Source organism: Periplaneta americana, chromosome 1, assembly GCF_040183065.1.
Source record: "Periplaneta americana isolate PAMFEO1 chromosome 1, P.americana_PAMFEO1_priV1, whole genome shotgun sequence".
Taxonomy (NCBI): Eukaryota; Metazoa; Arthropoda; class Insecta; order Blattodea; family Blattidae; genus Periplaneta; species Periplaneta americana.
In genome coordinates, this window is record NC_091117.1 from 132026468 (window position 1) to 132996848 (window position 970381).

General features: G+C 35.9%; 1 protein-coding gene, 1 long non-coding RNA gene and 3 other non-coding genes across 6 annotated transcripts; 2 read left to right on the forward strand and 3 right to left on the reverse strand.

The window, feature by feature from the left end:
• The first annotated feature begins 174339 nt into the window (after positions 1-174339).
• On the forward strand, positions 174340-174412 carry TRNAT-CGU (transfer RNA threonine (anticodon CGU)). The gene has a single exon. It is a non-coding gene; the product is annotated as a tRNA-Thr (tRNA).
• A 56523-nt stretch (positions 174413-230935) lies between these two features.
• LOC138701012 (uncharacterized) lies at positions 230936-962282 on the reverse strand. 2 transcript variants are annotated; one of them, XR_011332423.1, is made up of 7 exons: positions 961938-962282; positions 953309-953358; positions 804843-804926; positions 623505-623554; positions 485458-485504; positions 301268-301326; positions 230936-231321 (listed from the first exon to the last, which is right to left on the reverse strand). It is a non-coding gene; the product is annotated as an uncharacterized lncRNA (long non-coding RNA). The 2 variants fall into 2 exon arrangements; XR_011332422.1 differs by lacking the exon at positions 485458-485504 and having other exon boundaries at positions 230945-231321.
• Positions 409033-409542, forward strand: LOC138709228 (uncharacterized). The gene is made up of 3 exons (XM_069839839.1): positions 409033-409100; positions 409188-409244; positions 409331-409542. The coding sequence occupies exons 1-3, from the start codon at positions 409050-409052 to the stop codon at positions 409535-409537; spliced, it is 315 nt and encodes a 104-aa protein (XP_069695940.1). The 5' UTR covers positions 409033-409049; the 3' UTR covers positions 409538-409542.
• TRNAS-GCU (transfer RNA serine (anticodon GCU)) lies at positions 913303-913376 on the reverse strand. The gene has a single exon. It is a non-coding gene; the product is annotated as a tRNA-Ser (tRNA).
• TRNAS-GCU (transfer RNA serine (anticodon GCU)) lies at positions 929582-929655 on the reverse strand. Its single transcript has one exon. It is a non-coding gene; the product is annotated as a tRNA-Ser (tRNA).
• Positions 962283-970381: the final 8099 nt, after the last annotated feature.

Here is a 970381-nt window from a genome sequence, read left to right on the forward strand (position 1 = left end):
TAAATTAGTATTCTGTTTCATGTAATGTCTATTTATTTATAGGTTAATCACGAACGTCAAATGCAATTTATTGAAATAATATACAAAACACAACACATTTACAAGAACTGCACAAACGTCATGACTCTTAAAAACAGAAAGCTGTCGAACAAATCTACTATCGGTTTTTCACGCCCAAGACCTGAGTTCGCATTACGGTAAGACCAAGTGAAATTTCTGTCAGACCAAGTACATAAGTATTCTTGTAGCACACTCGCTTCCACAGCTACAGTACCGCAATGCGCCATTATTCCATTATTTGCAATTATAAATATAATTAATCATATATGATTAAAAGCGTAATACCACCGTGATGTAGTCTACGTTTGACATGATATTCAACTCCTCCTTATGAAAGCGGATATGTACGATATACGAATAATAATATAAATAATAATAACAATAATAATAATAATAACTTAATAATAATAATAATTATTATTATTATTATTAGTCATAATTATTATAGAGAGCACATAATTCCATAATAATAATAATAATAATAATATAATAATAATAATAATAATAATAATAATAATAATAATAATAATAATAATTATGTGCTCTCTATCCAGTTTCATCTTGCTCCAATTATACAGGGATTTTCATCAATTCTGTTATTGTTATTCCTCTTCTTTACTCTCCAAAAGTTTTTCTTCCATTTACAGTAAACTGTCTGTACAGTACTTGAAGTGAAATCAGAAATGTGTAAAGGAAAAATTAATATACAAAATGCTAAAACAGTTCTTGAAACAAAAATGAGGAAAAGAAGAAACGAGAAAGGATGAGTGTATGACATTTACATTACTCAACAACAATTCTAAATTACCGAGTCTACTACGACGGAAATAACATTATAATTATCTGAAACTGTAAGAAAAAATACTGAAGATAAACGAAGATATTAAAAATAATCAGACACAATGCTGCTTAGTCCGCATCGCAAAGCATTTACTAAAATTTCAGCTGCATTTCTTTTAACGAAAAGCTAGAATAATATTTCATCTAACAACACTTTCAACTGCAGAGGTCCAAATTCAACGTGGACAAGAAATGGTCGGAAAATTTTGCCTCGAGCCCTCTAATAAGGACAAGGAACTATTACACGGTGTGAATCTACGACACTGGACTCACAACTTTATTTCTCTTCCAGTGGAAGCTTTGTTAAGAATTTTATCGTCCTTTAAAACTCCTCGATCTTGGCTGAATTTTAATCCGCAAATATCTGATCAAACTAATAAACACAGAGCACCGATGACGACCATAAGGCAATGTCAGCTAATATACCAATGATAGGAACAAAATAAAAAAAAAAGATGATGAAGAGGTAGAAAAAAGTAATGGTAGTACTGATAGGCGGACAGCGGATTTTAGGTCCTGATACTGACCGTTAGGTGTACATTTCAGTTGATGGAGATCACTGAACTCATTGCTACGCTCCCTCCGTACGCCAAGCGACGTGACATCTTGTCGTCGTGTAAAGACTGAAAATCCGCTGTCTGCTGATGGGAGTGGTAGTGGTGGTGTTAAAATAGTAGCAGTGATAATAAATATAGAATAGTTGTAGGAGATATTAGTGGTAGTCAGACTGCGGCGCAGGGTACCGAAACGCATTAAGTTATGAACGCACGACCACTGTATTGTGTAGAGCGAGGGGAATGGAAGATTCAGAGTGCAGTTATTCTTTGTCTCAACATGTAAACATTCAGTCACAGTCGGATACAAAATAAATGTTCACGTGTACAAATATGCTATATAAGTGCATTTCTAGTAGGCCTTCAACAAATAATTGTCTAACATTACATGTTTCAATTTACATTATATTCTATAAGTTTTAACAATATAAAATAATAATTTGTGTGTGAGCAAAAAAGATAAAAATATACAATACCTACATAAAATATATTTCTTCACAATTTAACGCACCGAATTACAAGGACATTCGCAACGTATCAAAAGAAAAGTATCTCCTACTTTCACTCAAAATAACTTTTTTCAAGAAACGCTAAAGAGATGTTGACATGTACCAACATTATACACAAATCTCGATTAAATTCGTTTTCATATTTTATGTCTGATTTTGATGTTGAAGGCCAGTTTTGACTGTATAATTAAATATTTTTCATGCACTTTTTGCTAATACACTTCTGAAAAAACGAGTTCTATCTGTCCTTGTACTTTTTTACAATTTGCAAAAATTCAGTGTCCCCCCCCCTTTAACAAGAAAATATTCCTTTCCGAACTTCTCTATAAGTTCGTTCTGAAGGGAATGCTTGGTGCTCTTAATTTTCGACATGTTTCTCAGTAGTGTGAATTACAAAACAGCGAAATTAACAGTAACACAAATATGTATGTAAAATAATCAAATAAATAAATGAAAAAAAAATTGTTTACTCACAAGATTTTAAGTACATGTGGTGATAGCAAGTAGAGCGATAGGTTTGGAAGTAAACCTCGAAAAGACGATTTTTATGATTATGTCTCGTGACCAGAATATTCCACGAAATGGAAATATAAAAATTGAAGATTTAGCTTTCGAAGAGGTGGAAAAATTTAAATTTCTTGGAGCAACAGTAACAAATATAAAAGACACTCGGGAGGAAATTAAACGCAGAATAAATATGGGAAATGCGTGTTATTATTCGGTTGAGAAGCTCTTATCATCCAGTCTGCTGTCCAAAAATCTGAAAGTTAGAATTTATAAAACAGTTATATTACCGCTTCTTCTGTATGATTGTGAAACTTGGACTCTCACTTTGAGAGGGGAACAGAGATTAAGGGTGTTTGAGAATAAGGTTCTTAGGAAAATATTTGGGGCTAAAATGGACGAAGTTACATGAGAATGGAGAAAGTTACACAACGCAGAACTGCATCACAACGCAGAACTGCATGCATTTTATTCTTCATCTGACATAATTAGGAACATTAAATCCAGACGTCTGAGATGGGCAGGACATGTAGCACGTATGGGCGAATCCAGAAATGCATATAGAGTGTTAGTTGGGAGGCCAAAGGGAAAAGATCTTTGGGGAGGCCGAGGCGGAGATGGGAGGATAATATTAACATGAATTTGAGGGAGGTGGAATATGATGATAGAGACTGGATTAATCTTGATCAGGATAGGGACCAATGGCGGGCTTATGTGAGGGCGAAAATGAACCTGCGGGTTCCTTAAAAGCCATTTGTAAGTAAGCAAGTGGTGATTGCAAGGATCCACGCCAAGCAGAATTATAAAGGCGGTAATGTAATTTCTTACGAAACCAATTGTACTCTCACAGTGCCATTCCACCCCATAGGTCACGACGTCATGTATACTCCATGCGTTTCAAACTTCAGTCTCGCGAATTGGTGACCCTAGGCCGCAGTCTGGTGATAGTATTAGAATAATGATTGTGGTAATATAGGATACTAGTCCTAATATAATGTAAGTAGTGGTAGTAGTATAATACCAATAGCGGTTATAGCAATATAATGACAATAGTGATAGAAAGGTGATACCAATATCAGCTTTAGTGGTGGTTATAGTAATGGTAGACCCTAATGTCTAGACCACGGAACTTTATGCAGTAAAAACCTGAAAATATGCATGCAATTATATTTGAATTATTTTGAAATATCCGCTAAAAATTGAAGTACATGCAGTAAAAATACATTTTAGAGGTTTAATAATACGATATAAATGATAATAATTTAAAGTAATAAGTGTCAAAAAGCCATAAGCCTCCTGTACTGCACAGAAGAGGATTTTCCCATTAGAGAAACGTTTGTCTTCAGAAATACATTTCTTCAATAAATCTTTTGTGCTACTTTTTTGTTTCGACAAGCAGTCGGCGATTAAATTTGTAAGCAGTCTACCGCTGTAGAGTAACGGTTAGCATGCTCGACCATGAAACTAGCGGCCCTGGTTGGGACAAGTGTGCCAAAGTTCCTGCTGCAACAACATATTAAAACCAGTAAACATCAGGCTAACAAACAACGAAATTCCAGGCAGAGACCATTGTTTTTAACAGAACCAACAACATCGAATGTACGATCCGAATTCAACATCGACCTGTGCCGTTCTCTAATCTCTGCTGACATTCCTCTCTACAAACCATTATTATGGTAACCGGCTATAAAATTGTGTATTGTTTGAAGTTCACATAACAAAATAGTACAACGAAAGATAAGGTACATCCATTATATTCTTTGTTTAGTTTGATTAAACTATACTAATATTTAACGTAGAGTCGACCTGGTTGGCGAGTTGGTATAGCGCTGGCCTTCTATGCCCAAGTTTGCGGGTTCGATCCCGGGCCAGGTCGATGGCATTTAACTTAAGTGTGCTTAAATGCGGCAGGCTCATGTCAGTAGATTTACTGGCATGTGAAAGAACTCCTGCGGGACAAAATGCCGGCACATCCGGCGACGCTGATATAACCTCTGCAGTTGCGAGCGTCGTTAAGTAAAACATAACATTTTAATGTAGATAGTCATCTTTTATCGTTTAAGTCCATATTTAATGTCTTATTTTGGTAAAAACAAGTACATATACCGGGACATCATTTTACTTTTACTAACATTTCTAATATTAGCCTGGCTATACCTTTGGATTAACGGTTGAGAACCGGAAACACTGTTTGTTACTCCCTTCCACGACTGGAGTTCGATGATACTGGCGTAAAATACAAACAAATCACTTTATTAGATATAAGAGGGAAGAAAAGTAGTTCAGCCATTTCCGTAAAGTAGAAAATATCGCTATTTTGAGTTTGATAATTTTCATTAGGTTTTTTTAAATCAAAATACAGTACTCTATTAATAATAAGTGTTTTTAATTACGAACTGAGCTATCCATTCGGACGAATTCATTATACAGTGTATATTATACTGCCTACAGCACATTAACGTACAATTTAGAGAATGAAGTTAAATTGAAAAATACTCATAATATGGATATTTAAGCACATTTTTCGAAATGGTAGCCGTTCATTTCCATACAGGCTTCAGTTCTTTTGTGCATATTATCGCACCATAGACTATTGTACCTAATTCCAATTACCAGTTTCGTCCTTCGTACTAGTAACTCATATAGAAATAATTCTGTACCTATTCTATAAAAGAGTACCTTACGTACTGTAAATTCAATCTTCACTTCTGCCCGATCAGAAAAGAAAAAAATTACTCAGACATGCTATCTACTGTCCGTCCAAGTGGTTTTGTCTCAGGGTCTTTTGATTTAAGTTACCGTATTTTAAACAGTTGTATAATATTACGTAGACGTCCAATTCCTACCAAAAATTAATGTTTTCAGACAAGAACTAAGACAGCCCAGCCTCTAGCTTTTACAGAGTGGCGAGCAGAAGAGGGTAGAGGAAAACGGGATGCAACGTAGGCAAACGAACAACAGTACCTGTGCGAAAATACATGGATATCATTTTATTTTACTAACATTTTAAATATTAACCTTGGTATACCTTCAGAGAACCGGAATCACCGTTCGCTACCCCCTTCCACGGCTGGAGTTCGATGATACTGGCATAAAACACAAACAAATCACATTACTAGGTATAGGAGGGAACAAAAGTACTTCATCCATTTACGTAAACTACGAAATATCGCGATTTTGAGTTCGATAATTTTCATTAGGTTTTTGTTTAATCAAAATGTAGTACTGTATTAACAATAAGTGTTTTTACTCACGAACTGTGTTATCCATGCGAACGTATTCATTATGCAGTGTATATTATACTGTCTACAGCACATTAGCGTACAATTTAGAGAATGAAGTTGAATTGAAAAATAATCATAATATGGATATTTAAACACATATTTGAAAATGGTGGTCGTTCATTTCGATACAGGCTCCAGTTCTTTTGTGCATATTATCGTACTATAGACTATTGCATCTAATTCCAATTGCCAGTTTCGTCCTTCGTACTAGTAACTCATGTTGAAATAATTCTGTACCTACTCTATAAAAGAGTACCTTACGTACTGTAAATTCAATCTTCACTTCTGCCCGACCCGTACAGATAAAATTACTCAGACATGCTATCTACTGCCTGTCCAAGTGGTTATGCCGCAGGATCGTAGAAAGGGGGGAAATCACGTGACAGTTAATTACACTAGTCTGCGATGAAATTCCTGCCTTCAAAGTTTTAATGTTTTTAGGGTATTTGTAGCATGCTGAAATCAAATTCAAAGCCAAAAAGTTCCTATCACGTACCATTTTTTTGTTACTTTCATTTTCTTATAATATATTACGACAATTTGTAGCGTAATTATTTCAACTGTAATACTTTAACATATGTAGGTTTAGTATGTTAGGATATGAAAACTAAGTGTATTCAACATATTTGTAAGGTGTTTATATTGAAAACCAAGGACATTGGATGTTTCTTAGTAGATAGGGAGTGCAAGCACATAAAGACGTTAGGGCGAAATAACGTGCAGCCTTGTCATTACTTTTATTTGTGAAAGATATAAATGTCAGCCACTCCTTGGTGAGAGACTGAACTGAACTCGTCTAGTTTCTCTCACATTTCATTAGTCTCTGGTTCATCTGGAAACGAAACGAAATCAGTTTGAAGCTTTATTGTGGAGTAGAATGTTGAAAGTTTTTAGTTCAGTAAGAAAGTATTTACCATGTTGCACCGAGGATGTCTAAATAATCCAGACCATTTTTGTTGTATAACTTATGTAGGATATACACATTGCCTAAGCAGAGGTGAAATATTACAGATTTTGTGGATAAAGTCATACCATGCCTATTTTGAAATCAAACTTGGAGACCAAAGTAAAGCTTGGGCACCACACAAAGTATGTAGAGTATGCACTGAAGAACTTCGTCATTTGATCAATTGGAGAAGACCGTTGCTATCTTTTGGAGTATCTACAGTATGGTTTGGAGAGAGCAGTCGAACCATAGTAATGACTGCTACTTCTGTTCGTGTGATGTAAAGGAGTACGATTCTAAATATAAAAATCAAATCGTGTATTCAGTTGTTCGGTCAGCCATTTTACCTGTGCCTAATGTACCAATCTCTGTAAGACCAGAAAATCTTAAACAAACATCATTCTATTGGTACTGACAACGTGAAATAGGCTTTAAATACTTTTTCTCCGAAGATGATAATCTTGTATATTGCAGTAATGTGAAAGAATTTATGCTAAAACTTGGACTTCCAAACTATGACCTAAGTGAAAGGAGACTGTTTATTGATGCTTCCAAGCGAAGTTTAAAGGATTTCCCCCTTCATAAAGGAAACATTTTTGCTTCAGTGCCCGTTGCCTATTCAGTGATCCTAAAAAAATCATACACAAATTTGCAACTGCTGTTATTGCGACTAGACTATAGGAACACAAATGGCAAGTTTGTGGTGATTTCAAAGTTCTTACTATCTTGCTGGGTCAACAATCTGGTTTTACCAAATTTCCATGCATTCTTTGCCTGTGGGATAGCAGGGCACGAGTTGATCACTGGACTATGAAAGACTGGCCACCTCGACAAAATTTGGAAGTCGGTTGTAAGAATGTTGTGCGCCAAAGCCTTGTGAGTTCTTCTAAAGTTGTGCTGCCATCTCTCCACATCAAGCTTGGCTTAATGAAACAGCTTGTGAAAGCTTTAAATAAGGAAGGAGGCTGTTTTAAGTATATGTGTGAGAAATTTCCACTACTATGTGAAGCAAACTGAAAGAAGATATATATTTAATGGTCCTGACCTAAGAAAACATGCCTGGTGCAGCATTTAAAAACAGTATGGAAGAAAAGGAGAAATCAGCATGGACGTTGTTTTGTGAAGTTGTTTTAAAATTTCTTGGCAACAAGGAACCCAATTACCGAAACATAGTGGCTAACATGCTTGAAGCATACAAGGAATTTGGTTGTAACTTGAGTATCAAAATTGTCTGTTTTCTCAGCTAGATTATTTCGCCGAAAATCTAGGATTTTTCAGCTAAGAGTAAGATGAACGATTTCACAAGAATATGCAGGAGTTCGAAAGAAGGTACCAGGGACGCGGGAGCATCAGTATACTTGGTGATTATTATTCGATGTTAAAGCGTGAAATACCTGAAGAGAAACATATAAGAAAGAGGAACAGGAGGACTTTCTCAACTAAGAAGCAAGTGGTGTAATTTTTGTGTGATACATTGTGCTAATTTATACATCCAATAGTAAAGTAAACAAGACGAAACAAAGCAAAAACACTCTAGTGACATGTATGAACAACCGTACACATAATTTCAGCAAGTTGTGTCTTTTAAATATTGTTTTTGAATTTGAAATAAAAAAGTGAAATGAAAAAGTTTGTGATGAAATTCACGTATTTATAAAAAACATTTAAAGTGATTTTGCAAACAAACCTGACGTGATAGAAGCAAACGGATTGAAAATTCGGATTCAGCACATCGACATTATATAAAATCACATTACTTAGTTTAGGCAACAAACACAAAGTTGAAATTCGCAGGCTAGTGTTATTTAACGAGGTCCTTTTATTTAAGTTATTTTAAACAGTTGTATAATATTACGTAAACGTCCAATTCCTAACAAAAATTAATGTTTTCAGAAAAGAGCTAAGACAGCCCAGCTTTTACAGAGGGGCGTGCAGAAGCAGGTGGGAGAAATCGGGATGCGACGTAGGCAAACGGACAGCACCTGTGCGAAAATATGATTCAATATTGAAAGCTCTTTCGTCACTGGAAAACGCGAACATATTTCTGGAACGTATTATATTCACTAACTCAGTGCTGTTTACAATATGCGGCCTTGATTATGTGTGCAGGACAGTTGGAACTTCATTAATAGAAGGGGTGGGAGTGAAGTACATTAAAAAACTCGGGTACAATAAAAATTGAAGTAAAAATAAAATGATGTCCCTGTATTATTCAATATTGAAAGCTCTTTCGTCACTGGAAAACGCGAACATATTTCTGGAACGTATTAGACTCACTACTATTCACTATGCTCGTAAGGCGACTTTGCCTGCATATACGGCCTTGATATTGTGTGGAGGACGGTTGGAAGTTTACTAGTAGAAGAGGTGGGAGTGAAGTACATTAAAAAACTCAGGTACAATAAAAATTGAAGTAAAAATAAAATGATGTCCATGTATATTTAAATATTTCATACATTTTTAGTTCACATAAATCCGTTCCCTGGTAATGATGTTTCTGGTAGTATTACAGTAATAGGCCTACCGCTACTTTTGGTGATAGCAATGGGAAAGTTGTGACCACTAAGGTAGTGATAGTGACGGTAGTAGAGTATTAGTAGGCTTAGTTGTAACAATAAAGTGATAGAATAAAAATAATACAATAATTCCAATTACATTTGTTTAAACATAGTTTTTATTTATCTTACAAAACACGCTTTATGTAACAAAAGCGACACTATAAACAAGAAACTCCACGTGAGCACGCTTGAGCCCGGGCTCTATCAGCCATGCATACCCTCCAGCTACATTCTCCTCCTTCCTGTGTCAAAGGAGGAAGAATATATCCGTCAACAGTTATTTACCGTTTCCTTTGACAATCCGTTAACTTGCATCTCGCTCATTTTACGCCACACGAGTACTGATACAAAAAACACAATTACTTCTCTCTGTCTTTCGCTCTCTGAGGTACGTAAATTTATAACGGGTACAATGCATATGGCACTTTGTTTACTTTTATTAATGCAACAAACATAGTTTCATTCTATTTATAGAATATATGAAAGCATTACAGTTATCAGCACCAAATTTGTATTTGGAGTAGGCCCACACTTGATAATCTACGTAAAGATTAATTAATTTTTGGTCCTATAGAATATATGTTATGGTAACAATTAATATTAGACGGTCCTTGATTCTATGTATCAAGCGCTCTAACCATTAAGCTACGCCGAAGTTCAATTCACAACGCCGGATCGAATCCCCCTCCTCCAGTGTTTTTCCCTTTGTGGCCTCACTCCAAGTTGGGCATATATGTTGACATTTATATTAAGTCAACTGCCATTATACAAGAAGCGCACTCACTTGAGTGACTTAGTGGCCGTGATTCCACAGTAATATGCACAGTATGCACAGTAATCTGTACAGAAATATGCACTATTGCTCGAAGAATCTACGTAAAGATTAATTAATTTTTGGTCCTACAGAATACATCTGTTATGGTAACAATATAAGAGGAGAAAAATTCGCTCCTGCGCCGGGGATCGAACTCGGGTCCCTGGTTCTACGTACCAAGCGCTCTAACCATTGCGCTACGCCGAAGTTCAATCCACAGCACCGGATCGAATCCCCTTCCTTCAGTGTTTTTCCCTTTGTGGACTGATTCGAAGTTCGACATGTAGCCTACGTTGACATTTATATTAAGTCAACTGCCATTATACAAGGAGCGGACTCAGTTGAGTGACTTCGTGGCCGGAATTCCACAGTAATATGCACAGTTATCTGTACTGTAATATGCACTGTCTGATGATGATGATGATGATGATAATAATAATAATAATAATAATAATAATAATAATAATAATAGTTTAACTAAACCATACATAATAGATTCTGAATACCAGAGGAATAGTAGGCCTACTGATGCATAAGATATACGTACTTAGTATGTAAGCGACAATATTAACAGAGGATCTATAAATTAATACCAGTATGTGAAAAGGATAAGAAGGCTTTGAAAGTGAGACAGACATAACAAAAAAAGGAAGATAAACATTGCTAATAATGACTGGAGATAAAAGGATATTCCCAGCAATACTCTATACAATGTATAGCCTGTTGTACATAACCAATATTCAACGCCTATAATAACAATGACTCCATTTGCTATTGACAGAAATGTCCATTTTCTCAAATAGCGGTAAAATATTTCTTCTTGCTTCGAAGATTGGAAAATTGGAAGCAAAATGTGGGATTTTAAACGACATTCTAAAATATTTTTTTTAACAAAGCGACTTTTTTTCTACTTCTAGCGATAATAAAAGTGTTTCCATTTTAAAAGAAAATTACTTTCAGATCTGTTCTCTACCTATCCATACATATTGAAGATCAGAATTATTTCTCCAATAAAGTGATTTACAGTAATGCTAGAGTTACGTTTTTCGCAAAACAAAACACACATTCAGTTCAGCAAATTTGTTGTTGTTGTTCTTGTTAACTACTCGTCTCCTTTCGAATTAATCGCTTTTTAGAGGTCTCAAGTAACCAACAATTCACTTACTTGAAGGAATACTGATGAATATTTAAGTAAGATTGAAATTCTCAATTCTCAATGAAGAGGGATTGTCAGACGATATAAGATCATGGGTGGTGAACTTCAGCAACTAAAAGTGAAGCTCAGAGAAACCGCATAAGCGAGGATCACTCATGTAGCACAGACATTTAAGAGCTTGCATTCTAACCGTGAACTATAAATATCTGAACCCTATATTAATTTCTTGAGTAACTGTCAATTATATATTAAATGTGGCATATATCACTTTTTGGGATTCTCATTCTATATATATATATATATATATATATATATATATATATATATATACATATACATACATACATATATATACAGGGACATCATTTTATTTTTACTGACATTTTCAATATTAACCTGGTTATACCTTTGGATTAACGGTTGAGAACCGGAAACACCATTTGCTATCCCCTTCCACGACTGGAGTTCGATGATATTGGCGTAAAATACAAACAAATCACTTTACTAGGTATAGGAGAGAAGAAAAGTAGTTCATCCATTTACGTAAACTAGGAAATATCGCAATTTTGAGTTTGATAATTTTCATTAGGCTTTTGTTTAATGAAAATACAGTACTGTATTAACAATAAGTGTTTTACTCATGAACTGAGCTATCCATTCGGACGTATTCATTATGCAGTGTATATTATATTGCCTACAGCACATCAGTGTACAATATAGAAAATGAAGTTACATTGAAAATTAATCATAATATGGATATTTAAACACGGTTTTGAAAATGGTAGCCGTTCATTTCGATACAGGCGTCAGTTCCTTTTTTGCATATTATCGCACTATAGACTATTGTACCTAATTTCAATTACCAGTTTCGTCCTTCGTACTAGTAACTCATATTGGAATAATTTTGTACCTACTCTATAAAAGTGTACCTTACATACTGTAAATTCACTCTTCGCTTCTGCCCGACAAAATTACTCAGACATGCTATCTACTGTCCGTCCAAGTGGTTTTGTCGCAGGATCGTAGAAAGGGAGGAAATCGGGTGACGAAGCCATTTTATTTCAGTTATTTTAAACAGTTGTATAATATTATGTAGATGTCCAATTCCTACCAGAAATTAATGTTTTCAGAAAAGAGCTAAGACAGCCCAGCCACTAGCCTTTACAGAGGGCGAGCAGAAGCGCGTGGGAGAAACCGGGATGCGACTAGGCAAACGGACGACAGTACCCGTGCGAAAATATGACTCAATATTGAAAGCTTTTTCGTCACTGGAAAACGCGAACATATTTCTGGAACGTAGGCCTACTATACTCACTAACATAGTACTGTTTACTATGACCGTAAGGCGACTTTGACTGCATATGCGGCCTTGGTTATGTGGTGAGGAAGGTTGGAAGTTTACTAGTAGAGGGGATGGGAGTGAAGTACATTCAAAAAATCAGGTACAATAAAAATTGAAGTAAAAATAAAATGATGTCCCTGTATATATGGACTTTACGGGAGGGGACACTATGGCCCAGCACTGCGATCTTCTACGATCTATTGCGCTCACCCTCAAGCTAGACGCAATCCCAAACCCACTCCGGCTGACCACTCTAAGGTTCGTTGCGTATCCAGGTTTCGAGCAGGCAACCACTCTCGTCCCTAGACCAACTCCCTCCGTGCGTTGCCAGCCGACGATCGGGGAATGCCACGGAATGATGACGAAATGAAGAAATGGTGATGGAATGATGTAGATGTTCAATATGAGGAAAAACGGGAGAACCCCGAGAAAAACCCGAACTGCGACCTCAGGGGGTTATTCTTTGAGATATTTCAAACAAGAAATTTTAATATAATGTTGCTCTTTTTTGCATCCTTTTCGACATGACAATTGTTTTACATGAAACATTTCATTGTGTGTTTTGGGAAAGCCATTGATTGAATTTACAATATGCTAAGTAAATTTTATGAGACCAGTGTATTACGATAATAAGGGAATGAAGGAATTCTATTTTTCTCCTTTAAATGTGCAGAAATTTGACACGAACAAATGTAACTTTTCGTTCTGCAAAGGAATTTTAAAATGTTACATTTGTTCGGATCAAATTTCTGCACATCGAAGGGAAAAAATTAAAATTCTTTGTATAATTTTTATCATAATTAGGGACCGGACTTTTAAGATTTTAAAAGACCATTTTAGATTTTTGTAATAAGTGAAATAGATTTTTTTTAGCTTTTATATTCAACCTAGGAAAAGGAGTCGCAGAAATAGCCCGATCATTAAAAATGTATCCTTACAGTTATTCTTAAAAAATAAATATATATTTATTAAGACAACACGGCTCACGAAACCGACCTTTTCAAGAACCTCAAAATTTATAAGATTCGAAATTTTTTCTCCTTCCCCTTTAACATTATTTGTAGTTTGAATAAATTATTGTAACAATTAACCCCTTACCGCATTCTGGGACAGATATGGCACATACCGGTTTTATATTCATATAATTTATAATATAAGCATATAATATTTCAAACGGCATACTGGGAGAGATATAGCACACGGTCAAGATTTGGATTTGACCATATGTGACATCAGTTGAGAAATAAAGAACTACTGAAGTTATTTGAATATTAAATCGGTGCGTGCAAGACTGTCCCATGCGATAAGGGGTTAACATTTCATATATAATGTGCCTTGATATAACTACATAAATTTCAATTTTCAATAGATAAAAGGTACAGTACACACACAATTTTTGAACTAAAATTGTTCAAACTTGATCAAGAATTATTTTAAAACGTAACAAACAAACAAAACAACATTATTTACTGGTACTGTTCCTGGTTGCAATATGTGACCAAATACTTTTCAAGATTCTCGACTGAGAAATTTTTTCTACTGTTTCTCAAAATACATTTGAAGGACGAAAAGGTTCTTTTGACAGAACATGACGTCATAGGTGCAAATTTCATCGCTGCCACTGCAGCAGGTACCCACGGTAACTGACAATTGAACCCTGGAGAATGGAGCACTCATTTTTTTTAACCCTGGATTCCTCTACAATACTTTCTTCAGTTTTAATGTTTCCTGCTACTTGTTTTTGTATAAGCGAGTAATTGTAGCGACGAAGACTCCAAGTACTCAATATATTTTGGAAGATCACTGAAATGTGACTTGAGAAAAGCAAGGGAGCCATAGATGTTGTCACTACTAAGTACAGATTGTGGCTTAGGGATAAGACAGTCTCCTCCATGTCGAGAGCGTTATTCCTCCCCCCCCCCTCTAGAAATGTATTGACATTTCTCTCAACATAAAAGAAAAAAATCAATATATAGTAAATACAGGATTACGCTTATCTACAATGATTTAGATTTTTCTGGGTACTAAGGTCCAACTTAGGTTCTTCTAGGTTCAACAGAATTCACCTACAGTATACAACTCCTAAGATCATGATTCGGAAAAGTAAAGAAATTAGGAGTTCAAAAGCAAAGATAATAATAGCTAAAAACCTACAAATCTAGTCTCTGATCATAATACACTGCTCTTTTAAACTGACTTAGCATATTTGTAATTAAATCAATGGCTTTTTTTAAATACGCTATGAAATGTTTCACATAAAACAATTATTTTTATCTCGGAAAGGAAGCAAAACGAGCAAAATGTTATTAAACATTTTTGTTTGAAATATCTAAAAAAATAACCCCTTGAAATTAAAGACATTACTTACGATACAAACACACACCCGGATATATATATTCAAACGTCTCTAGTTATTGACCATAGACGTACGCATTAAACTTTGATAGGGATATCGTAACAGATAAAGATATACATCACAATAGGCATGATGCTATATTTATAAGTTCAAGCAACATACACAGAATAAAATATAACAAAAACACACAACTATCACAAAACATAACACGTCTTTAGGAAAATGGGCGAAATCTTAAAACATTGCAAACATCACAGCAACAGGTATTATACCGAAGTGACTGAATACAGACGTCCGAATGTAAGAAAGTGATTAAGGATACACGTTAAGATATGATGTAGGCTATAATGTCAAGACTATTAACTTGCTGTTACACGTCAATATATGAAAAGCTGCAATATGAAGCACTTAATGCGATTACATCATTTATTACTAACCTTGATATTTATTCCCACAGAAAATCTGTAGTGTATAAGACAATAAAATAATAATAATAATAATAATAATAATAATAATAATAATAATAATAATAATAATAATAATAATAATAATAATAATAATAATAATCGCATATTCCGGATTTCAGGAATGTAAAGGAATAGGTTTCATTTTTCATACCACTGAACTCGGTTAAGAAATAATTAACACTGCTGTGAATTCATTATTGTTCTAATTTATCATATCACAATATCGTCTTGCATTGAAATAATTGCATAACATGACGCCAGTAGGAGGAATTAGCTTTACTATTGTAAAAAAAAGATGCAAAACTGTATCGGTTATAATAAAAAAGACGTGTAATTTGAGGTCCGTTAATATAATGAACGCCGCTTTTATGTGCTGACCGATGTGTGTGCCGTGGGTTTAGAATTGGAATACCGAACTTCGTCTTACGTCACGTAGCACAGTTAAAATAACGAGATTGTTTGCCTTTATTTAAACTTCCATTTCGAAATGAACGCATACAGTAGTGGAGCGCCGTAATGAAACAGGCAGCGAAGTTCATTTCAGAAGGAACTGAACTAACATTACAAATGGAAAGTTGGGGTGGGGTAGCAAAAATAAACAGGCCAGATAGAACTATACCACTGTTATAATTATATATCCAAGTTTTATATATAAATAACATACAATCTTTAACAAAACTTCCATCATCTGTTAGCTTACAACAGACATGTAATCCACACCTGTGGAGTAAAGGCTGGTCCACAATAAACTGGGAACGGAAACAACGAGAACCAGAACGGAAATTGTTTAAATAAACGTATCTAAATATGAACATTCACAATTAACGAGGAGCTTACCGTAGCCCGGGAACGTGAAAATTAATTGTGAATGCTCACATTTAAGTAATAGGCTAATCTATACTAATAATAAATCTGTAGCCGAAATTGTTCTGGTAATTTTCGATTTTCCAAAAATAATTGGTCCTAACATATATAATTAACCATCCTGAAACCGAAAATAGCTTTTTTGAAATTTTTGTTTGTATGTTTGTCTGTCTGTCTGTCTATGTTTGTTACCTTTTCATGCGATAATGGCTGAACGGATTTCGATGAAAATTGTAATATAAATTAAGTTCGTTGTAACTTAGATTCTAGGCTATATGGCATTCAAAATGCATTATTTAAAAGGGGGATTATAAGGGGGCCTGAATTAAATAAATCGAAATATCTCGCTTATTATTGATTTTTGTGAAAAAATGTTACATAACAAAAGTTTCTTTACAAATAATTTGCGATAAATTTTATTCCTTGAAAAATTTTGATAGGACTGATATTTAATGAGATAAATGAGTTTTAAAATTAAAATAACTGCCATCTAAGGCCGTGTAATGAATTAAAAAACAAATGACTTCGTCTATAAGGAGCCTTGGACAGCAACAATCGAAAGCTATGAAAGATAGCCTACAGGGAATGTTTCTGTGTTTGTATGAAGTAATATCGGAAGCTAAATTAACCGATTTGTATAATTAATTATTATTTCACCATTGGAAAGTGTAGTTTCTCTAGATGGACATAATGCTATAATGTTATTACAGTAACTTCTGATATAATATAATATAATATAATATAATATAATATAATATAATATAATATAATATAATATAATATATGTAATATTATATTATATAATTTATGTTATTTGAAGGGTTCAGAACCATAATGGGCCAAGCGGCACTTACTGAATACGTAGAAAACAAGGGTTAAAATTAAGTTATTACCATAATTCAATGGAAACCTATAACAAGTAAAATAAAATATACACATTAAATCTAAATGATGTCAATCTTCATTAAACTATGGTTGCATATAATAAAAATTAAGAAACATGTTAAAGGAATTGTCATTGCACCAAATGAGTGTCTCCGGACCAAAATGATCGCATTTTAATTATTTGGATGCAATTTAAATTAAGTAACATATTAAGCAATTTATCCTTCTATCAAACACGAATGTTCCCTGGATCAAATGTCCTATTTTAATTATGTAATTACTCTATATTTATTTCTAACGGGTGCAGCGGAGCGCACGGGTACGGCTAGTAATAATAATAATAATAATAATAATAATAATAATAATAATAATAATAATAATAATCCGTGGCGCTACAGCCCACGATGGGCCAAGACCGACTAGCCGGCTGCTGGCCTCACGGCCACATGCCGAAGCAGAGGTGGACGATCATCCAACCAGAATGGAGGTATTGTGTGGTTAGAACGATAAGCCCCCCAGCTGTTATAGCTGGTTTGAGTAACCGGATTTCGCTACCTAGCGTAGCTCCCCAAGTGCATTACGATGCTGAACATTTAAATACATTTTAATATTTCCGTTCCCGTTGTCGTTTCCGATCCCGGTTTATTGTGAACCAGCCTTAACAGTTAGCGCGTCTGGCCGCGAAACCAGGTGGGCGGGATCGAATCCCGGTCGGGGCAAGAAACCTTGCTGAGGTTTTTTTTCCGGGGTTTTCCCTCAACACAATACGAGCAAATGCTGGGTAACTTTCAGTGCTGGACCCCGGACTCGTTTCACCGGCATTATTACCTTCATTTCATTCAGACGCTAAATAACCTGAGATGTTGATATAGCATCGTAAACTAACCCAATAAAAAAAGAAAGACAGACTTGTGGCTCAAACGTGGCTCAGCCGAAGGCCTGTTTCAAAGAGACCACGATCAATTCCTACTACTATTGTCACCGAAAAAAAGTCTGTGAGAAAGATTATTTCAGGATATTTCGATTTCTCCTGCCACTCTCAAGCTGTAACTGCTCCTTCATTGCAGCGCCACTGGATCTGAACAATTTCTGAAGAATTACAAATATAAATGGACGTCAAATAAAGCGTTATCCCACTTTGAAACATATTTCACCTTAGTATTAACTCCTTGCATTCCAGGCCACCGGCGTAGCTCAAGCAGTAGAGAGAATGTCTGCTGATCTGAAGCTGTGCTCGTGTGTGGGTTCGATTTCCGCTTTCGCTGATTACTTAGTTCGTTTTTCCCGTGGTTTCTCTTACTTTAAGATTAATGTCAAGCGATCCCATTGCGAATCCTGGGTCTCATCTCGCCAAAAATCACCTCGCTAGCACTAATTCTATCGACGCCAAAGAACCTAGTAGTTGTTACAATGTCCTTAAATAGCCGACTAAATCCACTTTCAAGGTTATTAGGTAATCATAATTGTCATTCGAATGAGTTTCTTTCAGCTGAAATGATTATCTAAAATCGGTATGATGTGAATTTCAAAGTAGAAAGGGGGAAAAGAATTGCTGCTCCTACCTTCCTCATCTTCATTCTCCTTCAACTTTCAAGATTTCAATTGTTCAAACTTTTTCCGTACTCGAAGAAAATTTCCTATTTTGTATTCCTTAAATATCAGGTTTAAACAAAGGATTGTTGCTGGACGATTCTCTTCACTGACGAGCTGAGATTCAGGCCAATACCACCTGATGAAAAGGATATACAGTAAAGGACGATTGGAGACAGGTATCCTCTTGCGTGATGAAAACAGGTCGACAATGCTCCTCTGCCCTGACCTGATGTTGAATGCGCTGCCCAATGTGGATATGTCTGCAGAGTCCTGCCTGGCTTTCTAGTCCTCTAGTCGCTTTCTTATTGTTCTCTCACTGACACAGCCCGTTCATCACGTTTCCGAGGAGATTTCGCACTTCTACAGCAGTCATACCGCAATTCCGTCAAACTTTCAATCACAGATACTGATCGTACTCAATGGATATTTCTCTTCTGATTTCTGTTTCAATCCTTCTAGAGAAAGTATTCCAGTTCTCTGCACCTTCGAAATATTCTCTGGACAGTCAAACAATTATCGTACACCCAACCAATAAAGTGCATACTTCGTCCATATTTCATTGGAGAAATTACATTTGCAGATTCTTCCGAAATTAAAAGCCTCTTACGTCATAAAAAGGTTTAAACTATTTAAAAACCTAAATAATTACAATATCACCAAACAATAACATGGGAATTGGCCAAAGATAAGAACGGAATCATTAGGAAGCCATAAACACTATTGCTAGGAAGGTAGCATTTATAGTACGAAACAGTCTGGGATGAAACCCATATGGTAGAACGGTCTTAAAGCATCCTTTAACATGATAGATTATTGAGGAAATATGTGGAAACAGAGGGGATTTATTTAAATTCTGCCTTATGTTGGTTACATTGACATTTATGTGGTGTTGCGTTTTACTGCCGGTCAGTGTAATAATGGTACTAACAGCAATAATAGTAATACAAAACAGTGATATAGTAACGGCGTAATTAATCATTAGTTAATAACAGTTCATTAGATGTAGATTCATTTTCCGGGCTGAGAGGCCGTGGTCTATTAGTTGGTTTTATACCAGACGTTTCGTCTGCAACTGCGGCAGACATCGGCAGTTGCAGACGAAACGTCTGGTATAAAACCAACTAATAGACCACGGCCTCTCAGCCCGGAAAATGAATCTACACTCCACTGAAGATGTCTGCCGCAGTTGCAGACGAAACGTCTGGTATAAAACCAACTAATAGACCACGGCCTCTCAGCCCGGAAAATGAATCTACATCTATAGACTCCGGCCGTGAAAGCCTACACTGCAACAGTTCATTAGTATATCAAGTGCTATATAAAAAGCATTATATATTGGATCACTGAAGAAAGTAACATGCATTATATTTATTTTCAAACAATTATTGTGTTATATTTAAAAAAAAGTAACTGTAAATTATTATACATCTTGATTACACAACTTTTAACACTACATCACACGGAATATGTATTATATGTCTTTCTCGTGTTAAATTTTACCGTACCTGGTTAACATGTTTTGGCCTGTTATGGGCCATCTTCAGAACTGGTTGATGATGGTCTTGGCGCCTTTTGTTTATGTTTTCTGTGTGTGTGTGTGTGTATGTGTAGTGTAATGTGTGTTCTGAAATTGAGTTGTGTGTTGAGAATTTCATTTGGATGTGTTTTTGTGTGACTATATATTTCTTATTGTTATAGTGTGTTTAGTTACTGGCTTTTTGGTTGAATATACAGTATAGAATTTTCATGTCTGTGTTTATGTAACACCTGTAACAACTTCTACATAGGACAGACAGGCAGATCATTTCAACCACGTTACAAAGAATACATCACAGTCATAACAAAACTACAAAAAAATTCCACATATGCAGAACACATCACAAATGCTAACCACACCTACAGATACATAAACACAGACATGGAAACTCTACATATTCAACCGAAAAGCCAGAAACTAAACACACTAGAATAATACGAAATATATATACACACAAAAACACATCCAAATGAAATTCTCAACACACAATTCAATTTCAGAACACACACACTCTTCGACTCCACATTACACTACACAAACACATCCCCACAGGAAACAAAACAAACTGCGTCAAGACCAGCACAAACCAGTTCTGAAGATGGCCCATAACAGGCTGAAACGTGTTAACCAGGTACAGTAAAATTTAACACGAAAAATACATATAATACATATTCCGTGTAAATTATTCATGGAATAATTTTGTGTAAATGTGATGTATGCGGATTGGGGATGAAGAGGTAGCTGATACAAGTCACAAAGTGACAGTGGTGGATTACTTCTAAATAAATATATAATATCATATTATATTATTTATTATATATTTATATATTATGAAGACGTCTATGTTGGATTGGGTTATGATGTTTATAAGTTCCGTTTCCTTGGCCTGAGATAATGCTCCTGTGTTCAACTGAAGGATCTTAAGTTGTTCAGAGTAATCCTTAAAAGAACAATTGGTAGACTTTCTCATTTTCTTTGCCTTATTATAGACCATTTTACGGCAAAGCGTTGTCCAGGGTGCACCACGTGGTGGTAGGTCTATGTCGCAACAACGTAGGAAATTACTGAACGATATACCTCCTGAACCGAGAAGACTAGCAGTTGCAAGCTTCCGCCTTAACACTGAACATGACATCCACGGTAAACACCTCAATCGTCTTGGCATCCTGCCATCATCAGCCTGCATTTTATGCCATCAACAAGAAAACATGGATAGACAACATCTTGCAAAATGCCCTGCTCTGAAATCCTCCAAGGAAGTCGACCGCTAGTGGGAAGTCAAGAGTCCGATTGTCTTTGCTTACTTAATTCGTAGCTTTGTTCACCACGTTCTTGTTTTTCCCCTCAGTCAATGTAAATTATCATGTACAGTACTAGCCATTAGACAAAAATAAATAAATATTTATTTATTTATAATACTTACTTACTTACTGGCTTTTAAGGAACCCGGAGGTTCATTGCCGCCCTCACATAAGCCTGCCATTGGTCCCTATCCTGAGCAAGATTAATCCATTCTCTATCATCATATCCCACCTCCTTCAAATCCATTTTAATATTATCTTCCCATCTACGTCTCGGCCTCCCTAAAGGTCTTTTTCCCTCCGGCCTCCCAACTAACACTCTAAATGCATTTCTGGATTCGTCCATACGTGCTACATGCCCTGCCCATCTCATACGTCTGGATTTAATGTTCCTAATTATGTCAGGTGAAGAATACGATGCGTGCAGTTCTGTGTTGTGTAACTTTCTCAATTCTCCTGTAACTTCATCCCTCTTAGCCCCAAATATTATTTATTTATAATAATATTTATTTATAATAATATTATATTATATTATAAATAAGTATATATTATATTTATTTATAATATAATATATATTTATTTATAATAGCCTATAATATATATTTATTTATGATATATATATTATTGATGTTGATAATTCGATAAATAAACAGCCATTGGTAACTGATAAATGAAGTAATTCACCACGGCCACACTTTGTGACTTGTATCAGCTACCTCTTCATCCCCACTCCTCAAACGTAGACTGAAGTGTTGCGGACTCCATTCAGCAGTGATTCGGAGCTACATATTGCTTTGGACACCCATGCTGTACGGCAAGGAATAGTTGGTCGGTCTTTAGAAACCATAGCTTATTCCCTTCCAAAAAAAACTCATGCTAATAACTTTTATGGATAGACCTACATAAAAATCAGTATCTTTCGGTTGGATCTGAGTGTGCGAATTCCTGACCAATATGAAACACGGTAAAGCGACTAATCTTCATGTCATAAAACATCAGTAGTTGAAAGGGCATAGGCTCCCTGATCTAACAGCTAATATATTCTAATTTGTTCCGTGTAGAGAGGATTCCTTCGCTCCGGCATGGCAGAACGACAACGGATGTTGCTGTGAGCATGAGTCTTCCGCCCCTGTGCAAAGCAGCCCGGTCCAGGAGCAGCAGGTTATCCCCTTCGTCATGAGAAGTCAACGCCCTTTGCTAACGTTTCATACAGAGGTTCATCCCTCTCAACACATAGATCAATAAAATCGGTGCAGCTTACGTGGTTACCAATAAAACCCTAACGAAGCTTTTTTTACTCCCCTCTTGTGAATTTCACAAATGAATACAAGTTACAGAGGAATTACGTGTCAGCCATTTCTGAGTCAGTGGTCAGTAGATAATCACATTTCACTCGGAACGGTGTACACAACACAGGGAGAAAGAGAGATCTTTCTATCGTACCGGTCAAAAGACTATCCAGCAAGAGGAAACTCGGCTGCTCGGCCTGCCGACCGGCCAACTGACTGGCAAACGTAAAGCACTTTCCACATCGGCTGAGCCCTTTTGTGGGGGCCGCCAGCCGGACAAAGGACAACACAACGCCCCGAATCACACAAGGAAACCCAGAAAACAATATCTTCCGCTATAATAGTCAAATTATACAAAGTGAATTCACGGGCAGAAAAAAAATCATCTATAAAATGGTCAGTGCATAGATACCGTGATGTTATAACTCTTTAGTACAGACAGGACTTAAGTTTTGTACAATTTTAAAATAAATCTATTAATAATGACAGAAGTAATTACAAAAATATATTTATGGAATGTCTAAGACATTACACTTTTGAGACGAAGCGATGGATAGTGATATTACAAACAGAATAGGGGTTTAGGAGATTAAAAAAAAAGACATTATAAAATAATACACTTGTATGCAAATCTAGTCTTTCAGGTAAGGCTCCCTGTAAAGCAAATTTGAATAATTTCAAGGGAAAAATTGTTCCGGGGCCGGGTAACGATCCCGGGACCTCTGGTTGAACGTACCAGCGCTCTTACCAACTGAGCTACCCGGGAACTCCACCCGACACCGTCTCAACTTTTCCCTTTATATCCACACACTCGCGTGGGCTGACGAAACGCCAGAGACCCACACCGAGTGCACACAATCTCTGTGTGACTTGGAATTGTGGTGTGGATATAAAAGGAAAAGTTGAGACGGTGTCGGGTGGAGTTCCCGGGTAGCTCAGTTGGTAAGAGCGCTGGTACGTTCAACCAGAGGTCCCGGGATCGATACCCGGCCCCGGAACAATTTTTCCCTTGAAATTATTCAATACACTTGTAGCTGCACTAATTTCTAAGAAATGCATATTGTTATCACTCACGACTAATAAAATCAATGTAATAGTACCGTACAGTACTGTCTCAGTTTAACGGACTTAACTTTAACTTACTTTTCAGTTTTATGAGCATTATTTTAAATCTCTCACAAAAATTCCACACACTATGCAAAGATATTTCATTTTTACGTTATTATTCCTTATGATGATTTCGTTATTACGCATGAGAATTTTAAAAGTTGATATATATTTTTAATATGTACATCCTTATTTTACCTATTGTTGGTTACAGATTTTATGTATTATTTGAATCTGTTTTTATTTTGAATATATTGACAAGAAATGTAGTCCCGTACGTGAAGTGTAGTATCTTGCGTGCACATGATCTTTGACCTACGTTATTTCTACGTAGCAAGAATGATGATTGATTCTCATGTCATTGAGTGAAGTTCAATAGTTCGTAGAAGATAAATTACGGAGCAAACAACCCAAAGTGAAGTTAGGAACGACTTCAAATTTTGATTGCACTGTAGTAACGTGTCTACTGTATATTATTTGTTGTGTATGGTAACTGTTTTCAACTTAAATAATTTCTTTATGTTATAATTTTAAAATTGGGTGATTTGTAGTTTTGTATATGTGTAGTAAGTTTCTTGAGTATGTTGAATCGTACATGGACTATAAACATGACTGCAGGAATGAAATCTAATATATGTTGTGGAACAACTCTACATTATTTAAAATAATAATAATAATAATAATAATAATAATAATAATAATAATAATAACAGTCAAGGATTTGCACCATGTTGGTCCGTTTTGACTCCATTAAAAAACTGGTCATTTCATCGTCTAATCAAAACAAATTGTTTGTTTGGATAAAACTTCCTTTTTTCATTGCAACGGCTTTTAAAAATAAAGTATAAATAATATTACTTTCTGATGTATACGTTTAACTGAGATTTCACTGCACGATACAAATTGTACACGGTTCAACATCCTTCATACTGAGATGAGGAAATTTGGGATTGAGATCACTATCTTTTTTCTTAAACCGCTACCTCTTATTATAGAACGTAGAATGTACAATGTTTCATTTTCGCTGGCACAGTCAAGGCCATAAGGTCTTCTCTTTCACTCAAGCTACCTTAATCAATACAGTAGTGACACAGTCTAGTATATACTGTACAGTCACGAAGCTCAATACGTAGTAAATATGCATCCATAGATAGTTGCTAACCACTAGGATCGCTACTATCGCCTCATGACGATGCGAAATATTATCTGCACAGTCTATTGTTCCTAGTACCCTCATAAACTCAAGCTTCGTGACTGTATATACTAGAGTGTGGTAGTGACATACATTTTTAAATTATGAATATTGACAATATAATGCGAAATATTATCTGCACAGTCTATTGTTCCTAGTACTTACCCTCATAAACTCAAGCTTCGTGACTGTATATACTAGAGTGTGGTAGTGACATACATTTTTAAATTATGAATATTGACAATATACTAAGGGGGGAAGGAACTGATCATCCTACCCCATTATCTCCTGGCTTAGTTATCTCATGAGTGGTGCCTTGTTGGTATCACGTGTGAGGTTCACATCTGTCTTCGGACAGTTGACTAAACAACATTAATACACTGAACATTCTACAGGAATAGCGTTGAGCTAAATTTTGCCGACTAGCTTAATTGTTAATTTTTGTTATGCTGTGGCGAAAGTTCGTAATGCAACACGGTTTTAGTATGATCCTGTGACTTGCGTAGAGAAGGCATCAGTTTTAAGGCGTACTACGCTCTTAGGGACTAAAGGACATTGTAGTGGGACTTCATCGGACCTTAAGCCTACATGGTTGAATCGACAGATGGCACCACACAGCTGAGTCACATCTACAAAGAAAGTGACCATTCCTACATAAAGAAGTGATTCATTCATTCATTCATTCATTCATTCATTCATTCATTCATTCATTCATTCATTCATTTAGTGTCTTTCACTGTAAACCCAGCCCTTTCCGATCTTTCCTATTTTCTGCCTTCCTCTTTGTTTCCTCATATGATCCATATATCTTAATGTCTCTATCATCTGATATCTTCTTCTGCCCCGAACTCTTCTTCCGTTCACCATTTCTTCCAGTGCAACCTTCAGAAGGCAGTTTCTTCTCAACCAGTGACTCAGCCAATTCCTTTTCCTCTTTCTGATCAGGTTCAGCATCATTCTTTCTTCGCCCACTCTTTCCAACACAGCTTCGTTTCTTATTCTGTCTGTCCACTTCACACGTTCCATTCTTCTCCTTATCCACATTTCAAATGCTTCTATTCGCTTCTCTTCACTTCGTCAGTAATGTCCATGTTTCTGTCCCATACAATGCCACACTCCATACAAAGCACTTCACTAGTTTCTTCCTTAGTTCTTTTTCCAGAGGTTCGCAGAAGATGCTCCTTTTTCTATTAGAAGCTTCCTTTGCCATTGTTATCCTCCTTTTGACTTCCTGGCAGCAGCTCATGTTACTGCTTGTAGTACACCCCATGTATCTGAAGCTGTCCACTTGCTCTACTGCCTCATTTAGAATTCGCAAGTTTATCTTCTGTATTATTGTTCCTATGACCATGCTTTTCGTCTTATTTGCATTTATCTTCATCCTGTACTGCTCACAGCTGGCATTTAGCTCCAATAAGGAACAATAATTCCTTTCGAGGCTGCGTGTTAGTTTTCGGTCTCCTATTCCGTACAAAAAATGGACTCTCTGATCATGTCGTTAACATGGGGCAAGGTTACCGTTTAATATACTGTAGAAAATACAAAAGAGAAGCACAGACAATCCTTTTGAAAGGAAGATGGTTTTTTTCTTTGCTATCAGTAACCGAACCCAGGTGCGAATAAATTCAAGGGATAAATTGCAACAAACAAAGTAAGATAGTTACAGACTTAGCGAATGACAAAATCCATGTTCATGAATACAAATCACGCTACAAACACCCAATCTCGCAATAATTTTGAAACATACTGTCTCAAAATGAGTATAGCACGAAAGTTTTTACAGGGAAATATGTGTTCATTAGGAGGGAAAATGTCATTTATTACAATAAATCTACGAGACCCGATATCAAAACGTTCTCGAAGGCATTTATAGTTCATTAAAATCACATTAGCATACATAAAATATTAGACCATAGCCCTTCTATCGACGAAACGAAACACGTAGGGGAGAAAGACTCTCATATTAGTTCTGAGTTCGATTCTCTTGTTTAGCTAGTACAGACGTTATTCAGGTTATTTACATGCCATCTGCTGTGGTTAAATCGTAGTTCCCAGCAATAAATCCATACAGATTCGGGTTGATTGTCCATAGAGAATGGTAGATTTGTATCCTTCACGTAAGGACAGGGTATCTGTGCTTGTCCTGTAGTCTTTAAAGTTGTTCCTGATGTAATGCTAATCACATGACCGAGAAGTTCCGCTACTTCTGGGTGTCTAATATTGGTACATAATCCCCAGAATGGATTAGGAGAGACCAAAATGTTCAGTTTTCTTTCTCGTTATTAAAAATTACCGTGGCGTATTCATGTGCTTCTGTTCTGAAAATGTAAGAATTTTAACGCAAAATATCAGCGATGGCAGCATTTCCTGAGTTTCTCTGTACCACTACACTATCGCAATTGTGGAACCGTTACTAATGGGAACCTTCCGTACGATCTAGTACAGCCTATTTCACTTTTAATCAGAAAGTTTGTATAAAATAAGATAAATAATTATATCAACAAACTACTCTATTACTATAATCATGTCCACACCTGTGGAGTAACGGTTAGCGCGAAACCAAATGGCCCGGGTTCGATTCCCGGTCGGGTCAAGTTACCTGGTTGAGGTTTTTTTCCGGGGTTTTCCCTCAACCCAATATGAGCAAATGCTGGGTAGGCTAACTATCGGTGCTGGATCCCGGAATCATTTCACCGGCATTATCACCTTCATCTCATTTAGACTCTAAATAACCTAGGATGTTGATAAAGTATTTTAAAATAACCTACTAAAAAACTATAATCATAAAATTAATGTCGACAATCAGTAGTTCTCGCAACACTATTATGAAAAAACCTATTGAAGATTGAGAAAAATAGATCTTTAGAATGTGGATTTCACCCTAAAATGTCGAAATTTCACTTGAATGTTTGCACCAGGTAAATATTATAAAGGAGTGACTACAAACACACAGCTGGCAATGTAAACGGTAAGAATAAAGAAGAATATAGTCATATACAGTATATGAACAATAGAGTAAAATATTTCTTCTCATATGTAACGAGGAAAATTGAAGACTCACGAAAGGTGCGTCAAACAGAAATTCTTCCAACAGTCAATCAAGATGTATACACAAGCAGTACATATTTTAAGCTATTTTCGGAAGCCATTTTTGTGCCTTATTATAATTCATATTGGTAACTCTCGTTCACAATACCTACCCTTGCACAACTTTTCAATCGGGCTTTCGATCTGATCAATCTATCTAGAAAGTTGCCTTGTAAATCCACTTCCTTTTCGAACAGACAGTGGACTGACGTGGTCGGACTACTGTGGCATAGGCTAGGAATGACGCGATGCCGACACCGAGCCTCTACTAAGATAGCAACAGGACACATCACTGCCCCCCCCCCAAAAAAAAACTTCAGTTTTTATAGGATGCATCTGGACCAAAGACCGTGGCTTCCACACAGTTTTAGCCATTGAGTTATTTCCAACATTGAAAGTTATTTATATAAATACATGATGGATTGCTGGAATTCCAGATGGATAAATAGCAAAACTGTACAGCAACAAAGCAACTTATACTTTCCAGCTGTCAATGACAGATTGCTATGCAGATATAGGTCTATACTGTAGATCAGCACTATGTGCTTCGTCAATTTCTCTCTGGATATGGTAAGTTTATGTCTTACTTCAATCGTTTTAAACCAATGTTGAACGAGAGAACTCACTTTCTGAAAGTGTTAAGAAATTTAGGAATCCATGAAACGTTACTGTTGGACTGTCCAGTATTAACGTAAGACGCCTGAACTTTCTTCACAAAGAAAAGGAAAATCAGCACCACATTTTTTTTTTTACTCCAAGGCCTATATTAGGCAATTTTTTTTTTACCTTACAGAATCTAGAGTTGCATGTATCTATACGATTACTACAATGTCTTTTAAGTAGGCCTATTTGTACGTTTAGATGATACCAAAGTACGTATGAAATTATGATTGTAAATTACCTATCAGCAAAAATCAATAAAAATAAATAAATAAATAAATTTATTATTATTATTATTATTATTATTATTATTATTATTATTATTATTGCTACATCCAAATATCTGACAACGAGGCGTATATTGTCCAAATGAACACATGTAAAAAGGGAATATAATATAATTCACTCAATATGTATTACATAACGAACCAGAAACTTAAATGATAAGGATACATGCAAAACATATTGAAACAGAGATACATGACTGACAGAAATATTTCACATAATAAATCTAACGCAATATTGACATGCATAATTCTTAACAATACACTCCTTATACAGTAAGAAAAATAAGAAAAATTTCTGGCGAATAAGAATATTAATAATAACAATAATGATAATTATACCATACATACATATATACATACATACATACATACAGACATACACAGTCGACGCTAGGTCGATGGCATTTAAGTGTGCTTAAATGCGACAGGCTCATGTCAGTAGATTTACTGGCATGTAAAAGAACTCCTGCGGGACAAAATTCCGGCACATCCGGCGACGCTGATATAACCTCTGCAGTTGCGAGCGTCGTTAAATAAAACGTAACATACATACATACATACATACATACATACATACATACATACATACATACATACATACATGTCCTACCAAAAGTTTAAGGACACCCCTTCATAAATGATTTTTAACCCTGTCCTCATACTTATGTGAAACTCCCTTATGTTTATGCCCGTGAAAAGTGAAGTTTTTACTGCTAACCCAATCTGTCTATCTTTCAAACTGTGGATTATGTAACAATTTGTCTGCTATGAAACTTATTGAAAAATTACATATTTTGTAGAAAAAAATAATTACTCCAGAATGGGTTGACTTAGATCAGTGAATTTTTTATTGGAGTTAGATATTATCTCCAGTCATTCCTCCACATCCCAATAATCTGCCATTTCACATCAATACTCACTGAATTTCGACCTATTTTAATTTTCTTTTTGTCAAGGAAGAAATTTAACCTTATCAGACTTGTAGCAAACTCTACAGCTGATTTTTAAAAATGGAAGGAATAAGATGATTGATCAATGTTACTAACTTCCAATGTTATGGTGTAAATGACAGTGGCGGATCCGGGTCCATTTGCCGCGAATTTCAAGCTCAAGAGAATTTTAGAAAATGAACATGTTTCCTAAAGAAAAAAAAAAAATTGGAATATATTGACTGTACGAATTGTCACAAATTTTGTTTTAAAGAAAAAGCAAAATTTGCACAAGAAGTCATGTTTAACTCTATCCCAAAATTCACTGATCTAAGTCAACTGGAGAAATTAATGTTTTTCCTACAAAATATGTAATTTTTCAATAAGTTTTCATAACAGAAAAATTTTATATAATCCACAGTTTTGGAAGATTGACAGATTGGGTTTACAGTAAAAACTCGACTTTTCACAGACATTTGGTCCTTGTATGAACATCAGGGGGTTTCACATAAGTATGACAGTAGTGAAACATCACTTATGAAGGGGTCTCCTTAAACTTTTGGTAGGAGCTATACATTACATTACATTACATTACATTACAATACATACATACATACATACATACATACATACATACATACATACATACATACATATATACATACATACATACATACATACATACATACATACATACATACATACATACATACATACATACATACATACATACATACATACATACATACATACATGTTCTACCAGAAATTTAAGGACACCCTTTCGACAGAGATGTTGCACTCCTGTCTTTATACTTATATGAAATTCCCTTATGTTTATAAAGGAATCAAATTCCTGGGAAAAATTAAGTTTTTAATTGCAAAACCAATCTATCTTCCAAACTGTGGATTACATAACAATTTTTCTGTTACGAAAACTTGTTGAAAAATTACACTTTTTGTAGGAAACAAATTAATTACTCCAGAACGGGTGTATTTAGAGTTAAATTATGTATGTTTTGTCAACAGTTCGAAGACAGATTGGAACCTCATAAGCAAAGCTCGGAACTTGGGGACTTGTGTGTCGTGTACATGGTAAGGTTACAGGTACAACGTACACAAAGCTCACGCTGTAAGCGCTCAAGGACAGTCTATGTACTAAGAAAGTGGTCACATCTACGCACGAGGAAACTGTGTCATGTTGAAGCCAATGACAATCAGAGAATTACAAATAAATTGTCTGTTAAAGGAATTAGAAAATACGTGTTATTCGAATGGGTATTATAGAAATTTGAAAATATTTTTTTTTAATTTTAGGTACTGAATTTCGTGGAGGAATTCGGAGGAGATACATTATTTTCTTCGAATGGAGAGCTTATATCTTGTAAGTTGTGCCACACACAAACTAAAGGCTGGAAACGGCATTCATTGAAAGACATTGCAATCCCTTAAATTGGTGGAAAATTTGTCCATAGCCATGGAGGGACCTGCCTTAGTAGTGACACACAAATTGAAAACTATTTTCGAGAAAAATTTAGGATATACTTATCTTTCTCAGATATGAGATCAGCTAGCAACTGCTGAAAATCGAACAAGAAACAGTGACAGTTAAAACATTTATTTTAAGTTTGCTCCCGTCATTTCATGTGACGTGGAAATAAGTTTTTCTCGTTTCAAATCATGTTTAACTAAAAGGCGAAGAAGTTATGGGTTCGAAAATCTTCGAATGTTCGTAGCCATACACTGTAATAAAATATACAGAGCAGAACAGTAAATTTGATATATTGCTGATGTTTATTTTTATTATACATGCTATAAAATTACGTGTTTCGACCTACCATAATACTATCAATATGTTGTTCCAGCCAGTAACCACTTTTCTAGCAGACCTGACAGTACCTCCGTGCGGGAAGCGGGAGTTTGTTGATATTGAAGTCCGGTCGTTTAGCCGCGTGCAAGGACACAAGTCCCCAAGTTCCGAGCTTTGCTCATAAGTCATAAGCGACACTAAAAATGCATCATTCATGAGGTAACTAAGCCAAGAGATAATGAGGTAAAATGGCCAGTCCTTTTCCCCCTGCATTTCATACATCGCTGACTAGTAACATAATTCACTAATGAGACTTGAGATGTATACAAACAAATTGTTTTTTCCTTTGCCACATATCGTCAAGTGAGATGTAAAGCCTGATATTAGATGTATCAGTCAGAACCTCAGAGGTGCAAGTTACATGAGCGTCTTGATGATTTACTATGTTATAAATATATATTCATTATTATTTCATAACCATCGCTTTTATAGAAATTTAGAAGCCTCCCGTGTGCGGAAACATTCTTCCCAAAGCCTGAATACTAACGTTTAAAAACTACTGAACCCAACTAAAACAGAAAAATAATATTTATTAAAAGAAGCCGTAAAATAAAAATCTCTGTGAACGATAGGTGGAGCGATATTACACGAGTAAAAATTACGTTTATTTAGTGCACGTAAAAGAAGGATAATGTAATTTGTACTCTCATAAATTGGCTCTTTTTCTTACTACCATTTTAATGCAACATTAACTGTATGCACATGTGTATGTTCATCAAAACCGTGTGTATTTTATGTGGTCATTTTAGAGAAGAAAAACAAATATAACATATGTAAACAAATTAACTAATTAATATAATAATATCATTTGTGTACACCATCGTATTTATATAGTAGTTCACATCCCTTTAATAATGTAGACCAAAAATTAAATTTACCAATACGAATTACATGGGATTAAAATTATTGGGCCGTATTCATAGACATTTTTAGCGCGGGTTTCCGGTGGATGATCAGCGTTTTTCGTATTCATAAACCAGTGTTAGCGATAGGATATGATTTGAATTCTGTACAAGTAACCAGTGGATAGCCGGGGCTAGCTTAGTACGCTCGTAGCGCGTGCTGCGAAATGTCTATGAATAGCACCCATCACGTTTACTTCTATATACCAAACACAGGCAACTGAGTGGATCAGTGCTGAAATAGTATATTACAATACAAGGTTGGGAAGAGCTTTTTACAAAATCGAGGAAAAGTTTGAAAAACAAGTAGAGCGAGTTTGTTAATTTCCGAGATTTTGTAATGCATTTTACAAACTTGTATTGTACAGTACTTTTTTTGGACAATAGTATATTTTGAAAATGTAGGATAAATTAGGGTCTGTTGGACAGTCGGGCTTGTTGGACACTTTGTACTTTAACGTGTTACCTGGCCAGTTGAGGGCACCACATTGTGCCAGAAGTCAATGACGGAAGTAGCCCTACTCGTATTTTAAGTATTAGGCTAATATACAGTACCTACGTACGTTAGACTATTAACAGCTGACTGATTCGCAGCAAGAAGTTTATCATATATGTCGGTAAATGGCAGAAGTATTTTTAATTACAACCCTAGAGAAGATATTTATAATATTTCAACACACTTATCTAGGTTGACAACTCTGAATTCAGTAAAATTAATTTCCAAATGTGGCGGCCGTATACGAGTACTGTAACGACGAAAAACCACGCTATTGTAGAAAAACCTTCGATTACTTTAATGTAGTATGTATAACTTCCGAATAAAATGTTTATATATATGTATACATACATATATACATACAGTACATACATACATACATATAATAATCCGTGGCGCTACAGGCCGTGAAGGGCCTAGACCGATCAGCCGGCTGCTGGCCTCACGTCCACATGCCGAAGCAGAGGTGTTCGATCATCCAACAAGAATGGAGGTATCGTGTGGTTAGCACGATGATCCCCCCAGCCGTTATAGCTGGCTTTCGCAACCGAATTTCGCTACCTATCGTAGCTCCCCAAGTGCATCACGATGCTGGGTGGGCACCGGTCCCATACACTGGCCGAAATTTCATGAGAAAATTTCTTACCCCATGAGGACTCGAACCAGCGCGCATTCCGTAATGTGAGTCCTAGGTAGGATGCCTCAGACCACGACGCCACGGCGCGGGACCGAGTAAAATGTTAGTTCACTAAATTCCCAACGTTATTTTCTTTCGAATACTGAATTGGGAGACTAACGGACTATTATTACTTAATATATCGTACTCACAAATTATAAGCGCTTCAATACAGTTTTTAGAACTACAAAGATGTTCATATACATAGTAAATTTTAAAAATGTTAAAGTAAATGTTTAAGTTACCGTACGTAAGACACTCATGAACAAACATTATTACTACAATAATCGAAACATATTCCGAAGACTTCATACTATGATTTCCTTCTTGATCACAAGTTTAATTTCGATCAGCCCTAGTTGACGACAGACGATGCAAAACAGACCCAGACATCGCTAGTCAGATTCCAAAAGACGACAGTGGCAAATGTTCACGAACGCCGAACACTGAAGAGGCTGGAACAACTATACACGTAATCGAATGTAAAAAGTGTGTATGAATATGAAGTACCCAGAAAAACACAATTTTACATAGGCCTAGTACAAGAAATGAAGTTTTGGTGGGAACTTTATACAATATACATCACGGAAATTTTATTTATGCAAATATTAAGTACTAGAGTCTGAATTTACATGGAAAATATACTGCATATCCAGGAAAATATTATTTGGTAATTATGCTTAGGTCAGTGACTTTAACATATTTTGTTGTACATATTTCGTTAAAAACAGTTTGAATACACATCTTGTCATTTCGACGAAAAAGGATTCGTCCGCTTAAAGAGGGGGGGAGGTCCTATCCGCAACTATTCCTGGGTTCCCAGCCTTCCGCAATATCTCTCTGCCAGAATTTATTCCTTAAGAGCACTTTCAAGCGCTTCAACACCTTGGAAGGGCCGTTGGAATGGATCCTGTGCTGCTTGGTCACCTTGGCGGTATGAACTTAGAGGGGGGGGGTAGGGGACCCCCATTGGGTTAGCGGGTGAAGGGTCATATGCGGCCGGTGAGCTGGTACACCTCATTCCCATTCACACCCTAGGCACAATAGGCTTTAACATGGCCGACGTGCAAAGGGTCGTCCCTAACCTGCCCCTAGTCACAGTTACCTAACCTAACCTACGGTTGAGGAAACCCCCAAAACAGCCCGAGCGCAGCCCCGGATCAGCAGGCAAACGTGTCTGCCGACTGAGCTAATCTGGTGGTTCTACAAAAGTATACAAAACATAGTAAGCAGATAATTCAATTTACAAACCTATTCATTAGTTGGGCTATAAACAATTAAAATGAATACCAAGTAAATTAATATAAAGAATGCAATCAGTTGAGATATTAAAAATAGATAATACATATCGTGCAGATTAATTCAATTTACAAGCATATACGATTCATCAGAATGAGTTACAATAATATGCGACAGAATAGCAAGCAGATTACTATTCTATTTACAAGCATATTTTAGTTGAGCTATACAAAATTGTGCGTAGCAAGTAGGCAATTTGCTATTACAAACAATTCATTAGTTGTGTAGAAGGTATGAGTATGTAGAAATTTTGTTAGTTCTGTTCTGAAACTTTTCTCGTGGCCCTTCAAAGCTTTAAGATAATTCGGTAGTGCAATACAGACCGTAATACATGAATAGTGAACTCCTTTTTATAACAGCTTAGACCAGTGCTTTCCAAACTTTTTTATATGCGACACCCTAGCAAACTAAAAATTTAGTGCGTCACTCATCCCTCAAATGAAAGTATCTCGCACATTAATAGGCTACTTGTACACCTTTCATAAAATGAATAAAATAAACACATATTTCCAATATTATTAACATATTATATGAGGCAAAAGAAACATTTACATAGAGTTCTAAGATGAGGAAAACAATCACACTTATTCTCATCCTTGGTTTTAGTTTTTCAGTGCCTCGCATGTGCTTGGAGAATATTACAAATTTAATATATTCTATGTTTTGACGAATATGGGATAAATTCACTCGTATTTCTTCACCCAGCATTTTAAACTGCCACGTTTCACTGTTTTGATATTGGTCATCACAAAATCCTGCTTCGCAATAATATGTGGTTGAAAACTGCAACAAAACCACAATAGCTCGTTCAGCAAGATTCGGAAAATCTTTAAGTGAAATCCAGAATCTGTTCAAATCATCTCTTTGGTGTTATAACTTCACGTTCCTATCATTTTTAATCTCTTCCAATTCTTCTTCTTCTTCTTCTTCTTCTTCTTCTTCTTCTTCTTCTTCTAATGAAAGTCCAATAACTTCAGATGACAAAAAGCTTTGTGTTCAGACCTGGAAAATAACTTTCGAGTTTATCTGTGAGTAATGTCAGATAGTTGTAAATTGAATCTTTTATTTCGTTCTTCGAATCACAGTGAGATGTAGGCTATTTGAGAACATTTCATAGCTGCCCTCTTTCACTTTCCGAGACCAAATTACTAACTTGTCTCGTAAGACAGACATTTTGTCTCATCCTTACCTTGCAAACTAGAATTATAATTGTGTACTACAACTATACCCACATCTATGTGTCTATCAAGGGCACGTATCTACAAGGCAGCTAGGTAAACAAGGGGTGATCAGCAATTTTCTTACTTCATTTCAGTTGTCATGATTTAATAGCTCAAATAATGAAATATATCAGACACTTCGCGACACCCTATAAACCTATAGGCGACACCCAGTTTGGAAAGCTCTGGCTTAGACTAACGGAGGATACGGGAGATCTGACTTGAGGCTTGTATTAAAATCATGAATGTTTTGATTAGTACAAAATGCATCCAGATTTTTAATATAAAACATCAGGGAAAGAATGTACTCACAAGGTAGGTTCAAGATTTCTAAATCTAACGTTGTGTGTTTCATATTTAATTAGGGCTACGAAATCCAAACCCGACCTATGAAAATAGTAGAAATATTTTCGCAACAACAGAACGGTGTAGGTAACACCACAGACTAGTATATACAGTCAAGAAACTTGAGTTGTTGAGGATACTAGAAACAATAGACTGTGCCGGTACTATTTCGCATTGTCTGTAATGAGGCGATAGTAGCGATCCTAGTGATTAGCAACTATCTGTGGATGCATATTTACTACATATTCAGTTTCGTGACTGTATATACTAGACTGTGGTAAAACTCCATTAAGTAAATGAAACTAAAGAAATCAACGTGTTCGTTAAATTTAGATAGACTAGAGGAGAACGATTAGACACGGCAAAAGTACAAATGAATATTGACTGCAGTACAGACTACACGGGATGCTATTCCATGCCAAACACAGGGCTTAATATAAGGGTCACGATTATACGAAAGGAAGATTACAGCTATGCAAGGTAAGAGGATAACCTTGGGAAGCTGAAAGTCAAGAGCAATTCTTTGATGCGGTTTTATTCCCACGCCTCTATGTGGAAGGTAATGCACTGTAATGCAGGCAAGTTAAAACATAAGGCAGAATGAAAGAGCGGACTTATGAAAACTTCAACACCTCGCATTAAAGGCCGAGTTCAATCTAATGCTTTAGAGACAATACGTTACGTGTCCCTATGACAAAACAGGCATCACGAAGAAGAATATCACGTTTTTCAACACTCCGTGATTCCACTTACGACTTAAGTCAATTTATCTTACAACCAGTTCATTTGCTTCTAATATCGCAGCACCAAATTACGAAACACTGATTATATTATATTTCCCTAGCCTATAACGCTTTGACACGGGTACGGAGATACGTTTCAAGGCTAATGATTAAATTTATGAGCTATTTTTATAAATTACATTATAACATCAATGTACATAAACTACAACAAAATCTTAGGAAACAAGTGTACGACAAATGGTGTGCACTTCCACATAAAGAAAGAGGTGTTATTTTATTTCAAGAATATACTCCGGGTAATAAATGGATTTTTTCTAAGTAGGGTCTGTCTTCCTCTGAATGGCGGGTTCCAATTAAGATGAATGCTAACGTAGCACCAGTGAGAAGTCTTCATGGGAGATCCTTGGACGGTTTCCGTTGCAGATACTGCAACGAGATTGAAACCGTAGCATACGTCCTAGGGTGCTGCCAACATGGTGAACTCCTGAGAAATTCACGCCATCATAACATCCTAAAACTAATAGCACAGGCCCTTAGAAAAAGATCCTTCAAGGTCCCTGGAGAGGTGCACTGCGTTGCGTCTGAAGGAGGCGGCATTAGAAGAGCGGACATCGTGGCTCTAGACAAGACTAATAGTAAAGGTTTTATATTGGACCCAACTGTTAGATTTGAGATGAGTCAGACCAAACCATCTGAGGTCAACAATGAGACACATCATATTTATGAGCCTACAATTCCGTATTTTCGTGAACAATACCAGATGCAAGGCACCTGGAAAGTACATGGTTTAATGATCGGAGCGAGGGCCACCATCACACTATCAACTGTAAACACTATCAAAACATTTGGAATCCATGATATCATTTCAAAAATAATTAAGTTACTTCAAGCATTAAAGGGTCTGTGGAAATTCTGTAAAAACCATTTATACGGAATATCGTAATCCCCCCCCCCTTCTATTCGTTAGTGTGTGATTGTTACAAAAATATGTACAATTTTATTGTTTCTTAAATTTAAGCTCTAAGTTCACATTTAATTTGACTCATCTATTTACTGTAATCGTTATTGTTCTTATATGTGTATTATTCTGTGTTTTTGGCAACCCAGGATGCCTGGGCAGACTATTTCTTGGAAATAAATTATTATATTATATTATATTATATTATATTATATTATATTATATTATATTATATTATATTATATTATATTATATTATATTATATTATATTATATTATATATCCATCATATTTTATAAAGATATGGTACATATACAGAAAAATACACTGCACAGTTACAATATGATGAAATTATGTTCGATAATGACTACTCATGGTGCTAGCACATTTAAGACGAAAGATGACTAATCCTGTAACGAAGTCGTAGTTTGAATGTAATACCATATGTAATGTCACCTTCTAAATATAGAGGATAAAAATGAAGCAAGAGAGGAATAAAAATGGTCCACGAACTTTAAATGACCTGATAAAATCTGTCTTTAACCGATCTGTCCACCAAAAATCTTATAGAATTCGCCCGGGATTCAAACTCAATTCATTCTTAGAAGCGTGTACCCTAGGCATAGGAAAAAATGTTATATTTCAGCCAAAACTTCGGGCCTGATGTTCCAATGCAGGTGGTGCGTTTGTGGCTACAGTGCTAGCGCGCTGGCCTTCCATCCAGGCAGCCCGGGTTCGATCCTCGGTCAGGTCGTGATTGAATTTGTAGTGGACAAAACAGACGTTTCAGAGGAGTTTTCTCGGGGTACTACCGTCTTCCTCTTTCATTGCACCAACATTCTCCACTAGGTTGTGCATAAAAATCATAGACATAAACAAATGTCACATCGGTTCCAAATCCTTGTTTCTCTTTCCATTTCAGAATATATAAATAAAAGTTTTGATATCCGTTTTGAGGTCAGACGGTTGCCTTTCAGGGTGGGAGTTGCTCCTGCCTTGGAGAACATTAATAACAATATTAAAACAGTAGTAGATAAACCTCCCGTCTGTCTCACGTTCGCACACGCTAAATTTTGAATTTGGTGCTGCATATTAAACAGTTTGAATTCGAATTCCAGTCCAGCCAATTAGAACAAGGTATTGAGTGAGGTTGTACAATTATGTAATTGTTCACCTTCAATAGCGCCATCTCTCGAGAATTATCGGAGTTGTTTAGTGTGGATTTTGTTGTTGTTGATAATGATAATAATTTCACAAAAAAAAATCGATAAATTTATGAGAAAACCGATATATCGCTATATCGAAACGAAAATATCGGTATTTCGTAAAAACTGATATATCGTTCTCATCTCTAATTGCGAGACACCACACACACTTGGACAATAGTCAAACAACCAGTTCCCGAGAGGAAGTCAGAGTTAAATCCCCCTGACTTCACGTCCGGGAGTCGAACCCGGACCACCTTGATCAGGATTCAAGACCAAAGAGGGGGACCGACAATCTTTTACTCAAACTTTAATTTCAGAACATATCGACCGCTATTTATCTTTATATATTTGCTTATCAGTTGTTAAGATCTAATTATGTGTGCAATTCGAAGGAGATTTTCCACAAAAGTTCATTAACAGTTTCCTTGTAAGCAATTCTTTCTTTGTAGCTCACACAGTAGTGCTTCTGACTAAAAATTCAGCGGCAGTGTTGCGAACACATACATTTTTTTTACTTGGTTATTTAACGACGCTATATCAACTACGAGGTTATTTAGCGCCGATGATATTAGTGATAGCGATATGGTATTTGGTGAGATGAGGCCGAGGATTCGCCATAGGTTACCTGACATTTGCCTTAATATTAGGGAAAACCTCGGAAAAAACCCAACCAGGTAATCAGCCCAAGCGGGAATCGAATCCGCGCCCGAACGCAACTTTGGATCGGCAAGTAAGGGCCTTAACCGACCGAGCTACGCCGGTGGCTCCACATACATTGTATCCCCGCCAGTCTAACACCTAGAAATACGTCAGAATACGTAATAATAATAATTGACTCATATATATATATATATATATATATATATATATATATATATATATATATATATATATACAATTAAAAAGAAATTTTAACAAAATTTATTTACCAATCTTGATTAGAATAATAATTCATCCACATCATCTGCCTCTAGTTCTGCAGTTGATGTTCTGGGTTGGCCTACGTTCCCCCAAAATTTAAACAATTAAAAATGACAGCAGCTAAAAAAGTAAAACACGATATAAATCGTAATTTCCGCCAGAAAATCCGTCACCCGTTGAGCCATTCTTTTCCGCCCGTTACGTTGAAATTCCGTCAGTTTTGACGGAATTTCCGCCCAGTTTCCAGTAAAAAACGATATAAATCGTAATTTCCGCCAGAAAATCCGTCACCCGTTGAGCCATTCTTTTCTGCCCGTTACGTTGAAATTCCGTCAGTTTTGACGGAATTTCCGCCCAGTTTCAGTAAAAAACGATATAAATCGTAATTTCCGCCAGAAAATCCGTCACCCGTTGAGCCATTCTTTTCTGCCCGTTACGTTGAAATTCCGTCAGTTTTGACGGAAGTTCCGCCCAGTTTCAGTAAAAAACGATATAAATCGTAATTTCCGCCAGAAAATCCGTCACCCGTTGAGCCATTCTTTGCCGCCCGTTACGTTGAAATTCCGTCAGTTTTGATGGAATTTCCGCCCTGTTTCCAGTAAAAAACGATATAAATCGTAATTTCCGCCAGAAAATCCGTCACGCGTTGAGACATTCTTTTCCGCCCGTTACGTTGAAATTCCGTCAGTCGCCCAGTATCCAGTAAAAAACGATATAAATCGTAATTTCCGCCAGAAAATCAGTCACCCGTTGAGCCATTCTTTTCCGCCCGTTACGTTGAAATTCCGTCAGTTCTGACGGAATTTCCGACCAGTTGCCAACTCTGTTTAGCGACGCAGGTTTAAGTAGCTATCTGGTATAAGTGGAGATCTGTCGTGTGTTATCTTTAGCAGTGACCTACCACACGATCTAGGTGCTTCCCTACTTCTCAAAGCCCAGTATTTTTGTTTACAAACATCGTGGCACTGGTATCAAAGGATCAAGAGGACCAAATATCGATGGTCAATATGAAGAAATTAGATATCTATACAATTCATTTCGGACGCTAACCCAAACACAGATTATCTCACTGCAAGACTTGCACTTTTTCGGGAATTCCCTAGAGACAGAGCCGCCAAACACTTTTTTTTTACAATCATTCATTTAATTGTTTCATTGGCTTCCCCATGGATTAATAAAAGATTATAAAGTCAAACGAGAAGCCGTTTTTCTCCAGATGTCTAAGGTTTCCGTAGGGGAAGGAAAGAGGGTAATAACACTTGCAGCTATAAGGAAGCAGGTGAATGAATATTAACTCTGGTCTTACCGTGGTAATGATAGTGCTGCCGACTACAATCGCAAAGGAATTACAACCCTACCCGCTCACACCTCCCTTCTCTTTTTATACAGACGCATGCGACTAGGCACTCTGCTGAATTACTCTCATAATCTTTCCCTCTCATCTTTAGTTGTGTCTTGTTCTATAATCTCGCCCTCAGTAAAAACAAAACTCCAACACAAAAGACTCTAACCACTGGGGTACTATCTGCAGAGGGGACGCGGATGACGCGCTTCCCGAGTAATGTGGAATGTACAAATATATTAGGCCTACTGCTATTAAGCCTGAAATACGTGTACTTCGAATCAGTCATTATTAAACAAAAGAGTTGGTTCCAAATCAATATTTCTTCGGCTAAGGAAACAACTGAAAGCCACGAAGATTATTATACTATTAAAAAACATAACTAAGAATATGAATTGTTGTGATATGCACAAAGTATAGAGGGGTCCAAAAAATGTACTCACACTTTGATAATCAATATCTTGGGAACAAAATGACATGTAGTTACAATTCTTGCGTGGAAGTGTAATGTAACGTTTTCTCAACAGATAGCGAAGATCACACGAGTCACGCGCGCTGGGAGCAGACAGCAGCAACAATGGCTGCGAGGTTGATGTTTGAGCAACGCAACACTGTATTGAAGTGGCATTGGAAGTATGAAAACATTAAAGAGGTACAATGACAATGGCAGAATGAGTTTGGAACTCAACCACCAACACGTCGAACAATTGCCCGTATTCGGGATAAATTTGAAGCTAACAGATTGGTCTTTACTGCTTTAAAGGTAGTATACTGTAATTGGTCAGATGTATCTCGATATGCTTCAGACATCAATTTTTCCTGCCATTCAAGAGATGTTTGAAGATGAGAGATTTTATCTGCAACAAGAAGGTGCTCCACCTCACGACCATCGAGATGTAGGGCGTACTTGGATGACACCTACCTGGACGATGGATCGGTCGAAGAGGCGCTATTAAGTACTCATCACGATCTCCAGACCTAACACCTCTCGACTTCTACCTATGGGGAACCTTGAAGGATGAAGCTTATCGACAAAAGTCAGCTACACTGAACGCGCTACGAGAATCTATCGAAGCGTCGTGCGTACCCATCACACCGGACACACTGACAGTCGTACTTCGCCAAGTAGTTCGACGGCATCGACGCTATTTAGCCATTAATGTTAGTCGCTTCGATTGCATACAATGATTCTCTCTCTCTCCGCGCAAGAATTATAACTACATGTCATTTTGTTCCCAAGATATTGATTATCAAAGAGAGAGTACATTTTTTGGACCCCTCTGTATATATACCATACTTTATGCATATCACAACAATTCACATTCTTGGTTACGTTTTTTAATTATGTTTTATTCAACGGCGCTCGCAACTGCCGAGGTTATATCAGCACCGCCGGTGTGCCGGAATTTTGTCCCGCAGGAGTTCTTTTACATGCCAGTAAATATACTGACATGAGCCTGTCGTATTTAAGCACTCTTAAATACCATCGATCTGGACCGAGATCGAACCCGCAACCTCGGGCGCAGGTCAGCTCTCTACCGACTGCGTCACCCAGGCCGACTCTTATGCCCGTGTGCACCATTCTCGATTAAAATTTCACCATGGTTAAGTCGGCACTTGACCATCTTCAACGCCAATTTGCGGAGTATCAATCTCGATTAAAGTTAAACAAGCGAGTTGATGATCAAATTTGATCACAGGTGTGGGACCGATTATCTTGAATTGAACATGGTCAAGTCGAGAAAACCAAAATGGCGGCACGATTTGACGTACTTCATGGAATTGAAGACGAAATTATGTATCTTTAACACGCAAATCACTGCGGAAATAACAGAATTGGTGTTATTGTAGAAAGAGTAAGTTTGTAGATGAATAATAAAAATGTTTTTTTTTTCTCAAAATAGACTAATGTTTTATATAGACTATATTTCTGCTTTGGAAGATCGGGACTTTACTTGAGGACAAAATATTATTTAGGCCTAACTGTCCAATTTTGTTAACATAATAATAAAGTAGTTATTCTATGCCGGTAATACTATAGTGAAACTAAATGACCATTTTGTAGAATGCGAGATTATCACTTATTAGTTATAGATTTGCCGTTTGAAATTAGGCCTATTAGGACCTACATGACGTTTTGGACAATTAGGCTATTTACGCTTGAATTAAGAGAAATTACACGAATACCTTCCTTTCCCTCTTACTCCAAAATTCCAACCTCGTGAACACAAAATAAATGGATAAATTTCAGAACAAGGATAGGCCTACTTTCCTTTCCCTCTTACTCCGAAATTCCAACCTTGTGCACACAAAATAAATTGGCACTAAAAACTTCCTTTTCGTATGCATGATGATGCGTATTCGACATACACAGACGAATTGCTTTTTTTTATTTTAAAATAATTGTTAGCGAGGTATCCGTATACTGAAATTTTCCCAAATAAATTATTAGCATTGAATTGTGTGTTTTTCGTAAGCAAGATGATGAGCATTCGACAAACACATACAAATCTGATCTTTTTAGTAGCCTATTTCAAGATAATTGTCAGTGAGGTATCCGTATACTGAAATTTTCCCAACTATTATCAATAATATGAAATAACCACTGTATAAATTACGTTACAAATTATGTGGAATTATGTAAACACGTATGACTCATGTTGAATTCTGAGATTAAATCCAAGCAGGTAGCCTGCTTTTCTCTTAGAGAACTTCCGTCAGTACTTTTATTCTTTAATATGGATGGAGAATTGCTGACGAGTTCTAAAAGAATTCCAACTTCGAACTGTGAGAAGTTCTGTGCTCTTTTCCTTTTTTCTTCCATGGTTATTGAAACTTGTTATTTGAAAACTGGGAGGATGTTTGAAACAGTCCGACAAACAAAAACGAAGCAATAATTGACAGAGTGCGTTCGTTCGCTGTTTTACACGCGGTAACCTAGCGCTCAGATGATTCTTCTCAAGCGAGCGTACCGTCAGCTGACGGTACTGAGTTGATCGAGGAAAATCTCGGTGCACCGCATGTGTAACTTGATCATCGTCAAGAGTTAACCATGTTTCCGTGATTGCTGATAAACGGGCTAGATGATCGAGAATGGTACACACGGCCATTAGTTATGTTAAGAATGATGTTAGCGTTAATAGTTTTTTTAGTATTCAGTCCGTAAAGTGGTTGTTTTAGAGACGGATAACAGTCCGTAAAATGAACTATTATAGGAATCAATCCTATAACGTCCTCATGACATCACTTTACGGATTAATTTGTCGTAACCACAACAATACATTATTCAAGTGGCTGCCTTTGTAAAATTGATATCGGAAATACATCCTAATAAATAGAAGGCCATGGCGTGCCAATGTGGATAATATTTAAAATAAGATTAAATTTTCGTTTAATGCTACTGTAGTTTTAGAAACCACTTGACTGACTGTGTACAAAAAAATATTGTATGTTACAAGTACGTGAAATTTTCAGTGGCCTCGTGTGATATTACGGTCTCTGTTTACCGCAATCGCCTCGTTTGACGAGCTGTGGTCGCACGAGATTTACCACACAAAAATTATTAGTAAAACATTTTAACCAGTAAGTACATACTTTCGGCTGATAAGCTATGCATAAAAAATCTTATATGATTACTTTTTAATCAAGTTTTTTTACAGCACACTGTGCATTCATCCGCAAACTGAGCATTAATTCCGAGTCTAGAGAATTTAAATAATTTAAATACGAGTCCATTGGGTTACGCCTCCTCCATAAAAATCTATACTCGCCCGCTAAAGATACGTTTCACGTGCTAATTACATAAGTAATTATTTTTTAACTTAACTATATTATTCGAAAGACATGAATGAAATAAATAAGATAAACTTTCGTTTTCTGGATGGACATTTATAATCTCAAAGTAAGATATTTGACTTCACTGAACTGTTTAAGTAGAGACATGTTAGTGATTTTGCACAAGTTTACATAAAATAGTTGTACGTAGACCTATAGGCATAGTGTAATCATTTTCTACATATTTTTCTATTTACGAAATTCAGTATTTGAATGTAGTTCATTCACACGTAACGTTATAACAAGGGATATAATGCCATACCTAAGGCTCGAAGACGAGGCCCAACGTAATGTATGTTCATTTTGGGTCATTGTATTCCAGAAAATGGCGGGTTTTATTTGTCCTCTTTTGTTTTTTTGGAGTTTTTTTAGCTTATATTGGTCCTTTTCAGCCTCTCTTTTAGGTCTTAATGACTCTTTTTTGCAACTTCAGCTTCTTTCGACTACATTTTTACTGCAATTTTTATAATTCACCACGAGGTCTCACTTGCTTCAAGTATGCACCAATGACATCCGCTGATGTGGAGAGAAGTTCTCCGTTGATGTGGAGAGAAGTTCTCGATGTTTCGCAACGTGCTGTCAGAAAACCGACGATCTTTTACACCTAAGAACCTGCAGATGATTGTTGTGATATACTGCAATGCTAATTGAGATAAAGTCTCCGAAGTACAATTTCTGTAACCCTAATGTGGTTAAGCCAAATATGATTCTAGTTATACTAATTTCGATTTCTTTCTCCAGGATGTCCATTGCGGGTTCGCTGAATTCATTCTATGTGGCAAAAGTCGTTCAATCTAAATTCTCCAAGTAGTTCTTTTTAATAAATACGGAATTTCTTTTTCAAATTATGTTAATCTAAAAAATATATATATTGTCTGACAGAAAAAGTAGGCATCCATATAGCTTTTCTTCGCACTGTATGATGAAAGAGTAATGGAACAGAGAAAAATTCTCTCCGGCACCGGGATTTGAACCCGGGTTTTCAGCTCTACGTGCTGATGCTTTATCCACTAAGCCACAACGGATACCCATCCCGGTGTCGGACAGAATCGTCTCAGTTTAAGTTCCAACTCTACGTTCATAGACATCTATGACGAAGTGCAGAGGGCGGCCACTAGAGGGAACCCAAGAGTTGGAACCTAAACTGAGACGATTCTGTCCGACACCGGGATGGGTATCCGGTGTGGCTTAGTGGATAAAGCATCAGCACGTAGAGCTGAAAACCCGGGTTCAAATCCCGGTGCCGGAGAAAATTTTTTCTCTGTTCCATTACTCTTTCATCGTATGATGACGCAGAATATCTGCATGGAAATATCATATGTACTTCTGTATATTAAAATAATATATATTCGCACTGTATGTTGCATATCACCAGAATTTTGTATTTTTGAAACATTACATTCATTAAATATGTAGTTGAAACTGAAATTATTAATTAATTTGGATCAACTTTTTACGTCCCTTTTTCCAGTCTTTAGGTCCTTTTTAGGATATCTTAGGTCTTTTTAGATATCTTGTTACGAAATTTATAGATCTTCAACTTCCAAGCCCTAGCCATAACAATTGCATACTTTTTACAATTGGCTTAGTCTGGTGCGATGTGAGGACGTGTAGAGTCTTTGACAAAATTCTAAACGGAAAGTAGAATGCAAATCTAATCTTTCAGGTAAAGCTTCCTGTAAAGCAGATTTGAATAATTTCAAGGGAAAAATTGTTCTGGGGCCGGGTATCGATCCCGGGACCTCTGGTTGAACGTACCAGCGCTCTGCCAACTGAGCTACCCGGGAACTCTACCCGACACCGTCTCAATTTTTCCCTTTATATCCACACAACTAGCGTGGGCTGACAAAACGCCAGAGACCCACATCGAGTGCACACAAAATTCGGAAAGTAGAATGAACTCTACATATAATGATTAATTTCTCCGAAAGTTAGGGATCTGTGTACATAATTATCTGACGTCATTGTTTCTTCTTCTTAAACTACGAGATCAATTATCCATATTATAAGCCACGGAGACTCACAGAGTATCGGTAGGTCATGACAACCATCTCTGCAAACCAGGGCCGGGAAACTGGAGCAAATAAAAGGACTAAGCGCTATAGACTTTAGCGAGCGGAACAATGTGACTTTTATCTTTGTTTTGGCGAAAAATTTTTTTAACTTTTCCATTGCTTAAATAGGGATTTAGCGACTTTCCGTACACTACAGTTGGCAACACTGGAGCGGCAGCTGAGAGCGTAGTGTGTTGTGTGGTCAAAGGTGGACTCATACATTTGACTATATTAACGATAGTATTTTCAGTATTGAAAAATCTTGTTGAAATGAAAAGATTAAAAAATAATCGTAAATAAGTCAAATAAATTTTTATAGATTTTGTTAATTATTTTGAAAATGATTGATTTAAAATAAATCATGAGACGATAAATATTTCTTCCACTAGTAACTGGAAATTTCTTCAGTGTATATTTACAAATATAGCCTATAGTTAGTACCTAGTAAGGCGTCTCGTTTAGGGAAAGTGAAAACAAATAAAGTGCAGGTAACGTGTGGGGAGAGGACGAGCAATACGATAAACACGAGGGATGCACAACATTTATGGCAGAGCATTAATTGAAATTATATTTTCCAAAAACACACGAAACAAAAGAACACAAATTGCATAACATTATCATATACACATTTTAACAGAGAAGCAATTGTAACGTTGAAATAATTCAATATAACAAATCAAATTTTGCTACATATATGATGTTGCTTTCAAGCGCATTTTTTACGGTCATGAATTTCATTCTCTCCGTCTTCAAAGGCCGAATTAACAAAACTACAGTATATTGGTCTACCTCAATAAATAGAACTTTGAGAAGGGATCATTATGTTTAGGAAATAGTGTTGACACTTCAGACCAATATAGGCCTACTGTAGTTTTGTTAATTCGGCCAGAGAAGACGGTGGTATTATGTTAGTAATACAGAGAATGAAATTCATGACCGTAAAAAATGCTGCTTGAAAGCAACATCATATAACCAGCAAAATTTCCATTTGTTATATTGAACTATTTCAACGTTACAATTGCTTGTCTGTTAAAATGTGTATATGATAACGTTATGCAATTTGTGTTCTTTTGTTTTGTATGTTTTTAGAAAATATTATTTCAATTAATGCTCCGCCATAAATGTTGTAACTAAAACCTTGTGCATCCCTCCTGTTTATCATACGGCTCGTCCTCCCCCCTCACGTTACCTGCACTTTGTTTACGTTTTCACTGTGCCTAAACGAGACGCTCTACTGTACATATTTAGTATTTTTTTTATTAGTATTTACTGTACATATTTAGAAAGTAGCAAATATTTAGGTGTAGGACAGTAGGACATATTCTTAGGACATTCAAACTTGTTGAAATGACAATATAAAATCTACAAGTTTGTGCACACTCACTTGTTTCATGAAGCTGTATCAGCATTAGTTACTATTTTTAGAATCATTACTTTAAAATTGATATGATAATAATGATTAATATTCTGCCCAACTAGAAAATGAAGTATTTTACGAACACTTTTTAGTTCATTATTGTAAACAATTAGATTATAAATATTTAGCACTACATATCTCGCAAATTCTTAGGAGATATAAATCAGGTAAATGATTTTTTTTTTAACAGAAACGAAGAAAAGTGGAATTAATTTATCGTTGTCACCTTACCCTGACGAAAAAGAAAAACTAAAAAGCCACTGAATATCCCGTGGTGGAAATATGTGATTTGCGGCATGTAAAAGAACCCTTAAGGAGTTAGGTACAGCTTACAGCAGTAGAATTTTGGAAATATTCAACATTTTTTTCCTCCATTACTGTTCTTGTACAATAATGAAAATTAGTATATGTAAAACACTGTCCTTCAAAATTCAGAATGGTGGCAGTACACTGTGCAGTGATGAAGCGTTTCCTTCATAGCTCTAAAACTATCCAACATTCTGTGATGACAATTTTTGTGTGTATTTATGCATGTCATATCTACAATATGATGCAAAATCACTTTTCTACCTTTGATAGATTGTCTGATAAAAAATAAATTCAATTTTAAAAATGGTCAAATATCAGTATTTTCTTCTAACACAAAATAAAAATATTATTCATTAATTGAAAGAACATGATATCGTAAACTTGAGTTTCAGGAATAAAAAAGAGAAAACACGAAAAATTTCACAAATTTATGAGTTATGAGGAAAACGCTTCATCACTGCACAGTGAACTGCAACCATTCTGAATTTTGAAAAAAAAAAAAAATATATATATATATATATTTTTTTTTTTAATCGTAAAAATATTTCTTTCATATAGCAAAAGGACAGTGTTATACACATACCAATTTTCATTATTGTACAAGATACAGTAATGGCGGGAAAAAATGTTGAATATTTCCAAAAATTTTACTGCTGTAAGCCGTACCTAACCCCTTAAGTGTCTCTCGGCAAAATTAATGTTGAGTTGTCGCCCGAAGTTGAATTTTGACGCTACATAACCAAGCTGTTTAAAAGCGTTGTCGTTAAACAGACAATGCTTAATACCACGGATATTTATAGTATATTGACTATAGTATACTATTTTTTTCTTGTTGCATAGTGATGAATTATTGTATATCACTAGGAGAAAGTCTCATGGTAGTTCTATAAAAAAAGTTGGACATTATACTATTCATACTACATACATTATGTACTCTTCTATATACCGATTGTGTAAATTTATTTTCTCAAGTCGGCCTGGGTAGCGCAGTCGGTATAGCGTTGATCTCTGTGTTCGAAGTTGCGGGTTCGATCCCGGCCCAGGTCGGTGACATTTAATTGTTGAGGGAGTGAATGTGATTTCTATTACATCCTTGCGCAATAGATATCTGTAATTTGTAATCCGCCTCTGAGTATCTGTTTTGCACTGGAGAGCTGGCACTAGTATTTCGCAAGAGTCGCTCTTCGCTTCTATACGGAGTGTGACGGTTGCTCGGCGTGCTGTAAACAATCGCTTTTAGTAGCAATAGCGACGCCAATCTTACCTGCTTGCCGTCTTTACCCCAAGGACCATTCCCTGATAGGTATACTCTTTTCTGTTAGAGGTTGAGTCGAACCCAGGACCAAAGTGCAGTCGTAAGGGTTAAGACGAATTTGAAAAACCATGAACTCACTGAAAATCGAACCCGCGACCGCGATTTGTAGCCAGAGCCCTAATCAATACGCTATCGCGTACCCCAATTTATGTAAGAAGCAGAATTAAAAAAAATCGTTAACAGCTGATTTTGAGTTCATTGTCATTTTGAGTTCTTGATATAAAATTAAGACGTTATTTTTTATAAAAAAAATTATTACAATTAATACTCGTGGTTTCTACATAAAATGATTCGTAGCTATTAATATGAACAAAATATGTCCAAGCGTTTAGGACAAACAGTTATACACAGCCGGACAGACAGACACACAAACAGCATACCCAAAACTACATTTTCCTTACCAGGGATGCTGAAAACAAGTATTTGTGCGAAAATTTTAGAAATTGATTTTTGCAACATAATCTCCTTACCTTTCGTGTAATGAGAACGTAAAAATGTTACTAGATATAGAGGAAAAACGTAATTATTTCAATGAATACGCTGGACAATGAACATGACATTACAAAACAAAACACGAAAGAACACAAAAAATAAAGTTCCACAAGACAATGACCACACCTTCATTATATGTACAAGTGAATGGTGGCTAAAAATAAAGAGAGAGGAAATAGTAAAATACAAGCTGAAAAAAAAAGACATTCATGTAGGAAGTCAGAAACAGCACAGGAAGGGATCACACAAATCAATATAGACGAGAGAATTTGGTAAATACAGAATAAATAATACAGAAGAATACAGAGAATACGATATAGACTATAGCCTACTACACACAAGCCGAGTGGCGAAAAAATACCATCAATGACAATAGTAAAGAACAAACCCAAAGGGCAAAGAGATGTCGGACATCCGAAAAAGATGGATCTGAAATATAACGAGTACATTGAAAGGGTTTCTTCCTTAATCTCTGAAGTGAGGTACAACAAGACAACAAATGTTTGACAAACATATTTAAAACAATTATCGATTATCCGTTTTTACTTTATCGTTAGGTATGTACTGCTATGTGACTATGACTACTACTATCGTTGCCTCTATCTCTGCTACTATTAATATTGTTGCCACTATTTCTGACAGGCTTTCTAGTACATCTATAACCGCTGCCATTTCTGCACTATTCATTCCTTCATAGTGTTTTGCTCAAGGGCAGGTCTTTCACTGCAAACCCAGCATTCTCAAATCTTTCCTATTTTCTGCCTTCCTCTTCTGTTTCCTCATATGATCCATATATCTTAATGTCGTCTATCATCTGATAATTTCTTTTGCCTCGAACTCATCTCCCGTTCACCATTCCTTCCAGTGCATTCTTCACAAGACAAGTTTATTCGCAACCAGTTACCCAGCCATTCCTTTTCCTCTTCCTGATCAGTTTCAGCATCATTCTTTCTTCATCCACTCTTTCCAACATAGCTTCGTTTCTTATTCTGTCTGTACACTTCACACGCTCCTCGCTTCTCCATATCCACATTTCAAACGCTTCTATTCGCTTCTCTTCACTTCGTCGTAATGTCCATGTTTCTGCCCGATATAATGCTACACTCCACACAAAGCACTTCACTAATCTTTTCCTTAGTTCTTTCTCCAGAGGTCCGCAGAAGATGCTCCTTTCTTATTGAAAGCTTCCTTTCGCATTGCTATTCTCCTTGAGACTTCTTGGCTTGTAGTACACCCCAAGTATTTGAAGCTGTCCACTTGTTTTACTGTCTCATTTAGAATTCGCAAGTTTATATTCTTTACATTTCTTTCTATGACCATGGTCTGCGTCTTGTTGGCATTTATCTTCATTCCATACTGCTCACAGCTGTCATTTAGCTCCAGTAGTATATCCCTTAGTATCATCTCCTCTTCTGCTAATAACGCCATATCATCAGCAAATCTTATACAGTACATTTAATTCTTTTTCCCCCTTACTATCATTCCTCCCAGTTCTGAAAACAGTTCTTCACTATATCCTCCAAGTAGATGTTGAACAGTGTAGGTAATAGAGCGCATCCTTGTCGTACTCCTCTGCCTATTTCAATTCCTTACAACATTTCTTCTCCTATCCTGACTTTGACTCGTGTCATAAAGGTTACTGAACAGCCTCCTCTCTTCCCAATCCACGCTAGTTTTTCTTTAGGATCCCATTGCTACATTTTTCGTTGTCATTATTTCCAATAGTAGCTACTAGTTTATCGTTGCTTTTATTTCTGCTACAACTTCTATTGTCGCTATTTCTACTATTACTATATTATATTGCTATTTCTGCTATTACTCTTATTTTTATTATGATTACTTTCTACCACTACAACAATTCCCTAATACTTTTTTCACTGTTGTCACTATTTCTACTACTATCACTAAGACAGTTATTATTGACACTATTACTACTGCTATTACGAATAGGTCTTTTACTGTTGTCACTATTACTATTACCACAGTCAAGTATATATAGTGACGAAGCTTGAGTTGATGGGAGTACTAGGAACAACAGACTGTGCCGGTACTATTTCGCATTGTCTGTTATGAGGCGATAGTAGCGATCTTAGTGGTTAGCAACTATCTATGGATACATATTCCCTACGTATTGAGCTTCGTGACTATATACTAGACTGTGCTATTACTGCTATTGCAACTCTTACTAGTACCACTACCATCATTACAGATGATACGGTTAATATTTCTAATCCTACCATTAACACTACTACCAAAATTATCGTTATACCTGCTTAAAGCACAACTACTATTACCATCACCGCTAGTTCGAGGAAGTTCAGGTTGCATATCACAAAGAATTCTATGGTCCAACTAGCTTCATGTCACATGGTAATATATAATTACTTCCTTCAGCAAATTGGTTTTCTTTTTTCACAAGCAATCAATATTCCTTTTTTGGCGAAGTAGCAGTGTTTTGTTCTTGTAATCCATTGCGAAATATACGACTACATTATATAAACTGATGTTTTGTGGTTCTAAAAGAAACCAACCAGTGACTGTATTTTTACCTTTTAATATCAAACGAAGCATTAAATGAGTGGTAATAAAACATATGTGAAATCGCATGACACGAAACTATGAGCATACCAGGGCGTACGTAGTATATTTACGTCTCGTGCGGTCCAAGAACTTTTACCAAGTCAAGTTTAACAGATGAAAGCAAAAAGAGCCAGTACAGTAAGACACACTAACGTTTAGTGAAATGGCTTGCGGTTTTCTAAAAAGAAAGAAAAGAAAAAACAGTACAAGTCACACGTCAGTTTCAGTCAAGACTAGAAGTAGATCAGACATTCCCAACATTAGAAGGAGAACTGACATGTGAGCAAATGTAAGGCTCGATAACAAATGATTATCGAAATTTACCCGTGTGTATGCATGCATGCATGTATGTATGTATGTATGTATGTATGTATGTATGTATGTATGTATGTATGTATGTATGTATGTATGTATGTATGTATGTATGTATGTATGTATGTATGTATGTATGTATGTATGTATGTATGTATGTATGTATGTATGTATGTATGTATGTATGTATGCATGTGTGTATGTATGTATGTATGTATGTATGTATGTATGTATGTATGTATGTATGTATTATGTATGTATATAATAGTATCGAAAAGTTCACTCATAACTCCGAAATTCTTTCTCTTCAATTTGCGTACCGTCAGCTGGTGTGACTTTGTCTACCCTGGCGTGACTTTGTCTCATATCGCGGAAAAAAATAAAAGTGGCGCCATCTCACATTTGTTTCAATGAAACAGATTACTAATGCCTGATTCCGGCGAATTTCTTGTGCAGCAAACTTTCTATTGCAACAGGTGTCTGAATTTACTGCAGTAAGCTGGTAATTATTTATTTTTATTCCTTAATATGTCTACTTGAAACACCGATGAAAGTTACAATTGATTCAGTCATTTAAGAAAGAGCTCAATGACAAAAAAGTACAATTTTCAGTAGAGTGAAAAAAACATTTTTTCTCTCACAATGTATAACTTTTAATTAATTTTTTAGTCTAAATTATTGCACTAGAATGGTTTGATATTTTTGATACGTAACCTTTATTCTCGTTAATTAAATACCGGCAATTTTAAGGTGAAAGTCATGGAGTTGAGCCCTTACAAAACTGACTGCACTGAAATCTAACCTGATGGATATGGTTAAGTTTATTATATATATTTTTTGTAGCAATTACAATTTATTAAATAAAAAGACATCAAATTTAGTTCAAAATATTCAACAAAATAATTTGTACTCGTATCATGGAATTAACTTCCGAAGTAGACACACTTAAATGAGTTCACTCATAACATCTGCACTGCATGTAGGCCAAGCTGAAATTCTTCATAGAAGCCTTTGTGCTCTTGTGGGATATAACACAGAGGCCTAAGTCTCTTCAAATCTGCAATCTTTTTAAAATGTATGGGCACTTTGCTGTCATAAGCTTTATGCGTTGGAAGTTGAACCACTCTTGATGGAGCCAAAGTCCCTGTCACAAGCATTAAATGAGTGCCCTCTAAGAGGGAAGAAATGAGATATTTTGTTAAACTTTTGAGTTTCAACTAATGCAGCACACATTCTAACCATAGCATGGTTCTTATTTTGTCCAACACATCCGTCCGTGTACAAATTAAGTTCAGTAACACTTCACGGCACGTGATTTTTAATATAGTCCAAAATAAATGAACATTTCCTCCTTTCTTCGCTAATCCTGCGTGATAAATATACCCCGATGATATGATAGCATGATTATGATAATGTGGTGCCAGAAGAGGTCTTAAATCTAAACTTAACCGAAATTCCAGACCATGGACGAACACAGGAATAATCCCCTTTAAGGAAAAATTGCTGTGTTCTTACCGGGAATCCAACCCGGGACCTCATAAACTATAGCCAGAAGCTCTGACCACTAGTCCATGAGGCTGGTAGGCTTGTTAACTCAAATCTGTAAAATTTAAAAAAATCTAGCAGCTAAACCACAAGAAAATGTTTTTTGGATTTGTAAATAGTGGTCGTTCTGGAAACTCAAGTGCATTTACTATAGAACAAAATACAATCCTTCTACTTTATTGCTATACATAACTGTTTGCAGAAACTTCCACTGTGAACCCCCTATGCCCTGCGTCCTAACGTCGTGGTCTAAGGAAGGCATGGACTCACGTTTTGGAATGATCGCTGGTTCCAATACTCATGGGGAAAGAATTTTTTATGAAATTTCGGCCTATGTATGGGACCGGTGCCCACACAGTATCGTCATGAACTAGGGATGCTACGATAGTTAGCGAAATCCAGTTTCAAAAACCAGCCATAAAGGCTGGGAAATCATCGTTCTAATCACATGTTACCCCCTAATAGTGGGTAATCGTTCACCTCTGCTGCACCATTTTGACGTGAGGGCAGGAGACGGCTGGTCGGCCTTGAACCTTCACAGACTGTCGCACTACGGATTACTGATGGATGGTATGGTATGGATTATGGATGGAAGGAGGGCGCATTTGTACGTCGCATCATATAGGTCCATAGTGCTAGCTCAGAATTTTGACGAGAGTGGGAAATTGCCAGCAAACTTTGCCTGGAAATATGTATGAAGGTCAGAGTTTTTACAACACTTCACCACTGTTTTATTTACCTTCGGAAGAAAGCCGCGTTATGAATTTTTATGTCTTAAAGATCCATCGACCTCGGTAGAGCTTGAACCCGTGAATTTCAGATTCAATGACAAGCATGGTAACCATGTGTCCAACGAGAACTACTACGATGATATTACCAACTATTAATAATAACAATATGTAATTCGACATGATGAGCAAAATAACACTGTTACGAAGTAAAGCAGATAATTTCCTTTAGTGTTAAATTAGCTTGCTTAAAGCTCCTGTCTTGTTAAAGAGGTGCACATAGCCTACGCACAATGATTCTCTGAGTGGAACTTCTTCAGACAAGATGAACCTGGTTTACGCTTCAAATACAAATTCAAGTGACTGTCTCTTTATGTTTGAATATATTTTCAAAGAGAGTAACATTCAAAGAGACCACGAGTTTGTATTACATTTGTTGTACTTTATCACTGCAGCTGCAGACTTCTCACAGCGGTCTCCCGTAGTGGTACATGGGTTACCGATTTGTAATGAACTCCAAAAGGGATGTCGATATGAATATACAGCTAAAAGACGTAAGTAAATATCTCTCAAAATATACTTCGCCTGATGAAAAGCCAATGAAGTATCTACACCAGAAACAATACGACAGCAAATTTCAGGTCACCTAAAAAAAGTTTACCTTATGATCCATACTCGAACACGTGGCTAGAATCTGTAATACAGTAGATGAAAGAAAGAAACTCTGTCAGATGATAGGGGTGTATACTGAACTAAAGGACAGAAAAAAGATAGACAATTCGAAATATTGCGGGAATAACGCTGGTTTCGATCATAATACATTGTGTCCACACTATAAGTACCCAGAAGTAACGGCTTATATCGTAACTTGGATAAGGTTTATTAAATAAATTTCTTCTTCATTGTATAGAGATAACTGAAAGTTTTTATTTCCACTAGTATACTTCAATATGAGCACCATTTACAGCTCGACAGGTACCAAAACGATTCTCGACCACCGCCAGGTGTACACCAACATATCAGGTATTATAAGCTCAACTGCTTCAATGATAAAAAAGGTAAAGGTATCCCCGTAACATGCCATGAAGGCACTTGGGGGGCATGGAGGTAGAGCTCCATGCTTTCCATGACCTCGGCACTGAGGTGGTGTGGTTGGCACCACGCTCTGACCGCCTTTTACCCCCGGGAAAGACCCGGTACTCAATTTTATAGCAGGCTGAGTGAACCTCGGGGCCGTTCTGAAAGTTTGGCAACGAGAAAAAATCCTGTCACCACCTGGGATCGAACCCCGGACCTTCCAGTCCGTAGCCAGCTGCTCTACCAACTGAGCTACCCGGCCGCCCTGCTTCAATGATACGCTGTCTCAAACCAATCAAATTACGAACTTTTCTGCTGTACACAAAATTTTTAATAAATCCTCACGCAAAAAAATCCAAGGGAGTTAAATCCGGGGATCTAGAGGGCCAGGAAGTTGGCCCATCCCTACCAAACCAATTTCTTGGGAAGGTTACATTCAAAAACGTTTTAACATTTCGACAGAAGTGTGGTGGAGCACCATCATGCTGAAATGTTAAACCTGGCAGAAATTGCGGAATAGCAAAGTTCTACTGCATATCAAGGTACGTGACTCTCGTCACTGTAAACTCCATAAAAAAGAATGGGCAAATTACTCCATTTTTGTGCATTCCCAAACAAACATTGACTTTTGGTGAGTCCCTTTCATGTTCTATCACTCTGTAGGGATTGTGAGAACGCCATATGCGGCAATTATGACGATGAACCTTCCCGCAAACGTGAAAGGATGCTTCATCATTGAATAGCAACAAATCGACATACCTGGGATTTTCATCGATACGCCGAATCATCTTGTCACAGAAATTAGCTCTCTTGCGACAATCATCTGGCTTGAATTTATGAAGGAGCTGAAGCTAGTAGGCACCCATACGAAGACGTTTGTGTAGAATCTTGTGAATTGTTGAACGAATAATCTGCACTTACCTACTAGCCTGCCTAATTGATTTCCGTGAGCTTCTAGCAAATGATTTACGCACCTGATCCACAGTTATTTCGGTCACATGCTTTTTAGAATGTTTCCTTGTCTTTGAAATCAAGTTTCCATTGAAACGAAACATTTCACACAACAATGGCCAGGCAACAATAACCTTGAAACAAAACATTGCACACAAAAATGGCCATGGAAAAAGTATGAAACGAAATCTTGGAGAGTTTTTCTATTGATTGAGCTTTATCTTAAACATACGGTTATGAAATTATAAGCTATTATTTCTGTATACTCTTAGCGTGGACACGGTGTAATGTTAATAAAAGAAGCGACTTTTATAATAATCAATGCTAACCTCATTTTATCATCACTATCAATGTTTTAACGGAAGATAAAAACAGCAAATGGAATACAAATGCAGTAAAGTAAATCCAGCCAACATAGATTCGATATCCGACAATATAAAGAATTATTTACTTTTCATAAGACCTTAATGTATCCACAGTCTATTATGTGTCACATTAGTTGCTTAAAGTGATGAACTTGTGCCATGCTAACGATATGAACGTCTAGTCTTAGTGACGAACAAGAATGTTTAAAATCAAAAGATCAAGTGTCTCAAACTTATGAAACAGTAATCTATACTAATAATAAATCTGTAAGCGAAATTTTTCTGGTAATTTTCGCTTTTCCAAAAATAACTGGTGTTAACATGTATAATTAATCATCCTGAAACCAAAAATCGCTTTTTTGAAATTTTTGTTTGTATGTATGTCTGTCTGTCTCTCTGTCTGTGTCTGTCTGTCTGGATGTTTGTTACCTTTTCACGCGATAATGGCCGAACGGATTTCGATGAAAATTGGAACATAAATTAAGTTCGTTGTAACTTAGATTTTAGGCTATATGGCATTCAAAATACTTTATTTAAAAGGGGGGTTATAAGGGGGCCTGAATTAAATATACCGAACTATCTCGCTTATTATTGATTTTTGTGAAACATGTTACATAACAAAAGTTTCTTTAAAAATGATTTGCGATAAGTTTTATTCCTTGAAAAATTTTGATAGGACTGATATTTAAGGATATACAAGAGTTTTAAAATAACAATACAATACATTTCCACCATCGCCCGTCTCAGATTAGTGTCGTTGTTCCGTAACTTCTACGTGCAAAATATTAAATTTTTTAGTAGGAAGAAAAACAAATTTATTCATTCTATGCATAGGAGATCGTGAATTCTTACATTTTCGAAAGAAAGAAATATAATTAAATTACATATAGTAGATTGTATTATTTGTTGCATCACTATTTAAGTTCTTTAATAGAGCAAAAATCTGAAAATCGATATGTGACATAGGAGTTATTGCAGGAACGACGACGATTGCTACAATGAAATCAAAACAAATGACTCTGTCTATTTAAGGCGGCCTTGACGTTTATCAATATTAATATACAGAGAATATTTCTTGTGTTTGTATGAAGTAATCTCAGAAGATAATTAACCTTCAATATTTTAAATTTGTAGTTTCTCTAGATGGATGTATTGCTACAAATGAGGACTGAGGTAAGATGAAAAGAAATCTGTACGCACAGAAAACTTGATATTCTGTCGAAATATTGTATAACTTGATTATTGCAACTTTATTTGGTCCACAAAAAATACTCTAATTTTATACTCATTTTACCATAGAGATCACTGGAGCTTAGTTATTTTAAAAGGTCTCATGAAATGGCGTTCCTGCGCTCATAACTTACCCATATTCGTTTCCTGTGTTTCTTAAAATAATATTTATGTAGGGTACCTCATTTTTTTATTTGTATAAACAATGATATACAACCGAACGAGTTGGCTGAGGCGGTAGCATTTGAGACACGCATTCGGGGTTCCGGGGTTCAAACCCCGTGGCCGACCAATCTGACTGAGGTTTTTCATGATTTCCCTTAGTCATAAAGGCAAATGCCGGATTGGAAAGATACATGCCATTATTCATCACCGCCTCAATTACCAATACCAAAAACATTAATCAAAGTCTATAATCAATTTCATGAACACAAGCCATCTACAACACACAATAGAAACAGGAACTCAACAAGAGTAAAAACGGCCTGCTGATATACCCACACATTCTAAACACGCGACATGACCACAGAGGTTAAGGCGTGAATAAAATAAACTTAACAAAAAAAAAAAAAAAAAGATGCACAGTAAGGTTAACATAAAATGATCTTCGATACACAATCAACTCTATTAATTTGGAGATATTTATTAAAGGATGCATTCAAGACTAATTTAGAAAAATGTTAAACGAATTATATTTGCACCAAATGAGTGGTCTCTGGACCAAAATGATAGCATTTTAATTATTTAAATACAATTTAAGTTAAGTAGCATATTAAACGATTTATTCTTCTATCAAACACGAATGTTCCCTAGGCTCAATGTTCTATTTTAATTATGCAATTACTTTGTATTCATTTCTAATAAGTGCAGCGGAGCGCATGGGTACAGCTAGTAATAATAATAATAATAATAATAATAATAATAATAATACTAACTTACTTATGGCTTTTAAGGAACCCGTAGGTTCATTGCCGCCCTCACATAAGCGCGCCAATGTTTCCTATCCTGAGCAAGATTAATCCAGTCCCACCTTCCTCAAATCCATTTTAATATTATTCTCCCACCTACGTCTCGGCCTCCCCAAAGGTATTATTCCCTCCTGCCTCTCAACTAACACAATTTTGCTAATAATTGTAACATAAAATATAATATAAACAGAAAAACTTCAGCTCGCCCCTGAAAGAGTAGAACTCGTGCTCAGGGGCGGATTACTGAATTGAAATTAAGGAGTATATAATATAATTTGTCTTTTATCTACTACGCAATAAGAATATAATTAAATTTACAATTTTTTAATTTTTATAAAATCCATAAATAACTTTTTTAATTTAATACTCTAACTATTAGAATTGACAAGATTAGGATATTTAAATATAAATTTGTTATATATTCTTGGACCTAAATTAGTACTGTGATTAAATACTGTAGCAGTGTTGCATTTTGGTTCAAACAATCTTAATGAATTCATACCTTTTTGTTTCATAACTATGAGAATACAATTCAGAATTATTTCGATTTTTATGTATGAACTTTATTAAAACAATATAATAAATCTGTCTTATTTTAAGAACATCAAAGTCTAAAAACAATTTTTGAGATGGAAAATCAATGCATTTCAAGTTTCGCCGATACGTGCTACATGCCCTGCCCATCTCAAATGTCTGGATTTAATATTCCTAATATTTCAGGTAAAAAATAAAATGCATGCCATTCTGCATTATGTAACTTTCTCCATTCTCCTGTAACTTCATCCTTCTAAGAACCAAATATTTTCCTAAGCACCTTATTCTCAAACAACCTTAACCTCTGTTCCTCTCTCAAAGTGAGAGTCCAAGTTTCACAGCCATACAGAAGAACCGGTAATATAATCGTTTTATACATTCTAACTTTAAGAATAATAATAACAATAACAATAATAATAATAATAAAAATAATAATAATAATAAAAGTTGTTTACTCCCTCAGATAAAAAATAAATTAGAGAGTAAAAAAAGGTTAAATGAAGGAAAAAATATATATTCAATTTTATTTGCATATTAAGTAGCCATCGATATCAATTTGGCAATTATGCTTGCCTTTAGTAGTCACGCGGGACGGGTAATTCATAAACTGTTCTTACAGACGAAAAGTAGATACGCTCTATAAATTCACAAATCTTTAGTCGGAACTAATGCTGTATAGCTAATGAATTCAGTGAATCAAATTTGATTCGTTGCAGTCGACATCGTCCGTATTTCTAATGACGTTTCAGTTAATTTTGTAAAGACTTACATCTCTTTGCCTCTAGTACAATCTAATTGGGGAAAATATGAAAAGGATATGAAGTTTAGTTTTAATTGAGTATTGAGACGACACGATCTGAATTATCCTCCGAAGAGAGTTTTTTTTAACAAAAGAGGGGGAAGGGAGAGGAACTTGACATTTTAATAAGAATGGATTTGTGAACTCCTTGTAACGAGACGACTACCACAGCGTGGACTTATATCTCTGCAAGGGGTGAACAAAATCGACCACTTACAGACTGCTTCACAATTGTCCTAAGGTCATGTGATCTACAGAATCACAATGACGTACTTTTACCGGATTGTGGAAGCTACAGTCGTGGGTTCGAATTCTGAATATAGCACGGATGTTTGTCCTCCTCAATGTGATTCCGTATTTTCTCTTCTAAGGTAAAAATTCGACTTGATGCTAGTTTCACCGTTATAAAAGTTCCACAACATGCCCATGCAAAAAAATGTGGCACGCTTGGAGAAAAATCCGATATCAGGCTGTAGTGTCAACGGATGAGAAGTAACACGATGAGGAAAGGACGAATATGAAGAAGTTATGGAGACAAAAGAGACATAATGAAGTGAAAATAGAAAGGAAAGCAGGAATACTTGGAGCAAATCTGGCTCACTAACTTCAAAGGATCATGAGCGCCACTGCCATCACAATCAAAATCACTGTTACCGTAACCACCACCACCACCACCACCACCACCACCACCACCACCACCACCACCTCCTCCTCCTCCTCCTCCTAAGAAGAAACAGAATCGATACCATGATGATTAGAGTCCGGATTTTTATGTAATATTGAGCCTAAAATATGTAACTAAAAACTCCAAAATATGTACATAAATATGTACTAAAAACCCCAAAATATGTACACAAATGTGTACTAAAAACCCCAAAATATGTACATAAATATGTAACTAAAACCCCCAAAATATGTACTAAATATGTAATATCGAAATCGCACAGGGAGTTAGAAATAAATTACTTATTTGAAAAAAAAAATAGTTTAATTTTACTCCTAAATATGATTAATTTCATACAAATCACACATTTATACATGTCAAGATATAGTTTTTGATGAGATTTTAAAGTTAATCACGGTATGAAGCACAATGTGCTACAAGACGTTCCTTAATATTTTCTGAAGTTGAAGTTCCGTCGGAGACTGAATAGTACATAGCGTATGTTCTTATACACTGAAAATGATCTCTCGACATCGTATGAGGTTACTTGTGCTTATTTAAACAAGTAGATGTGGCTGTCATCAATGTCTTCTAGAGATTTCGCGTTTTTCCGATGAAGATCTGGATAACCGTAAAAAACTGACGTAGGCCCTAACCCCGATTTATTTTAAGGACTGCTTCCAATTTTGTCACGACTATCTAAGTGGTTGTCTTGTCCTCGATGCTGAAATATGTATCGTATTATGTAGTGACAACATTGAGTATAAAAGTGTATTAAATATTTTTATAATTTCGTTTTAGTTTATGCTGAAATATTGATTAATTTTCTCTACAAGACATTTAATTTAACGGCATATGGCACTTATGTAAAGATACGTAATTACCTTAAACATATGTAATAATGTGCGAAATATGTAAAAATATATAGTATTGAAATTAAATATACAGTCTTAGTAGCCTAATTTGTCAACATTTTTGGTTTTCAGGTACATACATACCAAGGAAAAAATATGTAATTACATAAAAATCCGGAGTCTAATGATGATATTACCATATGGTGTCTAAAAACTTTTACCCGTATTGCCACAATTCAGCTCTTTATCATCTTGGTCGACCCATGTTAATCCCTTTCTACGATTATTCATCCTAATCAAGAAGATAAAGATAACTTAAAATTAATTTTAACATCAGATGATAAATGGATAGGCTAACTTATTTTCAAGATCTATGAACGGAAAAAAGAAGAGGAAATAATCTTAATTTTAGGCCTAACAGGTGAAAATGTAGAAGAATTGACATCTACCATAAATAAATTAAAAAATAAAAAAACTCCTGGCCTAGATAATAACCTTATTAATAACGAACTAATTAAATTATGCCTCTATACGATTAAAGCATCGACTTTTAGACTAAATATATTGTATTTGGAAGTTCGGACATGTTCTCGAGGAATTGAGAATAAATATGTCATTTATAAAAAGGTGATCGTCAAAACTGCAAAAACTATAAAGGAATAAGTATTCTAAATATTTGCTCTAAAATTTATGCAGCTATCTTAAAAACTCGACTTAATATAATAATGGTAAATATAGTTTCAGAAGCTCAAAACGGATTCAGGAAAGGCAGGTCCTGTTCAGACTGTGTATTTACCATTAACCAAATAACTGAAAAGTATAGTACAATATGCCAACATTTATTGCATTTGTAGATTTGAAAAAAAGGATTCGACAATATTAATAGAATGAAATTATGAAGCATTATGAAACAAAAATGAGCACCAGAATATTTAATAACTGCAATAAGAAGTCTATATGTAGAAAATAAAATAGTAGTAAAAACTGGAACGAGGAATAAGAATGCTGTAGCAATTACAAATAAATAAGACAAGTGTATCCCCTTTTACCGTCACTATTTAACGATGCTGTAACTAATAGGCAGACAAAATTAAACTCAAGTTTTAAAATTAAAAAAAAAAAAAAAAACAGATTTTTAGATAGCCTACATTACTCTTTGCACATGATCAGGTCCTCATATGTAGCTCAGAAAGCAGTATACAAAAGGCTCTCTTTAATTTAAATAATATATTGTGAATATGTCTGATGATAAAACCAAAGACTAAATTTAATTTAGAAGGAAAGACCATTGAACAAGTCAGTTGTTTAAACTATCTTGGCTATAATATTTCTTATTTAAAAAATGAGGACATCTATAACAAAATTAACAAATTTAGTTATATATGTGGTACTACAAACAGGGATTTTAAAACACTAGGAAGGGACACAAGGTGATGGCTGTTCTTATACTTATTATATGGCAGTGAATTTTTTACTTCAACCAAGAAGGAAGAAAAAATTACAGAAGTAATTGAAGTGAAATGTTAACAAATATTGTGGGATACAGTCTTTCGAACAAAAACGAAATGAAGATATTAGGAATGAATTAAACATTTTTAAATTAACAGAAAAAATAAAGTTATATAGGGACAACTGAAAGGAACATGTTGAAACAATAACTAAATACTGCATATCAAAAATAATATTAAATTATGAATCAATGGGTAAGAGAAATATTGGCAGGCCAAATTACGATGGACACAACTCTTTAACTGAAAACTATGACCCGGAATGAGCCTTAGCGGCTTAACCCGTGAATTGTTGAAAAAAAATTATAGTTTATTTAAACGACGCTCGCAACTGCCGAGGTTATATCACCGTCGCCGGTGTGCAGGAATTTTGTCCCGCAGGAGTTCTTTTACATGCCAGTGAAGCCTGTCGCATTTAAGTACACTTAAATGCCATCGACCTGAGCCCGGATCGAACCCGCAACCTTGAACACAGAAGGCCAGCGCTATACCGACTAAGCTACCCAGGCCGACGTGAATTGTTGAAGATGAGGTTTATTTGTATTTTCCATGGCAGGAAATATAAATAAAAAAAAATAGATTCCGAGGATTTCGAGAACATACACGTTCTCAGCATCACTGATAAAGACAAAATGATTATTTGCCAAACAACAATATCGTTACAGCCAATCATTTGAGTGGAAGTTGTAAGACAAAATTTCATCATGACATTCATGTGTGTAAGATTGTTTGATTATATAAGGTTTCCGTCTGAAGATGTTTCAGTTGGAGATGCCATTCTGCAGAAAGCAATTAACTTTTCTAAAACAATTCATTTTGAAGACTGATGACCTACATTCTATCTTCTGTGAAACAAATAGGGCCTATTTAAAAAGAAAAACATTAAAGCCGACTTCAAGAAAATCGCCACCTGGTCATATGTACTTTATATTATTTAGTAAAGTTATTATATTTCACTGCATTATTCCCAATACATTGATCCGTTGATAATAAATATTACTAAACTCTATGCATTAGCTCAAAATAAATCGCTGTCCACAAATTGCATGCAAAAATTCACTTTTTCATTTTTAAGGATGATGTGTTTTTGCGTAGAAATGTAGAATTGATTGTTGCAGATGACTAAATTCGTGCATTAAGAAAGAACAACTATGATAAACCAAGCAAATTTAAGTCTGTAAGCAGCAGTGCGCATTTTCAAAACAAATAAATAAAAAGAAAATGTTACTATACATTACATTATGTACAAATTGAAATTCGAAGTCAAAGTTGTCCCCAGGTCACAACCTAAAGGAATTTTATGTGCATATTTAAAATATCCATCGTCTAATAGCATCATTAGTCAGATTCAATCTGATGCTGTCGGTCTCTGGTCGAAATTGGACATCCCAACATCTTCAGAGAAAAATATGTTCTTCCTCATCATTTCCGTCGATATACTTTGATTATTTTTGGTGGTCTCAAGTGTCACAGTATGGACAAGTGATCTTCCTTATTATTCTCAAAGTCTGAATAGTATCATTTTATCCTGACAAAATTTAATTATCGCAATCTATCTTAATTTTATATTAAATGCAATCATTTATATCCTAACTTAAATATAAAAATAAAATTATTTATTTATTTATACTGGCAGAGTTAACGCCATAGGGCCTTCTCTTACACACTACCAGGTCACAAAGTATACAAGCATTGAAATTTAACAAAAAGTTAAAGAACAGAATACTAACATATTACAAAAAATAACAGCATAACAAAGTCGACACTAAACAATATGAAAATAATACCATAATAGAAAAAAGAAAGTAAGATACAGATCTAAAAATTGGAATATAATAAAGCAACTCAGTTAGTACAAATGTTTTACAGGGAAAACGTAAGGAAGAATACAACAAATTAAATATAATAAAATATAAAAAAAGAAAAAATACGAAATTTAAATAAAATCCACAATAAAAAGGGTATGATAAATTCCATCTCGAGATCAAGAGAAAAAAAGGAAGAAAAAGATAACTTATATATATATATATATATATATATATATATATATATATATATATATATATATATATATTACAAAACTATTTTCCGACGTCGCTCTAATTCAACCCAAACTTCTGGAGGGAAATTTTGAAGAAGGTAATCGGACAGTCCGGTTAATTTTTAACTAGATGGATGAGATTCAAATAAGTCGAAAGTAAAGCAATCTCCAACGTTTTCAGTTTCAGAATGATAACCGAAATAGCCTAAGTCAGTCTTGCTTAGGGCATGGTCTGAGGACTGTATATTGGATTGCTACCTCGAAATCGCAAGCTATTGTTTTAGGTTTAAAATGGTAATTTAAATTAGAACACTCTTCTTGCAACAGAGGACAGAGGTCAGTACCGTCGATTCTGCTTTATCTATTAGCAAGGAAAACAAGAAACAAATATAATTTCCATTTTTAATTCCATACAAAGTGAACATCTTTATCAAAAGTTTAGTGCAGTATAGAAATATTACGTCCATGTACAAGTAAGCCCTATCCCTTGTCACACTCAGACAAAAACCTTCACGTTTTTCTCAAAAGAGAACACAATATGTATCATATCAATGCCTTGCACACTTTCAGGTTTGCAAAGTGATGAACACTACACAGATAAAAAAAACAACTTATACAGACATTTACAGTAGATTTTTTCCTCAAATTACAGACGTGAACAAATTATTGGACTAAAACCTTTTCTTGGAAACATAACATAATTCGTCATATCAACTATCAGTATAATTCACAGACTCTCTATTGTTGTAAATATGATTGTTTACATCTTCTGGTATATTTTTCAAATGGTTAAGTATATTTTTTCCAGCTATGTGGTACTACTGATGCTGTAATTATACACTGCAGAAGATATTCTCCCAAGGCCTGCAAGAACACCGGACATGAACGAAATTGAAAATCTGTGATCTATAACCGAAGAAGAAAGTGAACAAAAAGAGGCTTAAAACAAAACATGGACTCATTTAAGCACTGTCTGATATCTGACTAAATGTTGCTGATATTCAAAGAAAGTGTCAAATTTTGGTTTCCAGCATCCCTGACAAAATCAACGTGTTAACAAAGAATAAGGGAATGTTCACAAAATATTAGTAACGTCAAGACTCAATTTTCTGTACATTATATCTGTGCAAAATATATTTTTGTTCATTGTTTTTACCGATAAATGCAGCTTCGTTGCACATTAATTAATTTAGTCTAATAATTTGTCCACGTCTGTAAAAGTATTCTCTTTTGAGTAACCGAGCGAAAACGGTCAGCTGTTACTCAAATTACATGTACCCCTACATTCACCATATCAGAATTTTAACCGTAAAAAATATACATTTCTTCATCAGACAAATCTGTAACTACAGCTCCGGAAATACTCTAATAAGTGTATGGTAAAGACGTGAACCGCAGCATAGTAACTGTCAAATTATTTTCAAGGTAATTAGGATTAGCCTTTGTCTTACATCTGTCCAGCTGTAATGCAGCCCTTGGATCGCGTTCTGAAGGTTATTTTCAGCAGGACTGTCCCAGCAAATTTATCTATTCTAGGAATGATAAATTTTAATATGGAAGCTCATAAGGTGTGATAAAAGTCATCGTTGTTCACAATAGCCATAGTTCGCGAAATTAGAGTCTCAGTATCAGTATCAACTTCAATAGAAAGATGTTCCGTTGGCTATTTCACTTAAGATTGGGTGAACGTCACAACAAAGAAAAATATTTCCCATTCTCTGCTGAGACACAATTCCGCATTTTTCCTACGCATAGCAAATCGCTCTAGCGAATTGAACCAGCTTCTGCTGTGAATATGCATTGTGACTCAGACGCAAACTGTGGGAACTCCATGTCATTAATTGTCAGTTGAAAATAATCGAAGAAAGCCTCGTCTAGGTTTACTACAAATTCCACTTTCTCTTTTCGGAATCTGAACATGGAACTGTAATGTGAATTAATATATTCACGATATGAGATTTTGGATCGTTTATCATTGAAATATTTTGTCCTCAGCTACTCATTCATTCATTACTTTCTAAGTCTGCCCATATTTCTTTTTTCTACCAGTTTGAAACAGCACAGACTCAGAAATAAAGTAACTCTGCTTAAAGATATAAGAAGATGTTTCCACTATTAGTCACATTTCTATAGTGATACTGAATATCCCAAGACATTTTCAAAGATTCTCATTTCTCTTTCCACTTTACCCTATTGTGGTGCTCGATTTGAGTATACACTTTCGGTATTCGGGTCAAAAAAGACCCGATTCCGTTTTTCAATTCTAATGCGTTGTTATCATGTAAAAAATCAGTCTAAATCCATTATATTTTCATTCCTATATTGAAATCACATGTTTTATTTGTATTACTTACTTACAAATGGCTTTTAATGAACTCGGAGGTTCATTGTCTTCCTAACATACAGTAAGTTCGCCATTGGTCCCTATCCTGAGCAAGATTAATCCAATCTATCATATTCCACCTCCTTCAAATCTATTTTAATATTATCCTCCAATCTACGCGTCTCCAAAGGCCTTTTCTCCTCAGGTCTTCCAACTAACACTCTATATGCATTTCTACATATGTGCTACATGCCCTGCCCATCTCAAACGTCTGGATTTAATGCGCATACTGTAACCATGACTCCGACTACTGTCTACTCGCCACTTACAACAGACGTTAACTATATTCACATTGTGCCACCATGGTGGTCTAGTGGCTAGAACGCTGAACTTATAATCCTGTAGATACGGGTTCGATCCCGGTGTACCCCCGATTTATAACTTGCGTTGGACAAGCTCATGGTTTTCTCCGGGAGCTCAGGTTCCCCTGTGATATTACAACAAATCTCTATCATCTCATCTTAGCGCGTGTGTAGCGTAGACCAGCCTCCTATGGCACACCCTGGACAACGATTCTGTCGGTAATTTGGTCTCTACATAACTGGCTTCATATGGGTCAAGTACCCGCCATTAGTAAAAAAAAAATATATATTCACATTGTTGACAGTTTGTATTTGAATGCATTTTCGATTAAATAATTCAAATGAAATGCCATAATTAACATAGGGTCTAAAAAGACCCGAACAACTGAAGTGTTATTATTTTTACTGTTGCAAAACTACTCATTGAAGAAACTTAATTTTCTTGCCAGAATATATAGTGAGGGTCACATAAGAACAGTTCTTAAACAGCAAATATTGCCGTCTTGTCAGTGTTGCCAACTGTTATCAGATATCACACGATTAAACGTACTGAATGAGTTATTTACTTACCGTACTTTATGTTGGAAGGTTATTCAAAATAATTCAATAATTTGTAATATATTTTCATAGGCAAACTATACGGGAAAGGGATCAACAAGTCAAGTATTTTGTCTTGCAATACGAAATTCATTGGTTTGACTAAACAAATGACTCACGAGACCTAATCTAAAAGTGTATTTTGTTTGACCACATGGAATTATTAGTACTAACTCCGAAAACTTACCTTATAACCACAAAGCAACACATAAAATGACTATTATATATTAATATTAATACTGATATTAATTAATTATTAGTATGCAAATCAAGCTTTCAGGTATAACTCACTGTAAAATTGATTTGAATGATTTCCAGGAAAAATTATTCGGGGCCGGGGATCGAACCCGAGATCTTTGGTTAAACGGACCAAGCCCCTAACAACTGAGCTACCCGGGAACTCTACTAGACACCGATCCAATTTTTCCTTCTATATACACAGACCTCAAAGTGGGCTGACAACCGCCAAGCAACCAACATTGAGTGCACATTAACTCTGTGTGACTTAAATTGTGGTTTTCTGTTAACGAACAGTGACGTGTAGGCCTATTATGCAAATTAAGCTTTCAGGTATAACTCCCTGTAAAGTTTATTTGAATAGCTCAGCTTGTAGAGCGTTGGTACGTTTAACCAAAGGTCCCGGGTTCGATGCCCGGCCCCGGAACAATTTTTCCTCGAAATTATTCAAATCAACTTTACAGGGAGTTATACCTGAATGCTTGATTTGCATAATACACGTCTCTATTCGTTAACAAAAAACCACAATTTAAGTCACACAGAGTTAGTGTGCACTCAATGTTGGTTGCTTGACGGTTGCCAGCCTACTTTGAGTATAGAAGGAAAAACTGGATCAGTGTCTGGTAGAGTACCCGGGTATCTCAGTTGGTAGAGCATTGGTACGTTTAATCAAAGGCCCGGGTTTGATGCCCGGCCCAGGAACAATTTTTACTCGAAATTATTCAATTATTAATATGTTCAAATTTCACTAGCTTCCAGTAACCGGCTCAAAAATATAGTACAACTTTAATTTCATAGAACTTCAGTATCGACAAATATTGTCGATATTTGTCTCAGCTGCCATTGCATAGCGATCAGGGGCGCAACTTCGAATCCAACCTTATGGAAGAATTGCTCGAGCGTCTGGGGGTGCATAAAACCAGGACCACTCCCCTCCATCCACAGTCCGACGTTATGGTGGAACGCTACATCAAAACCATGGAAGAGCACCTGCGGAAGGTGGTGTCCAACCATCAACCATCAGTTACAAAATCACTACCATTTGTAGTATTTGTCAATATCGAAATTGAAACGAAGTTGACAAAGCAAAATTCAACCTGCAAACTAGAAAATCACCACAATCCACTGGCATATGTAGTAATGAGGAAAAAATGGTTAGGTTTCACCCTTAGGGTATGAAGTAAGCTGCCCCGGACTATACTTTGGTAGGAGACGGACAAAGCCCTAGAAGGAAATGTGTGTAAAGGATATATTAAAGAAATTACAGCCTAAAAAATTGTCATTGGGTCAAAAGAAACGAACACCTTACGAAGGTTTATGCAAACGAATTTTAGTAGATTAAATTACTTTCGTGTTGATTTATCGTGGTGTATAGGTGTTTGCACTGTATTTCAAATTTCAATACCGATGTTACCACTTAAATTGAACTTGCGTTTATTTTCTTGTCTAATCGCTTCATATGCAATGGTACCAGTGCTTTGCTAGATAGTTTATTTAAGCAAGCTAATTAGATTTCTGACGTTAAATTTCTTCGATGTCTGTTCCGCATTACTGTGTCTCTTGTTACTGAATGTGCAAACAATTAATTACGAACGTTCGCGAAGTGGTATGAAAATTTCTGCCGTGATCTACATTAATTTTCTTTTGAGACTTAATTATTCCTACAGCCAACGCGAAAGCATATAATGTATTAAAAAGAAACGCTAGTAATGTGATGAAATCGTGCGTTACAAACGGCCATTCAGTAAATGCAAATAATGAATAAGCCTTTCACAACATATTATGCAAAAAAGTCTGCCAACTAACAATCCACACATTGCTGATAACAGAGAGGTTTTCTATGTAAAACAAACTTACACAGAGAAACCTCGTAGGGAAGGGAGCAGTTTATCATATTAGCGTACACTTTGATACATTTAAACCGGATTGGTGCGGAAATGGGCTCAAAAATCAATGACTGCACGGCAGCTCGTGTTCTGTATCGAAAATGAGAAGTGAAACTCTATGAATATTTGTTCTTCTAAAGAAATGGATTTAAGAAACTGATGGCATTCATTTTGGACAAGATTGTAGATGAACGAGATCAAGTTTCTCGGCTTTCAACAAAAAGAGGGAAAATTATTAAATTTGGTTTTCTTTCCAAATTAGCTCAGTAACTAGAAGAAAGGCATTATAGACGTGCTTCTGAGGAACGAGATAAAGATGGAAAAGAGAATCGTGAGGAGGGTGGGGAACGGCGAAGGGTTGGGAAGGGGGAGAGAGTCTCGGAGTAGATTACAGTTGACACAAAGCTGGAAAAGGAATTGTAAATTAAAATCGATTTTCCGTTACAAAAGATGGAGGGAGGGTGAAAGAGATGTCCTACTACTTCTATCTTCTTTTTGTGCCTCTTTTATTCCTTCCTATTTCCAGCTTGCTCTTATTCTTAGATAGTGCTGGGGTAAAGGAAGTGGTGAGCAGGAAGAAATATATACCTTCCCTAAACAACGTTTCTTTAGGTGTACCCCAAAGTGTTTTAAAGCTGTTTTCCGTGATAGCACTAGTAATACGTTTTGAGATAACTGCCTGCATAAGATCAACTTCCAACACTTTATATTCATCCGAGTGATTATCTTAGCGATACTGTGAGGACGAATTTGTATCAATAAATATTACATATTCTAACTACACAAGTTAACTCATTAAAGTGTAGCAGACAAATAACGATAAACAGGGAGGCGGTTTACGAAAGAAATGTTACAGTAGTTAAGATAGTAAGAGCAGAGCTAATGTCAAAAATAGAATTCACGGTATCGGGGAGAAGAATGCATTTTATAAAACATTTCAAAATTATTTCGTGCCACACAATCCAGTCTATTTCCTTGGAATAATATAATAGAGTGTCACGAACTTCACACATCCTTTTTCATTAAACATTTTACATGTTTTACAATAATTCAAGTCATTTGTCATATTGCGAATGATATTATTACTCACAGTATATTTTCATAGATTACACTGGCAACAGTGATTTTGTTAAACGTACAAGTTCTGCTTTTTATTATGTAATTTCATCCGCTGATTCCGAAAATGAAGTCATAATTTTTCTACCAGCCACCATTTCTTTTTGTAATTTTAGAAAATTGAATTATTTTTATTCTTATATACAGCCCTTAACATGCTAACGGAAAGAAAATATTTCAAATATTTCATTTTACTGCTTTAACAATTGACGTATAACTTCAGATCATTATTGCCTGTGAAGTCAGAATTCATAAAAATAAATTTTATTCCTCATTAAACTGTGAGAGTTAGTATTAATTCACAATTGAGTTAGAATATACGGTTAGGTTAGATAACGGTGGCTAGGGGCGGGTTAGGGACGACTCTTTGCACGTCGGCCATACTGAGGCCTATTGTGCATCCCCAACTTATGAGATGAAGGAGGATGAGGTGTACCAGCACACCGGCCGCATATGACTCCTCACCCGCTCCCTAAGTTCATACCGCCAAGGTGACCAAGCAGCACAGGATCCATTCCAACGGCCCTTCAACATATGATTTATGAAACACTGTTGAAATTATTATCCTGCAAATCATAGCATTTAATAAAAACGTGGCTGGTCCTTCAGAAGAACAAATTTACAATAACAAACATTAATTCTATCATGCTTCTCATAAAATTCAAATCTCCTTTAGATGTAGTATCTACTTTATATTAGATAGCCTAAGGCAGTCAAGAATTAATCATTGAAGGATTTAAAGCAGTGGTCGTCAGCACTCGCTGAAATGGGTATTCGGTCCAATATCGTATGCCCCGTTGTGCAGCAGACAGAGAGGGAGAAAGCATATCCGGATGCACCATAGTGCAGTCTCATCCGCGGGTAAGAATTGCTAGAGATGCTAGCCCGAGGGTGCTCTGTACTGATGACCGCTGATTTAAAGTTTTGAAAATTATATGGGCTACAATATGGGTTAAAAGTCGCTTTCTCCAATATTGGTTCTTAGGTTTCATACTTGTGCACATACGTATACAGATGTCATACAGTAACTTGAATAAACGAATAGCTGGTGCCTAATAAGTGATGGGTTGGTAACTATGTTCCTGCGTCAACTGTGTTTCCGGTATCATGTCTTGAAAACAGCCCTCGTTTTGCCGATATGCAGTTGGTATGTCAATAGCATTGAGCACCACCTCATTCTGATGTAGGAGTGAGAAACTTCTTAAACTAGCAATTACATGAATGGCTTGGCCGTCGTGGCACAACAGAATGGCCACACAGATCATGTGACCTGACACCATGTGATTTTTAACTGTGGGGTATCCTGAAAAATGATGTTTTTGCTCAGAAACCGCAGGATCTACATTAGTTGCATCAGATGATCGAACAGTCATTCGTGAAAATCGATTAAAGTCGTCAGTTATATTGTGACATCTGGTGCCTAAACGTTGCGAAATGTATATCGAGAAACAGGGCCTCCATTTTTAACAATATATTGTGTAATCAAAAGTAAATTGAATGTAATTATTAGGCCTAAATGTAAGGAAGTGTTAGAGGAAAGCAACTTTCCGCCCACTCTGTGTATAGTATACACCGTGTCCCGCTTACAGGGATCGAGAAATAAATGCTCACCACTTAAAACCAGATAAAAATATCGTTGAGATTTACATCTGACAAGATAGAGAAACTGTCCAAGTTTACGAAACAAAGTCTGAAAACAACTGCATGCATAACTTTCGTTTGTTTGTTGCTAAAAGAAGCCTGGCACCATTTTGTAGGAGAACACGCCATGGTCAACATGTGGACACCACAATAGAAAGTTCAGTGTGTGCTATGGCTAGCAGAAGAAAAATCTGTTACGCGAGTACAACGCCGTGTTCGTCGTACATAGATAGATGGATCGGAAGATGAGGACCCATTTCCTGGCTAATCAGGTCACTCGTTCTGACCCCCTTGGATTTTTTTTTTCTGAGGCTTTTGAAGGATGCTGTGTACGAAAGAGGCAGAGCTAACACTTTGCAGCAACTGAGACAACGCATCACAAGTGCTGCTGCGCTAGTGACTCCACAAATGCTACACAACAATTGGCGGGAGGTTGAATACCGTCGTTTAGATGTGTGCAGGGCAACTCAAGGCGCACACATCGAGTTACATTCAGCATTCTCCGAAACTCGGACAGTTTTTACATTAAAGTTATGTAAAAAGGTATGTTAATAAACCATTATTTACACTTGAAATTATCACTTATTTCTCGATCCCTCTAAGCGGGACACGGTGTATTATACATAAAGCTTGTCACAATGTTACACTTTGAGGACAATCTTGTCACCATAAATTTTTAGGATTTTATTTAATTCACTCTTTATATTCAAACGATTACAGAAGGTAAGTCAGGAGAGTATGGAGGTTGTGGCAACACTGTGGTATTTATGGAATTTCAGTTATCATTTTGTCTGTTTCTCGACAAAATGTGAAGTTTGCATGCTGTTAAAATGATGAACTCAACCACTACAACTGTAACGCACGTCACGTACGCTAACGTTCACATAATCACGCGAGCAGACTAATCGCCGGTGAAACTATTTCTTCAAATAATCCATTCTGGAATACAATGCAAACACCGCTGCACGACTGCCGGTTTACGTACCGTAATTATTGACTCTACTGCGTACAATTGCTCAAGGATATAGTACAGCATGTCTACTGTTTGATAAGAGATCAAGGGCATTGCTGAGCATTTTCTCTCCTCGATCGTACAGTTAAAAAAAGGGGGTACTGTAAAATATACATGCAATGAAAATACGTATATTTGAACACATAAGTTATGGGAAATCTCTCGACTTATTTTAGTTCCTTGACAAATGTTTCGTTGAAACAGGAGGAACAAACACGGCACCGCAAGTCAGATTTAATATGCGTTTGTTGCTGTGAGAATTTGTATAGCTCACGCTGGTCGGTGACTCTATGGACGCCTCACCTCTGGTCTCATGAGAGAGAAGCCGAATTATTAAATTCATTCGCAATCCAGTTCGCCACCACTGGCACTATTCAATATCAACTACCCGAGGTGTGTTTACTCAACCCACACCTTGCCATCCCCGTCTAACTCATACGGAAGGTTGCTTCCTCACTATACCTACAATCACGGCAACTCATGAAATTTTAAACAGAAGGTTTAGAGCTAGACGTACCCAACTCCTTGGTGCGAAGTCTTCCTTACGCAGTTCGTATTATTTTAACTGTGATACGGAATCCGTTCTGATGATCTTCCACGTTATATAGATCGAAGCTGCACATATCATTGCATTTGTAATTTCCAAGCCTGTCAAAGGAGGGTGAATTTAGTAAAAACATCATATAAAGCTGTAACGTAAGTAGTTAAAATAAATTCCGAAACATTGTATATTATGCTCTTTGAGAGTCAGGAATCCCAAGAAATCTATACAGAATGAACCATAAGTGATGTCATTAATTTCAGGGGGTTATTCTATGATATATTTGAAACTAAAAGTTGAATACGATTTTGCTACTTTTTGCTTCCGTTTCGAGGTAAAAATTGTTTTATATAAAATACTTCATAGTGCTTTTTTTTTTTTGGGAAAGCCATTGATTTAATTTTCAATATGTTCAGACAATTAACCCTTCGGAGGGTGCGTCCTTTCTGGTAACACGACCAGGCGCGCAGAGCACACTGTTTTCATTAAAACGGCCTTTTCTATAACGGTAACTGAATATTTTTAAGAGCGTTATTATTATTATTATTATTATTATTATTATTATTATTATTATTATTATTAGTAGTAGTAGTAGTAATATTAATTATATTTTAATACAAAGCGAACACTCGAATGGAGGAATAGGCGCGCAGAAGAAATAGGAACTTATCCCCTCCACACACAACCGGGAAATCACTGCATGGCGCACACCGTGCGCCGCCGCGCCACCCGGAGGGTTAAAGAGAGGAATATATTACGATAATAGATTATGGAAAGAATTTTAATTTTGTTCATTAAATGTGTAGAAATTTGATACGAACAAATATAACTTTTCGTTCCGCAAAGATATTTTACAATGTTACATTTGTTCGGCCAAAATTTCTGCACATCTAAAGGACAACACTAAAATTCTTTCAATCATTCGTCACCATAATATATTGCTCTCCTTAATCGTCTGAGCATATTGAGAATTTAATCAATGGCTGTAAATGATTTTATATAAATCAATTTTTATCTCGAAAAGGAAGCAAAAACGAACAAAATTGTATTAAAATATTTTTTGTTTGAAATATCTCAAAGAATACCCCCCCTGAAATTAATGACATTACTTACGGTTCAGCGTGTATATACAGTAGTGTCTTCAAATAAACAGACAACTATGGTATGTATGTATGTATGTATGTATGTATGTATGTATGTATGTATGTATGTATGTATGTATGTATGTATGTATGTATGTATAGACATATTCCAAATCCTGTTTCTTGAAAATTAATACAGAACTCTGTTCGTCCACCAATTTAATGAGAATTGAATCTATTGCAACAAACCTTTGTGAAAGTTCAAAATATTTGAAGACATCAAATTTATATCCTACACTTTCACTACTGCGCTGCCAGCCTTGAGGACATATAGCTGCAATACATACATGGATGCAACAGAAAGTTGTGATAACATCCTGCATTTTAAGCTCACAGACAAAGTTTTACTTATAAAACTTAAACGTGGCAGACTGTAATCCAATGTTTAAGAACAATGATTCAAAATTACGTAAATGTGGAATACTAATTAAAAAAATAATTTAGGTAGTACTGTCACTACTGCAATAAACTCTTGTAATAAATTAAACATCTTTCAAGTACAGGCTGGCTTGGAAATTCATTCTTTCCACTTTTCAATCTTAATACAGTATATGAATCAATTCGTTTCTTCAGAGCATGTTTTGTTTATGGTCTACCACAAGCTTCCTGATTAAGTCACATAATTACAATACCGGTACCAGTCCTAGAATTCAATTCACTTGCTCTCATTATACAACATTTTCTATTCGTTTGTCCTTTCACTTCTCAGACAGGGCCAGCAAATTTAAAACTAGAATACAAGGAAACTATACTATCGCAGGAACAGTAAAATGGAGTAGCATAAACTTCCTGTCCGTTCATACGCGGTGCAAAGAATTAATTATATTTAAAAGCAAGGCGCACAAACTTCTCCGGCAGAGCAAGGGGAGAGAAGGGAAGGCAGCAGGAAGGGAATGCGATTGTACAGCTGAAGAACAATGTGTGGGGAGAACAAAATAAAAGCAAGGAGAGGGTGAGAAATGAGTGTAGGGGTGGAAATGAGAACAGACAAGAATACAGGGAGATGAGGAAGGAAAAGAAAATAGAAATACAACTATATGACTCCATGTTAAAGAAGGGAAAGAGGGGAAATAAAATACCTGTTCCCATTTCCCCATGAAAAGATCTGAAGGAGAAAGATATCAAGAATGAAACCCTCCATACTTCCAACCAAATGGATACGCGAACTAGTAGTTCATACAGAAGCCTGCAACTATGTGCAAGACAGGTGTACGGTTCTTATTATCGCTTTCGTATAGTTCACACATTACCCAAGACGAGCATGTCTGCGCTTTTCTCAGTATTAGTACATTGCTATTTTATTTACCAGAGCTTCCTCAAATTAGAGGCTGCCATTAGACAAAGCATACAAAACAATACAAGAACAAATAGATGATGAAAGATAACAGAGTAAGAAAAAAGGTAAACAAGTACACAAACAATGGCAGTTTACAGAATAAAGAAAAGTTACAAGTAAAGAACCAATGAACGTTAATAAGAAAAATAAAAATGATAATGGTGCGTCAGTTTTTTCAGTACACTGAATTAGAGTCCATGTAGGTGGTTCCGTAAAAGTTTGACTGAATCTCTAATTATGAGGAGGGCCAGTTCATTCAGAAAAGATTGGTGCAGTCCTAGGGTCTTACAGAATTGAGAAGAGAAGTTAGGTATCGTTCCTCTTGCTCCAAACATCAATCCCGTAACACTGATATCGTGAAGTTGGTATTTATCTTTATAATGCGGGATGGTTGGAACGTAGATTGCTCGTTTCTCCTCATATATGTCTTCAGGCTGTCGTTTATACGTTTCAAACCTGATGGTGGGGTCGATTATCATACCCTGAGATAGGGATTCGCTAATGGCGATTATGTCAATTCGTCTATTACTGCCATTGTCGGCAGTTCCGTGGACTTCTTCATAGACGGTGTATTTTAGTTTTCTAAGGGCATCGGCCAATTTAGTTCTAATTGCATGGTGCCTATGTATACGCAATGTTTCGCCATAAGGGCAGGCTCCCATGACATGTCCAAGGGTTTATATCTCACTGAGACATCGCCTGCAGTGGTTGTCCTGAGACCTACCAGGTATGGCCCTTACAGCACTTACGTTGGCAGTCATCTTGATAGCCTCCTTCCATTCACCGCTAGTCAATCCATCGGGCTTATTTACACTGTTGAATTGTAAGTGTCCCATCCCTTGCGGTCACTTTTCCTTGCTCATGGTGCAAATATGACACGGCGAATATACAGTACTTTGCAATAATGCAACGGATATTAATGGTAGGATGCTGCAATAATGGGATAGAAACTGGAGTACAAAGAAAAGCTCAGCACCAACGCTGCATTTTCTCCATGGCAAATTATAATTAATCTATTATGCAATAAAATACGTTAGTGTGAATATTACAATTATGGATAAGTTTGGCATCATACAACATCTAATGCGATATTTCGGAGTGCAAATGAAAATAAATTGACTACTTTTAATTATTCGCAACATTTCACTTTTAAAAACGTAGGCCTACAGAAATGCTTCGATATCATGCAAAAAGTATCTAATATCAAGATAGGTCTAAAGAGTAGATTTTAACCCTTAAATTGGCAAAACTTCGTTTCTCACACTAGTTTATTAAACCGTGTCGGACTGTAAAGAAAACAACTATCGCAATGTCCATATTTCATATGTTGTGCAATATTAGGCTTAGTATTGTGAAATTTTGATTTTCCTACCAATTTGTTTCTATAGTTCTATTAAAATTATAGCATATAGCCTATTAACCTGTTGTATCCTATAGGATACATAGCCAATTTAAGGGTTAAGAGTACTGATTTTGAATATGCGCTGGTTCGAATCCTTACGAAGGATGAAATTTCCTCATGAAATTTCGTACAGTGTATGGTACCGGTGCTCATGCAGATTGTGATGAATTTTGAGAGCGGTTTCGAAAGCCAGCCACTGCACAGTGGGACGGATTGCGATTCTTGCCGGAACAAAATAAATCTTCACATGTTCTCATTTTTATGCGTGTCCTATCTCAAGTTGTTGCTAATGAATCACAGAATGCTTATCTATGAGAGAGAACCTTTGATACTAAACATACCGACATCACACAATGATGTTGACGAGGATTCCCCTCCTTAACCAGTTTTATTGCTCAGCCACGCTGATATAGTGTAAGAAGCAAGCTTGTTTTCAGTGATCTAGGAGTGAAATATTTTGTGATTCTGAAATGGAAAATGAAGAACAAGGTTGGTAGATAATTATTATATAGATTTTATGTTCATAATAACTTTGAACTTTTAGAAACGGCATGTTAACTTAAGGGCGGCAAATGAGATTTTTAAAACTTTTTATCAAAGTAAACGTTGACTTATAAAAGGAGAGTCACACAGAGTCACATTTATTTTTATGTCAGAATGTAGGTTTGAGTGTGCACTTTAAGACTAACCTAGTTTCATTTGCTCCTACAGACCGCTCTGCATGTGGTTAATTTTTTTCAGACTCGGAACCGCTACCGGTGATTTCGCGACGTGATTTATTTCCAATACTTGCCAATAAAAGTGGCGACTTAGATGAACTATATAGATATATTTTGAACAAATTATGTATTGAAATATGTGATTCTGATAGTGAGAAGTGCATTCATAATATTTCGAAAAATATTCGAAGTAATTTTAACACGTTGGATGCAGTGTCACCGTAAAAAGGATTATTTTCTTAAAAACACTGTTCTTGGCAGGTCAGAGACAACAAAGATATTTTTGAAGCTAGAAAACAGGAGATTATTTCTAGATTTCGCTCTCAATTAGGTTTTCTTATTGACAAACCGAAAAATGGTGACCCTGGGACATCAAATGATGGCACTATAGCACGTCGGTTTTTTTTTAAACCCACAAATTACAGCCAATATTATGAGCATTAGTAAGACCTCATTCAAAAATTTTCTGTAATTTTATGCACCATTTCATGTGGATATTCAATATACAGTATATTGAGCTGTTTGAGAAGTACACCAATGATACAGCCCATTTATATGTAGTCTACTATGTTATATCCATGGTACTACATGCCATTCAGCGTGCATAAAATACTGATACATGGAGAAAAAATTGCAGAAACTGCGATACTTCCTATTGGGATGTTATCTTAAGAGGCATGACACAAACATTTACAAAAGTACAGATTAGATCACGGTACGAAGTGTTCTCGTGACAGAAACTTAGATTTTCTACACATGTTGTTAGTATCTTCTGATCCCACCATATCCCAGATCAATCGACATCCAAATCCAAGAAAATCAAAACTGTCAGTTGAGGTAATTAAACTACTACAAGTACCAGCTGCGAGTGCCAACAGCAGCACTGCTCAACTGCAACCCCAAGATGAGGACGACAGTAGCGCTAACGGAAAGCGGATCCGACACTTCTGGAGATACAACAGACGCTTCAGATTTCTAAAAACAAGTCATAAAATTTACTACATATATTACTTTTGTCTTCATAGTAGTCTGTAAAATAATTTCTGTTTACTTTAATTTTTTATTTGCATTAGTTTTATGCAATTTCTATTACTGTTTGATTCTTTTTTAATAAATAGGCATCCTATACTAAAATAATAATTCTCATACAAATATTTCACCAAATGTCATAATAATTTACATTCATTTTGCTATTTTCAACGATTCAAAAGGAATTTACCAATATTAGATTTTGTTCCGACTAGAATCGCAATCCGTCCCACTATGCACTGGAGGATCACTGAATTTCAGCCAAACTAGAAGTAACCCAAACCATGCCATAGAACAAATATATTACATAAACATTGCGCTAATCAACATTACACAGTATTGGTTGGATGATAGTTCACTTCGACTGAGACATTTGGACGTGAGGCCAACACCCAGCTAGTAGGCCTTGGCTCTTGATGGGTTGTCGCGTCACGGATTTAATATTAAGATAGAAGATAAGAATTCGAATGCAATCATTATTGACAGCAGTAGCGGACTGTACGGTGTTTGATCATTCATATTGGAACCAAGTAGGCCTAATATGCAATTATCTCAAAAGAAATTCACAACTTAAGGGACACTAGGACTGAGTTTTATCAGAAAATGGTTAAAAAATCAATTTTCGTTTATTTTTGCACGAAATATTCCTAGAACACTTAGAAGTTGATAGTAAGAGGTTCATTACCTCAGCGTTTTCTTTGAGGTCTAGGAGCGATTTTTATATAGGCCTGCTCCATATATCAATATTCTATCTCTTTTCACAAATTTGCCTTTTTCTCTAAACTACATTTTTTTTATCTTCAAAATGCTCCATGCGCATGCAGTTTTTACCTAATTCAATAAAAATATTCGTACGTGTCTATGCACATATTAGCTGAGATCTAACGTTGAGAAATGTTAAGTACCTTGAAAACTAGGAACTAAAAATTATGTTAATAAAAAAATGTGAATAAATAATAAATTTGTTTTCAAAATTTCACTTTTTCTAAACTAGCCTAGATATCATGGATTTCTCAACGTTTAAATGTTCGTAAATCAGAGTCTTTATGAAAAAATATGAACTTGCAGTATTTAAATGTTATGTGCACGAAACATTTTGATTAAATCATTAATTTGCATAATTAAAATAAAATAAACTTCGAAACTAACAATCCGATTCAGCTGAAAATTTGCACACACTTTATTCCTGACGCATCTAACAAACAGTGGAAAAATTAAACAAATCAGATTAAATTTGTAAAAATTTCAAAACTGAATCTTAGTATCCCTTAATAAGCAACCTCTGTTATTATATGGCATGTCTTTTGGATTAATAAAAATCTCACTCCATTCAAAATATTAATCTAAAAGAAGATAATATACAGAGTGGAAGTAAAATAACCTTGCAGATTGAAAGGGACGAGAGGGTACACAGAAATAAACATAAAACTTATATTACGTTTTGTGATTAAATTCACGGTTAATTAGAAAATTAAGTTTGAAGTTTCAGCAGTCCGGCAACATCGTCGCTAACACACTCTACTCGTGATACAGATGTAAGAGGTCAACAAACTCGGTGTGTCTCGGTAGGTGAGCTGCTCTCTGTGAAGACGTTGCCACTTGCTCGCATTTTGCAATGGCTTGAATTTAGAGGTTTTAAAAATTAAATTTACACGAAAACCGTGCACGCTATTGAAATACACCAGATTTCCTATCGATAATCATACGGTACTCACAATAGTTACCGAATAAGAGATTGTTGAACATTTGGCGAAAAACATTTTTTCTCAAAAAAAAAAAAAAAAGAATTGAACTTTCCACCAATATGATATTATAGTTTTTTGCCACATTAAATATGATCTAGTCGCTCTGGAAATCTGCAAGGCTATTTCACTCCCACCCTATATACATTTTACATAAGATATACACGGTGTTCCATTCAAACCTCACTGATTTCAATTAGAGAGAAGAATCCAAAAAGGATAGCTGCCCTTGAAAAAGAGGTACCGCGCGGTAACAGCACCTAAATCAATTGTAGATTAACAATATTCTATTTTAAATTTAAATTTTATTTTTATTTTATTTTAATTTAATTTATTTTGGGGGGGGGCAGCTATCCTCGACATGAATAATTTATTTTTCATATATAGAGCTGTACAGATGATTATTTACAATTAACAAGGAATATCTTAAAACATTAATGGCTATATCTTGAAGTTCCAAAAGATCGATATGGAAACGATGAAAGAAATTGATACAAAATCTTGATATAGTGCCCCTTGCACCAAAGAGCAAGCCAATTACTTCCCAGCGACAAACGGGTATGCGGTATTTCTCTTCCAGATAAGGAAAGCAGGGTTCATAATGTCTTTTCTTTACCAGATCTACTTCTTGTGGTTGGAATTCGGCACCCTCAAATCTTATAGTGGGATCGATAATGAAGCCAATCTTTTGATTGTTATCAATTGCTATGATGTCGGCACGTTTGGTGAAGCCAGTGGATGAAATACAATGTACTTCTTCATAAATGTCAAACTTTCCAGACTTCTTGAGACATTCAGCAATTCGGCTTCTAACCCAGTGATGACGATTGTTCCGCAACAGTTTCCCTTTTCTGCAGACACCAAGAACATGAGGAAGGGTTTCATACTCGTTGAAATGGCGGCAACGGGATTCTTGGCTCCTACCAGGGACACTACGTACTGCGATGACATTGCAATTCATTTTTATAGCGTTAGTCCATTGAGAGGTGGAAAGGCCTTTCTTGTTTGATATCCAGGAATTTGAATTTGACCATTCTTCAAACTGTTGATTTCGTAGTTTCTTCCGTATATTTCGCACATTAGGCTGTTCCTCAGAAGGGAAACCAAGGTGTTGTATACTGGCTCTTATTTAAGTGTGCGAAATTTCTTGTAGTCGCAAGAAGAGGATCATCAATGGAATCTAACAGGTTGCATACATTAATATGTTGCAAGAATGCTTCCCACGGAGCTTTCATAATACCCAGACCACGAACTTTAACAACAAGATATGCGGATTTATGAAATGAGACTGGTACTAAAAGAAAGAGAAGCTCAAAGAATTTATATTTCATTTCTTTGAAGTTGATTGTTTTGTCAGTACGTTGCGCAACAATCGCAAAAGCAAAAATGGCGACTCCACAGCAACGCGGGCAAACGGTGGTGTGATATGGGGAGACAAAATCCGTGATTTCAAAGCAACGAAATTACAGACGAGTGTGCGGACGAGTTGCACCTGATGCAAAATCAATTAGACTCTGGTTCAATAAGTTGCTTTACGACCGGTAAAGTCCTAAAACAATCTGGTGGAGCTCGGCGTTCCGTGACAGAAGAAAAGGTGAAAGAAATTCGAGCGGGATTTCAGAGAAGCCCGAGTAAATCCATTCGCCAGACATCAAGGCAATTCAATATGCCTCCGACAACTCTGTATTTCGTTGCGATGAAATCACGATTTCGTCTCCTCATACCACACCACCGTTTGCCCGCGTTGCTGTGGAGTTGCCATTTTTGCTTTTGCCAATGTTGCGATTGTTGCGCAACGCAGTGACAAAACAATCAACTTCAAACAAATGAAATACAATTTCCTTCATTTTCTCTTTCTTTTAATACCAGTCTCATTTCATAAATCCGCATATCTTGTTAGCAATGATTAATTGAAATCAGGGAGTTTTGAATGGAATACCTTGTATTATACAGTAACAGATTATTTTTCCAGAAGTAAAAGACAAAGCAAATTGTTTGAAATTGGCTCGAGTGATTTTCCCTCCAAATGTTTTATTTGTGTAAGACAAAATGCCAAAAAATATCTGTATTAGACAATAATATTTATCTAGAGAATTATACTCGTACGTCCAGTTGCAGCTTTATATACACGAATTAATTGCATAGATTAATGTAATCTTAATCGACTTCGAGATAGAGAAACATATAATAGCGAAAAGAAGGCGACCTCCAGTTTCTTTGTTATGGTTCTCGATTGTTCTCATATTCGAAAATGCACTCTGCACCTTATAGTCCACAAGAAAGAATAAAGGTAGATGTCAATGTACGACAGTAAGGGCACGACATGTGTCGGTTGAAATTCTACACGATGTAATAAAAAATATTACGAGTACATGGGACCGCTGTAGAAGTATCACGAACAGCATGTGTGTGGGTTCCAATTACCACAAGTGCAGAACCGCTTGGCCGGTTGCACGTGGTCACGTTAATATTACAGCTCAAGATATATGGCTGGGAGATTTGAAATGGGCTGAACCAAACACGACAACTTCCTACACCATTCATTATTTCATTTGCAATCAATCACTTTCTATTTTGCCATACTGTACCTTCTAAATAATATGGGAGTGCAGGTAATCTAACTGGATCTTGCTCTATTGTTTTCACCTTGTAGTGCAGTACCTGTAGTTCAGGTAATTTTGCAATTACTTGACAGCCAGATACTTGCACCGGAAATTAGTACCTGCATATCCGTGCAATACCCGATACTTACATAATAATAGCTAGTCTAGTACCAAAAAGTCACGTCATACACTTTCAGGACTAGGCCTATATTTACTACAAACCTGCTTTAATATTTATTGCAATACGTTAAATATAAGGAAATAACTATTTAGAACTGTTATTAGACGATTAGATAACATTTAATCGATTACGCACTCATAAAACTAATTTATTTCATCGCTTTATAAATATGTCAACGAGTAATGCTGCATTCCGTAATCCCTTTTAGTATATTGCGAAATAATAAATCTTTTGTAACGCCATTTCTCCGGCCATATTTAATGTCAAAACAACATTTCCATTAACGTGTGATTAACAAACATTCCTCCGGTTATGTAGGCTCACAATCGAATCTAGTTAAACCGAGCGGCAAACAAGGGTTCATGTATGTTCTATATTCTTCCATTTGCATTGCAATTAATTTCCACAGAATCAAAATATGATACAGAGATGCAACACTTTAATGAATTACGTTGTTTTGTATAACTTTTGAAATATATTATTTGTGCATTGTTCGTTTATAATCCTCATAAATAGTAATTGGCGTTCATGAATTTCAATTATAGTGAAATAAGACTTGCAATAGTAACAGGACTTGTAAGAGTATTAATGTAGTGTTTAAAAGTAAATAGTGCGAATTTATAATTTAAGTAGGTAGTCTTTTTGTATAAACACCATCATAAATAGTTCAATAATTAGAAAACGTAAAACAATAACTAAGTCCATCGCGGTGGCTCTGAGCTAGGTCCATGTAATGTAAATTCAAGCGGTTCGTGGTTCGATTCCCTCTGTAGGAATGGAAGAAATTGATCTTTCTTCTATTGAACTGGATGGTTGACTGTTGTCTTGTAACTGTCCTGCCATGTTTCTGATGGTCCTGCGTTTAGGCTGACCAGATTTTTTATGCTCCAACAGGGGATATCGGCAATTTTAAGAAAAACCACAAACGCATGCCTACCTAGTCCCTCTTGATTGAAATGCTAAAGAAAATACATGTAACGGTAGATACAACGATAGAACTTTGCACATTAAATTTACAGAGTATCTTAAAGGTTTGAATTAAATGCATAAACTCGCGTAACTCTTCTATATAGATAATTGTATTATAGTTATTAAGAATTCAATTTCAGTGCTTATGCATGCATGGAAGTCTTCCACAAGATAAGCCTATTGTACACTGAATTCAAACACACACATTTTACAAATACTTGTCTGAAGAATGTATCTTTTTAAGAATCTGTTCATTCTTATACAGCTTCAGACTAAGTTCTTCAAATGAGGAATGAAAGTTTCCCCCCCCCCCCCACTTGTAAACCTAACAAAGCTTTAACTGTTTCAACTTTTTTTTGTGGCTTTTTATCAGTCCAGATTGAGTTCACTGTGGAGAAAAGTCTTTCAACTGATGAATTACTGACTGGAAGACATGATTAATGACACTATTTTGAGAAGACTTTCAAACGAATTGGATTTTTCCTTTAAATGTTAGAAAATATCATACCACTTTTCACCTGTTGGTTTGTCACAAAATTCCTCATTTTTGAACTACTTACAAATGGATGCTGCGGCAGTTCTAACGCTTCCGCGCAACGCGAATGCTAAGATGACCAAAGATAAAGATGCTATGTTCTTCTCAAAGAATGCAGAACATCTCATACTGTGCTCGCTGGTTCTTCTGTCTGATACTGAGAAGCGTTAAAAAATGTGCTTGAATCGAAGCAGTTCCATCACGATACTTAAATATTTATGTGTAAAATTTTATTGAACAAAATCAAAACTTCTGGGGACAAAATTAAATTCCGGGAACTAAACGGGGACATTTGCTCCCCGGGGACAGCAACTTAAAACCGGGGACGTCTGGACAGCCAACCTGCGTTGTGCCAATCCCACATCCAGGAGGCCAGCAATGTGTACCTGTCCAGTTATTCAGAGAAAATATCTTTCCTCCCCTAGATCGCAGTGATCTATTGTATATGTAAGTCTGTACTACAAGAAAGAAAAAAGAAAGAAAGAAAATAAAAAAGAAAGAAAGAGAGAAAGAAAGAAAGAAAGAAAGAAAGAAAGAAAGAAAGAAAGAAAGAAAGAAAGAAAGAAAGAAAGACAAAAAAGTCTAATCTCAGCTTTCTTCTAATATGAGATAATATAAGAAGGATGTTTAGGATGATTCTCTTTCTCTTTTAGCAGATCGTACCCTACTGAGCCGACTTATTAATTTTTAATAGGTTATTTAACGACGCTGCATCAACAGCAAGGTTATCTAGCGTCGGTACGAGTAGTCATAACGAATAGCGTTTGGTGAAGTAAGTCCAAGGATTCGCTGTGGGATTACCTGGCATTCAACTTTCAGTTGCGAAAAACTTCCAAAGAAATTAACGTGGCTGTATCGGGGAAAAAAACCTGGGTTTTATGTGAATACGTCTTAAATCGACAGATGTAGACGATATCTTTCGTTTGGCACCAAAATCTGGGAGCCAGCACATCGGAGTCGCGAGATATAGGCGTACTGCCCGGAAATTTTTGCGCACGTCCAAAATGGTCGCCAGTCGCCGGGAGCCCCCATCAAGTTCATGCTCGCATCGTAGTAGTATACCCGATCGAACGAGACCACTTTTATTTCAATCGTGTTATCACGAAGTTATGGTGTAGGAATGGAGTGCCCTGCAAACATTACATAATTAAGTCGCCGTTTCCTTCCTGATACCCCATATCTCGGTCTGATTTTAAAGACGTATTCACATCAAAAACCTAACAACGTATGGACCCAGCCAGGATTCTAATCCATTCCTGAGCACAATTTCGGATTACGAGATCCACTATAGTATCCGTCACGTAACTTGGCGGTTCGGGCAAGATACGCCGTGGCAAAGGCCATGGCGTCATGTCGTATTAACCAACTTCTTGTATTGACATCCTATTCCAACATTACGACATTTGTCTTCAACCTGCTAACTTCACTGACGCAGCAATAATGCTGAATGTAGCTCTTTCTCTCTTGGCGCGGCCGACCGCCAACTTACGTGACGCATACTATAGTTACCACGAGACTACGCTGGTTGCGGGTGGGTCTCTGCGTTGGACTCGACACTACCAAAATAACCAAAACAGAGGGTGAATGAAAAAATCACAATGAATCATCTTTTTTTAGTAGGTTATTGTACGATGCTTTATCAATATCTAGGTTATTTAGCGACAGAATGAGATGGTGATAATGCCGGTGAAATGAGTCCGCGGTCCAACACCGAAAGTTACCCAGAATTAGCTCATATTGGGTTGAGGGAAAACCCCGGAAAACCCTCAACCAGGTAACTTGCCCCAACCGGGAATCGAACCCGGGGCACCTGCTTTTGCGGCCAGACGCGCTAGCCATCATTCCACAGGTGTGGACTGAATCATCGTAAACAGTGTATATTTCACTTTTTCACAAATTTGTTTGCAGGTGCAATCAAGCTGTTGAAGAAGAATATTTCAACTCATATCATAAATAGAACATCGCGTGATTCATGCGCTCTACCTGCTAATACTGGACACCGTTGGCGTCTTTTGTCAGAGATCAACCCTGGCTGACTTAACCCCGAAAACTAGATAAGAGCTGACACATGTATAGGCCATTCGGTATCTCGTGGAACCTACTTGCGAGTAAGGAGAAAGAAAAAGTGAACTGGGAAGCTTCCCTCTCTCGCTATATTTTCACTTCAGGTAGCCGCTTACCCCCGCTATAAGATTCTTACTATGAGCCCAAATCATTAATAACAGACTGCTCAGCCTTACAGGCTTTAACGGCAACAACTTTTACCAATTTCACTGTGCTGCCATCTAGCTACTGCATAAGAATTCACGTTATAACTCTAATATGAATTGCATGGAGCAACTGTACTTCCATCTAGCGGTCGTTCCCAATCGACGGTGGCGATCCTGGTGGTTGTTATACAGTCTGATCCGTTTGGGTATGGACAACATTAATTTATTATTATAAAGCTATTATGATAGAAGCAAAAATTTCTTGCTGGTTATATTATGATTAAAAGATGGGAGTTTCCACCTATATGACAATCAACAATGCATAATCTGAAAGGACAAATTTAATGAAAATCGTAGATGATTAAAATGGCTACAACAAATCAACAGCGGGCACAATGTGTTCTTTGGTATGCTAAATTTGAGAGTGTTAAAAGAGTTCAAAGGGAATTTCGACGTGAGTACGGTGTGCGTAATGTACCTAAATACGATTCCATAATGTTGTAGTATTGTAGTATCGAACATTTGTAGAAACAGGTTCCGTGTTAAAAAAAAAAAAACATGCAGAGGTCGCAGGCGAAACCCAGTATGAGAAGCAGCTATCTCTTAGCTTGGTCCCCAAACTTCCCAGATCTAACCCCTCCTGACTTCTTTGTGTAGGGTTTTGTTAAAGACATTCTCTATTCACAGAAATCCAGGAATACTGGTGATCTGAGAGTAAAAATTACTCAAGCTTTTCAACAAATCACCCCTCTTACGTTACAATGGACGTAAGGCTGAATTGCATCACAGTTATGAGTTGTGCAGGGTGCGCAAGGGGGGTCATGTTGAGCTCTGAGGAATCTCCATCTTTCAGTGTTGTATGCACAAAGTTTCAACAAATAAAGTTCAGTAGTAAATGTTTTACGGTGTTTTTATTTTATCCATACCCAAACGGATTACCCTGTATATGTGATCAGGGCCATGAGCTACGGCGTACACAAACATATGGTTTCACGAGATAACGAATGACCTATAAAATCAACGCAGAGTGCGCCTAGTGGAAATCTTTTTACAGAAAATTTAAGTATTACGAAAATAATTTCAAGAGTTACGTGTAAAAAGCTCGATTTTATATCTGTAATAAGAGACTTTGAGTAAGACAATGAACATTAGAAAGGGTGCATTCTCGTTGCACTACTAGGAATAAAATTCAGTTACTAGTAGAGATGATTTCGCTTTTCCTCGTCACCAGCATTTGATTATAAAACAATACAAATTCTGTATTAAGGGTATAACGCGTACTCTACAAAGCCAATCGACTCGCACTTCAGTCAGCACTGACGATCATACACAATTCAGGTATAGAGAGACTGTCAACAGACTAATAGATCGTGTAATTCATCGCGGCTAAAACAGAAGCTCTATTTTCCTCATCACTAACAAAGTTTCATGGAACAAAAGTCCTTATAAACAAATGACCCGGACATTAATCAAACGAAAGGTTTCTGAACCTTCATCCCCGGAAGATCCACAATGTTTATATCGACGGTCTGATTGTGGAATAATTTTTCTAGACTGCTTCGGCTGTCCAGCTAACTTCAGTTGAGGGGAATGGTACAGATTGGAGGTAAGCACACGTGGCAAATGCAGTCCATTTCTTGACCTTGATTCGTCAGTTCGAAATATGCTGAGTATTTTTTAGTAGGTTATTTTACGACGCTTTATCAACAGCTTAGGTTATTTAGCGTCTGAATGAGATGAAGTTGATAATGCCGGTGAAATGAGTCCGCGGTCCAACACCGAAAGTTACCCAGCATTTGCTCATATTGGGTTGAGGAAACCCCGGAAAAAACCTCAACCAAGTAACTTGCCCCGACCGGGAATCGAACCCGGTCCACCTGGTTTCGCGGCCAGACGCGCTAACCGTTACTCCACAGGTGTAGACTATGCTGAGTATGGCTGCTGCCTACAATAATGTATTAGAATCTATTTATAGGTACTACATTTCATTTTGTGTCACATATCCACAAACTAAAGAAACTTCAGAATTTCTGATTAAAGGGCCTCATCAACATAAGAAATTGTATATATTTTTCCCATACCAAAGACCAGGGTTTAAATACTGGCAAGTAAAAGTGGTGGGCAAAGCCGGTGATTGGTGCAATTGTCACGTGATACTCCAATTTTCCCTGCAATAAATCCACAAATTAGTCATGAATCACAAATCTAACCATCATTATCATTATCAACATACTGTAAGCGTATAATTATACCTCCGATTGTACATCAAAAGCATATTTGGCAGTAGAGTGATCTAAGGACTTTATTAATAGACGGTAGTATATTATACACACTATTTAAAGGGTTTAATTGATATTTTGTTATTTGAAGTGTTGTATCAGTGAAGAAGTGTATTGTGTCAATGAAGTATGTTGTGTAAGTGAAATGTGTTTGTGTCAGTGAAGTTTTATAGTTTAGAGTGGCAATGTAAAGTATTTGAACAGTGAAATGATTTTGAAGTGTTAGTGAAATCAGGATAGAATCAGTGAAATGTGTCGTAGTTCCAGTGCAGTGAGTGAGTTGACAGCGAAATGAGTGTAGTGCTGAAAGGTATTTGTGCAGGAATGAACATATCACACTCGTGGGTTTTAGTTCGAACTTAGGGTTAAGATACAAATTAGATTTATTTTAAACGTTATTTTAAATGACCGTGCTTCATCTAATTTAGGATACTCCCTCTTATTATTATTGTTATTATCATTACTATTAATTATTATTAATATTAATTCATTATTAATTGTCATTATTGAGTACAATTGGTTACCACTGCCACCGAATATATACCCATTTTCAGTGTGAATACATACATACATACATACATACATACATACATACATACATACATACATACATACATACATACATACATACATACATACATACATACATACATACATACATACATAATATTGACAGGGAAACGCTTGAAGTGCATGGGCTGCAATCAAAGTATCTGTCGTTTAGGAAAAATAAAAGTTCATATTGCATTACATTTTGAAAATATTTTTCTCTAAAATGTAAATTACTAGAATAAAGTGCTAATTAAGTGTATAATTGCAACTGATAACTAGAGAAATAATCGCTATTAAGTTTGTTACAGTCATTCCCAACATCTTTAAAGCACAAAGGACTAGTAAGAATAACATAAAAAACAAATTCTCCCTCATAACATATAATCGAAAAGATTGTCTTAGAGATGAAACAGAATATATAGGCTACTGCATACAGACAGTGCACTCTATATATTATGAAGTACCAACATAATAGTAGAGTATGGTGTCCATGGTTTAACAGTGATTGACAACTAAAACAGTTCTAATATACGTTGACATACGATGGCATTGTTTGCGGTTGGCGTGTGTCATGTTAACCTTATATGGGTCACTCTGAATAAAAAGCAGTGCACCACGTACGATCACTTACTGCTATCTAATGCAGAGAGGAGCTTTACTTCACATCGCCAAATAAGGGGGACGTATATTACTGCAATTTACTCCAGTACTCGCAATATTCGGGCGACACAAATTATATATACATTTAGTATAAAATAATAATACTTACAATGAAACTGCAGCTGCGACTTCTAACGGAAAACGATGTAACGTCAGTTTACTGAAAGACCTCTATGTCTGTCTGTGTCTGCGTTCGATATTACTTCGTTATCAATGCCTAGTCACAGAGTCTCTAAGTGACCAGTCATGATCACAGAACCAACAAAACGTACTAATTAGTATGAGGTTCACAAATTTAAGATAGGTATCACTTAAGCCGTTCCAGTTTAAAACAACCAATGAATTTGTTATCAAATGCTCGACATACCAACCATCATAACTAGGGGGCGGATGTTGATGAAAAGTCATCATCTTATTTTTTTACACTAGCCGTACCCGTGCGCTCCGCTGCACCCGTTAGACATAAAAATAAATTAATTACATAATTAAAATAGGACGTTTGATCCAGGGAACATTCGTGTTTGATAGAAGGGTAAATCGTTTAATATATTACTTAATTTAAATTGCATTTAAAACATTAAAATGCGATCATTTTGATCCAGAGGCCACTCATTTGGTCCAATGATAATTCCTTTAACATGTTATTAATTGTTATTAAGTTACCAATTATTTTTGGAAAAGCGAAAATTAACAGAAAAATTTTGGCTACAGATTTATTATTATGTTTATATTATATTATATTATATTATATTATATTATATTATATTATATTATGTAAAAAGTGTGTTGATAACGGATGTACTTGAATTAGAAAGCTTTTAATTTGTTGTGGGAGCTCTTGAATCTCAGGAGGAACAGCTTTTACAACAGCGCAACATAATCTGCTTGGCTCATTACCCAATTTTTTGCATTGCATTTATTGCATATATATTTTATGTATTTTAACACGATTCAATTGAGCATAGTTAAAATTTGAATTATAAAATAATGGAGTGCTAAGCTAACATACTATTACTGCATACTAAGTCAATACACTCTCGTTGTTCGTTAATTCTCTGAGATTAAAATGAATATGTTCATCAAAATATTATTTTAAGAAATACAGGAAATGAATATACAGAATAACCTATCAAGTTTTCTGTGCATAAGAAGCTATTTTAATCTTACCTGTCCTCAATTCACTCACAAGTTACTGTAATAACATTATAGCATTATGTCCATCCAGAGAAACTACACTTTCCAATGATTAAATAATAATTAATTATACAAATCGGTTAATTTAGCTTAGTATATTACTTCATACGAACACAGAAAGATTGTCTGTAGGCTAGGTTTCATAGCTTTCGATTGTTGTATCCAAGGCCCATTATAGACGAAGTCATTTGTTTTTTATTTCAATACACCGCCTTAGATGGCAGTTATTTTAATTTTAAAACTCATTTATCTCATTAAATATCAGTCCTATCAAAATTTTTCAAAGAATAAAACTTATCAGAAATCATTTTGAAAGAAACTTTTGTTATGTAACATTTTTCACAAAAATCAATAATAAGCGAGATATTTCGATTTATTTAATTCAGGCCCCCTTATAACCCCCTTTCAAATAAAGTATTTTGAATGCCATATAGCCTAAAATCTAAGTTACAACGAACTTAATTTATATTCCAATTTTCATCGCAATCCGTTCAGCCATTATCGCGTGAAAAGGTAACAAACATCCAGACAGACAGACAGACAGACATACAAACAAAAATTAAAAAAAAAGCGATTTTCGGTTTCAGGATGGTTAATTATACATGTTGCCACCAATTATTTTTAGAAAATCGAAAATTACCAGAAAAATTTTGGCTACAGATTTATTATTAGTATAGATTAGGACGACGCCTATCAATATAGAAATCCTGTCTATGTTAATATCAACGAAAAAATAATTTCTTATATTGCATTTTTTTAACGTTTTTGAATTAACAGGTGATTTTTATATATTTTTTCGGCATTTTTTGATCATTTTTAGTACTTTGAAAAAACTTTAGATCATTTGGAATGCATTTTGCTTTCTTCTTTACCGATAGACCTGTTAAATCATTTTCTAAGCAAATAGGTCAGTAGTAATTACCTACTGAATAAGTGAATAACAGTGAAGTTTGAGTTTTATAGTTTGGAACAGAATCTAAAGTCCATCCGTCATTCAACTGAAGACTTCACTTCACACAACGGAAGTAATATAAAATGCATGACGACAGCTTAGTTTAAGTGAGGGCTTTCACCGACCACCCATGATTAAAACACTGTAAAGCCTCATTAAAATCTGTAGTTTTCCCTTAAAACCTTCATTTTGTTGCATGTTTGTTTTCTTTTATCTTAGCCAAATTCCAGGAAGTTGCCTCCTCTCTCCGAGATTTGCAGGGCAGTCATTGAAACAAGGTGACTAATTTTTAAGAAGTTGTGGTGTGAGTACGGTGAATAATATTTAAATGCCGTTTTCTTTTGATTTTATTTCATTTTTCTATTAGTTTAAGGGCATTTTAATGATCATTTTAAGTAGATTTTTAGGTCATAAACATCCGCCTCCTAATCATAACCTATTGCATTTCTCCACTCCTGTCTATCTTGTGCTTCGTTTCTATTCGTTAAGGTGAAACGAAAGATACACCACACCACAGTGTAGACAAAGGAGTGCCATAACCGAAAACATCTGCACGAAACCGATCGAACCCTCAAGGCAGGCGATATGGCTCGGCTGGGGCAAAACATGTCTCAGAAATAGCGTTCGGGCGGCCATTATATGGACATCTATTCCATTATCTTATGACTTGGTTGCCTCATGAGTGATGCCTTATAGGTGTCACTTCTAAGGTTGAAACCTGTCTTCGGACAATTGACTAAACAACAAACAACTCCGTGAGATTTCAATTTAAACGAATGTTTAAGCTGTCGATCAATCGCAACGTGATCGACTAAATTAACGCGAAGAAACTTTATTCGGGGTAAATTCGATTCTTAACTTTAAAAAAGTAGCTGTGAAAATTTGTGAATTTTTAAAATGCCTAAAAAATTCAGACATAGAGAGAATATAAAAGTGGAAACGAGCACAACAGGAGAAAAGGGTATCCCAAAACGAATTTAAAAAGTCCAAGACCATCGCTGCGGAGTACAACAGACGGCAGAGAGCGCGTACTCGTAAGAGAGGCGCAAGTGAGCTGTGGACTCTGTGGCTGTAGTACGATGAGACGTGTCACTGCAGCCATCTACATTGGCTCAAATAGTGAATCAGGTACCTATTTTTAGTGATTAAGCATACTATGCACTCTATAAACCATTCATTCATTAATTTCATTTATCCAATAAACGAAACAATTTAAAACATTTCTTTCGCCCAGAACCGCTCTCTCCGTTAAACGTAGTGCTACGTCCATAAGCTTTCCGGTCAACTTCACTAGTCAGTCACTGCTGGTTTTCTTTTTCGTGACCACTTACTGGAAGAAAATTATTTCCATATATACCACTCTCGTCCCAGGTGGTATACTGCTACAGTGATAGTCGTCGAATCTGATGATTGTGGGTTTGAGTCCGGTCGAGGAAGATGAATTTTGAAGAGGGATAAATTCCTTAACATGGTTTCCTCCGAGAGGGAAATAAAGCTGTGGGTCCCTTGTCGTGGATCGTAAAAGAACCTCTGTCCTGATAAGAGGGCTACCAGCAAATTTGCCGGGTTTGAATTTCGAAGTTGGAAGCATCACCAAATAAGATACAAGCGCACATACATACATACATACATACATACATACATACATACATACATACATACATACATACATACATACATACATACATACGGTCGCCCTCGGTAGCGTAATTGGTATAGCGCTGGCCTTCTATGCTTGAGGTTCCGGGTTCGATCCCGGCCGAGATCGATGACATTTAAGTGTGCTTAAAAGCGACAGGCTCATGTCAGTAGATTTACTGGCATGTAAAAGAACTCCTGCAGGACAAAATTCCGGCATACCGGCGACGCTGATATAACCTCTGCACTTGCGAGCATCGTTAAATAAACCATAATTTAATTTAATTTTACATACATACAAATACCTTGGAATGGAATGATGTCCACGTTAACACTTCAAGAATATGAATATAAACATTCGAAACAATCTACATTCTATTAATTTCATAATAGGGACTTAGTTTTGGAATATTGAACAATTCTCACTATATGTATCCCCATATGAGGCGCTCAGCGTACAAATGGCCCAACCCACAAATTATATTTTCACTTTACCTCTTTGTAACAGTGCGCGAAATGCGATATACAAACGAAACTGCGCTGAAATCTCATGGAAAAAATGGGAATGATGATTAGGCCGATTTACACTTTGAAGAGAACAATATGAGGAGCTCTATATAACAATAAACTCAATATGCAAATTTTCTGGTTTGGGCCATTTGTGCGCTGAGCGCCTCATATCTTCGTTTTCTTCCTAATCTTTCAGGAAGCTCTCCAGCGTCACGAGACCTCTTGCAGCAGAGACATCTGTCCTCAAAACAGGAACTTGGTGGAGTGAAAACCAAACGTCTCGTAATTTTGCCAGATTTCTCTCGATCAGGAAAATAATTATTTTATATAATACGAATGTACGTAGTATGTGGAGCTTTCGGTTGAAACTTTTTGCAGATCTTTAAAATCTATCGCTTTAGGCAGGAATTGAGTCCGCAACAAGGGATATAATCACTACAATGTCAACGACTGCTCTCTTTAAGGAGTAGGGCTAGAGAAGTTGAGATCTTTTTGAAAATATTATACAGAGTATTAGAGAAATAAGTGGAAATATTTAGAAAGGTGATAGTAAAATCGACACCATATAAAAATTAATCTGCACATTTTCTCATAAATCTAAAAGGTCTGGTCAGTAATTAACAGTATTTTAGAACTAGAACGTCTTTCAAACGAGTGCATCATTTTAGTAGCTGCAAGATTAGCTGCATTCAAAAAGAGAGTGTCCTTTGCTTAATGAAGGCTTTCAATGCATCAGTACAACTTATCTAAACGTGATACTATTTAAGCTAAAAATATAAAAATTTTCAGAATTTACAAAAGCTCTAAGAGATATTATAATATACAAGAGGGTTTTTTTGTTTCCCTCATTGTCTTCTATTACTTAAATAAATATTTGAACTTGCTTTTCTGAACATCTGTTTGTGTACCAAATTTGGTGACAATGTATTCACGCATATGGAAGTTGTTATAAATCAGTTACATGCATAATACAAAGAGACAGACCACCATTCATTCATAGTTTTGTGCTCAAGGGGAGGTGTGATACTGCAAACCCAGCATACTCCAATCTTTCCTTTCTTCAGCCCTTTTAGTCTAAGCTTACGATCAATATACACGTATCTTAATACAGACTACCATATCTTTTAAAGCTACCACGAAAGACAATGTGTCAAGTGCCTGAACATTAAAATAATAATAATAATAATAATAATAATAATAATAATAATAATAATAATAATAATAATAATAATTAGAGAGTCAGTCAAACTTTTACGGAACTACCTACATGGACTCTAATTCAGTATACTGAATAAATTGACGCACCATGATCATTTTTCTTTTTCTTATTAGCTTTCATTGCTTCTTTACTTGTAACTTTTTTTATTCTGTAAACTGCCATTGTTTGTTTGTTTGTTTGTGTACTTGTTTACTTTTTTCTTACTCCGTTATCTTTCATCATCTATTTGTTCTTGTATTGTTTTGTATGCTTTGTCTAATGGTAGCCTCTAATTTGAGGAAACTCTGGTAAATAAATAAATAATAATTAATAATAATAATAAAATAATAATAATAATAATAATAATAATAATAATAATAATAATAATAAAATAATAATAATAATAAAATAATAATAATAAAATAATAATAATAAAATAATAATAATAATAATAATAATAATAATAATAATTATTATTATTATTATTATTATTATTATTATTATTATTATTATTATTATTATTATTATTATTATTATTATTATTAAAACTTCATGCCTTTATCACAAAAACACTTAATACATATTTTATGCTTCTAATTTTATAACTATTAGCTGAAGAGAACTGCAAGGAGCGTAACCCTATTGAGTAACACGACTGAAAACACTATGAACTCTTTTTCTCATCGTGACTCTCAACGCTTTACGCTTCACGACCATAGTCTCAAGCTTGGAGAAGGTAATTAAAATACCAGATGCGAACAGAGAAAGAAAGCCAACAAGAAAACAAAATAATGAAACGTGACTATTTTCCAGTTACACAAGTATTATACTGTGCTTATTGAAAAGAACTGTGACTAATGCAAAGGTATTTTCTTTTGTGCGCTCAGCAATACTAGTTCACTTGAACTGTGCGGAGGTATTTCGCATACAGTGTAGTCTCACGACTTTTACGACTTCAATTACCTGTATAATATATAAACAGGCCTATGTGAGGATGATGAATTAATCACCTTCAGCAGAATTGTGACTGTTCATACGCAACAGAGGAAAATCAGAGTATATTCACGACTGGGTTTATTATTCCACTAGCGTCGTATCAAGAATTCAAGATGAAAAGTGTAGCCTACTTCACGAAAACAAATAGGATTTCTGAAAATAACTGTAATAGTTAGAGACAGTCAAAATTCTTGAATAAAAGGGGCTAAAATTCTTGTTTAAAAAAATATAAAAATTCTAGAGTGAAAACGAAAATTTCTTGAGTAAACCTGAAATTTTCACCCTGTTTTATTAAATTATATTGATTAAGATAATTGACAATTATTATAATTATATATTCAAAGTTTTACGTTGACAACAATTCTAAGTTTGTAATTGTAAGGTTTCTTCTTCTATTTGTTATTACAAACAAGAACTGTGAAAAAAAAAAAAAAAACACTTCACAGTCAACATTAGAAACTGGAACCCATATAGCTTGGAGTGCTCCGTCCACAAAATCACTGTGATCTTCACGTAACGACAGCAAATCTTCTCGCACTGAAAGTCCAGGACTATTTTTAACTATGTCCTTCAGTTCACTCCCAGATCACATATAGATTGCTCATTCCTATGTTAAAATCGATTGCACTTTGAAGAGAATAACCGCCAGGATCGCCACCAGACCGCCGTAAACGAGCACGAGATGGCAGTACAGCCGCTAATGCAATTCAAATGGAAGTTATGACGTGACTCCTTATGTAACAACTAGATGGCAGCATAGTAAACCTGACAAAAGTTGTTACCGTCAAAGCCTATAACACCGAGCAATCTGGGTATATACGATCTAGGGTTTACTGTATGCATGTACTGCTACATCAGGTAATAGATTCTTTAATATTGGTACTTGATCAAAGAGAAATTTCAAACTGCTTTCAGTTGCATCTAACTGTTTACTAAGCATTTCAACTCACACCATCTAGCGCCAGCATTCCAAACCTTGTGCATTTTTCAAACAGAAATTCTAAAATTTCCAAATTTAGATAATGAATGTATTAAATTGCTGAAAAATTGCGTCTTTTCGCGAATAACGACAGAAAGTATGCTAAATTCGCGAGTCCTAGGATTTTTGCAATTTTTCGCGAGTGTTTCGCGAGTTGAAACGTGTAATTATATGTTTTTTACGTGAACCATGTTTTAAACTATGTATATTTGGTTTTTAGGTTTTAAGCGATTTCGCGAGTCACGAATTTTGACTGTCTCTAGTAATAGTCAATAAAAAGTCAAAACCAAACCATACAGATCGCAGGACTACCCAACCCTCTTTGTGGTAGCGACATTTGCATATTTAAATAAAAGTACTAAGGTTCGATTTCACCAAACTGAGTTAAGTCATATTTAGCTAATTCTTCATTAAATGTAAGTCCTCTTTTAAATCGTTCCGCATTTCACCTTGTCAAACTAATTTAACGATTTGCGAGCATTGTTACTGATTAAATTAATTGCAAGATAATGTATGGCGAATCCTCGGCCTCATCTCGCCAAATATCATCTCGCTATCACCAATCTCATCGACGCTAAATAACCTAGTAGTTGATGCAGCGTCGTTAAATAACTAACTAAAATAAAAAAAAATTGAATTAAAATGAGTGCAAAAAGCGGGAAGAGGATATGGGGACCAATTTGTTAAGGCGACAAAATACTGCTTAAATTAGTGATAAACACAATAGTAGAAAATAAGAAAACGGATGCGACAAACAGCGTGATTTTTAGAAAATAAATTGAAGTTTACTAATTGATGTGCTAGTCCTCCGTTGTGGCTGAGGGATTAGCGAGTCTAACTCCGAACCCAGAGGGCCCGGGTTCAATTCCCGGTCGGGACAAGTTGCCTGGGTAAGATTTTTTGGAGTTTTTCCCTTACTCCTATGGATGAATATCAGGTAACTTTATCAGACTATTGGAACCCCACTCATCTTCGCCACTTCCTTCCCCCCCTATCATCATTTCATTCATCATCCCGTTACTTCTTCTGGTTTTCAGATCGCTCTACAGGCGGCCCTCCGAAGCTGCTGGCTCCCACGACCGGCCTCCGTGGATTGTAGTCATGCGATGATGGATAGCTTCTGCAACGGAACCCGGGACAGACCTTCTCGGGGGAGGACTTCCGCTTCGGACCGTTAAGGGAGCCTTGGGAGGGTGGGTTGCAGGAGTGGTACATGGACTCCGTTGGCAGTAGGGACCGGTCCTTAAGGGAGTCAAGTGGTTAGGTCAGTGCGCGTAGAGGATCGGTGGGCACACAACTCATCCCATATCGGGAGGTGTACAATAGACCTCAGGTCGTAGTGCGTGGTATGTTCCCTCCCCCCTAACAAGAAAAAAAAATTGTGCTTTGCAACCAGTAGACAGCATTTTAGTGAACAACTTTCATTGCATATCATGTATGAATTGTTGAGAATTATTATGTTGCTTTTGGTCCGTAAAAAATCAACAGATGATTAGTTTTCAGTAAGATGTGATTTTGGGATACGAAAGTTATGTTAGTGAACTTTAAATTCTACAACAATTATGTATGGCAATTAATTTTGCACACTGTAATTAGTGTCATGAAACTTCAGAATTGCATCTAAATAATTAATACATCTGAATGTTAAAATGTATACCAAAACATGGAAAATGTATGCATGTTTCTGTCTCGGTCTGGTATTCACTTTTCTCTCTCGGTCTCCAGTCTATGTCGAATCTTCCCCACGACTTCAAGACCTGAAGTTTTACCCAGGCGAAAACGGATAATAAATTCTCTGTCGTCAAGTTCAGCAAAGGAGTAATTTCGTTTGCTAATACATTTTTGTTTTTTATTTGCACGGGAAAGCTATAATTATCCATTGCTTGCTATCAACTTTGCAATTCATTGCTAGTTTCATCGCCATTTTTCATAGACTTAAATTAGCTAAGTGTCAAAATCGAGTCTTTACATCCAAGTCTTGCTTAGCGGGTTAATCTGTGGTTAAATGAGTGGAGAAATGTAAATTTTTGGTTAAGTCTTACTTAAACCAAGAATAACTGAAAACTTAAATTTAAGTATGGACGGTGAAATCGGGCCTAAATCAGGGAAAGTTATTTTTAATAACATGTATGTTTTACTTCCATAAAACATATTATAAAGAAATTCAATTTTATTCCAAAAAGAGAGAAATATTGATCCACAAAGTCTATGAGTTAACTTGTTTTGAGAAAGCATATAAAATGCAAGGAGAGAGGGGGGGGGGTCGAGGTTAAAGCGCTGCGGTGCAAGACGAAAGGTCTCGGGTTCGATTCCCATTCTACCAATAACTTTGAGGTACTGAATACAATAAACTATTTACATCCTTACTTCCCTGAAGGTTACAAGTTTACACTAGACGTATACATTCTGTTTCTTCTACATTTACGATCTAGACATGTTTCAGATTCACAAGTATTTTCATATTTCTCTAGATTTACTACGACCTCGTTTACCCGTTCGATCCCATTAGTAAGCTGTTGTAATAAATCTAATACCTTCTATTCTCAATTTATTTTCTTCCCATTATCTCACTATATTCTACAACATTTTTATTTATTGAGCGTATATTTGAAATTAATTGCGTCATTCATTTATTTTGTTACAGTACCGTACTCGTAATTTATTGAACGAGAAAATTCTGCATTCACAGCTAAATAATCCTAGAATCATATTGTACATAGACGTTGGTACAGGCATAACTATACAGAATTCAATTTTAGTGCCAACCTTCATTTTGAAGTGCACTATAAATTTTTCAAGATATGGCTTAAATCCCACAGGATTACAATTTATCATAAGCAACAACAGCATATTTAAAACTAATATTGTATGCTCAGTAGGCCTACAGAAAATTTGCAATTTGTTACAAATATCAACTAAGCAATCATATCTACTTTTAAACGGAACCGGATTTATATTACAAACAAAACTTTTAGTTATAAATACTTCAAAATTACACGTTTTGCATAGCTCATTTAGGCTAACTAATGCTTAATAAAACTGGACAAACATGAAAAAAAGAGCTACATTTTAAGACTACGGAATGCAGTAATGGTTGTTTATTAATTAACAAATTATGGCAGTCAGCAATTTCTATTGCTAAATTGGCTATAAAGCACACGTTGGGTTTATTTCCGCCATTTGGTGAGAAGGAAGAGGAATCGTAATCGCACCATTTTAGTTTCAGTTGTCGACTAGACAATTGATTTTAGCACCCAGACAAGTATTATATAACTTCCCTCATCCCGATGACGAGAATCTTGGAAACATATTGTGTTTTTGCAATAAGTTCAACAATAGTAATATTTAAACCAAGTATCTCTTCAATACCAATAGAAGAGATATCAAAGGTCTTTATGAAAGAAAGAAATCCTTATTTCTTCTCAGAGAAAAAAAAATCGAATCCGATGAATTGTAAGAGACTGGTCAGAGTACAAGTACAAGTGCTTGTGAAACCAAGATTTCCAAAAAAAAAAAAATCTTTTCCTTTTGTAACTTTCTGCGTGAACTTGCATTTTAAAGTTGTTATCGCAAGGGATAATTATAAAAGGTAAAAGGTATCCCCGTAACATGCCATGAAGGCACTTGGGGGGGCATGGAGGTAGATCCCCAAGCTTTCCATGACCTCGGCACTAGAATGAGGTGGTGTGGTATCTGACCGCCTTTTACCCCCGGAAAAGACCCGGTACTCAATTTTATAGGAGGCTGAGTGAACCTCAGTTTGGCAACCTGAAAGTTTGGCAACCTGAAAGTTTGGCAACGAGAAAAAATCCTGTCACCACCTGGGATCGAACCCCGGACCTTTCAGTCCCTAGCCAGCTGCTCTACCAACTGAGCTACCCGACCGCCAAGGGATAATTATACTGTATTAATATCATTATATTTTTATGTATGGATATCTAATATTTATGTATTATTTTTATAACTTACTCTCTTCGTTAAATCAATGTTATAGTAATACAACTTTAATTAAACTCGGGTATTACAATAATAAGATGGAACGACGCCTTCAAGAAGGAAGCAGGAGCACACTGGACTAGGACTGCACGAGATCGCAGCGAGATATATACGGAGGCAGAAGTGCTAAACACGATCATCTAGTGTCCGATCGGGAAGAAGAGAGGAAGTGCACGAAGTGCGGAGTGACGAACACGATCACACTGTGCCCGATCGCAAAGAAGTGAGAGAGGAACAAAGACGTGAAGTACGGAAGTGATCCAGCGACTGCCCAGAATTGAGCGAATCCCAACGAAGCTAACCACTTAAGCTAGTGATGTCAAAGCAAGTGCATTTTTCTGACCTTGGCGTCGTGCGAGGACATCAAGCGCTAGGTATAGAAGGAGGAAGAATTATATACATGAATAAGCAGCCTGTTGGATTAAGAAAACAGTGGTGCACAGACTTCAAACGGAACGTGAAATTTTGTCGTTATTTTTATATGGCTTCTTTCTGTTTGATATTATATATATATATATTTTTTTTTTCTCTAAAACAAAAGTACTAACACCAATTTCTTAATATTGAAGTTGAGTTTTAAACGTTAATAACATAATGAAGAGTCACGAAGGAATATTCACTTAAATTCCATAGTAGTACAACTATACTGTACTAAGTGAATGAAACACATAATTTATAAAGAGATATCCCAAAGAAAGAGCTTGAGTATGACATAATAAGTTGGAATTGATATTGGTGGTATCTTTAGCCTTATAAAAGTAATCAATAAACTAATCAAAACAATATTATAGTACAAAGCAAAGTTACCTAGGTATATGTTTTAACTGTAACTAATATTACGTAACAAAACTCTTATCGCATTATCCTTTTAAGGCGATATTGTTGCGCAACTTCCTATAATAATAATGCTTTATTTTCGCTGGCAGAGTTAAGGCCATAAGGCCTTCTCTTCCACTCAACCAGCCTTAATCAATACAATACATAAATTTAAATTACAAATATTTTCACTACACTTAAAAGGTTCTCCAGCAATAATCTTCACTACACATTTATTTAAATTTAGATAAATCTATAAGGTAAAGTAGTAACTTAATTTATGAGCTAATTTAATTCAATGAATTATAATTAATTTAATATTTGAGATAGCTAGTAAAATGATGAAAATTAATTTAATATAAGCTTACTAGGACTATGTTACAGGGAGAATATATATATTTCTATTTCTATAATGAGAATATTAATGTAATTGCCATTAGAGGTTTTGTAAATCTATTTAGAGAAATTAAAGATAATAATAATAAGAATGGACAGATGTTAGTTTCATTATAAGTAACAAATATTAATCAGCAATTCATCTGTTAAGTAAGAATTTATGTAATTTTGACCTAAATGAAGCTATTGTCCAACAACCCCTTATATCACTCGGAAGCGAGTTCCAATTTCTAGCAACTGAAACTGTATAGGATGAAGAATATAAAGATGTCTTGTGGTAGGGTATAATGAGTAAATTGTTATAATGAGATCTTGTACTTAGCTGATGATATGCGGATAAATTTTGAAAACGAGAAGCCAAATATATTGGGGTAGCGGTGCGCAGAATTTGAAATAAGAGAACAAGAGAATGCAGGGCTCGTCGATCGCTTAGCCTTAGCCAAGACAGAGTTTGGAAAGACGGGGAAACATGATCATACTTACGAATATTACAAATATAACGGACGCACGCATTATGCACACGTTGTAGCCTGTTGCTCAAATTTGCATTTAGGTTACTTAATATAATATCGAAGTAGTCAAAGTGTGGCATCACGAGTGTTTGCACAAGGATTAATTTTAATTTATCAGGAAGAAAGTTCTTCAGTCGCTTTAATGAGTGAATAATGGAAAATATTTTTTTGGAAGTGTGATTCACTTGTTCATTCCATTCCAGGTGACAATACATATAAATACCAAGGTTCTTCACAGTCGTACTGTATGGAATAGTAGTATTATTTACAATTATCGGTGGCAAATTTTGTTTGTCACACTTCGATCTTTGATGTTCTATTAAGATTGCCTGCGATTTACTTGCATTTAAATTAAGTCCGTGCGTTTTCGACCATATGGATATAGAATTCAAGTCATCATTAACTTTAGTTATGGCGTCATTTATGTAGTTAGGTCGAGTATGCAGATAGATTTGTATGTCGTCAGCATAAATATGGTGTCGGCAGGATGTTAGATTAGAAGAAATATCATTAATATAAATAGAAAATAGTAAAGGTCCTAGGACAGAGCCTTGTGGTACGCCAGTCTTCGTGGTACGCCAAGTGGAATAACGATTATTAATAGACACGCACTGTTGGCGTTCACGAAGATAGGAGTCCATCCACGCTAACGCATTATCAGAAAAATGCAGTACTCTTAATTTTGCAATTAGTAAGTCAACATCTACAGTGTCGAAGGCTTTGGAGTAGTCTAAAAGTGTTAGTATTGTGATCTGTCCTTTGTCTAAAGCTTCACGTATATCCTCAGTCACTTTAAGCAGTGCAGTCAATGTGCTGTGTCCCGTTCTGAAGCCTGATTGGTAAGGGTCAAGAATATTGTGAGTATTGAGGTAATCTGTCAGTTGTTTGTGCACAATTCTTTCCAAAGCTTTTGAGAGAACAGGAAGAATACTAATTGGTCTATAGTCATTAGGTGTTACAGGTAACTTAATTTTAGGAAGGGGACGAACAATAGCCTTTTTCCATATGTCTGGGTAATGTGAAGAATATTAAATTATTTTCTCTAATTCTGCTGAAGCTATAAAGCTGAAGTTTTGCCAACATATGGGCAATATCTTCTGTTTATGATGTAATAGTATTTGCTTTACAAACATTTTCCATACGAATATTTTTAAAATGTTCAATAAACTATCTTCAGTAACACATATTTACTATATATTAGATTTACGAAAATATTGTTTCAGTATCTGTAAGGCTACTAAATAAACATATCTGAAAATTTCATTTTTCTGTAAAAAAAAGGTGAGAAAATATCCCTTTTGAATAAAAAGCAAACTTGTGAAAAATGAGCATTAAAATAAAAACTTACATTCTTATAATGCACTTACACTTATCAGACAAATCTAAAAATTAACATGGATAGAGTTGTAATAAGTTCTCTTCCCATTATCCATTGAATCAATGCTGGCCAATCCTGTATATAGCTCGACCAAACTGCCTATACTACCTCACTCGTCTGTCTCTTTCCTTTCCGGTGTAAAGCGCTCAGGCTCTCCTGAGCTCTAAAGCGCGCCCTTGAGCCTATGGGCATCAGTTGACATGACTCACTTGCGGACTAGCTCCCCACGTGAGTGTTACTGAGTTACCCTCGCAGGAGGAGGCCTTAGCCCTTCAGGGACAAATCGGCTGTTCATTCATTCATTACAGTAATATGATTTGATCATAAATTGTAGTATCATAATAGTATATCGATTAATTGTACACTATACACTGTAAATCTGTATTACCTCGCGTATTTTGCAAATAAAATATTATTGCACCATGAAGAAAAACTGTAGAGGCCGTACGTTGGGCAGACCACTATGAATGAATAAATATATTAAAAGTTAAGGCTGGTCCACAATAAACCGGGAACAGAAACGACAAAGAGAACGAGAACGGAAATATTGTTAAAATAAATGTATTAACAATATTTCCGTTCTCGTTCTAGTTGTCGTTTCCGTTCCCGGTTTATTGTGAACTAGCCTTTATTATAATTTCTTCAGGAAAGAAGTATATATGCATTTATTTACAGTACAAGTGAGCAAACACACGATGGCAGTGGTAACTTAATTACACACAATAAACATTAATTGTATTGTGTATTATTTTTATTGTGTGTAATTAAATTACCACTGCCACCGGGTGTTTACCCACTTGCATTGTAAATAAATACATACATACTTCTTTCCTGAAGATATCATACTAACTTTCAATTAATATATTAATTCATTCATTCATAGTGTTCTGCCCAAGGGTAGGTTTTTCACTACAAACCCAGCATTATCCAATCTTCCACATTTTCCACCTTCCTCCTAGTCTCCCCATATGAGCCATTAATCTTAACGTTGTCCATCATCTGATATCTTCTTCTGTCCTGAACTTTTCTTTCATTTACCATTTCTTCCAAGTGCATCCTTAAGTACGCAGTTTCTTCTTAGCGAGTAACCCAGCCAACTTTTTTTTTTCTCTGCCTGTTCAGTTTCATCATTATTCCCTCTTCATCCATTCCTTCTACCACAGGTTTATTTCTTATTCTGTCTGTTCATTTAACACACTCCATTTTTCTCCATATCTATATTTCGAAAAATACTAACCGTTTCCCTTCACTTTCTCATAATGTACATGTTTCTGCCCCCATTCAATGCCACACTCCACACAAACACACCACTAATCTCTTTCTTTGTCATTTTTCCAGAGGTTCGTAGAAGATCTCCTTTCTCTATCAAAAGCTTCCTTTACCATTCCATTATCCTTTTGACTTTCTGGCAGAAGATTATGTTAGTAATTGTAATAAGCCTACATCCCAAGTATTTCAAGCTTATTCCACTCCCCATTTCGAATTAGCAAGTCTACCTTCTTTAGTTTTCTTCTAATAACCATGGTCTTCGTCTTGTTTGAATTTATCTTCATCCCATACTGCTCACAGCTGTCATTTAACTCCAGTAGCATATTTCTTAGTATCGTCTCCTCTTCATCTAACAACGCCAGTAACTCTTATGGACTTTAATCTTCTTCCTCTCACTATCACTCCTCCCATGTTCTGAAAACAGTTCTGCACTAAATCCTCCAAGTAGATGAACATAGTAGGTGATAAACGGTATCCTTGTACTCCTCTTCCTATTCCACTTCCCTTAGACATTTCTTCTCCTATCCTGATTTTGATTTGTTTTATATAAAGCTTAGAAAATAGCCTCCTATCTTTCCAAACCACACCTATTTTCCTCAGAATCCTCATAAGTTTATTTCAATCCATATTGTCTACAGCCTTTTCTAGGTCTATAAATACTACATAGGCCTAGACTTCTTTATATTTCTCTAGGTATCTTTCGCCGATTGTTAGAATCAGTCCAATTTCATCTCTCACATCTTTTATACTCCTGAAGTCAAATTGCTCTCCTTCCATCTTGGAATCAGTCTTCACAGGAAAATATTTGCCGAGTGCAATATCAGGCTGATAGTCCTGAACTTCTTACCTTTGTGGAATAATTTTTATTCGGTATTGGCAGCAACACTGTCTCCATGAAATCTTCACGCCATTCACCTTTCTCATATACTTCATTGCATAATGATAGACTTTCCTTCTTGCCTTCATCCAAGCATTTCACTAATTCAATGGGGATTCCATCAACTCCTGTTGTTTTCCCATTCTTCATTTCCTTAAATCTTTTTTCGTCTTTTGATACAGCTGCTTCAGCTTCTATAGCTAAGTCATCTCGACGAATCTCTGTCTCATAGCTATATCTTTCTACATAGTTCGTCCATCTGTCCAGTATTCTTTGTTTGCATGTCATTTCACTGCCGATTTCGTGTTCTATTAACCACATGGATTTCCTATTCTTGTTTATGAAGTGCATACATTACGTCCATAGCCTACGCACATTAAATCATATCTTCTTTTTCTCTGTAGATCCTCTATTCCTTTATATTTCTGTTTCATCCAGTCTTTCTTCGCCTTATCAGTTTCTCTTCTTAATTCGTCGTTTAGTTCCTTGTGGCTTCTTCTACCATCTTCTGTGTGTTAATGTTTGTCCATTTTCTTCTTTCCTACACCTTCTCAAATATTTTACCTCTTACTCCAGGTTTCTTAATAAGCATACTTTCTCTGTATCATACTGTTCCTTATACTGTTATATGTATACAGCTTTTAGATGAGTCTAGTACTCATTACTATATTCAGGTGTGACTTAAAATGTAGCCTAAATACAACATTTGGCCAAACATTGCAATCAATTTCCCTTTCTTCCTCAAAATAGCTATCATAGTTTTTATTATTATTATTATTATTATATTATTATTATCATTATCATTATTGTTATTATTATTGTTGAATATCTTGGTATTTTTGACACATGTTTATACAAAGATTATATTGAAGTTCCAGTTAATATTGAAACTACTTTGAAGGTAATTTCAACTATCATTACAGACAAACCTCAGCATCTCTGCCTGCAATATTTAGTAATGTTAGCAGGGATCAATCCTGGTTATCCCGTTTCAGCACTTTGGACATATTATAGCAGAGGACTAAAATATTTACAAGGCATGGGTGGATATTGTATGTAGGTAGGTAAGTAGAAAGATAGGCACACAGGTGGGTAGATACGTAGTTAGAAAGATAGACGGACAGACAAAGATAGACACACAGTCCGACAGACTGATGGAGGAGGGACTGATAGACGGAAGGGTAGGTAGGCCAATGGACGGCCCAATAAACGAACGGACTCGCGGGCGAGTGGAAGGACAGCCGGACGGACAGAAAGACAGAAAGACAGAGACAGGTAGGCAGACAGACAGAGAGACATGCACAGAGAGACAGACAAACAGAAAGACAAGTAGATAGGTAGGTTGGGATATAACTTAGGCAAACATATAGACAGACAGACAGAGATATAGGCAGCCAGACAGACAGAAATATAGACATACATACAGGCAAACAGGGAGACCAACAGACAGACGGACAGACGCCACTGAAAAATTACTATTCACAACTGACCGGCTGGAATAAACACATGAATAGAAAACAAACAGACGAGGGGAATTATAAAAATTGCAACAGAGTTTACGTATATAATTACAGAGAGCGTCCACAAGACAACGATAGTGTCCGTCGCACACGACAATTTCCTCATCAATGACAAAGAAAGAAAAGAAAATTAAGGATAATACTTTATATAATAAGCAGGTACCAGTAATCAATTTCAGGTCCCTCCTCCTAAAAACGCGAATGGAAATGGAATAAGAGATTAACTGTACATGAAATACATTATAAATAACATACTGAAAAACATGGCCTGTATCAATACTACACAGTTCCATCAATAGCTTGCATCGTTTATTACAATTATGGGATGTCAAAGCACAGTCTTCAAACGTTATAGCTATAAATGTCTAAATACTATAGTTTTTTATCGGGTGCGGCGAATTTGTAGAGTAATAAAATATGCGCTGCTATAAATAAGATCATTAAGGATTCGATTAGGAAAGCAAACTATCGCATACGTAGGTCTTCCGTTTAGTTTCCTTTGCCCAGATTCTTGTGTTATTCTGCCTCCATCCCCCTATTCCCCGATTCGCATGGCATGTTATTAGCGTCATGAGAGAAGATTCTTATCTTGATACATATCTTTATCAATGACGCAGTTATCATTATCAACTGAAAGTGTCACTGATTAGACGACGGCTTCTCACCAAACGGACCGTGTTTAGACCCCTGATATATCATTATTCTGTTAGACCGCAAAAGTGGTTGCAAGTGATTCTGCCCCAGGGTACATCGGTTTACCCAGCCATCTCATATTACTACCACTTCGTTATTACTATATAGTAACGTCGTCTTTGAAGAAATATCATTGTTTGAACGGAGCATGAAATGGATAAAAAATTTACAAATATTACGGAAAATAAGCCTTTATATCTATGCCCTTTTCATTTTGTTTCGGTACTGTGTTCAATGCAACAACTCATTTTATCCGTAACTGTTTCTTCCTTCATATGTATTTTTCCACAAGGATTTATGGTCAGAGAACACTATAACATAGTCTAATTTTATACACAAACCTACGATAACAGAACAAGTCTGCTGAAAGAATGTCAAGATGCTGTTTGAGGAGATGGGACGCAGAAAGGTGATGACAATAATTATTATTGCAAATTAAATTTGGAATGTAGATGAAATAAAATTGATAAGTGTCGGCCTAATTAATGTTTCCGCTGTAGCTCTGGTGGGAACATTTCCGTATACAAATATAGCAGATCAGTGTCGAATTTCTAACTGATTTATCGCCATTTCATACGTAATGGGATGCATATTATTTGTTTATTCGGAGGTACCAATGGTGACCATATTTAGAAAGCAGTAAGTCAAAATTATAGTCTACTGGATAGAACAGTCTTCAATGAGAAATACTGTAATACCGCATAATAGACCAGATATACGACTAAATGATACAATTAAACATTAGCATATACATAAATAAATAACTACGAAGTAAGCAACAAACATCAACAATTCATGTTGGGCTTTATATAATATAGGCCTAGGTCTATATAATCAAAATCTCGAACAAAAAATGATCTAAAACAATCGGGCTGGTACTTAAATGTTCGATAGAGACGTAATCCACTATTATACTCAGTATCACGTAAGAGTAGTTCCCAGAAGGCTAATTTGGCCGTCTCTTCAATGTTGCCAACTAATACTAGATATCACCAAAAGAGGATAAAATCACACAATGCCATGTACTATAATGATGATGATGATGATGATGATGATGATAATAATAATAATAATAATAATAATAATAATAATAATATGAACAATAACGATGTCTTGCTTATTTACCACATCTCTTCTTTATGTTGGGAGGTGTTTTCTAAAAGGTTCAATTTGTGAAGAGTATCTTTCTTCTGGAGCTTTCGTACATTACGTTAGTAGTAAGTAAATTAGTGTATGATCTAATATTAAAATGTATTTTGTCTGACAACATGAAATTCATTGCTTTGATTAAACAGTTTACGATTCATTAGACCTAACCTAAAAATGTTCTTTGATTGATCACGTGAAATGATTAGTACGAATTCCGAAAACGAATGCTATTTTGAAATGTATGGTCTAGAATATTTACTCCATTATTGTAATAAAAGTCTAAACACGAAAGAAATTAATTAAAATGTGAAATGCTATTTCTATCGGTTACCCACGGGCATGTACCACACGAAATATGTTATATTTATTTACACTTAGCCTACCTGACTCTAATGTTGAAATTGTAATCACAACACAAAGCAACACATACAATAATTATTATGTACAATTAATATTAATACTGTTGATACAACGTCGTAAAATAACCCAATAAAGTAAAAAAATAGAAATAAAATATTAATACTGATATTAATTAATAGAGCATTCATTTTTAGCTCCATAACACGTCAGACAGCGAATGTTAAGTTAGCTGTACGGAGTATGGATGACGTCACTTGACCTTGCGTACGTACAGATCACATACAAAATAGTTGCGGAGTTGTAAGACAGACCGTCCATGTAGAGCACACAGCGAACGTACCGTGTCAATTATTAGTTGTACAAGATCAGTGCATTTACAATGCCGAAAGCAAAACGTTCTTTACAGGATCGTTTGAATAAGATTGTGGAGGACTTTGGAAATGAACATATAAAGTCACATGCTGACTCTATAATAAGTGTTCTGTGTAAGACGTCAATAAGGGGAAGTAAAAGTAAGTACTTGAAACAACATTAATTCGAAGAAACATATTTACCATGTAAATTTGTTCGTCAGGGTAGGCAATGAACAATCGTCCATCTCTACTGACAATCAGGTTAAGGACTCGGAATTTTACAGAGATTTATGTGAAATGATGGTTAAATGTAATATACTATTGCACAAGCTCGAAAATAGTTATTTTAAGGACTTTCAGGAAAAATATACACAACGAATCGTTCGCCAAGTGTTGCAGGTCTTGATAGTTTCAGGGTTTAGAAGCTTGCGATTTGAAAATGTCAGACGCCCTTAATTTAATAGAAAACTTGAAAGAAACGTGAATGTTCTAGATGTACAAGGTAATACTGTTGGCGAAAAAGTTAAGGATAAACTTACAGGCGTCCTACTTAAGATTCCTGTTATTCGGCATTGTGGCAAAAAACTGGACAACGTGGAGTAAAAGACAGTAACGTTCCTTATTTCCTGTTTGCTCCAGTAACGTCTTGTGCTGTTGAGAGAAGTTTCTCTAAATACAAACTGTTGTTGAGTGATCGGAGGAGAAGCTTTAATTTCAATACTTTACGCATGCCTTTGGTCATAAATTGAAACAGCTGGAGTTCATTTCTTTCGCTCAAGAATGATTAACAGAAGTTACTCATCTTTATATTAATGCGAGTGTACGTGTCTAGTGTGTCCCAGCAGGTACTCCACCCTTCGATCTGATGTCAACAAACAACGACGTGAACTCCATGTACACACAACTTAAAGGTAAGGGGCTAAAAATGAATGCTCTATTAATTAATTATTAGTATGTTAAAATTTCACTAGCTTCCAGTAATGGGCTCAGAAATCTATACCAATTTGAATTTTCAGAATTTAAACTACCGACAACTTGCATCACGTCCACACCTGTGGAGTAATGGTCAGCGCGTCTGGCCGTGAAACCAGGTGGCCCGGGTTCGAATCCCTGTCGGGGCAAGTTACCTGGTTGAGGTTTTTCCGGGGTTTTTCCCTCAACCTAATATCAGCAAATGCTGAGTAACTTTCGGTGCTGGACCCCGGACTCAATAAAAAACTTGTGTCACTCCTGCCAACATAAGTTATAAAATCACTACCAATTGTAGTATTTCTCAGTACTGAAATTCGAAACGAAATTGGCAAAAGAAAATTCAACCTGCAAACTAGAAAATCACCATAATCCACTATCTTATGTAGTAATGGGGGGAAAATGGTTAGGTTTCATCTTCAGGGTATGAAGTAAGCTGACCCGGACTATAACACCATACAGTGGTTCTTAGTTCACAATCCATAACAAGAAGTTTTCTCAATTTTGTAGTAAATGGTAACTGAAGTTAACCTTAATAAAGAAACATAATGGTGTTTACATTTGTAAATAGCAGTATTAATTTTGTGAAAAGATGGTTAAAGATAATGATATGATATTGGTAAGAATGTTTTACTGAAATATAATTTCTCCTACAAAGATTATGCACAGACGATGAGATTTGATTATGATCACTAAGCTAGGAATAGGAAAGAAAAGATTGCAATCTATTTTAAAACAGATATTATGTATTTAACTGTAAGGGAGAGTCTTTGTTATTAAAGAAAGTAAATCCGAGATCCGATGTCATAGATGAACTGCACGTAAAATTACTTTGTCCATGAATGCAAGGACTCCAGGAGAATTTCTTCCTCCATATTTCTTTCCTCACATACAGATTTTGATGGGTTCCGTGAGACTACAGTTGTTTATAATGCTCAGATAAAAAAAATGAATTCGGTCACCTATAATCATTACAAAGATTTTTAGTAGGTTATTTTATGACGCTTTATCAACATCTTAGGTTACTTAGCGTCTAAATGATATGAAGGTGATAATGCCGGTGAAATGAGTCCGGGGTTCAGCACCGAAAGTTTCCCAGCATTTGCTCATATTGGATTGAGGGAAACTCCGGAAAACCTCAACCAGGTAACTTGCCCGACCGGGATTGGAATCCGGGCCACCTGGTTTCGCGGCCAGACGCGCTAATCGTTACTCCACTAATGTGGACTTAAAGATTCTAAACATCCCTGCAACACAGTTAAAAAGTTGCAAAAAGGAGAGAAATGACCGAAACAGATGACAGCAGGTATAGCACACAACAATGCAATAGGTATAGGTTATCGACACTTTCTACTACCCGCATAAACAGAGTCAACATTAGGGGAAAGTGGTGTGTGACCGTCCAATAGCGTTTACTATTCTAACAATGATTCAGTGCAGTATTTACAGAGAATTCTTTACTCCAAAGTTATTTGAAAAATAAAAACTCTTTAAAACGTGCTAAAACGTGCACTTCGTTGTTGTTCCTGCAATAACTTCTATGGGACATATTTATCGATTTTCAGATTTTTTCTCCATTAAACAACTTAAATAGTGATACAGCAAATAGTAAAATCCCCTATATGTAATTATATTTCTGTCTTTTGAAAATGTAAGAATTCACAATCTCTTATGTACCACTGCCATAGAATGAATAAATAAGTTTTATTTTTTTCCAATTGAAAAATTTTATATTTTGCACATAGGAGTTATTGCAGGAGCGACGACGATTTGTAAGTTTCGTCTAAAATGTCCAAAATCTACAATTCTCAAATTATAAACGAATCTCTCTGTGTTTTCAGACCGAAAATATCGTAAGCGATATTTCTATCGGATTAAGAAATGAAGCCTTATGTAGTAAATATCTTGTATATAAAGCCAAATCTCTATGTCCAAGGATACCATTTCTCCTTTCTCAGCTCTCGGTAATACATCACTATGTTAACATGTGTGCAGGCCTCTGGTAGAAAAGTGTAGGAACATGCTGATTCAAAATCTCACTGGTCCATAGGATTCAATGTGTAACAATATCCGCCAGTCGAATTAACTGTCAGCCGTATTTAGTAAATAAATACTCTACAAGATAGGCACCGCTTTAGACAGAGTAGCATAAGGGGTAGATTTATGTGAAATAACTGTAAAGAATTGGCTGAGAATGCTACAAATATCCAATATGATCTTCATTTGTATACTTGATACATATTCGAATCATTCCGATGTCTCAAATGACCGACGAATAAAATGCTATTTTAAAGCTGCGTTCCATTATATGAATCCCAGTATCGGAAATACTATTCTCTCTCTGTGTGGTTTAACAACATAGCAGAGAAATAACGAAAAGATTAGTTGTACTCACGATGTTGCATGAATAGTTGCAAATTATTAGCAAGACAGATACGTGAAATTAAGCATAATTAAATCAAAACTCTGCCTGAGCACAAAACCGCAAACACCAAAGTTAAGTGGAATGCATAGTCTATGTTTAGGCGATATTTCGCATTTCTATTCCACTCGATTCAGAGGAGGACTGGTTCTGCAGTGGATTGAATCGCAACATGCAACACGGCCCAAAGAAGAGATATCGTGCACAACTATTGAACCTCATAATAACTATAATTCTTTCACTCAGTTCCTCTCAGATATTTCGCTACAAACTTGCATTCGTTTGTCATTCATGACTCTCTGAGAAACAAAATGGTGAACATCATGTGTGACAGTAATTTAGAACAGAATAAGAGTACCAAAATGGTTATAAGCCACGCACCAGATTCATGAGCAATTGGCAGCACTGTTTTTCATATGTACTTTTGCGGTTGTTGGCAGTAAATGAAAGACTCATAGAATAATGACAAGAGAAATGCAAATACCATATTGATACCAACGTGGTGATGCTACAATTTGAAAACGAGTTTTAAAGTAACAGTGATCCATATTTAAGTTATATGACAAAGATCAGTTTTCAAAAAAAAAAAAAAAAAAACTGAAATGAACATTGCATTTTAACAAACTGACAATAATAGGTTCCCAAAATTATTAGAATTCCATTACTGATACAAAAATAGAAGTAATAGTACAATAACTGAAAGATTGATGGAATAGATCTTTAAAATTAATCCATTATTCTCCATTCCCACCATGATTTTAAATGAATCGGAAGTTCGAGACCTCAGTCATAGTCGAGAGCAATGGATGTTTAAAGGAACAGCAATATAGAGAGAGAGGCAGCGAAAGTTACAGCACAATGCAATAGAGATGCCACTCGGAATTTTAGGCCTACCGTAATGAAACTGAACGCCCGCCCGCGCTGCTAAAGCTTACCGGTGAGTCGAGCAATGGATTGCGGCCAATCTGTTCCCCGACGTCCCCTGCATAGTGCGGTAACTTTTCGCTGCCTCTCTCTGTACTGTGCTCGCTTTCCTTCACGAAAAAAATAAAGCTAGGGTCGTGTGTCGTAGATAAATAGCACTTAAAGAAAGGCGTTCCTGACTAACAGCACACCATACTGGCGAAGATCGAAAAATAACTTAGCAGTTACTTCGCTCCAGTTGCACACTAAATAATAGCAGTTGCATAAAATATGTAACACAACACGCAAGTGCTACTGAATAACATCAAAACTTTTCTAGCTCGCAGTTGCTACAGTACTCTTCGGCAGTTGTAGTATTCATATCTTTTTCTAAGTTACTATCAGCCAGAGGATTTTCGGTCCCGATACTCAACGTTAGGTGTACGTCAGTTGCAGGGAGGTCATTGAACTCATTTTACTCTGACATCTTGTCGCTGTGTAGGGATCGAAAATCCGCTGTATGAGGTCACCGATTCACGAGACTGAAGTTTGGAACGCACGGCTATACGTGACGTCATGATCCATAGGGTGAGATGGCACTGTGAGAGTACAGTAGGTTACATAAGAAATTACATTACCGCCTTTCTCATTCTGCTTAACGTGGGTCCTTGCAATCGCCATATGTACTTGAGATCCTGTGAGTAAAATGTATATTTTATTTCTTTTCATTTATTTATTTGATTATTTATACGTGCATATTTGTGTTAGATATCCCGCGCCGTGGCGTCGTGATCTAAGGCGTCCTGCCGAGGACTCGCGTTACGGAATGCGCGCTGGTTCGAGTCATCATGTGGGAAGAAATTTTCTCATGAAATTTCGGCCAGTGTATGGGACCGGAGCCCACCCAGCATCGTGATGCACTTGGGGAGCTACGATAGGTAGCGAAATCCGGTTACACAAACCAGCTATAACGGCTGGGGGGCTCATCGTGCTAACCACATGATACCTCCATTCTGGTTGGATGATCGTCCACTCTGCTTCGGCATGTGGCCGTGATGCCAGCAGCCGGCTGATCGGTCTTGGCCCTTCGTGGGCTGTAGCGCCACGGATTATTATATTTGTGCTAGTGTTAATTTCGCTGTTTTATAATTCACACTACTGAGGAACATGTCGAAATTTAAGAGCATCAAGCATTCCCTTTAGAACGAATTTATAGAGAAGTTCCGAAAGGAATATTTTCTTATTAAAGGAAAAGAACACTGCATTTTGCAAATTGTTAAAAAAGTATAAGGACAGATAAAACTTGATTCTTTCAAAAAAAAAGTGCAATAGCAAAAGGTACATTGAAAATACAGTCTGAACCGTTTGGGTATGGATAATATTGATTTATTATTACAAACCTATTACGATAGTAGGAAAAATTTCTTGCTGGTTATATTATGACTAAAAGATGGGAGTTTCCATATATGACAATCAACAATGCATAATCTGAAAGGGCAAATGAAAATCTTAGATTATTAAAATGGCTACTACAAATCAACAGCTAGCACAATGTGTTGTTTGGTATGCTAAATTTGAGAGTTAAAAGAGTTCAAAGGATATTTCGGCGTGAGTATGGTGTGCGTAATGTACCTAATACGATTCCATAATGTTGTGGTACCGAACATTTGTAGAAACAGATTGTGTTAAAAAAAAATGCAAGAGGCGCAAGTGAAACCCAGTACGAAAAGCAGCTACCTCTTGACTTGGTCTCTAAACTCTCCAGATCTAATCCCTTCTGTCTTCTTCTTGTAGGGTTTTGTTAAAAATATTGTCTATTCACAGAAACCCAAGAACATTGATGATCTCAAAGTAAAAATTACTCAAATTTTCAACAAATCACCCCTTTTATGTCACAACGGATATGGGCTGAATTGCATCACCGTTATGAGTTGTGGAGGGTGCGCAATGGGGGTCATGTTGAGCTCTGAGGAATCTCCCATCTTTCAGTGTTGTATGCACAAAGTTTCAACAAATAAAGTTTAGTAGTAAAAGTTTTACCACAGTCTAGTATATACAGTCACGAAGCTCGAGTTGTGAGGGTGCTAGGAACAATAGATTGTGCTGGTACTCTTTCGCATTGTCTGTAATGAGGCGCTATTAGCGATCCTAGTGGTTAGCAACTATCTATGGATGCACATTTACTACGTACTGAGCTTCGCGACTGTATATACTAGACTGTGGCTTTACGGTGTTTTTATTTTATCCATACCCAAACGGATCACCCTGTGTTTAATTATACAGTCAAAACTGGCTTTCAAAATCAAAATCAGACATAGAACAACAAAAAAGAATTTCATCCAGATTTTTGTATAATGTTGGTACATGACAACATCCCTTTCAACAATATTCAAAGTGTTCCTTGAAAAAAGTTATTTTGGGTGAAAGTAGGAGATACTTTTCTTTTGATACGTTGCGAATGTACCTTGTGATTCGGTGCGTTGAATTGTGAAGAAATGTGTTTTATGTAAGTACTGTATATATTTTTATTTTCTGCTCACACAAAAATGATTACTTTATAATGTTAAAACTTGTACAGCATAATGCAAATTAAAATGTGTAACATTAGGTAATTATTTTTTGTAGTAGAAATGCACTGTAGCTATTGGAAACGTGAATATTTATTTTTGTCCTACTGAGACTAAATTTACATGTTGAGGTAGTGAGTAACTGCACTTTCAAAATCCCATTCCCGTCGATCTACACAACACAATGGTCCGTGCGTTCGTAACTTAATGCGTTTCGGTACCCTGCCCGCAGTTTGGTTATTAGCATACCAAACTCTTGGTTTTCTCATTGGTCTGCATTCAAAACTCTCTTGATTTTGTTTTTTTTTTTCTTTTTTTCTGAGGCTATTACATGTTCCATATATTCTAGTCTTTTAGGTTTGATGTTTTCAACTACATGGAATAGATGACTCTGAAGGCCAGTGTATTGACTGTATTGACTGAGACTGCAGATTTTTCAGGAAGATGTCTTGTGACATTTGAGCAGTGAGCTCTATACTAAACTGGAGGCACTACTCAATGCTTTATAAGCGTGACCGAATGCTGAGCAACGGAGGGTATTGCTATCTCTTTCTAGCAGTGTTGTCCTTGTCTCTCTTGCAGTGAATGCTATCTTACACTAACGGTATTTTATTGCTTACTGCGCATGTGCAACATCAACCTCACGAAAGACCCACTGAAACATATTAGTTAGAAAGAGAGAGCAATACCCTCGCCAGCAGTCACGCTTTCAGACAGGAAAGAGCATTGCCGTGGTGCCTCCAGTTTAGTATAGAGCTCACTGCATTGGAGGGACCTTTGATGGACAAAAGAGAGTTGAATAGCGGAAGTGGAATAAAAGTTTTAAAAGGAGATATAATTCGTCGTCGTTGGTGGTGACGATATTGTCGAGCTCATGATGATATCCTAATTCAAACTTCATTTCTTTTTAAGGATAATAATGATCTAAGGAAAAATGATATTTGATGGATAATGAAACATATCCCAAAATCGTATTTATCCATCACAAATCACGCTATGAAAAGACGGTAGGTCTATCTCATAGCAAATTATCCATTCGACTAACGGTGCACCGAAAGATAATTTAAGATCGAGGAATGTGCGAGCCGCTGGCAAACTTCAGCCTCAAGACTAAAGTGCCTAACCAAGTCCCTACTTTTCTTTCAGTGCCCGGTGGCCTTCGGCCTAACTCCATATCTAGTTTTTTCTTCAGTTAACAGTAGATGGGAGTCAGATCCTCCTCATATAGGATCGTCAAGACACCCGGTTTCCACACATCAGGATATTAATTACGGATAAAATCCTTTCTATTGACGGTATTCAAACTTGGAAGAATTAAAAATATCGCTATGCCGTTGTAAACACAACAGGATATATAGACAGATTGTAACCATATTCTATAAGATTATTCAATAGTTATTGTCAGAAGCATACACTAGCCTAAAGCTGAATGTGGTCCTTTATATTGGAGAACTTCCACCAAATATGACGAAATTAATAAATAATGAACTGAACCTAATAGTGTGTAACAGTTACTGGTCTCGAAGGAGGACAGTTGAAAAAGAAAAAGCTAAGCGTTTTGCTAGAGTTTTATCAATATCACTCAACTTCGATTAGCAAACACAGTGTTAAAATTATATTGCAATTATAAGGTATCTATTTCTAGCCTTCGATTAAAGTTCCCAGAGCAGGTTCTTCACTATATTAGTAATTAGTATGTGTGAGGCTCCGTGAAGGTAGTCACCTTTCATTATGACTTACCCCTAAATCTACTCTATCAAGAATGGTTAATTTTTGTGCCTCTCTAAGCTTACAAGATAGGCTGGCACATTGCAGTGACATTATGACTTGAGGCTATAATTATTTTACGGAAGGCAGTAAATTATGTAAAATTGATAGAATTATGGCATGAGAAAATAGAATAATCAATGAGAAACTACACCAAATCTATCTTTGTCGACCAAAATTGCACGCGTATACGTTTATTCATGCAACAATTTGAACTGTGACTGTCCACGTGAAAAGCCTGTGCTGAAGTATAGCTGCGAGTAGGACAGATTGCGAGGTAATGAAATATATTATTGTTACTGGATCAAGAAGATTCTAGTGACCACGCAGAGTGGCTACTGTGCATTCAGAAAACACTCGTCACAACATTAAGAGTTAACATTAATTAATTTGCTTTATTAAGATTAAGTTATACACTAGACAAGAATACTGTGCAAGAATTCAATTAAAATAAATAGCAATAAAAACGCTATAGAATTAAAAAATTATTTCATATACCTCTGATTGAAGTTCTGGCTTATATGTACATCTATTATCAGGCACTGCATCTCACTTGACGATATATGACAGAGGAAGAACAAGTTGTTTGTATGCATCTGAAATCTGACTAGTGGAATATTCAGCTAATCGATGTATGCAATGGAGGGGAAAGGTACTGGTCACCCTACCCCATTATCTCCTGGCCTAGTTGTCTCATAAGTGGTGCAATGTTGATATCACTTGTGGGTTCAGACTTGTCTTCGAACAGTTGACTAAAGAACATATACGGTTGAACAACGCACTTGTATAGGCCTAATGAGAAATAATTTGTAGACAGCAAATGGCAATAGCTAAATGATCGCTAGCGATGAACTTACCCTCCTTACACCATCCTTTGTAAATAGTTCAGTTGTCAGATTGCTCGCTTACGACGACCATATACTCGACTTCAAATCACGGCGACAGCGGAATTACAGCCTATCTGTGGTGGAAGCCAAGGTTATCCCGTTTAGGACATCACTTGTGTTAGTGTGACGCTGAATCGATTGTCCGCCACGGTGGGTGTACCTCTTTCACAGTATCAGCAATTCGTTTCTGGAACTCCCTACCCAGCTCCCTCAAGAACTGTCGAACGATATTGCAATTTAAAAGTGAATTGTTTAAAGACGTGACAAGTACTCAGGTTTAATTCTCCTTTGTGTGTATATGTGTATATATGTAATTTTCCTCAGTGTTGTGTAGTTATAATTTACATTTGAATTTGTTATTCTTGTAATTTGTAATATTGGTTCACTTACCGCTTGCATATTCATTGAATGTAACTTCTAGCCTTATAGTATTTTGTAATTATTATTTAGTATGTTCGCATTATTTTACTCAACTTGTGCTTGTATAACTATACAAATTTTTATTAGTGTTCTTTAAATATTAGTCTGTAAAATTGTATCAGCTTCTTTTGTTTCTGGCTAAGTGAAAGAGAAGGCCTAATGGCCTTAACTTCGTCAGAATAAATAAATAGATTATTATTATTATTATTATTATTACCTCGCGGTTTGTCTAAGCATTCATAGATGACAGTAGGGATGGGTTCTAGACGATTCACAGATGTGCACCCACGTCCTTCCTTTCCTGACGAGGACATGTCGATCTGTAAGGTGGTATGCGGTTTTGATGACCGGAGAGGAACGCGTGGTGTGGTGGATAGTGGGTTCATCTTAGAGGGGCAACACGATTTGCATGCAACTCGTTCCATCACGCATGCATTAAAACCCACTTGGGCTAAATTGCTTAGAGATATTTCATGATCCGCTCGACAATCAATTCTATCTCTAACACTTTTGGTCCCAAATTAGCAATCTTTTCAGTTCAAACAGTAGTTGGGCTAATGATGCTTCGCCGTCATCAATTTCAGGGAATGGTCTTTTGGCTAGACCTGACCTTTTGAATAGTTTTAATTACTACTAGACATTCACAAGAAACGAGAAATGTAAACTTATAGTTATGATTAGGATTATTATAGTCATGGTTATGATTATTGTAATAGCTAATAAGTATAAATCGCAGGCTCATAATGTCAAGGTTCTATCTCACATTTTTAGAAAAATTGAGATTTTTGTTGCATTGAATTCTGCTACTTCACAGCTATCTACCATATAAATTATATGTTGATATCTCAATTAATATTATTATTATGATGTACCGAAGTACATAATGATATTTCCGTGCAGATATTCTGAGTCATCATATGATGAAGGATGAGTGGAACGGAGAAAAATTCTCCCGGCACTGGGATTTGAACCCGGGTTTTCATCCGGTGTGGCTTAGTGGATAGAGCGTCAGCACGTAGAGCTGAAAACTCGGGTTCAAATTCAGGTGCCGGAGAGAATTTTTCTCCGTTGCACTCATCTTTTATCTCAATTATTGTTCGTGATAAAATTAGTTTGAAAATGTTCTTATCTGCATTGATTTTATTAACAACCAAACTTTTAAAATGATTTCCTATAAAATTTACTAAACACTAGCTAGAACCTTGTCATTCTGAACCTTCGAAATATGAATTGTGTCCGTTACCACATGCCGTACTCATTACTGCGAATATTATAAACCAAAATTAAACATTCAGAAATAGTGGGAAACCGGTTGTTGTGTTCAAAGTGAGGCAAGAGCATTGCCTATTATAATTATAAGATAAACAAAAGACGAGTCAGTCTATGTGAGACGGAGAAAAGCTCCTGCATTTTTACTTCCCTTTACTGACGTAAGAATAAAAGCAAATTGCTATTGTTCAGGTAGAATTTCGTGATTCTAGAGTAACGTAATGGGCGATCTACGTTTGTTCTCCACATGATGAGCAACAGCATTCATTCCACCACTGATACTAGTATAATACTTTATCCGAACGTCCCTTAACTAACCACAATTCTGCAGGATTAAGCCCCTAGTAAAGCATAATTTCATTTGTAATGCTTTCTATAACAGAAATACAAGCAATTTGGGAATGTTTGGTATGTCTAAATACCTAAGGTGAAGCACAGAGAATTCGCGGCACGCAATCTTTCTACCCCTCATTTGCCGTGCAATACGATCCGTAATCGATAGCAAAGGGAACCACTTCTGGTTACGTAGATACTGATAGCAGATAAAATGTGAGTACAATTCCAAATATTACATAATATTCCAAATACCAAAACTGCCTTTTTTTATAAAACCAGAACGTTAATATAGTTATTCTCCCCTTTTTTCTCCGACCACATGCGTATGTTGGAAATGATATTTCAGAAACCGCAGATGCTACAGATTGTCTGTCATGAATCCTTCCATCAAAAATCGACAGGACTAGCGAACTGCATTCCGTTTACTTTCAAATGTGAGAAATTTCGGGATTAAAATGACTCAAATATCGTTTAATACCAAATCGTATAATGGGTTCAGAATTATGCATGAGAAATATTTTATATGCAGCTAAAAAGCAATTTTTCTATCCTAAATAATTTCGTGGAAGAGAATCTGAAAGCACGGCAATGGAATGTCATTTCGTAGGGGCTTCGCTCAAATAACAGACCTATGGCAGCAAGGTGTTCTCAGAAACGTATCATTACAATACTTCATTTCAGACGTAACTGGTAAGTTGTTGTAGTCAGCAGACTATTAAATTAAACGCTGAAGTTACTGACACTCATACAAATTAACGGCTTTCTTTGATATCGATTTTTATGGTATGAAAAAGTACCTCAAAATGTAAAAAAAAAATGGTAGATATAACAACTTAATAACTGGGGTAAAAACCGCGTTTCGATACGGATTAATCAATTGTTTCATTTAATATTATTTAGTGGCCAGATTTTTTTAAACCATGCGGTGATGCGGTTTTGTCACTATCCAGTTTTGGAAATACCGCATTCTGTTGACTCCTTGTATCCACCCTCATGTTTCCTACTTGGCCACTCCTTTCCGAGATAAAGACCTCTTACATCCCAAGAACGTAGTCCTGCAGAAATATCTGGAATCTCAAGCAAAACGTTGACCCGCAGGAGCATCTGTCGGCAGAGGAATTAACTTGTTATAACTAGGAATATCTGATCAGTAAATTTTATCTCACATATTCTCAGTCATGGACAAGCCATTTCTCGTGACTTAGCTAAATCTATGACGAAAGGTTCCGACTTCGCTTTCATTCCGGAGGAAAGAGCCAAGTTAAAGATATTCACGTCCCTTGAAAATTTAGAACTCTCAATTGATTTCATTCTGCGAACTTCAAATCAATGACAAGTGTTGTAAACGCTAGATCGTCTAGCTCGGACGACAATATTTTTTACTCGGACTACATTTCATAATACATTACAAATAATAAAACTACGCCATGACTAAACCAGCAACATTAACTTATGTGTCTGAGGAAGAATAATTGGTATGCATCTGAAGTCTGAAGCTAGCCGGCGAAAAGGAACTGGCTACCCCATCCCATTATCTCCTGGCCTAGTTGCCTCATAGGTGGTGCCTTCTTGGTATCAATTGTGAGGTTCAGACCTGTTTTCAAACAGCTGACTAAACAACAACCGTATAAAATATCGCTACAACCAATATAAGAAATAATCATCACTTGACACATACAAATGTTGGTACATGTACACCCTTTGACACGGGAAAATGGTCGCTCTCCTGTAGCGGGAATTTGTCTAAGGATCGTTAGGGTTAACGTGAGATTCACACGGGGAAATATTAAGCATCGAAATCCGAAGATGAAATCATGTCGTAGCAGCGTCGCATCCTATATGTCACGAAACGACAATTTCCCTACGAACCTTTTACGGCTTAGGGATAGAACTTTTTCTTTTCGTTACAAAGAAGGGATTTCAAATCTACAGTATGTAAACGCAGCGCACATGATGATTTCCAAGTTATTTCGAAATGAGACTTAGTCTCTGAACAGCGCCTAATTTCTATGTAAAAGGGTGTACATACAAGCACTGTAATATTTTCAAATGATATCAGCGCTACAATAACTTTATCCAAAGTTCAAATGCTTTCACTCAACAGCAATAAACATTTTAGGCAATACATTCCATACTACAGAGTTTGTGATATCAAAACATTAGGTTCTTATCGTCCTTTCATTAAAAAATATGTTGTGCTTCTATATTATCATGTTATACTTACAATTTTAGAGTTGTGCCACAGTCTAGTATATATACAGTCACGAAGCTTGAGTTTATGAGGGTACTAGGAACAATAGACTGTGCAGGTACTATTTCGCATTGTCTGTAATGAGGCGATAGTAGCGATCCTAGAGGTTAGCAACTAACTGAGCTTCGTGACTGTATATACTAGACTGTGGTTGTGCATTGAATCTCGTAGATTTTTGTCTGAACATCATTTTCTCCACTACTGGGCCATGTGGCCTGTTATCATGTATCATCTTTTAGGTGATCTTCCAACAGTATTTGGTCCTCGAGGATAAGATTGGTTTCGCTTAAACGTAATCTCAAAATGAAGAAATTTTATTCTCCAACATTTGGACCTTCTTCCTCTTCTTATTCTTTTCCTAAACTTTACGGTGGAAGAATTTCGTCCTATCCGGCTTCACATACTATCCCATTGTTTCTTCAATCTTTACAAATGCCATATAGGTATACTTCCTTTGTATTAAGATAATTTGCAATTATTCATTCTTACCAAATTATATAAGTTTCTAGCAATATTCTACAACTTCTTCATTTTATGGAATTAATTTGAAAACCATTTCTCATATCTTAATTTATTTTACCCAGTTTTGTACAATCTACTATATTACCAAATTACATAAGTTTTTGGCAATATTCTACAACTTCATTTTATAGAATTAATTTAGAAATCATTTCTCATATCTTAATTTATTTTATCTAGTTTTGTATAATCTACTACTATATTACGTGAGAATTTCACTTTAATTGTGTTTACTTTAATACATTCACTTTTACTTGCAGCCACGCTACATAAACACAAAAATAACGCTTGTATAGCCATGACTTAGAGAATTTTATATTAGTATCTTTGGTAGAGAGTCTGAGTTTTTATTTTCTTAATGCTTAGCCAACCCCCCCCCCCCCATACGAAGTTTTCTTTTAGACTATCAATTTGTATTACATCTCGAAAAATGTGCTACCATCGACAGTTCGAAGATAGTCAACTGTCGGAGATCATTCTAAATGAGGGACAAAAGCAAAGCTGGATTATTCTACTGTGTTGAAAAATATAAACAATAATAAAGTTTTGAAGGTTGCATCTACCTTCACCTTCAAGTGAGCAAAAGAATTAGCATGGTATTGTAGTCATCGTAGTCATTACAAATGGTTGAAAGTCACTTACATTTGTGAATTTGTACCGACGTAATGATTAAGATAGTTTTCTCACCCCTTTGCTCGCCTGAAAACAAACGCAGCTATAACCTTCTAAGCGTAATAAATATCTATTTTTATAGTTCACCCGAAAATTCAAAGTTTCAGCTTTTCTAGATAACTAAACAGAATTTGGTTTATATAGGATAGCTATGCTCCGCTCATTGTGGGTAATTTCTCAATTAGCTTTTAAAACTAAATAACATAAATACCACCCATTTACTGTATGTCACACAATGCGACATATTTATGTCAAGCAAAAATGCTTTCGATGTAAACAAATGTATGGAAAATTCTGTTTGTAAATAAAACGATATTTTTAAAGGACTAATCACGTGATTGACGTAAGTGAACCGTACATAAGTTTCATGCAGTGTAAACATTTAACTAAACATAAAGCAAACTCATCTTATTCACTCTTATGAATTGTGTATGTTTTGCTAAAAGAAGACTGTATTTTTCCGGTACCATGAGATGAAATCTAAAATCTCTCAGTTTACAATGTGGCCACATTCGAAGGGCTGCTGCTTAAAAATATCATTGGCGATATTGAATAACATATAGCTATATGTTTTGTACACATTTCTGGTCAAAGAATATCACTCCGCTTGGCACACCACATTTTCATATGTCCTAGACCAAAAGATGAGAGGGTGATGGACTTAGTACATTCGGGCCTGCTCTTGCTCTCGGCGCTTGATCAAGGGATAGAAAACGATCTTGTTTTAATAAATTATTGCCAATCAACAGAACTCTCTCGAGTCGCAACTGTTCTTTACTAACACACAGCAATCGTATCTGGGTCTGTTCGTAATCAATTGTGTTTACGAAAAAGACATATATTTCCGAATTAAATTTGAGCAAGTGTTGCACTGATTAGTCCTGCACTGTTAACTATGTACAGTAGTGGCCTTATTCAAATTTATTCCCAATACTTTTCTATTGCTAGTAAAATTAATGTTCTGGGAATAATAAGTTAATTAAGTAGTAAAATATCGCTGAAATCGAAAAGTATTGGGAATAAATTTGAATAAGGAACAAAAAAAATCCTTCCCAGGCAGGATTCGAACCAACGAAAGTCTTAGTTAACAGTCTATTGTGCTCTGAGTGAACAAGGCTCTGAAATCAGCTACAAGGGTCGGTTCGGTTTTTTTTTTTTTCCATTACTGTACACTATCAGTACAAATTAACCATACCTTATCGGACTTCAAAAACTAAAGAACGATATGATTTCCCCTGCTCTTTGCGTTAGGCCATTCTTATCATTCTTATGTGACACGAATTTCAGTTACCTCTGAAATGTGATATGTACAAAACGTGAGTGCAAAGTTAATAGTAAGTAATAATAAATAGTAATAGTTACTACCCTACCAACTTCTCCAGTCTAGTGGAGTTCATATATTGTTTTCGGAGTTAGTATGACATATTTAAAATATTTTAGATGCTTGTTAAATGTTTGAATACAATAAATATTTTCCCATTTTACGGGTGACTGCCATTCTTAATTGCCTGTCAAACTTAAAACTGTTGTCCTTCAACATAGCACCATATTCTTGTACCATATTTCGTCACGTGTTCCTTCGCTATGCATTCTTTTCCAGACCATAAATTGCAACAGACATGTGAACATTTCGTTAAAAAGATGAAACACGTCAAAACAGAAGGCAGAAAAACTCCGCTTCGAAGCATACGACAACGCTTAGATTTAATATATTCTACCACATACGCGTAGGAGTTAAGAGGGGATACACACATTGTTATGGGGAACTGTCGATTACGAGGATTGCATTTTGCCATGTGTTTATTTGGGAACAGCAGAATAAAGTTGACTGTAAGATCAGTTTTTTTTTTAATTTTAATTTATGTTACTATTAATATTATCTACACATATTAATTTTTATTCTGAAAGAATTATAAAAATATTTTCAGAACTCACTGAAATATCTTGGTTCATTTATGACATTTAATTAAATGTTGGAACAAGATGCAAGGTAAAAAATACAAATTATACATAAATATATATAATGTAACGAGACACACGTGTTTTTAAATAGTAATACATTTTATCAGTGCCACCTCAGATTAATTGGCTACAATGAAATGAAAAAAAAAATACTCCGTCTATTTAAGGGGGCCTTGCACAACAAACGAAGAATATTATTCATTTAACACTTTTTATACGGATATAATTGTATTCTATGATGGTAATATATAAATGTAGAAATGTTTATCAATATTAATAATTATAAAGAGAATGTTTGTGTGTTTGTGTGAAATAATCTCGTCGTTAAACTTAACTGAAGAATATTGCTGGAGAATATTTTAAGTGTATTGTAAACATTCATGTAAGTAACTATTGTATTGATTAAGGCTGATTGAGTGGAAGAGAAGGCCTTATGACCTTAACTCTGCCAGCGAAAATAAAACATTCTATTATTATTATTATTATTATTATTATTATTATTATTATTATTATTCTCAGAAGATACTTAACCGATTTGGATAATTTCTTCACTATTTTAAAGTGTGGTTTCTCTAGATGGACCTAAAGCTATATGCCATTACTTGAGTGAATCAAGGACAGAGGTAAGATTAAAATAGATCCTTACGAACAGAAAACTTGCTATTCTGTCGCAATACTGTACTACTTGATTATTTAAACTTTATTTGGTCCACATTAAGTACTCTAATTTTATACACTTCAGTTTCTTTTTGTACACAGAACATTATAGTACTACTGATATACTCACATATTCTAAACACGCGACATTACCACAGATCTTAAAGCGTGTATAAATAAACTTAAAAACATAAAAAAATTATCTTCCTACACAATCCACTCTATATTGACATTAATTTGGAGTGATTTATTAAAGGATGCATTCAAGGCTAATTAAGGAAAAAATTTGAACAAATTATCTCTGCACCAAAAACGGATGTTCCCTGAACCAAATGATCCCATTTTAATTATTTGCATATAATAACAATAATCCATTGATTGAGATTCTGGCTGATATGTACATCTATTATCAGGCAGTACATCGTGACACTTTGTAAAATAACTCAGCTCCAGAGGAAGAACAATTGTTTGTATGCATCTGAAGTCTGACTAGTGTAATATGTAGCTAGTAGGCGATGCATGTAATGGAGGGGGAAAGGAACTGGCTAGCCTACCCCATTCTCTCTTGGCCTAGTTGCCTCATAAGTGGTGCTTTCTTGGTATCACTTGTGAGGTTCAGACCTGTCTTCGGACAGTTCACTAAACAACAATAACAATTAAGAAACATGTTAAAGCAATTATCCTTGCACCAAATGAGTGCTTCTGGACCAAATTGATCGTATTTTAATTATTGAAAAATACAATTTCAATTAAGTAGATATTAAATGATTAATCCTTCTATCAAACATGGATGTTCCCTGGACCAAACGTCCTATTTTAATTACGTAAGGTATAATGCTAACAATGTATGATAGGCTTTATTCTAATCCTGTACAGTTGCTTGTACGTACTTACAAGGTGAGTAATTATATTTACCAGTTACAGAAGTCACCAAACCGAGATTACGAAAAGCATCAAGCCAGTTACAAGCTCATGACAAATTTATTTCATAATGTAACAGAAATACATACTTACAGACCTTATTGTCAAATTCATGTACATTTATAACTCAGAAATATATGTGAGAAGTTGTCGTTGTTTACAGTTCATAGCAACGTCAATTTATTGTACCAGACTCAACATGGAAATAAAAAATTGTTTTTGTCTTGTATGTAGGAACAGTGGCGCTTAGCTATCCAACTCACGCGGCAGCAAAAAGGTTAGGATTTGTAACTTAATCTGGACAATCAACTGGTTCTTATTCAATTCACGATAGGAAGACGAATTAGTAGAAGCTCCAAAGGGCCTAATGCCTATAAACAAAGAATCTGATCACGACTCCAGACTGTCTTGAATATTATATTGTATTTCTTGTTAACCCTTTTAAGGGACCGCCTATTCACTAGCCCATTCCAAGAATCAGATGAGGGGTAAAAAAAATAAGAATTTCCTTTCCATCTAACCATACAGCAAGAAAGACAATTCTCGGTTGCGATACCATGTGCAGTATCTTCCAAGCAACAGAAGCGGAGCTAATTTCGGATACATTTAATCGAATTTTTAATTGTTTTATTAACGAATTTTTTTAACTGAATATACGTTATTCAGCGTCGGAGAAATACGTTTTATTGAAAAGGGAAATATTTCAGGTAAAGTATCATCTATGAAGTAAACATTCCATACTTTTCCTCAGAAGTCTGACCAATATCAATAGCCTAATACCTCAGAATGAAAATTTGAAGATTATTAAAACTTCAATATGCTCAACGGCAACTAACAATCTAAAAATGGACAATAACTACCAAATGAAAAATACATAGGCGATTGATGTGTAAAGTCTCGCAAGATAGTTTACTACACGCCTGCACCACAAAAGAAATGAAACAAAATAACAATAGTCGCGACGCTGTTATTCCCGGCGTGATTCCTCCTCTTTGCTTACGTCTTAGGAAGTGAAGGCTCTATAAAGTCTAGGTAGATAGTATCGTTCACCATTTTTGTTCTTTTGTTGCCGAGCTACCAGACGAGGAATCTATTTGCCGCACCGTTGAACATTATCACGTCGTAGCTTCTACAATAAATCAAACGCACTGTAATTCAGCAAATTCGTGTGCTTTCTGTGAACGCCAACTAAAGAGCCAAAATGGCGAGCGATTATATTAAGTATTTATCGAGCCTTAGGAAATGAATAACATCATCATAAGTGAATCACAAGACGCACACGTTTAAATGTAACCGATTTGAAACGTAATTGGCTGCCGGAAATAAGAGCGACGGGACTATAGTCTATGTTTTACGTAGTATTATGGAAGTTGCTGGAAAGAAATTGTCATTTTCATAAATATAGAGGGTGTTAGAAAAGTGTCGAATATTTTAGGAGGTGCTAGTATGTATCAAAACAAGAAAATAATGTCTAATAAACATGGGTCCTAAAACACATACTTTCTGAGGCCTGAACACTTGTTCATAGGAGGTGCTCTTTGTTACATCCATTCATGGCAATGCATTCCTCTGCCCTTTGGCGTAAGGAATCACGCACTCTTTGAAATTTGTTTTAATACATTAATAAAAAGTCCTGATAACGATCCCCAGTTAATCTCTGTGGTAGCACGTATGGCCCCATTAATCTATCACCAAGAACACAAGATTGAGATTCGGTGATGATGTCTTGTTTCTTCAACTGCATGGGGATTTTCATCAGTCTACACATGCTGATTACGAAAATTCACAACACCATCTCTGCTGAACCCCGCTCTTATCCGCAATCAAACTTTTCTTTTCTTTGCGACGTATCAATATTCCATGCCAGGGGTGTCAACTACGGTATGATTATCTGGTAGCCTGCTGTATTGTAGGGCAGAAAAATGCATTGCCATAAATGGACGTCACATTGAGCACCTCCTATGAACAAGTGTTCCGATCTCAGAAAGTATGTGTTGTAGGATCCATGTTTATTAGACATTATTTTCTTGTTTTGATGCATAGGCTACTATCACCTCCTAAAATATTGGGTACTTTTTAACACTCTGTGTATATATATATATATATATATATATATATATATATATATATATATATATATAATGAAACTATTAATTTGGTAAACAGCTTGGTGCGGCATAATTCATAAGGGAAATAAAGCTAAGTGCGATTCGTGACATTCGTTGTTTAGTTAACTGACCGAAGACAGGTCTGGATCCCATAAATGACACTAACAAGGTATCACTCATGAGGAAATTAGCCCAGGAGATAATGGGGTAGGGTGGCCAGTTTATTTCTACTCCTTGCTCACATGTGATCAACTTTTATTTGCCATCCTAAATCCAACATCCGGAAAAATGAATTTCGCCTTATGGACGTACTCGTTTGAATAAACGAATTTTCATGCTACCGGATGAAAAGGCATCGTTAAGTTCCAGTCAACCACACTTACAGACGTTAATAAAATAACCTATTGATTAAATCAGCAGCAGATTTAATAGTAGGCCTATATTGCGATACAAGCGTGGTAAGTGCATTATAACAGAATCGAGGAAAAGTTAGAGAACACGAGACAAAGTTTAGTCTTCTCTACTTCCGAGATTCTGTTATGCACTTAACACATGTATTGCATACTATTTTTGGCCGATCTTAATAAAAAAATACATTAGGCTATTATTAATCATTTTAATTTAAACAAGTAGTTTGTTTTTAGACGCTAACTTTTTCATGTGTGATCGTCGTTATTATATTTTGCCGATAGGTGTCATTCATTTGTTATTATTCGTATTTGTCGATAGGTGTTATTCATTTGTTATTATTCCGCGGCGATTGTGAAAATGTTGTAATAAAATAAATTATAGAAAGTTTACTTTTGTCTTCAAAGATGTAGGTAAGTAACACATTAATTATAACTTACATCAATATAAATAAATAAATAAATAAATAAATAAATAAATAATCAGTGTAAATAAATTGCATACCGGTATAGGTTAACGCTTCAATACTTATTTTACTCCCTAGATGTTTTCGCGTTCCTATGAGTGGCGCTCAGAGCAGTAACTGGAAGTCATCAGGAATAGTTTTCACGCTCACGTATTATCTACATTAGTTCCTATTTTCTTACAAATCTCCACCCCAAAAAATTAATTTAGAAAGAGTAAAGATATAATAAAACATTTAGTTATTTCCTCATAGCACATAGTGGTGCATGAGACCGATAGTTCGTTATTTTTAAATAAATAAATAAAAGTTGATTTGGTTTATTTACTTACCGCCCGTGTTTTGTAAGCAATGCCTGCTGGATCACATCCTTTGGCTGCTTACACTACCTGCTCAATCAACGGTTATGCGCAAGTAACCGCTAGGTGGCAGTTTACGCAGCTATAGGATGCGATTCAGCAGGCAGTGGTTGTAAGTTTAATTTACAAGGCCTACCAACAACATCGGTAAGGTTGTTAAAAAACACGATTGGCCAAAAAATATATAACAATCCCAGTTTACGTAGAATAAAATATAATCTAGTTATTCATATATATTATATAAAATATTTTATGTCGTGTGTCATATAAACATGCATAATTATAAAATAAAATGTCGGATAGCCTCCACATTACTATAGTAATGGAGTTAGGTTAGGTTTTTTCTGTGTCGCGTCGGCCTTTACTCACTCAAAGGACACGCTTCCCTCAAGTGAGGATTGTGATGTGTACCTTTCTCTACGTGATGGTGGTTAATATCAAAGGTGATCAGCAACAAAACCTCGCGTCCAATATTGTTTGCATTTCTTTCTCCTTTTAAAATGGTACCAAATAGTTAGGTGCATTTTTCAGTTTTTCACTCTCAAAATTGTTCTAGTTTTCTTCAATGAATCATCGACCCACAGAGTGAGACAAGTGGAGGTAACTTTTTTTTTATCCACAGCCCACAGTTCTCTTGCAAGGACGCGCGATCGCGTGCCTTTCAGTATGACTTTCCCTCCAGCGTATCCTTATTTTAATAACCGTTATGTTGCGTAAGGGATCCTTCTCAAAATTTATTCTGCAAATCTAAATCCATTTTTTTTTCGCTTTTTTTGTAATTTACTACAATATGTTCATTTTGGAACGTGTAATAACGATCCAAGTGCATTATCGTGGCATTCTGTAGTTTTCCCCCAATTTTTTTTTTCTGATCTTAATTTAGAGCAATGATTTTCGTTCCGTACTTTCTCACTTCCGAAAAAGAATTACTAATTTCACCATACTAATAGGACCCTAATCATATAAGGCTCAGCGTTCTGTGCCGGTATCTAAAGACGTCAAAAGCTAACAAACTTCACAAAAGTATTACTAATTTACAAAAATAATTTATAAGTTAACATTTGATGTGCTTAAATCTTTGGTATGTTTAAAGGAAATACTCGTATGACCTGATCACATGAGAATTACTCATAAACTTTGAATTTAACATTTCCTTCGTACATCACTATGCAAAATCTAAAGCAAATTATTTTCAATTGCGTAATCCAATCAGAAAAATAACTCTCCATAAGATCAGGGCAGGCAATTCTCAGTCGAATATATTTAGAGACATTAATTTTCCAACGAGAATTACCAAATAGCAAAGGAGGTCGAGAGTTATCCCTCTCGATTAGGGCAGGCAATTCTCAGTCGAATATACAGGAGGACAGGAGTACATGTTTATATGATATTTCTTGCTCAGAATGTCTTCGGAAATAAGCTCCGTAAGTGACGGTAATCCTCGTGAATCACCCTGTATTTAGAGATATTAATATGCCAACGAGAATCACCAAATAGCAAAGGAATTCGAGAGTTTATTAGTCTTTAGTTAGCCACAAAAGTAACATCGAAATTCATCCTGGCTTTATTTAAATCCGCGCATTATGGTCTATTAAGATATTAAATAGTTCGTACGCATGTTGCACGGAATGTGTTCTTTCCGATGACACTATACGTATATAATTTATTGTATGCTAAATCGTCTTCATACAAACTTAGATAATAATCATTTCTTGTAAAGTACCAAAATACAAAGATAAACAATTGTCATTACTCACCAGCAAGCTGAGGAAGTAGATAGTGAGGTGCACCAAGAACACAACACGATTCGGCGTTGGTACCTAAGGGCAAACAAGAAGGAAATCTTACATTCTTGAAGAAGAAGAAGAAGAAGAAGAAGAAGAAGAAGAAGAAGGAGAAGGAGAAGAAGAAAAAAGCGCCCACAAATCAATTTTCAATGCAAGTGTCGTTCATTTTTACCACACCTCTTAATGAAATCAAATACAAATGGCACTAACACACACGCAATACAACTGCGACAATTATACTGACAAACATGAACAGAGAACCGTTAACAAGTATTATCAGAGATACTCTGTGCACGCCACAAAGAAAAAGCGAAGGACTCAGAAAACCACCTCAGTCACTCACTCTCTTTCACACTACTAAAGCTTGCAGTGTTTTTGATGATGATGAGGATGATGATGCACAGGGACAAGAAACCCCCCAAACCAACTTCGGCACGCGAGGGAATAAGAAAGACCAGACCCTAAACTCATTAAATGTGTGTTGGGGAGAAAAGCTCTCGGCAGACGATACTCGTAACAACATACCTTCACATCAACTTTGAATGAAGTTGCGGAAGTTTTACTACGTGTTTATTTCTTTAATTCATCATATATTTCAACTATAGGTGCCTATTCATTAGCAGTGAAATGATTACATAATGTTCAAACCGAATAACAATGTCACACAGTTTAGCATTCGACTAAAAACTTAATTATTCATTTACAATTGGGAAGATTCAGATAAATTTGTGATCAAGATTCATATAAAGTGTGTTTAATTCCGTCAATGACTTATGAAATCATAACATACTCTTGACATATTACTATAATGTGCATATTTGTATTAAAGTTTCGCCGAACCTTAAGACATCATCAGCTACTTTTGTTTGCAATAACATAACCTCGTTTATGTACATATAATAAGCTAAATCCAAAGTATAATCATATAAATATATTCAAAATAAATTAATATTAAAACTTTAAAAATTTTAAACTCAAACTATCTACGAGTTTTCATTTACTAAAGTGTAGACTCCAATTTAAAATTGAATCTTAAGATTCACGATTGAGTATTAGATATAGATTTACTTTATAAATCGTGATAATATAATCTATATCTACAGGGTTCATTCTGATCTCTGATAACGAATTTGAATGACGCCATGTGCGTCAGGAATCACACCGACAGCTGAATTGCGGCGAGAGGTGACAGATCAGCAGTGAATGATTTCATAATCAGAGTGCACGGTGTATCACAGTAGCAATTCCCAAGAAAATCGAGCCTTTTTGGGAGGGGCACATAAAACTCTTTCCGATGCAAAGTACAGTTACGTGAAAACCACAGGAGCCTGCAGAAAACGTGGTTTCGTTATTTCCAAGAAAGGCATCTTGTGTGTATCTAATAAGACTGGCAAAGCTCGGATGGGATTAATTCCAGAGTGGAAAAAGCAAGCAAATCCACCCCCCCCCCGTCACAAGTCGCCGCACTCCACGAGATGATACAAATTAATTCCATTCATTTAACAACACGTAAAATGACAGCGTTATGTTGCGAGCGAGACTATTTCTTTAGCATTCGAGTAAATGAAACCAAATGATTACTGCATCGTCTTACTATGGTGGAGATCAGGATTTAAGCCCCGATGAATTCAAGCGGAATTTTCGGTGCAAGAGAACATGTAGCATAACATTTACTTGCGTTACTTTAGTGACTCTCACAAAAACCTTCATTGCCACTGCAAGATGAAAAATTGAATGTCATGAAGACGATACATATTTTGCTCATTACACTTTCTAAGCTTTCTGTAACAAACAGATTTCTTCATCATTTTGCGGATTATATCGCTGTTTGTGATTTATCTTAATAAGCTATTATTCTAAACATTTGTAGAAAAGAAATCATTTAATGTGAGCTCAAATAAGAGGGCGAAATTTCGTTTTCTGGCTAGCACACAAAAGGCTTTTTTTAACAAACTTCCCCTAAAATAGGAGTTGTCCTGAAGGACAAAGTACAGTATACCAAATATACAACTATTAGTAAATGCGTACAATTTTATGAAAAATTTTCCGTGAGAAATATAATTATTATTGTGTTATTAATTTACAGTCTCTAAAGCGACACGACTTCATTTATTCATAGGTCGGTTTTAAGTAGAACAAACTTACTTGTAATTAACTACATGTACCGGTAGTCCATAGTATAATTACGAATATTTTTGTATAGATCTATACGCAAAACAATATTTAAAAGTCATCTAAATGTTAGAATTATATTAGTGACTTACAAGAAGACTTAACAAACTCCTCCATTTTCATTCTAAAGTCGTTCACCGATGCGTGATGAATATTTTTTAGAACCGAACCGCAAATCTCTTTCACTCTTACAGTAAGGGGTTCTACGGTTCTTCTTTACCTAAAATAAAGTTCGTAGGCGAAGGACTTCCACAAAAGTCACAAGGAAAAGTATATTCCTTTTATTATCCAAAGGCGGTACTTGACACTACCCGTCATTCTCCCAAGCGACCCGCTATAAGCGACACGTCGAAATTATAATTCTTTTTCCCGCAGTAGTCTTTGCCCTCCATGTATCATGGGACGCGAACTAACAACAATATATGAATATGGTGATAAATGGAGCAATGGTAGAATTCCGGTACATCAAACGGAAATATCTTGCTAAATCTACCACCAACATCGTCTGTGTCGATCACAAATTTCACATTGACTCGCCGGGATTCAAACCCGGGTTGCCAGCATGAAAAGCCGCTATTCTAGCCGTTGAAGTGCGAAATACCTCTACACATAGGAATTAATTTCTTCTGAACATAGTAGTCTATGGACATACTTTATAACCACTTCATTTAACTCGTCTTATCCTATTAAAAAATCGTCAGCACAAATTTTGAGTAAACTGCCACTTTGTATTTTTGGGTACAAATAACCACTTCATTATAACTCGTTGTCTTATCATATTAAAACATCGTCAGAGCCAATTTTGAGTAAATTGCCTTTCTGTATTTTTAGTACACATAATCGCTTCATATAACGCGTTGTGTTATATTAAAATATCGTCAGAGCAAATTTTGAGTAAATTTCCTTTCTGTATTTTTGAGTACAAATAACTGCTTCATATAACTCGTTGTCTTATCCTATTAAAAAAATCGTCCAAGCCAGTTTCGAGTAAATTGCCATTCTTGATTTTTCAGTAAAAATTACCTCTTCATATAACTCGTTGTATTATTCTATTAAAAATCAACGGAGCCAATTTTGAGTAAATTGGATTCTGTATTTTTAGTACAGACAACCGCTTCATTTAACTCGTTGTATTATCCAATTTTAAAAAATCCCCAGAGCCAATTTTGAGTAAATTGTCATTCTGTATTTTTAGGTACAAATAAAGATCTATCAAATTTCCTTACTAAAAATATTATATTTCACGTAATTTTTTCCCATATGAATATACTTGTATGTGGATACCGAATATGAAGAAAATTCGTCCCTCAGTTTACAAGAAATCTCCGTGCACAGACAGAAAGAAAGATAAATGCCATTCCCAAATCTACTTTTTGGCTCAAGGGATGCTGAAAATTTATATCTCCACGAAAATAATACCTTTTTTTTTAATTAATTCTCACGATACTTTACCTTTACACTTCGTATAATGACACAGAGGATCCCACAAGAAGACAATAAAATGTTAGTGCTAGAGTAAAGTCATGAAAATAAGGAAAACCCAAATACTTCAATAAAACTTAACTGCTATAGATCTGTCCACTTTGAAATTCCGATTTGTCGCAATTTTTAAGATTATTAAAGGTACAATGATAAGAGTAGGAAAAACCGAAATGGCTTATTTCATGTCAATTTTCAGACTTCAAGAAAGCTAATTATTCTACACAACTATGAAGAAACTTCATGTTCATAACCAATGAACATTTCATTACAGATTTCACTTTTCTTCTAGTCATTAGATAAAGTTAAGAAAGGTAAGATTTCAAGACAATTGCTAAAAACGCTGAAGTAGAGGAAGGGAATATAAATTGAACTGTAATATATATCAATGGTAAAATCAGCATTCATTAAATCAACAAACAACTTGGCTGCTATGTCAACCAAAAAATCGACAACTGTCGATGAGGCAAATATAAATACAAAAATATAGCTGGGAGAATTTGAACACAGTTCAGAAGTTACGTATGCTAGTGGTAATGAATCGTTACAAAAATAATTTATGGTCAAATAAAACTTACACAATTTCACCCTTCCAGTTAAAATGGTGCGTTGCCGAGCATTAAGGATCAATATAAACTTTATTATCATCGTCATCGTTATGGACAACATCACATCGTCATTGTCATAGTCATCATTCCAGCTTCGTTCATTCCATCCTTTCCCATTAATCTTGTATTTGTAAAGTTATTATTATTACTATTATTATTATTATTATTATTATTATTATTATTATTAAACTTCTGTAATAACTGTGTAACTGTGTGTGTGGGTGAGTGTATGTGTATGTATGTATTCAATATGAAATTTATCATTTTTAGAACAGTTTTAAAAGGTTTAGGAAACTGTATTTCTGTTTTTCTAATGAGCTGTAATGTGCATATTAATTATTCAATTTCGTGGTCCTATAGCATAATAGGCTCCGACATTACACTGTACAACTTGAGTTTCTTCCCTAGCCTTGACTAAGTTTCTGTTATGAATTAGAATTATGCATAATTTTGTAGCCAATTCAATTCAAACACTGCGTCAGAGAATTTTACCCAGGTTAATATCAGAGCAATGATACTTACGAATTTAAAACACAACCAAAGCTCGAACTTTTATATTTCGTATTTTATGTTTCGAAATTAAAATATATTTTAACTATACTTCAAATTAACATATTCGCTCTTAGTGACATTATATTTACAAAAATATCCTTATTAAAATATATTACGAGCAGGACTATGTAAATTAGACGTATTTTGTTCGATACAACAGTTATAATTCCAAGATATGTTTATCTTAGAACTAATAACTGGAGAACTATGCAGTCCCGCAAATACCGGAGGAGTTCTTCTTCCAGCAAGATGGAGCCCCTCCACATTACGCCAATCAAGTTCGAGACTACCTCAACATACAATTTCCAAACAAGTGAATCGGAAGATCAGGTCCCTTTGAATGGCCTTCAAGGTCACCAGATTTGACTCCCTTAGATTTTTTTCTTTGGGAATATGTAAAAAGCATTGTTTATCGGACTCCAGTACAGGATCTGGCTGACCTCCGAAGGCAGATAATAGACGCTTGTGGTTCCGTCACACCTGTAATGCTGCGGAACACATGGAGGGAGATAGAATACCGTCTTGATATTGTTCGGTCCACCAGAGGCGCAAATGTGGAGATCTATTGAAACTTGGTGAGTTTTTCTAACATAAAATCGAAGTCCGGTTATTGCGTGACTATTCGTTTAGGAGATATTCAGGTTTCTTTGTCGCAGTGATTTTAAGGAGCGCACCGTATATTAAGAGCAGGCCTACGTAAATTCGGCGCTTTTTGTTCGATACAACGTTATATTTCAAAGACATAGGGCTAGGTTTATTTGCAGCTTACAACATGCTGTTTGTGTATTGTAAATGCGACAGACTAACATTTCTCTAAAACAACACACGCTGACTGGATGTCTCGTATGTGGAGAAACAAATCAAGTTATTCACAAGGAAGATGTTGCTTATATATAGAATATATTACAATCTCTTCAGTCCGAAATTTATATTTTAAAAAATTGGAAAATAAATCGGTCACATAATCATTCTGGGGTTCCAGAAATCCCAAATCAAGTCTTCACAGAAAATCCAATTTTGGAGCAATTTTGACTCTTGGGGCACCAAAATTTTTAATTTAATTTATAATTCTGGTATAGAAATGTTGCAAAAGTGATACTCTTCATTTCTATCAAATTTAATTTTTCAAAGTTTTCATAAGTATCCAAGACACTACATAAAAATTAAAATAAAGTTATGTACAGTATACTCTACACAGGACTGAAGAGGATAATCATGCAAACGTTTACGATTATTTTTATCATAATAACCATAATCATTATTATCATCAGAAACATTAGTTGATCATCAACATCAACTCAAATTTATTTTTGTATCTCTTTATTTCTCTATGAATATGTTTATTAAAAACCAAGATAGCCTACATATTTTAAAATGATAATACATTTTAATTCATTATGAACAATGGTAGATTTCTGTCCATTTCTGTCATTGTTACTGCTTGATTTTAATAAGTCTTCAATCGAGAGTTTCTATGTATACAGGATGATTCACGAGGATTTACCGTCACTTACGGAGCTTATTTCTCAAGACATTCTGAGCAAGAAATGTCACAAACATGAGTCCTAATCTCAATATTTTCAAAGTTACACTAATTTTAAGTTGTTTGTAAAATACATTTTTTTTAAGGGTAAAAGAATATTACAAATAAAGAATGAACTATTCAGAAGTATCATTTCTTTAATTGGCTAGTGTTCTGAACCAAAAATGTGCTGTCAGTTGCTTTGTACAGATTTTGTTTTTCAATTTTTAACCAAAAATGACATCATTCTTACGCACTCATCACAAAAATTGTTACAAATCATACGACTTTAGGGACTTGATTCTTTGCAGTTTAATTATGCATCCTAATATACAGTTTTGAAGAATTTACAAGAGCGGCTGATTTGTAACAATTGTTGTGATAAATGCGTAAGAAAATGTAATTTTGTAGTTAAAAATCGAAAAAAAAAAAAAAATCTGTACGAAACAACTATGGAATTCACAACACATTTTTAGCTTCAAAATATTAGCTAATTAAAGAAATGGTATTCCTGAATAGTTCATTCTTTATCTGTCAATATTCTTTTACCCTTAAAACTCAGAATAATGGTATTTTACAAACAATTTAAAATTAGTGTAACTCTGAAAATGTTGAGACCAGGACAAATGCCTATATGACTTTTTTGCTCAATGTTTTTGGAAATAAGTTCCGTAAGGGACGGTAAATCCTCGTGAATCATCCTGTGTATATATATACATATATATATGTATATATATATATATATATACTTATATATATATATATACTTGGCTTGAGAAACATCTCTTGAGTGTCGAGTAGTAGTCTTCCAGGATATTTGGGATATTTGCCTGGTACCGATTTTTCCATTTCTGAAAAATCCTGATGAAAACGCTCCCCCTTCCTAACTCATTAACCGAAGGTTTTGAGGGAAGAAAAAACAAATAAGAATCCGAAAAAAAGTTATTTTGAGAGACATATTACAACCCATCACGTTATAGTTCTGAATCAGTTCGCTGACAAGTTGTCTGTAATTTTCTGATCTGTGGTTCCTACAAAGTAACACTCTGTTGAATGATCCTTAGGTTCCCGGCATAACATTGGAACTGCAAAAGGCTTATGACGGGATCCTTTTAGCCAACCAGTTTACAGAATTACATGGAACACATCACATTTTAGTGACCCAGCTCCTGTCCTCATTTTGCAATCAAAATAACACTCATAAGGTCTTTTAACTAGTGTAGTAAAAATTCGCCAGTGTGCTTTCAAAGTGAACTAACCACAAACGTAACAAATATTGTTTATGTGATTTAGACAACTATTTCGTGGTATGTATCACTTTATAAGATAATTTTATCACACTTAAAATTAGGACAAAGAGAACACAAGTTATGAAACTTATTTCATGAATGCTAGTGCCAACTCAACAGTCAATTAATACTATTAACTCTCAAAGTATTATGAGGAATACAATTTATTGTAATGGAGTTTGACTTCACAGGCAACAATGATCTAAGGATATAGGCCAATTGTTAAAGCAATAAAATGAAATATTTGAAATATTTTCTTTCAACTAGCATGTTAAGGACTGTATATAATAAAAAAAAAATAAACCAGTTTTTCTAAAATTACAAAAAATGGTAGGCGATAGAAAAATTATGACTTCATTTTTGGAATCAGCAGATGAAATTACATAAGAAACAGCAGAAATTTACATTTAACAAAATCACTGTTGACCAGTGTTATTTGCTGTCTTTAGAATGTTGCATATTACAGTAGAGTCTCGATAATCCGAACTAATTGGGATCAAGACCTATTCGGATTACAAGATTTTCGGATTAACCGACATAACATTTCCCGTAATGCAATGCATACTATTAACGAGCGCTGAAAGACTGTGGTGGGCAGAGTCCGTGGATATCCAGAGTTCCGCAATCCTTTGCGCCGGAAATGCCGACAAATCAGCCATTGTTATTCCAGCGCGCGCTATTTAACGTATACAGTTGTATAGGGAATGAATAAAATTCTAATATGGTTATATTACAGACTTTATAATGATTATCCTACTTATGAGAGTTATGCTAAAATGCTTCAACATTTCCATTTTACTAGTTTGCAGATTAGACGAAATTGTCAATCTTTAAACTTTATTTATAAAATTATTAACAATAAGTTGGACTGTGTTGATTTATTTTATTATATAACATTATATGCACCTAAGCTTAATACAAAATTTCGAAATTTATTTTACATACCAAGGGCAAATACTGAATCCCACAAAAATTCCCCAGTTTTCCAAAAATGTTTCAGTTATACAATAAATTACATCCTCATCCGAATGTTGATATTTTCAATATGAATTTCTCTAGATACAGAATTATTTGTTATCATATTTTACAGAATATTGTTGTTAGTTAATCTGAAGCTACTTTCACACTTTATTTCAATTTCTCTCTTTTTTTTCCTTCTCTTTTTTCTATTTTGTTTCAGTTGTTAATAAGTGTATGTTTCCTTTTCCTTGTTTATGTTTTATAAATTAGTTTGTCAGTCTTGAACATTGTAATTGGGCTTTGCCTGTTATGTTCAATAATAAATAAATACAAATAAAAATAAATAAATATAGCTTATGTAGCCGATATAAGAATCAAATATTTTTAATTTTAAGGGCCACGGACACTGGCCTAAATTGAGTTTTACTTTAAATGTTCCTAGCCCAAGCGTGTTGAAATGGAATAACAATGGCGGTGGATTGCGCTACTCTGGGTATCCACGGACTCTGGTGGTGGGAGTACACTGTTGCTATTTTTAGAACCACAACCAACATGTTCACTTCATTACGAAAACAGAAAATTACTCATTTTATGAGTATGACTTGTGTAAATTATGTACAGAAAACACTAGTCTAATAATAATTGTTGTAAGTACCCTTGAATGTGCTTCTTCTTCTTCTTTCTCTTAGCTTAACCTCTCCCTTTTAGGTGCATTTACACGACCCACGCTACCCGGGCCTTACAGGGCCGCGACCTGTCGGGAGAGGAATTAATCTATGGATCACATACATACTTTTTTGACCACACAAGGACATGGAGGGCCTCCCCGGATGAGAGATCAGCTCAATGCCAGGGCCACCTCCGATACAACAGAAACATTTCAGACATTACACATCATTCACTCACACATATGAAAGAATTAAGGGAAGGATCGCCGTCCATGGCCGGACTTTCAAGAGGTACAATCCCGGCATTTGCCTGGAAATAACTGAGGAAACCACGAAAAACCTCAGTTAGGATTGCCGGCCCCTGGGATCCTTGAATGTGCTATTTTCATAATATTTAAAGTAAAAGAAATTGAGCGAATGTATATATTTTTTCTTTTCGCTACTTTGTACTATTACAATAAAATTGATTTTTTCTTAAAATAATTTTGTTTGGATTAGAGTAGTTCGGATTAACGAGACTATTTTTATGTAATCTCTTCTTACTTTATAATTTGCATTTTGAAAAAAAAACTTATTTCGTTTGGTGTCTATGATCTCTTTACCAAAGCATAACCACGATGGCACGGTAACACTCCGATTGAGAAACACAAAATCAATCACAACAGTAACTTATAAACTGTGTCAATATCCCTAAGGGTACAACATTACGTGTATAAAAATCCTGTGCTTAAAAGAATCTATATCGTTTGCAGGAGGCGCCGGTGTAAACAAGAGAAGTAAGGGGCCATGGGGACGACAGGTGCGGGAGATGCCGCGTCCCCCCAGGCCGCTGCGGCCGGCAGACCGGCGTCAGGTGTTGGCACGAGGACGGGGAGACCGACCGACCGAAGGAAGGAAGGAACGAGCCCCGGGCCCCGGCAACCACACCACCACCTGTTACACTCGGTCTGCTCCAGTTGACTCCGAGTCCGCATCCCCACTACTTCGGCTTAGTAATCCACATCACAGCGAAAATCCGGTAGATGCTATGGTTCCCCGACGACCGAGGCTTGCTGCTGTATTCCCTACCCGGTTAGAAAATAGTGGAGGGGGGGGGGTGTTTCCTTAAAAATACATCGTAGAGTTTCGGTTACGTACTTGGAACGAAAAGTCGTAGCATGGACTGCAACCGTTTTTTTTAACACATAATTAGTCGCGTGCACGTAAGGTATACCTGAACGACGTCACATTCCAGTTGTGTGATGTCACATAAAAACATTCCACGACAATAAAAGGAAATACTGTACAAACTCTTTGTAAACAAGCTTATTTTGTCGTGCAGGACTAATGTACACTTCCCTACACACTCAAATGACACACAATACGTCTTGAAATATACATACGCTAGAAATACCGCATTGGATTACGATTTCACTCAACTTGATATTATTATTATTATTTCTATAATTATTATATTATCAAGAGTAGTCTCACTAGAGATTTTGATTTATCTACAGAAAATCAAAACTCGAACGGGATTTAATTGACTATTACAGGATTAGAAGAAAGTATATAAAGATTAGAAGAAATAAAGTACTCTAATACAGTAAAATACTAATTGACTTACTAAAATTCTATTTCACTAATGTTAGCTCCACCAAAACGTTCGAACGGAGCCGCCATTTTCAGTTGGCTGTCTATGAGGGAAACAAATGATGATCGCAAAGCATGTTTTATAGTACCGTAAAGAATTTGCAGTTTGAAATGTTGGCAAACAAAGAAACAAATGCAGGGGAAGTGATAAAAGACAAACAAATGCTAGGAAAGTGATAAAATTGTAGCGATAAAGTGCCATGATTGGTTGAAACACGTCCTTTCGTACCGTTTTATTGATCAAAAGTAGTAAAAGTGTAATAGTCATTATAACAATATTCTCTCAAGTTGACACGATTATTGTTGTCACTACTGCATTATGACAAAGTGAAGTATTTCATAGATCTAAGGCATACTTTGCTTTTACGTTTCCTACATAGGCCTATATATTTTTTTTATTTAAAGTAGTTCTTTATACAAACATACTCTGAAGTCTGATTAGTATAATGTGTAGATAGTCGGCCTACCCCATTATCTCCTGGCTTAGTTGCCTCATGAGTGGTGCTTTATTGGTATCACTTGTTAGGTCCAGTCCTTCTTTGGACAGTTGACTAAATAACATACATACATAGATATATACATACATACATACATACATACATACATACATACATACATACATTCATACATACATTGTTACACTCACTTTGCTTTAAAGACACAATAACAACAATTCATATTATTTCATTTCACCTTTACTCATCAGATTATCATCATATCGTCAGATCTATTGAAGTACATATTGCTCTTAAGAGGTTAGGTACAGCTTACAGCAGTAATTTTTTTGAAAATATTGAACATTTTTTTCCTCCATTACTGTATCTTGTGCAATAATTAAAATTGGTATGTGTAAAATACTGTCCTTCTGCTATATGGAAATAATATTTTTCCGATTTGAAAAAATTATTTATATATATTTTTTCAAAATTCAAAATGTTAGCAGTTCACTGTGCAGTGATAAAGCGTTTCCATCATAACTCATAATCTCGTTAACTTTTTCATGTTCTCTCTTTTATTTTATTGGTGAAACTCATGTTTACAATATCATGCTCTTTCAACTACATTCCTTAATCAATAATTTTTTTTTATTTTGTGTTGGAAGAAAATAATGATATTTTATCATTTTTTAAAATGGATTATATTTTTTATCAGACAATCTATCAAAGGTAGAGAAGTGATCTTGCATCATATTGTAGTATGACATGCATAAACACATACAGAAATACTTTCATCACAATATGTTGGACAGTTTTTGAGTTATGTGGGAAACGCTTAATAAATGAATGAATGAATGAATGAATGAATGAATGAATGAATGAATGAATGAATGAATGAATAAATAAATGAATAAATGAATGAATAAATGAATGAATAAATGAATGAATGAATAAATAAATGAATGAATAAATAAATGAATAAATACATAAATACATAAATAAATAAATAAATAAATAAATAAGTAAGTAAATAAGTAAATAAGTAAATAAATAAATAAATATCTTTAAATTGTAAAAATACTTGTTCATATAGCAGAAGGACAGTGTTTTACACATACTAATTTTCATTACTGTACAAGATATAGCCTAGTAATGGAGGAAAAAAAAGTTGAATTTTTCCAAAATTTTACTGCTGTAAGCTGTACCTAACCCCTTAAAACCCCTCAGTGAACAGCTTGTTGGTTCATTTTCGTACTTATTTGCAAAACAATATTAATATTACAAATAATACATCAATAACACAAATAACAGGTCTAACACATATTACATATTTTCTTAGAAATTCCATTGTTTGCAAGAAAAGTCTTATTTTATTCTGTGACAACTGTGCTTATGTGAACATATTTCAAATAATTTTGAAGTATATTTTCAGTCAGAAATCAGATTGTCCAGCACTTTGGAAGTGATCACTAGGGACCGTATTCTGGCCCAGCTCGTTCGGAAATGAGGTTAGTAAGTTGTTCATGAACTATATTGAGGTGACATCATATTTGGCGCATGTCACAGTTACTACAAGGGAAAATTTGCACCTTGTTTGTGGTGCAGATGACGCTATATTCATTATTCAAAACTAGACCTCATAGGCTGATTACAATGCATTCTAGTGATAAAAACTGATACTACGATGATCTTTCCATCAATTTAAATTATTTGTTCATTTATTTAATTGATTTACTTTTATTGGCAGATTTAAGGCAATAAGGACTTCTCTTCCACTCAACCGGTTCAAAAATACATAGCGAATATAAATAACAGCAATACAAAAAACAGTGGAATGGGTTTTGAGAGAAAATCCCGCAGAAACCTCAACCAGGTAACTTATTCCATCCACAATTTGAACCCAGACCAGCTCGTTTCACGATCAAACATTTTACCCGTTACTTCACAGTGATGAACCATAGTTCTTGTAATAGTGTTACCTTAGTAGTGTTAACTTCAGTGTCGATGATGGTGTTATCTTAGTGATCATGGTGGTGGCAATGATCATGGTGTGATGGTGATGATAATGATGAAGGTGTAATGATGATATGGATAGTGGTGATGGTGATAATGAAATTACGATTGTGATGGGTGATAGATGTGATGAGGGCATCATGGTAGTGGTTATGATGGTAAAGTGAGAATGATAAAAATATGATGGTGACGATAATGAAGATGGTATAATGGGCTTGTGACGATGATGATGATGATGATGGCAGTGGTGGTAATAACAGTGTGATGATTGATAGTATTGATAATGATTGACATGGTTTCATGCTGGTGGCTATGATGGTATGATAAAGGTGACATTAGTGGCAATATTGATATGAATGGTGGTAATGGTAGTGTTGATGCTATTGCAGCGGTGATAACTGTATAACAGTGGTGGTGGTGATAACAGCATATTGGTGATGGTTGTGGTAGTGGTGGTGAATAATGATGACGACACACTTCAAAATAATAATGTGAAAATGTCAATAAGTTGAAGCAAAATGATTACAGGTTCAAAGTTCCGCTTTGAATGAAGAGATTTGTTATTTATTTATTTAAATCCACCACCAACAAAAGCAGGCTTCCAATTACAGGTGGCTTACACAGATACATACACAAAATACATAATAAGAAAAAAAACAAAACAAAACAAACAACACAAACGAAAGAAAGAAAATACATAATGGTAATAGATGCTAGAATATAATATTTCAGTTAATATAGTGCCAAATGTCAATATAATGATGCAAAAGTATTTAAAAACTAGAGTAAAAACAATATAATACACTTCTTCATAATTTAAATATCTAAGGAAATACAATTCTTTTTAATATTGTATGAATTTTTTCAACTGTTACACTGAAATCTAATTGAGAATCACAGTTTAAAGACAGACAGTTGTAAGTATTACACATAAAAAACAATGGAGAGTTCTTGAAGAAAACAGTTCTAGGAATGGAAATAACAAAAGGTTGCCTATGACGTAATTCTGTTTTTTTACATTGAACTGAAGGAATTTAAGAAAATCACAGTTATTCAATATACCGTTAACAGTCTTATAAAGTAAAATTTGACTATTTATTAATCGTCGAGATTTTAAAGTTTTATAATTAAATTTAAAAAGTAACTGATTATATGAAATTTGCTTGTCATAAGACGACACGTGGTGTTTTTTTTTTAAATAAAAATAACGTAAAAATCTTTTCTGTATCCTTTCTATTTGCATCTGATGGGACTGGAACTGAGGTGACCATATTACAGACGCATACTCTAGCTTACTCCTAACTAGAGTTTTATGGAGAGTATCAATAGTATTTATACGCAAATATAGCTACTATAATGACCCACTTATCTACATCATGATTGTAATTAATAACTAATCAAGATGTAACATAAGTATACTGCACTCAGTCTGATACAGATTAACTTTCCTCCAAATCCCTCTGGTATTAAAACTCGTTCATGTTGAAAATTCTTCGAACGATTTCATACTCGGAATTTCATATTCTTCCAAACTTTTGAATAGCTACAAAGTCTACAAAGAAATGAAGGAGACTACAATGTGCACCAATGAATGTATATGAAGTTCTTTGAGCTTTCGGCGGGTAATGCCAAGCCTTTCTGCTGAAAATGGTTATGCAATTTTGTCATCACGTTACAAACTTCTTTGATGAAGTGTATGCTGAACGAAAAAGGAAGAGTATAACATCTGATAACACAAGAACTCTGAAAGTTCAAAACTAATTCCTACCTAGTTCCATGTATCGCAATTGTACATTGATGTTACTTGTTAGGGCAACAATGTCACAAGCCGACAACTTAGAAACGAATGCAATCTTAAGTATATGGATTTTATAAAGTCAAAAGTACTCGTAATTCAAATTGCTCAGATCTTTGTCAATGTTTACACAATTGTGAAAATTCGGTCACCGTCTTTTGACAAAAGCTATGGGATTCTTTTAAACTTCGTTTTAAAAACAGATTAATTGAATGTTAACTTGATATCGTTCAAATAGTTCATTATAAATTTCTGTTTGAAACGAGAAAATTTTTTGCAATTCGTGTGGCACTTAATACGGTTACGAATGGGAACAGAGCTTTCCAACAAACTTTCGACGATTTTTTAAATGTGAGCATTCACAAAAGTTAATCGTGAATGCTTACATTTAAATACATTTATAGAACGAGAACGGAAATAATGTTAAAATAAATGTATTTAAATGTGAATGCTTAAGTTATATTTAAATTAATTTATTTTAACAATATTTCTGTTCTCCTTCTCGTTGTCGTTTCCGTTCCCGGTTTATTTGGACCAGCCTCTACTCAGCGTCTTAGCTGTGCCGTACATTTTTTTTACGTAGAACTACGTCCTTCCTCGAATGTGATTAGGTATCCCACATATGGAGTTTGGGATATCCCAAAAAGTGCAAAATTTGAAACGCTTACTGCACGGAAAGCAAAAGAGTTACTCGTACGTTAATGATTTTTTTTTTTCAGTTGGATATAGGAACGATGTCGATGGCCAGATGAGCTGTAATCTATAATTGAATTGTAGCTGATTTTCAGCGACAAATGAAGCTGCTGTATCTGTAGCAAAATGCGTGGCCAGATCATGCTGCGATACTGCTCAGTTTGAGCGTTAAAAGTAGCTAAATGTGGCTACAAGACGAGTCATACTGGCGACAGTTGTAGTCTAGTTATTCTTTTGCGATTTTCTTCCGTGATGAATCATTTTAAGATAGTCAAGCATGGTGTCCCCCAGGGTTCTGTACTTGGTCCAGTCTTATACATATAAATGAATTATCTGCTAATGTTCAGAATGATTGCTGATGCTATGGCTATGACTGTAATCAATATGAATACCGATATATTAACAGGCGCACTTGACGAAACTAATGTTAAAATACTGCAGTGCTAATAAATTAAGATTAAATGACGAGAAAACATTTGATATTAAATTTAACATTAATCGTCCAGGGTATGATTTTGATAAATCTTTTAAGTTTCTCGGCATTCATATTGACCCTGATTTAGGATGGCGTACGCACATACATTCTGTTGCTAATAAGATTAGTAAAAGTATTTTAATTTTAAGATTATTAAGCCATAGTCTTGGTTCAACTTTTTTATTGACGATTTACTATGCTTTTATTCAAAGTCATCTTACAAGCAAACGTTCTGATGGGGGCAGATAAAAAAATTAATTTTTTTCTTCCACCATGTTAATGTCAAAAGAAGTGCTTATATAAATTTTGGCCACTCGATCGCAATTACGAGGGCCGTAAAAAATAACTTCGCCAGGGGCCGTTAACAGAAAAAAAACATAATTTCATTATTTCATTGGACAAATTTATTGGAACAGACACAGCAACTGTTGAGCTATTTTTCAACATATTTTCCATCGGAACTGAGACGTTTCTCATATCATGGGATCGACAGAGAGGGGTGCAGACGCAGTCAAACGCTGGTTCCAATCTGAGGTGGCTGACTTCTACGACACAAAAATTGATCCCATGGTATGACAAATGTCTCAATTCCAGTGGGGGATATGTTAACAAATAGCACAACAATTGCTCTATCTGTTTCAGTAAATATTTCCATGCAATTGTGTTTTTTTCTATAAACGTCCCCAGGGAAAATCACTTTCTGGACGGCCTCGTAATTGCGGTCGTGTGGCCAAAATTTGTATAAGCACTTCTTTTGACATTATTAACATGGCGGAAGAAAAAATTTAACTTTTTTATCTGCCCCCATCAGAAGGTTTGCTTGTTAGTTATGGGACCCTGTTATGGGGGAATCACAGCTTGACTGTTAAAATTATTTTGTAGAAGAGAGCTGTAAGGATCATTTGTGAAGCTCCTTTAAGATCGCATTGTAAACCACTTTTTCTCAAGTTGGGTACACTTACTTTGCCATCGCTATATGTTTTGTGCTGCCTCTTTTATATGAAGAAAAAAGTTTTAAATTCAACCGCAAATTGTTACCTTCATGATTATTCTACCCGTAATATAATAGTACATTATGCAACGAGCCTATAATGATGGTAATTATTTTCATACGAGCTTCTTAATTACCATTATAGGCGAGTTTCATACGACTTTTTATGCTCGACCATATTTCTAATTTGAAATTATTCAGATGTATACGGTACATTTTATTTGCATCTGACAAGATCGGAAGTGACCTTGTTCTAGGTCGTGAATTGTGAGATGTGCGCAGACGTGAAAGTATTGATTTTTTCCGAGGAACAGATCTCCACATTGACCTTGGTAGCCTATAACCTACAGAGTAAACTAAATATTAACCTTGCTTTAACAATGAAATTAAATTAGACATTGAACAACGAGATGACAAATTGAATTTATTTGAATATTATTTACAATAATTAACGCTAATTATTATAGTAACAGAACTGACTTTATTTCAAATGTAGGTGATGTATTGTGCAGTTGGTGAATTTAATTTGCGGGAATGTGCTTTGTGAAAGGCTGGAAGATGAAGGGGAATTGATGTTAATTTGTGTGTTGTTTTTTTCGACTGAGTTTAATATTGTATTTGAGATTTCAATTTTATTTTGGATCGATTCTTCAACATAACCTTCTGCGAAAGTATTTGATTTCCAGCCCCCGTGACGTTTGAGTGTTGTGATGTCGCCTCCAGCGTCTACTAAAATTGTGGCAGAACTCCTGCGAAAACAGTGGCCTGTGTATAAATTGGAGTTGGGGAGATTAAGGTATAGAGCTATTTCTTTCCCCATATTTCCCAGTTTATTTATGCCGACATTCTGCACGGTGCATTTTCCATGTTGATAATTTATAAAGAATGAGGGAGTGTTGCATATTTTTGGACGTAGATTTATGTATTTCTGGCATATATCATAGTACTTTCCTGTTACCGTAAACGTTCTTGTTGAGTTTGTCTTAGTATTTGGGATAGTAACTACCATAGTTGATCCAATATCTTTTACATCATCAACTTTTAATTGATGTAACTCATGTCTTCGGCAAGCACCCATTATTCCAAAAATTGTTGCTACCTGTAACAATATGAATCACGTTACCAAATATTTTTCCCCTCGCCTATTACTACATATATGCTAATTGTAAGAAAGTAATTAGTAATATGAAGATAATACAGGGTATAGGGTATTTACTTTTATCATGAGGTATTTAATATCAGGTGCTTCATTTATAAATGTCTTCAATTCATTGGCTTTTTTGCCTTTATATCCATGTGATTTGCGTTTTAGTAAGGTGTTCAATTTTGAGTACTTAGATAAGTCAATTTGGTGCTTAATATTCAGTGTTGATTTCAAAATAGAGTAGTGAGTCCACAAGGTCGATGATTTCATATTTACCGACAGTTCTTCGAAGTACACCAGCAATACATCTTCCGAAAATGAGTTTATGGATTTTGATTTTCTCCAATCCATGAATTGTACATAGAATTTTTCGTACATCTTTCTTGATTTTTGTGGCAATAAGTTATTAGTCACATCGAGTGCTTTTGCCGAAATTTCCGGCGGTGTAAGTTGCAGCTCGTTATCACTAGTATCCGTCATTTTTACTTTGTCTAATCTCGCGCTAGTTGTCTTTCGATTGCATATCCGAGAATAATCGATACTTGCGGTTTTATAACGGTAGAAAGCTGACCTGTCATTGGCTGAACAGTTGTAACCTGAGTCGTCATTGGCTGAAAGACCTGACCTTTAATGAGTAGGTGTACTTTAATGATATGCATTAAAGGTCTGCTACCAGGTGTATAATTACTACATTTCGGCATGGTCGAGCATAAATAATATTTATCCTAATAAGAATAAATTTAGTATCACTCAAAACAGTTTTGATACGGTTGTAATAAGACTTTATATAAAGGAATCTTCTTTTCAAATATTTAAAAGGTCGCTCAAGACTAAATTGAAGGCAAATCCTCTTTATGGCCTTGAGGAATATTATAATATTAATTGGTAGTATATTTTATTTTGACGTTGCTATACATTTTTTAATGTCTCCAGCATGAAATCCATCTATCTATATCTATCTGGAGTAACGGTCAGCGCGTCTGGCTGCGAAACCAGATGGCCCGGGTTCGAATCCCGGTTGGGGCAAGTTACCTGGTTGAGGTTTTTTTCCGGGGTTTTCCCTCAACCCAATACGAGCAAATGCTGGGTAACTTTCGGTGCTGGACCCCGGACTCATTTCACCGGCATTATCACCTTCATATCATTCAGACGCTAAATAAACTAGATGTTGATACAGCGTCGTAAAATAACCCAATAAAATAAAAATCTATATCTGTCCATCTACGAATTATCAAGCAAAATTCGCTTTATGTTTGTTGCTACTTCGATGTAGGCGCCTTAGGCAAAGAATATGGTGGATTCATCGTATCATTAGTGAAATATCAGCTCATTGAAAATTTGTACTTATTCATGAGAAACTGAAACTTCATCCAGACAAATTGTTTGCATCTTATACAGTACGCGTGTTTAGCTGGGAGATCAGACCGCTCTCTCGCATGGAAGGAAAACGAACCGCGGTGATTTAGGTCCAAGTCCCGTACAAATAATCGCCCGGTAAAAAGTTATAAAAATGTTATGTTAATCTTACCTTTCATCAAAGGGGTCTAGGAATTTCGTCACTGAATTGTGTCACAGTGTTTGTCGCAGAGCTTTTTGTCACATGAAGGACATGTCACACAACAAGTTTCATCACCATCATATTCATTTTTGCAATTTAAAGTTTTAATTCATGTATCTGTCTGGAGTAAAATGCATTTCAATCTGGAAAAAAGAAATGCTTTGCGATTCTGGTACTATAAAAATAAAAACTATGTAAACGCTTTGTGAGATTAGAAAAAAAAGAAATAATGGAACTGCTTTGAGATATTATTAAAAGTAAAACCATGGAAACGTTTTTCGATACTATAAAAACATGAAAATGTTTTGCGATAGTATAAAAATAAAACCAAGGAAACGTTTTGCGATGTTATAAAAATACAAACAATGTAAAAACTTTGCGAGATTAAAGAAACAGAAATCATGAGAATATTTTGAGGTACTATAAAAATAAAACAATGGGAACTTTTTGCGATACTTCAAAAATAAAACCCATGGAAACTTTTTGCGATACAATAAAAATAAAACCATGGAAATATTTTGCGATACTATAAAAATAAAACCTATGGAAACATTTTGTGATGCTATAAAAATAAAACCACGGAAAGTTTTGCCATAGGTACTATAAATCTAAAAACCAAGGAAACGTTTTCATAAACTATAAAAATAAAACCATAGAAACGTTTTGTCATACCATAAAACTAAAAGCCATGGATACTATAAGAATAAAAACTAAATAAACGGTTTGAGAAATTAGAAAAATAGAAATCATGGAAATGTTTTGAGATACTATAAAAATAAAAACCATGGAAATGTTTTGCAATACTTTAAAATAAAGCTATGGAATTATTTTGCGATATTACAAAAATGGGAACCATGGAAATGTTTTGCAGTAGTATAAAAATAAAAACAACGGAAATGTTTCGCGATACTACAAAATAAAATCATGAAACACTTTGCGGTATTAGAGAAACAGGAAAACCATGGAAATATTTTGCGATACTATGAAAATAGAAACTATGGAAATGTTTTTCGGTATCATAAAAAAATAAAAGGCATGAAAATTATCAAAATGAAAACTAGGGAAATGTTTTGCGACAAAAAAAATTCACAAAAACCATAGGAATGTTTTGCATATAATGATAATTTCCTGTATTTCATCGTCGAATATTTTTAATCCTTTTCGATATTGCTGTCTAGTTCTCTTTTCTAGAACTTCTTCTGCTGTTTTTATTATTATTTCTTTGATATCTTTCCATTTTTCATCGATGTCTTTACTCACGTCTCATTGGTCTATTCAGGATGTAAACAATATAAACTGCCAAAATTATATAGACAGTACATATCGGTCTAGTAATTTAATGATTTGTTTACAATTCGACTGAAGTAAATGTTATTGTCAATGACCTTGCACCCAACACATATCAATACAGAACAGAGTAATAAAGGACTGCTTCAGCGTACATACCGGGCAAAGTAGTCTAAATAATGACTGTCTGTATTCTCTTTTCCAAAAAAATAGACTTACAAAACAATTTTCTTTTCTGAAAAAACCATAAGTTATAGAAAAACAACATATGACTTATCTATGTACAGATTAATTTATGTTAATAATAAATGATAACATATGACTTCTTTCTTCAGTTCTTCAGCTCTACCACCAGTATTTTTTTTCTGCAATTTATATCGTTTATACGCTGTATTGTTTAATAGATGAGTTTGGTATAGTTTCCTCACACTCTTTTGTTGTGGTAAATTCACTTTGTAGATTCGACCATGTTCTTCCTTCTTGTTCGCAGCCAACATGTTAGAATGGGCCTATTTATTTTTGTCTTAAGTAGGAGTCACTTTAGAATCTATAATACTCTTGTATGTAGTATTATTCGTGAACCCAATTTTGAATTTGCCAGAATATAATCTATTAGACTATTGATTTTGATCCTCTTGCGCACCAAGTATATTAAATATATATATTTTTTTTGTGTCGGAAGAATGTATTTGTTGTTTTCAATCCATTATAAGTTGTAAACGTTTTCAGCATTTTTCCATTTCTTTTAAGTCGTTTCACCTTGTGTTCCAAATATATTTTCAATCGGTTGATTTCCCACTCTTGCATTAAAATTACCACATATTGATATGTAATGTGACTTATTGACTATATTGATATTATAACATATATATTATAGGCGTATTGATATTATAACATTTAAACCTGGAGAGACAAAAGATTATATTCTGGATCCGACCATCAGATTCGAGACGCATCAGAATCAACCCGAAGAGGTTAATCTAGAGAAAAGGGTAATTTATGAACAAACTATCCCTTATTACAAAACATCATATAAACTCAGGGATATAGAAGTCATCGGATTAATGGTCGGCACTTTCTCAGTCCATTTTATTTTTTATCTGTATTTTTATTTTACTGCAAATTTTCATTGTTGTAAAACATTATCTATTGTAAATTTCAGCTTATTGTAAACAAACTTCTTGTAAGACATTTTTAATGTCACACTTTAAATGTTACTGTTTAACTTTCTTTGTCTTTGGCAACCTCACCAAGTTGAGGAAGATTGATTGGTCTGTCTGTCTGTCTGTCTATTTATTTATTTATTTATTTGCATTCACTCATAGAATTCTACGTTATCTTCTTTCCTGCCTTTTCTGGGATATATACGCCTATTACTGTGAGGTATCCTCGAGGGATGGATGGTAACCTTTATAAAGACATATTTAATTTATATTTTATTGCTCTTATTAACGGAATGCCATACCGATTCATTTCCCAGGTCTCGAATGCGTACCCGGCTCATATCGGTTCACTTTAAGCGCTGCTTTTTGAGATATTTCGAAGGACTCATACGTACTCACTATATTTCATAACTCTTCTATTATCGCCCATTACTCGCGATCCAAGAATTCAGTTCGCCTTTACCTGCAGAAATTGTAACTAAGAATAACGAATCAAAATACGAGTAAATGTATAATCTACAATACTCATGGCTTTCATTTACTATGCAGCCCCAGACGTACTTCTACATTTAAAAGCTTGCAGCATAGCACGGCTATGATCCGGAACTGTTTTATTTTAGGTTTTATGTATAGTCGATTCAACCTCAAGGTCATTTCTTCCGTGAGGCACTTCACACGTTATACAGGCATAAATTATGGCAAATAATACATAAGAAGGAATTCCTCTTAATTTTATTATTGAAATACAAAGCCTATATTACAATATAAAAATAAAAGTTACAGTATGGAATCAAATAAGTAATGATTACAGGTTAACAATAAGGATGTCCTCTTTCGCCCACATTTTTTTACTTTTATATTGAGAAGTTCTGACAGACTTGCATAAAGATGTCGATAAGGATGAGAATGTGGATAATAACGATAAGGACGAGGATGTGGAAAAGGACGATAAGGATGAGGATATGGGTAATGTCGATAAAGAAGAAGACAATGACATTGGGATGAGAATGATGATAAAGATGAAGATAACGACGATAATGATGGTGATGTGGGTAGTGACGATAAGGATATTGATAATGTCCATAAGGATGTGGATGTGAATAATGTCAATAAGAATGAGGATGTGGATAATGAAGGTAAGGTTGAGGACGTGGATAATGTCGATAAAGAAGAGGATAATGGCAATAAGAACTAGGATGTGAAAAATGGCAAGTATGAGGATGGGGTAATATCGGTAAAGAAGAAGATAATGACGATAAAGGTGAGAATAATGACAATAAGAATGAGAATGTAGATAATGTCAATAAAGTAGAGGATAATGACGATAAGTATGATAATGCTGATAGATTCCACCGCTGTGGAGTAACGGTCAGCAGACCGTTAAACTAACGGGTTCAAATCCTGGTTGGGACAAGTTACCTTGATGAGATTTCTTCCGGAATTTTTCTTAACCCATTGAGAGCAAATGCTGGCAAACGTTTGGTGCTGGATCCTGGACTCATCTTGCTAGCATTATCATCGGCATCTCACTCAGACGCTAGATAACCATAACAGTTGATAAAGCGTCATAAAATAACGAACTAAAAATGTTAAGAATGAGGATATGAATAACGACGATACGGATATGGAAAATGTGGATATGGATTAGAATGTGGATAATGTCAATAAAGAAGAGGCTAATGACGACAAGGATGAGGATGTGGAAAATGACGATAAGGATTGACGATAAAGATGATAATGGCAATAAGGATGAGAATTCGGATGTCGATAAGAAGATAATGACGATGAAGATAAGGATGTGAATAATGACGATAAGGATGAGGTGGATAATGTCGATAAAGATGATGATAATGACGATAAGGATGAGAATGCGAATATTGATAAAGAAGAGGATAATGATAATAAAAATGGGGATAATATTAATATCGATAAGGACAGGATGTGGATAATGTTGTTAAAGAAGAAGATAATGACGACAAGGATGGGGATGATGACGATAAGAATTAGGATGGTAGCGACATATACAGTGAAGGTTACGATGGCGATAAAGAATACAGAAATGATGACAAAAGTATGCAGAAGATGTTGAAGATGAATTACAATTATCACCATTCAATTCGAGAAAAATTCGTTCCGGCACCGGGAATCGAACCCGAGACCTCTCACCTCTACGCGCTGAGTGCTCTTTCCAACTGAGCTATGCCGGGACACGATCCACGGTGCCGACCGAACTCCTCTCGTAATGTCTTACGGCCTTACTACCTGCACTTTAGACAATGTAAATCATACATGCAGGAGCGCATATTTAAATGACTTTATGGCCATATTCAACATCAGTTTGTGAAAACTGCTAACACTTAATACATCACATATTCATTATATATGAGGTCTCGCCTACCTCACTGAATATTACACGACTGCTATGAAGTAACCAATGTGTACTATCACCATTTAATTCGAGAAAAATTCGTTGGAAAGAGCACTCAGCGCGTAGACCTGAGAGGTCCCGGGTTCGATTCCCAGTGCCGGAACGAATTTCTCTCGAATTGAATGGTGATAATAAACATTGGCTACTTCATAGTAATCGTGTAATATTCAGTGAGGTAGGCGAGACCTCATATGTAATGAATATGTGATGAATTACAGTAATAACGATGACAAGGATGAGATTAATCATAACGATTATGTTACGGATGATGACAGTAAGGGTCAGCATGATAATAACGATTACAAGGATGAAATGATGATGAGGATGATGATGATAATGATATTGATGTTGATGACGGTTGGAGTTGGGGTAACGACGGTGGTAGCGATAATGCTGGTGGTAGTAACAGTCAAGCTTTAGTTCTTCGGAGACATAAGCCAAAGTAGTCTATTCTACTTTCAACAATATAAGGAATTATGTAGTTTGAACTGGTATACACATATCTGACGGGTTGCTTCCATTTCTTCCTATTTAGCACCATCTCTTCTTCATTCTCTACGTTTTATGATTCTTCGATCAATTTTGTTGTGTTCTTCCTCGTTGTTTGCTAGTCTCCGTTCGTCTCTTCTCCGAAGCTGTAACTTCTCGACTCTGCCCTCTCCTCCTCACCCCAGAAAAGCTATATAACCTTCTTTACGACGCCATTCCAGGAAATCGAAATTTCGCGAGCAACAGAAAACATGGCAGTATCAGAGGTACAACTCCCTTCAAAAACACATCGACATCCATAGTCGTAGACCCACCCTTTCTTTTCACCTTTTTCACCGATCTCGTTCCTTTTTGAGTTTCTCAAGAATATACGACCCGGATACCAAACCGTAAGTCATTCATGCAGATCTCTCTAAACACATATAACACAGGAAAATTTCAAGACCAGAAATACAAGAAGGCCCAGATTTATAGGGTGTGTAAAAGTGAATCTGAAGAAATGTGACTGAAACATAAAAAAACTATGAGGCACAAAAAATTGTTGCTTCGTCATGCACTATCCTACATTCCCCTCAAAACCCATCCCATAATTTGTTCCTCAGACACAAACATACATACACGCACACTAGCGGGAACCAAGCGTTGTTTAGTTTGATTTTCCTATTTCCAAAAGAAACAGGCGTGAAAACGAAATAACACTAGCAGCAATTCTAATTTACGGCAACATAAATGTTACTGTTACTCTTCCAGTCACTTCTGAAAATAGACCCACGTCAAATTTTACGACTGACGGCTTTACATCCTTCACTCTATATTTACACATTCAAGCTATATATCGCGCAAAAAGAAGGCATCAAGTATACACACATATGGAACGGCACTAAATTACTCCGCCATAGTGTCGTTCCACAGAGTAATATGCAGAAACTTAGGCGTAGGTACCGAAATCGTACCAACATTAGGCCATAACGGTTTTATATATACAAAATTCACAAAACCACAAATTTATAAGTATATCTCTATCTAGTCGAAACTCAAACTGATATATTTAAAATATTCTTTTTTGACATTTAATAATGTTGACATTGATATAAAACTTAATTATTTATATTTAAATATTTATATAGGTCCTCTGATTGAGGTTCTGGCTGATGTGAAATCAGTTTGTAGCCTACATCCTGATATGTGTCAGAAGAAGAACAACTGTCTGAATATATCTGAAATCTGATTAGTGTAATATGTAGCCAACTGGCGATGTATGCAATGGAGAGGGGAAAGGAACTGGCCACCCTACCCCTGGCTTAGTTGCTGGTACGTTGCTATCACTTGTGAGGTTCAGACTTTTATTCAGACAGTTGACTAAACAATAACAAAATAGGTTTATTATTATTATTATTATTATTATTATTATTATTATTATTATTATTAACAATAATTTATTAATTTAATTTAAATTAATTTCTAAGAGATACAATTAAATCACCATTACCACTACAATCGTCCACAAGGACTAAGCCTCTAGGCCTGAAGATCTGGCACTTAAAATTTCCTTGTCGTCAATATAATCGTAATAATTTTGGCATCTCAGGCGTGTGTGGTCACATGAAGTTTCTGCAACAGTAATTTTCTCTCGACTTCCCAGTATTTCTACTTCTGACAGGTTTACAAATTATTTTTAATTTCGAAATATGTCTTAAGTTATACTTCCAATGCAGGCATGTTCAGCGCGGCCATTTGTAGCCTTTAAACGAGGTGAAACAGTGACGTAGAATCACAGAATAGCATGCAGGTACACGCTTAAAAGATATTCTACGTCACTGGTCCAACTCGTTTAAAGGCTAGAAATGCCCGCGCTGAGCATGTCTGTTTTAAAGTGTTTCTTCCTCTTGCGTCAATATTCCATTACTTTTACTGTCAATTTTTAAATGTTTACTTCTTTTAGAATCTCTTTATTATGTTTCTTACCCATAAGTGTACATTCTATAGGCCTAATGCTTCTTAAATATTTACGTGAATGGAAAGAAATCTTAAATACTATATTATAGAACTGAGAGACATTACTAATACGCGTATCGCCAAAACCTTAATTTCTGTTATTATTTTCTCTTTATTCTGAATTTAATGTACCGCACAAACAATACTGACATTTCTATTACGGGCCATGCAGGTCTACAAATTAGCGGGAGGTTAAGGCTCTCGCATATTTACAAACATTCGGCAAAAGTAGCAGTAGGAAGAGATGTTAATTCTACGTGCTTTTCGCCTTTACCTCCAAGGAAATCTCCATGGTAGTTGTTGAGTCGACCCTATAGTCACAGTGTAGCCCGAAGGATTAGATCAATAATTGGAAAAATCCATGACTCCATCTGAAATCGAACCCGCGACACCCGGCTTTGTAAAATAATTAACACATTTAACTTAATTTCTTATGTAATATTGATGATCTAGATGGTTGTATTTGCTTATTTATATATAATTTATCCATGGTGAACAGTTTTAAGTTTTGCCAATTCTTTAAAGGCTAATATTTGCAGTTTTATTTTTGTTTAAATTACAACCATGGTATATTGTAAAACAAATATGGTTCTTGTCAAATATGTTCGCACCTAGCATATTCAGTCTAATTAGCCGCAAAATATTATGTCGGCCTACATAATCATTAATTTTAAACCGTGTTTTTAAACTTGTTATTTCTTTATTACTTTAATAATATAAATAGGTAAACAAAATTTTCGTTACTAAAACGTCTCATGAAAATTAAAACATCAAAGCTGAATACAAATATTAATCTATATGTTTACGTTATTTCAGATTATTTTAAAGGTAAACAACAGCCAGTCATTCTATAAAGCGAAATGGCTTCCTCTTCAGATTAATATTATTTCTTCCAGAGAAGGCACAAAATAAAAATAAATTCAAAGAGTATAATAATTACAACTAGTTTTCATTAAAAACATGCAAGCATATAGGTGTAATGTTTTCAAACTCTTCATGCAGTTCTATACAATTCCCGTGAACCCCTTAAGTAAGAAATAATGGAATATTTATTCTGAAAACCCATATGAATATTAAATAAAAACACCTACCTTGACTTCAAAGTGTATTACTCGACCAAGGCCCAGAGGAGTCCTGCAGCCCGGAACAGTGACGCAACTGCTCCTGCGTTCGTAATACCGCATCGCGATAGTTCACATTACGCCCGCGGCTCCACTCGCCTCGGTCGAGTAATAACAAAGTTTACATACGTTTTCAAAATGGATATGGTGACCCAAAAGAATAAATTATATTAACGGTGTGTATGAGAATTAGCATGGTACATTTTCTATAGACCCCTACGAAATACATGGTCAAAAATGAATGGGACCATTACAAATTATTCTTACACATATACCCAGACAACTAAAAACATTTACCTAAATATAATAGAACATACAACGCAAAACTTGAATATTCAACAATGCATGTTGTAGTTGTCTTCCTGGACAATGCTGTGATGTAACATAAATATTAAAATAACAGCATTTCTAATCGTTAAGGGCAGCATTTTTTTGATGAAATAAAATCGATTATTTCGGTGTTAAACCTGCCACTATTTCGGTCGATGTTTTGTGAAATAAGTTGCAGTTTGGTGTATATTTCGTGACATAAGTTATCAATTAATTGCATTATGTTATGTTTAATACAACATTTTTTGTTACTTCCATTGCATAACATACTATCGACTCCTGAAATCGATCTTTCTTCGATAGTCATAGGTCTAGAGGTAATAAAAGTGAGTTTACCCAATGTTCATGGAAGAAATACAGACATATTGGCGTATAAACCTACTACTACTACTACTATACCAAACAACTGACAAATTAAATGAAACAAAAGTCACAAACTTATATTTTTAACAACGCTGAATAAAATTTTGGTGCATAGTTAGTAGTTCTTGCGAGGAGAGGGGTTATTTCGTGGTTACTGACATATTTCTCCAATTATCCCAATTTCGCATTATTTCGCCAGTATTTTTATTTAACTTGTATTTTAGGTATCTAGAAGGGTAAGTGTAACATTTTTTGGTAACAGAGATACACATGAAATTTTCCACTAATTTTTCAGTATCAGAGATGCTAAGAACTTGTATTTCCAGAGAAATACAGAAATTGATTTTTTCAGCACCACTTTCTCTTTATCGACATTGTACAGACCTGCAGAACTGTAGCTCCTCAGAGCGACTGCCTTAGTGCCCCTTCTTACCCCATCCACCTTTTCTACCAGTGCTATCATAGCGTTCTAGTTACGCTCGGCTGCATCAACATTCATTCTCGCGGCGGCAGGTATACAATACGCTATCAAGAATTACAAATGAATAGATAATAAAATCCTTAAGAACATACCTTTAGAAGCTAAGAGAAAAATGAATGAGGGAAACAAATAAGTTAAAAGACATGAAGAATAAATTTTAAAATGTATGTGTGCATGTAATGTACAGTATGTATATATCGTCCTATTACTAGTAAAGCCGATTAAGTCCACTTTTTGTGTAAAATAAGTTAAGTACAATCCCCGACTTGTCTTTCCATGCTCTGTATTCTACTAAAATGAAATAAGTCCGAATTGTTGCATGCAGACAACAAACCAATTACTTAATTTGAAGAATTTATTATGATTTTTCGTGCATTAATAAAGTTTTAATTCCTGTTTTTACAAAACTTGCATTATTGATCTTAACTGATTTTACTAGTAATAGGACGATAAATAAATTGTACGTTGATAAGTGAGTGACAGCTATATGACCGCATGTCAATGCTGTCATTCAACATTGTAACGCACTCCAGCCAAATAAATAAATAAATAAATAAATATATATACATATATATATATTAATGAATATACAATACGCGTACTGCAGTTTAAAGAGAATTGGAACTTGGCAAAATCTAAACCCATGAAGAAATACTGCTTCCAAAGAATATGCGAATATGATTATTTTGTTGTTGAAGACGAAAGAATTGCTTGTTTACTGCGTCCCATACAATTTATTTCTACTCGTCATTTCAATATTAAACCACATTTCAACAAAGCCCATATTAAGAATTATGGAATGCACAAACTTTCGGATAAGTTCATTATTACGAACTGTATGTTGATTATATATATATATATATATATATATATATATATATATATATATACATATATATATACTGTAAGGACGTCACTCGTTGTGTTCATTGTAAATTGAAATTAATAGTGACTTTCAAGGTTCATTACTTAAATTTGTTTTCTTAAGTGATGATAGGAGGAACGTTTTCGAAAATCTAAAGCAGGTTAGGTGCAAAGAAATCTCAAAGAAACTACCGAGAGGAAATCTAGCGTAAGTGTAAAACTTGAAACGAGATAACGCATTATAAATACAATGTATTACAATCCTTTTTGAAAAGTACAGTGCCGTCACTGATGGACTTTGTACGGGCAGAGAATGTAAACAACTCTACCCGGAAGTCGATCATCCCCAATAACAATTGAGTGAGGCCGACGTCATATTCCCCCTACTTAGGGGTTCTGAAGGCCTGTACTACATTAAGGCTTAATGAAAAAAAATCGTATCAACTGAGACATTCAAGACATATCAATTTCCATAAAAATGGTAATTTAACAATATTATACTTTGTTGAAGCATTATCATCATTATTATAATACTACAGTATAGTTCCAAGAGCCATGACCCGACTCCATCACAGTCCTCATTACCTCGTCATCATCACTACTCTCATTTTATCATCGTAACATCTCCCCGCGATAGGCCTGCCACCTGTTCGGCGGAATAGAGCAGTCGGCAAAGCTGTGCCCGATGGATACGACACGACGGTAAACCACTGTATTGTGGAAAACGCCAGAAAAATAATAATAATAATAATAATAATAATAATAATATTATTATTATTATTATTATTATTATTATTATTATTATTATTATTATTGCTGTGCTGACAGTGAGAAAAACCAGCAAACGAGAATGAACCACATTCTTGGGTTACGAAGATTAAGGCGCTAGACAATTGTGTTGCGTACGATGTGAGCAGTCCAGCAGTGTTTAAATTGTTGTTCTCCGTAATACATTAAATTCTGGTGCTCCAGGAATGATAGAGAGATGTTTGATGAGTAGGCCTCGCCATTTCCGACCCACGGTCGTATAACCCGACCAGAATGTTATTATCAATGGCCTTGAGGCGCCGCTGTTCGTATACACAACATCATCTTTCATCGGTAGGAAGCCGCGGGTTGTTGAGGGGTCGGACGAATGTGTACACAGATGTGTTCAAATTTCTGCCACGGGTAATAACTTTCTGGTCGGGTTATACAGTTTGTGATACATTTACCACAGAGTTTCAAATTTCGGTCGCAGATCGAAGGACAACTGGATGCGTGAACAAACAGACCCAATACAACATGCACTTTATCTAACTACAAATTGTACCTGAAATAAGTGCTGTTTGTATTTGCGACATCAAATACCATTAAGGTCTGCATGTTCATACAGTGTAATTGTATATATTTAAAAAAAAAAAGAGGATGCATTGTATTTACTCAGTTCAGTTATACGACTGGTGCATTAAACGAAAGAGAGAAGAAGAACAGTATTTAGTATGTTGGGCATTACAGGAAAATAATAATAAAAATGTTGTTCCTTATGTAAAGTTTCTATTGCTAAATTTGTAAACATTTAATTTAAAATCGAATTGCAGTTAAGTTGGTATGTAAATAAGTAAATATTTATTTATTTATTTATTTATGTATTTATTTATTTATTTATTTATTTATTTATTTATTTATTTAGAATCGGCACATAGAACGTTAGCCAGTCATTTTTGTAGTCATTCCATTAACTCTATATTTGACTTATGTTTTTTGGTATTGCAGTGTTCGTTTACAAATCGTCGTTTTCATCCTTTTATAGTTGTATGACATGCCTTACACACAAAGGTTTCTCCATGTGTTGAAAAATGCTTAGAGCCCAATTTGTTCACAATTTTATGCAACAGTGTATTAGAAGAACCCTCCATTTGTAACATACTTACAGATTTATTTCAACTGTACACTAACTCCACAATTAACGTATCGAACATTAAACAAGTGCCTACCCACTGCCAATGCACCCATTAACTACGTAGTTGCTATGACAGCGTGCGGCTGTCTGCCCTTCTGACGTCTGTGTACTTGGAGGTCCGTGTGCTCTTAACTTGCTGTTTGTTGTAGGTCGGAAACGAGTTGCCATGTCCATGAACCTTTTTCTACCAAGTGTACTAAATTCTTAACATGTGTTTAACAAATAATTTCGCTATCTTACAAGCGTTTAGCATAGGAATTAACTGTACTGATACGATATGTATCGCATATTCTGTACTGAATGTAATACACAATGAAATTTATTCTTAGTCGTTGTGTTTCAAGAATGCGTCTGGTGTGATTACTATGACTGATATTATGAGGTACATCTGTAACTTAGTTCTTTCTTTACACCTCTTTCAGTTTCAATGCAAATGTTTTTTTTCTTCTTATTCTTTTTTGTGTGTTTATTTATATAGTCACTATAATACAGATGCCAATAACACAGAACAAATTTTTACTTCTTGTCTTGCTCCGAAATAAAAATAGATGAATATTACTAATTTGTGTGCCCTAAATCTGAATTTAAAATCCAAATTGTCTCATCACGTATCATTTTCCGGAGAAAGTGAATTGAATTTCTTACGAAAAAAAAAATATTTTTCACTGCCACTGATAAAATTACAACAGATTTGGGATTAAAAATGCCACATAATACTTGAAAAATGTGTACTGGATACAGAAATGATGTTACATAGTTTAATATACAAAAAACACAACAATAAATATATTTCATGTGAATAATGAGAAAATCTCAAAATTTGAATTTTGCAATTAAAAGAATTTTCTGGATGACTTCCGTTTATAACTAGATCCGGGACTGTCTTTGACAAGGAACCAACAATAGTCTGAAAGCATGCTGGAGGATGTAGTAGTAGTAGTAGTAGTAGTAGTAGTAGTAGTACTGTAGTAGTAGTAGTAGTAGTAGTAGTAGTAGTAGTAGTAGTAGTAGTAATGGTAGTGGGATCCAAAATTATTACTACATCACTAATGATATTAGTAATATACAGCTATTAGGCTTTGAAATTTAGAATTTGCACACAAAAACTTGTTGCTAGGGAAACCATTCTTCATAGCATAAAACTATACCGAAATAGACCCATTACAGTGCACTTGTTAGTTACAATTACAGTATAATTTTGCGAAGGTTTTGGAATAATATTGCTCCAAATTTTCAATGCAAAATATATTGCATTTGCAATTTTAAAAATATGATCGTGCAAAAAAGTTGTAGAATACACGTTTGTGAAGTGCATTAAAAATCTCGGAAATTGAAAAGCTCGCTCTGCTCGTTTTTCAAACTTTTCCTCGATTTTGTAGAAAGCACTCCCCAACCTTGTAACGTAATATATTATAAGGAAATTTATATCTTGAAAATAAAACGCGAAGAGTAGGTTTTCGTTGTTTTTACATCAATATTAATAATGAATGAGTCTTCATGAATAAATTATAAAATTATGTCAAAGGAAACGGAAGTATTCTAAGGAAACCTGCCTCACCATCATATTTGTTCAATACAAACGCCGCTTATACTCGGCGCAAATTTAAGTCCTGATCCTCTGCGGAAAAGTCAAGCCTTTAGCTATACAATTAGCAGTGTACAAAATATATAGACACATACTGTATGTAGGCTTAGCCATACATCAAATAACACAATACATACATACTTACGGTTTGGTGCCAATTCATCCAAGGAATTTTCGTCCAGGAGCATTTTCATCCTCGGAACAGTCCTCCATTGGATAATTTGCCCAAAATTATTAATATAAAAGAAAGTTCAAACAAAGAACAATGTCCCAAATTTATAATATATGTAAATGTGCCTGTAGCTGTATTAAATGTCCCGTCTATATACCAGGTTGCAGAATAGGACAGCTTTCGTAGGTGGGATTTCGAATCAAGTATTATTATTCGATCAAAATCGTGTTCATCATCATTGTCATGGTCATCAAAACTATCAAACATCAAAAACTGTTCACCACTTGTTATTCGGAATTCTTGCGGTAAAGCATGAAGATCTGACAGTGACTTTGGGTTTGAGGTAAATTTTCTCTGACGTCTTTTATTCATGTTCCTTCTTAATGACTCACGCAAAGGAAGGAACGGAAGCACTCCTGATGGTACACTCTCCAGCCCATTTGGATAATTTGCGCTGGACCCGCAACAGGCTCATTCTCTGCAGCTCTCTTTAACCTAATATAACGCCTTCTTTTAGCGATGGTGGATGATCGTGATCAATAACCTTCAAAACCTGTACGTCGTTAGCATCCGGGGCTGTAGTAATAGCCCGTTTCGTTATATTTAGGTTTTCTTCTACAAACCCAATACAATTTATTATGGATTTATTAATTTGTTATACAGAATAATCTCTGTAATGTTGACAATATTTGAGGAGAAAGATTCGCTCCGGCGCCGGGGATCGAACCAAGGTCCTTGGTTCTACATACCAAGCGCTCTGACCACTAAGCTACGCCGAATTCAATCCACAGCACCGGAGCGAACCTTCCTCCTTCAGTGTTTCCCATTGTGACCTGACTCCAAGTTAGGCTTATATGTTGACGTAGCCTATAATTATGTCTAGTGTCAACTGCCATTACAAAGGGAAACACTGAAGGAGGAAGGTTCGATCCGGTGCTGCGGATTGAATTCGGCGTAGCTCAGTGGTCAGAGCGCTTGGTACGTAGAACCAAGGGCCCGGGTTCGATCCCCGGCGTTGGAGCGAATTTTTCTCCTCAAATATTAATTGTCCAATACAATTTAGTTCTGTTAGAATTTCTTGAGTGCAAGTTGTATAGACATCCTCTGTGGACCAAAATCATTTCATTCCTTTCACTTTGTATAATTTCTCCCTGATCGCCCATTAGGCCATTTATGAGCAACTGAAAATTTAAAACTGTATACTGATGTATGTGCAAGTGGTAATTTAAAACTGTACACAAAACATTACCATATTACCATGGATATGGATATGGGAATATTGTTGGGTGAATGTTCCTAAGGTGAGGATTAGAATGGAATATGTGGGGCGAATTATTTTTGGATTAATATTCTTGAATGAATTTTCTTGGGTGAAATATTTTGGGGAATTGTCCCTTGTGTGAAATATTCATGGATTAAATGGCCTCCATACATAACAAATTTACAAGCATCAATATTTTGTAAAGATACAACCAGAATAATATCTAGCAATGAAACACAGAATGTGAAATTTCCACGATGAAGTAGAAACAAATCCACCGTAAATAACATTTACAAGAAGCTTAACAAAAAAAAAATGATCACAAAAGAAACTTTTATGTAAGATGATGTTGCACGTTGAGTATCTTCTTTTAATAAATGCGGAATGCATCAGATGAGTAAGAAGATGCAACTTTATAGTCTCATATACGACATTATGCATCAGGTTATGTTACGATGATTAGCAGAAGATAATAAGGAAAGATGAAAGCAGGATTATGTCCAATAGGCTACGTGCAATGCACTAGATAGTTCAAATACGCAGTACTCCAATGCAGAGGAATTACAATCTGCATGGTAATGTTATTAGTATACATTGTTTCCGTGAGCATCTACAGGTAATTTACTCGACTAACAAATCGAATGTCCTTTGAATACAATCCTACGTACTGAATGAGATATTACACAGCAGCATTCCCGATATAGGCCTATACGCAGTCAGAAACTTCTACAAAAGCCACAAAAACGTGTGAGGTAGACACAAGAAGAATTTGTATTCGACGTAAGAAATGCGAAAAGATGAAAAACATAGTGTGAGGTTAATAATGTATTTTTATTGTTCATATGATTATCTTCAAATGCGGTTTTGTAAATAAATAACTGAACTCTACAACTATACATAGGCTACACGAACAATGAAGCAAAGTATTCTATGGATTTATAGGAAAATATATATCTTATAGGCATAGATAAAAAGACATTACTGAGCTGCAAATTACATCATTATATTATATATTTTTTCTCACTTGGTTATTTAACGACGCTGTATCAAATTTTAGGTTATTTAGCGTCGATGAGATTGATGATTGCGACATGGTATTTGGCAAGTAAGACCGAGGATTCGCCACAGATTACATAACATTCGCCTTACAATTGAGGACCGTTTTTGCAAAACTTGCTAACTGAAAAAACTAAATTTTACAGGAGAGAAAAAACACTATAGTAATCAAGTTTTGCTGTAACTCTCACTTATAGCAGAAAGCAAGTTTTGAAAAAACGATCACACTTTGACACACTACAATGAAGAGAAATAATCCAATTTTACTAAGATGCCTTGAACATCATGTAGATGCCTGCCTTACAGTATGTTAACGAATCCATCAAAATCCCAATTTTGCAAATTTTGCAGTTAGCAAGTTTTGCAAAAACGGTCCTCGATTGGGGAGAACCTCGGAAGAAACCCAACCAGGTAATCAGCTCAAGCGGGGATCGAATCCGCGCCCGAGCGCAACTCCGGAACGGCAGGCAAGCACCTTAGCCGACTGAGCTACACCGGTGGCAGCATCATCATTATATTATTATTGTTATTATTATTATTATTATTATTAGTAGTAGTAGTAGTAGTAGTAGTAGTAGTAGTAGTAGTAGTAGTAGTAGTAGTAGTATTTACACGTCTACAAAGGTGACTTTCTGCTTCTATTTTTTTTTCAGAATCATAGCCAACAGTAAACATACATACTCCTGATCATTGGTTTTTATAACTGAAGGTCACCACACGGAAGGAACATAAAATTTCAATATCCTTCCGCGATTGGAATCCGAGTCAGTTGGCTATTACTCTGACATGTCACTTGAGGAACAGAAGCAACATTTCGCTACGTAACATCGATTTCATCTTAAAGGTGTGTTTCAGTACCACAATATGTACTGTATATTTATGTAACCCATATATAGAACTCTTTGATTTAAAATCAGAATTATAGTTTTTAAACGAAAATAGCGGTTTCGAATGAAACATAATTCACATTTAAATAATCTGACTTACGACATAACACAATATAATATGATTATGATGAAGATAATAATAATGCGATAAAAATAATAATAATAACAGCAATAAATCATTCTTAATTTCAGACTGTGTCATGGAACATTGCTAACATTCCGAGAAACAAATCAAACTGTTTTATTCGTCAGTTACACTAGCATCATAGGATAGTAGTTAAGTATAACATTTGGGTCGCATTAAAAAAGTATTGATTATTCAATCTGTCTTAAGTAAGAAGCAAATAATTGCAATCAGTTTCGACCTGTGATATTTGGATAATATTATCTTACTTAGGTACGAAGGCAGATACATATAACTAAGAAAATCATTAGCTAGAGCCCTGCCTTCAGTCACTTCGGATACCCGTTAGGTATAAGTCGAGCATTTCTAACCTCGCTATGTACGGAGAGCCCTGTCAATGAAAACAGTACAAGCAGCAGCGAATCAGTCTCCCCGGTACTGTAAGCTACTGTGTGTTTACATCAGGGCTGGGCATCGGGAGCAGATCCAGACTCTAATCGGGGACGCTTAACATTCATCCGTCACCGAATCAACGCTGCGCGGTGTTCGGCGGGGAAGAAAGGGGATGAAGAGAAATCATATGGCTCCCCGTGAGAGAGTAGAATCCGGTCTTGCTGCCCAGCCTTGGTTTACATCTTGCGTCTCTGTGTGTGTACGTTGTGAAAAGTACGTACGATATATTTTACTGTAATCTTGCGACAAATTATTATTTTATAAGACTCAATAATAATAAACTATTTCTTTTAAGTCAAAGAAACATTTTTACAATAAATATATTGCAATTACATACTGTAGACGTCACACAGGTTGGGGTACATCTCATTAAACAAAACTATATCGTCTATGAACTTTACGAGCGTCTATGCATTACAAAGAATTATCATAAACATTTTCAGATACCCTTATGCGAGCTACCACATTTTCATAGTAGGGCAGTAAATGGTATCTACATAATGTTGTTGCACAAGGAAGTTTTCTTTCTGTATATTTTTCCATGAATTCTTAAAAGTGACAATTTTCGATCTTTTCAAATGGAATACCGGCTAATACCAACATTTTACACAAGCCATTGTAAAATTCAGACCGATTAGCGGGAAAGTCGGAAGTGGAAGGCACGTTTCCATGCTTTGAGGACAATTGAATCGGTCATTGCAGAAAGGGGATAAGTCATGAAATCTTACTTTTGAGATAATCAATAAAAACTGTTTTCTTCTTCAAATACTGGAGCAATCATTATAAATATTTTTTCTTACTTTGTTTATGACTAGTGAAATATAATACATCATGTTAGACATTTGACATCTCAAACACTTTTGTTTAAAGTTGTTTATTCGAACCATGACTTATCCCCTTTCTGCAAGGAATTGTTAAATATGGAAGAAAAAATATATAATTTACAATTTTGGGCTAATGTAATATTTGAAAACAAACTAAATGTTAATAATTATAATGATTACGATGATTTTGTGTGCAATTACTACATTATTCTCACCATTTACATAATTATTTTTGCATTTTAATCGTTGTTCCTACTATAGAAATGTACCAATATGTGATTTTATATCACAGTTTTAAATCAAAATTCTACATTTAAACTAACACTCAAAAACTGCATATAGGAGGGCACAATAAAAAATACAATAAAGTACTCCACAATCATTTGTTTCAATTGTTATAGAGTGTATTGTTAAATGTTGGAAGCCTTTGTAGATTCCTTGTCACAAGGTGGCCAGTTCAGGATCTCTTCGTAAAAGGAAGTGTGTTCCAATGGAATGTATTGCCTCACTTTCGATACATCTCCAAGTTTTATTCGTATTAATGGAAATTTTCCCATTGTATACTTTTGTGTAGGCGTTACTATGCGTCCAGAACCTGGTTTTTTCATACAGAATCTGTGTTTCCTCATTTTACTACCAATGAACAAACTGGCAGTCACACATCCTGGATCATCTTTAGAGTAAACAAATTCACTGAATTGTGCTGAAGAAAACATATTCTTATCTTTCCCTTTCTTCCCCAGTGTGTCTAATCAGCAGGTGGTTTTCTTGTAATACTCTGGCCATCAGCATTTAAAAGTCAAAATATCATCAGTAGTAACTGATTCTACAGAAAATCTGTTGTTCATGTTTGCCTGGTGGATTAAGGTATTGTATTCGTCTGGCACATATACCCTGTCTGTCTTCCCTGGTTTGCGCTTCACTACACCAAAGTTGTGGTCACAGAGAAGAAATGGATGGCCTCGTTGTGGAAAATAATGAATGATTTTGTTAAATCTCCCCATTTGGATCAGTGCAAGCAACAATCGAATTACAGTATGATTTTTATTTTGCCCTCCCTCCACAGTTATCAGAGAAAAGATACAATTCCTTGACTGAAGAAGGGACATTATTTTCAATGTAGTTCAGAAGGAACTTGGAGGTTTGTGGCCTATACCTTCATGATAGGAATAGAAATGCGCCGTACGATCTTTCAAATTGTGAATGTTGAAAATTGATGACCCAAAGTTGCGTCTAAACAAAGAATAGTTTTTTACCTACATTGTTCTCCTGTCGTACGGGCTGCTACAGACTTCCCAATGGAATTGACGTTCCAATCCCTTCTGTTTATTTCTCTTATTTATATTTCTGCGGTAGTTAATTTCATTGCGTTTACGTTTGTCACTTACTACTTCTAGCTTATCTGTTATTTTCCTTATCAGCTGATGGGCGCGTAACTTATAGATCCGCGGGACTCAGTTGCATCACGTCGTCAGTCAGTGCAGAAAGAAGGTAAGTCGCTGACTTGTCCCCTTTCTGCAATGACTGCGCTGCTTATGGTACTCTGCTTCGCGTTGAGAATGAGCAAATTTGTCCCATTTCTTTATGAAAATGTGTGTCTAGGTCTGAAGAAAGCAATGGCACTCTTAACTCATTTTCGCGTTTTTCATGACTTATCCCCTTTCTGCAATGACCGATTCAATTCTTTTACACGTGTAACATGTGTTTTCGTGTTGCAATGTTTCTCTATAAAACGCTGTTTGTTGGTTTTTATTTCTAAGTTGCATACCTTACAGAAAATGTTTTCTTCTTTCTGCATGAAATACTAGTTACCAAATTCTTCTATCAGAGCACTGATCGCCAAGCGCCTACCTTCGGTTTGTTTTGGCATGTTGACCGCATACTTCATTCCAGAGTCGTGCAGATTTGTCCAAATCCACGGGCTTCCCCTTCGCTGACCGCAACGGGCTGAGCAGTGACGCACGGAACTAGCCCGTGCCGTCACCCTGCACCGCCGCACGGGTCGCGGCGGACTGCTTGTGGAGCGGTTTAGTGCGGTGAACTTGTTTGTATCAAAGCATGAGCCCAAGCTTCCGCTATCACTTACTTATGAATTGAGTTGGTGCGGGTTTGTGCTTGTATGTATGGTTCGATCAACGATCAGCTACTGTTTCAAACATCTGATTTCTGTTTTTCAAGATGAGTTCAAATAATGGTGCATCGCAAAGAAAATACAGTCTCTGTGAGGCTGCTATTACACTATCAAAATTCTTTGACAAAGAATATTATGCTAAAATATTACATCAAAGATCTTTGATAAAAGATAGGATTTAGGGTATATTACACTACATGAAATCTTTTCAGAAGATTTTATCAAACATGACCTAAAATTAGGAACAAATTTCTCTTAACACGTCTTGTTCCACAACAATGAACACGCGTTCCGCGGATTTGTTGATACTAATATTTACGCGTTAAGTTTACGATTTGTTTACACTGTTATTTACGCGTTAAGTTTATAACACCATGAATAAATATCTGGTCAGGGCTTAAACCATGGATTGTAAGACGTGATAAGAGAGGTATACATCTAAACTTATTGAAAGAGCTACAATGAGAGGACTTGAAAAGTTATACAAATTATTATAAAATATTATTTACTTACAAATGACTTTTAACGAACCCGCAGGTTCATTGCCGCCCTACATAACCCCGCCATCGGTCCCTATCCTGTGCAAGATTAATCCAGTCTCTATCATCATATCCCACTTTCCTCAAATCCATTTTAATATTATCCTCCCATCTACGTCTCGGCCTTGCCAAAGATCTTTTTCCCTCCGGCCTCCCAACTAACACTCTATATGCATTTCCGGATTCGCCCTAATAATATTAATATTATATCATAAAATTATTTATTTACATTTCATTTGCTTCATACTCCGATATCAGAATTTTTGTGGTAGCAACAATCTAGTTATATTTGCGTTCCGCCATATTTGTTTCAAGGTATAGAAATATTTTATCAAAGATAACAAGCTGCACTTACATTTAATAAAAGATCTTTCATCAAAGGAACTTTTACAAAAGAAAACCCATTACACTGTCATATATTGTATAATAGGTATATATTTTATAAAAAGATCTTTGCAAAAAACTTTGATAGTGTAATGGCAGCCCGGAAAAACTTCATCACAGACACCGGCCGTGAAAGCATACTTTCTAAAATACAATCTCTCTAGATAAAAAGTAGTGAAGTTTAAAAAGTTTAAAAATACAAAGTCGGATGAAAATTTCAAAAAGTACCATAGGGACAGTTTTTAAATCTGTGTTCGACAGCAGTGGAAAATATTTTAATTTTGTACTGTGTCCTGTATGCTTATGCCACCCGCCAAGCGCAATCAGGAAAGGAGTAGAATGCAATCAATTGGTGGGATGACGTCACCGCACTGCTCAGTGCGGTGGGCTAAGCTGGGCTGCGTAACCCAGCGTGATGGGCTACGAAGCGGCCGCGCCAAGCAGTGTTGGTCTTGGGTGGGCTGGGCTGCTTAAGCATTAGGACTGACAGTGCTGCGCTGAGGGCCAGTCTGCAGGACTCTGCTTCATTCACTGAACAGCAGAACGCAACTGTGCAGATGAGGGCTGGTGCTACGGAGCTATACTCTATATACACGTACTGTACATTGCTGCGGGTTGCTTGGAGCGTTTAGGTGACCAAAGGCTCTACTCATTATCATGCAATTTGCTTCCATCATAAAAATTATTAACTTCAAAGGATTTATGTCATTTTACCTCCTCCATTTTCAGCATATCCGTATAATTCTTCTATGATCATAGAATTCACAACATACTTCCAGATTATGTATCTATTCTCTATTGTCTTGTGACGTCACTATTGTATGTGTTCCTGGATTTTGATGGTGAATTCTTCTCTGAAAGTTATTTTGTAGGTTCCATTCTTCTCCGTCTCAAATAATTTCTTACTTTCTATTTATTCTCAGAATTTCATTTTAGATGTTCGAATTATTTGAACAAATTATTTTTTTTATGGTTCAAATTTCAGATCCACAGCTTCAATGTCATTACTCATTATCGATAAGCCTATCATTTTGCGCTTTTTCTGATTTTACAATGTAAAAGGTCTTCTTACTACAACGCACAGGCACTGGAAAACTTCCTTAATATTTTTACTTAAAAAGTATATATATATATATATATATATATATATATATATATATATATATATGAAGAGTCCACTGCAAGAATGATGGATGTCATTTGGAATATATTTTGCAGGAGAAGCAATTGGAAGTTTGAAATGCTTTGCGCTCAAAGGTTAACTGTGATTTTTCAATCATTATTGGACAATGAATATCAGTGTTAATGCCATATAACTCTCTATGTACATTCTATATGTCTTAAGCTATGCATTGACAGTCTCGGTTCATTTTCGACAAGAAAGTGACATCCATCATTCTTGCAGTGGACTCTTCATATATACATATATATATATATATATATATATATTATATCGCTATGTATTAATTATTTTGCCTCTAAATCCAACACATGTAAGCAAGATTTAGATTTAATGTTGAAATTCCAAATACAGAAGAATAAAAAAACTAACTTACAAGCGGCTAAAAATACATCAGATTTATAATTATTATGAAATTCAATAAAGCAATTCCATGATCTCAAAAACAAAACTGAAAAGTATATACCCTACATAAGCAAAAATGTTTTCTTAGTATTTTCTAAAGTTAAACAGGGAAGAAATATAGGAACATGAAGTTCTACAGGAATAAATGTTAGAGCAACAAAAACAACGAAAAATAACAGTCCATACAGCGAATCGTTTTAATGTTTATTTTTAATATTCGACATGTCTTGGAATCAAAATTCTATTGTTTTATTTATGGCTCAGCAATCGATTCATCTGCTATCATTATTCACTAATATAAACACATTCCTAGGTTCAAAATTCTAACTATATATTACTCGTTTTCTTCAATATGTGAGTATGTGTGTATGATATATAGCCTACTGCGTAATAAGAACATAACTAACAAAATATGCTCTCTTGTATACAATTTCAAGAATATCTGGAGAAATGATAAGAACCTAACTATAACAGCAACAAAATATGTCGTAACAAAGCATAAAAACAAAAGTTAAAATGTCAAAAACTCAAATGTAAAGAAAGCTATGTGTTACAAATATTTAGAGTTTAATATAATATTGTTTCAAATGTAATCCTAACGAGGACAACATCAAATAGCCTACTTACTGCAATAGATTATAAAAAAGGGGAATAGTAATGATCATTATTATTATCATTATTATTATTGTTATTATTATTATTATTATTATTATTATTATTATTATTATTATTATTATTATTATTATTATTATAAAAGTTACCATGACCACCCAAACGAAGTAGTAAAGAAAGTATTAACAAGGAAGCATTAAATGAAGGTCTCTGTACAGACCGATTATTTAGTCCTGACAGTTCAGCGACGCGAAAGAGGTGAAGTAATAGGAGTAGTGGGGAGAGTTCCGGAGTAGAGATAAGGGCGAGCGGTCGGTAAAGGAATGCAGTACAGCTTAACTGTACTAGAAACATACCGCACTATCGCACGCATGACATCTCATCGCTCCGAAGGCAAGCGAGTAACTAACCCAAACATCCCTTGGCGTAACTAATTTACTCGCCTGACTCAGGCGCACATCGCCGGCGACTGTCAGGACTAAATAATTGTACTGTACAGAGAAACCACTGTTTTTACATGATGACAATACAATCAAGAGCAATTCTAACTAGGAAATAAGTTAGTATATAGCCGGAAAAAAGTAGGGCCTAGCCTATAGTGCATACCTAATGAAAACTGAAACAATCAATTTCAATAGAAGATATTACAAGTGGATGGTTTCGTTCGCATTCGTGTGAGGATATGAATCAACTTGAAGTACTCGTATTCGCCACAAGTAGCGGGTCTACTTAGCATATGATCAGTATGATGCAAGAACAACACTTAAGATAACATAGAATATATACAAAACAAGGATCACACTCTCAAGCTACTTGTGAGGAGAACAATACACTTCTCTGCCGAGAATCCAATCCGATTCAGTCGAATTTGTCTACATTCAATAAAATCTGCACATTAAACAAATAATTACAATAAGTGAATACTTTTATGTCATGAAAATTAAATGTTACAAAGATTAGTGACAAGACTAAGAAAGGAAAGCGGGAAAATTTTACGACAGCACAAAATTAGAAATCGATAGAAAATTAATGCTCCTCAAGATAAATTAGGTCTCTCCTCAGAAAAGCAATCTGTGTAAGGGAAGATTCATAAGCGTTCTTCAAGCGTGGAAGACTATCCCGTAGGCGTTACACGCTCTACTGAGTCTTCCGTGGAGGGTCAGAAAAATTAATACTTCACTAACTCGGTTTTTGTCCATTTTACAATAAAATTTAGTTTTAGTGAATAGTAGGAACAGCAGTCGAGCAAAATATTCACAGTTCTGAGAGCGTGTTCCACAAAGTCCTCCTTCTCAAAGCCGATGTAAAAAAAAAAAAAAGTTAATGAATTCGTCGCTACACTTCATGTCCATTTTGTAAACTTATATCTTGAAAACATAATGCAATCTTAAAGTGCAATTTCCAAGACAACTAAATGTGTCATTTATAAGTTGTGATGATGGTGGTAGTGATGTCCGTTTGATGGTAAATTGATAGTGATGGCGTACAAGTGGTGGTGCTGATATATTAGTGTGGTCATACTGGTAGTCCAATGGTGACGTGGTGATAACCCGGTGGTGACGTGGTTGTGATGGCATGGCGTTGATTTTTTTATTAGGCTATTTTACGACGCTTTATCAACATCTTAGGTTATTTAGCGTCTGAATGAGATGAAGGTGATAATGACTGTCAAGCACCGAGAGTTACCCAGAATTTTTCTCGTATTGGGTTGAGAGAAAACCCCGGAAAAAACCTCAACCAGGTAACTTGCCCCGACCGGCATTCGAACCCGGGCCAACTGGTTTCACGGCCAGACGCGCTGACTCCACAGGTGTGGACCCGGCATGGCGTTGTTGGCGGTTGTGATGTGTTATGGTGGTGACGACAGTTTGGTGCTAATAACAATAATAATAATAATAATAATAATAATAATAATAACAACAACATAGTAAAACACAGGATAATTGAAGGGTTCAGAACCATAGTGGGCCAAGCGCCATTTACTAAAACGGTAGAAAACAAGGGTTAAAATGAAGTTATCACCATGATTCAACAAAAACATATAGCAATTAATATAAAGTATACACATTCAAACTAAATGATACGTCAATCTTCATTAAACTGTGGTATAAACTTAACTTTAACCCTTGCTTTCTCCGTTTTTAATAAATGGCGTTTGACCCACTATGGCTCTGAACCATTCAATTGGGGTCATACAGTCCCTACGGTAGTCAGTTTAAGTTTTCAGTCGGATGTGGCAGTCAGTATAAGCGAAAATTTATTTTCTAGTGATGTATTAGAATTACTGTTTTCTAATTTATTATGCAATAGCGAAATATTTATGTTACTCATGCACTAACTCTGTTCGACATGTACAAGAAAGACTTGCACAGGAACTATCTTGATGTCAAAATTCTTTAATGTCTTGTTAGAAAATTTAGATAACGTACTCGAAGCGTCCAAGAAAAAAGGACTAGGAAAAAGTAAAATGTTTTCACACAGGCATAGGCGGAGAGAGAACTGTTTCCTTGGGGGGGAAGGCAAAGCAAAACCATATAATCCCCATATAACGAGATTAAGGGAGACATCATTTATCTCCTCCCCCCGTTATAGCTTGACTGTGATACAGTACAGCATATCGGAATATGATCATTTAATAAAGGTATTTTCGGGGGCATATTTCTTACAGTGTTACATCCATATCCGCGATGTTTCGGACCGAATTGTATAGGGCTTGAACTGTAGATCTAATACAAATTATAATAGGGCATAAATTAAAATAATCTCTCTTTTTCTCTCTCGTACAGAAACAAATATACTTACTTACGGCTTTTAAGGAACCTAGAGGTGCATTGGTTCATTGCCGCCCTCATATAAGCCCGCCATCGGTCCCTATCCTAAGTAAGATTAATCCAGTCCCTACCATCATATCCCACCTTCCTCAAATCCATTTTAATATTATCTTCCCATCTACGTTTCGGCCTCCCCAAAGGTCTTATTCCCTCCGGAATTCCAACTAACACCCTATATGCATTTCTGGATTCGCCCATACGTGCTACATGCCCTGCCCATCTCAAACTTCTGGATTTAATGTTCCTAATTTTTATGACAGGTGAAGAATACAATGCGTGCAGTTCTGCGTTATGTAACTTTCTCCATTCTCCTGTAACTTCATCCCTCTTAGCCCCAAATATTTTCCTAAGAACCTTATTCTCAAACACCCTTAATCTCTGTTCCTCTCTCAAAGTGAGAGTCTAAGTTTCACAACCAAACAGAACAACCGGTAATATAACTGTTTTATAAATTCCAACTTTTAGATTTTTTTGACAGCAGACTAGATGACAAAAGCTTCTCAACCGAATAATAACACGCATTTCCCATATTTATTCTGCGTTTAATTTTCTCCCGAGTGTCATTTATATTTGTTACTGTTGCTCTAAGATATTTGAATTTTTCCACTTCTTCGAAGGATAAATCTCCAATTTTTATAGTTCCATTTCGTACAATATTCTAGTCACGAGATATAATCACATACTTGAATTTTCTGAATTTACTTCCAAACCTATCGCTTTACTTGCTACAAACAGAATTTCCGCGTTTTCCCTAATCTTTTGTGGATTTTCTCCAAATATATTCACGTCATCCGCATAGACAAGAAACTGATGTAACCCGTTCAATTCCAAACCCTCTGTGTTGTCCTGAACTTTCCTAATGGCATATTCTGGGCGAAGTTAAAAAGTAAAGGTGATAGTGCATCTCCTTGCTTTAGCCCGCAGTGAATACAGAAACACACACACACACACACACACACACACACACACACACACACACACACACACACACACACACACACACACACACACACACACACACACATATATATATATATATATATATATATATATATATATATATAAACAAAACTACGTAAGAGTGCTAATAGCAACTTTTTTATATTAAGCGTTCCTGAAGATATCATATGAAATGCAAACTCTAATTAGCTTATTTTATTTATTTTTATTAAAGAAACATTACAGTGCTTCCATTCCTCAAATGAGGTATAGAAATTCTTATACATTCAAAAATTTAAAATAAATATTATAGTCCAGATACATGATTTGAAGACATTAATTTGTCAATTTAAGCACAAAAACTTAATCATAAACAAAAGCAAAAAAGATCTTCTGAAATCAATATTTTCTAACGTTAATAAAAAAAAAAGAGTTCAGACAAGTTTGAGGGGCGCAGTGCTTCCCACATGCCGCCCCATAACTCCGCCTATGCAACCTTGAAAGATATAAAACAGGCGATATCTATGTAATTTATTTATATTTTCAATGTAATAACAATAATTGGTGGTAGCGATCAGTTAAAGAGATTCTTTTGCGACTATCTTGCAACTAGCATGACGTAAGCGCAGCCGCGGACAATGGCATTGTGGCTCAGAAGGTAAAATTCGTATACTGTATAAAAATGAATGGAATACATGTTTACATAATAAATTGAATTCATTCCAGGGTTTAGATAATAACAGATAACGTAGAATGAAAGGGAATAATGATGCGTGTTCAGTTGTTATTGGTAAAGTTCTGTTCATGAGAAAGCATTGAAACATTCCCTATAACATGAAAGTTGGCTGGTTTCGTAATCTACAAGCTTAAAAATTTTGCTACCGAGACAAAATGATTGTTTGTCAGTAAAAGCGATGATGCATGTCGTAAGAATTGAAAAAGATTGGGAAATTTACTCTAACAACAGGCGTAACAATCTAAAATTCCGTGAAATAGGAGACCCATTACAATTAGTACCGTGATCAAGAATACATAGATACGATTACAAAAAAAGAAGTGCTAACATTCTCAGCATGTCTGAAGCCGGACAATCACTGTGAAGACACTACAGTACAACGATGATAACATCCTTCGCTCGTTGGAAGCCCCTTTACTACATAGGCCCATTATATTAGTCAAGAGATGCGAAAAAAAATCGTTCTCTACTTGAAGTCTCTATATAAAAATAGTAATATGCGTTACAAGAGCGGTATGTTGAAGTTTTCATGTTCGAGGAAAAGTTTGAAAAAGCGAAACGCAGTTGAGCTTTTTTAATTTCCGAGAATTGAAAGAAAACATACCGCTCGTGTATCGTATATTATTTTGTTCGAAGATCGTTTATTACATACCTGAAAGAGGAATTTCTAATTAGTTGCAATGAAATCTCCATCTCGGTTTCTGTTCAATGACGGCAATTTTGGAAAACAAAAATATCTATCTTCAACATTGTTGCTTTGAAATGTTTTCTGTGTTTACTATACTCCAGCAGACCGTGATGTACAGTACGTCTGTCTTTTTTTCCCCCCAGTCTATAAATGCGAGCTTAAAACAAACGGCTTCCTTAATGTTACATGCATCACGAAATGCAGTAACTTTAGTGGAGTTGTAGAGTTTACTTAATTTTTACAAATATTTAAAAACAATAATTAACAGTGCAATTTAGGTGAAATTACAGTGGTAAGTTTCCAATTTATAATTATTACTATATTGAACGTTTCTAAAAATAATATGTTAAAAGCCTAAAGCAGTAAAATCAATATGTCACTTAAGCGGTAAGAAGAGGCAAATTGTTATGTGTGTTCGGTTGGGAATACTGAATGTGGAATTTTAGACTTACCGCGGGTTGGTTTTGTGCGGAAACCAAGCAAATACGCACGATCTCGCACAAAAATACTTATCTCTGGTAGGCCTACAAGCCATGGAGGCGTATATGATAATCGACATTAGTAGTTTGACTTGGCTTGTTTTGGCTATATGAGGGCCGTACATGGTCATGGGACGGGTTCGTGCACTTAGTTCGCTCATTGTGCGCCCTATATATTTATGTGATGATTGCCCAGGTCTGACAGGTGGCCTGGGTGGCATTCGTGAACCCGACACTGACAGATGGGCCATTCTGGGCCATTCTGCCTCAGTCCCTGACATAGCCAGGTCCAGTCTCGCGGACGAGTAACCTGAAAAGGCACAGGAATCCGGAATTCCAGGCCTTCCTTCATCTTCGCCTGACAGGTGGGCGGGCAATCCCGCCTCAGCGCCTGATAGAGCACACAAGTAGTCTGATAAGCATCGAAGGCTCGGGCCCAAGCCCTTCCTATACCAGCATTGAAACCCCGTACTATCCCAAGACTTCACCCTAGCCTATTTTTATTATTCCAGATGATAGATGAAATGAGGGGGACGTGGATAGTGTTTTTGTAATAATACTTCGAAAAGAATCCTCTACAATGTCTACTATACCCATCGGAAATTCCATTACTACCTAGTCGGGAATCGAACCCGAACCGCCTGGATGCAAGACCATCGCGTAGTACTTGAACAACAGACGCGACCGACATTAATAGCAGTAGGGATGTAAGTCCAATGTTCTTACCTCCTTTAGACCGGAAATTCCGTAGTACTAATTTTTGTTAGAGGCTGAGTGAACAACTCGGATATAATTTGGCCGGAAGAAATACATCACTGGCGAAAATGCATGACCCCAACAGGAAACGAACCCGCGACCTTCAGGTTAGAGCGAAAAGCTCTAACTGTACGTAGCGCTACGCTATATAGCCTTCATTTATTCCCTTTTTTTCCCCCTCAACCACCAGAAACCCCATATGTAATAATTATCATAATCCTCGTCTTTTACTGGAGTACAAGTGGTAGTTTATCCGACTACAGACTTAGTTGATACAGATTCAAATTCCAGCAGGAAATTGAAGAATTATCTCTCTTCCAAAGATATTAGTGGATTATTTTTTTTTGTATGTTGACTTACATGTTGTCTTATTGTTAGACGATCTCGCGTCATGCTGACAGTGACTAGGAAGTTCTGTTACTTTGAGATGTTTAATTTTCAAAGTACTCATAGCTGTGGGGAAAGGGCTCGAAGGGCAAGACCTTAAAGGTTACTATTATAATTATGATGGCTTTCACAATCCTATTCATCATTATAATAAGCAGAGACCGGAACTTTGTCAGAATGCCTTTTTAAATGTGTTAAATGTATCTTCATTTTGAAAGTAAATCTATACGAATTATACCTTTGTGATTGAAATGTCACAGTTTTATGTTGCCCTTTTCTGTCTTTTTTAATATAAATGCCTAATTTACAAAATAAATGCTTTTTTCTGCCTTTATTTGATTATTTATCTATTATTTATTAATGTATTATTAAAAACTGCCTACAGGTATATTTAAATTTATTTCTATAACCGTAGCAGTTAATGAAAGTGACTTCACCGAATGTATATTATTGTCTTTCAGTCAGTTATATTCTCTTTGCAACAATGAGTGCTGCCGTGCAAAAATCTATAACAATAAGCGTTTTAATTATCGCTGCAACAATGAGTGAGGGTCTAACGTTATTTTTAACGGTTATTTTTCTTTCAGTTTTCATTGCGACGTTGTTTCATATCGCAACATATCAGCAGTGTTGCCAAGTCAGCGGTTTTGTAGCTAAATCCGGTGTTTTCAGGACTATAGTCAGCTACAGAATTTTACCGTCAGCGGCTAGCTATTTATTTGGCGTTTTTTTATGATTCTGGCAGAGGGAGATATTTTTAAGTTTTTTTTTTCTGTCAAGATGTTATATGTTCTTACGGACAACAATGTTAGTTAATCATAAACCAGAGTTTAGTTTGGTATTATCACATTTTCTCATTGTGCGAGTGTAAAATATCAACTTATGTTAACTCCATTTGGTGCAACCACGTCCATTTCCTGCCTCATCCATTATTGTTGTACAAATAATGTATGTCGCATTCGTTAACTCTTAATCTGATGTATGCATTGTTTTTGTAAATGAATTGACGTATTTAATCATAAAGAGAATAGATAATGAACTGAATTATTATTTAATTTTTCATTTAGTATTATAGTTTATGTAACACAGACATACTTAAAACTTAAAACCAAACGCATTTTTGGCAGGCACGTCTTTAGCTCAGTGTGAAATCAGATCAGATATCGAATAGCCTGTGATTTGATTATTACCGAAGTGTCCAGTATATTCTTGATCTACTTCATTCAATTTTGAAGAAATATATAATTTATATAACGTTGCCGCGTAAAACACCATAGAGATGTGTGGAAAAAAACATAGTGTTGACTAGGGTGTATCGAAAAAAAAAATTTTGTGAAAAATGAAGGCGGCTAGTGCGGAAAAGTTGCGACTTGTGGCAGAAAGAGCGCACAAAAAAAGAAAATAGTAATTCGACAATATCCTGTGTCTCCGCATCAGCTCTAAAGTTTCGCGAGCCTAATGCTCTGTGTCTGTTTTCAATTTTTTTCGTAGTGCAGCTCTTCGCCTATTTCTTTAAATTTACACCCAGAAATAATCCAGGGCTCACTACGAGGAGGTGGCTTTCTTCGAACCCCATCCCTCCACCCACCCATAATAGTATACTCCGGTGTCAAATGTTGACAGACTTCGTTCCAAGCATGGCATTTCTCAGCTATGCACACTAAATTATGTGGAGGATTCCTACGGCTCACATACAAGCGGAGAATTCTACAAGCAATTGTAAGCTATCGAGATTGAACAAGTGGCCCTGGAATCTTACTTTCGAGCCCCAGGAGATACTCCTGGTCAGTACTAAGATCGGAGATCCGTTCCACGTTAATTTTTTTTTATCCAGGGTACTTCAAGAGCTTTGAAATTCGCCAGTAATTTTGTCTCACAATGGAGTAATTGTTCTTCGATAGGTCCAGAACGTGTTCCTGGACCTGTAGTGATACCAGCGAAATGTTTCATTAGATGGCGAAGTAGAAGTTCATTTGCATCGAGAAGACAAATTAATATCCACTCTTAAATAGTATCTGGTCGTCACAATGTCGATATTACCAATCATCATTTTCCGTTCATTTCTCTGGTCTTTAGAAAGGATAGTTCTATCGATGGATCTTTCCTGCTTAACTCACATTCACAGAGTCTGTCGGGGTCCGGGCACTTACAAGTGCATATATCAAACAATTTTCGACCTTTATTAATAAAAGCCTACTCATGCGCCCTTGAGGTTGGCCCACTTCGTTTGTGCGATTTCAGAATATTCTGATATTTACTTTGATACAATTTTATCATTTGCACTACTCTACGCTTGCTGTTGATAGGAAGGCTTGCTGTTTTCCAAACCTCGATAAGTTTGTCGGCAGTAGCATGAGCGATGTCTTTTATTGAAAGGTATTTTCCACTTAGTTCGTTTGTCTGTAACTGCCTGATCCAAAGAAAGTGTGTTATCACATCCTTATAGGTTGGAAGTTGCGACTCTCTTATCGGTCCTGGTGTACGGAACAAAGGACTCTCAGCAGTAGGTACGGCGAGTACGGAATTATTTTTTCCACTCATGACAGCACGATGCATAAGAACTATTGCATGTACCACTAAACCAATGATATGGTACACTATATGACAGGAACAACAGCTTACCAAATACGACTGCCGGGCAGACGCTACCCTGAATGCATGCATCCCTCTCTTCTCTCACTCCGCAAGAAGATACTATGCTAGATGCTTCTCTTCTTGTACTATCTTTGCTAACGTTTAAAAGATCTGGCTGACGGAGGGTAGCTGTATAGGTATGAGCACTGTCGTTATAATAATTTTTACAAGAATGCGTTATAAATTCGAATCTTCAGTATTGATGCGGAGACACAAGATATTGATTAAATTTAATTTTATTTCTCCTGCAGTCTTTCTGCCACAAGTCGCAACTTTTCCGCACTAGCCACCTTCATTTTTCAAAAATTTATTTTTTTCGATACACCCTGTTGACAAATTGGGTGAAAGAAGCTACCGGTAATAGTTCGAAAGCTCGATGTAAATAGAGTAAGGTGATAATGAATGCAAAATATTAAGATTTATTTACCCATGCTGATAGAGATAAACACAAAAAGAGTAGCGAGTGCTTTTCTATTGCTCGGAAACAGTTGCTGAGATACAGTGGCGGAAAGTTAACTTTGGGGATTGGAAAAATGTTTCCAACACCACGCTTCTGGGCAGAGGTGAGTGTTTTTTTCAGTTTCCAAAGGATTAAAAATATTGGTTCATTCCAAAATCTTAGGTTGCGATTTTCAGTGATGCATGTGGTGAGCATTCCTTCAGATAGCTAGCTAAACTGGCGTTTTAGTTCTTATCCTACAATTGTCAAATGCAGAGGTTGAGAGGCTATGTAGCCAGATGAATCTTGTGTAAAAGCACAGGAACAGGATGGAAAGTCCCAAGCTAAATACAATTTTGACCATTCGAGCAGGACTGAGAAACTTGAAAAATGTTGTTGCACTTAAGCATTGCCCCAAGATGTAGTTTGTATTTCGAATTTGGAAGTGATGTATTAAGAAAAATCTGGAGTTTTTTAACTACAGTTTAGCGGCTTTTTTAAGCTTGTGCAGCGGTAAATGGAACTCTGAGTTCGCAACACTGCATATCAGTACAACCAAACACAAAAATACACTTTCCAAGGCTACTGGGAAGAAGATTTCTATGCTTCCAACAGTAATTGCAACATCGAGTCGAAAATCTCAATTTGCATTCGACTTATGTAAAGCTTTTCTTGCTGCCGAAATCCCTTTGTGGAAAGTGCAAGGTTGCGGATCTAGTGCAAGGTTTTTGTTATTGCCTTTTATTGCGTATTTTAGCTATTTATAATGTTTTTTGCCTGCCTATTTTAGCTATTTATGATGCCTTTTTGCCTGCCTATTTTAATGATTCATAATGCCTAAAATTCCGGTCTCTGGTAATAAGTATACTGATCATCACAAATGCTATACTAATACCCATAGTCAATTTTTATCCATCAAAGCAGTACGATCGGCACACCTCCTGCCCTTTCACCATTAATTATTAATTTGTCTAGTATGTACACTGGAACTCCGAGGAAAGGAGAGGTGAGATGTAATGAAATAATAACCATATAATATGAGATGGTATTGGTTTAAGGATGGAGGGTAGAACAAGAATCAAGATTACCCGAGCGAGTTGTCTCAGATGGTAACATTTCAGACTCGCATTCGGGAAGTACCGGATTCAAACCCTGTGGCCGGCTAATCTGAATGGGGCTTTTCATGGTTTCACCGAGTCACAAAGGCAAATGCCGGATTGGAAATTATATACCATGATTCATCACCGCCTCAATCACCAATATCATAAACATTAATCAAAATATAAAATCAGTTACATCAACACAAGCTATCTATAATCTACGTAAAGATTATTTTTTTTTGTCCTACAGAATACGTCTGTTACAGTAACAATTAATATTAGAGGAGAAAAATTCGCTCCGGCGCCGGGGATCGAACCCGGGTCCTTGGTTCTACGTATCAAGCGCTCAAATCATTGAGCTACGCCGAAGTTCAATCCACAGCATCGGATCGAGCAACAGTGCATATTACTGTGGAATCCAGGGCACCAAGTCACTCAACTGAATACGCTCCTTGTATGATCGCAGTTGACTTAATATAAAAAAAAGTCAACATGCAGTATGGAGTTAGGGCACAAAAAAAAAAACACTGGAGAGGGGAATTCGATCCGGTACGTAGAACCAAGGACCCGGGTTCGATCCCCGGCGCCGGAGCGAATTTTTCTCCTCTAATATTAATTAATAGCCATCTATAATACACGACAATAGAAAGAGGAACTCAAAAATAGTTAAAACGGCCTACTGATATAACCAAAGATTCTACACACGCGATATGACCACAGATGTTAAACAGTGTATAACTAAACTTAACAAAAAAAATCAGTCGTCATAAGGTCCACTGTGCTACCTCGAAATTTCAACGTAGTGAACGGGAAATGACCAATCAATTTTCCTTGAAGATCTCTTTCAGAGACAGGTTTCTTTTACGACACGGAACTCACAGTTTTACGTTCCTTCAGAAGGAAGTCATGCTAAGGATTTCATTTCCTTTAAAGCCCATAACCCTCGGCAAGGTTTGAAACAGCGAACATCGGAACGAATGGCAAACATGGTAACTTTTGGAGGATGACGAGGAAAATTGTAATGGTGGATTTATAGACCAGCGATACCAAATGGATATGCTCAGGCAGTTCCCTAACGGTGACCAGATCGAGAAACCAAACCCATATGCATAATTACAATAATTATCATAATTTTTATCCTTGATGTATTAATACAAATGGTAATAAACGCATTTCTTTTTCATGCTGCTGCTAATAATAGACAAATAATAAAAATAAAATAATAATAATAATAATAATAGGCCATAATAATAATAATAATAATAATAATAATAATAATAATAATAATAATAATAATAATAACAAATGTGCATCCTAACAGCTTATCTTCCATACTTATAGTGCATAGTTCTACCACTATAGGACAGGAATGGTCAATCACTGAAATAAGACGATCAATATTACAGAATCTATAAAAAGAATCGAAAGTAACCACGAATGTCGGAAAATATAGAATTCGTTTACTATAATTCATTTGACGTCAAAAGCAACATGACACACTAGTAATCAAGAGATACGATTCTTTAAACAACAGATATTTACATAAAACAAGAGACCCCCCAACTCACAATATCCATAATGCATGGAGCAACATACAATTGAGAAGAACATGGATGTAGTACAAAATAAGAATTACAATAAAAAGGCGAATATGTGAATACCGCTCGACGGATGGTGACAGATAAGGTCTGTAGGTGGTCATGTCACCATAACAGAAGCAGAAGAAGAAGGATAACCGAGATTTCAGCAATCGAGGTTTCTAGCAGTATGTCATGTGTCCGGCGAGTTGCTAAACTACTGGGAACTGTGCGTCAAGCCGGGACGTGCGGGACTTGCTAAAGAGGGGCACGCTCCGGTCCGTGAGAAGAAGGGAATCTCACGACACTTACAGCACTGCTGCCCATTTAGCGCATCTGCTGCACAATATGCTTTCCGACACTTATACGGTTCCTTTTCACACCTTGAATTCCGAAGTATTACAAAGGGTTCTACAGGGTGATTCACGAGGATTTAATGTCCTTTACGGAGCTTATTTCCGAAGACATTCTGAGCAAAAAATGTCATGTGAACATGGGTCCTATCTCAATATTTACAGAGTTACGTTTCGTTATTGGAACGCATTGCTGTGACGCGTGATCTTGGTGAGCGTGCAGTCATCAGGCAGCGCGAGCGCTACGGAAATCAAAGATAGCCGTATGCAGTTACGTAGAGCGACGAGTGCCGTTCACAAGCGTGCGGCCGAGTGTACTCAAGCGGACGGTGACATTTTTTAAAATGTGTTGTAAACTCTCCAAGACTGTAAATTAGGATGCAAAATTGAACTGCAAATAATTAAGTCGGTGGAAGTGGTATGATTTGTAATAATTGTTGTGATAAGTGCGTAAGAATAATGCAATTTTCTAGTTAAAAATAAAAAATAAAGATGTCTGTACGTAGCAACTAAGGAGTTCAGAGCACATTTTTAGCTTCATAATACATACCAATTAAAGAAATGATACTTCTGAATGGTTCCTTCTCTATTTGTATTATTCTTTTACCTTCAAATTAAAGAAAGAAGGTATTTTACAAACAAATTTAAATTAGTGTAATTCTGAAAATATTGAGAATAGGAACTATGTTTACATGACATTTTTTGTCTTCAGAAATAAGCTCTGTAAAGGACGGTAAATCCTCGTGAATCACCCTGTATATCTGTAGGTTTCCCATGTCCATCCCAAGACGAGGAGCAGTAGCAGGCAGAAACATTCGTGGTTCAGTGGGCTAAAGATTTATCACAAATAGGAGTACAGTAACATCACAGGAAAATTATAGATTTCATGGCAAAGAAAAATGTTACATAGCGATTTTTCTGTAAGCGTTTCAATCTTAGCTGTCGTTGTGGTGCAAGATTTTTGGGATTTTGCACCGTGTCATAGATGCAGAAACAAACAACGTTTCGAAGCTATATATCGGCTTCTTCAACTAGGAAAATAGGGAATGAAGAACCAAGACATACTGTTCAGTCCAACAGATAATTTCGCCTTTTCTTGTCTTGCTGACAATTGAGTTCCTCGAAGCTCCGACACCTTGGTTATAGAATATTTCTACAACTATGGCACGACGAAAAAACACAAAAACACCAGTTGAACAGCATGGAAATCTCAAGTCAAACTTCTCGATCAATGTTATTCCACCTTTTCTGTAAAATCGCAATATTATATCATATGATCGATTCTAAATATACCGATTTGTCCAAGAGAAACGTTAAACCACATTCTTTCCCTGTCCAAATTTTGAAAGTAACAGAACTTTACACTTTAAAATTAAATAATATCATACGAGCCAAAAGGTGACACACGAGACTAAGAAAGGCCGTTCAAAAGATAGATTCACCAGTGAAAATAAGAACAGATAACTACAGTCTAACCTGGAAAGTCAGAAAAAGTAGAAGAAAAAGAAAGAATCTAATTAATTCCGACAGGTTCTATACACGCTTGATTTTCCAGCTTCTTACAATATAAATACGAAGAGGGAACAGAGACAGTCACAGTTCAGCCAGCTGAACACAACTCGCCTTTTATCCCCAAGAAAGATTCGGTATTCAATTTGACAGGAGGTTGAGTGGACCCCGGAGCTGTTCTGAAAACTCTGAATGGACCCCGGAGTCGTTCTGGAAATTCTGAATGGACCCCAGAGCCGTTTTGGAAATTCTGAGTGGACCCCGGAGCCGTTCTGGAAATTCTGAGTGGACCCCGGAGTCGTTCTGGAAATTCTGAGTGGACCCCGGAGCCGTTTTGGAAATTCTGAGTGGGCCCCGGAGTCGTTCTGGAAATTCTGAGTGGGCCCCGGAGTCGTTCTGGAAATTCTGAGTGGACCCCCGAGCCATTCTGGAAATTTTGGCAACGGAAAAATTTCAGCCACTACCGAGGACTTTCCAGTCCGTTGCCAGTTCTTCTACTAACAATTGTAAGCTAGACGGTCGCTCCTTGGCATATCGTAAAGACAATGAACAATGAATGCGCTAGACTGGATTCCAATTCACTACATTAGTCTTCACATGCCTTGAACAAAAAACATTGATACTAACGAACGTTAGGAATGTCATATGAAGAAATTATCACTCCAAAATCAAAAATGAGAAAGTGAATGAGTATCACCATCATTTCAGTAATTTTTATTTTTAATCACACTAATAATATTAAACAGGACAATCTTTTAAAGTAATATAATTTACGCCAAATAATTATGTAAAGATTACATCCCAATCCTGATGCTATAAAGACAGATGTCATATTATACAAAAACAAAACAAAAGCTTCCGCAAAGTGGATTGTCGAGTCTCCGTAATTAAGTTATAGCCACAATCTTATTCCAGTAAAATTTAATGTAAAGAGCTCTGCGTGAACTACGGAAATTATTTAATTAATATATTCTGCGTTATATTTCTATATACACTCAAAATACTTCGCAATTTTGAAGGACAATTATATTATTTTCTAACTTACCACCAATAACTGCCACAGTTACCATACTTGCAACTGGATCTGAGGGTCGTGGAAACACTCGATTAAGGGTAATGAATTTTCGAGAGTGATAAAATTATGTAGTATGGCTTTTTTCAGAAAGGAAGTAAAAGCTGGTAGTCCAGTGTCACAGATTTACGGTACGTAAAAGAACACTGTCCCAGGCAAAATTTGTCGATCAATTGTCGCCCATGTCAACATTTGGAGACAAAACAATGGCTTATGTCAGTGGTCTCAATGCGTATGCAGTCCCACCTTCAAACCGTAAGAACTTAATATTAAATTCTCCAACCGCCATATTGATTTCAAACATATATACCACTCCGGCATTTACTTCTGCAGACAGAACAGCGATATAAACCACAATATAATGGTGCAGTTATATTATCAACAGTAATCTCACTAGAGATTTTGACTTATCTAGAGAAAATCAAAACTCGAGTGGAATTTAATTGACTATTACACGATTGAAGAAAGTATATAAAGATTAGAAGTAACAAAGTACTCTAATGCAATAAAATATTGACTTACGAAAATACTGAACTGTCTTCAAATGTATTATTGTACCATCTCAACATTACAAATATTCCGCTAAATGGCAGTAGCGTGTTTTTTTTCCGCTGTTATTTATACTCGCTTTAACATCTTTGGTCATATCGCGAGTTAATCTTTTGGTTGAAATCCGAAGACCTGTGAATTATTGTTGAGACTGGTTCTATTGTTATGAACTAGATGGCGACTGTATATGTATTACTGATTTGTTATGATTATGATTTTGGTGATGAATGAGGCCGGTGAGTAGTGTGTTATGATTAGCTGTTTTCTTGTTATCAGTTGTGCCATCTATAGAATTTTCATTGAACTCTGTGGACGGTTACTACTCAAGAAGGCTTTGTTGATTCAGTTTCATTTTTATTAAAACAGTTGCAGTCCACTTCAATTATCCGGATCCCAGAAATCAACCTCACTTGAAAGATGATTTTCAATAAATTTTAGTATTAAACAATCTCTGATACGTGACTATCCATAATATCATACAGCAGAAGCTATAACATAACCTAAATAATATAAACAAGTGTTAGAAAAGTTTTAATTAGGGATGATGAAATAAACAAGCAAAGTTTTAATTAAGAATGATGAAATAAAAAATAAACATGAATGATTTTAAAAAGAACAATTATTATTGAAAGTACAATTTTCAAATTTGAATGTTTTAGTGGTTGGTGGTTCAGTTGATGTTACATTGGACGTGTGCGTAAAAGAAGTGGAACTCGTTGATGTACATGCTGTATTCCTCAACTTATTCAGGATTTCCGAATGGTGCTCTTCATGTATTTGTAAATAGGGTTTCAGGGAAGATGCATAGCTGTGACCAGTGATCTTCATTATTTCTTGTTCTTGAATGCCAATGCGAGTCATATTTGAAACTGCATTGATCTGTCCAGATCAATGCAGTTTGAAATGTTGGCAAACAAAGAAACAAATGCTAGGGTAATGATAAAAACAAACAAATGCTAAGGAAGCGATAAAATTAAACAAATGCTAGGGAAGCGATAAAATTGTGCGATAAGCAGCCGTGATTGGCTGACGTCGTTTCGTACCGTTTTATTGGTCAAAAGTAGTATGACGTAGTAAAAGTGTAATAGTCAGAATAAAGCAAACACTTCACATTATTTCTGTCGATATACACTATATCAAAAGAAAAGAGGAACGTGGACTTGGAAATGAAACGAGCTAAATACCTATACGTGACGATTTGCAGAAAGAATGATGATCATTTTTCAGTACTATCAATATAAATAAATATTTTCGAATAGCTTCCGAAAGGAGAATATTATTCCTTCTATCTATTTGTCTCTCTTGAGGGAGGGGCAGGGGTTGTGGATTGCCCTCGTACGTACGCCGCCTGGGTGGGCCCATTGCACTACCTGGAATGGAATTGTGTGCATTTCCTAAAGTTTCCACACTACAGATTCCCGTGAGCGCCGCCGCCGAACTCCCTCCCAAAGAAAGCCATGATGTGGATTTTATCGCACTTTACATTTCGTAGCATTAGGCCGGATTTGGACCCTAGGCCTCGGATCAAAAGGCTAATTTGGTAACCGCTAGAGCACTTAAGGGCTGCATAAAGGACCGACAGGACAAAAATTAAATTCGTCTGAGCTTGGCCTAATATTCTTCAAATTTTAAATAAGAACTTCCTCTAGCGAACTTTGATAGACTAAAATTAATTAAATTTCTGATGTGGTACATTTCTAAATATCTAAACCACGTAGGCATATAATTCATGGTCTCATTTTTGTCCTTGCGAAGTAACGGCGCTCTTCATCTCCCACTCCACTCGACCAACACAACTATCGCCCGTGCGTTCTGAACTTCATACGTTTCTGTGCTCAGGACCGAAGCCTGGTTATAACATAGACGCCTGTATCGTAAGATGATTATCCAGGAGACTGGCCAAGAATGACGTCAGGGTAGAATCTTAATATTAGCCTAAGACGGCTAAAAATTTCCTATTGCTCTCTCATTCACAGATAAGTTCTCTAGCAAGTCGTAAATATAGTCTACGGTTAATAACTATACATCTAGTTCCCTTTTCAACAACAGCCATAAGAAGGATTTCCATTGCCCTTAAAATCCATAGTTTTCTGCCTAGTCTATGCGGTCCACATAAAACGATCCGTGGTTCGATTTACGGCATGGGCAATGACAGAGAATTATATTCCACCCACGGGGCTGGATGTTTATTCCTCCTCGTGAGTTGTGTTGTGTTATCTCAATGTTGTCCCGTGCTGACCACACAGAGAAGCGCGCAATGTGTACCTGTCAAGTGTTGCTACACAAATATTATAGTTTCCACAGGATTAGGTCGGTATCAAAGGAGAAGATAAAACACGACAAATAAAGGAAGAAGAAAATCTATCGTTTTCTCCGGGCTTGAACCAGGGAATCTCGAAATGGGATGGAAACCATGGTAACAACTTAAACACACTGAGTCATGACATTCAGAACGCTAGTCACATCGATTCATGCCACGCTGACACTCTCATTTCATTATTTGTGTTCCGGGAGGCAAAATGTAGACAATTAAAAAAACATTTGTTAAACAACGTGTAACAGAAGCATTCATTACGGCTCATCGATGTCCCCGCTGGCTTTCCATAATCGCCTCAACTTGAGCGCGGAGAACACTCCCCATAACACCACCAAAAAGCCATCAAGTTCAAAGGGCTGGCACGACAGCCGCGGGATTCCTCCACAGCTACAGGTGGTTGAATTAGGGAAGGACTTTTTAGAGTGAAGGCTGAGAAATACCCCAAGGGGGCGAGGAGACGACACAACCGCCACAAAGTAGGCCACACTACTAACCTTCCTTTCGTGCTTCTAATGTTCTATAGTCTAAACGGAGCTTCTCACTTTAAAGTGATGGTATTTTTCCCTGGTCGATGCGTACAAAAGGAAATCACAGCAACCTTCTACGCCCATATGTCTCTTCTTGCTTGTTCTTAACTCTTCAATCCCATACAGTCCACGATGATGAGTAAACATTTTACAATTTAAACGGATACCTGGTAATCAAAAAGAACATTTTCGTTTGAAATAATGACACTCAATAATTACTTGATTTTTATTAGGAATTAAGGACTGTGCCGGTTCAGCTGCAATCGAATACCCTCCGGAATACGGGTCTAAGGTAATCAATATTTCTTCTGCTGATATTTAAAAAGCATTATTATTATTATTATTATTATTATTATTATTATTATTATTATTATTTAGTCAACTACCCGAAGACAGGTCTGAATCTCACAAGTGATACCAAGAAGGTACCACTTATGAGGCAACTAGGCCAGGACATAATGGGATAGTGAGACCAGTTCTTTTCCCCCTCGACTGCATACATCCGCGACTAGCTACATAATACACTAATCACACTTTAGATGCATACAAACAATTGTTCTTCCTCTCACACCTATTATCAAGTGAGATGTAAGGTAATGGAGGGTACTGTGCGCACTGAGTTTTAATTCGCTCATAATGTGTCGTCTGTTATTTTGTAACAATGTTTAAAAATATTTATGCATTGTTAAAACTACATATAGTGATAATCATTTATTGTGGCACACAAGTTTAGACAAGTTGGCGAATGCGAACAATTAGACGACATATGCGGGTAAGTGTACGCAGAATGTCGGCTAACTGTGCGCACTTTTTAATGTATGTTTTCTTTAGTTTCACAGAGTTACAGCAGACCTATATTGCAACAACTTATTAACACAGATCACAAATAATGTCCCATGTCCTTCATATGACGTGCACAACTCGTGCTACCACTCGCCACACGTCCATTACACTGTACCCAATCTTCTTCATTAGATACATCACATCCAGGACAGATGTATGCCTTTTCTGATGGAATTTGTTTATCACTAAATGTGCTAGGCCCGAATGTCAGCTGTCGTGCAGTGGAAGTTTTCGATTGGGTTCCTTGATTTTTTTTACATCTTTTTGTAATTTTTGACACTTGAGGAACCGATTTTGAAAATACTTTTCAGTTCTTGCCTTCAGCCTTTCTTGTTTCTTCTTTTCTTCCTCTCGTTTCAAGTTTTGCTTCTTCACAAGATTGTTTTTATACAGAGACAATGTTAAAATCTCTCACTGCTGTTTTTTTCCTTTTGTTCTGATTCTCATATTTATGTAAGGAATGAATGTTGGTGATTGGTACTCGAGATAAACTAATGGAACTGATTGGCTGAATTGTTTGATTAGTTGATCCCTAATTTGTTTCTTTTGTTCATATTCAATTTTTCTTCTTCTTCCTGTTCTTTATCTATATCTTCATCTCTGTTACTATTTGCTGACTGATCGAAATCTTCAGCAATCGGCAAGTCGATTTTGGTTACCTCAGATGGTAAGAAATCATCATTGAACACGTGTGCATTGTAGGGATAAATGCATGTGTCACGGAAAGCCGCTACAGCATTTCCAGCAGTTGCCACCCTCTCAAAGGCTGCGCGAAATAGACCAGACACTTCCATCTGGGTTACAGCTCTGCCAGGATTACTACAAAATCACTTTTCTACTTCTTGGGCATAGAATTTCTTGAATGGGGCAAATATTACTTTATAAAATGGCTGAAGTACTCGTATATGACTAGCATGGGGTGGCAACGTCAATAGGACAATGTTATGTTGTCTGCAGAATTCCACAGCTGAAAGCGAGCAATGTAAGACATAGTTATCAAGATCTAAGAGGACTGGATCATCCACTGAAGATTTAACATGCTTGGCAAAATGTTCCAACCAAACAAGGAACAGTTCGGAATTCATGTATCAAGATTCACTAAAAGGTCCAAAAGAACCTGCAGGGGAGTTATTACAGAGCTCCGGTTTGTTCCTATTACGAGGAAAAATCAAAGCAGGTGGTATAAAGTTCCCTTTTGGATTTACAAAAAAAAAACAGTCACTATTTGACCTCTTTCAGCCGATTTTATTTTCTTGACGGACTTCTTCCCCTTTGTAGCAACGACTTCAGCGTCTTATCAGGAACAGTCGACACTCCGGTCTCGTCCATGTTCAACACTCTGTGGGGAGGGAATTTGTACTTTCCCAAACATTCCTTGAGATTCTCAAAGTAGCAGTCAACCTGCACCTTGTTGAATCTGGCGTGCACACTTGTCCGGCTGCTGTAATGTATCGTTCAATCCGATGTAGATGAAACAAGTGCTGCTAGTTCCAAGCGGGAATAACGGCATCCTTACCAGCAATAACAGCATTCTCCAGGGTATTAATACTAATCTGATACATTTATTGCGGAGAGACCAATACCTTATCTTACTTCATCGCAAAATACAGGCAAGTTAGCGAAATATAACAATTTACCTTTTTCAATAATGTAATCGTACGAATAAAGCACTTACAGCCTTAATACAACTCTTAAAGACTACACTACCAGACTAGAATATCAGCTATCGTCCAGTGATGCCAACAGCTGAAAAATGCGACTGCGTATACTTGGCCGCCTGCGCACAGTAACCCTCCATTATCTTACTGAATGATAATAGATGTACATATCAGCCAGAACCTCAATCAGAGAGTAATAATAATAATAATAATAATAATAATAATAATAATATTATTATTATCATTATTATTATACAACAAAATATAGGAGGTGCATGCTCTTTAAATTTGTAATAAGATAGTAAAAATTTCTACACAATAATCGCTATAAATACTTTCATTTGTACGTGACACATTTTCAGTTGTAGAAGTTCACTGACGGCACGCTGCTTTTAATCTCAGTCATACAGTATATTGTCAATATTGGTTGGATCACTGGCTGATAAACTGCCTACTGAAGGATGCACTGGAAGGTATGGTGAACGGGAAAAGAGTTCAGGGCAGAAGAAGATATCAAACGATAGACATTACGATATATGTGGAGACAAAGAGAAGGCAGAAGGCTTCCAGATGGCGACCCTTAGGTGAGTGACTTTAATTCAAATGCCTATCATTATACGTATACAGCAACAATCCTCACATTTTAAATGCATTAAACGACAATCGAGTTGAAAAATTCAGCATTTTTACAAAGTGAAAGCCATGCACACAAGAAGGGAGTCATAAGTTCGGGATTATAGTGTAAATTAGAACACAAGTTACAAAGTGTAGAAATCCTGTAGTAGTTTACTGGACAACGACGCATACCTTTACAGAACAGAAGCCGCAAAGCAGTTGGGAGGAAAACTTCAAGTAGCCAGGTCATTCTGTAGCAGGACTTCATACATAAACAGCCAATTCACATAGAAAATTTAAAAAATCAGGAGTGAAAAAAGATTACAAACTGAGGTCTAAACACAGCAGAAAGCTGTAGGCCTACATGTCAGCAGGAAACTGCACATTAGGAAGAATTTTGGAAACGAAATTCGAAGAGGATGATCGAAGACTACATCGAATCTATATAGAATTCCCTTGCGGTGACTGTGTGACTAGGCGGACCGCAAAAACCATAGTGATTCTTGTGGCGGACAAGGTCACAGTTGGGTTTTTCTCGGGTTTCTCCCGTTTCCTCATATTAGGAGTCTACATCATTCCGTTAACATTTCTCCATTTCGTCATTCCATAGAATTCCCCGAACGCCGCGCCGGCTAGCGACCCATGGAGGAGGCTGGCATAAGGACGAGTGGGTGGCTTGCTCGAAACAGGGTACGCACGCAGCAAACCTTAGTGTAGTAAGCCGGTGTGGGTTTGGAAATGCACCTAGTTTGAGGGTTATCGCAACAGATCGTAAAAGTCGCGGTGTACAGTCACAATGCCTCCTCCGGAAAATTCTATTCCATTTCATTCCATTTAGGACGATTTCATAACACAACCCATTATTTTTTATGGAGTTCGGGACAGAGGAACTGTGACCTTGAACCGATACGCTGCACGATGTAAGTCTCTGTTTCACATCACGAACAGTCCTGAATGTTCGTTCGGATACCATTTCATATGGCAGGTCCTATACGTATAGGACCATAAATCACTAATGTAATGTAAAAGCCGAAAAACAGTCACACGGGCAGTTATTATTTTTTACTTCTTCCAACTCGAAACATATATCTGAAGCTGTCAAAACTATTTATTTAAAACTTAATTTTATGATATTCGTTAATACGTCCGGAATCTTTTACCGTGGAAAGACTCATCATGTCATGTTTGAAGTTTTTCTTAGGAAAGATAAATGCGGTAGCTTCCCGTTGCTTTCTGCACACCACTCTCTCTTTCGCATCTTAAAAAGATCCCAGGGGGGGCTTAAAACTGCAAAGATTCTACCAGGAGCGGATATTAATTCAGATCATGTCCTGCTGATAGGCGAAGTAGATATTCGTCTGAAGAAGATAAGAAGAAAAGTGACGAAGAAATTGAATATGGAAAAACTGAAGAACGAAGAGGACAGAAGAAAATTTGAAGCAAATTTTCAAGAGAAAGCCGCTGCATTAGAATCCACACCTGAGAATAGTAATGAGCAGGGAACGGATTTATATGGACTAAAAATATATGAAATATGTAAATATATATGTAGTTATTTTTACCAAAATATGGAATTAAATATGGATTTTTACCAAAATATGGAATTAAATATGGACTTAAAATTATAAAAAAATGACTATGTACGTTAAATATTGGTACATTTTAATCAAACTAAACAAAAAATATAATGGACGTACCTTATCTTCCAATGTAGTTTCAACAAAACACAATTTTTATTGTCTGTTACCATAACAATAGGTTACAAACATTTCTTTCAAGTGCTGAAAAGTGAATCTTCTTCTATTGTCTCTGAGGATAGATTTATACTGACTAAAAGAGCGTTCGACGTCACAAGAAGTAACTGGTACATAATTCAATTTCACAATGTCTGCTGGGGATAAGTCCAAGTTAATCTTCACTGTTGATTCACCACTCATCACAGCAACAACCTTTTGTAGTTCTTCATATCCAGGGTTTTTTGAAAGTACAGTGTCCACCTTAGCTCTTACTGCATCTGCAACTTTACCTCTACCACGATTCAGTTGTTCCACAGTACTATTTATAATTTCAAAACTTTCAGATAGTGAAAGGTGCCTATTTTGGAGACTTTTGAGCGTTTTTATGATGCATGAAAATGTATGCTGAATGTGAGCTAAGTCATTCTTCACACTTATGTCACAGGTAACTGTTTTCGCAGTATCAATTGAGACTGCATCTTCAGAGTCCAATGCAAGGAGAACATTGTTAATAGAGTCTATATGTTCGGCATAATATTCAACTGCTTCTAGCCATGTACCCCATCTAGTTAAAATTGGCTTTGGTGGCAATGGAATTTCAGGGTACATTTCTTTCAACACGTTAACTCTACTGGGAGCTTTGAGAAATACTTTTTTCACTGATGAAATCAACAAATCTACTTTAGGGAAATTGTCTCTGACCACTTCTGCCACACGATGAAATGCATGCGCCACACAAGTAAAATGAGTCAATTTAGGATATACAACAGGTAATGCTTGTCCAGCTTTGACCATATAAGGGGCAGCATCGCTAATAAAGAATAACACATTATCGTACATAATAGCCTTTGGCCACAGGATACCCATAGCTTCGTTGAACAGTTTAACTATAGTTTTGTTATTGCACTTTTCTAGAACATCACAATGTAAAAGAATTCGTTCAGAATATTGTTCACTTAACAAACCAATAACTACATTACCAACAAGTCTACCTTCTTTGTCGGGAGTCTCATCAATGGAAACCCAAATTGAACTATCTTTAATTTCATCTCTTATCTTCTTTATTGTCTCATCGTAGATGGATGGAGCATACGTCTTCCTAAGTGTTGACTCATCCGGGATTGTATGTTGAGTATATTTTTCAAGGAATTCCCTGAAGACCTTATTCTTTAGTTTGTAGAGAGGAATATCAGCAGAGATGAGAGAACGGCACAGGTCGATGTTAAACTCAGATCTTACATTCGATGTTGTTGGTTGTGTTAAAAACAATTGTCTCTGCTTGGAATTTAGTTGTTTGTTGGCCTGATGTTTACTAGTTGTAATGTGTTGTTGCACCAGGAACTTTTGTGTAGATGATACTGCACACTGACACAAATTACAAAATAATATTTTATTGTCAGTTGATAAACCATCTTCTTTAAATTCTGAAATGTAACTTGTTAGTTTTGATTTTAAATTGACTGAATGACGTACTTTTGGCATATTTACCGTCTTTATAGTATGATTTACAAAACTGAACCTATGTGTACTCTGACTGGCATTTAACTGTTGAGCTGCACAACTGAAGTCTGTTAAAAATTTTAAATTAAATTAATACAGTTTTGTAACTTACTTTCCCATTGTTGATAGGACTGCTAATTTTCAAATAACTCTGATGTTAAAGGGATTACTGAACATGTGTTTAAATCTCTATTGTTGAAATGTATTTTTAAAAGTTAATGGAATTTTGTTTTGTTTTATTGTTAAACCTAATATAATATGGACTGTTTTATATGAAATATGGAAAATATATGGAAATTAACGAAAATATGTACTAAACTCTAAAATATGGAAAAATATGGAAAATAAAAGTAGGATTTTTCAACCCTACACATTGTGAAACATAAAGATAATGCAAAATATAAATTATATTAGCTTTATAAGTAAATATGTATTTACATATAAATCCTTTCCCTGGTAATGAGTACTGGACTCATTTAAAAACTTGTATACAGGCAACAGCAGAAGAAACAATAGGATACACAGAAGGTGTGACAATTAAGAAACCTTGGGTCGCAGGGAAAATGTTGGAGAAGATAGAGGAGAGGAGAAAATGGAAAACATCAACAGAGAAGAAGGTAGAAGAAACTACAGGAAACTAAACAGCGAACTAAGAAGACTGGATGAAAGAGAAATGTGAAGAAATAGAGGATCTAGAGACAAAAAGAAGGTATGATTTAATGTATCGCGAAGTAAAATGTTTGGATTTCACAAATAAGAACAGGAAATCCATGTGGTTGATAGAGGACGACAACGGAAATGAAATAACAAACAAGGAATACTAAACAGATGGACGAAATATATAGAAGAGTTATATGAGGCAGGAATCGTCCAGACGACTTAGCTATAGAATACGAAGAAACTGTATCAAAAGACGAAAAAGGATTTTCAATTTTAAGCGAAGAAGTTGAATTAGCGTTTAAGGAAATGAAGAATGGGAAAGCAACAGGAGTGGATGGAACCCTCATTCAATTAGTGAAATTCTTGTGTGAAGAAAAGAAGCAAATTCTATCATTATGCAACGAAATATATGAGAAAGGCGAATGGCCTGAAGATTTTACGAATACAGTGTTGATTCCAATACCGATGAAAAATAATGCCAAGAAATGTAAGGAGTTCAGAAATATCAGTCTAATATCGCACTCGGCGAAGATTCTCTTGCCTTAGCCAACAATAGTGAACATACTCCAGTTCTTAGATTTTGACAAGGCTGAAATGTGTTACCTATGTTGAAAGGAAATGTCTTCTTTTGTCCATTTTTAGGACTCATTTCAACATTTTTCCTAGGTCATGAGAGAAATTGTGATTTTTCGGAAGTAAGCTGTGCCTGAAAAGGGAAATTGTAATGGTTTAATCTTTGGAAAGTCTTGTGTTTAATGTTATGATCAGAGACTTCCTCAATTAATGAATGGTTTCTGTTGCTACAAAATTATTATTGAAATTGTGAACTGGTGAAAAATGATGATGATGATGATGATGATGATGGTAATTATTTTTACTACAGTATCTTTGTACATCGCTCTCTCTGGAGTCGTAGCGCTTCTGGCTACATACTAATCGCACTTGGTTTAAGTTTCGATAAGCAAATGGAGATTCATCTCCCTTCCATACGAAATCCTCTATTTTCTTGAGCGATTGCTCTGCACCATGACAACCACACGTTTAGAAAGTTCCGCTACTTTCTAATATCTAATCTCGACTAAATATTAATTAATGAAACAGTTAAATGAGCAATTGCGTTTCAAATGAGTTCATTAACAACGCTATATCAACTGCGTAGTAATCTAGCGTCGGTCATAATGTACAAATATTGTTAGTATCGACCTCTTGTAAAATTTGCTGTTCGATTATTATAACTCACTATCAATGTCGACACCAAAAGACTATTAGGTTCGACTCCCAATACTGGTAAGAATAGTGTTGCTCGCCCAATACCGATATTGAGGTGATCAGGTTCTGGTGTTGCTAGCACAAACTCATATCTAGTTCTCTGCGGCTTCCCCTATGGCCTTTCGGTGTCCTATTAGATTATATATTTTTGAACAATATTATATTATTATTGTTATTATAATCTACTATAGTTATAATCATCATAATTATTATGCTTTAGTTGCATGATTTAGGCCTGTTGAACATGTTTAAACTTAAAGGATTAATAACTTTCACCAATCCTGTTTTAGGTTTTCCAACATTGCAACATTTCTTTCTTCCCGTAGCATTATAATGTAGTGGCTCTTTGGAAAGCCTGTTGCATTCCATTCCTTTTATATGTTAGTACCAGTTCTGTTTTTGTTGTTGCATTCGTCATATACAGGTGAGTTAACAATATCTTCAAAATGTTGTATGTTATTTTAGGAGAGCAGTGATCTATCGGAGTCCGAAGATTGGTGAAAGAATTGAAGCTGAAATAGTTACTTAAAATTCCGACATTTCTTTTGCAAAGTGTCGTAAGTTATTTTAGGGGAGCAGTGGTCTATCGGAGTCCGAAGACTGGTCTAAGAATTGAAGCTAAAATAGTTACTTACAATTCCGAAATTTATTTTGCAAGGACGGGGTATTCAGTATCTTCTGTTCATTTCGTCCTAATTCCTTTCCTATAATTTCAATTATGACAGTTTTTGCAAGATGGACACAAGAAATTCCACTCAGCCGTAAAACATAGCACAATTATTGCGTATAAATAAATATAGGAGAATAATAAAGATAACGAACATGAAAACCGAGATTGCAACTAGAGAAGCTTCAAGGAATCATAAATTATTTCATACTCAGATCGTTACCTCCCTCTTCAAAGAGCAGGAAGGGGGAATCAATAGAATGAAATCCACAACATTGACTTCTAATATTGTCTGGTTGACATGCTGTCAGCTGAAGGAAAAATGTCACTGAAATTAATGTGAGCAAAAATTTGTGCGTGATAATCGTCCTTTCCAGGAATCTGTCTGCCTACACACTTTATACCAGTGGTTCTCAACGGGTGTGCCGCGGAGCTTCTGAGACTTTGTGATATTGTTGGTAAAAGTAATTAAAATAATTTCATTCAATATTTATTTGAACAAGAGAATAATATTCAAGCACTTGAACTTATTTTACAGGGGATTTATTGACTTACGCTTTACAACAAAAGTAATGAGTCATTAATAATAAACTTCAGCTTGTTTATTACACAAAAGTTCAATTCGTGGTGGAATTAAAGACACACTCGCATTTCTTGTTCCAGTTTCGCTCGCGCTACTTGTTTTGTATGTTTGTTAGAGTCTTAAGCCAAGTCCATTTTGTTCTTCCAAGATATTAAATATGGAATTATACACATCTGCTCCGGTTGACGTTGAGGGCAATTCAGTACATTATCGTCAACAAATGTGATGTAACTCAATAATTGATATTTCATAATTATATCAGTTGACTCATCGAGCTGTAGTGAAAATACTCGACCGTCGCTTGGCTTTACATGTACTTGGCACTGGATATCTGAAGACATGTCATCAATCCGCCGGGAAATAGTATCGTTTGAACTAAGAATATTTTCTTCTTTGCGCCGTCACTTAACATCGATTTCACTATTTCCTTGTAGGCAGGTAAAATTACTTCTCCTTTGCTGGTGTGGGGCTGCATTTCTTTCGCTACGATTTCGGCAACTTTAAAACTAGCCACTTGTGCTTTTTCAGAAATAGTTTCTCTCCGTACCATAACTTTTGGTTGTTTTTCTTTCGATGACAACAATCGGCCGAAATAGTTCTTATCTTTCCCAGATAAATTACTATGTTTGGTATTCAAATGACTCTTCAATTTATACTAGGGATCGTGGATTCGTTGCTTAGTTTTTCTCAACACACCACACATTTTGGTGCAGGACGGTTTTCAGGTCCACTGAATATAAATCCAAAGTTTAAATAACTATGTTGGTAATTCCAGACTGTTCCAGTAGATTTTACGCCCCTCTGTACTGCTTTAACGACACTTAGGCCTAAACAAGCGTGAAACTAAAAATCAACTTCAAAATATGCCACAACACGGACAAAGAAAGAGGAGAGTGGTGAGACAAAGAGAAACGATCTGGAGCAAGTCTTTATTGCACGCAACTACCATGAGGTTAGCCGAACGTATACGATTGATGAGCAGTCGGTGTTCTCGAAATCTTCCTTCTCTATACTATTGCTTTCTGTTCTAATTCTCCACTTCTCGCAGTATCTACATATGAGCAAAGTATTCATGATTCGAGATATATCTCGAGAACTTACAAATTCAAATTCAAATTTATTTACAATTTACATTTGGATAGATACCCGAAATGAGCATATGCTCGTGCTCGGGTACAGTCCAGTAGTCTACATAAATTTTACAGGGTTCAAATAATAATGCTGATAATATAAAATAATAGTAACAATAATAATAATAATAATAATAATAATAATAATAATAATAATAATAATAATAATAATAATAATAGAATAGTCGTGACAGAGATGATACAAAGATTGTAATACAAAATAATTCATTAATAATAATAATAATAATAATAATAATAATAATAATAATAATAATAATGGAATAATCGTGACAGAAATGATACAAAGATTGTAATACAAAATAATTCATTAATAATAATAATAATAATAATAATAATAATAATAATGATAATAATAATAATAATAGTGATAAAACAAAAATATTTACAATAATAAAATAAATACTAAGACGGATAAAATAAAATATAAAACCACTAGCGAGAGTTAACACAACTTAAATAAGCATATAGCCTAATAACCGGAAACAATGCCAAATTCGAAAATCAACAGAAAAGTTCATTGTATCGCAGACGACAGCAACCGCCGTATTGACATTGTGTTGTGCATTATTGGTAGTAGGGGGGAGCTGAATGTCTACGTAACTGCAGTTCTCTTCGAATCTCCTCGTACAATCATGGGAAGTTAATGCTGTAAAAACAAAATGTCTACGAGTCAAACTGTTCATTATTACCAGGATAAATACAAATAATACTGAAATATATTAATCGAGTTTCAGTTATAGATCTCTCCTTTTGTGCAAGAGGTATCATATCAAAATATTTTATGAATGGCGGGGAAAATATAAATTTCAATAACTTTCTAGTGACAAGTACAATCAAGTGTATCTGTGGCGATGCTAAGGAATCATTTATTGGAGATATACACTGTTATTAATTAAGAAAATGATCTATTTATATTTATTACAATGTTTTATCTTATAGGTTACATGCATCAGATAAATACAATAAAAATTAGTACCATATAATGCTAGTAACACTTAAAAAAATTATAATAAAATTTATCAAATATCATACAAACATTTTCACTTTATTTTTAAACTTAAGAATGTGTAAATTGCTTAGGTCTGGATTATTTTTCAATACTGAATTGTATAGTCTTGGTCCATAATTCCTACTGTGTCTTAATCCAGCTGTAGTGTGGCATTTAGGTTCTGCCAAAAGAGTTGGGACATTTCTTCTGGTGTTGTGTATATGTTTTTCAGTTATAAAATTCATTCGATTTTTGTGAAAATAAGTTAGTAATGTATGTTTATATATTTGCTCAATTTTTAGTACTTGGAATTGAGAATAAATAAATTGTGTCGGATAATCAAGTGGTTTATGCAGACAAATTTTGATGATACGTTTTTGTAATAATATTAATGGAGTTAAGATAGTCTTTGTCATTCCACTCCATCCTATTATTCCGTATTGAATGACTGATTGAAACAAGGCTAGATAAACAACACGGAGAACATAGATCGGCATATAGGCACGAAGGGTTACAAAGTTGTGAATTATTTTCCATAACCTATTACATAAATATGTTACATGTTTATTCCATCTCAAATGTTGATCAATGATAACACCTATGTATTTTACTTGCGTGGATTGTCAAGGAAGAGCAATTGCAATCAATCAAGTTTATGTTACTGCAATTGTGTATTTTTAAATTTGTATCCTTATCGAGTTTGATTTTTCTCAGACTAGAAGCCGTTAATGTAAAAGGAACTGCAGTTGTTTTTGAAATGTTCAATGAGAGCAAATTTTCATCTAACCATTTCGTAATTATATTTATACCTCTATTAGCATTTACGTAGGCATCATTCCAATTCGATCCACTAAAAATTACGGCTGTATCACCGGCATATGCAAATATATCTCCAGATGCGTTTCCTATATCAATATTGAGCAAGTCATTGATGTATATTAAAAATAGTAGTGGGCCTAAAACTGTACCTTGTGGCACACCTATATTTATATTACGAATTTCACTGTGTTGGTCGTTAAATTTCGTTAATTGGGATCTGTTGCTTAAGTATGACTTAAATAAATTTAAAGCGATTCCTTTAATACCGTAGGCATGAAGTTTAGAAGTGAGCATATTATGGTCTACAGTATCAAAGGCTTTTTGAATATCTAGAAAAACTCCTAAACATTTTTTACCCGAGTCTAATTCTTTGATAATCCTTGATGTTACGTTCATAATAGCGTCGTCCGTGCTCATGTTAGTAGGAAGCCAAACTGCTTTTGACTTAATAGACTGTTTTTTTTTCTAAGAAATTAATTAGCCTGCTTTTAATACATTTTTCTAATAGTTTAGAGAGACTTGGTAAGAGTGAGATGAGTCTGTAGTTACTGAGATTGTTTCTGTCACCAGATTTGTATATAGGTATTACTACAGCACACTTAAGATCAGTTGGAAATACACCTTGTGATAAACACAAATTAAAGACATGGGTTAGTGGTTTCGATATGGGTTCAATAATTATTTTGAGTGTTCTAGTAGTGATACCATCAACACCCGGAGCCACATTATTTTTTAATTCGTATTTTTATATTTGGATACTCCCATCACTAAACATAATCCCACGCCTGAAACAGAACAGCCTGGAAGTGTCCAACGGTCTTTATATCCTCTATGCAGGGTGTTACAGACATGAAGTTTAATGAATTTAGTAAATTGACAGTTTCTTTGTATTGAATTTTTTCTGGCAATAAACAATATTGTGACAGTCGGGAGTCGATCGCGTCCCACAGAGGTCGGGGGTGCATGAGAAAACGAGCGATGCAGCGAAGGCTGCAGCCGCTCGGGTCTGGAGGGGACAGACGTAAGAGGGGGGGGAGGGCGCGAGGTGGCGGCGCGGACGCGACGAAGGGTGAAGAGGGAGTAAAGCAGCTGGTGACTGAGGGGAGAAATCCAGAGAAGTCTGGATAGGCGTTATCTTCTAGGCATCTGTCGACCGACCGCGAACTCTCCAGAAACTATGGTTTAGTTATAAATTACGACACGCGAGTGAACTTCAGTCAGTGTTGTTGTAGATTTGTACAGCAAGCCAGTTAGTCTTGTGTAGCAGTGAAGCCAACTTCGAGACCGGAGTTCGACTTGAGTTGTGTCCGTAACTGTGGGAGCCGGAAGACCTGAGTTTGAGTGCAGTGGACCACAGTTGGGGGACCTGAGTTCGAAGTTCAGCGGACTGTCTCTGAAGGTCTTGGGTTCGAGATACTGTGAACTTGAGTGACTAAGCTAAAAGAATAGCCAAGGCAAACGAACTGTGACCTCAGAACTAACAGTTCTGCTTGTAAATAGTGCTTTGTGAACATTAGTTAAAATTAACAGTTCATTGTTGTTCTCAATAATCCAAGTAAATTGTCATTGTCGTCTGTGGAGTGCAATAACGAATACTGTGTTACGGGGTGGAGTAGAGATCCCATTGTTGACGGGAGTATTTAAACTAAATTATAGAAAGTAATTATTGTTGCTTTGAATAAAAGTTACATTGTTGAGTTGGAATAAATTTACAATATTAACATCTTTCTTGTTGTTATACAACTTATTTTATTATTTATGTTTGAGAGTTTCCGAAAGTTTCCCTGTGCTTTATTTATATTCTGTTGAAATGGTCTCCTACTTACTTACTTACTTACTGGCTTGTAAGGCACCCGGAGGTTCATTGCTGCCGTCACATAATCAAGTCTCCATCATCATATCCCACCTCCCTCAAATCCATTTTAATATTATCTTTCCATCTACTTCTCGGTCTCCCCAAAGATCTTTTTCCCTCCGGCCTCCCAACTAACACTCTATATGCATTTCTGGATTCGCCCATACGTGCTACATGCCCTGCCCATCTCAAACGTCTGGATTTAGGGTAAAGTTGCTATCAATGGGCCGGTTCCTTCGATGGGCCGGCTCGATATCTCCATATGTATTGACAATAGGCACACTCTGGTTGCTGTTTAGTGTACTTCGGGTTGCCAAAGTGTCGCCAGATTAGTTGCGAGCTGCTCGACGCAGACCCAATGCAGCAGTGAAAGAACGTAAGATTTTCACGTTATTCTTCTAATTTACTAATGTAATGAAGGAAGCATTTCTGTCAAATATTAACATTTTAAAAATTTCTACAGACAGTGTCTGAAAGTACGGTGAATTCTCGTTATTTATTCATATCTACATTATAAATTTAGTTACTATGAACGGAGACAGGATCATGTTAAACGATGCAGTGCTAGTTGCTTCAATGAGCCACTCCGAGTTGCTATGAATGGGCTAGTGGCCCAATGATGGAAACCGTACCCGCGCGCACTTTCGTAATTACTGTTTCAAATTACTTAACAAAGAGCCGTGCTAGCTGATTTAATACATGCATAATGTAAACGAATGATTAGTTATACATTCATATATTATAAATATATATGTTTTCTTTCCTAGATGCTGTCAAAAATAAAATATGGTCAGTTCCAGGAAGATGATATGAGTCGTGCTTTAGCTGCAGTACGAAATGGTGACATGGGTGTCAATGAGGCTGCCAGAACATATAGTGTGCCCAGGGTAACATTACAAAGACATTTAGCGGGCAAGGATTATTTTGCTGTTGAACATAAAAACATTATAGATAGCACAGCTGACCTTCCCGCAGAAGTGGAAAATGAACTTGTTGCTCATGTTCTCTGAGGAATTTATGTTGGTATTACACCCAGAGAACTGCGCTTGCTAGCATGTGATGTAACAGAAAGGAACGAAATCCTTCATAGATTCAGTAAAGAAAAGATAATGGGGGGAAAGAAATGGTATTATGCATTTAAGAGGAGATATCCTGAACTTAACTTGCGTCAACCAGAGTCGACCTCTTTTGCTCGAGCTAAGGGGTTTGATAAAGAAAACGTAAGACAATGTTTTGACACCTTACAGAAAATTGTTGATGTAAACCAACTCGATTCAACGCGAGTATTCAACGTTGTTGAGATTTGTTTATCAACTGTGTAAGTGGAGAAAGAGGTTCCACTACTACTCCAATTTGCTGCACAAGTGCTGCATGTCATTATGTTCCACCACTGATCATCTACAAACGTTCGGGTTCTGGGGAAAGATTAGAAAATGGAGCTCCACCTGGAACAATTTTTGCGTATAATCCTGAAAGTGGATACATTAACAAAGATGTATTTGTGAGGTGGTTAAGCCATTTCATCGACACTGTCCTCCCTTCAAAGGAAAGAGAAGTCTTGCTTCTTCCCGATGGACATTCAACTCACACCAGAAATCTTGATACTCTAGATATTGCTCGAGAGAATGGAATCATGCTGGCACTTCCAGGACACACTACTCATAGGTTGCAGTCAACGGACGAGTCGTGTTTTAAGCATTTGAATAAGCAAACCTGAAGTTGTTACTGATTTTCATATTCCACGACTGCCTGGTAAAGCGTATGGAATGGCGTCAACAATAGGGACTGCAGTGAATGGATTTGCAAAAAAGGAGTTTGACGAGTCAATAGGGATGTGTTCCAAAATTGGCATTTTGTGGCAGCGATGCAGTTTGAAACAAATTATGTTCCCGTTATGGAAGCTTGTACAAGTGAGCTTGTCAATGAAGAAATTCCAGAACCAAATAGGCCTAATACCAAGATTCCAGATAGCATCTGGAAATTAAGATAGTGTAGAATCTCTTCCAGCTGATGCAGCAACATTGGTACCAAAATTGCAAGTTTTCTTGGGTGAAATCTCTCCTATATCAAACAAAATTTCTCTCGAAAGAAGTGCAAATAAAGCTAAGAAAATGATAATGATCACGAGTAGTCCGTACAAGCAGAGACTGGAAGAAGACGTCTTGAAAATTCTGCACTGGAGAAATCAGCTCAAACCAGACTCTCGTTTTCTTCCTATGGTTCAACGAGATGTAATTCTAACAAGGAGTCATGGTATTGTGGCATCTGTTGCAATTACATAAAAGATATGATTCACTGTCTGTCATGTAACGAGTGGGTTCATGAGAATTGTGCTGGTGTTAGAAAAGGAGCCAAAGTGTTCTATTGCGAAAACTGTGACTAAAGTGTGACAATATTTTATAAAAGTTTTGTTTTGTCTCTTCTTAGCTGCTATATACAAAACTGAATTATGGTTTTCGTTGCACGTTCTTTTTCAACTTTTTCAGTTTTTTATTTGTTTAGCCAACGAGAGAAGAAGGACAGAGTTTAGAGTTTAGAGTTAAATAATGTTATTCAATTGGTTTGATATGTTTTGTTTTCAGTGTATATAAATTGTTGTTTTGTTTGATTAACCTTTAACCTATGATTATTTTGAAATGTTTTAGTTTTGTTTAATCACAGTATAGAACGAATAGGGCCTAAAGTGTTTTCTTTTTATTTCTGTAAGATCGTAAATCATTTGAGATAGAAATGCTGAAGGTCTTAGCCTGATTACAAACTAACAATGATGTATTTCGTTTTCTTGTGTTAATGAAATATTTGAAGATTTTTAAAGTGCCCTAGTGGTCTTGCTTGGGATCGAATTCATGTTCTGAGGTTCCACATGCCAACACACTACTCCTAATAATGCCGAAGATATTGTGTATTGGTATTTATTTAGATGTGGGTTGTTATTTAACAATATTATTCTGCAGCCCATTCATGGAAACTACCTGGCCCAACGAAGGAAACAAGTCTCCTTCATTGGGCCGATGATTCTTATCTTTATTTTCCAAATATTTCATTAACATCGAATATTTGTAACTTCTATTTGTAGCGTAGTGAAATACAGAAGGCAATATTTAAGTTTACTGTACTTGAAAAAGGAAATAAATATTACTTCATCCGACGATATTATATATGATTTCTTTTAAGTGGCCCATTGATAGCAACCTTCCCCTAATGTTCCTAATTTTCATGACAGGTGAGGAATACAATGCGTGCAGTTCTGTGTTGTGTAACTTTCTCCATTCTCCTGTAACTTCATCCTTCTTAGCCCCAAATATTTTCCTAAGAACCTTATTCTCGAACACCCTTAACCTATTTTCCTCTCTCAAAGTGAGAGTCCAAGATGCACAACCATAAAGAACAACCGGTAATATAACTGTTTTATAAATTCTAACTTTCAGATTTTTTTGACAGCAGACTAGATGATAAAAGCTTCTCAACCGAATAATAGCAGGCATTTCCCATATTTATTCTGTGTTTAATTTCCTCCCCAGTATCATTTATATTTGTTACTGTTGCTCCCAGGTATTTGAATTTTTCCACCTCTTCAAAAGATCTCCTAGTTATGAAAAACCTACTGTATATTGTATCGGAAAACATAACAAGTAAAACCAGGCGCGATGATGATGGATGATGATGATGATGATGATGATGATGATGATGGCGGCGATGAGGTGATGGTGGATAATTTCTTAAATAATGCTAGGAGAAATGGGAGTATTCCGAGAAAATATTGTGTACCATCTTTTTTTATTCTCTATAAATTTTACACTAGACTTACTTCAATCCGGATGTCAGACGTAGGATACCGACGCTGAACCCGTTCGGCTAACGGTTCTCCTGTGATGTAACTTTGTTCTTTAAACCATTTAAATAATTGACATGTACAGGTACAGATGTAACTGAAATTTTATTCCCATCCAAAATATCGTACAGTGAATATACTGTATATAACGTCTTTAGTGGACTACTTTTTCGTATGCCTAGCACAGTTAGAAATGCGTTGTATGTAGGAATTCCGCTTTGGAAGTCGAGGTACGATTTTGTAGAAATGGAATTCTATAGGAGCCCTGCCTAAATGAATGATCAATGGTTTAATCATGGCTCATAAAAGCGTTTTTTTTTCCTCTCCTTTTCTCTCCGAAGCTAAAAAGTTGCCCTCTCCCCTTTTATATGACCCGTAATGAAGATCGTTTAACGTTTGCTGGTCGTTCCTGCGAATAAAGATGTCCTCTTTCGGCGGTCTCTTTAGAAGAGCTGATCAACATAAAACGCTACGGAATGAGAGGGGTTATTATATTGTATTTGCGATGCTGCCAGATCAATCAAATTGCGATATAGCGTACGAAAGAAATGAAGAAATCAGTATCCAATAGAAAGGGCGGCAACAAGTTGGAAGCATAAACGTCTTTGTTACTCTTGCTTAAGCCACTTGTAACGTGAGTTGAAAGCGCGATTCGTCGAGCTATGTCGAAAGAATTAAAAGTTACAGTGGCTATTTGGAAGACGAGTATTTGCGAGCTACAACGTACCTATGTCTCTCAAGAGTTGTTACATTTTGACTGGCTACCTTGTCTCACGCATAATCCTTTACTCTAATGACTAATCCCTCCTACACAAAGCTTCGAAAATGAGTAGATCTACATCACGTTCAATTATTTATGTATATTTTTTAAGTCCCATTAACCCATTTACACTTATTTGATTGTATTAATTTATTCCATGTTACGATGTTGTTTTAAAAATTGCATATCACATATTTATTATAATTTCACATTAATTTAAAAGGAAGAAGACGGTATTCACTTTCAAGACATCTAGGCATTCAGAATTCACTTAGATCCATTCCCCATTCTTCTTTTATTCTTCCTTTCTTTCCATCCATCCATCCATTTATTCATCCATTCAATAACCCAACTACTTATCCATCTACCCACTCACACATAGTTGTTTCATTGTAAAATGTACGAGCTTCGGTGGAGATGGGCAATCACTTACAATTTTTAAAGTTTATCAAAAACATCTAATCTTTAGGCAACACTTCACTATTGTTCCACTAGAAGGACGGGAACGCTTGATGACCAGTACAGTACGATTATTTAGTCCTGACAGTCGCCGGACATGTGCGCCTGGGTCAGGCGAGTCCATTTAGTTACGTCAAGCGGCGTTTGAGTTAGTCACTCGCTTGCCTTCGGAGCGATCGGATGTCATGCTTGTGGTAGAGCGGTATGTTTCTAGTACAATTAAGCTGTACTGCATTCCTTTACCGACCGCTCGCCCTTATCTCTACTACGGAGCTGTCCCCACTACTCCTATACTTCCCCTTTTTCGCGTCGCTGAGCTGTCAGGACTGAATAATCGGTTTGTATAATAGCTGTTGGTAGATCAGTGTACAATAATCTCTGCTTATCCGCAATTAACGTGGGCGACTTTTTTTTTTGTATAATTCAGCGCCTAGCGTCTTAATGTGAAGAGCTTTATAGAAAATGTAGACGGCAAGCGCGGGTATTTACAAGTGTAATAATGCGCAACGTATTTATTATTATTATTATTATTATTATTATTATTACAGTATTATAATTTGCTTATTCCTACTGTCTTGGTGTTTGAATGTCAATTGAATTATATCATAAGGATGTTATCAGAAAAAGATTTATTTATATGGTTCGCTATTATCTGCGGTTTCACATATCCACGGTAGCTTTCGGGCCGTATCTCCAGCAGATAAGGGGATTACATCATTCACAGTGCTGAAAGAAGGACGACTTGTAGCCCTGTTGGCTTTCACGGAGCGGTCCGTTGTATCTGGTGTCCGTTAGAAACATTTATTTGTCGTCTATGCCGTTATAAGGGACTGAAAAGTGGCCCGAGGTTCGTTCACTCATGTCATATCTATCTCCTAAAGATTGTAGATTCAATCCCTTAAAAAATATACCAGTTCCTTCAAGTAGAACAGCGTAGCCTGCATTGAGAGTAGTGGTCAACGGAATGAGAGCTCAAATGGAGTATCGAGACACGATACCGCTTATGCTTTGCTCTCTCTCTCTCTCTCTCTCTCTCTCTCTCTCTCTCTCTACTGTTTTGTCAGTACTATTGTAACTGACAAATTCAATAGAATTTAAATACATAGCGAACATATTTCAAATAAAGGTGAAAATATCGAATTTATTAAATTGTGATTAACCGCATAAAATGAAGTTTAATATATTAAATCGCTACCCGGGACTGAACAAAAAAGAAATGTGCTACCTAATTTTGTGAACGTGTTTCCCACTTCCTCTTTTCAAAGCACACGTAACCGCAAACATGACATACCACAACCGCACTGCACTTTTACAAAGTGCTTTATAGAAGCATTCTACAGGAACCATAAAGACCGCTCACGTATAAGCCATTGAGAATGTCAATATCTTTCACACTGTACAATCCATAGAACCAGAGAGCACATGCAAGTCAATATAAAGCTGATACATTCCATTCACTGTACAAAGCTGCGCCATTCCCCATACACTTTCAATTTCAACAAAATAACTGGCTGCTTGGACTTCCTCAAGAAAAAAGAATAGACTGACTCACAGGAAAAAAAAAGAATTAAAACTCCCCAACAAGTGGACACCTTTACTGAATTATATGCTCATATTAACCCATATCTGTCCGGAACTTCTTTCTTAAAGTTTCTTTATAAATTTCACATATTTTCATCGTAAGAGCCTAAGAAGTGACGAGAAACAGGAATTGTAATAATTATTTCTCAAGCACAACTGAATTGGTCATTGCTAAAAGGCCCTTTGTCCAAAAATGTTAGTGCAGAATAAATCGAAAAAAAAACTGTTTTTAAGAAATACTAATCTTCGTAGAGCAATGTGGTCACTGTCCATCATAAAGGTACATTTGTGCTTTCTAGAAGCACAATTTTTATTTTCTTGTCACGTGTAGTTTGTATAATATTATTAATTAAAAATTCAAATTTAAGGGCCTTTTAGCAGTAAACTTAAAATAATTTCACATTTGGTTAAAAATGGAGTACTGTAATAAAATACACGATTTTAAATTAAGTAAACTACCATTATTTCAAGTTAAAAGTATATTTCTCTTCTTAAAATATATTTCAATTACGTATTACAAAGTTTTAGGCACTTGTTTTAAATCTCACGTGACGATTTCATTCTGTATTTTCTCTATGTTCTGCTAGTGGAGAATTTACAACTTTCTCATAATCAGCTAACTGTTCATGGGGAATGTAGCATAGAATTTTCCTGATATCCTGCATTTTGTCTGGGTTGATTGCAATCAATTCATCATAAGCAGGACGTTGGGGAAGGACTATGTTTTCAATTCCAGGTAAACAAAGAGCAAAGGTATGCCTAATACAACCATCAATGAACTTGGATGTTGAAACAATATGAGGAAGAGTGGCAATGTACATATATTCATAATAACTCGCAGGGGAGAATGACAACTTCGAACACCGAGATACCTTTCTACCATAAGATTCTACAGAAAGACCTCCTCTTTTGTAAAACATGGGCCACCAGTTAATGAGTGACTTTATTTTTGTGCATGCGTAAATATTTTATATAGCCTATAAAGATTTTTGTGGCCCTTAGGAAATAACATTTTTATGCAATATTCATTTAAGTCAGTGATTTCAGTGTAAATATTTAGAACTTACCTACAATCCTCACCAGTTCGTCTTTCAGCCACCAATTTTCCAGAGTAAGTCACATGTTCAGTGCCTTTAACTTTGGCTTTCTTTGGGTATTTCGTTTCCAACTGCAAGTATCACTACGTCTCTTTTTGATTTTCAAACTCTCAGTCTCCATTTCAATTAGCCGAAATTGCGTATAATATAATAATTTGTATTAATACACAAATAAATATCAAAACAGAATAAACAGACCGCTTCAAACAATAAAGATAGCTGATAGTATAGTAAGTATAAAGGTTTGTCATCAGATGGAAACACCGCTAAATGCCAAGTTCACAGCTAGAAGGCCCTCTATCCTGGAGAAAGGGCATTTTAGCATGACACTAAAAATGAAACGCTCAACTGTGCGTGCGTATGAAGGCTTGAGGAAAGTCCTTTTAGTACAGATTGTGTATTTATATGTAAGGATGTTGAATCTGTAGTTAACTCATTTTTGCAAAAATACGGAGAAAGGGCCTTTTAGCAATGACCAATTCAACTGGTCTTTTGAGAACGAGTCGTTGACGACCCATTGGGCAGATGTGATATCTCTAGTGCTAAAAATGTTCTGTACTGAAATGTGGAATCATTGCAAATGAAACCGATTTTTGGAGTTGCAAGTGTTTAATTGAGACATGATTTATTTAACAGACACAAAATAATTATTATTCACTTGAGCAATGGCAATTAACTAACTGAATTGATCTACGAAAACTAGCACTCATATCTGTTATACACACAAAACTATTTTGCAAAATGAAATATACTCAAATGAGCAATGAATTTGAAAAACATATTTTAGTGTGGAAATTAGCAAAACATTTGTAATGGGGAAGAACTCGACAATTCCTGCAGGCTTTTGCAGTCTCATTTTTTGCACACTTCACAACTTTTTCTTACTTGACTCAAAGCAATCTTGTGACCTGCTTGGTGTTGACGAACAGGGATCAGAAATCTATCAGTGGCTTAACTGATGGTTCTGGTCTATATGGAGGCATTTCATACTTCATGAGCAATGCAGTGACAATAATTCTTCTGAAATTCAAGAGAGTGATGCTAGGATTGTAAGATCTTGCTAAGAGACAAGAATTGTTCACCATCACATCTAACTTCCAAAATGTAAAATGGGGAATATACATTTCTGGCCCCATACTGATATTATGTAAGTACCGATAGTGGAGTTTAGTTGATATACTCCTCCCATGAAAGAGTTTGGTTGTGAGATTTCGACTCTGTTGTTACACTTATGTCCAAAGAGTATGGTGTTGAACCTCTCCATAAAGTGAAACAGTACTCTGCTACAGCCAAGACAATTACTTTGTTCAGTTAAAATATATCACATGTTGTGAACCCTGACCTTGCAATGTAAAATAAGGGATACTGTACATAATAAGGCCACTAGCAGGATTTAGACTACAAGACCATAAGAGAAATGAAGATATACGTCCAGAACTGAATATCGAGAGTATAACAACTACAATTGAAAAATATAGAAATAATTGATACGACCATATAACAAGAATGCCCAACGATAGGATACCTTTTAGAACATGGTGTTACAGATCTTCACGAAGAAGACGAGTGGGAAGACCAAAGAGATGATGGAGAGACCAGTTTGACGGATAAAATTCTGGACGCGCAACAGGCCATCGGCCTAAACCTTGACGTTATTGATGATGATGATGATGATGATGATGATGATGATGATGATGATGATGAATAAAAGAAAAATCATCTGAGTGTGAAGAGAGTGTTTCTATTCAATGAATGTGAGAAGGAAACAGCCGGGAATCTAGTAGGTATAGAAATAATTATTAAGATTTTATTAATTTGTCCTACAGAATAACATCTGTAATATTGACAATTAATATTTGACGAGCGCCGAAGCGAATTTTTCTCCTCAAATATTAATTGTCAATATTACAGATGTTATTCTGTAGGACAAATTAAAAAAAATCTTAATATTCTCATAGCTAGCAGTGCATATTTCTGTACAGATTACTGTGCACTTAACTGCGGAATCCCGGCCAAACAAGTCACTCAGCTGAGTGCGCCCCTTGTATAATGGCAGTTAACTTGGACATATATGTCAACATATATGCCTAACTTGGAGTCAGGTCACAAAGGGAAACATTGAAGGAGGAAGGTTCGATTCGGTGCTGTGGATTGAATTCGGCGTAGATCAGTGGTCAGAGCGCTTGGTACGTAGAACCCCGGCGCCGGAGCGAATTTTTCTCCTCAAATATTAATAGAAATAATTGTTTTCACGTTGTAACTGACGAAGAACATTGTAAAACCATTGGTCGTATAAGTGAACTGCTAAAGAATAGAACCCAGATTTGCAGACGGCATTCAAAATATTACAATTATTATAAGCACATCAAACTGCTGATAGTTTCATAACATTGATAGTGTAATATTTTAAATGCTTATATAATGTAATGCTATGATATGTGCCCAGTGGGTCGTTAGTGACCCATCAAAACTTATGTCATTTTTGTGCTAAGTCTATAAGTTTGTAATATTGAACAATTATGCATACCTACCCATTACTCTTTCGTGATCATATTAACAATAATATAATATATAGTCAGTAAGTAAAATTGAAAATAATACTTTCATTTCTTCCTTACACTGCTATGCTTTGTAGTGCACAAAAGTACAGCAATCATTCAATCGATAATGTAGATTTAGACCAAGACTGGGCAACACGTCATTCAAAAGAGAAATTGTGCCCACTAACTAGATGTTGAACTTGATAATGTAATTGTTGCTAAGTTTAACAATGCATCCGTTTTGTAATTTGAAACAACTTTTGAAAAATCTTTTGACTGGATCGTTAAGACCCTATGAGCTGATGTGGGTTAGGAAGTACGTAACATACTGTATACCGATATTATGTACAGTGCTAATTGATAGCTACAGTAATATGATGGAGAAATTGTGGATGGAAGGGAAAACGGTGATCTATCAACTGCGAGGTTATCTGACATTGGTGGGATTGATAACTATTTGGCGAGAAGAGGCCGAGAACTAGGCATGGGATAACTTGCCATTCGAATTACAGTTGTGGAAAGCCTCGAAAATATCCAACCAGGTAATCAACCGAAGTGTACCTTCGGAGAGCGAGTTCAGCTCTCCCTTCAGCTACGTCGTGGCTTTGTTATATTGTAATATATTTGTTATAATAGTCGGTGATCTTGCGTCAAGTTGGCCACATGAGAAAGAAGATCACTATTTGTGGATGTTTAGTTCTTGATCACAATACTAAATGAGCGCTATCACCAATCCTATCGACGCTAAATAACTTAGTACTGTAGTTGATACAGCGCCGTTAAATAACCAACTAAAAATTATCACGAATAATTTAGAAATTTGTAGTAAAAATCAAAGGTGCCGTCTCTGGGGAAGAGTCCACAGAGATTCTCAAAAGGACAACGACTTTTGTATTTTCTCTTTTAATATCTGCCTCTCTGAACAGGAGTTATTCGGCCAGCGGATAAAGAAAAATAAACGAAATCAGCATTACGCACAAAGATACCGGTACTATCTATTATTAAATGATGTAAAGAGTACAGAAAAAAATGTAAAGACAAATGATGCCCGTGGAAACCAGGGAAACACTATGACAAAATGATGAAAATCTTTGGCTTCGGCAGTCTTCGATGACTAGCAAACTCTGGGATCTGTATCGGCGTGACAAGTAGGTAATCAACACGCGGGAACACTGTGTAGTGTCGGCTTATCATTTCGAAGGATGGAACACACGAGGGTGCTATTCATAGACATTTCGCAGCACGCGCTACGAGCTTACTAAGCTAGCCCCAGCTATCCACTGGTTACTAGTACAGAATTCAAATCATATCCTATCGCTAACACTGGTTTATGAATACGAAAAACGTTGATCATCCACCGAAAGCCCGCGCTAAAAATGTCTATGAATACGGCCCAGACAGACTTAATATGAAGAGTTCGTATGAACTGCCGTAAGTAATGAATGAATGCTGGTAGCCTGGGAACACAAGAATTTAACACTTTGTTTATTTAATGTGTTACAGTAAGTTTTGAATTTATTATATATATATATATATATATATATATATATATATATATATAGTAGCGGCTTCGATTTTCGTTAGTTTGTCTATGTTATGCCCTGTGTTGAAAGGCTGAGGCTGTAGTATGGCCGACCACACATGACGGAAGTTTGGACCTGGCTGTCGGGGGCTGAGGCAGGATGGCTCAACTGTCAACGTCAGATGATCAGGAGGGGTTTGGGGCTTCGAGCCCATGAAGCTTATCAGGCTATTCAACCGCAAAACGGGACCTTGCCCAATAAAAGGCTGAGTCAAGATGGCCCACCTGTCTGCGTCGGGTTCACGAATGCCATCTAGGCCATCTGTCACACGTGGACACTCATCGTATATAGCCTATAGGGCACACAAAGGGCCAAAGCGTGCCTAATTGTACGGACCCAACCCAGGTCTACCCTTCCTAAAAGCAAGCCAAATCACGTGACGGAAATTTATCTGTATAAGCTACCTCAAGCTTAATAGTGTACGTAGTAGGTGTGTGGGAGATACTCATACATAGACAAAGACAGACTGTCAGATGTCCACACAGACACATGGACGGACAGACGGACGGGCGGGCTGACGTACCGACGGACGGATAGATGCACGGACAGACAAGACAAAGAGACTAGACAGACAGACAGACAGACAGACAGATAGATAGTCAACACCTGTGGAGTAACGGTTAGCGCGTCTGGCCGCAAAACCAGGTGGCCTGAGTTCGAATCCCGGTCGAGACAAGCTACCTGGTTGAGGTTTTTTCCGGGGTTTTGCCTCAACCAAATTTGCACAAATGTTGGGTAACTTTCGGTGCTGGACCACGGACTCATTTCACCGGCATTATCACCTTCACCTCATTCAGACACTAAATAACCTGGAATGTTGATACAGCGTCGTAAAATAATCTACTTAAATAAAATAAAATAGACAGGCAGGCAGGCAGGCAGGCAGGCAGGCAGGCAGATAGACAGACAGACAGACAGACAGACAGACAGACAGACAGACAGACAGACAGACAGACAGACAGACAGACAGACAGATAGATAGATAGATAGATAGATAGATAGATAGATAGATAGATAGATAGATAGATAGATAGATAGATAGATAGATAGATAGATAGATAGATAGATAGATAGATAGATAGATAGATAGATAGATAGATAGATAGATAGACTGCCTCAAACACTAAACGATAGTATGAGTTAATAAGATTTTGAATCTTCTCTTTATTGGAAATGTTTTCCATCCCTCATCTAGCTGTATCTTGAAGAACTCATTCCAAGTCTCGAATATTCAACGACAAACATTAAACAGGAAAGAGCAAATCAAACAGATAAGAGATTACTTTTAATATCGAAGTAAACAACAGAGATGAAACGAGAAAAAAATTAAGCTTTAATTTACAAACAAGGAAGCGTTTCGAGACTAGATTCTAGTTCGGATTTAAAAAGTAAGCAAAGCTTTACGGAAGAAAAAGCTTGTTTGCGAAATCCTTCACGCATGAATAGTCCACAAAACCGCAACGTTCCGAATTGTGTATACAGCAATACTGGATATGGTTAGCAGACTCTGGTATACGAAAATAAAATGAGTATGTTCTAAAAGCATAAATACAATCATGCGATACAAATGATGGACTCTTGGTTAAAAATGTAATAGAATCAACACGATATTCCTGAAACATCGACATTCATTAAGTTAACAAGAGAAAAAAAATCTACTGAATAACGATTACAAATATTCTTCATTAATACAAACAAGACGAAAATTAGATACATGTTCATTACGGCTATACGGACAACACAGGAATGCTGTGCGACGGGAAGTTTCAATACTCTTTTCTCTACAGTCTTCCTGCATGGTAGGATTCCATGTAAATAGTCACGTAATTCAAACATCATTTTAGTGTATAATTTGGTTGCTTTAGCATACACTTCATCCACAATAAGTTCAATGTTTCAAAGAATGTCATTAAGGTGAACAAGAATATTAATTCTATAGGTACAAAGCCTCGTAATACGATCGAAATCTTTATTCCAATTTTCTGGTATAGCCAATTTATGAAATCGAAATAATAGTAGCTACTAATACTACTATCCGAAAAGCAAATATTTTTCTTACGGAGTAATTACATGTAATTAAGAAAGTTAAAAAAATTGTCACTTGAGTTCATACTTTTAAACTTCTTATAACAATTTTTATTTTTATGACGCTTTATCATCTGCGATTGTTATCTAGCATTTGAATCAAATGAAGGTGTTAACAGCGAAATGAGCCCATGGTTCAGTACCGAAAGTTATCCAGCATTTGCTCTTAATGGGTTGAGAGTGAGGGTAACCACAGAATAGCATCAACCACGTAACTTGTCCAAACCAGGATTTGATCCCGGGCCCGCTTGTTTCAATGGTGAGACATGTTAACGTTACTACACAGCGGTGGACTCTTATAACAATTATGTGTTTATATATATATATATATATATATATATATATATATATACACACACACACACACACACACACACACACACACACACACACACACACACACACACACACACAGGGTATTTCCGGGCTGGTGTTACAAACTTTCAGGGAATATGGGGAAGGGCACATGTAGCAATTTGAGATAAGGAACCATGGTCCGGAAACGACTGAGTCGAAAGTTATAAGCAAAAATAGTTGTGTGGAAATGGAATTGTAATTTCGCATCACGTGCCCTATTTCCTTTAACCTTTGGAACAGTCGTGGAAAGATGGTATGGACCGGACGTCTTCTACGTGGGTACTTGTCCAGATTCAATCTGTGAGCTTGTCTACTGTTCCCATTGGCTCATCCGTCTTCGAAAATCAGGTCTGCATATTCCGCTCTCGTGTACTTCTCCGTTTCACTAGGACTGATCGACTGGACACTGCAACTTGTACACATACACTGCTGTCTACAGACGTGCATATCAGGACCGACCATGTCCGTTACACATTACGCTTTCCGCATTGCTTTAGTGTAGTTTCCTGTCCCCATCCCTCAGACAGCCCATTGAATGGAATACTGTAAGTAGACAAAGTAAACAACGTCAGATAAATACAGTATGTGTAAGATACAGATAAATACACATAAATAAGGAGTACAGAGGAATAAAATTATTTCATTTCCACACAACTATTTTTGCTTGTAACTTTCGACTCAGTCATTTCCGGACCAGGATTCCTTATCTCAAATTGATACACGTGCCCTTCCCCATCATCCCTGAAAGTTTGTAACACTAGCCCGGAAACACCCTGTATATATATATATATATATATATATATATATATATTTATTTATTTATTACACAGAATGGAAATAAAATAAAATTGCAGATTGAAAGGGACGATAAGGTACACTGAAATGAATAGAAAACCTATATTACGTCTTGTGATTAAATGCACGGTTAATTAGAAAATTAAGTTGGAAGTTTCAGCAGATCCGACAACATCGTCGCTGCTAACACACACTTCTCGTCATACAGATGTAGGAAGTCAACGAACTCGGTAAGTCTATGTGTCTCGCTAGATGAGATGTTCTATGGCGCTTTGTTGCAACCAACTCGCAGCACCTGGACTTTAGAGATTTTAAAAATTAAATTTACACGAAAACCGTCCACAATATTGAAATACGCCAGAAGAATAAATTATTATTTACAAGTTTTTTCTATTGTTATGGATAAAAATCACGATCCTACTCGGAATAGTTACCGAATAAGAGATTGTTAAACATTTGAGCATTTTTTTCTGAAAAAAAAAAGAAAAAAAAAAAAAAAAGAAATAACTTAACTTTCCACCATAGTTTTATGTTACATACAACATGAGCTATTCGCTCTGGAAATCAGCAAGTTTATTTCACTTCCACCTTATAAAATATTTTTTGAGGAGGTGGAAGGAATAGTGATGCGAAAACATAGCCTCTCCAATTCAAGTCATTCTCACCTTCCCGTGGTCACTCTGTTCCTACAAACGAGGCTCTGACGACCCGAGAATCAGCGGTATAATTGTAATATCCAGAACAGAGGAAATGCTGTTCTCCAAGCATGTCTAGAGGCTTAAGGTAGCATCCCTACCACTAGAATTGCTCCCTATATTGGTCACCAACCTAGTGAGAGAACGTTTACTTGCTTTCAAGTTTCAAACCTGAAAGAACTCACAACCGAACCAATATTACAATTTGTAAACAGTCAAAGAAAAAATTCGGAAAATCATATCAGAAGGATGAGAACACGCATCCCGAAGCAAATCCTGCAGTTTGCTCCTCGTGGAAGGAGATCCGTTGGTCCCTCGACTAAGAGATGGACTGTTGTGAGAAAGTAACAGACTACCTTTCTAATACAAGTTTTGGATGATGATGATGATGATGATGATGATGATGACGATGATTTTTGGAGGGATGCATTTACTCTAAAACAAATTAAACGCGAGAATACACAAAGACTCGTATTCAGCATTTGAATCATGTTTAAGGATCTACAATAATCACCCGAATGAAGTCAGTTGAGTAGAAACGTAAGGTTACATTTCATTTATCATTATCCGTACATATTTAATTAACGGCAAAAACATATTTTTGGATTTTAATCTGTAACGCTATTCTACTGACAGAGAACATGAATACTGTATTTGTCATATCATCTTGAAAATATGTTTTTTTCATTCAAACTAGCCTTCTTTCTAAAATTTCTTATAGAAAGTCAATAATGTCAGTGACTTACAGTTGTCGATTTCACAGCAGCAGCAGCAGCAGCAGCAACAGCAGCAGCAATAATAATAATAATAATAATAATAATAATATTATCATTATGTTACAGTATATTTATTAATATTATATACTATGTTCTATTAGAACATATTCATGCATATCTTTATAAAATGTTTGAAACGTAATTTTTTCACAGCCATCCCATTTTTAACAAATTTTAACTTCTGTTTAATTTCGTATAATACAAAACGCTTGTGTCATCATTACACTTACACAAGAAGTTTCACAATAAAGTCAGAACTCAAACTAGTGAACGGATAAATACCGTTCTTAAACAATGCGTTAAAATCGACAATGTACAATATTCAATATCTTCACTGCAGAACTTGTTTCAATATGTTTAACAACAAGATAAATTTCATTGTATTACAAGGTCGATACTAGGCGCTAATAAAGATAGCATTGTTATAATTCGAACGCGCTGCAGCACCAAGCACAGAGATTATAGTGAGGGAGGGATAGGAGGACTATGCCTTATGTCGATGTAGATTTTGTTACTCTGACAGTGAAAAATTAGGGAAGAGAAAACAATTATGGATAAAAAATACTCGAATCTAAATAACAATATGTCATTTTTTTTAATTCAAAGGAGGGTTCAAACCCGGTAACCCCACCCTTCGCGTACGCCCCTGATGGTAATCATAATTTTTTTCTCTAAACTCACCATGCATTCCATGGTCTGCCGTAAGACAAAGTACACCGTGTCCATTTCAAACCTCCCACATTTTAATTAATCATTGCTAACAAAGTATGCGGAATTAGAAATGAGACTGGTATTAAAAGAAAGAGAGACTCAAAGAATTTTCATTGTCACACACTAATACACCTCTACATGTGCGCCATTGGTAGCATGAACAATATCAAGTCTGTATTCGATTTCGTTCCACGTTCTGTTCAACATGTCCATTGATACTGTTGCAATTGTGTCACGGATACGAGTTCGTAAATCTTGAAGATTTTGTACTGGAGTCGCAAACACATGATCTTTTACATAGCCCCAGAGGAAGAAGTCCAGTGGAGTGATGTCCGGCGAACGTGGTGGCCACCCTGGCATGTTCACGGTCCCTGTCAATACGATCCACCATTTCAATAGCGAATGTCTGTCGTCGTGGCCTGTCATCTGGCTTTAACTGTTGAATAATTTGCACCCTGTAAGAGAACAAACGAAGCTGCTTATAAAGCATTCGATGCATAGTTCATCTCGGCACACTGAACTGCCAGGATGAATGGCGAATTGATTTTTGAGGACTTCTCTGAAACCCTGTTCTAATTTCTTCAATCTTCTCTTCTGAGACACGTCGACGAGATCCTCCGGATCGTTTGTTTACGCTTCAAGTCACCAGAAACTTCTCACACCATGGCTTAATGGTTTTCGCATCAGGTGCATTTCCTCCATATTCTCTCCGGTAATTTATTTGCACTGTAATTACTGATTTCATTTCTGCATACTAGAGAACAGTTTGTGTGCATTGGTGCGGAGTCACCATTTAGTTTTATGCCATTGTTGCCCAATATGTGACAGATGAATTACTTCAAACAAATGAAATAACAATTCTTTTTGTTTATGCGGAGTCGTCATTTTGTTTTATGTCATTGTTGCCCAACATGTGACAGATGCATTAACTTCAAACAAATGAAATAGCAATTCTTTGAGTTTCTCTTTCTTTTAATACCAGTCTCATTAGTCATTTCATAATTCCGCATACTTTGTTAGTAATGATTAATTAAAATGTGGGAGGTTTGAAAGGGACACGGTGTATAGCCTACTAATCATTTATAATACGAAATATGATATTGAATTTAACAAATGCGATTGCAATTAGATATTAAATAAACACTAGAGATAACAAAAGATGAAGAAGAAAAACATTCTTAAAATTTAAATGCACTGACGTGTTACTTAAGTTACAGTTTGGTATAGATGGTTCTTTAAGATGACGAGTGATCCCTTCAAGGCGGCTAACACTAACTGTTCAATCAGCTCTTTGGAAGTTTCTGTTGTCTTCAGGAAGCGATGAGTTGCGCTCTAAAATAGTCTATACGTATCTTCTTGTCCCTAATGTAACCACTTACATAACCAATGACTTTTGATCAGTGTTGACCCTTTCATTCACTTGTATATTTGTTTCTATTCATATCTTTATGTCATATTTTAATATTCTTCCGGCAGCATCAAGTACCAAGGTTGTCTATGGTGAACTGCTTCGTTCAACGTTGAGTAGCCTGTATGAATTTCTTGGAGTCGATCTCAATGGCATACTGTGCATTGCAGTAATTGTCGGTTTTTCTACCGATGACATGGATGATTATGAATTACGAAGAAGTGATGGAATAATGGAAATAGCTAAGATATTCCTGTGCGCGAGAAAATCTGTCCCAGCCTTGTCTCTGACGACATAAATACCAATTGAATTCACCGAGATATGAACTCCATTCTTTCGGCGTTCAGACATCTTACCCGTTTAACTGACGGTGCGTCTAAATAAGGTTTAGCAGTTCAAAAATGATGACTGTACTAATTCATTTGAGACGGTGAGAATTAATGCAACTCTGGGTAATTCATTCATGCTCCTTGTCTCCCATTTATAAAGACAGACGGGGAAGAAACGAATATAAATGTACACTCAGCAGAATGCCACAGTGTAGACTCATTATGGCAGCACCTTTCATGTAAGCTGACCAGGAGTTACAGCAAAAATAAGCAGAAAAACCCCCAAAGGTTGTATACTCCGGAGATGAAAAACATGGTTAGCAGCTTCAACTGAGTTAGCTTACAACCCATAACATCAACTGAAACGTTTCCGCTGCACATTTCTTGACACGTTCTTTCTTTTAGGTTTCTACAGATAGGTTAAATAACCAAGCAAAAATGATCTCACAATTGATCAGGAGTTTTTAAATAAGCTATAAAATTGGTACACTTGGCATATTATAAGACTCAATGGTCACTTACGGTTTTATTTACCATTAATATTAATGCACCATGAATATATGTATCTCATGATATAATATATATGACTAGATAGAAAATATATTTACCAATAAATTAAGAATTCCACTTTTTGGGCTAATGAAATAAATAAAATATAGAACCTAGTCAACGAAGATGGATTATTTATTATTACTATTATTATTATTATTATTATTATTATTATTATTATTATTATTTTGGTTTCTCACTGTCATAAATGTAGAAATAACTTATGTTTCGGAGCTACGTATCTGCTCGATCAACAGGACTTTGGTCCTGGAGATAAGTTTCTGGCAACGAACCTAGCATATACGTACGTATATTTTTCCTTGATTTCTCTAATAAAGGAAGCGATACATAGCGTCGAAAATTTGGCTGTTTCTAAATCCATGACACAGTGCCAAACTGTTCCATAAAAGGTCACACCAAATAAGTATAATCCTATGCTACAGCTCAAATGGTAGCGTTTATGAACATAAATGGAGCGGAATGACACCTGATTCCAGGCAAAAAAATGACAATTATTGTTTCTCCCTTAGCGAGTACGTGTATGGCAAATCTGGTAGAGATGCCGCAGCGGGAGAGTTGCAGCATTTTCGAGTTCTGATGATTCACGTCATATTCGGTAGATGACAGCACATTATGTTGTTCAGTCAGTTAAAGCAAGCATTGTGTGTGGATGTGTTGAATATTTGTGGTGTTTTATGTCAATTACAACTGATTTAATGCGGTAAGATTCTTAAATGTAACATTAAAGTTTTTCTTACCTTTCATATAAAGTGCCTGAAGTACTTCCTATCGCAGTAACCATGAACTTACACTGCATTAAAGGTTTATAACATTCTTCCTCGTGACTTCACGTGATGTTGACGCCTTGTTCATAATTCAATAATGGCAAGCAGGGGAGTGCGCCTGAAGTTTGGTAGCGATGCCGCAAGAATTAAATGGATAGATGTCGCAGTATAAAAAAATTGAATATATATTTTTTATAAATTCATAAATATATCTACCTTGCAGGTTATTCAATAAACCTCTTTTTTATTATTTTGTCTCGTTACTAAGTTGATCATTATTTATAAAAATGGCGATGGACATTTTTCACAGATTTGAGTAGATCACAAGACAAAATGCCTACTGAATACAAAAGAGAGGCAAATATGAACAGGAGCCAGTGGCGTGTGGAGAAACTTCGTGAGGCAGTTCATGGAGTGAAAAGTAATGAAATATCGTTCAGAGAATTCGAAAGATGTTACAGTGTCCCAGCAAGAACTTTGAAAAGAGAATTCCATTCGGAAATTTAAATAAAGACACTTGGGCATTGAAAAATTATTATATTTTATTACGAAAGAGGAGAGCGTCAGCTCAAATAGTAACAAATGATTTAGTAAACAAATTTCTTTGAAGCCTTCACTTCCTTCAAAACTTTTAAAACTTTTAGTCCAGTGTCCAAACTTCTAAGAAAGAACCCAACAGCAAGACGGCAAATAGCATGTGTCCTCACTGACATATTAGACATTGAAGCAAAGAGAAAATAAAGCCAAAGAGAAGAGGAAAAGCTGAGAAGAAAACAGTCCCGTACTTCATGTCTACAAAATCAGAAAAATTTGAAAAAGAAGACATCCAAAAGTTCAAATCAAGAAAAGACTGACCCTGAAAGTCCAGACTGCAACACGTACTTGCTTACAATAAAGAATGATGACTGGATAGAGTGTATTGATTGTAGAAAATGGTTTCTTGTGCCTTGTTCTCCATTCGGAGACAAAATATGTGTCGAATGTGGTATGAAAAAAAATCATGAGAGTTAAACCGCGCCGACAAAAAGGCAAACTTTTCAACTCTAACAAACTAAGTAGAAAACATTCAAATTAGGGCCTGTAAATAGGTACTTTGAGAACCTTACATACCTGTAGCCTACTTAATTAGAGAATAAGAATATTTTCAATAAATTAGACGTGTTATATTTCCATTTACATGTATTTTTATATTTAATTCACGCGCGGTGTATCACCTGAACAGACGCGGCAGCTCTACCGGCATAGCCGGGAGAGACGGCTCGAATCCAGCTTTTTAAATTGTTCTTGTATCAACGAAACTTTAATATCTACACCTGTTCTGAGTATATATTATGAAAACCCATATATTAAATATACTGCTTCTGAATTTTCAGCCGATTTGAGTCTTTTAGAGAGAAGTAAGTTATAAACATAATTTTAAAAAGTGCGGCATTACTACCGTATTTGCCTTATGTTTCCTGTCGTGCTGACTTTTCTTGTTTAAAATGGCGAACTTTCGTCATATCCACCACATCATCAGTGAATTCCGCTACTTCTCACTTTACAATGCATACGTTTTATATTTTCACACTCACATGTGTGCAGTTGCGCCGTGCGTTACCATGTCCGCTCTACATCCGCGAGTGTGGAAAGATAAAATGTATGCAATATACAATATAGCCTACAGTTCTTCTTCTTTCTCTCAGTTTAACCTCTCCCTTCTAGGTGCATTTACACGACCTACGCCACCCGGGCCTTACAGGGCCGCGACCTGTCGGGAGAGGTATTAAGCTATGGATCACATACATACTTTTTTGACCACACAAGGACATGTAGGGCCTCCCCGGATGAGGAATCAGCTCAATGCCAGGGCCACCTCCGATACAACACAAACATTTAAGACATTACACATCATTCACTCACACATATGAAAGGATTAAGGGAAGGATCGCCGTCCATGGCCGGACTTTCAAGAGGTACAATCCCGGCATTTGCCTGGAAATAACTGCGGAAACCATGGAAAACCTCAGGATTGCCGGCCCCTGAGATCGAACCCCGGACCTCCCGAATGCAAGGCCAGCCCTCTACCACGCCGCTAGCCCGCTCGGTTCAATATACAGTTTATTTATTTTATTGGGTTATTTTACGACTCTGTATCAACATCTCAGGTTATTTAGCGTCTGAATGAAATGAAGGTGATAATGCCGGTGAAATGAGTCCAGAATCCAGCACCGAAAGTTACCCAGCATTTGCTCGTACTGGGTTGAGGGAAAACTCCGGAAAAAACTTCAACCAGATAACTTGCCCCGACCGGGATTCGAAACCGGGCCACCTAGTTTCGCGGCCAGACGCGCTGATCATTACTCCACAGGTGTGGACTACAGTATATAGTAATGTTCTAAAAATCCTCAAAGAATTAAATAAAAAGGGTGAACCGATCTAGTCGATGATGATGATGATGATGATGATGATGATGATGATGATGATGTTGATGGTTAGTACAGAGTTGTATGAAAAGTCATCTATTTCGGTTGAATGACTTTAATATTTCATATTAAATTCTGAGTTTCCCTGTATTACAAATAGCTCTAAGCAAGATTAACAAAAAGTTTAATGTGACAGTATGAAATTTAATAGAAGTAAAGAACAATGATATCTGTTTTTACGAATTGCAAAAATCTCTGGACAAGCGCTTTATATGGTGCATAAAACAAGGGAAAATAAAATAAGCAACTCACAAGCAGTGTAATGGGAGAGATCAATCTGTGATATTTCTGCCGGGAATGTAACTCGGCACTTTGGAATCTGCAACAGACATATGCCGTGCCACTGTAACTTCAAATCATGTTCAGAAATATTAAAAATGAACACATTTTTGTATTCACGAGAGTACACTTTTTTTTTGAGAGGGAGAAGGGGATGGAATTAGATTAGGCCAAGTCTTTCTGTAACATATATACAGTGGACGTAGCAGGGGTAATAATGAAGGCATAACAAGGTTGCGGTATGGTCGTCTAGCCACATATGCGTGGGATCTGAGAGACAGGGACGGAGGGGAAAGGTGGGACGGTCTAATGGACCAAAAGTAACCTGACACGTTACATATCAGGACTGTGGCAAGCCCAGTGTCTCTACATGATATCGTTACTCTTCATTTAAAAAAGCGCCCAGCACCGAACCACGTCCCATCGGACACAACATCCATACGCACACAAATCGAGATTCCCCGCAACCCCTAATGAGGGGGGAGGGCACGCAGGGAATGTGCCTTGTTCAGCGCAACAAACTGTCTGCACTACAGCAAGGAAGATTTAGCGATGATAATAAGTAAGTGATATTTCCGCAGGAATTCATATGCCCTTACGGAACAATTTGAAGACGACGCACTATAATATCTGTGTTTAATATACTGTAATAGTGACGCCTCCAAGACGTTAAATTATCATGGAATACTTTACTTAAGTCCATATCTGGACCTTTATGTCACCCTGGCACTACATAAATAAGCAATTAGGCGTGTGTAAGTACAGACCGCCACGGTATATATCGGGGATGTTTAACTTTTATGTTTCATAGAAGTTCCTTAATTTGCCGCTTTGTGAGTAGAGTGTACTAGCTTTGTTTCGATGGCTATGGTGAGAATAGACGGGTTATAAGTGTTGCCAGTCTGAGAATTTTAAACAGACAGGTCTATTATGAATACTCATTATTTACAGAATTGTTCAGTTTTATGACATTGATAATATTATTAATCTATAAAATCGTATTTCTGTATAGCCGATTTACAATTCAAGTCGGAGAGAAGGTAGCTATATTAGTCACATTTGTTCAGTTGGTCAGTAATTAAACGTTGGCAATCTTGTTAGGTTTGAACCTAATAGACACAGACCGTTGTGAACTGACCGAGCAGCAGAGAGAATGTGTTGTCAATGGTCTTCAGTTTAATGTTCAACCATTGTAATTATTCATTTGCATATACAGGTGTATCTATATAAGTGTCCATAAATGTCAGGGGCGTATTTTGCGGACTACCGGGGCTACCGGCGGTAGCCCAAGGAAATTACAAAAGAAAAAGTTTATAATATAACATAATGTAATAATTTTGTATTATTAGTTTTACCATAGTAATTAAAATTAAAGTAATTGTTAGATTTATATGCGCTCTCTGCTCTCGAAAAGAAACAAGTTGTCAAGGCGGCATCGCTGGAGAAACCGCTTGCTACGTGAGGTAGCCTGTGACCGTTTCGCTCACGCTGTCCTTCGCACAACTGCCCGTCCCCCCGCTCTCTTCTGTTTCCATCGTGCACTGTAGGCGGGCGAGTTGCCGCTCTCGTGATCGGTTTCTTCGCAGGCGCGAAGCAGCAATACGCTTAGTACGCTAGCAATTGAATGTGATTGTGTTCTTGCAGTGCATTATTTTAAATCTGTGATTTGTTCGAGTGTCTAAGAGTTATATTAATTGTGAATTATTAAGTTTTTAATTTCCCAATTAAGTGATATTGTGAAAAATATGGCAGAACAAGTTTCTGGAGAGGTTTGTGTTGAAAATGACTGTGTAATAGAAGGTTTATTAAAAGTGCCTTTTAACCGTCGTACATAACAACGAGAAAGTTGAAATTGTGAAAATGGAAAGACCAACTCCTGAATTAAATTTGTCCATGGACGTAAAAGAAAAACAGCGAGAGTACACACGCCATTTCACTTCAACATCATATGGTAAGTGGAATTGGTTGTGTGGTACTTCTAAACTGTCTAAACTATTTTGCTGGCCATGTTTGTTATTTAGCCGCGAAACTAATGTGTGATCAAAAGAGAGGTTTTCTAATATGAACTCCCTTCGAACGGCAGTCCTAGAATACGATAAATCAAAAGCTCATATTTGTAGTAGCATGAACTTTGCAAACTTTGGGAAGACAAGAATTGATTTACAGATAGATAAGCGAAAAGCTCTACACATAAACCAACACAATGCTCTTGTGAAAAAAAAAATCGGGAGATTTTACTATATCTTATTAACGCAGTCTGCTTTCTAGGAAAACAAGAATTGGCTTTTCGGGGTCATAACGAGAGTGTGGAATCAGACAATATAGGAAATTATATTGAATATTTAAGTTCCTTAAGTGAATTTGACCATTTATTGGCTAATCATCTTGAGAGTGCAACAGTATTTCGTGGTACTTCTCTCGCAATTCAGAATGACTTAATATTTGCTATAAGTGGGGTTATGATAAAGAACATAAAACCTTTTGTGGCCATTGTTGTTGATGAAACAAGTTACTGCTCTAATCAGAGTTAATTGTCCACTGTTTTAAGATACGTCGACAGTACTGCCAATGTTCAAGAACGGTTTATAGGATTCACAAATGTCAGTTCGGACAAAACTGCTGCTGCTTTGTTTCAGCACGTGGAAGGTGTTATAGCAGAATACAATGTCGGCAATAAGTTAATTGCACAGACATACGATGGTGCTTCAGTTATGGCGGGAAATATTAATGGCTTAAAAATAAAAGTTCAAGAAAAGTATCCTCAAGCACTATTCGTCCATTGTTACAGCCATGTTCTCAATCTAGTTTTGCAACAAACTACTTCATCCATTCCAGAATGCCGCATTTTTTTCAAAACACTGTCGGGTTTAGCTGCATTTTTCTTATCATCTCCTAAAAGATCAGAAAACTCAAGGAATTTATGAACAAGAAACTCCCAAAAGTAGCACCAACTAGATTGAATTTTACATCTCGGCTTGTAAATACAGTAAAGGAATACAGAGAAAAACGGACTGCTTTCTTTGAAAATATCATTTGCAATGACTCTGAAGAAAACTGGGATGATGCTGTAAATGTGCAGGCTCAAGGATATTTGAATTTTTTCACACAGTTTCAGAATATATTTCTTCTTGAAGTCTATGCTAGAGTGTGCGCACTTACAGATGTGCTCTACAATTTTCTTCAGACAAAAAGTCTAGACATAGCATACTACTTGCAAGAGTTATCAAAGTTAAAAAAAAATACTATATCCGAGTTCAGACGTAGTGGGTTTCCGTCCATATGGAGTAATATGGAAAATGAAAATTCTTCAGCCAATACAATGGAACCACCATTAAAGCGAAGAAAAGGAGATGATGAATTGAAATACAGGCAGCTGTACTACAGCATACTAGATCGTATGCACATGGAAATTACTGACAGATTTTCTGATTATGGAAAGCTTCAGTTCACACATCTTCTAGATTCTCAAAAATGTTCTGCTTATAGAGGAAACTTCCCGAATGAGGCACTAAACAAATTATTTCAATCCTATAACAGTCACTTTGATCAAGTACGTTTGAAAAATGAATTAAGTGTAATATATTCAGCAGAAGTCTTTGATTTTTCGAACAAACCTATCCGTGAAATATTATCTGCCATATATGAAAACCAGCTGAACCAAGTTATTCCTGAAGTCCTTAAATTGGCAACATTAATTGTGACAATACCAGCTACGTCAGCATCGGTAGAAAGAACATTTTCTGCGTTGAAGAGAATAAAATCCTACTGTAGATCAACTCATACACAAGAACGTTTATCCGGCTTGGCACTAATATCCATTGAAAAGTCATTTCTACAGAAACTTTGCAAGTGGCCCAACTGTAATTTCAAGGACGAAGTCATCAACGTATTTTCGTCCCAATCAAGACGTCTGGAATTCACATAAATATGTAAGGAATTTTATTATAGGGATTTAAAAATATATTTTGTGTAATAATAGGGTCAGTGGTAGCCCAAACCCTTTAACCAGTATACGCCACTGATAAATGTGGGGGCGTATTCCTGACACCAAACCATAACAAAAAGTTCATATGAACATGGGTCCGCAAACCCTTCGTTAGGGAGTTATGGTTTATTGGTAATGGTACATGTGATACATTTAACAACACACATTTACAAAAATTGCTCAAAGTGACCTCCCCCTGCTTCGATGCATGCCCTGAGCTTTTCAAATTAAAACTTGGATCTGAGGTTTGTGCCGATTATAACTTGATCATTTTGTTGTAAACCGAGAAGATTGGGAGAGAACCCGAAAAGACTATAGAATAGGGAAAATTTAGCGAAGTACAAGACATACTTTCATTAATTGTAACTGCACAAATTCTTAGGGAGGTGAAGTGGAAGAAATTCACACCCTCCTGTTCCTGAGGAAGAGCAACGTACTCTGGATTTGAACAATTGGCATTATTATATTCTTTTAGTTTTTTAACGACGCTATATCTACTACTAGGTTATTTAGGTTGTGATAACAAGATGGTATTTGCGAGATGAGACCGAGAATATGCCATAATTATGACAATAATGATCATAATGATGGTGATAATCAGGGAAAGGATTTATATGTAAATACATATTTACTTATAAAGCTAATATAATTTATATTTTGCATTATCTTTATGTTTCACAATGTGTAGGGTTGAAAAATCCTACTTTTATTTTCCATATTTTTCCATATTTTAGAGTTTAGTACATATTTTCGTTAATTTCCATATATTTTCCATATTTCATATAAAACAGTCCATATTATATTAGGTTTAACAATAAAACAAAACAAAATTCCATTAACTTTTAAAAATACATTTCAACAATAGAGATTTAAACACATGTTCAGTAATCCCTTTAACATCAGAGTTATTTGAAAATTAGCAGTCCTATCAACAATGGGAAAGTAAGTTACAAAACTGTATTAATTTAATTTAAAATTTTTAACAGACTTCAGTTGTGCAGCTCAACAGTTAAATGCCAGTCAGAGTACACATAGGTTCAGTTTTGTAAATCATACTATAAAGACGGTAAATATGCCAAAAGTACGTCATTCAGTCAATTTAAAATCAAAACTAACAAGTTACATTTCAGAATTTAAAGAAGATGGTTTATCAACTGACAATAAAATATTATTTTGTAATTTGTGTCAGTGTGCAGTATCATCTACACAAAAGTTCCTGGTGCAACAACACATTACAACTAGTAAACATCAGGCCAACAAACAACTAAATTCCAAGCAGAGACAATTGTTTTTAACACAACCAACAACATCGAATGTAAGATCTGAGTTTAACATCGACCTGTGCCGTTCTCTCATCTCTGCTGATATTCCTCTCTACAAACTAAAGAATAAGGTCTTCAGGGAATTCCTTGAAAAATATACTCAACATACAATCCCGGATGAGTCAACACTTAGGAAGACGTATGCTCCATCCATCTACGATGAGACAATACAGAAGATAAGAGATGAAATTAAAGATAGTTCAATTTGGGTTTCCATTGATGAGACTCCCGACAAAGAAGGTAGACTTGTTGGTAATGTAGTTATCGGTTTGTTAAGTGAACAATATTCTGAACGAATTCTTTTACATTGTGATGTTCTAGAAAAGTGCAATAACAAAACTATAGTTAAACTGTTCAACGAAGCTATGGGTATCCTGTGGCCAAAGGGTATTATGTACGATAATGTGTTATTCTTTATTAGCGATGCTGCCCCTTATATGGTCAAAGCTGGACAAGCATTATCTGTTGTATATCCTAAATTGACTCATTTTACTTGTGTGGCGCATGCATTTCATCGTGTGGCAGAAGTGGTCAGAGACAATTTCCCTAAAGTAGATTTGTTGATTTCATCAGTGAAAAAAGTATTTCTCAAAGCTCCCAGTAGAGTTAACGTGTTGAAAGAAATGTACCCTGAAATTCCATTGCCACCAAAGCCAATTTTAACTAGATGGGGTACATGGCTAGAAGCAGTTGAATATTATGCCGAACATATAGACTCTATTAACAATGTTCTCCTTGCATTGGACTCTGAAGATGCAGTCTCAATTGATACTGCGAAAACAGTTACCTGTGACATAAGTGTGAAGAATGACTTAGCTCACATTCAGCATACATTTTCATGCATCATAAAAACGCTCAAAAGTCTCCAAAATAGGCACCTTTCACTATCTGAAAGTTTTGAAATTATAAATAGTACTGTGGAACAACTGAATCGTGGTAGAGGTAAAGTTGCAGATGCAGTAAGAGCTAAGGTGGACACTGTACTTTCAAAAAACCCTGGATATGAAGAACTACAAAAGGTTGTTGCTGTGATGAGTGGTGAATCAACAGTGAAGATTAACTTGGACTTATCCCCAGCAGACATTGTGAAATTGAATTATGTACCAGTTACTTCTTGTGACGTCGAACGCTCTTTTAGTCAGTATAAATCTATCCTCAGAGACAATAGAAGAAGATTCACTTTTCAGCACTTGAAAGAAATGTTTGTAACCTATTGTTATGGTAACAGACAATAAAAATTGTGTTTTGTTGAAACTACATTGGAAGATAAGGTACGTCCATTATATTTTTTGTTTAGTTTGATTAAAATGTACCAATATTTAACGTACATAGTCATTTTTTTATAATTTTAAGTCCATATTTAATTCCATATTTTGGTAAAAATCCATATTTAATTCCATATTTTGGTAAAAATAACTACATATATATTTACATATTTCATATATTTTTAGTCCATATAAATCCGTTCCCTGGTGATAATAATAGTAAACTTTCGTGTTCCTTAATAAAGGTAACTTTTCAGGTTGTATGCTAGTGAGGCGGCGAAAGAGAGAGGGAGAGGTAGAGGTAGAGGGAGAGGGAGAAGTAGAGTTCCCATGACTTCTGTACTTTGGAGCTAAACTTGGGAAACACACAGTTCTCAATTTCATAGGACGCCGAATGAACGGATCCCAGTGCAGTTCTTTAAGTTAATACGAGATGGGAAATCTGGCCTTCATCTAGGTTCGCTCTATCGATTTACCGATAGCGCTAACTTGTCTGAATATCACTGATTAAGCAAAATCAAGGAGGGGGGTAAGGAACTGGCCACCCTACTCCATTATCTCCTGGCCTAGTTGTCTCATAAGTGGTACCATAAGTTGTCTCACTTGTGAGATTCAGAACTGTCTTCGGACAGCTGACTAAACAAAACAAGCAAAATCAATTACTTTAATTGTAATTGTATGTATGTATATATGTATGTATGTATGTATGTATTAACACTACAATTGAGTATACACCCGGTGGCAGTGATATAATATAATACACAATAATAACATTACAATAATTACATAATAAAAACAGCAATAAAAAAATAAAATAAACGTAAATTTAATTCTAAGTATAAATTAATAAATAAGTGCAATAATCCTAGGACTATAAATAAAAACTATGCCATAGTAAACCTAACTTATAAATTGTTACACTTCATTAAAATATACCGTTATTTGAAGCGTTCAGAGCCATAGTGGGCCAAGCATCATTTATTAAAAACGGAGAAAGCAAGGTTAAAGTTAACTGGATACCATAGTTCAATGAAGACTGACATATCATTTAGTTTTAATGTGTATATTTTATATTATTTGCTACATGTTTCCATTTAATTATGGTAATAACTTCATTTTAACCCTTGTTTTCTACGGTTTTAGTAAATGGCGCTTGGCCCACTATGGTCCTGAACCCTTCATTTAAAGGTGACACGTTTAGAGTGAAGATGACGGGAACAAAAAAAGTACGAAAAGCACTCTCTGTAGCAGTTATCTCCACCAGAAACCTCACAGAATCTACAAGGGACCCAACATCGGTGTCAATTAGTTCAGAATGTCGAAAATTTTAAATACAGTATCTTAAAAAACTACGTCGAGGCGTCAGTGTATCACGGCACATGGGTTGCCAAACACTGCATATCAATCATCCACTTCAACTTGTTTATGAGAGAATAATGAATGTAAAAGTGAATTTAGTTTCCCCGAGTGCGATATCTAGCACATGCCGAATCATGCTCTCTTTATAAAAGGGGACAAATCTCATTGACTCCAAAAGAGTACACAGAGAATGTTTCATGCAAATCGGATAAAATTACAACAGTAGTCATTGCGGACATACGAAGCACTTTGGAAGCGACTGACAGTATGGAGAGCGTAAAAATTCAATCTAATTACCTTGATAGTGAACTGGTGATATACTCAATTTAAATTAAACACCTCTCCAATGTAGCAGAGTGCATGTATTAGTTCAGACATGGGATATTGCTGTTTTTGAAGTAAATATACGCATTTCAAACGAGCTTCAGTTCCAAATGCATGGCTGGACCATGACTAAATCACATAAAACTCTATAATCACTTTCACAGTCCCATACTTTGTGCAGCTAAAGTTGTCCACTGATGACGAAGCTTTGTATAAATCCGGCGTGGAACACCACACGCTCTTATACAGAGAACTACACAGAGATTAGCTATTACGTGCGAAACGTCTGAAATAGTTTAGTACATGGGTATTTCACCCAGGCGGCGGCTTCGATTCCCGATCGGAGTGGAGGGTAATTTTAGTAGCTATAATTTGTTTGTCGTGCTCGTCAATAAATTTGAGGTTGACAGTGCGATGGATTTTGATGGACGGCAAAAGCTTCATTAATGTAATACAACGTAGACAATATAATATCACAGGAGAAATTGAAATTCTATAAACTTATAGCGATATCTAGATATCCATATTATTGTATCCTTATTCATTTCAGATATCAGCCCCAAAAAGAAGACAAAGAGTAAACAACACTTGAAAATTAAGTTACCAGTAATAGCAAATCTTTTGAAAAAATGTTCCTTTTCCATCAGTGATATGTTTGATTTTATGCCAGAATTTTTTAAACTTAATATTGGTCCCGGACTGATGGTACGATAAATAAAAATATATGGTGGATAGTGTTGAGTCGATCAAATGTTATTCATAATGGGAAATCTAATGTTAGACTTAGTGCTATATTACTCTTTCTACTGATATGAAAGTAACCCTAAAACTTTTGAAAACCATGTTGGGTCCGATAAACTGTACAAATTTAACAAGGTTTTTTTTTATTGTTAAGACCTTCAGACTTGTCAAATCACAGTGTGATGAACACAAATATGCTGGTTTGACATAATAGATGAACGTTTTCGATTCCACTGAACCATCATCAAATCATTAATAGACCTACAGACAACTTATACTATAAACAAATAGTGGAGACAGGGGTCTTAAATGTGAAACAGACCTGAATATATAATGATACATTACAATGGCACATCTGAAATCACAACTAGAATAGATTAAAAGGTTAAACATACTCAAGGAGATGTTACTTTGTTTTCGTAGTTCCCCCTTTACGATCTTATTTTTGCATAACTCATCTCTTCCAAATTTATCAAATTTTCAATTTTACCAAAATATCAAACATTAATCTTCCCTAACTTAGTAATCTTTTCCACGTTTTATTTCAGATTACAAAACCTTACATGTTAGAACATTCTTTCTCTACACTTTCGATCGTTACACCATCAATTTGTACCAGCACACCGAACTCATATTTGTAAATGCTACCTTCATGTTACTTCTGTTATATAATTTTACAATTACATGGAATTGTTTTTAAGGCTACAAGTCCTTGGACGCTACAACATACTACTTCTCTTCACAGTTCCATTTTATATAGATTAGAATGATTAATCACATTTTAACAAATTTTATTCTTTCATATAAATTTTATTGCCATTGTTCAATCTTCTATTCTAGTTGTGATTTCATATGTACCATTCTAATCTATCATTATATATTCAGGTCTGTTTCACATTTAAGACCCATGTCTCCACTGTTTGTTTTTAATATAAGTTGTCTGTAGATCTATTAATGATCTGATGGTGGTTCAGTGGAACCGAAAACGTTAATCTATTATGTAAAACTAGCATATTTGTGTTCATCATACTGTGATTTGTCTTAACAATAACAAATCTTGATAATCCTAAAACTACTAAATGTTACAAAGAGTAAGAAAAAGTATGCAAGATATGTTTGTTTAATATTATTTTGCACTCACAAACATTTCATATTCTTTGTAGAGCTTTATTAATATCTAGTTTCACAGAACAGGCGATGAAAAAACTAAACAAAAACTTACTGGAAAATAGTTCATCCCATAGGTCTAAAACTTATTCAATACATCTTCGTTCTGGCGATACCGTTGGAGGCATAATATTTTATAATAGTTCATTATTATTGTGCTATTCATATCTTGTGTTTAGCTGAAATGTGTATTCAATTATTGTATTTTTAAATTACTCGATCCAATACATTTTCTGTGCTCGTACATACATATATGGATTAAGTATTGATAAGTAAACGTAGCATTTCCGATTTAATACTGTAATATCAATTATTTTTTATATATTTCACATCATATCCAGCATTGAAGAATATTTGGAATTGAATACTGACAGACCCAGCCATACTCGCTGATCATTCTGACGATGGCTTCTAACAAAATGAATCTATTTCGGATTACCGGATGATTGATTCTATGAGATTTGTAACGGATAAAGCCAGTCAGAGGCTGGTTATCTGAAAGTGTTTCGATTCTTCTGCAGTCTCATTGTAACACCGCGCAATTATGATGTATAATCAGTTGTAAACAGTCTGTCATAAATGCACGTCCCGTAAATGTTACAGTTATCTTTACCATAAAGACAATCACTGTCATAATTATTATAAAAATACAAAAATTACATCTAATTCATTATACATATGCGAAATTATCGTAAAAATTGATTAGCCAAGCGAGTTTATTTTTCCGAGGGGAGAAAAGTAATATCATCAATCATCAATGCGACTGGGAAAATGGAGCAGAAACATTTAAAAGGTACGAGAAAACGCGTTCTTGCAAGGGAGTGTGGGGCTGAAAAACATTGAATATGTGAGCTCCAAGCCTGTTGAACACTTGTCTCATTCCGATTTTCGCCGTTTCATTGAAGCAACTTAAGAGATATCGCTGGCATTATCATTCAGATGCTAAATAACCTGAGATATTGATACAGCGTCGTAAAATAACTCACTATATATAATGTTTGTAATGTAATATTTCAGGCTATAATTTATACGTTCCCTACAACTGACAAATTATTTGAAATATCTTTCTTTTTTAATTACAAAGAAGTTTTTTGAGTAAATTAAAGTAAGCCTATTAAACATTTGTATTCTTATTTGTGCATAGTAAATTATTTCATTTATGTAGCCTAGGACTTTCGAATAACAATTCAAGAAAATAAATTCCGAATAAAAACAGTAAAACATATCATTCGCATCATGAGAAAGGAAATGAAATGCTGTGAAACACTGAGTAGAACGTACAATGAGAAATTTTGTGAAATCATCGTGACAATGATAGTATACGTAATGGACCGCTCGAATGTACCTAATTTCAATTGTATGTGACTGGTGAACGGTTGAAAATAGACCCCTACGGTAACCTTTATATGAAAGAAAAAAAACAAGTTTCGAATCCTATCGGTAGATGGTGCGCAGACACAGTTTCTTTTCGTAGATTGTATCGATTGTCAAAATAGCGACACCGCAGATGAAAGCGCAAACTGTGTTGTGGTATGCGGAGTTTAAATCAATTATTAGAGTTCAAAGGGAGTATCGGCGAGTGTTTAACCATGATGCTTCAACTGCTAAAAGCATTAAGAAGTGGCACGATACAATTTTAGCTACAGGATCGGTGTTGAAGAAGCATGGTGGTGGTCGTTGAACATCCGACGAAATGGTTGCAAATGTTCAAGCCGCGTATGAGCAAAGTTCGCGGAAGTCATTAATAAGAGCTTCGCGGGAACTTCAGGTATCAACATTGCAACGAATTGTCCACAAACGTCTCAAACTGTACGCTTACAAAGTGCAGTTAATGCCACGTCTGGAGCCGGATGACAAACCCAAACGAGTGGAATTCGCCAATACGATTTCTTTCTCTGGGGCTACGTCAAAGATAAAGTGTAAGCCACCCCAGTCAGAGACCTTCGTGATCTTAGGGAGCGCATCATAGAGGCAATTGAGAGCATTCCAAAAGACATGCTCCAACGTGCTTGGCAAGAAATTGTCCATCACCTCGATATCGTCACAGTGACACCTGGAGCTCACGTAGAGATATGGTAATGTGCATATCGAAACTTGTTGAATTTTCCTTTCATATAAACGTTACTGTAGGTTTCTATCGTCAACCGTTTACCAGTCATATACAATTGAAATTAGATACTTTCGAGCGGTCCATCTTGTATAACTAAATGTTTTACTATGACCCTTCCTTAAACATTAAATAGGCCTATCAGACGTTCAGATTTTTAAGTGAATTTCTGCTCTGGCCATTTCGAACAGGAAAGGAAGAACGTTTAATAATATATTACACTAACAATAGGGATCTACTTTATGACGATCAATTCATAATCATCATTATCATCTTAGCGATACCTGAAGCCTCGAAATTCGAAAGTTCCATTGAATAAAATGACAAATAATTGTTTAAGTAAAAAATACTGACAATCTGATTCTGTAACTAAATGCTTAATTGCGTGGAGCATCCATTCGTAACTCCTATTACAGAAGTCTGTGATGCAGTACGAAACAATTTGAACAGTGTCACAAAATAACGAGAACTACATCGTGCGTAACATTCAAGACCACTGATACACTTTCTCTGTCCATAAAACATAAATTTATAGCAGAAAGAAGTAAAAAAAAGGTTACTTTCACTCCCACACTTTCTCATAATATGGTCAATAATTGGTATTGTCAGACTATTACAACAGTTTCGTCTCTGAGGCAGAGACTTGTTAGTAGCATAGGGGTAGGGGGGGGGGAGCGGAGCAAAAAAAAAAGATCATCACGAATGTCATGGCTAGACTCTTGTAAACGCAAGTCGTAAAAATCTGTATGGGCCAGCACAGAGCGCAGCGAATTCACAGAAGAAATTACAGTGCTATGTAGCAGAAGGGGCATAAAGAAAAACGAAATAGGCATTTCGCATATTCTCAGTCATTTTTAGTATTTATGCTTACTCAAATCTTAATGCGACACTGACATTTTCTCCCGCTTCTTCTCTTGGCACCTAGAATTCTTGTATAGTCTTGACATGGGTAAGTTCATTCCTGAAAATTTTTCTTGACACTAGAAGATCACACGATAAAAGTGGATGTCTCCTGCTTAAACTGCATGTAATAAGCTCTTCTGGACTAAGAAAAAGAACAGAAGAGAAAGAAAATATTCTTCTATATCTCTGACACCGAATTTGAGTTAATATATTTAATTAATTATCAATGATGAAGAAGGAAGAACAATATAATTTTAATGACTTTTTATACTAGCTCTCTTCCATGATATTTACAATTTTTATATAATATCGGCATATCTGCACTTCATTCTCGACAGTAGGCCAACAAAGATGAATATGGAAGCCTTCCGTTTAAGCTAATTTTAATTGTAACGAACGAACAAGAGAAGAAAAGAAAAATACTCCTTTATTTGTATGACAATGGATATTTTGAGTTTACAGTAAACTGCATTTAATTGTGAATCAAGGAGAAAGAATGAAAGTACAAAGAAATTAAAGAAGAGTAAGAGAGGAGGAAAGAGATAATTCTGACTTCGATACTGGACATTTCTGTCTAAATTATGTCTAATTAGCACTTCCAAGATAAGGGAAGAAGTAACAAAAAGAAGAGAAAGAAGATTAACACACATTTTGCCTCTATGATACAATATACATTCATTTTAAATTACATGCAATTAGCACTTCGGAATGAGAAAGACAAAGAAGTTGAAAATACAAGTTGAATTAATAATCTTTATTAAACACAAGTATGCACAACTTTCAAACATTTTCAGAGAAAATGCCGTCACCGCCCGCTTTGTCCATCACACATTCCTTCATGACTCGGACGGAGATCGAACTCGGGTCGCCAGAAGAAGATAAGTTTGGTTCTATAATACTGGAAATTTCTTTCTAAACTCTGTTCAAATTGCAGTTCTAAGGCAAAACGTACGAGAAAAGTACATTTATAAATGTTTTACTTCGCAAGGAGAAAGACGAAGAGGTTGAAGAAGGTAATTCGAGGGCGTTATGGTAAAACTAACATAACTACAATCGATGTTTTATTGAAAACAAAATTCTTAACACGCAATAGGCCTACGTTTATTTCACATGAACTATACCATCATGTTTTGTAGTTACGAATTGTATTATATATAAGGATGTTCGGGACTGAGTTACCCAAGTTGTGACGAAGTAGAAGAAAGAATTATTATCGATTGGTATTAAAATCAAAAATATCAATTTTTGTAGTTACGTTAGTTTCACATTACGGTCTCGAATTTTGACCCTATGATACTGAGCATTTGTGTCTAAACTAGGTACAATTTGCACTTCTAAAGCAAGCGTAAGGAAAAGTGGATTAATATATATGTTTTGTTTTTACAGAATACATTCACTTTAGTGACATGCAGTTACTAGTTCCAAATAACAAAACCGAAAAAGTTGATAAATTTGACATTATACAGAGTTGTTTCCGATCTCTGATAACGAGTTTCAATGACATCATGTCCGCCAGAAGTCATACAGACCAATAGTGAGTGATCTCATAGTCAGAGTGCGCGGCGACTCACAGCAGAAATTCCAAAGAAAATCGACCCTTTTTGGGAGGGGTACATAACAACCCTTTCCGATGCCAGGTACAGTTAAGTGAAAATAAAAGAAGCCTGCAATAAACGAGGTTTCGTTATTTCCAAGAAAGGCATCTTCTGTGTACTTAATAAGGTTGGTAAAGCTAGAATGGAATTAATTTGTATCATCTGGTGGGGTGCGGCAACATGTGACGGGAGGTGGATTTGCTTGCTTTTTCCACTCTGGAATTAATCCCATTCTTGGAAACGAAATCACGTTTTTGCAGGCTCCTATGATTTTCGCGTAACTGTACTTGGCATCTGAAAGGGTTGTTATGTACCCCTCCCAAAAAGGCTTGATTTTCTTGGGCATTGCTACTGTGATACACCGTGCACTCTGATTATGAAATCACTCACTACTGGTCTGTCACCTCTCGCCGCAATTCAGCTGTCGGTGTCATTCCTGACACACATGACTTTATTCAAATTCGTTATCAGAGCTCGGAAACAACCCTGTAACATTGGATATTTCTGTCTAAACTACGTCCAATTTGCACGTCCAGGTCAAGTAGCGAGAGAAAAGGAAATAAATAAATATTTTTGGTTTCATGATACATAATACAGTCGACCTGGTTGGCAAGTTGGTATAGCGCTGGCCTTCTATGCCCAAGATTGTGTGTTCGATCCAGGGCCAGGTCAATGGCATTTAAGTGTGCTTAAATGTGACAGGCTCATGTCAGTAGGTTTACTGGTATGTAAAAGAACTCCTGCGGGACAAAATTCCGGCACATCCGGCGACGCTGATATAACCTCTGCAGTTGCGAGCGTCGTTAAATAAAAAACATAACATACATAATACATTGTTTTTAAATTACACTACTTAATTAACAATTCGGAAAAAGAAAGATGAAAAATTTGGAGAAAATAAATTTTGTCTCTATTGTAATTGGCGCTTGTCGGCGAGGATAAGGACAAATAGATAGATAGAAGAAGAAGAAGAAGAAGAAGAAGAAGAAGAAGAATAAAAAGAAGAAAGAACTGCATTATCTTTCTGCCGCTGTAACATTAAATACCGGAACTTTCTTTTTAAACTAGGTACAAATAGTTAGCAGCTGTAAAGAAATATGAATAAAACAGAAATGGAAGAGAAGGAGGGTGAGAAAGAGGGGAGGAGGAGCAGGAGGAGGAGGAGGAGGCAGACCATCTCAGCCTTATGGTATTGGATGTTTTACTTTATTTAATTAGCTGTTATAATATACCTACGCGCATATAACACCCACATATTAGACTTTTAACGTGAAATATCTGAATAACGGAAGCCCGCAATACGAACAATTCAACGCAGCGAACATATCTGAAGTACCTGCGTAACTTACAGCCAACCGTACATTTTAAACAACGAGCACTGCGAACTCCATAATAGCGGACATTTCGCTATTACGAATGAAATTTCTAACCCCAGACGTAAAATAATGATTATTACAAGGGATTTAAAATTGCATACAACACACAGTCTGTCATTTCCTGCGGAATGAGCTACGGACCTCTCTTCTCACAGCTTCCCGCATATTTGCGAAATAACAGATTGCAAACAGCAGAGTTGTATGTAAATATTTCTGTATGGACTAATTTAATTAATAAAACGTTGCACTTTCGTATTCGAAACAAATTTAACCATCCACATGGTATAGAGAAACATTTTTGCAATATAACAGTTGTGTGGGACAAACTCCGCAGAAGCATTCATTGCCGAGTTTTAGAAAATATGCAAAATACACTCCAATACCTGTTTCAAATAAACGAGTTATGTAAATGGGATATACTTGCTCATTATACATTTTGCGCTGCAACTAATAAAGCTGAAATTTTGCGTGAAGTTATGTCGAGAGAACTGCTCGCGATTAGCTTCTTGCTTACAGGATATTCTTTTCATTCCTTCTTCTCAGGTGGGTCAGCATGCACATTAAAGCATGCTGGAAAACCTACGTGTCCCCTCTGAAGAAAAATAACTCCGCATTGAATCCTCTTTATTGTGAGGACTAAAAACTAAACTAAAAAAATCGTACAGTTAATACATTGGTGGAGAAAGAACTACCCTTGGGCAGAAAACTGAATGAAGTGACGAAAATTAAGATGATGTTGAAATAATAATAATAATAATAATAATAATAATAATAATAATCATCATCATCATCATCCGTGACGCGACAGCCGATGAAGGGCCAAGCCCAATAAGTTCGTTGCTTAACTCAGATCCCGTCTCAGCAGAGGTGAACGATCATCCAATCAAAATATAGGTACTTATGTGGTTAGCACGATGATCCACCCAGCCGTTATAGCTGGTTTTTGAAAGCGGATTCCTCTAGCTATCATAGCTCCCCAAATTCATCACATGCTGAATGATCACCGGTAACGTACACTGACGAAATTTCAAGAGAAAATTCCTTCCCCGTGAGGACTCGACAGCAGCATTCCGTAACATGAGTCTAAGGTACGGTGCCCTAGACCACGATGCTACGGCGCAGGACCTGATGTTGAGGAATATGGTGAGAAATTTGTCGGCGAATAATAGAGTCAGCTATTGTGGAAGAATACGATAATAAGTCTCAATTACTGAAGTATTATGTTCAGTTTTTACAAACTAGGGATGGGCAAAAATAACAGGTTATTTCGATAACCGGTTATTTTCATAGGATTAACCGGTTAATTACCGGTTACTATTGCTTGCCGGTTTAACCTGATAACCGGTTATTTTCGTCAATAACCGAACGATCTGTTATTTTTTTTAAATTAACACTGAATGAAATATATTTTTAGCTTATCCCAAATTTAACATCAGTCGAACATAGTTTCTTTTTATTATTCTGTACTCTGTACTCTGCATAAAAATTATCCCGTAGGCCATTTCTAGATAGGATGGGGATTACTACCTTACTTCATCTGTCCATAGATGGCGAAATGAAATTAGATTTCGATTTATTGTCAATAACCTATGCCTATCTTAATCGCCGACTTTCTATTATTGGCTTATAATATAATATTTGCGGGTATTGGAGCATTTGAAACGGCGAGATATTTTGATTTCAGTATTTATTGGTTATACTCTTAGGAGAATAGATTGCCCGTCGGAATGTGTCTTAATCAAGATTATTACGGAATTCGTGTTATTTTTTATTTTTCTTACCTACAACACTAATGTGAATGAAGTAATTAACTAAATGCAATTTCATAGCCTCTTATTATTTTTTTGTATTTTGTTTAAGAAGGTCATTGATTATCTTCAGCACTTAATGACGTTCTTTCTACTGTATTCTGATTGGTTTACAGTTGAATGCTAAATGTTATTTGACATATTGTAAATAACCTCTCATTTTGTTTTCCAGATTAATTTGCTAACTTTAAATTATTAAAAAAATAATAAACGGAAAATAACCGGTTATTTTGATGGGTTAATTTACTCGTTGGTCTAGTGCTACCATACTGGACGTAGAATCCGAGGTTCTCGGGTTGAAACCAGGCCGAGGACAACTAATATTAATGGGCGATAAAAATAATTAAGAACAGCCTCCTCCAGGAAAGAAGAGAAGTTAGAAAATCCGTGTTTCAGATTTGCTTTCGGCGCTGGATAATAACCTCTGCAGTTGAAATCGACAATACTGCAGCTGCCAGAAAACAAGTTCAATTCATGAACTTCACTCGTTCCGATTAAAAATGAGAACTGTATGTCTCAGTAACATATATCCTGCAAAGTTTAAATCTTGTACCTAGAATCACACCACACAACTACACCTAAGTGGAGCACATACTGGAACTCTAGTGTTCAAGGTTCTGTGACGAAGAAATTATTCTTTCCTAATGTACAAGACAGACTATGTTGCACTCAGTTTTCACCCGACTTCTTTTTCACTCAATTTATGACCGGCCATGGAAATTTCGGTTCCTATTTTGAAAGATTTAGGATCAAAAGTGGAGAAGAATCTATGTGCATATGCAAAGACAGTCAGAATGTTGAACATTTGATTTTTTACTGTCCAGTTTTCGAATGAAAAAGACGTTTTTTAAGATATCATACTTCGAACTGCAATTTAAATTAATGCACACCCCTTTACCATTTACTTAGGAGAAAATGTTCTTATAAACAATTCACAGAGTTCATACACCACATCTACGCAAGACTAACTATTACATTAAGTGTATGTAAATTATTGATAATATAAAATCCTAATACACTATCTAAAACAAGTTGCCTCTCTTTTGGACATAGTAGCAGTAGCAGTAGCAGTAGCAGTAGCAGTAGCAGTAGCAGTAGCAGTAGCAGCAGCAGGAGTAGCAGCAGCAGGAGCAGCAGTAATAATAATAATAATAATAATAATAATAATAATAATATGTTTGTATTATGACTTTACTATTGTTCAGGTATATAGTTTGTAACCGTAAGTAATTTTGTTTTTCTCTCTTTATTATCGCAAACCATGCATCGAAAATTAAGTTATTTCTTCCGTTATCTTTTTTGCTGCTCTTTATTGCTTCAATGTTTCTAATTAATGTATTATATATAATCAATTAATTTAGAAATCTTCTCACTATTCGTGAGCTGCCACAAGGGACAAAGAGTACTTAACCATATAAATGTTTACAAGTTCAGTGAACCATTTATTTTGTCATTTCCGTATTCTTTCCTATTGTTTATTGTTACTACCTGAACTGTTTAATTTGTAACTAAGTCAATTTTGTGCATTATCTCTTCATTATTGTTTAAAATTATGTATAAATGTGCAAATTTATGTCATATTCTTGCAATATCTCTACACCTTCGTTTATAATTTCTAATTTATGTATTTAATTTTTTTTTAACTGAACGTAATTTTTGTATAATGTATTTAGTATTATTTACTGTCTATTAATTTATGTATTTATATTGTAACGGACTCATTCCTACTACTACTTCTTTAAGATTGTATATTATCTCTACATAATGTATTTTACATGTAACAAACTACAATCTTAATATACCAAAGGGTAAAATAAGGTTTCAATATTTGGATAACAACAACAACAACAACAACAATAATAATAATAATAATAATAATAATAATAATAATAATAATAATACCCAGAATCATAAGGGGATTGCCAAGAATAACCTGTAAAGAGTAAAACTGTGTCTCCAGTGAAAGACCTGCTATTGGGCAGAAAACTATAAATGAAAAACAGAGAACCATGAATGAAAAAAATAAAGCTAATAGCCTATGACAAAATACATTTACAGTTATCGGTAGAATTCTCTTGCTCTCCTGAATTTTTACAAAATAGGCTGAACTTGTTTTGGGACTATATAAATGTAACAACAAATGCTGTTTTATATAGTTTATGTGACACTATAAACAAATCATGAAATGCAAATATATGGGCCTAAATAGTTTAAATATTAAGATGTAATAAATCTAAAAACGTTTACTGAAATCATTACGGCGATAAGCTCCTTCATTTATTACTGTAATTGAAAATTTGGCAACATAAGTATTTCAAGCTCTGACATTGTGGGGAATGTGTGTCTGGTAGAGTTCGAGAAGCTCCAAGTGAATGTGTGAGATTTAAGGCTGGTCCACAATAAACCAGGAATGGAAACGACGAGAACGAAAACGACAGCGAGAACGAAAACGAAAAATGATTAAAATAAATGTATTTAAATATGAGCAATCACAATTACCGAGAAGCTTGCCAGAGCCCGGGAACGGGAACGGGAACGGGAACGGGAATGTGAACGTGGGAGTTGGTCAAGTTATTAACTTTGCCGTTCTCGTCTTCGTTCACGACTTACTAGCTTCATTCATTTGTCATTAAAATCTATTTGGTCATCGTATATTTTGTAGCAAGGAGGCTGTGACATAATTTCTTGTTCATTCATTGCTTGTAACTAACGCAGAAATTCAGTAAAATCAATTTCTGTATAAGCTATTTGTGTATGTGGCCAGACTACCACGTGAATTGAATTCTTAAATTTCGAAGTTGGTTAACCTGTGTTCATGTTGATTGGCTTGTACTTATGAGAGAACGCCATTGGTCAATTATACACATATAACATCAGAATGCGTAATATCGACTTTACATATCGTTATTGACACACATATCCTTATGCATAGTCGTTTTAGCTCTCGGTTTATTGTGAATAAAAAATCTTCATGTTCACGATCTTCGCTTCCCGTTCTGGTTATAATTCTCGTTCCCGGTTTATTGTGAACCAGCCTTTAGTCTATGTGAAGGGAATACTTTTCATATCGATCAAAATTTAAATTGAAGCAGCATTTTTACATAATTAATATAGGAAAATGAGAATTTTTGTTTAATTCATTAAGTATTTTATTGGTTCCAGTATGACGATAATTATGATTAATGAGGTTTGTCTCAGTGAATGAAATATTTCATATCATGTCAGAAGTGTAAAGAAAAAACCTAATAATGAACTATTTGCAATTAATTACTTAAGAGTTTACGTCAGACTGATTATTCCAAACGTAATGCAAGCCAAGCTATACAGCATATTTAAATAATAAATCATATTTAGGCCTACTTTAGGGCTTTAAGTATATTAAGTTTCATAAAAAAAATTGAACGTTACCGGTAATTTAAAACAAATACATTAACGGAATTATACTTTAGGGACAGACAGTGGGAATATTAGTTTACGAGTAGATTTGATGGGACACACTTTGTGGCAAGAAAATTAAACATCATTCGTTAAATTGTTATTTCATTTTGTATGACATAATGAGCCCCAATTAATTTCAGAGACACATTATTGCAAACAAAATAACTTTAAAGTAAAACTCGACGAAAACAAACGTGTCCATTGTCATCGTACTCTTTCTCTTCACATAATCATCATCATCATCATCATCATCATCATCATCATCATCATCATCATCATCATCATCATCATCATCACCATCACCATCTCCGCCACCCCTGATGCCACTACTGCAACCAGCATAATCATTATCTTCAAATAGCAGAACCTTCTGTTCGTTCTATCCTACTTTTGTTTATTTTTTTATTTTAGTAGGCCTAGGTTATTTTAAGACGCTTTATCAACATCTTAGGTTATTTAGCGTCTGAATGAGATGAAGGTGATAATGCCGGTTAAATGAGTCCGGGTTCCAGCATCGATAGTTACCCAGCATTTGCTCATAATGGGTTGAGGAAAAACCCCGGAAAAACCCTCAACCAGGTAACTTGCCCCGACCGGAAATCTAACCCGGGCCACCTGGTTTCGCGGCCAGACACGCTAACCGTTACTCCACAGGTGTGGACTCTCACTTTTGTAAGGATTCTGAATGAACAATAGACATTCACAACTACCGGAAATTCCTGGTGAGGTGCTAAAAATGGCTACTTAATACATTAAGGAATAAGATAAGACTACAGACATAAATTTTCTATTTACAGGGGAGAAAAAAATTTCCAATTTCGTTCCGGAGTTCAAACGGTGGACTGTTAGATATTAGCCGCATATTCTATCACTTGAACCAAGTACAGGATGACACACACACACACACACACACACACACACGCAGGCATGCACGCATACACACATACAAAATACGTAAAGCTCCAGAAAAAAGAAATGGGCCGCTTATTTTTATCAAAGTTCCGGATACAACGCATTGCGCATGTGCAGTAAACAAGAGGGTCTGTATATATGCTACTTGTGGACAGGCTTACGAAACTTGTTGCAATCAAGACTCGCCCCATATACACACAAATCTATGTATGAATCACTTACAAGCTTCGGAAATAGTACAATACATAATATTATAGACCTACTTAACTATCGAGAAGATACTGATTCAATTTTTGGCAGAAAACGGAAACTTAACCTCATTTTACACGAACTGGGTATGTTTTTTATGTTTAGTGTTTGTTCTGTGTTATAAGTAGAGGCCCTACGCTATGCTGACCAAACGAGTATACTCGTGCAAATTCTCACAAGAGTAAAGGCTGGTTCACAATAAACCGGGAACGGAAACGACAACGACAACGAGAACGGAAATGTTGTTAAAGTAAATGTATTTAAATGTGAGTATTCACAATGAACTATTGTGTATGCTCATATTTAAATACATTTACTTTAACAATATTTCCGTTCTCGTTGTCGTTTCCTTTCCCGGTTTATTGTGAACCAGCCTTAAGGACGGAACCGGTCAGTAATAAGCAGACAGCGCATTTTCGTTCCCAAACAAGTTAGGAAAGTTATCGGTTAGTATATCCTGAAGTTTTAGGGTTGAAACTCTGACTCCAAATGCTTACGTCACGACGCTACGAAAGATATAATGTAGTTCGGTACATAATAATAATAATAATAATAATAATAATAATAATAATAATAATAATAATAATAATAATAATAATAATAATAATAATGGAGCATGGCAACTGTACGTGGGATTGCAACTAAATTGAAACGGTCTGTGCAGCTGCTTTTTAACCATATAAACGCACTAACATTGCGAAACTAGCTCTGTACAAAATATTAGTGCTACATATAACAGAAAATATAATTAGATCGATAATATACAATATATATTATACAACATAATAGTAAACATGATACACATTAACTCTAAATACGCTATATAATATACAATTAATTCATTTAATGAAATCAACTATGTTACGGTGAACAAAATCATATATTCTGAGATTATGAAATTCATATCTTTTACTAATAACTGCCAGTAAAAATTTGTTTAGGCTAAGAAGATATTACGAACATCACATAGAATTTGTTTAAACCAAGAATGTTCTTTCTACGTTATATGACGTTACAGGAACTTATATCATTGTTATTTAATGGCCCCATGCGTACCTTCTTGCAATTTTACCCTGCTTATGCATCCACGTGATGTAATAGATGTACAAGAAGAAACTACTCGATCCGCTGTATGTACGGAAACAGAAATGCGCTGCCTGGTCTTAAGATACAAACTTTGAAAACGGATTATAGTGACATTTTAATTACAGGAATTAATCATTATATTATTTCATATTATATACATAACAAGAAAATTTACATAATCCCAAAACAGATTCTAAATTACAAGCCTAATGCAAAGAGGTCGTTGAGAAGAACTAACAGAAACTGGAATGAGGGCGTAACAAACAACATGCGACGAAGAAGAGGAGATTTTAATTATATTCCGTAAGAGTAATGTACAAATAAAGTACCTAGTAATAAAATGATTGAATAAGTAAACGTTATTCTCTTACCCCGAACTCTTATTATGTTGCGTTCAGAGAACTCTTCCATGTTTAATGGTAGACGAGATAGATCAATGTGGAAGCTGTCTTACTTTCAGGTGTTCTACGAAAATAAATTACTTCATCAAGAAGGACCCCGAAACTTTAAACTTCGTAACTTGAGCAATGTACGGCAATCGTCACAAAGTCTATTTACGAATGCCTTACAGACTTAATTATCTCGTAAATTTGTAGCCGTCCTAACAAAAACACACAGAGAAGGAATTATTAGGCCGTGTTTTATTATTCAAGGATCGACGATTAGAACAACTATAAAAGCTTTGTTGGAAAAATATACAACACACAAAATATAAAAAAAGTAGAAAGGGAACATTAATGTCCTCCATAAACAATGCTAACCCCATTCATGTTTTTGATTTGTCGGGGAAAACAAAAAGGAAAGAGTTTGATGGTATCCCTCCGTCGTCCCCTCACCCCAACCTCCCAAAAATACACACAGAATAGAGTTTCAAAATAAAAAAGGCCGCTATGATATACAATGGCATACTCTGGCCTCTACGGGAGATATTCTGAGCATATTCTGTCATAGTATAAAAGGCGCGTTTTGGCAGGGGTTATAAATCTTAGTCTCCTAAACAGAGAGACCAGTATAGAAAGAGAGCAGGAGCAACAGAGAAGGATAGACTATGAGAGAAAAAAATAATGGAATAGAAAAATAAAGGTACAAAGAAGAGAGATGTGGATATAAAGAGAAGAGGGGAGGAAACACTGTTAGACAATGCGGAAAAAGTAAAGAGAAAGACATGAAGGAACACAATGCATTCTGAAAGGAAATTGCTCCTACGAAAATGTGACGCCACAAGGTAGTTACGATAAAGACAATGATGCCATCATTGTAAATCCCCTGCTCGGGGCTAATAACCGCGTCTTAATGTATCTTACTCCATAATAGCTTCCAAATCTTTACACATACTTGTGTTTCGTCTTCATGTGTTGGTAAATTAGATGGCGTTTGTGCATAAAGCTAAAGAATCGAGCTAAAAATTAAAAGTAGTTCTGTCAGTTATCTATTTTTCAAAGAGACAAGTGTTCAATTCCTGGCAGATCATGTGGAATGTGTAAGCCTACCGACACAACGGGGTATATGCTCTCTCAGTATTTAACAAATTAAATTATTATTAGCTATTATTATTATTATTATTATTATCATTATTATTATTATCATAATACGTAATCATCAACAAGATATCAATAACATCGTCACCATAACCATAATAGCTTTAACATTTGTTAAATAATATCTCACCATTTTATATGAGAATTGTTGTGGTTAAAAAATGTCTTTTCCAAGCAAGAAAATGAACGTTAAAATATCATCATCATCATCATCATCACAATCATAATCATCGTCGTATCTTTTCTAAGTTACTAGACTTTCGATCAGCGGCAGATTTCGTGGGCTTTGTTACGAACATTTGTGACTTTATCTTTCATACAAGGAAACAGAGATCTAAGTATCAAATCAGCAGCATCATAATCGGCAGACTTCGTCAGATTTATGATGAACTAAGAGGCAAGGGGCCTGATCTATCCAAGTAGGAAAACACATATTTAAGGTTGCAGTTCGGGTTTTTTCGAAGTTGTTCCGTTTCCTCATGTTAGGCATCAACATCATTCCGACCGATCTCCAATTCATCTTTCCACGGCACTTCTCGATGGCCAGCTAATATATACCGCGCGAAGAGCGTTGATTTAGGTACGAGCTAGTGTTACAATTCGCCCGACAAGAGGAGGACATGTCCTCTTTTTTTAATCATTTTAGGCAGGCATGTAAAATAAATTGAAATGTCCGGCATTTCGCATTTCAACTAGAATTAATATGAATATTGAATAATGAGCGATATTACGCATAGAATATCTAAACAAATGGTGAAAACCTATGAAAGAATTTAACTGTTTTCAATGGTTGAAGCTGGAGCACATAAAAAAACATAAAATATGATTACCTATTGAGATGCATTGAATTCTTACACTCTAAAAATGTCACTATTCATGATTCTAAGCTATTTTATCAATTTTATTCTGCAATATACAAAGATATGCCAATCAAGTTAATTTGGACAAAGATTTAAGTTGGTAGAAATTCTTCAATTCCAACAGTTCTGCGAGCACTGAAACTTTCTCAGAACTCTTAAAAATATGTCAATTCTATTTATTTATCCCAAGTCACAATGGAAGTGCTGAGAGAGTATTTTCCCTAAAATCTGCTCAATAATAATAATAATAATAATAATAATAATAATAATAATAATAATAATAATAATAATAATAACAATAATAACAATAATAATAATAGTTTATTTTAACTGGTAGAGTTAGGGCCATTCGGCCTTCTCTTCCACTCAACCAGTATAATAGAAAATTACTACAATGCTATGAATATAACATAATTAATACAATACAATACAATACAATACAATTCAAAGCAATACAATACTACAATACAAGACAATATAATTCATAATTAATATAATAAAATGACAATTCTTTTCATCTTCACAACACCAATAAAATAATTATGTAATAATAATAATAATAATAATAATAATAATAATAATAGTAATAATAATAATAATAATAATAGTAATGATAGTCATGCCTAAATTAAATTAAATTATTAAACTCGATCACAATTATAACTTCAATTTGACTGCGCCCGTAAGAAATCGTTTTGCCTTTTCTTGAAAGTGGTTATTGTCTGGCAGCCCCTTATATTCTGAGGTAGAGAATTCCATTCACGGGGGACTGAGAGAGTAAAAGAGGATGAATAGTGGGATGTTCTGTGGGCACGAATTGCTAGGATTTGGCTCTCCTGTGACCTGGTGTTTAGATTGATTGGACAAAAGAACGAAATCGCATGCTAACGGAGACAGTCAGAGGTATCATCATGGTGAAATATTAATTCAAGGACATGTCCTGTGAACAGTTCCAAAGTTATTTGTTACAAGATATAAGTTTGTCTCTTCAGGCTGTTGTGCACAGAGTGGCCTCCGCCGATAAGTAGGGTATAGATATAATACTGATCCAGCAACTAGTGAGAGAACTAAGGTGAGCCATTGTTTTGTCTTTAATTTTGTACATACCAATTTTTAAAACGTCCTCCTTTTTTCAGCAATGTCCTCTTATTTTAGATTCCATGTCCTCCTACAGAATTTCTTCTCCTCATGGTAACTCTAGTACGAGCGAAGTTGGCTGTTTCGAAACCTGCATATTCAACGAACCCTATTGTAGTAAGATGGTGTGCCTGGGAATGCGCCTAGCTGGGAGCCGGCGTAGTTCTCTCAGACACACATGGAGCTAGGCATGATGATGATAATAATAATAATAATAATAATAATAATAATAATAATAATAATAATAAATATTCTTACTTAAATACCCAATAATATCTCTAGAAATTATAATTAGCGTTTGTTGCAGAGTTGAAATGAACTATGACCTTGATTTCCGCAGATGATTTAGAAATGTTCACCACGGATACAAGTCCTACATATCTCCCAACCACGACCTGCTTATAACCCAGACCCCATAATGGAATTTCACTGAAGCCTGAGGCATTATATTGCAAACGGAGTATTTAATTTGAAGGGGGGAGGGTCACAGGGAGTATTAGCTGATGGCTGTAGCTATCGATCAAATGTCAAAACCCCGCATTAGAAGGCTGATACAGCGTTGTTGTACTGTAGGAATCTAATGTGCACAAGACTTCCAGATATCAACCTACAGAACTTGTTACAAAACCTTGAACTTTGACGACCGAGCTAAGGAAAAAAATCAGACTGGACCAAGCACTAGCACAGCCATACAAGATATTATTAAAGCTACAAGGGACTGTATGTTTTTTATTATTTTATTTTCTCTCCCATTAAGAGTCAGTGTTACCAACAGCCATACAACACACCAGGACAATCGCAATTAACGTCAAGAAAAGCCAAGAAATGTCGCATATTTCGCCATTCGCTAAAAAGTGTCAATTATCCATGTCGGAGGCCCGGATTCCACCTTTTGTGATACTGCAAAAAGCTTTTGTGCGAGATCGTGCGTATTTGCTTGGTTTCCGCACAAAACCAATCCGCGGTAAGTCTAAAATTCCACATTCAGTATTCCCAACCTAACACACATAACAATTTCCCTATTCTTATCGCTTAAGTGACATATTGATTTTACTGCTTTAGGCGTTTAACATATTATTTTTAGAGACCTTCAATACAGTAATAATTATAAATTGGAAACTTACCACTGCAATTTCACCTAAATTGCATTGTTAATTATTGTTTTTAAATATTTGCAAAAATTAAGTAAACTCTACAACTCCACTAAAGTTACTGCATTCGTGATGCAAGTAACATTAAGGAAGCCGTGAAAAAATCAACAAGATTCCAGATGCCGATGTTATTACTGCAATATGTTATATAAATAATATTGTTAGAATATTAAAATGAAAAATAAATAATTACATAACCTTACCGTTTGTTTTAAGTTCGCATTTATAGACTGGGAGGAAAAAAAAGATAGACGTATATCACGGCCTGCTGGGGTATAGTAAACACAGAACAATTTAAAGCAACAATGTTGAAGATAGATATTTTTGTTTTGCAAATTTGCCGTCATTGAACAGAAACCAAGATGGAGATTTCATTGCAACTAATTAGAAATTCCTCTTTCAGGTATGTAATAAACGATCTTCGCACAAAATAATGTATGATACATGAGCGGTATGTTTTCTTTCAATTCTCGGAAATTAAAAAAGCTCAACTACCGCTTTTCCAAACTTTTCCTCGAACATGCAAACTTCAACATACCGCTCTTGTAACGCATATTACTATTTCGAGACTTCACAAAAATATTTATGCGATTTGTAACAAGCTACACATCGTGTCTTTCTCAGGATACAACGATTTCTCCTGAACTATTGACACAATGAGTTATAGGAGTCCGTTCAGAAATTCTGTAACGTAAAACGCAATAATTTTATAAAAAACATTAGGCCTACAGTATTAAAAAATACAGCGCGATTTACTGACTGCCTCCGTGGTCTGATGTAGGACATGCATGTCCCGGATTCGGTTCTCGGGAAATTTTCCTTGAAGAAAGAAAGTTCCCTGGATGTCATGAATCTGGAAATTAGTAAGACTATGAGTGTGATTGCGAATGTGCCGAGTTATTAATCGATACATCTTCAGAATATAAAAATACAATTATCAGGACTGTCGCTGGGCAGACACCTGAACACAAGTTTTAGCGTCACATTGTTGATATGTAACGCCATCACTTAACACAACCAGAAAGCACTAACTGGCATCTATGCTAATGAGTTAAAATTGGGAATTAAAAAAAAATCGATTTACTAGACGGTACTAAAATGATTTCCATACTCCTATATAGTAATGTGGCAATTGTCTACCTGATTGTAATTTAAATACATACTTTTGCTGCACTGAAACAAAACAATAAATTTGAAGGTGAGCGCAGCAAATAAATTTTGCAGCAATACTTCTCCGCATTGCTTTATAAATTACAAATAAATAGCATTTTACACGATTTTAATGCAATCACATTACAGAACTTGGATACATCAACATTATGACTCAAATTTAGCAAACATTTTAACACTAAATAAATAGACGATAAAATTGAAGACTTCATTAATTTATGTTATTTATGTACTTCGGTACATCATAGTAATTCATTAATTTAGATTTTTCTGACAAATACGCCAACATAAATTTTTCTGTTGCCTCTGATTGAGATTCTGGCTAATATGTTCTGTACATCTATTATAAGTCAATATATCTCAATTGACGATATGTGTGAGGAAGAACAATTTTATTGTTTGTATGCATCTCAAGTCTGATTAGTGTAATATGTACTTAATCGGCGATGTATGCAATGGAGGGAGAAAGGAACTGGCCGTCCTATCCCATTTTCTCCTTACCTACTTACCTCATGAGTGGTGCCTTGTTGGTATCACTTGTGAGGTTCAGACCTTCTTCGGACAGTTGACTAAACAACAAGTATAGCTATTCAACGCGGAAATGCAATGAGCGTTTTAGGTACTCTTCCCGAATGCAGCCCTTTGGACGAACTTTTCCTTCTTTAAAGTGTATTAAATATTCTGTATGGGTAAGTTTATTTACTATAAATAAGTGATGTAATCCAATTTCTGTCATGAACTGGTCTGGTTCAGTAAAATGCTTATTTCATTAAGTGGGTAATTTAGGAAATAGAAGGGATTAAAGTATTTTGTACACGTGAATTTGTTTTAACAATAATGTAGTACATCATTATCTACTTTTAACGTAGAAATGTATGTATTGTAAACTGTTAATCAAATTATAAGTTTTTTAATTGTAACACAAGATATACCATTTTCTTATTATGTTTAATTATACTATATGTTATGTTATGTACTTGTTACAATTCTATTTGACACGCAAGCATGAGTTACGTACTATAGTTGATTAATATGAATCAGTGTTGTAAATTATTATATAAGATATTTCAAAAGTCAGTTCAAGCATTAAATCGCTATAAATATTACGATATTTGAGATAGGGGAAAAACAAAAACATCACAGTGTTGGGAAAACAACGGGGTTTACAAAACATTGGGAAGATGTTCAACGTACAGCATTCTGTCTGCGACACCATGCACAGCATTTTGCAGATGCCTTGGAATATTGGGAATTTCTTGCGAGATGGCATCTTTCAGTTGCAGTAGGGTTGTTGGATGTGTCAGGAAACTCGTTCTTTAAGCCAATTCCAAAACCAAAAGTCAGCCGGATTAAAATCTGGAGATCGCAGAGCCCACATTGTTGGAAAGTGCCTACTGATGACTTTGGTCGGAAAACGAACATCAATTACGCGTGTTAACTCCACCATTAATTTTTTTTAGTAGGTAGGTTATTTTACAACGCTTTATCAACATATTAGGTTATTTATTGTCTGAATAAGATGAAGGTGATAGTGCCGGTGAAATGAGTCCGGGGTCCAGCATCGAAAGTTACTCAGCATTTGCTCATATTGGGTTGAGGGAAAAAAAAATAATCTTCATGCAAGATGGCGCTCCACTCCACATCTTTATCACTTCAAAACAATTAATTACGCAGATCTTTGGCGATCGTGTCATCAGTAGGCACTTTCCAATAATGTGGCCTCCGCGATCTCCAGATTTCAACCCGCCCGACTTTTGGTTTTGGGGTTACCTTAAAGAAAGAGTTTTCCTGACACATCCCACAACCCTACTGCAGCTGAAAGATGCCATCTCGCAAGAAATTGCCAATATTCCAAGATATTATCTGCAAAATGCTGTGCATGGTGTCGCAGACAGAATACTGTAGGCTGAACAAGAGAACGGCGGACATCTTCTCAATATTTTGTAAAGCCCGTTGTTTGCCCAACACTGTGATGTTTTTGTCTCTTCCCTATCTCAAATATTATATTTATAGCTGTTTAATGTTTGAACTGACTTTTGAAATACCCTATACCTATATTGACTTATCTGTTGTAATATTCTAGATGATAATAGGCCCTAAGCTTAACATATTTAAATAAATAGTGGTGTAAAATAATTATATATACCTAAACCGTTCATCTTCTGAATTTTGTGTGCATTACGCGACTTAATTTTCGTAAATATTTAAGTGATTGTTCATGAGAATAAACTGTAAACAAGAATATCATTAGTTACTGCACTATTACATCTGCCATAAACATTTAATTAGAAGGTATGTCATTTTCATGGCCGTTTTATTTTTATTTTTATTCAATTAATTTGAGAGTACTTTGAATGGAAGGTTTGGAATTCTTTAATGGCGAGAGCTGTATAGTGTAGAGCAACCTGCAGGAACTCGAGCCTATGTAATCTTGAGACTGTTTCTGTGAGCAGTTTACAAGAATGATAGTAAGGAATCTACATTTATAAAACGAGACCTCACTTCTTTCTTGCAGAAGCCTACCAATTTAATCGATGCAATTGTTTTTGGAGATACGTATTTTTTATTGTTATTTTTTTTCTATTACCCAAGTAGGCTACTGTATGTTCGCTGTTAACATTTTAATAGTATATTACTTTCAGCTGTTACAGACTTTCGGTTCGAAACTCATTAGTAAAAGTGTTCTCTTCCATGAAAGTTCAAATGGTCAACGGAAGGACCTGGTCACTGTGGACTTAATTTGCGAATATTTTCTCTTATATAAATGATTTATTGTGTTTATAACTTGAGCCCGGAAGTTGGGGAAAATTCGTTTTATTACAGGGTTGACGTATGTCAAAGTTAGGCTCACATATATTTAAATGCGTTTTGAGGTATTTATGAGTGATAAGGAAAATGTTTATTTTGCGTATTTTGCCTTTTTTAAGCTCTTGCTGCCTATTTTAAGAACATGTGCTAATTTTTTATTTTCCATTGTCTTTTAAAAATAGCTTAGATTGAAAGTATATTTATGTCGTGACTATTTTCAGTGATGTTAACAACCAATATTTTTATTTCCTTCAATTTACCCTTTTCATGCGCGAGTGTAATGTGTTACTGTCCCACTGTTGGAACCCCTTATTCATATTCATATTCATGTGTGGGCAACTCGTTCTCTCAAACTGTCAACACAACCTCAGTGCAGGTAGAACGGACTCTGTACTACTGTAGTGTCTGTATGCGGTTCTTGCAACACACAAGTTCGTTCGCGTCTGGAGTAAGTGGCGGCTCGTTTTAAGCGAAAAACAATATAATCCCATCAAATCATTTCCCTTTAGTGATGAGTGGAAATAGAAAGATTTTTAAAGAAGGGAAGTAAAGATTTTATTATGTTCTGTTACACTTTCTTGCGATCACATTTTATGTTACAAATAAACACAGTGAAGGTTTTAGTAAAGAAATACTGTCTGGATCTGCTTTAGAACAGCTGAAGGTAAAAATGGGATATCAACAAGGTGAGATTGATATCAAATATCGTTAGCGCGTTGAGCGTGCGAGTTACAGGATTACACGACATATCATCGACTAGCTAAGAGCATTTATGGATGAATTTGAAATGTGGTACTATTGTATAGAACACAGACAACTTCATTTTCCTTGACTATAAACTATTTTGAAGATTATGCAAATCTGGCTTTCAGGTAGTACCTCCCTGTAAAGCAGGTTTGAATAATTTCAAGGAAAAATTGTTCCGGGACCGGGTATCGATCCCGGGACAGTTCGCTTAGCGCACGAATGCTCTACCGACTGAGCTACCCCAGGAACTATACGCGACACCGTGACAATTTGTCCTTTCTATCCAAACGACTAGGGCTGACTAGGCGCCAGAACCCAACTTTGAGTGCACACAATTTAAGTCACACAGAATTTCTGTGCACTCAAAGTTGGGTTCTGGCGTCTAGTCAGCCCACTTGAGTTGTGTAGATAGAAAGGAAAAATTGTGACGGTCTCGCAAATAGTTCCTGGGGTAGCTCAGTTGGTAGAGTATTCGTGCGCTAAGCGAACGATCCCGGGATCGATACCCGGCTCCGGAACAATTTTTCCTTGAAATTATCTTGAAGATTGATAAGAAAATCTGCTACTTCAAGACCTACAGCAGAATTCACTGGTAAGTTTGGAGAGACAGTACCAATTGACAAGGAATCGAGATTTTTCTGAAATCCTTTTGGTTTATAGCCGATAGAAGATCTTGCAAGTTTGTAACTTTAATTGATAAATCTACAGACAGCACGTCACTCAGATTCCAGCGAAATCATGAATAGAACTGTTCGTAATGCTGCTTAAGTCAGAATTTCCAAATATAATCCTACTCTTTGTTTCCACGTACATATAAACAGAGACTGGTTCGGCGGAAGTCCGAGATGCTGCGGCCGGCGTGCGAGCCGCCGTGCGCTGGCCGCAGTGTGAAAGAAAAGCACTGAATTTGACGCCAACCAGCACTATATGACTGAGGTATAGGAGCGGTTTTTGAGACGCCCAAAAGAATGTAATAATTCTCGGAGTGATTCTTGTGACATTAAACGTTTGGTGGCAACAGATGATTACGTGGAGTCGTTAATACGACTGTTTTGGACAAGATATGTGTCAACCATTACTAGTATGGAGGAGTGCACGAATGTGACGCTAGTGACAACGATTATATAGCTGAACAGCTTTGGAGGAAAATGTTTCCTAACAACAGTCATTCTAGTCCGAAGACATGTCCCCAGATAGGCTAATTGTATTTCTTGTCTTCCATTGCACATCAAGTCTTTAGCTCTCGGAATCTCAGTGGGCACATGTTGACAAAACTTCGAAAGTGGAAATCTGGAGGTCGGTACATCCACCAACGCGAAGTGTGGATTTATGGTAAAAACAACTTTCTTCCGGTCTCGCATCCTCCTTACTCATCAGACTTGGCACTCTGTTACTTTTTTGTCTTTCAGGAAAATAAAATGTCACTGAAACGAAGAGATTCGACGATGTTCCTTAGATTTAAAAGAAATGACAACATATAATCACTGTCTTTACACAAATGGACTCTCAAAACTGTTTCCGGCAAGCATAGGCGGAATTAAGGGGAGTCATGGGGGGACACTGCCCCCCCAAATTTGTTTAAACTTCTTTTTTATTAACGTTAGAAAATATTGAATTCAAAAGATCTTTTCTGCTTTTTCTTTACGATTAAGTTTCTGTGCTTAAATTGACGAATTAATGTCTTTCAGATCATGTGTCTGGGCTATAACTTTTATTTTAAATTTCTGAATGTATAAGAATTTCTATACCTCATTTGAGGAATGGAAGCAATATAATGTTTCTTTTGTAATAGCCTATACTCATGTGTTAGACGTCTGTAGGTGTTCAGGCCGCCACTTGCAGAAATATGAATAACAAACTGCACGACAATGTAGAAAAAAAAGTGATCCCTGTATAATGTGTAAACTTAAAGACATTAGATAAAATAATAATTAGAGTTTATATTTCATATGATATCTTCAGGAAGGTAAGCTTCATATAAAAGAGTTTCTGTTAGCACTGTTACGTAGTTTTATTGATGTATATGTACGAGAGAGAAAAAGCGGGAGATTGTTTTAAGTTATGTCCTATTAGAATTTGTAGTAGACCTACAGTTCAAGCCTATACAATTCGGTCCGAAACATCGCGGATATGGATATAACACTGTAAGAAACATGCCTCCCGAAAATACCTTTATTAAATCATCATATTCCGATATAAGTACTGCACTGTACCACGGTCAAGCTATAATGGGGGGAGGAGGTAAATGATGTCCCTCATAACCCCGTTATATGGAGATTCTATGAGTTTTCTTTGCCCCCCCCCCCAAGGAAACTGTTCTCTCTCCGCCTATGCCGGCAACAGTAAGAAAAAGAATGAAATTCCTTTCAAAGAAAGTATTTAAAAAGGATAACAAGGATATTAGTACATGAGAGTCTAATAATAATAATAATAATAATGTATTGTGTGTAAAGGTAATTGTTTTTGCCATGAACTCTGGTTAAAACTCATCGTCATCACCATAATGTGATCCTGACTTTCTTTGTTGTTAAACTGGCGTGACAGAGCTGGCGAATCAGGTATTTGAACATGGCTAGTTACGGTATGTAACTAGAAGGAAAATAATATGATTTCAGCAGTCGGAAACCTGGCCTTGATCTTAGGTTGCACGTCAACCTTAACAAGTTAATACGAGAACACTATGCCCAGCGAGCAAGTTCTTTCCGAACACGGACGTAAAGACCTCCATAAAACTTGGAGGCACAATCACCGGCCGACGCAACACGTGTCCATGCACAGAGAACTGACCGCTAGCCTGGGGAGGTGACATTCACGTCCAAATATTTATTACCATGTCGACTTTGTGAAAACAATTACGAGTTCGGTTTCGCGAAGGAGTTGCAGGAAATTTTATCAACACACTCAATTCTGTTCAAGTCATTACACATTCCCGACCAATTACAAAAGAGAAGAGACATGTCTATTGTCCCTTGTGACAAGGCTTCTAGGTACAAATTCAGAGGAACTGTGATTGCTTCCCGGCTGGACGTTGAGATGTAGCTCTTTATCATATTTACTGCATATGCTTCTAGTCTGCTGTGTGTCCTGCGTTATCTTAAGGAACACTCTTACATAATGTTAACAATATAATCAACCATTTTGCGACACGTGAATGATGTGGGTTAGTGATGAGCAGGCTTCGAGACTTCGGACCCAATAGAGAAGTTCAGTGGGAAATCCGCATAACGGCGTACTGAGTATAGTGGTAAAGCGTACAGTGGATGGGGGTACTGTAGAATGAATGCCAACAAATATGCAAAGGAAAACGCTCTGGATTTGAAGGTTCTGACGAGTAATTTGGTTTTCATACAACTGTGTCTGAAACTATTACACGGTTAGAAAAGTCAGAGCAAGAGATGCCGGAAGCCCTCAAATTAATTTAGAAAATGATGCAGAGAATTAATGAGACATCAAGTACACCGGTTACTGAACGTGTAAAACAGAAGTGGAAATCAATTTTAAGTAAAAATAACGGATATGGAACATTGTGTAACACAAACAGCAAATTAGTGGACATAGATTCCCCCGAGAATAAAGGACTGTCTCTTAGAGACTGCAACGATGTTAGGTTTTTTTCGTTTTGCTCCTATCACGTCATGCGAAGTAGAGCGCAGCTTTCTACAGTACAAACTTTGGCAGATAAACGAAAAGGATTTACGTATGAGACACTGAGAATGTATCTTGAAGTAGGTACATTGCAATTGGGTACTGTAACTGCACTTCCTAAAGACGACCAATAGGATAAATGAAAAAATTAAAATTGCTACATGCTTATTTCCACCATTAACACCGTGTATAATTAAACACAAATGCTTATAAAGGACAGGAGAATAAATGCTTTTCACATTCTTTTGACATTATCATTGTGTAATGTATATTTTCTTTCAGAATGTACATATGTGTGTTTCCCCATACTACCGTACTCTACTCTAAATAGCAACGTTGTTACCTCAACACATCTCTATCTACCTGCAGCGAGTCAACAATCTATAGCGCATGCACAGTAAACTTATTGTATCGGGTCCAAAGTCTCGAAGCCTGGTGATGAGTAGGGCCTAGATCCTTAGGCTTTAACCTATTATTTTTTTCCTTGCATATTAACTAGAAATTTTCAACATACTTTTATATATGCCCATAAGATTGTAGTCTAATGTGTGTATCTTATTGAACCTAAAAGGGATAAATGGGGCCTTAGGACCTAAACAAGGCTAAAACGTCCTTCTCAAAATCGGTTAAATAAACCTTTTTTTTTCTCACATCCATATAGAGCTACGGTTATTTGTAGAAATCAATTGATTTTTACACAGATTACACATATTATTTTGCTATAGAACTGTTCACAACCTTCTTGGGAGCTACTGATAGAATACAAAAGAATGGAATGCAGTATTCTCGAAAAGATACTGGAGTATTTTACCGAAGTTGCTTTGTGAGATTGTACGCCCTATCCCGTTCATTTTTACAGCTAGTGCGTGTGGAGTATTCGACGGTATTCAGGTAAAAGGGCTTATCCCACAAAAAAATATATATATTTCAGAAACATCTATAATTAAATTTTAACACATTATTATTAGTTACTTTATATGAACGAACGTAAACACAATTGTCAAAAAACATATCTTCAAGTTTTGTAATTAAATTTTAAGTAATTAGGGTACACTAATTAGAGCAAAAACATCACATTAGAAAAATGAGGATTAAGCTCTTCTACCTAAACACTGTCGATATAGTAAGATAGATATAGATTACCAAAATATGTCTTCAAGTGGATTGGCGTCATGGAGACGATGTAGAAGGGACCGTGCAGGATTCTATCAATGAAATATCTGGATCTGTAGGCACAGTGTGCGCTAATAATTTAGTAAATATTCTGAAAAGAAATTCCGGGCATAAAAATATGAAAATAGTGAGTGCAGTTATTCAGGGGAATGAATTTACAGTAGAATTATCTTGGGGACCGCGAACAATAGCATGTATGAAATACGCGCCAAAGACATCTTACACCGTAAAAAGATCATTCTCGGCCTACAAGAATGTGCTAAGCAGACAAGAAAAAAATTTTCACATCCGAAAACTTAGAAATGTGGCTAATTTTGTACAGCAGCAGTGCAGAAATATGAAATACGTTTGTATGTGAGTGTTAGTGTCATATACTGAAATGCATGATACACTTTTCATTAACATACATCATAAAGGTGTAATAAAAAACGACTAAAAAATTAATAGGGATATTGCAATCAAAATAAAAAAAATCTTAATCATTTGATATTTATTCTTACATAGATTTGATAGCCGTCCCAACTAGGGTTTAATAATCGGCCTCCTAATCAATTCTAAATGAATATTTACACATAATTTAATTTTTTTTCTTTAATAGAAATCCTACTTTATTAAATAAAAAACTAAGTTGAAGGTTTTCTAAGGTATTTGTTACACAATACTACCAATACTACCAAACAGAAAGAAAAAATGAACCAGGGACAAAAGTTGGGATATATCTGTGTTAAGTATTTATTAGAATAAGAACAATATATACAGGTTTTTTGTTACATTAGTAACGAGTTGTATTTCCTCGGACAGTTGCAACATGCTTCGAATGCAATTATCAATTTGATCTTGTGGTATTTCACTGAATGCTATGGGTAGTAGGGTAAATTAGGGTCTGTTAGACAGTCGGGCATGTTGGCCACTTTGTATTTTAACATGTTACCTTGGCACTTGTGGGCACCACATTCTGCTAGAAGTCAATGACGGAAGTAGCCACGAGGGGGCTACTTCCGTCATTGACTTCTAGCAGAATGTGGTGCCCACAATTGGCAAGATAACATGTTAAAATACAAAGTGTCCAACATGCCCGACTGTCCAACAGACCCTAATTTACCCTATCTCTGCAAGTTCTCTGATGGTAGCTGGGTGTGGTAGATGGTTGTCAAGTTGTCTCTGAAGCAATCCCAGACATGTTCAATTGCATTTAGGTCTGGGGACCGAGGTGGAAGTGGAAGATGATTGATCTGAAGGTATTCCAGGGCTTCCATGACTACTGCAGCTCGATGTGAACGTGCATTATCAAGAAATATAAAATTCTCTTGACCAACGATATTACGCCTGTTCGAAATGCACTCCCTCACCATCTCCTCTGCGTACCTTAGTCCTCTCAGTGCTCCATCGATTGTATGAAGTTCAGTTCGCCAGTCTAAGGACACATCTGCCCAAAACATACACCTCCTTTACCATAAGGAACTACTCGTTGGATATATTGCGGCAAACTGCGATTACAAGCAGACCTGACGTATGTTGTCATTAAGAGGCAGTATCTGGATTCGTCAGTAAAAAGGATATTTCCCCAAAGAAAACCTTCTTCGATCCTCTGATTGACCCATGCTAATCTTTGTCTGCGATGGATTGGTACAAATGCTAGACATCGTAGTGGTCTATAGGTCGTCAAACCTTCTTCTCAGAGTCTATTTCTAATTGTCTGATCAGATACTAAAACGTCAGTGGTGTTCTGAAGGTCTTGTTGTATATGCCTGGCTGTAGCAAATGGTGTTCTTGCTTGAATGATGATGTGACGGTCTTGTCGAGGCGTAGTCTTACGATTTGATCCACTCCTAGATCTTCTGGTAACCAAACCTGTCTCTCGAAAACGAGAAAGAACTCTAGAAATCACACTCTTAGATGTACCTATAAAATCTGCTACATCAACGTGACATTCACCTCGCTGCTATAATTGAACTAACATTTCTACCAGATCACTTGATAGATGATGGCTCTGCATGTTAATTCAAGTAATATTAATGAAAAACAGTAATCTTGTTGTTAAAACAATTAAAAATTAAATTAGAACTTGAATGTGTAAAATCTGATGGCACAAAGTCTGATTATTTACAAATAAACAATTGAATTAGGCTTCAAATTCTTGTTGCTATGCAACATTCAGTTGTTTTCATATCCAGGAACATAACACCATTTATTATTATTTGAAGAAAATATTTGGAAGTAACTGATATTGCAATATCCCTATTTATTTTTGAGTAGTTTAGTTGTGCTAATGTGAATTAGTATTGTGAAAATACCAGTATATGAGCATAAATTGTCACAAAAGATAATAAAAGATTAACATAATAAATTATGTCATGATGCAAATTGTCCCAATTCTTTTGCGTGTGTAACTTTCAATTATAAATTTGTCATAACATTTCTATAACATTACATAATTTTTAAGGACCTAAAAAAGGCTAATCTATGATAATAAACGGCTAAAATTGTTTTTATAAAAACCTAAAAATCCGGGCCGTAATGATGAGACAACAACGACAACGCTACGATGAATTTAACTAGTGAAAGAAATTAAAGAAATATGCAAATCTCTCGGCAACCATAAAGCCACATGTAAATATGTAATAGGGTAGTTCCAGACACACTCATTCATCAGGCATTTAAACTAAAAATTATAACAAGTAACATTCACAATCGAGCAAAACTTCAGTCACCCTGTATGCCTGGCGTATTACATTACAGTTCTTAATAGATATTACAGTGAACTCAGTGCGTATACGATCATCTTAAATGTATTCTTATTTCATTCACCAACCCACACATTTATTGACGCAATCGGTCGTTAATTCTTTTATTCATTCGATGCTTTTACAAGCTGTAGAATTTTCAAGGAATGGGGAGGGGGAGTTTCGATCTGATAATTCTTTTAAGGTAAGGGTGAAATCACGGAGAGGCCTGAAAACTCTCTTCTCATACACACTGTATTCAGATAATTATAATCGACTTTCACTTGAAACAGCTCACCACGCGAACAAAATTCATAAGCCTATGCCCCTTAGGGATTTCCGGAGTTCATTTATTTTAACGGAAATAATTTTTGCTTTAAATTTTCGTCCTGATGTATCGTGGTACAATAACTTCACTGTTCATGGAAATAAATGAACAATGATACCCGTTCAGTCTGATGAAACTGTCCAATTTCACCTCAAAGTTCTCCAAGCGAATATTTTTATATATAACCTCTCTCAATGCATGGGCTCAAAGAGGATAGATAGAAAATGTTATAACTCGTCAAAAACGATGCCTTACAACCATTATGAAAGTAGATAACTATGTTCGTGTGCAACAGATTTTTAACATCTCTCCTTCTGTGTATTTTTCTTCCTTTCCTTTTTCATTTTCTATTTTTATTTAACAGTAGTCGGCGGTTGTAGTGATGGGTCTTTGAGGTGATCTGTATTCATTACATTACTTTGCGTTTCCTCCCCCCGCACCCTTCCAAAGTTCGGCCTTTCTGCAGCACTCAAAGTACAAAATGGAAACTAAAAGTTTCTTTTTTTAGTAGGAAAAACGCTTCTAGCTCTTTCTCTCTCTCTCTCTCTCTCTTAGCCATGTCATCGTTTCGTGGGTCTGTTACACCCAAACGAACATAAAAGTAACTACATCTATAGAAACACTTTAGCCTCTCATGTATCCCTCAGTAGTCGGGCAACTCAACCATGTTGTGTATCGATCTCAAATAATCGAAATTTAAACAAGGTCGTAATCCTCCCATTAATATACAGCAGGGTTTGCAGCAGACGGAATGAAGTTAATCACAATACAATACAGTACCTGACATACTTACTTATTAACGGAATCAATGTAAACGTTCTCTGCATAAGCAAAAGAATGGTCCACCACATTTTATGAATACACTGTACATTCGTGTCGCAGCAATTTCCTAGCGCAGAGGTCCGCGTTACACAACATGTAGGCTATGCGCGACCATACTGTACAGTTCATATGACAGAATAATGTCAGAACACTCAGTAATGTTAGTAATAAAGATATAACGAAATTGATGCAGAAGGTATTTGAAAGTGCAGTAATACCAGACAGCTGGAGAATGAGTATAGAGGTATAGAGGTAGATTATTTCTGTGACATCCCTTGGTTTTGTTGTGAGGCGAGCGAGCGAGCGATCCTAGACAGGGATCCGGAATTTTCGTCACCGATTTTTCGTCACCCGGTGATTTCGTCACATGTTACATTTTGCCACTGCAACATTTTGTCACCGATTCACTTTTGTCAACCATATTTTGTCACCAAATCACTTTTGTTACTACTATATTTTGTCACCAATTTAATTTCTTCATCATTATTCGCCAACACAATTTTTCCCCTCTTCGTGTCGCTTCCCTTGATGATACCTAGGCTATATAAAATAATACGTATATTTTAAAATATGGTTTATTTAACGACGCTCGCAACTGCCGAGGTTATATCAGCGTCGCCGGTGTGCCGGAATTTTGTCCCGCAGGAGTTCTTTTACATGCCACTAAATCTAGTGACATGAGCCTGTCGCATTTAAGCACACTTAAATGCCATCGACCTGGGCCGGAATCGAACCCGAAACCTCGGGCACAGAAGGTCAGCACTATACCAACTGCGTCACTCAAGGCGACTAGCTAATAATAATAATAATAATAATAATAATAATAATAATAATAATAATAATAATAATAAGAGGAAGAAGAAGAAGAAGAAGAAGAAGAAGAAGAAAAATACGTGCATGGAATTGTTACATTCGTACCAGGGAAAACCTGCCCAGAACAACAAATACTTGCGAAGGGTGGCATAGACGTCTCAATACTTTAACGGGCAAAGCACATCCCTCCTTACCATGTCCTTCAGTTACTACAGGAGGAGACTGCAAGGATACATTATGACATTGAGAAATTAGAAGCAGATCAATTTCCACTCAGAAAAAAGAAGAAATACACGTTCTTAGATAACAGGATTGTAAGAATTATTGTCGATAGGTATGAAGCCTATAGAACAGAATATCCTTGGTTACCTACGTGTCATAGGTCACAACTTCAGTGGAAATTTTTGTTGAAATTTCATAAAAACAGGATGAATGTATGCAACTTCAGAATCCATGTTAATACAGAGCATTAAAATAATTATACAGTGATGGTTTTGGACTCATAATAAAAACAACCTAAATGTAATTTTCTGTATTATTTTGGTGACCAAATCCTCTCAGTATAAAAATGTGACAAAATGTATATAATGACGAAATATCATCTGTGCAAAAATCTCCTCAGAGACAAAAAACATGACAAAATGTATTTGACGACCAAAAAACTAATTATGAAAAATAGGTGACAAACTATAACGGTGACGAAATTTCCGGTTACGAAATGCCCTAGACCCTCCTAGACATTGAAGCGATCCTTGATAGGGTGGGGTGATGTGCCGGCCGATGCGCAGTGTTCAGTCCGTCAGTTTACATCGCGTCGTGAGTAGTAACCTATCTGCAATCCATTCTGTGCCAGATTTTTTTTATTGTTTTTACTTGGTTATTTAATGACGCTGTATCAACTACTAGGTTGCAAATCTAGCTTTCACGTACAGCTCCCTGTGAATCAGACTCGAATAATTTTAAGGAAAAATTGTTCCGGGGCCGGATCCTGGGACCTTAGGCTTAGCGCACCAACGCTCTACCGACTGAGCTACCCAGGAACTACACCCGACACCCGTCCCAATTTTTCATTTCCCCCCTTTTTCATCCATACACCTCAAGTGGGCTGACAAGACGCCAGAAACCCAACTTTGAGTGCACACAAACTCTGTGTGACTTGAATTGTGGTTTTTTCTGTTAACGTACCTACAGTAACGTATATATTATGCAAATCTGGCTTTCATGTATAGCTCCTTGTGAAGCAGACTTGAGTAATTTTTCCCTTAACATTATTCAACTACTAGGTTATTTAGCGTAGATGGGATTGGTGATAGCGAGATGATATTTGGCGAGATGGGGCAGAGGATTCGTCATAGATTACTTGACATTTAAAAAGGATGTTGCAAAAGTAAAAATTGTAATGAGAGTGACAACAACGATAAACGGTAAATTATTGAAAATAATGAAGGTGGCAGGTCTAAAGTCATTCATTGTTTGTTTGTTTGCTAGTTCATGTCAAAACCACGAGAGTTGCAGTGTAGCGATACACAAAATGGTGAGAAGCAAGCAAGAGAAGGCGTTTTTCGTCATGGAATTCACACGAAGGTGGACTGCTGTGAAAGTACTGTGAAACTTCAGGCTAAATTTTGTAAGGATGCAACATATTGGTTAGAGAATTTAATTTAATGAATTATAGCCATGACATAAAAATATATGCCATGGGCATAGTCAATCAACAAATAAAACAAATAAAATTAAAATTGAAGGGTTGCTGCATGTTCAAAATATTCATTCTCACTATAAAAAGGATTGTTGGAAACCCATCTTCGCAAAATAATTCTGAATCTAGATAAATCAATGTAATGACGTAATGAGCTTCGTGAGGTAATTTGTTAAATCATTTTAGAGATAGAGAATTTAGCCAACACTGTGATTTGTTCAGTCTAAATGACGGTTCAAGACTTCAAGCAACAGGTAATTTGACCTAATATTACTCGTATAACTATGAATATGAACAGACTGCAGCTTTCCTATGCTTTAGTTCCTTATGGTTGCTTTCATTTTCTACTTAGACGATAAAAGAACATCTACAACGACATAGTGTGGATTATAACGTAGTAGAGTACACATTTATTCGTAATTCCAGAAATGGCCAGTAAGTATAAAGAGAAACATGTTAATTAAGACCGACACTACGATGTTTCTTGTGGCTCCAGGGGATGTCTTAAACCACTTCATCTATTTCAGCAGTGAATAACTATATAAGGTTATTATCCGGTAGGTCTGTGCTAATAATGTTTATAGAAGCATAATATAATACGAAAATTCCAAGAATGGAGATGAGGTACGGCTTCAGGCTAGGATAACCGGTCCAATCTCGGCCTTATAAAGATTTTATAGCAGGCACGATGTAATAAGATTGTACTGTACCAGTCTGCCTTTGTTCTGGGCTCCATATTTGTTAAGGAATTAAATTAGTAAGAAAAGGAATTTTAGTAATCCTAATCAAGGTGCCTATACAATGTACTCGTTTTTATAAGACACAGACAAGAACATTTGTACAGATGGTTGATAGTAAGTTATATGCGATACAGGGAGGTAAAGAAAGGAGCATCCACGTAAAAGTTTCTGCATTAGTTTCGAACACTGAAATTCCCGATCTTGTAGCAGATAAAGTTTTAGACTGTAGCGAGGATATGGATGTTGCTCTATGAATTAGATCACACTCTCGAGTGTGACTCACGAATGTAAAAAAACTTAACCACATCTTGAAGGAGACGAATACAGAGTGTTAAAAAGTATCCAATATTTTAGGAGATGCTAGTATGCATCAAAACAAGAAAAGAATGTCTAATAAACATGGGTCTACAACACATACTTTCTGAGATCTGTACACTTGTTCATAGGAGGTGCTCATGTGACATCCATTCATGGCAATGCATTCCTCTGCCTTTCGGCGTAAGGAATCACGCACTCTTTGAAATTGATCTGGTTGTCCTTGATAACCAAAATTCTAGGGAATTTAGGTTTGGGGAACGAGCAGACCAAGGTATGGGGCCTCCCCAATCATTCCAGCGGTCCTGAAATGTCAGCGTCAAGTGTTCACGCTCAATGTGGAAAAAATGTGCTGGTGTGCCATCATGCATGGACCACATCTGTAGTCTTTGCTGACATGGCACATACTTCAGCAAGGTAGGCAATACGTTTATAGGAAAGTCTTGATAATGAGCCCCAGTTAATCTCTGTGGTAGCACGTATGGCCCTTATCTATCGTCAAGAACGCCTGCCCATACGTTGATTGAGAATCGGTGCTAATGCCTTATTTCTTCAACTGCATGGGAATAAAATTTTCATCAGTCTACACATGCTGATTACGAAAATTCACAACACCATCTCTGCTGAACCCCGCTCATATCCACAATCAAACTTTTGTTTTCAGTATTCCTTGCGACGTATCGATATTCTATGTCAGGGTGTCAACTACGGTATGATTACCTGGTGGTCTGCTGTATTGTAGGGCAGAAAAATGCATTGCCATAAATGTGCGTCACATTGAACACCTCCTATGAACAACTGTTCAGATCTCAGAAAGTATGTGTTGTAGGACCCACGTTTATTACATTTTTTTTCTTTGTTTTGATGCATACTATCACCTCCTAAAATATTGGATACTTTTTAACACCCTGTATATTGCCTAGTGTTTATTTATTTTGTGTCTAATAATTACATTGGTTTAATGAAACATGATTTCCTTTCACGGTATGATCATTTTTATTTATATTCCTTCTTAGAAATATCACACTCGTCAGAATTTGGTATTTTTGTCCCTTCAGGTAGTTTGAACAAACATGTGCTAGGACATCTAAGAAACTAAGATAGGATCGAACACATGTTAAATAAAATCGGATCCTTTAGAGACTTTAGACGGATCACCACGTCCGATATTGGCATTAATTTATAATACAACATATGACAATTACAACTATTATTTAAAGCTATCCCTTAACTTTACTGGTTATTTAGAGACAATGGGATGATGAAAATGAAATGCATATGGGAAGGTAACTCTGGTAATCGAGAATATCACTCCTAAAGTCGTTACGTTCATTAAAAGCTCACAGAATGTGCCGAAAATCGAATTATCGTCCTCAGTGATCTAGTAGTTACCACGCTGTCCAATGGATCTGAGAATCTTGAGTTCAAATCTAGAAGAAGGTGGTGGAAATCATTAGAATGCATTCCTTCGATAGGGAAGTAAAACTGGGAGCCTAATGTAATTGATTTAAGGTACCGCATATAAAAGAAATACAGTACGTGATTTAATGACACCACTGTAACCAAAATTAACCGACAATTTCTCATCCAAATAAAAATTCAATCCTAGAGACAGCACAATAAGATCATAAGGTACACTGTGTATGTATTTATTTTACCCCCACCTGTAGCAATCAATCCGGGATCAAACTCCGGTCCCATTTGGTCAGAAATCGTACGGTAATTGAGTTAAAACTGAAGCATTTCTTTCTTATTACACTTCTTCAGAAATTATAATGTAAGTTTCTATTAGTAATGAATGTTGTTCATTAATACGAATGATAACATTAGTAAAACATGTGTCAATATCCCCGGCTATGCAACGAATATAACATAGCCTATAACTATAACTATGTGAGTCATGTGTAGAATCATTGAACAGTCATTTCAAAATTTAAAGCGTTATAAACAGGCTATTCTAATATTTGAGGTAGAAAAAAAAATCACTGTGTTGGGCAAACACTGATATCTTTCATTTGTTACTGTTTTTCATTTTAATAGTCAACATTTTTTTTTTATTGAAGCAATAATGATTTTATTATTTTTTACTACTGCTGCAAGAATATGAAGTTTCAAGTCATAGTTCTATCACTAAATGTTAGGATACAGTTGTTCAAAACTTATGACAGTTATATGAATTTTTCTAAGTATCACAGGGAATTTAAAACACTTAAACATTTCAGAGAAGACCCATATTTATTCGTAATTACAGGGATTTAGTCAAAAGGTTTTGGAGAAACTCTTTCTTACCGTAATGGCGAAGTTAACACATATACTGTAATTGCAAAATTTGGTTTGAAAATTACCTCCAGATTTTAATTCTAGATGGTATTCACGGTTTAAAAATTACAGTATGGTGTGGCTTCACTTCTCAATTCTTCATTGGTTCATATTTCTCGGAAGGCAGCAATGGAATAATAGAAATTGTGTATACGAAAAGAGCTACAACAGCATGTATGCTACAGAACATTGTTACACCTACTAAGGAATCAAGACCTCATGTAAGATGGATCCTCAACGCCCCACATCAACACTCCTGCAAAACAATAATATTACACGGACTTTTGCCGATCTTGTCATAAGTAGGCAATTTCCCACAATATGGCATGGCCTTCACGATCTCCAGCTCTCAATCTAGCCGAATTTTGGTTGTGGGGTTACCTTACAGAACGAGTTTTCGTACCACACCAAGAGCCCTATAGCAACTGAAAGATGCATCTCGCAAGAAATTGGGAATATTCCAAGACATTGTTTGCAAAATGCTGTGCTAGTGTCGCAGAAATGATGGTGTTTGTTAAACAGGAGAACGGTGGACATATTCCCAATGTTTTGTAGAAACCAAACTCAAGTGTTTGCCTAACACATTGATGTTCTTTCTATCTCAAGTGTCATATTTTCTCGAATACCCTGCGCCCTCGAATAAGCCACGCACTCCACTTTTGAAAGAAAAAAAAATACAAGCACAAATTACAAAATAAAACTTTCTACAAATGTAATTCACGACCCATTAAGAACAAAACATAAATTCAGTTCAGTTAACAATAAATAAATAAATTTTATCCTGGAACAGGACGCATTTCAAACACATCCTATGCACACGCACTGCACACACATCAGTTGTCTTCATTAAGCGGCTACTTACAAGACATACTGCAACATTAATACCACGCATCATGATTTCCATGTTCCTCCGCATCTCTGATAATAATTTTAAGTTTTTCGCTGCAAGTAAATGATCGCAATCTTATAACTTTAGTGTTATTCATTTTCATAATTGAAAATATAAGACGCATAATCTATACATTTATTACACTTGAACTTGATTCTGACCCATGTACTGCTAATTCAAACGACATTTAACAATGTTAACAACTGAAATACCCGTGCAGGAAGATAAACAATCGCTACCACCTTAGGAGTTGCGAGGGACAAAAATTGGGCAATGTTGCTAACTTCATTTCGAATAAGCTGGTCATCCGAATTTTTTACGTATATATTTCTGAAAAAAAAGTACGCGGGGTACGGTATTATAATATTTACTAGTGGCCAAAAGCAACGATACCTGCTGATATATTGAATGACTAGCTATTTAATATATATATATATATATATATATATATATATATATATATATATATATATATATATATATACACACACACACACACACAATTATACTAAAAATAAAGCAATTAGGAACACAATACCTTTGTACAATGTCATTGAAGGTAGCTATTCGATTCAAACACAAGTCTTTGTATAAAATCTAACTTTACATACTGCATATGGGAACAACTGAGTGAAACACAACACTTGGCACAACATAACCTGACACAATTAGAATGAGATTTGTTGTTGTTTAGTCAAATGTCCGAAGAGAAGTCTGAACCTCACAAGTGATACCAAGAAGCCATCACTTATATATTACAAACTTCTTGAATCAATAACGAATCGAATGAGACATTTCCCATCGTGATAGGTGCTGTAGTTTTCTCAAAATTTTACGTAAGTAACGAAATTATACATATAGATAACGCTCTGAAACTAGAATTGACATGATTTATCTTGTATAGTATTAAAAATTCCAACAACTTCTCAATAATGGGATAATCATTTAGTTTCAATATTTTTATATGTAGTCTTATTGGCAGTTCCTATGACTCATACGGTAGAGAATTTTCGGCTACAAATCAACATACCCATGTTCGATGCTCTAGAAAAGTGAAAGTTTAAATTATATCCTTTGCCGCGTGTCCTCTGTCGACTTAAGCAGAAAACCTTAAACCTCGCTGACCCTATGACAAGTGTGTCAAACGACCCAACTTATACGCCATGATGGAAAGGTAGAAGAATTAAGGAATCATTCATTGCCTGAACTATTTAAGTAAACTGCATTTAATTTTTCAATACTGATATTAATTCATTATAAACAATAACACAATTAGCGATCATGTTATACAAGCCGGTTTTAAGAATTTAATGGCAACTCATCACGAACAATGCTTGGAACAAGAGGTATTCATGAAAAATTTGAATTCACCAAGTGTTGTTTTACATATCACAATACAATTTTGACGTATGAAAACAAACAATCCTACGTTTTATCTATACATGTATATATTTTTTACATCTATGTGTTCTGTAGCGGAAAGACAGGAGGTAGAAAAATAACACTGGAATTTCTCTGTCGCGTATCAAGGGCGCATGCTGTGGGCCTTCCCACCGTTTGTTTTGCACATGAACTTTGATGACTACAAACATTTAACTCAATCCATCTCCTGTTAGAGACACGTGTGCCGAGGGGTCTTGTAACATCGATCGATGTCAACCTATTGTCACAAAAATATACATCGAGTTAATTCGTAAATCTTATGCATACAACACTGATATGTACAAAGTATTCAAAGTATTTCAATTTCAGATCATTGCACGACCATGTTTGTTAATATTACATCTGTCAACACAAATCAATAATGTTTCCCGTAAGTTCTGTGCCGTCGGGAGGCTCATCCTTTGCTCAGCCATCTGACATTTCTCACCAAATAATGTTCGATAAAAGAAATTTAAGACCTAGGAAAGTAGGCCTACTGTGGGGGTACGTTTGCTATGTCGATTCCATAAGAAATTAAACCAACATTCGGTGCTCACAACTCAGTTTTCGGACCGTGTAATCAAAATGACGTAAAGCCACCGCTTGGAGATGATCGTTCTCGGTGGTCTAGTGATTAACATACTTGCTACTGGTACCGAGGTTCGCAGGTTCAAACCAAGTCGAGAACAATGATTTTTTTAAATAGTAAAAACTTGGTATGGCTTCTTTCGGAAAAAAGTATCCTAAAGCTAAGTGTCCCGAAATATGGCTCGTAAAACAACCTTGTCGCTAATAGAGGGTTCGGTTGGAGGTTAAAATGTCCATTTCAATATGTCCGCAAACAGAAATGTCCATTAGCAAAATGACGAATTACATAAATATTCATGAAAAATTAAATATACACAAATACAATGTCCAGTTACATAAATGTCCACTTGGTTTACCTACATGTAAATTATCCATATCAGCATTGATCACACATCTCGCATCACAGATCTTCTTTCTACACACCTCCAATATAATTTTAAGAGTCCACTGGAAGAATGATGGATGTCATTTGGAATACATTTTTCAGGAGAAGCAATTGAAAGTTTGAAATGCTTAGTGCTCAAAGCTTAACTGTGATTTTCCGATCATTACTGGACACTGACTATCAGTGTTAATGACATATAACTCTCTATGTACATCCTATATGTCTTGAGCTATGCATTGACATTCTAGGTTCATTTTCGACAAGAAAGTGACATTCATCATTCTTGCAGTGGACTCTTCATTTATTAACAATTTTGCTCCTTGAATGAAAGTGATACGAAAAGTCATCCTTTTTTGTGAACGTATAATTTCGGCTATTCTGTAAATCTTGATTTGAAATTTGGTACGTCGCTTAGCAACCTCAATCAGACATATTTTACATTGTAGTCTTTCTCCTGGTTACAGCTTCTGTAAAAAAATATATATATTATGGATTTTTTAATTACGGACTTCTTACGGACATTTTTGAGTGCATACTTTTTATACTGGACATCTTGTTGCGGACATTTTTACTGGACTTTTTCCCTTGGACATTTTGCTCTGGACATTTTTGTTTGTGGCCATTTTTCCTCTGGTCATTTTGAAGTCGACAATTTAACCTGGAAGCGAGGGTTCAAAGAAAAATTTACCAGATATTTCACGCCCACGTCGAAATTTTAAGGTAGCACAATGGACCTATGTATACTTCAGCTTGTTCAATTCTCCACCCGTATTTCTTACCTATATTTATTGTTTATTAACACAAAAACGATTTTAATTGCATACATTAAGTTTCAATGTATAAACAAATATGCTGAATTTGTGTCACAGCGGAGGTCTTGTATGTCTATTGGAACTTAATTATAATAGAAAATAAAACATATCAGCGACGTTTTTCACAGTACCGATGATACAATTTTAAAAACAAAGAAGAAGTAAAAATTCTGGCAACAGCACTGAGTAATAATTAGATTGAATGAATTTAAGAAATGTTATGAGATTAGTAATTTCTCTATACTTACTTACTATGGCTTTTAGAGAACCCGTAGGTTCATTGCCTCCCTCATATAAGCCCGCCATCGGTCCCTATCCTGAGCAAGATTAATCCAGTCTCTACAATCATATCCCACAGTCCTCAAATCCATTTTTATATTATGCTCCCAACTATGTCTCGATCTCGCCAAAGGTATTTTTTCCTCCGGTCTCCCAACTAACACTCTACATGCATTTCTGGATTCACCCATACGTGCTAAATGCCCTGCCCATCTCAAAGTCTGGATTTAATGTTCCTAATTATGTAAGATGAATACAATGTGTGCAGTTCTGCGTTGTGTAACCTTCTCGATTCTCCTGCAACTTCATCCCTCTTAGCCCCACATATATTTCCGAAGCACCTTATTCTCAATCATCCTTAATCTCTGTTCCTCTCTTAAAGTGAGAGTCCAAGTTTCACAACCATATAGAACAATCGGTAATATAACTTTAACTTCTATGAATTATAATTTTCAGCTTTTTTGAGAACAGACTGGACGACAAAAGCTTCTCAACCGAATTATAACATTTCTCTATACATTGTTTTTTTAAATTTTATTGCGTAATTTTACGACGGTGTACCAACATCTAGGTTATTTAGCGCCTGAATGAAATGAAGGTGATAATGCCGGTGAAATTAGTCCGGGGTCCAGTACCGAAAGTTACCCAGCATTTGCTCGTATTGGGTTGAGGGGAAACCCCGGAAAAAACCTCAACCAGGTAAGGGCTGGTTCACAATAAACCGGGAATGGAAACGACAACGAGAACGAAAACGGAAATAATGTTAAAATGCATGTATTTAAATGTGAGCATTCACAATGAAATATTGTGAATACTCACATTTAAATACATGCATTTTAACATTATTTCCATTCTCGGTTTATTGTGAACCAGTCTTAACTGGCCCCGACGGGGATTCGAACCCGGGCCACCTAGTTTCGCGGCCAGACACGCTGACCGTTACTCCACAGGTGTGGACTCTATATATTGTTAATTTTACAACTTTTAATTAAAATATCATTCTAAAATTCAAATGCGCCTTATGGTTCGAATACTACTGTGTGGTAATGTACTTTAAACGTTGGAAAATTAAATTAACCAACTTCATTATTCATTTCATTAACTTAGAGTTCTGCCCAAAGACAAGTTTTTCACTGCAAACCCAGCTTTCTCCAATCTTTCCTACTTTCTGCCTTCCTTTTCGCTTCCTCATATGATCCATATATCTTAATGTCGTCTATGATCTGATATCTTTTGCTATCACGAACTCTTCTCCTGTTCACCATTCCTTCCAGCGCATTCTTCAAGAGGCAGTTTCTTCTCAGCCAGTGACCCAACCAAATCCTTTGCCTCTTCCTCATTAGTTTCAGTATCATTCTTTCTTCACCATTGTTTCCAACACAGCTCCATTTCTTATTCTGTCTGTCAACTTCACACGTTCCATTCTTCTCCATGACCAGTTATCGTGGTTACATTGAAGGTCTGCGGTGACTAAATAGTTTGGATCCTCAGGAGATTCGAATTCCCTGTCAAATCTGGGTATTTTCACTGAAAAATTCACATGTGACACCTGTAGCGGACAAGGTCGCAGTTGAGTGTTTTGCCAGCGTTCTTCCGTTTTCTCATGTTAGGTATCAGCATCTTTCCGTTCCAGCTTAATTCCATTCTCATTCCATGACATTCCCCGGATCGCCGGCTTCAGGGGATTGGTCAAGAGAGGAGCGAGGATCCCCGTTGCGAAACCTAGATACACAGCGAAGCCTAACGTAGTCATCTGGTGTGGATTGAAAGTGTGCCTAGGTGGGGTTGGCACAAAAAATTCATAATGTCGCAATGTTGCTTGTGATGACCTCCCTTCAACAGTATCACTCACTAGTAGCAATTTTTAGAAATATATTCCAAACATTTTCTTCAATATCCAGGCCTTTCTTTTCCAAAAATGTAATGATAACCATAATGTCATTCTATTTGAAATTCTTTCCAATTTGTATTATTACATTTAGAATATTACGTGAAATTCTACAGGTGTCCACAAGAAATGCGTGATTTAAAAATTATAGTTTATTTAACGACGCTTGCAACTGCCGAGGTTATATCAGCGTCGCCGATGTGCCGGAATTTTGTCCTGCAGGAGTTCTTATATATGCCAATAAATGTACTGACATGAGCCTGTCGCATTTAAGGGTATATGTACGTGGACGACCACAAAATTATTTAATATTATCAGAAAATGCAGGCTTTAAATTTCCAAAATTGTATAAGAAAATGAGCTCACAATTGGACAAAAATTACAAGGTACCACAACAAGACTTATTAGAACTATCTGATAAAACTATACTAAAAGTTACTAATATTTTTCAAACCAGTTTTATCAAAGTATGAAAAAAAAAAAAAACAAAAAACAACAAAAAAACTGCAGTTACATCATTTGGTAACCATAACAATGTTATGGTCTCTCTGGCATCTTTAATATTTTTCCTGCATGTAATAAACACTTATTTCTGAAAAGTAGACTACTCTCAGACATGTAGAGTTGTTTATTTTATTACAATTAATTTTATATATGTCCTATATAAAAAATATTACAATTTACATAATGTTATGTGACCTAATTTTTTTATTTTCAAAGAAATGGGCATTATTGTAGTCTACCTTTTGCATAAATGCATGTTAAATCAGAATACAAAATTTCAGAATTCTATCTTTAATGGTTGTGGAGTTATGAAATAATATGTCTGAAAATTTTAAAATTTTGGAAAATTTAATGTAAAGTAAAAAGTGAATTCTAAAAAAATATTATCAGCAACCTTTTTTATACTTTTATCAGATATATAAGTTCTAATAAGTCTTGTTGTGGTACCTTGTAATTTTTGTCCAATTGTGAGTTCATTTCCCTATACATTTTGAGAAATTAAGAGCCTACATTTTCTGATAATATTTGTGGTCGTTCACGTACATATACCCTCAATTTTTAATTCATTTGTGTAATCAAAAAGTCGTGTACTTTCTAATTCCTCACAAATATCTAAGAGTGCTATTCATAGACATTTCGCTAGTTCGCGCTACGAGCGTGCTAAACTAGCCCCGGCTATCGACTGGTTACTTGTACAAGATTCATATCATATCATATCATATCATATCATATCATATCATATCATATCATATCATATCATATCATATCATATCATATCATATATCATATCATATCATATATCATATCATATCATATCATATCATATCATATCATATCATATCATATCATATCATATCATATCATATCATATAACATATATATCGCTAACACTGGTTTATGAATACGAAAAAGGTTAGTTCGCTGATCATCCATAGGAAGCCTGCGCTAAGAATGTCTATGAATACGGCCCTACGTTACGCTGGTTTTCTTAATAATACCACTTCACAGATGAAAAGACTTTTAGGGCCATATTCATAGAAATTCTTAGCGCGGGCTTCCTGTGGATGATCAGCGAACTAACATTTTTCGTATTCATAAACCAGTGTTAGCGATATGTTACGATATGAATCCTGTACAAGTAACCAGTCGATAGCCGGGGCTAGTTTAGCACGCTCATAGCGCGGGCTAGCGAAATGTCTATGCATAGCACCCTATATGTCATTAACATGAATGATCCAATATTAACACACAGCTTCCAAAACAGATGTAATTTTAACTCTTACTTATCTCGATTACAAAGTCCATTTTTAGGAATCGAACAAGCAACTACATTTTAAACTAACGTCAAGTTCAAAGTTTCCCTACAAAAAGTATGAGAAGAGTATCAAAGTATCCGGTGGTAATCGTAGTACTACTAATATTACCATTCCAGTCACGACTTGTTCGCTGCTAATGAAATGGTCTGGTCGGATCGTATCGTCGGACATTAGCGGTGAGCGGTACGAGAGTTGAAGATGCCATGCGAGCTCAGTGGTTAAAACTTTTACACCCTTATAGCTACAGCTACAGTTACCTTCTGTGGTAATAGAAGGGGTTCGCTACTGCTTCAGTTGCGTGTATAATTGAATAGGAAGGCAAGGCGAAGCTATCAAGCAGGCAACGTCTTCTAGAAACTACTAACACAAGAGAGAACATCTTCTGTCTTGTCAAATTGAAATTCAATCCTCAAACCAACTAAAAATCTTGTTAATACGAGCAGTAGCGAGGCAATATTGAAAACTTCCTCGTATAAACAATGCCGATCCAGACATACCGTGTACAAAATATTACCATCACAATGTAGTTCGTTAACATGCCACGATATAATATAACACAAAATGTTCCTTTCGAAAGTACCTAATTCCAATTGCTTGTGAAAAGTTAATAGTTCAAAGTATAGTGACAGAGCATGTTTTGTCTGAAAGGAAAGATCATTATCATTTATGAAATGTATTTATCATTTTATCATTTATGATTTATATCATTTAAATCAGTGGTCATCAGCACTCCCTGAAATAGGTAACGGGTAAAAAGTGTATCTGAATATGCACCGTCGTGCAGATGGGAGAGGGAGGAAGCATATCCCCCAATAGCCGCGGACGCACGCTAGTGCAATGTCTTAACCGCGAGTAAGAGACGTTACCCCGAGGGTGCACTGTGCTGATGACCGCTGATTTAAACAAATGACCATATCTCTATGTGATGTAGAGACGAAATCAAGGTGGTAGACGATCTCCTACCATGTACGTTGCAACATGTATGCAGTCACTCTGGCGATGGCTGCAATGATGCGCTACCAAACATATTTAAGGCCAGGGTGCGAATTAAGATTTCTGACGAGGGGGGATAGAATCCTAGATAGAGAATACCATACATAAAATTATTATTATGCTCACTCGATACGGTTCAGTGCTTGGTCGCACTGAGTTACTTGTCTTGCATCTTGATCATAATAATAATTATATTCATGAGCAGGCTTAAGATACGACGTGTAATTCCTAAGTTATTGATTGTTGTCAGCTTGCCGGTGATGATGATAATACATCAATTTATATTTACTTTCCTTACTTTATAAAGTACATATACTTGTACTAAAACAATTATATTTTGTGAGGGGGCATAGAAGTTATCCCTGGCAGGGATGTTTATATGAATTTATGAGAGGGGGATAACTTTCCAACGGGGGGGGGGGGAGAAATCCACCCCATCCCCCCGTTAATTCGCACCCTGCTCAAGGCCTTCGTAGTTCCGAAAAAACCCTAACCTCAAATAATGAGATCTAACGGGGTAAGATCAGGAGATCTTGGGTGTAATACCAATCCAACGGCCGGAAAAAATATGGTCCAGAGTATGATGAACTTTCCTGTGACATGGGGTACGGGCGGCATTTTGTTGAAAATGGACGTCAGGCTGCAGGTGTTGAATTTGAGAAGAGAAGAACAGCTCTAGCATGTGTGAACATGCGACCCCAGTAACAGTTGCTTCAAAGAAGTAGAAGAGGCCAAAAGATTTCATTTTGTGAGAGTGCATACTAAACGTTGAGTTTACAGTAATACTGTCCGGAGCGTGTCCCATTATACAGTGTGCGCGTTTTTTGTGCCTAACACGCGGACATTATGGCGATTAACCATTCCTGATACATGAAAAGTTGTCTCACCGGAGACGACTCTAGTTGGTAACCTACCGTGCGGAATACAAAGGCGTAGTTCTACGTCAAAATAAAAGGATATGCCTAATGAAATGTATTGTATCGAAGAATCACTGCCAACAAAATAAACATTAAATTACACATAACATTATACTGTACAGACGTGGACAAATTATTGGACTAAAACGTTTTTCTTGGAAACATAATATAATTCGTCATATCAACTATCAGTATAATTCACAGAGTCTCTATTGTTGTAAATAAGATTGTTTACATCTTCTGGTATATTTTTCCAATGGTTAAATATATTTTTTCTGGCTATGTTGGTACTACTGGTGTTTTAATTAGCCTATATATTGCAGAAGATATTCTCCCATGGCCTGCAAGAAGACCGGACATGAACGAAATTGAAAATCCGTGATCTATAATGAAGAAGAAAGTGAACAAAAAGAGGCTTATATCAAAACATGGGCTCATTTAAGCACTGTCTGATATCTGGCTAAATGATGCTGATATTCAAAGAAAGTGTAAAATTTGGTTTCCAGCATCCCTGACAAAATCAATGTGTTAATAAAGAATAAGGGAATGTTCACAAAATATTAGTAACTTCCAGACTCAATTTTCTGTTCATTATTTCTGTGCAAAATACATTTTTGTTCATTATTTCTGCCGATAAATACAGCTTTGTTGACATATAATTAATTTAGTCTAATAATTTGTCTACGTCTGTACTTAATGACATTTATTAAAATTTTACAACAACACTTAGCATTAGAAAAAAAGTGTGCGAAACCTGGGCCTTGAACAGAGCAGATAAAAGAAAATTTGAAACAGTGGAAATGAGATTTCTGAGAACAGCTTGATATAAGCTGCGAGATGAGAAAAGAAATAAAGAAATCAGAAATGAACTGCAAATATGTTTAATATGAATAAAAGGATATAAATATAACAATAAGAATGACAGGACTACCTCTTGGGATGGACCAACAAATCATGACCTACACTCCTAACAGTCAAAAGAATGTGAGCCGTCAAAGAATAAGATAGAAAGATAAGTTATGTTTTCCGTATATGGACGGAACAGGCCATATCACCCAATCGAAGTGATGATCATGATGATGGTGGTGGCGGTGAGAGGTATTGTTGAGTGTAAGTTTTCAAATTCAGAAGAATGTGTTCACACAGCAAATTCTTAACACAAACTATAGTAGGAGTTCGGCTGTTACTGTTTACTACTCCAGAGTTCAAGGTCGGTTCACAGAAATAGAAAACTTCGATAACTCTGCGAACGTTAAAACAGGACCCATATTTATAGGAACTATCCTTACCTAGTGCAAGGTGGGGATAACGTATCGCCCTGCATATTTAATCGCATTATAGTATGTGAACAATGTGTGAATAATGCATTCGAGGGACTCTTCGTTTCTGCGAGAAAGGTGTTCGTAGAATAGCGTGCTGTTGAAATTTTGAGTGGATGATATCACGCATTAGTTTCTCATGTAGGTCTACTTTCTACGCCGAGACGAAAGACAATTGAGAGTTGTGGAACGGGAGAGGAAATGGGTACCCAGAGAACATGACAATATTATCGCTGTCCTTCACATAAGATCTGCACTGAATGAAATTTGAACACGAGTTTTATAATGTTATACATTATATAAGTCGGCTAGTATTTAAGTGCGCGTGGTGGGCAAGCGAGTTACTTTTGCGACGAAATATAATTCTGTGGTACACTTAGTACATTCGTCATAAACAAATACATTCATTAAGACTAGAATCCGGATTTCGAAGCACTATCAAATCTTAAATCATGCATGCATTCATACACTATCATGTGACAAAACATGCACATTGAGGCGAAAAAAAAAACAGTAAAAAATATGGACTATTAAATTTGACTTCTACATTATGTTACTTTTTAATTTTATTTTGAAACGTACAAACTAATTTCGCAAAATTTTCCTCACTTAAGATCATGTGTTTATCTGGAACACGTTCTTGAACGTAGAAAATAATATTTCTATGTCACAAAAATTGGGCCTAACACGTGCATAATTAAGCGAAGAAATTTGGGACAAAATTGTTGTTTATTGTTAACAAAATTATTGTTTATTGTTAGTAAAATAACATGTACAAAAATATAGTCTCAATTCTTCCCTAAGGGAGTAAAAAATCGTGTTCAGGGAGTTATCTAAACACACACTTAACACAAACAAAGATAATTCTTTGACACAAAGTGGGTCAACGAAAAAAAAAAAATTATAGGAATAAATTAACTTTAAAAAATACAATTTCAATTTTAACAATATAACTCATACAAATACATATACATATTGAATCAATATATATTCTTTAAAAATTAAATTCCTAACGCTATTTTTGAAATTTCTTATATTAACATTTTCCAGATTTGGGTATTTTCAATTATTTTATTATATAACCTTGGACCAGACTAGGTACCATGGCTAAGAGCTATGCTTGTGAAACACTTTGGTTCCTCTAGTCGTATAAAATCGAATCTTTTAGTTCCATATTTATGACGATACAATTTGAATTTATTGGGATTTTTATGTATGAAGCTTAATAAGGCAATATAATAAATTTGTTCAATTTTCAAAACATTAAAATCAGTGAAGAAAAGCTCGGATGAGTAATCAATTGGTTTATTAAGGCATATTTTAATTATTCTTTTCTGAGTAAGTATTAGTGGAGTGAGATTAGAATTACAAGCATTTCCCCACCCCAAAAATTTCATACTGGAGAACGGATTGAAATAAAGCTAAATAAATGAGACGAAAAATATTAACTGTTAATTATGACCGAAGTATAACAAAGATATAAATTGTTTTACGTAATCTATTGCATAACTATGTAAATGTTTATTCCATCGTAAATGCTGGTCGATCGTAATGCCTAAATACTTAACTTCTGAAGATTCGATTAATATGGGACATTCACAATTTTGAGAAGAATAATCAGAATGATAAATTTTGAGTTTAAAAGAAGATTGAGGAGATTTAAGAGAGAGACCGAATTGTAAGTCTTTGGCATTTCCGCATGACTATGACCTCATCGGGAATCGAATCCTCGACCTTCACACTTTGCAGTGTTATGCCTTAACCGCAACGCTATCGCGCCCCCCAAAATAAACAAATACTTATGCTTTTCTTACAACAATCAAAATAAACTACATCACCGTCCGTCTTCTTGCAAGCATGCTGCATCTGGCTTCATTTTTTTTTTCAATATTTAGACCTCTGACTTGTATAGAGCGAGAGTTGGGGGTTGGAAATTTTAGTATAACAAAGGGACAGTTTAGTAGAAAGTCCAAAGAGTAGTTGTCAAGTAGGCTACCACGAAACCATATTATTACTAGTAGCTTTCTTTTTTTTTATATAGACAAATAACGAGGAAATACCAGTTTCTACAAAAAGAAAAATTCATAAAAGGCGCTGTTATGTAAGTTAATATAATATATGCACTAAAGCCAGAAAATAATAATAATGCAATATAAAAATATAATTAAAAATATAAATGTGTTATTAAATCTAATATCTTCAAAATATGCATTATGCATGAATTCACTGCAAAAAGGCCAAAACATCCAAAAATGCATGGAAAAGTACGGTTATTTGGAAACAATAAGTTATAAAACAAATATCTGCAAAGTTTGAGAAGTATAATAAGCTCATACTGTAAAAAAACGTGCATTTGCATGGAAATCCGGGATCTAATTTATGATTCCATTATGCACATGTGCCGACTAGTCCTATTTTTATGTCTGCCCTTGCAATATCTCTGCAATTAACGTAAATACAACACTAGCACCAATGATGAACGACTTAAATTACACTAAATTACGCGTTCAGCATAATTGAAAGGAAATGGTCTAAATATATTGACATATGATCATGCAAAACAAAGGAAAGGGGACGAATTTTAATTTGTATCAACGCATAACTGATAAAGATAACAAGAAACTTATCGAAACGGAGAAGAGCAGTAGGCTTACAGAATCTATCGCTAAAATAAAAGCAATTAAAGCCATATTTTATAATTATATTAATCTATTCCACATTACTTAACATAACACCGTAATATGTTGTTATAGTACTTACGGATCCCTTGTAGAAAACAGGGCGTTCACCATTCAGTTTCTCAAGTGTATAGCTGATATCTGTAACAAAGAATACTGCTCTAATGATTGATGACCAATACAGCAAGAAAAGGCCTTACGTAATTACCCTCTTAACACTTCACTCGAATTTGCGTATGTCAGTCAAATGACGAATATCTCTTAGGTGTAAAAAAATAACGTATTGTTGATTTAGTATAATGGTATCATCCGTTCAAGGTCACAACTGCTTTTCACATATTATATCGTCAAAAAATTGTAAAGATATTCCTGATTTGAAATTAATGGCTTGCTCAATGCGCTTTCGAATATCCAAAAAGTAATATGATCGGCAGTGGGGAATTTCACTGAGGATTGCAACTCAAGTGTTGTTACAAAATTAATTTCCAGATATGGAGGGTAGCTGCGAATATATTGAATAAGCAGTCGTGGACAGCCGATAAGGGGTGGTCCTCCAGCTTGGGGGTTGGGCGAAGGGCTAACAACCCATCACCGTAAAAAACAGCTTGTTACGAATTCCTACAGTAAGCCTCGGAATAAGACTGATTCTCTGGCACGACCACAGCAAAGGAATAAGGTTTTGAGATTTGGCACTTGGAACGTAACTAGTCTTTATAGAACAGGAGGGGTAACATTAGTAGCAAAAGAACTAGCTAGATATAGAATAGACTTTGTGGGAGTACAAGAGGTTAGGTTAGATGGGAATGGCATATCACAAATAGGAGATTACTTGTTGTATTATGGGGAAGGAAACAATAATCACCAATTAGGAACAGGATTCTTTGTACATAAAAGAATAAAATCAGCAGTAAAAAAGGTCGAATTTATCAGTGACAGGTTATCATATTTAGTACTTAAGGGTAGATGGTGCGACATCATAGTTATAAATGCTCACGCCCCTACAGAAGAGAAAGACGACTATATAAAGGATAGCTTCTATGAGGAATTGGAACATACTTTTGATCAGTTACCTAAATATCACATGAAAATTTTATTGGGGGATTTCAACGCTAAAGTAGGACGGCAGGATATTTTTATACCAACTATTGGAAAAGAGAGCCTACACGTAACTAGTAGTGACAATGGAGTTAGATTAGTCAACTTTGCCACATCGAAAAATGTAATTGTCAAAAGTACAACATTCCCCCATAAGGATATACATAAATATACTTGGACTTCTCCAGATGGATTGACACACACAACCAAATAGATCACATCTTGATAGATAAACGGAGACATACTAGTATAGTAGATATTCGAACTTTCAGGGGTGCAGACTGTAATTCTGACCATTATTTGGTGATTGGAGAATTAAGAGAAAGATTATCAGTAGCCAAGCGAGTAGAGCAACAAGTTAATATTACTAAATTCAATATTTTGAAATTAAAGGACGAGGAAGCTAAGCAAAATTATCAGGTCGAAATTTCGAATAGGTTTGCCACTTTAGAAAGTTCCGACGAAGTTGAGAAAGAATTAGATGTTAATAGCGTGTGGGAAAATATCAGAGATAGTATCAAAATTGCAGCTGAGCAGAGCATAGGTTATTATGAAACTAAGAAAAAGAAACCGTGGTTTGATGAAGATTGTTGCATGGTAGTAGAAAGAAGGAAACAGGCAAAATTGAAATTCTTACAGGATCCAGTTGAGGAGAAGAGAGATAATTATTTCAATGAAAGACGGGAAGCAAGTCGTACACTTAGGAATAAAAAGAGAGGTTACTTGAAGGAAAAACTGAATGAGGTAGAAACAAATAGTAAGAATAAAAACATTCGAGATTTATATAAGGGTATAAATGAATTTAACAACGGATATCAGCCAAGGGTAAACGTGATCAAGGATGAGAATGGTGACTTGCTTGCAGACTCTCCATCAATCCTAAACAGATAGAAAAACTATTTTGCGCAACTACTAAATGTACATAGGCCAAATAGAAATGATCGGGACGATATTGAAATACAAACTGCTGAGCCATTTATACCCGAACCCTCGCTTTCAGAAGTCGAAATTGCGATAGAAAATCTGAAAAAGTACAAGTCTCCAGGTATCGACCAAATTCCAGCAGAATTAATACAAGAGGGTGGAAGTGCATTATATAGCGAAATTTATAAACTTGTACTCGCTATTTGGGAAAAGGAAATTGTATCAGAACAATGGAAGGAGTCCATAATTGTACCTATTTTTAAAAAGGGGGACAAAACCAACTGTGGTAACTTTCGAGGAATATCACTTTTGTTGACGTCGTACAAAATTTTGTCCAATATTCTTTTGAGGAGATTAACTCCGTACGTAGATGAAATTATTGGGGATCATCAGTGCGGTTTTCGGCGTAATAGATCGACTATTGATCAAATTTTTTGTATTCGGCAGATAATGGAGAAAAAATGGGAGTATAAGGGTACAGTACATCAGTTATTCATAGATTTCAAAAAGGCATATGACTCGGTTAAGAGGGAAGTATTATATGATATTCTTATTGAATTTGGTATTCCCAAGAAACTAGTTCGATTAATTAAAATGTGTCTCAGTGAAACATACAGCAGAGTCCGCATAGGTCAGTTTCTATCTGATCCTTTTCCAATTCACTGCGGGCTAAAGCAGGAAGATGCACTATCACCTTTACTTTTTAACTTCGCTTTAGAATATGCCGTTAGGAAAGTTCAGGATAACAGGCAGGGTTTGGAATTGAACGGGTTACATCAGCTTCTTGTCTATGCGGATGACGTGAATATGTTAGGAGAAAATACACAAACCATTAGGGAAAACACGGAAATTTTACTTGAAGCAAGTAAAGCGATCGGTTTGGAAGTAAATCCCGAAAAGACAAAGTATATGATTATGTCTCGTGACGGGAAAATTGTACGAAATGGAAATATAAATATTGGAGATTTATCCTTCGAAGGGTGGAAAAATTCAAATATCTTGGAGCAACAGTAACAAATATAAATGACACTCGGGAGGAAATTAAACGCAGAATAAATATGGGAAATGCGTGTTATTATTCGGTTGAGAAGCTCTTATCATCCAGTCTGCTGTCCAAAAATCTGAAAGTTAGAATTCATAAAACAGTTATATTACCGGTTCTTCTATATGGCTGTGAAACTTGGACTCTCACTCTGAGAGAGGAACATAGGTTAAGGGTGTTTGAGAATAAGGTGCTTAGGAAAATATTTGGGGCTAAGCGGGATGAAGTTACAGGAGAATGGAGAAAGTTACACAACACAGAACTGCACGCATTGTATTCTTCACCTGACATAATTAGGAACTTGAAATCCAGACGTTTGAGATGGGCAGGGCATGTAACACGTATGGGCGAATCCAGAAATGCATATAGAGTGTTAGTTGGGAGACCGGAGGGAAAAAGACCTTTAGGGAGGCCGAGACGTAGATGGGAGGATAATATTAAAATGGATTTGAGGGAGGTGGGGTATGATGATAGAGACTGGCTTAATCTTGCACAGGATAGGGACCGATGGCGGGCTTATGTGAGGGCGGCAATGAACCTTCGGGTTCCTTAAAAGCCATTTGTAAGTAGGTCTACTTAACGCTAATTAATAAGCTAGGCCTGTTAGCAAGGAGTGGCCAAAAAGTAGTACAAAGCTAACAATAATGATATTAATTGCAATAAGAATAATAATGCATACGATAAGTGATTAACAATTATACACATTCTAAATTTAATATATAAAATAATGACAATTATTACTTAAGTGTATGTTTTAATGCAACTGAAAATCCGAGAAAGACGCTTATAGTAACATTTATGATACGAATATGGGAAGACGTAACCTATAACAACAACAACGGTGGTGGTGATGGTGATGATGATGATGATGATTATGATGATAATCATCCACAAACATGTATTATACCAAGCAGTTTTCATTATTGAACTAACTAGTAACGGAAATCCCTGGTCAAACGGTTTCTTTCTCACTCAGGAGTGGAATTCAGGACAACTTCTCCATAGGCCTATTTTTAGACTGTAGTTTACTCTTATATTATCATAAGTAAAAGATTCAGCTACAGCTACGGCCTGACGTCAATCGACTTCGAACGATTCAACTAGGAAAAATGATTTTGTTGGTTATCCCATTCAAGATGATCCTCCTGAGTTCTAACAGTGTAATATACTATACCATACTTCATACATATTTCTGTGTTAAGACTCAGAGTATATTATAATATACCTGGCACCTGCATTTGTGACCCTGTAGAATTTTTTCACCATTTTTCCTCATATCAGTGATTTTTTTTGCTAGTCTCTGTCGGATGATTTTCCAATTCACTGCGGTCTAAAGCAAGGAGATGGACTATCACCTTTACCTCTGAACTTTGCTCTAGAATAGCCATTAGGAAAGTCCAAGATAACAGAGAGGGTTTGGAACAGAACGAGTTACATCAGCTGCTTGTCTATGCAGATGACGTGAATATGTTAGGAGAATATCCACAAACTATTAGGGGAAAACACGCGAATTTTACTTCAAGCAAGTAAGGAGATAGGTTTGGAAGCACATCCCGAAAAGAAACTATATGATTATGTCTCGTGACCAGAATATTGTACGAAATGGAAATATAAAAAATGGAGATTTATCCTTCGAAGAGGTGGAAAAATTCAAATATCTTAGAGTAACAGTAACAAATATAAATTTTACTCGGGAGGAAATTAAATGCACAATAAATATGGGAAATGTCTGTTATTATTTGGTTGAGAAGCTTTTGTCACCCAGTCTACTCTCGAAAAAGCTGAAAGTTTGACTTTATAAAACAGTTATATTACCGGTTGTTCTGTATGGTTGTGAAACTTGGACTCTCACTTTGAGAGAGGAACAGAGTTAAGGTATTTGATAAGGTGCTTAGGAAAATATTTTGGGCTAAGAGGGATGAAGTTACAATACAGGAGAATGGAGAAAGTTACACAACGCAGAACTGCACGTAGTGTATTCCTCACCTGGCATAATTACGAACATTAAATCCAGACGTTTGAGATGGGTAGGGTATATAGCACGTATGGGTGAATCCAGAATGCATATGGAGTGTTAGTTGGGAGGCCGGAGGGAAAAAAACCTTTGGGGAGGCTCAAACATAGATGGGAGGATAATATAAAAATGGATTGAGGGAGGTGGGATATGACGGTACAAACTGCATTAATCTTGCTCAGGTTAGGGACCGATGGCGGAGTTATGTGAGGACGGCAATGAACCTCCGGGTTCTCTAAAAGCCATTTGTAATTAAGTAAGTAAGTAGAAGTATATTGAACTTTAAAAATAAAACAACAAATTTCTCAGGAATCAGGAGAATTCCATGTCTCTTCTGTGCGACAAAGGTAATCGGTGTGAAAAAAAAATGTACTTACGGTCTTGGAGTTCACATAGCTATAAAATGAAAATAAGGAATTCTTTCGAGATTGCAGAAATTCTTAAACTTCTTAAAATCATTTCCCTACCTCTCCTTCAATAGGAAAGGATGACTTAGTGCGATATGATTTAGCGAATAATTTTGTTCGTTTCTTACCCTCTGCAAAATTATTCGATGCCTCTTTATTCAGTGGGACAAAGGAAATCTGTGGAGTTAAATGACTAACGTACGGCTTTGGTAGTCTCGCAGCTATACAACAGACCATTATTTTTTTTAGAATGAAGAAATTCCTTTCTTTGTCTTCTAACTTCTTAAGTGTGTCGCCTAGTAATCACTGCTACGTCGTACTCTGACACCACGGACCCACGCAAAGCGATCAAAATGACTAAAATTATGCAACACACTACATTAACATAGCCCTACATATCCGTATCTGAAGACAGAAGCAGACGAGATTCAGAAATGCAGACGACACGCACGGTTTAAGCGCCCAAATTTACCGAATTACAAGGAACGTGTTTATAGTATGGCAGAACTTTCGAGTTTGAATCCCTAGAATTGACAAAAAGGTAAAACCAAAGGGAATACTAATTTGATTTGATTTAGGGCATATCCAGCAAGATTTTTTACGGATAAAAACAGCTTTGATACAAGTTTTCCTCAATTACTTCAATTTCTATAGCTACTCTTATTGCTCCGTTCGTCATGGGCTATATAAGGTAAAGGCACCTAAGACTGCACAGTCTCTAAGATTGCCCAGCGTCATATTTTTATAGTTGGCAGCATTGTTGATTCCCGCCATTCCATCGAGAGAAGTTGCTTGTCAGGTATAGCTCTATGGTGTAAAGTGTTTGTGTGAAAGTGGATTTATAAAGGTTTATCAGGTAAGAATTGATTTTACCCAGATTCTCTTATAAATATGCAGATTAATGAGGTTAAATATATTTAACAATTACAACGATATAAACCTGCATGCATGTATTACTGTTGCTAGACAAATACATAAGCTACGTTATGCATTTTCCCTGTTCGTCTAAGTATACACTCCTGCCATTTATTGACTACAATGCAGAACTGTGTAGAATCCTTTAAGAATGTGCATCAGTGCGCAATATTAGAGGTACATTTCGGCTCATACAACCAGTCTTTAGAAATAAAATATTATTTCTTGCAGCTTTCTACTCTAGTGTGTCATGACTTCGACGCATGTTAGGAAATCAGACAGAAAATTAATATTTACCCTAGAAATGTTAGAGAAAAGTCGTACAAGAATTGAAAAGGTGAAAACATAGGGAAATGGAGATCAAATTTCCTTAGCAGTCGAACCTGAGGTTATTGAACAGGCACTAATTTCACCAGCTATGGTCTGTTACCAAAGACAGTGGAGTCAAAGAAAAGGAAACGAATTTTTAAAAAAATCTGAGATTTTGTCTTCCTCTCCGTATAAGAACTTACTTATAGAAAACAATAAAAACTTCTAGCAACAAGAAACAATGCAAAAACACCAGTTCTAGTGATTCTTCAGCTACAACAAAAAAACTCGTGCAACATTAAACAATGCAGGAAGAACTTCAATTACGACAGTCCATCAACGTCAACTTCATTATATCGGACAATTTCAGAAGGAAAAATTTTCTGTCCTAATTGTGGAGAAACCTATGAAAAACCAATTTCTGAGGACTTGGTGCAGTGTAGTGGGTGCAAACAATGGTGGCATGAAGATTGTTCACGCTACGAAGGCGTTGGACTTTTTAAATGTGGCATGTGTTGACGCGAATTCTTAAAGGACAACGTGCGCAGTCTTAAAGGACAGTGCCTGTAGAATTGCGCGTTCACAGCTTTTCAAAGAAGAATTTTTGTAAAGAACAAATATTTCATTTTTGTAATTTTCTTCATATTATTGTGATCTTAAGAATCAAGAGTTTCGTTTCATAAATATATTTTTTATATTGGTCTCAAAAATGAGCACTTAAGGACATAAATCCACTAAGTGCGCAATCTTAGGAGCATTTACCTTAGGCCTAATCACCATAGGGACTGAACTCTATTACTGAAATATCGTGTGAAGCTTGTGGTGTACAATGACTATAGATCAATTTTTTTCGGAATGCTACGTTTTTCTTCTGTCGTTTTCAATAGACTTCTGTTTCGTCACTGACGTGTTATCATACCACTGAATTACCTATTACCTTTGAATATCAATCATTACCCAACAAAGACTTCTATAAAAGATAGGTCGCCGCCTGTTAGGGTTTCTCAATCTGGGAGTTTCAGTATCCCTTTTCCCTTGTAGATCGTAATTCAAGTCTCAATTTAGCAATCTTATATTTTTCATTCTTTCTGTGTATATTTAGTATTGCCCCTTTATTGCATATTTTTGTACACATCCTTATTGCCCTTAAAAACGTAGTTTCTACCGCTTGGATTTAATGTTTTTTTTTTTTTTTTTTTCCATTTTTGAACGTATCCATATTTCAGATGGAAATGAAGTCATTGAAATTCGTGATGTCTTACAAAAATGAATTTGTATCTCTCTCTTTCTGCTTTCCTCTATAAAGAGTCTTCATTTTCTATTGCAGATTTATTGAAATATATGCAAGTTCTTACCAATGCATTCGTCATAGATGTATGTAAGTTAGGTCACATCTTAAATAGTGGAAAAGACATCTGCTCTAAGGTACAATTATTGAATTTTACTTCTTATGATTTTTTCAAACTTATTCAATAGTTCATATCTGTGTTAAGAGTTCCATGTTACTCGTTCTATGTAAATGAGATAGCAACTTTTGGAGTGCTTCTTTAGTAAGGCGGGAAAAGAAACTAAGCATTGCTACATTGCTGTTTATTTCTGGTAGGGTGACCAGACGTCCTCTTTTATCCGGACATGTCCTCATTTTTAGGCCTTTGTCCGGGGTCCGGGCGGATTTTAAAAAATCAAGAAATGTCCTCCTTTTCGTAACTTGCATGCCTGATAGTTTGAAATTATCTGATTCGACGCTTTTTTCAAGTAACTTGCCTGTAGGTGGCAGCAACATCGACGGAATACAGCCTACTCTTTGCCAACGACCATAATAACTCTTTTTGCTCCTGGTCGTTGCTCACAGGTTGCTAGTAAATCGAGAAATCGAGGTGCGAATGTAAATCTAAATAGATAATATCTGTCTTCTTTAATAATTATAGTTCTCTTGACTTTCATATGTAGCTAACTGTAAAATCACTATTATTAAGCGTTATCATAATTATTTTGTAAGAAAATAGATATTAACATACTTTTAAGTGTGATGTAAGCCTAAATCTGTACTGTAAATATTTAGTAATAAAATAGATATTGACGTAACTTGAAGTATAATATAGGCCTAAGCCTCAATCTAAGTACATATTTTCTGTCCCGTTTTTTTCGAATAATGTCCTTTTTTAAGCTTTGTGTCCTCTTTTTTACCGATGTGAATCTGGTTACCCTAATTTCTGGGAAATTTTCCCTTTATAATTATACAATTAATTCTGTATTGTTATGTACATTTTTTTCGATATGTATTAGCAACAACTAAGGTGTGGTTATTTATTAAAGTTGTGTGGAAGCCACAGCTCTGGGTTCAAAGCCAGTCTATGTTAATGTGATGCCATGTGTTGTCTTACGTGGAAGTCTGGCGTTCTGTTGGCACTATATAACGGGAGTCTCTTCATGTGTTCTCCTAACGTGTGTAATTTGAAAACTTTCACACCACATGGTGGAAGGGGAGAAATCGAAACTGGTACATTAAGTGCATTTATCATATCATAATATTGTAATATAATATAATTCCTGATTAAACGGCCCAAAGCTTTTACGTAGTCTACGAAGACTAGTCAGAAGTTAGAACAGGACACAGTTCATTTAACAGAATAAAGTGTCAAGTTAAACCAACCAAAGTGACATAACAGCTGTGTAGCACGGAATAGTAAGTAACAATCCTGCTACTCTGTCTCTGTGTTAAATAAAAGACGGCATGGAATGATCGATTAAACACAGGTATATAAGCCATTTACAAATGAGCAACGAACCATTTATGCGTGCTGCTCAACGCTGTCATCCTTCACCGCCTGCAGAACAGACAGGAGTGTCCAAGCATTCCGACACACAACGACATCACACGGGTACTCTATGTTTAATGTGTCCAGTAGGGTCCTACTTAACTGATTACGAAAAATGGAATTCTACTGTATATTGTTACTGAACGCCTTCAGCTACAGGTAGTATGCAAAGCTCTTCCGTCTTGCAGATCACCTCAGTGTTCAGTTTAACGAATGTTCGAGTTGTTTCGTACTCTTTCTGAGTGGACGACTCTGGGGTATAAAATACAGATCACTTTGAGCTATCTACGCATTATTGCAGGCGCTTTATACTCTCCATTAATAAATTACTGTAAATATTTTAATAAAATCTAAAATTTCATACCGGGGAAATAATTTTTTGTGTAAATTCACACGGCCAACGGCTTCAAAGCTGGGTACCTGGATTAAATGGAGTGCACTGGTATAATAAAATTAACATGGAGGCATGAGATAATTACTCTGCTTGCCATTAAAGTTTTACTTTGATTCAATGTTTACGTTAAAAAAAAGCCATTCAGGCATTAGAGTTGGCTATCGTCAAGAGCAACAACATGAAGCGTGAAGGAGGCTGAATATTTTTTTTTGTTAATAATGTAGCCTACATAAACCGGTGCTAAGTCTTATTCTGCAACTCTCTAGTGTTCAAATTAAATTATAGATTGTAGTCTGCTTTCTTTACTCTTATGTTTGACAGGCAATCAATCATAATCATCATCATCATCATCATCATCATCATTATAGTCATATTCTTTATCGTCTCTTCTAGTCTTAGGCCACGCGCCCTGTTATGACCTCAATCAGTCATTCATTCGATCGTTACAAAATTATTTTCTCTCTAGGCTAGTAATGTAAGAGCTGTTTGGGTATCCTGCCATTATGCATCCTTTCTACGTGCTGTATCCAATTATGCAATCTATAGACATGAATACATTTTTAAATTGGCGATATGTGTAATTCTTTCAGCTGGTTTTTTTTCACAGATAACGTTTCTTCTGTTATGAGTCGATGCTGATCCAATTTTTTTTTATAATTCACCTTCATAATTAAGTACTATGTAGTTCATATCACCTCTGATTGAGGTTCTGGCTGATATATACATCTATTATCAGGTAGTACATCTCACTTGATGATATGTGTCAGAGGAAGAACAATAAATTTTTGTATAAATCTGAAGACTGAGTAGTGTAATATGTACAGTAGTTAGTCAGCGATGTATGCAATGGAGGGGAAAAGAACTAGTCAGCCTACCCCTTTAACTCCAGGCTTAACTGCCTTATAAATGGTGCCTTGTTGGTAACTTATCACTTGAGGTTCAGACCCGTCTTCGGACAGTTGACTAAAAACAATAGTTCACATAATCTCCGTAAATTTTAATATTTCCACAGACATATCCATCGTACGAAATATCACAACCTAGGTAAGTAATTAAAAATATTAACTTGTTGAAGAATTTAATTATTGCCACAAATTTTACTTCTGACATGGTTTTTTCGAAATAAAACCATAACTTTTGTTTTATTTAGAGATATCTTCAAGTTAAATAACTTGCTACTTGTTCTAAGTTGTAAATGGCATACGGGCATTTTTGTTCTGTTTTGGAACAAGAATTTGGTCACCATAAAAAAATCATGGTACCTAAAATTCGAGGGTTGTTAATCATTATTCCTCCATGAGATTCTAATCTCTAATGCTTAATCAATGTATTAAAAATAATAAAGAGAAATGGCGAGAGGTTGCAGAATTGTTTTTTAGACCTCTCTTTATCTGTTTTCATGGAGAATGGGGCCTCCTTGGTTCCAAATTTTACAGATATGTGGTTGTTATAAGGTATGAAGTGTTGTGATGTTAAGTTGCTAAGTTAAATAGAAATAGAATACCAGATGTCGTAAGATATCATATTAAGAAATCTCAATGTGTTCATCTAATTCCATAAAAAATGCTGTAATGTGATATTTTGTTAAATAGTAATATATCTAGACTGACCTCACGCTATGGAAGAGGACAGAAGAAATTATAGTAACGATATGTCGACACCAAATAGTACAGATTTCTTAATCTACATCCTTATATCATTTTCATGATTCTAAGTATTAGGAATATTTCAATATCGTAAGATGTCCACTACATTTCACTCAGTGTTGACCTGTAAGACTGAATGTTAGTAACTTTCGGTTTTGGAGCTCGGACTCATTTCGCCATCATAATTACACTTCTCCATCATCTCCATTTCTTTCCCATATTTCGGGGTTGCTCCGATGTAGAGTCGACTGCAGGCCGACTCCGAACTTGTACTCTGTGATATGTGGTCATTAGTTGCCGGGGGAAGTGCTCATGATAGCTCGTGTAACCGGGGTTGAGGGATACGCGGAAAGGTAAAGAGATTCTGTAGATTGTAAGGGAATTCGGAGGCGGCTGGCAGGGGAATCTGCAGCACGGGAAGCTTTACGGCATGCACACCATTCCAGTCTGGATAGTAAAATGGGCCAACCCAAGCGGCCTATGTGCGAGAACAGTCAGTCCATACCCCTGTCATCAAGAGTGTTAAAATAATAAAAGGAGACTGGATACCTTGTTGATCTCAAATCATGGAAATTGCTCCATTCTTCTTATAGGTATTACAAGGTCGAAAAGAACGAAAATAGAAATTTTTTTTAACAATGAAATAAGCCTATCACACTTTTATAGGCTTGTTGTTGACCTAGAAGACTGAACTCGTATCTACCCCAATCCTCATTATAAGAAGTGTAAGAAGACTAAATAGAGTCCTTTTGAGAAATGAATCAGAAAGAAAAGTTAAACATAAGAGTCATTGTGGTCGTTTTGTCAACACTTTTTGAGATACCATAAAAGCGAACAGATTTAAAAATTTCAACATTTGTTCACGTAACAGTACCGATTAAGTCCAAAAACTGTATGTTGCACGGAAGGTTCAGTAACCTAACGGTTCACAGAGGGACATTGGTGTCTGTGCATTTCCACCTAACGGCTATAGTCTTGCTTTCCACTTGCTTCTACCGCCAATGAATTCTCGGATGCCAAGCCCGTCTTCCTGTCACACACTTTGTTACCGATCCGACAGTATTACGACACAAACTAATAAGGACACATTTGTTGGTATTTGCGGCATTCCAAAATTCAACTAAAAATGCTACTTTTCTCAAAATCCGTCCACAAAAGACCATCATATTACACTTTTTTTGTTTAACTCACTGCCCTGATTCATCTCTCAAAAGGACCTTATTTAGTCTCTTCTCCTCTCCTTCACTGTATAATCAGGTCCCAAAGTACACAAAACTAGAAACACTGTAATACAGTGAAAGGTGATCACAGTTTTATATGAAAGTGGTAGACCTTAAGTCCCTTGTGGCTTTAAGTTAAGATAATATATCTATGTCTTTTTTTATTATTATGTACACATATTCACAAAATTTCGAATGTTATGACATAATAAATTGAGAGAAGAGACATACACACACCTTAAATTGGCAAAACTTCATTTCTCACACTAATTTATTGAACCTTGTCGGACTGTAAAGAAAACAACTATCGCAATGTCCATATTTTATATGTTGTACAATTATCATAGGAGGCTTTGGAATATTGATGCCAATGTTGTTATGAAGATCTGCTAGAAGTTGTATTATTTACTTATTTTCATTGTGTTTTGCTGCTGTTGTGGCTGGATTTGAAAGTTAAAATTGTTATTTATCATTGATGTTATTAGTGTAATGAAGTGTTTGTGATTGTGGACTAAATTTACATCTGCATGTCCTAACATTAACTTCTTTACAGTTTGTTTATCTTGGTAACTAAGCTGCATACTATTTAGTATTTGCTTATTGATGCTGTCTCCGAGTTCAGCATAATTATTTCTTCTCTTCCTTGTTAGAATGTCGCTGAATCAATCTGTTTCAATAGTTGGTAAATCAAATAGTGGTGAAAAAAGATTGGAGGCGAAATGTCCTCATTGTGGTGGCTTCTTTCAAAGCGAAAGGGGTATCAACATTCATATCAGTCGTTCACACCCTGATATACACCGAACTAAGATAGCAGGGAAATATGTATTAACTAGAAGTAATGAAGTGAATTACAATAATGATGGAGACAGTACTGAACTTATCAAAACACGTCGTGAATCCTCGAGTAATAATGTTGCAGATAATTCCCTAAAAACATTTAAGGATGAAGTTTCTGAATGGAAAAACAAATTTTCCGCTGAACTTAATGACAGCCAATTCAATTCATACGTACAAAATTTTTCGAGCTTCTTAAGAAATAGTATTAACTTTCTACCCGGGCCCAAACATCCGGCCACCAAATATTACGCTTCTAGACGGAGAAACCGTTTAGTTAAACAAGAGAAAAATTACAAAAGTTCAAGTAATCCAGAGAGAGCCAATAAGAGAGATCGCGATAGGAAAAAAACGCAATACAATTATGAACTCACGCAGTATCTTTTTTACAATCAGAGGAGGAAAGCGATCAGAAGAGTACTTGAAACAAAAAATGAATCGTGTTCAATTAACAATAATGATATTCATAATTTTTTTCACAAAGACTTTTTCTTCTCCTAATACTGATGAAAGAGACGAGTATCCATCTAAAATTAGCGAAGCAGCTCATCTTGAACTCGACGATACATTTTTAACTGAAATTTCTAAAGATGAGATTATTCAAGCTACCACATCGCATAGCTGTTGACACTAGTCCCGGAACAGATCGCATCATTGTTAGAGCTATCAGAGATGACATGGTTAGTGAAGTGATCTCAATAATCGCAACACGAATGCTGAAGACGAGTTTCGTACCTGAATGTTTGAAGAAAGCACGGACAATTTTATTGTTTAAAGGTGGCGAAAACAAGGATCTTTTCAACTGGCGTCCTATCACCATTTGTTCGGTTATTAGAAGAGTCATCGAACGTGTTTTAGATTCACGACTTCGAATGCATGTTGAACTTAATGAAAATCAACGAGGATTCGTCAGTTTACCAGGTACGCTAATAAACACCTCCATACTCAATTCCGCTCTAAGATCTGCTAAAACAAACAAAAAAAAAAAAGATGACGTAACAGTTGTACTATTAGACATAAGAAAAGCCTTGACAACGTAGGTCATACTCCCCTTAATAAAACCCTATGAGCTGAAGGAATTCCTTCTAGATTAACCGATTTAATCATGAATTTGCAATCCAATAGTATCACTCAAATTGAAACCCCCCCAATGGCAAGACGAAAGCAGTCTCATTTTTACGAGGCGTCATGCAGGGGTCACCGTTATCGCCAATATTATATAATATCGCAACTAACCATATCCTCGACGAATTAACTGAAGATAACATTTGTAAACATTATGGCAAAACACTGAGCCCAGACCTGCCACCTCTTACAGTTTTGGGTTTTGCCGACGACACCGCAATCATTGGCAAAAGTAGAGAAGCAGCTATAGAATTAACAAGCATAGCTATGCAGAAATTTAATGAGATAGGCCTCGAAGTAAACCCAAGAAAATGTGTTGGCATTCGTATTGAGAAAGGGGAACTTGAAGAAGAACCCTTGGATCTAGATGTTAATTGTCGGATAAGAGTATTGAAACACGGAGAATCAATTAAGTATCTCGGCGTCACGTTTAATGATTCTCTAAATTTTGACTCTAAAGGTACAATTCAGAATCTACACAAAAAAATTCGATTTACTGGCTTCTACACCCTTATTGAAATGTGAACAAAAATGTCTGGTTTTAAACACATCTATTTGTACATCGTTGATTTATCCCTTCCAGAGCGCGGAGCCGAACAAAATCCCAATTAAGTTTCTTCAAGACAGTGGTAAACTTATCAGAAGTGCCCTCAAACAAATTCTACAGCTCCCAACGGACACGCCAGACCATATGATTTATTCAGATATGAAGTGTAAAGGTCTTGGTCTCTTCAAAGCAGAGTGGGAAGTCCATCTTCAGCACGCCAATACTTGTCGCGTCCTCGCACTGTCAGCCAATCCCTACGTCACAGCCACTCGAGATCTCTTTACTGAAAGCACCGAATGCGTCAAACCTTTGCAGTTAACCGAGACATCCGACGTAATTAAAGACCCACGAACCAGTTTGTATGACGCTCGACGTATGAGGAAAAAACTGCGAGAAAAGGAATTAGAGGCGTGGGCTAAGCTACCTCAGAAAGATCTTGGCGTAGACCTATACAGCGAGTTTACTCCAGCGAATTCCTGGATACGACATCGTGAAGGCCTAACCTCTAGCGAGTGGTGCGAAGCTATTAAAATGACTGCACACGTGTCTTCCGTACGTTCCCTTCCGGGCAGGACTCGGGACAACATCCTCTGTCGGCGATGCCACAGAGAGCCAGAAACACTTGCACATGTCCTGGGCTCTTGTCCGCACGGTGAAGTACTCCGTAACTCACGATACCATAGAATTCGTTCGATGATCGCCGAACAGTTTAGATCAATAAATTTTCAAGTGTTCGAAGAAGTTCACGGACTGGCAGACAATGGCAATACAAGAAGAATAGACATGATTGCCATCCCGCCAAATAACAACAATGGCTACATCATCGATCCCACCGTTAGATTTGAAAAACAAAAGAGCCAACCTGAAGATGTAAATAGGGAAAAAAACGACATCTATGTACGTGCCGTTCCATATTTCATGCACAAATGCGGTCTACAACAAATTGAAGTAATAGGCCTTATGGTTGGAGCGCGCGGAACTATTCCCGGTTTCTTCTTCCAGACCTGGCAACGTTTCGGCCTACAGAAGAAGGCAATTGATGACATCGTTCTTGCAGCTCTGAGAGGATCAATATTTATACTCCGCAACCATCTCTACGGTCAACAATGATCTTCAACTAATTAATTAGTACCTACTTATGTATTCAGTCATTTCTTGTCGTTGTTGTAAGATTCCCTTCAACTTAAACATATGTATATTATTTATACTTCCAACTACCTATTGCACAATACGCTCTGTCTTTGTGGCAGCCTGTTAATACAGGGAGCTGTTATCGTTTAGATAAATAAATAAAATACTTCTATGAAATTTTAATTTTCCTACCATTTTTTTCTAATGTTCTATTAAAATTATAGAACATAGCCTATTAATCTGTTGTATCCTATTTTTCAATTTAAGGATTAAGAGGCAGTCATGTCCACCTCAAATTCTGAGTGTCCCAGCAATCTATTCCGGTGTGAGATGGAAAAATACCGCAAAGTGGAATTTTGAATAAATATCAAGATGCGCACAAGGTTTCAATATAACTAGGCTACATGAGTTTTTTTTTTTTATTCAACTATGCTTTTATACTACAGAAAATATTTGGAGTCCATGACAATAAGGTCGGCCTGGGTAGCGTAGTCGGTACAGCGCTCGCCTTCTGTGCTCGAGGTTGCGAGTTCGATCCCAGCCAAGGTCGATGGCATTTAAGTGTGTTTAAATGCGACAGGCTCATGTCAGTAGATTTACTGGCATGTAAAAGAACTCCTGCGGGACAAAATTCTGGCACACCAGCGACGCTGATATAACCTCTGCAGTTGCAAGCGTCGTTAAATAAATCATAATTTAAATTAATTTAATGACAATAAGCTAACGCTACAATGGAGACTCAAGCCTGAAGTCTTCTTACTTTATCTAATGATAAATTGTATTGTCTTTTTCTATATACAGTATCTCTTTTTAACGGCACATTTTTCTCCCATTCCTAAGCCAATAGTGAGCTCATTAGATATGTTCACCCAATTAGTAGGCCTATGCATTTTATAGATTTCTTGGGCCACTTATTGTTGCGGTAAAAATTACAAATGTCTGTTGGTAGATGAAGTAAGCTAAGTTACATTCGGTATCTCCGTGTATAGTTACAGGACAGAATGTTCGTACAATGACATAAAACTGTAGAGCAGCGGTGACCAAAACTCGAATGGCAGTAATTACACTCGAGAAAGAGTATAAGGCATGAAAACTACAAGCAGTGGTGGTTCGTGCACTAACACTGAGTTCTTCATCAACCCCGCGAAAAAAAATAGCAAGCTTTGCTGTATGTGTAATGTCACTACTGTCATGAAGAACCAATTAAAAATATATACAAATTTTCTTGCTTTTTTAAATATTCCTCATGAACACAATCAGAAATTTCCTGAATTCTCTTCTGGACATTTAGTCGAGAAATGTGTAGTTTTTCAAAATTAATTAACAACTTTCATTGGACATATTACTTTAGCCACCTTGATCATTACGCTTTTATAAAACTCTCCTTCGTTGGAAGGCTTAAGAGGACGAGCTGTCCCCACCTTTGAAGTAACGGCTGGCACGTCTGGCCGCGAAACCAGGTGGCCCGAGTTCGAATCTCGGTCGGGACAAGTTACCTGGTTGAGGTTTTCTCCGGGGTTTTCCAATATGAGCAAATGCTGGGTAGCTATCGGTGCTGGACCCCGGACTCATTTCACCGGCATTATCACCTTAATTTAATTCAGACGCTAAATGACCTGAGATGTTGATACAGCGTCGTAAAATAACCTACTTAAAAAAAAAGGACGAGCTATTTCGTTCGCCACTAGATAGCTGACTTCCTTACATTTATGTCATCTTCCTATTCATGACGATGATTTAACGCTAATTTCAGGTCTTGGAGTTTAATAGCTCGTTTCATTACTACACTAGCACGTAATATTCAATCTGTTTCTCTATACCACCACCACCACATATAAAGCTATTATTATTAATTATTATTATTATTATTATTATCATCATCATCATTATTAGATCAATAACTAGTAAATAACTGATAACAATCATCAGAAGATTAAAAAAAGAAATTAAGATGGACATATGGAGTAGTAATTATTTTATCATTCAAGGGAAGATGTAGGCCTATATATTCAGGCACGTATATAAGAATTATGGTAACACTTACTGATAAATAATAATAATAATAATAATAATAATAATAATAATAATAATAATAATAATATACCTGTTATCTGCTTGTTCATTCAGCGTAATGGCCTGTAATGTCGCTTCTACATACTACAACTAATTGAACCGTTGAGTAAAGCAACATATTACATTTTCTCCGACAGAACAGCGAATAAATTCCTCTTCCCATTCTGTACAAAACCTTCTGTTCCTGCTCGTAGAGACAGAGGGTTTGTAGAGCGACATGGTACCGATACTGCGCACCTTCAGTACGTGAGCGAGACAGAAAGCAATGTACAGGAAACGCCCCTTACCAGTATGAATGTTTTTGATTGCACGATGTAATCACGATACCCAGTTTGATCACAGCTGCTGCAGAGTAACACAGACTGTAATAGTAATCAATTCCGATCCAACTATATTTTTAGAAATAATTATTATAGCTTATATAATTAGAAGCAGAGATCACCACGGCATGGCGCGTCCTCAGGTTGCGGATAGAGGAGACGGCCTCCAGATATGGAGGGTAGCTGCGAATATATTGAATAAGCAGTCGTGGACAGCCGATAAGGGGTGGTCCTCCAGCTTGGAGGTTGGGCGAAGGGCTAACAACCCATCACCGTAAAAAACAGCTTGTTACGAATCCCTACAATAAGCCTCGGAATAGGACTGATTCTGTGGCACGACCACAGAAAAGGAATAAGGTTTTCAGATTTGGCACTTGGAACGTAGACTAACTAGTCTTTATAGAACAGGAGGGGTAACATTAGTAGCTAAAGAACTAGCTAGATATAGAATAGATTTCGTGGGAGTACAAGAGGTTCGGTTAGATGGGAATGGCATATCACAAATAGGAGATTACTTGTTGTATTATGGGGAAGGAAACAATAATCACCAATTAGGAACAGGATTCTTTGTTCATAAAGGAATAAAATCAGCAGTAAAAAAGGTCGAATTATTCAGTGACAGGTTATCATATTTAGTACTTAAGAGTAGATGGTGCGACATCATAGTTATAAATGCTCACGCCCCTACAGAAGAGAAAGACGACCATATAAAGGATAGCTTCTATGAGGAATTGGAACATACTTTTGATCAGTTACCTAAATATCACATGGACATTTTATTGGGGGATTTCAACGCTAAAGTAGGACGGGAGGATATTTTTAGACCAACTATTGTCACTAGTAGTGACAATGGAGTTAGATTAGTCAACTTTGCCACATCGAAAAATGTAATTGTCAAAAGTACAACATTCCCTCATAAGGATATACATAAATATACTTGGACTTCTCCAGATGGATTGACACACAACCAAATAGTTCACATCTTGATAGATAAACTGAGACATACTAGTATAGTAGACATTCGAATTTTCAGGGGTGCAGACTGCAATTCTGACCATTATGTGGTAATTCGAGAATTAAGAGAGAGACTATCAGTAGCCAAGCGAATAGAGCAACAACTTAATATTACTAAATTCAATGTTTTGAAATTAAAGGACGAGGAAACTAAGCAAAATTATCAGGTCGAAATTTCGAATAGATTTGCGACTTTAGAAAGTTCCGACGAAGTTGAGAAAGAATTAGATGTTAACAGCGTGTGGGAAAATATCAGAGATAGTATCAAAATTGCATCTGAGCAGAGCATAGGTTATTATGAAACTAAGAAAAAGAAACCGTGGTTTGATGAAGATTGTTGCACTGCAGTAGAAAGAAGGAAACAGTCAAAATTGAAATTCTTACAGGATCCAGTTGAGGAGAAAAGAGATAATTATTTCAATGAAAGACGGAAAGCAAGTCGTACACTTAGGAATAAAAAGAGAGGTTACTTGAAGGAAAAACTGAATGAGGTAGAAACAAATAGTAATAATAAAAACATTAGAGATTTATATAAGGGTATAAAGGAATTTAAGAACGGATATCAGCAAAGGTAAATGTGATCTAGGATGAGAATGGTGACTTGCTTGCAGACTCTCCTAAACAGAGGGAAAAACTATTTTGCGCAACTACTAAATGTACATAGGCCAAATAGAAATGATCGGGACGAAATTGAAATACAAACTGCTGAGCCATTTATACCCGAACCCACGCTTTCAGAAGTCGAAATTGCGATAGAAAATCTGAAAAAGGACAAGTCTCCAGGTATCGATCAAATTCCAGCAGAATTAATACAAGAGGGTGGAAGTGCATTATACAGCGAAATTTATAAACTTCTAGTTGCTATTTGGGAAAAGGAAATTGTATCAGAACAATGGAAGGAGTCCATAATTGTACCTATTTTTAATAAGGGGGAATAAACCAACTGTGGTAACTTTCGAGGAATATCAATTTTGTTGACGTCGTACAAAATTTTGTCCAATATTCTTTTGAGAAGATTAGCTCCGTACGTAGATGAAATTATTGGGGATCATCAGTGCGGTTTTAGGCGTAATAGATCAACTATTGATTAGATTTTTTGTATTCGACAGATAATGGAGAAAAAATGGGAGTATAAGGGTACAGTACATTAGTTATTCATAGATTTCAAAAAGGCATATGACTCGGTTAAGAGGGAAGTATTATATGATATTCTTATTGAATTTGGTATTCCCAAGAAACTAGTTCGATTAATTAAAATGTGTCTCACTGAAACATACAGCAGAGTCCGTATAGGTCAGTTTCTATCTGATGCTTTTCCAATTCACTGCGGGCTAAAGCAAGGAGATGCACTATCACCTTTACTTTTTAACTTCGCTTTAGAATATGCCATTAGGAAAGTTCAGGATAACAGAGAGGGTTTGGAATTGAACGGGTTACATCAGCTTTTTGTCTATGCGGATGACGTGAATATGTTAGGAGAAAATCCACAAACGATTAGGGAAAACACGGAAATTTTACTTGAAGCAAGTAAAGCGATCGGTTTGGAAGTAAATCCCGAAAAGACAAAGTATATGATTATGTATCGTGACCAGAATATTGTACGAAATGGAAATATAAAAATTGGAGATTTATCTTTCGAAGGGGTGGAAAAATTCAAATATCTTGAAGCAACAGTAACAAATATAAATGACACTCGGGAGGAAATTAAACGCAGAATAAATATGGGAAATGCTTGTTATTATTCGGTTGAGAAGGTCTTATGATCTAGTCTTCTGTCAAAAAATCTGAAAGTTAGAATTTATAAAACAGTTATATTACCGGTTCTTCTGTATGGTTGTGAAACTGTACTCTCACTCTGAGAGAGGAACACAGGTTAAGGATGTTTGAGAATAAGGTGCTTAGGAAAATATTTGGGGCTAAGCGGGATGAAGTTAGAGGAGAATGGAGAAAGTTACACAACACAGAACTGCACGCATTGTATTCTTCACCTAACATAATTAGGAACATTAAATTCAGACGTTTGAGATGGGCAGGGCATGTAGCACGTATGGGCGAATCCAGAAATGCATATAGAGTGTTAGTTGGGAGACCGGAGGGAAAAAAAACCTTTGGGGAGGCCGAGACGTAGATGGGAGGATAATATTAAAATGGATTTGAGGGAGGTGGGATATGATGAGACAGACTGGATTAATCTTGGACAGAATAGGGACCGATGGCGGGCTTATGTGAGGGCGGCAATGAATCTTCGGGTTCCTTAAAAGTCATTTGTAAGTAAGTAAGTGAGGTGTTATACGATTTATCCAGGGATAGAGGAAATATGTTCTGAATAATGTATGACAGACGTCAATTATAGGTGAATCCACTGAGCTTGTCTGAGAGCTGATAGTGGTTAGGAATGACTCTTTAAGTGAGGGAATATTCACATTGGTTCCAAGGGAAATTAAATGAATTCCAGGCAAGAAAATTCCGCTTAAAGAAGTGATCAGCTGACCGGAGCTGGCTGTTTCGACAACATTGCACATTAGACTCACCCCTGAACTAGACGGCCCGCTGTTACGGCTACTACAGTTGCTATCATCCGGAACGCTCTAGTAACCAAGCAACAAGTAATAATACTTTACACTTAATCTGCATACTGGCTAGTCAGCAGTCTTACTAGTAAGACATTACTGGACGCATTAATTTCTGAGAGCACGAAGAAGAAAAAGTGAAGTTCTCGCTTTCTAAATTACGCCATCTGTAAATTGTGTGAAGTAAGTATAAAATACCGTGCTGAATCTTGTAACTTTCCTCTTGTTCTAACAAGGGATAAAATGACACTTTACTTTTGTTAAGTTTAAGTACACGCTTTAACATCAATGGTCATATCGCGTGTCTAGGATTTTTGGGTATACCAGTAGGCCAGCGAATACGATTTAATACGCTGTATAGGCAGTTTGACCATTGTAGAGTTTCTGTTTCTATTGTCGTGTGTTATAGATGAAAGTGTCACTTTTCATTAACAAAGTTTACTTTTACCTACTGTATACGTATTTTAGAGGGATAAATGACATAGGTTCTAACGAAACGAAAAACTTCTAGTCGTATGTAATCTTGCTATTAACTCAACACTCAATAGCAATAATAATAATAATAATAATAATAATAATAATAATAATAATAATAATAATAATAATAATAATAATAATAATAGTGAAACAGACATTAATCGCTGTAGAACAAACACTTACGGGTTAATGTCTCAGTTACATTTTTCGAAGTTACATTTCTCGAAGACCTTATGGATTAATGTCTCAGTTACATTTCTCGAAGACTCGCTGGCCTGCTGATCCGGAGCTGGGCTCGGGCTTGGGTTGGATCCCCCATCATTTGGTCTCATTGATTGGTTTCTTCCGAGGTTTTCTCCAGCCGTGGGACTGATGCCGGATGGTCTATGGCGAGTCCTCGGCCTCATTTCATTTCACCCCCTTTAGTCTGATTACCTGGTTGGGTTTTTACCGAGGTTTTCCCCAACAATAAGGCAAATGCCAGGTAATCTTTTGGCGAATCCTCGGGCCTCACCTCATCTCACTACATCTCGCCAAAATATTGTAAAAATTGTAAAAATAATTGTAAAAAATTGTAAAAATGGCAAAATATTGTAAAAATTGTAAAAATTTGTGAAAATTGTAACTGTATTTGTAATATTGTAAAATTTTGACTTGTTCCACATCATAAAGCTTCCTTGCTAATGTAAGATCTATTGAATATAATAAATGAAATGAAGCCTTACGGATTAATGTCTACGTTACATTTCTCGAAGAACTTACGGATTTATATCTCAGTTACATTTCTCGATGACCTTAATCTCGACCCCGCCTTCCAATAAAATCCATTACACTGTGAGAAAATGTATACATAGAGTGGAAGTGAAAATTCGAAATTATGGTTTATTTAACGACGCTCGAAATTGCAGAGGTTATATCAGCGTCGCAGGTGTGCCGGAATTTTTGTCCCGCAGGAGTTCTTTTACATGCCAATAAATCTACTGACATGAGCCTGTCGCATTTAAACACATTTAAATGCCATCGACCTCGACCGGGATCGAAACCGCAACCTCGAGCATAGAAGGCCAGCACTATACCAACTGCGCTACCGAGGGCGACGAGTGGAAGTGAAATAATCCTTCGATTGAAAGGGGCTATAGGGTACCTTAAATTAATGGAATACCTATATTACAGTTTGTAATTAAATGCATGGTTAATTAGAGAATTAAGTTGTAGGTTTCAGCAGTCTGGTGACATCGTCGCTAACACAGTCCTCTCTCTTCATATAATACAGATGTAAAAGGTCAACGAACTCTGGTCTGTTTCCGTACGTGAACTACCTTGCGCCTCCATCTCTGGTTACAACGTTACAATCTGGTTCCCTCGTTCAGTGGCTTGAAATTAGTGTTTTTTAAATTAAATTTACACGAAAACCATCCACGCTACTGAAATCTGCCAGAAGGATAAATGATTCGTTATTAGATTTTCCATCGATATGGACATTTGGGAGAAAAAAATCTGAGAAAACTATGAACTTTCCATGGATATGGTATTACACTTTTTTGTTACTTACATCATGGGCTATTCGCTTTGAAAATCTGGAGGGTTATTTCACTTACACTCTGTATAATAAGCATGCATCATTCAGTCTATAATTGATAATGTAGCTAACTGCAATTTCATAAGAACAAATTGGCACGTGCGTTTTTAGGCTTTCATGGTAATGTGTTAAATTCGAGAACAAACGCCTAGTTCTGGTGAGAACAAATATGTGTATTATTATTGTTATTATTATTGTTATTATTATTATTATTATTATTATTATTATTATTGATGTAGAAATAACTGAAATTCTATGAAAAAATACAACAGATATGGAAATACAATAGAGAACTTAATACATAAAAAAATCCAAATATAAAAAATTACAAACTTCATAATTTTCGCACTACAATTATTGCATTTAGAACAAATGACTCCAGCTATCAAACATCCTCCAAAAATGTTCAACATAATATCAATGCAGGCCTATTATTTTCTAAATCATAATGTGAATGTCATCTCGCAAGTATGAATTTAAACAGTAATAATAATAATAATAATAATAATAATAATAATAATAATAATAATAATAATAATAATAACAATAATAATAACAGAATGCGGTTATAATACTGGTCTTTCCACCACAGACATATTGGTTGAAATCCCTGTGAGACTCAATGGAATTTGTTGTGATGAAAGAGGGTGTATGGGCAGATTTGGATATGGTAATCCCGTTTGCTCGCCACCATTCCACCAAAATCCTATCACTACCAAACTGTCATCGCCCTGTGCCAGCCAGAACTGAAACATATCCCGTGATATGTATATATTAGAAGCTCCGTCTCTGACTAGTCATCTGAATTTAAAGCAGATTACGAGAGAACTATAATAATAATAATAATAATAATAATAATAATAATAATAATAATAATAATAATAATAATCTTAAATTCTCGTTTTTATCGTCTCATAATGCAAGGTCATGATGCTCCAACATCAAAATAAAATTCATAAATAAAAAGAAAAGATAAATATTGTACATAGTCCTACGCTGATTTCCAGCGAGTATCCTATCAAAGTAACACTAGATTCACCACAGTCACTACTCCTTCGATTATATTGGAGGAAAAAATATCAATTATTCAATTAAATATAATAAAATAGCACAACTATAGTTTTCTAATACTTTAAAATAGTTTATTTTCTTACAGTATTAAAAGGTTCTTTTATTGTGCGAATTAGGTGGTGAAATTTCTTATCCAGTTACAGGAATACACAGTACATAGAATATCCTTAAGTATAAATAATTAAATGCAATCATTTCTTGTAATTTATATTAATGATAAGAATAGTTTCCAGATTGTGTCTTTCTTCAGAACATATTTCTACGAGATTATTTCAAAATCACATCTATTTGCAGAATAATTTAGAAAATAAATTAAAGAGCTCTCAGGAAAGTACCACATTCTATAAAAATTCGCCTTCCACTTGACAATTATTATTATTATTATTATTATTATTATTATTATTAATAATCCAGAAATGCATATATAATGTTAGTTGGGAGGCCGAGACGTAGATGGTAAGAAAATATTAAAATGTATTTGAGGGAGGTGGGATATGATGGCAGGGACTGGATTAATTTTGCTAAGGATAGGGACGATGGCGGACGTATGTGAGGGCGGCAGTGAACCTCCGGGTTCCTTATAAGCCATAAGTAAGTAAGTAAGTAAGTAGTATTATTATAGCGAGATTGGTTACGAACTTAAAGAGCACGAGTTATCACGAGTGAAGATACTGCCAATTGAAACAATCTGACGTCTCAGAACTGGCCGTGGACATACATCTCCAAAATAATATTCCAAAGAAATACAAGAGTAATTTGCAGGATCATCGGCCTTCTGAGTAAGTGACCTTCACGGTGAAATATATGCGCTTCAATCAGTTTGTTCAGCTCTCAAATTTAAATACACAACTGATAAGTATTTTAGATGGGAACGGAAGGATTGCCATGTTGTAAAGACACAGTGACGACCGCACAAGTTATGTATGTATTAAAAGATATTGCCAACTGCAGGACAATGAAGTATATGCAGATGACAAAAGACAATGGTGGAATAACAAACGTTTCAAATTTATCTTGGCTAACAGAGCTCGGGAGAGCTATTATCATAAACATTTACCAGCAAGGAATTCTTTTTCCAATATCAGTTGAGGAGCAGTACATCAAATGCTGGGATGTCTTCTAAATAAAGCAAGCAACACATAAACAATCTCCCGAGTTGTCGCGCAGCTTGTCAAGCCTTCTAATGTGACACTGATGGACGTCTACAAAAAGAAGCAACGACTTGCCGCTACGCGCGTTTTTTAATCAAAAGATCACGGGAATGGTTGCCATGCTTTCAAGATTTTCTGTATTTTCATTTCACAGGGTGGAGCGAATGTTATGAACCCACGGAGTTTTACTTTTAAAGTAAGATACGTCGGAGATGAGAATTACCCTTATCCCAGGCTGTCAATGGTTCTTCAAATGCACGAATAATACTTCAGCATTATTGCACATTAAATAGCTCATAACTTGCACTATAAATGCAGCACAACCACTCAATTAACCTGGATATAAAAAGTAGATAGATACCTATATAGATTTATTGAGCAATATTATACATACAGATGAACTATATTATCAGAATTCTCTCTTAAATCCAATGCGCGGGTTTTCTGACCGTACGTGTTGTGTAAAGAAGTCCTACTTTGTAGGTGTCAGCCCCCTCACCTATGATTAGATCCAACCACTCACCAAAAGAACACACAGATTAAAATGAAAATGGCACAAACAAAACATCTGTGATGTTCGGGTAAAAGGGTATAAGTAATTTTTTTGTCCAGGTGGAATTTTGTTCCCCAGATGAACACACAAATTAAATTATACAAGCGGGTGTGCAAAAACCAAAGAATACTAGCAGTTGATGTGTTTTATTTGTGTAGAAAATTATTTGTAATAAGGGTCCCAAGTTTAATTTTCATTTATCTCCGAACTCATTTTTATGACTTATCTCCCTTTACCCAAATACCACAGATATATCCTAACCTAAAACAGGCATAAGAATGTATAATTGAGTAGTTACCATTATCATCCCTTGATCAGTTCGCATCACAAACTTCAAAAGCTGAAGTTCTAATCTGTCTCGCCTTCAAGAGGAACAATCCAGTCTTTTGTTCGCATTCTCTATTCCCTATGAGATCAAGACATGCAAGCGAACTCCTATTCTGACTTAGCATCGAGGGTGGTAGATATTTTCTCCGGATATGTTCCAATTCGACACACTGCAATAAAATAATTGTCTCGAGGAGTCCTTTTCCCCGCACAGTGGACAAAGGCGCTCTCCTTCTTCGTTGACAATTTTATTATCCTTCCATGTCCCCAATTTTAGCCTAGCTAAACCTGCTCTACTGTCTTTCTTACAAGAATTTATGTAGTCACACCTCCCCCAGTTAATTTATTTATTTTATTGGGTTATTTTACGACGCTGTATCAACATCTAGGTTATTTAGCGTCTGAATGATATGAAGGTGATAATGCCGGTGAAATGAGTCCGGGGTCCAGCACCGAAAGTTACCCAGCATTTGCTCGTATTGGGTTGAGGGAAAACCCCGGAAAAAACCTCAACCAGGTAACTTGCCCCGACCGGGATTCGAACCCGGGCCACCTGGTTTCGCAGCCAGACGCGCTGACCGTTACTCCACAGGTGTGGACTCCCCCAGTTAAGCATGAGATATGATTGTAAATGTAGTGAGGACTTTTCCGAACATTAGAACTCAATCTCTTGCCTCTCGATATCATTTAAACGCATCTTCATATTACGCCATACATTACTTCTATTATTATGTCCTTTTTCCCACACCCATCCCATTCCTATACGATGCAGCCCTCTCTATATAAAAAGTATTATCGTTAACGAATATTGTCCAAATTTGCATTACAATTTCTACTAATCTCAAACACAGAGTAAAAAAGAAAAACCCTCAATGATATACGGCACTGGAGTCAGTGATATAAAAATAAACAAAACTGTATCTGCTCGGATGTAAAGCCGAAGAGACTTACGTAACCAATCTTTGATTTTGACGATGGTGATGTCGAAGATGATGAAAAAATTTAAAATACATATTATATTATATTATTCGCGACTAGGGTGAATCAAATATGGGGACTACGCAGTGAGGCTACGCCAATAATAATGATTTCTCAGTTCTACATCTCGAAGCTTAGAACAAAATATTTTATAACCACCAGCAAACATTAAATTTTGGAAACTGCTTAGCCTATATTCTCCGAAACATTTGTAACAGAAACACGCACTGTGTGTCCTTGAAAAAAAAATACAAGTAACTTAGAATTAATTTTGATACATAAACCAACGAAAGTGTGTCACGAAACGGTCACATACTTCTCATTGTAGATTTACACGTTTTATTGCAGGTCAGTTATTCACAATATCACCTATAATACTCCTCTTTTCAATTTATTTCCTTCAATTAATACTCAAAAGGCACACCTATATTAATAAAATAATTTGTTCAGAACATAAATAAATAATAAGATAATTTAACTTTCTTGTAGAACACAAGGAAATATTTCTATTAATCCAAAACGTAAGATATCCGACTTTTTCGGTCATAAATAGCATGGTTTACGTGGCTGCATTATCTTATATCAGTTATGTCAACTGATGTCCATAGGCGCAAGCGCGCGTTTTAGAGCTTAAGAGAGCCTGAGCGCTTTACAACGGAAAGGAAAGAGACAGACGAGTGAGGTAGTATATGCCGCTTGGTCGAGCTGAGGCCTATACAGGGATGGCCAGCACTGATTCTGTGCATAAAGAAAAGAGAAATTATTATAACTGTATCCATGTTAATTTTTAGTATAAATGCATTATAAGAATGTAAGTTTGCTTTTTATTCAAAAGCAATATTTTCTCAACTTTTTTTTATAGAAAAGTGACATTTTCAGATATGTATATCGAGTAGCCTTACATATACTGAAACAATGTTTTCGTAAATCTAATATATCGCAAATACGTATTACTGAAGATAGTGTATTGAACATTTTGAAAATATTCGGATGGAAAATGTTTGGAAGGAAATGAATTAACAAAGCAACTACTGTTACATCATAAACAGAAGATATGTGCCCATGTGTTTGTAAAACGTCAGCTCTATAGCTTCAGCAGAATTCGAGAAAATAATTTAATATTCTGATAGGAAGTTGCGCACCAATATCACCTTAAACGCATAATGCGATAAGAGTTTTGTTACGTAGGCTAATATTAGTTACAGTTAAAACATATACCTAGGTAACTTTTCTTTGTACTATAATATTGTTTTGATTAGTTTACAGATTACTTTTATAAGGCTAAAGATACCATCAAGATCAATTCCAACTTATTATGTCATACTCAGTCACTTTCTTTAGATATCACTTTCTTTATGACTGATGTGTTTCATTTTCTTAGTACAGTATAGTTGTACTACTATGGAAGTTATGTGAATATTCCTTCTTAACTCTTTATTATGTTATTAACGTTTAAAACACAACTGCAATATTAAGAAATTGGTATTAGTACTTTTGTTTTACAGACAATATTATATAATCTCAGACAGAAAGAAGCCATATAAAATAACGAACATAAAATTTCACGTTGCGTTTGAATTTTGTGCACCACTGTTTCTTAATCCAACAGGCTGCTTATTCATATAAATAATAAAATTCTTCCTCCTTCCATACCTAGCGCTTGATGCCCGCGCACGACATCAAGGTCAGAAAAATGCGCTTGCTTTGACATCAGTGTCTTATATCCTACAAAAACCTGAAATTAACCACAGGAAACCAAGAATAATATAAACAAATTAAACAAATCTAAATTAAAATTTCACGTTCCGTTTGAATTTTGTGCACCACTGTTTTCTTAATCCAATATGCTGCTTATTCCTATAAATAATAAAATTCTTCTTCCTTCCATACCTAGCGCTTGATGCCCGCGCACGACGTCAAGCTCAGAAAAATGCGCTTGCTTTGACACCAGTGTCTTATATCCTACAAAAAAACTGAAATTAACCACAGGAAACCAAGAATAATATACACAATTTAAACAAATCTAAATTAATGGCAGGAAAATGAAACCAGAGTAAGCAAATAAAAATCAACTTAAAAAAAACTAAATCAAACCTGAGCAAATAAACACAAAAAAAAAAAACTAAACCTAACAGTGACACTTGTGACGGACTACATCACAGTTGATATTTTTCCCGGGTTTCTTCTGTTCGCCCATGTTAGGCATTATCATCATTCCGACAGATACATTCCACCACTATCATATGGGGTATAGACAAGTGTGATTGACTGCTCGAAACCTGGATGCTCAGTGAACCCCAGTATATTCAGCCAGTGAGAAATGGAAATACACTGAGCACAGATCTAGTTCTATAGGTCTCCTACAAGCAAAACTCAGCTCGGACTCCTCGCGGCGCTCATGCTATATCACTCTTACTCCCCTGCAGTAGGCGTGAGAGCATGCTGGGAATGGGAGCATACGTCATCTGCGCGAGACAGTCACGCCCGCTGGGTTGTAGTGACCCCCCCCCGTCCATAAATATATCCTGCTGACGACAAACAACGGATGGGGCTCGTCTAGGAACAAGTGTGATTAACTGCTCGAAACTTGAATATTCACATCAGCGAACCTCAGTGTAGTCAGCCGGTGTGGGTTGGTAATGTGTTCAGCATAGATTTGGTAAAGTCGAAGCGCTGGGTCACAGTGATCATACATACACATACATACATACATACACACATATACACTATGTGATCAAAAGTATCCGGACACTCCGTAAAACGTGTTTTTATCACAGAAGGCGACACAGTAGTCAGCAGATATCAGACAGCTGTCAGCAGACAGCGGGAGACAGCATAATGAGATGGTCTGAGGAACTCAAGGACTTTCAACGTGGTCAAGTGGTTAGGTGGTATTTGTGTAAGTAGTCTGTGCGCGAGATTTCCACTAAGCATCTAGATCCACTGATAGTGATCTTATAATGAAGTGGAAACGTGAAGAGATGTGAAAAAACCCATAAGCATGCAGGCCGACCATCCATGACTTCCAAAGACCATCGAGTGAGTGTTGAAGAGAGTCTTACAGCGTAATCGTCAATCGTCCACCGCCACCATGACACAGGAATTCCGAACTGCATCAGGATCTTCAAGCACCGTAACTGTCCGGCGCGAGGTGCGTAAACTCGGTTTCCATGGCCGAGCAGTTGCCCATATCCACACATCACACAGGCAAATGTCAAATGCCACCTCGCATGGTGTAAGGAGAGTCGAAACTGGACCCTAGAAGAGTGGAAAATCGTTGTGTGGAGTGATGAATCACGGTGTATAATGTAGCAATCCGATGGTAGGATATGGGTGTGGCGAATGCCTAGTGAACAACATCTACCAACTTTTATAATGTCCATTGTGAAATTCGATGGTGGTGGGGTTACAGTGTTGTTATGTTTCTCCTGGAGGGGGTTGGGCTGCTCGTTGTTTTCACTGGTAATGTCACGGCACAAGCTTACGTTGACATTTCAACCACTTTCATGTTGCCTACCGTCGAAGACCAATTCGGGGATGACCATTGCGTCTTTCAACTCAACCGAGCACCCATCCATACTGTAGGCATGGATGAATATATAATAGGATGCGAAACTTACTGAGTTTCCCGTAACACATACTAGAGACGCTGTTGTAGAAATTGATCTTGCTGCCACCTGTTGGGAGGAGCAGCGCACCAAGTAGCGAAAAGAGTAACTAATTACTCCATGCATTTAGCAGCGCACCTGGTGACGAAAATGTTAAACTGTGCAGAAAGTATTCTCTCCCACCCTCATCGATATTCAAAACTAACCCAATTTAAAATAAAACCTACATTCCAAGATTAAAATAAAACATTTACATTTTTATTCCTCACAGCATCTTATACTGAAAATTATTACCGGAGCCAACAGGAAGATAAAAGAGACGATCTATTTTACACTACTCAATTAAAATTTAACCAGACAGAGACAAAAATTAAAGCAAAAGGTTAGATAATTGGGATTGTATTCTTTGGGTATTTATTGTACAGCGCAATGGAAGAGTCTGCAAGAACTACTTAGATAGTTCAATTTATTATATTACTATACAATACATTCAACAACACTATTTTTACAACATCCATAAACATCACTGTTTAACATACACTGCTTATACACACGTAGTATCACTTTATGTTCATTTACTAGCAAGTTTCTGTCTGCCATCTTGTCTCTTCGAGCAATCGAGCAATATCTCGAACGGATAAATAGAGAACTCTGGGTAATGTACCCAACACGTAGTTCTAATGTTCACCACCTACGACGTTGGGCGCTGATCATCTTATTTCAGCCCCCCGCCGCCAGACGATGCTGACCGCAGTTTCGCATCCACTTGTCGGGGAGTGGTTTGACGACAACAACGTTGCACTAATGGACTGACCTGCGCAGAGTCCTGATTTGCATCCGACAGAACATCTCTGGGATGTTTTGGAACGCCAACATCGTGCTAGACCACACTGACAATTCTTCTCATTTTGGCGCTCATGGAAGAATGGGCTGCCATTCCCCAGGAAACCTTTCGCCGCCTGATTAAGAGTTTGGCTGCCAGAGTGAAGGCTGTCGTGAAGGCTAAACATCGTACTTACTGCGAGTGTTCCCATTTAAGGGCTGCCCAAACTTGTACTTCATTTTGAGGTGGGTGTCTGGATACTTATGATCACATAGTACATACATACATACATACATACATACATACATACATACATACATACATACATACATATATACGTACATCTTACAGAAAGCATTCGCATGAGTTTGTACCTCCGGAGTAAAGGGGAAGAGGAAGTATGTAATTTAAATGTAAGTAGACCTTGATGTTATTGCGGCGGTTTCGCTCTAGTGAGTAAGGATTAAATTGCAGTGTATTTCCGCTTGGGGCTAATATATTGGGCAAAAGTGGATTGGTATAAAAATGAACGTATTTGTAACCGACTTCTTTTCCATATACAGTATATTTGAATAGCATTATGCATGTGTCACCGGACATACAGGAGGACGAAACATAACTACAGCAGTTGCTGAGTTATGACACGTCATTCCGTATTCATCTTTAATAATCGGTAGTTGTACACACTCCTTATTTCTCAAAGTATTATTAATCACAAACTATAAACCTGTGTGCTTCTATGGAAATTCACTCAGGTGTAACAAGTTCTTAAACAGTTGATATAAAAAAGGGAGTAAGTTCACGGTCTCATTAAGAACCATTTTCGTAAATAGGAAACGTATTACTAATATTTACAAAATTGGAAGAGCTATTTTATATGACGTTGTGCAAAATTAATTACATGCTTATATTTAAACCATACAAATTATAAACAAAATCACACGTCTTACTTTCGGAATTTAAAAAATGTATTTCGTGTGCAATATAGAAAACAAAAGCCTTTTCTCTCATTTTGCAATACTGTAGATTATGCAAGTAGGCTAAGACGTTGGAAAAAAAACTATAAATGACAGTATCATTCACAACATGACAAAAGAAAGTCTTGTGAAATCCGTAAGGCGTATGAGAAAATATAAATGTCACCTGGGTGATTATCTTTCTTTTCTAGTGTGCTCCACTTTTTTATATGATTTTATCCATGCATATATTGTGGAGTAATATTTACTGAATTCCGAATTACAGTCTCATCCGAATCGATATAACTAGGTGTAATATTAAAAAATGTCAACTTCCTGTTACAATTTTCAGGCATAATGATAAGTGAGTATTATAATGAATAGGCCTATTGTTGTGTTCATTTAGTTATTTAACAATGCTGTAACAACTACTCGGTTATTTAGCGTCGATGTAATCGGTGTTAGCGAGGTGGTATTTGGCGGGATGAGGCCGAGGATTTCGCCATGGATTACCTGACATTCGCCTTACGGTTGGGGAAAATATAAATTAAAAACCCCATCCAGGTAATCAGCTCAAACGGGAATCGAACCTACGTCTGAACGCAACTCCGGATCTACAGGGAAATGCGCTATCGCCTGAGCCGGTGGCTATGAGTATTGTTATGATTGATAATACTTGTTACTGTGATTGTTTACGAGTAGCTATGAAGCAGAAAAACATGCAATAACGAGCTCTACACAGAAGTAATGCCAATGATGTGTACATTAATAATAATAATAATAATAATAATAATAATAATAATAATAATAACAATAATAATCATCATCCGTGGCGCTACAGCCCGTGAAGGGCCTAGACCGACCAGTCGGCTGCTGGCCTCACGTCCACATGCCGAAGCAGAGGTGGACGATCATTCAACCTGAATGCAGGTATGGTGTGGTTAGCACAATGATCTCTCCAGCCGTTATAGCTGGCATTCGGAACCGGATTTCGCTACCTATCGTAGCTCCCCAAGTGCATCACGATGCTCGGTGGGCACCGGTCTCATACAATGGCCGAAATTTCATAAGAAAATTTCTTCCCCCATGAGGACTCGAACCAGAGCGCATTCCGTAACGCGAGTCCTAGGCAGGATACCTTAGACCACGACGACTCGGCGCGGTACGGTGTGTACATTACAATCAGTTAAATCAATGCCTCTTCACATGCACATAACATTGTCAATCTCAATTCAAAGTGGAATATACAGGGTGTTTCCGAGGTGGTCTTACAAACTTTCAGGGATGATGGGGAAGGGCACATGTATCAATTTGAGATAAGGAACCCTGGTCCGGAAATGACACAGTCGAAATTTACAAGCAAAAATAGTTCTGTGGAAACGAAATAATTTTATTCCTCTGTACACCTTATTTATGTGTATTTATCTCTATAGCTTACACATACTGTATTCATCTGACGTTGTTTACGTTGTCTACTTCAATATTCCATTCAATGCGCTATCTGAGGGAAGGGGACAGGAAACTACACTAAAGCAATGCAGATAGCGTAATGTGTAACGGACATGGTCGGTCCTGATATGCACGACTGTAGACACCAGTGTATGTGTACAAGTTACAGTGTCCAGTCGATCAGTCCTAGTGAAATGGAGGAGTACACGAGAGAGGAATATGCAGACCTGATTTTCGAATACGGATGAACCAATGGGAACAATAGACAATAATTAATTTGTATAATCTCGTGGGGTGCGGCGACTTGTGACGGGGGGTGGACTTGCTTGCTTTTTCCACTCTGGAATTAATCCCATCCAAGCTTTGCAAGTCTTATTAGGTACACACAAGATGCCTTTCTTGGAAATAACGAAATCACGTTTTTGCAAGATCCTATGATTTTCACGTAATTGTATATGGCATCGGAAAGGGTTGTTATGTACCCTACCAAAAAGGCTCGATTTTCTTGGGCATTGTTACTGTGATACACCGTGCACTCTGATTATGTAATCACTCACTACTGGTCTGTCACCCCTCTCGCAGCAATTCAGCTGTCGGTGTGATTCCTGACGCACATTATCAGAGATCGGAAACAACCCTGTATACTAACAAAATGCAGCTTAAAGCATCGGGAGCAATGTTGATTACGATAATAATGTTCTTACGCACTGAGAAGGCGTAAAATCTATCAACATTGCATTTGTCGATTATACTAAAATGAATAAACTCGCACTCAATAGCATGTTGTATACCTGGGTTATTGCCGATGCATGAATTGCCACATTCTTTTACCAATAACAGATAGCAATATGAAGGTAAAGACAGGTATTATCATGTGGATTGAAGGCATGCATTTTTATTAAAGAGTATAATACAACCGTCATCCGTGTATATATATTACTAGAAAATCTCTGGCTCGAATAACGCCAATTTGGCTAAAACTGCTGCCTTCAATATCACAAGTCCAAAGATCAATGCCAGTGTTCTTCTCGTCAGTGAATGACAACATAACCACAGCTTGCGCAGTGACTTGATGCTCAATAATATCACGTACCGATATATACAGTACTATGGATGAAAAAAGATAACATCAAATTCAAAATACTTTCATGATTCTCGTCCTCAGCTCTGACTATAATCTCTCTTAATCTTAGGCCGGTGCAAGTATTTGTCATAGAGCTATTCTCACCGCCGCGTCATTTCAAACTATATTTCATTCAAGTTTCAGAATATTCAGAGAATACCTGAACGTAATGACTTAGAGAAACGCTTCCTCAATCTTTTGGTAGTCGTAATTCGACACAACAATACACAGTTCTTCGCAGATTGAACACTTGCTCTAGAGTTATGTAACTTAGCAGCTCATAAAAACAACTACTAAGATTTAAAATCATCCGTCCTCAAGTGAGGTTGACCACTGGGATCCGGAATTAACAAACATAAAAGATAAAGGGAAATGAAATGGGCAAAATATGGATTAGATTTGTACATTAAAACAAAAATTTACGTGTTAATATATATATATATATATATATATATATATATATATATATATATATATATATATATGATAGTGTAAAATTTGAAGAGAGGCCTTCAGAATTTCCATTACAATCTTCTGAACTTCATAAAAGGGAATTTTAAAGGATTTAAGAATATGACATGTAAATTTTGGTAAACAACCCCTCGCTCCAAATAGTAAGCCTGCAACATCCCAGTTGTAAAGCGAAATGCCATATTTTTCACTGAGGTATGGAAGACAAGGTACATATTTAGCTCGCTTGTCATCATTAATCTGCAGTGCTTGATTTGTGTCTCGTTCAAAGCAAACCGTAGGGTCTAAGACCATCGCTTTCTGGGTTCTTCTATTGATGGCAATTATATCGACTCTTCTATGAGAATCATCTTCAGACACACAATGAATCTCCTCATGTACTTCCCATCCTCTGTTTCTTAGCAGGTTGGCAATTGCTGTACGGGCACGATGGTGTCTGTTGTTACGCAGTACAATAATAAATTAAATATAATAAATAATGTTAAAATGTCCAATTTCATAACTTACAAGACAACATTTTAACATTATTTATTGTATTTAATAACAGACTTATCTGAAAATCAAAACATGAATTATAAAACACAATAAAAAATTGCTTATATTCTTATGTGCGTATTCGTAAAATTATTTATCACATATTCCTCTCTTATTCTTTTTTATTTTATAGCTGTGTTTAATTTCTTCTTTATTTCACCCTTTTATTTCCTTATTAATTTTTCTTTCTTTAATGTTCTCTATATTCGTTAATTCATTTTTTATACATCCCAATTTTATTTGTTTATTTTTATTATCTCTTTCTCCTTTATCAATGTTTGTTTTCATTTATAGTTTTTCTTCCTTTCTTCTTATAACTTTAATTAATTCATTAACTTACACATTAATTCTATTTATATAGGCCTATCTTTCGCCGAATTTTCGTAGCAGTCGAATTGCATCTCTGGTACCTTTTCCCTTCCTGGAGTCAATCTGATCTTCTTAGAACAGTTCTTCCATCTTAGAATATAAATGTCGATTCAGTATTCGGAGAAGAATCTTCGCCGAGTCGTCGTTTCATCGGGTTCCGAAAATATTTCCAAATTCCTGCGTAGTTCTTATTGTCTGACAGCCTTGCAGAATCTGCTGGTGAAGAGTTCCTTCATTATTCACAGGAGTCGAATACACCAACGACTTTAAGTGATTCCAGAGAAAGATGATCAATGGCTTGAAATCTGTTGAGCTTAGAGGCCAAGCAAGCACGTTCGGATCTCGATGAGAACGAGCTGCGAACTGTATTCAGATAGGAGGTCGAAAGTTTGAACAGTTAATCTAAGGAAATGTAAACAGAATTAATAATAATAATAATAATAATAATAATGATAATAATAATAATAATAATAATAATAATAATAATAATAATAATAATAATTCCAGAAAACAAACATAATAGAGTGCACTATAATTATATTTGCAAGCCCTACTCAAAAACCAAGCATTTCCGGACCCATGTTGATATAGGTCTAAATTTTTTTTTCCATTATATGAAGAAACCAAACCTGAAGCTTGATTCAATTTTTTCGTTACATTCTGCATGCATGTATACATACATACATACATACATACATACATACATACATACATACATACATACATACATACATACATACATTACATACAATACATATATAGGGTAAAAATTGGTAATATTGTGATAGTTCTTTTTGAAAATTTAATACAATTTTACTGAGCGAGAGGAAGATCGTATTTTTGCGTCAACGTATTAAGGGAATGTTCGTGGACAAGTTGCTGGACAAAACCGGTCCTTCTCTCGCTCAGTAAAATTGTAATAAATTCTCAAAAAGAGCTATCACAATATTACTTGTATCACAATATTAGGTACCAACCTTTACCCTACATACATTACATGACATGACATGCCATGCCATATACATACATACATAGCCTACATACATACATACATACATACATACATATACATACATACATACATACATACATACATACATACATACATACATACATACATACATACATACATACATACATACATACATACATACATACATACATACATACATACATACATACATACCTTTCGATTATCTCTCGCTCGTGTATCACAAGATAAGTATGTGCGCAAATGGACAGCCGCAACCTATGTTTTGTAATTGAGGCGCAAAGATACGCATTTAACGTTACGACGGCTTTAAATATAAGATAATAATACAATAAGAAAACAAGATTGAATTGTATCTTCGGCTTTTGAATTGGGGTCGTAAGCTAGAATTCATTTAACCAAGTCATAAAATACAATTAACAGTGCTGATTACTGAAGTACAGCAGGCAATATTTCAACCCTCTGCATCTCTACATAGCTATCTGATGCAAAGATCCTCTACAACTCCAGGTTTCAAACCATTAACAACTAATGTGAAAGTCGAAAAGAGGAAATTAATATACTGCATATAATAATAAACTCATAGTGATGAGTCTATTTATGGGCAGATAAATTGGTGCTGATATTGCGGAATATCTCCACCAGCAAGTTATGTTTTAACCGAATTAATGAAAGAAAGTTGATGAGAAAAGAGAATGTATTATAAGTTTAAAAACAGTGAGAACAAAATAAGAAATAAAGTAATGTTGCCACAGTTATTGCACACATTTTATCATTACATAAGCAAAAATTAAAATTAAGGCACTCATGAAGCTGAAATAATATGTACAATAATAAAAGGAAGATCAGTTATTTATTTGCTAAACTCTATATTGTGGGAAAAAATTATTTTCAAGAAACAAAAATTACAATTTACAACACATTAGTCAGAAGTGTACAATCACTTATTTCCATATCATTAATGGTTTTCTGCTTAAGAGAAGATCTTTCACTGCAAACCCAACATTTTCCAATCTTACCTATTTTCCATTCTCCTCTCAGTCCCACATGTTGTCTATCATTCTTCTGTCCCGAACTTTTCTCTCGATCACCATTCTTTCAGTAGGCAGTTTCTTCGTGATCAGCTGAAGCATTAATTTAATTCTTTCTTCATCCACTCTTTCTAGAACAGCAGAGCTTCATTTCTTATTCTATCTGTCCATTTCACACGTACCATTCTCGTCCCTATACACATTTCAAATGATTCTAGTTGTATTATCATAATGACATTGAAATTTGACAGATAGGGACAAAATCAAATTCAAAATTATAATCTATAGTATCGTCGCTCTAATTTTCGGCAGCCAATCGGGTTGCAGGTCGGCTACATTTAAACGTGTAAGTCTTGTGATTCGCTTATGAAGACATTATTCATTTCTTAAGACTCGATAAATACTTAATATAATCGCCCGCCATTTTGGCTCTTTCGTTGGCATTCGCAGAACGCACACGAAGACGTTATTTGCCGCTCAATTATTTGCTGAATTACAGTGCGTTTCATTTATTATCATAGGAACTACGACATGATAATGTTTAACGGTGTGGCAAATATATTCCTCGTATGGTAGCTGGGGAACGAAAGAACAAAAATGGCGAACGATACTACCTACCTAGACTTTATAGAGCCTTCACTTCCTAAGACGTAAGCAAAGAGGCGGAGTCACGCCGGAAATAACAGCGTCGCGACTATAGTAGAATGGATTTCCTCAGGCAATTACATATTAACATACAAACAATACTACAGTACGATTATTTAGTCCTGACAGTCGCCGGAGATGTGCGCCTGGGTGAGGCGAGTCCATTTAGTTACGCAAAGGGGAGTTTGAGTTAGTCACTCGCTTGCCTTCGAAGCGATCGGATGTCATGGATGTCATGCGTGCGGTAGAACGGTACCGTATGTTTCTAGTACAATTAGGCTGTACTGCATTCCTTTACCGACCGCTCGCCCTTATCTCTACTCCGGAGCCCTACCCACTACTCTTATTACTTCCCCTCTTTCGCGTCGGCGAGCTGTCAGGATTAAATAATCGGTCTGTACGTCAAAGTAAAATATATTTTCTCCTGATATCTACTGTATTTCGGCAGAAAAAAATCAATATTATGGTCTATCCCGATGAAAGCAAAAAGGTCTTCTGCCTCAATTGACAGCATCTCGTCAATACTTAACTGAACTTTCAATTCAAAAATATCATCTTTGATCGAATAAAACCTTGATGTCGATCTAAGAGTTGCATTCGCCTTCTGAATACCTCAAATGGTAGATAGTTTGATTCGAGGTAAGTCGGCCCTCGGCCGTGGATTCGAATCACGAGGATTACTTGGTTGCTTTTTTTCGAGATTTTTCTAATACTATAAGGCAAAATGTCAGCCAATCTCATGATTAACTTTCGGATTGATTTTGAGAAGTTCCATTTCGCTAACACCGATTTTACCGACAAAAATAATGAGTCTTAAGTCTGCGGTATATTCGGAAGAAAAAAAAAAAAACTTGTATAACAATCAACTCGACGAGAAAAAAATTGATGCAGTTTATTAAAAGAGAACTAAGCCTATAGAAGGATATAAAAAGTATTCGTTTTTAAACTGTAAATTAAATATGACTATATGCATTGACAAAAAGTGTTTGAGTTACACATTATAACTATAAATCTTTTATATCCAAATTTCGCACTGTATTATTAATGTATACAAGGAAGTTTAAAACAAAGCAAATTAAAGCATAATTCGTCTAGAGATAAAGTACCATGTGAAAAATTTAAGTATAATGTGACTTGCTCTACTAGTACCCATTACTTTTAAATAAGTGACATCGCATTATAGAGAAAGTTTGGTCTACGAACCAAGATCAAGCAAAAGAAAGCGAATGACTGTGTTCTCCAAGACGCATTTAAGAGCCATCTTGTGTTTTTTTTTAATATGCAGCAAGGAAAAAGTTAACAGAAGTTGAAATACTTACGTATTTAAATTACAGGTTAAGAAAAAACACATGGGTAATTATGGGACATTTAAAATATATCAGCGAAAAAACATGTTCCATTAATTAACAGAATAATAAAGAACAAGCCGCATTAAAACAAGAACTAATCTGTAATTCTAATGAAATGACATTCATACGTACAACATACACGTATTAACAATGACATAACTGAAATACTGCAAGTAACAGAAGTGGGACAAAGTTGTAAACAAGTAATATGTGATGAAAAAGCAAATAAATCAGACTATATACGGCAAATAATAAAAAAATATATATAAATATTTCTTACCCTTAATAAGAAGAATAAAAGCACAAAAAGATAAAGTACGTAGTAAATAATTCTATCTTTAAAGCCTGCGTGAGAAAAATAGCAGACAAGATCTTTATGTTAAAAACATATAACAACATAGGCCATAAAAATCGAGAACATAATATTGAAAATATATATTACTGTAATAACAGTCTGGGTCACGTCAGTTAGGAAGATGATGTTTCTCAACATTTCTGTAATTGGAGTTTCAATAATAGGGTAGGCCTACATGGGATTTATATTTACTCAATTATTAATAATAAAAGGCAGCGTGCCGTACACACAATCTATAAGATAAGCATATGATCATGCACACCAAGTGGAAAATCAATAAAATTATTCCACGTAAATGAAGACGAAAATGGTCTTCTTAATATGACAAAAAAAAAAAAAAAAAAAAAAAAAAAAAAGTCAACTTTCGAAAAAGAGTGTTTTCGTATTTAAACAATGTGAAACCTAGTTCAACACACATTTCCGTTACTAAATATGGAAAGATAATTATAAAGATATTCAAACATGTGTAAATATTCTTACAGCTTAATAGGTTTAAGACAGAAACACGGAGAGGAGGATGCAACACGGACGGACGAACAGAAAGACATTTGGCGGACGGACGCGCGGTGGATGGACGGATGGATAGATGGATGATGATAGGTAGTCAGAAAGGCGAAATGAAAGATCGACAGACATACAGACAGAGAGAAAGATGCGGGAAGGCGGGCGGACGAAGATATAGAGAGACAGATATACAGATAGAAGATAGGTAGGCAGATAGACTAACAGAGGCAGGCAGGCAGGCAGACGGACAGACAGATGGACAGACAGGCAGGCACACAGATAGACAGAGGGACGGACAGAGAGATTAGATTAGACAGTTATTAGATGAGATGAGAATTAGATTAAATTTAAATAGATTAATGGATGAACGGACGGATGGACAGGCAGGAAGATAGACAGAGAGACGGGCGGGCGGATGGACAGACGGACACACAGACAAGCAGGCAGGAAGACAGATAGGTAGGTATGTAGGTAGCTGGATGGATGAATGGATAAACGGACAGACAGATAGAGAGACAGGCAGGCAGGTGGAGACAGATTTTTTTAGTTGGTTATTTAACGACGCTGTGTCAACTACTAGGTTATTTAGCGTCGATGAGATTGGTGATAGCGAGATGGTATTTGGCGAGATGAGGCCGAAGTTTCGCAATAGATTACCTGGCATTCACCTTACGGCTGGGGAAAACCTCGGAAAAAACCCAACCAGGTATTCAGCCCAAGCGGGGATCGAACCCGCGCCCGAGTACAACTTCAGACCGGCAGGCAAGCGCCTTAACCGACTGAGCCATGCCGGTGGCGATAGACAAACAGGACTGTCTCTATGTTTTAATTACTGTTATCTTGCTACACGTCGAAATGGACAATAAAACATGTGCAAACTTCTCAAAATACCTTGTTTATTTTGTACAATCCTGAGACGCATTGCCAATTCTGCACGCCCACGCGCACGCGTACGCACACACACTTCTGTAGTTTTAAGAATTCGACGCAACTTCCCATAATATATCTAGTAATTTCAACGTAAACGGCTAAATTTTTCAGTTTTCTTGGAGTATTATCGACGTAAATGTAGAAATTAACAGTTACATTACTTACACATACGTACAAATGTGTAAATATATTCCTAGTGAAAATAAAATATGTTCTTGAAAAATCTGTAATATCAAAGAAAGACTTATGTCAACATAACTGGAGGCCTGTCAATAAAGACTATTAATCGTGTAAGTAAGCATATCAACGTAGAATACATCCATCGATCTTTCTGACGTTGAGAAAGGTTCTGCTCCATGTTATGCCACCGGGTATTAATTTGTGCGTGTCAAGCGCTCTTTATGCAAGAGACCCATATATCAAGAGTTTTCATAAACCTGTCAATGCTTATTCTAAGCATATATTTCTGCTTCTTATGCCGCGAGAGTATACGGACAAACATATTACATAGCACCACTCATACAAAATATGAAATAATTTGACATGCCCAACAACTATTAACTACAATAAGTATGAATAAGAGAATACAGCCTACTGTATATTATATATGGTCTTAGGACTCTGCAGTCTCGTAAACTAACCTGCAGAAGCATTTGTATCCAAACAGGAAGTTTTGCGGTACAGCAATGACAGATAAATTTTACCCGACTTCTCACTTCAGAGAGACGAGAAAGGATCCATTACGGATCGTAAACAGAAGATACCGGACTACGATTTACTTTTCAAATAAAACTAAGCTAATTAATTGTGTTACCTTTTGGTAGGATTTGAATCCACAGCTCTCGACCATTGAAGAAGATTGGAAAAAGGTATAATCAACTATTCCTAATCCATTTTCCTAAAGTTCATTCTTCCGAAAACCAATTTTCCTAAAACTGAAAATTCTAATTCCATTCTCATTCAGAGGATGCTAGGTGTTCAGTGAAAGACCAGCCCTTGCGTAGGACACAATGAATGAATGAATGAATGAATGAATGAATTTGACTTTTCCTAATCTCAAGAAAACACTGAATTATGAAAATTGAAAAACATTTTAATTATTTAAAGAATATACAGGAGAATGTCATGTGTTAATACACGCAGATGTTGCAAAACACCATTTTCATTCCTACAAACGCCATAATTGTTGAATATCTAATTCTTCTTTCAGTTGAAATTCACTTCTTTTTTGGACCTGCCTTAACACTTCTTCCTAAACTCTTTCTACATGAGTTTCGGTTCCTGATTGTTGTTTTTAAAACTCGATCAAAGCCGAATACAAATGAGAAGCAAACTTTCAAAACCTAACATGTCCATTTTCAGAAAATATACTTCAGATGCCAAAAACTAACATTTTTCTGCAATTAATAAAATATTTTCTGTAGTGAAGATGAAAGATTATTTTCTATGCTGTATATTCATACAAAATTTCACAATAGAAAATTCTTCGTTTATTACAGAGACTTATTTGTAGCACTTTCTAAAAATGGACATGTCAGATTTTGAAAGTTTGCTACTCAAATCAGGATGGTTTCCTGAAGACAATGTTAAAGCGATTATGTGACTCTTCGTTAACATTGAGTACGTTGAGAACCGTTCACTCTGGCCTCGTAATGGTTCCATTTTTCCACTGGGTATCTAGGTGGAACTGCTCTTCGCCTTCCTTCTTCCTCGTGCTGGACGCCAAATTATGTAGAATTCTTCCAAGTAATCCACACGATACTGCGATTGTGTCCGAAGTATTTGAGCAGGTGGCTACTCAGTTTTTCTGTGTTTCTTTTCAATATAGATTTAACAATGAGAACTTCGGCTTCCTCGCGTGTGAATGATCAGAACTCTAGTAATCTGGGTGCTTTCACCAACCTGCAGAGTAACTATTCACCTCCCCTTTTTTTTGACCTTACACATAGCGAATCAGTTTTTCCTCCAATATCCAGTCTTGCTGTGTAATAAATATAACCAGTAACAATCAGTTTTTATCGACAATATTTGGGTGTTCTATTTTCTCTTCTCTTGACTTGATATGTACACTCTGAATATTATACAATTCCAAATATCACTGTTTAATGTTGATTCTGTTGCCACGGTTTCAGCAATAACCGAATTTCATTATTAGGAAAAATGGTCATTATGAATAACAATTTAGAAAAGGAGTTTAGGAAAACATGATTAGGAAAAATAGTTGTTATGGAAATGATCATTATGAAAGTTATTTTAGGAATAATGGTTTAGGAGAAATGACCGGGAACGATAAGCGACAATAAGAACAATATACGAATACGGAAGAATAGTATTTGAGCATCAGTATCAGCATGCGACGTTATTCGAAGACCAAATACAATGTATACAATAGGATCAGACACTGTTTATGCCCAAAGGAGAAAATTAGTACCGTCACAACTTGCTGGTAGTGGACATGGTCATCTTTTAAAGTTACTCGAAATTTTCTCCTCCAATAATGGGTTAAAATTTGGTTATAACCTTTCTTGTAAAATTATATAAATGAAGCATAGATCTAATAAATATTTTTAATTCGAGTAAAATTTACTGGAGACAAATTGACACTTAAGAAGCCACTTTCTGAAATAACAAACAATATTTTTGGAAATGGAATTTATGAATCCAGAATTATAGGCCTATAAATACACTATTTTAACAAGCCATATTATTACGAACATAAAACGGAGGATAAATGATCCTACCGTGAGTACTTATGAGAGAAAAAGGAGGATAAATGGTCCTACAGTGAGTTTTTATGAAGAGAAAACGGAGTATAAATTGTCCTACCTTGAGTACTCCTGAATAGGAAACATATGAACAGTAACATTTAACAAATTAAAAACTGAAGTTTTGAAGAGTTTTGAAAGGCACCACCTCTGTGGTGTAGGGGTCAGCATGCTGGTCTCTTACGCAGAGGGCTCGGGTTCGATTTCGTGGTTGAGGTTTTTCAGGGTTTTCCCTCAACCGTAATGCAAATGCCAGGAAATTCGGGCCACAACATCCCTGATTATCATCGGCCTCATGCATCATTGAAATCATATTCATAACAAATCAGTAATACAGACACAGTCACCATCTAGTTCACAACAATAGAACCAGTCTCAACAATATTACACAGGCCTTCGGATTTCAACCAAAGATTAACTCGCGTTATGACCAGAGATGTTAAAGAGAGTATAAATAACAGAGAGGAAAAAAAAATAATTACCGCACTTGCTACTGGACCAAGCTATCGCTGTCTCAAACCTGGCGAGGGAAATAGACATTTAAGCGAAAAAATTGTAAATGAAATGACAGCTTGAGAGTACATGGAGTAAACACACTTAACCTGCTTTCTTTCTACTGTAAATTCAATTTCTGGCATAGCAATGTTATAACAATCCTTAACACAAGTGGATTAGATCATGGGTGGAAGGTAAGTCAAGCTCACGAGCACTAAGACCATTGACATAGGTTCTTGTGCTATGTCTTAAGCTTTTACGTATGCGAAATATTGTAGGCCTACACAAATTTTGTCTGGAGTCTTCCATCAGGGAGAGACTTTTTCAACGTGCCGTAAACGAATCTCGTATACAATGGAAAGCATGGTAATTATTAGACCACCGAGGACAAATGTTAATATTTCCATAAAAAAAATGCATACACACGCAATTACAACTGTCTAAAGAGGCTATGTTACAGATTTTGAATTTTATGGTAGGCTTATATGTGATTGTTTAACGTTTAATATGTTTTATTTTATCACAACACTTCCCATATTATGCCTGACAATTAAAAAACTAACCTCCTGAGAAAAACAAATTGACCGGCACTCAACAGAACAGAATCCTAGTGGGAACTTCAAAAGAAGGCGACAACAATGACGATGACGGAGATGATACTTCCCATATTTAGAAAAGAAACTGTGATGCTGTAAAAAACGTTTCGATATTTTGATAAAAAAATGCACATTTTCTGGGTCACTGATGAAGAAAAAGTGACTTTTGGAATATCGCATGTCTGTCCGGTCGCCTGTCTGTATAGAGTAATTTCTACAGAACTACTGGAAGTAGGCTATTTTGTTCACACTAACTATATGCCATTTATCCGGAAATAATGAACCTCCAATATAATTTTATTTAACATTCAGTATATTCTCATTGCATATAAAGAACATACACAAATTGATAATTCACTCAAAATCGAAGTCGACGATTTTCCATGTGTTCTTATCCTACATAAAAGAAAGAAAGGTAAAATATAAATTCGTAGATCGTGTTTTTCTGAAAATTATTATGGCAGCGAAATTATCTATGGAATCATACTTGAAATTAAATATATTCAGACAAATGTTACAGTCTTAAAGATATCTACATAAATTAGTTTAAAATAATAAACACAGATCTTTACAATTCAATGTACGAAATAGCAAAAATAATTACAGGCGTTTAGGCGACAGAACAAGAATTCACGCATGTGTTCACACTATCTATTCAGGTAGGCTTTTATGGTATACAGTAGACATGTTCAACGCGGGCATTTCTAGCCTTTAAACGAGGTGCAACAGTGATCTTTTAAGCGTGTGCCTGCATACGATTCTGAGATTCTATGTCGCTATTGCACCATGTTTAAAGATATTCAATTGTCAATGCTGAACATGCCTGGTATACCGCATTTTCACTATCAGTCCATCCATCTCTCTCTCTCTCTTTCTAATAAATGCCGTATCTATTTTAACAGGGAATGTAAGCCTATTTTATTCATATAGTGGTGGAGTATTTTCTATCTGCCTTAGGCCTATATTACCATATTATAACTTACTTACTTACTTACTGGCTTTTCAGGAACCCGGAGGTTCATTGCCGCCCTCACATAAGCCCGCCAAAGGTCCCTATCCTGAGCAAGACCAATCCAGTCTCTATCATCCAGACCTCCCTCAAATCCATTTTAATATCATCCTCCCATCTACGTCTCGGCAGCCCCAAAGGTCTTTTTCCGTCCGGCCTCCCAACTAACACTCTATATGCATTTCTGGATTCGCCCATACGTGCTACATGACCTGCCCATCTTAAACGTCTGGATTTAATGTTCCTAATTATGTCAGGTGAAGAATACAATGCGTGCAGTTCTGTGTTGTGTAACTTTCTTCATTCTCCTGTAACTTCATCCCTCTTAGCCCCAAATATTTTCCTAAGCACCTGATTCTCAAACACCCTTAACCTATGTTCCTCTCTCAAAGTGAGAGTCCAAGTTTCACAACCATAAAGAACAACTGGTAATATAACTGTTTTATAAATTCTAACTTTCAGATTTTTTGACAGCAGACTGGATGATAAAAGCTTCTCAACCGAATAAATTGGAAGGTTTCGTAACAAGCTGTTTTTTTTTTTACTGTGATGGGTTGTTAGCCCTTCGCCCAACCAGCAAGCTGGAGGACCAACCCTCATAGGCTGTCCGCGATGTTATAACACCGGTATTAAAATGTAATCGACATATTATCTGTACGAATTAGTAATTTTATCTCCTTTATTTTCTTCATTATTTAATATTAAGTGTGCACACGACCTTAGTTGGAAAATCTCTGCTTATAGCTATAGTCATATTGATGATCTTTAGTACTTCAGTTTGTATATAGTATTCGATATTGCATGAGAATCAATTTTGTTTAGCGACTGCTCCTGTAATATTTGCTATTTTGTTATATGTGGTCAGAGTGTGACCTTTTTTTCCCCCTGTTTTCTTCAAGTAATGTTACAGTATACAGCATTTAGTGTTCATGTAATTTGGAAGTAGTGTATAAGCTGCGCTATCAAATGATAAGATAACGAATGTGTTTATGTTTATTTTCTTGGCTACAACAATATTATTTATCAACATGAACTACAAAATTGTCCAAACTTTCAAAACATTAACTAATAGTATATAATTCTTCTTCTTCTTTTTCTTTTCTATAGGCAAGGGCCTGTTTATTTACATACACTAAGTCAATGATGATTACGCCTCATTCCATCTCTTTTTCCTCTAGGACGTAGGTTCTTTGCTGCCTTAATAAGTCTCGTGTCGTCAGCTCTATCCACGTGGGAGCTTCATTCCCTTTTTCTCGTTGTAATAAATGTAGTATATAATTAAGAAAAATATTTATAAATTCCTAATAAGAAAACCAAGGCATGTAGTATTACGCTGTGTAATGGAACATGTTGGATGATATATATATATATATATATATATATATATATATATATATATAAAAATGCAATTGTCATAATATTGAAATAGTTAACATAATCATAAAGGAGGTCGTAGGTGACAGAACGTGATTTGAGAAGATGAAATTCAGTATATAGAACGCTGTTCTTAGCTTTTGAATCCTAGAAGTCTTGATGGAATAGATAATTCATTTTTCCTTGATGCGAAATCAGAAAGAATTCCTGATAAGCGTGGAAAAATCTGTCACATCTATTTATTTTATACCATGTAAAACTAGCCACAGCCAATTTCACTTAAAGCTACACTTACCACATACATGTACTTAACACTCAACTAAATTTTTTAAGAAAATTAATTATATAAATTTAAACATGTATGACAATTTTTTCACTGAAAAAAGAGCGAAAAAGTGGTTGTGGACAATTCGTTTCCTACAACATAGCTTAACATACAGATGACCAGGGAATTTGGCTTCAAAACCTCTGTCAGAGTTTTGATTTATATATTGTAAATCCACGATACGGGCCTACATCTCCACTTCTCTCCCGGAGGAAGCCATGCTAAACATTTTGTAGCCCTGAAAAACTCATCGGCCTCAGCTGAATTTGAAACGCAAACATCGGATCCCATAAACAAAAGTATGTGTCATTGCACACGACATTCTTTAATATCTAAATACTCGTATTACAAGATTAATCGCTTTCAGAAAGATTCGCCCTGGATTTCTTTACCTAGCCGCGCAAGTGCGCAGGAATGCAGATTCTCAAAATTTGCAAATCCGAGCTCTGACATTACAATAGCATTATCGTAAAATGACGCTCCAGGCAAGTAAGCTCAGTTCAGAGGAAGATGTGAACTTTGTTCATCCATTGGAAGGGCATATACCTTTAGGTTCTCCGACCTGGCGACTGGCCGAGTTGCACTGGAATTCAGGTCAAATAGCCGTAAGCTACGAATGAATACACACTGGGAGAATTGCTTTGATCCGAGCTCTACCAGGTGGATTAACAGAAAGTGAAAACCTCTTTTACGGGCCTATCCATAGTTATATACGTAGATTAATTATCTACCACATGCGGCATAAAAGCAACCCGCAAAAACAAGCAACGTCCATCCCAAAGTCACTTCAATATGATGAACTATATTCAACAAATAAATTTGAAGTAATACTAGGCCCTACATACAAAATGAAAATTCAATGTTAACACAAGATTCGTATGAGCTTTACTGCTTACGTACCACTAATATTCCTATTACTACTATTACGAAGGTTATTACTATCAGACCCTACTGCTATCACGGCTATTACCATCAGTACTACTAGGCCTACCGGTTTGTTACTACGATTAACAATACTAATTCCATAATGCTGCAACTCTTTAAGAAAGAGAACGTCTTGGAGGTGTCAAAGAGCGAAATCATGAAAGATAATATAAGTGCACATATTGAAATGAATTTACTTTTTTTTTAAGGGCATAACTCATCATTTTTGACATTTTCATTCTTTTTTACAATTCAAGTATTTATTTTCAGATAAGTCAATTATTAAATACAATAAATAATGTTAAAATGTTCAAGATTGAACATTTTAACATTCCACTATGTAATTTAGATATCGTAGAAGCAAGTTGTATCTGATAGGCCTAATGCCGTAAAAGGCGAAAACGTTTATACATTATTTATATTTAACATGTATTAATGGCGGGCTTATGTGAGGGCGGCAATGAACCTACGGGTACCTTAAAAGCCAGTAAGTAAGTAGTAACATGTATTAACAAATGAAGGGTACAGAGAAAGAACGAACAGAGTCACAATTTTCTTAAGGGTGATGTCATCATCTAATTCAGTATATTACTGCAAAATTTATTGTTGTTCCTAATGAAAATATAGGAAAGGATGATTGTATCCGTAGTGATAATTCTCCTTTATCAGTTTTGATAAGAAAAACACATAAATTTTGTAGTAATATACTGACTTAGATGATGTCGTCACCCTTATGAGAATTGTGACTCTGTTCGTTCTTTCTCTGTACCCTTCAAATGTTAAGTATTAACAAATGTTAATATTAAATTGATAAGTCATAAGAGTGAACATTTTAACATTATTTATTGTATTTTCATTTTTATCGTAGTTTGAAAAGTACATTGCTAAACCATGGTTTTTACTTGAAAGGGCGCTAATAACATTGTTCGTTGGCTTGTTAGAGGAAAGTTAAAATCACAATTTGTTTTAATTGGTCAGTAGTCAATGACATGCATCGTTTTAAAACTATTCAATTGGCAGTGGTGACTGAGTGCGAATAGCTGAAAGCAGAAAAAAATATCATAAAAAGACTGCTGTTTCTGAAGAAAGAAGGAACAAATAAAGAAGTGAGACAATCAATTTTGCTACGTGTACCCTATTCCACTTTCAATATACGCATAACAGAGTTGGATACATCAAAGTATCTAGTAGTATCAATGAATTAGTAAACCACGCACTCTTCATTGCACTTCTACGAGAATTTGTTCCTCCACCAACAAGCCCAGTTTACCCAGTAGGAAACGTGTCAATAAAACAGAATAAAATGCAAGACTTAGAAAAAATGAAGCAGTAGTTCCTACATCTCAAGCTAGCATACGGAATATTATGCAGAACTTTACAGCTGGCCCACAGACAGTAATGCTATGTGCGATGACTGGAAAACAGTACATCCATCCCAAGTGAAAAGCCTGATTTCTTTTCATCATTCATGGTATTTTCCCATTTTTTCATTCATAATTATTATACATTCTGTTTGCTGATTGTGTATGATTTCCAGGAAAGTAATTCAAGAATATCACGAAAATATCTGTATCTCTATTTTATTTTACTTGTTATAAAACTGACTTTTTTTAAAGGGCGACTTTTTTATATTTTAAATCTCAATAAAACCGTAAGTATCCGTGTAATGTGTATATTACTTTAAAAACCAACAATTGTAATCTAGACTATCAGCCCATATGTCCGGTATTACATATTTCCAAATAGTTTTCCTCTAAGATAGTTTCTTTTCTCATTTCCCACAAATTTACTTTTCCTGACTTACGCTATTAAAAAAAAAGATTCAATTCCTTTTCATTAAAAGATAGTCTCCCTTGAAGATCAGTTCATAATAATCTGTCCATTAGAAGTCAATACAAATTGGTTGTCTAGAAATTAGATTTTCACAAATCTTGCACTGCACTGACATTTTTCGAAGTAGTAAAGTCTGGATGTAGGAAATATAATAAGTGCGATGTTTTAAAACTGAATGCATTTTTGACGATATGTTGTCGTCACGTGTTAATAACAGATAATAAATAATATTAATAGACAAATATAGAACAAACCATATGTTGTTCAAGTGTCGTAAGTTAACAATACCACATGTTGTCTGAATGCTATACAGGATTATTTTCCATCTCTGATAACGAATTTGAATGACATCATATGCGTCAGGAATCACAAGATACCTTAACTGTGGCGCGAGGTGACAGACCAGTAGTGAGTGATCTCATAGAGTGCACAGCGATTCACAGCAGAAATTCCCAAGAAAATCGAGCCCTTTTGGAAGGGGTACATAACAACCCTTTCCGATACCAAGTACAATTAAGTGAAAATAAAAGAAGCCTGCAATAAACGAGGTTTCCTTATTTCCAAGAAAGGCATCTTCTGTGTACTTGATAAGATTGGTAAAGCTCGAATGGAATTAATTTGTATCATCTCGTGGGGTGCGGCGACTTGTGACGGGGCTGGATTTGCATGCTTTTTCCACTCTGGAATTAATCCCATCCGAGCTTTGCCAGTCTTATTAGGTACACACAAGATGTCTTTCTTGAAAATAATGAAACCACATTTTTTGCAGGCGCCTATGATTTTCACGTAACTGTACTTGACATCGGAAAGAGTTGTTATGTACCCCTCCTAAAGAGGCTCGATTTTCTTGGGCATTGCTAGTGTGATGCACCGTGCACTCTTGATTATGAAATCACTCACTATTGGTTCGTCACCTCTCGCAGCAATTCAGCTGTCGGTGTGATTCCTGACGCACATGACGTCATTCAAATTCGTTATAAAAAATCGGAAACAACCCTGTACAAACAAAGGAAAAAACAAAACTGCAAAGATTACTACTGTACTAGTGGGCTAATTGTAAGTAAAATGATAGCAATGGGAAGCATTGTTTACAAATAAATTATACAATTCTCCATGTCTCTTCATTTCTTCAATACCTGCATATTCTGGTTCATTAACTAATACTTCTGCCATTTTCTCATTACTACAAAACTATTTAAAAAAACATATTACCGGTACTTCAAGCACCCAAATTTAACTACCTGAATGAACAATTAATTATTTACAACGAAATAAGGGAATCAACATAGTGTCCTCGCAACGACATGCAAATGTTTCTTATAGCAGAAACTTTTACGTACAAAAAATGGATCTTTTCCACACACATATATGGAAAATGCTGTTTTTCATAACAATATCGGTTAGAAAGAACTTCTCTGCTATAGCCGTAAGGCAAAAACATTGTTACGATTCACTTTTACGTACGAATAACGCAAAGTTGTCGTAATAATATTATAAACAGTTATGATGAAACATTATGAAAGCTATCACGTCACAATATCAACACATCGCCGAAAATGAACACAGTAGAGATGAACAACGATCGAGAAAGCAAGACTAAAAGCGCCCGCAAAGCCGAAAACTCTCACGACAATGTGTATACGTTGCGTTGTTGACGTAAAGACTGCTTGTGAGTGTTTCGAGTCGTCGAGATTGATCACTCCCGAAGTCCCGAACGTCAAGTAGCCTTGAATCGCCACAGTTGTTTATACCTGAGTGAACTTTTATCTACTTGGCAACTGTTGTAAGGTATATGTATAAACAATCAAGTCGCCTATTTGAAACATCATCTCTACCTTTAATCCGTTCCCCAGTTTTCATTTAATTACTAGGCCCTTATTAAAAGGCTAAAAATGTTATTTTCATATGTTTGAGATCAAGTGTGCACTCTCAAGTTAAAAGATATTAACCTTATGTTTTATGTTTCTTAGAAATGCTAATTTATTTGAGAATTGTTCTTTTTCTATTTATATAACCATAGGTAATATCATATAATAGAACTAGAACTTTTTGATAACTAAGATACTGTTCTGTTTTGTCTCTTTGTCTCATTTAAACATTTATAATGTTATTTATTTCAATTATGTATGTTATTCAAAGTTACGAAATCTTTGCACGCCGACCAAATGTTATTTTGAGAATGATGAACGAGACTTGAAGCGTACGATACTGACGAGACGAGACGAAACTCGTAAGACAAATACAACGAACACAGCGAGCGAGACCGGGAGTTAGTTTTGTACATCTCTAGAACACAGTAATATTGTATCAATGCTGCCTAGCCTACTAAAAAGCTAAGAAATAATAATTTTATTCAGCTTTATTACAGAAACAGAAATACAGTACCTGGCCACATTATTATAATCACTCACATTTTTACTATACTTTACATATTACTTCCTCATTTGAACTCTGGTTTCCTTTCTGAAGCACAATTCACATTACATATTTAATTTTTAAACAATATTAACTAAAATTACAATTATAACAATATTAATTCAAGAAATATTGATAAATAACCAACCACACCTCATTTTTACAGAAATTTCAGTATTTCGTTCGACCTCGTTTGGCTTTAATTACAGCTTCAATTCTCTTTGGCATGCTTACAATACACTTCTGTATTATTTCCTGGATCCTCTCATAGTAATTCCAAACATGTATCAACCTTTTAATAAGTGGAGCCCTGGTAGTAATAAATTCTTTTGCTATCTCTCTTGTTACGAGAACCCAGACGTTTTCAATTGGATTCAAGTCCGGTGAGTTTCCTGGCCATGGCAAAAGTGGAATGTTTTTGGAAGCCAGAAACGTTTTGACTCTCCTAGCAGTGTGGCAAGGTGCACCATCTTCCTTAAAAATATATTTCTCCTCATTTGGGAACCATTCGTTCAGCTGAGGGATAAGCCTGTTTTCTAATACCTGGATATATTGATCTTGTTTCATTGTTCCCTGAACAATGTAGAGTCGTCCTGAACCTTTGCCTGATATCACAGACCATATCATGACTGATATTGGGTGTTTAACTGTGTTAACCAGGCATCCAGGAGCAAAATTTTCTCCCTTTCGTCGACGAACAAACATTGTTTTGTCCATCAAACACTGAAAGGTTGATTCATAGGAGAAGCAAACCTGAAAATTGTCAAAGAAACTGATAAAAACTCTAAATTTTGTATTTGTAAATACAGTATTTAATACTTAAAGAGTTCAAATGAGGAAGTAATATGTAAAGTATAGTAAAAATGTGAGTGATTATAATAATGTGCCCAGGTACTGTAATATACAAACAACTTCATGACAACTAGACCTACTATAAACACAATTCTATAGCCACACAACAGCCACGACGTTATAACTAGTATTAGTATTAGTAGGTCGTTACTCCTAGCTTACAAAAATCCCAATAGTCTGTGACTTCTTTAATAAGTTAATTGATTCACATAGAATGTCCATGTAGTTTCGCCAAACTATACCGAACGTAACTAGTACGAAAGTGTCTTTCAAGCACTCTTTTCTAACTTCCGGACTCACCTAACGCCTCGTCCGTACACAAAGTATCACTTTCCGTCCTAGTCACGTAATGGTTATATACATCCCTAGCCTTCTCATTCTAGTTTACAGTATGATTCTTTGGTTAGTGATAAATTTCATGAGAAAGATACGGTGCAGTAAGTATTTCCTCATTCCTCTCAGGATCCGCGAAAGAAGTTGCGAATTATAAAGAAATGCCGTAATGGTAGGACATTATCTGAGAAAATCAGTTTCAGCGCCATTATTGTGCATTGTAATTTCAAGTGGTCTCTTCGGGATTCGAATCCGAACGTTTCGTCAATAGCATGCTGATGATTATCATGATAATAATGATGATATAATCATTACATCTACAATTCAATTCGTGACATTAAGTCCAGAGGAAGTCAAAGAAAAAAGTATTGTTTAATAGTTTATTTCACAGAACATCAGTCTGAGCTTATATTGACATCTGCCCGCGCTGCGAAAGCCAAATATACAGATGTATGTAACACAGTACATGAACAACGGAATGACATGCATAATCATTAAGGACTGTCATGTTCACAGTTTGCACTCTTCACCAAACACTGTTAATATTATGAGAACAAAGCTGTTACGATGGGAGGGATATGTGTAGAGGGGGTGAGAAAGGCGTACCTAATTTACAGAGAAAGATGACAGGGAAATACATGCAGGAGATCAAGATATACTCGTAAATGAGATATCATGTTGGATTCGAAAGCGACATGTGTGGAAAATTGTCTTGTTAAAACAAAATGTTTGGTATTTTTTCATACAAAGGAGCTTCTATGACGATTGCTCACCTTCCTTAAGATATAAAATACAAAAGTATTTGTTTAATTTTGAAAATATACTTTTAGCTGGATCTGTCCAGATCATTCTAATAAAGTTAATGAGCAAATGTATCTAATCCAGTTAAATCCAAAGGATGAGGAGACAAAGACTGTGAGAAGATAAATACGTCAGAAAGGAACATGCTATAGTCTAAGCCAGTGATGTCAAAGCAAGCGCATTTTTCTGACTTTGAATATATATAGTCTGTAAAACAAAAGTACTAACACCAATTCCTGAATATTGCAATTGTGTTTTAAATGTTAATAACACAGTAAAGAGTTAAGAAGAAATATTCACATAAATTCCATAGTAGTACCACTACACTGTACTAAGTGAATGAAACATCATTTGTAAAGAAAGTGATATTCCAAAGAAAGAGATTGAGTATGACATGGTAACCTTGGATTTGATATTGACGGTATCTTTAGCCTTATAAAAGTAATGAATAAACTTATCAAAACAATATTGTAGTATAAAGAAAAGTTACCTAGGTATATGTTTTAACTGTAACTAATATTAGCCTACGTAACAAAACTTTTATCGCATTATGCTTTTAAGATGATAATGGTGCGTAACTTACTATCATCAGAATATTAAATTATTTTCTCGAATTCTGCTGAAGCTATAGACCTGACGTTTTACCAACACATGGGCACATATCTTCTATTTATGATGTAACAGTAGTTGCTTTTTAATTCATTTCTTACAAACATTTTGCATGTGAATATTTTCAAAATGTTCAATACACTTTCTTCAGTAATATGTATTTACGATATATTAGATTTATGAAAACAATGTTTCAGTATCTGTAAGTCTACTAAATAAACATATCTGAAAATTTCACTTTTCTGTAAAAAAAAGTTGAGAAAATATCCCTTTTGAATAACAAGCAAACTTGTGAAAAATGAGTATTAAAATTAAAATTTATATTCTTATAATACATTTATACTTCTCAGACAAATCGAAAAATTAACATGGATACAGTTTTAATAAGTTCTCTTCCCTTTATCCATTAAATCAGTACTGGCTATCCCTGTATATAGCTCGACCAAGCGGCACTACCTCACTCGTCTGTCTCTTTCCTTACCGCTGTAAAGCGCTCAGGCTCTCCTGAGCTCTAAAGCGCGCGCTTACGCCTATGGATATCAGTTGACATGACTGGTATAAGCTATAAAGTGAAATAGAAAAAGATAATATATTGAAAAAAATGGTTATATTTGTATCACATTAAAAGTTCACTATACGGTGATTTGGAGAGAACATCCATTGGAATAGCTGCTGTATGTCATTAAAGAACGTATACATATATACTAAAACACATTCGCTATTCTGGATACATAAAACGTGTGACGAAATTGTAAGTCAAGACTATAATATATGTAGAATAATTCATGTTTAAAAGTTTTAGAGATGTAACGCAAAGGTGAAAATAAAAATTCACGCATCTGATTAGAGAAATCAATATAAACCTGAGATATTGCGGCATTATCCTAGGTACATTGTGGATACTTACATGAAACAGAAATATATAAAAAAAGTCACTGAATGAACTGTTAAGTTATTGAACAAGTTATAGGCCTAACTACTTGTTCAAAACTTAACAGTTCATTAAGTGATTATATAGGGTTAGTGTTAAAAGAGTGTATCCAAGAATGAAGAATATAATAATTTTTGTGTGTTACGTATACACTTTTAAACATTGCCATTTAACACATGCTATATGATATTACCTTTCTTAACAGATGATCAGTTACGAAGATTTAAATTTTATAAGGTAATTTTACAAGATTATAATACATAAAAATGTTCAACATAAGACAAGCAGGCGGGAGTTGAAAATTAAACTGAAGGCCCAATATTACGATTATGACAAGATAATGTGTATGTCATTACACAGTAACATCAATATTAATTACAGAATTTTTTTTCTTTCTTTCCTTCTTTATATCTCTGCTTAACCTTCCCTTTTATCCGACTTAAACACCACTGCGGTTCGCGGAGGTAGATTCTCTTCATCTTACACTAGACATCTCACAAATGCGGGCCTCTCTTCTATGAAATACTAAGTCAAAAATGAGCAAAGCTTCACGTTTTGCGTTAACTTATACATTTTCGATTTCTGCAGCCCTTAAGAATCTTAGCATTATTATGACAAACTCTGCAAAGAAAATAAAATGTTACACAGACCATCTTTCTTATAGGTTCCACAGCTTTTCCAGTGGAGATAAGGCCTTCAAGCCTACTCTTCCACACCACCAGCTTTTGTTATTACAGAAAGTATACTGTATAATCTTAAGATCAAAAATGACCGACTGACGTACGCCACTTCCTTTTCGGAACACTTAGGTTGATTTCATGAGAGCTTAGGTTCACATGTGAACGAGTTTTTTATGCGAGACATCGCACTGTTTTTCCTTTGTTATGTTTGTTTGTTGCTTTATCTGTTTGTAGATCAACTGTTATAAATGATCTGTAACAAAGATACTTCCAAGGGGAAGGCCTACATTTGACGTAAAATAAACATCCTTTGCCTACTCGTAGGAATCGGGCGCTGCTCGAAGCTGGACTTAGACAAAATTCACGCTACAGGAGATCGGGCATTTTTTGTCTCTGAGGCTGTACATATACCTACTCGTAGACTGTTTCATATCTGACTGCAATATCTATAGTAATATTTCCACTAAGAATGATTGATTTCAGACTGTTAATTAGCTATTCTAGGTAACACTTCTATGTTTTATGTAACAAAAATACAAGGAAATTGTTATGGCAACTCATGCGAAGGAATCTCCTCCAGCCAAGATACACTTCTGCCGGCGCTGTCCTGAAAGGTATTTTTGAATCAGAGGGCTTGCAATACAGCTGTGACAACGTGCCGTACTGGAGAACCTAACTGCGCCTAAATTGTGAACAGTATGTGGTACTTACATATTACTGTACTAGACCCACGGCTTATCCACTATTCGTTGGAGTATTTTCAGAGTTTCGGCTACTGTTTTACCCAATTTCCGACAAATTGTGACCTCTTACTCTATTTAAATTATAATATGATACACTTCGTCACTATCTTTGCAACGTATTTCATATGACGAACTGGAGGTCACATAGCCACTATTTTATCTTGAACGACAGTTGTCGATTAACAGTGTATAATAGTGGTACAGTACATAGACCTACCACAATATTTATTCACAGTGAATGTTATAGTGTAACGCAAAGCAGCACTGCATGGTCGTTAGTCCACGAAATAATATACCGATACTGTAGTATTAGTATTCTTCCGCGAAATTTGTAGTGAGTGCATAAATCTATACTAATAATAAATCTGTAGCCGAAATTTTTCTGGTAATTTTCGATTTTCCAAAAATAATTGGTCCTAACATATATAATTAACCATCCTGAAACCGAAAATTGCTTTTTTGACATTTTTGTTTGTATGTCTGTCTGTCTGTCTGTCTATGTTTGTTACCTTTTCACGCGATAATGGCTGAACGGATTTCGATGAAAATTGGAATATAAATTAAGTTCGTTGTAACTTAGATTATAGGCTATATGGCATTCAAAATACATTATTTAAAAGGGGGGTTATAAGGGGGCCTGAATTAAATAAATCGAAATATCTCGCTTATTATTGATTTTTATGAAAAATGTTACATAATAAATATCTCTTTAAAAATCATTTCCGATAAGTTTTAGTCTTTGAAAAAGTTTGATAGGACTGATATTTAATGAGATAAATGAGTTTTAAAATTAAAATAACTGCCATCTAAGGCCGTGTAATGAAATAAACAAATGACTTCGTCTATAAGGGGCCTTGGTCAACAACAATCGAAAGTTATGAATCATAGCCTACAGAAAATGTTTCTGTGTTCGTATGAAGCAATATCGGAAGCTAAATTAATTGTATAATTAATTATTATTTCACCATTGGAAAGTGTAGTTTCTCTGTATGGACATAATGCTATAATGTTATTACAGTAACTTCTGAGTGAATTGAGGACAGGTAAGATTAAAATAGTTTCTTATGCACAGAAAACTTGATAGTCTATTCTGTGTATTCGTTTCCTGTATTTCTTAAAATAATGTTTATCTCAGAGAATTAACGACCAACGAGAGTGTGTTGATTTAGTATGCAGTAATAATACGTTAGCTTAGCACTTCATTATTTTATAATCCAAATTTTAACTATGCTCAATTGAATCGAGCTAAAATACATAAAATACATATGCATTAAATGCAATGCAAAAAATTTGGGTAATGAGCCAAGCAGATTATGTTGCCCTGTTGTAAAATAAAATTTGTTCCTCCTGAGATTCAAGAGCCCCCATAACAAATTGAAAACTGACTTATCGGGGTACATCCGTTATCAACACACTTTTTATATAATATAATATAATATAATATAATATAATATAATATAATATAATATAATATAATATAATATAATATAATATAATATAATATAATATAATATAATATAATATAATATATTAAAATATTCACAGATGGGAGCAAAGGTGAACTCGGTGTTGGAGCAGGAGTAGCTATATTCAAAGAAGGCAACCTGGAGGAAGCGCTAAAATACAGACTGAATGGCAAATGTTCCAACAATCAGGCTGAATAACTAGCCATATTAAAAGCTATTCAACATGTACAGACTATGGAAAGTCAACAGCAAAAAATTTCAATATTTACAGACAGCAGGATAACATCAGACTCCCTTAGAAATCAAACAAATCATACGCATCTTATAGAAGAAATCAGAAGAGAAGTAAAGGAAGCGGAGAGGAAGAAGTGGAAAATAGAATTCAACTGGATTAAGGCCCACACTGGACACGAGGGGAATGAATTAGCAGATCAACTTGCGAAAGAGGCAGCACTCTCCGAGGATATTCCAGAGAGCTACAGCAAGACACCAAAAAGTGCAGTGAAAGGTGAAATATACACTCTCAGTTTAGTGAAGTGGCAAAACGAATGGGACAACACAGCAAAAGGACAAATCACAAAATCTTTCTTCCCAAATATAAACGATCGGTTAAAATTGAAACTTAACATAACCCCAAACTTCACAACTATAATAACAGGACACGGAAATATAAAATCTTATCTACATAAATGTAAAATTATAGATAGCCCATTATGTCCATGCAACAATGACGAACAAACGATAGATCATTTGTTATACAATTGTAAATTAGGCTACTTGAGAGAGAAAGAGACATTCTGAAAGCGGCAGTTCTAAAGTCTGAAAACTGGCCAGTGAATAAAGACAAACTAGTGCACAAATACCAGAAGAACTTGATCAAATTTACTAACAATATACAGTTTGACAAATTACAATGAAAGAAAAGTACAAAATTCATCCATCTATATTGCCTATAAAGAAACTTTTAGAACAATATAAAGTAATTATATGAACATAGTTTAAGTTAAACCAATGCATGTAGCATTACTCCACAGTAATGGAGCATGCAGGCTGTAAAAAAAATATATATATAATATAATATAATATAATATAATATAATATAATATAATAAAATATAATATAATATAATATAATATAATGTAATGTAATGTAATGTAATGTAATGTAATGTAATATAATATAATATAATATAATATAATATAAGGGTCTGTCCAGTGTTAGTATCCGGACACTTTTCAGATGTTTCAATTACAAAACTTGATATCACATACAGTATATAAATTAAACAACAATGTTTCTGGTATGAATCTGTTAACTATTTATCCATCTTGTATTTTTAGTTGTTTCATTAACATTTTCCCACTTGTATATTGAATAAAACACTCATGTATCTTCCGTTAGTATCTGGACAAGGAACTTGGTAAGATAAAGTGGTACATAAATTACGGTGAAATCTCTCCTCATTGTAACGATTTATTAATGTTTTCATTATCAGGGAACATTTATGTAACATCTGTTTTATAATTAAGCATATTTATTTTATTTTCCAATAACTGCATTATTGTGAAATATTAATAGCTACAGAGTTCCGCTTGTTAGTATCCGGACGTTAGTATCTGGACAAATATTAATAAAACAATGTTTCTGGTATGAATCTGCTAACTATTTATCCATCTTGTATTTTTAGTTCTTTCATTAACATTTTCCCACTTGTATATTGAATAAAACACTCATGTATCTTCCGTTAGTATCTGGACAAGGAACTTGGTAAGATAAAGTGGTACATAAATTACGGTGAAATCTCTCCTCATTGTAACGATTTATTAATGTTTTCATTATCAGGGAACATTTATATAACATCTGTTTTATAATTAAGCATATTTATTTTATTTTCCAATAACTGCATTATTGTGAAATATTAATAGCTACAGAGTTCCGCTTGTTAGTATCCGGACGTTAGTATCTGGACAAATATTAATACCTGAAAACAAATGCAGTAAATAATGTTCGTGTTGACACTAAACTTTAGTAAATCTTTAAATCAGCCTCTGGAATTACAGAAAATTTATTATATACAAGAAAGACAAAAATTAACCAAAATAGTTACAAACAATTTTGAATTTAAATCAATGTGATCAAACTTGAAATGATACATTCTGTTCTTCCCTTATTCCTTTCAATATTTTAAGATTCTCATATTTACAACCTTCAGATTAGTTTCTGAGTCCACTGAATGATATTTAAAGCCAATAACATAAGGGGAAAGAGCAGTCACCTGGTGAATTTTTTGTGTACCTTTAACTGTAATTATGGTTTCCTACTTTTGATCAAGGTTCGTCTTACAAGATTCAGTTTTAGTTAATGGCACAGAAATAGTAGAAATAGTGAGATTTTTGCAGAATTCATGGAAGTAGCATTACGAACCAATGTTTTCTGCGAGCGTGCATTGTTCCAAACATGGAGCTTTGCCACTGCTCCAATACCATCTACAGCACCTTTCCCGTGAGATGATGGAGAAAAAAATGTTCATCTGAGACTTTTCAGATTGAAATCAACTTCCAAAGGAGTAATATTGGCAAAATTGTATTAATGTTTGAACTGCGATGCAGCTCCATCTGATAATACACGCAGATATTTGAACAGAGGATTCTTTTCGCCATGGTTGCTCAATATAGCTCGCAGAAACGTGTCAACACAATATCTATCATGTGATATGTTGTCAGAAACTACTACATAACTGTTCTATGTATCCTTTCCTTACCATACCATAACAGTAAACAGCGCTATTTGGGGATTCGACCAATGTGCAGATTGTATTCTCGTCTTGATAGTTGCAAGGATAGTTCTCTGCGAAATCCACTTGCATCGCAACATTTTCACTTAAGACATATTCCTGATAGTCTTAAAGCATCTTTGTGATTGCTGTTGATTAAAAATGAGAGTCATGAAGAACGGTAACTGCTCTTTCAATTCATCAATGGCATCATTTAATTCTTTCTCCAATGAAATGACTACATACCGCTTGTCAACCATTCTCCACTGGCGATACTGCACTTGAAGGCTACATTTTTCGTCATTCAAGAAATCTTGAGAGTGATAAACTTTGATTTACACACAGGACAATTGTAATTCATACAGTTCTTATCACTTGGGTCACAAACAATGGAGTGGACTAGAAAGATATTGTGAAACCAAACCTTGTAGATTTTCGAAGTTCTCGTGGTACCAGCAAACACACACATTGTGAGGAATGTCACGGTATATTTTTACTTGTGAGGGACGTAATTCTGCGAATTTACTACGACCAATGCATAAGTCATCACAGAAACAGAAACTTGCACTGCAGGTAACAAAATGGTTTCAAGGATCAGTTGTTGTGTTAGTATCTGGACACAATAGAGAACTATTTTGTGATGCACTGAGGGATATTAAAAACTTTACAGCTATTCCCACCTCTTGAGCAACAGTAACACTAGCAGATTTAGACGTGTCCTGGAGATGGCTGCAGTCTATAGGATTTTATTGTAATTTTTACTAAAATTTCGTTAGTATCCGGACAAAGAAGATGATCTCAATTAAGGATACAATTTTTCTTAATAATTGGTGACGAAATAAGAAATTCTGTCTGATAAACCACAGTTAAAGATGTCAAGAACTGATTAATGTGAAAAAATTATTCAATACTACAAAACTTTTATGTTCAATAATCTTGCAAATATAACCTTATTTAGGGATTTTTTCAATACTACTTTATCTTGGCATATATGCATGAAAACCTATATAAATAAGATAATATAATCATTTTTAGTGCCAAGAATATTAACTTCAATGCCTTGACTTCAATTTTAATTGAAGTAAGATCCAACATTCACACTTTTATTTTTCACCAAAACAGGACACTTTCTCGTGGACAGACCCATAATATAATATCGTCGCCTGAATGCAAGAACTAGGTAACTTGATTTTTCATATTTTGTGACATTGCCTATTTACTTATTTATTGCACTAAGGAATATGTCTAGTTTTCTTTTACCTATTTGTTATATTGAAAAATAGATGTCGCTGGTATCGTTCGATCAGTTGCCTAGATCCTGGATTACATTTTCTGCGATTTTTGCTAAGTTATGCTATAAAAGAGGTAACTAAAAAACGCAAATTTCGAGTTACCTAGTTCTTGCATTCAGGCGACGATATAATATAATATAATATAATATAATATAATATAATATAATATAATATAATATAATATAATATAATATAATATAACATAATTTAAGTTATTTGAAGGGTTCAGAACCATGGTGGGCCAAGCGCCATTTACTGAATACGTAGAAAACATGAGTTAAAATTAAGTTATTACCATAATTCAATGGAAGCATATAACAAGTAAAATAAAGTATACACATTAAATGTAAATGATGTCAATGTTCATTGAACTATGGATGCATGTAATAAAAATTAAGAAACATGTTAAAGGAATTGTCATTGCACCAAATGAGTGCTCTGTGGACCAAAATGATTCCATTTTAATTATTTAAATATAATTTAAATTAAGTAACATATTAAACGATTTATCCTTCTATCAAACACGAATATTCCCTGGATCAAATGTCCTATTTTAATTATGTAATTACTTTATATTTATTTCTAACGGGTGCAGCGGAGCGCACGGGTACGGCTAGTAAATGAATAAGAATAATTGACCAAAGTACAGTATGTCCGCAGAAACATTCCGGGGTTATAAACTGCTATAATTCTGTCACTATGTGTTTTACGAAATTCATACCGGTGTCATTAGAAAGAACAGCTCAAAGAATTTCAGGAAATGCGTAATTGATAACTGTTGACCGAAACAGATGGCAGCACAAGAAGAAAGGGGGGGAGGGGAGTCGTTCCCGCTATTTCGCTCGTCATTAAGGCATTGTTGGATATAAGCGAATTTAGCTTAGAGGAGTCACGTTCAACCTCCAAAATGAAATGTGGACTCTCACTCCCCCAAATCCTAACATTGTGCTTGTTTACTTTTCCATTGACGTGGAACGTTGCCTCGTCAGTAATAGTGAATTTGCTGAAAGATCTTCATCATCCGCCATTAGTGTCAATAAATTTCACAGAAAATACAAAATTCACACATACTTGAAAATTTAATACTCAGATCATTTAACACCCTTTACTTATATCCAACAATGCCTTAATGACAAGCGAAATAGCGGCAACGACGGTTTTTTCTTCTTGTGCTGCCATCTGTTGTTTCGATGAACAATTATCAATTACGCATTTCCTGAAACTCTTTGAGCTGTTCTTTCTAATGACACCGGTATGAATTTCGTAAAACACATAGTAACAGAATTATAGCAGTTTATAACCCCGGAATGTTTCTGCAGACACACTGTATAACTGTCAAAGAATAACATTTCTGCATGTGCTACAAAATGTAGCCTTTGATTGACTTTTTACCATCACCTTCGTAATAAATGTCGCAATCAACGTTCCTATAATATTATCATCACAGCATCTAACCTTCAAGCAAACGCTCGGATCTCAATTCTTGCATGTTCAGGGCCATCGCCTAATATTCTAAAGATATCCCGCGATGCAGTACGGCGGTAAGGAAATGGAATTGACATGCTTTATTGACTTCGGCTCAAGAAGAAGGGGATGTGGTCAACACGATGCTCCGACCGCCTTTTTACCCCGGAAAGAACCGGTATTGAATTTGGCAGGAAGCTGAAAGCTCTCCGGAGTCGTTGCGGAAGTTATGACAAAAAAAAAATTCCGCCATTGCCCGTGCGCGAACCCGGGACTCTCCAGTCCGCAGTCAGTTGTTCCACTAACTGAGCTACTACGGCTCCTAATATTCTAAAGGGAAGACTAAAAATTGAGTATGAAAACGCATAAAACTACGAGCAGCGTTCCTTACAAACTTCCTTTATTGTCACGGCATTGTAACCTCTTCAACTGCAGTAGGCCTTCACAACTGTATACACAAAACGTTTCAAGTTGTAACCATAAATTAGAACTGTTTCTAAATAGAAAAGGATACAGCAAAATTCCTTTCTCCTCATTCACATTTCTTAGAAGATATAAAGGTACAGAAATATGCAAATTTAACATTTCACCTTTTGTTCTGTTTAAAGTTTAAATGAGTGATAAACAGCAAAATAAACTCACACAGATACATTCCTGTATGCACTATTCAAAGGAATGGAGCCACAAACACAACTAGTGACGTCACGTTATAGCTTCAACATTTGCATATCAAGTACTTATGTAAATGAGAAGAACAACATCTAAGACATTATCTTTCTTCTGCTTGTTTGGACTCTTTGGAGAAATTAAATTTGATAAGACACTCTGTTCCAGTAACAATTACTGTATTTCAATTAACAAGAAAATAATAGTTGTAAAAAAACTCAAACGTACACGAGTTTTATTTATATACTTCAATTTTGATAAACATAAGTTCTTATTAACCTTATAAATTAATACAGATTAATTTGACTTGAGTAATAAAAAAATCACAGTCCATCAGCATGGCTCAAATAGAAAGTAGGGTCACCTAGAACTGCAGGTTAGACGGAGGAGCACATACTACATTACTATATTTTCATTTCCCTATGCATTTCTCTATCAGCTACTCGTACAATCGAAAGTGTACTTTCATTTTTATCCACTTGCTGTGTGGCTAAGGACAACAAACCGACAATCGCATTCCTGGTGTAATCATAATGATGTAATTTTCGTGAAAATTTTCCAATTTAATATAGGCTATACCACGTGAGCAAAAAGTATGGAACACTACTTGTAGATTTCCAATTTTCAAGTTCACGAAGAAACGTTGTGTATACAAAAGTTATAGAAGGAGAAAAGAACGAATATTTTTAACATGTTTTCAATATTGATGTTTTTATTTTTATGAAGGGGTGCCAAGAAGTCTTTTTTTAAGTGACACCATGTACTATTTTTTTTATTTCTGGGTTCTTTATATCTCAAAACTTAACAAGTAAAAACATACTTTTCTATAAAAACACATTAATGACTTAGAAAATGGATATGTACCATCGATATTTAACTACAATATTAATGCAAAACATAGAATTTAGAGAAAAAAGAAGCAATAAACAAAATTTAACGATGTTCTAATTGAGATATGTTTACATGAACTTTTTTGCTTGTTTTCAGATACTCTATCAATTCCCCAGATCTTTCCTACATGATTTGATATACCCTGTATGTATTTAACTCACTTTCAAGAAATTCATTCTTAACTTACATTTGGGGCTAATTTTATAGTCTGACTCAGTGAAAACTTCACTGATCACAAAGAATTATATGAGAACGCATTTCACATTGGAGAATAACACACGCGATGGCCTGAATTGGAAAACTCCTTGTCTTTCGAATATACAGTAGTGGCAAAAAAAAAAAAAACCGGACCGACGGAATAATCAAAGTCCCCGAAATGAGCCACTGCGCATGCCACGCCCGCATTCACAAGATAGCGAGTAATCTATTGAAATTGTTGTAGTTTCGACTGCTGACGTAGCCCATTTCGAAAGCCATTAGAAAATAAGGTGGTAAAATTCATGTTCTGGGAATAATAAGTTAATTAAGCAGTAAATTATCCCTGTCCCAAGCACCTGAGCCTTTCAATGAAGACGAAAACAGTAACCAGCTGCGTGGCTGTTGTTCAACTGCTCAGGTGGTTTCGGGTCCAAGGAATATGCACCGACCTCTGGAGTGAACAAGGCTCTGAAATTAGCTACAAGGGTCGGTCCGGTTTTTTTTGCCACTACTGTACATCTCAGAAGTCGAACAGCAGATTAAACCTTACTCACGTGAACCCAAGTACCAAGCCTATGTACAAGTAGACGAAATATTAAATTTCTTCTCTTGTTCATCCTATCTAGTGCATAGATTTCCTTCAACACTGGGAAATAGATTCTCTCTAAATACATGAAGGAATAATCGTAGGATTATAGGGCTAGATTCTCTTCAGTATAAGAACGTGGAAGTAGATTTTCTTCAGATCATGAAGGTAGAACGTAGGTTCTCTTCAGGCTTCAGTACAACAATATATGGCGTAGATTAGGGCAAGAAAAAGGGAGTTCAGAACATGAAGATAAAGGCGTAGAATGTCCTCAGTAAAGGCATATATAGAGAATATATTTCTTTTTAGTGTAAGAACTTAAGACGTTAAATTATCTTCAGCACATGAAAGTATAGCCGGGCAACAAACGTTTCAAATGCGCAGAAACCAAGTGCGCCTATCAGTCAGCCTGGAGTGGAGATAAGACATTTGGCTTGTCTGTGGAAGAGTGGGAATATGCGATCTGCTCATGTGAAGTAAGGTTTACTCTAGAGTCTAGGTAGTATATGAGTATATACAATTGCTATATTTCTACTACGTTAGAGTGTTTTAGGCTAATCGTAAAGTGTAAAATGGCCTACCTCTCTTTCACGATTCTCGTTATCAGATAGTGAGAGTGGAAAAATGACATCTTGCGCGACGCAAGAATGGAGCAATGTTTTGTCTGTTGCTCTACTCTTCAGTAGGGCGTAGGCTCTGTTTGGTACAAAAACGGGACACGTTACAGTATATACTCCTCAAGACATGAAGGTAGGACATATTTACCAACGGTGGAAGACATTCTTCGTAGCTAAAGGAGACTTTGAAGGAAGATTTGCACACCAATGTTCACAGTACCCATAGTACACAACATTATTGACTGTGCTACGTAGTTCTTTGACGCGGCACTGGATACAAAAAAAAAATTGGTCGCCACTTATAAAGATCTCACTGTGGCGTTATATAAACAGGGACTGACAAACGGAAAAAAAAAAAAAAGAGAGAGAGAGAGAGAGAGAGATGCCGTGGCTTTCAGTTATATGATGCGAATGCTGAAACAGTACCTCATGGTTTCCCACACCATCTTCAACGGGAATGGCATTAACTCGGATGCAAAACAAAAACGAAACAAGATACTTGATAAAAAGGTTCGAGTCTGTAATCTAAACCGAAAATGAAAGCCTCCTCTTTCTCTTTTGTAAATCAATATAATAAATTAGCAACCTCTGTATGTGTACTGTGCAGCAAAATGATTACTTAAAATATGAGATGGTAATTGCTAATCTCTGGACTAACATGTGTATTGTATCAAATAGCTCTAATTGTTAGCATACCTCGTAAATGACCAAAGGGAATTTCGATTAAAATTCATTAGAGAAAATTAGTAGATATTAGCAAACCTATACTCCAAGAAAAGTTAACGTACAGAATTGCTTTTTGCTAATAAACGCAATTAAAAATTGACAGAACAGTCATATAATTTATTCACAATGTTACCAAATTGTAAAAAATTACATTGAACATCACAATAATTTCACAATACACTGTGCATAAAATTGTTTCATAAACTAATTAATGAACTCGTACAAAATCTGCCATATTTCATATTTTTATATAAATTCCAGCATTCGAACTTCTCTAATTTTCTTCGACAGCATGATGAAGACGACTAGAATAATAACATATATCACAAATGATGGCAGGAGAAACGAAAGAATGAACCATTTTATTACACATTTGCTCTGATACATATCGCGAGTGGAAAAAAAATGATTAAAGTCATTGCGTGAAATATCGGGTGGATGATTAAGTGGACCTATAATGAATGACTACGACGAAAGACTATAGACACCACCACCACCACCACCACCACCACCACCACCACCACCACCGCCACCACCACGTAGATGTTTGAAAGTAATAAAAATGCTAAAAGTTATTCCTAATTTACAATTAAATTTTAAGTACTTAAATTACTTCTCAAGAAACTAGTCGTACGTAAATACAGTATTGCAGATCGCAGAAGCGGAAATTGTAAAATTACTCGTAGACGTATATTCTATTAGTGACATTCGCCAGAGCAGAATAGGCTTTTACCACTCATGAGACTAATTTTTTATGAAAGAACCACACCGAAAGGTTATGTCGTCCTGTGTAGCTCTTAATTATTCGTAACCAAAAAGGATTTATGGGAGTTCGTTTTCGACAGTTTTCACAGAAAATTATAGTCATGTTCCCCCCCCCCCCCGCCCCCGTAACAGCTAGGATGAACAGAATATACTTTTGCGTAGTCCACAGTGTTCTCGAACTTAACAATCCAAGTTTCGTAACTAGTGTACATATACGTAGGTTCAATCATCAGAACATAAGGTATGACATAAGGCAGATATGATTCTAGTTACACAATTTTCAATTTCTTTCTCCAGGATGTCCATTGCATCTTCGCTGAATTCATTCGAGGTGGCAAAATTCTCCAAGTACTTTTTTTTTAATAAACACGGAATTCGTTTTACAAAATTCTGTTAATCTAAAAAAAATATATGATGTCTGAAAGAAGAAGCATTTCATATATATAATGTTTTTCGCACTGTATGTTGCATACCACCAGAATTTTGTATTTTTAAAGCATTACTACTAACTTACTGGCTTTTAAGGAACCCGGAGGTTCATTTCCGCCCTCACATAAGCCCGCCATTGGTCCCTATCCTGAGCAAGATTAATCCAGTCTCTATAATCATATCCCACCTCCCTCAAATCCATATTTTTAAAACATTATATTCATTAAATACGTAATTGAAACTGAAATTATTATCCATTTTGAATCTTGCATACACTACTTTTAACACTTGAATATAAGTAATTGATTAACTAGTGGACTTACTCGTGTTAATTATTAACACGAGTAAGTCCACTAGTTAATCAATTACTGAAATTATTAATTAATTTGAATCACCTTTTTACGTCCTTTCTTCAGTCTTTAGGTCCTTTTTAGGATATCTTTAGGTCTTTTTAAAGGTCTTTTTAGGCAATTTATAGGTCCTCAATTTCCGAGCCCTACTTATCATTTAGGGATATACGAACTGATTATGTGGCGATAATGGGCAGTTGTGGGAAAGAAATAACAAAGAAAACGGAAGTACTACTCCGAGAAAACCTATTACCTTGAGCTGTTCCTGCAGTCTCACAACGCACATCAAGCCTCAGGAAGAAATGTAGCTTACATAAAGCAGCATAGCATGTAAACTGTAAGTCTACAGAATAAATCGAGATTTAGAAGGGCTAACAACGTAAACAAAATCATTTGTTATATGTTAAAAAACTGACACTAACATTTGATGGGTCATAAGTTAAAAACAAGTTCGTAGTAGGGTGATATTTTTTTGTATGAATCATTGCGCCGGATTAATCTCATGAGAAAACAACACAATGCTGTGTCAAGGCTCCGCTAGACGATCAAGTACGAATGGTTGAACTGAAACGTGTACATCTTGCTGCAAGAAATGTAAAAATAGACTCGAATTGAACAGAAAAGTTACATATTCATGTTCATTTTTGGTAAATTGCATGCCAGGATCATTCTCGCTCAATAGAATAATTAAAACGGCAAGAGATAAAACCACAGTCTAGTATATACAGTCACGAAGCTCAATACGTAGTAAATATGCAAACATCAGATATTTGCTCACCACTAGGATCGCTAATATCGCCTCATTACAGGCAATGCAAAATAGTACCGTCACAGTCTATTGTTTCTAACACCCTCAAAACTCAAGCTTCGTGACTATATATAGTAGACTGTGATAAAACTAAATAAAGTCAGATTAAAGAAAAGAAACACAAAACAGTATTCTCGTTGTATACATTCTAGAACTTCGGTTAGATTCCCACAGAAAATGACATATTTAATGTTCATCATTTAGTGGTCGTGTGCTCGCTTAAGGCTGGTTCACAATAAACCGGGAACGGAAACGACAACGAGAACGTTAACGGAAATATTGTTAAAATAAATTTATTTAAATGTGAACATTCACAATTAACTATTGTGAATTCTCACATTTAAATACATTTATTTTAAAAATATTTCCGTTAACGTTCTCGTTGTCGTTTTCGTTCCCGGTTTATTGTGAACCAGCCTTTACTGCCATAATCTTATCTTATATGAAGTTGTCATTTTGGCTGTTGTCTTATGGCATGTGCTGCAAAATATTCATTCATGTAACATTCTTGAACAGACAAATGTTCAAAGGATCAAGTCAATGAAGAAAATGCAGTAGTAGTATTTGTAATAACTGCAAAAAGAAGAGTAGTAGCACCAGTAGTAGTTGTTGTAATCGTAATAATAAAATTATAGTAGCTATATTAATAGCAGTGTAACACTAATAGCTATAACTGTAAACTGTCAATAATAATAAAATTGTAGTAGGCCTTGTTGTAATAGTATCAGTACATCTAGTAGTAATGATACTAACATTATAATTATAGTAGCTACGTATTTTAATAATTGGTAGCTGATACACTAACAGAAACAGCAGCTGTATTAATTGCAGTGTTATAATAGTAATTCAGTTATCGTAATCGAAGATATACCATAATAGTAGTCGCAATAATAATAGTAGTTGTGGTAATAGTCGAATAATAAGTAGGCTATTATCAGCACTAGCTGCTGTTCTAGGCCTAGTTGTAAAGGTAGAAAACAAAGAAAAGAAAATGTACGAGAAGCAGAAATGAAGTCCGCAATGCCGTCTCTTCACAAACAGCTGTTTATAAATTTCTATTTTACTGGAAATCTACTGGCTGTTGTAGTTATGGACGAGATAACAGAAGGAAATGCTGTGTGATGACAAAATAAGAAAAATAAAGGGGCGTGGGCATTTTAATATTTGATCTTGACATTTGAAAGTGCGAATTAAATAAAGGTAAGAAATAACTGTTATTAAAACGATATGATCAAAGAGCGCTTTGGTTATTACTTATTACACATTCAATATTCAGCGATAAATTATACTTGTTTTATGTCATGTCAGTACGAGTTTCAATTCCAACTTGGTCGTATAATCGATTTTACAACTAAGACTATTTTCCTATAGATTACTACCCACAACATGTAAAGTATATAGATTGTGAAAATAAAAATAAGCTCAGAACAGGTGATTCAATATTAATTGCTCATATTGTGACATGAAAAAGGGAAAGGATTTAAATATTATACATTTTATAAGAGTGCCATTTATATCAAACTTTTCCATTATCTAGTCCGTCGTTGTGGACTAACAGTTTGCATTTCTGACCGTGCGGACCCTTGATCAAATCCTGGTTGGAACAAGTTACCTGGTTGGAGCTTCTTCCGTGGTTTCCTCCTTCAACCACTTGAAGCAGAATTGCTGGGTAACTTTCAGCGTTGATCTCGGACTCATTTCGCCTTGACTAATTTCAACTTCATCTATTATCTTCAATAGTTTCAGGTGAACGAGGAAATCCAGCTGCTTAGGTACTCTAGTTGGCCTACAGATGTCACCTTTAGGAGGAGATGCATAGATCCCAGGGAGGCGTAGGGATTTTCAAAGCCAACTATGGCAGATCAAGGAGCTACCGGAACTGTGTGGCTCCCTTGGACAAATGGTAGCATCTGGAATCACGATATGTACGGTGCTGCGATCTTCAGGTCAATATAGAATGCAGAAGGACATAGTACTGACTTGTGAACAGATGCCATCGCTCTGAGGAAGCTCCAGAATATCAACAGGAAGACTCCGTCACAGTGTTGCCAACCGGAGGAAATGCCGTCAAAACTGACGGAATTTCAAAGTAGCGAACAGGAAAATGATGGCTTTAACGGGTGACGCGTTTTCTGGCGGAAATTACGATTTATATCGTCTTTTGACATTTTTAGCTGCTGTCATTTTTAATTGTTTCATTACTTAGAGATTTTACTTTTTATTTGAACAGCCCTGCCTGTTCCGTACCATATTTAAGAATCTCCTTTTCAGATTTCCTAGTAATCAAGTCAGAGATTGACGAATTATTATTTTAATCAGGATTGGTAAGTAATTTATGTTAAAATTTGCTTTATATATACAGTGTATATATGGGTGGATCATATTTGTTTTTCAATTTTGACGGATTCTGACGGGTTTCCAGGTGTCAGACTGACGGGGATACAATTTGTGTTGGCAACACTGCTCCGTCAGATCTGGTGCTGTAGCTGAATTGATAAGTTGGCACCAAGAAGTGAATCATGTACTTACAGAAATGCCGTCCTAAGACTTCAACAATCCTCCCATTATAAGGAGATCGGCACAATAAGCCTCAGGCTGCGGTGCAAGCTTTCGCGCCTTTCTTAGAAATGAAAAAAAAAAAAACTAAATCTACCGTGTATTATTGTACGCAAACATTATGATACAGACTTAACGTTGAGTGGAAGTCATTGGTGTGAGTTGGAAATCCGCCCATAGCACAGATGTTTACCTGTTGTGAAATCCTAAGTTGAAGTATGGCGCTATACTGTTGTTAGGTCAATAATCGTATGTTCACGCCGAAAAATTACCAGGTTAAAAAGTTTCAGTTATGGTTCCTCGAGGTCAGTAAGGACCCCAGACACAAATCACTAGTTTTCAAACGGATTACCATTCTTACTATCACCACAATCGTTCACATAGTTATTACTTAAAACATTACTATTACCATGGACTTATGAAGTCTTTCATAAATCGCCTTTGGCTCCGAATTCTGGGAAGAATTTGTTCCGACATTCTTTCATTATTCATTTTATTTAAGTGACTTTCTTTAACATTTTATAATCGTCTAAGGAAAAATATTTACAGCTCCTTTCGCACTCATTTCGTTTCTGACTTATCATTTTTGTACAATTCTCGACTATACTAACAGTTACATTTAAAAAAATATTATTTATCGTCCGTGTTTCACATCCATAACAGCAATGCAATAACCATGATTTTATAATGCTTCAGTTGACTTTCTTCTCTTTCGTGCAGACTTTCTTATACCGTCACAAATATTTCACAGAAAATAATCTGAAGAATAACATCGCAGTGTTATAGTTTCTAACAGTCTCTGTTCTATTTATTTTACGACCAATTTCTGCTGTAAGATCTCAACACATGTTGCGGCACAATAGGAAATGATGAAATGAGAATGTAAGGAGAGACTAATGAATTTGTAGAAAACGAGACTTATAGCAGTTTGCTGCAGCACAGAACTCGTAGAATTTATCACGTTCCAAATCCGGCTCCTTTTGTGAATTGAATCGTGATTGAGGTATTGTGTAAGATATGTATTAAAACTTACTTATTTTCTTGTTTTGAGTTTCAGATGTAATTCTGGGTTGGTGAGATAAGATAATGATTATAAAATGTTAGGAGGAATTAGGAATTCAACGATTGTAACAAGCTGTCTATAATATATCTTCATATTTACTTTCAAAGAAAAAAAAACACGAGCAAATGTTATAAAACTACTATCAAGATTTCACACAGGCCTACTTCCTCATGAAGCGTTTTACGTATTTTGCAAGAATTCGGCTTTTTCATCATTGCCCGAATTAATTCCCATTTATGGCTTCATTTCTGAACGATCATTCTGGGAACAATATTATTTTATTAATTTAGATTGTTCCTCAATTCTGAGGTTTTCCCTAGAACTAAATGTTACATTCATATTACAAAATATAGGCCAGTTTCACACAAAAATTTTCAAATAAATATAATTAATTTTTAATACTGTATATATCCTTTAATTAAACTTCTCCATATTTCTGCACCTTCTGCATCCGTTATACCGAATTTCCACGTCTACATTGTTGTTCCATATACAGTAGTTACAGGTCGACTCCTCCTATACCTTCCTTGAAGTTGTCATTTATACGATATACACCGCCTTTGGAATTCTACTATCCTCCATTCTTCTCACATCCCATACTTACCATTTCAATCTCCTTTATTCGCTCTTGGTTTCTTCTGCTTGCATCATTAGAATTATCCATAAATAATTTGTTACGCATCATATAAAAAGAACAACTCATCGTTTTCTCGACTGCACACAAACGGAATTTTTCATAAACACAAAAGTAGCCTATGACATATCACTACATAAACTGTCCGATCTAAGTATAAAATGTATGTAACTAATTTTGATCACATTAACATAGTACTACAAGAATACGTAGTTGCCTATTTCCGTGATACTCCTAATCCCGTGATACTTTTTTTAAAATTGAATGTCAGTCAAAGCTTTGCCGTTCGACCAAAGCGCCAGACATCTTTCTCGAAAGAGTGCATCTTTCGCCTACTTTTGAGACATCGGTGACCTTCCTAGCAAGATACCCAACCCCGTGACATTCAATGAAAAAACGTATCACGGAATTAGGCAACTTTACCCTATACTGTAATGATTTAGTAGTTTCGTTATTTTTATATAAAATTTAAGAAAATATGTTTTAAAAATTGTTTAAATATTAGATAGTGGAACATCGGTATATTAGTGGTTAATAGTGAGATTTTAAGGATTTTTCTTCTTTTTCAGTAGCAAAAGTACACGTTCCTGTGGACATTCATTCATGTATAACAAAACTAGTGACTTCTAATCGTTCACAAAAAGAGCAACCCTTCCATCGGGAAGGACAGGTATTCCGCCTAGTGGTGTTTTGTGCCCGGGAGATACAACTTTGATGCGATTTCACAATACAGAGTAGAAATAATTCTAATTCTGTCTGGACAAAATGTTTTCATCCGTTACGAACAATGCGACTTAACCTATCACTCTATCGCAGTGGTCGCCAGCACTCGCTGGAATGTGCAAAGGGTACGCGGTGCTGTCCCATGTGCATTGTCGTGCAACAGGGAGAGATAGAGAGCATACCCGCTAGCAGCTATGGAGTGCACCCTAGTGCACTGCGTTTTCCGTGGGTAAGAGAGACTAGCCCCAGCGTGCTCTGTGCTGACGACCCCTGCTCTATCGTATCTTACATAAAATAAAATACGACAAAGAAAATCGTTCGATTTGACTTAGAATGAATCGCCGCTATATGCAACTCATTTAAAATAAATATCTATTACATTTTTACTAAAAATTATATCTCACGTACATCATCCCAGAATAAACTGACTCGTAGAGACTGAATACGGAATAAAAATCAGCCGAATAATTCGGAAGAAATCGTAGTATCGAGACAGAAAAAAAAAACACCTTTTTAGTATCAGGGATGCTGAAATTGTGTTTTTTTCCCCTGAAAATACGAAATCGATTTTTACAATATTCCAAATCTTTGTTTTCATACTTTGTAGGCCTATAAAATAAAATAAGCCAAAATGTTTCATATGACTAATGAATATGGTGAAAACGTTTAGATTTTTTATTATTTTACGACGTTTTACCAACTGTTGTAGTTATCTAGCATCTTAGTGAGATGAAGGTGATAATGCTGGCAAGATGAGTCCAGGGTTCAGCGCGGAAAGTTACCCAACATTCACTCGTAATGAGTTGAGGGAAAACCCTCAACCAGGTAACTTGTTCCAACCAGGATTTGAACCCGAACCCGTTGTTTCAGAGCGGTGGACTGAAAACGTTTAAAGATATTGAAATTGATATATAACTGAAGGTACAATATCAAATTATTAAATGGCAAGCCAGGAAGGGAACCAAAAGTGTTAAAGAAAAGACAATCTGAAATAAATGTTTTCCCTTCTTCGGAATACATAGTCTTCAAAGGAGAATACAAAAACTGAACTCTTAAAAATATTTAGATGCATAGCTTCTTGATAGAACTCACGCACGAAATCGGCTATTCATGTAAGACAAAAGGAAAGCATCGCACTGTCAATTCACAAATATAAATGTACAAGGCGAGATCGGAACTTCGGACTATGTCTGCCACGATAACGCGTTATGTAGGGTCTACTGAGGGGCGGCTGTCTCAATTTTCTATAGACTATTCATGACCGCTGATCAAGTTGTGAAGTGTTGGTGTCATTGTCACGTAGCATGTTATCATGAATGATATTTATTTCCATTTTTTCTGTCTGTTTCTATTGGAAATTCTCACCGCACAATGATATTGTTTTTGTCAACAAGGATTTTGGATAATGCAAAATAAAAAAGTTCGGCTACTGTTTCTCCAGTTTCCTGGCATATAGTATCCATCATAATGCATTGTGATGTCTAGTATAGGCCATCCATGTGACGCCAATTTAGCATGTAATCTTTCCCTAAATATTTTTAGATCCTATAAAGTTTAAGAATGTTATTGGTTTATACATAAAACGAAAAAGAAAAGTGATATTTCGACAGTAATGAGATAGCAACAGAATAGGTTCGAACCTAAGAATCCGGAGCTTGTTTATATCCGAAATCTTTACAACTCAAGTCACAGGGGACGAATGGAAGAAGTCTGCATATCGTTATACGGGGCCGTGAGGAGAGCAGGTGCTCGGAGCTACTAGTGAAGAAGTTACGCCAGGTGCTGGAAGGAAGGTCGAACTAAGAGAGAAAAGCACCATGTGGTCATCTTCCGAACACCACACGCAACCCTTTCAAAAGACAAGACGCAACAACGACCGCCGTGCTCTACGGCTCTGCGTCCCTCATTGATGGGGCTAAATGGAAATTTTGGCGCCAGGGAATCGGCATACGTTCTCCAGTGTTAATATCGTGCATTGCCTGCACCAACACTACCGTGTATAATAGTTGATTTTTGAGTATTTTACCACGTTAGGGTTTCGTCTTACTTCTATAGAAAATTTTGGGTACTGTAACCACGGAAACCTTAATTTTTCGGACATTTCCATCCTTACAAGGGAATCTTCCAAAATCATCATGTCGTAGACCCATCCTTGAAAAGTAATACGGATAGATGGATAGGTACATACTGCACAAGGAAGTTTAATACAAGAAATAATTGCCAATAAGAACTACAGGACATCACACAGATTTCAAAATACCGTTCCTATTACGTAAAGGGTAATTATTTAACCACAAGTTCGCGCTATGCGAAAAGTATTTCTTTTCCCATTACACTTTATCTTAAGTGAAACTCATCGGTGAAGTTAAGGTGGTAGCGCGTTGCCTGGTGATCCAGAGCTTTCTCAGGCGTGGGTTCGATTCTGCTTGGAGTCATTATCTGCTTAGGTTTTTTCCGAGGTTTTCCCCAATGTAAGGCAAATGTTAGGTAATAACATGGCGAAACCTCCGCCACATCTCGCCAAACAGAATATTGTTATCACCGCTTTCATTGAAGCTAAATAACATAGTAGTTGATACAGCGTCGTTAAATAACCTGCTAAAAATCTGAACTGAGATAGAGCTACCAGCTAATCAAAGAACTTTGAAAACCACTTTCAGTTATTCGAAAGACGGACCAAAGTGCTCGGAAATTGATCTCCTGCAGAAGAGTGGCTGTGGGTATAGTTTTCGTCGCATTTTCCCCAAACACTTCTACAGTATCTCCTAGTTCCTTAACACTCTCTGTATTTGAAATGAATATTGAATAAAGGATTACACTGCATCACTTAAGTAAATATGTTATTTTCAACGTTCTACAACCGTTCTGGCCTCTAGCCTTCTTCACATACACCCATACGGCGAGATTCCCATGAAGAGAGAGATCAGCACAAAGTCGGATCTCCGACTGAGACAACACAGGACATCACAATTCTAACATCCATTTCATAGGTGGAATTCGAACCCACTATCGTAGCTTTGTCCTCCTAGCGGTCTAGGTGCAAAGCGCTCTCCTCTAGACCTAAGACTTGCGGGTTCGACTCGGTTGTGGTCGATGGATTTTTCAGGACGCAAGTCCTCCGGGAGAGATTTTAAGTCGTGTGTCCTGTGTCGGAGTTTTCCGGCACGTTAAAGACCTCCAAAACTAAATTAGAGCCTCTGGAGCAAATTTATTCTCTCTCGTATCGTAGTAATATCTCAGTTGCATAGTAGATGGCGTTTGAGACAATATGTCCCTCTACGCTGCTGGAAATAAATGTAACTAAAATTCCTTGTAGGTTCTGAAACCTTCGTCAGAGAATACCTATGTTCCGGCATTAGAACGATGGATTAAATACATACATCGCAGCTTTCCCGCAGCATGAAAGTTGCATGTCTTAATCGCAGCGGCTATCATGATATGCAAATTCATCCATTCATGGTTTTCTGCCCAATGGAAGGTCTTCCACTGCAAATCCAGCGCTATCCAATCTTCCCTTTCTTACGCCTTCCTATTTGTCTATCCAAACGAATAGGCAAATATGTTGTTTTAATATACCAAAAATAAAATTGCCCGCACTTTAATTCTACACTTTGTACTGAATCTTGCTTATTATACACTTCAACAAAAAGAAATAATAAGCATCATCATCATCCTTTAGGTATCCAGCTCTATGATCACTCAGCCCCGATTTTCTTGAATCAGCACTAGACGTTTATTGTTAGTGGTATTCATTGATCTTTTGTTCAGCATGATTTTTTTAGATGGTTATTTAACGACGCTGTATCAACGACCAGATTATTTAGCGTCGATGCAATTGGTGATAGCGAGATGATATTTGCCGAGATGAGGCCGAGACCGAGGATTCGCCATAGATTACCTGACATTAGCCTTACGGTTGGGAAAACCTCTGAAAAAACCCAACCAGGTAATCAGTCCAAGCGGTAATCGAACCCGCGCCCGAGCACAGCTCGGGATCTGCAGGCGAGAGCCTTAGCCGACTGAGCTACGCTGCTGGCCTGACGCAAGGTAATGGCTTAAATCAATGGTACTCATTAGAAATTACAGGAGAGCCAAAAGTAAGGAATAGTATGTAATTTAACGAGAGCCATACTGTATTTCACAGTATTGAAGTTTAACAAAGTACGCAGATTTTTAATTATTAAATTATTTGGCCTATTATTATTATTATTATTATTATTATTATTATTATTATTATTATTATTATTATTATTATTATTATTATTTCAATATAAAGTACATAACATAAGTAACACTTATTACTGGTATTTTGAAATTGAAGGGCGAATTTTGATACTCTTCCACAAAATCATATCAATACGAGTTGGTAGATTTGTTGTTTTATTTCACCTGTACACTATTTTCAATCTGAAAACTTAGAAAATAAAGAGTCATATATACAGTAGCTAGAAGGCAGTCCTTAACAATTTCCGCATCTGTAAATGGCTACGCTTTTGTTATTTCGTTCTTATGCACAGTCAAATAGGCCTACATTACTTTCTATTCAGATATTATGAATATTTTTTTTGGCATTTTCAGTTTTTCTATTCTTGATTGAGAATGTTTTAAATACTTGTTATCAAAATTTGAATGCATGCTATTGCAATGTCTATTAAGATAAAAATGTTTATAACCCATTATTATATCAAGACATAATACGCACATGAGACATGGCACTACCTGTTTTTAAACAAAACAAATAATGTCATTACTGAACACTTTCACAGACAGCAATGATGCAGGGTGACCAAAGTTTTCTCCAACTGCACATTAATACAAAAATTAAAAAATAGTTCTCAGAAAAAGATAGCAGCTTAACAGTAACATTCATTGGAGATCCGAAATAAATGTCTTTGAGAGCCGCATGCAGCTCGCGGGCCGCGTAATGAGTACCCCACAGGCTTAGATCGACAAAGAACAAATGGAAGATAAGGGGTGTATATCCAGATGTTAGGATCGCACATGGATTCCCTAGAAATATAGTTCACAGAACTCCAATTATCCGGACTAATAGAGGATAGTATGATCCGGATATGCAGGAATCGGGATAATTTGGTCGGAAATGAAGAGAGTCTAGAAACAACAGTAGTAAGCTACTGAATGTATTAAAAATATAAAATGACTATAGGCCTACAGTTTATAAAGAACAAAGTTACACATATTCACACAAAATAGTATTTTAAACAGATTAAAATCATAAGAACTTTTCATACAGGGTTGTTTCCGATCTCTGATAACGAATTTGAATGACGTCATGAGCGTCAGGAATCACACTTATAGCTGAATTGGGGCGAGAGGTGACAGAGCAGTAGTGTGTGATTTCATAATCAGAGTGCACGGTGTACCACAGTGGCAATGCCCAAGAAAATCGACCCTTTTTAAGAGAGGTACATAACTCCTTCTCATGCCAAGTACAGTTACGTGAAAATCATAGGAGCCTGCAAAAAACGTGGTTTCGTTATTTCCAAGAAAGGTATCTTGTGTGTACGTAATAAGACTGGCAAAGCTCGGATGGGATTAATTCCAGAGTGGAAAAAGCAAGCAAATCCACTCCCCGGCACAAGTCGCCGCACCCCACAAGATGATACAAATTAATTCCATTCGAGCTTTACCAATCTTAATAAGTATACAGAAGATGCCTTTCTTGGAAATAACGAAACCTCGTTTATTGTAGGTTTTTTTTTTATTTTCACTTAACTGTACTTGGCATCGGAAAGGGTTGTTAAGTACCCCTCCCAAAAAGGCTCGATTTTCTTGGGAATTTCTGTTGTGAGTCGCCGTGAACTCTGATTTTATGAGATCACTCACTACTGGTCTGTCACCTCGCGCACTGTTCAGCTGTCGTATGACTTCTGACGCACATGATGTCATTCAAATTCGTTATCAGAGATCGGAAACGACCCTGTATTCCATACAGAACAGAACTTTACTTATGTATGGTAGTACAGTAGGTACACAAATGAAAAAACCTAACATATGCAACTTTCTTTGAACAATTTCAAACTGTCCTGAAATATGATGCGGATAATTGGCGATTCGGATATTTGGAGTTCTATTGTATTACTATTTGATCATAGTACATGTGTAATAGCTTAATATGATATAATTAGCTCTTGGTGAATACTATTTAGATTTTTTTCACGAGGAAATGCCTTTATAATTCAGAAAATAAAAACATCCTGCCGGTTATACGAGTATATCCTATGTGGTACGTTTGATTATTTTCTTGTAATGGAGTGGGTTTAGTGGTGGATGGGGAGGAACCTCTATTTCATCTGGCGGAGCTGTAACTCTCCCACACCCGTCTACTTTATTAGTGTGACGCCTACAGTGATGGAAATAGGAAAAGACACATTTAATCAAATCTCACAGACGCGGCGTTCTGATTCTCATTCTGGTGACCATTACACGTTAACGCAATGAGCCCGTGACTAACCGCATTGGGAATCCTGTGTTACACCGACAACACTATTAAAAAGAGAATATTACTTGTACAGAAGCTTGTGTAGATAGTGGCGAATCATGTCTCAATGATGAGTAATTACTACATGCATCGGGTTTCCACACCCGAGGTCCAGGTTCAAATCATGTACAGTCCAAATGGAATTTCCAGTCCACAAGCAAGGTCTTGGGACATAATCATCCTTTCTGTAACATTTAAGCGGCTCTCCTAAGGTGCAGAGGCTAATGTCGGGATCAGTTCTAAAAGAAATGGGCCATAAAAGTATGCAGTATGTTCTCTAATTAAAAATGCTTTATCTCTCACCAGAAATTCAATCGTTCAGTTCCTTTGGCTGTCCTTGGCATGAACTTCATGGTAAGAACTGTGAGTTCGTATAACCAAAGCCACCGTTTCTGGAACGTGAAATAAGTAATGGGAACCTTGAGAGCAGGTATCTTATCTTTGTCACAGTCTGTGGACGAGAAAGCTGACAAGTGTGATTGGCAGATTGCTGACGTCACATCTGTTTAAGAGGTGGTATCACTCTCAGTCGAAGTAGCAACAGATGCCACTGACTGGACAGTGTACTCAAGGACACACCCCAGAAATGCAAAGTATGAGGGTCTTGCCTTTGACGCAATCAGTTGGCATTAAGACTGACAACTGTGACTGGCAGATTGCTGACGTGACATATATTTGGGTAGTACCGTTCTCAGCTGCACTGACAATAAACGCTCACTGACTGGCTTTTTACTCAAGGACACGCTCCAAAAACGCTGGCACTGTCTGTAAGAGCTATAGTCCGAATACAGACTCATCTAGATGAGAATCACTAAAGTTTCGGGTCCGAGACAGTTGAGTATAGAGCCGCCAACAAACGACAAAGTCGTTGTACTGTCTTGTGACTGAAGAAACTTTGCTTTCTGTACTATTGTCTGCTCAGCCTACAAGACAGTCGAAGTAAGAAACCTCCCCCCTTTTCTTGTAACGAAAGTAGCAATATGGCAGCCATCAGTCAATATTATCTAAGAAATATATTTATGTGACGCATAAAAACATCATATAATTAATTATAAAGAACTATATTTAGATCCAGACATAATCACTGTTCACTTTCTCCATAAATGACATTAAATCCAAAAATATAATAATAATATATGATTTTTTTCACAGAACCTCCAAAGAAATCCTCTTACCTATAGCTTACATACCACGCGACACTGATAGTTAGTAACAAATACGGGGTGTATCTAAATTCAATACTAAAACTTCTAGGGATGACACAAGAGACCAAAACTTTTCTTTTGTTAAATGACCTTGGGTCGAAAACCAATAATTGAATGACAAAAACAGGAACTGTACTGTACTGTACGGAATAAAGAATACAGTTGTAACGTTACTAATGACACTCATTTCTCCAAACGATTTCAATTTGTACTCATTTACAAAAACTATTCAAAAGTGCGGCCTCCTGCGTCAATACAGACTCTGCAACGACGTGTCATTGCCTGTCGTATACGTTCAAAGATTCCAGGGATGAATTGCAGAACATTAACAGCTGCAAGCACCCGAGCGAAGAGCTCTTCCTTCGATTCAATGAATTGGAGTCTCGTACACCAGCCTCTTTAAGTACCCCCTCTCATAAAAGTCAAGTGGAGTGAGGTCGGGAGAACGAGCAGGCCATGCAATGGGTTCACCGCGGTCAATTTACTTGACATTTGTGTATGGGTGACATTTGAAGAGCCTGGTGTACGAGACTCTAATAGGATCGAAGGAAGAAGTCGTCGCTCGGGTGCTTGCAGCTGTTGACGTTCTACATTCGACTGTAGAGTCTACAGCATATGCTTGGAGTCTTTGAACGTGTACGACAGGCAATGACACGGCGTTGCAGAGTTTGTGTAGACGCAGAAGGCCGCACTTTTGAACAGTTTTTGTAAATAAGTACAAATTGAAATGGTTTTGAAGAATAAGTGTCATAAGTAACGTTACAACAACTGTATTCTTTATTTCTTACAGTACAGTACAGTTTCTGCTTTTGTCATTTAATATAATTAGTTTCCGAAATATGGACAAAATGAACCTAAAGATTTGTTATGAAATTTTTTTCTTAAAGTGTGGTGTGGAAGAGAATGTCTGATGGCCTTAACTCCACCAGAATAAATAAATAAATACATTATTATTATTATTATTATTATTATTAAATAATTATAAGCACCAAATAAATCAGTAGTAAATCAATATATGAAACATTTATTTTCTTATACATCTCAGAACAATACATTTGTAATATTTCACGTATAGGCTAGACAGCAGGAAACCAGTTGGTTACAGAAACCTGTGCGACAGCTTCTTTACTTACTTCGCCTGCCTCATATTAGTTTAAATATATCTTATTGCTTAGTGATGGACTCGTCATCTTTTCGGAGTTTTTAATAGGTTATTTTACGACGCTTTATCAACAGCTTAGGTTATTTATCGTCTGAATGAGATGAAGGTGATAATGCCGGTGAAATGAGTCCGCGGTCCAACACCGAAAGTTACCCAGCATTTGCTCATATTGGGTTGAGGGAAAACCCCGGAAAAAACCTCAACCAGATAACTTGCCCCGAACGGGAATCGAACCCGGGCCACCTGGTTTCGCGGCTAGACGCGCTAACCGTTACTCCACAGGTGTGGACTTTTCAGCGTTTCTTTCCATTCAAAATTGTCCAAATATTTTCTTCAGCAACTGGCGAACTTCTACTGAGACAATTTACCAGAAAACTTGGCAGCTACATATACATGTCGAACAGATCTGATATCCCTAGGAATGATGCGAAATTGAGTTCACATATCAAACTTTTCTGCCTCTCAATTTCCAGCTTTCTGGGTATATAGTATCACCATGTGTTGGAACTTAACAACTCCCTTGTTGCGGAACTGCATATAAGTTCAACTTCCAGGGAAATACAGTGCGACATAAACTGTTATCTCTCTGCAGGGTACATTATGCCTGACTATTCCAACTGTGTTTTCATTAGTGTTTTGACAGGTTCTTTCTGAAAATTGCATTTCCCGTGCCACTATTCCACCTTAATCCACAATTGATATTATTAATTAGTGTAGAAATCACGAAAAACATTCCGCCATTTAGTTTCTCGTAAGATATGAGACAAGTGTCCGAAAAAAAGTGCCTATCTTCAGACAGGGAATGATGATGACGATTACTGCCTGCTAATGTTAACTGTAACATCCGCTTTCAAGGCCGATGAGTCGGATATAAAAAAATGGCGATCCGAAATGAAATTCTTATTGAATAAAGGCACATTTTCTAGAGGTATTCCATTCCTTCTCTCATTACTCCACCATTTTCTATAGCTCACAATCAATCATGCGACCAATGCTAAATTCAACAGGAAGAATGTCAAGATCATTTCCACTGTCTTCCTACGCAAAATATGCAACGAGATAACAAATCGAAATAACCGCTGCATTTGGCACCATCACCCAAGGTGCGAATTAACGGAGGGGATTTCCCCCCTGTTGGAAAGTTATCCCCCTCTCATAAATTCATATTATCATCCCTGCCAGGGATAATTTCTATCCCCCCTCACAAAATATAATTTTTTTAATACAAGTAAGTACCCTATATGTACTTTATAAAGTACACAGTAAGCAAAGGAAATAATATTGATGTATTATCATTGCCGGCAAGCTGTCAACAATCAATAACTTAGGAATTACACATCTTATCTTAAGTTGCTCATTGATATAATTATTATTATGATCAAGATGCAAGACAGACAACTCAGTGCGACGAAGAGTTGAGCGGTACCGAATGAGGATAATAATAATAATAATAATAATAATAATAATAATAATAATAATAATTTTATGTATGGTGGTCTCTATCTAGGATTCTATCCCCCTCCCATCAGAAATCTTAATTCGCACCCTGGCATCACCTGAGTCCGAGCAATGCTAACATAACAAAGAACATCATAATATTGGATTACAAACAATAAGTTACGACAGGTGGAATTTGTACACTTACAAATAAGATCATGCACTTAAGTCTTTGATCGCAAGAACACCGTTAATGTAACGTGATACTTCATTTCGCTGTGATTTTATTTCTATAGGCAATAGTGATAACAATCATTACACTAACATGGATATCACTGGGACATAACTTTCTTTACGGTCTATAGTTCTTTTAACTTAATGGAATCCTTTCTTCTCTCCCAGCCATACGTGAAAAATTCTCGTTATCATATGCTTCGAAGATTGCGTCTCATGAACCGAGATATATTGATTAATGATGACTGATGCTGATCGATGCCATGTTAGAAGTGATGCTGGAATTCCCTTCTTACGCCATTTCATCACAGCCTTGTACGGCAACTGCCATACGGTAGTCACAGGAATCTCAGATGATCAAGTAATGAAATACGACAAATATATTGTCTTTACACTCCGCATGGAAGTATGCATACCTACAATTCCATTCATCTTATGAGAGTATAAAGATTAATAAGATCCCCAATTTCTTTCCAATATGTTTGTTTCACGCAAAGAATTGTCAGTCATTCATTTCATTCAATCCGAATGTTTGAGTGTTGTCACTGACCAGGAAAAATATAAATTAAAGCTACAGTCAATAAGTAAATATATTCTCAGGTTGCAAAGAGCAAAGGTCATAGTATAATGATGTTAAAAAAGTACTGTAAGACTGCATTGTAAGTTTACGAATAGATGTTACATCTGTAATCGCAATAGCCTATGGACAACACTCTACTTTGCAGAATTTGTATAACAGCATTTCTATTATTGACCAGGCGGCGTTTCATAACAAAAACATTACATTTCTTTGAAATGACATATAGAAGAATACAAATATTTAATGAAGGTACGAAATATAGCTGCTTACTTACGCCTTTTAAGGAACCCGGAGGTTCATTGCCGCCCTCGCATAAGCCCGCCATCGGTCCCTATCCTGAGCAAAATAAATCTAGTCCCTACCATCATATCCCACCTCCCTCAAATGCATTTTAATATTATCCTCCCATCTATGTCTCGGCCTCCCCAAAGGTCTTATTCCCTCCGGCCTCCCAACTAACACTCTATATGCATTTCTGGATTCGCCCATACGTGCTACATGTCCTGTCCATAGGTACGAAATGTAAGGAAACAAAAAGAAATATTATTCTTTTCAAATGAAGGGGAAGAGTCTAAAAGAGCCTGTTATTTCAATTAAGACATTTAAAAAAACCGGTATGCAACCCTTTTTTTATATATATTTTCGTTCCTAATTTTCGATACCTTTCATCTGAGCACCTAGTATTTCCATTCATCCAATGAGGGAATAAAGATTAACAAGTTCCCAATTTCAGTTCAATGTACAACCATCACTATTACTAGCAGTTATAGGCCTACTTATGTCTCGGCAACTATACCTGTTACTTTTTTTTTTATTTTAGTAGGTTATTTTACGACGCTTTATCAACATCTTACGTTATTTAGTGTCTGAATGAGATGAAGGTGATAATGCTGGTGAAATGAGTCCGGGGTGCAATACCGAAAGTTACCCAGCAATTGCTCATGTTGGGTTGAAGGAAAACCCCGGAAAAAAACCTCAACCAGGTAACTTGCCCCGACCGGGAATCGAACCTGGGCCACCTGGTTTCGCGGCCAGACGTGCTAACCGTTACTCCACAGTGTGGACTGCTACTTTTAATTGTATCACCACTACTGCAACTACTAACATTAGGCCTACTATTGACAGTATTAATAGTATCGATACTATATTACAGCAGGCCTATTATTAGAAGTTTCTCTACTGCGACTAGTACTACTTATGTTCCTCCGCAACTATTACTACCACCACTCACAACTACAAACACCCCTTCATTATTTCTAGTATTTTGTTTATGCTAATACTAATAACATTATACTATTGCTACCAGAAGAATATTCTACAAATATTAGCTGACTCGAAAAGTCTTAGCTTGAATCCTATTGTAATTTGTTTCTTAATTTGACACTAGCAATATACAAATAGAACTTCGTGTAATTAGGATCATTCTAGTAAACCTCAAAATAGGGTGTATGGAAAATATAAGCTACATGAAATTAAATATAGTGCAGTATACATCGCGTGAAGTGTACCAACATGAATCTACGTAAAAGCTATAAAAATGTTATTTTATGAAAAACTGAGTCACATTAATTAGACCAAAGAGTTCATGGAAGATACATCAGGCGAACTGCTGTCACAGTGAAGTACTGGTAAGCTAAATGCGTACTAAAACCGTGTTGAAAATAGGCAACTCTTATGTTATTTTCTTCACGGCTAACTTTACTCTAAATTGTGCGAAATAACTTACGAGTTTCAACCATTCACAACTTCTCTCTCTCTCTCTCTCTCTAAAAGTTTTGTTTTAAAAGATTTCAAATTTAATATAAGGAACATATTAGATAGCGACATTATAATTCTTCACTGGACAGTATCCGCAACAGCAGTCTATTGCTGTTCGATATTATTCTGTGCCAAAGAAAAATACGAAAAAAATTAAAGTTGATTTAAAATAAATCGTCAACTTATGCTGTTTTCTATCTCGGCGTTCAAAATGCACTGCTATTACTTTTCGAGTAAATACTGCGAAAGTCAACATGATGAATGATTTCTGCACAAACAACAGTTCATGAGAAATGAACATACTCTCTTGAGTCCTGAGACATTTGTTGTTTTATTTTTAGAGTTCAATATAATTCTACATTTCAAAAGAAAAAAAAAGTCACTGGCATAAGGATAAATGTTGAAACAATTCTGCAGGTTATAGTTAGGGCACAAATGCAGATTTATTACACTATACTTCGGGTATTTGAACATTGGTATGATATATATATATATATATATATATATATATATATATATATATATACCATAATCATGTATGAAATATAGTATAGTATACTATATTCTCAGGACTCAAGAAAATACACATCAATATAGACAGAAAAGCAGGCAGACAGACACACAGACAGAATGTAAAAATATTATATTTTTATATACTGATATTTCGTATGGACAAAAGCCTAAAAGAAATAAAATAATAAAAAATACAGTGGACTCCCCTAAGTTCGACAGAACAGAATTGAAAGTTCTGACCAATAACTGTAGTGGGTGTGGCAGGTGAAATGAATACAAATTCTTATTGGTTATCCATCAACGAATACAGTACTGTACTTGCATTTCCTGCCCGCCCCGAGATTTGTGTATGCGCTTCTAGTACCACAGTGGGTTTCTACAGTTCCGTCTCCCAAACGGCTCAATTCTCAAACAGAAAAAGAAGAGTTCATTAAATTAAAATTAGTGATCAATATGGACGTCCTAATCAATAAAATATTCTGTTTTCCTTTAACAAAAGTATCACTACAAGACACAGGACCAATTTCCATTCAAATGGCAAACCCATTTCTTAGTACCGGATTGGGGCGTGTAAAATTGTCCTACGTAAGCAGACGAACTATAGGATGTCGAACTTGATTTCTGTCGAACTTAATAGCTTCCACTGTAATTACTGCAACATCAGAATATATATCTGCATTTCACGCAATGTGAAATTTATATCCAAATTTTGTAAGTAGTCTTTAAAACGGCTAGAAAAATGACAAGGATGTGGATTTTCGTACCTACTAATAGTTTTAACTTACACGTAAATAATAATTTACTGTTGTCTTGATTTAACTTTAAGTTTATGCTGCCAGAATCGATTCAGAAGATAAAAAGCGTAGTTAATTTCAGCAATGAAAAATAGTTAGTTTGTAACCAGAGTCTATAAAGGAAGGATGACTAATCGTTGTGCTCAAGAGAATTTTCTGTTTTAACAACAAAAATTAACCGTGACAAAATTGTAGGCCTATCAAGAGTGGAAGTGAAATAACCCTGCAGATTTTCAGAGCGAAGCTCATGTTCTGTGTAACAAAAAAGTGTAATACCATATTGGTGGAAAGTCCACAGTTTTCTCCGAAAAAAAGTTTTTTCTCCGAAAATTTTTTTTTTCCCAAATGTGTAACACTCTCTCATTTGGTAATGACTAAGATCGGGATTCTTGTCCATATTGATAGAAAATCGAATAAAGAATAATTTATACCTCTAGCATATTTCTATAGCGTGGACGGTTTTCGTATAAATCTAATTTAAAACCATTAATTTGAAGTCACTGACCAATGCGACTAGCTTGCAACACTGTAGCAAGAAACGGAGATGGGAGGTAGTTCGTTAAGGTGGACAGAAATGAGTTCGTTGACCTCTTACATCTGTATTACGAGAAGAAAGGGACTGTGTTAGCAGCGATTTGCCAGGCTACTGAAACTTAAAACTTAATTTTCTAAAATTAACAATGCATTTAATCACAAAACGTAATAGAAGTTGTCCATTCATATAAGTGTACCCTGTCGCCCCTTTCAATTTGCAGGATTATTTCACTTCCACTCTGTATATAGAGTCGACTTATTGGTGTGCCATCACAGTAATATCTTTGCCTCATAAACGCAAAAGAAATATCACTAGAAGAGAAAAATGCAATAATTTCCAACATTGTGAGTTTTCTCTTTCCTCCTCCTCCAGATGAATCAGAAGGCTGCAATGCCTGAGAAATAAAGTCGTGATTGACACTGTGTGGGCGAACTCGCTCCTGTGGAGGCTACGCGTCGTCACCTTGCCTAGCCACAATTCATGAATATCACATGACTCGGGGTGATGTAAGGGAACAAGCACTCAACGTCACAATTCGTACCGGAACGTAGGTCTATGCCTGCATTCAATGTCCAGGACCAGTTCCACCAATCGAGACCAACAGCGAGTAAGAGGAGATGTGACAACACTGTGAGGCAATAGGTAACGTCAATCACAGTCTTATTTCTCAGAGACTGTAGGCTATATCTTACAACCTTACCTAATATTACTCTAATACAAGGATATAACTTCACTGAGACTAGGCATGTTTGCTTCCAAAGTACATTTTAAATACCAGTACAGACTGTTCGTCTTGAACTCTGACTTTTGGAGTGGCACACAGAACATTGCAAAGTGGAAGAAATCTGTCACTTGTGTTCCAATAGCGAACCAGTTAAGAACATATTGTATTCGCAATTTAAAACCATCGGTAAAATATAATCGCAGTTTTACATCTTTCATGCAAGTTATAAATCAAGTTCAAGGAAACTACTATAGTCACTGTTCAGTTTATAAGGAAAGATGAACAGCGATACAAAAAAAGTTAAATTAGAAAAACAGTGGTCTCAACTGCACTTCATACGAATAAAATGCTTTCAGGTTGTAAAACAATGTTTTTTAAAATTAGTTCAAAATATGGAATAACCATCCCAAACAATCAACCAAAATCTATGACGACGAAGGGGAAGGACCTAATACACTATAAGTAGTAGATCTTATCAATGGACAGGTAAGTCTAAAAGGAAAATACATGAATATATCTCGATAATGCAATCCCATCTGTTAAAACACATAACGATAATAGCATTGCCAATTTCAATAGAAAAAATGGGCATTGTTACAAGGTATTTTGGGAAAATGTCAACAGATGTCATACCTACCGAGACTAAACAGAAATGCCCAAGAATGAACATTATTTTGTCATTCTGGAACTTGGGTTCCGCTACAAGATGGAGGAAGGGAGGGGGGGATAAAGAGATCACATTTCTTGAATCGATAGCACTTCATACTAAGAGATAAAATTACAAATGACCTATCCATAAACACATGAAATGCTTTTATAGTCTGTTATTTAACGACGCCTTTTCAACTACTAAGCTATTTAGGATCGATGGATTTGTAATAGTGAGATAGTAAGCCCATTTAGTGAGATGAGGCAGAGGATTCGTCATGCAATTACCTGATATTCGTCTTACAATTGGGAAAAATCTCGTAAAAAATGTCCAACCAGGTGATCAGACCAAGTGAGAATCGAACCCACGCCTGAGTGGAGACCCGGATCAATAGACAAATGAGTCTAAATGCCAAATTTACGACGGTGGCTAATAATATCGTTGAATATACAGAGATACAAAGATTCCAGTAGAAGGAATATATATTTATTGTAGAATAGGAGGTGTACGGCAATTACAAACAGGACGAAAGTAGTACAACAAATAAGCAAAAATGCTCATATTAGTTACAATTTTATGTAAAGGATTAAATTTCTATAAAACCATTTGTAACATAACAGTTACAATTTTGGGACAGTTATAAAGCCCAAATCTTGGGCATACATAAAGCAATAACAACGCAAAGCTTTAAAGAAGCAATGCATATTAATTAATATGAATTTGTGGAAAAATGTCGGTCACGGCATTACGGATGAAGGAGATTAGAGAAACCTAGGAAACTTCTGGCCATAACCGCTGAACCTCAATCCCCTAAAACTAATTCAGCACGCTATTTCGTGGTTACACCATAGGATATGAAGCAATGACTATAGTAGGTAGAAACAAGAGGAATGAAGATTATTATTATTCATATTTTCGAAACTTCTGAAAATCTGTAACGAAATATGGTTACTTGCAGGCATCTCCTTTCAAATATGGTCGATTAGTGCATTTCTGAAACTCTGCTAATTTCGCAGAATAAAAAATTCCACTTTGAGTTAGAAGCAACTATAAGATAGAAGGCATTATCCTCGACAATAACATAGACGAAGTTGATAGCTAGGGATTGCATTTTGAGGTGGGTAAGATATGATAATGAGTAGAGCGATGCAGACGGAGCACATGACAGACAGAATGGCATCATAGGAAAGGTTCCAACGTTAACTCGGCGTGTTCCCTGTGTACAAGCGACGGTCATGTACACGATGTGTTGACGTACAGACGACACAATAAAATTGACACAGTTTCCTAACTTTTCTGCAATTAATTTTCTACAGATCCTTTAATATGATTACAAATTTACGAAGCTAATTAAACATTTCATCCCAAACAAATTATATACAGATACCTATTAATTTGAGAAAAATTCGTACATGTTGACTACTAACATAAAATAATAGCCTTGGTTATTCAATTAGGATGGCGAAACCTCATATATGAATATAATTATATATAAACATTATATATACTTTACATGTATGATTTAATACAGTACGCAAACAAAACCACTCTTTATATAATGTCTTCATGTTATTCTATTCACAAAAGCACTTGAACAATTATTTTTTGTCTTTCCTTTTCTTTACAATCTTTTTCACAGCCCCAATAAGTTCATCAACACCAGGAAACTGACGTCTAATTTACTTCTGCAGTACGATGACAGGGATGGGCGAGACACGTTACATGAATCATATTGGGGAAATTGAGCTTCACATATTTACCAGCTTTTATCATGTACGGCGCTGCATCTGTCACAAAAATAAGAAAACGTTCTCACTCTCAGCACCTCAAGACCACAGTAACTTCATAGCATTTTCAAATACGTACATAATTCACTACATCTACTGTTTCATATGTAAGAAGATATGGTCCATTAGGTCCTCTTACATCCATTGCACCTACAACAACACTAACCACATGACGATCAACCGTATATGTTGTCTCATCAACTGACACCCAAATTGTCTTTCAATGTATTTCTTATGTTACATATACAATTCTTGTAACTTCTCCGTATATATGTCCTGCGCAATGTTGATGGATGTGGAATTGATCTGCCAGTATATTTCTCCAAAAAAATTGCACAAGGTTTTGTTGTTAAGTTTATCAAGAGGAAAATCTGTCGCTAAAAACGCATCACACATTTCTTCATAGAACACGGATGAAGAACTATGACCCTGCTCACATTTTCCATCTTCCTCTTTCAATTTCATGACAACACGTTTGTGTACATCCCTATTTACATGTCTTCGAACATTATATGCTCTATTTACTGAAACTGATATTTTACACAATTTGCAGAATAGTTTATCTTCGTTGCGACTAAAAATATCATCAATTTCGGAAATAAGTCCCTTTAACTTTGCAGAACGAATTTGTTCCTCCTTAGGCATCGTAATACTAGAACCAAACTGTTCTTATGTTTCTTCAGTACTGACGTTTGCTTTACAACGCTGTACCTACTGCTTGCAGCTATCCTGTGTACCGCAGAGTCAGACCTCTGCGGGTACACAAGGTGAATTTACAACCCTTGCCCTGTTGCCGGTGTGTCGAACAACTGCTCCCTTTGCACTGCTCTAATAATGATTGCCTCTAGGTCTTTCATTCTGGAGAATTACTTTTTACTAATCATACATTTAAAAATGGGCATTCCAGCTTCATTATCCTTGAGAATGTAGTTCAACTAAAGATTCCTATCCTATCGCAATTTAAAGATAAATCGCCCCAAAGCTCAAAGTGGGTTCGAACATTGGATCTCACTGCAAATATGGTATATTTACTTCGAAATTTTATCACTAAAGAGGCATTGAGAATAATATTTTTAGTTTTAGTACAATCATTAATGCAATAGGCCTATGGTATAATAAACTGGGGTGGAGTAGCATCATCTGTACTTAATCCATTAATTTTATTACACAGAAGAGTAATAAAAATTTGTCTAACCAAAAATATGGATTACGCAACAAATTTAATTTATATAGACTTTAAAGTATTAATTATTGATGAAATTTATAAGCATAGTTTACTAATTTACTCTCACAGAAATCAAATAAAACATAAATCTAATCGACATGAATATCATACTCGAAGACAAAAGTCTACTTTCCCATTAATTGAGCCTAAATGTCATACAAGTGCAGCACTTAAACATGGTGCTAGTTTCGGCCCAAGACTTTATAATACAATTACAAACCATTTTCCAAATCTGAAATATTTTAAAATTGTACCTTTTAAAAAAGAAATTTATAACATTATTCATGATATATAATATTAAAAAAAATGTGTATATTTTACCTTTTTATTTCTGTCCACTATATTCATGTTTTTATTGAATATCGCTGGCTTCTGTCTGATTGGTAATTTATATTAAATGTGTTTTTCTCTCCCTTTTTATCTTTCTTTGCTTTTTTTTTTTGCTCTTGCGTGTTATTTATCGGTTTGAATTAAGTTAATTACTGTATTTAGTAAATTGTCCTTGTAAATTTTATGTTATATTATTGGCTAAGACCACACCGTACACGAGCCTGGCTCTTACATTTTTGCTTTACAATTTTAATTTGTACTCACGTTGCCTACTAGCTAGTAAATAAATAAATCAATACTAACATAATGGGAAAACTGCAATTTAAAGTAAAAATTGATTGCACTCCAATGGGTGAAGTTCGTATTCTCACCAGGCAATTAAAAGTTTAACAAACAAAATTACACTCGCCTGCATATTCATCTTCACAAATAATATATAAGCAATTAAATTTTTAAGTACAGGTATTATATGAATTCTTGTTTAAAATACTGCAATACAGCCATTAGCTTATCAAAATAAACGTTCCAGTTTTCTTTTGCCTTAAAAAACCTTTAAAAGAAAATACATTTTGCCTCTTGTTTTCTTGTATCTTTAGTATCCACTTTACTTTTCAAAGAGGAAAACTTTGATGGCTTCAAGTTAGATTATATAAAAAGTTAACTCATCAAATTTCGAGGTCGCAAAACTTACGTTGTAACATGAAGCGTTTGGAATTCGCTATATAGACTTCGTTACTCATACAGTATACTTTCTGCTTTACTTTTAATGATTATTATTACAAACTTGTTCTCAAGAAGTATATGCGAACGAGAAGCCCATGACTTACAATATTAAAAACTTTTCAGTCAACATCCTATATGCAAAATCACCTTATTTTTACGAACTTGTTTATATGAAAGTAAAAAAGATCCGTAAAAACTTTGTTAATTACAAGAATGAATGTGGTTGCAAAACACGCCTCTGGAATGTGAATATGCTTCAGAATCCTATTGTATGTACTAAAATAGGTTAATAATAATAATAATAATAATAATAATAATAATAATAATAATAATAATAATAATTACTCACAAATGGCTTTTAGAGTACCCGGAGGTTCATTACCGCTCTCACATAAGCCCGCCATCAATCCCTATACAGAGCAACATTTATCCAGTCCCTACCATCATATCCCACCTCCCCCAAACCTATTTTAATATTATCCTCCCATCTATGTCACGGCCTCCCCAAAAAGTCTTTTTCCCTTCGGCCTTGTATAACTTTCTCCATTCTTCTGTACTTCATACCTGTTAGGCCAAAATATTTTTCTAAGCACCTTATTCTCAAACACCCATAGTCTCTGTTCTTTTCTCAAAGTGACAGTCCAAGTTTCACAACCATAAAGAACAATCGGAAATAGGGTAACTGTTTTATAAATTCCAACTTTCAGCTCTTTTGAGAGCAGACTGGATGACAAAAGCTTCTCGACCGAATAATAACAGGCATTTCTCATACCCTGCGTTTAATTTCCTCCCGAGTGTCATTTATATTTGTTACTGTTGCTCCAAGATATTTAAATTTTCCCACCTCTTCACAGCATACATTTCCAATTTTTATATTTCCATTTCGTGCTATGTTCTAGTGACGAGACATATGTAAAGAATTAACATCAGTATATCTCAATAATGTCCCGCGCCGTAGCGTAGTGGTCTAAGGTATCCTGCCTAGCACTCGCGTTACGGAGTGCGCGATGGGGGAAGAAATTATATCATGAAATTTCGGCCAGTATGTGGGACCGGTGCCCACCCAGCATCGTGATGCATTTGGGGAGCTACGATAGGTGGCGAAATCCGGTTGCGAAAGCCAGCTATAACAGCTGGGGAGGGGGGAGATCATCGTGTTAACCACACGATACTTCCATTCTGGTTGGATGACCGTACACCTCTGTTTCGGCATGTGGGCGTGAGGCCAGCAGCCGGCTGGTCGGTCTGGGCCTTTCACGGGCTGTAGCGCCACGGATTATTATTTACTATACTTCAATAATAGATTAGCGTAATAAGATAAATTACCTACATAATATGTAAGCTATTAACTTACCTGGGTCTTAATGCATAAAATACGTACAGTGAATATGTTAATCACTGAAGAAATAAATGCAATTCCTATATTTAACATATTCTTAAAAAATATTAATCACTTTTAGAATGTAAATCACCAATTCTTGAATATGTGGATACGAGATAAAAATATTGTGACTTGTCACTCCTATCACAGTGACAAGTAGGCCTAATGCAACATTGTTAAGTAATATCTCCCAGTATTTTCTTAAAGAAATTAAAAAAAATGACCATGCAAATACAGTCGGCAGGAATATTTAATACTGTAGCCTACGGATAGAGAGAGACATGAATTTGTGTTGTATTGATCCAACCTTAACGGAGTCCATTATTGTAAAGAAAGTCACACTACAGATACATAATTCAATTCTGATATTGAGTAGTGTACAATAAATTCAAAGTAAATTAAATTATAAAATGGACACGTCTAAAAGTTCAGATATGGACTAATGATCAAAGTCCGACACTCGATTATATTTGAAGGGTTCAGAGCTGTAGTGGGCCAAGCGCCATTTATTAAAAACGTAGAAAGCAAGGGTTAAAGTTAAGTGAATACATAATTGAATGAAGATTAACATAGTTTAGTTTTAATGAGCACACTTTATATTATTTGCTATATGTTTCACTGAATTATGCTAAGCAGTTTATTTTAAATTCTTGTTTTCTCCGCTTTTAATGTATGGCGCTTGGCCCACTATGGCTCTGACCCCTTCATTTATGTAGAACAACATGAGACGTAATGAGATGGAAAAGAAGTACAAACAAATAGAAGGAGAAGAGAATGAACAGAAGAAATAGGGATAAGAGGAATGAAAAAAAAGTTGACTTTCATGAATTACTTTACAGAACTGTGATAGCCCTACAATGCAATTAGATTCAACATGAAAATGAAGGCATTTGTGTACTGATAGCTTAAATATCCCTATCAGGTTTATCCAAAACCCGTACGTGGGGATTCCTTCATCTGTAAATACAACACACGGTGAGTCTCCCATGACATGAGGGTCACCAAAATGTATATCCATGTAAGTAATAGGCCTACAAAGCAAAATATTGTAAATTAAACTGACAATGAACAAACATTCAAGTCTGTCGGAATTATTGCATTGTGAAGAAATTATCAATTAAAAGTAGGCCTAAGTAGGAGTGAAATTGACATACTACGTTAATAATAACGTAAATTTGCATTGAAGTTCGTGTACTTACTAGATATAAGTACTTATATTTAGTGCTGTTTGATTCATCAAAATATTTAATCGACAGATTAATCGAGTTTTGATCGAGTTGAAAAATGTGTTAATATACTGTAATATACAATTATTGTTAAATTTAACTTGTGTTCGGTGATAAGGGTAAGTATTATATTAATGTTGTATATCTGTATATATTGTATCATTATGTTACAAAATAACTATAATAACTTACTAACATTTTTATTATGAGGCTTATAATTTACTGTGTCAATTTCTCCGGGAATTTTTGAGACAAGCATAAATAACAAAAAGTATGAACGCTCACCTAGTTAATAGGCCTACTGCTTCATCCACGATTTTAAACATGTGAGTGCATTCATATGCTCCGAATTAAGTGCCGCTCTACGTTTAGTAACAATGTTTCCTGCATCAATAAACACGAAAAAAAATTGTCAAGCACTTCTCCACTATCGTTCAATTTAAATCCAAACGTTTCACCGAGTTTACCTCTCAAATTTTCATATGACATAATGGAGTTTACACTTTTCACAAAGCACAGAAAATTGATTTCTTTTCTTTATCAAACTAAACACACAACCTTCATATACAAACTCAGTACAGAAACTGCAACTGCAAAACTACAGCAGTCGAAACAGAAGACTGACCCCTATTGTAATCGAATTACCACATTTTAAAAATAGAAGGTAGTTACGCTCTCACTTGCACACAGTGTAGAGTGTAGACATAGCTATTTTAAAAGGGATGAGGGGGACGAATCCCAGAAAAGTATGTATTTGATATGTTAGGACTATGAGCTGACAACAAGGTGGAAGTTTTCTTGGAAAACCATAAAACTTAATAAGGGTTTCGCATTGTGTTTCAACTTTCAATAGAGACTAGGTCACTGTCCTCATATTTCCATCTCTTCCGAAGTGTTTGTGCAAAGATTTTCCTTACTCTATCTGGTTTACGGTTAGAAAATAACAGTACTCTTGTACTTTTAAGTACGCAATTTCCGAGAGAGAAATATTGTCAAAATTTTTAGTATGAGTTTGTATTAAAAAATAATTAATATCAACTACAACCGATTAATTTTAATCCACTCCATTATTCGATTAAATATTTTTGATTGATTAACCTTACAACAGAAATTGATCGATTAATCGATTAAATCCCACAACACTACTTATAATGCCTTTGCTGGTGCATGGAATGAAACAAAACAGCAAGAAGAAATGTACGAAGTATGGTTTATCGAAGAGTTCTGATTAACTATGAGATAGTGCCGAGCGTAAAACCAACATTCCATCATTCAATTTTCTCAGTCAATCTAAAATATGGCTTAACAGAGATTTACGACGCAGCGATGGGCGTTTTAGTGCCTTGTCAGTTACTTTTATTAGATGAGGAGGTAAAGATTACAAACTCAGTTCAGTGAATTGGAAGTCAATTAACCAACACATTCTGTCTCAACACGAGAAACAGCCTCATGTGATATACGGAAAACGTGCGTTATAAAAGTTTCAACATAGTCGTAAATTAATACACGTTTGCAGATTTCTTCCCTTTCTGAATTTCAAAACGTTCCGTTCTATCACGCCGATGAAAATGCGAACGAGAGTACAGCAACGACCTTAAAGTATTCTATTCTAGTTATAGCAACAGGTTTATATCGTAGTTTCGTGAATAGCTGTTTTATGATGTTTGTGAGGCCTTTTATCATACAGACTGAAAGGAATTATATGAAGAGTCCACTGCAAGAATGATGGATGTCACTTTCTTGTCGAAAATGAACCAAGACTGTCAATGCCTAGCTTAAGACATATAGAATGGACATAGAGAGTTATATGACATTAACACTGATAGTCATTGTCCAGTAATGATCGGAAAATCTCAGTTAAGCTTTGAGCGCTAAGCATTTCAAACTTTCAATTGCTTCTCCTGCAAAATGTATTCCAAATGACATCTATCATTCTTGCAGTGGACTCTTCATATACAAACCTGATTTTCTAAATCGAAAGCAAACAAAATTTAATCTCAAATTCTATGTGTAGAAATACAAACTTTTAGGTAAGTAATGTATTTGCATAGATTACTGTTGACACATGACTTCAGCACAATCAGTTTCAAAGCAATTGAGGGGCTGGGTACAAGAAAGGCATTTTAGAGGATATGCCCTTTTTGAGTAAAACGCTTTATTGTGTTCTCTGATCAGTTATGCATATGATCACCAAGTTGTAGTTCAATACTGTGATCATAGAGGTCAGGCGTACCCAAAATGTAAAGGCGTGCATTGATAACATTATGACGATTTGAATTTTCTACATTTTCTCAAAACTTGCATTCAACAGCTTACCTGCGGCAATCTTTCAGGGTGGTCCTCTCAAAATCAATACATTTAAGGAAAGGTTGAGAAGATTAGACTGAAAATGTAATTGTAGGTGCAGTGTAATTATCTAAGTTGTGTCATGTAATTAATTAAGTTGATATGTAATTAAGATGATATGTAACTTAGTTCATATGTAAATAAATTAAGGTGATATGTAAGTAATTAAGATGATATGTAATTAAGTTGATTTGTAATTAATTAAGGTGATATGTAATTACTTAAAGTGGTAATAGTTGGGTGAAACAGAAGTACTTATAAGTTCGGTTTATTTTTGCTTATTGTTAGGCGTTATTATAGAACAGTTTTTATTTATACTCCTAGGTTTATTGCATCCATTTATTTATAGTTAGAAATAAATTTAGGTTTATTTTATTTTATTTCTTTTATTTTTCTTTTATTGCTGTAATTATTGTATAATTGTAATGGTATTATTTTATATTATATATCATTGCCACAGGGTGTATACCCAATTGTAGTGTTAATACATACATACATACATACATACATACATACATTTAAGAGAAGTGCCTTTCTTGCACCCAACCCCTCAATTTCTCCCGGCATTGACACAATTTCAAAGGCATGTTGGGTCCGATAAGTATAATAAGTACAATTTTAAATATATATGGGTTTATTACCGTCAAAGTTACTTATCAAGAACAATCATTCAAGTCATTAGATTATGACATAAGGTAATACATAGCGAAAAACAACGTTTTCGCCTAAGTATGACATCTTCAGGTCTTATGGCCACGGAAACACAAGATGAACACTTACATCTCTCGTATGTATAGAATCATTGGAGTATATGTCTAAACAAACAAAGTTAAAATGGTAAAAATACAAACATAAGTTATATGGTCAGTCCTACAGTTGGGCCAGTACGCGCCGGTACGCCGTACCGTCTAAAATAAAAACTCGCTGTTACCGAGATGGATAAAAATATAGACTCTAAAATATATTAACTATGTTCAAATAGTCTTCAATATACTCTGAAATGGAGGAAGTCAGCTATTTGTAAAACATTTTGATTTTGATATTTGGCATAAATGTAGCGGCTGACATCTCATATCCTTTGCCGAAATGCTTGTCCATTCGTTGTTTTATCGAAAGGCATGGTCTGGCACTTCAGTAGTTGTGATTTGTTAGCTTCAAGCTTGCATAACGCCGTGGTATTTCTGTAAGTATTTAACACTGACTTTATGGCATGGCGCCTCAAGAAATCTGCAACACTGATTCGCTAATTTCAAAACTTGCGTAGATTCCTTCGCATAACACTAATTTTATGATGTGGCGCCCCAAAGATTCTGCTGCACTGATTCGCTAATTTGAAAACTCACTCAGACGTAATGGTAGGAGTTTGCCAGAGGAGGGAAATATTGTTACTTTTCGTGCGTTCATGAATCTTGAGTCCAGTTACATGTTATAGATTCTATTCCAATTTCAACTAAAGAATGTGAATGAACATTACTGTACAAACGATATCTGCACTAAAAAAAAGGAATACTCCTTCCATTTAAAGAGTTCCTAGGCTTTTGTAGAGTGTAGAGCCACCAATGTCAGCTTTTAATTTCTTGCCTTATATGCAATTGTGGCTGCGATCTGGAATGAGGTCTGAAGAGGCGGATGCATGACGAAGAAGTAACTTTGGAAAAGAAGTGCAGTAAGTCTATACAGAGTCTAGTCTGACCAAGGAGATTTCAACAGTACCCCCTAAAATTTGTTTCCACCTACAGCACTGTATATGGTTATGAACGCATGTGTGACAAAATCTAAAATAACCAAGTACACAGCATTAAAAATGACGAACATTGTGCTGGTGGTTAAAATATTCAATACGATAAAATAATTTGGCAATCTTCAAATGCGTGTGGTCATAGATTACAATGCAGTGCAGTCATGTAATTTGATGCCCATAGACGTAAGCGCGCGCTTTAGAACTCAGAGCCTGACCGCTTTACAGTGGAAAGGAAAGAGACAGACGAGTGAGGTAATATATGCCGCTTGGTCGAGCAATATACAGGCATGGCCAGCACTGATTCAATGGATAACGGGAAGAGAACTTATTAAAACTGTATCCATGTTAATTTTTAGATTTGTTTGAGAAGTATAAGTGCATTATGAGAATGTAAGTTTTAATTTTAATCCTCATTTTTCACAAGTTTGTTTTTTTTTTTAATTCAAAAGGAATATTTTTATAGAAAAGTGAAATTTTCAGATATAGGCCTATTTATTTGGTTGACTTACATGTACTGCAACAATTTTTTCGTAAATTTAATATGCCGTAAATATGTATTACTGAAGATAGTGTATTACAAATTTTGAAAATATTCGCATGGAAAATGTTTGTAAGGAAATGAATTAACAAAGCAACTACTGGTACATCATAAACAAAATATATGTACCCATGTGTTGTAAAAATGTCAGCTCTATAGCTTCGGCAGGTTTCTAGAAAATAATTTAATATTCTGATGATATGAAGTTGCTCACCAATGCCATCTTAAAAGCATAATGCGATAAGAGTTTTTTTTATGGAATATTAGTTACACTTGAAACATATAACCTACAGTACCTAGGTAACTTTGCTTTGTACTATAATATTGTTTTCATTACTTCATTGATTACTTTTATAAGGCTAAAGATACACATCCTCTTTTTTGGGATATCACTTTCTTTATGAATGATGTGCTTCATCCACTTAGTACAGTATAGTTGTACTACTATGGAATTTATGTGAACATTCCTTCCTAACTTTTTATTATGTTATTAATATTTAAAACACAAGTGCAATATTAAGAAATTGGTGTTAGTACTTTTATTTTACAGACAATAACTTATAGATAATATAAAACGGAAAGAAGCCATATAAAAGTAAAGACATAAAATTTCACGTTCCGTTTGAAATTTGTGCACCACTGTTTTCTTAATCCAACAGGCTGCTTATTCCTCCTTCCATCATAGCGCTTGATGCCCGCGCACGACGTCAAGGTCAGAAAAATGCGCTTGTTTTGACATCACTGATGTGGTGGAACATGCTGTGGTATACAACTCGCTCGTGTTTCTGTGTAATAAGCGTTGTATGAATTCAAAGTCCTGTAATCATAATATGGGAAAATGTAATTTAAAAAAATGAAAGTTAAAAAGTGAATGTTGAATATGAAATGGTAAACTTTTATAGGCTACTTACACGAAATTAGTTGTGAGGAGTGTTGACCTAGCCGCAATCTCGCAGCAACACGACTGAGCTTTACAGAAGGCGTTGGTCTTAAAGAAAACCAAATACCAGGCAAACCTAGAATTTCATTTCTTTAATTTATTTTTTGTATTTATATGTGCTATCTGGTAGGATGGAAGAGGAGGCTTATGGCCTTAATCCTGTCAGAGTAAATAAATAAATAAATAAATAAAGCGATTTAAGTTAGGAAATTGCTCATTAATGCCCGGTTTCATCAACAGATGTTATAACTCTGCTAACACATTGTTTCTTAACATGAGTTAAAATTTTTAACAATTTGTTAAGACTCTTGCATTTCACCAACATTTTCCTGCAAAATGTTAACTAACATGTTGTTAATACTCGCAAGAATAGCGAACACAACGAATCGAGAAGGCGGTGTATGATTCATACGATTTCTGAATGCACTCCGTTGCGCTTTTGTTTGAACATCTGTGAAATAATGGCGCGCGAAGTTACAATGAAGAGGATGAGGGGCACAAATTTTTCTTCTTTTGAGAAAGAGTTGTTGATAGAACTAGTAAACAAGTATAAAGAAATTATAGAGTGCAAGAAAACCGATGGGTTGAAAATAAAAGTGAAGGACGAAACGTGGGACAAACTAAGAGACGAATATAATTCGAATGGGAGTGTGACATCAAGAACAACAAAACAACTGCGACAATTTTATGTTAACTTAAAAAGATCAGCTAAGAAAGCAAGGAGTGACGAACGGGTGGAAAGGTATAAAACAGGTGGTGGTCAATGTACAACTAAAGTTGATGAAAGTGTTCTGTCCCTCATAGAGGACCAAATAGAACCTAACAGCAACCCCTTCGACTGTGATTCAGAATACTATGGTAAGTACCAGTTGCATTATATTAGCATTATCTATTCATTCAAATTAAATTCGTTTGTATTTAATAACAATTTTATTTTATTTTTAGGTGACGCTGAAATAATTACAACCGAACAGGAAGCAAGATCTTGCGATATTGTTGAAGTCATAGCAGTAGTACACGAGGTGATAAATCACTTTCATTAACTATATATACTTTTAAATTTATATTATATCAAGACAAATTGTAAACTATAATTTGTATTATTGTTGTTGTAGGAGAATGTAAACAGAAAACAATTGTCAATTTAGGACAACACAGCATCACTTGAAATGGGTACACCAGGCCCGGCGTCTAACACATCTCTTCTTGTCACTCCAGTTGTGAGTACGACACTTCTATTAAGTTTTTAGGTTAGTTATTTTTTAAATTAAGAATGAAAGTTTAATAAACGGGGTTTGTACTTCCAGGCTGAAGCTTTAACAGGAGCAGAAAACTGTAACAAGCAGCAGACTCGCGTCACCAAGGTCAGTATCACAGCTGGTCACGTTGAGGGTTATAATAAAAGTCCGCCAGGAGTGCCAAAATTTTCACTGCTGATTTTTGTTTCCAGGCCAACCTTTGTCGTAACAACATTGCTGCACTTGCCGAGAGCAGGACAACTCTCTGTGAAAAAGAAATGTATTTAATCCAACAGAAATATAACCAGGAGCAACAACTGCTGAAAATGAAACTGGAAACTGAGAAACTAAAACAAGAAGCATTTAGAGAAAAATTAATATACTATAAAGAAAAAAGAAAGCGTGTTGAGGATGAATAAGTTAGTTGCAGTGTATTTTGTTTGTAGAAGTTTGGTAGAAATCGTGGTGGGAATATAATGGTGAAGCAGTGCGCAGCCTCGCCCGTTCTCCTACTACGTGATGATGTCACGCGGGAAGCATTGCAGACTCTCTCGGAGCTTGCTAGCTTCGCTTAGCTTAGCTCAGCTCCATAAGGTTTTGGAAGTGGTGTAGGTTAATTGATTATAAATACCAAGAAGCTGTATTAACTAATTCCTTCCCTACTAACGTCTTGTCAGGAACGTGATGCTCTCCCAAAGCATAGCCGTCTAGACATGACGTCTTTGTGACCCTGCTACTTGTATTGACAGTTTTCATTCAAGCTGTCAAATGCAGTTTTTTCAAGCTGTCTGTTTAGAGGGTTGTTGTATGTTGTAAAACGATCTTTCGTGAAGAAGAGGAGTTATTTTCCTCTAAATATACGCGAAAGGTTTTCCAGAATTCTAACTGTTTGAATAAAAGTGCATTGAAGTTCTGTCCTGCATTCCAAGTGGAATGAACAAAGTTTAAGAAAGGGAATCAGAATCGAGGTCTTGTAAGAGTTATTGGCAGTAAAGTGACATGACAGAAAAGGTCTGTCTACGAAGCACAACATTCACATGGTCAATATAAAGGAAAAAAGGGTAACAATGAAGGGGAATAAACAGTGGTGAAACTGAAGGGCGTAATAGAGTACAATAACGTTATGTTGTGGGTTGACTGTCAGGTCAGCGTCAGAATGAAGTCTTATATCCCTTCTCCATTATGGGAAAATACGTAAAAAAAACTACAGAAATGTTTCTTCAATATAATGTTTATGGTACTTTTCAGCTTTTCAATATCTACGTAATTGCATGTAAGACCGTGAAGGGAAGCAAACCCAGGAAGGAAAGGATCTATACAAATCTTCGACTTGACCTGGAAGCAGGCATTTTATAGAGGGTTAACCTTGTCTAACTGAAGTGTTAGTGAAAGGGGAGGGGATGCTGGAGTTACGACGACAATATTACAAGCAAACTGTTGGGCTTATTTCCCCCCCTCCCGTCATATACCTACCACCCACAGAAAAAGAAGCAAAGTTTGTAAATCTCACAAGAAAGAAGCGAAACAACATGGGAGTGCAAATAATGTTTTGTACTGGAGTCTTTCGAAACTTAACATACTGTTCAAACTGTTACCAAATTATGAGTATAATATCACAATTTGTAATAAAAGACCCATGTTTATTGCAAACGACCTCCACCTGCCTTTAAATGCCACTTACTGCACACCACCAATAATTCACTGTCTGCGCGTGGAGATTTAAATAGAGATTCCAGGCAATAAACCCGTCCTTTTAAATCTTACTGCATGAACTTAAAGGTAGCAACAAGCAAACTTTAGAAAAGAGTCAATAATGAACATATGTTAAAGGCGGGTGTCGAATTAATTACGTTCATTCTGGTGTACTGCTTTCGTTAGAAGATATCTTAAGTTCATGGACGGTCAGCGCGTCTGGCCGCGAAACCAGGTGGCCCGGGTTCGATTCCCGGTCGGGGCAAGTTACCTCGTTGAGGTTTTTTCCGGGGTTTTCCCTCAACCCAATATGAGCAAATGCTGGGTAACTATCGGTGCTGGACCCCGGACTCATTTCACCGGCATTATCACCTTAATCTCATTCAGACGTTAAATAATCAAAGATGTTGATAAAGTGTCGTAAAATAACCTACTAAAAAAAAGTTCATGGACTCAACTCGGTTTGATCCATTTAGAGTGATGGACAGAATACGTTCTGAATCAGACCTTCGATTTCAGGCTGGCTTTAAAGAGGCTGAAAATGTGATTTGCAACAAATGTCAAGTGTAGCATGATGAAGTGTCTCTAAAAGAAGGAAAATTCGAAAAAAAAACGCATTTTCGATCAAATGTGGACTTAACGCGTTTTCATTCCGAGCTCCTCAAATACATTCAATAAAGTTTTATCGTCAACATTTTTACATTACTTAAAAAAAACACACACATCAGTTTTTCATTCCAGTGATTCTGCATATTTCTTTTAGTAAAATGCTCCTACACACAATTTTAATATCTGAATATTTTTTACACAAATTAAGTCCACAATTTCCACATCTGACATTAATTTTCGTAATGTGAACGGCTTTCTTGTTAGCAGCTAGTACTTGAAATAGACCTTGTTTCACCCTCACAACCACTTTTGTATTATCTTCCTCACTACCATTTTCTTTCTTCAACTCCGCCGGTAAATCAGTTTCCAATAGCACTATAATATCACTTTCACGCAAAACATTAAGGCTGCTATTATCCACAAAACAACTCATGTCTATGTTCTGTATCCCTGAATACAACTAGATTTGAATAAACACCAATAAATAAAGAACAAATTTACCAATTCAAGTTTCAACACTGCAAGTAAATAGTAAAGTGGAGAATTGAAACAGTAAACGACTTTAACGGCATTACAAACAGTTACAACAATGGACAAAAATCACAGAATTCAAACTAGAAAATGTTTAAAAGTGTGGGTCATATAAAATGCCAAGGGTTGGTAAAATCTGTCCACTAACAAATACTTCAAATTATTAGTCTGCTATATTTTAAATCTAAAACAGTACACATGTGTGCATACTTTATCATGTTAGAGACAAATAGAGTAAAGGTGAAAGCTGTAAGATTTCATTAATTTATAAAAATTTAGAAAATAAAAAGGGTGGGCAATTTTTTCCCAACCGTGATAATGCTAGGGTTAAGCGAGAAAATAATTATTTTATGCCCATTGATTGACGCCTTTTTTGCTCCTCTATTGACATTCGAGACAATTGAATCCTTCCATTTACTGAAGCCTTTTCTATCTGGAAGTTGTTAAAAGATACCACAGCTTTAACATTTTATGAGACATGTAAAAAGTCCTTTATGCTTAGAAAGTTTTGAAGAACTATGAGAAAATTATTCCCTTCTGCGGAGCGACTCATATGTGAAACATTTTAACAATATGATACACAGGAACATACTAGTTAATACTTATTATAATGCTGTAATTACTCACGTTTCGTTATTTAGGTCTAATGCACTATCCTCTGATACATGTTCGTCTGAATTTGTTTTGGAAGTGGCCTGAAGAGTACATGAACTATTTGGCAATGATGTCATGAATTTCTTTTCTCCTTCTCCGTTTTTCACATCTGTTCAATCTCAGATTATCTGTTGATTTTCGTTTCAAGCAAGACTGCGCCAGAGCTTTTGTGGGTACAGCGTCTACTTTCAGATTACGACTGCTTTTTGGTTCATAATTTAGGAGTTTCTGCTTTAAAGGTACTTCGTAACTTGACTCCTCAAAATGAAGTCAACATATTCGAGCTGAAACAACATTAAGTCTAAAGATTTTTACCCCCTTTCTTTTCCCTCAAAGCAGTCTATGGAATAAGTCAAACAATAAGTTTAACATGAAAATATATTTTGCAAATGAGTTGCGAAGCAAATAAAATTTAGTAACATGCGAGAAAACTCATCATGCTGTAAATTGACTTCATCCTCCCTTCTACAAGCATGCAACCATTGTCTTCCCAAGTCTTCATTCTTCGGAAACCTATAATATTTTACGTCAGTTCCTTTTGTTTTTTGATTGTAACTGAAACAACCAGATACTGCACATCCAGGCATACTAATAGCATGTGTCACATTAATAGCATTACTGATACACGAATAACATTCAATATAATATATATAAACAAAGAATTAACACCGTGCACGTACATACAACAGCTGTTTGTTTTGTTCCTCAAGCACTGCGGTGCTAATTAGCGCGCCGCTGCTGCTTCCCAAGTGACGACATGCGCAGTAGAAAACGAGTTTGAGTCAACCGTCTGCTACACCATTATATTCCCACCACGGTAGAAATGTATAGTTTAAGCGTGTTTCATGTAGTATAGGTAACAAGCTTAAAAATAAAAAGTTTGTAGTACTTACAAGCGAAGTGTTGTTGTGCAAATGCGTTTCTGTAAGCTGCTGCAGTTTGTTCATTTTCCATGTGAATAGGAACAAGATTCTGGTTTCTAATGTGCCTATTCCTTCTTCTTTCTGTGATGTACTGATGCAGTGTCAAATCTTCTGGAGGAAGTTGATCCCTTGTCTCCACTGCAATGTTGTGCAACACTGCTGTCGCCACAATTATCGTCAAGGTTGTTTGTCGTTTAGTTCGTAGCCCCAAGCTGAGAACCGGAAAACGTCTCTTCCACACACCTATCATCTTCTCTACACAGTTTCTTGTCCTAATATGTGCTGCATTATAATTGTGCTGGGGTCTTGTTTCGGGATGAAGGTATGGTGTTAGTAGATATTTTCTTAAAGGGTATCCACTGTCACCTAAAAGGATACCCTCATCAATTGCTCCCATTTCAAATTGAGCTCTGATATGCGAGTTGCTGAATATTGTGCTGTCGTGTACTGATCCAGGCCATCTAGCTACTATATCCCTAATTAGGAGGTTGGCATCACTGATGACCTGGACATTAACAGAAAATTAACCTTTTCGATTCCGATATATTTCTGCCCTATTGCCTCCAGGTGACTGAATCTTGATGTGCGTACAGTCTATTGCACCCACAATACCAGGAAAATTGTACATATCATAAAACTGTTGTACAATACTCGGGCGTTCTTGTACTGAGGGGAATGTTACGTACCTTCTTCTCATTGATGCTATTGCTGCAGAAACTTTACTAACAATTCTACTTACTGTAGATTTTGAAATTCCAGCATTATCTCCAACCATTAAATGAAAGGATCCAGTGGCATAAAACCTCAGAGTTATCAGTATCTGCTGCATTGGAGATAGAGGTATGTTTCTGTTGGTCGGGTATTCTAATCTCTCTTGTATTTCTTCCACAACCTTACCGACGACAGTTTTGGACAATCTATATCTCTTCAAAAATTCTTCTTCTCGCAAATTTTCAAAATCATTTCGTCTTAAAGCTCTTCCCCTATTAGGAACGGCATTCAGATGGTCTAAATACAGCAATTCCACATCAAAAGCATTATTTACGTCCGCCATTTTCAACTGTTTAACAATTGTTAAGCCTTTAACATAAGGGAGATGGGATGTTAATTTAACACAGAGTTTAACTCTTTGTTAGAGCTAACATTTGTTGATGGAACAGAATTTTTGTTAAATCAAATGTTAAACTAGTTTAACAACGTGTTAAAAATTAACATTGGTTGATGAAACTCGGCATAAGGAAATGCGTGTTATTATTACATTACTACATTATTAGTATATTATAACCTATAGTTCATTCATTATCGTAAGCGACATTGCAATTGACGTTACGCTTAGGGCAGCAACTCGTCTTACTGCTGTTCTGTGCGAACTGCGCGCTTGAGTTTACAAACAAAACAAAACTGTCGACCACTTTAGAATGAAAAGCGCTATTGCAGTGATGGCATTTTTGGAGATCTTGGAAATCATTATATTCATAACAGATTCGATGTGATTCCGTTTCAAGAGACGGACGATGTTTATTATGCGATTGTTGCATGAAAGACGTTCGAATCCAACAGTGAAGAATTCCGTAATGCTCGGGATCCAAAGAATGCTGCCCAAATAGCCGACATGTACCCTGATCCACGTAAACCGAATAAAAAAGTATTTATGAAAGCAGATGAATTTTCGAAACACATCGTCCAACGTGTTTTTTACAAGCAATTCCAGGGCGATATCTCTCCTACAGTGGGCGAATTAAAATTATATTACGCAGTTAAAGTAGAGGATCCTACATTTTCACATGGAAGAATGACGTTTCACTACCTCCTCACAGGGTCTCTAGGGTTTCGTTCCAGTAAACATTTTATGGGGTGGTATTATGGAATATTCTGAGTAAAAATGTTCATATAAACATGTGTCCAATTTTCAATAGGTGTGGAGACACAACTGTTTGAATGTAACGCATAACAAGTCTTACAAGAAGGGGAACTTTTATATATATGCTCTTCTTTAATATTATGTTTAAAGTTGTTATAGAGTAAATGCGTCTACATGAATACGTGGAACATGTTAATGAAATATTTGTGATTCACATCATTAAGATTAACGAGCAAACAATCCATATGCATTTTATGTTCAGAGTCAGCCTAATGTATGTTATGTACTTATTTATTTATATAGGGTATTACTGTAAATGATGTGAATGAAAGTTAGAAAGTGTATTTATTTTTTCCATGGCTGAGCCAATGAATAACTACAAGTTTAAAAGTTTGGATAACCATTACATTATACGTGTACAGTAGCTGGCATAAAAGTGGAGATCGCGGGTTTTTTACTTGAGTGGAGGTATTGCTGCTCGAGTCTACGCAAGGTGCAATGTTGCTTACGATACTGAATGAACTATACAACACATTTTGAAAGAAAAAGCATAGAAGCCCCGCATGACCGCTGAATAACGAAATTTACAATACTGCTATACAGAGTGTTTAAAAATGATGACCAGAAATTTAGGGATAAGAAATAAAAACTAAGACAAGCAAAAAAGTTCCACAGTAAAGTCGCCCTCGGTAGTGGAGTTGGTATAGCGCTGGCCTTCTATGCTCGAGTTGCGAGGTCAAGGTCGGCCGAGGTCGATGGCATTTAAGTGTGTTTAAATGGACAGGCTCATGTCAGTATATTTATTGGTATGTAAATGAACTCCTGCGGGACAAAATTCCGGCACACCGGCGACGCTGATATACCCTCTGCAGTTGTGAGCGTCTTAAATAAACCATAATTTAATTTTTTTCCCACAGTAAACATGGGTCCGCAAATAAACCATTTATGAGATAAAGGCATTTTGTGCTGGTTGGGGCCCGTTGAATTCTATGTACTGATTCCAACAAAAGCAGTGACAATTTTATTTTATTTATCAATCACGAGACAGTAAAATTAATGTTTGGTTTCCAACACCACAGGAATGTGATTAAACATACACAAAAGAATCTTTTTTAACAACAGTAAAGTTTGTGGATAAACAACGTACAGTACAGTATGAATGAACATGCTAACTGGAGAATTTTACAGCAGATGTTCAAAATGCTGACCATGCAATTGAACGCTTCTGTCTAGTCTTCTTCGCAAACACCAAAGAATAAGAATGAACAATCTGGGTCATTCTTCATTTGCTGGAAGGCATCTATGGTACGTCCCAGGAATCTGTGGAGTAACTTTGCACATATGGGGGCGGAGTTTCTGTGCCGAGTATAGAGATAGATTTTTTTTTATTTTAGAGATATTTATTATATAATAGATCACAGACAAAGTACATACAAGTAAATCAATTTAACCCTTACATTACACACTTTACAACAATTTTACACAAAGATATAGTATTATTTAAATACAATTTCTACAATTTACACATTTACATATCTTTTGTTCTTTTGTTTTATCTTGCACTTGCTTTTAGTTTTGTGCAAGACTCAACACATTCTAGAATGTAGTTACAATCAGTATTAGTTTACCTTTCTAAGCTGTGCCGAGTATATTGCGGGCAGAATCAGTTCGAGTCCGCTAAGGGGTATGATGCTCGTGGTAAAAGGTAGTGTAGAGTTCAGATAAAATTTATCCCCTCCTGCAAGCGATTGCTCGCTTCGTTCAAGCAATGCCTCCTCTCGGAGCAGTAATTGGCCCTCGCCCTGCCATATATCGCTAGCGCAGAGGTCTTGATTTGCCTTTCTACTCCACAGATTTCTGCGACGGACCATACAATCCGATGCTGCAATTCTTCAGGTATGCTGTGTAAAGTAGGTTTTTTTTTGCATAATCCCTTACACAAAAATCCAAAGGATTTAAATCCGGTGATCTAGGTACAGGTCGTCCTCTACGTATCCACTATTCACCATAATCGTCTGTTTAGATATCGTGTCGCACTTAGAAGAAAATGGGATGGTGCTCAACCAGCAAAACAAATTGCATTATCTCGTAAACTGTTAGTTTGCGGTCCCGTGTTTACTGGAATTTTTTTGTTTTCTCTTCGCTTTTACTTCTCATCCCTAAATTTTTTACCATCACTTCTGAAATATCCTGTATATAATTCGAGTAATGTTAAATGTTTTATTTTTCTTTAATTTATTAATTTCAATGTATGTTTTCAACTATTATCGATGTTTATGTAGAATCGATCTTAAAATTTTGTATTCTATTTTGTACGTTGTATGATAGTATTCAAGAAGAAGAAGAAGAAGAAGAAGAAGAAGAAGAAGAAGATGATGATGATGATGATCACGATGACGATAATAATAATTTCTACAATTATTTAGTTCTGAGATTTAGGGTTAATAACTTAGCCCAACACATTTCGATTTCATTGTAATACAGATTTATCTTTCTTCCACGCCAACGTGTCTCCTTTCGTTTCCTTGTGTTGACATTTCCCTTTTTTTAACTCATTATTTATGTTAATATTTTGCTCCAATTTTTTAGATTATTTTTTGGCTTTATTAGTTTGGTTTGTAATGCCTTATTTACTGGTTTAGCTTCTTTTGAATTGGGTTTATCATTTTTTTTTGTTGTACTAGCTTAGATATTTATACTGTCATAATTGCCTATGTTATAATATCGTAACAGGATAACAATAAAACTTCTCCACTTCAAAAGAGGCAATGAACAATCTATTTCATAAAATAACAATAACAACCGACATTAAAATTCCTCTATTCCGATTCTGAACATAATTCTATAATATTATTTCTGATGAAACAAGCAGTTGTGGGTAGGTTCCATGTATGTATGTATGTATGTATGTATGTGTGTGTGTGTACTTCAGCTTTCTCTGTAATTTTCAACTCCACTGTTGTAATATTGATCGAATGTCTACGTATTGCCTTCACTGTCTCCGAATAATCCCTACAGTAGAAAATGAACGTTAAATAAAAAATAACCATTTGCATTAAATGCTTAGGTATTATGCCCGTCCCTCTTCCTTCCTCATAAATCGACCCCAGACCTTCTTAGTTATCCGGCATGCACGGTGTTTAACACGACAAGAAATAAAATTATGGCCAGGTACACACTTCTGATATATATGACGGGATGGAAACCTCAGTTTCTCTAAATAACATCGAAGTCCGATAGGCTTATATTCTACTCGTTTGGCCACATATACAAATTGAGCCAATACTGACATCGCATAAAAACATATAGGCCTAAACTAAACATAATTATCTTATACACGATGTAAGGGGTATAAGCGCCATTATTTTAACTGATGATTGTTCATTTCATAAGGAAGAAAAATGTCCTCACAATTTTTTTCTAATTGCAATATTGAACTAATTATTAAAGTATACATTATTAGGCGTTTGGCAGCATTGCTGGATGGGGAGGAGGGATTTTACAAGTACAAGGTACAGCTCAAGCGGATACAGACATACCGGTACAAAACAGATGCTCCGTTCTAATGCAGGGGCGGACTGCTGTTTACATAAAACAAACAGAAAATACAAACATTCAATCTCATTAATAGAAATGGTAAATTTCTATTTTATTTAACAATAGGCTATTGGGAATATTGGTCTTTTTTTATTGTACGTCTAAAAAATAAACAATAATTGTTTACTGCACAAAATCACAAGAACTTTTTTAAATGCAACATTTTTTTTAATGCTTCCATAAAGCAGTCCCATTTTTAAAGAAATTTCTGTTTGTTTGATTTTCGAAACGAGGTGAAAAACTCCCAGTTTCTAATAATCTTTGAGAAATTGCTACAAAAGTTCGCCGATTAGGTAACCTTCATTGCGGAAAACATTGATGGTACATCTTCTTGTCTCACTTGAATTACGACGACTTTCTCCATAAATTAATAACATATGATATTCCTAAACTGTGAATGACATTGTAAGTTGTTTATCGAATAACTGGTACCGAACTGTCATCCGCTCGGCAGTAGACCTATGGACAGGGAGCTTGAACTCAGCTGACATGTACGTAGGTCTGAGCAGAGTACTGCCTACTGAACGCGTTGCCACGTCTCTCACGCCAGAATATTAACAAATTTAAGCATGCAATTTTATTTAATTTCACGAAAACCTAATAGAACACACAAATATGTATTTAAATTAATATTAACTCTTTGCTAGATATACCTACTGATGTAATTGTTTTTGTAATTTTTACTAACGCAACGCGAATAAAATAAGAGAAGAAATATTTTTTTCTGGAAAAACAATCAAGTTTTGACCCTATGTTGTATGGACATTTTTTGATCCTGTAGACCGTCCCAGACGACTGTGAAAAGCAGTGGCGTAGCATGAAATTTTGAGCGGGGGAAGCTAATTCAAGTTGTCTTTCATGCAATATGAGAAAACGTATTACAAAAATATAGTCTTAAAATAAATAGTAGTCAATGTCAAGTCAGCAGTCGAAGATTGGTTGGAACCTCGTAAGTAACACCGATAAGGCATGACCTCAAATAGTACGTAGTAAAATATGATTTCACGGTTTACACATATCTCTAACAAATAGACACATATACGTATAACATTAGCTCACTCCCTGTCATAGAAAAATCACAATATTAACGGTCAATAGATACAGTACGTAAGTACTTCTTTTGGTTGTGTCCTTCATTGACAGCAAGGGAGTCGGTCATTTGTTTTTTAGATCACACTTTTGTTCGTAAGGCAGTCTTCATAATAAATAATAGAATTGTCCTAAAAAATTGAAGTAAATTGGTGTCAGGAACTGTTATTTCACTCATTATTTATTATATCAGCCACAATGCACACTAACACTTCAAATGAACACAATTGACGAAAAGGGATAACTCGGAAACTACTTATTTTCAATGTCAAAGCTAGCTTCTTGCTAGCCTTGCGACCAGGATAGTTTAGTTAGAAAGGGATGGAAAATCTGCGGGGTGGGTTACACAGAAGAAGTGTAAGAAACCAGTCTGCTTGGAAGCTGGTGTGTGCAAGCTTCTTGTTAACTGCTGCATCACAAACCATCCTGAGCTGCCGCATCACAATATTTAACGCGTAAATATAAATTCTATTAAAATTAATAAATAATTTTGTCCATAGACTGCAGGTTTATTATGAAATTATTATTAACTGGGGAAGCTGAGCTTTTTAGTTTACATTGACGCTACGCCAATGGTGAAAAGAACGGCGCTTATACCCATTACACCCTATAGTTAACAAAACATGAAAAAAACAGGGCAACACAAATAAAGAATATCACATTGCTTATATTCAGGTCATTTAGAATACAATGTTTCAGGTTTGATAAAAAGATGCATTTATTTTCTATTATAACATTATATTATAGGACTCCGTGGGCGATAGTAATTGTAACATCTGGAAATAATTTACTAGAGAAATGTTAGAAACCTGCATCTATAGTGAAAATACAAGATTCCACCATGATGGAAGTAACGGTTATGAGTGTTTTCGTGACTATTAAAAAATAGCTACTGTTGTGAATTCGAATCTCTCTTTTAATTATGAATGTTTGTCCATTATCATGGTGACACCAATGCATGAGAGACCTGTCACTAACGTTCTGGTGTATAAGGTTGAAATTCTTTCAAAAAATGAGAAGAAGAAGAAGAAGAAGAAGAAGAAGAAGAAGGAGGAGGAGGAGGAGGAGGAGGAGGAGGAGGTCACATCATAGCAAGTATAATTGAAGTGCGTAAGAAAGAGTACAAAATATACAACACTTTCTTTAACTTTCGCGCTCTCAAATTCAAAGTTTTCAATGTACTATAATGACTATAAGAAGGAATAAAGAAAATCAAACAATGCCTTTAATACAGCACCTGACGTGGTACCGTTAACGAACATTTCGAGGTCTTTTGTACGTAAGTCATGACAGTAAAATCTGTATTGATTTCTTTATAAAACACTACAGCAGACAATATTGTAAGGAAATATGAAATGAAACGAAAAGTATTAAAATCCACGAAACACTATGGATTGATTTAACAATATTTCTGAGTTGTTTTCGTAAATTACTGACGATAACATAATATAAAAATAAAGAAATAAATTTGTAATAAAGTTTTCGTATTTTAATTCTTGTATGGAAATTAAACTGTCTAACGTTTGAAAATCGCTTACAGGTTCTTCCATCTTGAGGCTAGCCTAGTATCTCTATAGACCTTACCGTTATGCTTGACTTGGACCAATTGTTTGGGGTAGCTAAGCACAACGCACTCGAGTGGACAATACAAGCGTAAAGAGGTACGAGACTGAGTAAGAAATCTGTGAGTAGTGCGAGATGAATATGGAACTGATGGAGATTGGTGTGTAGACTGCAACATGAAAAGCAATATACTCGTACATCAGTAAACTTCATGACTATTATCCACCGCTAAGAATATCACAAGTGCAAACGAAAAGTAGCTCTCTCCCCTGAAAGCGGCACTGTTAGAGGGTAAACGTAAACTGTAGAGATGAAATTTCAATACACAATTGTGAAGCACAAAAACTTCGTCAGAAACAAATAGCTACAAAGTTGAAATATCAATCACTTTCGCAGAGAAAGGTGCCCTACATCCTCATTTCCCATCAATATACAGCTTATTTGTCTTCAATCAGAATTGTGAAAGGTCACAGTCCAAACGACAAAGCCAGGCTGGTTGTTTTTAAATATAAAGTTTTAAAATCGAATACATGAAAACAAGTATTACTCAACCAAGGCGAGTGACCCGCGGACATAATGTGAACTATCGCGGTATTACGAACGCAGGAGCAGTAGCGCCACGGCTCCGGGCTGCAGGGCTCCACTGGCCTTGGTCGAGTAATACCATCCCTAATACCATAATTAAATTATAGATTTTAAAATTCTACAACAAAAACTAAACTTTATCTGACATCGAAGTCATAAATCCATTTACTGGTACCAGTTAAGGCTGGTCCACAATAAACAGGGAACGGAAACGAGAACGAGAACGGAAATTTTGTTAAAATAAATGTATTTAAATGTGAACATTCACAATTAACTTCCACGTTTCCGTTCCCGAGCTTCGGCAAGCTTCTCGTTAATTGTGAATGCTCACATTTAAATACATTTATTTTAACAATATTTCCGTTCTCATTCTCGTTGTCGTTTCCGTTTCCGGTTTATTGTGGACCAGCCTTAGCTTTGTAGTCACATATATTCTCAAAATTATGACCTTGATTGCATTATCTCGACATGTTCATGCCCCCGTAAGTAGCAATACTGCACATGATTAATGTATCCTAAGAAATGGATGTCTCAAAAATATTGCTCGCAGGAAGATAATTTCAGCACACAGGAATAGTTTTACATTCATTACAGGAGCCCAACATTTCGAAGAATCTTACCTATAATAATGCAAATAGATTTGCCTAATAAAACACAAGTATTTCACACTCCTTCCTATAACAAACTTTCACTATTAAATTTGTGTCTAAATAACTAAAATTACATAAACAGATAAAACATTTCGAATATATTTTTATTGGGTTATTTTACGACGCTATATCGACATTTGAGGTTATTTAGCGTCGGAATGAAATGAATGTAATAATGCCGGTGAAATGAGTACGGGATCCAACACTGAAAGTTACCCAGCATTTGTTCGCATTGGGTTGAGGAAAAACCCCGGAAAAAATCACAACCAGGTAACTTGCCCGACAGGAATTCGAACTCGGGCCACTTGGTTTCGCAGTCAGACGTGCTAACCGTTACTCCGCAGGTGTGAATCATTCCGGATATTCGGAAGTTATCACATTTCAATTCCTCTTCTGTGGTCCACTTTTACATAAGGACTTTGGGTGTGTGCCCTATACAATGTATAATTTTATTAATGCAGATTTCATTGCATGAAGAATCCTGCTATTAGTCAAATCTCGTGCTGATACATTATCCTTACAGAATAAGGACGCAAAGGACTAAAATGCAAGTCCTTGAAGACATATAAAGCTTATTATAATATTATACTCATTATTTTATAAGCATTTATTTGGAATTATATACTCTAATCTTAAATTGTGTCCCCCTCCAAAGTTGCATGACGATGTCATACCTTGGACTAGCGTTACGGAATGAGAACTGATTCGAATTTCCATGGTGGAAGAAATTTTATCATGGTATTTAGGCCAGCATATGGGACCGATGTCCACCAAGCCCGCATCGTGATGAATTTTGGGAACTACAGTGAGTAGCGAAATCCAGTATCTCAAGCCAACTATAATGCAGTAGCTAGAGATGATCATAGTGCTATTACAGTCTACTATATACCGTCACGAAGTTTGAGTGTTGAGGGTGCTAGAAACAATAGACTGTGGCGGTACTATTTTGCATTGCCTGTAATGAGGCGATATTAGCGATCCTAGTGGTGAGCAACTATCTAATGTTTGCATATTTACTACGTATTGAGCTTCGCGACTGTATAGGCCTTATACTAGACTGTGGTGTTATCCCCCTACTGCTTGGATGGGGTTCACCTCTGCTGAACATGTGGACGTGAGACTAGCAATCGACTGATAGATCATGGCCCTCCATTAGCCGTCGGGCAAAGGATTTGTTTATTATTTTATTTGTTAATCTTAAATTGTGTCGGCCGAGGAGAAAATAGTGCCTGAGGTGTGCAGTTTTAGGCCTAACGTTGCTTGAAATGCATGAATTTGGGCTCGAATTCCGTCTAGAACGTAACAGTTTGGCCGTTATCTATGCGGTGATGTCTGGTATTGCCTTAAGGAGTTAGGTACAGCTTACAGCTGTACAATTTTTGGAAATATTCAACATTTTTTCCTCTATTTCTGTATCTTGTACAATAATGAAAATTGGTAGGTATAAAACACTGTCCTTCTGCTAGGGTAAATTAGGTTCTGTTAGACAGTCGGGCATATTGGACACTTTGAACTTTAACGTGTTACCTCGCCACTTGTGGGCACCACATTCTGCCACGAGTGGGGCTACTTCCGTCATTGACTTCTAGCATCATTAACGTGTTAACTCGCCACTTGTGGGCACCACATTCTGCCACGAGTGGGGCTACTTCCGTCATTGACTTCTAGCAGAATGTGGTGCCCACAAGTGGCGAGGTAACAAGTTAAAGTACAAAGTGTCCAACATGCCCGACTGTCCAACAGATCCTAATTTACCCTATATAAAAAGAGTTTTACGATTTTTAAAAAAATTATATATATATATATATATATATATATATATATATATATATATATATATATATATATTTTTTCAAAATTCAAAATGTTGGCAGTTCACTGTGCAGTGATGAAGAGATCCCTCGTAACTCAAAAACTTGTTAACTTTTTCATGTTCTCTCTCTTTTATTTTATTGCTGATACTCATGTTACAATATCATGCTCTTTCAACTACATTCCTCAATAAATAATATATATATATATATTTTTTTTATTTTGTGTACTAGGAAATACCGATATTTGACCATCTTTTAAAATAAATATATATTTTATCAGATAATCTATCAAAGGTAAAGGAGTGATCTTGCATCATATTGTAGATATGACATGCATAAATGCACACAAAAAATTTCATCACAGACTGTTGGATAGTTTTTTAGTTATGTGGGAAACGCATCATCACTGCACAGTGAACTGAATTTTGAAAAAAAAAAAAAAAAAAAGTAAATAATCTTTTTAAATCGTAAAAATATTTTTTTCTTATAGCAGGACAGTGTTTACACATACTAATTTTCATTATTGAACAAAATACAGTAATGGAGGAAAAAATGTTGAGTATTTCCAAAATTTTATTGCTGTAAGCTCTACCTAACCCCTTAATACAGCGTTGTCAGACACAGCCTAAACGGAGCGGAGCGCTCCACTAACTCGTTGCGTGCTCCGGTGCTTCCACAGACATAAGCAAGTTCACGCTCCGACTGGACGTCTCTAGCACCACAACCGGTTTCGGAGCTTACAACTCTGACACTACTGCGTTAATATGAAGACTGAGAACCATGATGACTCCACTTCACGTGAGTCCTCGCTATATGTCAGTTTAACGTGGAACTTGTCCACTCACCCTCTTCTCAAAATGTGATATGGGTAAATACAGAAAAATTATGAAAATCTTCCATGCATAAAATCCTAAATTTATGCGACACAAAGGGAAGCGCCGTACTCGAACAGCGAAATGAAAATTAGGAATCCAATTAGTTCGCGAAGTTTACGCCTAGAGCATTATCTCTTGACCATATGGACTTGTCTACAATAGACGTATCTATCTTACTGAATACACTTGTACAGAACATTCCACCTCGCAATATGCTGCTTGAAACGACCAAGACCGATGTAATTGGAAGAGGATAACATGATCGTTTACGAGAACATGTTTTACAATAAATAAAGGTACAGCACTGGCTCATTATGTAGTTGGAACACTGAAACACGGCTGGAATAAGATTAACAAACAATAATGAAAATTATCCGAGACGGCGTTCAGCAAGTTTTACATTATTTATTTCTATTTCGCCACGCTCGCTAAGCCGGTTTTCGCTTGCACTTATTTTACTTTCACCGCTTGATTTAACATTTTGTTAAAGAAAAATAAAAGAGATACTCACGATTTTTGACTTGGCTCGTTACAAGCAAATAAATCACAGTGAATTGATGATCTTGGAATTACACAAACACTGCCTTTATTTCGCATTACATCATTAAACATTTCTGGACTAGACACGTACACGTTCCACTATTTTCAAGTAGAGTGTTCTGTTTGAAGAACGCAACAAACTTGGCTTTCTATTAAAAGTATAGAAGGCCTTGACAAGGAGCGCGTAACCCACAATCAGTATTTTCCCAAACATTTCAAATGACATTCTTAACAGAGTTAAAATGCATGAATAAAAGTAGCAAAATAAAATACAACCGAGATCAGAAAAATTTAATAATAGAGTTTTTTATTTCGGAAATGTGTGTATGTATGTATGTATGTATGTATGTATGTATGTATGTATGTATGTATGTATGTATGTATGTGTGTATTTTTTAAAATATATTTATTTACAGCATGTCCCATTACATAATTTTAGTAATACTTTATACATACACATACCTACGCATTTACACACTAGTGATATATACATGAGTTTTTGACAAATATTGTTCTGATGACTTAGGTGTTTAGTTCACTGTGTTAGATTTGAAGTACATATTTGTTTTTAGAGTTTTTCAAAATCTATTGAATTGATAAAATGGATAAAAGGTTTCAAATAATTTTGTACTAATACATTATTGTTCACTGGCCATTGTTTCGAATACGGAACTCTTGTTTTTAGATTTTGTCGTTTGTTCTCTAGGATAGGACACTCGAATAATAAATGTTCAACCATTTGTTCACCTATATCACAAACACAAATTTAATGACATTTTGAATTATTTTAAAACGCTTTAGATAGGCTCTTGTTTTCCCGTGTCCTGTTATAATTGCTGCGATATTAGGAGTGATATTTATATTTGTTTTTAGTCTGCCTATTACGCTTGGGAAGTATGTATGTATGTATGTATGTATGTATGTATGTATGTATGTATGTATGTATGTATGTATGTATGTATGTATGTATGTATGTATGTATGTATTTATTTTATTTTATTGGGTTATTTTACGACGCTGTATCAACATCTAGGTTATTTAGCGTCTGAATGAGATGAAGGTGATAATGCCGGTGAAATGAGTCCGGGGTCCAGCACCGAAAGTTACCCAGCATTTGGTTGGGTTGAGGGAAAACCCCGGAAAAACCTCAACCAGGTAACTTGCCCCGACCGGGATTCGAACCCGGGCCACCTGGTTTCGCGGCCAGACGCGCTGATCGTTACTCCACAGGTGTGGACGGTGTATGTATGTATGTATGTATGTATGTATGTATGTATGTATGCATGTATACATAAATGTGTCATTCATGGAACTCACAAAACGTTGGATCTTTAAGCCGATAGTCCGGATTAAAATCCCGGCGAGTGCAAGTGGCGTTTGCGGTAGACAACAATACAGTAGGTCGTCGGACTTGGAACGGGTATTTAAGAAGTTTCAATTTTCCGACTGGTACTTCAAAATTTCTGTAATGATCACCATCATTATTATCATTTATCATCATCATCATCATCCTGATATGATGTGCAGATCGATCTCTATGCTACACCATGAGTATCGTCGATGATGGCTATGTGACCTAATTTTCGGTATTTTACTGCTAGAGAAGGTGAATTCATAAAAATCAAACTATTCAACGTTGAAATAAAATAAATGTATGTGTGATGTCTGACCACTTTCTATCTTGCAGTGCTTAAATCTTCGTATTTCACTTGATGGAAACACAGTGAGGGTGCCGCGCCGAGCCGTGGGATTATCACTACGAAGAACAACCACCTAAAGTAACCAGTTATCAGATCACATCGACAACGGACAAAAGACGAAAAACGGAAAACGAATATTTTGTCTGGAACATTCTCATTTAAGAAAAGTTTCCTTTATGTGCCACTAAGTTTCCGAACGGTACCCCTGGTAGACTTATAGATGATAAAAGGAAAATGAAATTAAATTAGATTGTCGTTCTTTTAAACAGATTTTATTCTAAATTCTGGTTAAATTTTATAAACGTACAAATTACGTGTTCACAACAAAATGGAGTAGCCGGTAAAGGACGGAATTTGGACTAGGAAGACGAAGTTAGATCCAAGGAGATAGCAAAAGGCTTATCCTTTCTTCATCATTGCAAACGGCTTTAGGGTTCATTTAATTTCCCTCACATGCAAAATCTAGCAGTACAGCTCATGCATTTTGTCAAGACACTCCCCCACTCTTCCTACAGAGCTGCGCACAAGATCGGATGAGTCTACTTACGAATTATAGAGGAATGGGTTAATCTTTGCCTTGAATTCGGTACTCACATGCCCGACCTTCCCTTCTACTCCTAAGAATTCTTTCCTCTTATGCACTGCAATCACTATGCTGTAACTGTAGTCATAGAAAAGTTTTCTATTTATTAAGTACATTCATGTCTGTTAAGATTTTCCCATTACTCGTAAAATATATTTAAACTTAATTTCAATTACTTTCTTCCCGATATTTAAATATTTTAATTGTATAGGATTATTTCGGAATATCTGTTTACCACTCTGCCTTGTTATGGAATTTAAGAGGCTCAAAATGAACAATTTTCCGCGTCCAATGAATTATTTCGTAAGATAATACGACATTTTAAAACACATATTGAAAAACCATAATGTTCAAATGGCTCGACAAGGCACTACCAAAAAAGGAACAACGAAATCGAAATGGCAGAGAATAGTTTCTCTCTTCATCCCTGGCTTTGACTGAAGTGACAGTTATGGCGAACAATACTGGAGCAGGAGGTTTATCCTTGGATTCTCCTGTTTCCTTCAACATTACAAATATAGTCCACAAACACTTAACCATTTCATTCCACTCTTCCCTTTATTTCAAATCGTTTTACGCTATCAAAAAAATTGGTTTCAGAGTAAGATGCACGAGAACAGCTTCTCTGTTGAACGCTCACAATCAGTCACCGATATTAAACGGAGACGCTCAATGGGCGAATTTCCCTGGCGTCAGAGAGCTCTTCCGATGGTGTGCGACTTGTGGCGAGACTCGCTACAAATCAAGGTATGATCAATGATCATGGTTTCAAGTGTACGAAGTGACTGGTATTCGAGTATGATCTGTGGTCTTCAGTGGCGTTAGCAACTTCGAGTTATCTATGCGTTATCTCTAGAGCTGAAAAGCAATGGAGAAGATTTCTGATTCATTTCAGCCCTCTCTCCCGCAGGATGATCAAATTTATAATGTAATCATTCCTGCTCAAGCCTTCATTACAATTTTCTTCATAGTAATACCAATCCTAATTGGTAGTTTTGGCAATTGACTAGTCCATTAATTTTAGGAGCTCCTGATATAGCACTTCCACGAATAAATAATACTTATAAGATTCTGATTACTACCTCCATGAGAGACCTTCCTACACGATATATATGCAGGAATTCACACACACGCACGCACGCACGCACGCGCACACACACACACACACACACACACACACACACGTACATAAACACGTGATGCAGGCCTAGTACGAGAAATTTAGAAAAATAGAGAAAACGGTGGCATATTCAGCCGGAAGAGGCTATGGAGTCTATGCCATGAAGGTGATGAATAAGAAGACGAAGAATAACATCTTCAAAACCGAAAGATATTTTTCCACTTCGGTAAGATTTCTCGGATCATTTCTTTAATTGGAATACCTGTCTTTACATTAAAACATAGTCGTCCGCCGCCTTGGCTTTGTGATTAGCACATGCACTTCCCATCCAAGTGGTTCATGGTTCGATTCCAGGCTTGAGCAAAGGAAGAGATTTATCTTCCGGACACGGACCTGAGTGTTTGTTGTAGCTTATCATGTGCTGTCTTAAGGTAAGCGTTCACTACATCGTATCGCATTCCTCGGACGAATCGCACGCAACGGATATTTTAAGTGAAGTGCGTTCACTGTAACGGCTCTACCTCATCGGATTCCCTATCAGCTGTTTAAAACATATGACGTACGATACTGACATTGCTGAAAACAAAGGAGTTTTGAGGTTAGGTATATTAATCATTAGCAGGCTTCGGTCCTGGCCACAGAAACGCATGAAGTTCAGAACGCACGGGCGATAGTGTTGTGTTGGTCGAGTGGCGTGGATGTTGGAGCGCGCCGTTACTTCGTGTCTCAACATGTAAACAGCCCGTCACAGTACGGCACAAAATATTTCACTCTGTACAGACGCAGTATATACAGTACATTCCTAGTGTAGACAATAAATGTCTGCTATTAAAGTATTAACGTGAGTTGTAACATTCGATCAGGTGTCCCTACGCCGAAGCCTGTTACACGTACCGCAGCCAGGCAACAATAGGCCTACACACAACGGTAATGCACATTACGGACCCACCTGTGCTGTTGCAGACGAGTGACTGCACACGGGTCATGACGTCACTTATACTCGGTGTACTCTAAACCTCATACTAGTTACTCTGTGTCCCTAGGCCGAAGCCTGATCATGAATGCCAGCGAATAAGAATTTGTAATTGTTTCGTGCTTCTTAATTAATTGAAGAGGAAGAAACGAAAGAGATATTGGTTACATAACATAATTCCCCGCAGTTTTCTACAAGCGAAATAAGTTTTCCGTCTGCCATTTTGGCGCGACAATGAGCATGGCAAAACATAATAGTAACCGTTGAGAATTAAAATTGATTTATTACAGAAGGTCATGATCGCACGCATCGGAAAAGTTTCTCATCCGAGAAACATGGACGGATTTACCTAGAGCCGATGCGTGCGATACGATGTAGTGAACGCGGTTACATAACAATTACAGTAAAGATCGTCTTTTTCCGATCTGTGCGATTCGTCCGATGAGTGCGATACGATATAGTGAACGCTTACCTTTATGTGTCTCAGCCGTAGTCCTTTGTATCGCTGACCACATGACCAGGGAGATTCGAAATGCGTGCTTGTCTAGTGTTGGTCCGAAGATATATCATAACTCCCTCCCCTATAACGCATTGGATTGTAAGTCGTACGAAAGGAGGAGATGAAACATGACGAAAAGAGAAGAAAGCTATTAAAACGTAAAATGAAATTCGCATAGGAAGAACTGGAATGGTAAGAATAAAATCTTATTATAGATGCTCACGTCAATCAAAAGCAAGAAGTTCAGTTAGAAAGTGGAAGGTGGATCATACATCCTTGCGAGTTAAATCACTCTTGCTCTGCCACGCCTATCATCGAATGACAGCCTGTTGGTTCTATTGCAGCAATGGGGCTGATGGTACTGGGAGGTGATGATTACATTCCGCCGAGAGAGACGGGGAAACGTTGGCACACGAAAAGTTAATTGCTGATCGCAGATTCCGAAAATGGAAATCATCATCTCCTCTCTCCAGCTTTATAAGAATGGAAGTTTCATTACTGGGATGATGTTGCAGTTAGCAAGTTCCACGCGCCATCGCAGCACCGTGGTTCGTAACAATTATTGCCGCTGTTGTCTAGTCTAGACTACCGAAAATACAGCCCGTTCAGTGACTAATACTGTGTTCTATAGCTCGTTATTTTCAAAGTAGAAACTGATTATATTGAACTGATATAGAACTCGTTCATTGGAACTAATGTAATTATTGCACATAGTGAATCGAGAAGGAATATTGGTTTTTATTAGGCTTATAATAATAACGGGAGCAGATGGATATTGCCAATCATGTACATGATTAAATCGTTCAGCTATCTGGTCTCCGGTTCACATCTTGACAATAACATCACAATGGAACGTCAAATGCAAACACAGAATTCAACACAAACCGAAGTCCTAACACAAGTGTAAAATAAAACTGTAGCCATTCATATCACAATTACTAATGGATGGTATCATATACACATTTGCATATATGCGTGAGCATTGTCACTGTCTCTTTCTAAATCAATATAAATCATATTATGTATTCATTGCAACCTGTACAGTTCGACTACTGCCTGTTATTTAGGTGCCGTAACAAAAATTACTTATCCTGGCACGTGGATCTCAACGCTATATTCGTGGTTCGCTGTGTTCCATGGGTTCATTTAATACGAAGTTCCCGCCGTCAAATACGACGAAGCCTTCCCGCCGTCAAATACGACGAAGCCAAACACTGTTCAATGGGGAGGTACACCATTGGCCTGAAAGAATTTAGTGAAATTCATCTTTTTTATATCTCAGCTACTATAAAAGCTGAATGTACAAAACTTTTCATGCTTAATATACAATATACCTACAAAATAATATCAAAGTTGCATTTTTACAACCGTAAAGCACTTCCAAAATCCATGGCTCTACAACCCTGAAGGACCAAGATCGACCAGCAGGCTGCTGGCCTCACGTCCACATGCCGAAGCAGAGGTGGACGGTCATCCAATCAGTATGGAGGTATCGTGTGGTTAGCACGATGATCTCCCCAGCCGTTATAGCTGATTTGCGGAACTGGATTTTCGCTACATACAGTAGCTCTCCCAAGTGCATCACGATGCTCGGTGGGCACCGGTCCCATACACTGGCCGAAATCTCATGAGAAAATTTCTTTCCCATGAGGACCCGAACCAGCGCGCATTCCGTAACGCGAGTCCTAGCCAGGATGCCTTGGACCACGACGTCACGGCGCGGGACCGTAAAGCATTTACAAAATATAATATACAGTTAATTAAATATCCACATTATTCTTTTACTGGTATGTTTTAAAGACCTACATCAACAACATAGTCTAGGATCTTTTACCTATTCCTTCAAGAATTTTTTTCTTAACCGTTACCTTGAATATTAAATTTTCTAAAGTTTTTTATTATGAAAAAAGTATTTTCTCAAGGAATAGGTAAAAGTTCCGAGACTATGTTGTTGATGTAGGTTTTTAAAACATTCCAGTAAATGAATCATCGAGATATTTAATTAATTTTACATTTTATTATGTAAATGCTTTGCGGTAGTAAAATAAAATACGTAAATTTGATATTTCTTACAGGTAGTTATTAGCTATTTTGATATTCTGAATAAGTTAGTGTTTCATAAAGTGTAACGTATGTATATTAAGCATAAAATGTTTTGTTCATTTTGCTTTTATAGTAGTTGAGGTATAAAAAAAATTCAGGCCAATGGTGTACCTCCCCCCTTAAAGGACTAAAAAACTCTAACGCCATTTCATTTAGAAGAGAAATAAAACCGGACCTCTGTATCGTGGAAAATGTTAAAATGTTGTTTTATTTAACGACGCTCGGAACTGCCGAGGTTATATCAGCGTCGCCGGTGTGCCGGAATTATGTCCCGCAGGAGCTCTTTTACATGCTAGTAAACCTACTGACATGAGCCTGTCGCATTTAAGCACACTTAAATGCCATCGACCTGGTCCGGGATCGAACCTGCAACTTCGGGGATAGAAGGTCAGCGCTATACCAACTGCGCCAACCAGGCCGACTGTATCGTGGATTTACGTCAGATTCAAGAAACTGTGTCCCTGACCAAGTGAACTTCGGACACAATTTACTGGCACTATATCTCTCGTACTTCAATTTCCCATTTTCGGGGACGGATGTCTCTTCGGGTCACAGTCTCGATCAAGAGTTCAGACATTCCTGTAGAACAGCGCCTCGTAAGAACGGAGACGTCTTTGACAAAATACAAAATAAAGTAGAGGATACGAGGGTGGGAGTAATAAGAAGAGTCATCGTACAAAATTGTTTCCAAACAATCTTCATTCCCCAAGTATATTCCTTGAATAATTTTTTTCATACGTTGGGTATTTAATTTATATATACATTAAGTATTGCATACTCGTGAGAAACCGCAGCCATTTTTAACTTCTTCATTTTGATATATTTATTATTTATTTATTTAACCTGGTAGAGATAAGGCCATCAGGCCTTCTCTTCCCCTCTACCAGGGGATTACAACTACAATATTAAGAATACAATTACAATTATAATTACAATTAATATTAAATTTACAGATACAATAAAAATCAAAGTACTAAAAGATTAACTGATTAATAAAAGCTAGACAGTTTATTGTAAAAGTTAAGAAGACAGAAGCATTTCTTTTATTAAGTACAAATTAAACCTACTCTAAGCAGTAAGAAAATGCTTAATAAGCTTGCTTTTGAACGCTACTAAATTCTGACAGTCTCTGATGTCACTGGGTAGGGTATTCCACAAGCGCGAGAGCGAGATTGTGTATGATTATGAATGCGATGATGTCTTATGTGTTGGTCTGGCTAGTATGCGGCTATGTTGCGTGCGTGTGAAGAGATTATGATATGATGACAGGTAACTGAAACGGGAGGCAAGGTAGGTAGGTGTAGAAGTGTGAAGGACTTGGAAAAGGAGAACAAGAGAATGAAAATGTCTACGTTCGTTAAGCCGTAGCCAGTTTAGAGTTTGGAAGGATGGGGTAATGTGGTCAGCGCGACGGACATCGCAGACGAAGCGAACACAAGAATTATGAACACGTTGTAATTTTGCGACTGGTTGACATTGAGGTCAGTCAGTAGCTCTAATCACAATAATCGAAGTGGGGCATTACTAGTGTTTCCACTAGTATTTTCTTGAGTGATAGCGGAAGGAATTTTCGAATGCTATTTAAGGAATGTAGTATGGAAAGCACTTTTTTGGTAATATGGGTTACTTGGTTATTCCACTTTAAATACGTATCAAAGTAATGTAATGTAACTTATAATGCAATTTTAAGTATCAGTACTTCCCTACTTTTGAAACAGATAACTTATCCAAGTGAATGATTTCATTCTCATGCAATGATGACCAGATTTTTATTCGAACCGATTTAACAGTTTAACAGGAAACTATGTCACCGACAAGGTCTAGGGGTTAGCGAACGGGATTCGTGCTCCGATGTTGCGATTGGTGTCACTTGAAATCCCGATGGGACAGTTACCTGGTTCAGTGTTTTCTGAAGTTCTCCCCAACTGCAAAGCAGATAATTCCATGACGAAATCCAGTCATTTCGGCAAAATACCACCTCGCTATTATTAATTTCATCAACGCAGGATAATCGCGTAGTTGATACACTGTCGTTAAATTAAAAACATAGGCCTACAAATATATAAATCTCAGAAACGGTTTGGAAGTAATTTCGGAGTAAAGAATGTCTCTCCCTCATACTCATTATATTTTTACTTCAAGTGACTGTTCAGACACGAAGACCCTGCTATACAGCGTGTCTCTAAATTAGACCGACAAACTTTGGGATCGGATAGATAACCTTATTTCAAACAGTTTTTGTTAAGGAACCCATGAGCTGCGAGACTCCGTTTCAGAGTAAGAAGGGTTTATGTCATTACATAGTTTCGATCATACAGGAAGGGATTGAAGTAATTAGTTACGTCAGAAGTGAATAAACAAATCATTAATATTACAAGCACAATTTATTTCATCCAAACATACAGAAAAATACAAACAAAACAAAGCGAATGTAAAATAAAAACACTCACTTCAGTCTTAAATTAGCAGTATGGATCCATCGCTTTACTTTCTCATCACTACAAGTGCTGGAACACACGTCCATTGACTTCCAACAAGCATTGCATCGAAGTGCCATACTTTGTCGTACCCTTTCAAAGACGCCAGGCACTTCCCTGATTTCATCTATTGCCCAGACAATGCGTGTTGCAAGATCTTCAGAGTCAACAGGTGTTTCATAAACCACAGGTATTAATGAAATTGGATCAATGCATGATACCGAGCTCAGGGAATAAACAAACGCGGTCGTAGAATGATACTGCGCTGACGAAGTAAACAAACTGAGTGGTAGCATTAAACCCCTCTTGCACTGAAACGAAGTGTCCTAGCCCATGGGATTCTTAACAAAAACTGTTTGAAATAGGTTATCTATCCCAAAGTTTGTCGGTCTAATTTAGAGACACTCTGTATGTTAGAAGATATTTTACCAGAATTGGCCGGTAAAGCTGGACACATTCATAGAACGGAGACAACGAAGACATGGTGAAGAATTAGTGGTCTGATAGCATTGGAAAGGAGAGTGGCCCACAAAAACCTCTACCAACTGTGTGGGATTGGAACTCCCTTCTTCGCCGTGGAAAGTCGAAGCTGCAGTCGTTTAGCTAATACAGTGGCTAAGTAATCATGTAAGTTTTCTACGCACTCCTGACGTTCTATTCTTCAAATAACGCACACTTTTTTGCATTATGAATAATACGTCACGCAGTATTGGATTTGAAAATAATGAGAAACTAATAAAAAGCAAGTATGAAAACTACTTCAATGTTTTATTCTCTTGAACTGGCTATCTATAAAGGAGTTTTTCTATTAGCCTATATATAAGAACGTTCTAAATTGCATACAACAGAAATGAAACAATACATTATCAGATAAGTAATTCATATTCATGGGTTTTCCTTCCCGTCGTAACGACTTCAAATTACTAGTTCATGTTTAAAAACGTCGGTTGTTGTTCGTTCAGTTTACACGCATGGCACTGGAGTACAGTCTATAGCAGAACCAGTAAGGAGGACGAGGTATTGATTACTTTACTTAAGCGTCCGTTAAAATATAACTCCAATTCGTTTATTTTACGACACTTTATCAACTGCGAAGGTTATCTCGCGTCTGAGTGATATAGAGTTGATAATGCCAGCGAAATTAGTCCAGGGTCCAGTGCCAAAAGTTGCCCAGCAATTGCTCTGGGTTGAAGGAAAATCCCAGAAAGAAATACCAACCAGGTAACTTGTCCCAAAAGGATTTGAATGAGGACCAGCTGTCTCGCAGTCCGATAAGCAGACCACTATCCTAAGCGGTGATCTACGTTAAAATATTAGACCAACATTATATTAACATAAAAATCCTACACATACAGCAGATGTCTCCAACACACAGTGCGATCCAAAAGTCGCGCACATCTTAATACTAATACGTTCACATATATTAAAAAGATGAATTTGTTACGTTTACTTACATCCGTTTTCACATGAGTTACATAATTTTTCACAAGATATGCTGAAAATGACAGCCCCGTTCAGTAATGCACGTACGAACTCATTTTACCACGTTTGAAGCCACTTTTTTTCAGCACGCATAACTTACACTAAAGTTGTTAATCTCCGTTCTTATGTTCCTCTTTAGTTCTCCAGAGTGTGCGGTCTGTTTTCGTATACCCTTTCTATAAGATAATCCTACAGGAAGAAATTTGGAGAGGTCAAATCGGGGAAACGTGGGGGCCATAATTCTTGAGCAATGTTACGCTCACCAAGAAACTCGCACGAAAACTGCAGGTTTTATTAGATTTGTGACATGTGGCACTGTCCTGCTGGAACCAACAATCACGTTGATCATTGTCAAGAAACACCGACCGACATTCCCTAAAACGAGCGATTAATCTCGTTATAGTCGAATTGTTAGGCACTGCCACATCCGGATAATTCCTCCGAAATTCGTTTACAACACGTGTATAAGAACGAATGGAAAATAATGTTCAACAATGAAATCTCGTTGCTCTTGGGAAAACGACATGTTTGCCGAGCAATAAACAAATGACTACTGCAAGTGTCAGTGTATACATATACATCACAATGACGTCTAGGTTTGTTGCTGTTAATACCCATGATGCTATCTAGCGGTAGCCGACAGCACTTTCCAACTGCACTACTCAATATAGACACTACAATTTTAATGTGCGCGACTAATGGATCGCTCTGTATTTCTTTTTCTTTATTTGGCTTATTTAATAATGTCCCAACAGATAAAAAGGTATGTTTTCTAATCATAAAATTCAACCACAGGTCAACTTTTTTTTTTTTTTTGCGGCTCTCGTAATTGCGCTCGAGTGGCCAAAATTGGTACAAACACTTGTTTCACATTATTAACAGGCGGAAGAAAAAAATGAGTTTTTTTTTTATCTGTCCCCATTTGAATGTTTGCTTGTGAGTGACAGAGGTCGGGTATACAGCACACGTAGCTACTGCGATTTGAGACTCCAGAGTTGATTGGAATGATACGTACTTTTGCTGGGCTAGATGGCTCTTCGTTTTCCTCTTCTTAAGAATTCACACACACATACAGTGTGCTCGAAATCGCTTTTAAGTTAAAGTTTTATTTTGTGCGTCATTAATAATACACATTACATTTAAAGTAACTTCTGAAAATGAACATTTTTTATCTTGATACAATTCTCTAACGTCTCAAATATAGTTACTTCTGAATTAATCGTGATACATTTTCATTCTAAGATATTTCAGAAAGAATGGTCTCAACTAAAAAGAAATTAATAACGCGATCTAACAAAGACTAATGCCATCTAAATAACACAGATCGTTGTATAGCCAATGCTTATTCACAAATGACAAATTAGTCTTTTTTTTTTCATTCGAATTAAAAGAATTATTTTGTGATTGTCAGTAAAGTAATTGGATTAAGCATTACTGATCTCGTTAAGGAGGTTTGTACTTTCTTAATCGATCTACAAAAATGTCTTCAACGTACTTTAACTTTTTAATTCAAGACTGAATTAAGTGAATAGCAAAAATTTACAGTCATCAGCAGCCATTTCAAGTACAATCCTACTTAATCTCAGCATTTGCAATTTATCAAAGCGCTGTTCGAAATTTGGCTGGAAAAACGTAACAAAACCAAAGAAAGTGTAGGCACGAATAAAAAATATAAAACGGATATAGTAGAGAATTATATCACACGCAAATACTCAGTGCTGGCACTTTTGTTCTCAAACTTCGTTGCAACGGGCTAAAAGCAAAAGGGTGATTACAAAGTTTGTAAATGGAATAATCAGCATCTTGGCGCAAATTTCAGATTTTTAGAAACCATGGAAGTGAAAACTATCTCGAAGAGCAACAACAATTGAAAGAATGTCCTGACTCAGAAAATTATTTCTTGTCAGTAGCTCGAAGTGATAAATTAACTCCTTTATCTTCGTTTACGACTCTAAAACTATACATTTCAGCCTAGAAGTGGAATATCGAACAATGGGAATACCGATAGATTTAGAATTATATTTGTAGATTCAGCCGCTTTCAGCATCTATTAAGCCTACAGACATTAATGAAAAACTAATAAGAGTTTCTCAAGAATCTTGTATGCGCTATGACATGACATTAACATTTCGGTTTTCTATACATACCTACAATAAGAAGAAAACCATATTATACTCCGAGCGCTTTATTCTTGATACCATACGTCCGTTAGTGACCATAAATTATTAGTACATGGGTCAGTCGTTATTGGATCTGGATTGCTGTCTTTCGGACAATGACACACAAAACCGCCATACACTGTAGAGAGAGGCGTACGCATAAAACTTCAAGAATAAACATCGTGGAGTGTTACATGTGTTGCTTGTTGTATCTGATTCAATCATAGTTCATAAGAGACGCCAACCATTCAAGAGAGAGAGAGAGAGAGAGAGAGAGAGAGAGAGAGAGAGACTGTCGTAGAGAGAGAGGTAGAGTAGGAGAGAGACAAAAGTAACCTCAGACGTACTGTGCCTTCCGAACGCACCCACTAAGGGAGAAAAACAAGACCGGAAAGTACTACAAAGTCACTGGATTCTTAAATGTGCTGTAAGACTGAAAGCGATTACGTGATTAGTTTTATATTATAAAATTTAAAGTCAGTTATGAATAGACAGTGGTTGCGGGATGACTTATCGTTGAATGTAAGTGCACATTTACTATATGTTACTTTTTTTTTTTTTCATTTAGACCATTGGCTAAACAGGTTTTAAACGTAAACAGACGACGTCAACATGCTACTGTATCTCCGTACAGTCAGAAGGAGAAGAAAAATAACGTTCTATAGTACATACCTTGCAAGGTTCAGTCCTCGTCATCATAGATGCAATTACCAGCGTTGCAGTAAACGACAATATATTCTCGTAAGTTGTCGAAGCTGAATCGTCTTCGCCTATCGCTTAAACAGTTTTTGTATCGAGAGAATTTCTGAAGAAAACCTCTAAATGGGGATCACTCAATTTCTTTAGAGGAATATTTGTACTGAGCATTATGTTAGACCCGCACAATTAAATGATGATGATGATGATGATGATGATTCCTCAGATTTCATTTCAACGCATTTCCTGTGCGATGTACTGTTGCACTGTTTCTCTATAGCCTGAGTTGTTCTCGTTTTTATTTCAATTTTACATACATTACACACGAGATTGTCTTCGTTAATATATAAAATGTCACTCTCATACTTCTTAATTGCATTTCGTATCTCTGAGCGAATTTAACGTTTTGCCATTATGAATGGATCAGCACAACATATTCAACGCGTACTAAATACTTGAGCAGGATAACACAACTGAACACATTGCGTTGCAATGTTACTATGAACAGATCGGGGTTCATTCGTTTTGTACGCTGCTGTACTCGCCAGGTACACAAAAGACGGACAGCGCGGCACATGCCATATACTCTGATACGAAACAACTTCACTTTTCCTTAAGTCATCCCACATCCACTGTCTAGTTATGAATAATGGTGATGATAATGCTACGATATCATTGAGGACTTAAGTACCCAAGTAGTCGGTTAAAGACCGTAACGCAGCCGTCGGCAAATTTGTACTCACTATGACATCATTGGACGCAAGCCGCAATACATAAGATTTTATATCAATCGAGGAATATAGAGCACTCCGTTCGAATCCCAGTGGCGAACTTTCATCCCAATCATTAGACGTAGGCTACTCAATACTGACTTATAGATGGACAGATTATATTTTATTTCACCTTTATTTTTACTGTGCTAAAACAACCTAGGAAAATAGTCACAAATTGTCACTCTTAATACAACTCGTAAATTTTCGTCTGCTAGTCACGACCTTTGTTGAGATATTACAAGTTTTCGTTCAGAAAACAAGTGTTCCGAAATATATTGAATATAGAGCCAGACATAGCAACTATGTAGAGTAGCGGCAGGCGACCTATGATAGGACTACACATAAGTTATTATTTTTTCTATGGAGAGTATTTTAAATGAATCTAAGCCAGTCTGGTGCGTTATACAATGGCAACGTTTTATGTCCTAGATACTTCGTAACTCCGCGGGTGAACCAATTCTACTCGATCATTATCTGTGTTTCCACATAAAGCGAGAGATTAGGCAACTGTTTATGCATCTTTGATTTTATTCCTCGTTCAGCTAATGTTTCAATATCCCTTATCCTCCTTTGTATTGTCCGTGTGGATAATTTCATACTGTTAAAAACATCAGATTATTCGGGACAAATAAATTTAGCAACTTTATTCAGCTATGTTTCAATGAACTATCCTTCATTGTAGGACTTCAATGATTTTGCGATTTCCAAACCAATACCAAAACTTGCAGGGAGTTTTTAATCATATTTTAGTACCGGAACTATTATTTCAATTTAGTTTTTTTTAATATATATTTTAATTGCTTCGTCCCGCAGCTCTACGAAAAGAAAATTATGTTTATACCTTTTTTCTACTGCATGCATTTCCGTTTACAGTTATATTGGATATGTTCATACTTACCTATGATTTCGTAATAATCTTATGACGTGTCGTAATGTCGCTAGATGTTCGATTTCTAAAAGCCTATTAGAATTTTAGAACACAAGAGGCGTCTACATTGTCACCAATGCACAACAAATAGAGTCTACTGTTACTCCCATTCTTTTTTAAACACACGTTTCCGAACATACGTTGAAGGTTTTGAGAAAGAAGCAATATACTTCTAAGCAGGTAACCCGCCACTGATAGATGCCTGTGAACCGGAGTTGTAGGAGAGGGTGAACGAAAGACAGTTTACTTCGCTGCCCCTGCGACGTCACTATTGCTAGTGATCACGATAACATTTTTTGCCGATCCCTGCTGTAATGGGTAGATTATCCTACTACTTAAGGATACTAGCAAATAATGAGTCTAGTGTATAACAGATTGATAACGGTTCTCATTTCCAGTAACACGTAACACTCAATTTAATGTAGAGGAAAAAAACAACATGGCCCAAAGGGTTCATATTACGAAATAAAAAACACTGAATCAACAATTACAATAAATAAAATAAATTCTTCAAAAACGCTTCTCGCCTTGCTTAGTAGTCTTCCCCTCGTCAGGTGCGTTTGGTATCAGTAGAGCGTGTACGAGCGTGTGACGGACTACTACCGACTTCTCTGTGCAAGTCGCTCATACGCGCGCCTATTACCGTTCCTGTTATATGTTATATTATAATATACTGCAATACAAGTGTGATAAATACATTATAACAGAATCGAGAAGAAGCCGAGTTTTTTCAGTTTTCGATCCGTTACGCACTTAACGCATGTGTATTGCACATCATTTAAATAAATTTGTTTTTAATTTTGAGCAATGCATAAATTAGTTTCATACGTAAACATGTCTCCTATTAGAAAGTTTGAACGTCGTTGCCAAGACAGTATGTAGGTTATTCTGTTTCAATGTAAACAGTCATTGTTGCTTCTGGTAATGAAATTTATATTCGCCTGAACAATATATAGCCTAAGTTATTCAAAAGTAAGTTCCCATTTTGAAATGATAATAAGTTTGTCAAATTTTTGGATTCCACAAAAATAAAATCACCAATTTGTTGGTAAAGAAATGGGATTTTATTGAAACAGGAAAAAAAAAAAATTAAATATGACGACCACCGTGTTGTTCAATAAGATATAGTCTTTCTTCTATGCTATAAACGGCATTAGTAAACACATTCTAGGCATGTTTTCAATGACATTCGATATTGACTGTTTCAGTTCTTCATATGTAGTAGGTCTACTAAGAAATACCTTTTTTTTTTTAGATAGCCCCATAACAGTCAGCTGGATTTATGTCTGGTGTCCTAGAAGGTCAAATCTTCGGAAAATGCCTACTAATTAGCCTACACGATCACCAAATGTGCTGCGCAACAGTGTTTTTACATTATTGTTTATGCAAGGTGGAGCGCCGCCTTGCATAAAAACGTTTTTGATTTCACGATTTTGTAACGCTGGTATTACAAAGTCTTGCAATGTTTGAAAATATCGCTGCCCGGTTACCGTCACTGTTTTTGTTTGTCCATTTTCAATTTCTTCATAGAAATACGGTCCTATTATGAATGTGACGTAAAACTAAACCAGACAGTAACGTTGATATTGTGTAATACTTGTTGTATAATTGTGTTCTGATTATCTTCTGCCTATATCCTGCAATTATGAATGTTAACACCTCCGTTCAATTCGAAATGTGCCTCATCTGTCCATTTCTCAATACATTTAACATTCCAGATCTTCTCAATGCATATGCACATTGTCTACTGCATTCGTAATAATAAGTTACTGAAGGAGGCCAATTCGAACTTGTTAAGGTAAAACCATTGTAAAAATTATTAAAATTACTCTCCTACAACTGCCGTCTGTATTCTGAACAACAATTTTTGTTTATACAAGCGTGACACAGTTACCATAGTAACGAAACATGCATCGATAAAAAAAACCAAACCTTCTAAACAGTAATGGTACCTATATGGAACCAAACTGGTGAAATGTACAGAAGATATAGCTGTTTCAAAATTAGAAGTTTTGTAATCATTGAATGATAATGCAAAAAGAATTGGTAGAGGGTTTAGTGGATGAATAGATTGAAGAAGCATAGAGGATCGGTTGTGCTAAGTTAATACCGGAAAAGTCTAAAAGAGGATTTGAAAATGTGTTTTTCTTTCTCTAAATAAAGGCTCCATTTGTTTCTACTTATCGCACTCCAGTCCGGTAAGTAGTCATAACAGCACTGTGATTTCTTTTGTTTACATAGCAATTAGAAAGTGCGGTATTGTCAACTTACAAGTAAATAGGGAAAGAAAGCATGATCGTCCAAAAATACTATAAAACATTTTAATTTATATTTATAGTGGATTCGGCATAAACAGACATCACTTGTAATATAAGTGGAATTTTTCTAGTAACTAGCTGTCTAGTGTCAATTTGCTGAACTTTGCTATAAACCACTTCGTTGACAAAAACATACAGATTTCTGCTTTGTGACGAGATCCGTGGATTCAGCTTGCAAGCCAGACATTGAGTGCTGTGCCACGACCAATCTATTTATTTGGGAATGGGACATCCAAAACGTTTCTAACATCATGCATAAGCCAAAAGCGACGAATTACATTGCAGTACGATTCTCCTGTCAGTCGACTGGTTTGATTAAATTATTGCCAATTAGCCTATTCCTGCCCACACATTGGTACCGAACTGTTCGTATCTTCACTCAACAACAACGTGGGGAATTTCTTCAGCCTAAGATGTTAAAAATCTTACGGCATTCCCTATACACGCAATTAATGCGCTTGGGGGTCATGAAGGTAAAGCTTCATGCTTTCTTAGCCTCGGCACCAGAATGAGGTGGTGTTGTCCGCACCACGTTCCGATTGCCAGCCTAGAGATGACTGTTGTGAAAACTGAGTGTCAAATCTCTTGCTTACTTAACAACAATCGAGAAAGTTTGTTTAAATGCTATGCCTTCGATTTGAACAAGGTAGCCGACGAATTAGACAGACATATGTAATTTTCGAACATGTTAGAAAGTCTATGATAATGGTTACAGGGTTTTTAACGATGCGCAAGGCGACATTTTGAGCACAGTTTGTAAAGTAAGCATATTACTGCTGTTGAGGAAGCCAACATGGCAGAGATACCAGCATATGGAGGAAAGGTCTAAGTAGATAGATCAGGAAAACAGTACCATAATTATCTACGACGACATCAGCAATACTGAGGCTGTTGGGAGTTTGTGTTGAAAATACAGTATTGATAGTGTCTTTTTAATACTTAGTAGTTTACTGTGCAGTACCAAATTCTATTAGCTTTTTCTTTTGACAAAAATTGGAATATTTCGCTTTTCTACTGACAAATAAAGGGGAGTAAAATTGATTTAGAAAAACGAGTGGGCTGCAACAGAACATTTTAAATTGTCGGAAATTATTGAGTAAAATAATCATCGGTAATATAAAATTCTAAAGCGACTGTGTTAACCGTTAAATTGGCAAAACTTCATTTCTCACATTAGGTTGTTAAATAGTGTCGGACTGTAAAGAAAACAACTATCGCAATGTCCACATTTTATAAGTTGTGCAATATCTCATATTCTATTTGTTCTTGTATTGTTTTGTATGCTTTGTCTAATGGCAGCCTCTAATTTGAGGAAGCTCTGATAAATAAAAATTGTGAAATTTTAATTTTCCTACCAATTTTTTTTCCTATGGTTATAGGCTATCTTCAATTTAAACTCACAGATTTACAATGTGATGTTAAATGGAAACTAGATGTAATGACTTGACAAATGTTGAACTTTTCAAATCTTTGTCAAAAAATAAATATCCGAAGCTTCGTTCTTTCGCTTGCTGTGTTGAAACCATGTTCGCTACAACTTACGTTTGTGAAAAATTATTTTCAACAATGAAAATAGTAAGAACCAAATTTAGATCACGACTGACAGACAAATGCCTTCGTGATCAACTACGATTGGCAGTAAGTGACATAATTCCTGATTTTGAAACTCTGTCGCAGAGACATTCTGAAGACAATTAATAGGGTGTGATAAGGTGTCTTATGTTTTTTTTTGTTAATTTCTTTCTTCGTTGTACGTACTAAACATATACTGTATAAAATTATATTTAAGTGCCTGACGTAAAGAAAATGAAAATCCGTTAATAAGTCAGACAGTTACTTCACTTCCCCTTCGGGTGTCCGCCCCCCTCCATAGGTGCTATGCATGTTGCAGGTTACACAGTGGCTCGGCGCACGATCACATTTTCTCCTCGGCTGTTCTATACTCTTCGATTGATATTACAGCTTATGTATTGCGGCTTGCGTCCAGTGATGTCATCGTGAGTACAAATTTGCTGACGGCTGCTGTAGGGACACACTGCGAACTCTCATCAAATGGGACAACTCGTTGATAGATATTCCCATCCTTTAGGAATACAAAACCATGATTATGGCTTTCCCATATTATTATATCTGAGCCATAGTCCTTTTGGACACAATGGTCAGTTGTATACTGACTCCTTTTATACCTCGCGTGCAAAGGTACAAAGTAATCACACACTTTAAGCGGTAATCGAATCCGTGACAGTAGCTCAAATATTAACACTTCCTGAAGTTAATTTTTCAGAAATTAGGTAAAAACTTCTTACTACTGATGAAAATACAATCGAAACCTTTCAGTTTATAAAAACAGAATTAAAAAATTAAAACTGAACTCATAATTACATACATCATTTATCAACATTAATGCCCTTAGAGTGAAGGATAATAAATGGGAATTGAGTTATAATTTTTAATTTCAGAGTAGTTATTTTAATGATCCCACGTAACTTCATACCATTAAAATGGGAGACAATGAAACCATTGCCGATTATGACTGCAATGAAACATGGACTTAAGAATCTTACTGCTTTTTTATTCCACAATAAAATGCTGGCGTAAAATTAAGATAAACGTAAGCGAAAACGTACAATATTCATAGTTCTAGGAAGCTGCACTCCTCGCGATGTCATTGTTTTAGGTTATAAAAGACGAGAGAGAAAAACAACATCGTCGGTTTTTGCATATTCAAGAGAAAATTACTTTTACCCTTCTAAAAAAAGTTAAAATAAATAATGAATGAGAAAAATGTGGATTTAAATTAAGATTTCTGGTCGGAACTTTCTCTAGTCGTGCAGAATGTTTATGGAGCAGCGAGAAAATGTGTGCTAAATGCGGCAACAGCGATGATTAAAGAGTAGGAAGAGCAGAAAAAAAAAGACCGCACCCACACAAGTTGAGAACAGATGACCAAAGTTTTAAGGGTGTTACTGGAATGAAACCATATTTTAAACTCAATTCCGTCTCTTGGTAAAGCCATGAACGCAAGAGATACCGCGGTTTCCTAGGATACCCGACTAAATGAAGCTACTATCGTATTAGTAAATATACAGTTACGGAAAGTATAACTGTTTAGATGTCTTGCACAATATCTGCTAAGAAACATCTGGATGAAAAAAAAAATTAAAGGAATTTTTATGCAGTTTATAAAAACATTATACATGGATACTCGGTACTTTAGTTCTCGTTTCTACACAGTGTTAATGTGCTGAATGAACCAGGAAAAATATACATGAATGTGCGCAACAACGTAATTTATAAAAAGTAACAATGCTACTCGAAATGACACAAAGGAAATGTAAGGAAGGACAGAATGAAAGGACAACAGAACAAAAATACAGTAGAACTTGTTTATAACGACATCCAAAGGACCTTGAAAATTATGTTGTTATAAACGAGTGTCGTAGTAACCGAGATTCATATTATCAATCTAGTGAGGTGGAAAATGAAAAATAATAAACATAATTAGGCTTATTTTACATTTATGTATTCACTTTTAAGCATACCATGAACACAATAAAATACATGTACAATTATAAATACAGTATTCTGTATTAAAACAGTTTGTTCATTACTCACCAAACTTATTTACTGAGGAGTGAAGTAATCAGTCATTTTACTCTGTTGTCTCCTACTTGCCCAATATACACTTTTTAAATTAAATTCTATGTTCATTATTTCAGTTGCAATTTCACTGCTCCTTCTCCTAGCTTCATAGAAATGTTCACAATTCTAATGGCTTCTAAAGTGTCACTCACTTCTTTTAGTGGCCATACTGCGTTAAAATGCGTGCACTTAGTAAAAACTTCCTGTCGAAACTGACCGCATGCAGGTACCATTAATATTGCATGAATTCGGGCAGGCTGCAATGGGATGGGGAATCTGCCTGCATTCCAAAGGTCTATGATAGAAGGGAACAGTAAAGAATTTGCCAGATTTCAGCAAAATATTTCTTAAAATACTTTGGTTCTTAGAAAGTTGTATTCCAAACTGAGGTTGAAAATGACGTTATATGCGAGGTAGACGCATACACGTTTGTCGTATTAAGCAAGGTAGAAAAGCTTATGTGTTATGGGGAATTAGTTGGGACCACAGAATATTTGGCGTTATAGGCGACGTGTCGCACAAAACGAGGTCGCTATAACCAAGTTCTATTGTACATGGAGCATATCTGTACTACCATCACATTCTATGAGGCAAATCTGAAAAAATTGCTGAGAAATGAATTCTGACTCTGTGGTCAGATACTGGAAATTATTCTCAGTCACTCAGTCACACACTCATCCACCCACCCACCAACGCACTTATTCATTTATTTATTTATTTATTTATATCTGACAGACATACCGCAAACCGAACGACTAAGACAGATTCAATTCACATCGGAAACCCGAATTAAAATTTTGTATATTCAAAGTGAAAATTGTGGAGAGTAAAGTCAACATTTCGGACAGATTATCACAAGCTACTATCGTTTACATATTGCTTCATTATTCAACATCTCCATACTGCTGCAACGTAAACCACAGTCCGATGGTGCACCAAGGACAACCACGTATGCGGCATTTGAAGCCAATATCAGCCACTGTCATTCAATTCCATTTCAAAAAAAAAAAACACACACACACACGCACGCAGGCACACACACACACACACACGCACGCAGGCACACACACACCACACGATTATCTCACAGATATTCTTCGGCGAGAATTCGTCAGCTAACAGACAGCAGTAGAATATTATTCATCTAATAATTGAAAAATTATAAAATTAATGTGGATGGAAAGAATGAAGTAGGCCTATCTGGAAAATTTGCAAACAGCACAAAAAATCTCATGGGTCAGATCCCTGGTCTTTGGCGCGATGCCGTCAGCTAACGGAACTCTAAATGATTCCATAACGGTGCAGTTCGTCCGAAAAAAAAATCCCTTAGGAAAGAACCCGAAGTCTCCTTTGGTTGGAGACTGACTGCCTTACTTACTCACAAATGGGTTTTAGAGAACCCGGAGGTTCATTGCCGCCCTCACATAAACCCGCTATCGGTCCCTATCCTGAACAAGATTAATCCAGTCCCTAGCATCATATCCTACCTTCCTCAAATCCATTTCATGTAATCCTCCCATCTACGTCTCTGTCTCCCCAAAGGTCTTTTTCCCTCTGGCCTCCCAACTAACACTCTATATGCAATTCTGGATTCGCTCATACGTGCTAAATGCCTGCCCATCTCAAACGTTTGAATTTAATATTCCTAATTGACCACACCTGTGGAGTAACGGTCAGCGCGTCTGGCCCGAAACTAGGTGGCCCGGGTTCGAATCCCGGTCGGGGAAAGTTACCTGGTTGAGGTTTTCTCCGGGGTTTTCCTTCAACCCAATACGAGCAAATGCTGGGTAACTTTCGGTGCTGGACTCCGGGTTCATTTCACTGGCATTATCACCTTCATTTCACTCAGACGCTAAATAACCTGAGATGTTGACACAGCGTCGTAAAATAACCCAATAAAAAAAATATATATATATTCCTAATTACATCAGGTGAAGAATACAATACACTGTCGGTCAAGTGGCTGAAATAGGGTCGGGCCACTAAACAAACTTTCTCGAACATGTAAAGATTATATCAACTCTTTCAGCACCAGCGAAGAAGGAGCATAAAACTAATATTTTTTCCTCTTCCCAACGGAATAACATAAAAAAAAGAGAGAAAAGCTGAAGGAAAAGTTAATGAGGTTAAATCAAATCAATAAGAAACATCTACAACAGTCGACAATCCTCTTACCAGGACGCGCCAATGCAAAGCTGTAGAGTTGCAAATGTGATTTGGCTATGTGGAAGGGAACAGTTGGAAACCTGATTTGTCATCAGGAAGCCTGCCATGTGTAGACTATGTTGCTTGCGGGCAGAAGCGAATAACATCGCTTACCTATATACAACACCTACTTATTTCCTTCCTCATTTAGACAAACATCTTCCAAACCTTTTCATTCGTATAAATAGAAGGGAAATCATAGACAGTAAAAAAGAGATTAAAGACAAACCTTTGAAGCATATTTACAATTAATACAATACTTTTAAACAACAGGGCTTAAATTATTATAACAAAATTATCTCTTCAGAGAACTTATACGTCTGTATGTATATCTGCCATTTTAAAGAGGTATATTCCATCGCGTCTAGACTAGAATAAACGAAATTTCCAACGTTGCGGCACATTGCCGTCCCTAATTTCGACGTTCGGCGGCACTCCACAGGCCCTCTTCCATTTCATGCTTTTCCCATAACCATCTCGCAAAATCAACTACGCTTAAATTATCTCGATGCTATTGTTTTGCACCCTGAGTTCAATTTGAATTTAAATTTATTGCTAACAAAAATTACATATATTTACTAAGATTTTACAATTACACTATTACAATGTACGAAAAATAATTTTAAACAACATATAAAGAATAATTAAACAAAAATAAAATAATTATAAAAAAGAAAAGAATAATCAAAATCAAAATGGAAACCGCTCTCATACTCTAGCACCAACCGAACGAGCAGAACACGTGGTCAAGGACGATTATAGAATATTAATATAATATCAATATTATAATTACTATAGCCGGAGGGAAAAAGATCTTTGAGAAAGCAGAGACGTAGGTGGGAGGATAATATTAAAATTAATTTGAGGGAGGTGGGATATGATGGTAGAGACTGGATTAATCTTGCTCAGGATAGGGACGGATGGCGGGCTTATGTGAGGGCGACAATGAACCTTCGGCTTCTCTAAAAGCCATAAGTAAGTATTATGATTACTAGGTATATCACGAAAAACATAGAGTAGTGTACATAATCAATAACAATTAATTAGACAAAATAAACATAAGTAAGGACGGAACATACAAAATAAATATATGAGGCTTATTAAATAAATGTTATATTGAATGTTTAATGGCTTTTTAAATATTTTATTACGACTTGTTAATTCAGGTTTAAATTATTAAGATAAACAGTTCAGGACCAAAACTTGAGCGGTGTTTTAGACCAGCAGTAGTAAAACGTTTGGGTTTAATTAATGGATCTGTCCGGTATTTTCTTGTCATATTTGTGCATATTTAACCAGAAATTATGATTTTTGTTCATATACTCTAATAAATATTTTTAAATTTGTTGAATATTGAATACCTTAAATTCTAGAAAAAACAGGGTAGCCAATAGAATTTGATAAGAAAAATTGTACTGTACACCGTGTCGGGCTAGAGGTATCGAGAAATAATTGTTCACCATTTATTAACATAAATATATTTTATTACCGGTATATGTTTGGCATATTATTTTTATAACAAAAATGCTAGAAATCTATACAACAAATCAACACAATTTAAGAAAAGAAAAAATACACGATTTATAATTGCGATGTATGTCACGAATTGCTAACAGTCAACATTAATCACTCTAATTGAAAGTAAAATGTGGACACCACAGCAAAAAGTGAAGTGCGTGGTTTAGCTTGCTGAATTTAAATCTCTTACCAGAGTTCGACGCCGATTTCGTCTAGAATTCAACGTGAATCCACCTACGTCAGAATCAATCTTGCAGTGGGATAGAACTCTTAAAGAGACGGGATCCTTGATTCCACAAACAGGCAAACATCCCAAGAAAAATAACCGAAGAAACGGTCGATCGTATAAGAACTGCATTCAACCGGAACCCAAGGAAGTCCATCAGGCAGGCTAGTCATCAGTTACAGATTCCCAAACCAACTGTTCATGACGTTCTTCACAAACGACTCAAACTACGTGCATACAAGCTCCACCTTCTTCACCGCATTCAGCCGAACGATAGAAGATTAAGACAACATTTTGTGACTGAAATTCTGCAGCGCATTGACGAAAACCCTTCATATCTTGAGAAAGTGATATTCAGTGATGAAGCTACATTGCTCTCTGCGGTAAAGTTAACCGCCATAACTGCCCCATATGGGGGTCCGAGAATCCTCGTGCTTTAGTGGAACACCAAAGAGACAAGGAAAAAGTTAAGTTAATGTTTGGATGTGGTTAATGCACAATTCAATAAATTACACTAGTCTGCGATGAAATTCCTGCCTCCAAAGTTTTAATGTTTTTAGGGTATTTTTAGCATACTGAAATCAAATTCAAAGCCAAAAAGTTCCTATCACGTACCATTTTTTTGTTATTTTAATTTTCTTATAATATATTACGACAATTTATAGCATAATTATTTAAACTGTAATACTTTAACATATGTAGGTTTAGTACCTAGGATATGAAAACCAAATGTATTCAACATATGTTTAAGGTGTTTATATTGAAAACCAAGGACACTGGATGTTTCTTAGCAGATAGGGAGTGCAACACATAAGTTAGGGCGAAATAACGTGCAGCCTTGTCATTATTATTATTATTATTTTTTTTTTTTTTTGTGAAAGATAGAAATGTCAGCCACTCCTTGGTGAGAGACTGAACTCAACTAGTCTAGTTTCTCTCACATTTCATTAGTCTGCGTTTCATCTGGAAACGAAACGAAATCAGTTTGAAGCTTTATTGTGGAATAGAATGTTGAAAGTTTTTAGTTCAGTAAGAAAGTATTTACCATGTTGCATCGAGAATGTCTAAATAATCCAGACCACTTTTGTTATATAACTTATGTAGGATGTACACATTGCCTAAGCAGAGGTGTAATATTACAGATTTTGTGAAAAGGTCATAGCATGCATATTTTGGAATCAAACTTGGAGACCAAAGTAAAGCTTGGGCATCACACAAAGTATGTAGAGTATGCACTGAAGAACTTCGTCATTTGATCAATTGTAGAAGACCGTTGCTATCTTTTGGAGTACCTATGGTTTGGAGAGAGCAGTCGAACCATAGTAATGACTGCTACTTCTGTTCCTGTGATGTGAAGGGGTACGATTCTAAACATAAAAATCAAATCGTGTATTCAGTTGTTCGGTCAGCCATTTTACCTGTGCCTAATGTACCAATCCCTGTGCGGCCAGAAAATCTTAAACAAACATCATTCTATTGGTACTGACAACGTGAAATAGGTTTTAAATACTTTTTCTCCGAAGATGATAATCTTGTATATTGCAGTACCTAATGTGAAAGAATTTATGCTAAAACTTGGGCTTCCAAACTATGACCTAAGTGAATGGAGACTTCATTGATGCTTCCATGCGACGTTTAAAGGATTTCCTCCTTCATAAAGGAAACATTTTTGCTTCAGTGCCCGTTGCCTATTCAGTGATCCTCAAAAAATCATACACAAATTTGCAACTGCTGTTATTGCGACTAGACAATAGGAACACAGCTGGCAAGTTTGTGATGATTTCAAAGTTCTTACTATGTTGCTGGGTCAACAATCTGGTTTTACCAAATTTCCATGCATTCTTTGCCTGTGGTATAGTAGGGCAAGAGTGGATCACTGGACTATGAAAGACTGGTCACCTCGACAAAATTTGGAAGTCGGTTGTAACAATGTTGTGCGCCAAAGCCTTGTGAGTTTTTCTAAAGTTGTGCTGCCATCTCTCCACATCAAGCTTGGCTTAATGAAACAGCTTGTAAAAGCTTTAAATAAGGAAGGAGGCTGTTTTAAGTGTATATGTGAGAAATTTCCACTACTATCTGAAGCAAACTGAAAGAAGATATATATTTAATGGCCCTGACATAAGAAAACATGTCTGGTGCAGCATTTAGAAACAGTATGGATGAAAAGGAGAAATCAGCATAGATGTTGTTTTGTGAAGTTGTTTTAAAATTTCTTGGCAACAAGGATCCTAATTACCGGAACATTGTGGCTAACATGCTTGAAGCATACAAGGAATTTGGTTGTAACATGAGTATCAAAATTTATGTTTTCTCAGCTAGATTATTTCGCCGAAAATCTGGGATTTTTCAGCTAAGAGTAAGATAAACGATTTCACAAGGATCTGCAGGAGTTCGAAAGAAGGTACCAGGGACGCGGGAGCATCAGTATGCTTGGTGATTATTGTTGGATGTTAAAGCGTGAAATACCTGAAGAGAAACATAAAAGAAAGAGGAACAGGAGGACTTCTCAACTAAGAAGCAAGTGGTGTAATTTTTTGTGTGATACATTGTGCTAATTTATACATCCAATAATTAAGTAAACGAGACAAAACAAAGCAAAAACACTCTAGTAACATGTATGAACAACCATACACATAATTGCAGCAAGTTGTGTCTTGTAAATATTGTTTCTGAATTTGAAATAAAAAAGTGAAATGAAAAAGTTTGTGATGAAATTCACGTATTTATAAAATACATTTAAAGTGATTTTGCAAAAAAACCTGACGTGATAGAAGAAAACGGATTGAAAATTCGGATTCAGCACATCGACATTATATAAAATCACATTACTTAGTTTAAGCAACAAACACAAAGTTGAAATTCGCAGGCTAGTGTTATTGGTCCACTCACCTTCTAGGAGAAAACCGTGATGATTCATGTTGACTGTCAGAAATTCATGACATAAATCGCAATGATATAATTATCGTATCTACTTTCTTTTCTTCAATTTTTCTTGCTTTCTTGTATAGATTTCTCAGAATGATGTTATAAAAATAAAATCTTGGAGAGTGTCTGCATCCTATGCCAAACATATAACAACAAAATGTCCTTCTATCAATAAATGACGAATAATATGATGCTTACAGTTGTACGCAATCTATTATGTAAATATATGATCTGCTTGTCCCATCTTAGTAAGCATCATATTGACAAACGCACAAGGGTAGAAAAAGAATTTGAACTTTGTAAAGAAATCAGATGGAGCAGATAGATTACCTGAATATATGAATGTATCCTGGCGACATAATATCAAGATAAAGGAGTAAATGTCACCGACAAAGTTTCATTTATGAACTAAAGCAACTGCGCGGATAACAATATAACAAGGAATTATTCATATGATTGGTTGGAGATTTTTGTTTCGTTACGAACACAAACTAAATAGATAACAATATAAAATGAAAATATTATAAGTCATAAATGACTACGGTATATCTCCCTTATGACCTACACTAACTAGATGACTGTACAATAAAAAATGTTTAAAAAACTGCATTATACATTATAAAATATTTTATTTATGATCTTCATAAACCAAATAAAAATACAATATGAAACAATTCACAAGGAAAGTTATGAATGATCATGGAAAATTTCCCTTATGAACTATTTTTTTATTTTAATAGGTTATTTTACGACGCTTTATCAACATCTTAGGTTATTTAGCGTCTGAATGAGATGAAGGTGATAATGCCGGTGAAATGAATCCGGGGTCCAGCACCGAAAGTTACCAAGCATTTACTCATACTGGGTTGAGGGAAAATCCTGGAAAAAGCCTCAACCAGGTAACTTGCCCCGATCAGGAATCGAACCCGGACCACCCGGTTTCGCGGTCAAATGCGCTAAACGTTACTCCACAGGTGTGGACCTTATGAACTAAACTAAATACATAGCAATATAAGCATAATCTCAATATATAAAAAACAAAGATTTATTACGAAATATTTATCTTATTCTAGAAACTATCACTGGAGGTAAGCTATTAGAACACACATCCTATTTTGAATTATTACGCTACAATATGTTTCTGTGCACATAAAATACAGAGAATGAAATAAAATAAACAAATTTCAGCTAATGTGTGAAATATATTTAAAAAACACACAAAAGATACAAAGATTAAGTTTCATACAAGACAATGACCATTTGAGTTTTCTCATATGAAAGGGAAACATGGATAAGTAAAAGAAAAAAAAAAGAGTAGGCCTACAGGTAGAGCAAATACAGTGAAACCTGTTCAAATCGGAACCTGAATAATCCGGAATCCTGTCTATTTCGGAACAATTTATTGGTCCCGGCGAAATTTGTATGTATTATGTGTAATTTTTCCTGAATAAAACGGAAACTGTCCAACGCGGAAACGGAAACTGTCTGCTACTGTTCAAAACGGAAACAATATTTTGGACACACTATATTTTGTAACTATATTTTGAAACAGCGTGTAATTTCAAGGAATATACGAAATATGTAGGTCACTAAGATAAAAACAACTTTTCTTTGCACAATTTTAGAGGGTACGAGGGTGTGTTGGCCTGTCGGTCATAAATTTTATTACCCTGTTGACTAGGCAGACGAGTCCCTTCAAAGATTTTCAATGCTTCACACCCGTGTACTGTCGTAGCTAAATAGAGCGCAAGTGTAGTGATTTCCAGGTAAAAAAAAAAAGTTGCATAAAATGCGGCATTAATATTAAGTGATGAAGTAAAAGTTATCGAGATAAAGGAAAATTAGAAACAAAGTCTATGTGAATTAATGTTGAAGTTCAGTGGAAAACTCAGGTGTGACACTTTAAAAATTAAATATCATAATGAGTGAGTGGCTTGCGGCGGATATTGGTGACAAAAAAGAAACAAGAAAGCAACTGTTTATGTGAAAATAAATGAACTGTTGTTAGAGTGAGTTCTTCATGACCTTTCAAAGAACAAGCCAATTTCTGGATCTATTATGCAATGCAAGCTATTGAACTGGGAAAGAAATTAAATAAACCAGAATTCAAGGCTTCTAATAGATGGCTCTTAGTCCACTTAATTAATAATGTGCAGTGATATGCAGTACATTATTAGAGTATAGTGTTAGATATTAAATAGAATGAGATTAGCGAACTTTAGTAATGTTTAATGACTAATGAGTGATTTACGATAATATTTATACAGGAAATGAGATTTTAATCAAGATGATTCACCAACGGAATAAGCGACAGAAAGCTGATTTAATGTGATTAGTGTTAAATGGAATATTTTGTATTTTTTGCAATTTGCGGCATGCCATTTTGTTTTGCATGTATATGAATGATAAAATATTCCATTTTAATGTCACACCTGAATAATACGGAAACCTGTCCACAACGGGAAAAAAAATAGGACCATGTCACTTCCGACTTGAACAGGTTTCACTGTAATAAGATTTCACAGACAGCTGAAGGGCACAGAAGTTAAAATCCAAAATGAAATGGACAACTTTATTAGGAGAACTTGTTATATGAGAGTGAAAAAAGATTGGTAGACTCACATTCTTCTATATTCATACAATTATTTGGAGAAAAAGAAGACCAGTTTCTATTAGTAGTTCGTTGTTTAGTTTCCTGTGGCTTCTTCTACCTTCTTCCGTGTTGATGTTTTTTCATTTTCTTTTTTCCTCCATCTTCTCCAACATTTTCCCTGTGACCCAAGGTTTCTTCGTTCTGACTCCTTCTCTGTATCCTACTTTTCTTTTCCTGTTTCCTGTATACAGCTTTTTAGATGCGTCCAGTACTCATTACTAATCTCAGGTGTGGATTCTAATGTAGCGGCTTTCCTCTTCGTTCTTCAGTCCTTCCAAGTCAAATTTCTTCGCCACCTGTCTTCCTCTTATTTTCTTCAGACGAATATCTATTTTGCCTATCACCAGAACATGAACTGAGTTAATATCCGTTCCTGGTAAAGTCTTCGCATTTTTTAAACAATTTCGGTATCTTTCCTATACCGGTACCAGTATATAGTCTATATGATATCTGTTTTCGTCCCTTGGGCATGTCCATGTATATCTTCTTTGTTGTTGTGATAATGTACTTCCAACAATCATTGAATTTCTATTACACAGAAATGATAACTACATAATACAAGTCCAAAACAGAAGTTTAATTAGGTGTCGTGATAAGGTACCGCATGACTTAGCGGACGAAGCATTTTCTAAACTTGGTTCATTTGCGATGCGTTTACTTCGTATGTTTGAATCAACCTATTCATGCGAACAATTATTTTATAAAACTAACAGTATCAAAAGCGTGTCGCATGCTAACATAACAGACTTTCACTTCACTGGTGCTTTGAGGCTAAGCTCATGTAGTTTACAACAGGACATTGACAAACTGGTATAGAGAAAGAGCCGTTAGGTATCTTCAGCATGCCATGAAATTAATTCTAATATACTTAATTAAAAATGAACCGAACATTTTGATTTCTTATTTTGACAATAATAACTGAAATATTATAATATATTTTTTCTACGACCCTAATTTAATTATGCAATGATCATCTGTGTCGAAATTACATTAATTTCGATACAGATTATCATTTCGACACAGTTTTCTTATTTCAATTAATACTATTTATTTCGAGATGTTAAATGCTTTAATCAAACTGCAACATCGAATAATTTGTTCATTTGCTCACTTTTACAGCTTCCTCCATTATTTCCATTTCATCAAAATTGCTTGAATCAGACAATATTAAATCTTTTTTATATTTCAGTTTACGTCAAAACTTACAAAAAAACTGCGATTTCATTTATTTTCGTACCTATAGAAACTGCAAATAAGAAACACTTGCATTCTTTTTTTTCCCACTGTCTCAAAAGTCACTGTTTTGTTTTCCACTATCTACAACCATATTCATACTTCCATATCTATACTAATAATAAGTCTGTAGCCGAAATCTTTCTGGTAATTTTCGCTTTTCCAAAAATAATTGGTCCTAACATATATAATTAACCATCCTGAAACCGAAAATCGCTTTTTTGAAATTTTGTTTGTATGTATGTCTGTCTGTCTGTCTGTCTGTCTGGATGTTTATTACCTTTTCACGCGATAATGGCTGAACCGATTTATATGAAAATTGGAATATAAATTAAGTTCGTTGTAACTTAGATTTTAGGCTATATGACATTCAAAATACTTTATTTAAAAGGGAGGTTATAAGGGGGCCTGAATTAAATAAACCAAAATATCTCGCTTATTATTGATTTTTGTGAAAAATGTTACATAACAAAAGTTTCTTTAAAAATGATTTCCGATACGTTTCATTTCAAGCAAAATTTTGATGGGACCAAATTGCACCAAAAACGGATGTTCTCTGAACCAAATGATCATATTGTGACAGCGACGTGAGAATCGAACTCACGACCAGCGTCCCGCAAGAAAGCAGATCGCACAGGCTCCACGGAACATTGAGTGACGTCGCGCGGTGGAGAGAAGAGAGAGGGTGTATTACGTCACGCGACGAGTCTGCGCGCGCAGCTGCTACTTGACGCAGTGGATGTGGAACGACCTTCTCGACTATTCCAGACGTCTGTCGATGTAGAGATATTGAGATAATTCTCTACACACCTGTAGAAGGTTCTCGCAACTATGATTTTGCTATAAAAGAGCAGGCGCCAGCGAACTAGACAGAGTTTTCAGTTATTCAGTCAGTGAGAAAGCCAGAGCAAGCAAGCCAGCCGGAGTTCGACTCGAGTGTGCGTCCGCATCTGCGTCAGCATCCGAAGACCTGAGTTCGAGTGCAGTGGACCGCAGTTGGAGGGACCTGAGTTCGAGTGCAGTGGACCGCAGTTGGAGGGACCCGAGTTCGAGTACAGTGAACTGTCTCTGAAGGTCTGTGGTTCGAGATACCGTGAACTCGAGTGACTGAGATAGAAGAACTGTGAACTGAGAACTGGTAGTTCTGATTTGTAAATAGTGCTTTGTAAATATTAGTTTAGATTAACAGTTCATTGTTGTGCGTAATAGTCCAAGTAAATTGTCATTGTCGTCGGTGGAGTGCTATAACGAATACGGTGTTAAGTGGAGATCCAATTGTTGACGAGAGCGTTTAAGGTGAATTGTAGAAAGGAATTATTGTTGTGACGAATAAATTACATTGTTGTAACTAATAAAATTCACACTGGTGTCAGAATCGGGACATTATCGACAATGGAGAACCTACAGCTGATTCTGCAAGCCATCGCGGAATTGAAAAGTGACATAAGTGAAGTGAAAGGCGACATAAGTGAAGTGAAAACGGAGATGAAAAGTGACATAAGCGGAGTGAAAGGCGACATAAGCGGAGTGAAAGATGACGTCACTACACAAATCGAAAGTGTTTCGGCCCACGTAGATGGAATTGTCGCCATTGTGAAAGACGAACTTAAGGCCGATCTGGATAAATTAAACCAGAATTTTACAACTATAAACGAGACAGTAGCCGAGTTGAGACAGGATGTAGACCATTTCGACGGAAAAATCCGCGATCTCGAGCGTCATCAAGAGCAGACGAGTGAGGTGATGGACCGACAAGCTGAAGAAAACAAGCACATACTCACGTTGATGGACCGACATGCTGAAGAAAACAAGCACATTCTCGCGTTGGTGGATCGCCAGGCTAGAGAACAAAAACAGATAGTTGCCGAGGAGGTTCGACGTGCCATGCAAGAAGCGGCCACAGAGTTGAGGACTCCATATAGTGGCCCTGCGGAAACATCGCCTTCAGCCAGACATCACAACGTCAAGACGCCGAAGTTCGACGGTACGACGTCTTGGGCGATATTCCGTCGCCAGTTCGAGGCCACCGCAGCACATAATGGCTGGACCCCAGCGGAGAAGACTACTCAGTTGCTGACCGCGCTTCAAGGACAGGCGTCGGAGATTCTTTACAGCGTTCCAGAAGATGGGACAGCCGCTGAGATAATGGCGGCCCTGGAGGGACGTTATGGTGACCATCAACTTGCTGCAGCATTTAGGACCCAACTAAAAACGAGGGTCCAACAGTCAGGCGAGTCCCTGCAAGAATTCGCGATGGCGGTGGAACAACTGGCCCATAAGGCGCTCAGGGGCCTACCTAATGACTTCATCGCTGGAGAGGCGGCCTACACCTTCGGCAGCGGAGTTCGAGACCCGGAAATAAAGCAACAGCTACTCTTGGCAGAGCATCGCACCATCAATGCAGCTCTGGCGGCGGCCCTCAGGATGGAGGCAGCCAAGTTGACGGCGAACGTCTCGGCATCGCACCGGATTAGGAGCGTAGCGGCGGCCGACGTCGAGGAACGTCAACCGAAATCACCGGAGCGACGAAGACGAGGATTGCCTACCTGCTGGTCCTGCGGCGAGCCTGGGCACCTGAGGAGGGACTGTGACCGATCTGGTCACAAACAGGAAAACTAAAAGGGGCCGATGCGATGAGGGGCACGTCGGCGCCGTCATCACCATCCCCTCGGCTGATCTTGAAGACGGTTAACAGAAGATGCGACGATGGGCTGATTGCTGACGGATGGATAAGAGGCCGCCCATGCAGAGTACTGGTAGACACCGGGGCGTCGCTCACTATCGCCAGACCGGAAGTCGTGCGTGGACTACCTGGGAGGACACCGCTGCGCCGGTATGAACTACGTACTGCCTCAGGCGAGAACCTGCCCATCCAAAAAGAGGTTTTCCTGGATCTGACATTGGGAAAGAGGGGACTGGAGATGTGGGTGTTCGTCGCCAACATCACTGAAGACGTCATCCTGGGACTCGACGCCATGCGGATCTTCGATGCAACGGTGGATGTCAGGCGCCGTATCCTGCGGTTTGGTCAGGATGAAGTGTTCCTGAGGGACGTCGAAGACCAACCCATTGCAAGCAGACTCACCTTGGAGAATCATGTGACAATCCCGGCAGGCTGCGAGATGGTGGTGACGGCAAGACTGGACGGACAGCCGAAGAGAAACCTGCTCCTCGATTCGCAAACAACTCCGATAGATGGGGTTTATGTGGCCAGATGCCTACTCCCGAATCAGAATGTGGTACCGGTGAGGGTCCTGAATGTCACCAATCGGGACAAGGAGGTGCCTAGTGGAACTGTACTAGGTAGCGTCGAGCCGGTGGTGTCTGTGACGTCGCTGGCAGAAAACGAGGAGTGTCACCGACCACATCCAGATCTAGACCCATCACTGAAAGAGCTGGCTCGAGAATTGCCGGCGAATTTAAGCAAAAGAGAAAGAAGACAAGTCCACGATCTACTGACAGAATTTCAGGACGTGTTCAGTCTGTCTGAAAATGACTACGGGAGAACGGAGAAAGTTCAGCACCGCATCGACACAGGAAATGCTCGCCCAATTAGACAACCTCCTCGACGCGTCCCTCTAGCTAAACAGAGGGAGATTGACAGCCAACTGGAGGGCATGAAAGCAAGAGGGGTCATCGAGGAATCCGACAGCCCTTGGTCATCACCTGTGGTGCTGGTGAAGAAGAAGAATGGGGACCTGCGTTTCTGCGTGGACTACAGAAGACTGAATGACGTCACCAGGAAAGACTGCTTTCCCCTTCCACGAATTGACGACACCTTGGACACCCTGGCCGGAGCAGAGTGGTTCTCGACGTTGGATCTCAAGTCAGGATACTGGCAGGTGGCGCTACATCCGGAGGATAAGGAGAAAACGGCATTCTCTACAGGCCAAGGACTATGGCAGTTCACCGTTATGCCGTTCGGCCTCTGCAACGCCCCGGCTACATTCCAGAGACTAATGGAGTCCGTAATGAGAGGCCTGACATACGACACCTGTTTGCTGTACCTTGATGACGTCATCGTGGTGGGCAAGACTTTCAGCGAGAAGCTGTTGAACCTGAGGAAAGTGTTCGAGAGACTGCGACAAGCCAGGCTGAAGTTGAACCCGAAGAAATGTCATCTATTCCAGAAGAAGGTCAACTACTTGGGACACGTAGTAGGGACCAACGGAGTGGCCACGGACCCGGAGAAGCTACAAGCCGTCAGAGGATGGCCGAGATCGAGGGACAAGCAGGAGCTGCGCCGCTTTCTCGGCCTCTGCACTTATTACAGAAGGTTCGTAGCTGGGTACGCCAACATCGCTAAGCCTCTAACCCAGCTGACCGAGGAGAAACGACAATTCCAGTGGACAGACGAGGCGGAGTCATCCTTCCAGTCGCTGAAAGAGGCGCTCTGCACTGCTCCTGTACTGGGATATCCCATCCCTGGAAGGAAGTTCACGCTCGACACGGACGCTAGCAACGTAGGCATCGGCGGAGTACTCTCTCAGGAACAGGACGGGCAAGAGAGGGTGATTGCCTACTTCAGCCGAACACTATCCAAGGCTGAGAGAAACTACTGTGTGACGCGTAGAGAACTTCTTGCCATTGTGGAAGCCCTGAAGCACTTCCACAAATATTTGTATGGCCAGGAATTCCATCTGAGGACAGACCATTCTGCACTCACCTGGCTATTGGGCTTCAAGAATCTGGAGGGGCAGACCGCCCGTTGGGTTCAACGTCTGCAGGAGTACAACTTCACCTCTGAACACCGACAAGGGAAGAAACATTCCAACGCTGATGCCCTGTCACGACGTCCGTGCCCGGATGGCTGCAAACACTGCCTGAAAGTAGAAGAGCGGGATGGCGCCCACGCAGTCCGAGCAATTGCCGCCCAGCCGAGCCCAGGATGGGATAACGCCGCCATAAGGAGGGAGCAGCTGGAGGACCCAAACATTGGACAGCTACTACGTGATGTGGAGACCGGCAAAGACCAGTATGGGCCGATATCGCCAACCGTAGCACCACTTACAAGAGCTACTGGGCCCAGTGGGAATCCTTCACTGTCAAGGACGGTATCCTGAAGAGGATTTGGGAGTCGGCCGATGGAAGGACCCACATAGAACAACTTGTCCTGCCCAGGAGCAAGGTGAAGGAAGTGCTGGAGGAGACTCATGCTGGAGTGACTGGAGGCCACCTGGGAGCCAACAGGACGCTGGACAAGTTAAGGCAGAGGTTCTATTGGTTGCATCAGAGAACCGACACGGAACAATGGTGCCGAAGATGCGACACCTGTGCAGCCAGTCGCGGACCAAGGACCCGCAGCAGGGGAGCCATGCAGCAGTACAACGTGGGAGCTCCTTTTGAGAGGATCGCCATCGACGTTGCTGGACCGTTCCCGGTCACGGATCGCGGGAACCGCTACCTGCTAGTGGCCATGGATTACTTCACAAAATGGCCAGAGGTGTACGCGATTCCCAACCAAGAGGCTTCGACGGTGGCCGACGCGCTGCTTGACAACTTCATCTGCCGATTCGGGGTGCCCCGGGAATTGCATAGCGATCAGGGGCGCAACTTCGAATCCAACCTGATGGGAGAATTGTTCGAGCGTCTGGGGGTGCATAAAACCAGGACCACTCCCCTCCATCCACAGTCCGATGGTATGGTGGAACGCTACATCAAAACCTTGGAAGAGCATCTGCGGAAGGTGGTGTCCAACCATCAACGAGACTGGGATGCCAGGGTCCCACTGTTCCTCTTGGCCTACAGAGCTTCGGTCCACGATACAACAGGGATGACACCGGCAAACATGGTCTTTGGGAGAGAGCTGCGCCTGCCCTGTGATCTGCTGTTTGGCACGCCACCCAGCGCCGACCAGCCAGCAACTGACTATGTGGCAGAACTCACCGAGAAGTTGAATGGAGTTCACCAACTGGCCAGAGAGCACCTCAAAATGGCCAGCGACAGGATGAAGGTGCGCTACGACAGATTGGCCAACTCTGCAGAATTCCAGGAGGGCGACCTGGTGTGGCTGTATCGACCTACCAGGACCAAAGGGAAATCACCAAAGCTGCAGCGTGCCTGGGATGGACCATACCGCGTGGTGACCCGGATCAACGACGTGGTGTACCGGATCCAGCGACAACCTCGAGGGAAGATGATGGTGGTGCATCTGGACCGATTAGCCGTCTACCAAGGGACTGCCCGGGACGAGCAGCCCTAAGGAGGGGGCAATGTGACAGCGACGTGAGAATCGAACTCACGACCAGCGTCCCGCAAGAAAGCAGATCGCACAGGCTCCACGGAACATTGAGTGACGTCGCGCGGTGGAGAGAAGAGAGAGGGTGTATTACGTCACGCGACGAGTCTGCGCGCGCAGCTGCTACTTGACGCAGTGGATGTGGAACGACCTTCTCGACTATTCCAGACGTCTGTCGATGTAGAGATATTGAGATAATTCTCTACACACCTGTAGAAGGTTCTCGCAACTATGATTTTGCTATAAAAGAGCAGGCGCCAGCGAACTAGACAGAGTTTTCAGTTATTCAGTCAGTGAGAAAGCCAGAGCAAGCAAGCCAGCCGGAGTTCGACTCGAGTGTGCGTCCGCATCTGCGTCAGCATCCGAAGACCTGAGTTCGAGTGCAGTGGACCGCAGTTGGAGGGACCTGAGTTCGAGTGCAGTGGACCGCAGTTGGAGGGACCCGAGTTCGAGTACAGTGAACTGTCTCTGAAGGTCTGTGGTTCGAGATACCGTGAACTCGAGTGACTGAGATAGAAGAACTGTGAACTGGGAACTGGTAGTTCTGATTTGTAAATAGTGCTTTGTAAATATTAGTTTAGATTAACAGTTCATTGTTGTGCGTAATAGTCCAAGTAAATTGTCATTGTCGTCGGTGGAGTGCTATAACGAATACGGTGTTAAGTGGAGATCCAATTGTTGACGAGAGCGTTTAAGGTGAATTGTAGAAAGGAATTATTGTTGTGACGAATAAATTACATTGTTGTAACTAATAAAATTCACAATATTTTAATTATTTGCATGTAATAACTATTAAGAAACATGTTAAAGGAATTATCTTTGCACTAAATGAGTGGTCTCTGGAGCAAAATGATCGCATTTTAATTATTTAAATACAATTTAAATTAAGTGACATATTAAACGATTTATCCTTCTATCAAACACGAATGTTCCCTGGACCAGATGTCCTATTTTAATTATGTAATTACTTTATATTTATTTCTAACAAGTGCAGCGAAGCGCACGGGTACAGCTAATTGTCAATATGAGGAAGGATGTACAGTATCTAAACATTAACAAATTTTAATTTTTAGTGAATTAATTAATCAATTTTTGTCTAACCTTACTAGAGGTCGCAGAAAAACAGTTGTATGTAACTCTCATAAATAATGGCTATTAAGACACTCGTGTCTCAATAGCTAACATTATATGAAGGATTCAGAACCATAGTGGGCCAAACGGCATTTATTAAAAACGGAGAAAGCAAGGGTAAAGTTAAGTGAATACCATACTTCAATGAAAATTGACATATCATTTACTTTTAATGTGCATACTTTATATTACTTGCTATATGTTTCATTGAATTATGGTATTCACTTAATTGTAACTCTTGTTTTTTTTCCATTTTTAATATATGGCGCTTGGCCCACAATGGCTCTGAACCCTTCATATGATCTTTGCATAAATAACTATTGTACGAGATGAAAGTTTTGCAGTAAAATTTAGTTAATATTACGTACATTATTTCATTCATCTACTATTTCACCAATGGAGTGGAAGAATACGTTGAATTTCAACCAATTATATGAATATATTTATGCAATACTGTCGATTTAATATTGCCATTTTTGTCTTGTCGCTGACGATTTGGTTTCATTTCTTCGAATAACGAGTAACACCATTACTTAAAACTAAGAAGTAATCAATATTAATTTCCTCAGCATCAAGTACAGTACATCTAATAAATTTATTTCTACGGAATGTCACTTCCAAAATAAAATTTAATATTTGATTTAATTTCCACCTTTTTAAATATAAGTATGTTTATAATGAAATGAATATATATTCACTACTTCGCTGTAGTTTTCATTCATGTGCAATAATAAAATTAGAGTTGTTAACACTATATACCTCTACTCCTATTTATAAATAAATATTTTCATTCTTTCTTTACTAATGCAAATTAAATATGATACAATGCATGTCACTAATATGCGTTATTGTTTTTATTTTATTAATTATTTATCTATTCGCGGAATTGTACCAATAAATATCACGCGAGTTTTTCATTTTCTGTCTATAAATTAACGAGCGCGAAGCTCGTGAAGTTTTCGGTATAATGAAAACCTCTCGTCGTAATACCTGTAATAGTTTGTGCTATAAATTTAATGGATATTTCATAGTTAAATTTACGACATGGAAATAAAATAACACACGCAATATCAATATAAAACAAGCCCGCAGCTGACAGAAGTTAAAAGACAAGCTTACAAAGTGAATCAGTGTTTACTCCTGTAATGGCCAAAGTGTACATGGTCGTAATATCTACATACGAACTTCCCATTCACTGCGAGACTCTCATCCCTGTTCATGCTTCTTCAGGATATCCAACTTCAGTGATGCTGTAATATCTACATACGAATTTCCCTTCCGCTGTGAGATTGTCGTCCCTGTTCATACTTCTTGAGGATATCCAACTTCAGTGATGCTGTAATAGGCCTATCTACATACGAACTTAATTTCCACTGCGAGACTGTCGTCCCCCTGTTCATGCTTCTTCAGAATATCCAATTTCAGTGATGCTGTAATATCTACATACGAACTTCCCTTCCACTGTGAGACTGTCGTCCCTGTTCATGCTCCAATATATCCAACTTCAGTGATGATGTAATATCTACATACGAATTTCCCTTCCGCTGTGAGACTGTCGTCCCTGTTCATACTTCTTGAGGATATCCAACTTCAGTGATGGCGTAATATCTACATATGAACTTCCCTTCCACTGTGAGACTGTCGTCCCTGATCATTATCCTTAAAAATATCCAACTTCAGTGATGCTGTAATATCTACATACGAACTTCCCGTCCGCTGTGAGATTGTCGTCCCTGTTCATGCTCCTTCAGAATATCCAACTTCAGTGATGTTGCAATATCTACATACGAACTTCCTTTCCACTGTGAGACTGTCGTCCCAGTTCATGCTCCTTCAGGATATCCAACTTCAGTGATGCTGTAATATCTACATACGAACTTCCTTTCCACTGTGAGATTGTCGTCCCTGTTCATGCTCCTTCAGGATATCCAACTTCAGTGATGTTGCAATATCTACATACGAACTTCCTTTCCACTGTGAGACTGTCGTCACAGTTCATGCTCCTTCAGGATATCCAACTTCAGTGATGGTGTAATATATACATACGAACTTCCCTTCCACTGTGACTGTCGTCCCTGTTCATGCTCCTTAAAAAATATCCAACTTCAGTGATGCTGTAATATCTACATACAAATTTCCCTTCCGCTGTGAGATTGTCGTCCCTGTTCATGCTCCTTAAAAATATCCAACTTCAGTGATGCTGTAATATCTACATACGAATTTCCCTTCAGCTGTGAGATTGTCGTCCCTGTTCATGCTCCTTCAGGATATCCAACTTCAGTGATACTGTAATATCTACATACGAACTTTCTTTCCACTGTGAGACTGTCGTCCCTGTTCATGCTCCTTAAGGATATCCAACTTCAGTGATGCTTTTTGGGATAAAAGTAATAATAGCCTACAAGAATAGAATCTCGTGTTCAATACACTGCATTTCACATTTTCTATGTTTTCTTTTAATTCAAATTGCACAACATTCTCTTTTTTGTTAATATTTATTTTGTGTTATGTTCTCGACTAATGAGTTTCATATGACACAAATGAAAGAACATTCTCAACTCAGTTCCCCCCCCCCCATAATATGAGGCAATCAATTTCAAAACTGGCCATGTGTATTTTTTTAAAATTGAGTTTCTATAGTAATATACTACTTAAGGGATTAACGCATAACATGGTAACTGTTTGGTCGTCAGCACTCGCTGAAATGGGTAACGGGTAAGCAGTGCATCGTAATATGCCCCGTCGTATAGCAGGAAGAAAGAGAGCATACCCGCCACCAGTCACTGATGCACCATAGTGCAGTCTCTTATAGCGCGTAAGAGAAGCTAACCCGAGGGTGCACTGTGTTAATGACAGTTGGTCTAAACTATCTATTAGCATGTTATTTTTAATGTTAAAAACTGAGTGACATTCCAAAACTTTCTATTGTTTGGAATCCTGTCATACCAAAACTGGCTTTTTGCACCGATGACAGTTTAGTGTAGGTTCAGGTAGCCAACCATTTTCCTTCTTACATGATATTCTTCTAATCTTATGGCCAAGAAAAAAAATCTTTTTATTATTTGATGTAATACTTTTTTGCTTTTCTGATAAATTTGTGTAAGTACACATAGCCAGTTCTGGAATGGATAGCCTCATGTAGGCCATAATAGCATTTCGCAGTTCTCCTCCAAATCATGTTATTTAGAAAAATTCAATGTGAATGCACTAATTCAAAACTAATTTTTAAGTAGAATCAAATGAAATTCCAATGATACTCGAGTCGAGTTAGATAAAAAGGTTGAACTAATTCCCATAAAAATGCTTTTTGCTTTAAAGTGAAGGTAACACACTCCCATTCAACATATTACAAATATCCATTAATAACATTGTGCAAAAAGTATTTATTTGCGTATTTGCTATAATACCTTACTGTATACGAAATGCATAATTCAAGATGCAGTGGAATAACATAATTATGCTATGAATGTTTCTCTATCAGAAGGGCGCAACATAGTGACATACCTGTCGCTAGGATGGCGAAGAATTGTCAGGATATAGAGATATCGGACTTTTGATATTCAACAATCCATTGTTTTAACACTTATACTTGTGTTGTAATATTTTCGGCGGAATTACAGATACTGAGAACAAAGTTACCACAGAAAAGACAGAAGTTATTGGAAGAAATATTCAAGATGAGCTTACTGACAAGCTATTCAAAAACGAATGTTGAAATCCGAACAAGCCGTGGCCATAAGAGTATCGAAAAAGTGTATTACTATTGCTGACGAAACCCTTCATATTGATACATTTCTGACGTAGAGGACGACTGTTCGTGTCTCCTTGGATAATCCATCAGATAATGCAATTATGAGCTATCCACCTTTCCAATTTCATTATTTGATCATAGTACATAGCTAATGAGTAAAACTAAAAAATCTTCTGATAGCATGACCGTCAATGAAACTCAACAGGCTTGCACACACGAACATAGCTACTACGTTTTTTCTGGTGGAGCATTAAGCCCTACTTCATAAATTATCGTTGTCTAAATCAGGAACACTTGTTGATGTCATAAGGCAGTATACATCGTATATCCAAGAGCTGTATGGAAAAGCGATTATAGTTTTTGATGGATATCTAACACGAAGTATAAAAGGTAAGGAGAACGATGCAGTTATCTGTAATATCAAATGAAAACTCGCCCGTAATCATCAGGACAGGAATGTTTCTTTCCTACAGAAAAAAACCGTTTAATCAATATGCTTGGAAAACATTTTAAAGAAAAAAGTAATTCTATAATTCATGCAATAGCCGATGCAGAGAGGCTGATTGTGAAAGTGGCTTTAAACATTGCAGAGGATGTCACTGTAATCGCAAATGATACTAGCGTTTTAATCTTACTATTATTTACTTATTTATTTATTTATTTATTTATTTATTTATTTATTTATTTATTTCTACTCGCAGAGTTAAGACCATAAAGCTTTCTCTTCCACTAACTCTTAGTCTATACCATTCTTATACAAACATTTTAATGCAGTCTGCCATACGTAATGATAACTTACGCGATATTTAAGACATGCAAAAATCAACTGGGGAAGAATGTTGCAAAACTCCACTTTTGCTCGCGAGTTAACAAGGTGCGATACCACTAATGCTTTGTTTGGCAAAAGTAAATCATTTTTAAAGATATTAAATGCAAAACGTTACGCAATTGGGCTTCAAGATTTGAACCAGAACAAAATGTTGGTTGTTTGTTTGTTTGTTTATTTATTTGTTTAGTCAACGTCCGAAGATAGGTCTGAACCTCTCAAGTGATACCAACATGGCATCACTTATGAGTCAACTAGGTCAGGAGATAATGGGTAGGATAGCCAGTTTCTTTCCCCCTCCATTGCATACATCGCCGACTAGCTACATATTACACTAATCAGACATCAGATGTATGTTCTTCCTCTAAAACATAACGTCAAGTGAGATGCACTGCCTGAAAAAGATGTACATACCAAATAGAACTCGCAAAGTTCTAGTATCACTGTGTGGTGGAAGTAGTAAAACATCCTGCTTGAATATGCTTTGTTATGAAAATTACACGAAGAAAAATGGCTTTACAAAGAAGGAATTTGACATTTCCCCCTTGCCTCCAACAGAAATGCATCGAAATTCCATTTATTACGAGTGTATCTGCAGTGCATCACTTGGAAAAACCTTCATACGACTGTTCTTGATCTTATGCTACGGGGTTGACATGAATTAAATAGTGAATTTCAGTCAATTGTGACAGATTAGAGCCCTGCACCAGACAGACTGTTGAATATGACACTTTTTTACTTATTTAACGACAATGTATAGCTGGTGATAACGAAATGGTATTTGGTGAGATGAGACCGAGGATACGCCGTAGATTATCTGACATTCTCCTTACAGTTGGGGAAACCTCGGGAAAAACCAAACGGGTTATCAGCCCACGCGGGGATTGAACCTCCTCCGAGCGCAACCCCGTATCAGCGGGAATAAGCGCTACCGCCTGAGCTACACCAGTGGCTAATATGATTCATTATGTCTACAAAATTACTGTTGATGAACAGTGTTATAATACGAAATGTACGTGCCGCGGATATGGACAGCCATAATATTACTAAGCAGAAACTGTTGCGGGAAAGACTGCACAGACTCAGGAAGAAATGTGATGAGAATGAAGAGGATATTTAGTAATACCTACAATCTTTATATTGGGATGACAGATTTACTGAAAATAATTCTTTTAATTCCATTATAATTGAAAATGTTGGAGATACGTTATTAAAATGTTAATTTAGAACTTATGTAATATATCTTCTATATCCTCTTTCGCAATAAGATGTGAATGTATGCTATATTTTATACATTTTGATTTCTAATATGTTTTAATAACAACGAAAGTCAACAAACTTTTTGTGGTAATTAGTTCTGGGTTCAGATCTTTATTTCTCTACTCTAATTTTGAAATTTGTTCATAATTTTAAAGATCTGTAATTTCCTTTGTATCGAAGTTAAAAAATTAATAACAGGTGGGAAAGAACCCGCGTCAGATGCCTATAACTGACTCATAAGCGGTTGGAATGGAGACTGCTTGTTGTTGAACAAACATCATTCGTGTGTACTTAGTGTAGCAATATCGTCCGACATTTCAATCCTTATTCAGTGTAAAATACGCAATCTTGGATATACGCAGTACTTATATGATAAAAAGAGATCGTGGTAGACCATGGAAATGATGGTCAGAAATTTGTGTAGTCCATTTTAATGGTAAAGTTTGAACGGGCTTAAGCCAAACCACAAAGTGAAAAGACGCGCCAATAGAGTGCGTCTCCTTGAATTTTTTCTTTATCCTGCAAAATGTGAATGACAAGAATGAGTAGCGAAAGAACCAGTGAATGATAAAAAGTGCAAAGCAGAATTACAATGACATGGACGGCCAAGAAAAACATGCAATTAAAAGATAACGCGAAGATGAAAACCGTTATTTATGTAAAGCAGAAGAACAATTTCTGTTCTCGTGACATATTCGTGCCATATGAGTAGGCTTACCTTGTTCTCTAATATTCTTCCACTTAGTAGCAGTAGCAGTAGTAGTGGTAGTAGTAGGCCTAGTAAGTCTAGCAGTACTAGTAGGCCTTCAAGTCCTAGTAGTAGTAGTAGTAGTAGGCCTATTAAGTCTAGCAATAATAGTAGGCCTACTAGGTCTAGTAGTAGTAGCAGGCCTACTAAGTCTAGCAATAATAGTAGGCCTAAGTCTAGCAGTAATAGTAGGCCTACAAGTTCTAGTAGTAGTAGCAGGAGGCCTACTAAGTCTAGTAGTAGTAGTAGTAGTAGTAGTAGTAGTAGGCCTACTAAATCAGCAGTAATAGTAGGCCTACAAGGTCTAGTAGTAGTAGTAGTAGGCCTACTAAGTCCAGCAGTAATAGTAGGCCTACAAGGTCTAGTAGTAGTAGCAGGAGGCGTACTAAGTATAGTAGTAGTTGTAGGCCTACTAAGTCCAGCAGTAACAGTAGGCCTACAAGGTCTAGCAGTAGAAGTAGGCCTACAAAGTCCAGCAGTAATAGTAGGCCTACAAGGTCTCGTACTAGTAGCAGGCCTACAAGGTCTAGTAGTAGTAGCAGGCCTACTAAGTCCAGCAGTAATGGTAGGCCTACAAGGTCTAGTAGTAGTAGTAGTAGTAGGCCTACTAAGTCCAGCAGTAATAGCAGGCCTACAAGGTTTAGTAGTAGTAGTAGTAGTAGTAGTAGTAGTAGTAGTAGTAGTAGTAGTAGTAGGAATATACTATGATTTATTTCATTTGAGGGATTATATATGAATCGAATTCTAAGTCCAGCAGTAAAAGTAGGCCTACAAGGTCAAGTAGTAGTAGCAGGCCTACTAAGTCCAGCAGTAATAGTAGGCCTACAAGGTCAAGTAGTAGTAGTAGGCCTACTAAGTACAGCAGTAATAGTAGGTCTACAAGGTCCAGTAGTAGTAGTAGGCCTACTAAGTCCAGCAGTAGTAGTAGGCCTACAAGGTCTAGTAGTAGTAGCAGGAGGCCTACTAAGTCTAGTAGTAGTAGTAGTAGTAGTAGTAGGCCTACTAAGTCCAGCAGTAATAGTAGGCCTACAAGGTCTAATAGTAGTAGCAGGCCTACTAAGTCTAGTAGTAGTAGTAGTAGTAGTAGTAGTAGTAGTAGCCTATTAAGCCTATTAAGCCTAAGCCTAGCAGTTCTAGTAGGCCTACAAAGTCTAATAGTTGTAGCAGGCCTATTAAGTCCAGTAGTAGTAGTAGCAGGCCTACTAAGTCTAGCAGTACTAGTAGGCCTACAAGGTCAAGTAGTAGTAGCAGGCCTACTAAGTCTAGTAGTAGTAGTAGTAGTAGTAGTAGTAGGCCTACTAAGTCTAGCAGTACTAGTAGATCTACAAAATCTAGAAGCAGTAGCAGGCCTACTAAGTCTAGTAGTAGTAGGCCTACTAGTTCTAGTAGTAGTAGTAGTAGTAGTAGTAGTAGTAGGCCTTCTAAGTCTAGCAGTACTAGTAGACCTACAAGGTCTAGTAGTAGTAACAGGCCTACTAAGTCTAGTAGTAGTAGCAGGCCTACTAAGTCTAGTAATAGTAGTAGTACAAGTAGATCTACTAAGTCTAGCAGTACTAGTAGACCTACAAGGTCTAGTAGCAGTAGGAGGCCTACTAAGTCCAGCAGTACTAGTAGACCTACGAGGTCTAGTAGTAGTAGCAGGTCTAAGAAGTCTAGCAGTAGTAGGTCTATTAAGTCTAGCAGTACTAGTAGACTAACGAAGTCTAGTAGTAGTAGCAGGTCTAATAAGTCTAGCAGTAGTAGGCCTATTAAGTCTAGCAGTACTAGTAGATCTACAAAGTCTAGTAGCAGTAGCAGGCCTACTACGTCTAGTAGTAGTAGGCCTACTAGGTCTAGTAGTAGTAGGCCTACTAGGTCTAGTAGTAGTAGTAGTAAGTCTGGTAGTAGTAGTAGTAGTAGGCCTACTGAGTCTAGCAGAAGTAGTAGGGCTAGTAAATCTAGTAGTAGTAGTAGTACTAGGTCTACTAAGTCTAGCAGTACTAGTAGGCCTACTAAGTCTAGTAGTATTAGTAGTAGTAGTATTAGTAGTAGTAGTAGTAGGCCTGCTAAGTCTATCAGTACTAGTAGGCCTACAAAGTCTAGCAGTAGTAGTAGGCCTACTAGGTCTAGTAAAAGTAGCAGGCCTTACTAAATGTAGTTGTAGTAATAGGCCTATTAAGTCTAGCAGTACTACTAGGCCTACTAGGTCTAGTAGTAATATTAGGGCTACTACGTCAAGTAGTAGTAGTAGTAGTAGTAGTAGTAGTAGTAGTAGGTCTACTAGGTTTAGTTGTAGTCGTAGTAGGTCACTAGGACTAGTAGTAATCCTACTAAGTCTAGTAGTAGTAATAGTAGGCAAACAAAGTGTAGTAGCAGTGGAACGCCTTCTAGGTCTAGCAGTAGTAGTGGTAGGCCTACTGTATCTAGTAGTATTAGTAGGCTTACTAGGTGTAGTAGTAGGCCTACTAGGTCTAGTACCAGTGGGCCCACTAGGTCTAGTAGTAGTAGTAGGCATACTGGGTCTAGTAGTATTATTAGGTCTACTAGGTCTAGTAGTAGTAGTAGTAGTATTAGTAGTAGTAGTAGTAGTAGTAGTAGTAGTAGGCGTACTAGGTCTAGTAGTAGTATTAGTAGTAGGCATACTGGGTCTAGTAGTATTACTAGGTCTACTAGATCTAGTAGTAGTAGGCGTACTAGGTCTAGTAGTAGCAGTGGGCCTAGGGCTAGTAGTAGTAGTAGTAGTAGTAATACGTAGTAGTAATAGTAGTAGTAGTAGGAATACTAAGTCATGTACTAATAGGCCTACTATGGCTAGTAGTAGCAGGCCTACTAATTCTAGTAGTAACAGTAGTAGTAGTAATTGTAGGCCTGCAAGATCTAATAGTAGTAGTAGGCCTACTAGGTCTAGCAGTAGTAGGCCTACTAGGTCCAGCAGTAGTAGTAGGCCTACTAGGTCTAGTAGTAGTAGGCTTACTAGGTCTAGTAGTAGTAGTAGTAGGCCTACTAGGTGTAGTAATAGTAGTAGTAGGCCTACTAGGTGTAGTAATAGTCGTAGTAGGCCTACTAGGTCTAGTACTAGTAGTAGGCCTATTAGTCTAGTAGTAGTATTAGTAGTAGGCCTACAAGGTCTAGCAGCACTAGTAGGCCTACTAAGTCTAGTAGTAGAAGTAGTAGTAGTATTTCTACTAAGTCTAGCAGTACTAATATGCCTACTAGGTCTAGTAGCAGTAGCAGTAGGCCTACTAAGTGTAGCAGGACTAGTAGGCCTACAAAGTCTAGTAGTACTAGTAGTAGTAGTAGTAGTAGTCCTCTCGTAGAACTACTAGTAGTAGTAGTAGGCCTACTAAGTCTAGCAGTTCTAGTAGGCCTAATAAAACTAGTAGTAGTAGTAGTAGTAGGTCTAGCAGTACCAGTAGGCCTACTAGGTCTAGTAGTAGTAGTAGTAGTAGTATACTAGGTCTACTAGTAGTAGTAATAGTAGGCCAACAAAGTATAGTAGTAGTAGTAGTAGTAGTAGTATACTATGTCTACTAGTAGTAGCAAAAGTAGGCCAACAAAGTCTAGTAGTAGTAGTATACTAGGTCTACTAGTAGTAGTAATAGTAGGCCAACAGTCTAGTAGTAGTAGTAGTAGTAGTAGTTGTAGTAGTATACTATGTCTACTAGTAGTAGCAAAAGTAGGCCAACAAAATCTAGTAGTAGTAGTATACTAGGTCTACTAGTAGTAGTAACAGTAGGCCAACAGTCTAGTAGTAGTAGTAGTAGTAGTAGTAGTAGTAGTAGTAGTAGTAGTAGTAGTAGTAGTAGTAGGAGCAACAGCCAGTGGATTGACAACTCCGACTACTGACCTCATGTTTACACGCTCCAGCAGAATCAAACGATCATCCAACCAGTACGGGAGTAAAGTGTGGTCAGCACGATGATCTCCACAGTCATTATAGCTGTCGCTGTCGCTGTCGCTACTTACTGTAGCTCCCCAATTTTATCAAGTTGCTGTATGAGTATCGGTTTCATACACTAGCCGAAATTTCACGAGAAATATTTTTGTCTCACAAGGATTCGACCCAATGCTCATTCCGCAACGTTGGACCAAGGGATGACACCAATTCACACGACCACGGGACGCGGCAATTACTCTAATTAAATTAATTTACTGTTTTTATTAAAAAAACGCATTAATTTCGAAGGTCGTGAGATCGCCATGCTCTCTCCGTTAGAATCGAGTTTCTGGGTCCAAACCAGAACGGAGACGAAGAGTTTCTGAGCGACAGAAATTCTTATTATGTCTTTCTTCAGAAGAGAAGTAAAAGTAAGGCAAAGAATACTTTTTCGTGAATTAAGGCACGCAGAGTAATCCTTTACCTGAAAAAGTATAACGGTATATTTCTCATGCAGTATAAAATCTGGAGAAATATTACATAAATATGGCAGGTGAACAAAACGAAACCTAGAAAAGAAGCAACAGGAACCTTCCGATTGAACACTGAGCATGACTGTCTAGCATCACATTTATATAGTATAAAAACTTATAACTCTGAACACTGTACCGTCTGCAAGAACCAAAGCACTAAAATGCATGGGGAACATCTACTTCATTGCCCAAAAGTGGATCCTAATCTCCCGAAGACGAAGAACCTCTCAAAACTGTACTGGAATAAGTACCAGAAAACTCATGGATTGAATCCTTGTCTCTCGCCATAACAACAACAACAACAACAACAACAGTTCTCATGTAGGTCAATGTTCGGACGTCTATCCGGTGTAGCTATACCTAATATTTTCTGTCCCTTTGCATGCAGACCTCGGTACATTTTTATTTCAGTAGGTTATTTTACGACGCTTTATCAACAGCTTAGGTTATTTAGCGTCTGAATGAGATGAAGGTGATAATGCCGGTGAAATGAGTCCGGGGTCCAGCACCGAAAGTTACCCAGTATTTGCTCATATTGGGTTGAGGGAAAACCCCGGAAAAAACCTCAACCAGGTAACTTGCCCCGACCGGGAATCGAACCCGGGCCACCTGGTTTTGCGGCCAGACGTGCTAACCGTTACTCCACAGGTGTGAAACCTCGGTACAAATTGAATTAAACCGTACATATATGTTCGTCCAGAGTTTTGGTCAAGTGAAATGTGAAAATATCGACAACGCAAGATAAACAGAGACTACAAAAATTATGGACTCCATAACACACAGAAATTATTGTGCTGGTGTAAGAACACAGTGTGCAACTATTAATCACGAACAGGGAGAAATTTAATGTGGGTACCACTTATCTGAACACTGTATTCCGGTATTTTCTTGGGGAAATGGGAAGACAGAAAAATAAAAGAATAGGCCTACTTATTTTCTTTCGCAATGCAAGGTTTACGCTTCGGCCTATTTCCGCTCTCTTCTCTTAAGCTGTCCTTCTCCATCACTCTTCCGAATGCGGTAAATTTGCAGGCCTTCTTCGGATGTGTCTTCTCAATCGCTCGTCAGTCTATCGGTGTATTAATTAATGTATAGAGTGTTTCAAAAGTCAGTCAAACATTAAACCGCTATAAATATTATAATATTTGAGATAGGAAAAAAACAAAAACATCACAGTGTTTGGCAAACAACGGGGTTTAGAAAACACTGGGAAGATGCCCGCCGTTCTTTTGTTCAACGTACAGCATTCTGTGTGCGATACCATGCACAGAATTTTGCAGATAATGTCTTGGAATATTGGCAATTTCTTGCGAGATGGCATATTTCAGTTGCAGTTTCAGTTTCAGTTGGATGTGTCAGGAAAACTCGTTTTTTTAAGGTAATCCCACAACCAAAAGTGGGCCGAATGAAATCTGGAGATCACGGAGGCTACATTGTTGGAAAGTGCCTACTGACGACACGATCGCCAAACACCTGCGTATTTAACTTTTTTGCAGTGTTAAAGATGTGGGGTGGAGCGCCATCTTGAATGAAGATTATTTTTTCCATATCGTGATTCCTCAGTCTAGGGATGACGAAGTTCTGTAACATGCTGTAGTAGTGCTACCCGTTTACTGTAACAGTCTGTCTTATTTCATTATTGTCCACTCCTGTGGAGTAACGGTTAACGTGTCTGGCCGGAAAATAAGATGGGTTCGATTCCCGGTCGGGGCAAGTTAGCTGGCTGAGGTTTCTTCCGGGGTTTTCCCTCAACCCAATATGAGCAAATGCTGGGTAACTTTCCGTGCTCGACTCATTTCGCCGGCATTATCACCTTCATCTCATTCAGACGCTAAATAACCTAAGATATTGATAAAACGTCGTAAAGTAACCTACTAAAAATTAATGGTGGACTTAACACGCGTAACTGAGGTTCGTTTTCCAACCAAAGTCATCAGTAAGCCTTTCCAACAATGTAGCTCCGCGATCTCCAGATTTTAATCCGCCCGACTTTTGGTTGTGGGGTTACCTTAAAGAACGAATTTTCCTGACACATCCAACAACACTACTGCAACTGAAATATGTCATCTCGCAAGAAATTGCCAATATTCCAAGACATTATCTGCAAAATGCTGTGCATGGTGTCGCAGACAGAATGCTGTACGTTGAACAAGAGAACGGCGGACATCTTCCCAATGTTTTGTAAACCCCGTTGTTTGCCCAACACTGTGATGTTTTTGTTTTTCCCTATCTCAAATATTATTATATATATATATATATATATATATATATATATATATATATATATTTAAGTAGGTTATTTTACGACGCTATGTCAACATCTTAGGTTATTTAGCGCCTGAATGAGATGAAGGTGATAATGCCGGTGAAATGAGTCCGGGGTCCAGCACCGAAAGTTACCCAGCATTTGCTCATATTGGGTTAAGGGAAAACCCCGGAAAAAACCTCAACCGGGTAACTTGCCCCGACCGGGAATCGAATCCGGGCCACCTGGTTTCGCGGCTAGACGCGCTAACCGTTACTCCACAGCTGTGGACTATAATAATATTTATAGCGGTTTAATGTTTGAACTGACTTTTGAAATTCCCTAAACATCATTTCCATAAGCGATATGTCACGTATTTGGGTTAGTATTCCAAATCAAAATTCTCTAGAGAAAATGCTTATACATGGTGTTAAAAAATCATTCAATATTTTAGTAGTGGTAGTATTAATCAAAACAAAACAAAAATTATATCTAATTAATATAGATCCTAACTTAACTACCGAGATATGAGTACTTGTTGATTATCATCATAGAAGATGCTCAATGCGATTTTCATTATTAAGAAAAAACATTCAATATTCTGAGAGGTGGTAATAGCAATCTAAACAAGAAAACAGTCTAATAAACATGAGTCCTAAAATTAATATCTTCCGAAATATAAGTAGGCCTACATGTTTATCAACATCATAGGACACAGATGCATAAGAAACAGCATGCGAGCGCGCTTCGATTCTTCCGCTTGTTCCTGGATGCATATACACATATACACACAGTATAACATTATTTTCTGCAGAATAATAATTGAATAACTAACAAAATAATTCTTGGACATTACAATACGAAGTGAATAATTTAAAAATAACTGTGTTCACGTATACAACTTTCGAAACTGCTGGAGTATTACATAATTGTCGTCATAATAGAAATACTCTTATGCCAAAATAAACCTTTTGAAATAAAATTTGGCCAGAATCTCTTCTTCGATTTCCCCCTCACACTACCCTTAACAAGTCTCGCAAAATGTTATTTAAAGAAACAAATATAACCTTAGGGCGCTTATCATGATCAAATATATATGTACATATATATATATATATATATATATATATATATATATATATACTAGTCAGCTGGTAGGAATTAAACTGAATTACAATCACAAGAATACAACAATATTTGCCAATTCTAGATCACACCAGTCCTTCAAACCGGCGCAGACGTTCCGTCGAAATGGTAAGTATTGACTTTTATCTCTAGCCTGTCAATATGGTGTATGCGAACTGTGTCTCGCGCATACAAATGAAGTTGTGTTTCCCTCAGCAGAGCCCAACTGTTTCACACACCCGAACCTTACTTGTCCAATTTGGAAAGCTGATAAATATCATATTGTACATAAAATATTTAATGAAAATGGAAATACGTCCAGATCAGCGACTTAGTGATATGTAGTTACAATCTTCGTGGCTTCATAACCCGGCTGCGAAGACAACAATCATTAAGAAACATTATACAGCATAATTCACTTTTAGGGTCACGTACCACCAACCACAAATTGTATTACCATTATGAGAAATAAAACTATAGTATGTATAACTTAAAGTAAATACATACAAAATTAAAATTACATTCTTAGCAGCCCACAATAACATAAGACACTGATGTCATTAAGATGACACACAATGTAATGTACTTCCTCATTGCACGTTTCACCCTCATCACAGAAATCAGTTTTATTATTTTACCAATAATATTCCATTTATAGAATACAGGGTGTTAAAAAAAGTATCCAATATTTTAGGACGTAACAGTATGCATCAAAACAAGAAAAAAATGTCTAATAAGCATGAGTCCTACAACACATACTTTCTGAGATCTGAACACTTGTTCACAGGAGGTGCTCAATGTGACGTCCATTCATGGCAATGCATTTTTCTGTCTTACAATACAGCAGACTACCAGATAATCATACCGTAGTTGATGGAATAATGATACGTTGCAAGGAATACTGAAAACAAAAGTTTCGTTGCAGATATGAGCGGGGTTCAGCAGAGATGGTGTTATGAATTTTCGTAATCAGCAAGTGTGGCCTGATGAAAATCCCCATTCAGTCGAAGAAACAAGGCATCAACAGCGATTCTCAAGCAACGTATGGGCTGGCGTTCTTGGAGATAGATTAAGGGTCATACGTGCTACCACACAGATTAACTGGGGCTCGTTATCAGAACTTTCTTATTAACGTATTGCCTACCTTGCTGGAGTATGTACTATGTTAGCAAATACTACAGATGTAGTGCATGCATGATGGCACACCAGCACATTTTCTCCGCAATGAGCGTGAACACCTGACGCTGACATTTCAGGACCGCTGGATTGATCGGCGAGGCCCCACACCTTGGCCTTTTCGTTCCCAAAACCTAAATCCCCTAGATTTTTGGTCATCAAGAACAACCAGGTCAATTTCAAAGAGTGCGTGAATCCTTATTTCGAAGGACAGAGGAATGCGAATGGATGTCACATTTTGCATCTCCTACGAACAAATGTTCAGATCTCAGAAAGTATGTATTGTTGGACCCATGTTTATTAGACATTATTTTCTTGTTTTGATCCATCCTACCACCTCCTAAAATATTGGATACTTTTTTTAACACCCTCTATTTTCATCAACTATCATGTACAAGACATGGCCTACATGAGCGTTGTCTTTTATAATCTACCAAAATAAGAAAACGAACTTTCATTTTCTGGATTTGACTCAAGATAATTTATATAATCACAAAAAATAAAAAGATACCTGGCTTCATTTATAAATTGTATGACTTAAATAGATTATATGTGCATGTGTGTAGACAGGCCTTTGTAGAAACTTCACATCTAGTCACAGTTAAATCTTATTAGAAAAAGTACAAGTTCGCGATTTGACTTGTAGATGTTTCAGAACCAGTCAAGAGTTCAACATAATCGGGCACACTTTTGAATACACTTCACCATATCTAGTATGTATTTTGGATTTGGTATGAAATGTTGAGATGGTCGAGGGAAGCATGGTATACTTCATATACAAGGTCAGTTACACTTCAATTTACAGCACACACTCTTCCGTCCAAGTTAACAATCCTGTTCAAACAACAAATCGTTCTGACACACTAACGGATACACATGCGGCTCAACAGTAAGAAAACAGCTGAGAAGTAAAAATATCTTAAGGATAACTAGTCGGAAAATTGCGCGAGATTAAAAGTCTGTCACAGTTGTAAATATTTTAAGTGTCTTTAACGGATTTAAGAGAAATGTTCACATCATAAGTTCAAAAGTTTACGCTAAACAGTTAATTGGTCGTTAAAATTAATTGCTACCAAACCTGACGGTGGTTATAGCGTAGCAGTAATAGAAGTCCATGTTTAGAATACAGTAAAAACATACTAAACTGGTCAATCAATTAATAATGAAATTACATTCAAAGCTGTAATAAAAATCTAATATTCCACTTTTACATGTTTTATGTTGTTTCACTTGTAGGTCTATTCTACGGCGAACATATTCCACTACAGTTTTCGAAGATTCAATATTATATACAACCACTGTTCATCACAAAAGATATACGTAATATCACACAGCAATAAACACCAAAACCTTCTAGGGCTTCAACGATCGATCCGTAACACTGCTGGATGGACAGTATCAGATGTTTCATTTAACGAGAGATTTTCTTAACGTCATAGATGCGTGTGCAAAGCTGATTTCAATTCTATTACACTTTATTAGTCTTTGGATTCATTCATTCATAATGTTCTGACCAAATTCAGCTTTCTCAAATCTTTCCTATTTGCAACCTTCTTCTTAATTTCCGCATACGATCCACGATTCTTAATGTTGTCTATCATCTGACTGATATCTTCTTCTGTCCTGAAATTTTCTTCCGTTCACCATTCCTTGCAGTGCATCCTTCAGCAAGCAGTTTCTTCTTAGCCAATGACCCAGTCAATTTCTTTTTCATTCCTGATCAACTTCAGTATTATTCTTTCTTCATCCACACTTTCTAGCACAGCTTTATTTCTGATTCTGTGTGTCCATTTCACACGCTCCATTCTTCTCCATATTCACATTTCAAATGCTTCCAGGCATTTCTCTTCACTTCGTTGTAATATGTCACACTCCACACAAAGAACTTCACTAGTTTTTCCCTTACTTCTTTTTCCAGAGATCCGCAGAAGATGCTCCTTTTCCTATTAAAAACTTCTTTGGCATTGCTATTCTCGTTTTGCCTTCCAGTCTTCAGATTAATATAAAATAAATAATTGCAAATAATGAAATACAATCGCAACGCAGCATACACTTCAGTAATCATCAGCATAACTATAGTAGAGATACACCGTAATATGAGAAGCCTATTAGTTGAACTCAAAAAAGAATGCTACTACAACTATACTTACAAGGTACATTCGCGAAGTGCCTGACTGATAATGGTATAAAATCAAATACGATGGAAAGTTCAGGTGTAATCAATGTTTATGGTACCAATAGTAGCTGCCCATAGTGGAATTATACAATGTTTATGAGACTAGGCAGAGATTGGTATAATAAATAATGAATATGAAAGGAAAGTTATTTATAAATAATAATTCTACTGATTTTAGCTGTCCTCACATATATTTAAACACCTTTGTGGGTGTTGATGTAGAAATCAGTTAAGCACAAATGTAAACGACAATAAGCATTGCATGAAAGATGCATATCTGCAGTTGGGAGTTGAGCAACTGGAATTTTCAGTGTCCCAAATAACATTGGCAGGAGCTTCAAATGCATCACATTCAACTGGGAAAGTAGCTTTCTTTCAGGCATGCTTAATCATGTTAGTGAATATGGGGGATAAACACATACTGGTAACAACCACTCCACCTGGTGCAACTTCCCTTGTACAATCGTTGGTTGTATACTTTTTTCGTCAATGGAAGAAGTTCACCAGACGTTTCTGTGAGAGAGTTTTACTCGACAACATTGAAATTGACCTCCAGAGCCGTAACGATATTATCAACCTCCATGCACTTACTCATAATCACTTCAGTGCCCCCAAAATCTTTACTAGCTTCTGGGTTACGGCGAATTAAGAGTGAAGATTCAACCAGACGCGTGCAGTTTAAAATAAACACAAATTTGTGTAAATTGAAAAGCACGAATACTTCAGTAAAATTACAAATAATTAATAAAATTCGTCTCTACTAAATAGAAAAGTCATCACTGACATCTGGTCCAAACACCACCCACAATAACCTCTCCAACGTCATTCTGCTGCAAACCGAAAAGAATGACGGAGGTCATTCATATCAGTTATGCCTGCATAACCTTGACTTGCGTGTTGATACTGAGCAGGACAGAATAAAGAACTTCATTTCCGGGTATGAAATATTTTATTTCTATGCTTCCATGCCTTGAATAAAAAATAAGAAAGTAACATTAATTAGTCATAACAAGCTTGAAATATTGCCATATTTTTCATTTTAATTTTGTGTCCTAATGTTATACAATAATGAATATGTTTTACAAATCAGTATGTTTGGGAAAATAAGAACTTTAAAATTATGTATTGCTGAAATCTCAATTTTAAAGAATTCGGCAGCTATGGCTGTATAAAGAATGTAATTTTCTTCATATACGGTAAATATGGAGCGTTTTTGTAAGAAAACTATTAGATCTACTGTATATAAGACATATTTCGCAAAAACATCCATCTCCCTCTATTGTAATTGTATAAAAAATATAACGAAAATTAAAAATTGTTAGGTAATTTTTTATTTTATTTTCCGTCCGATTCCAAATGGATTCCCTCTATGTCGAAGGCCACCGGCGTGGCTCAGTCGGTTAAGGCGCTTGCCTGCCGGTCTGAAGTTGCGTTCGGGCGCGGGTTCGATCCCCGCTTGGGTTGATTACCTGGTTGGGTTTTTTCCGAGGTTTTCCCCAACCGTAATGTGAATACAAGGTAATCTCTGGCGAATCCTCGGCCTCATCTCGCCAAATATCATCTCACTATCACCAATCTCATCGACGCTAAATAACCTAGTAGTTGATACAGCGTCGTTAAATAACCAACTAAAATAAAAATCTATATCGAATGTAATGCAATATTGTAACCCGATGATAAAATATATGGAGAATTTTTTTTTGGTCAATGGCGTGTACTTGAGTCATTCACCCAAACGTCCCCTCTGGGAAGGACGCTTCCTACTTTTAGACTCTGTCACAGGAGAGCTGCCCTTGATGCACCATGGCAAGTTGTCTACAGCACACCAGTATGATTATGATTAAATGAACAATAATGGAACGCCGGCGAAAATTTACAACTGAACACTGTCTTTGTCCATCACAAATTCCACTTTTGCTCACCGGGATTCGAGTCCAGGTTACCAGCGTGAAAAGCCAACACTCCAGACGTTCGGCTAACAGTGTGCGATAATTCGTGAGAAGTAAAATATCGTACATTATTAGTCATGCATTTTCTAGAACGTAAGTAATATCAGAGAATACAAAATTTATACTCACCTTTGTTACCGTACTTATGAGACCACAAATGAGACGAAGGAACTCACCTGAAACATAGAAAACAACGAACATAAGAAAATGAATAAGAATAATGCTAAGCAGTATTAGATCTGTATGCAATGATCACCAATGAAAGGCAAGAAGTAGTAAATAAGTTTCATGTCGCTTCTCGAAACCAACTCTAGTCTCATTTTCCTTGCAGTAGTTACAGTACATCTGTTATATCTCGGAGGGAATTTCATCTCAAAGCTTGTCAAAATGACTTGAAATCGATTTGCCAACCAATACTGATGACTTACCTCAGTCAGATGTGCCAGTAAACTTTTCACAACTTAATGAGAATCAGTTAAGATGGATGTCAGGGCAAGAAAATTAGGAAGAATGCGCTACAATTACTAAAATTATGGAGTTGTTACAAAAAATGACGGAAGTATCAGTAATGCATATTTTATTGATGGCCCAGTTGGCAGTGGGAAAACCTTTGTTTACCAATGTTTCATTCATAATCGCACAAATTTGGGGCTAAATATAATTTACTAGTGGCTTGTACAGCAAATGCTGCAAACTAAGTTCATTAGACGTTCAAATAAAAATTTTTCAGATTTATTTTCAATGAAGAATACCAGACATTTTGAAAGTTATTTGCTTCCATAATAATGAAACATACTCCCTCTGAATGGTTTCTTATGCTAATATATTTTCTTGAACCTATTCACCTTCAGTTTTTGAGTTTCAACGCGAAAACGCAAGTAACAATGTCAGAACGATCAGTGGGTATCTCATTTGGGAGTAAAGCAATAGCTATTTCAGGTCATTGTGGACTGTAGGTGAAAAAAAAATCTGGTTTGCTATGCTTTCGAACAATAGACATAGCATCTTGGTATAGCTGCTGCATGTTTCGTGAACTACCTTGAAATGTATCCTGCTAAGCGATTTTTCTGAAATGATCGAGAGACTACAAAATTTTGTAGGTCTCTTACATTATCAGTAAGTAATAAGCTCTGGTCTTTCCTTATTAACTGTAATTTTTGCGCTCTGGAGCCAATACTGAAGAGAATGACTCATATAAATATCTAATATATAAATGATTTGATTTTTAATAACATTATTATTATTTTACGTAAGTTTTGCAGTTATTATATATACACACATATATACTACATAGCCGCTACTCAGTAAATTATAGAAATGAAGATCTAATTTAACATATTCTCTACATCTACTTATATAACTCCAAAACGTTTCACTTTCATATCATCAATATAGCATTAATATGTATAATTCATGAAAAATAGTCACATCATGGCATTAACTATAATATTATTTCATTTCTAATGAAAATAAAGTCATTAGAACACCTCAAGTTTTGTGGATTTTAATACCCTATACACAATTGTACTCAGAAAATTACACAGCGCAGAATCAGACCTGTAAATTATTTTAGTAAGTCTTTAAGATTTAATAACCAATTGAATTTGAACTCTAAATGTTGTTGTTGTTTTCTAATGCCAGGCGTTTGACAATAAAGTCATTTGACCTCTTGCACTCCAATATTTTTCAAAGATATTATCATGACCAACCACTGAACTCTAAATGTGTCAACATTCTTGCACATCATGGCCTTCGTGTAATATTGTTTACTGTAGTGTGTGTTTTGTTTTATTCTGATATGCAATTGGATAGTGGCGACAGATGGATTTTAGAAAATAGGAAAATAGAAAAATTGACATTTCACTGAAAACTACTATTTTTCTGAAGAACTTTGGGTTCCAAGCTTCAAAATGAGGGGTCATTTATTAAAATCCGTTCAGCCGTTTTCCCGTAATTTCCATTACCAGTTCAAATTATATATGTTGCATGGGATGGTATCACAACAACACAGCAATGTTACTACCTCAAGACCGTACTGTACACAATCGATTCAAATTATCTCTAAATTTATAATATGGAGGTTCTCTATAAGATGTAAAAGTTAATAGCCAAGAGGCTTCTCACATTCGTTCAGCAAAGTTAATGATCTGGGATGAAGCATCTATGGCTAATATGCATGTGTTAGTGTGCATAAATCGCCTGCTCAAGAATACAATTAATAATGATGTGTCATTTAGCGGAAAAATTATAGTTTTTGGAGGCGATTTCAGGCAGGTATTGCCTGTTGTGCCTCACGAATCGAGAGCAACCACGTCCAAAATTTCATACGGTTCTCTCCTTTGTGGTCATTATTCAAAATACCTAAATTTAGTAAAAATATGCGAGCGAAGCCAAAGGAATGTGACTTTGTCAACTTCTCACTACAAATTAGTAATGAGCAGGCTCAGGATCCGGGACACTTTAGCAACAAATGTACGCGCAACTTGATTATAGAGTTCCTTGAACATAGTAGACAGACATATTGTGAACGTCGTCAATGTGCTTCGTTATATTCTACTGTTAATAGTACAATCTAGTGACGGTGGAAAATAAAGTAGGATACATATCTCACAAGTTTTCATGTCCCTCAGTGACTTTAAAGGCGTTAGAGTTACAATGAGCAACCATGTACATATCTGTAACTAGTTCGAAAAACTGTTCACTATGAATTGAAAATACATTGTGATGGCCTGAGTTCGTTTCGTAGGGAGAAACAGAAAAATACTGTATTACTCGACCAAGACCAGTGGAGTCCTGCAGCCCGGAGCCTTAGCGTTACTGCTCCTGCGTTCGTAATAGCGCATCGCGATAGTTCACACTACGCCCGCGGCTTCACTCGCCTTGGTCGAATAATACCTCTGAACTCGAACCGGATTGCACACTAACACACAGGTAAACAAAACTCAACGCGCCACCTCACTCCATTTGTACTCCGTTGCACTGTAACTTCACTTCATTCTTAAGTTTTCTCGGATCCTAAGCCCGGTAATAACGAATACCCTCATGCTGATCAAGAGAAACCAAACTTGGTCGATTTATCACCCTCCATAATTTCTGAAAGTCATTGAAATGTACTCAAATGAAGTAGTCACACTCGAAGATGTATATTTTTTCAATAACTAATTTAGCACTAAAAGTGAATATTGTAACGAAATCAATGACACAGTTTTATATCTTATTCCAAGAGCAACAAGGAGCTACATTAGTGTGAATACTTTAATTACGGAAGATGAGAGCGAACACTTGTAGTTACCAAATGAATTCAAAGATAGCTTAGACATGAACGGATTGACGCTTCATATTTTACAATAATTGAAAGAAGGTTTTATTGTGATGTTATTGAGAAATCTTAATGTTTCGCAATATCTCGACTTATAATGTGGAATAAGTAAGATAATATTATTGTTTAGATGTGGGAATTATTACTGGCGTAAATGTTGGCGAAAGAATACTACGTACTTTCTCGCAATGACGTAGCGCCTTTAGATTCTTCTTTGCCATTTTCATTCAAAAGAAGACAACTTCCAATACTTTGGCTTTCTGTGTAACGATCAATAAAGCTCAAAGTCAGACACTAGATCAAGTAGGCATTTATTTACCAGAACCTATATTCAGTCATGGACAGATTTATGTCGCATTATCCCGAGCAAAGTCTTGAATTTTTATTATTTCTTTTTAAATTTTAATAGGTTATTTTACGACGCTTTATCAACATGGTGGTGGTGGTGATGGTGGTGGTGGTGGCGGCGGCGGCGGCGGCGGGGGTGGCGGCGGTGGTGGTAGTAGTAGTGATAGTAGTGGTAGTAGTAATAATAATAATAATAATAATAATAATAATAATAATAATAATAATAATATAAAGGACATCCATCAGAAAAAACCGGCAATATTTAATTCGACACAAAGTACGAAAATTCGTTAGCCTGTTAAATTCGAAACAGACATTTATTTTCACAATAAATTCGACAAGCAATCAAGCAGCAGCAATAGTAGAAGTAATAATAGTGATAGTAAAATGCAATGTATGTAATCGTGTTCTGTAACATTTCTGTTGTGAAACAAAAGTCAAATCATGTAAGAGATTGGTAGAATTATAGAAAAAAATATACGTTGTTCATATGTAGCGAAATCAATTCCAACGTTCTGAGTGAAATTCTAATGCATTCAATCCATTTCCGAGGACTGAAATGTAAGAGCAGGAGATTTTCTACGGCGAGTCGTTCCTTTTAAAGATACCAGAACGCAATGAATGTCAGTGCGTATAGAATTGTACCAACCATATGACATTTTGTAGCTGTCTCATTTTTATTATTGATCTCCTTTCTCCCACCCTCCGCGAGTTGAAATTCTAGAATAGATGGAAGGCACACTCATTCACAATTCCAACGTCAAAGTAAACAGGAATCAAAAGTATATTTTTATCTCTTTCATGAAAGAAACCACATAAGCTTCTCTAATTCAAACAACTTTGATATACTCTGCATGGTAATTATATTGCGGTAATTACTAATGAGCATTAGTAACGTTTTGAAAAGAGAAGTCTCTCTTCTCGCCATATCACACTACAGGGGTGTCACTCATGTGTAAGCTGAACCTGTGACAAGTTGTAATTACCGGAAGCCACATGAAGGCATATACGAATACATTTTGTAAAAATACAATGTAGTGGAGTAGGCTATATAATTTCGTATGCCGACAACCTCGCGGTGCTGTTGTACATTCTATCCTAGAATGCACTGCATGTATGAGTAGTGATATTTGCACTATTTTCATCGACGTTTCCCTAGTTGATCCCACGGTATGACAAATACTTCAATTCTGGTGGGGAATATGTTGAAGAATAGCTCAATAATTTCTGTATCTGTACCAATAAATCTTTGCGTGAAATTGTGCTTTTTTTCTATAAACGGCCTCGGGGAAACTTACTTACTGGACGCGCCTCCCATTTTAAAGCAAAATATCAAAATAAAAACTCTAACTATTAGTCTCGAGAAATTCTTTGCAATACGCGAGATTATTTATTTCCACCCCTTCCTCTGACAAAGGTAGTAGCAGCTACTCTTTGTATCGGAGTAGCCACTGCGAAAATAATTATCAGAAAAAAACTTCACAGGAAATTTTAATCTTCAGTAGTGCCCAGAACAACTCGAAATCAAACTTTGAAAACCGTTATCTTAAAAAAATAATAATTTTAATTTAATTTAGTTGATTTATTTGATACTTTACACTTGAGCTACATTAGGCATTGCAGCCCGAAAGAGCAGAAGCTCGTGCTCGGGCGCAGTTTCAGATCAGTTATACAAAATACATCACAAAATTAAGAGAGTTCATTGTGTACAATAACATTAATAAATGGTAAAATACATACAGCATGTAATAATAGGTCCATATACAAATAGAAAATACAAAAGTACATAAATATTAGAGTATCAATTTTTAATTCAACTAGCTTAAACAATTAAATAATTAATCTGATTTGTTTCTTAAATCTATGTGTGTTAAGTGTACTTAGCTCAGGGTAAGCTCTAATTAATGCATTACATATTTTGGGTCCAAAATTTCACAATGTGCCCTATCGGTAAGATTTGTTAAGTTTTTGTTTCTTGGGCCAGAGACCAACTCTGGTAGTGTCCACTCTAACAATTAGGCCTAAATCTCCCTATAGTTACATATCACTTTCCAGTATTGTTTTCTTCTCACATTCAAATCAACTAACTTTGAAGAAATATACTGAAATTTTGGGAAGCTCAGAATGACCTACATGGCCCATAAACATGGTCTTATATTTCATATTAATACGTTACAGTTGTTTTGATGCTGCATCAAATGAAAATGTAAAATGTACACTAGGAAAGCTTAAGTAAATTTATTTTAGACTTTTTTGTGAGCGTATATGTTTGTGTGTAAAGTTGCCTATTACTTTGGATGTCCACGCTCTAATGACAACATCCTCTGCAGCTGTTCACGTTTAACCGAATTACACACTCCTATCTAACTACACACGGAAATGAGCCGCGAAGTCCCTAAGCCAACAGCTCAAAATCCCATCGCCAACTATTTATCTATACGACATATAATGCGTCGTAATGACTAAAAGCATGCATTACATACCGGAATGAAAATAGTTCGAGAAATGCTTTCGGACTGATAGCGAAATTTCATTCCTTTAAACAAAGAGCGTCTATGCACTCAATTGCCATTAACTGCACATAGTTATAAAGTGGTGGTGGTGGTGGTGGTGGTGGTGGTGATGGTGGTGGTGGTAGTGGTAGTGGTAGTAGTAGTGATAGTAGTAGTATTTCAAAGACGCTTTCAACTGCAAAGGTTATTCAGTGTCAAATTTCAAAGCAGAAGACAAATGACTAACAAATATCGCTTGAAACCATCTACACCTTTTCCAGTTGTACTTCATAAAATATCAATTGTATTTCAGATTTGTCATTTGTATTTCAGATTAGGCAATTCAATTTCAGATAGTATCATTTGTATTTCAGATTAGTCAATTAATTTCAGATAATATCAATATGTATTTCAGAAAACATCAATTGTATTTCAGATTTGTCAACTGTATTTCAGAAACTATCATTTGTATTTCAGAAGTTACGGTTGGCACCTTATTCTCCAATGTTAAATCCAATCGAGATCATTTGGTGTAAAGTGAAGATGTACGTAAAAACCCATCTTGGAATTCCTGACGTCATAGCTCCTGGTGTTGTAGGCTAATTCACCTACTGTAGAGAGTAAAGTTGATGAAGCAACACACACAATATTGTTGGTGGTGATTGTGCTCGTGCAGTACAACACAGTACAATTCATCAAGCTGCAGCTTTAGCTATGGTGAATATGCCTGACGGACACTAAAATGCAATAAAGTTGAGGATTTTTTAAATCCATTTTCCATTTTTTAAATATATGTTAAAATCTCAAGTAGGCCTACATTTGTTATTTTGTGAAATAATAGTGACTATGTAATCTTAAATGCATTACTTATTTTCTGAAATACATTCGATACCATCTGAAATACAATTTACAAATCTGAAATGCAATTGATACTATCTGAAATACATTTGATACCATCTGAAATACAATTGATACTATCTGAAATTGAATTGACAAATATGAAATACAATTGATTTTTTCTAAAATTAAATTGACTAATCTGAAATACTTTTGATAATTTCTGAAATACAATTGATATTTCCTGAAATACAACCGGGAAAGGTGTAGTAAGCCGCAGGGTTGGCCACCGGGAGCGAATCCAGACTCTAAACGGGGACGCTTAATATTCATCAACGCTACACGGTGTTCGGCAGGAAAGGAAGGGGTTGAAGAGAAGTCATAGGACTCCCCGTGAAAGAGCAGAATCCGCTCTTGGTTCCCAGCCCTATAGTAAGGCCAGAGATCTTTTGTGTCACAAATCATTAATCATGGGACTCGCCAAAGGAAACCAACCTAAGGATTTTATAATCCTTTAAAATACACTGCTCTCGGTCGGGATTGAACCCTAGAACCTCTGATACAAAGTACTAGCCATTAGACCACCAACAACGACGTCAACACAATGTAATATATTACCTTAAAGGCATGAAATGGTCTAATACATTGTCTTTAGTCACTTATTACTCAGTGTTACATTTCTCTGTGAAAACATTTTTTTTAACTAACAAGTGTTTCCATATTATGATATAGATCGGTTTTCACTGACTACATTTTTAAGAAACATGTTTTTTTTCTTTCAATTATTGATTACACTCTTATATAATCACAGATAGACTGTTAAGTTATTTAAATAAAATAGTTGTAATGACTTCTACACTGGACAGACCGGAAGATCTTTTCAAACATGTTACAAGGAACATATCACAGCCATAACCAAATCACACAACAATTCCACCTACGGAGAACAGATCACAAACTCCAACTACAACTACAGCAATATAGAAACTGACATGAAAATACTACACATTCAAGCAAAACCCAGAAATTCGATACTCTAGAAGTCTAGAACAATACGAAATTTACAGACACACAAAAACACACCCATGACACATCCTCAACACTCAACTGAATTTCAGAACACACACTTTTCGATGCAACATTACGAATCATAAACAGACCCCACCATAACAGGAAACCAGAAGATAACGCGGGAAGTCACTAGAACTCAGAGATATGATGGATATGCCATTGGAACTAGTCAATCAGGTAAAATAATACCGTAATTTAAAATGTTAACTCAGTGAAGTTGTTATTTAACTTAAATAACTTAATAATCTAGTTATACACTGACATAATATTTGTTTTTGTACGTTTTTAGGCTTTCACGGTGAATGTGATTAGGAACAGACTTTCGGGTAATCCATCGTGTCTTGGAATTTAATATTTGCAATGTTTTGGAACTTCATGCAGGCTCCATCATCATAGTAAATAAGTATGTTCAGAGGAGTCGATTACTCTACGGGGCCCGTTAGTCTGACTCGGTGAGTAGCTTGGAGTAGCCTCAGTAACAAGCCCAACAGAATAGGCGACCCATTGGGTCATACCTATCTGCCCTGATGATGGAACCTGTGTGTAGTTCCGAAACATTGGCAATTTTAAATTCCATTACAAGGTGGAATACCCAAAAGTTATTCCTGGTTACTATTTGTTTCTTTATTGAACTCCATAAGTAACATCCATCTTTAGTTAAAATCTATAAAATACTGTAGTATTGATTTCATTAAAATCTTGTTTTAAAGTGCATTTATGAAATGAAATCATACAGTTAAGAAAAACTGTACACAAATCATTCCACATTAAAAAATACAAACAATTTTCGTGTCAATAGTAGCCTATGTCAGATATGTTCTAAATAAAAAATCTAAAATATTCTAAATCTAAATCAACACGTACAACTGCATTTTTTAAAGCACCTGTCTAATCTATATAAAACCTGTTCAGCAATCTCATCTGTTCTGTCTTGTACTATCGTTTTCATATTTTATTTAATCTATGCACTGTAAAAACACACCGTACAATTTTCATGATGTGGGATAGCATGAAGCCGGAAAAAAATTATAATTTTAATGGCGCGAGAATTTAACATGGACTCCAGCCATTCAAGTTGTAAACGCACTACAAATTCACCATTATCGAAGAGGATGCAGATTCGGCCTTCTGTCTGAGAGTCAATTTCAAATTTCGGCGGATACAAATGCAAAAATATGTTAGGATAATATATTCCGGATATTCCCATTGTTGAAACAAGTTTATATCTCGTCCCTAAACAAGGCACGCTCTTAGAATGGTACGAATTCGAGAATGGTACGAATTCGAACGCTCGTATCAACAAATGCACGTTGGCAAGGATCTCACAATTGATCGCAAAGTACACCAGTCCGCATTTATAAAACTAGTCCCTCTTTATAAATGGTTTCTTGTTTTAAAATAGTTTCAATATTACTGTTTACAAGTATTAAACGAAAACTTAGTTACAAATTTATATTATTACAACAATATATACAATAATTTTCATTGCAATAAAAGTAGAGCGCATTAATACAAAACACGGAAATAGTTGTATATTACGGTCAGATTAAAGTATAAGCTATTCAGTAATAGTAGGCCTAACGTAATGTTTTATATATACACGTAATACAATAACTCGCTGATAGAGAATGTTTGCATTTTGAATGATGTCATCGTGACAAATTGCCATACAGCATACAGGATGTGTGTGTGTGTGACCTGCTTGACCTCAGCATTTCGTAATTTTAGAGTTACAGATTAAACCTTAATTGAAGTGTGGCGTCTCAGATGGGTAGTTTAGTTTCAACTGAACGGTCACTTTTATGAAGTGCTACGAATAATAAATCGAACTGTTGTGAATTGTGATATTATTATTATTATTATTATTATTATTATTATTATCATTATTATTATTATGGGAAAGGAGTAAATTATGTTCGGTGTTGTGAATTATTTATTTTTATTTTAGTAGGTATTTTACGACGTTTTATCAACATCTCAGGTTATTTAGCGTCTGAATGAGATGAAGGTGATAATGCCGGTGAAATGAGTCCGGGGCTCAGCACCGAAAATTACCCAGCATTTACTCATACTGGGTTGAGGGAAAACTCCGGAAAAAAAACCTCAACCAGGTAACTTGCCCCGACCGGAAATCGAACCACCTGGTTTCGCGGCTAGACGCGCTAACCGTTACTCCACAGGTGTGGACTGTTGAGAATTATGTGAGAGTAAATTATCAGTTCAATCTACAAAATGAATTCGGAATGGACTGGCGTGTTGTCTGATAGCAACTAAGTTATTCACGTAAGTTCTATGATTGTGATTTAGCCTAACTACCTTAACCTGTCATCATATCCATAATAATTATAATATATATTATGCTATTAATAAAGTAGACTAATATGCTGACAATAATTTAATAGTGAAACATTTCTTTTACTTATGGTGAGTATTTGACTTCGTCATCCACCACGTCAAGCCAGTCTTGTAGAGACCATTTACCAACAGAGTCGTTGCCAAAAGTCCGCCATAAGATAGTTCAATCATAATAATGATTAATGAATAATTTATAACTTCATATTTGTATTCATAATTTACAAATTTTTACTTCTACCAAAATCATATTTTTAGGCCTATACTATTTTTAGATGTATGTCTATTTTCAACACTGACTTGTTTGTACTGTGCTCTGTGTTACCACGCCCAGAAATGTTACGCGGAAATGAACGACGAATAATATAACAGAAACGACTACGTGCATTTGTTGATATAAGGTATCATTCTAAGAGCGTGCCAAGTTTAGTTATAATTTGACCACAGTTCACAATTAACCTTAGTATTGTTGCAGTAAGGAACGGGAGAGTATTTCACCATACTTTCTTCTTCCACGTCGCCTCAATACTGAACTGCAGCACCGTAAAGAAGACCATTCTTCGACATGGTATCCAAGGTTTCACTTCCATTTCAAAAGAGGCCATGATTGAATTTTACCACCGGAAAAAAATCTGCAGCTTTCGATGAAGATTCAACCCACGAACCTGGGCTTTAGTAGAAAGCATGGTAACCATTTAATTACCAAGAACGGCAAGTGTGCTAAATCCTCTGATTTCGTAACGAAAATATCTTGACTTGACAATTGTCAATGCATAAAAATTTATTTCAATTACTTGTTCGTTGAGCTGGCAGTTGAATAGAACTTAAGTCTTGAGCGAAAGAATAAAACATTGAATCGTATCCATACTGATAATAGCATCGCATATTAATATTATTACACAGGCCAAAACGTTGATTGATATCCATTTTGTATTCAGCTTCGCATGACATGATGGATATTTCAAATTTAAAATCGATAATTGGCTGTCGACTGAAAGACTGACAGCGGCTATTGACAGTGGAAGGCAAACAGCAGTGGAAGGTCATATTCGTCCTTCATACTTCAGCAATTGTTACAGTAAAATCTGTTCTCATGTGTTGATCGGTGGGAACACAACAATTGACCACAGTTGAAAGGTGCTACAAACAAAACAATTCATAGCACATTGAAATAAACATTAAATCAGAGATGAGAAAACATATCAATGAAATATGGTTAGGATAGGCTAAGGTTATCGTTTAATACACCAGAGAACAAACACAGACAAGGGATAACTTATGAAAGGAATCAATCTTCACTTCTTTCCCACGGAACGAGAGCTGTAGCATTTGAGCCAAAGTGGAAGTAGGATATGATGAAATAAATATTCGGAGTAAACGTTCTCCAGGGTTACTTTCCTACCATAAATATCACAATATTAATTCTAAATATAAAACCTCATACCATTTAGCGAGAAAATTTCAGTTAACTGAACTACCAAGGCGTTAGCATTTTAATCACGATGTGAATTGCAATAAACATCAAATCCTCCATATTCTGCAAGAAAAATAATATCACAAAATAGGAGGACACTTGTAAATGAGAAAGGAGCAACAAAAAAGGAATCCTGATCTTTGGTTTGTAATCGATATGAACCATCGCGGACTCCTCACTGAACAACAAATTTTTACATTTGTCTTGCTTCGAAATAAAAATAGGTGAATATTACTAATATGTGTGCCCTAACTCTTAATCTAAAATCCAAATTGCTCCATCACTCCCCAATATCCGGGCAAAATGAATTAATTTTTTAACGAAAAAACTTCTACTTTTTTTACTTTTCACTGCTACTGGTAAAATTACAACACACTAGGGATTCAAAATGCCTCATAATACTTGAAAAATGTGTACTGAATACAAAAATGATGTTACATAGTTTAAAACGCAACAATAAAAATATTTCATGCCTATAATAAGGAAAATCTCGGAATTTGAACTTTCAATTAAACGAACTGTCTGGATAAATTCTGTGTATAATTAGATCCGGGACTGTCTTTTACAAGGAACCAACAATAGTCTGCAAGCATGCTGGATGATGTTCTTCCTTCATATTGTCTTTCCTTTTCAGATATTTCTTGAAGAAATCTCTCCCCATGCTCGTCTCTTATCGCTCCAAGGTTAGAAGGAAAGATATCCAAATGAGAATGTAAAAAGTGTATTTTGAGAGACATATTACACCCCATTTTCTCATATGCACTTGACATTGTTTCCGCAACAAGTTGTATGTAGTTGTCTGCCCTAGAATTTCCAAGAAAATGCAAACATCTTTGAATGCGCGACATATCATTTTTTCTGTAACGAAAAGTTTTCCCTCGAACAAAGAGTCACCCATAACTTTGTGAATTTGTGGACCAATGGAAATGCCCTTCTTTTAATTTGTCTTCACTCAAAATGGTAAACCTTTCTTTTAAATGATGAAAACCACACTCTTGTTTGTTCATTGCGTAGACCTTACTTTGAAATGTTACGAAATTTACTGAATGAAAGGGACCAATATCTATTTATTTATTAGAAGTACAAAAGAACATGATAAAAACCATAAGAAACAGGAAATAAATCATAAACTCATAAAATTCATTAACTTTTGTTTTGGTTTACAACACCCAATCCGCGCCAGATGTTTCCTGGGGAGAGCTTATCGAAAAGTGAAATCATAGTATATCTTAAAAACCTTACGTGATACGAAGAAAAGAGATGCATTTTCGGATTCAGCGCACGCAATACCATAAGGGATAAATTGTTTTAAGTCGGAGCAAAATTCTTGTTGTTCAATAGAGCCAATAGATGGTGATTCGGGAAAAAGAAGTGGAAAGATGGCTGCGACCCTTTAGATATGCGTCAAGAAGAAACCGTGAACTACTATTCGTTTCATGCGCAGAGAAAGGGACAGAGCCCATTGAAATTCATAGGAAAATGTAGATTCAAAACGGTTCTGCATATAATTTGTAATCACGATGCTATGAAATCAATAAAAAGTAAAATCAGACTGTCAGGCGAATAGGCAAATCAAATTGGTTCACTAGTACTCATCGTGACGATATTATCCATACAAGTCTAAAAGAATTAAACAACTTTATGTATTCATTATGAAAAAATTAAAGGTAGGAGAACGTACAAGGATCAATAAATTCTACAACTCTCAAAGGTTTTCTTACAAAGATTCACAAAAATTCAATCTGGGAACCGCGTGTCACGCGGCAAATGTTCAGGCAATAATCGAGTTCTTTCCATACACGGGACAACATGTCCCCGTCTATGGCTTCGATGCCAGTGACAACACGCTGTCGTAACTCTGGCAGATCTTGTGGCAGGGGCGGCACGTACACAGCGTCTTTCACATACCTACAAAAAAAAAAATCACAGGGTAAGGTCAGGTGGCCTGGGTGGCCAACTGCGACATGCCAAGTCACTGGCAGTAGAATTGATGTCATTTGGTCTCAGGGCTTGTACCATCTACAGTTTGTATGGATTGATGACTCGTCCTTTACGAAGAACACGCAATACGATGTTTAGGGGCAGCTGCAAGTGACGACTGGGTTGGTACGTGGATTTTTGTGGGCTTGTTGTGGAAGATTCTCTGATTCTGTCAACATGCGTAAGTAAAAACCTTAGTCCATGTCGTGTCACTGTACAAAGCATACCCGTATATTCTAACTGAGACTTCGAATATTAACAGTTACTGTAAATTTTCTAATGTGTGGAAAACATGTTTATTTTGGTTTAGTTGTTAAAGTATGTAAAATTTGTATTTAAGCTGATATTAAAAGTTTTCTATGTAAAAACAGTAAGCATTTGAAGTCCCTTTTCCTTCCGCATCTGTTTTTTCAAAAGCAAGGTCTGTCTTACACTGGCATTACCATCGGGTCTCAAACACCGAAGTCTATATGAAGATAGACTCTGGAGCGCTCCAGTGATGAAGAATAACACTATCGGACTTCAGTTTATTTTAAAAATTACCTACCTTGACATGGAGTTTGTCGGCAGAATTATTCTGGACTATTCATTCTTTATATTGGAGTCATTCTTCTGATTCTAGTACAGTCTTTTGATCAAAAAGAAAAAAAAAAGAAAATTTCCCATTTTGACTTGGTTTCAATATTTAAATCTTGCTTAATGTATATTCTTAGAAGGTATAAGAAAAAAAATAAGACTGTGACAACATATTTTACTTTTTTACTTATTACCTATTTTTACTTATTTTATTTTACAGAAGTAGAATACAAACGAAAAGCAAAAAGGAAACCCTCAAATAACTATAAACAAGATGACAAGACACGTTCATATGAGGTTAGAACAGGCTTTCGGCCTAATCTCTTAGGAGGAAGGGAGAAAAGTTGAAACATTTACGTAGTGCCCTTGATAAAGAGGACAGTTTCATTAACTACGAGTATCTACATTTTTATAATAAACTATTTGTGTTTCCATTTTATAATGGCATACCTATTAACAACAAACAAGGAATTAGTGTTTTATTAAATTTTCCTACAAATCATATTGCATGTAATACGTATTTTGCTTTGTTAAAAAGAGTTGAAAGCAAATGGAAGGTTTCAATTCTGAGTGATGGCGGATTTTCTAGACCCAGAAGTTCACTCAGCTCCCTATCGAAGGGGGTAAACTGCGGTCGGAGCGTGGTGCCGACCACATCCCACATTCAAGTGTCTTATATGCTTTCATGATGTGTAAAGATACCTTTAACACATAAAACAAATCTTATCATGCCATATCATTTTTCTCGTAACAATTTGAGCGAGAAATGACTAATTGTATAGAGAAAACAAAAAAATATTTTTGTACGTTTTTTACAGGGTTATTTAACGGCGCTATATCAACTACTGCGTTATTTAGCGCAATATAACATATTATCTGACATTTGTTTTACGGTTGTGGAAACCTTAGGAAAAAAGCTAACCAGGTAATCAGCCCAACCGAGAATCGAACCCACACTCCTCGAGTGCAACTCTGGGTCAGCAGCCACACGCGCTGCCACCTGAGATACACCGGTGGCTACACTAATGTTAATCATATTATTATATGCAATCAATATTATTACTGTTATTTTTGTGGAACCTGTTATTGGCAACTTCCTATCGATTAACACGATGATGATGATGATGATGATGATGATAATAATAATAATAATAATAATAATAATAATAATAATAATAATAATAATGTATTTATTCACACTGCAAATGGGTATAGACCCGGTGGCAGTGGTAACTAATTACACTCAATCATGACAATTAATAATAAACACAATTAATAAAAAATACAATTAATAATAATAATAATAATATAATAATAATAACAATAGGGGACCATCCTAAATTCAATGAAGTACGATCACTTAAAATAACATTTAAATCAAATCTAATTTGTATCTTAATCCTAAGTTCGAACTAAAACCCACGAGTATGATATGTTCATACCTGCACAAGTACCTTTCAGCACTACACTCATTTCGCTGACAACTCACTCACTGCACTGGAACTACTACACATTTCACTGATTCTATCCTGATTTCACTAACACTTCAAAAACATTTCATTGTTAAAATACTTTGCACTGCCACAATAAACTATAAAACTTAACTGACAGAAACACACTTCACTGACACAACACACTTCTTCACTGATATAACACTTCAAATAACAAAATATCCATTTCACTCTTTACATAGTGTGTATAATATACTACCGTCTATTAGTAAAGTCCTTAAGCCTATTTTTAAATACACTTTTGATTATTGGTAAAGCCTTTAGTAAGTCTGCAGGTAAAGCAAGATAATTATATTTTATCCCTTTTGCGGTTGAAACGTTTGGATCATGGTGTAGTGAAGCCAAAAGCTCTTATCTCCACCATAGGCAGAAGTTTAGTGCAGCTTTCTGGGGACCCTCTAAGCAGTCAATATCTACGTCAGCGCATTGGTATCGCCATTCAGCGCGGTAATGCAACAAGTATTCTTGCATCCTTCCCTGAATCCTCTTATTTACATAAAATTTTCTTTCTTTAATTAATCAATTTATATATATATACACCATAGCCTATTGTATTTTATTATACTTTGATTCTGTATAAAGAATATTTATGTAATGAGTTAATTATTATGATTTACACTGGTATTAGGCAATATGTTGATTGTACATACCTGAGCATATTGTAGTTAAATAATTATTTTAATTATGTTTTGCCTTGAGTACAAAATTGACGAATCTATACAGCTAAAATCATGTATGTGTTTGTAATTGCTTCTTTCTGTTTGTTTATTTTATACGAATTAAAACTACTTTACAGACGATTTTTAACAACCCCCCCCTAAATAAGGGTTCGAATAGATCGGCCTACTAATGAATTCATAAAGAATAATCATTAAAACCAATTGTGTGACAATTTGAAAGGAAAAATAAAACATTAAGATAAATGATACTAAAACATATGAAATCATTTACAATAAAAGTTTGTTGGGTGCAAATGAATACTAATTACAGCTAAGGATGATTTTAACACATGAGATCCTATGTCATCAATCGTTGCATCAGAAATTTTAAATTGTTTAAGTTGATTTAAAGTTTCTCGTGGGATCGTACCAAGGTCACCGAACATGAGCCCAAAAACTGTCCATGTGATGTGGTATTGTGCTCCAAGATGCTGACAACAAGGCTCATATATGACTTGTTTTTCACGACACATCTCTTGTGGCTGTTGCTCATACATCTAGAAACGGATTGTAGGATCAAGAATGACACCCTTATCCTTCTGCCGATCAATTATGATCAGGGAAAGGATTTATATGTAAATACATATTTACTTATAAAGCTAATATAATTTATATTTTGCATTATCTTTATGTTTCACAATGTGTAGGGTTGAAAAATCCTACTTTTATTTTCCATATTTTTCCATATTTTAGAGTTTAGTACATATTTTCGTTAATTTCCATATATTTTCCATATTTCATATAAAACAGTCCATATTATATTAGGTTTAACAATAAAACAAAACAAAATTCCATTAACTTTTAAAAATACATTTCAACAATAGAGATTTAAACACATGTTCAGTAATCCCTTTAACATCAGAGTTATTTGAAAATTAGCAGTCCTATCAACAATGGGAAAGTAAGTTACAAAACTGTATTAATTTAATTTAAAATTTTTAACAGACTTCAGTTGTGCAGCTCAACAGTTAAATGCCAGTCAGAGTACACATAGGTTCAGTTTTGTAAATCATACTATAAAGACGGTAAATATGCCAAAAGTACGTCATTCAGTCAATTTAAAATCAAAACTAACAAGTTACATTTCAGAATTTAAAGAAGATGGTTTATCAACTGACAATAAAATATTATTTTGTAATTTGTGTCAGTGTGCAGTATCATCTACACAAAAGTTCCTGGTGCAACAACACATTACAACTAGTAAACATCAGGCCAACAAACAACTAAATTCCAAGCAGAGACAATTGTTTTTAACACAACCAACAACATCGAATGTAAGATCTGAGTTTAACATCGACCTGTGCCGTTCTCTCATCTCTGCTGATATTCCTCTCTACAAACTAAAGAATAAGGTCTTCAGGGAATTCCTTGAAAAATATACTCAACATACAATCCCGGATGAGTCAACACTTAGGAAGACGTATGCTCCATCCATCTACGATGAGACAATACAGAAGATAAGAGATGAAATTAAAGATAGTTCAATTTGGGTTTCCATTGATGAGACTCCCGACAAAGAAGGTAGACTTGTTGGTAATGTAGTTATCGGTTTGTTAAGTGAACAATATTCTGAACGAATTCTTTTACATTGTGATGTTCTAGAAAAGTGCAATAACAAAACTATAGTTAAACTGTTCAACGAAGCTATGGGTATCCTGTGGCCAAAGGCTATTATGTACGATAATGTGTTATTCTTTATTAGCGATGCTGCCCCTTATATGGTCAAAGCTGGACAAGCATTATCTGTTGTATATCCTAAATTGACTCATTTTACTTGTGTGGCGCATGCATTTCATCGTGTGGCAGAAGTGGTCAGAGACAATTTCCCTAAAGTAGATTTGTTGATTTCATCAGTGAAAAAAGTATTTCTCAAAGCTCCCAGTAGAGTTAACGTGTTGAAAGAAATGTACCCTGAAATTCCATTGCCACCAAAGCCAATTTTAACTAGATGGGGTACATGGCTAGAAGCAGTTGAATATTATGCCGAACATATAGACTCTATTAACAATGTTCTCCTTGCATTGGACTCTGAAGATGCAGTCTCAATTGATACTGCGAAAACAGTTACCTGTGACATAAGTGTGAAGAATGACTTAGCTCACATTCAGCATACATTTTCATGCATCATAAAAACGCTCAAAAGTCTCCAAAATAGGCACCTTTCACTATCTGAAAGTTTTGAAATTATAAATAGTACTGTGGAACAACTGAATCGTGGTAGAGGTAAAGTTGCAGATGCAGTAAGAGCTAAGGTGGACACTGTACTTTCAAAAAACCCTGGATATGAAGAACTACAAAAGGTTGTTGCTGTGATGAGTGGTGAATCAACAGTGAAGATTAACTTGGACTTATCCCCAGCAGACATTGTGAAATTGAATTATGTACCAGTTACTTCTTGTGACGTCGAACGCTCTTTTAGTCAGTATAAATCTATCCTCAGAGACAATAGAAGAAGATTCACTTTTCAGCACTTGAAAGAAATGTTTGTAACCTATTGTTATGGTAACAGACAATAAAAATTGTGTTTTGTTGAAACTACATTGGAAGATAAGGTACGTCCATTATATTTTTTGTTTAGTTTGATTAAAATGTACCAATATTTAACGTACATAGTCATTTTTTTATAATTTTAAGTCCATATTTAATTCCATATTTTGGTAAAAATCCATATTTAATTCCATATTTTGGTAAAAATAACTACATATATATTTACATATTTCATATATTTTTAGTCCATATAAATCCGTTCCCTGATTATGATGATATCTAGTAGAGCCATCAGAAGAGACGCAACCAACCTCCTCATAAACCTCATAGGAAGCATTCTGACGGATTGAAGATGCGATGAGAGAACGAACCGTATTATGTCTGTTAGTAATTCTCCATGATAATGATGACGATGATGATGAAGATGATGATAATATTAATATTAATATTATTATTATTATTATTATTATTATTATTATTATTATTATTATTATATTATGTTGCCGAGTTTCTAAATTAATTATGCTCCTGAAAGATGTACAAAGTGGTCGTCATGGATGAAAAGACGGTTGGCATCATAGAAGTCCATCAACAAAAAAAAGTTTTATAATTCATTGGACGGACGGGAGAAATCTGGTTACGCTGGGGTAATGGCGTGAAAATCAGATTACGTCGAAGAATTCACAGGAAACACGAAGCTGGAGTTCCTTGCTACGGTTCCCCTACATTTCCAGAGCTTTCTTGCTAGTAGTGGGGGTTAATAGAAACTGGAACCGGATGGTCTGACGAAACAATATACAAAAATCAATCAACATACACAAAAATCAATCAGCCACGGGCCTATGAAGTCCTATAATCATGGTCTCCTAACAATAACATTCCACTGCATAACCTTTATTACATTTGGTTGTTTTAAATCCCCAGACCCTTAATTAAATTTCATTTTTGTAATGAACCAGCCGAAGCCGTATACTAAGCGATGTATAGAGTTTCCGCTATGAGATTTTGAAACATACACCAAAAGGACGGGGAAAAAAATTCTATCCACTCACAACGCTGACGATCATTCCAATTTATAACTATGTGTATGTTAAGACTATATGAGTATGTAGTGAATATTTGGAAGAATGTTACTCAATTCATAAACTGTATTAAAATTGAACGTGCCTTATCGTCAATCTTGTTTTATCGGCAGACTGTTTTAATATAAGCTAATTAAAAGCGTATTTTAAAGTTCACATGCTGTTGTGTCCTTAAGATTTGAGACGCGGTTTCGAACCTCACCCAGGGCATGAACCCTGTTAGCGAGACATCCGGCGCCACGGAATTCACCGTGATGAGGGTCGGTATAAGTTTTAAAAAAGCTCTACAGATGGTCACAACTCTTCAGAGTTTAAAGATTAACGTTTCATATACTTTCATTATTAACGGTGGTAGATAGATAGTGGGGTTTAAAAAGGGCGCGTCAGCTACTATGGCTATTTGCGCCCTTATCTAAAATTTTTCATAAAAAAGACACAAATAATACAACAATCAGAGTGCTAAAAGAACTAAAAAGCGTTGTCACTGTAAAACGAGGTATATATATATATATATATATATATATATATATATATATATATATATATATATATATATATTTTTTATTGGGTTATTTTACGACGCTGTATCAACATCTAAGTTATTTAGCGTCTGAATGAAATGAAGATGATAATGCCGGTGAAATGAGTCCGGGGTCCAGCACCGAAAGACGAGGTATACAAATGCAGTATATACAGGGCGATTTGTAAAAAATCATAAAAAAATAAGCAGTTCTTCGACCCTAGCTAGTATTCAAAACGAACCAATGAAATAATAAAACTAAGGCCACCAGAGATAAATTGTATATCATATTTCAAAACAATAAAATTTTATAAAATGTTCGGCTGTATAGGATCCGAAATGTCAACTACAGTATGTAAAATCAAATATAAAACAACAAATGTAACCTCCTGATATAAAGCGTCTGGAGGATAATTAAAAGGGTCAATAATTAACGGTGGTCAACACATTATCTCCTGGCTTAATTGTCTCATGAGTGATGCCTTATTGGTGCCAAAGAGGTTCAAATCTGTCTTCGAACAGATGAATAAACCACACATTCGATTTAATTACAATATTCACCGCTCACAAAATATAATTAGGCCTAAGCAATAAAGAGTAGCCTAAAGCTGTAAAGCTAACGAAAGGTTCTCATTTCGTTGAAACTAAATAAAGTACACAATTGAGTCGTTTTAGTTTAATTTATGAGAAGCGAGGATGTACTATCACTTCAGGGTCACTGAACACCGCAGCATCCACATAGGGACATAAATACCTTAAGAGTAGAGTAGGTGTTTTATGGTTTTGGAACCTACATGTTTTGAATACTGAACGTAAAGTATCATCCTGTGAATGGTACACCGGACTTAGTTCGTAAGATGTAATAAAATGTTTGAAAAAAATAATTTCCTCAAAATCTAACCTATTCCCTTCATAAAAGTGGAGGTAGAAAATATATATAGAATACTATTAACAAGTTACAAGATTAACAACACTGCAAAGTCAAAATGACCTCTACTATGCATTCAGCATCTTCACTAATCAGTATACCGAATCCAGATGAATCGTCTCTCAAGTTTTTTCTCGAACTTGTTGCTTTTTCATTCCACTGTTTTCCCTCCTCGTACAGGTTCCAACACTAATAATTAAACAGAAAACCGCTGTATAAAGATGGAATACTACTAATACTAGTATTTCATATTTGTGACACACTGATGTAAGACATAACCTCAAAACAGATCATAATTTAAAAACGAAATCAGTGTTTCAAGAAAAGAACTTACAGCCAAAAGTTTCACTTTTCTCAAAAACACAATAATGATAAACATTTCAACAGTTCAGCTTCTAACTGCAAAATAACTCATTCCCGCGAAAGAGATTATCAGTGTGCAGTAATTTGGAAGGCTTCCGCTAGAATACAACACGACTTAGGCCGTATATCACACTATTTCATATTTATAACACTTCCTCTATATTATGAAACAAGTTAATAATATTATAGTTTATGAGTCAATGTTTAGGAAAAACGGGAGATGAGAGTTTGCTAATTTTGACGAATGCAATAACTGTACAACATAATAAACGTGTTTCATATGCTATTATTTTGTACAGCAATATAAAACAATTAATAAAGAAATAAATATTAAATTTGTAATGATGGGTAGTTCGGCATTATTGTATATGAAGAAAATAGTTGCTATGACAAATATTGTAGCACGACAAATCCCTTCATAATGATAACCAGGCTTAGGATCCGGGACACTTTAGCAACCAATGTACGCACAACTTGATTATAGAGTTCCTTGAACATAGTACACGGACATACTGTGAATGCAAACAACGACATCAATGTGCTTCGTTATATTCTTCTGTTAATAATACAATCTAGTGACGGTGGAAAATGAAGTAGCATACATACCTCACAAGTTTTCATGTCCCTCGGCGACGATGAAATCGTAGGCGTTACAATGAACAACCATATAGTACATACTTGCAGTTAGTTCGAAAAACTCTTGACTGCACTGTGATAGCCTGAGTTCATTTCGTAAGAAGAGACGGAAGAATACTGTACCTCTGATCACGAACTGGATTGTACTCTAACGCACAGGTAAACAAAACTCAACGCGCCACCTTACTCCACCTATACTTAGTTGCACAGTTTACTTCATTTCATTCTGAAGTTGTCTCGGATCCTAAGCCTGATAATAATTCTGTGGCATAAGTTACGCTGTCATAATAGAAGTCATGATGTTTTAGTGGCACTGGTACAATAATGTGGCATATTATGAACGATTTCCACTAACGATAATAATTGATATTTATGGATGAGGTTTAAGCAGAGACCTTAACATCATATGAGGCCGCTGAGGGTTTCAAGTACTTGTTACATACAATATTTTTTGATACTTACAATCAGTCCGTAAAGTGTTTTCTAAAACTAGTAGTATTAAACTAAAATATAATCTTATTATCAATACTCATTCATATTGGCACGCCATAGTCTTCTATACAGAGTCTTTCAGAAATACTTTGACAAACCTCGGGGACATGTTTCTCACAACAAAACAAGAAAAAAAGTTCATATAAATATATGTCCGAAAATCCTTGTTTTTTAGTTATAAATGAAAGAACATAATGAAACATGTTAGATATTATTAGCTTGGTAGCAAGCGTTCCAATTTTAATCAATTCAGAAACTCATAACAATGAAAGTTTACGTTCAACGCGTTTCGAGGTACAATCCAACAACTTAACTTAAATTTGTAATCGATAATAATATTAATTTTGTTAGATAATCGAATGATGTTATCGATACAAGTCTGCTGATGCACCCATTGTACCCTAGATGACTATGTGTTGTCAAGGAGACATGTTTAATAGTAATTTGTCATCTGAACATTTGTTATGAGCTTCTGAATTGATTAAAGTTGCAACACTTGCTACCAAGCTGAAAATATCTAACAGGTGTTTCATTATGTTCTTTCATTAATAACTAAAGAACTAAGGATTTTCGGACATATGTTTATATGACTTTTTTTGTTGTTTTGGTGTGAGGAACATACTCCTAAGGTTTGTCAAAGTATTTCTGAAACACTCTGTATATTAGGATGTATTTCCGATATCAATTTTAAAAAGGCGGCCACTTGAATAATGTGTTGTTGTGGTACCGAAAAATTCAATCCATAAAGTGTTGTCATAAAGACTTCATAGGATTGAATCCTATAGTACTACATTTTAAGGATCTGTCTTTAAAGCAACCATTCTACGGGGAGAGTACAAAAAGACTGTTTATAATGTTGGTGTACAAAAAAATAATTAAATGCAATATTTTAATGCCAATTTCAGTAATCGTGTAGAAGCATACCATAATATATGTTGGTTAAACGTAAAATGCGATACCCAACAAATTTGAGGTTGCTAAAAAGTAACGAATTTTAATAACAAATTAAGTACCGGTACTAAAACAAAAAAAAATGAATGTCCACTGTCTTTAAGCGCATACTCAAATAAATAGTATTTTTATTTCCTCCTAAGTAATGGAAAAATGAAGAGACTCGACAGAATAGCTTTTCGTGTATTTCTTCAGCAGTAAGAGATATAATGATAAATTACAGAAAAATGGCAAAGTGATGCCAATAATAAGCTTCAATACATCGAGAAAGTTGCACTGATACAACATCTAAGTTTATAAACATATCCGACATAACAGCAGTTACCCTGATATGGTTAATCTCAGTAAGTTTTAATACTTTGTTATAACAACGAAATTTCATGTGTGTTAATTTCTTTCTTTTAGTTTTGAGACGAGATAAAAATACAAATAACGGAACACACACACTCTGAAGATTAGGCTCTATTGTTATCATGCTATGGAAGGCCCTCAGGATTCAAATAAATCTCAGTAATATGTAAGAAGTAATCGGACTGCATGAAATATATATGACGAGCTCAAGGTTTTCCAGAAATGAACTTGTGTAACACCTATGGCAAGTAATGCAAAGCACACAAACAAAATATCTGTATCATCTCGCATTTTAGACCCTCAAAATGTAAAGTGTAATCCCAACGCACATAAAATATTCACGCAGTGTTCCTATTAAGGCCTCAAATGAAGTCTATTGTACGTCAGAGAGAGTGTACAACACAAAGTAGATACACAAAATAGGGAAAAATTGAAAAACTCCTTACATATGCAGAGAAGGAAGACGAGAAGGAAAAAAAAAACTAAAAAAGACTTTCCAATAAGATGGAGCTCGGGCTCATTTTAAAGTTTGAACAGGAAACTAACAAAAAATATAAGGGAAAAATATATAAAGATACATAGGCTTACCTACGTGAAATGAGAAACTCGAATCTTGAGGGCAACATATAAACATACATGAATATACAAAGGAAATAAATATTCTGCAAGACTTTAGTTATGCCGGATATTTGGTATGCAATTCATATCGACCGCTATACAAAAAGGTTTCGTTATGAAATGCAATGGGGAATTCCAATGATCACGTTTTCCGAATCCCTCTGTTCTTTATCGTACTTCTTCATGGGTAATGACTGCACTGTAACATTGGCGCAAGAGTAGCACATTTATAATTTGGTTAGAAAGCAATATATACGATGCGTTTTATGATCTCTAATTTAATTTAATATCATTTAAATTTAGCGGTATGCGAGGGATCTACTTGATAACAAGGTAAAATATTAACAAGGAAACGTAGAATTACTAATATATATATAATCGGCCTCGGTAGCCTTGTCGGTATAGCGCTGGCCTTCTGTGCTCGAGGTTGCGTATTCGATCCCGGTCCACATCGATGGAATTTAAGTGTGTTTAAATGCGACAGGCTCATGTCAGTAGATTTACTGGCAAGTAAAAGAATTTTTACGGAACAAAATTCCGGCACACCGGCGACGATGATATATATACAGGGTGTTTCCGGGATGCTGTTACAAACTTTCAAGGATCTTGGCGAAGGGCACATGTATCAATTTGAGATAAGGAACCCTGGTCCGGAAATGACTGACTCGAAAGTTACAAGCAAAAATAGTTGTGTGGAAATGGAATTGTAATTTGGCACCACGTGCCCTCCTTCCCTTAACCTTTGGAACAGTCGTATGGGCCGGATGTCTCCTACGTGGGTACTTGCCCGATACAATCTGTGAACTTGTCTACTCTTCTCATTGGCTATCCGTATTCGAAAATCAGGTCTGCTTATTTCGCTCTCGTGTACTCCTCCATTTCACTAGGACTGATCGACTGGACACTGCAACTTGTACACATTCACTGCTGTCTACAGACGTGCATATCACGACCGACAATGTTCGTTACACATTACGCCATCTGCATTGCTTTAATATAGTTCCCTGTCCCCACCCCTCAGAGAGCGCACTGAATGGAATACTGTAAGTAGACAACGTAAACAACGTCAGATGAATACAGTATGTGTAAGATGTACAGATAAATACACATAAATAAGGTGTACATAGGAATAAAATTATTTCATTTGCACACAACTATTTTTGCTTGTAACCTTCGACTCAGTCATTTCCGGACCAGGGTTCCTTATCTCAAATTGATACATGTGCCCTTCCCCATCATCCCTGAAAGTTTGTAAAACTAGCCCGGAAACACCCTGTTATCGTGATAGGACAAATAAACTAGTTTAAAATTACCTTTATTACATCTATCAAAATTAAAATTATGATTATATATAGCTCAAGTTATCACATTATAGATATATCATTATTGGGAAATATGATAAAAAAAAGATAAAATAAGTTAAATATCACTAGAACATAAAAAAAATAGCGAATACGTGGAAACATAATACAACACTTGTCATAACAGTAAGTTAGTTTGGCAACTCGTCATAAGATAATTTTCTAACTTGGATTTGAAAGATTTCAAGATTCGGCAGCCCTTGACTTCAGGCGGCAGAGAGTTCTAGTGACGAGAAATAGCAACAGTGAAAGATGAGGAATACAGAGATGATGTGTGGAATGGAATTTCTAGAGTTTCATCGCGTTGTGATCGAGTATTAATATTATGATAGCGAGAGAGAGTATGAAAACGGGCGAATAAATAAGAGGGGGATGAAGTGTGCATAATTCGATATAAAAGAGAAAGCCAGTGCAGATTTCTCCTCTCATGTAACCTAAGCCATGATAACGTCTCGAAAGAAGGTGAGATATGATCATAATATCGAAGATTACAAATGAAGCGGACGCACGCGTTATGAACACGCTGTAGTTTCTGAGAGGAATCAATCCTGAGATCACTGAACAAAAGGTCGCAATAATCGCAGTGAGGTAGAATGAGTGTCTGTACCAGTGTCTGTTTTAATTTAGATGGATGATGATACAATCTTTTTAGTGAATGGAGAATAGAGAAAGCCTTCTTACATGTATATTTAATATGTGTATCCCAACTGAGATCAGATTCGAAATGAACTTCGAGGTTTTTTACAGTAGAGCTAAACGGGATGATTGTTTTATTCAGTTTCACAGGTGAAATATTCAGGTCCTTGACATCAGGAATTAATCTATGGCTCGCGAACTAAATAGCTTGTGATTTACATGCGTTTAAGTTAAGTCCAAATTGTAGAGATCAGGAAGAGATGGAGTCAAGATCATCATTAAGACTATCAATGCTGTCATTTAGTGCATCAGGACGAGGTGAAATATACAATTATTGAACGTCGTCTGCATATATGTGATATCTATAGTGCTTAAATGATTTAGAAATTCCGTTTATATAAATAGATAAGAGCAGGGGGCCTAATACTGAACCCTGAGGAACTCTTAAGTCCTTGATTAAATCGTTTAGCTCCTTTTTGTGGGAAAGTGAGATGTAGCCTCTGCATCCTCTAAGATTCACTACTGGAAAAGTCAGACTGATGCCGTCCTGGAGGAAGAACAGGAATCTTCTCGTTGTGTGCAATAGGCATGAGTGATGAAGGCATGTCCGGATATTCGAACACATTGGTTTTCGTACCTCTTCTGTGATGGGATAAGTCAACAACACAGAAATAACAGTTATGCAGGTGATCTGTTGGTTCACGCCAAATTCGAAGTAGGCCTATATCAAACTTCATTCTTCTTCTGTCCCCTCTGTACCAGGCCACGAGAGTGGATCTGCAACTCCCACACACAACATGCGATGCCCATTTTTTTTCTTGGTCACCCACAGGTACGACGAAATATGACTTGTAGGCGGTGCAGAAGTTGTTGGTATCCTTGATTCACAACTCTGGAGCTCAGGAAGACGCCGCACACACCACTTTGAATCATGCTTACAAACACGGGAAGACGTCATCATTAATAAACGTTATTTGTGAAGCAGTAAATTAGATTAAAACGTGCTAAAAATATTACGTAAAAATTACATAATTGACCACTAGGAACAGAGAAACGATTACAAGAAGATAGGAGTACCCAATGTATCTTATCTGTGATCCAATTTATCCAATAGAAGCATACAATTTACTTAAACAGACTAAAAGTTTTTTTATTACAGAGTGTGATTATTGGTATATTAATGACAGAGAAAATCGAAGTACCGGTACCAGAAAATCGAAGTACCAGTACCAGAAAATCCAGGCAAACTGCATTTCGACTCCTCATGTGTATCAGCGTGAAGAGTTAATAATCTAATTATTGGTCGCTAGTAATAGTATAATAAGAATGTTAATTTAAAATTTATTTTCAAATTGTTATCACAATTGTTCTTTAGGTGCTATAATTAGTAATACTATCTAATGATTGGTATTCCAGAATCTCTGTAAGCCTAAATTCTTCCATTCTTGATGTGAGTTCCTTCAAAATTCTTCTTGTATACATCTATTATTGGAGAAAGAATCGTTCCGTCACCAGGAATCAAACCAGGACCTCTCAGCTTTGCCCAGTGAGCGCTCTTTCCTTCTGAGCTACGCTGAGACCCTTTTGTATCATCGATGGCCAATTACCTGTATTTTAGATATATAAGTCATATATGCAGGAGCACATATTTAATGACTTTATGGCCATTTTCAACAATAGTTTTTAAATCACTGTTAATATTATATACATACATATATGAGGCCTCACCGTCCTCATCGAATAATCAAGACTATAATGTAGTCAACATGTAAATACTTGATACTTATTATTGGAGAAAAATTCTTTTATGTTTCGAACATGTTGAATATGCTTCCGTTAAGTAAATACTATTGTGAAACTTATAAAATAATGTATAGGAAGAGAACTGTCTTCTTACAACGCTTCGTAACAAGCAAAATACAGCAGCTAGGGAGTATTCAAAATTTCAAATTTCCTCACCCGGTAAGCGACCTTGCGCTTTTACGTCATATGTAGGTGCACTTCAGAATTAGCCGCTGATCAAAGAGACCATTGCTTCTCGCTCAGTTCACTTAATTAGTTTCTGGGGTTCAGAATATGAAAATAGCTCGCTTGAAAAACTGTGAGGCTCATCTAGCACTACTTCACCCTGAGAAGGTTAATTCATCCCATCACAAACAAAGCACTGCGCAAAAAAAAAAAAAAAAAAAAAAAAGATACACAATATGCCAACAAGTGATTCCTAAAATTCTTATATTTTGTGCTTCAGATAGGAAAAATGTGGTACACACAATCATGAATACAGCGAAGCAAATTTCGGGCAGTTTATTATTACGTCGTTACAAAGTAACATTCTAACAAAACATGGTCAATATACCTACTTTTTCAAGGACCAAACTTCTACAATAAGAATTCATTATATACATTTTATAACACGGGAGATAGAAATCTGAACCAGAATTACAGAGTAATTAGATTACTGTGTAGGCTACATGTTATAAAGTATAATATAGGCCTATGCAAAAATATATTGCAGACGTATAAATGCAACAGCAGACGTTTTAATAGCCTATTAGCAACATGGTTTTCGAAAAGGATGTTGTACACTATAGCCTATATTCGCAATTCGCGCAGCTAGTAGAAAAAATGAGTTAAATTCGGAAACCAACATGTTATTTGTCGACTATGAGAAGGCATTAGACAAAGTAATAAAATCAAAACTATTTAATAAAATGAAAGAAAAAAGTTATCCAATTCAATAAGAGCTGCCCGGAGTTTGTGCAAGAACACAATTTATATAAACAAAGAAAGCTGTCTTGATAGATGTTGTTGTTATGTTTTATTTAACGACGCACGCAACTGCAGAGGTTATATCAGCGTCGCCGGATGTGCCGGAATTTTGTCCCGCAGAAGTTCTTTTACATGCCAGTAAATCTACTGACATGAGCCTGTCGCATTTAAGCACACTTAAATGCCATCGACCTGGCCCGGGATCGAACCCGCAACCTTGGGCATAGAAGGCCAGCGCTATACCAACTCGCCAACCAGGTCGACTGCTATATAGATGGCAGAATTTATTAGAGGAGGGTTTTAAAATAAGTAATTTCAAAATTCATAATACTGTTTGCAATGGTCAGATGGTGATAACCATTTCTGGAGGCAACTTTCAGAAAGCTGCACAGAGTTATGGAAAATAGCTAACGAGTACAACGTAGGAATTGCAACACATAAAACAAAAACAACGGGATTTATACCAAATAAACATAAAATAAATTGAAAAGAACAATAGTTGTGACTAGCTCTCGAACAATTAAAGAGTTCAGAAGCTTTAACTACTTAGGTTGTAAAATTACATATTAGAAACATCAGACATGGCAGTAAAACTAACCAAATTCCAACAAATTTGTGCTACAATCAATCGATGGCTTAAATATAAAACAAAAAAGTTTTCTATAAGGTCATGACACAAGAAGAAAATCGAGGCTCAAGCTATGATTGTTGATGATATTTTTACATACTGGTAATTAGAAAGTAATTTTATGTCACTTTTAAACGAACTATTTACAGAGGAAGAGGAGATGATGATGATGATGATGATGATGATGATGATGATGATGATGATGATGATTGTGATAATGACGCGTTTCCATTGCAGTAACTGTAGAATTAAAACGGGAAAAGAAATCGAAGTACTAGAAGAAAGCCATAGTTTGCCACAAATTTAATATCACATGGATTAGGCTATCAGGATCAAAGTCGAATTCATTTGTTGACGAATCGGTCGGTACCTGTCAATGTGACAAATTTTTAACTTCTTCAGGATCTCTCTCTCTCTCTCTCTTTCTTTCTTTCTTTCTTTCTTTCTTTCTTTCTTTCTTTCTTTCTTTCTTTCTTTCTTCATGTTAACCACCTTCTTTCATATCGGGTTACAATCCAATGCAGTGTAGGGAAGGATATACATATATCCTGTTATTTGATCAACACTTGACAGGCACACATCATGGGCCTCCATAACCATGTTGTCAGCCAACACAGGATCACCGCAGAGACAACACAGGAGAGCATAACCTCCTCTTGAGTCCTGAGAAATTTCTTGTTTTATTTTTAAATTTCAATATAATTCTACCTCACTAACATGAGGAAAAATGCTGAAAAAATTCTGCACGTTATAGTTAGAGCACAAATGCATAATCATGTATGAAGTATGATATAGTATACTAGGGGATAAGACAAAGAACAAATACAGTCTCGTGGACGGAAGATAAATCTCTTTCATTTCAAACGCCGGAAATCCAACCAAGGATTGCTCGGATGGAAGGATATATGCTGTACACAGTGCCAAGATAAGGGTCCATATTCAGGATTTTCAAGTTCATTTAACCCTTTCAGTCACGAGTTATGTTTTTGTTTAGAAAAGTCTAATTGTTTGTTCTTGACTCCTTTTAAGTTTTTGTGAATTGCCCACAGTCTCATTTTTACAGCATGATGCCTAGATTTCCAGGCATGAACTGTCCATTTGAGAGGACTCGCTCTAAACAACTCAATGTTCATGAAGCGGCATTGAAGTTGCTGTCCACTGCAGAGGACGCAGTGAATGAAAGGGTTAATTGGAAATGGTGCGGATTAAATATAACTTTTTACTAAAGTTAATGGATCATTACTTTAAACCAGGGATGCAAAACTGTGCTACAATTGAAGCACACGTCATAAGCCGGAAGACATAACTCATCTCTTTTCTGCAACCCTCGCGTCAATGTATGGTGAGGGGAAAAGAGAAGAGAGAACAGTGTTTGCCAAACGTCACAGACACGTCATTGAAGGCTCCGGTCTTGTGGATGGGGGAACGAACTCTTTCCCCATGCTTCCACCTCTTTCTTTCCCAGTTCTGCAACCCTGCTGTAAACTGTATTTCGATGTCAGGCTCTCTTCTCTCATAAATATGTCCATAAATAGCTGTATCTGATAAAATATATAGCCTAGTATAACTTACTTACTTACAAATGGCTTTTAAGGAACCCGCAGGTTCATTGCCGTCCTCACATAAGCCCGCCATCGGTCCTTATATCCTGTGCAAGATTAATTCGGTCTCTATCATCATATCCCACCTCCCTCAAATCCACTATAACTACATATTAAAATTTATCAATACGTAGTAAGTATGTTTACAAACGATGTATCACTATTTTCATTGAAATTTATTACAGTATTTCTAAATTCCAATGAGATTTCAAAGTAAGCATTTAGTTAGATGAACTTTCGCAAGGAACTATAACTATAACAGCGGATAAAAACAGTGAAATGATGGCACGTAAAAGGGAAGTACCCCGAGGAAAACTGTCCCGACACAGTCTTAATCAAAATTAATTAAATTCCACTCATACTCGTCGGGGTATGTATCCAGGTTTCTCACGCGGAAAGTTAACACTATAGCGGGAAGCTATTCGGCTAACGGATCAGTAGAGTAAAATAATATAATTCCTTTTGTTTTTAAACAGAGCAGCCAGTACATTATAATACTGTCGTATGAGACAAATAGTCTAAGAAATTAACATCGTACAACTGTTTTGTGCACAGTAGGCTATCTGTTCAGACAGTGATTTATAGTCCAGGTTTCTAATATTGGTATGAGAAACAAGTGCTTAGGGTCGCATTGTGGATTCAACTAACCAAAGAAATTCAAATCTTACATTAACATAAGGACTTGGTAAGACATTTATAACAAGGTTGAAAATAAATAAACCTTAATCTTTAAATAATAAATAAATTTAAATGACAGTGAAAAAGATAGCTCTTTCCAGCACAAACAAGACTTTACTCGAGGACATCACCAATAATTCAACTTCATTACTTATGGCATTCGGTGCAAAACCCAATACTAGTTTGAACAACGATATGCACTTCTTAACAAGCTATACAGATCTGACGCCAGAGCTAGTTCCCGAACTATGACAGACCGGAATAATTATATGTTTACGTTTCTACTTGCCTGTCGTCAAATGTCTAGTTGCATACAAATTTAGTGTCAGAAGAATTTAAGTATTTCCCGACGTTGTTTAGCACGCACGCACGTGCACACACACACTCACTGTCCGTCCGAATGGTTATATTGCAAGGTCGTCGAAACGGAGGAAATCACGTGACAGTTACTAAACGGGGCCCTTTTCTTTAAATTATTTGAACAGTTGTATAATATTACATAGACTTCCAATTCCGTACAGTAAATATTTTCAGGAAAGAGCCCTTTACAAGGGGCCAGGAGAAATGGGTGGGGGGAACCAGAATGCGACATAACCACTAGGACGGACAATACATACACTGTGAAACTAATTGTTGAAATGTTGTCGATGGGGCAAGCATTCATTGTGTCGAATTAATTTACCAACCAAATCATATATAATAAAGAAAGAAAGAAAGAAAGAAAGAAAGAAAGAAAGAAAGAAAGAAAGAAAGAAAGAAAGAAAGAAAGAAAGAAAGAAAGAAAAAACAAACAAAAGGAACAAGTGAAAAATGTGAATGCATATGACTAGGGGGCGGATGTTGATAAAAAGTCATTTTCTTATTTTTTACATTAGGACGATGCCTATTAATATAGAAATCCTTTCTATGTTAATATCGACGCAAAAAACTAATTTCTTATATTGCATTTTTTTTGCATTTTTTTGACGTTTTTCGTCATTTTATGGTCATTTTTAATACTTTCAAGAACTTTTAGATCATTTGGAATGCATTTTACTCTCTTCTTTACCGATAGATCTGTTAAATCATTTTCTACGCAAACAGGTCAGTAGTAATTACCTATTGAATAAGTGAATAACAGTGAAGTTTGAGTTTTAAAGTTTCGAAAAGACTCTAAAGTCCATCCCCCAGTCCGCTAAAGGCTTCACTTCACACAACGGAAGTAATATAAAATGCTTGACAACAGCTTACAAGTAAACCTTCAGGTGGGGTAAGAAAACAAAGACTTACCTTTATTACCATTCGATTAAGCATTAAAAGCAATGCAAAATACGTAAATTTTACAACTCGAACGCAATGAACACCAGAGCTCGCGACCAATTAAAATCAAGTTGACATGGGCTACTTAGATTGCAAACAACTATACCACGCAGCAATGCTAGACGCGAGAGCGAAGACAGTACTGCTATAGTCGCGCTGTCAGCTAGTTTGTACCTTGCAGTTTATTGTGTAATGTTATGTGCAGTGAGCTGAAGAAGATGAACCCAGTGAATATAATGATTAAAATTCTGGATAAACTAAATGAAGGGGGTTATAAGGAGACAGTGAAATGTCGCGGAAGGAACTTGATATTGTTGTATAAGAGTTATGAATCGGAAGCAGTTGAAGAAAGTCATACTCTGGACAATGGTGAAAATGAACCATGAAATGATGACAATGTCATGCCTCATGTACGAGAATGGGAGACTGAAAAAACAAATACTACGTCAGAAGAGGAATTAAGTACTTCACAAAGTTCCGGTTCTCAACACGCTCCGTCCCCTCCCAAAACTTCCCGAATAATTGACTTTCAAGAAAAATGTAAAGTAGCAGAGTATTGGATTCTGTCAGGTGTACCGACAAACATAAAGAAAAAGTTTAACCTTAGGTCATGGAGCAGTATGAAGCATAAATTCACTTGGTTAACATACGAAAGTCAACTGTCAAAAGATTGCAACTCATAAATCGTATTTGGTGGTATGATTTTGGACAGTTTGGACATGTACAATGTTTAAGTGTTCAAGTGTTTAATACAGACGAATGTGGGTTCCATAAGGAAATGCCTTTCGGCAGAACATTAGAGCGTCAAGGAACCAGTAAAGTGTACGGTGTCGTGCAATCCAAGGGGGCAACTAACTACACATTCCTACACTATAACGCCGGTGGTTTCTAAAGCTGGAAAACTGATGCCAAAGTTACTACTTATTCTCCAAGAACCGAAAGATATAAGTCAAAGAGTTGCGGAACGCATTTTCCAAAGTGACAACATTGTAGTAAAATGGACTTCGTCGGGAATAATGACCAAAAAATATGGATACAATTCTTACGAGAAATATTCCTTCCTAATCCTGCAACTTGCATTCTTCTGCTGTTGGACTCGTATGGTGTCCACTGCGACGAAAATACAATTAAGCAACTGTTAGAAGAAGGGGACTATGGTCTTGAAAAACTAGTAGTTAAAATCATACCGCCAAATACGACTTATGAGTTGCAATCTTTGGACAGGTACTTTTTTCGAATGTGTAAGCATATGATTTGACACAGTTCTCATAATGTAGATTTTGATGATTCATCTGATACATTACAACAACGCAACAATAGATTGAAACTACAGTCACTTGCTTAACAGAAGTTTCCTTCTCCACGATTCCAACAGGCGCACGGGTATGGTTGGGTGTTAGCTGGATTGGGATCCAGAAGTGGACAACGTTTTAAAAACACTACAGAGTACTGTAACCGAAATGTACAAGGAATATGTACGATTTGTGCAAAATCAGCCTGTATAAAGTGCGGGTTGTGTACTGACAATTTGTGTTTCCAACATTTTGCATTAGCTATCACTGTTGTGCGACATATGTTTCCGGATAAAAACAAATCAGATTCTGGAATACGATGCGTTAAGTAACATGATGACCACATCATCGTTTTCCTTCTTATGCATTAAACGCTAGTTGAAGGTGTGTTTTCTTGCTGCTTGAAGCCTCGTGCTCTGCGTTGTGTATCGCACTTAATAATTGCAGTCGAGTTACGAAATTTTAGGATTATTCATATTTTATTATGCTGATTCCAAAAATATAAGTTTCATTTTCATTGTTTTTTACCTCTGGTGAAGGTTTACTTGTTAGTTTAAGTGAGACTTTGACCGACCATCCCTGATTGAAACACATTGTAAACCTTCATTAAAACCCATAGTTTTTCGTTAAAAACTTCATTTTGTTGCATGTTCTTTTCCTTTATCTTAGCCAAATTCCAGGAAGTTGCCTCCTCTCTCCGAGATTTTCAGAGCAGTTATTGAAACAAGGTGACTAATTTTTAAGAAGTTGTGGTGCGAGTACTGTGGATAATACTGGTATTTTAATTTTATGTCACTTTTCCATTAGTTTAAGGGCATTTTAACTATCATTTTAAGCAAATTTTAGGTCATCAACATATAACATAAAATGTGATGCACCGAACGCACAGTATTACAGGTTTAGTACTTATTGAATGTTGTAAGTACGTGTAGTCAACAGTCCAAAGACTGGTTAGAATCTCATAAGTAGAGTCCTGCGTTTGGTTACTTAGAATACAAGTTCTCGATTGTGCTGCAGTCTCTTCTCGCACGCTCCGGTACTGTGAGTTTACATCTATCTTTTATTTTTATTTTAATAGGTTACTTTACTATGCTTTATCAACATCTCAAGGTTATTTAGCGTCTGAATGAGATGAAGGTGATAATCCAGCACCGAAAGTTACCCAGCATTTTCTCATATTGGATTGAGAGAAAACCCAGGAAAAAAACCTCAACCAGGCAACTTGCCCCGACAGGGAATCGAACCCGGGCCACTCGCGGCCAGACACGCTAACCGTTACTCCACAGGTGTGGGCGTTTACATCTATTCGTATACCTATGTCTATAAGTCATATACAAGAGAAATAATACTCATGTAGTCTACGAAACGCCACTTGAAGTTAATAACAAAAATAACGAAGTTGAACTAATCGGCGATGTATGCAATGGAGAAGGAAAGGAACTGGCCACCCTACCCCATTATCTCCTGGCCTAGTTGTCTCATAAGATGTGCCTTATTGGTATCATTTGTGAGGTTCAGACCTGTCTCCGGACAGTTGACTAAACAAGAACAATAACGAAGTATTTATTTAGAGGCAGCTTATTTGCAATAAAAGATAATTTTTTACCACGGTTAGACAAAAATAAAAAAATTTCAGAAGTCATTCCCTCACTTTCGGGAGCCACCATATTTTGCCCACACAAGCAATGAGAAAACCATTCGATCTAAGATGATACATTTACTGAAATATATTAAAGAATATAAAATATCTATGCAATGCAAACACATTCTCTCACAGACGCTCTTTGCTCTCCGCTGAAACTGTGTAATGAGTCATGATCATTACAACATAATCATGACATCACAAATAAAAATATTAAATTCACAGAAACCTTGAGCACTATAAATTCAGTTATGAAACCATCACTAGTTCAAAAGCACACACAAATCAAAATTTATAAAACACTCGCTCGACTAGATCTGTCTTATGGATGCGAGGCAGGGACATTAGAACACCAGACTCCACAAGAATAACTGCTGCAGAGATGAAATTCATGAGGCGTACAGCAGAAGTAACAAAATGAGAAAAATGTTGAGAGTCATATTTTCGCCAGTAAATATAAATAAAATTGCGAGTGGCGAATAAGATACAAGAGTGAGTTATATCTCTGGCATTCAGAGATACGGACAGTACAATAGAGGTCTGCACGGGCTCGGGTCAAGTCCTCGTTGAAATTCACTTATGCTTGTCGGGTACGGGTTGGACTCGGGCCATAAGAAACGGTTTTTTTTCTTTCTGCGAATTATATAATTGATTAAAAGATTATACGAAGATTTTAATGTATGCACGATTAGATGTCCACCTGGTAATTGTCCATCGTAAGTTATTGTTCAGTTCGACTTCGTATCTCGTAACGGCATTTGGTTCGTCTCTACCCTCTCTGGCCTCTGCTTTATCTAATAGTCTTCGGATTTCGGGCCGGGCTCGGGTTGATAAATTATAAGCTTATCTCGGGTTTCGGGTCTGTTTCAACTCGGGCCGAGTCTAAGAATTTCGGCTCATATAGACCTTTACAGCATAACCAATATCAAAGGTTAAATGTCATGTTTTATTTAACGACGCTCGCAACTGCCGATGTTATATCAGTGTCGCCGGTGTGCCGGAATTTTGTCCCGCAGGAGTTCTTTTACATGTCAGTAAATCTACAGACATGAGTCTGTCGTATTTAAGCACACTTAAATACCATCGACCTGGGCCGGGATCGAACCCGCAACTTCGGGCATAGAAGGCCAGCGCTATACCAACTGGGCCAACCAGGCCGACAATATCAGAGGAAAAGTGGCTAAAATGGACAGGTCATATACTAAGATTCGAAGACCAATTACCCATAGAAAGAAAAAAACTTAGAATAGAAATTGGAGGCAAAAGATCTACAGGCCAAGCAAAACTTTGACGGAAAGATGGGGCAATTTAAGTTAAACTCTTTGGAAAAACAAATTGACGAGCATTAGCATTCAACACAGAAGCCTTATAGGAACTTCAAAATAAGGCTATGACCTAAATTTCTTTCTATGACCCAAATTTCTTTAGCTGTTGTGCCACTGGTGGTGCTGATGGTGTGATGATGATAATGGTGGTGATGATAATGAAGTATAAGATATGAAATTCACAGCTTTACCCAGTCAAATAGAAAGCCATGCTATAAATTTAATCGCATTTCAAATATTTTATCGTATTTCAAAATACATCTCCATCAACCGGGTTCGAATTCGCCACCTCGCATCTAATGGTAATCACTAGATCAGAGAGCACGATATAGTAATTCATCGTGATTTGTAATCCGTATTCAGCGTTTGCAACAATTTTATTATTTGGTCATCAACAAATATAGTAGTCCACACCTGTGGAGTAACGGTTAGCGCGTCTGGTTGAGGTTTTTACCGGAGTTTTCCCTCAACCCAATGTGAGCAAATGCAGGGGAAATTTTCGGCGCTGGACCCCGGAATTATTTCACCGGCATTATCACTTTCATTTCTTTCAGACGCTAAATAACATAAGATGCTGATAAAGCGTCGTAAAATAACCTACTAAAATAAAATAAACAAACATAGTGTATTATAAAAATCATACTAAATTACAAAATACTAATGAATTTTGATAAAAATGCCAACATGACATGTAGTGTCATGAATTGGATGCAAAGACTCGTTTCTCACAATAACAATATTAATGCTATATGAAAAGGAAAAAGAAGAAAAAAAACAACCGGCAGACTACATTTCATGTGTAGTGTGACATGGGAACAAAATAGCGTTAGAAGGCAGAAATAATTATTATCGTCAAAGATATTAACTGATCTCACAAAGTATCGTGCCCGAGTGTAGGGCACGCGTGCACAACTAGGGTTATGTAAAATTCCTACCTACTGACCAACAGGCACAACAGTCTGGGTTTTCGTGTTGATTTCATTAAGAGATAAACGTTTCCAGAGATAACATTCTGGGAATAATTTCTGTACAATGATTGAGTTCATGAATAAAGAGCACATATTTCATTTAGAGATACGAGGCATTACTTCAGAAAAGAAATAAAAAATAAATAAAACGCACAAAAAATAATAATTTCCACTTAACATATTAGCAAGAAGTAGAGTAATTATATTATTTTGCAGCTACACGCCAAGACAAAGTACGTACTCGCAACAAAGAACAATTGAACCAGTTACAAATTACAGTAAAAGTGTTGATCTTGCTTATGGAGATAAAATAAAAACCTAAATATATATTTCTCCTACATCTTGTTTCTCTTCTACCATGAATTACACACTCGTATTACACAGTACACATGTTCCATGGTCAAAACGAGTAGGTGTCCCTGCTCTCTACTTCCTCTAGCATGATATTTCAAAACTTATTTCGAGATTCCTCCCTCACTCATATGCTTCAGATGTTCCATTCACATGACTATGTTTTGATCTATTTTTGCTTTCTCGTTATACTATAAACTACAAAGAGAAAGGTGTATGATGTTGCACAAAATATATTTAGAGTTTTTTCCTGGAAATACAGGTCTCAACATCTCTCATACCGAAAAGTGCTTTTCGACATGCCATCTGATTGTTAGTCAGTTCGTCCGTCAATTTATACTTTCCTGTAAGATGATTATGTCCTGAATTGATTAATATTTCTCATCTCCAATACTGCTGTATTTGTTTAGTCAACTGTTCGAAGACATGTCTGAACCTCAGAAGTGATACCAACATGGCACCACTTATGAGGCAACTAGGCCAAGATATAATGGGGTAGGGTAGCCAGTTCCTTTCCCCCTTCATTGCATAGATCGTCGATTAGCTACATGTTACTTCAGACGTATACAAACAATTGAAGAGCTTCCTCCCAAAACGAGTTAAGTGCACAAAAATGAAAAAAAAAAAAAAAAAAAAAGAAGAAGATATTTTTGTTGTATTTTTAGTATTCTTTGCAATTGTCAGAGATCTGCTGTACGTTTTCCGTCGAAACTCACTTCCATGAAGTAAATATCGAGGCAGAAATATGACGATTTAAGTCCATAGATCGATTTCCATAAAAACAATTTAAGTCCTTCCCGCATTTGTGCATGAAACAGAATTCTTTTGCACCTTCACATATGTTCAGGAAACAGAAGTTCTTCGTGCATACGCATTTGTTCAGGAAACAGCTGAGTATAAAGATGTCCGCTGCCAGCCAAGACATGGAGAACGACAGAGGTTTTCATAGTGGCAAGTCGGAGGTTTTAAGTGAAACAGACACTGGCGATTCGGATTATCGGCCAGAAGATATGCAGGAGACAGCAGCGAGTACGAGGTGAGTCAAAGTATCATGACTACATCGTTCGCGTACGTAATGCTAGAAGTTTCGCCCTGTTATTGTCAGATGTTCGCCGTTGACTCTAGGGCAGTAGGTAGCATCTTGTTGCAAGCAGGTCGAGGTGTATGATGAGAATTTTGTATAAAAATGTAAGGTTAAATTTACGAACAGAAACATGTTTCGTACTGTTTCTGGGAATTTGGTCAATAAAAAGCATTACACAGAATTGGTATTAATTAATTTATTTAGAAATGAACCTATTTAAAACGTAGATTTAAATTGAGGATTTATTATTTTACCTATGCTAAAAACATTTGTATACAACAATAAGAAATCGTTAGGAAACATCCAGCATAAATCTATACAGCATCCATAATGTTTTGTCCTTCCTGTCAAATTACTGAAAATGATCTTAACTCGTTTTGGAACAAAGCTCTTCAATTGTTCTTCCTCTGACACCTATCGTCAAGTAAGATGTACTGCCTGATAAGAGATGTACATCATCAGCCAGAACTTCAATCACAGGAGATATACTACTATATCTAAGAATTAGTTCATATCAAAAAGATGCTTTGAAATGTGTGTGTGTGTGTGTCTAATGCCTACCCACTTCACTTGTGTCATTCGGGTTCCGCATACTGCGGATAGATGGCAGGACTCTGACCAATTTTTAAGTTCACACCACTTCGGCGGACCACGTTATGCATGATGTGTATCTGTGAAGAATTATGTCGTGTAGTAGAGTGAGTGTATGTGTAAGTGTTCATGTTAGTGTAGTGTAGGGAATTGGTGAGGATGGTGATGGTGAGGAAGGAAGAGCGGGAAACCCGGTTATGGCACGTAGCCTAATCCTGTCGAATAGTGCCAAGGGAGATGCCAGGCTTATTATCCCCATCCGACGAACGAATCACTATCAAGAGTAACATTTGCCTTCCCTTCATATATATTGCGGGGAGATTTTGGGGTTTAACCCAGGCATATTGTTGCACAATTTAGTGATTAGAAGTTGTGCACCGCCATCTCTCCTAGTCTTGAGGTAGAAATTTTACATGAAATTGTACATAGTCATAAAATTAATGATCAGTCTTTAAGCGGAAAAAGATGAGCTACAAACAAACTGACAGTTTACTCAAAAGCAACTCAACCATTTTCTTTCTTATATACCAGGTCGATAGCATTTAAGTGTGTTTAAGTACGAGAGGCTCACGTCAGTAGGTTTACTGGCATGTAAAAGAACTCCTGCGGGACAAAATTCCGGCACACCGGCGACGCTGATATAACCTCTGCAGTTACGAACGTCATTAAATAAACCATAACTAATTAATTAATTAATCAATCGTCATATCGGTAGCCAAAATGTCTAAAGCAGTAGCAACTACACAGTTATCTACTGACGACAGAAACGGGATAGCGAAATAGTGTTTGACGGAATGAGGACGAAGATTTGCCATGGAATTACCTGACATTCGTCTTATAGTTTGAAAGAACATTGGCGAAAATCCACAACAGAGTAGAGTTCCAAACACGAGTCCGGCACATCACTCCTACATTACAGTCGCCTTGGTAGCTCAGTTGGCAGAGCGCTGACTTAGCTGTATTTGTGGTGGGCAAAGCCAAAGTTGTTAATGTTTTCCTCGGGGTTTTGCCACTTATCCTTCGTCGCTCCGTCAATACTCTTCTCCACGATTCCAATTTCACTATCATCTCCATGTCAAAAAATAGACAATCTTTTACGTTTGCGCGGCGCCGTATCAATCGTCCGCCATGATGCATGTTCCTCGAGGTTTGTCTAAACATATAGACGCCTTGTAGGCGTGCATAAGAGACACTGGAGTCCCCAAGTGTCTCACCTCTGGCAGAGATATGAGACACATGTAGATCTGTGAGACATGGTAAACCACAACAAGGGTATGATACGTGGATTTGACGGCTAGAGAGGAATGATAGTATTGCAGATGAAGTCGGCTTAGTATGCAACTCATTCCATGACGGGTGCACGAAAAGTCTACACATATGGGCTGAAGTGCTTAGAAATTCTTCATGCGCCGTCCGATAAGCATGTTTAAATCTCTACTCTCACATCACACAGTAAGTGGCTCTAAATTCTATATTTGAAAGTTAATATCTAGCTACATAATTATTATCGAAAACTTCAGACGAAACTTTAGAATTTAAAATTAACATGTTCGCAACCGTAAGGGAATGAAGCACGAAAGAGACTTTTCCTTTTCCCTTTAAAACATATGTACTCAGTAACACTGGCAGACTAGAGCAAAGGGGTTCTGCAGAGGAATTTCTCAGGTGTCAAAGTTCTTAATAATTATCATAAAATGCAGTGGTATTCAACCGGGAGTACTCGAAGACTTTTTAGGGGGTACTTCCAATTTAAAATAAGCTTATACGCTTCATCAATGACCAGAGTTTTTGATTGGATTACAAATTCGTTTTGCACCACAGTCTTCAATTCCTCTGAACTTCCCTCAAAACTGAAGAAAAGTTTGCTAGAAATGTCCGTTGATAGTGCACTGAAAATAAAGTTCGAAAACATGTCAATCTGTGACATTTGGTGTTATGTTCGCTAAGAGTAGAGGGCGATTCTAAAGTCTTTCCGGGGTTTCGTGGGCCTATAGAATGGTAACTATGGCAGGTAAAGCGAAACGCTTATATCAATGGATACAGTATCTCTCCAAATTTCGTACATACCTTACAGGTGTTTCATATGTCCACCGTTGGTAATGCGGCAGACATCAATCCTAGCGTCCAGTTCCTGCCATACACGTCCCAACATCTCGCGGTCGATACCAGCGAATGCATGCCTGATCCTCTCTCGCAGCTGTGCTAAATCATGTGGCAAAGGAGGAACGAATACATGATCTTTGACATAACCCCACGAGATATAATCACATAGAGTTAGGTCGGGTGACCTTGGAGGCCATGGAAGAAGAGGAGAGTCATCTCGAGAAGCACATCCAATTCAATGATGTGGAATTCTAGCATCGAGGTATTCATCGACATTATGATAAAAATGAGGTGGAGCCCCAACTTGCTGATAAATAAAGTCCTGGCTATTTGCCTTTAATTGTGGCATCAAGTATGGTCAAGCATGTCAAGGTACACTGGACCGGTAACAGTTTGCTCCATAAAAATGGGTCATAAATTTTTGTAGAAGAAACAGCACAAAATACTGCTAGAATTCAATTCCACATCGTTGGGTTGGATGTGCTTCTCGAGATGACTCTTCCTCTTCTTCCATTGCCTCCAAGGTGACCTGACCTCACTCCATGTGATTATTTTTTATGGAATTATGTCAAAGATCATGCGTTCGTCCCCCCCCCCCTTACCACATGATTTAGCACAGCTACGAGAGAAGTTGCTGGTATCCACCGTGAGCTGTTGGGGCGTGTATGGTAGGAATTGGACTATAGGATTGATGTCTGCCGCATCACCGACATATGGAACACCTGTAAGGTATGTGCGAAACTTGGAGAGATACTCTATCCATTGGTATAAGCGTTTTCGCTATATCTGTCATAGTTCCCGTTCTATAGGCCCCGAAACCCCGGAAAGACTTTAGACTCGTCCTGTAGGCCTATATGGAACTTAGTGAGTGACACAGCCATTTCGTATCTGCCATTCCCCTCTACTTATTTGTGTGAGCAGGGTTTCTCTGCTGACATCAATCCAAATGAAACACAGAAATCGTTTGAATCCAGAATCATCTCTGATGTTCGTACTCAAGAAGATTCGATCAAGAATCGAGGAGCTGGCGTGCAGAAAACATCAAGCATTTCATTAACAGGCCAGAACCACTCAAGTTAACAATACAAGATAACTTTTCTTTTTTATGACATCTGTAGCGTTATTCTTTTAATTATTAATTTAATAGCATGATTATCTCATTTACAGTTAAAAATAGGTGATTTAAAAATTGATAAACTATTTAGTTAAATTAAGTTTAAATATAGTTATGTCACAGTCTAGTACATACAGTCACGAAAGTCAATACGTAGTAAATATGTATCCATAGATAGTTGCTAACCACTAGGATTGCTACTATCGCCTCATCACAGACAATGCGAAATAGTACCTGCACAGTCTATTGTTCCTAGTACCGTCATAAACTCAAGCTCCGTGACTGTATATACTAGACTGTGGTTATGTATAATTTGAATTAATAACTTTGGGGGTACAAGTTTGAGTGAAAAAGTGTCTCCAGGGGCCTGTTTCTCAAAAATACTAATTTAGTAGTTCACCAGTTACTAGTTACCAGAGTATATTTCACCAGCTCTAGTAGATTCTGTTTCTCAAACTATTTTACCAGTCTAGTAACTTGTGACAATTTTTCACTAGTCACATGATCTCTTTCACTAGTCAGTTGATTGAGTTCATTTGTTTATAGTCATTGGTAAGTATTGTTATTTGAGGTTAGAAGGCAAAGTTGTTTGTGTTTTGGTCTTGATTTCTCTTTTCAACTGAAATGTCATCAATTGAAAACAAATTAACTATACTCAATATGATTAATGAATCAAAGGATATATTATCTGGTGTTTTTTTTTCAAGTATATTAACAAAAAATGATAAAAGTAAACTAATGGACAAACAATTTTGTAATGTATGAGGCTATGGAACTAATACCTCAGAACAAAGATTATGCATACATTACGGACACTTACTGGCCCAACATTAAACTTTGATAAGTACCAATTAAGTTCACAGTTAGTGTCATAATATGGACATATTATGTAGCTAGTAGGTCTACTGCCGACATGAATGCCACTTACGACTTGATGAAAAATTCGCTATTTTTTTTTTCAGTTTTACATTTGATCTATTCATAAATTAATGTAGTTTTATATTTAATTTGTAGGCTAAAGTTGACGATGTCAGTAGAACTGGCAGTGAAGGAGGAAAGCCAGCAAAAATTACTGCAGTTGATGAATTGGTATTAGATTATTAGGAAAAAATTCTGCAAGTGTTGCTGGTCTAGGACAGAAAGACCTGATGGCATTGGAAAATAATCAACATCCCAATTTGTAGCGCAATTTATATTTGAAGCTTTGCTGGTAATGCATGACTTCTGTTTGTTTGTCTTGTTATGGCAGGTCCTACTATATTTAATAACTCTTCAAGCTTTTCAGCACTTTACCTAAACCGTTCATTATATTTAAACAATGCTCCCATAAAAGAATAATAATATTGTTCCTTCTCGATATAGTTTCAGCTCTTCTCACAACTTCATCACTTCAATGGGAACAACTAAACCACATATTAAAAAATAACTACAATATTTTGTTTCGATTATCTGAGAAAGGTTGTCACTGGTAACTGATAATATAGAAATCACCAGTCTTTAAAGTCTTGTAGCAATATTCCTGTTGGATACTAGTGTAATCAACTAGATTAGCATTTTGAGAAACAAAATCACTTATGAACTGGTGAAATCGACCAATATTACTAGTCTGTGAACCGGTAACTACTACTTTACCTTTGTAGTTTCTAGAAACAAAAGACTTGTAAAATAAACCAATATTACTAATGTGCAGACTAGTATTACTAGTCCATGAGTTTTGAGAAACAGGCCCCAGGGGTACGAGGAGAAAAAAGATTGAATATTACTGGTATAATGTTTAATCTTGTGAGAAAATTGAGAAGGATTGGAAGACCCCCCCCCAAAAAAAAAAAAAAACAAAAGTCGAGGTAGACTATATTGGGGACACAGTCCCAAGCTCTGTGTAAAATAGTTGGTAGAATTGCTGTTAAGGTAAACGCCAGCAGTGACAATCAACGTCTCTTCTTTCCAGTTACCCTGGAAACCCGGTATATAGTATCTTCGCTGGGCACATATTTTCTTTCTTACTTTTCTATCATCTGTGAATACTTTTGGTGTCTGTTACTTTTATACCTCCTTTGGTCCTTTATCCTTTTCTTACTCCGTTAATTTGATATAGTTTCCGTTTCTTTCTTTCATATTTCAGTTTCTTCTTTCTCTCTTCCTTTCCTGCTTACATTATTACTTCCTTATATTATACTTCCATTCATTCTCTGTTACTTCCTTCCTCTACCCCTGTTCACTTTCTCTCCTTCTTTATTTCTCTTACTCTTTCCTTCATTTTTACTTATTTATTGCAGTTTGTTTACGAAGAATAATGTTGTATCTTGTCCGCATTAATTTAAGTCATTTTCGTCTTAAAATCGCTAATTATTATCCATGTATGGTCAAATATAATCATGCTAAAGAACAGAGGCAATAAATTTGCTTTCTTCAAGCAACGGTAGTGTCATATCTCACAATGAAATATGCCACAAAGTACAGAACATTATTCAATTGCATGCAAGCACGCCATCAACGTTGTGTGATCAAGTTTTAAAAAATCATTAAAACAGACGCAATGAATAATTAAGTTGCCCGCTCAATATACACAGTCAGTCGGTTTAAATCGATCTCCTCCATTGTTAGCGACTCAGGTGCTGCTCTTTATGTGTAAATTCATCAACAAAAGACTAGCATAAGCTGCAATTATTATTCTGTGCTCGTGGTTTTGATCCAGTGTTCAAATTTAGCGTGTATTGAGTGTGTTATCTGAAATGCTTTTCGTACATCACGGCTTCCTACGGGCCAACTGGCTGTAAAGCAACAAACAAGCCAGGCTCGGTTATAGAGCCATATGCATGGAGTTTCATGAAGGATTAACGCAGGAGTACTATAAAAATGGATTGAGAAGGGGGATATGTAAAGCAGGAGGGTTCGTGCAAAGAGCAGCTGCAATTCACTATATGCATTCTGAATGAGTGTGTGATTCGGATTTGCATAGGTTTTGTTGATTGTAACACTAAAAGCCATCAGTAAGGTCAAAGTAATGTAGGCCAAAATGTCTACTATTCTTATAATTTATCGTGAACTGTCTTTTGCGGAATTCGTAAGAATGATAGAAGTCCTTTTCTGACTAGTACAGTACAGTTTGGAGGACTACTGTGTTTTACTTGATCTTTCCTTCCCGAATCAATGGCTATTATTAGTATTATTATTATTATTATTATTATTATTATTATTATCATCATCATCATCTCTTCTTGGAGTGATTATGGCAGTATATAAATGATACGATGACATCATTTTATTTTTACTTCAATTTTTATTTTACCTGAGTTTTTGAATGTACTTCATTCCCACCTCCTCTACTAGTAAACTTCCAACCGTCCTCCACACAGAACCACGGCCGCGTATGCAGTCAAAATCGCCTTACGGTCATAGTAAACAGTACTGAGTTAGTGAGTATAGTACGTTCCAGAAATATGTTCGCGTTTTCCAGTGTTGAAAGAGCTTTCAATATTGAATCATATTTTCGCACAGGTACTGTCGTCCGTTTGCTTACGTCGCATCCCGGTTTCCCCCACCCGCTTCTGCTCGCCGCGCTGTAAAGGCTAGTGGCTGGGCTATCTTAGTATCCCCAGACTGGATTTTTTTTTACAATTCTTAATTTCTTTACTTTGGAAAATGTTACAAGTTACAAGTGTAGAGTAATTACAAGTAATGGCAGTAGCAGTAGCAGCAGCAGCAGTAGTAGTAGTAGTAGTAGTAGTAGTAGTAGTAGTAGTAGTCTAATGTCCAGGATCTTGGGTGATCTCCATTCTCCTTCATGCTTCCCAGTACAATTTTGACAAAGGTTTTTTACGAGATGACATTATTCAAGATTTTAAAAATATATAAAATGATTAGACCTACTTTACTTTTTTGCAAATGTATATATATCTACCTATAATTCGTATGTATTATACTGACTCTTTTTCGATGTATGATTAACTTTTCAACAGTTTTCTTCTCATATTAACATTAAAACTCTTTGGTTCTGTTGGTGAAGTATGACAGCAGTATAACTACATGAGCAGACGACACAGTGTTGCCAAGTTTAGCCTTACGACCTTCTACTAGAGTCGACCGTGACTAACCTTATCTCTGTACGCACTGGGACAGAATACGGCCCCAAGTCATCATCATGCCAGTCGCGTCAGGACTGGAGACGATTCAACCAGTTTAACATTTGTGTCAGTGTTATCGGTCATCTGTACCGAGGACATTTGAACTAACATGGATATTGGTAAATTAATACTTCTTGTTAGCGTACATAAAGAAATTTATGATTCCAAGAAATCGAAACATCGTAATAAAGATGCCATTGCTGCTGTGCGTCGCAATAATACAGTAGGTACAAGATGACTGCAGTTTTGTTTTTAGCAGATGGATTACTTATCCTCTGAACTCCAGATTTTCCATGGGTTAAAGTTTTCCATCATGGGATTCAAACTCTTTTTTAGGATAGTAGATGTGAACGACATTACATATATGGAGATCTGCAAAGTATATCGAGGTTGACGATGACATTTCTGAACATACCAGAAACATAAATTTACGAACACAACATACAGATAACCATCTGCACTCTCTCGTTTCTCATGGTTTCGATTGGTTTCCTTCAAATAAGAAATACGTTTATATAATGTTTTCCCTTTATAATTGCCCATACTTTCACCTCTCAACGTATGATTCTTTCTTCCTGAATCATCCGGTATAAATGACACTTCTATAAACTGCTATATGAAGTATGAATTGGGATATTATTATTTACTACTACTACTACTACTACTACTACTACTACTACTACTACTACTACTACTACTAACTAGTACTGGAGGCGCGCGGTTAAGATGTAACGCTCCAAAGCCGGAAGGTCGCGGATTCAATTCCCGACGAGGTCGTAGATTTTCTCCATTGATCTAATTCTTCCGGCCGCATCATGGACATTTCTTTGGAGTGAAGAAGACGGGCACGTAAAAATAACATTCCTAATGCTATTAATGCCGATTGTCTGTGAAGGTGGGAGTCTTAACCTCTCGCCACCTTCTGAGCCGATTTGACCTACAATGGGATCTTCTTCTTCTTCTTCTTCTTCTGCTGCTGCTGCTGCTGCTGCTGCTGTGTGATCGAAAAGTCCATCCGCAGCTCTATCAGTTCTAGTAACCCTAGGATACAACTCTGTAGAAAGTTGGCACCACCCCCAGTCATTCTGGTTTGACAACTTCGCACCCCCCAGTCCATCATATGTTAGCGGCCAGTGCTGCCACTTGAATTCTCTACACTTGAATAATCTGCCTAATGGATTCTCGGCCACACAAGCACTGCGGAGAGACATCTCGATCGCACTGTACTACTACTAGTCCTACTAGGCCTACTACCACTATTACCACCACTACCACTACCACTACTATTACTATTACATTATTATTATTATTATTATTATTATTATTATTATTATTATTATTACTGCTGCTGATGCTATTTTTGTGTACGGCGCTTACATCTCGTAAAACCTTGACTTCATTCCAAGAGTAGATTATTCTGCGACAAGACGGTATCTTAAGATATAGTGGGACAACAGTTATATTAAGTCAGCAGGACACGATTCTCTACGTAATGCCCAAGACATGACAATGGCAACAAACAACCTTCCATTCCTATGACAGGATTCGAACCTACGACCGTGGTTAACACACAACGTTAAATTCCGAGCTAATTCCGTTGCGAGTCATAACTTATTCATCTAGATCATAGAGAGAATGACTTTGAATTCTCATAACATGTTGCCAATGACGCTATTCTGTCGATAGCCGTGCAGCAATGCTATGCAAGCTAAAACATATGACTATAAAATCCAATTCTATGAGTAGTCAGTTTAGGTGGCAGGAAGTTTATTTCAGAATGCCATTACAGGAGGTCTGAAAGTAATTCTAGAACTATCTGAACTGCACATAAGCACAGTACTTTCGTACAAAGCATTTTAAGCCGTAAAACAAAGTTAAACGGTCTCATTAAAAGTTTTGCAGTTAAATCCTTACGTTTTGCTTTAAAGTATACATTAGTTTGAAGCCGCAATTACAGTTATTGTGTGAGAAAGAATCGTAAGTAATTTAAAACTACATTTACTTAGAATTTGATAAGAATTCCTGTTTCGTGCTATGACGCACATAATGAGAATCTCCCCCTCCCCTTACCATTTTGATTACAGATACTAAAAGCCAGATAACTTTATGGCATACAAAGGAAAAATTAAATATAATATCATATGCTAAAGACTTTTCTGCAACTTCTATGTATAAGAAGAGTACGTAATTAAAGGAACATGGAATGTTACAGGCGATCTAGTTTCAGTGGAAACACTTGTGAAATTAACCCGATATAAGCGTTACGAAAACATTTTCTCATTAATACATTCATAAAAACTTTTAAATAAGTCGTGCTGGTACATAACAATAACGGGAACTCCGTATACAAACATTTCCAATTTCATGTGTATTTACTCGCTATACGAATTACAGACAGAACTGCAATGACGAAAATGTATAATTTTACTTAATATTTTACGAAATAGGCACTTCCATAGATTTAGCGTAAAAAAACAAAACAAAAACACACACATACCACACACACACACACACACACACTATTCAGTATATCGTGTGGTCATTTCAAAACTTCCCACCTTGAATAATTTTAAATGTACAGAATACACCATTTTGAGGAAAAACACGCCGATTTAGTTTTCGAGGGGGAAGTTTAAAACCAATTTTAATTTAATTTTCTCTTCTACTTTTTCACCCCACTTTTGAATTTCAAATTGTACCCCCTATATTCACGTACATCATTTTAAAGGGACGATAATCCCTATCCGTCTACCAAAAAAATAAAAATAAATTAATCAAGTAATTAAACAAATAAATCTAATAATAATAATAATAATAATAATAATAATAATAATAATAACAATAACAATAATTCGGTACATCCGTTTCTGAAACAGAGTCAGAAGCGTATAATTAAATGAATGAAAGCTTCGTTGATATTAGATTGTATTATAAAGATAATCTGCTTTAGGCCTAGTGTGTGTACTAGAAAACAAATCTGTTGTTTGCCTGATATGGAGTTCCTGTTGTCGTGTCACTGTCTGCAAAGTTTTTTTTATTACAAGCTTCAACATCTTAGGTCATATAGCGTGCGTAGGGTCTTTTGGTATTTAGCAATAGGCCTTGAACTATTGTGATTCTGTTTCCATTTCCATTTGTTATAAATGACTTTTATTACTTTTAACCCCTTTAATCGTATTATTGTTATTCATTAATAGAAAATAATAATTCGGTCTGCGTAATCGAATTGTTTACCATCTGAATATCAATAGGGGAAATTATATTATGGAAGGATTGGACTAACTTAATCTGTAGCGTGCAAATTAATCCGAACACGACATATTTTTACATTTTCTGTCATTGTTGGCCTCACAGCTGCTCATACCGCTTTAATTGACATCTGTAGTACGTGTAATTCCATTGTTGAAGGTCTGTCATTATTATTTTTATAATATGTGACATTTTGCCTGTCGTTTTGTACTTATAAGCATTTCAGTTGTGTTGAAGACTTAAAGAAGCAACTGCTAACCCCTGTTATGTGCAAAAAACGCTTAATGTGAGCAAAATTACATCAACACTGGACAGTGAATGACTGGAAGAATGTACTTTTTTCCGATGAGTCTCATTTCGAGGTCCACGGCCACCGTGTTTCTTACGTACGGAAAGGATCAGAAAAAGTAACAGCAGCTCATCTCCAACAAGCACCCAAATACCCCCCCCCCCTAAAGTAATGTTTTGGGGTTGTTTTACACATTAAGGGCCTGGAGCATTAATACCTATCAAGGGAATGATGAATTCTGACAAATATATTCACTTATTGGAAACCAGAATCGTACCCCAGCTGCAAAAATCATTTCCGGATGGCAGAGGTGTGTTCCAACAAGACGTGGCACCATGCCATACGTCTCGAAAAACTACAGAATTCTTCAACAAGAAGAATATTCAGGTACTCCCCTGGCCAGGCAACTCAACCGACATCAACCCCATTGAGAACTTGTGGTCAATTTGCAAAATAAGAATGTAAAAAATGGATTGTTCTACAAAGGAGAAGATGATTTCTGCCCTCAATGGTGTATGGTTTCGCGATGAAGAAATGAAGAATATTTGTGGGAAATTAGTGGAATCCATGCCAAATCGTCTCAGAGCTGTTATTAGGAACAAGGGAGCCACATAGATTACTGAGGTATGTCTTAGATCCTTTTTTTACCCCGTTTGAGTGTTTTTGCGTAAGTAATTACGTTGTTCGGATTAATTTGCACGCTACTGTATATGGTAAAAATTCAACGCAAGTTATTAACGTAAAACGTTAATTACAAACATGAAAAGTTTACAAAGTAGACTGAGCTGAATGATTGTGATAAACTGTTTTATTAAAGCTACAAAACTGATAGAGATATTACATGTTTACTTCACAGTTCACTGGACGAGGTATCTGCAATGACTACGGTACAGTTTTAATGTTGCGTGTAAGACAGGGTCGTGGGTTCGAATTCTAACTAGAACTTGAACATTTGTCCACTACCACAGTGCTGCCTTACATGAAGACCCATGTCGCGTCGTTTTGGTCACAGGTCACGGAAGTCTTTTGATTTGTCAATCTAATGTCACGTCGGAAAAGTAAATAAGGGTGAGTAAGGGACACCTGGCACGCGTATGAAAAGCCCTCCATACATATTGCACAAATACTGTACAGTAAAGCATCTGATATAAAACAAACACTAAGAATCCATTACAGTTGCATAATACTTCATTTTGTACACTTTCTCTTAACATTACTTTTTTTTCACGTGTGCTTTAATTGGAATAAATTTTGTATTATTTTTTTGGATAGTGATATTAATTCTATATATATTTTTATTTTAAGCTTTCTTTTATCCTTTTTATATTTGTTTGAGTTCGTGGTACAATGCCACGTTTTCGTTATAGCTTGAAAAGGCTTTTTGCCCTTATCATTTAATTTTTTAAAATAAGTAAATACATAATAATAGCACCTACAACGTGACCTCAATTCGGTCTCTAAGGAAGTATTCAGACCTGTTACCCTTATTATACACGGTAACTCTGTCGAAGGGTCCATACGTAATCAGTTAATTTCGGAAACAGTATGTGGAAACAACGAAATGACACTGAATTCATCTTGAGAGCCGAGTTCTCAACTGAACACACTCAAACATATGAGATGCCTCAAAAGAGGTCATATTTTACTATCTGTTGAGTTAAAATCATAGTCTGAAAGCAGCATGTCATTATTCTCTAGTTATAATAAGGTTCATGAATAAATTATTATACAGTGATCACACCTGCGAGTGGAATAATTGCTGTTTTAGTGACATAATTTTTAAAACAATATTAAAGTAATTGCTTACTTTCTTCCTTTGAAATTTCACTTCTTTCGTTTTCAAGTCGAGACCCAATTTCAATTTCAGCGGTCTTTTTTTTTTTTAAAGCTAAAACTAAATTTTAAATACATTTGTAATTTTATTTAAGTCTAACAAATTTCTGATGTCCCAAAAAAATTGATGAGAGTCAAACTCTTACACGAACTCAACATTCTCTCAGATCTTATCACTTGAAGTCCTAGGCTAAATTTTCAGGTTGACAAATATATGTTTTTAATCAAAGATTTTAGTTCAGTATCATCTATTTTATTTATTTATTTATTTATTTATTTATTTATTTATTTATTTATTTATCTTCGGTTCCATTGTGACAGCCCAACAAATCTCCAACTTTCATCTCATCGCGGATATGGGGTAGATCAGCCTCCTAGGCCACACTCTAGGCCAGTGATGTCAAAGCAAGCGCATTTTTCTGACCTTGACGTCGTGCGCGGACATTAAGCGCTAGGTATGCTAGGAGGAATAAGGAGCCTGTTGGATTAAGAAAACAGTGGTGCACAAACTTCAAACGGAATGTGAAATTTTATGTCGTTATTTTTATATGGCTTCTTTCTGTTTGCTATTTTCTATATTGTCTGTAAAACAAAAGTACTAACACCTATTTCTTAGCCTAATATTTTAGTTGTGTTTTAAACGTTAATAACATAATAAAGAGTAAAGAAGGAATATTCACACAAATTCCATAATAATACAACTATACTGTACTAAGTGAATTAAACACATCATTCATAAAGAAAGTGTTATCCCAAAGAAAGACACTGATAAGTTGAAATTGATATTGATGGTATCTTTAGCCTTATAAAAGTAATCAAAACAATATTATAGTACAAAGTAAAGTTGCCTAGGTATATGTTTTAACTGTAACTAATATTATATAATAAAACTCTTATCGCATTATGCTTTTAGGTGATATTGGTGCGCAACTTTCTGTTATCAGATTATTAAATTATCTCGAAATCTGCTGAACATTATAGAGCTGACGTTTTACCAACACATAGGCACATATCTTTTGTTTGTGATGTAACAGTATTTGCTTTGTTAATTCATTTCCTTACAAACATTTTCCATGGGAATATTTTCAAAATTTTCAATAAACTATCTTTAGTAGGCTAATATGTATTTACGATATATTAGATGTGCGAAAACATTGTTCTAGTACCTGTAAGGCTACTAAACAAACATATCTGAAAATTTCACTTTTCTGTAAAAAAGTTGAGGAAATATTCCTTTTGGATAAAAAAAAAGCAAACTTGTTAAAAATGAACATTAAAATTAAAACTTACATTCTTATAATCCACTTATACTTCTCAGACAAATATAAAAATTAACATGGATGCAGTTTTAATAAGTTATCTTCCCTTTATCCATTGAATCAGTGCTGGTCATCCCTGTATACAGCTCGGCCAAGCGGCATATACTACCTCTTTCGTCTGTCTCTTTCCTTTCCGCTGTAAAGCGCTCAGGCTCTCCTGGGGTCTAAAGCGCGCGCTTGCTCCTATGGGCATCAATTGACATCACTGCCCTAGGCAATGGCTCTGTCGGTAAATTGATGTACATATCTGACTTCAATGGGTGAATGACGGAAAGTCAAGTACCCGTCACTTTTAATATTAACTTATTCTTGTGTACATTAGCTCAGGTAAAAACTAATCAAAGTAATTTTTAGGCCGAAATTAATAACCGAATGACTGAATGATAATAATGAATAATAGAATTCCATCAAATATAAACGGTAATACGGTCCTCTTAAACCGGTCTACCGTATTTATTCGTGTATAACTCGCCCTCGCATATATCTAACACCATAATTTCTCAGTGTTAAATTACAGGGAAATAAATCCCGCATATATAGATTGTTTCAAAAATAGAGGGCATAATTTCAAGTATGTATTCCCCATATGTACATAATAAAAAAAATCCATTACAACACGTGTCCGGAAATGCTTTGTTTCCGAGTTATGGACTTCAAAACAGTGATATTCACCGGAACGTATTTCTTCCCGCAGGTAGTTGCCTTTACAGCAGATGTTCAAATGTTCACCTCCTGCTTGAATACAGGCCTCACATCGATGTCTTATGGCCCTGCGAACACGATCCCAAATTCCAAAAGTATTGCGTTTTTCCTCACAAACTGCCACAATTCGATTCCGAAGGGATTCCATGTCAGGCACCGGAGACGAATACAACAATGATTTTAAATGGCCCCACGAGTAGAAATCGATAGGATTGAAATCAGGTGAGGTGGAGGCCAAGCAATTGGGCCACCTCTACCTATCCATCGATCAGGGTACCTCTCCTGGTACAAACGACGAGCCAGCGCAGCACTGCCGTCCGCATTACCGTACATGAAGTGCACTTCTGCCAGTTCCTGATTGGAGTACATGTCGCACAGTACAACGTCAAACACAACACTCAATGTAACCTTCGCTTCGGAACTAACTATCAGAGTGTCCCCTGTTAATATCTTATGTCACGGCACCTATCTGCGGGAAGAAAAACGTTCCGGTGAATACCACTGTTTTGAAGACCATAACTCGGAAACCAAGCATTTACGGACATATGTTGTAATGAACTTTTTGCATTGTCTACATATGGGGAATACATACCTGAAATTATGTCCTCTATTTTTTAAACACCCTGTATTTCGCATTAATTTCTTGGCAAGCGGGCATACCATAAGTACGAGCGTAATTTTAAGTTTCAAATTCCTGCATGACGCGGCTGCGGGAGGTGAAGGTGGCAATTCCGCAACACTCTCCAAACGCTAGACTCCGAAATCTCGGTTAAGGCTGGTTCACAATAAACCGGAAACGGAAACGAGAACGAGAACGGAAATATTGTTAAAATAAATGTATTTAAATGTGAGCATTCAACTATTGTCAATGCTCATATTTAAATAGATTTATTTTAACATTATTTCAGTTATCGTTATCGTTTCCGTTCCCTTTTTATTGTGAACCAGCCTTTATAGTGTGGCAGTATGAGCTGACGACAGCATCGGAAGTGATGCTCACATGCAGCGAATAAAGGCAGCAATTATTATAATAACTTGCGTTACTAAATTTCTGGCTATGTAATAGGGCTAATTATTCAGTTGTTTAATATACATGTACATATATAAACAAATCCAAAAGGGAAGGGTTTTTTAGGAACAAAAAGAGAAATAGGAAAAGTTAATTGTATGTAAACCATTTTCTTGTTAAAAGCAATTATTTATTATGTAATACTTCACTTCATTGATTAGGAGAAACTAATAGGGTCTACCTGCTCGACGTGTGTGATCTCTAAGTACTTTTGAGTATTTGTTGAAAAAATAATAATGACAATATTGATTGAAATAGAGTATATTGATTGTGTGATTGTGAAAATGTAGTCCTTACTCTCCAGTTGTGATTATGTAATGAGTTTTCTTAGAGCGATTTGTGAGATGCACATAACACGAAAAAACATATTGATTAAATTAAGATATTGAGAGCCATCGGAATTTTTCGGGGTCAATCATTTAAGGGGATATGTATGATTTTTAAAACTTCCACAATTTTCGGCCAAATTTTGTGAAATTTAAATTATATAAACAGATCTATAATAACATCATCTGTACAAAATTTGGTGCAATTAGGTCTAATAATTTTGAAATTATATTTTTAAGTTTATTTTATATTGACGTTACTAAAAAAGCTCCTTGCATCAAAGTTTTCAAAATGTTTACTTCATATTTGCTCAAAATCTTGAAAATAGTTATTGGAATAAAAGCGAATTAGTATTTTGAGCTTAGTAGTAGTATAAGTTAAAGTGCAATCAAAGATAAAATATTATTTCTAAATTAAAGATACACGTAGTCTAATAAAAGTAAATATCCAGAAACAAGCAACAAATAAAACATCAATAATACATTTAAAATAAAGAAATGAAAGGAATCTAGATACAATCTACTGACCCAAATGTAAATTAATTTACCTTCGATGTCAATTCCGAAATCAATTTATTTCTCTCTTCTCCTGAATAATGCCTATATATTTTTTTCAAGTTGCGTCATTGTATCTTCCACTCTTCCTTGAAAGCTATAAGCGCTTCCGTTCCATCATGATGCGTTGTGTTCTAAGATCTGTACATCCTTTAGCAATGTTTACAGGTAAAAGAGCTCCGCGTGCGCGCAGCGGGCATAAAAGAGCTCTCGCTCGAAAATACTAGTCACCATCGCAAGACTGCTGTATGCAGATGTAAGAATAATGAAACATGATGTGCCATAAATGCTTTGTTTCCCAACAATACCTTTTTCAAAAACCCGCCAAATAACACGCACCCGATTTTTTTTCCCTGTATTTTCGGTAAAAAGTGAGAGTTATGCGCAAGTAAATACGGTATATTGTCTCTAGCAATCTTCAGTTTCTTCTGTTATCTTTGAAAATCTGACTCTGAACTTTGTTTCTGAGATCCGTATATGAAACCAAATGAATGCGTGCGCTGTTCTCATAGTAAGAACCTTACGGAGGGAGTGAGCGAATTCGCTTCCAGCAAATGGAAGCGAAGAGAGGGAGGAAAGCATCCCAGTCCACATTTTTCTTCCCCTCACGCGTAGGTAAGTTTCACCAAATAACGAATAGCCTATATTTATCCGTCGACCGGTATAGCTTTGTGGATGACATGTGTAATTCTCAATTAAAAGATCCGTGGTTCCCGGCGCGGCGTGCTCGGATATTTATCTCCATTGCACCGGACTGGATGTTTGTCCCTTCTCTTTTACTTGTCCTGTGACACCTTCGCGGAGGCTTGCAATGTGTGAGATTACAGTGTTGGTCTAAAGATACATTCCCTTATACACCGCACTGGCGAGTAAGTCGGGTGGAAAGGAAGAAATGGAATAAGAAAAAGAAACTTTACATTCTCAGCAGGTCCAAACTCATTTCTGTTCCTGTTGAACAACTATTTCTCAATGTTTCTTTTCCAAAAAGAGTATAACAAAAAATGGATTGTTACACATTGCATAAGCCTATTAGTATCAGTAATGAAAACAACAACAGAGCCAAAAACAGTAGTATTTACCAAGTCAGTAACACGGCATCCAGATTTCAATTCTAAACGTGGCTGCAGTGTGTGAATCCACTGGTATTACATTTGTAATAACGCTAAGAATTAATAACTTCGACGACCGATAAGACAGGTATAAAATCGTTAGTATACTCGTAAATCAGAGAAAGAAGAAAGGTGGAATCTTGAAATATTCCTAACTCCCCTGTAACAACGCATGGAAATTAATATTAGCAATGAAATAAATATCACTACAGAAGAAATAATATTCACACTACATTTCCATGTATATGACATGTCATTAGCTGAACCTAAATTTTACAAAACCGCTGGAACAAATCATAGCCAGAGTAACGGGCCAAGGTTATCCAACTTTATTTGATAATATATCCTGACTTAGATTATTTTGATTTTAATAAATTTAAGGAAAAAATTAAGCAAATTATTTAGTATTCATGCCCCTTTCACTTTTTTCCTTCTTTTTCTTAATTTCAATATTCGGTCTAACTAATAAAACATGTAACTGTCTAGTTACTTACACAGTGTGAATAGCTCGTTTATAATAATTATCACTACAAACGTCGTGTATAACAATACAACTGTTACACAACTACGTCATAGTTTCGTAACTATTTTATTAGGAAAGATAAGAGAATAATTAAGATTCTATAAGTCTATTGCATCCGATGGAGTGCGGTAGTGTGCCACGCTAAGTATCGATAATACAACTGGGCTCGATCAATTCCCACGCTATATTTTGATCAAAGAGTACAGCTACCGTAATATTATTCTAATTATTCGGTGCTCCTTGTTTTGTTCTTCCGTGATTACAAGGCAACCATCATCACAGAATGTCAGTCGATACGAAAAGCTGTTAGAGAGGCGGCCATTTTTTTATGTATATACAACGCTTTCGTGTGTAGGCTTTTACTATGCTGCCATCTAGCTGTTACATAAGGAGTCACGTCATAACTCCCATTTGAATTGCATTAGCGACTGTACTGCCATTTCGTGGTCGTGTACGGCGGACGGGTGGCGATCCTGGCGGTTGTTCTCTTCAAAGTGCTATCGATTTTAACATAGGGATGAGCAATCTGTTATACATGTGATCTGGGGTGTAACTACTGCAAAACAGTTCCATGTATAGTTTCCACGCTGCTTATATATCCATCGCTTATGAATGGTTTATCAGTAACGTTTTCGGTCCCAACTCTGTATAAGACTCGTATAAAACTTATACCTTGTTTATTAGTAAGACCCTATTTATTCATTCCAACTTGTATTGTTCTTGACTTGATTCTCTACGTTTATCTTCGTAATGATCCCTGTTTTGCAATAATTGTTTTGGTTTTGTAATTTTATTGAATTTCTGTTATGTTCAATTTAGAACAAAATACTGTAATTATTTATAGGAACCGCCCCAGAACACGAGCTTGCTCAAACGGGTATGCGCTACGTAAATAATATTTATTTTTGTAGTGTATGTAGCAATAAATACTAAATCTGTCAAATAAAAATTCGCATCACAAATCTGGATACAATTTAATTTATTTTGCATCACTTGACACATATAAAGGCATGGCTACAGAGATTAATAAGAACTAGAAATCAGCAGTAAGTCTCGTCGATAGCATGCGCGCAAGTTTATTGTGCAGGAATTGCTTTATAATTCCCATCGCCTGTCTACGGCACAGTGATTCTGCAAGCACTGACTGAATATTTAACAAGACATTAGTGGATAAACTTTTTATGAGCTGGGACAGCTAATGCATCATAATGAATAACGTGATGCACAACATAGATCAAACAAAGGAAACATTTAATAGGTACTGTCTCCAATGTGGACATAGGAAGAAACAACGAGTAAAGGAAGGGATGAAAGCAGAATGCAAGAAGTAATAGAGGAAAGAGCAAGAGATAACAAAAAGACGAAAAAAATAAATGAAAGAAAAAGAAGAAAGAAAAAACAAAGAAACGGGTAAAATTAAAAAAAAAATAGTTATAAAGAGAAAGAAAAGAAGTAAAATAAAAATAGAAAACAAAAAACTAACACAGCAAAAACAAAATGAAAGGAAGGATAAAGAACGATAGAAAGGAAGGAACAAAAAAGAAATGTACCGGAAAAAAAGAAAAGAGAAAGGAATGAAAGGACAAAATACATATAAGAGAAATGATGATGTGATACTGCAAAAGCCCACTTCGACAATTTCATGGAAATTTAAGTTCTTACATTTTCAGAGCCACTGATACCGAAGAACTAATTTTCACCAAGCCGTCTGTCGTGTACAGCGACTAAACTACCGAACGGATTTTGCTCATAGTAAGTACGGTAATGTATGATACCGATACAGTCTGTGTCTGAACTGAAATTTAAGACCTGAGTTGACAAGCATCCCAACTTTAAAATTTACCGAATTTGGCTTTTTACCTGACATATGTTCTGTTTTGCATGGGCTACCAGTTCTGTAAAAGAGAATATCCCAAGTCCGACTCTAAGCTTGTGTTTTTTAATAATTTCCATACTCTTATATAATAATAATAATAATAATAATAATAATAATAATAATAATAATAATAATAATAATAATAATAAAATAATAATAGTAATAATAATAATAATTTTTATTGCTAAAATAAAGATAGATATTGTTATATATATCACTGTAGCATCCCCAGAAAGAATACATAGGCCTACTCGTGCTCGGGGCGCATTCCATACAATTTTATAACAAGTATTTAATTAATATTAACAAAAAGTAAGAAGAGAAAAATAAAAGATATTACCAGCCTATTTACTTTCTTTACTCTCCTGAAAAATTTACTGTAATGAACTTGGGATATTCGTCAATTCAGGTATTTAATCACAGAAAATAGATCTATTCATTACATTAAATGAGCAAAAAAGTTCCAAACATTTAAAGAACTGTCTATTTATTCTAAGTGGGCTGAGACGTCTTCTTTAATAATTTTTTAGAAGATAGGTAAAATGGTATAGCGAGAGTGTCTAGTCAACGACTAATACTGGGTGTTCATTTCAAAGTGTGTCATGACGTCACTGTTGTGAGCCAGCGATTTTGAAGCGAGTTTCAGCTTTTATGTCAGAGAAGTTGCCTATTATTCAAGGCGTTCAATCTGAACTTGAGAACGTGTACGATATAACTTGAATGTCGTAGCAATAGATGGCGGTCTGTACGGTCTGTGTGCTACCATAACCTCTTTCGAACTGTATTTTGCGCGGGCAAGTCGTACGCAGGGTATTTGTTATCATCGGTTGCGTACGGCAACATTCCACAACACAAATCAAATGCTCCGTGCCCATGTTGACCGTCGAAGTTGTCAACAATGTCAACAAATACTGTACGTAAGTAATCGTCTTAACCCTCTCCCCATATCCCGACAGTAAGAAAAAAAACTCACCTCAGTACATGTTTCCAAACAGTTCATATTCCTGCCACTACCGGAGTTACCGTACGTATCGGTAAGTACTCTTCAGAATGAACGCCGTACTTGCTAGGCAACTTCTCTGGCACATAAGTAATACGCCTCCGCGGAAGTGTAGGAAGACTGAATTCTCTAGGCTCATCGGCTAGCCACATGACGGCATACAGCGAGCCATGACACACTTTGAACTGAACACGCAGTATAATTATACATAAGTGAAAATTTTTCCAGAAGAAAAAATAAAGTTAAAGATATCAATACAAATGACTTTTCAAAATTTACTTATTCCTAGCCGTTACGGATATCAAGCAAAAATAATTATTTTCCTGTAAAAACAATTTTTAGTCAACATAGTCATCAGACCGGATATCTACACCAATTGGTTTGGAAGCCTGACGTAATACTAGCCGTTGCGAAAATAGATTTAAAAAAAAGTATTTTTAGTTTACCATTCTTTAGAAGTAGCAAATATACTCGTACTCCAAGAAATCGTTTCTCGCTTGTTATTTAAAAGTCAGGCAGGATAGCAGAGTCGTTCTTCAGTTCTAAATACCTACAGTAACGTGTGGGTGATGTACACAATGGAATATATTTTTACATCTTTCCCTTCAAAGGATTGCTTTCACAGTGCTGTGAGTTACTCAGTAACATATCGGAGCCTAATAAATCAGTCACACTTTTTCATATTATTCTCACTAATTTTAAACGTCAATTTTTGTAAATGGCATAATAAAATTAGAAGTGATTGTAATACACGAATGATTACCTTATATGAATTTGTGCAAATATACATTCCTATTTTTTTTATTGGGTTATTTTACGACGCTGTATCAACATCTAGGTTATTTAGCGTCTGAATGAAATGAAGGTGATAATGCCGGTGAAATGAGTCCGGGGTCCAGCACCGAAAGTTACCCAGCATTTGCTCCCGAAAAAACCTCAACCAGGTAACTTGCTCCGACCGGGATTCGAACCCGGGCCACCTGGTTTCGCGGCCAGACGCGCTGATCGTTACTCCACAGGTGTGGACACATTCCTATTTAAATTGTACAATTCTTACATAATCCTTCATTTCAAATCGTACATTTGAAAATTAGTATATGTATTCAGGTTACAAATGCTGCATTGAACTTGTTAAATACGACGAAACTTAATACAAAATTTAATTTCCTCTTTGCAGTGAAAAATTAAAAGCTGCAGTTTAAACCGAAGCGCAAAACAAAAATAGATATGCTGGAGATTTCCAAAATGTAATACCCGCAATCTACATATATAAATATTAACCATAAGCAGGTTTCTAATTTCGAGTGAGTAAAAAATATGTACTCCATTGTTATGTACAGTGTTTCTTAATAAAATACGAAAGCGCGGATGAATTTAAATTAACAAAATGAGACTTGAGGATTAGCAATTTTCAGAAAAACTAGCCCAGTTTCCAGAAATTGTGATACATTATTATAGTTTATTCAACTGTAGAAGTAGTAACAGGCGGAGATGACACTAGTTAACAGCCATTTTGCATCTGGTGAGCGATATATAAATTCATATCAAGTCTTGGTTGTAGAACTCGAAACGGCCTTCAGAATTGCTCCATCACGTAAGAGTTTTGAGATATTTTAGATTTTATATGCATTTTTTAACATTCTTACATTGTTAATGTTGTAATTTTTTCAGGAATAGTGTCTAATAAATCAGAATTATGATGGTTAAACTGTATTTGGATGTAATATATGGTGGAAGAAGTTTTTAAAGAGTCACTATATGGCAAAGGCATTTAGTTTTGGTAGAAGTGTACTGGCTTTGACTGGTAGAGGCGACTCAGCTAGCCAAGTGACGTCAGCCCTGTAGTCTAATGAGTGCTGAAACGTGATTTTGTGTTTTATGTTGCCAAGAAAAATTCAGTGGGGTTCTAACTGTTATGCTTGAATTTAAAATGGTCAATATTTACCAATACCGTATTTCTGTCTTTGTCTTGTGCTGTGTATCTAGAAAATGTAACGTGATAGAAACTGATCTTTCCACTGAATTCAGCATCTGAAAATTAGGTAAATCCACCCATTTACACACCAGATACACGAAAAAAGTTTCAATTTGTGGACTAGTAGTAGTAGTAGTATTAGTTGTGGTGGCAGTAGTAGTGATAGTAGTAATGGTGGTGGTAGTAGTAGTGGTAGTTTTGATGTAGTAGTGGTAGTGGTGATGGTGGTCGTAGTAGTAGTAGTCGTGGTAGTAGTAGTGTTGGTGTTGGTGGTGGTGGTAGTAGTAGTAGTAGTAGCAGTGGTAGTAGTGGTAAAAGTAGGAGTAGTAGTAGCAGTAGTAGTGGTAGTATTAGTGGTGGTAGTAGTAGTAGAAGCAGCAATAGCAGCAGCAGTAGTAGTAGTAGCAGTAGTAGCAATAGTAGTAGTGGTGGTAGTAATGATAGTAGTAGTGGTGGTAGTAGTAGTGGTAGTGGTGATGGTGGTCGTAGTAGTAGTCGTGGTAGTAGTAGTGTTGGTGGTGGTAGTAGTAGTAGTAGTAGTAGTAGTAGCAGTGGTAGTAGTAGTAGTAGTAGTAGTAGTAGAAGCAGCAATAGCAGCAGCAGCAGTAGTAGTAGTGTAGTAGTAGTAGTAGTAGTGCCACTCCACTTGTATGAAAGCATCATTAGAATACATATAAAGAAATTCCACATCTGTAGACTTCTCTAAGAGATTTCAAGCGATGAGACTAATATGATATTTATTAAAACATCAACACAGAAGAAGATATAAGAAACTACAGGAAGCTTAACAACGAACTAAGAAGAGAAACTGGTAAGGTGCAGGAACACTGGATGAAAGAAAAATGTACATAAATAGAGCATCTAGAGAGAAAAGGAAGATATGATTTAATGCACCGCGAAGTAAAATCTTTGGGCTTCACAAATAACAACGGGAAATCCATGTGGTTGAAAGAGGACGAAATCGGAAATGAAATAACAGACAAACAAGAAATACTGAACATATGGACGAAATATGTAGAAGAGTTATATGGGACAGGGAATCGTCCAGATGACGTAGCTATAGAAGACGAAGCAGCCGCATCAAGAGACGAGAAAGGATTTTCTATTTTAAGAGAAGTTGAACTAGCGCTTAGGTAAATGAAGAATGGGAAAGCAACAGAAGTTGATGGAATCCCCATTGAATAGTGAAATGCCTGGGTAAAGACAAGAAAGAAATTCTATCTTTACGCAAGGAAATATATGAGAAAGTCATATCGCCTGAAGATTTTACGGAGACAGTGTTGCTTCAAGTACCGAAGAAAAATAATGCCAAGAAATGTAACGAGTTCAGGACCATCAATCTAGCATCACACTCGGCGAAAATTTTCCTGCGAATACTGAATCGACATGTATATTCTAAAATGGAAGAACAGTTAGAAGAAGAGCAGTTCGGCTTCAGAAAGGGAAAAGCTACGAGAGGCGCAATTGGACTGCTACGAACAATTGGCGAAGAAACGTAGAATAGAATAAAGAAGTGTATATAGTATTTGTGGACCTAGGATAGACTTTTGACAGAGTGGATTGAAATAAAGTGATGGGGATTCTAAGGAAAATTTGTGTGGATAAGAAAGAGAGGAGGCTGTTCAGTAATCTTTGTTGAAACAACGAGTCAAAGTCAGGATAGGAGGAGAAATGTCAGTAGGAAATAGGAAGAGGAGTACGTCAAGGATGCCCTTTATCATCTACCCTGTTCAGTATCTACTTGGAGGATTTAGTGAAGAACTTTTTTCAGAATATGGGAGGAGTGATAGTAGGAGAAAGAAGAATAAAATCGTCCACACCTTTGGAGTGACGGTTAGCGTGTCTGGCCGCGAAACCAGATGACCCTGTTCGAATTCCGGTCGGTGCAAGTTACTTGGTTGAGGGTTTTTCCGGGGTTTTCCCCTAAACCCAATCTGAGCATATGCTCATTTCACCGGTATTATCACCTTCATCTCATTCAGACGCTAAATAGCCTAAGACGTTCATACAGCGTCGTAAAATAACCCACTTAAAAAAAGAAGAAAGTGCATAAGATTTCCTGATGATATGACGTTGTTAGCAGAAGAGGAGATGATACTAACGAATATGCTACTGAAGCTAAATGACAGCTGTAAGCAGTATGGAATGAAGACAAATTTAATGCAAATAAGACGAAGATCATGGTAATAGGAAGAAAAATAAAAAAGGTAAACTTGCGCATTCTAAATGAAGCAGTAGAGCAACTGCACAGCTTCAAATACTTGGGGTGTAATATAAGCAGTAACATGAGCTGCTAACAGGAAGTAAAAAGGAGGATAGCAATGGCAAAGAAAGCTTTTAATAGAAAAAATAGCGTCTTCTGCGGGTCTCTGGAAAAAGAACTAAGAAAGAGATTAGTGAAGTGCTCTGTGTGGAGTGTGGTATTGTGTTGGGCACAAACATGGATATTATGACGAAGTGAAGAGAAGCGAATAGAAGCATTTGAAATGTGAATAAGGAGAAGAATGGAACGTGTGAAGTGGAGACAGAATAAGAAATGAAGCTGTGTTGGAAAGAGTGGATGAAGAAAGAAAGATGCTGAAACTGATCAGGAAGAGGAAAAGGAATTTGTTGAGTCACTGGCTGAGAAGAAACTGCCTACTGAAGGATACGCTGAAAGGAATGGTGAACGGGAGAAGAGTTCGGGGCAGAAGAAGATATCAGATGATAGATGACATTAAGATATAGGTAGGCATCATATGCGAAGACAAAGAGGAGGGCAGAAAATGGGAAAGATTGGAAAAAGCGGGTTTGCAGCGAATGAATGAATGAATGAACAATTACATCTTATGTTAAGATAATAAAATAATAACACACATTTGAGCATAAAACGTATATAACACAACTGAAAACCTGTTCATTAACAGAGTGTCTATATCACGTAAGGAGTTTATGGATTCAAGGAAGCGTAACTAATTACCAATTGCTTTCAGCCACTAATTAATGTTTGAGCTGTTTGCGGTTCGGAACCTTAACTATACTATCCAAGCTGAAGATGGCCTACAAGGGGCAGACTCTCCCACTCTCTTAACCCCTCACCCTTGGTTTGTTCTTGGATAATCAAGTCTCCCCTACTCCTTCGCACACCCTTCTGCACTCCTTATCCTGCTATGTGGATTGCCTAATATTACGACACATGCCTCATTTGCCCAATGTACGAGGAGTCTCCGTGTTAATTGTTTATGTTAGAGGCATAAATAACACGTGGAGAAGTAGAAAAAATGATGTCATATAAACCGCTTGCACTTTCTCATAAACTTCATAAAGTACATTAAAAACCATTTCTTACGCTCAGTTGTACGTGACCTTACTTTTACATGTGCCTTTCAGTTGGTAAACTCACAAGAATTCCATTATTTCCCTGAGTTCTTGCCCATACCGATTTCACATGTACGAGTATTTACTAATTACGATCTTGGTGGCTTAGTATTTACTATTTTTCTGTGTAATTTGTTCTTTTATACACTGTAATTATATAAGGACAGCTAATCGCTTAACAGTTTTTACGAATCCTATCGTTATGCTTTACTTACATTATCTTTTAGTAAGAACTTACGTCGTCACACAAAGAATAACCATCACTTCATAAAGCTTATTTTTCAGAGTTCTAGTACAATTTATGTAACCTTTCGTCCAAATCCTGATCTACATGATGTGATAACATTTACCTCAAATAGCAAAAAAGTTATAGGATACCTGATTTATGAATTCATTACCTACAATACATTTCTTCCATGATTTTCTCCCACAAAGCAAACATTTTAGTCTGGTTTCTACAAATATGTGCATTATATTACCGGCAACACTGTTGACTGTTGAATCATTTATTGACTTATAAAATATAGCATCATAAAACATCAATAAACTGCCACTGAAGTTTGAAGAAAAAGTTGCAGTATGTAGAGTCATACATTCATTCTCGTTACATGGAGCGGGGTATGGATAATCTCACTTCGTCAAGGAGAAGATACTCGTTGACGATGCCGATTTCATTAAAGAAAAGTAAAAGTGAAAATAGTGGTAAAAAAGTGAGTCCACACGAGTCAACTTCCAATGAACGTGACACAAATCAACATTCAGTAAACCCTCAAAATTACTCCCCGGTTGGGGATCACTGATTCAGATTATATGAGTGTGCCGCGAGATATTAAATTACATCTTTAGTGTGTCACATGTTGAAAAAGGTTGAGAAACGCTGCTCTATACAGTAAATTATTAATAAGGCACAACGAAGTCCACCACTGTGGTCTCGTGGTAGCGTGTTCGCTCCCGAACCCAGCGGGCCGGCGGCCTTCCGAAACTACTGGCGCTCTCGGCCGTTCTCCATGGATATGTCAAAACATGGTAGTTGGTGACCCAGCAGCGGAACCCACTCCCCTCCCGACGGAAGGAGTGGCCTACACCTCAGACTGTTGGCCAGACGGGAGGGGTGGCGTACACCTCAGACCGTTGGAATGTGGGGGGACTGTTGGGGTGGAATGGTATACAGTCTTAGAGGGATGGTGGGACTGGTCGTTAAAGTGTTGGGGGTTAGGTCGGCTCGGCGTGGGTGCGGTCGTTGGATTACAACTCATCCTAGGGGTGCACAATAGACCTCAGGTCGCGGTGCACAGGGATGTTCTCCTCCTGGCTTCATAGAGAGAGAGAGAGAGTAAAAAAAAGACACAACGAAACTGTCATTTAAGAATGAGGTACTACCGCCGCCATTATCGTTATCAATATCATCATAATTTGCCAAGAAAAGTAAAAACTACATCTTCCAAGACACAACTTTTATTTTATCCATACCATTCTACTCGTAAGAAACAACAGTGTAGGCTATGTACAGCTACAATACAGTCCTTTCAGCACTATTATCATAAACCAAACTCTGGATAAACGATTAACCTACCTGACCATGAAACGAACGAGCCGGAGTTCAAATCCTGATTGGGAAAAGTTACCTGGTTGACGTATTTTTAATGATTTTTCCCTTAACCCAATAAGAGCAAATGCTGGGTAGCTTTCGGTGATGGACCCTAGGCTGATCTCGCTAAGTTAAGTAAAGAAATCCGGTTACGAAAGCCAGCTATAACGGCTGGGAGGATCATCGTACTAACCACACGATATCTTCATTCTTGTTTGATGATCGTCTACCTCCGCTTCGGCATGTGGACGTGAGGCCAGCAGCCGGCTGGTTGGTCATGGTCCTTCATGGGCTGTCGTGCCTCGGATTATTATTATTAAATTAAGGAAGCAATCTTAAAAATATATGTCATACATGATTTCGTTTTCCACATAGAACACCCCTTCAAATTTGCATTCATAAATACGTTACATTTCTGAACTTATAAAACTTGACTGCAATGCATTTCTGTCACTATATCATTCTGTATAAGCAGAGTTCAGACAGATTAGCCTTAACTATAAACCAATATGGATCTGGTTAAGCCCATTTCACTGTTCTACTTCTAGTTAAAGAGAAAATGAATGGCGCTAATAATAATAATAATAATAATAATAATAATAATAATAATAATAATAATAATAATAATAATCTGACATTTTATCTTTGCATACCTTGGAATAAGCTATGCGAAACACTAAAGACAAAATGGAAGCATAACAGCCCATGTTTTTATCACCTCGCAATAGATACACTACAAAGTTAGAAAATTCTGAACCTGTGTTTAGCTGAGAAAAGCGATATTAGTATTTATGGGCGTCCATTATATGTTAGTTCACACGATATGGCAATCCTAAAAAAATCAATATATCTTTCCTCTTCTTTTTTTTTTTTTTTTTTCGCAATTCCCCAAACAGATTATTACCGAATACATCGCGGTAATGGTGGGGGACTACGCAATATCGCGAGGGAAATGGACTGACATGAAATAGACACAGTGTATATTATAGCTCGCGTGCAGTTTGAAAGAGAGAGAGAAAGAGAGCGAGAGAGGAATACAGACTGATAGCAATAGTAAGGGGCTTAACTCTATAGGCTATTACAATAAGCACATTATCATTTGTGTGGCTTAGTGCATCGCAGCACGTGAGCTTCGTACAGTACTAAAAAATATATAAACAACAGGATTCAATCTCTTCGTTTGAGTATGTAGATTTCGGAACAGTGGCGGCTCGCAAACGCCATTTTTTAATTTATCATTACACGAAGCATAAAAGAGAAAATTCTATGATTCTGGAAAAATTCGATTTTGAGATTTTTGTAGAGATGAACGTTTTTAGCATATCTAATAACGACGATACAGTTTCAGACATAACGTCTGCTAATTTACAATTCATTTGATCTTCAGATAAGCCAATTACTATATATACTATTATCAATAATTTGAAGTAATCAATCTTAATGACTTAACAAGAAAATATACAAAACAAGTTACATTATAACTGTTTTAAATATATTTTTTTACGTAACATTTATATGCCTTTTATTACAAGTGCAAACGTCTTCGCCCTCCAGGGCCATCATCAAGCTGAAATAACAATATAAAATATCAAAATCAAAAGTTAAAATAAATATGTGATGACAATGTATGCAGTGGCGTAGCCGCGGGTGGGCCCGGTGGGCCCAGGCTCACCCAAAAAATATGCGAATTTTTGGATTTTTTATGGAAAATACTCAACATTAAAACTAACCATGGATCCAGGGGAACAGTTACAGTCGATAGCATTAAGGTAAGAAGTCAAAAATGCGTTCATTTCTTCAAGAGCCAATTTAACTGTGTTGGGTTGAGCCTAAAAAATTGTCTGGCAGCGATAAAAAGAAGGAAGCTGGGGAGGCTACTGGATTGTTACATCAGCTTGAAAAATTTGACACTTTATTTCATTTGGTATGTTTAGACGATATTCTTGCTCTTGCAAATTCATTATCGGAAGCACCTCAGTCTCCAAAAATGGATATTAGTAAATATTCGTCCTTCATTAAAGCAATGATATAAAACTTTTCAAAGCTCTGAAACGAAGAAAAATTCGACAATCATGTCAAGCACAATGCTTTGTAATCTAGCAATTCTAATCCATTGAGAGGGAGGAAAAATTGGGATTTGTTGAAGGACCTATCATCATCGATCGTCAGATTCGTTGCTAGGAATCTCGACAGCTCCAGTTCACCTTATGAAGCGTTTGTATAGGTATGCCTTGCATAATTGTTTATCATAATTTTGCATGTTATTAAATAAGACTTCTGAGAATGAGTTTCAAGAGAGTTGATGGCAGCGGCATTGTCGGTCAGGTACTTTCTAAACCTTACATGTCTGGCCTACCCAAAATAATTAGTCTGGCTACGCCACTGAATGTCTTTCTTTCTTTACCTTAGTTCAACCTCTCCCACCTCCGATACAACACGAACATTTAAGAAATTACACAGCATTCACTCACACATATGAAAGGATTAAGGGAAGGATCGCCGTCCATGGCCGTGAAGAGGTACAATTCCGACATTTGCCTGGAAATAACTGAGGAAACCATGAAGAATCTCAGTTAGGATTGCCGGCCCCTGGGATCGAACCCCGGACCTCCCGAATGCAAGGCCAGCCGTCTACCACGCCGCTAGCCCGCTCGGTGCCACTGAGCGTATCTGATAAAATTAAATTTTATGGAAAAGATGGAGCATGTTTAATATTAAACTTATCTATACCATATAAATTACACAAACACTAGGCTATACTGTGTGTGAGAACCTTATGTTCTACAGTTGTAAATAACAACATCGATAAATGGATATTAAAACCGTTGAATATAAGGCTTGATGTGGGCCAGTTTGACAATACTTTGACTCACATCAAGCCTTACATTCAACGGTTTTTATATTCATTTAACGATGTTATTATTTAAAACTGTAGAACATAAGGTTCTCACACACAATATATTATTTGTGTATTTTATATTATATAGATAAGTTTAATATGAAACAACTCCATCTTTTCCATAAAATCTATTTTTATCACATACATTGTTATCACATATTTATTTTAACTTTTGATTTTGATATTTGACATTGTTACTCCAGCTTGATGATGTCCTTGGAGGTCGAAAACGTTTGCACTTGTAATAAAAGGCATATAAATGTTAAGAAAATATCCAAAACAAGTTACATTATAACTGTTTTGAATATATTTTTACGTGTTAAGCCATTAAAGATTGATTACTTCAAATTATTGATAATAGTATACAGAGTGTTCCATTTATCCTATTAAAACTTTTTTGTTTGGATAGGTATTGGAATTTTTTTTAGCGTTATGTTAGAACGAGGGGCCAACATGAGTATGGAGATTTGGTGCATGTAGCTACATTATGGTACAAGATACACGTGACGTCATCAATTTTTCAAATACCACTACATACTTTAATCATATTATATTGATTACAAATACTAAGACGAGTTCAAAAATGTATCACAATGTGACCTCCCCAATCAATAACAACAACAAAATGCAAAATGAATGCCATCAGAATGTGTCGTTTGTTTTGGTGCCCCAGTCATCTTGTGCATTAACTTACACAAAACGAGAGACGACTGACGTCGTGTGTTGTGTGTTTGCTGTCTTAACATGTACACAAACCACAACTGTCGACACCACAATCCACGTACAGTAGCCTGCACGTTCTCCGGACTTGTCGCCACTCGACTTCTTCCTGTGGGGAACTGTAAAGGACAGTGTATATCAGAACATTCTGACAACATCAGACGACATGCAGCAACGGATTCAACAGGCTTGTGTGTCCATTCAGCCTGCAACATGCCGAGCAGTCATACGGTCTTTCGGGGAACGCCTTCGAATGTGCATTAATGTGAATGGACCATTTGGAACATCTTCTGCGACTTTCAAAGCATAACATTATCACATTGGAAGTACATTTTTGTTTCGTTTTGTTGTTACTGATTAGGAAGGTCACACTGTGATACATTTTTGAACTCGTCTTAATGTGTGTAATTAATGTAACATGATTAAAGTATATAGTGCTATTTGAAAAAAGTGATGACGTCACGTGTATCTTGTACCATAATGTAGTTACATGCACCAAATCTCCACACTCATATTAGCCCCTCGTTCTAACATAAAGCTTAAAAACAAAAATTCCAATACCTATCCAAACAAAAAAGTTGCACAATAGGTGCACAAGATAAATGGGGACACTCTGTATAACGTCTGCTAGTTTATGTACAGCGATTTCTCTTAAACTACTGGACGAGGTTTATTCATATTCCATAACAAGTCAATTCATCCTGGATTGATACATAGGAAATGTACTAATGTTCAGTAAAAATATTAATGGGCTTTTACTTGTAACCGAAAACAAGCAATGACAAGTCAGTCCCAATCTAATCCAAAAATGTTCATCGCCATTTCTTCGTATTACGTCGAATAAAGTAAAAAATGAGAGTCAAATTAGGAACGGCGAAACATTAGTGGAACTCCAATCTAATATTGAGCATAAAATAATAAGAATTTCAGTGACAAGATATTCTTGAGATATTAAGCTCGTACGAGCGGAAAGGCAAACTTTCAACATCTAAAGGTAGGTTTCATAATGCATTTCTACTTCTGCCGTTCTAGACAACGTACGTAAGTTATAAACGAAGTGAAATGTCCTACTTTGTGTGTAGTCTAGAAAAAGAAATTTCATCTTATATGGAAGCATATTCATTATTGCATTTATGCATGTCTTTTGAAGAATAATTCAAGAAAATAAACTATAAATAATAATGGTATACACAACATCATGAAGTGAATTTTTTAAATAGGTGTAAAGTGTATAACGAGAAAGTATGTATGATTTCGTGACTTTTTTTTTATTTTTCTCTGTATGAAGTACAAAGTGTGTATCTCACAGCCCCATAAATAATGCAGGATCTCCCGGAATTGAACTCTGATTCTGTTATACAGTACAAAGACGATGGCGCGCAGTTTTAATGTTGAGTGGGAACCAATATTATGTTAGCTAGCAGTCCGAAGACTGGTTGGAAACTAATCACTCACAAGTGACATCAATAAGGCAGCACTCATGAGGCAACTAAGCCAGGAAATAATGGGGTGAGATGGTCAGTTTCTTTCCCCCTCCACTGCATACATCGCTGACTAGTAACAGAATTCACTACTCAAACTTGGGTGCATGAAACAAAATGTTTTTCCTCTGACGCATATGGTCAAGTGAGATGTACTGGCTGGGAATAGATGTATAGTCGCTCCAAAATAGGTTGAGTGCACTTTTCATAGCGCATATGACGGAGTCACGACGCTGCGTTCACACGAACACGTTTTCTGCATTTCAGGTAATTTTACGTTAACCGGATGCCTATTCGAATATGGAAGAAAGAGAAAGAACAAGTGAGAGAGCTACGTGACAGCTACGCGGTTAGAAGTACAGTACTGCTTGGAATCGACCGGTGACAGTTGGAGACTGGCGTAGATTCAAATCTTACTAACAACTTTCTTTTTAATTGAGCTCATTCCATGTTGTTATGAGAGATGTAGACGATACCATACAAAGAGAGTACAAAAATATTTTAAGTATACTTTACTCATACGTATAAGGCGGATCTGTGTGCAGTTAGAAAACGAAACAGATTAGACGCCCTCCACTCATAAGTTTAGTTTTTGTCTGGGGGTTCTAGAACTATACATGAAAGAAAAGAAAATAAAAGAAACAAGGGAAAATATAAATGCCAGCCTTAAAACGTGATAAACAAACAGAACTTGATAAGATGTCTGTCGACCTTGTTGCTGTAAGACCTCTCGAAGTAATTCTCGTTGAAAGCGAGTTTTCCCCAAAGCCTGAGTACTATCGACCAGAGCTCATCCTTGGTTGTTGGTCGGCGACGGTGTTTTCAAAGAGCCTTCTTCATTAGTCTCCAGACATTCTCAATGGAGTTCACGTCAGGAGAATTTGAAGGCCAAGGTATCGTTTTGATCCTTTGTTGCCGATCAAACCACTGCTGAACCATAGCTGATGTATGAACTGGATGATTATCCTGCTGGAAGTGTATAAACTGTCCTTGGAGATAATTTAGGTCAAAGGCTGGAATCAACGAAAGACTCAGAAGGTCTTGATACACCGCGACATTGAGAGTTCCCGGAAGTCTCAGTAGCATCCCGACACCGTGAGATGTCATTCAACCCTAGCAATGAATACTAGAACGGTCACTTCTATGAGTACAGTGGTGGCAACGTATTTAGAATCATACCTGGCGTTGGATTCACGGTATGCACGGAGCTGCCTCACATATCCATCCGAAAATGAGACCTCATCGGAGAAGACTACATCCTCCCACGTGAAGTTCGGCATTTTCATGGCATATGCGAGGCGATCAAATATTTGAGCATCTGCCAAATAGATCTTTTTAGCGGCGACGTAGTTTTTAAGTCCCGGATCCCTAAATCGGTTGCGAACAATCAGCACCGAACCAGAAATGAAGATAGCATATTGAAAAGGGTCCACCTCAACTGTTCCCATGAGGGCCTCATCTTGCTCCATATTAGAGATACGTGGGCGGCCTGTACAATGCCTCCTTGCCAACTGAGCACTACTCCGATAAAGCTTGGCCCATCACTTAGCTGTAGATGCAAGAACGCCATGTTTCCGACCGGCCTCCGTTGCCGAAAACCCTGCCAACAAAAGCCAAAACTGCTGATCTTTCTCTGAGCTCCGCCATTTCATGAATGATCATAAACAAAGTTCTCCCGCCTTCTAGCGACAAATATGTATAACAACATAAGATTAACTGTAGTTTGTGTTTTTAAAAATTACTCAAACATTCCATTAGAACACACAAAAGAAACCTGCTAATTTTTCATAATCAACACTAAAGAATTAAACATTAAGAGTAATTAACTTTTCGCAAAATATTATCATTAACCAAAAACGTCATCTATGAGATGAAGTGGAAAATTTATCTTGAACATAGGAAAAAAAAGTAATGGACTGGAATCGAACTCGTAATCTTGTTTCGCTAAGACTTAAACATCTAAGCTAGACTTTCACATTTAAGGTTACAGTCGCTTTGTATCATACTACTAAACGTTGACGGAGATATCTAATTAAAAGCGATGTGTATTTCTTAATACAAGTGATTAAAATGAGATAATTTAAAAGTCAATGAATTAAATTCAATCATTTCGTTCTCGAGAATAATGTAATAAAGTTAGGGACGGAAGAAAAGATTTTAAATAACACAATATTATTTTTCGTATGGTGTGAACTGATCGAGATATTACAACGCATACACAGATGTGCCCAAGATATAATTTGAAAATGTTAAACGCTCAATCTTTTTTAGGAGAGACTGTACATATCAGTCAGTACCTCAATCAGAAATGGGAGCCAAGATGGTGGGTTTTAATTCTACTGTCAACACTGTAAATGTAATGTGTTTTGCTGTCTTACGAGGAGATCCTGCGTTAATTCTCAGCTCATGCCATTCGTGAACCACTGTGTGTATTAGTGTTAGGTCAAATAAGTGTCCAAAATATAATTAAGAATCCACAAGTTCACTAGGGTCACATTACAAGTCATAAGCATTTAAAATACCTTAATCAGAGAGAAAATTGTCCTAAATGTATGGCAAAGAGAAATATTAAGAAGGACATTTGGAGCTAGAAATGACCAAGGGTTCTGAAGAGCAAGGACTAATCAAGAATTAATAACCTGAGCTAGTCTCAGTAATAAAAGCAAGAAGGCTCCAATGGTTGGGACATGTGTTTAGAATGTACAATAGCAGAGGCGTTAAGAGGTTATTGGAAGGATATTCAGGAGGCGGGGCGCCCACGGACAAGATGGCTGGACGATGTAGAAAATGATATTAGGAAGCTTGGTGTAAGAGGATGGAGGAGGAAAGCTAGTATTTGAAAAGAATAGGATACAACATCCATACCGTAGTGTGTTGTCTGCCATTATCTTCTCAGTAATGATGCAGTGTGTTTGAAAAGAAATTTCAACACAAATCATCCATGGTTAAAGGATAAACCTACAGAATATTAAAGCGCGCGAAACTAGACACCTAGAGCACTTTTAATCAAGAACATGAACAGGTTGTGCAAGCATAATATGAATTATGCTGTTATTATTGACAGGAACATGTACCGCCAGAATATTTTCAAGAAGCCACAGAACTGAAGTGTAATTCCAAAGAAAAATATGATTTACAAGTTCAGGTATGGGAGAATTTGGGATACATTATCTTGCATTGTATCCACAAACAGCTAAAATTACAATAACCGTTATTATGCCATTTTCTTCAACATATCTGTGTGTGTCAGGATTTTCAACACTGACTGTAATAAAAGCAAAACTGCGATGTTGCGAGTGATCTCAGTTGTGCATTGTCAAATATCAAGCCAAACATACCAGGTCTAATCAATGCAAAACAATGTCAACGCTCTCATTAACATTTAGTGACTTAACTATTCATTTTTCACCAATTGATTTATTAGTTTCTTTATGTTAATATTGACCTTATATACTGAAATAAGTAATATGCAATATACAGATAATACATTTACATTATGTTGTTAAATATATGTTTATTTAACTATTCTTCCTTCAATTTTTGTTTTGAAAATGATAAAGGAGGTATGATGATCTGCCATGTCGCAAAAGGGGGGCGTGAATAAGAAAAGGTTGGGCACCATTGCTTTAAACAATAAAGCAAATTATGGCATGATCCTTCACCCCACTATGCTTTTTGAATCTTACATCGGTCAAGCTGAAGAATTGGACAAAGAAAAGAAGACAATTTATGAGCATAATGTGCCATACTATAAAGAGAAATATGGTTTGTAAGACACAATTGTCACAGGTTTAACAGTTGGAGCCAAAAGGATAATTCAAAAACTGCTTGCTAATTTCTAGACTTCCATGGGCTTTAAGAAACATTTTCTGAAAGAGATGGCAAGTCTCTCCTAGAGGATCTATTTAAATTCTAAGAAATCATTTATACAGCCAGTAATTAATTACCTTCATATAGTTGAGATTTTACTGGCAATTAATTGTTAATGTTTTATTATTATGTGGAATTAATACATAGTTGTAATTTCTCACTTATTGTATCTGTTACTATGTATCCTTTTTTCTTAGACTTCTTCATTAAGTTGTTTTTATTCTTTGACTTTTGTATACTTTGTCATTTGACAGCCCTGTAATTAGAGAAGTTGTGCAAATTAAATAATACGCTTATTAAGGTTATTTACTCGTATTTTGATATCAACTTATTTTATGCAATAAAGATTTAAAGAATCATGTCTTAGGTTTCTACTGACGCACTTTTACGCCACTCCATGTTTATTTCAAGTAACTAATAACAGGAATATAATCACCTCCATATGAAATTATATTTTTGAGAGACAATATAGACATCATGTATAAGAGGATAAATATGAAGATACTCGAAACATCCTCAATTATTTCTCTAACATCAGCACTTACAATTTTAGAGAAGGTAAATACAATATTTCTCTCAAGAGTTGAAATAATTTTCAGTACGAATACAGAAATGTTAACAAAATAACTCAGTCCTACCTCTTTAAGCCGATTATAGATTGATGTCATCAAAGAAACAGAATTATAATAAATCTGAACAATAAAGCGAAAGATTTTTCCATAGTACGTAATGAGATTTTATAATAACATTCGAATAATGAAAGCACGCTTATTGAATAACATGTAAAAGCATTTTCTTCTTTCGCATGGAAGTGGCTTTGAAACCACAATATTCATATAAAACGAAATACAATTTCGAATAAAAAAACAAAATGAATTGCAATGCATTATCGATCAATACAAACAGAGAGAAATGAAGCATTTATTACTACAGAAGTGTTAGGAGAAACAAGTTTTACATTTTCCTTTATACACTCCCGTTTTCGGTACGGAAACGTTTGTGATACCTCCATTACATTTGCATAGCGAAAACGAAGCCTTAAATGTAAAAGGTGTGTACTGTCTTTGTCCTACAATAAGAGACCCTTGCAGAAACGTAAGACTCGTGTTTGAAACTGCATGTTCCTATGTTATGTACTTTTGTGGAACAAGTCTGTCGTGATGTACACAATGGTTAAGACGCAGCCTTGATGTTAGATGAAGGTCAGTCCAGGGTTCGTATCCTATCTTGAACATGGTTATTTGTTCTACGCTGTTTTACTTGGAGGCTGGGAAAGTGAAGGCACTGCATTACTTGAGTACCGTATTCGCTTAGTATTTGATTAATACCAGAAAAGCATTCAGGACAAAACCTAATCTGGGATGCAGAGTTGGTGAAAAATTCGTCTATATTATTTATTAGTAGGCTAATTTTATTAATTCTTTAGCTTGTTTCATTTACACTTATTCGTTGATATTCACAGCTTCGAAAATACGTAAAAATGTGGTCATGAGATCGAAATGCGAATCGAAAATTCATGTTTCACCATCGTTTCACACCAACTTTTGACAACTGCAGATCTCCTTCAAAGAAGGTTGTATATCACATTTGTATGATTTTACAGGCAATAAGAAAAATTGTGAGTTCTTTGAGTTATGATCATCTATACCAGGGCTGGGCACCAAAAACAAATTCTATCTCTCACGGGAAGCCATATGACTTCCCTTCAACCCTTTTCTTCCCCCCCGAAGACCGCGCAGCGTTGATTCCGTAACGGATGAATATTAAGCGTCCCCGTTTAGATTTTGGAATCGCTTCCGGTGCCCAGCCCTATACATTTTTATCATGGGTTACAATAAGTATTATAATACAGTGATAATTAGTTCTCAACGTAGCACGAAATGGAAATATAAAAATTGGAAATTTATCCTTTGAAGAGGTAGAAAAATTGAAATATCTTGGAGAAACTGTAACAAATATAAATGGCACTTGAGAGGAAATCAAACACAGAATGAATATATTCTTTCCGTTGAGAAGATTTTGGCATCTAGTCTGCTTTCAAAAAAGCTTAAGGTTAGAATTTATATTACCGGTTGTTTAGTATGATTGTGAAACTTGGACTCTCACTTTAAGAGAGGAACAGAGGTTAAGGTTGTTAAGAGGCATAAAGTTACAAGAAAGTGAAGAAAGTTACACAACGCAGAATTGCACGCATTGTATTCTTTACTTAACAAAATTAGGAACATTAAATCCAAAACGTCTGTGATGGGCAGGGCATGTAGCACGTATGGGTGAATTCAGAAATGTGTATAGAGTGTTGGCTGGGAGACCTAAGGGGGAAAAAAAACTTTTTGGGAGACCGAGACATAGAAGGAAGGATAATATTAAAATGGATCTGAGAGAATTGCTCAGGATAGGAACAGATGGCGAGCTTAAGTGAGGGCGACAATGAAACTTCAGCTTCTATAAAAGCCATTTTTCATAACTTCCAGATTATGTACACGCATCTGTTCAGAAAGCCCGAATAGTTACTACGATGATTACTGTCGTTATGCCTTCGAATGTTGTACTCTTTAAAAATGTCAACTGTTTCATTGTAGATGAGGTATACCATATCGCCTTTACCTTATTCTGAACAATAAAGTAATCCACTCTCCACTGTTATTTAAAAACACAGCATTTCGTATCTACTTTTGTCTTCCTAGCACAAGACTTGATATCAACAATATAAATAGGAGTAAGTAAAAACTATCCGAAATTACAACCACTGACAAATGAAGAAAACATCTCAAAACTGAAGAAAATACAAAGAATAATCTCCAACAAGCATGTGAATGTAGGCCTAATGTTGCCAACGCAATAGAAAATATAAGTAAGCAGCAGTCATAGGTCATAAATATAAATATTATGTTTACGTTATTACATCGGGTGGTCACGAAATAAGGGGCAAATATTTTATAACACTGAAGACTTGTAGAGGCAGCAACACGGAGCTCTGCCATATTACGAATTGATATTACGGGAATGGTTGGGAGAGTGGTTTCCGAAAATGTGAATATGGTGTCGTCGGGGTCCTACTGGATGGCCCACAGATGCCCCAACATAACACCACGGGACTTTTTTCTTTGGGAACAAGTGTACAAGCATATCTGCGCCAAGTTATTATTGAGGACTTCAATTTCAATGTTCCTGGAGTTCTGCAGGAAGGCATGCGAAAACGTCAAATGAAGACTGCAAGTGTCCATCGACTTGATTGGTGCCTAAGCCGACTACTATGTAGAAAATCTTTAAAATAATATTTCGGAAAACGTATTACCTGTCTTTCTCGTGTTAAAATTTACATTACCTCGTTAACATGTTTCAGCCAGTTATCGGCCATCTTCAGAACTGGTTGTTGCTAGTCTTGGCGCCTTTTGTTTGTGTTTTCTGTGGGGGTATGTTTGTGTAATGTAATGTGGAGTCAAAGAGTGTGTGTGTATTCTGAAATTGAGTTGTGTGTTGAGAAATTCGTTTGAATGTATTTTTGTGTGTCTATATATATTTGGTATTGTTCTAGTGTGTTTAGTTTCTGGATTTTTGTTCAATGTGTAGAATTTTCTTGTCTGTGTTGATGTTTTTTTAGGTGTGGTTAGCATTTGTGATGTGTTCTGCGTATGTAGAAGTGTTTTGTAGTTTTGTTATGGCTGTGATGTGTTCTTTGCAATGTGTTTGAAATGATCTGCCTGTCTGTCCTATGTAGAAGTTGTTGCAGGTGTTGCATTTGAGTTTATATACGCCTGAGTGGTTGTATTTGTTTGTTTGTGTTGTTTGTGTGTTGAGATGTTCTTGTATAGTATTATTTCTTCTCTAGGCGATGTTGTAATTTAATTTCTTGAATGAGGTTGTAACCTTGTGTGTGTTTTTGTTTTCGTATGTTCGTGTGATGTATTTTTGTGTTCTTGTGTTTGTGTTGTATTCTTATGCTTTTTGTGATTATGTTTTGTCTTTCTTATTATGCTGTCTATTATGTTGGGGTTGTATCCGTTTTCTTGTGCTATGTATTTGATTGTGTTTAGCTCTTCTTTGTAGTCATGTTGGTTCATTGGTATGATGAGTAGTCGGTGTACATTATTCGGAATGCAGCTTGTTTGTGTTGTGTTGGGTGATTGGATGTGTTGTGTATGTATATGTGTTGTTGTTGTGGGTTTCTGTAGGCTTTGAATGTGTGTTTGTTTTCGACACGAGAAAGATAGATAATATGTTTTCCTAAGTGATATAATGTTAAAAGTTATGTAATAAAGATGTGTATAAAGTAACAGTAATAACCTATGTCATGTGTTTCTAATTTTTATCTGCAATTGTGGATTCCTTTCGAGAGCCGCACAAAAGACTACGCGGGGCGGACATGGCCCGCGGGCCGTAGATTGGAACCCCTCCATAGCACACAAAGCTACGGCGCGGGACTTAACTAAACATACGCAAGATAATAAATAAGCAAGACGTGGAAGCATAGTCCATGAGGTACAGACACATGTGACCTGCACTCATGTTTTTGTTAAGCTAATGGATTTAATAACACACACTGATCAGTAAGCAGTCCTTTTACAAACCAGCAAGAACTATGTTAAGAGGAGCAATATCTTCTCATGCCAGAGAATTTTCCTGTGCAAGAAGTAGTCTGGTCTGTTGTATGGGTAATTTCTCCGTTTCCGTATGAATATAAGTTTTCAATAGCCGTAGGGAGTTTGATCAGCGACGGAAGACAATTTATTTATTTCACTTATCGCTTCAGCCCATACCTATGATAGCACAGCCGGTAACAACTACGCTAAAACAAAACAAGACGATTCTTTGATACGAAAAAAGGACTTGACATTCGGAATACCTGTGACACACCACAGACAGAAGTTCGAAAGAAGAACATAGGACCGGAGCCCAGACAAGTTTTGTTACGGTTTATTTCGTCATAAATATTTACGTAATTGTATTAGGTACAGGAGACAAAGTTTGCGTCATAATTGCGTAGACTAGCGTTACAGAATGAGCACTGGTTTTCGTCTTCATCGGGGAAGAAATTTCTCATAAAATTTCGGTCAGTACAGCCTACTCAGCGTCAGTTTCGCAAGCCATCTGCTAAACTTTCAGAAATTGTATTGGATCCCAAATTGTCTTGGGCCCCACATATTATGTTTGTACTAAACTGTCAAGGTTTATTTATTTATTTATTTATTCAGCAAATTGAAATCACTGGTGCCTAAAACAAATGTAAGATGTGCTTAGTTTACCTTCTTCAATAGTATAATAACCTATGGTATTTCTGTATGGGGAAATGGTTCTGGTGCATCTAATGTTCTCCTTCTACAAAGAAAAGAAAAGCCTTACGTATTTAACTGGTTCTACTTCTGATGCGCACTGTAAGCCATTATTCATAAATGAGGCTATTCTGACTGTTATTAATCTTTGCGTCTTCATCTCTTTGCTGAAGGCAAAGAAAAATTTAGCAAATTATTATCACAAATCTGATCATCATAATTATAATACAAGATACAATTTTCACTTGACTGAATCTAATGTTAGACTGGATCAAATTAAAAACAATTTATGTCCATAGCAGTATCTATGTTTAATAGGTTACTTAAGTCTGCACACACACTGTTAACTATAACACATTTAAGAATGTTTTACAACGCTGGATGATTAATCGTCTCTTTTATAGTATTAGTGAATATTTTGAGTCCTCTGTTAATAACTTATGTTTCTAATAGAATCTTATTCACTCTGTTTTTTTTTATTGTGACTATGTCCTTAGTATTTGCATAATACTCATAACTTTAATAAAATCTAATCTAATCTAATCTAATCTAATCAAGCCAGTTATAACGGCTGAGGAGAGCATCATACTAACCACATGTTACCTCCGTACTGAATGGATGATCGTCTGCCTCTGCTGAGGCTTGCGCCGAGTTTTTTTAATTCCCGAGAAACTGTTATGCACTTAACACCCGTGTATTGCATATTATTTTTTTTTGCACAATCATAATTTATATCTCTATTTTATTTATTATGTATTTTAGTTATGTATTAATTTTGAACTGAACGTTTGTCATTTTGTTAATGGCAATGTGTAATTTTCTAAGTGACCGTGTTTTTATATTCCTTGTTTTATATGTTGGATACGATTGCCTGTTATGTGTATCTATTGTTCAAATAAATAAAAAGCTTTTGCAATATATGAAACTGAAGTGTCTGAATCTTTGTCTATAAATGAAGAGAATGACGGTCTTTATCCCATAACATTTAATGACTGTTCAAACTTCACGTACAATTTTTATTTTAATAAATGAAATTACAGATTGTTCTGTCAGAGTACTTGTTCTTTTTTAATTTACAAGTGACTGCATGTCAAGTGTGTAGAGAATTTACTTACTACACTATTATTTTCAGCGTTTCCGTAGTAACCATTGAATGTGTTGTATTTCCAAGTTACATGGCATGCTACAATGATGGTAAGTATGCAAAAAGAGAAAGTTTGTGCAAAAAATTACTGATACCTGATGCGACAGAATGAACTTCCCCATTTGAAACAAAGAGCAACATAGATCCTATTCAAAATTTTATTTGACCATCTTACAGAAGAATGTTTGCTAGGGTTAAGACATCACTTTGTTTTAAATATAATATCGTACAAATGCTTGCCCTCACGAGCTATACACTCCTGAAGCCTCATCTTGAAGTTCTGCAGTGCACGCCTAGTCATTGCCTGCGGTATTGCAGCGATCTGAATATGAATATCTTTCAGTTCCTCAGTTGTCTGAGACCTATTTTAAAGACTTCATTCAGCCTCTAGGAATCCCCAAAGAAAGAATGAAGCGAATAGATCTGGTGAGCGAGCCGGCCATGCGCCCTGGAAACATTCCTAATAGAACTGCCCTAGACTCTCTTGCTGCATGTGCTTTAGCTCCATCTTGTTGGAACCAAAAAGGTGCATTTCTAATGTTGTTGAATCTAGACTGTAGGAAATCGCGTAACATATTTAGGTATCGTGCACATATCATAGTGACCGTGCGTCCTTCTTTCTCAAAAAAGTACAGCTCTATTACTCCAAATCGTGCAACAGCACATGAAACAGTTAAGGCTGGTTCACAATAAACCGGGAACGAGAACCAGAATGAAAACGAGAATATGAAAATTTTTTATTCACAATAAACCGAGAACGTAGACGACTATGCGTAACGATATGCATGTCAATAACGATATGTAAAGTCGATATTACGCATTCTGATGTTATTTGTGTATAATTGACCAATGGCGTTCTCTCATGAGTACAAGGCAGCCAACATAAACACAGGTTAACCAACTTCGAAATTTCAACTGAAACATTACATTAGGTACGGTCTTCGAGCATTAAAGTATTAAGTTCGAAGGGTACGGTACTATAAACATGCCCATGCATCTTTATTATCACAACCTATTTTAAGTCTACCGTAACTTAAAATAATTAGAGAAGAAACATTTGTAATAGAACAAAAATGAACACAACAATAGTTATTGAATTGAAGCATGAATATGTAGTGTGTAATACAACCAATACAGTAATAAAATATGATTCACTTACGATCGGTGTTCAAAGATGCAGCTACTGAAAGCAACGTATTCTCCTTCATTTTCTCATCATTATACGAGGCGCGCAGCTTATCGTAAACGTGAGGATTTTCCTCAACACTCAATATTAGAATCTCATGAAATAAAACTTGCTCCATGATGCACAGCACAGAACAAAATAATGCATAGGTTATGTCACGGTCTTCTTGCTACAAAATATACCACGACAAAATTGCTTTTAGATGGCAATAGAATAAATCTAGTGGACTGTGATCGGAAACGTCAACGCCAAAGTTGAAACTTGGCCAACTCTCAGTTCCCGATCCCGGGCTCCGGCAAGCTTTTCGTTAATTGTGAATGCTCACATTTAAATGTACAGATTTTAACAATTTTACCATTTTCGAGGATTTTCTGGAGCATAATAAGTTACCGAAGGTTTTGTTTGTTGATGCAGTCCAACAAATAAAAATGAGCTTCGTCACTACTGAGCACAACAGCATCACCTCTAACATTTTCCAATATGGTCTTGCAACCAGCTTGGAGATTGAGCAGTCACGTTGGCGAAGTTTCTGAAAACCATAATATTGTAGGGATGGAATCTAAGGTCTAGGTGTAAGATTCTACTCACACTCCTATCAGATATTCCCAATGCCAGAGCATGTCTAATGGCTGACCGTCGTGGAGATGTGGTAACAGCGTGCCTCATTGCTACGATATTTTCGGAAGTCCGAACATTGTGATGCCAACCGAACGATTTCTGTTTTAAAGTTGAACCTGTTTGTCTAAAATTTCTCATCCATAACAGTACGGTTTTCTTCTCAGGAATTCTTCCGTGTCGACCTGCTCTAAATTGGATACGAAATTGCCGCTGCGTTGCAATTACAGTCACATTTTTTTTAATATGCTTACACAAATATACGACGTTCACAGGTCCACGCCATGATGGCAAATGAAATGGCATGGCTTGTGCTGCTCAAAGATGCATATCACTTAAGCGCGATTATCAAGAAAGCCGTGCGTCGGCCAATTCAAATCGGAGAGATCATTCTGTTAGTACTTAATTTCGGATACTGTAGACTATTTAGGCCTATATTACACTAGCAACTGGATTTCTTCCTTTTTGCCCTCTATCTACAAAATGTGCACCTTAATCTTTATGAGTTCCTTTGTTTTCATCCTGTTTTATCGAATATGATAATCCCTATAACGAAAAGAAAATGTATGTACATATTATGCTGAACAAAACAGTACAAGACTTTTGCTAACGTCGCGCATATTTGATTGTAGCCATTTGCACCTCTGCTTACTTTTTTTTTTTTTTTTTGGCGATTATGATGAAGAATTCTATTCTGAGGTTCGAGCACCCATTCGGTCGGATTCTTTCGCCCCGTATTATGGAAGTAAGCAGAATCATGAACATGGTTATGATCATGACGAAATGAGCCAAGGGTCTGGCGCCTGAAGTTCAAGGAAAACCCCGGAGAAACCTCAACCAGGCAACTTGTCCCAAAGAGAATTCGATCCGGGCCAGCTAGTTTCACAGTCAAGACAATTTCACTACTACTCTAAAGCGGTGGAGAAAATCATTCAGGGTACTTTTTATTACAATGTCATTTTATTAAGGAGAACTGCAAAGCATTCTTTCATCTGGCCAAACTTATCGTTCATTAGTTATGCATTAATTGTAAGATTTCTAATCTGGATATACCTTGGTACAATATCCTTGTGCGTTCTTATTTCATAATCGATTCCGCAATGTAGTAGTACATTTGCCCAGTTACCACTTAGTACTACGTAAACATCTGAAATTGTCCCGGTATACATTAAACCTAATCATGAATTGATCCAAGTCAAGTAACGTCAACACTTGTACAATCTTTTCACTTTCACATTATACCAAGTACAGAGGAAAAATATAGTGATGGTGTAAACAATCCACTTCAAGATGTTCATCGAAATACATGTTTTCAGCATGTTGAATGCTACCCAGGTCGCCTAAGTGTAAGGATCCATCCCGGGTCCGCTTCTCGAAAAGCCAAGGCAAACAGGAGCATTAGATGTGATTGCAGAGCACAAATTTCGGAAATGCGATTCATGAATATGGCTCGTACTGTGAGAGCTGGAGCTCACACTAGAAAAATATTTGGCCTATGAGTAACAGACGGCGAGGCATATGAAAACTTTTTACGGTGATATAGATAGACCTTCTGCAAATGGTGGCGTTATGGATTCTGCGAATTCAACCCACGAGCTGGTTTTCTTCAACGTGAGCAATAATAAACCGCAAAATACCTCACCCAAACTTAACTAAAATCTGTAAAGAAAATAGCAATTACCTTGCTAAATCCACTGTATAGACTTGGCCTTGCTTCGTTGGACTTCATCCGTTCGGTCCATATAAACGCCGAGGGCAGTTCTTCAGTACAAATGCTGTTATCGAGTTTGCTAAAAAGTGACTCTCTTAGACCAATAGCAACTTTTAAAAAATATGAAAACGAATACATGTTGAGTACTGAAAATCTGAAAAAATTTGAGAAGATTTTGTATAAAAGTAACAGTCAATTGAGATCTAAATTACGAATTTGTACAGTTAATGCCTTCAGCTCCAATAATATTCGAGGGTATAGGCATTACTTTGGGAGCGACTCTCGCAATCAAGACTGAAGAGCTCTTTATAAGGACACATAACGAAGTTAGAAGAGCAGAAGAAATTTAGAAAATTCTGTCTGATTTTATCTCATTCAAAAACATGTTTGTACTAAAGACAAAAATCCAGTCCCATTTGAAATACAGTCACCAACACCTGACAGCACTACGACTTAAAAAAAGAAAAATAAACTTATCTGCTTTCAGTTTAAGTTACTGGTCAGGAACGAAGCCCCTACATAAGATGAGGATATGTTATAGTGCTGACTGGAAGAACCGGTCACTTTCTCATGGAGAGCTGATAACAGAAAATCGGTGGAACTGCGATAAAGGTAACGGAAGTAGGCCTATACAAAGAAATCTATCCCAACTCCGTCATTGTAGATCTGGCCTGATTCCAATATGAAAATCAAACGGGCTAGACCTTCGACTAATAGTAGGCTATTTCAAATATCTGTTTCTCCATATCTGAAATATCGCGCTTCTCAACTGTACAATATAAAAAAATGCCGATTCTTACAAGATGACAGACAGTTTTGAAAACTCTTGTGCTAAACTTTTCCCCTAAGACTGAGTTTAAGCCTGAGAAAATGCAACAAATGAAATATATTAGCTACTTATAGTAGGTCTAAATAAATCAAATGAATAACAGCCAAAACATGAAAACAGAAATAATAAAGTCACTTGTTTTGAATTAGGAAAATTGATACTCTGCGTTTATGGTCTTTTCCTCGTGGAATACTTGTCTGTCTAATTCCAAAATTAGCAAATGATCGTGTCATCGTTGCAGAATATTCTCAGTAATTTAAAAGCATCGTTAAATAAATAACTCATTGCATAGAGAGATGAACTCATGATGTGTTCACGAAGAGAAACGAAATTACTTTGTTTCCGTATTTGCTTAACCCTTTGAGGCACAAATGTTATTTTTATATTTTTCACATCATGGATAATATGAAAGCTTCGATAATTTTTTTCAAAATATTAACTCTGCACACATTTTAAAACACAGATGGCACCTCTATGTATCTTCAAGGGATGGTTGCATGGTGGAACATCTGTGCTATAATTGTAGAGAAAGAAAGAAAAACGATGGTTTTTCTGAACAACCACTATGCTGCAAAGGGTTAAGCTTTATATTTCGGCGTCCATTGACTGCTGTCTTGGCTAATAGTTATAATTTGAAAATTCCCATCATACTTCACGCAATAATTCTGAGGTCAAATCAGTATTACTTACAAAGCGTCTTCCTTAGTCTTAAAAAAATTATCATGTTCAAAATCAGATCCTACATTCCTAAGTTCAAATCTGTCTGCAGGCGATAAAATTGACTTGTTTGGAAATGTAATAAAGTGTACATGTATGAAATGTGAAAGAACAATGTCACTGAACCAGATGAATCAAGACTAAATACACCTGCCCTTTGTTCTCTTCATTGAAATTGAATTCCAATCAGTTATCATATTATGATGAAAACGAAATATGCCTTAAAGTTGCCTTCACTCAAATGTATTGCTGACGCCAGCGTTTCAGGCGGGTGTCCTTGAATACAATACGCAGTCTGTGAGCATCGATTGATAATGTAGCTGAGAATGGTACCACCTCCTACACTCGTCACATCAGCAATCTGCCAACCACAGTTGTCGGTCTTGGTGTCCAGACAGCGGAAAAAGTAAGCTCGCATTTAAATTCCCTGCGGCGTGTCCTTGAGTACAGTGTCCAGTCAGTGAGTTTCTATTGTCACTACAGCTCAGAACGGTACCTCCTCCTTAAAACACGTCGCATCAACAATATGCCAGTCACAATTTATTATTGTCAGCTTTATCGCCTATAGACTGCTACAAAGGTTAGACACTCGCACTTAAGTTTCCTATTACTTATTTTACATGCCAAAATCGGTGGCGCGGCCTTATAAATCATAATTTCAATCTTAGAATCTAGAATTGGGGAAAGGGACTTTTAGTTGATCATACAAGTATGTGGAAATGTTTGGAGACCAACCTACTAAATATTCATACTCTGAATATCTGGTTCTGAAATTACATGAATCATTCCTTTTTACTTTATCAAACGAATAATAAGGATAAAGCATTACGATGCTGCACAACTGTTTATAAGATTTCATGGAAACAGCAATTTTTAGCATCCCTCATGCCGAAGAATTTATTTAGAAACTGTCTGTCTGTATCTGTAGAACTGTTTCTTCTAAATGACTAGATGAATTTATTTAGGTTCCTTATTTACGAGTCAAATTGTGAATGACGCAAGAAATATACTCATTTGTCTTTAAAAAAATGCTATTATTGATCCACAACAAAACACACAAAATGGCGATTTACTCGAAATTGATCCTAACGATTTCTACATGATCTTCTTCTTGACATGAGATCATCTGATAAATGAAATTGTGTATTTTTAATCGATAATAACCTGTATCAACTACGTGGTTATCTAGTGAAATGGTACTTGGAGACATGAAAGCCAGAATTCGTCATGCGATTACCTGAAATTCATCTTAGAGTTGGGAAAACCTCGAAAAAAAAATCCAATAACACAATCCGTTCAAGTGAGATTAGAACCGACGCCCAAACACGAATTTCTGAATAATGATTATGTACACAATCATATGTCTAATAAAGAAACTTCTTCAGACAGTCTTTCTGAGCTTAATATATTATAAAATTGTATTCACCCTTGCCATTACAGATAGCAAACATGCAATTTTACAGAAATTAATATTTTCAAAATTATGCATCTATTTGAAAACTTCGTCACACGAATGTTATAATGTTGCAAAAATATAAGTTCGAAGGAATGCATTTTGCTCAAATCATAGAGTACCAGAAACAAACTGTAAAAATAACTCTTCTATGTACAAGATATTTCAAATGGAACGCATAACTGCAATTAAAATTGTATGAGTGGATCTGGGACAAAACCTCAGACAAGTCAAACCTTGTACAGTATAGTACAGTATTTAGAAAGCAATATTTTTATGGAAACAAAATTTTTGTGACCATTGTTGTGCGAGTTATGAAGTCAGTGAGAACAGTTTTAAATGATGCTCTATGGTTATTTTTGTATCATTTCAAAGAGTAAATTTTTTGTTTGCCTGTATTTAATTTCTTTTGTACAGAAACACTGTTGTGATAATTTTATTGTTAACTAGCCAGCCATACCAGTGCGCTTCGCTGAAGTTGTTAGAAATAAATATTATTGACTTAAACCTAAATACAGTTTTGTAATTTCTTAGTAAATAATAGCTTTTTACATATTGTAAGTCGTTTGCTCCTGAATCATTTTCAAAGTTGTATTTAAAACTATGAATGTAACTGTTATTATCATGCAGTACTTTCTGGAGTTGTTCAATAAATTCTAATTCAAGATTGATACTATATTAGACCTAATAGGCAATTGGTCAGCGTCTGGAACTCTCAGCTGGAAGAAGACTTCCAATTAAATGATAAGCCTATGCTTCAACTTTAAATGATGGCATAGAATTGACTTTAATTAAATATTTCTTTTGCACCAAACGATGCCACTTGCAATAAGGTGTTGTACTGTTTTATATTAGCCTATTTAAAAAAGTGTGTTCATAACGGATGTACTACAATAAGTAAGTTTTTAATTGGTTGTGGGGGCTCTTAAATCTCAGGGGGGACAACTTTTACAACAGCGCAACATAATCCGTTTTGTTCATTACCCCATTTTTTGCATTACATTTATTGCATTCATTTTATCTATTTTAACACAATTCAAATTATATTAGTCTGAGGCGGCACTGATAAAACGCATTGTTATTTTAAAACTCATTTATCTCGTTAAATATCAGTCCTAACAAAATTTTGCATTAAACAAAACTTTCGAAAACTGGTTTTAAAGAAAAATTTGTTATGTAACATTTTTCATAAAAATCAATAACAAGCAAGATATTTCGATTTATTTAATTCAGTCCCCCTTATAATCCTCTTTTAAATAAAGTATTTTATAGCCTAAAATCTAAGTAGGAACTAACTTAATTTATATACAAATTTTCATAGAAATCTGTTTAGCAATTATCGCGTGAAAAGGTAACAAACATCCAGACATACATACATACATACATACATACATACATACATACATACATACATACATACATACATACATACTGTACATACATACATACATACATACATACATGCATACATACATACATACATACATACATACATACAAACAAAAATTTCAAAGATACTATTTTTGGTCTCAGAATGGTTAATTTTACATGTTAGCATCAATTATATTTGAAAAAGCGAAAATTACCAGAAAAAGTTTGTTACAGATTGATTATTAGTATTAGTATAGATGTATTTTGTTAGTGCCTGTGTTATGAAAGCAGTTTTATTGATTAAATCAACATAAAACATGATGTTCTTAACACAAAACAATCTTTTTATGTTTCTGACATGTACAGTTGTCAAAAAAAAAAAAAGTGGCCGCACTCGTGAACAGCGAATATTTTCAAAGTCCACTTCGGGTCGCGGCGATGTTACACGATGCATGTGCTTGTACAAGCAGTTCCGGAACTATGGAAGTGTTCCATATCTGCGCCTCGTAGACCAGCGGTAGAGTGCTTGTTTAATGATTCAAAGGTTGTGGGTTCGGGCCTTCTTCAAGTTTTCATTTTATTTTTTAATCGTTCTTTAGGGATGTAAATGATATTCAAATTATCATTTATATCCAGTTATCGTTCTTTATGGATATCACGTTATTTATATTTTCTTATCGTTCTTTAGAGATACGAATAAAATTCATGTCATCATTTGTATTCTGTTATCGTTTTATAACGATATGAATAATAATAATTATTATTATTGTATCTCCAATGGGGGTTAGCCCTATTTTACATATGTATGTTAGGGCTATAGTTTTATACACAAAAAAGATAAGCATAAAGAGAAATGGAAAAGAAAATTAAATTAGCTTACGCGATGTAAACAAAACATAAACAATCCGTAAATTAGGCATTGCGATTGCAAAACAAATATCAGTTATCAATTTGAAACATATAAAAACATTAACAACACACATACGTTACACTTCTATAACACAAATATGCAGCTTTCCGTACCATACATCATAAATTAATACACAATAGTCACACAAACACAATCAAACTATAATTACGACATTGCGACGACATCAAGCATCCCATAACTGACTCACATACATAACAAATCAAGCATCCGTTGCAACACATACACTTCAACATAGTAACCACACTTTTAAAAGTTACAAATTTGGCTCCAAGAAGAATAAATAGGACACTGTTACTAATTACTATTCTTCTACAATTTCTTAAATACATCTGTAATAAATCTGTGAAATTCCGATATGAATAATATTCACGTCTTTTATATTGTTATCGTTCTTTTGCGATATAAATAATATTCAAGTTATCATTTATATTCTGTTTTCCTTCATTAGCATTATAAAATAATATTCAAGTTATTTATATTGTTACTGTTCTTTCGCAATATAAATAATCTGTATTTTATGTAAGTAATTATTATAACACAAATAATCATCTTTCTTTGTAAAATAGGTTATTTTATTTAGATAATTAAATACGTATTATATAATATCTTATATTAATTAAACAAACAGATATTTATCATTTATATTCTGTTATCGTTCTTTAGTGATACTGTATAAATAATATTCAAGTTATTTATATTGTAATCGTTCTTTAGCGATATAAATAACATAAATTTAATATTAGGTTTGGAAAAATCCAGTTGCATAATACTGCTATTAGTTTTTCTTTTTGTATTATTACATTATACTATCTTGAACCACAATAAAATGAAATTGAACCTGAGACGTTGACATCTAAATTCCGACGTTCGTCCGCTGAGCTACGAGGGCAAAAGTGTGGAAACATCTTCGGAAAAATTGGCCCAATCACACTCTAAGATTTTCTGATGATTCGTAGAAGCTAGTCCAGGATGCGGGGGGCAAAGGCTAATTGAGATTTCCCGGTCTCTGATCGGGTCAAACATCCTGATAGAATTAATATTTAACCCTTGCCGTGACTTTCGGTGAAGTCCGGAGGGCCCAATTAGTCAAATCCACTCTCCTCATCTCCACGCTTGGGCCCCCTGGAATTTAATAAGATGCGAAAGAGATAGTGGTGTGCGGAAAGCAACGGGATGTTACCGCATTTAGGCCTATCCTTCCCAAGAAAAACTGCAAACATGAACAAAGGAAGCTTTTAATAGAAGAAGAAGAAGAAGAAAAGAAGAAGAAGAAGAAGAAGAAGAAGAAGGATCTTCTGCGGACCTCTGGAAAAAGAACTAAGGAAGAGACTAGTGAAGTGCTTTGTGTGGAGTGTGGCATTGTATGGGGAAGGAACATGACATTACGACGAAATGAAGAGAAACGAATTGAAGCATTTTAAATATGGATGTGGAGAAGAACGGTGCGTGTGAAGTGGACAGACAGAATAAGAAATAAAATTGTGTTTGAAAAAGTGAGTGAAGAAAGAATGATGCTGAAACTGATTACAAAGAGAAAAAGGAATTTGTTGGGTCTCTGGTTGAAAAGAATAATAGACGACATTAGGATATGTGGATCATATGCGGAAGCTAAGAGGAAGGCAGAAAATAGGATAGATTGGAGATTGCTGGGTTTGCAATGAAAGACCTGCCCATGGACAGAACACTTATGTGTGTATGTTCAGAATGCCTGGAATATCGTGACTAAGAACAGTCGCTATTTGCAAAGACTAGTCAATTCCATGCCCACTCGACTGCAAGATGATCGAGATAAGAGGAAGATAGACTAAATATTGAATTGTGGCTTTTTTTTTTGTTTTTTGAACGCTTAATTGTTTGAATGTTTTAAGGCCGACACCAGTAAATTTGTTTTGTTTATGCCACGAAAGATATTTTTATTGAGAACTAGCCGTACCCGTGCGCTCCGCTGCACCCGTTAGAAATAAATATAAAGTAATTACATAATTAAAATAGGACATTTGATCCAGGGAACATTCGTGTTTGATAGAAAGATAAATCGATCTATATGTTACTTAATTTAAATTGCATCCAAATAATTAAAATGCGATCATTTTGGTCCAGAGACCACTCATTGGTGCATTGACAATTCCTTTAACATGTTTCTAATTTTATTACATGCAACCATAATTTAATGAACATTGACATCATTTAGATTTAATGTGTATACTTTATTTTACTTGTTATATGTTTCCATTAAATTATGGTAATAACTTAATTTTAACCCTTGTTTTCTACGTATTCAGCAAATGGCATTTGACCCACTATGGTTCTGAACCCTTCAAATAACTTAAATTATATTATATAATATTATATTATATTATATCAGAAGTTACTGTAATAACATTGTAGCATTATGTCCATCTAGAGAAACTACACTTTCCAATGGTGAAATAATAATTAATTATACAAATCGGTTAATTTAGCTTGCGATATTACTTCATACAAACACAGAAATATTCTCTGTAGGCTATCTTTCATAGCTCGATTGTTGCTGTCCAAGGCCCCTTAAAGACGAAGTCATTTGTTTTTTATTTCGTTATACGGCCTTAGATGGCAGTTATTTTAATTTTAAAACTCATTTATCTCATTAAATATCAGTCCTATCAAAATGTTTCAAGGAATAAAAGTTATCGAAAATTATTTTTAAAGAAACTTTTGTTATGTCACATTTTTCACAAAAATCAATAATAAGCGAGATATTTCGATTTATTTAATTCAGGCCCCCTTATAACCCCCCTTTTAAATAATGTATTTTGAATGCCATATCGCCTAAAATCTAAGTTACAACGAACATAATTTATATTCCAATTTTCATCGAAATCCGTTCATCCATTATCGCGCGAAAAGGTAACAAACATACAGACAGACAGACAGACATAGCCTACAAACAAAAATTTCAAAAAAGCAATTTTCGGTTTCAGGGTGGTTAATTATATATGTTAGGACCAATTATTTTTGGAAAATCGAAAATTACCAGAAAAATTTCGGCTACAGATTTATTATTAGTATAGATAAAATCTTTTTTCTTTCCATTTGCAGCCACAATATCATAATGATAAAGTCATGGCATAATATATTAATGAACCTGATGTTAATTACTAAAATAATCGTAAAAGAGAAAGGAGCCTTTATGTATAGTTTGTCTCTCTCAAAAACAGAACAAAAAAGAACATAAAAAGCACGAGGTTGTAGTCGAACGCAGGACCTCATGAATAAGAGGCCTGAACGCTACCATTACGCTATCGAATAACACACAGAATACTTCAATTATAACTGTAGATATCAGGCAACGTGGTCTAACAACATGTAACATCGCCTGTCTCCGAATTGTAGCGAAGATACCCGAAGGGAACTTTGTTTCAGGAGAGCGGCCACTTTTTCTTTTGACAGCTGTACATGTATTCTGAATTAGGCTTCTGTTTTACTAACAGTTAACTGATAAATGTAGCCGATTTGGATAAATTTCATTTAAAAAAGTGTGCATACCTCATGTTGTGCACAGCTGTAAAAAAAAAAAAAAAGTGGGCGTACTCGTGAACAGCGAATATTTTCTAAGTCCACTTCGGATCACGGCTACACGATACAATGCACATGTAGAAGCAGTTTCGGAATTATGGAGTTATTCAATATCTGCGTCTCGTAGAGCAGCAGTAGAGAGCTTGCTTAATGATTCGAAGATTGTGAGTTCGAGTCTTGTTCAAGTTATCATCTTATTTTGCTATTGTTCGTTAGCGGTATAAATAATATTCAAGATATCACTTGCATTCTGTTATCGTTCTTCTGCGATATAAATAATATTCAAGTTATCACTTGTACTGGCCACCGGCATAGCTCGGTCGGTTAAGGCGCTTGCTTGCAGATCCGCTGTTGCGCTCGGGTGCGGGTTCGATTCCCGCTTGGGCTGATTACTGGTTTGGTTTTTTCCGAGGTTTTCCCCAACCGTAAGGCAAGTGTCAGGTAATTTATGGTGAATCCTCGGCCTCATCTCGCCAAATATCATCGTAGTTGATACAGCATCGTTAAATAACCAAGTAAAAAACCACTTGTATTCTGTTATCGTTCTTTCGCGATATAAATAATATTAAAGTTATCATTTACATTCTGTTATCGTTCTTTAGCATACAAGTGAAATAAATTTTATGTTAGATTTGAAAGAATACAGATACATAATAATAGTTTTTCTTCTTGTATTATTACATTAAACTATCCTGTAACACAATAAAATGAAAATGAATGACGAGGATTTGAACCTGAAACGTTGACATCTAAATTCCAACGTTGTTCCAACTGGACTACGTGCGTACAAGTAAAGAAGCATATGTGGAAAAATTGGCTCAATCCCCCTCCAAGACGTCCTGATGATCTGTGGAAAGTCGTCCATGATGCCTGGAATGCCGAGGCTTAGAACTGAAAAGACTAGTCGATTCCATGCCCACCCGACTGCAAGATGTGATCGAAATGCGAGGAAAATGGATTAAATACTGAATCGTGGATTTTTGTTTTATTTTTTGAACTTTTAATCCTTTAAATTGTCTAAGGCAGACGCCAGTAAGTTTGTTTTGTTTATGCTACGAAATATATTTTAGTTGAGAATATAATCTTCCTTTCTTTCCATTTGCAGCAATAATGTCATAATAAATAATGATAAAGTCATGGCATAATACATTCATGAACCTGATGTAAATTACTAAAACAGTCATAAAAAAGACAGAAGCAATTATATTTTCTCTTTCTCTAAAAAAAAACAAAAACAAAAACAAAAAAAACCAAGACATAAAAAGCACCAGCTTGCGTTTGAACGCATGACCTAACGAATACCAACCCGAAATGCTACCAATACGCTACAACAGTAAGACGGAGAATACTTTAATTATAACTGTAGATATCAGGCAACGTGGTGCAACAACATGTAAACATCGCCTGTCTCCGATTTGTAGCGGAGATACCCGAAGGGAACTTTGTTTCTAGACAGCGATTACTTTCTCTTTTGACAGCTGTACGTCTTCTGTTACCAACAGCATCGGAACCTCAATTCTCTCATTTCCTGTTTCGATAAAGATATGACTTTCGAAATACAAGGCTTCACATGTCTGAGTTTTTGTACAAAATCCTCTAAGTCAATTTTAATTGCACTTATGCTTAATTTTAAAAAACAGTATGTGAAAGTTAAAATAATATGCTATGGTACTACAACATATCCATAACATCTTAGCCTATACTACAGTTAAATAGATACCTATACCATCAAGAAGTCCTATAGGATAATGACGTACTCCAAAATCGAGTATAAACACAAGTAAAAACGAGTTGTCGGAACAATGAGATAAACATTTCAATAAACGATTATGTCCTCAGTGATTTAGTATTTATTGTCCTTGCCTCTAGACCCAAGTAGCCGAGGGCGATGGATATTACTGCACGACAAACTTTTAGCATGACACGCTGTAAAGCTAGCTATCTGTCTACGTGTTTAAATGATTTTCCATGGCATATGAAAGACATATCCTCATATCAAAGATAAATAGACAAATTGTCAGTAAGTCCTACAATGACATGATGCAAAATTATTGCAGGCAGAACTGTAAACAAGTTCCTCGAATACCGAGATGAACACGTTAAGGAACGATCATTTCATCGAGAGTTTAGCTTTTATATTCTACTTGCCTCTGTTCCAAATACCGAAAGTTCAAACCAAGCCGAGGGCAATGAAGTATTAAGGGGCGATAAATACTCAGCACATCGTCCTTCGAACAGTAAGTAAAACTAGAGGTCCCGTGTCGTAGATTTAGGAGACTGCACAACCCTGGGTTATCGACGATAAATGACAGGCCACCTATTCTATCAAACTTCCCTGCTTTGCGAACTGACGTCTCTATGGGTTAAAGTGTCGATTGAGACTGCAAGTGTCATTCTGCAGGACAACGACTCGCGAGTTGGCAGAGATATCTGACGGATAAAGGGGGAAACAAAGTTGAAATAAGGAAGGCAATAGGCTTGCAAGGGTGGTAGCGTTTAAAGTGCGTAAAGAGTAGGGTATTAAAACACAAAATTAAAAATATGAGAATATTAGATTAGGGTTAAATATAAAAGGGTCCAATGTCAGAAATATTTGAGGAACAAGTGGTTTCAAACAGACAATTAAATTCATTTAACTGAAAGAAACCTTGAAATATGAGTACAAATCTGAAGAGAGAAGAGACATAGCATGTCCTAGGAAACACTAATCGGGAGAATGAAAAAAGTTATAAACTAATATCAAAGAAATAAGAAGAGGAAAATGTAAAATGGATATATTTTTCTTCTCGCATAAGAGCTTTTCTTCAAAACCTGAATAATGTGGCCCGTTCCATCACCATTCTTGTGAACACGACTTTCAACCCACATGGTCAACATGACTTAAGGACACTGCTTGAGATAACACTGCTTACAAGTCTATCAAGTTTCTATATGAGGAAGATAAATTTTAATATCCAAATTTGATCCAGCAAATGTGATAAACTTAAACATATTTTCCTATACTAACCAAATTTTTAATAACCGCCTATATGCATATTTTCACTATTATTCATAAGTATTTAACCGTAAAACACACACAAGTTATAGTCGTTAAATAAACGATTACGATAAGAAAACTGTCATGGTAGTCTTGCTTCTCAGTTCTGCTGGATATGTCATAGACCATGAACAAAAATCGCGATTTCTTAGAAAGAAATCAAGGAAAGGTTCACTTCGAACTCACGCATGAATTACAATAAGAAATAACTATACCACATATTCCCGTGGCCGACCAGTTAGCCTCTCTGAACTCCACCGTGGCGACGCGGGTTCGATCCTCGTCTGAGTCAAGAAGGAATATGTGGTGGACAGAGCGGTCGCGAGAGGTTCTAGGAGTTTTCTCGTTTTCCCCATACCATTATCTTCATCGCCATTACACTATGTGGTTTCGAGCCAAGTCTCCAGAGCAAATAAAAGATGGCTGAAAGTTGTAAACATTAATTTGTGTTTAATAAAGATTATTATTATTATTAAATAACCATACCAAATTGTATATCTGCAATTTCCAAAGTGTTTATACCATACATTGTGATACATGAACATCCATTTTACGGGCATTTGTGTGATTTTCTGATTGTTTAGCTCATAAGATGATGCGACTCTAAAACGCAGAAGGTTACATTAATGTCACTGAAAAAACACGGCCCAAAAACACGATACTTTTAAAGCACTTTTTTTTTTCTTTAAATCATGTAGTATTGTTTCCTATTTTGATTGGTCTTCCAATATGTGTACTTCAACTATTCCCTTTTATAATCTTTATGGTATGTTTCCCTTCACATCTATAGTTATGTTAATTTTATTTTAGCCTCTCTTATGATTCTTATGAATATTTTTTATTTCGCTTAATCATTACAATCGATAAGCATAATTTATCGGTTGTGAATCGAAGACTCTAGATTACAACCAGTTTCCTCAGAAGCATAGACTACAGGTATCCGAAGTATGAGATTTTCTTCTGAAACATATTCCGAAGAACAGAGCAGATCCAACTAGTAAAATACTTATCTTGCTTCCCGAAATGCTGCCTCTTCTGATAGTTTTGACAGGTTTCATACTAATCTTCGAGTATATACCCAAAATATTAAATTACCAAAATTTAGTTTCCATATTCCATATTGGACTAATCTCAATTTCAGGTTTTTATTAGCCTCATTTTACACCAAGTATAGTAACACCGATTAAATGGTACGATTTAGATCCTAAATTACTAATTATAATATCAGATTGATTAGCTGTTAGTGAGTAATCAGTGTGGATCTGTCTGTCATACAATACTGTATGAGGGCTTTAGTACATGACTGTACCATTTCTTACTCGTATCAAGGATATTTAAAGACTTCCATATCTGGCAACGAAGATAATATAAATTTCACTGTATTGTCGTATATTATTATAACCATTCTTTGCTAGCATCGAGAATGTAATATATTTGTCATTAAGCATTTCTTCCGGCGAGATGGTACTTCACATATTTAGAATCCAGAATGATGGAACCATATCGATAGTGTTCGGGTAAAGGGGCTTATCCCACAAACATTTTTTTTTTCAGAAACTGCTATAATTATATTTTAACACTTTATTACCAGTTACTTACTTCATATGAAGGAATGTAAACATAATTGCCAAAAAACATGTCTTCACGTTTTGTAATTAAATTTTAACTAATTGCACTAATTACAGCAAAAAGTCACATACCCACTCATCCTTCATCTCATAAAGAAGTCACATTTAAAAAATAAGTGTTAAGCCCTTTTACCTAAACACCATCGCTATATTATAATCAATTACTTCAGGACATTCTTCATACAGGCAGCGTCTGCCATCTATACTAATAATAAATCTGTAGCCGAAATTTTTCTGGTAATTTTCGATTTTCCAAAAATAATTGGTCCTAACATACATAATTAACCGCCCTGAAACCGAAACTCGCTTTTCTGACATTTTTGTTTCTATGTCTGTCTGTCTATCTGGATGTTTGTTACCTTTTCACGCGATAATGGATGAACCTATTTATATGAAAATTGGAATATAAATTAAGTTCGTTGTAACTTAGAATTTAGGCTATATGACATTCAAAATATTTCATTTAAAACGGGGGTTATAAGGGGGCTTGAATTAAATAAATCGAAATATCTCCCTTATTATTAATTTTCACGAAAAATATTACATAACAAAAGTTTCTTTAAGAATAATTTCCGATAAGTTTTATTCGATGCAAAATTTTGATAGGACAGATATTTAATGAGATAAATGAGTTTCAAAATTACAATAACAACGCCATCTAAGGCGGTGTAATGAAATAAAAAAAAAAACAAATGACTTCGTCTATAAGGTGCCTTGGACAACAACAATCGAAAGCTATGAAACATAGCCTACAGAGAATGTTTCTGTGTTTGTATGAAGTAATATCGGAAGCTAAATTAACCGATTTGTATAATTAATTATTAATTCACCATTGGAAAGTGTAGTTTCTCTAGATGGACATAATGCTATAATGTTATTACAGTAACTTCTAAGTGAATCGAGGACAGGTAAGATTAAAATAGCTTCTTATGCACAGAAATTTGATAGGCTATTCTGTACATTCGTTTTCTGTATTTCCTAAAATAATTTTTATGACCAAATGAGTGGTCTCTGGATCAAAATGATCGCATTTTAATTTTTTAATACAATTTAAATTAAGTAACATAATAAACGATATATCCTTCTATCAAACACGAATGTTTCCTGGATCAAATGTCCTATTTTAATTATGTAATTACTTTATATTTATTTCTAACCGGTGCAGCGGAGCGCACGGGTAGGCTAGTTTTAAATAATTCTAAGGACAAATGTTTCAAAATGCCGCATATTCAATATTTGATTCCGGTAGCAGTTTCTGTTATTGGCTTCACTTTTTCTTTATCTGAGCCATGCATGGGCTTTGGTTTCATCTAATTTTTCTTTCTGAGTCTTTGAGATATTGGCTATATACAGAGAGATTCAGGAGGATTTACCATCCCTTAGTTTTAAGTGTAAAAGAATATTAAAGATAAAGATAAAGAATGAACTATTCAGGAGTATCATTTCTTTCATTAGATAATATTCTGAAGCTAAAATTGTGTTGCGAATTACATAGTCGCTTCGTACAGATTTTTTAAACTACAAAATTACACTTTCTTACGTATTTATTACAATTGTTACAAATCACACCACTCTTATAAATTCTTCAGGACTGTAGGCTATATTAAACTGTAAATAATCAAGTTCCTAAAGTCGTACGATTTGTAACAATTTCTGTGATAAGTGCGTAAGAAAGATGTGATTTTTAGTTAAAAATTGAAAAAAAAAAAAAAAAAACATCTGTACAAAACAACTGACAACACAATTTTTGCTTCAGAACACTAGCCAATTAAAGAAATGATACTTCTGAATAGTTCATTCTCTATTTGTAATATTCTTTTACCCTAAAAACTAAAGAAAAATGGTATTTTACAAACAAATTCAAATTAGTGTAACTTTGAAAATATTGAGATTAGGACAAATGTTTATATGACATTTTTTTGCTCAGAATGTCTTCGGAAATAAGCTCCGTAAGTGACGGTAAATCCCCGTGAATTATTATCATTATTATTATTATTATTATTATTATTATTATTATTATTATTATTATTATTATTGTTTAGATTTCAATAATTCATTGAAACATTCAGTAACTACAGAACAATCTTGTAGACGTTTACTGGTGGTTGAAACGGGATCTTTGCAGCAAATCTACGAGGTTTGGCCCGATCACTTGCAAATTTCTGGGAGCGACGTTCGGTAATGCGCACCTGTATGGGGAAGTCCGGTGAGACAGGCAACTGCGTGGGGGAACCGACAAAATGATGATGGATGGATGATGATGAGAGACAGCCATATGATATGACACAGAAACGAGACAAATGCCTGGCAAACTCGACTGGAAGGAAGTATAGCAAGTGAGCATCTAGCAACGGAAAGAATCATCTAGCACCCCCGTGAGAAGGAAATGAAAAGATGTATAAGAGGGCCTTATAGTACCTACTATATTGGTACAGCAACAGTATCCGAGAGAGAGAAAGAGACACAAACTTGAAGAGAAAATATTCATTCGCGTTTTTTAGCAACATCGTGTATAGAAAAAAAGGGGGGGGGAAGAGGGAGAGGTTATATGCTGCCATGGTAACAGCCCAAATGACGTATCGATCCGATTTCTTTCTCACTCGCACTGTTTCTCTTTTTTCTTTTTTTTTTTTTTTACCCACTCACTCTCCAAACTCCCATCACATATTCACCATATTACCTTCCCCTTGTTTTTCTTTCCGCCATTTCGGTAGAGAAAGGGGGTTGAGGGACGAAGCTTTTTTCTTATTATTATTTCTTTTTGTTATTTTCTGCTGCTCTGAGTGCGCAAGTCATTGCCAGAGAAAGTTTACTTTTAGCTGTTTCAATATTCTGTTTCTCATTTTCTGAAAGAAAGGAAAAAGACTAAAAAAAAAAAAGTGGCTCCGCCAAGAAAAGTAAAAGAAAATAAAACTGTTTCATAAAAGAGAAATGCTAGACTCGTGAAATTGAATTTTGATATTAAAATAAACATATTGTCTATATTATGATGGAAGAATTATAATAACTGGAGAATCAAATACGTAGCTTTCTGTATTTCATATTATACGAGGCCGAGACAGGCAACAAAACAAATTATATAAAATACTTCGCTACTGCATACGGTCCATAACTAAGTCAGCAGGTCTTGACTTCGAAGTGATCAAGACCTCTAGCAGAATGTCGCGTAATATCCAACGCCAAGCCAACGATGTTACAATATTTCACAACATTATTAAGTGCATAAGAATTAATTTATAATATTATCTAACATGTTTGCATTTCACCTCATATTATTTACTGAACCCTTTGAGGCACAGAACTCTTAATTAACAAAGTTGAAGTCGATAGGACTTAGTGGTCAAATGGAATGAAATACATGAAATAGAGATGAAATCTGCATACAATTTCTATTTTAATCAATTTGCATACACATTAGGAGGTGGCTTTATTTGAAGCCACTGTGGCACAACTTTATGACATTAAAACAAAATAGAAAGTTTGGTGGATTCAAATACCTCAAAGGATTAACTAAGAGTGTTAGTTTCCAAGGGGTTGTTATGTATCTCATATAGTCTCTCCAATCTAGCCTTCAGTCGCAAGTTCTTAAGAGTTATACTACCGAGGAAGTGAGGTTCGAGTAATAGTGGGATGCCTGAATAATTTCAAGGGAAAAATTGTTCCCTTGCCGGTATCTGGTACAATTCCTGAGCAGCTCAGTCGGTAGAACGATGGCGCGCTCAGCCAAAGGTCCCGGGTTCGATACCCGACCCCGAAACAATTCTTCCCTTGAAACTATTCAAGTCAGCCTCAGAGGGAGCTACACCTGAAAGCTAGATTTGCAGTGGGATACTTCTTATAGCCTATTCGAAATAGAATAATGTCACTTCAAACACTATGCGGAAAACTTCAAGGTAGCATCCCCACCACTGGGCTATTTAACTAGAGCTGGATACATGTCACGCAGAACTTCTCTCATACTACAAATATATATGTTGAGTGGCGTTGGTGCTTCGACACCAAGTTGTTATGTCGTGCTTCTGAACATCAGTTTTGTTATGCGCGACAACGAAAGTCGGATGACTTGCAAAACGGACGGCTAATGCATTCGACTCCCACTAAATACCACACTCAAACTCATCAGGATTTGTGACACCACCATTATATCATCTTATAATGGAAAAAGACTGACTGACCGGAGAGCAAACGGCAGAACCAACAATGGAAACACATGGATTCTCCCCCACCGAAAAAGTCCAAAGCAATACACACAAGTTCCAGTAAAGTCATATTGACATACTTCTCCGATTCTAGGGATCCTCTGCTTGTTGAATTTTTCGAGCATGGGGCCACAATCAATGCACTGCGTTATGAACAAACTTTACAGAAACTGAGACGCGCCATTAAGTGAAAACGCCCTGGAATGCTATCGAACGGCGTTATTGTTCTTCACGATAATGCCCGCCCACATACTGCCAACTCCGTGAGAAATACGATTCAGAGATTTGTTTGGGAAACGCTTCAACACCCTCCCCCTACAGCCCAGATCTCTCCCCACGCGATTTTCACATTTTGGAGAGTGAAGAAAGACATTCGAGGACTTCGTTTTGCATCGTACGAAGATGTGTGTGACTGGGTAAGCCATTAGATAGCCCACAAGCTTTTTCAAGAATAGGATTGATCATCTTGTTTCGCAGTGGAAGAAACGTATAAACAGTTTTGAAGATTACTTCAGAGGTAATAAATGTTCTATTATACTTTTTGGCATCTGACCCATTCTCATTTGATTGCCCCTCATAGTTACGAAAGGTTTGGAGTGATGAAAAATTTCTAGCTCACCTGAATTGAACCTCGACCATCCAGTCGCTGATAAGACCAACGGCCTACATCTATGGGGAATAGGTTCATAATTGCAACATGTAGTAAAAATGTGAATACTGCACAAGCTTTACTCGTCTCAGAATTTGTTCATATGTATCATAACGCTCCAAACAAGACGATGCACCTGAATTTTAAGATGACATTTTAATGAAAATAAATTACATCATCATATCGTACAAAGCAATTGTTGTACTCACTGCATCTCCAAAATTTTCAATTTAATTACAGCTCATAACACTGATATCCGAACTTTCAATTTCACTTTCTATGACTTCAAAAAGTTTGCTATTTTTGGTACCATCAAGTGTATCGTTAATGTCGTTCTACTTGATTTACTACGATTATCTGTCTCACCGTTCTCATAATGTCTTCACTCAATCACAGACTTATCTAATTATCGTCCACCGCTATGGAGTAATGATTAGCATGCCTGACCGTGAAACGAGCGTGTCCGGTTCAAATCCTGGTTCGGACAAGTTACCTGGTTGAGGTTTCTTCCGAGATTTTTCCTCAACCAAATGAAGCATAATTGCTGGGTAACTTTTGACGTTGGACCATTATAATTACAATTCCCCTTTTTGATCATCATCTCCGTTTCTTTCCCATATTTCGGGCTTGCTGCGGGACGCCACCGAACTTGGACCCCGTGGTATGTCGTCATTAGTCGCTTGCGATAGTGCTATGTACCGTGGGCTCTTCCCTAGGACTCATAATGATCCTGGGATCTGGGGTTAAGGGACCACACTGATGCCTATGCGAAAAAAGTAAAAAGATTATGTAGGCTGTAAGGGAGTTCGGGGGCGGCCGGCAGGGAATCTATAGCGCGAGGAACCTTAGAGCATGTACACCATTCCATTCCGGTTAGTTCAATGAGCCCACCAAAGCGGCATACGTGTAAGGGCAAACCCCAGCCGGTGTCTTCTCCTCAAAGAGGACTAATAGAATAGAATACCTATAATTGTTGGTCTGTTCTAAATAGTCTCGACAGTAAAAAAATGACTCTCAGTAGCAGCCTTATCAGCAGATACGATGGAACTTCTGGATTGTAAGACCAGTCGAATTTTAAACAGTATTTTTAAGAGAAAAATACATTTTATTGTTAAAGAAATACGATATTCTGTACTAACTTATGTATGAGTAGTAACATCAGCTGAAAGTAGTATGCAACTGACACATTTTCACATCATCAATCTTGCGAAATAACTAAAATTATCCAAATTTGACAAAATGTGCACAATCGCAAGCATTTGTTCGCAAATAAAATAAAAGTGTCACGAAAATCACCGATCATTTTTCATTATACGTGTTTTGCAACAATTCAGTTCTTCTATCATGATATGACCGTACACAGTTTATTTTCTTGAATTATAATTGAAAATATATACATAATTGAATTTATTTAACGCTACAGATTGAACTGAACACAGCATATAGAGAGAATGGATAATGGCAGTTTACTTAACATCTTCTACGATTCAAACAAAGAGAAGTTTGGCACGACCGAATAAAAGACTGAGACGGTACAGGTAACGAGGCCTAAATGGGAAAGGATGAAGATGGTGATAACATAAAATAAAAGCATTTACTAAGGACCAAAGTACGAAAATACATTCGCGTCTTCTAAATTTCACAGAAAGGCATAATTTGTAATTGCATAAACTAAGAAACCTGACTTTACTTGCAGACAACACGTAGGCCAGTGGTCGTCAGCACTGGCTGAAATGTGCAACGGGTAAGCGGAGCCGTCTCGTGTGCTAGCATACAAGCTAGCAGCTACGAGTGCACCATGGTGCACTGCGTTTTCCGCGGGTAAGAGACGCTAGCCCCAGGGTGCTCTGTTCTAACGACCCCTAACGTAGGCTATTTACGTGAAAATATAAAAGCAGAGTACTCTACATTATTTGCAGCACAATACATATTCATTATACGAAGTATAATGAAAAAGTAGAATTCAACTGTCGTTTAGAGCTCAATGCATTCTTGACTTCGGCACTAGAATGAGATGGTATGATCACCACCACGTACCGACCGCCTTTTATATCTGGAAAAGATCAGTATTCGATTTTATAGGGGCCCGATTGAACCTCAGAGACGTTTTGGAAGTTTTGGCAACGAGAAAAATCTCGCCTCCATCCGGAATTGAACCCAGGACTTAATATAAATAATAATCCGTGGCGCTACAGCCCGTGAAGGGCCCAGACCGACCAGCCGGCTCCTGGCCTCACGCCCATATGCCGAAGCAGAGGTGGACGATCATCCAACCAGAATGGAGGTATCGTGTGGTTAGCACGATGATCCCTCCCAGCCGTTATAGCCGGCTATCGCAACCGGATTTCGCTACCTATTTTAGCTCCTCTAAGTGCATCACGATGCTGGGTGGGCACCGGTCCCATACACTGGCCGAAAATTTCTTCCCCATGAGAACTCGAATCAGCGCGCATTTCGTAACGCGAGTCCCAAGCAGGATGCCTTGGACCACTACGCCATGGCGCGGGGCGAATCCAGGACTTATCAATAGGTAGCCTATACCAATTGAGACATCGGTTGCCATGTCAATAATAATTACTTCTCTATACCAATTTATTATAGATGGGTTAAAACGTGATTTTTCACTCACTGGTGAAGCAGTGACAGCTCATTTTCGATCACGGTGATTTTAACCAGTGATCCAGTGATTAGAGGTGATTTCCAGTTGCCAGTGATGACGACGAGAGACCGGATCAGCTGATCACTAGTAGAGCAGTGATCTAGTGAGTGGGGGCGATTGGGAGTGATTTCTCACTACGAAGTGCGAGCAATCAACTGTTTTGAATTATTAGTGAATGTGATTATGATCGTACATGCATTAGTGTTAAAATAATGAAAGGAATAAGATATTATGTATGCATTGACAATGCAGAGAAAAAACAGAACTAACTCAGAAGAAATATATTATGGTGAAATCAGACACATTAGTTGAGAATATTTGAGGATTTTAAAAATAAGAATATTTAACTTAAATACCGGTATTATGTAATTTCCATTTGGCTGCATGTATAATAAAGGTGATAAACTGATAAGTGTGGTTGGACAAAGTGATATTTGTAGGCCTGCATTGTTACATCAACCTTAATAATTCTAGTCTCTCTCTTCTTTTTATTCACACATTCCACAGTCATAGTATGGTTAAACTACTACAATATAGGTAAATATTAATGGTAATTCTCCAGGAAAGCTACATCTACGAAGGCAAAATGTTCTTTAGCTTAACTAGCTTCCGTGATATAGTCCTATATATAATGATAAACAAGTGGCTTTAGTTTGCAGGTACAAATACTTTCAAAATATGAATCGTTTTATGCTTGCCAGTATATTCTAATGCACTGTTGTAGTCCCCCATCTTTTGGTTATTTAACGACGCCGTATCAACTGCTTGGTTATTTAGTGTCGATGGAATTGATGATGAGATGGTATTTGGCGAGATGAGGTCGAGGATTCACCATAGATTACCTGACATTCGCCTTACGGTTGAAAAAATCTGGGAATCAGTCCAAGCAGGAATCGAAACCACACCCGAGCCCAACTCCGGACCAGCAAGCAAACGCGCTGGTGCCTGAGCTACGCCGGTGACCATTTTCTTATTACTAGGGCTAATTAATTTTTTCTTGAATGAAAAAAATCAAATTTTTTAACTGCGCTTCTATAATTTCACCAAGCTGACTAGTGAAATGTTTGCCTCACTGGTGAGCCACCATAACATGTTTAAAGTCCCGCTAATCCGCTAATTACCAACATAACATGAGAGAGGTCCAGGACGAATTAATAGAGAAATGATCATTTCTCTAGTATTGCGTCATGGACCTCTAGAGTATTACATTTGAAACAAGTATGGGGCAGAAGTGCTATAACAGTGCATTGGAATATATAGCTAACTATCGAACTATTTTTATGTTGAAAGTAACCTAGTTCTTAAAAATCTACCAAAGAAAGCTATGCCATATCACTATTTTGTTCAACTCAGCACTGAAATTGCAATATTTTCTTTCATCACAAATCATTACAAGCTTACATAGAACAAAAATCCATGTAATGTCAAGCAGTTCAAAAATTGCTCAACAGGTGGCAGAAGACTGCAATGTAAGACATTGAGTTGTATGTTGAAATCACTGAGGAAATAGTGATTCGTTACAGATGTTTCTGTAATGAGTAAATGACCGCTTGATCACTGTTTCACTGGTTAACGAACAGTTCACTCACTGGAGTGAAAGTGATTTTTTAATCACCGGTGAAAAATCGCCGCTAGTGATCTTTTCTTCCATCTCTAATTACCAATACTTCCCAGGACATAGGATTAAAATAATACTGTGTTCTTTAATACTATTTCGTGTGTAGAAGACGAAAGAACAACGTAGCGCAAAATCAACAGTAATACCTACAATGATGTCCTCTGTTTCATGTTTCCGCCCAGTGTAGGTCAAAGAAAATCCAAAAAGGTAGCATATGCTTTGCGTAAAACCATTTAAGTAAGAAAAATTCTTAACAAAGACAAACAAGATACTTGTCGAGAGAACTAGGCGAGAAATAATAAGAATGGAGAACAACAAATAAATAAATAAATAAATAAATAAATTGTAAATATGTAAAATTATAAAACAGAAGGAGCAATGTTATTCGTTAGCATTTATACAAACTTGTGAGATCTGATTGTGAGTGAAACTCCAGGTGGTCTGAATGATTTTATTTTATGCGTCAAAATACACCTTATTAAAACTTACAAGTTTCTGAGTAAGTCTTTCCCTTATGCCTGGCAGCGAATACGAAGTCCATTACTGTCAGACAGCCGGTTATAGACTAGCATGTCGCTGGCAGCCATACTTACAAAGTAATTCACATCTTCCACTGCTGAAGTTACTGTGCCAATATATCACAATCTCGCACATGTTATGAATGATTTAGCGCATTTAGGATAGATCTTAGATTATGTCGTTACAGCCTTGCTTCTTTCTTTTCGTATCAATTAATTAATATTTCTCCTTCTTCTTCATTATCATCATCTACCTTCTAGTACTCGACCTTTGGTCTCGTTCTGTCACTACAGAGCATTATAAATCGATATTACATATTTGCACCTACACGAATAGAGGGATTCTCTGTTCATGTGTTCAGCATGGGGCAAAGACTGTGACTTAAGTCAACGACGAAGATAAATACAGACAAGGAAGGCACACAGTCGCAATGGATTGCTTTTTTTTTTTTTAATCGCGCAACATGCGATAATATCACAGTCTAGTATATACAGTCACGAAGCTCAATACGTAGTAAATATGCATCCATAGATAGATGCTAACCACTAGGATCGCTAATATCGCGCAAACACAGACAATGCGAAATAGTACCAGCACAGTCTATTGTTCCTAGCACCCTCACAACTCAAGCTTCGTGACTGTACATCTAGACTGTAATAATATTATGTTATACTGCAATAATCGTGGAATTGTGTTCGAGTTTCGTCACACCTCAGAAGAAACGTTAAGGACTACAGGAAAATTTCTCTCTCTCTACTCGAAGTTGTTGAACATTTCCGAAATGTTCCTTCCCGTACCGTTCAATGGTGTATTTCAGACTTTCACGGGGTTTTGGTTGTGATAAAGATTTTGGGTGCTGCAAACGTTCAGTTACTGATTTACTTCTATAGTTTCCTAATTTTTTTCAAACACATTTTGGAGGTGCCTTACAATCCGAACGTTCCATCGTACCTGCTGATAAGACTGCTACCGTTATCACCTGTTACTATCAAGGCCAGCTAAAACAGAACAACAAGTATGTCTTCAATCACTAACAAATTTACCTAATTGTTATATCATTATTCTCAATTAGACGCAATTCTTATTCATTGGAAATATATTCTCTAGCCAGTAATCATATTTTTCTAGTTGTTCACAATTTGATTGCACTGATAAAATTTCTTAAGCAGCTTGTGCTTCGCCTCTAACCTCGCCTTCAATTTTTACTTTCTTTCATGTTAGAATAACCAACGCGTAGGAGTTCGATCTAGAGTCCTTCAGAGAATATATGACCATGTGATCTATATAAATGATAACTTGAATATTATTTATATCGCTAAAGATCGATATCAAAATAAAATAACTTGAATATTATTTATAACTCTAAAGAACGATAAGAGAGTATAAATAATAACTTGAATATTATTTAAAAAGCTAAATAACGATAACAAAATATAAATGATAATCAAAATATTATGAAATTATTCAACTTGAATATTATTTACATCGATAAAGAATGATAACAAAATAAAATGATAACTTAAACAAGGCTCGAACTCACAATCTTCGGATCATTTAGCGAACACACTACCGCTCCTCTATGAGACGCAGATGTGAATGACTCCTGCTTAAACATATTAGTTCCAAAACTACTTCTATAAGCGTATGCATCATGTAACTTCACCGTTATCCGAAGTGGACTTAGAAAATATTCGCTGTTCACAAGCGCGGCCACTTTTTTTTTACAGCTGTATAAGTACAGTACACGGCATCGTGAACTTAACCCGGGCTATGTGAATTAATGATGGCGAAATGAGTCCAAGGTCCAACGCCGAAAGTAACCCAGCAATTCTGCTTCATTTGGTTAAGAGAAAACTCAGGAAAAACTTCAACCAGGTAACTTGTCCCAACCAGGATCTGAACCCGGGCCCGCTCGTTTCACGTTCAGAAGCGCACAGCGGTGGACTTGTTACATATTACATTAATCAGACTTCAGATGTACGGTATACACAAAATTGTTCTTCCTCCGACACATATTGTCAAGTGAGATGTACTGCCTGATAATAGATACACGTATCAGGCAGAACCTCAATCAAAGGTGCTTGTTTAGTCAACTGTTCGAAGACAGATCTGAACCCACAAGTGATATTAAGAAGGCACCACTTAAGAGGCAACTAGGCCAGGAGATAATGGGGTAGAGTGGCCAGTTCCTTTTCCCCTTCATTGCATACATCGCCCACTAGCTATACATATTACACTAGTCAGACTTCAGATGCATACAAACGTTCTTCCTCCGACACATATCGTCAACTGAGGTTTACTGCCTGATAATACTAATCAGAGGTATACTGTCATAATTATTATCTGGTAAAATATTAGGGGAGGCCGGAGGCACGGCCTCCTTTGCCTCCCCTGAAAATCCGCCGCTGGCCAAACATTCGTACGAGATTGTTGTCGGGCGACTGCATTCATAACCATAAAGGTACAGTTTGTACAATAATTAAAAATGTACCAGTAACTCACGAAATCGCAGGTTTGGTGCTTATTGATGTAGGAATGCTTGAATCAAGAAACGAAGTGATGAAGGAAAAGAAAGGATTATTTTCTATGGATGGATTCCGTAATGCAAGGTTTCTCAACCCTTCTAATGATAAGGTCTCCTTTCCTAGCATTACTTAAGTGCAACCACCTAGTCTAGTTAATAAATAGTGCATTCTAAAATTAAAGTAAAGGCTCGCATCCCAACAATGAAGGGAAAGCAGAAAAATTAATTCTCCTTCTGTCTTTTATTCTGTTCTGACGAAAACATGTTCCCATCTTAGGCAAGATAGGAGGGCGAAACTTCATAGATAATAGATTTTTAAGAGGATATAATTTGTTTTCTTTCGTTTAATGCAAAATTGTAGGATGTTTACCTTTTATCAAACAAAAAAAAATTACATGAATAATAATAATAATAATAATAATAATAATAATAATAATAATAATAATAATAATAATAATATTATTATTATCATTATTATTATTATTATTGTTCGCGGCCCCTAGATGTTCGAAGCCTCTCGATTGAGAATCACTAACTCCTAATGTACTGGGTTGTGTTGATGGAAGTCAAATTTCTATTCAGTCGCCCAGAAAAGACATAAGTGAACTTTACTGAAACAAAAAGAATTCTTTGTCTTAATGTTCAAGTTGTCTGTGATCATTCATTCAAAGAGAAATTGTTGCACGATATTCTGGATCTGTTCATGACAGCACAATCTTCAATAGTTTCCATATTACAGCTAGATTTGAAGCTCAAGAATTTGGTGGCATACAGCATGATGACGGTCGTTCATACCTCATGACTCCAATAATTATTCTAACTTCTAATATTGAAGATGAGGTTAGGTACAATGATGCTCATGTTAGAACATTTGGTGTCTGGAGTTTTTGCTGTTTATATTTATTGGCTTAAGAATTAAATTGAAAAAAAAATACGAGTAATCAATAATGAACACATAAAATGCAAATTGGGCTGCCGTGGCATACAGCAAATGTTTATAAAACTTATCAACCAGTCAACAGTTGACAGATCGATAAGTTAGGGGCTGCGATGTTCAAGAAACATGGCAAAGATTTAACAAATCGGCAACTAACTAATCAATAATAATCGAATGGATATTTTAGTGTTCGAGAAAGAGGGCATAAGATTAGTCTATTCTCTGAGGGAGTTAGCATATTTGCTTACGAATTCACAGTAACACTGAATAATGCCAATTCAGGTTTACAAGAACACAGATGTTATAAATTGCGAATGAAATGCGATAAGTCATAGAAGAATAACTTCAATAGGTATTATCTGCTACGATTCTAATTAAACGTTGGCAATTAATCCAAACTAAAAAAAAGGCATGCGACGTTAAATTACATTGTTAACGATACAATATTTTCATTTTCATATAAACCTTATTTGTTTACAAAATATTGGCGATTTTTAAAGTATACGGACTATCACATAATTCAAATTATCAAATTAACTCAATATCTGAGTTTAACTTATAGCTTTCTTTCCGTAGTATGTCGTGTTAGTTCTTTTCTATGTAAACAAGTGATAAACTTGCATGACAAGGTATCAACATCTTTCTCTATGTCATCAAGCAATGAATACATGTGCTAACATATTTACATAACTGGGCAAGAAATGGGTCTCTGTGTTAAAGTATGGACATAATTCTCTATATCAATCTTTGTCTTAAGTCATCAACATGTCAGCAAAAAATTAATCTACGCATCAAGTAGAGACATAAACTTCTTCTATCTAGCAGCAATGAATCTCTGTGTCAAAGTACCGACATAATCTTTCTTTCCTTTATGTCGACAAGCAATGGGCTTATGTGTTGGTATTAGTCACAATCTCTCTTTTTCAAGCAATATACCCATTAGTTAAGGTATCAATATAATCTTTGTTTATCAAGTTTTTTTCTCTTCAGTTTTCTCCAAATTGACATGTTATTAAGTACCGGTAACTAACAGAGCTCTAATACCTACAACTTTGAAGTCACATCCGACAGATGAATTAGATCCATATTTTATTCGTTGAAGTGAAACTTGCTTAACCACTGGAAAATAAGTGCCCACAAATATAACTGCTCTTAAATGAATACATTTTAACTACTGGTAACCACTGTGCAAAATATGACGAAACATTTCTGCTAGACCTCTGTCCAAATAGTCTAGTGGAGTCTCTGGAGGAAATGAAGTGCTGGAAATCGTTTAATTGAATTGCAGCCAGCCACTGGGTTATGCACACACACATACACACACACAATTCCGCACGACTACATGATGGCGTTTCTTTGAAACAACAGAAGAGGCAAACACAAAAGTTTTAAAATTATTTCCAAACTGGAAAATTAATTCCAGACAAAGTAGAGAAAGGGAATGCCGTATTATTTCAACTATAAAAGGCCCATTATACGTCAGGGTCTTGGAAAACATAGCAATAGAAGCAGCAATCCTTTGCTATGGGTTGGCTGTAGGAGGGAAGGGATAGAGTTTGTTTTATTGCACTGTGCCAACTCCCCCCACCCCTCCCGAAGTTTTGTGTCTATGCTAATAACTTGAAGCCATTCACAATGGATGGATTTTCGTTTCGCTGGTATCGTAAAAGCATTCATTTCGTCTGACTATTGTCTAACAAAAAGTTTTTATTTTCCCTTTTGACAAAAGAGAGTGGAAGGGGGAAGAGGGAAGAGTTGGAGAGGGGGATGGAAATTTTAATTAAACTAAGTTTAAGCTCCTGCTATAACCGGTGCCTTTTGTCACAACAAAATTTAGATACAAATTTAACCGAAAATGAGGTAACACCTAAAATATCTCTCGATACATTATTACGGAGGGTTATTACGGAGAACTGTACTTCTCCACAAGTCAATATGCCTCAAGGTCTATAACTACACCATCTCATCTTCCTTCGAGAACAAAGCAAACGAAATGAAAAGGAAATTGCACAGGAATTTCAAATGGAGTTAACTAAAACGATGCCCATTGTCCGATTTCAATTCTATTCATGGACTTGAGATTGGTAACCCAAACCATTCCATTGTTTCATTTCGTATTAGGTCATCATTATTGTGCACACACGTAGTCCACAAGAGTGATCTGAAAGTCGATTCTATCAAAGGTATTCAGTTCTCCAAAGTCAGATGATTTCTTAATCTGACATTTGACAATCATATTGTGAGACTTTTGTAACTTGAAATAGGCATAACAACACAGCGTTCGCCAGGAAACAAAGTTCGCTCAAGTAAATGTCGATCTTCCATTGTTATTAACACAGGCTGAAGGAAGGACACCAAGGATAAAGCATTAGTATACAGCTGACTCCCATTCAGTGAAGTTCAGTTTGGTTCGTGGCAATGCAGTACATATCAGAACAACGAATCTTCATTTGTGATATATTACGAAAAAATCGTACAGAAAGAGCCGTGCTATATTTATACGGAAATATTCTGGCGTTCAACAACCATCTGATTCAACAATCCATAATTTGGGGGGGGGGGGAAAGTGAGAGAAACAGGCTTATTTTTTAATTTAAAAAGACACAGAAATCGCGCTCTAACTGAAGAAAAACTCAGAGCACAGTATTAAGAAATATAATGTATGCAAGTTTTTCAACTTCTATAAGGAAATCAATATTTGGACTTACAATATCTCTCTTTTAAGTCTAGATTTATTAAAAAGTTACATTTTTATGTAAAACAAAAGCTAATCGGAGAAAAATCCTCACAATGTAAGTAGCGCACTTAATTTCTTCGGAAATATAGCAATCCTACTCATTTATGTTTATTTGCAATGCTCTTGCTAGTTTCTCCTATGTGTATACAAAGTGTTTCAGAAACACTTTATAAACCTTAGGGGCATGTTCCTCACAGCAAAGCAAGGAAAAAAGTTCATATAAACATATGTCCGAAAATCCTTAGTTTTTTTAGTTATTAATGAAAGAACATAATGTTAGATATTGTCATCTTGGTAGCAAGTGTTGCAACTTTAATCAATTCAGAAATTCATAACCAGAGCTGCGATTCCTTTGATCAAAACACTGAAAATAGGTTAGTGGTGTCTAGATTATAGCTGCAGTCTGATATATAGAGTTACAAGCGTACAATCGCAACGAGAATACGATATCAAAGGAAGTCGTCCCGTGAAGGTTTGCTTTCCTTACTCAGGTGCCTGAATAATTAGTTTGTTATGAGCACAAGCGCTAGTCAGAACGTAGTCTTACGTTGTTCATAATAATAATAATAATAATAATAATAATAATAATAATAATAATAATAATAATCCGTGGCGCTACAGCCCGTGAAGGGCCTAGACCTATCAGCCGGCTGCTGGCCTCACGCCCACATGTCGAAGCAGAGGTGGACGATCATCCAACCAAAATGGAAGTATGGTGTGGTTAGCACGATGATCCCCCCAGCCGTTATAGCTGGAATTCGCAACCGGATTTCGCTACCTATCGTAGCTCCCCAAGTGCATCACGATGCTGGGTTGGCACCTGTCCCATACACTGGGCGAAATTTCAAGAGAAAATTTCTTCCCCCATGAGGACTCGAACTAGCGCGCATTCCGTAACGCGAGTCCTAAGCAGGATGCCTTAGACCGCAACGCCACGGCGCGGGAATACGTTGTTCATAAATATGCAGAAAATAAGAAAACACAACATGCAACAAATATTGGTAAACGAATTTGGTTACGAGTACTTTTGTGTGATAGGGTGTAATATATTTTGTGAAGTATGTAATGTGGAAATAAGAGTGGAAAAAAGACATTTCGCTCAATCACATTGTAATTCAAGAAGACATAGTGAACATATGAAAATTCATGTCAAAACACAACAGGAAGAATTATTCTCGTCCACTTCATGCAGTACACGTGCCCAACAAGAGTTTTTATGGACCTATGTAAAATGTTGGTAAGTGCCAATATTCCCATTTTCAAAGTTGAAAATTTGGTTTTTAAACATTTCGTGGAGAAATAAATACATAGGTAGGAAACTCCCTTGTCAATCAACCCTTCGTAAAGATTATGTGCAATCGTGTTACGAAATAGTTCTCGATAACATTAGGAGCATGTACTGGTATTTGTTATGCATAGAAGTATATTTTATTTATGTATGCCAAATTGTAATGACAAGTTCTTGTTATTCATAGAATCGTATTGTATTTATGCATTTTATTTAATTACTTTTGAAAGTGATATGAAGTTTGTGTTAAATTTCAGTGAAAATGTTGCTAAATAATGAAAAAATTAATACGTACGGAAACTTTGTTTCATTGACCTGCTAGAAGATTTTTCATCCGACTGTACCTGTAAACACGCGAGCACTGCTTCCGAATGGGATCGTAAAGGTATTCCCTGTCTCTTTCTTTCCTCTACGAACATAGTCGCTGCGTCGTTTACAACACCGCGCAGGTTAAAGGAATCTCAGCACTGCTCATAACAAATGTTCAAAATGTTTTCTGCTCTTGCTTCCACACACGCATGCACTCCTTGGCAACACACAGCCATCTAGGATACAATGGGTGCATCAGGAGACTTGTATCGATAACATCATTCGATTATCTAACAAAATGAATATTATTATCGGTTACAAATTTAAATTAAGTTGTTGGATTGTACCTCGAAACGCGTTGAAGGTAAACTTTCATTTTTATGAGTTTCTGAATTAATTAAGTTGCAACACTTGCTACCAAACTGACACTATCTAACAGATGTTTCATTATGTTCTTTCATCAACAACTAAAAAACTAAGGATTTTCGGACATATGTTTATATGATCTTTTTTTCTTGTTTTGGTGTGAGGAACATGCCCCCAAGGTTTGTCAAAGTATTTCTGAAACATTCTGTATAAAACATCTTTAGCCGCATACAGAAAGTTCTTTGAAAAAATCTTGAAATTACTTAATATTGCCCGTGTAACTACATAGAATAATGTAATGCCTTATAAGGTTTAGTTTTAACAGCTTCGCCGCTTTCCAAGCATATGTCTTGGTACATATCACAAAGAGTCTTCTGTTGCTTTCATAACTAGTGATTAAAGCCATAACATAGTACGAGTACAAGAATAATATTACGATATGTTGATAAATTAGTAAAAAGTTAATATAAACAGGTGAGTTAGTAAGTTATAAATTGAAGTATATAGCGATGTACATTTTAACCACTTCCCTTATTATCCCGAGTTAACTCGGGTTGCTAACATGTGTCAAAATTTATTAACCCGAGTTAACTCGTTTGAGTCCCATTGTCTATTTCACAGTGATTTTGTAAGTATGTAAGAAAATTAGTGATGTACAGTGATTCTGCAATATTAAATGAACTCTTTACGAAAATAAAAAAAATATGACACTTTTTTTTCACAAAACTGGTAAAATATATAGTAAGGGAAGAGGTTAAATGAGACACCTGAAGCTATCACCACTAGATGGCAGTAGGCCCTATTAAGTAAACAGCAGTTTCAATACGGCAGCACCTTTGTAAGAGTGTACCACTGTCGAGTAGCGCTCCGTTGTGCGATTTTTCTGGGCACAATGTCTGGTAGCAAAGAATATGCATGAAGAAATGCTGTTCGTGTATGGTGAGCATTGTCTATCACGTCAAGCTATCTGCAACTGAGTACAGAAGTGACTGAAGGACGGACATGTATCGAATACCGAGTCGGTTGACAGTAGGGATTGTCACGGAGGAAAATGTGCAACAGGTTGGCGATTTGATCCGAGCACAAAAGATGAAGGGCACGATAAGCTAGCCCGGATAGTCTTCGGTGCATCATTACTAGTTGTGACAAAGCGTACATCAATGCTCGGTCAAGACACCAATGGTAAATACAGCGCAATGGACAGTTGGAGAATGTAGTCAACGCAAGGTAACATGCTCTTTACCTCTCTGTGTAGTTGCCCTTTGGAGAGAGACCAGGCTACGGCTTGTTTACATCAGGCCCCACTGCTCTGTCAGGCCCGTCCAAACAGCGCTCCCGACGCAGCAGCGCCCCACTCACGCTGCAGTCAGTGCGCTAGCGCGCACAACTGGCGTGGATCAGTCTACCACCCTTCTCGCTTACCCCGGTAGACTGAGGAGAGTCCATCGCATTTGCTCCGCGCTTGATGTACGTATTGGCTATAGAGTGATACGTGAATTGAATTTTATTGAAAGAGGGAAAATGGGAGGATAAATTTAAAAGGTACGCAAAAACGCGTCCTTGCAAAGGGAGTTCGGGCTGAGAGAAACTGAATATGTGATTTCCAAGCCTGTTGACCACTTGTCTCACTCCGGGTTACGGTGCTCCACTGAAGGAGCTCTAGACAATTTTGAATGGGAGAAGCCGAAAATGGACGTAACTTCTCAGATACCACATACGGGAGAAGGGTGATGCAGTGACACGTGTATGCTTAATGCTAGCATTTAAAGGTAAACTATAACTATGGCCAGTTGTGAAATGAGATGGAGAGTCGTCGATATTCAAACAGGACTGCGAGGTAGCCTATTTCTCCATTCCACATAGGGGAAACCCAAAATGCTTTTTATGTGACCTTATGCTTTTAAATTTAAAGAAATATTCCTTGGAACGACACTATAATCGAAAACACAAGGATACTTACGGCGCTGGTAGGCGTCGATCGTGAAATAAAACTGAGCGAACTTAACCAGCTGTTACAGTTGACAACACACATAGAGGTGGTGGTTTTAAATAAAGTTTGTGTCCAATTTGTGTATGATCACCCTCATGGCAGCTTGACATGTTTGCTTTTGCAGAAACCTGAAGTCATAATCCGTCCCTCCGTGCGAGCTACAAAATATCATAAAAAATCGCCAAATCAGCCAAGCCATTTTGGGAGGGTCAGTTTGTGGTTGTCCCCACTCCTACTCTGATAGTCGCATGATGGAGTCTCGGCGCGCTGCAGTGCTTGTCGGCGCACTGGCGCAGCTAAGTAGCGCGTCTGGGGCTCGAAGTCTGGACAGGTCTGGTTTACATTTTCCGCAATCCATTGCTCTGGCCGTGCACTCGTGAAGAGGTGCCGCCATATTGCAACTGTGCTTCTTTGTTTCGCTTGCGCGCACAACGATAATACTGAATTTAGCGGTAATATCTTCAGGCGGCGCATTAAAAAAATGTAGTCGTTACTTCAATTTGTAACTTACTGACTCTCCTTCATATAAACCAAAAAATAGTTATGGCAAGTTAAATGAACGTGAAAATTTGGCACTTCCAAATCTCACAAAAGGAAGTTGAAAACGGATGAGGTAACTCTCTCAATATTGCGTACAAAAACTAAATGAGCGACTTTTACATTCGATAAAACTCAAATGTATCCTACGTTAATTTAGCAAAATCTTTAAATTAATTATTAAATAAGAGATCAACAGTACTTTTGCGCACTATTATAATGTTGCGGTAACTGCAGAAACCTGCATTGCCGTCAAATATTTTAGAGCTAGACTGTTGATGGCTTAAATGCCGAAAAATCACATTAGAAACCAACCAACCAACCATAATCCCGCGAATCTGGGCTAGTGTCAAGGTACGAAAATGGAGAGTTATCTCCCGCAGGAACTAGATTGCTTAGTTTTGTGATTGTGCTGTATAGTCATTAGCGGTGATGATGCATCATGCTGAGCATATAACCAGAAATTTCCACTAACTGCATATGTATATATGTGTATTTCACTCGTAAGATCTTTGAAGTGGAAATAAACACAAGGGAGAGGTATGCGGCAAGCGCAGTTCACGCTATAGCGGCGAAGTGATATGAAATTACTTCTGAGTTAATCTGCACAAAAATCGGAAATATTAAAATTATAAGTCAAAGCTGTGTTTGATAAGTCTGGTAAATTTCCATGAAAGGATTGTAATTTTTTGTTACGACTTTATGGTTGGTAAGCTTAATCATTCAAAAGATTGTTTAAAAAATTTGAACAAGTTACGACATACAGTTCATTGTTGACAGAGATCTGAAGTGGTCAGTGTGACAGCTGCGATAGAAAATGGAAAAAATCGAGTTTCGTGCAGTTTCATTTGAAGGGTTGGACTGTCGCACAAATCAAAACAGAACTGAAGTTCACTCAGACTCTGCACCATCATTGAAGACCATTTACTTTTGGATCAATGAATTTAAACGTGGTCTTACAAGATGAAGCGCGGTCCGGCCGCCCAATTTTTACCACCACACAGGACCAGTGTTGCCATATTTAGCGATAAGTCACTAAATCTAGGGAATTTTGAATCAGTCTCGGCGACAAATTTTGTAAAATACGATTAGCGACTTTTCTGCCGATTTTTATATTCTTCCACTTTTTCCTTTCTTTTAAGTTAAAACATTCAACTGAAGTCGTGCACTTAGTTTTAGAAGAGGCATGGGTGCATGACCGAGTCGTCTAATGATTCATAGTGAAAGCCATGATCTCAGTGATCAGTAATCAGGGGTGAAAGATGCTCACGGGTTAGGTCTCTTTCTCAATGCTATTGCTCCAACACCGATAAGCGGTGGCAACTTTGATTCGCACGTGACGAGTCGCGATCTAATTCTTGGTTCTTTTCTTCCAACGCGGAGATTTTCCACTCCGAACCGAGGCAGTTGAGTTTTGGAATTTTGTGTCGACAGTTCGTGTGAAGCAAATGAGACTGTAGTTTTTGCTGATTTTTAATATATATGATTTAAAAAGTGTTAGATTTCACAAAAATAATTGTGGTCAAACGCTTGAGTGAAAATTTCCACACTTACAATTTGCCAGAAAGTGTAGTGTCAATGATTGGATCAAGTGCAGTATATTCATAATCAGCTGTTCCCACACCTTCCACTTCAACATCACAGCCGTCAACAATACAACCCGACTCCGCAGAAGAGGGTGATGACGAGGAAATTATATTTTTCTCCGCATATGTATGTTTCTCTTATATTTATTTAGTGATATTTATTATTAATTTTTTGCGACATTTCTGGGGATTCTGTAACAAACTTTGGAGAGATTTAGCTACTTTTTGTTGAAAAGTTAGCGAGATTGTAGAGCGATATGTTGGCAACAGTGCACAGAACACCATTGACAAAATCCATGATATGGTAATGCAAGACCGCCGAATAAAAATTCTTGAGATTGCTGAGCCTGTAGGCATTTCAACTGAGCAAGTGCACAATATCCTACACGAAAAATTGACAATGCTCTTTCACTAGGATAATGTTCCGTCCCACAAATTAGCGATCACAATGGCGAAGGTGCGTGAACTGGGCTTTGAATTGGTTCTTCATTCACTCTATTCACCAGACTTAGCCCTAAGTTACTTCTTCCTACTCCCTAATTTCAAAATTTGGCTTGGTGGGAAGACATTTTCATCAAATCAGGAAGTAGTCGTCGCCATCAACGAGTATTTTGCAGAGTTTGACAACCTATTTTGCCGACGGGATGAAAAAAGGTGAATATACATAAAGAGAAACAACTTATTAAACATTATATTTTGTGAACCAAGTTTTGTTAAGAGCAGGCTTCGAGACTTCGGACCCAATAGAGCAGTTCAGTGGAAAATCCGCATAACGGCGAACTGAGTATAGTGGTAAAGCGTACAGTGGGTGGGGTACTGTAGAATGAATGCCAACAAATACGCAAAGGAAAACGCTCTGGATTTGAAGTTCTGACGAATAATTTGGTTTTCATACAAACTGTGTCTGAAACTATTACACGGTTAGAAAAGTCAGAGCAAGAGATACCGGAAGCCCTCAAATTAATTGAGGAAATGATGATGCAGAGAATTAATGGGACATCAAGTACACGGGTATTGAACGTGTAAAACGGAAGTGGAAATCAATTTTATGTAAAAATAACGGATATGGAACTTTGTGTAACATAAACAGCAAATTAGTGGACATAAAGTCACCCGAGAATGAAAGACTGTCTCTTAAGAGACTGCAATGATAGGTTTTTTCGTTTTGCTCCTATCACGTCATGCGACGTAGAGCGCAGCTTTTTACTGTACAGATAACCGAAAAAGATTTACGTTTGAGACATTGAGAATGTATCTTGTAGTAGGTACATTGCAATTCGGTACTTTAACTGCACTTCCTAAAGACGACCAATAGGATAAATGAAAAAATTAAAATTGCTACATGCTTGTTTCCACCATTAACACTGTGTATAATTAAACACAAATGCTTATAAAAGATAGGAGAATAAATGCTTTTCACAGTCTTTTGACATTATCATTGTGTAATGTATATTTACTTTCAGAATGTACATATGTGTTTCCCCATACTACCGTACTCTACTCTAAATAGCAACGTTGTTACCTCAACACATCTCTATCTACCTGCAGCGAGTTAACAACCTATAGTGCATGCACAGTAAACTTATTGTATCGGGTCCAAAGTCTCGAAGCCTGGTTAAGAGCTTTCAAAACGCTTTTTTTCTCAGAGGTAATATTTTTTACTTAATGTGTTTTGCTTGCAAGCCAACGAATTATCTTCCGTTCACTGGACTGAGTGTTGATCCCTTGTCATGTGTTGTGCTGTGTCCTCGGCGGTGCCCATGCAAAGTGCTGACCACACGATAAGGGAGATCCGCAGTGTGTTACTGTCTATTGTTGATCAAAAGATATACCGTTCTCAATACTGCATTGCACTCTAAGTAGATACGATAGGAGGTAAAGTATAACGAAGAAAGAAAATTAATGTTGCCACATAATTAGTCACAGTTCCGCCGCAGTTCATTCAACTGAGAACTTCTATCAATGCCACCAGCCTTCAATCCTTAAAATTCATATTGACATTCAAACAAATTTTCTCCGAAAAGTTTGTATTCCCAGCGATTCTCATTCCATCTTTGCTCCATTAGCACCATTCATTCATCTACAAATAAACTCTGTATACCAAAAGTGACTTAAAAGAAGTTATTTTCTTCCTTTTCTAAGGAAATACTGCTCGATATTAGACCTTAACTCAACATTTTCTCTATGACAAATTTTTCAGTAGATAAATATAATAAGGGACCCATTCCGGGTCTTGACCTAAGACTACGCAGAACATCATATTTATATTTTTAAAAAATTGTAAACAGGATTCGAACCCATAACATAGCTTCCTCGAAACTTTTTAGTACGCCTTAGTAGTTATGTCAACCACGACTTGCTTAAATTAATTAGGAACTACTAATTCGTCCCTGCCATATGCAGAAAATATTCTTTTTAGGCAGGCTTTCACAGTAAACATATTACGGCTGTAAATCGTTTTGCAGATAACTCAAACTCTGTGCAGCTCAAGTCCTTTAACATTTATCTACATCATTATACAAATTGGTACACTTCCACTCACAATCTTGTTTAAATTTCAATTTAAATATAATTTAATTTTCATTGTGCCAAATTCAACCAAAGAGCTTATTAAAAACAACTATCATCCTGTTTGTGTATGACAAAGGTCAACAAAGATGACAACAGTAACGTGATTACATATAATGACTGTCATAAACAAAAATGGATTATTATTATTATTATTATTATTATTAGTTTTGATGTAGTTGTAAGCTTTACATATACAATCTACAGACAAAATGCAAACTCTTCTAACAACTCCATTATACGCTGGTCGTCATACACCGTAATTTATTTTTAAGATTTAATTTTAGTATTCCATTCTTACTGTTTCAGTTGAAATGCTACGACCATTACTAACATATGCAATCCACTATCGAGTTATTTTTAGTTAAAAAAATAAATTGTGCTTGAAATGGAAATATAATAACAAAATTCTACTAAAAATAACAGATTGATAATGATAATGAAAATATCTATAATAATCAAAATAGTAGTGGTAGTAGTAGTAGTAGTAGTAGTAGTAGTAGTAGTAGTAGTAGTAGTAGTAGGCTAATAATAATAATAATAATAATAATAATAATAATAATAATAATAATGAAAACAAAAATAATAAATTTCCAGTCCTGGAAGAGAATTGAAGACACTTCTCTCTCAACTGAACGTTGTTATGTATTTCTCAAGTGATGAACTGATGAGTGATGATGCTGCATCATGTTGTCAACTGACCCATGTACGTATTCCCACTGCTTGAGAAAGTTTAAGATTGATTGAGATCCTCGTAAGAGAGAGTATAGGACGGGACAGAATTTTGATAAAAGTTACTTTTCGCGAAGTTTAGAAAAGACAATGAAAATACGTGACATAAAATTATTAAGGTGTTCATTATTAATATGATTATTATAAATAAGAGGAGACATGGTAAAGCAGCCAATATTTCCCATAAAAGGTCGTCTCTGGTAATTGATTACGACCTGGATAAAAAAATCTAACTTTTCCTGTACCTAAATAAATATTTCTGTAATGAAGACTGATACGAAAAAAGATCAGTAAGCGAAAAGACCGAACACTGTAAAATTCCTTTGCAGAACGAAACATTGAATTAGTTCGGATGAAATTTCTGCACATTTAAAGGACAAAACTAAAATTCTTTCAATAATTTATTATCATAATACTCTGGTCTTCGAAATTGACTAAGCATATAAGGAATTAAATCAATGGCTTTCCCAAAACACGCTATGAAATGTTTAATATAAAAGAATTTTTACCTAAAAAAGGAAGCAAAAACGACCAAATTGTATTAAACTTTTTTGTTTGAACCATCTGAAAGACTAACACCCTGAAATTAATGACATTACTTACGGTTCATCCCATATACATAGTGTGCAAATGTGAAAATAATAACTCAGAAGTTTAAAAAAATTTGATAAGTGAGTAACTGATTATGCTTGGTTTCATGTTTTAATATAATAAAATTGTACATGATATCCTAAATGTATGTTTACGAACAAAGACTTAATTGATTCAGTTCAATTTATAGTCATTATAGCAACATTTTCGTGCCTATAAACAGAATTTTACAATAATACAGTAACGAACTAAGTTTACATGTTATAACCTACAAAATGAGGCGCATAAGTTAAAAGTTGCAATTAGCAATCTATTTATAACAAGCCGCTTAAATTATAGAAACAAAACAAAGAATGAAAGACGTCATAATGACACATTCATGTGTAAGGAAACTAAATAAAGTGATCTGATGATCTTCGCCGTATTTTGCAGACTACCAACATATCAAAAACAACTCTTTAAACTTTAAACAATAGCATCCACTCAACACGATCCAGAAAAATAAATAAATTCGTGGAATTAAAAGAATAAACAAATACATGGAACTCAGTGAAGATATTAAACAACGTGTAAAGTTAACGGTATGCAAATATTTGCACTAATAATATCAGCCATAGACCATTGGACTTAAAACACCTCTCCAACAGATTGCACTACTTGATGAGTGTTACATTCTGAGAATGTGCCATTATTTGATCGAGACTATAATTAAGATAAGTGGCTAAAATAATCGCTCATTATTACTGTATTAATCACAAAAAATAGAGTGTCTTAGGTCAACGGTGCCAAAATTGTGTAGTTGTAAAGAGAACGTAAAATTTTATTAGGAAAGAGGGCACGCATCGTTCGCGAAGCCTACTTTTATTAGACTAGGCATATTATTGTTCACTTTTATAAGTTTATCATTCTGTAATTTTGTAAATGAGCACATAATGTTCAAAACACTGATCCTATTACTATATAAATTATTGTGACAGACTAGGCTCCTGCCACAGATAAGAAAGAGGCTAGACTCTTGATGACTGCATATTCGTACAAGATGGTGATCCATGCTATTGAGCGGAGAAGATTTCAAAATTTCTTCAGGATTCCCACACCAAAACAATTGGCCAGGTAAATAATCCTGATAAGAACCCAATCAAGAATCTCTGACATTTTGCTAAGAAGAGATTAATGAAATTCAACATTACCACTAAAGTTGAGCTCATAGAATCATTGATAGATATTTGGAACAGACACAGAGAAATTCGGGAGTATTGCAAAAACATTACACACTGCAAGCCAAAGAGACTAGAAATGCTCATCAAGGTAACTTTTCCAAAACAGAAAACAAATAATATGTAAAAACTTAATTTTAAGGAGCATAGGAGGAACAGTATTTCTTTTGTGCAGATGACAAAAATATGAGATATTTAATTTGTTGTAAAATTTTAAATGAAGTATAAAAGAACAATGTACGTTGTCATTATTCTTCTTGTTACAAAGAGTACCACGTCATTACCTGCAAATTGAATATTTCATTAATAAAGAAACAATAAAAACTATCGGCTTCTATGTCTTAATCGGGGTAAAATACTTCGACATTTTTTTTCGGCGTATGTAGTGTAATTTGAATATTTCATTAATAAACAAACAATAAAAAGTATCGGCTTTTTCAAATATCTGCTGGTGTAAAGTACACGTTCTTTTTATGGTAAATAAAAATATATCTCATTTTATTAATAATACAAAAATAATGAAGAGGAAGATAAAAGTTAACAAAGAAAAAGTGTGTGTAGTTAATAAGTAGAAGAATATTATATTCCTTTTGCTTTTGGTCACAGCCCGTCTCTGCATTGCCATTCATTATATTACCTGAGGAGATACCCACTTCAACCCCCTCCCTGCGATAGTGGTGTGCGGGTTGCATTTCTATTACGTCACAATTTCGTGGTGTTTGGCAACCACTGCTCTAGATAATAACGGTTTAAGTGGTGTGGGTGGCGCCAACACCCCGCACTCCTACTGTAAATAACGAGCGACAGTGACTAAACTGACCATACGAGTGTAACAAATAATAAGAACGGATGTTGAGTAGTGACTCTGCGCACAGGAAAATCAAGAAAGTGGTCTGGAAAGGAAGATAAAAAGTAAATTACGATTAGGAGTAAATATACGTTTGAAGAGCGATATTTTAATTGTTCACTAAAAAAAAAATAGCCCATAAGAACCCATTAAATTTGGGGTGTCAGCAACACCCCGCGCGACTCTTGTGGCCAGTTTTTCCAAGTAATGTTTAATTTGGCTTAACAAATGTTAAATTAAGAGCTGGTTTATTTTTAACGTTTTGTTAAGATGTTTTCTATTTTTCCAACACAATTTTGTTTAATATAACCAACACTTAACTTTAACTGTCGTTAATACTATTCTAACTACTCAACAGCAGTTGGTAATGATTTTGCATATGTAAGACAACTTCTTATTGGCTGATATTATTATTTAAATTCTGTACTGTAAGTCATGAAACATGTATAAAATCGTAACCTGTTACAGTATCCATGATTCATACAGTACAGAGAGATGATAAATGAAAGTTGTATTGACTACTATTGAATAATAATAATTATTATTATAAGTATGGTTATATTTTATGATGCTAAATATGAATTTCTGTTTAGAAAAATCTCAGCATTACGACCACCAGGTGACAATAATTACACGAATGTGTGTGTAGTCAACTGTACATAAAACCCCGAGGAGAATTCCGTATCATATAAAATTCTCTAATTCAGGTCGATGTATAAATTATATGTAATTTCGTCCTAAAGAAGCAATTGCTGCTGAAACATTTTATTATTTACTCACTGCGTATTTTGAAGCACTATTGACATCGGCTATAGTTGAAGAGCCAGTAACATAGAATCTAGAGTTAATAGCAGCTGGTGAATTGGAACAAGTGGACTATTTCTGTTTGTAGGATATTCAAATCTGACTTCAATTTCTTGCCACGTTGAGATCGCACATTTCCTCAATATTAAATGGATAATAGCTCAGCATCGAAATAAGCGTCAGTATGATAATCAGTTGACTTATAAAGATTATCTTCCCTATATCAATATTCCAAAATATCTTTTAAATTATATATTACCAGTCTTATGGCCAGTTTCACAAAACTTCATTAAGATTTTAATGATTCATTAATTTATTTACTGGTTCATTAAATCATTTTTATATCTCACCAAGCATCATTAGCCTAACGAACCAGTAAAACTATCATTATATTTAGTGATAGAAATTTCCGTCTTTAAATTTTTAATTATTCATTAGTTGCGATATAAAATGGCGGAACGTTTCGACGCAGAATTGTTATATCTGGAACTGCTCGAAAATTAAGAGTCAAATGGAGATAATGTTAACCATTTAAAAACCGATCATTTTGAAAATTTGAATGACACAAAAATTCACAAAAGATACCGCGTCACGAAGATCGTGGTACCGGTACTCAAAATTTTAGAAGAAACTGATCATAGGATAGAATATCATAAAAACGGCTGAGACAAAGCTGAAACTAGTCAACTAGGTAACATACAACTGAGTTTTATTTTAAGACATGAAAGTGATTATAAAACTACATACCGGTACCTAAGAAATATTAGTAAATTAATACATAATGTGCATTCAAACATAACAAAACTTAATTGGTATATTAACTTTCATTTATTAGAATTATATTATAGCTAGCGATAAGATATGTTTGCACTGGCTTTAAAACAGAAGCGAAAGAGCTGGATTCTTGGAATTTATAATCGTTTTCTTTCCGATGGAAATTAAATTTTCCAGCAGGATAATCACCCCGCGCACACCGCCATAAATGTTCAAAGACGGTTCACGGAAAAGCATGAAAAAAGAGGAGGATTGACAAATATCGAGACATCCCACCTCAAAATCCAGATCAGTTCTGGGATCAAGTTCTGGATACCTGGGAAGATTTCGCTAAGGACCAGAACTATTTCCGCGATCTGGTGGACTCAATGCCCTGAAAATGCCAGGCAGTGATAGACGCCGGTGGCATGTGGACAATGTATTAGATCCACATGTGTATTTCTTTTATTTTTATTTAATTTGTTTGCTTATCTTAGTTTTATTTCGGGAAGAAAATTGATCTCCCAAGAGTTTTTTAAATTCTCCTAGTGGAGCCAGAGTTGCGAAATAATTCATTCCACTACACAAAATTAAAAAAATGAAGAAAGGTAACATGTATAAAAATTAGTTACGTTAATAAAAAAATTGTTACCGTCGAGAATCGAACACGGGCCCCTAGGATAGCAAGCCAACACACTACTGACTGCTCCACCAGAGAGTCATGACGTAGTTAGCGCGTTGAGGCACATATAGCTGCTCAGCTTGAAGCCTACGGAGACAGCGCACATATAAACGTATTCGTATAAATATTTTAATGTTCATGTACTAGTTAATGTTTCATTTGGACTGATTTACTGAAGCTTGGTGAAACCGGTCCTTACTCTAAACATTCCTCAAAGAGAAACATAACATGTTATTTTCACAACTTTTGTCTGAACAGCTGTGGTGTTATCCGCCATGTTTAACTGAATGTTAAATGAGTTAACGGCCTGAAATCCTACATTTAAAGTTAACAAACGGTTAAGAATCTGTTAAGCCAAACTGATGTTGAACAAATGGAAAAACTGTATTTAACAAACTGTTGAAGGTTTAACAGTCGTTAAGTGTTCTAACGATACTTGGACAAACCGGCCATTAATGTTACAAAGTTAGGCGCGACTGCTTAAGGGTTACAATAACTTCTCATACACACCTCGATACATGCATTACAATGGCGTAAGATACTTTACCGCGGCTATTAATTAAATATCAGCAGTTATACCTTGTAGAAAGCTGGGATTCTAACGAACAATACCTTCTGCGTCTAATGAGTTTCGTAAACCTATAAATTAAAATGTTTTTTCGACACTACCACCCAACTTCTTTGGTTGAATAGTACATTAATATGACATCGAAGTACGGATTATCAGAGAAAATGTCCAATTTCAATTCGTCCACATTGAAATGAAGTCCAGATGATGGTAACGTCCTTGTCTCTAAAAGGTCCAATACACGAAATGTCCACTTCCTAAAAGGTCCAATACACAAAATATCCACTTCCAAGAAGGTCCAATACACAAAATGTCCACTTTCCAAAAGGTCAAACGAAGTGAAAAGTCCTTTTCTCATAATGTCCACAGAAATAAGCCCCATTAATTCAAAACTCCCAATTTCTAAAGTTCAAACATAAACTGTCCAGTGACAGTGGGAAATGTGCCAAAACAAGAAATTATTCTTAACCAGTAAATAAGGAAGAATCAAAAGCAGATTTGAATTTGTAACACACCTTGCATTGCAGACTTTTCTGTTATAACACCTCCAATATTTTGACGTTCTATTTCGGATCTCTGAATGATAGTGGTAGCCTATAAATCTTGTCTGTACAGCAACATAGGCTTATTTTTTTTGTGTCAGTATTATTTCTGCCATGTTCAATTTTTCCGAAATTTTTTTAGAGCTCACTTCATGAGGATTTTGAAATTACAGTACAGTTACCTGGTAACATCACAATGAAAACTTAGAATTGTCCAGATTAAAAATCAATGAATTCTCCGCTGGACTTTGTCAGCTTAGCCTATACCTTATTTCTATTGGACTATATTTCTACAGAATCTTTTTTTATATTGGGCCATAACTTAACTGTGCAATATAAGTATTGGACCATTTCGTACTTTGGACTAATTTCTTCTGGACTTTATATCATGGACATTTTGTTGTCTGGACAATTTCTGTTGAACCTTTCAGCTCATTGGACTATTTTCATTGGACCTTATCTCTGTTAATGCGCAGAACAGTTTTATGTAACAAATACTTATTTTAGAATCCTTTCAAAACTTCTTCTAAGCAAATGTTCTGTTATTTGTCAATTTTGTTTGCTTTATAATAATACTTCAATTCATAAGAATCCATTACATACATCCATTCGTATCTCACAAATATGATCATGAACAGTAACCACAAATGAAGAAGAGATACTCAGTATCCAAGTATAAATGCAATGGTAAAAAGAGTGCGAATAATTTTCATTAATTAAGCACTCTAGAAAAAAATTGGAGGAATCCACGAGAAACAAAGTCATGATAAATGACTTTCAGAGTTGAAACGCGAGGCCCTCTATGAAGAGCAATCAATAAAACAAAACCACTCTTCGTGTACACATGATCTAATATATCCTACAGCTTTCAAACTAATTGATGTAAATGTAATTCTTTATTTTAACTCCCTTTTTAACTACACAAGCTATTCAGAACGCCGAGATAAAGGTTCATAGACAATTATAATTAACCAATGGAGAAACAGCAATGACAGAGAAAAATGAATTACACCAGGAAAACCTGCTCCAAAGCCGCTTTATCCGCTACAACATTCATAGAATCTTTCAGATCGTACCGCGATTCTTAAGGTCAGTATTCATCAGTTCATTTAACTCAAAAATCGCATCGACAAAAACGGAATAACTGAAGTGAGGTCAGCCAGCGTTGAATTTGTGATAATGGAATGGCATTTTCGCAAGATGAGTCAGGATTCAACATGATAATAAACAACCAAACTTCGTCCCTGCTTTTCTATGAATTTGGGTTGCAACATTATCTTGTTACCTAATTTAATTTTATCTTCCATGTTATTATGCATTTCCAGTTTCAGAGTGAGCGTCTTCTTGAAAGGGAAATATCATACGACAGCTTGTCCTTTAATAACATCCAGAGTGTTCTGGTAAATGCTATCAGCATGTATTACAAGCGACTATCGAAGAAACAGTTTGTACATTTCCCCTGGATCGACCGTGGACGGTTTTGTATAGTGTAGTATGAACACATAACACAGGCTCAAGGGACGCCAAGATTAGAGCATTACTATATAGCTAACTTCCATTCAATAAAGTAATAAAGTTCAGCTTATTTCGTGGCAATTCAGTAGAAGAAAGTAACGTAATATGGAGTGGTGCTTCATGTGGAGTACCGGTACCTTAGAATCAGAGCTGTTCGGCGCTGATATAATCTGAAACTTAACAAACCACAAGGGCAATTCTTATGTAAGAAGCCGTCTCAGTGAGCCGAAGAAAGATGATGGCACCTGAAAGACTTTTGTTTTTGTTGCTAGTGTGTATATATACATATAAGAAATAAATTTTTGTTTTTAACAAATCTATGCTCAAGTCGTACTATGAAAAGCACGTTGTCTGACAGTACTCTGCTCTTGACTCTGCTGGAAACCTTACTAATTCAGTTGAGCGCAACAGAAAATGTTACCTGAACTGAATATATCAGTTGAGCGCGGCGGTCAGTTTTGGGATGCACTAGTTGAGCGCGGCGCAGCGGTCAGTTTAACACGAGCCGCAGCAATTTCCCTTCCAATTTTGTAGAGACTTAGGACTCTCGTAAAAATGCTCGTACCGATAAATTGGTACTTGTCAGAATTAAAAAAATGCTCGTACCGATAACTTAGCACTTGTCAGAGTTTAAAGTATTTTTTCCTGTGCCAGTAATGGATTGTTTATTATCTACGTCACTTTCTTGGATAAGGCCACTCTCTGTAAGAAAACAATTCTAGTAATATTTCCGCGTCTATACCTACAAAGTAATTCTTCTAATATACTGTTTCCTCCTTTTTATTTGTAGGATTGGCTCCAATAGTATTCCCGTTGTCATGCATTTTAATATATGTGCTAGTTTGTGTCTCAATAATGACTTGAAGAAACAAACATAGCTATATGAGGATGCGCAGCATTAAAATTCAGAGAGGACGCTTTGTGGAACGCCTCACATGCATTATTAGTTCTGTCTGATGTAACAGTATCGGAAGCACATATTTCAGGGGGAAATAACGAATCCGGTTCTATGAAATTTGATACCAAATAATTAGCAAAGGCTGTGATACTTTCATTAACAGGTCGGTTGCTAACCAAAGTGGTAACCGTTAAAAGAAATACGAGGAGAGGTGAAACAAAAACAAGAGGCCAGTGTCCAGTGTTACCATACATCAAAACAAAAGTTCTCTACGATCAGCGTGTTACCGTTACCATATATTAAAACAAAAATTCTCTACGATCAGCGTTGCCATACACTGCATACAAATATTCTCATGCGCTACGTGCCACCTCTAAGCCTAGGGAAAACCGCCTACCGTGCTCAACTGATGTATACCTAAAACTGACCCCGCGCTCAATTGATGCATTTTTAATCCTTTCGGGCTCAATTGATGTACACCCACTAATTCAACATTACCAGTTTCCTATTATGGAACAAAGTGGAGGGCCTAATATGGGGTACCAAATATTATGGAATATATATTATTACTAACAGAGAGAGGAAAAGAAGATTGAGGATTGGAACGTAGAATGTGAGGACTCTTCTGCAAGCAAGTTGGAAAACTTGAAGGAAGAAATGAGAAGAAACAGAGTGGATGTGATGGGAATATCAGAAATGAGGTGGGAAAATAGTGGTGAGTTGGTGAGTGATGAATTTAGGTTGTTTTATTCAAATAGTAAATGCAAAGGGAGTCATGGCGTTTGTGTATTATTGGGACCACATGTGAAAGATAAAGTGATGTCAGTGCGTTATGTAGATGACCGGATGAAAACGGTGAGAATGCTAAGGAAGAAAATTGACTTAGTGATAGTGCAAATTTACATGCCACATAGTGGGTTAGCAAATGAAGAAGTGGAAGAAAGCTATGACAAGACAGAAGAGATAATTGTGAAGAAGAAGGGAGCATGGGTAATTCTTATGGGCGACTGGAACGCAGTTGTAGGAGAAGGACAAGATGGAAGAGGAGTTGAAAATATAGGTAGGGAAAACAAATGATAAAGGAAAATTTAAGGTGAATATCTGTAAAAAGGAATGCAATGATTGTTAGAAATATTGTACATTATTCTAACAACATAAACGAAGAAGATACACATGGATATGTCCAAGGGACGAAAACAAATATCAGATAGACTACATACCGATACAATAAAGATTCCGAAATTGGTTAAAAGTACAAAAGCGTTACCAGGGACGAATATTAACTTAGATCATGCTTTGCTTTTAGGCGAAGTAGATATTAGTCTGAAGAAGACAAGAGAAAGACAGGTGACGAAGAAATTAAACATGGAAAAACTGAAAAACGAAGACGAAAGAAGAACATTTGAAGCAAATTTTCAAGAGAAAGCCGCTACATTGGAAACCACACCTGAGAATAGTAATGATTAATGGACTCATTTAAAAAGCTGCATAGGCCTACATATAACAGAAGAAGAAACAACAGGATACAGAGAAGATGTGAAAATGAAGAAACTTTGGGTCACACAGAAAATCTTAGAGAAGATTGAGGAAAGGAGAAAATGGAAAAAAACGTCAACACAGAATAAGGTAGAAGAAACTACAGGAAACTAAACAACGAACTAAGAAGAGAAACTGACAAGGCGAAGGAAGACTGGATGAAAGAGGAATGTAAATAATTAGAGGATCTAGAGTGAAAAGAACGCTATGATTTAATGTACCGCGAAGTAAAATGTTTGGACTTCAGAAATAAGAACAGGAAATCCATGTGGTTGATAGAAGACGAAATCGGAAATGAAATAACAAACAAGGAATACTGAACAGACGGACGAAATATGTAGAAGAGTTATATGGGACAGGGAATCGTCCAGATGAGTTAGCCACAGAAGATGAAATTAAGAGACGAGAATGGGTTTTCTATGTTAAGGAAGAAGTTGAATTACCGCTTAGGGAAGTGAAGAATGGGAAAGCAACAGGAGTTGATAGAATCCCCATTGAGTTGGTGAAGTGCTTGGGTGAAGACAAGAAAGAAATTCTATTATTATGCAACGAACATATGAGAAAGGCGAATGACCAGAAGTTTTTACGGAGACAGTGTTGCTGCCAATACCGAAGAAAATTAATGCCAAGAAATGTAACGAGTTCAGGACTATCAGCCCAATATCGCAATCGGCGAAGGGAAAGCGAATTTTCGCGAAAATTAGCTGTCTCTGCGAAAAATCTTAATCTCTGCGATAAAAACTACAAAAAGGGAGTTCTTTTTGGATTGTTTTGAAGAAATGCGGTATATTAGTTTTAAAGATGACAGATTTTAAAGAATAGGGAGGCAAAATGTTCGGGAATTCCATTATTCTAATGCCCCACACTGTCTATACGACCCTTGATTATTGGATATGTGTTTAAAATTAAGTAACAATAAGGATGATTTAGAAAGGTACACATGTATAAAATTACTGCTAATTAAGGTTGTGTATAACACTACATGATGAACAAAAAAACAGGAAAAGTTAAAAATTACCGTCAGATTTTTAGCATAAATACGATATTTCATTTATTTTTCACGAATAATTTGAACATTTTTCACTAAATAAACTTGGCCTTGGCTATGTCTTATCTTATAACAAATACAGTGACTTCTTACTTACCTTCAAAATTTTCTGCCGAAGTCATGGAATGCGTTAAAACACATGAGAATCTGAAACAAAATAAGAGTGATGTGTTAAGAAATCAAAAGTAATAAACATTTTTATAGTGCTGTTTTATTCAGTTATTTATGGACGCGGTACCAACTCCTAGGCAGTTTCTAACCAATGGAACTGGTGCGCTGAATCCGAGAATTCGTCACGGAATTCCTCACATTCGCCTTACAGTTGGAAAAACTAGAAAGAAGCCCAAACAAGTAATCAGTCCAAACGAGAATTGAGCGTAGCTCCGGATCAGCAGGTAAACGTGTCTATCGCCTCTGTGACGCCGGTAGCTATACTGATCTCAATCACATTTCATTCATAACCGTGAACTATGAATATCTTCATTAAACTTTTTAAAAATTGACGATCTATTAATTTATGAAATGAACGTAAAGGACAAACTCAAAATTCAAAGTTAGGCTCAAAAAACAATTACTACGCTGAATGTGTTGTTTTATTAATACAATCGAAAGGTAAAATGGAAAAATGCAACAATTTTAATCACACCATAATGAGCTGCAGAGCTTAATTGCAATTGGATCAGTTCCGAATCCAATTCAAATGTACATCTGATTTGTTCATCTCTTGTTAGAAAGGGTCAGTCGATTATGTTTCATAGTTGCAGTTTAATGCAAGCTGTAATACTCAAATTTATAGTGTTCATTGTAGTTTCTACTCTTAGATTTTGGTGTAGGCGTGCAACTCTTCAACCGAAAGATCTCTTCGCGTGTTCATTTTTCTTATCGTCTACAAATTCATAACCTTTCATATTGGTGACAATAACATCATTCCGGATATCTGAATTTTTATGTAGAATTATAATATACTTCAAGTAACATTACATCAATTCTGTATAGAAGAGTTGTGACTAGCATTTTATTATTGAATTTTTTGTGTGTGTGTGTGTGTGTGTGTGTCTTTTTCATGAAAAGATTTCGTCTTATTATAATTAGGGACTGTACTTTGTCCCGCGAGGCTACAAGATTATTTACTGGAGTTTTTAAGTGCATAACGCACGTTCATCTAGTAAGCGAATAACTTAACAGACTGATCGGCTTGACTTTACGAGGGCTGGCCTCTGGACGAGTCCGTTAACTTAGGCACGATTTGGCCCTTTGTGCGACCTTATATGCGATAACTGTCCAAGACCGAGAGGTGGCCTGGATAGCATTCGTGAATCCGACTCTGACAGGTGGCTCATCTTACCTCAGTCCCTGACAGGTCCCGTCCGCATGCGAGTAGCCTGATAAGTCTCCGGGGCCAGGAGCCCTAAGTCCTTCCTACATCGAAACCTCTTCTACCCACAAGACTTCACCCCACTATTGCAGATTATAGATGAATTGGGGAGAGATGGAGAGTGTTTGTGGAATGATAGAGGGGAAACGAGAGTACCCTGAGAAAAACCTACTGCAACGTCTACTTTGCCCACCACATATTCCATCAGACCTACCTGGGGATCGAACTCGGGCCGCCTGGACTTGACTGACTGCACACGCGAATCTTATTTGGTCAAGTTGGGGAGAACAATTTATTTGGTCAAGCTGGGCAGAACAATATATGGACCACTTTAACAATTAGACTAATATTTACAATTTAAATTATTTACAATATGTACAGTCTTAGAAAAGTTTTGTTCCACAGATTCTTTAAAAGTACCAGAAATGAGGCATTGCGCATGATCAGAGGACGAGGACCTGGTTCACAAGAGAACGACTAGTTGAGGTAATAAAATTAATTTTGTTTCGTTGTATATCTCATGCGCACTGCCTCCTCTCTGGGACTTGTAAAGTATCTGTGCGAAAAAACTTTTTTCTAAGACTGTACACTAGAAAAAAGCAATTCTTACTATTTACACTATCATAAAGAATAGCGTTTTCTAGTGTACGTAGTATAAAGGAGTTGTTTCAAAAGCCGACTGCCGAAAAGATTATTTTATTTTTAATAATCAATTTTCTTTCATTATGTCAATCGTTCCTTTGGTACAAATTATCTTATTTAACACTAAATTGTAATAAAATTGTACAGTTCGTTCGTAGCTCGGCCGGACTTGCCGGTCGTTTACGTGTACATTAACTCTGGAGGCAGGCGCGCCAATCTTCACCCAGTCCAAGGCCGCGGAACGGTCCGGCCGAGCTACGAACGCACTGTATAAAGGCCCATTCACAATGAAAATTAAACATAACCGTAACATAAACACAGAAGTTTGCGCCCAGGCTACCAAATGGGATCATTCACAATGATTCACATAAGCATTGACATAAACATTACCGTAAGACGTTAACATGAAAGTTTGCAAACTCCAAACTTTCATGCTTATGCTTACGTGATTTGCAAACAGAACACAATCATGGAGCGCTGAAGTATACGACAGAATATGAGGAAATGGCGTCGTTGTCATGTTTCCATGGTTACCAAGTATGTTTGCGGTTATGTTTATGTTCCCATCGTGAATGATGGTATGGCTTCTTGATTTTACCGTAACGTTTACATTCTTAAGTTAACGCTTACGTTATGTTTAATTTTCATTGCGAATGAGCCTTAACCCTTCGAATTACATGTAACTAAACACATCTACATTTTGCTCATACTACTGTTATGATTGTTATTATTATTATTATTATTATTATTATTATTATTATTATTATTATTATTATTATTATTATTATTATTATTATACCACTGTTTTCTATATTGTTGTTATTCATACATGCTATGTATTTTTATGTTGGTTGAGTAGAAGAGAAGGCTTTATGGCCTTAACTCTGCCAGCAAAAATAAAAAAATAAAAAAATGAATAAATAATTTAAATTATAGAAACGGTTATTGCAGTATCAGTCCTTACCACTAGAATCCATTGTGAACAGCCTGCGAAGTCTAATTTTGAATCACGAATATATCGTCGACTGAATCACAAACAAGACGCAAGTGCTTCCTGATAGTACCTGTATCACGCGCCAAACATGACTTCATTTAATATCGTTTTTTAAAAGAGCTTCAAGCGTATTCCAAATATACCCACTTAAAAAAAATGTTATGTTTTATTTAACGACGCTCACAACTGCAGAGGTTATATCAGCGTCGTCGGATGTGCCGGAATTTTGTCCCGCAGGAGTTCTTTTACATGCCAGTAAATCTACTGACATGAGCCTAACGCGTTTAAGCACACTTAAATGCCATCGACCTGGCCCGGGATCGAACCCGCAACCTTGGGCATAGAAGGCCAGCGCTATACCAACTTGCCAACCAAATCGACCCCCACTTCAATGTTTTTAATTTTATTCAGTTGGTTCCTCTTAATATTAATGGAAGCTCATATATCTCATTATTTCCTATACATCAAAGTCGTTATTTTGACGCCTTATTCGATAATTTAAAATTGAATTTGAAAGTGGTTATAGTCTGTAAGCCATTCTTTGAACATCACCAGTTTTTCCTACTAAGAGGCTGTCATCTCAGGAAATAATTTTTCCCCAACAACGAGTATTTTGATTCTTAATCTCTGGCCTCAAGAGTTCACTTCTAGTATTATGACGCCAAAACTGTACATCGCCATCGCCGTTTTCTCTAATGCACATACTTAATGTTGTGGTGGTGGTGGTGGTGGTGGTGGTGGTGGTGTTGGTGTTGGTGGTGGTGGTGGTGATGATGATGGTGGTAGTGGTGATCGTAGTAATAGTAGAGTAGCGGTTGCTGTTGTTTATTTAAGGGAAGATACTTGTTGTGGTTTATGAAAAATTAGAAAAAAATTGCCTGAAATCAGATTGCAGTGATTGTAGTGATGGCATTTTTTTTTTTTTTTTGCTGAATAAGAAATTTTGGCTATTGTAGTGACATAGAATGGTTATATCCTATATTGTAAACTATAAATTAATTTTAAAAGTAATTTTTTACATTATTATTACTCTACTGTACAGTGGTGCAATTTATTCATTTTCTTTAGTTCTGATGATAATGAAAGTTCAACATATTGGCATAAAACACTAAAGTAAAACCATATAATATCATTTTAATAATATGCTCATTATTTTTGTGCTAGGGCTCAAATTAATATTCGTCGTTCAAAAAATTACTTTTTTTCGTCTAGGAAAATGAACACAAACCATTATTTTCGACATTTTAGACAGACAGACAGACAGACAGACAGACAGACAGACAGACAGATAGACAGATAGATAGATAGATAGATAGATAGATAGATAGATAGATAGATAGATAGATAGATAGATAGATAGATAGATAGATAGATAGATAGACAGATAGATAGATAGATAGATAGATAGATAGATAGATAGATAGATAGATAGATAGATAGATAGATAGATAGATAGATAGATAGATAGATAGATAGATAGATAGATAGATAGATAGATAGATAGATAGATAGATAGATAGATAGATAGATAGATAGATAGATAGATAGATAGATAGTAAACTGCCCCCCATTGAGGGTAATAATGTGCTCATTATTTTTGTGCTAGGGCTCAAATTAATATTCGTTGTTCAAAAAATTACTTTTTCTCGTCTAGGAAAATGAACACAAACCATTATTTTCCACATTTTAAATAGATACATAGTAAACTGCCCCCCATTGAGGGTAGCCCTTACAGACTCAGTATATCCTCAAAAAAGTATTATACATATGTAAACATAGATATTAAACTTTAAAGAAGGGAAACAAAGAAAAGGGCGTGAAAAATTACAATTGCTATTAATGTGGCACCATGTGATTAATTAGGATTTGACAGGATTTTTTTAATACAATTATCACAATGTCATCCCTCAAAGATGTTGCCAGAGCAAACTGCCGTCGAAATTCTTCGAAAAAAGCTGGTATTGTCCCTCGAGCACCTATGAGCAAGCCGGATACCTCAACGTGAATTAAGGCATATATCAGCTTGAAATAGTTGAATGTAGGCTCATAGATCGACTTCTTAACTGCATCAATGACATTATCATATTATGTCTTAATATGCCCTGAAAATGTCATAATTCATAGTTAAATAATTTAAAAAATGTACCAACGGAATAACATAAAAAATCTTTAAAATTTAAAAATTAATTTCTAGCTTACAATGTAGAAGATAACAACCATTGTAAGTTAATTCAAACGACAAAAGTTACTTTATACTGTATACCACAAAACAATTTCAAAAAAGTATCGTCATTAGAACGAAATTTATGACAACTTGATTTCAGGATTTTTTTTTTTTTTTCTAATTCTTATATACCATATAACAATCATATTTTCTTAACGACTTTTGAACTGCAGAGATAATTCAGCGTCGATATTCAAAGTGGGTGAGAAAAGGGACGACAAAATTTTCCTGGGGCCCTCTATCAGGGACAGAATCCTATAAACAGTATGTCGCAAAATTCAGATATGGGACCCACAGTTTTACTTCTTTTCCATAGGAAGTCATTCTAAGAATCTTATCGCCCTTTAACATCCGTCGTCCGATGGATTTCAACCCGTGAACCACGGATCTAACGGTCAGCATGGTAACCACTAGACCATAGGACGACGGTACCGGGACCATGTAAGATGGATTTGCACTGCACCAATATGGTGATAAGGGAAATAATGCCTATAGAAATTTAAACATTAATCCCGCGGACAAAATGGAAGTACTCAGCTAAAACCTACTCGAAACACAGTTAACCCCAATATAAATTCCACTTGTATTCGTCGGAATCTGAATTCGGTTCTTTGGAGTGACAAGCTAGGCGTTCGACTAGCGATGCGTCCATAGAGTCGTTTGTAACTAAGCTTAGTAATAAAAATTATACCCAGCAACAGTTGCCACAGAAGTCTACCGCTTTGGAGTAGTGGTGAATGTGAAACCAGCGGTCCTGGGATCGAATCCTGGTTGGAACAAGTTGCCTAGTTGAGATTTTGCCGGGATTTTCCCTCAACCCATTACGGGCAAATACTGGGCAACTTTCGGCGTAGGAACCGAGGCTCATTTCGCCTTCATTATCATCTGAATCTTCATCTATTGTCTCTATTTCTATAGTTATGTAATTCTATCATACGTGACAAACAGAATTCAACCTAATGGGTGCCCAAAGCTCAGAACAGAATTCTTCATCATAATCGCCAACTAGTAAACAGAGGTGCAAATGGCATATCTCAATATACGCAGCATTTGAAAAAATAACAATAAGTACCTCAGAATTGCAGCTATGTTTCTATAAATTCACATTATTTCATATATAGGCTACATTTCTTACATAATGCGTATAACGAAAAAGAGAACATGGAGACAAATATAGTACCTGAACTATTACAGCTTCATTATATGAAACAACAAACGACATATACACTTATCACATCGCGGCACTAGCTTGAAGAATCCCTCTTTGTAGAAATCCGGTCCTTAGTGTCCCAAGCAATCTTAGACAGCATCCTGTATAGTTGCATCATCAAGAAATCGTCTTGCTCTAAGACGTTTTTTTTTTTTTCAGGAGTCCAAGAAAATGAAGTTCGGGTGGGGCTAAATCCAGGCTGTAAGGAGGATGATCTATATTGTTCCAGTGAAAGGACTCCAAATGCATTATCGTAAAGAATCTTACCGTCTTTGGATAGAAAATCAGATCACTCCCTGCGAACTGCTGCCTTAATCGTCCATTTGTTGCACAGTATCTATCAGCTGTGATTGCTTGTCTAGTTTTGAGAATCTCAAGGTGAAGTAATGTTGAATCATGAGCATTGTGTGCGAAAGGAAAAAATTATTTCCCATAACATGTAAGGACTATCGAGGGAACCTTACGTAATGATCAACTCTCATACTCTAAGTGCCAAAATATTTTAGAAGGTCTGCATAATGGCATCTCTCTACAGATACAGAATATTAATTTTATTGTGACTATTACACTTGTATTACGTCATACTACTTTTGACCAATAAAACGATACAAAAGAACGTCATTTTATCAATCATGGCTGCTCATATTATCGCTTCCCTAGCATTTGTTTAATTTTATCATTTCCCTAGCATTTGTTTGTTTTTACCACTATCCTAGCATTTCTTTCTTTGTTTGCCAACATTTCAAACTGCACTGGTCTGGAGTCAAAAAAAAAATTACAAACCACTCCAGTCGATGCACAGCAGTTTCAAACATGACTCGCATTGGCATTCAAGAACAAGAATTAATAAGCATAGCAATGCATCTTCCCTGAAACCCTATTTACAAATAAATGAAGAGCACCATTCGGAAATCCTGAATACGTTGAGGAATACACCATGTACATCAACGAGTTCCACTTCATTTACGCACATGTTCAATACAAAATCAACTGAACCACCAACCACTAAAATATTCAAATTTGAAAATTGTACTTTCAATAATTGTTCCTTTTAAAATTATTCATGTTTATTTTTTATTTTATCATTATTAATTAAAACATTTCTTTTTATTTCATCACCCCTAATTGAAACTTTTCTAACACTTGTTTATATTATTTAGGTTCTGTTATAGCTTCTGCTATATGATATTATGGATAGTCACGTATCAGAGATTGTTTAATATCAAGATTTATTGAAAATCATCTGTCAAGTGAGGTTGATTACTGGAATCTGGATAATTGAATTGGAATGCAACTGTTTTAATAGAAATGAAACTGAATCAACAAAGTCTTCTTGACTAGTAACCGTCCACAGAATTCAATGAAGATTCTATAGTTGACACAACTGATAAGAAAACAGCTAATCACAACACACTACTCCCATCTAGCGGAATATTTGTAATGTTGAGATGGTACAATAATACACTTGAAGACGGTTCAGTATTTTGGTAAGTCAATTAATATTTTATTGGATAAGAGTACTTCATTACTTCTGATCTGTATATACTTTCTTCTAATCGTGGAATAGTCAATTAAATCCCACTCGAGTTTTGACTTTCTCTAGATAAATCAAAACCTCTAGTGAGATTACTGTCGATAATTTTGACAGCTCATTCAAGCTACAAGTAGATATATTCAATGACTACTACATAATACGACGGTAAAGGAATGAAGATCAAATGATGACAAAAAATATTAATATGCTCTGAGAAAATTTGCTCAGCAGCCGATTTTAGATCTCCATTATAAGTAGTATAAAAAGGAAGAATTGTGATTTTGTAAAACTCTGACTTACATTTTTGCAAACATCATTGCTGAAAAAACAGATAGCAACATGTAGGGTTTGCTTCTATGCACAATGATATCTCCTAAAATGTAAATTTACATGGATACACTATTCAGAATTTGCAAGTTAACTTTTACTCTGGTATAATGGATATGATTTTAAATTTAAAAACACGCATAATGACGGATTATATAAAACAATTTTCGTTTCGAATATTTTCTACATGATGTACAATACCCAATGAAATTCTACTAACCTAATTTTCCAAAATGCTTGTTTCATAATTTTGGTATCTGTAAAATTATGCCAGAATCGAAAATCTCTTCATACAAAATAGGTATTTACAGTAGAGATTCATTTGATTTGATATTGAGATTAACGCAAGTCAAAGAGACAACGCAAGAAATGGATTCTGTGTACACAGGTTGATTTTCTAGAAGCCCCTCATGCCAGTTAGCGGATGACGCTTTTGAAGTTACGCAAACTTTAGGTTGACGTTTGGGGCACTATGAGGAGGGATGAAAGTACTCTTCAATATTATTCCGTGTTTTACATACTTATTAAAAAGGTTAGAGAAGACAGAGAATTCATGAAATGAGAGTATTGTGATTTTGTACGTGGAAGAGATGTATAATAACACAAATGTGGCTAATTTAACACATCTCCATATAATGTTGTAATATTTTATTTATCGATTCTTTCAACTACAGAGGTTATTCAGCATGGAAATTTAAGGTGGGAGAGAAATGGCCGACAAATTTTACCTCGAGATCTCTCTCAATGTCAGGGTTCTTTTACGTATCGTAAATTTACGACACAGAATACTGGTTTACTTTCCTCCCAGAGGAAGCTACGCTGGGGATTTTAACGCCTATTAAAATCCATCATTTTCGGTCGGGATTCAACGAGGAAACCTACGATTCTACGGCCAGAATAGGGATATCTTATACGAAGTTTTACCATTAGATGGCAGGAGTGTTCCATGTGGCACAACATTTTATAAGGCTATATTATATCTTTTGCTACAGTTGATTACGTTCTCCCGCTTATTGGTTTTCTGTGCGTGTCAAAATTATATTTATAATTATTTTGTATAACCTAGTATAATTTAATATAATTCAGTATTTTCTTACCTCATAATTTAATTTAATTTAATTTACAATAAATAATATAGCGTAAACTTATATAAGACTGAGCTGTTCCCCTTAAGAGATGGATGGGCAAATCTGCAGTATGCAGAATATTATAGATACGAGTAAATTGAATATTGATGAACTTAAACTAGAACTCTGAGAACGAGGTGCACGAATAAAAAAAAGTAACTTGTCGAAGGTGACTTTTGCCTCTTTAATCATAAGTATTGTCTGTGCCGTACTCAAAAAGTAGAATATGCAGCCACCAATGTGTTTTTTATAAGGAAGGACTATCGGGCTTGAATTCCTCGTATTTTTTTTCTAGTTGCAGAAAGATGAAATGAAACATGATCGCAGTGGTAACACGATTATTCTTGCGTTTTGTAGGTTAAGGACATGCAGTTTTGAATACTATGTAGGATGATTTTGAAAATTTGAACTTAAAACATGGTTCTAATAATTAGTCTACATTAAAGGCATTACTCATGAAAAAGATATTTGGAGTCAAGGTTCCGCTACTTTCTTATTTTATACATAGACTATATTATTTATAGGCCTATATTTTTTTCACTACGGTTCGTCCAGGATAATAAACAACCCAGTTAAGCCTAATTGAGAGTTTACTGTAGGCCTAGTATCGTCCCATTGTAAAATGCAGACGTAAACTTCGGGGGCTCCTACAAGTAGCCTACTGAATATAATCTAATCTAACATAGCTTGCTGTCGAGGTTGCATATGTTTTTATTACACTTTTTTTGCCCTCTTCCAAAATGACACTGTAGCCAGCAATCTCTTACTTGAAGTACTTATTTTTATTTCATACTTAGCACTTTTCAGAAGCAGTTTAATTAGTTATATTTCTTAAGGATTGAAAGCATATATTCAGAATCTTTCGGGACCTGATTGTAGGCAAAGAGCTGTTTATATACTGGAAAAGAAATGCACATGCAAAGCGCATCCCTCAAAGTACACGCGCGCTATCTGTTGGTGCTAGTTAAGCATATACGTATTGTAATCGCGAGAGCACCACGGACGACGTTACGCAGTATTATTTAATTGCAGAGTAATAGCCCATGCACAATTGAAAAGTATGTGTCATTTAATCCCACCAATTTTCTTCTCATAAAACGTAGACTCCCCCCGCTTTTTGAGAAACCTTCAGTAGACTGAGCTACGACAGGGAATAGACAGACCTGTCTCTAAAACATAAATAATTCGATAGCGAAAACATTAGGAGTAATGAAAGAGTACACAATTTTAAAAAGAGAACTGTAATGTGAATTCTACAGGGCGATCTATTACCTTAAAGCTCGTCAAAGGAAGTGTTACATCACGTGGGGGTGGTTGTGGTTACCAGGGCTTGATACAACAAACATGTTCCTTCCTTTAAAGCTAAACTGAAGCCCAAGTTGCAAGTTAATCTAGAGGACGAGTCTAGTATCCCTCGCGTGCAATAACGTAGTGGTATAATGAGCATGAACCACGAGAAACACACATTTATCTTGCTTTTTTTTACTCCTTCTCACCCCTTCTGTCCCTCTTTTACTCTCTCAGCTTCTACAAATGACAGGTTTTAATACTTATATCGGTAACAAAATACAATTACTAAACAGTATGTTTGTGAGTATCAAAGCCGGCTCACTGGGTAGCAGCTACCGACATGTAGAGATGTATACCACACGCAAGGTACAAGATTCAGAGTTGTAACAAAGAGCAACATAACAACGTTCAACATTAAAGGGACGAGGCGCTTTCTATATTTATTATGTACTGATTTTTATATAACTTCCTACACGTGGACTGTGTAGACTCATAGGGACATGAAAGTGGGGCATTAATTTTAAAATTGACGTAATAACTTACGTATATTGTATATTAACAACGGAATTTGAAATAAAGAGTGCCATATGAGATTCCCGAGTTTCAATTTATTCTTCTTTTAGCGAAAAGATTAATCTCCGATCATATATTCGTTATACTTGTTTGCAAAAATATATTTCACCCATTCGAAATGATATTTCTCAACTTTGTACTGATACAGGGACATCATTTTATTTTTACTAACATTTCTAATATTAACCTGGCTATACCTTCGGATTAACGGTTGAGTACCGGAAACACCGTTTGCTACCTCCTTCCACAACTGGAGTTCGATGATACTGGCGTAAAACACTAACAAATCACATTACTAGGTACAGGAAGGAAGAAAAGTAGTTCATCCATTTACGTAAACTAGGAAATATCGCGATTGGAATTTGATAATTTTCATTAGGTTTTCGTTTAATCAAAATGTGTTACAATTCTGTATTAACAATAAGTGTTTTTACTCACGAACTGAGCTATCCATTCGGATGTATTCATTATGCAGTGTATATTATATTGTCCACAGCACATTAAAGTACGATATAGAGAATGAAGTTAAATTGAAAATAATCACAATATGGATATTTAAACACATTTTTCGATACAGGCTTCAGTTCTTTTTTGTGTATTATCGCACTATAGACTATTGCACCTAATTCCAATTACCAGTTTCGTCCTTAGTACTAGTAACTTATGTTAAAATAATTCTGTACTTTATAAAAGAGTACCTTACGTACTGTAAATTCAATCTTTACTTCTGTCCGATCCGAAAAGATAAAATAAATTACTCAGACATCCTATCTACTGTCGTCCAAGTGGTTTTGTCGCAGGATCGTAGAAAGAAAGGAAATCATGTGACAGTTAATTAATTAACGAGGCCCTTTCATTTATTAAACAGTTGTATAATATTACGTAGACGTCCAATTCCTAACAGAGCTAAGACAGCCCAGCCACTAGCTTTTACAGAGAGGCGAGCAGAAGGGGGTGGGGGAAACCGGGAAGCGACGTAGGCAAACGGACGACAGTAGGCCTACCTGTGCGAAAATATGATTCAATATTGAAAGCTCTTTCGTCACTGGAAAACTGGAACATATTTCTGGAACGCACTATACTCACTAACTCAGTAGGCCTACTGTTTACTATGACCGTAAGGCGGCCTTGGTTCTGTGTGGAGGACGGTTGAAGTTTACAAGTAGAGGAGGTGGGAGTGAAGTACATTAAAAAATTCAGGTACAATAAAAATTGAAGTAAAAATAAAATTATGTCCCTGTACCACAAGAAACGATAAGCTAAGTGTGAGAAAAATACGAAACAATTGAAAATGTTCAGTTTTAATGATATAATAGATGGATTACAAAATGCTGTGATTAGATGATTCACGGAGAATGAATAAAAATAAAAATTTGATAAATTCTTGAATACATAGGTCTTACAAACCGAGAGAGAAATGTAGGGCTAGTGGAGCACAGATGACTTCCGAATTTCAGGCTGCAAATGAATTTAGATTAGTCATTAAAGATGAGATAGAAGAAAATAATTTTGATGATGATAAGGCCTAATGATGACGCTCAGCTAGACTCTTCAGGTATGCTGGTATCACAGAGCACTTCCATTTGCAAATTCATATCATTGTAGCCAATGTCCTCATGCAAGGGTGTATTGTTACACAGAAGTCCGTTTCCACAGCACTTATCACTAAATATAGGAATTTACTAACAGAGACTACAAGGTTAGGTATGCATAAAGTGTCCGTTGTATGCAAGAGAAACATATCTCCATTCAATTGCTGCGATACAAAACACATTTCAGTTGTAATCTGGCCATACCTCAGGCTTCACGTCATTCATGGCGCAACGATAGTCTAAGTACAACTAACCTAATATCCACATGTCGTGATACAAATTCTTACCTTTACTTATCACACAAATGCGTAGGTCTACACTTGTAAATCTCAGAATTACGTAATAAAGTTCTTTCCTTTCCTCAACGTTAATGCAATAGTGTATATTTCAGGCCCACTATTATGGAATTTTTAAAAATTAAATAGACTTACATATAATAATCACATAATGTGAGTGAAAAAACACATTTAAGATATAACCTGTGACATAGAGATAGAAAAATGTTGTAAATCTTACAAAATTTATTACAAATAATGAGTGAAAATAGTATTCAATCTTGATTATACACTTTTAACAATTGTATATAATTTATATTATTTATTTATTTAGTAGATTTATTTCTACTGGCAGAGTTAAGGCCATAAAGCCTTCTTTTCCACTCAACCAATATTAGAACAATAGCAAATATAACACAGTAAAGTTAAAAAGTTATTTATTTAACAAATGTACAGATTACATATTTGTGCAATATGAACTAAAAAAATGCACACACAAATGAGCTCTTAAATCGAAATAAATTATTTTAAGAAAAAAAAAACATAATAAAGTACAAGTAGTCCTACACTTTTCATCAGAATAAACATTTATATATTTAAAAGAATCAAATACAACGTACTCCAATACAACAAGAAACGAAATATATAAGAATACCGATCATTTCAACATAATATGTGAATGCCACATCGAACCTATCCAAAGTAATAACACAGTACAGTCAATAGGAAAAGGAAGATGACATCTTTTAAACCAATTATTACTCTATAGTCTATACAATTAACTTGGAGCGCAAGTATTACTCGACCAAGGGGAATGGAGCAGCGGGCATAATGTGAACTATCGCGATACGATATTATTATGAACGCAGGAGCAGTAGAGCCACGGCTCCGGGTTGCAGGACTCCACTGTTCTTGGTCGAGTAATACATTCGTAGAAGTTCATGGTAGTAATAGCAACAGTGATGGTGATACACTGAAAAATATTTGAAAAATGAATCATGCGACTTACCAGGAAACACAAAACAAATCTTACAAAAAAAGACTGTTTTTTTTTTATTTTCTTAAGAACAGCGCACTGCGTCAAATGCGAAAGTAATAAAAGTAGGCTGCATTTCTGAGAATGTGGAGCAATGCAAACCAAGAAATAAAACATGAAGTATAATGACGAACATAACCAATAAGGTTTGAGACACATTATTTGGCTGTAACAGATTTGAATTTGGAACCATACGTTAAGATTTAATTTTATTCAAAATTTCGGAACTCTGTAAACATTCATTCGTATGGTATTCCCGCTATAAATATGAAAGATGATTCTGTACGAGTAATATCAACAACTATGTAGAAACTGATTTTAAGAAATAGAACTCATTATTATTATTATTATTATTATTATTATTATTATTATTATTATTATTTAATTGTAAACTCAACACCAGGCAGTCAAAGCACAACCGAATAACAAAGTAAGCAAACCTTTAACGTCTCACACAATATTGCACTGGAGATGGAACTTAACTCGTACCGAAAAGTTGTAGAAATTCAAAACATGGTTCCAAAATTTAAAAATGTTACTATAAAAATATGATCTCAAGTATTGCTGCTATATAGTGTACTTACAAAAAAGAATATTACACGTCAACAATACACTAACTCCTGAATGGCCTTTTGTATATTATAACAGCTCCAAATATTTCTCCTGACGACTATTACTTTCAGGTCAATATAACTTAGCAACGTATTACGGTAATTATAAAAATGCGGTGGAAGAACTTGAGATGGAGTATAGGAGCAATACGAGTTAGGCTTGCCTTTTCGGTTGGATGTGGCGAGGAGCAGAAATGCCGAGAGACTGAATGGAAGGTGCAGGGGGCACTCCTGCTGTCGACTTTCAGTTAGGCTTGATGGTTGTGATAGTCTACCAATCAGAGTGAGAGGATGAAGAGAAATTAGGATCTAAGGTCAAGCTGAGCTACTACTACTATGTTGAGAAACTGAAATTGGAGCGATAGAGGTGAGAGTTAGTACACTCCTGGAAAACTTAAAAATAAATAAGATGCTAGATCAAGGGGCAGGAAAACTAATCTCGCTGAAGTAGAGGTGGAAAGCCTCTGTGTATATGGTCTCTCACATCAATAACATTTGTGAACATTAAGTGGAGGTGGGGGGGGGGGAGCGGTAATACTGCGCTCATGTACTGAAACTGTGCACGATGTGAAAATTCATCCTTTTGGGTCTCTCCTGACTGTCTTTGTCACTCGACTTGCATTTTAGATCTATCACTATTCCGTACAGATCACTAGTATACAGCCACATCTTCAAAATTCATCATGCAATTATTTCTCCATGGCATAATACTAAAACGTCATCGATACCTCTTTCGTACGTTTTTAGTTTTTTTTTTTTTTCCAAACCGTAAACATTTATGAAAATATACACTCCCTCCATTAACATCTATTGCTGGTATATTAAACTACAAATAACACTTTATTCAGTAATACTAACAACACAATATAAATCCGCATAAAAGACTGTGAACATACACATGTCAGTCCTTTCGCAAAAATCCTGTACGTACGTCTTTACGCGCGTGTGTATGTATGTATGTATGTATGTAAAAATTTAAATTACGGTTGATTTAACGACGCTCGCAACTGCAGAGGTTATATCAGCGTCACCGGTGTGCCGGAATTTTGTCCCGCAGGAGTTCTTTTACGTCTCAGTAAATCTACGGACTTGCATTAACCCTTTGCAGTATAATTTTTTTTTTTTTTTTTCCATTTCATGGATCATAACAAAGCTTCGATCATTTTTTTTTTTCAAAATTTTAATTCCGCATACAATTCCAAAACATAGATGGCACCTCTACGTGTGCTCAAGAGGTGGTTCCTCGGTGGCATATCTGTGTCAGTCCACACCTGCGGAGTAACGGTTAGCGCGTCTAGCCGCGAAACCAGGTGGCCAGGGTTCGATTCCTGGTCGGAGCAAGTTACCTGGTTGAGGCTTTTTTCCGGGGTTTTCCCTCAACCCAATACGAGCAAATGCTGGGTAACTTTCGGTGTTGGACCCCGGACTCATTTCACCGGCATTATCACCTTCATCTCATTCAGACGCTAAATAACCTAAGCTGTTGATAAAGCGTCGTAAAATAACCTACTTAAATATATATATATATATATATATATATATATATATATATATATATCTGTGCCATAAAATTTAGAAAGAAAGAAAACGGTGGTTCTTCTGAACCACCACTATACTGCAAAGGGTTAAGAACGCGTATTGATTTGAGTCCTCGTGGGGAAGGAATTTTCTCATGAAATTTTGACCAGTGCATGGGACCGGTGCCCACCCAGCATCGTGATGAATTGGGGAGCTACGATAGGTAGGACATTTTTACAACTATCTATTAACCATTTAAAAATTTTGTTTCACACGTAATATTCACACGAAAACATAGCTTAAGTTCCTTGTAATTTGCAGGTCCCGTATGCTCGACGAATTGACTTGTCAGGTTGTGTTGGAATGCTTCCTTATGGTTTTAACCTCGTCCTGAGGTACAATACAAAGGGTCTTCGACACACGAACCTTGCAAACTCGCCCAGTTCTAAATTTAAACTTCAAATGAGATTCAACAATGGTCATGGTCAACATAAAAATTCCTATCCCTTGAGAACACTTTTTAGCAAACACAATGAAAGAAATGTTCCATGGTTGTATAGTCACTGTATTTTAACTTCGTGACGTTATTTTACAGATTAGCCTACACTGTAAATAAGGTATTTATTAACGCATAAAATATCACTTACCAGTTTCTGGAAACAAATTCCTTAATTTGGTATGAGCTTGTTAACGGGTTGATGTAATGTATTATTTATGTAAGGTATGTTGTGAAATTTAAAAACGGCATTTACATCATAAAGCTGCAAAAAAGAAGAGTTCTTTCTAACAAAAATTCAACAAATGACATCTCTATTTTCTCTGTGCTTGCTGAGGATGAAACTTCACAAAGAATTACTAAACAAAAGAAGAAAGGAACATCAATAAAACAAAAATGAAATATTTCCACTAAAACATAGCAGTACTGCATATAACGAATGGGTATAATGTTTATGATTTTATGAAGTTCACGTACAGGAAATAAAAAGGGATGTGTATAAAATATTTGAAAACGAAACATATTAAAAATACAATAAATAATTAAAGGTGGAAAGTAAGAGCAAATAATCGTCAAAGTACGGGAAGATACTGAACACGCAAGCTTTGCCATAGATTCCACAGAAGTCTAATAAAAAAATTTAGGATTATAAATTTATTTAAAGTTTCTCAATCATATGATTTATCATTTGTTGCAAATTAATATTTGCTAATACATCTTATCAAAGAAAATATATGAACGTTTTCGCCTTTACGACATCATCAGCAGGCTTCGGTCCTGGGCACAGAAACGCATGAAGTTCAGAACCACGGCCAACAGTGTTGTGTTGGTCGAGTGGACTTGAAGATGGAGCGCGCCGTTACTTCGTGTCTCAACATGTAAACAGTCCGTCACAGTACGGCACAAAATATATTTCACTCTGTACAGATGCAGTATATACGGTTCATTCCTAGTGTAGACAATAAATGTCTACCACTAAAGTATTAACGTGAGTTGTAACCTTCACTCAGGAGTTCCTACGCCGAAGCCTGTTACACGTACCGAAGCAAAGCAGCAATACACACAACAGTAATGCACATTACGGACCCACCTGTGCTGTTGCAGTCACCCCTCCACACGGGTCATGACGTCATTTATCCCCGTGTACTCTAAACCTCATACTGGTTACTCTGTCTCTCTAGGTCGAAGCCTGATCATCAGATATTCAAATGTTATAGCGATATCTAAAACGTAAGTCCAATATAGTATTCACTGTGATAAATATAATAATAAATTAAAATAACTAAAATCATGAATTATATGTAATAAGAGTCTAATATCGTTGTGAGAAATGTGTTTCTTTATTTTATTTTAGCAGCTTATTTTACGACACTTTATCAACATCTTAGGTTATTTCTGCAGTGCTTGGGAAAAGTGACATAAATTAGTTTTCACAAAACTTTTTTGATAATTTTTTGACAACTTACACTGGTTTATGTCGATTTGATTTTTTTTTTTGTATGAATTATTGTAATGGGAGGAATACCTATGTTTTTTTTTTCCCCCAAGCGAACAGATGTTCCGTACGTTGTCAATAAATTATCAAAAAAGGTTTGTGGAAACTGATTTGTGTCACTTTTCCCGAGCACTACAGATTTAGAGTCTGAATGAGATGAAGGTGAAATGAGTCCGGGATCCAGCACCGAAAGTTAGCCAGTATTTGCTCATATTGGGTTGAGGGAAAACCCAGGAAAAAATCCCAACCAAGTAACTTGCTCCGACCGGAAATCGAACCCGCAGCCAGACGCGCTAGCCGTTACTCCACAGGTGTGGACGAGAAATGTGTTCAATTTGACTGATTTGTATGATATGGTTTTGCTGACCTGCCGAAAATGTAATATATAAATATAAAATACATAGAACTCATGTTACATTTTGTGTTTGTTGAATAGCACTATAAATATATAAAATTGATAAAAAATGTAAAATGTTTCTACTTATGTTTATGTGATACAGATTTGACGTGACTTTTATGCAAATATTACTGATGTAATTAAAATTTACAATGTTGTAATAATGTATGTTTTGTATGTAATAAAATTTGTTTTGTTGGAATCTTCTATGCATGATTGTTCTTCAGATGATTCTTGATTTCTGTAACATATATGATTAAAAATCAAGACATAATAATGATATACTATTGACAATCTTTCGTATTGTACTATTCTTGAAAAAAATTAATGTAATTAAATATGAATTTCATTCACATATGAGGCACTCAGAAGCAAAGTAATATAAGTGACATTTTTTTAACGTCACTTCTGTTCAGAGAAAAAGTAATATAAGTGCAGTTCCAGTCAGTGCTGCTCCATGTTGGCCTTACACGTGTATTACAATGCATACAGAGTTTTGACTGAAAGGTAAACTAATACAAGTGCGTTGTTTACATATAGTTGTTGCGTTTCTTCTGTGTATGACTAATTCATTTGCCATAATGGAGAGAGGTAATAGATTACATGTTCGAAACATCTTCGTGGAAGGCCTGCACACATTGAGCTGGACCAACTATACCGTGATCTAATAAAGATAACTTTTGCTAAGTGGAGCAACTTGCAATAGCTAATGAAATTCATCCCACTCTTTCCTTGATGACCTGAAGCATTAGGATGGGCCTATAATAAGGACAGTAGGACGTGGAAAAGTGCGTGGAAGAGGAAGTTGAAGGAATATTCGCGGTAGGAACACTACAGATGCACTTCATGACAGAAACATAGATGTTTCAGCAGAGAGAGATGTGACTTCATTAGATGAGGCTAGTGACGTAATGAACAGCGACTAAGCCTGAATTTCATTTAAAATTTGAAATTTTCTTAGCCCTCTTCTTTCGGAGTACAAAAAATCACATCAACTGTTGCCCTAGAAATTGAATATAATATTCAACCAATCAGACACTACGTATTAAAAAAGGATCTAAAAATACATTTAGAATTGCAAGCCTCATCCAGATCTCAGATGTTCTTCAAACTGTCAGATAATATCCTATGTAATTTCTGCAAAATAAACAAAGAAGAAATACCAGTCTATTATCGCAGACACACTCATTGCTAAAACTCCAGTTGTAAATGAAATTCCTCTATGAAAATGGATAATTCCAGAACATAGCCTACAATTCCACGAAATCATGGTTAGATGCCATGGAACTACTCTGCAGCACATATAAGGATTACCTTCAAATTTATACAGACGAATCTCTAAACGCTGATTTTGGAACATCAGGAGCAGGATATTATATTCCAAAATATCAAGAAAATTGCTTCATACCATGTTCAGCCTCCTCTAGTCTTGACACTGAATTGCTAGCTATTGATGCTGCTCTTTAGTGTGTTACTCAAACTTCTGAAAGATCTATTTGAATACTTACCGACCCCAAGGGGGCTACATTTAATATAATTAAATATGTACCACACCTATACGCACACAGAATTATTCCAATTCAGAAACAACTAAGTTAACTTAAAAAACTCCAAAAGAAAATAAAATTTCAATGGATACCTAGTCATTGTGGTCTACCTGGATACGAGAAAGTCGATAACGTTGCGAAACAGGCAACATATTTGCAACCAAGACCTCTTTAAGTGATATCTCTATCCAATGCCTTTACTTCAGTAAAGTTTTATTTTATAAACTTATGGATCAACAATTGGCTTTCTTCTGACAAAGGAAAAAATTTACAGTCCGTTAAAAAGAAACCGAATGACCTGGAAATTTACAAAAACTTGCCCAGACATTTCAAACATTTTTAACAAGACTCAGAACAGGTCACATTGTCACACAATTGTACCTACACCGATTTCACATTTCTGATACTCCTATTTGTATGTGGTGTAATAATCATGATGAAGATCTGGAACATATTCATATATACTGTCCATCCATAAACCACAAAAGAAGTAAATTAAAATCATCAGTAATAGTAGCAGAAGATATATCTCTGCAGTATGTATTGCCTATACCCCAAGTCTGGCTACTAGCAACAGGCGTCTATAATGAACACTGATCAAAATACTCCTAATTTACTATGAAAAAAAGAACGGAAAATACTACAGTGGACTATAGTTGACTTTATGTTGTCTGCGAACAACTGGATACATTAAGAAGATTGATTGATTGATTGATTGATTGATTGATTGATTGATTGATGGATTCTTTCGGTTATACAGACACATTTTTTGTTATAATATAATAAGAAAGCTGAAGTGCCGTTAAGACAGAAATGTTTCAATGTTTTAAGCAATGTTCTTGTTCTTGTTTAAAATAATATACAAATACTGAAAACCTTTGCACTTATATTACTTTTCCACAAAAATGTTATCGTGGCAAAGTAATACAAGTGACTTTAGGACCCTATTTTAACTAAACTGTTTTAGAATAGATAATTTATATTCAGAAGTTTAAAAATATAGGAACCAACATATACAACTGTAAATTTACAAGAACATAGTCCTGTAACAGAATTTTTAATTTCCGTTTCAACTTCAAAGTCACTTATCTCAAAACGTACTAAATGTCACTTTATCGCTTTGCTTCTGAGTGCCTCACATGTAATATTTGAAATAAATTAAAACATACGTATTATGTACGTGTAAGATGAGTGCAGTAATCATTCATATTGATACGTTTTAAAGTATACCAATTTTGATGTTGGTCGTTTTGGAGTCGTAATCACTGACATATTAAAAGGCGCAATTGAACCAAAAGAATTGAATGTTCAAGGATATACACTCAGGGACAAAAAAAAACCGGACACTTTAAATATTTTGCAAAATATTATCTTCTCATACAATATTATGGTAGCCACCTGTTGTTATGGAGACGTGTATACATTGTTGATTGTTTTTTGTTTTATAAACAAGCCATTACAACCAAATATTCCAATTTTGCTTTCGGAGTCTCAGCTATAACAATTTTGTCTCAACCATTTTGTGCTTCATTATCGTTATCATTCGTTATTTCTTTATTTTTACATTTTCTGAGTTTAAGTGGGGTTGTAACATTTGTCTTAAAACAAGATGCGACCTGAAGATGTGGCTCGAGCTGTAGCCCTTTACGATGATGGACGCAGTGTACGTTACATTTCAAATGTTAGGAATATGGCTAGAAGCACAACCCTTGATGCCATAAAACGGTATAGAGAGACCCTAGAATATACCAGAAGACCAGGTTCGAGTCGTCCAAGAGCTACATATCCAAATGAAGACAGGTATATGGTATTGAGAGTTCTCAGGGAGCGCAACCTGCCAGCTACTAGTGTAGCCCAGCAATTTGTTAACATGCATGGACGCCCAATTTCGGCCAAAACAGTTAGAGGGAGGTTGAAAGCAAGTGGACTGATATCAAGTAGACCTGCAACTGGTCCCAGACTTCTCAGGATGCATCGAGTTGAACGACTGCGTTTTGCAAATGATCACAGGGATTGGAGAAATGGACAGTGGAGCTGTATTCTGTTCACCGATGAGTCCTGTTTCAATCTATGCTCACCTGATGGACGTGAAAGAGTTTGGAGGAGGAGGGGAGAACGATTTTCACAGCGTTGCAATTCCGAAAATGTGCCGTATGGAGGTGGTGGAGTGATGGTTTGGGCAGGAGTGTGTACGGATGCTCGTACAGAGTTGGTTTTTGTTGAAAATGGAAGACTAACAGCTGATAGGTATATAAATGAATGTTTGGCTGATCATGTTGTGCTATTTTGCCAATTTGTAGGCGATAATTTTGTTTTAATGCATGATAATGCACGGCCGCATATTGCCCATGCGGTCGGAGATTATCTCCAAGAAGTGGGAATCCATGTTCTTCCATGGCCAGCAAGGAGTCCAGACATGAACCCAATTGAACACGTGTGAGACATGCCGGGACGGCGTGTTAAGAATAGACGACCGAGACCAGAATCGTTACAAGAGTTGAGGCGAGCACTTGGCGACGAATGGGAACTTATTCCTCAAGAAGACATTGCTAACCAAATTGAGAGCATGCCAAGACGTATGGATGCAGTTATTCAAGCCAGAGGGGGTAATACCCGTTACTAAAAAGAGCTTTTAATGTTTAAGGCACCATAAAATGAAAAAAAAAAAAAAAAACAGACCAAACGATGCCATAGTTATACGTCCTTTGTAATTTTTTGTAAATTTTCTCATCAGAGATTTTTTTTTCAAATGTTGTCGTATAAGGTGCTAAATGAAACATTATTTTGTTTAAATGGGTTTTGTGTCATTTTGAAATAATTGGCAACAAAATACAAGCAAATATAGAAGTGTCCGGTTTTTTTTTTTGTCCCTGAGTGTATTATGAATATAGAAGTATTAAGGTAAAAAGTACATTATAATCTACTTGATTTGAAAAAAATGGGAAAAATTAAAGTGTATTTACAATTCTGAATTTTGGTTTAAAGTTGAAAACTTAACGTGTACCTGCGAAGAACTTATGTGAAGTTCGGCTCATGTTAGTATTTAGAAAGATGAAAAAATTTGACGTGATTATATTATCTGTAATTAAGATATGCATAAATACAGTTTGATGATAGTAATTATTTATTATTCAAATTATTTGTTATGTTTATCACAGTGAATACTATCTGGGACTTACGTTTTAGATATCGTTATAACATTTGAATATCTGATGATGCCGTAAAGGCGAAAACGTTCCTATATTTTCTTTCGTAAGATGTATTAGCAAATATTAATTCGCAACAAATGATAAATCATATGATTGAGAAACTTTAAATAAATTTATAATCTTGAAGTGATTTATCTGAAAAATCAAAATGAATTGTAAAAAAAAAAAAAAAAAAAAAAAAATGTTGGTGCTAATAGAACAGTTCCGTGACTAATGAAGCATTAACTAAACATTAAGATTGATTCACAAACAAAGACAACATCATAGTCACATTTTCAATGCTATTATCTCTTTGTAAGTAGTACAGCATAGGAAACAAGACCTGCCCTGTATCGTGGCTATATCATTGAGGAGGAAGATAGGTTTTAGTTTGAGATGAACTTCCGTGTCGGTAGATTCATATAATATTAACCATCATGAAATAAACTCTCCTTCTGATAGCTCATTCTTCCCCCTCTCGCACAGCTCACTCGCCAGGTCTCGCCGCCTCATCTATACTTCTGATAATATTACAAATTACGAAGAATTTATTCACTACTCAACACAAATATCGTGCAGTAGTTTCAATCAATACACACGGTATAATAATGATTTACATACAGACAGGACCTAAATAATAAAGTCAACTCCTACTCCAGGCAATTCTGTCTTTTTTCGTGGAACGTTAGCTATAAGAATATCACTACGACCACAGTATAGGCTATTTTTCCATTGGCTGTAATTAATTGCTGATTAATTATCTTCACGAATCATCAACATTTAAGCTTATCAAACCAAATTTTATGTTGTAAATATTAACATATTTTGTTTTTTTTTTTATAAATTCATAATACTTCATGATATTTATATGATTGTGATTTTTTTTCGCGTTTAAGCTCATTAAACTGATTTTATGTTGCATAAAAAATGCATAGATCGGATTTTTAAAATAAGATTATCATATTTTATTTTTGAAAACTGGTATTGAGTGAAATTATTACAATTATTTTTACCAGAAAAGTATTGAAAGTTTCGCGGCACACCTACCGAATCTCACGGCACAGTAGTATGCAGCTCTCAACAATAAATATAAGTTTAATCTCGTCTAGTATGACCTATAATGTTATTACTAGGGTCCGTATTCCAGCTAACCTATAAACTGGAATGAAGTTATACCTGATTCGAAGTATATATGACGTCACAGCGCACGTACAGGCACGTTGGTATACAAAATAGTTACCCATCTTCTGTCCTCTTCCTCTAGAAAGTCAAAATCGGGACGTAGTCATAGTGAGTAGTCTTATCGATCACTGCTCTAACTAGTATTATTTAAATTACTACATCTTTGTGGCTGATTGAATGTTCATTGCAGAGGTAAAATGCCTTAGGTAAGACGCTCAAGCGTGTAATATTGCAGGGCATAGTTGAGGATTTTTGAACTGATATTTTCTATGGCAACATTACATATACGTTGTCTAAAATAAACATAAAAGTGACAAAAACAGTGCACTGAAAGACACTGCAATGCCAAAAGGCACTCCACGAACGTAATCCAAAAGAATCGGTACCATTAAAATCTGAAAAATATGAAGATATTAACTCCACGTTTAGCATGGATATGTGTAGCCTACCATGATGTTCAGTGCCAACATCCCAATTAATAAATAAAATAGTATACATTTTAGAGAATTTCTAATTAAGTACACAGAAAATTAGTGGGGTTTTTAGTGGTTAGCGACCTACGCAATATCCTAATGAAACATGAAAAAATATCAGACAATAGGAATATCTTGTACTACATCATGCACCAATAATGTCATGTGCTATTGAAAGAATTTGTTTTAATAAAAAATCATTTCTAGTGACATCCGCACACATTCAAGTTCCGTAACTTACGAATGCACGTTAATATTCACCGCAAAGATTACGACGAAAATGAACATCACGGCTCAAGCATGTGTTTACTAGTACAGGTTCAGAATGTCGGGAGTTGACTGTACTCCACGAACACGCAGCCAGACGTGTTTGTTTACATCCTTATCCGTTGCATTACCTGTGTTTGGCGTACTATATACCTAATGTGTCTTTAACCTAAGTCTTTAGGTAGCTGGAATACGGAGCCTAGTTATTACATTTATCGCTTATTATTATTATTATTATTATTATTATTAATATTCCTATTAATATTATTTATTACTTATTTGTTCATACACTCATAAGTGTTCTGTCAAAGAGCAGGACTTTCACTGCTAACTCAGCATTCTCCAGTCTTTCCTATTTTCTGCCTTCCTCTCTGTCTCCCTATATGATCCATATATCTTAATGTCGTCAATCATCTGATATCTTCTTCTGCCACGAACTCTTCTCCCGTTCACCATTCCTTCCAGTGCATGCTTCAAAAGGCAGTTTCTTCTCAACCAGTGACCCAGTCAATTCCTTTTCCTCTTTCTGATCAGTTTCAGCATCATTCTTTCTTCATTCACTCTTTCCAACACAGCTTCGTTTCTTACTCTGTCTGTCCATTTCACACACTCCATCCTTCTCCATATTCACATTTCAAATGCTTCCAGTCGCTTCTCTTCACTTCGTCGTAATGACCATGTTTCTGCCCCATACAATGCCACACTCCGCACAAAGCACTTTACTAATCTCTTCCTTAGTTCTTTCTCCAGAGGTCCGCAGAAGATACTCTTTTTTCTATTAAAAGCTTTATTTGCCATTGCTGTTTTCCTTTTGACTTCCTGGCAGCAGCTCATGTTATTGCTTATAGTACACCCCAAATATTTGGAGCTATCCACTTGCTCTACTACATCATTTAGAATTCGCAAGTTTACCTTCTTTACTTTTCTTCCTATGACCATGGTCTTCGTCTTGTTGGTATTTATCTTCATTCCATACTGCTCACAGTTGTCATTCAGCTCCAGTAGCATATCCTTTAGTATCATCTCCTCTTCTGCTAACAACGCCGTAGAAACACTCATCATGCCATGTTTGCAGTTTTTCTTGGGAAAGGTAAATGCGGTAGCTTTCCGTAGCTCTCTTTAGTATATTAAAAGATCCTATGGGATCTTAGCGTGGAGATGAGGAGAGTGGATTTGACTAATTAGGCCCTCCGGACTTCACCGAAATTCACCGTAAGGGTTAAATATCAGTTCTATCTGTGTGTTTGACCCGATCAAAGACCGGGAAATCCCAATTAGCCTTTGCCCCCCACTTATTTATTAGGGATATAATAAATATAGAATTTTATTAGTGCATATTTATTGGCATATTTTAAGGTTTTTAAAGGCATACTTGCATGCATATTTAGTGGGTTTTTAGGGGATGAACTTCCTGGCCCAAAATATCACATAGCCTACAGTTGGTCTATATAACAGTATTAGCTTATAGTATGTAGAAATGTGATATAATGCAACTGTTTCCTGTGTGTCTCTCATTGAATAACAATCAAAATCGTCAATGATGGATGGTAGAATGATGGCAGTGAATAAGGATGTTGCTCCAGAAAACGGACAAGTCAACACAAGTAACCAAATGGTAGTGTGTCAACAATCTCGTCAACTATAGTGCGTACGGCGCTGTATTATATTGTTTCGCCGAGTATAGGCCTATTGTACGTACATATTACGACACAAAATAATTTATCATCGACAAGTTAATAGTCTACACGCGTGATTCTGTGAACGATAGCTTACCATGATATGTATGATGTGGCAGTGACTAAATCTAAATGTTATCATTTGACCAACATGAAGAATACACAATTTTGTGAACATACGCTCTAAACAATAGAAGCTATGATAGTACGTACCGGTGTTGTGAGGAGGAACGAACATTGAGAAGATAAGGGCTGTTTGGTGATCCTATACCGTTTCTTTGTCTAGCTGAGGGCCTTTCGCCTAATCCGAGACACATAGGTCTAACAAACATAAGTTATTTTAAGAAATTGTACTCACGCTCACAGAGGTGGATTGTACATGTGGAAGACTGCATTAAAGATGGACGTACATAATGTTTTACCATATAACGTTGGTGTTAGTCATAAGAACAGGAAACGAAATTATTGATTATAGGTTAGCACATACAAGTGTGACATTCTAATATACAAGAAAACATGTCAGACTGAAAATCATCTATGGTTTATTTATCAGAAAGACATATAACTTATAATAATTCACTTCACAGATAAATAGCTAACAATAACAAATTAAGACTGTGTATTTATTTTAGTAGGTTATTTTATCAACATCTTAGGTTATTTAGCGTCCAGTACCGAAAGTTACCCAGCATTTGCTCATATTGGGTTGAGGGAAAATCCCGGAAAAAACCTCAATCAGGTAACTTGCCCCAACCGGGAATCGAACCCGAGCTACCTGGTTTCACGGCCAGACGCGCTAACCGTTACTCCACAGGTGTGGACAAGACTGTGTATTTATTAATGTTACGTACTGAAGAGATCTCACGGAATCGCAAGAAAAATTATCTATCGACGTTCAAACTATAGGGTAGTAAAAAGCTGTCGCTATTCCGTACTTGCATATATTATATTCTATTTTCCATACTGATCTAGGTCTTCCAACTTCTCTCTTGGCTAATGACATATTTAACCGCAATCTTAAAAACATACCATATATCTCTATTACATACTATTTTTCTTGTTCCATTAATATGTCGGTTATGGAACACAGTTTACATATTTGTCTTCCTTTCAATTTCATCCCTTAATGGCCAACATTTTAATTTTCTCAAAATATATTTCTTGTATTTCTGCTATTGCCTATGTTATGTTTTCTTTCTATTCATCGGAATGTAAAAACAGTCACGATTCCATAAGTATCAACTTCGCATCCTTCCATCATTAAACGCATTAATAATTCTTTCATACAGCGTAATTATATGTAAAAACTTCAGTGGAAATAAAAAGTGAACATAAGATTAAAACAGCCTGTCAAACTTTCAGTTACTATCTTTTATTTTACAGTTAAAATGTCAAGGTACAGTAATAAACAATACAAACTGACATTGATTTCCGTCCCATGTTACAATAATAAATAATACAAGTTGTATAATAAAAGTTTCATAAGGCAAAGCGTGCTCGTTAGTTATCTTCTAACGCCATTGATCATATTATACATTTATTATAAATTGTCATATACTAGACATTTCAAGCTTCTCAATGGTAGAACTCTTAGAGAGTGTAAAGTCCGGTGGCCTATGTGGCCAACAAAAATCAAGTTGCATACGTTTGCTGCATACTTTCTTCTGGACTGTAGCAATGAACCAAACCACTCTCACACAACAGTATCACACAACAGTCTCAGTCAATATGACCTCTACACTATAACCTTCACATTGTTCAATTTATACAAAAATATACTCCGTTAATTATGCTTTTCCTATGCCCCGAATATATTCGTAGCTCGAATCGCACCCTAAGTAATTAAATGTGGTATTTTGTTTATAATTTAATTTTATAAAACAATTCCGAATACGGCTTGTAAATTTGCCCTTAGTAAAATTATATTTTATATAAATATAAAATTACACTTGCACACATCTAAATAAGACGCTATGTAGAACTAATATTTTAAAAACATTTCTTTTTCCCGAAGAATAAAAATGATAGGAATTCCATTAACAATTGCTTTGCAATTTTAACCTTGTACAAGACAGTACCGGATCCTTCTAGAAAAAGGTAAGAAACTGACTACCTATAGCAGTTAGCGATAAAGAAAAAATTGATATAGCAAAATAAATTCTTGAACTGCTGACTCTGTTCAGAGAAGAGATTCACAAATAGCGGACCTCCACGGCTGGCAACACAAGGCTATCCTCCCGGTAGTCCGGGTGACGACGAAGATCCAGAACATAATATAAATATTTATCAACAATTTATATATACACAAACAATCCTCTGACTGAGGATCTGACTCACATTTCTCTATGCGTATTCTGACGAAATCTATCCGAAGGTCAAAAGAATTAGAGTACAAAACCCTTATTCGCCCAATTATGGAATATGGAGCAGTAGGATGGGATCCGTACAGACGAAACCAAATCGATTCAATAGAAAAGGTCCAACGCAAGGCAGCAAAATATGTCAAAATGGAAAAGGGATATGGTGAAGAAATCGTAAAAGATTTAGGGTGGGAACTTCTCAAATCAAGGCGACGAAAAACTAGACTCACTTCATTGTTTAAGGCACAAATGGGACACAAAGCATGGACCGACATCAATGCTAGATTAGTAACACCTTCATACTTAGGCAGGGCTGATCATATTAGAAAGATCAAATGTAGAAAACAAAGAACAGACGTGGCAAAACTTTCCTTTGTTAACCGCACAATAGTAGACTGGAACAGCTTACCTGCGACAATCTTTCAGGGTGGTCCTCTCAAAATCAATACATTTAAGGAAAGGTTGAAAAGATTAGATTGACAATGTAATTGTAGGTGCAGTGTAATTAACTAAGTTGTGTCATGTAATGAATTAAGTTCATATGTAATTAATTAAAATGATACGTAATTAAGTTGATATGTAAATAAATTAAGGTGATATGAAATTAATTAAGATGATATGTAATTAAGTTGATATGTAATCACTTAAATTGGTTGGGTTAAATAGGGTAGGTTTACTTTTGCTTATTGTAGGAGTTATTATAGCATAGTTTTTATTTATAGTCTAGGTTTATTGCATCTATTTATTTATAGTTAGAAGTAAATTTCCGTTTATTTTATTTTTTATTGCTGTAATTATTGTATTATTGTAATGGTATTATTGTATATTATATACTACTGCCACCGGGTGTATGCCCAATTGTAGTGTTAATAAAATACATATATATATATATATATATATATATATATATTATCAGACAGTACATCTCATTTGACGATAAGTTTCAGAGAAAGCATAATAATTGTTTTCATGCATCTGAAGTCTGACTAGTGTAATATGTAGCTAGTCGACGATGTATGCAATGGAGGGGAAAGGAACTGGCCACCCTAACCCATTATTTCCTGACCTAGTTATCTCATAAGTACTGCCTCTGTGGTATCACTTGTGAGGTTCAAATCTATCTTCGGACAGTTGACTAAACAACAACATAAATACAAAAGTGAAAAGTTACTGTACATACGAGGCTCACTTGACAACGGTTGAAAACCAACTGGCTTTCGCGCATCCCTTCCTCTTCCGTCCTTGAATATCTACACCACCTGGCGGCACCAATAGGCTAAGTACCTTACGTCTCAATGTCATTGCTCCATATCGAAAAATGTGGATCGCGGTCTGGGATTCCCCGGAAAAAAATTAGTTGCCATGACTTAGTAAGTGACCCTAGTACATGAACATACCGTGAACACAAAACATTATATAGCTATGATATATATATATATATATATATATATATATATATATATATATAAAATAGGGTGGAGTGAAAAAATTAATTTCAGAATTTAAATTCGGCAGGGCTTTCAAAAGTTGTCATTTAATGTCAAATGATCGTGTACGAAATTTTTTGGATTTATTTTAATATTTAGATGCGCCCCAGAGGCTTCGAAAATTTCCTTATAGCTAAAAATAAGAAAAAATGAGCTTCTGTTTTATTCTTATTACTTAATTGATTATATTATCTCATTTTCAGTTTGAGAGAGGATATGGATCACAGTCGTAGCGAGATATTGGAAAGGGGTAAGGGTACCTCAAGTACAAAAAGCATAACAGAATGCCCAATATTTGACACTCCAGCAAAAATATCAGAAAATGTTCTTCCCACCAGTGCTGATGTACTGAGGAACTGTTAACTGTGAGAAGGAACATGAAACTTGATATTCATTCAAAAGAACCAGGCATCAGTGATATTGCAGAAATAGTTTCCGTAAATGTTGAGAAGATGTGGAGGAAAGCATCTATTCCTCACATTTCTCACAAACGTGTAGTTGAAACATCATTCAATTACACAGTAAATGCAGAAACATACTGAAACCATTCAAAGGTAGAGAAAGTGATACGAATTACAAAACTAAAATTGAAAACTACTGCAAAACTACTAATTCACATTTATTCGATATTGCCTTTTGCAAATGTACAGACTTTTCAAAATGCAAGTGTCCAAAAGACAAGAAGATTCCAAGTAATGAGCGAGAGTTCATTGTTGACCAGAGAACCATGAGGAAAATGGTATTGACCTTAAAATGACCCGGCATATTAAGAAGAAAGAGGAACGAGAGGTGAAGGAACAAAGGAGATGGAGGTGATTGTCAACAGAATATCCGATAAGTATTGCATCTGAAAGCATTTCAGGATTAGAAGATGGGGAAGGAAATAAAAGTAGAGTTAAACCAATAACCAGAATAAAGAAAAATCAAATGAGATTGCATCTTCCAAACATGGCAAGGCGTGACCTTTCACATCGAGCAGCTGCCTCTATTGCTAGTGCTCTTTTGCAAGGCAATGGTGTTGGATATGATGGTGACACAAGTAATGTCATCGATCGTAGTAAAGTAGGCCTACGCAGAGAAAGGAAGAAGTTTAGACAGGAAGCTACGGAAAGATTTGCTGAAAATTCCCGCCCTCTTAATGGGTTGTACTTCGATGGAAGAAAAGATCTTAATACAGTTCAAATTAAGAAGGGTTACAAATTCCATGCATCTACTCAATTAGAAGATCATTACATACTTGTTCAAGAACCAGATTCAAGATACATAGGTCACATTACAGTTCCAAGTGGTGAACAAAAAGTTATCTTACAAGAGATTTTATAATTTTTCCGTAAACAGAATATTTCCTTAGAAAACCTCAAAGTAATAGGATGTGATGGAACAAATGTAAATACTGGAGTCATACATCTATTGGAAGTGGAACTAAATCGGCCTTTGCAATGGTTTTTTCGTCTTCTTCATAATAATCACCTGCCCTTAAGACATTTATTTCACAGAATGGATGGTAACACAGTAAACCCAACGTCTCTGCCTGGACCAATTGGAAAGCAATAAAGAAATGTGAAGATATTCCCATTATAAAATATAATCGTATAAAAGTAGAGAATTTCCCACACATAGTTTAAGAAGTAATATCTGATCTAAGTACACATCAGAAATACCTGGATGATGTATGTCAAGTTATATCAACTGATGTCTGTTCCACAGAATTATCGCCAAGGAAGCCAGGACCAATCCTTCATTCCAGATGGTTGACTACAGCAAGCAGGATATTGAGACTCTATATCAGTAAGAAAAACATTCTGAGAAACTCATAATACTTGCAACATATGTTATTAACCAGTCTGGTTTTCTATTAAAATGAAACCAAAATCAACAGAAGGTTCACGTCACCTCTAGAAACTCATAAATCTGTCTCGATATTTACCTAAAGAAATAAAGGTCATTATTGATCCAGTTATTCAGAGAAAGAGCTTCTTTGCTCATTCTTAAAACATTCTTTTATCGATGATAACTGATGAGGGAAGACACATTCAGCAGCTAGCACTCAGAAGAATTATAGCATCAAGACATTCTTCGAAATCTTTTACAAGGGTAAGAATGTTCCGTGTTCCAGAAGTGAATTTTTAAGCTAAGTATTATACCGAACTCATTCACAGGCAAGAAACACAGAGACACGAACCATCAGAACAAAGAATGTAGATAAGAAGAAATATTAGATGTAGGCTAATTCATTCACGACAGGAGATGAACATTGACATACTCAAATTTCCATGTTACACTCGAGCGACTGAGATTTATGTTCACCTTATAACAGAAACATCCAAAAGTGTTTGTGGGGAAGACAGACGACATGGTTTTGTTCTTGCAGAATTACAATCAAGGTCTCTAATGAAATCATTCAATACGAAGTCTGAATATACTCCTTGAAATTTGGAAAATAAGTTGCAAAACATTACACAAATTGTATCACTAACTAAATATGGTATAATGTATTCACTTACTTATTTGTAATATGCACGTTTGTCCAAGGGCTGTCATAAGTAAATAATTATTTCATTAAAATTGAATTCTTCTTCTTATTTTTTTTAAGTGGGCATTTTAGTAGTAATTACCTAAATTAATATTTATAAGTGAAGTGTATGTATTAGACGTTTAAAATGACTTGAAATATGCTTTGAAATATTAATTTGTAGATTATTATAAAAAAAATGTTTAACCGTTTGATGTTCCGATATTTGTTCTGTACTTCACAGTGCTTGGGGCGCATCAAAGAATTGAGATAGAAACTTGAGATTTTAAATGAATAATAGCTATATCAATACACAACTTTTGCACACCCTGCCGATTTGAAATTCAACAAATAATTTTTCCCTATACTTTTCACTCCACCCTAATATATAATATTGGACGTTATATGAGTATTGGAATAGTTCACCTGTTATGTAGTGCTCTTCGTCAATTTTTTCTTCTTCTATTTTCCTTCCATAGAGCTCAGTATATATATATATATATATATATATATATATATATATAAGTTCCTTCAAGTAAATACACCTCCTTCATCGTTGTTCTCATCTCATTTTACTCTCCTTAATCCTCCACTATGTCCAGACCAATTCTCAAAACAGCAAATAAAAAACACATGAGAAAGGATTCATATCCATTTCCTGGAGGAAGGAGATAAATCTTCGGAAATCTAACACATGGACCACATCATTAGTGGGTTACATCTCTATCCTGTGAGCCTTCATTGCCTGTAATGGGGATGATTTTTCTTAAATGAACAACGCTGTTCCATTTATGAGTTACCTAGAGTCGATGAAATTGGTTATAAATAAATGGTATTTTGCGATACGAGATCGAGGATACGCCAAGAAATTATCGGACATTTGCCTTAAAGTTGGAGAAAACTAGGAAAAAATTCCAACCAGGTAATTGATCCAAGGGAGATTCGAACTCACGCCTAAGCGCTATCTCGGATCATGCATTTCAATTTTACATAGAGTATATTTCGGTCGCATTATTATTATTATTATTATTATTATTATTATTATTATTATTACTATTATTATTCTTACTTACAAATGGCTTTTAGAGAACAGAGATTCATTGCCGCGCTCACATAAGCCCGCCATCGGTCCCTATCCTCAGCAAGAATAATCCCGTCCCTACCATCATATCCCACCTTCCTTAAATCCATTTTAATATTATTCTCCCATCTACAGCTCGGCATCCCCAAAGGTCATTTCTCCTCTGAGCTCCCAACTAACACTACCGGTATATGCATTTCTGGATTCGCCCATACGTGCTACATGCCCTGCTCATCTCTAACATCTCGATTTAATGTTTATAACAAAATTATGTCAGGTGAAAAATACAATGCGTGCAGTTCTGCGTTGTGTAAATTTCTCCATTCTCCTGTAACTTCATCCCTCTTAGCCCCAAATATTTTTCTACGCATTTCATTCTCAAACACCCTTAGCCTCTGTTCCTGTCTCAAAGTGGGGGTCCAAGTTTCACAACCATACAGAATTATTACTATTATTATTATTATTATTATTATCATTATCATTATTATTATTATTATTATTATTATTATTATTACTTATGGCTTTTAAGGAACCCTGAGGTTCATTGCCGCCGTCACATAAGCCCGCCATCGGTCTCTATCCTGAGCAAGATTAATCCAGTCTCTACAATCATATCCCACCTCCCTCAAATCAACTTTAATATTTTCCTCCCATCTACGTCCCGGCCTCCTTAAAAGTATTTTTCCCTCCGGCCTCCCAACTAACACAATGTGCCTTTCTGAATGCGCTCATACGTGCTACATGCTCTGCCCATCTCAAACGTCTGGATTTAATGTTCCTAACTATATAACGGGTGAAGAATAGAATGCGTGGAGTTCTGTATTGAGTAACTTCATCCCTCTTAGCCCTAAATATTTTCCTAACCATTGTTATTATTATTATTAATATTATTATTATTATTAATATTATTATTATTATTATTATTATTATTATTATTATTATTATTATTATTATTATTATTCAAGTGGATATCATACTGGATTTCGTTACTAAAAATAATTTCGAAAAATTTCCTCCACCGGTACACGAATTAGGATACGGCGAAACATACGAAACATCCATGCCAATTTTTATACTGTACATACATACATACATACATACATACATACATACATACATACATACATACATACATACATACATACATACATAGGTAAATATACCTGAGTATTTAGAAAGAATAACAAATGCAGTAATAATAATAATATTAATAATAACAACAATAATAACAACGATAAAGATATGATTATGATGATGGGAATAAAGAGAGAATGGAATAGGTGAAAGATAAAGCCAAAGTAGTTGAAGAGAGTCTCATGCAATATGTCAAGTCCAATTCTTTAGGTGAGTTTCAAAATATGGTTGAATTGTTCTGAATTATGTAAAATGTATGCAGTAATTAATAGCTGGCTTAGCCTCTATGATAATACAACTCCAAAGAGAGAATACAGAAAAGAAGGTATGCGAGGGACCGCGTGAAATTAAGCCGTTACAGGTATATTTCACTCTATATTAGGACAAAAAAAAAAACAATATTAAGTCACCATTATATATATTTAGTATCTGTGTTTTAACGTTCTATTAACAAATATTGTTATGTAATATTCACAAATGTAGTATTATTGAAATGATTCTATACAGGGGTTATAATTTATAAGAAATTGCCACGAACTTCATATTAAGGCTTTAAAATAAAAACAAGCTGACACGGAGATAGTAAAAATACGCATTACCATTATCTCTAAACATAAAATGGCCATTTGCGGAACGCGTTAGGATTCTCGATCACTCTGAGAGATCTGAAACAGCCACGTGAAAACATTATCGAATATGTAATGGTTCCATAATGTGTTTGTTATTTTGTTTCTAGCAGAATGGAATGTCTATGACAAATTTTTGCAATTCAACATGCATGTTTCTTTAATATAGCTCACATAATATACTTTCATCCCTCTCAATGAAAAATAAAACGTAATAAAAATAAGTGCATATATACAGAAGATTAAAAAAAAATACGATTACAACTATAGATACAGCTACAATCACAATTCTATAACGCAATGTCACTCGTAGATAAACTTGTACATAAAGGAGCTAATCGCCTATACTGCGACTGTAAACCTCAGAAGGCCTTATTCGGGTTGTTTGGACAGACAGCTATGCACCACACTGCCTAGGATTACAGTTTTACGAAATCTCATATTCACCATTTCCAACAAACTTGAAAAAAGGTTCAATTAGCTTCAGAACAGGATAGCAATGATCAAGTCATCAAAGGGGGAAAATAATGAAACTTGCTCAACACAAAGTTTAGTTAAAGTTGGTGAATTGTTTCGAGTAGCCTATTTGGCAATAAAAGAAAGAATCATTTACTGTCAGCCAGGAACAATACGATGGAATACGAGACTCGGGCCTTGACGGAAGGACCATTTACCATAAGCCAGGAACAATAAGATGGAATACGAGACTCGGGCCTTGACGGAAGGACTGTTTACCGTAAGCCAGAGACAATACGAAGGAATGCGATACTTGGATCTTGACGGAAGGACCATTTACCGTAAGCCAGGAACAATACGATAGAATACGATACTCGGGCCTTGAAGGAAAGATCGTTTAGTGAATCCACTCTGAAAAGAAAAATCCTTACGGAATTGTACTTTAAGTTAATGGTAAAAAAATGCGGAGCAAAAAAAAATTCAAAATAATAGTTAAAAAAATCAGGGCGCGCAAAATACGCGGGTTACTTTCCTGTTGTTTATTCTTTTATGTTACGAGATATATTTATCCTATATTAAATATTGATAGTTCATAAAAATACATATTTATCTTTAGTTTCTTCTAGTAGTAGATGTTCAGTATGTTATGACCTAATTGACCGGTTTGCGGAGGAAAAGGATCGTCGAGTGAATTTGCTGCACAAGTATGTAATAGTAATGAGGTCCTATATTTTTTTATGCATAAAATGCAAGTTCTCATCAGTGATGTCTTGGCCTCCTCAACTTTCAAACTCACCGTCCGTCACTGGGTTGTATTTTAATCAATAATAACCACAATTGTCGTCGTCATCATCATCGTCGTCGTCGTCGTCATCGTCATCATCATCATCACCGTCGGCTTCTACATTCACCAGTTCCGTCCTTTCGTGATGATTGTGAACCAAAATTAGAACGTTCTTTAGTACCGGAAATGCCAGATCACTTCTTTAGAATAGCCACAATGAGCGCGACGCAAGAGACGTTCGCCCACTTCCAATGGAAATGAGATGAAGTCTTCTGTGCCGAGAATCGAACGTGATCCTTTGGATTTGTAGCTTTCCCTGAGTCGCAGCGGAGATGCTGAAACTGTCTGCTTTCCAAACATTTCTGACACCTGCTTATCAAATTACCCATCACTCGCTACAGCTTTTTTTTTGAGAAGTGGATACGATGTTTTGATGGATATAGTTCGTCAATTCTTCCACAGAATGTGCTTTTTTTCACACTGTACTCTTAAGCGAAATTACACATTATTCGATTTCGATAACTTTGCAGAATCAAAACACATATCCGTTTCCTGCTGACAACGACATGCATTTTTAGGGATACAACCGTAATGTCATCCAAATTTTTTTAGATGTGGGTCCTATACTGTCTGTGAGTCTGTGTTTAACACTTCATGAAACCAAAATTTATTCACCAGGTTATGGATCGTTTTACGACTTTATATGATAACACCTAAAATAATCCTTTGAAAATCAAGTGATGACTATATTAACACATATGAAACCATAAACAGTCTTTACTTAATAGCATGTCTACACTGGCGTCATTTTATGCTTCGTGATTTAAACATAAAATCCACCAAGAAGGAAAACGTACAACCGCAAGAATTCTTTACTGTCTCTGCGCAAACAACTGCCGTGGCCTTGGTTGCAACAGCAAATCAGTCGACACCAATGACGCCACATGGCAAGATATCAAACCTTTGTTAGTCCCATGTTATCATTTTAAAATAATCTGTTATGAATTCACAGTTAAAGCAATCCAAGATGGTAGATTTCTGCATTTATGGAATGAATATCTTACAGATACATTCATCGAACAACTATGAAACTTCACGATATCAAATTTTCTCGAATATATTTCTAGAACCCGTAGTCGACAAAAAATGTAAAATTTATTTTTGCTGTAGATATAGTATATCAGTATAAAAGTTGATCTTCAAAGATGATCACTTAGTAAAAGTATTGATTTATCGAATGGTAACAGAGAGGGTTTGGAATTAAACGGATTACATCAGCTTCCTGTCTATGCTGATGACGTGAATATGTTAGGAGAAAATCCACAAACGATTAGGGAAAACACGCAAAATTTTACTTGAAGCAAGTAAAGTGACAGGTTTGGAAGTAAACCCCGAAAACACGAAGTATATGATTATGTCTCGTGAGCAGAATATTGTACGAAATGGAACTATAAAAATTGGAGATTTATCCTTCGAAGAGCTGGAAAAATTCAATATCTTGGAGCAACAGTAACAAAATGACACTCGGGAGGAAATTAAACACAGAATAAATATGAGAAATGCCTGTTATTATTCGGTTGAGAAGCTTTTATCGTCCAGTCTGCTGTCAAAAAATCTGAAAGTTAGAATTTATAAAACAGTTATATTACTGATTGTTCTGTATGGTTGTGAAATTTGGACTTTCACTTTGACAGAGGAACAGAGATTAAGGGTGTTTGAGAATAAGATTCTTAGGAAAATATTTGGGGTTGAAAGAGATGAGTTACAGGAGGATGGAGAAAGTTACACAACGCATAATTGGACGCATTGCATTCTTCACATGACATAATTAGGAACATTAAATCCAGACGTTTGAGATGGGCAGGGCATGTAGCACGTATGGGCGAATCCAGAAATGCATATAGAGTGTTAGTTGGGAGGCCGGAGGGAAAAATACCTTTGGGGATGCCATGACGTAGATGGGAAGATAATATTAAATTTGATTTGAGGGAGGGAGGTGGGAGATGGGATATGATGATCTTGCTCAGGGATCTGTGGCGGGCTTATGTGAGGGCGGCAATGAACCTCCGGGGTCCTTAGAACCCAATAAGTAAGTAAGTTTTATTATTATTATTATTATTATTATTATTATTATTATTATTATTATTATTATTTGATCGAAGTATTCTTTATTCAACTTCAACTGAAATATACAAATTCTAAACAACACTACCATGTACTATAAGAAAAGATAAGTACAGATTACGTTTGACTCCACATAAAATGTATAGGAGCTATTTGTATCTATCTGCTAAGATGGGTTGTTGCCTCGAGCTAGCAAGCATTTCACAAGATGGTCCGCTAGCGCAATTATTCAGTAGAATTGAGATACGTCTTCCATTAGAAATACTGCGTAATGGCTTGTCATTTTTGAAAGGACCTCATTTAAAGTGCCTTGTGATATGGATCCATGGCAGCTAAATTACCATATTATACATTCCTTAAACTTAATGGAGAAGCGCCGGAGGACATTTCAATTCCTACAGCTCTACAACATTATAAAGACGCTGTTCAGCCACATCGCACTCTTTATGGATATGGGGCCAGAGGTCACATTATTATATCGTGTACTTACATATATACTACTTTCTTTAACGACACTTATGGACAGCACACATTATTATTTAGTAAGAGAGATACGATGATGTCGAAAAATATTAGAGAAAGAAAAAGAATATGCAGAAGGGCACAGGCGTGCGAAGTAGCCCAGGCGGTAACACGTTTGCCTACTGAACCAAGGCCGCTCTCGAACGTGAGTTCGAATCCCGCTTAGGCTCATTACCTGGTTGAGATTGGAGGGCTGAATGGTCATGGTTCTACTTGCAGATCTAAGAACTCAAAATGAGGCCTGCGGGAGATACAGAAGCAATAGGCGTGCAGAAATCACCAAGGCCTCCAAAGAAAGCAATAGTATTGTGCTTGTAAATATGCCTTGAATTTTGGGGATTTCAAGAAAATTTGTGCTAGTTCTGGGCTAAAGAAGATGGAGTGCGAAGTGGGAAAAAACGAACACTTCTGACACATTCTTCTGTTTGAGTTTAATACAGAAGCAAAGGCAGGGAAGGCGGTTCGAAACATTTGTGTCGTGTACATGGAGAACCCAATCGGAAAAAGTATTACAAGAAAATGGCTCTGTCGTGTCAACACACAACATCTACTGTAGGACAAAAGTTATTGTCCTTCCACAGAAGGTGATGTTATGCATCTGGTGGGATGAAGAAGGCGTCGTGTACTACGAATTACTTCCCAGGAATTTACACATAACTATTAACATTTATTGCCAACAACTCAGACGTCTTGCAGCCGAAATTGAAGAAAAACAACCGGGATGACTTCATCAAGTGCTGCTGCGACACGATAATATACGCCCGCACTCCGCTAACATGACGAAAGCAGCTATCCAGGACTTTGGTTGGAATGAGTGGTTAACATCCCTCATATTCTTCCGATATTGCAATCTCAGATTTCCACTTTTTCTTTTCTCTATCCAACAATCTTCAAGGGAACTCCTTCCATAACGAAGCTGCTTTAAAAACTGGGCTTGACGATTTCTTTAGCTTCAAACCAGCAGATTCTTTCAGATTCGGAATCGAATAAAAATATCCCAGCGTTGGTAGAGTCATAGATAATATAGGAGGATTAATTTGTCTTCCATTCATCTCAAATAACAACTTTTGTCAAAGCAAAGAATCGCTACGAACTTCTGCAACAACTCAATATTACTCATAATATGTAATTATTTCAAAGAATATATTTACAATATTTTTAAATAGTAATATTTGCATACCTACACATCAGCGCTATCTTCACCACGAATGAACAAATTTGTCTAATGTATAGTAAACAGATCACCATTACTTAGACCTGTATCGTTTAAAACGCACTGACGATTCTGCACTAATCTCTGATGCAACAGACATTCCATGGCACACAATTTGGAATCTCCCCACTGTAGACGATAAAATACAAAACTTAAATAGAATTATATGACAAACACGCACCCTTAAAATCCAAAGCTGTGATCAAACTATCTGCCCCTTGGATCACAGCTGATATACGCAATATGATGAAAATGAGAGACACTACTTTTCATAAATACAAATAACAAAAAACAGACAACTCATACAATCTATAAACAATTAAGAAACAAAGCAACTCAATCAACTAGAAACGCTAAATTACGACACCCTCACCACATCGCAACGCACAACTCGGTCCCGTCCCGACTGTAGAAAGACTTACAAACAATGGGAATAGGAAAAAGCTCATCATTAGTAACTTGAATGACACACCACCACCGACAAGATCAAAATTTGTCTTCACCAATATTACGACACCTTCACATCACAACGCACAACTCGGACCCGTCCCGACTATAGAAAGACTTACGAACAATGGGAATAGGAAAACCCGCTACCCATGCAGACAAAATACCAGTTTCTCTAGAATCCCTCAATGATCATTTTCTGGCAGTTCAGACTACAAATATTGAAACTTCAGCGAAAGAGCTCATCATTAGTAACTTGAATGACCCACCACCATCGACAATACCAAAATTTGCCTTTACCAATATTAGACCTACTGACGCAACGTAAGAATAGCTCTAAAGCGTATCAAAACGAAAGTTGAAGAAGTCGATCGAATAAGTATAAAACTGATAGATAAATTAAATGAGGTTATATTACTTTAACTCACATTTTCAATTGCTCACTTGAAATGACTACTTACCCGATGATTTGGAAACGAGCCTTCATTCGACCCCTTCCTAAAATCGAAGCTCCTTCAACAGCTAATGACTTTATACCTATCAGCATCCTACCAACATTATCAAACGCACTGGAACACATTGTTCACAAGGAGCTGACTGGCTACATGAAAGAATATAAATTGCTTGATAAGTATCTATCAGGTTTGAAGACAGGACATAACATGACGATTGCCTTGTTGAAAGTTACCGAGGACATTCGTGCAGCCATTGATGAAAGTAAATTGACAATATTTTCACTTCTTGACTTCAACAAAGCATTTTTGGCACAGTTCACCTTGATACATTAATACATAAATTGAAGGTCATCAACCTTTCTCATAGTGCGATCAACTCGTTCATCTCCTAACGTCACGAACGCAAACAGTCTATCTTCCGTAACTTTCATTCATCGAGATGGCGTATCGCCCAGGCAGGAGTCCCACAAGGATCAGTATTGGGACCGTTGCTTTTTAGGATATGCATTAATGCTATTCCTAGCTCTACAAAATGTTGCAAATATCACCTATATGCTAATGACCTTCAACTGTATATACACACACAACGAAAACCGACCTGAAACAGGCGACAGACAAATTGGATTACGACTTGGCAGCAGTGTTTTCATGGACAAAAGTTCATGGACTTAAACTTAACACAGACAAAACGGAGGCAATCGTAGTGGGACACCAGCGCTTGTTAAATTCGTTACATATTGAAAGAATTCCTAATGTAATAGTGAATGAGGGCATTGTAAAATATAGTAACTCAGTTAAAAATTTAGGAGTCCACATGGATAGCAATTTAAGTTGGAAAGTACAGGTCACACAAATCACTTCAACAGTGTTTTCGATACTCCACTCACTTACGCTCTTAAATGACATCCTCCCAGTTACCCTCAAAATACCCTTGATAAATGCACTTGTGATGCCTCATTTCGACTACTGCGAAGTTCTCTTCACGGACCTAACAATTCTCTCACACAACGTACGCAACGTGTCCATTACGCTTGTGTGCGTTTTGTGTATAATACTCACCGGCGAGACCATGTCGCGCCATGCTTCTAAATGTTATAGTAGTTGTGCCTCTACTCCCCAGTATCTTGCTTCAAGCTTTCAAAGATTGTCAATCTCAAGAGCAAGTGATTTAGGTCTATTTCTAATCCCCCAACATAGAATTTCTGCATATTCTTCATCATTTAGTGTTGCGCTCCCGTGACTTTGGAATTGTCTCCCGCGCGAGACCAAAGATTGTCGAACTCTAACATCGTTTCAAAATTAGCTTAGTAAGTTGTCATTAGAAAACGTTAAACATGTTTATAAGTAATTATGCCTGTGTGTAAGCTAGTGTTCCATGTTAATTTAGTATTTTATTTTGTCTCTTAAGGATTTAGATTAAGATTTATTCTTATTTATAATATTGTTTCGTTAATTCTCTATATTGAACTTTTCTGTATTACTTCACATTTTAAATTATAAGTAGTCTATGTTTTCAAACTGTAAACTACGTTATATTATTATTAACATTTGTCGCTAGTATATTGTACCTCAGATTGATTTATGGTGAAGTGAAAGGCCTGATGGCCTTAACTTCAGCCTAATAAATAATTACAATTCTACCATTTATTCCCTCTTTTAAAGCATTCATTTCAATTTGAGAAGTTTAGTGTGACTATTTCGTTTATATGACATCATTCTATTTTCGGCCAATGAAGTGTAATGAAATTTTGAATTCCAACCAATCACAGTCATACATCGCGATAATTTCTGCAGCTCGATTTATCGCAATCAACTTATCGCATGGTCGTTCTTTTGTTTAGTCAGTGTCGCCAACTGTTTCCACGTAAATCGATGAGCATGAATCCATTGTACTAAATAAAGTGCGAAATCCTAGTTTCACATCTACATCTTCATCTTAATTTTAATATTCTAATTCCATGTCCATTGTAGCTAAAGAAAATGACACTCCTTCATAACAATTGTTCATTTAATTATCAGGTTATTTGCAATTATACTATAAAATGTTTAAATTAAAGCATGATTTCAGCAGATAATGAAAACGTATTTCTGTTATAATAACAAAAGAAAAGCGCAGTACATGTAATTAACATTTTAAACCTGTATTTCGCTTCTCTGAATTGGCATTACTGAATAACATTCAATTTCTTTATTGCAGTAATCGTTATTCATCTATTTCGACTTCACAATGTCTGAATAGGTTAAGTATTCATAAATATACAATTATAAACATTCTGTGGGCGAATTTTAGGGATCTATTATTTACATTTTAATTTTATTCAGGAAATAGTCCTAATAAATGTCACTCGAGGTCTGAGATTACTATAGATAAATTGCAACAATAAAAATTCCTTGATTACTGAACAACTCTGTATCAACTATAGCCGATATAATATTATGATACTGAATTATGTCCTCCAGAGTTGCAAGCGGGAAATCGAAATCGCAATAACATCGTAAGTTTCAAGTCTCTGAAGTAGTTTACCTTAACCTCTAAGAGTTTAATTTATTTACTATACATTTTGTTAAGATGAAATGCGTGATATACAGACGAATTACAACGGGATACTAAATAACATAACGCGACGCTATCCGAGGCTTATCACAAAATGAGACGAAATGTTTTATACTTTTTAGAAAGCGTCAATATTTGAAATCGATAGTAGCGAAGCAATGAAATGTGGGCAAGTTTTCGATGTTCTCGAAATAGGATTTCCAGCAAGTGATGTACGGTAATGTTACAGCCTCGGCTATACTATCTCTTACAGAATGGCCAGTTCCGTTTCACGACAAAAAAGAGAGGAGAAATAATCGAAAATATTGTTTTCCGATACGAGCAGCAAAACGATGGAGTTAAACTGTAACACTGCCATTGCAAGAGAACTAAATTGTGTAGCAAATATAACGTAGACACACATCTATAGAAGAAGAAAAGAGTGGTGGGTTACAAGCAACACTTTTCACAGGTTCAGAGAAGAATAGCAGCTCCAACAAAACATAAGATACACTCATCTGCAATATACACTTGTTTTATAGTATAAACCATCTAAATACCATAAAGTACTAGTGTTAAAAACCTTAATCTTTACTAACATTGCTTTTGTTTCTTCTATGAAAGCAGTATTGAGGTGTTACAGTTTTAAGAACCAGTTTTAAAATAACAACGTCTACAACCAGGTTTTATCTGTAGAGAGAGATCTATGAGAAGCCAATAATGCACAACTCTTAAATTCAACATAGATTTAATTGGAAAGACGTGAAAAAGCTGAAAAGCAAGGAATTCAGTTACTGTGCCACTCGAGAGCTCTTACTGTTAGTTACAATAAACTGCCTCGGATTCGAAAGTGGCAGCAGTAGAAATGTCAAGGCCGGCTATCAACTTGTTGGTTTATCGATAGTTTCTTTCTCATTCTATAGTGAATCAAGGATAATGCGAAGAGGCTTAATGCTTCGTCACTGGTCTTCAATCTACGTAAAAGACCTCACGTAAAAATCTAGTCTATACTGAATCAATATTAATAAAAAAGGATTTTTAGCACAAAGTTTTAATCTTTTAATAGAACAATAGCCATAAATTTAGCAGAAATTAAACTAAATAAAGGAAAAATTAAATTGGCATTTACCGCATGTTTCTAATGTAAATCGTTACCGAAATATACGAGTAGCTCTTTAACTTTTATCCTTCAAATGAAATGCCTGTATGGTACAAGAAAGCAATCACAGAAAGTGGTGGTATGGACCAGTTTCCGTGCTTCTTCATACTTACTTATTTACTTACAAATGGCTTTTAAGGAACCTGGAGGTTCATTGCCGTCCTTACATAAGCCGCCATCGGTCCTATCCTGTGCATGATTAATCCAGTCTCTATCATATCCCACCTCCTCCAAATCCATTTTAATATTATCCTCCCATCTATGCCTCGGCCTCCCCAAAGGTCTTTTTCCCTCCGGGCTCCCAACTAACACTCTATATGCATTTCTGGATTCACCCATACGTGCTACATACCCTGCCCATCTCAAACGTCTGGATTTAATGTTCCTAATTATGTCAGCTGAAGAATACGGTAACCGGTAATATAACTGTTTTATAAATTCTAACTTTCAGATTTTTTGACAGTAGACTAGATGACAAAAGCTTCTCAACCGAATAATAACAGACAAAAGCTTCTCAACCGAATAATAACACGCATTTCCCATATTTATTCTGCGTTTAATTTCCTCCCGAGTGTCATTTATATTTGTTACTGTTGCTCCAAGATATTTGAATTTTTCCACCTCTTCTAAGGATAAATTTCCAATTTTTGTGTTTCCATTTCGTGCAATATTCTGCTCACGAGACATAATCATATACTTCGTCTTTTCTGGATTTACTTCCAAACCTAACGCTTTACTTGTTTCAAGTAAAATTTTCGTGTTTTCCTCAATCGTTTGTGGATTTTCTCCTAACATATTCACGTCATCAGCATAGACAAGAAGCTGATGTAACCCGTTCAATTCCAAACCCTGTCTGTTATCCTGAACTTTCCTAATGACATATTCTAGAGCAGGGATATTAAATCGCCTGTATTACGTGCTCATACTACAAGCAATACAAATCCAACACGATTCACTTTTCAGCAAGATAAAGTGCAATCATCGCTCTTAAGGAAATGTTGTGCGGGTTCTTGAGAGCACGCAGTGCAGGCGCTTTGACATCCCTGTTCTAGAGCAAAGTTTAAAAGTAAAGATAATAGTGCATCTCCTTACTTTAGCCCGCAGTGAATTGGAAAAGCATCAGATAGAAACTGGCCTATACGAACTCTGCTGTAAGTTTCACTGGACACATTTTCTTGGGAATACCAAATTCAGTAAGAATAAATTACATAAGTTAGGTCAGACACAACAGTGTTCATGAGTGGGATAGTTATATACAATAGAAGTAATTTAATACAGTTATATGAATACTTTCAAAAAGTGTTCATATAACTGTATTAAATTACTACTATTCAATAAGAATATTATATAAAACTTCTCTCTTAGCCGAGTCATATGCCTTTTTTGAAATCTATTAATAACTGATGTACTGTACCCTTGCACTCCCATCCGTGCTTCTTCATAATGAAATTTATTCGCCAACTTCTCTGTTGGGAATCGCCTAAACACTTATGTTAGGTACATGGTGTTTGCTCAAGGTATCTAAATACAATATTATTCTCAGCGGCAAATCTCCTGCATATGACGAGAACCAATAAAAGATCGCTGCGGCGTTGTAATGTCGCTAGCTTGTGCGACAGAATGACATCTCGTGTGAAAGAAGGACGGCGTACCGGAGCGAGAGGGAGTGGAGAACCATTTTCCGGTTTTGTTAACATTTATCATGTAGTAGTTCCTATGGTAGTAAATTATTCGCGCTGTAATGTTTATGATTGATGGACCAATGTCTAAGGAAAGCATAGAAAAAAATTTGAAATCAAAACCTATTTGAAAAAAGAGAGTGAGAGGGAAATAGTAACTTCGAAGTGATCTGTTCAAAATATTTACACCTTCAAAAGTTGGTAAACGGCAAACGTTTTTATTTTTCCCTTTATATGGGTCAAAGCAAGAGAAATGTTGAGAAAAAATGGAAATTGGTTTTAAAAGTTAACGCTATTCAAAATCTATAAGCTGGTTTCCGAGATACGGCGAGTTAAAGGAGCGTTTTCGTTTGACGAAAGACTCAAGACTCAATATTTTGTCTGTTAAAAGAGAAAGATTGCTCGGACATTAAAAACACTCGTAAACTCTAAATATCAATTGTCACGCGCGGCTGTTACCGTAAAACACAAATTTCTGTCTCTCGTTTATTACTACTACTTGATTTACTCAATGTGGATCGTACAGAAATATTCCTTCACACAAACGAGAAATGATCTGCTTCTTATGCAACATATAAAGGGAGAATCATAAGAGTATGTCGAGTGTGTATTTCTTTTCTGTTTTCTTATAACTAGTACGTATCTTGAGTGATGCACGCGTTCTAAACAATAGCGCTCTTGTTCCAGAATACGTTAAGTTCTAACACCGCGCTATAACCCGTACTTTATGCAGTAATAATTATACAGATGGAACGATTTGACCTAAAATTACGTTTTTTTTCGGGCGTACTTAAAAACTTGTTTTTTTTTTTACACCTAGCAAGCTACTGAATTATATAATTAAATAAATTCCCGATCTCCAATGTCACCCTTTGATAGCGATGTTCTCCTCTGATTCGCGGGAGCCGTTGAAGGTCATATGCAGGAGATTTGCTGCGGAGAATAGAAGATTGAATTGCTTTCCTCACATGATTAACTTCTTGCTGCCATCTTATCGATTCAGCTACGGAATTCAGGTCCGATGGAATCTCTCCGTTTCCGTAGTCTCCTCAGATCGGCGGCATCAGTTCACAAATCGCATACTACGTTCTGCCGCATCCTATATTGACATGGAGATGGCAGCACCGTAGATACAGTGACCCACCATGGTGCCAACTGTCCTAGAAAGATACACGGACTGGTGGCTCTCTGATCTGACGTAGTCCACTGTGAAAGCCTCTACGTCTCCTGGTATCTATGCGGCTCTCAGATACATGATATCTGTAGGCCAATTACAACACCACGTTTCTTGAATCTCCCGGTCGATCTCAAATTATTGAAGCTGACACGTGAAGTTGAAATTAATGAAGGCTAACTAAGTTTGAGGTCCAACGTCGAAAATTATTCAGTAATTCTGCTTCAAGTGGTTGAGAGGAAAAACCTCGAAAAAAATCCAACCAGGTAACCTGTAGCAACCAGGATTTGAACCCGGTCCGTTCGTTTCACGGTTAGGCATGCTAATCGCTTTTCCGCAGTGGTGAACTTAAATACTTCACTTTCTTCTCACTCACTCATTGCGTGAGAATTAAAAAAGAAAAAGTGAAACTTCGATATATTTCTATCTACCTTTCCTCATCGTCAGAAATCTCAGAAAAAACTTAAGTTTTGATAAGAGGGGGGGTCACCACTTCCCCTTTCCGATCTACAAGTAGCTTCCTCTCCCTCCACATGTCAACCCTTGGGGAAATCGAAACATGGCTCCTATATTCGTTTTGGTCTCGTCAACATTCCCGTTTCCTTTTCCAGACGACTACATAACAGTAGCGCAGTCGGTATAGCGCTGGCCTTCTGTGCTCGAGGTTGCGGGTTCGATCCCGACCCAGGTAGATGGCATTTAAATTGCTTAAATGCGGCAGCCTCATGTCAGTAGATTTACTGGCATGTAAAAGAACTCCTGCAGGACAAATATTTCGGCGCAACGGAGACGCTGATATAACCTCGGCAGTTGCGAGCGTCGTTAAATAAAACATGATTTAAAAAATTATAACATTTCATCAACTAAATCATAATCTCATTACTGAGATCATGCCTTCTATAGTGTTCCGTTTCCCCTCTCTCCTCTTTACTCACGAGGAGTGTAAAAAGGATAGAAGTTTGATTCCAAGTATATTAATGCCACTTTAAGTTGAAGAAGCGGCTAAGGAATAGAGTTTCTCCATTTAGAATTTCTCTGTTATTCTCAGTCCTCCATTGCTCGTTCGTCGCCCCACCACTTTCTACAATCGTTCCTAATTAGTCTTGCTAATCCGGCTATTCCTTGCGCAGACGGGTGACGAATTACCGAGAATGTCGGATTACTGAGAGTACTTAAAATATAATTAAATTTAATGTTATAAGCTACGACAATCACTCCACTTGTACTTCTGAATCGAAACTACAACCCTTCGCACGTGGTCGGTGCATGTATACGTACAGTAGGCCTATATAAGTATGCAGTTGTATAAGTAATACAGTATAACACATGGCACCGGTACAAATGTTCCTGAAAACTATTAGGGCCTACAGTAGAAGTAATAGAAAGTACACTAGGAGGAGGCCGGATTACTGAGGGACGGATTAGCGAGAGTCTAGTGTATAAGGTATTACAAATACAACTTGTATTAACATATTATTATTATTATTATTATTATTATTATTATTATTATTATTATTATTATTATTATTAACTTCCAGTACAGTCATAGTATAAAATAATATTTCAAATATTGACAGCATCTTGGCGTATTCCCGTCCTTTTTCCCCTCCACAGCTCTCTGCTCAAGACATCATCTCTTGTCAGATTACGGGCATCCATTACATTTCTGATGTTCTCGTACTGTGATCTCTTCCTTCCCGGTGGTCTCCAATGAAGCATTTTTTTAGCTAGACATTCTTTCGGCATCCGTATTTGATGTCGAAACCAATTTAATGAGATCTCCTCTGCTATATCCTCTACTGACTCTTACGCGTTCATTCTTGTTCTAACTTCCTGATTAGTGTTTCTGTTCTCACTGAAATTCCAGCGCTTCTTGTAGTCCGTCTCCACAGCTATCAACTTTTTTTACCGTATTCAGAATCCATATTTCTGACACAAAGCTCTAGCCATTCTCTATCCATTTTCATTAAATTGCTGGAGAATCAACATTATTATAATGAATATATATATATATATATATATATATATATATATATATATATATATATATAACTTTTAGGTCCCATGAAAGTGACATAGAAGATAGAAGAACAATAAATGATGTGGACCTGCGATTGAGTACGATGCATTTCGTGAACTTGTCTTTATCGAATCTTTCCAACTGATAGTTTATAGTAGGTTACAATGTATTTTCGACGTTTTTGCTCTTGAAACATTACCTAGTCCATATCAGTTCAGTAGGACGGCGAATTACGGAGTGAAACATATGGCCAACAGGTGCGAAGCTTAGTTCGTTAGTCTCAAGACCCACCACATGGATAGTATATTGCGCTCAGGCCAATGTTTTAAATATTTAGCTCTCTAAATTTACCCATTTCATTATCTTAAAAAAAATAATAAAATAATAATAATAATAATAATAATAATAATAATAATTAATCATCCACATCACTAACACAGGACCTAGAAAAGGCGTTTGACAGAGTGGATTAGAACAAACTGATGGATATTCTGAAGAAAATAAGTATGGATTGGAAAGAAGGACGCTGTTCAGTAACCTTTATATGAAACGACGAGTCAAAGTCAGGATAAGAGAAGAAATGCCAGAAGGAAGTGAAATAGGGAGAGGTATACAAGGATGTCCTTTAACATCTACTCTGTTCAACATTTATTTAGAGGATTGGCTGAAGAACTGTTTTCAGAACATGGAAAGGGTAAAAGTAGGAGGAGGAAGAAGAAGAATAAAGTGCGTAAGATTTGCTGATGATATGGCGTTGTTAGCAGAAGAGGAGATGATACTAAGGGATATGTTCTGGAGCTAAATGACAGCTGTGAGCAGTATGAAGGTAAATGCAAACAAGATGAAGACCATGGTTGTCGCAAGAAAGATAAACAAGATGAACTTGCGAATTCTAAATGAGGCAGTAGAGCAAGTGAACAGCTTCAAATACTTGGGATGTACTATAAGCAGCAACATGAGCTGCTACCAAGAAGTCAAAAGGAGAATAGCAATGGCAAAGGAAGCTCTTAATAGAAGAAGGAGCATCTTCTGCGGACCTCTGGAGAAAGAACCAAGGAAGAGAATAGTGAAGTGCTTTGTGTGAAGTGTTGCATTGTATGGGGCAGAATCATAGACATTACGATGAAATAAAGAGAAACGAATAGAAGAATTTTAAATGCAGATATGGAGAAGAATGGAGCGTGTGAAGTGGATAAACAGAATAATGAATGGAGTTATGTTGGAAAGAGTGGGTGAAGAAAGAATTATACTGAAACTGATCAGAAAGAGAAAAAGGAATTGGTTGGGTCACTGGCTGAGAAGAAACTGCCTACTGAAGGATGCACTGGAAGGAATGATGAACGGGAAAAGAGTTCGCGGCAGAAGAAGATATCACATGATGATAGACATCATTAAGATATGTGGATCATAATATGCGGAGACTAAGAGGAAGGCAGAAAAGAGGAAAGATTAGAGAATGTTGGGTTTGCAGTGAAAGATCGTTCCATGGTCAGAACATTTGTGTGTGTATATATGTATGTATGTATGTATGTATGTATGTATGTATGTATGTATGTATGTATGTATGTATGTATGTATTGAACATTTTTTTCAACGCTTCTATCTTGCGTAATGTATTCGAATTTCCTACAAAAGTCTACTACGTCAAAAGCCTTACTTGGATAGAAGACAATTCACACTCTAAAATTTATAACTGATATTAAAGAAGGTGGTTTTATTTCGACATTAATTTAAGGCACTCAGGAACTATTCCCCTGTTACTGAATCTAAGTAATCGTCTGTGTACAAAATAATATTTTGCATTATCATGTTTATATCTATTTAGTTATTCATTATATTTTATACATAAACTATACCGCATCTTCTTTATGAGGGTCATTTGTAGCTGCTTCTCAATTGTCTGCCGTGTTTACCTGTATAAATATCACATATTTTTTTCCTGCTATTACTTTTAATTCTTCTTATTTACGCTTTTTTCCTATGTTTCATTTGTGACTCTACTGTTCTTTCGTGAAGAGATTTTAAATAGCCTTTTAATGCCTCTTATTGCCCTCTACAATTTGTGCTATATCTTTGTTTCGTACTTTTAGCGCATGTTCCTTGAATTATTTTCGTCTCATTCCAAGTGATGGTAGAGAACAGTGAAATGCTGAAATACCATCCCAAAAGGGTCCTACCTGTATGAAAGTCTACGGTGAAATACATTTTCTCAAACACACTCCTAATACCGTGGTATTTCCCTTTTTTTTTTTAGTTAACGACGCTGTATCAACTACGAGGTTATTTAGCGTCGATGAGATTGGTGACAGCGAGATGGTATTTGGCGAGATAAGGGCGAGGATTCGCCATAGATTACCTGGCATTCACCTTACAGTTGGGGAAAACCTCGGAAAAAACCAAACCAGGTAATCGGCCCAAGCGGGGATCGAACCCGCGTCCGAGCGCAACTTCAGACCGGCAGACAAGCGCCTTAACCGAATGGGCCACGACTACATTATTGTTCAATTCTCATTATCCTGTCATTTCACTGACATCAAATTACCTTGATGTTCACGGAATATATCAAAGACGATCAAGTTTTAACTACCCTGTTCGAAAGACAAACTGAAAGAATTGTATAAACTTCACAGTGTGTTAGAAATTTTAAATAGAGAAATTTCATTGACTAAATATTAGAATGATTTTCACCGATAAAAGACCGATATGAATAAAAATAATTACTAACTAGCATGAAACAGAACAAGTGACTCAATTTAGTTATTTAGGATGGGCTGACAGCTATTGGAAAAAAACAAGTATGTAGATATCACATTTAATAGATTTAAATATTTACATACTATGTGTTATTTAAATAAGCATAAAACAAAACAAGCATTTGCGATTTCAATAAATTGCTGTTGCCAATGTTCATATTTGGCTATGAAAGACATACTCCATAAAAAACGAATAAACAAATAATTAGAAGCAGCTGAAATTTAATTGTCTAATAACTGTAACACACTATAATGTACCCCATTCGACACGTAAAATTGTCGCTCTCCTGTAGCGTGAATTTGTCTAAGTGTCGTTCGGGTTAACGTGCGATTTACAAGGGGGAAAATTAAGCATCAAGATGAAGTCAAGTTGTATCCGCGACGTATTTGTATGTTACGGAACGTCACATTCTCTACGAAGTCTTTATAGCTTAACCCTTTGCAGCATAGTGGTTGTTCAGAAAAAACACAGTTTTCTTTCTTTCTCTACAATTATAGCATAAATGTTCCACCATGAAACTACCCCTTGATGATACATAGAGGTGCCACCTGTGTTTAAAATTGTGTGTAGAGTTAAAATTTTGAAAAACACTTGATCGAAGTTTTGTTATGATCTATGCTATGAAAAACATAAATTACATTTGTGCTGCAAAGGGTTAACAGTAGAGTTCTTTCTTGTCGTTCCAAAGACAGGGACTCTCGAATCTCTCTAAATAAAACGCATGCGTGAGAACACAGCGCAACGATGGATCCCGAGCTATTCCGAGGTGGGAATTAGTCTCTGAACAGCGACCAATTTCCGTGCCAAAGACTGTACATACATTGCCTAGACAAAAAATAGAGAAATACAACAACGAAATAAGGAAAAAATTGAACTCCCAAAATACAGTATATGCAACTTAAAGATTATAAATACCCTACAATTATAAATTACACAAAACAAGAAAGAACAGAAAACGACAAAAAAAAATAACAATGGATTATAAAAATGAAAGTTGAAGAACAATTTGCTTCAAACAAAGATGAAGTTTCGTCGAGACGAAACATGGAATTGAACTAATTCGTGAAGAATGGATGAATTAATTAAATAAATAAGGAAGAGGCGAAATTAATGTATCAATCAGACGAATAACTGTCACAATGCCGACATTTTCAGACATCACTGAAAGACCAAACGGGGGGGGGGGAAGAAAGAAAGTAAAAGTCTATCAATTGTTGAATATAGGTACGTAAAGCTGAGAAAAGAGATACATAAGATGAGCAAAATGAAATAAATGAATTGTACAGCCATCTAGTATGTAATATACGTATCTAGCCTTTTATGAGAAATAACATGTACGTACATGGTATTAAATTGGCTTCTCTTGAAAGCAACGTTGGTAGAAAGTATTAAAATCTTAAATCTTCAGGCTGTCGTAAGTAAAACAAGAGATTAAGTAATTAAATAAATAATTGCTCTTTTTTCAGAGCTTTTCGTATTGCTTTCGACGTTTACACTAATATCATAATTACATTTTTTTGTACCTAAGAATAGACTTACATACATACAATCGGACCTCACTACACGCAGTCGGCATGGCGCTGTATGTCCACAGAACATAAGAAATCATGTTAATAATGCATATTCATGTCAAGGACGAGATTCAAACGCACAATCATGGCTTCCATGTAACATTAAATCTACGGCGTAACCGATCCGTACACACTTCAATGTTATAATCACATAATGAGTAGGTTAGTATAACAATTCTATAGCTTATCACATAATATTTATTTGAGAATATTAACACAATTTCATTCCGTACCGTTGTATCCATTTCGAAAGTTACATTTGATTCCAATCAGGAATCCCTTCAAAACATAAAATACTTTTATACTTGGCATTCGTATTAACTTCATATTCAATATCCACAATTAAAAGTGTACAAATAAGCCTATGCATGGTGATTGATGCTGTACAAAACGAGCAATGATACCGCAAACATTCCAATTTTTTTTATTTTAATTCAATAAATGAACGTATGTTACTGAAGAATTTCAGTATTTATTGCACATTGTATCGGCTTTCATTCAATTTCTCTGTTACATTTCTCCCTTTATGAGATAACTTTATATCCTACCGTGGAAATATATAGACTAATCGACATACCTTGATCTATGTAAGAAAACTACTCACAAATAGGAGGACAAATTTTCGAACGAATAAATTATTTTGTATTATCGGATAGTGTATCGTCGTTAACAACAATTAGAGTTCGAAGTTGAGACACATTTACTATGAGGTTAAGTACACATAGAATAATACAATGTCTACAAAGCTACTGTCAGGGTAGTACCTCCTTCATGAACACATCATGTTAGCTGGAGGAGCAATATAGGCCAAGCCAGAAAAAAATTAAATGTTCGCCTGAAGGACACACGTAAATGTTATTATTAGGCCTATAAACAGTTATACAGGGCAATACTATTTACAAAGGTACTTTGTAACAATTTTAAAAATAATATAATAATAATAATAATAATAATAATAATAATAATAATAATAATAATAATAATAATAAATATAGTATCAAAACATACCATTTGTAACTGTAGGCCTACATAAATTACAGAATAAGGAAAAGAATACAGTAATTATAAAACACAGGCCACAGAAATAGAACTTGTCTGAAGCTAATAAAGAAATAATATTTAGATAAAACATTTAGAAAGCGATATGTTCTATTTAATATAAACCTAACCCCGTATGAGTAAAACTCGTTACCAAGAAACGAAGATAATACTATATTTAAAATGAAAATAAGTGAAGTATTCTTAGGAATATATATATGCTTTCACGTGTTAACTAGGTTATCTTGTTGACTAGTTTCGGCCGGTGGGCCATCATCAGAACTGGGTGGTCTTCGCGCCTTCTGATTACTTTTCCTGTGGGAGTGTGTGTAGTGTAATATGAAGTCAAAAAGTGTGTGTGTTCTGGGTGTGTGTTGAGGTGTGCAGGTGTGTTTTTGTGTGCATGTATATATTTCGTATTGTTCTAGTGTTTAATTTCATTTATTTCGGTTGCAGATATAGAATTTCCATGCCTGTGTTTATGTTGCTGTATGTGTGGTTGGCGTTTGTGATGTGTTCTGCGTATGTGGAAGTATTTTGTGATTTGGTTATGGCTGTGATGTGTTCTTTGTAACGTATTTCAAATGATATATACTTTATATTCCCGAGCGATATAGTGTTAAAAGTTGTGTAATGTCAAAATGTAAGTTTTGTAGGTTAACTTGATAATGGAACGGGTTTCCTACTATATTACTAGAATTATTGGAAACTTTAATAAATTCCCAACACTTCAGAACACCAATTATATCAAATTTTATTTCTTTCTCCCTTTTTTGACTTAGCAAACACATCCTCCAAAACAACAATACTCTCCAAACTTCAAAAGCTTAGATTAAACCAACCACATAGTGTTTAAAAAACCCGGAAATCCAAAAGTACAAGACTACGTTTGTTTGAACAACTTTAAATTGACAGTAAATATTTGTTTTAAAAATAAAAATAGAAATAGAATTCAGTCCTTTTAAAATTTTCCAACACATACAATTAACTCATGATCTTGATACTCTATCCACACAAATCATAATCTTTACTAATCATTACAACCTACAGATTTTCGATGTGGATTCCTTTCAGCCTAACAAAATCCCGAGTACCACGACCAATCTTCCGATCCTTGGATAAAACATGTCATCATCGTGCAAGAACACCATACCGCCGTCCTCGCACCTTAAAAAAGCCAATCATGCCGTTGAATAGGGCTTGAGAGAGTTCATGTGGTACCATAGCTATGTACACGAGTACGAGTACCTTCCGGAAATGCATTTTATCTTTCCACATTAAGTTTTAAAAAATGCTATTGTAAGTAAAGTCGTCAAAAATTAATTTCCCGTAATTTATTTAGTATATTCACTCCATCTCTTCTTAGTACAAGATTTTCTAATTCCAATAGCGAGTACTTTGAGTTATTCAAAAAGCGTTCCCATCTAGGAGTGACGAGCCAAATAAGAGGGTGTCTACACCATTATGCCCTATTTTTATCTTGCTCCCAATACCAAAGAAATAAATATAAGACAATTTTATTCACAAGCATAAGTCGTATGAGGGATTACGTTTGTAACAAAAACTCACAAATTTCCATGTGAGCCCCTTTGGTGGCACGATGGATGTCTAAATTGTATTCGATTTCCGTCCAGGTCCGCTCCAACATGCTTAGAGAGATGGTACCAATGACTTCAACAATCCGGGCACGGAGGACTTGAAGGTCCCGCACTTTAGTGGTGTACACCCTGTCCTTCATGTAACACCAAACAATAATAAATCCAGCTGCCTGATGTCAGGAGAACGTGGAGTCCAATTCAGGAGTCCATCTTGTCCTCTCCAACGCCCTGGGAATGCGGTCCGCACAAGCAGCGACAAGTGAGGTGGAGCGTCATCTTGTTGAACTACAACCTGGGGAAAGGCTTACAGCTGCAGCATGTCCAGGTAGGTCGTTCTTGTCTGATCATGTTCCTCATTGTCCGGATTGTGGAATTCATTGGCACCATCCCTACATAGGTATCCTTCGTGTCAACGCAGGGGCTAATGTGGCAGTGTGTTTTTTTGTTACAAACTTAATTCCTCAGACGACTTATATTTTTGTGAATAAAATTAATTTATCTTTGTTTATTTGGTATTGAGAGCAAAATAAAAATACGGCATTTCGATGTAGACACCCTATATATTCCTTCTTGTCGCAGTAGGCATTACCCTCGGTATATCATGGGGAGCGAACTACTGCGTATAGCACTGCACTGATATGATTAATGGAGCAATGACGGAATGTTGGGTACGTGAAATAGGAGTACCATGCGAAAACCTACCACGAACCACCGTCTTTGTACACCACAAACTCCACTTGGATCCGTTGTTACAAACAGCTAATGATCTAAACGAGTAGGCATCTCTTCTCACCCCGTTTTTTTTATCACCCACGATAAAGATACGAAACGTTGTGATTTACTTTTCTATTATCAGCAATAGAAAAAGTCCAATCTACGCCTCTTCCAAACAACTCATCATTGCTTTGGATCAACTCTAAACGAATAATCTTTAGACATGACGTCTACATTGTTTGCATTGCGTTTGTACTAAGACATTTTCGATTTGAGAACTATTCTGAAAATAAACTGTCCGACCTAAAACATTTCTGGACACATAGATCAGCATTGTCTCATTTGTCACTTGATTTCGCGTAAACAAAACAAAAATCGGTTCAGCCGATTTTGAGTAAATCGCAAATATGTGTTTTTTAATAAAGACCAATGACTCATTTAGCTCTTCATACATACAATATTTTAGAATTGGTTCATATCATAAGAGAGTGAGTATGAACAAAATAATCCAATAATTTAGGATAAATCGTCGTGAATGGGAAGAAAAACTATACCGTGCAAACATAGATAGCATAAGTTCTATAGCCTTCATGAATGCCACAGTGATGATGTCATAGTATGTTTCGATATCTATCAATCCTCTGATTGAGATTGTGGCTGATATGTAGGGCGTACCTCTATTATCAGGCAGTACATCTCACTTGACGTTATAGGCTATGCCAGAGGAAGAACAATTGTTTGTATGCATCTGAAGTCTGATTAGTGTAACATTTAGCTAATCGGCGATGTATGCAACGGAGGGGGAAAGGAACTGGCCACCCTACTCCATTATCCCCTGGCCTACTTTCCTCAAAAGTGGTGCTTTTTGGTATCACTTGTGAGGTTCAGACCAGTCTTCGAATAGTTGATTAAACAACTAACAGTCAAAATCTATAGAATTAGCAAAAATACCGGTATAAACAATTAACGTGTAAATTTATAATTAGTGGATGAAAATGTTGGGTATCTGAAACAAGCCTCTCTTACAGTGACAAGAGATGGCAGAAAAACGAAATATTGTTGGTCAGTCACTCGCCTACAAGTCCCTCGAAAGTTGTAAAACATCGGCAGTCCAACATACCGGTAGTGTCTTTGTAGGCTGTTCGCAAAAAAATCACATTAAATATTGAGGGAGACAGAGGGAGAGAAAATAGCTGACATTAGCAATTCAGTCTGATATCGAACTGTGCTTGCTTGAATATGCAGAATAGCTGTGTGTTCCTTCAGCATTGCTCTAGGAACAATTGCAGTTGCTATCTGCAATCAACATCTTGTGCATTAGTGAACTGAAATGACACACACCTTCAATCAGTAACTGGATACTTATCTATCACAATGATGTGGTTTTATGCATAATTTTTACCGGGAAATCATTTTATTTTTACTATAATTTCTAATATTAACCTAGGTATACCTTTGTATTAACGGTTGAGAATCGGAAACACTGTTTGCTACCCACTTCCACAACCGAAGTTTGATGATACTGACATAAAATACAAACAAATCACTTTACTAGATATAGGAGGAAAGAAAAGTAGTTCAATTTACGTAAACTAGGAAATATCACGATTTTGAGTTTGATAATTTTCATTAGCTTTTTCTTCAATCAAAATACAATACAGTATTAACAATAAGAGTTTTTACTCACGAACTGAGCTATCTATGCGGACGTATTCACTATGCAATGTAGGTATATTATACTGTCTACAGCACGTACAATATAGAGTGAATTTAAATTGAAATAATCATAATACGGATATTTAAAACAATTTTTGAAAATGGTGGCCGTTCATTTCGATAGAGGCTTCAGTTCTTTTATGCATATTATCGCACTGTAAATTGTTGTATCTAATTCCAATTTCCAGTTTCGTCGTTCGTACCAATAACTCATGATGAAATAATTCTGTACCTACTCTATAAAAGAGTAACTTACGTACTGTAAATTCAATCTTGACTTCTGCCCGCTCCGAAAAGATGAAATTACTCAGACATGCTAGCTAATGTTCGTCCAAGTGGTTATGTCGCAGGATCATAGAAAGGGGGGAAATCACGTGACAGTTAATTACTTAACGAAGCCCTTTTATTTAAGTTATTTTAAACAGTTGCGTAATATTACGTAGACGTCTAATTCCTAACAGAAAATGTTTTCAGAAAGGAGCTAAGACAGCCCAACCACTAGTCTTTACAGAGGGGCGAGCAGAAGCAGGAGCGAGAAACCGAGATGTGACGTAAGTAAACGAACGCACAATACCTGTACGAAAATATGATACAATATTTAAAGGTCTTTCTTCACTGGAAAACGCGACCATATTTCTGGACCGTACTATACTCACTAACTCAATATGTTTACTATGACCGTAAGGCGACTTTGACTGCATATGTGGCCTAGGTTCTGTGTGGAGGACGGTTGAACTTCATTAATAGAAGGGATGGGAGTGAAGTACATTAAAAAACTAGGTACAATAAAAAGTGAAGTAAAAATAAAATGATGTCTCTGTATAATTAGCGATAAAGGTCTATGTTTATTTCTCTTTTGCAGCCTACGTTAGTTTTACTATTGAGTATTCATGTCTATCTGGGAGAATTATATATTGAATTGATATTAAAATGGCTTACAGGAGGAGAAATTATTTCAGTACAAGGGTTTTCGGAACTTTACTTGATATTTTATCAGCCCCAAGAGATTTTTGTTTCGCTTTTAGACGTTTTATTACATTTATAGACCTATAATTTCTGCTCTTGAAATGATGATATCTTCTAACAACAGCAAAATCACCATTTTTATAAAATGTCTTAACAACTGCACCAAAGACCTTTTAGACTGCACGCTGCGATCAATTCAACCGATTCGTTTCTCCAAATGGTGTTGTTAAACAAATGACATTCAATAAGTGTCGGAAACATCACGAGCAAATATTTCTCAAAGTAAACAAAATCGTCCGTTTTATTAACACATCGTATAAACAATTAGCTGGCCATGATAACTGTAGAGGTTGCGAAATTAAAGCTTGAACAAAAGATTTTAAAACATAATGAGTAGCCCTCGGCCATAAGTAAATAATGCCTACTAAACAGACCAAGGAAGTTGAAAGCACAAGGTCACTCGCATGCCAAGTGGCAGCGTAGGCCACTGTGACTTCCATACTTTTATATTGCGGGCCAGTGAGAATAAAAGGCATTTTAACACATATATTTAGAATCAGTGATTTATAACGTTTTATTATAATGAATTAACAAAATCATAAATTATGTATTATAACATAAACGCAGGTAACAAGAATTTCATGTAATGAGAAAAATGAGAGCGGTGCCCCTCAGCAATGAGTTTGAAATCAGGAGTATAAGAAATAGTGGCCAATCATAAGGCATTTTCAAGATGAGCATTGCTTGGCTTATTTCGAGAACTACTTTAATACGATTCACGTCGGAAACGCCTGACTCGCAATTATAAATGAACCCGAACATCGTTAAAAATAAAATTTTTGAAAGTTTCTTACAGTTTGGAAAATTTGTAATTAATTCTATTAGTTCAAAATGTAAATCACTTTATTCAGTACACTTAATATTTCACATATCTGAGGATGGGTAAGAGCAAAGTGGTTTTTTGTGAATAACTACACTGATTTTGATACAGTGAATTATGGAAACCTTAGCTGTAAAAGTTCTATTAACTAGTGAGACACGATGTTACGGAAATTTCCAGTTTTTTCAGCAATCCCTATTTCTTTTCTCTTCATTAGCGATGCCAATGGCATTTTGAAAGAGCACTAGCCTACATGTGTATAGTGTTGTGGGATTTAACCGATTAATCGATCAATTTCTGCTGTAAGATTAATCGATCAAAAATATTTAATCGAATAATCGAGTAAATTAAAATTAATCGGTTGTAGTTGATATTAATTATTTTGTTAATATAAACTGATACTAAAAATTCCGACAATATTTCTCTCTCGGAAATTGCTTACTTAAAAGCACAATAGTACTGTTATTTTCTAAATGTAAATCAGGTACGTAGGAAAAATCTTTGCACAAACACTTCAGAAAGAGATGGAGATATGAGAACAGTGACCTAGTCTACCTCTATTGAAAGTTGAAACACAATGCGAAACTCTTATTAAGTTTTATAGTTTTCCAAGAAAATTTCCACCTTGTTGTCAGCTCATCTTCCTAGCATATGAAATACATACTTTTCTGGGATTCTTTCTCCCCATCCCTTATAAAATAGCCATGTCTGCACTGTGTGCAAGTGAGAGCGTAACTATCTCCTTCTCTTTCTAGAATCTGGTAATTCGATTACAATAGGGGCCAGTCTTTGATAGCTGTAGTTTTGCAGTTGCAGTTTCTGTACTGAGTTTGTAGATCAAGGTTGTGTGTTTACTTTGATAAAGAAAAAAAAAATCAGTTTTCTTTGGTTTGTGAAAAGTGTAAACTCCATTGTCATATGAGAATTTGATAGGTAAACTCGGTGAAACGTTTGGATTTAAATTGAACGATCGTGGAGAAGTGTTTGACAGAAAAAAAGATTTTTCGTGTTTAGTGATGCAGGAAACATTGTTATTAAACGTAGAGCGGCACTTAATTCCGAGCATGTGAATGCACTCACATGTTTAAAATCATGGATGAAGCAGTATTTACTAGGCCAGTTTTCATACTTTTTGTTATTTATGTTTGTCTCACAAATTCCCGGAGAAATTGACACAATAAATTATAAGCCTCATAATAAATATGTTAATAAGTACCGGTAATTAAAATAGTCGTTTTGTAATATAACGCTACAATATATACAGATTTAACAACATTTAATACTTATGCTTATCATCGAACACAAGCTAAATTTAACAACAATAGTGTAGTACAGTGTATTAAAACATTTTTTCAACTCGATTAAAATATCGATTAATCGATTAAGTTCAAATAGTTAATCGATTAAATATTTTGATCGATCAACAACACTAATTATACACACACACACACACATATATATATATATATATATATATATATATATACATATATACTGACCGGTTATTATTAGCTATGTATCACTCACTAGCAGCACGATTTGACAGGAACGTGAACATTGAGAGAGTAAACAACAAGCAGGTACGCCACGCGCCCCTCTCTCCCAATGATCACAATAGAGTTGCCAACTTACGCTAGAAAGTTTGAGCGATTAGATATATACCTGTTTTTATTAAAGATGAGACATGACAGTTAAGCGGCCGAGCTTGGAACTACAGTGCTATGTTGCCAATATGGACTACCACGCTGCCAGCTGATGGAACATGGCAACTGACGTTAAGATAGCTGACGTTAAAACTTTTATTGACAATTGACGCGAAGGTAAACAAACAACACAAAATCGACAGAGAATCAAAGACGAAACGTGCCAATGGTAACATTGTGTGCACAATAAATGTCGCCAAGAGAGCTATTAAGCACTTGCCACGTGGGAACTGTAAGTTTGGCAACTCAACCGTTGTTACCATAGCATCAGGCCTACCACGCTATGTGACATTCACTTGATTTTCCGATCGCAACGCTCCTGTCATGTCCCATCTTAAAAAAAAAACAGGTATAGAGGACATAGCGGACAAAGCGTGGGCAGCGTCATATGACATGAGAGGTCTAAATTTACGGCACGGCGGAGCCAATAAACATGCATCTTCCCATATATACTCTTTATATTTAATATTAAAATAATTTATTTTAACATAATTTCTTGTCACTATCCGCGGATCAATTTTTTTTTATTCGGGTGTCTATTGAGAATCGCTGGCTTAGGCATTGACAGTGAATGACAACCCCGTCAACTCACTATACTCTCCCAGCATGCATGGTTGCTTCTTAACGCAACATTCGAAGTAAGTTTTCACACCTTTACATAGGTATTATGGGTAGCTACGAGTAATTATTTTTGTTTATAAGATATCAAAATCCATGTGCGCAGTTTGAGGGGCAGCTTCGACATAACTGTAACTTCATTAATAATATACTTTGGATTTCATTTCTGGCTTCCTTTTAAATGTTATATATATATATATATATATATATATATATATATATATATATATATATATATTCATTTATAATATACTTTGGATTTCATTTCTGGTTTCCTATTAAATGTTATATATATATATATATATATATATATATATGCTTGGGAGTTGCCCACAGGGAGAAGTACTTAGAATAAAACGTCACAACATCATACGTTCTATGATCGCAGATGCACTTCGATCCAAAAATCTAGACGTTCACGAGGAAGTTCATTGTATTTGCTGATGGTGGAAGTAATCGTAGGATCGATATCATAGCTATACATAGAAATAAACAGACAGGCGAAATAATTGATCCTACAATCAGATTTGAAATCTCAGCCACTCAACCATCTGAAGTGAACGAAGAGAAAAAGAAAATTTACGAGCTCAAGATTCAGTACCTATCGGCGAAATACAATATAGAAAAAATCACAGTTAACCGGTCTCTTCGGAGCGAGAGGCACCATTCCGAAAGCCTTTGTAAAGTGGAGGGAAAAATACAAGCTGACGAGAGATCTTCAAGATGCCATCGTCACCACCATAATAAAATTTTCTGTAGCGATATTTCGTCAGCATCTTTATGGTGTACATTCAATTTAAATTATATTTGGTTCTATTTTTTTTCTTATGTTTTACTCAATTTTGTCTGAAACCTGTTTATATAATTTTTCATTTTAAATTTTATTGTGAGCTATTCTGTGTCGCAGGGCAAACCCAAAATATTGGGTCAGACCAATAAATTAAATATATATATATATATATATATATATATATATATATATATACTTGAAAACTACATAATAAATCTGAAACGTTTATACGTATACATGAAAAGTAAACTTTGCAAAATGATAATCACAATGTAACAATGCAACAACGACAAATATTTATTTACTTATTTATTTACTTAATTAATTAATTAATTAATTAATTAATTAATTTATTTATTTATTTATTTATTTATTCGAATGACAGGTACATAGATAAATTATCTTTGACCTAAACACAGCGTCAAGATTAAAACAATATAACTTGATACAACTTAAAATTAAATCTAATAAAGTAACAAAACAAAATCCTTAAAGAACTAAAAACTAAGATTACAATTTAAAGCATTTTATGTAATTTTAACATTAACAATTTTAACACTTAAATACGGCCTACATAGCCGTTTTGTATTTATAATGTAATTATTGCCATATAATCATTGAATTTGGCACAGAAGCATGTTATTTGATATTAATTGAGTTCACTTGTACTGCAATATATTGTGTATTTATATCATACATATGGGCATACATGGTTCTGATGCTGGCTCAATAGAGCCGAAAACGTTCAATTGATATATTATGTAACAAAAATATTGTAAAACCAATGTAGTTGTTAAATAAGGATAAGCACAGACGGCACATGAAATAAATTTTGATTGTCACTAATAACAAATTAGCTTATCGGTCTCATCATGCCTTTTAAATTTTAAAAACTAAGAAATAAACAGAGGCATGAGGCTTCTCGCTTCCCAGTATCTGGCACATTCTGTCAGTGATTTCAGAGCTGGGAAGCGTTGGAGATGATCCCTATTCATCGCTCTTGAAGGTCACAAAGGGTGCAGGTTGGATTTTGATAAATACCAAAACGGTGGAGATGGTGTGCCAAGCAGTCATGTCCAGTTGCAAGGCGGAAATGGGCGACTGTCAACCTTCTTGGTCTGTTAGGTATTGATAGAAAGTCCCTTCTCCAGTGTTTGCCATATGTTTTTTTCTGCAATCTCATGGGAGTGGATTTTGTGGGCAACTTCTTTGATGCACAATTTTATTGTCTGGAAGGGTGTTGGTTTAGGAGATGTTTGTAAAATTTTAGCACCTTTTTTTTTGCCAAAGCATCGCCCTCCTCATTGCCAAACACGTTGCAGTGCCCAGGGACCCACTGTTGTACCACTACTTTATGTTTTGCTTGTAATAGTTGTATGGCATTTTGACAGTCTTGGATTGATGAAGACTCGGGGTCTGAGGAACCTACAGATTCTATGGCTGCTTTGGAGTCGCACAGGAGGACAACATTCTTGAATTATTTTGATGATATATCAGTTGAATTAAGGCTACCCTGATAGCTTCAATTGCACCGTCAGAAGCTGGCCTATGGGTGCCGGCACCAACATTAATATCATTCTCCATTTTAGATCCGTGCGATGTAGGTCTGCCTCCTCGTGGTGCAACCTGGACGCTTACTAGCGACAAAAACATCTACAAAATGACACACAACCTCACAATGACAAATATAGCGTACACATTAAAACAGCGTATGTACGAGTATATTTCCAAACGCTTTTATCCAACAAAGAATGTTATCATGGTGCAGTGTCAATTTCGAATTAAATTCGAATGCAGAGAATAGAGCAAGTCCGCAAATAATATATTGGTGAAGAAATTCGAAAATACAAAAAGCGTATTGAATAACAAGACATGTATGGTCGGTAAGAAGAGGTCAGCTATAGGAAATATTCAGCATGTAAAAGTTTTTTGTGATACAATCTCAAAACTTCAAAAGTCGATAAAACGTTTAGTTCAACAGCTCAACTTTCAAAATCAACAACATATAGGATTCGAAAAGCTGAGAAACTCTTTCCGTACAAAATGCAGATCATGCATCAAGACCTTCACGCAGCCGAAAAAGCTAGAAGTTATTTCTGCAGTAGTTGAGAGGTTTCTGGATGCGGAATAATTACATTGTTCAGTAATGAGATTCATTTCTGTTTAAAATGGGTACGACAACAAGCAGAATATACATATTTGGGCCAGTGAACATCCGCATATCATAATGTAGACGAAATGACACCCCCTTAAATGCTCAGTATGGTGTACAATAACAGCATATGACAGTGGTCGGTCTTTGTTCAAACAATATATTATTTTGCAAATAGGGTGAATTCAATTCTTTATATCCGTATAGTTTAAAAATAATTCCTTCCTTTTCTCCAAGGAATGTTATTATTGGAGAAAAGTTTTTTCAACACAAATCCTGAATATTTCCAATGAGCATTTCGAGGATAGTGTTACCTGATCGGTTTCCGATACGATTAGATTATTTTTAATTTTAACTTGCTAAACTCTACTATTTCTAGTTCTAACACATATATTTACAAAGTGCATTCTATTCTAAAATTTGAGTTCTAAAAATATCGAATTTTTTTTTATCTACTTATATGTTATAGATTTGTCAAAACTGTTTCCTTTATAAAATAGTTTGATCTCAAAACTTAGTTATGAATGTCGTTTCTGTTCCCTAGATGGTAACCTGAATCATGTGTGGTCATCAAAACTTTCAAATAAAAATTTCCTAAGTTGATATATATCTCTCTCTCCCCCTCCCTTCATCGCTTTCTCTCCCTTCCTCCTCTCCCCATCCCTCCTCTCTCTCTCCCAACTCTCTCTCTCTCTCTCTCTCTCTCTCTCTCTCTCTCTCTCTCTCTCTCTCTCTCTCTCTCGTACAATGGATGACCTCGAAGGCTTGCACTGCATCCTGAAGCTTATTATGCTTACCACTCCCATTCTGTGAATGAGTGGGTAGTCGAACGGCCGCGCTGTTGTACAAGTAAAACACGCTGCACCGTGAACTCAACTCGGGCTATGGTATGGATGATGATGATGATGATATATGTGAATTAATGATGGCGAAATGAGTCCGAGGTCCAACGCCGAAAGTTACCCAGCAATTGTGATTCAATTGGTTGAAGGAGAACTCCGGAAAAAAAAAGAACTAACCAGGATTTCAACCCTAGTCCGCTCCGTTTCACTGTCAGATCCACTGACCGTTACTCCACAGCGGAGGACCATTTCTAAACTTACTTTATGTATTCATTTTCTTATCAAATCACTCATCTAAATACTGAAGAGCGTCGTTGAAACCTACCTGTAGGTACTCATAAGCATTGGTTTATCTCTTCTCTGTCGGCTATATTCGCATTGCATTTAAATGTTTGTTCGTTTGTACTCTTTGCAGTCTTTTCGTAATTATGGTAAATGTTTCAGAAATTCTCTTTTTAAAATCACCATGGTTTTTGTCTTCACACTCTGTCAGAAGGTATTCTAGATCCATGAATTTTTTTATTTTAGTAGATTATTTTACGACGCTTTATCAACATCTAAGGTTATTTAGCGTCTGAATGAGATGAAGGTGATAATAATACTGGTGAAATGAGTGTCGGGTCCAACACTGAAAGTTACCCAGCATTTGCCCATATTGGGTTGAGGGAAAACCCCGGAAAAAACCTCAACCAAGTAACTTGTCCCGACCGGGAATAGAGATCCATGAATATTAGATGTGTTTCTACATAATAACATAAGCATTATCATCAAATTTATCAATATCTTAATCGCCTTAGTCATCATTCTTATCAATATAGGTCCCTGGTATCTGGGGCGAAAGGCCTTCATCCGACTCTTGTGTTATCCCTGAAAGACTCAACGAAAAAATGAGTCCCACAATATAAAAGCGTCCACACCTATGGAATAACGGTTAGCGCGTCTAGCCCCGAAACCAGGTGGCCCAGGTTCAATTCCCGGTCGGGGCAAGTTACCTGGTTGAGGTTTTTTCCGGGGTTTTCCCTCAACCCAATATGAGCAAATGGTGGGTAACTTTCGGTGTTGGACCCCGGACTCATTTCACCGGCATTCTCACCTTCATCTCATTCAGACGCTAAATAACCTAAGCTGTTGATAAAGCGTCGTAAAATAACCTACTAAAAATATATAAAAGGATGAGAACATGCAATCCATCTGTTTTTTAAGATACGAAGCAGTTATCTTGATTCTATTAGAAACGGTGGACTGCCCAGAAAATGACGAAGCTTAAACTGAGAGGATTCAATCCGGCATCGGAATTGGAATCCGGTGTGGCTTAGTGAATACAGCGTCAGCACGTAGAGCTGAAACCCCGGGTTCGAATCCCGGTGCCGGAGAGAATTTTTTTTCGCTCCACCGATTCTTCATCATATTAAAAAAATGTTCAGAAAACTTTCCAATAGCCAAACTCTGGGATCAAACCGTGACTCCACCGAATGCCAGAGCGTAAAGTGAAATTGAAGTAAAAGTCAATATAATACAGGGACGTACTAGTACGATCGAAAAGAAAAACCGCAAAGCCACAGAGCTTTAAACGAGAGGCTCTTGCTTCCAACTACAATAATGAAAAGCAACAGATTTCTGGTCTGTAACTACACCTTCGTAGCTCTTTGTACAGAAACATTTGTCGACCGCTGCAAAGACTTATATGAAGGAAGTAGTATCAACCGACCAAGTAGCAACACTAAGGGAGAAAAAGTTTTTATTTTTAAGTTCGAATGAAAGGGACAGAAGGCTTAAATGAGAGGCAAGGAAAGTTACATTCTTCAATTAAGTTTGTTGTCAACGTTTAATTATACAAAAATCTTAACTTATGCTAGTATGTACCCTTTTAAATGCCTACAATTTAACATTATATCGATGACGCTGTATGCAACAGTTACGGTGCATTTTTTTAAGTTTGTACCAAGGTCGTAGGTTCGAATCCCACTTAAATAATAAGTGCACAACTTGTATGAAAATTATGCTTGTTTTAGGTGAAGGCTTCAACATAAATCCAATTAATGCCACTCGAAAATAACTAAAAATACAAACTTATAATAAGATTATACAGGAAAAAAACACATTGCCACACAAAGATATAAACCGCATCCAAATAGCACAAACGACGTTTCTAAGTTCTAGAAAAAGGTGCACAAAATGTATTAACTATCATATGAACAAATCATGACTGAACTAAACAAGTATACAGTCAATTACAAAATCTAACAATAAAGAGGGAATGGATACTAAAAATATTAATTAAACATTTAAAAGGAAAACAGTTCTAAGACATCCAAAGAGACTAGGTCTGAGATCGGAACAGACCGAGAGGATTAATCGGTGAAAAAATAAGAAAACTAAAATTGATGACGACGAAAATGGGGCATTATATTGCAAAGCGTTTTCGAAATATGAAAAAACTACAACCCAAACAGTTCCAATTAGTAATCCATCATGCTTCTTCCTTCCCTTAAGTCAAAACTCTGTTTTTCGATGTCCAAAGTAAGATTCTGTACTCTGAGAAAAATCTCAACCCGGCGAGTGACTAAGCGCTAAAATTAGACAGGCTAACGTTTCCCAGGTCAGTGCTAAACAACCTTTTCAGTCAGAGACTCTCAATCGATTTAAAATTCGCACGCTTCACTATAATAGGTCACAAGGGGATCACCCTTGCTAATAAGGGTCGCCAGATTGCGTCAGTAAAAATATGCGTTTATGGATAATAGGTAGAGACAGCGGTAGCCAACATAAAGAAAGGGCGGTGCAGAAATCCACACCCATTTCATGTTCTTTGTGACAATAAGAGTAAAATTTTAATACAAAATTAACAAAATGTAGACTTCACACAGAGTTGCAAAATTAATAGATTCAGCAATAATATGATCCTTAACGTGGGCATATCTAATGAAGGTTCACACAGTTACTTTCATCTATGTACAGCACCTAAAACACACACACGTATGTACATGAACGAACGTGTACGAACAGACACACACATATTTGATAACTCACAGAAGACACAAATTATGATATATAAAGTGATTATATTATTTTAATCTACTGCATTGACATAGGTTCGAATTCCGATTGGGCTCATTACCTGGTTCGGTTTCTTTCAGAGGTTTTCCGCAACTGCAAGGCCAATGTCGGGTAATCCTGTGAAGAGCCCTCGGACTCTTCTAGGTAAATGGAATCTCACTATCAAACATTCACGTACGCTAGTTAACTGCATATTTTATATAGTGTCGCTAAATGTTCAATTTAAGAATAGTGTTTTAAATTCAGCCAAAAAAATATGACTTACTGCTACCACTACTACCACTACTACTACTACTACTACTACTACTACTACTACTACTACTTTTAATAATAATAATAATAATAATATTAATAATAATAATTAGTGTTGTCGACAGATCAAAATATTTAATCGATTAACGATTTGAATTTAATCGATTAAACGAGCTTTGATCGATTTGAAAAAAAAGTTTTAATAGCAATAATGTAATACACAATATTACTGTTAAATTTAATTTGTGTTTGGTGATGAGCATAAGTATAAAATGTTAGTATCTATGTTGCATTACAAAACAATACTATTTTAGTTATTTACTAACATCTTTATTGTGTAGACTTATAATTTATTGTGTCAATTCTTCGGGGATTTTTGAGACAAACACAGAATAAAAAAGTCTGAAGAAAGTAAGTTTGCATAGCAGAAAAACTGTTATATAATCCAGCAGCTTGAAAGATAGAAAGATTGAGTTTGCAGGAAAAAAAAAACTTCATTTTTCACAGGAATTCGGTAACTTCATAAACATCAGGGGATTTCGCATAAGTATAAGAACAGGAGTGCAGTATCTCTTTCGAAGGCGTGTCCTCTGGTAGAACTTGTACATGTTAAATAATATGATGTATGTATGTATGTATGTATGTATGTATGTATGTATGTATGTATGTATGTATGTATGTATGTATGTATGTATGTATGCAGGAAGGGAGCAATATGACTTAGAAGATAATATATTATGCTTACCTTCCAGATAAGCACATTTCCAACCTACACCGGCTAATTACGAGTCGACGAAGGTTTGCTGAGTATTCAGGTTTCGAGCAGGAAACCCAACTCGTCCCTAGACCAGTCCTCTCCGTACGTAGTCATTAGTGAAGTAAGGATAAATTTCAAAATTTATAGTGAGAGTGAAAGGTGGATGAGACGAATTTCTGAAGAACAGAAATTAAGTATACTACGCCGAAAATGTATCATAGAAATAGGACAAGAGTTATATAAAAATGACGTACTGAAACTCTCTAAAGGGTACTGAGTAAACACAATTTATTGTCCGTTACTCAGGAGAGGACGAGCGGAAAGAATGTGTGCTGTTTATTATGTAAATCGCTCAGATAAGCATCCCAGTAGGCAGTTTATTACTCTTATAGGAAACATGAGTAACAATGCGTATGGAAATTAAAACTAAGTTGAACAGAAGGAGACCTATGTTTCCGCTTACTGCAGTACAAATATTGCACGTGTTGTCGTACGTTATCTGTTCACATCCTTTCCTCCTCAGTCCGCACTCGTCTTCTCCTGAGTCACCGACAGTACATGCAAGAGGGATTAGGAAGAAGCCCTACTTCGGTAGGAAAAGTCAAACACGTAGCTCAGCTGCAATTTTCATAAAATCTTTTAAAATAGACCCACAAGACAGTTCTGTCATGTGTTCTGTGAGTTTTGCTTGCTGATGAAGTCATGTACAATCCTTTTAATAAAATGGATGTAATTGCGCGTGCCGAAAACACCTGCAGAAGGGTCTAAAAGAATAAAATAAATAAATGAATAAATAAATAAATAAATAAATAAATAAATAAATAAATAAATAAATAAATAAATAAATAAATAAATGTGACAGTGATATGATGATGTAGGGATATACGTATTGCACCATCAGATGTGGGAAACTTCATTTTATTGGAGACATATTGAAGAACTACTTAAAACTATTACAGTTAGTGCTGAAATATTAATGAACTAAATGTGTACGGAGATACAGGTACCTATGCGGAGACTGTACCATTTTCATAATAAGCTTTAGTTATCAAAATATTCACTATTTCCATATTATTATTGTTATTATCATTATCATTACATTATTATTATTATTATTATTATTATTATTATTAATTTCTTGTACACTGTATTTATTCTAATAATAATAATATGTTCGTTATTGAGATACACAAAGGAACGGTTTTCTGTTTTCATAATTGTTCTCATGACCTTCAGTTTTAGTTATTAGTATAAGGTAAAGACCCTATCATTTTGATTGTGTGTCACTGTGCATCCGTCCTATATAATGGGAGATACACGTACTTGCAAGTCCTCTGCAGTAAATCGAATTTCTGTTGCTGGAGTTGAGTCGAAAACGACATCCCTGAGACAGCGAAAAACAATATTATAGTTACAAGTTTAATCTTAAATTTTAAACTACAATTATAATGATCTATTATCAACAAACATCAAAGGTTCCAATTACAGTAGGCCTATATCTCAAGCGGATCAGACAATGAGTTAGACTCCTCGTGTAGCAGATTTTTATAAATATTCATCCCACAGGGATCATCGTTGTACTTCCTTGCCGACTTTCCTTTACACTTTGAGTCGACCCCAGAGCACAGTATAGCCGGAAGAACTAGATCGATTGGAAAAATCGAATACAGAATATATAAAATATATTGGAATGGAAATGTTTATAGAAAAATCCAAACCTATAGCATTTATTGGGCGGACCCATTAAGAAACAAAGTCATAATTATTAACAAAAGCTTAGACAAAGTATTAAGTTTCCAATATCGCAGATGCGTTACATAATGAGAAAATAAAAAAGCTGTACATAGAAATCAGGAAGTTCAAACAAATTTCAGGAAGAATAAATAGTAGTACTCTAAAGTCTAATTAACAAAAAAACCCATGACTCCACCAAGACACGAATACAAGCCCCATGAATCTGTGTTTGCTCAAAGTCATCATATGAGTAAGTACTAGAGATGAACAAAACTAACTGCCGCTCTCGCTCGCTGTGTTCTTTGCATTTGTCTTTCGAGTCTCGTCTCGTCATTCCCGTACGCTTCGAGTCTCGCTCATCATTCTCGAAATAGCATTTGGTCGGCGTGGAAAGATTTCGTAACTTTGAGTAACATACATCATTGAAATAAATAACATTAGAAATATTTAAATGAGACAAAAAGACAAAATAGAACAGTATCTTAGTTATCGAAATGTTCTGGTTCTGTTATATGATATTACCTATGGTTATATAAATAGAAAAAAAAAACAATTGTCAAATAAATTTGCATTTCTAAGAAACATAAACATAACGTTAATATCTTTTTACTTGAGATTGCACACTTGATCTCAAACATATGAAAAGAAAATTCCTAGCCTTTTAATAAGGGCCTAGTAATTAAATAAAGATTGGGGAACTGGTTATTATACACTGAAAGATAGAGATGATATTTCAAATAGGTTACTTGATTGTTTATATATATCATCTCATGTTTTAGATGGAGCTATTTTGCCTGTTGAGATACACTTAAAAATATAATTTTTAAACCTATCAATAAAATGATGTCTAGTGATTAACTGTCGCATGAAGGAAGTTTTTCTTAAGTCTTTTTGGATATAACACCAGAAAGAAAACGTTAATACTGCGAAATTAGCCAAGTTTGCCTTATATATAACAGTTCCCAAAGTACGATAAAAGTTCAGTCATGTATAAACAGCTGCAGCGATTCAAGGCTGCTTGACGTTCGGGTCTTCGGGAGTGATCAATCTCGGCATCTCAAAACACTCACAATTAGTCTTTACGTCAACGATGCGACGTATAGAATATTGATGGCTTTGCGGGCGCTGTTATTTTTGCTTTCTCGATTGTTGTTCATCTCTAGTAAGTACGGTACGTCACCAATCCTTCACGTAGGTTATGATTTTAACTTAGCATTAAATTCTAGACAGTATAAAAATGACTGCTTTTAGTCTCCTTGGGGCTTAGAGAATGTGCCCTTTAATTCGTGCTTTTATCCAAGATCAAAAAGAAAAAAAGAACTCGCCAAACACTGATAAGTTCAAGAATCAACATCCTATATACATAAATGGATGCTTGAGACAGAAAGTGGTTGACGTGATTTTTAGTTTATTGATAGAGAATCATTATCCTATTAATAGTCGTCGCATTCAATGAATGTCGTTGATGATGTTTCGACCAGTCATGCGTTTCATTTCTGCAAAGGGTCCGTTACATGTGTAATTCATTTAGTGTGAGCCATTTGACAACACGTTTCCATGACACTGTAGACCACCGACACGACCAATTACAGAACATAAAGGGATTCCACTACAATCGCCAGCAGTTCAACCCATCACATCTCCATCAATCAAGCCCAAATAATGGCGACAATATTGAAAGTAGATTATTTATTTACGATTTAGGTAGGGGATCTTCTATCACCACAGTCTTTCTCCGTCTTCCTTATACATACATTGTTTCATTGTTTAATATTCATTAGACGCAGTATTCATTAAATGACAGACGAATTTCATAGCAACATATGAACCGTTCAGAGCAAAAGTGGGGTAAAACAAAATTGGGTAATGAGGTTTAAAGTAAAAATTCTGTACAATACACCACAAAGTAGCATTTAATATGGCCTTCTTACTATCCACAGACTACTAATAGTTTAAATAAATTGAATATTAATTGCTACTTTTCGCTGTATTTTACAGAATGTTTACTTTAACCCTCATTACCAATTTTTGACTTACACCACTTCTGTTCTGAACGGCTCATATAACATGCAACATACATTGTTAAAGTCTTCCGAGGTAATCAAGTTTTCTTGTCTTCAAAGAGACAATATAGGCCTACCTGCCCTTTCACGTATTTTTATTTTTATTTTAACGACGGGTTTTAACTGCGAGGGTATATTATGTAGTGTTGCTGAAATTATTGGTAACATTAAAGTGGCATTTTGGCAAGATGAGTAAGACGATTCGTCAAGGCATTACCTAACATTCAACTTAGTTGGAAAAAAACATATTTAAGCAGGTAATCAGCTCAACTGGGATTCGAACCCGTACATAAGCGTGTCCCCAGAACAAAAGTCTCGCTCAAAACCCCCACATCACGCTAACGGTCTGTATACTCTACAATATTGCAAACAGATTAATATCATCATCAGCAGCAGTAACATCACCGTTATCATCATCTTTATCAAATGTCGAATGGTAATATTAAAACAGATTACTCCGTTTTTTTTTTTTTTTTTTTTTTTTTTTTTTTTTTTTTTTTTTTTTTTGCCGCCCGTTTCGAATTCTGGTATACCGAGTTTGTATTTATGAATTGCATTCTGTGTAGATATGTGAGCCAATTTGTTTGATGTTAAAATTTTATAGCGCCAATATACAATTCATAACTGCCTTTTCATTATTCATTTTTAATACGGCAAAAATTTAATATCTACAAAAAAAAAAAAAAACGAACTAAAGCAACATATACTATTTAAAAAAAAAGAAATCACCTCAGTGACACAATAGTTAATAATAAAAGTATTAAAATAAATGCCATATCCTTAATATTATTTAGGCTGCAGCATTTCATAGTTTATATTCTATTAACTTGAAAAGTAAACTTAACAAAATTCTCCACTTAAACAGAACAATGCGAATGACACTTTCAATATAAAGTAACGTGAGCCACTATTTTAAAGTTCTATAAAACAATGACCGACGTTTCATTATACAAGTGCTTATGCGTACAAAGAAATGCCGAACTCGTTTTTGCAATTGAATCGCTAAATATGAAAAGGGAATAAGTCCCACTTTGGCAAAAATGAGTTAAGACTGTAGTCATACTAATTTAGGTATGCTCTTTCATTCTGCATGAAAAGGGAACAGGTCCAGCATTTCCTTAGTCTATATTTAAACACTTCAGTTGTCATGTTAACTTTGAAAAGAAGCTTAGTCCACGACTTGTTCCCTTTCATAAGAAATTCAAGTTTGTTGTTCCTGTCATCTGGAGGGAAAATGTGTAACATGAGTAAGATGGCGTCAAACGATTAAAGTAGCACTTCATAAAGTCCTGCAAAACGCAAGAAATGTATTGTAAACAGTGATCACTACAATCAAAACGGAATAAACGTGACAATTAATATTTGAGGAGAAAAATTCGCTCCGGCGCCGGGGATCGAACCCGGGTCCTTAGTTCTACGTACCAAGCGCTCTGACCACTGAGCTACGCCGAATTCAATCCACAGCACCGGATCGAACCCTCCTACTTCAATGTTTCCTTTTTTCTCCTCAAATATCAATTGTCAATATTACAGATATTATTCTAAAGAGCAAATTAAAAAATCTATAATAGGAATAAAAGTGGCTAAAGTCAGGGATCTGTGTAATAAAACCAACAGCTTTCTATGTTTCTATGTGCTACACTCTACTATTGTTCATAAATTGGCATACAATAAAGCTTTTGATTTCAATAATAGAGATAACGATACATTTTGTTTTATATTTTTACAATATATTTCGTTTGATATGAGGGGGTCAGAAGGAAAGGGGTACAAGCGACATTTCTAAAAACATGAGTTAAGTGTATCCAGGACAAGCTAAAACTTTTAAAATTTGAGTGGCTAAGGGATACATCTTTTAACCACATTACACACTTACTTACTGGCTTTTAAGGAACCCGGAGGTTCATTGCCGCCCTAACATAAGCCCGCCATTGGTCCCTATCCTGTGCAAGATTAATCCAGTCTCTATCATCATATCCCACCTCCCTCAAATCCCATTTTAATATTATCCTCCCATCTACGTCTCGGTATCCCCGAAGGTCTTTTCCCTCCGGCCTCCCAACTAACACTCTATATGCATTTCTGGATTCTCCCATTCGTGCTACATGCCCTGCCCATCTCAAACGTCTGTATTTAATGTTCCTAATTATGTCAGGTGAGGAATACAATGCGTGCAGTTCTATGTTGTGTAACTTTCTCCATTTCTCCTGTAACTTCATCCCTCTTAGCCCCAAATATTTTTCTAAGCACCTTATTCTCAAACCTCTTAACATTTGTTCCTCTCTCAAAGTGAGAGTCCAAGTTTCACAACCATAAAGAACAACCGGTAATATAACTGTTTTACAAATTCTAACTTTCAGATTTTTTGACAGCAGACTGGATGATAAACATTACATACTAAACTTGAAATAAAAAAATTCACGGGATTTTCGAAATCTTAAGTACTTTAAACCACATTTTCTCACAACTTAAGTGCGCTTATATCCCTTTGCTTCTTACCCCCTCATATGAAAGGGAAACATAATGTTTCTATGTGCTACACTCTACTATTGTTCATAAATTGACATACAATAAAGCTTTCGATTTCAATAACAGAGATAACGATACATTTTGTTTAATACTTTTTACAATATATTTCGTTAGATATGAAAGGGGAACAAGTCCACACACAAAAATTGTTTCTATAGGGCAGGATAAATTGAGAAATACACATAAATATCTTATGTAGTCATGATTGCTTCACAGAAATATTTTCGATGCAATTTATTTATATTTCGTTGTGTGCAGAAGTTATTTGTGTTTTTATCATAACTTAGTGAAGTTGACTCGTTTCCTCTTCGTATTTAGTGATTCAATTACATACTGCTAAAGTTACCGTTGTATTTTTCGTTACTTCATGTTTGCAACATATAATACCGGTATTCTTTATTACTGAACTTTTCAATGTGAGTCTACGTACAATATTAAAAGACTATAAACTTCAAATTATTGCCGATAACATGGCAATGAGCGAGTATCTTTGAAACTGGTACATAAACTAACGCCATCAATGGGTCAAACTACAGAAATTACAAGATATTTGGTCATTATACTATTCAGTACTAAACTTCACCTACTGTACAGTATATGCTCCAACATGTATGTATGTATGTATGTATGTATGTATGTATGTATGTATGTATGTATGTATGTATGTATGTATGTATGCATGCATGCATGCATGCATGCATGTATGTATGTATGTATGTATGTATGTATGTATGTATGTATGTATGTATGTATGTGTGTATGTTACTATATACCTACCACGACTTACAAAATAAAAAGTATAAAAGAAGTGCTGCAGGAAAACTGATGATGATAAATAATAATGAATGTAAACAAAATCAGAGTGAAGATGATTCTCCAAACTAACAGAAGCGGCAAGCTGCGATATGTATGACTAGACTTCGGATTTTAGGTAAAAACCTATTTTAATCCTTAAAAGATAATAGGTTCATAAAAACTTGCAAGTACAGGTTTCATACAAAACTATGCCTAAAATTAGTATTTTAATAGCACCTAAAAATACCTAGTTTGACGACAAAGCTTATTTTGACCTATTACGTATGTTTTTATCTATAATAGGTCAAAATACCTATTTTTATTTCGAAAATTTGTATTTTAAATCCCAAATGTGTTTCTGGTTCTGTTGGAAATAAAGTACGGGATAAACTGGAGCAAGTTCTGCTGAGAAATGTACGACTGAAGGACCTGCGTACTGCTTCAGATATCCTAGCAGGGAAGAACACGGATTTACAATGTAACATTCCTGTCCAACTAGTGTCAAAATTGAAATACGCTCCTGTTACTTCAGTGGATGTGGAGCGTTCATTTTCAGCATACAAATTGTGTTGAGTGGCAGACAACATTGCTTTTTAGTTGAAAATTTAGAAAAATTATTAGTAATTTATTGTGAAGCTAATTATGGACATTAACGGACAACGCTTGGTAAAAATTGATTATATTTGACTTGTTTGTGTACTGAATTTATGTCTAAAACTTATTTCCACATTTAATTATTTAGTTTATGGATAGGGGTAACTAGTGAAGCAGCAGCAGTAGCAGTAGTACAACAGCAGGAGCAGCAGGAGTAGTGGTAGTGGTGGTAGTACTAGTAGTAGTAGTAGTAGTAGTAGCAGTAGCAGTAGTAGTGGTAACGGTGTATAAGCATTTAAAATTATTAAATTCTAGAAGTGAATTCCTGATGATTTGGAACATGTTTTTAAAGAAAACATTTTTTGTTAGAGACTATTTTAAATTCTTTAGAGACTATTTCTGCACTTTAAAGGCTATTTTAGACATCTAAAATTACATTTTAACGACCTAAAAATCCGTACCCTAACTATGACTTTATTGTTCCGATGCCCCAAGACCAGAATTTCATGGTGTTTCCCATGCTTGGTTTCCGAAACATCAGAAAAGTTTCCTTCAAAATGCCTTCGTATTAGCCAATGTGCCAGTATACTAACTACTATTAAGCAGAGAAGAGAAAAGATTGTTCTGACATAGGAGTAGGTCTTAACGGTCCATTCTGTGTTGAGCAGAAAAATAATACCAAGCCAATTATGAACTAGGTCATTAAATAAATAAATACGTAAACAATTGGTTCAATTGCGGAATTTTTTTACATAAAGCCATCAGGCCATCAAGCAGCCAGTGATTTCAGTATGAAATCCATAAAGCATAGTTTATTTCATTTCCTAGAACCCATCCATGGCCGTGTAATTCAAACCAAACATTCGTAACAATTCTACATGAGAATTTAACTGCATTTTAAACGAAACTCGTTAAATATTCATCACGGCAAAATATGTTTTAAAACTTCGGGATAATTAATTATACATCTCGTGTAGCACACCTAATTTTAAAACAAGCAGATCGAACTACTACAAGCGAGCTCCCATGATCTGAATAGCGTGTTGCAACCACCGTGTTACCCAAATACACCGGCGCCCTTCTCGAGAGATGCAGCGACAGAGTTTATCGGGAGATGCAGCGAACGAGTTCATCACGCGATGTTGCCGGAAATATGACAAACTATCTCCAAGCGTGCATCACCCTATTTAAGTATCGCATTCAATAAGCCTCTTGGGGATGATGCAAAACTCTGCAAGTGCAACAGGTTGTGATACTTTTGCAAGGTTTTATGAATTTCATGTTAGAATAAAATTATAGTGATCGTGTTTGATGCTATTACATGTAACAGTCGAGTTCCATTTCCAAGAGTCGTGTTACAATCACGTTTCCAATCCCCAAAATTTAATGATTAGGTGATGACGGATTACATGAATATTGTAACATCAATAATAATTTTCAACACATTTTGGAAACATATTTTCAGAGTTCGTTTCTGACACTGATGTCGAAGTACAAACATATAGGGTGTATCTATATAAGTGTCCATAAATGTGGAGGCGTATTCCTGACACCAAATCATAACAAAAAGTTCATATGAACATGGGCCCGCAAACCCTTCGTTAGGAAGTTATGGTTTATTGGTAATAGTACATGTGATACTTTAGCAACACACATTTACAAAAATTGCTCAAAGTGACCTCCTCCTGCTTCGATGCATGCTCTGAGCCTGCGTTCCATGCTTTGCCGTACTCTGTGCAAATGTCCTGGGGTGCTACGGATTTGATCAAATCCATCTTGGATACGCTCCCTCAGAACATCGATATTAAGTACAGGTGTTGAATATACAACGGATTTTAGATTTTTACACCAATACACCAGAAGAAACAAAACAAATGGCATGACCTACTGTAATGAAGAAAGTGGAGAAAAATGCAAGTTTGAGGTGAATTAGGTACATAATCAGGGGTCACTACAGGAAATTTAACGAAAAGTTACATTTGTTCATACCAAATTTCTGCACATTTAAAGGACAAAACTAAAATTCTTTCATTTATTATCATAATACACTGCGCCCTTAAATTGACTGAGTATATTGGGAATTAAATCAATGGCTTTCCCAAAACACGCTCATGTAAAACAATTTTTATCTTGAAAAGGAAGCAAAATTGAGCAAAATTGTGTTAAACGTTTTTGTTTGAAATACTTCAAAGAATAACCCCCTGAAATTAATGGCATTACTTACGGTTCATCCCGTATATGAATTCTATACTAGAAGTCTACAACAGAATTAAAATCTTTAACAGGCAAACACAACGGATTCTGCTTTGTTTACTTGAGTAAAGCACATGCTGTTTCGCAGAATTTAGACAAATCTCGGTTATTTGCGTATTAACATCAGTAAGTTCCAGTAACGACTATGCAGATAAGTTCGGAACTTTTCATTCGTCTCCTTTGAAACAATTGTCACAGTCTTCTTAGCGACACCACTACAGTCACGAGTAATAATTTTAGAGAGGGGCTAACCACCCAAAATTACCTTTTGCCTCTGCATCAGCTTCGTATACACAAGTTCCTATCCCAACAAAACTATTCTTACTACTTTTCGACTTTCCCCATTGCTCGGAGCAACGGACAACATATCATTTTCTGGCGCCGTCCATTCAGACGTCGTCATACCGACCTGGCTTACTTGCAGAGTTCCCGTCTGCTTTCGGGATTGTCGCCTGTGAATTTACATTATGAAAACAGAGCGATGAGAAATAAAATGGAAGCGAAATAAATAACCCCCTCTGACAACCCGCCCGGTTGTCTATTTCTAGAAGTTTTCCCGAGGTTGTAAAGCGAATACCACGTAACTCCATTGCTAATCATGGGACTCATCTCATCAAATACCATCTCGCTATCATAAATTCCAACAACGATAGATAACCACGCAATGATTAAAGCATTGTTAATGTAGCGATTAAATAAAAATTAAATTAAAAACAAGGAAATTCAAATCGTAGCGGTATAATTAGTTGGTTGATCGGTCGCTTTCTAACAGCTGAAACACAGTTAGACCGATTATTTAGTCCTGACAGCTCGATGACGCGAAAGAGGGGAAGTAATAAAAATAGTGGGGAGAGCTCCGGAGTAGAGATAAGGGCGAGTGGTCATTTAAGGAATGCAGTAAGACTTAACTGTATTAGAAACATACCGCTCTACCGCACGCATGACATCCGATCACTCTGAAGGCAAGCGACTGACTAACCCAAACACCCCTTGGCGTAACTAAATGACTCGCCTGACCCAGGCGACTGTCAAGACTAAATAAAAGTATTTGTACTTCTCGACAGATCTTACCTTAATAGATTACATTTTCATTTACTGTGTCTCATTCGTGTATGTCGACTGGTATTGTACAAGATTTTGAATCGACATCTTTCTTCTTTTCGTACCAGAGGCTTCAACACATAATAGCAGCACCACTAGCAAAAACGAATCAGTGTTAGCGGTAGGCATAGATAAATCTTCATTCTTTCATAAATCTACATTCATGAAGGTATGGATATTTTACAAGCAGACGAGCTAATGACTTTCGATCGAAACTCAATTTAGGATTTTTCAGCCTGAAAATTAATCTCTCTCGGTCGGGATTCAATCTAGAAAGCACGAAACTATTCCCTTCCTCCAATCACTACTTGCATCTAGTCTTTGCATAAGGAAAAGATATGAGACCGTAAGTATAACGATAGAAGAAAAAATGAAATACGTATCTACTCCATCTTAGGTTTGAAATTTGAATCTCTCGCATAGAAAGTTGATTTCCAATCCATTCCATTTTATAGTTATAGCACAGTCTAGTATATATAGTCACGAAGCTTGAGTTTTGAGGTTGCTAGAAACAAAAAACTGTGCCGGTACTATTTCGCATTGTCTGTAATGAGGAGATATTAGCGATCCTAGTGGTTAGCAACTATCTAAGGATGCATATTTACTACATATAGAGCTTCGTGACTATATATACTAGACTGTGGTTATAGTATAAAAAGGTTTTATCCTAAAAGAGGAAGAAGCATTTCATTCTACTTTGCAGAAATTTTTATTTGATTACATAAACTCTTCACTTTTATCAGAACCCCATTATTAAAAAAAAGTTTAGCACCCAGATAAGGTTGTACGGCAGCGACAATGTTTCGGTGAAGGAAGGAGGGAGGGCAGAAGAAAGGATGAGGAAGAAGGGAAACAACAAGAGACCATTTTTGACGATACAATACTTTCTCCTCCACCCCTCTTGCCGTAAAAATTAATAAAACGAGTCATTTTTAAGTAGTTATACTGCAAAGTTCGGCACAACAGCATGCTCTTTTCGTTACCTTCATGCATGCACAACTCTATTGGGAAAAATTTTCCACACAATTCCCTCACACCACTGAGTACAGAAAAAAGTTTTAGGGGATAGTGTAAAAAAGTCTGGCAGTTAATTATTGCATCCCCGTGACATGTAATTTCTCGGGCGGATCATAACCGTAATATATTGACACGATGGCGCGGATATCTAAATACCTAAAAAAAAAAAAAAAAAAAAAAGTTGTGCTCTTGTATACATGGAAGAGTGAGAGGATAAGGGTGGAAAATTTAGAGGGATGCCATGCTATTACGTCCGCCGTAGAACGACACGGAGGAAAAAAATACAACAGGCAGAGTTTGCTCTGATTAAAAAGGATTAATTGTGCTGGCAATGGTATACCAAGGGTTTGTGCACAGGAGAAAGTTGTCCTAATTTAAGGGTATGAAGAATAATACATTCATATAACATGAATAAAAAAAAAAGGTGAATATGTATTGCTTATCAAAAGTTCCATTATCGAAATACAATTTCAACATACTATTCAAGATGTTTCCAATTCTGAGTCTGTTCTCTTCACTTGCTTACGTCACAACTGAGACGTCACGATCGTTATCATATAACGCTCCTGAGAACTACTTGTATAGCATAATAAGGTCATATAACTAGAGCATAATAATGACAGGCAAGCCCCGAATGATTTATTATGTTATGGGTAGGACACACGTTTGTAGAGCGGTATAAGTAAGGCCGTCTAAGCTTGGCGAGAACTGTATGTAAGCCGCGGCTGTGGGTCAAGTGCTAGCGCGCTGATCTTTCATCCAGGCGGCCCGGGTTCAAACCTCGGTCAGGCCCTGATAGAATTTGTCGTGGACAAAGCAGACATTACAGAAGATTTTCCTCTGAGTACTCGAATTTCCTTCTATCATTCCACCAACGCTCTCCACATCTACCTCATTTTCATCTATCATCTGCAATAGTAGAATTAGGCCGGGGTTAAGTTGTGGGGATAGTAATTGTTTCCGATGCTGATATAGGAAGAGCTTGGGCTTGGGCTTATCAAGCTATTCATATGCAGATGGGACCTGACTTTATCAGAGACTGAGGCAAGATGATCCACCTCTCAGCGTCGGATTTACGAATGCCACTCAGGCCACCTATCGGACTTGGAAAATCATCGCATATATTGGGCGCACAATGGGCCAACGTGTGCGTAAGTGTGCGGGTCCTGTCCTCATAAAGCCGTATGTATGTATGTACTGTACAATGTAGCCTACACTTAACGATAAAACGAATGGGCCGACTCTTGGTCGATAGAAATGCTAAGTTCTATCGCGCGGTTCACTCATGTAAACGAATTGCACTTGAAGGCAATTGCTGTGGTGTCTCTTTGTTGAAAGTCATCCGTCTACATTTCTACAATGTAGTCAACCTTACGAGCTATGTGGGGTCCATTGGTAAGATGTCTGACATCCGTACCAGTATCAGAGGTTGTGAGTTCGCCTCCCGTCACGGTAAATTATTTTTTTATCTTAGTTTTTAATTAATTTATTAGTTTAAATGTGAAATGGTATTTATTCATAAATTTAGTTGTGCTTGCATTATAAAAATATTATTGCCCATCACCTGGCCTGTATAAACAAAAATACTTGTTTCACATCCTAAAAAACCGGACGCCTATCAAACATAAATAAATAATTAAATAAACAAAAAAAAACATTTATTAATCTATTAACAAAAAAAAAGGCCTGCGGTGGGGACTAGTATCTCGTCCACAAACCACCTGCGTCAACAACTACCCTCATTCTGCGCAGCATGGAGTCCACAAGATTATGGAACAGGTCTAAATCCATGGTTACCTCCTCCCACGCATCTAAAACTCTGGCCCACAATTCGTCAGCTTTCCGAACGGGTGGTTGTTCTGCCCAATTAGGCCGTAGAATTCGTTTGACTGCAGCCCACAAATTTTCAAACGGATTCATATCTGGTGATTTTGGAGGCCAGTAGACCAGGTCGACATCGGGCCTCCTCGTAAACCATCCTTGAATCCAGTTGACGATGTGTGCCTAATGATTATCTTGCTGGAAGAAAATTGTTCCTTCTAGATATCGTCCTCGGGCGGAAGGGATCATTACATTTGCCAAAATGTGTTCGTAGAATTCTGCCGTAAATCGACCGTGGACGCGTTTCGGAAGTTCTTCCACATCGTATGACATCCACCACTAACACGCGACGCTAACGCGACCCGACCTGTTAAGTCGTCTCACGAAGCATTCATCGTATCGGTGGCCATTCATACCATAAGCTAGGGCAGGACTATCGCTGTTACTGGAGACAATTACCTCGTCGGAGAAAATGACATTTCTACAATCGAAGTTGTCAGAGAGTAGCATACGGTAGACGGTCCACGGTATGCTCCATCATCAATTGTTCTCTCCTCACAGCTCGACGACACCGTATGCCACGCTTTCTAAAACGTTTCCTCACGGTGTTTGGGAACCTGAAATGTAGGACGCCATCTTGAGTTGAGAGGCAGTTCTAAACGGATGGTTCTCAACTTCTCTCAATAACATGGCGTCCTCTTCCCTTGTAGAGATGCGCGGCCGACCAGGAATGGGACGATTCAAAACTTCACCATTCTCGGTAAAAAAAATCACCCCACCGCTTAGCAGTTGACAATGGGACTCAAATCTCTCTGGCCGCCATCGACGCAGAATAACCTACGCGAACCAGGGCAATGACTTGTTGACGGAGATGTTGTCTCTCTGCCATCTTCAAGCGTAATGACGAGACAGAACGTTTTATTAACAGACAGGAGTATTGCTTGGAAGAGAGAGGGAGCATTATTATTTATTAGAGTTTGGGCATAGTCTAAGAGATGTCGCCACTTAAATATAGCTTTGCGAGACATATATGATTGCAAATTTGTAATTAAAAAAAGAAGATTGTATCAACAGTAACAATGTTACAATTATTGTTATTACTGCTCCATGTAGTTTACTATTCTTGTATAGAAAGTTGACCTTAATCCGTATTGAGACTTTTCCTCTAGAATGAGATTGCCGTAACGTGGGGTCGGACTGTACCAGATACAGACCTTGTAAGTCAATATAGCACATTACTCTGACAGTGAACATTCACACTCTTGGTTGGATTCGAATCCATGGTCATTATATACACACGTGTTAAAGCGTACACAATGACAGGAAGAAGACGCAGCACTTATTGTTAGATAAGTTTTCCGCTTCGTTCGATATCGAATACGCACATCCCAGTAGTCACCACTTGTATCCTTCACCACAAGTAGATCAGTGCAGTTTCATTAAACTTCAGCATGTCACTAATATTAAAAATACGTATAACCTGTGCAACTAAGCAGCAGTCTTAATAATTATATTGGAATAAAAACTTCAAGAAATAAAAAGACAGGAATCCTAATCCTCGAAACTTTCTTCAAGTATTCCATTTCATTGAAACGAGGCCAATGATATTTCCATTTTAGTATCGCTGCCACGATTTACATATAAGAAGCCACAAAAAAAGAAAAGCATGTGAAAAAAAAATATAACCAGAAAAGATAAAAAAATGTTCATTCGTTCTTAGAATGAAGGGATGGTAAATTGAGATGGAAATGAAAATAAGGAACGTAGTGGAGGATAAAAATAGAAAGACCAGCGGAGCTCATTGAGTAGGAGAGAATGCGAAACAGAAGGCACGGTACATGTGGGCCTACTATAAATTTCCGAAACATTGATTCTACAGTTAGCGAAATGTGACATTCATTTTATCCAAAACCGCCTTGTTCTAAATAGATTTTACAAGCACAAAATGTTCCCCAATACCTAGTTAATTTTTCCAACGATACTTTTCCCTAATATAATTTTCAATCTTCCAACATTTCTCTCCGCTTATCACACTCACTGTTGACAGTATGAGACTCTTCAAGACCCTCTTGTTCTCCAACAACAAAAGCGTAACATTTCTTTTTATGAGTCTGAACTGTAACTGTCATAAATGCTATTATTATTTCGCTTCAAAAAGACTTGTCTAGTAAGTAAAGTACTATGCAAATAGTACATATCATCACAAAATCTCATACATTTAACACAGTGGAAAAACCGACACTTTAAGTACTTAAATTGTGTCAAATTAACCACTGTCTGCAAACCAAGACATCTCTTCTGCCTGGGTAGTATGGGGCAAGGAGGGTGTCATTTCTCTAGCAGGTGGATTCGAGCATTGTGATTGGGTGGCGGAAGTACAAGTCTGTTAATTGTATCCAAACTGAAAACATACAGCAGATAGTACTGCACGCATTCTTAATGTATTCTGTTGTGTCAAGAGTATTGTAGACTGTTGCCTTCCGATAGCATAGTAATTTAGTATGACGATCACGCCCCGCCCCACTTCTGTTGAGAGGAGATCTCGTGGTTGATGGACTACAACACTCAAGAATCTTTGTAGCAAGTCCGCACTCTTACTAAGAGAAGGATCATGTCCCACTAATTAAAATTGTAGAGCCTGGTTCAGAAAAATATAATAGTGCAAACTCTATGTATCTAAAGAGTGATTTGTACAAGAATTAGATGTCACAGTGTTTATAGACAAGGTTTGCGCAGACATGAAATATCGTGATTTTTTTTGTCACTGTGCTCATTCCCAAAGTGAACGAGGGGACAATAGGGACGAAAAAGTTCTCAATGACTATAGTGTGACACAAAATTCTAATTTAGTGTTACATAACGTTTAAAAAAAACTTTTTATGGATCTCAGAAAAAAATAACCAAGCCAAACAAAATTTGTCTTGTACAAAGGCTAGCACAAGCTAGCGATAGCGTATCAGCTAATTTATTTTTCAATAAATCGCTGTAGGCTATACATAAATCCATCTCGGAACAGTGGGTACGAAAAAATGCATTTCCGTGAGGTTTTCATTATCGCATTAGTTTCCGTATATTATTTGCATTATAAGATGAAAAATTGATTGTCACGAAGTTGGCACCACTTCCTCATAGCACGTTTCACGTGTTTCGCTACAATTCAGTTACTTTGTCATACTGTGATTTATATTCCCATTTATATTTAATTTTCTTTAACTATCATTCGAAAGACGCACATAACGAAATAATTTAATATATTATAGTCAAATAAGAAGAACCTTCATTCTGTGGATTACATACAAAAATACATAAATTATAATCCCTAAAACAAGATGCCTATTCTACTTTATTTTTAAAATGTATGGTTTAAGTAGATATATGCAAATAGTTTTCCCACAAATTTACATAATAGTGCATTATGCAACGAGCCTATAACGGTAGTAATTAAGACGCGAGTTTGTTTATGAAACGAGCGCAAGCGAGTTTCATAATTTCAGTATGAGCGTCTTAATTATCATTACAGTCAAGTTTCATACGACTTTTTATGCTCGACCATATTTCTAACTTGAAATTATTCATAAGTATTCATGTTATTCTTATCTGACTGAGGAGCGGAACTGACATTGTGCAATACCTCGTAAATTGTGAGATGTGCGCAGACGCGAAAGTATTGATTTTTTTTTTCAGAGAAACAAACGTCGACATTGACTTTGATATAATCTAGAGAGTAAAATAAACATTAATCTTGATATAACCTTGAAATTGAATTAGACATTGAAAAACGAGATGACAAATTGAATTTATTTGAATATTATTTACAATTAACGCTAATTATTATAGTAACAGAACTGACTTTATTTCAAATATAAGTGATTTATTGTACAATTGGTGAAATGAACTTGCGGAAATGTGCTTTGTGAAAGGCTGGAAGATGACGGTGAATTGATGTTAATTTGTGTGTTGTTTTTTTCTCGACTGAGCTTAATATTGTATTTGAGATTTCAATTTTATTTTGGATCGATTCTTCAACATAACCTTCTGCGACAGTATTGGATTTCCAGCCTCCGTGACGTTTCAATGTTGTGTCTACTAAAATTGTCGCAGAACTCCTGCGAAAACAGCTGTCTTTCGATTGCATATCCCAGAATAATCGATACTTGCGCTTTCATATTGCTACAATGGTATTTTCTGATTGATGGAGCACCTGAACTTTAATGAATAGGTGTACTTTAATGAGGTCCATTAAAGAGCTGCTATCAGGTGTATAATTACTACATTTCGGCATGGTCGAGCATAAAATAACTTAAACATATTGCGATACTTCCTAATGTTGTTTTATTTACGAAAGTGATACGGATCTTCTATTAATATATACACTTAGCTTTCATGATTGCTCAGTGTAATAAATAATGTGTTTATGACAATAACAATAACAATAAGGTTCTCTAATGATTAGTGATTATAGTACTGGATTGAGAGATTTTGAGACTGAAAATTTTCTCAACAAAGAATATAAATAATTCAGTACAGAAACATATGGATCTTGGAATATACTGCCCAGTTCGTTTCATTTCTCTCCTTTTGTGCAAGAAACAAAGTAAATAAATATATAAATAAAATAGCATTTAAGTCCACTTCCATTTCGTTTCTGATTTCAAATAGAAACTCATTAATATTTTACTACAATTATTATATTTAATTTGAAAACATCTACATTTCCAACCAATGTTGGAAACTTGCTTGCAATATGGCATGTCTTCACTGTATTCCCAGATAAACTGATTCTTAGATAATGAATATCAAACAAAATCTGTACAACTGTTATGTGAAATAGCTGTAGATAGGCAGACATATATGTTCAAAATCAAATTTTTCAATATCAGAACTCGATTGCAGCATCGCAATACTTTCCCTTCATTTGTCATACAATGAAAAAGATGAATCGTACGTTCACATTGGCATTCAGCAACAAAAGGCAGTAGATCACTATGTTGCAAATTTCAAACAAAGTTCGGAACTGAAGAATGCGGCTATTTCCAAAAGCTATAGACTATACTCGCTAATTAACAAGAACATGTCCATCTCTGTGGAGTAATGGTTAGCATGTCTCACCGTGAAACGAGCGGACCCAGGTTCAAATCTTGGTTGGGACAAGTTACCTGGTTCAGATCTTATCCGGAGGTTTTCTTCAATCAAAGGCTGAGTAACTTTCGGCACCGGACCCTGGACTCATTTCGCTGGCATTTTTACCTTCATTTCACTCAGGCTCTAGATAATAATAGCAGTTAATAAAGCGTCAATAAAATTAACAAATTAAAAAACATGGCTGTTATTAAAAATGGACGGTATAGTACACAATATTCCTGTTATTTTATAACGTAACCTCATATCATAAAGTAAGACTGTTAGTATAGCAGAGCTGAATCAAATTTCCAAAGTGAGGACACCTTTAAGAAAGAGTTACGTAACACCGATTCCACAACGATAAAGGAAAACGATTAGCAGGTCTCAATTTTGACATGGGTGGGAAAAAAAAAAAATATATATATATATATATATATAATTTTGTCTGGTGACCTATCATTCATCAACAGCGTCGTTTCACGTGTAATAAACTGATACTTAAATATATGATTTAACTTTCCCTCCGAATGAAGTCACATACTAAGGATTATTATCATCCTTTCACAATCCACTGACCTGAAAATGCTCCGAAGCAAGGGATATAATAGCGAGCATGATAAGCCCCTGGACCACCAATAATGACCAATACAGTTTAGACTTTAAGAAGTATCTTGGACTGAACGGCAGACATCCATCTAGTTCATTTTACAATTTGCTATTTTCTAACTGTAGTAAGTAAATGGTCAATCAAACATATATTGGAACTCATCGCCAGTAACACAATGGAATAAGCAACGAGTTTTCAACATAGCTATAGAGCAGGAGTAATACGCACTGGAATATTGCAGAGGGACATACAACAGGTCACCTAAGTAAGCATACAGCACACCTGCATACGCAAAGAACACGCTAAACTAGTAGGCTTACTTGCAAGATGAACTAAAGTTAGAAATTACAAAAGGGTCATTCTCTGAATAAGGTAGTATTTATTGTCACTGTCTAGTAAAAATGACAGGAAAAATACAATGATGACTTTTTAAAATAATTATTAAATTAAGTCACTAAGAAGCGAGGGGTTATGAAAAATGTTACTGAATATGTCTTCATTTACAGTATATTTAGGCTATCCAGACAATAATAACGTCCTCTCCGTGGACTGTCTCTACACCCGATTTGTAACAATCTGAGCATTGTTGTTTGTCAAATTGTGTTTAAAATGCACTGTTCCAGAGAATAATAATAATATAAAGTATCAGAAATCTATATCCAAGAAAGATTTCGGCGTTTCAAAAATTGAATAGGGTTATTGAATTTAAAAGGTTATTACCTAGGAAACTGAATCTCCCTACATGACAACTATAAAAGTGCGATAAATGTTCATAGAATGCAGCAGCTCTCAGTGTGTGTCTTTGGAATTATTGAGAAAGGAAGCCATAATGTTTACCAGTCAAAGTTTGTCTTCACCAGTGTATCTTGTATTGTGGATGTTAAATATCAATTATTATTTTGAGTTTCGCAAAGTACTTCCTGTATACTTTTTTTTCATTTTAGATTATTTTACGACGCTTTATCAACATCTTAGGTTATTTAGCGTCTGAATGAGATGCCAGCGAAATGAGTCCAGGGTCCGGCGTCGAAAGCCTTTGATTGAAGAAAACCTCTGAACCAGGTAACTTGTCCCAACCAAGATTTGAACCTGGGTCCGCTCGTTTCACGGTCAGACATGCTAACCATTACTCCACAGAGATGGACATGTTCTTGTTAATTGGCGAGTATAGTCTATCCATAAGAATATTAATAAAGCTTTTGTAAATAACCTGCATTCTTCAATTCTGAACTTTGTTTGATAATGCCGGTGAAATGAGTACGGGGTCCAACACCGAAAGTTACCCAGCATTTGCTCATATTGGGTTGAGGGAAAATCCTGGAAAAAACCTCAATCAGGTAACTTGCCCCAACCGGAATCGAACCCGGGCCACCTGGTTTCGCGGGTAGACGCGCTAACCGTTACTTCACAGATGTGGACTCCTGTATACTCCGTGATCACAATAATTAAGGTAGGAACTATTCATTAAGTGTTTTAGTCTAATTCTGCGTGTGTATTAATAATAATAATAATAATAATAATAATAATAATAATAATAATAATAATAATAATAATAATAATAATAATAATAATAATAATGTTTTATTTTCGCTGGCAGAGTTAAGGCCATAAGGCCTTCTCTTCCACTCAACCAGCCTTAATTAATACAATACATACAGTTTAAAATACGAATATTTACACTACACTTAAAAGGTTCTCCAGCAATATTCTTCAGTTAAGTTTTAAAGACTAGTAAACTACATATTTATTTAAATTTAGATAAACCTATAAGGTAAAGTAGTAACTTAATTTATAAGCTGATTTAATTCAATCAATTATAATTAATTTGAGATTTGAGATAGCTAGTAAAAAGATGAAAATTAATTTAATATAAGCTTGCTAGAACTATGTTACAGGGAGAAAAAAAAATATATATGAGTAGTTTAATATCAAAGACGGACATCTGTCGTCTCCATAGTTTTGATCTAGAGGCACTTTTTTGTTCCACAGTGTTCTTTGTAATATTTTAACACAATTTATTTTTATAAATGTAGTGTTAGAGTTTGTATATAATTTCACATAACTGAAAAAAGCATGAAAAAATGTATAAGAATCCACATTATCTAAATTTAATCTGAAGGTCAGATGTCCGCCTTTGATATTAAGTTACTCATATATATATATATATATATATATATATATATATATATATATGTATGTATATATAAATCTAAAATATATTTCTATAATGAGAATATTAATGTAATTACCATTAGAGATTTTGTAAATCTATTTAGAGAAATTAATGATAATTAATTAATGTATTAGGATGTAACTGAAATGTATGAGAGCTACCAATGTTGTAACCTCAAAACTGAAGCAATGAAAAAATGAAATGCCTAATTTTGTCTGGTCCGTGGACATCCCCTCCATGGAGTAAGCTGGTCTACGGAGGATAATACTGTACACGGAGGGTAAACAAGTTTGAAATGAATTTAAATTTGTGCTTAGAATTATGTAATACCCTAAATATTTTATCTGTAGCTTTTGTTTTTCTTGCTTTGTACAGAACAATGCCACTAACAAAAAAGAAAAAGTCTAAACAGTCGGATGCTCAAATTCAGAAGAAAAGAGAACAGAAAACTCTTAGTATGAGACGATCTACGCAGAAGGTAGACTACGTGAAAACCCTATCCTTTATGAAGAGACTAAAAGAAAAGAGAGAGAACAGTATAATCAAAGAAAGGCTTCTGGAAAGATAAAGACTATTGACAAAATGAACGACCGTGAAAAGAGGGCAGTAAGGAAAGTTTGGAAAGAGAAGGCAAAAAGTTATCGTAAGAAGAAAAGAGAACAGGAGAATGTGGAACAATATGTAGACGAAAATACATCACCAGGCACGTCTTTCTTAGAAAGGACTAACAGTCAAGAGACACTAGAAAAAATGTGGGACAGAGAGGGAAGAGAATGGTCAGAAGAAATAGATACAAGTTACAGCCAAAAATAAAGGAATTGGAGGAGATAAATAGAAGAACTAACGCAAAACTAGAAAAGTGTAAAAAGAGACTGAGCCAGTTAAAGAAAAGTAAGCAAGTCCTACAGGAAAGCCCAAGAAGGGAAGTCCGCGGACTGCTGCATAGTCAAGATAAAAACAGTGAACATCTAGAATACAGACAGTTGTTGTTTGCAGAAGTTACTGGCAAGTAAATACTGGAGAATTTTAATAGACATAAATCACGGAAGGTTAAGAGGACTATAATTAAACTTTTGAGTGGAAAAATAGTTTTAAAAAATACCGTTATTTCAATAATTATAGGCTACTTTGCTTTATGTACTATTGATTACCTTTTCCCTTTCCATAATAATTAATGTGATGCCAGTAATTTTGTCGAATTTACTACTTCTTAACCATTTCTGAGTTTCTTCCTCCTTCTCACAGAAACATTTCCCTTTAACAATATTAAACAGATCGCCATGACTGCATAACTACAAAAGCAGTGAAGACAGATACCCTCCGTTGACACACACGTCCACACCGTGGACAACGGAAAACATAAAATGTCTAATATTTAAGTAACAAAATTTCAAAAAACTTGGTCAGTTATCTGGAGGAGTTAAGTTATATTAGTAAAGACGTCTGATCAGTAAGCTTAATATGTTTGTACATTGATCACAAATCTCATTTTGTTCTTCAATTTTGTACCTTTTTCAGAGAATGACCCAAAAGCATAATTTATAATACCACATTCTTGCTTGCGTACTAAACAAGACATGACACAACAATAATGCAAATAAGAACATAAAACATGTGTGTGACGAAACTTAACGGGATAATAAACTTTCACAAAAGAAAGAGAGAAATGGAGCATACAGAAGATGAACGAATGGGGTACAAACAAATATTGTAATGTCCATATGACATGTGTGCGGAAAAACAGGACTGTGAAAACTGCAATATTTTCTTATTCAACAAGAAAAAAAAATCAGAGCACAAATGAGATGGAACGACTGTACTCTGACCTACTGAAGGTTGACGTTCTAGCAACTGAACCAGGAGATGAAATAAAAAAGAAACAAAAAGAACTCCATATAAATCGTGTGTTTAATTCTAATTATCATAAGTATTTAATGATAAAACAAGAAGCATTTAAAAGGAGAAGCTCATTTACTTCAAGGAAAAGGAAGTAAGTTATGCCTAGAAAGTAAATATATTTATAAATTCATTACTGTGATATTTATTGGCGCAGAGTATTGATAGAAAGTTGAGAGTAAATAACTGCACAGTTCTTTCTCTCTCGCTCTGTACCGTAAGATCTAATACATTACCACATACACATGTTCTGCATTTGAAATGAATTCCAGTAGGAAGCCGCTATCCAGATGAAACACTGTATAGATCACTTGACTGTAGCAATAAATTCACGGCTGAATTTACGACAAACAGATGACTGTGAGATAGCGGCGACATAGATGTATTAACGTACCGAGCTGCGAAGGTGGTAATGCCTTTTCTTATTATATAAATCAACAATCAAATACATAAAATCATCTGAATTGCAGCCTTTTAAATAGGACATAATGTAATTCTCCTTTCAATAGTTTCGTGATATCACTTCTGACAACTAATTCTCAAAATACTGACATTATTTTACCATTTTTTATAAGTAATAAAAAAAACAACTGCTACATTTAAGGACACACCCTAAGTGGCAAGAGAAAAGGAGAGTATGAATGCTTGAAGTCGTTCTATCACAACTATCAGATCCAATGGAACGAATCTGCAATACAAGGCCTTGTTCCACAGTAGCTGCACACTCACACGAAGATAGCTTCTATAGTGCATACATTTTATCTTTTCACGCTCGCGGATGTAGACCGGACGCGGCAGTGCACAGCGCTGATGCACACATGTGGCGTGGGTTGATAAAATGTATGCACTGTATTTCTGTTACCATCATCGTGATTTGCTAAATCGCTCTGTACTATGTGTACCATTATTCAGATGTTTAAAGCGATGACTTTCACGATCGAAAACCAAATTAAATTTGTAGTGCTGAAACTGATTTTACCATGGCACACCTGTTTATACTGCCACTAGTCCACTTTTCCGCAAATTCTGATTAGGTATAGGATTTATATGACGACAAATAACAAATCCCAAAATAAAATTAAAAGGGAAAAGGTGTCCGTCGAGACCTTCTGGGTAGTGAGATGTTAAGACTACAAACTTTTCTTGGGCCTGTTTCTCAAAACTCATGGACTAGTAATAGTAGTCCAGTAGTGTCAGAGTTGTAAGCTCCGAAACCGGTTGTGGTGCTAGAGACGTCCAGTCGGAGCGCGAACTTGCTTATGTCTGTGGAAGCACCGGAGCACGCAACGAGTTATAGTGGAGCGCTCCGCTCCGTTTAGGCTGTGTCTGACAACGCTGCAGTAGTCTGTACAGTAGTAATATTAGTTTATTTTACAAGTCTGTGCTTCTAGAAACAACAAGGGTATAGTAGTAGTTACCAGTTCACAGACTAGTAATATTGGTCTATTTCACCAGTTCTAAGTGACTGTCTCTCAAAATTTAATCTAGTTCATTATACTAGTATTCAACAGGAATATTCCTACAAGACTCTAAAAACTGGTGATTTCTGTATTATCAGTTGCCAGTGACTACCTTTCTCAGATAATCGAAACGAAACATTGTAGTTTTTTTCAATATGTGGTTCAATGATTCCGATTGAAGTGATGAAGAAGATGTAAGAAGACCTAAAAATATATCGAGAAAGAATAATTATTATTCCTTTACGGGTGCATTGTTTAAATATAATGAACGGTTTAGGTATAGTGCTAAAAAACTTGAAAAATTGTTAAATATAGTGGGACCTGCCATAACGAGACAAACAAATAGAAGCCATGCATTATCAGGAAAGCTTCAAATACAAATTGCTCTACAAATTGGGATGTTGATTATTTTCCAATGCCATCTGGTCTTTCTGATCTAGACCAGCAAAACTTACAGAATTGTTTCTTAATAATCTAATACCAATTCATCAACTGCAGTAATTTGCTGGCTTTCCCCCTCCACTACCAGTTCTTCTGACATTGTCAACTTGTCAAATTAAATATAAAACGACACTAATCTATGAATAGAACAAATTTGAAACTGAAAAAAAAAAATAGCAAATTTTCATCCAGTCATAAGTGACATTCATGTCGGTAGTAGACCCACTATCTACATATTATGATGTTCATATTATGATACTGTGAACTTGAATTGGTACTTATCATAGTTTCTTTCTTAATGTTGGGCCAGTAAGTGTTCCTAACGTATGCATAATCTTTGTTCTGAGGTATCAGTTCCATAGCCTCACACATAAATTTTTTTGTCCATTCGTTTACTTTATCATTTTTTGTTAATATGCTTGAAAAAGTACCGAATAATATATCTTTTGATTCATTAATCATATTGAGTACCTATAGTTAATTTGCTTTAATTGATACAATTTTTCATTTTTACCTACCAGACAATAGCTCGATTCCCAGACAATAGCTCTACATGTCTTGGTCTCCGTGTATAATCCGGGTCTTCTTACTTTATATCCTAAGCGTAAAATCTAACCATTTCCCTTGTATTACTACATATTCTAGTGGATTATAGTGATTTTCTAGTTGTCAGGTTGAATTTCCTTTTGCCAACTCTGTTTCGAAATATGATACTAACAAAAATAACACAACTGGCAACTATTTTTCAACTGTTACGTAGGCAGCTTCGTTTGCTTTTTTTTCTAGTAGGTTATTTTACGATGTTGTATCAACATCTTAGCTTATCTAGCATCTGAATGAAATGAAGGTGATAATGCCGGTGAAATGAGTCCGGGTCCGGTACCGATAGTGGCCCAGCATTTGCTCATATTGGGTTGAAGGAAAACCGCAGAAAAACCTCAATCAGGTAACTTGCCCCGACGGGGATCCGAACCCAGGCCATCTGGTATCGCGGCCAGAAGCGCTAACCGTTACTCCACAGGTGTGGACTCGTTTGCTTTTGACAATGCTGCAACATTCATAAAGCGAAACTTACTAGCAATTGTTATTTGAAATTTGAATATAGTTAATATTAATAAAAGATACAGTATTTTGTTATTTGTGTTGTGTACACTGTTTCATTTGATTGATTTCCTTTTTTTTTAGTGTAACTTACTAGACCTACTGCAAAAAAATTATTTCTCATCAATAATAGAACTATTTTAAACAATACTTCTCAACATTAAGGTAAGATGAAGTAAATTAGTAAATAAGCAAGGCGTTACTGTTATTATTATTATTATTATTATTATTATTATTATTATTATTATTATTATTACTGCTTCAGTAGATAGCATTGCATGGTGATATATGATAAGAGTTGGCAACATTGAAAAGACGGCCATATTAGTATTTTTAGAAACTAAACTTACGTGAACTCCACTATACCTATATTTTATCCTATGCTCAAAGAATTCTCGTCCACTCTATTCTTGTCCACTTTTGTTTTATTTTTACAACAATATTTTGTTCACTGAAAATCATATTCACATTATTTAGGGGGCACTAAAACTCAGCTTTTTTATACAAAAAAATCAATTCTCATTTTTTTCTGTAGGAAAATTTTCTTTGGACACTTAAGAAGTTGATAGTACGAGTTTTCGCCTCTACGTCTTTTTTGAGTTGCAGGAGCGATTTTATATGTTCGAAATGTTCCATGAGTATGCTGTTTTCATTAAATTCAGTGAAAATAATCGTACATGTCCATACATATTATATTACTGAGATCTAACGTTGAGAAATCTCAAGTACCTTCAAAATTAAGAGCTAAAAATATTATATAAATAAAAAATATGAATAAATAAATATTTGATTTCCAAAAATGCATTAAGCCTAAAGTTCCTACATACTGTCAATTTCTTGATGTTCAAATATTGCCCGTGAATCAGGGTCCATAAGAAAAATATAATATGAACTTGCTGTATTTAAATGTAATGCGCATGGGACATTCAGATTACATCATTAATTTGCATTCATGCATAGTGTTCTGCCCATGGCTGGTCTTTCACTGCAAACCCAGCTTTCTCCAATATTTACTATTTCCTGCCTTCTTCTTAGTCTCCGCATGTGATCCACATATCTTAATGTAGTCTATCATCTGATATCTTCTTCTGCTCCGAACACTTCTCCCGTTCACCATTCCTTCCAATGCATCCTCCAGAACGCAGTTTCTTCTCACCCAGTGACCCAACCAATTCCGTTTTCTCTTCCCAATCAGTTTCAGCATCATTCTTTCTAATTACGAGTAAAATAAAATAAACTTCGAAATATTAACCCGATTGAGCTTAAAATTTGCACACGCCTTATCTATACTATTAATAAATCTGTAAACAAAATTTTTCTGCTAATTTTCGATTTTTCGAGAATAATTGGTGTTAACATGTATAATTAACTATCCTGAAACCAAAAATCGAGTTTTTGCAATTTTCGTTTGTATGTCTGTCTGTCTGAATGTTTCTTACCTTTTCAGGCGATAATGGTTGAACCTATTTCTATGAATATTGTAATAAAAATTAAGTTTGTTCTAACGTAGATTTTAGGCTATATGGCATTCAAAATACGTTATTTGAAAGGGGTGTTATAAGGGGGCCTGAATTAAATTAATCGAAATATCTTGCTTATTACTGATGTTCATGAAAAATATTACATAACAAAAGTTTTTTTTTTAAAACGATTTCCGATAAGTTTTATTCTGTGAAAAATTTTGATAGGACTGATATTCAACGAGATACACGAGTTTTAAAATAATAATGTAAAAACATTTCAGCACCGCCTCAGACTAATATGCTATAATGAAATTAAAACAAATGACTTCGTCTATAAGGGGCCCTGCACAACAACAAACGGAAGTTATTCATTTAATATTGTTTTATACGGATATAATACATAGTTTGTATGATGGGAATATATAAATGTTTATCAATAGGCTATTAACATACAGAGAATGTTTATGTGTTTGTATGAAGTAAACTCAGACGCTACTTAACCGATTTGTAAAATTATTATTTCACCATTGGGAAGTGTAGTTTCTCTAGACGGACATAATGTTTATGCTATTACGGTAACTCCTGGGTGAATCGAGGACAGGTAAGATTAAAATAGATTCTTACGCACAGAAAGGTTGATTTTCTGTCGCAATATTATATTACTTGATTATTTAAATTTTATTTGGTCCACATAAAATACTCTAATTTTATACATTTCAGTTTCTTTTTGTTCACAGAACATAATAGTATTTTTAAGAGTTTTGTGATAAAGATGAGTATTGTATTTTACCGTTGAGCTCACTGAAACTGAGTTATTTTGCAAAGTGTCACGAAATAGTGTTCCTGTGCTCATCATGTACTCATATTCGTTTCCTGTGTTTCTTAAAATAATATTTATGTACCACATTAATTTTCATCTCGGAGTATTAATGAACAATGAGTGTGTACTGATTTAGTATGCAGTAATAGTACGTTAGTTTAGCACTCCATTATTTTATAATCCAATATTAACTATGCTCATTTGAATTGTGTTAAAATAGATAAAAATGAATAAACTATGCAATAAATGCAATGCAAAAAGTGGGGTAATGAACAAAACGGATTATGGCTTATCGGAGTACATCCGTTATCAACACACTTTTTAAATAATACCTAGGTACAAGACAGTACAACACCTTATTTCAAGGGCATCGTTTGATGCAAAAGAAATACATAAAGTCAATTCTACGCCATCATTTTAAGTTCAAGCATTGGCTTATCATTTAACTGGAAATTTTCTTCCAGCTGAGAGTAAGAGCCTTCAGTTCTTACAAGTATATTTCATTTCAGACGCTGATCAATTGTTTATTAGGTCAAATATACTATCAATATTAAAACTATAACTGACTGAACAACTCCAGAAAGTATTGCATCTTGTTAAATGTTAAATGTTATGTTTTATTTAACGACGCTCGCAACTTCAGAAGTTATATCAGCGTCGCCGGATGTGCCGGAATTTTGTCCCGCAAGAGTTCTTTTACATGCCAGTAAATCTACTGACAGGAGCCTGTCGCATTTAAGCACACTTCAATGCCATCGATCTGGCCCGGGATCGAACCCGCAACCTTGGGCATAGAAGGTATGTTAATAACAGTTAAATTCACAGCTTGAAATACAACTTTCAAAATGATTCAGGAGCAAACGACTTACAACATACAGGGAGCTATTATTCACTAAGTAATTATAAAACAGTATTTAAATTCATGTCTATATTTATTTCTAACAAGTGCTACGAAGCGCATGGGGATAGCTAGTTCTTAATGTATATATCTGTTACCGTAAAAGCCTGAAATCCGTCAAAACCAGCTTCAACTAGTAAAAACTAGTTGAAACAAATAAAATCAGGAACAAAAAGCGTATATGCAAGGCCTACCAAAAGCCTAAACAAACCAAACTTAACCTGTCACTGATTCTAGACCTTACGAAAATTCGTTTTCTACCTACATTTATTTAAACCTGTTTTTACTAGTTGAAACCGGTTTGACGTATTTCGGGTTTTAATGGCTCATTCCGGGAACTGTGAATTGCCACAAAATTGCGGTTAGGTCAGTGTGAGATATGTGAATTGCCACAAAGCCAAAGCTGATATATTTGCGGTACACGAAAAAATCACTAACACACTTTCTGCGTCGTTTTCAAGAATAAAATCATCGCCTCTATTTGTTTTTATGGTCATTGATTCCTGCACTTCTTGGACATCTCGTCTTATTTTAGGCATACGGGACGTACAGCTGATCTGGTAAAATGTAGAGGAAGTTCGGGTAATGTGGACCCTTCGGTTTGAGTGGACCCTGTTAATATTTTCTCCAATTGGTGCTGCCATCAAACGACAACCCTCTTAACTTCTTCCCCTCATCATGTTTGACGTGTAGAAGGTCAGTTTTCTTTATTGTGACTGAGAAGAAGGGTGTATTTTTTAGTATTTGTGAAACGGTCTTCCTGTAAGTTTTTGAAGGTAAGAGAAAATTCCTAAATATTGCTATGAATACTGTATATATTAAAACAACTCCTAAGTATACTATTCAGTATAGATATTGTTGTTAATAATCTACGGAATTTGTTTGAAACTATGTGGCATGCCGGCTGTGCAATAATGTGAACACAAACAAAGAACTTCGGCTAACGTGGACCCTCCCTGTGGCGGAGAAAGTGGACCCGGGTCCACATTTCCCGCTCGCACGCTTTTCTTCAATGCAACTGCATTGTGACAAATATTGCGTAAAGAATCGTACAATATTTCACTCTCGCGCTCTGTTCCAATAATTAAACTCATTTTAGTGTAATCTACTATGTTAAAATTTAGTATGAAAAATATTTATTCAATAAATTAAATTTGCCACATTCATGCACTACGTTACAACTTGCAATATATTTAACCACACAAAATACAACACTATACATTTTTTATCGCCAACAATGCTTCTTCCTGCTTTTTTCTTACAACAATTAAATTAAGTGAAATTTATCAATTATAAAAAATTTATTACAAAGTCATGGTAATTAACTTATTTATTCATTTTATTAAACTACGGTCATGTACTGCCATTAGAGCTAGAAACATTCGCCGTCTGCAGAGGGATGAAGATGTGAATTATTACGACCATGCCCAGGGACAATAACTTTATCATGCCACTAAGGAAATATCTATGTTTCTTACATTAACTCCAAATATATATTCACTAATTCATTCCAAATTTGTTTTTTGTCAGATGTCTGAGAAAAGAAAATTAAAATCATGGAATGAGGAGGCGATGATTCGAGCAGTGACTGCTATAAGAAACAAAGAAATGGGTTTCAACAAAGCCGATAAATTGTTTAAAGTGCCGAAGACGTCACTTCGGAGATATGTGAAAATGGACAAGCCCGCGGAAGAAGCTATTCGCACAAAATTAGGAAGGAAACCTGTTTTCTCGCAAGAATTGGAGACAGAGCTGGTAGATTATCTTGTTATGATGGAACAGAAATATTTCGGGTTAACAAGACAGGACGTTAAAATGCTTGCGTTTCAGCTTGCTAAGAGAAATGGCATCACAAATAGGTTCTCTGAACTGAGAGGTTCTGCTGGCAAAGTCTGGCTTTATGGTTTTCTAAGACGCCATAAAGACAGAATTTCAATTCGTTCTGCAACGGGAACATCACTATCAAGAACAAAGGGATTCAACAAAGCTAGCGTTGGTGCTTTCTTTGACATCCTCGAAGCAGAATTTGCTAAGCATAATTTTGAATCCAGTCGCGTCTTTAATGTGGACGAGACTGGGCTGTCTGTCGTGCAAAGCAAAATTCCAAAAGTTGTTGCACTGAAAGGAAAACGACAGATCGGTGCAATTACATCCGCTGAAAGAGGATCCCTTGTAACTGTGGTCGCCTGCATGAGTGCTGGGGGGACGTATGTTCCTCCGATGATGATTTTTTCCTAGGAAAAATTTCAGTGGCCTGCTAGCTAAGGGTGCACCTCCAGGAACAGTATTCACATGCCAGCCTTCTGGATGGATTAACACCACTGTGTTCTCAGAGTGGTTTGATCACTTCATTTCTAATGTAAAGCCTTCAGTAAATGAACCAGTGCTACTGATTCTCGATGGTCATCACAGCCATACAAGGAACATTGCTTTGATTGACAAAGCAAGAGCTCATCATGTGACAATCGTGTGCATTCCACCTCACAGCTCACACAAGATCCAGCCGCTAGACAAGACATTTATGGGGGCTCTGAAGCACTACTACAGTGAAGAAGTGAGGACATACCTGCGTAACAGTGGCCGAGCTGTGACCCATTATGAGGTGTCCGAGCTCTTTGGAAAAGCCTATTTAAAGGCTCAAACAGGAGCAATTGCTGTGAATGGTTTTCGTGCAACAGGAATTTATCCTGTAAATAGAGGAATATTCACTGACGTTGATTTTGCCTCAGAAGAAGATGAGCCTCAAACAGCCACAGCACATGATGCACTAGATGGTGAACTTGAACCCACTGAAGAACAGATTGAATTTCCGAGGTCAGTTGGTTCCACTTCAAGTCAGCAAGGATGTTCGAACACTTCCAGTAATGGAACACTGGAAACACCATCAACGTCAGGTCAAGGTAATAGATCTACAATGAGAGTTTCACCCAGAGACATTCTTCCTCCCCCATCAACAAGTGCGAAGTCGTCGAAACGTGGTAGACCTAAGGGGAAAGCAGAAGTGATAACAGCCTCACCATTTAGAAACGCCTTAGTGGAGTCTATCACAAATCGATCTGCTTCTAGAAAACGTTTCGCAAATAATGATAATGCAGGAAATACAAACAAAATTAAATTAAGAAAGAATACAGAAAATGACTCCAAATGTATTTACTGTGACGGGAAATTCTCCGAAGACACCCAAGGCGAGGTGTGGATACAGTGCATCTCCTGTCACGACTGGTGTCATGAAGAGTGTGCTAGTTCGGAAAATAAAGATCAGTTTGTTTGCGATATTTGTAACGAATAAACCCGCAAAGGACACAAAAATTTAAGAACACTCTTTCATATCAGAACTATCTTGAATTAACCCTAATGTGTTTCCTTAATTTATATCGTGTTAATTACTTATGTCATTAGTGTTATATTATAGGCCTAATATGCAGTGTCAGTATATAATTTCTTGATAAATAATTTTAGATTCATTTGAGATAGTCTGTTAAGATTAATTTTGTCTGAAAACTTGGATTGAGACCAGAGGGTAAAGTGGACCCTAGGGTCCACTTTAACATGGCGGTTAAAGTGGACCTCTCTTGCCATGTAAAAAAATTAAAAAATAATGTGAACTGTTGCATATATAAGTAAAATGACAATGTTACTTCGTACTTCAAAGACTAACGATAATTACTATAATCATACAAAAATTATGTGCTTTAAATAAAAGAGCAGAAATAGACATTTCAAAAGAGGGGTCCACATTACCCGAACTTCCTCTACATTTTGCCTAATAAGTTCAAGATCCGCTGTTGTCAACTCATGTTCATTGTTAAGATTTGCCAATTCAACACGAATAATGTTTTAAGGTTTTTCAGATAAGTTATCTATTGCTTTTCTGTTGCAAGTATTGCTTACTGTACTTCTTGTCGATTTAATTTCACCTCGGCTATGCTCTATGATTATGAGTAGAGTCACATTTACTCATGTCAGACATTTCTCCAGTTAACCCTGTTGTGTAAACCTTCGCTCTGCAGCTTCTTTGGACACACCGCCATGTATGTTTGTTACTTTTAGATATATAATGAACATAAAATTTAAAATTGTTGATCACTAAAAGTTGTTTACTTTTTTCACTGTAAGTCAAATACATTGTCATGTGCAGTAACGGTTAGAGCGTCTAGCCGCGAAACCAGGTGGCCCGGGTTCGATTCCCGGTTGGGGAAAGTTATCTGGTTGAGGTTTTTTCCGGGGTTTTCACTCAACCCAATATGGGCAAATGCTGGGTAACTTTCGGTGTTGGACCCCGGACTCATTTCACCGGCATTATCACCTTCATCTCATTCAGACGTTAAATAACCTGAGATGTTGATAAAGCGTCGTAAAATAACCTAATAAAATAAAAATACATTGCCATCACTAAGCAGGGTAGAACAGACACTGGTACGAAACATAAGCAACTTAATCGACACAGGTACCAACCACAAAATTTACCGCAGATAGTTTTGTGGCAATTAACATATCTCGCAGATACCAACTCTAAAATTTACCGGAAGCAATTTTGTGGCAATTAACATATCTCAATCTTATAACTATCTTCATCTGTTCGGGTTTTGTGGCAATTCACCTGGACCCGTTCATCTTTTCATACTTTTCTGCCAAGGGCATGATATTTCACTACAAATCCAGCATTCTCCAATCTTTCCTATTTTCTGCCTTCCTCTTAGTCTCCGCATATGATCCATATATCTAAATGTCGTCTATCATCTGATATCTTCTTCCGCCCCGAATTATTTTAGCGGTAACATATCTAATAAACAGTTTAAAGAAGTTAAATAGATACAGAAATGCAAATACATTTTTAGATTAGGAGAAATGTACTTAATTTTAGAGAGACAGTAGTAAAGAGTGCTAATGAACTTAGTTTCATTTCAAATATAAGTGATGCTTTAGTAGAGCAATTGATCCTTTCAATGCAGCTAAGGTTACAATCGGAATAAAAGATGACGGTATCCCAAGCCTCTTAAACACATCTTTCATGAAGGGAGTAGCGGTACCTTCGGTATGGCATAGTTGCGCCCCGCGGTCAATTGGGAAGCCTAGGCATGGCATAATTGCGCCCCGAAAAAACCAGGTAGCAGAAGGGACATGGCATACTTGCGCCCCGAAGAAATCAGGTAACAGAATGGACAAGGCATAGTTGCGCCCCGATGGACATAGTACACACGAAAGTGATTGTCATAATATAAACAAATTACTTACAAATATTACAGTGATAGCTGCATTGATATCAGGTAGGTCTAGCATATGATCAATTTTACTATTTAAAATAACACCTTTTTATGATCAATTTTACTATTTAAAATAACACTTTTTTATCGATCACACACAATAAATGAACTGCATTTTTTGTTTGTATATCGATATCTTAACCCTACGGTACAGGGTTTCGAAAATTGAAACTTAGAATCATTGTGAATTATTAACTCTTTACCCTTTTCACTAAACTTAACATTCATTTTAAATAAACCTCACTATACGCCACAGGCGGTGTGAAAATCACTAATAAAATGTCAAGACTGCTAAGGCCCCATATTCCAACGGCTAACTCATTTGAATATGTCAGTTAATAAAGTACTGCCAACTTCATGGTGTTCATTTTAACGGTAGGCTATTGATAATCACTGCATAAATAGTAGAAAAACAGTTAATAAAGTACTGCCAACTTCATGGTGTTCATTTTAACGGTAGGCTATCGATAATCACTGCATAAACAGTAGAAAAACAGTTAATAAATACTGCCAACTTCATGGTGTTCATTTTAGCGGTAGGCTATCGATAATCACTGCATAAACAGTAGAAAAACAGTTAATAAAATATTACCAACTTCATGGTGTTCATTTTAACGGTATCGATCATGAATATTAAATCGCATAAGAAATCAATAAGGTTGGTTGATTACGAGGCTCGAGTTCCCGTAGTTCTTTTTCTCTACCTATTTCATCGGGGCGCAACTACGCCATCCCCTTTTCTCTGCCTGATGGGAACGGGGCGCAACTATGCCCACAAAATAGGGACCCTTTTTTATCTGCTGCATTTTATCTGACCGTGGGGCGCAACTATGCCCTGCCCGGTACCTTTTGTTCGAACCTGAAGTCCGATTACTTCAGCCGGTAGTTTTGGAGGTAGTAATAGGAAATGGTGGGATTGTAGACACAGTACCCTTTTTTTCCTTATCCTCTTCTGCCGGCTGTTCCTCATTCGTTTCGAACGCACAGTTGAGTCAATTATGAATCCGGATCTAGTAGATTCCTTGAAAGCTATTATATCTATGCGTCGTGTGCTGCCAGTGACGTAACAGTCACTTAAACAACGAAATTATACAATTATCAGATCTTCCTTACTATTACTCGTGCTCTTCCGACCATCCTGTAACTGAGAGCTCGAGTATTATTCACGTTATTATTTTCTTGGTAATATATTTGATTTCTATCAATAATTTGATTAATCTGACGTTGGTTCAAAACGTATCTCTTCTTACTTCGATCATTATGTTCTATGACACCTAGCTAGGTAAATGATTCTTTAATGATTCAAGTATAAGTGACTTTGTGGCGTTCAATACATAAAACATTTGATGATTATTTTTATTAATATTTTATTTATAAACATATCTACATGGCCTATAGACCGAAAATATGTAGACAGAATTTGTACGGATTCTAATATTGAAATTACGTAATTTAAAATGGACAAAATGTAGTTGACTAAATGGGGAAGGAGGGAAGTGAACCAAAAATATAAGTTATAGACAGAATTTCTACGAATTGTAACATTTCATTTGACATACTTAGAAATATATGTGGGTAAAAAATAATAATGAACGAGATCTACGGACATGAAACAGAGGATGGAAAGAGTAAGATTAGTAATTATGAGATAAAACACCGGATATTTAAAATATCTCCTAAATTCACACAGTCTGGAAGACCAGTGAAAGGACAGATGCTGCTCAAAAATCACTATTACCGTGGATAGACCTGTTTTAGCTAATAGTCGATTTTGAAAAAGTGTGTTGCAATGGAAATCTTGATCTCGCATCTTTTCAGCACCACAATACTTTTTCTTTACACTTTGTACAATATGAAAGCAAAAATTAATCAACATACAACTGGAAAACTGATACTGATAGAGTGAATACAAATCGTCTTCCTAAACTCATATTGTAGGTATATTAGGACATAAAATTAATATGCTGAGAAAAATATGTTGGCATACTGAAGAAGAGGGACTTAACATCAGAACAAAGTTTTTTTACCTAGCACATGAATGCAGATCATGATAAAAAAAATTAACAGATATATTAACCACTGTTTTTCTGCTTTAATTATTATACTTTCTTCTACAGTGAAATTTGCACTAGATAGCGAATGAGAAATATGACTTCTATCTAACATGCAAGCGATTTAGCTTAAGCTCGTAAGAGATACTTTATAGTTGGCAGCGTGTGAAAAATATGGGTGACATAATATACGCACTATGTTTTCTGTCTTTTGTGTGTTCGCTGTTTGGTTGGCTCAGTACCAATATGTTTATTTAGGGGATATGAATGATTTTGAATAACCCTGTCTAGTTTATGAAATACTGTATTCAAACAAAGTTCTGGAGCTGAAAACGTATGATCCAAGGGGAAGCCAACGCAGTCCTTGAAATGAATTTCATTTGAGGAACATGTTCATTAGTTTCAGCAGAAATACGTATTTTACAAAGCAGTTTGTCAATATTGCACTACTACGAAGTTAAGACTATCCTTTCCTATTCAAAGCAATCGGCATTCGATCCCAAATATTGGTTAATAATTTTGTACTTGATATATATGGCAGCGAATAGAGAAAACATAATATTACTTTTATTGACAATTATCACCATGAAGATCAGATTCTCGGAATAAATGTGAAGATTATCTCCATTTCAAGTGGAATGGGAATTATCTTTTGTGTATGTTGTGTTGACGTACACGATAAATTGTGCGTGCTGACTGTGAATATCTAGCGTCGCTTAAAATCACCAGTGTTAGGGAAAACTATCTAAATGAGATAATTATTTAAGGTTATTAATTTTATTATAATTATTATTTAAATAACAGGATCTTAAATAATGCATCATCAACGTCCGCAACAAAATATCAAGGATTAGATGTATTTTTTGCCATACACTCCTTGGACATCCTATATCTCTCTTGTCTTTCTGATTGTAATGAAAGATCAATTTTGAAAATCTTGACCTCTTCAGTCCTAACAGACAGGCTTTTCTGACTAGCATACGACTTTCCGGTCGCGCGGTAAATGCTGGATGAGGGATAGCAAGGAAATAAACTGGCTTCATAAACTCGTCGAAAAGGTGTCATATGCTACGTTTACACGGCGACAGTTTAGAGAAGAGAACTAGAGATTATAGCTGAGTATCACCGTGTAAACGGTTGTGAGAGCAGGTATCTCGACTCTAATATCTAAATAGAGAGTCTAAATAGAGCGGCCTTGAAAACTGCTCTCGCCGTGTAAACACCCTGAACAGAGAATTCGCATATTCTGTCAGCTCTCATTATAGCTACTCTAAATTATTCAGCTAAGTCGAACTTTTTCATTAACTCTCACGACTGTTGCGTACGAGATTATACAAGCTTGCGCATAACTCTTGAAATACAGGTCTAAAGTAATAATCATGCTACGTTTGCACGGCGACAGTTCAGAGCGAAGTTCTGAAGAATCATGAGAGCTCTCTAACGGAGTGTTTACACGGTGACAGAATATAGCTTCTCTAAACCCATTAACGAGCTCTCATGAGATTTATATAATTCTAAACTCTAAGTTACTCTCCGGACCGTTTACATGGTGCAAACAGTTTAGAGTGAGAGAAAGTGTTGAGAGAGAGCATTTAGAGAAGAATAGGCTGGTCAGTGCGTTTTTATGACATCACCCATCTAACTTCTGAGCAGTGTGTCAGCAGTTGTGTAACCTGACCGCGCATAGCACTTGCGTTACTAATATTGTTGGGCGAGTCATTATTTATTTATTCGTATAGAATACTATAATTGCACGAAGGACGGAGTTAATAGTCTTGATCAAAAATGTGCATATTATAGCTCAAGTCGGCACACATGTAATTTACATTCTATGAATCAGACATGCATGAAAATAGTACCAATGGTAAGAGAAACTCAAAAAGTTTAGTTGTGGCAACATTGTTTCCCTACTTGATAACACGCCTCATAATAGTGCATATAAACAAATTTGTTCATTGTTGAGGCGAAATGGCTGCTATAGACGACAGAAGAGCTTAATTTTCATTTGAACCAGTCTGTTATTAATGTGCAAAAGCATTACCGAACAAAGTTTGGTGCAGATCCACCCAGTGGGCCTAAAATCCGTAAATGGTACACAGATTTAAAGGCACGATTCTTCGCAAGAACGTTGCGACTCCATCCATACCTACTACAGTTGCTGCAAGCCCTAATACCAGAGGACTAAGTGCTACGAAGAAATTTTTGCACAAGTATGTAGACTCTAATTGAAAACGATGATGAATTTATTCGTTCCGTGGTGTTTTCTGACGACGTCATCTTTCAACTTTCTGGTAAGGTGAACAGACATAACCTCAGAATCTGAAGATCGGAAAATCCGCGTACCTACGTGGAACTTGACTATAGGCTTGATGTGTGTCGTGTTACTAAGGAGGGGGGACACATTGAACATCTTTAAGTCAAGAAACTAAACGTTTGGAGTTTCTCTTTCCATTGGTACTATTTTCATGCACCTCAGATTCATAGCACGTAAATTACATGTGTTCGAAACCGGAAAGGTCTTTTGTAGGAACCCTGTATAAAGACAATTTTCAGGCTTCCTGATGAAAGAAAGGCAACGGATGCAGCTGAAGAAGTGGTTCTTGAGAAGAAGAAGATGTGCTTTGTGCTCCCCAAAATTAAAGAGGAAAAAAATATTCTTGCTACAAGGGCCAAAGTCCAATTTACCTCCAATGTTAAGAAAAAGTGTGCAGAATTTGCGATGAAAATGACTGATTGCGTTTAAGCTCCTCAAAAGAGACCGAGTGTTCAAAGAAAAAAAAAACAATAATTTTTCAGATAAGATTGTTCATCTTCTTTCCTAAATTGATATATTATCAACGTTAAAAGAAATTATTTTGCAGCTGCAATAATTGTTTTAAAAAAACCCGCTAAATTCATAAACCAATAATACAAATTTTCTACACGGAAATACAGCAAATTTACCGTATAAACCACTAAATTAGTCCCACCCATCACAATTCGCCATAAAGTAATCCACACTCAGAAATATAAATTATCTCAAACATATACTTAATTAACAATCAAACACCCATCGGCGTAGTTCAGACGGTAGCGCGTTTACCTGCTGATCCGGTCTTGCGCTCGGGCGTGGGTTCGATTCCCGTTTGGGCTGATTACCTGATTGCTTTTTCTGAGGTTTTCCCCAACCATAAGGCGAATGTCAGGTAGTCTATGGCGAATTCTCGGCTTCATTTCGCCAAATACCATTTCGCTATCCCCAATTCCACCGACGCTAAATAATCTAGTAGTTGATACAGCGTCGTTAAAGAATCAAGTTAAAAAATTGTCAAAATAATAACAGATGAAAACTGGCGGAAATGCCAAGAAAACCAAGAAACTATCGATTATGCAAGAAGAGGTTTCAAAATGGCAGGTTATGAATATACAAAAGAAACACAACGTCGCTAAAATAATAATAAAAGAGAAGTCAATGCAACGAAACTAATAAGATAAAAACTTTAGTACTACCACCACCAATACACATCTGAACACGTACTGGTAAATGAGCATTTCAAACTTTATTGGAACGTTTTATAAAACAGATCAAATATCGTTCTGCAGAAAAAGCAATTAAATATAATTCCCTGATTGGCAACAGTATTCTCATTGTCAGTGATATACAGAACACAATTATATATACAGAGTGTTTAAAAAGTATGGAATATTAGCTACTCATAACTTCTTAAATTTTAAATTTACAAAAAAAAAAATCTTTTATACAAAAGCTGTTGCAGATAAACCATACAATATCATACCAGTGTTCGAAACAATATCATACCAGTGTTCGAAAAAAGTTAGTTATTAAGGTATATAGGGTGTGAGAGTAAACATATTAAAATTTACATAATCCGAATCTCCACTAAATTTTATGTATCAATGTGTAGAAATTTTCACCCATTAACCCGTTTCATGTCTTTGAACTATTTATTAAACTTGTTTCGTTGACTTCAAACTTGAGTCACATAAGTATGTAAAATCATGTTGAGTACGCTATAAAACTAAACAAAACATTATGACTAACCAAACTTTACAATAGATGTTGAAAATGAGAACCATGCATGCCAAACAATGTCCCAGTCTGTCACGGATAGACTAGGACATCGTTTGGCTACGAATGGTTCTCATTTTGAGGATATGTTGTCAAGATTGGTTAGTGATAGTGTTTTGTTTAGTTTTATGCCCTACCCAACATGACTAACCATACTTATTTGTCTCAAGTTTGAACTCAAAAAAAAAAAAGTTTAATAAATAGTTAAAAGACTTCAACGGGTGAAGAATCGGTAAAATTTTTACACATTGATACGTAAAATTTAATGGAGATTAGGAATATGTAAATTTTAATATAGGGTGCATTTAAAAAATAAAATTTACTGGTACACACTGTATGCCTGAATAAATAACTTCTTTCGAACACCGGTATATTGTATGGTTTATCTCCAACAAATTTTGAATAAACATTTTTTTAATTAGAATTTAAGAAGTTACGAGTAATATTTCTTTTTTTTTTTTTTTTGCGCACGCACACGCACTCGCACACGCACACGATTCCTCTACATGTAAACTCTCTAAAAGAAAACAATGGCCGGCAATGGAAAACTAAATTCTAATCGACTTTCTGAAGCCACTCTAAGTCGTCGACAGGCAACTCAAGGTGACAGAAAGTCACATTGATTTTTCATCAACGATGCGATCACTCATTTTCTCAGCATGTGTACATACATCAGTACAGAAAGATGTCACTCATAATTAATACTTGTAACAAAGGGACGAGATTTATAAACATAATACATTAAGCATATGGTATAGGCTACTTGGTAAGTCTTGTATAAACATACGTATTACGGATTACATACTAACTACGAATAATAAATAATATTAAATATAACAACTTCGGATTATATAATTTATTGCTTTCATGTGTTAAATAGTAGGTTACGTACCTTGTTGAATAGTTTCAACCTTTCAACCTGTTGTGAGCTATCTTCAGAACTGTGTGGTCCTAGTCTTCGCGCCTTCTGTTAGCGTTTCCTGTAGGGGTGTGTTTGTGTAGTGTAATGTGGAGTCAAAAAGTGAGTGTGTTCTGAAATTGAGTTGTGTGTTGAGGATTTCATGCGGGAGTGTTTTTGTGTGCCTGTATATTTCGTATTGTTCTAGTGTGTTTAGTTTCTGGTTTTTCGATTGAATCTGTAGAATTTCCATGTCTGTGTTTATGTTGCTGTATGTGTGGTTGGCATTTGTGATGTGTTCTGCGTATGTGGAAGTGTTTTGTAATTTTGTTATGGCTGGTGATGTGTTCTTTATAACGTAGGGGCGAAGACCAGGACCATTCAGTTCTGAAAATAGCCCACAACAGGCTGAAACTAGTCAACAAGGTATCGTAACCTAGTATTTAACACGTGAAAGCAATAAATTATATATTCCGAAGTGATATAGTGTTGAAAGTTGTGTAATCAAAATGTATATAACAACCTTTTCCTATGCCATTAGTGATGGCACTTCCAGATACAAAGTCGTGATATCGGAGTTAGAAATGTACACCCGTTGACATGGAAAATGGTCGCTATTCTGTAGCGTGAATTTGTCTAATTGTGTCGTTCAGGTTAACGCGAGATTCACACGGGGAAATAATTAGCATCGAGGTCCAATGATGAATGAAATCGTAGCAGTGACACATCTGCGTGTCACAAAAATACATATTCCCTACGAAGCCTTTATGGCTTAGCGATAAAGCTCTTTCTTCTGGTTACAAACACCGGGCTTCGAATTTCTCTATGTAAAACGCACGCGTGTAAATGCAGCGCACACGATGATTCCCGAGTTATTCCGAGGTAGGACTTAGTTTCTGAACAGCGACCAATTTCCGTGTCAATGGCTGTACAACCCTGTACGAGGGACTGGTGTATTGCTTGTTCTCTCAAGCGGTAACATTGCGATTAAATCATAAAGACCACATGACCAGAAAGTTATACTAATTATGAATACGAGTATAAAATGTCGGTTCGTAATTTTGAGACTAGAAAGGGCACAATGATCCAAGGAGCGGAATTATTTAGTGCAGAATATTACTATTGTCATTTTTTACCATTAGCTCTATATCATTTCTTATTCACTTCACGTATATGTGTAACACGTTCGAATATGAAGGATCAGTTTCTCTCTCTCTCTCTCTCTCTCTAAGTAATTCTCAATAATTGAGAAGATCTAGTTGTAATTAATTTTAAGTACATGAATTCTGTTTTATTTTTCATACGGATTTACTATCATCAATATTCATTTTGTTGCACTATTCACAGATATTATATATTTATAACAGCCATACAGAATTTTAATCAGTTGTTACTTTGGCACTTGGTGTAAGTTTAAAGATTGCTAGGCACTGGAATACGCGAATGCATTTCGTAAATTCAGTAACATGTTTGAGACCCTCAGCCCCCGAAAAGGTTCAGAGAACATGTCACGGTATTATTCCGATAGGAAGCAACGGGATTTTACATGCGAGCCCAACAAATCAAATTCACTAACAAAACGGATTTCATAAATTGTCTGTAACGAAAGAGAGAGAAATAAAAAATAATAAAAAATCAAACGTGCCAAAATGTATTAACCATTATACTCATTCAAATTCAACCCCTTTCAATTTGATAAAATTTATAGTAGCCTAACCCCTATCCGATATCTCCTCCACCCTTCGCACGACGGAGATGAATAGGATCCAACCCTGTAGCACACTACGATATCATACAAAGAGAAAATGGCGACAGGCAGACCAAAGTATTTGTCGCGTTCACACTATTATACTATACTCATTGGTCATGCGACACAACGAGACCTCTTCGACATGGCGATACCCAATTTCAACAATCATGAAATGTAATTTCATAAATAACCGTAAGCACAACGTTTCTTAAATGTGATATAAGGCCATAAGTGATAACGTCCACATTTATGCATCAATAAATTAACGTTTCTCAAACCGTGGTTCGCAGTATTTTTATAGCATAGGCCTATTAGCATAATATAATTAGGGTTAAACCACGCAATATGCGGAAAATGCCCGGAAAAAATTATTATTATTATTATTACATTTTTGCGGTTTATTTACATATTATTCCGAATTATTCTCTCTAATTTACCTAATTTAAAGTTCGTCTTATTCCTGTTCACCATATACACTATATTTCATATTCGTCGGTCGTTTTCTTTCCTCTATACATACACATTTTTTCACCTAATAATTGTATTTCCTCGTAGAATCATTGTTTATTTCTATAGCTGGTTCCATTTACACTGATTTTCTTACACCCAGTCCTTCCAATGCTGCCTGTAATATGTTGTTTTTCAAAGAGCTCATTTTTCATTAACATCATTCTATTTTCTTTATATTTGCAGTGTTTTGGTTTTCAATCAACGCTGAGACAAATGAATTGATTATTTTTGAAAGGGTTGTTGTTGTTTAGTCAACTGTTCGAAGGAACCTCATAAGGAACACCAATAAGGCATCACTCATGAGACGAGTAGTAGGCCAGGAGATAATGGGGTAGGATGGCCAGTTCCTTTCCCCCTCCAATACATACATCGCCGATTAGCTACATATTTTAAAAGAGTAAACTGTTCGCAATTTTCGAAAATCGAGTTATTGCCAGCTCCATATTTATTAAGTCAAAATACATATTTTCTGAAAAGGACATCTCCATCAATGCTTCTTATGTGTCTGCGAACGTCACTCCAGCAGCATTTAGTTTTAAAAGGGTACTTCTTACGGACTGGTGTCATTTAAAAACAAAACAATGTAGGTTAATAGTTACTGCATTCACCAATAGGAGCAGTGTTTCCAAAGTGGCGGACGGTAGTGAATTTGATAGTTCAGTGCAAAAGATATTTTACAGCTCTGGGTAAATGTGTTTGCAATACATATTTTCAAAACAGAAAAGGCTGAAATTATTTATATATACAGTATATACCATAATAGAGACGCTCATAAGTGGCTAAATGAGATATGCTGCTTCACACTCTAGTACATACATGATAACCTAGAGATGGAAGTTCAGACATCGAAACTATGAAGTTAACTACAGGGACATCATTTTATTTTTACTTCAACTTTTATTGTACCTGAATTTTTTAATGTACTTCATTCCCACCCCTTCTACTAAACTAAGTTCCAACTGTCCACACAGAACTAAGGCCACAGTACTAAGTTAGTGATTATAGTACGTTTCAGAAATATGTTCGCGTTTTCCAGTGACGAAAATTTCCAATATTGAATCATATTTTCGCACAGGTACTGTCGTCCGTTTGCCTACGTCGCATCCCGATTTCCTCCATCTCCTTCTGCTCGCTCCACTGTAAAGACTAGTGGCTGGGCTTTCTTAGCTCTTTTCTGAAAACATTAATTTCTGTTAGAAATAAATTGGACGTCTACATAATATTATGCAACTGTTTAAAATAACTTAAATAAAAGGGCCTCGTTAAGTAATTAACTATCACGTGATTCTCCCCCTTTCTACGATCCTGCGACATAACCACTTGGACGCACAGTAGATAGCATGTCTGAGTAATTTTATCTGTGAGGCTCGGGCAGAAGTGAAGACTGAATTTACAGTACGCAAGGTACTCTTTTATAGAGTAGGTACAGAATCATTTCAACATGAATTACTAAGTATGAAGGACGAAACTGGTAATTGGAATTAGATGCAATAGTCTATAGTGCGATAATAGGCACAAAAGACCTGTATCGAAATGAACGGCCACCATTTTAAAAAATGTGTTTAAATATCCACATTATGATTATTTTTAATTTTAACTTCATTCTCTATATCGTACGCTAATGTGCTGTAGACAGTATAATATACACTGCATAATGAATACGTTCGCATGGATAACTCAGTTAGTGAGTAAAAACACTTACTGTTAATAATGTACTGTATTTTGATTAAACAACACCTAATGAAAACTATCACACTCAAAATCGCGATATTTCCTACTTTACGTAAATGGATGAACTACTTTTCTTCCCTCCTATACCTAGTAAAGTGATCTGTTTGTATTTTACGCCAGTATCATCGAACTCCAGTCGTGGAAGGAGGTAACAAACGGTGTATCCGGGTCTCAATCATTAATCCAAAGGTATAGCCAGGTTAATATTAGAAATGTTAGTAAAAATAAAATGATGTCCCTGTACATCGCGTATTATATAAGGCGTGTTGTTTACAACAAATCAGGGTAGTACAGGGACTTCTACAGAACACTGCTGTGCTTGAATCAAAACATTGCTCGGTATAATCAGGTGATTAAAACAAGTAGGGTATAACACACATTTAGGAAAGCGACTTCCTTCATTCTCTTCTTTGTAGAAAATGGTGATACATTTTAAATAATAATGGTGCCCTTTAAGTGTCACTAATTTTGTTGCAATGTACAACTGTATACATTCACGAATTATCAAATATAAACCTGTTTCGATTGTCACTCAAACAAGAAAATGTTCTTTCGACATCATACTATGTTATTGGTGCGAATTTGAAATAGTTTTTATTATAGTTTTTATTTATTATCTCGTACCTGTTCATTATTTAGTTCATATTGTATTTCACAGAGTTTCGAATGTGCAGGATCTTATCAGGAACACTCTTCAGTTTTAGTTTAACACTTTTATTATTACCAAGAGCTGATCGTATAGAATTTAAGTTATTTCATAACACAAGGGTAAATGTTGTGTAAGCATAGTTGTTGTTGGAATCAGCAATTTTCTAAACGTATACTTTTCAACCAAGTGTTTAAAATGTGGATTTTCAAATTTATGGAACAGAATATTCGCATATATCAGCATCAGACACAAGTCATAATAAAAAGTGGACTGATACGAAATCATATCACTAAACAATTCCAGATGTTCGATGTGTCTTTCAGACTCAGTGTTTTTGTAAATCATGATGCTTATTAACTTTTACGTCTAACTTACTTTACCCAATAATATATTTTCATCCTTGACTGAAAAATAATCATCTCCGAAGTCTTTTACAAGCACAGGCAAAGTTAAAGATTTTATTGGCGGCATTTTAATCCATCTTCACAATACCTTTGCTAAATCACAAATGAACTCCATACGAAATGTTTACTTTTAAACAGAAAATGAGCGTACTGTGACGAAACAGCTATTATAATGCAGTAAACAATACAAAAACCGCATCCATTAAACTTCGAATGAACAGAGCTCACTTCACGCGATGTCCTTTTTGCATACGAATCTGAAGGTACATCAGTAAAGTGAACAAATGACGTCATCCTATAGCCAGTGTTCCTTAAACCTGTAGCCGCCTCTAGGAAATTTTTGGTGTCTAACGTTCGTTTCCTGATGATAACATCTTAGGAATGTTAAACATTTATGCATATTTTCAGATAGTTGTGGTGGACAGAACCGCAACCACAGTCATACGTCTGCTCTGACAGTTACTGGCAGATATGAGATATGAATCAGTTCTTTTCCATTTGGGGACACACATTAATCCCCGTGACCAGGACCTCGGAATCAAAAAACGATACTTGAGATTAGTGCGTAGAATCGACAGAGTTTACAGTCCAGATAATTATGCCCGATTGATCGCACAATCAAGCACTTCTGGTAAATTTATTGTAACACTAATAAAGAGGGAAGGTATACTTGATTACAAACACTGGTCGCTATAACATTTTAAGAAAGAAGTGTTAGCTGTTGAGTCACTAAGGAAGAGAATTACAAAGGAACAAAAACAATCATTCGCAATCAGCGAATTCTCACAGTTGCAAAAGAACTCCGGGTACTGTTGCAGCATACACTTATATGGATGGAGTTGTAAAGAACACATTTAAACTGATGAAAATAGCAGAAAATGATATACACAAAATACAGATTCATACATCAAAGTTTATATTACTACGAAGAATCATATTAATTAAAAGAAACTGCAAGACGACGCTGTATCAATTACTGGGTTATTTTGCGTCGATGGAATTCGTAATAGCGAAATAGTATTTGGCGAGATGAGGCCTAGGATTCGGCACAGATTACCTGACATTCGCCCTACGGTAGCGGAAAACCTCGGGAAAAACAACCAGGAATCAGCACAAGCGGGGTTTGAACTCGAGCCTGAGCGCAACTTCGGATAATCTACATCTTCATTATATCTTTGTTTAATATCTGTTATGATATTCCTATTAAAGTACAATAATTTGTTTCATTTTGTAATGCGCTAAGGCTGGTTCACAATAAACCCGGAATGGAAACGAGAACGAGAACGTAGGCCTAACTATTGTTAAAATAAATGTATTTAAATGTGAACATTCACAATTAACGAGAAGTTTACCGGAGCCCGAAAACGGGAACGTGAAAATTAATTGTGAATGCTCACATTTAAATACCTACATTTATTTTAACAATATTTTCGTTTTCGTTCTCGTTGTCATTTCCGTTCTCGGTTTATTGTGGAGCAGCCTTTATGCTTGAAGAGTATTTCTGTAGTACGAAAAGCTTGCATCCTCAATTTAAGCTACAATGACAGATATTTTCTGATTAATTACATTAGTAAATAGTCCGCTGAATTATCTTTGTGGTAGCGTGTCTGTCTCCAGACTGGCCGACTCGGGTCAGATTCCCGGCGGGGTCAGAAATTTTCTTGTAAAATTCGGGACTAGAAAAGATGGCGGTGCACAACTTCCTAATCACTAAATTGTGCACCAATATGCCTAGACTAAATCCCAAATCTCTCCGCAGTGCATATGAAGGGAAGGCATATGTCACTCTTGATAGTGATTCGTCCGTCGGATAGGGACGTTAAGCCTGGCGCCACCCTTGGTGCTATTCGACATGAGTATGCTACGTGCCGGCACCGGGTTTCCCCTTCTCCCTTCCACACTTTCGTCATCATCCTCACCCATTCCCTACACTACACTTACACGATCACTTAACATACACTCATCCTAGTACACGACATAACTCTTCACAGATGCACATCATCATGCATAATCGTGGCCCGCTGAAGTGGTGTGCAATTTGCGAGTCACAGTCCTGCCATCTATCCGCAGTATGAGGAACCCGAATCACGGAAAGTGAAGTGGGTAGGCATTAGGCACACATACACATATTAGTAAATTGATTATGCCCACGAAAGTAATCAGTCCGTTTCAATAATTTTCACCCTGTCTGTCGTGTAGTATTCCTCACAGTAGCGCGACCACTTTGGTTATTTTTTTATTTACACGTCAAAAGATGTGCCAAGTACCTATGGTAGGGAGATAAACTTCCGCTTCCTTGTTGAGAATCGATCTCGGGTCATTGATTTCTAGCCGAACACTTTACCACATGAGCTACAGTGAAAGGCACAATTTTATATAGCTCGGTTTATCTATAGGTGATGTATATTTGAGCCTGGGTCGTATTCACAATTCAGAACCCAGTCACAGACTTTCAGAATGGTTCGCTGCAATGGGCCAATAGAAGAATGACGAGGACCAACACTTCGTTATCGAGCACCAGACTGAAATTCTGTTTCACAAGTATGGAATACATTGAACATTTATGGTTATTGCTACACAAATGAATGGCCGGCACATAGTGCAGCGTTCTTTTGTTCTCCACCAGTTATATTACAGTATTTCTTCTTCGTTATTGCTTTTCGCAGGTATCAGAATGAGGTTGAATGTTATACAATTCGGTGAAAACAAATCGAAACCGCTTATACAAACTGAACTGCTTCGTTCTATATAACTTTATTTTCACATTGCAATCAAGACAGTGCTTTTCCATATCAATCAGTCGTTCATAATAGGGACGGAAATAATAAATTAAAACTGGATATTTGATTTTATATTGAATGCGATATCGGTTTTCAATACAACACAGTTGGTAACATTTGTATTTTAAGCAAATCAACTTGTTCCCGAGTTCGTCAGTGAGCAATTTCTAGTATTAAGGTATCTTCATAAAGTCAGACTCAAGCTGACAAATTTACATTTTACTTTCAATGGCATACTATATTCGTAGAAAAATTAGTATTTTCAAGTCATGAGATGACATGTCTCCCTAACGATCAGCTTCAAAACTACAGAAATAGGGTCCCTTCAGACGAGGCCACTTTTAGTAGATAATTTTTCAGTCTTCCAGTGAACAGGACGTAGAAGAAGATGCACTTTTGGCAAATTTGTTCATACGGAGAAAGAATAGACGTAAAAATAGAAGAAGAGTTTGAGTCCATCCATTAGTTTTGGAAAGACTGAATCGAGGACTATTCCATATCTTGTTTGATAATTTACATCAGGACGATAAAAATATTAATTTAAAATCATGCAATAAGGAACAATATGGCATAAAACATATTTTTGTTTACTTTTTAAGAATTCAAAATTAAATATAATAGTCACCAAACATGAAACCTATCATAGCACGTACGAGTAATTCAACCAATATACTAGAAACAGGTGTCTGTAGGGTAATGGCAAAGTAAAAGGCCGTGATGTAATAGAATCTAGGTTCGAACCTGAGATCAGATAATTTTAATCTCTTTTTCTTAATATTTTATTTAGTACATTATTTTAGATGCGTTATTTTATTTTAACGTGAAATAAAGGGAATTTTACTACCACTAGTCCAGCAATTTAGTAGTCTATGGTTATATTGCTATTATTATTATTATTATTATTATTATTATTATTATTATTATTATTATAAGTATTATTATTGCTATTATTATTATTATTATTATTATTATTATTATTATTATTATTATTACTACCGCCGCCATTGTCAACACCACCACCACCACCACCACCACCACTACTACTATACTTCGTTCCATAATGTCTGACAGAAGAAGCAAACATTGCTGGCAGAAGAGGATAAAAGTATAATTGCTGTTCAGTCAATGGTAATGGTTTCATTCCACGTTGCCTTGAAGTTGGGCAGGGGTAAAACGTTTCAGACCGCCCAACTTCAAGTCAAGCATGGAATGAAACCTCTGCCATTCGTTGGATAACAATTATACTCCTCTCCTCTTCTGCCGGCAATGTTTACTTCTTCTGTTAGACATTATGGAACGAAGTGTAGGCTAGTATTAAAAGTTTCACCAAACTTACAATCAGCTATAAAATATGAACATTTCAATTTCAGTAGGCCTAAGTTATAAACTATATTAATATCTTCCATCACGACAACTCTGGCTAACCCTATTGATCCTGAAGTTTGTTTACAATTTTGACCAACACTAGATATGCAGACACACCGAACTTCTTACGTACAGTTCGGTTATTTAGTCCTGACAGTCGCCGGAGATGTGCGCCTGGGTCAGACGAGTCCATTTAGTTACTCTAAGGGGTGTTTGGGTTAGTCACTCGCTTGTCTTCGGAGCAATCGGTTGTCACGCGTGCGGTAGAGTGGTATGTTTCCAGTACAGTTAAGCTGTATTGCATTCCTTTACCAACCGCTCGCTCTTATCTCTACTCCGGAGCGTTCCCCGCTATTCTATTACTTCCCCTCTTTCGCGTCGCTGAGCTGTCAGGACTAAATAATCGGTCTGTACATGGTTCGCATCACGAACATAATATAGGCCTATTGGCCATTGCGATACAAGGGATACGCACCCAGTTTCTAAGGAGGGGAAATTTCTATGAGCATAAGCCCCACTCCGGCGGCTTATTAGCTGAATACGCTATCACTTCCGCCACTGAGAAAACAAAAAATATCGACGTGTCGTTTCTTGTGTTAATTACTTAGCAGGTTTCGCAAACAAGCGTCCCATTGTGAATTTTAATTGTTTTGTCGAATTCCGATAAGAGCCAAGAACAAGACAAAGAATTCCTGAAACCTGTTCTACAAGATCGGTCGATGTTTATTTGGACAACTATACATCCGACATAAGTGAGAACGCAACGCGGCATACAACTGATAGGAACGTAATGCAAAGCTGTTGTAAGACTTACTTCAACAACTCCTTGCTATCTGCACACACCAACACTTGCTACTACATTATTTCATACGATTTATTTGCTATTAAGAAGCAGCTTCATGTGCCATATCTGAAAGTATGATTTGTGAGAGTTTGGGTTACACAGGATTTAGCATCGTGTGCTCGTAATAAAATAGAGCTGCCTTGCTTCCTACACTGTGCTAGTCTCGTATGGATATTATTATGGGAGCCCATTCTCTTGCTGTTTCAATATACACGGTGCTCCGCTAAATCTGCTACCCTGTAATACGCTTATGTTACTTCAAGGGAGATCAAACATATTTATTAACTTACATTTAAAACTTGTTAATTTTGTACTAAAGAATTTATTTCCCACAAGTCGTAAGTATACTTGTCATTTTATTATAATTATAATTAACTATTTTGATTTAGTTTGTAGTATTATAAACAGATTTATTTAGAATTTAATATTATTAATTTGTGTAATTACTTTTAGCAGACGTATTAAAAACGATTATTCTATCGCCCTCAAAGAAGAAGCAACTACAATTAGTCTTCCTTATTTTATTCTCTGATTTTATGTAATATGTGACGGCATAAAAATCAATTTCAACATTTTCTTGAATGTACTATTTCAGTATGAGAGATAAATAAAAAATCAGATATGCAATCTATGTACAGCGAATCCTCCGAACTGCTGGACAGACTTTGTCCTTATTTAATACCCAAGAGTCAATTTATTCGACAATAATGCACATAATTATCACTAGTGTTGTGGGATTTAATAGATTAATCTACTCGATTAATCGATCAATTTCTCTTTTAAGATTAATCGATCAAAAATATTTATTTATTTATTTGTCTAATGGCTAGTGCATGATATTTACTATCATTGACTGAGGGAAAAACAAGAAAGTGGTGAACAAAACTACGGATTAAGTAATTAAAAACATTCGGGCTCTGGCTTCCCAGTAGCGGTCGACTTCCTTGGAGGATTTCAGAGCCGGATATTTTGCAAGATGTTGTCTGCGATCAAAAATATTTAATCGAATAATCGAGTCGATTAAAATTAATCGGTGGTAGTTGATATTAAATATTATTTTGTTAATACAAACTCATACTACAATTCCAACAATATTCCTCTCTCGGAAATTGCTTACTTAAAAGCAAAATAGTACTGTTATTTTCTAACTGCAAAGCAGGGAAAATCTTCGCACGAACACTTCAGAAAGAGATGGAGATATGAGGACAGTGCCCTAGTTTATCTCTATTGAAAGCTGAAACACAATGCGAAACTCTTATTAAGTTTTATGGTTTTCCAAGAAAACTTCCACTTTGTTGTCAGCTCATCTTCCTAGCATATGAAATAAATACTTTTCTGGGATTCGTCCTCCTCATCCGTATAAAATACGTAGCCATGTCTACACTGTGTGCAAGTGAGAGCGTAACAATCTTCTTCTTCTTCTTCTAAAATCTGGTAATTCGATTACAATAGGGGCCAGTCTTCTGTTTCGACCGCTGTACTTTTGTAGTTGCAGTTTCTGTACTGAATTTGTATATAAAGGTTGTGTGTTTAGTTTGATAAAGAAAAAAAATCAGCTGTTAGTGGTCTGTGAATAGTGTAAACTCCATTATGACATGTGAGAATTTGAGAGGTAAACTCGGTGAAACGTTTGGATTTGAACTGAACGATAGTGGAGAAGTGCTTGACAAAAAAAGTTTTTTCGTGTTTAGTGATGCAGGAAACATTATTAAGCGGCATTTAATTCGGAGTTAATGCACTCATGGTTTAAAATCATAGATGAAGCAGCATTAACTAGGTGAGTCTTCATACTTCTTGTTATTTATGTTTGTCTAAAAAATTCCCGGAGAAATTGATACAATAAATTACGTCTCATAATAAATATGTTAGTAAGTAATTAAAATAGTTGTTTTGTAATATAACGATACAGTATATACAGATATACAACATTTAATACTTATGCTTATCACCGAACACAAGTTAAATTTAACAATAATTGTGTATTACAGTATATTTAAACATTTTTTCAAATCGTTCAAAACTCAAAAAATTCAAATAGTTAATCGATTAAATATTTTGATCGATCAACAACATTAATTATTACTGCCCCATAATTTTTACTAACCATTTGAAATCAAAACTACGAAAGATCTATAAACTCGAAATCTACTGTATAATAGCGACTTTTACTTATTGGATAAGATGAAGAGATATACAGCGCAATATGTCCTCAGATGCTTACGTTCTGTACAAAATTATTGAATGCAGAATTATTTCTACTTTTCGTTGCGAATTATTTCAAAGTCTAACGGAGAGCAGATATACGGTATAAGACGGACAAGGCCTTAATGTAAACATAAATTTCCGCTCGGCGAACAACCTTTGTTAAGGTGCGTACACACTTAGCGAACGAACAACGAACGAACGACAAACGATGGCATTCGCTGATTGAAATCGGTACGTGAGTACGTCGCAGCAAAGGCAAACCGATCGTTTGATTTGCCTTCGGAAGTGATCCGTCGCTTGTCGGTACATCAAAGGAAGTTGGTATTCGTTGTGGACGGGATTTGCCACTAGTTCGTAGTTCATAGCTGTATGCAGCGCTTAGTTCAATTTCATCAACAGGATGTCGAAACTGGAGTGGACGGAAAACGCTGTTATAAATCTTATTAATGCATATAGGGAGCAGGAAACTTATGGAATCCCAAGCATCCCACTTACCACAATAAAGTAAGAAAACATGATGTTTAGGAAGCTATTGGAAAGATTTTCAGCTGCAAGATAGGCGAGTCAACACGTGCAAAATTTGAAAATTATTTTTGTTTATTTATTTTCAGTGGGTACATGTTCGTTGTTTATTGTAGGGAGCAGAAGTCAAAAAGAAAATTGAGTCCCTACTGACATCATTCCGGAGGGAAAGACAGAAGTCCACAAAACGATCTGGAATGGGGAGTGATGAAGTGTACGAGTCAACTTGGTTCGGGTATGAACATATGTCGTTCCTTTTGGACAAATTCACGCCCAGAAAAAACAAAGTTCTAACCTTGTGCACACAAAATAAATTATTGGCACTGAAAAGTGCCTTTTCGTAAGCATGATGCGCATTCGACAAACACAGCCAAATCTCTCTTTTTAGTATTTTAAGATAATTATTGTCAGTGAGGTATCCGTGTACTGAAACTTTCCCCTGTCTTGCAGTCGTACCTTAATAAAATCTTCCAGTTCCTCAATTATAGCTGTACATACTTCTGGAACAATCCTGGTAATCAGCTGTTTCAACACTTCGAATAAATACATTAAACTTGTATACGAATTTCCTGTAGCGAGATATCCAAGTGTTCATGCTAGTCTTTCCTGAATAGGTATTGCTTCACGCCAGCCTGTGTCTTTCTAGAAAAATTTTAGCCCTATTTTGCACAGTAATATTTCGAAGTCTGTTTCCGAAATGCGACAGAAGTTGTGAAACTGTTTCGATTCCATTCGACGTAAATCATGAAGCAAGACAGTGCCTCTATATTGATTGTGATTTTCGTAGAGTGGCGTCTGCTACCATCACCTTTTGGTTTTTAACTTTCTTTTTGTTAAACTGCCTATAATAACAACGGCTGCACTTGCTATAATTATATTTCCGTCTGCCTTTATTGCGGATAATCACTGAACGTGAATGTTTTCTAACAATTTGCTGATGATTTGTAAGTTGCTCCAAACAGCGAACGAACAACGAAGTTTTGCTTCATCATTCGTTCGGTATTCGTTCGCTAAGTGTGTACGCACCTTTATGCGAGTGTTAGTAATTGAAGACGGATGTTCAAGTCTTTGAGTGAAAAGGGAAAGATTTGTTCGAAGTCACAATAATGCACTACCTATTATACTTTTAACATTCATGTCACTATAAATCACGATTTTTCTAAATTTGAGAAAAAGTAATTGCATGTATTTAGTTCAACAATATACATAAAGATATTAATTTATGTCAATGGCGGGTATTTGACTCCGCGTCATTCACCAAAGTGCTCCCATCTAGGAGTGACACGACGAAGCTGTAGTTCTTTCTGCCGCTGTTTCGGCGTTGCTCTCGGTGCACCATGGGAGGCGAACTACATAGCACCATATAATAATGATGAAGATAATTAATGCAAGAGTGCACTGCCGATACGGGAAAAGGAGTACTCCACGAAAATCTACCACCAAGTACCGTTTTCGTGAACAAAAAATTCCACTTGGACCCACAGGGATTCGAACCCAGGTTACTTGCGTGGAAACCCGACGCTCTGGCCATATGACTAACGGTGCGCCTAATTCACAAAATAAAATGCCTTAATTCTGCAATTTTAGAGAAAGTCTTTTGTAAATCAATCAATTTAAGTACGGTACCTATGTCCTTTGAATAGTAGTTTAAGAAAATAAACTTATAAACGGTAGTAAAATGCGAAATATGATAAAGAAACTTAATTGTTGTGAAACGCATAAAATCTGGAATGAGACATTATCATCTTTATGGAGCTAAGTTTTTTAGTTTCACTGAGGTATCTTTTACCCTTCTATAGAGCGTTCGGAGTTTAGAAAATACTATTGGTATTATAGGCGTCTTGTTAGCGACCATCTCCCTCACTGCAATGTAAGTAAATAAGTTACATATTTTCCATTGCATATAAAGTAACAGAAGAAAATCGAAATACTGTAACTAAACATTGCTTTCAATATAACTGCTTTACTACTTGCAAACAGACATATATTACTTTATTATTTGTATTTCCAAAAACCGAATAAATGCAATAGATTTATTTGTGTTATTTTAATACGTTAGAAAATATATAAATAAATTATTAAAGGTGTAATACAAAGAGGGGTATGTCCGCTAAGAAACAATCTATATACTTTAGTGGTATTTTCTGAACTTTAAATGCTCTATAGTACGAGCATATTAGTTTTATTTCGTTAGAAATATTTTATTAATATCAAAATACATTTTTTGTATGCTGTAAAATTTCCGATGATTACAATTCTACCCAATCAACAAAATTCTTCTATGACAAATAACAAGGTTTACAAAATTTGATTTAATTGTAACTTTTTCAATATTCTGCAAGTGTTATTAGCTCGTAACAAACATTTCCAGCAATAACATTATATAAATCGCAGATGTGCAGCTGCGTGCAAATCAAGCCGTGCATTTCATATTATTGCTATCGAGAATGGATGTTTCTCCGCTGTGAATGTGATACCTAGAGATATTTTAGGTGAAGTACCACGATCGTATCGACCTCAGAAGGGACTTCCACCGTGCCTCTTTCTAATGAGAAGAAAAATGTTGTAAGGTTATGTCCTGGGAAAGGATGAAAATCTTAAAAAAAAAAAAAAAAGTGAATGACTAGTTATTATCGCTTATTATATACACATATGTATATCTATTATCAGGCAGTACAGCTCACTTGACGATATGTGTCAGAGGAAGAACTGTATGCATCTGAAGTCTAATTATCATCATCATCATCATCATCATCATCATTGAGTGAATTATGGTTCCTTTGTTCCGAATGCTATTCGATAATTAACCCATTACCCGCCAAAATTATTCCAAATAATTTTTTTATTAAAAATTGACATATTCCTATTCAGTGGGATGATATTACACCGAAAAAGCAAATTTTATTAATTTTCTGCACATAGAGTTCTTACAAATGACCGTCCCATAAATGGGACATTGGCACATTGCATTAGCAGAATTAACATATACATATACATTATTGTAATTTTAACTTTGCGTGATTATTGCTTGAATGGAGTGATTTCCTGGGTCGGACCTTACGTCCGTGCTCAACCTTCCACCCAAAAATTTACTACCTTGAAGACCTACATACAATTTGGTGTGGACTCAAGTCTTTCGTTGAGATATCCTAGAACTAACTTTCTTCGAACATCCAAAAGTAAAACATTTTCTTCTTTGTTGGCAATTTGGTAGGTTCGCCAAGCATTTACAACCATTATATCAATCATCTGAATAGAAAGAGGCCACCACCATTCTTTAGAGTGGACCCGAATGCGATTCCATGATATTTGTTTATGAAGCAAGTCCACTCCACGCATATGCAGATTATATTCTTTTATAGCTTTTGGGATGGGTATATGTATTTCTTTCTTTTCTTTCTGAGAATATCTACGAACATTAGTGAACGGTTCTATTGCACTGAAGTGACGACTTTGTTATCTTTCCACTTTAGAATCAGTATCTCATTTGTTGCATCGAATCTGAAGTCGCAAAATCCTATCTTTCCTTCTTCTCTATGTCTTTAGTAGACATGACTGGACACTTGCTAGTGCGATTGTCCCTCATTGTCCCTGTCGCTTTGATGTCCCTGGCTTTTAGTTCTGTAAGTGCATTTACACTAGTGAAAAAGTTATCAACAAATAACTTGATCTGTTGTGTCTTGTCCTCTGGAATTACACTAGTGAGCTCAGAAATTACTCTCAGGCCTAAAGGTCCTTCTTGATTGTCTTTTCTTCCACAATATGGTAAAAAATTATACAGATAACCATTCGAAGTACATAAGCACCATATCTTGTATCCAAATTTGATTAGCTTGCCCCTCATGAATATTTTTGACGGGTGTCTACCATAGTAGCGAACTATCATTTCATCTAAAGAAAGTTCACCATGAAAAATGTCAAATTTTAAAAACTATTCTCGAACAGTATCAAAAATAGCCTCAATTTATACATTTTATCAGGTTTATCAATTTTTTAATTATTATTCAGATGGAGAAACTTCTTGATTTCTCTGAAACGATTTTTTGGCATCGATTTATAAACTAATGCAATTTCTACACTGGAGCTTGTTCCCAGTACATGTGTGCCTGAGGTAGTTTATGGTAGCCGGAAAGCAACAAAATACCTATAAATGCCTTTAGTTGCTCTTTATAATTATAATAATAATAATAATAATAATAATCCACGACGCTACAACCCATAAAGGGCCAAGACCTACCAGCCGGTTGCTGACATCATGGCCACATGTCAAAACAGAGGTGGATGATCATCCATCCAGAATGGAGGTATCGTGTGGTTAGCACAATGAGCCACCCAGCCATTATAGCTGGTTTGCGTAACAGAATTTGGCTACCTATCGTAGCTCCCCAAGAGCATCACGATGCTGAGTGGGCACTGGTCCCATACACTGGCCGAAATTTCATGAGAAAATTTCTTCCCCCATGAGGACTCGAACCAGCGCGCATTCCGTAACGCGAGTCCTAGGCAGGAAGCCTTAGATCACGAAGCCACGGCGCGGGACTTAGTTCCTCTTTACTTATAGAAAAACAGGATGACTCTTCTGATTGGCATAAATTTCACTCTAATTTATAACCATCCCCAACACTTGGTCAGAAAAAAATTCTTCAAAAATATCTACTACGCTTTTCCCATGTAGATAATCTAAACTGTCAACAATTTCAGAGTAAATACTATCTGCACTGTATGTTGCTTCACATTTCATCCATTTGGGCCCCGCTGTCACTTGTAGCTCAATTTGTTTTTTTTTATTATGTTGGTTTTTCAGTACCAGCACATGTTTTTCTCTTTTTATTATGAGGAATTTCTGAAGCCAATGGAAGAGTTTTATCTGTTCCACCATTTACTGATACTTCTTCAGTTCTTACAAATACTTCTATTATTCCAGCTACATCTTTCACTTCACTTTGAGTGAGGTCATTCTCACGCACATCTTCCTCGTCCATTACTTGATCTGGGTCTGGGGGTACAATTTACAACCTCAATATCATCCACAGCCTATTCCTCTCGTTCCAGGTCTTCCATAACACTCTGTATCTGTTTGACTTTAAGATCCTTAGTGTAATAACGTGACATAATCTCGTTTATTTATCTGAAATAAGAAATATAATGTCTGTTAGGGTATATAATGTAGGCCTACCATACAAGTATACTAGTCTATTGTAAATTTGACGCCTTTATGTCTCGTTAATGGGTCTCAGAAAATTAAAATAATGATAAAATATCGCTAAATCATTCGTGTAATACAATAAATAATGAAATCTGAAACTGCAAGTGCATTACGCCAATGTCCCAAAAATGGGACGTTATAGAAAAACATGTATAATAATTACCTATGAATTAAAATGAGCGAAGTAGTTGTATTGTAGTACTTCGTAGAATTGCAACTAATGATTCTGACACAGTTGGAATTACTATAACGCATTTGCAAATGCCAATTTCGCACTCCAAATAAAATCAACAAAAATTAAGAGAAATATCTGATAATAAATTATTCCTACACTACATAAGGGCAATCAACAATGCAAAAACTGTTTCCCTCTCTTTAACAATATCCAGTACTACCAATATAAACACAAAAAATATGACCATTGTTGTTCATCTTGTGTAGAAAAAATAAAATATAAATGTCCCAAAAAAGGGACAATGCTAGGAAATGGGTTAATGTATATTTATACATACATATTTAGTAATAAATTAAAAGTGTTTCCAAACAAGTATTCAAAGTCAGAATAGGAGAAGAAATGTCAGAGAGACGTGGAATAGGGAGAGGAATACGTCAAGGATGTCCTTCATCACCTACTTTGTTCAACATATACTTAGAGGATTTAGTGAATACCTGTTTTCAAACATGGTATAGGGTAGGGTAATGGTGGGAGGAAGAAGAATAAGGTGCATAAGATTTGCCGATGATATGGCTTTGTTAGCAAAAGAAGAGAAGATACTAAGGCATATATTACTGGAGTCAAATGAAAGCTGTGAGCAGAACAGGATGAAGATAAATGAAAACATGCTTACTGGAAGAAAAATAAAGAAGGTAAACGTGCGAATTCTAAATGAGGTAGTATAGCAGGTGGACAGCTTCAAATACTGGGGCGTACTATTAACAGTAACATGAGCTGCTGCCAGGCAGTCAAAAAGAAGATAGGAATGGCAAAGGAAGCTTTTAGTATAAAAAGGAATATCATCTGCGGACCTCTGAAACAAGAACTAAAAAAGAGACTAGTGAAGTGCTTTGTGTGGAGTGTGGCATTGCATGGGGCAGAAGCATGCGAATTAAGATGAAGTGAAGAAAAACAACTAGGATCATTTGAAATGTGAATATGGAGAATGGAGTGTGTGAAATGGACAGACAGAATAAGAAATGAAACTGTGCTAGAAATAATAGGCGAAGAAAGGCTAATACTAAAACTGACCAGAAAGAGAAAAAGAAATTGGTTGGGTCACTGGCTGAGAAGAAAAAGGATGCACTGTAAGGAATGGTGAATGGAAGAGTATTCGGAACAGAAGAAAATATCATATGATAGACAACGTTAAAATATATGGATCGTATTCGAAGACTAAGAGAAAGACGGAAAGTAGGGAAGATTTGAGAATGCTGAGTTTGCAGTGAAAGACCTACCCTCCGGCAAAAAACTGTGAATGAATGAATGAATGAATGAATGAATGAATGAATGAATGAATGAATGAATGAATGAATGAATGAATGAATGAATGAATGAATGAATGAATGAATGAGGTGTTCCCAGAACACACTAACGATCTTCGCAAAGACGATTGGTGGTTTAACATATAGCCCGTAGCTAATGGCAAAGAAAATCTGGTATCAGTGATGATTTGTTTCATCGTTTTCAATTATTTATAAGTTTATTATTTTTTCCCGGTCTTCAGTGTTTTCTCTTTTCCACTATATTTCTTTACCTTTTATTTCTTTTAAATAATTTTATGGTAAGCTAGTCTATGTCTTTTAGGCAGCCTCCACTTGGAGAAAGCCGAGTAAATAAAATTTATTCAAAATAACCTTACTACTCGCCGGTTTCTCGTAAGAAGAGTTAATGACTCATTAGTTACCAAACCTCAATCCTTAAAATTACTAGTTCTGTAATGTTTCTGTTTGTTAGTTTACTATTGTTAACTGACAAAAGGATTTAACGAATGACGTACTTCTACTACATTCAGGGATATGAAACAAATGATGTATAACATTAATTCGGGAACATACATACATACAGTACATACATACATACCTACCTACCTACATACATACATACATACATACATACATACATACATACATACATACATACATACATACATACATATACACATACACAGTTGTGTGCCCAAGGGCAGGTCTTTCACTGCAAACACAGAATTCTCCAATCTCTCCTGTTAGCTGTCTTTCTCTTTGTCTCCGCGTATCATCCATATATCTTAATGTCGTCTATCATTCTGATACTTCTTCTGAACCGAACTCTTCTCCCGTTCACCATTCCTTCCAGTGCATCCTTCAGTAGGCAGCTTCTACTCAGTCAGTGACCCAGCCAATTCCCTTTTCTCTTCCTGATCAGTTTCAGCATCATTCTTTCTTCACGTACTCTTTCCAATACAAGTTTGCAGTTTTTCTTGGGGAAGATAAATGTAGCTGCTTTCCGCACACCACTCTCTTTTTTTCATCTTAAAAGATCCCAGGAAGCCCAAGCGTGGATATGAAGAGAGTGGATTTGACTAATTACGCCTCCGACTTCACCGAAATTCACCGCAAGAGTTGAATATCAGTTCTATAAGGGTTTTTTACCCGATCAGAGACCGAGAAATCCCAATTAGCCTTTGTCCCTTCACATATTAACGAAATAATATTCACAAAATACGGTACATGTTCCATCAAGTCTAATCTAAACTATTAGAACTTGGTCAGTTGCTTGAAAGCGTAACTCTTTTGCGTAGCCTAAGTTACCGTTATCTTATATCTTTGTTACCAAATCAGTGACCGCAAGAGGACTTTTTTTGCTATAGTTTGTCAACAAATCACCTGATTTCTGAACATTCTTGGTCTGTTAATGATGTAGACGATATCGAACACTTCATCTAAAGATGATAAACTAATTTTGAAGACTTGTAATATTGTTATACTGCTTTAATCATCATAGTCGCCGTCTCTGATAACGTAACATCTCCAATATATCTACTCTAGTAGGCTTCGTTAACAACTGAAAACTGATGGTCAATCCATTCTTTCAATAGTTCTGCGCATGTACTGCAATAAGAGTTACGGATTCCGTATCCCCCAAAACTTAAACATAAGGTGAGTGAGTGATTTTAGGACACATTAGGCCTTCTGAACGATCGAGAGACCCATTTACAGTGCACACAGACTCATTATTTTTATTGAATACTTAAATATTGTTCGAGAGACCGGCTATATAAGTGTTGCCGGCAAAGGTAAAGTCATAAATTAACTATGAAGATGAAACTACGGAAAAACAATATAATCTACATGACAATATAAAATTATATGAATAAAAATGTAAAACATATATATATATATATATATATATATTAAAATGGTCAGTGAAAGACTGTCTAATATAATAAATTATTACAAACTCAAAATAATGCAGAAGTCTTAGAAATCCACCAGACCGCTACGAAGATGATAATGTAAATCGATAAGTCTCGAAGAGATGCTAAAACTCCAGGTGGTTGTTGTTGTTGTTGATGATGATGATGATGATGATGATGATGATGATGATGATGATGATGATGATGATGATGAGAGTTATTACCTTCCAGAAATCTGCGCTATTACTGTACTATGACGATATCAATACCAACATTAAGGTAATAGAAACATAAATATACATTTATCAGTTTTAAACAAATGACAAAAAAGTGTCCGACAATCCCGAAAGCAAAGTATAATTTGGCCTGGATGAAAGATGTCGCTGGTGAAGCAAATCGAATGATGGATTTCGCAGTACCACATGTAGACCTGTGGAGAATGGAAGATCGCTATGCTATACCACTATTACAACCCATACACAGGTTAGTCAGTCTATACCATAGATGTCCAATTGTAACTCGTACGAGGTAACCCCTGCCGTAAGCAGCCCGCAGCACATATTCTTTAAGGTCGTTTTTCCTATTTGATATGAAAAGTTATTGACCTTAGCAGAGCATGCGTGACGTGCAATATCTCCTGGTTCTATAGGCGTTTGGATACCCACAGTCTATACGTATTAAGAATGGTGTATGGAAGATTGTGATAGACCAATATTACAAACTCAACTGAGTAATGGAAATAAAAGATATCGCAACGTCAAGGAAGGTCTATAATAGGAACACAACTGCGGTTACAGATCAGAAGAACAAGGATTAAGAATTGACTTGAGAATGTTACGATAGATCAATATTACAAACCCAACTGAGGATACGAATGAAGAAAAAAACAGGTATTAGGAATAGAATATTGTCTGAGACAGACAGAGCAATATGATTATTGCTATCATTGCGCTACACTGTAAATGTGCATGATAAAGTGGAAACGATTAACAGTTGTAACTTATATGAAGAGCAAATATACCACAAACAAGGCCCAAATGTAAAGAAACTATATCCCATCCCTTCCATCATAGATTGCAAATCCCATGAAACTGTAAAATCGACAATTCCTAAAGCAAAGGATGCTCCGACCTCGGTGAAAGTTGTCGCTTGTGAAGCAAATCAAAGGTTGAATTTGCAACTTCGCAGATAAGTCAAAACTTGGAAAATGGAACAGAACTGAGGAGCAGGCTAGTATCAGCAGAGAATAATCAAGGGAAAAACATAGGGATGAGGGAGGTCTGGTAAAGGAAATAAAATAATGAGTGAGTCCAACTGTGAACAAACAAACGCAGTTGTAAATGTTACACGAAAAGGGTGGGGAAGGGTTGGGAGGTTTAAAAAAAACCATTAACCATGCAAATCGCGATGAACCTTTAATCGATGGAAATTGGCTTTTTGTCACGATACAAAGGAAATAATTGAGTGAAAAAGTTCTGCATGACAAACTCTTTGTCATTTACCTCTCCCTCTCCACCACCCTCTCTCCCACCTCCAACCCCCAGCACTCATTTTCCCCCATCCACCACTTTTTTATAAACGCTGCAGCAGCACCGTAATATTTTGTGTGTAAAAATTATCGCTTTTTGTTTTTTTTAGTAACCTACTCTTTATTATACTCCATCTCTTTGTTCGTTCATGGATTGGAAAATGTTTCCCTTTGACATTTACGTTTGTAGTTTATTTCAAATACAAATACATATAAAAACTAATAACGGTGTTTTAAATAGGGAAAACAAAGGCCTTTCCTGAATATTCTACACTATTACGCTCATCGATTCCTTATTAGCATATTAATAGCTTCCAATATCAATTACAAGTGGACGTGCAAATAATCAATGCATTACAGAATTAGTATAATGCAGTGCTTAAAGATCCACCATGTTACTTCACGAGTTCAAGATTCTTCATCACAATCCACAACGCTTAAATTCTATTACCGAAAAAACAAAGCATTACGGTGGTGTTTACTTATAAATGACTTTTAAAGCACCCGGAGGTTCATTGCCGCCCTCACATAAGCCTGTCATCGGTCCCTATACTGAGAAAGATTAATTCGGTCCCTACTATCATATCCCACCTCCCTCAAATCCATTTTAACATTATCCTCCCTTCTATGCCTTGGCTTCTCCAAAGGTATTTTCCCCTCAGGTCTTCCAACTAACACACTATATGCATTCCTAGATTCACCCATACGTGCTACACGCCCTGTCCATCACAAACGTCTGGATTTAATGTTCCTAATTATGTTAAGAATACAATGTGTGCAGTTCTGCGTTGTGTAACTTTCTCCATTTTCCTGTAACTTCATCCAGCTTAGACCCAAATATTTACGTTTCATAAATTTATTGTGTACGGACAAAACAGAACTATTCAAGAGGAAGAAGCTTTCTCCATGGTGATTAATAGTAATGACCAAAATATAACTTACTTACTTATGGCTTTTAAGGAACCCGGAGGTTCATTGCCACCTTCACATAAGTCCGCCATCGGTCCCCATCCTAAGCAAGAGTAATCAAGTCTCTACCATCATATCCCACCTCCTTCAAATCCATTTTAATAATATCGTCTCATCTACGCCTTGAGCAAACAAGCCAACAAAAAAAGTATATATATGGTGCATATATGTAAAGAAATATTTTATACTCGCACATTTTACTTTCCCCTAATTCTTTGACGTTTGCTTTATGAGAGTCTTTAAGTATGTAGGATCATCACTAGACTCCGTATTTCAGCTACCTATAAACTGTAATGAAGTTGCCTGATTCGCTGTGACATCACAGCGCAGCTACAGGTACGTTCGTATACAAAATAGTTACGCATCTTCTGCCCACTTCTACAGAAAGTCAAAATCGGGACGCAGTCATAGTGAGAAGTCTTATCGATCACTGCTCTTACTAGTCGTATTTAAATAACTGCATCTTTGTGGTTGATTGAAGGTTCATTGCAGAGGTAAAATGCCTTAGGTAAGACGCTCAAGCGTGTAATATTGCAGGGCATAGTTGAAGACATTTGAACTAATATTTTCAACAACATTACATTTAAATTGTGTAAAATAAACGTAAAAATGACAAAAACAATGCACTGAAAAACACTGCAATACCAAAAGACACAAAAAGTGTGTTGAACGTGATCCAAAAGAACCAGTACCAAAAAAATCTGAAAATTATGAACATATTAACTCGACCTTTAGCATGGATTTATGTAGCCCACCATAATGCTAGTGTCAACATCCCAATTAATAAATTAAATAATGTACATTTTAGTGAATTTCTGGAAAAGTACATAGAAAATTAGTGCGTTTTCAGTGATGATGGCATGCAACATCCTAATGAAACATGAAAAAATATCAGACAATAGGAATATCTTGTATTACATCATGTACCAATAACGTCATGTGCTACTGAAATAATTTCTTGCAATATAAAATCATTTTAAGTTACATCCGCATATGTTCAAGTTCCGTAACTTAGGAATGCACGTTAATATTCTCTGCAAAGATCACGACGAAAATGAATCACGGCTCAAGCATGTGTTTACTAGTATAGCTTCAGAATGTCGGGAGTTGACTGTACTCCACGAACACGCACCGACGACTTGTTTGTTTACATCTTTATCCATTGCATTATCTACCTGTGTTCGCCGTACTATAAAGGGTGTTAAAAACTATCCAATATTTTATGAGATGATAGTATACATCAAAACAAGAAAAAAATGTCTAATAAACATGGGTCCTACAACACATAGCCTACTTTCTGAGATCTGAACGCTTGTTCATAGGAGGTGCGGAGTCTAATCATCACATTGTTGTGTATTGATGTCTGTGGGATGCTGGAATAGAGCTCTTAGTCAAGAGCATTTTGTTAACCCCCTCAAAGCGCAACAAAATATGTCAGTTGGACTATTAATTTTTTGCAAGCGCAGAGAAAGGTAACACCTTATCTCATAGTGAGTACTCGTATGTTGTGTGGGCAACATTTTATCGTGACATAAAGAAGCTCATCATTCTTGGTATGATACGGTACGGCATTCGTACAGGCCTATCAAGTATTCAACCATTAAAAATATGCATTAAGTGATTATTACAATAAAAGCATAAAGCATGCAATAAGAACAGTAAATTACACCATAAAGAAAGAGATGTCTCGCCATTTCACACTGTAATCTGTCAACATACTGCTGTTACTATAATCAACTAAGCGTATTATGCGAAATAGAAGTCTAATTATTCATTCGAATACAAATGAGGCGAACAATTCGAGATGTGAACGCTTATTTCACGCCCATTCGCGCGGGTGAGAAGAAAACAACTTGACATTAGGTTAGTCCACAAAAAAGGCAGTGTGGCCAAACAAGAGACGGATCATTTACAAAATGAGATCAGAGTATAACAGTGAGGACTCCTTCACACAGCGTCTACTTCGGATGAGGGATTCGCAAACTTTTTATCATGTAGAATGCTTCGATAATTTTTTTTAATTCCACAAGAGCACTACAAATCTTTCTAATTCATAATTATTACTGCCACCCTTACCAGCATCATCATCGTCATCGCCACCATTATCATAATATGTTCACAAAGTTTAGACTGGTTCAGAATTGGTCTCTTAGGGTGCTATGCACAGAGATTTCGCTAGCCCACGCTACGAGCGTGCTAAACTAGCCCCGGATATCGACTGATTACTTGTACAGGATTCATATCATATCACATCGCTAACACTGGTTTTATGAATACGAAAAACGTTAGGTCGCTCTTCATGCACCGGAAGCCCGCGCTAAGAATATCTATGAATATGGCCCTATGTGTTTTTGCTATTCTCTTGATTCATATTTATGTATTTGAAATGAAATCCGATGTAGTGTCATTTTCAATAGGTGCCCACGTCATTCTAATTTGTATTCTATCATGTCTGTAGTAACTTATACTGTACTGCATTTATTTCTTTAATGGCCCGGACAAGTATAACAATTAATTTAATCCCTGATGCATGTGTTTAAGATGTTCACTGATGTTATTTCAAATTTCGAAGTTATTGATCAACATTGAAACAAACGAAACTTCACTAAATCTTAATACTGAATCAATATATATTATGCTATAATAGGTAGGCCTATATGTATACTACAAAATCGCAATACATTCAGAAAGAACAGGTGTGGTAGTTCTGTCACAGAGCTAGTTTCACTTTACTATTCTCCAACCAGGAGATCAACCGTGAAAGGAATGTGCTTACTATTGCGACATGTATTGGAGCGAAGTAGATATATAGAATATTATCGTTAGTTAGTCTGTTTAAAAACCATGCGCTCTCCTGCATTTGTTATTTCCTGTATGGAGAGATTAAAAGACCAGAAGATTAACAGTGATCTAATTTTGTAACTAGGGTAGTATAAACATGTGTGTATCAATGTTATTGTTTGTGCTGTGACAGCGAGCCAATAGAGATATGAGTACCCACGTGTGTGACCTTATGACATCTTATGACATCAACATTCATTCACAGCATTACTCCCTTTCGTCTCATCCGGCAGAGACTTTCTCGTGGTTGGAGCACAGTATGTTCGTAACATGTCGACAGTGAAATCGACGTCAAAGAAAATATCGTACAACACGTATAATAAGAAGAGGATATGCATTTGGAATCACCGATTTCTATGATACTGTTTGGGTAGGAGTTATTGATGTAAAACGAGGTATAGCAAGCCAAATTATACAACGTTCAAAACTTACCGCGGTATTGGCAATGAAGTAGCGATCTGCCCCCGCCCTAATTATTATTCTACCTACCTTCTTTTGCTTCTAACTATCTATGATAGCTTGGAGCTTAAATATTTAATTGTAATGTAGATACTCAGTTCGTGACCAGTGGAGGAAGAGGTACAAATATGGAATACCATTTTGTTTTTTTACATTTTGGAACATACTTGTTTTGAATACCGAGTGTAAAGTATCGTTCTGTTTATTGCTGAATGTCTCTGTGAATAGTATACAGGACTTAGACGTTCGTAAGATGTTATGAAATGTTTGAGAAAAATAATTTCCTTAAAATCTAACATATTTCCTTCATAAAAATGGAGGTACAAAATATGAAATACTATTAACAAGTTACAAGACTAACAAAATGACGTCTACTAAGAACAGAACAAGCATTCAGCATCTTCATTAGAAGATGTTTTCCAAACAGTAATACTGAATCCAGATGAATCGTCTCTCACGTCTTTTCTCGCATTTGTTTTATGGCTTCTTGCATTACTTTTTCATTCCACTGTTTTCTAAGTTTGTTAGAAGGTGGGGTTTTCCCTCCTCCTACAAGTGCCAACACTAGTAACGAATCGGAAATTCAGGGTATAAAGATGGAATACTAATAATACTAGTATTTCATATTTGTAACACACTGGTGTTGCAAGTCATAACCTCAAAACACATCATAATTTGAAAACGAAAGCTATTAAACAAAGGCTACATTGCTGCAAACGTATATTATATCGTTGTACGATTTGGCTTTACTCTACTCTACTTACATCAGTTACTTCTATCCGAAACAACATAATCGAAATCGATATTCCTACAGAGAGTAATCTCATTGTAAGTACGTAAATCTATACCGTGTTGTAAAATCTGACTACACTGAGCAAGCGAGGAGAGCCAGTCATGAAATAATTCTGTCGTAAAATGCTAAGTTACAGGTCTCCAAGAAAAAGTACGGGCAAAATAAGAAACTTGGACAACACATCGAGGTCATCATGCCAAAAGGGCGTATCAACAAAACTGCAAGTTTATATTAGAGCCATAAATATGGAATGATTTTTCCTATTCTTGTCTGGATAATATGGTACTTTCTTTGGTGCTTCCTCACGGCCATTGTAATTCTCAAATCATTATTTTCAAGCATAAATGGGTTCCACTTTACTATTTCAATAACGCAAAATTTGTTGATACGCCCTTCTGGCATGACTCCCCGATATGATGGCCTGATGTTGCTTAAGGCCCTCTCATTCAGGGACGAATTTTCCTTACAACATGGTACGTACCGAATGGTACGGAACATCTGATTTACTTTATTTCCGACAGAATACATGCTAAGGATCTTTATCACCTTCGACCAGGTGCGAACAGATGAACTCCGGATCCAGTGCAACCATACCTTTAAACAACCGAAGAGGACACAAACTGTAGAGATTTTACATTATATTAAAAAGATTAGTTCAAAGGACAATATAGCATACAAATTCTCAACAAACGTAATACTTGAAACATTTTGAGATTTGGATCTGCAGAATATTAAAAAAAGAAGGTAGTATACATCATTGTAGTTCGTTTTATTCTTTTAGTGATAGGAACAGAAACAAAGGACAACACGTATAGACCATTATTTCCAAATCACTCTGACTCACGTGTTTCAATACATTACTCACGTGCATAAGCACTACTCTGCGATACAATTTCTTCTGTCTCTCCCATCCCTTAAAATATAATCACTCTTTTTTAATGTCCGTCTAATGTGACGTTTCCTTGTAAAATATGTTTTCCATTAGACAAAGCAATAAAAACCTCTCACTATAGGAGAAGATTGGTTTCAGAGAGAAGGGAGATTTTTATACTCATGAAGGATTGTTATTTGTGTGATCAATTTTCATTGTACGTCTACGTTTTAAGCATGCCACACCGGTTGTGTGTATTTTTAACAATCTCTCTTTTATTTAGAGACCTTAAACTGCCCTCCCTTACATTCTCTTCCTGTCTGTTACGGTTTTTTATGACCGTCATTTTAATGGAAAGAAGTTCTTGCTATCATATCGAGGGAGATTTAATACCGAATCTTCAGATTCGAGAGCTATTATGGTAAAAAAAAAAGCAATTCCATTCCGTCAAGAGATCCATAGGGTAACAACTATTTGTCAAATATCAATTCAATAGGGAGAATTCCCTCGACAAAAGAGAAAATACAAAAGAAATATGATGTTTCTTGTGAAGTAATTATATATTATTTATGACAGTAATCGATGACTATCGACTGGAATGTACAGGCCTAAAGCAGATAAGGCGGAACTTAACGCTGTCGTGGGATTGAATTTCGCCAAGTGCATGGATATTTGTTGTTATGTGATATCACTGATATTCTTTCTTGTTTCAATTGAAGGACACGTTTTCGGCTGATCCTATTCCACGGGGTTCGTTAAAAAAATTAATAAGATCTATAAAAAAATCCACATAAAAAATTAAGTCAAATCCCGATTAAAGACTATAAAGTCACAGAATCAATAATGAGAAAAATAATTAACAAGTAGAGACTCGAAGTCGTGTACAACCTACGTAAGGAGTTCGAAGTTCGAATTTTATTTAGAGGTACTGTGAGTCTGGAGTCTGCGTGTTACCTGCAATGTACAGGGTGTTAAAAAAAAGTATCCAATGTTTTAGGAGGTGATAGTATGCATTAAAATAAGAAAATAATGTCTAATAAACATGGGTTCTACAACACGTCATACTTTCTGAGATCTGAACACTTGTTCATAGAAGGTGCTCAATGTGATGTCCATTCATGGCAATGCTTTCCTCTGCCCTACAATACAGCAGACTACCAGAAAATCATACTGTAGTTGACATCCTTGGCATGGAATAATGATACGTCGCAAGAAATACTGAAAACAAACGTCTGGTTGCGGATATGAGCGGGGTTAAGCAGAGATGATGATGTGAATTTTCGTAATCAGCATGTGTGGGCTGATGAAAATTCCCATAGACTATAGATTAATAGGGCCATGCGTGCTACCACAGAGACTTTTAGGACTTTCTTATTAACGTATTGCCTGCCTTGCTGGAGAATGTGTCATGTCAGCAGGACTACAGAAGTGGTTCATGCATGATGGCGCACCAGCACATTTTCTCCGCAATGTGCGTGAACACCTGACGTTGACACTTCAGAACCACTGAATTGGTCGGTGAAGCTCACACCTTGGTCTGCTCGTTCCCCAAACCTAAATCCCCTAGACTTTTGGTTATGGGGACACATGAAGGAACCAGGTCAACTTCAAAGAGTGCGTGATTCCTTACGCCAAAGGGCAGAAAAATGCATTGCCATGAATGGACGTCACCTCCTATGAACAAGTGTTCAGAGCTCAGAAAGTATGTGTTGTAGGACCAATGTTTATTAGACATTATCTTCTTGTTTTGATGCATACTAGCACCTCCTAAAATATTGGATACTTCTTTTAACATCCTGTATAAGGCCGATATGTCAATGTTCCCTTAATGCAGATCATGCAGTTTCATAATGTGATGATATTAAATTCTTTATTTAATGTTTCATTTCAACTTCAGGCTGTTAAGGAATGATAAGACGACGATACGGAGATAATAAAAGAATGGTGGAATGGGAATGAAAGCAAAAAACCGAAGTAATGCTGCTCCATATCCTTCTGCCCACCACATATCTTGAGAGGAACTTCCCTGGAATCGATCTCCTATCCCTATTGATGAGACGTCGTCAGCTAAGAAGGGATATGTATATAATATGTTTACTCAGTAGTCCGAAGAATGGTTGGAATCTCATAAGTGACATCAATAAAGTATCAATCATGAGGTAACAAAGCCAAGGGATTATGAGGTAGGGTGGTCAGTTTCTTTTCTCCTAAGAAGAGATGTCCCCACAATTTTCCTTTAATAACGTTTATAAATTGCGAGTAAAATGAAAAATGCATAAAGAATGTCAGACGATGAGCAAGATAACCTGACGTTAAATTTTGTAATCGATATTCACGTATTTTATAGTTCATAGTTACTGTTACTGACTCACTTTCCTGCAAATAATACCATATTATAAAACTTGCTAAACCGAACGCAATTCTATAATAAATTGAAATGTAAAGTTATTCATATAAATGGCCTTGTAGGTTCACATCTTCACAGACAATCGGTATTAGTAACAGTAGGGATGTCAATCCTACGTGCTTGACACCCGTACTCCCAAGGAAGTACTTCTGATACTAATTTCTGTTAGAGGTTGAGTGAATCCCAGGGCCACAGTACGACCGTAAGAATTAGAACAATGGAGAGAATCCATGAATCCATCGAAAATCGAACCTGCGACCTTTCGACTTGGGAGTGCAACGTCTTAACCATAACGAGAACGCGCGCCCCCATGTGATAAAGCATAAAAAACATCACCGCCGCTGCCATCGTCGTCATCAAAATCATCATCTTTGGCATGATCCGTTCTGTTTCTCGTGATCATGAAGCAATATTATGCATTCACAAATAGCGGGACTCAAGTCGTCCGGTCACCATGGCGCACAACCACCGTTTACAGCACAAGACAAACACAATAAGAAGCACAAGCAGCCCCGCTAGGAGGATGATAAATTTCCACTTCAACGACAAGTCGAAAAAGGTTTCGCTAAATCTCTACCTATCGTACAAATAATATTACTTTAGCCACAGCAGAGGGATATGGTAGTATATAAATTTATATCTCAGTATTTATTATAACTGAAGAACAAACCCTAAAGGTACTCAACTGAAACGGTAAAGTTTATTAACATAGAGAATATTACCGATATGTATTAATAAGTACCGGTAGTTCATGTCCTCGTCCAGGTCTGAAGTCTTGTAATAAGGTGAAGTTCAATCTTGTTACACTACTTCAAAGCTGCTGTACCTTCCGAGAGGGTTTCACAACAAATAAAAATGCATGAGGAATAAAAATATTGGCATTCACGCAGTTAAGGAACGGGAAAAACACTTTGCCAACACGAGGGAAGATAGGGCAATTCCGTGTCCATAATGGTGGCATATCTGTCTCTCTGTCGCAGGGGTGGGTAAGAACGACGAACACTTACAGAATTAAAAAAGCATTCTACAGAATGCTGCAACTCGTTCGTTAAAATTACGAAGACAGTTTAAAACGAAAATTTAGCTTGGAAACAAGTCTAATTCGCAACGAGAATTTCGTGCGTCCATCCTATGTACTGAAGGAATGATTCAATTATTCCATGCCATGACATAATTATCCAATATGCCCTCCACAACAATTCCAAACATCTTCAATTTATAACTGCAGTAATATATTTAGTAGCCTATATATTCGTGAACAAGAAACCAATTCCGTCATGCTTTAAAATTGTCTATATTTTTAGCAGCTTTGAATTATATTTGTCCCTTTGTACTATTTTGTTTTATTACGCATATTTACCAAATCGCCAAATACACGAGGGTGGATCGGAAAGTAACGCACAATAATAAAAAAAACGCTTAATAGGTAAACAAAAATAAAAAATACTCACATGAGCTCGCATCTTTGAGCTACTTTTGTACATAGGCGCCAAGTTTCTCAACACATTTCTCCCATCGTGGTACCAGTTTCAGTATACCCTGTATATAGAAGTCCGTTCGGTTAGAGTATAGTCATCTGCGAACAGTTGATTGCACTTCTGCATCGGTCGCAAAGCGATGGCCGGCCAGGAATTTCTTCATGGGTCCAAACAGATGAAAGTTCGATGGTGCAAGGTATGGACTGTATGGTGGATGCTGGAGCACCTCCTAACCAAATGTGTTGACTTTCTCACGAACAAAAGTCCCAACATGGGGGACGAGCATTGTCATGAAGAAGTTTGACATCGTTAGCATTAATGTTACGGCGTTTGTCACGAAGGACACGACGCAACTTTACCAACGTTTGAATACAGACTGCAGCATTCACAGTGGTCCCTTGTTTAGCAAAGTCCACCAACAAAACACCATGCATATCCCAGAACACTGTCACAACCACTTTCTCAGCAGATTGCGTAACTTTGAATTTTTTCTTTAATGGGGAAGCAGCATGTTTCCACTCCATAGAGGCCTGCTTTGTTTTGGGCATGTAGTGGTACGCCCAGAACTCATCACCAGTGACAATTCCTTTCAGACAGTCATGCCCTTCTGCAGTATAATGGCTTAAGTGGTCCAAGCATGTCATTATTCGCTGGCCTTATGGTCGTCTATCAGGTTCCTAGGCACCCAGCGGGCATTAACTTTATGAAATATGCACGATATCGTAAACCGCACCGTATGAAATTTTGAACTACTGAGATAAAGTTCGCAGTTGGATCCGCCGGTCGTTCAAAATTGCTGCCTCAATGCCTGTGACATTCCGCTGGGTTGCAGCTGTTACCGGCCGCCCGGAACGTGGCGAATCACAACGGTTCTTATGGCCGTCTACGAAGAATGCGCACCACCTGACATGTTGCTATGGTTCATGCAGTCTTCCGTGTACACGCCACACATGTCCCTGTGCATATCACTCGGGTTATGTCCTTTAGCCCACAAAAATCGCACTACACTTCGCTGTCCTTCACAAGTTGACGACAGTAACATACGCGTCATTTTTTTTGCGTAGTTCACGATTCTCTCGCTAGAACTGCACATCCAAAACAAATTGTGTCTGTAGTGAAAACTTGAAACTACGTATATCTCGGTGAAATGTCAACATCCCAGCCGCAATACCAACGCCGAAAAACTTATTATGCGTTACTTTCCACTTCGCACTACGCCAAGAATAAATAAATAAATATATATATATATATATATATATATATATATATATAGACTATATATATGACTTATTTAAAATGTATGTCTACACAAGAAGCATTTGAAATGTGGATTTGGAGAAGAATGGAACGTGTGAAGTTGGCAGACAGAATAAGAAATAAAGTTGTGCTGGAAAGAGTGGATGAAGAAAGAATGATGCTGAAACTGATCAGGAAGAGGAAAAGGAATTGGTTGGTTCACTGGTTGAGAAGAAACTGCCTGAAGGATACAGTGGAAGGAATGGTGAACGGGAGAAATTCGGGGCAGAAGAAAATATCACATGATAGACGACATTAAGATATATGGATCATATGAGGATACAAAGAGGAAGGCAGAAAATAGAAAAGATTGGAGAAAGCTGGGTTTGCAGTGAAAGACCTGCTCTTGAGCAGAACAGTAAATGAAATGATGAATGAATGAATGAATGAATGAATGAATGAATGTATGTATGTCCGCCCTCCCACCATCTGTCCATAAATATTTTGCCAATGTAGGCCTACACATTCGCCCATCCACTTAATCATCTATCTACCCACTCCTTCCATCCATCCACTTATCCATCCGTCCATCTAATCATCCTTCTAAGCAACCATCCTTTCGTCATCTATCCATCCGTTATTTATCTATCCATCAATTTATCCATTCGACCGAACATCCGACTATCACAATTTGTCCATCCGCCAGCGTCAGTCCGTTCGTCCATCCACTATCTACTGCATTCATCCAATCATTGCTTTTCATATCCATAAAGAAACCCATGTCCGATACAAGACAGATTCCAGATAGGACTTGGCTTGGTAGAAGGTCCTCTATTCAAGACAAAAACACACTGACAACCGACAAACCTTCATGCCGTCGACGGAATGTTAACTCCCAAATACAGCTTCCAAGCTGCTTCGAAACAGCACCTTAACTGATACGTACATCACCAAGAATGCTGACACATTACTATGCGAAATACAAGAATTTTCATAAATGAAAGCGACATATAGAACACATTTTTAACCTTTCCTCCGATGTATTGAATAGGTCCACGATATTTTTCAGGAAAGAGAATGGATGTGTCTTCCATGATAGCAATACGATTTTCTTTTCATAAGTGATTGTGGTAGTGGCAGAAGCTTCAGTAGTAGTACCGGAAGCAGCAATAGTAGTAGTAGTAGTAGTAGTAGTAATATTGTAGTAGTAGTAAAAGTGAGCGAGAGGGAAATTATGGAATGATGAAATGGAAAAGTAGGGCCTACCCCAGTTGTCACCCGGTCTCAACGTCATTCGAACTCGGATATTCGGTTTGAAAAAACATGACAGTAGCTCGACCAACTGTGTGCTGTACGAAACAGTGGTCAGATACAGTAACTCTTTAGCATCTTCAGTACATAACACTATTTTCGGAGTCTGAAACATGAGTTCTACGAGTACAAAAGAAAAGACGAAAGACGATTTGTAACTCAACAAATTAAATTTCTTAGACCATTAGCGAAATGATAAAATTAGGAATAAAGTTAATAAAGATAAATTACACGAAAACAATCCTCTGATTGAGGTTCTGGCTGATATGTAGGCTACAACTATTATCAGGCAGTACATCTCACTTGACGATATGTGTCAGAGGAAAAACAATTGTTTATATGCATCTGAAGTTTTACTAGTGCAATAAATTTTTTTTATTGCAAGATCAGTGGGATATTTAGAGAAACAGCACGCATTGGTCTTCCTATAGCTTGTAGTCGGCGATGTATGCAATGGAGGGGGAAAGGAACTGGCCACCCTACCCCATTACCTCCTGGTCCAGTTCCTCATAAATGACGCCTTGTTGGTATCACTTGTTTCAGACCAGTCTTCGGACAGGTGACTAAACAACAACACGAAAACAATATCGTTTAAAATGTAGATATATCCATGGTAGGAAAACATTTTAATGCAAGACTATACTATACTAGAAAACCCACTATTATGAGCTCAACGGAAGACCCAGTGGAAGGCCATAACAAAGCCTTAAAAATTAAATTGAAGTCATGTCAGTTTTAAACTCTGAGTTCTGGAGCAGGTCATTAGACCCAAACTTTTAATGTACAGATTATGAACAGAATAATGATGGTGACGACAACGATGAAACGTATACACTAGAGATGAACAAAACTAACTGCCGCTCTCACTGGTTGTGTTCGTTGAATTTGTCTTACGAGTCTCGTCTCGTAACTCTTATACGCTTCGAGTCTCGTTCATCATTCTCGAAATAGCATTTGGTCGGCGTGGAAAGATTTCATAACTTTGAATAACATACACATAATTGAAATAAATAACATAAAAATTCTCAAATAAATTTGCATTTATAAGGAACATACAACATAACGTTAATATTTTTTTTATTGTACACCTGATCTCAAACATACGAAAATAAAATTCCTAGCCTTTTAATAAGGGTTTAGTAATTAAATAAAGATTGGGAAACGGATTATTATACACTGAAAGGTAAAGATGATGTTTCAAATAGGCTACTTGATTGTTCATACATACATATATAGCAATTGCCAAAGTAGATCAAAGTTCAGTCTGGTATAAACAACTGTGGCGATTCAAGGCTGCTTGACGTTCGGGACTTCGAGAGTGATCAACTCTCGATGTCTGGGAATACTCACAAGCAGTATTTATGTCAACGACGCTACATATACAATATTGTCGTGCGGGTTTTCGGCTTTGCGGGCGCTGTTAGTCTTGCTTTCTCGATCGTTGTTCAACTCTAGTATACACAAAAATGGGTTCTTAAACTGGTGTTTCGTAAAGTGTGTGCAACATAAAGGTGAATGTCTGCGTTAACTAGGAGCAATTTATACTAAAATTAAATAAAATTAATTACTCCAATCTAAGTACACTATACTGTGACGCGTACTCTCTCGGAAACATTCACTTAAGCCAATAACTGGAATTTGCTTTGACCTGATACCAATGGAAACACATGGTTGTCTCCCGTGATAAAAGGTCGGTATATCGGTCTCTAAAGGAACACAATACATCACACTGGCCAAGGAACGACTCGAACCCATTGCGAGGCCTTCACGCAGGCAGAATGAAAACCTGCATCTTCCCTGTTGTGTACATTGCAATTTTCGCACCCTCGACGCGCGCTAACGTCTAACGCTATGTTGACGTCATTGATGAAAGAGACCATCAGTGCCATTCACCTCACGTTATTTTAATAGCGGAACCAACTATCTCTAACCGGATAACGAGACGTGAATGAAGTTTATCGTAGGACTAATTCGGTGTTAAAACATTCGTTTTAGATTTACCACTGTGGATGATATTCATTTACTTAAAACAGCTCAAGATGGATAAATTGTTCAGGCCGAAGTACAAGAAGGCTCAGGAAAGTATTTTTCGTTGAGATTTCAACAGCTAAAAAGATTGGTTCGTGAATATTCCGCCAAACGAATAGGTTCCTTTGTTTAACTCACCGTAACCGTCACCCAGGAATCGGAGACACTTCTTGACATTATTGCCACGACTAATCCTCAGTTAGCATTAACGAATGGACAACTACCAGCGCCGGGTATCTCAGCACACGACATAATCTTTCTAGAATATTCCTTGTATTGTCCAAAATATAAACCTCGCATCACATCATACCGTGACTTGAAGCATATTGAGCATGATAAATTAATCAACGATGCACTTAGCCTGCCTTGGACTGAAGTGTGGAATTTACCAGACATTGACGACAAAATCGAAAAATTTAACGACCTAGTAATCCAGTTATACGATAAACACGCACCCTTGAAAACCAGACGAGTTGGTAGACGCCCTGCGCCTTGGATGTGCGATGCCATAAAATTACTCATGACAGACAGAGACACTGCTTATCGTAAATACAGACGGAGCAAGGACGAATTAGATTTTAATACTTACAAAGTTTTAAGAAATAAATGTAATCAAGCAGTAAGAAATGCTAAATTACGCCATGCACATTCCCTTATTATACCTTCGGTCAGTGCGAAAGAATTGTGGCGTAACCTTAATAACCTGGGTCTAACAAAAGCAAAGCCTCGGGTAGATAACATCAACTTGTCACTCAATAGCCTAAATGAACATTTCGTCACTGCTCCACCTGAACCATTACATAAAAAAGAGACTCTTGAATTTCTCAGATCTTGCCCCCAACCTGTATGGGATAATTTCTTCTTTAAATACATTAACCCGACTGACGTAATGAAGACGCTGCGATGTATGAAATCTAAAGCCCAAGGTGTAGACAATATAAATATCACTCTCCTGTATAAAATAATAGATGTCATTCTGCCGACCGTCACCCATATATTCAATGCATCTATTATGACTGGGTCCTACCCCTCACTCTGGAAAATGGCATTAGTGAAACCTTTACCTAAATCTAACACACCTTCTACAGTAAACCAATACAGACCGATATCAATTCTTCCCACTCTTTCAAAAGCATTAGAACATATTGTACACGGACAACTTACGAACTATCTCGACGAACACAAACTCCTCGATGACTATCAATCGGGTTTTAGGCATGGACACAGCACTACTACAGCCCTACTTAAAGTGACCGAGGACATCCGTGAAGCTATGGATAGGGGTGAAGTAACGGCACTAACTCTTCTCGATTTCAGCAATGCCTTTGGTTCTGTTGATATCGACTTGCTTCTTGCAAAGATGAAAACTTTGCACCTATCAGACAATACCTTGAGCTGGATGGACTCCTACCTACGGGACCGCCAACAGTGTGTTTCACTTGATAATCAATTCTCTCAATGGCGATACACAAAGGCGGGAGTGCCGCAGGGCTCCGTATTAGGACCACTACTTTTCTCTATCTACATTAATGATGTATGAAAGAACTTACAGTATTGCCGATATCACCTCTATGCCGACGACCTACAACTTTACATACATTCCAGACCCAATACGATCAATGAATCGATTGACAAGTTAAATTGTGACCTAGCCACTGTCTCCACTTGGGCGGCCAATTTCGGACTCGCACTTAACCCAAGTAAGACTCAAGCCATAATTATTGGACATAAGCGTGTAGTTAACTCCCTTAATAACAGTAATCTTTCAGTTGTTACCCTTAACAACACGCTAATCCCTTATTCATCTGTCGTAAAAAATCTTGGCTTCTTTTTTGATAATAATCTAAGTTGGAATTTTCAAGTTAAAGAAACGATAAAGAAAATCTGTTCCTCCTTTCACTCTTTGAGTCGCTTGAGAAACTTCTTGCCCCAGCAACTAAAACTTACCCTAGTACAAACCCTAGTAATGCCGCACTTCGATTATTGTGACGTTTTGTTAAGTGATCTAAGTTCTGAACTGTCAGTCAAGTTACAGCGAGCTCAGAATATGTGCTTCAGATACGTGTGCAACATCCGACGATATGATCACATATCACCGTCCTTCGCAAGTCTCTCGTGGCTCCGACTTAAAGAACGCAGAACTTTACACTCTTTGTCTTTACTCTTTCGAATTCTGCACACCTCAACACCAAATTACCTTTCGTCTCGTTTCTCTTATCTATACTCTAACCACGACGTAAATACCAGATCACTTATCTGTGGCACGCTAAATATACCTCTTCATAGAACATCTTGTTATTCCTCATCTTTTACAATATCCACCTCGCGTCAATGGAATTCCTTGTCACAAAGTATTAGGGGCTGCAAGACAACAAACACCTTTAAGAACAGCTTAAAAGATAACCTTATTAGCATTTCACTCCAATCATACTGATTTAAAATATTACTGACTACACTGTTGCTTTTTTTCTTTAGACATCATCCTGATTGTGCTGCATTTTCAAAATTGTCTCATAATAATCTCTTTCTATTATCTAATATAATTTGAAATATATTAACATTCTATGTATTTTAGTTTAATTCTGCTACCCAGTTTATTTCAGTGTTTAATTAATAGTTCATAGTATTTTGTTGTTTAATTCGTAAATAACTCTTGTATACATGTAACTCTCATCTAAATCAAATTGTTGAATTCTTTGTAAGTTCATGCATATGTATATACACTTTTTGCTGGTTGTGTGGAAGAGAAGGCCTTACGGCCTTAACTCTGCTAGCTAAAATAAATCATTATTATTATTATTATTATTATTATTATTATTATTATTATTATTATTATTATTAACTCGGAAACCAATAAAGATTTCGAGTAGCGAACATTTTTAAAAGTAATTTCCATTATTTCTCAACATTTCTCTCGCTTTGACCCCCCTCTAACGTGAAAAACAAAGAAAGTTTAGAGTTTATCAACTTTTGAGGTGTAAATGTCTATTCTGAACAGATCACATTGAAGTTAGTATTTATTTTTATTATTTTCCAAAAAAAAAAAAATTTCATTTCGACTTTTTTTCTATGTCTTCCTTAGACAATGAGCTATCAATTTAAAAAAATTACAACGCGATTGATTGACTATCATAGGAGCTATGACAAGATAAATGTTATAGGAGCGGGAAATATCGTATAATAATTCTCTCCGAAGTTTACGAACGATAACAAACGTCACTATTGACGTCAACATAGCGTTAACAATTCAGCGTATCAGAAGAGTGCGAAAACTCTCTAATATCCCATTCGGTATCATTTGTTCGATAAGTGGCGTTCAGAACCTTACAAAAAACATGTACAGCTGTCAAAAAAAAAAAGTGGCCGCACTCGTGAACAGCGAATATTTTCAAAGTCCACTTCGGGTCGCGGCGATGTTACACGATGCATGTGCTTGTACAAGCAGTTCCGGAACTATGAAAGTGTTCCATATGTGCTCCTCGCAGACCAGCGGTAGAGTGCTTGTTTAATGATTCAAAGGTTCTGGGTTCGCGCCTTCTTCAAGTTTTCATTTTATTTTTTAATCGTTCTTTAGCGATGTAAATGATATTCAAATTATCATTTATATCCAGTTATTGTTCTTGATGGATATCAAGTTATTTATATTTTGTTATCGTTCTTTAGAGATATGAATAAAATTCAAGTCATCATTTGTATTCTGTTATCGTTTTATAACGATATGAATAATAATTATTACTATTGTAGCTACAGTATCTCCAATGGGGGTTAACCCTATTTTACATATGTATGTTAGGGCTATAGTTTTATAAACAAAAAAGATAAGCATAAAGAGAAATGGAAAGGAAAATTAAATTAGCTTACGCGATGTAAACAAAACATAAACAATCCGTAAATTAGGCATTGCGATTGCAAAACAAATATCAGTTATCAATCTGAAACATACAAAAACATTAACAACACACATACGTAACACTTCTATAACACAAATATGCAGCTTTCCATACCATACATCATAAATTAATACACAATAGTCACACAAACACAATCAAACTATAATTACGACATTGCGACGACATCAAACATCCCATAACTGACTCACATACATAACAAATCAAGCATCCGTTGCAACACATACACTTCAACACAGTAACCACACTTTTAAAAGTTACAAATTTGGCTCCAAGAAGAATAAATAGGACACTGTTACTAATTACTATTCTTCTACAATTTCTTAAATACATCTGTAATAAATATGTGAAATTCCGATATGAATAATATTCACGTTTTTTATATTGTTATCGTTCTTTAGCGTTATAAATAATATTCAAGTTATCATTTATATTGTTTTCCTTGATTAGCATTATAAAATAATATTCAAGTTATTTATATTATTGTTCTTTCGCAATATAAATAATCTGTATTTTATGTAGGTAATTATTATAACACAAATAAACATCTTTCTTTGTAAAATAGGTTATTTTATTTAGATAATTAAATACGTATTATATAATATCTTATATTAATTAAACAAACCGATATTTATAATTTATATTGTGTTATCGTTCTTTAGTGATACTGTATAAATAATATTCAAGTTATTTATATTGTAATCGTTCTTTAGCGATATACAGTAAATAACATAAATTTAATATTAGGTTTGGAAAAATCCAGTTGCATAATACTGCTATTAGTTTTTCTGTTTGTATTATTACATTATACTATCTTGAACTACAATAAAATGAAAAGGAGTAACGAGGAATTGAACCTGAGACGCTGACATCTAAATTCCGACGTTCGTCCGCTGAGCTACGAGGGCAAAAGTGTGGAAACATTTTCGGAAAAATTGGCCCAGTCACACTCTAAGATTTTCTGATGATTCGTAGAAGCTAGTCCAGGATGCCGGGGGCAAAGGCTAATTGAGATTTCCCGATCTCTGATAGGGTCAAACATCCTGATAGAATTAATATTTAACCCTTGCCGTGACTTTCGGTGAAGTCCGGAGGGCCCAATTAGTCAAATCCACTCTCCTCATCTCCACGTTTGGGCCCCCTGGAATTTAATAAGATGCAAAAGAGATAGTGGTGTGCGGAAAGCAACGGGATGTTCCCGCATTTAGGCCTATCCTTCCCAAGAAAAACTGCAAACATGAACAAAGGAAGCTTTAAATAGAAGAAGAAGGATCTTCTGCGGACCTCTGGAAAAAGAACTAAGGAAGAGACTAGTGAAGTGCTTTGTGTGGAGTGTGGCATTGTATGGGGAAGGAACATGGACATTACGACGAAATGAAGAGAAACGAATTGAAGCATTTGAAATGTGTATGTGGAGAAGAACGGTGCGTGTGAAGTGGACAGATAGAATAAGAAATAAAATTGTGTTTGAAAAAGTGAGTGAAGAAAGAATGATGCTGAAACTGATTAGAAAGATAAAAAGTAACTGGTTGGGTCTCTGGTTGAAAAGAATAATAGACGACATTAGGATATGTGGATCATATGCGGAGACTAAGAGGAAGGCAGAAAATAGGAAAGATTGGAGATTGCTGGGTTTGCAATGAAAGATCTGCCCATGGACAGAACACTTATGTATGTATGTTCAGAATGCCTGGAATATCGTGTCTAAAAGCAGTCGCTATTTGCAAAGACTAGTCAATTCCATGCCCACTCGACTGCAAGATGATCGAGATAAGAGGAAGATAGACTAAATATTGAATTGTGGCTTTTTGTTTTGTTTTTTGAACGCTTAATTGTTTGAATGTTTTAAGGCCGACGCCAGTAAATTTGTTTTGTTTATGCCACGAAAGATATTTTTATTGAGAATAAAATCTTTTTTCTTTCCATTTGCAGCCACAATATCATAATGATAAAGTCATGGCATAATATATTAATGAAACTGATGTTAATTACTAAAATAATCGTAAAAGAGAAAGGAGCCATTATGTATAGTTTGTCTCTCTCAAAAACAGAACAAAAAAGAACATAAAAAGCACGTGCTTGTAGTCGAACGCAGGACCTCATGAGTCAGAGGCCTGAACGCTACCATTAAGCTATCGATAACACACAGTATACGTCAATTATAACTGTAGATATCAGGCAACGTGGTCCAACAACATGTAACATCGCCTGTCTCCGAATTGTAGCGAAGATACCCGAAGGGCACTTTGTTCCAGGAGAGCGGCCACTTTTTCTTTTGACAGCTGTACATTACAATCGACAGAAGAAGCTGTTTGGATATCCCTTCTTCCTCAAAGAATTCCTCTCACACAAAAGGCATATGCTCGTGAAGACCAAAAATAATGCAGAGCAAGCTACGGACCATATCTTGGTTATTTGTCTGCATATGGCAAGGGAGAAGAAAACAGCTTCACCATTCTGCTACCCCAAACTCGCCAATCTTTATTGTGATTTGAATAGCAGAAATGGAGAGTAGAGGAAAGTAAACATATCCATTGCAGATTTGAAAATGGACTAGTCGCATGAGATATTTCTAACACTACAAAACATTACGAAATGGTATCAACAACTGGCTGTGACAGCAGATTAATGCGTTACATACAGTTAGCTTTTTTTAAACAGAAAGTTAATACAGTTACCTACATATCGTGCCACATAGTGTAAGACCATATGAAATATGAAAGTAGAAATCTTAGCCACAGTGAGTTAAATATGTAAACTCTAAACACTCACTCACAGTGCAATATTGTAATTTAATATATACTCAGTCTAGTTATGATCACCACTTAAACAAAGAGAATTAATTGAACGCCGATATTCTATTTTTCGATTAATTGCACCAAGTTTATTAATAAATAATTTTAATCTACCATATCAAATAATTGTTATAACAAGATTGTCTGTATGTAAATATGACGTTATGTAATTGACATTAATTACATAGGGTAGGCTAATTATACAAATTAAGAATGGAGCCCTGAGGTAACCAATACTTGTAATTGAGTTTTGAGAAAAACTGTTATTAAAATATACTGTCTGTTGCATATTGTTTAAATAACACTTAAAATTTTTCAAAGTTAAATTCATTAAGACCATAAAACTTCAATTTCAGTAAACACACTTCACGAGAAATGCTGTCAAATGCTTTTGACGTGTCATAGAATCGACTTAATATAAGCATTTTGCAATCAATATTTTCAATGCACAGTGTAACAACATTCACAACAGCGTCACAAGTTCCTTTACGAACCATAAAACCATACTGGCAATGCGAAAACAAATTATTATATTAAAAAAAAACATAGCCTAAGAGTTGTTTGTCAATAATTACTTCAAACATCTTAGATATGACTGGTATAATATATCGTCGTTGTTCCTGTGTGCAAAATATAAAATTTTTCAGTAGGAAGAGAAAACACGTTTATTCGTTCTATGGGAGCCGTACATAGGAGACTGTGAATTCTTATATTTTCGAAACAAAGAAATATAATTACATACAGGAGATTTTATTATTTGCTGTATCACTATTTAAGTTATTTAATAGAGCAAAAATCTGAAAATCGATAAATATGTCACATAGGAGTTAATGCAGGAACAACGACGATATATTGGGCGAAAGTTATTATAATCTGATCTAAGTCTTCTTTTATATTACATTGGTATGACTTTAATATATTTGAAACACTCAAAAAAATACCAACATTTAAACAAGAGTTAAATAGATAAATTACAATTTCAGCAATATATATAAAGCAACTAATTGACCGTCTCGCTGTCACCAAGTCCATCGGCGCTAGATAACTTCACAGCTGATAACTGATTAGAATGCAAGTTATTGTGTATGCGCTATTAATGGTCAGTTCTTTTATTTAGTTAATTAATCAAATTTCGCTGATGAATTTGATTGAATGACTGCGCATAACATTTAATGTGTGCGCTTGTGTATGTTTAACGAAATTTGACCATGCACACATACGCTGCTTACAACATAAATTTCAAACTACAGTAAATAAAGGACAAAATTGCCAAAACTAGCGCATTAATTCACGGCGGAGAGATGGTAGTTGTTGGGTGTTTGCTATGTAACGTACAAAAGTTAGAGCTGTGAAAATGTCTGCAATGGGATTCCACACTGTAACTTAATGAGCAAGTATTCAAACACACAACGAGAGAGCAAAGATGCACGATTGTGTCAGTTGGCTTCCAAACTCAAACACACGCATGACACTATGTTGGCCCCAATTGATACTACGTTCACTCTACAAACTAAACTAATGGGGCGCGCAACATGAAAATCCGCGAAACATCCAGTCCAGCCAGTCCTTCACACTAACGCCAGTACGTTAAAAGACTGCGTGGAATATCGGCACAGGAATCCCATCGAGTCAATCACGTGGGAAAGTAATACCATTCACAAGTTTTCAGTTGCTTTCTGCACCGGCGAAAAAGAATATATACAGAGCGAAAGTAATATAACAATGCAGATTTTAAAAGCTTATTCCTTGGATAAAGTACAACAAAAAATTCTAATACGAAGAGAGTGATACGAAGACTGTATTACCATGGCGTGATAGACAAAGATACTGCTGATATAGAACCTTAAAGGAGCAAACATTTACATATATTGAGTGAAGGAAAACTATTGTTACCGAAGTTTTATATAATAATAATAATAATAATAATAATAATAATAATAATAATAATAATAATAACTTACTTACTGGCTTTTAAGGAACCCGGAGGTTCATTGCCGCCCTCACATAAGCCCGCCATTGGTCCCTATCCTGAGCAAAATTAATCCATTCTCTATCATATCCCACCTCCCTCAAATCCATTTTAATATTATCTTCCCATCTTCGTCTCGGCCTCCCTAAAGGTCTTTTTCCCTCCAGCCTTCCAACTAACACTCTATATGCATTTCTGGATTCGCCCATACGTGCTACATGCCCTGCCCATCTCAAACGTCTGGATTTAATGTTCCTAATTATGTCAGGTGAAGAATACAATGCGTGCAGTTCTTTGTTGTATAATAATAATAATAATAATAATAATAATAATAATAATAATAATAATAATAATAATAATAATAATAATAATTGTCTTGCTTACAAATAATCGAATTTTTTCATCTTATTCTTGATCGTCCTAGGTCACGCTTTCCAGCAGAGTTCTAAGAGTGTGTTTTCCGTTATACAGTTCCAGAAAAAAGAAATAGGCCATCTAATTTTAAAACAAAAGCTATATATTTGTGGACAGTCTTGCAAAACTTCTTGCCTACAAACAGGAGGATGTCATCAAGATTCTGCACATTATTTTTTTTTCTGGTACTGTACATGTTGCTGCGACTGTCTTTGATAACCTTTAATTTTCTTAATTTAACTTGTAGTCTACTTGCAAATGCAAATTTATTTGTACTGTATTAAACTGATGTTCAGGACACGTATAAATAAATACAATTTCATCAATAACGTTTGTTTTTAATTTATTCCTCATTTAAATGCTTTCATTTTACCTAACAGTGAAACATTTTCAACTAACCAGAGGAATCTCATTTTGATGTTTCTATTCTCTTTCTATCTTGGAATCTTGAGAGTCATGTAACATCTTTGCCATTTCTTCCAAAGTGCTTCCTTACTAACTCATTTGTTTTGCTGTACATCTGTATATTTGTTTCAGGTGTAAATTAATTTTATAATTGGTTACATCCAAGATATTTACAAATTTGCACCTAGTCTATATTCTGATTGTCTATGATTATTTGAAGGGCTCAGAGCCAAAGGCGACCAACCCACAATTTTGTATTGTTCATTATTATCAAAACTATACATTGGTGTTATAGATTCATGCTATATTTTTGTATTCATTCAAAGTAGACCAATTAAAAAAAAAAAGTGAAACCAATCATTTTTGTCAACAACACTTATTTACTCATTTTGCAATTGTGGGTTAGTCGCTTTGGCTCTGAGCCCTTCATTTCTGCTCTCCTCACATATTTTCATTCCACTTTTAATACTTTTCACTTGCGTTACGAAATCTTCATGTCATACTCGTTTAAATTATTCTATTGGACCATAATGTTACTGATGATGATGATGATGATGATGATGATGATGATGATGAGGAGGAGGAGGAGGAGGAGGAGGAGGAGGAGGAGGACGACGACGTCTCTCCATACAAATAAGGAAATAAAAATTATATTCCGAAACAAATATACAGGGTGTACGTACCATTATTTTAACTGATGATTATTCATGTCATAAGGAAGAAAAAAATGGCCTTAATTTTTTTTTCTAATTGCAATATTTAACTAATTATTGAAGTTTACAATATCATCACCACCATCATCGTCAGGCTTAGGATACGGGACCAATGTACGCACAACTTCACTACAGAGTTCCTTGAACATAGTAGACAGACATACCGTGAATGTGTAAACAACGACGTTAATGTGCTGCGTTATATTCTGCTGTTAATAGTACAATCTAGTGACGGTGGAAAATGAAGTAGGATACATACCTCACAGTTTTCATGTCCCTCGGTGACGTTGAAGGCGTTAGCGTTACAATAAACAACCATGTAGTACGTACTTGCAACTAGTTAGAAAAAAACTGTACAGTATGAATTAAAAATGCACTGTGATGACCTGAGTTCGTTTCGTAGGGAGAGACGGAAGAACAGTGTACCTCTGATCACGAACCGGAGCGTACAGTAACGCACAGGTAAACAAAACTCAACGCACCACCTCAATCCATCTGTACTCCGTTGCACTGTAACTTCACTTCAATCTGAAGTTGTCTCGGATCCTAAGCCTGATGATGATGATGATGATGATGATGATGATGATGATGATGATGATGATGATGATGATGATGATGATGAGATTTGACAGCAAGTCCGCTGCCAATCTGCGCATTTCCACACAAAGTGAAGGAAGCTAAATTTAAAGGAAAATATTTAACAACAAATATAACTGATGTTGAAAAAAATATTGGAGACTATTTCCGAATACCTCATAGTACACGCCTGCACAAACAGCGCTCAATGAGCGCGCGCGCTCTTTCGGAGCGGGAGAGCGGTGTTTACCGCTCGCCGAAACGGGGAGGAAGATACGTCAGAATGACAGACTTGCTATAGGTAGAGGAGAGGGAAACGACCACTCAGTTATCTACAGTAGTGGAGTGCAGTGTGTAGGCCTATTCTCAGTAACTGTTCCACGTTGCTTACCTACTGCTACAGTACAGTATGGAGGAATCTAAAAGACGGAACATAACATTTAACATTTAACGATTTACAGCTCGAACTTATTGATCTTCAATGTGACCTAAGAGCTAAAGATCGTTTGAATAATACTACTAGCCTGGTTGAGTTTTACAAGACTAACACTAGCAATAATATCCACGACTACACAGGCTGGCTGTGAAAATGATTGCTATGTTTGGCTCAACATTTATATTTGTGAGCAACTGTTTTCTGTTATCAACTTTAATAAAGGCAGCATCAAACATCTGTAACTGATGTTTCATTACGATCAGTAGGCTACTGTTCCTTTCAGCTGCCAACAGCATAAAACCTCGTTTTGATGTACTGATAAATAAAAATATAACAAAATGATATTGTACATTTAAGTAGCTATAGAATTTCTATTACTTCTGTAAAATAAATATTTCTTTATTAATTAATAATAGTCCAAGATAGTTTTGCAAACGCTGAACGGGAATTTATTTCATAAGTACTCGTAATAGTACTTTCTTTTGTGTACATTTTGTACGAGATCACCCCTTCTTCCGGTCCACCCTCATAACAGAGCGCAGCTAATATCTGCATTCCGCTCATGAGCTGTGAGCCGGCTCGGAGAGCGCAAACCTTGTGCAGGCCTGTCATAGTATTTCATACATGGTGATTAATACTAGGGAAAATGAAATTTAAAAAACACACACAACGATAGGCTATAACACAATAATTAAACCTGCCCTTCTAAAAAGAATAATAATAAAAATAATAAAATGCGCAGATTTAAATACTATAACTTAATAAAGTATCACGCATGACAATGAAGAGAATATAGAAATCCAGAATCGAATTAAAGTCGCTAATAAAGCGTATTATTCACTTATCCCTCTAATTAGGTATTGTGGAGCCAATTGGAGAAGTCGAATTGAACTATATAAAACAATGATCCGTAGTATAATTATATATGGAAGTGAAAATTGGACTTCCACAAAAAAATCACACAATACAGAAAGGTGTTAAGGAGGATATTTGGACCAGTGATAAGGGAAGGAAAATGGATAATCCGATATAATCATGAATTATACACCTTATACAACGATATACAGTAGCTTTGTTAACTTTCATACGGATCAGGAGACTGCAATGGGCAGCACATATAGTCAGGATGGAGAAGGGAAGGATACCAAAGAGAACTTTAGAGGGGCAATACGGAGGAAAAAGACCTGTTGGAAGACCACGGAATGGATGGGAGGATATGTTCAAGAAGATACTACAAGTTTGCTGAGATTGCGGAGCTGGAAGGTGGCAGCAAGGGATAGAGAAGAATGGAGTGGAAGAATTGAGGAGGCCATGGCTCGAAAACGAGCCGAAGAGCCATAGATAGAAGAAGTACTTAATAAAGTTTAGGACGTTTTTGTAATGAAGATGATTCAGAAATTCGGAATCAAAATCTAATTAATTTAATTACTTCGACCAATAGCTGGTTACACTTAAAATAAATTAAAAAACTGAAGATTCTAAATGACTTTATAATTACAGAATATGTATTGAAATGGCACATGAATCTGTTAAGAATAAAGAAACATTGAATCCCGTTTTAAATCGGGTAAAGCTAGAAGTGATGACAGGGGTAGGAGAGATTATATAGATTCTAAATTTTAAGGTCATCGACAAGTGTTGAGGACTGTTTAAGTCTGACTTCTAGAAGAGAAAAAAACTGAGCACACAGTCAAATTCTTCTTTTGGAGTCTTGTGCATTTTTACAGCTTTTTCAAATAAATTCCTACATAAACTAAAACTCGTGTCATTTATTTTGTCTGTGATTACGAGTAGACGTGGATGAGAATCACGACTCCATCAGAGACCTCACGCTCTAATGAGACGCTGACCTGCAGGAAAATGCACAGATGAGAATTTTGTCTGGGGATCTCTCACTCAGGTACAAGGTTCTTTATGGGACCTAAATCTACGAAATGAAGTTCTTTTCATAAAACTAATTTTTCATAGCCCTCCACTGTGTCTGAACTCGCGAAGTTCAGATCCAATGACAAGTATTATAACCATTATAAAACCGAGAACAAATGGTCAACCTCGTTTCATAAAACTAATTTTTCATAGCCCTCCACTGTGTCTGAACTCACGAAGTTCTGATCCAATGACAAGTATTATAACCATTATACCATCGAGAACAAATGTTCAACCTCTTAAGATGAAAGCAGATTGAAAGAGGGAAGACATAAAATTTGATGACTTATCAGATTATGTAGAATTTTACTATTCTCTTCAGAAGAAACCAATAGCAGTCACAAACTATGGAGATAAAAACGTGATTTAGCTAATGGATCAACATGAATTTTAAATGTAGTAATCCGATTGAAAAAGATGAAGTCTTCAAAATTCGGGACATCTACACAAAAAATCAGTTACACGTATCCTTTCCCTATCTAATCTGCAACGCTGATATGGAGAGAAGCAGAAGTAAGGTAGTAATTCCTATACACACAAAAATACATAACAAATGCACAATTTTCACGCGGATCAATTTCGCAAAGCTCCACTTTTATTACCACAGCCTACGACCACCATAAACAGTATATCATCTCCATTAAACTTAGGATGCAGAAAATAAAGAGTGTTTAAAAATATACACACACGTAAACTGACACACAAAAATACTTCCAAATGGGAAAGATATATATGTTGCTTGTAGTATAACCTGCTATATGGGCATCCGTAACACTTTTTATGAGGTAGAACAGACAGTTTCTGTTCATTGCTCGCTGCTGTTGCTGTCGCAATTTATTGCTGCGGGTTTCACGATGAACCACAACCAATTCTTTCTGATAAACAAGTTGATCTAAAACACTAACGCGTAAAGCATTACCTACATAATTTCACTATCACAGAAAGGAAATCTTAATGTACAGTTCTCCCAAATCGACACGAAATGATGCAACTAAGATAGATATGAAAATTAAATCTATTAAATGTCGCTATTTAAAGTTCGATATTCCAGTGTTTCACGATAATCAGTATAGTACTAATTATATCAAAAACGTACATTGAATTTATTATTCCAAAACATAAACAAAAGTTGTATTTTTGACAATTATATCTTGTCGATGATTTCACATAATTGTTTGTACGTTTAAATGCATATTTTGTATGAAAAGTTACTTCGCGGGCGTACTTCTCTACTTCAACAAGAAAATGCATATTTGACTTATTTCGCCATATTTAATAATCAGATTTATTATTACGCGGCAATTTTTATTATATTAATTTGTACTGAATAAAAATCGTAATCATTCTTCCAGTACTAGAAATTTATATGTTTAGCAACTCTTGTGCATTCTAGAGCTGCCACTAGTAGGCCTACCAAGATTTATAACAATTATTTGATTTTATTGTAAATAAAAATTACTCAAACAGTGAAATAAATAAAACTAAAGAAAGCAATAAAATTGTATCCTGAAATATTTTCTTGTACTTAGATTTATATGGTTTTGTGTTTCCTGTAAATTCATTTAGATATACATATAAATAAAAGAAGAAATAAAGAAAATAAATGAAAATTATATTCAGAAATAATGTCTTGCAGTTACATCTAACTTATATGATTTTATATTAATGTAAGTTTATTTCCATGAAAATAAAAATCAGAAACAAGAACGAGACCTAAGCAAATAAAACTACAAATAAGGAAATAAAAATTATATTCTGAAACAAATATACAGGGTGTAAGTGCCATTATTTTAACTGATGATTATTCATGCCATAAGGAAGAAAAAATGTATTTACAATTTTTTTTTCTAATTGCAATATTTAACTAATTATTAACGTTGCTGGGTGGGGAGGAGGGAATTTAGAAGTATACAGTACAGTTCAAGCGGGGAGGAGGGGGTTTAGAAGTACACAGTACACTTCAAGCGGGTATAGACATACAGGCACAAAACAGATGCTCTGTTCTAATGCAGGAGCGGATCAGGACAAATACAATACTGTTGTTTACCCAAAACGAGCGGCAAATGTAAACTTTCAATCTCAATAATAGAACATTATGGTAAATTTACATTTTATGTAACAGTATTACTCCATTTTTAATGGTTTTCTGCACAAAATCACACGAACTTTTTTCTAATGCAACATTTTAATCTCTCCCGCTTCCGTAAAGCAGTATCATTTTTAAACAAATTTCTGGTTGTGTGATTTTCTAAATAAGGTAAGAGGCTTCTACTTTATAATAATCGTGAGAAACTGCTACAAAAGTTCGCCGATTCGGTAATCTTCTTTGAGGAAAACGTCGACTGTACATCCTTCTTGCAACACTTGAATTACGACGACTTTCTCCATAAATTAAAAACATATGATATTCCTAAACTGTGAATGACATTGTAAGTTGTTTATCGAATACCCTGTACTGAACTGCCATCCGCTCGGCAGTAGAACTATGAACAGGGAGCTTGAACTCAGCTGACTCGTATTTACGTCTGTGCGGAGTAGGCCTACTGCCTGCTGAACGTTGCCACGTCTTTCATGCCAGAATATTAACAAATTTAAGCAAGTATTTTTGTTTAATTTCACGAAAACGTAATAGAACACACAAATATTTATTTAAATTACTATTAACTCTTTGCTAGATACATCTGCTGATGAGCCAGCGGCGTGACTCAGTTAAGGCGCTTGCCTGCCGGTCTGAAGTTGCGCTCGGGCGCGGGTTCGATCCCCGCTTGGGCTGATTACCTGGTTGGGTTTTCCGAGGTTTTCCCCGACCGTAAGGTGAATGCCAGGTAATCTACGGCGAATCCTCGACCTCATCTCGCCAAATATCATCTCGCTATCACCAATCTCACATACGCTAAATAACCTTGTAGTTGATACAGTGTTGTTAAATAAACTAAAAAATATATCTACTGATGTAATTGTTTTCGTAATTTTACTAACGATATAAGCAGTATAACGCAAATAAAATAAGAAAATAAACTTTTTTCTGGGATAATTATCAAATTTTGACCCTACGTTGTATGGACATTTTTTTGTTCTGTACATCGTCTCCGACGACTATGAAAAGGACGGCGCTTATACCCTTACACCCTGTAGACCTCAAAAATAGTTTTTTTTTCTCGTAGTACGTCATTTTCACGTATCAATAGCAATAGAGTACTACTCAATGACGATAGCATTCTAGGGTTAAGGTAAATTCATAGGCATGAAGTCTGTTCAATTACGTAAAAATAAATTAATTTTGATATATGCTATATTAATAGATCATAAATTTAAATCATTATTGTATATTTTGTACACATACTTTAAATATGATTATGTTCTGTTATACAGCGTGTTTCTGGGCTAATGTTACTAACTTTCAGGGATGATGGGGAAGGGCACATGTATCAATTTGAGATAAGAAACGCTGGTCCAGAAATGACTGAGTCGAAAGTTATAAGCAAAAATAGTTGTGTGGAAATGAAATAATTTTATTCCTCTGTACACCTTATTTATGTGTATTTATCTCTACATCTGACACATACTGCATTCATCTGACGTTGTTTACGTTGTCTACTTACAGTATTCCGTTCAGTGCACTGTCTGAGGGGTGGAGACAGGAAACTACACTAAAGCAATGCAGATAGCGTAATATGTAACGGACACGGTCGGTCCTGATACGCACGTCTGTAGACAGCAGTGTATGTGTACAAGTTGCAGTGTCCAGTCGATCAGTCCTAGTGAAATGGAGGAGTACACGAGAGCGGAATATGCAGACCTGATTTTCGAATACGGATGAGCCAATGGGAACAGTAGACAAGCTCACAGATTGTATCGGGCAAGTACCCACGTACGAGACATCTGGCCCATACCATCTTTTTTCACGACTGTTCCAAAGGTTAAGAGAAGGAGGGCGTGTGGTGCCAAATTACAATTTCATTTCCACACAACTATTTTTGCTTATAACTTTCGACTCAGTCATTTCTGGACCAGGGTTCCTTATCTCAAATTGATACATGTGCCCTTCCCCATCATCCCTGAAAGTCAGTAACACCGCCCGGAAACATCCTGTATATGAAGTAATAACTACCTTCAACATATCAACCAAGCAAATACAAGGCGCACTTTTATAATGATGAATGACAGCACGATGGCGCTCGTTAGGACGATAAGAGCGTCCAACTTCAACGCTACTGTCCAGAATTCAAATAACGGCGAGTCCAAGTGAAATGTATTATAGATGAAAGAAGTGTTGCTAATTTGCAGACAAGCAAAATAAGGACAGCATAAAAAGGAGGTAAAGAAAATTATAACAGAGAAGTATAAGCAAGAAGTACACGTTGATGGGCTAGAAAAATTATAAAAGTAAAGGGAAGGATAATAAGAGAAAATGCAACGATAACATTACGACTAAGGCAGTGATAGTAGTAGTTGTAGTTGGCGGGGATGAGAAAAGATTGGGAATGTGAAGCATGTGTATACAGTTAGAATGAAGCTCAACATAGAATAAAATTGCAATCGAGCTTTCTCCGCTCGCTTCAGGATTAGAATCCACTTCTACAAACCTTAGGGCTAGGAGACCACTTGAAATCTGAACAATATAATGAGAAGGGGAGAAGGGATATGACTGTTCATGAGTATTGACAACGATGATGTAGCATTATGAAAAATGAAATGTTATTCTGCGAGAGTTAATCGGAAAGAAAAGAACCGAAGAAAATAATGGCCACAAAAAAATTCACGCTAGCAGAACTTCAAATGATTTCAAGTTGCCTACACAGACAACATGACCTGTACAATATAAAGACCTCTATAATTCAACAACATTAAATCAAGAAGAAAGAAAGAGGATTATTCTTGTCTCTCAGAACAAAATAATTTTTACGTCAAAACAGAAACAATCGGACAAAATTTTGCAGTTACGATGAAACAGAACGTATGGAATGGTTTGAGACTTTTGACAATGTTCAACGCGAAGTGAGATTTTTGGATTATATCATAGATGCAAAAAATATCCAACATTTCGGAACTGCGTATTAACTTCAGGGAAGGTAGAAAAGGCGAACATAACTTTCGGATTCCTTAGCAAAAAAATGTCTTCCAGCTTTTGGTAACGGATACAACAGAGAGGTTCCCTTTCCCTGCCTTCTTTGATGATACCACGCTCCGAAACGTTGAGTGTTTCTGCTTGTCATACGATAAAAAACCCAAAAATCTCGAGCTAATGTCTCTAGGATAATAAAATAAAATTTAGAAAATAAAACGACCCAAAAAAATTTCTAAAAAGAGTCAAGTACAGAAAGAGAATACAGGCCTATTCTAAACGATTGTCGGGGGTTTTAGAAGATCGCTAGACATAATATATTATACCACGCCTAGCGACTTAGATAGGAATATGAAACTTGTTTTCTTTTATAGAAAAGCTCTCGAAGTTCCATCCTTTGCTCCTAAATGTTGTGTAAATGTTAATAAAATTGTTGCGATAGAATTCAGTTGTTCTAATATGCCGAAGACAGGCGAGGAGAAAGCCTTTTGTACTATGGATTTCACCATTATCAATCTGTTACCGTTGTTCAGAGGCACTTTCGAATTAAATTTTGCAAAGACTCAACCTCCTACAATTCTATTCGCAGATGGTAAGCACAATTTGTCGAAATTGGGTGTTTGTGTAAAGGAAAAGGCAGTGGGCACCCTTTCGTGTCGCGAGAAAAAGTGGACCAGATTAGAGAAACGTTCCAATGTAGTTCAAGAAAATCAACTGTGAGAGCTAGCAGGGAATTCAGCTTACCACAGACGACAGTTTGACGTGTGCTACGGAAACGACTGCAAATGAAGCCATATCGCCTGGTGCTGCTTCAAGCATTAACGCTTATGACCAAAAAAGGGCAGCTTTCTGCCTTCAGTACAAGAATTAATAGAACAAGAAGATGGATTCTATGACAGACTAATTTTCAGTGTTTAAGCAACATTTCATTTGTGCGGTAAAGCTAATAAACACAAAGTTAGAATTTGGAGGACGGAAAATCCCCGTTGTTACAGTCAGCATCAGAGTGATTCATCTAAAGTCAATGTGTTCTGTTCTTTCTCCAACACGTGCGTTTACGGCCCGTTCTTCTTCACCGAGAAAACAATAACAGGATTAACTTATATCGACACGGTCATTGAATAACTGTTACCCCAGCTGAACGAGGGCAGATCTGATTACATTCTGCAACAAGATGGCGCTCCACCCCATTTTCATTGTGATATCAGGTAATTTCAAAGCAACATTTGCCATAGCTGGATCGACAAGCATCAGAGTATCATGTCTTGGCCACCACGTTCACCAGACTTAACAATGTGTGAATTTTATCTAAAGGGTTATGTGATAGATCAAGTGTATGTCCATATATTGCCTGCAACTATCCCGGAACTAAAGGAGCGTATCAGAGTCGCCATTTCAAACATCACCGACAACTCGCTGCGGCGTGTATGAAAGGAAATGGAGTACAGTGAAACCTCTCATTTACGGACATCGAAGGGACTTAACCATCTGTCCGCATCTGGGAGGTGTCCTTTATTGGGAGGGAGGCTCCCCAATCTATCAATAAATTTATAATATGCATTACGTATCTTCTGAATACAGTCTACTGTACTACAATAAATTCTTTGCAACTCTGAACTACAGTAGGTAAGACCGAAAAAGGAAAAATACAATACTGTGCCATGCAATTTTATTCTAGGTCTACAGTTGTTCAGTAATGTAATTTACAGTTTTCAACTTATCTTTGCATTCAGGTGCCATGCCTCTCGAAACAGAACAACTGATTGAAGTGAAGAGAATAATCCTACTAACCCTATCATGTGTCGAATACAATTTCACGATCGCGGAAACCTTGGACCCATCAAGCAGGTTAAATTTTATGACTGTTTATCCACCCGCTTCCAGCTAACAAGGGTTAGCCGGCTGGGTTAGTGGTAGCCTACGAGATCCTTATTGTCTTCTTTCATGTTAAGGAATTTCTGTACAGTTCTCAAAACTAAATTTTCCATTTTTGTAACACATTAGGTCTTGAAATCTGAGTTCTGTCCGCAGTCAGGAGATAAAGCAAGCTTTAAGACTGTGAAACAGCTGTCCGTGTCCGTGTCTAAGAGTGTCCGTAAATGAGAGTTAAATTTATCATTATTTCTATATTATTTCAGTTGGAATATAAAAATCTGTCCGTATATGAGGAGTGTCCGTATCTTGGAGGTGTCCGTAAGGAGAGGTTTCATTGTATCGTGTAGATGTCTGCAGAGTGGCCAATGGCGCATATATTGAACATCTATAATTTTACGTATGTAACTTTGAAAGTTTTTCTACAAAATAAAATAAGACTCATATTTCTATCTCAATTGTAGTCTACTATGTGTAGTTATTTTTCAAAGCACCGATAATAATTTAGCATGGATGGGCATTTCCTGGTTCGTGAACCGGAATTGTTTCGAAACATCCCTCCAACGCCGAGAGATGTGGCTGTGATCTACAGTGCCGGTCTCTTCGTATAAGTCGTTCTGTACCGTACAAATCGAAACAATTGAAGGGGTCAAAAGCAACTGGGTTTAAGTGCACTTTAGTTACTTTTGAGGAAATAGCCCTGTATATCTAGAGCGAATCAGATCAGCCTTGAGACTTTCAAATCAAATGAAAACGTTGTGCTTAACTTTTTAAACATCAAACGGCAGAATCAGAGATCTGAAAACTTCAATCAATTTAAGAAAATAACTTGCATAAAATCCTTACGTATGGTATCCTCTACGTAAAGATAATTAATTTTTGGTCCTACAGAATATATCTGTTATGGTAACAATTAATATTAGAGGAGAAAAATTCGTTCTGGCGACGAGGATCGAACCCTGGTCTTTGGTTCTACGTACCAAGCGCTCTCGCCATTGACCTACGCCGAAGCCCAATCCACAGCACCGGATCGAACTCTTCTCCTCCAGTGTTCTTCCCCTTTGTAGCCTGACTCGAAGTTGGGCATGTATGCTGACATTTTATATTAAGTCAACTGCCGTTATTCAAGGAGCGCACTCATTTAAGTGACTTGGTGGCCGAGATTCCACAGAAATATGCACAGTAATCTGTACAGAAATATGCACTGTTGCTAGAACAATCTACGTATAGATTATTATTTTTTTTTGTCCTACAGAATATATCTGTTATAGTAACAATTAATATTAGAGGATAAAAATTCGCTCCGGCGCCGGGGATCGTTCTACGTACCAAGCGCTCTCACCATTGAGCTACGCCGAAATCCAATCCACAGCACCGGATCGAACTCCTCTCCTCCAGTGTTTTTCCCCTTTGTGGCCGTTTTATATTAAGTCAACTGCCATTATATAAGGAGCGCACTCATTTGAGTGACTTGGTGGCTAGCAATGGGCTGTCATGCCATGTATGATGATGATGATGATGATGATGATGATGATGATGATGATTCCCTGTCTCGGTTTTATGATATGAAGTACCCTAACTGGTACATTTAATGCTAAAGAATTCGTTCACAATTCGCATGGCAGACAGTTTACTCTTGCAGTCGGCACTGAGACATCCTGTGTGCGTGCTTTCTAAGGATGTAGAGTTCTGTGAGTAAGCCCATCACAATCCTCAAGCCGGCCTTTTTCAAGGTCACGATCTAATTAATCCTAATACCGTTATGATTAACAGCAGTAGCATCACTACTATCTCCACCACGATCCACCATGAGTATTGGATTTCTTAATTTCCTATACTGGTTTCAACATTAAAAGGACATTTGTACTAGAGTTACGAGTTAAATTGTTTAATTAATCTTTCACGTGAGCATCTTCGATCTATCATCTGGATATGTAACTTGAAAATATCTGTCTTCTTTATTTCACTTCATTTGGTAGGTTTCAGTTCTCGAAAGTTGCTTTCAGTTTGTAGCTTTTTCTCCTTTGCCTTCAATTTCTGTTTTCCATTTTATCATATTCTGTCATCCATCTTAAGCAGCGCATTTCCGTGGCTTCTATTATTTTTTCTGCCACTGAGTATCTGTTCACATTCGGGGCATATTTATTCGTATACGGTTTCTTAATAACAAACTGTTAATTACAAGTGAAATAATCATCCTAATAATAATCATAATCACCCGTGTGAAAAGCGACGGCTTCCAAATCCAAAGGATACTATCATGAACGGTGGATAGAGCATGTAACAATAGGGAATGATGCGACGCTTGCCTTCAGTTATGGTTCAATTATTGTGACTAAACTAGAGAAATTATAAAAGACTATGAGATGATGATACTGTTATTGTTAAGGGGATGACAGGGGAAATTAGTTAGGTACTTGAAGAAGACATGATCGCTGTCATTTTTTCACAGCAAGTATCGTAATCGCGATTTTAATTTCGGTGTTTGCTTTCTCAAGGTCTCGAATAAAGTATACATGAAAATTATTGATTTCGAAAGACGTTTGATTAACAACCAATATAGCACAGGTTTGGGTAGCTTTGTTTGAAGTTGAAATACTCCAATATTTGTTATGCCCTTTGAAGTAAGTGTGAGAATACAGAAATGAAAATAAAAATAAAAAAATAATAATGTAATTTTAATAAAAGCAAAAGCAATACATAAGGTGTAAAACAGGACCCAATGTCACCTAATTTCACACATAAATACACATAATATTAATATTAAGGACGACAAATTGAAATACCTACCCATTTCATGATTGATAACACTTCGCTTGCTGTATGCAGATCAAATTATTCTAGCCAACTCCGAAAACGACCTACAAAGGTATAATTTAACACTACGGTACTCAAGATATACAGTCTGATCCGTTTGGGTATGGATAATTTTAATTTATTATTATAACGCTATTATGATAGTAGGAAAAATTTATTGCTGGTTATATTATGTTTAAAAGATGAGAGTTTCCACCTATATGACAATCAACAATGCATAATCTGAAAGGACAAATGAAAATCGTAGATGATTAAAATGGCTACTACAAATCAACAGGGCACAATATGTTCTTTGGTATGCTAAATTTGAGAGTTAAAAGAGTTCAAAGGGGATTTCGTCGTGAGTATGGTGTACGTAATGCACCTAAATACGATTCCATAATGTTGTGGTATCGAACATTTCTGTAGAAACAGGTTCTGTGTTAAAAAAAGAAACATGCAGGAGGTCTCAGGCGAAACACAGTACGAGAAGCAGCTATCTCTTGGCTTGACCCCCAAACTCCCCAGATCTAACCCCTCCTAACTTCTTCGTGTGGGGTTTTGTTAAAGACATTGTCTATTCACAGACACCCAAGAACATTGATGATCTGAGAGTAAAAATTACTCAAGCTTTCTAACAAATCACCCCTCTTGTGTTACAATGGACATGGGCTGAATTGCATCACCGTTATGAGTTGTGCAGGGCGCGCAATGAGGATCATGTTGAGCTCTGAGGAATCTCCCATCTTTCAGTGTTGTATGCACAAAGTTTCAACAAATAAAATTCAGTAGTAAATGTTTTACGGTGTTTTTACTTTATCCATACCCAAACGGATCACCTTGTATTATAGTTTTGAAATTTCTATAAATAGAAAAAAATGGCTCTGAGAGGAAAAACCATCTCAGATCTCAACTTATCATTAATAATAATAATAATAATAATAATAATAATAATAATAATAATAATAATAATAATAATAATAATAATAATAATAATAGCGTTCAACAAAATATACATACGTATCAATGGTTAAACATTTATTTACTTGAGCTACATAGAGAAAATGTGGTTTTTAATCGTCGACCATAATCAGTTGTTATTAACCTTCATGCTTAATACTTCATGTTTAAGAATTATCTATCGACATCAGTTTAATTGAATTTTTATTACAACGAATGATCTTGGGTTCAATCCTGGTCAAGGATAAAAACTTTTTAAAGTGACTGAAAGTCTTCAGCATGGTTCCTTTCGCAAGGTAAGGGAAGTCGGGTGTTTAATGTCACAGATTTATGATATTATCCCCGGATGAGTATTAATGTTTTTTTCATCAACATGAACATTTTAATGTTTGTCTATTGTCAATATTACGTCCTATGTTACCTCATGTGAACGTTCGGTGTCGTGCTGACTATGACACGGGAGTCTCACTATGTGTGCAAGTCCAGCCGAATATGAATAATTTCGAATGCTGAAGGTAGAAGAATACAGGTTACAAAACATCCAAAACAGAATATAAAAAATAGCCAGATAGTAAATGATAATTCATACACACAGTTACAATGTCAATTAATAGACGCTGCATTTAAATCTCATCTTTTATGATCCGAGAGAATTCAACCGACCAACAACAAATTAATCAGGTAATAATATTTATCGATGGTGCAGTGTATTATAGGAAGTCCTGTTGTTGCTCGTTTGGCCGTATTCCATGACCGTAGCCTTCCTAATTTCGAACCCTTCGTGTTTTTATAACTTTTATCAGATAACAAATAACACTACACCTCACCAAACAGAAAATAATACATAAGCATAAAATAAATGGTGTGTGACAAAGCGCTGACGTCACCAATTGAGATCACGAATGACGACGTATCTGTTGCTGAAATAGTGGAAGAGAACGAACAAACGTATCGAGCTTCCAAGTTAAATCGACTCTGTATAGCTTTGAAATAACGGGAACCGCACGATCATAAATATCGAAGAGATACTGCAGTCCATATTACGGTTTAGGACCTTTACAATAAAAACAGACTTGTTTATAACAGCTAATATTTAAGAACCTAATATCGCATATGCATTTAAACTAGTTAATTTTCAATGGAAATCTTGTATTCGTTTTATTTTCACGCTGTGCGCTGTATGTATATCCCGATATCGAGTATTCCGCACAATATTACACATTCTTGGCACGTTCTGGCTTTTCATATTACTAAAATTCCTTCCAGGGGACTATTCACACTCTACTACACATTATCTCATATCTCTAAGGTCTACGGCGCCGCCATATCTCAAGTGGAATCCAGCAAAAGATAAAAAAGAATGGTCTTCAATTACAGATGGTTATATGAACTTCGATTACGGTTCAATTATTGTTTTGATAGCGAATTAAAAAGTGAAGACCTAAAAAATTGCCATTATTTAAAGGAATCTATATCATCGTCCGTTGCATTTAAAATTCTATTTAAACATTATAATTTACAAGGCATCCCAATGATTTCTGAAACTCTCTACGCGTTATGGGCTGCTTCACGAAATGGCTATGTATATGACTACGAAAATGCTATACTGCGGAAATTTTCATCATGAGTTATACCACTCATTACAATAATATGCTGCATAATAACAAGTCGTAACACAAAAATATTCATATCTTTATCCTGAAATAAAAGTACAAGACGAGTCAAAAGTTGCTTTCCCCAATATTCGTTCTTAGGTTTCATACTCGTACAAACGAATAGCTGGTGTGATAAGTAGTGGGTCGCTCATTTAGGAATCAATTTCTCTCAGATCTTAAAATAAAGAGTGATGGCAAGAAATGGGTTGGTCTTGGTGACAAGTCAGAGATACTTCCTGATTACTCCCGCAAAGAGACCATAAGGCCGTAAGGATTGCCACGGGACGCGACTACCTGGCGGAATATTTATATAAACTGGGTATTTTACCATCACCTCAATGCGTCGTTTGTAATGAGGAAAATTCTACGTGTATTATGAATTGGGAACATTTAAATGTTTATAAAAAACTTGTAAATGTTAAACCTTCTATGAGGACTTTGTACTGACTGGTCTGCCAGAAACCAAATGATGTTGAGTCAGTCTGGTTGAGCATTAAATACATGCATGCATGCATGCATACATACATACATACATACATACAAAGGCCTACATACATACATACATAAATACATACATACATACATACATACATACATACATACATACATACATACATACATACATAAGTGGTGGGTTGGCAACAATGTTCATGCGTCAACTGTTTTACCGATGTGAAGCCTTGAAAACGGTCCTCGTTTTTCCGATATGCAGTTGGTATGACGACAGGATGGAGCACCACCACATTTTGATATAGGGGCGACTTCTTGAACCAGCAATGATATCATGAATGGATTGGCCGTCGTGGCACAACAGAATAGCCACCCAGATCATGCGACCTGACGCCATGTGATTTTTCGCTGTGGGATGTCCTCAAAAATGATGTTTTTGCTCAGAAAACGCAGGATCTGCATCAGTTACGACAGTCATTCGTGGAAATCGATTAACATTGTGAGTTATGTTCTGTCATCTGTAAATCAGTGTCTAAACATTGTGAATTGTGTATCGAGAAATAGGGCCTCTATTTTGAACAAAATCTGTAAAGGAATGTGTAGTCAAATGTAAATCGAATGTAATTAAATGTAAGGACGTGTTTGGGGAAAGCGACTTTTAACCCACTCTGTAGGCCTATTTCAATTCCGGTTTCATTTCAGTATAAGATAAATTTTACTGCGATTAAGATTTGTTATGTATACATTCCCCCTTCCTTAACTTAAGCAGTCATTTTGTCTTGTTTGAGTAGTTCTGGCTTCATATCCCAGAATAACACGTCCCTGCCTTCAATTTATGTAAATTATTCCAAACACCCCACATAGGACAAATTACTTTCTATGGTAAATTATCCCCTTAATTCCCTTCACGAGCATGTATTAAACAAAGAATTCATTCTCCAAAATCTACGTATGTTGAAAATATAGCAAATATTTGCGAGAAATACAAATCATAAAATAGGTTTTAGACCTGTTGCGACTTCATATCCAACTGCTGTATCCAGTTCATGATCAATCTTTCGTGTCTTCGTCCTTGTGGGCTGCAAATAATCAATGCCATGTTTAGATATTCTACTGTCGGTAATTCCTTCTATATTCTCGTGAATACCAGTTTTCCTTATGCTTATTTTTTATTAATAGGGTCTACTGAAGTTTTTTTTTATTAATACAGGATTGTTTCCGATCTCTAATAACGAATTTGGATGACATCATGTGCGTCAGGAGTTACACGACAGCTGAACTGTGGCGCGAGGTGACAGACCAGTAGTGAGTGATCTCATAGTCAGAGTGCACGGCTACTCACAGCAGAAATTCCCAAGAAAATCGACACTTTTTGGGAGGGGTACATAACAACCCTTTTCGATGCCAAGTACTGTTAAGTGAAAATAAAAGAAGCCTGCAATAAACGAGGTTTTGTTATTTCCAAGAAAGGCATCTTCTGTGTACTTAATAAGAATGGTAAAGCTCGAATGGAATTAATTTGTATCATGTCGTAGGGTGCGGCGACTTGTGACGGGGGGGAAGGATTTGCTTGCTTTTTCCACTCTGGAATTAATCCCAACCGAGCTTTGCCGGTCTTATTAGGTACACACAAGATATCTTTCTTGGAAATAACGAAACCACGTTTTTTGCAAGCTCCTGTGACTGTACTTGGCATCGAAAAGAGTTGTTATGTACCCCTCCCAAAAAAAGGCCCGATTTTCTTGGGCACTGCTACTGTGATACACCGTGCACTCTGATTAGGAATCACTCACTACTGGTCTGTCACCTCTCGCCACAATTCAGCTGTCGGTGTGATTCCTGACGCACATGACATCATTCAAATTCGTTATCAGAGATCGGAACCAACCCTGTAGGGCCTACTAGAATTTTTCTATTGCTTTATTCGACTTCCTTCATTTCGAATTTTGTCGGCAATTGTGTATCTTGCTGCGGATCCCAAGAATCTCATTTCTACAATCACTTTTTGTCCGCAATTGTGTATCTCGCCTGATCCCAAAAATCTCATTTGTATAATCTCCACTATCATTGTATTTTCTGTTATTCCCAGTTGTTCAGTCATAATGCAAGAAAAAAACATGGTTAGAACGGGGACTGTCAGTTGCATCCCAGGTCGAAGGTATGGTGCAATTCCGTCTTGGCCTGCCTGCAAAGCTTAGAATTACGTCTTTCACATGTGCACAGATCCTGCTGCAGTACATCTTCTGGACTGGAACCTGATCTACTTCTTAGTTCAGTTATCAGTCGCGCATGGGTTTGGAAGTATGGAGTTGACGTTAAGGGAAAAAGGGAGCCTTTATATGGGACATTCCATGTGAAATAAGACAGCAAAAAAACCTTACAGCTGTGTAATTCCTCGGAAAAGAAAATGTATGTGTAGAGGGTTAGGAGATACTTTAGTGTGTGAAGCCTGTTCTCGTTTAAATCCGTTAGTTTCTTGTTTTAATGCGTAAAATGTATCGTAATTTCGTAAAAAAAAACACACACAGTTTCAAAGAGCATAATCGTGAAATGACTTAAGATAAACATAAACATTCCAACAAAAGTTCATATTATAGCTGAGAGTACGATTTGCATAAGTATTGCATGCACCATATTTCATATTAATTTTTAACAGGGGCATAAGTAGATATATCGATATTTGATAGACTTCCCCACGGAAAACAGTCAAAAATATCAACTGATTCCTCTCTCTCTCTCTCTCTCTCTCTCTCTCTCTGAAGAAATTATATCAATTATAATTTCGATGTGGCATAAAGAAGTATTCCTGTAAAAAAAATAATTTCTCTAAATTATATTAGCTACGCCCAAGTCCAAACTGTAAAACAAATGCCAATTAATCCATGACGATTCCTCGTTTCATCTCGCGAAACGCCATCTTGCCATAAGCAGTTCCGCTGGCATTAAGTAAAAACAGTTGATACACCATGGGTAAATTAAAAAAAAATCTTCATTCATAACGCACATCGACGAAATAGGCAGAATGATCTCTTCTAGTTTCTTTCTGATTAATAAAATATGGGTTTGAAGTTACAAATTTAATATTTCAATTACCATGTTTTGAAGTGACAAAGTTAATATTTCAATTAACGTTAACTAGGCCTACTGCAAATTTATACAATTAAAAAGTCAGAAGGCTACAAATTATATACCTTTCTTTTACTAAAACTATTCTCGCCGCTTTTCTGACGGGCGCATTCGAGTTGTTTTCCCTATAGGTGTATTCTTGTGCTTCTATAATCACGTATTCTACCTATAATCTAAGGCAAGCTTTTCTCTCTACAGTTCTTTAATTAGTGCTTGTATTTGTTATTTTCCACTCGCGTGTAATTTATATTTATAATCTAGTTTTCTACAGTCTGCGAACGCTATCATGAAGCGCAAATTTTCCGTTTCCTGTCTTCTTATCCTTTCTATTTGCTTTTGTCTTTATCTATTTACGTAGGCTACGTGTATTCTTTTAACATCCAATATCCAAATTTGGTATTTATTTTAATAGAGTGCATTCCAATCTTCCACAACATTTCTCTAATCTGTCATTTTTTGTTAAGGACAAAGTCTCCCTCACTTCCAAGAGTACATTCTAAATAATCGAAAATTTTCACTTACTTAATTCCTAGAATCGATAACAAATTTTCTGTTAATTTAAACTACTATTATTACTACTACTGATGATGATTATTATGAAGATAATATTATAATAATAATAGTAATAATAATAATAATAATAATAATAATAATAATAATAATAATAATAATAACAATCATAATATTGTTATACGCACCACTCGGACAACACCAAGTTGAAATCCGTAGCAAGTGTGATTGCTTCGTCAGTAGAATATGACGCTGAAGGCACACGATCCGAACTGTAAACGAAAGACACGAACAAACCATGTAATATCCCATTCAGATTGCTAAAATGTCCTCAAATTCTATGTTTAACCTAGGGAAGTTGTTTATGCAGTCATAACTTGGAATTACGGCTAAAATTGAAGACATGTTAATTACTAAGAGAGATGGATATGTAGCACTTCGTCTATCTGTTCGCAAGCTCCAAGACGATGTGATCGTGTTTCAAGAAACTATGGTGAATGGATTAAATAAAGCTCTTCACTGTAGAATCTACAACAGCTATAGCGTCGTGATTATGTACGTTCCATTGTATCAACTTCCTGGGGGATGTTTGAGTTAGGAGTGTTTGGTGGGTGGAAAGGGGAGGAAGAATAATATAATACTCAACAAGGAAGGGAACAAGTATCTACAGACAAGAAAACAATAACCCAAAAAGGAAATAATGATTTGAAATGGAGCCTAGGCGAAATGAGTGTACTGCTTCGCTTTTGTAATATACTGTTGTAGAGTATAATCATTGTTTCATGGATATTATGAACAAGGTGGCGTTGTATGTTTGTGTGTGAATGTAACAATACCTGAGCGGATCTGATAACAACAGCTTTTAGCACAAAAATACTCTTAAAGTAAAACGGAATAAAAAAAAGGAAGGGAGAGGGAGAAAAAAGCTTCTTCTTTGCTACTATTTCTTTCATTCTTTCTCTTTCTCTTCCATGCTTCTCTCACCCCCTCAACCCCACACCAAGCCATCTCTTAGAAAAGTCCACTTTCTTTCGAAACGTCTAAAGTAATCTTACAGATGGAAGCCATAAACCTATATTACTCTGAAAAAGAATTTTCTATTTTTCTTTTTTTATCCTTCTTATAAAAATTTAATATTACTTTTGAGATACGGTGGGGAGGAAGTACGGGGGAGGTGAAGGAGGGAAGAAATAGAGGGAGAGTCAAAACCATCTGCTCCTCATCATACATACGAGCAAAATCGAACAAAATGTCAACCAAATAAATAAACACGATACACAGTTAAATACGCTATCTAAAAAAATGTGCACCTAATATGAAATAAACAAATTACCTTACCTTATCAAAACCAAATGCGTAATTCCGCGCAAGTAATTGTAGGCGGGCAATTTATTCCTGACATAATTTCTATGATTTCAATAATGAATTCATGATAAAATTCATAATCACTGCCCCAATGCGTATTCCAACAGAAATATTCCACAACTTAATAACTAATGGTCAAATCAGAATGTATAACACTGGTTTTCGGATGACCAGAGCGTATCTTCCATGTCGAAGACCATGGTTCATAACCCGGATAATTAAAGTGAAATTTGTATTAGAAAAAGAAGATTTTGGATAATGTTTTCTCGGGTATTCTCATTTCTGTTACATTTGGAATTTCTTCGCAATTCACTATATCATCCGATGTAAAAACAAACAGAAATTTGCCATTAACTATGAAAATTCATACTGTGTAGAAATAAACATACATTTGTACCTCAATGTAACTAAAACCATGCATAGCCCTAATATATGGATGCAAATAATGACATGCTGGCATTTTCACATCTAATGCCATTTCTATATCTCCAAAATGAGTGCGGGAATGTTCTCAGTTTATCCAATTATAGGCCTAATTAACTGAAAATGTGCCTCTTGTCTTGTGTTTGTTCTATGTTCTCTTTTTCTTTCTTTCTTTCTTTCTTTCTTTCTTTCTTTCTTTCTTTCTTTCTTCCTTTCTTTCTACACAAGCGTAGGCGTAAGAATACAATAAACAGAAAGGTCAAATTCATGAAAACGATGATGATGATTAAAGATGAGGGGTTTGTGCGCGGCACGAAAAACACGTTGACTCGACAGGGAGCATAGTGGACAGACAGGTGAACAACTACGACCAGTGCAACCAAAAGAAATGCAACTACACGCTATCCATGTGCCTACCTGCCGTCTTATCATAACAACACGGAATGAACACAGACCTTCATAGTCCAATGCACTGCAGTGGTGAACGGACGTAGTGAGCAGTAGTTACCTACAATGACGGAAACTAAGCAAACAATTGTATGTACAGTATGTGAGTATGAAATTAAAATATTGTGTAGGAAGTATTACGTAGAAAGACGTTGTAACAGCAGAAAATATAAAGACAATATTTCACGCGCTTTAAAGGTGGTGATTCCCTCAACATCAAAATTAGTATGAAACGCAAAACCAGAATTTGCTAAGGATATATGTGCGATGATGATTAAAGCACACATTCCGTTCGAGGATTTTTCGAAAAATATACCAAGCAGCGCGTTCCGAATCAGACAACTCTCCGTAAAGACTATGTATCTGATTGCATAGCAATAATAAAAGAAGTGTCAGAAAAAATCAAGGAAGGACCTCCAGGACCTTGCACACAGAGAATAAACAATAAATAACAGAAAAATAAGAGCTATTTAACAATTTGTAACATGCTGAATAATGCAAAATCATCAGACGATAGGATAGTATACTTGACATATGCACCGTTAACGTCCTGTGACATTGAAAGAAGCTTTTCGCAGTTCAAAACCTGTGTGAGTGATCGACGACGACGTTTGACATTCGATAATTTAATAATGTTAGTAGTGGAGTGCAATTCGGCTTGTGATGGCTCTGAAGCTATGAATGAATCATAAAGGCAAGTTTCTTCTTCTAACTATACTAATGTTTCAACATATTCCTCATATTTGTATATTGTGATCTGCTAGACCTTAACGGAGTGTTGCATTTGTCATTTTTAGGCTGTACTCTTCGCATGGTTTGTTTACGTCGGAAGTCAACACAGGCACTGGGCATACAGCTGTATAACGTCTATGTACAGGCAACCTGACGACAAACCGCACAAATCCCTCATCTTTAATGATGCTGATGATGATGATGATGATGAATTAATTAATTAAACATATTTTCTCTTCCAATAAGTATACAGTAAAAAAAATATATAGAAGTGAATAATTAGTATTCATATCAAAATACCGCACAACGTTATTCTAACGATCAGTGTTGCTTTTCACGCCGACAAATTTATTCAATTCCAAGAAAATCGAAGTGAAATTTGTAAGGGACAAAGATGATATCACGACAAGTTTCATCGGGATACTCGTTTCCTTGAATCATTCCAGCACTTCTTTATATTTCACAAAATTCCGGTGCAGAAGCGAAGGGAAAAACTGCTGCATCGTATCGTGTCTCAAGAGACCAACTCGAACGGATTTTTATCAGAACAGGCTTTCTTCCGTTACTGTCATTAAATCTTAGTTATTTTAATATTTCTTAATAACGGTTAGCAGGCCTGACCGTTAAACGAGCGGGCCCGGGTTTGAATCCTGGTTAGGACAAGTTACCTGCTTGAGGTTTTTCCCGATTTTTCCCTCAACCCACTAAGAGCAAATGCTAGGTAACTTTCGGCGCTGGATCTTGGACTCATTTCACTGTCATTAACACCTTCACCTCATTCAGACGCTAGATAATCTTAGCAGTTAACAAAGTGTCGTAAAAACAATAAAAAAACAAGTAGTTCACAATTCGGTACAAAAACCAACCAGCGAGCGAACACTGCTGTACCGTATCACACCCCACATCAATTCCATGGAACTTTCATCAGGACAAGTTTCCTTAGATTACTCTCATTAAATCTTGATTACTCCAGTATTTATTTATAATTCACAATTTGGTACAAAAGTCAGCAACAAACTGATGCAATGTATCGTGTCCCACGAGATCAACTCCATGGGATTTCCATCACGACAGGTTTTCTTAGGTTACTCTTATTCCTTATTTATCCCAGCATTTCTTTATAATTCATAATTTGGTGCAAAAGCCAGCGACAAACTACTGTACCGCGACGTATTCTAAACTCTTCAAAGGATTTCATTCATTTCGCTATTTACAAGACAATTCTTGTGAGAGCTAAAGACGATACCCAATGACTTGTCAAAAATTAATATGTCTTAATTTGAAAAAAATAAAACGACGTTGCAATTTCCTTAAATCCGCTTTAATGATTTTCTTCTTGATTCTTTTCTTACATAAAGTGAAGTTATAAATGATATGGTATAGGTTTTCAAACATTTTTTACGGAGAACATTTACAGAATTAGATGTCAGCAATTAAAACCTTCAGAAAAAAAAAAAAACTTAAACATGTCTACACGAATTACTTTCTAAAATAGTGTAAGATTGTTCACTACGAAAACAGAGAAAAACAGAAGTTAATACTTTCCTGTAGAAGTCATAAATGTACTCCCATAACTCTTATTCTTTCCTGGCTACAATAATTTAAAAGCCAATTTTTCAGAGGATTAATGAAAACAGAAAGATACTAAAATTACACCTTTCTACGCACGATTTAATGCGCATAAGAGTACGTCTATATTATTTTACAATTTTCGTCATGAATGGCCAAAAAAAAAAAAAAAAAAAGTTCATTTTCGTAATAGAGTTGGTTACTTCACAAGCGTGTAATGTACTACAAACCACTAACAACTTTCAATATTTCCGTCTGCTTTAAATATAGATTTTCGTAATAAGATACAAACACAATATTTAAAACTGTTACACAATATACGAATATCTGTTTCTTATGAATTGCTACATTGATTACATACACATATCGTAAAATGTATAAATGAAACCAGATGGCATTGTAAAAGAAATCCCTTTGGTTGCAGTGCAGAAAACGAAAATTTTAATAAATGATTTCATCTATGACTTTCAATGATAGTAAGGAAAATAACATATGTACAGAAATAGGTATAATTCCTCACATAATACAAAAGTAAATTGATGCAAAACGCAAAAACGATAAAATGAGACAGTATGTGTCACCATCGTATTAATTTTCTTTCGTGTCATCAGATCGCAATTGTTATAACTATAAGCACACTTACACTTAATGCGAATGTATTCACTGAACACACTCTCCTTTCTCTCCGTTCTATAAATCTATTTTTGAGGCCTGAATATCTGTTACGCTGGGATTTAAGGATGGAAACAACGAAGAATACCACCAGTCTTACATGCTCAATCATGAGCTTGATGACAGGAAAACCGAAGCTTCACAAATAATATCTAATAATCAGCATGAGGTTTTATATTACTCGACCAAGGCGAGTGGAGCCGCGGGCGTAATGTGAACTATCGCGATGCGGTATTACGAACGCAGGAGCAGTAGCGCCACGGCTCCGGGCTGCAGGACTCCACTGGCCTTGGTCGAGCCTACATTACTTCACTTGATACTATTTTCCGCGTATCACTATTTCTAGAAGGAAATCGTTGCCAGCCGCTATGGTCGAATGTAAAGCGTGTACGCGGTCCGTGGTTCGATTTCAGGCGTGAATGGAGATTTCGCCATTCCACGGGAGTTTGTCTTTTATCTTGTAGTACGTACTTGTTCTGTAACGTCTCTGACGTAGCTATGTAAAAATTATGACATTTAATGGCGATCGCAAGTGCCGAAGTTATAGCCTATCAGCATTGCCAGTGTGCCAGAATTTTTCTTCCGCAAGAGTTCTTTCACATGCCAGTAAATCTGCTGACATGAGCTTGTCGCATTTAAGCACACTTAAATACCATCGACCTGGGCTGGGATCGAATCTCCAATCTCAGGCACAGAAGGCCAGTCTCTATCGACTGCGCACCCAGGCCCACCGTAACCATTATCGTGTTAACCACGCAATCAGGGACATCCGAATTGTGTGAGAGTCTAGTGTTGCTCCAATGATAGGCCGGAACATCTAGAATCTATGATGAAGGATGAATAAAACAGAGAAAAATTCTCTCCGGCACCGGGACACGAACACGGATTTTCAGCTCTACGTGCTGACGCTTTATCCACTAAGCCACAAAGGATTGCAGTTCCGATGCCGGATCAAATCCCCTCAGTTTAAGTTCTACCTCTCAGAATTTTTCTCTGTTCTATCCATCCTTCATCATATGATAAAATTCCTGCACGGAAATATCATATGTATTTCGGTACATCATAATAATATGATATGCGTAAGTAATCACTTAGTGAATCAAGACGGTGCTCATCCCGTCGGGTCCCGGCCACTTAGTCACTCGTAATGAATGCATCTCTGTACACAGTGCGTTGGACATTGTGCCACTGTCACATTTTCTGTGACACAGTACATGAGGGTAGGCCACCAAAGGGAAAACTGAGAGGTAGAACTTAAACTGAGGGGATTCGATCCGGCATCGGAACTGGAATCCTGTGTGGCTTAATGGATAAAGCGTCAGCACTTAGAGCTGAAAACCCGGGTTCGAGTCCCGGTGCCGGAGAGAATTTTTCTCTGTTCTATCCATTCTTCGCAGAATTCCTGCACGGAAATATCATATGTACTTCGGTACATCATAATAATCTAGAATCTAGACAAGTGGTGGTCAACCTACTTTCATAGAACGTATTTGAAGGGCCACTTAACTAAATTTAGGCTATATAAACAACTATTTTGAATTTAAGCTAAGGTATACCTATCTATAAGGTATACCCTTATCTATTCAGATAAGGGTATGTTTAAAAAATCATTTTTAAGTCAATTATCATTATTTACTTTTTCATTTTGAAAGACCATCACATAATTATACATCTTTTTTAATTATGTGAAAGGAAACGCTGATTTGTCATAAAAATACTTCGTCCAGTATTTAATAAGAACATTCCAATTAATTTTGAAGACGTGCAATGTTAATGTAATGTCTCAACTTGTTTTAATTTAACAATTTCTCAATATCAAGTGCAATTTTTTTTATGTGCACAGAACAAACATATTAGCAAGATATGTATCTGTAATATTTGAACGTAATTTATTACACTACAACACCATAACGAGAGCAGATCACCACACGCATCAATGCACATATACACAACACAACCACGTCATAATTTATTACACTACAACACCATAACGAGAGCAGATCACCACACGCATCAATGCACATATACACAACAACACAACCACGTCATAATTTATTATACTACAACACCATAACGAGAGCAGATCACCACACGCATCAATGCACATATACACAACACAACCACGTCATAATTTATTACACTACAACACCATAACGAGAGCAGATCACCACACGCATCAATGCACATATACACAACAACACAACCACGTCATAATTTATTATACTACAACACCATAACGAGAGCAGATCACCACACGCATCAATGCACATATACACAACAAAACAACCACGTCATAATTTATTATACTACATCACCATAACGAGAGCAGATCACCACACGCATCAATGCACATATACACAACAACATAACCACGTCATAATTTATTATACTACAACACCATAACGAGAGCAGATCACCACACGCATAAATGCACATATACACAACAACACAACCACGTCATAATTTATTACACTACAACACCATAACGAGAGCAAATCACCACACGCATCAATACACATATACACAACAACACAACCACGTCATAATTTATTATACTACAACACCATAACGAGAGCAGATCACCACACGCATCAATGCACATATACACAACAACACAACCACGTCATAATTTATTATACTACAACACCATAACGAGAGCAGATCACCACACGCATCAATGTACATATACACAACAACACAACCACGCCACAATTTATTATACTACAACACCATAACGAGAGCAGATCACCACACGCATCAATGCACATATACACAACAATACAACCACGTCATAATTTATTATACTACAACACCATAACGAGAGCAGATCACCACACGCATCAATGCACATATACACAACACAACCATGTCATAATTTATTATACTACAACACTATTACGAGAGCAGATCACCACACGCATCAATGCACATATACACAACAACACAACCACGTCATAATTTATTATACAACACCATAACGAGAGCAGATCACCACACGCATCAATGCACATATACACAACAACATAACCACGTCATAATTTATTATACTACAACACCATAACGAGAGCAGATCACCACACGCATAAATGCACATATACACAACAACACAACCACGTCATAATTTATTATACTACAACACCATAACGAGAGCAGATCACCACACGCATCAATGCACATATATACAACAACACAACCACGTCATAATTTATTCCATTTCTTCAAACGTATTAACGTGAGCAGACTTCCACACAAATTCATCCTAGTCTATATATGAGTATATACAGCTAAAACAGCTAACGCCAGTTTAATTCTTTCACAATATACCAATGTGAGCGGACCACTGCACGCATCCATCGCACCTATAGGCCTATACATCTAAGAATTACCTGGCAAACACACATCTACAAAATAGCAAACAACTACATACAGAAGAAATTTTAACTTACATCAAAATATAATTGGATAATATGTATATACAAACACAAGTCATCATACATCACAAATATTCATGCACAATTAATCACAACGTCAATAATGTTTTTATATGAAATTAAAACTATATCAAATTTTAACGTATATGTACCTATAAGTATGACGATATTTTATATTTTATCAATTTTAACTTTTAACAGTGTTAATCAACACATATAACAAAACAAAATATTGTAATATGAGTTCTATGTATAGATACACTATGTCACGCACAATTTTGGTAAATTATTACATTTAAATGTAAATTAATTGAAATCAACATATTCCCTATAACTATATTAAACTATTACTACATATAAGTCATGACTTCACTTCTTACTGTTATACAATATATAAATTAATATTTCATTACAAACGTGAATACATTCTACATTATAACTTATGTTTGATATCGTTACACAATTATGTATCTGATGATGCCGTACATGCGAAAACGTTTATACTTTTCTTTCAGTAACATGTAGAAAATATTAATTTGCAATAAGAATGATAAGTCATTTTTTTAATTTTAAATAAATATATTTCATAATCTTTTATTGGGTAACTATTGCGAGTAGGATCGTGATTTTTGTCCATATGGATAGGAAATTTAATATTGTTGTGGAATTTAATCGATTAATCGATCAATTTCTGTTACAAGATTATTCGAACAAAAATATTTACTCGAATAATCAAGTCGATTAAAATTAATCGGTTGTACTTGATACTAATTATTATTTTGTTAATGGAAACTCAACTAAAAACTCCGACAATATCAGTCTTTCAGAAATTGCTTACTTAAAAGCACAATAGTACTTTTATTTTGTACCTGCAAAGCAGGTAGCAAAGGGTAAATCTTTGCACAAACACTTCAGAAAGAGATGGAGATATAAGGACAGTGACCTATCTACCCCTATTGATAGTTGAAACACAATGCAAAACCCTTATTTTTATGATTTTTCAAGAAAACTTTCACCTTGTTGTCAGATCGCCTTCCAACCATATGAAATACATACTTTTCTAGGATTTCCCCCCCCCTCATTCCTTAGTCATGGCTACACTGTGTGCAATTGAGACAGTACATATCTTCTTTCCTCTCTTTCTAAAATTTTGTAACCCGATTACAATAGGGGACAGTTTGCTGTTTTGTTGCAGTTTCTTTACTGAGTTTGTAGCTGAAGCTTGTGTGTTTAGTTTGCTAAAGAAAAAAAAATCAGATTTCTATTGTCTGTGAGCCACCGGCGTAGCTCAGTCGGTTAAGGCGCTTGTCTGTCGGTCTGAAGTTGCGTTCGGGCGCGGGTTCGATCCCCGCTTGGCCTGATTACCTGGTTGTTTTTTTCCGAGGTTTTCCCCAACCGTAATGTGAATACAAGGTAATTAATGGCGAATCCTCGGCCTCATCTCACATGTTTAAAATCATGGATGAAGCAGTATTAACTAGGTGAGTCTTCATACTTTTTTTATTTATGTTTGTATCAAAAATTCCCGGAGAATTTGACACAATAAATTATAAGCCTGCATAATAAATATGTTACTAGATAACTAAAATAGTATTGTTTTGTAATAAGAACGATACAGTATACACAGATATACAACATTTAATACTTATCACCGAACACAAATTAAATTTAACAATAATTTTGTATTACAGTGGTCTATATTAAAACTTTTTCAAATCGATCAAAGCTAGATTAATCTATCAACCTATCGATTAATCGATTAAATTCAAATAGTTAATCGATTAAATATTTTGATCGATCGACAGCACTAAAATTTAATAAAGGATAATTTATTCCTCTGACGTATTTCGTGTAAATTTAATTTTAAAATCCCTAATTCAAGTCAGTGCACGAAGCGAGCGAGTGGCAACATCTCGGTAGAATGCAGCTTACGTAGACAATGTTGCCGGATTGCTCAAACTTCAAACTTATTTTTACTAATTAACCGTGCATTTAATCACAAAACGTAATATAGGTTTTCTATTCATTTATGTGTACCTTATCGTCCCTTTCAAGCTGCAAGAATATTTCACTTCCACTCTGTATATAATTCTCTACATGACAATTGACAATCAATTTATCTGAAGAAATTACTTTCCATTTAATACCATGTATACTATTTCATTTTTTATTTTATTCTGCACAATGTAGGAAAAAATCAATAATCAAATTGTTTGTTCTGATTCGTATTAAATAACCAGTGTCTTATGTCCATTTCAAATAATCAATAATAAGTAGGCCTACTAAAATATTACATCCATGCACACCATTTCTTGATAACATCACTTGTAGATGCTGAAAATGAACAAAATAAAAAAAAAATTATGGATAATCGCTATGGGCTTACACAGACAGAAAGACAGAACTCCCAAAACAAATTTTTCGGTATAACAAGTCTGAAAGCGTGTATTTCCAGCAAAATCTCAAAAGCGATTGTTTGCAGCATCATAGTACTTTCTTGTTGTACTTCGTATAATGAGAAATTAAAACAGAGACCTAGAGTTCAAGATTTTAATTAATAAAAAATAAATAAACTCTTTTCTTCATACGAAACAAACATGCAAGAAGATGATAATTTGCTTGAAATGTGGTACGTGCATGTGAATATTATGGGAATAGTATTTCTCTTTTAAGTGTTAAATGGACTCTGGTGTCACATTATCTTCGTAATAGTACAGTGGTGCGGAATATTAAATCTACCCATCGTCACTCACACTACACAAGGCATGCAGCTTAGGTTCCACTAGTTTAATACTGTCTCTATACAATGTATTTTGTGTATGGAGACATCATAATAATATTGAAATGGTGGTTACTGCTATACATACATCTTGTATTGTAACATGAAGCTTTTACTGCTGTCGTGTGCTGCCTGCTGGTCCACATGAGTCTCTTAATCCTCTGGACACCCGATCTCATCCTCTCTTACTTCATTATTGTTATAGTTTTCCTCTCTTCTCTCATTTGAATAGGGAACTTTGTGCATGCATGGATTTACAATGGTGTGAGAAAGAGAATTGGATGGGACAGAGATGTTACAGTCATCTGATGCTCATTTCGTAAGCTTTTACACTGTGAGGACTACGCTAGAGCCAGTTTCTGGTATGTCGAACGAACGCAATTAAGTTATCTCCGACTTCACGTATACTGTAGTTTATTCCGAGAAACAAAAACAAAACTCCCAACTTTTAAAATTAAACGTCAACACCGATCTAAAATATAAATCGTTGGTTAATCTTGCATAAATAAGTAATCCAGTAATTATTATGTTTCGGGTTACTCATTGAACGAAATACAGAGAAAGTACTGTAACGTTGTAATAATCAATTTTAAAATGTCCGCGGAAAGGTTCATTTCCAGCAGATATTAATCCCAGCGAACAACGTTAAAAAAATATAATTTAAAAAGGATCCAATCTAAAATTTAAGGAGATTAAGATTATTTATATATTGCAGTACAATAACTAGGGCTCGGAAATTGAAGACCTATAAACTGCCTAAAAAACCTTTAAAAAGACCTAAAGAATCCTAAAAAGGACCTAAAGATTGGAGCAAGGGACGTAAAAATGTGATCCAAATTCATTAATAATTTCAGTTTCAATTACATATTTAATGAATATGCTTCAAAATACAAAATTCTGGTGGTATGCAATATACAGTGTGAAAAACACTATATAAGTGAAATGGTTCTTCTTTCAGACATTACATATTTTTTAGATTAATATAATTTGAAAAAGAAAATCTGTGTTTGTTAAAAAAAAGTACTTGGAGAATTTAGAATGAATAACTTTTGCCACCTAGCATGAATTCAGCATATCCACAAAGGATATCCTCGAAAAAGAAATCGAAATTAGTATAACTAGAATCATATTTGGCTTGACCACACTAGGGTTACAAAAATTGAACTTTGGAAACCTTACGTCAGTTAGCATTGCATTACATCACAACAGTCATCTCCAGATTCTTAGGTGTAAAGCAGTGGTCGTCAGCACTCGCTGAAATGGGTAAAGGGTATGCGGAGCAGTCCCGTGTGCCCCGTCGTGCAGCAGAAAGAGGTAGAGAGCATACCCGCCAGCAGTTACGAGTGCATCATGGTGCAGTGTCTTCTCCGCGGGTAAGAGACACTAGCCCCAGGGTGCTCTGTGCTGATGACCACTGGTGTAAAGGATAATAGGTTTTCTGACAGCAAGTTGCGAAACATCGAGAAACTTCTCTCCACATAAACGGATCCAATAAGCCAAAAAATGCGAAAAAGACAGAAAAAGGACAAATAAAACCCATCATTTTCCAGGCTACAATGACCCAAAATAAACATACATTATGTTGGATCTCATCTTCGGACTCGAAAAAAAATTTTTTTTCCACAACTTCCGAGCCCTAACTATAACATTACTGTGACATATGGAGAATGAAAATATTGTAACTTACATACAAGCATGCAAAACGAAATCTCTAACCATTTAAGAAACAAAGATGGCAAAGAGAAAACAATTCCAAAAAACTGAGGGAAAAAAAGTATCTATGGATGCATGTGCCTATGTATGTATATATGTATGTATGTATGTATGTATGTATGTATGTATGTATGTATGTATGTATGTATGTATGTATGTATGTATGTATGTATGTATGTATGTATGTATGTATGTATGTATGTGTCTGTATGTATGTATGTATGTATGTATGTATGTATGTATGTATGTATGTATGTATGTATGTATGCGTGCGTATGTATAAACAAAGGGAAATATTCGTATTCTGTAACGCGCTTATAAACCACATGCGAAAAGGAACAGGATGGAGATCGACCGAAAAATAAAATAGAATGAACCATAACATAATGAAGCCGGAACGAGAGATGATGATACTATAACTAATTTCTGTTTGGTTGATAGGCCTTTCTCCTCTACTCACACTCTCTACCATTAGACAAGGATAAGATGCTACTGTCCAACTCACAAACATTCGACTAATTAACATTCAACACAGTGACAAATTCCATTATTGAACATTTCTACCAGTAATCCATATTCCACAAGTCTCTACTAAGAATGACTAAGAATGGTTTTCAATGCCTTGGTCACTGTGTACACGTTGATCGGCAATAATTGCTCCATATTTGTATATAGAGAAGTTAATCCAGAAGCGAATCCAGAAATGCATATAGAGTCTTAGTTGGGAGACCGGAGGGAAAAAGAACTTTAGGGAGGCCGAGACGTAGATGGGAGGATAATATTAAAATGGATTTGAGGGAGGTGGGATATGATGATAGAGACTGGATTAATCTTGCACAGGATAGGGACCGATGGCGGGCTTATGTGAGGGCGGCAATGAACCTTCGGGTTCCTTAAAAGCCATTTGTAAGTAAGTAAGTAAGAGAAGTTAATATAATGGAAGGAATCATAACATTTCAAAATTCCATAGTGACTAGGTTATGAAACAGATTTTGCGCGAAGTTTTCTGAAGTCAGAGTTATCCGTAAGAAATCCATGGAAATTCATGCAGAAGTTCAATCTCACACCAGGCAATGCAGGCCCTCAATTATTTACGACAAACAAAACATGTCACTGACAAGAAACATAAAAGTTCTAACTGGGATTCGAACGTAAATTCGTGGTTTCCTATGGTCAGAAATACTTTCGGTATATTCGTATATTGATAATATAATGTAAGGAATTGTAAGAGTTCAGATTTTCAGGACGACTGCATTTTGAAACGATAAATTAAAATTTAATTTGTCCGATGTTTAGGATCATATCACTCCTGACAGAATAATCAGCTACATTAGAGTCCGTTATGCTTGTCTAGTCTAAACAATTGGACAAAGGAAAACAACGCAAAATTGTGTTAGAATAGATGTAAGTCTGAGCTGAAACAACGCATGTACAACCAGTCGGTTGAACACTTACTTGAAAAGCGAAAAGTGACGACCCTGAGGATGGAATCCGGAAGTAGTTCCGAAACGTCCGAAAAATTAAAACGCAATATACATTCAAAAAACTCAAATTCTTCTTCACAAATATAGGAAGTCTTAGTAGTTAACATTTATTCTATAAACTTGGAAGGAGGGACAATAAAACTGTATGGTTCACTAAACACATTAGAACTGTATCGATCAGATGCAGAATGTTAGAGTTATCAAGGTGCAAAGAATCTTCTTGCGATTAAACCGCAAACACAATCAACAATAACCCTGAATGCAAATTCGAGGCAACGGTTACACGTAACAGGGAACGCAGTTCAATGTTGCATCCCCTTCCAAACCATTTATGAATATCTACATATTAAACGGGTGGTCCACGTGACACGCAGACCTACAGCATGAAAAGGACTCTTTCCGGTCTTGAATAAGGTCATAGAAACCTCTTTTACATATGGATTTCTGTTTGATTTGATTGACAAATGGTCCCAATCAGAAATGTGTGACAATAATGAGCGTGTCTGGTGATGCGAGCTCCTGAAACTGTAATGTAGGTAGGGATGGTAAACCGCTTTATTGATATGCAAAAAGGACCAAAGCCTTCTATCTGACAAGGTGGTTTACATTATTTGAAGGCGCGTGCTGACAGAGGAACTGTGACGACAGGGCTAACCAAACCAAACCAGTAATAGAAAATTGATCATTAGCTGAACGACTATACTGTTGGGGATCCAATTCCAAATTGCAGAGAATACGACTGAAATTTCTGGTGTACAAATACAGTGACAAAACCGTTGAATTTTGGGGAGGATATACAGAGATTTATTCATATTAAGCTTATTATTTATTAATACAATTCAAAATTCTTTATTGTGATTTGAAAACAAATAATAATAATAATAATAATAATAATAATAATAATAATAATAATAATAATTCTTAATCAATAGCTATAGTGTTATAAGCTTTTCTCGAGGTATTTCTGTTTTCCCTAGCATAAACTAGAGTTTCTCTGTAATTTCACAATGCCCTCAAAACCGGCATAGAATTCTACAGCCAGTGACAATGAATGACGAAGATTCGGGGTCAAATTTAGACAAACTCAAATGAAATTCCTGGTGAAAAAATATATTGATGGAACAGGTTTCTATGGGAGAATTCAGTTTTTCCCATATCCAAATTCCAACTTTCTCTGGAATTTCACAATAGCTTTCATCATTAGAGGGAAACAAATATCTGCACATTTTAAGAACATCGATTTTATTAATTCTTAAGACGATTAGCCTATGAAACAATTAATGCAGTTTACATGGTTGGGTTTTTTCTTGAGAGTTTCAACTGTAAGATGTACGTCAAGTAATCTCATGGTGAAATTTTAGTCTCACATCGCTGCCACCAATTTCACCGACGCTAAATAACTTCGCAGTTGATAGCGTCATTAAATATTTGATAAAAAAGAATATATGACTTCATGCCCTTTACATAGTTTTGCATAAGTCCCAGTTTAATATGCAACGCTGATAATATTATTTTGGTCTCATCTATCAGTGGCATACGAATAATACAGTATTTTCAATACCTGGTTCTAACTTTTGCCTAAGGAGCCATAACTTAGTTACAAACATTGCTATTCTTAAACATTTCGCTAGCCCGCGCTGCGAACGTGCTAAACTAGCCCCGACTATCGACTGGTTACTTGTACAGGATTCATATCATATCGCTAACACTGGTTTATGAATACGAAAGAGTCGACCTAGTTGGCGAGTTGGTATAGCGCTGGTCTTCTATGCCCAAGGTTGCGGGTTCGATCCCGGGCCAGGCCGAGGGCATTTAAGTGTGCTTAATTGCGACAGGCTCATGTCAGTAGATTTACTGGCATGTAAAAGAACTCCCGCGGGACAAAATTCCGGCACATCCGGCGACGCTGATATAACCTCTGCAGTTGCGAGCGTCGTTAAATAAAAACATTACATGTAACAATACGAAAGACGTTAGCTCGCTGATCATCCACCGGAAGCCCGCGCTAAGAATGTCTAAGAATCCGGCCCTATAGTGTTTATCTCTTGCATGACTATCCCACTCACACAAAAAGCGACAGTATTTTGTGTAACCCTGCTGAAACCTAATATTAATGCAACTACTTTCAAATCTGAACATACATACCACTTGTACTTAACATAATTCAAATAGTTAATTAATACCTTAATGTTATCATATGTCTCTTTCATGGATACCGGTACTGAATGTCCGACTGGAATACTTGGTAATTTATTGCCATTATGCGGTAATACTGCTTTAAGACTGGCTTTGGGTGAGTCTATAAAAAGGCGCCACTCGTCTGCGATGTGTTGAATCTCCATGGCATCAATTAGTCCATAAACAACATTACAGAATACAATATTGTCCTATATAGAAAAAAAAATCTTTCCACGGGATGCTGATGAAATCGAAAATAGGTAATTTTAATATTTTTTTCAAGATAATTAATTGAACTCCTTAAGTCGTGACCCTAGTAAATCAGCCTTGTTCTTAGGTAGTTCTAAGTCCCTAACAAGATCATTTAGTTCATTTTGAGTCATTATTTTAAAAAGGCTTACTTTTATAATAAATATCTCCCGTTGGATCCTAATTAGGGCATATTAGTAAATTTTGTAATTGTGTGATAACTGATTTATAAATGTGTACGAGTACATTGTATATTTATATATTTCTTACTGTGTCATGACACAATATGTTTACCGACATATATATAAATAATATATAAAATGTAGATAAATATCATCTCGAGAAAAATCGTGAAATTCCAGAGAAAACGCTATGCAAAATCGAAAGGAGAACTAATCCACCAAAATGAAGGTCATTTTCGTTTTTAGTACCATAAATTAGTAAGGAATGACTAATTTCCTCTCCGATACATTTTGGCTGTTGATCAGTGATTGCAAGGAGAAAAATGAATTAATCATCACCATCACCAAAAACTCCAAACAGACTAGAAGGCTGTTTCGACATCCCAAGTTTGCCTTTATCGCTATATGTAATACTTCCCTGAAAGTTAAAAATTTATCTTTTGAGTCTTTTGTCATTTATTCAAAGCATAAGTCCCATTAAGAACTAATTTTCTTTCATAACAGTTCATGTTATAATTTATCGGAAAGATTCAATATACAAAATGATCCGTTTGGGAAGACAAAATAAAAATATACCACGAGAATTGTTACTATTTATTTTTCAATTATCTGTAAATACATTAAAAGGACGGGAGTTTTGCTCATATTAGACCTCAACGTCCTCAGTCACTGCAAACACATAATTCATATTGTCAGCTGATTCCTTCTATGTGTGATCTAACATCTCAGGGGTAATTTTTTTTTTAAGAAAGTTGAAACAAACTATGCTTTGATACCATCAATATCCTAGGGTGGTTTCTGTGAATGCACATCATTCACTAATTCCTAACAATAATAGCTGTTTCAAATTTCTCAATGTTTAATTGTTTTGTATATATATATATATATATATATATATATATATATATATATATATCACAGAATAAATATTTGAATTCTCATTATTATTATTATTATTATTATTATTATTTATTAGCAATGTTTATTATTGTCTCACTAACATGATGTAGATATTAATGTAATAACTACTGGCCTTAGCTCTCCAAATTAAATAAATAAATAACTAAGTAAATAAATAAATAAGTAAATAAATATTATTATTATATTATGGATTTTATTAATTTGTCCTACAGAATAATCTCTGTAATGTTGACATTTAATATTTAAGGAGAAAAATTCGATCCGGCGCTCAATGGTCAGAGCGCTTGGTACGTAGAACCAAGGACCCGGGTTCGATCCCCGGCGCCGGATCGAACTTTCCTCCTTAATAATAATAATAATAATAATAATAATAATAATAATAATAATAATAATAATAATAATACTATTATTATTATTATTATTAAAAATGAAATGAGATTGAGATAGGTCTGGAGAAATTGGAGGGTGGGTAATTAGCCGAATACGATCTCACCAGTTGATGTCTAATATCATTCCGAAAATCAGAACTTCTTTCGCTCATTGAGATGGTGTGTTATCTCGCTGAAACACCATGCTCATGTTGTTTACTAGTGATGAACAACGATCGAGCAAGACTAACAGCGCCCGCAAAGCCGAAAACCCGCACGACAATGTTGTATACGTCGTCGTCGCGTCGTTTATGTAAACACTGCTTGCGAGTGTTTCGAGACGTCGAGATTGATCACTTCCAAAGTCCCGAATGTCAAGCAGCCTTGAATCGCCACAGTTGTTTATATCTGACTGAACTTTTATCTACTTTGGCAACTGTTATTTATGTGTAAACAATCAAGTAGCCTCTTTGAAACATCATCTCTACCTTTCAGTGTATAATAATCCGTTCCCTAGTCTTTATTTAATTACTAGGCTCTTATTAAAAGGCTAGGAATGTTCTTTTCGTATGTGTGCTAGCTCAAGTAAAAAAGATATTAACGTTATGTTTTATGTTTCTTAGAAATATAAATTTATTTGAGAATTGTTGTTTGTTTATTTATTTATAGAACTATACAATAGAACCAGAACATTTTGATAACTAAAATACTGTTCGGTTTTGTCTTTTTGTCTCATTTAAACATTTATAATGTTATTTATTTCAAAGATGTATGTTATTCAAAGTTACGAAATCTTTCCACGCCGACCAAATGCTATTTCGAGTATGACGAGCGAGACTCAAAGCGCACGAGAATGACGAGACGAGATTCAAAAGACAAATGCAACGAACACAGCGAGCGAGGGTGGCAGTTAGTTTTGTTCATCTCTATTGTTTACCTATTGGAACTGTGGTATGAACATCAAATGAGATCTGTTTTTGGAGATACACATCGCGGATTCGGAGTAGGCTTTCGGGTATTTTCTGACAACACCTTAACAAGTTGCAGACAGTCATCTTGAGACTCTTCTTGCGTCTCGATGTCAAGCTCTAACATAGTTTCGATTTCCAGAACACTTTCACAATACCAGTGTGAGCCATACTATCAGATCTCATTCATTCATTCATTCACTCATTTATTTTATTCCATAGATCTTACATGAGCAATGAAGCTTTAAGATGTGGAACATGTCAACATTTTACATTATTACAATTACAATTTTTACAAATTTTTATAGTTTTACAATTTAGTAATTTTCTACAATTTTTACAATGTTGTACAATTTTTTTTTTTTTTTTTTTTTTTTTTTTGCGAGATGTAGTGAGATGAAATGAGGTCCGAGGATTCGCCAAAATATTACCCGGCATTTGCCTTTTCGGTGGGGGAAACCTCGGAAAAACCCAACCAGGTAATCAAATCAAAGGGGGTAATCAAATCAAAGGTGTTGATGCCAAGGACTCGCCATAGACCATCCGGCTTCAGTCCCACGGCTGTGGAAAACCTCGGAAGAAACCAAAGTCCAAAGGGGGATCCAACCCAAGCCCGAACGCAGCTCCGGAACAGCAGCCCAGCGAGTCTGCCGACTGAGCTACATCGATGGCTCTACTAAAAGTATACAATACATAGCCAATCAGATTATTAAATTTACAAACGCAAACGATCATTCATAAGTTGAGCTATATTATAATACAAAACAATTTAATTAAATTTAAGATATGAACAATTCAACCAGTTGTGATATACAGAAATTGATAATACATATCATGCAAACTACTTCAAATTACAAACACAAACAATTTATCAGTAGAGCTATATAGATTACTATTCAATTTAAAGCATATACAATTCATCGGCCAAAACTATACAAATATATACTATACAAAGTAGCATACTTTCATTAAGCTATACAAATTTGTGCAATTAATATTAAGTAGATTAATTCAATTTATAATCATAAACAATTCATCAGCTGAGCTATACATATTACCATTCAATTTACAGTAGGTCTATATACAATTCATCAGTAGAGCTACACAGACTAGTAATCATTTTAAGAACATATACAATTCATCAGCCAAACTATACAAACATATACAATCAAATTAGTTCAATTTACAAACTTATTTTCGTTAAGCTATACAATTCATATGAAGTAGATTAATTCAATTTATAAGCTTAAACAATTCATCAGTTGACGTATACAGTACATACAATTCATCAGTTATGCTAAACAAAAAATACAATACATAGTAAACAGATTAAGTCAATATAAAAACATATTTTAGTTGAGCTATATAAAATTGTACATGTCATTTAAGTAGAATAATTCAATTCACAAGCATAAACAATTCATCAATTGTGTAGAAGGTATGAGTATGTAGAAATTTGGTTAATTCATTTCTGAACCTTTTCTCGTTGTTCTTCAAATCTTTAAGATTATTAGGCAGTGCATTGAAGACTGTTATACATGAACAGCGAACTCCTTTTTTAAAACAGCTTAGACTAACAGAGGGTAGATGAAGATCTGATTTATGTCTTGTATTAAAATGATGAATGTCTTGATTAGTACTGAATTTATCTTGGTTCTTAATATACAGCATCATTAGGGAAAGAATGTATTCACAAGGTAAAGTCAAGATTTCTAAGTTTCGGAAGATATTTTTACATGAGGTCCTTTTATGCACACCGGCCATTATTCTTATAGCTTTCTTTTGTAAAACAAAGACGTGTTTAGCTTCAGACGAGTTACCCCAGAATATTAATCCATATTTCATTACAGAGTGAAAATATGCAAAGTATGACATTTTAAGTAAGTTTATATCACCAATAGTAGATAAGGATCTTAATGCATAACAGGCAGAGCTCAATTTACGAGTAATACATTCTATATGCGTTTTCCAGTTCAAGTGATTATCCAATTCTAAACCAAGAAACTTTGTGCTTATAGATTCTTTGAGATGAGTTCCATTTAATCGAATACTGTAGGAAACCTGAGCACTATTGTGTGTACTAAATTTGACTGCACTGGTTTTATCAACATTAAGTGCTAGTTTATTTGCATGGAACCATTCATTCATTAGATTGAGCACTGTATTAGAAGTGTTTATAAAATGATCGTATTGTTTGCTTGAAATAATTACACTTGTATCATCTGCAAATAAAATTACTTTAGATAAATTGTTTATGGTCAAGGCTAAATCATTAATATAAACTAGAAACAACAATGGACCTAAAATTGACCCCTGCGGAACACCATGTTTAATATTTTTAAATTCTGAATAAGTAACTTTATGACTATTTGGTACATTTATTTCTACTTTTTGTTTTCTATTTGATAAGTACGATGTAAACCAACCCAACATCTCATCTTTAATACCATAAAACTTCAATTTTTTTACTAATATACTATGGTCTACACAATCAAATGCTTTAGCCAAGTCACAAAAAATCCCACCTACATGTAGTTTCGAATTTAATGAATTTAGTATTTCATCCACCAAACTAAAAGCAGCATTCTCTGTCGATTTTTGTTTTCTAAATCCAAACTGTTCTAAAACTAATATATTGTTGGACTCCAGGTAATGATATAATCTATTATACATAACTTTCTCAAACACTTTTGAAAATGTTGTTAATAATGATATGGGTCTGTAATTAGCAATAGTACATTTATCTCCCTTTTTGTATATTGGTTTTACTATTGAATATTTGAGTCTTTCTGGAAAAATACCACATTGCATTGACAAATTGCATAGATAGCTTAACGGATGGGATAATATTTCAGAACAAGCTTTCAGAACTTTACTTGGAATTTCATCATATCCAGAGGAATATTTTGTTTTTAGTTGTTTTATCACATGCATGATTTCTGCTGCGGTAGTGGGAATAAATTTGAGACCTAAAAACTCAGTGTTAAATGCATCAGTTAGGTAACCAAGTGCAGCATCTTCTGGACAATCTTGAATGTTTAAGTTCTGAATAATATTTATATAGAAGTCATTAAAATGATTTGCAATTGATTTTGGGTTATCTATTTTACTATCATTGATTTTAATGCAAGTAATATTTTCACTCTTTGAATATCGATTAGTTTCATTTTTAATAATATCCCAAATAGTTTTAATCTTATTATCTGAATTTTGTATTTTTTCATTCAGATACATTTTCTTTGCATCTTTTATAACTTTTGTCAAAGTTTTACAGTAATTCTTGTAGTAATTAAGAACATGAGGATCATCACTATTCCTACTCATTAAATATAGATTCCTTTTTCTAGCACATGATATTTTAATTCCTTGAGTTATCCACATGTTTTTACTTTTACATTTTTTCACCACCTTGACTGGAAAACATTCATTGAAATAATTCGTAAATGTAGTGAAAAATGCATTAAATTTAGTATTAATATCAATGGTATCGGTACTATATACATTTTCCCAAGATTCATTTTGTAGACATGTATTTAAATGATGAAGAGATTCAGCATTTATAATCCTTTTTTTTATTTTTAGATTAACACTTTGGAATTTTTCACTCATATTGAAAACACTTAGAATTTGTGCATCTACTGTACTTATAACTATAACATTATCGACTGGTAATTCGGAGCTCTCCTAACATATATCCCGACAAAAATTAAGATGAACTGATGTTTTATTTCACATTTTGAGAACCACAATACACGTTTCACCCAATGCTTTGCAGTAAAGAGAATTTTGTTTATTCAGTCGTTGTTAAGTGACAATATGATCATTTTCGTTCGCAAAAACAATGTTACAAAACCGCTGTATTTTAACGTCATACTGAAACTAAAATAACTTCTGTGACACTCCTAGCATAATTGTATAGCGATATTAATCCCAAACGGATCAGACTGTATACTGTATTCTCAGCCGGGAGGTAGAAAGCTATCCCACTCGCATAGAGAGTAGGTACTGTTCTCCAAACAGGAGATCAACCGTGAAAGGAATGTGCTTATTATTGCGTCATCTATTGGAGCGAAGTAGATATATAATATTATCGTTATAACGTCTGTTTAAAAACCATTCGCTCTCTTGCATTTGTTATTTCCTGTATGGAGAGATTAAAAGACCAGGAGATTAACAGTGATCTAATTTTGTAACTAGGGTAGTATAAACATGTGTATCAATGTTATTGTTTGTGCTGTGAGAGCGAGCCACTAGATATACGAGTACCCACGTGTGTGACCTTATGACATCTTATGACATCAACATTCATTCACAGCATTACCCCGCTGCCTTTCATCCCGCAGACTTTCTCGTGGTTGGAGCACAGTACTGTACATGTTTCTTTTCTTATGTTTGTCAAATGCTATCTCACTATACGGTAGCCTTACGTGATGCTAACTTCACCGCTTGTGAATGTTTAATGCTTTTCACAGTACACACAAGACGGAAGGCAAAATGGATCACTGGACTCAATTTTTGAAAGAAGACGACGACGATGACGATGATGATGATGACGGCGACGTCAAGATTTCTCCCAATGTTTTCACTTCGTATTTCACGTAACACAGTGCAGCCATATGCATCTGAAAAAAACACTTCAATGAAGTGTAGGTCTACTTTCTCGTCTTCTTTACTAACTGTCCACGAAGCACTTGCCTAAAGAAACATGATAATAGAAAGAGAATTATAAAGTGTGTTTCTTTGTTTCATTTTCTTCTAACTTTATTTTAATCACTTCATTCAAAGTCTGATACTTTATTTTTTGTTAATATATTCATCTTTTTAATATGTTAAGAACGGAGACTTAATTAATCCGAAACTCTGGAAAAATCATATCTCAAACACAGTTATCCCAACATTTTCTTTACAACTCAATTATCTTGAAGGCATGAAATCTCATATCTTTATGGCCCCTTCAGTTACAAAAGTGGAAGAAGATTCTGATACCGATACAATTTATGTCGTGGAACTTGGACAAAGAAAAGAAGCAGGACATCAATTTTAGGTCTCAAAGACGTACGAAAAGCCAATAGATGAAGTACATGGGGTCTCAAACCTCTCATATACAAAAAAGTCTGAGCTGATCTAATCTAATCCAACCTAATCCTATCAAATCTAGAGCCAACATAAGTGATCAGTACGGTTCGGATAAAGTAGCTGTATTAGGATAGTCATCCTTGGTCCGTGCGTTTTGTTTACATATATTAACTGCTGGGAAGAGCGCTCCCCACCCCTAGTTAAAACATCAGTGAATAGACAGTACAGGCCTAGTTAAAGTTTAAACAAAACGCAAGGACCAAGGATGGCTATCCTGATACAGCTACTTTATCTGAACCGTAGTGATCAATAACCACTCTATTATAATCAAGAGCCATTTAATCGATAACTACAAAGACCAGGGTTAAATTCGGAACAGATGACATATGTAATGAAAGAAATGTTTACATCTTAAGGGATTAGATACAGCTAACAGCAGTAAATTTTTTGGAAATATTCAACATTTTTTTCCTCCATTACAGTACCTTGTACAATAGTGAAAACTGGTATGTGTAAAACACTGTTCTTCTGCTATGTGAAAAAACTATTTTTAAGATTTAAAAAAAATTATCCTTTTTTTTTTTTCAAAATTCAAAACGTTGGCAGTTCACTGTGCAATGAGGAAGCGTTTCCCTCATAACTCATAAACTTGTTAACTTTTTCATTTTCTCTCTCTTTTATTTTATTGCTGAAACTCATGTTTACAATATCATGCTCTTTCAACTACATTCCTTAATAAATAATATTTCTTTTTTATTTTGTGTTAGAAGAAAATACTGATATTTGACCATTTTTTAAATTAATTTATTTTTATCAGACAATCTATTAAAGATAGATAAGTGATTTTGGATCATATTGTAGATATGACATGCATAAATACAACAAAAAATTTCATCACAGAATGTTGGATAGGTTTTGAGTTATGAGGGAAACGTTTCAACACTGCACGGTGATTTTGCATTTTGAATTTTGAAAAAAGAAATATAAATAATTTTTTTTAATCATAAAAATATTTTTATCGTATAGCAGGACAGTGTTTTACACATACTAATTTCCAATATTGTACAAGATACAATAATGGAGGAAAAAAATTTTGAATATTTCCAAAATTTTACTGCTGTAAGCTGTACCTAACCCCTTAAAGAGGTTTTCTCTGAGCACTTAGGCTTCTTTTGTTATTCCCACTTCGCCAATGGACCATTTTGGATAGCTAACTGAGTAAATGATCCTTGCAGGCCTCAGTTGTATCATTCTTAGGATGAAATCTGCAAGTAGTTCCGTGAATTCGGAAAAATTAAAACTGACGCAGGGGAGAGAAACAGAAACATCGCAACCCAATTGTCGTGATAGAAATCTTATAAAATATTACCGCAAATTGACTGACATCGTATTTTCGTCCACCGAGCATGCAGTCTCATGTGGCTCGTAAAAATGGATTTGGCCAACTCTGTAACAGATTCTGAGACGCTAAAAAATGTGAACTTGGTTAGCTATATGAAGAAATGGAAAACGCCCGCTGGTTCTCATGTATGAGAGACTCGTTTCGTTTCCCATTGTGAGTAGGGGTTAAAAATAGGGCTTGTGGGGGGGAGGGGGAGTAGTGGAGGTTAGAAAGACGTCTGTGTAACAGCTACGTTTTGTTACAATTGCCATAGCTGAGGGTGTGAGATGGAGAGGAGGCAAGGGGGTATGTTTGGTGGTTCTAGAGAAAGGAGCGCATTGTCTACATGTCACCTCATAGGATCATGTTCAACCTCAATTTAATGCTCCCGCCCTTATTTCAATGCGGTTGTGAGTGAGACGTTAGATGAAAGGGGTTTATAGAAAGGGAAGGGGGTGAGAAACTTGTTTAATATGCATCGTATGCAAAAAAAAAGTGTCGTGATCCGCATATATCTCGGGGGCTTATAAATCCTTTACTATAACCACAAAAATTTATATACCCAAGTTAAGAAACAAGATAAGTTACAGTTTCAGCTTCAGAACATTTCAATTAATATTATCGGGCTAAAACATCTCTCTCGTTCCTAATCCAGGCAACGTACGCACTATACAAAGGATTTTATATCTTTTTCACGATCTCAGTTCTGATATTATTATATCTTCGGAATATTAAACGCGCTCTTTTAATATACAAGAGCGACTTAGTACACTTTTCTGTGTAACACATTAATTATAATATATGCTAGAGTATATATGGAATAACCTTTTAGGTTTCCCTATGCAAATACAGGTGAAAAGAGAAACGCACTCTCTTATGAATAATAATCATTATATACCCCGGCAGAGTTGGTAAATATGAACGGCATAAGCTTCCCCCTTCTCCTTCTCTTGTAACCTCTTCATCCCTTCGTACGATTTACCAGCTGGAGCCATCACTCAAAAATTCTATTCTACTCTACATCTCCACGTATTATATTGTGATGAAAGTAACATTTCCTTTGCTGTCAAATTCAAATTTGATTTTCGATATATGGGCTTTACATTAGCTACTGATTTGTATACTTTTATGCTAAGACTTATCTGAATTGAGTGTGGTGAAGTATTATCATAAACTTTAACAATAGAAATATATTGTACCTATCTACGCGTGGCACAATACTCAATAGTTGCAACCCTTTCTTAAAAGTTGCAAATAAAGTTTCTTATAATGGAGATGGGATGGAGAAAGAAACATACTGATTCCTCTGTTCCTTTTGTTCAATAGCATAACGGGTTCACACCCCAAGGTCCAAGTTGAAGGTTTCTGCCCTGCACTACAGAGAGTTGGAATATTTCGTCTCAGTATTCAAAAGAAGCTCTACGATAGAGGTGTTGCTCAAAACTGCCGCGACCAAGAATTGCAAATTCATAACTTGCAGGTATATGTTTTCTACGTTATTATGTGCACTTCAAAATATAGATAAGAAACTGGACAACAAGGATAGTATTTATCGTAATGACAGATGGATCTTCTAATTATAATTATCAGGTATGTGTTTCAAATATAATACAGGGCTTACACAGACGAAACTAAAAGCATAAACATCCATAAAATTGCGAACACAAGTCTCTGGTAGAATATAGACTGCATACGGATTCAGTTTAAAATACGCAACTAAGCATACATACAAATAGTGCTATTATTTTATACTTTTGGTTTTCCTCTCACATTATTATTATTATTATTATTATTATTATTATTATTATTATTATTATTATTATTATCATCATAACGCTCAGTCAGATAGAATTAAACAAAATGAAAAAGAAATGCAACAAAACAACCTAAAAGAATTTGAAAATATATTTCGTAAAACAGATACTAGTTCAATAGAACGTTATCTCAATGACAAACAACTTAGAGATGAATAAATAAATACTGTAGATAAATAAATAAATAAATACATAAATAAATAAATAAATAAATAAATAAATAAATAAATAAATAAATAAAATATGTTGAGCAGGTATTCGCTTCGCTTTTCTGTTTAAATATTGCATAGGCCTATCCATGCTGAAATAGTACATTATGCAACGAGCCTATAATGGTAGTAATTAAGACGCGAGGATGTTTATGAAACGAGCGCAAACGAGTTTCATAATTTTCATACAAGCGTCTTAATTACCATTACAGGCAAGTTTCATATGACTTTTTATGCTCGACCATATTTATAACTTGAAATTATTCGTAAGTATTGTTATGTGAGTGCAATAGCCTACATCATGAATTGTGAGATGTGCGCAGACGCGAAAGTATTGATTTTTTCCGGAAAACGAATGTTCACGACCTTGATATATAAGAGTAGAGAGTAAGATAAACATTAGTCTTGATATAACCTTGAAATTGAATTCGACATTGAAAAACGAGATGACAAATTGAATTTATTTGAATATTATTTACAATTAACGCTAATTGTTATAGTAACAGAACATAACCTTCTGCGACAGTATTGCATTTCCAGCCTCCGTGGCCTTTCGATAGTTGTCTTTCGATTGCATATCCGAGAATAATCGAAAACCTGAACTTTAATGAATAGGTGTACTTTAATGACATGCATTAAAGGACTGCTACCAGGTGTATAATTATTACATTTCGGCATGGTCGAGCATAAAGGAATTAAAATTATAGCCTCTTACGAACCGCGCTACAGTTACTGAAACATTTTCGCCGCTCAACAATTATTCCCTCACTGTACATGGCAATAACCTTCTACTTCCCTATTCAGAACAAGCCAGGTGAAGCGGTTGTTCAGAGCAACATAACCTGATGTGCACTGGCTAATGACTACAGAGTTGCACGATCTCACAATTTACATATTTTAAAATGCACATTTTTCTGGAAAACTATTCAAAATATAGCAAAATGGTATTTGGCTTTTTTGTTGCTCTTTACTAAAGCAATCATCTACCAGAATTAATGACATTACTTATGGTTCACTCTGTATATATACACAGAGTGGAAGTGTTAACTTATAACTGTGGAGATTGAAGCAGACAATAGAATAAATTAAAATGCATAGTCTATTATGCGTTTTATAATTAAGCGCATGGTTAATTAGAAAATTAGGCTGAAAGTCTTAATAGTTTGGCAACAACGCATCGCTGGCTCACTTACGAATACACACACGCATTCGGTCTGAATAGCAGCATTCCGTCCCTTTGTCACTGCAGTAGAGTTTCCACGATTTCCTAATGGCAGGATATACCCGTACGTGTTAATATTTTTATTTAACTTGCAAGAAAAACGTTAATTCTATTTAAAAACTGCGAAGGGATCAATAATTCCTTTTCATCAGTTTCTCAAATGACAAGATTAAAAATCAGAATCGTGCGGATGATACTTATCGAGTAAACCAGTATATATTTAAGGGAAAATTATTTTTTCTTAGAAAGGTACTCATTCGGGACTAATATGGTAGGCCTATTAGAATTTTTTGTTGTACTCTATCCAAGGAATAAGCTGTTAAAATCTGTACAGATATATTACTTCCACCATGTGTTTATAAATAGAGAGTGAACTGTAAGCAATGACATTAGTTTTAAGTGGTTATTCTTTGAGATATTTCAAACAAAAAATAATACAATTTTGCTCGTTTGTGCATCCTTTTCGAGAAAAAAAAATATTTTATATGAAAATTTCATAGCGTATTTTGGGAAAGCTACTGAATTAATTCCCATTAAGCTCAGTTAATTTAAAAGAGCAGTGTATTATGATAAAAAAATGACTGAAAGAATTTGTGTTTTGTCCTTTAAATGTGCAGAAATTTTATCTGAACAAAATGTAACTCTTCGTTCTGAAAAGGAATTTTAAAATGTTACATTTGTTCGCATCAAATTTCTGCACATTTAAAGAACAAAACTGAAGTTCTTTCAATCATTTATTATCATAATACACTGTTCCCTTAAATTGACTGAGCTTACTGGGAATTAGTTCAGTAGCTTTTCCAAAACACGCTATGAAATGTTTCATATAATATAATTTTTTTCTCGAAAAGGAAGCAAAAAGAGCAAAATTATATTCGAATTGTTTGTTTGAAATATCTCAAAGAACAACCCCATGAATATGACATTACTTAAGGTTCATCCAGTATATGTACAGATATCTGCGCAGACAAATTTCTATATATCTAAATTCTTGAACTTAACTATTTTTATAATTAGACTAAAAACACGAATATATAATTATGTATGTGCTTATAAAACAGTAGTGGCATCAGTTCGATTATTATGCACATAACTCACAGTATATTATTACATCATTGAACGTTTTTAAAATTCTAGGGAAATTACAAATTATGCCTATAACGTCACTAGCACAGTAAATATGAACTACGTCCGGTTAAACGATTGCGAAGTTTTAAAAATGAAACAATAGCATCACCATTTTATTTCACAATTTACAAATTAAGCGCAACGATATCTGCTACAAAATGTTAAAGAACTCAAAGTTGTTAAATATTCAGTGAATATATAAATATGTATGTTATGTAAGGACTGAATCGATGCTTTATGTTGCAACAAATAAAAGATCATTTACAATTGCATGGAATTATTTCCAAGGTTCCATTATTTCCATATAGGCTTCATAGACAAGTGTATCACATAATGGCAATCGTCACGAGATTATATAGGCCTACTGCATTTCAACACATACTACTGCCAATATAATGAACATCTACTTCTCTGAACTTATGTCATTCTGTAGTCTACTCTAGGCCTATATTTTGTTTTGGATACTCTTCTTCGTAGATTTTATTTCGATGATCTATCCAGGATTGTTCGTGTACGTCTATTTTAACTTTTATTACAAATACTTTGATGCCTAGTCTGATTTCTGCGTTTATTTTTCTGTCCTGCTTTGTACAGACTTCAACTGGGAATATATATATTTAGTAAAACGAAAACAAATAGACCTGCAGATGAAAAATTGTTACTGGCTAGTAAGTGGAACAAAAGTACAGAGACACGGTTGTTTCACGTTAAAAAAAACGTTCTTTGAGTTCGAGGTAATTTAATTAATCGTGCCCGACAGCAATTTGATTGGAGGTATAATTCTGCATACGATAATTTAATTTTTGAGAGACAATTACTTTTGGAGAGGAGCAGTCTATAACATTCCATTTGGCATTCTGTCTTATCTCACAATTTGTTTTTTATTTTTCAGATAAATCAGTTCAAGATTATAAATTTATTTAAAGTTTCTCAATCATATGATTTATCATTTGTTGCAAATTAATATTTGCTAATACATCTTCTGAAGAAAATATATTAACGTTTTCGACTATACGGCATCATCAGATATTCAAATGTTGTAACGATATTTAAAAAGTAAGTCCAACAGAGTGTTCACAGTGATAAACATAACAATAATTTAAATATAATTAATCATGAGTCTTACCTTATACCTTAAAATGTACCGATATGAATGAATGCTGCACTCATCCCACACGTACAATAGTGACAAAGAAAAACCGGACCGACCCTTGTAGCTGATTTCAGAGCCTTGTTCATTCAGAGTACGATAGACTGATAACTAGGACTTTCGTAGTTCGAATCCTGCCTGGGAAGGAAATCTTTTTTGTTCCTTATTCAAATTTATTCCCAATACTTTTCGATTGCTGGTAAAATTCATGTTCTGGGAATAATAAGTTAATTAAGTAGTAAAATATCGCTGCAATCGAGAAGTATTGGGAATAAATTTGAATAAGAAACAAAAATAAAGTTTCCTTCCCAGGCAGGATTCGAACCACGAAATACTTAGTTACCAGTCTATCGTGCTCTGGAGTGAACAAGGCTCTGAAATCAGCTACAAGGGTCGGTCCGGTTTTTTTGCCACTACTGTACATAATACGTAAGCTCTTAATTTATTTGAAACATCACATATGTGAATGAGTTCAAATTTAATCACATTAAATTTTCTTCAAGAATGATTATTACAGTAGGTTACAATACGAAAGACTGTCAATATTATATCATTATCATGTCTTGATTTTTAATCGTTAAATTTATTCAAATACATCTATGTTACAGAAGTCAAGAATCATCTGATGAACAATCATATATAGAAATTTCCAACAAAACAAATTGTATTACATAAAACATATATTATTACAACATTGTACATTTTAATTACATCAGTAATATTTGTATAATATCACGTCGAATGTATCACATAAACATAAGTACAAACATTTTACAATTTTTAAGAAATTTTTATATATAATAGTGCCATTCAACAAACACAAAATATGTAACATGAGTTCTACGCATTTTACATTTCGTCCCTCCTCTAGCAAACTAGCGAAAGTGACAAATTAGCGACCCTGCACTTAAGGTCTATATTGTACTATTATATATCGCAATATAAACCTTAAGTGCAGGGTCGCTTATTTTTCACTTTCGCTAGTTTGCCAGAGGAGGGACGAAATGTAAAATGCGTAGAACTCATGTTACATATTTTGTGTTTGTTGAATGACACTATTATATATAAAAATTTCTTAAAAATTGTAAAATGTTTGTACTTATGTTTGTATTATATATTTTTACATATTACATTTTCGACAAGTTGGCAAAACTATATACAAATCAGTCAAATTGAACACATTTCTCACAACGATATCAGACTCTTATTACATATAACTCATGATTAATTATTTAAATTATTGTTACGTTTATCACTATGAATACCCTATTGGACTTACGTTTTAGATATCGTTATAACATTTGAATATTTGATGATGCCACATAGGCGAAAACGTTCATTATTTTCTTCAGTAAGATGCATTAGCAAATATTAATTTGCAACAAATGATAAATCATATGATTGAGAATCTTTAAATAAATTTATATTTCTATCTTATGTCAGAAAAAAAAATATAAAAATCATTAGAACCAATTCGGCTCTTAAATAATTATCCATTAGTATTATAAGAATGTATTACATTTTATGTGTACCATTCCAGCATAATTTAACTCGTAGATACTGATTATAAACTAGTTTTTTCGATAGATCAGGAGAAATCGCTGTATAGGCTACAGACACCATGTATTTTCACAACATTGAAATCTCCAAATTCATATTTTACAGCAACACAACACTTTGTCTTGAAACTTCAGATAATGAAAGAAAACATATTCACAAATGGACGCTTAACAGTAGAGAGTTGCGAAATGCCAAATTTATGAACAGTATATTTATTAATAAATAACTGTCGCTCTTGAACAATTTAAGAATATATTTTTTTATAATTGAATTCATACTACAAGTACTTACGACAACTTTTCACCAATTTTTATCAATAGTTTGATACCATTTATGAAAGTGCTAAGTCCCATAAACATGTCGTAGATACTATGATCCATTTATTATTAACGGATTTGTTAATTTCTACAAATACTTCCATTAAAGAGATTTTGAAGACTGAAAGCAAATCACCCTCACCACTTGGAACTGAATAACGCCGATTTTCATCATGAGTATCACACGTTCTATGTTGACGTCATACTGGTATGACAGTAAAGAGACCCAACAGAAATGTTGATAGTGCTAAATAATCTTAGTCATATAACTTAGAAAATAAAGATATTTTCTTTATTTTCTACTCGTTTGTCAGTTCACTGCATTGTATTGTGCATTTTCATGTCGCTTATAATAAAGAAAAACGAACTAATTTAATGAAATTTCCCCCATTTTCTGGATTTTTAACACTAGGAATTGAAAAGTTCAAAACAAACCAGCTGTGGCATCTAGAGGTGATACATTATGTTTCTACAGTGCGTTCGTAGCTCGGCCGGACCGTTCCGGACGTTTACGTGTAACTCTGGCGCCAGGCGCGCCAATCTTCACCCAGTCCAAGGCCGCTACGAACGCATGTGATTAATAGTCCTATGTTACCTACGTCTGATGCTATATATAAGTTTTACCTACGTTTATCTTCCTATTTGTAGATAACACCATAGTAAAGCCCTAGCACACCGCTTGGTAAATTAGGGTTCTTTTGTGCGGATATATTTTTATTTGATTGGGTTATTTTACGACGCTGTATGAACATCTAGGTTATTTAGCGTCTGAATGATATGAAGGTGATAATGCCGGTGAAATGAGTCCGGGGTCCAGCACCGAAAGTTACCCAGCATTTGCTCGTATTGGGTTGAGGGAAAACACCGGAAAAAACCTCAACCAGATAACTTGCCCCGACCGGGATTCGAATCCGGGCCATCTGGTTTCGCAGCCAGACGCGCTGACCGTTGCTCCGCAGGTGTGGACTTTTGTGCGGATATATAATAATAATAATAATAATAATAATAATAATAAATAATAGCCATAACTTCACTACTAACACGACAAATAAACAGTGGAGGGAAATCAAAACGAATGGCACATTGCATCTTTTTTATGAGAGAGCCTGGCAACTTTGCACCACTGCCATCTTTTGGTGGTCTTAATAACACTCTACAATATTCTGTGGACTTAGCCCTGTTGATATGTAATGTCCCTTGGCAATTTACACCTTTCTAGTGAAATATCACAATTTTTTTTTAAATTTTGGCACTTAGCATCTTTCTACTATTAAGTATCCAAATATTCGAGGATACTCGTATGTTAATATATACAATTTAATCAATAAATTACAACATACTATGTCTACATGCAACGAAACACGAATTCACGTAATATGGAAGACGAAATAAGATGCTCTTGCTCTTATACCTTCCCCTGGGAGAATAAGTAATTTATATTAGCGTTATCTTAAATTCATATTTTTGTTGTGAATAACTTGCAACCAAGTTTGAATGACGTCATCAGTTTTATCATACATTGAAGCTCATCTTTTTTTCTTGGTCAACTGCAACAAAACTCGGAGAAACATTTCCATGTTATGGGTTTTTAAAAATCCAATTCTCCTTCTTTCGTTCTCTCCTCTTGTATTTTATGTAAGCTACTCCTGTACATCAAGTTATGTTAAAGTCTGTATCTTCTTTCCTAAACATCACCCATATTTCTTTACATTTTATGCTTAAAAATAAAGTATATCCTCATCGGACTTATAACATACGGTAATAAAATACAGGCTACTACTACCACTACTACAAAACCCTAAGCAAGGTTTCTTACGACGACCCAGGAAAAACATAATGTTTTGTGCATTGTGTATCCTTTTCTCTCTCGTATTCTTTTCCTTTTTTTCTTCATTCTAACTATCCTATCCCCTCCACCTTCTTCACCTCACTCCCTTTCTTCTAAAAGTGAATTTTACTCAACTTTCTGCCATAAAATACACCTTGATACCTCCCCTCTATCCACCACTCCCTTTGCCTTCAAGATATGGTCTCATCATGCCCTTAGCCCTGAAATATCCAATTCAAAAGAGTGCTCCCAACTCCAAGAGATGAAACGCTTTTACCACTGTAATATTCAAATGCATCTCTCTGAATTTCTCTATCTTATACAGGAGATAATATATATTTCTTTTTTTTTCTAGAATGGAAGAAAAGGTATAGCGCATATATCAGTGAGGAACTGTGTCCAGGTCGTAGAAGTGCGGAATAGCTCGACAAAACAACCTAAGCACACAAAGTAGGTGTTCAGACACTGCATTTAATTGTTACTACGCATTAATCACGGTGTTTTCCCTCGGCGTAAAGTGTTTCGTGTAATTCACAGCTCATAATTACTACGTTTCACAACAGCGCTCCCTCCAGAAATAAACCCGGTGTAGTCGTTTATGTTATCATTTGTCAGCCGATAATATTTTCAAGTACTATCTGATATGACAAGGGTCCACAAAAGACACGCTTCTATAGGCATATGGGTGAGAAATCTGAATACATACAGTATAGCACGCACTGCAAACTAAGTCAGTACCTGAAATACGCCTTGTATTCGATTAGTTATCCCGCCAACCTTACCAACATGAAGGATATCACGATAAAACAACAGCAGTTCAAAGGTTTAAAGATTCTATCTCTCTACTTGTTCCATGATCCCCATTCTACATTTTTAACTGAAGGGTACAAAGGAAAAACGACAAATGACGCAATTCTGTTAAAGGGGGGACATACAGGTTTAAGTACAGGGACATCACTTTATTTTTACCAACATTTTTAACATTAACCTGGCTATATTCGAAACACTGTTACCCCCATCCATTACAGGAGTTTGGTGTTACTAGTGCAATATGTGAACAAATCATTTTACTAGCTATAGGAGAGTAAAGTAGTGTATCTACTTATGTTACAGGGAAATTTTATATTACGATTTTGAGTTTGTTTATTACTTTTACGGTATTTTATCAAAATACAGTAGAGTAGTAACAGTTTTTTTTCACAAACAACTCTTCAGGCGGTTGTATTCATTATATAATGGCTACATTATTCAGCATATTACCGTACTTTCGGTAACTCTAATTTCACTTCTGCTCAGTCCACACAGATACAGTTATTCAGTCATGCTACACACCGTACCTGTGCGAAATAAGCAGGGCCGGGTATTCATGGAGATCGCGAAAATCACGACATAATAGATATATAATATATTTTTACTAATCTTTACGAATTAAGTGATTCTGATTAATAACATGCGGATAAAATAATCACGACAAAACGCGAAATAGAGTTCTAATAGCGAAATATGAACACATTCGCGAATTATTATTATTGTGTCGCTTTATAGCGAATTTCATATTCTGAGTTCTTTATTCGGACTATTTTTTCTTTTGAATTTGTTATAATATCGAAGTACGCTACATTACATGGTATTCCAGGTGTTCTGATTACATTAGTGAACAAGAAAAACGGAGAATTCAACATTTCACTAATAATTTGAAAATGTTAATTTGAGGGCTGCAAGTTTTTTTTCGTGTTTAATTCATGTGTGTTAAATACAGTCTCAATCCAACGAATATTGTCTATTGGCCATACCGCACCTTTACCAGAATCCAACGAACCTTTAATATTAATTATTTGGAAAGTAATATTCATACTGAGTTAATACTCCAATTTCAAAATAATTGTATTTTTCAAAATTTCCATTAATACCCGCCTAGAGTACAAATCAATCTCCAACAGTCTCCGCCGACACCAATATTAAAAAAAAACACAAATGATAAAGTCAATCTCCATAAATACCTGACCCTGGAAATAAGCTTCAATAATATAGGCTCTTTCTTCTATAGAAAACTCAACCATATTTCTGAAACACACTATACTCTGGACTGTTTACTTCATTGCTAGCAGACTTCGAACGTAAAGCGCCCGTAAGTTTGTGTGGCTGACGGGAGCAGGAACATTAGTGAAAGGGGTGGGAGTCAAGTACATTCAGAAACGCAGGTACAATAAAAATGCAAGTAAAAATAAAGTGATGTCCCTGTACTTTGAAGTAGGCTAAAAAAATTGGTGAAATTCAATTTTTTTTTCTCAGCAATGAATAAATTTGTAACCATGAAATTTCAAGTCCTCAATATACGTCATTTCTGTAATTGTATATTATTTACGAATTTAGTATGACCACAGTCTAGTACAGGCATGTCAAAACCCTGCACATTGTGCAGTCGCGCACATTGTGCACTGGTCTCTGTGCAATGTGCACTTCCTATTCCCCTACCTGGAGGGAGTGAATCGGCTTGGAGGGGAACGCGACAGGGCTGTACATTACCTGCAGTAGCAGAACAGCTTTGGTTTCAACACAGATCAGTACAGGTGTGCTCATTGAGCTGTGATTGTGAATGTGTTATGAAAAATAAAGTGAGGAGTCCACAGATATAACGAAGAAGAGAAATCACGAATCATATAACGTAACTGTTATGATGTTTTCCTCAGCCAACAGTAATTATTTTAAAATGAAAGGCTTTCATCATATCATGCGGACCTAATAGTGATGTGAGAATTTAAATCAGATTAGTAAAGTTCTCAAAATATGATATTCGCCAGCTCTTATTTCTTAATTAGTACTCTCACGGCAAGACAAACATGACAATGATGTTTTGGAGTCTGTACTAACACAGCCATGAATGGTTAGACGACTTACAACTTTTATTTGATAAGCTGATAAGTGATGAGAATATTGAGTGAAGAATACATTATGAGGGTCTTGAGGTTGTAAGGGAAGGAAGAAAGCAACTATTTGTAAGGCGCAAAAATGTTCTGGAAAAATAATACATAATGGCGAATTTTCCATCTCACGTTACTATATTATCTTAATGTACTTACGTTAATAAATCTTTAAACCTGACATAAAGAAAATGTCCTCGCTTCACAGCTTGTGAAGTACTCTTTTAACTCAATTCAGTAACGCTCCCAACTTGCTAATACTTGCTCTCAACGTTTTCCAAATAAACTATATATAAATTTAAATTCAAGCTTAATTTATCCAATTTATTAATAATAATGTGAATTTATTTTAATCTACAGCAAGGAAATGATTCCAGTGTAAAAGCCTCACAATGTCCTATTGCATATAATTGGGAGTAAAATATTTTCTTTAACATTTGTGCACCAATGGTCCCAATAATGCTTGAGGAACAATGAAAGAGTATTACTTTGAAATACTCAGTATCTACTACGTAAAATCAAATACTGTGTTCGTTTCTTGTTGTTTCGAAATTACTGTATACAAATCGTGTAAATAAATGATTCTTTACAAACGACTGCTTTGTGAATTGTTACTGAGTAAGTCTATTGTTTCTTGTGTTACAATTACTATCAAATATAGACACTGACAATAATTGTGTTTTTTCCTTCTGTAAGTATGTTTATGATGTCCAAATGTTAATTTAATTGAACACTAGAAGTGCAGAATAGATTCTTGTAGATCCCTCCTGCTAAGAACTGGAAAGAGCAACACGTCAATGACGCAATCTGCACAGACCGGCGTTCCGCGCACATACACTGCACTTTCAGTGTCTGATTTCTGACATGCCTGGTCTAGTATATACAGTCACGCAGCTTGAGTTGATGAGGGTACTAGGAACAATAGACCGTGCAGGTACTATTTCGCATTTTCTGTGATGAGGCGATAGTAGCGATCCTAGTGGTTATCAACTATCTATGGATGCATATTTCCTACGTATTAAACTTCGTGACTTTATAGGCCTATACTAGACTGTGGTATAACTATTACCGTTGCGGGAATTAGCAATACAAAATTGGAGTTGCATTTTGTGCATTGAAATCCTTTTCCCCTGATAATCTCCATAAATATTAATATTCCTGAGCGATTGTTTTTTTTTATTTTTACTCCTGAATGCCACATGAACAATATGACCTTGAATCTTTGAAATATCTTCACTAGAAATATTTTTTATTTTAATTTCTATTTTAAAGTCAAGTTTTTCGAAATGTTTAATAGGTCAAAAGTATCTCTTTTAATAAATTGTGGGTGTCAAATCAATAATTCTAGATAGGTTTGTTCAATTCCACGCAAATTTTCAATGTACTATCTTAAATACCGTTTGAGTTATCAGGGAAACCGTTTGAATAAACACAAGTTACGGGCGCCATTTTGTATTTCTATTAACTCGTAACGGCAATAGTTTCACTAAATCTCAAAATACTATACAATTGCAAAAGTACTGTCCAAATTTCACGACAGGATACCTGAGAGGGGGGGTATAGTTCTTGCGGGGTGAGTGGAGAGGGTCAACTAGTAACTCAACTCCTCTGAAGGAACAGGTGGATGGGGATGTTGTCATTGGCCGGCTGGGACAAACAAGACTTAGTTATTGGCCGGTCGGTCCCAGGTTGGGGGTTGGTTGTAAAAGTGGGGAAAAAACTTACATTCCTCGCTCGGATCTCCTCCTGAAGTGCGGCAATAGTGTATATTCATCACATAAAATTTGAAGGTAACAGATTTATTCATTGCTGAAGGGGAAAATACTGAATTTCACCAAATGTTCAATACTTCAAAGTACTTAAAGATGTATGTCCCCCATTAAGAGTGATGTCATTATCTAATTCAATAGATTATTACAAAGTTTAGTGTTGTTCCTACCAAAATTGGTAAAAAAAAAAGAGAATTTATTATCACCACGGATACCATAATTCTTTCATTCATTTTCAATAGGAATAGCAATAAATTTTGCAGTAGTACCCTATATTGAATTGAATCATTACCTCATTCTTAACAGAAATGTGACATTCATCGTTTTTCCCCTGTACCCTTAAATTATTATTACTTAACGGACCGGAATTCAATTTCCCTTCCCAAAAAAACATATTTGTGGTAGAAAAGTGGCTATACAGCATTTACGTTTCTCCTACCATTTCATTCTACCATTATTCCAATGTCGCCACATCATCTCATTGTCTATTAATAGCTCACATTCTTTAAAAGAAAAGTCACGTAAATGATACTTCTCTGAGTTACAATGATATCACGAAGGAACAACTGAGGTTGAAAGCGTTGAAGGTCTATCAAAGTCTTAGACTCCAAAACGCTCTATGTACGTCGACACAGGAGCTGCATTCAATATTAAAAGACTGGCCCTCAACCTTCGGAAAATGTTATATTTTTTGGTTTAAAAAAGGTTGTATGGTGGGTTCTATTCACGTATATTCATTTACCTTGCCATTCTCATTCTAACATTGCGCCATTTTCGTCAGATAATTATTTCATTACCTGCTTTAATATGATTAATTTCAAAAGGACGTTCAATAGTCACAAATAATGATATTACAGTGAAGTCAATGTGGTTCAAACAAAAAGTTGTTTACATGTGTACTTCTCTCTTTCGACTTGCATCCACTTGACTTTTCGTTATTCACCCATATAAAGTCAATTATGTAGATCAATTCTGTGGTGTTTGGGTAAAGGGAGATAAGTCATAAAAATGAGTTCGGAGATAAATGAAAATTAAATTTCGAACCCATATTGCAAATAATTTTCTACACAAATAAAGCGCATAAATTGCTAGTATTCTTTGATTTTTGCGCACTCATTTGTATAATTTAACTTGTGTGTTCATCTGGGGAACAGAATTTCATCTGCACAAAAAATGACTTATCCCCCTTTACCCGAACACCACAGAATTTACCGACAGAGTTGTTGCCCAGGGTGTGCCACAGGAGGCTGGTCGACGCTACACCAGCAATGAAATGATGAAGAACATGGAGATTTGTTGGAATGCCACAGGGGAACCAGAGCTTCCAGAGAAAACCTTGTACTACCTGGACAACCGGCTTGCCTAACACACGTTATAAATCGGGGCCTGGGAAGCTTCCTTCTCTCGCTATGCTTCCACTTGTAGCTAGTTAGGTCACTTACCCAAGGTTCTTACTATACGCTTTGGCGCACTCATGGTTTCATAAGATAACGAAAAAGTATGTTACAAACATTGTATCATAATTTTCGTTTCTGCATCTCAGAGATTCAAAATTCAGATTTCCGATATGGAAAACCAATATTACACCAGCCGTCCTGCATTATCAAATGTTAAAATGAAGGCAGTCTAGGCACTAAAAATATTACGATTTCTATATTATATTTAGCTCAATGCATTTTTTACTACAACAGTTTACATTCTATTCAAATAATCGGGGCTAAAATCCTTCACTTAAAGTTTTTAATTACTTTAATAATAAAAGTAATAATAATAATTATTATTATTAATATGCATTGGGCTTATGTGACGGTGAAAATGAACCTCCGGGTTCCTTAAAAGCCATAAGTAAGTATTAGCATGCATTGGCATGTTAGAATAGATCAATACATTAAGATACATATAGTGCTAATACACAAAAATAAGAAAAGAAAATAATTCACTGAATACTTAAGAAAATATGATGTTTCTATAGGCCTACTATTTAAATACTTTTATTAAAGAAATGTTACTAGTCAGCCATGTATGCAATGGAGGGGGGTAGAAACAAGCCACCCTACCCCATTATCTTCTTAGTTGCCTCATGAGTTATGCATTATTCGTGTCACTGGTGAGGTTCCAACCAGTCTTCGGACTGTTGAGTAAAGATAAGAGGATATGCTGAAAAGTAAAGCTTATATTTTTTTGTCGCTGTGAATATAGTTAAAAGTATTAGTGATAGTACATTGTATTCAGTGAACTTTCTACTTTCAGTGACGCAAGTTTCGTATCTCTGCCAGTAAAGAGCTCTGAGTTATAGCATGTACCAGTAGTATGTCGGTGCGTCTGAATCAGCGTGCTGTGATCGAGTTTTTAACAGAAGAAAATGTGCACCCGTTAGACATTAATCGGAGATTGAATGCTGTTTATCGTGATCAATATGTCGACATCAGTACTGTGCGACGTTGGTCTGCTCGTGCTCGTAATGAACCTGATGCAACTCTCAACTTGTGTGATAAAGGACGCAGTGGAAGACCACAGTACTGCAACTGATGACGCTCATCGGAATCCTGTCAATGAACTAATTACAGCGAATCGTCGCATAACGCAGGAACACCTGTCAATCCAATGTGGCATATTAAGAGAGCGTGTGCAGGCGATAATTGCAGAACTGAGATTCAGGAAAATTTGCGCACGATGGTGCCTCGAATGCTCCTTCCTCACATGAAACAGAAGAGATTGGACAATTGCCAACAATTGCTTCTGTGCTACGAACGGGAAGGCGATGAATTCTTAAAGAACATTGTCACAGGTGACGAAAGCTGGGTACACCACTTCGATCCCGAAAACATGAGGTCATCAGTGCAGTTCCGCCACAAAGGATCATCTGCACCCAAAAAGTTCAAAGCTGTGCCATCAGCAGGCAAACTCATGCTTAGACTTTTGGGATATTCAAAGTGTGTGCATATGGAATTCATACCTAAAAGCACTATAATTAATTCTGTAAAGTATTGTGAAACCCTAAAAAAATGAAAGCACGAATTCGAAGGTTCGTCCATATATGCAGCAGCCCCTCCTACAGCATGACAACGCTCGTCTGCACACCAGTCAATGACAACAGAACACATTCAGCGTCTTACTTTCGCTGTTGTTAATCATCCTCCATATAGCCATCAGATTTTCATCTGTTCCCAAAACTTAAAGAACACCTGAGAGGACATCTCTTTGATTCTGACGATTCAGTGCATAAAGAAGTGAGGCTGTGGTTTCTTCATCAAAGTAAAACATTCAACAGTGACGGTATAAAGAAACTGGTCACCCGTTGGGAGAAGTTATTCATTGCCAGGTCGATTATGTGGAAAAATAAAACTACAGGTATGAACACTAAGGTTGTAGCAAGTTACCAGTTTTGTTTCACTCAAAAACACTATAAAACTTTTCACATAAAAGATTAGGAGGCATTACTTTTCAGCACGCCTTCGTATTAAATAAATTACAATTTTGACTATTTAACAGTTTTAATACGTTTGGAGAATGTGACAGGTAAATTTTGTTGCGGTAAAGATTGTGTCTTGTCATGTCTTTCACATAAATTAATCGCATATTAAATTAGATTAAATTAAGTTTAAAAACTTTGAAGAGAAGGAAGCCTCAAGATATTGGCGTTGAAAATGCGGCACTGCATGAAACTACTATGTATATCACAACTATTACTGAAGTCATTAATCTGGAATCTATAGGAACATTAAGACATCAATTGAATTTGCGCTGTATAATTTCTAATTTTCAGAGAGCGTCGTAGTAACACCAAGCAATCTGATTGTATACTGTAGTACATACTGAAACATGCGAGTCCAATTTTTCCCAAATGTTGGATTATGGGTGGAATCTGTGTATATTTTCAAAGCTTGTCTGATTATAAAACCTCGTAAGTCTACAAAATAATGTTGTTATACTGCGTGTTCAGTTCAAAGTGTGTCATAACACGCTGTATGCCGTCACGTGGCTAGCCGATGAGCCTAGAGAATTCAATCTTCCTACATTTCTGCAGAGGCGTATTACCTAAATGCGAGAGAAGTTGCCTAGCAAGTACGGCGTTCATTCTGAAGTACGCAACGGACTCTGGAAGTACGTACCGATACGTGCGGTAATGCCGGTAGTGGCAGGAATGTGAACTGTTTGGAAATACGTACTGAGGTGAGTTTTTTTCTTGCTGTCGGGATATGGCGAGAGGGTTAAGACGATTACTTACGTATTTGTTGACATTAACTTGGACGGTCAACATGGACACGGAGCATTTGATTTGTGTTGTGGAATGTTGCGGTATGCAACGGATGATAACAAATACCCTGCGTACGACTTGCCCGCGCAAAACACAGTTCGAAAGAGGTTATGGTAGCACACAGTCCGTACAGACCGCCATCTGTTGCTACGACGTTCAAGTTATACCGTACACGTTCTCAAGTTCAGATTGAACGCCTTGATTAATAGGCAACTTCTCTGACATAAAAGCTGAAACTCGCTTCAAATCGCTGACTCACAACAGTGACGTCATGAAACAATTTGAAATGAACACCCAGTATTTTATAAATAACAAATGCATAACAGTTGTTAGCTAAGGCATAATAATACTGATGAAGTTATTTTCCTCTCCTGTACAATTTTCTCAAACGCAGTTACGAGGTTATGAAGTCAACGATATAAAGACACGACAGCCCATGAAGGACCATGACCGACCAGCCGCCTGTTGGTCTCACATCCACATGCCGAAGCAGAGGTGGACGATCATCCCACCAGAATGGATAGTTAGTACGATGATCCCCAGCCGTTATGGGTGGCTTTCGTAACCGGATTTCGCTACCTATCGTAGCTCCACAAGTGTATCACGATGCTGGGTGAGCAAAAAAGTCAAATAAACATGGGTCCAATTCAATTTGAATTAATTGATTCAATTTGAAGTTATTTATAAACTACTTTTTTCTAGTTTTAAGGGTAAAATAAAACTGCAAATAGAAACTGAACTATTCAGAAATATCATTTCTTTAATTGGCAAGTATTTTGAAACTAAAAAGGTATTGCTAATTTCTTAGCTGCTTTGTACAGATTTTTTTTTCAAGTTTTAAATTAAAATCCCATTATTCTCTTGCACTTACCCCAACAATTGTTACAGATCTCACCACATCTAGTGATTCCATTCTTTACAGTTCAATTTCGCATCCTAATGTATAGTCTTAAAGAGTTCACAAGAGTGGCGTGAATTGTAATAATTGTTGTGATATGTGTACAAGAATAATGTAATTTTGTATATAAAAATAAAAAAAATTGTACAAAGAAACTATGGAATTCGCAAATTTTTTACCTTCGGATTACTAGCTTATTTGCAATATTTTTTTTTTACCCGTAAAACTAGGAATAAAGTTATTTTACAAATAACTTCAAATTAGTGTGACTTTATACATAATTCAATCCCTATGGAAGAATTTCTTGGATTTATAGCTGGAACTTCAGCACTTGAATAACAGTTTGCTAATTAAAGCATTATTACATTAAACTGTTTAGCACTTATAAACTGGAAAACAGAAAAAAAAAACGATTTGGAAGGAAGCGAAAGCGATATATTATGAAGAGACCACTGGATGTCACTTTTTTGCCGAAAATTAGTTAAGGTGCAAAGCATACCGGTAGCTTAAGACTTACAGAGTCGACCTACAAAGTTATACAGCATGAACGCTGGTAGTCATTGTATAATAATAGTTTTACCTTAAACAGTAAACCTTTCAGTACAAAGAGTTTTTAACTTTCAAATAGGCCTACTTCTCCTGAAAAGTTATTCCCAATGACAATCATCATTTTTGCAGCGGACTCTTCATAATATACTGTACAGTATTTCTGTGAGCATGACAAAATTGAGGAACGAAATCGAACTTTCTAAGTACTTAACATGTTATGCAAATCTGGCTTACAGGTAGTAGCTCCCTGTGGTTTGAATAATTTCAAGGGAAAAATTGTTCCGGAGCCGGGTATCGATCCCGGGACCCTTCGCATAGCGCATGAATGCTCTACCGACTGAGCTACCCAGGAACTATTCACGACACCGTCACAATTTTTCCCTTTATATCCACACAACTGAACAAGTTACTTTGTATCAAACTGTTTGACTCTTCGTGTTACACATCTCTCCCGATATGCAAAACTTGGAGACACTGCGTCAGCGCCAATTCCAAGAGCTCATATGGTTTTCTTAACGTTCGTCGTAAAATTCCTTGCAAATAGTGTTGTGAGAAAATTTAGTTTGGCGCTGCTTTCTGCGCTTGAGATAAGGATGATTGTGAATTATGAAGAAATTGTGTGATAGTGGCAGAAAACTTCAGTAGACTAAGAAATCTTGCGTATATGTGAACCATAAATTCCATTTGAACGCGTCGTCGGTGTGGAAAGTATGTCCTCGCCGTTACGTTAACGATGCGAGTATATTGTCATTAAAAGGTAAACATATTCTGTTTTTACCGCCTGTGCGTAAACGGAAGTCAATATAGATTACATAGTAAAGTAATCGACTATAAGGACTTCATTTTGGTTAATTTATGTCACATAATTGCGAAAATAGCCTTGGGTTCTCTGAATGCAGACTAGAAGCCATTAAACTCTAAGAGATTGAATTATTTTCTACAACAACTAGTTTGTGACAAGAAAGAGTGTGAAAGACTAAAACTAAAAGACTACGCACTGTTATAAATAGAGCACCATCATCGTTTTACGAGCGTCTCTACATCACTTATCATTTTCGTGGCATGACTCAGCAAAGATTCTGACACAAAAACCAGAGCACACCATATTTTCTGTACTCGGTGTTTAAAAAACAACGAGGAGGGGGAGGAGGAGACGAAGACAATCAAAACCAAGGATACTGGAATGTGGCCATCACCTCAAGTTTGTACATTATCCATATGGTTAAAAACTTCGTAATTTGTTCTTCATAGTCCACGTAACATTACAAAAACTCTACTGGCTCCCTTCATATAAGATAGTTTTGGCAACAATCTCCACTACGTCGACTTCAGAGTAAAATTCTAATTCAATGAATAGTGTAATGTCTATACATACACATACATCTGTAAGATATTACTTATCTGTCATGAAGTTTTCTTAAATGCGCTCTATTTTTGCCGCGCATTATACGGATAAAAAATGTGGTAACATTTTACATATGAGCAAAACAAATAAATCTAACAGATTTATGTTTGGCATAGTTCGCGCATTCTTAAGGATTAGCTTTAAATATGTGTAATGCCACAATCTTGATTTCATAATCTATCTAGGGCATGACGTTTGTCCACTGCCATTTGTCAAATATGATCTCATGAGTTACTTTCCACAAAAACAGGACGTCGCGCCGGATAAATAGTACATACATAGGCACATATTATAGTTGTACACATACATACATACATACATACATACATACATAGTCGGACTGGGTAGCGTAGTCGGTATAGCGCTGGCCTTCTGTGCTCGACGTTGAGAGTTCGATCCCGCCCAGGTCGATGGAATTTAAGTGTGTTTAAATGCGACAGGCTCATGTCAGTAGATCAGCGGTGACCAAAGCGAATGTCGTGATTGCATCGTGTAATCGCAGACATTCAAACGGGTACGAGGAGTTTCCTGTACATTGCTGTGTGTTTTTTTCACGTACTGAAGGTAAGCAGTGGTGGTATCATGTCCCTCTACAAACTCTGTCTCTACAAGCAGTAAGAGGTCATTTCGTAAAGAATGAGGAGAACTTGTCGGACAAAATGTAATGTGTTTACTTTACTCAAAGGTTCAATTAGAAGTATATAGAAACAATAGCCAGCAGCGTGTCATATCTAATAATCGTTTCTCATCCTGGCGTACTGTAGATACAGGAGTTCCTCAGGGATCAGTATTAGGCCCCTTGCTCTCCTCTATTTATATAAATGGAATTTCCAACTCATTTAAGCACTGCAGATATCAAATATATGCAGACGACGTTCAATTGTATATTTCAGCCCGTCCCGACGCACTAAACGATAGCATTAATAGTCTGAATGAAGATCTTGATTCCATCTCTTCCTGGTCTCAACAATTTGGGCTTAACCTAAACGCATGTAAATCACAGGCTATTCTGTTCGCGAACCGTAGATTAATTCCTGAAGTCAACGACCTGAATATTCCACCTGTGAAACTGAATAAAACAATCATCCCGTTTAGCTCTACCGTCAAAAATCTCGGCGTACATTTCGAATCTAATCTCAATTGGGATACGCATATTAAATATACATGTAAGAAGGCATTCTCTATTCTCCATTCACTAAAAAGATTGTATCATTATCCATCTAAATTAAAACAGACGCTGGTACAGACACTCATTCTACCTCACTTCGATTATTGCGACGTTTTGTTCAGTGATCTCAGGATTGATTCCGCTCAGAAACTACAGCGTGTTCATAACGCGTGCGTCCGCTTCATTTGTAATGTTCGATACTATGATCATATCTCACCTTCTTTCAAGAAGTTATCATGGCTTAGGTTACATGAGAGGAGAAATCTGCACTCACTTTCTCTCTTATATCGAATTATGCACTCTTCATCCCCCTATTATTTATTCGCTCGATTTCATACTCTCTCTCGCTATCATAATATTAATACTCGATCACAACGCGATAACACGCTAGAAATTCCACTTCACGCATCGTCTCTGTATTCCTCATCCTTCACTGTTGCTACCTCTCGTCACTGGAACTCTCTGCCGCCTGAAGTCAAGGGCTGCCGAACATTGAATTCTTTCAAATCCAAGTTAGAAAATTATCTTATGACGAGTTACCAAACTAACTTACTATTATGACAAGTGTTGTATTGCATGTTTCCACGTATTCACATTTTTTTTATGTTCTAATGATATTCAACTTATTTTATATTTTTGTTTTCATATTTTCCGATAATGTTATATCTCTAATGTGATAAGTTGAGCTATATATAATCTTAATTTTCCTTATTGTGTGTACTTAGAAATATTGTATTCACTGTATACTTTGTAGTGCACTATCTTATTACTACTATTATTATTATTATTATTATTATTATTATTATCATCATTATTACTATTCTTATTTATTATTATTATTATTATTATTATTATTATTATTATTATTATTATGAATAATTGTCTTTTTTTGTATGCCTCATTTATTTTGACCTGCTGTTCACATATTATTATGCTTTTTTCTTTCTTTCTGTATGTTATATATTATGTCTGATTTCTTTTTATTTGTTGTTTATTTTTTATTATTATTATTATTATCTTATTCAGTTTTGTGTGTAAAATTGTAGTGTAATTTGTAAATTTGTAGTGTTTTTGTAACGCAGTCTTTACTCCTGGTTGAGTGTTAGAGAAGGCCGTATGGCCTTAACTCTGCCAGGTTAAATAAATCATTATTATTATTATTATTATTATTATTATTATTATTATTATTATTATTATTATTATTATTAATTGCCACGCTGAATAATGTATTATTATTATTATTATTATTATTATTATTATTATTATTATTATTATTATTATTACTGATCACTAAGTATGTGTTTCTATAATTCTTCTGTACGGGCATGAACATTGATATTTTTAGATCTTCTTCTTTGAAGGATAAAATTATTAGGTTTTATCTCAGTTTTAATCTTCTTAATCTTTAGATGAGGGTAACTATTTATTAGTTATTCATTTAACAATAATATTGTAAAAAAACTGATTCAATATTATGTGCCAACGAACTTTTAAACGCCAGGAACTGACATATCTTAAATCATAGCCAGGAAGAGAAAGATGAGATAAATAAATGAAAGGCAGTCAGCTACCTAATTGGATTTAAAATATTTCTGCTCTAAAGCCTTATGATAGAACAGAATTTCTCAAAAGAGTAATGATTAAAATATCTTAAATAACTTGTCCATAAGAAGTTTTTCATTTTGAAAAATTACGAATTTCTCAACCAAGTATCGAGAGAAGAATTTAGAAAATTCCTAATTTTATTTAAGAGGAAGGTGAAAAAAAGAAGCAAGAAAAATCGTATTTTATTCACTGGCTCTTTATGACAGCAGTGACATTACTGATACAGCAAAGCTTGAGATTGATCAAGATGTTAGTACAGGAACCACCACTGGTTGTAGTTTTCATGCCAAGCACCTTTCCTCCGTCTTTTTACTTCATAGGCTGTCTGTCGCTTTAATCACTGCAACTCGATTTTTGGTCATCGCTGCAGTAGATTTACTGGCATGTAAAAGAACTCCTGCGGGACAAAATTCCGGCACACTGGCGACGCTGATATAACATCTGCAGTTGCGAGCGTCGTCAAATAAACCATGATTTATTTTTACATACATGCATGCATACATACATACATACATACATACATACATACATACATACATACATACATACATACATACATACATACATACATACATACGAGGCGCGCAGCAGCATCGCGGTTGTATTGCGCTGCAAGGTCGCGGATTTAATTCTCGATAGAGCCATGGATTTTCTCCACTGTTCCACTGATCTAATTCTTCCGGCCGCACTACGATCCTGGGGTTCATTCAGCCTCTAACGCAAATGGGGGTAAAGGGAGTAAGCAAGTAGGATTGTCATCCCTACTGCTATTAATGACGATTGTCTGTAAATATGGGAGCCTTAAGCTCCCGCTATCCTGTGGGCTAGGGATACGGATAACTATACTCTATACTTTACATTATTACATCATATCACATACCCCTCTCACAAATGTATACAGAGTGGTTGCAAAATGCACGAGAGGAAGCAACAATCACACCACCTTGTTTGGAATCATTCTACAAGTAACGTCGACATTTACAGAGCATGCATGCATGAAATGTAAATATATGACACTACATTGTTTTGGAAGTCGTTCAGAATTAGTGGAGTATTTATTGAATTATTTAAATATACAGTATTGAGTATACATTTTAAGTATCGGTACGTGAATTTTCAGACATAATTGATAATTGTCACCTTGGAATTCATTCCAGAGTCAAAAGTAATTACGTCTTTTATGATAAAATGTTTATCTCTAATGAGGAATAAAGTAACACTTCGACGTAACATTAATAATTCTATATACTGTATTAAATATTTTCTTAAAAACTCCATAGCGACAGAAAAAAAGAGTTCACGCGTACATGTCAAGAAGTAGGCTAATATGTGAGTAGAAAGGTAAGAGTTTCCCTGTTTTATAATCTTAGCACCTTACGACCTCTATCCTCCCAGAAAGAAAATCGAACGATCCCTAGGCCCATTCTGTAAGTTAACTGATAACTGTGTTTGCCTCCTATTAATTACAAAGGCTTTAGGCTACACGTACTATGCAATCAGAATGAGGGAAAATCCAGATGTATCCGTTGGAAAGATGTCCTACAGGAACTTTGTTCAGCACAAATCTTCAATTTTACAGTATCTACCAGAAATTAAACCAATGACATTACAGTTACTTATCTACACGCACAGCGAGCGCTGCTGTTCTGTACAAAATTCAAACCCTTCGCGTATCTTCATCATTGTGGCAAGAGTAACAGGTGGTTATGATAGTGCCTGCGAGTGTATCCAACGTGCATTTGATGAATCTATAATAATGATGCATTCTTGTAAGACTTGTAACTGCACAAATCGCTTCAGGAAAGGATGCAGCATCACTTTTCATGCGCAAATAACGATATTTAAATGCATATAATAGTTTAACTTTCAATTAATGTAGGTAATAAATAGCACTTTTATGCAGATTGAATTATTCTGTCAGCTTACACTAAAACTATTTCGACGAACATATTGCTGGTATTTTATAAATATGATAGAGGCATTATAATAAAATATGTGTTATTTCTAGTTTTCCCCCTTAAAAAGCAGAATTACTGTTGCGATGGCTATCTGTCATTAGAACAGATAATTTTATTCGAACAAATTATCACTAGTTAGACTTCAGATGCATACAAACAATTGTTCCTCATCAAGTGAGATGTATGTACTATCTGATAATAGATGTACATATCAGACAGAACCTCAATCAGAGGATATTTAAGGTTCATTATCTTCACAACTATAACGAAATGAAGGGAAAAGACTAGAAGAATTTGAAATGTGGATATGGAGAAGAATGGAGCACGTGAAATGGACAGACAGAATAAGACACGATACAGTGCTAGAAAGAGTCAGTAAAGAAATAATAACGCTGCAACTGATCAGGAAAAAAAAAAAAAAAAAAAAATTGGCTGGTTCAATGGCCAAGAAGAAATTGCCTATTGAATGACTCAGTGGAAGAAATGGGGAAAGGGAGAAAAGTTCGGGACGAAGAAGATATCAAGATATCATAGTCACATTAAGATAATATGGATCGTAGGAGGAAGGCGAGAGAGAGGGAAGATTGGGTATTGTTGGGTTTGCAGTGAAAGATCTGCCATTGGGCAGAAAACTGTGAATGAATTAATCATAACAATGAGGACGAAGTGAGCTAGAGCACTCTGTCCTTCGAAGTGCATGATTATGGCAGTGAAGATCATGCATGATTGTGACGATTTGTACGATTTTTTCTTCTTAACATTCTAAAGTAAAAGCAATTTTTAAAATGTTTCAAAATTCTTGCGGAAGACAATAAACTAATACGCTGTTACAGTAAACTTTTCTACAGCAGTCCTTTAATAAAATACATCAATGACTCGAGTGGTATAAAATAAAAATCACTCAATTTAAATTTAATAATAGGAATGCACTGCTCAAGAGAATTACATTTTTGCTAAACAATACTTCTGTACTGCGGCCCACCAAGCTACACTTGGATCAATAGCAAGCATTTCTTAAATCTTAGTTCGATAATCACTTGTTTATTCCAGGTTTCAACAGACTGTAACTGTGAAAGCTAGTTCACAATAAACCGGGAACGGAAACGACAACGAGAACGGAAATATTGTTAAAATTTATTTATTATTATTTTAATATTATTTCCGTTCTCGTTCTCGTTTCCGTTCCCGGTTTATTGTGAATCATCCTTAATTCTTTATTTTGTATTTATTGTATACGACAGAGATTATTTAGAACCATCAGGTGGCCAGGATTCCAATCCTGGCCAGGGCAAGTTACTTGGTTGAGGTTTTTCCGGGATTTCCCTCAACCCAATATAAGTAAATGCTGGGTAACTATCGGAGCTGGACCCCGAACTCATTTCATAGGCATTATCATCTTCATTTTATTCAGATGCTATATAACCTGAGATTTTGATACAGCGTCGTAAAATAACCCACTTAAAAAAAACTATTTAGAACCAATGGTGCGATGTTACGATGAATAAGGAGTAACTGTAGAATGACAATAGCAAAGGATACCGAATTACTTAAAGAAAATCTGTACCAAAGTCACAACGGTGTCAACAAATCTCTCAGAATTTACCGCGGACTAAAGCAAGACCTCTTCTGATAAGAGATGTCAGTTGACTGAACTACAGCTGGGACCTCACGTGTTAGTATGAGCACGTACAAACTTCTTTGTTCAGTTTTATTATCGTTCTCACTGTCATGTAACGGGCATTGCAGACACTTTAAAAACGCCAGATTTTTATCGTAAGAAACTTTCAACCAGTTGGCAACAAAAGTTCACTAGACCGGTTATTTTGAAATTGCACTTTGTATAAGGAATCTCATTAGAAACGTGGATGACTCCAGTGTTTTACGGTTCATTTCTTCAGTAGGGTTTCTCTTTTCCCACCTTTCGAAACCATTACATCATAGTTCTTGCAAAATAATTCCTTAGGGTAAACGGATCGTTAAAACTTCATTTGAGTATTCATAGTCAGTGACGGCTCTACCGTAAGTCGAACAAGTCGGTCCTGCAGGACCCCGCGCCAGGTGGAATCTTTCGCATATTAAATGTAATATTTCCCCTATACCTATGTATCTAGGCGATACATTTATACATAGTTATGTTGTACAGTATTGTTAGTGCTGAAAATACTTAGGACAAGTTAATTTACAGTTTAAAAATTAGAATCTTCTGGAATATTCCTAATTTATTTGCATCATTTCACCTGTAATTAATAAGACAGAAGATGGAACAGTTTCGCAAGTAACTACAGGAGATACTATGATAATGAAGTATTCAATTCTGACAAATTGAGAAGCATGGGACATTAAGACTGTAGCCTATACCAGCACAAAGCGCCAGATTCAGCTTATTTTTTAATCACTAAAATATGTAACAGATAATTCAGTTGAAGTGTATCCTATTGTCTATTTAGCCGCGTCTGTAGATACAGTGCTAGCGCGCTGACTTTCCACCCAGGCGGATGGGTTCGATCCCTGGTCAGGTGTAGGTGGAATTTGTGGTGGGCAAAACAGACGTTGCAGAGGGTTTTTCTCGAGATACTCTTGTTTTCCTCTTTCATTCCACCAAAACTTTCCACTTCCCCCTCATTTCATCTATCATTTGTAACAGTAAAAATAGGCTGATATCATACGGGTTTTCGATAATGGTCTAGGTTCTAAAGAGCTGGGGGCTCGTACTCGTCAGTAGATGATGGGGGTCTTGCCTGCAGGGACCTTGAAGAATGGCCCGTCTATCACCATCGTGTTCAAGAATGCCAGCCCGGGCCATCCGTAGGACTTATGCAGTCATCACATATGAGTGATCAATGGGGAACCAGCCTTAGTGAAATAAATCAATCAAGTTAATCAACGTCTATTTAGCATAAATAATTGAATGGTTTAATCAACTAGGGCGATAAGCCACATTTCCTATATTTCAAGATTTTGAGGCTAATTACAATTAATTTATTCGCTGACAATTAAAACAACTAAAAATTATTATCTTTTCTGAAAATTTTATTATTGCATGTTACAAATGGCTTTTAAGGAACCCGCAGGTTCATTCCCGTCATCACATAAGCACGCCATCGGTCCCTATCCTGTACAACATTAATCCAGTCTCTATCAACATATCCCATCCCCCTCAAATCCATTTTAATATTATCTTCCCATCTACGTCTCGGCCTCCCTAAAGGTCTTTTCTCCCTCTGGTCTCCCCACTAACACACTATATGCATTTCTGGATTCGCCATACGTGCCACATGCCTTGCTCATCTCAAACGTCTGGATTTAATGTTCCTAATTATATCAGGTGAAGAATACAATGAGTGCAGTTCTGTGTTGTGCAAATTTCTCCATTCTCCTGTAACTTCAGCCCTCTTAGCCCCAAATATTTTCCTAAGAACCTTGTTCTCAAACACCCTTAATCTCTGTTCCTCTCTCAAATTGAGAGTCCAAGTTTCACAACCATACAGAACAGCCGGTAATATAACTGTTTTATAATTCTAACTTTCAGATTTTTTGACAGTAGACTAGATGACAAAAGCTTCTCAACCGAATAATAACAGGCATTTCCCATATTTATTCTGCGTTTAAATTCCTCCCGAGTGTAATCTACATTTGTTACTGTTGCTACAAGATATTTGAATTTTTCCACCTCTTCGAAGAATAAATCTCCAATTTTTATATTTGTCTTTTCAGGATTTACTTCGAAACCTATCGCTTTACTTGCTTCAAGTAAAATTTCCGTGTTTTCCCTAATAGTTTGTGGATTTTCTCCTAACATATTCACGTCATCCGCATAGACAAGAAGCTGTTTAAACCAATTCCAAACCATGTCTGTTATCTTGAACTTTTCTAATGGCATATTCTAGAGCAAAGGTAAAAAGTAAAGGTGATAGTGCATCTCCTTGCTTTGGCCCGCAGTGATTTGGAATATCATCAGATAGAAACTGGCCTACACGGACTCTGCTGTAAGTTTTACTGAGACACATTTTAATGTTATTGATAGCAATACCGGCTATATTATTTCTCAAGTGTAAAATTCCGTTTAAACACACTCTTTGCAGGACTTAAACCTGCATCGGAAATACAGGATATCTTCTGTTAATTTGGAAATTTGGTACATTTTACAATAAGCCTGTATTTCAAAACATGTTGATCTATCTAAATGTTCTGCATATATGAAAGGAAACTTATAGCCTAAAATAAAGTCTTCATAAAAAGGTGACTTTCCCGTCACTGCGCAAGAACAGTTAGATTAGATTTTTTATCGTTGAGTACAAAGAAAACATAGCCTATTGTACTGATACACCTAGAAATGTATGGCATGAGCTAACTTGACTGTGTGATTTTATAACGATATTTCGTGTAACCGTATGTTGTAACTAAAGATAGGAAGTTCGTACCAAAACATAGATTTCAAGTTGTGTGCAATCACGCATATAGATCATCTCTGCTCTATTTCACTAGTTGTCTTCTGTGTATACTATACTCTTTTCACATAAACAACTCACAGTATATGCTCAAGGGTAGATGGATGACTTTCGTAAATATATTACAGCAAAATTCACAGTAGAGAAGTAGTTTCATTATGTGCTAACGTTTGCAGTGTAGTTGTGCAGTCGGCAGAATTTAAATCTTCCAATCACACGAAGATAAATGCAATACTTCAAGATTTGCTTGTAATCATACAAGCCTATTAGCAAATGGGGAAACATATTACTACCTAGAAATTATGTAATGTGTATACATAATGTAAAGAACGAATATTATTTCAGGGACACTGCTACGAAATATTTATATGGAATACTTCTTTCTGCATGAGGGATACAACAATCAAGAGCAACATTCTGCTTCAAAATTTGACTCAAGATATACATAATTTTGTTCTTTTTCGACCTATGTATGATACTGGTATGTTTCAATATCTTCAAACAACTGGCTGCAGCAGAGTCAGCAGAAGTCCCAATACCCATTAAAGCAAACATTAAGAGTGTTCTTGAAACAAATTATGGGTAACGTCATGTGTCATATACGAAATGAACTATTAGATTCCCAAAGCTGTTGTTCACTTGGTGATAGGGTAAGGAATACTGTATCATATTTCAGATTTGCTCCAGTTACGTCTTGTGACGTAGAACGAACAATTTTATTTTAGAGTACAAATATTATTTTTCTGAACATAGAAAAGTACATTTTTGATAAACTGAAAATGTAACATTATTATTAATTGTAATAAGGCTACAGTAGTTATATAGCCTAATATTACATATTTTCTTTGTTGTTCTTTACAGTCCTATGTATGAGTAAATTATTTTATACTGAAAATTACGATCAATGTAATTGCCAATTACAATGATAATTGTTCATTTTGTTTCTTTTTCTAATAGGATAACAGACAGGGTTTGGAGTTGAATGGGTTACATCAGCTTCTTGTCTATGCGGATGACGTGAATATGTTAGGAGAAAATCCACAAACGACTAGGGAAACGCGGAAATTCTAGTTGAAGCAAGTAAAGCGATAGGGTTGGAAGTAAATCCCGAAAAGACTAAGTATATGATTATGTCTCGTGACCAGAATATTGTACGAAATGGAACTATAAAAATTGGAGATTTACCTTTCGAAGAGGTCTCGAGAGGAAATTAAACGCAGAATAAATATGGGAAATGCGTGTTATTATTCGGTTGAGAAGCTTTTGTCAGCTAGTCTTCTGTCAAAAAATCTGAAAGTTAGAATTTATAAAACAGTTATATTACCGGTTGCTCTGTATGGTTGTGAAACTTGGACTCTCACTTTGCGAGAGGAACACAGATTAAGGATGTTTGAGAATAAGGTTCTTAGGGAAATATTTGGGGCTAAGAGGGATGAAGTTACAGGAGAATGGAGAAAGTTACACAACGGAGAGCTGCACGCATTGTATTCTTCACCTGACATATTTAGGAACATAAAATCCAGACGTTTGAGATGGGCAGGACATGTAGCACGTATGGACGAATCCAGAAATGCATATAGAGTGTTAGTTGGGAGGCCGGAGGGAAAAAGACCTTTGGGGAGGCCGAGACGTAGGTGGGAAGATAATATTAAAATGGATTTGAGGGAGGTGGGATATGATGGTAGAGACTGGATTAATCTTGCTCAGGATAGGGACCAATGGCGGGCTTATGTGAGAGCGGCAATGAACCTCCGGGTTCCTTAAAAGCCAGTAAGTAAGTAAGTAAGTATTCTAAGGCCATGGATCACTGGCACAAAGCTAAGTTTGGTTACCACCCGACTGCACATGTTTGTTTTGGTAGTTTGTTGACTTGACAGTTTCGTCACTAGGCCTACTGTTCATTCGGTAGATATAATATAGTCCAAGCTCACACAACTTAATACTTTTGGTACGAACGTCTTACTTCTGGTTATCACTTATCATTAGTTAACAGGACCCATCTCACACTGACTCCTTTAAGTCTATTAACAATTCGTGTTACAGTAATTTCAACAGAAAATATTTTTCAAATTTGAAAACGATAGAACTTATCTACCATACACTATTTATTAAGAGGAGTTAACATCTGTCTACTGAACATTACTTGGATTCAAAATTAGATTATTCTGTTGTTATGAATTAATTTAATACTGATCAATGTATGAAACTGAGATAAAGTGATATGACTGTACAAACCGTCCAATGAATGTTACGTTGCATTTTATGTCAATGATATAAATTGCTTAATAGTACATTATGCAACGAGCCTATAATGATAGTAATTAAGACGCAAGTATGTTTGTTTATGAAAAGAGCGCAAGCGAATTTCATAATTTTCATACGAGCGTCTTAATTACCATTATAGGCAAGTTTCATACGACTTTTTATGCTCGATCATATTTCTAACTTGAAATTATTCAGAAGTATTCATTTTATTTGTATCTGACTGAAGATTGGAAGTGACTTTGTGTATAGCTCGTGTGAGATGTGCGCAGACGCGAAAGTATTGATTTTTTTCGAGGAACAATAATGTCATTGACCTTGATGTAATGTAGAGAATAACATGAACTAATTTTGATATAACCTGGAAATTGATTTAGAATTGAAAAACGAGATGACAAATTGAATTTATTTGAATATTATTTACAATTAACGCTAATTATTATAGTAACAGAACATAACCTTCTGCGACAGTATTGGATTTCCAGCCTCCGTGACGTTTCCCTCGTTGTCTTTCTATTGCATATCCGAGAATAATTGAAAACCTGAACTTTAATGAATAGGTGTACTTTAATGACATGCATTAAAGGACTGCTACCAGGTGTATAATTACTACATTTCGGCATGGTCGAGCATAAAATAAATATTATGCTCTCCTCACGGGCTCCATCTATAACTTTCGCCTAAAGTCTCGCAAAATTCAGAGCCGCCTCTGTTCATTGCGGATTATCTATAGGTTCACCCTAGTTTAATAAGACAAACAAAGCGTCATAGAGTGAAGGAACTTCTTTATTCCCACTTAATTGTTGACGGAAGGAGCAGTAATTGGGCGCTGTTAAGACATGCAAAAGTAGCTACAACACTCGGACACGGAAAGAAGTATAAAAAGAAGATGAAAACACAAAACTTTTATAAATAAATCAAGAAGTCTCAAGATCCCCCATTTAGTTTCTACTTTAGCAAGCCAATCTCTTTGAATCTCTATCACAGGCGTTCCCAAAGGTCCACTTCACGAAAAATGAATGCTTTCTTGTACAAATGAAATGTATTCCTGCGGGAGTGACTCTGCAAGCTCTCAGGAATCCATTATTTAGTAGCTTCTTCTATACAGTATATTCGGACTGGGCGGGAGGAGGGATGAAGTGCAAGAAAGCTCCATCCTATACAAGAGGTCCTCGGAATGCAACAACAACGACTAGGATCAAACCGGCATATTCAAACGCAACTTTTGCATGTGACCTTGGGTATGAAGCTTCCCTATTCATAAACATATAATCTGATAACCCTAGAGACACAAACTATTTTATGTTCGATTGGTCAATAAGTTAACCATTATGTCCGAGGCTAGCGGGTTCAAACCCTCTCAAGAACGACGTATTTTTATAGATGCTCCTTCAGTAGCTTAGTAGGCTACTAACCGCAGACTTACAAATCCGTGTGGTCGAGCTTGAGCTCCTTGAAGCGGAAAATGTCGGAGGATGGTGATGGGGGGGGGGGGGGGGTTCTACAGTTTCCTTCTTCACAAACTCATCAGTCATCACACCTACACTCTCAACTTCACTTTACAATTACATTAATTTCAAATATGTAACAGAGTAATAGTCAAAATTTATTATTACAACCGTCAAATTATCAGTATACAAATGTGATTAAATACACAGATGCTATTTATACATATTAAAAGAAAAATGATAAACGTTTTCGGTTCGAAAGAATCATCTTCAGATCAATTAATGAACCTACAGAGTACATTACATTTCAAACAGTGAAGTACGGTATGTATGAAGTGAAAAACTACATAATGGATAACAATGAACCGATAACCCCCAATTCTAAGAAAACATAGACTAGTATGTAGGGTGCGAATTAATATTTCTGATGAGGGCGGGGGGGAATAGAATCCTAGATAGAGAATACCATATATAAAATAATAATAATAATAATAATAATAATAATAATAATTATTATTATTATTATTATTATTATCATTATTATTATTATTATTATTATTATTATTATTATTATTATTATTATTATTACTCAGGACAACACAGAAGGTTTGGAATTGAACGGTTTACATCACCTTCTTGTCTATGTGGATGACGTGATTATGTTAGGAGAAAATCCACAAACGATTAGGGAAAACACGGAAATTTTACTTGAAGCAAGTAAAGAGGTAGGTTTCGAAGTAAATCCCGAAAAGACAAAGTATATGATTATGTCTCGTGACCAGAATATTGTAAGAAATGAAAATATAAAAACTGCAGATTTATCTTTCGAAGAAGTGGAAAAATTCAAATATCTTGGAGCAACAGTAAGAAATATAAATGACATTCGGGAGGAAATTAAACGCAGAATAAATATGGGGAAATGCGTGTTATTATCCGGTTGAGAAGTTTTGTCATCTAGTCTGCTGTCAAAAAATCTGAAAGTTGGAATTTATAAAACAGCTATATTATCGATTGTTCTGTATGTTTGTGAAACTTGGACTCTCACTTCGAGAGAGGAACGGAGATTAAGGGTGTTTGAGAATAAGGTTCTTAGGAAAATATCTGGGGCTAAAAGGAATGAAGTTACAGGAGAAGGGAGAAAGTTACACAATGCAGAACTGCATGCATTGCATTCTTCACCTGACATAATTAGGAACATTAAAAATCCAGACGTTAGAGATGGGCAGGGCATGTAGCAAGTATGGGCGAATCCAGAAATGCATATAGAGTGTTAAGCCTGGTTCACAATAAAGCGGGAACGGAAACGACGAGAACGGGGACGGAAATATTGTTAAAATACATTTATTTTAACAATATTTCCGTCCTCGTTCTCGTTGTAGTTTCCTTTCCCGGTTTATTGTGAAGAGCCTTTAGTTGGGAGGCCGGAGGGAAAAAGACCTTTGGGGAGGCCGAGACGTAAATGGGATGATAATACTGAAATGGATTTGAAGGAAGTAGGATATGATGATAGAGGCTGGATTAATATTGCTCAGGATAGGGATCAATGGGGGGCTTATGTGAGGGCGGCAATGAACCTCCGGGTTCCTTAAAAGCCAGTAAGTAAGAAGTAAGTAAGTAAGAAGTAAGAAAGTAAGAAAGAAAGTAAGTAAGCAAACATATCTTTTAGTATCGTCTCCTCTTCTGCTAACAACGCCATATCGTCAGCAAATCTTAGATATAGAATTTCTTTCTTCTTCCTCCTACTATCACCTCTCCCATATTTTGAAAACAGTTATTCACTAAATCCTCCAAGTAGAAGTTGAATAGATTGGCAGGACATATATCACGTATGGGTGAATCCAGAAATGAATATAGAGTGTTAGTTGGAAGACCTGAGGGAAAAGTACCTTTGAGGAGGCCGAGACGTAGATGGCGTTAAATTTGTGGGCTACGAAATACCTCTCAGTTGGCATTTTAGTAATACTGCTCTATATTATAGCGATTTTGTAAACTTTTGTGAACAATATCTCTGAATGAATCCGAGAAGTCAACAATTTATGCTAATACCGGTATTTAAATAGGTACCACAAAAAATACCCGGATCCCGAATAGGCCCTAGTCAGCATAAAATTAGAACAAAAAGAAAACCTGACATCTTCCATTCCTAAATAAAGTAATATTGCAGAGTCGGTAATTTATATCAATATCGATATTTAATAACAGAAAAAACCGCATCTAGTATAATACTAGTTAGACAACACAAATTACAGACAAAAAATAAAAAAAAAAACAACTTAATAGTTACCGGTACCGTACATCTATTTTCTATTTTTTATAATCTATGAGTTGCGAGATATAAAACTTCTGTTATGCGCCTGGTTCCTGGCAAAATAAGGCATATTCTCCAAGGAGATGATCGGTTACTTATTTAACGATGTTGTATAAACTGCGAGTTTTTTTAATATCGGAGCGATTGGAGATAGTGAGATGATATTTTGGTGAGATAAGATAATGATGTAAAACTGATTAAATGATGGGTGAATAGTCAGGAGTATTCAATGAAATTCTTATAATAATAATAATAATAATAATAATAATAATAATAATAATAATAATAATAATAATAATAATAATAATAGTTGGGTCTACTAATTTCAGACTTAATAGAATAGAACCTGGAAATATCCATTATAAAAACAAAAATGTTAGCCTTGAATGGTAAAGACCCAATACCTAGCAAAATCTGTCTTAATAATATTCCAGTACATAAACTAAATCCATTTAATTATTTAGGCTACTCACTAACGATAATGAATCACATATATATTTCAAATTCAATTACTATTTATCAAAACCTTGGGCACCATAAAATCCAGCGCGTGGCGTCGTGGCCTAAGGCATCCTGCCTAGGACTCGCGTTACGGAATGCGTGCTAGTTCAAGTCCTCATGGGGAAGAATTTTCTCATGATATTTCGGCCAGTGTATGGGACCAGTGCCCAACCAGCATCGTGATGCACTTAGGGAGCTACGATAGGCAGCGAAATCCGGTTACGAAAGCCAGCTATAACGGTGGGGGGGGGGGGGGATCATTAATTTTTCGATCCTACAGTTCCCTTGCCATGCTAAAAATCCATCGCCCTCTGTCGGATTTGAACTCGCGAACCTCGAATCCAATAGCAAGCATGATACCCACTAGAAGTAAAAATATCGCAAATTTTTGCCTACACTCGCTCGAAAAGTGAAGCACTAAACATGAGATGGTATACTTAAATAGTGTCTAATATATTATATACGTTATGTTCCAGATACAATTCCCACAAGAATTTGAATTTATCTTTTATGCAACGTAGTCAAACTTCTCAACGGATTATTGCTCCAATATGTCATTTCATATAAATCTTGGAAGGTCTCCTGTTGCTCCGTGACCTTCGTATTTAATTCATTCTATTCCCTTTTAGTGGCGAGGAAGACGACGAATGAGAAAGAAAATGCTACGCCATCTTTTATCAGCCTTCATTACTACTAGATCCAGCAGCTGGGCTGCAGATACAGCACACGACACATTCTCAGACGGTAGACGCAAGACATTCAAGGACGGGAGCGAAATGCGTGTCAGAAAAACGTTCATTAAACATTACAGAATTCGAATTCATACACTCTTAGTGACCTTTATTCATTTATATCAGCAGTTACTAATATTTTATGCATATGATGTAATCACGTAAATAGTCGTACATAGTGATGCTTAGAATAAATAACGTAAAATTATATCCGTTACTGACAGGATTGCCAGATTTTAGATCTACCAAGGAGGGACATCCTTTTTCCATCATATACAGTACTTACATTTTGTCTTAAAGAAAGAGTGATGTGAATATGGACACAGTTGACATATTCATGACTATATAAAAAAGGAAGGCCTATAAAAATTATCCCTTTATATGCATTTGAAAAAAGTAATATCGATCTCAAAATTACAATTTAATAAAAAAAACATATTGTAGATACACGTTTCTAAGTATAAAACAATACTTATTTGGCGTAAGATACATCACGTTTCTCTGTCGTCTTTCTGAAGGGCTTGTGGCAATAACATGTTATGCCAAATTTTTAACTTAATGACTTAACAGTACTGTAGTTCTGTCTCATAGATTTCCCCAGGTTTGTCATTAATTGTAAAGCAGGAATCCCAAAAGATGGCATTACATGTGTCAAAATGTTTAAATTTCAATGTCTATTAATTGATTACAATGACATACAATTCAGTGATACCCATATTCATATTTATATTGTACCTTAGCATATTAGGCCTTCTGCTCCAAACCTATCATTTAACATACATTATACAGTTCCAGAACTTATATTCCTAATTATCACTGGACTTCAGCATTTTCAAAAAGCTTTTTTTTCGATTCCCTGTGCCATGCATTTCTGATGAACGTCTCCTTTTAAATCTTTAGAAATATCATATTCATCACTGAATTCGCTGTTAAAAACCTTACACTTGCCAAAATATTCTTTTTCCAATGTGCAACTCTAGATATAAATTTAAATTTAATGTAATTATTTAGACCTAGAAGAAAATAGTTACTAGATAATGAGACAATTATACAAATGATCTTTATTTTCTAAAAGAGGGACTTTTTGCGTCCCGCCTCGGATCGAAGCGGGACTCGGGACTTTTATATGAAAATCGGGACATGTCCCGCCAAATTGGGACATCTGACAACCCTGGTTACTTACTTACTTACTTACTTACTTACTTACTTACTTACTTACTTACTTAATGGCTTTTAAGGAACCCGGAGGTTCATTGCCGCCCTCACATAAGCCCGCCATTGGTCCCTATCCTGAGCAAGATTAATCCATTCTCTATCATCATATCCCACCTCCCTCAAATCCATTTTAATATTATCTTCCCATCTACGTTTCGGCCTCCCTGAAGGTCTTTTTCCCTCCGGCCTCCCAACTAACACTCTATATGCATTTCTGGATTCGCCCATACGTGCTACATGCCCTGCCCATCTCAAACGTTTGGATTTAATGTTCCTAATTATGTCAGGTGAAGAATACAATGCGTGCAGTTCTGTGTTGTGTAACTTTCTCCTTTCTCCTGTAGCTGCATTCCTTTTAGCCCCAAATATTTTCCTAAGCATCTTATTCTCAAATACCCTTAACCTATGTTCCTCTCTCAAAGTGAGAGTCAAAGTTTCACAACCATACAGAACAATCGGTAATATAACTGTTTTATAAATTCTAACTTTCAGATTTTTTGACAGCAGACTGGATGATAAAAGCTTCTTAACCGAATAATAACAGGCATTTCCCATATTTATTCTGCGTTTAATTTCCTCCCGAGTATCATTTATATTTGTTACTGTTGCCCCAAGATATTTGAACTTCTCCACCTCTTCAAAAGATAAATTTCAAATTTTTATATTTCCATTTCGTACAATATTCTCGTCACGAGACATAATCATATACTTTGTCTTTTCGGGATTTACTTCCAAACCTATCTCTTTACTTGCTTCCAGTAAAATTCCCGTGTTTTCTCTAATCGTTTGTGAATTTTCTTCTAACATATTCACGTCATCCGCATAGACAAGCAGCTGATGTAACCCGTTCAATTCCAAACCCTCTCTGTTATCCTGGACTTTCCTAATGGCATACTCTAGAGCAAAGTTAAAAAGTAAAGGTGATAGTGGATCTCCTTGCTTTAGCTCACAGTGAATTGGAAACGCATCCGACAGAAACTGACCTATACGTTCTCTGCTGTACGTTTCACTGAGACACATTTTCAATTAATCGAATTAGTTTCTTGGGAATACCAAATTCAATATGAATATCATATAAAACGTCTCTCTTAACCGAGTCATATGCCTTTTTGAAATCTATGAATAACTGATGCACTGTACCCTTATAATCCCATTTTTTCTCCATTGGTTACTGAAACACAAAATAACACTGCTGCTCAATGAGCAGTGCTCATTCAAAACATTAGACCTACATTGTTTATGTTACCTGCCATATACAGCATTTTCGGAGAAAAAAATATATTTACAAAACATGAAAGAGAAATATCTTCCTTTAACTTTGTCTTTGCTAGTTCGACAAATTTGTTTCAAAAGTAGAATATAAAACGAAAGGAGCAAAGAAAGAGAGAGAGAGAGAGACAAAACTAGCTTCGTGTAGATGACACATACTTTCACATTACAAGTTTTATTCATTTCATAAAAATTCATATCTTTTTTCATGTTGTAAAGGGTTTTACTGTTTACAGTTTATTTTCTTGAACTACTGTTCAAATGAGATCCATAAAAGAACTCATTTCATAGGAATTCAGATAAGAAGAAGAAAAATCTTTTGAGAGAAATTTCTCATAGTCACATCTACAATTTCCTTCAGCACTATCGAATTCAATTCCTGCCTCACTATTAGTGCAATGTGGAATAAACATTTAAGTCTACTATGGCTAGCTGCAAATACTACTACTGCCTTATAACAATAATGTTCATCAGTTGTTATTTAATAAAATTGCTATGGTATGTTTAAACTAAATAAACACATCTATTAAATAAACACAAAGTTATTAATTACATTTTGCAGGTCATTGTTTGAATTTAGACACACAGGTCTATTGTTAATTATATAATTATCAATTTCTCCAATTCAGACAAACAGGCCTATTGTTATTTAAACAATTATTAATTTCTCCATTAAACCTCTTCACGACCTTATGTCATACCTCCTCGGCAAAATTTTTAGCTGCGACCTCAGTATAAATCTTTAATTAGATACGGACACATCGTTTACTGAACAGTTAAGAGAGCCGATCTTCCATGCCAGAACTGGGGTTCAAAGCCTGATCATTCCAAGTGGGGTAGGCCTATATTAATGTAAGAAGTACACTGTCTCTTCTTTCCCTATTTCCAGTGTCAGTTTGTTATTTAGTTCTGGATACACAGGAGTCTATTATGTTATTTCATAGGCTCTCGCATATTCCTTTCTTGCTTTTATGTGAAGGCCTGTCTCGGAGAGTCGTTCAATATACACATCATTCCGATCGGTATATTTTGTATGGAGCTCTGTGAATGAGGAACTTCGGCTTCCCTTCTCTTCCCTCCCGAAAGAATAATGCTAAGAATTGCAAAACCTTTTAAAACATATGTTTTAGCCAGGTTTAAACCAGCGGACTTCTGTTCTAATGACAAGCATGGTCAACTGATACAAGGTAGGGGAAGATTATTATACCTACATCATCACAGTGACGTCGCTACACAAACTCCTGCATTTACGCCATGATATCAGTAGTGCGACTTAAAATGCGGGGTGAATATAAAATACGTATGCAATTACATGCACCTATTTGGTGAAAGTAACATTGATACAATAACAAGCAAGCTCTGTTTACATGACATACATAACAAAATATAAGTATGATTATTACCCATTATTTTATATACAGGGACATCATTTTATTTTTACTTCAATTTTTATTGTACCTGAGTTTTTTAATGTACTTCACTCCCACCCCTCTACTAATGAAGTTTCAACTGTTTTCCAGACAGAATCAAGGCCGCTTATAGTAAGCAGCACTGAGTTACTGAGTATAGTACGTTCCAGAAATATGTTCGCGTTTTCCAGTGACGAAAGAACTTTTAATATTAAATCATATTTTCGCACAGGTACTGTCCGTTTGCCTACGTCGCATCCCGATTTCCCCCACTTGCTTGTGCACGGCCCTCTGTAAAACCAGGGCTGTCTTAGCTCTTTTCTGAAAACATTAATTTCTGTTAGGAATTGGACGTTTACGTAACATTACACAACTGTTTAAAATAACTTAAACAAAAGGGCCTCGTTAAGTAATTAACTGTCACGTGATTTCCCTCCTTTCTACGATCCTGCGGAATAACCACTTGGACGTACAGTAGATAGCATGTCTGAGTAATTTTATCTATGCGAGTCAGACAGAAGTGAAGATTGAATTACATTACATAAGATACTCTTTTATAGAGTAGGTACAGAATTATTTCAACATGAGTTACTAGTACGAAGGACGAAACTGGTAATTGGAATTAGATGCAATAGTCTATAGTGCGATAATATGCACAAAAGAACTGAAGCCTGTAGGCTATCGAAATGAATGGCTACCATCTTCAAAAATGTGTTTAAATATCCATATTATGATTATTTTTCAATTGAACTTCATTATTCTCTATATTGTACGCTAATGTGCTGTAGACAGTATAATATACATTGCATAACGAATACGTTCGCATGGATAGCTCAGTTCGTGAGTAAAAACACTTATTCTTAATACAGTACTGCATTTTGATTAAATAAAAATCCTAATGAAAATTATCGAACTCAAAATCGCGATATTTCCTAGTTTACGTAAATGGATGAAGTACTTTTCTTCCCTCCTATACCTAGTAAAGTGATTTGTTTGTGTTTTACGCCAGTATCATCGAACTCCAGTTGTGGAAGGGGGTAGCGAACGGGTTTTCCGGTTCTCTAAAGGTATAGCCAGGTTAATATTAAAAATGTTAGTAAAAATAAAATGATGTCCCTGTACTAGCTTAAACAAAAATATCATTCTACCTTGGTATATTATATTCATACTTTCATTTTGTATTACACATACACATTACTTAAGCAACAAAACAACTGCCTAATAATAATAATAATAATAATAATAATAATAATAATAATAATAATAATAATAATTTCATAACAAAAGTACTTAAAATACTTCTAGTTTAAATATACCACTCTGTATATAATCATCAAAAGCAAAATATAAGCAGAAATTTTAAAAATTAAAATAGGAAATTCGATTCAGTAGCACTGAAATTTTATTCCGAACAGAAGAGCACTGCAACAGTTTCTTGAGTTAACTTAGCAATATTGGGCAGCAACGATAATTTGCATAGCCGAAGAAGCGACAATGAATAACAGTCTCGCACATCACTCTTAGTGAAATTCAATTTCGAGAAATGTTTATACATATATTGTTACAAAGTGTCTTTATACGCAGTTCAGGAAAACCTTTAAATAAATCTTAAATGTATGTATGTATGTATGTATGTATGTATGTATGTATGTATGTATGTATGTATGTATGTATGTATGTATGTATGTATGTATGTATGTATGGACTATTCCATCTCAAATCGACCGAAATATAGAGAAAAGTGACCTTGCAATTTTTAAATACAATGAAACTTTTTCTGTCCGTTGACAACTGTGATATAATGCTTTGTGCAAAGTTTGAGGCATCAGAACTTCATAGTGTTTACATTAAAAATATTTAAATTTATCGTATTTTCATAAAATTAGCAACTTTAAACTGTTGTGGCTCCGAAACCCTTTCACCCAGTGATCAAAATCATGGTTTATTTTCATGCTGAGAAGTTAAAGTTTATATTGACATGTAAACAGTTTTTCTTACTTTTTATGGAAATGGAGAAATTTAGATTTTTCTTCATTAAGACGCCTTTGCCCACGAAAAAATATTTTTAAAATATATGGTTAGATTCCGCATTGAAAGTACAAATAAACACATATTTTTTACTGGTGCACCGTTGATAAGAAAGTATTGAAAATATCAAATAAAGAATATAAATAGTACGCGCGTGAACTAACCAGCTGACTGTGAGGCGGGAGCTAGCCTAGGCAAGCAAGGCCAGAAGACATAAACACGTGATGTTTCGTCTAGTAGCTGGACTAGCTTTATCACAAGTTTTCATAAACACAGGAGTAAAATGACGCCCAACGCTCGCTTATCTTCATCTCTCGGCCAGTGCTTGCGGTACGGCGCCGTTCAAGTCTAGGCGTGTGAATATAATTTATTTAATATCCGAGCCACTAAGCAAACAATGCCGAATCCCTCTCAATAATGCAAGTTTTTTTCTCAATATTTTTTTACATATTTACAAATGGGCAAAAAGCCTAAAAGTAAGTAAAATCAGATTATCTGTCTCTCTGTATATAATATAAATAAGGATTACTTCTTAACATAATCTACCAAATGTCAGCTTCAAAATGAGCTCCCGTTCAATGGTCTGCAGTAAACGGTTCCAGAGTTCTGAGCGCTGCAAGAGGCTTGTTTTTATAAAATACGCTAAATTTGTCGCTCAATAGTACGAAAACCGTTTGACTTTCGATAGTATATTTTAGAAAATGCACTGTCCTCAGCACCTTGTATAAATAGGGAAAAAATTAGAGTATTTAAAAAATGCGAGTTTTTTTACTGATCGATTTCATATGGAATAGCCCGAATGTAAAAACGATTACCGAAAATCAATGGTGGCGTTGCTGTCTGTTTTGACGTCTGTATGTAGGCACGCCGAGGGGCGAGAGGTGCGGGCCGATGGAAGTACTGTCTCTTCCAAGAATATGAACAAATGAGGACAACGCTGTGGAAATAAAGAACGTAGCAAGACAAAAATTCGAAGCCAATTAAACGCGCAACATATGTTTACGAATGAAATAATAATACCGTGCGATACAAGACACGTATTCACATGCAATGGAACAAACTAAAGTCGTAATGTAACTATCACAACGCAAGACTGATTCTATCGATGTCATTTCTGTTCCGACTGTACTCTTGAATATCATTCAAGCTATCTCGTGACCTTTCCTGTCTCCCGCTTTTCCTTATCGCATTGTTTCCTTCGCATTTCCTGCTTGCGAGACCTGTATGTATGTATGTATGTATGTATGTATGTATGTATGTATGTATGTATGTATGTATGTATGTATGTATGTATGTTGTGATATATGTATGTATAGATCTGCATAACAATTTGCCAGAGATCCAGTATTTTCCTTTGTGATTACGAGTTATTTAGTATAAAAATAATTTTCTATCCATTCTCCGTGGAAAAGTTGCTTTTCCAATGCCGCTGTTTATACTCTTTACTTTACGTACCTCGTACACCTTTCAACACATCAAGTCCCCACTTGTGACTTATTCATCTCGCTAATAGTAAAGGTGATTTGATGGAGACAAGACGACAGAGAGAACCGACATAGTGAGGCTTCCGAGGATCATGATGTCTCCTCGGAGTAGCCTACTCTGTTAGCCCTGTCGTCTCTCAACCACTTCGTCATAATTTACAATCATCTTTTTTCCTGGTTTAGAGATTTCCACGAGAGCAACTCTACGAGATCCATAGGAGAAACTCTCGAGTAGACTCCTTAATCTTAATCTGGTTGGGAGCCATAAGCTGATATTTGCAAATTTGCAACTTTACAGAAGAAGGTTTTCAAAGTTTCACAAGCTACCAAAAATCACTTCATGATCCTAATAATTTGCGAAATTTGTGTGTGTTTGTAAGATATTTTTTAAACAAACCGCAAGTAATAATACATCAATTTTATCTTTAATATTTGTTTTAAAAAGGAACTACATATCAAGTTTTGCTAGGCAATGTATTTTCAAACCTATGGTTAAACCTGCACGTTGAATTTTACAAGAGTTAAGATATGACTATTTATTAACTTTCTTATAGCAATATTATCAAAACACAAACAATATAATATGCAGCACAATGTCTTTTTAAAATAAAATTAAACAAAATATCCCAAACCAGCAATAGAAAAAATTCAGCACCATTAAATTCATGCAAACGTCCTAAAATCGTATAGGATAATTTATTTCTAAGTCCGATATCTTACTTTCTTGGACTTTAAATAAAAAAAAATTCCATTCAAGAAAATTAAACTTCATTACCTACTTGAAGAATTTAGTGAAGAACTGTTTTCAGAACATGGGAGGAGTAACAGTAGGAGGAAGAAGAATAAAGTGCATAAGATTTGCTGACGATATGGCGTTGTTTGCAGAAGAGGAAATGATACTAATGGATATGCTACTGGAGCTAAATGACAGCTGTGAGCAGTATGTGATGAAGATAAATGCAAACAAGACGAAGACCATGGTCATAGGAAGACAAATAAAGAAGGTAACCTTATAAATTCTAAATGAAGCAGTAGAGCAAGTGGACAGCTTCAAATACTTGGGGTTATTTTAAGCAGTAACATGAGCTTCTGCCAGGAAGTCAAAAGGAGGATAGCAATGGCCAAGGAAGCTTTTAATTTGAAAAAGAAACATTTTCTACGGACATCTGGAAAAAGAACTAGTGAAGTGCTTTGTGTGCAACGTGGCAGAAACATGGACATTACGACGAAGTGACGAAAAGCGATTAGAAGCATTTGAAATATGGATATGGAGAAAAATGGAACTTGTGAAGTGGACAGACAGAAAAAGAAATGAAGCTACGTTGGAAAGAGTGGGTGAAGAAAGAATAATGTTGAAACTGATCAAGAAGAGGAAAAGGAATTGGTTGGGTCACTGGCTGAGAATAATCTGCCTACTGAAGGATGCACTGGAAGGAATGGTAAACGGGAGAAGACTTCGGGGCAGAAGAAGATATCAGATGATAGATGATATTAAGATATATGGATCATATGCGGAGACAAGAGAAAGTCTGAAAATAGGAAAGACTGGAGAATGCTGGATTTGTAGTGAAATATTGCCCTTCACTATGAATGAATGAATTAATCTTATACATGTCCACAGTGAATGACTTCACACGTCTACTTTGAATGGCAGTTCCAAACGTGACAGAGAATCCATCGAATCTTTGTTACTGCGCGAAATGTCTATGTTGTTCATCACTGTTATTGTAAGCATGGTTGGGATTATAAGGATGTTTGGAATTTGAAATAAAAATTTAATATTTCTCTTTCTTTCTGCCTTTATAGTTCCCGCATTTAAATTTAACAAGGCGAAGCTTTCTTCTTAATTACTTCATAATATTGCTTCCTCATTCCATGACCAGCGTCTGTGGCTAACGTGCTAGTGAGCTGGTCTTCCATCCAGGTGGCTGGCCAGGTCGTGATGGAAGTTTTGGTGAACACAGCAGAAGTTGCAGAAGATTTTTCTCGGGGTATTCTTGTTTCCCTCTATCATTTTACCAATTCTCTACACCTCCTCATTCCGTCTATCATCTGCAGTAGTAAAATTAGACAGGGATGAAGTCTTAGCTGCAGTAAGGGTTTCCGATGTTGAAGGGCTTGGGGCTCCGCGTCCTGGGACTTTCAGTCTACTCGTGTATGGATGAAACCTGACTTATTATGGGCTGAGGCAAGATAGCCCCATGTCAGCGTCGGATGATCAGGAAGGGCTTGGAGCTCAGAGTCTCTGGAGCTTATCAGGCTAAATGGCACTAACTCTATAAGGGACTGAGGCAGGATAGCCCACCTGTTAACGTCGGATTCACGAATGTCACCCAGGCCACTTACCGGACTAGGACAATCATTGCATAGGCCTATATAGGTGACGAAATTGTGTCTAAGTGTACAGACCCATTCCAGGTCCAGCCCTCGTAGTCAGCCAAGTCTCAAGAAAACAATGTAATAGGCTATAGATATTCGAAACGATTCACACATCAATGTTTTCAAAAGTTGATTGAAATTGTAATAAATAATAATAAATTACAGAGAATTGGATTAACTTGGAAATTAATACCACAGTTAAGTACCTTAGAACAAAACTGTGTTAAATCAACTATTACTGTTTTTATTTTCCCAGCATTAATCACCCCTACTGTAATTAATGACATCGCCGTATTAACAGAAAATAGCCCATGACTACATTTCTCGAATGTAAATTACGCCTACATAAACATTTCACGTTAAACTGGAAACTAGACTCAGAAATATTGTTGATGACATGAGAACTGAAGTAATCGAGCGATATGGTCAGTGGTAAGGCACTGGACTCGCATCGGCGACTCCTGGTGTTAATCAAGCGGGGCGAGATTTTTTCCTTTGTTTTCCTCTACTGAATATAAGCAATTTTCAGTTAAATAAAAGCGAATTCCGGACTAAATCTCAATTACCACGAAATAATAGACGGTACAAAAGTAACAAGCATTCCCAACAATAAACTACAGACAAGTTGCGATATGACAAGAGTTAGCGACTATAAATAAAAAACCAAAAGAAATAAAAAAAGTGAACGGTTATAAAACGCGTAAAATGTCTGAGGAAGTACTGACATCTTCAAGACATCAATATTTTCTATTTCCTCTTAATCTTCTTTCAATTCAAATGATTTGGCAGATATGAAGTCTCTATTATGTCCAGAAAGGTTTCTAACAATGATGACTGGCAGGATCGAACTCCTCACGGAATGACAGAGCCTTAGATTGTAGATAACAGGGCATTTGAACTCTAATGTACAGTAGAGGAGGCAAAACCTGTTCTGTGATCTTGATTATATTATCAGTGGATATGGAGGGAGAAGATAAGTAGAGTCCTGCAAAACCGCTTGAAAGTCGAATATTCGGTCAGATGCTCAACCAAGCCTGTTGATCTCTAACCGGTCGAATCTAGACCGATTCTAAACCTCAATCTGCAGTTCTCTAAAGATAAGGCTTTAGTCTAAGGTGAACTTCCGTGTCGGTAAATTCGTATAATACTAACCATCCTGAAACAAGCTCTATTTCTGATCGTCCATCCTTTCCCCTCTCGCGCAGCTCACATGCCAAGTCTCGCCTCCTGATCTGTACCAATCATTCGGCTAACGAAGCCCTTACAGCGAATTTCAATTATTTTGTTTCTAGTAACAGTTTCGAAGACGAGTCTAAACAATTAATCTGTGATATGAACTTTCGCTCGTTTTCTTAATTACCATAATTTTCGTGTGATGTTTCTGATGGTTCAGCATTGTGTTTATCCAATGGATGTTTTACCATATGCCGCTATGAAACGATGTACAACCCAAAAACGTGCTTAGACTGAATACCGAATGAGAAATATGTGAAGCTATATGCAGGGAAATTAAAAACTAATAGTTCAACATTCTTATAAAATAATCTCACTTCCACAGACAAATTATGGTACCGAATATTATAAACGATGTCGAGACTCGAGTTAAGAAAGCATAGGAAACACCACTGAAAACTGAATAACATTATGCCGTAAGCGGCATTGAACAAACGACCGATACCACGAAACATTATAAGGATATACACGATGATTGTAATAGCCCTATTATTTTTATTTTACCTAGCTAGCTAGTAGGCAACTTAACTTAATTCAAACCAATAAACACACAAAAGCAAAAAAAAAAAAGAAGAAGAAGAAGAAGAAAGAGAAGAAGAGAGAAAAAAACACAATATAAACTGATAATCAGACAGAAGCCAATGATATTCAATAAAACTATTAATATAGTCGACAAAAATAAAAGGTAAAAAATACACATATCTGTTAGTATTATATATCATGAATAATTTTATAAATTTCTTTCTTAAAAGCTTCAATTTTAAAATATTTCAAATTTGGAAAATGATTTGTAATTTTATTACCCAATATTATACATACATACATACATACATACATACATACATACATACATACATACATACATACATACATACATACATACATACATACATACATACATACATACATACATACATACTACATACATTACATACAAACAGAGCCCTGATTTCCATGAAAATGCAAGTTTTTATGCGGAATATAAGTGGTTATACTTCTCAAACTTTGTAAATAGTCTATTCGTTTTATGACATCGATTCCACGGCTGGTAAAATTCATGTTCTGGGAATAATAAGTTAATTAAGTAGTAAACTATCGCTACAATCGAAAAGTATTGGGAATAAATTTGAATAAGGAACAAAAAAAAAGTTTCCTTCCCAGGCAGGATTCGAACCACGAAAGTCTCAGTTACCAGTCTATCGTGCTCTGGAGTGAACAAGGCTCTGAAATCAGCTACAAGGGTCGGTCCGGTTTTTTTTTTGCCACTACTGTACATATATTACGCTAACTTGCATAATAATACCTTTAATTAATATTGCTACGTAGAATCTGGTATTTCCATGTTATTTAACTATTGAAAAAAATAAAAGAAAGCTATTACGGTTTCGTGGCATCCTACCTGACTGCAGTAGTGCTTTGAACCTTCCACTGAACTTTCTTCCTCTGTTAAACTCGAATTTCCAACTCTAAACTCTCGCTGGTCACAAGCCTGAGGCCATAATGTTAAAAGAAAAGAAAGGAGAAGCAGCATGGGCCTACTTGCAAACTGTAATTTAGTATCGAATTGTGAAATGATAAAACTGCAAGAAGGGATCTTGTGTATAAACAGATTGAGGGAAAGAAATTTCTAAAGACGGACAGTGATGTAGTTTACTGTAATTGTTGTAATAAAGACGTAAGTAGATCTAGGTTTACTTGTCCATTATGGAGCACGCGGTAGTGTCGCAGGTAATGCACAACGATGCAAAGTCTCTCTCCTGAAAAATTATAGAAAATGCAGACAGAATCTTTTTATTCTCAAATCACGAAGTGTCACCATAATTCGCAACAAATATCTTAATGGCCTCGTTTGTGAAAAAGATACGTTAGAGGCGCGCACGAGAAACGTGTGAGAATTCCGATCGTAAGCCGGGTGGCAGGGGAATTGCCACACCTCGCTGCACTCAAGGGAAACGAATATTGTATCGCTGTTAATCTAATCGCAGCTCAGAACACGTATAGGAATATATTTAGGTCTATCATAATCATCATCTGCCTATTAAGTAATAGGCCTAGTAGCCTGTTACGGCCTCCCGTCATCTTCGGAATGGTCGACCCACAGATTATCTTCCTCTGGGGATGTACTGGAGCATCTGTTTTGGTATCCTAGAACGTTGAATTCTATTGACGTGTCTAAAGACTTTTGTCTATTCAGAAGATATTTAGCGATAGCGATTATTTTGAGTTCATTAATTATTGTTTGTAATTAAAAAGGCTGTATCCAGCAATTCTTCCAAAAATCTCACTTCAGCAGATGATATACGTCCTTTATCTTGGATTCGTATGGCCCATGTCACTTAAGAGGTTCCAATTAGTCTTCAGATTGCTCACTAAACATACATCATACAACGTATTAATGATGGAAAACGCAAAAAAAAAAAAAAAAAAAAAAAAAAATCCACTTCTACGGACCATAACTAGACCTGTGACGGCAACATGTGGTTCGAGAATTGGGAATCGTTGGTATGTGCTATATAGCCTATTGGGAATCGGTATATGCTATATATATATATATATATATATATATATATTACGGACGGTGCTGTTTGGTCTAATCCATCCTCACGCGTATCAGAACTTTGACATTATACATTCACAAGTAGCGCGACTCGCTGGTATGTACTTAGTATTGCGCAAAGTCACATCTTAAGATAAATCAGGGCACAAGACGCTCTCTGTAACTGCCCTGTTTATATTTCCAGTTTCTCAAAATTTCAGCTACATTAATGATTTCTTTTCTCTTTCTTTCTTTTTTTTTTCTCTTTTTTTATTGTCGAATTCTCTCCTAAACCATAAAATATCATTAGACACCGGAAGTTATGGCACTAAAAATTATATTTTAGGCGCCTAAAAAGGCTCTAAAAACAACAAAAACAGGGCAATAAAAGGCACTGAAATTATACTGAATCACTCATAATTCATAAAGTAAACATCCATAAGACCATAAGTATCTTAACAAAGTGCACTGGAAAAGTAATTTCTCTGTTCCATGGACTTGTTTCACTTGCACTTATGAATCCACAACTTCACGTCCATAATTTGAGTTACAATAAACAACAAGCAACTTTTCAAGATTAACACACAAACTTCTGTCACGTTTATTGAACAAAATCAGTTTATATGCTGAAAAAAATCTCTCAATGCATACTGATGTAACTGGAGCATACTTAAACAGTGCCATCCTGGCTACATAATAATCGTTCCATTAGTAGTGAAAGCAGGAAATTCTGCTACCCACTGACGATATAAAGAAGCTTTCGATGTTTTCAATTTTCGCATTTTTCATCATACAACAGTACCATCACAAAGACAATCCTAGACTGACTGTGTACTTCGTGTTCTCAACACGGTGCTGGAATCAGAAGGACAAGGTCGATTCCGGAGTAAGCAAAACAACAATGTTGCAATGCAACAGTGTATTCCATATGGCTACTATAAGAACTACAATTTCCTTAGTTTCGAACACAGAAATAAATGCATTATTGTTGAGTGAGTAGTCATATAAGAAAGAATACATATAAAAGCAAAAAAAGGGCAAAAAAGTACATATTAAAACAAAAAAGACATTAACGGCAAAAAAGGCAAGATCAAACTTCATCAGAATGCTTCATTTCTCACGATTAGTGCACATTTACTAGAAACCTTTAAATATGAACATTCAAATAAAATGGGCACTTTCCTATACATCCGATGTCTAATTATCATACATTCTTTCACTTCTTCACACTCAAAATAATAATAAACCCATACGTGAACTACCATTTCTTAAGTCCTGGAATATTACATATAAGCTGTAAGATGAAACTGTTACAAAGAAATTACTGGATTTCACGATGACCTATAATCGACTTGGCATAACCATGCCTGGTAAATACATGATGTCCAACTCATAATTATTTCAGAATACACACAATAAAATAAGCAAATACATAAACATGTGGTACAAGAGCTTCAAAATAGTTAGCACAAAGAGTAGTCATCACTCACCACCTAAACCTCGGATTTTTAAACTCGAATAGGATAGGTTGCAACAATTTTATGTAAAAATTCCTAAATGTATGCAACACGAGAAACTCTCAACCCATGATATTGCCTAAAACTAGGTGCATTAAAACGAATGTTTCAGCCTACGCTAAATGAGCCTAAAAATCCGAAGCCTATGTCATCAGTATTAGTGTAGTTTCTGCAATAGCAATACTTCCTATAAAATTGAGTATCTGAACGTTCCATACGGACAACGGGAAGTTACTCATGACGAAATAAGTAGTACATTTCTTTTATTACATAATATATATCTTCCTCTGTACAACGTCACAGTCTGCGGTGAGGGGGAAAAGAGACAGCAGAAAGTGCAGTGCTTTTTAATGCTCTGACGCCCACGACCTAAGCCACTTGAAATTTACCGGTCACTCACTGTACAATACTATCTATACAAATGCCATATTGCAAGAACCACTTTCAAGAATCATGTTGTAGGTCTCGGATGATATGTAAATATTCTACCATTATTTTCTGCGATTACAAATATAATAATAATAATAATAATAATAATAATAATAATAATAATAATAATAATAAGCATCATCATCAAAACAGAATAAATAATAATAACACAGGATTATAAAAAAAAACTTATTTCTTACCACGGGATTGAAACACCTTTGGTATTTTTAACACTGATTCACATTTTAATTATCAACACGTAGTGGAGTCCGAATACATACTGTCCTTAAGCAATTATGGGCTGCTTTATGACAATACACGATATACTACGTCAAAGTGATCTTTGATCATTTACCTTGTTCCTATAACCGTACGGTTTTATTTTCGGGTAGAATTTAAATGATACATTTCATTCTATAGGAACACAAAGTTTACAACAGTTTGCTTGTGGCAGGATTTCGAAATCCGAACAGTGGTTAACGCGATATCAAAAACACAGACATTGAGAGTTAGATAACGTCTCTTTTTGTGATGTGTAGCGTTGGGAAAATGGAACTTTGCAGTATGGGGCGATGTGTATATATGTATATATGGCCCTAAGCAGATGAGAATTATTCTCCAATTGGGAGGATTTTTACGACTGAACAAACACAGAATAGTAGCAATACACTGAGTGTACTGCAAAAACAAACAAATGCCACAAAGTTTTGGAAGAGCATTATCATATAACGAGATATAAGATATCATATAACATTAATACAGTATATATAAAACTATATATTCGTATATATACGTTTTCCTTTACATTGCTGAAAATAATTTATACATAGACTGCATTCAGTTGAGGGAGAGTCATAAAGAATACGCCATTGATATATACGTCCAATAATTGGAAAGAAAAAAGGACAAGTATATATAGTACACACCATAAAATATTCAAGTTTTTTCTCCCTAACTTTTCATATATTTTCTTGGCTATATCTTCTTCCTTTATACAAGCGACGTGAATATTTTCTTCTCTCTAAAAATGTTAAAGTTTTCTTTCCTTAGTTTACCTCCTCTCCCCTTCCCCACTTTTTTCCTTTTCCATTTTCTTCCACTTCCCTATTTTCTTTCCTCCTTTCTCTCTTCTTTTTTCATTTCCCCTCTTTATTTGCGGTATAGCAAGTGTGTGCCGGGCGTTCTTTTATGTGTCGGCTGTCGCATATTTTCCTGTAGCTGCAGGTCATTACTCCGACTAAAACCTACAGCAATATCGTCCTTCAGGGCAGGTTTAGCTTAGTTTGCGAAGGGTGCAGGGGAGGGAAGCTTGTTTAATGGAAGGTCCAGTAACACACACAAAACACTACTTTCACAACGCAGTTTTCCTAATGTTTAACTCTGTAATAAGAACATCTGTTAGATACTGTTCACACGCTGATAAAAAAATAAGGATGAATACAAAGAGCAAATTCAAGGCAGAGTTTAAACAAATATCGCATATGGTACTGGAGAGGAATAAGACCTAGCAATTTAATAAGGCCCATCTAGAGAGGAAACAGAAAGTTGAAATCAATACAACTATGAAATCTGCATCGATATGGGGAACTATTAATAATGGAATTCAAGGATCAATATTAGGTCCCCTACTTTTTCTAGTGTTTATAAATGATCTTGCTCCCCTAATAAAAGATGTAGGTCATCCCATATTATTTGCAGATGACACAAATATAGTAATTACAGCCAATAACTCCAACACATTCCAATCTTTAACAGAGGAAATTCTCTTCAAAATATGTGACTGGTTCTCAGTCAATAAATTGGTATTAAATTGTAACAAAACTAACATAATTCAATTTAAATCCTGTGCGAATTCAACCTCGCAAATTTCTGGCGCAATAATTAACAACAGATCCCTATTAGAAACAACGACAACCAAATTTCTTGGCTTAAAAACCGATAATGTGTTAAATTGGAAAAATCATATTAAAGAAATTACCCCCAAACTAAATTCAGCTTGTTTTGCTATTAGATCTATGCAAAAGATAGTAAATATCAATACCTTAAAAACAATATACTTTGCATACTTTCACTCGGTAATGAGTTTTGGAATAATATTCTGGGGAAATTCCACAGATAGTAACGGTATATTTCTATTACAAAAAAGAGTAATTAGAATAATAGTAGGTGCCAAATCTAGGGAATCTTGTAGGACTATTTTCAAAAAACTACAAATAATGCCCATGGCTTGTCAGTATATCTTTTCATTAATAGTCTTCCTCGTATGTAATCGTGAAAACTTTGTAACTAATTCAACAGTTCATAGCATAAATACACGTCAAAAAATGACTTTCATACTCCATCGGCAAGTCTATCGTGCTATCAAAAAGGAGTGCGTTATATGGCAGTAACAATTTTTAATAGCCTCCCTATGGATATAAAAAATGAAAGTCGAAACATAAGATTATTTAGGGCCAAATTAAAGAAGTACCTAATTTCTAACGCCTTCTATTCTGTAGGTGAATTCATGACATTCAGTAACACTTCATGAAATTGATACTAAAACTATGTGTTGTACTAGATATTGTAAATCTCATCTGTATATAATATTTCATCTAGACTGTGACTATAAATTAAGACTTTATAATAGTATTAAGTTTTTTGACTTGTTCCATATTCTAGCTGCAAAGCAATGTATGAATACCATGGAATGTTAATAAATACAATACAATACAATACAATACAATACAATACAATACAATACAATACAATACAATACTGTTACTTTGAAACAGATACAAGTTAACCGAAAGGCTATGAACGAACATTTTAACAATACCGAGATACAGTTCGTACTTGTCAGTTGTTTGAAACAGGAGACGCAGAATTGAATAAATGTGACTTTTTTTTCATATTTCTTCCTGTAAGATCTGAGAAAGATAAGTGAAATATTTCCACATTTTTTTCGTACCATATAGAACATCTGAAAAAGTTCTCTAAAGAGTATTTGGGAGTAAGGTACCACACATCTAAACGTAGGAAAAATGAATCTAGGTAGATATACAGTAATTATCAACGTGAAATTAAACATATCACTCTCAAAGAAAAAAAAAATAATTTGTGTTAATTTTTTAGAAGTAGGTACTTAGTGTCACATGCCATTTTCCTTTGAATTTCGAATCCACATTGTAACAAGAATGTTATACAGTATTTCTATATTACGGTACCAATTATTTGTAGTAAGAACATATGCCAATCAACTTTGTTGTATTTTTTGTCACGGTGGACAGGAAACAAAACAACATATTGGTCATATGGAAATGAAGCTCCTTTCCTTAAATACTAATAAAACTACCTGTATTTCAGTTTCTTTAACAACGAAAGGTTTACCTCCACGTATGAATAATTATCACTTAGTAATACATAATATTTCATGTAATGGTACAAGTATAAGAAAGACAATTTATAAATTCATAGTACTTCGAAATTTTATCACTAAGAAAGCATTGAGAATTATATTTTTAGCTTTAGTATAATCATTAATGCAATATGGTATAATAAATTGGGGTGTAGTAGCATCATCTGTACTTAATCCATTAATTTTATTACACAGACGATTAATAACAATTTGTTGGCTCAAAAATATGGATTACCCAACAAATTTAAATTATACAGATTTTAAAGTATTAACTATTGAAGAAATTTATAAATATAGTTTACTAAATTACTACCACAGAAATCAAATAAAACATATATCTAACCGACATGAGTAGTATCGTGCTCGAAGACAAAAGTCTACTTTCCCATTAATTCAACCTAAATTCATACAAGTGCAGCACTTAAACGTGATGCTAGTTTTGGCCCAAGACTTTATAATAAAATTATAAACCATTTTCCAAATTTGAAATATTTTAAAATTGAACCTTTTAAAAAATAAATTTATAAAATTATTCATATAATACTATCAAATGTGTGTATTTTTTACCTTTCTATTTCTGTCGACTATATTCATGTTTTTATTGAATATCACTGGCGTCTATCTGATTGTCAATTTATATTAAATGTGTTCTCTCTGTCTCTCTCTCTTTTTCTCTTGTGTGTTATTATCGGTTTGAATTAAGTTACTTACTATATTTAGTACAATGTCCTTGCAAATTTTATGTTATATTATTAACTAAGACCATACCGTACAGGAGCCTGGCTCGTACGGTAGTCGCTAGAAACATTTTTGGTTTATAAATTTAATTTGTACTCACTTTGCTAGCTAAATACATAAAATAAAAAATATGTAAATTATTACATATACAAGGACAAAGAACAAGTCAATAGTAAATCAATAGTAGCCTACATTTGAAAGGAAAAATAGCATTTTGAACTAAGATTTCTAATATTATTTCTTTAAAATAACCTATTGGGATATGTATTATTGCTCTTTCGCAATGCATTAACGTAGGCCTAATCTAAAATTAAAACACTTCTTGGTTGCAAAGAAATACGTTAATTTTATTTTATATGAGCTTCTAGTCCAGTTTTCCAGAGGTCTTCTGGAGGAATGAGTACATTCATTCCAATAACAAGCTGACGAAATGTCAACAGTGTCTCATGAAGTACAGTATAACAGACCATCACAATTTTAAATTAAATGTAGACTTCCATTACTGTGAATTTGAGTTCCTTTTGACGTAGTAGACTCCAGCTGTAACTCTAGCGATCTTTTTACATACCCACACGCACAACACGCAGAATGGAATATGACCCCATGCATATCCTCCGAGATTTGTGGTAGATAAAGTAAAAGTGGAACTATTTTCTAAATACGGCTACCAATTTCTGAAATGAAAACGTCTGTAAAAATTCATTGCTATTTCATTTATTCAAAACAAAGGAATGGACAAATTATTAAAATTGTAATTTCAGTAAGTTTGCGCTTTTACCATAAAGTTAACACAACCTACAGTACAGAACATGAAACTTTACACCTATGAGCTCGAGATGGAAATAAAAGAAAAAGAAGTCTGAAAAAAAAGGAGGAGTCCAAAGATTGTACTGTATTAAAACACTAAAGAGAATTGCTGAAAGTCACAAGACCTGGAAAACCATTATAATAATTTAATGAAGACGAAACAAGTAAACTATACCTAATTCTAGCAATGACAATAATAATATTTCGTTCTTCACTTAATATATATTTTCCAGTTGCATAAATTATTCAGAGAGGTCCGCGAGATTTCAGAGATAGAAATATACACAGCGTCCATGCGGTGTGAATGGACTAGTTTTGGTTCAAAGAAGTTCGAAAGAAATAAAAGATTTTCAACACGCTCATTTATATTTTCATTCGAACTTTACCGAGTTTGTACACGATATACAATAATTTATAAAGAGATATCGTGTGTAAGTTAAGGCTGGTCCACAAAAAAACCGGGAACGGAAACGAGAACGGAAATATTGTTCAAATAAATGTATTTAAATGTGAGCATTCACAATTAACGAGAAGCTTGAAAATTAATGAAATATGTTTACAGTATTTCAACATTATTTCCGTTCCCGGTTTATTGTGGGCCAGCCTTTAGGCTCGGTACGCTGTGGTCGCGGAGTCACACGAGCACGATTTTGGTACCCCAACGATCGCTCATAAACGTGTATCCACATCCTCCTTCTTTTCAACCGTCTACGGCGCTCGCTCCACTTCGTCTGAGTCGGTGACAACGATGTTTCTGGGTTATTCATTTTTCAATATATCAAACTCCAAAATGTCACCTCTGGGGAACGAACGGATATATTTAATTCTGGAACAAACGTTGCTCTGTTGAATGACACTTATTCGACTTGTCTACAACGCAACGCGTACGTCTAATGTTACGAGCTCACGGAGTCGCACGATCACGGCTTTGGGTACAAAGTAGCCTATATACTGTGTCTTTGGTCTACCGCGCAGTAGAGTTGGGTCAATTCGTGAAAGAATCGTTCATTCGAACGAGTAATAATAAAGAATGGTAAGAATCGATTCGTGGTATCAACGAATCATCGTTCAAAAAAATCATAACGAATCGTCGTTCAAAAGAATAGTACAGTCGGAGGCAGCGATTTTGGCAGGTGACCTCGATGACATTTCCAGTAGGAGAGCCAATATTGGCTGCTGCGTTAGTCCCAGAGTCACGTGACTCGTCTGAGTTTCGATGTTGATATCCTTCAGTAGCCTTCTGCGCAGCTATGCACGCTCTCTATATTATACTAATTCTATGGTTTTGGTACACCGACGTGCGCTTCCACCACTTACATTATGAGCATCGAAACTTTCACAGTCGAGTACCCACATCCTTCCTCTTTCGAACTGTACACTTAGCGGCAAAAAGAATGGGCCGACTCTTGGTCGATAGAAATGCAAAGTTCTATCTCGCGGTTCACTCGTGTAAACGTAACCCACTGCAAGGCATTGCTGTGGTGTCTCTTCATTGAAAGTCGTCCATCTATAATGCAGTAAACCTTACGAGCAGTGTGTGGCCCAGTAGTAAGAAGTCTGACATCCGTACAAGAGCTTGTGAGTTCGCCTCCCGGTACGGTAAAATTATTTTTTATTGCAATTCTTAATTAATTTATTAGTTTAAATGTGAAATGGCATTTGTTAACAAACTTCGTTATGCCTGCCTTGTAAAAATATTATTGTCCATCACCTGTGGACTATTAATAGACGAGACCTGGCCTGTATAAACAAAAATACTTGTTTCACATCCTAAAAAACCGGACGCATATCAAACACAAATAAATAATTAAATTACCAAAGCAAACAATTTGTTAATATATTAACAAAAAAGGCATGTGGTGGGGACTAGTATCTCGTCCACAAACCACTTGCGTCAACAACGCCCTCATTCTGCGCGGCATGGAGTCCACAAGATTATGGAACAGGTCTAAATTCTTGGCCATCTCCTCCCACGCATATAGAACTTTGTCCCACAATTCCTCAGGTGTCCGAACGGGTGATTGTTCTGCCCAATTAGAGCGCAGGATCCTTTTGACGCAGCCCACAAATTTTGAATCGCAGAATGCTACTGAAGACTATTACCTGGTCGGAGAAAATGACATTTCTCCAATTGAAGTTCTGTCGGAGAGTAGCATACGCAGAATAACCTATGCGAACCAGGGCAATGAGTTATTGTTTCTGTGCCATCTTCAAGCGTAATGACAAGACAGAACGTCGTATTAACAGATAGCAGTATTGCTTGAAAGAGAGAGGAAGGTTTATTATTTATTAGTTTGGGCATATTCTAAGAGATATCGCCACATAATTATAGCTTTGCGAGACACATATGATGGCAAATTTATAATTAAAAAAAAAAAAAAAAAAAAAGAAGATTCGAGGAGCTTTACTATCAACTTGTTCAATAGACCAATGCCGTAATTACTTAAGCTACTGTGACTGTTACTATCAGTTCGGCATAATACGTGGTTTTCCTGTTCATATTCGCTCCGGTTGATTTTGTATTTATCAATTTTATTATTATTTCACTCTTGAAGGGCCCTGATGTATCTACAATCAACCCGCCATTCGATTTTATTACGTAGGGGAGGCCGGGGTATTCGCGAACACCAGTTATCTCTTTACATTTCTTCAGTAGCGAGTTCTGATTGGTGCTGCCATCTAGCGTCCGCTATATTAACTTCAACTCGCCATTGTGCGAGAAGACTTGGATGCTGCAGACGAACTACGATTTCTTCCATTTTGCTTGTAAAATTCATGCTGTTTTGACATCAAGGTAAGTGGAGATATTCATATTATTTCGAAGTGTTGTTTATTCTTATGGATTCTACATTTATTGCAGAAAGTTATAGTCACAATAGCGTATTTTGAAATAACATATTTTTGACGTGGTTATGACGAAACCATCATGGCGCAGAAAGAGGTACTGGGGAACAAGTGTTCGGCATTACCCCATAGCAGGCTAGGATGTTGATCCGGCGGGAGGCTTTCTAACCTATTTTATCATTAATAATAATAATAATAATAATAATAATATAAAAAATAATCAAGGGATAATAAATAATAATAAAAATAATCAAAATAATAATATAATGAATTTAATATTTCTGTACGTTTAACATATAAACATTTTCCTACCGAGTGAGGTGACTCGGACTGCACCGTAGTGTTTGAGACTCATGTTCCGAAGGTATGGATTCAATCCCCGACGCGACTATTCTGTATTTTTTCTTGATGTCCCTCAGTCGCAAAAGTAATTACCGGATTGGTAACTTAATTACCACAGCCATCATCTGAATTCATCAAGATTCAAAATTATAATATCAGTGAAAATTTCACAGGCATGTAAAACAAATTATAGCATTGGAATTCAGTTTATAGACTACAAATAGCCTACTGATGCACACAGAGATTCTAGAATTGATAGGCCTAGTGAGTTAATGCTTCTTTAAATAAGCTTGAAAAAACATCAACCTCTCTCATTACAGATGAGGAACCCAATAACAAAAACAACCAAAGCCAAGTGGACGGAGGAAGATCTTCAGAAGGCCAAGGATGCCAGAGCGAGCGGAAGATCAATAAGAGAAGTGGCTAGAGAATTTAACATTCCAGTAACTACATTGTACGACAGATTGAAGTCCGGCAATGCAGAAGGTCCAAAGATGGGGAGGAAACCTGTTTTTTTCCAAAGAGCAGGCGGAAGAATGGCTAATCATGTAATTTTAATGGCTAAGGCATTTTATGGCGTGTCCACGAAAGCGTTGAGACACGTTACGTTTGAATTTGCGGAGAAAAACAAAATCCCCCACAACTTTTCGCGTGAAACACAGGAGGCAGGTGAAGATTGGTTACATGGATTTTTACAAAGGAATCCACTTGTAAGTGTCCGAGGCCACAAGCTTAAACCGAATTACAGGCTTCAATAAGTCTGCAGTAGACAGATTTTTTTTCAATTTGTCTAATCTAATGGATGCCCATAATTTCCCACCTTCACGAATATTTAATATGGATGAAAGTGGTTTAACCTGCATTCAAAAACCAGGTAAAATTCTGGCTCCTAAAGAGCAAAAGCAAGTTGGGGCTGTTACCAGTGCAGAGAGAGGAAGAACTGTGACAATATGTTGTTCCATGAGTGCATCAGGAACTTTTGTTCCTCCAATGATAATTTATCCTGGTTCACGTATTCAGGCAGAATGTCGTCGTGGTGGTCCTGATGGAACTATCTATGCCTGTTCTAAATCAGGCTGGATTACAGAAGAATTATTCTGCACTTGGTTGGCGCACTTTGCAACTTTTGTAAGTGCAACAAAATCGAAACCATGCCTTCTAATTCTGGACAACCATTCCAGCCATATTTCCTTGGCATCATATAATTTTTTCAAGGAGAATGAAATTTATCTACTGTCTTTGCCACCACATTGCTCTCACCGATTGCAGCCCCTAGATCTTACCTTTTATGGACCACTCAAAACAGCCTACAACAAAGAATGCGACATTCATCTAAGAAGCCATTCCAAAGTTCTCATGTCTGATGTCTCGACCATCTTTAATAAAGCCTACATCAGAGTGACAAACATGGAGAAGGCGACATCAGGCTTCAGAAGTGCAGGCATACACCCTCTTGATCCAGAGGTATTTAGTGAAGATGATTTCCTTGGTGCCAATGTCAGGAGTGTTCCAGCATATGTCCAGAATGATGCTGCTAATGGCGAAGACTCTGCAGAAATCACTGGAATCTCACAAAATAATGATGGTGGAAGTTATGTCTCTGTTGCTGACATTTCACCAATGCCAATACCAGCAACAGAAAAAAGACAAGGTGGAAGGCGGAAGGCGGAAACAACAGTCTGAGAATTTAACATCGACACCAATGAAAGAGAAGCTCGAAGAAAAAGAAAGGAAGAGGAAATTGGCTGCACAGAAATCGTCCGAACTCGTGGCCTCAAAAAAAGTGAAACTTCGTGCAAGCAACATCAGAAAAGTGAAAAGAAGCAAGATTGTCACAAGTAAACCTTCCTGCAGTAAGAATCTGGTCACAATATTTTCCGAAGATGACGATTCTGACGAAAGTGAAAATGAAAATATCGATCTATGTGGGGATAGTGATGAAAATGTCGATATTGCTCCCTTAGAGGCTGAATCTGAAGATCCTTCCCAAGAAGTGTGCTGTGTTTGTGGGGAATTTGGGAGAGACAAAGAACTGTGGTATAAATGTTCCAAAAAAAAAGTTGTAAATAGTGGACCCATAAAGACTGTAGTTCGTGGGAAAACAAGTTAAAACCATATTTATGTGACTTTTGCTCAAAATAAGAAATCGAAATAGCTTGTATATTCAGTTACTGTTCACGATGCTTATCTTTTAGATTCATACAATTAATAAAATAATTCTGAATTACATCTATTCTTCATTTCTTCTTTGAATGTGGTTATGTTTTACGTTTACAATGTATTTTTACATAAGGGGAAATGGCGAACACACATTACGGGATTACCTCGGTTAGCAGGGGTAATGCCGAACATGCTCGCTATCCTTTCTTTTATTAAATTTTACAAAAATAATGTATTCTATATATTGTTACTATATGGGTTAGAAAGAGAAAGCACTGTACTATACGTTAACACTATGGAATTTGTGAAACGTCTCTTAATATTAGCAATTTTTGCATCATGTGCTTATGTGTTCGCCAATACCCCGGCCTCCCCTAATTTAGACTCTTAAACAAAATACAGCAAATTTAAATGGTTTAATTATGTGTTACCTAGTGAACTACGGCTTTGACGAGACAAGCATGCGCAATGTTATGTGTCTGGAACTTAGAAATTGTCGACCGGCCCATTCTTTTTGCCGCCAAGTGTACATGCAATGCGGCGCGACGTTTGCAGTTTCCACTTCGTCTGACTCGATGACAACGATGTTTCTCCTTTACACATTTTCATTATAAGTTATCCAACTCCAAAATGTTACTTCTGAGGAATGATGAGATATACGTAATTTTACGTCAAAAAGGATAATAATGAATAAAGAGCGGAATAAATATGGCAGAGGAAGCAAAATACTTTGACAAAATCTGCCTTACAGCCATTCTTTCCATAGGTTAAAAATGATAATGATGAAGATGATTATGCTGACACTGAACGCAATGGTAACTAGTAATCAATAATTAATAAGCATTCAATTATTCTGAGAAGATGAAATAATTCGGCGATAATGGAGCAATGGTGGAAAGAGTATGGCGGAACAAGCCAAAGCAGCCTATTATGAAATGAACAATCTTACAGCCTTTTTTCTAGCACAAATTTCACATGAAGATGATGATGATGATGATTGCGTGGCGGAGGAGAAAGGATGATGGTGAAAGAAAGACTCTGGCAGTTGTGGAATGGTGATGATGGTGGTGGTGTGATGATCCTTGTGGTGATTATGATGGTGGTAGTGATATGATGATTGTGGTTATAATTTCCGTCTCAATACAGAATAGGTCTACATGTAGGCTAATTGCACATCTAATTACTTGGAATATCCGACTAGACTAAAACGCACGAATGTACGTCAAATCGGCTTAGCGATTCAATGGCATTTTATGGTAGTTACGCCTCTTTTCAGCAATAATGAAATACTATCATAAAAATATCTGGCAAAAAGGTAGGAATTATTTTAAAACCTCAAAGAAAAGATCAAATTAAAACTCAGTTCATGCAGAATCCAAAAGAAAGAATCAAATGAAAACTCAGTACATATGTATGTAGACCATACGGATGCTTGGCCCTCCGTTTCTATTCCGCACTGGCAAAACGAGCAGTGAAATTAATGTCCTGTAAAGCTGCTGCATAAGAGGTAATAAAGGAAAGAGCGAGTGAAAATCATTTTGAGAGAAACAGAAAATGGAAGATTCAACAAACTTTATTAAACCACCGAATTCTGTATACCTCTTGAGCGCGTTCCATATTTTTTAAGTTGGTACATCATTTACAAGGTCGACCTACGCAGATAATCGTGAAACGCAAAAGGGACTTAGAGCAATTAAAGAGCAGATCAACGGCTTTTGAATTTCTCATGCACAAAAATACAGAGATAACGAAAAAATCCGATTTCGAGAATCCTGTAGATTTTTAAGTACTCCTGATCGGAGAGGTGGCAGTTTTACATAGTATTTTTCGAAACATGAGATATGAACTGCCGCCGTGCCTCGAGCAATATGCAGACCTTTGTCCATGGAACAGAATTATGGAAGTATTTTATAAATTCGTGAAACGTTAACAACGCAAGGAACATAAATCCCTCAAGCTGTGTATTTCTGGTTCAAGCATGGAATCCGTATATCTTTTTATATCTTTATTATTACTCACCATTAAGTATTATTATTATTATTATTATCATCATTATTATTAATGCGTAATTGCAATTTCTACAAATACACACTTCCCTATTGCTAACAGTATATTTAGGAATTAACGTATTTACAATCCATGTATTCCTCACTTCAGTGAGGGATACAAAATGAATATTAATACATGGGAAGTGAAAGGACTTCCTTTTGGAGCTAGGGGAACTTCATTTAAGTTAATCAAAACCATTCTCCTTTCTCTTAAATTTTCTAATGAGGGTATTAACAAAATTTGTCTAATGGTATTGAGAGATTCATTATCCATTTTACACAGTCATTTGTATAACACTACGTAATATTTCTTTTTTACTTCATTTCATTACTCTTCATTGTACTTTCATCTCATGTTTCTCCAAAATCAAATTGTACTTTATTTTTAAATTTATCATTGTTCCATATTCTCTCCGCAAACCCTATTGTATTTTATTTTTTAATTTAACCTCTGCTTTTTATTCTGGAACCTAGTGGTCAGCCGTAGATGTCGCCCAAATGTCCCAAATTGTGGAATTTGTTGTTTCCGACTTTATTTTTAATCGACTTCCTTAACAATCTTTCTGATTATTCCACAGGATTATTATTATTATTATTATTATTATTATTATTATTATTATTATTATTAGTCTGTTCGCATAGATTTCTGCCCAGTAACCCCCACAATAGTTCAGAGCTGTGAAAACTTATTTTTTTCAAGTATCACAGTTTATATTCCAGATGTTAAGATCTGAATGCAATGTTCTTATTTCAAGGTCATTAATTGAAGCGTCGGCTGGAACAACGTTATAAGTTACATTTGGTAAAATTTACAGGAGCTGCAAAAATGCGTACACGTACAACGTTGTTCTTATGGGGGAGCAAACTTTTGAGTGGACAAATTTCACGTACTGCATTGATGGACAGTTGCAAGCCAAAGAGTATAGCAAGGTAACATGACATGAAAATTTTGTAACTTACAACCTTGTTCCAGCCGACGCTTCAATTACTCTCCAAGATTCTCATGACCAGTGTTAGCTTTCGTGTACCTATGAAAAGTAGGAGTTACAAAATTTTCTACAACAGAAATCTAAACATCTTTCCCCGATTTTCTTCAAATGCATTAAAACTGCCAACTTTACAGCAACAAATATTTATTTATTTATCTCAGAAATTTAGAATTTGCATAATAATAATAATAATAATAATAATAATAATAGTAGTAGTAGTAATAATAATAAATATTATTATTATATAATATAATAAATAATAATAATATTATTATTATTATCATCATCATCATATTGTATTTTTGTAGTAGTCCTTGTACTAACCTCTTATTGGTTAACTGCTGTTGGTTAGTTCATTAATAATACATACATAGTAGCAAGTAAATAAATACATTAGTCTTTTAGTCCTTTATATGGTAGAAAACAAACCACATACCAACAGCTAGAGAAGAAATATTCGAAGTAAAACTGCACGAATATAAGGGTACAAGGGATTTAAACCAAAGAGGAATTGAACAATTTTATTACTCAACTAACCGTACCCATGCGCTCCGCTGCACCCGTTAGAAATAAATATAAAGTAATTACATAATTAAAATAGGACGTTTGATCCAGGGAACATTCGTGTTTGATAGAAGGATAAATCGTTTAATATGTTACTTAATTTAAATTGCATCCAAATAATTAAAATGCGATCATTTTGGTCCAGAGACACTCATTTGGTGCAATGATAATTCCTTTAACCTGTTTCTTAATTTTTATTACATGCAACCATAGTTTAATGAAGATTGACATCATTTAGATTTAATGTGTATATTTTATTTTACTTGTTATAGGTTTCCATTGAATTATGGTAATAACTTAATTTTAACCCTTGTTTTCTACGTATTCAGTAAATGGCGCTTGGCCCACTATGGTTTTGAACCCTTCAAATAACTTAAATTATATTATATTATATTATATTATATCAGAAGTTACTGTAATAACATTATAGCATTATGTCCATATAGAGAAACTACACTTTCCAATGGTGAAATAACAATTAATTATACAAATCGGTTAATTTAGCTTCCGATATTACTTCATACAAACACAGAAACATTCTCTGTAGGCTATCTTTCATAGCTTTCGATTGTTGCTGTCCAAGCCCCTTATAGACGAAGTAATTTGTTTTTTAATTCATTATACGGCCTTGAGTTTGGAAGAACAGAATGATTCAATAAAAAGAAAAGAAAATATATTGACTCTAAATTTTCTTTAGAGTCCAATAAATGGAAGAAAAAAAACCATAGAATACAACATTCCAATTCATATAACATTTGTTGACTATGAAGAAGTATCCACACTATAAAAAGCGTAAAACTTAAGAAAATACGCATTTAATTCATTTAGTAGTTGATAAAGCATCGTTAAAAGACCAAAATATATTAAGTACCGGTATAATTAATACTAAATACACAATTAACATTAAAATAAACAATTATAACAAATATTGGAATAATAGCAACACAAGAAATACCAACGTTTAATACGATAGAAGTATGTTTATCATCTATGTAGGCTAACAATAAGTATATTATTTTAAGTAAAAATATCCAAATTTGACAATAAAATTTCAATTTTATAAACAACACAACCCATAAGACATTATTTCTTGATGACCAGGTGATTTTGGCCACTACAGAGAATAATGTTTAAAGAGACTTTTACTTCATATTATGTACCGAATAAAAAAAAAAATAGTATGTATGGGTTTCGTTGCAAAATTTCATGAAGAACAAAGATATTAATAAACGACTAATCCAACGAAGAAGTGATTCAGTTCAATATCTTGTATATATTTTACAACTATAATTATTAACCTCATTCCACAACAGCTTTTTCGTAGATTTGTCAATCAGTAGCGACAATGGTTCAGATTAATGAAGGGAAACTCCAGACTTCGCCTACAGCACAGTGGTAAGGTTTAGTAACCTCCTACAACGGAATTTTGCCAGTTTTAGGCCTATAACATTACATTGTATGTAATGCTTCTTCACACTTATATCGCTTGTCATTGGGTGAGATTGTTCTAAACCTCTGGATAGCTTTCTGAATTTGTCTTATTTTATCTTAAAATTAGTCACTGTAAAGTATGATTCAAAGAACTAGTACAATTTCATAAGGATAAATAGATACGTAAATGTAAAACTTTATAATTTCCAAAGGCTAGTGAGATTAATAACACGGACCTTAATCACAAGCTCAAACAATTTATACTACTCAAATATACGGGTATAGACTAATGGCTATATGAGCATTAATTTATTGATCACAAACATGGGTTCTAACTGCATGACAAAAGAACAGAAGATGCATAAATGAAACTTTTACGGCCAATAACGGGTTACAGTCTATTCGACAGAAAGTGATATCTGATCATATGGCAAGAGCATAAAATCTAAAATACTGTATAGTAAAAGACCGTAGAAATACTGTAGATGGTATTACCATATACTCAAGATGAATTCTGACTCGCATAACGCATAAAATACGATTCGTATACCTGTAACTACCTATACATAAGTAAGGCGAGGTGATGGCCGGTTTCTAGAACGTTGGATAACTTTTTATCCTTTTGATAAATATGAAAATTACTCCAAAAGTGTTTCTACAAACTCAAGCTAATTTTATCTTGTGGTATACCATTGGATAAATTATCCAGGCATAGATGGTTAGATATCTATTTATACAAGGACAAATATTCAACATGGCGGACATAGAACAGCTGTTAACCAAGATCATATGTCGATTTTGTTTGTTGTGTTTATTTTCTTAGATCTTATAATATTTTTACTGGATAGAACAAAATGGTATTGATGTAACAAGTCACTCTAGTCCTTCTGACGCAGTTATACAAATAGCTAAAAGAATTGTAAGGCCTATAATATTTCGATAAATGTAATAAATATAATTATTTCATTAATTTCATTAAATGTTTCTGATTAGTTATGTATTCCTAATATGTATTCTTATCCTTTTTTCAGACGTAACCCCTTCGAATCATACTCATAAGTGGAATGTTTTTGAAGATAACGTTTGTCAAAAATCAGTCATCAACATTTTAGAAATGACTCAACTTAATATTGCCCAAAAATGTAGAAGACTCATGCCAATTTCAAACTAAATCAATTGCTAACAATTTTCAGATTTAATGCTATAGGAAGCTTTTCAATAATTACTGGAGATGATTTACAAATTCAGAAAATAACAGTATGCACAATCATAAAAAGGATTACATAATATTTAATTGTTGGTATAACCAATATGCATGTTACAATGTACACAGGAGATGAAACCAAGGCTATCGTTAATGACTTTATGACATTTGTGACTTTATAAATATGTCACAGTATTCACATTAGAATACACTCAAATGACTCTAAAAACAGACACAATCAGACCCATATAAAAACAAGGAACTGAATTGAATTTGATAAAATAATTTCTGTATGTGATTTGTAACTTGAATATTAACTTACTAGAAAATTACTACTTATTAATGTTTGGACTTCACAACAGCAAATCCATGTGGTTCCTAGAGAACGAAATCGGAAATGAAATAACAGACAAACAAGAAATACTAAACAGATGGACGAAATATGTAGAAGATTTCTATGAGATAGGGAATCGTCCAGATAACTTAGCTATAGAAGAAGAAGCAGCCGTATCAGAAAACGAAAAAGAATTTTCTATTTTAAGAGAATAAATTGAACTACCACTTAGGGATATGAAGAATGGGAAAGCAATAGGAGTTGATGGAATCTTCATTGAACTAGTGAAATGCGTGGGTGAAGGCAAGAAAGAAAATTTAATAACATGTAAGAGTCGTTTTCTTTCGTTACGACTCGATACATAGGAAAACACTATCATTCGTTAAGGAAAGACCTCTCACAAGCGGACGAGGTCAACAAGGAAAAACAAAAAAATATATTAACCATGCCTACCTTTCCTCTCTTCTAAATATAACATACCTGTTAATCAGTGGGCCGTTAGAGGTATGTTATTTGGAGCAAGAGGTTCCCTTCCACAATTTACCTACCAACTATTAGTGAAATTACAATTCCAAGTCTTTCAAATATAAAACATCTTATTACAAATTCTTAGGGACTCTTTACATATCATTCAATATCATTTATATTTTCAAGAAAAGTAATTTTGTCAATATGACATTTTGGCATCAAGCGAATCCCAAATCCAAAATTTAGTATTTTTTAATTAATAGACTTAAAAAAACATAACTGTTCTGTATTCTGAATTCTTGTGGTCACCCTCATTGGAGGGCTGATGATTTAATCAAATCCTTCTCTCTAAGTAATGTCTGTAAGACCTTACTGGACTGAATGAAATGTCCATCTAACGTTCAAAATATCCTTTCTCGATGGTTAACCGCTTAATATTGTCTATCACTGGATTTTCCTATCCTACGTGGCATTCTTTATGTCGCGAGAGAATTTTTCTATTATTTGAATCAACTGTTTCATCTGGGTTTCAGTCGATCCATGAAACTTGATGTCCAAGTACAATGTGTTTATCTTTACTATCATTACTATTAATAATTATATTATGTTATACTATAAAAAAATTAAGATGATTTAATGCTTCTCTTAAAAACTTGCACTTACTAAAACGCAGCGTTCGTCTTTAAGAAAGAAGTACGTATTTTGTGGTTTATAGAATAGGAATCCATACATAAAAGAGTAACTTTAGTACAATTAGTAAATTACATTTTCAGAGATTAATCTAAAGTATATAAAAGACGTCTCGTAAAGAGCGACTTTTGATAGTATCGCCAACACATATATATATATATATATAATCAATACGGGGTTCTCCTGAAAATTCGCTTCCCCCAAGACTGAATTCCGCTTAATCCTCGATGGTTAACTGCTTAACCAAGGCGTTGCCAAGCAACGCGTCGGGTGCGAGCTCATTTAAAGACTTTCATTCGCTTTCAATTACACCAGAGGGGCTGAGAAACATTTTAACCTTTAAAAAGTAAAGGATGAAAGCTGCTTTAAAGCTTTATGATGCTGACAGGTAGAATTAAGGGAAATTTACAGAAACTTCACTTAATTGAAATCAGTAACATAATACTAGCCATAAATGTAATTAAGAGAATAATTATTTACAAATCAAACTTTCTCGTTCCTATACATTCGATCTGAACACGTTTCAAGTACACAAAGAAAGTTCCCCAATACAGAATACAATTATTAAATTCCAAAGAGACGTTATTAATAACTTAAGATATAACACGATATTAAAGAAATAATAAAGTTACGATATTAGAGTTCAAGTTTTTCCTAGTGACTGAGTTTGTTTAAAATATTTGGTTTTGTAAACGAATGTTGAGATGTAATTTCTTCCAACTTTTGAAGCTACTTACAGGGTAATATCAATGCAGACGACATCACTCTGTTGAGTCCGTTATCTTTGGCTACCGCAAACAAATATGTAAATAACAACCGTTTCGAAGATGGCACAAAATTACATGTGCAATCGACTTTAATTGAACACCTAGCACAAAATGAACTGTTACAATTAAAATACAACTAAAAATATGATGTCAAACATGTTTCTTAAAGTTATAAAATGTATGTATGCAAAGTATTAAAATAAATGGACAAAAATATAATTTTCGAATATGAAACTTGTTTTCCTTCATATACTGCTAATAAATTTAGGTAGGTTACTTTCCATCACACTGAACGAATTTAAAATGCAGTTATGTAAGAAGTAAATAAAACACAAAGAAAATGCCTAAGAAAACCGAAATAAAATACTTCACTTTTTTATTATTATTATTATTATTATTATTATTATTATTATTATTATTATTACGCTTTATAAACAATGTACGGTAGGTTCTTTGCTACTGAATGTACGAGCAGATACATGATGCCATCTGACTCTGTTGTTGTTTAGTGAACTCAAGACTTGAACTAAATAAGGATCTAAATGCCATTTTCGTGAAAAAATGTGTTTTACTGGACTCTTTACTCGTATGTACCTTGCACTATAACATAAATAACAATCAAACTCGTTCCTTTATCTTTTATTAGACGGTCATAGATGGAGGGACGTATATTATGACTCAATTTCCTACAAAGTATGAAAATGGCATTTAGATCCTTATTTATTTATTTCAAGTCTTCAACTATCCGAAGACAGGTTGAAACCTCATAAGGGACACAAAAAAGAGGCATCACTTATGAGGCAATTATGTCAGGAGATAATGGGGTAAGGTGGTCAGTTCCTTTTCTTCTCCACTGCATACATCGCTGACTAGTAACATATTTCACTAATCAGGCTTAAGATGTATATACATCGTCAAGTGAGATGTACGCCTTATAGTAGGTGTACATATCAGCCAGAACCTCAATCAGAAATACGATTAACTCTACCAGTACAAGTATCTTCACTTATTGCAATTCATACTCTGAACTCCGAATAAGATTTAAAATTATCATACTGAGTAGATGATTGTGCATATGTATTCAGGATTAAATTCCACAAATTTTATATATAATGGAAACGCTTTTATAAATTTCAGTTGCTCACATAACTATATTTACGAACCAGTTAGTAGCTAACAGTATGGAACCAGGCCTGATTCCAGGCAGATACCGTGCGTTTTGAAGTGAATAAAGCAGTTGTAGACCAGAAATGATTATAATACTTCGATTTCCTCACCATTCTCATTTTACCACTTCATTATCGCCGTATCAGCTCACAGTCTCTGAACAGTGCTTCTAATTGTAAAAAAAAAAGTGTTAAAGAATTGTCGACCAGTGTCATGGTCTAGACAGAGGTAGCGAGAGGAACTCATTCTCAGAGGCTGCACATGGGCGTATGTTCGAAATCAGTTCGCGCTAATTTCCTTATTTAGTTCTTTCCAAGATTTTCCCCAGCTGTAAGACGAATGTCAGGTAATTTCATGGCAAAGCGAAAGACTCATCTCGCTACCATCAATTACATTCACGCTAGATAACAGTAAAGTTGAAAGTGTAGCCATAACTTTTGATTCACGGACATTTTTCAGAAACCAAATTTCCCAATGCAATATTTTTTCCAAGCTGATTGTTACCAGAAATTATTTTTCCAATCCAAAATTCTCGAGCGTCTTTTTCCTATTTCAATTTTCGTGCATTTTCTCAATCCATATTTCCCTATCCCTCTGTCCCAAAATCACCATCCCAAAACAAAAACTTTTATTTACATTGAAATTAATACACAATTATTATAAAATGAGGTTGTATCCCATACAGGGTTGTTTCCGATCTCTGATAACGAATTTGAATGACGTCATGTGTGTCAGGAGTCACACGATTGCTGAACTATGGCGCGAGGTGACAGACCAGCAGTGAGTGACCTCATAGAGTGTACGGCGACTCTCAGCAGAATTTTCGAAGAAAATCGAGCCTTTTTGGGAGGGGTACATTATGACCCTTTCCAATGCCAAGTACAGTTAAGTGAAAATAAAAGAAGCCTGCAATAAACGAGGTTTCGTTATTTCCAAGAAAGGTATCTTCCGTGTTCTTAAGATTGGTAAAGCTCGAATGGAATTAATTTGTATCATCTCGTGGGGTGCGGCGACTTGTGACGGGGGGTGGATTTACTTGCTTTTTCCACTCTGGAATTAATCCCATCGGAGCTCTGCCGAAACCACGTGTTTTGCAGGCTCCTATGATTTTCACGTAACTGTACTTGGCATCGGAAAAAGTTATGTACTCCTCCCAAAAAGGCTCGATTTTCTTGGGCATTGCTACTGTGATACACCGTGCACTCTGATTATGAAATCACTCACTACTGGTCTGTCACCTCTCGCCGCTATTTAGCTGTCGGTGTGAGTTCTGACGCACATGACGTCATTCAAATTCGCTATCAGAGATCGGAAACAACCCTGTAGTTCCCAGATAACCTAATATTCTGTCATCTTCTTTGTGTGCTGGATGTTGTAATATGATAGTTTTTATGCGATTATGAGTTTGTAACCATTTCTTCTTCGGTTTAGCAGTTATGTACTGGCCTAAAGAAAGTTGCTGTATTGCAGTTTGTGTCAGATTGCTCCTTATTGAACTCCTTAAGAGGTATATAATGAGGGGTGGTGCTTTCCGATGACAGTCTGTAAGCGATTATGCCATCCCTCGCTGATGTTATTGGTGCGACTATGGCCTAATGAAGTATCGTAATATACATTCCATCTTTCAGGAGGACACCGGGGAGGAACAGCTTTTCTTCGGTCTCTACCTGGTCTGCCTCTGACATAATACTCTTCAAAGTAGCCTAGCCAGTAATTGAGAGTAAGTCATCGGAGATTTCATCTAATAAGTTTTGTAAAGCTGGTCGTAAATCTTAAAATGGAAGAAAAGCCAGACATAGTAACATGTGCACATGAACTCCTAATGTACTGTCATTTGTATTATTGCATTGGCGCTGTAGTCCCTTGTGTTGTACCTTCCTTTACACCAACGGTGACCAAACTGGGTATCGTGATTACCTTGTGTAATCAAAGACATTCATACTGGTAAGGGGAGTTTCCTGCACATTGCTCTCTGTCTCGCTCACGTACTGAAGGTAAGCAGAGTCGGTACCATGTCATTCTACAAACCCTCTGTCTCTACGAGCAGGAACAGAAGGTTTCGTACAGAATGGGATGAGGAATTTATTCGCTGTTCTGTCGGAAAAAATGTAATATGTTGCTTTGCTCAACGGTTCAATTAGTAGTAGTATAGTAGTATATAGAAACGACATTGCAAGGCATTACGCTGAATACACAGGCATAACAGGTATTATTATTATTATTATTTATCAGCAAGTATTACTATAATTCTTATATACGTGTCTCAATATATAGGTATACATCTTCCCTTGAATGATAAAATAATTACTACGCTATATCTCCATTTTAATTTCTTTTTTAATCTTTTGATGACTATTATCAGTTATTTACTAGTTACTGATTTAATAACAACAATAATAGTAATAGTAATAATAATAATAATAATAATAATAATAATAATAATAATAATATAGAGAAACTGATTGAATATTACGTGCTACTGTAGTAATGAAACGAGCTATTAAACTCCAAGAACTGAAATCAGCCGTAAATCATCGTCATGAAGACAAAGACGACATAAATAAATGTAAGGAAGCCAGCTATGTAGGCCTAGTGGCGAACGAAATAGCTCGTTCTCTTAAGCCTTCCAACTAAGGAGAGTTTTATAAAAGCGTAATGATCAAAGTGGCTCAAATAATTTGTCCCATGAAAGTTGTTAATTAATTTTGAAAAACTGCGCATTTATCGACTAAATATCCAGAAGAGAATTCAGGAAATTTCTGGTTGTGTTCATGTGGAATATTTTTAAAAAGCAAGGAAATTTGTATATATTTTAAGTGGTTCTTGATGACAGTAATGACATTACTAATACAGTAAAGCTTGTGATTTTTATTCGTGGGGTTGATGAAGAACTCAATGTTAGTGCACGAACCACCACTAGTTGTAGTTTTCATGCCATCTGCCCCGTCTTTTTACTTCTTAGACTGTCCCTCGCGTGTAATCTCTGCCGTTCGAGTTTTGGTCACCGCTGCTGTAAATAGAGATTCTGATTTAGACGACATCAAGCAATAAACGAACGGACAAGGAATAATGGTCTCATCCAAAGTCATAGTTAAAAAATTAATGTTTCTTCTGCCATGCAAAGTAACCATAGTTACATTTTATTAATTAAATATGATTGGGAAAAATGAACAGAGAAGAATAAATTGAATTATTAAATAAATTGAATTAAAGAAAATGGCCTTGGGAACTTCGGATTGGGAAGAAAAGTTAATAGAAAAACTTAGCAGTGGGAATGTTAGATTGGGAAAAATAGTTTGGAAAAAATATTCGGGAATGATAACTTTATGAGTGTGCCAAAGTTAATTCATTTCCCTTCTCTCACTATAAATGTCCCATTTGGATCAATCCCGCCATATATTCTTTCCCTTAAAGTAGACAGACTAACGAGATATAAATGAATATTTTAAAAAATGGATAAACGTTTGTGGCATAGTCCCAGTAGGTTGTGCACAGGCACACACGGCAAGCTCTGCGGTTGAACCCAGTTGATACAGCGTCGTTAAATAACTGATTAATAGCGGAAAATTAAATTTACACTAAAATACATTAATTTATAATCACGTCACTTAGTTTTCTTCGGGCGATTTCAACTTCATACAGCAGATAACGTGATGAGATTTAACATGCTGTGGGATTAGTACGACGTTGTCTCCACCTGAGACAACACCGAAAACAATAATTACAACGGATACACTTTCGACCCAAGGTGGGATTCGAATGCAAGACTTTAGCCTCAACGAAACGTCAAAACTGTATCGTTGCTGTCGCATACACCACAAACAGTATTACTGAATTTTTAAATTTCTTCCTCTATTCCTCTGCCAAGTGTTATCCGTAATTTCAAAGCTGCTGAATCACTATCTTTCTGAAGACGTCGAAGTACTCCTTTTTCCAAATACTCGTATTTCTTTCTTCATACGCAAAGTCTATTACTTATATTTTTTTATCTGCTGCTGCATACTTGTGTTCTTCCTCTGGACGGTTAATTTGTGTTGTTCTACGTTTTTTTATTATTCCCCTATATCTTCATTTAAATCTGTTTTTTTTCTGTAATTCTTAACATTCTTCTTAGCGTCATTCCTTTAACGAATATTAACCATATTTCAGTCCATCATGAAGGAAAAAAAAAACAAATTCATGATTGTCAGAATTCGCATTCGAGTGTTAACACACGACCTATTTAAATGCGACAGAAGAATGCAAAGAAGTGGAAAAAGGGTCGATGACCTATATGATCATTCAATCAACCTTTTCAACTCAATAAACGTAACGCATGAGATATCTAGTCAATCTCATCAACTCCCGAGAGCCGTATCAACTCATGCGGATTAACAATGATCAGATATTTTGGCGTTTTTACCTCAATTTCAACACTATTCTACCTAATGGACAATTTTTCGGTGATTTCACAAATCGAAATTAGTAATAAAATAGTATAGATTGATATTATTGTCATTATTATTACCATTATTATTATCATCATCATCATCGTGTTTGCTGTAGTTGCACATAATATCTTGTTTCATAACTTGGGAAACGTCGACAAACTTACTTACTTACTTATTGTTCTTACTTACGACTTTTAAGGAACCGGTGGTTCATTGACGCCCTCACATAAGGCCGCCATCGGTCCCTATCCTGAGCAAGATCAATCCAGTCTCTACCATCAAATCCCACGTCCCTCAAATCCATTTAATATTATCCTTCCATCTACGTCTCGGCCTCCCCAAAGGTCTTTTTCCCTCCGGCCTCCCAACTAACACTATATGCATTTCTGGATTCGTCCATATGTGCTATATGCCCTGCCCATCTGCAAAGTGATTTAAAAAGTACATAAGTGTCAATCCCCAATATGAAGACGGTTTCCGATTTATTTAACTTAAACTACAGAACGTCACAAGGTTCGATTTAGGATGTTTCTTATATAATTTTTCATAGGCGAAATCTGTATAAGAATAAGTTCTGACCATCTATCATTTGATCGCGATTTAAAAATCTTGCATTCATATTTCCGACTGACTACCAATCTTTCAACATGACATTGATACAATCACAAAATGGTTTGAAGATAATGACACCAAAATTAATGTTTCCAGTACTAACGTCATAATCTTTTCGAGGAAAACTTCTCCTACCTAAATTCAAATACAACTTGAATAATAATCATATTCTTCGAATGTAGGCTTTAACGGCCGGCGTTAAAGACATGAGAGTTATCAGGGCTAATAGGCTGTGGTCTACTGGCGATGTTACGATCAGACGTTTCGTTTACAGCTGCGGTAGACATCATCAATGGCGAGGCAATCTAGTCTAGGGCGTAGTGATCTCAGACTGCCAGGGACAACTGGGACCTATTGCATAAAATATACTAGTGACAAGTGACAACTTATCAATATATGGATGACAAACGACAAGTATTAGTAATTTCTGTTGCATAACACAATTTTACTAATTTGTCATGACTAGCATATTTTACAAGAGAAAAACAGCCATATTGACAAATTCTGTTTTAGAATATTGCGAGGAAAGTAGTGTTACAATACTAAAATCAGATTTAAGTATTATTTAATTAAGAAAGGAAAAGACACTCGTAGTCTGTAATGCACACAAAATGTTCAACATTTATGTGTTTCATTGTTGTAAAAATTTCGCGAAATTAACTTTCTCAATAAAAGGACAAAGGAAGCAAAATCAAAATAAATGGAAACAACCCCACACGTGTGCTCAATCAATTGTTCTGGTACTACTGGTACCAATTGGAAATATACACGAGTGACAATTTTGTCGAACTTTAGGAAGATAGCTGTGATATTTACATAGTATTATCTTTCATATGAATATTATTACTAATTTTTAAATTATCGTTTTTTTTTAAATACAGGGTTTGATTACTATTAAAATTGCCTTCTCTTGGTTAGAGCCCTATAGGTAAAATTATGTTGTAGGATCTAAACAAGGCTTTGCAGTAGCAAGAAATATCTCAAATTTAATTTTTCACATGCGAAATCTTTCTTTAAACTGAAACTCTTGAAAATCAGTATTTATTCTTGGCCTATGTAACTCTTTTTCTCTGTCTATATATGAATTCTTCTTCACTCTCACAGCTTGAAGATGAAGTTGTATGTCATTAAAAATATTATTTCTACAATTTTAAGAAAGTTTATCAAGAACAAAGGATTCGTAGAAAATGTACTCACGATTCTAATTATTTTACAAATGACAAAATTTTTATGCAATAATTCGTTGGTAAAAGAAATAAAACTGTCAGTAATTTCTAGTGCTTATCACTTGTGACAATTTTACCAATACAGATTTATGCAACAGAAATTACCGTTTTTTTTTTGTACTTATTTACTAATTTGTCACTAGTAAAGTAATAATTTTAGCTTTATCCAATAGGCCCCTGGTCGTAACATTGCCAGTATACCAAGGCCTATCAGCCCGAATAATTCTCATCCCAATAATAATATTAACCAAAGAGCTTGTGTTAAAGCTCTAGGAGTATTCTTTGACAGTAAACTTCATTTTCACAAGCATGTATATACATCTTAAGCCTGATTAGTGAAATATGTTACTAGTCAGCGATGTATGCAGTGGAGAAGAAAAGGAACTGACCACCTTACACCATTATCTCCTGACATAATTGCCTCATAAGTGATGCCTCCTTTTTGTGTCCCTTATGAGGTTTCAACCTGTCTTCGGATAGTTGAAGACTTGAAATAAATAAATAAGGCTCTAAATGCCATTTTCATACTTTGTAGGAAATTGAGTCATAATATACGTCCCTCATTTATAATCATGCAATTACAATGTTCGGTGTAAAAAGGTCAATAACAGACCTTTTAATAGTCTACATTAGTGATATCGAAATCTGAAATCTGTAATCTGGATATTTGTTACAACTCATTCCGCTAAATTAGAAAGCATTAAAAGCAAGTTCATAACTTCATGTTCGTATAGGTTTCTGTCCAATGATCCAAGAATAGTTGTGAAAAAAAAATTGCGATTATTTCTAGTATCACAGTTATATTCCAGATGCTAACATCTTGATGCCTTATTTTTATTCAAGGTCTTCAAAGATATACAACAAGACAATATACGTTTGTACTCCCTGAGCAGACTCGCGACTCGCGAGCGGAACAGATTGCAGAACGCTCGGCCGCTCCACGGAAAAGCAATGAGAGGGGATAAGAGGTAAAAGAGGGGTTGGGAGTTTACAGGCGACTGAAAATGTATACACATACACAGAAGAAAGAGCTTTTTTCATATACAGTTAGATTTAATTGATTTTTTTTGTATTTATTTTGAGAGTATATTGGTCAGAGTCCTATATATTGAAAGAAATGAAAAGAAATAAAATTTTCTACCTATGCAATTTTGAATTTAAGTTCATTAACTTTATTGTCACTCCAGATGGAAAAATATATTTTCAATGTATTTTACGTTTAATATTGCGATCCTGTTGCATCATCATCATCATCATCATCATCATCATCATCATCATCATCATCATCATTATTATTATTATTATTATTATCATCACCATTATTATTATTATTATTATTATTATTATTATTATTATTATTATTATTATTATTACGAAATTTATATGAACTGTAGAAACATATTGCACAGAAATTAATATTACAATACTTTAAAATTGTAATGTAGAATTACTGCCTGAAATGAACTATGTGCTTTTAATTTTGTAGCATTTTATAAATAAAATTAAAATGTATATTTTAAATACTTAAAACCACTCAACATGTGACGTTACATTTATAACCTACCTCAGGTTGTATAGAGATAGTTTTAACTCGTCAACTTTCCTCTTGCCAACAAAATCATCATACACAGCTTTACGTATGGTGACGTAGTAACGCATTATATTATGATTTCGTCTTCGTTTTATAATTTTCTGACACATAAGGCACTGAAAATGTTCTCCAGCTGCTACAAAAAAAACAGTTTTCCCATTACATATGAAAAGAACATTGTTAGTGATCACGTTTTTTTTTTTTTTTTCATTTCCCTACGTCCAGTATGCACTACAGGTAATTACAGCTCAAGAGGCAAGAGAATAATGAAGAATTCTGAACAGTTAACTAGAGCACCCCACTCCTTCTCCTCCACCGCAAAGATACCACCCCTATTCTGCGCTCGCGAGTTATTTCTTGGACTCTCCTCCTTCAGCTGAGTGCTCGCCTTCAATGAGCACCGTTTGGACAGGGTTAGTATATAACATGCGAATCATTCACAAAGAACGTTACCTTTCGTGTTTCTACGAAAGGAATGAAATGTCAGAAACCTTTCTATATCTCATAGTGCATTGTACTAACTTGTACAGCAATAAATGTAATCCATTTCATATTACATTTAGAATTTGCATGATTATTTGTAAAATATTTACCATCAGTATTTTCATTATTATTGTTATTACTATTATTATTATCATCGTCATCATCATCATCATCATCATCATGTGTCACTAATAATGTTGTATTACTATAGTAACTTAACTCTTGTGCCAACATTGGCTAATCGCTATTGACTAGCACTTTAATGATAATGATAATGATAATAATAATAATAATAATAATAACAATAATAATCCGTGGCGCTACAGCCCGTGAAGGGCCTAGACCGATCAGCCGGCTGCTGGCCTCACGCCCACATGCCGAAGCAGAGGTGAACGATCATCCAACCAGAATTGAGTTATCGTGTGGTTAGCACGATGATCCCCCAGCCGTTATAGCTGGCATTCGAAACCGGATTTCGCTACCTACCATAGCTCCCCAAGTGCATCACGATGCTGGATGGGCACCGGTCTCATACACTGTACGAAATTTTATGAGAAAATTTCTTTCCCCATGAGGACTCGAACCAGCGCGCTTTCCGTAACGCGAGTCCTAGGCAGGATGCCTTAGACCACGACGCCACGGCGCGGGATGATGATGATGATGATGATGATAATAATAATAATAATAGTAATAATAATAATAAATTACCAAGTATAATAATTATTAATTTCAATTTCCTTCCAACTGAATGTGAATGAGTTATTCAGAGACGCAAGATGAAAGAGTCAGTACTGACGTTGACGAGAAACGATCAAAGAATATTGTCTGTAACTCATTAGGGTTCTTCTTTTAAGAGCTGCAACGCGGAATCAACAACTTTACTTCTATTTAGAGTGAACTACGATGAAAAATTGTATTCCCCTTAAAAATTCATTGACCTCAACCAGGTATGAATCCAAGAATCTCGGACATAACGGCGAACATGGTAACCAATCGATCATAAAGAACGAGCAACGTACGGAACTGGCTACGAAAAAATATAATTAGAAATGAGTTTAAAATCCTCAAAGTTATAAGAAATGGTATTTCGGTATTGTAAGACGAAGCCAGTTTTATAATTATCGTATTAAGATAATTATGTAGGCATAATAAACAGTAAATCTGTAGGGGAGAAAGTCATCTTTGTCTTATACGTGCCAAAATTATTCTAAGATTGTTTTACGAAATTACCAGTCTGTGTCATGGTCAAGTAGTGGTAATTATTTTTAGTTTTGCAATATAATAAATTGTTTCTACAACCCTTCGAAACAGCTGATACAGAATATTTCAGTGATTTTATTACAAACATTTAGGGGTGATAAAGGTGATCAATAATGAACAATTTTCATTAGGAATCCATGTTTCGAAACTTTTCCTTTGATAGTTATAAAACCTTTATGTGTATAATTTCAAGGAAAAATTGTTCCGGGGCCGGGTATCGATCCCGGGACCCTTCGCTTAGCGCGCGAACGCTCTACCGACTGAGCTACCCCAGGAAACATACACGACACCGTCACAATTTTTCCTTTGTATCCACACAACTCAAGTGACCTGACAAGACGCCAGAACTCAACTATGAGTGCATACAATACTCTGTGTGACTTAAATTGTGGTTTTCTGTTAACGTATCACAGTAACGAATGTATTATGCGTAGAGCGTTCGCGCGCTAAGCGAAGGGTCCCGGGATCGATACCCGGCCCTGGAACAATTTTTCCTTGAAATTATTCAAACCTGCTTTACAGGGAGCTATTACCTGAAAGCCAGATTTGCTTTATGTGTATAGTTAGGTTGCTTTCTGTATCATATTGTTAAATCATAGCTATGCATGCTAAAGCGATTAAGGGGCCATGGTAAACCACGGTTTTCTTTAATGTAAGCTGTATTTTGTCATGGTAGGCCTAATGTCTGTAAAAATTACAAAGTTCACGCGAATAAGGAACAGAACTTTGTTTATACAGTTTACGGCGTACCACGCGTTCAATGTTACATGACCGCCGAGAGCTGATGACATCATTGCACAGTGGGACGGATTGCAAATCTAGCGGGAAAAAATCATGGACATATTTTGGAATCTGAAGTGCATGAAACCTACTATAAATGAATATCTTGTTATTCTGGACTTACACTGAGATAAATATTGTACTGCAAGATAGTTTTACAACTCTGTAGATTGAATCACCGAGTTTAACCATTACAAATAATAGACCTAATAGAAAAATACCAGATTATTCATTGCTGTCATCGCCTCATCGGTGTCTTCTTCAAATTTCGAGTCCTCCTCCGCCTCATCATCAAGATCTATTTCTCCTACTATTTCTTTTTCTTCTTCTGCTTCTTCTTCTTCTTCTTCCTCTTCTGGGTGTCTTTGTATTTCATGTTCATTCAGGAGATTTTTAGATTTTTACCTCTTGTGTTAGAGATTCTCGCTTCTTGTTTAGAAAGGGAATAATGCTAAATATTACAAGGTTTGATGCACAATTAGTTCATTCTCTAATAGAGAAATTTTCTACACAAGAATAATTATTGTTCGCAACACAGATCTTCTTCGATCTTCAGGAAAAAGGTTTGCAATTAATTTTTAGGTCATATGACCGAAACTGCCCTTCGTAGGGCTTCCAAATGTAAGAAAACATGAGTCACCACTTTTCCCCTGTACACCTTTTAGGCCTACATCTAAGGAAGCTCTCTCTTATTTTGTGGAAAATAAATCGACTAAGCGTCAACGTATGAATATACGAATGGGTGCTAAAATTTTATTTTTTATTTTAGTTGGTTATTTAACGACGTTGTATCAACTACTAGGTTATTTAGCGTCGATGAGATTGGTGATAGCGAGATGATATTTGGCGAAATGAGGCCGAGGATTCGCCAGAGATTACCTTATATTCACATTACGGTTGGGGAAAACCTCGGAAAAAACCCAACAAGGTAATCAGCCCAAGCGGGGATCGAACCCGCGTCCGAGCGCAACTTCAGACCGGCAGGCAAGAGCCTTAACCGACTGAGCCACTGATATTTCAGCCGAAATAAAATTAGAAGCCGTTTTAGACATACAATAAATACGTTGGTGTTAATGTTCATGAAAGGGTTATTACATCAAAGAACGTAAATCCCTCAAGCTGTGTATTTCTGGTTCAAGCACGGAATCCGTACATCTTTTCCTCATCATATCTTTATTATTACTCATCATTAAGTATTATTATTATTATTATTATTATTATTATTATTATTATTATTATTATTATTATTATTATCCACAAACGATTAGGGAAAACACGGAAATTTTACTTGAAACAAGTAAAGCGATCGGTTTGGAAGTAAATCCCGAAAAGACAAAGTATATGATTATGTCTCGTGACCAGAATATTGTACGAAATGGAAATATAAAAATTGGAGATTTATCCTTCGAAGGGGTGGAAAAAATCAAATATCTTGGAGCAACAGTAACAAATATAAATGACACTCGGGAGGAAATTAAACGCAGAATAAATATGGGAAATGCGTGTTATTATTCGGTTGAGAAGCTTTTATCATCTAGTCTGCTGTCAAAAAAATCTGAAAGTTAGAATTTATAAAACAGTTATATTACCGGTTGCTCTGTATGGTTGTGAAACTTGGACTCTCACTCTGAGAGAGGAATATAAGTTAATGGTGTTTGAGAATAAGGTGCTTAGGAAAATATTTGAGGCTAAGAGGGATGAAGTTACAGGAGAATGGAGAAAGTTACACAACGCACAACTGCACGCATTGTATTCTTCACCTGACATAATTAGGAACATTAAATCCAGACGTTTGAGATGGGCAGGGCATGTAGCACGTATGGGCGAATCCAGAAATGCATATAGAGTGTTAGTTGGGAGACCGGAGGGAAAAAGACCTTTGGGAAGGCCGAGACGTAGATGGGAGGATAATATTAAAATGGATTTGAGGGAGGTGGGATATGATGATAGAGACTGGATTAATCTTGCACAGGATAGAGACCGATGGCGGGCTTGTGTGAGGGCGGCAATGAACCTTCGGGTTCCTTAAAAGCCATTTGTAAGTAAGTATTATTATTATTATTATTATTATTATTATTATATTGTAATTAAGGGGAGGGGGGCGTGACAGTACTAGCGGGAAAAGTCGCTATGAACAAAAATTCAATATACTAGACGAGTCAAGCCATTACGATAATCCAGATATGTTTCAGGTGCGTTTAGTACCTTCAGAAACTAAGCCTATTGTAGTGATGTGGCAAAAAAATATAAAATTTTCGTGTATTAAAAGCCATGCAAAATATTCTTAACCTGTTTCTTGTAACATCGAACTAATTATGTCAGGTGAAGAATACAATGCGTGCAGTTCTACGTTGTGTAACTTTCTCCATTCTCCTGTAACTTCATCCCTCTTAGCCCCAAATATTTTCCTAAGCACCTTATTCTCAAATACCCTTAGCCTCTGTTCCTCTCTCAAAGTGAGAGTTCAAGTTTCACAACCATAACAACGGTAATATAATTGTTTTTAATAAATTCTAACTTTCAGGTTTTTGAGAGTAGACTGGATGATAAAAACTTCTCAGTAAGAAATGAACTCGCATAAAAAATCATTTTTGTTAAAAGTGTGGCTTTAGACTATCTCATTCTCACCCTTTCAAATGACTGCAAGAAATTACGTGTGGTACTTTGTTTCGATTCAAGTGGTAGTAATTATATGTAAATAAAACTCCGACTGATGTATGTTCGAATATCGGCAAAGAAGTGTTCCTTCAAATTGCTCGCAATAATGATGATGATCATCATCATGAAAGAAACTCTTCAAACACGTAACAAAATCAATTATGAACATTCCTCCATAACCTCAATAGGTCTAGTAAAAATTTACTGATTGCAATATGCTCACTACTTGCAAATCGATATTCAAGTAAATAAATAAACACACATGTCGTCATGTGGGAGTAACACAACATAGAACTGAAAGCTCTGTTACTGGTATTTAAAACGCTGAAAATGTAAACATAGGTGCAGCGTCAATGGTGACTTGAAAAATGTTCCAGTGAACAGAGCCGCTGTTAATGAATTCCTGTTGCTCAGAAATACTACAGCACATACAGTACGTACAAATGTTAGTGCCAGTCATTACGTGAATGGAGTAGTACGGTTTAAAATGTTTACATAAACTGATCACTCATTCAGAAGTTAGAGGACTACGTTTTTTTCTTAGAAAAAGTAGTCGGTGACGTAAGCTTACACATTTTAAGCGCCAAATAGTTGCCACTCCTATTAATGTTACTTTATTACAAGAATGAATATTTTAAATTCGGAAAAATTCTCAGAAATTTGGGATGGAAAAAGAGACTAATAGGCATGACAGTCTTTGCCAAACGACCAGGCTATTTGGACAAATTGAAGTAACGGATTAGGAATGACATCCATGCCATACCAGCAGCCTTGCCTATACGCGTCATGAAAACGTTTCACGACTGCGTGAGTGCATCGAAAGAGATGGGAGGCATTTGAAAGGGATAATAAAAAAAGATTTTATTGACATCATTATAAATAGCAATATGTGTCTCTTACGTAGGCTATCAATGTTTTGAATAAAGCAATGGACACTAGAAAGAAAAAACATTACAAGTCTCAAAATGGTAAATCAACAATGTCCCACCTTCTACACTTTTCTATTATAGCAATTAGGCTTTTCAAATAGAGCACATTCAACGCACAATTGCTGTGCTTGAAAACTCTTATTAAATGTAAAGCCAACATTTGGTATTATACACTATCTACCAAAAAGTAATTGGGCACTGTTCTTGCCCCTTTAGAACCTCGTGGTACCATCTCTTGTTGCTATAACAGCAGCCACCATGTCAGGCATGCTCTCCACTAGTTTGTGTAGGATATCCACTGGAATGTGTCGTCATTCCTCTTGCAACATGGCACTCAGTTGGACAATGGAAGTTGGCTCCATGCTTCGGCGGCTACTATGCAGTGGTAGGCAGACAATAATGCTCACCTGTTGGACTGGCCTGCACAGAGTCCTGATCTCAATCCCACTGAGCACCTTTGGGACGAATTGGACCGGCGGCCAACTTCCATCGTCCAACTGAGTGCCATGTTACAAGAGAAATGGCGACACATTCCAGTGGATATCCTACACAAACTATAGTGGAGAACATGCCTGACAGGATGGCTGCTGTTATAGCAACAAGAGTGGTACCGCGAGGTTCTAAAGGGCCAAAAACGGTATCCAATTACTTTTTGGTAGATAGTGTAAATTATATTTTGTCCAGTTTTTAGTTGCCTTCTTAACAGAAGTATCCTAATTGTGTGTCATAAAGGGATTGCCATAATTTCATAAAACGTGCCATGTTTAATCGTGCTTTCCTCGGAAATCATCTTTTCCGTTTCTACCATGCAGAGCGTATTGCAAACAGTGAAATACAACAGACTGCAGTTCAAATAGCACTAGTGATTTTCTAATGTGAATACAGGTTTCTATATTTTTAATTTTGATACGAAAGTTCCTTAAACTATACAAATTTATTACTTGAATTTTTATATTAAAAAAAATAATTTGTCTTAGGTTTTATGTAATTAGTGCAGCAATATACTGTACAAAGTGAGTGCAAACTCATGAAAAATCAGTCCATATTGAATTGAATTGAATCTAGGGAGGAAAGTTCTGTGACCATTCAAGATCTATTGCGCTAACCCTCAAGTTAAGCTCACTACACTAAGGTTCGCTGCGTACCCATGTTTCAAGCAGGCAACCCCACTCGTCCCTAGGCCAGTTCCCTCCATGCATCGCCAGCCGGCATTCGGGGAATGTATGAGTGGTGTAGTTCAAAACAAATAAGTGCCGTGACTCTGTGATTTCGGTAGTACCGGTAGTAGTAGTTATTATCAACATCATCACCATTTCCATAGGAATATTTCTTTGATCGGCGGGAAAAGGCAAATAAGTAAAAAAAAATGAATCTTTCAGAAGAGACCTTTTTTTTAATTTATTCTTAACTAGATATAAGTATAATAATGAAATTCATATATGTTGGTCAAAGTAAGACCCTTTTCAATTTAACATACCCAACAAATTTTATTATTTCAAAAATTAAGAAAAATACTTGACCTATGTGATTAGGTACAACAGAAAAATCTACTTTTTTTTTTACTTATGTGCCTTTTCCCGCCGTCCAAAGATTTATGGAATGTCAGACTAAAATACATAGTTCGAATCTAGATAATAGAGGTGTTGGGTCTGTTGTTTAAATATGAATAAAATATGACTTTTAATAAATGAAAAATTTGACGATAATATGAAAATCATAAAAGCGCCCTGGCGCTGCCCAGCCTCGAAAAATAGTATCCTGGCGCCTCCAGGGCCCGCCACGTTTGAGATACAACCCAGGTTATTTGATACATACATACATTATGTAGATGCCTAATATGTGGAAACGTTTGACTTTTTTTTTACTTATATGCCTTTTCCTGCCGACCAAAGATTTATGGAATGTCAGACCAAAATACATGGTTCGAATCTAGATAATACAGGTGGTTGAGTCTGTTGTTTAAATATGAATAAAATATGACTTTTTATAAATGCAAAATTTGATGATAATATGAAAATCGTAAAAGCGCCCTGGCGCCGCCCAGCCTCGAAAAATAGTACCGTGGCGTCTCCAGGGTCCGCCACGTCTGAAATACAACCCAAGTCATTACATACATACATACATACATACATACATACATACATACATACATACATACATACATACATACATTATGTAGATGCCTAATAGGTGGAAACGAGAGAACCACGAGAAAAAAGACCCAACTGCTACCTTGGCACTATGATATGGATTTTCAATGAAAAATCCCAGGTCTGACCGGATCTCGAACCCGAACCGTCTGCGCGACAGGCTGAAGATCTGAACACTACTCGTCCGAGTGTGAACCAGCGAACTTCAGACCTACTGGCAAGTACGGTAACCATTAGACAGCCAATATCAACAGCCGTCGACCATCCTACTATGAAATGATTTGGTCCATAATGCACTCTATGTCCGTATTCAACTCAAGTGGCTATAAACTATCTCATACAGTAAAAAAGAATTAAATAAAAAGATCTTAAAACAAGGCTTTTGAATCTCTTCGCACAAAAAGTATTGACATCATCCTGGCCAGTAAGGTAAAAAGCATGCACACTCAGGTGTATATAAAAAGCAAACAATATTAGATGAAACAAGGAAGGTGGAGAGAACAGGGTTGAGTGAAAAAGGGAAGCATCATATATCTACGTTGTACAGGAAGACGAGATGGAAATAGACCATTTGTAAGCTAACTTTACTGCTGTACATAGCCATGGAGGTTTTTTCTGAATATAACTTGAGGTGGAAGATGTGGGTGGGAGAGAGATGCGTTGTGACGTAGTCTCAAGGGGCCTCCAAAATGGGACGTAAGAGTTGCTATTGCAAAAACTCATATAATACACACTTTAGGCCCTTCTTATATTTATTCACAGTGTCGTCGTTTCTATCCCCGAATGAGTGCACACGACGATTTTGGAAAGAAACTGATAGACTTCGCCAATATAGTCACAAAAAGAAAGCGAACTCTTAAATAATCAATCTAATGATGTAGAAAGGCTCTTTTTCGGCTGGATCCCAGAAGAAAATCTCCCCTCTCAAGCGTGTTTGTAGTTTCACACAGAGAGGTAGAGCAAATTGGCCATATTAAGGAAAGGGCTTATTTGCAAGCCATACACCATGATTCAAATGAAACGTTTTTTAATTAACATACATTTGATCAGTTCCAATTAAAATACTGGAATTAAAAATACATTCTATGAGATTAAATGATAGTTCATTCAGCTATTAATAACTTACATATTTATCTGACTAGTTTATTTGTCTTGATTTTCAATCACTATATTGTTGTATTGTACTTTGTTATATTAATAATCTTTTTCTTCATATGTATACGTTAAATGTTACGCATATCACTGTTTTGTCATGACATAAACGTAACTGGTTTTCTAGGCTTACTGTATGTTAGAATATACGTTCATGATTGTTTTACATAAAAAGGTTGATTCATAAGATTGAGAATAGTATTTTCAGCTTCAGTACAACCATTAATACAGTATGGTATAATAAATTAGGGTGGAGTAGCATCATCTGTACTTAATCCATTAATTTTATTACACCGAAGATTAATAAAAATTTGTTGGATCAAAAATATGGATTATCCAACAAATTTAATTTATACAAATTATTTTGAAGTATTGACTATTGAAGAAATGTATAAATATAGTTTACTTACTACCACAGAAATCAAATAAAATATAAGTCTAATCCACATGAATATCCTACTCAAAGAAAAAAGTCTACTTTCCCATTGATTGAGCCTGAATGTCATACAATTGCAGCACTTAAACATGGTGCTAATTTCGATCCAAGAATTTAAATAATAAAATTACAAATCATTTCCCAATTTTGAAACATTTTTAAATTGAGCCTTTTAAAAAAGAAATTTATAAAATTATTCATGATATTTAATATTAACAAATGTGTGTATTTTTTTATCTTTTTATTTCTGTCGACTATATTCATGTTTTTATTGAATATCAATGGCTTCTGTCTGATTGTCAATTTATAGTAAATGTGTTTTTCTCTCTTTTTTTCTTGCGTTAATTGCCGGTCTGAATTAAGTTATTATATTGTAAATTTTATTAGTAACAACAATGTAATTTATTCGTCACAACAATAATTTCTTTCTACAATTCGCCTTAAACGCTCTCGTCAACAATTGGATTTTCACTCAACACAGTATTCGTTATATAACTCACCGACGACAATGACAATTTACTTGGACTAGTACGAACAACAATGAACTGTTAATCTTAACTAATATTTACAAAGCACTATTTACAAATCAGAACTGTCAGTTTTCAGTTCACAGTTCTCTTCTAGCTCAGTCACTCGAGTTCACAGAATCTCGAACCACAGACCTTCAGAGACAGTTCACTGTACTCGAACTCAGGTCCCTCCAACTGCGGTCCACTGCACTCGAACTCAGGTCCCTCCAACTGCGGTCCACTGCACTCGAACTCAGGCCTTCGGATGCTGATACAGTTGCGGACGCACACTCGAGTCGAACTCCGGTACACAAGTTGGCTTGCTTGCTCTGGCTTTCTCACTGACTGAATAACTGAAAAACTCCTGTCGTTCCTTCGCGACCGTAATTTATAACCACAGCGACGTAGCCTCGAAAGTTCCACGCGTCTCTAGAGATGGCACTCCAGAAAAATCCAGAGCCCTCTCCTCTCTACCAGCACCAGATGCGCGCGCACTCTCTCGCCGCGTTGGCCCTTTCCCCTCTCCGCCGCGCGCCATCCCAAAGTGCTCCGCGCGATCTTCTCTCTTGCGGGATGCTGGTCGTGAGTTCGAATCTCACGTCGCTGTCACAATATTTAGTAAACTGCCTTTGTAAATTTTATGTTTTATTATTGGCTAAGACCACACCGTACACGAGCCTGGCTACTACCTTACGATAGAGGCTAGAAACAATTTTGTTGTATACTTTTGAATTGTACTCACTTTGCTTACTAGCTAAATAAATAAATAGAAATAAATTTCATATTTTGTATAATTATCCTCACCTGAGTCTTAACCTCCCGCCACCATCTGGGGCCGATTTGGCCTGTAATGGTGCTGACTGTACCTTATAATGACGTGCCATTCAAAATGACATTCTTATTACAATTATTATTAATATTAGAAACTACGTATATGTAGTAAATATATGTAAAAGGGATCACTATGTAACCCTAAAGCAATTTTAATTTCAAAGAAACCGTCCTGAAAGTGAATATGGACATGCTATAAGGAGATGTATTGTGTTGCATCACTACACATATTTCAAGGATATATTTAGACGTTGTCATATGGGACTGTAGCGTCTTATTTCTGTACATTATTGCCATCAAAACTCCCAAGCGACCATCGCTTTATATAACGTAGGCAGTATAAAATTACGTGTCTTGAATAGTGACCCCTTATTTTATTCGAAGAAACAGAATAATATAAAAGGACTTTGTGATCCCAGAAGTGCAACTGAGTCCATTGATATTCCAAAGAGCACTTTCTAAAAGAAATGCTGTAGGGGATTCTTACCACACTTAGAAGTGTGGTATGTATTCAGTGATGAAAAAATGTTTCCGTGTCTTGGCTATATCGCATTATTGCGATATTTTCAAACCGTCATCGGCACAAATGCACAAAACGTCGTGATTTACCAGGTACATCTTCCTACAAATCTAGTGGACTCAGCTTCGATCCTCGGCATGTAAGTGGAGATTAATTCTCCTCCCACAGGGACTGTCTCTTGGTTTGTATTTGTACTGTACTATTGTCTCAAACAGAATCTTTAACAAATGCTGACCACATGATCATCGAAGCTCGCTATTACACATCACGGTAAAAAAAAAAGTTGTGGTTTGCCAAAGGAAAATTCCTGCTACATTCTGTCATCGCATTGCTTACTTTCACACAGTTTCACACAATCAAAGCTATTTTGCTCACTTGGATTAATTTATTTATTTATTTACTTCTGCTAACCTTAGTTACCTTATATTTACTTCCGGAGGAGGGCCCGTAGGCAAGCACCGTAGTAAGACTTATTGTGCAACCTCCTTATGTATAGAGATGGTTTTTGAAGTCCTTAGGACCGTTTTTCAAGCACGTGATTCACTGTTTGGTGCCACATTATCGATTCGGCTATGGCATCCAGTTCTGGCGAAGTCCGCAAACGCCCATCCGTCTCTCTGTTAATATTCCGGAGCCTCAGATCGATGGCATGTCCTCGCAATTCACGTGCTTGCGTTCTATTGCACCTTTGGCCCGAAGATCGCGCCACTGCAGATTCCGCGACTCACCAAGGCGCCATCTATTCGAAGGAGCTACACTCCCCGGTCTTCGTAGTCCACTGTTGAAGCCTCTACGGCCCCCTGGGATTTGTGCACCTCTCCCAGACCTGTACCAAATACTCTCTAATAAAAATACTGGGAAACTTTCCTGTTTAGCATTGCAAACGGCGCCGAAAAGAGACTGTGCTGATATTTAGAGGCTTAACATGTTGATAAACACCCTTTGCGGCATGCCGGGTTGCGTGAGGAAAAGCGGAGAGGTGTGCATTTGATGTCAATAAGAAAATGCAAAGCAATAGTATAATTTGGAGCCATTTTGTTCACAACATTTCAAATGAATAACAAGTTACAAAGTTATTGGAATAGAAATGAACTGGCACAATCCTCGTATTTTCAAATGTCTTTAACTAATTATGATTTAGTTGAACATGACTCAGCAGCTTCATACATCGCTTACCGGTATTTCGTTATCTGGCTATATGCTTTCCATTTTATTTTTGATGTAACAATTTATTAGCACATTGAAATATTTATCAATGAAAATACTGACATTGTCACTGCAAACAGGAATGTTAACAGGGGGCACAACCATTTTAAATAGCTCACATTTTACATACACAAATATATATATATTCATTATGTCACAAGTGTGCTTAAAAACAACGGAATGGGGAGACGGTATTCTAGTTACGTACGACAAAAGTTTTGCAGTAACGCTCCATATTTTCCAACTTTTGAGCTGCAAGTAATTTATTAGAAAGTCTTTATCTAGAAATCTTGAGCTATTTTCGATCTTATGATTTTGTGCATCGTAAAAAATAAGCATGGATTTAATTTAGTGAGATATTAATAACGTATTTAAAGTTTAGAGCTAGGAAAATTATTTTGTCCGAATAACTTACTTAATCACTTATTATGAAAAAACAAGAGTCCTCTTTCTTCACAAAATCAATAATTCACATTTTTATGTTATGCATCCGAAGGTGCAGCTATTTGGTTCGAAAAAGTCATGACTTTCAGTTTTTTATGCGGAGAAAATACCAAGAAATTATGTTTTGTACGAAGAAAGTAAAGTATATTTATGCAGTTTAGTAACTGATTCAGTTAACATAGAGAATACTATGTCATTGCTAGAGACAGTCAAAACTCTTGAATAAAAAGGGCTAAAATTCTTGGTTGAAAAGGGTAAAATTTCTTAAGTGAAAACGAAAATTTCTTGAGTAAACCTGAAATTTACACCCTGTTTTATTAAATTATTATGTTGCTTAAGATAATTGACAATTATAATATATATTCAAAGTTTTACGTTGACAACAATTCTAAGATACTTAACATTACTTAACATTCAAAGTTGTATGCAGACAACAGTTCTAAGGTTGTCACTGTAAGGTTTGTTCTTCTATTTGTTAGCACACACGAGAACTGTGAAAAAAAAAAAAAAACGTTCACAGTCAACATTAGAAACCGAAACCCATATAGCTTGGAGTGCTCCTTCCACAAAATCACTGTGATCTTCATGTAACGACAGCAAACCTCTCCCACTGGAAGTCCAGGACTATTTTTAACTATGTCCTCCAGTTCACTGCATGCATGTACTGCTACATCAGGTGATAGATTCTTCAAGGTTGGCACCTGATCAAAGAGAGGTTTCAAACTGCTTTCAGTTGCATCAATGTTTGTAAAACAGTTCTGATAGCGGTTGAAGAAGTTTACGAGTAGGATCTCCCAGCATTAATTTGTCCAGTTTAACCTCCATTTGTTTTGCAGCACTCTTCATTTCAATGACCGTCCTCTCTTTGTGTTGGTTTCTCTGCTGACTTAAGTTCTGATATAGCACATCACTGAAAGTACCCTCCGAAACCACTGCTAGTCGTTTCTTAAAGTTTTTCAGCTTAGGGTAAACTTCCCCAGCGATTGGCTTAGAATGATTTTCCGTTCATCTTCATTCAAGCTATGGATGTGCGTATAAGCAGCACTGAAAGCTTCCCCTTGGTCTGACTGAAGGAATTCGAAGAGAACTTTCCAGTTGTCTGCCAACCATTCTACTGATTCCAGCCAAGAGTTCCACCTAGTTGAACAGGGAGAGGGAATAGACTTGCCTTGGAGCCTTTCAGCTGGAGAAAGTGCTGAAAAGAATGCCTATTTTGTCTTATTAATTGCTGAAAAATTGCGTCTTTTCGCGAATAACGACAAAAAATATGCTAAATTCGCGAGTCATAAGATTTTTTTCGATTTTTCGCGAGTTGAAACACGTAATTATATGACATATTTTATGTTAACCATGTTTTAAACTATATTTATTTGGTTTTTGTTTTTCGCGATTTCGCGAGTCACGAATTTTGACTGTCTCTAGTCATGCTAATGTGCTATCTAGTTACATGGTAGACGAGTATCGTCCGTCGTTGCTGACATCAGAGAACCTGCAGCCACCTCGATGCAAGATCTAATACGTTTTTGGGATCCTTACGGTTCTTTCACTGTGCTTTGAATCTGACTCATATTTTCGAAAAAGGAATAGCTGTTCTCTTCAGTTTGTTATTAAAGCAAAATGTAAAAAATAACAGACGTACAGATGATTTGAAACTTCGGTATACTTTTCCAATTAGGCCTACATCTTATTTTTTCTTAACCCTGACTTTTCAAATTATGTTTATTGAATTCCGATAATCTAAATCGAAAGTGATCTGAATATATTCTGTGATTTTTGTACAGATATTGTCTCTCTAATTTTAAACTTTTTGTCCAGGACTATGAAAAAAGATTTAGCATCTTTTGCCAAGCGTAGTTTTTACAGAACAGATAAACAATTCGACATTTCCCAAACACTGAGAATAATCCTTACCACTTATAGTTTGTTAAAAAACAGAACTCATGTCACAATTAACCGTGCAATGCCTCATGTCATCCTCGCTGTCTACAATCCCTGCCGCAAGATAGCACTGGTGAGTCATTCGCCACTTTTACAGTGAACTTTCCAGTATTATTATAGAGAGTATTTGCCTGTACCCAGCAATTCTGCTTGAAGTGGTATGACAGAAATTTATAATTTTCTTTTCCGCTTCCAATTTCTCGTTTCTTGTTTCCTATCCTTTTTTCTTATTTGTTATTTTCGTTTTCTTCTACGATTTGATTTGGTATGTTGATCTATCTTTGCTTATATATGATAGGGTTTGTTATTTTCCCGATGTTTAGTATGTGTTTCCGCTAGATGGCGGGTTTCTATTTTGTACACAGGTTACGAGGTTAACTGCCTTTTTGAGATTGGGTTTGAGACTAATCACCAGAGTGGTTAATTTGAATTGTAACGTTCTTTTCCTCTACCCTAGTGGGATGTGTCGTCCGCGATTAGACAGTCGTCTGTTGACTGCGGATCGTCGGGCACGCCAGAGAGAGCCGGTCTGCTGAGGAGCGTCGGAACGTGACAGCACAGTCTAGTATGTATATATGTGTATGTGTATATATATATATATATATATATATATATATATAGTCACGAAGCTCAATATGTAATAAATACACATCCATAGATTGTTGCTAACCACTTGGATCGCTACTATCGCCTCATCATAGACAATGCGAAATAGTACCTGCACAGTCTATTGTTCCTAGCAACCTCATCAACTCAAGCTTCGTGACTGTATATACTAGACTGTGGTGACAGAGTGTTGGTTACGCAGTGGTAAAATGTGTCTGTACCATATGTAAATGCAAGGTAACAGCATAAGAACGTATTTGTATAAGTCTAACCATGTCAATTGATGTAGTAAGTTAGTATAATGTATTATGTAACAATTAGGAAGTAAGATGGACTTGTCTTGCACGCAGCTAAAGCAACCCTTAAAATGAAGTTTCTTGCAGGAAATATCCGTTTTGCTTCACGGTACATATGTGGTGAGAAGGGGTGGAATAGCCTTTCACACGACTTTAACCATAACCAAATCTAATTTCTCTCGAGACTGTCGCCCCTTGAGAAAGCATTTTATTACTCAAGGAAGTCATTAAAGAGTCGAAAGGTTATACAGTATTACATCCTGACAAAATATTATAAAAGAGGAGGGACATTGTATCCCGTGTGTGATTCCTCTCTGGACCTTGTTTCAGACAAGTTCACTTAAACTATAACATTTATACCAGAATAAAACATTTATCTACTGACTATTAACTCTTTGTTACTGCTGTCCGTCGACGCTAGGACCTAAGGGTCCAACCCAAGACTGTTCTACACTACACCACAACGCAGCGTCGGCGAGGGGAGATAGGCTGTTGGTTACGGGGCTCCGTCGGTGCACATATGAGGAGAGAGATATGTCTTGCAGAGGAGGGCAATGTTGGCACAGAGTCATACTGTCACGAGGGCTATGGCAGTACGTGCAGAGATAGTTATGCCGACATGGTGAGAGTAGCTGATTTTCATCTGAGCAGTGAGTTGGTGCGTCGTGTCGTCCCGGAATGAAACATGTTGAGATGACGACGAGTCATCGGCGGAAAATTCAGTCTCCGATTACTTGTGTTTGTGTCTCCGCAGTTGTTGGCTGCAACTCCAGTTCGGTGTGTGCCGAATGTGCATGTCACAGTCTAGTATATACAGTCGCGAAGCTCAATACGTAGTAAATATGCCAACATTAGACAGTTGCTCACCACTAGGATCGCTAATATCGCCTCATTACAGGCAATGCAAAATAGTACCGTCACAGTCTATTGTTTCTAGCACCCTCAAAACTCAAGCTTCGTGACTGTATATAGTAGACTGTGGTGCATGTCTCTTCTTCTACATCATCGGGAAAGAGGTGCGCGGTGGGTGACGGTACCGTGCTCCTGCACCGGCGTTACTACAGGGGTTATTATGCCGGCAATGAGTGGTGGTATAAGAATGTTATACGTAGTGCCATTATGATTATGTTGGCCAGGTATGTACTCGGTAGCATTTCCAGTTTGTATGTGCAATTATGGAGTTCAATCTGGCCTGGTGATAACCGAGGAGTTATGATACGGAGATATTGGTATTAGAGGTGAGCAACACGATTCTATTTCAGAAGTCGATTCCAACGATTTAATCATACATTACGAATCGATTCTAACGATTCGTTCACGATTCTTCCCAGCCTGCGGTTCCAACTATTCTTTTGAACCGTCTACGAGTTCACGATCCTTCCTAGTCTGCGATTGAAACTATTCTTTTGAATCGTCAACGAAAGACTCACAGGACACTTTCCTTTGCAAACCACGGGTAGAACAAAAACGTTCTACATCTCTCGCATAGACGGCATAAGAGGCGAGTCATTGGATTGTCTCTTTCTCATTGGCTGGAACCATTCATCATGACCTCCATTAGTCTACAAAATTATTTAAGTTACTATACAAATCTGGCTTTCAGGTAGTAGCTCCCTGTAAAGCAGGTTTGAATAATTTCAAGGAAAAATTGTTCCGGGGCCGGGTATCGATCCCGGGGCCCTTCGCCCTCCCTGTAAAGCAGGATTGAATAATTTGAAGGAAAAATTGTTCCGGAGCCGGGTATCGATCCCGGGACCTTTCGCTTAGCGCGCGAACGCTCTACCGACTGAGCTTGAGCTACCCCAGGAACTATACACGACACCGTCACAAATATTTCCTTTTATATCCACACAACTCAAATGAGCTGACAAGACGCCAGAACTCAACTATGAGTGCACACAATACTGTGTGACTTAATTTGTGGCTTTCTGTTAACGTACCTCCAGTAACGAATGTATTATACAAATCTGGCTTTCAGGTAGTAGCTCACTGTAAAGCAGGTTTGAATAATTTGAAGGAAAAATGGTTCCGGAGCCGGGTATCGATCCCGGGACCTTTCGCTTAGCGCGCGAACGCTCTACCAACTGAGCTACCCCAGGAACTATACAGGACACCGTCACAATTTTTCCTTTTATATCCACACAACTCAAATGAGCTGACAAGACGCCAGAACTCAACTATGAGTGCACATAATGCTGCGAAGGGCCCCGGGATCGATACCCGGCCCCGGAACAATTTTTCCTTGAAATTATTTAAGTTACTGTGTGTTAATTATAATTTATCAACTGAACCTTATTATCAAATACATTTTTTTGCATTATATCTCTATTTAACCATGTAAATTTCAGGTTCTTGTTCATTATTTTTCACACTTAATAAATGCAGTATTTTGATTTCACTCTCGCTCGGGAGCATTCGGCATGGTTCGGAAATGTCCTCTGACAGGTTACATCAATCAAGTAAATAGAATCGTGGATTACGATACCATGTCGATTCGTTACGATTCTTTTGAACGACGATTCGTTGATACCACGAACCGCTTCTTAGGAGTCTTTAATATTAGTCGTTCGAATGAATGATTCGTTATTAGTCGTTCGAATGAATGATTCGTCATTAGTCGTTCGAATGAATGATTCGATCACGAATCGACCCAACTCTAATTGGTACTAGCAGTGTAGCCAGGAAGAAGCACGTAATGTCTATTGGTAACCAGATTGTCACTTTCCTATTGTTATTGTAGAAGTCATTGTTAAAGTCTCTCATTGTTAATTCCCTATTATGTTTCATTAAAGTTCATTTAGTTGTTGATATTTATTTTATTCTATTCCTATTTAGCAAAGGGGTAACTTGGAAATCGTTATAAATAGATGGAAAACGGATTCCACAGTGGTTAAAGGAAACCTTCAGGAAAACTCAACCAGGTAACTTGTCCAACACAGAATTTGAATCCGGTCCGCTCGTTTCACAGTCAGGCAAGCTAACCGTTATTCCACAACGGTGGACTACTCCATATTTTATTTTACACTAGTATACGATTCCTACGAATGTGTTACATTTCACATTATTATAATTATATATTTACACATTTCTCTATGAACATTCTGTCCACAAAGCGTATAAAAACGTCTCAATACTGTGAATCAGACTATTCGCTTACGAATGTTCCCATAGTATATGCCCAAGTGATTGTTTATGAAGAGGTAGTTTCGTCTTTTGTCTGATGCTGTATATACCTCTGGTAACTATTTGTCACAAAAAAAAGTTGAATACTCTCATTTTATAATATTTTGTTTATAACTTCTAATCCTCTAACATTTTCCCTTCATCTTCTGTCTCACAATCCATCCCCAGCGCACCAACATTTAAACAGGTTATTTATGCGCGTATAATCCATTACAAATCCCGGAGATCCGCATTAATATTTAAATATGAGCTTTCGGTATTCATTACTTTCTCTTTGAAGCCAGTTCTAATTACTCCTGTGGAATTTCTTCGGGAAGATTTAGAAATAAAATTCAAATTTTCTCCTGACATTGTCTATGTATTTGCAACACAACTATGTGTCATCATCATCTATGGGGTCTAGAGGTTACCATGCCTGTCACTATTGGCCTAAAAGTGTATAGGTTAATCCTACCATTCACATGTATCTACGCCACTTCGCTTCCCGCACTGTTAAGAGACAACCGGACATGGTTTTGGTTTTATAAATGATTCTGCTCGTGAGTCTGTCGTACTGCATATGTCATAGTAAAAACGCGTAGGGAAATTTAGGCATGTCTCTCGATGGCGACTGGCAAATAAGAGAGAACTAGAAATGAACAAAACTAACTGCCGCTCTCGCTCGCTGTGTTCGTTGCATTTGTCTTTCGAGTCTCGTCTCGTCATTCTCGTGCGCTTCGAGTCTCGCTCATCATTCTCGAAATAGCATTTGGTCGGCGTGGAAAGATTTCGTAACTTCGAGTAACATAAATCATTGAAATAAATAACATTAGAAATGTTTAAATGAGGCAAAAAGACAAAACAGAATAGTATCTTTGTTATTAAAATGTTCTGGTTCTATTATATATTACCTATGGTTATATAAATACTTACGTACTTACTTATTTACTGGCTTTTAAGGAACCCGGAGGTTCATTGCCGCCCTCACATAAGCTCGCCATTGGTCCCTATCCTGAGCAAGAATAATCCAGTCTCTATCGTCATATCCCACCTCCCTCAAATCTATTTTAATATTATCTTCCCATCTACGTCTCGGCCTCCCCAAAGGTCTTTTTCCCTCCGGCCTCCCAACTAACACTCTATATGCATTTCTGGATTCACCCATACGTGTTACATGCCCTGCCCATTTCAAACGTCTGAATTTAATGTCCCTAATTATGTCAGGTGAAGAATACAATGCGTGCAGTTGAGTTGTGTAACTTTCTCCAACAATCTAAAAACAGGAGCAAAATAATAACATAAATAATTAGACAAGAAAGGAAATGTCTGCTCCCTTTTTTTTTATTGTCCCGTAGTTTTAAATGTTTTCTTAAGAGTTTAAGAGTTGGTGGTAGAAGTTTCTCCTGTAACTTCATCCCTCTTAGCCCCAAATATGGCTTATTTGAAGGTTTCGTAACAAGCTGTTTTTTACGGTGATGGGTTCTTAGCCCTTCGTCCAACCCCCAAGCTGGAGGACCATCCCTCATTGGCTGTCAGCGACTGCTTATTCAATATATTCATAGCTACCCTCCATATCTGGAGGCTGTCTCCTCGATCCGCAACCTGAGGACGCGCCATGCCGTGGTTATAGGGACCCACAATCATGGTTATATAAATAAAAAGAAACAATTTTAAAATAAATTTGCATTTCTAAGAAACATAAAACATAACATTAATACATTTTTACTTGAGATTGCACATTTTATCTTAAACATATGAAAAGAAAATTGCTAGCCGTTTAATAAGGGCCTAGTAATTAAATAAAGACTGGGGAACGGATTATTAGGCTATACACTGAAAGGTAGAGAAGTTTCAAATAGGCTAATTGACTATTTACACATATATAACAGTTGCCAAAGTAGATGAAAGTTCAGTCAGGTATAAACAACTATGGCTATTCAAGGCTGCTTGACTTCGGGACTTCGGGAGTGATCAAACTCTAGTCTCGGAACACTCACAACCAGTCGTTACGTCGACGCGACGTAATACAACATTGTCGTGCGGGTTTTCGGCTTTGCGGGCGCTGTTAAGGCTGGTTCACAATAAACCGGGAACGGAAACGATAACGAGAACGAGAATGGAAATACTCTATACTAATAATACATCTGTAGCCAAAATTTTTCTGGTAATTTTCGATTTTCCAAAAATAATTGGTGTTAACATGTATAATTAACCACCCTGAAACCGAATTTTTTTTTTTTTTAATTTCTGTCTGTCTGTCTGGATGTTTGTTACCTTTTCACGCGATAATGGCTGAACGGATTTCGATGAAAATTGGAATATAAATTAAGTTCGTTGTAACTTAGATTTTAGGGTATATGGCATTCAAAATACGTTACTTAAAAGGGGGGTTATAAGGGGGCCTGAATGAAATAAATCGAAATATCTCGCTTATTATTGATTTTTGTGAAAAATGTTACATAACAAAAGTTTCTTTAACAATGATTTCTGATAAGTTTTATTCTTTGAAAAATTTTGATAGGACTGATATTTAATGAGATAAATGAGTTTTGAAATTAAAATAACTGCCATCTAAGGCGGTGTATTGAAATAAAAAAAAATGACTACGTCTATAAGGGGCCTTGGAAACAACAATCGAAAGCTATGAAACATAGCCTACAGACAATGCTTCTGTGTTTGTATGAAATGATATCGGAAGCTAAATTAACCGATTTGTATAATTAATTATTATTTCATCATTGGAAAGTGTAGTTTCTCTGGATGGACATAATGCTATAATGTTATTACAGTAACTTGTGAGTGAATTGAGGACAGGTAAGATTAAAATAGCTTCTTATGCACAGAAAACTTGATAGGTTATTCTGTATATTCATTTCCTGTATTTCATAAAATAATGTTTATGAACATATTCATTTTTATCTCAGAGAATTAACGAACAACGAGAGTGTATTGATTTAGTATGCAGTAATAGTACGTTAGCTTAGCAATCCATTATTGTATAAGTCAAATTTTAACTATGCTCAATTGAATCGTGTTAAAATACATAAAATATATATGCAATAAATGCAATGCAAAAAAATTGGGTAATGAGCCAAGCAGATTATGTTGCGCTGTTGTAAAAGCTGTTCCTCCTGAGATTCAAGACCTCCCACAACAAATTAAAAACTTTCTAATTCGAGTACATCCGTTATCAACACACTTTTTACATAATATAATATAATATAATATACTATAATACAATATAATATAATATAATATAAACATAATAATAAATCTGTAGCCAAAATTTTTCTGTTAATTTTCGCTTTTCCAAAAATAATTGGTAATAACAATTAAGAAACATGTTAAAGGAATTGTCATTGCACCAAATGAGTGGTCTCTGGATCAAAATGATCGCATTTTAATATTTTAAATACAATTTAAATTAAGTAACATATTAAACGATTTATCCTTCTATCAAACACGAATGTTCCCTGGATCAACTGTCCTATTTTAATTATGTAATTACTTTATATTTATTTCTAACGGGTGCAGCGGAGCGCACGGGTACGGCTAGTGTTAAAATAAATGTATTTAAATGTGAGCATCCACAATAGCTAATTGTGAATGCTCACATTTGAATACATTTATTTTAACAATATTTCCATTCTCGTTCTCGTTGTCATTTCCATTCCCGGTTTATTGTGAACCAGCCTTTAGTCTCGCTTTCTCGATCGTTGTTCATCTCTAAAGAGAACATGGGCGTAAACAGTGAACTACTACTCTTCGTTCACCTATCATTTCCGGCCAGTAGCAGCCCTAGTATAATGAAACCATTGTTTTTAATAGCTTATTTAACGACTTTGTATCAACTTGGCTCAAGCGCTAGTCTTCCATCCAGGTATCCTGGATTCGATATCCGGCCAGATTGTGGTGCAAATTGTGGTACGTATATAAAGCGACATTGCAGAGAGTTTTCCTCGGCATACTCCCGTCTCCATCATTCCACCAATGCTCTCCACCTTCCCCAATTTCATCTATCATCTGTAATAGTTAAAAATAGGCTGAAGTGAAATGTCAGTTGTACTACGGGTTTCCGATGCTGATATAGGAAGGGTTTGGGACCTGACTCTGCAAGAGTTGAGCCAAGATGAGTCACCTGTCAGCATCGGATTCACGAATGTCACCCAGGCCACATGTCGGAATTGAAAAATCATTGCATATAATAGGGGGCACAATGGGCCAAAGCAAACCTAAGTGCAAGGATTCGTCCCTGGAAAATCCAAGCCATCAACTGTGCTATTATTTAGCACCAATGAAATCGGTGATAGTGATATGATACTTCAAGAGATCCGCCATGAAATTACCTCACATTCACCTCAAGTTTGAGGAAATCCTTGGAAAAACCGAACAAGGTAATGCCCAAGCGGACGCGTATTCAGGTCATGAGTTCTGACCGCTAGCACATGAGCTATGACGCGACGGTGCCCTCCTAAACGCTTGATCATATCCTGAGAACAGAGACTCAAAGAATCCAAAGTTGAAAACAGATGGTAGAGGCAGTGGTAAGTTATAATAAATGGGGCAACAAGAAATTTTACATACATACTTCTTTCTTCTCTTCTGCGCATCTTAGCCAATCAATCCATTTATTGCATATTATTGTTCATTTCTTTCGTAAAATTTCGTACTTAAATTATTGAATAGGTCTAATAATGACAATTTTTATAACGTCCTTTTTATACAGTTGCAAGGTGGTTTGAGAATAGCAAAGAAGAGATGCTCCTCTTGCTGCTTTGTCCGCTATAAATGTAATATCAAAAACTTAAATTAATTAATCAGTGGCGTGAACAACCCATGAAGGACGAAGGCCAACCAGCTCATGTTCATATGCCTCAGCAGAGGTGATCGATCATCTAACCAGAACCGCTACTTTGTGTCCTAAATCTTTGTCTCTACTTCAAGCGCTGTCTATAATCCCAAAATATCTACTTGCTAATTGTTTCAAATTACAGTTAGCCTATTTTATCTTATTTTAATAGGTCAATACGGTTGTTTGTATTTATTTACTGTTCATGTAGGTCTATATAATTTACAAGTCCATTTTACCATATTAAATATATTCTTGTGTCTCTAGGGTAGCATGGTTAAAACTATAAGAATGTATATTCTAGAGAAAAAACGAACGAGAGTTATCTTATAACGGAAATACGGCAAAGAACACTTAGACTCTCAGTTGGATTCACAATACCAAACACCTGGCGGCAAGTTTACTATTCCTAAAGCAAAAAATTAAATTGTGGTTTATTTAACGACGCTCGAAACTGCAGAGGTTATATCAGCGTCGCCGGTTTGACGGAATTTTGTCCCGCAGGAGTTCTTTTATATGCCAGTAAATCTACTCTGACAGGAGCCTGTCGCATTTAAACACACTTAAATGCCATCGATCTGGGCCGGGATCGAACCCGCAACCTCGAGCACAGAAGGCCAGCGCTTTCCTAAAGTGTCTACGGCATATTGTTATATAAAAGTTCGGGCGTGAGTTCGAATCACAATATTTTTTTTTCAGAAGTTTCTCCAACTGTAGGCCTAACGCATAAGTCAGAGAATCGCGTAATCGCATGACGAATACTGGGCTCCTCTCGGAAAAAAAAAAAAAAAAAAAAAAAACTATCTCTAATTTAATCGAAACTAGATAACTGCGTAGTTGATACAATGGAATAAAAGACAACAAAGCATTCCGAAAAAAAACCCAGCCCACAGTCTCTTTTTCAATCAAAAATCTCACAGAAACAGCAAGAAGTAGATTTCCAAATACCAGGACGAGACATGGAGTTGTTTCTTAACAAAATTCCGTAATTCCGAAAAATCCTTTCATTCAGATACACAGTCTCTTCTTTCCCGCTCTCTCATCTCTCTTTCTCTTTCACTGGTAAAAAACCCTCTTCATCGATACTGTAGCTGCACCCAACCATGCAGAACGTTTAAGAAACTGATGACCTCTATTAACCCACTGCCTTTTACAACCGCCTGTGAAATGGCTGCTACAATGAAACAGACTGCAAATTCATATATGCAAACAATGTTATGCAACTCCTAAAAAATGCACGTCATTTCCTTCCTTTACTCTAAAAAATGGCATCATTTAGAAACAATTATTTGAAAGCTATGCAAACCAGCTAGTAAAATAATATGATTAGAAAATCAAGTACAAAATGAGAATTAACTCCTAATGAAACTGGCACGAGGTTTTTGGGTATATGCATCGCATTGTAGATGTAGACACGTCGATGTAGACGTTTCGAAACTACATATACTCTTCATCATCAAGGAAGACAGAGAAAGGAGGAACCTATAGGCTAGTTTACACGACGACACTAGATTTCGCAACTGTTTCTTATTTGAATGTGACAATGAGTTACGACACTAGAAAGTTTCGGTTGCTTCCAACTTTTCATGAAATTAAACTTGCAGTTCCGAGACATTTTGAGGTTAAACGCGTTCTGATCTGTGGACTGATTTACAAAATGAAGTGAGGAAGTGAAGAAAATTATTAAGTTTCTTAATTTATGTGCAGTGCAAACGTGTTTGAAGAATTTCAAAGATCCAAACTTTACAAATAAGCAAAAATTGAACTGTTTCAAAGTAATTCTTAAATGATTGTGATAACTAGAGACTGGATTTTAAAGGGAAATTTTTTCATCAAAAAAGGACAAAAAAGGGGGGGGGAAGTTATAGCCAAAACAAAGGACTTGAAAAATAACTATATTACTCTCCAAAACACACTTCAGCACATTCATAAATATACAGTACATGGCACACACAATCTTACATTTATCTCTTCACAACATAAGGAAAGTGTTGTATTTGATATAGTCAAAAAAGGACTTTTCTCATTCTTCATTTTTCGAGCTGCTCAGATCAGGTTTTAGATTCTGTGTGATCAAGTGGTGCCATATCGGCGTGGCGCATGATCCTGTCCATGTACAAATAACTATTACATGTGAAATCGGAATTGGTAATAGTGCGCGGAGAAGTAGGCCTAAATGGTTTCGGAAGAAATGTTCTCAATTGCCGATTACCACAGAAATGAGTAGAGAATACAAAGACGTAGACCAGGCATGTCAGAAATCAGACACTGAATGTGCAGTGTATGTGCGCGGAACGCTGGTCTGTGCAGATTGCGTCATTCACGTGTTGCTCTTACCAGTTCTTAGCCGGAGGGATGTACAAGAATCTATTCTGCACTTCTAGTGTTCAATTAAATTGACATTTGGACATTATAAACATACTTAGCAGAAGAAAAAACACAATATTGTCAGTGTCTATATTTGACAATAATTGTAACACAAGAAACAATAGACTTACTCAGTTACAATTCACAAAGCAGTCGTTTGTAAAGTATCATTTATTTACATGATTTGCATACAGTATTTGAAGAAAATATAAATATTGCAGTAATTTCGAAACAACAAAAAACGAACACAGTATTTGATTTTACGTAGTAGATACTGAGTATTTCAAAGTAATACTCTTTCATTGTTCCTCAAGCATTATTGGGACCATTGGTGCACACATGTTAAAGAAAATATTTTACTCCCAATTATATGCAATAGGACATTGTGAGGCTTTTACACTGGAATCATTTCCTTGCTGTAGATTAAAATAAATTCACATTATTATTAATAAATTGGATAAATTAAGCTTGAATTTAAATTTATATATAGTTTATTTGGAAAACGTTGAGAGCAAGTATTAGCAAGTTGGGAGCGTTACTGAATTGAGTTAAAAGAGTACTTCACAAGCTGTGAAGCGAGGACATTTTTTTTTGTGTCAGGTTTAAAGATTTATTAACGTAAGTACATTAAGATAATATAGTAACGTGAGATGGAAAATTCGCCATTATGTATTATTTTTCCAGAACATTTTTGCGCCTTACAAATAGTTGCTTTCTTCCTTCCCTTACAACCTCAAGACCCTCATAATGTATTCTTCACTCAATATTCTCATCACTTATCAGCTTATCAAATAAAAGTTGTAAGTCGTCTAACCATTCATGGCTGTGTTAGTACAGACTCCAAAACATCATTGTCATGTTTGTCTTGCCGTGAGAGTACTAATTAAGAAATAAGAGCTGGCGAATATCATATTTTGAGAACTTTACTAATCTGATTTAAATTCTCACATCACTATTAGGTCCACATGATATGATGAAAGCCTTTCATTTTAAAATAATTACTGTTGGCTGAGGAAAACATCATAACAGTTACGTTATATGATTCGTGATTTCTCTTCTTCGTTATATCTGTGGACTCCTCACTTATTTTTCATAGCACATTCACAATCACAGCTCAATGAGCACACCTGTACTGATCTGTTTTGAAACCAAAGCTGTTCTGCTACTGCAGGTAATGTACAGCCCTGTCGCGTTTTCCTCCAAGCCGATTCACTCCCTCCAGGTAGGGGAATAGGAACTGCACATCGCACAGAGACAAGTGCACAATGTGCGCGACTGCACAATGTGCAGGGTTTTGACATGCCTGACGTAGACGGAAGACTATTTGCCTCCATCCACCCGCCACTTCTGCCTAGTTTTAACATAGAAATAAATAGAATGACGCTTACATGAAAATGGTATTACCAGCCTTCCGACATTTTATCGTGTCTGATTGCAGTAGCAATAGTGTTGTGTTTCCGTCCATTGCACGGATATTGCAAAAGAAAGAGACGTGGGGCAGGATTAGCAAGTACATTTATACAATAAAAACATGTCGATATGTAACTGGTAGAGTTAGCTTAGCAGCAGCGGAACTATTGATCGTAATGAGTGTATCTTGTTTATGTTGCCTGTACCTAATTGTCACGGAATTCTATCGCATCACAGAAGTAATTCGCTTGCCTGCCAGAAGCACTTATAAAACTGAACAATTTGTGACTGCATATAAATAATGATTTCCTTTATCTGTTAATAAAATTAACCTTGAAATCTATGGTCATTATATTTAAAAGTTGGATAAATTTGCCTGTATCTATTCACGACCATTTTATTCTAACATATTAATTGGACATTAATTTCTCCGCTTGGAGGGAACTGTAGTGCAGAACACTGGTTTATACTTTCCTTATTCATCCTCCTATTACAACTTTGTCGACTTTCAAGTGCTTCTTCTGTACCCAAGTTTGTTCCAATTTCCTATGATAAAGTGCGTCCCCTTCCCTACTGAAACCCAACTCTTTCCCCCAGCATTGATGCATTGGTGAACGTTCAGCGGGGCTCAGTTCGAAAGGCTCTTCTACAAACTTTGATCGTTCCAAAAAGCCTTCAAGGAGAAGAACAACTACTATGAAATCAAAGAAAGTGGCTTTCTATTTACAAACTTGAAATTCTCTCTTTCGTGATACCTGCACATCTCTTTCACTAAACTTTCGACTTTTCATAAAACACTTCTACAAAACTGTTCCATTAGCTTTAGTAGCAAATACAATATTTAATACGAATCCTTCTTTAACCTTCCAATAAACTAACTTCACGATTCTATTTTAGATTTGGAACAACTCTTCATGAGCACGTGGAAACTTGAAACGTTTACAAACGTCTAGCGTTACTCCGAAACAAACTCTGTTCAATTGTTTAAATTCGAAAGATATTAATCACCGTATTAGTTTACATGCTACATCGCAAAACCTATTTCATCAGCATCTACCCATTGAATAAGTTTCATCAAATCAATTGTAATTCAAATATAAAATAGCGTTAAACTTTCACTATAAGAAAAACTTGCAATACACTCGTACGCACGCATATGTCTATACTACAGGGACATCATTTTATTTTTACTTCAATTTTTATTGTGCCCGATTTTTTTAATGTACTTCACTCCCACCCCTTCTACTAGTAAACGTCCAACCATACTCCACACAGAACCAAGGCAGCATATGCAGTCAAAGTCGCCTTACGATCATAGTAAACTGTACTGAGTTAGTGAGTATAGTACGTTCCAGAAATATGTTAGCGTTTTCCAGTGACGAAAGAGCTTTCAATATTGAATCATATTTTCGCACAGGTACTGTCATTCGTTTGTCTACGTTGCATCCCGGTTTCCCCCACCCGTTTCTGCTTCTGCTGTAAAGGCTAGTGGCTGGGCTGTCTTAGCTCTTTTCTGAAAACATTAATTTCTGTTAGGAATTGGACGTCTACGTAATATTATACACTGTTTAAAATAACTTAAATAAAAGGGCCTAGTTAAATAATTAACTATTACGTGATTTCCCCTCTTTTCTACGACCCTGCAACGTAAACTACTTGGATGGATAGTAGATAGCATGTCTGAGTAATTTTATCTGTGCGAGTCGGGCAGAAGTGAAGACTGAATTTGCAGTACGCAAGGTACTCTTTTATAGACTAGGTACAGAATTATTTCAACATGAGTTAGTAGTACGAAGGATGAAACTGGTAACTGGAATTAGGTACAATAGTGTATAGTGCGATAACATGCACAAAAGAACTGAAACCTGCATCGTAATGAACGGCTGCCATTTTAAAAAGGTGTTTAAATATTCATATTATGATTATTTTTCAATTTAACTTCATTCTCCAGGCCTATATTGTTCGCTAATGTGCTGTAGACAGTATAATATACACTGCATAATGAATATGTCCGCATGGATAGCTCAGTTCGTGAGTAAAAACACTTATTGTTAATACTGTACTGTATTTTGATTAAACAAAAACCTAATGAAAATTGAGGGGCTTAGAACAAAAAGTAGGTAAGTGACGGAAACCTAGTTTTGAGAAAATTACAGTTAAAGTTCTACATGCAATGAAATATTATACACTATTTTGGTGAAATGATGCCCATATAGCAGCACTGCACAGTGTGATCACTTACCTGATTTTATCCCAAAGAAACATCCTTTTGGGCTATCACAACACGCACTTACCTCATTTTTTTAATAATGTCACTTACCTGGTTTTTCTTCTAAGCCCCTCAATTATCAAACCCAAAATCGCGATATTTTCTAGTTTACGTAAATGGATGAACTACTTTTCTTCCCTCCTATATCTAATAAAGTGATTTGTGTATTTTACTCCAGTATCACCGAACTCCAGTCGTGGAAGGGGGCAGCTAACGGTGTTTCCGGTTCTCACTCAAAGGTATAGCCAGGTTAATATTAGAAATGTTAGCAAAAATAGAATGATGTCCCGGTACATGTGTACAGTGACATCAAAAACTTTTTCCTCACATTTTTAATGTACCTAGTTTTTTTACTATACCATGCAGGCTTTGCTTAATCGTAAGTTTTAGTTGCCATGGTAATATTTTACACTGCATAGGTACAATCAGGACATAGTTAAAATACAAGGAAATAGTAATATGCGTTACAAGAGCGGTATGTTGAAGTTTTCATGTTCGAGGAAAAGTTTGAAAAAGCGAAACGTAGTTGAGCTTTTTTAATTTCCGAGAATTGAAAGAAAACATACCGCTCGTGTATCGTACATTATTTTGTTGCGAAGATCGTTTATTACATACCTGAAAGAGGAATTTCTAATTAGATGCAATGAAATCTCCATCTTGGTTTCTGTTCAATGACGGCAAATTTGCAAAACAAAAATATCTATCTTCAACATTGTTGCTTTAAAATGTTTTCTGTGTTTACTATACTCCAGCAGGCCGTGATATACGTCTGTCTTTTTTTTCCCCCAGTCTACAAATGCGAACTTAAAACAAATGGTAAGGTTATGTAATGATTTATTTTTCATTTTAATATTTTAACAATATTATTTATATAACATATTGCAGTAATAACATCGGCATCTGGAATCTTGTTGATTTTTTCACGGCTTCCTTAATATTACTTGCATCACGAATGCAGTAACTTTACTGGAGTTGTAGAGTATACTTGATTTTTGCAAATATTTAAAAACAATAATTAACAGTGCAATTTAGGTGAAATTGCAGTGGTAAGTTTCCAATTTATAATTATTACTATATTGAACGTCTCTAAAAATGATATGTTAAAAGCCTAAAGCAGTAAAATCAATATGTGACTTAAGCGGTAAGAAGAGGGAAATTGTTGTGTGTGTTAGGTTGGGAATACTGAATGTGGAATTTTACATTTTCCGCGGATTGGTTTTGTGCGGAAACCAAGGAAATACGCACGATCTCGCACAAAAGTTTTTGATGTCACTTTATATGTAGGTACGTCTGTATGTATACGCACAGTTTACAGCCGACGTTTGTACAAACCCACGCACGGCGATATGAAAGAACTGACAAATTAAAGTTTAAATAAATTAATTACAAAAAGTGACATCATGAAACTCTATGCAAAACAAAATCATTACATTTTAAATAAAAAAGAAAGGAGTCAAACAAGATTGCAAACCCACATACGAATATACTTTGAAGTAATTCGTGCCTTTGTAAGTTCAATTGGCTCAGTCACTGGCTAAGAAGAAACTGCCTACTGAAGGATGCATTGCCAAGAATAGTAAAGGGAAGAAACTTTCGGGGCAGAAGAAGATACCAGTTGATAGACAAATTAAGATACATGGATCATATGCGGAGACTTAAGAGGACGGCGGGAAATAGGAAAGATTGAAGAATGCTGAGTTTGCAGTGAAAGACCTGCCCTTGGGCAGAAAACTATGAATGAATGAATGAATATACTGTAGAGATGATTGCGTAATTAGGCGCAAACTAAAATTAATCATAAAAATGTCACCAGCACTATTTTAATGATATAACAATAACAATATTGCTAGCGCCATTTTTTGTCAGCGTGTCAAATTATGACACGGCACTGCTGAAACCATTTCTCTGCTCTCTAAACTACGCGGCGTCGGAGCAGTGGAACAGGTTGTCAGCGTTTCACAGTGCTTCGAGCTGATGACCCATGGGTTACACCCTCACCGTTACTGAGAAATTATTGACATTTGAAGCTGGTGCAGCGCTGGATCTTACTATTACATTGCGCTTATACTGCACTTTTTGAATCACCCTTCCGCATAGACGGAGCTACATACATATACTTTTACGCACTTCGAAACAATTCACTTCTTCCAGCAGGTTGTCAATGACATCCTTGTATACAGTTTATTTTTCTGAAGTATCATTCAAGCGGTACACATAAGTGAAATTATCCAACTAAGATGATAAACTTTCGTTTCCCTCATTACACACAAAGGTCACATTTACTTTTTCACTATACGAAATATAAAGCGTTGTGATGCTGCAAAATAAAGTGGTTTCGAGATTTTCGTAGGAACAGTCTACACATTTTCGGGATCCAAGGAAAAAGTGATTTTGAACATACCGTCTATTTGCATGTTTTCTATCAAATATCGAACGGATTTTCTTCGTATTTAGTAGTCCTAAGTACAAGTAAAATTTATTCGTGAATACACATACATACAGATAATTTCAGTGCAAAATCAATGAGTCTTTATTTCAAATCAAGAACACACATTGTCGGTCACTTCAAGATTCGGAAGTATATCTCCTTCGTGATTTTGTGTCAAAAGTTTACATTAATCTTATCTACTACAGCAATAGAAAATTGTGTCAGTATTTTTCATAATTAGGCTTTTGGATATTCCACTATGTCCTAAAACTTGACATTTTTAATATTTCTAAACTGCATACAGGTTCAACCATCAGGGCAGCCAGAAAGGTAAGACCAGAGGGATCGCCTACTCCGTTGAGTTCATTACGTCTGGCTAATCCGGATGACTGAGCAAAGGTATTAATATTACTTATATTGTCTGTACTTACTTAAAAACTTTAACCCTAACATATTTAGGTATGTAAAACAGGGTTTATATTCTGGGGGAAAAAACTGACTGATGGTCTAAGTTAGCATCGACGGAAAAATGTTTTAAGAGAAATTGATAATTATATCCACCTTTGCAATGTATTCAATTTAAAAGAAGACTGCATGTAGAAGAGTATATCGTCGTGTGAATGCAAGAACTAGGTAACTCGAAATTTGCGTTTTTTAGTTACCTCTTTTATAGCATAGCAAAAATGGCACAAAATGTAATGCAAGAACTTGGTAACTGATCGAACGATACCAGCGACATCTATTTTCCAATATAACAAATGGGTAAAAGAAAACGAAACATATTCCTTAGTGCAATAAATAAGTAAATAGGCAATGTCACAAAATATGAAAAATCAAGTTACCTAGTTCTTGCATTCACACGACGATATAGCTTAACGTAACATAACTATATAATATAACATAATTATTGTTTGTTGAAATATAATTATCAGTGGCGAAACTCTTAAGAGGCTTTTGAGGCTTATCCTACCCAGAAAATTTCAGTTATTATTCCTAGTAACAGTAGGCCTATAAGTTTGTAATAACGATATATCGTAACACTTGGTTGCACTCTGATCCTTCCATATATTAAGTTCACTTTTGGCAGTATGGAGAGAGCAGTGCGAGCAGCGAGATTTAAGGCAAAATGCAGTGGCGGCTCGTGATCATTTTTGTTGGTGGGGCCAGGTATTTCACAAATTTTGCGGTATATGTTAAATAATGCACCAAGCTTTTTTATTCCATTTTAGTTAATTGTTTCTGCTTAAAAATTAATTCAGCACAATACAACTAAAACTACCACTCAGCACCATCATATGCTTGAGCTATGAGTTTATTTTCTAAATTGAAAGATTATAGACTTTGTTTTAGAACTTCACTCAGCCGTGCGGTTGCTTACCTCTTTGAAAGAAAGAAACCTTTCCACAGGTTTACAACCTTTTATGTATCTCAAAATAATAAATTGGCTTTTGCAGGTTATGTCTGTTGTTTCGTCAGCCTGCACAACAACAAAATCTGTAGAATTAATGTTCTGTTTCAGATCTTCGATGTATAGGATCATACATAGGCCTACTGTCTAGTAATTCATTTTGTATGTGTAAAGTATATTTAAAAACAGAAGTAGGCCTACTGTTGAAATGTTCATCCAATACATTATCAAGACTGGCAAGTAAAGATAACGGGTGCTATTCATAGACATTTCGCTAGCCCGCACTACGAGCGTCCTAACTAGCCCGGGCTATCGACTGATTACTTGTACAGGATTCATATCATATCATGGTTTATGAAAACGAAAAACGTTAGTTCGCTGATCATCCACCGGAAGCCCGTGCTAAGAATGTCTATGAATACGGCCCAACAAGTCTAAAAAATTTCCCCGATTTGCAGATCCCTGATTTTCGTTCCGAACCCTCAGTTACAATTCGTGAGTTCCGCAAAATACTAAAGAAACAATTACTCTTGCTAGTAGGCCCATATGTCTGTTTTTTGTGACCTGTTCGTTGTGCTTCTGGATTGAAAATTTGACCGCGAAATCAATTTGTGCTGCGATATTTACGTCCCAAATAGTTTAAACTTACAAGCATTTTCTAAATGCATTGAACTTTCTTCTTGTTTTTTTTTTATGCGTTCCCTTAAATGTTTTAGATCTTTGCAACATGTCGGCGTCCACAGTCCCTCGTCACCAAACAACAGAAACAAAATAAACTTTGTTTTCGTCACTTACAGTTAGCCAGGACTTCTTTGTAAACCAAGAGTTGAAGAAAGTTCTTTTCATACCATCCGCCTGCGTAAAACTGAAGTCATTAGGTTGATGTGTGCTTAGTCGTTTACTTCAAGTTTATCTTCTAATTTTAACGAAGAAAACGATGTTTTAATAGGTAATCCACTTTATTCATGTTTTCACACTTCGCTCGCATGCACTATTCAAAGTTCACACGGACACTTCTAGAATTAACCCACTATTCAGTGGCACTGCGACTCACAGTACAACAAATAACTGCGACTGTCGCTTCCGTCCGGCAGGCGGGCCACGTTCGTCGGGCCCCAACGAGAAGCATTATACTCGTGACAGTAACTTCGTGAATCTCCGTCGATACCTCGCACCATGGCAGTTGAGCGCTAAAGTGATTCAAGTTGTGGGGCCCTTTGACGCGGGCCCAAGCTCACAATATTTAGTGCCATACAATCTTTGACGTTTTACTGACACACATTGCGCCATCTTATGAAATTTACTGAAACAATTATGAATCCAATACACTGTCCTGAACAAAATTTACGCATTTTAAATGTGAAAAGAAAATTGCTGGGGAATGAAATATCGGTGGGGCATGGCCCCGGTAGCCCCCAAAGACGGGCTGCCCCTGGCAAAATGCCTCTAAAGCAGTAGTCCTCAGCACTCGCTGAAATGGGTAAAGTGCAAGAAGTGTAACGAAATATGCTCCGTCGTGCAGAACGGATAGGGAGACAGCATACTCGCCAGCAGCTACGGATGCACGCTGGTGCAATGTCTTGTCCGCGGGTAAGGGACCCTAGCCAGAGTGCACTGTTCTGATGACCACTGTTCTAAAGGCATGGCTACAGCCTTGACTCGCAAGCTTGAGAGGATATCGATTCTCTATATCTCCATACCAAAGACGTTATATAGTATACGGGACGAGGCTAGCCTTCCGTCACAATATTACGTCACGCAGTATTGGTGTTCTCTGACAGTGCTGCGTTGTTGAGTTTAGTTTAATCAAACGTGATGGTGTGTGTTACACATTAATTTTATGTAAAATGTTCATACTAAGAGAACACTGATGTCATTATTTATAGAATTAAAAGAGAAACCACTTCCAAGTTAAACGTATGAAATAAAATATGCTTACAAAGATAGGAGATCGACACCACATTTACATAGCGGTTGGTGGAAGACAAAATAGAAATTTTCAGTTTTCATGGAATAAGAAATATCCTTGGCCAACAGGGTGCTCTGAGACAAATAAGTTATATTGTTTTACCTGTATTCTGTTTGATGGTGAAAATGAGTGATCATCATCTTCTTGTGGTGTTTGTGTCACAAAAAATGTTGATAGAAAAGCCGATAAACATCTACTCTATAAGTAGATACAAGGTAAGCAGATTTTTTCAGCCTACCCAGTAATTACACTTAGCTTCACCACTGATATTTATATTCCTACGTCATAAATATAGTTCGTAATTAGTAACAGAGCAAAAATCAAATGCAATGAAATGAAGGGAATTTCCAACATATGCTGTAGCTGTCTATGGTCCTCTTTTAAACTGAATGTTCTGTGACACTAGGCTTATTCTACTTTTCGTTGCAAATTGAGACTAAATTTTAATTCCCTCAGACAAACATGTACTGAAGAGTAAATCATAATTTTGTGGTACTTTTTATCTTTCAACTGAAGGCCTATTAATGTTTGTATTAAAAATGATAATCCATGGCCATATCTCCAGTTTAATATATTTGCAGATCTATTGCAGGAGAAATCACTGTACACAGAGATATGGCATATCAAAAAAAAACATATTTTTTAAGCATCAGGGATGATGAAACGTACATTTCTGCCAAATCTTCAAAATATACTTTTTCAACAACAAAACAGTATCCATTTATACTTCGCAAAATGATAAAGTACAAGCAAAAAAAGATACAAAAATTCAAGCTAAAGCAATGAAGCTTTTAAGAGTAATAAACAGCTTTACAATATTGAATAAAGAAATTGAAATATTCAAAACGAATGTAACATATATTTGCTTAAGGATAAATAGATTAATATAAGAACAACTTGAATGAACACTTAAGAGGGAACAGAGAATGATAAATTTCCAACAGAAACTCTGAGTACCAGACATTGAGAGAAGATCCTGAGCATCCCAGAAAGAGATGAAAATGTCATAAGACATCAGTCTAATTTTTTATTTAAAAAATGACGAAGACGATATAATTATCGTGCCCACAAGCTTTAGATCTGTTAATAAAACTGACCTTTTTTCCTTAAATTTAGTCTGTACTGTATTTGACTCTCAAATACTGAATCCCAAGCACTTCAGTGTGTTAATATAAAAATTATTTCCATTTCAAACACTTTGGTAAAGTATTTATTAGAATTGTATATCTATTCAAAACTTTAAGGTCTAGGAATTTTACTGAAGACCATACGAATTGAGACTCGCGAAATTTGGGCGATTTTTACTTTATTTATTCTGAATATTTATTGCTCTTCTACCTTAAAGAGATGTGTATAGCACAGACATGACAGTAAAAATGTGCTCAAAGAATGTTCTCGTGTAGTTTCTTTCAAATATGACCAACTCTTTCATGTCTGAGTATATTATGTAGACAAAAAATATTATAATGCTAATAAAAATAAAATTCGATATTTCCATGGCAGTATAAGTTTCAATATCCCTGATACAGAAAAAGTGACCTCTGACATACCATCATTTCTCTCTGTTTGTGTATCCATCTGTCTGTCCGTGTAATTTCTCCGTATCTTCATATTCAGTATCTATGAGTCATTTCAACCGGGAATAATGCACACCAAACATAACAAGTATTAATAACTGGGTCTTTATAGTTCGTTCAACTTCCTCGAGTGCAGTTGGATGTTCAAAGAAGGCACGAGTTGTGTGAACTATAACTGTAAAAATACTACAAAATGTTCTTACATGAAATAAAGTGATAAATTAAATTATGCAGATAGCAGATCTTTTAAACTTATAAGCAGGGAACGGATTTATATGGACTAAAAATATATGAAATATGTAAATATATATGTAGTTATTTTTACCAAAATATGGAATTAAATATGGATTTTTACCAAAATATGGAATTAAATATGGACTTAAAATTATAAAAAAATGACTATGTACGTTAAATATTGGTACATTTTAATCAAACTAAACAAAAAATATAATGGACGTACCTTATCTTCCAATGTAGTTTCAACAAAACACAATTTTTATTGTCTGTTACCATAACAATAGGTTACAAACATTTCTTTCAAGTGCTGAAAAGTGAATCTTCTTCTATTGTCTCTGAGGATAGATTTATACTGACTAAAAGAGCGTTCGACGTCACAAGAAGTAACTGGTACATAATTCAATTTCACAATGTCTGCTGGGGATAAGTCCAAGTTAATCTTCACTGTTGATTCACCACTCATCACAGCAACAACCTTTTGTAGTTCTTCATATCCAGGGTTTTTTGAAAGTACAGTGTCCACCTTAGCTCTTACTGCATCTGCAACTTTACCTCTACCACGATTCAGTTGTTCCACAGTACTATTTATAATTTCAAAACTTTCAGATAGTGAAAGGTGCCTATTTTGGAGACTTTTGAGCGTTTTTATGATGCATGAAAATGTATGCTGAATGTGAGCTAAGTCATTCTTCACACTTATGTCACAGGTAACTGTTTTCGCAGTATCAATTGAGACTGCATCTTCAGAGTCCAATGCAAGGAGAACATTGTTAATAGAGTCTATATGTTCGGCATAATATTCAACTGCTTCTAGCCATGTACCCCATCTAGTTAAAATTGGCTTTGGTGGCAATGGAATTTCAGGGTACATTTCTTTCAACACGTTAACTCTACTGGGAGCTTTGAGAAATACTTTTTTCACTGATGAAATCAACAAATCTACTTTAGGGAAATTGTCTCTGACCACTTCTGCCACACGATGAAATGCATGCGCCACACAAGTAAAATGAGTCAATTTAGGATATACAACAGATAATGCTTGTCCAGCTTTGACCATATAAGGGGCAGCATGGCTAATAAAGAATAACACATTATCGTACATAATACCCTTTGGCCACAGGATACCCATAGCTTCGTTGAACAGTTTAACTATAGTTTTGTTATTGCACTTTTCTAGAACATCACAATGTAAAAGAATTCGTTCAGAATATTGTTCACTTAACAAACCGATAAATACATTACCAACAAGTCTACCTTCTTTGTCGGGAGTCTCATCAATGGAAACCCAAATTGAACTATCTTTAATTTCATCTCTTATCTTCTGTATTGTCTCATCGTAGATGGATGGAGCATACGTCTTCCTAAGTGTTGACTCATCCGGGATTGTATGTTGAGTATATTTTTCAAGGAATTCCCTGAAGACCTTATTCTTTAGTTTGTAGAGAGGAATATCAGCAGAGATGAGAGAACGGCACAGGTCGATGTTAAACTCAGATCTTACATTCGATGTTGTTGGTTGTGTTAAAAACAATTGTCTCTGCTTGGAATTTAGTTGTTTGTTGGCCTGATGTTTACTAGTTGTAATGTGTTGTTGCACCAGGAACTTTTGTGTAGATGATACTGCACACTGACACAAATTACAAAATAATATTTTATTGTCAGTTGATAAACCATCTTCTTTAAATTCTGAAATGTAACTTGTTAGTTTTGATTTTAAATTGACTGAATGACGTACTTTTGGCATATTTACCGTCTTTATAGTATGATTTACAAAACTGAACCTATGTGTACTCTGACTGGCATTTAACTGTTGAGCTGCACAACTGAAGTCTGTTAAAAATTTTAAATTAAATTAATACAGTTTTGTAACTTACTTTCCCATTGTTGATAGGACTGCTAATTTTCAAATAACTCTGATGTTAAAGGGATTACTGAACATGTGTTTAAATCTCTATTGTTGAAATGTATTTTTAAAAGTTAATGGAATTTTGTTTTGTTTTATTGTTAAACCTAATATAATATGGACTGTTTTATATGAAATATGGAAAATATATGGAAATTAACGAAAATATGTACTAAACTCTAAAATATGGAAAAATATGGAAAATAAAAGTAGGATTTTTCAACCCTACACATTGTGAAACATAAAGATAATGCAAAATATAAATTATATTAGCTTTATAAGTAAATATGTATTTACATATAAATCCTTTCCCTGCTTATAAGTTAGAGAAATTAATTATTTACATAAAATTATAAATTTGATCAAAAATGTCAGACAGAAAAATTAGGGTACAAACATATCTGCACACATTGCTCTGCAAAATTGACATAATGCTAGATGTTAAGGAAATAAAAAAGATAACTAACTATATTTTATGAAACAAATTAATAACAACAAAATTATGTTTGAAATTCAGAGCTTTTTCAAACCTGTTAAAGTTTACAGATATCTACATAAATTTATTTGTAAAACTAGCATAACCCTACTATTACGGAAATAGAGCGAATTACACAAGAAGAAACCCGTGGATTAAAGGATTGTGGTGAGGAAATACACTTGATATGGGATGGAAGCCTACCCATCTGTGCAGGTCGCAAAATGTAACTGTGGGACATTACTTTGAAAATGGATGTGCACAATGTGCCATGAATGTGTCATCAGCATTCATAGTAGAGTCTAGGAAATTATTGACTCTACTATGTACTTATTTCTTACTTTCTCATTACACAAAGTAGCCTATGAAGACAAAGTATGTTTATGCTGTAAAAACTTATTTCGAGACTTTCTGGGAAATAAACGTTTTCAGCATCACTAATATCGAAAAGTAATTTTAGGTATGCTGCCTGTCTGTGAAATATTATCGCAATCAAACATTAATGCGTCTTTATTAAAAATACAACAAAACAATTCTAACATTTTACAAATATTGTCCTTACATAAGATAAAATTATAAATGGAACAGTATACATAATATGTTTCCAAAAATCATTGTCAGAGAAATCAGTGTTAAATAACAATTAAGCCTCAATCGAAAACATTTTCAAACAAAAATTTTAGAGCTACAAAAGATTTACACAATTGTATTCCAAAATTAATCTAACCCTAGACCTTGCAGAAATTTCTTGAGCAAATAAACTTTAGTTTCCTCTAAAAATGTAATCTCTATATCACTCTACCTCCAATTAACTTCAGACAAAAAAATTAGGGGTTAAAGATACCTACATGAATTACTTCTCGAAAGTAATGTAACCCTAGCTGTTACGAAAATATAAGAAAGGAAAAAAGGACTTAAATGGCACAAGAAGAAACTTAGGTTTTAAGGGCAGAATCCTGAAAATAATATACCCTATACGATGCTATAAATGCTAACAAGAGCAAGAAATATTTTCAGAAACACCATTTAAGTGTCAAATTTAGTCGGAATTCGTTTCTCGCCAAAAGCACAGTCATTTAAAAGCTAAAAATGAAATGATGGGCTCAATAGGTCGCTATTATCTTGTTTTTCTAATAACTTGTAAATATCTTCATATTTCATAAATATTATACTTGAATTATTTCCAACTCAAATGGTTTGTAGGTCTTAATTAACTAGTAGCATTATTAAAATACCATGATCATTATAAAAAACTAATATTTTTTTACGTTTCTGTAAATTTTATATTACAGATTTTCGTAAACAGCTAGATATTATAAGAAAAAACAATATATGAAAAATTATGTTATGGAAATTCGTGCAAATTAAATGTACACATATATTTAAACAGTACAATTTATAACAGAATCAGATACATTATTTTTTTATATTGGTATATATAATGTATATGTATTCATTCCAGAAAAGAAAATTATATCTTATAATTTTGGTCCACTATAAATGATTTAATTTATATCTTTAAATGACAGTTCAAGAAAATGAACTATAAGCAGTACCGATAATGTTAACTGCAATATGACAAAGTATGTGTCACGTTCGTAACAGTCATTTTTCATATTAGCACGCAATTGCAATTCAATCCCTCAGAGTGAATTAACAATAGCCTATAGTACAAAAACTACTGGTACATTTTACTCACCAATCTGAGCCGATTACAAACGCATAGATTCTTGAAGTGAGCACAGGTTTCTGAAAATAATATATACAAGTGATTAATACTTGACAAGACAAGAAAAATTTACAGAAAATAATTGATTGGGAAGGCTTAACCTATCCAAGTTATTAGGTGGCAGATGTTAATGAAAAGTGATCTCATTTTTCACATTAGGACGATGCCTATTAATATAGAAATTCTTTCTATGTTAATATCAACATAAAAAATTTATTTATTATATTGCATTTTTTTATGTTTTTGAACTAATAGGTAATTTTTACTTTTTTTTCAGAATTTTTTGGTCTTTTTTAATATTTTGAAGAACTTTTAGATAATTTTGAATGCATTACTTTCTTCTTTACATATAGACCTGTTAAATGAATAGTAGGCCCTATTAGTAATTACCTACTGAATAAGTGAATAACAGTGAAGTTTGAGTTTTACAGTTTGGAACAAACTCTAAAGTCCATCCCTCATTTCAATGAAGCCTTCACCTCACACAACAGAAGTAATATACAATGCTTGACAACAGCTTAGTTTAAGTGAGGGCTTTGACCACTATTGTTCTTTTGTTGGTACGAGGGTGTCTTTAGAATTTATGTTTGGAAGTGAGGAAACTTTCACCATTTCCTGGACAATAGGATGTTGTATCCCCATGATGATGTACTACAGCAGAGAGTAGTTTTAACACAAAGATTGCAAGAATGCACGCTGCACCCACAATTTGTTTTGTCATTTAGAATGAAGGCACTGACATGGACCACCCCTGATTGAAACACATTGTAAGTCTTCATTAAAATCTATAGTTTTCCCTAAAAACCTTAATTTTGTTGCATGCTCTTTCCCTTTATCTTAACCAAATTCCAGGAAGTTGCCTTCTCTCTCCGAGATTTGCAAGGCAGTCATTGAAACAAGGTGACTAATTTTTAAGAAGTTGTGGTGCGAGTACAGTGAATAATATTTAAACACAGTTTATTTTCATTTTATCTAATTTTGTCATTATTTTAAGGGCATTTTATTGATCATTTTAAGTAGATTTTTTGGTATCAACATCCGTCCCCCATGAGAAAATGTAGGTATGCCTACACAAGAATGAATTTAAACTAGAATTATAGCTATCTCATGGTAGTCTCACTTGTGGTTCTACTTATTCTTCTTCATATACTGGTAACTCTATATATTTTAGTTAATCTCTTCCATCTCCAAGAATCTGATCTTCCTATCCAATTCTGGGTCATCCCAATAGTCTTCCTCAATTAAGTTTATATTTATTAATATGTATGTAATTGAATACTTTCATTCCCAATATATGAATATACAATTAGTAGTCCATGTATCTAACTAATACTAAGTATTTGTACTGTCAATGCTCTCAAATTAAACACCATTTTATTTGCCACACTATAATACAGAACAGTTATGGCTAGTTTTTACAGGCTTTTACCTACTTTTTTTCCTTACTTCTAAATTCATAATTTTTTAGATAATTTTCCGATTCATGGTCATAAATGTCACATATGTAAATTATGGTGAACCTAAAAAAACCTAAATTGGACCTTAAGAACTAAAAGACCTAAATCATAATTAATATGTATTTTTCTATATTTACTGTGTTTTATATAAATATATTTACAAATTTCAATATATCTTATAATTTTTATTCTCTTCTGCACTGGAGAAAGCGACCCAATCTGTGGTCTTTACTCCTTCAGTCTCTCTTGTTTTAGATAAAATGGTTAACAAGGAATTCTGCTTTTCTTTGTAAAGCGGGCAGTCCCTCAGAAGCTTCACCTTCTCAAGGACAGTGATCGGGACTGTGTGTATTTTGAAATTTGTATTGATCTCAGATATGACTTGCCAATATAAAGGTATGAAGTGACAGCTTTCTCTTGTGGTAAATGAACTGCGAAAAAGTCTCATTGTAGAAATTCGTGAAGTGTTTGGGCACGTTCCCTGATACAATACTGCTCTTGCATGTGCAAGTACGAGCTGTGGACTTTTCTGAGAGGTTGCTGTGCAGTCTGTCTTATTCTGGTGCTTCTGGTGTTAACAATGAATTTTTATATTTTGTGTTTTGTTAAGCTATGCCGAGCATGTCTTCAATTTCATTTTATTTATATTTTATTTTCCTGGAGTGGCCCAGCTGAGCGCCTGGGAAGTGCATGCGAAGCCCTCCACACAGGTTGGAAATCACTGCTCTGTGGTATGTTTATTACACAGGTTGGAAATCACTGCTCTGTGGTATGTTTATTGCAGTGATAGCAAATAACTTGAAACAAGTTGAAATTACTGTCCGTCCAAGTGGTTATGTCACATCTCGACTCTCTCCACCCGTTTCTGCTAGCCTCTCTGTAAAGGCTTGTGGCTGAACTGTCTAAGGTATTTCCTGAAAATATTTGCTATTCGGAATTGGTCTTCTATGTAATATTATACAACTGCTTAAAATAAGTTAAAGAAAAGGGCCCCTTTAAATTGTCATGTGATGTCCACCATTTTAATGGCTCTGTGACATAACCACTCGGATAGTATTTCTTACTTTAATGCTTTCATTTCAGTATACACCTCTTAAATCAACATCCTATATCACACCCTCAGAACTATACTGTTGTAACTCCCAAAACACTGTTTTGAGAAAATCGAGTTTAAAGATTTGAAACACACTTCAAAATTCAATGCCCCATTGACATATAAATCTGTGTACAAAAAATCTGATGTTTACCTTAAAACCCTGAATTTTGAAGTGCGTTTCAAACCTTTAAAGTCGATTTTCTCAAAACAGTGTTTTGGGAGTTACGACAGTATAGTTCTGAGGATGCACACTTCCGTATACAGAGGAGTGGTATTTCTCTAAGGTTAGAGCCCAGTTAAGGTGTGTGTGTGTATTAAACGAAAAAAATGTCATATGAACATGCGTCCTATTCTCAATATTTTCCAGCCCCTAATTTTCCATTAATACACACACACCTAAACTGGGCTCTAACCTTAGAGGAAATGTCAGTGCCCCTGTATGGAAGCGCGGCCCTTCCCCCTGCCCCCAAGCTTTTGGTACTTGTCTCTAATGTACCCTATACTAACATATGAACAATTTAAAACAGAATTTCTTACTGCTGTTAATTGAAATCTTCGACATGTTGTATCAAAGCTACGAAGGTTGGGGCATAAGTCATTTTTTCAAAGTCAAGCGATGGTATCACAAGTTCTCACATACTGTATGGCATCCATAGCATGTGGCTGCATCACTAAATGGCAGTGTGACGTATGGTTATCACACAGACAGCAATGAGTCATTCTACGTCAAATCGCATAGCAATAAAACACGACGTTCTGGGAAATCGTCGAATTTTTTTTCATGAATTCCAGACATCAAATAAGGAGACCCGTATTGTTTTATTTTTACAATTATTAATTATTTGTGTAGTTGTGACTATTTGAAGTTACGCAAATTATGCGCGCACTGTCACATAAACTCATTTGGAACTCTGTGTCTACATATAATTGAGATTTGCGGTTTGGCACATTTGAAAGACTAAATACAACACTTTTTATTACTTTAGGCTTATCACAAATAAATTTAAAATTTGGCCTATTTTTTTAATAATTTCTTTTTCAAAGCAAAATTACTATATTAAATAGCCAAGTTAAAAATCTGAAAAAAATATAGACTTGTTCGCTGATGTATTATCTGTAAACTACTGCATTTATAAATATGGAATCGGCACCCATACATTTTTAACAGTTTATTTTCCGGAGGCATGCAAGTGCTCGCGATGCCCAGCTAATGAACTGCTTGCAGCCATAGGCTAGAAGGCTGCCCGTGGAAAGTTTTACGAAATCCCCCGTTGAATCTGATGTCACCATACTAATCACCAAATGATTAATACCTTAAGGAACAGTAAATATCTTATCTAAAATTATTTTATTATTGTCAGCTCAGCTAAGAGGGGAAGCCCTTCACAGTGCTATATGTTTATACTGTAATATAGCCAAGTGTTTGATGACAGCAAGGCTGGGTAAGGCAGTAAACTTTATGGCAGTAAACAGATGGCAGGAGACAAAATATAGAAGAGAAAAATAATCAGTTTGGGTTTGAATTTCACGCAGTGACGTGACTTCTATACAACATGAGTGATGGTAAAGATCGCGTAATATATAACAAGTGTTTAAATCATTTACCTTCCTAATCACACTTTTAAAAAGAAAAGTACACTAAGACGTGTAAGTCGCGACTTATTGATAAAGCTCAATTTAAAGGAGTCTTTGAATGTGCAAATATGTGATTCGTTCCGTAAAAATCAATCAATTTCTGGATAGGTCAGGTGAAATTATATGTGAAGCCAGTAGTTCTTGTGATATTAATAAACATGAATCAAATGAAAGTGCGGACAGAGAAAGTGATTATCCCAGTTCTTCTTCTAGCAGTTCTATGGATACAGTGCTAGAAATCACTAATATTGAGGAATTAAACAAGAGTTTAATGTCAATAGATTCCCCTATCAAGAAAAGAAAGCGACAACAAAAACGATACCCCGTGAAAAGTTTCAAAAAGTAAAAGGCTCCCTAGCATGTAAAGTTTTTCATTTAGAAGATGCATCGTCATCCCTTCAAAAGTCAGCCATATTTTATTTTTGACGGAATGCAAAGAAATGTACAACCTGAAAATTACATAGTTATTGCACACTTTTCTGAAAATTATTCATTTGTAATACAAGATTCAATACAAGGTGTGCATTGGAACATATGCCAAGCCAGAATACATCCTTTTGTAGTATATTTCAAAGGAGATACGGAAATTCGTCACAAACGTATTGTCATCTCAGAAACCGATCCCTTTCACTTTTTTCAATCCGAAGCAATCAATTTCTTAAAGCAAGAATTCAATGATATGAAAAAAAAAATCATCTACTTTTCCAATGGATCAAGTTCACAATACAAAAAAAAAATAAATAAAAAAAATAAAAATAATTGCTTACATGAAGACGATTATGGAATTAGTGCTGAATGACACGTCTTTGCAACGTCGCATGGTAAAGGTCCATGTGATGGCATTGGAGAAACTGTTAAAAGACTTGCCACGAGAGCCAGCCTATACAAGATCCTATAACAACACTAAAAAAAAAAAAAAACTGTTTAATTGGTCACAAAAAAAAAATTCTAACATGTCATTTATATTTTGTTCATTGAATAAGCACAAAAACCACAATGAAAATTTGCAGATCAGATACCATAATCTAAAACCAATAACCAGTGCATTAAAATTATATGTTTTCATTCCGTTGTCAAAAACAGAAGATTTAGTAAAACAATTTTCTTTCAAGAAAGAAGGTAAGCGAATGAAATGAAACATTTAAAAAGCATAATGTACAAATATTTGAAGATATCATAATAAGTAAATTAGCAGTGTTTCCTCGAGTGACTTGATCCGTACTGGGTGTAATCTTGTAACGTTCAGTCAATCATCCAGCGCCGATAAACCTCCCAGCGCACTTTAACGCTTCCCGTCCACTGCTGCTGCACTGGCCGCTACACATTGTGTCGTAAGTAATTAAATTTCCATTAAACTATTGGAGATCCCATTCTGATATTTTCTGGAATTATTAAGAATACTTCGGTGCACGTAGTAGGCATTTTGTTAGATTTTTAATGGGGCTATTTCACATTGATATATATGTTTTAAAAATCGAATTATAAAAAAATATTTGTAATAATTATATTAAAATTAGTTAGTAAATATTTAATAAAAGACAGTACTTTAAGCTTTTAAATGCATTTTTCAAAAACATTTTAACATCAATATCGTCAGAAATATGACGCTTTAAATGTTGCATTGTGCGACATTTTTAACGAATTTTAACATGTAATATTTTAAAAACATAGGAAATAAAAAGGTTAAACGAGTGTTGAGCGGATTCCGCCGATTTTGGAATAGACACCGACGCACTTAGGTTAGGTTAGGTTAGTTTAGGCTTTTATTATCCCGTCAAGATGAAGATGAAAGCGATTGAGTGTGATTTTTTGTTTTCTATGTTGGCAGTTCAAGTACGTCGATGTCTATTCCAAAATCGGTGGAATCCGCTCAACGCTCGTTTCACCAATAAAAATACACTTGTTGGTTTATTAGACCCATAGAGTTGGTAAAAAAATATAAACGCAATCAGAAATATGAAGGTCAAATAAAATTTGTATAATTTTGTGTGATTTGACGTGGAATGACTCCAATGTGAATTCATTTGTGAGTCGACCACCATGCCAAGCATCAATAGTACAGTACAAGTAGACCTACATGTAGTTCCCATCATTATAGGGATGGCTATGTGATATGATTATCACAAAGAGAGTGATGTTACACATAATGTGTAATGCAGTGTTGAGTCGACCACTGTGCAGAATGAATGTGATCCGATGGGTTTTTAGAGTGAGTATATGTGCTGTAATGCTATTGCAATTGCCATGTAAACACGAGTAGCATGATGCTGTGTCATTTATGGATGACTGATCGCTACCCTACTCTATCCTACTCCACTACTACACATACAGCCCTTTCAAATAGCATGATACTCTGTCGTTTACGAATGTTTCATCCCTACTCTACCCTACCATATTTGTACACATACACTGTCCTTTCAATTGCATATTTTTAAATTCCGAACTGCACTCACATTCTCCCACAAAAAAAAAAAATAGTTGCCATGACTTAGGCCTATGACTCAAGCCTTGTATAAGCAAGTACCAACTGCGCCACCCAGGCCGATTTAAAAACAAGTCCAGATCGTTTAATAATTAAAATATTTCGGCTTTGTAAGTAAGTCATGCAGAAGTTTACCATATCCCATACTATGTTATTTACAAACAGTTATCATGAATATGACAATGTAGGGTTACCATCTGTCTGGCCAAAGGGGGACATGTTCTGTTTTTTAATCATTTTATCCTGTCCGGCAGGCATTTAAAAAAAAATTTTAATGTCCGGTATTTCGCATTTCAACTAGAATTAATATGAATATTGAATAATGTGCGATATTATGCACAGAATATTTAAATAAATGTTGAAAACCTATGAAAGGATTTAACTGCTTTCAATGGTTGAAGCTGGAGCACATAAAAGAAACTTAACATATGATGACCTATTGACATGCATTGAATTCTTACACTCTAAAAATGTCACTATTCATGATTCTAAGCTATTTTATCAATTTCATTTTGCAATCAAGTTAATTTTGACAAAGATTTAAGTTTATCTAAACAATGGTGCAAATTCTTCAATTCCAATAGTTCTGCGAGCATTGAAACTTTTTCAGAACTTTTAAAAATATGTCAATTCTATTTATTTATCCCAAGTCACAATGGCAGTGTTGAGAGAGTATTTTCCCTAATATCTGCTCAATGCACAAAAGAACGAAATCGCATGCTAACGGAGACAGTCAGAGGTATCATCATGGTGAAATATAGCTTCGAGGACATGTCCTGTGAACAGTTCCATAGTTATTTGTTAACTTACAAAATATAAGTTGGTCCCTTCTGGCTCTTGTGCACAAAGTGGGCTCCACCCATAAGTAGAGTACAGATGTAATACTGATCCAGCAACTAGTGAGAAAACTAACTAAGGTGAGCCATTGTTTTTATCTTTAATTTTGTTCATACCAATTTTTAAAAAGTCCTCCTTTTTTCAGCAATGTCCTCTTATTTTAGATTCCATGTCCTCCTATAGAATGTCTTCTCATGGTAACCCTATGACAATGTTACTAACAAAAGTAAAATACTGCTCGTTTGTTATTGCTATTCAGAATAACCTTTGTACTTTCAAAATAATTATGGTAATTTTATTATACAGTCTTCATTTTGAAACAATTTCAAATGGGTACGGGTAAATATCATCGATTACAATTATTACATGCTTATTAGAATACAATTATTTTATAACAGTAAACACATTATTTATTATCTGAATACTACTTGCGCTGAAATATAAATTCTATTGAATACACTTACACAGTCTTACACAAATCCAACAAGTTATTTTTAGCAGGCACATAACTTAGGTTTACATATTAAGTACTTCCATACAATCTAATGATTGTTACAAAAATAATATCATATATTTAACTGGGCTAAACTAGCGCTGAGGTAGTTCCCCTTTAACTGAAGTTGTCTCTGATATAGGCCTAATCTGAAAAACTGACAGACCAATACACGCCGTGTAAAATTAAATAGCCTACCGGCAACTTCAATGCATTCTTTCCTCTCACCATTTAAGTTATGTAGCCTATCTATATCTGTATATTAATTAAAACTTTACATTTGAGGCATTTTATTGTTTTATTTGCTTTAATGTATATGAATATATAGGCCTATTAGGTAGCCTATACCAATTGTGGTTTGTAAAAACTTATTACAAAGGACATAGTTTTAAAAAAATTGTTTCCTACTAATTAATATCCATTAACTATAAAACATTACCGTATAAATGCCAATATGAATGTCATTAGCGAAGCAAACGTTTAATTTAACATATAATTGTGATAGGCCTATGAAACTACTTTGTTTACAGACATTTTGAGGTTAAGGATGACACAAAATGATTTAATACTAATTAAGTAACAATAAAATAATAACTTACATGGAAAGTTAACAGCACGTAGATGTAGAGTCTGTCTTCTTATAATATGAGGCTATCAAATTTTCGTTTTATATTTAAGGAATGACAGTTTTATACCCACGTGCAAAATCCTCATTGCTTAATTATATGACCAAGGGCAAGGTCCCTAGCTACAGTATTTAATATATTTCATTTCAAATTAACTTTTATTAGTCCAACAGTAAAAAATGTGCATACAAAAGAGCGATCTATTAAGACTTGGGTATCGTCCCAAGACGCTAAAAAAAAAAAAAGAAACAAATTACATAAATTCTACATCAAAGTACTTTTTTTTCGAAGTTAACAAGACGCCATGTGTGCAATTGCGTGGACTTCTGCTTCTAGTTTGAATTTGACACACAACAGCAGCACACATCAGTTATTGTATCGTGACATCTATCTTTCGACTTTACAATTAAAATGAACCGATCTGTTCTGGGACCTACCTTATAATGTTTACATTGCTTACATACTGTATGCTTTATCAGTTCTCTACACAAGACATTTTAATATTATTTTTGCCTGTCAACAAATACAAGCAGCGTCCAAATGAATATGTCCGAAGCAAAAATGTTCAAAGTGTAAAATGTCCGAACACAAAAATGTCCAATATAAATATGTCCAAACCAAAAAGGTCCAAACACAAAAATGTCCAAAGCTAAAATGTCCAAACACAAAAATATCCGAAGCTAAAATGTCCAAATGAAAATGTCCGAAGCAAAAATGTCCAACTACAAAAATGTCCAGTACAAAGTATGTCCAAACTGAAAAATGTCCAAAATATAAAATGTCCAAACACAAATATGTCCAAACCAAAAATGTCCAAATGAAAATGTTCGAAGCAAAAATGTCCAAAGGGTAAAATGTCCAAACACAAAAATGTCCAATACAAATACTGTATGTCCAAACTGAACATTTTCCAAAGCATAAACATCCAAAATGTAAAATGTCCAAATCAAAAACGTCCAAACGAAAATGGTCCAAATAAACAAACTTAAGAAGTGACTCATGTTACATACTTGGGTGAGCCATTGACGAGTGATTAAGTAGCCAATCATTAAATGGGGTCATAATAATAAGTACAGTCCTAATATAATAAAACTATTTCCAAAGCAAAAATGTTCGAAACGAAAATTTACGCTATACTACCTAAATACCACCAATAAAAATTTAACACCAGCTGTGAATTAAAATTTCTGACGCAATTCTTCAACAGATGAACAATTAATTTTTCAATTCTCGGAAAACAGTTGCAGTTACACATTTTAAATTTTTAACAGTATTTGTTGTCTCTTGACTCTCAACAGAGTAAGGTTAGCAGTGTTGGTTCAAATAATTTTATTGTCTCAAAAAGGTCAATCATTACCTTAGATATTTATTTCACATATTATTATTTCTCATTATAACACAACATTTACTGGCTTAGTATCCAAGGGAATGAAACAATGCGCACTGCATATTTGATAGCAATTTTGAGCTAATAACTATTTTATACGATGGGACTGAGGCACATTTGCATGAAGGGAATACTGTAGATGCAGCTAGGACAGAAACCTCTCACAGCATTTTACACATTGGACATTTTGCACTTAGGACATTTTAAACTTTAAACATTATTGTTTTGGACATTTTACAAATTGGACATTTTGCACTTTGGACATTTCTGTATTGGACATTATTACTTTGGACACTTTGCACTTTGGACATTTTCGTATTGGACATTTTTATATTGGATATTTTCAACTTTGGACATTTTAGACTTTGAACATTTTTGTTTTGGACATTTTGCTTCGGACATAATGACCTGGAATGGCAAGCAGCTCTTGATTTACTTACACAATGGTCTACAAAATGGTGAATAAAGATTAATGGAGCTAAGTCACATACAGTGGTTTTCACTAAAAGATTTCTACACTTACCGGAAGAATTCACAGTTCAACAACAAAACATACTTTTTAATTCAGCTGTAAAATATCTTGGCGTTTATCTTGATAGAAGACTGATTTATAGTCAACATATAAATTTAATCAGAGACAGAGCTTTTCAACGTTTCATGCTGCTATATCCTCTCTTCAAAAGTCGCATCTCTCTTAAAGTCAAAGTTTTATTACACACTTGTTTGATCTGTTCATATATGCTATATGCTTGTGAAATCTGGACAAATACTCATATACGTCATATTAAAAGACTGGATGGAATACAAAGATCAGTATGTAGGACAATCACGGGAGCAGACTATGATATCAGTAACTGTGAACTACATGAGTCACTAAATAATGTTATTTAGTGATTATATTCAAAATGCCAGAAATAAATTTATAAAACCTGTAAGAACACATCCAAATCCACTGCTCAATAGCTTAGTCATTTCTCGTGTTTAAATGTCAAAATAAATTAATGATTTCTTGTAAAACACTTCACTTTTGGTGAAAGTGTTTGAATGTAAATTGTATTTTTATACTGACTCATGTACTATATTACATATACACCTTGTAAAAGGCATGGGTCCATTTTGCGACCTGGTACTTAAATAAATTTACATTTCTGCTGGGGGGAGGGAGGGGGGAAGGAAACAGATCAGATCAGTGTGGATAGAAATCACTGCTTTTTAACAACACTTGAGGAGTCTAAATTTAGGCTGACCATATTTTGGTTTTTCCAAACCGGGACACTTCTGTACAAGATAATAACTGATATGACAAATATATTAATATTAACTTTTAAGCTTATATTACTTAATTGACATCAAAATAATTGTACATTTAAGTATTTTGTCATAGAACTTTGTGCAGACGAGTTCAATATTAATTTTACAATACAAGTCATAAATTGTAACATTTTTACTGAATTTTTAAGCATTGATATCATATAATTCCGTTATCTGTAATTTCACCGAAATGATTCACGTAACTTACATGTACATAACACTTTTGATTTGACATCCATTGTAATATTACAGTTTCTCCACAAGATGTTAACGAACTAAAGAAAAAGCCAAGAGACTGGACTTTGTTTTATAAAAAAAAAAAATAGAAGAAAGTATATTTGTGTGTGTGTGTGTGTGTGTGCGTGCGTGCGTGCGTGCGTGCGTGCGTGAACGCGCTTATTGGACCACTCGCAAGAGAAATTCCTGGGTGCGCCATTGATGACAACTGTACCATTAATCTGTTCCTTGTCTTCAAATGACTTTAAGGTGATGAGCTACTGAAATTACATGTTTTCTGATAGAGCGTAATACAAGTAATTTGTTGTGTTCCTATGAGAACTTTTTGTTAGTGTGTATTTTTTTTTTCCAAATTTCTAGTTGATGTAGGTATGTGAATACATCTAATACTCTTGATTTAATAATAAAGTTATCGTGCTTTCCAGTATTTTGGTGTTACAAAATGATGAGTCGGAAGAACTTCACAGGTTGAGTTCTATGAAAATCTCAGTGCACTTGAATAACTATGCTATCACACGCACGCACGCACGCACGCACGCACGCACACACGCACACGCACTCGCGCGCACGCACACACACACACACACACACACACACACACAAAAAAACTGCTTTCTAAAGGTGAATATGGTTTACGCCTATGTTCTTAGACACATTACAATTTATAATTCTATGTTAACTTGGATCCAATATTTCCATTCTTGTGGTTAGATCACTTTTCCATAAATATTTACTTATTTCTGTCTATAAGTCAATAAGCTAAATAAATTTCTCCTAAGGTTTGTTTCAGCACGTTTCAGAATCGATTTTGAACTACCTGCTCATGCACAGTAGCTCAATGTGTGTTTCATTTCAACAAGACTAGAACTGATTCCGAACCGATACTGTTCCCAGTTCCCTTTTCCAATGTGCTTTAGAACTCGTTCAGAATGAGTGAAATTTGTTCTCGATTAAGGGCAGAACTGGGAATTCTGAACTGTTGACGCATGCGCAGATGGTTTAATCTGAAGTTATGGTTAAAATGCTTCGAGACTAGGCAGGTTAAAATAAAAAAAAATAGTCGATCATGAGTAGGGCTAGGATTTTGATGGCCTATAATCATAAAAAAAAGTCCTAAAAACAATGCATTTATGACCTAAAAATCTTAAAAAAATGCCCTTAAAATTCCTTAAAAATTGATCTTACATTCTAAAATTGGTTTAGTAGGAAAAAGGAGTTTTGTGCTACTTAATATTTAGACTAGTACTTGAATTAAATTCTAGTACCCAACATTTAAGTTTATTTAATTTTACATATTTTTTTCTAAGTGGTACACTTTGATTAATTATTTTACCTGATGTAGTTTCCATGCAGCAAGTATAGAGGAGTCTATATTGATGGTTGGACTGATCCATTACATGGGGTGTACTACATTGTAAGGGCAATATTTGTGTCGAAAAACGATTAAAATATTATACAAAATAATGGGTATTAGCCACCGGCATAGCTTAGTCGGTTAGGGCGCTTGCTTTCCAATCCAGAGTTGTGCTCAGGCGCGGGTTCAATTCCCACTGGGGCTGATTATCTGGTTGGGTTTTTTCCGAGGTTTTTCCCAATTGTAAGGCAAATGTCAGGTAATCTATGGCGAATCCTCGGCCTCATCTCGCCAAATATCATATCACTATCACCAACTCCATCGACGCTAAATAATATCATAGTTGGTACAGCATCGTTAAATAACCAAGTAAGAAATAAAGGGTAATGGACAAAATATGTAGACAAAATATCAAAGGAAATAAACATTATTTTATATTAATATTGGGGATTTGTGGCCAAAATTAAATGGAAAAGATGCTCTTATGAGTTGAAATAGGCAAAAAATGCAAAAAAAATGCCCTAGCAAATATGTCTTAAAACACTCAGTTTATCACATAACATATATATATACTAAAGCGGCTATATTTCTGGCGTACTAGAAAAAAGATGCAATTTCATCAAAATCCTAGCCCTAATCATGAGTGACTTGAAAGGTAATAGTGATATATTTTATGACGGATTAAGTTTGGAAGATGAATATAACTTTAATATGAGAAGAAACTCCGAAGGCCATGAAAGAACAGTTTAAGAAACGTTCCAACAACATAACATCCCGAACTAGTTCTGATATTGTACACAACTGGCACATGCATCGAAAGAAGTTCTGTATTAGTTTGGAACACGTTCTGAATTACTTGCTGGAACAAACCTATAATTTCTAACACGAAGTGTTTCATATGCTACAGAAATATGAATCCATAAATATCCTGCACCAAATCTGTTTTTCATTTCAATGCCATATTCGTTTTTTATTTTATTGCTTTCCTGAAAAAAAAAAATATATTCTGTTGGTTAGATCCCTATTCAGGGATTCAGGGTAAGTACTGTACTCAATTGTTCCGGTTAAACCGGAAATAGAAAAACCTCGGTAATACCATTATTTAGTTCTTAGTATATGGTTATCCCCACACACCAAGTTTCATGTCACTAAACCACATTTTCAAAAGTATTTAGGTGGTGTATATGTAAAATGAATAATTAATAATTAAATTATAATTTATACAAAAAAAAGTTTTAGTAAAAATGGTTACTTTAAATTATTGTCATTCACATCATATTATTAAACCAAATAAACCTCTGAAGTGTAAATAATTGATTAAATTGAGATCTTACTCGTGTTAATTATATAAGCATGTGCGGCTTACAGCTGTTTCGATGCTACTTCACACCATCCTCAGAGCCTTCTGTGTCTTGGCATCATCTCAACTTCGCTGCCTGTTGTGTGGGTCCTTTCCTGTGATGAAGAGTTGTGTCAAATAGCATGTGTGATCTAAAATTGATCTGTGTGTTGAGTATTTGATTAGGGTGTGTTTTAGTGTGTCTGTATATTTCATATTGTTCTAGTGTGTTGAGTTTTTGGTTTTTGGGTTGTATTGTGTAGGATTTCCATGTCTATATTTATGTTATTGTATGTGTGGTTGGCATTAGTTATGTGTTAAGCATATGTAGATGTATTGTGTTCTCTGGTTATTGTTTTAATGTGTTCTTTGTATCGAGTTTGGAATGATCTGCCTGTCTGAAGTGTATTTTTAGGTAGGTCACACATTGCTACTTTTGCAGCGCTGCAGTACAAAATACTGCGCGACTCTCGTATTGCAATGTGTGAACAACGGTGCAACCCAAAAAATAGCCGAACCAGCGGCCAGCTACTTTTTCATGCTGCGCGCAGCTTAAATGTAGCGACATGTCAACAGGATTCTCAGAGTTGCAGACGCAGCATTTTTTATATTGGTTTTGTTGAAACTTTTGGAGGGGTTGCGATCAGTGTTGCCACCCAAATGTGCCAATGATACTTCTATTGTTTGGTTATGTTTTAAAGTTTGATGTGATGAAAATAAATGATTTGTTACTAAATGTACAACACAATCAGAGTATATTTGCTGATGATATAATTAATTTTTTTAATTTTACATAGAGTAGTTTCAAACAGGACAGTTGCCAACATTGATTACGAGAATATGCACTTGGTCATCATTTAAGTATATAGGCGTTTTTAATAGCTTTATAATAAAAATGCCAATTTCCGAATACTAGTTAGGGCAGAAAAGCAAATAGTACATAAGTAAGCTATCGCATGAGTTTCATAATTTGAAACTCTAATGCAAAGCATTGAAGAAGCAACACAGAGATGGAAAGCTGCAGCTAGGCTGTGGCTGCAAAAGTAATGCATTGTGTGTGATCAGACTTGCAATCCAGCTGTAACTTTTGCAGCGCTTGGGTTGCGCAGCACGAAAAATAGCATGCAGCATGCTACTTTTGGCTTATGTGTCAACATAACACGCAACTTTTGCAGCTGCAGTACAAAAGTTGCGCAGCAAAAGTAGCCTATATATTTCAATTTTAGCGCCGATTTCAACAGTTTTTACTACATAGTTGCATGCATATTTTCAGGTTGTGTAGTGTATAAAGTTCTGTGATCTAATTATCATAATGCCAGCTCAGCTCTTGCTCTATTTTGTCTGTCAACTCCTCTATATATAGAGTGGAAGTGAAATAATCCTACAGATTGAAGGAGACAATAGAGTACACTTAAAGGAATAGAAAACCTTTATTACATTTCATGATTAAATGCAGGGTTAATTAGAAAATTAAGTTGAACGTTTCAGCAGTCTGGCAACATCGCCACTGATATAGTCTTCTTTCTTCTCGCAATACAGATGTAAAAGGTCAATGAACTCAGGTCTACCTCTGTACGCCAACCTCCTTCTCTCGCTACGATGTTACAATCTGCTCACATAGTTCAGTGGCTTGAAATTAGTGGTTTTTAAATTAAATTTGGACGAAAATCATCGACGCTATTGAAATGAATCATTAGATTTTCTATTGATATGGACAAAAATCACGATCCTACTCGAAATAGTTACCGAATAGAACTGTGTTAAACATTTTTTTTTTTTTAGAAAACTATGAACTTTCCACCAATATGGTATTACACTTTTTTTTGTTACATACAACATGAACTATTTGCTCTGAATATCTGCTGGGTTATTTCACTTCCATCCTGAGTGTCCCAAAAATAAGTGGCATATCTTCAGGAATATGTCCCTTACATCAGTGGCGGCTCCTGCATATTTCTTAAGAGGAGGAAAGAAATTAACAGCACTAAATGACACCTTCTTGAATGAAACATGCTACAAATTAGCCTACATGCATACATGTAAGACCAGGTAGTGTTGGGGTTGGCCTTCCCTTCTATATAGCAATAATCTGTTCTTGTAAACTGAGTTTCCTAAATTGTCCAAAATATATGATTTCACTTCCATTCATTGTTGAATAATTGCACAAATTAACAATTACAAGGAAATTCACAACCTCGTAACATTTTTCTAGGACACTACAGCATCACGTTGGAAGAGACTACTTACTCGTAACCGGAACTGTTTTACGGAAATGGAAATGGGGATGGGAAATAATCTGAGGAAAGCGAGAACACTGCACCCACCCACGTGGTCTGTGTTGCCACATGTACATCTTACAAGTTCAGTATCACATACTTTTGAAGAATGTCAGTTTTTGTAAAGTCATACCATCATTATTGTTCAAAGCTGCCAGTGGCCGATTAATTTTTTATGTTAAAAATGATGTAGTTTGGAGTACCTACTTTCAGTTTCCAATATATTTGTACAAAACTGACAACTTGGCTGTTGCCCTGTCTAGTAAACAATGAATAGAAGTGAATTTCAGGGGCTAACTACGTAAAACTACTTCCTCTTTGTTTTACATAAACCCGACTTTAACTTTCAAATATCCACGAAAGTTTCAAACCAAGAATAGTAGCCTATATAAAGTGCAATGAATAATATTTTTGATTTATAATTTAAAAAAAAAAGTTTACATGGTGTCTTTCATAGCGTTGCGTTACAACTGTTTTTGTTGTCTCTCCTCCTAGATGTGTTATAGTCCGGTT

What these genes read in the sequence shown, in the direction of transcription:
- LOC138709228 (XM_069839839.1), top strand. Translation starts at nt 409,050, where the DNA reads ATGGGTACACCAGGCCCGGCGTCTAACACATCTCTTCTTGTCACTCCA. An exon ending in CTCTTCTTGTCACTCCAGTT is followed by an intron (nt 409,101 to 409,187) that starts GTGAGTACGACA and finishes TTGTACTTCCAG; the next exon opens with GCTGAAGCTTTAACAGGAGC. An exon ending in AGCAGACTCGCGTCACCAAG is followed by an intron (nt 409,245 to 409,330) that starts GTCAGTATCACA and finishes TTTTGTTTCCAG; the next exon opens with GCCAACCTTTGTCGTAACAA.